This window comes from Schistocerca nitens, unplaced genomic scaffold (genome assembly GCF_023898315.1).
Source record: "Schistocerca nitens isolate TAMUIC-IGC-003100 unplaced genomic scaffold, iqSchNite1.1 HiC_scaffold_376, whole genome shotgun sequence".
Lineage (NCBI taxonomy): Eukaryota > Metazoa > Arthropoda > Insecta > Orthoptera > Acrididae > Schistocerca > Schistocerca nitens.
Window position 1 is genome coordinate 4,745,620 of NW_026045910.1, and position 1,153,433 is coordinate 5,899,052.

A 1,153,433-nucleotide genomic window follows, 5' to 3' on the forward strand; every position below is an offset into this window, starting at 1 on the left:
TATAGATGTTCTTCTAATTTAATACTAGTTTTGTAGTGGAATGCATTTACAGATTCAAGAGAGTTTTAGTTACCGCAAAGCTATTCTTATAAATTTCCATCCTCCAGCTAATGAAATAGAGTTTTCAACATAATGTTTCCCCAATATTCTGTTTTTATTTACATAACATACTTAAAACTATCCAGACTGTGCAGCTTGTATATCTTGATGCAGTGTTTATAACTTCATGATGATGTCATTTTAACGGCCAGCAGTGTACATGTGTACATTCAGAAACTTATCATCAGTATTCATTTTTTTCTCTCTTTTTTTCCTGTGTTAAAATGTCACAGTGTTGGATGTTGATTTGCCTTTTATACAGTGAACATCACAGACAGGTACGAACAAGGAAGTAAAACTGTAGGCAACAAAATTATCTCTGAGACTTTGTCAGGTACTTGTACAAACATGTGTAAACAGCTGCAAAACTAAACTAATTAATATATGAGGTTTATTTTTAAAGTAGGAACCATTAGTGCATCTTGTTCACACATCCTCTCATGTGATGTGCATTCGCAGTCAATCACTGTTGGCCTTTCTCTCACTACACCACTAATACATTTCACATCTCTGCTGGTGTTGACTGTATGGTTCTACTGCTTCGTTTGTCACCATGCCAATCAGTAATCCCACTGATTGTGAAGTGTGCTTGATTATTCCATTCTTAAATGCGAAACAAGTTCATCCTACTGAAATTCCTACCAGCTTGTTGAAATTTATAGTGTAATGAATGATGGAAATGTGCATAAATGCTGCAGGCTGTTTAATGAAGGAAGGATAAATGTTCATCATGAGGAATGATCTGGATAGTCTACTGTTATGAATGAAGACTTTACATAAAAAGTTGATGAGGCAATTCACCAAAACAGGCACTTCACTATTGACAAGCTGCATCAGAAATTTCCACAAGTTTCAAAATCAGTAGTTTATCACATGTTACTGACAAACTGCACAACAAAAGAATGTGTGTGAGATGCGTGCCGAAAATGTTGACAGAGGAACATAAAACGAAGCAGATGGCACATTCTTTGTCTGCTTTGGAGTGCTATCACAAGGACATTGATGACTTCTTGAGTCACATTGTGACCGGCGATGAAACACGGATTGCATTACACTCCAGAAATATAAATATCAATCCAGTGAGTCGGATCATTCAAACTCCCTGATGAAATCATTAAACTTCAAACGAGACCCTACAACATTGAAAATTGTGGCCCCAATTTTTGGGGACCAGAAAGGCACTCCTCTGTTAGACATTTTTGTCAAGAGGAATGACAATAAATGCTGAGAGGTACTGTGAAACACCAACAGGAACTGCTCTCTAGTGGCGTTGTTCTGCTTCATGACAATGCTTGGCCTCACATTGAAGTGAGAACAAAGATATAACTGGAGAAGTTTCATTAGGAATTACTGGGTCATCCACCATACAGCCCTGACTTAGCACCACCAGACTTTCATCTGTTACCAAAACTGAAGGAATTTCTCAAAACTGAAGGAATTTGTTGGTGGAAGGCACTCTGAAAATGATGACATGTTGAAAGAAACTGTTACTAAGTGCTTTGATGGTCAAGTGTCAGGGTTCTTTGATGTTGGGATCCAAAAGCTGGTGCCACAACTTGACAAATGTTTAAATGTTTTTAGTGACTATGTTTAAAAAAAAAAACAAAAAATGTTAATACTGTAATTTGCTACTCACCGCTATATGGTGAGTAGCAACTTTCCTTCTCTGGTATTGTTACATTCCATCCAGGATTTTCCATTGTTTGATTCATACTGTAATTTGTTACATAATTTACATTTATAAATAAAATTTCTCTTACTCCATCACAAATTAGTTCTTACTTTAAAAATGACACTCATACATGTGGAGACACTCAATTATAAGTGTCAACCATGTTGGCTATTTGCTCATGGAAATCCTTGTAACAATATTGTGAAAATTATAGTTGCTACTCACCATATAGTGGAGATGCTGAGTGGCAGATAGCACAACAAAAAGACTGTCACAAAGTGAGCTATGGCCAACAAGGCCTTTGTTGAAAATAGACGACACACACACACACACACACACATACTCACACAATGTAACACACACACATACACACACACAAAAACACACACACACACACACACACACACATGACCCTATTCTCTGGCAGCTGAAGCCAGACTGCGAGCAGCAGCTCATGATTGGAGAGGCAACTGGGTGGGAGGAAGGTGGAGGCTGGGGTGAGGAGTGTGAGGGATAGCAAGGATGGGGTGGAGGATGGCAAAGTGCTGCTAGTGGGAGCATTCAGTGATGAGGTGGAGGGAAGGCAGGGTAGCTAGGTGCAGTTGGGAAGTTAGATGGTGGGCAAGGGAGAGAGGGGGGTAGTTGAAAAGGAAAGATGTAAAAATGCTGGATGTATTGGTGGAGTAGAAGGCTGTTAAATGCTGGAATTGGAACAGGGAAGAGGCTGGATGGGTAAGGACAATGGCTAAAGAAGTTGAAGCCAGGAAGTTTACATGAAAGTACGTTATATTGCAGGGAACGTTCCCACCTGTGCAATTCAGAAAAGCTGATGATGGTGGGAAGGATACAGATTGCACAGTCTGTGAAGCAGTCATTGAAACAAAGAACATTGTGTTGGGTGGTATGCTCAGCAGCAGGGTAATCCAGTTGTTTCTTGGTCATAATTTGTTAGTGACCATTCATGCAGACAGACAGCTTGTTATCTGTCATGCCCAGCTTGTAGGTCACATGACTGGTTTCACAGGTAGCCCTGCCTTTGATGGGATATGTGAAGTTTGTGACCGGACTGGAGTAAGTGGTGATTGGGGGGGGGGGGGGGGTATGGGCCACACCCCTCTCACTGTGGTTTCCGCTGGCCACCGAATCTACACAATATACAAGACATCCTCCCACCACCACATACTCGAGTCTGCACACGAACGTCACCTATCCCTATGTAGGGATACCTGTGAAACCAGTCACATGATCTACAAGCTAAGCTCAAACACTATGCTGCATTCCACATGGGCATGACAAACAACAAATTGTTTGTCTGCATGAATGACTACCAACAAACTGTGGCCAAGAAACAACTGGGCCACCCTGTTGCTGAGCACGCCACCCAACATGATGTTCTTAATTTCAATGACTGCTTTACAGCCTGTGCCATCTGGATCCTTCCCACCAACACGAGCTTTTCTGAACTCTTACGTGTGGGAACTCTCCCTGCAGTGTATCCTACATTCCCATAACCCTTCTAGCCTCAACCTTTGTTTGTCATTGTCCTTACCCATCTAGCCTCTTCCTTGTTCCCATTACAGCACTACACAGTCCTCTATTCCAATAACGCTCCCAGTCTTTTTACTTCTGTTCTTCCCCACTAGCCCCATCTCTCCCCTGCCCTCTGTCTAACCTCCACACTTCACTTAGCTGCTCTACCCTCTCTCCTCTCTCCACCTCATCCCTGCACACTCCCACAAGCAGCACTTTACTGTCCTCCACCCCTACCCTGCTATCCCTCCTTCTCCCCACCCCAGCCTGCTCCTTATCTAGACCCAGTTGCCTCTCCCATCATGTGCTGCTGCTTGCAGTTTGGCTTCAGCTGTAGCTGTCAGAGACTTTGGTCATGTATGTATGTGTGTGTGTTGTCTATTCTTGACAAAGGTCTTGCTTGTGTAGGGCCTATTTGTGTCTCACAAGGAAATGGCCTCAGACACGGCCAACCGATTCAGCTCAAATTTGGCAGGTCACTTGCGTACAACCTAAAATGAAGGAATCTATTTCGGGTCAACACTCCCGTGTTTTTGAGAAAATCACTCCTAAAAGTTATGATGAGCAATCGACTCAAAATTGGCGGGATTGATAGATAATTGTAAATAGAGCATTTTTTATCATCAGGTATGGGGTCCGAAAACACATACTTTTCCAGAAACCGAGGTAAGAAACTTTTACAACTGCCACTTCTGTACCTACATGGTTAACGCTTTTTGCCAACAGCACCGATAGCGCAACGGCCAAGGTAACTGGCTGGGAATCGGAGAACCCGGGTTCGAATCTCGAAGAAACCTAGCGAATGTTATTCTTTTAGTTTGTATTTTTCCATATCTCAATTGATAAGGATAGTAGGGATAATAATGTAAGTAAATCAATACGGAATGATAATAATAAGATACGCAAATAAATTTCTCAAACCTCTTGGGATAGTAAACAACTAAAATGTTACTCCAGGTCACTTTACAATGGCTCTTCCAGTCACTGTTATGTAACCTCACTTTTCTTCAAACAACCAGATGGATGGTACTTGTCATAAAAACATTTGAAACAAATATACTCACAGCACCAAGAACATCTAAGGAATGCAATCTTTCTACAGCTACACTGTCCCTTCCAAAGAGTCAGCGGAAAACAAACGTGGTTTACATTTAAAAATATGTCTTTTTTGGGAATTAATTTTGATGCGTATCACGCATACAATATCATTGCCTGAAAAATCAGTGCTGGAAGTTGGTTATGAATTATGCTGTGAATAGTTATTGCATCCATGCGGTTGTGCAATTCCCGCTGGGTTTCCAGAAGCACACTGCAATTCTGAAGCCTGGAAATAAAGTTTTCAACCTGGCGACAGAAATAAACATCACACGGCTGGCACACAGGTGTGCAATTTGGTGGTATTACTTTTACTGTGCACTTCGGCTGATGTTCAATCGTTTAGTAACCAGTTCGTAGTACTCATCGGGAACAAATGAAGCACATATTCCCAGTGACGTGGAGATTTTCAAAGTGTTGTGACCATTTTGCGATTCACTAGTCGGGATATCTGAATCACCTTCTGCTTTGTCTTCATGGTATAGTACTTCAGTATCAACAAAAGTCATTTCGTTCATCAGCTCCTAAAATCACTTGATGATAACTGCTCCTGTCAATGTGGAATGCCGAGAAACAGAACTGTCTGCTTCCGGTAGTGCATTGATAATGCATCTGTCTTGTAACACTTTTACAAACCAAAACACAGCGTCGGTAACTTCCTGCTTGCCATCATCTGTGACAGGCTCCCAGCTATATATTACAGCGCTAGTCGAATGGTGTACATCCTCCATTATTCATATTATGCACCTGAAAGATATGACACAGCAAACAATAACCAGTTACTACAAACTACATACAGTATTTGTCATATGTTACTTATGGAAGAACACTGTATTCATTCACAAAACATATTTCATTCAGCGCATCAACGATGGAAAAATCATTACATGTATCCACAAGGTTTGCGACAGCCTAATGATGGAAAACAACTCTTTTCGATTGACTTCTATAAGGCTTGTGCTGGACACTTTCAGTCTTCCAGATTCACAACTACGATATGACAAAGAGGCAACTGCACCAACATAACTCTCTCTGCGTGCATTCTGTCCTGTGCCTCGCTGTAAACAAGTGTCGCGCAGTTGGCTATCTGTGATCCTTCGTGAGGAATTCACAGCACTCTTAATCGGAGCTGTTTTCATGTGACAAGGCTTAAAAGTTTAATACTTTACTAACTCACGGTGTTTGGGAAATTAGTTTGCCTACCTTATTATTATCATTCCATATCGATTTACTTACCTTATTAACCCTCCTATCCCTACTAATTGAGATATGAAAAGACAGAAACGAAAAGAATAACATCTACTAACAAAGAGATAGAGGGGCTGGCCAGTACTTATCTCAGCTCAGTACAGCCGATAGATACACAAAAAACAGAACCAAAAATTTACGTTCCTAGCTTTTGGAACAAATGTTCCTTCATCAGGGAGGAGAGAGGGGAAAGAAAGGGAAGAAGGGAAAGTAGATTCAGTTACTCACAACCCAGGTTATGAAGCAACAGGGAAAGGAAAACAGGGAGGGTAGCAAGGATGGAGGCATGGTTGTCAGAGGGAAACCAAAGATATTCTACTGTAAGTACTGTGCCAGCTTCAAACCAAAGAGGATGCATACAGAAGTAAAGAGGTATATAGTATGAAGATAAACACAACTATGTAGGATGAAAAGATGTGTGAATGGCTAAAAAAGAAAGGGAAAGAGGAGAAGACTGAAGAGTAAATGGGAGTGAGGTTGTTTAACGTAGGTTCAGTCCAGGGGGATGGCGGGATGAAAGGACGTGTTGGAGTGCAAGTTCCCATCTCCGCAGTTCAGAGGGACTGGTGTTGGGTGGGAGAAGCCAAATGGCACATACAGTGTAGCAGGTTCCTAGGTCCATAGAATCATGCCTGAGGGCATGCTCCGCTACTGGGTATTGGAAATCTCCTAGGCGGACAGTTCGTCTGTGTCCGTTCATGCGCTCAGCCGGTTTAGTTGTTGTCATACCGATGTAAAAGGCTGTGCAGTGCAGGCATGTTAGTTGATAAATGACATGTGTAGTTTCATACGTGGCCCTGCCTTGAATTGTGTATGTTTTACCAGTAGCGGGGCTGGAGTAGGTGATTGTGGGGGGATGCATGGGGTAGGTTTTGCAGCGGGGTCAGTTACAGGGGTAGGAACTGCTGGGTAGAGAAGGTAGTCTGGGAATATTGTAGGGTTTAACAAGGATGTTACGGAGGTTAGGGGGGCGACAAAAGGCAACTCTGAGTGTTGTGGGGAGAATTTTGTCAAGGGATGATCTCATTTCAGGGGTTTCCAGCCAACAATCACTGCCAACAATCTCTTCCACACCTACCACTATCATCCATTTCCGTCGATTTCGTGTCGCTGGCGATATTTTTGTGCCATTGGCTATCTTTCTCTGCCACAGGAAAATTTTTTGGGACATTTCTGCGCCATGCACGATCTTTTTTGCGGCACGCGCGATCTTTTTTGCGGCACGCGCGATCTTTTTTGCAGCACTCGCGATCTTTTTTGCGGCACGCGCGATCTCTTTTGCGGCACGCGCGATCTTTTTTTCGCCACTCGCTATCTCTGTTTTTGAGCAACGTGTGTTCTTTTCCCCTGATCTGGACATACTTGCTTGGTCTGGTCAACTCTTTCTGTATTTTTCTTATTTAGTGGTCTTCCTTTGGTATTGAACATTACCAACACAATTTCTTTCTTTCTCATCCTTCCCTCCGTGTTTTATTCCCTCTTATGATTACTATTTTAACTTTAGTTATTTAATTTCCCTACACACCAGTTACCCACTATGTACCCTAATCCTATACCACATTATTTACATTCATTCCGGAAACTGCATTCACTGTAGCCAAACTGCAATCCCACATACTTTTCCTCCGGTCCTGCTTAACCTTTGGAATTACCCCTAAAGAACGTACCTTAAAAGTTCCCATCTCTGGGTGCAATTCCTCCTTCCACCAGTCTCTCCTGGACTTCCAGAACCTTCAATCCTTAGCCCTTACCCAACTTGTCCTGAATCTCTACACTACTTCATGTAACCACCACTCCCAACAGCTCCTATCTCTCTTCAAAGTCCTCCACCTCTCAACCCCCTTGCTTGGAGAACACACTCAGGAACATCATCCTAGAAGCCAGCTGCAAACTTGAGTTCCATGCCACACACCACCTGAAAAAACTATCCACAGTGCTAGTGCAACACCCAAGAAGTGGGGTCCCTCTCCCTATCCCTCGCAAACACCAACCACAACAGAACCTTCAACAAACCCCCTCATAGCCAACAAACCTAGCCTAGCCACCCTACTCAATCTCCCCATCCCAGCACATACCCCACACAAACCAAATCTCAACTATAACCACAGTCAAATGCCACATATCACCAGTCCCAATTCAGTTCTAAACCTCTCATCCAGATCCCTCTCTCCTCCAGAGACATCTGTTCTATCAAAAGGCTTAACCTTTAGCCCCATGCCTAAATTCAACCACACTGCCCTGGTTAAAGATCTCCTGTCATTCACCCGGAACCTCAACTGGAAATATCACTTCACTACCCAAACACAGCCCCCAAATACTAGACCCATTGTTGAACCCTGTCTAGAACAGTTCCGACTGCCTTCTCAAAGGGATCCTCCTCCCCTACCGCAAAACCATCCCTTGCAGACATTTCAGGAATTCCTCACATCCAGTGTTGCCTCCCAGTCCTTCTTGAAGAACATCCCGACAACCCCCAATATCACCCCAGCTGAATCCTGTGCCATTAAGGAGCTGAAAATAGACCACTCTATTGTCATCCTCCCGACGGATAAAGGCTCCACAACTGTCATACTTGACCGTGTGGAGTATGTGGCAGAAGGACTGCGTCAACTCTCCGACACCTCAACCTACAAAGCTGTTACCAAGGATCCCATTCCCTCCATCCAGACTGAGCTGCAGAAAATCCTAAAAATCCAAGGTCCCTCGCAAGGCCTCACAACGGCTTCCATAGACTTACTCACTCCACCTGAGCCACGTACCCCTACCTTCTACCTATTACCCAAAATCCACAAAGAGAACCATCCTGGCCGTCCCATTGTGGCAGGCTTCAAAGCCCCAACAGAACGTATCTCAGCTCTGGTAGACCAACACCTCCAACATATCACCCGCAGCATAATTCTATGGACCTAGGAACCTGCTACACTGTATGTGCCATTTGGCTTCTCCCACCCAACACCAGTCCCTCTGAACTGCGGAGATGGGAACTTGCACTCCAACACGTCCTTTCATCCCGCCATCCCCCTGGACTGAACCTACGTTAAACAACCTCACTCCCATTTACTCTTCAGTCTTCTCCTCTTTCCCTTTCTTTTTTAGCCATTCACACATCTTTTCATCCTACATAGTTGTGTTTATCTTCATACTATATACCTCTTTACTTCTGTATGCATCCTCTTTGGTTTGAAGCTGGCACAGTACTTACAGTAGAATATCTTTGGTTTCCCTCTGACAACCATGCCTCCATCCTTGCTACCCTCCCTGTTTTCCTTTCCCTGTTGCTTCATAACCTGGGTTGTGAGTAACTGAATCTACTTTCCCTTATTCCCTTTCTTTTCCCTCTCTCCTCCCTGACGAAGGAACATTTGTTCCGAAAGCTAGGAACGTAAATTTTTGGTTCTATTTTTTGTGTATCTATCAGCTGTACTGAGCTAAGTACTGGCCAGCCCCTGTATCTCTTTGTTAGTATTTGTTTCACATCTTTATATGAGATTTTCCATTAATCATTTAAAGAATAACATCTGCAAGATTTCTTCGAGATTCGAACCCGGGTTTTCCAATTCCCAGCCAGTTCCCTTGGCCGTTGCGCTATTGGTGCTGTCGGTGAAAAGTGTTTACCATGTGGGTACAGAAGAGGCAGTTGTAAAAGTTTCTTTCCTCGATTTCTGAAAAAGTTTGCATTTTCGGACCCTATACCTGATGATGAAAAATGCTCTATTTACAATTATCTATCGATCCCTCCAATCTTGAGTCGATTGCTTGTCATAATCTTTAGGAGTGATTTTCTCAAAATTGCGGGGGTGTTGACCCAAAATATCTAGAGTTCTTCAGTTTAGGTTGTACACAAGCAAGCTGCCAAACTTGAGCCGAATTGGTTGGTCGTGTCTGAGGTCTTCCTCGTGTCAGTATCTTCGCTATATGGTGAGTATCATTTTCATAATATAACATCCTTGATTTTTCCATTGTTAGAAGTCCTTGTAAGCACCACCTGCACTGTGCTGGTGGCTGAAGCTGTCGCTTATATGAGTCAGCCGCAGCAAACTCTGCACCGTCTACATCCAACAGTATCGTGACATACGCTCATTTGGTTTCACAGGTTTTACCTCCATGTCAGACCCCCCCCTCACTGAACCAGTTTTGACCAGTCCATGTCTTAACAACACACACATATCCATCCACACATATATGTGCAGTTAATTGGCAACCATTCCTAATTATCCTACTTCACTGTCCATCTTCTTATTAACAACATCACATCATTGCACCATTACATTATTACTCTTTTCACTGACATGGGCTCCATGCTCAAAATCTTGGAACAGACTGACTTACAAATGGCTTCAGCCCAGTGTTTATAGCTTTGCAAAAATGGGTACACAAATTTCACATTGCAAAATTGTAATTTTGATAATTTATAATTTGGATTTTACATCTCAAACTAATTGAATAGTGCAGAAAAATTGGTTTTGGTCTGAACTTTATGTTTCAATAAGAATTTCAACTGAAATAAGTCTTCTTGGTGACAAAAATTGCTAAATAAACAATACCATACAGAAAAGTGTTAATTATCCAGAAACAGTCAAGTGCTAATGCTCCTGCTATGTTTCAGAAATTAGCTACATGAATACCTAAAGGATTTCTGTGGGTTATTTTCCTAACTTTATCAGTAATATAATAATTACATCTGTTTACATGTCTATACTATGACTAGAATAGGAAATAATTACTGCTAGTTAACTGAACTGAGCTTTAGCAAACCTATTTACTTGAAACTGTTCAAATTAATTAGGAAATTACTCTGACTAATGTAATTAAGCAAATTTGGGCCTGCATTTGTTCACAGAATTGCAGAATGACTGCAGCTTTATCTTATGGCTTATCTCTCACTAACACTAATGATGATTAAGGGAAAAAATCATTTAAGGAGGCAAATTATAAAACAAAATGGGAATGAGTCCCAGTTTGCTTTGCAACAAATTCCTAGCTACAGCTCAGGTTTTTCCTAGAAAGCCATGCAACAGAAAAGTGCTCCCTGACTGACAGCAACTGGCAGAGTGTTTCATTTTCTCTTAATGCAGACTGTTTTGCAAATTAGCTGTATGCAGTGCCAAGTAGCTTCATTTTTGCAGCTTACTACCTCTGCCTCCCGAAATCCCTTGTATGAATGTTTATGGTAAAAAAATCCACCACAGTTTAAAATACTTTATGACCAAAGTAGATATACAGTTTTGGCATCTTAGCCCCATCATCAGGTGTATCTGAAATTTAGCAGTAGTAGGACATCATATTCATGCTCTGACAATTAACAGGCAAACATCTACCATAAGTGGGCCATCAAATAACATCTCAAATTGTGGCTGCAAAGAACTCCAACTTTTAGTCGTGGTCTATGAAAATTTTTATTGTCCAAAAACTGCCATCAGGCATGCATGCAGTCAAATGGTGATACAGTGCACCTGTAGGCAAGCGTAGCTGCATGGGTCACACAGGTACACACCTGTGTGACCCATGTTTGACTGATGCATACCCAGTGGCAATTTTCCCAGCCTGCGATTAAAGGTGGTAGTTCTTGGCAGCCACAATGTGGGATGTTATTTGATGATACATCTATGGTAGATGTTTGCCTACACTCCTGGAAATTGAAATAAGAACACCGTGAATTCATTGTCCCAGGAAGGGGAAACTTTATTGACACATTCCTGGGGTCAGATACATCACATGATCACACTGACAGAACCACAGGCACATAGACACAGGCAACAGAGCATGCACAATGACGGCACTAGTACAGTGTATATCCACCTTTAGCAGCAATGCAGGCTGCTATTCTCCCATGGAGACGATCGTAGAGATGCTGGATGTAGTCCTGTGGAACGGCTTGCCATGCCATTTCCACCTGGTGCCTCAGTTGGACCAGCGTTCGTGCTGGACGTGCAGACCGCGTGAGACGACGCTTCATCCAGTCCCAAACATGCTCAATGGGGGACAGATCCGGAGATCTTGCTGGCCAGGGTAGTTGACTTACACCTTCTAGAGCACGTTGGGTGGCACGGGATACATGCGGACGTGCATTGTCCTGTTGGAACAGCAAGTTCCCTTGCCGGTCTAGGAATGGTAGAACGATGGGTTCGATGACGGTTTGGATGTACCGTGCACTATTCAGTGTCCCCTCGACGATCACCAGTGGTGTACGGCCAGTGTAGGAGATCGCTCCCCACACCATGATGCCGGGTGTTGGCCCTGTGTGCCTCGGTTGTATGCAGTCCTGATTGTGGCGCTCACCTGCACGGCGCCAAACACGCATACGACCATCATTGGCACCAAGGCAGAAGCGACTCTCATCGCTGAAGACGACACGTCTCCATTCGTCCCTCCATTCACGCCTGTCGCGACACCACTGGAGGCGGGCTGCACGATGTTGGGGCGTGAGCGGAAGACGGCCTAACGGTGTGCGGGACCGTAGCCCAGCTTCATGGAGACAGTTGCGAATGGTCCTCGCCGATACCCCAGGAGCAACAGTGTCCGTAATTTGCTGGGAAGTGGCGGTGCGATCCCCTACGGCACTGCGTAGGATCCTACGGTCTTGGCGTGCATCCGTGCGTCGCTGCGGTCCGGTCCCAGGTCGACGGGCACGTGCACCTTCCGCCGACCACTGGCGACAACATCGATGTACTGTGGAGACCTCACGCCCCACGTGTTGAGCAATTCGGCGGTACGTCCACCCGGCCTCCCGCATGCCCACTATACGCCCTCGCTCAAAGTCCGTCAACTGCACATACGGTTCACGTCCACGCTGTCGCGGCATGCTACCAGTGTTAAAGACTGCGATGGAGCTCCGTATGCCACGGCAAACTGGCTGACACTGACGGCGGCGGTGCACAAATGCTGCGCAGCTAGCGCCATTCGACGGCCAACACCGCGGGTCCTGGTGTGTCCGCTGTGCCGTGCGTGTGATCATTGCTTGTACAGCCCTCTCGCAGTGTCCGGAGCAAGTATGGTGGGTCTGACACACTGGTGTCAATGTGTTCTTTTTTCCATTTCCAGGAGTGTATTAGTTGTTACGGCATGGATATGATGTCCTACTAGTGCTAGTTTTCAGATGCACCTGATGATAGAGCTAAGACTCCTAAACTATGGAACTACATCTACACCTTGATAGATACTCTGGAAGCCACCATACAGTGCATGGTGGAGGATTCCAGTACTACTACAACAATGAGAGAAAAAACAGCTATCTATATGCTTCCACATGAGCCCTGATTTCTTGTATCTTATCTGCATGGTCTTTATGCACAATGTATGTTGGTGGCAGTAGAATTGTTTTGCAGTCAGCGTCAAATGCTGGTTCTCAAAATTTTCTCAATATTGTTTCTCGAAAAGAACATCACCTTGCCTCCAGGGATTCCCATTTGAATTCCCAAAGCATCTCCTTAACACTTACATGTTGTTTGAACCTACTGGCCAGAAATCTAGCAGGCTGCCTCTGAACTGCTTTGACATCGTCTTTCCGTCTGACCTGGTACAGATCCCAAAACTTGAGCAGCACACAAAAATAGGTCACATCAGCATCCCACAGGCCATCTCCTTTGCAGGTAAACCACTCCTTCCTAAAATTCTCCTAATAAACCAAAATCAACCATTTGCTTTCCCTACCGCAGTTCTCATATGCTAATTCCATTTCACATCACTTTGCAAAGTTACGCCCATATATTTAAATGACTGGACTGTATCAAGCAGGATACTAGTAATACTGTAATTGAACTCGAAAGGTTTGTTCTCGCTACTCATCGACATTAACTTATATTTTTCCACATTAAGAGCTAGTTGCCATTCATCGTACTAATTAGAAATTTTGTCTAAATCATCTTGTATTTTCCTACAATCACTCACCTTTGACACCTTATCATACACCACAGCATCACCAGCAAACACAGATTGTTGCCCATCCTGTCCTCAGAATCATTTGTGGATGGATATGTGTGTGTGTGCGAGTGTATGCCCGTCCTTTTTTCCCCCTAAGGTAAGTCTTTCCGCTCCCGGGATTGGAATGACTCCTTACCCTCTCCCTTAAAACCCACATACTTTCGTCTTTCCCTCTTTCCTGACAAAGCAACCGTTGGTTGCGAAAGCTAGAATTTTGTGTGTATGTTTGTGTTTGTTTGTGTGTCTATCGACCTGCCAGCGCTTTCGTTTGGTAAGTCACATCATCTTTGTTTTTAGATATATTTTTCCCACGTGGAATGTTTCCCTCTATTATATTCATATCATTAATTTGAACCCAACAATTACGTTTGTTATTGTCACTGTTACATTTCGAAATTTTTTCTGTTGTCTTATTTTCTCTTTCTGTTTTTGCCAGTACTTCCACTTTGTATTCACCTTCTCCTTTTTACCATAATCGATGTGTGGATGGATATGTGTGTGTGTGCGAGTGTATGCCCGTCCTTTTTTCCCCCTAAGGTAAGTCTTTCCGCTTCCGGGATTGGAATGACTCCTTACCCTCTCCCTTAAAACCCACATCCTTTCGTCTTTCCCTCTCCTTCCCTCTTTCCTGGCAAAGCAACCGTTGGTTGCAAAAGCTAGAATTTTGTGTGTATGTTTGTGTTTGTTTGTGTGTCTATCGACCTGCCAGCGCTTTCGTTTGGTAAGTCACATCATCTTTGTTTTCCCTGGGGCATTTCTGATGATACACTTGCCTTTGATGAACATTTGCCATTGAGGGCAACATGCTGGGTTCTATTACTTAAGAATTCTTTGAGCCCCTTACCTATATGTGAACTTCCTCCATATGCCTGTACCTTCATTACCAGCCTGCAATGAGGCTCTGTGTCAAATGCTTTCTGGAAATCTAGGAATATAGGATCTGCCAGTTGCCCTTCATCCATAGTTCACAGTACGTCACGTGAGAAAAGAGTAAGCTGAGTTTCTCACGAGCAATGCTTTCAAAGCCATGCTGATTCGTGGACATAGGCCTCTCTGTCTCAATAAAGTTTATGATATTCAAACTGAGAATATGTTCAAGGATTCTGCAGCAAACCAAAGTTAGGGATATTGGTCTGTAATTATGCGGGTCTGCCCTTCTACCCTTCTTATAGTATCTAAGTCACCTGCACTTTTTTGCAGTAACCTGAGACTTTGTGTTTGGCGAGAAATTCACAATAAATGCAAGCTACGTAAGGGGCCAATGCAATAGAGTACTCTCTGTAAATGACAAATTGGGATTCCACCTGGATCTGGTGATTTATTTCCTTTGAAATCTTTCAGCTGTTTCTCTATGCCAGGGATGCTATTACTATGTCATCCATACAGGAGTCCGTCCAATGGTCAAGTGACAGTATGTCTATATGATTCTCCTGTGTGAATGATTTCTTGAACGTGCAATTTAAAACTTCAGCTTTTGTTTTGCTTCAACTGCCCACCACACTGGTCAACAAGGGACTAAATGGAAGCCACAGATACACTTAGTGATATTACATAGGACAAGGATTTTCTCGGTTCTCTGCCAGATCTTTTGCTAAGGTGTGATGGTACTAGTTGTTGTAAGCTTCACCCTTAGATAGTTTCACAGATGCATGAATCTCTACTAACCTTTGCTTGTCATCATTTGTGCATTCTCTTTTGAATTAAGAGTGCAACAGCCTCTGCTTCCTCAGCATCTTTTGAATTTCATTATTAAACCACGGTGGGCCTTTTCCATCCTTTATCCACTTACTAGGCACGTAACTCTCCAGACCACGATTTACAATCTGCTTAAACTTTGCCCATAATTCCTCTATGTTCATCTCACTGAAACTAATTGATGTCAGTTCACTGTCTAAGTGAGATTTGAACAACTGGCTATCTGCTCTATCTAGCAGATACACTCTCCTAGCCTTCTTGACTGGTTTATTACTTTTTGTAACCATAGTTGCTATAATCATATCATCATTGCTAATCCCTGTTTCTATACTGACAGTGACACTAATGCCTGGCTTATTTGTAGTTACAAGATCTAAGATATTTCCATTGTGTGTAGGCTGCTGAGCTAGCTGCTCTAGATAGGTTTCAGAAAAGGTGTTCAAAAGTATTTTGCATGACTGTATATCTGTACCCCTGCAGTGAATCCATAGACAGCCCTGTCTATACTCGGTAGAACAAAGTCGCCTCCTACTAGTGGGTATTTCCACACTACTCATTATAGACGTTCTTTGAATGACTCTAGAACTGTCACAGAAGAGTAGGATGGCTGGTAAAAACATCCAACAATTAACTTGGTTTCACCTATGTCTCTTAATGAGTCCAAATAACTTCACTGTCACACAACTTCGACCTCAAGACAGACAATATTTTTCTCAACTGCAACTGCGGTAGCATATAGTAACTTTTGTCATGTAAGATGTTGGTCAATAAACTATTTTACAACTGTAGTAGATTTGTTTACAATGATCATGATGTAAAACAGTTATCGGTTTCCTCATCACGCATCTCTTGCTCACATTTGTCCTTTCACCTGCCTGTTTTGTGTCTCATGCACATTATGTTATTAGTGTGTAACTTACTCTAATTGATAATGCGCAGTTTCCCTCCCAACTGTAGCAAGAGTATTTAATTGTATTGTTTGTCTCATGCATGATTAAGCTTAGAGAAAATGCACCTGTGGTCACTTCATCCACCTCCTCTTATATCATGAGTGTGTGATAGTGTTTCATTGTCCAGTCTAGTTATAACTGTGTGCTGACATATTTCTCTAAGTTATGTAGACTGTCATAAAGGCATTCACAATATATAGATTGTTTAGTGCCTTGTCAACTGGGCCATGTGTGATAAATGGTGTCCCATCCTCAAACTGTGAGCACTCACTGTGTGTCACCCACTGCAAATTATTTGCAGTTTGGTGTCTGTTCTCTCTAAGACAAGTACAGACAGCCCCACTGTAATCCTACTATACGCTATACGTTCCAATAAAGGAACTGTGCGAACATTTCTGTATCTGTTATTTCATAGTGCAGATCCAGTCCATGTGTGCCAACAGCCAGCTCAAGTTGAGATAACAAGTAGAAAAATAGGGAGAACTGTATTTCCCATGGACTTTATTTCCCATGGACTTCAAATGGCACATCACATGTATTTAAGACTCCTGCGTAAACTTGCAACATACTTGTGCACCTTGCAACATGGGGTACCACTCTGCCATCAATAACAGGTGCAGCATTTTCACAGATCTTTAAAAGCTGCTGTACAAGCCACTCTGCAACTTTGTCTGCCACTCTGCCTCTAGTCCTCTTACATTTGCAGGTGGTACACAAAGCTGACTTGGGCACATCTGCCATGGAACTCATGTACAGTTACCTCACTGAGCCGTACCTCCTGCCGTTTATGACCTGAATCCCAGTCTTTGTGTAGCAGCTCCATGACTCAATGGCATACCTGCAACCAGTGGACACCCATCCCCCCTCCAAGCAAATGATGTGATGCTCCAGATACCTCTCTGCCTGCAGCTCCCTGGCCCACAGTTCATCCTCTCGCAAGGCACCACACCATGGTCTCCACTGATTATCTGAAGATGGTGTACACACTCAAACCCCAGAGCCCCTGAGCTTGTGTGCACTGCCAACCATCAAAATTCAGGTGGCACCATGCAATGGTGATGGAAGCACCTCAGCCAACAATGCCAACCCAGGTAGAAGCCCGTGGGACCCTAGAGAGGGAGCTGCCCTGCCATATACACCGCTGCCTGCCTCAGCGGAGCCACTGATGACACCAGCCATTCTACCCTCGCTGCTAAACCCATCCCCATCTGCCACACCAGCGATGTGTGACCCAGTCTACAAGACGAGGTGCTAGCAGTGGATTCCCCGCAGCAGTGATACAGGACAGTGCCCACTGTACCTCCCAAGCAGGGCACACTGTGCACCACCCACTGTACGTTACCTGCCCTTGTGCTGGCACACTACTGCTTCCCCCCCAGAACCTGCCCCTATGTCACATCATGCCCCACCACACAGACTGACAATGGTACCACACTGTCCACACCTCCCGCCTGGCCTTGGCTGCCGGCGTGGCATGGCATCAGCCTTATGCCAGGCTGACCATGGGACAAAACCAGGTCCACCATGCACTGTCTCCTCAGAAGAGGGGAACTGTGTGGTGATGAAACTACAGTGTATATGTGCCTGCCATACATCTGCTTCAACAGATGTCAACAGCAGATGACATGTCGCAAGGCACTGGATTGGGCCATGAGCAAAAGCAGACCCAAGAACCAGAATTTCTCTCTGCAATGCACTTCCTTGCTGCAGCTCAGGGTTTTTCCCAGAAAGGCATGTGGCAGAAAAGTGCTCCATGACCAGCACTTCCTGCACATGCACTGTGCAACTCACAGCTCCATTTAAATGAGAAAAACATTTTTCTTAGTGTTAATCCCACAGCTTTTGTGTTAGAAGATTGAACATTTGACAGCTTGCCACAACAGTGCTCCAAGTGGGCACAAGTGAAGTGATGACAATGCCAGTGAGTCAGTATGGCATGCTTTGGCCAAACTGTAATTGCTGGCATCTGCAAGCCTTATTGAGAGCATGTCGCAGAGTGCTTCATTTACTCTTGATACAGACCAAGTTTTGCAGTAGATCTGTATGCACTGCCAAGAAGCTTCATTTTTGCAGCTTAGTACGTCCACCTTGCAGAATTTCTTGTATTAACGTCTACAGCTTGATGAACTGTATCACTCTTCCCTTGCTCACACTGCAATTATTATAAAATCATACATGGCTTGTCCTTTTGCCTGTTTCTTTTGTGCCTTGTGTACATTATGGTATTAGAGTGTAACTGTGTCCTTATTGACAGCATGCCATTTCGCTTGCCAGTACAGCAAGAGTATTTAATAATGTTATTTGAGTTGTGCTCGACTAAGTGAAGAGAAAATGCATCCATTGTCACCTTGTCAACCGCCTCTTGTATTACAAGTACCTGACTGTTTTATTGTCGCAATAACATTGTGTGTGTACAGTTTAGTTATAAATGTGTGCTGACATATTTGTCTAAGTTACGTTGACTGTCACAAGCATGTTTGCAAGTTATAGATTGCTTCGTGCCTTGTCAAGAGGGTCATGTGTGATAAGTTGTGTCAGGACCTTTAACTGTGAGCACCCACCATGTGTCACTCACTGCATATTATTCATGGTTTGTCATCTGCCCTTTCTAAGGCAGTACAGACAGCCTCTCTGTAATCATTCTATATGCTATATCCAGATCAGAATAACAAAGTGATTGACACCAAGCTGTTCACAGCACCGTTATCACAGCAACAGCCAATGAGAGAATGTGATTTGCTGTGCTTCTTGTTCCATTCACCATTGTCAAATCTCTCTGCTATCGCTGCTAGTGGCTACTTTAGCCAGTTGTAGATGATGCTTGTGGCTGACATTGTTAACAGTTGTGGTCCATTACATTGTGTGCTTTGTTCCTGTGTGCAGCGAGTTTATTTTGTGCTACAGAATGTCTGAAGCTTGTGGTGAAAGTGTGTGAAAAAGTGTGGCTGCTAAATGGGAAGTTCAGCAATCTTCTCAAGCTTTGTGTGGTGAGACATGCGAGTTTGTGTACTTAGGGAAAGAGAAGGACAATGGAGCAACTCTACTGCCTCTAAGGAAGCTTGTTGAAATGAAAAGAACTGCAGATGCCTTGAAGATACACAAAAATACTGTTCACTGCCACATATATGGGCATTACAGGAGAAAAGAAGATTGAACTATAAAAAGGCTGTGTGTTGCTCTTTACAAGGCAGAGTTGTTCAGCAGCAGCAAACTGTCTTTGTTAATGGTTATCAGAGCCCTTGGTTTTTGCTATAAATAATTAATGGGCAGAAAATTATAATGGAATGATGTGACATCATAGCATGGCTTTGTCAATTTTTAAGAACTATCATTAAAGTGCCACATGCAGACACTGTCTGGCTTGACAAAACATGGGTAAATGCTGGTCATTCCTTCAGAGAATATTGGACAGATGATAGCATATGTGAAACTTCTGCTGTTCCAGTGGGAAAGGGAGCAAGAGTAATTGTCTTGCATGCTGGAAATGCATCTGGTTTCATACCTAAATATCTCCTCATTTACAAATTGAGAAAAACAAATGGCTACCATGAGGAGATTAACCACGATAGTTTTCTGAAGTGTTTCAAGGGCAACAACTGGAAAACTTAAATCAGCCATCTGACTGTAATGGATAAGGCCCCACACCATTCAGTTATTAAAGATAATGCCCCAATGATAGCAAAGAAAAAAACCGACATTGTTGAATGGTTGAAATGCCACAATGTAAAAATTGAGGACAATTTATGTAAGATGGAGCTCATGGAAATATTAAAGAAAAATAAGCCACAGTTTCAACAGTATTTTATGGATGAGGTAGCTAAAGAACATGGTTACAGGGTTCTTAGGCTTCCACCATACCACTGCCAATTTAACACCATCAAAATGATTTGGGCACGAGTTAAAAATTGTGTGTCAACAAATAACAAAAGCTTCACTTTGTCAGAAATTCAAAGACTGTTAGACGAAGCAGTGGTAGAAGAGGAGAAATATTGTATGCCACACAGAAATGTTCGTTAAAGAAGTGTGGAATAGTGAATAGAGTGTTGATATTAATATAGAAAATATAATTATATCCTTGGGCAATTCCTGTGGCTCATCCTTGGACCAGAGCTCAGATAATGACAGTTTTGAGGAAGAAAGCGATTCTGAACTAAGAGGCTTTTATCTTTGCCTTAATTCGTCTTTATTTTTGTGTTTGTATTTCACATTTCTGACTGAATGGGATGTACTGCAGTTGCACAAAAAATCTCATCTCATTACAAGATATACTTCTTTGCACAAGTATGACACTTTGCATGCACACTACACTGATTGGTAAATACTCAAGCAGTTTGTAGTTTTTAATGTTGTTAGTTATTGTATTTACATGAACTATTCAGATCCTTTTTAACACCCCTTTCATATCAAATATGACAACTTATGTGATTCATTCTGATTATTGTAAGAGACAATGTGCTACCTGATGCTTTTATTGAGATATACAAATAATAGGAATGCGGTATCATTTTATACATGGGAATGTATCTGTTAAGCCACAAGGATATAACGATACTGTAAAGCAAATTCAGTACCACACATTAAAAGGCAGTGTGAGTAGGTAGTCCAGTAAGGAACTATGCAGCTGTTGCTGCTACAGTCATAGTGGGTGCGCACACAATGGCAAACCAATAACATTGCCTACTTCCATGCTCAACTGCACTTTGCTGTCAATCACTTCATTATTCTGATACAGGTATATATGTTATAAGTAGCAGTCCAGTTCCAATAAGGAATCAAAAGAACATTTCTGTGTCCATTATTTTGTTCTGCAGATCAGTCATGCATGTGCCAACACATGGCACAAGTTGGGCTCAAGTGTAGCAATATTGTGAGGAATGTATTTCCCACAGTTCCATCAATACTGACAGAATTGGTAGACACTTCCTGTATCTTTACTGTAATGAAGTGGTCACCAATTTGAAGCTTCAGTAGGAGCTACACCAGTGCATGTAATGAGAAAAAGATAAAGTCAGGGAGTGCAAAGAGGCAACAGTTCACTTGCAGATGAATGACAGGTAGTGTGTAAAGAGTGTGTAGCTCACTTGTAGATGAAAGACGTGTAGTGTGCAAAGAGTGTGCGCATGTGCCCCCCACCGCCCCTCCCCACACACACACATGTGCAGTGAGAGAGAGAGAGAGAGATAAAGCTTACTTCTTCTCAGCTTTAGCTGAAGTAGTAAGTCAATATGATTGTGTAACTGGTTGCAGGCACTTACAAACAGATGCATTTATATCACATTAAGATAATTAGATTTCCGATTGACATTCAAATTTTTTTCATGAAAATAGGTTCTACAAAGGCTTTGTTATTAAGATGTAAGAGTGTTAGTGTGACTGCAGGTGAGTGTTTGGGTGGCTTTGTAGTTGTTTGTGTATGAGTGAGCTCTTAAAACCTAGTTAAGACTATGTACCATACTTCAGTCAGCTGTAGGAGAATAGTTGTTTTTCTACCAGATGGAAACATATATTTAACAGTTTACAGTGGTAGCAGGTACAAAAGAAGTTAAAATGAAGAGATAATGATATTCATTATGTCAGTATTAGGTACCAGGTTTATAATTGGAAGTGTGAAACGCACTGCATGTGTAAAAACAAAAGGATAAAATTTATGTATTTATACTTTAATCTCATCTCCATTCACACACTTCAATATCCTTCATTTATAACAAATTCATAATTCACATTACACATTACATAAATAAATAGTGCATCTAACACACTGCTGAGATTACAGCCTTAAAATGCTGTAATCGAACAAGGCACTAGTGAGATGGTTTTATCACCAAAGTAAAAAGCCCTCATAGACAGTCAGCACTGCTTAAGCCTTCAGTACAAATTTCTATGCTTCCCATCTAAATGGTATACCCAAGCATCTGAGAACTTTATTAAAGTTGAGAAATAGATCATTATTTTTTTAGCCCTGAATATTAATAGTGATGCTCAATGTATTTTTTAATAAATACAGTAGTTAGGCAGTATTGTGTCTACTGACCAGCAGTTTACACAGAAAATATTTAGAATCCTTGTCCAAAAGAGGTAAATATATACAAGTTACACAAACTTGATGAGAGAGTATAGAATACATACTAATGATAACTTTACTGAAATTTTAAGTACTGGTCAAAATATCATTAAAAATATTGTCATTACCCCAAGCACAAAGGATATACGATGAAAGGAAATTTTAAGTACTGGCAGAAATATCACTGAACAACATTTTTACTATCCCAAGCAGAAAGAACATGGGATGATACATAAACAAAGAAACATGGAATAAAATATAAATGCAGTGCATGGACTGAATTAGGCAAATCCTACAGAAAAAATGGCAGTCATTTGCATAAGAGAATGAATGTTTCCACTGAATATAATTCTTTTACAGATCTGAAAATTTCTGATTCTTAATTTTAATTTTCACATTGCCTTTTATGTTTGTATTTCAGTACAACCATCATTTATTAGTGATTATATCAAAATTTGTGGAAGTCATGTCCACCCATTATTTGTAATATATATTTAACACACAAAGAAAAGAAGATAGCTAAAAAAGAAAAACTTCTTTGAAAATTATAAGCACATACACTTTAGATGAGTCTGGCATCCTACCAAAATATACCTATAGCAGTTCAGAAAATGATAAAGTGTTATTGAGAAATAAAAATGAATCATATTCTCTCACCACTAATGAAATGCATATTTGCATAGAGTTTAATTATACATAGTCTGATTTTAATGTCAAAGACATCAGTAGTCGGAAATATTTCTGCATCCGAAAAAACATTTAAGAACATGTTTGACAAATAAGATATAATTTTAATTTCATCTCTGCTGTCAGGTACAACTGCCATTAGATCATTCATTCTGTTTTTGTCAGAAAATAACCTACTAACAGATGTACTATTATAGAGGAAACTAATACTGCTGAGATTTAGTTAGGAACAACTGTGCTTGAAAAGTAAGTAGCTGGTAACAAGTTGTGATGTGATAATGTGAAAAACTATACTAATTCCATATGAAAAATTTAAGCATACTATGGTAATGGAGCAATCTCTGCTCATACATTCAAGTTTTTTAAAGTGAGTAGACTTACATTCCGCTTGAAATGGATGTGGTAGAATACTTTTGATGGCAAAGATATGATATGGCTGGAGGTTATGGCATTAGCATAGAACTGCTAAAATTATATTTTTAAAAGAAATTATGAAGAAACATCTATAAATTCTTTCACAAAGCTTAGACTATCTGTGATCAAGGAGGTAAGAGGTTGTAATATCTGTTCTCATGTGTTGCACAGCTGTTACAAGAATGACAGATGAGCAAAACATAAAGATATTACAAATTAAACAATCTTAAACACTTGTCAAGAAGTTATTTTTGTGCATAAAATGATATATGTGTTCAGAAAGTTTTACACAGATGTGACAGATGAAAGCATAATGACATGAAAACAAATTTTTATCATTCAGTATGTAATTTTCCATCCCATTACAACTTACAACATTTCTGTTATTTTACTAACTCAACCATATTTCATTATGGATATCTGATCTATGAAAATAAACTTTTTACCTATGTGATAACAATAAAATAGTATTAGCACCATGGTCTATTTAAAATAATTACATACACTCTAAAATGAGAACCTATCTCCACCTAGTAAAAATCATTTCATACCCTTTATCAGATATTATTTTTAATCAACTTCTTAATCAGTTCATACTCAAACACAGCACCTTCAAAAATATACCTTACACCATGTACTCCTCTTAGCAAAGTTACAATACTAATCTTTTTCTGTACAAACCAGCCTTTCTTCATCACAGAGAAAGTTTTTTTGTTTTTTGTTTTTTTGTTTTGTTTTACAAGGTAACCATCATTTTGTATTGTCCTCATCCTAAAATAGATTCGTTGACACAACAACCAACATGGTTAGCACTAGATAGGCACATAAGTTTATTAATTCTAGTGTTGCTTTTAACCAGCCAATAAAACTAATCAGCTGACTGCATTTCATCTTAGAAAATACATATTCATTTCTCAAAATGTTTTGATTTTCACCATAAAATGAGCAAAAATATAGTAATGAGGTGTAATCAACAATAATATGGATTGAGAATCACTCTTAAGTAGTACATGTAATTAGAATGTGCGATTAATATTTTATAATAAGTACTTCTGCACTCCTCAGTAACCACTTCTGTTGCATTTCAAGACAGCAACAATTACTCTTGTTTACATTTTGTGCTGTTCATTAAGGCAAGAAATAACTTATAAAAGTGTGTATTACCATTTCTTTTCCAGTTACCAGTTTTTTTAACACACTCCTTTTTAATGTCACTGCAAGATGCATTAAATATCACGCATTAATGTCTGAAGAAGAAAAGAAAATTCTGCAGGCAAAAAATACACTTTGGGAGAAAAATAAAAGGCACCATAACTTAATGAAACTCACTCTTTGATCAACATGCATTTCATCTTAAATAACACCGTATTACACAGTGTCCCAAAAATTTCACCTTAATGTCAGACTGACTGTCTAATAGACAGTTCAGAAAAAATACTGTGGTCTACAACCTTTCAAATTTACGAAGATACCTGTAGCGAATATTCGTCAGGTTTGCTCCTTCATGTGAGCGGGGAAGCCTTAACTATTTGTGCGTCCGCGCAACAACTGCCTTTTCCTCTTCATCAGCACTAGACTCAAGTGAAGAGGAGGAAGAAGAAGAGGAAGAAGATGTGGCAAGAACAGCAAGCCGTGGTGGAGGAGGACGCACAGTCGGCCATCTTCCATTGCCACCTGCAATGTCCAGAGGAGAACTGATATTATCTTCTTCTGGAATCGGATTTACAGATGATCCTAATTCCAGCATTGAGCCTCTTCTTGCAGTGGGTGGACGTCTTCCTGGTCCTGGGAGAGATACTGGCTCCTCTATAAGGAGCACAGTGTTGGAAGTTGGTGGTGGGGATTCTCGAAGTGAAGATTCTGAACTTGCCCTTGATTCCTGGTGAACTGAACCAGCACTTTCTCGTCGAAACAGTCCAATTACGGAAGTCACTTTTGGTTGCTCTATGCCCCCTGAAAAAATATCATACAAATTTATTTGTGAACTGCTATTCCAATATCCTTCAGGAAATAAACATCTGATAGCAGGATATCAACACTTGCAAACATTTATGGGAAATTTCATAATATGTCAAAAGACAAAGTCTATAAGCTACCAATATTTTCATCACCCAACGATGTATGTTTAAAGAATAGTTTCATCAAAAGGGCTTCATTTAATTAATGAAGGTTGTGATGTTAGAATATTAAATATGTGTGCTTATATGGGAGAATAAAGCAAATTTAAAATGATATATGAGAAGAAATGATGTTTGTATGCATAGCTACATTTCATAATTAGTGCATGTTCTATCTGCAACTTGGACAGTATCAGACTGCAAGCCTAAAGGCCCAGTATTTCATCTACATATGGTCTTATGATTTCCTTTGTAATTTAGTCTAAGTTTCATGTCTGACTATGATTTCTGTATATTATAAATGATGAACAGTATCATGATTTAGATTCAATATTAAAATATAGTCACCTTACAGTTATCCATGTATGTTAATTCATAGATTAGAAAAAGTTGAGAGCATACCACATAAATAAAGTCATCTTTGGCAGAGCATTATGATGCTCAAATCAACCTTCAGTTTATAACCAGTACACATTTTTGTAGATCTGAACACTATTTCCATAAGTTTTTCTGTATTATATTCACTTTAACTACACTTTGAAAGTCAGTATAAGCTGAACCCCTGATGATGAAGCCATGCTTCAAAGTATGTGCTGGTATCAATAAAAATTCTCTTATTAAGACAGTCATTGGAATCTGACATTTATGATAACACTTCTGGGAAATGTATGAGCAAAATAACCAGATAAAACAATATTTGGAGAAGAAGGTGAAACATTTTCTGTGAAAGTTAAGAGATAGAGGCAAGATGCATGATATGTCATGTGAGAATATTAAAACAGGAATAGATAAGGCAATATATGAATACAAAAAAAGACATCATTAAATTTCTAATAGAGAATTCCAATAACACTCTAACATATCCTGCAAAGACTTGTGATAAAAGTGAATAAAATTTAAATTGTTTATACACTGCAGACATTTTTAAGAGATGAGAACACAGATGCTACACTTTGCAAAATATAAGAAAGATTAGATTACAATTTGTTAATATTGTAAATATTAGTAGAATCAAATCTTAAGTTTTATAGTAAAATGTGTGTTATGCCATGTTAGAAATGTAATTTGACTGTAATACCTAAGACAGTGACCAGTATTCAGTTTTGCATATTTTACCACTGTAAATACTTTATAAATGTGGCAACATTGTGAGAAGTAAGGCCCTCTGAAATTTATTATGTAAGTTGTATATATCCTACAACATTCTGTCTTTCAGTGATCTGGACAGATTTCAAAAAATGGGAAACTGTTTTCTATTTAATACAGTTCATATTTCTTTAAAGTAAGGGAAGAATGCATATCTGCTGATTACTTATTGTCAACAAAAGAAACTTTTTCCAGTAGATTTCATACATGGTGAGATTACTTTAAAAAAAAGCTATACCTGCAAAGCTGCTCTGAAAAATGGAAGTCATGGTATCATGAATTTTAAGATTTCATTCTTCAGAACATTTTCCTCATTCTCTTTTTTTATTTGAAAACTTACAATATGCATTCTCGCAGAGCAGCAGACAATTATCTCATATCTCTGTTACTAATCAGCTGGATCCCTCAAAAATTGTGAAAGGTATCAGAAGAATGAAAAGATTCGGGAATCACTGATATTTTTAAGATTGAGGAAGCTTCAATAACATAACTTTTTTAAGTTACCCATCTGTAACTACTCACTACTCAATTTCAGAATTGTTTCAACAGTATACACACAGCAGCCATCAGAACTAGAATCTTCTCTCATCCCTCTCTTCCCAACATGACCCACCTGCTTTATTTTCAGAAGAATATCAGCATTTCTTACTTAAATGTCTGTCACAAGCATAAAAATTCTGTTGTAATTAGTTGGAATTGGTTAGTATGGAAGTTATATCTACTGCAACATCTGAAATAGTCTTCTCTTTTGTACACTTTAATTAATATTTGTCCATCAATTAAAGGTTAAACTGCTCAATACACAATCTTTCCAACCATACAATAAGACAAAAATAACAGATTACAAAGGGAAGTAATTGCCAATATCACTGGGATGAGGCAGCACTGCAAAAAAACTAAAAAATAAAAGGGGACATAGCACAATATATCAGGAGAAACCATTAGATGAAACTGCCCTGGTTTTTTTGAACAAGAAATTAGAAGATTCAATCATTGTCTCCTCATGTGTTGAACATCTTTCTTCTACCAGTTTATTTTCATATGTCTCACCTCCCTCATATCAAAAGTTTACACTCATGGTAAATCAAAAGAGCTTCAAATTTCCATAGAAACTGAGCTGATAGTGAAGCAGTAATGTGAAAGTTTTACTACTGTTGTTATTCTATCTTGGACTTTCCACTGTTCAAGGTGGAATTTGCAGTTAAGCTCCTACTCAATGCAATTTTATGTGGCTGGTAGTTTCTTGGACATATGTTAACAACCTTAACAACTGCTTTGTATCAAGGATTTATGTCGCTAACATTTCCCACATAGTGATTTAGCAAATGAGTGCTTGGTTCCATTTGAAAATGAACCAAACAAACTGCAGTAACATTTCATTTTGGTAAACTCACTTTGGGATTCTTAAAATAACAATTTTTATACACAGCTTTTACTTTTTGAAAGTAATCTATGATTTTATATTAAAAATGTCTACCACATGTACTAATAAATATAATTTTAGCATTCTATAGTACTTTGATGGGTTCATATTACTACTGATAAATCTATTATTAAAACAGGAACATTACATTTATAACAGATACACAACAAAAATATAATGAGATTAAGAGGATACAAAGGTGAAAATAATCCTTCTATCTCTCTCTCTTTAAGGAAAAACTATTGAATCACCCAGCTACTGAGTGGCTGAAGAGGGTAGGTGTGAGAAAGGAGATTCTCCAATGAATTGTCCTCCTCCTTGAACAGTACGGTACTGAGTTTATATAAGCTCCTGATGAAGTTATGAACAGTAGTATGTGTCATTCAAACAGTGTAACTATACATATCACATGAGATGTGTGAAGGTTTTACAAGCGAGAGAGCTGCCTGAAAATAAAGCATTGGGCAATAATCAGCCATTGGTATTGTATCATTTAATCTAATGGAAAGTATTAGGAAACTATAAGAACATTTTTTACTGTTAAAAAAATCTCTCTTAACCTCCCCTTAGATCTGAGAGGGGCAAATATCAGTAACATATCATCACAACACCAGTCAATGCTAAACTAAAACGAGCCAACATAAGCACAAACGTGAAGACATCACCCACTTCAAAAATTTACAGGAATGGAAAAAAACTCACAGTACCAGAATAAAAATGTATACACACAATAATTCAGAGCCTCATGGTCACAGAGGTCTTGCAATAATGGCTAAACCTTGCCATGCCATAGAAGGTGAAAAAACAAATGTTGAACCATTAGTTGAAGATTACTAAGATTAATCACCAAGTGAACAAAAGTGAGAGAATGAATAGACTAATGAGATATTCAACAAATTGTAGATGGACATATGTTTCCAGGTCATTAAATCATACAAGTGGAGGAAAGAGAATTTGTTGGAATGGCATTTCTATTCCCAATGACATTGTGTTTGGTCACCTATCATATCTGAAGAAGATAAATGCACATTTGCAAGACATCAGCCCCATAAATTGATCCAGGTTGAAAATTTCATCATAATTATGACAGTATGCAGTTATAACCTGCTGAAAGTACAGATTTTAAACTTTCATGCACATTGGTTGTCCATCACTCAGTTCAACCCACCACAGCCACCTATTGCCTGAGCATGAAGTACCATTCAATGCAGTTAGTAGGAGGTTTGTGAATTGACATTGGTAACATGCTTTTTCTCAAAATGCACAGTTTATGACCCATAGCTAGTGCCAGAGATCTCTTTGCATTGAACATTTTAATGTTCCATTACATTTTAAATGAATGAAATGAATTGGTGTGTAATTAAAAAAATAGTGTATCACTGTTGTGTGTTACTTCCTTTGGATTTTAAAGCTGGCACTTTTAAAGTCACTAAACAAATGAAACATTCATGTGGAAAAGATGGCTGGTGTCAAAGTATAAGTGCTGAAGTTTGTTGTGCAGCTACTGTACTGTATTTTATGTGGGTCTGTTAAGCTATCCGTAATGATGACTGCACATACAGAGTACATCATCTGAAAAAAAGTAAAAAATATTGGCACACCGCTATGTCATGCAGACTGATGACTAGCTGCCATCAGAGGTGGATCCACAAGTATGAAATGAGGTGGGGTGTATTACTTCATCAGGAGAGAAGCTGTTACAGCAGAGCAAAAAATCCATTATGGGCATGTCAATCCTCCTCAAGCTGCCCAAGTCAACTATTGGTTACGTGAATGTAAAGTGTAAACTTTAAAAAACAATGACAGCTAAACCAATGAAAGGCTGCCCAAATGTACTGATGGGCAGTGACCTTCATAAGTTGTGGAGGGTGGTTGCAAAAAAAAAAAAAATTGCCTGAAATCAGTGGAAGGAATCACTCATGAGTTCAAAGTATTACCAACAGTTCAGCTAGCACAATGACTGTGCACAGGGAGTTGAAAAGATTGGGGTACAAGGGTCAAGCAGCTCCTCGTAAGTCACAAATTTTCATAGTCAAGGTTAAGCCACACTTGAGATGGTGTGAAGGTCAATGCAGCTGCAGAGTAGGCAACTAAAAAGTGATGATTTTGAGTAATGAAGATGCAGATGCAATATGTCAAGCAACTCCTCATAATCCACACATTTATATAATCAATGCTAAGTGAAATATGAGATGGTGTAAAGACCAATGCAACTGGACAGTGGATGACTGGAAATTGGCAATTTGGAGTAAAGTAGATATAGAATGAATCATGCTATGTGCTGAAGCAATCTGATGGGCAGTTGAGGTTTGACAAATGCCTGAAGGATGTTCCCTGCCATCATGTGTAGTACCAACAGTATACTACAAAGGAGGTGGTGTTACAATATGGGGGTGTCTTTGACAGTTAGGGTGTAGTCCCCTTCTTTCATTTAAGAAAAAGATAAATCTAGAAGGATATGAACACATTATACAGCATTGTGTCCTGCATAGAGTAGAGGAACAGTTTGGAGGCAATGATTGTTTGTATCAGCATGACAATGCAGTTTGTTGAAGCAGCATCTCTAAAGCTTGATTTCTGGACAATAACATTACTGAAATGGACTGTTTTGCACAGAGTCCTGTCTTCCCAACATAAAACTTTCAGGTGACAAAGAACTGCTGCTTTCCCACAGATATTTAGACACTTTATTGAAAGTGTCCCTAGTACAGTTAAAGCCATCATAAAAGTGAAGGATGGATACATCCTGTATTAATTTCCACTAATAGGTGTCTGGATACTTTTGATCAGACAGTGTATATACTTTGCAACACAGAACACCCAAATCACACTCTTCAGCATATGATAAGGGATGCTTGTTCTGCTGAATATGCTAACTGGAGATTGCTCCTCTCAGTATCAGTACCTCTGATGCTTGCAGACAAGAACTTGTTACATAATATGTGCTTCACTCTCGTCGCCACCAGGCTGTAGTTAATGATAATTTATTCTAGTCTCGTTTTATTTCTTCTTCTATCATTTCTATTCCTTGTATCTTCTTTTCTTTTTTCTCTCCAGTACCACTATTTTGTCCCATCTTAAATCTCCCCTTGTTTTAGGTGTACTTCCATTCACTTAGGTTCACCTGCAAAACTTTTTTCCCTTTTTTAATTTCTCATATTACCAAATATTGTCTGGTACTAATAATCCATTTTCCTCTCTTATTATGCCAAGTATGTTTCTTTTGGTTTTTGACTCTGAAGAAGAACATTATCCAAAAGCTGAGAAAAATTTGAGTACTGTTTATGTGCCTATCAACCATCCAACACATCAACTACTTGGTAAATGATTACCATTGCTCTTCATGTTACTTGTATTGTCCCCAAGACAATCCAGTACCACATCTGAATAAAAGCTTTTATGCCTTAATGATCCTGGGAGGTGCACCAATGAACAGGCAATTGTGAGTGCATATTGTGCACATTTACATTCAAACATAAAATATGGAATCATATTCTGGAGTAATTTTCCTGCAACACCGAAATTTTTAGGGATACAAAAGAAATCTAACAGAATTATACTGGGAAAAACATTAGGACATTCATAAATATTTTTAATTAAAAACTTAAACTTATCACCACTGTCCTTACATACATCTCGAAACATTAGTGGCTGCCTAGAAGCTTAGAATTATTACAGAGAAAATGAAAAAAATAATATCAAACCCTGTTAGATATAGATATAGTGGGAATTAGTGAAGTTCGGTGGCAGGAGGAACAAGACTTTTGGTCAGGTGATTACAGGGTTATAAATACAAAATCAAATAGGGGTAATGCAGGAGTAGGTTTAATAATGAATAAAAAAATAGGAGTGCGGGTTAGCTACTACAAACAGCATAGTGAACGCATTATTGTGGCCAAGATAGACACAAAGCATGGGCCAAGATAGACACAAAGCCCATGCCTACTACAGTAGTACAGGTTTATATGCCAACTAGCTCTGCAGATGATGAAGAAATTGATGAAATGTATGACGAGATAAAATAAATTATTCAGGTAGTGAAGGGAGACGAAAATTTAATAGTCACGGGTGACTGGAATTCGTCAGTAGGAAAAGGGAGAGAAGGAAACATAGTAGGTGAATATGGATTGGGGGGAAGAAATGAAAGAGGAAGCCGCCTTGTAGAATTTTGAACAGAGCATAACTTAATCATAGCTAACACTTGGTTCAAGAATCATAAAAGAAGGTTGTATACCTGGAAGAATCCTGGAGACACTAAAAGGTATCAGATAGATTATATAATGGTAAGACAGAGATTTAGGAACCAGGTTTTAAATTGTAAGACATTTCCAGGGGCAGATGTGGATTCTGACCACAATCTATTGGTTATGAACTGCAGATTGAAACTGAAGAAACTGCAAAAAGGTGGGAATTTAAGGAGATGGGACCTGGATAAACTGAAAGAACCAGAGGTTGTAGAGACTTTCAGGGAGAGCATAAGGGAACAATTGACAGGAATGGGGGAAAGAAATACAGTAGAAGAAGAATGGGTAGCTCTGAGGGATGAAGTAGTGAAGGCAGCAGACGATCAAGTAGGTAAAAAGGCGAGGGCTAATAAAATCCTTGGGTAACAGAAGAAATATTGAATTTAATTGATGAAAGGAGAAAATATAAAAATGCAGTAAATGAAGCAGGCAAAAAGGAATACATATGTCTCAAAAATGAGATCGACAGGAAGTGCAAAATGGCTAAGCAGGGATGGCTAGAGGACAAATGTAAGGATGTAGAGGCTTGTCTCACTAGGGGTAAGATAGTTACTGCCTACAGGAAAATTAAAGAGACCTTTGGAGAGAAGAGAACCACTTGTATGAATATCAAGAGCTCAGATGGAAACCCAGTTCTAAGCAAAGAAGGGAAGGCAGAAAGGTGGAAGGAGTGTATAGAGGGTTTATACAAGGGCGATGCACTTGAGGACAATATTATGGAAATGGAAGAGGATGTAGATGAAGATGAAATGGGAGATAAGATACTGCATGAAGAGTGTGACAGAACACTGAAAGACCTGATTCGAAACAAGGCCCCGGGAGTAGACAACATTCCATTAGAACTACTGATGGCCTTGGGAGAGCCAGTCATGACAAAACTCTACCATCTGGTGACCAAAATGTATGAGACAGGCGAAATACCCTCAGACTTCAAGAAGAATATAATAATTCCAATCCCAAAGAAAGCAGGTGTTGACAGATGTGAAAATTACCAAACTATCAGTTTAATAAGTTACAGCTGCAAAATACTAACGCGAATTCTTTACAGACGAATGGAAAAACTGGTAGAAGCGGACCTCGGGGAAGATCAGTTTGGATTCCGTAGAAATGTTGGAACACGTGAGGCAATACTAACCTTACGACTTATCTTAGAAGAAAGATTAAGAAAAGGCAAACCTATGTTTCTAGCATTTGTACACTTAGAGAAAGCTTTTGACAACGTTAACTGGAATACTCTCTTTCAAATTCTGAAGGTGGCAGGGGTAAAATACAGGGAGCGAAAGGCTATTTACAATTTGTACAGAAACCAGATGGCAGTTATAAGAGTCGAGGGGCATGAAAGGGAAGCAGTGGTTGGGAAAGGAGTGAGACAGGGTTGTAGCCTCTCCCCGATGTTATTCAATCTGTATATTGAGCAAGCAGTAAAGGAAACAAAAGAAAAATTCGGAGTAGGTATTAAAATTCATGGAGAAGAAATAAAAACTTTGAGGTTCGCCGATGACATTGTAATTCTGTCAGAGACAGCAAAGGACTTGGAAGAGCAGTTGAACGGAATGGACAGTGTCTTGAAAGGAGGATATAAGATGAACATCAACAAAAGCAAAACGAGGATAATGGAATGTAGTCAAATTAAATCGGGTGATGCTGAGGGGATTAGATTAGGAAATGAGACACTTAAAGTAGTAAAGGAGTTTTGCTATTTAGGGAGTAAAATAACTGATGATGGTCGAAGTAGAGAGGGTATAAAATGTAGACTGGCAATGACAAGGAAATCGTTTCTGAAGAAGAGAAATTTATTAACATCGAGTATAGATTTAAGTGTCAGGAAGTCGTTTCTGAAAGTATTTGTATGGAGTGTAGCCATGTATGGAAGTGAAACATGGATGATAAATAGTTTGGACAAGAAGAGAATAGAAGCTTTCAAAATGTGGTGCTACAGAAGAATGCTGAAGATAAGGTGGGTAGATCATGTAACTAATGAGGAGGTATTGAATAGATTGGGGAGAAGAGAAGTTTGTGGCACAACTTGACTAGAAGAAGGGATCGGTTGGTAGGACATGTTTTGAGGCATCAAGGGATCACAAATTTAGCATTGGAGGGCAGCGTGGAGGGTAAAAATCGCAGAGGGAGACCAAGAGATCAATACACTAAGCAGATTCAGAAGGATGTAGGTTGCAGTAGGTACTGGGAGATGAAGAGGCTTGCACAGGATAGAGTGGCATGGAGAGCTGCATCAAACCAGTCTCAGGACTGAAGACCACAACAACAACAACAATATCAAACATTCACAATTCCTGTACAAGACAGCAAGGTAGCCTGTATAATTTCTTAAATAATCATCTATAGAACAGAATGTGCAAATATAAATAAATACAGTATAACCTTAGGATTATGACTTTTGGCATCATAACGTATGATGGACTGTACAAGATGCAATGGAGAGATAATAAATAAACAAAACTATAGTTCATAGTATGAAGGCTTTCACGACTGGATGACATATCTTCTGGTAAACCTTCCAGGATGTAAGGTCGTGGTCCATGAAACTCTTCGGCTCCTAACGTTTCGTCTAGAGCTGCGCTGGACATCTTCAGAGCATTTTTCCCTCTGAAGATGTCCAGCGCAGCTCTGGACGAAACGTTAGGAGCCGAAGAGTTTCATGGACCACGACCTTACATCCCGGAAGGTTTACCAAAACTATAGTTCTTTCTCCAGTCTTTGACCTGATATCCTGAAGAGTCTGGCTGGTATTTTTATCAATACCCCAATGTTGTTTTTTCCAAGTTCGTATGAAGCTTTTTGAAAGGCTAGTCAAAGATAAGAACTGAATCTTCACTACAGTTTCCCTTCACTGTGATCTCACTTTCAACCATCAATAAAGAAATAATATGACTCTTTGGTCAGCAGTTGAGCTCCAATGAGGAGATTGTCTTTGGAATTTGGAGTTCACTGTGATTAATTGTTTAGTCCACATTTATTCAAGTTTTATGACTGTGAGAGTAATAAACTTTTGTAACAGCTGAAATCTACTTTTTGCACTTCACTGCAAGCTTTTTCGCCATGAATCTCCATAGTGATGCCAGGAACTTTCACAGTGGGGACACCACAATGAACAACACCAGCCATTAAAAAAAAAGGACAAACACACACACTCATGCCCAAGGGAGGACTCAAACCTCCGCCGGGACCAGCCGCACAGTTCATGACTGCAGTGCCTTAGAACGCTTGGCTAATCCCGTGCGGCCATTACAACTCCATCAGTGCATCTTGCCTGAATGGCTTCGTATGACAATTGAGTCATCTCACTATTGTCACTTGTGTGAAAAACATTTACAAGTTTAGTGCCTCTCAAGGTGCTTTGTATAATGTTTTTCACTGCACATATTAAACTACAGTGTATGTGAAATGGAAAAGTGATGTTCTTCCATACTGTACTATTGACTGCAACAATGTGCAATGACTTTTGATCTCCTTGACGATTTTGGTAAAGAGTTTACTCAACCTTTCCAACAAGACAATGTTCTACACCATTTCCTGACTATGCAAATTTGTGTTGACAGATTTTATAGGCCAACCTACACTGAGCACATTCCAGCCACATCCACTCACAAACCCATGTGGGGCCCAGCTGACTGGGCATGCATGATCACAGGGATTCTGTCTGCTACCTCCCTCAGGCCACATGGCCCAGCATGTCAACAACAAAACGTTTGTGAGCAAGCTACCACCATTCCGACTGGAACACCCAGCAACGTGGCATCACTGATGACACTTCCAAGTTTGTCATCCTTTTGAGCAACATAGGACAGCATGCCCAAATTATCAGCCACAATTAACAGCAAATTGAGCAGCACCAAAGATGAGTTGTCCCACTAGCTCACAAAAGCATTGGAGCAACAGTTGTGCAGCTGTGACAGGTGATTTTCAAGGACACAATGGATAACAGAACACCATCTCATATTTAGACATCTCTATACAGCTATCTCCTCATCACTCATGCCAGATAACACTCTTTGGACACTATGGCTCATCAAAGTACCGCCACAGATCCAGATGGCAATGATCTCACATGAAAATAAAAAATGGAAAGCAAATTAGTCCTGGCTGACAAGAATTTTTTGATTCTGGAACGAAAATACACAAATGTCTTGGACAACAATGATCACTGTAGTGGGCAGCCTCCATGACCTGAACAGTTCTGGACTTGCATTCAGTCATGTAACTAGTGTGAAACGGTGTCCACAATTACTAGCAGCTGACATGACCCAATTGCAGTGTGCAAAGAGTCCACCTAATGTTCAAAACACTTGGATCAAACAAGTTTTGCCCATATCCTAAGTGACGCAATAGATTCTATGTGCTAGATTTCTTAGCAACACACACACACACACACACACACACACACACACACACACACACACACACACACACACACTTGTGAACCAATCTTGGGTGCAGATTTCCTCTGATACTACCACTTTTTCCTGGATTTGATATGCTGAACCCTCCAGCAAATCAACAGTGGTGAATCCATACATGGCATCACCAGTAGTCCACCAATATATGCACAGCCTGCTTCAGAGGTCATTAATCTAACAAGCACCTTCAATGTGCTCCACATATGACAACCATCAACAGTTACTTGATGAATGTCAAATGTTATAATCAGAAGATCGTGAAGTGTTCTGTAAGATATGAGCTGGATGCCACATGTCCTTTTCTGCAGCACACTCCCTGCACAACTAATATCAATGAAACAGCAAATGTCATGGCATTGGCAATGGACACACACATAGGGCCGCAACACATTGCAATTCATGAGCCCCCAACAACTCATGTTAGTACAATGAATTTTTCTTACAGTGTGCACATGTCCTCTGTGTCCCTCAGGTTTTGCATATGATATCTCAGCAGAGAGGAATTCACCATGAAACTGAGAAAAAAATCAAAACTAAACATTTTGTCTGTTTAACAGACAGTTAATTTACAGCTACAAACTGCCCAGTGACATCAAACTGATCATGATTACATCAATATTATCAGCTGATGGTTTTCTTGCTACCACAGCTCCTAGGTTGCAACACTCGCCTCCTAGCATGCTAGTGGGTCCTGATGTTACTGTACTCACTACCCTATCACCTCCACAGTGCAGCATACCACCGCTACAAATCCACACAGATCAACAATCTACCTACAGCCATCCCCATTAACCTCCAATCTGCCTCAGCCAATACCACCTGCATGTATTGAAATGAGACAGTAACCATAACACCATGTTGTTTTTCCCTCCTTTCATTCAGAAATGGGTAAGCCATGCCATGCATAGGAGCCAGCCAAGCATGTTTGGTCACATACATTGCCTTTGGTACTTGGAGTTCACTTTGGACAATAGTATAGTGCACACATATTTGGGCTGTATATCTGTGTTGTAATAAATTTATTATAACAGCCTAAATCTGTATTCCACATTTCACTGCAAGTGTTTCCCCCAGGAAATTGCACAAGCCGATTTCTCCTGGGTTTTTACTGTTGCTGTTCATTTAGAACATTTTTTGTATTTTCTTAATCAATGCCAGTATGTCATATATTACCCATGGCTCTCAGTTTTTGTGCCTCTTTCAATTTCAATAGTTTTCTTGAGGTACTTACTTACTTTTTTTCCACACAGACCTTGAAGTGCCATGATTTCTTTCATCACATATTCTTTTCTTGCAAAGTAGTCTGGTTTTTTAGTTCCTTCACCTTGTCAGCTGCATCAAACTAGTCTTCAAACTGATGTCCACAACAACAATGAAAACAACAACTACTTATCTAGGTTCAAATGTTTCAGTTGCTTTCTCTTTAACTGTTACTGGAACTTCATTAGTGCTATATTATGGTCAATGTCATTGGCAGAACCTGGATAGCTCTTGTTGTACTTGACTTGACTCCTGAACCTTTATTTCATCAAAGTATGGTGCAATTTTTTCTTGACCTTCTGACATCTTCTCCTTATATATTCTTCTCAGGGCCTTCATAAATTGTATCCATATTGATTAACTCATGCTCAGCATAGCCTTCTATTTTATTTCTCCCTTATCATTTTGTTTACCAACTGGAACTCTCATGCTATATCTTTTCACCTATCTTCACCAGCCATTACATTCTACTCTGTCATTGCAATGAATTCCAATCTTCTTTGACAAATTTTAATAATATTACCACACACTAATAGAATTCCACTGTCTTCCAACTCTGTGACCAACAAATTCACCATCAATAATCATCACTATGTTACAGACAGTACTTTCATCTATTTCCAATGCCCTACTGGCTGTGATTCCCACCTTTGCAGTGCCTTTCTGTGATCCACACTTGAAAAAAGAAATATCACTCTTCTTACCCTTGCATGTCACATGTAGCTAAAATATCTATCTATGTCCTTTCCATATCTAACTTTAGATTTTCTACTTTCATGAACTGTTTAGCATTCTAACATTCAGTGCATTCATTTCTCTTTTTGTGGAAACTCATAAACATACAGGAGACCAGGCTGTTTATATCATCAAATCGAAACTCATAAAAAGCATTAATGAAGTCTGCTGCACTGATATATTTGACCCAAAAAAGGTTTAGAAAAGTATACATGAATATAATGTATGCTGCAGAAGGCTTGTAATACATGCTGTTGTTGTTGTGGTCTTCAGTCTAGAGAGTGATTTGATGCAGCTCTCCTTGCTACTCTACCCTGTGCAAGCTGCTTCATCTCTGAGTAATACTGCAACCTACATCCTTCTGAATGTGCTTAGTGTATTCATCTCTTGGTCTCCCTTTAGGATTTTTACCCCCCCACACTTCCCTCCCGTACTAAATTGGTGATCTCTTGATGTCTCAGAACATGTCCTACCAACCGATCCCTTCTTTTAGACAGGTTGTGCCACAAATTCCTCTTCTACCCATGATCTACCCATTTAATCTTCAGCATTCTTCTGTAGCACCACATTTTGAAAGCTTCTATTTTCTTTTTGTTTAAACTACTTATTGTCCATGTTTCACTTCCATACATGGCTACACGCCATTCGAATATTTTCAGAAAAGACTCCCAGAGACATAAATCTATACTTGATGTTAACAAATTTCTCTTCTTCAGAAATGCTTTCCTTGCTATTGCCAGTCTACATTTTATATCCTCTCTACTTTGACCATCATCAGTTACTTTGCTCCCTAAATATCAAAACTCATCTACTACTTTAAGTGTCTTGTTTCCTAATCTAATTCCCTCAGCATCACCTGATTTAATTTGACTACATTCCATTATCCACATTTTGATTTTGTTGATTTTCATCTTATATCCTCCTTTCAAGACACTGTCCATTCCATTTGACTGTTCTTCCAGGACCTTTGCTGTCACTGACAGAATTACAATGTCATCAGCAAACCTCAAAGTCTTTATTTCTTCTCCTGGACTGAAATTCCTACTCCAAATTCTTCTTTTGTTTCCTTTATTGCTTGCTCAGTATACAGATTGAGTAACATCAGGGATAGGCTACAAACCTGTCTCACTCCCTTCTCAACCACATGTCCTGTTCCATTTCCATAATATTTGCCTCAAGTACATCACATTTGTGTAGGTTATGTATATACTCCTTCCACTTTTCTGCTTTCCCTTCTTTACTTAGGACTAGTTTTCCATCTGAGCTCTTGATATTTGTACAGGTGGTTTTCTTTTCTCCAAAGGTCTCTTTTAATTTTCCTGTAGGCTGTATCTAGTGCTATTTGCCTCTACATCCTTACATTTGCCTGCTAGCCATCCCTGCTTAGCCATTTTACACTTCCTGCCGATCTCATTTTTGAAACATTTGTATTCCTTTTCAACTGCTTAATTTACTGCATTTTGATGTTTCCTCCTTTCATCAATTAAATTCAATATCTTTTCTGTTACCCAAGGATTTCTACTAGCCCTCAACTTTTTACCTGTTTGATCCTCTGCTGCCTTCACTATTTCATCTCTCAAAGCTACCCATTCTTCTTCTGTATTTCTTTCCCCAGTTCTTGTCAATCATTACCTAATGCTTTCTCTGTAGCTCTCTACAACCTCTTTCTCTTTCAGTTTAACCAGGTCCCATTTCCTCAATTTCCCACCTTTTTGCAGTTTCTTCAGTTTCAATCTACAGTTTATAATCAATAAATTGTTGTCAGAGTACACATCTGCTCCTGGAAATGTCTTACAATTTAAAACCTGGTCCCTAAACCTCTGTCTTATCATTATATAATCTATCTGAAACCTTCCAGTGTCTCCAAGCCTCTTCCACGTAGACAACATTCTTTCATGATTCTTGAACCAAGTTTTAGCTATGATTACGTTATGCTCTGTGCAAAATTCTACCAGGCAGCTTACTCTTTCATTCCTTATCCCCAGCCCATATTCACCTACTACTTTTCCTTCTCTTCCTTTTCCTACTATCGAATTCCAGTCCCCCATGACTACTAAATTTTCATCTCCCTTAACTCTCTGAATAATTTATTTTATCATATCATAAATTTCTTCAATATCTTCATCATCTGTAATACATATGCCTCTACAATAATGACAGTCAATGTTATCAAGGTAAATAGCGCTCAATTTCTGAAGTATTGTCATTTGGTTTAGTTCACATTTTTCTATAAAGCATAACAGTCCCATTTGTTTACATCAGTGTACTTGTAAGTAAGACAGATCTGAAATGGAAAGCTGGGCTATGTAATACACTATAATATCAAATATTTTATGATTTTACCTTACAAATTTAAAAATTAACTGTTAGTAAGTGCATAATGGTATGCTATTCTGGTCAAATAATTAAGTTAGAAATCAAATAATTATAAAAGAAAGTGACACCCACAGACATCACAATAGTAGACTTAACATGTAATTGTTCACCTGTAGCATGGAAAAATATAGGTTCGGAAGTCATTGTGTTTAATTGTTGTGTAAGTATTAGCTCTCGCTGTCTATGCTGAAGGAATGGCAGGAATGGAAGTAAGAATACCATTTGTCATACACTCTGACCATGACAGTACTGAATTACGAATTACAGTGGTCACTACGAAAAATCTTTTTCAGAAATAATTAGGCAGTTAGAAATATGGTACTTATTAGGATCTGCGACAGCTTGGCTGTAAGTCACTTTCATATAGATGCTACTAGTGATGATGTATCATGCAAGAAAGTGCCTATTTTCAAGAACAGAACTTTTGAAAATGATGTGTTTGTACAGATATGAACTTTAACAGATATCAATCAAGTAAAAAGACTTCTCTTTGACACACTGGTGAGAAGAAAGCCATTGTATTGCTTTGCTTTCTGTGTAAAACTTTAGAAGGCTGTTTGCTCAGTAAAATATTTGCTGTCTTGAGACCTAGCATTACTTATGCCTCCCGTACAATTTTTTCTTAAACAGCATTGTTCAAGCCTTTGTAATATTCCAATAATATCCCTTTAGTTTTAAAATTTTGGAACTATGACATCTAGAGTTATTGATGACTTTCGTCATCTGAATGTTGTAGCATTAAATTAAAGTCACTGTCATTGCCTTCCCAGCGTGTAGTTTGTATCATTTTCATCTTGTCTGATACTGGCTAGTGCACCACCAGCATTCAAAGTTGGAACTGCTCAAAAACCAATAGGCTATTTTGTTAATACATTGGGACAAATACTTTGAGAATCCCAGAAAAGTAAGTTAATCTTATTTGCAATGAAACTGACAGTTTTTCTGTTTCAGCTACCAGCACCTTTATTTGATTGCCTATTTTGTTTCATCCATTTTATCAATTTTCCTTAACTCACAAGTGTTGAAAGAAGTAATGATATGTTGCACTTGACATAGTGCTTTGATTAATACTGTAAACTATCAAATATGCATTAACTTTGTTAGTAAATTTGTTATTTTTATTTACAAATTTGTTAACCACAAATATCAGCTGTGGATTTGTGGAATAGGGATTTGGTTGTTAGTTACCTAGGAATGTAGCAGAAGGTGAATTGTATGCAAGGTATTCCTTATTGGAACACCAGGCAGGGAACTCGCTCTGCTTGACAGGACCAGTGCTTAATTCGCCTTCGTCGTCACGCTTCCAAGGCAACATGGTCTCAGTAGCAGTAGGAGTCGTCACACGTGCACATTCTGTACATATAACACACACAAGCACATGCTACATACTCTGTTGTTTGAAACAAAATAATCACAAACACAAACAACACGAAGTGTTCAGTTACATACCTTCTGAACTGAAATCTATGAAGCATCAATTACTCACTAAAATAGCATTTTAATTAAAACATATAGACATAATCATTTAAAAGCCTGTAAACGGCTATATACCATTGTAAAATGTTAATGTTTTAATTGTTTTAGAATTTGCATTTTGTTTTGTCTATAGCTATTCTACACTTTCAACTCTAAATCATAGCAGCAGTGTTTGTGCCTCAGCAGCCTGTGTTTAATATGCTTATAGGTTAAACTCCAAACAAAAGCACTGCATTTTTGCATTTATGATTCTCTTCATCCCTGTACATAACAAATGGAAAAACACAGTGAAGAATGAAAGTAGCAATGACATGTCGAATTCAGCAAAAGACTTTAAAAATGAGTGGGGAGAATATTTATAATTAGGGCACAGAAAATAATTGAATATCAAATATTAATCATTCTTTCTATGTCCTTGCATGTACCCTTTATTCAAGGTTGGCTTTCCTAATAATTTCACAATGTGCCTTCAGATCTTTGTGTTATGCAACCATAATACTGCAGCCTGGATTCTGAGAGTTTCTTGTTTATAGGGATGACTTTAAAATTACCTCTTATGAATTCACTGAACACTTTGTCTTTCAATGTTATTCCGCCCACTCATCATAATACACATTTTTGTTATATGCAGAATCTGTTGCTGAGTCTTTTTTGCTGTCCAGACTTCACTAATATACAACAGTGCTGGTCTTACAGCCATTTTATAAATTTTGTCTTTGGTTTTTATGGGCATTTTTAAACCATACAGAATCTCTGAAAGCTTACATCACATGTTCTAAACAGATATTATTCTTTGAGTTATATCTGCTTCAGTTGATAGCTCCTCTGTTATTACTGACCCCAGCTACTTAACATTTTTAACTCCTGGAAGTGTGACATTATCAAGATCAGTATCTGTTGTTTTTGTGGCATCAGGACTTCATTTGCCCATCATGAACTCTGTCTTTATTCTACGCATGCATAAGCTATTTGTTTCATGTACCTTCTTCCACACCTTTAGGTTCTCATGAACTTCTTGGAAATTAGCAGATATAATTGATACATCATCAGCTAGGTTTCATAGGGTTGGTATCTGTATCTTTGGTCTTGAATAATTCATTACAATACTGAACAATTAAGGAGTTACAGCACTCCCCTTATGAGCACCTGTGTTTTGATACCTGCAGAACTTCTGACACAGGTCTGGATATAGTTGTACATTTCCATCACAAGTCAGTTATAGTACTTCAGGGCATCAGTGCACTTAGAGCTTGCCAATTTAATGATCTTGGTACTTGATAGAAGCTTTTCCTCGATGTATAAAGACCAACCAAATATTTTGCTTGTTCTTTTGCATTTTTCCATCACTAATCTTATTGCATGAATGGCATCTGCATTTCCCTTTCCTGCAGTGAATCCATCCTGACTTTCTGTTAAAGAGAGAAGTTCAGATAGGTGGTCTTCAAGGACTCTTTCATAGATTACAAGGATATGTGATGTGAGTTTTATACCCTTAAAGTTTTCACAGTCATATATGTCTCCTTTGTTTTTGTAGAAAGGAATTAGCACACTGCTCCCCCATGTAATCACAATGTTCTCACTTTTTGTTGTCAAACAGTTTGGCAAGCCATATCCCCCCTGCATCAGCCAGTGTTTCCCACATTTTGGCAGATAGTCATCTGGCCCATTTGCTTTGATGCTTTTCATTTTGGATGGTGCTTATTTAACTTTTGCTGCAGTGATTTTATTTACAGGGGCACTGTTATCAGCTTGTTTATCTCTCTGGCTGTTGTGGAAATTCTTTATTCATTAGAAGATTGTAATATTTGTATCATATTCTGCATGTGTACTTATCAGCTGTCAGTAGTGTGCCTTACTATCTTTAATGCACTTTGCTTTTTAAAGTCTTTTGTACTGTTATGCTCATGTTTCACTATTTTTTAGATTTTGGTGTTATCTCTTTTTTTAATTGTGCTCATCTTTTTCTTTCTCAATAGCAACTGTTCTTGAGGACGTTTTCTCAGACACTTTGTAAGATTTCCTGTATGTATCTGAGCCACATTTGAATAAGTATTTCTTCTCTGTGTGGCATCTTTGATGTGATTGTACCACTATTTAGGATCCTTATTTTTATGAAGGCCTCTTTTACTGATAAGTGTGTGTTTAGTAGTGTTTACACAGAAGTTTTGTAATTTGAAGCAAACCTCACTGTGGAAACTATCTTGAGAGGAACCATAATATCAAATATTAAGAATATTTCTAAAATTTTGTTGAAGCTGAAAGACTAAAAGGACTATCTGTATTTTCTACATTTTTACCTAATATGTTTATAAACGTGAAAAATTTGTTATTCAAGTGAACTGAGTCTTTGATTACATTCCATCAATTTCCCCCAGCATATTGTATGACAATTTTATTGCATCATGGTAACAAATGAACACTATCATAAATTTGTGAGTCAGTATCCTCTAGCAACTGTGATGTGATCATATTCTCCAATTCTTCATTGTTTCAAAAATCATATCCTTTAAAAGTTTGTTATTAAAAAAAAATAAAAGAGTAACTTGTTACATAAGTTATAAAAAAAGTACTTCATTTATTTGTGACATTCATGGAATTCTGAAGATTTTTATAAATAAATTGCTTTGATCTTTTGCATTTTGGTGAGGAAAAAATGTATCTCAGCCACCTCAAAAGCAGAAAGAAACACGAATATAATGGTACATGATTATAAGGATACATGAGATGAAATCTTTATGTACTTTAGAACAGATTAATATAAAGTGTCAGTTCTACACAATTTTTTAGATTTACTGGTGATTCGTTGTCATCTCATAGAATTGGATGTATTGCTGATGTTCTGTCTCTTCTCAACACAATATTTCGATGTCATAACAGTGTCTACACCAGGTGTTTCCTCAGACTGGTCACTTTGCTGACCAGTTCCCACATTTATGCCTGGGTGGTGCCTGGTGTTCACTACGCCATCTGCACCCACTGTGGCTGTTTTTGTGGTGATATCTGTCTCCAGGCATTTCCTTTTCTGTCCACACCCATTGTGACTGTCTTCCTTGGTGGAGACCATCCCATGGTCTTCCATACTAGATCTGCAGCCACTAGGGGCATACCTAGCACTACTCTGATGCTGCAGGCATTCTTTATGCTGTTTGCCACCCCTGCAACTTTCTCTCATGGCCTTGTCATCCTCCCAGATTCTGAATTCAGTTTATGCCTGTGAGATGAGCTTCCTGCAGCATCCAGCTGCTGTTGGAGTTGCATATTACATCCATGGATGTTGCAACAACCTTTTATGTTAGCAGCCACTATCTGGTGTTCCTTATTATGTCTGCTCCCAGGTTTTGAAGTGGCTGAGGTTTCAGGTGGTTGATGATGTTCCCTGCCTGGTCTGTGACTGCTGTGGCTGTATTCTAAGGAGATAGTTGTCACCTGGTGGTCTGCATGAGGTCTGATCCTGTTAATTATGCCCCCAGTTGTTTGAGGTTCTTTACTGGAGAAGGGAACTTTTTATGGTGTTTCTGTAGTAGTTCCAAAGCTGGATTCTACACCATACTGAGCTTTTATCCCACTTCCCAATTGATTGGGTTCTCTGCCATCTTGATTTCAATAAATTCATTGATGACAATATCCCAGAATCTGATGGTTTGTGAAAGGATCCTGGTTCTGTCAGAATTCATGATATGTTCAAGTTCCAGGCAATGTTTTCCTATTGCTGATTTAGTGGCCTGTCTTAGCATGGTATGTCTTATTTCACTGTTCTGGTGACTTGACCAATGTATGACATACCACATTCAGAAAGTACATGGTAAATAACAGGTTTCCTTAATCCCAGATCATCCTTGAACACTCCAAGGAGTGCCTTGATCCTATTGGGTGAGCAGAACACACTTTTGGTTTTGTGTTTCTTCAGGATTCTGTTGATCTTTGTACAAACAGGTCCTGCATATGGTAGAAAGGCTACCTTCCTGATCTCTTCTTCTTGTTCTAGGCCGCAACAGACCACCAAATCAGTCTCAGAAATAGCAGAGCACTGCCCGGAACTTCAACACACCATGACATAACCAGGCTTCTGGCTCATACCCCCCACCCCCAATTCTGGGGTACTGTCATCAATGACTCTATTGAAATCAAGATGACAAAGAACCTGATCAGCTTGGCTTTGGAATGACTACAGAAACACTGGAAAAAAGTTCTCTCCTCTGGTAATGAACCTCAGATGACCAAGAGCAAAATTAACAGGATCGGACCTCATGCGAAGCACCAGGTGGCAACTCCCTTCTCAAGAGACAACCACAGTGGTCACAGACAAGATAGGGAACAACATCAATTACTTGAAACCTTAGCTGCCACGCAGCCTGACATAACACAGAACTTCATACAGCAGCTACCAACATAAGAGATTGGCACAACATGTGCAGACATAACGTGCAACTCCATCAGCAGACTGATGCCACAGCAAGTGCACTGGACAGGCACATACTGAATTCACAATGCCATAAGGATGATATAGTCAGAAGAGAAAGCCACTGCAGTCATGAGCAGCATAAGGAAAACCTACAGCATCACAATAGTGCTAGGAACATGCCTGGCAGATGCAGACCTAATATGGAAAGCCATGAGATGGAAGACAGCTTCAATGGGTTTGAACGGTAACACATACCATCACAAGAAACAGTTACAGTGGGCATGGACAGAATAGTGAACATCAGGCACTGCCCAAATACAAATACGGAACCTGGTCGACAAATCAAGCAGTCTCAGGAAACACCGATATGATGCCAAGGTACAACATCAAAATATTGTGTTGGGAAGATGCAGAGCACAGGCAGTACACCTGATTCTATGAGATTTACCATGCTATTTAATTTGTCTCTTCATCACTATTTTCTTACTTATGGAACTTTTCTTCCTACTTCACACAGCATAGACATTCATTAGTTTTCTTCTATTCTATTTCTATTTTTTTCTGTTCCAGTTTCTTTCATCCCACTAAATACTTGTTCCTTTTTCACTATCTGAGTCCCATAAGTCAGTGTCAAACTCTGATCTGACTAACATGCTGATGAATTGAGTATTTATGTTCCTGAACTTCCTATCTAACTGCGATGATGTTGTCTTTCTTATTCTTGATTATAACACTTTTGTAGGTAATACTTACTTACATCTGAAACCTATTCTTTTAATTGTCACATATTCTGATCTATTTTATAGTGCAACAGCTTACTGATACTGTAAGCAAGGCATTCATCAACCTAAATGTTGGTCTGGGTATGGTAGTTCTTTACTAAGAATTCTTCTATTGCAGATAAACTAAACATTGGCTCACTCCAACAGTTGTAGATGGATAGAAAGAGTCCAAAATGGACTCTGAACCATGGTACACATTAATATTTTTCACATGCACAAAATAATGTCAGAGATAAAAGTAAAAATAATTGCTGGATAAAATTGTTGGACTAAAAATAAATTACATCCTAACCTTTAGCATTTATAACATATAATATATTACCGTATTTGCTCAAATCTAAGCCGCACTCGAATCTAACTCGCACCTGAAAAATGAGACTCGAAATCAAGGAAAAAAAAATTTCCCGAATCTAAGCCGCACCTGAAATTTGAGACTCGAAATTCAAGAGGAGATAAAAGTTTTAGGCCGCACCTCCAAATCGAAACAAAGTTGGTCCATTTTAATATGAGACACAATTTAGGTCGAATGAATGACGATTCAACTACAGTAGTTTGGTTCGAGTCGTAAGCTTAGCAGTTAAGCTTTACAAGGTAGCCATTGCTATGCGTCAGGCGCTCCGTCCATATTGATACGGGTACCCTTCCTTTTTCACGTGCTTCATCTGGTTTGAATTGATTGCTTATTTTTCTTTCATCTGATAAGTGCCATTTTCTTTGTTATAGGTGTTAACGTCGCTCTAAGCTGAAAATGCATTACTGTACTGTGCCATGCATTGTTTGTCGCATTCTGATAGTGCGTGTTCACGGCCTGTCGCCGCTCGCGGCATGGCTTGCTTTTCTGCGCGCTACTGCCGCTTTAAAAAAAAGGAATTGTCTCATTAGTGAAACAATGGCAAGAGACTGCTGTTTGTTGTTACTTACACTGCTGCTTTCTTTGATAATGATCAACAAGAACCAAATAATATACTGCGTATGATAGAAGATGTTCTGCACGAGAGTTTAGCGAAAATTTTTCCCCGTTTGAAAATCTTTGCAGACGCCGCTTTAGTACATTACATTCCATTCTGCACAGAAATTAGTCATCTTAGATTTAAATATCTAGTCAATTACCATGCTTCATTTCTGACTGTATCACTATTAGCCAGAAGAATAATACGAATATAAACATTACATGCTATGTATATTCTTCCGCGTTTGCTGTTGTCTCACTCTAGTTTCGTAGTTTATTAGACAGATAGGATTTAAATGAGATAGCAGCAAACACGAAAGAATACATCGCAAAATGTTTATATTCGTATTATTCTTATGGTGAAGAGAATACTGCATGTGATTCACAATTGATAAAAGTTCCTATTAGCAACCACCTCTTCTCACAGGTAGAAAAAAATTCAGAACATAGAGTTAGCCATATTGACAAAAACCCCAAACAGTCTTGCCAGTCGGATTTTCGTATCTTTGTGCCTGCAAAGCAAGCCTGTGTAGCGCTACATATTTTCGACGGCAGAAGTTAGTTGTGGCGGCACCTACCAACATTTTTCAGAACTTCCGCTTACTTTGCACTCGATTCTAAGCCGCAGGCGGTTTTTTGGATTACAAAAACCGGAAAAAAAGTGCGGCTTAGATTTGAGTAAATACGGTAATTAATTTTATAATACATAATATTTCATATACATCCTCATTTAACTGGAGAAATAAACTAGCAACACAGATATCATAAAATTATAAACACGATGAAGATTTCCCTTTTGTTAACTTTTCTTTTCCTTCCATGTCAAACAAGTGTTACATCATTTGTATTCTACAAACATTTACATTTTTTTAGTCTTTTTGCATACTGTTTGAACAAAACTTGCAAGCCATAAATTTACACATTTAAAATATGTGAATGCTGCATGTTCACCTGTGTTTTGACATTGTATCACTTGATGATAATTTGATGTTGCAGTCTGGCCTAATTTACTTCCAAGTATGATATTTCAACTGGACACCTGTTAGTCATCTTCAGCTGAGTCCGCAAAGACTTCCCACATTGCACCTTGTATAAACATGCTGCCTGCATTTCAAACATGTGAACATGGATATTGTTACCTAGGCTTTCCACACTAAGCTATCCAACTAAATTATTCGCACTATCCAGTGACACAGTCGGTACCGTCAATGATAGTATGACACTCAGCTGACGGGTAACCTCTCACAATGGCCTGGGATGTATACTGCCAACAATGCTGAGACTGCTGATGAAAATGATGAGATTCCATTTATTATCCCACTGATAGCTGCTATGACTGTTAAAAATATTTTTCATAATGTGTACCTTTACAAAGTCTTTAATAACAGATTCTGAAAATAATGTTGTCTTTCCCAAAAGTATTGTTTCCTCATATTCCATTAATTCATTATGACATTATGTTCCATAAATATCATCAATGAGAACCTTTAGAGATATGCAACAAGTCAAGATACAACAGGTGAGGCATCAAATGATGTTGCCATTGTACAAAATTAATGATTGAAAACAACATCTCCCAGTGATGGCCGTTTTTAGTGAAGCTCTTCTACAGGTGCTCTCAGAAGTTGCCTTCGGCCTTCTCTAATATCGTTCAGTCAATTTCAATAACTTCCACATGAATTGCTTCCTTCAGTTCATCAAGGGTATATGGTTTATGCTCGTAAACACACGACCTGACTCCATGAAAAGTAGTCACACATGGACAGGTCTGGGGAACGAGAAGAACAACTAATTTCACCAAACCAGGAAATGAAGTGATCATGAAAAACATTCCGAATATCTTACATTGACATTCTTGCTGTGTGATCTGTGGTCTCATCCTGCTGAAACCAAACTTGCTGGATAGGAATACGTTTTCATCTAAGTTACTTATTTACAGGGAGTCCGTTGATCCCAATAGTAGTTATAATAGAGGGAAACATTCCACATAGGAAAAATATATCTAAAAACAAAGATGATGTGACTTACCAAATGAAAGTGCTGGCAGGTCGACAGACACACAAACAAACACAAACATACACACAGAATTCAAGCTTTTGCAACAAACTGTTGCCTCATCAGGAAAGAGGGAAGGAGAGGGAAAGACGAAAGGATGTGGGTTTTAAGGGAGAGGGTAAGGAGTCATTCCAATCCTGGGAGCGGAAAGACTTACCTTAGGGGGAAAAAAGGACAGGTATACACTCGCACACACACACATATGTCTCCTTGTGTCTGTATATGTGTGGATGGATATGTGTGTGTGCGCGAGTGTATACCTGTCCTTTTTTCCCCCTAAGGTAAGTCTTTCCGCTCCCGGGATTGGAATGACTCCTTACCCTCTCCCTTAAAACCCACATCCTTTTGTCTTTCCCTCTCCTTCCCTCTTTCTTGATGAGGCAACAGTTTGTTGCGAAAGCTTGAATTCTGTGTGTATGTTTGTGTTTGTTTGTGTGTCTGTCGACCTGCCAGCACTTTCATTTGGTAAGTCACATCATCTTTGTTCAAACAAATTTCGGGCTTGCAGCTGGTCGTCGTTCAATACTTCGCACGATATTTTAACTGGGCACCTGCCAGTCATCTTCAGGTGAGCCGTCGCAGACTGGCGATAAAGTTCTCTGCTCCGCAATATATAGCATACTGTAACTATTCTGCGCATGCGTCGAAAACTTGATAGTTGAACCAACACTGCCCGCCGGCAGCGCCCTCGCTGGTGGAATAGCGGAACTCAGTCGCCCTCTGCATTGCTGTTTGCGATGGCCATCGACGCACTCTGTCATCTTCGATTTGAGCAAATCGTGGAGATGATGGGATTCCATGCACTGTCCAGCTGGTAGCCGCTGTCATGGTTTAACAGATTTTCCGCCAGTCGTATTTCTACGGATTCTTTAATAATGGAGTCCCAGAAAGACGTTGCTGTAGACAAAATCATTGTTTTCTCATACTCCATTGAATGTCCAGTAGAAATACAATGTTCAGCAATAGCGGACTTGCTTGGCTGCAAAAGGTGGGTGTAACGTTGATGTTCAGTGCAGCGTTCTTTCACGGTGCGTGTGGTTTGACCTATGTAAGCCATACCACATTGGCATGGTATCTTGTAAATTCCGGCCTTTCGTAGTAACAGATTGTCCTTAACTGATCCCACAAGGTCCGCAATCTTCGATGGTGGGCGGAAAACCACTTTTACCTGAAATTTTCGGAGGATTCTCGCTATTTTAAACAAAGTGTTGCCAACGAAAGGAAGAAAAGCTAAAGATTGTTCCGGCATGTTCTCCTCTTTATCCACTTCCTGCTTCTTAGTTTTAACTGTTAGTGCCCTGTTAATCTGCCGGATGGAATACCCATTTTCGCTGAATACTGTCTTTAGATGGGCGAGTTCTTGAGATAAGCTATCTAGATCTGAGACAGTATGAGCTCTATGAACAAGCATTTTAAGCAAACTCATGGTTTGCGATGGGTGATGGCAACTCGATGCTTGCAGGTACAAATCAGTATGAGTGGGTTTCCAGTAAACTGAATGCCCTAGAGAACCATCATTCTTCCTTCGAACCAGGACATCCAAGAAAGGCAAACAACCATCTTTCTCTATTTCCATGGTGAACAGGATGTTGCTATGAATGGAGTTGAGGTGATGTAGAAACTCCATTAATTTATCTTCTCCATGAGGCCACACTATGAAAGTGTCATCCACATACCACCAAAAAACTGTTGGCTTCAGGGCAGCTGATTCAAGCGCTCTCTCTTCAAAGTCCTCCATAAAAAGGTTGGCGACCAAAGGAGAGAGAGTATGCTACAGTATGCTATATATTGCGGAGCGGAGAACTTTATCGCCAGTCTGCGACGGCATAACCATTGATGCCACTTCCTTATACACAAATATTCCGCATGTCCAGGGCCTCGCTGCGATGGAGCACTTCCTTTCACGCCGATCACCTGCCACCCTACCTAAAACCTCTTTCCTCATCACCTTAGCAAGCTTCATCCAGACCCACAACTTCTTCACTTTTGAAGGCCAGACATACCAACAATTAAAGGGAACAGCCATGGGTACCAGGATGGCCCCCTCGTACGCCAACCTATTCATGGGTCGCTTAGAGGAAGCCTTCTTGGTTACCCAGGCCTGCCAACCCAAAGTTTGGTACAGATTTATTGATGACATCTTCATGATCTGGGCTCACAGTGAAGAAGAACTCCAGAATTTCCTCTCCAACCTCAACTCCTTTGGTTCCATCAAATTCACCTGGTCCTACTCTAAATCCCATGCCACTTTCCTTGACGTTGATCTCCACCTGTCCAATGGCCAGCTCCACACGTCCGTCCACATCAAACCCACCAACAAGCAACAGTACCTCCATTATGACAGCTGCCACCCATTCCACATCAAACGGTCCCTTCCCTACAGCCTAGGTCTTCGTGGCAAACGAATCTGCTCCAGTCCGGAATCCTTGAACCATTACACCAACAACCTGAAAACAGCTTTTGCATCCCGTAACTACCCTCCCGACCTGGTACAGAAGCAAATAACCAGAGCCACTTCCTCATCTCCTCAAACCCGGAACCTTCCACAGAAGAACCCCAAAAGTGCCGCACTTGTGACAGGATACTTTCCGGGACTGGATCAGATTCTGAATGTGGCTCTCCAGCAGGGATACGACTTCCTCAAATCCTGCCCTGAAATGAGATCCATCCTTCATGAAATCCTCCCCACTCCACCTAGAGTGTCTTTCCGCCGTCCACCTAACCTTCGTAACCTCTTAGTTCATCCCTATGAAATCCCCAAACCACCTTCCCTACCCTCTGGCTCCTACCCTTGTAACCGCCCCCGGTGTAAAACCTGTCCCATGCACCCTCCCACCACCACCTACTCCAGTCCTGTAACCCGGAAGGTGTACACGATCAAAGGCAGAGCCACATGTGAAAGCACCCACGTGATTTACCAACTGACCTGCCTACACTGTGAAGCCTTCTATGTGGGAATGACCAGCAACAAACTGTCCATTCGCATGAATGGACACAGGCAGACAGTGTTTGTTGGTAATGAGGATCACCCTGTGGCTAAACATGCCTTGGTGCACGGCCAGCACATCTTGGCACAGTGTTACACCGTCCGGGTTATCTGGATACTTCCCACTAACACCAACCTGTCAGAACTCCGGAGGTGGGAACTTGCCCTTCAGCATATCCTCTCTTCTCGCTATCCGCCAGGCCTCAATCTCCGCTAATCTCCAATTTCTATTTGCCGCCGCTCGTACCTCACCTGTCTTTCAACATCACCTTTGCCTCTGTACTTCTGCCTCGACTGACATCTCTGCCCAAACTCTTTGCCTTTACAAATGTCTGCTTGTGTCTGTGTATATGCGGATGGATATGTGTGTGTGTGCGAGTGTATACCCGTCCTTTTTTCCCCCTAAGGTAAGTCTTTCCGCTCCCGGGATTGGAATGACTCCTTACCCTCTCCCTTAAAACCCACTTCCTTTCATCTTTCCCTCTCCTTCCCTCTTTCCTGACGAAGCAACCGTTTGTTGCGAAAGCTAGAATTTTGTGTGTATGTTTGTGTGTCTATCGACCTGCCAGCGCTTTTGTTTGGTAAGTCTCATCACTTTCTTTATATATATATATATATATATATATATATATATATATATATATATATATATATATATATATATATATATATATATATATATATATATAAAAAAAAACAAAGATGATGTGACTTACCAAACGAAAGCGCTGGCACGTCGATAGACACACAAACAAAATCAAACACACACACAAAATTCAAGCTTTCGCAACATATATATATAGAGGGAAACATTCCACGTGGGAAAAATATATCTAAAAACAAACATGATGTGACTTACCGAACGAAAGCGCTGGCAGGTCGATAGACACACAAACATACACACAAAATTCAAGCTTTCGCAACAAACTGTTGCCTCATCAGGAAAGAGGGAAGGAGAGGGAAAGACAAAAGGATGTGGGTTTTAAGGGAGAGGGTAAGGAGTCATTCCAATCCCGGGAGCGGAAAGACTTACCTTAGGGGGAAAAAAGGACGGGTATGCACTCGCACACACACACATATCCATCCACACGTATACAGACACAAGCAGACATTAAATATGTTAAGTCCTCTTTTGTCCTTGAACTGCACCTATGATATTCACTATTTGTTCTGAAAAGAGATTGATTGTTATTAATGAAACATACATGGGAGAAGATATACAGATATGTTGTTACGAGAACTTGGCTTTTCTGGAACAGCTTCCTGCATAAGTGTCTTTGATGCACAGCATTTATGATGCATACAGCTCTCTTCTGAGCAATGGAAGTTTTTTTGCCATTAGCTTGTTACCCCAAAAGATGACGCCATAAGACAACAATGCATGGAAATACCAAAAGTAAGCAGCTCTAACGGCATCCTCATGTGCAGATGATACAATTACGTGTAAAGCAAAAGCTGCAGAACGGATCTTTTTTTTCTTCCAGATCTAGGATGTGGTTGGGCAAATTTAATTTTCTGTAAAAGTACACTTAGCAGAGTCCACTTTTTGTATACATTGTCCATTACACTTTTTATTTCTACCCACTTGTTCTTTCTGTGTCAAATGAAATTGTATATAATGAGTTTTATTAACATTGAAGGCGAGTCCATTACTGTTAAAGTGTTTGTGAAAATCAATAAAAGCACCATTAGCAGGGGGTTTTAGGTTTTTCCCTGCTGTTTTATCTATTAAGAGAGAAATATCGTCAGCAAAGAGGGAGAACTAGCTCACTGAAGTGGTACATTGTAGGAAGTCATGTACAAATAAAGGAAACAGTAAGGGGCCCTGCAGCAAGCCTTGTGGAGCTCCAATGCTGACTGAGCCCCTTTGTTATGAAGTTGGGATCCATTACTGTCAGTAATTGTTATCCTCTGTTTCATAGCTGTAAGATAAGACCTAATCAATGTCCTCATTATTCCACTTAACCCATAAAAGTCTGTTTTTCTTAACAGCATATCATGGTTGACACAGTCTAAAGTCTAGGATAGGTCACATAGGATTCCAATTGGTGCCAATTTTCTGTTAAAAGATATCAGAAATTGATAAGTGAAGGAGGAAACAGCATCATCCATTGATAGGCCTTGGCCGAAACCAAACTGATATTGAGAAAGAATGTTATGGCTGTTGAGGTGATCAACAGTTCCACTGAACATCCATTTCTCTAGGACCTTGGAGAAATTTGTTAGCGGGGTTATGGGGCAGTAGTTTGATATATCAGTATTTTTTTTTTCCACCTGTTTTGAAAGGTGATTTCACACAGCATATTTTAATCTAAATAGCACTGTCGAAATATTATCAGCCCCACAAGAAATTTTTGCTGTCATGTTTTTCATTTATCTGTTTGATCTCACTAATTATGAAAGGAATTACATGCATCTGAACAGCTGTGGCACTACCAGCTTTATGCAGACGTGCTAATGGATCACTCATTGAGCCTTTACAGCCAATTTTCTCAGCAGCTGTTAAGAAATGTCTACTGAAGATATCAGCAATTTCCTCTCCAATTTTTTTACTATGTTTCCAATATGAGAAATTTCTATATCAGACATATATTCCAGGTTTTCCCACTCTCACCTTTTTATAGCTAGCCAAATGGTGTCTGCTTTGTTATGTGAGTTGTCAGTTTCAGATGTGATGTACATAGTTTAAGATTTTTTATAACTCTTTTAAAAATATTACAGTACAAATTCATCATTAACATTCTTTTCCATACATACAGGGCTCCAGTCAATCTGCTGCAAGAAAAATCTGAAGACTTCTAGCCTATCAGTATTTCCTGGCCTGTAAGATTTAAAGGAATGCTTAGTTTTATGACACAGCTTAATGTCATTTACTGTAAGCAGTTCACCATCATGATCTGACAGTCCACTGACTATTTGCTTTACAGTGATACAGAGCTGCTCCTGCTCTGTCCACGAAAATATTGTCAATTAAGCACCTAGATAGGGGTGAATAGGCTATATGTTTGTATTGTTACTTTTAGTATTGTGGTTGTTGTTTGCACTTATTCAGAAATTTGCTCTTGATATTAACCAAAAACATCACCAGAAAGTATATATATTGGCATGTCCATGAAGAGGCTTATGCAAGGTTGTCAATGTAACACAAAAATCTTAAAACAAATGTTTTCTTGACTGTATTTTCAATGCCCCAGAAGACTGTGCAGTAGACAGTACTGAAAGAAAGTACACTGGCAATCAAGTCTACAGGTCAACAAAATGAGAGAGATTTCTATGTGTAGTTTTTAGTGGGATTCACTAACGATACAGGGCTCATCTTCAGCATGCTAGTGTAGAAGGTGACATGAAATCAGTTAAATGTAAAATCCATGGAAGTTACATGTTTATTTATATACATATACAACGATGGAAAAAAAATCAAAACACCAAGAAGGAGTTGTGCAACATAAACGGAAGTTAGCAGGCATGTTTCTACATCTGAAAGATAATTTCACACCAATCAAGAAAGACTTGCATTAGTAGCACCACTGTTAGGATGCAAATCAGGTTTGCTTTAAATACATGCTGTAATGGTCATAAGCTTTAGTTACTTTTGAGACTGGACATTGTGAGTTGCTGTTAGTCAAGAATGCCTTTCAGGCAACAAAGACAACATAATCAGCACCTCACTGAGTTTGAATGAGTTTGTGTAATAGGGCTATGAGAAGCTGGATATTCCTTCTGTGATATTGCAGATAGCTTTGGCAGTAATGTAGCAACTGTACATAACTGCTGGCAGCTGATGTCATGAGAATGTTCGGTTACAAGAAGGCCGTGCTCTGGATGGCCATGTGGCACTACCGAGAGTGAAGATCATCATGTTTGGCATAAGTCTCTGGTGGATCGTACTGCATCTGCAGCAACAATTTGGGCAGCAGTTGGCACCACAGTGACACAACAAACTGTTACAAATAGGTTACTTTAAGGACAGTACCAAGTCAGATGCCCTATAGTGTGCATTCCACAGACCCTAAACCATCACCATCTGCGATGTCAGTGATGACAAGCAAGAGCTCATTGGGGGCACGGCGGAGGTCTGTTGTGTTTTCAGATGAAAGCTGGTTCTGTCTCTCTGTCAATGGTGGCCATGTGTTGTTTAGAAGGAGGCCAGTTAAGGGCCTGCAACCAACAAGTCTGCGTGCTTGACACACTGGACTTACATCTGGAGTTATGGTCAGGGGTGCGATTTTGTAACACAATAGCAACACTCTCATGGTTATCTCATGTACCCTGACTGCAAATTTGTACATCAGTCTGGTGATTTGACCTGTTGTGCTGTCATTCATGAACAGCTTTTCAGAAGGTGTTTTCTAGCAGGACAATGCTCACCCACACACTGATGTTGTAACCCAACATGCTCTACAGAGTGTCGATATGTTGTCTTGGCCTGCTCCGTCAGTAGGTCTGTCTCCAGTTGAGCACATATGGGTCTTTATCAGATGACAACTCCTGTGTCATCCACAAACGGCACTGACCATCCCTGTATAGACTGACTATGAGCAACAGCAGGCATGAAACTCCATCCCAAAAACTGACATCTGGCACCTGGACAACAAATGCATGCATGTTTGCATGCAACACTCAGGTGGCAACACCAGCTATTAATGTATCAGCATGTTACATTTTCAATGGCTTATTTCACATTTATATTAATCTATAATCTTTCAATGTTAATCACTGAAATATGTAACCTAGAAAAATGTATTCTTGCTCTCATTCATTATTTTTTGTTGTAGTAATTTTTCCATTAGTGTATGTATTAAGCTGACTTTCAGTATTTTCTTTGTGTCTGAATAAAATCACATGTGTCCAACAAATTTGCTTAGAAAACAAAGATCCTAGAACGTCATGTAAAATTTAAACATATTTTTGATGTTAATTGTATCAAAATTCATGAGAGTGTCATGTTACACGATACCTGTTCAAATTTATCTGACTTTTATTTATGAAATCAGCCTTTATTGAAATACAATTTTTTGATGCTAGTCACTTTCAGAGTAGTCCTAGTCAGCTTCTACACATCTCTTTCAATGCTTCTGCCACTGCTAGAAGCTCGCTGGAAAGCTTGAAAGCTTCTTTTGGTATGGTGCACAGCTGCTCCATCAAATTCTGTATAATGTCTTCCCTGTTCTGAAATCTGGTCCCTTCCATTCTTTTTACAGTTTAGGGAAAAGCCAGAAGTCACTTTGTGCCAGGTAAGGGGAATAGGGTAACTGACAAACCGCAGTCATGTTTTGTTTGTGGCAAAAAGTTCTGAATTAATTGAGAATGATGAGCAGAACACAAGACTCGCTGTTTGTGTCTAACTGCTTCAAGAAGGTGATGAAAACCTCTTGGTACTTTGTAGCACTCCTTATTGACATAAGTAACTTCTGGGGTGAACTCATGATGGACCACACCAATCCAGTTATAAAAGACAGTCAGCATGATTCTCACATTGCTGCAAAGCTGCCTCACTTTTCTCCCAGGGATAATGGATGCTTGTTTACTGTTCTGTACAACATTGCGCCAGCCACAATACAGACACTATGAATGCTGTTCTCGGGCACTGGAATTAGTAATTGCTGTGTGCAAGCAGTTGGAAATTGCCCTGAATGCTGTCATATGATTTTAAATTGCTGCAGACAGGTGTGTTAAGGAATACCACCAAGAGATGTACAAGACATAACAAAGGTATCTCAAGGACTATCCTTTCTGGTGGAGACTACATCCACTACAGGCAGTACAGGGTATGTCTCCACTCATCCACCTGATTATGAGTGGCATGTCTGTGGTAGGTCTAGAGTTCCTGTACAAGGGGGAAAAAGGAAGATTGGCATTTAATTAGTCACTGACATGGATATCATCAGAGATGAAGAACAAGCTCAGAATTTGTCAAGAATGGAGACAGAAGTCAGCCTTACCATTTCAAAGGAACGATCCCAGCATTTGTCTGGAGTGATTTAGGGATCAACAGAAACCTAGATCTGCATGACTGGAAGCAGATTTGGACCATTGTCCACTTGAATTCAGGTCCAGTGTGATAACCACTGCACCACCTTGCAGGCTTATTCACAGAGGAGATGGGAACCAGAGAGAACTCAGACTATTACATCCATCCCCCTATCCAAAAATTTTGAGTTACTGTCTTTCATTGAAACTGTAACTGAGCCAGTGAGACACATTATACCTTTTGGGAAACCCCGTTTCAATGGGAGGCAAATGCTGGAGGTTAGGAGTTTATAAACTGTTGGCAGTTGAAACATACAGCAAATAATGGTGCCTTTAGGGAAATCACGGCAATAGATAGTAATGATGGGTTTGTGCATTCCAGCAACTGACACACACCATTGAAAGATTGACCTTGTGATCTCTCAGGTTTTATCAGAATTAATGGTTGTTCATTCCATTTTATGCACAATATTACTCAGAAAACAGAAATGACAACTCATTTGAATACCTAGACATGTGTGTCACCACTCCACTGATTGGTTTTCTTGTCTCCACACTGATGTATGCTACCCATGTTTCATCCACTGTCACAATGTGAGTCAGGAACTTCATCTCCTTGTCTACTGCACCACATCAAAGACACTGATGCCGCTCCCACCTTCTTCATATTGTGGTCATCAGTCAGATGCTTTGCGACACATCATACACAAAATTTGAATTTTAGCATACAACCCTGTCCGTAACATTTTTACAACAGATGGCAACCAATTCTTTCATCGTAAAGTAAATTCACCTAATCTTCCCAAAACAAATGGCACCATTTCCTTATGGCAATTTCACTCATAATGTGCTTCCCATATACTACGTGAAATTTACTATGAATGTTTATAGTTTTCAGGTTTTTTATGAACAGAAAATAATGACAGCACAAAATTCATAGGCAACTGTACTTTCAATAATAATTGGCATTTTGATTTGTGCTTACAGCACAAATAACAGTTCAATAACTTTTCCGCTGCACTGTCAGATTCGTACCAAGCTGGGTGACACAGCTATGTTGATACTGCTGATGTATCCCCAGTACTCCATACACCACACAGAACTTACTTTTTCAACAGCCCTCATCCTTCAGTTAGACAATTTGAGATTCCTGGGGTGCTGTTTTGAATCACAGAGCACACCCAAACTTAATCAATATGCAATAGAAGCTATAATTTATAGCACCCCCTAACTTGTGCAATATAAAATGGAACCTATTATTTATAGCATTTTGATGACATTTAACCAACTGTTAGTAGAAATTACTTCATAGAAGGTGGGCAAAAATATGAAAACGCCAAAAACACAATGAACTACCATGCCTAATATGGTGTATGGTAACTATTGCCATTCAAAACAGCTTCTGGACATCTCAAAATGGGTCCTGTATTCAGGTAACAATGATGGAAGTGGACAGCAATCTGCAAAGTACACCACAAAGGCTCAATAATATTGAGATCTGGTGACTGTGGTGGCTAGGAGACATGCAACAATTCAACCTCATATTCAAAAAACCAGTCCTGGGTGATGCGAGCTGTGTGAACTGGGGTTCTGTCATCTTGTAACACATTATCATCATTGGTGGACAAACTGTGTACCAAGGGACGAATCTAACCAGCCAAAACAGTCACATATTCCTTGACAGTAATATGATATAGCAGAGTACCTATGGGGCCCATGCAATACCACAAGTTGGCTGGCCAAATCTTCACTGAACCTCCACCACATTTCATTCTTGGGACATAAACTGAGCCAAAAGTTATAAACAGTATACAACAAGAATCATCCAACCAAATCACTTTCTTCCACTGCTCCGTAGTCCAGATTTTATTGTTTAAGCACCAGATTTTCCTGTTACAGGTATTTGCATCACTGATAAATGGTTTTGGAACTCTAGCTCACTCTGCAATTCCCTGCTTTTCGTGCTCCCTGTGTGTTGTTTTAATATTTCACGAGTGCAACATTTAGTTCTGCAGTGATTTTTTCAGCTGGTGTCTCCTTATTTCTTGTCACAGTTCTCTTCAATCACCATCTGCTAGGATCACTCAACAAACACTTTTGCTGCATTGCACCTTAGTGGGTGATGTTTTTCCATTTTTCCTGCAATGTGGTGTAAATTTTTGACAGGGTGTCTCCTGAAACACCAAGCACCTTGGTTATGAAACCACCCATCATACGAGCACCAACAATTTTCCCATTTTCAAATTCACTTCACTCTGACATAATACACTCACATCTACACAGAACACTGTTTTTTGGATTATGACTGACACTTGCAACTTATTTGAGTCTTGCATAGGGGCAATAGGTGGTAAAATACACCAGTGCAACCTGCAGGCTTGGCTAGCATCTGCATTTATGTTGAAGCATGCATTTCTTGTGGTGTTTCCATATTTTTCTCTGAGTGCTGTACATATCTTCTACTTTTTATTGTCTTACATTGCTTTAAGAATGGAATAACTCAACATTTTATAATTTTGTGAAAACAGTATTACACACACGTTTAAAGAGGCGCAGTCTACGTCCAATGCAATAAAATATCTATAATTAGTTATTCTGCATTAGGAAGTCATTGAGTAATGTTCATATAATCAGTCAGTGTTTAACATTCAGTACTTTAAAAATACTTACTGTGTGTGAACAACGTGTTATTGCCAATTGTTTGTGTAATTTAGACTCACCATAGTCTTGGTGATAACAGCTGATCATTGTCAAAAGAAAAATGAGAATAAATGTAAATGAACTTGAAACTCTACTTTGATGGCACTGTGAAAAGCTATTTAAAATTAATTCATAACACCAATCAACCATTAACAGGACATCAAGAAAAGACAATGACATATGAGTCACATGTTTAGACAGTTAATTTTATACAAACTCCATTCATCCACAGTAGTAAGTAATCTTTTACCAGTGCTAGAATGTTCTCAATGTTTGATGAAGGATGAACAATTACTTCAACTTGAAATTCCAGGAATGTTCTAGACATCTTAGACAATACATTGGTAAAACATTAGAGGAAAAATATGGATTTTGCTGCCATGCTTTAGTTATATCTAATGTTTAGTTTTTGCATTTGATTGACAGTTTCCTTGTCAATCTGCCGAATGCAATATTTAGTCAAATTATCTGATTCATAAACACTCTATGTGCAAGTGTTTTATACCTACCTACAGTTTGCAGTTAGCGACAACTTGAAAACTATGTAATACTGTGTATGTGTAGTGCAGCAATGTGTAGTTCAATCTAACAGACGGTTTGTGCCAGTGCAGATGCTATATGGATAGGGCTGAATGCGAGTGGTTTATTCGATATGCATTTTGTCATATGTCATACTGCAGCACATGAGCATGTGGTGAGAAATTAAATCATATGACAGACAGTGATTTCATTTTTATTGGATTCCATGAACCATTGTCACTGAAACTTCATATGATAAAGTTATATATAAATATTAAATTGTCATATAAATTTCCTTAAAACACAGAATTTTCGACAAATAAAAGCAATATACAATTAATATATTATCAAAATATATATGGAGTGAAACGAGTATTGAATTTTTGAGCAATTATGAATGTATAAGAGTGTTAAATAATATTCTGCACTAGTGAAGTGAGTCATGTAAACTGAGCAAAAGGAAAAATGTAAAAACAGCTGGTGATTATATCAGAGAATTAATATCTCTATGTCTATCCACAAGATGACTAAAGATGAAGCGATAAATCTGTCAAATCCAAAGGCCGTTAATTCAACTAAATACCTACGAAATATAATTAGGAACAATTTAAACTTGAAAGAACACAATCAAAATGTTGTGGGGAAGGCAAACCAAAGACTGCATGTTACTGGCATAACACTTGCAAAATGCAACAGTCTACTAAAGAGACTGCCTATACTATGCTTGTCTGTCCTCTTTTGGAGCACTGCTGCATGGTTTGGGCACCGAGCGAGGCGGTGCAGAAGAGAGTGCAATTGACATGATACAGGATTTGGGGTTGACATTTTTAACCAAGGCATTTTTTTGTTGCAGTGGAATATTGTCACAAAATTTTGATCACCAACTTTCTCCGTCAAATGCAAAAATATTTTGTTGATGCCGACCTATACAGTGATAAATGATCATCATAATAAAATAAGGGAAGTCAGAGCTTGCACAGAAAGATATAGGTGCTCGTTTTTTCTGCACACTGTTTGAGATTGGAATAATAGAAAATTATTGTGAAGATGGTTCGATGAACCCTCTGCCAGGCACTTAACTGTGATTTGTAGAGTATCCATGTAGATGTAGATTTGAAGTTCATCCAGTATTTTAGACATGACACTTTTGCAATAAACTTCAACTCCATTTCACAGTTAATATTGGTCAACTAAGAGATTTGCCTGTTATATGACATCATCACAAGAATCAGCCAGGATGCGAAGAGCACATTTTGAAACCAGGAGATGTACTGTGTGGGCCTAATTTAGTCACAACTATGAAAGGCTGTGGTTGCAGTGGCCCTAATGAGTTGGTTAAAATGTATAATTTTCAGCTACTGCAAAGTACATATGATGCAGTCTGTGGGCACATGCAGTGTAGCACTATTTTTTAGTGATTCTTGGCTGAGGAGATGTGAGTGTCATCCTAGACCAGGCAGTGGAATGTGTGGAGCACACTGAGATGAGTAAAAACCATCTCTTGTCACATTGCAGCTACATGACTTACAAGCTGCTCCACTGCATGTTCAATAGAGTTGTAATTCTTCCATCTGCCTAAAACAATGAAGAACTATGAACAGCCATGCATTTTATCTACATCTGTATCCACATCAATATAATAGAGGGAAACATTCCACATGGGAAAAATATATCTAAAAACAAAGATGATGTGACTTACCGAACGAAAGTGCTGGCAGGTCGATAGACACACAAACAAACACAAACACACACACAAAATTCAAGCTTTCGCAACAAACTGTTGCCTCATCAGGAAAGAGGGGAAGGAGAGGGAAAGACGAAAGGATGTGGGTTTTAAGGGAGAGGGTAAGGAGTCATTCCAATCCTGGGAGCGGAAAGACTTACCTTAGGGGGAAAAAAGGACAGGTACCGTATTTACTCGAATATAAGCCGCACTCGAATCTAAGCCGCACCTGAAAAATGAGACTCGAAATCAAGGAAAAAAAATTTCCCGAATCTAAACCGCACCTGAAATTTGAGACTCGAAATTCAGGGGGAGAGAAGAGGTTTAGGTCGCACCTCCAAATCGAAACAAAGTTGGTCCATTGTAATATGAGACACAGTTTAGGTCAAATGAATGACGATACAGCTACAGTAGTTTGGTTCGAGTCATAAGCTTAGCAGTTAAGCTTTACCAGGTAGCCATTGCTGTGCGTCAGGCGCTCCGTCCGTATTTATACGGGTACTCTTCCTTTTTCACGTGCTTCGTCTGGTTTGAATCTATTGCTTATTTTGCTTCGATCTGATAAGTGCCGTTTTCTTTTGTTATAGGTGTTTACGTCACCCTAAGCTGAAAATGCATTACTGTACTGTGTCATGCATTGTTTGTCGCATTCTGATAGTGCGTGTTTACGGACTGTCGCCGCTCGCGGCATGGCTTGCTTTTGTGCGCGCTACTGCCGCTAACAATAAAAAAAAGAGAGAGGAATCATCTCATTAGCGAAACAATGGCAAGAGACTGCTGTTTGTTGTTACTTACATTGCTGCTTTCTTTGATAATGATCAACAAGAACTAAGTAATAGACTGCGTATGATAGGACATGTTCTGAACAAGAGTTTAGCTAAAATTTTTCTCCGTTTGAAAATCTTTGCGGCCGCTTCTTTAGTACATCAAATTCTGCACAGAAATTAGAGTCATCTTAGATTTGAAAATCTAGTCAGTTGCCGTGCTTCATTTCTGATTGTATCACTTAATACGAATATAAACATGACACGATACATATATTCTTCCGCGTTTGCTGTTGTCTCACTCTAGTTTCGTAGTTTATTAGGCAGGCAAGATTTAAATGAGATAGCAGCAAACACAAAAGAAAACATGGCAAAATGTTTATATTCGTATTATTCTTATGGTGAAGAGAATACTGCATGTGATTCACAATTCATAAAAGTTCCTATTAGCAACCATCTCTTGTCACAGGTAGGAAAAATTTCAGAACGTAGAGTTGGCCATATTGACAAACATCCCTAACAGTCTTGCCAGTCGGATTTTCGTAGTACATTGAAATTCTGCTACATACGAAGATGAACAATACGGAGTTTGTATTTACTTCGTTGGATAATGTATGAAAATGCAGTGGTCGAAACTCGGGGCAGAGAAAAAAAGCCCGTCTTCCACCTTTTTTTAAAAAAAAAATTTATTTACTGACGCAGAGGTTTTGGCACCAGTATTTACCTTTGTGCCTACAAACCATGCCTGTGTAAAGCTACATATATTCGACAGCAGAAGTTCGTTGTGGCGGCACCTACCAACATTTTTCAGAACTCCCGCTTACTTTGCACTCGATTCTAAGCCGCAGGCGGGTTTTTGGATTACAAAAACCGGAAAAAAAGTGCGGCTTAGATTCGAGTAAATACGGTATACACTCGCGCACACACACACATATCCATTCACGCATATACAGACACAAGCAGACATATTTAAACACAAAGAGTTTGGGCAGAGATGTCAGTCGAGGCGGAAGTGAAGAGGCAAAGATGATGTTGAATGACAGGTGAGGTACGAGTGGCGGCAACTTGAAATTAGCAGAGATTGAGGCCTGGTGGGTAACGGGAAGAGAGGATATATTGAAGAGCATGTTCCCATCTCCGGAGTTCGGATAGGTTGGTGTTGGTGGGAAGTATCCAGATAACCCGGACGGTGTAACACTGTGCCAAGATGTGCTGGCCGTGCACCAAGGCATGTTTAGCCACAGGGTGATCCTCATTACCAACAAACACTGTCTGCCTGTGTCCATTCATGCGAATGGACAGTTTGTTGCTGGTCATTCCCACATAGAATGCATCACAGTGTAGGCAGGTCAGTTGGTAAATCACGTGGGTGCTTTCACATGTGGCTCTGCCTTTGATCGTGTACACCTTGCGGGTTACAGGACTGGAGTAGATGGTGGTGGGAGGGTGCATGGGACAGGTTTTACACCGGGGGCGGTTACAAGGATAGGAGCCAGAGAGTAGGGAAGGTGGTTTGGGGATTTCATAGGGACGAACTAACAGGTTACGAAGGTTAGGTGGACGGCGGAAAGACACTCTTGGTAGAGTGGGGAGGATTTCATGAAGGATGGATCTCATTTCAGGGCAGGATTTGAGGAAGTCGTATCCCTGCTGGAGAGCAACATTCAGAGTCTGGACCAGTCCCAGAAAGTATCCTGTCACAAGTGGGGCACTTTTGTGCTTCTTCTGTGGGGGATTCTGGGTTCGAGGGGATGAGGAAGTGGCTCTGGTTATTTGCTTCTGTACCAGGTCGGGAGGGTAGTTGCGAGATGCGAAAGCTGTTGTCAGGTTGTTGGTGTAATGGTTCAGGGATTCCGGACTGGAGCAGATTCGTTTGCCACGAAGACCTAGGCTGTAGGGAAGGGACCGTTTGATGTGGAATGGGTGGCAGCTGTCATAATGCAGGTACTGTTGCTTGTTGGTGGGTTTGATGTGGACGGACGTGTGAAGCTGGCCATTGGACAGGTGGAGGTCAATCCTGGAACAACAACGCCCTAATTCAGTAGTTAACCTATCCTCCAAACCTCTCTCCCAATCCGAAACCTCTGTCCTATCCAAAGGCCTCACCTTCAGCCCCACTCCCAGATTCAACCAAACAGCCCTCGTCAAAGATTTACTGTCCTACACTCGTACTCTCTGCTGGAAATATCACTTTGCCACGAAGAAAAATGATCCTAATCCTACTCCTAATGATCCAACTCCCCAAGACTCCTTCCAAATTGAACGCTGCCTGGAACAGTTCCGTCCTCCGTCGCAGGGGACCCACCTACTCTTCCTCAAAATCACCCTCTCCAAACCTTCCAGGAATTTCTGACTTCCAGCCTAGCATCTCAATCCTTCTTAAAAAACCTTAATCCTACTCCCAACATCACCACTGCTGAAGCGCAGGCTATCCGTGATCTGAAGGCTGACCGATCCATCGTCACTCTTCCGGCGGACAAGGGTTCCACGACCGTGGTACTTGATCGTCGGGAGTATGTGGCTGAGGGACTGCGTCAGCTTTCAGACAACACCACATACAAAGTTTGCCAAGGTAACCCCATTCCCGATGTCCAGGCAGAGCTTCAAGGAATCCTCAGAACCTTAGGCCCCCTGCAAAACCTTTCACCTGACTCCATCAACCTCCTGACCCCACCGACACCCCGCACCCCTACCTTCTACCTTCTTCCTAAAATCCACAAAGCCAATCATCCCGGCCGCCCCATTGTAGCTGGTTACCAAGCCCCCACAGAATGGATCTCTGCCTACGTAGATCAACACCTTCAACCCATTACATGCAGTCTCCCATCCTTCATCAAAGACACCAACCACTTTCTCGAACACCTGGAATCCTTACGCAATTTGTTACCCCCGGAAACCATCCTTGTAACCATTGATGCCACTTCCTTATGCACAAATATTCCGCATGTCCAGGGCCTCGCTGCGATGGAGCACTTCCTTTCATGCCGATCACCTGCCACCCTACCTAAAACCTCTTTCCTCATCACCTTAGCCAGCTTCATCCTGACCCACAACTTCTTCACTTTTGAAGGCCAGACATACCAACAATTAAAGGGAACAGACATGGGTACCAGTATGGCCCCCTCGTATGCCAACCTATTCATGGGTCGCTTAGAGGAAGCCTGCTTGGTTACCCAGGCCTGCCAACCCAAAGTTTGGTACAGATTTATTGATGACATCTTCACGATCTGGACTCACAGTGAAGAAGAACTTCAGAATTTCCTCTCCAACCTCAACTCCTTTGGTTCCATCAGATTCACCTGGTCCTACTCCAAATTCCTTCCTTGACGTTGACCTCCACCTGTCCAATGGCCAGCTTCACACGTCCGTCCACATCAAACCCACCAACAAGCAACAGTACCTGCATTATGACAGCTGCCACCCATTCCACATCAAACGGTCCCTTCCCTACAGCCTAGGTCTTCATGGCAAATGAATCTGCTCCAGTCCGGAATCCCTGAACCATTACACCAACAACCTGACAACAGCTTTCGCATCTCGCAACTACCCTCCCGACCTGGTACAGAAGCAAATAACCAGAGCCACTTCCTCATCCCCTCGAACCCAGAATCCCCCACAGAAGAAGCACAAAAGTGCCCCACTTGTGACAGGATACTTTCCGGGACTGGACCAGACTCTGAATGTGGTTCTCCAGCAGGGATACGACTTCCTCAAATCCTGCCCTGAAATGAGATCCATCCTTCATGAAATCCTCCCCAATCCATCAAGAGTGTCTTTCCGCCATCCACCTAACCTTCGTAACCTGTTAGTTCGTCCCTATGAAATCCCCAAACCACCTTCCCTACCCTCTGGCTCCTATCCTTGTAACCGCCCCCGGTGTAAAACCTGTCCCATGCACCCTCCCACCACCACCTACTCCAGTCCTGTAACCCGCAAGGTGTACACGATCAAAGGCAGAGCCACATGTGAAAGCACCCACGTGATTTACCAACTGACCTGCCTACACTGTGATGCATTCTATGTGGGAATGACCAGCAACAAACTGTCCATTCGCATGAATGGACACAGGCAGACAGTGTTTGTTGGTAATGAGGTTCACCCTGTGGCTAAACATGCCTTGGTGCACGGCCAGCACATCTTGGCACAGTGTTACACCGTCCGGGTTATCTGGATACTTCCCACCAACACCAACCTATCCGAACTCCGGAGATGGGAACATGCTCTTCAATATATCCTCTCTTCCCGTTACCCACCAGGCCTCAATCTCTGCTAATTTCAAGTTGCCGCCACTCATACCTCACCTGTCATTCAACATCATCTTTGCCTCTTCACTTCCGCCTCGACTGACATCTCTGCCCAAACTCTTTGTCTTTAAATATGTCTGCTTGTGTCTGTATATGTGTGGATGGATATGTGTGTGTGTGCGAGTGTATACCTGTCCTTTTTTCCCCCTAAGGTAAGTCTTTCCGCTCCCGGGATTGGAATGACTCCTTACCCTCTCCCTTAAAACCCACATCCTTTCGTCTTTCCCTCTCCTTCCCCTCTTTCCTGATGAGGCAACAGTTTGTTGCGAAAGCTTGAATTTTGTGTGTGTGTTTGTGTTTGTTTGTGTGTCTATCAACCTGCCAGCGCTTTCGTTCGGTAAGTCACATCATCTATATCCACATCTACATACGCACTCTGCAAGCCATTGTATGCTGCATGGCAGTGGGTACCTTGTACCAGTACTAGTAATTTGCTTTCTTGTTCCACTCAAAAATGGAGTGAGGGAAAAACAACTGCGTTTATGCCCCTGTACAAATGCTTATTTCTTTAATCTTGTCTTTGTGGTCCTTACACGAAATGTACTCTGGTGGTAAGAGAACTGTTCTGTAGTCAGATCCAAATGCTGGTTCTCTAAATTTCTGCGCTTACACCTCATGAAAAGAGTGTTGTCTTCCCTCCAGGGATTCCCATTTGAGTCCACGAAGCATGCCCATAATACCTGCATGTTGATCAAACTTACTAGTTAAAAATCAAGCAGAATGTCTCTGAATTTCTTAGATGTCTTCCTTTAATCCAACCTGACGTAGGGCCCAAACACTCAAGCAATACTTAAGAATGAATCACATTAGCGGTATATACACAGTTTCTTTTATACATGAGCTACGCTTTCCTAAAATTCTTAGAATAAACTGAAGTCGACCATTTGCCCTCTCTATTACCATCCTTATGTTCTCATTCCATTTCATATTGCTTTGCAACATTAGGCCTGGATATCTAAGCAATTATTTTCTTTTAAGCATCACACTAATATGCTGTATAGGATTGTTCTCCTACTCATCTCAATTAACTTACATTTTTCTGCATTTAGAACAAACTGCCAATCATCACACCAACTAGAAATTCTGTCTAAGTCAGCTTATAGCCTCCTACAGTCACGCAAGCTCATCTTCCCACACAACACAGCATCATCAGCAAATAGATGCAGGTTGCTACTCACTCTGCCTGTCAGATCATTTATGTATGTAGAGAAAAATGCTACTCTATTGTGAAGTGGGTATTACAATGAATTAAATTTTAAGATGGTATAAGAAATCCACTGACTTCTCTTGTTTACATTGTCACATTATGACAGGCAAGAATTATGATAATGCACAAAATTCTGTCAATTCCACTAAACACTCTCAGCAAAGATAACATAATTTGACAAGAGTTTAAAGGTTTTTATCAAACTGCCTGAGAACATAAAAACCATTAAGCATACATTGCTGTTTCAAATATCATTATCAAATATACAATGCCACAGCATCTACTAAGGCAATGAACATATAGACTTGGTATGTTACTGCTTTGTGTTCCATTTCCTATCCAGTGGTAGTTCATTTAAATGTACAGACAGAGTGCTAGAACAGTAATAGATTTGGAATTATAACGGGTACCTAATTCATGTATCAAGTTAAGGAATCACTTATGTGAAAGCTGTGTACAATTTCAATGTAATTGAGATCTCCAGTATCCATAGCAGTCAGTACTATTTTAGATAAATAAATACAACAAAGGCCACACCAAGAGGTAGTCCTCCAGGCAGCTATGCTTGATGCTTCCACCATTGATGACTGTGCCTGTATTGCCAGGTAATGTGGATAACCTTGGTATGACATTTCTGATGCGTGCACAAAATGCACACTGTGTACTAATAAATAGTGCAAAACAGAGTCTTCACTGAATCACCTGAAGAAGACTCGAAGGTGCTTAGTTGAAATGTCATGCTTAGAAGTAAACAATCACGAGCTGCAACTCAAAAATATTACTGACCATTTAGTATGCTGAGAAGACTTCAACATCTTCATGTGAACACAATGTGTTTACAACAACTCAAAGAAATATCCCTGCATATACAGGTTAAAACAAAGGTAGAATTTGGAAAAGGATTAAAAAATAAGCTTTGTTACACACTTCAAAATGGGAAATGCTTAGAGAAAATAAGTTTTTACTTACCACCATCAGAATCACGTGACATCTTTTTCTGAAGCCCGTCTCCACCTGATACTGGATCATCTGGTCAAAATAAAATAAACATCACCTAAAATAAAATAGCTGTGCAGATACAGAGACTAAAACAGACCAATATTAGGTGATGCCTCTTTCTAAAACCTTTCATTTCACCTCAGTTTCTTGCCTAGGGAGATAATTCTTTCTCTATAGCATATGACACAGGATAACCAGAAGAAATAAATATGTGCCTTTTTTGCTCTAAATGAGTGTAAAATTATTAAAAAGGCTTTGTTCTCTACGAATTCCTTACATTAATTAAAACAACTAAAAAATTACAGTCTCTCAACCATCTTACAAACTGCACTTTGCAGTACTAATATTAGATCTGAAGATAATTTGTTTATCGTATTCAAACAGGTAATTGAAACAATAAATGTTGTTATCCAAATTGCATTTTCTTCCATACAACTGAAGTCTAATACGCGACATCTTGTTTATTTTAGATATAATATTAAATTTGAGAATGTCTATGTTACATTCTCAGCATATGTATAGTCTTTCTAATTCATGTTACATATTTTGACTGTTTATTGTGGTACCATTTATAACAGGATACAATGAACAGAAATGTGTGACCACTGTGTTACAGGAAAAAATACAAAAAATAACACATTCCACTCTCAAATATCTGCTGGGTGAAGTTCAGTAGTAATTTACTGTGACTTTGATAATTATTACATTTGTTAATAATATCCATGTGTCACATTTCCCAACGCTGGTCCACAATCTGTTTCATTACTACAACAGTGATAAATATTTGGCATTATTACCAATTTACATAGTTAAGCATGTAATAAATATTAAAGTTGTAGTGAATTATCATCTTTCTTTAACTGGTAGTTGTAACAGAATGGAATAAATTATTTTACGTGTTTCCTTCCACCATCATAGTTTTTCTAATTTACAGACACACTTCCACAGGCATACATCCAAACACAAATGTCCAGAGCCACAGTAGCACTTATACTGCAAATGTGTGCATCAGAGTGTGCATATAATCAAGAAAAATACTGATAGCTAGAAACCTAATGTAATTTTATGATCTGTTATATATGTCCATGACTTATCCACCAGTCAGCTAAAGCTCCTATGTATTCTCTGTTTCCATCTATTATCATTATAGCTACAAACATGTTTACCCATGGACTGTGAGTTTCATCATATTAAATAATCAGAAATGATTAAATATATGCAGCCATTTGAACTGTCTACTGATTTCAAAATTAAAAACCCCTCTGCTAATCATCCTCCAAACCAATGTTGCCCATTTTATGTGACGTCTCTATAAGTTGCTGTTCCAAACACCAGCACAAAAGTCACACAGATATGAGAAAGTTCCTGGCTGGCCTATTTATTCTGTACCATGGATGAACCAGTACTTTTGAAACAGATATCTTGTAACATCAATGAAATATATGTTACTCTTACATACACATTATTAAAATAAAATGTCACTTAACTTATCAGTCTCTAGGGTAAAATTTGCAAGCAGATGAAATTTTTAAAAAAAGACACAAGCATATAACTAAAGCTACATGATAAAATCTGACCAATCACGAATTTATACAAAGGCAGTATCACAGCGTAGGCCTACTAAAGGTATCTTAACAATTAATTCCATGAAAAGTACATTAATAGAGTGCAAAAGAAATTAATGTTGAAGCATATGTATTAATATTGCACGTCAACATGTCTAAGTATTGTTTGGCAACATGATTCCTCACATGAGAAGAAACCAAGTATATATACATCAAAAAAAGTTTTGCATCACCCCAGTTCCCAGAACTCCTGAAGATAGACATTGACTGTGGATACTGTATCACAGACACAGTTCCTTTGACTGTTCAGAGACGTCACTAAACCCACCCAGAGATGTAAACACCCATGAATGAACAGCGCCTATTAGACACAGGGGGTCCGACAGCTGATCAGTTCCAGTCATTCTACCAGAAAGGAGTTACATGGCTCGTGTTGTCTGTAGTTCAACCACACCTAGACAGTCAATACCACAGTTTGATCATGTCCGCATTGTTACTTTGTGCCAGGAAGGGCTCTCAGCAAAGGAAGTGTACAGGTGTCTCGGAGTGAACCAAAGCAATGTTGTTCCGACATGGAGGAGATATAGAGAGACAGGAACTGTCGATGACATGATTAGCTCAGGCCACCCAAGGGCTACTACTGCAGTGGATGACAGCTACCTACAGATTATAGCTCAGAGAAATCCTGACAGCAACGCCACCATGTTGAATAATGATTTTCGTGCAGCCACAGGATGTCATGTTATGACTCAAACTGTACACAATAGACTGCATGATGCGCAACTTCACACCCGATGTCCATAGCGAGGTCCAGCGTGGTACAGATGGGTCCAACAACACACCGAATGGACCACTCAGGATTGGCATCATGTACTCTTCACCAATGAGTGCCGCATACACCTTCAACCACACAATCATCAGAGACATGTTTGGAGGAAACCTGGTCAGGCTGAATGCCTTAGACTCACTGTCCAGTGAGTGCAGCAACGTGGAGGTTCCCTGATGGTTTGGGGTGGCATTATGTGGGGCCGACGTACACTGTTGGTGGTCACAGAAGGTGCCATAATGGCTGTAGGATACGTGAATGCCATCTTCCAACCAATAGTGCAACCACATCAGCAGCATATTGGTGAGGCATTCGTCTTCATGGACAAAAATTCGCACCCCCATCATGCACATCTTGTGAATGAATTCCTTCAGGACAATGACATCAGTTGACTATAGTGGCCAGCATGTTCTCCTGACATGAACCCTTTTGAATATGCCTGGGATAGACTGAAAAGGGCTGTTTATGGACGACGTGACCCACCAACAACTCTGAGGGATCTACGCCGAATCGCTGTTGAGGAGTGGGACAATCTGGACCAACAGTGCCATGATTAACTTGTGGATAGTATGCCATGATGAATATAGGCATGCATCAATGCAAGAGAACAAGTTACTGGGTATTGGAGGTACCGGTGTGTACAGCAATCTAGACCACCACCTCTGAAGGTCTCACTGTATGGTGGTACAATATGCAATCTGTGCTTTTCATGAGCAATAAAAAGGGTGGAAATGATGTTTATGTTGATCTCTATTCCAATTTTCTGTACAAGTTCCGGAACTCTCAGAACAGAGGTGATGCAAAACTTTTTTTGATGTGTGTATATGGATGATAGCACTAAGTCTAAACTCTAGTAAAACTATTAAATGTGAATGTACTGTCTGTTGAACATCAAGATAATTATGTAGTTAGTTATTCAAGCCACAAAATGGGAATACTAAGCTTTGGAAAACAATAATTAAATAATGGTGAGTTCAGCACTTCTAATAAAAATGTAGCTTTTGTGAAATACATGTGTAGACCAAAAACTCACAGCCAATAACAATGGTGGTGATCTTGTATCCACAGTAGCATCAATGTACTGTTGCAAATAGAAAAGTGCTAAGTGAAAACAAATACAGAGGGTGCAAATGCTTAAAGCTGGACATGTTTTAAGACTGTGGGATAGTGCCTGGATTTCAATAAATGAAAATGGTTACTGAGAATATGTATGGGGAAAATTATGTTTGTTCTTGTTGTATTTCAGTCATTAATTTATTGCAAACATTAAAGATAATTACTTCTGCACTTCAGCAATTGAAAACAAAATCACTAAATCAAATATTTAATATCTGAAACTATTGCAATTAATACAAAATTATGTGCATCTCAAAATTTGTTGAAACATACATTACAATTGCAAGCACCAGGCACATAAAGAGTGAAGAAATGACAAATTTTCCTTAAATTATTGATTAATATTCTATAAACTGACTATCATTTAATTTAATGGGCAGGATACAGCTTTTCACATATTCTACAATATTCTGAGGGCAATATATTTCTGAGTATATGCATTGGAAAAATTCCTCATTTGTGTGGCTTTAGTGTACATAGCTGCTATACAGTATTTTGTTGTGGTTTACATCAACAAATGTGTACTGCTATAAGTCAAAAGGAAATTAGTCCAAAAACATCAGTGCCAACCACAGGAGTACCTGGAAAATGTGCATGAAGGCAATATTTCTAGATGTAAACAAAAACCCAACAAAAAATACTGATAACAATGTTTTAAATGAAAACATGGAAAGTGTGTATTAAAATAAATATAAATACTTTAGGAATAAAGGAGACATCTCACAAAACAGCAGAAGTGTTGTGTCGTTGACAGTCACACACACACACACATACACACACACACACACACACACACCTGTGGCCATAAATAGTGCAGGCTTGACACTCAATGCTACGTCTGCATTTCAGCAGGTGGACTGGAGTAAGGTGAGGGTTGTGTCAGGTGGGGTGGGTAGGGGAGAGAGGCAGGAGGAAGGAAGAGGGGTTGGGGTGAGTAGCTAGCAGCTTGGAGGGTGTCAGAAGGTTTGCTGAGGAATGTGGGAGGGAGGAGTGGCAGGTGCATGGGCTAGGCATGTGATATAAGGGTACCAGAGCAGAGGGTAACCAGCACATAATGGAGGTAACTTGGAGATAAGGACTGGTATGGGGTGATAGGGCAGAGGAATGGGAAACTGTTGGGTAGGCAGTGTGGGGAAGTAGGTTAACAGTTATCACTGTGAAGCTACTGCCCCTATGCCCTATCCCCAATGACCTCTTGTCATGTCACCCTCTTCCAATCCACATCTCAAGTCACTTTCATCATGCACCATAACCCACATGCTCATATACCTGTGTACCATATTCCTAGGCCACACACCTTCCACCTCTCCCTGCCATATTCCCAGCCAGCAAACCTGATCCCTCAATCCAAGCTGCTACCCACACTGTCCTAACGCTTCTTCTTGCCTCCTGCTTCTCTAGCTGCCCACCACATCTGACACAACCTCTACTCCAACAACCTAGTTTAGCCATTGAAGTGCGATCTTGCCATTGTGTCTCCAGCTGGCAGGATGTAGGGGCACTGGTTCATGCATGTTCATGAGCATGCATGTGCGCTTGTGCACCTCTGTGTGTGTGTGTTTTTTTTTTTGACAACTCAACACTTCTTCTATTCAGCAAGTGATCCCCTTTGCTCTTAAGGTATTTACATTCTGCCAGAACTTTCCTTACTAGATTTAAAATAACCATACATTTTTAATAGTTGCAAAGATGTATCTGAAAAAATTTAAATAATGTTGATAAAAATCTGATTTGGTAACATCATGTTACACATTTTTGTCAGCAACTGATTACAGAAATGTGTGCTGTGCATATGGTTCAAATGAAAATGCTGGCTGGTGTGACAGATTTCTAATCATTCAGATCACAGGAAACAATATTTTCACACAATTCTACAACCAGCCACTAACAGTCATACATATCAAAGCTAATATGCATTGTGAATTCTCAAGTTTTCCTGTACACAAGTATGTAAGTGACCAGAATACATTTATGCTCTTTTGAAGTTCTTTGACAACAAATTGCAATTTGAAAACAACAATAGTGTTCATTAATATTATATTATAAATAAAAATCAACTGCAGTAAGCAAAAGTATGATGGTTGAAAGTCCCAGAAGCTCTTTGGATCAATAAACAATTAGGCATGCTTTTGAAATTTAGTTTTACATGATGAAACTTAATTAAGACCGTCATTGACAGAGCACCTCATGTTCCTGGTGCTAAGAAGGCGAATACTCCATTCGTTTGTTGTATATTTTTACAAGCTTCCAGCAGGAGCGACTTATTTATTTACAGATATCTGTGTAGTTACTAGATTATTTTTGTAATTTCTTGCATGTTCAAGTGCTTACTATGCACAAGCTTTTATTTTAATAACAGTGTAGTGTACCATACCACCATTGATATCAACCCTCAGACCATACAGGGTTTTGTTTGTTTTGGTTAGTGTAGCTCAGTGTCATTTAGACTGTTAGTGAGAGAGCACTTCGAATTCCTGCTGCTAATAAGCCAAGTACACTGTTCATTCGTTGTATATTTTTAGGCTTCAAACGGGAGCGACTGCAGTAATGGATAGGAACTGTGATTACTGTGTACAGATGCAAGCTGAGTTGGCAATACTTCGCTCACAGCTCCAGGCTGTGTTGGCTTCCATCACATAGCTTGAGGCTGCTGCCAGGGGGCATCACTGTGGGGAATCGGATGCGGGGATGCGAGAGACGTCGAGCACATCCCATGTGCCCCCCATTCGGTCCATTGCTGTGGTCCCCCGGGTACTGCCTCTACTGACGTTGACCCCTCACCCGTGGTCAAGTGGGAGATCATTCCAAAGTCTGGCAGGCAGCAAAAAACTTTCCAAGGGGCCAATCATAGGGCCTCCCTGGTTCATTTGACAAACAGGTTTCGGGTATTATCTGTGGCTGACGATGTCTCTGAGCCAGAAGCAGTTGTCCACCCTGTTCCAGAGGAAGCTTCTCGGCCCACAAGGTCTGGGTGTTCACAGAGGGTGGGTTCGCTGGTATTTGGGAGCTCCAACATTAGGCATGTAATGGGGCCCCTTAGGAACATGGCTGCCAAGGAGGGGAAGGAAGCCAGTGCACATTTCGTGTGCATGCCGGGGGAAGTCATTCCGAGTGTGGAAAGGCTGCTTCCGGATGCCATGAAGGGTATATGGTGCAGCCAACTGCAGGTGGTGGCTCATGTCGGTACCAATGACGTATGTTCCTTTGGATCGGAGGATATTCTCTCTAGTCTCTGGTTTTGGGCGGCTAGCAGAAATGGTAAAACTGCAGTCTTGCTTGTGAGATTAACATTGAACTCACCGTCTGCAGCATTGTTGATAGAACTGACTGTGGTCCTTTGGTGCAGGGCCGAGTGGAGGGTCTGAATCAGAGGCTCAGGTGGTTCTGTGACCGTGTAGTCTGCAGATTCCTTGACTTGCCACATGGGGGTAATGGGTTTATGGGTTCCGCTTAATAGGTCAGGAGTCCATTACTCTCAGCAAGCGGCTACATGGGTAGCAGGGACTGTATGGAAGGGACTGGGAAGTTTTTTTTTTTAGGTTAGGGGGCCTCAGGGAACCACAGAAAGGGCATCTGTCTAAAAGGGGCAGGTAAAACACAGTAAGATCATGGTATCATAGAAAAGTTGTGGAATGATTTCAGAGAGATAGTAACGACAACAATTGTGAGATATATACCACATAAATTAATAAGTGATGGTACTGATTTCCCATGGTACGCAAAACAGGTCAGATCACTGTTGCAGAAGCAGTGAAAAAAGCATGTCAAATTTAAAAGAATGCAAAATCCCCAAGACTGACAAAGTTTTGCAGAAGTTCAAAATATAGTGTGTACTTCAATGTGAGATGATTTCAATAATTTCCACAGCAAAACTCTGTCTCAAAATCTGGCAGAAAACCCAAAGAGATTCTGTTCATACATAAAGCACACCAGTGGCAAGAAGCAGTCAATACCTTTACTGCGCGATAACAACGATGAAGTCACTGATGACAGTGCCACTAAAGCAGAGTTATTAAACATGTTTTTCCACAACTCCTTCACCAAAGAAGACAAAGTAAATATTCCTGAATTCAAATCAAGAACAACTGCCAAGATGAGAAACATAGAAATAGATATCCTTATTGTTGCAAAGCAGCTCAAATCACTTATAAAAGTAGGGCCTCCGGTCCAGATTGTATACCAGTCAGGTTCCTCTCAGAGTATGCTGATACAATAGCTCCATATTTAGAAATTATATACAACCACTCGATCACAGAAAGATCCGTTACCTAAAGACTGGAAAATTGCTCAAATCACACCAACATTAAAAAAGGGAAGTAGGAGTAATCTGTTGAATTATAGGCCCACACCACTAATGTCGATTTGCAGTAGCGTTTTGGAACATATACTGTACTCGTACATTATGAAGTACCTCGAAGAAAATGATTTATTGAAACATAGTCAGCACAGATTCAGAAAATATCGTTCTTGCGAAACACAACTGGCTCTTTCTACTCATAAAGTACTGAGAGCTATCAACAGGGAATGTTAACTTGCTCCCATATTTTTAGATTTCCAGAAGGCTTTTGGCACCATTCCTCACAAGCACCTTCTAACCAAACTGCATGCCTTTAGAATATCGCCTCAGTTGTGCGACTGGATTCATGATTTCCTGTCAGAAAAGCCACAGTTTGTAGTAACAGATGGAAAGTCGACAAGTAAAACAGGAATAATATCCGGCATTCCCCAAGGAAGTATTATAGGCCCTCTATTGTTCCTGATCTATATTAATGACATAGGAGACAATCACAGCAGCTGTCTTAGATTGTTTCCAGATGATGCTGTCATTTACCATCTCGTAAAGTCATCAGATGACCAAAGCGAATTGCAAAATGATTTAGATATCTGTATGGTGCAAAATGTGGCAATTGGCCCTGAATAAAGAAAAGTGTGAAGTTATTCACATGAGTACTAAAAGCAATCCACTAAATTTCGATTATGCAATAAGTCACAGAAATCTGAAGGCTGCCAATTCAACTAAATACTTAGGGATTACAGTTACAAATACCCTAAATTGGAACGATCTCATAGATAATTTTATGGGTAGAACCAACAAAAGACTGCAATTCATTGGCAGAACACTTAGAAGGTGCAACAGGTCTACTAAAGAGGCTGCTTCCACCATGCTTGTCCGCCATATTCTGGAGTATTGTTGTGCGATGTGGGACCCACATCAGGTGGGACTGACGGATGATATCAAAGAAGTACAAAGAAGGGCAGCTTGTTTTGTATTATCGCGAAGTAGGGGAGGTAGTGCCACAGACATGATACGTGAATTGGAGTGGCAATCATTAAAACAAAGGCATTTTTCATTGCGATGGGATCTTCTCATGAAATTTCAATCACCTGTTTTCTTCCCCAATTGCAAAAACATTCTGTTGGCACCCACCTCCATAGGGAGAAATGATCATCATGATAAAATACGAGAAATCAGGGTTCGCACAGAAAAATTTAAGTACTCGTTTTTCCCGTACACCGTTCGAGAGTAGAATGGTAGAGAGACAGCTTGAAGGTGGTTCACTGAACCCTCTGCCAGGCACTATAATGTGAATAGCAGAGTAATCAAATAGATGTAGATATGGATGTAAAACTCTCTTCCCTCAGGTACTTCTTGCTACCAACCATATTGTCCATCCCATCCACTCTAATCACTTTTTTCTTTAAATTTTTCGAATCCATTAAATATTCTGCTGTCTTATCATACCCCAGTAGCATCAAATTGTAGTGCTGCCAGTCTATTCTGTCTGCCTGCTTCTGCCATGTTCACATCAGGTCATTGCTTGTGTATTTTTTGCTAACACAACAACCTATAAGGAACTCAGTTGGAAAGTGCTGTCTTGGTTGGCAATATCATCACATACTCTTATATCCACTGCTTCTTTGATGACCAGATCCCAGACCCATTGGCAAGTCATAAAACTTTTATCTGCTCAAAAACAAACATGTGTCTTTTGTTGATACTGTGTTCTGTTACTGCAGACTTGTCTGTTTGGCCAAGGTGAACACTTTTCACATGTTCTCAGCAGTGCTACATTTCCCATGAATGATGTACTGACTGCCACAATCACACCTGATGCTGTAAATGCCAGATGTCTGTAGTTCTAGTTGGTCTTTGACTATTACAAGAATATTTTTGTGTGGCCATGCATGCAGAAAGAATGACAGGCACTTGGTTTCTTGTTTTTGATTGTTTTCTTTATTCTTCTTGCTAGACTGGAGAGCTTGTCTTATTTGTATTTCCAAGTAGCCTGTCTTGCACAAACTTTCACACAGATGTTGTACCTCATCAGGCAGTCTTTCCTTGTAACAATGGCTTGCATTCTGTATACCAAAGTGGTGAAATATTTGCAATGCATTGGATGATGGCAGCTATTGGCATTTAGATACACATCCAGGTGTATTTTCTTCCTGTAGATGGGTGTCAAAGCATACCATCAGGGTTCTTCTTTATCAGAATATCTAAGAATGATAGACATAAATTTTCTTCCATCTCTGTGGTGAACCAGGTGGTGTCATGTATATCGTTAAGGTAGCACAGGAACTTTTGTAGGTTTTCTTCACCATGCGACCAAATCATGAATGTGTTATCCACAAATCTGTAGAACGCCTTTGGTTTCAGGCTATCGGTTTCAAGAGCCTTCTCCTCGAAGTCCCCCCTCCCCCCCCCCCCCCTTCCATGAACCATGGACCTTGCCGTTGGTGGGGAGGCTTGCATGCCTCAGCGATATAGATAGCCATACCATAGGTGCAACCAAAACGGAGGGGTATCTGTTGAGAGGCCAGACAAATGTGTGGTTCCTGAAGAGGAATAGCAGCCTTTTCAGTAGTTGCAGGGGCAACAGACGGGATGATTGACTGATCTGGCCTTGTAACACTAACCAAAATGGCCTTGCTGTGCTGGTACTGCGAACGCCTGAAAGCAAGGGGAAACTACAGCCGTAATTTTTCCCAAGGGCATGCAGCTTTACTGTATGGTTAAATGATGATGGCGTCCTCTTGGGTAAAATATTCCGAAGGTAAAATAGTCCTCCATTTGGATCTCCTGGCGGGGACTACTCAGAAGGACGTTGTCATCAGGAGAAAGAAAATTGGCATTCTAAGGATCGGAGCGTGGAATGTCACAGCCCTTAATCGGGCAGGTAGGTTATAAAATTTAAAAAGGGGAATGGATAGGTTAAAGTTAGATATAGTGGCAATTAGTGAAGTTCAGTGGCAGGAGGAACAGCACTTCTGGTCAGATGAACACAGGGTTATAAATACAAAATCAAATAGGGGTAATGCAGGAGTAGGTTTAATAATGAATAGGAAAATAGGAATGTGGGTAAGCTACTACAAACAGCATAGTGAACACATTATTCAGGCCAAGATAGATACAAAGCCCACACCTACTACAGTAGGTGTGGGCAGATGACGAAGAGATTGATGAAATGTATAAGACAAAAGAAATTATTCAGATAGTGAATGGAGACGAAAATTTAATAGTCATGGGAGACTGGAACTCGACAGTAGGAAAAGGAAGAGAAGGAAACGTAGTAGATGAATATGGAATGGGAGTAAGGAATGAAAGAGGAAGCTGCCTTGTAGAATTTTGCACAGAGCATAACTTAATCATAGCTAACACTTGGTTCAAGACTCATGAAAGAAGATTGTATACATGGAAGAAGGCTGGAGATACTGGAAGTTATCGGATAGATTGTATAATGGTAAGACAGAGATTCAGGAACCAGGTTTTAAATTGTAAGACATTTCCAGGGGCAGATGTGGACTCTGACCACAATCTATTGGTTATGAACTCTAGATTAAAACTGAAGAAACTGCAAAAAGGTGGGAAATTGAGGAGATGGGACCTGGTTAAACTGAAAGAACCAGAGGTTATAGAGAGCTTCAGGGAGAGCATTAGGGAACAATTAACAAGAGTGGGGGAAAGAAATAAAGTAGAAGAAGAACGGGTAGCTTTGAGAGACGAAACAGTGAAGGTAGCAGAGGATCAAGTAGGTAAAAAGACGAGGGCTAATAGAAATCCTTGGGTAACAGAAGAGATATTGAATTAAATTGATGCAAGGAGAAAATACAAAAATGCAGTAAGTGAAGCAGACAAAAAGGAATACAAACATCTAAAAAATGAGATCGACAGGAAGTGCAAAATGGCTAAGCAGTGATGGCTAGAGGACAGATGTAAGGATGTGGAGGCACATATCACTAGGAGTAAGATAGATACTGCCTACAGGAAAATTAAAGAGACCTTTGGAGAAAAGAGAACGACCTGCATGAATATCAAGAGCTCAGATGGAAACCCAGTACTAAGCAAAGTAGGGAAAGCATGTTCTTGAGGACAATATTATAGAAATGGAAGAGAATGTAGATGAAGATGAAATAGGAGATATGATACTGCGTGAAGAGTTTGACAGAGCACTGAAAGACCTAAGTTGAAACAAGGCCCTGGGAGTACACAACATTCCATTCGAACTACTGACAGCCTTGGGAGAGCCAGGCCTAACAAAACTCTACCATCTGGTGAGCAAGATGTATGAGACAGGTTAAATACCCTCAGACTTCAAGAAGAATATAATAATTCCAATCCCAAAGAAAGCAGGTGTTGACAGATGTGAAAATTATCGAACTATCAGTTTAATAAGCCACGGCTGCAAAATACTAACATGAATTCTTTACAGACGAATGGAAAAACTGGTAGAAGCTGACCTCAGGGAAGATCAGGTTGGATTCCGTAAAAATGCTGGAACATGTGAGGCACTACTGACCCTATGACTTATCTTAGAAAATAGATTAAGGAAAAGCAAACCTACGTTTCTAGCATTTGTAGACTTAGAGAAAGCTTTTGACAATGTTGACTGGGTAAAATACAGGGAGGGAAAGGCTATTTACAATCTGTATAGAAACCAAATGGCAGTTATAAGAGTCGAGGGGTATGAAAGGGAAGAAGTGGTTGGGAAGGGAGTGAGACAGGTTTGTAGCCTATCCCCGATGTTATTCAATATGTATATTGAGCAAACAGTAAAGGAGACAAAAGAAAAATTCGGAGTAGGTATTAAAATCCATGGAGAAAAAATAAAAACTTTGACATTGTAATTCTGTCAGAGACAGTAAAGGACCTGGAGGAGCAGTAGAATGGAATGGATAGTGTCTTGAAAGGAGGATATAAGATGAACATCAACAAAAGCGAAACAAGGATAATGGAATGTAGTTGAATTAAATGTGAATTAGATTAGGAAATGAAATGCTTAAAGTAGTAAAGGAGTTTTGCTATTTGGGGAGCAAAATAACTGATGATGGTCGAAGTAGAGAAGATATAAAAGGTAGACTGGCAATGGCAAGGAAAGCGAGAGGAGAAATTTGGTTAACATCGAGTATAGATTTAAGTGTCAGGAAGTCGTTTCTGAAAGTATTTGTATGGAGTGTAGCCATGTATGAAAGTGAAACATGGACGATAAATAGTTTAGGCAAGAAGAGATAGAAGCTTTTGAAATGTGATGCTACAGAAGAATGCTAAAGATTAGATGAGTAGATCACATAACTAATGATGAAGTATTGAATAAAATTGGGGAGAAGAGGAGTTTGTGGCACAACTTGACAAGAAGAAGGGACCAGTTGGTAGGACATGTTCTGAGACATCAAGGGATCACAAATTTAGCATTGGAAGGCAGCATGGAGGGTAAAAATTGTAGAGGGAGACAAAGAGATGAATACCCTAAACAGATTCAGAAGAATGTAGGTTGCAGTAGGTACTGGGAGATGAAGAAGCTTGCACAGGATAGAGTAGCTTGGAGAGCTGCATCAAACCAGTCTCTGGACTGAAGACTACAACAACATTCCTCGAAGTGCTCCATATATAGGTTTGCAAGGCCTGATGCTAGAGAGGGATCCCATGGCATCTGTGTTTATTTGTTCATAGAACATTCCACTACATTGACAGTAGGTAGTCATGAGCTCATGTTTAAACAGTTTCATCAAGTCACTGTTGAAATGACTCTCCAGTAACATTACAGAGCCTTCTGGTGGTACCTGTGTGGAGGGAAGCATGACATCGAAGCTAAATCTGAGATCACCCTTCTATGGTATGCATTCAAGAACCAACTCTGCTCCTCCCACAAGATACTGCTACTGTGGAGACCCACTACATACATCACATCTCTGAAACAGAAACCTTTATGCTCCAGCACCTGGAAGATGTCAAACCTGCTGGCATTCTAATGCCATCTTGGGGCACCACTATCCAACCCCTATGCTCCTCGTGGCATCCAGACCCTACCTAGACGACCTTATCCATTTCCCACATCCCCAAAAGCTCCCTACCAATACACCACTAAAATAAGAGCTCAAACAATTCCAGAGCACTGTTGTTAACCTTTCCACCAAAATCCTCATCCCATCCAAGATCTTGAAGTCAGAATCTGACCTAACCATACTACCTGCAGACAAAGATTGCAGCACTGTTGTTATGAATCACAGTGACTACCTAGCAGAAGACCTCTGCCAATTGCCTGACTTCTCCACCTACAAAATCTGCCATAATGATCCCATCTCAGAAGTCCAACATCACCGCCAATCCCTGCTTAAAGTCTTAGGCCCTCCACAGAACCTCTCCCCTGAATCCATTCCCCTCCTTACCCCATGACATTCCTCACACCCACCTCCTCCATGTTCCACAAAATCCTCAAAGTCAACAGTCCTAGACACCCCACTGTAGCTACCACAGAAAGAATTTTGGCACTCACTGTGCAACATTTCTAAACACTGCTCGAGATCTAGCCTCTCATATCAAAGACACCAACCACTTCCTTCATCTCCATTATATCTACCCCACTACCACCTGAATCCCCAACTCAACACTGTTGATGCCACTTCCCTATACACCAATGCCCTCATGGCTATGGTCTTGCCACTACTGATCACTACCTCTCCCAATGTCCTTCACATTCCAAACCAACTACCTCATTTCCCATACAGCTTAATGATCTTAGTCCAATACACACAACTACTTTTCCTTTGCAGGGAACATATACAAATAAATCTGTGGCACAACCATGGGTAGCCATATGGCACCCTCCAATGCTAATCTGTTTATGGGCCATCTTTCTTCCATGCCCCGAAAACCCTGGTCTGATTCAGGTTCACGGATGACTCAGGGCCACGATGCCCAATCCTCATTCCTTCACAACCCCAATACCTTTTCTCCCACCGACTTCACCTGGTTTTCATCAACCCAGTGTGCCACCTTCCTGGATATTAACCTCTTCCTCTCTGATGGTTCCATCCACATTTTTGTACACATTACGAGGGGCATTTGAAAAGTCCATGCAAAGTCCAAGAGATGGCACCACCAGCACGTACTGAGGTTATGTTTAGTTAGTAGCATCTTTGGAAAGAATGAACACCAAGTTTCATCCATATTGGTCTATTTCTTTGTGTTTGGCATTCGTGTGAATCAAGGAAGTCGATTGATTGTCAAAAAATGGATGAAAAAGAATTTCATGTGGTGATTAAACATTACCTTATGAAAGGCAAAAACGCCTCAGAAGACTAAAGAGAAGCTTGATAAACATTACAGTGACTCTGCACATTCAGTTAGAACAGTTTATAAGCGGTTTCAAAATTTTCGGATTGGCCATATGAGCACAAGTGTTGCTGAACCTTCTGGACACCCTGTGGAGGTTACGACTCCAGAAATCATTGATAAAATTCATGATATGGTGATGGATGACAGAAGAGTTAAGGTGCATGAGATTGATAGTGCTGTAGGGATCTTGAATGAATGGGTACATAATATTTTGCATAAACATTTGGACATGAAAAAGCTATCCACAAGATGGGTTCCACGATTGCTCACGCTTGACCAAAAACGGAATCTTGTGAAGTGTTACAAGGATTGTTTGCAGCTGTTCAGGAAGAATCCGCAGAACTTCAAGCATTGTTTCGCCACTGTGGATGAAACATGGATACATTACTATACCCCTGAGACCAAACAACAATCTAAACAATGGTTTACCAAGGGAAAATCTGCACCAAAAAAGGCGAAGACCATTCCTTCTGCTGGAAAGGTTATGGCGACTGTCTTTTGGGATTCACATGGGATAATCCTCATAGACTATCTGGAAAAGGTTAAACCATTACAGGTGCATATTATTCATTGTTATTGGACTGTTTGAAAACCAATCTGCAAGAAAAACATCGGCAATTGGGCCGCAAAAAAGTCCTTTTCCATCACTACGATGCACCAGCACACACCTCAGCAGTTGTGGTTGCAAAATTAATGGAAATAGGATTCTAACTCGTTTCACATCCCCCCTATTCTCCAGACTTGGCTCCCTCGGACTACTATTTGTTCCCCAATATGAAGAAAGGGCTGGTGGGACAAAGATTTTATTCAAACGAGGAGGTGATTGCAGCAATTAATAGCTATTTTGCTGACTTGGACAATTCCTATTATTCAGAAGGGATCAATGTATTAGAACAGCATTGGACAAAGTGTTTAAGTCTAAAAGGAGACTATGTCAAAAAATAAAAAAAAAAGGTTCACCCCAAACAAGTAAGTAGTTTTTATTTTTGCATGGACTTTTCAAACGCCACTCGTAAACCCACCAACCAGCATTAGTTCCTGCATTTCAATAGCTGCCAACCCTTCCACACCAAAAAAGCTCTCCCACACAGCCTGGCTACCTGGGGATGGCACATGTGCAGTGACAAGAATTCCTTTACCCAATATGGTGAAGTTATCACAAAGGCCTTCACAGACAGGCAGTATCCCCCAAACACAGTGTGCAAACAAATTTCATGTGCCTTGTCCCCACACAGCCCCAAACCTCACCCCACCCCCAAGAATAAGCTGCACAAGAGCATTCTCTTCATCAACCTGGACTCAACAAACTGAACCGCATCCTTTGTCAGGGCTTTTAAGTATCTATCATCACACTGTGAAATAAGAGATATCGTACCCAAGATCCTTCCTACCCCTCCTAAATTTGTGTTCTGTCACTCACCCAACCTCCACAACATCCTAGTCCATCTCCATGCCACTCCCAATCCTGAGACCTTGCCACAGGGATCATAACCCTGTGAAAATACCAAGTGCAAGACCTTCCTAATTCATACCCACAGCACTTCCTATTCCAGTCCTGTCACAGCCTTATCCTGCCCCATCAGAGGCTAAGCTGTTGTGAAAGCAACCACATTATATACCTGCTCTGCTGCAATCATTACACAGCTTTTTGGAGGCCATCTGGATTTTCCCCACCACCATCAGCTTTCCTGAACTGCACAGATGAGAGTTATCCTTACTATATGTTCGCTACTCCCGTAATCACCCTGCCCTATGGTACCTATGCTAACCTACTAAATGCTACTGTTTTCACCTCTGTGTCCTATCACCTCCTACCAGTTTACATTCCATCATCTACATTGTGCTCAACTCTATGCCTGTGCACCAGCCAGTCTTTTCGCTTTCTCTGTTTCTTTCCTTACCATTCCCCAATCCCACCCACCCACAACACAGCATCCCAAAATTGCACCTTCCAGCTTCGACTGGAAATTGCATCTTCCAGCTTTGACTGGCTATCATCTAACCCTTCATGTTCTACCAGGCAGCACTGCCTCCTCTGCCCCTCCATCTCCCACCCACATCTGCTGTCTACCCCTCTTCCTGCTCCACTCCAGATGGCTGCTTGCATTCGATGTGACACCACTCCATACCAAACAGCGATGCTGGAGGCAGAAGTCATCCGTGCGCGATGTGCACTTGGTTGTGTGAATGCATATGCGTTTTCTTTTATTTTCTTTTCTGAAGAATGCTTTGGCTGAAAGCTCAATGTGGAACAGTCTTTCCATTGTGACATGCTGCAACTCAATGTGTCTCCTTTATGGTGAGTAGCATTCTTTAGTTTGAGCGTAAATGGTAAATGGCCAAGAGAATGACCCAGACTCCCACCAGCATGCAGGACAAACACTAAGAAAGAGGAACAAGCTCAGTAACTGCCTGATGAGTGCTATAAAAGCAAAAATTCAGGTAAAACGATAAATTACTTTAAAACATTCACAGTGTGTTTTAATTGATAAGTATGAAATATTTCCACGCAGCAGCAATGGAAGAATCTGAATTTAGCACACTCTTGTGCTGAGAGAGCTATGTCATGGTTTATTGAATTCAGATATAGGTAATCTCCTAATTTGTCTCTCCCAGGTGGTCAGATTGAAAACATATTGTCTATGTTGTAAATGAACTAAACATGTGTAGTAAACACTTCAAGAGGAGCACCAAAATTAGTCACTGATAACCTCGTCATTGAGCATCCATAAGCTCCAAACAACCAACCAAAATTAGTCGCAAGGGGGAAAATGCTTGTTTCTCTATATAAGGTATAATGGTGTTCCCAGAATGAGGTTTTTGCTCTGCAGTGGAGTGTGTGCTGATATGAAACTTCCTGGGAGTTTAAAACTGTGTGCGAGACCAAGACTCGAACTAGAGACTTTTGCCTTTTTATAATGGTGTTCTTTTCTGTGATTTTCTTTCAAATACCAGGCTCCATTTGAAAAAAGACAGTTAAAATCATGTAATTACAATAGGTAATTATAATTTTTTATCTGTTGCTGTGATAAAAATTGCAGTCCAGTTATCTTTGCTGACATACAGCAAATTTTTACATTTATATTATGTTTTTATCATCTGCACTGATGTACGAGATTTATTACTTTTTTTATAAATTTTCCAATCAATCTAAAAAAAATTAACAGTAATTGGTTGCAAAAAAAAAGAACAGTATCTATGGGGTGTCATGAAGCTCATCCTCTGAATATATTTTGCCTGTGTGGCAGGCCCAAAAGTGGCCACTATATATATTACATGGTGGATGGATCCCAATCAGGTTCAGTGCCCATTCACCTCATACAATGCGCACACACACACACACACACACACACACACACACTCACTATGCCCCCTCCACACACACAAACCTACCAATCAGAACCAAATTCTTTTGGAAAACAATACATTAACGAATAATCCATTAAACAAAATGTAATAAAATTTGACATTACCTCTGATTCCACTAGTGGGAGGAGTATGAATGATAATGTCAATAATTTTGTGACATTACAAAAGAACATATTTTTGATCTGGCCAGATGTGAGAGAAAATTTAGTGATTTCCTAGAACATCTACCTTAAATGTGTTCCAACATGGCTCTCATGGTGGAAACTGAAAGAAAACATCCATTTCTGAATGTGATGGGCAGCCTGAAAGCAAGACAGACTAAGTGTTTACTGCAAACCCAACAATGCAGTCATGTATCCGGATGCTGATAGTCACCACCATCTAGCACAGAGGAGAGGTTTCTTCAGATATATGCAGAGGGCTTGTATCCTGTCACATACTGAAATCTTAATGGAAAATAGGACTCATAAAGTAAAGGTCAACCTACAAGACAGGCATAGGAATACTGAGAATATCTAACAGAACAACAGTGAGTTCAGCATAGTGCCAAGATATGATCCTAGGAAAGAATGCCAACTTCACTAACATGTGTGAGGATAGATGTTGAATAGTGTAACAATTTGATGGTAACAGCTCAGTCAGCTGTCAAAATATTGTGCATGTTTCCTGCAATGATCTGGCCATTCAACTGAGTACTTTTTCTTACTGATATATGGCAAGAACTGCTGAAGAATTGTATATGCTAATGTCTAACTTGCAATGCTGTTTCAAATTATCACCTGCAGAATCTACACAATACAAACACTGAGGGGGACTGGGGGATGCATTTAATATGTGAAATGTTTAATATTTGCTGTTATGTTCATATCTTCATAATATTATGTGACGAAATTTAAAATTCCTCACCCCCTTTCACATTTATTTTGACTAGTTGAAAGTGTAAGGGATTTTGCATATCATAATTTGCATAGCCTTCTGTGAAGAATAGAGTAAATCTGTGGTGTGACTCTTTACTGACCAGAAGATACATGTAAAACATTATTACACAACAGACACTATATTTCAGTTTTTGAAAATGAGTAAGCCTGGCTTCAAGTAAAACATGTCTGTAAGTTGCTCAAGATATTTGGATGTCATATCACAGTATGTTTACAGGAAAAATCACTCAGAAATAACATGGTAATCACCTTAAATTATTTACAGAAAACCTGGAAAATATACATCAATATTACCAGACAAAATTTGAAACTACTCCCTCTTCATAACACCAACATCGTATTGATATGCTGTGATGCTAATTATGAATCAGAATAATAACAGCAAATCCTTAACATTATGTCAGGTCCACAAACAGGCAGCATCTATAACAGCAAATATTACTACTCAATAGAGCCAATGGCCATCAGCCGACAGGGCATTTTGCCTGGCACTTTTTGACAGTTGTTACATGGAAACTCCCAGTTTAGCATCAGATTCATCTGCTGATTCCATGATGACTTAATGCTGAAGTATCATGTCTAGCAAAGTAACTGAGAATTGGAGATGTATTAAATTTTAAGTAATGCAAGTAGGTTGAAACTCCCAAAAGAAAATACTACAAGAAAGTTGGTAATATTTCTGAGGAAATACTTTCATCCCAATTTGTTAACCACTGACAATACTTTTCTTTCCTAAGGAAGTGTTCTTCTAAAAAGCGCATCCTTCTGCAATGATGAAACTTGTGGTTTATTGTAGATAATCTAAATCATTTTACAAATGTTAACTCAAAGTAACTATCACACAGATCTACTTACACAAGAAACTTCTAATATGTAGCTTACATGCAAAAACTTTCTAAGTAAAATAAGAATTTTAAAAAATCAAAGATTGTATACTTATTAATTTTACTTCAGTCATTCCATGTCTAAACACAATGGATTACTTTCATAAAAATTGTCCACCAAATCTCATTTGAGGCCAATATAATTACAACACCACTGGCTTTCTCAAAGTCCAAAATTCTTGTTTATAAATAAAAAGATCTTAAGCAACAGACACATAACATTGAACTTCTAATCTAGCTAATACAGACAGACTAATGAAGACACAGTTGCAACATGCATAAAAAGGGGAAAGCTAACAACTGGTAGAGCTGCCATGCAGTGAAGAAAAATTAAAAAAGTTTTTGAATTTTTCTGTCTGCAAAAAATAGTATGAGAAGAACACAAGCTGATTATTTGTATGATTTAATCTTGACCATAATCACTCAATGAAATGTTAGAAACACAGCTGATATTTAGTAAGTGGAAGAAAGAAAATGAAAATTTATGACAGAATAAATTCTCCATCATGAATAATGATAAAAACAGACTTGAAAAATTATGCACTTTACATGCCATCAGATTGTAATGAATCCATTTGAAGGTTTAATAAAACTTAAGCCTGCTTGTTACTTAGTTTCCTTTTAATCTGACATGTATGTCATAAAATTTAATGGCAGCATCCTTAAATTTGTCAAATTTCATTAAATGGTAATATGTTAGTTCCTCGTTGCACAGTCAATTAACTTTTTGGACAAAAATAAACTATATGTGAAAGTGTTATAGTCACTTCAAAAAGAGAAAGTTGTGCCCACCAAGGCACAATTAGGACAATTTTCTGGTAAAAATATTGTGTGAAATCACTTTTTCATGTACAAAATATGTGTACTGACATCCTCATCTCGTCTAAAATGTATAGCTTCCATTATTTAAGATGGAATTTTCCTTTTACCTGTCTAAGCCTACAGTTTAATAGATGCTTCTTCATTAGCCAGGATAAGCTTTGTATCTACAGGCACAAATGTACTTTTTAACAGTTAGTTGTATCATAACTGAAGACATGTTAGCTGAGTGGAATGTGTGCCTACTTTCAACTTACTTAGGGAAGACATAATTTGGGTCACTTTTTATGTTTATTCTGATTGTTAGTTTTGACCTTTGTTGCATGTCATCTTCAGATCCAAAAAGGTGCATCTTTTAAGTACAGAATGCTGTATTATAAAAGATACACTGATGAAATAATAATTTTTTGTCATGGAAATCAGGAAGATAAGAGGCAGGTTACTTTCAAAATGCCTATTTTAACATGTATTGTGATGTGCTTGGTTAAATTATGATGCCTAATATCTTCCTGATTCTGTAATTGTGAATATGCCTATTAGCTGTATGGTCTGTGTGAGCAGCTCCTTCCATTGCACATAAATACACACTTGATGCACAACTAACAGCAGGTAATGCCCACTCTTAAGTACCTTCATTTGTTATTCTGTAAACCTGTACATTCTTAACTTTCACGCAGTAATTAATATTATCATATAGAAGAAGGTACAATTAGATCAATGATGAACACTGTCTTCACTTAATGAATGTTTATTCAGCACTTTCACGTACAAGAGCACGGAGTGAACTGCCTCTGGCCAGAAAATACAGTATACAGGGTGAGTCACCTAACATTACCGCTGGATATATTTCATAAACCACATCAAATACTGATGAACTGATCCCACAGACCGAACATGAGGAGAGGGGCTAGTGTAATTGTTTAATACAAACCATACAAAAATGCACGGAAGTATGTTTTTTAACACAAACCTATGTTTTTTTAAATGGAACCACGTTAGTTTTGTTAGCACATCTGAACATATAAACAAATACGTAATCAGTGCCATTTGTTGCATTGTAAAATGTTAATTACATCCGGAGATATTGTAACCTAAAGTTGACGCTTGAAACCTCCGACGTTCAGTTGCGTGTTGTAATAAACACGGGCCACGGTCGGCGAGCAGCATCTGCAGGGACATGTTTATGATGACGACCGTGTTTACGAGTGTGGCTGTAGTGCACTGTTGTGGTTTGGTCTAGCTGCCGCAGTGTCCGCATGTAGCGCTTGCTGCTATTGTTATTCTGCATTCGTCTCCGCACGCAGACCAACTGTAGTACACCATGTCACCAGACGTCTGTGATAGTGTAGTGTTGTAGGAACTGTGACCATAGTGTATTCGAACTCTGAAAAGGCGGAGATGATACTCATCTATGGCGAGTGTCGACGAAATGCAGCTGAAGCCTGCAGGGTGTATGCAGAACGATACCTGGACAGAGAGCATCCAACGTTCCGCACATTGCAATACATCTACCGCCAACCTTATGCAACAGGTATGGTCGTAGCACGCAAACGGGTCCGTAACAGGCCCGTCACAGGAGAAGCAGGTGCAGTTGGTGTGTTAACTGCTGTTGTCATCAACCCACACATGAGTACATGGGACATTGCGAGAGCCGGTGGACTGAGTCAAAGTAGTGTCATGTGCATTCTGCATCGTCACCGCTTTCACCCATTTCGTAAACCATTTCATATGACTTTAATCATCGAGTGCAATTCTGTCAATGGGCATTAACAGAGAATGCGTTGCAGTTCTACCTGTTTACCGATGAAGCGGGTTTCACAAACCACGGGGCAGTGAATCTACGGAACATGCATTACTGGTCCGTGGACAATCCTCGCTGGCTCAGACAGGTAGAGCGACAGCAACCGTGGACTGTAAATGTATGGTGCGGAATCATTGGTGACCACCTCATTGGTCCTCACTTCATTGCAGGGGCCCAAACAGCTGCAACATACATCGCGTTTCTACAGAATGATCTGCCAATGTTGCTCGAAAATGTCCCACTGGAAACGCGTCGAAGTATGCGGTATCAGCATGATGGTGCACCTGCACATTCTGCAAGTAACACTAGGCTGACTCTTGACAGGATGTTCTACGGGCGTTTCATAGGACGTGGGGGACGCATAAATTGGCCAGCCCGTTCTCCTGATCTTACACCTCTGGACTTCTTTCTGTGGGGTACGTTAAAGGAGAATGTGTACCGTGATGTGCCTACAACCCCAGAGGATATGAAACAACGTATTGTGGCAGCCTGCGGCGACATTACACCAGATGTCCTGTGGCATGTATGACATTCATTACGCCAGAGATTGCAATTGTGTGCAGCAAATGATGGCCACCACATTGAACATCTATTGGCCTGACATGTCGGGACACACTCTATTCCACTCCGTAATTGAAAACGGAAACCACGTGTGTACGTGTACCTCACCCCTCATGGTAATGTACATGTGCGTCAGTGAAAAAGACCAATAAAAAGGTATTATCATGTGGATGTAATGTGCTGTTGCAGTCTCTTCTGTACCTAAGGTCCATCACCGTTCCCTTTGGGTCCCTACGTAATTCGGTGCTCTCCGATACACACGATCAAACAGCGGAGGAGTGGTACTCAAGCGTCAACTTTAGGTTACAATATCTCCGGATGTAATTAACATTTTACAATGCAACAAATGGCACTGATTACGTATTTGTTTATATGTTCAGATGTGCTAACAAAACTAACATGGTTCCATTTAAAAAAACGTAGGTTTGTGTTAAAAAACATACTTCCGTGCATTTTTGTATGGTTTGTATTAACCAATTACACTAGCCCCTCTCCTCACGTTTGGTCTGTGGAATCGATTCGTCAGTATTTGATGTGGTTTATGAAATATATCCAGCGGTAATGTTACGTGACTCACCCTGTATATACGGCTACAGAACATTCCAGTACAATGATTCTTGACATTTGTGGATATTTCAAGAATGTACTCAAACTGAATATAGAAATTAAAATTGTACAGTCCAGGTGGGCTTTGAACTCACAATCCTCCATACAACAGTTTAGTATCATAACCACTAAACCATGGTGTTACTCAGCTTCTTCTGCAACAGTGCTCCCTCCTTAAGAGAACAGTGTCTTGGCGTTATGTCCTCCTAGACCAGGAACAAGCAATCGGTCCTGCATACTCCGACTCCTGATGACTGATTCTCACCCTGGCAGTGATCTTCTTAGTACTTCTTTTGCCACTATGCTCTTCGTTTCCTTTCCGCTAGTTGCCTGTTGCTGGAGCTTCAAATTTATCCTGGGTTGCAGGATCCTTACAGGGCTTCATTCAAAGGATGTGGGCCATATCTCTGGTCTATCGTCATCTTGTGTCGGGGTCAAAATCTTCAACTTCATAAGTAACATCAGACAACAGTCTTACAATCTCATAAAGTCCAAAGTAGCGCCTGAGGAGCTTCTCAGAGAGACCAACCTTCCGAACAGGAGTGAAGATCCAGACGAGCTCACCAGTTGCACATCATACCTTCGGCGATCATTTTCTTGAGCCTGCAGCGTGCGGAGTCGAGCTAACTGCTGAGCTTCCTCAGCTGTGGTTAACACCTGCCTGATGTAGTCGTCGTCCATGTCATCAGGATGTAACACCCATGCACCAGGAAAAATGGTGTAAATCCTGTGGTGTCTTGTTTGGCAATGTTGCACTGACGGCGGTTTATCTCTGTCCCAAGAGTCGATTGAAAAACTTTCCCTCGATCCATAATTAATGACCTTGTGGCACCGTGTTTTCATACAATGTCTTCCACAATGAATTTGGCTACATCAGATGCTTTGGCTGTTTTCACGGCTTTTGTAATGGCATAACGTGTCAGATAATCAGTGCACACAATAATCCAACTGTTGCCACTAGCAGACGTTGGAAATTATCCGAGGATGTCAATCCCAACATGCTGGAAAGGCGTTTCGGCTGGTGGAATTGGTATGAGTCGACCAGGTGGTTTCTGAGGAACTGCCTTTCTCCTCTGGCACTCTTGACAGTGCGACACATAGTGACGGACACTCCTCAATAAACCTGGCCAGAAAAATCTCTTGCGGATTCTATCGAATATCTTAATAAATCCTAAATGTCTGGCCTCAGGTGTGTCATGGAATTTCTGTAGAACATCTAAGCACATGTGTTTAGGAATCACTGGTAGCCACCTCTTTCCAAACGGATCAAAGTTTTTCTTGCAAAGTAATCCATTAACTACCTTAAACTGTCCTTTCACATCCTCTGACCGATTTACGGCAAGCATAATTTGAGATATCTTGGCGACCTCCTTCTGCTCAGCAGAAAGATCCTGGAGTGCAGCAAGACAATCACTATCTTCATCAAAGTCTTGATGGTCTTGCACAGGGTTTCTTGAGATACACTCTGCATCTTGGTGTTTTCTCCCACTTTTGTACACTATGGTAATGTCATACTCTTTGAAGACGTAGTGCCCACCTGGCGAGTTGTCCTGTTGAATCCTTAAGACCTGTCAACCAACAAAGTGAATGATGGTCTGTAACAAATGAGAATGGCCTTCCATAGAGATACTGTCGAAATTTGCGCATGGCCCAGATCACAGCAGGATAGTCTCTTTCTGTAGTTGGCTATTGTAAGTGTCCTAGAAGCATAGGCTACAAACTTCTCTTTACCATCCGAAATTTGCACCAGAACAGCACCGATCCCATACCTGCTGGCATCTGTGTGTAGGAACATAATACGAGGAAGCTTCTCACATCTCTAATACTTTTAGGAATAGGAAATTCAATTATAGATCTCACCTTTTCTGGGTCTTGCCGCACACCTTCGTTTGACCAAGGTGTCCAAGTATGTTGATTTCTTTTGCTCCAAAGAGACACTTTCTTGGATTGAGTTTCAGTCCGCCTTGTTGGAGACACTTAAGAATGGCCCTCAGTCCTTTTATATGTTCATCAAATGTCTCTGAGAACACTATAATGTCATCTAAATAACAAAGACACATTGTCCACTTCAGGTGCCTTAGAAGATTATCCATCATCCATTCAAAAGTTGCTGGTGCATTACACAAACCAAACGGCTTTACCTTAAACTCATACAGGACCTCAAGGGTGATGGATCAGCCTCATCTACTTCGGTTTGCCAGTATACTGAGTACATGTCCATGATCGAGAAAAACTTAGCCCCCTTCAGACAATCTAGTGTACTGTCAATTCGTGGAAGAGGGTAAATGCCCTCTTTAGTAATCTTATTAAGCTTCCTGTAATCAACCCAAAAGCGCTAACTGCCATCCTTCTTCCTGACGATGACCACTGGCGATGACCATGGGCTCTGCAGAGGCTGAATGATGTCATTCTTCTTCATTTTCTCTACCTCATCATGAATTATTCAACGTTCTGTTGCTGACACACAGTATGCTCTCTGGCTTATTGGCTGATGGACTCCAGTGCTAATCCAGTGCTTCACCATCGATTTGTCTAATTTTCTCTTCACCTGTGGATTGAAGCATTCAGAGAACTCTTGAAGAATGGCAAGTAGCTTCTTTTGTTGTTCCTTAGTAAGATCTGGTGATAGTCGAGCTAGAAGATCTTGTCTCATAGTGGTATCTCTAATTTCACCCACAGACTCGGCATTTCTACGCTGCTCAGCTGTTCTTCAACTAATGGCTCAGCGTTTGTATGCACATGTGCCTTGGAAGGATCTGCAGTTCTCGGCAACATTTAACTATCCACAATTCACCAAATTCATTCTTAAATGAGATGACAGAGGCTGGGATGACCAAATTATTCTTCCGTGGCATGCTTCTCTTACATTCCACTACAAGATCCATGGGTTGATGCATGGCATGACACCTGACCGTTAACTTTCTAGTCTGACTGCAGGAATGATCACTTCATCCAGCACACATAGTCTCCACACACTGGGATATGCATCTTCCTGTCCACAGTATCTCATCTCCTCTAGAATAAGCTTCAAGTGAACACAACCTATAATTGCCTGAGACACTTTAAAAAAGTCCTATCTGAGAATAATGTCATGACTACACTCTTGTAAGATGATGAATTCTAAGGGCTGTGTATCACCACTTATACCCACACAAATGGTACACCTTCCTGTAGGTTTTGCATATTTCCCATTAGCCACCTTCAGCAGAGATGTTTTGTTGTTGACGAATGTGGTTTTCTGCAACTGGTGATGGTATTTCTCTGAAATGACTGAATATGATGCTCCTGAGTCCATGAGAGCTTGGGCTGGTCAGCCATCCATGAGGATATTGACATAGTTTCCTATCATTTTTGTAGTGATGGACGGTGGAGTATTTTTCTCTTTGGTGGCCTCACCTCCAAGGAAAGTGGCACCCTTTAGTTTTCCAGGATGCAGCGGCTAGGGGGTCGACTGGAGCTTCTAAACAGCAATGGAGACCTTGACTGGCGCATTGGGGAGCGACCTCTCCAGCAGCTAGCTTGCAGTGATGGTGACCTACGTCGTCCTGCACCCACTTCTTCTTGTTCATCTTCGTCGTCCCAGAGTTGGCGTCGGCTAAGATTGGTCTGCTCTCTTCTGGCGTGGGCGTCATCAAATATCCGCCGCCTTTCTCAACAATAGCACACCACATGTCCCAGTTGTCCACAGTGGAAACATACTGGTTGGTTATCCTGGGTCCTCCAGACGTCAGTTTTCCTTGGTGGCCAGACAGGTTCCTCATGCAGCATTGTAGGAACGTAACTTTGCCTGGGTCTTGACTTTTTCACCATTTTAAAGGGAAATAGGGCTTGATACATGGCCTCAGAAACAGTCTTCCTTCATGAGATGTGCAACCTTATCTTCCTCCACCATTCTAGGATCCACTATTTTACACATCTCCAAGATGTCTTGAATGTAGGATGCTGTAGTTTCTCCTAGATGCTGTGCCCTGCACTTTAATTTATCTTCAGCGTTGCTCTTCTGTCATTGTGTGTCACCGAAATACTTGCGCAGGTCCACCTGTAATACTTCCCAGCTTGTGAACTTCTCCTCATTGTTCCCATAACATTGCTTGATAGTGCCCTCCAAGAGGAAAAATACGTTAGCCAAACACACGGTGTCATCCAATTTGTTAAATTTGACTATATGCTCATATACATTCAGCCACTTGTTTGGATCTTGACCATCGTCACCAGAGAACCTGGAAGGATGTCTCATGTGGTGGCACACAGTTGCTGTCATTTTAACATCCTCTTCTTCTTCTTCTATCTCCAATAGATTGTCATCTGTTGAATATGGCTCGAACTCAGGTTTCTCGCCACGTACACAGCGGCCCAGTCATGGCCTGATGGGAGCCACTGTGTCGTCGATAATGTGTGCTATCTCAAGTTCCAATACCTGGTCATCTCCACCAGAATAATGTCATGTAGAAGAAGGTGTAAATAGATGAATGATGAACATTAACTTCACTTAATGAAGGTTTATTCAGCACTTGCACATACAAGAGCACAGAGCGAACTGCCTCCGGCCAGAATACATACAGTAGATATAAGGCTACAGAACATTCTAGTACAATGATTCTTGACATTTTTGGATACTTCTAGAATGCACTCGAACTGAATATAGAAATTAAAGTTGTACAGTCCAGGTGAGTTTTGAACTCACAACCCTCCATGCAACAGTTTAGTATCATAACCACTACACCACGGTGCTACTCACCTTCTTCTGCGACAATATGTTTTAATTGTAATATGCTGAGTATATGTATTCTCTTGATATTTTTTATACTGTTACTTTAAGATTTTATTCTTAAGAAGGTGTCTTTTAGTTTGTGAAGATGCTGGAGGATGCCATCCGTGTAACAATGTGCATATCTTTCCTTAGTTTTCACAACTTAACCCTGATGATAAACTGTGATTCATGGTAGGTTACGAACAAAAATACTTCAAAAAGCTGTTAACACATAGTGCAAGACTGATAATGAAGAATTTTGTGTTCACTGCCTCTGGTACACAGATGAAATGCAATTACACCTGCATGGATTCATGAATAAACAAGATAGGCAATTTTGGGGTTCCAAAAATCCCCATTTCTGTGAAGGGAAGCCACTGTATTCTCTGAAAGTTACTGTTTGGTCTGTGGTATACAAGCAGAGGAAATAGCCTTGTTTTCATGCAAGAAACAATCACTAGTGAATATTACATTGCAATTTTGTAACAATTTGTCATCACACAGATAGCTAGCATTGAAGGAACCACCAGGCACAAAGTGGTTCTTGTGAGATGGGAACAGATCACATCACACCAAACAGATGTTTTTGCATTCTTGATGAATTCTTAAGAATAGAATCTTTGCATTGGATTATCACAAATTTACTGGTGCAGCAATGGATTGGCCTCCATATTCACCCAATCTGACTCCTCACAACTCCTTCTTGTGGGGCACATTGAAAGACACTGTCTACCAGAACCATTCCAACCACATGGGACAAGCTCCAATTGGATCTGTGTGGCATCTGAATCTTTTCTGTTCAGACACCCTAGGATGTGATGCCAGATTTCAGTGTTCATTTGCTCTATCTCTATACTGCAGGTGGTGGACATTTTGAAAATATTTTGATGTGATTGCAAACAACGCTTGCAGGGGATGAGTTTTATTATGAATACTGACACTGTATGAGCTGCACAGTGTAAAGCGTCATCTGTTATCAGCTTTTAGAACAACTTTGAAACTTCTGTATAGCTCCAGTGTAAAATTCTTATAGCTTCCACAATAAACGTATCTTTTGTTGCACTTGTTTATTGATCTTAGTTTTCTATCCAGTTATATCAGATCTTAGTTTTTGATATTTAATTTTTATATCAAGGACTATTCTGCTGGACACTCTTTATATTGCCATCATATGTGTTTTTATGTCATGTTATGAACAGCATTGTATTACTACCCCTTTCTCCTCTCTTGTTAGGGTTAGATCTGAAGATGACTGTAAGAAAGGTTCTAAACCAGTACTATAAACAAGCAATAGAAGTTATCTGGGTGCTATCTTTCTTTCTTCATTAATGAGAAGTCAGACTGTATTCACACTTCTCATTTATTACAAATGAAAGATAACTATTCATTTACAGCTAGGTATATATAAAAATCACTGTCCAAAAACCTGAGTGTCCTCTAACAAATTACTGCAGTTATGTGTTATCAAATCATTGAAAATTTCTCTCATATTTGTGGAACATCTTAATTATGAATGGATGATACAAATTAAATAATTCTGAAGGAACCAAATCACTTCACAACTTTCTTTGGCTTTTATATTTTCTCTTTCCTGCACTGGTCAGACCAATAATACCCGTCTTATCACTTTTCAAAACTACCAATAAAAAACACTGCTTATGTGGTAAAACACAATAAATCACTCTCATCTACAGAATTCAGATCTATATTCAGAGTATGGTTCAACATTATGTATTATTATGCACAGAAATTGTGTGCTGGATGATAATATGATTTGGCTTATATAAATTTCTTATTTTTCAAATTTAGGCCACTGTTGTTGTCATCCATATACCTGAAATAAATCTTTGAAGCCAAATATGGTGTACATTTAACATTGGGATCCACTGATAAATTATCACTCTTAACAAAATGTGTACATGTTAAACTATCATACCACTTAAAATTCTTATATACATAGTACACCACCGACATAAAGTTTCCTGTTTGTATATTAATACATATTTCTACACACAAGGAACAGCATTCAGGTGCCCATGTGTGTTACACTAGAATTAATAAAACAATCACCATTAGTCTTCATCATCGACAAGAACAAAATAAGCTTGGGTCCTTTCTTTTTTGTGAATACGTTAGAAAGTGTGAAGACAGTGGTGGGCAGGGTAATGGAAGGAGGGCAGGTGGGTTGGGGAGGAGAATGTTGGGTTGGGGCAGGGTGTGGGTATGGGTATGGGTGTGGGTGTGGGTGCGGGTGTGGGTGTAGGAGAGGAGTTAGGAGGAGGGAGGGGAGAGGAGAGGAGGGGGGAGAGCAGAGAGGAGAGGAGCACTGTGCTAGATGTAAGTTGTAACTATCCTGTAAATTTAATCTGTAAACATTTTTGTGCTCTATTTTTACAGTTGAAATAAGTGCTAGTAGAAATCCTTTAAATCCAAAAAATCTTATTTTTTCATATGACAGTTTTGTGGACAGCACCTTGAAATACTTGTTACAGAGTTTCTCTTAGTATTACCTATAGTACCTTGACTATGTATGAACTAGCTGGTGATTTGTTTAGAAACCTCAGTCAGTCATTTAACACGTTTTTAAAACACTTTTTGTCCCATTATCCAGTTTCTGAGCCATCATAGATTCATAAGCAGCTATTGAGTTTTTAGAGGAACTTTATATCATGTGCAATTAGCCATTGGGATTGTGATGACATCATGTAATGCAGGAGATTCAAAGAACAGGACTTTAAAAGAATCCATTATAATCCAGCATGGAAACACCACATTTCAATGCTGTTTTTCTATGCTGATATACGAGGGCCGTTCAGAAAGTAACCTCCGGTTGATTTAAAAAAATACACCAAGTTAAATAAAAATATTTTAATATATACATCTTACAACTACATCTTTGCACTATTTTTCTACATAGTCTCCATAGCGATTGAGGCACTTATCGTATCTCTTCACAAGCTTTGAAATTCCTTCTGCATAAAAATCACCCGCTTGTGCCTGGAGCCAGCCTGTGACCGCATCTTTGAGCTCTTCGTCGTCATCAAACCGCTGTGACCCGAGCCATTTCTTCAAATGCATGAAGAGGTGATAATCACTTGGCGCCAGGTCTGGGCTGTAAGGTGGATGGTTGATAATGTCCCACTTGAAGGACTCAAGAAGGGCCGTTGTTCTGCGAGCAGAGTGAGGACGGGCGTTATCGTGCAAAAAAACGATACCGGAAGTCAGCATACCACGGCGTTTGTTCTGTATAGCCCATCGTAACTTTTTTATTGTTTCACAGTACACGTCTTGATTAATGGTCGTACCACGTTCCATGAATTCAACCAACAACACCCCTTTGGCATCCCAAAACACTGTTGCCATCAGTTTTCTGGCAGAAAAATCTTGCGAGGCTTTTCTTGGTTTGGTAGGCGAATTTGAATGTGCCCACATCTTTGATTGTTCTTTTGTCTCAGTGTTCATGTACTTAATCCAGGTTTCGTCACCGGTCCTGATTCTGTTTAACAATGGTTCTCCTTCGTCCTCATAACGTGACAGAAAGTCTAATGCAGAGGCCATTCTTTGAGTTTTGTGGTGGCCGGTAAGAATTTTGGGCACCCATCGTGCACAGAACTTACGGTAACCCAATCTTGCTGTCACTATCTCGTACAAGAGAGTCTTAGAAATCTGTGGAAAACCAGTAGACAACTCCGACATTGAGAAACGTCGATTTTCACGAACTTCTGCATCAACTGTCTGAACGAGTTCGTCAGTCACCAATGATGGTCTACCACTCCTCTCTTCATCATGAACGTTTTCTCGTCCACTTTTAAATAAACGTACCCATTCACGGACAACTCCTTCACTCATAACTCTTGGTCCATACACGGCACAAAGCTCACGATGAATAGCTGCTGCAGAATATCCTTTGGCTGTAAAAAACCTTATGACAGCACGCACTTCACATTTGGCGGGGTTTTCTATTGCAGCACACATTTCAAACTGCCACAAAAACTAAACTAGCGCAGGTACGACGTTCACTCGACCACGGCTTGATGCCGACTGACCTGTTGAGTGCGTGAACACACAGATGGCGTCGCTACTCCCCCCACAACCCGCACTGTGACCAATCGGAGGTTACTTTCTGAACCGCCCTCGTATAATGGATCCTATCAAAATACCATTTTCAGAACTCGTGGGTTATAGGATGTCATCACAAACCCAGCAACTAGCAGCACATGGTACAAGAGTGCATCACAAAATTCCTGTGAATACCTACCATCTGATGATGGGGCTGCAGCAGCTTAAAAAGTTGCTAATGGGGCAATGAAAAGTTTAAAAACACTATGAAGTTACTGATTGCAATTTCCATGCAAATCATCTAGTATTTAACCATAGTCACAGTGTCCCATGTTGAGGGTGGACACGATAAACCAAAACAAATGTGCCTTACTTACTTCATCAAGAGGAGTGTCTGCTGTGAAAATACATATACCTCATGTAGTCACATATGTAACAAGTTTTGCACATTGAAATGATATCCATGTACAAATAACAGAACACAGCTAAACAGCCTGAATTGTTTGGCAACTCATAATAGCTGCTAACAGAGCAGTCACTATATCACACAAAAAGATGTACAGTTGCCTACTTTATCATTTGAATATTCTGCTGACAGCAGGCCCTCAAGTTCACACTGACAGCTCTGGACTTTGCCTAAGGCTATTTTCTTTTACTGTTTCTTAACTTAAACATGGTTCTCACTGTATTTCAACTGTCACTGTTCCTCTGTAGTTGGTAGTTAATTATTTCTTTATCTCCATTTCTTATCCTTGAATCTAATGTCTACATATTTACTGTGCATCCATCTTTCTGGTTATATACCTTCTTGCACTTTCCATCTCTTCCCTCCTACTTAAACAATTATCTCAAGTCTTTAAATATTATTCTCTCCAATAGCTTACTACTAACCTATGTTTCTATGTTATATTTGGCTCTATCTTAGTTTCTATTCTCATGTTTTCTCGATTGTTTCAATAAGTTCTGGAAAAATGAAATTTTGGTTTGATATTCTGATTTTTCCTGATTTATATCCATTTTGCTGGCTCTATTACATTAGTAAAAATATCCACTTCTCTGTTTATGAAAGAATGGAACAGAAATCCGTGTCAAAAAGCATGATACTGTAGGAGATACTCTGGAATAAGCTGAAATAATAGAGAAAGAATAAGATTTTTGCATAGCAATGTGAATATCACAGCAGTGCAAATGTGCACGGCCACAGAACAAAACTTGATACATCAATTATCATTCTTTGTTGAAAAAGTGAGACCTGACATATCAGGTACATGTGAGCACTAGCTAGTCCAACCAGAAACAGCATATACAGATGTATTGAATATCTGGAAATGGTGAATATCTGGAAATGGTGAATGCAGGGTGTAAAGAAACTAATATCATGATCTCTGTTGATCCATTGTGGATGTGAGACAGCAGTTGGTCGAATATTTACCAATGAAAATCACCAAACAGCTGTATGTTTTCAAAAGTTACTTTTATTTTGACAACCAGTTTCTGCATTTCAATGTGCCATCTCCAGACCCCACACATACTTCATGTACAGACATTCAAACATATGGCTATTTGTCAATTTTCCTTGGGAAATAATATCATGGTGGTGAGACGATGTATGCAAATATGTACATTCCCCAGGTGGCCATTTTTAAAATTTCATCAGCGAAGTAGAGAGCTGTCTGTGTCATCTGCTCCATCTAGGAGCAAACATTGTCTCCAATGGAGACTTTAACATTCACATTGGGGCAGGTAGTGACAAAGAGAGAAATTTTATAAACTTAGAAAGCAGATATGGTTTATTTGTGGGAAATTTCCTGCCAACAAGAGAAGATGTTAGTTTTCACACTTGGGACTACAGTGTGAGTGTGGTTGACCTATGCTTCCAGATCACAGTATATTATGGACAACACCAGTGACGTCACAACAAATTACTAGCTGGCATTCAGATTGTGTGTTCAGAAATATGGTTACTACAAAAAAATTTTAAATGCTCTCAAAACTATAGTGTCTTCTATAGTTTGGCACCAAATATTTCAAGAACAGGAACCAAATGATGCTTTCAGCTGGATATTCCATACCCTTAAAGTCAAATTTGATAAAAATTTTCTGCTAAAATCCAAATCAAAATGCTTACAGAAAACTGTCAAAAAAAAGCAGCTGGTGTAGCTCTGCATCAGGTAAAATAAAACGCATTGTCTAAATACTAAATGGTAAGGGTGAAGCAGCTCAGGATATTGGCTTTAAGGATAGACTGTACTACAATTACATTATAAGACAACAGAAATGATGCATCACTATGGAACAGGAAAGAAATCAATAGATGTGATGAACATATACAGACAAACAAATGAGTATGATTGCAGAAAAATTGGATGATGTGTTCAAGAGAAAGAGCTTCACAAATTGAGGAAGTCTATAATGCATTGGTCCACCTATGGCCCTTATGCAAGCAGTTATTTGGCTTGGCATTGAATAATTAGTTAACTGGTGCTTTAGATTACAAAAGTACTGAGGTATTTGGAGGGTCATGCACATAATGCTCCAAACACCCTCAATTGGGCAGAAATCTGGCGACTTTGCTGGCCAAGGTAAAGCTTGGTAAGCATGAAGACAAGCAGTAGAAGATCTTGCTGTGTGTGGGCAAGCATTACATTGCTGAAACATAAACCCAGGATGACTTGCAATGAAGTATAATGAAAAGGGATGTAGAATATTGGTGATGTATTTCTGTGTTGTAAGGGTGCATAGATGATGACCAAAGGGGTGCTGCTGGGAAAAGAACTGGCACCCCAGATCATCACTGCTGGTTGTGCGACCATACTGTGGGGGACAGTCGGGTCGGTATCCCACTACTCTATGGGGCATCTCCAGACATGTCTTCCCTGGTAATTGGGGCTCAATTTGAAGAGTTCTACTCCAGTCAATGAGATTCCAGTCTGAAGACATGTCTGGAGATGCCATACAAAATGATGGGATACCAATCTGACTGTCACCTGCCATAAGGCCTGATAACTGGGAGAGATGCCATTTCTTTTTATAGCAGGACACCTCAGGTTGTCTTCCACGGCACCCTTAGAGCATAGCAGTATGTTGACAATATTCTATGCCTCTTTATGTTGCCCTTCATGGCAAGCCATCCTGGTTTACATTTTAACAAGATAAAGCCCATCAATACATGGTGAGAGTTTCTACTGCTTGTCTTCATGCTTGCCAAACCATATCTTAGCAGACCAGGTCACCGGATCTCTCCCCAACTGAGAATGTGTGGATCATTATGGGCAGGACCCTCCAACCAGCTCAGGATTTTGATGTTCTACTGCACCAGTTTGACAGAATCTGGGACACTATCCTTCAGGAGGACACTCAACAACTCCATCAATCAATGCCAAGCCAAAAGACTGCTTGCATAAGAGCCAGAGGTGGACCAATGCATTACTGATTTGCTCAATTTGTGAAGCTCTAACTCTTGATTAAATTATCCATTTTTTTCTGAAATTGTAATCATTTGTTTGTCTGTACATAATATCCATTGATTATGACCCCGTCTCGCGGTTCTAGGCACGCAGTCAGGAACCGTGCGACTGCTACAGTCGCAGGTTCGAATCCTGCCTCGGGCATGGATGTGTGTGATGTCCTTAGATTAGTTAGGTTTAAGTAGTTCTAAGTTCTAGGGGACTGATGACCACAGCAGTTGAGTCCCATAGTGCTCAGAGCCATTTGAACCATTTTGATTATGACCCCATTTGGACAATTCCTTCATGGTGTATCATTGTTTTTTGTCTTTAAGTGTTTTTATGGGCAAAAAGGATCTGCAGAAAGAAAGAAGAAAAGGCGACGAGTGAAAGCAGCACTGGATTTATTGAAGAAGCTGACATTCATTGTAAGGCATAAAAGATAGGAAATCTGAATATTTGCAGCATATGATCTGCATATCTAACAGGACTACTTAATAAACGCTTCCATGTTGGGGAAACAAGGAGTAGACTGAGGTGAAAAAGGTATGGATCACAGGGAGCCTATGTCGTTCTTGATTTTCATTAATAGCAGAGGCTCCAATAGGAATACCTTGCAGTTTGCGGAAAATATAACCCTGTTCTGTAGAGGAGAGAGTGTTCTTAAAAGCAAAACACACAGCACCAGTTTACAAAAAAGTTATGCACATGATGTGTCAAGCTACCAGTACTAGCTAAGGTGATGGAGTCCGTAATAAAAGACTGACTATTATGTTATTTTGATAGAAATAATCTCTTTAAGCTGCACAGCACTGTTTTTGGAAGGGCAAGTCAATGACAACAGCAGGACTTGACTTAAATACAAACATAACTCTGGGTTTTGAAGACAAAGAGTTTATAGCCCTTTAACTCTGTGACCTCAGTAAAGCTTTTAGCTGTACCCCACATGACGCTCTGCTAAAATCATGTGGCTCTGGGGGAGCTGTTCTGCAGACTCTCAAATCCTACCTGAAAAACAGATTGTATCAGTGCAAGGAGTAGACTGAAGTGAAAAGGTATGGATTACAGGGAGCCTATGTTGTTCTTGATTTTCATTAATAGCAGAAGCTCCAATAGGAATGCCTTGCAGTTTGCAGAAAATAAAACACTGTTTTGTAGAGCGGAAAGTGTTGTTCATGTTTTTCAACAAGTGGAAATCCTATTTAGTGAGGTCAAGGCCTGGTTTGTCATGAATAAGATGAAAATTAACTCAGACAAAATACAAAGGGTGACATACAGCCTCTGAGATACTGGAGCGCTGAGTGATACAGCAGTCATTAAACTTCTGGGATTTTTTCATTGATACTAAGGTAACTTGGCTAGAGCACACCAAAGACAGAATAGAACCTACTAACAGTGTGCTGTGCACTGTTCCACTGCCACATTAGCTATGGGCTGCTGCTGCAGAACACCCTGCAGGCTCTTAGAATTAGCTTTTATTGCAAAAGAAAGCATGAGCATCATTACCCCATGCGGGGGAAAAAAAGAAAGAAAAACTGCTGACAAGTGTAAATGGAGTTCTGACTGTGTTTGGTCAATATACATTCATCTGATGAGTTCTCACAAAGATAAATCACGAGAAATATACAGAAAGAAAAATGAGGTTCATCAGTACACTTCTCACAATAAAGACAGCATAGACAGGTCAAGATCTCACTTAAAGACACAAAGCAACTTCCCAAAGGTGATCCTCAAATTATTTAATACACTACCAAAGGATATTCTATCATTACCAATGGAGTAACTTAGAGCTAAAATTTTATGTATATTAAAAGAGTAATCTTTGTACAATGTTGAAGAATTATTTTCTGGAGATAGAATGGCATCTCTCTGAGCCGCAATTCAGTGCAATGATGACAGCAGAAGCTATGCTATTTAATTACACTATGTTCTAATATTGAACTTATAGTTATGTTATCATTGTAAAATATATCACAGTGTTATTGAAACATTGATGCCATCTGTCCAGCCATAGCTGCTGAACAACACGAAATTGGTAATCGTTGGTACTAAATGGAAATGGCATACAAAAATATAGCAGAAGAAATTAGTGGCAACATGTTGCAGAAACATAATAGACAGAGATACAAAGACAGACAAATGGAGTCAGTAGTGCTTCTTGTGATATAGTTGGGGGTTTGGGTTTAATAGATACTATGAAAGTAAAAATTTGCTCAAAACTAGCGACAGCTTGGAAATATACAGTGATACAAAAGTAAAATAAAGAAGAACAAATGAAATGATGTAAGAAAAGAATTGGTCATAAGTAAAAGAGCATTTGGAACACAGCAAAAATTACTTAAAATGTGGAAATTTCATGTGAACTAAAGGTATAAAATGATTACCAATGAAACTGAGAATATGGTTAATGATCAGTGTAGGAAATTAGAAAAATTTATTTGTTAAAGAATGCTACTTTTTAAGTACAATAGCAGACAACACAAAATGTTACAAACAATATGTTCCAAAGATTGTGACATCTTCAAACATATTCCAATTGTAAGGGAAGTCCCTTTCATGAAAGTGGCAATAAATGTGAAAGCTATCAAATTTTGCTTTACTCATTTGTACATGAGTAAAGCAAAATTTGATAGCTTTCACTTATTTGTACATTCCCCCCCCCTCCCCCCCCCCTGTCCAAATGAACCATGGACCTTGCCGTTCGTGGGGAGGCTTGCCTGCCTCAGCGATACAGATGGCCGTACCGTAGGTGCACCCAAAATGGAGGGATATCTGTTGAGAGGCCAGACAAACGTGTGGTTCCTGAAGAGGGGCAGCAGCCTTTTCAGTAGTTGCAGGGGCAACAGTCTAGATGATTGACTGATCTGGCCTTGTAACACTAAGCAAAACGGCCTTGCTGTGCTGGTACTGCGAACGGCTGAAAGCAAGGGGAAACTACAGCCGTAATTTTTCCCGAGGGCATGCATCTTTACTGTATGGTTAAATGATGATGGCGTCCTCTTGGGTAAAATATTCCGGAGGTAAAATAGTCCCCCATTTGGATCTCCAGGCGGGGACTACTCAAGAGGATGTCATTATCAGGAGAAAGAAAACTGGCGCTCTAAGAATCGGAGCGTGGAATGTCAGATCCCTTAATCGGGCAGGTAGGTTAAGAAATTTAAAACGGGAAATGGATAGGTTAAAGTTAGATATAGTGGCAATTAGTGAAGTTTGGTGGCAGGAGGAACAAGACTTTTGGTCAGGTGAATACAGGGTTACAAATACAAAATCAAATAGGGGTAATGCAGGAGTAGGTTTAATAATGAATCAAAAATAGGAGTGCGGGTAAGCTACTACAAACAGCATAGTGAATGCATTATTGTGGCCAAGATAGACACGAAGCTCATGCCTACTACAGTAGTACAAGTTTATAGGCCAACTAACTCTGCAGATGATGAAGAAATTGATGAAATGTATGATGAGATAAAAGAAATTATTCAGGTAGTGAAGGGAAACGAAAATTTAATAGTCATAGGCGACTGGAATTCGAGAGTAGGAAAAGGGAAAGAAGGAAACATAGTATATGAATATCGATTGGGAGTAAGAAATGAAAGAGGAAGCCGTCTGGTAGAATTTTGCACAGAGCATAACTTAATCATAGCTAACACTTGGTTCAAGAATCATAAAAGAAGGTTGTATACATGGAAGAATCCTGCAGATACTAGAAGGTATCATATGGATTATATAATGGTAAGACAGAGATTTAGGAAGCAGGTTTTAAATTGTAAGATATTACCAGGGGCAGATGTGGACTCTGACCACAATCTATTGGTTATGAACTGTAGATTAAAACTGAAGAAACTGCAAAAAAGTGGGAATTTAAGGAGATGGGACCTGGATAAACTGACTAAACCAGAAGTTGTACAGACTTTCAGGGAGAGCATAAGGGAACAATTGACAGGAATGGGCGAAAGAAGTACAGTAGAAGAAGAATGGGTAGCTCTGAGGGATGAACTAGTGAAGGCAGCAGATGATCAAGTAGGTAAAAAGACATGAGCTAGTAGAAATCCTTGGGTAACAGAAGAAATATTTAATTTAATTGATGAAAGGAGAAAATATAAAAATGCAGTAAATGAAGCAGGTAAAAAGGAATACAAACGTCTCAAAAATTAGATCGACAGGAAGTGCAAAATGGCTAGGCAGGGATGGCTAGAGGACAAATGTAAGGATGTAGAGGTTTTATCTCACTAGGGGTAAGATAGATACTGCCTTCAGGAAAATTAAAGAGACCTTTGGAGAAAAGAGAGTCACTTGTATGAATATCAAGAGCTCAGATGGAAACTCAGTTCTAGGCAAAGAAGGGAAAGCAGAAAGGTGGAAGGAGTATATAGAGGGTTTATACAAGGGCGATGTACTTGAGGACATTATTATGGAAATGGAAGAGGATGTAGATGAAGATGAAATGGGAGATATGATACTGCATGAAGAGTTTGACAGAGCACTGAAAGACCTGAGTCAAAACAAGGCCCCGGGAGTAGACAACATCCCTTTAGAACTACTGACAGCCTTGGGAAAGCCAGTCCTGAGAAAACTCTACCATATGGTGAGCAAGATGAATGAGACAGGCGAAATACCCTCAGACTTCAAGAAGAATATAATAATTCCAATCCCAAAGAAAGCAGGTGTTGACAGATGTGAAAATTACCTAACTATCAGTTGATAAGTCACAGCTGCAAAATACTAACGCAAATTCTTTACAGATGAATGGAAAAACTGGTAGAAACCGACCTCAGGGAAGATCAGCTTGGATTCCGTAGAAATGTTGGAACACATAAGGCAATACTGACCTTACGACTTATCTTAGAAGAAAGATTAAGGAAAGGCAAACCTACGTTTCTAGCGTTTGTAGACTTAGAGAAAGCTTTTGACAATGTTGACTGGAATACTCTCTTTCAAATTCTAAAGGTGGCAGGGGTAAAATACAGGGAGCAAAAGGCTATTTACAATTTGTACAGTAACCAGATGGCAGTTATAAAAGTCGAGTGGCATGAAAGGGAAGCAGTGGTTGGGAAGGGAGTGAGACAGGGTTGTGGCCTATCCCCGATGTTATTCAATCTGTATATTGAGCAAGCAGTAAAGGAAACAAAAGAAAAATTCAGACTAGGAATTAAAATCCATGGAGAAGAAATAAAAACTTTAAGGTTCGCCGATGTCATTGTAATTGTGTCACAGACAGCAAAGGACCTGGAAGAGCAGCTGAATGGAATAGACAGTGTCTTGAAAAGAGGATATAAGATGAACATCAACAGAAGCAAAACGAGAATAATGGAATTTAGTCAAATTAAATCAGGTGATGCTGCAGGAATTAGATTAGGAAATGAGAGGCTTAAAGTAGTAAATGAGTTTTGCTATTTGGGGAGCAAAATAACTGATGATGGTTGAAGTAGAGAGGATATAAAATGCAGACTGGCAATGGCAAGGAAAGCGTTTCTGAAGAAGAGAAATTTGTTAACACAGAGTATAGATTTAAGTGTCAGGAAGTCGTTTCTGAAAGTATTTGTATGGAGTGTAGCCATGTATGGAAGTGAAACATGGACGATAAATAGTTTGGACAAGAAGAGAATAGAAGCTTTCAAAATGTGGTGCATAGAAGAATGCTGAAGATTAGATGGGTAGATCACATAACTAATGAGGAGGTATTGAATAAAATTGGGGAAAAGAGGGGTTTGTGGCACAACTTGACTAGAAGAAGGGACTGGTTGGTAGGACATGTTCTGAGGCATCAAGGGATCACAAATTTAGCATTGGAGGGCAGCGTGGAGGGTAAAAATCGTAGAGGGAGACCAAGAGATGAACACACTAAGCTGATTCAGAATGATGTAGGTTGCAGTAAGTACTGGGAGATGAAGAAGCTTGCACAGGATAGAGTAGCATGGAGAGCTGCATCAAACCAAACCAGTCTCAGGACTGAAGACCACAACAACATTTGTACATGATAACAAATTCTTACTTAAACATTATCAAGAAAAGTTACTGTAGCGATTATGTGTTGCAGTGATGACTATAGTGACAGCACACTGTGTTTGAAGTATTTACATTCGTGATAAGTCTAGTGACACATGTTTACACTTTGGGTTGTAGTAGTCAGTTATTCCTTGGTCTTAAATAATAAATGTTGTATGCTATGTGGATATGTCACTTAATTGGTTCTACTGTCCTAATATAGTGCAAATACACCCTAATATAAATAAGTAAAAAGCAGAAGGATTAGGATGGAAGCAGGAGAAAAGAATCAGAAAGGTTAACAAAAATAATATTAATATGCTAGATAGAAATCATCAATGAGGTCAATGAAGAGCAGATACAGTTCTTTGATAGCTACTTCTAATTTTCCAAAGTGATTCTCAATGGTACGCCAGCTATTTTCTTGTAACACTGATGATACAACATTGTTTTAAGAGTTCCAACTGCATTCATAAAATGGATAACAGTAAGAAAATAAGTCTTTTAAACTTATTTTCTACTAGTGTTGTCCCCTGAAAATCATGAAAGTGTTATAGCTTTGCAATTAATTTTATGAACTGAAGGACAAAATAAAAGTCAATGTGGCTACAGATTCATAATTTTCATCTATCATTTCCTTGGTCTTTCTGTAAATGATTGCTGCTTCTGCTATTTTTACTTCATGCAATAGCAACACAGTTGCTAACTTCATACTTAAACTTAGCTGTCTACAATGAGCTTGATGGTATGGGTCATTAAGTTCTAAGCTTGTGTTTTCAGCTGAGGGATGTTAAATTGTAAGCTTTCCCTTAAGTTGAGAAATTAGTTATGAATAATCAAAATTTTATCTGGGATTCATAACACTCATGACACTAAAATAAACCAATGGTTCATTATAAGAGAAATGGAGATTTATGTGTTATACAACCATTGTAAAAGTCAAATGTCCAATGTCTAAACTTCAATGGACATATACTCTCAGTCAAGGTTGATATCATATCAAATTACTACAGAAGGCTACACTGTCTTTGCAGTCAAATTATGAAATAGGCCTCCAATGACTGTCATACAAGCATCTGAGCAACCATTGTAGCTATATTTGTGGAAAAATCATCTATTAGGAATAGAATGAATGTAATTCAAGGTACTCATTTATAAATATATTTTATAAGGCAACTATCTGCTTTGACCATTCTATCAAAATCAAGTCCAAATGAGATGGAGAACTGGGAGAGAAAATACCACCACAAAACAAATGCGTTTCTTCCACTTGATTCTCCAGTTAATAAGTGCAGATCTGTGAACATGGATCAAAGTGAACTCATAACCAAGCTCTGATTCAGATAAATTACAAAAATTCTCAGTTTATGTGCAGCTGTTAGCACAAAAACTAACAGGCTTTGAATATCACATAAAAAGACATGAACAGGGCAAGAAGCAGACTGAGCCCATAATTACATAAATGCTACCTTCTTAAGAATAATATTTTGATGCATTTTGTGTCCTTTACAACTAATTTTCCTTAAGCCTTTTCCATTGTTTATATCTTCTGCCATAATTTAGTTTATTTGTTGCTTTCCTCCTTATCAATATCTGAATTACACTGTCCAAATTCTGACTCTTCTGTAGCCTTCACCGTGTCCATGATCATTTACTTTCCTCTGTTCTATTTTGCCTTATATTCTTTTTCTTCTCCATATTATGGCATACCCCTTTTATCTACTCTTTCAAATAATTTTCTCACTAATAATAATGGTAGTTTTTTTTATTTTCATCCATTTATTTCCCTCATTCTCTTTCTTTGCACTCTTGAAAGGCTTCATGCATTCATACACCATAACGCTAACAAGGTGACTGTACATTCTCACACATGGTGCCTATTTAACTTCTCTAACTTTTGAAATTTACTCCTGCAGGTTGTAACCCTGTTCTTTCATTATACAGCTGCCTCTCATCCTTCAAAATGCTATTTCTGGGAATTTTGTTATGTTTGGTATTTTCTCTACATTTTTTAATCTTATTTTACTGATGTCTCCTGGAAAAGAATCTTTGATTTAGAAGACCCCTCTGAATACTGTTTTTGAGAACTACCTCATATGTTATTACATATAACTCAGTTGTTGTTCTTACTTTTCATGGATGCTACTCAAGTTTAAATCTGAAATATTAAACGTTTTGTCTAAAGAGATATTACAAACAAATAGAAAATCAATAGTACCATCTTGTGCCTAAGAACCACATTTCTTGAACCAAAGTATATATATGAAGTTTTGATATTATGTACTTCATCAGCATTCAGTACTTAAGCCAAGTGTAATTTTTGATTCAAAGGAATAACAAGAATTTTACAGACAGAAATCCACTATGTAACATTTAATGAAACAGCACCTAAGAAGGCAAAAGCATAATCTGAAAGAAAGTTACCAATGTGCAGTGGATATGCGATAGCTACTGTATATTTCACATCATGCCTGGGTGTTGAAGAGGTAATTCCTGCAAACTGCTCTATGCTTGAAGCAAACTGGAATCTCATGACTGACAACTACAGCATTTTCATCTGTTGACTGCCTCAAACAGAAGGAAAGCATAAGGCTAACTTTTATGAAGTAAGCACATGTCACAGAAATCTGAAAAACAAGAATATTGAGAGAAGTGGCACATTTGCTACAGTAGAAGGAGATGATGAAACATACCACCACTGGCACCTCGTCGCCATGGTAGTGATACTTCAGCTATTGTCGGTGCATCATCATAATCAAGTGTAGGTTTTGTGTACTGCTTGATCAGACGTGCTTTCCTGGGATTGGAACTTGGTAAGCTGCTTATTTGAGTCAATAGACTTGATTCAGGTGTCCCACCAGCTAATAACCAGTGCAACACACATGAAAAGAACATAATAAGAACAGGATAGAGGCTTATCTCAATACATTTACATTTACTATGGCTCACTAATTGTTCTTGTCATTCAAAGTCAATGCTCCTGCAACAGCAATTGAAGATAAGTGTAGTTATTGTTCCGACACACCTACATGTGAAATGAAAACTGAAACTGTTGCGAATGACAATGAATTCCTTTACCACATTTCTGATTGCTATAAAAAAAACTGTGGACAGCCGATTACTTATTACTGATGGTGAGGGCCAAGATCACAAAGAAATACTGCTTACAAAGAAAACCATGATAGTTTCAATGAAGATAGTACTTCCTCTCTTTGCTGAAATCTTCAGTTAATAAGTAAACATGGTATAATGGTGACTTCTTCCTCTCAAATCTGCAGTTCAGAGTGTTTTTGACTAAAGTACTGATCAAGTGATCAACTGTACATTCTAAAAATGCAATAAATGATTCAAAGTTATACTGATGGTAGTTAATACTCTGTAACCAAGGCTTCATAGTGCTGTTTTTGTGACTGGGAACAAAATCGTAACAATAAAGATTTATCCGAAGACAGTGAACAAGGAATTCGGAACAATACAGAATTAACTACATTTAACTGAAATTATTTTTATAGATTAGATACTATCAAACAGAGAGGGATAAACTACACAAGTAACAAGGTAATGGTATGAAAAAGATGTAACATTGCTGACAGTGTACTGAGACAATATCATTGTCATGGATATTACGTGAACTGGTTTACTGTTGTTGTCAACTAGGTGAAAGTGAATTATCCTCTTGAGTGTCTGGTGAACTAGGTTGATAGGTGATGTCTTGCATCACTTCATCTTATATTGCAATCATAAGCTCCAGCAAATCTGTCTGAGATTAACAGCTAGAGAACTTGTCTGTATTAATTGCAATTATATGACATAAATAACTGAAACATTTTGAACAGACATCAGAGTAAATTTCATTTTGTCAAAGGAGTATTTCTGATAATCTAATAAGAAATACAATTAAGAATAATCTCTTGTCTCATTCATGTAATAATTGCTATCCATGTGTTACAACTGTGGCGCATTGGAGAGCAGGTTCTCACTGGGAATTTTAAGAAACAAAATATTGCCACTTTGAGTCACACTGCTAATTTATGAGATGATTGTGGCTTTTGCTTCACTTTCAAGCGTCCAAAGAGTATGGAGTTTGCAGTACATAAGTCTCTTAAAGCTGAATAATTAACACATCACAATAAATTCTTAAATAGTTTTGTAAATTACTTGGCTGATAAGGTTCTTTATTAAATGGAGGATATCAATTAATTAAAACCATATGTACTCAATCGGAGCTGCAATAAATCAGTAATCAAGTGAAATGCAGACTGTGAAAAACATCCAAATGTATTTATGTACTTCTGTTCTGGAGCTTATCCCATACACTATTTAATAACTTTGAGTTTTTTAGAGGAAGCCAGAATGACAACAAAAGTCTCTTTGGATTCCTTGCTTGTCAAATTTTCTTTTTGACATAAGAAAAAAGTGGGAAAAATTAAACAGCAGAAATTTGAAGCTGAGATTAGAATATTACTTTTCCCAATTTATAATTTCCCCCTCACAGGACAAGTGGAAGTACATGCCACATTGACTGCAAAAAATAATTTCACCACGTTCATGAAGCTCAGTGACTGAAATGATTTAAGCTACTCTGGAACATATGCCAATGGTAGAGATTATGGAACTGAATAAAAAAAGACAGTTACCCAGAGCTATGAACTTGACACACAAGTTTGCTAATTCAAAAGTTGTCAGTTCCTAATTGTAAATTTGAGAAACTGATGACAAATTTTGATAATATTAACTCCTGTCTCTAGAACCAAATAGCTCGGTATAGATCCTTGTGACAGCACAACATTGAATTTTTGTGTGTGTCTCAGTTGCACAAGACAGCAAACTATCAACAACACCAACTAGAAATAAATAATGTCCAACTGAAAGCTGTGTAGGTAGGCCTATTGTTAAGAAAGTGACCAACACAAGATTTTCTGTTATGGAAGTCATAAGTTTAATAACAGAAAAATGTTCTCCAGCAGTTGCTCTGCCACTAATTTATCTGAATGTTACAGAACACTGCAAAAATTTTGTGTTTTCAATTATAAGCTTTTCATTTGAGAATAAAGGAAGGGCTTAAGATCAAAAACTGACTTAACTGGATGACAGCAACAAAGTGAAGTACAGGTTTGTTAAAGCTGAAACACAATTACAGTAGTTGCACATTTGATAGTGAGCAGCTGGGGAAAATTTGTGAAATTAACTGATAATAGCCAGGAAGCATACAGGACTCACGACTTGTGCAGATAAAATAGTCTGATTAGGTACTATGAACTACCTGCACTTTGCAGATATTTCTTACAGTGAATGTAATTATTTCTTGCTTAGTTTAGTCATCTGGTGACAATTTACATTATATGTACTAACCTAGGTGGATTTTTTGCCTTTGTGAGTACAAAAGATAGTTACACTCTACAAACTCATGAATGAATGTCTTTAAGAAAATGATTCGAATTATGGCAGGGTGTGAATTAGTACAAATGAACAAGGTAAAAAGAGAGCATACATGTTATTGCAGATGTTTTCCTGATATCAACAATTAATCTTATATGTTTCCATGAGAAACAGAGAAAAACAAATAAAGGTACACATTCTCTAAAAATACATGTTAGCTTTACACATTAATGATAAAAGCTCTAAGATGATATGTACAAAAGATCCACAAAAAGAAAGCAAGAAAGACATATAGCTCTCATGTTATTTTTATGAACACTGAAGAAATGTATGATAAATGCTTTGAACATGAAAATCAGAGTGTCATAATTAGAACAGGAAAAATACTGGGCCTCAAGTGAAGCTAATATTTTACTACACATGAAACTCTCCCATTATTTTAAAAATGCTCACTGTCTTTCATAGTTAATTAAAACTTACATTGAAACATGTCTCATTAAAAAGCTATTAATTTAGATTTATAGACAGAAGGGAAAGTAAGATGAAAGAATTAGGAAGCTCTTACGACACATCATGCAAACAACTTATATTACAAAAACATAGAACTGTACATAGCTTTCATATATATCAGCATCATGCGTGGGCTATAACACATCCTGACATGAATTTCAAGCAAATAACATTTACATTTCATGTAACTTGCACCATGCTATTGAATAATGGCTCCACAGAGAAAGGGTGGTCACCAAAATGACCACAGTTCACAGATTAAATTAAAATAAAATAAATATAATAAATATGTTACAAAGAAATTTCAAAAAAAGAAATTTTTTGCAAGACTGTCACATTGTAACATTACAAATTGATAAATGTAATTTGAAATTACCATGTTCAATAGGAAACTGGTCAGAAAAAGTGATGTTACAAATTTCTGTTTGAGAATAATTACCTGAAATAAATTGCACAATAACTTATCAATAAACAACATTCATTCTCATCCCTATTTACAAACAAAATGTAAAGTCAATTACTGCAAGTTATGAGACCACATTTCAGTGTAATAGAGGCAAAGTAAATGTAAGGAGAGGATAACTTTTGGACAATTTTTAAATTACCACTTTTGTTGGCTGTAATGGTGAAAGAGTCTTTGCCAGTTGACATATTGAGGAATATAATTTTGTTTCCTTTCAAATGCAACAAGCTTGCACCACCTGATTTTAACACTCTTTCTCTTAAATAATTTTGTATACTGTTTAAAACTCAAAATTTTCCAAATTGAGCTTGATAATTCAGTTGCTCCATTTTTTCCAGAGCTTAAATGAGATACACTCCTGGAAATTGAAATAAGAACACCGTGAATACATTGTCCCAGGAAGGGGAAACTTTATTGACACATTCCTGGGGTCAGATACATCACATGATCACACTGACAGAACCACAGGCACATAGACACAGGCAACAGAGCATGCACAATGTCGGCACTAGTACAGTGTATATCCACCTTTCGCAGCAATGCAGGCTGCTATTCTCCCATGGAGACGATCGTAGAGATGCTGGATGTAGTCCTGTGGAACGGCTTGCCATGCCATTTCCACCTGGCGCCTCAGTTGGACCAGCGTTCGTGCTGGACGTGCAGACAGCGTGAGACGACGCTTCATCCAGTCCCAAACATGCTCAATGGGGGACAGATCCGGAGATCCTGCTGGCCAGGGTAGTTGACTTACACCTTCTAGAGCACGTTGGGTGGCACGGGATACATGCGGACGTGCATTGTTCTGTTGGAACAGCAAGTTCCCTTGCCGGTCTAGGAATGGTAGAACGATGGGTTCGATGACGGTTTGGATGTACCGTGCACTATTCAGTGTCCCCTCGACGATCACCAGTGGTGTACGGCCAGTGTAGGAGATCGCTCCCCACACCATGATGCCGGGTGTTGGCCCTGTGTGCCTCGGTCGTATGCAGTCCTGATTGTGGCGCTCACCTGCACGGCGCCAAACACGCATACGAGCATCATTGGCACCAAGGCAGAAGCGACTCTCATCGCTGAAGACGACACGTCTCCATTCGTCCCTCCATTCACGCCTGTCGCGACACCACTGGAGGCGGGCTGCACGATGTTGGGGCATGAGCGGAAGACGGCCTAACGGTGTGTGGGACCGTAGCCCAGCTTCATGGAGACGGTTGCGAATGGTCCTCGCCGATACCCCAGGAGCAACAGTGTCCCTAATTTGCTGGGAAGTGGCGGTGCGGTCCCCTACGGCACTGCGTAGGATCCTACGGTCTTGGCGTGCATCCGTGCGTCGCTGCGGTCCGGTCCCACGTCGACGGGCACGTGCACCTTCCGCCGACCACTGGCGACAACATTGATGTACTGTGGAGACCTCACGCCCCACGTGTTGAGCAATTCGGCGGTACGTCCACCCGGCCTCCCGCATGCCCACTATACGCCCTCGCTCAAAGTCCGTCACTGCACATACGGTTCACGTCCACGCTGTCGCGGCATGCTACCAGTGTTAAAGACTGCGATGGAGCTCCGTATGCCACGGCAAACTGGCTGACACTGACGGCGGCGGTGCACAAATGCTGCGCAGCTAGCGCCATTTGACGGCCAACACCGCGGTTCCTGGTGTGTCCGCTGTGCCGTGCGTGTGATCATTGCTTGTACAGCCCTCTCGCAGTGTCCGGAGCAAGTATGGTGGGTCTGACACACCGGTGTCAATGTGTTCTTTTTTCCATTTCCAGGAGTGTACATTTAGCAAAAACTTATTGTTTCAGAAAACTGCTGTATTCTAATTGTTATATTTTTCATTTTTAATGTATGTGAGACAGGAGGATAAAAATGAACGGCACAGTGAAAATATTCTTTGCAAAGTTATTCACAATGCATTCCACAGTAGGGAGTAATAAGAAATTCATTTACTGATTCTGTGGTGTTTCTTGAACTGAGAATTAAAGCTATACTCCCAACACAGGCACCATAAACTATACTTTTATAATGCGTTAATAATTTACAATGTATCATGTTGATGCTAGGATATTTTAATGATTTTATTCATATTAATAAGTCTTGTTGAAATTATTAGTATAAATTATAAGATTTCACTGGACAGAGGAAACTTGCTATTTGCCATGGTGAACTTGATATCATTTACGGTTGTGTAAGAATAATGGAAGAAAGTAGTTAGGGAAGAAACAACATCAAAATGTGGAAGTGTTTCAAGAGGAACTGAGTATTGTATGTTCTTAGGGCTATTGTGTACATAAGTGATGAAGCTCTTCATATTTTCAAAATCATCAGAGGGGAATATATAATATAGTCTAGCTGTAAAGATAGTGTAGACCCACATGGAAAGGGGACGGGAGAGCTATGGAAATGAGGGATACATTGCAGCGAGTGTTTTCACCTGTGGAATTCAGAAAAGTTGGTATTGGACAGAAGACTACAGATAGCACTAGCTGTGAAGAAGTCATTGACGTAAAGCACATCATGTTGGCTGGCATGTTCAGCAACTGGATGATCCAACTTCTGTTTGCCACAGTTTGGCAGTGGCCTCTCATGTGGACAGACAGCTTGTTAGTGGTCATGCCTACATGAAATTTGGCACAGTGGTTCCAGCAAAGTTGGTAGACCACATGACTATTTTCAAAGGTGGCCCTTTCTTTGATGGTTTAGGAAATGTCTGTGACAGGACTCTAGTAGGTGATAATGGGCAGATGGTGGGGACAGGTACTGCTTCCAGATCTATTGCAGGGATATGAACCATGGGGCAATGGGTGCAAACAAAATTGGTGTAAGGACAGACAAGGATATAGCGTAAGTTGGGCGGGCAGCAGAATACCACTGTGAGAGGCTTCAGGAGGATAGTGGGGAAAATACTTTTAATTTCAGGGTGTGACAAGAGGTAGTCAAAATCTTGGCAGTAAACGTGATTCAGCTGCTCCAATCCTGAGTGGTACTGAGTCACAAGGGGTATGCTTCTTTGTGGCCAAACCATGGGTATAAGGGAAATGATAGGTGGCTGGGTAAACAAGACATCGGATATCTGTTTCTGGAAAAGGCGGGGAGGGAAATTTTGATCTACGAAGGCTTCAGTAAGACTTTGTCACATGTGGAGAGAGCCCGCTCATCACTGCAGATGTGATGAGCATGGGTGGCTAGGCAGTATGGAAGGGACTTCTTGGTAGAGAATGGTGGCAGCTGTCTAAGTGAGGTATTGTTGTGTACCTATCCTTGAGCTGGAGTTCAACATTGAGGAAGGTAGCTTGCTGGGCTGAGGAGAACACAAAGTGAAAGTAATTGGAGAGAAGGTGTTGTGTTTTTGGAGGAATGTGGATATGGTGTCCTCGCTTTCAGCCCACATCAGAAGATGTCATCAATGAATCTGAAGCAAGTGAGGGGTCTGGAATTCTGCATGGGTACAAAGATTTCCCCTGTATAGCCCATGAATGAGCTCGCTTAGAATGGTGCCATGTGGGTACTCATTGCTGTACCACAGATTTATTTATAGGTGATATCTTCAAAGGAGAAGTAACTGTGGGTAAGGATATACTTGGCCACGGTAAACAGGGAGGAGATTGAACATTTGAGATCAGTTGGGTGATGGGAAAGGTAGCATTCAGTAGTAGCAAGGCCATGGATATGATGATGTTAGTAAAGATGGAAGCAGCAATGACAGTGACAAGCAGGGTGCCAGGTGGCAGAGAAACAGGAGCTGCACAGTGCAGATAGAGGAAATGCTTAGTGCCTTTTAAATAGGATGATAGGTTATGAGCAATAGGCTGAAGGTGTTGGTCCACAACGGCAGAGCTTCTCTCTTTGGGGGTGCAGTAACTAGCCATTATGTGACATCCCGGATCGCTTGGTTTATGTACTTTAGAAAGCATAAAGAAGGTAGGAGCATGGAGAGTGATGGGAGTGGAGAGAGTGATAGTCCCAGGACAGAGCTTCTGGGTTGGACCAAGGGATTTGAGAAGTATGAAGATCCTGCCAGATTTATTGAAGTAGGTAGGGTGGCAGGGCCTGTGGATGGATGTATCTGACAGCTGGTGGAGTCCTTCTGCCAAGTAATCCCTGCTCCTCATAATCACAGTGGCAAGGCCTTTGTTGACAGGTGGGATTATAAGGTCAAGATCAGTTTTAAGCGGGTGGATTATGGTGATTTCTGTGGATGTTAGGTTTGTTGCCTTGTTGAGGGATTGGGGGGAATGATGAAGATGCGAGTTTTGGATTTAGGAAATTCTGGAAACTTAACTGGAGATGATTTAGGGGCAGTGGGGATGGATAATGGTTAGACTAGAGATGAAATTGAGTAAGGCAGTGTTCAATATTGGTTTGGGACTGAGTCTAGCTGGTTGGGTTACTGGCAATAAAGTGTCTCCACTGTAATAACTAGGAAAAAGAGAGAAGGTCTTTTAACAAGAACAGCAGATTGAATTTTGGTGTGAGGATAAAGGTAAGGCCTTTGGAAAGGTCTGATGTTCTTGTGAGACAGAGGCTCTTGAAGGACAGGTTCATGACTGTGCTGTGAGACTGTTTAGGCTCTGGATTCTCTAGGGTGCTGAAAAGTACTTTCTTCATAAAACATCCATCCTGGTCACCATGACCAGCTGTACTCTCACTCACAATTATATCTACTTTGAAGGCATAAGCTACAAATAAATCTGTAGTACTGCAATGGGCACCTATATGGCACCATTCTATAACAACCTAACCATCCAGAAACCCCAAACCCCTCATGTACTTCAGATTCATTGGCAACATCTTCATTATCTAGGCCAAAGGTAAGGTTACCATATACAAATTCCTGCTGAATATAAACATCTTCTCTACCATTTACTTCACCCGGTCCTCCTCAGAACAAAAAGCCACCTTTCTCAAAGTCGACCACCACCTCAAGGATGGCTACATCATTTCCTATTTCAACACCAGTCCTGCCAACCACCAACAATACTTTCACTTCAACAGCTGCCATCCATTAAACACCAAGAACTTCCTTCCATACAGCATAGCCACCTGTGGTTATCACATCTGTAGTGACAATCAAGTCATCTTCCAAATATGCTAAGGGTCTTACTACGGACTTCATGGACTGAAATTATCCTCCTTACCTTGTCCAGAAACAGATCATCTGTGTTTTTGTCTCCACAGTCACATCTCATCCCCCACATTTCACCTTGCACATCCACAAAGGATCAACCTCTTGTGACTCAGTACGACCCTGGACTTGAGCAACTGAGTCACGTTCTCCACAACAGTTCTGACTAACTCTTGTCATACCCTGAAATGAGCATTAACTTCCCCACTAACCTCCCTACCAAACTCATGGTGCTATTCCAGCAATGACCCATCCTAGAGATTGCCTTTTCTGTCCTTATTCCACCCCTGCTCCCAATTCCTTGCCGTATGGTTCACAGTCTTGCAATAGAGGCAGATGAAATACCAGTACCATGCTTCCACTACTAGAGTGGCAGGCAAAACAGGATTGGTCAAGAATAGAAAGATGATATGAACAATCAGTACATGAATAAAGTGCTTAAGAACTGACAAAGTGGAAATGTCATAAAAAGAAGAGTGCTTACAAAAATAGAAACAACAAAAAAATGAGACACTAAAAGTAACCTAGAGACTTAAAAGAACTTTAGAAATTTTTTTTTAACGTATACTTATATGGCATAAGCCACCAAGTACTTTCAAAGATTTAATTGTGAAACTGTAAAATAACAATGACAACTGTAAAAAAAGCAAAGAAAGGTGATGCCTCAAAATTGTCCAGTTCCAACAATTAAAATTTTCAGCAGTCTGAAAAAAAATCTTGGATATTTCTCAAAAACTGACCTAGAAATTCATGAAGCAATAAAATCACTCAAAAATAATAAAGCATCTGGCAAAGACTTAATTACAGCAGAATCACTGAAATGGTCAGAAAAATGATTATATTAGATCTACACTTGATTTTTGAGACAATTTGGGAAACAGAAAAAATTCCAGGTTAAGAGGAAATAATATTAATCTACCATCTACATGAAGGGGTTCTCAAACATAATGCCAACAATACAAGAGAGTTCTACTTCTACCAGTGACACACAAAACCCCTAACTGAACAGAACTGAAGGAACTTTAGACAAGCAACAAGGATAATACCAAGGGGTGTTTGGGGTGGGGGGTTTCTTTATGGGAAGGCAATGGTCAGAACACACTTTTAACTAAAAATCAATACTTATCCACAAAAAATAATCCAGAATGCTTAAAATGGTACCATTTATCAAATTTACAAAAGAATTTGACTAAGCATACAGTGAAGCAATAGATAAAACCATTAGAGCATTTAGTATTATGGTAAATATTCTCTGCTTGACAAAATAACTAAAGCATACAGAAGACATAGTCAGAGTCAGTGTAACTTTGCACACATACACACCATTAGTGGGTACATAAACCATTAAGAGTGGCAATTGTCTATGACAGGTAAAATGCCCACCAGACTGCATTAGTGTTGCTTGTGTTTAGTGCTGTTACCAGCCTGATTATGTGCATAATGAACATGAACAGCATCACATGTTGAGTGATCAGTGAAGGACACTGATATTTCATGTACTCATGTGAGACAACATTATCAGTATATCGCACAGTTTCAAAGGGACCACATGGTGAGTCTCCAGTTGGCTGGCCGTTGGCTATTTCCAGATTTTTTGGGCATTCATATGTGTCAATGGCCTGATGTTAGACTGCATGGGAAAATGAGGGAAGACATAATCATAGTCTTTGGAGTGTGCTGTGACTGGGAAACATGGACAATGACACACTGTGTACAGTATGAGTCACAGTTCCATTGTACCCAAGATAACACTGTCAAGGGTTTGGTGATGACCTAGAAGGAGCTTCCATTCTTCCACTGTTCTGGAGAGCCACAGAGGTGTTACTCCTGGCCTAACGGTGTGGGGAGCCATCAGATATGACTTGTGGTCATGGTTAGTATTGATTGAGGGAACACTAATGGCACAACAGTATGTCAGGGATATCCTGCATCCTCATGTGTTACCCCTCATGATGCCATTTTTCAACAAGACAATGCTTGTCCATGCATGGCAAATGTAGCTATGAATTGTCTGCCTGGTGAGATATTACCATGGCCAGTAAGATTCCCATAATTGTTGTAGGCCAGCTTGCCTCAGAAAAGGATATGACTTTATGGCATCCTGCCCAGTCAAATCTGTGCAAGCATCCAGTTAAGAGGGATTGCAATGTCATATTGATAAATGGACTCATACTTTGAAAGTTTTTGTCATTTAGAATCAATATTATAATTACTGTAATAACAAACATGCCCTCTCAACTATAAAGTTTCATTTAGTTTCCTTTTCTCCCTCTGGGTGCTTTACTATTTTTGTCAGGCAGTGTATTTTGTAAAACTCTAACAAATACAGAATCTAAACTAAATTTTATGGAACAAATTTCTCAGTTATTTGAAATAAACACAGGAATAAGGTGAGATGATGTAGGCTCATCACCTTTCCTGTTTAAATGTTTTTAGGAAAAACTAAGTAGTCTAGGAAGGATGTGAAATGTAATAAGGATAAACCACCTAGTTTCTAAAGGAGGTTTTGGAATGGTTTCAAAAAATTTGGTAGAAGCCAATAAATTCTGGGTGGTATTTTAGTTACACTTGTGTACAAAACTGCTGTTCCACTATAGTGTTTTTAATCAGTTATTACAAGTTTCATCAGCAAATCACACTGCTTATAAAGAATTTTTTACATATACTAGGTGTCAGTGGGAGACAAATTCAAGAAGTACAAAGGAACTACCAAAACAATGTGAGCTACAAATAATCAAGTTTCATCTCGTGTCATGTGCGTTGTTAGCTCCTGTTACTGAACACCTATTAACAGTATTATCCTCATATAGCTACTCTAACATCAAAAATAGAGTGTTATTTAGGAATAATGAAGACTTTAACTCACAGGAACTTTTGGCTGTGAATGTGATAGCACTGTCCCAGTCCTCCTTACTTGCAGATTTTGGTATTTCAGTGTCATTTTCAGTCTCCTGAAGAACCTCGGTAATGTAATCTGTAAAATGTGAAACAAATGTGTTGCATTCATCTCATAATAAATTGATAAAACGAAACAATAAATCACTGAATGTATACCTCCATGTTGACCCAAAAAACATTGCTGTTTAATTGGTACCAATCAAAATGACTCAAAACAGAGAAAAACGTAATAATATTATCATTCACTGATGAAGTTACCTTTCTCGGATCACTCTCAATACTGTAATCCTATCCCTGTTAATACTGTTTTTCCCATACACAGCATGATCCTAACCTGCAAAATCTGCACACAAAGGACATCATCATCTATCACTTGGCTAAGATATGCTTGAAGATATTTGGCCACCTGATGCTTGTTACATAATTCTTCCTGAAATGGTGCCCACAATTATTCTTTGATGACTATCTTACAGCAGGACTTTCCTCCTCTGTCTTACTTTCTCTGTAACAACTGGTTACCTACTGAAATCCTGTTGACCCTTAGTTACAAATACAAGAGATTCTTGTACGTCTAACTGAAATAGCAGGGTAATTTTTTATGAGAATGACAGAACTGTCAGTAATAATTTTCTTTCTATGGCTTCTATATTCTACTATCACTTTCCTTTTCTCTTTACCTTGTTCCCTCCTTAACCCAACTAGTTTATTTCTCAGAGAAGATAGCATTAAAAATTATGGATGAAATTAATTACACCACTTTCTGCAACAATCCTGTAAAATGTAAATGAAATCATTCAAAAGGTAACTTCACTTAGCAAATTATTTACAAAAAAGAAATGTTGTTAAAATATACAGGTGTGACATGTTGTAGTTTTGTTGAAAACAGAATGCACTGCAAAAATGGTAAGTGTTTTTGCATATTAGATTTTGCAGTTCACACTGTGGCTTTCTCTGATAATACAGCAACTGAGACTACTATTATACAATAATGGAAGAAAGCATTTTAATTTTGACATCTCTATTAGATTCATATCAACAGTGATGAACCAAAACATTATGACTGGAGCCCAGACTGATGGCCACCTAGTGCCATGGTGGGCACATGATGTGGTAACAATTGATGTGGTGCAGAGATAAATGGGGAATCCCTCCTATCCCAGTTCCTCTGTACTATTCAAGTGGAAACTATCACTTCAGCACATTCTGCATGTCTCTTTTGTAGCATCTGCCACTGGAGCTTATTGAGCATCTCTGTAATGCTCTTATGCCAACCAAGCAATCCCATGACTAAACAGGTTGTTCTTTGTTGGATCTTCTCTCTCTCTTCTATCAGTCGTACATGGTAAGGATCCCATACTGATGAACAATACTCAAGAACTGGTCAAACAAGCACCGTATAAGTCACTTCCCTCATGGATGAGGTACGTTTCCTTAAGGCTTTTCCTACGCATCTCAATCTGGCATCTGTTTTCCACATTGTTGGCTTTATGTGGTCATTTCACTTAAGATCTCCCTGGATAGTTACTCCCAGACATTTTACAGCAGATACTGTTCCAGAAGTTTATCATCAATAGTGTAGCTGTACAGTAGTGGATTTCTTTTCCTATATATGTGCAATATGTTATGTTTACATACATTCAGGGTCAAATGCCAGAGCCTGCAGCATTTATTAATCCTTTCCAGGTCATTCTGCAAATCAATACTATCTTCTGGCATTGCTACTTTGCTACAGGTAACCTCATAACCTGCAGACAGTCTCAAAGAGCATTTGATGCTTTCAACTAACAGTAATGATGCTATGACACTTCCTCAGTAATCCAGAAATTACCTTCACAAGTGTTAATTTTGCTCCATTAAGAGTGATGTGACAAGTTCTGTCTGTAAGGAAGTCTTGAATCTAGTCACAAATCTGGTCTGATACTTTGATAAGCTCGTATATTTTTCATTAACCGGCATTGCAGTATGGTGTCAAATGCTTCCTGAAGTCAAGGAACATGGCATCAACCTGAGTGCCATTGTCTACAGTGGAATGGATCTCATGGAGAAACAAAGTGAGCTGAGTCTTACAAGATCTCTGTTTGCGGAATCCAGGTTGATTTTTATAGAAAAAATTTACTGACTTTCTCTTTAATCCATCAATACTGTGACAGTTGTTGATTCAGTTTCAAGAAAACATGCACTAGTGGCTCTTGAGGAAAAAGGCACTGTCCAAATCTGTTTGTGCATATTGAAAATGTATCAGACCTCCCAGGATAATGGGAAAATTGAGAATCAAAAGAGGAATCAGTATAGGAGGTATATATCACCAAAACTACTTGTAACAGTCCTAGAAGTTGTTTTCAAATTCCTAAACTGGGAAAAATAAGGATAAGATCTCAATATCTGTTGAGAAGGACATTATACCATACTCCTTTTATGGCTGTCAAGGTATCCCATAACTGGAATATGACATTCTCCCAAAAATTCATACACATTTTAGATATATTTTACAAGAAGTAAATAGTACTGTTTGCTTCTAGTGGAAGGGGAAAAAGTAAAAATAATACTTAAGAAAAACGGCAGCACTGCGTTCACATATTTCCACTCATTCCTATTTCAACAAGAATATGACCACAAAGCAAGTTTTAATAGCCAATTATTGCATGCAGTCACTCTAAGTTCTAAGAGTAGCCACCAAATCCCATTCAAAGAATGAATGTTGTTCAACAAGCATAGAAGGATGGATGCTGAAGTTTGATGGGACTTGTATCCAGGTGAATGGATGGTAGAGTAGCCATGGAAGTTCTCTGCTGGATTCAAAGTGATGAGAAAGGAACCAGAGAATGGCTCCATGGAAGGTGTAACATGATGTTCAAAAACATGAATGAAGACTGTAATGTGTGGAAAAGTCTAGATGAAGTTTTATTAAGCAAAGGAAAAAACCAAAGTTCCACATTCTGGCCTGATGGGCTAATCAGGACTGACCAACCACGTAATCCTCTGCCAATGGCGTCACTGGATGCTGTATGGAGGGACATGGTGTCAACTCACTGCTCTCCCAGCTGTTGTCAGCTTTCTTGATCTTGGGAGTAGCTACTCTCACTGAAATACCTCCTCAGTTGGCATCACGAGGCTGACTGCATCCCACTGAAGTTCTTCTACCTAGGAAAAATCTCTGCATAGCAGACAGACACACCGACCACTGAGCTATGGACACAGATGATGTATCAAGAAGAGGATGCCAAATGGCTGATGATAATTATTTTATAAAGTACTATGACAGCGTTTTCAGTATGAAAGATATTTTAATTCACTTTCCCATAGAAGTGTGCCTTTATTCTGCTGCTTAATAATGCAACTTTTCATTACACTCCTCTGCATATTACACATCATAATTTGTATTTGCTTCTGTATCATCAGCTCATTTGTCAGATGTATATGTTTCCTAATTAGAAGACAGAAATATCTGTTTCTTATCTTTAATCAATAAGTTGCATACCAAGAACTTGCAACTGAGCCACAGCATTACTTGGTTCAGCATTCCAGCCTTCACACTCTGATTGGTATAAAACATTACATCTGAATTCTTCATTGGGCTAAATTTACTTTTGCCTGATTGGGAGCACTGTCTTCTGATTGAGCAAGTACTGTATTGACCCAGAGGAATCCACCTCCACACATTTTCCATGTTATGTATTTTCAGAAATGTCAAGAATGATTACTTACTGTGATTTATTTGTACATAATTTGTGATTGATAAAATCTGTATTGTTAACAAAGTAGACTTACATCATACAACTATAGAGCCACATTATGAGAGAACCTTTCTTCAATATTAGCATTAAAATGCAGATTTCAAAAAATTTTCTTTTTATCTTGGTCTTATATGTATTTGTTGGTATTTAATATCAAATAAATATAACTTTTTATGGAAATTACTGAAGACAGTTTTAGTATCTCTACATAATACATACCATGAGTGAACTGTTTTGCTGAGCCATTCTGAGTAATTCCAGGAAAACTGACATGGTTCTGCTTTCCATCCTACATACAAAAATGAAATTAATCTGTAATGTAGCACTACAACACAAATATCTCTAAAAGAACATCAAAATATAATTTATGCTGCTAAAATTATGTCTTAACATAGTATCTTCAGTACAAGTTACAGTTAACCTCAGTACACATCTTCAGCAGAAATAGTTTCTTAAAATATCAATTATATATTCTATAACAACGAAAATTATCAATTATTGGCAATACAATGTAAATGGATACATAAAAAACTTTCACCAAGCAGCAGCAGGGGAACACACAAACAAAAGGATTGAACTTTTACAAGCTTTTGGATCCAGTGGCTCCTTCTTCTGGCACAAATGTTGAAGAGGAAGGAGGAGGGTGAAGGAAAAGGACAGGAAAGGTTTAGGGAAAGGGGTACAGTTCACAAAAGCCACCCAGAACCCCAGGTCAGGGGAGACTTACCAGACAGGATGAGAAGGAAAGACGTGATTGTTCGTGACTGCACCAGATGAGATTTGAAAACCTGAGAGCTTAAAGGTGGGAGATACAGTAATATGCAAGACAGAGATTACTACTAAAACATCGTGCATGATTTAATAAGAATGAAAAGCTAAATTGTCTGTAACAGAGGTGGGAGGGGGTAAGGTGATAAATAGACAGGTCAGAAAATGAAAGAGATAGAAAACTAAAATAGAGTGAAAAAAGTAGTAGTTACTGTGAAGAAATGTTGATACAGAAGGAATTAATGTAAATTAAGGCCAAGGGGGTTGCGGGAACCAAGGTCATATTGCAGTGCCAGTTCTCGACTGCGGAATTCTGAGATCCTGATGTCTGGGGGAAGAATCCAGATGGCACGTGTGGTGAAACAGGCACCGAGTTCATAACTGTCATGTTGTACAGCATGCTCTGCAACAGGATATTGTTTGTTGCCTATGTACACTCTATGCTCATGCCCATCCATCCTAACTGATAACTGGGTGGTAGTCATGTTGATGTAAAAGGCCGAACAGTGTTTACATACTGGCTGGTATAGGACATGTGTCGTTTCATATGTGGATCTCCCTTTGATAGTATATGTTTTGGCCAGTAACAGGGCTGTAAGAGGTGGTGGTAGGAGAGTGCATAGGGCAAGTCTTGCAGTGGGGATGGTCACAGAGGGGGAGCCATAGGGTAGAGAGATGGGTGCAGAAGGAGTATAGGGTCTGACAAGGATACTGCAGAGACTGGGAGGGCAACAAAAAGCTATTCTAGGTGTGGTGGTCAAAATCTCAGACAGAATGGATTTCATGATTTTAAGAAGTCATGGCTTTATTGAAGTAGCTATTTAATACATTCAAGACAAAGATAATACTAGGTGACAAGTGGTGTGCTCAGAAGTTGTTTTTTGGAGGGCTCAGCACACCAGGATTGGATGTGATGGCCCAGGAAATCTGCTTTTGAACTAGGCTGTTGGGATAATTATGTCCAGTGAAGGCTGAAGTGAGAGTGGTGGTGTACTGCTGAAAAGAGTCTGCATCTGAACAAATACATTTGCCTCGAATGCCAAGACTGTACGGGAGGAAATGTTCAACATGGAAGGGATGGCACCTTTCAAAATGTAAGTACTGTTGTTTGTTAATAGGTTTGATATGGAAGGAAGTGTGCAGCTGGCCTTCAGTGAGGGTGAGATCAACAGCAGGGAAAGTGGCATGGGATTCGGAATAAGACCATGTGAAATTTAACTGAGAGAAGGTATTTAGAGATTCCAGGAATTTTAACAGGTTAGCCTCACCGTATCTGAACCAAACCAGGAGCTGATGGTTTATGGATGCCACGAAATCCCTCTCCAGGTGACCCATGAAAAGGTTGGCACAGGAAGGAGCCATCCTGGTTCCCATGCCTGTAGTTCCTGATCTGTTTGTATGTCTGCTCCTCAAAGGTGAAGTAATTGTTAGTAAGTATAAAGTTGATTAAGGTGAGCAAGAAGGAAGTAATGGGTTTGGAATCAGGTGAGTGAGGAAATGTTCAGCAGCAGACAGACCACGAACATTGGGGGATGCTGGTAAAGTGGAAGATGGCATCAATGGTTCGAGCAAAGTGTGTGGTGGCAGTGAGATGGATACAGATACCAGATGATCTATAAAATGGTTAGTATCTCTAATATAGGAGGGAAGTCTTTGCACTATGGGTTGCAGGTGTTGATCAGTTAAGGCAGATATATGTTTCATGGGTGCTTTGCAGCCAGCAACTATAGGACGGCCAGGATGATTGGGTTTGTGGGTCTTAGGAAGAAGGTGAAAGGTGGGGCTGCATGGTTTGGGTGGGGAAAGAAGTTCTGTGGATCGTGCTGTAAGTCCTTGTGAGGGACCTGAGTTTTTAGGTGCGACTGCAGGTCAGTTTGGATCACAGGGATGATATCTTGATGACACATGCTATAAGGAGAGGTGTCAAACAGCTGGTGTAGACCTTCACTAACATGCTCCTGCTGGTCAAGTAACACAGTGGTAGATGCTTTGTCTGCTGTGAGGATAATGATGGAGTCATTGGCTTTTAGGGAATGTAGATCCTGGGGTTCTGCAGAGATTAGTGTCTACATATAGACCTACAAGGTTACTTTGCAATTCACACTTAAGTGCCTGGCAGAGGATTCATTGAACCATTTTCATACTACTTCTCTACCATTCCACTCTCGAATGGCACATTCGAGCTCTGATTTCTCTTATTTCATTATGATGATCATTTCTCACTACATAGGTGTAGAGACCTGAGGGAAGGTTGTGAAGCTATGCTGGATGTGAGGAATCCTTGGAATGCTTATAAGGGATGATTCTGAGGTACTGATGGTGGACCAAGTTGGGAACATGGCTGGAACAGTTCAAGGCAGGGTTTAGTGTCAGGTTTGCTGGAAAGGTTTTGGGATTGGGTCGCAAAGTGATATTTCCAGTTGATATTATGTGTAAAGGAAACTAGGTCCTTCACCAAAGCAGCATGGTTAAATTCAGGTTTAGGGTTAAAAGTGAGACCTTGGACAATACAGATAACTCCGGGGGGGGGGGGGGGGGGGGGGGGGGGGCTTTGGACAAGAAGGTGAAAACAATGATGGACTGTGGACTGTTGTGATTGGTTCTAGTGATTATGATTTATTACTGGTCTGGAAGGCAGTGGTGAAGGCTGCGGAATGTTAAGGAGGTTGGCCAATCTCTATTTGTGGGAGAGGAGTGGTGGTTGATGGTGTGACTGTTTGGGGAGCTGGCCATGACTTCCTAAAACCATGCACTGAAATGAGATCCATTCAGTCTGAGATTTTGCCCACCACACCTAGAATAGCTTTTCGTTGCCATCCCAATCTTCACAATACCCTTGTCAGATCCTATGCTGCTTCTGCACCCATCTCCCTACCCTATGGCCCCCACCCCTGTGACCATCCCCACTGCAAGACTTTCCCTATGCACCCTTCTGCCATAACCTATTCCAGCCCTGTAACTGACAAAATATATGCTATCAAAGGGAGAGCCACATGAGAAGCGACACATGTCATATACCAGCTGTTATGTAAACACTGTTCGACCATTTACATCAGCATGTCTACCACCCAGATAGCAGTCACGATGAATGGGTATAGGCAAAGGGTGTATACAGGTGACACATGATACCCTGTTGCAAAGCATGCTGTTCAACATGACAGTCACAACCTCGGTGCCTGTTTAACCATACGCGCCATCGGGATTCTTCCCCCAGACACCAGGATCTCAGAATTCTGAAGTTGGGAACTGGCACTACAACATGACCTTGGTTCCAGCCACCCACCTGGCCTTAATTTACATTAATTCCTTCTGTATCAGCATTTCTTCACAGTAACTACACCTTTTTTAACTCCATTTTTGTTTTCTATATCTTTCATTTTCTGATCTGTCTATTTGTCACCTTACTCCCTCCCGCCTCTGTTACATACAATTTAGTTTTTCACTCTTATTAAATCATGCACTATGTTTTAGTAGTAATCTCTGTCTTGTGTATTACCATATCTCCAACCTTTAAGCTCTCAGGTTTTCAAATCTCATCTGGTGCAGTCGCCAACAATCAGTCTTTCCTTCTCACCCCATCTGGTAAGTCTCCCCTGACCTGGCGTTCTGGGTGACTTTTGTGAACTGTACCCCTTTCCCTAAACATTTCATGTCCTTTTCCTTCACCCCTCCTCCTTCCCCTTCAACTTGTCTGCCAGAAGAAGGAGCCACTGGCTCTGAAAGCATGTAAAAGTTATACCCCTCTGTGTGTGTGTTCCTCTGCTGCGGTTTGGTGAATAGATATTTTAGCGTTTCATTTACATTCTTTTATCAGTTATATATTCTGATATTTTCATTGATCATTATTATGTAAAGATTGCATGCATTAAGAAAACTGTTGATGAACACCTATTTTAGTAATTCATATGTTACATTTTGAATTTAATACAATAAAACAAATGATATGAAGTATCTGTTCTCTTAGCATATTTTTGTTAGGATTTAATTTTCATGGAGAGTCATTTCAATACAGACTTACACAAAGACAAAGTAAGGAATCAATATGGAGATGTGATGACACCTTGGCATTTTGTTGAATGATGAATGACACAGAAAAACAATAATGAGGACTGCTAGAATGGAATATAAACCTAGTTCTTCTCAAATATAGTGTCATATCACTGCTCAGATTAACACATTTTTTTGTTAATGTATGGTGACTACCACTCTGCCTACTATGATAATGTTGTGTTTTGTGACTAGGGCCTCGTGTCGGGTAGACCGTTCACCGGGTGCAAGTATTTTGATTTTACACCACTTTGGCGACTTGCATGTCGATGGGGATGAAATGATGATGATGATGATTAGGACAACACAACACACAGTCCCTAAGTGGAGAAAATCTCTGACACAGCCGGGAACCGAACCTGGGCCCTTAGGATTAACATTTTGTCACGCTGACCACTCAGCTACCACGGGTGGACACTATGATAATGATAGACATAGAGTAGGAAGGACCAGATGGGCCACTCCTTTTTGGAGGAAATAAACTAGAACTTAAAATAACCACAAAAAATTTAATGAAGAGAGTTGGACTGGTATTTGAACTCTGTTTATATTCATTCAAGTTCAAAATATTTTGTTAGTTACTACTACTGTTCCAGTGTACTGTGATCCTGATATGACACCAACTGCCTTCTTTATATTTTTACTAGAGAGAAAAATTTTAGAGAATCTGTGCCACATATAACATAAAAAGAAAGTGAATTCAGTCCAAAAATAAATAATATTTCATTATGATGATCAATGCAACATGAAAATTACCTTTCCCAGTCGTTTGCTCCTCTTATGGTGATGCTTTCTCTCACCAACCATGCGACGTATGTTCATATGCATACGATAATTAACTTGAGTAGATAGATCACGGTCATTAACTGCATGCCTGCTATAGCTAAGTCGGCGATGCTGAAGCAATTAAAAAAGGAAAAAGTTAATAATTTTCACAAAATCTTTCACAAGAATGAACTACAAGTAATTGTCTGCCTTACTTTGTTTGGTTCTATATTTGTGTGTGTGGTGTGTGAGAGAGAGAGATAGAGATAGAGATAGAGAGAGAGAGAGAGAATTACAACTTGCTGCAGCTGTGCAGATCCAGATAACAACTGCAAGAGCAGCAGCAGAGCAGCGGAAGAAGAGTAAATGAGTATAAGGTAATTTCATAGCAAAAGCCGTTCTGTATTAAGTGATACATACTGAGTCACCTTAATGAACAAGACAGTGCGATGGGAGACAAGGGACAACAGGAGACAGGTTCTGTAGATGATAGTGCTTATAAATCATACATGAATCTCCTATCGCAGATGAGATGATAAAACAGTCATCTACATTGTGTGGTGATGTGAGCGAAATGGATGAAAACAGTATTGAAGTGGATGAAATCGTTAAGGTTAAGGAAGAGGAATCTAGCAGTAGAAGTCAGCCAGGCCAGCAGGTTATGGCAGACAGAAAATTGGAAGCAATATTAAGGCAAATTCTGAGTAGTTTGAACAGTATGGAAAGTTGTATGAAAAAAGACATTATCAGGTCGCAAAATAAGACTGATAGCATTAGAACTGACTTGGTTAACTTAAAAGATGAACTGAAGAAAGAAATTAAAAAGGAAATTAAGGGGTTCAACATTTTGTGCTGGATTCATTATGTGGCGATAATGCTTACCCCAGCTGTCTGTCTCTATTTTCATGTTTCCAGCTACAGTCAAACTCTTCTCCTATCCTATCTATAGTTTATAAGTGTATCAGAAACATTCTATCTTCGACTTTCAGATGATTCTGTACAGTAGGATACTTAAGTATAGAAATATTTTAGAGAAAGTTTTATCCAGAGTGTGTGTGTGTGTGTGTGTGTGTGTGTTGTATTAATTATAAGAAACAAAATCATAAAGAGGATGGAAGAAAATAAATTGGTACCATGGTAAAAGAATTTATGACAAACAAAGAGGTAAGGTAAACTGAAAATAAAAGGTGTCAGCATATGCGGAGGATAATAAACATCTGAAGTAATCAGCTCATTGGTGCAGCAGCAGAGGCAATATGCGGCAAAAACCATCTTGAATATTAGGTCTTGATATTAACTGTGTTATTATATTAGGTGTCAGGAAGTCGCTTCTGAAAGTATTTGTATGGAGTGTAGCCATGTATGGAAGCAAAAGGTGGATGATAAATAGCGATAAATAGTTTAGACAAGAAGAGAATAGAACCTTTCAAAATGTGGTGCAACAGAAGAATGCTGAAGGTTGGATGGGTAGATCACATAACTAATGAGGAGGTATTGAATAGAATTGGGGAGAAGAGAAATTTGTGGCACAACTTGACTAGAGGAAGGGATCAGTTGGAAAGACGTGTTCTGAGGTATCAAGGGATCACCAATTTAGTATTGGAGGGCAGCGTGGAGGGTAAAAATCGTAGAGGGAGACCAGGAGATGAATACACTAAGCAGATTCAGAAGGATGTGGGTTGAAGTAGGTATTGGGAGATGAAGAAGCTTGCACAGGATAGAGTAGCATGGAGAGTTGCATCAAACCATTCTCTGCACTGAAGACCTCAACAACAACAACAACAATAATAGAAGTGTTTGCATTCAGAGCAGTCAGTATATTGAGGTAACTACGTACCTATAGAATCGTGTCATAGTATTGCCTTTTCTAACATTAAGGAATTAAAACTGTAAACATAGTTTCCTGGAGTAATGTGTGTGGAAAGAGTAAGCAAGGTTTGTATGTATATTGAACTTCAGGCTAGAATCTTAAACAATTTGATGGCATACAGTGAAGTAATAGTTTTTCTAATTTATAATTTTGTGTGATCGGTAATGAGAGTTAAGTCTGCCTTAGCCAAAGGATCTGTTACTGTGAGGTGTTTTTCTGTAGAATCAATTTTGCATTAGATAAGCAGAGCAGGTGTTTATTAGATAATGAAACAATACTGAAATAATAAAATTATGAATAATGTTAGGGTCTTAATGGTCAGGGAGCCTGTCTCCACGTTAGGGCTACTTTTTGAGAATGCACTGCACTAACTATCGAGGTAAGAAATGTAGGTAAAATAATGGAGCTGACAGAAATGATCGAGTAATGAAAAAGATGTGGTGACCATCAACCGCCAGTAACTGCCCGCTACGAAGTGCAGAGTAAACAGTCTTTGGGGACTCGTTTCTTTGGTAGGGTCTCGTGGACTGAGGTTACGATGTGCATGTTGTGAGTTTTCTGTATTGTTTTTCTTGTGTTTTGTGTGATTATACGAACCTTAATAAAAGTGGCTGATCATAGTAAGTTGGAGTTTTCTGTGCGCAGCCAGTCGCTATAGCCAGAAAACCCACATTGGTGACCCCGAGTCGTGAAAGTACATTGCATTCGCTCACTGTGTACCACTGGTTTCACGTCAATAGATAACGTCGCAACCTCTAGTTTTTCCAGCAGTGCAGGACACTGCGACTGCAGAATGGACTTTTCACTGTGAAGCAGAGCACTTTACTCCATGTGCTACTAATACACCATGAATGTTCATATCTCTGGTGTTTGCTTCGACCGGCCAGACAATCCTAACCTCCACCAGCACACAACACTGGGCGCTGTACACATCGGCGTGGTCACTTTCTATGGCATTCTATGCTCTACAGAATGCTCCTCCAGCACAAGATCACGGAAACCCCTTGCCTGAGTTTCTACTGCACGACATAGACCATGCAACTGTCCAGTTTCGGGGTCCACACACATGGCTGCTGCCTCCTCAGAGTGGCCTGCCATTTAATGTGTCCCCCTCCGTGCCGGTCAAAGGGACACTTGTGTCAACTGTGCCGTGCCATGGATACGCCTACCTTTCCTGCCACCCCACTGCCGTGGTTCCGCTGTCACTCGGCACTCAATCGTGATTTCACGCCTCTACTCGAGATTTCGTCTACACCAGCTGTTGATCCTTCCAGGCCTGCCGCGCCATGCTCGTCAAGTGGCCATACAGATTTCTCGCCTACAAGGACTGGATATTACATCTCACCTGCACAGCTAATGGACATTCAACACAACACATCGCCCACCACTGAGGCACAGTTCGCATTAGTGAACACCATGCAGAATCCCCATACGATTTGTGCCTGTCCTACACCCCTGCAAGCACTGGTCCCTGGCCATCTTCTGCAGCTGCCGCCGTTACAGCCAGACAACCCAGTGACGTGGTTTATCTTGGTGGAAAACATGTTGGACATACATTGTATTGCAAATGACAGCACTTGTTTTGTGTGTCTAGTGAACCACTTGCATGACCTCCCTGATCTCATCAGTGACTTGTTGCTGAACCCACCAAAGAGCAGCAAATATGCCTCTGTCTGTACATTACTCAGCAAATGCCTTTCTCATCCACCAGCCAATATGATTTACAACATTATTTATGATGAGACATTAGGTGACAGAACCCCCTCCCAGCTGTGGCGACGCTTGCATGTGCAGGTCAGTATCGAGATCTTGCCAAACTTAGCGCTCTGGGCATTGTGGCTGGTGAAGCTGCCACAAGAATTACAATTACATTTAATCCCACATACTGCAGCATCACTTGAGGATAAACTACGGCTGGGAGACCAGGCACATGCCATTATTCACCACCGCCACTTCCCTCTGCGCAGCACAGTGCTTAATACTGCTGAGGCTGGTAATCCTGTAAATGTACTTCCACCATTGGGCGGTAGAGGCCGGGCGCATGTGTATCATGGACAGCACACAGAACAGCAGCCATCTAGCAGCCAAGACCGGGAATTGTAAGCAGCCTGGCACCAGCCTCTCCCCACCCCAACCGGGCTAGCGCCTGCATGCCCCGCACACCCCTCACCTGACATTTCGGCTGGTGGGACAAATACAGCTGACTTGCACATATGCTGGTTTCACTCTACTTACAGGGACGCTGCTTGCAACTGCTGCCCACCCTACACATTCCAAACCACCGCACACAGGCTGCAGCAGGTGCCACACCTCATGGATACATGTAATAGTGGCCACAGACGTTGCTTTCTGTCAGATCCCCCACTTCACGAGGACGTCTGTACACCTTGGATTTAGGTTCGCACCGGTATTTTCTCATCGATACCAGAGCAGACGTTAGTGTCATACCTCCCACATTTACTGTAAAGGATATGACCCCATACAAACTGTTCCTTTGAGCAGCAAATAAATTGACGGTTTTGCAGGGTTACCTATTGAACTCATACCTGGCAAACATTTCACTTGGTCCTTCTATGTGGCTGACATAGAAGACGCAGTATTAGGCATCGACTTCCTTTTCTTTTGGACTGTCGACCTCCAGTCGGTCACATTATTGCACAACACCTTGTCCACTCACATTGTGTGTTCAGTCGCCTCCATCCCCCTCCCACCCAGCTTCCTCAGGATTTCGACATAGCTCTCATAGAGTTCTCTCCACTGGCAGACAGCCTTGCAATTTCCATTGCCCAGCTTCAGTCCGAGTGCTCTGCAGTCGATGCTCTCCGTGCTCTCAACGCTGAGCTGAACCGCGCCATATAGTCAGCTACACTAGCCCTCGCAGAGACACAATGCCTCCTACAATGCCTGTCAACTCCGCCACCCTCCAACACCGGCGACACACCTCATGGGACTTTGACACTGCCGCCACCAGACACCGCAGACGCACCTCACGGAACTTCGTCATTGCCGATGCAGGCAGCATCCCCAGCACTTCAGGTTAGTGACTCTCACAGCAACTGATTCCCATTCGCGATGGTCCCCTAGCAAGTTTGCCTGCCCACCTGAATGCTATCACGAATGGCACAACACACAAAATTCTCACAACAGACGGGCCACCAATGTGTCATAAAGAGCGCTGACTGCCGCCACATAAACTACACCTAAGGCCACAGTGGATGAACTTCTGCGGGCAGGTATTGTTCACCGATCGGACAGTAAGTGATCTTCACCCATACATTTAGTCCCCAAAAAGGATGGCACAGTGCACCACCGCAGCGACTATCACTGTCTCAACACGCGGACTGTATTAGACAATTATACGATACCGCATATACAAGACTTCATGCAAGTACTTAGCGGAGCACGCATCTTCAGTGTCTTGGACTGCCACAAGGCATATTTACAGATACCCATGGCACAGAGTGACATACCAAAGACAGCGTTGATCACACATTTCGGCCTCTACCAATTTTGTTACATGCCTTATGGTGTCAAAAATGCGGCCCAAACATTTTATAGACTCACTTTGTTTAACTGCACATATTGTTTCACATACCTCGGCCACATACTCATTTTCTCCTCCTCTGACAGAGAACATGAACTCCACCTGGCCACGGTATAGTACTTATTGACACATAACAGAGTCGAGATCAATTACAGCAAGTCACAACTCCGCTGCACCGCTATCACTTTCCTGGGGTACAACGTCTCCTCGGAAGGTATACGCCTCCTTCAGGAGCAGGTTGACTGCATTCATAATCTACCTCTCCCAGTGTCATTCTGTGAATTATGCCAGATTTTAGGAACTATCAAGTTCCTCTGTCGTAATCTATCAAAGACAGCAGCAATTCAAGCCCCTTTGACTGATGCCTTGGCCGGGAAATAAAGCTTGGGCAATCGCCGAGTACAGTGGTCTGACAACATGGTGAGAGCTTTCAAAGACCCCGCTGTTGACCTCCCCCACTTAGGTGTCGGAAGATGGACTTAATTTGCCAATACACAACAGACACCTGTTACATCTGAGGTTCAGGAAATGTGGTGGCCAACTACCTATCATGTATCACTGCAATTTCACCCCACATTAATTTCGATGAATTAGCCTGCTTACAGGACAATGATACCGAATTGCACAACCTCTGACAGGACCCAGATACTTCCCTCCAGATGGTTTCCTGCAATCTATTGGACTCGGTCAGGCCACTGTGATGCGATATGTCCATGGGCACCACCCGGCCTATTGTTCCCCCTGCGCTGTGTCGCCAAGTATTCACTGCATTACATAGCCTTCCACATCCTGGTGCTAAGGCTACGACACGCCTTGTTACAGAACACTTTGTGTGGCCAGGTGTGAAGAGCAATTGACGTACTTGGGCTCAAGCTTGTTTACAGTGCTAGCACAGCAAAGTCGGCAGGCACATGCAATCCCACCTAGGTAAATTTGACATCCCAAAAGGCCACTTTCGGCATCCGCATCTGGACCTCATTGGGCCGTTGCCCATGTCTGATGGTTTAGGTATATCCTGTCTGTCATCAACTGCATTACACGTTGGGTGGGGGCAATACCCTGCAGGACATCATAGCGGATTCTGCAGCACATGCATTCGTGTGTCTGACACCATTCCCTGGGTTATGTTACGAATATGCATGGCTTACAAGACAGACCTCCAGGCTTTGCTTGCGAAGCTCTTGTATGGCGAGACCCTAGTTCTCCCTGCAGAGTTTGTCAATGACGAAGCAATCGTAGACCTGTCTGACCTCCCTGCTCTAGTTGAGCATGTCTGGACACACATGCTGTGATCCACATGCCCCCTCCACAGCCACACACCCATTCTTGGGTCTTTCTGCATTCGGCACTGGACTCTTGTGAGTTCGTTATGTTACGGGATGACACAGTCAAACAGGCATTACAGCCACCTTACTCCAGCCCACATTGAGTAGTGGCTGGCACGGACAATACTATGGAAATTCTTGTCAGTGGCTATCGGCAGACAGTTTCCCTTCACCACGTGAAACCAGCCTGGACAAACGAGGAATCTGTACCACACCCTCTTGAGTCAAGTGTTCCTCCGTCAGGTGACGACTCCGAACTCACACAGACTGCCCACTCCCCTGCACCCAACCAGGAACATATGTGCACTGAGCCTACACCTGTGGGAAGCTCGGTTGTTGTGTGATGATACTCTACCCTCAATTCACTCAGGAACTGCATGGGACAATCCATAACCTCAGGCACAACCGCATGTTGCATGTGACATTACCCCGTCGAAAGTGGCGGCACCCAATGCCATCACAGAGTGTTCCAGTGTTTTTCCTGAACTATGTTATTTTCCCCATCACCTCCCCTAGTGTCCCCTATGTCCACTGTCGACGAAACTTGCATCTTGATCAATGCTTCTGAGTGCCCACACGATGAGCTTTCCTTGTAGCTCCGCGAGGGATCCATCTTTGTCATCCACATAGGAGACACTTCATGTGATTCCACTCTCACGTCACATATCACCATCCTGGGCACAGTCCCCATCGCAAACAGGGTGGAAAAGGCTGGCATAGTTGCAACGTTCAGCAACAACGGGATGCTCAAGATTCAAATCCCCCCTCTCCACCTGTACTGCAACAACAACATTTTCCATGCCAGTCCAGTTCACGCGAGCAGGTTGACCAGTCACCCCCCCCCCCCCCCCCCTCACTAGATGGTAGACTATACCAGAACTAGTTCTCACTGCACCAACAGCATGGACTCTTCGCATATGCTCTATCAACCAGTCAACATCCCACAGCACCATTACACAGGAAGACACCCACGTCCTTACCACAGTGCTCCGCACTCCCGAGGGGGGTGGGGGGGTGCTCTGTGGCGACCAGCGACTGCCAGTAACTAACGGCCACCTACGAAGTGCAGAGGAAACAGATGTAGGTGACTCATTGTTTCTTTGGTAGGGTCTCGTGGACTGAGGTTATGATGTGCATGTTGTGAGTTTTCTGCATTGTTTTTATTGTGTTTTGTGTAATTATACAAACCTTAATAAACATTCCTGATCGTAATAAGTTGGAGTTTTCCGTGCGCGGCCAGTCGCTACAGCCAGAAAATTCACAAAGATCACTGTATAGAAACAAATGTGATGTAACTGTATTGATAATCTAATTTTGAACTTGGCAACATGGGGTACTGTTATATTGTGCAATTCATGACACTGCAGCTGGGAATGACAGCTTCACAGAAAGAGCAATATTTCAGTGAGGTACAAGTCATAGAATGCTGCATTTTTGGATCTATAGGATATCTGAAAACTTCTATTTGTGTTCTGAGGAATTATGAGCTTAAAGTGGTAATGCTGGAACAATGAAAATTAATTTTGCTGATTAACTGACAACTGTGGTGCTAGGCTGAGGTGAATATTCTGACAGGTCAACTGTTTGGTAACATTTTGTGATCTAGTGAGGATTTAATTTTCGGGTAGAATGAGAGTAGTAGTCAGGATTGAGTAGAGAAGTGGGACAGTGGTTTGGTACAACTTCATCCCCTTAATTTTTTGAGTTGAATAGAAGTTAAGTGATGGTGATGATCCTTTTTTCATTATGTAATGATTAGCAAATCTATGCTACTGTACATCATGAGTTTTTGCTATTTTGCAAATGGGAAAGAAACAGAAGTCTTTCAAGTTTAATGAGTTTCAGACAGTTATGGCTTAATGTTTTGTAGTGTAACGTGCACTTGATTTTAAAAATTTTTCTAGTCGCCACCTTTTGTGCTATAGTCAATTTTTGTGCTAATTATTGTAATGTTTTGAGAACTATGTAATGTGCATATTTATGAAGTAATGACTACCAATTTTAGTGTGAAACATTTTTTAGACTTAAGTTAGAAGTAAAAATAAGTATACCAAAGTAGGATATTTTGTCTGATTTTTTCATGTACTGTTGTGGAGGAGGACCATCTCCAAGGTAACTGAGAGCAGTGCATTTCCTTACTAACTGCCTCTTGGACTCGTTGAATGGGTGGACAATTTGGTGAGAAAATGTGAAAAAGTTTATTAAAAGTGTGAAACTGCTTGTGAAAAATGCTAAACATTGAGCAAGTGAAATTTGATGAAAAAAAAAAAAGGATGGTCTGCAATGCGCAGTATAATTATTTAGTTTTTTGTAACCCATGAGGATTTATTTAGTTAGGTAAGACAGGACTTGTATAAAATGATATGTATCTTTAGATGTAATCTTTGCTTACCCAAAAAGGAGATAACTTATGATGAAGATGCCAAATTTTTTTGTTAAATGTATAACTTGTGAATATTTTACGCAATTGTACAATACAAAATGTAAATATTTTGTATGGGGTTTTTCATATGACCAGTTCATATAAGTATAAATTTGAAAATACAAATGTACTGTAGTTATAAGATTTCATATGTAATATTTTTGTGGATGTACATTTTTAACCCTCTGTCTGGGGTCATTTGTGGTCACTGAATTGCCCGGTTAGCTATTTGCAATATCTACCTGGTCAATGCAATGAGGGGTGATGTGACTAAGCAAGCGGGGATGTTTTTACTTCCCCTCATGTTTTGTCATCTGCCCCCTTAAAATTCATTTTTTGAATTAATTACCATTAATATACACGAGTATAATCTGCATTTCCGTAATAGAGAAAAGTTGGCCCTCAGTTTTAAAGAATATAACACCAGATCTAATTTTGCACTTAGTTTTATGTATGTAATTGATTTTATAATTTATTTCGACTATTCCTAGTTAATACTTTAATTATATAGAGAAATTAGTGATTGTTTTGTAACTTAAATTATATTGTTGACATATAAACAAATATAAATTCTGTACTAATTATAAACATTTGGAAGACGAAATACTAGTAATCTTAAAATATCTATTTCGCTCTCTTCAAAAACATGATAGCAAAACAAGGCCTTCATTAATTCCAAAGTAAAGAACAGTTTTCTCAAAAGTATTGATTGCATAATGATATCTGTTAATTTCATCATTTAAACAAATAACTCGGCCTCACTCTTGTAGTAGAAGAAACTGTTAAAAAGACAGAATTTTTCGATGTATTCAGCTAATTGAATGAGTTAAGTTTTTATTGTAATTTCTGTAAATTTAACTTAGAACAACGTGTAGTTTCAGCACCTATTATTGTGAGGATGTATAAGGACCCATTTTTGGTCACGAGACAGTCAGTCCACGGCCGAGTTTGTTCTTTAGAACAAACACAATGCATCAGCATAACTGTGAAATAAGTGTAACACAACTAGACTGTGTGTTAAAACAATGACAGTGTCTGTTCCATATGTACCTGATTATTCCGAAAGAACTGTCAATTATGTGGTTATGTTTTTACCACACACAGATATTCAATAGTAAACTATTGTAGCAGAATGTGGATGTTTACCTGAAAATTATTAATGAGGCTTATCGAAAGTTAAACAATAGTGCACTGGCCACATTAAGTGTGTATATGGGGGGTTGTGAAAAGTGGAAGTAAACAACTGTAAAACGCAAATGTGTATCTGTCAGTTACATCATTTACAGTAGACAGTACTGCACTTCCACCCCCTATTTTTTCAGCCTGTACGTTGACACCAAGGACAACAAATGAAGAAATAAAGAAGGCGAACCATCACAAACATACCAAAAATCTTGAATGACTGGGAGTGAGCATGGAGGTGAGAGGGAATTTAAAGCCACCTTTTTTATGTTTTTCTTGAACAACTTTAATCACTGCTTCCGCCAAAAATATTTCTGGGTACAAGGTTAAGCTACATTGGTACATCTTTGGCACATGGAGAACATAAGGTCTTCCGTGCACCACAGATGTAATGCCTGCATCATGGTTAGAGGTTGTAATTATGAACACCTTCTTAGATGATGATCGATTTCTGTTTTTTTCTTATTTCTTGGTTTCTGCTGCACTAAGCACAATAAACATGTTTTCTCACTCTGCTCACGCCCTTCCTTTCTTGTGTTAAGTGTCACCACTTCTGCACAAGGAAAGCATTTTGACCATGCACTGCTATGTGATTTTCCATTGTCTAGGGTACTCTACCTCTCCTGAAAGTTTGTAACCACTGTGCTGAAATACCATGTATAAACACTTATTTTGTCTGTTCACATAAGGGAACTGGAGAGGAAATGCTGGGGAGGTATAGTCTGTCTGCAAACTGAAAAGCAATCAGCGCTTGGGGTGAGGGAAGTAGTCTTTCTCAGAAGAATGCTGCAGCTGCTGTATGGGATGACAAGAATCAGTTTCTCATCTAGCAGTGTAGAACAACCTGCAGAGGTTTACACGGATTCTGACCATTTGCATCCCTTGCATTGGTGTTATCAGTAACTCTTATCTGTATTCCATGTAGTGTCATAATGCGCTTTGTGTAAAGTAAACTTGCCCTGGGCATGTTGTGACAAAGCAAGCTGGTATCTTTTTACTGCCTCTCTTGTTTTGCCATCTGCCTCCTTAAATTCATTTTATTTGCAATTTTTCCTAGTTACCATTAGCATACAAGAGTATAATCTGCATTTTCATAAAAGAGAAAGGTTGACCCTCAGTCTTATGAAATATGGCACCAGATATAATTTTGTACTTAATTTTGTGTATGTAATCAATTTCCTAATTTATTTGGACTATTCCTAGTGTAGCGATGCAAGGGGTACCAAATTTGTTATAAAAGTCATAAATTACTTACTGAGAGTATTTTTCAGTACAGGTATGTCGTTCAGTCCAAGCAAGTATCAATCTGTGACGTCATCACATCCAGACATGAGTTGACAGTAATCTAAATCCGTTTTAGCAGACTAATAGTTTCTTTCACGGGATAACATTTTATTGATTATGAAATACAAGTTCTTGAAGTTTATTTAGAATAGGAAATGTTTAGTTAGTAATTGTATGCCATAATTTATTTGTTTAATATAAAGGTGTTTTGATTTTTGTATGCATGTAAAAAGAGTGAATTTATGTGCGGCTTTTACTCTTAGACGAGTTACCACTTAGAGTGCTAAAAGTGTGCGTGTACAGTTCGCTGACCTATGCAGTGAATTTCATTTTGTGATATTGAGCCGAATAGACTCAAATCCAGTTTCATTTAGACTTTAAGTGAGATAGACACATCACGTTATTTCAAAAAGTTATTTAGCCCATCAGGGAAACTTGAAACCTGTGCGCTCGATTTGAAACACTTTACACGGTTGCACATGATTGAGCTTTTGATTAAATCACATATTATAATTGCAAACATGCTTGGACTTAATGCATGAAGTTTGAAATTACTTTTCGAGACAAATACTGATGTTTGATAAAAACTAAGCAAAAATTTATTCAAAATATCGAGGTTCTGTTTTAATTAGGACACATATCAGCTTTCTGATCATGTTGCTTAGCAATACTGTAATGCAAATCAATTCATTCATTAGAATGATTTGCGACATACTAAGTCCCATTACACATACAAACCGTTACATGGAATTTGCTGAGCAAATGAGAGTATAAGAGTGTTCTTTTCCAGGAATGCCAATAAACCAGCGGTTTCAAAAGTTAAATAACCAACTGCTGTGTAGCTTCATTGATATTGCAGTTCACTGACAAACACTATTCTTATTGATAAATGAACATTAATTGCAAGTAGATTTTGAATACTCACCAACACTGCCAAGCAGCAGTTCACATCACAACCAGTAATAAATGCCAATATAACTGAACGGGCATTACTTCATTAAAACAGAGCAATCAGGTTCCAATTCTAGGATAAACTGTACCATGTGGAATTATTAAAATCTTGTGGAAGTGTAATAAGGTTTATCTGAACACTTCTATCATACATCATACTTCACGTTATCTGGACAGATTATTAGTCGGAAACGAATTCACCCACAACAGATTGTCCCATGCCACTACTAAACTTTTATTGTGACTCTTCACAAGATATCTCAAGAAGGCGGGATCAAGAAACAAGAAAAAGAGACATCAGTATACTAGTTAATATCTTTTGTTGTAGGGTGAAATCAGTAATTATTTCATGACCTGAATTCTATTGTTGACTTACAAACAAATACAAATTCTGTAGTAATTATAAACATTTGGAAGAGGAACTACTACGATTTCTAAAGTATTTATTTGGCTCTATTCAAAAACATATTAGCAAAGCCAGATCTTACTTAATTCCAAAATAATTACCAAGTTGGTCAAAAGTATTGTTTGTATAACTAAATCTGTCAATTTTATTATTTAACAATTAATTTGGCCTAATCTTTGTGGTAGAAGAAACTATTAAAAATAAGGAATTTTTTGATATATTCAGTTAATTGAATGAGTTATGTTTTAATTGTAATTTCCGTAACTTAAACATTGAACAATGTATAGTTTCAGTACCTATTATTGTGAGGATTTATAATGGCCCGATTTCTGGTCCCAAGACAGCCAGTCCACAGCCAATTTTCAGACGGAAAGTCTGTATCAGTTAGAATAATAGTAATGCATTAACTTAACAGTGGAATTAGTGTAACACAAATAGGCAGTGTTTTAACAATGACAGTGTCTGTTCATTTTATTTGAGAAGTAGTGTCACACATACCATATTATTCTGCAAGAACTGGGAACTGTGTGGTTAGGTTTTTACTGCTCATAGATGTTCAAAAGCAACCTATGGTAGCAGTATGCTAATATTCGCCTGTAACTTATTAATGAGGCTAATCAAAATTCATCAATAGTGAACTGGCCATGTAACTGTGTAATATTGGAGGGTTGTAAACAATGAAAGTAAAGAACTGAAACGCAACTATGCAACTGCCGGCTACATTATTTACATTAGTCAGTGTTGAACTTCCATCCCCTATTTTGCAGCCAGTATAACAATGCAGTATGTTGACACCAATGACTATCAATGAAGAAATAAAGAAGGTGAACGTCACAATGTCTGCGTAATGCAGTGTTGGTGTCTTATAAGGGATGCTGCTGAGAGTCTGTATAACTTTATGAAACACCCCATAACAGCTTCTGCTGGTGCAGTAGGATAGATAATATGGGTAATGGCCTCCTTCCTCTTCGGTTTGCAGTCCTATGAAGGAGGGAAGGGCTCAAACACAATCCAATGACCTCCTTCCCTCGCACCCCCATACCTTCCATCCTGTTACACCTCCAGGACACAATTTATCCCTTATGTGGCTCTACTGAACTTAGGCAAGGTACACACATTTCATATTTGTTCTCAACCCACTTAATGTAACACTAAACACTAATTTTATGCCATAATAATCTTAATTTTTTCCATCTGCTGCAATGTTGAAACTATTAGTCCTAGAGACAAAATGAATAGGACCTTTTTCGTAGGAAATTTTATTTAGTCTAATTTCGTACTGGGAAAGATTTTTAAGTTACTCAAGTAAAACATAAAAAAGTGGCTTTGAAATGCTCTCTCACCTCCACACTCAGACCCTACCAGTCAGGATTTTTAGTATCTTGTTCATTATACTTCCTCCTCCCACTGTAGGTTGATCAATCCCCAGTTTTTCAGGGGCTGTCAACACATATTTTGTTGAAATCATATCAAATCTTTCTCAAAATCTATGACTAACAGACAAAGTGTAATTCATATTCATTGTGCCATTCCATAATTTCTTTCATGATTTGTGAATGGTGCACCATGCTTCATTTATTTCTAAAGTCAAGATGTTCCTTTGTATGATTAAAATTCAGTGTTTTTTCTCTTGGTATATCATTTGTGTTAGTTTTTGTGGATATCTTTTGGATTACTGAGAGGAAACTGACAGGCATATAATTTTATTCAGCATCAATAAGAATGTAAATAAGAACAATTTTCTTAAAACATCATATGCATAAGTCATGTAAAAACTAGAATTTACCCTTCTGTAAGGTTTGCATAATTCTTCTGCCAGCAAATGGTGTATTTTAGCATCAGTAAGATCTTTTTTGGAGGGGTTATATTCCAGTTCCTGCATATCTATGTTCCATGTGCTTGAATCAAGATGATTGAAACTGTAAAAAATGAATAATAATGATACATGTGAATGAGAGATTCCAAACAGATAACGTGCTGAAAAGAAAAAAAACAACATTTATTAACCACAGTAATACCCTCACATTTTTCATAATGTGTTATACCAAAAACAGAAACACCTCCCCCCAGAACAAATATATATAGAAGATGTTTACACTGAGTGGAGAGGTACTGTATGATCACCACAAAAACTTCAAAAAAATACAACTTTCAATAACTGTCATTGATTTTCATTCACAACAAAACTTTTTTTAGATGTGTAAGAAGGCCCTGTCCCTGAAAATATGTATGTGACATTTGTTGCAAAAAGTCACATTCACTAGTAACACTTACATTTTTAGATTAAGGTTTACTGAAAAATTTATAAAAAATCATTAAAAACACTAAATCTTCCTTTTTTTTTAGAATTTTAAAATATAAATTACCAGACTAGATTACAATTTTCAAAAGGTGGGCACAAGGTACACCCCCCACCCTCCCTTCCCTGCACCCTCATTGGTATTGTGAGAGTTTAAGAATTACTAATGGTGAACTTATCACAATTAATATGTAGTCAAGAAGAGTGGAAGTTAATATTAAGGCTTTGCTTGTTGAAACACTAGGTCATTCTTCAGCAATGACTTGGAGGAATGACACAAACTTAATTAATGACATAATCTACTAGCATCACTTAATCCCGAGTACCAACTCATGTTCCTGTGAATGGGGATTTATTTGGGTATTGTGTTTATTGTTGAACATTCATTGCAAATTGACATTGTGAGGGATAACATTTGTCTCTTGTTCGTCTTTCATGGAAACATGCTACCATTTAAGCCACCCAAGAGCTCATCATACACACAATCCAATCTTCAACTTTCCAGTACATCTCCCTGAAACTGTATGGAGACTTTCCTACACACCACGTCAGACTAGTATCCTTGGCAAAAATGAGATGATGGAAAACACTTAGCCACAGCCTAGGGCTTGATTCCAGAGATAATTTTTCATTGTATCACTGCATGCGCAGTGAAATAAATACTCCCAACAAGCAAAAAAAAAAAAAAAAAAAAAAAAAAAAAAAAAAAAAAAAAAGAAATCACTGATCAATGTATGTGTGACTAGTTTCATACATTCCATACAGCAAAAGATTTTCAGTGATCATGTTTCACATGAGTATCAATAACACTGGTAAAGAAATTCTTGCTGTCGTTGTAGACGTACATCTGAATACTGGTTTCATACAGATCTCAATGCTGGTCTACCTTGCATCAAACTTCTTGTATCTTCTTAATTATTGCACTCTACATCCACCTGAACCTGTCAATTACCTTGAAGCAATAGTTAGGCCTTGTGGCCTAATAACTAAGTGTGTACATGGAAACCATGAAAGCATGAGGTCACGTGACTGAATCTCAGTCAGATCATGGAAATTTTTCAGATTGTCTTTCTAACTTTCAACTCTCAATGATGTGAAGATTCATCAGGAACAACACATGGTTTGGATTCAATGTTAAACTGTAGGCCCTTTGCCTGTTTGTAGTACTAGTGTGGGTTAGCGACACACAAGGCACCGAAGTGACATCTAATTGAAAGATTTGCAACAAGCTGCTCATACTACATTATTATTATAGTCTGCCTCTACAATTTCTACCCCCTACACTTATTTCTAATGCCAAAATAATAATTCTTTGGAGCTACAGCATGTGTCCTATCAACTAATCCTTTATTTTAGTCAAAGAGTAACATAAAGTTTCTTCTCTCCAATCTAGTTTAGTACTTCATCAGTTTCTCATTCTACACATAAACTCTTCAGCATTTCTCTGTAATGCAACATTTCAACAGCTACCCTTCTCTTCTTATCTCTACTGTTTGCTGTTATTATTTTACTTCTGTAAGGCCAGACTCCAAACCATTACTTCTGGAAAGAGACTTCCTAACACTTAAATTTACATTCAGTGTTAACATTTATATCTTTCTCAGAAAATATGGTAAGCTAGCAAAGTTTTCAGTATTGTTTATGTGCCTGTCAATGACTCGATGCCTGCTTTTTTGAAAAGCTTTTCTTGCTATTGTCAGTGTGCATTTTATATCCTGTTTACTTCTGCCATGGTAAATCTGCTGCCTAAATAGCGAAACTTGTTTATATTTACTGTGTGTTATTTCCTCACTGAATTCCCTCAGCATCATTTGACCTAATTCAACTAAACTTGTTTTTATTTTTAATTTGTGTGTATCCAATAATCTCTTTCCAAGACAGTGCATTCCATTCAGCTGAACTTTAAGGTACTTTGGCATCAGTGCCACAATTATTGTGTCACAGGTAAATTTTAAAGCTTTTATTTCTTCACTCTCATCTTCAATTCCCTTTCAAATTTACCCCTTAATACCTTTACTAGTTTCTTACTGTACAAATTGAATAATATGGAGGGTAAACTACAATCTTGTCTCACTGTCTTCTCAATTATTGCCTCACTTTCCTCTCCTTCATGTCTCTGACCTGCATTCCGGTTTCTGTAGAAGTTGTTCATTACCTTTCACTTCCCAATTTTACTCTTGTAATTTTCTGGAGTTGTTAGGAAATTTGTACTTCATGATAAAATGGAAAACAATACTACACTGTCTTTTTTGCAAACAGTTCAACTGTGGTTAATGTAATGATAAAGTAGGGTAATAAAGCAGTAAGCAACATTAACTCACCTTCCATTAAAGTTAGTACTCATATTTCCATTTATATTCCCACTAGTGAAATTTCTAAATATTGCTGACATAGATTCTGTTCCAGAAATATTTCCAACAGTTGACGCATTTCGACGCATATACTCCATGGCATCTTTCATTGCCAATTTTGAATAAGTTTCAAGTATCTTTGGTTCTGCTCCTTGATGATCTCGCAACAGGTATGGACGGATGAATTTGTTATCAAAACGTTTAAATCTGAAATGTCAAATTGGCTTTTGGTCAGTTAATTCTGTTTTGATGCAGATACTATACAAATAAATTGAATAAAGAAGCACATTTTAATAAACGGATGAATTTGTTATCAAAACGTTTAAATCTGAAATGTCAAATTGGCTTTTGGTCAGTTAATTCTGTTTTGATGCAAATACTATACAAATAAATTGAATAAAGAAGCACATTTTAATAAATCAGTTTAAATTACTTGTCTCTGAGATGGTAATTTCCATGTTGTCCAAGGATATCTTCAATTCCAGCCATCACATGATCCATTAACTGAAAAAAATATAACAGTCAGTGACATTATGTCTTGGAACATGAACACTAAATACTGAATGGAATAAATACAAACTTGAAATTTATTAGAATCTAATTTCTGGTATCAAGACTCAATCAAACAAAAAACATAGGCAAAAGTAACTACATCTAGATGACAGACCTGAAATGCTCACTTTGGTTAGTGTAGAACAGGGAATCAGTGATCATAAGGCCATTCATTACAGCATCACTGAATATGACTGTAACTAGGAATACAAAGAAAGATAGGAAGATCCTTCTGTTTAGCTGGAATGACAAGAGACGGATTTCTGATTACTTGGTAGGTCAATATGAAAATTTCATTTCCTGCACTGACAACATTGAGCCCCAATGGACACAGTTCGAGGCCATCGAACAATACATTTTAGATAGGTATGTGCTGAGAAAAATTGTGAGAGATGGAAAAGACCTGACATGGTTCAACAACAATGTTAACAAGCTGCTACCAAAGTAAAGAGAGCTTAACTACAAATTCAAAACATACCCCAACTAAAGCCTCACAGACAAACAAAAACTAAAATAAGCCAAAATTAACATAAGGAGGGCTATGCATGAAGCATTCAATTACTCTGACAGTAAAATTCTGTTGACAGACTTGACAGAAAATCCTAAGAAATTTGGTCTTATGTTAAATCAATAAATGGATCAAAGCCATCTGGGCAGACACTCTGTGACCATAATGGCACTGAAACACGGAGCATAACAAAGAAAAGGCCAAAATACTAAGTCGTTTTCCAAAACTGTTTCACTGAGACAGAGCACATTGTAGTGCCTATTTTAAACTACTGCAAAAACAACAGAATGACATATCAAAATAAGCTGCCAAGGGACAGAAAAGCAACTGACATTCCTCACCACAAGAAAGGCCACTGGATGCTACACAGAGTATGTGAAAGGACTAGCCCCTCTTCAAGCAGCAGTGTTACATAGGTCTCTAGAGCGGTGAAGCATTCCTAAGATTGGGAAAAATCACATGTTGTTCCTATTTTCAAAAAAAAGGTCCTCAAATACTACTGAGGGGCTATGCCTCTCATGTCAATCTGTTGTAGAATTTTGGAATACGTTTATGTTAGCATATGATGTCACTTCTGGAGACTAAAAATCTCTTCTGTAGGAATCAACATGCGTTAAAAAAAATAAAATAAAAAAAAATTAAAAAAAACGCTATCATATGAGTCCCAGATCACTCTGTTCATTCATGAGACCCAGAAAGCAGTAGATACAGGTGTCCAGGTAGATGCCATGTTCCTCTGAAAGACATTTGGTATGGTTCCACATAGCCACATGATGAGCAAACTATGAGCATACAGAATATCAGGCAAACTGTGTGACTGGACTGAAGAGTTTCTATAAACTGAACACAGCATGTCATTATAAATGGGGAGGAGTCTCTGGAAGTAAAAGTAACTTTGGGTGTGCCCCAAGGGAGCATTGAAGGACCAGTACTTTTCACAGTATATACAAATGACCTAGGAGATACTGTCAAAAATTCCAAGAGGCTTTTAGTGGATGAAGAAGATGATGATAATGATGATGATGATGATGCATGTACAGAAGTGGCAACACTTGAAATTTGTTGAGAAATGCAGGAGGACCTGATGAGGATCATAGCTTGGTGCAGAGAGTGGTACTGACCCTCAACATAAACAAATGTAATGTATTCCAAATAAGTAGGCAGAAACCCCATTTATTGTATGATTACATGATTACAAGACCATCACTGGAAGCAGTTATTTCCATAAGATATCTAGGAGTATGCGTATGGAGCAATTTGAAGTGGAATGAACACATAAAATTTACTGCAGGTAAGGCTGATGCTAGATTGGGATTCACTGGAAGAATCCTCAGGAAGTGTAGCCCATCAACAAAGGAAGTAGTAGCTTACAAAACTTACTTGAATTTTCTCCATGCTGGGATCCATACTTAACAGGACTGATAGAGGAAATAGAGAAAAACCAAAGAAGAGCAGCACATTTCATTACTGGTTCATTTAGTTAGTATGGTATTGGTTGTTTGGTTGATTTGGAGGATGGGACCAAACACCAAGGTCATCAGTCTCATTGAATCAGGAAAGGATGGGGAATCAAGTTGGCTGTGCCCTTTCAAAGGAACCATCCCAGCATTTGCCTGAAGCAATTTAGGGAATCGCGGAAAACTTAAATCAGGATGGCTGGATGTGGGTTTGAACCAGCATCTTCCTGAATATCAGTTCAACAAGGTAATGAAAATGTCAGCTAACTTTATTTATGAAGCTTAAGAAACAGAGAATAATATTCTAATTGGCTATCAACATTTCACTCATGAATGGTTCTCTTGATTTCTCATGATTCATTGCACCACTACCAATTGCTGCAAGTTATAGAAAAACTGCTGTCATCATAAATGCACTTTCACCCACTGGTTAAATTTCAATAGGATTAACATATTTCACAAGCAAATGGCAGCCATATCCCTTGGATATAAGCCAGTTACACTTTTCTAATTGTTTTATATCAGAAAGAGAGAGACTTACATGCACTTTGTGCTTATTTCTTCTTACTGTTGAGGGTCTGCATTACTTCGTAGTTTTGCCTTTCATATATTTCTCATTGTACAAGCTGTAATGTTTACTTTCCTTTCTTTAGATTATAGTTTGTTCTAGTGACTGACTTTATATCAGGATCTGGCCCCAGTGGACTTAAGTGTAAAGAGAGAGTAGTGTGTTGGTAGCTTCTGGAGGCTGATATGTGCTTGGGATGCACATCAATTAATATGAGTAGTAATCATTGGGAGAAGGAATTAGAAATGGATCATGTGTCATTTGTGTTTAGTTACTACAGTAAAACCCCCTTTTTACACTTCACAGCTGAATGGCCCAAAAAAGTGTAAAATGAAGAAAAGTGTATAATACGGGAAAGCATACAAAACACAAGTAAAATGAAGAACTTACTCTTTATATCATTCTCTTTATATTGTTCAAAATATGAAACTAAAACAATGTAAACTTTGCCTATTTAAAAAAAATCTTTCTAATATCAATTAACTCTACTTGACTCTCCACAATATACAAAGTATCAATAATAATAATAATAATAATAATAATAATAATAATAATTTTATTGTCTTTAAGCCATATAATACAATACAGTACACTACATGCTATAAAAGGACAGAATTGTTAAGAACTTTACAGTTTAATATCACAGGTCATGAAATCCTTTACATTGTAGAATGGGTTTACAACTAACCAGTCATAAAGTGTTTGTTTGTATTGTTGCTCTGGTAAATTTTGTATACCTTGTGGAAGTTTGTTAAATAATTTGTGGCCCATAAGTTCATAACTGTTAACTGATTTTGACAGTCTGTGGTAGGGCGTATAGATAGAGCTGTTTGTCCTAGTGCTGTAACAATGTATATTTGCCCTGCGTTTTACTTTAGGTAAGTTCTTTTTTGTGTAGATTAAAACATAATAAATATATAGGTTTATTACTGTCATGATTTTTTGTTGGGTAAACAAAGGTTTACAATGAGCCTTGTATGGTGAGCCTGTAATTATCCTAATAGCTTTCTTTTGCAGCAATAGTATATCATGCACACAAGTGGAGTTTCCCCATAAAATAATGCCATAGGATATGATGCTTTGGAAAAATGAGTAGTAAGATACTCTAACATAATTTTTAGGTACACAGTGCATTAATTGCCTTAACAAATAGATTACCCTAGACAATTTACCGCTAATATACTTAATATGTGGATTCCAAGAAAGTTTATCATCCAAATATACCCCCAAAAACTTAACACAACTAGGATCATCTGATGGAAACTTGTCTTTTAAACTAAATACCATCTGCTGGGTTTTGCTTTCATTAAGCAAGAACCCATTTGCTTTAAACCAGAGTGAAGCTTGTTCAATTGTCTCTGTAACACATGTTTTAAGGCTGTTAAGATCATTACTGCTGTTCAGAAATGTTGTATCATCAGCATAGAGTACTGTTCTGGATTTGATAAATGATGGCAGGTCATTTATCATTATTAGGAAAAGGAAAGGGCCCAGCACGGATCCCTGCGGAACACCTACCTCAACTTGTTCTATACTGGACATTTCTTTCCCAACACAGACGGCTTGCTTACGGTTTTGCAAATATGATCTTAATAGCTTAAGGCTGTTACCTTTAACACCGTAAAAGTCCATTTTTTCGAGTAGTAGTGTATGTTCTACACAGTCAAAGGCTTTGCTTAGGTCACAAAAAGTCACTTGGGCAAAGCATTTATCTTCAAATACTTGATGGATGTATTTAACAACATTGTCTATGGCATCAATGGTTGACAGGTTTTTCCTAAAGCCATACTGTGATCCACTTATTAATCCTATGTTATCAAAGTAAACAGATAATTGTTGGTAAATTATGCATTCTAGAACTTTTGAGAAAACTGGGACTATGGATATTGGCCTGTAACTTGAGACAGAATTTTTTATCTCCTTTTTTATGTACTGGAACTACCCTAGACAGTTTAAGCTCATCAGGGAAAAAACCCTCCAGTATACACTTGTTTATACAATATGTTAGGGGGTACACTATACAGTCTATTACTTTCTCAAGCATGTTACAAGACAGGTCATATATGTCTACACTGTCTGATGATTTTAACTGCTTCACTATTCTTAACACAAAACCAGGTGAGACCTCAAAAAAATTGAAGGTACTTGTGTTTGTTGATGACCTAGCAATATTTTTTGACAGTAACTGTGATGAGCTGATTTCGGGTTTAATTATAGCACTTCCTACTTCCTCAACTGATTTAATAAAAAAGTCATTAAATTCCTGAGGAGAGATACTAATTTTGTCACTTCTTTTATCTTTGGCGACACTATTTATTAGAGTCCATGCTGCTTTGCACTTATTGGTGGATTTCTCAATACTTCTGAGATTGTGTGCTTGTTTGGCTTCCACAATTGCTTTTTTGTACTCATTCCTAGATCTAACATAGGCTGGTTTAGCATGGTTGGTTTTCAGATTTTTATAAATATTGTGCAACAACATAACTTGATTTTTCATAGTAGACAGCTGTTTTGTGTACCATGTATTTTGTCTATTTGGAACTTTTGCTTTTAGGACTCTGTCAGTTACTTTGCATTTCTTTATTGGTATGCAGTCATTAAAGTGTCCCAGAAATGCTTTGAGAAACCTATCAAATAGTACCTTTGCTGGCAGATAATTGCTTAGAGTATAATGTGTCTCATCATAACACAGGCCAAACCAATCTCTGTTAGAAAGGGACGTACGAAACCTGTCAATTTTCTCATCTGTGACTGGTCTAGTGACCACAACTTCTGGGACAAACTTATTTACATAACTCTTATCAAGAGGGAACCTACTTGTATAATTTAAAGATACTGAATCATGATCAGAATATGGAAATACTGTCACAAAACATGATTCTTCTGTTGTTTTAAAATTTACAAATATATTGTCAAGACATGCATGTTCTCTTGTAGGTTTGTTATTGACTGAATGTAAGTTGCACTGTCTTAGTAGGTTTTGGAGTTCAGTGACAGTACGTTTTTGTGTTGTGACATCGAATTCAGCATTCACATCTCCACCTATCACAATATCATAATGTATCCATCTAGTATCTGTAAGTACATGTAACAGCAGGTCCAGTTTTTCTAAAAAAACATTGGTTATACCCTTAGGTGACCTGTACAGGGAAATTACAACTAACTTAAAACTGTCTATTACTATACCAGCAGCTTCAAAGTTCTGTTCATCACACAGAAAATCTAGATCTAATCTATTGAATGTACTGCTAAATGACTTGTTAACATATATTGCCACACCACCTCTTAAATGCAATTTTCTGCAGTAGCTACTGGCAAGAATATAATCATCAAATTTAATAAATGTAAGTTCACTCTCACTAGCCCAGTGTTCACTTAAACAAAAGATATCAAACTTATTTTCTAATCCAAAGTCATTGACAATAAATTCTTTATCCCTTACTCCTTCAATGTTAAGATAACAGATCATAAAATCAAACCTGTCTTTCTTTACAGATGCACTATTTTGCTGAGAGGCTATTAAATCTCTGGCACTATTTATCTTATGGGCTTCTTCCCCTTGCTGCCTTCTACTAAAAAATCATTTAGACGTAATGGAGGTACAGTTTTCCGTTTGCCCACTACACTTGATACTGCTTCTACTCTTGGAGGTCTCTTCGCGTCTTCTTGTTCATGGCATGATCTAAGTGGCTGGGTTCCCACTGTAGGTAGTTCAAATGTTGCTGCAGAATGGACAGCTGGATCACCTGTTGGTACACTTGTTGCTGAATATGCTGCCACTTTTGCTGTTTTTGTTATCTTAGTTCCTGAATGAGGTGTTCTACCTGTTGTAACTGTAGTTACAGCTTCCTCTCTCCCAGCACATTCTTTTGTATGATCTTTTGACTGAGCAGCGATTTGCCCCATTTATTTAAATGCATACCATGTGTTGTGAAGTGCTGTCTTTCAAGATCGTCAATACTGAGGAAAAAAGCGTTTGAAGTGGTCTTGCAGATCTTTTCATACATCCTGTTTGCTTTTTGGATTTCTCTGTTCACACAAGAAGATTCAGTAAGGTCATGTCTGTGTGGAATGCCTACAACAATAACTTTTTGATCTTCTGTTGTACGTAGCACATCTCTTAGCACTCTGTTTGCTACTGTTAGTTCATTCTTATATACATCGTTTGCACCGCCCAATATTACAATGCATTCACTTTGTGTCACGTGATTATTGTTTTTATAGTTTTTCAAAACTTCTTTTAGGCCTGCTCCAGGTTTCACAACACTTGTCACATTGAGATCCTGCTGGAAACGAAGAATTCCTGCAATTCCTCTTCCGTGGCTGTCAGCAAGCAAAACTGTAGGCCTACTAAAGTTTTTAGGAGTCACTTTGTTTGCAACATCGAGACAGTTACGTTTTACTGACTTATTGCGCTTTATAAATTTCCTGTCCGCCGATTCCGATTCGTAGTCTTGGTGTGAGTTGCTTGTTTCAACATTTTTACGTTCACAATCTGTAATAAGATGTTGAAATCGATTTCTTAACGGAACTTTTAACGCACTGGAAACAAATTTAGGTTTTCAAAATTTCTTTGGTACACTGTACTCTTGAAGTTGACCGAGTTCTTTATGTGATGGGTCAGATAGACTTTTAATAATATTTTCCAACAACAGAGCATGTTCTCTTGTGGCTTTCAGTTCTTTCTGCAGTGATTCGAATACTATGATTTCACGATTTGCGCGGCACATTTCACTCGCTGCCAGACGTCCGTTACACTTTGTTCCACACGTACACGAGATGTTTTCATGATTTATTTTCGCGAAGCACTGCGAATGATACCAAATATGCAACACTGAACAAATTCTAATGCCACTTGATACGATTTTGTCGCATAACTTGCACCTTATTGACGCTAAATACTCGCAATTTATGGACCGATTTACTACCACATCTATATGCGTCGCCATAGTGGTAGGCAGAGGCAGAGTGCTGAACGCACAAATGCATGCACAAGTTTCCCTCCTTGTTCAAATCATGTCCAAAGGTGTAAAGAAAATATAGAAGCAAAATTATTTTGTGAAACAACATTAAAAAGATATTTGTGTTCTAATGTGAGACTTGTCATTGATAATCATTATAAGATTATGGTAAATAAAACTTGTAACACAATATTGGTTAAAACACCAAAATTGGTAGGCATGATATCTGTAGTTTGCTGCCAACAAGGAAGTCACTCAGTTCGGGGACATCCTGGTTAGAAAGAGGGTGGAAATTATTGTTACCTTATGGAGCATCTTGAGGAGGAATGTATACATCTGACATCAGGTTGTACCAACCTAAGGCTCCACCCCTAGTAAAGATTAGTGAATTTCAAACGGAAGCAACAATGATTCATGAAAGCCCATTAAGTAGACACCCATCTTAAAAAGCAATGTTTCTTTGTATAAATTAAATCTGTTGTAATACAATGCAATGAGAAGAAGAAAGGTTACTACTAGAGTCACTATTGTCAGATCACGATTACCATTAAGGCCGTGACTTAGCATACTTTCCCACCATTCCAAGCACTGTGAACCTTTAATAAAGGTGGGCATACCCCAGCATGTCAATGATGAAACTCTTCCTCACCACACTAAAGCTACATTACATGATCAAAAATTTTTGTATAGCCTGCCTTTTCTGCTTTATTCCAAGGCTGACTTTGAGTGTGAATACGATGCACTTTTTGCAGAAATTTGTATGAAAATCAATGTTAAACATCATGATAACACCAAAGAAAACATAAAATATGAGAAACTTTGTTCCCCATAAAAATGTTATTATGGCTTCAGTTGTGATATTACAAATAATACTGGATACAGTTATTGTGCATTTTTACAGTATGTTAGCTTCAGAAAACAATTGTACATTAATCATAATGGAAGTGAAAGTTAAATTATTAGCTGCTAATGTATCATCCTGTAATCTGAGACTGCAATTAAATAAGTGAAAAATGGTAAGATTTGGAATGTATTAACAATACACAACTTGTGCCACAACTCAAATTTCTTTATTAATACAAACAGTTTCAAAATGTGTTCATTCTATCTTCAAGCATATATGGACTACTGCATTAGACATTTATCTAAACATGCAACAAAACTGCTTACAAGTAGATGGGTGCTCACTCCATAACTAATTAGGCATCATGTTCTACAAGTCACACATTTCAGAAAAGTTTGAAGTCAACTTGCAACAACCATTCGCAGATGACAAGTGGCAGCACTAACAGTTGAGGGTATATAAAATGTGTTGGGGGATGTGGAAAATAATACAGTCATTATTGTAATGCAGAAATGGAGTAATTTATCTGATGACCAAAAGGGTTTTATCATTCACTTTTGGGCCGAGTTTGGAAGCATTTCCAAAATAGCTAAGCCTGTAATCTGTACACATGCCACTGTAGTTAAAGTATATTGTGCATGACAAAATGGTGCTATACAAAACTGGTGGTGAGGCAGCTGTGGTGCACCATGGGCAACAGAGGACAGGGGTGAATGACAGCTGTGCAGAAGTGTATGGGTGAACAGACATGCAACTGCTGAGCAATTAACCACTCAGATGAATCATAGGGTTACCAACAGCATCTCCTCAATTACTGTACAGTGAGCATTGCTGTGTATATGTCTCTGCAGCATGCAACTGGTTCATGCACTCATGATGACTGCTTTTCATTGGTGATGAAGGCTGGAATTTGTACACCAATACCATAACAGGACCTCTACTGAGTTGCAACAGGTGGCCTTTTTGGGGGAATCATTTTATACTCCATTAGACAGATGGCTGTTGGCATTTAGGGCATAAACAGAGGAAAACAAACACCCTGCGACAATCATCAGAAGGCTCCAGGCTGAAGGGGATGCCCTGGGTGATCTCATCTTTTTGAAAGGCACAATGGATCAATACAAGTATGTATTAGGATAATGCAACATGTCACACACCTCACAGCGTACATGCATGGTTCGAAGAGCACGAGGATGAGTTTACCATACTCCTCTGGCCACCAACTCCCTGGATTTAAACTCAATAAAGAATTTGTGGGACCACCTCAGTCAGGGAGTTTGCACCATGGATCATCAACTGAGAAACCTAGAGCAGCTGGCCATGGCACTGGAGTTGGCATAGTTGGCATTGCTCCACATCCCTCTCAGCACCTTCCAAAACTTCACTGACTCTCCTCCTGCACTTGCTGCAGCATTCCACACTGCATAATGTGGTTATTCAGGCTTTTGACAGGTGGTCAAATTAATGTGACTGAAGAGTGTATATACTAACTGCCTTTCCCAATACCTATAATGTTACTTTACTAGTGGAACTAGCACCCAGATATTTTATATGGATTGAATTTAGATAAAAGTATGACATAAAAGTGTGTATACAGCTCAAGATGAAATGGACACATTCTGGAACTTATTCTGTGAATAAACACACTTCAGTTGCAGGAGGGCTGATATATCAATTACAGTTCATCTAAATCTACATACATGCACTAAAAGTCAGCAAACAGTGTGTGGTGGAGAGTAACTTGTATCATTTCTAGACCTTTCTTTTCCAGTTCCATTCTCAAATAAAGTGAGGGAAAAATGATTATCTATATGCCTCCCTGTAAGGCCTAATTTCTCTTTTTCCTATCTTCATGGTCCTTACATAAAATGTACTTTGGTGGCAGTGGAATCACTCTGCAGCCAGCTTTAAGTGCCAGTTCTCTGGATTTTCTCAAGTGTGTTCTATGAAAAAAGTGTCATCTTCCCTCCAGGGATTCCCATTTGAGTATCTCCGTGGGCAACTCCATAATACTTGCATGTTGATCAAACTTACTGGTGATAAATCTAGAGTCAGCCCCTGAACTATTCAATGTCTTCCTTCAATACAACCTGGTGGAGATCCCAAACACTCTAGTAGTATCGAACTCGGGACCTTTGCCTTTCGCGGGCAAGTGCTCTACCAACTGAGTTACCCAAGCACAGCTCACGCCCCATCCTCAGAGTTTTAATTCCACCAGTACCTCGTCTCCTATCTTCCAAGTACTTCCCGAGTTCAAGTCTCGGCCCAGCACACAGTTTTAATCTACCAGGAAGTTTCATATCAGCGCACACTCTGCTGCAGAGTGAAAATTTCATTCTGGAAACTCTAGTAGTAGTCAAGAATGGGTCACAATAGTGCTTTACATGCAGTCTCCTTTACAGATGAACCACACTTTCCTAAAATTCTTCCAATAGGCTGAGTCAACCATTGACCTTCCCTACTTCCGCTCATTCAAAAAAAAAAAAAAAAAAAAAAAAAAAAAAAAAAAAAAAAAAAAAAAAGGTTCAAATGGCTCTGAGCACTATGGGACTTAACATCTGAGGTCATCAGTCCCCTAGAACTTAGAACTAATTAAACCTAACTAACCAAAGGACATCACACACATCCATGCCCGAGGCAGGATTCGAACCTGCGACCGTAGCGGTCGCGCAGTTCCAGACTGAAGCGCCTACAGCCGCTCGGCCACTCTGGCCGGCGATTCACTCATTCCATTTCATATCATTTTGCAATGTTTGGCCTAGATATTTAGTCAATGTGATTGTGTTAAACACTACTCTACTAATGCTGTATTCAAACATTATGAGATCGTTTTCCCTACACATCAGCATTAACTTACATTTTTCCAAATTTAGGGCCATCTGCCATTCGTAATGCCAACTAAAATTTTGTCTAAGTCACTCAGTGTTGATACAATCACATACACTGCAGTATCATCAGTACAGAGGCACAGATTGCTGCTGACACTGTTAGACCATTTAGGCATATAGAGAATAAGAGCAGTCCTATAACACTTACATGGGGCACTCCTTATAATACCCTTGTCTCTAATGAACATTCACTGTCGATGACAACATACAAGTGATAAGTTTCTACCACAGCCCCTGCACTGGCACAATCAAGGAAATAATCCAAAACTCTTAACTCTAGCATAAGGGTACATCTTTAAAAAGTAGGGGTATTTCAAAGAGAAATGGATTTAGGTAGTTATTAGTCTATCAAGACTTTTGCCATTTCTGGGCTTGTGAAAAATTCTCTAAAACTAACATTAGTTTCTGTATTCTTTTCAATCATGTTACAGTTACTCTGTAGAAAAGCAAATTTACATCTGAAAAGCTTCATACTAACTTGTAATAGTTAACACAAATTTTCAGTAGTGACTCTTTATCAAATTTTGTCATGAGGAGCACATTATTAATGATTCTCTTATATCACATTAGTATTGTATACCATGGACTAACATCAATATGTTTACTGTTCAGCATATCAAATTGGCCTAGTATTGCATTATATTCTCTACGGACATATTCTTACAATTCCTCTGAATATAAAATCCGCCAAATAAATTCCCACCACACACTATATCAATCTATTCACTCATCCAAAATTTAATAGTATAGCTCCAATTAGTTGTGAAACGCTCATATCATATAGTTGGACCTACTGTTACTGTTATTTACAATGGTTTTCAATGTTCCTGCTGTTGTACTACTTCAGTAATGATACAATACATAATGGTACATTGCCGTACTTACTCTTTCATGTATCCTTTCATTCATTGTGGGTTTCCTCTTTTCTGCTCGTTTCACATTTAATATCCTAACTAGAGGTTTGATTGTTATACCCTGTGAAATAAATAAACATGATAATTAATTTTAATATTGCAGATAATAAAGATAAAATCTCAGTAACTGATTTATGAACACCCATTCCCAAGTAAAAATAGCTTCAACAACTTATTATTAAAATAATTTTGTGCTCCGTAAGTGCTTCATTATGTTCCAATTACAAGGATTGGAACTTAAATAGTGGCAACTATTTCTTCACAGCTGATAAAAAAGAGTTACATGTTTGCACCAGTTACTGTCCTTCAAAGTAGTCACCAGCGTTGTGTAGAACCTGTTGCCAGCGATGTGGAAGGGGTAGAATACCATTAGCAGAGCCTGTTCTGTTCATGTGCAAATGGAGTGGTCTACTGCCTGTCGAATCTCTGGAACAGTTCTGAAGCAAATGCCACAAAGTGGTCCCTTCATCTTCGGAATCAAATCAAAGTCACAAGGACTTAAGTCCAGGGAGTATGGTGGATAGTACAGTACTTCCCAGTCCCATCGACCAAACAGAGCAGCCACAGTTTGCGCTGTATGCGCCCACACATTGCCGTGCAAAGTGGTGGGTGGGTTGCGCAGAAAGTGTCACCGCTTCTTTCGCAAAGCTGGTCGCAGGCGATGCTCCAAAAACAAACAGTAATACTGTGCATTGACAGTCTGCTGTGGAGGAACATAATGCGTTAGGATAACACCATCACAGTCATACATGAGAATCATCATAACTTTCACTATACTTGGGCTTTGACGCACTTTTGACTTTCGCGACGACCCATAATGATGCCATTCATTGGATTGGCATTTCAGCTATGGCTCATATGATGTGGCCCATGTCTGATCCAGTGTTACAATATGGCATAAGAAAGCTTCTCCTTCATCCTCATAGTGCTCCAAGGGCATCTGAGCAGCGCTGTAACACAGCCATTTCTGCATTTCTGTCAAGTCATGTGGAACCCATAGTGCTGCAATTTTTCACATGCCCAGGCGTTCCTTTAGGATGTGAAGTACAGTCATATGCGCTAATCCGGTTTTGTGGGTGAGGTCACGAATTGTATGGCATTGCTCACACTAACATGGCAACAGCATGCACTTCTTCAGAGATGCTAGGATGACCTGATCGATGCATGTCTGCCACAATTTGCTGACCTTTGATGAAGGCTTTTACAAAATGTGCCACTGTTCTATACAGCAATGCCAGTTCCCCACACGCCTCTCGAAGACCTTGATGCCACTGTCATGCTGTATGACCTCTGGCACATTCAATCTTGATCCAACTCCACTGTTCCTGTTTCGAAAACATAGTTACGTTAGACCACTTGCTCACAACTGACTGTGTTTCCCTCGATTGCGCCCACACTGGTGACGTGGGACGGGTGAGTCCATTTGCTCAGAGGTAAGGTAGGTATGTCAACAACGTGTGCTATCAGCAACAATAGTAGATACAATTGCATAGTGTCTCCACAGCAGTGTTACCACTATTTAAGTTCCAACCTATGTATAATTATAAAATCAAACATAATTACAAACATCTTTAGACACGTTACTCATGAAGTCAGTGAACAACATCAGCTACCTTTTATTTTCAAAATGAAAAGTATGAATATTACCATCAAATCACTTCACAATTTAATTTCAATTTCACTTAATGCCTGGTCCCAAGATTTCACAAGGCCTAAGCTGTACTGTGGCTAATACTCTGGCCCTACACCATTATTTATCTATAATTAATGAAATTTCACTGTTGTTATTAGTTTCTACATTCATATAAACAGTTTTTTGACATGTACTTTTATATTACAGTTTCATTAACAAAATAAATGACTCACAAACATTCAAATACCATGACTACCTATTCAGTAACAAAGAAATATTATACAGGTTGTCCGAAAAGACTTTCCCTGATTACATAAATTGATAACTCAGGCTAGAAGTAAGATACAAATATGAAACGTGTGTTGAATTGTTTACAAAAAAAATGGTTCAAATGGCTCTGAGCACTATGGGACGCAACTGCTGGGGTTATCAGTCCCCTAGAACTTAGAACTACTTAAACCGAACTAACCTAAGGACATCGCACACATCCATGCCCGAGGCAGGATTCGAACCTGCGACCGTAGCAGTCGCATGGTTCCGGACTGCGCACCTAGAACCGCGAGACTGAATTGTTTACAACTATCAAAGTTTTTTTTCTGTTTTAGGTTTGCAGTACGTAAGTAGTGGATGAGGTGCAGTGCCCAAGAAGCCATTTTAACCAATCAGGAGAAGGCACAGTGTGTCCTGTGGTACCATGAGACATGATCACCAATCACAGTGCAGAGACACTTCCAGACAACATTTGGAAGGAATCCATCTGATGTCAAGAGCATTAAAGCCTGGTATGAGAAGTTGAAGAACACAGGATTGTTTGCTGACCTTCCGAGGTATGGTCGCCCAAGAACTTCAGCAGACAGGGTGGAAGCTGTAAGGCAGTCTTTTCTGCGAAGTCCAAAGAAATCGGTGTGCAGGGCCTCATGTGAATTACAGATGCCAAAAAGCTCTCTCCATGACATTTTACACAAACGTTTATTGTTTCGTGCATACAAAGTGCAAATCGTTCAGGCATTGTTGCCCAATGACAGTACACGTCGATATGACTTTGCGGTCGAAATACTATCATGTATTGAGGATGATGATGGTTATCTCACATGAATAGCCTTTTCCGACGAAGCGACCTTTTTCGTCAGTGGAGTAGTGAATCGAGATAATGTGCGCATTTGGGGTTCACAACCACCTGGCGAGGTCATGGAGTGCACTAGAGGCAATTCTAACAACCCTACCACAACAAAGGTCAGAATTTAATAACAATTGTGGTGTTGCTCACGCTGCTAAATACTGCATTTTCGGGCAACAACTAAGCTATTATGTGGCAGGTGTTATTAGAGCACAGTTAATAAAGTCATTTCATGTAATAATAAAAAAAAAACTAGGCACTCATCTTTTTGTGTTTCCCACGCTGGTTTCGTCGTAAAATCATGGCTCAATCGTTGAAAATCTAGGTGGTTATGATTCCAAGCTCGGATGCAAAGAGGCCTAGGTTTTATCGTGCCATATTCAAAAGTTATGTAGATGCGCTTCACAAAACATTCTTCAAAATTACACTTTTGCAGGACAATGGTGTAAAAAAAGCAATCATCACTCCGAATTTAAGTTACACTTCCTTTTAATTGCAATATCACGTAAACACAAAACATCACTTCACAATACAAAACATACTTGAAAACATCTTCCTCACAGTCACTGTTAAAGTTCACATTTTATATGCTGACTACGTTATGCGTCTTTCCAACATAATGTCCAACACTTTACTTTTTCAAGGTCCAACTCTCTAACAAGTTAACAACCAACTAACAATCACTTACGTGCCCAAAAATCAGAGTTACACATACATAAAAGATCATAGTGACAAAAGAAAGAATACACATAAGAATAATATCATTGCAATATAAACATATCGATGTATCACAAATGAAATCAAATCTGAATGTTGTCTCAGAAATATGTTAAGTAGTTAACAGAAACACAGTAGAATATTACTGGTATCGAGAGGTTCAGGTGAGGTGTCGCAATGGTTACGTAACTCAAGTACCATTACACAGTCCAAAGGTGAATGTTTGGTGTGCGCTATTGCACGATTGACTTATCGGGCCATTCTTCTTCGCTGAGGCTACCATCACATCTGCAGTGTATCTGGACATGTTGCAACTGTATGCTGTTGCTCAGCTGCTTCAGTATCACCCTGATGTCTTGTTTCAGCAAGACGACAGTGCACCGCCTCATTGGGATTTGGACATCCATGCCTATCTCGATATGACCTTTCCTGGGCGATGGATTGGTCGTGATGGGCCAACGCTTTGGCCTCCACACTCCCCTGACATAACCTCATTAGACTTCTTTTTATGGGGTTATGTCAAGGACGAGGTCTACCGAACAAGTGTACCAGATCATGAAAACCTGTGGCATCGGATAACTACAATCGTTGAATCAATCCCTCCAGTGATGTTGGCTAATGTGTGGACAGAAATTGAATATCGCCTAGATGGGCTACGTGCAACCAAGGGTGCTCATGTGGAAGTTTACTGATGTGTGAAAAAAACTTTGATAGTTTGTAAACAATTAGACACCAGTTTCATATTTGTATCTTACTTCTAGCCAGAGTTATCAATTTATGTAAACAGGGAAAGACTTTTCGGACACCCTGTATAATGGATACTTTACTTCTGAAAATTAAAAATTTTCATCATGAAAGAAATCCAGGATAAATAATTGACTTGCAATAAAATTTTTAGTTTGGTACTAGTAACTGTTAAATATCAGTTAAAATAATACAATGAAATATATTTGAAAAATGTATGAATTTCTATTTCATAAATTATATTCCTTTCATTTTCTAGCAAATAAGTAGCAGAAAATCACTGACCTCTGTATACACTTCATTTATGGCATGCCCTAATGAATTTTCTTTCCAATTGGAAACTGGTAATTTGTTTCCAACTGGACACTGGTAATTCAGGCACTTAACCTAAAGCTCTTATTATTAAACTCTTTCACTCACCTGAATGAATACAGTGAAGTATATGACAGCAATAGTTGTTGTAACAAACATAGGTTGCAGTGGAACATGCTTGCGATCAATGAGTAAGACCAGGGCAAATGCTACAGCTCCTCGCAGTCCACCATATGACATTACAAATTTGTCAACACGTGTGAGTTGGTGGAGCCGGAAGTGGTTTGCAATAGCCGTCAACAGTATAACGCCAATAGTGCGGTAGACAGAGCAAAAAGCAACTGTTAAAACCACAAACCATGTGTTCCAATTGTGATTATCATTCACTGTTGCAACTCCAAGGAACATAAATATTATGGTTTCTGATGAGGAACTTAGCATTTTCATGGCATATTTCACTGTGGTATGAGATTTGTGTGATATATTTGCTTCCACATAATTCTTCATTGTTATACCACAGAAAGTTATTCTGTAAGAGAAAGTATGAATGTTCATTGACAACATTATGAGTTCTATTCTGAATCTGTTATGGTGATTTAAGCATGAAACATCCATGCCATAAGATGGTGACTGGGTACATAATGAGACATCAGCATACATCTGAATGAATTCTTATACTGCTTTACTACCAAATAAACACTTAAATTTTACAAGTGCACGTTGCAGCAATGCACACTAGGCAGTTACATATTTGAAGTATCACACACTTTGACTAAAGCAGGACCACAACATTGTTTTACCAACAGCTAAGAACTGTTCAACTAGATATGGTGATGCTATTGCCTTTTGTGAACCAGCTTTTCAATATGGGATATTTTTCAAATATACAAACTTTTGTCAAAAAGAGAAGCATGTGAAAAGTGAGAGAAAAAATAAGGACATGCAATAAGACCTGAATCTTAAAACATTTGACTTTTTAATTTAATACTTAACAGAGTGAACAATCAAGTTACAAAAACAAATGTTAGAGGCACAACTGTGCACATTACTAATATGTTCCAAAAAGCCGTGCATGAAAATGCAATTTTTCAGGGGGTCATCTCTTGGGTTCTATTGATGACAGAGATAAGGAGTCAAGGGTTTTGGATGGTCTTTGGCCTTGCACCCATAGGTATACCTATTGGAAGAACAGGGAATATTGTAGCTACCCTACAGTGCAGGGTCAAAATTTAAACATTACACACTTCCTCCAACACACACAAATTGAGCAAATTGGTTGGTGCTTTTGCATCAAGTGTGGTCTAGGATTGAGCTTAGGTGGCTTATAAAGTACCATTTGTTCTTCAGCTGTTCGTGAGAAGATCCCTAAAAAAATGGTTTTTGAGTACAAAAATATCAATTGTGGGGATGGCCACTTCTACAAATTATATCTGTGGAAAACCATACAAATATGACCAGACGTCCTTAAGGTGATGTTCTCAGGAAACTATGAAGCTTTTTTTGATATCATTATCTGTTACTGAGACCATGAGGTTCAAATTTACTAAACTTACGCACATAAAATATGTATGTAATTACAGGTCTGAGGTGTAACAGCAGTTCTAAACGATGTAGTGAACATATGGAAAGCGTCATCAAAAGGATTCTGCGGTTACCAAACTACATTGTTGATCAGCATTTTTTCAACAATAAAACTTTAGGACACGCTCTATGTATAATGGGCACTTCAGGCCAATACAAGTATGCCCAACGTGGTTCTAGAGTGACAAAAAATTATCTAAAAAGGGTCTTAACATGTCTGAAAATAACTATAAAAACTGCCAAAAATCATAAAACTGGAAAAGCTGGACATTCAGTAAAATATTATTTAAAAAAAATGTCGTCCTTTTATGATACAAATCAGAAGCTGAGCATTTTTGATGGATTGCAATCGATGAGAAAAGACGCCAGAAAAAATGTAAAGCAAATGATTTTGTGTTAACCTAATATTATGAATATTTGTTGTTGTATTTATGTGTCAAGGTATACAAATGTGTCAAAGCATATAAATAAACTGTCAAAATGTTACTGACATAGAGAATTCGTTCCTCACGTGCAGCACACCCAACTGTAGCAGGGAAAAGAAGGGAACCAGTGAAAGAATGTTCCTATCAGAGCACAAAAAATGTAAATATGTTCCTCTTTAAAAGATACTGAGAGAGGAGTGGGGAACGAGATGCCTCTACCCTCATTCTTCTTTAATTGCTAAAACTTCTAGCATGTGATCATATTTGTGCTTTTTATGCTGAAAGAAAGTAGCAGAGAGACAGTGATGGTGGAAGAGACAGTAGATACTCCCAGTGGGAGGAAAAGAAACAGGAGACAGTGATGATGGGAGGGATAAAGTGTCAGTGAAAGAGAAAGAGAAATGGATGGAGATAAAAGCAGCAGGAGCAAAAGAAAGAGGAGACGGTGAAAATGAAAAATACAGATGAATGGAGACCATACCAAGTGTAAAAGTATGAAACCGGAATTTGGTTGCCAGAATTACACATCTGTTGTTTGAAACTGATAAACAATATTTTATCCAAAATAGTCTCCATTGTTATTTATACATTTATCACACCTCTCTGGCTGGCTATGAATGCCATGCCAAAAAAACAGTTCTTCTTTTGAAGCAAACCAGTCAGTGAGCCATTTCCGTATATTTTCATAAGAACTGTAGTGTTGTTCAGCAAGAGTGTGTCCTAGTGATGCCAATAGATGATAATCATATGGAGCCAAGTCTTGAGAATAAGCCGCATACTGTAGTATTTCCCAACTGAATGCCTCGATCATTTCCCTGGCCCATTTTGCTGTGTGATGGGGCGTTATCATGGAGCAATATGACTTTGTGTTGCCTTTTTCCATATTCCAGTCTTTTTCAAGTAATGCCCCATTTCAATTGATCATTTGCTGTTGGTAGTGATCAGTGTTAATGGTTTCACCAAGTTTTAGCAGTTCATAATAGATGACACCCTTCTGATCCCACCAAACAGAGCATTGTCTTCTTTCCATTTATGGTTTGCCTGGATTCGCCCATGATTTAGGACGCTTGGGATTCTCATAATATATCCATTTTTCATCACCTATCACTATTCAATGGAGAAACAACTTTCGTTTGTATCTGGCAAACAACATTTCACAAGTGGTCTTTCGATTTGGTTGCTATCTTTCATTCAGTTCATGCGGAACCCAGTTTCTCACATTCCGCACCATTCCCATAGCTTTCAACTGAAGAGAAATGGCTCTCTGCATCACATTCAATTGTTTTGCAAGTTCCTGTTGAGTTTGAGCATCATCTTCATCCTATGAGGCCTGCAATTCATTGTCTTCAAACTTTTTTGGTGGTTCCCTGCACTCGTCGCTTCTCACATCAAAATCACCACTTTTGAATTTTTGAAACCACTCAAAACACTGTGTTTCCCAAAGAGCATGGTCACCAAAAGTTTTTACAGGCATTCAATGCAATTCTGCAGGAGTTTTCTTCAAATGATAACAGAAAACCAATCTGGCCACAAATCCTCTTGTTCGTAGGCACAAAACTCAACATGTTTATGTGTTTGAAACAGATACCAATGTATGGACCTTGGGTTACTGTATGTTGACATTCGTCAGCTGTTACAAGAAGCAGATGACATTGCAGGTGTGGTTTCATGGGCCCTACACTGATGGCTAGCACCATTTATAGGAAATTCTGGTTTCATATACCTACACCTGGTATGTATGATTGTGGGACCTGGACCCTGCCAACCTGTGTGCTTTAACATACAGGTATAAGGGAGAGTACATTTTGGACAGAAATTTTAACATATGGGTATAGGGGAAAAGGTAAGTTGGACCCCAGAACTTCTGAGCTGCTGAGGTACATTGGAGATGGTGGCATGGAGAAAGAAAGACAAAAAGGTGACATTGTGAACTAGTGAGGAAACGGTGGCACTGAGACATACTGTAAATCAAGGAGAGATAAAGAAGGTGGAGAGAGACACATATAGACAGGGGTAGTGACAGGGAGATAGTGAATATGTAGGCTTAACTACAAAGAGAGACTGGGTAAAAAGATTTAAAATGTTCTTTGTTAAAAGAGCAGGAATATGTTTGCATGCCAAAATCTTTGAGGAGGAAGGCAGAGTGAGGATTGAGGCAGTTGGTTCCCCACTTTACCAACTGTCTTTTAAAAAGGAACACATTCATCTTTTTTATGAACTGACATGATCATTTTTCTGCTGGTATAGCTAACACCTGTAGAAGTATGGTATACGCATCAATGTTAAAATAAACTTAAGAATACCACATACTCAGTAATCAGGAACAGATTCTCAGCTACAGAACGTTACACATGATTAAAGGAAGCAAGGAATGATAGAGTTTAAATAATTCCATCAGCATAGAGGTAGTTTAGTAAGCCATAACGTTTCCCAAGAAGACATTGTGTCTTTTGTATACAGTGACTTAAAATAGTGGAAAACATATGTGGTTTGATTGTAAAGGATCTGAATACTGATCCACCCAAACACAAGCCATTTTAACTACGCTGAAGATCCAAAGAAACTGGTATACCTGGCTAATATCAAGTAGGGAATTAACACCATGAATCCTGCAGGACTATTCATAAATCCGTAAGACCATTGGGGTGGGGGGTGGATATCTCTTCTGAACAGCATGTTGCAAGGCATCCCAGATATGCTCAATAATATTCATGTCTGAGGAATTTGGTGGCCAGTGGAAGTGCTTAAACTCAGAAGAGTGTTCTTGGGTCCACCCTGTAACAATTATAGATGTGTGGGGCATTGCACTGTCCTGCTGGAATTGCCCAAGTCTGTTGGAATGCACAATGGACATGAGCAGATGCAGGTGATCAGACAGGATGCTTACATACATGGTCACCTATCAGAGTTGTATCTAGACGTATCAGGGCTCCCATATCATCCCAACTGTACACACCCCACACCATTACAGAGCCTCCACTATTTTGAACAGTCCCCTGTTGACATGCAGGGTCCATGGATTCACGAGGTTATCTCCATACAGTATATACCCATCTGCTCGATACGATTTGAAATGAGACTCGTCTGACCAGACAACATGTTTCTAGTCATCAACAGTCCAGTGTCAGTACAGACAGATCCAGGCAAGGTCATGCAGTCATCAAGCCCTTATTGATGATGTTTTGTTGAATGATTTGCACACTGACATTTGTTGATGGCCCAGGAATGAAATCTGCAGCAATCTGAAGAAGGGTTGCTTTTCTGTCACGTTGAACAACTCTCTTCACTCATCGTTGGTCCCATTCTTGCAGGATCTTTTTTGGCCACAGCGATGTTGGAGGTTTGATGTTTTACCAGATCCCTGATATTCATGGTACACTCATGAAATGTTTGTATGGGAAAATCCCCACTTCATCGCTACCTCGGGAATGTAGTGTCCCATCGCTCATGCACCGACTATAACACCACATTCTAAATTGCTTAAATCTTGATAACCTGCCACTGTAGCAGCAGTAACTGATCTACTAACTGCCAGACACTTGTTGTCTTATATAGGCGGTGCCAACAGCACCGCCATATTCTGTCTGTTTGCAAACATCTGTATCTGAATACGCAGGCCTATACCTATAGGGGTAATGCAGGAGTAGGTTTAATAATGAATAAAAAAATAGGAGTGCGGGTCAGCTACTACAAACAGCATAGTGAACGCATTATTGTGGCCAAGATAGAAACGAAGCCCATGCCTACTACAGTAGTACAAGTTTATATGCCAACTAACTCTGCTGATGATGAAGAAATTGATGAAATGTATGATGAGATAAAAGAAATTATTCAGGTAGTGAAGGGAGACGAAAATTTAATAGTCATGGGTGACTGGAATTTGAGAGTAGGAAAAGGGAAAGAAGGAAACATAGTAGGTGAATATTGATTGGGGGTAAGAAATGAAAGAGGAAGCCGCCTGGTAGAATTTTGTACAGAGTATAACTTAATCATAGCTAACATTTGGTTCAAGAATCATAAAAGAAGGTTGTATACATGGAAGAGTCCTGCAGATACTAGAAGGTATCAGATAGATTATGTAATGGTAAGACAGAGATTTAGGAACCAGGTTTTAAATTGTAAGACATTTCCAGGGGCAGATGTGGACTCTGATCACAATCTATTGGTTATGAACTGTAGATTAAAACTGAAGAAACTGCAAAAAGGTGGGAATTTAAGGAGATGGGACCTGGATAAACTGACTAAACCAGAAGTTATACAGACTTTCATGGAGAGCATAAGGGAACAATTGACAGGAATGGGCGAAAGAAGTACAGTAGAAGAAGAATGGGTAGCTCCGAGGGACGAAGTAGTGAAGGCAGCAGAGGATCAAGTAGGTAAAAAGACAAGGGCTAGTAGAAATCCTTGGGTAACAGAAGAAATATTGAATTTTATTGATGAAAGGAGAAAATATAAAAATCCAGTAAATGAAGCAGGCAAAAAGGAATACAAACGTCTCAAAAATTAGATCGACAGGAAGTGCAAAATGGCTAAGCAGGGATGGCTAGAGGACAAATGTAAGGATGTAGAGGCTTATCTCACTAGGGGTAAGATAGATACTGCCTACAGGAAAATTAAAGAGACCTTTGGAGAAAAGAGAGCCACTTGTATGAATATCGAGAGCTCAGATGGAAACTCAGTTCTAGGCAAAGAAGGGAAAGCAGAAAGGTGGAAGTAGTATATAGAGGGTCTATACAAGGGCGATGTACTTGAGGGCAATATTATGGAAACGGAAGAGGATGTAGATGAAGATGAAATGGGAGATACGATACTGCGTGAAGAGTTCGACAGAGCACTGAAAGACCTGAGTCGTAACAAGGCCCCGGGAGTAGACAACATTCCATTAGAACTACTGACAGCCTTGGGAGAGCCAGGCCTAACAAAACTCTACCATCTGGTGAGCAAGATGGATGAGACAGCGAAATACCCTCAGCCTTCAAGAAGAATATAATAATTCCAATCCCAAAGAAAGCAGGTGTTGACAGATGTGAAAATTACCTAACTATCAGTTGATAAGTCACAGCTGCAAAATACTAACGCAAATTCTTTACAGACGAATGGAAAAACTGGTAGAAACAGACCTCGGGGAAGATCAGCTTGGATTCCGTAGAAATGTTGGAACACGTAAGGCAATACTGACCTTACGACTTATCTTAGAAGAAAGATTAAGGAAAGGCAAACCTATGTTTCTAGCATTTGTAGACTTAGAGAAAGCTTTTGACAATGTTGACTGGAATACTCTCTTTCAAATTCTAAAGGTGGCAGGGGTAAAATACAGGGAGCAAAAGGCTATTTACAATTTGTACAGTAACCAGATGGCAGTTATAAAAGTCGAGTGGCATGAAAGGGAAGCAGTGGTTGGGAAGGGAGTGAGACAGGGTTGTGGCCTATCCCCGATGTTATTCAATCTGTATATTGAGCAAGCAGTAAAGGAAACAAAAGAAAAATTCAGACTAGGAATTAAAATCCATGGAGAAGAAATAAAAACTTTAAGGTTCGCCGATGTCATTGTAATTGTGTCACAGACAGCAAAGGACCTGGAAGAGCAGCTGAATGGAATAGACAGTGTCTTGAAAAGAGGATATAAGATGAACATCAACAGAAGCAAAACGAGAATAATGGAATTTAGTCAAATTAAATCAGGTGATGCTGCAGGAATTAGATTAGGAAATGAGAGGCTTAAAGTAGTAAATGAGTTTTGCTATTTGGGGAGCAAAATAACTGATGATGTTTGAAGTAGAGAGGATATTAAATGCAGACTGGCAAAGGCAAGGAAAGCGTTTCTGAAGAAGAGAAATTTGTTAACACTGAGTATAGATTTAAGTGTCAGGAAGTCGTTTCTGAAAGTATTCGTATGGAGTGTAGCCATATATGGAAGTGAAACATGGACAATAAATAGTTTGGACAAGAAGAGAATAGAAGCTTTCAGAATGTGGTGCTACAGAAGAATGCTGAAGATTAGATGGGTAGATCACGTAACTAATGAGGAGGTACTGAATAGAATTGGGGAGAAGAGGAGTTTGTGGCACAACTTGACAAGAAGAAGGGACCGGTTGGTAGGACATGTTCTGAGGCATCAAGGGATCACAAATTTAGCATTGGAGGGCAGCGTGGGGGAAAAAATCGTAGAGGGAGACCAAGAGATGAATACACTAAGCAGATTTAGAAGGATGTAGGTTGCAGTAAGTACTGGGAGATAAAGAAGCTTGCACAGGATAGAGTAGCATGGAGAGCTGCCTCAAACCAGTCTCAGGACTGAAGACCACAACAACAACAACAACAACAACAACAATACCATTTTCTTTGGCACTTCATTGTAATGCCACATCACTCATTATATTTTAACTAAAGGAAAGATACAAGTTTATATAAGCATAAAGGAGAAGACTAGAGATGTTCTCTACACATCACAATTTGAATTCCAGTGTTGCTTATATCATTTATCCTTTTTGGGTCTCCTGAGTCACAATTCTTTGTAACGTATTCTTCCCTGTGCCTTTCTACAGTCTTCCCTCTTATCTCTATCATCATGATCACCATCTTTTGCTATTAATGAAGAAATCTTTGCGTTTGAGAGTGAGAGAGCTTCAATATTCAAATAATCTATGTTGCTGAAGAGCCCTCATCATCTGATTCATCTTCAGTGGTCATAACATAAAACTTCCTTGTCTACTTTATTATCAACTTTTATTTTATTATGAGTCTTCAGAGTGCTGACTTTCAATTTATCTTGTTAAAACTTACTTTATGAATTCATAGAAACATCTTGACTAAATTATTTCAAACCTTTTTTACACTATGCAAAACATAAGGTATACTTTCACATGTCTTGCCTCATTGATGAATTTGTTCTTAAGCATAAATAAATTAATTATGTAGAATTGTTTTGTGAGCAATGATGCTCACTTTCTAAACAATACCTAGCAAGTGAGCCTGCCTAAAACTGTCACTCACAGCTACTGACAAAGGGCACTGCTGCAACGTTATGCATAAACAGAATAAATACCTGTAAATATATATTTATAAATATCACCCCAGAAAAAACGTCAGACATTGCAAATTATTCAATCCTTTATAGATTACCTAAAAACACTAATCAATCATTGGTCCCATTCTTTAGCATTAATACCCATGAAGCATGCTGTCATCCTTGTATTTGTACAATTATAACTTGAAATTTGGAGAGGGTGTAGATCTTACACTGTAGGCATCATTTAAGAAGGGATTTTTTGGAATTCCACCCTGAAGGGGGTGAAATAGGGGATGAAAGGTTTTTGAAAATAGTTCAGTATTAGGACAATTTTGAACTTAGACCTATGAAAATTTGTATTTTGTTCCCAGTCAGAAGTAAATAAATACACCTTTCAGCATTTTTGGAAATTTAACCCCCCTACTGCAGTCAAACAGTGGATGAAATATTAAAAAAAATAGATATTAAAGAATTTTTAAAGCTGCACCTACGAAAATTGGTATTTGACCTCTCAGCTACAAATAAAAAATACTTGGTTCAGTGGTTTTGGAAATTTAGCCCATATGGGAGTGAAATAGGGGATGAAAATTTTTATGGGAATATTTAAATATGCAAATATGCAAGCTGTTTTGAAGCTAATCTATGAAAATTTGTGAAACTTCCTGGAAGATTAAAACTGTGTGCCGGACCGAGACTTGAACTCGGGACCTTTGCCTTTCACGGGCAAGTGCTCTACCAACTGAGCTACCCGTGCACGACTCGCAACCCATCCTTACAGCTTCAATTCTGCCAGTGTCTCGTCTCCTACTTTCCAAACTTCACAGAAGCTCTTCTGCAGAAGAGGCAGTGAAATTTTTAAGAAGATATTTCCTTGTGAAAATTGGTATTTGGTTTCCTGGTTGGAAATGAGAAAATACATGTTTTGCTGTTTTTTGAAAATTCAATTCAAGCCCAAAGGGGGATGAAATAAGATCAGACTGATACACTAACTCATCACTGACCAGCCCAAAATCCAGAGGACAGAAACTTGAAATTTGGAGAGGGTGTGGACCTTATGTAGGATGTAAAATTAAACATCTTTCAGCCATCTAGTTTCCAAAATTATTTTATTTGGCTGCCAGTTTCGGTGATTTACTATGCCGTCTTTAGACCCCTGTAGTCATCATCAGCTGACGTGTTGGCAGATGATGGTTGTAATGATCAATAGAGCAAGCAGAAATCTACTAATACCAGTTATTGCTGACCCCTGTTTTGAACAGAACTGAGGTGGAATCTTTCTACACACTGGTCGGGGACTGAAGATGGCACAGTAAATCACCAAAGTTTGTAGCCAAATAAAATAAGTTTGGGAACTAGATGGCTGAAAAATGTTTAATTTGACATCCTGTATCGAACAGTCAAGTCCTGCAACCATCTCTGAAAAGAAGGACATAGAGAGACTCGATCTTATGCTGTAGCATGGTTTAAGAAGGGACAGTTTGAAATTCTGCTCCTAAAGGGTTGAAATATGTGATGAAATGGTTGTTCAAAATATGTCATTGTTTAAGGCAATTTTGAATTTAGAACTTTGAAATTTGGTATTTGGTTTCTCAGTCATTAAAAAAACTGCATTTCAGCCATTTTGGAAACTGAACTACTAAGGGGATAAAATGGTGTGTGAACTTTTTTTGGTAATAAATCATTATTAAAGAACTACTAAAGCTTTTTTAAAGTTAAATTTATGAAAACTGGTATTTGGCTTCTCTGTTGCTAGTCTTTTTGTAAATTCAACCCCTAACAGAGTGAAATAGGAGATGAAAAGTTTTATGAAATTATTTGATTAATAATGCAGTTTCAAAGCCAAACCTACTAAAATTTGTATTTCTGTTTTCTGTTAAAAAAAGTGTTTCATTGGCTTTGGAAATTAGGTCCTTAATGGGGTGAAGAAGGGGTTGAAAATTTTTAAGGAAATATTTCATTATATCAAAAAAATTTTGAAGCTAAATCTATGAAAACTGATATTTCACTTCTCAATGAGATATATAGAAATATGTTTCAGGGCATGAAAGTTCCTATGGGAATATCACCACAAAGGTGCGAAGGTGGGATTAACAAAACAAAAACCTTGAGACTGCAGCAACCAGAATAGCTTTTTGGTCACAATAATATTAGGAAAAGGCCATGCTTCTATGGCCTTAATTAGTATGAAAAATTTAAAAGGTGTAGCAGTTTATGAATATTGAAAATATCTATAGAGACCAAACAGACTACACAAACAAAGCAGTTGGCATTAAGCTACTATAATTTTATGTCTTATTTTTCAATATATGAAAGACCTCTTTGTAATCTTGTGAGCAGAATAGGAATCATATAGCAAGAGGAATAGATATAATAGTCATTAACAACTACCAAAACATAACAGTAACACTATACAAATAATGTGGGAGGTTTATGGCTGCAGCTTTAGAAATAAATGGAGAAGAGAAGTGTTAACATATAAAAAAAGAAAGTAAAATAACAGCCTACAGCAGAAAACAGTACCAATAATTTTGCTATATGGCTTGGAACATACTATGACCAGTATTTTTATTACTATTACATAGCAATAACACCTGTGATAGCAAAACTTTAATAATGCAGTTAAAAGAGATTTGCTTTTTATATTTATGACTTACTACCAGACAATACTGTTTAATCCATTTTCTTATAGCTAAAATGTAAATGTGTTAATTGTGTAACAGATCCTCAGACATATAAATACAAGTATACGATTTATAACTACTAAATAATCAATACTTACGCCAGTATGCCAGACATATGGAAGATTTCTGCATTAAGATATGCTAAATAGGCCATAACAAAGATGAATATTGGCTCAATTACACGAACTTGATGCGTATATCGTGTAACAAGGCCAGTAAGGAAGCCCCAGATAATTCCAATGATTGTGCCTCCTAAGGCAACAACAAAAAATGAAGCCAGGCCTGCTAAGACATCAGTATAAATAATGTTTTCAGGCCCCATCTCAGTGTAAGATTCGAACATATGGTACAACACCTGAAAAATAAACAATAGAACAGAAAATGTGTATTACAATCATGGTGAAACTTTCTTCCACATATAACTACATAAGCCAATAAATGAAATTAAGAACCTCCTATTTCAGAATGAGATTTTCACTCTGCAGCGGAGTGTGCGCTGATATGAAACTTCCTGACAGATTAAATAAATAAATAAATTAAAACTGTGTGCCTGGCCGAGACTCGAACTCGGGACCAGGCTGTGGTTAAGCCATGTCTCCGCAGTATCCTTCCTTTCAGGAGTGGTAGTTCTGCAAGGTTCGCAGGAGAGCTTCTGTAAAGTTTGGAAGGTAGGAGATGAGATACTGGCAGAAGTAAAGCTGTGAGGACCGGGCTTGAGTCGTGCTTCGGTAGCTCAGATGGTAGAGCACTTGCCCACGAAAGGCAAAGGTCCTGAGTTCAAGTCTCGGTCGGGCACACAGTTTTAATCTGCCAGGAAGTTTCAACCTCCTATTTCTTTGCATATATCACTACATACAACCAATAAATGGAATTAAGAACCTGCTATTTCTTTATGACTCCTACCTTCATTATTTCTATGTTCTCGAATTTCAGATTTGTAAGAACTGCAATCTTAGCAGGTGAGTCATTTGTGATGTGATGCATATCAAAGTCAACTGACTTGCATTGAATTTCATGAATTAATGTTATGTTTCAATTACAGCCACTATACTGGCAAAATGAACTGACACAGGTAGAAAATGCTTATAATAATAACACACTGTATCTTTGGAACAACTCTCCCTACAGCACAAGAGACATGATCTCTGCTTCTTCAATACGCACTTGATTTGGATTTCTCTTTTTAGCCTCACAGTCAGAACAACATTAATGGGGCACATGTTTCATTCATCATCAATGCCAGCTTGAGATACTCTTACCTTTTTTTATTGTTATCTAACTTCCTTCACTTTCACGTTTTTTTATTGTTATCTAACTTCCCTCACTTTCACATTAAATGTCCATTTTGATAGACTTCTTCACACATAGGTATTTACCTCCCGCTGCTCATATTTTTCTCTGTGATTTCCTCTTCACAATTTGCTTGTTTTTCCATTTTTATCTTTCATTGTTCATGTTTGTGTCCTCTCTGGTTTATTGTCTCTACCCATGCTTATCTCATCTGTAGTTTGTCAAATTACAATCTGCACTTCCCTTATCTTTTATTTGTTTATCAATCTTCAAGTTTTCAATGTCACCCAGCAATTCTGTCTTGATGAATCTGTTTCAGTCTAGCAAGGTGACATTCTGTTTGATTATACCAGCTAGACGAAAATTTGTGGAAGAAACATACAGAAACGTTAAACAAAAAATTAAGTCAGTACTGCTATGTTCGTAGAATGCCAAACAATTCCTACAGTATTGATGCAGTGTTATGTTTACACTTTGCACCCATACACAACATGTTAAGATATGGCATCATATTTTGGGGGAAAACCAGTACGGTGAAACACATTTATGCTCCAAAAGAGAGCGATAAGAATAATAAAAGGAATGACACAGAGAGAGTCATGTAAAAAATTTTTCAAGGAACTAAAAATCATGACCTAACACATATCTATAATTATGAAAGTATATATTTTATGAAGACACACAATCAAATTCCACACCTAGAAAACAGGGAATACCGACAATTTTCATAGAGAAATTCACACAGAAACCATGTATCAAAAAAATCGCTCTTTAGCAACCTAAAATTCTGTTTACAGTACTACCAAATGAAATTAAAAGAACATCAAAATTCCACATATTCAAAGGAGAACTCAAAGAAATGCTAAATAACAAGAGTTTTTATAGTGTTGAGGAACATTTGAATCATCAGCATGCAAAATAGAGTAGCCAATTTACTTCATCACAGTGACTGAAGTGATCATTTGAAATATAAATTGTATTTATTTATTATGCTGATCTCATATATTATGACTGTTGTTGTGTGTGTATTCTTTCATGTTATATGTAAGAATATTTTATTAGTCAATATATAATTGTAAATCTTTTATTACCTATTATCTACGTAAGATCCTTTATGACAAATCCTGTATCATTTTACAATGATGAGATGCAAGGATGCTAAATAAATAAATAAAGAAGTGTCTTTGGTTTAGAAACTCAGATCCCAAAGCAATGAGAAAATTCTAATTATTGGTCCAGGCACCCCCAGGGAACAGCAGAAGGTGGGGAATGCCTGTACAACAAACGATGCAGTAATTCTGAATGAAATTTTTGCCCAAGTGTAGTGCTTTATGGCAGGAGATGAAACTGTGAGTCAGATAGCAACTCAAAATAGACTTTTTTCAGAATAAAATTCGAAAGTCTGTTGCACAATTGGAATATGGGTTTCACTTAACTAGTTCTGACAAATTAATCTGTCACCTTAGGAAGTCTCCAAAATTTACAAACATTAGAACATGGTTACACACATATGTAAACTATCAGAAGGTTGTTACAAAAACTTACTCAATATTGACTTAGAAGATTTAAATAGCTCAATTTTGAAGTTTTCTGAAGTTACAGATTAATCTGTCAAAACCAGTAAACTGAAATAAATCTTCCAATCAAACAACTGATGACTCAATTTTATTCAGAAAAATATACATCACAACTGCTGAAAAATAACAGTTATGAATAAAATCTCAAAATATACTTTTACCAATCGAAATTTGTGCTCTGAAGAGTACACTTCATGGATGATTAAGAGCCATATACTGCTCCCACAATGCACAATCCTACATTTTAAAACTTTATGGTGTTTTTCTGATAGTAAGCACTAGCAAACAGTAGGTGGTGGACGATGACTTCATCCCACACCATCTGAAATCTCTGAAACATATAAGTATTAGAGCTGTTATTTTACGTGACATTATGAGTTTCTTTTTCTCATTTGGTATGAAGTTCGCTAAAATTAATTTTACTTAACAAATTACTAGGAATTTAATTTAAAAAATCATTCAGTATTTAGCTTTGGGTTAGCACAAATCACCATCTACTCTACATTCCCCAGGATGTTAAAACTACTGCAACATAAGAGCGACTCTGGAGTTAGAACTGCAGCAAGGATATTCTCAATGACACAAAGTTTGCAAGAGCAATGTAACTGATTTTTTATGTTTTAACTGTGGTCAGATAATAAGTTCCTTCTGAAAACACGACACAAGAGGCAAGTGGCTGCATTAATTTCAATAGTGTATTATGGGTACCGTGTTCCTCTTGCAGTAAGAAATGCCTAGCAATGCTGGGGAAAATGTTTGCTTCCTAAGGTGTAAAATAGATTTGGGAGTGAGGCTTATATCATGACATTGAGTATCTGAATAGCAGTTCATGCAGTGAAGAAATTATATAGTGAATACACTTAATACTACAACTCAGTGAGGCAAAGAAGAGTTAAATGGTGTGTTTTATGTGTATTACTCTGTGCTGTGTGTTTATGCTCACCACTTGCCAATGTGTGGGTCTTCAGTTCAATTCCCAAATACTTCAATTTTTTATCAGTAAAATTCCTGATTTCTGGAATGTTCAGTGACTAATTTTATTTACTGAATATTGTAAAGTGTGGCCACTATAACATAGTAGTCAAAAATGAGCATAGACTGGCCACAGGGGGAGGTGCAAAGTGGGAGTAGAAGCCCTGCCTGGGTCTCTCAGGACTGCAGCCAAAGTTCTGTTCTCTTGCAAAAGCAGAACTGACCTAATGGTCATAGGATTTACCAGTCCTTCAGGTGTGATGAGACACATACTCAAACCCCATAATAGATCTGGATTAGACTCTTCACTCATTTCAACATAAGAAAAGACAACAACAAGCAATGCACAACATAAAGCAAATCACAGTACATAAAGAATTTGATAATGACTACAACAGAACTGTTTGATGATACTGGCAATACAGTGAACATGATAGTCCAGTCCCAATCTCTACTGTTATTTCACACTACCCAGTTCAAAATACCTCCTACCTTTCACTGCCATATTAAAGTGTCAGCTTAATGATTTGCTAATGTATTTATAAATAGGAGCATTACCTGCTGAAGCAGGCAGTTCAGCTCCATGTGAACGTTTTTGGGTGTCAATAAATGTGTTTTCAATACTAAGTGTTATTTCTTGTTGATAGCGCTAATCTTGTAACTTAGTCCATATTATACAGTCTTTGGTCAAGACACTATGAATCTCAGATGTAGACAATGCCATGGCTCTATAAGGCTATGCCTTCATAAGCAGCAAACAGTACATTCTACCTACAGTCCACATTGTGAAGGTACCAATACATACAAAAGTATCACTGGGTCAGATGCACATCAGGTATCTAGCAGTGATTATGAGGCATGCTGGACAGCATAGAGACAGAAAGAGAGATAGGGAGATTTGATGTGCCACAAAATACTTAAAATACTTGACGTGGTGTAGCATGATGTGTCTTGCCAACATTTACATTTATTAGGATGGTACATCTGTGGTTTAAGAACCACAAAGAAAGGTTCAACATCTGGGGAAAATATTAGGCAGATCATCTTAAAGGAGCAAACGATTTTTTTCACTACTAGTAACATTTTTCCACTACTGGCAGATCAAGGCTGTCTGGAAAACGACTGCTTTAACAATACTTTATAGTCTCTATGAGTCCAAAATTATGTTACTTGGTCTGTACAATGCTCCAGCCACAATGTACAATGAGCAATATGATTTGTCATTTTAAATGGATTACATGTCTTCGTTACTTGGATGACAATGTTGTTTTCTGCAAGACATATGAAGAACATTTAGGACACCAGATAACTGTGCTGAACTGTGTCCAAGAAAGTGCTTATTTGTCACGCAAGAAATAAAAATCTTGGGGCCCTTAGTTAACAAAAGATGAGTCCTCCTAACTGAGAGTGAAACTTCCTGAGAGATTAAATCTGTGGGTCAAACTGAGACTTGAGCCCAGAAACTTTGCCTTACGCAGCCAAATGATCTACTGATTCAGCAATCCAGGCAAGACTCAAGACCTGTTCTTACAGATTTACTTCTGCCATTATCTCTGTGAGGCTGTTGAGGTGGGTCATGAATCATGCTTGGATGCTCAATTGGTAGAAGATTTGCTCATGAAAGGCAAATATGCCATGTTTGGGACCCAGTCTTTCATTTCGTTTTGATCTTCCAGTACCTTTCACTCCAGTGCAGAGTAAAAATTCATTCTGGAATCTAAGAGTACAAATATTTCATGTATATTGCATGTAGTAGCTGTTTTTAGACATCTGAAGGGCACACTCTATGTCCTATCATCCTGTTGGATGTTCACTGTCCACATAATTACCGGGTTTTATAAGTCAACAATTCCTCATACCAGTAACTTAACAGCTTGTAAACTGCTGCATTTGATCATATCTTGGTTACAGGCCAGTTACAAAGGAATATTTATAACATGAAACATCATGAATGAATAAGAACTACGAAAGGGTCAATGCCACAATGTATTCAGTGTACAATTTAACAGCATTCTGTCAGGATGTATTACCATATTTCCTTTGAGTATATTCAATTATTTCTCAATATGGCACTGAAAGTGCTTATTTCAGTTACTCATTTGTGACTGTGTGTTATTACCTGTTTCGGTACAATACTGATATCTTCGTGGTAGAATGCATTTTCAAATATGGAATTTTACATTTCAGCTCCCTATCTGTTGTCTTCAGTTTCCACATAAAAACATACCCTTGAAACACCACATGATGGTCTGAATCTGTTCATTGATTCCATACAGGAAATGAATCTCCTAGGATTTATAACCAGATGTTTTGCCATGATGTGACTAAAAACTTCTGTAGGTTTCACACATATCTAGTTTTATGGATGCTTGAGTTGCCATTAAGTTTTGTTTATATCCCTACCATACATTCTCATTTGTAGTGAGAGTGTGACCATTTCTGTGGAATCTTTACATAGTATGCATGTATTAAGATCGTGATTTGGATGCATTAAACTTCTAATAATAAATATTTTCTCTTTATCTATTAAGAAGAATGTAGATCTATCACGCTAGATATTGGAGGCAATTCCTGAAAATGCATTCAGTATTACTTTGTAAGACTGTTACTCTTCTTTGCTGGTACAGATAATGTATGGTACTTGACTATAATAAAGGTAATCTTCTATCAGTATAGTTTGATTGGGATACCTTCATGATTATGAATTCAGGTTGTGTCTGAATGACTATATGACCTTTTTGTACTTATTCATTATTTATGTATGGGCCCAGGGTGGGATGTTGTAGAACTTCATTCTTTTCACCCAAATCATTGTGAGCTGGAAGCGGGACACAGGGATTCCAAAGAAGTAATGTTTGAAAAGTGATTTCTGATTCTGGCATTCACTTGAGATCATTGGTCAGAATGAAGGACTTTAACTATTTTTAGTTTGTTCAAGGGGCACACAGGTCAACTGCCTAAGAGAGAAATTACAAGTATTTATAAGAGCATGTGCAATTTGTGTGTGTGTGTTTTCTGGACCTGTAGCCACTTGAAATGTCCGATTATTAATCTAAGTCCTCCCCCGCAGGTACTCTCACCAATATTGGTTTACAAATGAGTTAATTTTGGACCATCCTAGTAATGATCTTTCTGCTTGTTGCTATAAATACTTCATCACCTGAGGCGTGGAATTTATCTTTCCTTTATGTGCCCCATGGACTTATGCAAATGTTCCTACTTGCTACTACCGCTTTTAATCAACTCTCAGTTCCTAGTATTATGTGAAGGAGACAGCCGTCTGGAAGAGAGGTGAACTCTGCAACTCTAATGCAAATGCAATACTAATTGTGCAATTAGTATTTTAATATTATTGTTCTTCAATCTGATATCTGATTAGTTTAAACAATTTGCTTCTTAGAGCAAGAGTTTTCATTTGGAGATCTCAGAGTTTTGACCATGTATTCTGCTGCCCAATTGGCTTCTGAGGGCACAAATTTTCATCTGGAGATCTCGGAATTTTGACCAACATAGAATATCATGTTTATGTCACATGTACTCCACCTCCCAAGTGACAGTTTCATTTCAGGGTGACTTTACAAGTCTCCACCCTGTAGTGCAGGAAAAAAACCTACAGCCAAGCTCGCCATGTAACTGTCAAAGTTTCTCATTTAGACCCTGCACCTACATCTACATCTACATCTACTCCACCAGCCACATAACGATGTGTGGTAGGGGGTACTTTTGATATCACAAACTGATGCCGCCTCCTCTGTTCAGTCACAAATGACACATGGCAAGAATGACTGTCGGTAAGTCTCTGTACTAGCCCTAATTTCTTGAATTTTCTTGTCATGGTCATTGCAAGAGATGTACATGGGAGGAAGTAATATGTTGTCCAATTCTTTCCAGAAAACACTCTCTCGAAATGCACAACACCTCTCTTGTAGTGTCTGTCACTGTAGTCTGTTGAGAATCTCTGTAACGCTCTCATTCCAGCTAAATGATCTTGTGATGAAATGCGCGATTCTTTGTTGGATCTCCTCTCTGTCTCTCTCTCTCTCTCTCTCTCTCTCTCTCTCTCTCTCTCTCCTATGAGTCCTACCTGGTAAGGATCCCAAATCAATTAACAATACTCTAGAATTGGTCAAAAAGTGCCTTGTAAGACACTTCCTTCGTGAATGAGTAATGTTTTCTTAAGATTCTTCGTATGAACCTTAGCCTGACATCTGCTTCTCAAACTATTTGTTTTACATGGTCATCCCACTTAAGGTCACTCTGGATATTTAGGTATTTTATGGTAGATACTGTTTCCAGACATTTGTCATAATTTACTCAGCACCACAGGGCCCACTCATGCCTCAGAACGAGGGTACAAGCCAATAACTGTGCTGAGAACCCACGAATGTGGTTAGCTGTGGTGATGACCACTTTCAGAAATCTTTGAAAGTAACCGAGATTTGTCTCCGATCCTAGGTGACTGATGTTGTTTGTGCTGATGTGAGTGATGATTTCCAGCTGACTTCAACTTGAGCTTTTGGTTGCTACTAGGGGGGCCTTGGTGCAGAATTCCTTCCAGGACAGACACTGAGTGCATAATGGTTTGTTTCCCCTCATGTGAGGCTATTTCGTCAAGAGGGTCAATCAAACTTCTAATGCTCATGCTTCCTTCAGCCAGAAACATCTTTTCCCCTTTCTAATGACGTCCAGACAAAAACGAAGTTGAAACCACTGCTCAGTGAGGACATGTAAGTCCTACCAGCTCTGCTTCATCACAGTAAGGCAACGCCTCACACATATGTGTTATATATACTGGAACAGCCTTTCGCCAATTTACCATATAGGAGCTTTTCTGCAAAATAAATCTAGACTAGATACCACATGCCAGTCATCAACAGGTGACTATATGGTGCCAGGTCAGTATTCTTTGAGGACCACACCGGCAATAGAGAAAACTCTATCTATATCTACATCTATGCTCTGCAAACCACTGTGGAGTGGATGACAGAGGCCCACTGTACCAGTGCTTTTGAGGCCCAATGTACCAGTTACAAGGGACGGAACTTTAATAGCGGAAACTATTTATTTACCACTCGTACAAAATAGATATGTGTTTAAAAGTTCTGTTGTTGTTGTTGTTGTTGTTGTGGTCTTCAGTCCTGAGACTGGTTTGATGCAGCTCTCCATGCTACTCTATCCTGTGCAAGCTTCTTCATCTCCCAGTACCTACTGCAACCTACATCCTTCTGAATCTGCTTAGTGTATTCATCTCTTGGTCTCCCTCTACGATTTTTACCCTCCACGCTGCCCTCCAATGCTAAATTTGTGATCCCTTGATGCCTCAAAGCATGTCCTACCAACCGATCCCTTCTTCTAGTCAAGTTGTGCCACAAACTTCTCTTCTCCCCAATCCTATTCAATACCTCCTCATTAGTTACGTGATCTACCCACCTTATCTTCAGCATTCTTCTGTAGCACCTCATTTCGAAAGCTTCTATTCTCTTCTTGTCCAAACTGGTTATCGTCCATGTTTCACTTCCATACATGGCTACACTCCATACAAATACTTTCAGAAACGACTTCCTGACACTTAAATCTATACTCGATGTTAACAAATTTCTCTTCTTCAGAAACGATTTCCTTGCCATTGCCAGTCTACATTTTATATCCTCTCTACTTCGACCATCATCAGTTATTTTACTCCCTAAACAGCAAAACTCCTTTACTACTTTAAGTGTCTCATTTCCTAATCTAATACCTTCAGCATCACCGGATTTAATTTGACTACATTCCATTATCCTCGTTTGGCTTTTGTTGATGTTCATCTTATATCCTCCTTTCAAGACACTGTCCATTCCGTTCAACTGCTCTTCCAAGTCCTTTGCTGTCTCTGACAGAATTACAATGTCATCGGCGAACCTCAAAGTTTTTACTTCTTCTCCATGAATTTTAATACCTACTCCGAATTTTTCTTTTGTTTCCTTTACTGCTTGCTCAATATACAGATTGAATAACGTCGGGGAGAGGCTACAACCCTGTCTCACTCCTTTCCCAACCACTGCTTCCCTTTCATGCCCCTCGACTCTTATAACTGCCATCTGGTTTCTGTACAAATTGTAAATAGCCTTTCGCTCCCTGTATTTTACCCCTGCCACCTTCAGAATTTGAAAGAGAGTATTCCAGTTAACGTTGTTAAAAGCTTTCTCTAAGTCTGCAAATGCTAGAAATGTAGGTTTGCCTTTCCTTAATCTTTCTTCTAAGATAAGTCGTAAGGTTAGTATTGCCTCACGTGTTCCAACATTTCTACGGAATCGAACTGATCTTCCCCGAGGTCCGCTTCTACCAGTTTTTCCATTCGTCTGTAAAGAATTCGCGTTAGTATTTTGCAGCTGTGACTTATCAAACTGATAGTTCGGTAATTTTCACATCTGTCAACACCTGCTTTCTTTGGTATTGGAATTATTATATTCTTCTTGAAGTCTGTGGGTATTTCGCCTGTCTCATACATCTTGCTCACCAGATGGTAAAGTTTTGTCATGACTGGCTCTCCCAAGGCCATCATCCCGGGGCCTTGTTACGACTCAGGTCTTTCAGTGCTCTGTCAAACTCTTCACGCAGTATCTTATCTCCCATTTCATCTTCATCTACATCCTCTTCCATTTCCATAATATTGTCCTCAAGTACATCGCCCTTGTATAAACCCTCTATATACTCCTTAAAAGTTCTACTGCCCTCAAAGTAGTCACCAGCATTGTGTGTAACCCGTTGCCAGTGATGTGGAAGTTTAGGATACTCTTAGCAGTGCCATTTGTGGTAACAGTTCAAGCAGTGCAGTTTATAAGTAGCAGTTCTGAAGCAAATGCTGTGAAGTGTTTCCTTCAGTTTAGAAATCAAGTTGAACTCACAAAGGCTTAAGCCAGGGGAGTGCTGGAGGTGGTATAGCACTTAGCAGGCCCATCAGTCAAAGAAATTAGTAACAGCTTGCACTGTGCATGCTTGAGCATTGTCCTGCAAAATGATGGTCAGATTCTGCAGAAAGTGTTATCACTTCTGCCTCTATGCTGTTCATTTTTTGAGCACAAACTATGGCCAGCTTAGAAACAGAAACGATGACACTTTCTGCAGGACCTGACCATCATTTTGCAGGACAAATCTCAAGCACGTACAGTGCAAACTGTTACTGATTTGTTTGACTAATGGGGCTGCTAAATGCTATACCACCTACTGCACTCCCCTGACTTAAGCCCTCATGAGTTCAACTCAATTTCTAAACTGAAGGAAACACTTCACAGCATTCGCTTCAGAACTGCTACAAATTCGTCGGGCTATAGACCGCGCCGCTCAAACTGTCAACACAAGTGGCACTGCTAAGAGTAACCTATGACTTCCACATTGCTGACAATGGGTTATACACAATGCTGGTGACTACATTGAAGGTCAAACTTTGAAACCTGTATCTATTTTGTACGAGCTGTAAATAAATAGTTGCCACTATTAAAGTTCCAATACTCATATTAGACCTTTTTTCCAATTCCACTAATGTATGGACTATGGGAGAGCTAATTGTTTATATGCCTCTGTGAGTGTTGTAATTAATGTAATTTTATCCTCATGATCCCAATAGGAACAATATGTAGGGGGTTGTAGTATATTCCTAGAACTATCATTTACAAACAGTTCTTGAAACTTTGTCAGTAGACTTCCTTGGAAAAGTTTGCATCTATTTTTACGAGTCTGCCTGTTCAGTTCTTTCAGCAGCACAGTGACACTCTCCCATAGGTCAAACAAATCTGTGACCATTCGTGCTGCCCTTCACTGTATACATTTAATATTCCCTGTTAATCCTATTTGTCTGTTTGATTGATTGATTTTTTTTTGTGTGTGTGTGGGGGGGGGGGGGGGGGGAGGACCAAACAATGAGGTCATCAGTCTCTTGATCAAAGAGTGGTGTATGCAGAAGAATGTTTCCTGGTCTGGTCGGGTAAGGAGGCTAAAAGTGTAATGGACATCTTTTGAACCAACAATAATAGAAGCAAGTTGGAGATAGGGAAGTCAGCAGGTGGGCACCCGTGGGGTTCTCCATGTGACAGGAAATGTCTCACCTGCACCTGTCCCATCCCTGATCCATGACAGTCAAGAGTGCACACTATTCAACAGAGTGTTGGTGGTGGTGGTGCTGGTGGTGGTTAGTGTTTAACGTCCCTTCGACAACGAGGTCATTAGAGACGGAGCGCAAGCTCGGGTTAGGGAAGGATTTGGAAGGAAATCGGCCGTGCCCTTTCAAAGGAACCATCCCGGCATTTGCCTGAAACAATTTAGGGAAATCACGGAAAACCTAAATCAGGATGGCCGGAGATGGGATTGAACCGTCGTCCTCCCGAATGCGAGTCCAGTGTGCTAACCACTGCGCCACCTCGCTCGGTCAACAGAGTGTGACACATAGAATAGAAAATTGGGTGCGGCAGAAATGAGGCAAAACAAATCAACTACAACAGAGTAAAAGAGTGATGAAAGATTAGCCTCATCAAGGAAATAGAGTTGGGGATCCCCTAGACCTAGCTCACAGCAGGAGACCCCTGCTCCCCCCCAAAATCCCCAACCACCCAGTCCTGCTCTGGAGGACTTATAACTGAGAAAAAATACCACTTTCACGGAGAAAACTGAGAACCAGGTCAATTATCTGTGAATTGTCTGCCAATAATAGAGGAAATGAATCTGGAAGTCCAAACTTAGCATGAAGGACTAAAAGGAGGGTGCATCACACCAAGATCTGAGCTACTGTCTGTAAGCCTTCACAACCACAATGTGGGATTGGTTCGTTACACATAGGAAAACTATGGGTTAGTCTGTCATGATCAATGTGGAGATGACATAGGACTGTGGATTCCTTCTGGAATGCTGCAGTAGTGTCCTTGATTGTGCAGAGTTATTTAGAAGGGGTATCAGCCCACCAGATGACATTCAGTTTCCGAACAAGCAGAGCTTTGCTGTGCACCCGAAAATTCACACTCGGGGCTAGCAAAGCGAAAGGGGAGCGAGTAAATGCTGCTCTAATCAAAGGGTCAGCCAGTTCATTTCCTGGGACAATCAGATGACTTAAGACCCAGAGCATGACAACTGAGCAGGCAGCATGAAGAAGTTCAGCAAGAAGGTCGTGAACAGTGGAGACCAAAGGGTGACAAGAATTTGGCAAATAGCCTGAAGACTGCTCATCAAGTCAGTACATATCAAAACATGGTCAAGGAATGCTCGCTTAACAAAATGGAGGGCTCTAATAACGGCTGTCAGCTCTGCCATTTCCTGGGAGTATGTTCAAAAATGGCTCTGAGCACTATGGGACTCAACTGCTGTGGTCATAAGTCCCCTAGAACTTAGAACTACTTAAACCTAACTAACCTAAGGACATCACACAACACCCAGCCATCACGAGGCAGAGAAAATCCCTGACCCCGCCGGGAATCGAACCCGGGATCCCGGGCGTGGGAAGCGAGAACGCTACCGCATGACCACGAGATGCGGGCTCCTGGGAGTAAGTAGCATTCCATACCAGCAGGAGATGTAGAAGCATATCCCATCTAATCCACAATTTTAGAGCAGTTGATGTAAAATACGACAGCACCTTGGATATCTTGAAGAACTGGATGATGAACAGATGCTGAAAGGTCTTTGGGGGTGACCGAGACTTCAAGACCTTGGAAGAAATCGGTCCTAACCCATAGCTTGAGCAACATCCAAGGCGGGCTGCGTAAAAAACATGGGGAGCACAATCCACGGACTGGAGATGGAGATCTTGGCAGAGAGAAGCGAGGCATATTCCAAATGGTAGTTCCTCACAAACACAGGAATCAGGAAACGACACAAGGGATACATGTGATGATAATGGAACTGTCGAATAGTGATGGTAAAGGAGACCAAGAGCTAGTACCATCGAATCTGAAGGGGGAAGATCGCCACTTCAACAAGGAGACTGTTTACAGGATCAGTGTGAAATGCACTGGTGGGCAGATGCACGCCGTGATGGTGGAATGGGTCTGACAGTTTTAAGGCTTAAGGGGCCGCCAAGCCATAAACCTTGCAACTGTAGACCAGTCAATATGAAACCAAGGTTCAGTAAATACGGATAAAGTGTAGCACAATCTACAGCCCAAGATGGGTGAGCAAGGAAACATAGAGCATTAAGCTTCTAAACACATTTAGTGTTCAGATGACGAATATTGAACAGACAGGTCAGCTTTTTATCAAAAAGGAGGCCCAAGAAATGGAACTGGACTACAACGTCCAGTTGCTGGACACCTAAGCAGAGTGTTGGGTCAGGATGGACTGTGGTAAAACAGCAAAACCTAAAGACCCGGGTTTTTGTAAGGGAGAATTGGAAAACATGGCAAAAAACTCATTATGTAGAGGCCCACTGGACTGCACATTGGAGCTGTTGTTCAGCAGAGGCTATCATGTGGCAGCTGTACCAAATACAAAAATCTTTGACATACAATGCAGGGGTGACCGGAGGCCCAACCGAGCTCAATAACCTATTAATGGCGATAAGGAACTCAATACAGAGCTCTGGTGGACGCCGTTATCTTGAATCCATGGGGAGCTGAGAGAAGTGCCGAATCTAACCCAAAATAATCGGTGGGATAAAACTGACAAATAAAAAGTGGTAGGGAACCTCAAAAGTGCCAGTTATGAATGGTGAGTAAAATTTGATGACGCCAAGCGAGGTCATATGCCTCATACAGGTCAAAAAAGACTGCAGCAAAATGTTGAAGTTTCTAAAAAGCCTGTTGGATTGCTGTTTCCAACCTAAGCTGATGTTCGGTTGTGGATCATCCCTCCAGGCAACCCCGCTGAAAGGGAGACAATAGGCCCCAAGCTTCGAGGAACCCAGCATAATCTGCAAGCAACCATCCTTTCAAGAAGCTTACAGAGAATGTTGGTCAGGCTAATAGGCAGGTAACTGTCAAGAGACTTTGCGTTCTTTCCTGGCCTAAGGATTGGGACCATTATGCTGTCTCACTATTGCGAGGGGAAGGCACCTTGGAGCCAAAGCTGGTTGAAGACGAGATATTGCCTTTAAGGAACATTCAAGTGTTGAATTATCTGATCGTGAACTGAAACAGGGCTCGAGGCTGTGTCGTGGGCCGAGGCGAGACCCTGAAGTAGTATAGGATTCAGCTTGACGAAGAGTGAAATGTAAAGGGAGGTCTTCAACTTGTCGCTTCTGCAGTAGAAACGTAGCTGGATAGGAGGAGGACACCAATGCTATCACAAAGTGGGTTACGAGGTGTTCTGCAAGAGCAGATGAATCAGTACAAAGATCACCCTGTAGGGCAAGACCACAAACAGCTGTTGAAAGTTGACAGTCCATAAGACTGTGGAGACTGGCCCACACCTGAGATGAAGAGGCTTGCGTCCCAAGAGAGTAAATTGCGCTCCCAGCATTCCTTCTTACTATGTTTAATTAAATAACGAGCCTTAGCATGAAGTTGCTTAAAAGCAATAAGGTTGGTCTGCAAAGGACGTCATTTGAATCGTTGCAGGGCTCATCGGCTATCTCGAAAAGCTATTGCAGTGTCTTTGGTCTGGAGTCCTGAAGAAACAGCAATGGCAGTTTCAGCGGCGCGATGATTGCATCTCAGATGCCTTGCACAACCTCATGAATACAATCTGACAGAGAGGCAAAGAATATAACACCAGAGGCATACAAAGGCTAGTTAGCTCTGACAAGTGCTCAATGTGTTAATCGGTCTGTCTGCTTGTGGCAAGGAGTCCACATCATCACTGCGAAGAGGTCACTGTCACAAAGGTCATCGTGTAGTGGCCAATGTTGGGAAGCTACGCCATTAGGGAAAGAGATTGTTTGATCAATAGCTGAATAGGTGCCATGGGAAGAACTGAAGTGGGTGGGAGAACCATCACTGAGGAAGTACAGATCATAGTCTGTGAGAAGCCGGTCAATTAAACAAAGTGGTAATCTCCAACAGGGGATGGTGTGTGTTTTAGTCCCCAAGCAAGAGAAAATGGAGGAAAGTTGTTGGATTAATGCAGTCAATTCAACACAAGTAAGTGGTCTGCCTGGAGGTAAATAAACGTTACAAATGGTGTTCGCTGAGGTCATTTGCACCCACACCACTATGACATCCAACTAGGTCATTTACCAACGACATCTGTATGAACCTAAGTACAGACCCCTACAGATATACTCTTGGGACCAGCACAGTTCTGACAGAATGCGCGATAACTACAGGGAGTTGAATAATGATCAATAGTGAAGTGCATTTCTTGGAGAGCAATGCAAACCCAGAAGAAGAGGAAACAAGGTGTTGTAGTTCCAGCAGGTAACAGTAGTACTATGACAATTCCACTGAACGATGAAGTGATTGGTGCCACGTTAGGCGTTAAGGTGCCAGGGGGGCTGGCCATGTCACATCATCACTGCCTGTCACCAGTGGGGATAGAACCACACCCACAAACATAGGGTCAGAAGCCGAATATGTGGGGAGACCTGGTGCCTCTGGGGGCATCAGAGGAGTCTTGTCCTGAGCCTTCTTCTCCTTTTCCTTTTCCTTCATAACCTTTGGTGGAAAAGGTTCCTTCAATGGGCTATCTACACGGAGTGTGGGGACAGATGAAGAGTGGACAGACCTTGGACCCACAGGTGATGGTTACTTCAGCCATTATTTGGTGTTAGGCCTCCATTTAGGAACTGCTGGGGAGAGAAATACAAAGAGGGACTGAGCTGGGAGATCTTATTTGGGAAGGTTGAGGTTGGAGGGGGGGTGGGGTGAGTGGGTGATGGTCATGATGTTAGTGTAATTGATCATCATATCCATTGGATGTAGGCGTTTGTATTTCTTCCGTGTCTCAGTATATGATGGTCAATAGATTTGTGTTCTTTGATATTCTGATCCTTCTTGAAAACTGGGCAAACAGGCGAATGTGAAGGGTGATGTTCCATGCACTTGACACAAAAAGGTGGCTGTTCAGGAGGAATATCTTCGTGACATGATCGTCCACAGTTGCTGCATTTTGGGTCTGCTGTGACCAGGAAGACATAAGCCCAAAGCATAAACATCTGAACCACCTCACAGGCGGTGGGACATACGGTTTCACATCAGACATGTGCACCATGACCTTAACCTTCTCCAGAAGGACGTTCCTTCAAAGGCTAAGATAAAGGCGTCCATTTCCATATGATTATCCTTGGACCCTTTTAATAGATATCTGATAAAATGTACACTTCGCTGTTGGAGATTAGCTTGGAGTTCCTCATCTGTAAGTGTAAGATGTCTGTGGAAAATGATTCCTCGGATCTGTTCAAGGTTTGTGTACAGCAATGGTCACAGACATGTCACCTAGACGATAACGTGCCTGAAGAGCTATAGTAGATTGGGCAGCAGAGGAAGCTTTAATTAATAACGCACAGTTTCGCATTTTCCCCAGAGACTCCACTTCCCCAAATTTGTCTTCAGTGTTTTCAACGAAAAATAATGGTTCTGATGCAGTAAAAGTATCCCCATCAGTCTTAGTACAATTGGATGAAGTATTTCGCTCCCAGATCTCTGGCCCATTCCTCTTCCTATGGCGTATCCAGGAGGGAAACTTCGTGGGGTCATATCTCTGTGCATTATAATGATCTTTACCATCTGAGAAGTCTGCTGGAGTCTTGTGCCTAACAGTGGAAGACAGTTTAATTCGCTTCATGTGCGAATCGACGACTATGGTATCATCCACTCAGAACACAGGCTCTCCTCATCATTGCCACGCAGCCACAGCAGTAGTTACCTGGCCTGTAAACCATTGCCCGGATCCCTGTGCACCAGCCATGAGGCGCACATACTCCTTGGCTTGAGTGGGGAGTTTCCAGCTCAGGCACCAACAGTGTGATCCCTGCGTGGTCACAGGGTGTGCAGGTACATGACGATCTCCTCATCACAACAGAATAGTTACAGTTTTGGGCTTAGTATCTTTGCAAGAAATGAACGTGTGTAGTGAAAGAAGGTACAAAAGATGGAATATACACTACGCTGGACGACCTTCCCTGCATTATCCGCACTTCTGTAAAATTTGGAAAAGGAGTAGCAAGTCAGATTCAACAATGGGACCATATAGTTAAGACTGAAAAGTTATAAAATGCCAGAAGGCAAAAAAACGAGGGTCCAAAAATCATAAATCAGATCCAAGGACAATCGGTACCAAGAAGATCATCCAATGGAAAGGTAGATACGAAAAAAGAATACTAGAAGGATAGACTTGCAGCATAGAAAGAGAAGTAGTGCTGTCGGGGTGGGGCCGCCTAGTGGCCAAGCACGAACTCGCAAAAATGATGTGAGCCTCCTGGGTGGCGTTAGTCCTATTTTGTATGGGTCCCACACACTTGAGCAGTATTCGAGGATGGGTCGCACATATGATTTGTGAGTAATCTCCTTTGTAGATTGACTGCATTTCCCTAATATTCTACCAATAAAATTAAGTCTGCTTCCTGCTTTACTCAGGACTGGGTCTATGTGATCTTTCACTTCATGTCGTTACTAAGTGCTACACCCAAGTATTTGTATGAGTTTACAGATTCCAGTGGTACAGTCCATAGTGGATACATGAAGGTGGTCAACAGTTGCCAACCCAGCTGTTTGACGAAACCTATGTGGAGCTGCAACAACGTACTTAAATTCGGCAAACCATGCTATTCTTTTCCCTGCACAGACGCAATGAAGAGATATCAGTAATCAGTTTCTATCTGCAATGCTTAATGCTTATTTAGTTCTTTTTCTTAAATTCTCCACAGATAATGTTCATGATGAACGTTATGATGTTTAACGGGTCACACGAACCAGAATTACACACATGAATTATACGCATGTATATGACAATACATGCAGGCCGTTTACTTGAGTGCGAAGTTACTCAAAAATATTATCCTGTGTGAGACCAGCGAATGAAAACACGAAATGTACGTTAATCTTATTAACAGAATCTTCCGTCGGTTCTTGGTAGAACAACATTACAATAAATGAAAAGCACCAGTTTGCTTTTGTTCTACAATATTACTTTTATTGTTAACCGATTTTCGGCTTACAAGGCCATCTTCAGACAGTAAATGTCTGAAGATGGCCTTGTAAGCCGAAAACCGGTTAATAATAAAAGTAATATTCTAGAACAAAAGTAAATTGGTGCTTTTCATTTAGTACGTTAATCTACTGATTCGGATGTTCTTAAAGTTAGAAAATATATAAATGATGCAGTAACTGAACATAATGATTAAAGGGGTTTACAATGAGATTGTTACAGTTTCAGTTTTCATGAATATGCACGTCCTTAGAGTGTCATTACATCTTGTTTGTACGTTACATAAACTGGAGACGTCAGAATTTTGATAGTACAACAGTAGATGAGCCCTTTCCTCAAAGTTGAAATAAAGGATATTTGTCCAAAATTTATTAAGGACTTTAACGAAACCATGATTCATTATTTTGTATGGTGAAATTTGGTACAGAGACTGACAACAATACGTCTGCTAAAAAAACTAATTCTTCGTCCTGATTCAAATCAAATGGTAGATCATTGACAAAGAACAAAATCAACAAAAGACACGGGATACAACTCTGTGAAAAGCACTTGTGGTGCCTCTCAGATATTCCAACGCAGATTTCAACAAGTTACTTGGTGATATTCACATATTCCTACGTCTGCCGACTAGAAGCTATTACTTCGCCAAATGCCGTTATGATTTTACGGGAATCCCATATTCCTAGCGTTCTCCCGTCGCCTTCGCAGTAAGCTTTGCGTCTTAGAGAAGCGGGATGCTCGCGCTGACTTACCACTGTCACGGCGTCGTTGAGCAGCGATTCTCCAAAAACGACGATGTAGAGGATCTCGTTGACGTGGATCTCCTCGAACACGGCCAGCACCGCAACGGGGTCGACTGCCGAGATGAGTGCAGAGAAGAGGAACATGTCCAAGAGAGGTGTCTCGCAGCCGAAGAGGTCGGTCTGTCCCGCTGCCCAGAGCGACAAGCCGATAGTCAGTGTGTTGAAGATGGTGCCTACCACGGCGAAGAGCAGGATCGTGCCCAGGTGGTCGAAGAACAGCCGGTTGGGCATGAAGTAGCCGGCGTCCAGGATGATGGGCGGCAGCATGTACAGGAAGAAGATGTCGGGCGTAAGGGTGCTGACGTGCACCTTGCCCGCGTAGAAGAGAATAGCCCCGATCAGCAGCCCCACCACGATCAGCAGGCAAGACTCCGGGAACATCTTGCTCACCTTCGGCGCCATGTGGAAGGCTGCACACAAAGAAATGACACAGCCGTCAGTTGTGGACTACTCTCTCCAGCTCTGAGCACCATATACTGCATCTAACAACAGTATGACATTTATACAGAGGGGTCCAAAAAAATGTATCCACTCTTTAAAAGTCCATAACTTGCAAACTAATTGACGGAGTTGTCTCATTTTTGGTGAAAGTGTAGTTTGAAGTCTAACTTAAAGATATCACTGTAGGTGTTCGAAATGGTCACCATTAACATACACACACAAACGATGCCGCCGAACTGCAGCACGAACTACTCACTGCAACGTGTTCAGTTGGATATTTGCGCATGAATGTACGATGGACTCTCGAAGTTCATCCAAGTCCAGGGGAGTTAGGTCGGTCTGGGAAACGTGGTGGATACTCCACAGCACCTCTACGGCCTATCTATCTTCCTGGTAGATTTTCGTCGAGATACGCCCTAACACGATTTTGGTAGTGGGCTGGGGCATCATCTTGTTGAAAGTAAAGTCTTCCGTCTCCATACAAGTCTCGGATGGCAGGTAAAATGATGTTCAAAAATGGCTCTGAGCGCTATGGGACTTAACATCTATGGTCATCAGTCCCCTAGAACTTAGAACTACTTAAACCTAACTAACCTAAGGACATCACACAACACCCAGCCATCACGAGGCAGAGAAAATCCCTGACCCCGCCGGGAATCGAACCCGGGAACCCGGGCGTGGGAAGCGAGAACGCTACCGCACGACCACGGTAAAATGATGTCTGAAGCTTCTTACCGGGAACTGTGCCGCCAAAGAAGAATGGCCCAATCAAGCCCCGGTAAGACAACCCACACCACACATTTACTCCTGGCAAATTCACGGCTTTGTCTACATGGACGTTCGGATTTTCGGCGGCCCAGTAGATGCAATTGTGGCGATTTACTGTACCATTGAGTTTGAACTGTGCCTCATCAGACCACACAATCATCTCTGCAAACTCTTCATCGTTGCGCACCATATTAGTAAACCACTCGCAGTACTCCATTCTACGATCTGGGTCGTCCTCGTTCATTCCGTGTAGCAATCGTGGGATGTAGCACTTCCACTTTGCTGTCTTTAAAATTCGCCGAACATTTGAACGACTCACTCCAGTTTCACAGGCACACTGTCTGACACACTTCTGTGGTGAGCGAGTGAATTGTTGTAACACACGACGGGAATCAGCTTGACTTGTTACTGTAACAGGTCGTCCAGATCGTTATTTGTGTACATCTTTAGCACAGCCTTCGGCTTCAAATTTGTCTCGAATGCGACGAATCGTTAAACGTGTCGGTGGCTCTGTCTGATACTCATTTCGCCATTGCCGTTGAACCTCATTAATGTTTTCGTACTTAAAATATCACTTCAAAACTGACTTCCTTTCATCGAATGTAAGCCTTGCGCCAGCTATGTTTACTCGAGTAACTAGTTGCAACTAAGAACAAAACACTGACTATATGGCGACTGCCATCTGACAAAACAAAACAAAGCAATACAACACTTGTGTGGCGATTGCCGGAACTACAAACTATTACACTATCAAAGATGAGACAACTCCGTCAATTAGTTTGCCAGTAATGGACTTTTAAACAGTGGATACATTTTTTTTACTCCTCCGTATTTATTGTCTGATGCTCTTGGACAATCACAACTGCATTAAATATTACAAAAATATAAATTATAAACAACCAGTTAATTAAACAAAAGGGAAAAAAATCAAAGACCTTCGATCCAATCAGATGCTTTAGTTCTTTCACAGATTCGGCGACGGCACGTACGGTGCAATCCTGAACGATTTGCGGCACTGTGTGCGTCATCTCAATGCAATTACGGTTTGGAAAGTCTGGCCATCTTCGTCTGCAGAAAGCTGCAGCTGTTCACCGTCTTCCATATCCGATTCGGTTGGGTTTGTGCCAGGTGGAGCCAGGAAGGTTGAAGCCTGAGAGTCTGATAGTGACGTTTCCAACTCGCGAGAGGCTTTGCTGGGGTGTGAATGATCACTCTGATTCATGCAGCCGCAGGACAGTGCTAGTCAACAAGCTCATACCGGTTTCTCGGGCTGACGAGATTTCACTCGCATTGTAGAACCTTGCTGAGTGATATCATGTGATGGAAGAGAATGATTCTTCTGTGTTATTTTCCATTACCAAGCGAAAACTTACTGTTTTCTTATGAGTTGTGGGGTGACGTTTCTTAGCACTAGCAGCCAATGAACAGACACAAGCAGAAGCGCACGACGATGGTTTAACACATCTAGTAAATTTCATGAAAGAATAGAACTTTTTTGCTGTTATTTCATGGCTGGTAAACTTGATTATTCCAACGATCGTATAAAGAATTCCAACAACGTACAGTTCATTGTTGGCAGCCGTCTGAATTGGTCAGTCTATCAGCAGCGACTGGAAATAGAGAAAACCGAGTTTCGTGCCTTTACTAAACATTTTCATTTGAAAGGCTGGCACTGCCACATAAATCAAAACAGAACTGGATGATGTCCACGTGGACTCTGCGCCATCATTAGAGACTATTTACTTTTGTATTAATGAAGATAAACATGGTCGGACAAGCACCGAAGACGAGGCGTGCACTGGCCGTCCAACTGAGGTCATCACAAAGGAATCCATTTGCAAAATCCATGATATGGTAAGGCGAGACCGCCGAATAAGAATCTGTGATATTTTTGAGATAGGCCTCTCAACTGTGATGGCTATGAAGACGCTGTGTGTGTGAGGTGGGGGTGCTGCTATTGCTCACAGTCGACCAAAAGCGCATCTAGCACAACGTTTCAACAATATGTCTGGCGTTGTTTAGTAGCAATCCGCAAGACTTTTTGCGCCGATCTGTGACTTTCGATGAAATGTGGATGCATCTTTCCACACCAGAGTCAAAACAGTGAACAAAGTATGGTGAGAGTGCACTGAGGAAGGCAAGGAATATTTTGTCAGCTGGTAATGTGATGGCCACTGCAGTCTGGGATTCCCCAGGAATAATCCTCATAAATTATTTCGAAAAAGACAGAACCACAACTGGACTCTGTTATACTCGGTAGTTGAATCGTTTTAAATTTGCACTGGCTGAAAAACGATCAAGTTTGGTATGCAAAAAAGTGAGCTTTCAACAGGATAACGCTCCATCAGCGATTAACTATGGTGGCAGTGCATGAACTGGGCTTTGACTTGGTTTCTCACCCGCCCTGTTCACTAGACTTAGCCCCAATTGGCTTCTTCCTGTCCTCCAACTTGAAACTTTGGCTTGCTGGAACGAAATTTTCATCAAATGAGGGAGTGATAGTTGTAGTCGACGAGTATTTTGCAGAGTTTGACAGAAACAATTTTTCCAGTGGGATGGAAAAAATTCAAATGGCTCTGAGTACTATGGGACTCAACTGCTGTGGTCATCAGTCCCCTAGAACTTAGAACTACTTAAACCTAACTAACCTAAGGACATCACACACATCCATGCCCGAGGCAGGATTCGAACCTGCGACCGTAGCAGTCGCACGGTTCCGGACTGCGCGCCTAGAATCGCGAGACCACCGCGGCCGGCTGGGATGGAAAAGCTGGGAATCGCTGAACCAAGTGTATGTCCCTCAATGTAGACTACGTCGAGGCGTAAGGTAAGTTGTTTACGAGACAAATTTCTTTAGCTATTTTACCAGGTTTATCAAACAACCCTCGTACCACAATGTGCACGATAGTTTGCGGAAGGTGAACAGTCAACAGGTGGAAGGGAACTGTTGAGCCATACAGTTGAATGAACAGTACTCTGTTGATGATTAGTAAAGCCAGCGCTGGGGTTCTCAGAGTGTTTTTATCGGATGCCTGTCGAATTCCAATTAGCTTCTGCAACAAATTATTGTGGCTCTTCGCTTTTGCTACTCGTTTGCTAATACTACTACTACTACTACTACTACTACTACTACTATGCTATGGTCTAAACCAGGGGTTCCCAAACTTTTCCTCTGACGGAACACTTTCTTAGAATTCCGATACTTTGATGAATACTTTCATATTTGAAAGTTAATAAATTTTTTAAAAAATGAGAAAAACTTTTTTTTCAGTGATTACTTCAATTCTGAATTATAATTAATAACACAGAAATCACAATAATATTTTTAAAAATATGTGTCGTCAAAATTAAAAAAAAAGGCATGTTATTAAAAGGTTTTCGCGGAACACTTATTCGCTTCCTATGGGACACCAGTGTTGTGCGGAATACAGTTTAGGAAACACTTGTCTAAACAATATCGAGAAGTTGGTTTTCGACCAGGAAAACTTTTTTGGTCATTTTATATGCAATCATATTATCACAAGGGCAGCGTCCAAATACTGGCTGTTTAAAACCAAGTTCTGTCTGCCCGAGAAAATTTCATGTCTTGCAGGACATTTGTTAAATAACATCTACGTCTACACTCCACAAATCGCTATGAAATGGATAGAAAAGGGTACTCATCATCCTGCCAGTTCTTAGGGCTACGTGTAAGAATCACGGGAAGAATGATTGTTTAAATTCCTTGTATGCGCTGAATCAAGCCTGCTCTTGTTTTAATTATCTCCACGGGAGCGATCCGAAAGAGGCTGTAATAAACCTAAATTTCTTACTTAAAACTGATTTTTGAAACTTTATTAAATAGGCTTTCACGGGATTGTTTGCGTCTACATTCAAGCGTCCACCCGTTTAGTTTTACGGCACTTCCCTGACGCTCTCCGACGCTGACCAACCTGTGGCCATTCGCGTGTGTACGCTGTCATACCCTGTTTGCTACGGGCACCACACATTTGAGGAATACTGTAGGGTGGATCGTACGAGTATTTTGCGAGCAATCTCCTTTTAAGGCTGAGTGCATTTTCCTAGCATCTTTCCAATGAATCGAAGCTTACCATCTGATTAACCTACGACGGAGTCTATATCATTGTTCCATTACATACTCTCTGAAACAAAGAAGAAAGGCCAAGGAGGAGAAGAACTGGATAATTATGTACATATCTGGAGTGGGGTATCAAAAGCAGTAAGAGCCAAAGCAGGAGTCTCCATTATGATAAAGAAATCATGGAAAGAAAGAATCACAAATTGGACATTCATCAATCAACGTATTATAACTGTTGAAATGACATTATTTGCTAGGGAAGTTGTGATTATTGGCGTATATGCACCCACGAACGACGCAAAAGATAAGGAGAAAGATACATTTTGGGACACCCTCAGGGAGACTATTGAAAAAATCCCAAGAAGAAAGGAACTGATTATCATGGGAGATCTGAATGGAAGGGTAGGAATTAGAGAATCTTGTAGAATAGTAGGAAAACATGGAGAGGACGAATATAATGACAATGGGGAACGATTGATTGCAATTTGTGAACGATTTGATCTAAAAATTACCAACACATTTTTCAGACATAAGGACATTCATAAATATACTTGGCAACAGAACACCAAAGAACTTCGTTCTATAATAGATTATATTATCATTAGGCAAACAAGCAGTTTCAAGGCAGTAGACGTCAGATCTTATAGAGGAGCCCAGTGTGGATCAGACCACTATCTAGTTAAAATGAAGTCTTTCTGGCCATGTAAGAATGCAAGGAGTGATACAAGTAACATAAATAAAACGAGCCAGACTGAGAAAGATGACAGCCTACAAGACGAAAGTATCAGAACACTCTTTGCGGCCAGGATGGAAAGGAAACTGGTTGAATCATTTGAAGGAAGTACAGAGGAAATATATGACTATATAAAAGCTAATGTGAAAATCATAGCAACAGAGGTGTTGGGTAAAAAATTTAGCAACCACAACCGTGCAGCAGAGTGGTGGTCAGAGGAACTAGAGGTCCTCGTTAGAGAAAAACGAAATGCATTCCTTCAGTGGTTGAATGATAAATCAGAAGAAACAAGGTCAATATACACTCCTGGAAATTGAAATAAGAACACCGTGAATTCATTGTCCCAGGAAGGGGAAACTTTATTGACACATTCCTGGGGTCAGATACATCACATGATCACACTGACAGAACCACAGGCACATAGACACAGGCAACAGAGCATGCACAATGTCGGCACTAGTACAGTGTATATCCACCTTTCGCAGCAATGCAGGCTGCTATTCTCCCATGGAGACGATCGTAGAGATGCTGGATGTAGTCCTGGAACGGCTTGCCATGCCATTTCCACCTGGCGCCTCAGTTGGACCAGCGTTCGTGCTGGACGTGCAGACCGCGTGAGACGACGCTTCATCCAGTCCCAAACATGCTCAATGGGGGACAGATCCGGAGATCTTGCTGGCCAGGGTAGTTGACTTACACCTTCTAGAGCACGTTGGGTGGCACGGGATACATGCGGACGTGCATTGTCCTGTTGGAACAGCAAGTTCCCTTGCCGGTCTAGGAATGGTAGAACGATGGGTTCGATGACGGTTTGGATGTACCGTGCACTATTCAGTGTCCCCTCGACGATCACCAGTGGTGTACGGCCATTGTAGGAGATCGCTCCCCACACCATGATGCAGGGTGTTGGCCCTGTGTGCCTCGGTCGTATGCAGTCCTGATTGTGGCGCCCACCTGCACGGCGCCAAACACGCATACGACCATCATTGGCACCAAGGCAGAAGCGACTCTCATCGCTGAAGACGACACGTCTCCATTCGTCCCTCCATTCACGCCTGTCGCGACACCACTGGAGGCGGGCTGCACGATGTTGGGGCGTGAGCGGAAGACGGCCTAACGGTGTGCGGGACCGTAGCCCAGCTTCATGGAGACGGTTGCGAATGGTCCTCGCCGATACCCCAGGAGCAACAGTGTCCCTAATTTGCTGGGAAGTGGCGGTGCGGTCCCCTACGGCACTGCGTAGGATCCTACGGCCTTGGCGTGCATCCGTGCGTCGCTGCGGTCCGGTCCCAGGTCGACGGGCACGTGCACCTTCCGCCGACCACTGGCGACAACATCGATGTACTGTGGAGACCTCACGCCCCACGTGTTGAGCAATTCGGCGGTACGTCCACCCGGCCTCCCGCATGCCCACTATACGCCCTCGCTCAAAGTCCGTCAACTGCACATACGGTTCACGTCCACGCTGTCGCGGCATGCTACCAGTGTTAAAGACTGCGATGGAGCTCCGTATGCCACGGCAAACTGGCTGACACTGACGGCGGCGGTGCACAAATGCTGCGCAGCTAGCGCCATTCGACGGCCAACACCGCGGTTCCTGGTGTGTCCGCTGTGCCGTGCGTGTGATCATTGCTTGTACAGCCCTCTCGCAGTGTCCGGAGCAAGTATGGTGGGTCTGACACACCGGTGTCAATGTGTTCTTTTTTCCATTTCCAGGAGTGTACAAGGAAAAGAAGAATGAAGTGATGAAAAAAATAAGGATGGCAAAAAATGAAGCATGGGAAAGAACATGTGCCAAGGTGAATAGCAAATTAGGATTTAGGAGAGCAAGAGAAGCACGGTCAGTATTGAAAGGACTTCGTCAGGATACAAAAAGCAAAACTAATCTCCAGCTGATAACACAAAAGGAATGGGAAGAGTATTTCCAAAAATTATTAAATGAGGACAGAGAAGAATATCTAGAAGAAGGAACAGGGGAAGATAAAGGACATGAAGATGATGAGATCAAGATTTTAGAAAGTGAAGTACTTCAGGCGTTGAGAACAGGAAAGAATGGTAAATCACCGGGACCAGGCAATATCAATCTGGAGTGTCTGAAATAGGGTGGTGACAAAATTGTGAAACTGATAACACAGCTCTTCAACAACATGATAAATGGAGATTCAATACCCAACGAGATGAAGCTAGGTTACATTAATACAATATTTGAGAAAGGGGATCGCAAAATTTGTTCAAACTATCGAGGAATTTGTGTTACAAACACATTAATGAGAATTTTTGCGAAAGTAATTAAAAACAAACTGGAAAAAAATTTTAGAACCCAAGAAGAACAATGTGGATTCACGGCTGGGAGATCATGTGTAGACCATATTTTCACATTACGACAGATTTTGGAGAAACATAGGGAAAAATCAAAAAATATAGGATTAATTTTCATAGATCTAGAAAAAGCGTATGATACTCTTCCAAGAAAATTACTTTGGAGAGCACTACATATGGCAAACATAACCCCTTCTTTGATTAAAATAATACAACAGATGTATAAAGATAACATTTGCCAAGTTAAAGTTGGTAATAAACTTTCACAGAAATTTAGAACAAGCAAAGGCCTTTTACAGGGCTGTTCCATGTCACCATCATTATTTAAAATCTATATAGATATTAGCCTTAGAACATGGTCTCGTAAATGTAATAGTATGGGATTAGAAATAAGAGATGGAGTGTACCTACATCATTTATTATTTGCTGATGATCAAGTAGTCGTAGCACAAGATGGGGAGAATGCTAACTATATGTGCAATCAACTAGCAGTAGCATACAAAACTTGGGGTTTGAAGATTAATTACCCAAAAACAGAATACTTGACTAATGATTCAGATGAGCTATACATTGAAGGAAAGAAAATCAAAAAGATAAACACTTTCTGTTATTTGGGATCCATTTTAGAAATCGAGGGAAAATCAGAGTTAGAAATCAATAAAAGAATTAGTAGCGGACGGAGGGTCATTGGGATGCTTAACTCAGTCTTATGGAGCAGGAATGTAATGAGCAGAACTAAAAAATTAATATACAAATCCATATTAGAGAGTGTGGTTCTGTATGGAACGGAGACCTGGACAATTAACATGAAGCACATTAGAAAATTACAAGCTCTAGAGATGGACTTTTGGAGAAGATCGGCAAGAATCTCCAGGAAAGAAAAGATAAGGAACACCGAAGTAATAAGGAGAATGGAAATAAAAGAAAGAATATATGACATAATGGATAGGAAGAAATTACAGTGGTACGGGCATGTACAACGAATGGAGGAAGCCAGAATACCAAAATTGATACTGGAGGGGGAACCGGAGGGGAGAAGAAGAAGAGGACGACCTGTGACCACCTGGCTCCAAAATGTACAGCACACAATGAGGAGAATGGGCGCAGAGGAAGAGGACACGCAAGATCGAAACACCTGGAGAAATATTTTGAGAGTACAGTTTAAGAACGTTTATTGTTTGTATTGTAATTTCCAAGTAAATTATTATGTTGGAGATAAGCCTCTGTAATGAGGAAAAGCTCAAAAAAAAAAAAACATATTTCTACAAATTACTACACCGAGATGTTTGTATGAGTTGACAGACTGCGACTGTTACTGATATTTCAGTCATACGATGTTACGTTTGTTTCGTTTTGTGAAGTGCATATTTTTACATTTCTGAAGTTGCCACTATGAAACAGTATCAAGACATGACTGAATATTTGTGCACCTTTTCTGAGTATGCCAAAAGGGTTTACTTTTCTTGCTACACATTAGTGAGCATTCACCCTCCCTTCACAATTATCACAGCAGCCCTGTTGTCAAATCCATCACCTCCGTGCAACACTGTTACAGAGAAGAGAATAGTTGCTTCTTGTCAGCTTTCACTAGGTCGTCTCCGGACATACTGTCGCCGATATGGCCGCAATAAACAAGGCGAGACCCATCGTCGAAGACGACGGTATGCCACTCAATATCCCAGCTGACTCTGGTTTTACACCTTGCTACTGTTTGTTGTATGTGGTATGGTGTCAACAATAAGCGACGTATGATCGCCAGGATCTCAATCCAAATTCCAATAAGTAATCTGTTCCGAACGGTTCGAGCTCATGCTCTGTCTAAAACCTCTGCCTGGATTTAGCTGTTGTCATTCGCCTATTCGTCAGAGCCAATCGGACAATCCTACAACTTCCTCGTGGTTTAGTCCTCCTACACAGTCCTGTGCCTGTTCTTGCCACCACCAGTTCTGTAATCAGTGCACTACAGCCAACTATATATATATGCTATATGTCGGTATGGTGCTCCCACGTCCCACGTGCCAATGATTCGACCTTTCGCAAAATACAAGAGAAGGCGATAAACTGCACGTGTTTGTTCTGTGGGTGTGTTGTACTTCGACCTGCATTTGAAAACTTCCACTCACGTTAGACGCAGCCAATATTCATCACGTACTCGCACCATTGATCTGTAGGAATGGCGTTTATTTGTGCAGAAAATAAGCTAATATAACGATAAAATTTGAATAAATATACCCCACAAGCAGTGGAAATAATGGTGTACCAGTTTGGTAGCATTTGGTCAAGGTCTTCATGGTGTAACATTTTCCATTTCCGTCAGTATATTATTGTCTTTTTTTCTTTATTGTTATTTTATTCCCCTCGCCCCATATGGGCAATTTGAAGATAAAATCAATGGAAGGTTTTATATTTAAGAAACTTGACTTTCTTTGTTTAAAACAGGAGTAACAGAATGTAAAACGGAAAAACAATACGAATACATTTAAGACATTTAAAACACGATTAAAACGCTGATCGTAAAAAAAGCACTTCACTTTCACTAAAATTAGAAGGACCTTCCCTGGGAAAGGTCTGTTGTTGTTGGGGGTGCGTGGGGGGACGTCGCGCTTGAGGGGAGGAAGGCGGAGGTATAATGATGGAGGATTAATGCGTAGTGTCGATGGAGAAGAGGTGCATGTTGGAAGACATGTAAGGAGGAATAGTTTGGTGTGTCAAAGATGGTTCAAACGGCTCTAAGCACATGGGACTTAACATCTGAGGTCATCAGTCCCCTAGAACTTAGAACTACTTAAACCTAACTAACCTAAGGACATCACACACATCCATACCCGAGGCAGGATTCGAACCTGTGACCGTAGAAGCAGCGCGGTTCCGGACTGAAGCGCCTAGAACCGCTCGACCACATTGGCCGGCTTTGGTGTGTTCCTAAGGCCGTAATTTTAAGGGGAAAAAGTGAGTTGGCAAAGAAAGAGAAACAAGAAAATGGGTCTCGGAAACATGGAAAGGGAATAAAAAGGGAGTACTGATGAGGAGGAATGGATGGGGTGGATTTATAGCTGCCAGGAAGAGTAAATGTTGGAGCGGAGTTCGCGATGAAGGGGAGGGAGACGGTTGAAATTTCTTGGGAGAGGATTTTAAGGGTGTGCAGGTGTAGGATTTGTTTGATGTGTCAGTAGAGGCGTGCAGGTCACGAGGATTGGAAATGACAGGGGAAACAATAGGTTTATTAGAGTCGAATTTTCGGATGGTGTAGATTGTTTGAAGGCGTTTATTGTAACTGAGAAGAAATGGAAATTTGGTAAGATATTAAAGTATACATTTGGGGAAGGCAGGCAGACGCAGAAAGCGAGCGTAGTGAGTAATGTTCAAGAGTCTGGAGAGACTTACAGAACGTCGATGGGGCAGGTATGCGTGCTACATTTGCATAGGAGAGGATGGGTCGGATCAAGATATTACAAATATGGATGACAGTGAAAGGGAGCAATCCACAAGTTCAGCCAGTTAGAAGTTTTAGCAGTTTTGGTCAACTGTGGAATTTTGTGTTGGATGATCAATAGGTAAGGTTTCCATGTTAGTTGCTGGTCGATGTTTAATTCAAGATATTTTAAATTATTAGTTAACTGGATGGAGGTGGAAGGTGCAGCTGGTTCATCCTGTAATTACTGCCTGGGTATTGGAGGGGTTGACCTTGAGGAGCCATCGGTTACACAAGGAGGTACTTTGATTGAAGTGGAATAGGAAGGATCGGTGGTCTTTCTGGAATGTACGGTAGACACCTGCAGTGGGATGTAAGGTATGGGAACTGGTGTTGTTAATAGTGACAAATTATGGACAATAAGGACAGTTAGATAGGATGGATGCAGTAGGGCAGACGTAGTTAAATGGAAATGTGTAAGTCTGGAGTATGGAAGGAAGACCTGAATGCTATGCATGGTCCCAGGCTTTCTCTAGGTCGAGGGAGGCAAAAATAGCTGTTTTACAGTGGCTGAGCTGGTGGGATAGGAGATGAGGGAGGTAGAGCTGGTTATCTGAGGAGAGGTTGTGACACTGGTTAACAGGAATGAGGTGGTGTTGGTTTAAACGTTGATGCATGTGTCAGGAGACAATGTATTCGAAGACCTTGTAAAAACTGAGGTGAGGCAGGTGGGGTAGTCAGAAGAGATATGTGTAGGGAGTTTGTGTGTTTTGAGAAAAAGTAGGATTTTGGAGGTTTTCCTCAGTTCCGGGTAGTAACCTGTGAAGAGGCTAGTGGTATAAAGGATTGCAAGGATAACTGGAAAGGAGAAAGGAGGTTTTCTGAGGTGTCAACAGGTAATGCAGTCTTGCAACCAGAGCAAGTGTTACATTTTTTGTGAAGTACTTGTTTTATGTAGTGTGCTGTGATCAGTGTATTTAATTCTGTTTGTGGTCCGCTCACCTGGTAGTGGAAGCTAGGACCCACAGGTGAGGCAGTGGTATCTGTGGGTTCATGGATTGTAGGGAACAGTGAGTTATCAAAACGAAGTTCATCAGGAACTGAGAAGAAGCCAGAGAGATATCACGCAAACTGGCCAGATTTGCTCAGATTTGTCAGACAGGAGATGGTTGTTGTGCAGGAGTAGATAGTGAGGGACGGGACAACTGCCAGTGAGTCGGCAGAATGCTTCCCAGTATTAGGAAGATTAATGGGGAGTGTAGCGTTGAGTCTGGTAAATGTTGGGGCCAGTCCCAGCTTTTTTTTTTGTATTTTATAAAATCCTGATGTTTCTCTGTATTTTGGGTAAAGTAACTTTGGCTATTGGGAAACGTCACTGTATAGCAACTAAATTGCCGACGTTTCGACCAACTTGCTGCAGTCCTCTTCAGGATGGTTCACTGCTTTCTCTGTACTTGCTGGTGGCTGTGAGTGTATCCTTATCACGAATACATAGGAGAGAGCAGCAGTGATGATATTCTTGGAGAAGGAGTAGAGCTTGCAGGGTGGGGTGGAGAGAAAAAAAAATGGCTCTGAGCACTATGGGACTTAACATCTATGGTCATCAGTCCCCTAGAACTTAGAACTATTTAACCCTAGCTAACCTAAGGACAGCACACAACACCCAGTCATCACGGGGCAGAGAAAATCCCTGACCCCGCCGGGAATCGAACCCGGGAACCCGAGCGTGGGAAGCGAGAACGCTACCGCACGACCACGAGCTGCGGACAGGGAGGGGGGGGGGGTGGAGACAGATGGGCAATGAGGATGTATGGCCTTTGTAATAATGTAGGTGGATATAGCGTCTGACGAAGTCCACTGCGGTAAGGAAGCGGCATGAGGGATATCATCAGGTTGTTGGAACATTAGAGGGTGGCTTCCAGTCTGGGTACCTGTGAATTTCCAGTAGGCATTCCAGCTGGTGTCAGTGTAGTTTTGGATAACTTTTGGATAGCGATTGGGATGGGGTGTATGGAGGTGAGGTAATGTATAGGAGATGGTGAGGAGAACGGGTAGGTGGTCACTTCCAGCTGGATCTAGGACTACTCTAATAACACGTCCAAGGAGTTAGGGAGACGCTAAGATGACATCGGGGGTAGTGTTACTTTATCGATAGGTGTGCTGTGGGATGGGGACAATGTTACCATGGAGGGTGTCAGAAAAATGACGCCACAGCTGGAGTTTTGCAAGGGATTTGGTATGGTTGTTGAAGTCAGCAGCAATAATATAGATGGAAAAGTACAGTCATTGTGGGTGAGTGAGTATATTGTTATCTGTATCATTATCTATATCTGTTTTTCCGTCTGTATGTGAAGGCTGACTGTAGGGCTTTTGATAAAGTTTTCACTAAAAGATATACTCATTCACAAGGAAGGTTTGTGTACAAAATTTATTACCGCTATGACAGACAAGTCATCCGGCGATAGAAGGTTAGTGCTACCCAGAATGGGCCGCTAATTATTGTTGCAAATAACTATGTTCTCTGCACCATATTATGTAATTAAGTTGTTACAAACACAGTTTAGTTTCATAAGCAAACACCTCTTTTCCCATCAGCCATAAGAAGTTTACTAATTCTATAGATATCCATCCGATGGTGCAAATATGCACTGACTGCATTGTTTAATGATGTCAAAAATAATCACTCGAACGTTTTAACTGTAACGTGGTTCCAGTCCGCCTCGACCCCGTCCCTCGAGTCGATTCGGCAATTAACAGTATTATGCTTCGCTCCGTGTTCCAACTTTGAAGCGAGATGCATGCTGCATGCAGAATGGGTCCGCTAACTCGCTACGCAGATAGCCGTGAAACGATAGAGCTGTGGCCGACAGTTCGCCGAATACTGTAATCAGCGGTGGGCCGGCAGATAAGCGCAGCTTATGTTGATAGCATTATGATGATGCGGCGGATGCGAGCAGCAGCAGGCTACGAGAGGGACGAATGGTTTACCACTGCTATCGACCTGCGCCGGCGAATTCCCCGCCAGCGTTGCCAATCTTCAGTCAACACACAAGAAGGGTGGGCAACAGACACAGTAAACTGTCTCGTACGAAAGCTGAAGGTTTTTCGGTAAACTTCCGTTCACTAACTTTAATTATGACGAACAGTTCTAAGCAACTAATACTGCTTGTGTACCGTCTTTTGCGACTGTAATAAAAGTCTTATTCAGACCATATGCGTTTCGCATTGTTTTAAACGATCACTGTAACAATATGGTTTTACTTACAAATCTGTGTGCTGAGTTCGTAAACAATTTCCGTATTTTAAATTACTGTTATCAAACAGAATTAAATTATTCCAGAATAAAGTTCAGTCGTCAGTTGCAAATATATTTTTATTTCGCTTTACCAGTTTCGATAATTACTTTATCATCCTCAGAAGCCTATAAAATTAGGGACATTAAAAATACTTAGATCTTGGCTGTACAGTTATGCGAAGTATAAGGAGCTTACTTAGTGTTGGTTTAGCAGATGGCAATATCTTCTTTATATAAGCATAATGCCATGATATGTCCAAAATATACGTACTGTATGTGATTATTGTAAACGTAGATTGACAATTTACAGTAACTGTATCACATCCACGCACATGTAAATTGTCAACCTTTGTTTACAATAATCACATACAATATATATATTACGACACATAATGGCATTACGCTTCTATGAAGACGATAGTGACATTTGCTAAACCAATAATAAGGAAGTGTAATATACTTCTTACGCTACACAAAATGTATAGCCAAAGCTTAAAGATTTATATCATCTCTAATTTTGTAGGCTACTGAAGATAAGAAATTAATGTCGAAACCAATAAAACTAAATAAACACATATTTGCAACTGACGACTGAATTTTATACTGAAATATATACTACAGTTGATGAAAAGTACAGCCATAAATGCAATAAGTATTAAATTACTATTTTTATTCGTGGTTGTTTCCTTACTTCATTCCTTACGTTATTCTACGTATATATGTTTTTATTTATTTATTTTACACACATATATGTTTTTATTTACAAGCCCAGTTCAGTAGGACCAAATTCGGGAGCAAATCTCCAAGGTTATGGAACGTGTCAGTACATGAAATTACAATAGAAGAGTAATAACAGATAAAACAAAAAAAGACAAGCCCTAAGTTTATGTAAACGCAGTCAAGAATATAACACAGGAATTAGCTTAATTCCTCAAGGAACTCCTCGACAGAATAGGACTGACCCATGAGGAAGCTCTTCAGTTTCGATTTGAGGGCGCGTGGATTACTCCTGAGATTTTTAAATTCTTTTGGTAGCTTATTGGATGTGGATGTGGCAGTATGCTGTACACCTTCCTGCACAAGAGCCAATGAAGTGCGATCCAAATGCAGATTGGCTTTCTGCCTAGTATTAACTTAGTGAAAGCTACTAATTCTTTGGAATAAGCTGATATTGCTAACAAGAAATGACAGTAAAGAATATACATATCGAGAAGGCAATGTAAGAATACCCAGCTAATGAACAGGGGTCAACAAGAGGTTCGTGAATTAACACTACATATTACCTGAACTGCCCGTTTCTGAGCCAAAAATCTGCTTTGAGAGTGGGAAGAGTTAACAAAAACACCATACGCCATAAGCGAATGAAAATAAGCAAAGTAGACTACTTTTCGTGTCGAACTACCACTTACTTCAGATACCATTCGAATAGCAAAAATGGCAGCATTAAGTGTTTGAACAAGATCCCTGAATGGGGTTTTCCACGACAGTTTACTATCTATCTGAATACGATTTTACATTAGTTTATTTTCTGCAAGCTAGGAACTTACGTCGTGAAATGTAATACTTGAAACAGTGTCAACGTTGCACACAACATTCTTTACTACCAAGCTAGAGTCATCAGCAAACACAAATATTTCAGAATCATCTGTAATACTAGAAGGCATATAATTTATATAAATAAGGAACAGGAGTGGCCGCCAGCACTGATACCTGGGGCTGTGTTTGGTAGCATAAAGCCTGTATTCCTCGTATAGCTGCGACTGAAGAAACGAGGCCTGAAAACGAGAAAAGACCCAACTATTGAGCAATTTTTCAGATTGCAGAAGAAACTGGTCAGAAACTACTTCTTCAATAATGAGTACAGAATCTGCTATCCGAGAATTAAAGTCCTCAGCTACCATAAATTGTTCAGTGGAAGTCAGTTTCTCCGCATTATAGTCACAGTAATGTTCTACATGTCGTGTTCCTTTTTTTTTTTAACTGGCTTTCTTTTCTTTCAGCAGTTGCAGCTTGGCCAAGTTTCACTTGACAATTTAATTCACCTAAGGATTTAGCAACAACACAGGATACCAAAAAAGGAGATGTACCGCAGCTGAGGTATTTGTTCAGCTTACGCTAGTGTGTTTAGCAGAAGAAATCAGTTGATGCGAACAGAGAGCTTGCCAAGGATCGATTTGAGAGGCACTAGTTTAGTGATCCCCCCATGAACAATGGAATTTGCCGTTGGCGAGGAGGCTTGCGTGCAATCAGCGATAGATAGCCCGTAGGTGCAACCACAACGGAGAGGTATCTGTTGAGAGGCCAGACAAACGTGTGGTTCCTGAAGAGGAATAGCAGCCTTTTCAGTAGTTGCAGGGGCAACAGTCTGGATGATTGACTGATCTGGCCTTGTAACACTAACCAAAACGGCCTTGCTGTGCCGGTACTGCGAACGCCTGAAAGCAAGGGGAAACTACAGCCGTAATTTTTCCCGAGAGCATGCAGCTTTACTGTATGGTTAAATGATGATGGCGTCCTCTGGGGTAAAATATTCCGCAGGTAAAATAAGCCCCTATTCGAATCTCCTGGCGGGGACTACTCAAGAGGACGTCGTTATCAGGAGAAAGAAAACTGGCGTTCTACGTATCGGAACGTGGAATGTCAGATCCCTTAATCGGGCTGATAGGTTAAAAATTGAAAAAGGGAAATGGATAGGTTAGAGTTAGATATATTGGAAATTAGTGAAGTTCGGTGGCAGGAGGAACAAGACTTCTGGTCAGGTGAATACAGGGTTATAAATACAAAATCAAATAGTGATAATGCAGGAGTAGGTTTAATAATCAATAAAAAAATAGGAATACGGGTAAGCTACTACAAACAGCATAGTGAGCGCATTCTTGTGGCCAAGTTAGACACAAAGCCCATGCCTACCACATTAGTACAAGTTTATATGCCAACTAGCTCCGCAGTTGACGAAGAGATTGATGAAACGTATGATGAGATAAAAGAAATTATTTAGATAGTTAAGGGAGACGAAAATTTAATAGTCAAGGATGACAGGAATTCGATAGTAGGAAAAGGAAGAGAAGGAATCGTAGTAGGTGAATATGGAATGGGGGTAAGAAATGAAAGAGGAAGCCGCCTGGTAGTATTTTGCACAGAGCATAACTTAATCATAGCTAACACTTGGTTTAAGAAACATGGAAGAAGGTTGTATACATGGAAGAGGCCTGGAGACACTGCAAGGCTTCAGACAGATTATATAATGGTAAGACAGAGATTTATGAACCAGGTTTTAAACTGTAAGACATTTCCAGGGGCAGATGTGGACTCTGACCACAATATATTGATCATAAACTGTAGACTGAAATTGAAGAAACTACAAAAAGGTAGGAATTTGAGGAGACTGGACCTGGATAAACTGAAAGAACAGGGGTTATAGAGAGTTTCAGAGAGAGTATTACGGAACGGTTGATAAGAACAGGGGAAAGAAATATATTAGAAGAAGTATGGGTAGCTTTGTGAGATGAAATAGTGAAGGCGGCGAGGATCAAGTATGTAAAAAGACAAGGGCTAGTAGAAATCCTTGGGTAACAGAAGATATAATGAATTTAATTGATGAAAGGAGAAAATATAAAAATGCAGTAAATGAAGCAGGCAAAATGGAATACAAACGTCTCAAAAATGAGATCGACAGGAAGTGCAAAATGGCTAAGCAGGGTTGGCTAGAGGACAAATGTAAGGATGTAGAGGCTTATCTCATTAGGGGTAAGATAGATACTGCCTACAGGAAAATTAAAAAGACCTTTGAAGAAAAGAGAACCACTTGTACGAATATCTAGTGCTCAGATGGAAACCCAGTTCTAAGCAAAGAACGGAAAGCAGAAAGGTGGAAGGTGTATATAGAGGGTCTATACAAGGGCGATGTACTTGAGAACAATATTATGGAAATGGGAGAGGATGTAGATGAAGATGAAATGGGAGATATGATACTGCGTGAAGAGTTTGACAGAGCACTGAAAGACCTAAGTCGAAACAAGGCCCCGGGAGTAGACAACATTCCATTAGAACTACTGACAGCCTTGGGATAGCCAGCCCTGACAAAGCTCTACCATCTGATGAGCAAGATGTAAGAGACAGGCGAAATACCCTCAGCCTTCAAGAAGAATATAATAATTCCAATCCCAAAGAAAGCAGGTGTTGACAGATCTGATAATTACTGAACTATCAGTTTAATAAGTCACGGCTGCAAAATACTAACGCGAATTCTTTACAGACGAATGGAAAAACTGGTAGAAGCCGACCTCGGGAAAGATCCAGTTTGGTTTCCGTAGAAATATTGGAACACGTGAGGCAATATTGACCCTACGGCTTATCTTAGAAGGTAGAAAGGCAAACCTACGTTTCTAGCATCTGCAGACTTAGAGGACGCTTTTGACAATGTTGACTGGAATACTCTTCTTCAAATTTTGAAGGTGGCAGGGATCAAATACAGGAACGAAAGACCATTTACAATTTGTACAGAAACTAGATGGCAGTTATAAGAGTCGAGGAGCATGAAAGGGAAACTGTGGTTGGGAAGGGAGTGAGACAGGGTTGCAGCCTATCCTCGATGTTGTTCAATCTGTATATTGAGCAAGCAGTAAAGAAAACAAAAGAAAAATTCGGAGTAGGTATTAAAATTCATGGAGAAGAAGTAAAAAGTTTGAGGTTCGCCGATGACATTGTAATTCTGTCAGAGACAGCGAAGGACTTGGAAGAGCACTTGAACGGAATGGACAGTGTCTTGAAAGGAGGATATAAGATGAACATCAACAAAAGCAGAACGAGGATAATGGAATAGACGAATTAAATCGGGTGATGCTGAGGGAATTAGATTAGGAAATGAGACACTTAAAGTGGTAAATGAGTTTTGCTATTTGGGGAGCAAAATAACTGATGATGGTCGAAGTAGAGAGGATATAAAATGTAGACTGGCGATGGAAAATTTCCGAAGAAGAGAAATTTGTTAACATCGAGTATTGATTTAAGTGTCAGGAAGTCGTTTCTGAAAGTATTTGTATGGAGTGTGGCCATGTATGGAAGTGAAATATGGACGATAAATAGTTTGGACAAGAAGAGGAAAGAAGCTTTCGAAACGTGGTGCTACAGAAGAATGCTGAAGATTAGATGGGAAGATCACGTAACTAATGAGGAGGTATTGAATAGAATTGGGGAGAAGAGAAATTTGTGGCACAACTTGACTAAAAGAAGGGATCGGTTGGTAGGACATGTCCTGAGGCATCAAGGGATCACCAATTTAGTATTGGAGGGCAGCGTGGAGCGTAAAAATCGTAGAGGGAGACCAAAAGATGAATACACCAAACAGATTCTCAAGGATGTAGATTGCAGTAGGTACTGGGAGATGAAGAAGCTTGCACAGTATAGAGTAACATGGAATGCTGCATCAGTCTCTGGACTGAACAACATAACAACAACATCAGATTATTGATTCCTAACCCGCAGTAATAAATTTTTCTGCTGGATAAAAACAAAAGTGTTCAACTGTGTTTCAGTCACACAACTAAATTATTTTTATAAGATCATTACTATTATCCGTATTTCGTTAAGACTGTAATACTGAATAATAAGTCAGCAATAATTAATTTTTCAAATATTACCATCAATTCATAACACGATGTATTGGAGGTTACAGTTTAAGGAAAAAAAATTACGAAACTCATCCTCAGGACATTGCACCCACCATATACATACTTTTTACTGTGGATTTATTATAGTAAAATTCATACATATACGTCAGATATGCTCAAATATCTCATGAAAATCCCTACGAGAGAAGAGAAATTGCTTCATTATGCACTCCACAATAATAAATGAAATAATTGATACCTGAGCTTGACAATGGCAACTAGACTACTGTGGGATGTACACATAATAATTATTACAACAGCAGCAGCGACAACAACAACAACGATAATAATAATATTTATTGTTGTTGTTTGTTTTTGTTTCTGCTGCTGTTGGTGTTGTAATAATTATTATGTCCATGTCCCACAATAATCTAGTTACCATTACATAGTTACTATCAAGTTGAAGTGTCAATTATTTCATTTATTATTGTGATGTGAATAATGAAGCAATTTCTCGTATTTTGTGGCAATTTGAATGAGATATTTGTGCATATGTGATGTATATTTCTCAATTGTACTATGACAGATCCATGGTACCAAGATGGTTAGGACAGGTCCAGCGGATGACAGAAGAAAGGCTCCCGAAGAAGCTGATGATGGGACATCCTGGTGCTAGGAGAAGGAGAGGATGATGGCTGGAAGATGTGGAAGCCGGTCTCAGAGCAGTGGGAGTGAGGAGGTGGCGCAGGCGTGCTGAAGACCGAGACGATTGGATGACTGTGATTGAGGAGGCCAAGGTCCTCAGAGGACCGCAACGTCATGGAGTAAGTACAGTATGTGAACAAAAGTATCCGGAAACCTGGCTGAAAATGTCTTACAAGTTCGTGGCGCCCTCCATCGGTAATGCTGGAATTCAACACGGTGTTGGCCCACCCTTAGCCTTGATGACAGCTTCCACTCTTGCAGGCATACGTTCAATCAGGTGATGGAAGGTTTCTTGGGGTGTGGCAGCCCATTCTTCAAGGAGTGCTCAAGGAGTGCTGCACTGAGGAGAGGTATCGATGTCGTTCGGTGAGGCCTGGCAGTCGGCGTTCCAAACCATCCCGAAGGTGTTCTATAGGATTCAGGCCAGGACTCTATGCAGGCCAGTCCATTACGGGGATGTTATTGTCGTGTACCCACTCCGCCACAGGTAGTGCATTATGAACAGGTGCTCGATCGTGTTGAAGGTTGCAATCGCCATCCACGAATCGCTCTTCAAAAGGTGCTTAGAACGTCAGTGTAGACCTGTGCTTTGATAGTGCCACGCAAAACACTACGACACCTTAACAACACCGCCTCCGAATTTTAATGTTGGCACTACACACGTTGGCAGATGACATTCACCGGGCATTCGCCATACCCACACCCTGCCATCAGATCGCCACTTTGTGTATTGTGATTCGTCACTGTTCAATCGTCCAATGTTTACGCTTCTTACACCAAGCGAGGCGTTGTTTGGCATTTACCGGCGTGATGTGTGGCTTATGAGCAGCCGCTCGACCATGAAATCAGAGTTTTCTCACCTCCCGCCTAACTGTCATAGCACTTGCAGTGGATTCTGATGCATTTTGTAATTCCTATGTGATGGTATGGATAGATGTCTGCCTATTATACATTACGCTCCTCTTGAACTGTCGGCGGTCTCCGTCAGTCAACAGACGAGGTCGGCCTGTACGCTTTTGTGCTTTATGTGTCCCTTCACTTTTAGGAGTGTGAAAATCTCGCGTAGAGACGTATGACACAAGTGACACCGAATCACCTGATCATGTTCGAAGTCCGTGAGTTCCGCGGAGCGCCCCATTCTGCTCTCTCACGACGTCTAATGACTACCCAGGTCGCTGATATGCAGTACCTGGCAGTAGGTGGCAGTACAATGCACCTAATATGAAAAACCTATGTTTTTGGGTGTGTCCGGATACTTTTGATCACATAATGTAAGTAAGTGGAAAAAAAATGGCTCTGAGCACTATGGGACTCAACATCTTAGGTCATAAGTCCCCTAGAACTTAGAACTACTTAAACCTAACTAACCTAAGGACATCACACACACCCATGCCCGAGGCAGGATTCGAACCTGCGACCGTAGCAGTCCCGCGGTTCCGGACTGCAGCGCCAGAAGTAAGTAAGTAGACTCCACCACATTGTGTTATGCGTTAACGCCAGTATTTGAAAAAATTTAATTATTGGTGACTTATATAATCAGTAATACAGTCTTAAAGAAATAGGGATAATAAGTATGACCTTTAAAAAATAATTTAGTTTCGAGACTGAAACGCAATTGAACACTTTTGTTTTGATCCATCAGAAAAATTAATTACTGCAGGTTGGGAATCACTGATTATTATTATTATTATTATTATTATTATTATTATTATCATTATTTGTTATTAGTGACAATGGACAGACACAAGCTGCGTGAAATCATTCAACTTCTACCAGTTCAGAAGTAAGAGTCCAACACTCACGCAATTTACAAACAGGAAGTTCAGTGCACGCCTTTCAACGAGTTGATTTAAAATGGGGATGCGAGGTGTGGGCGAAGTAAGTGTCACTAGAAATAGGAGCGGCGTAGAGAAAGCATGTTTTGTGCCAAGTGCCTATCCTCAATGTGGATAGTTAGCTTTCTGTTCTGAGGAGGGGTTGTAGATATCACTCGCGATGCGCAGAGAATTTCTTCATCGTTCCACAAAACATATTAGAAATAGTTACACCAATTGTGTCACTGACTCATTACTCCGTTGCTGAATGAAATGCCTATTAAACTAAATATCATATATCTTTCATCATTTTCAAAATAAAATTGATCAAAGAATATTCTTTTTGTTTTTAAATATTAATTAACCGCTAATGTTGATGATTTTATGTGGAGGGAGGGGATACTAACTAATATTTGATTGCACTCAGGGGTAATGATCTCAGAAATGTTCGAAACCACTGTACTAGAATGACACATTTGAAACATCTAATGAGAAATATAATTACTATTGAGGGAATGCGTCAAAGATAGATGTGAAACGTGGAGGTTGTATTTTGTCGATACATTAGTAAAATAGAAATGGCAAAGCAGCTAAACGTCAAGTCGACAGCAACGTCATCTTTGCGGGTATTGGCTCCAGTTTACAGGATACAGAAAAGAACTGATAAGAAGGTCAAGTCGAGTTAGGTGTTGTCGAAGCGACAAAAATTTGTCGACTTAATGTGGTTCGTAACGCAAAGTTGAGACTAGAGCTACGGCCACAAAACGGCAAGCAATCAGTGACGGATGCGCTGAAGTCAATATCCGTGAAGAGATGGCGCCAGGCTTTTTTGTGATCGCGACAGTCACTTGCAACACAACAGGAATCTTCCAGATGGCGAGTCAATCATTTCTTCGAAGTTCTTTTGGCGGCAGAAGGTTTGAGTATTTACTGTAAAAAACGTGATTTTGAGAAAACTGGAAGCTATTTGCAGCATTTTAGGGGACGCTCTTCGCATAATGACTATCATTTTGTGGTATTCGACATCCTTTCCCTACCCTGACCGTATTAGGTATCTGGTGTACTGTTTGAGGCATCTGACTCTTTAACGCAATTGGAATTTCTAGATAATTCTTCGGGTGACACTAGGAACGGACAGTAAGAACATGAAAATATATCTAGGCAATCATGTTTACTTCGCTAGAATGGGAAAAAATATCGTCTCGTTAACGCTGAGTGGAGTATCAGTACTAGCTAAATAGGTTAAAACCCGAGAGGACCACGGATGGTCGGGTGGGAATAGAACTTGCTCCTTCCCCAGTGCGCACCCTCATTTGGTGCCTGGGATCTAGAGGGCTACTGTGGATCTGACCCACAGATTTTTTCATTGGATACGAATTTTCAGAGTGCAGATCCAAGATACGCTGAGTATTATAAAAGTGGTAAAGTATCTGTAAAAACGTATCTGGTGAAGTCTAATCTGTGCACATGGCACTCGTTGATAAGTACAGTGTTTCCTGAAACAAAGTTGATCATATGCGTCACAAATTTTACAGCGTTGGCAATTCTGTCTTCGTGACCTTTTCGTGCCATCACAACTCGTTCGTACCGCAGAAAGCGACTGATTACACTAGAACGCCCGAAAGCCACCCTTCAAGTATCAAACCTTGTGGCTGGCAAAGATGACGCCTTGCTGGAACAGTCGCAATTTACATACATGTAACTTTTCTCTACAATGTTTTTTCCAATTCATTTGAAAATCACAAACTTCATATTGTAACTCTTACACAGACTGCAGTAAAGTTTCAGCACTGGCCTACATCGAAGCAAAAACTCTCGTAGGCGTTCGAAAGCAATGGACGAGAAAAGTTAGCTATATCACGATTTCGACATTTTAGGAGTTGTGTTTGAAACAAAGATATATGGAATGTTGTTACTCTTATGAGAAGGGACTACATTTTTTCTCTGTCTAACGGTATAAGAACAGCGGCGAACGAAACAGAGCCTATTTCTTGACCTTTCTGTTTCAGAACATGCGTGGTACTCGGGAGTCAAACAAAAGGTCCTTTCCAAGTCAATCAGTGAACGATTTTATTTCTTAACTACCTGAGAAAACCTGCCTTTGCCGGGTATTTATTTAAAGCCATGCCCAAGACTTCCTACGCGTGGAATTTATTTTGACTTCTAAAGCTTCTTTGTAAACAATGTTTGAAGTAGTAGGATTGGGGACGTGAACGAAACGCTTATTTGCTTCAGTAACATGTGAGAGAGGGCCATGGAGAGCTGTCTGTGCGAAAAGTAACTAGCACTAAGGTCCACGCCCGCAAAACGCAGCATCTGGCCTTGTGCTTTGATTGTGGTCATGGCATAACATAAGTTCACCGCAAATTGTTCACATTTAAAGCGAAATGTTAAACTGCTAGGCATAAACGGGATTAAGAGTATAAAAACTCGCTCGCCTGCGCCACTTCCCGTCAAAATTTCCGCTTCTATGATGTTACGTTGGATGGCATTAACTTTGAGGCCTCTCTGAGTGAAGGGGTCTGAGGAACGAGATAATTCATGATGCTCTCGATCAGAGTTACGTTGCACCCTGCTTTCGGAAAGTGTTTCCGAAGAGCGAGTTAAGCCCAATGTCCTCGAGCCGCAGCACGGCCTGCCTCGCGATCTTAAATCAGTTAAAAAAAATGGTTCAAAATGGCTCTGAGCACTATGGGACTTAACATCTATGGTCATCAGTCCCCTAGAACTTAGAACTACTTAAACCTAACTAACCTAAGGACATCACACTACACCCAGTCTTAAATCATTATTGAGACCGCATAGTACTCAGTCTTTTAGCCGTTCTGCTGTATCAGCAAGACTCGACAGCTTTCTGTGGGCAGACTCTACCGTTTTCTATGAGTGTTTCTGTTCGTAAACAAAACCAAATCAAAATGTAATGAGTAGGCGCCCAAATCACAAAGCAAACTTAGTAAATTTGCTTTTCCCAGCAAAGTATATACGTAAAACCTTTCGAAAGAAACAAACCAATGCTGTTGAACGTTTAACACACAAAGCAAAATCAATAAATCCATTTATCCTAGCGAAGCAAATTCAATGTTAGCTTGTGTTCATAAAGATAAGACTACGGCACTTAATTCTGTCGCTGACGTATGCTTCCAAAAATACTTTTGTCACTGAGGTTAAAAGGTTTCCTAGGAAAGAAGTCACATGTAATTAAAATCTATCGAAATAAGCAAAGAAATAGCTCTAAGTTTTTAATACACAAACCGAAATCAGTAAATCCGTATATCGTAGCCAATTAAATTCGCTGTTGGTTTGTATTCGTAAACTGCAGCACTTAATTCTTTCACTGACGTAAACTTTCGAAAATATAACAGTCTGTTACATACGAGCTACTAAGCTGAGCAGAAGGTTTCAGATAAAACTTTACAATATGACATCTTTTTTTCCCTGTGTTCCGATTACGATTACATAAAGCCTATATGTTGGCCACGCTAAGTTCCGCTAGTACCTCGTCTCCCACCTTCCAAACTTCACAGAAGGTCTCCCGCGAAACTTGCAAAACTAGCACTCCTGTAAGAACGGATATTGCGGAGACATAGCTTTGCCACAGCCTGGGTCATGTTTCCAGAATGAGATTTTCACTCTGCAGCTGAAATAAAATTTCCTGGTGGATGAAGTCTGTGTGCTGGACCGAGACTCGAACTCGGGACCTTTGCCTTTCACGGGCAAGTGCTCTACCAACTGAGCTACCCAAGCACGACTCACGACCCGTCCTCACAGCTTTACTTCCGAGGAGACGTGGTACTGGCGGAAGTAAAGCTGTTAGGACGGGTCGTGAGTAGTGCTTGGGTAGCTCAGTTGGTAGAGCACTTGCCTGCGAATGGCGAAGGTCCTGAGTTCGAGTTTTGGTTCGGCACACAGTTTTAATCCGCCATGAAGATTCAAGAGAGATAATATTTATTTTAATGAAGACCAGAAATATCCACGTATTTAGACGCTGAGCTGCCTTGAACAGAGAATAATTTCAAAATAATAGCCCCGAAGAAATGATTCGACGTCAAGTTCAAATTTTCTTAAAGCGCTCAGAGCCCTGTGTTTTTCGTTAACGCCTTTGTGCTCTGTGCAGTACGTTGTTGCCGGCTGCATACTGCACGCGCCCCCTCCTGAAGTTGTTTGCAACTCCGCGTGGACCTGTGGCTGGGCGTTTCCCGGTAGCAGCCGGTATATGGGCGGGGGCCGTGTCATCGGGCCACCGAGGTTACTGCACCCGAATTGCCGACTTGACTCACGGGCGTCCTTACCCATTTTTCCCATACCCAGGGCGTGAGAAACTGTTTTCTTGCAACAGTTATAGCACGTACAACTAATCTATACTGTGTACAAATGAAAATTGGCTTTTGGAAATGAAAAGAGAAAAATAAACAGATTTTTAGCATCCAGTCGATATCGCTCCAGCCGATATCGACGTAGAGGTCGATAGAAACAGAGTACTAGTTCAGATTCGACAAGAATGGGGAATAAAATCTACCTCGTCCTACGCAAAGAAACCATTCTGACATTCCCTTCAATGATTTAGGGAAATCACTGAAAATCTAAATAGAGATTTGAGTTTTATAGCGCGCCACCTCGGTCGGTCATTTTCGTTTAAGGATTGCAACAATGCATTCTAAGCACGGCGCAGTTCTGCTTCATTCTACCGGTACTCATGAAGTTTTAATTGTCACATCGAGAAAATAAAGTTGCATAATTAATTTTTTCTTCGTTTACAGCTGCATGCCTGTAGTCGTGGTACACTTGAAATCCCGCCAATACAACACCGTAGCACGCCGCTAGAGGTTCAAATGGCTCTGATCTCTATGGGACTTAACATTTGAGGTCATCAGTCCCCTAGAACTTAGAACTACTTAAGCCTAACTAACCTAAGGACATCACACACATCCATGCCCGACGCAGGATTCGAACCTGCGACCGTAGCGGCCACGCGGTTCCAGACTGTAGCGCTTAGAACCGCTCGCTGTTAGTTCTGATATTTGATTTATGGGCGTTAGGCATAACTCGCTCTAGCACTGTAAGACGAAACGTTAGGTAGAGAATTGCACCACGGCCTAATGCCAATAAATCAAATATCAGCAAAATTGAGATGGACTGCACCATTTTGGGATCGTGGCGTGGAAATTTCAGGTGTAACAGGACTGCAGACATGTACCTATAATTAACAACTTCTACCGGATTTTGATTAACCTCCACTGCCGTGCACTGTGATAACGATGGCAATGCGCTTATTTCTTCCTAGATCATTTGTTTCCGTATTAATGAAATAAAATGGACGACAGAGGTATGTCTAGAACTGTAATGAATTCCACGGAAAACTGGACGAGTCATGACGACTTTTCATTGGCTGTGGGGATGTCATGGCATACAATGGCACTGTGAGAAGGCGAAACAAAATTTTCGATCGGAATGAATTGCAACTAGCTCCAAATGTAGAAAAATGTAACTTAATACAGACGACTAGGAAAAACAATCCTTTAATGTTCGAATACAGCATTAGTACTGTCCTACTAGACACAGTAACGTCGATTAAATATCTAGCCATAACGCTGCAAAGCGATACGAAGTGGAACGATCACTTACGGACGGTAGTGAGGAAGGTGAATGACCGACTTCGATTTATTCAAAAATGGTTCAAATGGCTCTGAGCACTATGGGACTTAACATCTGTGGTCATCAGTCCCCTAGAACTTAGAACTACTTAAACCTAACTAACCTAAAGACATCACACACATCCATGCCCGAGGAAGGATTCGAACCTGCGACCGTAGCGGTCACGCGGTTCCAGACTGAATCGCCTAGAACCGCACGGCCACACCGGCCGGCTTCAATTTATTGGGAGACTTTTAGGAAAGTATAGTTTACCTGTAAAAGAGACCGCATATAGGATGCGGGTGCTACCTATTCTTCAGTACTGCTCGAGTGTTTGGGTTCGCACCAGGTCGGATAAAAGCAAAACATCCAAGTAATTTAGAGGCAGGCTGCTAGATATGTTACCGGTAGGTTCAATCAACACGACAGTATTACGCAGATGGTTCGTGAACTCAATGAAAATCCCTAGAGAGATGAAAGGTTGTTTTTGCGCCACACTACTGAGAAAGTATTTAGCACCGGCATTTGAAGCTGACTGCAGGCAGATTCAACTCACGCCAACTTACGTTGATGACGGATGCTTTGTTTATTTGTTATTATATCTTTGCAATTTTCAAGGTGCTTGGTTAGTTTGGTTATCGCTGCCGTGCTGTTAATCATGGCTGCTCCGCTGTCTATTTGCACCAAAGAAGAGCAACGTTCAGTGACCCGTTTTTTTGTGGTCGGAAGGCCGAAATTCATCGTAGATTTTCGGTACAGTACGGGAACAGTGTTTTGCCACAAGGGAAGAAGTGTCTACGAATGGACTGAAAATTTCCAAAATGGTCGCACAAGTGTTACGCACGGTATAGGAGCCGGACGACCGTTTAGCGCCACAAATGAAGAAACCATTGAGCGTTCACGTGAAATGATTCTCTTAGACGATTAACTACTGACGAAGTGGCACATCGTCTGCAAATTAGCCACGGTTCTGCCAACGAAATCATCTACAACAGACTTGGGTTTCATAAAATTTGTGAAAGATGGGTCCCAAAACAACTCACACACAAACGAGCTTGGGCATCTGCAAAAAAACATTTGGATTGCAATGGTAACGAAGGGGACTACTTCTTAGACAGTATCATAACTGGTGACGAAACATGGATCCATTACTACGAGCCGGAGAGTAAACGGTAGAGTATGGAATGGAAACATCCAAATTCGCCGTGCAAGAGAAGTTCAAGACCCAACCGTCCGCAGGAAAACTGATGCTTACGGTTTTTTGGAACGTACAAGGTCCAGTACTGGAACATTATGGGGGTCGACAGAAGCGTCCGATCCCCCGCGTCGGCTTTGACCCGTGACGTAAGGGTGTTGTCGTGTGTGACGTCATGACGGCGCGGAGTTTGGTTTGAGTGTGGCTGTCTCCAGTTCTGTTTTATCTTATTTTATTTACTTTTCTGATATGTTCGTTCTATCTCGTGAGATTTTTTTTTTAATTTGAAAACACTTATTACTTATTTTTATTATCTGTTTCCTCCAATTTCTGTTTTAGTTTATTATATTTATCTTTCTGATCTGTTCGTTCTATCCCGTGAGTTTTTTTTTTTTTTTTTTTAAAAGACAAAAAACACTAATCAGCACCCCTGGGGAGGTGGGTGGGTATTCATGCATGGCTGTCTTCACTTACACGTTGTAGCTACGCAAGGCGTCTAAATTTGTTTATATTTAGTTTGCCCCCCACCCAAAACACCCCATTTCCCGCGCTTTTCCCGTTAGTGTCATTAAGCTTCTTGTGGAAAGTGTGTGTGTGTGTGTTTTTGTTTCCGCCATATTTGTGACGTCATGGGTCAAAGCAGACGGGCGGCATCGGACGCTTCCGTATTTCCCATTATGGGGAAAGTGGCACAACAATAAACAGTGTACTTTACAGTAAGATGCTTACTGCCAGGCTAAAGCCTGCAATTCGAAGCAAACGCCGAGGATTGCTGTCAAAAGGTGTTGTGTTGTTGCACGACAATGTCCGTCCGCATACTGCTGCCCACACTGCTGAAACGCTCGAGAAACTCAATTTTGAAGTACTGGATCATCCTCCATATAGTCCCGATCTTGCCCCTTATGACAATCACTTGTTTGGTCCACTCAAATAGGCATTAAGGAGCCGTCGATTAGCCTCGGACGAAGCAGTAAAAGAAGCGGTGCATTCCTGGTTCGCAGCTCAACCGAGAACCTTCTTTTATGAGGGCATCAGGAAGCTTGCGTTGAAACGTAAGGAGACTATGTCGAAAAATGATGTTCTTGTAAGTTTCCTATTTGATTACAATAAAATTTTATAACTAATTTGCGGATAATAAATGACTTACCGTCGTAGATACTTGTTTCCCCGCGATCCATTTGCGAGCTGAACGGGAAAGGAAATAACTATAGTGGTACAATTTACCCGCCGCCACGCACCATATGGTGGCTTCCGGAGTATGTATGTAAACGTAGATGTAAAAATAATAATTAGGAGACATGCAGCTGGAGTGCCACAACACAGAGCAGTGAATGAATAGAGATTCGCCCTCCAACCAGAAGGGCGTAAGGAGCCAGTTCCCCTCGGATGTGATGGCGCCAGTCTTCCGTGCAGCTGAGAGTATAATTTGCAGTGATGTACTTAAGTGATGTTTAACAGTAAACGTTAATCAATGTGTTAAAGATGTAAAGGATGGTATCATAAAAAAGACATGAGACTCCACAAGAGTGAAACCTACCATCTTGAACCGTGCTCCACGACTAGAACTGTAAAGTCCACCATCTGTCCTACCATTCGACACTTCAGAGACTTTTCTGTTCGCGTCTATGAAAAATTATGCATAGCGGGGTATACTGTGCCGATGTGCTTCAACAGAAAGCTTCACATCATACGAAGAGTGCATTCTTGAAAATCGTGAACAGAATCATCTGTGCACAGTGGAATATTTTGCGTCCTATGACACACCGACTACAATCGAATATCGACGGCACGAATTCAGTGCACGAACGCAGTGTGAACATTATTGAGAAGACAAATTGTAAGGACGGATTACTGACTGGAAATGGAGGAATAAATGTCCTATGAACATGTGTCCGGAATTGCATCGTTGCCACGGCAAATGGCGCTGACGAATAACAGTTCCTCTGACCACATGCCGTGTGTTCCTTGTGTGTTGCAGGCTGTGTGACTGACGCAGCATACTGTCAGCAACAGAATGGTCTGGTATTCATGTCGGGAACAAGCCTAGATGGTGTTTATGTACAGCGAAGCAGATGGAAGCGGGCGAGAGACACCACAGCTATACAAAACAAGTACCCTCACAGACACCAGCCACATCACACAACATTTCAAGCCCTGTTTGTGTAATCATGGGTCCTTTCAGACAGACGAACGTGCAGGGGAGGCGGTGGACTGTACGTATACCAGACCTGGAGGATCGGGTTCTACAGGATACTGAGACGCCCCTAATACATGCTCCATGCAAGTGGCCCGCCTACGTGGTGTAAAAGTACGCTTCTGTGTATCCTGCATGAAAACCGCTAAACCATCCCATGGAGGCCACTTTCAATATCTGTTGTGACGTGGAAGCGATGTAACTCTGTATTGCGTTCCGGAAAGACTTGTTGCCGCTGCACGCATGCCGTCCATTTCGGGACACACGTTCGTAGGACCTTTTCCTCTCCATTTCCAATCATGAATCTGTCCATGCAGTTTTATTTTAATGTTTAATTAATTTAATTATTTTAATATTTTATTAATGTTCACCGTTACAGTACTGTGAGATACTTATTGTAGTAGAATAATCGTAAAAGAAAACACGAACTGCTTTTAGTTTCAGAACTAACAAACAAAATAAACTTTACTGAAAGGTAAATTTTGCAAAGACAGTGGCACCGTAGACAAACACACGTGTTAGTTGTTAACGAAACGTTGCGCAACGGAATAAAAGCTTTTAGCGAGATGACATCGCGTTTGTTGATTTGTGAGCACAGAGCAGCAGCAAAATAAATGAATCTGGATGGCTCGATGTAAATAATTCAGTCTGATAATGTTTCGACGTCTCATGTCCGGAGGGTTGATGTGCCCTATATTCATTCAGGTTTAATGATTTCTGAATAAGAATAAGCACCATCTACTCACAGTTATTATTAATAACCGCCCGCATCTCGTGGTCGTGCGGTAGCGTTTTCGCTTCCCACGCCCGGGTTCCCGGGTTCGATTCCCGGCGGGGTCAGGGATTTTCTCTGCCTCGTGATGACTGGGTGTTGTGTGCTGTCCTTAGGTTAGTTAGGTTTAAGTAGTTCTAAGTTCTAGGGGACTGATGACCATGGATGTTAAGTCCCATAGTGCTCAGAGCCATTATTAATAACCAGCAACGTTTAAGATTAAATTTAGTTCTGTAGGTAGATAGCACTTACTGAGTTAAAATTGTTGTTGTCAATTGGAATACTCTCGTCTGCTAATAGAGCAATATTTTCCTCGGTATTATGACCACAACATCAGTTACTGTACATGACACCCTCTTAACGCCCCTTCGATGACAAGACCGTTAGACCGTGATTATGGTATCAAGCCACTTGACATGCAGTTCACAAGATGCACATATTCAAGACGAAAAACTCAACGAGATGAAGAAATGCGAGAGTATATTAATAAGGGCATTAAATTCCTGCATTTGACGCTAAGTGGCTGCGAGAAATATCTGTATAGAATAAAGCGACGAAGACGCATGGAGATGTTTTCACTTAAGGTTTGAAAATCTTAAGTTCAAGGCTCACATTCTTGTTTCTGATGGAAGCCTGTTGAAAACAGAAGTCCCGTTAATGAAAACTTTCTTGAGCACTTGTATGAAAACTTGTAATCGTAAATGAAACTTGCAAAATAGTCATGCCTTTCCACAGAATACTTAACGAAGTGCAAATAGTTTTTCTGTATAGTAGGCCTACTTTTTGAGATAAGCTGCTCTTACTTATAACTGAGTCCATGTCTCTCACATGAGAGTGAGTATGTACTGAGATGGCAACATTAGTGCTTGCACATAACTTCGTTATCGCCTTATTAAACTGATTCATTTGGTTATTGTGAATTAAAAATAATGGAAATAGAAACAAAGTATAGGAGAAAAGATGTAAAAGCGTGTACTACACAAGATTAAAACGTTCCTTATTATTAGTTGGCTGCTTTCATTCTCTGCCATAAACAATAAATATAGAACAGGATCTTCTTCAAGATCGGTGTAGCTACTGAATAAATGCCGTTAAGTATAAGTATATAGATATTACATGCATTTTTTTCTTGCGACACATTTGTGAAGTACAAATGCTATTCTAAGTTCCTGTTACTGCTGTACGGACCACGATATGTGACTGTTGATTACTGTCAGTTTCAGAGCTCCTATGCGGTGAGTTGAGGCACCCTATTCAGAGAATTTTACAACATCTTTGCCATATACCTAGTCTTTATGGAAACCAGAAAACAGAGTACGGCTCCGTCCGCAGGAACACATGTCGACCAAGGTGATCCCATCCCCAGAAGCTATTCAGCAAATGGTACAGTCGAAAATGAACTAGGGAGATAACGGAATAAGAATCGAATTCAAGAACTTGAATACTGACTGATATTGACTTTAAATGCAGTTTATTTGACCTGCGGATAAATCTTGCTAAAATTAAAATCATACCCGACAAACAGGTTAGGAAAACAGGTTCATTAGGATAATATGCGGATGTGAGAGAACATATGTAGTATCATAAGTTCGTACATTCAAACTGATACAAGAACAGGTAATCTTCCCCCACATCATACTAGGAAGTCAGATTTTTCGGAAATACACATCGGTGTTTAGGTCCAAGGTAAGAGTATGGTTCAAATGGCTCTAAGCTCTATGGGACTTAACTTCTGAGGTCACAAGTCCCCTGGACTTAGAACTACTTAAAACTAACTAACCTAAGGACATCACACACATCCATGCCCGAGGCAGGATTCGAACTTGCGACTGTAGCAGCAGCGCGGTTCCGAACTGAAGCGCCTAGAACCGCTCGGCCACAGCAAGGTGAGAGTAATTCTAGAAAAAAAAGTTTACGTACGGTGTTCTGACCGGTCCTGATAAATAAGAGTGAGACCTGAACACAAAATGAATTCATTAAAGGCGAACTCACAGCAAACAAAAAGAGCTATTCTAACTGGTAGGAAAAGTATGTACTGAACGTTATGTGGAAGAGAGCAACACACGATACCGCTACCTGCTGAATACATTATCAGTGTACTCAAATTATACCCGTACTATTTTAAACAAGCGAAGAGTTCATCAATAAAAAAAACTGAGAACGCCCAATGTGAAAATTTCCGCCTTATCTGTAAGGGAAAGTCATATGAAAAAGAGACAGATGGAAAAGAAGTAAATAAACTGGTTTATTATTTTGAAAATAATCGCCATAACATTTTTTACTTTATCCCACTGTGACACAAGACAGTCAATGACTTCACGGGAAAATGTTTGCTGTTGCCTACGGAACCATTATAGTACCCAGGCGTGTACCTCTTCATCAGTAGTAACTCGATGGCCAGAAATGTCTTTCTTCAGGACTCCAAAACTAAGGAAATCGTTTGGGGAAAGACTATATGGAGGATGTGTAACGGTGAAATTTCTGCAGCATACTCGAAAAAACTTTGACAACATGTGGGAGCACATAATCTTGCAACAGGATGATGCCTTCTGTCACCATTCCTGAGCGTTTGGACTTGATGGCGCGCTTTAATATTTGCCACGTGTCCACTTACTGCTGTGCGTTTATTGTGGCGCCCGGTTCCAAAGTCAATGAGCAGCGGGCCGTTACAGTCATGACTTTCCCAGAGCTGACGTCCCAGCTGCTTCGACCACGCTGCAAAAGTTTCGTCAGGAAGCCGTTATACATCCTCCATCTGTCCTCATGCGATTTCCATATTTTTGGAGCCCTGAAGAAAGACATTCGTGGACGTAGATTTGCTTCGAACGAAGAGGTTTATGGCTAAGTACTATCATGGTTCCGTAGGCAACTCCAAACATTGTTCCACAGAAGTATTGATCGTCTTGTCTCTCAGTGGGGTAACTATATTAATAATTACGACGATGGTATGGCGATTACTTTTGAAATAATAAACATTTTACTTACTTTTTCCATTTGTCTCGTTTTCGTATGAATGCATGGTTTCGCGGCAATATGCCAGCCGCGTCAGGTGGTTAAAATCCCACGAGCTTCCAACAGAGCTCTCCTCAGTCATTGTCAAGTGGTAAGAATGGCTGATGTATCGCCGTGGCCGCGTCGTTGTATAGCCGCACTGCTGGCTGTAACGTCACTGGTGCTCTCTTCCTCGCCATATATGGTAATGTTTTCAACCCGCGTCCGTCGCGCCCGTTTTAACCTCGCGATAGCCGGGTACCAGGCTGTGCTGAGCTGTAAACCGCCGTCCTTGTTGATTATGTTTTTAGAGGTTTTTATTTCAATAGCTTCTTTTATGACGCTATCCCAAAATCCCTTCGTCCTCGTAACGACAGATGTTTCGTCGAATGGCGTGTTCTGCCACGATTGATTTTTCTGGATAGCGTAGGCGTAAGCACCTCTCGTGCACCGTCCGGCGTTGGTCCACAGTGCGTACTGTTTGGCAGACGTAGTAACAGCCACACTCACATGGTGTCTTTGGATTTTAACCGCCTGACGTGGCTGGAAGCCGGAGAAAATTTTATTAATGTCTCGTTTTCGTTTGACAGCCCCTTATAGATCTAAATGCGGACAATATTTAAAGTTTCCAGTGGCACTGGATGAAGCTCTGTTTTGTTGCAATAGTCCCCTGTTTTCGGAAACTCCGAGAACTTCTTCGTAAAAGTTGTTTTCATACTACTTTTCATACTACTTTTTCGGTCGCTTTTTCTTACAAACAGAGTAATTACATCTCATTCATGTATTAAAAAAATATTCTTATTACTGAAAGAGACGAGAAAAAGTTGAGGCGTCCAGTGAGTCATGCGGATATGGAAGGCCGAGCGGGCAGCTGGCCACACCGCCGGCTGCGGGGGCTTAATTGGGAGGCCGGGCGTCTGTTTCCGTAAACAGTGGACCGAGGGCGGGAAGCGCGGAGGGGTCAGCACAAGTGGCTGGCCGGGTCGATATGCAGCTACCCACCCCACTCCACTGTCGCCGCCGCGTGGTCCGTCTGCCGCTCCAAAGGCGGCGGGGAATTGACGGCGCAAGGGCGAAATCCAGTTTTCAAGATAGATCACTTCTCACTGAATCTTGTGCGTATTCTCTTTTCTTTTATAAGTGTTTTCATCCGACAGTTTAAAACAGAACGATAGGTGCAATATAAGTGACAACTAGTGATGTATTTGTTGATTTATAAATCGTTAAAGTGGTGCTTCTGAAAATTTATGTATACAGAGCGTAGAAAAAATGCCGCACTTAGCGATCGGCATGCAGTTCCTCTTCTCATTTCAAGACAAGAGTATATTTAGTAAAACCCAGTCACGCCAATGGATTTAATAGAAATACGATTTAAAAAACGAGACTCTGACAATGCTGTAGCTGCGTGCAGTGTGGCCAAGAACAGCTCTCATGAATCTGTCCTATAAGCTCAATGAGACGATGTTCGAGTCGCGTTCACACGAAACTTCTTCTTCAGTTAAAACACCAAATTGTATACATTTTAACCTTCACAAAGCGGTATCTTGTAGATTTCTTTCCGTTACTGTAACCTTTATAGAGACATTAACTCATAACATGAACTTCTTACAAATGTAAATGACCAGTTTGTTTCGTCCACGACACAAACAAAGCCAACAGAAAATGATAGTGGATACAATAACATCGTCCTGAGGTTTTAAAAAAAGTTAGCTGCACTAGATTGCACATTACGCTACGCTCAATAATTCCATAATAAGTACTAAATGAGTTTTGCTATTTGGGGAGCAAAAAACTGATGATGGTCGGAGTAGAGGATATAAAATATAGACTGGCAATGACAAGGAAAGCGTTTCTGGAGAAGAGAAATTTTTTAACATCGAGTATACATTTAAGTGTCAGGAAGTCGTTTCTGAAACTATTTCTGTAGAGTGTAGCCATGTATGGAAGAAGAAAAATCGACAATAAATAGTTTAGACAAGAAGAGAATAGAAGCTTTCGAAATGTGGTGCAACAGAAGAATGCTGAAGATTAGATGGTTAGACCACATAACTAATGAGGAGGTATTGAATAGAATTGGGGAGAAGAGAAATTTGTGGCACAACTTGACTAGAAGAAGGGATCGGTTGGTAGGACATGTTCTGAGGCATCAAGGGATCACAAATTTAGTATTGGAGGGCAGCGTGGAGGGTAAAAATCGTAGAGGGAGACCAAGAGATGAATACACTAAGCAGATTCAGAAGGATGTAGGTTGCAGTAGGTTCTGGGAGATGAAGAAGTTTGCACAGGATAGAGTAGCATGGAGAGCTGCATCAAACCAGCCTCTGGACTGAAGACCACAACAACAATAATTCCATTCTATAAGTTTGAAATCCAGGCTTACATTCACAGAGTCGGTACGTACTTTAGAGAAGATGTTCAAAGTGACCACCTTGCATTTGCAAACACTTCGCCACTCGCTGGATCATACTTTGACAGACCCTACGCAACACACCATGGTCCACCATAGCCGAAGCCGCATGCACGCGAGCTATTGGGTCGTGTACATACATGGGTGAAGTACTTCAACTTGTTCGGAGTACTTCAATTTGTTCCTTTATGTGTGCCCACATATAAAAATCTTGTGGTTTAAGATCAGGGGAGGGTGGAGGACAGAAAATGGGACATTCACGTCCAATCCGTTTTCATGGAAACGCTTCATTTAAATAGTTACACAGTCCGAAGTGTGACATTGCACTATCATCCTGAAACCATAGCTGTCACCAAAAATCAAGTGGAACGTTTTCTAATATCAGGCAAACTATTGCAAAGAAAAGTACGATACAGGGGCTCATTTAACTTGTTCGGCAGCAGCTAAGGGCCGAAAAGCACTCCTAACATGGTTCTAATCCAAAGGTTATGACAGAGCGTGCCTGAAAGCCACGTTCATGGGTGACATATGGGTTCTGTTCCGACTAATAATGGCTGTTGTGGAGGTTGAATACGCCTTCACGAGTGAAGCTAGATTCGTCAGTCCGTATCAAGTTATTTATGTATTTGCAAAACTGTACTCGTCGAATCTGGCCGCTGGTGTTGAGTTAATGTGTAATGATATGGATGCAATTCTGCATCGTCCAACACTTCAAAAACCAGTATCGCTCAGATATCAGGAAATGTCTTGCAATATCATGGGCCCTTCGACGAAGTGATAAGTGAACGATTCCAAGAATTGCATCCTCATTTTGTGGAGTACGTCTAGTCCTCGGACGACATCCATCCATTACTTGTGGACGAAGATTACGGTTTCCCGGAGGCGTTGTTCCAAGCGGTGAAAAATGTTCTTGTCAGTACGGCGCCTTTGAGGGTACTGTGTAGTATACGCATGAGAGGCAGCAGCAGCTTGGTTATCCATTTTACCAGCACCAAAAGCTTATCGAAATATTCATCATCTATGTGCTCCATTGGGAAGCCGCCCTACATGAACTTGACAGGAGCAATTATGGTTGTACACTGCGCAGTTAGTAGACACATGCAAGCAGTTTAATGGATCCCAGTGTCATCTGATAGGCTATTGTCATGTGAAAAAATTATGGACGAAGGAACGCATAGGGGACGCGCAGCAGAGATACAAAGTATATCAGTGATTTTTTCATTATTATATACAACTGAGCATCGCAGGAAACCGACATTACGATTAGGAGAGAGTGAAAAGTCGCCACACTCGATGGTGCTATCGACACACGGTTGTTCGGAGAGGAACATTCCAATGACCATATAATAACCAGTAGTAAGAGCGGAAAAGGCGTGGATGAACTCCGCATTGCAGTTGTAAATCAACTCCGCATTGCAGTAACACCCCCACTCCGGGATGGGTTAAGAAAGACACTTCAAGGAAAATTAGAGAAAAACTGTCTGTATTTGAGAATGCGAAAAACTGCACAATGTCGTTCATTAAGGAAGTGCCAAATGTCAAGGACATTTTTTTCATCGAGTAGTGAACGGTGTCCCCCCAAGTCCACTACATGGAGTTCGTTTCCGTTAGTGGATAGTATCCTGAGTCAAGAAAGATGAGCGGGTGAGGAGGTGTCTGACGTGGAGTCGTACTGGTAATCAAGGCCAAAATCGGTCGCATCAAGAACCAGACACCTATCGCCGATAAGCACACCAGGCGATGCAAATCCACGCCGCGAACAACACAGGTGACACACAACGTGGTGTCTGCAAAGTGAATCCTGTGAAAGTGTGACTGGCATGCTTGCTTACCACTGACTGTGGGGTACCATGCAGCCTGGATGTCAGTGGCAAGATAAGAAGCGCACACCGATCGCCAGATGGCGCGTCAGTCGACGTGAGGATGCTTCCCCTCTGCCACATTCGGTGACCTGTTCTGCTAAAGAAAAGCCGAAGATCGCCTTCGTTGTCAGCAAGCTCATTGGTAACATAGCTCAGTTCGAGGAAAAAATGGCGGAAGAAGGGCGGTGGGACATCCGAAAGCTGGATGGAGGTTAGGCAGAGCACTGTGCAAGGGCCTCCAGCAACAGGCTGTTAAGGCAAGTGGGACAACGGCGCCACAGCGCCATTTGAGAGCTGATTAAAAGGGCTATCGCTCTGTCTATTGTTATACCTTTGCATAAAAAGGGGGATAGATCTGATGTCAACAATTACCGTCCAATCTCCCTTCTAACAACTTTATCCAAAATTTTTGAGAAAGTAATGTATTCAAGAGTAGCTTCACATATCTGTAAAAATGAAGTACTAACAAAATGTCAGTTTGGTTTCCAGAAAGGTTTTTCAACAGAAAATGCCATATATGCTTTCACCAGTCAAATTTTGAATGATCTGAATAACCGAACACCACCCATTGGGATTTTTTGTGATCTCTCAAAGGCTTTTGATTGTGTAAATCATGAAATTCTGCTAGACAAGCTCAAGTATTGTGGCATGAGTGGGACAGTGCACAAATGGTTTAATTCGTACCTAACTGGAAGAGTGCAGAAAGTAGAAATAAGTAGTTCTCGTAACATGCAAAGATCAGCACATTCCTCAAACTGGGGAACTATCAAGAATGGGGTTCCACAAGGGTCAGTCTTGGGTCCTTTGTTGTTCTTATTATATATTAATGACTTGCCATTCTATATTCATGAAGAGGCAAAGTTAGTTCTCTTTGCTGATGATACAAGTATAGTAATCACACCTGACAAACTAGAATTAACTGATGAAATTGTCAATACTGTCTTTCAGAAAATTACTAAGTGGTTCCTTGTAAACGGACTCTCACTGAATTTTGATAAGACACAGTACATACAGTTCCGTACAGTGAATGGTATGATGCCATTAATAAATATAGACCTTAATCAGAAGCATATAGCTAAGGTAGAATATTGCAAATTTTTAGGTGTGTCCATTGATGAGAGATTAAATTGGAAGAAACACATTGATGATCTGCTGAAACGTTTGAGTTCAGCTACTTATGCAATAAGGGTCATTGCAAATTTTGGTGATATACATCTTAGTAAATTAGCTTACTACGCCTATTTTCACTCATTGCTTTCATATGGCATCATATTTTGGGGTAATTCATCACTGAGGAATAAAGTATTTATTGCACAAAAGCGTGTAATCAGAATAATAGCTGGAGTCCACCCAAGATCATCCTGCAGACATTTATTTAAGGATCTAGGGATATTCACAGTAGCTTCTCAGTATATATACTCTCTTATGAAATTTGTTATTAACAACCAAACCCAATTCAAAAGTAATAGCAGTGTGCATAACTACAATACTAGGAGAAAGGATGATCTTCACTATTCAAGATTAAATCTAACTTTGGCACAGAAAGGGGTGAATTATACTGGCACTAAAATCTTTGGTCACTTACCAAATAGTATCAAAAGTCTGACAGATAACCAACAAGTATTTAAGAAGAAATTAAAAGAATTTCTGAATGACAACTCCTTCTACTCCATAGAGGAATTTTTAGATATAAATTAAGAAAGAAAAAAAAGAAAAAATAAAAAATAAAGAAAAACAAAAAACACAATAAAATAAAGTTGTTATATTAACTTAAGTATGTTGTTAAATTAACCTAATTATGTCATGTATTGGAAAATTCGACTCGTTCCACATCATTACGAAATATCGTATTCATGATCCATGGAACTAGTACTAATCTAATCTAATCTAATCTAATCTGTCAGGGACATGATACAGGCCTTAACCGCCCCTGCACCATGGAAGGGTGAGGATCTCTAACCGAATCTTGAACAGGAAACCAAGGCAAACATATGAACCCAATGCTGCTAGCATTCGGCAGGGTCACGGACAGTGGAATTGGGAGTTTCCATGCCATGTGGGGGACATGTGATGCCAAAAACACTTTTACATATAGTGTCCATTGCAGAAGATTGAGCGCTCATAAACGATGTTTTACGAGCACACACTAGGTGCCAGCAGTTGAGGGTGATTGTGCGCTGCAGATCACTTACAAAATCGGGTCCTTACCGTGAGACAGTAACAGATACACGCAATGGAGCAGCGCTATCCACAGGAAGCCCCACACCTATGGCCACAGCTCTCGATTTGCGGACGTTAAGGCAGCTTTCAGAAGCTTTGCCGTAGACGGTAATCCACGCAATGAGTCCCTGACCTCAGCACCGCTACGGAGAACAAGGACGAGATCGTCCACATAAGCAATGCAGCAAAGGAAATGGCCACCGAGAGACATCCCAGACAGGCGTTGATGGAGGCTGCAGAACAACGGTTCCATGGCGAAGGCATAGAACAATACAGAGAGCGGGCAGGCTTGACGCACCGGAGTACAGACCAAGATGGGAGGAGTGTAGCGTACACAGGACATAGCTCTGCAAAGTAGATGCATTACGATGCCAAGAATAGTATCAGGGTTCCCGTATTGTAGAGCACCCGACCCGATCTAACGCCCGGCTAAAGTCAAGAGTGGCCAGAAGTCCAGGCACATGACGAGTCTGAGCAAGAACGATTATATCTCGATAGCGACAGAGATCATTACGAATGTTACTGGCACCTCTCAAAGAGGTCTGATCAGAGGAAATCACGGACCGAGCCGTCGGTTTAAGCAGATTACAGGATAACATAATGTTCATGGAGGGCAGACTCTGCACTGAGTTGGGTATCTAAGAGACGCCCGTCATCTGTCGAAGAACAGTAACCAAAGTCCTCCAATGGTGGCGCCGTTCCGCTATGAGTGCGCGTCCTGACCACAGCTCCTTCAAGGCGATGTCAAGAAAGGGCAGCTAGCTGTGCCTTGGCAATATTTGCCATCACCTGATGCTCTGGAGATTACATCATCATAGTACATTCCCAGAGACCTCCTTCGCATAACTAATCAAAGTCTTGCGGAGGGCAGGCTTTGTGCAGAGGACCCACCATGGGAGGGCAGGCCGATATCCAACACGGCGTCAACGATAAGCTGTCCACGTGGCCTCAGTGAGCTGCCGGCAGCCAGGTGGTGCAAGAAGGATCGTGTTCAGTTTCCATGGTCCCCAGCCGTGCCACACACTTTGGCGACAGAGATTGAAAGCACAGATATATGCCTCATGTTCAGAGAACGCAATGGGCCAGACTTTAAAACCTGCACCCCGCCAACAATGTTGCGGAAGATATAAACACGATCGACGCGACTGGCAGAATGGCTAGGGAAATGCGTAAACCCCCGACAATCACCATGCACGTGCTCCCAAGAGTCCTCAAGGTTGAGGTGCTGCACAACTGCCGCTGGAGCCGCGCACGGAGAGTGGCGTGGAAGTTCGTCTTTGAGCGCCTGAGTGGAGTTGAAGTCGCCTCCACAATCAATGCGTCAAGAAAGTAGAACGAAGACAGCAGTGACCCGAACCAGATGGCATATAAACGTTGATGATCCTGACGCTACTAAATGTAAGAGCCATACCTCTGGCATCAGGGAGATAGACAACTGTGTCAATGAGGATACCGTCATGTAAGAGGATCGTCACCTCACTATCAGCAGGGTCAGCATGAGAGACATGTGCCATAAAGCCAGGGAGAGCGCAAAAGATTGCAACGTGCGCCTCCTGAAGAAGGGCAACGTCAACGTCCGCAGCATATAGCATTTCGTGGAATAATGCCAGTGTATGGCGCGCACGAATGGTATTGACTTTGACTGTAGCTACGCGATGAGTTTGAAAAGCTGCCATCACTAGGACGACGGGCGATGCAAAACAAAGCACGGGGAGCTCCCCGTTGAGTTTACGAGTTCCGCCGAGTTAATCTTGTTAACAAAAATGTGTATTTCAACCATACATTAAAGAAGCGTTATAGAAAGTTATTAGGAAAGCAACGTTTATTCGTACATTCATATTCTGTTCATCATTTCTCCCACGCCAAGAATTCTGCGTCGAGAGGATCAAAGCAAACAAGAAGAGTTTGCGTGAGCGGAGGAGAGGCGATCCGGAACCAGTATTGCCATAGCAATCTCCTATGTACAATAGCGGTAACAGGAAAAGGATGTACGTAAATTTACGAATGTTAATCTAATAGTGTATAGAATATTGAAAGCCTGTTGATATTAATGCCAGCTAAAGTTCACTCAGGATATGAGTACTTTCCAATTTCTTTCAATAATTCTTTCAAAATTTCTTTTTTAATTATTTAAGCAGCAATTTTTAATCAGTTTCCATTAAATATTATATTTTATGCTCGCCCCCCTATTCCCTCAGACACTATTCAGCATCGATGTTGTCCGACCAGGAAACAGATGTCTCACCGGGCCGGTTCGGTGGAACCCTATCAGAGGTGCATCCACAGTTAGCGAGAAACGGCAACTGCGTCAGATGCAGGCGGGGGAAGGTCGGTGTCCGCAGGGGCATACTGACTGGAGATTGTGGTGAGGAGAGACGTCGCGTTGTCCACTACCATGGCTTCGGAGGACAGGGCATCATCTGTAGAAGGGTCCGGTATGCGGTCAGCCGGCAGAACGGCTTGCGTCTACTGAGACGGACATCATCCGTTGATACTGCCTCCGGAGGCAGTATAGGAGAGACAGGCAAAACGTCCATCGCGTCGTCGACAGGAGTCGACGCCAGTCCGACTGATTGAGGATGGGCGTAGCAGGCAGCCCTGCCGCGGATGCGCCAGTTAGAGGTAACACAGTAGGTGTACGGAGATTGACGACTCCGATAGGCGTCTGGAACAGTCTACGTCAGAGACATTCCGAACAGACATGGCCTTCCTGGCCACAACCTGAGCAAGTGTGCGGCTGGCCAGTGTACACGACGACATCCACGAAGCTTACAATAACCAAGTAAGAAGGCACGCGTTTCTGCAGTTCAGTTTTTATCTGACGGATATCATTGTGGATATGGTAGGTTTCAAACGTCTTCCACGTTTCAGCAACGTGGCTGACGATACTACCATAAGTTTGAGGCGGTCGTCATAGCGTCCGACGGCACCTCAAACGGGGGTTCGAACACCCTCAACGTTAGGGGGCAAAAACCAGCGTGGTCAACCATGACAGCCCCTATATGCCCGTCAGGGTATCGGAACTTGAGATCGGTTTTCATGGCACCGCACAACGTCGACGCACAGCTCTTCATTTGTCAGCTTTATGTGCACAGTGGTGCTGAGGATCCAAAACTGAATTCCGAAACACCTTGCGGCAGGAGATGCATTCCATCCCGTATAACCCGTTCTACTTCATACGCTATACGTGGTTCATGATCCAAGGGAAAAGCTGATTTAATGGTGGCTTGGGTATAGGAAAACATCACGATGCTCGATGAATTCGGACAGGAAGATAAGGCGCTACGCGGAAATAAGTAAAAGCGCGCTCGCTCGCAAGCAGCACAAAAGGAAAGACGAAAACAAGGTGTGTTCGCCTCACCTCTGCCGAAGGTAGGTTGCCTATTCGTTGAGCTACGACGGCTGGTCCGGTAGTGCGGGTTGACTGACGTTCCTCTGTACATCCAGATGTGCTGCGCGATGTGGGAGTGTTGCCAGTTACTCGTTTTCCTAAACGTGTTTTCAAATTCCACCCGATCTGATTTTGCTAGATAAACTTTTGTATTGAATCCGGATGAGGAATCGCATGCCGACCTCAGGGTGCGGAATGTCCCTGCCTGTACAGGGTGTATCATAATTAATAGCGAAAAACTGACACAGTTTTAAGTATGTGATAATCGACGCAAAAACTTTTCAGTAAACTTGGGTCCGCAAACTAATTGTTCGCGGGATAGTAACACATTTGTTGTTAGGAAACGGCACTGACGTCAGTAAGGAACGTTATTCTAGTTAGCAAAATAAGTGTGTATATAATATGCGGTATCTTCTTCCCCCATGAACCATGGCCCTTGCCGTTGGTGGGGAGGCTTGCGTGCCTCAGCGATACAGATGGCCGTACCGTAGGTGCAACCACAACGTAGGGGTATCTGTTGAGAGGCCAGACAAACATGTGGTTCCTGAAGAGGGGCAGCAGCCTTTTCAGTAGTTGCAGGGGCAACAGTCTGGATGATTGACTGATCTGGCCTTGTAACATTAACCAAAACGGCCTTGCTGTGCTGGTACTGCGAACGGCTGAAAGCAAGGGGAAACTACAGCCGTAATTTTTCCCGAGGACATGCAGCTTTACTGTATGATTAAATGATGATGGCGTCCTCTTGGGTAAAATATTCCGGAGGTAAAATAGTCCCCCATTCGGATCTCCGGGCGGGGACTACTCAAGAGGACGTCGTTATCAGGAGAAAGAAAACTGGCATTCTACGGATCGGAGCGTGGAATGTCAGATCCCTTAATCGGGCAGGTAGGTTAGAAAATTTAAAAAGGGAAATGGATAGGTTAAAGTTAGATATAGTGGGAATTAGTGAAGTTCGGTGGCAGGAGGAACAGGATTTTTGGTCAGGTGATTACAGGGTTATAAATACAAAATCAAATAGGGGTAATGCAGGAGTAGGTTTAATAATGAATAAAAAAAATAGGAGTGCGGGTTAGCTACTACAAACAGCATAGTGAACGCATTATTGTGGCCAAGATAGACACAAAGCCAATGCCTACTACAGTAGTACAAGTTTATATGCCAACTAGCTCTGCAGATGATGAAGAAATTGATGAAATGTATGACGAGATAAAAGAAATTATTCAGGTAGTGAAGGGAGACGAAAATTTAATAGTCATGCGTGACTGGAATTCTTCAGTAGGAAAAGGGAGAGAAGGAAACATAGTAGGTGAATATGGATTGGGGGGAAGAAATGAAAGAGGAAGCCGCCTTGTAGAATTCTGCACAGAGCATAACTTAATCATAGCTAACACTTGGTTCAAGAATCATAAAAGAAGGTTGTATACCTGGAAGAATCCTGGAGATACTAATAGGTATCAGATAGATTATATAATGGTAAGACAGAGATTTAGGAACCAGGTTTTAAATTGTAAGACATTTCCAGGGGCAGATGTGGATTCTGACCACAATCTATTGGTTATGAACTGCAGATTGAAACTGAAGAAACTACAGAAAGGTGGGAATGTAAGGAGATGGGACCTGGATAAACTGAAAGAACCAGAGGTTGTAGAGAGTTTCAGGGAGAGCATAAGGGAACAATTGACAGGAATGGGGGAAAGAAATACAGTAGAAGAAGAATGGGTAGCTCTGAGGGATGAAGTACTGAAGGCAGCAGAGGATCAAGTAGGTAAAAAGACGAGGGCTAGTAGAAATCCTTGGGTAACAGAAGAAATATTTAATTTAATTGATGAAAGGAGAAAATATAAAAATGCAGTAAATGAAGCAGGCAAAAGGGAATACAAACGTCTCAAAAATGAGATCGACAGAAAGTGCAAAATGGCTAAGCAGCGATGGCTAGAGGACAAATGTAAGGATGTAGAGGCTTGTCTCACTAGGGGTAAGATAGATACTGCCTACAGGAAAATTAAAGAGACCTTTGGAGAGAAGAGAACCACTTGTATGAATATCAAGAGCTCTGATGGCAACCCAGTTCTAAGCAAAGAAGGGAAGGCAGAAAGGTGGAAGGAGTATATAGAGGGTTTATACAAGGGCGATGTACTTGAGGACAGTATTATGGAAATGGAAGAGGATGTAGATGAAGATGAAATGGGAGATAAGATACTGCGTGAAGAGTTTGACAGAGCACTGAAAGACCTGAGTCGAAACAAGCCCCCGGGAGTAGACAACATTCCATTAGAACTACTGATGGCCTTGGGAGAGCCAGTCATGACAAAACTCTACCATCTGGTGAGCAAGATGTATGAGACAGGCGAAATACCCACAGACTTCAAGAAGAATATAATAATTCCAATACCAAAGAAAGCAGGTGTTGACAGATGTGAAAATTACCGAACTATCAGTTTAATAAGCCACAGCTGCAAAATACTAACACGAATTCTTAACAGACGAATGGAAAAACTGGTAGAAGCGGACCTCGGGGAAGATCAGTTTGGATTCCGTAGAAATGTTGGAACACGTGAGGCAATACTAACCTTACGACTTATCTTAGAAGAAAGATTAAGAAAAGGCAATCCTACGTTTCTAGCATTTGTAGACTTAGAGAAAGCTTTTGACAACGTTAACTGGAATACTCTCTTTCAAATTCTGAAGATGGCAGGGGTAAAATACAGGGAGCGAAAGGCTATTTACAATTTGTACAGAAACCAGATGGCAGTTATAAGAGTCGAGGGGCATGAAAGGGAAGCAGTGGTTGGGAAAGGAGTGAGACAGGGTTGTAGCCTCTCCCCGATGTTATTCAATCTGTATATTGAGCAAGCAGTAAAGGAAACAAAAGAAAAATTCGGATTAGGTATTAAAATTCATGGAGAAGAATTAAAAACTTTGAGGTTCGCCGATGACATTGTAATTCTGTCAGAGACAGCAAAGGACTTGGAAGAGCAGTTGAACGGAATGGACAGTGTCTTGAAAGGAGGATATAAGATGAACATCAACAAAAGCAAAACGAGGATAATGGAATGAAGTCAAATTAAATCGGGTGATGCTGAGGGAATTAGATTAGGAAATGAGACACTTAAAGTAGTAAAGGAGTTTTGCTATTTAGGGAGTAAAATAACTGATGATGGTCGAAGTAGAGAGGATATAAAATGTAGACTGGCAATGGCAAGGATATCGTTTCTGAAGAAGAGAAATTTGTTAACATCAAATATAGATTTAAGTGTCAGGAAGTCGTTTCTGAAAGTATTTGTATGGAGTGTAGCCATGTATGGAAGTGAAACATGGACGATAACCAGTTTGTACAAGAAGAGAATAGAAGCTTTCGAAATGTGGTGCTACAGAAGAATGCGGTGCTACAGAAGAATGCTGAAGATAAGGTGGGTAGATCACGTAACTAATGAGGAGGTGTTGAATAGGATTGGGGAGAAGAGAAGTTTGTGGCACAACTTGACTAGAAGAAGGGATCGGTTGGTAGGACATGTTTTGAGGCATCAAGGGATCACAAATTTAGCATTGGAGGGCAGCGTGGAGGGTAAAAATCGTAGAGGGAGACCAAGAGATGAATACACTAAGCAGATTCAGAAGGATGTAGGTTGCAGTAGGTACTGGGAGATGAAGAAGCTTGCACAGGATAGAGTAGCATGGAGAGCTGCATCAAACCAGTCTCAGGACTGAAGACCACAACAACAACATCGACATCTTCTTCGACCGCACTCGTCGCGCCGCGCACCACTCGCGGCTATGCGGGAAACTTTTAAACATACCGCCAGTGCACTCGCTCTTCCGTCGAATTCCAATGACCTCACTGCATGTGACTCTGATTGGTTGGCGCCCATGTTTAAGCAACCGTTCTCGGAGCTTCGGCCCGGTTGCAAAGGACTTTCAGACGCGTGACAAGCATAGTACGGAAGACTGCAACGAGGAAATGTCAACGTTGCATGACACCACTAAGCATTATTAGTTACCAGTGTCTCGCAGATTGTGTCACCAACCAAGTTTTTTTTTTTTCTATTAAGAACATTACTCTCACTGTATATAACTCATTACCACGGAAGGACCTACAGCACCTCAAAGTAATGTATATCTCAGTTATTAAGTATACATATTGTAAATAAATTAAGCTTATTAATGTGTTGCCTTTTTTTAAATGTCTGACTGTCTTTATTGGCCACGTCTATTAGCGACACATCAAAATACAGGTGAATCACCTGTAACTTGCAACGTAAATATTGAGGAAATGGAAAGCGCTATTGATATGTGGTTTCCACAGAATGGTTGGTAATCAGGGGCTCGTATTATTATCCAATAAGCAGACTGTAATATTAATTAGAAAGTCTATTTTTTGCGAATATACACTTTTTAAAATGGAACAATGTGTATTGACATTAACAAACAAAAAGTAGGATAAATTAGAATGTCAAAGTGTTTTTTGCAGATTTCTAGTGCGATTCGTTTACAAGATATCGTATTTTGAAAAGTTTCCACACAGACATTTGTACAATACCTGTGGTAGCACACACTAAAGAACAACGCAAGTGCATACGCTAGTTATGTGGATTCTGGCCAATAACAAAACAATTGACCATTACAGGTTGTCTTGAAAATGGCCACCGGCACTAGCAATACACGCTTCCAGCCTGGTATGGACGGACTACTGCACACTTACTAGCATTTCAGTGGTGACGTCCGAACAGGCTGCAGTAATACGTCATTGCATATCAGCATGCGTAATTGGTATGTTCTTTAAGACAGCGTCTTTCAGGTTTTCCCGAAGAAAAAAGTCTGTAGGCATCAAATCTGGGGAACGGTTCGGCCAACGTGTACTCCTCTGTGTCCAATCCAACGACTTGGAAACAATTTGTGAACACATGCTGTAGTACTTCGTGCACTACGGACTGGACAGCCATCATGTTGGTACCAGAGGTTCCTCCCAGTCTGCAGAGGAACGTCTTCTAACATCCATGGAGGATGATCTATTAGGAGGCTGCAATACTTGTGTACCTTCAATATTCCGTCTATGAAACAAGGGCCTATAAGCTGATGGTTCACTATTCCTCACAACACGTTTATATTCCATGGATCTGACGTTTCACCTAACGAAGACCACGGGAACTGCCAACAGACCAACAGTGCGAGTTTCAGCAGTTTACATGGCCCTGATTGGTAAACGTGGCTTCATCACTAAAGAAGACACATGATACATCTGGGGTATCCTGTCTTAATGTCCATGTACAAAAGTTTACACGATTCTCATAATCGTGTCCATGCAGATCTTGATGGAGAGAGATGTGATAGAGATGGAACCTACGTCGATGAAGAATGCATAATACACTTGCCTGATTCATGCCACTTCCTCTTGCGCTTACATGGAGCTAACGTGCGGATCAACTGCAACAGCATAATTAACATTAATTTCCCCCTATTCTGTCGTCACTTGTTTCTTTCTATTGCGTTGTCTAGGTGTTAATTACCACTTTCACATAACTGGATTAAGAGATTGATAAATTATTGCCGAGATAGTGGACGTTTATTGGGATATCTTGCTGCATACATCGTACAAGCACTAACTGCGTTCTTCCTACACTCTCCATACACCATTAGCACGACGGCTTTTTCTGCATTGGTAAATCCCATTGTCCCTTCACGGCCTACTGCTTGGACTGTCACACACTAACTGACTAGCAAATCAGGACACACCCAAGGGACACACAACCACACGGTAAGCAAACATAACAACATCTAACCTATCAACTACGCACTCTGAATGGCACAAACAAGCGTCAGTGTGGAAACTTCTCAAAACAGGATATCTAGTGAAGGACACGCACTATAATTCTCCAACAAACACCACTGATATTCTAATTTACCCTACTTTTAGTGTGTTAAAAGTCAAAACCCACAGTTCTATTTAAAAAGTGGACGTTTGTAAAAAAAATACACTTTCTACATATTATTAAAATCTGTTTATTGCTAACAGTACGATACCCTGACTACCAAACGATTCTGTGCGAACAGTACATCAATTGCACTTTCCATTTCTGCAGTATTTACGGTGAAAGTTTTCGGCGATTCACCCTGTATATCCCCCAACCAAGACTATGAATGACAGCAGCACAAAAAATATTTAGTTTTTGTTCCGTTTTCTGAAGAGTGCACTGCTCTTTGACAATTCGCAAAATTAGCAGAAAACCGAAAATACAATCAGCAATGTGAGAATTTTTCATGACTATCGCTGCTACTTTACTTGCAAGGTTTTTATTATACACCAGCGTCCATTACACACCAACACACTAACTTTCTCTGTCTGAATGTTTGTACGAAATGCGACAGCAGTACAAAACTGTGTTATCAGTGAAAAAATCATTACCGAACTACTGTTGCGGCAGACTGAACACGCCATCAGTTAAAAGATCTATTAAAAGATGAATTTTGCATTGTAATGATGGAGTTCCAATGGTTATCTTAAGAAAGGAACGAAAAATTTGGTTTAACAACCCACTGAGGACGACGTAATTAGCGATGGAACACACGCTAAGATCGGGCAAGGAAATCGGCCGTGGCCTCTTCAGAGAAGACACACCGGCATTCAGCTTAGCAGAGAAAGGGAATCCACATAAAAACTAAAACTGGCTACCAATACAGTGTTATGAACTCCATTCGTGTCGTATGCGAGTCTAGTGAACTAACCACCGCGACACCTCGGCCATCTTATGTCACGGTGAACTCTCTTAGTGGTATAGTTTATGGCTCGGGTTCCCACGGCTAGATATACACTACTGTTTAGCTGACACTGAAAAACAAATGTTAGTACTCTGTAAGCTCCTTTTATTTGCAGATGAGAGCGCATTTTACTTTATTTCCAATTTTTATGTTTCACATACGTTAAGTGAATGTATCAGCGCTGCAGTACGTAGGGAGTAAGCAGCGAGCAGTAGGGCTCTCGGAGCCAGTGGGATTACGTGAGGATACGGAAATCGCTCGTGACGGCAGCAAACAGATAGATAGGGGAAGCACATTTATTCTAGCGCGGATCAAGTAATTGTTGTTAATAAATATTTGCTAACAAAAGTCGCCTTTGCCACTCAGGCATTAGGAGGAATCTACAGCTCATAAATACCATCTTTCAGTAATTTTACGACAGGAAACGTTGATATTAATAAATAAATGAATGACTGGCATAACCGAAGATGTACGATGTTATACGAGCTGTACCGATTGTGTCAATACACTAAGCAGATTCAGAAGGATGTAGGCTGCAGTAGGTACTGGGAGATGAAGAAGCTTGCACAGGATAGAGTAGCATCGAGAGCTGCATCAAACCAGTCTCAGGACTGAAGACCACAACAACAACACCGATTGTGTGCTCAAGCTACAGACTATGCACCATTGTCGGCAGTTCGCTAAAGAGGTGACATTCTGACAAAGCTGGAAATAATTTACATTGTAAGGATTTATTTTTCTACGAAAAGAAACCTCTCTGAATAGTGCCAGATGTCTCCTCCGTGTAACACTGTGTCCATGTGATCTTGTAATTACTGAAGCGATGATCTCATAATAATGGTATTCTTTAGCGATGCGACACACTTTTGTGTTTATAAATCAATGTGCTGAATGTATACGAGTAAGTAGTATAATGTGCATATTCAACAAGACAGTCATATACCGTTCGAAAGTCTGAGAATATGGAAACAGTTACATCTCCAATGGAGATAGTGAAATGCAGCTTATTTAGAACTGTAAAGTTCATTTACTGAATACTCCTACAAACATTTCTAGTTACCGAGGAAAATCACGCAAAGAAGATATTGTAAAGTCAACATTCTTACAACGTATTCCTCACATCAGAAAATACATTGCTGTTCTTCGTTTGTGATTCTGTAGACCTGATTGCTTGGATCAAATGGTTCAAATGGCTCTGAGCACTATGGGACTTAACATCTATGGTCATCAGTCCCCTAGAACTTAGAACTACTTAAACCTAACTAACCTAAGGACATCACACACAGCCATGCCCGAGGCAGGATTCGAACCTGCGACCGTAGCAGTCGCGCGGCTCCGGACTGAGCGCCTAGAACCGCTAGACCACCGCGGCCGGCGCTTGGATCACGTTTAGCAGAATTAGTGCGATTCTGAATGATACACTGAGTTACTTATCACTACCCCGTAATAAAAGAGTACGGGTTATATTGAAAGTTTCAGTTGACGAACGAAAGATTTGCTAGGGTCGCAAGTTAGCCTGGGAGCATTTTTATTCACCTTATCTGCGAGGGTCACCCAGAAACTAATACAACACTTTTTTTTCTACACGCCCTATTTTTTCACGCAGTTTCCTTCCCGTTCTTTGGTTTGCTCCAGAGAGACACAAGGGTGTGTACGCCCTGCCGTTACCACTTTTGTTTCTGGTTACGAAGTCGTTTCTTCCACGAATGGCATCCTGTAATGGTCGAAACGAGTGGAAATCCACCGGGCGAGATGGCGCAGTGGTTAGCACACTGGGCTCGCATTCGGGAGGACGACGGTTCAAATCCGCGTCCGGCCATCCTGATTTAGGTTCTTCGTGCTTTCCCTCAATCGCTCCAGGCAAATGCCGGGATGGTTCCCTTGAAAGGGCACGGTTGACCTCGCTGTTTGGTCCCCTCCCCCAAATCAATCAACCAAACACGTGGAAGTCGGAGAGCGCTAGGCCAGGGCAGCAGGGTGGATACAATCATATGGGTTTATGGTACCGAAATCGCTGTAAGTGCTTCTTGAGTTCGTCTAATGTGTTCACATATGCTTCAGAATTGATGTTGCTGGCTCTTGGCATCAAGAATAGCCACATCTTGTCAGATGTGACAGCCGTGGATGGCGTTCCCGAAAGCTGAAAATCTCGGAGCTCTGCGGAATCCCCTTCTCGTATTCGCCTCACACTCTTTTCCCAGCGACTAACCGTACTTCTGTCGACTGCAGGTGCTCCATAAACTGCACACAAACGTTTATGAATGTTCCCAACAGCTTTTTTCTCCGCAATGAGAAATTCAATTCTTGTAACGTACGCCACTTACAGACGCCATTTTGAACATTTCTGAAGTTACGCAGGAAACGGAAAACTTTACGCGTACTCCAGAGATTTCAAATAATGCATACATGAAGTTTCACATTCGTACTATTGTTGTTGACTGGGAAAAATGCGATTCATTACTTCCTGGACGACACTCTTATGCTAAAGAAGTGTCAATACCGATAGTCCCCTGCCTTGTCTGAAGTTTGCTGCATCTTACTGACGCAAGACTGTGAGCGTATATGGGACATTTTCGGCGTTCCGGTACAACTGAAGAAATATAATCTGTCCTTCCTCGAAATTTTATGTTGAGCACAGTAAAAATGATATACCGATAAAATATTAACACTGTCCGTCATCATATCTTTTGGCTTTTTGGAGTCCTTATTGCAAAACGAGTGAATAAGCGACAGGTATCGGGCACAATGATCCATAAACTGAATGTGTACAAGAAGTTCGCCACTTGGCCACTAACGGCACTTGTAGTCAATAGAGAACAAGAATTCCGCTCGAGCTCTCCGGAAGGGCAAGTCCGGTCAAGCGATGAACTTGCGGCCCTGCTGATTAACTTGATTACAACTCCCGAACTGGCTGAAGCCAGTAGCAGAGGAGGGGAGGCGCCACCACCCGCTTCTGTGTCCCGCGCCTGGCATTGTTTGAGTCGCCAATGGCTCACGTCATCTGTTGCTGCTCCACAATGCGTGGCGGCGCGGCGTAAACATAAACAACTCAGTACCGCCAGGAGCCGAAAGCACACCCAGGGCAAAGCGCCGTCGACGTGAATGTTGCGAGCGGCATTCACACGGCAGTCAAGAAAGTGTCGATTTTAATGCTTCGATGCATTGATCCGTATGGACATGCAATCTCTGACTTTGCGGTGACGAAGACGGGGAACGATAGTAATCAAGCTTGCAGATATACTATACAGGGTGTTAAAAATATTCTGTACTTCGAGAGGTAGTACGAGGGTCACTCCAAAAGAAATGCACACTATTTTTTTTAATCCATCTTTTATTCTACATATTTGAAAGTTTTACAGTGTGTAAATACATCCTTTAGGAACAATATTTTCATTTCTCTACATAATTTCCCTCTCAACTGCCTTACGCCATCTTGGAACCAGCACCTGTATACCCGCACGGTAAAATTCTGGACCAACCTGTTGGAGTCACCGTTTGGCAGCGTGCACAAGGGAGTCATCATCTTCAAACCTTGTTCCACGAAGTGAGTCTTTCAGTTTCCCAAAGAGACGATAGTCACATGGAGCCAGGTCAGGACTGTAAGGCAGGTGTTTCAGTGCTGTCCATCCGAGTTTTGTGATCGCTTCCATGGTTTTTTGACTGACATGTGGCCGTGCATTGTCGTGCAACAGCAAAACGTCCTGCTTTTGCCGATGTGGTCGAACACGACTCAGTCGAGCTTGAAGTTTCTTCAGTGTCGTCACATATGCATCAGAATTTATGGTGGTTCCACTTGGCACGATGTCCACAAGCAAGAGTCCTTCGGAATCGAAAAACACCGTAGCCATAACTATTCCAGCAGAAGGTGTGGTTTTGAATTATTTTTCTTGGGTGAATTTGCATGATGCCACTCCATTGATTGCCTCTTCGCCTCTGGTGAAAAATGATGGAGCCATGTTTCAGCACCTTTCACAATTCTTCCAAGAAATTCTTCTCCACCATTCTCGTACTGTTGCAAAAGTTCGCTGCATACCGTTTTTCTTGTTTCTTTGTGAGCCACTGTCAACGTCCTGGGAACCAACAAGGCACAAACCTTTTTTAACGATAACACTTTCAGTATTCTGCAAACACTTACTTCCCTTATCCCAACGTAGCGTGACAATTCGTTCACTGTACTGCGTCTGTCAGCAGTCACCAATTCGTTAACTCTCTGCAGATTGTCTGCAGTGTGTGCAATACGAGGCCTGCCGCTGCAAGGACAATCCTCAATATTGCCGTGCCCGCTTTCATCACGTAAACTGCTTGCCCATCGACTAACTGTACTGCGATCGACAGCAGCATCTCCAACACCTTTTTCAACCTCTTGTGGATGTTTTCCATTGTCTCATTTTCACAGCACAGGAATTCTATGACAGCACATTGCTTCTGACGAACGTCAAGTGTAGCAGCCATCTTGAAGACATGCTGTGACGGCGCCACTCACGGGAACAGGTTGAACTAAGGTTGGATGTAGCTACACACTGTAAAACTTTCACACATGCAGAATGAAAACTGTATGTTTACAAAAATAGTGTGCATTTCTTTTGGAGTGACCCTCGTAGTATGGACCAAAACAAGAAAAAAAATTCCAGTAAATATGAGCTCTAAAATGTATACTTGTGGACCTTTCAGCACTTGTTTATCTTCGCTACTGGAAAACACACCTCCTCTACATCTATCTCTTTCATCCACAGTTCTACATCATACTCCCCAAGCTACCTAACGGTGTGTGGCGGAGAATACTTCTGGTATCTCAGATTTCCCCTTCCCTTATCCACTGGCTAATGGAGTGTGGGAAGCCTCTGTGTTACCTCTAATCTCTCGAATTTTCTCTTCGTGGTCATTTTTTTGAGATGTGTGTAGGACGAAGTAATATGTTGTGCGACTCTTCCCGGAAAGTGCTCACTCGACGTTTCAATAGTGAACCCCTCCGTGTTGCAAATACCTCTCTTGTAACGTCTGCCACTGGACTTCGTCGAGAATCTCTGTAACGCTGTCGCCCCAACTAAACCGTCCCTTGACGAAACGCCTTCGTTAGATTTTCTCCACCTTCTCTATCTGTCCTGCCTGGTAAGGGTCCCAGATTGATTAACAATACTCAAGAATTGGTCGAACAAGCTTCTTGTATGCCACTTTCTTCGTGGATGGGTTACCTTTCCTTAAGATTCTTCCTGTGAAGAATATGTTTTTTCTATATTTGTTTAGTCAGTCCACTTACAGTCGCTAGGTAATTCACGGTAGATGTTGTTTCCAGCAATTCGTCAACAATAGTATAGTTGCACAGGGATGTATTTCTTTCCTATGCATGCACAATATGTTACATTTATGTACGTTCAGGGTCAAATGCCAGAGCCTGCACCATTCATCAATCCTCTGCAGGTCATTTTGCAAACCGGTACCGTCTTTTGTCGTTGCTACTTCCTTACAGACCACTGCATCATCTGCTATCAGTCTTATAGAGCCTCTGACATTTTCTACTAAATCATTTACATACACTGTAAACAACAACGTTCCTATACAGAATCATTAAACAACTGAGGATGCATTCCTCTTTTGCTATCCATCGATACAGCATGAAGTAAGCATCTGTTAGTTCTGTTACTGTAAACAATGGTCACAGCTAGTTCTGATGGAAACAGTCTGTGGTCTGATAAGTTTGTGAAATGCTTTTACACTATAGATTTATCTTTGCACTTACAGCATAGTGGAAGCCTGTAACTCATCTGCTTATTGCATTCTGTAGTAACAAAGAGCTTGCAGTAGCAAGTAGCGTATGACCCATAAGGTATGAATTTTAGAGCCCATGTTTACTGAACTATTTCTCTTGTCTGGATCCATACTACCACGTCTCAAAATATGGACTTTTTTTACCGTCCTGTGTTTGTCACCGATGGTGAAAGAATCCGATTTTGTAGGCGGGTGTTATGATCCTTTGAACACTGGAAAAGGGTATGTAAGTCTCATTAAAGCTTGCAGTTCTGAGTAGATGGTGATATTCTGTGTAGACCAATCTGGGCAGAATTTTATCTGATTTTTCCTTAGTAGACTAGTAAGATCCTAGACTGCTTCCTCAATATTTTTTTTTTTAAATCACCATTTTGACTGGTTGGATGCTGTGCTCCAGTTATCCTTATCTTGTGCTAATGTTTTCATCTCTATTTAAGTACCATATCCAAATATATCTCTAACTTGTTGATCTACGCCCCTATTTTCCTCCATCTACTATGCTGCCTCGTGCCACACGATGGGATTATGAGAATTAGATAAGAGAAACTAGGGCACATATAGGGGATTAAACACGCTAATTTTTCCCACGGACAGTACGAGAATGGAACAGGAGAGAAGCTGAAAATGCTGTTTGCAGTGTACCCTCCGACTTGCACTGTACAGTGGATTGCGGGGTATATATGTTTACTGTCTGAAAAAGAAGATATCATGGGATGTTAATATAATTTCGTGCACGTATCACCATCGATGGGCATGTAGAAGACTGAGATTTGCAATTCTCTGTGACAGGTGTAATGGCCACCAGATTGCATTAGGGTTTTTTGTGTTTAGTGTTGTTGCAAGGCCAGGTAGGATATATAAGGGGCGTGAACAGTTGCCAGATGTAGAGATATCACCAAAGGACACGGAGGTGTCTTGTACAAGTATGAGACAGCGTTATCAGCACCTGACAGAATTTGAAAGGGGCCTCTTTGTCAGTCTCATTTCGACGGCTGGTCGAATCGTGCACTGTCCAAATTTGTGAGGCACCTGGATGTGATAGTGGCCCAATGCTTGACTTCATGGGAACATGAGGCAGGCATACTCATTGTCGAGGTTCCGATCGACCACATCTGACTAGCTCAAGAGAGGCTCGCTGTATTGTACACCACGCCCAAGCACATTGTAGCCTCTACAGCTGTATCTGTCATCGTAGAACAAGTAATGGACTCCCTGCAATAATGTGTGTCGTCCCGTACCATTGATCGGGAACTAGCAGCAGCCGGAACGGGTAATTGCCGTCCCATGCGCAGGCTGCCACTGACACAACAACACAAATGGCTGCATTTTGAGTTGCGCTGTGATTAGGGAACGTGGCCTACTAATGAAAGACGTCGCATTGTGTTCAGTGATGAGCTGCGGCTCCGCGCATCCCGGCAGAGATTCGATTCTTCCAATGTTTTGGAGGAGCACGGTAATCTTCCTGCTGGGATCACGATGTTGGGAGACAGCGGGTATGACTTCAGGTCACGGTTGGTAGTTGTTGAGGGAACTCTGGCGGCACAACGGTACGTCACGATCATCCTGCGCCCTCGTATGCTAGATCTCATGCCATAGTATCGTTGTGTCATTTTTCAACAGAAAAATGCTTATCCGCAAATGGCACGTGACGCTATGACCTGTCTGCATTATGGAAAGGTGCTTCCGTGGCCAGCAAGATCGCCATCTCTGTCCACAATAAAACGTGCCATGCCAGCTCGAACGACAACTCCATCCCAGTGCCAATATCAAGGAAATAAAGGACTAGTTGCAACAGTTGTGGGCCACCTTACCTCAGGATAGGATACAACGGCTTTATAACACCATTCCGAACCTAATCAGTTAACGCATCCAGAGCAGAGTGGGTGCAAAGCCATACTGATAAGTAGGCTCATACCGCCAAGTTGTTTGTAAATTTGACTTGATTCCATTATCATTGAAATAACATAACATACCATTTCAACTGTCAAGTTTCATTTCGTTTCCTCGCCTAGGGCGTCTTTTCACGGTCCGTGCGGCTTCCCACGTCGGAGATTAGAGTATTCCCTTGGGCATGGGTGTGTGTGTTGTCCACAGCGTAAGTTAGGTTAAGTTATATTAGGTAGTGTGCAGGATTAGGGGGCGATGACCTCAGCAGTCTGGTCCCATACGACCTTAACACAAATTTCCAATTTTTTCCGTCCCCTTCCGGGTGGTTCACTGTGTCTGTCATATAGTGCAGATGTAATCTCAGGGCATCCATTTCCCTAATCTGTAATGCATGATAACAGCTCCATATTCAAGACAAATTTAAGCTTGTCACTTTGCAAGTGTGCTGGGACATAACGAGCCGTAAATGGAGAAATCCACAGCAATATGCGACTTTGGCAAAGGGCATAAAGTTATGACCCGGCGCCTGGGAAAGAACATCTCGAAAACGGCGAAGCTGACTGGCTGTTCGCTTGCTACTTTCGTGACTGTCTATTGAAAGTGGTTAAAACGAGGAGCATATGACAAGGTTTTGGATGCCCACATCACATCACATAACTTGGAGGTCGGTGGCTTGGCCACTCTGTAAAACAGGATAGTCGGCGAACTGTAGTAGATCTGACGATAGAGTACAATGCTGGTGCAGGCACACGTATATCAGGGCACACCGCTCAGCTCATGTTGTTGAAGATGGGCCTCTGCCACAAATGACTATCCTGTTCCCATGATGACGCTACGACATCATCAATTAAGAGTGCGCTGGACACGTAATCACTGAAATTGAACGCGGATCTACGGAAACGCGTCACATGGCTCGATTAATCACGTTTTTTGTCACACCAAATGTTCTCTGGATACGCCGCCATCCGGCCAAACAGCTGCTCGAAACAGGCACAGCGCCGCGGCTGCAGACCGGTGTAGAGAGATTATGCTACGGATGACATTCACCTGGGGTTCTATAGGATTTGTGGTAGTATATGAAGGCGCCACGACAGATGTGGACCGCGTGACCATTATTGCGGACTAGCGTCCCTTTATGCTTGATGTCTTCGGCGTCGTCCATGGTGTCTTCCAGCATGGCAACTTCCTGTGTACAAGGCCAGAATCGTGCTACCGTGGTTTGAAAAGCGTGATAAAGAGCTCACTTTGATATCATGGCCACAAAATTCGTCTGATCTGAACCCGATGGAATAAATTTGAAATCTATAGGGGGCCATTCACAAACCAACAATCGCATATTTTCGGAAATCTCTGCGTAGACACCTGGAGCTATATACACTGTCCAGTCACATAAATTTGACCACCCTTGAAACGTCTGAATAACAACCTTTTGCAGCGCGGATCGCTGATGCACGATCAGTCAGTGAGGTTCTGGAAAGTACCAACGGTGATGTGGAGCAATGCCGACTCCAGTGCAGTAGCCAGTTGCGATTGAGGATCCATGGGGCGAACAGCCTGATCGAGGTGCTCCCACAGATTCAAGAATGGGTTTAAATCCTGGGAGTTCGGTGGCTAGGGAAGTACAGTACATACATCCTGTTGCTCTTCGAACCGAGGAGGTATAGCAAGCTGTGTGACACGTTGCATTGTCCTGCTGGTAGATGCCATCGCGCCGAAGAAAAACAAACGGCATATAGGGGTGGATATAGTCCTAAAGGATGGATACATACTTGTGTTGATCCACTGTGGCATCCAGAATGACGAGACCATCCAGGAAAAGCGACGAAAACATTCCGCAGATCATAAAGCTCCCTCATCTGGCCTGGACCGTTCTGTCGATTGTTGCAGAGCGTTTGCTTTCAGTTCGATGGAGTGTAAAACATAATTCATCTGAAAAGGCCACCTGTCGTCACTCAGTGGACGTCCAGTTGCAACATTGGCTTGCAACTTACAGCCTCCGTCGCTGATGAACAGCAGTAGCATGGTGCATGAACCAGGTCTTTGCTGCAGAGGCCCATATGCAGCAAAATTCGCGGAGCGGCCGTTGAGGAGACGCTAGTGGTAGCCTCTTGTTCCATCTGGGCGGTCAGATGCTCTATAGTTGCTCGTCTATTCGGGCGAACAGTTTACAAACTTAGCCGTTTCGGAAACGCTTCCACCCCTGGCCCGAAAGCCAATGAATATGTCCTTTTGGAGTCAAATAAATCGCTCTATTTCCGCATTATTGACAACGACTCTGCTGTTTTCCGTGTCATATACCCTTCACTGCTAGTGCTGCCACCTGCTATCTTTGAGAGGTTAATGCACGTTATCATCGAACATAGGCGGTGGTCACAATGTGACTGGACCATAATAGATCTCTGGGAGCGTACCAAGGACTTTTCTACTTTATACCACCCAAAATCACTGCCGCACTACGTTGGACAAGCACGCAGTTATCCAGGCGTCAATATGTTTTAGCTCATCAGTATGAGCTTTATGAGCATAGTACTCGATGAGATTACCCATTTGGTGTCTGCACGAAAGCTGGATCGTAGTTGTCTGCACCAAAGCCAGATCGTAGTTGGGGTGGGTCGTGGCTATACTTACGTATGTATGGAATATTTCTTAGTGTGTTAAGGGCAGATATCGGTCATTAGAATGAACCTGTGGTTAGAAATCGTTGCCGTATGTAGGAACAAAGGAAGGAAGAATGTTTAGGCTCAATGACACTGGAATACGGAGTACGACCGAATCGCCTCTCACTCTCACAGCATTAACCACCATCCTGTTGTCGAACATACAGTTGTCTGCTGTGCACAGTTAACCCAAGCTAGAAGCTTCGCTCATAAGCATGCGATATTGACGTTTAGAACTACTGTGCTAAAATATTCAACTTCCGTGTCATTCCTTTCAGGTTCTCTCGCGTTTCTGACATTTACTGTGATTTTTTCTGCAGTTTAGGTGTTGCATGTGTAACTATTTGTCCGTAAGCACTAATAGATATGTGAATACGCAACGCGTGTTGTTAATAAAACATATCTGTGAAGAATCGACTATCGCTCTGCACCGGAGTGTACGTCGATCTGGAACTTCTTGGCAGATTAAAACCATGTACAAAGGTACGAGATAAAGTTCTTGCAGAAGTGAAGGTGTGAGGGGGTGGCGAGTCGTCAGTCGTACTCAGTCGGAGAGCACTTCCTGTGAAAGGTAAAAGTCTCAAGATCGAGTTCCGGCCCGGGAAACAGTTTAAAGCGCACAGGCAGCAAATTTCGCATGTGGTTGTGTGTACATGAAAACACACGTGAAATTGTCAGAAAACTCCGAAACGTCAAAATACCTGGGTGTCTGTGAAATCGCCGGGTCCGGGATACTTTCGATGCTGAGCAGAACAGATTCGTCATCGCCGTCTGCAGTTGGATAATCCGTAATTGTAGGGTACTGTATTCTGACGAAGCATCCCTAGTTGCACGTGTACGATGTTTTATTAACATAAGAAATAAAAACCATTGGATCCTCTACAAGGAGTCAATTTGTGAAATAGATTACTACGAGGCAATAAGTTGATAAGGGTTTTGCACGGAAAATCATTTTCAGGTACGAGGAACATTTCCATTTAAATGAATCTGTGAATCATAAACGTATTGCGCATATACAATAGAAAATCCTGGAATTATCAACGTAAAACAAAAGCACCCATAAAGACTAAGGACGTAGTGTGAATTTCGTTGTAGAGGCGTCAGCGAATCGTACGTTTTGAGGACAGAAAAAGTCATTTTCCCACAGTCAAGGGAATCACTCTGTGGAATCATTTCCAAGTTTTAGAGATGATGGAACGGATACTGAGGACTCATGGTTTCAGGAAGAAGTCGTCATGTACCACGCTATGGTCAACCGATTAACTTCCTGTATGAGAAGTTCCCATGCCGAATTGTCTCGCTTTATCTTAACGTAATCTGACCAGCTCAGCCCTAGACGAATCTCGCCATTTTCCCCATTAATGCACGTTGAATTGTGGGACTGTAAGAAAAACTTCAAATTTCAATTGAATGTACGCAGCAGACTTGTCGAATAACCAGGGTAGTTGTGGTGGCAGTAAGAGAGTGCTTGTGAGTGCTCAATAATGTTAATGTATGTGGACTTTGGTGGCGAGCGAAGTTTTCAAATTCAGAAGAGTGTTCCTGGAGCCACTCTGTAGCAATTATGGACGTGTGGGGTGTCGCACTGTCCTGCTGGAACTGCCCAAGTCAGTCGAAATGCACAATGGACATGAATGGATGCAGGTGATCAGACAGGATGGTTACGTACGTGTCACCTGTCTGAGTCGTATCTAGGCCTTAGCGGTCCCATATCAGTCCAATTGCACACGCCCCGTACCTTTACAGAGCTTCCACAATCTTGAACAGTCCCCTGGTGCCAGCAGAGTCCATGGATTCATGAGCTTATCTCGTCCATCCGCTCGATACAATTTGAAAAGAGACTCGTCCGACCAAGCAACATGTTTCCAGTCACCAACAGTCCAATGTCGGTGTTGACGGGCCCAGGCGAGGTGTAAAGCTTTCTGTTGTGCAGTAATCAAGGGTAGACGAGTGGGCCTTCGGCTTCGAAAAAGCCGTATCGAAGATGTTTCGTTGAATGGTTCGCACTCTGACACTTGTTGATGGCACAGCATTGAAATTTGCAGCAATTTGCGGAAAGGTTGCACTTTTGTCATACTGAACGATTCTGTTCAGTCGTCGTCGGATCCGTTCTTGCAGGATCTTTTCCCGACCGCAGCGATGTCGGGGATTTGATGTTTTACTGGATTCCTGATATTCAAGACACACTCGTGAAATGATCGTACGGAAAAATCCCCACGCCATGGCTACCTCGGAGATGCTCCGTCCCGTCGCTCGTGGGATCCGTTCTTCCAGGATCTTTTTCCGACCGCAGCGATGTCGGGGATTTGATGTTTTACTGGATTCCTGATATTCAAAAGTCTTGATAACGTGCCGTTGTAACAGGAGTAACCGATCTAATAACTGCGCCAGACATTTTTCGTCTTATATAGGCGTTGCCGCCCGCAGTGCTGTATTCTGGCTGTTTACATATCTCTGTATGTAGCCGCGCGGAGTGGCCGGGTGGTTTGAGGCACCATATCACGGATTGCGCTGCCCTTCCCGCCGGAGGGTATGGGAGTGTGTGTTGTTCTTAGCATAAGTTAGTTATAGTAGTGTGTAATTCTAGGGACCGATGACCTCAGCAGTTTGGTCCCTTAGGAATTCACACACTCTTGAACGCTCTGTATTTGAATACGCATGCCTATAACAGTTTCATTGGCGCTTCAGTGTATAACACAGGCGGAAAACAGAGTAAAACAATTATACTCATGGTTGAACTGAGACCCGAATACCGACCACTGCCAGTAATATATAAATGTGTAAGTGTCGCAACAACTACTTCATTTCACACAGGAGAGAGAGAGAGAGAGAGAGAGGGGGGGGGGGCTGTGAGTAAATACTGCAAGTATGTTGGAGAAGCAATAATCTTTCTCGATACCAGTTCTGATTTTATGATGTTCTGAGTTGTCATGTACAAGCCTTGAAGGAAAAATTACACGAGAAAGTTCTGAACTTTATGAGTGCCCTTGGAGGTCTACAGTCCGGCACCGAATCTTGTGTCTTCAATCCTGGCTAGGAGCGGGTATTTTTCCTCGTTCTAGTCCTTGCTGGACGGCCCCAAGTCCACTCATCCAGCTATCAAACTGAGTAGCGGGGATGTTTGCGGGGGTAAAATGCGACCAGAGCGATGGGTTCGCCGTCGTCCTCCTAGCGCTGCGGCGAACGAGAGGCTGCACTCGACCTGTAGTCAAGTGAGAAGCCCTTCAAGGGTTGAGCGCCACAAACCTCTTTTGTACTTCGTGAGCGTATAAGAGAAAATCAAATAACAGCCGAACATCCACCACAAAGGATCCATGGAATGGTTCATTAAAAAATAATCATCACACTCGTTAAGGCACTTATCCCACTGGGAGACGAGACGGTCAGTTTCTAGTTCGTGGAATGCCGTCGGCCGATGATGGATCCACAGCCGAACCCACTCCCGCATTTCCTCGTCCGACTGAAACTGACATCGACACACGTCTTTCTTCAGGTTGTCAAAGATGAGAAAATCACACAAGGAAATATTCGGGCTGTACGGAGAATGTTGCAATGTTTCCCAACGAAATCGCTGAAGCGTAGGCTTCGTCCGACTGGCATTGTGGGGGCGTGCGTTATCGTGCAACGGGATGATTCCGTCCGATAGGCGTTATGACTGTATGGCGCGTCGCAGTTTCTGCAAAGTGTCTTCATAGCGCTAAGCATTGACTGATTCCACGCTCGAGGAACTCGACGAGCAGAGTGCTGGTGCAGTCGAAGAAGGAGGTCATTATGATCTTAACGAAATTTGTGTGAATAGCTTTGGATTTCTTGGGCGGGGGATATGAGGGATGTTTCCACAACTGCCTTTGTCCTTTGCCCTCGTGCTGTCAAAATGCTGTCGGACAGAATCACCCTGTTGCACGATAACGCCCGCCCCCACACTGCTAATGGGACGAAGGCTACGCTTCAGGAAACACTGCAACATCCTCCGTACGGCTCGGGTCTTTCACCGTGTGATTTTCACATCTTCGACGACGTGAAGTAAGACTTGCGTGGACGTCGGTTTCAGTCCGACGAAGAATAGAGTGGATGCGGTTGTGAATCTGTCAGTGGCCGATTGGGTGCTACGAAACAGGAACTGGTCGTCTTGTCTCCCATTACGATAAATGTCTTAATGCACATGGTGATTACTTTTGAATAAAATTATTCCATGGTTCATAAGGTGTTCGCTGAAACTGGCTGCCTGGCTGAGCCGTGAAGACGTCGAAATATCGTGCTGGGAAGACCCGGATCTCCGGCAGAACACCCGATCTCAACGAGCTGACAACGAATCGCCGGGAAAACCGAAGAGATTACTTAATTAGACACTGTTTCTAAGAAATTGTACACGATGAAACATGAACCCACTGAAGCTGCGGTCTCCCATGAATGAAAATTTACTTACATGTCTCATTATGCATAATGACAGACTGTAATTTGTATCTTTCGTTGCAACATCGGTCGTGAGCAATAAGGCGATTCGTGAAAGATTGTCTGATGGGTGGCATCCTTTTTCTTAAAGCAGATTACAGCTAACGGTGGCAACTAGGCTGATATTCTGTGCGTAAAAATGATTCTAATTTGTGTTGTGGTCGCAGCATGTCCCTCGACTACTCTGATGCAACAGTCCGGGCCTCAGTGTGTGTGCTGCTACCTTTCAGAACCATGAGGGCATGCTGGGCTGCCTTAGTTGGACAGCGGGCCGGCCGAAGTGGCCGTGCGGTTAAAGGCGCTGCAGTCTGGAACCGCAAGACCGCTACGGTCGCAGGTTCGAATCCTGCCTCGGGCATGGATGTTTGTGATGTCCTTAGGTTAGTTAGGTTTAACTAGTTCTAAGTTCTAGGGGACTAATGACCTCAGCAGTTGAGTCCCATAGTGCTCAGAGCCATTTGAACCATTTTTGAGTTGGACAGCGGACGCCAACAGCTCTACAAAACTGGCGTCACTCTGAAATTTACTTAATAGCACAGATCATGCTGCCGTTGTGCCACGTCTACTGTGTTTACTAATGCAGCGCGGTACTCCGAACAACAGGTCATTCTCCGAGCCACCATAATACAGTTTCTGTGAGCTGAGAGTTTTAATTTTCATTAAGTGGCCTCTGTACCGTCTGTAGCACGGCGGTTTCTAGTATTTACCAGTGTTCCATGGAAATATGGTGTTTCAACGTCACGTATTTAGAGATGTCCTTCTTCCGTTTTCCAAAATTGGAAATTCGAAATTTGTGGCAAGGTCTTATGGGACCAAACTGCTAAGGTCATCGGTCTCTAAGCTTACACACTGATTAATCTAACTTAAAGTAAATTACGCTAAGGACGACACCCACACCCATGCCCGAGGGAGAACTCGAACCACTGACGGGAGGATCTGGAATCCCTCTAAAGGAATGTGCATATGAGATTCCACTTCAAAAAACGTTATGTTTGTAGTGAGAAATAATGGTTCAAGTGACTCTGAGCACTATGGGACTTAACATCTGAGGTCATCAGTCCCCTAGAACTTAGAACTACTTAAACCTAACTAACCTAAGGACAGCACACACATCCATGCCCGAGGCAGTATTCGAACCTGAGACCGTAGCGGTCGTGCGGTTCCAGACTGAAGCGCCTAGAACCGCTCGGCGACACCAGCCGGCAGTGAGAAATAAAGCAAATTTTTGTTTGACACAGGGCATCCCATCAAATGCAAGACATGCAGTATATGTTTGAGCTGGCAACAGCTACATATTGCAAAACAAAAGTTGCAAATAGCTGATAAAGGACAAGTGAAAAAGTGTCCGACTCTTAAGAGGGGCACTTATTGCATACACTCACGAGCCAGAACATAACGACCATTTGCATACAGCGTGTTGGTTCGCCTTTGGCAGTAATTCTGCATGGCATGGAACTTTTACTCACAAGGGAACCTCCCCATCGCACCCCCCTCAGATTTAGTTATAAATTGACACAGTGGGTAGGCCTTGAAAAACTGAACACAGATCAATCGAGAAAACAGGAAGAAGTTGTGTGGAACTATGAAAAAATAAGCAAATTATACAAACTGAGTAGTCCAAGTGTAAGATATGCAACATCAAGGACTGTATAAGCTGAGGAGCGGCGTGGTCCCGTGGTTAGAGTGAGTAACGAGAGGTCCTTGGTTCGAGTCCTCCCTCGAGTAAAAATTTTACTTACTTTATTTTCGCAAAGTTACGATCTGACCGTTCATTCATTGACGTCTCTGTTCACTGTAATAAGTTTAGTGTCTGTGTTTTGCGACCGCACCGCAAAACCGTGCGATTAGTAGACGAAAGGACGTGCCTCTCCCATAGGAACCGAAAACATTTGATCGCAAATTCATAGGTCAACCGATTCCTCCACAGGAAAACACGTCTGAAATATTCTATACGACACTGGTTACGGCATGTGCTTCACATTACAGGAATATGTTGTCGACCCACCTAACTTGCACACTTGGCGAATGGGTAAAAAGATTCTTCTACCTTGCCCGATTTAGGTTTTCTTGTGGATGTGATAATCACTCCCAAAAAAGTGATGAAGACATAAGAGTTTGTCACATAAACTGCAACAAATGAATGCAAGTTTCACAGTCGCACAGTTTTCCCTGTGCTCTGTCAAAACATACGTTTTTAACGTTTTCAAGTTTTTCCGTGTGTAGACCGTCAAATCCTGCATGTGTCCAAGCAAATCTGAACATGTCCTGGAATTTTGGAGAGCGAAGTTGATCATGTCTGAGTGCATGAACTTTGGTATTTGTCTGAAAATAAAAAATTAAAACTCTTCACTCGAGGGAGGATTGAACCAGGGACCTTCCGTTCCGTAACTGCTCGCGGTAACCACGGGACCACGGCGCTCATCAGTGTACACGTACCTTGATGTGGCTTATCTTGGACACGGACTACTCAGTTTGTATATTTTGCTTATTTTTTTCATAGTTCCATACAACTTCTTCCTGTTTTCTCGATTGATCTGTGTCCAGATTTTCATGGCCTATCCCTGTGCCAACTTATAACTAAATCTGAGGGGGGTACGATGGGGAGGTTCCCTTGTCAGATATGACCTACTAGATTTCCAGTCAATGGTCACGCAATTCCTATAAATTAAGAGTTGGTGATTCGTGGGCGCGGAGCTGGCCCCATAGTATCACAGATGAGACTCAATGTCAGATCAGAACATGGTGGTCAGCACACCAACATGAGTTCACTTTGCCGGCCGGTGTGGCCGTGCGGTTCTAGGCGCTTCAGTCTGGAACGGCGTGACCGCTACGGTCGCAGGTTCGAATCCTGCCTCGGGCATGGATGTGTGCGATGTCCTTAGGTTAGTTAGGTTTAAGTAGTTCTAAGTTCTAGGGGACTGATGACCACAGATGTTAATCCCATAGTGCTCGGAGCCTTTGAACCATTTTTGAGTTCCCTGTCATGCTCGTCAAACCACTGTACTACGAGTCTCTCCTTCTGACACGGACATTCGTCCTATTGGATGATGCAGGTGGTCTGTAATAAGGTTCATGTAGTCCACAGGTGTCACGAAGTCTTCATACACTTCCACAGGTTCCACGGAACCACCGGTGAATGTCCTCCACAGCATAATACGGCCTGCGCCCGTGGCGTACTGCATCTTTCGAGCAGCTGTTTGTGTAGATGACGGCGTATCCGGACATGAGCATCGATCTGGGTGTAACAAGAAACGTGATACATCAAACCAGGTGACACGTTGCCGCTATGCAATTCTGCAGGCTACCGTGGCCGTTGTCACTGAAGTTAAAATGTGCTGGGTTATTAGGCCGCGTCATATTTCTACTAAAATGATCGTCGTTTCGACCCCTCTGCTGGGATCGTCCTCAGGATCTTATGGCGTCCACTATTGCTAGAACACTGTCAGAGACGAGCGTCGCGTCCTCTTACAAAGGGGAGTTTTCTTGCGTTCGTGCTGGAGAAGTGATAGTATTGGTTAAAATTTATACGGCTACCATTGGTGGGCCATAGTCATAGGTTAATATTCCCGTTCTGATGCAGAAGAATGGTCGTTGTTGGTTAATCTCCTATGGATACCATTGGCATTCACTCCCGAGGTGGTCAATGGTGTCCCACCTCACTCTGCGATCTCATATATATCCGAAACAAAACAAAATATCAAAGATGCAAAAATGGTTCCAATGGCTCTGAGCACTATGGGACTCAACTGCTGAGGTCATTAGTCCCCTAGAACTGAGAACTAGTTAAACCTAACCTAAGGACATCACAAACATCCATGCCCGAGGCAGGATTCGAACCTGCGACCGTAGCGGTCTTGCGGTTCCAGACTGCAGCGCCTTTAACCGCACGGCCACTTCGGCCGGCGTCAAAGATGCAGTTGGCCTGGGATGCACCTACGTCAGAGCTCACACAATGGACAGGAATATTCAATCCATAAAAGTTCAAATGGTTCTGAGCACTATGCGACTTAACTTCTGAGGTCATCAGTCGCCTAGAACTTAGAACTAATGAAACCTAACTAACCTAAGGACATCACACACATCCATGCCCGAGGCAGGATTCGAACCTGCGACCGTAGCGGTCGCTCGGCTCCAGACTTCAGCGCCCAGAACCGCACGGCCACTCCGGCCGGCAATCCATAAAAGTAAACAAACATATTTTTCTAAGAAAATGAGAGGTTCAGTTAGTGGTGGCAGAGTTTGTTTATCACAACTTCTGAAATACTTATACTTTAAAGCATGGCAACGGCACCATAGTTCCTGCCGTAACGTGCAGCGAAAGGGCCGCCAACAGCAGATTTCAGGACAGTGCAGGCAACCCGCATTACGGTACTACAGTACAAACTGTGGCATCGTTTCCATTAAGGAAAGTATTCCCGAAGGTACGAGGTTGAGAGCAGTGAAATCAGGTCTGCCATCACTAATTGCACCTTTAGTCTTTTTATTTACTGCACCCTTCACATTTTGTTTCATTTTGTCATTTTGAAAGTACATGAAGTCGCAGAGTTAGTAGGGTGAGTCGCCTAAGACGTAACACCTCTTTTATTCCGTGAACTGTTCCGAAATGCGATTTTTGGCAAATGTTACAGCGTAGAAGGGCACGTATTCTTTATTTGGTTAGTTTTTGGTGCTGGTGTCAAAGGAGATATTGATGCAAGTACGTTTTTTTTAAATATGGAAACGTATACTTTTTACAACTGCACTCGATATATCTTGCGAATTAGTGATATAGCGTTTGTTAATGGTAACGCTGAAACTTGTCCTAAAAAAATCGATAAATGTTCTAGAGTTTGAGAGCACGGCGGCCGGAATCGGCATTAGCGGTGAGAACGCCGACAAGTGACCTCTCATGCTACGCTGTGTCAAAATGTCAACACATTTTCCTGTTTGTCTGCGCTGCAGGTCGCTCATTTCTGCTTCAACATTCGTTCCATGCAGACACGTACACCAATGAGGAGAAGTTGGATATACTACTTTTATATGGTAAATATAAATGAAATGCTGTAAAAACGGTACAGCAGTATAGTGCTATCTATCCGGATCGCCAATGTCCGACGCGCCAGGCAATTGCAAGAATTATTAAGGCGCTAGTGTGGAGAGGCTGCTTGAACGGTCAAAACAGGGCAAAAAGAAGACTGCAACTGACAGAGAACATGGAGAAGCTGTTTTGACTATAACGCTAATGAATCCGCATAGTGGTACGAGACATGTAGCCAAGGAGCATGGAATCAGCCAGACGCGTGTCATTCGCATCCTGCATCGACAGAATTTCCAGCCCTATCATCTGTCCCTACATCAGGCACTCAACGACCACGTTTTCGATCGTCGAACAGAATTTTACCCGTTTGCCCTTCAGCAACCGAGAGAAAATGGTTCAAATGGCTCTAAGCACTATGGGACTTAACATCTGAGGTCATCAGTCCTCTAGACTTAGAACTACTTAAACCTAACCAACCTAAGGTCACCACACACATCCATGCCCGAGGCAGGATTCGAACCTGTGACCGTAGCAGCAGCGCGGTTCCGGACTGAAGCGCCTATTTTTTCCAGTGTGCTCTTAACCGATGAATAACGTTTACTAACCACGATAATGTAAATTTGCATAAGGTGCACAACTGGGAAGCTGAAAATCCACAATGGCTCAACGTCAACGACCGTGGAGCGTAAATGTATGGTGCGGCATCATAGGAAATTACATTGTGGGATCTTACCTCATTCCAGGCCTTCTAAATGGGTATTCGTACACATGCTTTCTGACGAAAATTCTGCCGGTTCTTCTAGAAGACGTATCACTGGATATTCGACAATGTATTCGATTGAAACACGACGGTTATACATCTCACTCGTCCAGTGTTGCTACGCAAATACTGAACGAGTACTTTCTTGGACTTGAGATGCGACGAAATTCTGTTGTCAAATGGACTGCGTGGTACCCCGATTCGACTCCTCTCGGTTTCTTTCTTTGGGGAGCATTAAAAGATGCAGTCTATGACGGAGCAACTACGCCAGGCTACTTGTGTCAACAAATCGTCAGTGCATCCTCTATCACATCTCCGTTGTAATTACATCTTTTTATTGTTCTTTCGAATAGCGATTGCGGCCGCTGTGGCCCAGCGATTCTAGGTGCTTCAGTCCGGAACCGCGCTGCTGCTACGGTCGCAGGTTCGAATCCTGTCTCGGGCATGGATGTGTGTGATGTCCTTAGGTTAGTTAGGTTTAAGTAGTTCTAAGTCTAGGGGACTGATGACCTCAGATGTTAAGTCCCATAGTGCTTAGAGTCATTTCATTTGAATGGCGATTGCAAATGTCTCTTTCAGTCCACTATCAGGAGTTAGAGCACATGCTTAAATAAAGGATAAAGTTATTCTTTTGGAAGACAAAATTTATCTTATATAATTTGGGTGGTTGTCAAAAAATAGTTAGTAAATTATTTATTTCATTTACGTGTGTACGAAATTGCACTGTAACGTTAAATAAGTATACTGCGTTTATTGCACATAGCTGGTAAGTCTGTCATTACGCGCTTACGTTCAGCGTGAAACAACGTTTCGTTAAAAAGAATATTTATTTTGCGGTGTACAAGTGGTCACCAAAGTATTTTTAATAAAATATTTAGTTCAACGAATGTGTCCCATAAGACGTAATTTAGAGCAGAGGTGAATCTGCATATAAGTCGGAAATTGGTTATTCTCGTAGAGCACGCCCACGTTACGCTATACAACTACGTAGCCTGATCCTAGAGGCCTGCTTGGCAGTGTTTCCACCGTAAATGCCATTCCCTGCTACCGTGCTCTCACATTCTAGGACATTTCTCGAATTTTTTACGACAGGTTTCAACGTCAACACTAACAAACGCTATAGCACTGTAATTGTCTTCTCGAGAGCCATCGAATGCAGTTGCAAAAAGTACGCAGTTACATAAAAAAAACGTACTTACTTCAATATCTCAGTTGATACCAGCGCTAAAAACGTTAACCAAACAAAAGCATACGTGACCAGTTTTTATTCTTTATTGTATATCTTCTTGTTAGAATGGCTTAAACCACACAACCAAAGAACACAGTTGCCAGCTAACAATGTTTGACAGCTAACAAAATAGATATCAGCAGACGGGTAGAAAGCATGCTGCGTTTTGTAAAGACTCAATACGTAATTACATTTCAGCGTGTTGTTAAAGCAACTATGAATCTTTCCTCAACTGCAAGATAAATTAGATAACTTTATTTTGGCAACAAGGTGGCCGGTGGCACGCCTCCTTTCTGGCGTGAATCTCTGCGGGCATGATTAAACCAGATTGTTCCCAACTGCTTGGCTGACTTCAGGGGACCGGATACCGTGTTTGTTTCCAGTTAAATGCTCTTTTGCTCAATCTGACATCAGTTTTGTGTATGTATGTGAATGTGCGGGGAGGGAGGTATGGCTGTTGTAAAAAATCATCAGTATGTGTCTCCGCTCACAGCTGACCTGCACACTTCAGAAACAGGATCGAAGCGGTAGTCGCAACAATGGATTAAGACGTACTGATCAAGATGTGGGAAGAAACAATCTATTGACTAAATTATTGACGAGCTGAAATGGTCCACACATAAATCATTTGTAAGGCAAAAATTTCATGGACTATTCATTAATATAAATCAAAGTGATGTCATAACCATTCGCAGCTAGGAATGATGTACAGGTAAAAGTAAAGTAAAAGATACAGTCTGTGCCGCAATCCTTTGGCTGGGCTACTGGCCTGACTGTAGGTAGAGGTATTAGGAGGGGTAAAGGACCCCGGTACTCATCTGATAGCAGGCTGAGTGGACCTGGGCCCTTCCTAGAGGGAGTGAAACCATCTGGAAGTGAACCCGGAACTTCCAAGGCTGTTTCTATCCGCTAGCCCGCCATTGCTACAATACTGTACAGCTACTATTAATAAATGAAACAAGGTCCCTTTATTTACTACCGTTAGCACATATACAATAATAGAATTACATTAAAATACAGGGTGGTCAAAAACAGCCTGAGAAACTTGTAAGGATGTTGCTGAGAAACAACTTCTAAAAAAAAAACAACGGTATGTGGCATCGTTTCCGAATTAATTAGCACTGACGTTAGGCTACCAGGCCGTTGCGCTCGAAAATTTAAGCGCCCTGCCAGAGACAGTGTCGCCACACGTGTTGTTCGTTTGGTTCCCTAAAAACGAACAATAGACCGATAAGAAAATGGGGCGTGAGACGGCAGTAGGAACACGAGCTAAAGGTTCAGCAGTCTCGTGCGCTATCATCTACGCTACGAGAACAACTGACACTAATTGTATCTGGCGAGGTCCTTCAACTAAGGCGTAACGGCCTGTCTGGCTAACTTCAATTATCATTAACTCGGAGCTGGCGCAACGTTACAAGCTTCTCAGAATGTTTCTAACTACCCTGTATATTAGATTACACAGTAGCAACGTAATAATCATGACTTTATGACGTTGCCCTAATCAGTTTCTAACTGTAACGATACAACGTTCTTACAGCAATCTTTCTTAAAACATTAAGAAAAATTCGTTCTCAAACAGAATTATTATCGTCCCATCTGTTAGCGCAACTCCGTACTTAACGTCTTAAATCTTAGGTGCAGGAACGCATCTATTCAACCATACACACACCCACCCTCCGCAGCTGTAAAAATCTTGATGCACTCTCTCTCTCTCTCTCTCTCTCTCTCTCTCTCTCTCTCTCACACACACACACACACACAGACAGACAGACCTCCTCCCCCTCTTCTCGGGCTCACAGCATCACGTGGTCACTTTCAGTAGTGCCAGCACAGCGGCAAATTATTGTTACATAGCGATTTAACATACATGTGCAATTTTAATACTCGGCGCCAACTCGTTCCAGTGAGTTAAAAATCCCTGGGAGGTACCGGAACACCGTTCCCGAGCGTTCCGGCCGATATTCAGCCTTGCCTCACCGCGTTTAATTTACGCATACGATGTATTTAACAGCTTAAGCCTTCACCCAGTCTTGTGTCTCTTTTGCAGAGCGCGCGCTATTTTGAGATTTAAGTTGATGTTTGAGAAAAGTAGCACGGTCGTGTCTTTCAAGCAAAGGAGGTTGCCCACCCGACAAGCATAGGGGCGTTCGCCACACGGCTTCACGCAGCTGGCCAGAACCGGTTACAGGCGGCGGGCACCGTCAGCGGTACCAGCTACTCACGCGCGGCTCGTCTGCACAGCGGGCAAGTATACTATCACAGGAGCTCACGCAAAATATCGTCTATCAAGGGTCCTTCACTATAATGCAGGGAAACGGAGGCAATGGCTCCTGCTACGTTTTATTCCCTCTGTATGTAGTGTAATTTTTACGGACTATGCAAAAGGTTACAGGTAAACTGACGTATGTACATTACATACGTGATGTACGTGTGGACAGAATCGCAAAAATGCGTGAGAGGACTCCTTGACGCCACTATGCAGAACAAAGATAAGAAACTATTTATTAAAACAGTATTATCAAATTGTGATCGCTTTCGTAACACAGAATTAAGAAGAAATCATTCATGATGATATTGTGATACGAGTACGTGCTGAAAAGTAATGCTTTCGAATTTTTTATGTGAAAAGTCTTAAAACTTTTTAAATAAAACAAACGTAATTAACATTCTATATCTGCATCTACATCCATACTCCGCAAGCCACCTGACGGTGTGTGGCGGAGGGTACTTTCAGTACCTCTATCGGTTCTCCCTTCTATTACAGTCTCGTATTGTTCGTGGAAAGAAAGATTGTCGATATGCCTCTGTGTAGGCTCTAATCTCTCTGATTTTATCCTCATGGTCTCTTCGCGAGATATACGTAGGAGGGAGCAATATACTGCCTGACTCCTCGGTGAAGGTATGTTCTCGAAACTTCAACAAAAGACCGTACCGAGCTACTGAGCGTCTCTCCTGCAAAGTCTTCCACTGGAGTTTATCTATCATCTCCGTAGCGCTTTCGCGATTACTAAATGATCCTGTAAGGAAGCGCGCTGCTCTCCGTTGGATCTTCTCTATCTCTTCTATCAACCCTATCTGGTACGAACCCCACACTGGTGATCAATATTCAAGCAGTGGGCGAACAAGTGTACTGTAACCTACTTCCTACATCTTTATTCTTCGTGTCTACATGTTTATTTCACAACTTAGTGACCCTGGCGATGAACACATTTCTCCCAGCGAGAGACGAATTTGTTGATACTGTCGCTGTAGAATGTTTGACTTGTTGACTGTGTCACAACCCCACCTCTGCCTTCACCGCTCATCACCATCAAGAGCGAAGTCTCCGAAGATGTTCAAGTTTTGCAAACAGGTGATAATCAGATGGGGCCAAGTCGGGACTGTATAGAGGCGACAGTGAACCCAAGGCGTCGGATTGTTGATATCCCAACGCACGTGTGTAGTCTGCCTTTGTCATTCTGAAGGAGAGGGTACTTGTCGAATTCGAAACTCGGTTACAGCACGCTTTCTCAGGCACCGACGCAGTTACGTTAGACACCGCAATGTTACACACTAAAATTCGAAGTTCTTTCGTGGAAGAGGCCTGCAAGTATATAGACATAAAGAGCAATGATGTAGAATGTTAATGACTATTTAAAAAGCTTTAAGAGTTTTCACATAAAAAAATCGGAGATGTCACTTTCAAGCGCGCCCTCGTATTTTAGTACATGCAATACATTAAAATAAATTATGTTATAATTTTCCTGAGATTAAACGACAAAATATAGATGTAGCATGACATCTAGATATGTGTAAGTAAAGTGTCAGAGCTCTTCTTTCGTACGTGTGGTGGGACGATTGTGCAACTAACATGTTGTGTGTCTACACCGTTAACCCCCTTAACAATGATGGTTCCTATTGTATTAACAGGTTTTTTCCACATAATACTAAACCTGTTCTGGGCTGAAAAAGTAGACACGCTATCAGACCATTATTTCCTCTCCCTCACGATTCCCACAGCACTGATTAGTGGAATTTATCATCATAAAAATCGTCAGCTGTCTGAGATTCACACATGCACGAAGTTCCACGCTGGCTTTTCTACACAATACTACCTTCATTAGCAAGGATTCATGTTACTATTGCTTGTTTTCTAATCTCTTTTATCGCCCTTCCATTAGGACGTCGTCAAGGTTCACTCTAATCTTTGGCGATCTAGCAAAGAAATTATCTGGTCTGTTTAATATCCATAGACCCTGCTACACGTACCGATCACCGCCATTCCATTTTCATTAGGTATAATTATGTTAGGCACTAATATCTGTTCTCTCATCGATTTGTTTGTATTCTGTTTCTCTTACTTATTTACAAAATTAGTCTCTCCATCGTTGATAACGAACCATCAATTTTTGGGTGGTTTCCACAGTAAATGTCTGTGTCTTAATGCCGTTAAGTCAAGCCGATTATAAACTTTGGGTGCAGACACATCAGAATCTTTGCTTTGAAAATGCTATTAAATGTAGCGAAATAATTTCTGGAATTTTTTACGGTTGTGTAAACTTCTTTCGCTTATCATCTACTAGTCCTTTTAAACAATCCTAAATACAAGACTCGTCAACTGGTTCCGTGACTTCATTGGTAATTTGTACTATTTTCTTTTCATTACGTTCACTGAACATTATTTTAGTCTTACTGCAATTGATTTCCATGTCTACTTTCAAAGATCGCCTATTATTTCTTCCATTCATTCTTGACGTTTATCTGCAATAGAAGCAACTCAGCAGAAACAAATTCGTTAAGGAACGCTCAGTCAATAAGAATTCTCTCTCTTTTCTGCTACTCGAAGAATCCGAAATTTTCCTCCAGGCGAGATGGAAATAGTTTTGATTATACTGAATGTCATTGTCTCATTATTCTTTAAATTCTGAGTTTCTCACTACGCTGATTAAGTGTGGTGTAAATTGTAGGTTTGTTGCACAGATTTTTACGAGCATACTAACGTTTGTACAATTAATGTCCTGTCTGTCAACATCTTTGAATCCCGACAAAATAGTAAATCATAGTAATTTTTCCGTCTATATTCGATCACAGCTTGTAAAGTTTCCATTGTGCTATGTCTACTTTTAGAGCCAGCTTTTTCTTTTGGTACGTTATTTTTTTTGTTTTGTTTTGTTTTTTTGCAGTGTGGCTGGTGACAATTTCAGTACACTACACAGAGGAGGATTACGGGTCTATACTTTACTTTTTGCCTCCTCTTCCTCTTCTCCTGTGATTTAAAAAGAAATTTAGAATTGTTCGAGTTTTACTCAGTTGTCTCCTAATAGACATTCTGAAAATAATGAGTTGCCTCCACGCAACCTGAAAATAAATCTACATGTTCCTTTTTGAGGTTAGGTCCCTGATTCCCTCTCAGCTTTAATCAAATCCAGTGAACCATCATCTCCAAGCGCGTTTGCTTTCTTCATATATCGAGAAGTCATATTACAGAAATTAGCAGAACGATAAATGTATTCCTACTGCAGTATGCAAATTCCGCAACGTGCCAATAATGACACTTCCACTATAGTCTGTTCTTGTCAGATACTACAGTCGTTTCCAGTTCGTGTGCCTTTGTTGGCTTTGGATGTCCGTTACTGAGAGTCAACATTATCGGCACAGTCTTAAAATTATATTACCTGCTGCATGAAGATTCTAAAACTGGATGACACTACAACCCGTCTATCATATGGTCGAATTCATTTACTAAGTGGGATGCTAACAACTGCTTACCTGCTCTTTCTAGTAAGAGTACTCTCCTAGCCTTCTTGATGGACTTTTTAACTTTCGTAACCATAGTCGTAATGACAATATCATGATCACTAATCCCTGTCTCAACACTGACACCGTCGATGAGGTCTGGTCTGTTCGTGGCTACCACATCTAAAATATTTCCATTACGCGTTGGCTGTCGATTTAGCTGCTCAAGACAGTTTTCAGATAATGTGTTCAAAAGTAATTTACACGAAGGCCTGTCTGTACGCCTTCATCGATTAAGGGAAATAGCGGAGACCTAGATCAGGATAGATTCCCCTTCCTGAGTTCCATGTCCACGGTGTATCTCGATATATGTGTGATGTGTGCCACACCGCAACGAAATCCAACACAATTTGCCACTGTTACCGCTAATAGTCGGCTATCCTAAAAGCTCTGACTGGTCTGAATCTTCCAATTTTATAATGCTTCTTATCGGCAAATCTTCCTTGTACTCGTATGAAAACAGAATCAGGTACACAGTGTTGTTCTAGTATGGAATAACTGGCAGGTGCCAAATGCACATCCAGTCTAGAAATACATACTCAGATATTAATGTGTAACCACAAAACAGAGAGTTTCTGTTTAGATACGAGTAGTATAAAGACGGACTTCCGTAATGATTCAACGAAACAGAATCAGTGATTTTTCTTATGCGCCTGTAATAAATTGAAAGAAGTAGTTATAAACTAAAAAGATACACTAAACATTATTTGCTATTTTGATTTCTTTACCATACGCTAAACGATGCTCTTCCGTTTCCTAAATTTATCTCTCAACTGAGACTGAAAGTTGTAGTAACAGAGTCCCGGAATACATGAGTAAGTAAATCTTAATCACAGCTGAAGTGCCTAATATGTCACGGGAAAAGTAGCATAAAAACTCGCGATTACACGAGATTGCACGTAATGTTTCATTTGATTCAAGCTAAACGTTAATAAGAGTTTCATTTTCTTTCATTTCGGTTCTGTTTGGCCCCAAAATTACGTAGCAGGAGCAGGGAGTTGAGTGGAACACTGTATTATCGTCCATTTGCAGTTTTTCTTGCAACAATGCACTTAGATAATGGTAACTCAACTAACTGTAAGCTGCAGTGATACTGGGTGCAGCAGTGATTGATGCTAAAGTCTCAGTTTAATTGTAAGTTCGGCAGTTCTATGAGAATGTGTATCGTATTTATATACATCAAACTTATTAAAAGTTGGAACGGAGAGAAATTTCATGTGTACAATCGCCATCCATTGTGGAGAAAACATCTGGAGCAACACGCATTTAGCACGCAAGCATTTACGACGACGGGATGGTGCTAGTTAATCGAAAAGAAAAAGAATTCCGTTGGTGAAGTAGTTATTTGTCCGAAGTTTGGTCTGAGAACTGCCTTGTGTTGTTCTTATCTCTCTACGATCCGTGCACTGAACAACCCAGCCAGTTGTAGGAAAGCCCTACAGTTTCACAACGAACGAGAACCGCGTATCTACAACACGTAGCAAGACTAAAATCAGATTCCCGTCTGGCCATGGAGGCATTCCTAAATCATTGCGAACGAATGGCAGGATGATTGCTTAGATGAGATTGTGGCTGCATTTCGACCGCCTTAGCATCCCCTCCCTTGGCTTCACGCAGGATCGTGTCTTTAGAGTGATGGTACATATAACAAGGCGGAAGCGTGACGCGTTCTGTTTAGAGAGAGACGGAGAATATTTTGTGGTGTCGCGAGCGAGCTTTCTCTCTCTGTGCCACACCACACACCACACGCTACAGCTGTTCATCGCCCCAGCAGCTGGCTGTGTTGGGACAGGCCGCACATAGGAGCTGCTGTTCTGCTTTCGAAAATTTTTATATACAGATCACTATCGTTATACCGTGTTAAATTAACATTTGTTGGGTTTGCTGCATGTTGCCCATTATGAATAATACAATGTCAAAATAGTCATGCGTGTACTAATACGAAACTCAATATTAAATATCCAGCGCACAAACCGAAATGCTTCCTGCACTTCGCTCGTGACAGGCTATGAGCTACTCGATGCGAGCCATGCGCTGTCGGATTTACCTATGAGCAGAAAGGGGCGCTCGAACTTCGTGGAGACAGCATCGTGCAGTGCTCGTAAATGTCTACGCGCTCATGAGCAATGTGGCTTACTAAATGCTCAGGCGAAACCTTCCGATTCTGTTTTTCCTCCGAGCGGCTCTTAGAAGACCACATGCGAGATTACTGCTCACAGCCATACTTCCCTGGACTATCAGATTACACACCAGAGTCCCTACTCGTCCTTTAAATAAGTTCTCATTTAATCGCATGAGAAGAGGTGTAGTCCACTCCAGTCCTCTCACCAAGAAAAACTCATTAGTAATGCTCGAAATCGACGCGGGGTCTGCCACCAGACAATCAACACCATGCTCCACTTCGTTACCGATACAGACCTACAATGTGGGACCCACAACACTAAATTAATACAGGCACGTCTAAATATGGCAGTTCAACAATCCATGCTAACTTATAGAGTTCAAAGAGTTCAAGAGACGCGCATATCATCTCAACTCTGTTATTTTCGTTACCAGAGTTATCAGGAGGGAGAAGCTTCGAAATGTGACGCATGTCGAAGAGCTGCGATTGAAAATACCCGTGAACTTATTCACTTCGCATTTTTTCCGGCTCTTTGCACAGATATGGGTGTGATTTAGCTTTCGTAATGATTCCATATCACTAAAGTAACGAGGTATCTTCCATCCATATTTCGACTAACAATTGTCACTACGGTAACTACAGTAACACAAAAAAGTGTGGCACACTATTAAAACTTCATGACCGTACTTTCCACGAAAGATCAACCAACATTAAGCTTCCTGCTTTGTATATGTGGCAAAAAGAAACTGAAAGTAAAATTACTGGGTTTCAAGCCTACGTGGGTTATTCATAACACCTGTTTGTCCGTGCAACTTTCACGACTGGGCCAGGAAAAGCGGGACATACAGCGGCCCGCAGAGTATCCTCCGCCATACACCATACTGTGGCTTGTGTTTTATAGATGTAGATTTATATGTACACAATGAATTAGCTAGAAGAACATGTAGCGTTCGCTGAAAATGAATTTTTTTCGTGCTGCGGACTACACGTTAAAATAATGGGTTCCCACACATCTGCCAGGATGAGCTGCAACGTCAGATGCAAAGCGGCAACGATATTCCGCCAAATAAAGTGAATTAGTTCGTCGCCAATCTCTTATTAACCGTGAAGCACAAAAATTAAACGTAATTACGAAAAGAGGAAATGGATAGAGAAATAATGAACAATCCCTGCAGATGATCATCACAATTTCCCCTCGATCTGCAGTCGTCGTTGATCGATTGTGGAAGGATATAGGATGACTTGGGCAGTTTTCTGTAAATTTTAGAAAATTTTAAGTTAAAGGGGACGAGTTGGAAAAACAATCCTGTAATTTTCCAAAACATTATTAGTGTCGTGCTGCTTGATACAGTCAAGTAAATATCTATGCACAACGTTGGAAACCGGCGTGAAACACATTGAGCACTTACGGCTGGTAGTGGAGAAGGTGAATGACCAACTTCGTTTTATTGGGAAAATTTTAGGGAAGTGCAGCTCATCTACAAGGGTTGGACAAAAATGTGGATACAGAGCGACAAATGTATGCTTGACCCCAAATGCAGGTGCTAGCTAAGCCTGCATGTTACGCAGTCGTATTTGACTAAAAAAAGGCACCTACGAAATGAAACAAAATACGTTGTAAGTGTCTGTCGTGATCAGAACAGTGTTCTGTGTCGTCGAGAGAGCATTAAATACTGTCGGAGCTAATTGAATTCGAACGTGGGCAAACTGTTTTCCACATACAGGGAAAGGACTGGTCTGCCAAATCGTGGCATTCCACGGGCCCCATGATTACTCTGCAAAGTACTGTCAAGGATTATGTGAATATTTTGGCTAATCAGATCAATTCCATGATACAATGGTCTTTCCTAAAGTCCGATGCTGTGCTCCCGACGAGCAGGACCCTCTTGACCCAGCTCGAATCGTCCCGGACTTGTTTTGCGAGCACGAGGATGAACTGTCGCATCTTCTCTGGACACCATAGTCACCGTATCTCGATATTATTGAACCTTTTTGGTCTTTGGAGAGAAAGAAACTGCCACTATTTTGCAGGAGAAATGATGTGGGATTCCCTTAAATACCGTACGGGGCCTGTATTTATCGGTTCACAGCGAAAGGAAGCTGCTTTGAGTGCCAACGGTTTTCCTACACAGTTTTAAGAATGGTAAAGTTTCGTTTCTGTATTTTGGTCCTCCCCTATAAAAGAGACAGCGTATAGAACACTTGTGCAATCTATACTCCAGTACTGCTAGAGTGTTTGGGATCCCCATCAGATCAGGTTAAAGGAATACATCGAAGTAATTGAGAAGCGTCATGCTAGATTTGTTACCATTAGTTAGAGCAAAACGCGAGCTCTACAAACATGCTTGGTCAACTCAAATGGCAACCTCTGGAGGAAAGTCGATGTTCTTTTCGTGAAAAACTATTGATAAAATTTATATGGCTGGCATTTGCAGCTGACTGCATGATGATTCTACTGCCCCAACGTACATTTCGCAAAGTATCGCGAAGATATGAGAAATTAGGGCTCCTACGGAGGCATACAGACAGTCGTTCTTCCATAGCTTCATTTGCGAGTGGAACAGGAAATCGAATGACTTAGTAGACGTGCAAGGTAACCTCCGCCACGAACCATACGGTGGCTTGTACGGTATGTATGCAGATGTAGAACTGCAAGTGTGACGTGTACACCGAAGGAACACTCCGTGCCTCAAAAATGAGCACGATGCTTAGAGATGGAGTGTTTAAAAGATAAAATATCTCAAACTTTTGCGTTTTGTATGTGGAAAGACTGTAGTCTCTTGGTGTCTTTCATAACGTAATACCACAAAGAAGCTGTTTTGACTATGTGCTGGAAGGGTGCACCCTCGAACGCTGGAAAGCCGCAGACCGGAATCTCAGTCGATACAAAGTGTTATTCCGACTCCACAACATTACTGATGTCGGGACTTAGCTTCAAGATAATTGTCTGCGATACTTACGGATACCTCCAGATTTGAAATTTTCCGCTTAATGTGTATCGAAGGCTAAAAGCAGTTCATCTGTATGTCATATAATTTGCAGTCTGCGTTTACCCCACGGCAAATGCAAAGACAGTCCACTCTATTTTGGAATCACCGACATCGAGAATGGATAACGAGCTAATGGAGAAACATGCTCTCGTTGGATGAATGCCGCATCAGTTTCTAGAATAATTCTCGTCTCACGTCCGTCAAAAAGGAATACGACTACAGGAGCATCATGCAGTGAGATCAGTTTGCTGATGGCGGTAGGCGTAATGTTGTATAGTTCAAATGGCTCTGAGCACTATGGGACTTAACATCTGAGGTCATCAGTCCCCTAGAACTTAGAACTACCTAAACCTAACCAACCTAAGGACTTCACACACATCCATGCCCGAGGCAGGATTCGAACCTGCGACCGTAGCTGTCGCGCGGCTCCAGACTGAAGCGCCTAGAACCGCTCAGCCACGGCGGCCGGCAATGTTATATGGTCAATCGACGTTTCACAACATTGTAAAGAGTCAAGTGAATACAGTTAACGCGCAGAGTGTCTGAGGTGAGGTACTGAAATCTATTCAGAAGTGCATCTGTTTCATACTCCTTGTTCGTAGACAATAACAGCATTGAGCAACGAGATATTCAGATAATGACAGCCACCGCTTGAACTGGCGAGCGAGTTTTCGGGTTCTGAGTCCTATACAAAACGTCTGTGAGGAGTTGGGAAAACGAAATGCAGCCTGTTAGCCGTCGCCAAGGACTCTCCAAGACCACCACACACCTCTTTCTCAGTAACGGAATCGACTGACAGCACAGTCATTGAATCCTTTCGTAGAGGCTGCCACGTCACTGAGAAAAAAGTGTAATATATTATTTGTCTTGTTCTTACGGAATACATTCTTCGGCCCAGAGGTTTGATTATTGCATGTTTTGTAATCCGACCAGATCATAGGCTGGAATTGACAGTTTCTCTCTCTCAGAAATAATAAACTACAAATTTTAATCGAAAGTATCTTCAATATAGTTCTAAGGGCACTCGTAATCTGTCAGGGTTCATGTACTGTCTGACGGTGAGAGTCTTCAGGAAAACTGATACACAAACAATCGATACTAAGAAGAACAAACGGCCTCTCACTTAGCGAATTAAAAAATCGCTGCGAGAGAGAACGCAGCATGGAAAAGGATAAAAAGCATGTCAATCCCATTCTTCCGTAGTTGGGGGTATTCGGAATCACGAAGAAACATCAACTAACTCTTCCCATTTATCAATATGAGAGTTTTACTGGGACTTTGTTGGCTACCGTGGTATTTCTGAAAGCGGGAATCGAGTAAATTCTGTGTGTAAGTGGAACCTGCTAAGCAAGACAGAGACCATGCACGGAACAAAAATGGTAGATCGAAAGTCAACGCCACAGATGTCTTCTTTAGCCGAATAGAGTCACAGTGGCTGAAGAATCTATTTCCAGCAACTAATCAATAAATTTAATTCTGTCGTTCTCCTTCTAGTTAGAGCCTCATAATTTTCTATTCGGTGACCAGCTTAATTAGCCGGCATGAAAGCTTTTCTACCTAATTGTTGGATTCCGCTTCTATCTCATTTTGCCTCTCACAGGCATTTCGTTTTCGTTGCTTGGTTTTCCGATACTCGCACCTCTTTTTAACAAAAACCCTCCCCTCTCTAGCAAGCTTGCAGCTTCTAACCAGCAGCTCTGTGCTTATCTCTGCTGAGCAATATAATCTATCACACATTCTTTGTTAAATGACCCCCTCTTCCCGAAAAAAAACTGCGATTATGACACACATGCCTTACATTTCAAGTATACCGTGTTCTTGGAATCTTAAGGAATAAACTGTACGAAGTTAAGCTCAAAAGACAATCATTACCTCGGCTTGACAATGGATGGAAGGTTTTTCGTTAATTTTTTGGAAGAAGGAACTGTTTTCGCCCGACGGCATGTAAAAAGCAGATGGAGCTTTTCCTTTGCGAGAAAAAAGACTGAAAGAAAAGAAAATTTTGGAAACGGGTCATTATGATGATCTAACAGCAAGAACGAACAAAGATAGAAGATTCTATTCACTGGAAAAAACTGAACGAAACACACTATTCAGAAGACGTTCAACAACTGCACTGATGTTATTTTTTTCCATGTTTCATTTCGTCAACTTGATTGTCTCAGCGGTGACTGTGGAGGTTGTGGTCTCCTTACTATAAGTAACAATTTTCATCACTAGCCTTATGTCTTCTTCAACTTAGCTTTTGTTCTACTTCGATGTTTTACACACAAACATTTTGCTTCAATGTTTGTATATTGCTGTGACATCAGATACAGCAACTCTAGATATCTCTCACGGGTACACTTTTGTAGATGCGCACGTACTACGTAAACGGTCTCTGTAAGTTTCAACATGGGGGTAGATAACTATAGGATTACAACAGTCCGAGTAAAAGCATGAAAAATAAGGTCAACGTCAATACACGATAAATAAGTCAGGATACAAACTTCACAATGCGTGTTTTTTTCAACAACGCAGTGGCGTGAGTTATTTTTATTAATTAGTTGCAATTGTTATATACACTCATGCTCATAAATTAAGGATAACTGCAGAATGTGGTGCCACACAACGTGGCACTACACAAAACTGGCGCTAATAGCATAGGCACATAGGAAACACACACGACACAGATCTGCAGCCCACAGTATTGGTGGTAAGTTGAGAAAACCGTCGCGAAACACATGTGCTAAAAAACGCCACTGTTTCCTGCGCATGTACCCTGACATCAATATGGAATATGATCACCATGCACACGTACACAGGCCGCACAACGGGATGGCATCCTCTGGATCAGGTGGTCGAGCAGCTGCTGGGGTATAGCCTCCTATTCTTGCACCAGTGCCTGTCGGAGCTCGATGGGGTGTAGGTCTGGAGAACAGGCAGGCCACTCCATTCGCCTGATATCTTCTGTTTCAAGGTGCTCCTCCACGATGGCAGCTCGGTGGGGCCGCGCGTTATCATCCATCAGGAGGAAGGTGGGACCCACTGTACCCCTGAAAAGGCGGACATACTGGTGCAAAATGACGTCCCGATACGCCTGACCTGTTACAGTTCCTCTGTGAAAGACATGCAGCGGCGTACGTTCACCAATCATAGTCCCACCCAACACCATCAAACCACGACCTCCATACATGTCCCTTTCAAGGACATTAAGGGGTTGGTATCTGGTTCCTGGTTCACGCCACATGAAAACCCAGAGAGAATCACTGCTCAGACTATATACCTCGACTCGTCCGTGAACATAACCTGGGACCACTGTTCCAATGACCATGTACTGTTTTGGTGACATCAGGCTTTACGGGCTCTCCTGTGACCAGGGGTCCGTGGAATGCACCTTGCAGGTCTCCGGGCGAATAAACCATGTCTGTTCAGTCGTCTGTAGACTGTGTGTCTGGAGACAACTGTTCCAGTGGCTGCTCTAAGGTCCCGAGCAAAGCTACCTGCAGTACTCCGTGGCCGTCTGCGGGCACTGATGGTGAGATATCGGTCTTCTTGTGGTGTTGTACACTGTGGACGTCCCGTACTGTAGCCCCTGGACACGTTTCCTGTCTGCTGGAATAGTTTCCATAATCTTGAGATCACACTTTGTGGCACACGGATGGCCCGTGCTACGACCTGCTTTGTTTGACCAGCCTCCAGTCGCCCTAGTATTCTACCCCACATAACGTCATCAATATGTGTTCAAATGGTTCAAATGGCTCTGAGCACTATGGGACTCAACTGCTGTGGTCATAAGTCCCCTAGAACTTAGAACTACTTAAACCTAACTAACCTAAGGACAGCACACAACACCCAGCCATCACGAGGCAGAGAAAATCCCTGACCCCGCCGGGAATCGAACCCGGGAACCCGGGCGTGGGAAGCGAGAACGCTACCGCACGACCATGAGATGCGGGCTCAATATGTGTTCTTTGAGCCATTTTCAATACACAGTCACCATTAGTACGTCTGAAAACTTCTGCACACTTACTCGCTGCACCGTACTTTGACATGCACCAACACACCTCTGCGTATGTTGACTGCTGTCAGTGCCACCGTGCGACGACCGCAGGTCAAATGCACCGCATGGTCAAACCCTGAGGTGATTTAAACCCGCAAACCGCCCACCAGTGTGTTGTTTCACCATGTATCAGCGTTATCCTTAGGTTATAAGTGTTTGACCTGCACCCTAGAAGCTACCGCAGGCCCTGTATCACAGTTACTACTACTAAGTACTCCCGATTACTCGTCAGCGGGTTATACGGTTTGCGGATTATTCGTACATAAAAGAAATAAAAGAAAAACAATGTTAAGAAAAAAAAGATTCGGGCACAAGCGGACCAGAAGCGCGGGTTGCCGGCCGCTAGGGGCAGCGGCGGTCGCTAAGACCAGCAGCGGGAGACGATTGCGCCAAGCCGCCCGCAGATGTCGGCCGCCAACGCTGCCCCTACTATCCGTGCAGTAGACATCGTCCCAAGCACATGTTTCGAAATATCTCGGTTGCCGGATCTAACAGTGTTTCATACATCAAAAGTGTTGTAAAGTGACGGCATAATTATTCCGACGGGTGTGTAGAAATTTCGGAATTTTTAAGTGAATTTTGTGACGAGGAAAGACATAAATTCCGCATGGCGTATTGAGCTAAAAACTGTGACTGCATTAGGTACCGACAGACTTAATATTTGGCGAGCATTCTCAATCAAAAACAATCCGTATTTTTGTAGCTATTACGTTTTCGGGAAATGCAACACCATAATCTTGCTAATGTGAGTGAAAGGGATTGTGGGTAACTGTGTTGAGACTAGCATGGGCTTGGCAGTGATACTTGTTCACCTAAGTTTCAGAATATATTAATTAAGGACAAAATTTCCAACCTTTCATTTCGTGTGAAAACTTTCTCGCGAAACGTAGATTAGTGACTTTAATTGCAGCCTGGTTCACGTCGAAGTACAGTAGGTTTCACTCGGCTTCCCTACTTATGATCTGCTGAGACAATGTTCACAGGTAAGTGCAGGTTCGTCGTAAAGAGACGGAAGGAGCCGCGCCGCCGCAAAGTGTACCAGTTTCTTTGGCTCTTCGGTGTAGATGGTGGTACAAATGGCTCTGAGCACTATGGGACTCAACTTCTGGGGTCATTAGTCCCCTAGAACTTAGAACTAGTTAAACCTAACTAACCTAAGGACATCACATACATCCATGCCCGAGGCAGGATTCGAACCTGTGACCGTAGCAATCGCGCGGTTCCGGACTGAGCGCCTAAAACCGCTAGACCACCGCGGCCGGCTGTAGATGGTGCTCCAGGTTACTCCAAAGTCGTAAGCGCATCGCATACTTACATGTTCCATTAATTCACACAAATTCATCTGATGATGGGAGGTTTAAGCCTCTGAAACGCGTAGTTGTTGCAACCAAAGGGTGAACATGTATAGCAGAACGAACGCCATCATCAAGTTTCACTTTTTTTTCTCCAAGATGATGATTACAACTGTATGAATAACCCTCGTACATACTGCGAGCAAGATGTGCGAAGTCCAGTCACGTTTTGTTTGAATTGTCTCCTCTGATGCTAACAAGGGAACCTCCCCATCGCACCCCCCTCAGATTTAGTTATAAGTCGGCACATTGGATATGCCTTGAAAAACTAAACACAGATCAATCGAGAAAATAGGAAGAAGTTGTCTGGAACTATGAAAAAAAAGCAAAATATACAAACTGAGTAGTCTATGTGCAAGATAGGCATCATCATGGACAATAAGAACCGAGGAGCGCCGTGGTTCCGTGGTTAGCGTGAGCAGGTGTGGAACAAGAGGTCTATGGTTCAAGTCATCCCTCGAGTAAAAAATTTTTATTTTCAGACAATTATCAAAGTTCAGGCACTCACACATAATTAACTTCGCTATCCAAAATTCCAGGACATGTTCAGATTTGCTTGGACATATGCAGGATTTGACGGTCTACAAACGGAAAAATTTGAAAACTTCAAAAACATACGTTTTGACAGAGCACAGGGAAAATTGTGCGATTGTGAAACTATTGCATTCATTTGTTGCAGTTTATGTGACAAACTCTTATGCTTTAATCACTTTTTTGGGAGTGATTATCACATCTACAAGAAAACCTAATCGGGCAAGGTAGAACAATCTTTTTACGCATTCGCCTAGTGTATAAGTTAGGTGGGTCGACAACATATTCCTGTCATATGACGCACATGCCGTCACCAGTGTCGTATAGTATATATCAGACATGTTTTCCTGTGGAGGAATCGGTTGACCTATGACCTTGCGATCAAATGTTTTCGGTTCCTATTGGAGAGGCACGTCCTTTCGTCTACTAATCGCACGGTTTTGCGGTGCGCTCGCAAAACACAGACACTAAACTTATTACAGTGAACAGAGACGTCAATGAATGAATGGACAGATCGTAACTTTGCGAAAATAAAGAAAGTAAAATTTTCACTAGAGGGAATACTCGAACGAAGGACCTTCCGTTCCGCAGCAGCTCACGCTAACCACGGGACCACGGCACTCCTCAGCTCAGAATATCCTTGATGTTGCCTATCTTGCGCATGGACTACTCAGTTTGTATATTTTGCTTATTTTTTTCATAGTTCCATACAACTTCTTCCTATTTTCTCGATTGATCTGCGTTCAGTTTTACAAGGCCTATCCACTGTGCCAACATATAACTAAATCTGAGGGGGGTGCGATGGGAAGGTTCCCTTGTAAGATGTAGTATTGATACTCTTTAACGAAATTTATGTTCTCTTTTCTCTCTGAACATGAATATGTGTTTGTAGCTCTCTGCTGCTTTCACGTCACGAAATGTATCACAGAAACTAAAAGCTCTCGAACAGTCGCTGCGAGTCTACCGGCGTCGTTAGCAACGGCGCGCGGCGCGGCGCCGCATCAGACAGGAGCTCGTGGCTGCTGGCAGGCGGTAGACGCTGCCCGCCCACGGAGAGCGGCACACACAACGAGGCGCCAGCGCCAGCGGCGGCCGGCCGGCGGCGCGCTCGATACCCGCGCCGCGCCGCGCAAGGGCCGCGCCCACTCTCTGGAGGCTGTTGCTAACGCCGCGTCTTCCCCACTCTGGCCGGCTTGCGCTTACGCCGAACCGATGGGCGGTTACCAACCTCAGGCAGCTCCGGTACCCACCCACTTGTACTACCCAAGCGCACGGGGCAGGATACCCGCTGGATTATGGATACCACAATTTCCTCGCCGTTCTGTTACCATTATCGACGATGAGCGGGGTAACGGCCGTCGTAAAACCTCCATACACTATGGAATACCTTATTTTTCCGTCGTGATCATTTCTGTTATACATCATACATAGCAGTTAATAACAAGGACTGAAATATGAAAAACACGAAAAGTTAGATATAGTGGGAATTAGTGAAGTTCGGTGGCAGGAGGATCAAGACTTTTGGTCAGGTGAATACAGGGTTATAAATACAAAATCAAATAAGGGTAATGCAGGAGTAGGTTTAATAATGAATAAAAAATAGGACTGCGGGTAAGCTACTGCCAACAGCATAGTGAACGCATTATTGTGGCCAAGATAGACACGAAACCGATGCCTACTACAGTAGTACAAGTTTATATGCCAACTAGCTCTGCAGATGATGAAGACATTGATGAAATATATGATGAGATAAAAGAAATTATTCAGGTAGTGAAGGGAGACGAAAATTTAATAGTCATGGATGATTGGAATTCGAGAGTAGGAAAAGGGAGAGAAGGAAACATAGTGGGTGAATATGGATTGGGGGAGAGAAATGAAAGAGGAAGCCGTCTGGTGCAATTTTGCACAGAGCATAACTTAATCATAGCTAACACTTGGTTCAAGAATCATAAAAGAAGGTTGTATACAAGGAAGAATCCTGGAGATACTAGAAGGTACCAGATAGATTATATAATGGTAAGACAGAGATTTAGGAACCAGGTTTTAAATTGTAAGATATTTCCAGGGGCAAATGTGGACTCTGACCACAATCTATTGGTTATGAACTGTAGATTAAAACTGAAGAAACGGCAAAAACGTGGGAATTTAAGGAGATGGGACCTGGATAAACTGACTAAACCAGAGGCTATACAGAGTTTTAGGCAGAGCATAAGGGAACAATTGACAGGAATGGGGGAAATAAATACAGTAGAAGAAGAATGGGTAGCTATGAGGGATGAAGTAGTGAAGGCAGCAGAGGATCAAGTAGGTAAAAAGACGAGGGTTAGTAGAAATCCTTGGGTAACAGAAGAGATATTGAATTTAATTGATGAAGGGAGACAATACACTCCTGGAAATGGAAAAAAGAACACATTGACACCGGTGTGTCAGACCCACCATACTTGCTCCGGACACTGCGAGAGGGCTGTACAAGCAATGATCACACGCACGGCACAGCGGACACACCAGGAACCGCGGTGTTGGCCGTCGAATGGCGCTAGCTGCGCAGCATTTGTGCACCGCCGCCGTCAGTGTCAGCCAGTTTGCCGTGGCATACGGAGCTCCATCGCAGTCTTTAACACTGGTAGCATGCCGCGACAGCGTGGACGTGAACCGTATGTGCAGTTGACGGACTTTGAGCGAGGGCGTATAGTGCGCATGCGGAAGGCCGGGTGAACGTACCGCCGAATTGCTCAACACGTGGGGCGTGAGGTCTCCACAGTACATCGATGTTGTCGCCAGTGGTCGGCGGAAGGTGCACGTGCCCGTCGACCTGGGACCGGACCGCAGCGACGCACGGATGCACGCCAAGACCGTAGGATCGTACGCAGTGCCGTAGGGGACCGCACCGCCACTTCCCAGCAAATTAGGGACACTGTTGCTCCTGGGGTATCGGCGAGGACCATTCGCAACCGTCTCCATGAAGCTGGGCTACGGTCCCGCACACCGTTAGGCCGTCTTCCGCTCACGCCCCAACATCGTGCAGCCCGCCTCCAGTGGTGTCGCGACAGGCGTGAATGGAGGGACGAATGGAGACGTGTCGTCTTCAGCGATGAGAGTCGCTTCTGCCTTGGTGCCAATGATGGTCGTATGCGTGTTTGGCGCCGTGCAGGTGAGCGCCACAATCAGGACTGCATACGACCGAGGCACACAGGGCCAACACCCGGCATCATGGTGTGGGGAGCGATCTCCTACACTGGCCGTACACCACTGGTGATCGTCGAGGGGACACTGAACAGTGCACGGTACATCCAAACCGTCATCGAACCCATCGTTCTACCATTCCTAGACCGGCAAGGGAACTTGCTGTTCCAACAGGACAATGCACGTCCGCATGTATCCCGTGCCACCCAACGTGCTCTAGAAGGTGTAAGTCAACTACCCTGGCCAGCAAGATCTCCGGATCTGTCCCCCTTTGAGCATGTTTGGGACTGGATGAGCGTCGTCTCACGCGGTCTGCACGTCCAGCACAAACGCTGGTCCAACTGAGGCGCCAGGTGGAAATGGCATGGCAAGCCGTTCCACAGGACTACATCCAGCATCTCTACGATCGTCTCCATGGGAGAATAGCAGCCTGCATTGCTGCGAAAGGTGGATATACACTGTACTAGTGCCGACATTGTGCATGCTCTGTTGCCTGTGTCTATGTGCCTGTGGTTCTGTCAGTGTGATCATGTGATGTATCTGACCCCAGGAATGTGTCAATAAAGTTTCCCCTTCCTGGGACAATGAATTCACGGTGTTCTTATTTCAATTTCCAGGAGTGTATAAAAACGCAGTAAATGAAGCAGGCAAAAAGGAATACAAACGTCTCAAAAATGAGATCGACAGGAAGTGCAAAATGGCTAAGCAGGGATGGCTAGAGGACAAATGTAAGGATGTAGAGGCTAGGGGTAAGATGGATACTGCCTACAGGAAAATTAAAGAGACCTTTGGAGAAAAGAGAACTACTTGTATGAATATCAAGAGCTCAGATGGAAACCCAGTTCTAAACAAAGAAGGGAAAGCAGAAAGGTGGAAGGAATATATAGAGGGTCTATACAAGGGCGATGTACTTGAGGACAATATTATGGAAATGGAAGAGGATGTAGATGAAGATGAAATGGGAGATACGATACTGCGTGAAGAGTTTGACAGAGCACTGAAAGACCTGAGTCGAAACAAGGCCCCCGGAGTAGACAACATTCCATTGGAACTACTGACGGCCTTGGGAGAGCCAGTCCTGACAAATCTCTACCATCTGGTGAGCAAGATATATGAAACAGGCGAAATACCCTCAGACTTCAAGAAGAATATGATAATTCCAATCCCAAAGAAAGCAGGTGTTGACAGATGTGAAAATTACCGAACTATCAGTTTAATAAGTCACAGCTACAAAATACTAACGCGAATTCTTTACAGACGAATGGAAAAACTGGCAGAAGCCGACCTCGGGGAAGATCAGTTTGGATTCCGCAGAAATGTTGGAACACGTGAGGCAATACTGACCCTACGACTTATCTTACAAAATAGATTAAGGAAAGGCAAACCTACATTTCTAGCATTTGCAGACTTAGAGAAACCTTTTGACAATGTTGACTGGAATACTCTCTTTCAAATTCTAAAGGTGGCAGGGGTAAAATACAGGGAGCGAAAGGCTATTTACAATTTGTACAGAAACCAGATGGCAGTTATAAGAGTCGAGGGGCATGAAAGGGAAGCAGTGGTTGGGAAGGGAGTGAGACAGGGTTGTAGCCTATCTCCTATGTTATTCAATCTGTGTATTGAGCAAGCACTAAAAGGAAACAAAAGAAAAATTCGGAGTAGGTATTAAAATTCATGGAGAAGAAGTAAAAACTTTGAGGTTCGCCGATGACATTGTAATTCTGTCAGAGACAGCAAAGGACTTGGAAGAGCAGTTGAACGGAATGGACAGTGTCTTGAAAGGACGATATAAGATGAACATCAACAAAAGCAAAACGAGGATCATGGAATGTAGTCGAATTAAGTCGGGTGATGCTGAGGTAATTAGGTTAGGAAATGAGGCGCTTAAAGTAGCAAATGAGTTTTGCTATCTGGGGAGCAAAATAACTGATGATGGTCGAAGTAGAGAGGATATAAAATGTAGACTGGCAATGGCAAAGAAAGCGTTTCTGAAGAAGAGGAATTTGTTAACATCCAGTATAGATTTAAGTGTCAGGAAGTTGTTTCTGAAAGTATTTGTATGGAGTGTAGCCATGTATGGAAGTGAAACATGGACGATAAATAGTTTGGACAAGAAGAGAATAGAAGCTTTCGAAATGTGGTGCTATAGAAGAATGCTGAAGATTTGATGGGTAGATCACATAACTAATGAGGAGGTATTGAATAGAATTGGGGAGAAGAGGAGTTTGTGGCACAACTTGACAAGAAGAAGGAACCGGTTGTTAGGACGTGTTCTGAGACATCAAGGGATCACAAATTTAGCATTGGAGGGCAGCGTGGAGGGTAAAAATCGTAGAGGGAGACCAAGAGATGAATACACTAAACAGATTCAGAATGATGTAGGTTGCAGTAAGTACTGGGAGATGAAGAAGCGTGCACAGGATAGAGTAGCATGGAGAGCTGCATCAAACCACCTCAGGACTGAAGTCAACAACAACAACACGATCACATTATTCGGAAAAAAATAGTACCTGGAAAGAAGACGTCGATTTTCACTGGATAACGGTATATGCCACCTGGCGAATAGTAGATGAACTGATAATGATTTCAAACTCTTCCGCCGACAGGTATAGCTACCACAGTGCCATCTCTGTCTGCACTTTAATAGGGTATGCGCACAGGTAGAAGGCTCAGTGTGGTGCAAACGCGAGAAGCAAGCAGGCAACCATGCCATGGAGATGCACTCGTGCTTCCTACAGTCAACCGGCATTCTTTTGCCTCTCTTGAAACAGGAAGGTGATGTGTTCTTCCCATAGGAGAACTCCCGCCCCTGGCTGTGAAACTCAACGTGCTCTTCATGACGTGCGGAAACATTCCTGGCCAGCACGATCTCCAGACTTCTCTCCAACCGAGTATGTGTGGGATAAGACGGGACAAGAAGTGAACCGTGCGACTCGTCAACCAACACCTCTTACAGAACTACGTGGACAGGTCGAGCAGGCGTGGCGTAACGTATTCCAGGACAGTATTCGTCGTCTGTACGATCGACTGTATGCCAGAGTCAGCGGTCGCATTGGCGCCTGTGGAGACGTTCGATACGTGGTACCCCACAACCGCTACCGCTAGTGATCTGTAAATGCAATAATTTCGCCGGCCTGGGTGGCCAAGTGGTTCTAGGCGCTACAGTCTGGAACCGCGCGACCGCTACGGTCGCAGGTTCGAATCCTGCCTCGGGCATGGATGTGTGTGATGTTTGCAATAATTTCGTGAACTCCGCATGCACTGTTGCAACAATAAATCTTGATTGAATTGGAAACCTCTAAAACGGAATGATAAATTATTTTACCCGTCATTGTAGAAGCAATGACGTCCTAGCAAACATGGTCGGCAAACGAGCCATTTGCGAGAATACCTCGAATGAGATACGAAACGTATCAAAGGCTTGCTGTTGTAGTAATCGACCAGCGCTGCTTATTTTATGTATTATTTACCGCCACTGGTTCCGAATGATGGCTAATTCTGAAGCCATACTACCTAGATATGAACAAGAATACAAGACTGTGCAATTTATTATTGAATGTTTAAATGTTATTTTTCAATTATGATTTCGTACAATATCGATACATGTATCAGATGCAGGGTTTGTTATTAAAGTCATATCCTTAATGGAAATCGATTTACATTGAAATGTAAAATTTAGAATCGTGTTTTGCTCTTAGATGTGTTTCTCTGATATACAAGGTGTCCCACCTAACACTGTCACTTCATACGTTTCCGAAACGAAACAAACGGCCAAAACTGAAATTGGCCAGGGCTGCACGTATGCCATTGGCTGACAGAATGGGCAGGAATGCACAATCCATAAATGGAAACTACCGTCAGTTTCAACACAAAGCTACGCTTTTTTAAATGGCATACGTGTGTTTTTCTACAAAATGAAAACTAGACGTACAATTAGTGACGGCAGACTTGTTCTCATCTTATGCACTTTGAAGCACATAGACTTTAAAGGATAGCAACGGCGTCACAGTTTCTGCCGCAATGCGCAACAGTGCAGGCAACCCGCATTAAGGCATTACGGCAAAGACTGTCATCTTTTCTATTATTTAAAGTCTAACTATACTAGAAGGTATACGGTTTAGAGCAGTGAAATCAAGTCTGACGTCATCAACTGCACCTCTGGTTGTTATTCCGATAGGAAAAATATACATTTGCCATTAAAAATAAAGTTATTTGAAGTAACCGATTTGTAACAGTTCGTTGTGTCACTCTTACATACTGGAGGGGAAAAATCGCAACATCGAAAAGAAATTAACGTAGAGTAATGAAATTTCGGGAATACGTTTGTCTAGGTAACATATTTAACTGATTAACATTGAAAGATCACAAAGTAATATAAGCACGAGCTAAGCCATTGGAAAAGTGAAATTCTGCTACTTTAATAACCAGTGTAAGCCTCATACTGTTGCATGCATGCATATAAATGTATTCTCTTGTATTGGTGTCAAATGCCAGTTCGTGGTGTAAATGGTCCGCCTAAGTCGTTGATATCGCTAATTGCTGTAATCGCACTATTTCACTCCAATTTACGGAGCTTATTAGCACTTGATGTTAGGTTGGCGCCATTACAATGTATTGTATTGTAGTAATCGCTGCTGCTTGCTGGATCGCTGCTGTGTCTCGATGCTGATGCTGGCTCTAAATCTGGTTGTCTAGGGTTAAAAAACATGAGGTCCCGTGTTTTTCATGTGCTTTTGATGATAAAGAACGAGCGAAACCAACACGTATGTAAACATCAAATATTTATTACTTTAGTGGCCATATTAATTCCACTGTCCACCAAAGACCATAACACAACACAAAGTAGTACTTCCTTTACATGTTCTTTGCATTGTTTTGCCAAACAATAACACAGAAACACACTTCACCAAAGTGACATTCCGACTGCCCTGACTGCCTCCGACTGCTCTCTCGACCCTTCTCGCTGCTTGTATTTATAACATTGTCAAAGAACTACTAAAAAGAGATATAGTTTATGAGTCACATGTACATCTGTTATCATAATTTGTGCAGAAAAGTTATTAATTTGCATCGAGTGACATAATTTACTATGTTATTAAAATGACAGACATTTGTTGACTTGACAGAATAATTCTTTGTTACAAAAAGGCTGTTTTTTAGAAGTTTGTCAATTGACTTCTCTAATTTGCATAAATAAGTAAGTAACGTGAATTATGAAGAATTACATTGGTTTTCGTCTAAAATAGGATTGATTACGTGAATACTGAGTGAAAACGCTCCTAGTGAACAAATAGGTTTCACTGGGTGATTTTTATTTAAGGAGATCCAAAATACCTAAGTTGGCCACTATTTTTCGTACTTCATATTAATTATTTAAGATAAACTTAGTGTTTTTCATGATGACATTTGCTGTATCAGTGATCAAGTTATATAAACTTTTGTGTGGGTCAGTTATTCAGTATAATTTAATGGGTTGACTGTTTATGGAGACATGTTGTGCAATCATTGTTAACATACACAATAACATTTCTATAATCATAAATACTCGTTAAACTGGTTGAATTTGGAAGGGATCGCATACTTCATTAAAGTAAAGCCTTTAATATGTTCCGTTACAGTGGGATGGATTCCATGCATGTTGTGCTTGGACGGTCAATATAGGAACGTTTGACGCTGTCTGTGGATGACGCTGTAGTTGGAGTCAGACGATGTCCCATATGTGTTCGATTGGAAACAGATCCGGTGATCGAGCAGGAGAAGGCAACAAGTTGACACTCTGTAGAGCATATTGGGTTACAAAAGCGGTATGTGCACGCGAGCGTTATCTTTTTGGGAAACAACCCTGGAATGTTGTTCATGAATGGCAGCACAACAGGTAGAATCACCACACTGAGCTACAAATTTGCAGTCAGGGTGCGTGGGACAGGCACGATGTTACTCCTGCTATCATGCAAAATCGCTCCCCAGACCATTGCTCCAGGTGAAGGTCCAGTGTGTCTAGCACGCACACAGGCTGGTTACAAGCGGTCACCTGGCCGCCTCCTAACCAACACATGTCACCATTAACTGGCACCGAGGCAGAACTGCTTTCACCAGAAGACACAACAGACCTTCACCCTACCCTCCAATGAGCTCTCGCTTGACACCACTGAAGTCGCAAATGGCAGTGGTTTGGGGTCAGGGGAATGCACGCTATAGAGCGATTGGCTCGGAACTGTCCTTGAAGTAACCAATTTATAACAGTTTGTTGTGTCACTGCTGTGCCAACTGCTGATCAAATAGCTGCTGCAGATGTAAACTTTTTAGATTAAGTCCACGTCTGAGTGGACTCATATTTCACCCGTGGTCCATGGTTGGGGACTGCAGTACGTACATGATGGGGCACTGGAACATTTTTCTCCAACGTAAGACGACATCTGACGCCCCAGAATGGTCCAAAACAGATAGGACGATCGAGCCAGACGCCGAACACGATTGTCTTCCATGTCGGTAGAGCCAGGTGACCGTCCTGTATCCGGTCTTTTTGCGACTGTGCATTCTCGTGGCCACCGCTATCAGCAATCATGTGTAGTGGCAACATTCCTGTCAAGTTTTTCTGCAATATCGCAGGAGGAACGTCTAGCTTCTCGTAGCCCTATTACACGACCTTTTCAAACTCAATGAAGTGCTGATAATGGTGTTTTTGTAGCCTTAAACGCTTTCTTGAATAACATCAAGTAACCACGTCCAATCTCAAAGGTAACTAACGCTCACGATCGTTACAGCGTGTATTTAAAGCAAATATGATATGCATCCTCATAGAGGAGCCACTAGAGCCACTCTTACCTAACTGGCGTGAAATTTGAATATACATCACCTTTCAGATGCAGCAACGCGCGTATCAACTTTCGTTTATGTCACAACTCCTTCTTTCAGACAGCGCCTATCACCGTCCTTAACAAGAAATACAAAATTGTTTGAGCATGTCACATATTACAAAACCTGTTAGTGAGTGCGTTCTCCGTGCCGTCCTTAAATTTGGATGCAACACTGCTCTCGTCTCTGCAGTAATTTGGTAATTCTTTCAAGCATTCCCAGATCACCTCAAAAACCATGACAAAACTGTACAATTTGGCTACTCCACTTGTCCAAACATATCAGTGTCAATGCTGGAAACTTTATCTTTGATATGACCTAGACAGAAAAATAAATGATTGTTTTCAGTTGGTCTCGGAAGCCGGCGTACGGGCTCGATCGTCCTATCTGTTTTGGACCATTCTGGGGCGTCAGATGTCGTCTTACGTTGGAGAAAAATGTTCCAGTGCCCCATCATGTACGTACTGCAGTCCACAACCATGGACCACGGGTGAAATTTGAGTCCACTCAGACGTGGACTTAATCTAAAAAGTTTACATCTGTACTACGACAATATTTCATACTGAAGTCATTCGTAACCACACATTAGCTATCGTTTGCGGACCCGTTTTTACTTGAGCGTTTTAGTTGCGATTATTTTATGCTATTGCCCGTGCCAGTTTTCGCTATTAATTATGACACACCATGTACACGAATATTTCAGTAATAAGAGACTGTCTTCTATTATAATTTAAGTCAAACGACTTCAGTCATAAACTACTGACACTTTTTGCCGGCCGGAGTGGCCGAGCGGCTCTAAGCGCTTCAGTCTGGACCCGCGCGACCTCTACGGTCGCAGGTTCGAATCCTGCCTCGGGCATGGATGTGTGTGATGTCATTAGGTTAGTTAGGTTTAAGTAGTTCTAAGTTCTAGGGGACTGATGGCCTCAGATGTTAAGTCCCATAGTGCTCAGAGCCATTTGAACCATTTTTTACCAACACTTTTGAAAATTACATCTGTTTCTGTTTGCTATCTAGCAGTGAAGCAACGACACGATTGTCAAACAGGTGAGAGTAGAGACTCAGATGAAATTACCAAATAACAGTCAATGCTTGCATTTGGAAACAGAACCCTCGTATTCACGAACGTAGCTATACTGTTTTCTGGTTCAGAACAGTATTTAACAGTAATAAAAACTCAGTGGTATAAATATTTCGTAGATATGAGAAGAAATTAACAAGTGTAATGTGTTTAAAATTGAATTTTTTTTTCTTTCTGCGATAGGTGAAATGACACAATGCCAGGAACTTCTTGCCATTCTGTATGGAAATAAACGTCGTATAGATAACAGATACTTTTCAATTGTGGATTCTCCTTCAAAAGACTGGTTGAGGAATAGTGGCCTGTTTTCTATATAGATCACTTTTGTCTTGTAATTCATTCACGCCATATTATTCGTAAAGCATTTATAAAGCATTATTGAATCGGAATAGCATATAACTACACCTACATTTTCATTTGGAAGAATTGTTGTAAACCTAGGAATGATTTACAAATTAATTATTATCATACAATGTAAATCCGATGTACGTGTTTATGGAGTTGTTCCTCTGTGCTTCATTTAGATCAGGGCCGGCCACAGCGCGCCGAACCTCAGACGAGCCTGATGAGCGGATCACGTGCAAGTCGAGGCTCGGCCTGTCTCATCTTTGCTCGGTACTTCTCAGAAGTACTCAGTAAAGCACGACATTTGGTTTAGTATTGCGGTGTGGCATTTTTCGGTCGGCACCATTCTCTTCAGTCCGGCAAAATCAAATTTGCTATGCAACGATGTTACAACACCACGCATAAGGAATTTAAACATTTCGTTGACAACGAAAGAGCAACAAATTACAATGATCGACAGATGGGATACATTGTTCTGTACATCAAGAAGCAGTGTGTGCTAAATTTGCAGGCATGCAGACGGGAAGAAATTGGTGGTACGAAGAGTAAATTTTCTGAAGTAACGCGCATTATTCCAGTCTCAGCTGCAACAGTTTTCGATGGAATTAAACGAAAAGTATATTACTGAAAAGTGCGTTGCTTAAGTGAGGGGGCATTCCTGGAACTATTTTTCGATTTAAAATCCGCTGTTGTTGAATTTATGAAGGAAAAAAGAATGCGGAAACGAAAATTAGAACATCCTGAATAGATTGCAGACCTCGTATTTTAAGTGGAGTTGATTGCACACTGCCGACAGTAAGACGTTGTAAGAGACATCGCAATGTGAGGAGCAACTTATTTCTGATTAGTTGGGGATGCATTTAAAGGGAAACCATGTTATAAAAGGGACAAATTCTCCTATAAAAGCAGAGTCCAGTCACCTAAGCTCAATGACGTTAAAGAAAAGGTGACGTTTGAAGAATTCATTATGGCCTTGAACGAATTACAAGGATTGTTTTCTAAACGTCTTGAAGACACTGCCAACCTTGCATCTCTTTTCGAGCTGTTTGCTTGACTGTTGGTCGTTTCAGTTGAAAGCGCCCCTAAGCATATGCAGACGAACTGACTGCAATGCAGTTCCTTTTATAATAAAACTGTCCAGGATATCTACATGGTTTTATTCAGGCAAAGTTTCTATGCCTCCGTAACGAGATTGCAAAAGTGCTAAAAATCTTTCTATCAACATATTTGTATGAAATAACTTTTTAGATTATGAAACTCAACAAGTCACGATTACATCGGAACATGAGTGCGAAAATCTGTGAAATTCGCTGTGTCTGACCATATGCCGACAGTCTGTACCACATAAAAACTTTATTATATCTTCAGCGTACCAAAAATGATAAATAGTGCAGAAAATTTGTTATTGTTTTGTGATCTGTGTTGTTAAGAAATGTGAAAATAAAACTACGTCCTACGCACTGTGACTGCATCGCCATTTAAATGTGGCGCATTCGCAGTTTCTCCCTCTTTCCCTTCCTCGCTCTCAGACAATGTGCCCTGTCAGTGGGGGAAATATGCAACCAAGCTGAGGGCTGTGGAACTAGGGCCAAGGCATGGCTCGTGAGCCAGTTTCTTAGCTGCCCCCGATTTAAATCCTCGCAACAGATCAATTATATATTTTCATCACAGTGATTCCCATTAAGATCACTGCTCCACTCCTCTACACTCTCGAATGGATTGAGCTGTATCATCACTGTCCTATCACTGATAAGTGCTTCACTACAAAACTCAAGCAGTACAATGAAAAGTTCGTGCAGAAATCTTCTGTGTTGTCTCCTTGTCAGATTCCCTCCAGTTCACTTACATCTGCTATTCATCCTCTCCAGCTGTAATTCTATATGTTCACTCCACCTCGTATAGACTCTTTTCCACACACCTCGTATTTAACTAATTTAACAGGGCCAAAGACTCGTTACTGATGCCACCGTCAACTTTTTTACTCGTATCTACACACAGTGTCTTCTATTCACCCATATGTTGACCATTACATCAGTGGTAATTTGTCTCAGTTGTATTTAGTTTCCATACCATTGCCTAATGCACAAAGTGTGCTGGCATAAGCTGTTGCCAGTACACCAGTCGGTATAGTTGTAGCAAGAAGACCGATAGTAGGCGCTGGATCAAGCGCACCTGTCAGGAGAGAAGCCAAAGACAGACTCGTAAGCAATGAGCCACCAGCGACCTCTCGACCGCGAGTATTTATATCGCCACCGCGGACCAGAGCGCTCAGTCTCAGTAGCTCAATCTTAGTCTCAGTCACTATCTCAGTCACTAGCTCAGTCGCTATCCTAACTGGCATTTGTCAGTTCACATAACCGGCTACGAGAGTGTATAGCGACTGGAGTAGTGTTTATAGCAGGACTTTTACTTCACCAGCAGTGAGGCTAACGTGGACTATTACGGAAGAGCTGTAGCACAACACATGGACGCTGTAATGTTAAGTAGCAGCTATCTGTTTAAGTAAAGAAAGAACCCTGTTAATGCAAGTGTGCAGTTTTGTTGTAGAATGACGATACCAGCCACCAAAAAACATCCTATCCCTTGATTCCTATGGTATAAAACTATACAGTGTCGATGAAGGTTACAATGTGGCGACTAGAATACAACATAAAGTGTAGTAGTAACTGTTATGTTAATGTTGTGTGGGTGAACGTTTACAAATATTCAAATATGAATTGTTCTGGCACTATTTCTTGTAAAAAAAAAGCATTCCGTCTTCAGGCCACGAATGGCCTACCAGGACCATCCGACCGCCGTGGAGGATGCGGATGGGAGGGGCGTGTGGTCAACACACCGCTCTCCCGGTCGTTATGATGGTATTCTTGACCGAAGCCGCTACTATTCGGTCGAGTAGCTCCTCCATTGGCATCAAGAGGCTGAGTGCACTCCCAAAAATGGCAACAGCGCATGGTGGCCTGACCCATCCAAGTGCCGACCACACCCGACAGCGCTTAACTTCTGTGATCTCACGAGAACCGGTGTAGCCACTGCGGCAAGGACGTTGCCCACTGTTTCTTGGGCAAAATCAAAGTTATTTTTCTGTTTCACGAGAATTTGTCATGCATTGATAATATAATGTTTTAGTGTCATGGATTCTTCAGATTCCTGTACCGTATTTTTCCATTTCTCTGTTATGCGTGACGAAATGTGTACCATCAATGCGTCGTATGTAAAATGCTGGCTGCTGTTTAAGACTAGCCTTCCCTACTATATAGCACGTAAACCTTGTTACCAAGGCAACTCTATTCAAGAACCTGCAGAATGCTTTGGTCCTTACAAGGGAACCTCAGATTTAGTTACAAAACGACACAGTGGATAGGCCTTGAAAAACTGAACACAGATCAATCGAGAAAACAGGAAGAAGTTGTGTGGAACTATGAAAAAATAAGCAAAATATACAAACTGAGTAGTCCATGCGCAAGATACGCAACATCAAGGATATTTTGAGCTCAGGAGTGTCGTGGTCCCGTGGTTAGCGTGAGCAGCTGCGGAACGGAAGGTTCTTCGTTCGAGTCTTCCCTCGAGTGAAAATTTTACTTTCTTTATTTTCGCAAAGTTACGATCTGTCCGTTCATTCATTGACGTCTCTGTTCACTGTAATAAGTTTAGTGTCTGTGTTTTGCGACCGCACCGCAAAACCGTGCGATTAGTAGACGAAAGGACGTGCCTCTCCAACAGGAACCGAAAACATTTGATCGCAAGGTCATAGGTCAACCGATTCCTCCACAGGAAAACACGTCTGATATATTCTTTACGACACTGGTGACGGCATGTGCATCACATGACAGGAATATGTTGTCGACCTACCTAACTTGCACACTTGGCGAATGGGTAAAAACATTATTCTACCTTGCCCGATTTAGGTTTTCTTGTGGATGTGATAATCACTCCAAAAAAAGTGATGAAAACATAAGAGTTTGTCACATAAACTGCATCAAATGAATGCAGCAGTTTCAGAGTCGCACAGTTTTCCCTGTGCTCTGTCAAAACATATGTTTTTTACGTTTTCAAATGTTTCCGTGCGTAGACCGTCAAATTCTGTATATGTCCAGCAAATCTGAACATGTCCTGGAATTTTGGAAAGCGAAGTTGATTATTTGTGAGTGCCTGAACTTTGATAATTATCCGAAAATAAAAAATTAAAATTTTCATCCGAGAGAAGATTTGAACCAAGGACCTGTCGTTTCACAGCTGCTCACGCTAACCACGGGACCACGGCGCTCATAAGCTAACACACTCCTTGTTGTTGCCTACCTTGCGCATGGACTACTCAGTTTGTATATTTTGCTTATTTTTTTCATAGTTCCACACAACTTCTTCCTGTTTTCTCGATTGATCTGTGTTCAGTTTTTCAAGGCCTATCCCTGTGCCAACTTATAACTAAATCTGAGGGAGGTGCGATGGGGAGGTTCCCTTGTTAGAAGTAACATCGCACACTCGGTGAATGGCGAAGAAATCTCCTGCAGTTGTTTGCACAGAACGAGACTTCTACATTCGCTTCTCGGTGCCCTAAGTTATTTATAGTGGATCAGTGATTCCTGGATCCACACTCGGAGCAGCTGATTAGATTTTTTGCTTCCAAAACACAGACTAGAGATTGTTGACCTTGCACTCTACGGTCTTTCCGTATCAACTTGTGACAGCTATCCCACCATAGCTACATTTTCTATTTTAAGAGAGGAATCCATACAGCTTCTCTCCGCTATTAGAAGATTGCCCATCGGACGAAATTTTGTTCAAAACGATAAAGAAGGCTTTTCTTGAACGCCAAAAACAGTTATTTCAACATATCGTGATGAATCATGTCTCGCCCTAGAGCGGCGTCGTGAGGGGAGACTAATGCAGCGTGTATTTCCACCTGGAGAAGGGATTGGTGTAATTTACATCTTTTTCATACATTCCGGCATTGATCTCGTAACTCAGCAAGACGCGAATTTCTCTGTATATGGACATTCACATCACTGTTCATTCCATCGACTGAGAGGCTTTCTTCTGAGGAATACGGAACAGACCGGCACGATTGCCACGACGGCTTTATCGATTACAGTTAAGTATACATTTCTCAGCCAGAGCAGTACGACAGCCACCCACAGCGATACTGCGTGCTGCCCTCCCGCGCCCGGGTTCCCGGGTTCGATTCCCGGCGGGGTCAGGGATTTTCTCTGCCTCGTGATGACTGGGTGTTGTGTGGTGTCCTTAGGTTAGTTAGGTTTAAGTAGTTCTAAGTTCTAGGGGACTGATGACCATAGATGTTAAGTCCCATAGTGCTCAGAGCCATTTGAACCGTTTTTGCGCGCTGCCTGGTGACGAATCGGTCACGTGACGCGTTAAAGCAGATATACAAGCATAGAAGAGATAAATGGGGAATTATTCTAGCGATGGTAAGGCCCAGATTTGGGCAAATCCACTGGCACAACCTACTTTGGCAAAGGCCGGATTGTTATGGTTCGCCGCCTGGGAACGAACATGTCAGCAACCGCGAAACAAGTTGGATTTTCACACGGATTCTGTAGTTAGCATCAACGGAAAGTGGACGTCCAGGCCTCACCATGAAACGCTATCTAGAATGACATCAGGGGGCACCTTCACGTCCACAAACCATCGGCGCCTAATTTACGGGAATTACGTGACCTGTGCCTGGCCATCGTATGCCATATACCTTCGGAAACCACCCAAGGACTTGCTGAATCTAGATGTATCCGCAGAATCGCAGCTTTATTCCATTTCAGTGTAGGGCTAACAGGCTATTAAACAGGCGGTCATATGGTTTTGTCTCATACGAGGTGTCCCAGTAATGTTGCGACAAACTTCGACGGATTGTAGATGGTCCCTGTTAACTTCGGCGCTATGTAACATCATTGGATGGCGTTTCCGAATACGGGTTCTTATCCTCGATTTGTTGCACAAGACATCTTGTATAACCCTTCGAAGTTTGTCGCAACATTTCTGGTACACCCTACATATATACCAGGGTGCAATGGGTATATTTCTATTGGTGACTGAGGACGTTCTATCGAACAACATTACATCAGTATTTACTTCATTTGCAGACTAACAATTATAGCATGAGGAGTAATACGTTTTTAGGTTGGTTAGTACCTCCAAATATATGTGGCAAGAGTTGGACATTAATGCTTATTTTTTCCAGTGCAGCAGGTTAGGTGTTGAAATGTAGACACATGGATGCAAAGTGGAAAGTCTATACTGACAGACATTGTGAACTTAGTGGTGCCCTTCTGGCCATACAGAAAGCATAATATAAAGTTTGAGGTGTGTTTGTAGAAAGATTGTTCTACGTAGAGAAAAAATTGCCAACACACTGATGTGTGTACGTATTAATGTACCACATATTAAAATGTTTGTACTTACACCCGTTAGACACTGATTTGATGTTTTGCAAGGGATTCGACAGGCCAAATGAACCTCCCCAATTACCAGAGAACTTTTGGAAAAATATTGTTAAATAAGGGACGAATACATGCGTTCTGCAGAAGGGAAATTGTTTCGTAAAAATAATTTTGTAAAATAATATGCTTGTTTGCAAAAGTTTCGTGGGTATATTCGCCTGCAAGGGAATGCTGGAGGTGGAGCCATTGCATGAATTCCTGTTTCTCGTGAACTTAACAGCTGTCGTAGTGAAAAAGAACATCTCACTTTAGTCAACCTAAACAGTAGCTACTAGAATTCCCCGCTTAATATTAGGTCGTTGAGGCAAAATATATACAAGTGTTAATACATCATTAACTTGTACTTATTCCCACCCAACACACAAAAATATGTGTTTCACAAAACAAAGTGGCTGGTTTTACACAGGGTGTTGCACACGCAAAATCATAAACTCTTTTTTGCGAATTGGGTTTTCCAACAAAATAGAGCATCGTTAATTCTGATGGATACAAATTATACGATGTTTCTATTATTATAGCGGCAAAGTATTGGCTACGGTACTAGTTTATATCATCAGATACGGGTAGATACCCTGCAAACAGATCTCTTTATCGCCAGCATTCCATTACCGAACTGGAAGTAATTCAGTGATGACCAAAAGTGACTTATATGGCAGAGAATCGTACTTAGGTAATACGTCGGTAGTATACTAATGCCGGTAAGTTAATAGATTGTCTAAATACATTCAGAAAAGCATCTAAAATTTATATTCGGCTTTCGGACATTCATCTGACATGCTGAACTGATCCGTTTCCCAATTCGCATGCTTCTGTCACAAAGGAGCATCGAACATGATACAAAATTCGGCTGGGTCAGCATTGTGTCGTCACAAAAAAAGTTTAAATGGCTCTCTGCACTATGGGACTTAACATCTGAGGTCATCAGTCCCCTATAACCTAGAACTACTTAAACCTAACTAACCTAAGGACATCACACACATCCATGCCCGAGGCAGGATTCGAACCCGCGACCGTAGCGGTCGCGCGGTTTCAGACTGAAGCGCCTAGAACCGCTCGGCTACAACTGCCGGCCGTCATTGTCACAGCAAACTTTATAAGTATCTATTTCGTGAAAAAGAATCAAGATAAAGATGGGAACAAATTTAACAACAGCATTAAATTATCTGCGAGTTGTCAGACGTTTCAGAATGGATGCAGGGAAATCTCTTAGGCCACCATAATATTTTTGTGTCAGCTGAAGACATTTACACTCGAAATTTGGACCGCGAACTGAAACAGTGCGATGATTTCGCAAACATGGAATTACGCAAGAGCATGTCACACAACTACATTGCTATTCATACGTGTCGTAAATCAACACTTAAGCCAGCGTACATTGTTTTCAATACCTCTTTCATTTCATTTCTTAAAACTCCAGTCTGAAGCTCCTCAAATAAGAACCGAGTGTACTAGACCTGATGACGTAAGACAGTTAATTTATACAATCCTTTTGGAAGAGAGACACCAGTGTTTGTTATGGAATCACAATGTTTAACTCTGACGTAAAGGGCTACCGTGACATTTGAGTTACTTTTCAACATAACTCCCAAACTTTGAGCCTTATTTCACAACACTCAGCTTATGTAAAGTTGTTCACAAATGACGGAGAAACAGTGGAGAAATACATTTACACGGAACGTCGTCAACTGACGTCATAAATAAAGATTGTGAGTAATTTTATACACAGTGCAACATAACTCCGTAACTTTGAGCCTTATTTCACAACTTTCAGCTTATGTACAGTTGTCCACAAATGGCGGAGAAACAGTAGAGAAATATACTACACGGAATACAGTCAATTCAAGTCATAAATAAAGATTATGAGTAATTTTATACACAGTGGATGGTCATAAGATTTGGTGACTGTTGCTAGTGAGTCATGAGTAAACATACATAGTGTCTTTAAGATACATTTATTTATATTATCATTTTCTGAGTTCACTCCACGTGTTTGCAGGACATACACTTTCTTTTTCTCCCAAAGGTCAGCCGCCCCACAGACCGAACACGCTGAGATTCCGCGCCAGTTACCTCTACACCACGGTGTACATTTCACATTGTGGGTGTCCTTAGGCTGCCAGACGAAATCAGCCACAGGTGTAAATTAGTACACCATGTCCTCTGTATTGAAGTTTCGTTTATAACCCAATCTTTGAAATGTATGTTCGGGTAAAACTCGTGGCAGTCCTGAGCTGTGACAAGTTTGTCTTTGTGTGCCAAATGTGTTTTTGTGCCGTTGGACATCAGAAAAACTTCCTGAAGCTTAGGTACGGAGAACTGTTTGGTGCAGTTTATTACTCATAGATTATGTTTCGTATTTTGACACTGTTTACTCACGTTTTCTCCTGCTCATTTGTGAATACTGCGACTTGCTACTTGCCGTGGCTTGGACACATGTTACACTGCAAGAATATATGCTTACGGCGAGTTTGTATACTGTTTTGTTTTGGTTTGACGTCCGCGAACTTTGAATCTGTTCACTTTGTTTATACAGTTTTATTTTGCGTTCTCCGATAGAGTGTTGAACAGTGTTTTATTACATAGTACTGTTTAGAACTGGTAACTACACTCCTGGAAATTGAAATAAGAACACCGTGAATTCATTGTCCCAGGAAGGGGAAACTTTATTGACACATTCCTGGGGTCAGGTACATCACATGATCACACTGACAGAACCACAGGCACATAGACACAGGCAACAGAGCATGCACAATGTCGGCACTAGTACAGTGTATATCCACCTTTCGCAGCAATGCAGGCTGCTATTCTCCCATGGAGACGATCGTAGAGATGCTGGATGTAGTCCTGTGGAACGGCTTGCCATGCCATTTCCACCTGGCGCCTCAGTTGGACCAGCGTTCGTGCTGGACGTGCAGACCGCGTGAGACGACGCTTCATCCAGTCCCAAACATGCTCAATGGGGGACAGATCCGGAGATCTTGCTGGCCAGGGTAGTTGACTTACACCTTCTAGAGCACGTTGGGTGGCACGGGATACATGCGGACGTGCATTGTCCTGTTGGAACAGCAAGTTCCCTTGCCGGTCTAGGAATGGTAGAACGATGGGTTCGATGACGGTTTGGATGTACCGTGCACTATTCAGTGTCCCCTCGACGATCACCAGTGGTGTACGGCCAGTGTAGGAGATCGCTCCCCACACCATGATGCCGGGTGTTGGCCCTGTGTGCCTCGGTCGTATGCAGTCCTGATTGTGGCGCTCACCTGCACGGCGCCAAACACGCATACGACCATCATTGGCACCAAGGCAGAAGCGACTCTCATCGCTGAAGACGACACGTCTCCATTCGTCCCTCCATTCACGCCTGTCGCGACACCACTGGAGGCGGGCTGCACGATGTTGGGGCGTGAGCGGAAGACGGCCTAACGGTGTGCGGGACCGTAGCCCAGCTTCATGGAGACGGTTGCGAATGGTCCTCGCCGATACCCCAGGAGCAACAGTGTCCCTAATTTGCTGGGAAGTGGCGGTGCGGTCCCCTACGGCACTGCGTAGGATCCTACGGTCTTGGCGTGCATCCGTGCGTCGCTGCGGTCCGGTCCCAGGTCAAGTCCGTCAACTGCACATACGGTTCCCGTCCACGCTGTCGCGGCATGCTACCAGTGTTAAAGACTGCGATGGAGCTCCGTATGCCACGGCAAACTGGCTGACACTGACGGCGGCGGTGCACAAATGCTGCGCAGCTAGCGCCATTCGACGGCCAACACCGCGGTTCCTGGTGTGTCCGCTGTGCCGTGCGTGTGATCATTGCTTGTACAGCCCTCTCGCAGTGTCCGGAGCAAGTATGGTGGGTCTGACACACCGGTGTCAATGTGTTCTTTTTTCCATTTCCAGGAGTGTACTTTGCCCAGCGTGATAGCATTTTGGATGTGATAATTTCCTTTTCTTGTTAAAAATTGTTACAGATGATTACTTTGTTTTAGGATTTGGGGGTCTGTTTCTGTGCCACTGGGGTGGGGGGTTGTTGTTGAAAAGGTTGTCTATAAATGCAGAATACGTGCTGTCACGTTTCGCTCGTCTTAAAAGTTCTGAGTATCGTGTCCTGAAATTTCTACATGCGTTTCCGATGTCTACTGAGTCACAGTCTTTAAAGGTCAGCTGGTATATGTCTGTTTATTGACTTTATCTGTGGTAGTGTTGGGTATTTTAAACCTTTTCTGCAGAGTGTTGTTTGTTTATATGCAACTTGTATGCCTTGTTTTCTCATCATGTTTCCTGTTATTTGTGTTAGCTTTTTGTGAAACGTCAGGGTGTGCCAAGTTTCCTTGTTGTTTGTAGTTTCTTCATCTTGTGTGCCTTATGTGTTCTCTGTTATACGGTTGTTGCTGGTGCGTCGTGATACTGCTGTTTGTTTTCGGTATCAGTTGTGTTTTTATTTTCTGATTTTGTTTGTCAACAGTGTTTATTTCGTAACCATTTTCTGTGGCAATCTACCTGAATACGTTTAGTTCTTGTGTATAGCTATCTTTGTTCATTGTCATTCTGTTCACTTTGTGTAGGAAGTTCCTGAGGCTGGTCCGCTCGTAGACTATTGTGTGTTTTCCCTGCTGTGAATAACTGTATTGGTTGATGTAGGTTTTCCCTATATTGAGATCTGGTGTTTGTGGTCTATGTTTTCTGTCGTGGTGTCCAGGGAATTTATTTTTTGTCTGTTTTAGTTTTAAGGGTGAACTGTATTTTTGGGTGAGCAGTATTGACGTTTCTGTGTAACTCTAATATTCGGTCATGAGTTTCATATATCGAGCAAATTATGTCATTAATACAGCGGTACCAATGTATAGGTATTAATTTGTGCTGTTTTAGTTTCAATATTTCTTCAAAAATTTTACGTTCACGGCGATTAAGTAAGATGTTCGTTAGCAGACCACTTATTGATGACCCCATGGAGAGTCCTTCCTGTTGCATGTGGAAGACATCTTTCAATCTGAAATAATTTAGTCCTGTGGTTAGTTTCAAAATATTTGAGACTACTTGTGCCTGAGTTTGCGGGATAATGTTTGTGTCATTTGTCTTTCAATTATTTGATTATTTCTTTAGTTGATATATGGGAGCACATATAGAAAACCTACATCAATCGTTACAGTGATTCACAACCGGGCAAATTACCCAACAGTGCATAAGCAGGTCACCCTCAGATACCTCCCACATAAACTGAACAGAACTAAAAGTAATCAGACAGACTGCCAGAGAAAACGGTTACGAAATAAACACTGTTGACAAACAAAATCTTAAATTAAAAACACAATTGACACAGAACGGACACAACAGTGTCACAACACGCCAGCAACACACATCAGAGAACACAAAAGACACGCACGATGAAGAAACCACAAACAACAAGAAAACGTGGAACGCACGAACATTTTATAACAAAATAACACACAGAATAAGGAAAATCTTGAGAAAACAGGGTACGCATGTGGAATATAAAACAAACAACGCCTTGTAGCCAACACCACCACAGATAAATTCAACAAGCAAGCATATACCAGCTGACCTATATACAATGTGACTCGATATTCATCTGGCAGACACGTAGCAACTTCACGATAAGACACTCAGACCATTTAAGATCACTGAAAAACGACAGTACACGTGCTACATCTGCAAACCACCTCATCGAAAACAACCAGCATCCCAGTCGCATAGAAACAGAACTACCACATCCAAAACGCTGTCACACAAGGCAAAAAGTTATCAATGGCAAAACCGTACTGTGTAACAAAACACTGTGAAACACGCTGAAATAACTATCGGATGACGCATGCACCCGCACATACACATACTCACACGAAACAGACAACAAAATAGGAGACAGCGTGAGTAAACACTGCCAAATACAAAACATAATCCACGAATAACAAGCTACACCAAACACTTCTCGATATCTAAGCTTCACAAAGTTTTTAGTGATGTCCACAGGTCAGTCCAGCTATGCAAAAAACACGCTTGGTAAACAAAAACAAACCTGCCACAATTGAAAACTAGCCAAATACTACAAAGGAAAGGGCTAAAACGAGTATATGCCACGTCTTGTACCCGAACCACATTTTAAAGATTGGATTATAAACAAAAATTCAATGCAGACGATATGCTAACATCCCTCATGTCTTTAGATGACATGGTGTACTACGTTGGACCTGTGGCTGATGATGTAAAATAAAAGGTGCATATGTTATTTAAATAATAACAATATCCGACGTAACATATCTCATAACCTAAACTTAATCTGTAAGTATATATTTCCGAAGAATAAAAGAAAAAAAACCCACAGAGGATGCCACACCTGTGGTGTTACATGTTTAAAGGCTACCCATTCTTAATTAATTATTGTTTATTTATATTATTAGCGACTTTCGTCTGGAAAAGATAATCATCAAATGTAGTGATTTCTGCCTCACACATTGGGAGTAATAGACTTATAAGCCAAAACATGATGACCACTGCCCACCGCGACATTGAATACCATCTGGCGGCGTTGCGGGCACGTGACGCGGTAACTAAAGCATGTAAGCGGAACAGACTCGGAGGGCGGATAATATCTAGCGAAGATATGGGCGGCAAATGAGGAAATCTACTGAGATAAGCGACGTTGCCAAAGGGAAATTTTTATTACGCAGAGCCGGTGAACCGGTGAACGAGTATCTCGAAAACGGCGAAGCTGGTCGAACGTTCACGTGCTACTGTCGTGAGCAACTACGGAAAGAGGTAAATGGACAGTCCTATCACTGGGCGCTAAATGGTTGGACGTCCACGACTCTTAACAGAATGATGGATTCGAAGGCTTGTCTGCTCTGTAAAGTAGGGCAGATGGTGATCTGTGGCATATCTGCCGAAAGAGCACAATGCTGGTGCACGCACAAGAGTTTTGGAGCGCACCGTTCGTCGCACATTGTGGAACATGAAGCTCAGCAGCCGACTACTAAGTGTCCACGCTTGATCCAACGACAACGTCAGTTACGAATTCAGTGGGCGCCGGACCATCGGGATTCGACCGTCGAACAATGGAAACGTGTCGGCTATTCGGATAAATCACATTTTTGCTACACTAGACCGACGGTTGTCTGCACTAACGCCGTCATCGAGGTGAACGGCGGCACGAAAAGTATGTATTTCGGACGCAGACTGGTGGGAGCAGTATTATGGTACGGGAGACATTCTCCTACGCTTCCATGGGACCTGTGGTAGCAATCGAAGAGACGCTGACAGCTGTGAACTACCTGCATCCCTTCATGGTTGATGTCTTCCCCGACGTCGATATCATCTTTCAGCAGTATAAAGTATCCGTGTCTCGGAGCCAGAACAGTGCTACAGTGGTTTGAGGGTCATTACAGTGAACTCAAGTTGATATCTCGGTGTTAAATTTGTCTGATGTAAATCCTATGGAACCCATCTGGGTCGCTATTGGGCGCCACCATCGCGTACGCAAATCAGCGGTCCGTTATTTATGCGAATTACATGACCTGTGCGTAGACATCTAATGCCACATACCTCCGCAAACCTACAACCATATTGTCGGATCCTTGATACGCAGAATCAGTTATCTATATCGTTCCAAAGACCGGCAAACAAGCTATTAAGCAGATGGTCATAATGTTTTGGCTCATTAGTGTATTTTAAGCAGTTGGAATTTAACGTACAGTAGGGAAGAGACATCGAATTGAACTGTGGAAGGAGTTCTCACCCAATTTCAGACCTCGTGTATTACACAGTGTACCTACGGGCACTAAAATATTTTGTTGACGCACTATGTTAAATGACATTCCAGTACAACATGAATCTTGCCACGTAGCGCGTATGAGCGTCAGCTATTGAGTTTTGGCGCTCAAAGTCGGTAAAAATTATTTAAAGAAACTGATTCTGTGTTCCATTATTTATAATTTTTAAAACTACTATAATCAGTAACAGCGAGAAAGATTCCTGAAAGTTAGAGTGTTTTACCGTTATAAGAATGAGTTTAAGTTGCAGTTTTTACTATTATTTGACTATTTCCTTTAGTCGTTTATTATGTGTTCATTATTCCACTAGATATGAAATTTGTTTATTTCTTGATATGAAAAATGTCGGAAATATTACATGAATGTAGCAGTTTAGTGTGTATAAGATGTAGTACAGTGTTTGTGTTGATGTTAGCGCTTAGTTTTGGCAAAGCTGGTGTCTGTACCTAAGCAGCATCTCTGTAAACGCCAACAAACTTACAAGTCACAATAGCCGGCGTGTTCTTCTTCATGACACAAAATCCTGCAGAATGTTTGGAAGATAGCCAGGCGATTAGTATCCTACATGAGTCTCAAGAGGCGTTTACATTGTCAACAATTTTCTTATCCAAATTGGCTAAATGTCGATTACGTAAATTTACTTATGTTTTAAGATTTCGCATCAGCCATATCTTGTTAGTAGATAAATACTATGCAACGATCTTGGTCACACAGCCTCTTCGCGTAAACCGTGTGGTACATGAACATACGCTTTGTGGATGTGGTCGACGGCGAAGTCGAACGTTATTTTCTTGGATATCTTCGTCTTCCAATTACATGCTCCGCACTGAAGAGTAAAGTTTCTAGACTGGTAAAAGATATGTACTCAGAAATGCAAAGTGGCTTTTAAACATAGTAACTGAATAAATGTTGGGAGAGAGAGATGGGGCAGAAATATATAGAAAAAACTTAAATCAGACGGGTTGGTGGAACGCAAGGCATTCGCATAGTGGCTTTTAGTAATAGCAGCAGCAGCAGTGGAAGAGTAAGTTTGGAAGATGCAACACATATGAAAAACGTAGAGCGTGGCAAGTATTCACAGGCTTATTGGAAGTAATTATTCTAAAATAAATATTTCTTCTTTCATGTAAGGCAGTCTAGTTATTTTAGGGACAAATTTTGTTGTGAAGACTAGTTCTCTTGCCCGAAAGTAGTTGCCGACTGGTGCAAGCCGGTACTACGTCACATTAGTAACAGTTCGAGTACAAACTTCTCTAGATTAATCGAATGTACAGAAAATGGGTACAACTACCACAAAACATTTTTTAAGGGCTCTGTGAAACCAGATGAAACGATTATGTGCATTATGGAGTCGCAAATATCACGTCGCGAACTAGTCAAAGCGTTAGTAGCGATGGTTGTGGAAGAGGCCAACATGGTTTTATACAGGGTGTTTCAAAAGTGATGGAAAACACCGGTCAAAACTAGCTAAAAAGCTCCAATATACATGGGTCCACAAATCAAACGTTGTTGAGATACAACACATTTTCTGTTGCGGTTCATCAGTGTCTAGAAACACATGGTATCTCTAAACGTTAAAGTAGGTGTTCGAAATGTTCTCCATGCGTCTGATTGCAAGTTGAACTCGTCTCTGAAATGAGCTGCATATCCTCTCGGGTAGTCCTGGAGAAGTGCTGGAAGACTGCTTCAATCCGCAGGCGTAATTCCTCAAGAGAGTTGACCTCGGTAGCGTAGACCAGGCTTTCCACATGACCTCACACACAGAAATCCATGGGATTTAAATCCGAAGACCTTGAAGGCTATGGCACAGGCCTCTCTCTACTCAAACAATGTTGATCATACGTCCGAGATAGAAGCCGGCGCACTCGTAGATGAAAATGTGCTGGGACACCTTCATGCATAAACCACATGTTCAGGCGTTGGTTCTGTGGGACATCATCATGTACATCTGGAAGTACAGTCCGTAGAAACAGGATGTACTGCTGTCCGGTTAGTGTCTGTGGTAGGAAGTGTGATACAATTGTGCTGCCTCCGAGCAGTCCTGCACAGACGTTCAATGATAACGCTGTTATGTTGTGATCCGTGTGTTGCATTAGGACTGACATCGGCCCGAATGTGACAGTTATGGTAGTTAAAAATACAATCAAGGGTAAATCCAGCCTCATCCCTGAACAGAATGCTGTTTACTAACAGGCTATTAAGGGTTCACTGTTGTGCACCCGTTGGCGAAATTCTCTCTAGAAGGGAAGTCTGCATTGTTGAAGGCTTGCACTCATCTGAGATGATGTGGATAGAGTACTTGCCATGTAAATTCAGCCACACTCTACTATGACCTAGGACACGCTCTTGGGTAGCAACCTTCCTGTTGAAGTACTCGGAGGTTCGTGTACAATGTGCAACGCCTCTCCCTCAACGTTGGGTGTTATGGATCTGGGTCGACCTTCTCGTACATGGCGTACAAAAATCCCAGTTTCTCTAACGCGCTGATGTTACCGACTAAATGTACGCAAGTCGGGCTGCCTGCGGAGGGGAAAAGCAGCCTCAAGGGCCCTGCCATTCGCTTTACCATGCCTTAAGTGCCTGTCAGCGTACCCTTCATTGGTGTAACCTCTGTCCATGGTGCCTTCATGTTCATAACTGATTGTGAGAGCGGTGCGGCACAGTGATCGGAAGGGGAAAGGGAAGCAGTGGCGCTTGCGTAAACAAAAAGATAGTCGATCCCAAACCTTGAGATACCAAAGTAAATACCGCGGTATCGAGGGCCGTTCCCAACTCGAATTAATGCGATACCTAAGCAACGGTTGATTTACGGACCCACTTTTGTTGGAGATTTTGAGCTTCTTTTGGGCTGTACTTCCCATGTGTGATTTAATTGACCATCACTTCTGAAACATAGCTTACAACGACAGTGTTAAATATTATCACAAAAAGTGGGAGGTAATTACATTTAGCGGGAGTTTTAAAATGATAAAAACATATCTATGTTATTCTTGAAGGGGAAATTATGAAAATAGGTGAGGTTGAAGATGATGTTAACATCTAATTTAGAACACCACGAGGTATACCAGGAGTTACTGGTAAGTGGACTGGAGCGTATCAGACAGCAGATGACGTGGAAGGCGAAGAAACGCCTGATTTCTCCCACAGAGGACGAAATGCGACAGGAAAATCACACTGGTAAAGAACATTAAATGCAAAAGCAATTTTAGTTCTTTCTTGGTGCTGTCCGTTTCACCCATGGCAGCAAATTTATGATAATTCGTATACACAAATGTTTCATTGAAAAATAAGTGTATTAAATGCCATGCTTCTAGAGCAGATGATATACGGCTACCTTTCCCTAATATGCCAACAGAATAACCCACACGTTACAAATGGAGGAAAGTGTGACATGTGGGCAGAGGGTGTTGAGTTTAAGAAAGAATACCAACCAGTGTGCAAAAAAGCACTTTTTCAAGTTTAGCAGTTTACCGGTTACCCGAGTATCGATCAACTGAAACATTGGTTATGGGAAAGCGCTCCAATTGGCAAAGTAAAATTTGCGCTCGGGCTGCCCTGCAGAAGTCCCGCTGGCCATTTCGCCCGTTTCCTCTCCTTTCCAATCGCCTCTGTTACTGTTCTGTGTTGCTACGTGAGCTTACACTCATAGTAGATAGTGCTACTGTTGTGCCGTTCGCAGATATTGTCATGTGTAATTACGTCGTTGCTAGTATTCCCGATAAACTTAAAATAATAGATCAGTTGAAGAAAGATGCTAATGGGTCAAGCTTAGCTCGGGAATAAGCCATGTCCGGATGGAGTCCAAATTAAGTATTACAAAGAGTACTCTACGGCACTGACCCCTTATTTAGCTTGCATTCATCGTGAATCTCACAAGCGACTGGAAACAAGGGTAGGTGGGTCCTGTCACACAAGGGTAAAAGATTGGACCCAAACCTCGGCAAGCTGCAGATTCTCAGTCAAATATAATAAATTTCCTAGAAAGCGAAAACTTTATGTCCACGAATCAGCACAGTTATAGAAAGCGTTACCCGAGCGAAATTCAGATTGCTCTTTTTGTCATATGGTAAACTGTGGACTATGAATGAAGGGGAACAGACAGATTCTATGTTTCTAGATTTGCGAAAAGCATTTGACACGGTGCCACACTGCGGACTGTTAACGAAGGTAGGAGCATACGGAAGAGGTTCCCAGATATGTGAGTGGCTCAAAGACTTTGTAAGTGACAGACCCCAGTATGTTGGCCTCGATGGCGAGTGTTCATCAGAGACAACGGTATCAACAAGAGTGCCACAAGGAATTGTGATAGGGCCAGTATTATTCTGTATATACAAGGTGGTCCATTGATCGTGACCGGGCCAGGTATCTCACGAAATAAGCGTCAAACGAAAAAACTGCAAAGAACGAAACTCGTCCAGCTTGAAGGGGGAAACCAGATTTTCGTTCTTTGTAGTTTTTTCGTTTGATACTTATTTCGTGAGATATTTGGCCCGGTCACTATCAATGGACCACCCTGTATAGATGATCTGGTGGCCAGGGTGGGCAGCCATCTGAGGTAAAGTGTTATCGCTGAATAAATGTTGGCGGTATACAATGAATTAGACAAAATTTCTAATTGGTGTAATGAATGGTGGCTAGCCCTAAATGTAGAAAAAATTAAGCTAATGCAGATGAATAGGAAAAAGAAACCCTTAATGTTCGAATACAGCATTAGTAGTGCCCTGTTTGACGCACTCAAGTCTTTTAAATATGGGAACTTAACGTTCCAAAGCGATATGAAAAGAAACAGTAATGTGAGGACTGTAGTAGGAAAGGCGAATGGTTAACATTGGTTTACTCGGAGAATTTTCGGGAAGTGTGGTTCCTCTCTAAAGGAGACCGCACTTAAGACACTGGTGCGACCTGTTTTTGAGTACAGCTCGAGTGTTGGGGATACGCACCAGGTCGGCTTAAAGGAATGCATCAAAGCAATTCAGAAACGGCCTGCTAGATTTGTTATCGGTAGGATGGAACAACATGCAAATGTTTTGAAGATACTCCGGGAACTTACATGGGAATCCGTAGAGGGAACGCGACGTTCCTTTCTAGGAAAATAATTGAGAAAATTTAGAAAACTGGCATTTAAAGATAATCGCAGAACGGTTCTGCTGCCACCAACTTACATTTCAGATGAGGACTCCGAAGGTGAGATGGGAGAAATTAGGGCTCATACGAAGGCGTCTAGACAATCACTTCTCCCTCGCTCTATTTGCGAGTGGGTCAGCAAAGGAAGTGACTATTTGTGGTACAGGGTATCTCCCGACACGCGCCGTACGGTGGTTTCCAGGATATGTATGTGATGTAGATGTGAAACTGAAAATGCCACAGTATCGGACATTAGAAATAACAGTGATAGGATTATAAATTTTGCGTGTATACTTCACGGTGAAGATGAAAACTTGCACAGAAAAATGATGAAAATGGAAGAAAGCAAGGATTTAGATAAAACAATTCACACATGGTCCATGCAGAAACGTATCCAGGAAGAAGCAATAAACGACCCTTTGATTTGTGAGAAATCTGTTGGAATTACGGACATAGGACATCCAGGGTGAAAAACTGTATTTTTTAAATTTCATATTCGTATGAACTGGCACAAAGGGTTTTCGTAAATGATCGATTATCCAAAAAAATTGTTATGCAAACACTCTCCGAACCTCAATGGCTCCGAATAATTGATGCTCTATTGCAATAGTTACCAGAGCGTGGGAAAAAAACTGTCGAACGCTGAAAAAGCTCCTAAAACAAATTGGAAACTGAAATCCAAGGCTTTGGATTTATGTTATGGTATTTATGCAGTGAGACACTAAGTCACATCACAAATTGTTATTCAAAAAATTTCCATAACAATTATCACATGAACGCAATGCTGACAGCATCTCTTAGCTTCCCCATCCCACCCTCCCAGACACACGCGTACACACACACATACACACAGGCGCAAGCGCGAGAGAACGTGCGCGCATGCGTAGTGCTACTGACGTCGAAAAAAGTTCGTTCCATGTTGTTTACGAAGTTACAGGGACAGGTTACTGGCCTCTCCTGCTACTAACGGCTAGCTACGGCGGACAGAAATATCCGTTACACTAAATCTCACGCAACGCTGCCTTTCAATTTGCGGGCGTTATTTTTGTTTAAGGTCGTGCTTCAGTGAGCTCAGTGAAAATACCCCGACTGTCTGCGCTTCCATTGGACGAGCTATTTTAAAACTCAATCAGTTGCAGCTTAGCATTCTCTATGCGAGCGCGCGTAATCCGCAATAAGAGCAGCCGTACAAGCACAACAGGGACGGGACTGCTCGCGCTACGCAGGCGCCAATCAGCTGATGCAACAAAAGAGCAGACGAGTCTTTTCCCATCGCGGCCGCCGCAGCTGGCTTCTGCGGCTTGACCTTTTTTTTTTTTTTTTTAATTTCTCGTTACTGGGTTGTCCATTAGCGACCAGTACTCGCCTCACCCTCCAGCCCTTTCTGCCGACAACCTTTCATCGTCCTACTGGCGACAGAGCTCTCGTGACGCCACTCCGCTCTAGCAGAGCTATTAAGCCGCAAATAGTACCTTTGAAGCGGGCAGATTCCGCGCCGGACGCTGCGCTCGGTAATTCCCCCCTCTCTATCTGAATTTGAGGGCGACAATCGCGGCCACGGTTCAGCGATTCCCGTACGGCGACCCGCGCGCCCTTTGAGGGGCCCCTGCCAGCAGCCGGAATCAATAATCGGATTTCATACGCGCTCGACGGAAAGCTCCGAAGTAGTTCGTGTCTGGCTGTGCCTCCCATAGCTCTTACGCTGTACACAAGCCATCCCACTAAAAGACGGCACGCGATAATCTCAACGAAAATCTGACCCTGAGCACGAGTGGAAGCCGAAAGGAGACAAAAATCTATACACGCAGTATGACGCACGAGTAGAACTTCTAGTGTCCCAAAATATGTGTATTTTAACATACAGGACCAACAGTCATCATAAACTCATAGGCAGCTTCCGGCACTGCACATTCTAGAGACTGACACTCTAGGTCCTCGGTTAGATACATGTTCCATTAGCTGATTTACACTGTCAGTCACTCAATATTTTAATGTCGCGTCGCTCGCTGTCATCAGAACCAAAAACTATCTCAAAATTTTAATGTAATTTTTTGCTGGTCTGCGCTGGTGTTGAGTGCTATAGTTACGTTCCTGACAACCGATGGCTCTTTTGTATATGAAAGCCACGATCAAGCTGCAGTTTGACCCTACGTACTCTAGACCCAAGAACCACTAAGTAGAGAGATATTTACGCGACGTGATACGTGTTGACCCGAAATTTAAAATTGTGCGAACACTGCATGAAGTATATACGTTTAGTAATTTTCAAAACCAGAAATAAAAAAATTAAAAAAACGGAAATAGCTTTTAAGAAATACACTGCGTGGAGTTCAAATAGCAATTTTCTATGAGATCGCAGATGGGTTTTAACCAATTTTCCTCATAATTTTTTTTGTTCCAGAAAGAAATTGCACTCTGCAGTAGAGTGTGCGGCGATATGAAACTCCCTGCCTGTGTCCCGGAACGCGACTCGAACTCCGGACCATTGCCTTTCCTCGAAGAGTGCTAGTCCTGCAAGTTTCGTAGGAGAGCATTTGTGAAATTTGGAAGGAGATGAGGTAATGCGGAAATAAAGCTGTGCGGACCTGACGCTAGTCGTGTTTGGATAGCTCAGATGGTCGGCTGTCGGCCTTTGGCTGTGGAGCGGTGCGGTACGTCCCGGCCGCTCCGTGTCGTGTTTCCGGGTGTGTTGGTATGTTGCTGTTTACCGCGCCACTGCTCTGGTGTTGAGTGGTATAGTTACGTTCCTGACATCCGATGGCTTTTTCGTATATGAAAGCCACGATCAAGCTGCATTTTAACCCTACGTACTCTAGACCCAAGAACCACTAAGTAGAGAGATATTTACGCGACGTGATACGTGTTGACCCGAAAGAGCTGCTAGGTATCCAGTTGTCTATCGTCTCCAGCGTTGTCTACCTTAAATTCACTGACTATGAGGTCTGTGACAGACTTCTCAGATGTTCGACGGAAGGTTATAGGTTCTGCCACTCTCACGGAAAAGTGGATGTGGTAACGCTTGAACGTGTTTGACTGGGAATACAAAATGTGCTCGTGTTTGAGCTACCATTTGAAGTTCCAGCGGATCTGTCACCCTTGCTCTTCGACCCCATGGCGCAGTCCTCATCCATACGGCCGAAAATGGAAGACCTTCGAAACTTATCCCGTCCTTAACGGGGTGCGGCAAGTCCGTATTGAATTGCACCACCATAACCTTCGTTTCTCACGATCGCTGGTTGCCGGGCGATAATTATTTACGACGGTCAGCAGAGGATCTGCTGCGAATGTGGACAGGTAGGACACGTGCGTACCGAATGCCTGCAACGCCGTCTCGTGCAGACACCCTCAGCCGATTTGACCGTCAACAGCGACCTCTATGCCGATTACGTATGTTGCGGCGGTGAGACGGGAGACGCCAGCTGTTTATGACGACCCTTCTATATTGGTGCAAGCCTTGGAGGCCCATGCAACAGTTCCTGAGGAGCCCCCTGCGTTTTCCATCACCGATGCCTCTGTTGCCATCTCGTCGAGCCCAGGCGCACCGCTACAATGACAAGCCGACGGTACGGTGGAAGTTGACGAACAGGATGGCGCGTCCACCTCCTGCCCTGCGCCGGACACAGAGGTGAGACAGCGTAAACAGAAATCACCGAAGCGCCATAACAAACGGCGCATAACGACCGACGCAATAGAGGGGCCGGAGGAAGCAACGGTGGATGATGAGGTGCGTCAGCCGATAAACCGATCCGACACGGCTGATATTAACGTATCGCACGGTTCGATGTCTTCTCCCGCTACTGGTGGATCCGCGCACTGTGGGGATGATGGAGATCACAGAAGCCCCGCCCCCGGGGATGCATCCACGACTGCGTCTGCCTCTCGAGATCCACTGGTATTGACCTCCCTGGGAGACTGGGCACAGGAGATGGAGATACAGGATGCATTTCAGGACCCTGACGATACACCGATGCCGCTGGCAACGTCTACGTTCACGGCGACAGACACCTAGGCCGGCATGAGCCACACCCGTAGCTTCATATCTCTGTGCCATGAAGACACTCCACACCGCGGCTACTGCCCACCTGTAATAGCAAGGACAGCCCCCAAGACTTGACGGAACAGGCATACCGCCTCGCCACGATCAATGTCAACGGCGTTACTTCTGATCTCAAAACCCATACGTTGCAAGATACGTTACGAGCTGTTGATCTGGGTGTTGTTTTCCTTCAAGAAGTTCGATCAGGACTCTGTATTGATACCTGCGGATATGACGTCTACGCTATGCCTTCAGACGTGGGCGGAGGAGGTACGGCTATTCTGCTGTTCTGCTGAGGGAAGGGATTATGACAACTGATGTATACTGTTTACCGTCGGCCCGGGGGCTCGCACTCACGGTTGATACAGTTCGTCTGGTGAATCTGTTTGCTCCTTCCGGCACCGACAGAAGGAGAGAACGCTGCACATTTTTTGCCGAAGACATAGCACTGCTCTTCCAGGACAATGCCGACCAACAATTAGTAGTAGGCGGATATTTCAATTGTGTGCTCAGACCATCCGACCAGATGCCACACCATATCACCTGCCCAGCACTTCAGGCGCTTGTAAAGGACTTGGCTTTGTCAGACACATGGGTCATACAACGTGGCGACCGAAAGGCATACACATACTTTACTAGTAATTCTGTGAGCCGTTTGGATCGAGTTTACGTCACATGCGGCCTGCGATTGGCAGTTGTTGACGCTGAGATGTGGCCGACAGCGTTCACGGACCACCTAGCGTATGTGTGTACTCTCACCCTCCCTCGCCAGCGCGCCGACGAAGTAGAGGTCCGTGGCGCCTCAGTGTGGCCCTTCTTGATGTAAATTGCAGACACAAAGTTGAATCCACATGGAGCAGATGCCACCGGCGATTACCCGCCTACGGTTCCATACTTCAATGGTGGTTACGGTGTGTCAAACCCGCCTTGTGCCGAACATTAGCCAGCTATGGACGAGATAGAGCGCGCTGGTATACTGCGACCACTAATTTCTACTACACTGTGCTCGCGAACTGCCTGTGCAATCACCGTCGCCGGAACGACAATCGGCAGAACACCACGTCAAGGCACAATTGCTACGTATCACCGCCGTACGTCTCGCGGGTGTGCAGGTGCGGGCGAGGGCAACTGATGATGTTCGAGGAGAACGATCTTCCCTCCACCATATCGTTCAAGACAGGAGACGACGCAAGAGGCACCTCATTACGGATGTCGAGACGAAGGATAGACGACGAGTTGAAACGCAAATGGACATCGTCCGAGCGTTCACACAGTCATATACACTTCTATATGAGCGAGACTACAACATGGATGTAGGAGTCAGGGAAGTCCTTTCCGACCTACCCGTCTCTCGGAACCCACAAGATGATGCTACGCTCTTGTCGGAGGTGACTTCGTAAGAACTAGGAGAGGCCGTGCTGCGCGGTATTCCCAACAAAATGCCAGGCCCTGACGGACTCCCTCTTGAATTTTAAAAAAGGTTTTTTGATCTTATGCGAGCAATGTGGGTCAGGACGCACAGATAACTTCTGAACCCCTATTATCAAGTACCATCTGAATTCACTGAGGGCCTCTTGATTCCGGTGCCCAAACCGGAGGAGGCTGTCGCCCACTTGATTTTCGACCATTGACAATGCTAAACACTGACTACAAACTGTAGCACATGTAGAGGCGTGGTGGCGCTGATGCTAACATGCCGTCTCCACGGCGCTCTTGTTGCGTTGGATTTTGACCACACTTTCTTTCGTGTCGAACATGGTTTCCAGCGTGCAGTTATGGAACACATCGGCATCCCATGTATGAAGACATCTGTTGTGCTTCGTTTGATGCATGAGGCGGTCACGAGAATTATGGTAAACGGCTATTGTCTGCCCCTGGCCGTGTCGACAGATCCGTCAGACAGGGTTGTCCTCTTTTCTGCCAAGTTATTCGCCATTGCCCTCGAACCAGCTCTTCACGGACAGCAGAGACGCTTGGTAGGTCTTAGCCTCCGCTCCGTGACCTTTCGATTTGGCGCATACGCCGATGATGTGATGTTCTTAGCACGGACTGGTGACTAAATACGAACGGCGCTTTCCTGGCTCAAAAAGTATGGGGCGGGGGCAGGCAGTGGGGAAATCACTCTACATGGAGGTGGGACAAAGCACGCCTGCAAAACTGGATGTAACCCTAACAAAAGTCTAAATGCTCAAATGTTTAAGGATATCGCTCCATCGACAAATACAACGTACGGCGGCCTTTACGTACATTAAGGTCTTACGACGACTCCGCATAGAGGCTCGCCTCAACAAATTTAGATCTTTGGACATTTTGCAACACGCTCAGTACGTCAATGTGTACAGGGCTCCTCACCTTAACCATTACGCCTACGTATTACCGGTGACAGACACGATGGCTTCTAGGATAAGGCAGTGTTCGGACACATGGTGAACGCTGGTGCAGTTTTTAAGATCCGTTTTGTTACTTACCCTTCCACAAAGGAGGTGTTGGACTGACTCGCGTCAAGTACAGAGCGTTGGCGCTGTACCTTCGCTCAATGCGGCGACACTGGCTTTCACCAACAAACAATTTTCCTGGCATCCTGATAGCGGAGGTGGCCCCACACACGTTGTGCCGACCGGTACGTGTTGGACATTTATCGCCCTCGCTATCACAATTAGGACGTTTTTCGTGGAGCACAGCTATATGTTGGGAGTTATACCGGAGACACGGAATCCGAGAGCAAAGATTTATTATAATGTTCTCCAACGCTTAAATCCGGCTAACGACATTATACGACGCCACCCCACGGTCGACTGGTTGCGGGATTGGCAGAGCCATCCACGCGCCCTTCCTGTCCACTTTAGTGCGATCGAGGTGATATGTGGTCACTGACGAGAAATTTCCGACCCGACGAAGGCTACATGCCATTCACCTAACTGACACCCCATGTGCCCCCGTTGCGCGACGGTTGATACGGACGAACACAGATTGAACTGTGGCCCCGCACGCGAGTGCTGGAAACTGATCCGGCAGATACTGGATTTCTTCCTACGCCGCCCCTAAGTTTCGATTGTACCCCTGGACCTCTTTCATTCCGACGCCATTTCCCGATGACCCGGATGAATGCAGTCAATTGGGTACAAGGAATAGCGATACACTACATGTCCGTGACTGCGAAAAGGAAGTCCTCGATTTGTGGCAGTACATGATCGACGAGTTCTTGGTCTTAACAAACAGAACGCAATACCGGAGCCTTCTTGTTAACTATTTGGGGTCATCATTCATGGACCCACCGCCCAGTTGGGGCGTGGCAGGTGTGAGAAGTTGGCTTGCAGACGTGATGTTTCCACGATTCCCCTACGCTATCAGAAACTGTCGCTGCATGTGTGCAGCGGCCCCGGACACTCCGATGGTTGATCAGTGGTGATGCCCATTGCAATGACGACCGCCTCTTACTTGCCGCCCGCTTCGATAAGGTAATCCCAGCGAGCAAGATGGCTCTTTTTAGTTCACATTATCATCATAATTTTTGGTGTATGGATCCCTTGTTTTTTTTGCTTATTATATTAAAACAAAAAATAATAGAATAAAAAAAATGTGATGGTGTTCTTCGGTGGTAGGACGAGGGAGACATCGTGGCCAGACCTCGGAATTGGGCCCCTGCCCGCCATGCCTCCCCCAGTCTGCCACTGACTGTGCTGTAGGCGGCCCGTGAAGAAAAAGTAAGAATAAAAACTAAGTTGGTAGAGCACTTGGCCGCGAAAGGTGAGGAACCCGAGCTCGAGCCTCGGTCCGGCATACAGTTTTAATTTGTCACGAAGTTTCAATTTTATGTTGTTGTTAGTGGTAATATTATAATACATATATGTTTTTAAATATGTGGGGACCTCCCGCGCGTTTGTCAAGATCACCAAATATATACATCACTTCAAAGGCATCCTTTTTATCACTTGCGTCTAATGTTACAACATCAGCCTGATATCATACAAAAAATAATTTACACTGTTTCCGGTATGATTTTTTAATTTAAATTTTGTCAATAATTTATTCCACGTAGTAAAAGATAGTGGCTTTGCCGAAAACAAATGTTATGCTTTGGTATCGTTGTCTTAACACTGAAACTTTCTTAAGCGGGGTTCCACATTTTCGTCGTTGGTAAGACACTTGCTAACAATAAATTTGGAAGCATGACGATGAAACAGGTCTACTTAAAGTAAAACAGCCCCATGTTACCTTTCCAGCTATATTTTTACTTGCTCAATAATAGCCTAACAGTTCAAAGCGTATAATCTGATTGTGTAGTGGATAACAGAGCCTCCAGGAGTGCTGCCCATTTGTACAGCGTTAAATTGGAAAAAGCAGGTGCAAGTAGCACAGACAAAAGGCTGTTTCATTGGCAACTCTTATGAATTTTTCACGTAATACCGGACAATTTCAAAACTGACTTATATTACGAGAAAACTGCATTAGAGATTGTTTCCCTTACCTGCAGGAAATTCATGTGTCCACAAAAAATTTTATTTTTTTATTTTCAGGCCCCTATACTCAAAACTCTTCACTGCACGACAAACAAAACGACAGAAACCGAGTAATTCATCTTAATATTTTCAAAATCTGTCGTAAACGTAACAAAAAAGCGAATAAATACTGGCTGATTGGACGTACTTAAGTAATAAGTAATGTAGTGTGGACCAAAGTTAATCGCATCTGTACTTATCAAAAGCGAGGTACCCACGAAATGTTCTAGGTATGCTTCAAAGTGTCGAGCCTCTCGAAGTACAAGTCGTAATACTGTGCGTGCACTACAGCGACACTTTGCTCTTCTTTCTTTTGTCCGGAGCTGAAGTCACTGCAAGCAAACAACGCACCAGGCCCTCACGGTATTTCTATTAGACTTTGCTTTCTGCATACTGGAATCAAACTATTTCCTCGCTCATAATTATCTGTAAACACTGTTCGTGACACTGAATGTCTGGAAAGAAGTGTACCTGACTCCGATTTATAAACCGGGTAGCGTAACCAGCTTCACAGAATTACATGCCCATACCCATAATACTCATCTGATGCAAGATTTTTGAGAATTTCTTATAGAACACTACAACCTTCCTGAAGGAAAAGAACTACCTTTCGAGGAATCAGATAGTCCAGGAAACATCATTTTCACACACACGCGCGCGCTTGCGCATACAGAAAGTGTCATATAACAAGAAGAGGCAGCTGAACAGATCCGTACATCCAAACTCGCGAAGGGCGCTGGACACTGTGCTTGATTATCAACTGACAATCAACATACGCCGTTTCACTAATATGTTATTAGAACGAGGAGATTTCGACCAACAGAACGATATAATGGACAACGAATGGTCAACAAAAACGATACCAACATCGAGCGTGCCAGGGGGAAGTGTACTAGAACCGCTATGTCCGCAAGGTACACGGTGGTCCATAAATCAATCGTTAAATATGCGTTTGGTACAGTAATAATAAACACATCAAAATACAAATTCATTATCAACATAAAAAAGTACATGTAGAGATCACTGAACCTACAAAAGATGCTCAAAGTGTTTTCCCTACTGTTTTAACCAAATATTGCTTCTTTGCAAAACTGATTTACAAGTTTTTGTTCCAAATCTTTCGGAACTGTAGAGTTTCAAATTTTGATTGGTTCATTCTTTCAAAGCTCAACGTCAAGAATCTTGACGGATTAAACCTCATGTATTAGTGTACCCCAGACTCAAAAATTCATGGGAATCGTGGAAGAAACTGAATAGTAATTCCCTCATATAAATTTTCATTTAGGAGGTCTCTCGCAATATCTCCTCAATGCTTGATCTTGTGACCATATGAATTTTTCCTTAACTATATCAGATGTTCAAAAAGTAGACTATTTTTCAGTTCTAACAACATTCCTTGAAGTATATCTATGTAATTTACAGAAATGACAGTATCATTAAAAAGTACAACCCGATTAACCCACCGCTGAAAATCCCAGTTCATGCATTCATGCCATGAGTGTTCAACTCTTGGAGTAGTAGAATTCAGTAGACATGGCTATGTTGGTTCACTCTGTTCGTCACATTAAAGTCGCTTTCTTGCTCTAAAGAATGCTTTTGTAAAACTTGGGGTCGGTTTCTTGTCGGATTGTGCAATAGTCGCAGAATTCCATACGCCTGGCCAGATGCTCTTCATTTAAGACTTGAAGTAAAAAAGGTCTATATAGTTTCATCAGAAGATTTATTCGGTAACTGCACAAAACATAACAACAAACTATATAACATCAGCCTGTGTCAACGGACATACGGGTACAACGCACTACTTAAAGTCACAATTAACTACCGATAAGACAGGCAAAACGAAGTCCAAGGATTGGTAGTGACAACTGCAGTCCTGAAACTGGTGTGATGCAGCTCTCCCAGTAAAGCTGCATGCCCTCGGGAAAAATTACGGCCCTTGCTTTCTACCGTTCGCAGTACCAGTACAGCAAGGCCGTTTTGGTTAGTGTTGCAAGGCCAGATCAGTCAATCATCCAGACTGTTGCCCCTGCAACTACTGAATAGGCTGCTGCCCCTCTTCAGGAACCACACGTTTGTCTGGCCTCTCAACAGATACCCCTCCGTTGTGGTTGCACCTACGGTACGGCTATCTGTATCGCTGAGGCACGTAAGCCTCCCAATCAAGGTCTATGGTTCATGGGGGAGAGGGGGGGGGGGGGCATATAGGGTATATCATAATTAATAGTGAAAATTAACAGGGCTGTAAACGAGGCAACAAGGACCTTGTAAAAATGAGTTCGCAAAATAATTACGATTGTGTAATTCCGTTCCTCCAATGAATTCAATAAAAAACATAGTCCTAGCTAGTACCATGTAAACTTTTCGAATACAGTCCTAGTTAATACAACGTAAACTTTTCGAATATAGTCCTAGTTAGTACAATACAATGTAAACTTTTCGATAGAGTCCTCATGAAATTGGTCTCCAATTCATGCACGGATTCAGGATTCAGTTCCGTAAAGCGGCGCTGGAGCCGGGAACGGATGTCAAAGAGGTTAGCTTTACTTTGTCAGAGCAGAGTCAGAGTGTGTTAGTAGTGGTTATGTACTTGGTTTGGAATCAACGGAAGATGGGCTGCCCTGGCGAGAAGGTAGCACTATTACGAGACATTTTTGTAATATGAGGCTTAAAGACATATTAACCAGAAGGATAATACACTAAAGGGCCAAAAAAACTGGTACATCTGCCCAATTCGTGTATGGCCCCAGTGATCACGCAAAGTGCCGCTACACGGCGTGGCATTGACTCGACTAATGTCTCAAGAAGTGCTAGAGGGAACTGACACCATGAATCCTTCAGGGCTCCCCATAAATCAGTAAGACTACGCCGGGGTGGATATCTGTTCTGAACAGCACGTTGCAAGGCATCCCAGATATGCTCAAGAATGTTCATATTTCGCGCGTTTGGTGGACAGAGGGAGTGTTTGAACTCAGATGAGTGTTCCTGGGGCCACTCTGTAGCAATTTTCGACTTGTGAGGTGTCACATTGTTCTGCTGGAACTGTCAAAGTCCGTCGGAATGCACAATGGACATGAATGGATGCAGGTGATCAGACAGGGTGCTTACGTACGTGCCACCTGTCAGAGTCTTATCTATACTTATCAGGGGTCCCATATCACTCCAACTGCACACGCCCCACACCATTACAGAGCCTCCACCAACTTGAACAGCTCCCTGCTGACATGCAGGGTACATGGATTCATGAGGTTGTCTCCATACCCGTACACGTCCATCCGCTCGAAACAATTTGAAACGAGATTTGTCCGACCAGGCAACATGTTTTCAGTCATCAACAGTTCACTGTCGGTGTTGACGGGCCCAGGTGAGGCAGAAAGCTTTGTGTCGTGCAGTCATCAAGGGTACACGAGTACGTCTTTGGCTCCGAAAGCCCATATCGAAGATTTTTAGTTCAATGGTTCGCATGCTGACACTTGTTGATTGCCCAGCAATTATATCTGTAGCAGTTTGCGGAAGGATTGCACTTCTGTCACGTTGAACGATACTCTTCAGTCGTCGTAGGTCCCGTTCTTGCAGGATATTTTTCCGGCCGCAGCGATGTCGGAGATTTGATTTTTTTTTACCGGAATCCTGATATTCACGGTACACTCGTGAAATGGTCATACGAGAAAATACCCAGTTCATCGCTACCTCGGAGATGCTGTGCCGCATCGCTCATGCGCCGACTTTACCACCACGTTGAAGCTCACTCAAAACTAGCAGCAGTAACCGATCTAACAAATGCGCTAAACACTTTTTGTCTCATATAGCCGTTGCCGACAGCTGCGCCGTATTCTACCTGTTTACATGTCTTTACATGTCTCTGTATTTGAATATGCATGGCTGTAGCAGTTTCTTTGGCGCTTCAGTGTAAATGAGAAAAGATAGCATTTAAAGGTAACGTGGTTTACTATATCTGTAATTACTTAGTATTCTGATTGTTATAACAGTGCTTGGTTTAGATTTTCTGTAAGATTTTTGTAATGAAGTTATATGGTTTTGTCTTTCACCGCAGTGACAAATGCTAAAGAGACATTTTGTGAATTAGTTCACGTGTGAGAAGTGTGGAAAATTGTATTGTTGCTAAGTCATAATGAAGCTCAGTTATAGCCGGAAGTGTCTATTCAGTTATTTCTTTGTCGGTGAGATTAGCACCTGATTTTTCATTTGCATTCATGGTTTTATTTGAATGCACATTCGCACTGTATATCGTGAATTGTGTGGTGAGTAACATTTTTGAGGATTGATGAAATCCCGCCTCACATTCCACATTGAGAGTACGGTGACCTAAACTTAATATTGGCAGTCAGATCATTATTTTTATAAAAAAGAAGGTTGCAGAGCAGACGAGCCGTCGAGCGGTCTATTGTGCACAGGTAAACAATGAATTTCATTATCGTTGTAGATCATATTCGGAGACAAGCACAGTAACCGTGTCAGTGGATTTACGATCAGTATACGTTCGGAGGTTTAATGCCAGTGAAATATTTTATGGAAGTGCTGCACTGTCATTTCAAACAGATTTAACAAATAAAGCCAGAAGCATTTTATTCAGTGATCATTTGTTGCGTAATTACGGTAACAGTTCTGGTACAGCAATTGTTTTCTGAACTAACAAAGATTTTCAACATTTAGGGCCAACATTTAACGCAATGTCATTTTGTTACTGATTCAGACAACGTACGTAAATTTTATTGAGAACAGATTTATTTCTCGCAGTCGTATTGTTTGATTGACAAGTTGCTCTGCATTTGACACCGTGTAGCGAGAGCTTTACACATTTCTATCCCAAATAAGCATCATATATTTTCAGCCAACATTTCTCAGTTATTCAGTTTTGCATATTTTACCGTCTAACTTCACAGTTATACGAGTATTAAACCATTTTAAAGAATACTTGCAACTGTAGCTGTATTTAAAAATGTGTAATACTTACAAGAAAGAAGTACGTGACAGTATCCGATTAAAAGAATAGTTCTTACTTTCTTGAGACTGTCACTTCGTTTAAATACCAACAAGTAATAATAAGAACCTATGTTGAGCTAACATGAAAATCAATCTTACGGGAAGCGAATGGAAGATTTAGATTTGTTGGGAAGGTATTGAGAAAGTACAGTATATCGGTAAACAAAACAGTACACAGAACGCTAGAGGGACCAGCTATCAAGTGTTTGGGGGCCATTTCAACTACCCATCGCAGTAGGCATCAAACGAACGCACGGACGAGGTGCTGCGATCGTAACACGTCAGTACACCTCGTTCGATAATGTAATAGAGATGCTCAGTAAACGTACATGAGAATAGTTGGAAGGATGGCGAGATTGTACTCGCCAAGCACCGTTACATACATTCATAGAACCGGCTGTCGAGGAAGACAGTACAACAATTTCTCTGCTTTCATGGTACAAAGCGCGTAAATGCTATGGGAGTAAGAACAGTGGGCGGTGCGTGCTAAGACACGCAAGCAGACACATTTACCTTTGTTTATGTCATTTATATTGGTAAGAGAGTACCTTTCGTCACGCACTCCACAAAAAACAATGTCTTGAGGAATAAACACGTAGATGTTGATGTAGCCTTCAACCCTACACTACCAGGCCGAAGTGGGAAATACAGCAGTAAATGTTATGTTTTTCTCGAGGACTAAAAATATTTCAGTTGTTCCGGTACATGTCCCCAGTCCAGATGTCTAAAAAGCAGGAATCGCAGGACGCAGTCCGAAAGTTCCTTTCTGTCAAGTACCGAATGGAGGCAGTTTCCTACTGTAAGTGGAGTGTCTGAAACGTGATGTGGTTGTCTCAGATACAGCCTCGACGAAATAGTTGGCGGACCACGGCTTTCCCAAGTGGCAGTGGCGCTTAAACCGTCCTTTCGAAATATAAACTTAATAGTCAGTTCATTTATTATGACAACGCTCCATCATATCGGCCAAGCCTTTTGCGTTCATTATTTAGCAGCAGCAGACTCCGAAGTTTGTGATCATTCTCCATATAGTATTGATTTTGGCTCATCCCACTTTGCTTCTTTTCTGCAGTAGAAGTCAATCTCCGCTGAAAGGACAACTTCCTGCGAACGTTGAACTGTTATAGCATTAGATAATAAAGTCGTTCGTTTTCGGTAAGACGCTTGGAAAAAGAAAACGGTCAGACAGACAGAGAAAGAGAGTGAAATAAAAAATATGTGGAGGGGTATCAAAGGCGAAAGAGAGCAAATGAAAATAATGCGATCTGTGTTAAAAAATTAATGAACAGGCTCTATTGCGACGTGCATTAACTATCTTTAATAAAGGTCATTTCGCATCCACTGATGAATAACCCTCGCCCTCCGCACTTCACAATGCATTACTCTTCACCTGTCTGTATCCACGTACCGCAAGCATTTTTCCTTATATCTTCTACGCACCTTCCATTACGTTTTCACCTATGATGTATTTCCTGGAATCCAGTAACGACCTTCCTTGATCTATCTGTCGCCCATTCCCCTGACGATAAATCCCTAGGATTTAAAAAAAATGGCTCTGAGCACTATGGGACTCAACTGCTGAGGTCATAAGTCCCCTAGAACTTAGAACTACTTAAACCTAACTAACCTAAGGACAACACACACATCCATGCCCGAGGCAGGATTCGAACCTGCGACCGTAGCGGTCGCGCGGTTCCAGACTGTAGCGCCAGAACCGCTCGGCCACCAGCGGCCGGCTTAGGATTTAAAAAGACAGGCTACTTCAACAGCTCCTTTGGCGGCTGCTCGTGAAAAAAAGGACGCAATTTGAGTTTAATTATCAGAAAGAAACGATCTCGCATGCTGTGAATGCCAAGGGAATAAGAATATTGACCAAATCGCGGATTTTTTTACGAGTATCCGATGAGTTGTATTTGTTGAGGCGAGTATCTACCACTTTTAAACTCAGATGACATCGGATTAAGAAAGATGTGTTTTAACTTCGGCTTGAGTTTGCAGATTAAGAACAAACACTAATACATCCGGAGGAATAATACAAACATCACTTGCTATATACGTCTGCCGCGCGTGGACGACAAAACTGCTCGTTTCGCGTCGCCCTCGTTCCGTGCCCCAGAACAAGAGTTAAGCCGATTGTGACAGAGTCGATGTTACTTGGAAAGCTGGCGCCAAAGGAGGACAACCCGCCACAGCGTTTCGCACTGCGGCCAACTATTTAGGCTCTCTGAATTTCCCTCACAGTTTGTGGATGATCGGGTTAGGTTATGCTCGAGAACAGAACATTACTAATAAACCTTATCCTCACCTTCCGTCTTTAAACAATCGATCTCCCAAAGGTAAAACAGCGTTGACCGTCTGATTACTTCACAAATGAGTTTAGGAGTTAAATGTTCGACGCTTTTGACGTCATACGTCGCAAAGTATGTGGTGTACAACGAAATAACTTTGTAGGTATGTTCAGCGGTGTATGTGGATACTGCCTGTAAAATGTTGTAACGCCGGAAATGCATATCCTCCTATTTCCATCTATTGCACTGCAAAATTTTTTCCTTATTTTGCTACCTGAAGATATGGCATTTCTGTGTCTTTGTATATTGTAATTGTTTTACAATTTGTATATATATGCATTTATGTCGATGTATAATTGGTTTGTTTTGTGAATATTATTTGTATTTATACGCTGGGTCTGGCCTACGGAAAACTATGCTATCGAACGAATACATCGATAGGTCGTGTGGAAAACGAAAGTGTTAAGGATCTTTGGTAGTGTTAACTCGGCCGCGTGGAGCGCGCGCAGAGCAGAGCGGAGTCAGGTTGGGCTAGTGCAGTGGAGCAGGTGTGTTGTGTGACGCTTCCGCAAGTTGCCGCGCTTTCGGGGTTTGGCAGCATGTAATTGCGCTCGACTTGCTATGATAGTTTCTGACACGGTGTCGCGGACGGGAAGCGTTAGCTGGCACACATCAAGAGCCTGTTTCACCTGGTGACCGTGTCGAGAAGGAGGCGCGCCAACATCCAGCTTCTGCAACAGCGACGGCCGACAATGAGTGACTTTCGCCACCTCCTCGATCGACGGCTTCAAACCTTCAATCAACCAACAAGGAACACTGGAAGCACGTAAAGTTTTAGAACTGTATTGCAGACCTCAGCTTTTAAAACTGTTCAAATCACAAAATTACAGCAACGTAGCATGAACCTTTGTTGCTCATTGTCCCAATTGCATTACCAAGCAGGGTCCCTTCCTTTTCCAGAATGAACCCGAGTGTCGTTGAAATTCAAACGCCAGCATTAAAGCAATATTATTCTATTTCACTGCTTTAATTTCAAAGTTCAGTTAAAGTATTCATAGCTGGCTACAGTATTTAGATTACACAAGCACAAATTATGAGTGCGAGTTTTGTTACCATATTTTAGCTTACCTGTGACTACAGATCAGCTTGGTACGTACTAAATTTTACTATTGGTCATTGTTCAGAATCATTTAATCCAAGTTCAAAGTTAAATCTCTTATTTCGAAATTGCGTAGATTCAAGTAGCTTTTGAAATGATTGTTGAGGTAGCCCAAGACCAACATTATTTTCCTGAATTTAGTAGTGCTTCAGAAACAAAGCTCACTATTAATTTCAGTCACTAAATTGACTTTCAATTTTCCGGTTTTATTAATTCTTTTGCTAAATTAAGTCAGAGTGTAGCGAGATTTATTACTTCTGACAAACTTTCAGTTTTCACACTAAATGTGTCAACCTTTAGTTGCCACGCTTCTAGTGCTAATTATATGTGTAACAACCTTTCTTTTTCAGTTACTATAGTAATTGTCCATAGGACTGGCGACCGTAATTTCCCCCAAATCTCAAATATCTAATTACCGCTAGTTAATTGTTAACGTAACGGCCGCACATTTACTTTCTTTATTAACTTTACCCCTTTTCAAAATTAATTTCCACCAGTTTCATTTGCATTTTTCCTTTCATTTAGATGTAACCCTTTCCTCCCTCTTTACCGACAAATTGACTTCGGTGACGATTGCTTTTTCCCAAATTTCCATTAGGTACACGCGGTTTAATTTTTCACTGTCATTAAGGACGATAAGCGAGGGGGAGGTTACAATGTTTTGCGAATACAGTTGGCACTAAAGAGCCAATATATTAAAATGTCAAGCCTGATAATGAAGTTCTACTGCATGAACAGTAAAACTGCAGTAAACAATGAACTTTTTATCTTTCACTGTTTTGTGGTTTTTAAGATCCAAAAGTTTCGAAAATGTTTTACATTATATGTAAAGTTCATTAGAAGGCGCTAATGATCTTCAATACTCGACATATTGTGCGTAAATTTTAACATAAAATCATACCACTTAATGAGTAGAGTTTGACAGAACTTTAAATTTTTAAATGCAGTTGACAGTTACTTGAAATACTGGAAACAGAATTTTGATCGCCTTGGACGCCGTTAGATAGACAACCTGCAACTGGACACAGGTGAAAGTTTCAGCTGCTTAGTGATGGAGATTCTTTGGTTCATGATTTTCGTAACTGATGAAACAGACAAACTTTAACGGGAATAAAAATTTACGAAGATGAAATAACGTCGGAATCAATTGTTAGCTGACAAACAGTTAACGTTAACTGGAACCTGGTAAATGCAGAAGAATGAAATTAAGTCTGTAAGTATAGGAATTATGTAAGCAGCGATGAAAAAACAATTTGTATGGGCATCAGTTTCACGTCTGCATTTCATGCGATTCAAATAAACTGTGCCAAGATATGGCAAAAATGATAATCCTTATTAATCTCCTACAGTCAGTCACCACCTAAACAAGAGACTACTAGATATTTCTTGACAAACAAATCTATGATTACGCAAATGAGACGAAAGATAATGGTTTCTCATATTACAAAATAAATAAATTTGTACTTAAAATATATTTAATAATAACTTTAGGATAAATGATAACTATATCACAAGAAGAGACATTAATGAAGAGAACAACAAGATTTTATGTAAATGAAGGTAGAGGGGGATGAAAGGAAAAGCAAACGGAAGGAACTACTGACGTCAGCTGCTTCAGTATATATCTGAAAAAACAGACACCAAGCATTCATATAATTTCCAAGCACACTAGATAATGGGACTTGAGAAAATAAGTTCCAAGAAAATGTCAACGAAGAATATGATTATTTTTCTGTAAACATAAACACAGCTCAGACATTGCATTCACAACTGAAAAATTTTAAGGTCAAATACGCAGGGAACAAAAAAAAAATCAAGGAAAGCTACAAAATGCGGTTTTGACACTATGTATAAAAGGAAGCTACAGGTAGATATACAAGGAAGTTATAGTAGCCGCAAAAACGTTCCAAATGATTCAATTATAAAACAAGAAAGTAAGAAGGCTAAATAAATCTGTAAAATCATTAATAATAATGTTAGCAGAAATAAAGCAAGTCAAAATAAATACGTCGTAAATAGTTAACAAAAAGCTGCGGAAGATCCCACAGCGATTAATAACACACATAATGAATTTTATGGAAATAAAGTAAAAAAGGTTAATAAAAATTTAATATAATCCAGGTATCGACAGTCCCCGTGTAAATTAAATGGCTATATTTCTATATGGGGTGATTATTATAAAATAATAATTGTAATCAGGAAACTAAAAAATAAATTATCCCGTGATCTTGAGGGTATACCACGTATCGTCATTAAAAAGGGTTCAAGCAAAAAAGATATCAATTTATCAGATAGTACAGGATAATCCCCAATAAGGCTGAATAAATCAGAAGTAACAATACTTAAAAAAAAGAGTGATACACAAGACATAAAAAATGTAGATCAGTCTTACTATTACCTAACGTTTCTAAAATAATTAGGACAGTCATGCTAGTTCATGATCAAACTTGTTTCAGGAAAAACAGATCTTTGAAAAGCGGTTTCTGACTTCTTGAAGCATATCCTTAATGCTATAGCCTTTGACATCCCCAATAATTATCTGCTGCTAATGGAGCCATGCCATTGACTGGTAACAATAAGCGATAGAAACGGAAATAAAAATTACTTTCCGGAAAATTGGGAAGTTAGTTACGGAGTATCTCAAGGCTCTGAGTTACACCCCCTGTTACTCTTGATTTATGTATATGATTTACCACATCGCTTGTAAACACCAGAGCTAATGTTGTTCGGATTTGATACTATCCGGAGTAGCAGAGCCAGAGTTGTTCATAGATAAGTCTTACCTTCTCGTTAAAGGACATAATAAATCTCACAGATTACAGAAGGTGTGACAACAGAAGCACAAAGCCAAGCTAAAATTTTTCAGATCCATGTGAATGCCTTGCAGCGTCCAGTTCAAAGAACTGTGTATACCTTTTGTCAGTATACTTATTCCTTGATAAAATTTGTTGTAAGCAATAAAATTATCTTCATAATGAGGTAAAGTCATTGACTTTGTTCCATAAGGAGTCCATTGTTCACAAACATTCATTTCCAAAGCCTGCTAGTAAATACAAAGGCTTGGCTACTAATGAAGTACAGTTCAAACAGACCAAAAAGACTTACTGAATAACTCTTTCTACTCCATTAAAAAATTGCTTAGCATAAGCGACTGCTGTGCTTATTATTAACTAAACCTCGTAACACAAACACTAAGTAATATCTTACTTTGGCGCAGCTGCGTGTTAGCTTTGCAAACTGCTTTTGTTTCTGACAAGGCTTGGATATAATAATCTTGTAGTTATTTTATGGACTTCAGTATGCAAGGATGTCAATGATAGTCTAAATACTTTTAATTAATGTATAAATATGTTCTACTGTTTTTATATGCTTGAGGGCCAAATCAAGTAAGATCTATGGAAGGAACATTAATATACTAGGTTTTTCAGAGTATGTATTACATATTTTATGACATGCTCTACATCGTTTTAGATCTGCTCACGAAATAAGCGATATAATGGGAAAGGTCTCCTTTTACATTGAAAATAACTAAACAACTTGGTCTGGCTTCTACAAATTCGACTGCTATATTGTCAAATATTGACATTGGAGAATCGTGGCTATTGTATGATACAGATTATCAATAATATAGAGCAAGGGTTTCCAAAGTGGGCTATATAGTCTTCAGGGGTCTACTACATGTCACCCTGATACAACAGGCACAGATTACTTTCAAATACTTACAGAAAAACTTAAGTTGACACGAACGCTGAACAATATGTTCGACGTCACACTGAGAAGACGATGGTCTGCGCGTCTCACGATATCAGGTTATTATAGCAATATCTGTAAAACCTCTTACTATCGGGGAACAGTTAATTTGCCAGCCACTGAACAGGTTTTAAAAACTATTCTACACAAACCTGCTTATGATATACGAATTCGTTTGAAAAGCCAAACAGTTCAAAGACTTATTAATGAAATGAATTACTATATTGAAAGCATTCTGCGTAATTATTCGCAAGCGACCAATTTCTCCATACAACAGTACGAGTCACCTGCAAGTGGTAACGAAGCATTATCATAAATTTGGCATTCATTGATCATCCGGATCATTATGACTGCCTACTGTCGATATAAATCCGTCTAGGTGATAGCGGCGAGAAATGACTGCTAGTCAGGCACACACACGGTGCATGTAGTACAAGTGAGTGTAGTGTCCTATGCAGAATGGGGAAGGCGCGCAATCTATCTAAGTATGACCGAGGGCACACTGTGATGGCCCGATGGCTCGGCACGAGAATTTCTGAAACTGCACGACTTGCGTATTCGAGGAGTGCTGTGGTGAGTGTCCTCAACATAAGGTGAAAGCAGTCCAGATGTCATGGGGTTGGGCGGCCACCCTTCAGTACAGATGTCGGACGTCGTAGGCTGGGCAGTCTGGTAAAACACGACAGGCGGCGAACTGTGGCGGAACTAACATCACAATTTAATGCTAGGCAGAGTACAAGTGTGTCCGAACACACAGTGTACCGAACACTCCTAACGATGGGCCTCCGCAGCTGACGGCTCATGCGTGCGCCAATGTTAACACCACGACATTGGCAACTGCCCTGAAATGGGTACGTGACCATCGGCGCTGGAGGATGGCGCAGTGGCAGAGCGCTGCATGGCCTGATGGATCCCGATAGCTTCTTCATCATGCCGATGGGAGGACGAAAATCCGTCGTCTTCCCGGGGAACAGCTCCTTGATATCTACAGGGTGTTACAAAAAGGCACGGCAAAACTTTCAGGAAACATTCTTCACACACAAAGAAAGAAAATATGTTATGCGGACATGTGTCCGGAAACGCTTACTTTCCATGTTAGAGCGCATTTTATTACTTCTCTTCAAATCACATTAATCATGGAATGGAAACACACAGCAACAGAACATACCAGCGTGACTTCAAACGCTTTGTTACAGGAAAGGTTCAAAATGTTCTCCGTTAGCGAGGATACATGCATCCACCCTCCGTCGCATGGAATCCCTGATGCGCTGATGCAGCCCTGGAGAATGGCGTATTGTATCACAGCCGACCACAATACGAGCACGAAGAGTCTCTACATTTGGTACCGGGGTTGCGTAGACAAGAGCTTTCAAATGCCCCCATAAATGAAAGTTAAGAGGGTTGAGGTCAGGAGAGGCCGTGGAATTGGTCCGCCTCTACCAATCCATCGGTCACCGAATCTGTTATTGAGAAGCGTACGAACACTTCCACTGAAATGTGCAGGAGCTCCATCGTGCACGAACCACATGTTGTGTCGTACTTGCAAAGGCACATGTTCCAGAAGCACAGGTAGAGTATCCCGTATGAAATCATGATAACGTGCTCCATTGAGCGTAGGTGGAAGAACATGGGGCCCAATCAAGACATCACCAACAATGCCTGCCCAAACGTTCACAGAAAATCTGTGTAGATGACGTGATTGCACAATTGCGTGCGGATTCTCGTCAGCCCACACATGTTGATTGTGAAAATTTACAATTTGATCACGTTGGAATGAAGCCTCATCCGTAAAGAAAACATTTGCACTGAAATGAGGATTGACACATTGTTGGATGAACCATTCGCAGAAGTGTACCCATGGAGGCCAATCAGCTGCTGATAGTGCCTGCACACGCTGTGCATGATACGGAAACAACTGGTTCTCCCGTAGCACTCTCCATACAGTGACGTGGTCAACGTTACCTTGTACAGCAGCAACTTCTCTGACGCTGACATTAGGGTTATCGTCAACTGCACGAAGAATTGCCTCGTCCATTGCAGGTGTCCTCGTCGTTCTAGATCTTCCCCAGTCGCGAGTCATAGGCTGGAATGTTCAGTGCTCCCTAAGACGCCGATCAGTTGCTTCGAACGTCTTCCTGTCGGGACACCTTCGTTCTGGAAATGTGTCTCGATACAAACGTACCGCGCCACGGCTATTGCCACGTGCTAATCCATACATCAAATGGGCATCTGCCAACTCCGCATTAGTAAACATTGCACTGACTGCAAAACCACGTTCGTGGTGAACACTAACCTGTTGATGCTACGTACTGATGTGCTTGATGCTAGTACTGTAGAACAATGAGTCGCATGTCAACACAAGCACCGAAGTCAACATTACCTTCCTTCAATTGGGCCAACTGGCGGTGAATCGAGGAAGTACTGTACATACTGACGAAACTAAAATGAGCTCCAACATGGAAATTAAGCGTTTCCGGACACATGTCCACATAACATCTTTTCTTTATTTGTATGTGAGGAATGTTTCCTGAAAGTTTGGCCATACCTTTTTGTAACACCCTGTATAGTGCGGGACGGAGATAAGCTGGCGACGGCTCCATTATGCTCTAGGGAACATTCACGTGGGCTTCCACGGGTCCAGTGGAACTCGCATAAGGCACCATGAAGGCCAAGAAGTATAGTTGGCTGGTTGCAGACCACGTACCCTCCATCCTGACGATCATGTTTCTCAAAGGCATTTTCAGCAAGATAATGCGCCATATCATAATGCCATGAGTGTGATGGAGTAATTCGAGAAACACACTGGCGGGTTCCAATTGATGTGCTTCCCCCCCCCCCCTCCCCTCTCACAGCTCGCCAGATCCGAAGCTGATCGAACACATCTGGGACGTGACTGGCCCCCTCCCCGGAGTTTACGGGAACTGGGTGACTTGTGTGCAGATGTGGTGCCAACTCCCTTCAGCGACCTACCAAGGCCTCATTGATTCCATGCCACGACGCGTCGCTGCTGTTATCCGTGCCAACGGTGGTCATACCGGCTATCACTTAGGTGGTCACAATGTTCTGGCTGATTAGTGTATGTTCGTTTTGTTATGGTCCAAGAAATACACGAAGAACTGCTCTTCGCGAGAACTGTGACAACAGACACGAACGATGAATCAATATTTACAGTTCTGAAAGATTGTTTCATGGAGAAAGCGGCCCCTTTATCAAATTAACATCTGCGGCAGCAGATGGACCACCTGACGCATTTGGGCGATATCGTGGATTCATAAGCCACTTAAAACAAAATGTACCCTGGGTGTTTGCAATACACCGCGTCATCCATCCACAAAATGTTGTTGCTAAGAATCTGAGCAGTATCCTAAAAGACTGGTTTAGTATATTTAAAGGGATTAACTTGCAGCTACAGAGTGTCGGCCTAAATTTGAGAAAGACCAAGTCCACCATTTCAGATTTTCTTGCCATAATTAAACTAATGACGCAAAACATTGGACAACGTGAAATTTTCCAGCTTCCCAACTTGTCACAGAAAAACTGCCAGAATGATGAATTTCAACTGATATTCGGTATTTAAATATCCTTCACACAGACTTTTAATCTAAGTTTAAAGATTTTTTAACTACAGAAATACCACTAAGGATTATCAATCCATACAGTGATACTGAAGAAACGAATGTCATATTACAAGAAGAACTATTCAGAATACGCAAAACTAAAAACTTTATGTACATTTCGAAGGGGCTACCACAAATTCTGGGTTCAGCGAGACGTATCTGTTACTTATCTCGTATTTTGGATTATTTAGAGAAATTTTCGATAGCTTTTGCATCTTCAAACCTCTTGTAAATCGCTTTCAGAGCGGTTTCGATTCTTCTTTATAATAATAATAATAATAATTTGAAAATCTGTAATTAGACATCTGGCTCAACCCTCTTATTCAAAGATTTTACGTATTAATTTTACTAGATTGGCATTAATCAATAAATGTGTAAGACTCAACATTTACTTCAAGTTTTTCATTCTATATTTCTACGGTAAAACATACCAAAGTGAATAGTTTTGTATCAGTTGTCGAAAACACAATTGAAGTTGATAAATTTGTAAAAATTCAATGTAAAACAGGCAATGTATTTACAAAAAACAGGAAAGTTGGCATGTGACCTACAAGACAAAAAATTTCGTGACCTCTAGTTTAGCGCAACGACCAACAACAATTTGGTTTTGCATTGTTTTATTGGAAACGCCGAGCTGCCTCATAAAATGTAGATACAGCAAGATAATTCTTGAGGAAAATTTGTCAATGTTAGAGAGGAAGCCGTCGAAGTACAGCAGTATCCTGAGGAGTCATTACAGTACAAGGAAACGTTCGTCAGGAAGCTGAGTTTATGTCAGAAGCTCCCCTGCCTCGGTGCCAAATCGCTTACTTTCATTGTACACAACATTTATTATTGTACTCCACGTACCCTATTGCAAACAAGAAAGCAATGTTGCAATTGTTTTTCTCTTTGCTTACATTGGCCATATATGAATAGCATTTCCACATTCTGTTCGTTGCGTACTCACACAAACCGTCAGCAGAAAACGGTTTACTGAATATTCGCTGAACATTTTCTTTGCTTTTGCATTCGTTTACGATCTGCTCAAGCAAGTGGACGATTTGCTTTACCCCGGCTACCTGCACTGTGTGCTAATAAGGGTGTCAACATTTTGTGTTACATTCGCATTAAAGCTATGTTTACGCGACTGGTACACTGCGATATGTTTTTTCAACAGCTCTTGAGGAGAGGAAATGATACACACACACACACACATACACACACACACACACACACACACACACACACACACACATACAGGGTGAGTCACCTAACGTTACCGCTGGATATATTTCGTAAACCACATCAAATACTGACCAACCGATTCCACAGACCGAACGTGAGGACAGGGGCTAGTGTAATTGTTTAATACAAACCATACAAAAATGCACGGAAGTATGTTTTTTAACACAAACCTACGTTTTTTTAAATGGAACCCCGTTAGTTTTGTTAGCACATCTGAACATATAAACAAATACGTGATCAGTGCCGTTTGTTGCATTGTAAAATGTTAATTACATCCGGAGATATTGTAACCTAAAGTTGACGCTTGAGTACCACTCCTCCGCTGTTCGATCGTGTGTATCGGAGAGCACCGAATTACGTAGGGATCCAGAGGGAACGGTGATGGACATTAAGTACAGAAGAGACTGGAACAGCACATTACGTCCAAATGCTAACACCTTTTTATTGGTCTTTTTCACTGACTTACATGTACATTACCATGAGGGGTGAGGCACACGTACATACGTGGTTTCCGTTTCCAATTACTGAGTGGAATAGAGTGTGTCCTGACATGTCAGGCCAATAGATGTTCAATGTGGTGGCCATCATTTGCTGCACGCAATTGCAATCTCTGGCGTAATGAATGTCGTACACGCCGCAGTACATCTGGTGTAATGTCGCCGCAGGCCGCCGCAATACGTTGTTTCATATCCTCTGGGGTTGTAGGCACATCACGGTATACATTCTCCTTTAACGTACCCCACAGAAAGAAGTCCAGAGGTGTAAGATCAGGAGAACGGGCTGGCCAATTTATGCGTCCTCCACGTCCTATGAAACGCCCGTCGAACATCCTGTCAAGTGTCAGCCTAGTGTTAATTGTGGAATGTGCAGGTGCACCATCACGCTGATACCACATACGTCGACGCGTTTCCAGTGGGGCATTTTCGAGCAACATTGGCACATCATTCTGTAGAAACGCGATGTATGTTGCAGTGCTCTCCGATACACACGATCGAACAGCGGAGGAGTGGTACTCAAGCGTCAACTTGAGGTTACAATGTCTCCAGATGTAATTAAAATTTTACAATGCAACAAACGGCACTGATTACATAGTTCTTTATATGTTCAGATGTGCTAACAAAACTGACGTGGTTCCATTTTAAAAAACGTAGGTTTGTGTTAAAAAACATACTTCCGTGCATTCTTGTATGGTTTGTATTAAACAATTACACTAGCCCCTCTCCTCACGTTCGGTCTGTGGAATCGGTTGGTCAGTATTTGATGTGGTTTACGAAATATATCCAGCGGTAACGTTAGGTGACTCACCCTATATATAGGGTGGTCCTTTGATCGTGACCGGGCCAAATATCTCACGAAATAAGCGTCAAACGAAAAAACTACAAAGAACGAAACTCGTCTAGCTTGAAGGGGGAAACCAGATGGCGCAATGGTTGGCCCGCTAGATGGCACTGCCATAGGTCAAACGGATATCAACTGCGTTATTTTTTTTATTACATATTCGTGTAGTACGTAAATAAATATGTATGTTTTAGTTGGACCACTTTTTTCGCTTTGTGATAGATGGCGCTGTAATAGTCCCAAACATATGGCTCACAATTTTAGACGAACAGTTGGTAACAGGTAGGTTTTTTTAAAATTAAAATACAGAACGTAAGTACGTTTGAACATTTTATTTCGGTTGTTCCAATGTGATACATGTACCTTTGTGGACATATCATTTCTGAGAATGCATGCTGTTACAGCGTGATTACCAGTAAATACGACATTAAAGCAATAAATGCTCAAAATGATGTCCGTCAACCTCAATGCATTTGGCAATACGTGTAACGACATTCCTCTCAACAATGAGTAGTTCGCCTTCCGTAATGTTTGCACTTGCATTGACAATGCGCTGACGCATGTTGTCAGGCGTTGCCGGTGGATCACGCTAGCAAATATCCTTCAACTTTCCACACAGAAAGAAATCCGGGGACGTCAGATTCTGTGAACGTGCGGGCCATGGTATGGTGCTTCGACGACCAATCCACCTGCCATGAAATATGCTATTCAATACCGCTTCACCTGCACGCCGGACATCCATCATGTTGGAAGTACATCGCCATTCTGTCATGCAGTGAAACATCTTGTAGTAACATCGGTAGAACTTTACATAGGAAATCAGCATACATTCCACCATTCAGATTGCCGTCGATAAAATGGGGGCCAATGATCCTCCCTCCCATAATGCCGCACCATACATTAACCCGCCAAGGTCGCTGATGTTCCACTTGTCGCAGCCATTGTGGATTTTCCGTTGCCCAATAGTGCATTTTATGCCGGTTTACGTTACCGCTGTTCGTGAATGACGCTTCGTCGCTAAATAGAACGACTGCAAAAAATCTGTCATCGTCCCGTAATTTCTCTTGTGCCCAGTGGCAGAACTATACACGACGTTCTAAGTCGTCGCCATGCAATTCCTAGTGCACAGAAATATGGTAAGGGTGCAATCGATGTTGATGTAGCATTCTCAACACCGACGTTTTTGAGATTCCCGATTCTCGCGCAATTTGTCTGCTACTGATATGCGGATTAGTCGCGACAGCAGCTAAAACACCTACTTGGGCATCATCATTTGTTGCAGGGCGTGGCTGACGTTTCACATGTGGCTGAACACTTCCTGTTTTCTTAAATGACGTTACTATCCGGCGAACGGTTCGGACACTTGGATGATGTCGTCCAGGATACCGAGCAGCATACATAGCACATGCCAGTTGGGCATTTTGATCACAATAGCCATACATTAACACGATATCGACCCTTATCGCAATTGGTAAACGGTACGGTCCATTTTAACACGGGTAATGTATCAGGAAGCAAATACCGTCCGCACTGGCGGAATGTTACGTGATACCACGTAGTTATACGTTTGTGACTATTAAAGCGCCGTCTATCACAAAGCGAAAAAAGTGGTCCAACTAAAACATTCATATTTCTTTACGTTCCACACGAATATGTAATAAAAAATGTGGGTCCCTATTTTAAAAAAAAACACAGTTGATATCCGTTTGACCTAAGGCAGCGCCATGTAGCGGGCCGACCATAGCGCCATCTGGTTTCCCCCTTCGAGCTAGACGAGTTCCGTTCAGTGTACTCTTTTCGTTTGATGCTTATTTCGTGACATATTTGGCGCGGTCACTATCAATGGACCACCCTACAGGATAGGCAATCATGCCACCTAATGTCACCCAGGTAGCTAAACAACCATTTGCTTGATGCATTTATTCTCGTTCAAAAAAAAGTTATTTGCCGTGGTCTACATAAATAGGACCAATGGCGTTGCTACAGTAGTAACTGGCGTTGCTACAGTAGTAACAGCGGTTCCCGTCAGATCACCGAACTTAAGCGCTTTCGGCCTTGACTAGCAACTGCAGGGTGACCGTCTGGGTCTGCCGAGCGCTGTTGACACTCAGTCATCGTGTGAACAATTGAGGAACTACTTGTCTAAGGAGTGGCGGCTCCGGCCACGAAAGCTGACAACGGCCAGCACAGCGGTGTGCTGATCACATACCTCTCCATATCCGCATCCAGTGACGCCTGTCGGCGAAGGATGACACGGCGGCTGGTGGGTACCGTTGTGCCTTCCCAGACCTGTTCGGTCGAAGAGATAAACGGGACCCCTTAACAGTTACGTTTTGTTCCTCGAATGTTTCGACGCTTTTGTGTATCAAAAACGTTGATCTACATTCCACTCCAGCCTCCTGCACTAGAACGGTTTTCGTGCGTGCTAATATACAAGACCGACCAGAGATTCGAAAATTTATTTTCACGTAACAGAACAGGCGTCGGATCTCGCGAAATGAGTCCAGGAGCAGCATGTGTGAATATATGCAGGCGCCGCTTAAGCAGCAGCTTCATCGTCGCCGGCAGCAGACCTTGCATTGATTTACGGCCATCTTACTGCCGCCTTTGTGTCAAGTACGGGGCTCCGGAGCACCCTCGACGCCTCCCAGCCTGAGTCAACTGTTAGCGGCTCCAGCGACTGTTTTCTCTGTGTTTTACAACACTGACGACAGCAGCATCCTGCCCACAATGGCGCTGAAGATCCTCATTATTCCTCTCCTCAAGCATTCTGCTGCCGTCCTATCCGTATCCCCAGACTCCTCAGCGACGTCGTTGTTTTCCTATACCATAATTAATATCGCTGAGCGCTAAACAAACACACACATACGATAACATGCTAGTGCACACATTTACATACGTGTCTGCCCTAGTTTCATTCATTTTCTCAGTGGTCTACCATGTCATTATGAACAAATACTGTTAAAATATTTGTCACTGGGTCGTATACATCATTCGCCATTCATACAATGTGCCACATCTTCTGGAATCTTACGGTCAAAGCTTTCTTCTTTGAGCTATCATTTATACTTATTCACGCTTATATATATCCTGTTCCTTCTACATCAATTTTTTGTTTGGTTATATTTTTATAACTTTCGTTTATAAAGAGACAGTATGTCTCACAAGAAATTAGTCGGGACTGCTGAAATTCTGATAACGGAGTTACAACAGTTCCGGCTCTGTAGGAAAGTTGATTGCAGAATAGACAATAATTTTGTGCCAACTGCCCTGTTATTGAAAACAAACTGCGTTAGTTGGTGAAAAAATGTTTGATTGCAGAAGCATATTAATGTTCTCTCCATCATCACGATAGTACGGATTTCATATCCTGCCCTGTTAACTGACACCCATGTCATTGCTATGGAGATACATAATGGAAGTAGACTTGTATTTCTGGTATTGTGTATATAGCTTCTTTGTTGTAGAAATTGATGTACATGCAACTGTTTGTTCCTCTGTATCAGAGGCCACTGACAATGAGTTATACATCCAAGAACCGGTTTGGCAAAGAAACTTTTAAAGTGCAGCTCATGTTGCTTAGAAGACGTCCTTTAATAAACCGCACAGTAAAATGGAACTTTTAGGTTTTTCGACGCGTCCGCAATAAAATGTTCCACAACATTATGTCCAAGGCGTGAAGCTTACAGAAACCCACGTGCTACATGTCCGTAAATACCACGCGTGGCATAATGTCAAGTAAGGCAGAACGTTGTCAACATTTTGGCAAGAATTACTTTGCACTACCTACGTTTTGTGAGGGGGCGCAATAATACTGAATGGAAATGGTGCGTAAAGATAATTTTTACAGCAGTTCTGTTATAAGATTATATAACATAGGAGCACTGAGAAACAAACTCAATGAAGTTTTCATGCAGCATTTTAACAAGACATGATTTCGATAAATGTTGATGCAGTTGTGTAATGCCATCATGTCACAAGAATCCCTGCACTGTTGCTGGATAGTACAGTGATACTAGAAACGACGATGCGGTTAACTGTTGATATAATGTCGTGGAAAATTTTATTGTAGACGTCGAAAAACTTGAAAGTTTCATTTCATTGTGCAGTTTATTAAGGGGCTCCGGAAAGGCTCAAATCATGAAAAGTTCAATTTTTACTTTTTTGCGTTTTCTGAATCTGCAGACTATTACCTTTTAATAGATATATAATTTATTCAATTCCGAAGACTACAACTACTTTTAAATTTTTTTGAACTGTGTTCTACATGGGCGTGACCCACTGTGGCGCTGTTAAACTGCTGTCAAATGGTGTTATTATTAACGTCCGTGTTCATCAGGTACATTTTAGTGATGTGAGATAAAGTATGTGTTGTGGCTAACCTGTGATGGTTCAAGATATATCGCTGGTGTGATTGTCGATTGTTTCATGTTTATTTACTCTGTCGTTAACTCGAAAATATTCGTAATTAATTCTGTTTCTTGAGTCTCTGTTTTGTTGAAGTATAATAATGAGTAAAAGTAAAGTTATTAGAAATCCTCTGAAGGCTTTTAAGAAAAGGAGAAATGTTGGAAAGCCAAAGGTATGTGTTATTACTGTAAACAATAAAGACGATAACCAAGTGAGTGAACCTAACCTCTCAAGTACACCTGCCCATAGCAGTCAAAGTGGGAAAGAAAATACTTCACAGAAGAAGCTTGGTTCAATGAGTGAAAACTATGAATGTTTTATGGGCGAATCGGATGTGAATGAAATATTTGATATGTCGGTTCTCAAAGGAATTTTTTCAAACTGTGTAAGATGTATTCATTGTAGTGAAGTTGGTCTGGAACTCTCCATAATAAAGAACGTAGGACTTGCTAGTGAAATACAACTGAAATGTGATAAGTGTTCATACATGACCACCTTTTGGAACAGTGTTGCAGTAACTGCAACTGAAGAAAATGGTAACAAAATCTACGAACACAACAACGAGCGATGCTTGCTTTAGACAAGGAACGCCTTCGGGCTGCAGACAGGGCGGTAAAGAGTCTAGAAATACAAGCAAGAGTAAACAGGAGGGAGAACAAGAGGAAGCTGGACGAGGAGTTTGCAGAGGATGAAGATAATCCATCCTATGGACCTGGAATGCACTAAAAAGTTAATCCAATCTTTGTCGCTCGATTCCCAAAACTTTTATTTTCTCATACTAATTACATGTTTTCTAAGGATCTTCCAAACATATTTGTTTCAAACTTTCAGTAAATGTTACACAGTACCTTCTGCATAATTTAACACAGCTTTTTTTCCAAAAAACTGTATATTTTTGAATATATAAATAAAAAATTGCAAAAAATGTTGTGAATTTTCATTACAATTGAAAAAAATCATCTTTAATAACTGAACTAAAATTTTGTAAAATCCCTGTGTTAAGTTGTAGCCCATATTCCAATAAATAATCTGTAAAAAGTTCAACTTCCTACCTCAAATACTTTGTGAGGAAAGATGTAATTTATAAGCGTTATTTTAACATTGCAAGTATAGGGCGTTCCGGAGCCCCTTAAAGGACATCTTCTAAACACCATGAGATGCAATTGAAAAGTTTATTTGCCAAACCGGTATTCGGATGCGTAAACTATCGTCAGTGGCCTCTGATATAGAGGAACAAACAGTTTCTACAACTTGACAGCTATGTACATAATATCAGGAATACAAGTCTACTTGCATTATGTATCTCTATAGCAATGACATGCGTGTCAGTTAACACGACAGGATGTGAAAGCCGTCCTATCACATAGTACACAGGTAGTCGTGTATGTTATTGCTGTCAGATCTTCGGCAGTCAATCCTTGATCACGTCCGACGTATATGTCATATGGTGTGAACATCGAACTGACAGGTAAAAGAGTCTGCATTATCTGTCTTACAATTGGTATATGATCTTAGAAATAACAAAAGACAGGTAATGTAGACTCTCTGAGCTGTCAGTTCCATGTTTACATCATATGACAGTTACGTCACACGTGATCAAGAATTGTCACTGATCTGACAGCAATAACATACACAAAAACCTGTGTATTATGTGACAGGATGGATTTCATTACCTATTGTATTAACTGATGTGCATCTCACTACTACAACGATACATAATGTAAGTAGACTTATATTTCTGCTATTATACAAAGAGGTCTAGAAAAATGTGGAGCACCTTTTATAGTCAATATTAGTGGAACAATATAACACACTGTTACAATTCTTGTACGGAGGGGAAGGTTATTTTATGTGTTCAAAGTGACTCCCTTCAATAGCCAAACAACGTCGATGCCGCTGAATTACTGACCGAACTGCGACTGTCAGTGTTGCCGGTGTGATACCCGCACAGGACGCCTCGATGGTTTCCCGTAGCTCGTTCATTTTACTAGCTTCTGTTGATAAACTTCATTTTCGAGCCACCCCCCCCCCTCCCAAAGGTAGAAGACACGAAGTTAAAGTCTGGAGACCGTGGAGGGCACTCAACGGCTCCTCTTCGACCTATCCATCGTCCGGGTAGATTTTCACCCAAGTAGGCTCTGAATCTCTGTGGTACAGAGGCGGAGCGCCATCTTGTTGTAGGTAAAAAATCTTTCATTTTCAAACACCTCTCGGATGGGATGTTTGCAGCATATGAAGATACACCTCAACAGTTATGGCACCTTCAAAGAAGAAACTGCGCTATGACAGATCGCACCACATGTTAGCATACGGTAGATTGACAGGTTTGTCCACTTAAATGTGACAATTTTCAGGAGATCAGTACACGCAGTAGTGGCGGTTTGCAGTACCGTTGAGTTTGAATTGCACCTCGTCCGACAGGATAGCCGTCGCTGTAAACCGTTAATCGTCGCGAAGCATGCCTTCAAACCACTAGCAGTACTCCATCCTTCGATTCAGGTCGTTCTCGTCCATAGCGTGCAGCGGACTTGGAATGCACATATGCCTTCAGAATTCGTAGCACACTTGATCGGCTTAGCCAACTTTCAAGTGCATCCTGCTTCACAGATTTTTGAGGTAACCTACTAAAATGTTGCAACAAAGCAGCTCTGGAAGCTGGACTTGTAGATGTTTTTGCCAGCCAGCCCTTCCCTTGTGCACATTCTGAACAGTACCGTCGGCTTCAAATTTATCACGAATACGATAAATTGTTGTATGTGTTTGTGGCTGGGTTCTGTACACAGTACGCCATTGCCGTTGTACCTCCATCATGCTTTCACCGTACTTCCAGTACCAATTCAATACAGCCTTGCATTGCCCAAACGACAATCTTACTTCATTCATTGCTTCAATGTCATCTGCTGGAAAACGCGCGTCAAGATCTGTCGAGAAAACAATGACCTACGCTACCACGCAAAATTGCAACGATATATAATTTTGTTCCAAAGGTATTAACTATCAAAGAGTGTCTACATTTTCTGGGCCACTCTGTATATACAGTTGGTCCGCAGCTCGTGGTCGTGCGGTAGCGTTCTCGCTTCCCACGCCCGGGTTCCCGGGTTCGATTCCCGGCGGGGTCAGGGATTTTCTCTGCCTCGTGATGACTGGGTGTTGTGTGCTGTCCTTAGGTTAGTTAGGTTTAAGTAGTTCTAAGTTCTAGGGGACTGATGACCATAGATGTTAAGTCCCATAGTGCTCAGAGCCGTTGTAGCCATTGTATATACAGTTGACATATAAATTGATGTACACGCAGTTGTTTGTTCGTTTGTATCAGATGCCACAGACGATGGCTTATACACCCGAATACGGGTTTGGCAAATAAACAAACGTTTCAAGTGCAGCTCATGAAGTTTAGATGAGGTCCTTTAATAAATACCTTAAACCTATGGAGCACCGAGGATTCAAAATGGTTCAAATGGCTCTGAGCACTATGGGACTCAACTGCTGAGGTCATTAGTCCCCTAGAACTTAGAACTAGTTAAACCTAACTAACCTAAGGACATCACAAACATCCGTGCCCGAGGCAGGATTCGAACCTGCGACCGTAGCGGTCCTGCGGTTCCAGACTGCAGCGCCTTTAACCGCACGGCCACTTCGGCCGGCACACCGAGGATTCGAGATCTTAATTGTGCAGGTGCCGTTTTATTCCAGCAAAATATAGCATAAGCTAGAAGTGATGAATTTTGGTGGGAGACGCAAGGGAAACGCATAATGTGCTTCAGTTTAATTCGTATCGGACTATTACATAGCACAATCATACTTCAAAATGGAAACGAACAGAGCGGTAAGTTAATTCAGCGATGCCAGATACAAGTGCAAGAAAAGCATTTCTGAAAAGAGAAATTTATTAACATCGATTATAAATTTAACTCTGGGGAAACTTTTGCTGATGGCATTTCTTCGGAGTGCAAGCATTGTACGGAAGTGAAACTTGGACGATGAAAACGTCAGCCAAGAAAAGTCTATAGATTTGAAATGGCATGCTACAGGGAAATGCTGAAGATTAGACGAGTAGATCTGGTAATAAATGAGATGCTGAACCGAATTTGGGAGCAAAGAAATTTACATAACTTTTTGGTTGATATGAGAGATCGATTTATCGAACACATCCTGAGGCCTTAAGAAATAGGCAGTTAGGGTTTCGAGGGAAGCGTCGGGCGATAAAATCTGTAGTGGAAGACCAGGTTCAAATGGAGGTAGATGAAGCAATTACGCAGATACGAAAAGGCTTGTGCATCACATCTCTAAGCGAGTGGGGGCGTCTTTCCTACGCAGTTCACACAGTAGAGCAGGTAGAGAGCTGAACATTCGGCAACCGATCGTTTGGAAAACATTATGGAAGCGACTGCAGCAGAAACCTTTCGGTTGCAAGAGACTTTGCTACATGTATGCAACATTAGATAGACTTTCGGTGACGAACTTTTGTTTAACCATGAAACATGTTATTTTTAACTTGTACAGTGTACACATAGTACGCAGTTTTGGGGCACAGAAAAATCCCGCTCTGTCCTGCAGTTCTTTCGCGATTCACCGGAGGGGGAAATAAAGTCAAGTTGAACGTGCTTCAGCTGATTGCCTCTCGAGTTAACAACAGTCAGTGACTTTCAGGAAGGGCGCAGCAGCCTGCCCGAGTGGCTGATACAGCGCTACGCAGCCACGGTGGTTAAGTGGCGTCTGCGACCCCGTAAGAAGTTGGGCCATTTCAGCCTGTCCTGGTGTGCGGGAGCTTCCCGACTTACGTGAAACTTTAACAAGACCACGAGAGAATTCTCACGAGTGTAATTTAAGACTCCCGCTTCTACCTTTCCTGGTGCAGCGAACTGCCTCTCCCGCAGTCCGGGGTCGGAAGAAGTTCCTCTTCCGCGGGAGATACATCTGACATCGTAGCTGACCTTTATGAGCCACCTTTATCACGTATAGTGTAGGTAAAGAAAGAGCCACGAGTTAAACTATAAGGGGCGAACACAAAGTTTCCGTTTGGGGGCGATGCGGCAGCGCATACGCAAAGAAGCTCGACTCAGACGCGGGTGTATAAGCACCGACATGTGGGCAAGCGATTAATGTCGCATTAGCGTCTTTTTGACGTGCGTGCGGTAAATTCGCAAACGTGAACTTACGGCAACGTTATTACCAAATGCGTCTAAGCAGGACCAACGTGCTGTCCTTATTACTTGGCTGCCGAAGAACAAACACTGATAGACATCCACGGGAGAATGAAGGATGCGTATGGGAGCATGTCTGTCGAAAAGCACCGTTATGGAATGGTGCGATAAGAGGTGCAGCTGCTCTTCATTGTAACGCACGTCCCCGTACCGCAAATACCGAACTCAGAAGTTCCGTCAACTCAAGTGGGAGACACTCGAGCACCCGCCCTATTATAGTCCTGATCTGTCTCCATGCAATTATGACGCCTTCAGTTCCTTAACGGAAGACCTTGAATGGTCGACGATTCCTGTCACACGAGGACGTGCAGCAGGCAGTTACGGACTACTTCACCTAGCTGTGGTGTCACCGCCAGACACCAAACTTGCTAGGTGGTAGCCTTTAAATCGGCCGCGGTCAATTAGTATACGTCGGACCCGCGTGTCGCCACTGTCAGTGATTGCAGACCGAGCGCCACCACACGGCAGGTCTAGAGAGACTTCCTGGCACTCGCCCCAGTTGTACAGCCGACTTTGCTAGCGATGCTACGCTGACAAATACGCTCTCATTTGCCGAGACGATAGTTAGCATAGCCTTCAGCTACGTCATTTGCTACGACCTAGCAAGGCGCCATTACCAATTTATATTGAGCTTCTTATTACTGTACCGTCAGACCGATGTTCTACAGTTATGGATTAAAGTTAAGTATTACAGCAACTGCGTCCGTTTTTCTAAGTTCTCATTTCTCTGACCTGTTCCAGACCTCACGCCAGTCTGCGTGTAATTAAACGCGTGCATTTCGGCCTCCTCTAGCAATAGGGTGTTGGCTCTTCTGCCAACACAGCACTAGCAGTGCGCGGTTTTTTATCAAACGGACATCTTCAACCTGCTGCAGTGGTGGGAGGTTTGCTTCAATGCTCTCGACGATTTTGTTTGACTGGCATACCGATTCTTGACTGTACGACCTTACAACAGAAACTTTTTGTTCGTTCCATTATAATGTCCATGAGACACTGTGGACAAGTCTGTCATTTAAGCCAGAACACTAGCAGCCACTCTGATGATCACGAATCTTGTGCCACAACATCTCCTTAGCTTGGTACCAAAAAAATAGTCAAGAAAACTTTCTACTATGGAAATGTAACTCATTTCCCGTTGCAATTATTTTGTTAGCTAACAAAAGATACGGGTTTCAGAAAGATAAGCGGCCATGTCCTATCAAAGTAATCATACTGGCATTCCTTAGCAGTGATTTAAGGAAGTTACAGCACATACAAACGAAGGTGAGTGGACGGGTGTTTGAGGAAGCCCATTCCTTTCGTCCTTCGTTCTCACTCCGTAAATATTTCAACACTATTTTCGTAAATGCTTTATCTTCGTCATAGATGTTGTTGTTCGATCAACTATGTCAGTCTCTGTTATTGTTGTTTTACATCGGTGATTATGTGAGGAAATGTGTCGCTTGGGATAAGGTGACAATATAGGATGTCTTCTGTCTCCACAGTATTAAAAGATACACAGCCAGTAAAAGATAATTTACCACATAAGAATTGAGGTGGTACGTCGAATCTACAGCCCCTTTAATAAAATCATTCGAAAATGTCTCTTCCCTCTCTCACTTTCTCTCCCCCCTCCCCTCCCCTCCCTCCCTCTGTGATGTCAAATAATAAAATACAGTGTTTAAGAAGTTCGCTTACCAGCTCAGTCATCGATTTTTACACCTTAGAAAATAATTTGTGTGTTATATGTATTCCATGTATCAGCTAACGCTTTGACAATATTATGAGATACTGTATTTTACTGGGAGGATCACTGCTTCACCACAAAAGGGATAACAAACCCGACAAGATTCTTAACCTTCGGCTATTTTACACAATGTAAACGATAAATCCTACAACGTACCACAGTGATGTAGGGAAGTCGAGGTGAACAATTTGATATCAGAGAGTTTTGTTCTATTAAGCCATTAAAAAACCTCAAACTGGCCTAGAAAAACTACCTATGCTACAGCGCATGCGTGCCAAGCGACATTTTGAATATCCGTTTGCCCTCTTGTGTTACCGGCTTTGTACTAACCGTTTGAAGCTCACTTCTTTTTCTCTCTCAAATCGTCCTTCAATATTAAACATACACTTCTGGAAATTGAAATAAGAACACCGTGAATTCATTGTCCCACGAAGGGGAAACTTTATTGACACATGCCTGGCGTCAGATACATCACATGATCACACTGACAGAACCACAGGCACATAGACACAGGCAACAGAGCATGCACAATGTCGGCACTAGTACAGTGTATATCCACCTTTCGCAGCAATGCAGGCTGCTATTCTCCCATGGAGACGATCGTAGAGATGCTGGATGTAGTCCTGTGGAACGGCTTGCCATGCCATTTCCACCTGGCGCCTCAGTTGGACCAGCGTTCGTGCTGGACGTGCAGACCGCGTGAGACGACGCTTCATCCAGTCCCAAACATGCTCAATGGGGGACAGACCCGGAGATCTTGCTGGCCAGGGTAGTTGACTTACACCTTCTAGAGCACGTTGGGTGGCACGGGATACATGCGGACGTGCATTGTCCTGTTGGAACAGCAAGTTCCCTTGCCGGTCTAGGAATGGTAGAACGATGGGTTCGATGACGGTTTGGATGTACCGTGCACTATTCCGTGTCCCCTCGACGATCACCAGTGGTGTACGGCCAGTGTAGGAGATCGCTCCCCACACCATGATGCCGGGTGTTGGCCCTGTGTGCCTCGGTCGTATGCAGTCCTGATTGTGGCGCTCACCTGCACGGCGCCAAACACGCATACGGCCATCATTGGCACCAAGGCAGAAGCGACTCTCATCGCTGAAGACGACACGTCTCCATTCGTCCCTCCATTCACGCCTGTCGCGACACCACTGGAGGCGGGCTGCACGATGTTGGGGCGTGAGCGGAAGACGGCCTAACGGTGTGCGGGACCGTAGCCCAGCTTCATGGAGACGGTTGCGAATGGTCCTCGCCGATACCCCAGGAGCAACAGTGTCCCTAATTTGCTGGGAAGTGGCGGTGCGGTCCCCTACGGCACTGCGTAGGATCCTACGGTCTTGGCGTGCATCCGTGCGTCGCTGCGGTCCGGTCCCAGGTCGACGGGCACGTGCACCTTCCGCCGACCACTGGCGACAACATCGATGTACTGTGGAGACCTCACGCCCCACGTGTTGAGCAATTCGGCGGTACGTCCACCCGGCCTTCCGCATGCCCACTATACGCCCTCGCTCAATATCCGTCAACTGCACATACGGTTCACGTCCACGCTGTCGCGGCATGCTACCAGTGTTAAAGACTGCGATGGAGCTCCGTATGCCACGGCAAACTGGCTGACACTGACGGCGGCGGTGCACAAATGCTGCGCAGCTAGCGTCATTCGACGGCCAACACCGCGGTTCCTGGTGTGTCCGCTGTGCCGTGCGTGTGATCATTGCTTGTACAGCCCTCTCGAAGTGTCCGGAGCAAGTATGGTGGGTCTGACACACCGGTGTCAATGTGTTCTTTTTTCCATTTCCAGGAGTGTAGATTGTTCTTGCACTTACGAATTGTAAAATTGACGTTTGTGTAAACCTTGCATCAAAATCTCGTGCATTTTAACAGCAAAAAGTTAACAAATCGTTTTGATTCTCTCGTATTCCTAACACTAGACTACTGTGCTTTGTAATGACACATTCCGACGCAGAGACATACAATACCGTAAAGGCTGCGCCAGAGATTAAATTGAGAGGCATGTAGATTGTAATCTTTGTAATGTTCACATTGGATTCTCTTTTGTTTCATACTCCAAGAAGGAGCTAAGAGACACTTTCGATTGTTTCCTTGTGGAGCATGGACGTAATTTTTGGTGTGTGTGGAAAGGCAGCCATCTTGTTAGTAATTATGGTTTGTGCGACGAGCAGAGCAAGTCTAATTGTCTTTTGAATAAAAAATAGTGAAAAGTATCGAAGTGTTACGAAAATTATTTAAAGCGACGTAGCATTGTATTCCTTGGTTTCCACCGTCTTCGTGAAGTGAACCGATGCCGTCTCATGATGGTACACACGGTCAACAAAGAGAAGAACATCGATGGCGACTAATGACTTAATATTGTGGCAGAAGGACTAATTCTACGTCTAAGGTGAGAACTCTGATTAAATCAACAATGACGTAGAATTCAAAATGTAATTAATCGTGATGGTAAATTATATTACAGGCATATTTCACGCAGCACTGAATTTGTCCGCATTCAAGCCGGTCAATACAGTCCGTAAAAAAGCCCTTCAAAAATTCTAAAGTTACAGTTCCATATCCATAATTTTTCCTCATTTCAAAAAAAAATAATAATAACAATAATAATTATTATTTTTTTTATTTATTTCGCCACACTGGCGACCGCTGACAGGGACAGTGCTGGTGGAACAAAGAGTAAGTACTTCATTGTTGTACTACAAATGTACTTGTACTAATTACTGTTTCTCTGTTATATGACGCACATGGAAAATGACGAATAAGGTGAAACAATATTAACTGTATAAACAGATGGCACAATAACCAGAAGGAACAAGGACAAGGATTTACAAAACTAACGTAATCGTGAGTGACGCAGCTCAGCCGGAATTAAGGTAGGAAAGCGCAAACGCATGCAGCGGCTGCACCTTGGCTTAGCTCCACTTAAGGCAGAACCTTTTCCTTTCCATATTAAAATCCTGGTAGTGTTTGTGGCAACACACAATTACACTTTGATAATTACTTTTTTATGTTCAACAATCGCAGAATTAGAAGACGTAGTGCGCCATCTTGTAAATTTCCGACGCGCGCAACAAATAACAGTCGCGAGATATTTTTATTAATTCAACTGCGGGAGAGTTTAAAGATTTAGATTCAGTAAAGTACAGATAAAAATAATATCTTGACAATGGAATCGGAGAACTTTAATTTGACAAATGTTCATGGACACGTCACCGATTCTGACAATAGTGACGTAAATAATGACGCAATTAGTTTTTCAGCACAACATAATGTAGAAGTAAATCCAATTCAATTGCACTCCACAGGGATTAACAATAACGAACCACTTGCAAATGAAACCTTGTTCACAGTCGATGAAGCATCGATTACCAGATCAGATGAATATATTTCGTGTGAAATCAGTGAACCTAGCCCGGTTTCGATTCAATCAGACCGTGACAGAGAAACAATGGCAACAAATAATGGCATAAATACAAACACACAAGCTTCGTCAGTTACGCTTGAGGCATTTAGATTCAGTAAAGTACAGATAAAAATAATATCTTGACAATGGAATCGGAGAATTTTAATTTGACAAATGTTCATGGACACGTCACCGATTCTGACAATAGTGACGTAAATAGTCTGCTGTCAAACGTGAGCGAGCAATTATCTGATTTAAAGATCAGTCACAACACAACGAACACAAAACTGGCGAATCTAGAGATCAGTCACAACACAACGAACACAAAACTGGCGAATCTAGAAATCAGCCGCAACACAACCAACACAAAACTGTCGAATCTAGAAATCAGCCACAACACGACAAACACAAAATTGTCAAACATGGAAATTGGGTTCCAACAGCAGTTTTCAAGTGTAAACACGCAATTTGAAAACATGCACATACGTTTCGATCAACGCTTACATAAACTCACCAATGAAATCGATCAAAAGATCGAAGACAAAGTCATCAAAACAGTCAATAGTGTATACAATGTATTGGCAAATGATTTATAAAAGAAATTGTTAGATCTTACAAACAAACAGGAACAGGAACTGTCAGAAATCGTAGAAACACACAATCAAACACAAACGGTACAAAAAGAAATACATGAAAACGTACAGGTTATTCAATTAAATTTAACCAGAGTACAGTCCGCATGTGAAGAAATATCTGACCAAGTTAATAAAGTTAACGAAGAAGTCGGTTTTCTGAAACAGGAGACTCGACGTATCAACGCGGACATTATCAAAATAAATGAAACTTTAGAAAACGGTAATGTAAAAGAATCAATAACTGACCGGGAAACAAAACTTTTTGAAAAATTAGGTAATGGAATCAAAGTAACCGAGGACAGAATAAGTAAGGAAATTGCGGGTAGACTTAATGTTTCAAATGACTTGCCTACGTCAAGCAACAGGCAGCGCGACACTTATTCGCCCGTGCCAGATTACGATGTCAATAACGCAGAACATCACGCGCCCAGTCCGGCGTATGTGCACGCACCGGCGCAGGCAAACAATGGCCAAACGCGCTGCTGCAACAGGCAGTAGGCGCGTCACCTTGCATCTCGACGATTCTAGTCGATGAGAGCCTGTTGAAACATAGGCAGTTTCCAGTTTTCTCCGCAGAATCCAGAAAAACTCATCCAGTCGTATTCGTAAGAGCATTTAAAAATGTCTTACCAAGAAACTGGACTGAGGCACAGAAGATTAGATATGTAGTAGGCTTCACACAAGGCGACGCACTTTTGTGGGCCACAGACATGGCTGAACAGTGCGTCACCTACGAACAATTTGAACGGGCTTTCTTGGAGAAATATTGGTCTGCTGGGGTCCAAGAAAGACTGCGGCGTGAGGTATTCAACCCACAACCGTTCCACCTAAAAAACGGCGGGTTGAGAAAGTATTTCGAAAAGTATTTGACTAAGACGCGCTATTGGAACAATCCAATACCGCACGTAGATGTTCTCAAAATTCTGAAAAACAGACTACCCGCGAACTTACGCGAAAAATTGGTAACCATGAACGACCTTGAATACTTTCTTTCCGTGCTTGACTCAATTGATCTAATATACGAAGAAGAGCCGAGCACAAGTAATCGGAATGAACATTCCGGAACCAATCAAAACAACGATAACGGATATCATTTTAATGGCAGTGGACAAAACCCATACAGTTGGCATCCGTATGCGACAAGGCCAAATAATGGAAACTGGAATTACGGAAATCGAAGGAATTCGGCGCCACAGAGACGTGAAGACCGAAGATATAATACAGATTACGGTCCACGCCGGTATGGAAATGATAGAAATCACGTGAACGATTGGTCAGGCCCGCGTGATGAAAGGCGGCACACAAATGAAAATTACAATAGTTACAGTAATAGGAATGACAGACCAAGGAGGAATAGCGACGGCCGGTCGCAAGAAAATGTTGCACGCAGCGGCCCGGAAACTAATTGGCGACAGAATAACCACTCAGGGCACTTCGTAGAGGTAACGGACAGTAATGAAGCAACGCCGTTGTCACCCCCGGTAAACAACAATCGGTCGCAATGAGCCCCCACCGGCCGACCGATTTGACAACAGGGGGCACAAACAAGCACACATTACATCTTAAACAATTATTTTTAAGATATGATCAGGATGCTACCGTAGAAGATGATCTATGTGAAGAAAAGATGAAAGCACCGGACAAGGTAAGTGACCTCGTGCAGGCTGTAAATAACAGCAAAGATAGGAACTATAATTACCAACGTAATTTTAGATACAGGCGCATCTACGAATATTATTTCTAACAGTTTATTTAAAGAAGTTTCGAAGGCATTAAAAGTACCAGTGTTGCCAACGGAAAATTGTAAAATCTTGACAGCTATAGGTAACAAGACAAAAAGTATTAAGTGGCAGACGCAAATACCTGTTACCATTAGCGATGTCACGATAAACTGTACATTCTTAATCGTTGAGAAATTAATCGTCAGTTGTATTTTAGGTATGGAAGTTTTCCGGCAGCATAAAGTAAACATCGACATGGGCAGTGGACTTCGCTATTTCCGAGTGGGCAGTCGTAGTGTGAAGGTCAATCTTGTAAAGTCAACAATAGAGCGTAATGGCCAATTACAGAAACAAGCCGAAGTAAAATTAGTTTACCCACAAGTTTTATTGATAGATATTCCTTTCCCCGAACAATTAGACACGGAAATAATTAACGAACAGGCCGCCCACGAGAAGATCTTATTTATGAATACCGAGACATTTTTAGAAAACAGCCGACAATAATCAAAAATTATGAATACAAAATGGAAGTCTACCCACATAAAATGTACTGCCATAAATCATATGCGATACCATGGGCAAAGAAGGAAAACAAACTCTAAGTCCGGTGTTCGTAGTTTAAGAACTACATTGAAAAGGACAGTCAGTTAGTGAAAAACATGCATTAAACTGGAAAACATAACTGAAATATCAATTAACATCGAAACTAGTAACCAACTGGGGGCATATGCCAGCTTAAAAACGCATAGTTAACCACACCTAATGAAACATGTGTTACTATGAGTCCTAACACTATAAAATAAACCATACGGTACTTTTGTAGTCTAACTCAGTTATTTAAGAGAGAGGAACAATGACAAATTAGTGCGAAGTACAGAGTTTGTTCGTTTGAGACGAGCAATAAACCACGCGTCAAAGTTGCAATACAACGCTCAGCTGACGAGCACGCGATAGCAGCATGGCAAGACGAGGGCATTGGCCGCGCTGTAGGCAGCGAGCCGGAGAGAAATCTTCCCCCTTCCCTGTCCAATCAGCTGAGTGTATACAAAGCGCGAAGGCGCATGCGCGGTCGAGTCCAGGCTCTATTACTCTATTACACGATGGTGGCTATCACGAATAATGTTCACCAACAATGCAGTTTTCCCCGCGCCTACAGTCCAGTCGTGATACATAAGCGCGCATGCGCGGACCGTTTAAAAGTTTTGAGACCATGCTTACTATGAGACAGAGACGAAAGCCATTCAAAAACAAGAAAGAAAAGGGTACAATAAGTAAAAGGGGTTAATGCGAAGAAAATAGTGTAGTGAAAAAGGAAGTTTAAATCGCAATACTCGCGTTTAAAGTGGTGTGTGTAGACATTAAAATTGTGCAAAGCAGTGCTACGTTGCAAGTGTCAGCGAGCCTAAACAAGTGACATCGAAAATGGAAGCTGGTATCGTCAAACGACCCATGGCGTCACAATAGGAAAAGACAATGCCAAACAAGTTTGACATGGTACGCTTCTTACCAGGAGCTGCATCGACGGGATCGTCCTCCGCCTCGCGCATAGTGTGGTGTGTTCTTCAGGGCACATATTCCAATGTACCTCGTCGTATCCAGTCTAACTACTGGAAGGAACTACAAAAAGCACACGCATACTGAGGTTCGGAAGTCTCGACGGTACCCGCACGTCGATTTATATTCAGTGCACTGGCGCGCGCATTCAACCAACGTCGCCCGCTAACGGACGATCAAACAATCAGGCGCGCGTATCACTCGCCCATATTCAACACTGGGGCTAGCGAACAAAGCTCGTCGCCCCAGAATAAATACAGAAAGCAATACAAGGACTTAATTTTCACCTCTGATGAGGAAGGAAACATTTGTAAATAACGTTGTATTCATTGTATATTTTATTGTACAAACTTTACCACATGATGTCGTTTTCTCAGTATTAACCAAAACTTTGTATATTAGGATTAAGGTTTGTAAATATTAGCATAAGTATACCAAAAAACTGACACACACTCAGTAATACCAAAGAATTCACAGTGCCATGAAAATGAGACAATAAAAATGAAGTTTGTAAACAAAAGATCCCCAAACCTATCAATTGCAAGGTCGACTACTGTATCCTGTCAACCAAATAAAGCCGGCCGCGGTGGTCTAGCGGTTCTAGGCGCTCAGTCCGGAACCGCGCGACTGCTACGGTCGCAGGTTCGAATCCTGCCTCGGGCATGGATGTGTGTGATGTCCTTAGGTTAGTTAGGTTTAAGTAGTTCTAAGTTCTAGGGGACTGATGACCACAGATGTTAAGTCCCATAGTGCTCAGAGCCATTTGAACCATTTTTGAACCAAATAAAATTTTCTAGTGACAGTATACAGTAGGCGGGCAGTTGTAATGACACATTCCGACGCAGAGACATACAATACCTTAAAGGCTGCGCCAGAGATTAAATTGAGAGGCATGTAGATTATAATCTTTGTAATGTTCACATTGGATTCTCTTTTGTTTCATACTCCAAGAAGGAGCTAAGAGACACTTTCGATTGTTGCCTTGTGGAGCATGGACGTAATTTTTGGTGTGTGCGGAAAGGCAGCCATCTTGTTAGTAATTATGGTTTGTGCGACGAGCAGAGCAAGTCTTATTGTCTTGTGAATAAAAAATAGTGAAAAGTATCGAAGTGTTACGAAAATTATTTAAAGCGACGTAGCATTGTATTCCTTGGTTTCCACCGTCTTCGTGAAGTGAACCGATGCCGACTCATGATGTTACAAACGGTCAACAAAGAGAAGAACATCGATGGCGACTAATGACTTAATATTGTGGCAGAAGGACTAATTCTACGTCTAAGGTGAGAACTCTGATTAAATCAACAATGACGTAGAATTCTAAATGTAATTAATCGGAGACAGGCGAAATACCCACAGACTTCAAGAAGAATATAATAATTCCAATCCCAAAGAAAGCAGGTGTTGACAGATGTGAAAATTACCGAACTATCAGTTTAATAAGTCACAGACGAATGGAAAAACTGGTAGAAGCGGACCTCGGGGAAGATCAGTTTGGATTCCGTAGAAATGTTGGAACACGTGAGGCAATACCAACATTACGACTTATCTTAGAAGAAAGATTAAGAAAAGGCAAACCTACGTTTCTAGCATTTGTAGACTTAGAGAAAGCTTTTGACAACGTTAACTGGAATACTCTCTTTCAAATTCTGAAGGTGGCAGGGGTAAAATACAAGGAACGAAAGGCTATTTACAATTTGTACAGAAACCAGATGGCAGTTATAAGAGTCGAGGGGCATGAAAGGGAAGCAGTGGTTGGGAAAGGAGTGAGACAGGGTTGTAGCCTCTCCCCGATGTTATTCAATCTGTATATTGAGCAAGCAGGAAAGGAAACAAAAGAAAAATTCGGAGTAGGTATTAAAATTCATGGAGAAGAAGTAAAAACTTTGAGGTTGGAAGAGCAGTTGAACGGAATGGACAGTGTCTTTAAAGGAGGATATAAGATGAACATCAACAAAAGCAAAACGAGGATAATGGAATGTAGTCAAATTAAATCGGGGGATGCTGAGGGAATTAGATTAGGAAATGAGACACTTAAAGTAGTAAAGGAGTTTTGCTATTTAGGGAGTAAAATAACTAATGATGGTCGAAGTAGAGAGGATATAAAATGTAGACTGGCAATGGCAAGGAAATCGTTTCTGAAGAAGAGAAATTTGTTAACATCGAGTATAGATTTAAGTGTCAGGAAGTCGTTTCTGAAAGTATTTGTATGGAGTGTAGCCATGTATGGAAGTGAAACATGGACGATAGATAGTTTGGACAAGAAGAGAATAGAAGCTTTCGAAATGTGGTGCTACAGAAGAATGCTGAAGATAAGGTGGGTAGATCACGTAACTAATGAGGAGGTATTGAATAGGATTGGGGAGAAGAGAAGTTTGTGGCAAAACTTGACTAGAAGAAGGGATCGGTTGGTAGGACATGTTTTGAGGCATCAAGGGATCACAAATTTAGCATTGGAGGGCAGCGTGAAGGGTAAAAATCGTAGAGGGAGACCAAGAGATCAATACACTAAGCAGATTCAGAATGATGTAGGTTGCAGTAGGTACTGGGAGATGAAGAAGCTAGCACAGGATAGAGTAGCATGGAGAGCTGCATCAAACCAGTCTCAGGACTGAAGACCACAACAACAATTAATCGGAATGGTAAATTACATTACAGGCATATTTCACACAGCACTGAATTTGTCCGCATTCAAGCCGGTCAATACAGTCCGTAAAATAGCCCTTAAAAAATTCTAAAGTTACAGTTCCATGTCCGTAATTTTTCCTCTTTTCAAGAAACCAATAAATTTAAATTTTTATATTTATTTCGCCACAGCTTGTAATAGTTAATTTTAGAACTAATTGTAAATGTAATTAGTTTTTGCATGATGTTTACAAACGACATTTTTTATATCTTTACCCTCACGTGAAAGTTTGAAGTTTTTCGTTTCATTAGTAATTTAAAGTCAGACCGTCTTAGCAGGTGGCGTAAAAGGCGAGAGGACATTCTAAACTCTCGCTTTCGTAGGCCTATTTAAGGTTGCTTCCATTTGATAGACCACAAATGTCCTGAATCAAACTGTTTGCCTCGATTTCCTCTACATCACCGTCAGACTTTGTTTCGTTTACACACTTTATAAATAAAAGGCAACTAATATAGACGAGTACAAATCATTTCTACTGGCATACAAAATTATGTTACTGTGGTTCTCAAGAGTGAGGTATAGTTTCATCATTGCGAAATGGGGACTGCTGTCGCATCTCAGAAACCGACATAGCACATAGGACAAAAATAAGTCCCCCTCCAGGAATCATCAAGATAATGGCCTGTAACATCGCCTCTAGCCTTGGCAACGGTCTAAATTCGGAGAGGAAGAGTGTCCACAAGTTTCTCCTGCTATGCCACATACAATCGAAGTCACTCACTGATGAAACATCCCGTAGAGCTAACACATTGCGAGGACGTTGATTGTTGTGTTTCACTCGATATTCTCAACAAACCCAAACGTTTCCTATGAGATTAACATTGGGCGATTTAAACTGCAAGTAGAGATGCGACAGCGTGCCTAGCTGTTCGTAAAACCAAGAAATACGCGAGGATTACTGTGAAGACCGCTGCTGTCGTCTTGAAAGACAGGAGTTTCCTCAGAAAACTCATGATGAAGATACACGGAACGACAACACGTGGCATCGAGAATGTTGTAATAAATAGAATATATTACGTTCTTGGTAACCTCAATCAGTGAGCCCAAGTCACGGAGTGAAAAACACCCCGAAAACATTACACAACCACCTTTGCCATGAACTACAGCATCTACATACACAGGGCTAGACATCTCAGTGGACTGTCGTTCCACTCGACACCTTGAATCGTTTGAAAACAGGCAAAATCGCGACTCACTGGACCATACGACTCCAGTCAACTACAGTCCAGTGTCTGCGCAGTTTGGTTCAATAAAGACAAACAATTTTATGTTTGTTGTAGTTGTGGTCTTCAGTCCTGAGACTGGTTTGATGAAACTCTCCACGCTACTCTATCCTGTGCAAGCTTCTTCATCTCCCAGTACCTACTGCAACCTACATCCTTCTGAATCTGTTAAGTGTATTCATCTCTTGGTCTACCTCTACGATTTTTACCCTCCACGCTGCCCTCCAATACTAAATTGGTGATCCCTTGATGCCTCAGAACATGTCATACCAACCGATCCCTTCTTCTTGTCAAGTTGTGCCACAAGCTTCTCTTCTCCCCAATCCTATTCAATAACTCCTCATTATTTATATGATCTACCCATCTAATCTTCAGCATTCTTCTGTAGCACCACATTTCGAAAGCTTCTATTCTCTTCTTGTCCAAACTATTTATCGTCCATATTTCACTTCCATACATGGCTACATTCCATACAAATACTTTCAGAAACGACTTACTGACACTTAAATCTATACTCGGCGTTAACAAATTTCTCTTCTTCAAAAACGCTTTCCTTGCCATTGCCAGTCTAAATTTTATATCCTCTCTGCTTCGACCATTATCAGTTATTTTGCTCCCCAAATAGGAAAACTCCTTTACTACTTTAAGTGTCTCATTTCCTAATTTAATTCCCACAGCATCACCCGACTTAATTCGACTGCATTCCATTATCCTCGTTTTGCTCTTGTTGATGTTCATCTTATAACCTCCTTTCATGACACTGTTCATTCCGTTCAACTGCTCTTCCAAGTACTTTGCTGTCTGACAGAATTACAATGTCATCAGCGAACCTCAAAGTTTTTATTTCTTCTCCATGGATTTTAATACCTACTCCGAATTTTTCTATTGTTTCCTTCACTGCTTGCTCAATATACAGATTGAATAACATCGGGGAGAGGCTACAACCATGTCTCACTCCCTTCCCAACCACAACTTCCCTTTTATGTCCCTCGACTCTTATAACTGCCATCTGGTTTCTGTACAAATTGTAAATAGCCTTTCGCTCCCTATATTTTACCCCTGCCACCTTCAGAATTTGAAAGAGAGTATTCCAGTCAACATTGTCAAAAGCTTTCTCTAAGTCTACAAATGCCAGAAACGTAGGTTTACCTTTCCTTAATCTAGCTTCTAAGATAAGTCGTATGGTTAGTATTGCCTCACGTGTTCCAATATTTCTACGGAAACCAAACTGATCTTCCTCGAGGTCGGCTTCTGCCAGTTTTTACATTCGTCTGTAAAGAATTCGCGTTAGTATTTGGCAGCCGTGACTTATTAAACCGATAGTTCGGTAATTTTCACATCTGTCAGCACCTGCTTTCTTTGGGATTGGAATTATTATATTCTTCTTGAAGTCTGAGGGTATTTCTCCTGTCTCATACATCTTGCTAAAGCTGCATGACCTCGGGAAAAATTACGGCTGTAGTTTCCCCTTGCTTTCAGCCGTTCGCAGTATCAGCACAGCAAAGCCGTTTCGGTTAGTGTTACAAGGCCAGATCAGTCAATCATCCAGACTGTTGCCCCTGCAACTACTGAAAAGGCTGCTGCCCCTCTTCAGGAACCACATGTTTGTCTGGCCTCTCAACAGATACCCCTCCGTTGTGGTTGCACCTACGGTACGGCTATCTGTATCGCTAAGGCACGCAAGCCTCCCCACCAAAGGCAAGGTCCATGGTTCTTGGGGGGGGGGGGGGGGTACAGTTTTACGTAGTGCTGTGATAAATCGAATTTTGCGAGGTCTCCAACTCCACATATCCATTGCATGCAGTTCTACTCGCAATTTCAGCTTGAAAACTGGTTGGGATGGACCTGCATTATCAGCCAGGAGCAATTCCTCTCGGGTTTAATATCGATAGTCATTGACAATGTGTGATACCAGTCTCCGGTTTGTGTCGGTTAGGACCATACTGCAGCCACTATTATTACGTTCTGTTATATAGCTGGGAGAGGTACACCATTACTTGTTGGGCAGCCAGCATTGATTCGCCAACAAATTAGACAAGTTCAGTCACTATGTGGTCATGAGCATGTCCAAACACAATCGCTCTTTCCTGTCATTCTGGCGATGTCTCCACATTGACCTATCTTCCTGTGCTAATTTCATATAGCAGACTGGCACATACAAACCACTACATTGCCACAATTTATGCCAGCAGTTAAGGGTTACATGACCCCATACTACTAGTTACACAACAACGGCAGCACTACAAAGCGACGAGGGTGCTCTGAAAATTGTGTGAGTAATACAATGTCTAGTCACATTAATTATCACCTGTCAAAAGCCTGAATAATCACCTTTTGCATAGCAAACATCTGCGAGACGTGCAGGAAGACAGTCAAAACGGGTTCTGGAAATACCGATAGGGATGTGGAGCTATGTCGACTCCAGATCCGTGGCCTGCTGTGCTAGGTTTCTCGACTGACGATCTATGGCGCAAGCAGCCCAATCGAGATGGTCCTTCACATTCTCGACTGGGTTTAAATTTGGGAAGCTTCGTGGCCAGAGGCGCACGGTAAACACACAATGGTGCTGACACGTTGCACTGTACCGCACTTAGGGGTGGGCATGGTCTCCAAGGATAGTTGGACAGTTGTGTTAATCCATTCTGCCTTCCAGAATGACGACATCACCCAGAGAGTGCCATGAAAACATTCCAGAGACGATGATGTTCCGTCCTCTGGTCTGGACGCTTCGCCTTCAGACGTTACACGCTGTACGTGCCTCCGGCCATCTGTCCGATAGAACATTAGACGGATTCATTTTGTAAGGCCACCTGTCGCCTCTTAGTGGACGTCCAATTGCGATATTGGTGTGTAGATTCTATCTTTCGTCGCCGATGAGCAGCAGGCAGCATGGGCGTCAACTAAAAATGCCCATACGCAGCAAAGTTCGCTGGACGCTCGTCGAAGAGATACTGTTGGTAGCCCCCTGGTTCATATGGGCGGTAGGTTGTTCAACAGTTTGCACGTTTATTCGACCATACCCATCACCCCATTCATTTATGGCCCGTAGTGCATCACAGGTGCCTCTGCGTCAGTTTTTGATAGCGCCATTTTGCCATTAATATCAGAACTTTAACCACAGTTGTACGCGAAAAGTTTACAAACTTCGCCTTTTCGGAAACGCTTCCGCCTTTGGCTCGAAAGCGTACGATCATATCCTATTCGATTTCAGATAAATCACTCCGTTTCCGCATTACGACAACAACTACATTGTTGTCCGCCTAGGTAGCTGCACAGACAGCGAGGCGGATTGATAAGCGAAGAGGCCCGGGTTCGATTCCTGGCCGAGTAGGAGACTTTCTCCGCTCGTGGACTGGGAGTTGTGTTGTCCATACAGTCTTATCGTCATAATTGCCAATACACTATGAGATGGTTGAATTGGCATAACACAGGCGGCGGCCACATTACTGTGACTGGACAGTATAATTTGTCTGGCGAGCTTACGTATAGCTTTCTCTGCTCAGTGTTGTCTATAGAAGAGACACACTGCCAGAAAACACTTTAGATATTGCGTACATCACTGAGAGAACCATGTTATTGAGAATTTAACTAGATGTCGTAAATGTCGACTGAACAGTTCGCCTGGAAGTATTCATCAATTAATTAATCTTAATTCTTTATTAATAACGAAGTATTTTCAGCACAAATAAAACAAATAGCCGTGGGCATGAACGACAAGCTTAAGTAACTGCTTATATTACCCCAGTAAATTTACAAGTATGTTGGAAAAGCTAACCCATTTGTATAATGGCTTGTGTCATGCACTCTATAACTGGCCAATGTGTCCAAATTTTCACTAATTCACTTGCATTCTATGTTCTTTATGAACATCTGGTAAGACTCAGTACCAGCAGCACCTTTGATTATTTCCACTCCCGCGCTACCGGTTGTGAACTCCTCAAAGGCTTTGGCGGGCAGAATACACAACGAATGAAGCAGCGAGAGCCAACGGGATTACGCAACAATATGTTTTGGCTCCATACATCAAGCGAAAAATATCCGTCTCCCATGTGGGATAACACGCAGTTGCAGAAATATATATAGGAGCCCCTTCCTTTCCGATGGCATAAATCAATGAACAATTTTACGACCTAGTGGACGCCCGACTGAGCGGAAATTTCTGAGATGTAGGTGTTACGCTACCAGCTGGCACATCAAATATAATTTCTTATTTGTCTGTTGTCAAAAATTATCATCTAACGACCCATTCAAATTAAAGGGCTCTTGGCATAATAACCAATACAGCAGCAGGTCGTTTCATTTAACGAAGTTCGCTACGAATAACGCAGAAATGACATTATTCAGAACTACAGAAAAGCTAAAGAATAAAGTGAAAAAATGTCGTGATGTAGATACGTAATTGGAACCGGGTAGCGTAGATGCCGCGCACATACTAATATAATAAACAATCGCGTTAAGGAGTACTCAACAAGGAGAATACTCATTAGAGATGAAACTGTTAACTGCGCAGTGGAAGCAGACAATAACGCGAGAAGATGAAACTGTACTTGGTGAAATTCGATAGTTTGCCAGAAGAAACTACAATTGACAATGAGGACACAGTAGAAGAAGGTGAGAGGGAAAATTCAATGATTATCTCCGAATTTCAAATAGTTTTGTACTACATCCGACGGAAATAATGCCCACGTATTGCTGAAATAGCAGCGGAAAACACGCAGGTGTCAGGTTGAAGGTCAGAGCTAGAAATACGTACGCTCTTAAATGAAATTTATGGAACTGAGGAAACTTCATCAGATCTTGAGAAGAGTATAATTACAGCGTGCCTGGAAAACGCAAGAAAGGCTAGTTGTGAAAATTACCACATGACTATCTTTTTACTCTTGCATCAAAAATATTCCCAAGACTACTTCATCGAAAAGAAAAATTTAAAAAGAAGATTAGCTCAGAAAATGACCAGTTTGGTTTACGACAAGAAGGGGAACTCGAGTGTCAGATGGTACAGTTAATAATAGAAAGCAGATTTAAGGAAAACAGATACATACGTTGAATACTTAGGCTTAGAGAAGCATTTTGATAATATAGAGTGGAAAAATAGTTTCACATTCTTTGGCAGTGAATTGTCAACTACAGGATAAGAAAAGTAATCCGATCATTTTACGCCAGTAGACTGTAGTAATCAACGTTGACAGTACCAATTGCCGAAATAGTGAAAGGTGTAAGGCACGATTACTGATTGTCATAACCAATATTTAATTATACTCAAGAGGCACCGAGAGAAGTAAAGGACAACTTAGATGTGGAAGTTATCACGGACAAAAAATCAGCTTGGTAAGACTCCGTCTGTTGGGTAGTATAATGGAAGGAGTGCCAGCTGATGACTACAGCAACATGAAGAATAGTAAGGTAACGTTGTATACAACGAGTGGACATGCCAAATGGTTAATATTAAACTTCGAAGCAAAAGTAGAATAGGAGGGAGATACAGGAAAGGCATAGTAGCAAGGATTGTAAAAGGCAAAGGGCTCTCAGTAAAAACAAACTGCTGATGTCATCCAGAAATATGAACCTTGAGATCAGACGAAGAGTAAAAGAATGATAAGTTCGGAGGACAGCTGTCTATGGGTGCGAAACGCCCGTAAGGGAGAAAACAAATGAAACGATTTGTCGTAGCTCTTAAACATTCTATGGTATTTTGTGCAGTAAGAAACTCATTCGCGCGAATAATACGAGGGCCGTTCAGAAAGTAACCTCCGGTTGATTTAAAAAAATACACCAAGTTAAATAAAAATATTTTAATATATACATCTTACAACTACATCTTTGCACTATTTTTCTACATAGTCTCCATAGCGATTGAGGCACTCATCGTATCTCTTCACAAGCTTTGAAATTCCTTCTGCATAAAAATCACCCGCTTGTGCCTGGAGCCAGCCTGTGACCGCATCTTTGAGCTCTTCGTCGTCATCAAACCGCTGTGACCCGAGCCATTTCTTCAAATGCATGAAGAGGTGATAATCACTTGGCGCCAGGTCTGGGCTGTAAGGTGGATGGTTGATAACGTCCCACTTGAAGGACTCAAGAAGGGCCGTTGTTCTGCGAGCAGAGTGAGGACGGGCGTTATCGTGCAAAAAAACGATACCGGAAGTCAGCATACCACGGCGTTTGTTCTGTATAGCCCGTCGTAACTTTTTTATTGTTTCACAGTACACGTCTTGATTAATGGTCGTACCACGTTCCATGACTTTAACCAACAACACCCCTTTGGCATCCCAAAACACCGTTGGCATCAGTTTTCTGGCAGAAAAATCTTGCGAGGCTTTTCTTGGTTTGGTAGGCGAATTTGAATGTGCCCACATCTTTGATTGTTCTTTTGTCTCAGGGTTCACGTACTTAATCCAGGTTTCGTCACCGGTCACGATTCTGTTTAACAATGGTTCTCCTTCGTCCTCATAACGTGACAGAAAGTCTAATGCAGAGGCCATTCTTTGAGTTTTGTGGTGGTCGGTAAGAATTTTGGGCACCCATCGTGCACAGAACGTACGGTAACCCAATCTTGCTGTCACTATCTCGTACAAGAGAGTCTTAGAAATCTGTGGAAAACCAGTAGACAACTCCGACATTGAGAAACGTCGATTTTCACGAACTTTTGCATCAACTGTCTGAACGAGTCCGTCAGTCACCAATGATGGTCTACCACTCCTCTCTTCATCATGAACGTTTTCTCGTCCACTTTTAAATAAACGTACCCATTCATGGACAACTCCTTCACTCATAACTCTTGGTCCGTACACGGCACAAAGCTCACGATGAGTAGCTGCTGCAGAATATCCTTTGGCTGTAAAAAACCTTATGACAGCACGCACTTCACATTTGGCGGGGTTTTCTATTGCAGCACACATTTCAAACTGCCACAAAAACTAAACTAGCGCAGGTACGACGTTCACTCGACCACGGCTTGATGCCGACTGACCTGTTGAGTGCGTGAACGCACAGATGGCGTCGCTACTTCCCCCACAACCCGCACTGTGACCAATCGGAGGTTACTTTCTGAACCGCCCTCGTATAATCGTTTCGCCTCCTTATTTCTGACAGCTTTACAGAAATAATCGAAGTAATGTCTGCCATAGTTTTTGCGTTCACTTTTGCCTTGAGATCGCTATGATGCTGAAGTTTGTATGTATTCATCTACTCAAATATAACAAATACCTTTGCGAAGTTAACTGCAAACTAAATCCGACGTTCTGATTTCTATCACCTCTGTAGCTAATTAAGTCAAACTTCGAAGTTGTATTTCATCGCAAATTTATAATTTTCATTTTATACTCCGACTGTGCAATTGATGTGTATGAATGAAGTCTGATACTTTATATTCAGATATTCATTCAGCATTCGTTATAAGAAACAAAGACTAATAATGATAATTCAAATACACTCCTGGAAATTGAAATAAGAACACCGTGAATTCATTGTCCCACGAAGGGGAAACTTTATTGACACATTACTGGGGTCAGATACATCACATGATCACACTGACAGATCCACAGGCACATAGACACAGGCAACAGAGCATGCACAATGTCGGCACTAGTACAGTGTATATCCACCTTTCGCAGCAATGCAGGCTGCTATTCTCCCATGGAGACGATCGTAGAGATGCTGGATGTAGTCCTGTGGAACGGCTTGCCATGCCATTTCCACCTGGCGCCTCAGCTGGACCAGCGTTCGTGCTGGACGTGCAGACCGCGTGAGACGACGCTTCATCCAGTCCCAAACATGCTCAATGGGGGACAGATCCGGAGATCTTGCTGGCCAGGGTAGTTGACTTACACCTTCTAGAGCACGTTGGGTGGCACGGGATACATGCGGACGTGCATTGTCCTGTTGGAACAGCAAGTTCCCTTGCCGGTCTAGGAATGGTAGAACGATGGGTTCGATGACGGTTTGGATGTACCGTGCACTATTCAGTGTCCCCTCGACGATCACCAGTGGTGTACGGCCAGTGTAGGAGATCGCTCCCCACACCATGATGCCGTGTGTTGGCCCTGTGTGCCTCGGTCGTATGCAGTCCTAATTGTGGCGCTCACCTGCACGGCGCCAAACACGCATACGACCATCATTGGCACCAAGGCAGAAGCGACTCTCATCGCTGAAGACGACACGTCTCCATTCGTCCCTCCATTCACGCCTGTCGCGACACCACTGGAGGCGGGCTGCACGATGTTGGGGCGTGAGCGGAAGACGGCCTAACGGTGTGCGGGACCGTAGCCCAGCTTCATGGAGACGGTTGCGAATGGTCCTCGCCGATACCCCAGGAGCAACAGTGTCCCTAATTTGCTGGGAAGTGGCGGTGCGGTCCCCTACGGCACTGCGTAGGATCCTACGGTCTTGGCGTGCATCCGTGCGTCGCTGCGGTCCGGTCCCAGGTCGACGGGCACGTGCACCTTCCGCCGACCACTGGCGACAACATCGATGTACTGTGGAGACCTCACGCCCCACGTGTTGAGCAATTCGGCGGTACGTCCACCCGGCCTCCCGCATGCCCACTATACGCCCTCGCTCAAAGTCCGTCAACTGCACATACGGTTCACGTCCACGCTGTCGCGGCATGCTACCAGTGTTAAAGACTGCGATGGAGCTCCGTATGCCACGGCAAACTGGCTGACACTGACGGCGGCGGTGCACAAATGCTGCGCAGCTAGCGCCATTCGACGGCCAACACCGCGGTTCTTGGTGTGTCCGCTGTGCCGTGCGTGTGATCATTGCTTGTACAGCCCTCTCGCAGTGTCCGGAGCAAGTATGGTGGGTCTGACACACCGGTGTCAATGTGTTCTTTTTTCCATTTCCAGGAGTGTAATTGCTACATACGAGATTATGTTTTAGGGATTACAAACCTTCGACGTGTGTAACTGGAGAGTGTTGACGATCATATGGGCCGATAAGGAATGAAAGTGCCCACCAACGAGTCAACGAGAAAAACATGCACAATGAAGAATATACGAGGGGCGTTCAGAAAGTAAGCTCCGATCGGTCGCGAAATGGAAACGACTATGAAAATCCGATAAAGCTTTGCACAGGTGTGTTGGGTAGTGTCTCTAGTATAACCCCAGTTAGCATCACGTCGCTCTTCTCATTTCTGAGCTCGCAGTGAGTGCGTAAAGATGTCTAGAACATAGTGTCTGCCGCCAAGTACGAGGGCCTGGTGAGAAATTTCGCCTGAAGCTATGCAGCTAACATTACATAACTGTCGTGCTGTTTGTCTTCAAGACAATTCTCAGCCGCATTCTGCAGGGGCAATGAAGATGCTCCTGCATCGTTTGCAAATGGAAATGTTAGATTACCCACAATACAGTCCGCACTTGTCTCCCCCTGAGTTTCATCTCTGGTCACATGAACCGCTGTCTTTGACGACAACATTTTGACACAGACAACGAGGTGTAGGCCAGCGTGGAGAATTGGCGGAAAGCACTGGCGGCTGCCTTCTATGATGAGGCTATTGAAAAGTTGGTACAACGCTATGACAAAAGTGTAAGTCAGAACGGCGACTACGTAGAGAAGTAGCTGAAAGGTGTAGCTAATTGTTACAAGTAAAACATTTCTGATGTTCACTGTGGTTTCAATTTGGCAATCAATCGGAGCTTACTTTCTGAACAGGCCTCGTATAATGAATCAAAGAGAGAGATAGGTTGGGCAGGCATATGCAGTGAGCAACACAATTTAAGGATCACTCTTCTGAAGCCCCATAACTGTCTCCCAACGCGATGCAGAAGTTTGATATGTGGCTCAAAGGTGCCTACAACCTTCCTCTGCAATCGCGAAAAAGCGTGGAGTAGCCTAAGGGATGTGGAAGGGGTTGCCTGCCCAAAGGCGCTACAGAAGCAGTGGAGTGCCACTCAGCTGAATGGGTGTCGAAGTCTCTGTACAGGGCATTTTTAAAGTGCTCACGGTAGATGTTCAGGTGGCACCGAGAGTGATGCCCAACTTGGGACTCTTAGAGGGACCCTTTGCCGTTTTATTCACGCACACGTCAATGTTGCAAAACCCCCCCACAGAACACTGTTCTGAATACGACTGCCAGGCGCAACGTATTGAGGACACTATCCGGGTACCGATCGTGGTCAAACACAACAGCGCCACCTCCAGTCTGGGCTAGCGTTTCATTTACGTTGAACCACGCATCCATGCATTTCCCGTGCTGTACCCATATGTTTGCCCAATCCATGTATATTACTGATACGTTTTCCTTCAGATGAAAAGTTACAAGGGATTTATTAGTTAGTGATGAGCAAATCCGCTTTTTCTTTATTTTATTAATGACAAAGAGAAACAAATTATCATCTTTCAGTGGTTTTCTCGATATGAATGATAAGACACCATACTTCTGGGAGTCTAGCGGAGCTGACAGTTCCATATTTGGGCACTACACTTTGACAACTGACTTACTCGTCTTCGTCGTAGCCTCTTCTCGCATAGCCTGAAGAAGATTATCGTTGAAATCTTAAGAACATAAATGAAATCGTTAACATGGCTGAACACTTGAAAAAGATATAGCATATCACATTCACTGCTTTAAATTGTACTACCTTGAGTTTTCGCTCCAGAGTGTCACTTCTTGATGATATACATTCACTGAGACTGTAGTTGTTTAGCCTAACAAGAAATTAGGAAATAAACATGTACATTAACTGGTGTTCTTACGTTGTTCTTGCGATGGGTTGAATGGACCGCCAACCGGCAGTTTTCACTGTTCTAGAAGTAAATATGAATTACTTGCAACGGAACCACTGTCTACAAATATCGAAACCGTGCGTCAATTACAGAGCAGAATTACGTGCTGTGAATGTTAACAATGCTAGTGCCATCGCAGCACTGCGCTCCCTTACACACTAGATGATTTTAATATCAGTGAAATGAACTACCTAAGTTACCATATCAATTGAAAATCTCAATCCACACTATTGATACTACTTCAGAGCAGCTCATTTGTGGTTAGCGAAATACGTACTTCACAAAGGAAAAGGCGATAAGAGGCAATAAAGTGTAAATAGTCGGCTGTGCTACAGGTTCCGGTAATGACGTGCCCAGAAGCCGTGGCCGAGGAAACGGCCAGAGTGGGCGCTACACTCACCTGCCACCTCCACCACCACGCCGTAACGAGTTGCTAAATGCGACGACTGCCGCACGACAAATTGCCAATTACACTCGAGTGCGTCGGTGCTAAACGGGTACTGGCACGTCACGAGGATTCCGGGGCAAGCCTTCATTTCCCCCCTTCTGATGCGCCGCACATTTCAGTCTGTGCGTAGCCAAAAAGGCGCTAAGGAGAAGTTCTCTTTACGGGCTGTTTCTACAGGCAGAGCCAACGCTGCTTTTGGGGCATGTATAGAGCTGTAAAATTACCGTCGTAAAATTACCGTCGCAAGTAAGCGTAGACTATGATAGTTTTCCTAGTAGCTCAGCTCAGATAAGGTTGTACCCACGTTACCTGTACACTGGATGTGTTGCATATCTATCCAGCGTTATCTTATAATGATGCTTTCAAATGTGTGTGAATTTCTTAGAGGCCAAACTGCTGAGGTCCTAGACTTACATACTACTTAAACTAATTTAATGTAACTTATGCTAAGAACAACACACACACCCGTGCCCGAGGGAGGACTCGAACCACCGGCGGGAGGAGCCGCGCAATCCGTGCATGGCGCCTCGAACCACGCTGCCCCCCCCCCCCCCCCCCCCACTCCCGCACGGCAAAGATCGTTTTCTTTACGTATGCGGTCAGTGTCTTACTAGAATCCCCGAAGAACCTCTAGCGCTGAAACAATCTTCAAACTGAGTGAAGATATACAAAAGGCCGGGTAACATGCGGAACATTTTTGTTCCTCATAGTCATCTTACTATCTGTTACTTAAAAAGAAACAGTATTTAAAGCAAAAGTGAAACTTGTCAATGTTGCATGCAGATTTTATTCGAAAATTATTGATTTGTAATGTGAAACAAAGGGCTGTTGCAGTAAAAAATAAAGAAACAGTACATTTTTATCATTTAACGCTACATAACGCAATTTCCTCAACGAAAAGGTACACTAAAGGAAATGCAAAACAAAAATTTATCAAACATTGCTTCAAGACTTCGTCAAACTTATGTAACACACGTTTATTTTATTCATATACAACTTTGGTATTTATTAATAATACGAGAAAACTCTTGCCTTTAATCGTGGTGAACGCTTTATTCAGTGTATAGCAACAATATTTATATATATTTTTATGTGGATGTAAACTAATTGCACCAAAAGTAATTGCTTTGGTTCCATAAAAGCGCAGAAGGTACGCATCAACAAAAATTATTGTTTGTTGTCGTGTTATTCAGTCCAGAGACTGGTTTGATGCAGCTCCCCATGCTACTCTATCCTGTGCAAGCCTCTTCATCTCCAAAAAACTACTGCAACCTGAATCTGCTTAGAGTATTCATCTCTTAGTCTCCCTCTACGATTTTTACTCTCCATGCTTCCCTCCAGTACTAAATTGGTGATCCCTTGATGTCTAAGAACGTGTACTACCAACCGATCCCTTCTTCTTGTTAAGTTGTGCCACAAATTTCTCTTCTCCCAAATTCTATTCAGTAACTCCTCATTAATTACTTTATCTACCTCTCTAATCTTGAGCATTCTTCTGTAGCACCACATTTCAAAAGCTTCTATTCTCTTCTTGTCTAAAATGTTTATCATCCATGTTTCACTTCCAAACATGGCCCCACTCTATACAAGTACTTTCAGAAAAAACTTCCTGACACTTAAATCTATACTCGATGTTAACAAATTTCTCTTCTTAGAAACACTTGCCTTGCCATAGCCAGTCTACATTTTATATACTAGCTTTTCCGACCATCATCAGTAATTTAGCTGCCTAAATAGCAAAACTCATCTACTACTTTAAGTGTCTCATTTCCTAATCTAATTCCCTCACCATCACATGATTTAATAAGACTACATTCCATTATCCTCATTTTGCTCTTCTTGATGTTCATTTTATATCCTTCTTTCAAGACAATGTCCATTCCGTTCAGCTGCTCTTCCAGGTCCTTTGCTGTCTCTGACAGAATTACAATGTCATCGGCAAACATCAAAGTTTTTATTTCTTCAAAAAAAAATGTTCAAAAAATGGTTCAAATGGCTCTGAGCACTATGGGACTCAACTGCTGAGGTCATTAGTCCCCTAGAACTTAGAACTAGTTAAACCTGACTAACCTAAGGACATCACAAACATCCATGCCCGAGGCAGGATTCGAACCTGCGACCGTAGCGGTCTTGCGACTCCAGACTGCAGCGCCTTTAACCGCACGGCCACTTCGGCCGGCCGGTAATTTTCACATCTGTCAACACCTGCTTTCTTTGGGATTGGAATTATTATATTCTTCTTGAAGTCTGCGTGTATTTCGCCTGTCTCATACATCTTCCTCACCAGATGGTGGAGTTTTGTCCGAGCTGGCTCTTCCAAGGCTATCAGTAGTTCTAATGGAATGTTGTCTACTCCCGGGGCCTTCTTTCGACTTAGGTCTTTCAGTTCTCAGTCAAACTCTTCACGCAGTATCACATCTCCCGTTTCATCTTCATCTACGTCCTCTTAGATTTCCATAATACTGCCCTCAAGTACATCGCACTTGTACAGACCCTCTTTATACTCCGTCCATCTTTCTGCTTTCCCTTCTTTGCTTAGAATGGGTTTTCCATCTGAGCTAATGATATTCATATAGGTGGTTCTCTTTCCTCCAAAGGTCTCTTTAATGTTCATGTAGGCAGTATCTATCTTACCCCTAGTAATACATGCTTCTACACCCCTGCGTAGCCATTTTGCACTTCCTGTCAATCTCATTTTTGAGATTTGCCTGCTTCATTTACTGCATTTTTACATTTTCTCCTTTCATTAATTAAATTCAATATTTCTCCTGTCACCCAAGGATTTCTACTAGCCCTCGTCTTTTTACCAACTTGATCCTCTGCTGCCTTGACTATTTCATCTCTCAAAACTACCCATTCTTCTTCTAGTATCTTTCCCCTGTTCTTATCAATCGTTCCGTAATACTCTCTCTGAAACTCTCTATAACCTCTGGTTCTTTCAGTATATCCAGGTCCCGTCTCCTTAAATTACTACCTTTTTGTAGTTTCTTCAATTTCAGTCTACAGTTCATAATCAATATACTGTGGTCATAGTCCATATCTACCCCGGATACGTTTTACAATTTAAAACCTGGTTCCTAAATCTCTGACTTACCATTATATAATCTATCTGAAACCTTCCAGTGTCTCCAGGCCTCTTCCATGTTTACAACCTTCTTTTATGATTCTTGAACCAAGTGTTAGCTACGATTAAAAGGCGCTCTGTGCAAAATTCTACAGGCGGCTTCCTCTTTCATTCCTTACCTCCATTCCATATTCACCTACTACTTTTCCTTGTCTTCCTTTTCCTACTATCGAATTCCAGTCACCCATGACTTTTAAATTTTCGTCTCCCTTCACAATCTGAATCATTTCTTTGATCTCATCATATATTTCATCAATCTCTTCGTCATCTGCGGAGGTAGTTGGCATATAATCTTGAACTACTATGGTAGGCGTGGTATTCCTGTCTATCTTGGCCACAATAATGCGTTCACTATGCTGTTTGTAGTAGCTTACCCGCACTCCTATTTTTTTATTCATTATTAAACCTACTTCTGCATTACCCCTATTTGATTTTTTAGCTGGCCGTCGTGGCCGAGTGGTTCTAGGTACTCCAGTCCGGAACCGCGCTGCTGCTACGGTCGCAGGTTCGAATCCTGCCTTGGGCATGGATGTGTGTGATGTACTTAGGTCAGTTAGGTTTAAGTAGTTCTAAGTCTGGGGGACTAATGACCTCAGATGTTAAGTCCCATAGTGCTTAGAGCCATTTGCACCATTTGAAATTGCAAGTAAAATATCGTTTATGTATGTTAGAAATAACAAAAAATGGCTCTGAGCACTATGCGACTTAACTTCTGAGGTCATCAGTCGCCTAGAACGTAGAACTAATTAAACCTAACTAACCTAAGGACATCACACACATCTATGCCCAAGGCAGGATTCGAACCTGTGACCGTAGCGGTCGCTCGGTTCCAGACTGCAGCGCCCAGAACCTCACGGCCACTCCGGCCGGCTAGAAATAACACAGGATCCAAAACTGAACCTTGTAGTACACCGTGGCTCATAGCTTCAAAATCTGGAACTGACACACATGAGTGAGAGAATGAAACAGACGCCGGGATAATAAGCCTAGATTACTCAGTAGCATAACAATAATAAAAATGAGCACTAAATTTAGATACGGAAAGTCAGTACAAAACTATCCATCTGAAACGCTTGTAGCTGAATATTGTTCAGAACAGTATCAGCTATTTAGTACCAACTCTTAATTATCAGTATGTAATATGTTTTTGCATCTATGTCTGCCTTATGTTGATACTGTAACGTTACATCCGTTACTTCTGTAGCGAGTCCGATACCGTAACCCCTGTAGCCCGACGACGCAATGCGGCTGACGTAGAAGTGGTCACACGGAGTTCAATTCAAGGAAACGTGCGCAGCGCGAGAGCGTTGTTAATGCAGAGCTGTGTCCACACTCTGCGACCTCAATCAGGCAGTACGCAAGTCTCTCGCTCGCATCATTTAAAATTTGACGTAGAACAGCAATGCATATATTACAAAGAACGTTGTTCTTTAATCTGAACTATCATTAATGCAACAACACAATTTCCCAGTGGCGAAAATGAGCCAACAATACTAAAATTTTGGCTCTTAGTGGCTTATCGACAAGATCTGAAAAGCCAGGGGGCTGATTATTTTCAGAAATACTTATGGCATCATCAGTGAAGCAGGTCCTGGTATTAATTATTCGTTTTCTTTTTTTCTCGCGTTTCACTGTGTTTCGCGCGTTGCTCAATGCACGGTGCAAGTCTTCTTCCTAGCTGACGCCATTTCGGCAGGTGATATGTCGTTACAAGGGGATTACCCAATTCGAATGGCTGAAATCGAAGAAAAATTATTTCAAAAAACAGTGACGTGCCTGTTTCACCATCCACCAAGGTTATTTATAAGCAAAACACTGCTCTTTTGTATATTCATGTTTGAAGATTAAAGGATTTAAAGCTAACGAAGCAAAAGTCATTTGAGGAACAGTACCGGGTAACAGAAATATTCACAAACGTCATAAATGAGGTATATTTGACAGAAAGCTAAACCTTTGCTTCAAACGATATATGTGTGTTAGCACATGCAGTACTTAAAAATGTTCTATATAGTTCATTTTTCAGTTTCAGTGCAATTTTTTACAGTATGACTAGTTTTGATCTCCATGGATCACCTTCACACTGTAAAGAATGTGCAGTCTAGACTGAAAAAAACTAAATATAATTTTTTTTTATATCAGCACAGTTGCTAAATTCTCTCACGACGAATATGTCACTTATTACTAAAGACGCAGTACTTAATTGATTCATATTTCCCAAAACAGGAGTTGTTATATTGTCATAGGTTCGTCCTATAAACACAACGGGATGGAATGGTTGGCCGAGAGGTTCTACGCGCTTCAGTCCGGAACCGCGCGACCGTTACGGTCGCAGGTTCGAATCCTGCCTCGGCATGGATGTGTGTGATGTCCTTAGGTTTAAGTAGTTCTAAGTTCTAGGGGACTGATGACCTCAGATGTTAGGTCCCACAGTGCTCAGAGCCATTTGAACATTTTTTTTTATCGAATGGTAATCACACTTGGCACGATCAACATTTGAAAATGTTAAATCGATGTATTAGCGCTGCGATAGTCCAATATTAAACTCAGAGTGATCACATTATTGAATCTTTGCCACGGACTGTTTCATTTCATCGTGTTTTAAAAACTTCACTGAAACCGCCCACTTTCTCTTCAAAACCTAATAAGAAAGGACACAGCAATTTCTCTTTTAGGAAATATAACTTTAAGTACTGCACGTGTTAAAATATATTGTTTCAGGTTAATGTTTAGTTTTTTGCCTAAGAATATGACGATTATGACACTTGTGAAACCGCTGGTTCCAATTATCTGTTCCTCAGTAGTCTTAGATCAGTTAAACTGCAAAAATCGATTATTCACACAAGTAGAGTCTTACAGATAAATGAATATGATGGGTAGTACAACAGACCTCTTCTTTCAAAATTTTTATTCGGTTTTAGCAGTTGGAGTTCGTGTTCTTCTCTTGTTAATGCCAGACGTGTAACTGTGTAGGGCGTGCGACTATGATGAGTGCTCGCAGAATACCGTCCTGTTAGCGTTGTTGCTGTTGCACTTCATGATAATGAGGGTCATGGCACGGTAAAGAAGATGAAACAGGCTGTTGGTACACAGCCTATGTCTGTCTGAAGGGCCACCGAGCTTAACGTCATCATCAGACGGACAAATCATCAGCAAGTATAACATGTTCTTGCCCCATAAGACACTGTGCAAATGTTTGTAATGTAATCTTAGAAATTATGTATTATCTGATGATCAAGAACTTTACGCCTCCATCATACACATCCTTCTTAGTTAAATACTGCCATTATTGGGATTCGAAGCGGCTACCACAGGGTCGAGTGACAGCGCAATATGGTATGCTAGCGACATATGTGTGATGGTGTATCATGTCAGCAGGCTGCGACGAGAGCGAGCGCCACCATTCTATTTCTGCTTGAGAATCGGAAAAAAGCGTCCGAAAAAAAACTGAATCTCTACGAAAGACATGGCAATGATTGACCAAAAACCTTAAGTTGGTCGGGAGACATCAGAAGGCAAGTGTGAGGAGCAGAATTCGAGATAAACGCAAGTGATTGCTTGCGATATGTGCAGCAAAACTGCTGAAGTGATAAATATGGATGTTGGAAGAGTCTTCGCACCATTATCTCATAATGGCTTTTCTAGATTTTCTTTCCTTAACTTAAGCATCTTTTCTACGTAACAATTGTTACTTTACGGACACACAATATTCACTCTTTCCATTTCAGTAAACAATTACAATCTCGCTTGCTTCTTGACACTCTGAATGAAGTTATGAAGTACAGACTGTGATATTACATGCATTTTAATATCAAATTAATATAAAAATTAAATCCCGATCTTCTTTGTGTCACGGAGACCAGAGAGAGGCAGACAGTACTTAACGTTATTATGTCAGTACAGAGATAAATTTGGGCCAGCTTGATGGTAAGACATTTATTGGTGACCACCAAGATGGTGGTGATGGTTATAAAAACTCCTCAGTTTGAAAAAGGACGCCAGAATCGCAGACATACATTCCTCGGATGTAGTTGACGTTTTGGACCAGCCAGGTAATGGCAACACTACAGATCTTGGGAGTTTGCTCAGAACTCGCCGGAAAAACACACAGCTTTTTGTAGGAACGGATTTAGGGTGGCAGTAGAGAGTAGTGCCTACCCTGACAGTCTGTTGTTTTCTTGCTGGAACCGAGTTTTTAAATTGGGCCCAGCAGGGTCACTCAGTCTCACTTTTTGCCGGTGTTCTGGAGCAGCCAACACATAGCGTCCAGGTCCATCACAGAGGACCATGTGCATTATCGTCAGACGCCGGCACCACAAACGGCGAGATGCTACGGCCTAAAGGATCGCTAACAGGTCATCATGCTCCACTGTTGTTCCTTATTCCTAGCGTTTCCCTCTCTCTAGCTCGTCTCAATCTTATAGGAGCTTCGTTGATTCTAACTGATGCTCGATAATCTAGGAGCTTGATACTGATTACGACTTTCTGATACTGAATACTCTTTCCTCCCGGTTTCAGGGCTTAATATTCGTTTTACACTACCATGTAAATCTGGAATGTAAAATAATTTTCAGTTCTGGAGTCGCATTTGTGCTCTTCCCATCCTTATGATTAAAGTACTGCCCTTCCTGTTCACCTAAATCCCCATGACCAGCTTCGATTCATCCATATTCAAAGCGACTGCTTCATTCACGCATGTAAGTACAAGTAGGATCGCGTCAGATCTTTCCAGGGCGCCGTATTACGTCATCGCCTTGTTAATGGAAGCGGTGGGCAGGCGAGGTGTAACACCATTAGATGAAGACACAGCTTTTGAAGTATATGCAGAACGTATACTTGATATGAGCGATAAAATGATTAATTATTTTATCTACGAACCTAGCAGGACCCGCTTCTTATTCATTGGAAAACTAGATGAAACAAGCTTCGTACAAAAAAAGAAAAAACGAGAAGTTGATACTTTAACGTAAAGAAGAGGAAAGAGAAATATGTAAAGGCACTGAGAAGGAGGGAAATCCAGTGCTTTCCAGAGAGAACATTACCGGGAACTTCATGACGTCACTACCTACTAGAGTTGGGAAGGGTCGTTGAGTACACGGGTAAGGGCTCTCATGAAAGTACGCGCCAAGAACACTCGAGTACGTGTCATGTCAGACACACGTTAGCCGAGCGGGGACGCCCGTTACGTGGCCACAGGATACCGTTCCTGCTGGATATCCCTCCAGTTACCTAGTTCTGTTAGTCCAGTGTCAAAAGAATTACAATGAGCACAAGTTGATTTGGAAGTTCCAGGGAGTAGTCAAAGTGTTTGTTTGTGTGCTAGTTACCAGGTCAAATACGATTCCGAACACTGAACGCAGACAACAAACTGTATAACGGATACATTCAGAATCAAGTGTTCAATTTTTTTCTTGTGTGTAAGAAGAAGCACCGCCGGCCGCGGTGGTCTAGCGGTTCTGGCGCTGCAGTCCGGAACCGCGGGACTGCTACGGTCGCAGGTTCGAATCCTGCCTCGGGCATGGGTGTGTGTGATGTCCTTAGGTTAGTTAGGTTTAAGTAGTTCTAAGTTCTAGGGGACTTATGACCTAAGATGTTGAGTCCCATAGTGCTCAGAGCCATTTGAACCATTTTTTTTGGCTAAGGACCCTCATTTTGGTTTATTTGCATGTCCATTGCCCACACGATATCCTCTCTAGTTTTTCAGCGAAGGCCTGCATGGAGTTGACAATAAATGTCCAAATCGGTCATCCACTGTGGGTTTACAGTGTATCGGAGTACCTGACATTTTTAAATGGTTCAAATGGCTCTGAGCACTATGGGACTTAACATCTCAGGTCATCAGTTCCTCCGAACTTAGAACTACTTAAACCTAACTAACCTAAGAACATCACACACATCCATGCCCGAGGCAAGATTCGAACCTGCTACCGTAGCGGTCGCGTGGTTCCAGACTGTAGCGCTTAGAACCGCTCCGCCACAGTGGCCGGCCCTGACATTTTCAGAAAATATTGTTAACAGCCCAAAGATTATTAAGAAAAGGCAGTATATCTTACTTGACAGTTACAATTAATCACGACCTCTGTAATCTACAAAAAGTTTCGAAAAGACTCAGTACCATCTACCACACTGTGTCCCGAAACTTTACGATCCTAAAGGGGATATTTTTTGAGGTAATGAACTAATAACAGGACACGAAATTTTAATTCTTTATTATCATTAACAATTTGAACCTTACAGCACTGTTTGAGCTCAGGAGTGTATAAGGTGTTACTTGGTAATGATAACAAAAAAAATTAATTTTCGTCTCCGACTACTAGTTCCTTATCTCAAAAAGTACTTAGTTTAGGAAAGTCAAATTTTGGAAAAGTTGGGGGCAAGAAATAAAAACTTTGCGATGGTAACTTGTGAGAGAAGCAAAGGACTTGGAGCACATGAACGGAATCATAGTGTCTTCAAAAGAATTTATAAGATGAATGGCAACAAGACTAAAGCCAGGGTAATCGGACGTAGTCGAATTAAATCACGCGACGTGAAAGGATTAAAAATAACTTCAATTGGTATATGTGATGTACATATACAGACATCAATTTCAGGAAAATAACATGATTTATTCAAGAGAATGAGCTTCACAAATTGAGCAGGTCATTACCACGATGGTTCACCTCTGGCCCTGTCCGATTGGCAGCCTCAGATCGCCAAAATCCCGAGCAGGGTGGAGGACTCTGCCCATAATGCTCCAAATGTTTCCTATTAGGGAGAGATACGGCGACCTCGCTGCCAAAGGTAGTGTTTGGCAAGCACGGAGACAAGCAGCAGAAACTCTCGCCGTGTGCGGGCCGGCATTATCGTACTGAAATGTAAGTCCACGACGGATTGCCATCAGGAGCAACAAAACTGGGCGTAGAATATCGTGGACGTACCACTGTGCTGTAACGGTGCCGCGGATGACAATCAAAGGGGTCCTACTATGAAAAGAAATAGCACCCCAGGCCATCACTCCTTGTTGTTGGGCCGTATGGCGGCCGACACTCAGGTAAGTATCTCACCGCTGTTCGGGGCGTCTCCAGGCACATCTTCGTTGGTCATCGGGGGTTATTCCGAAGCGGAACTAATCACTGAAGAAAATTCTACTCCAATCAACGAGATTCCAGGCCGAATGTGCCCGACACCACCGGAAACAGGCTTGTTGGTGTACAGAGGTCAATGGCAGTCGGCGCAAGGGGCGCCGTGGGCTCAGCTCGCGTATTATTGATGCTTGTGGTCCTGAAGCTCCAGCTGCACGTTGGATCCGTGTAAGCGTCTCTGATGACTGCTCGGTCCTCCCGTTCTGTCGTCTCTCTAGGCCGACTTAGGCCGACTACTTCCGTCCTCACGCTGTGTTCGACCGTGGTTCACCCTTTCCTGCCAACGTAGTGGAATAGTGCCACCGCTCCTATTCAAATGTCGAGCTACTTGCCGATTACTCCAACCGGCTTCTTTGGGCCCAGCTACACATCCTCTCTCAAATGCTGACATCTGCACATATTATTCACGCGCTTGTCAGCGTGGCATAGTTATGTCCTACTGAGTGCACCGGGTTATTCGGAAAGTTTTTATATCTTGGTATCGACACTGCCAGCTGCGTGGTGAAACAGCGTTGGAGCATCACACATCCGTTCATCGGCTGCCGAAGTTTACAATTTTACATCTTCCGTTGATCAAAATGAGTCAAATCATGTTTGTGAAACGTAAGAATGACGCATTTTTGGTGGGGGACAGTCTGCAGCCAGCGGAAAAGAAGACAGCAGCGAAACACTATGGGACTCAAGTGGAGACGGATTTATCGAGTGAAGAGCTCAACGGAGCGATTCTAGACACTTTGCGTCGAGTTCTTGAGGAAGACAGACCTGCCTGAGGCAACATGCGTCATTCGGTCGTACAGGTGTATGATTCTGGGCAGTGAACGGCCGCTACCATACCCTAACTTCTAAAGGGACTTTATTTTTCGAGATATCTGAATGTAGTCCAGAACAGGATTCTTAACTTATTTCGCTTGTATCACGGAAATGAGGACAGAGGGAGTATGAGTTACTGTTCTTCGTGTCTCGTGTGGTAATTTGTACATCATCAGGTTGAATTCTGAACTCTTTTGAGCTGGTGGATATTTCATGTACTGTGATTACCAAGTGGACTGAGTTTTCAAATATATTTGATGACGTTTTAATTTGGGGAGTTTGCTGCCATTCTCGTAACGCTCTCAACGTAACTTTACTGCATTTCATCAGTGTATTTCTGTCTGTATTACACATTATTCTCATAGAACCTAGAACCTGTTTCCGTTTATCTGAGATGTCCTTTCTTGAATAAACATTATTCATCATAATTCTCTGTCGTCTACATCCTTGTTATTAAATTATTCACTATCTTTTAATTTATTTTTCGGTGTATTTTATTTATTCGCGAGTCTAGCTACTGCATGGACTACTGGACTGCAGGATCACAGCTACAGATTATTATTTGGTAAACGCAACTGGTTTGCTCGCATGGAGTGCTGTTAGAAGAGCAACAAATCAGCAGTAACAGTTAGGTACGTTAGGTACCGTCTCAAAAGGAAGTAAATATATCATTTAGGATTTCGTCTAAGCTGATTTTTAGTTTCGCATGATATCTATACTACATACACACTCCGTAAGCCACCGTATTGAGTACTGTGTACAATCAATATTATTTACCTTTCCTATTCCACTCGCAACTGGACCGAGCGGTAGGCGACTGTCTGTATCCCTCCGTATGAGCCCTAATTTCTTAATCTATCTACGTTGTACTCGCGCGATATGTACTTTGGCGTGTGTAGAACCGTTCAGAACTCAGCTTTAAATGCCGGTTCTCTAAATTTTCTCAACAGTGCTCCTCGAAAAGAACGTCGCCTTCTATCCAGTGATTCCCATTTGACTTCTCGAAGCGTATCCGTAATACTTGCGAACTGTTCGAACCCACCGGTTACAAAACTAGCAACAAGCATCTGAGTAGCTTCAGTGTCTTCCTTTAATCCAATCTGGTTGAGATCCCAAACATTCGAGTAGTACTAAATAATGGGTCGTACCAGCCTTATACACGCAGTCTCTTTTATAGATGCGCTAGACTTTCATAGGATTCTCACAGTATCCACTGTGTCACTATGAATGACAATGGACTTTGGAATTCACAAAAAAGGAATTACTAGTCCTATTTGCGTCCGTAAGGTGACTTATAATTGCTTAGTCCGAATAAAATCCACGTACAGCTGTACACAAAGTTTACAGTAGTATTTTCTACGATATCGAGATGGAGCAACAGCTTACTCTGACCGTGCCCTATTTTCGGAAGCATGCCTGAAGCCACAGATGTAAATCACTCAAAACACAAATCACCGCACCTACCGAATACTGGTTCAGTATTTTAACCACCGTGTCACGCCACTCGAGAGTGTAGACTTTTAAAACACAGAGAACAAGTACTGTAGAAATCCATTACTTGAACCCTACACGACAGCTTTGTTTGTGTGTGTCTGCAACTGCTGTATAATTTGAAAACGTTGGATATTTCACTGAAACAAACACATTTCCATAAGCAAATTAAAAACACACACGCCCACATAAACAGCGACTTGTACGAACTTTATGATCACGGTGTAGTTTCACGCACATTCTTTTGTTCGTGTGTGTGGCAACACACTAGCTGAGGAAAGAAAACGACGAGCCATAGATTCATTAAGAGACACGGCTCGCCGGTTGTTGATATAGTGGAACATACGCCGCAGCGATTCAATTGACGAGAACTAAGTGTCAATTGTTTTGACTTCCTCCAAGGGGACGTCGGGAACAGAATGAATCACTCACGACCAAAACAATGCAGCCGCACGTGGCCTCTCACGGTCTCTGTCAGCGTACGTTTCAGACTGTCCCTAGTCACGTTGTCCGACATGCTACTAGACTCGCTTGAATATATAACAAGTAGCAACATTTTTAACAAGGCTTAGGGACGACAAAAAAGGAAGACTTTGCGACACGATTAGCTTGATCACTGCATTAAACCGCTGTGTCGTCAAACGAAAGTTAACGAAAATGGTATGTGTCGGAGTGGACTTCAACGTAACCCACTTACAAATATCATATTCGAGTGTGCTGTGCTGTTCAAACGATTGAAACAGAATTTTGTGTTTAACCAACCGTCTATCATCACAGTGACTGTAAAGCTTTTGCTCAAAACAGACAATTGGATACAGACGACAAGGAATTATAATGGTTCAAATGGCTCTAAGCACTATGGGACTTAACATCTGAGGTCACCTTAGAACTACTTAAACCTAATTAACCTAAGGACATCACACACATCCATGCCCGAGGCAGGATTCGAACTTGCGACGGTAGCAGCAGCGCGGTTCCGGACTGAAGCGCCTAGAACCACTCGGCCACAAAGGGCCGGCTAAGGAATTATAACAGAGGTAGCTTGCTAACATACAAATCGAAGAACTAAAGAAGGAAAAAATTTATACGCTTTAACAGTGATCAATCGATGACGCATGTAAGGCATTCTTCTTAATTTTTAAAAACTTCCAAAGCGATGTAGATGATGTTGAGACAAGTAATTTAATACAAGACACATGGGGCGGCAAATGTTGGGAAAACCCCCAAAAGTGGATGACAAATGTTGAACATGTGACTTCCCAGATGATGTACCTCGCCGAACATCCAGTGGTTGAGCCTACCGGTCTGTCGCACCTGATCATTCCAACCCAAGTTAAGTATTCACGTCGGTGTGACGCCATGCCCACATGCGGAAATTTAGCACTTGGGGCTCAGGTTTCGAGTCATGCATCTAGCAGGCAACGTTTTTCTCATTGCGTGAGTCAATTACGTTTAGAATGAGACATTAATTTATTTGCCGGTCTCGCGTTCTCCGCTGATTTATTGAAAAATACAGTACAATACAAACATACCGTATTGAGTCACTAATAAATGAATGTACGCTGCGTCAGTACCAGCAAATGACCTATGTTTTCTCTATAACATGATGTCTGTAAACAAAAAAGGATGAGAGAAAAGGAAAGAAACACAAAATCAGAACAGCTTTTACATGTTTACAGCGATAACAATAATTTTGTAATTTCTGCGTATACAGCAGACCACATTTACAAAAGGTGTGGAATGCAAGCACTGTGGCGCTCAATCATCCCTTCACGCACGCGCTCGAAAATACCTTCCGTATTTTGGATGTGATGTCACATTTTCAACATCTGTCACCTACTTCTCAGCGTCATCTACGTCGTTGCATGGGTTTTTAAAGGATAAGAAACACCCGCACATAAATTTTCATTTATGTCCAGCAATTCATGCTTCAGTGTACAGCAGTCTATGCTGGCATCACTTGTGATTCCCTGCCTTTCATGTTTCGGCACCTCACAGAGCGAAAAGACAATGACATTTAATAGCTGTTAAAGGACGTCTTGTAGAAAACATGAACTGCATTTAAAATTTTTAATAGCCAAAACGGTATAGGTATAGAACTCATCATCAGTGGGGTATGTTACGTATTCTACATCAATGACCTACATTTAATTATAAATTAATTTGTGTTGTTCAAATTGAAACCTTAAACGGTAATATTATCTGATCACACTGGACACAATTGTCATATAATATAAACAATGTTTACATTATACGACAGTTACGTTCAAAGTAACCAAGTAATGTCACCGTTGAAAGTTTGACAGCAGTAAGATACACGAAGGCTTGGGTACTATGAGACGAACATCACAAAGAATTTATAATTAACATGTATATCATCAATACAGAGATACTTAACATATACCAGTGACGATCTGTTCTATCAATTTGGCTATTAAACATTTCAAATGCAGCTAATGGTATTTACAAGATGTCCTTTAAGAAATATTTACAAGCTGCCAAGCACTACGCATTCAAGATTTTACAGTCTGAATACGTTAAAATCAAATCCTGCTTCTTGTATTTTTATGGCACTTAGATGAAATTAATGTGAGACACAAGGGTGTCTTTCTGAAATCCATCCAAAATTATTGCTTTCACAATTCTATCAGCTACTTTTGAGTAAAGGAAGCCTATTCTTTAACTATTCCCGGAATGAGACCAGTCAGTAGATGCCATACATGCACCAGTTATTGAAGCAGTCCCTACTGGGCTCTTACTCAGGGAACGTAGTAAGGTTGAGCTATCGTCTTGACGTACTGTTCATACTCCTTGGTCTACCTAAATTATTCAAATCAAAGGCCAACATGGTTGTTTCAATATGGCCACCACCGCTGCTTTCCCATTCCTTGTTCAACTGAGCCACTTTATGTCCGTAACGATCCCGATTTTGAAGGAACATTATCCATCCTTCTATCCTTAAATTTATTCGGCCTATTTCTTCATTCGGATGAGCATTCTCAAAGAAGAGCTGTATGACATCACTGTATTTCATCCCATCGGCCAATATCGAAGTCTACACCTTGCTTTACCAATGCTCTGGAGCGTACTGTTTCCTTCCCGTAGAATTAACTTCGAGTATTCACTACGCTTCCCATCTAATCGTATAAGTATTTATAGGCGACCAAATGACATTGCTAGACCATAGAGGTAACATTGTAGGTTTTATTTTTTTATATCAATGATATTGCGTCACAATGCAATATACCGGGTAATTATAATTAAACTTTCCCTATTTACCACGTTAATGCAATATACCTGGTGGTTATAATTAAACTTTCCCTATTTAACAAGTTTTAACACCGACACTAATGACCGTACGAGGACCAATCATGGTAGCATTAATGTCAATGACATGGGGAAGAGAAATAATGCAGAATCAGTTCAGCTGAAACACTTTTAACTTTTAACAACCATTCATTTCAATTTAAAGAATTTACTAATTTCTCCTATCCATGATCATCCCGATTATTGCAATAGAAAAATCAGTTGATTCCTTTCATAAATGAGAGATATATCGTCCAGCATTGCACAGAGCTGAGCAGGAAAAATTTATTGTAAGAGCAGATATATCCGGCGACTTCATTGAGGTAAGAATTTTTCCTTTTTTTATTCAGAATGATCTTTCAGGGCCATGACGCAGCACTGCTGTCGTCCAAAATTTACCAGGTTAAATTCACAGTGAATTATTGAAAAGTCGTAAGTGAGCGACAGTTTAATTGAGAGGTTAGTTACATTGTATTATTACCAGGTTACTGATTTTTTTTTTGGACGTTACACTGAATGTGAATGACGTAATTATAATTTTATTGTTGAGAGGTTTAGGAATTTTTCTGTTTTGAGCTTACACTAAACATGAATATTACTTATGTTAATATTTTCTGTTTTGAGGTTACGCTAAATGTGAATGAATTTTGAGCTTAGATTAAATCAGAAAGAATTTTGTGGGCAGCTTACACTGAATGACGATATTTATTTATATTAATGATTTTAAATTATTGTGGGGAGGTTACACTTGGCGACCCTGCCAGGATCGTATTTTTGTGAATTTCTGAGAAGTAGTCAGTTATATATCTGCTCTTATTTACTTAAATGTAGTTTGCATCTGGCGCAACGCATTTACTAATTTGTCACTTTCTTTCACAGATCATCGGCAGTTTATTGCTCTTTGTTGTAACTGTAATTGTTCCATTTTTGCTTTGTCTTTGTTTCATTTTGTGCTTAACTTTGATATGTGAAAATGCCGCGAAAAACTGTTAACAGTACATCGCAATGTGCAATGAGTGAAATAGCCGACTCGAATAATTTGACCGATAATACTTGCAACACCCAGTGTAATAGCGATAATCCTCTAATTACTGATAATCAGTGCGTACCGACCACTAGTAATGATTGTAATTCTAATGATGAGCAAACAAATTCAATTACGTCCACAGTAAATGTAACAATTGATGACGCGGCACGTTCTGATACAATGAAAGCTGCCCAGTTTGACATACCCAGTTTGCAAAATTTGCATTGTGAACAGATAAATTTTTCTAACGAAGGTGACCAATATACACAAAACACGTCAGATTTATTTGATTCTGATGTAGTGGCCAACAGTGCACATCGGATTGGCAAACCTTTTCAAGAATCACAGAATGACCAAATGGTTATACAAAACGTGACACATACAGATACATCATCACACAGCACAGAGAATACAGCAGCTAATTTTGGCATGGATCGAGTTATAGCATTAATGCTACAACTTAATGAAAATCTCAAACAACAAATTAATGAAAATAATGAAAATCTCAAACAAGAACTTAATGAAAAATTCGACAACCATTTCAAACAACTTAATGAAAAACACGACAACCATTTCAAACAACTTATTGAATCGTGCAAACAACTTAATGAAAGTTTCAAACAGTCGAATGAAAAACATGACAACCTTAACGAACAGAACAAACAACTTAGTGAACAGATTACAGCCGTTACCGTGCAACTTCATGATACTAAAGAACAATTACGTGAGGAAATTAAGGCATGTGCTAGGAACAGTAGTGAAGAAATTAGATCTGTTGCACAAGAATTAAGTAGTACACTTGTAGCCACAACGAAATTACTTAGAGATGAAAGTATTGCAGTCACTGAACAATGTTCTGAAAACGCAACACAGTTACGCGACGAGTTTAAATTAATGTCAGCAGAAATTTCACACACGCTGGATGCGAAAGTAGATACGAAATTTGAACAACAGAACAGCCAAATTGACGAACGTTTTAAAGTGACAGAGATGAAAAATGTTGCAGTCTCTAACACGTCACAACATACGCCACTTTCCGAACATTTGTCGCACTCACACAGCCAGTGTAATTTAGGTAATTTACAGAGAGTACTTGACTTCGATTCCGAACAGTCACAGACAAATGGATTATCATACAATCCTGAACCAGTTCAGACATTCAGAGAAGACAATTTTGATTATAAGCACTTTCTAACCGTGAAAAAATTTAAGGTACTTAATAATGACAGAACACAGAGTCACGCTTTGGACTGGATACGACAATTTGCTTTCGTATTTTCACCAGCTTGGCCTCAAATGCAGAAACTAGAATTGGACTGGATACGACAATTTGTTTTTGAATTTTCACCGGCATTGCCTGTAATGCAGAAACTAAAATTTACTTGCAGTGCGTAATTGACCTCAGGGGATTCATTACGCTTCGATGAATATGTGCCGTAGCGTGCACAGGGCCCCGAGCCGTAGTAGTGCTATTTCATCTTTAGTTTTCTGCACTGCTGCCTTCTCTTTTTACTATCCTTTATATCTATCAAAACAGCTCTTCAACCATCGATCTATCTAGGATTAAGAATGAATAATGAAAACCTGATATGACAAGTTTTACCGAAAGTGACAGTTTCATTAGACACTCCCGAAATGACAAGAACTACCTGCGTAATTTTAATAACAGGCAAAATTTTAATCATCAGTATGTACAAAATTTTCAGCAATCGCAGACACATTTTAGTAACAATAGAGGTTTTTCCCCACAACAGCAACAAAACCAACCGGTTAGCATACCTAACCAACAATGTAATGTCCAAGGTCAACCAAGCTTTAATGTTTCGCCGCCTGCACGTATAGCGTCGGCCACACCAAATAGTAACGAACAGCAACAAGGAAATAACGAAGTACAGAAAACACACCATTTCAACTCATATCGCAATGCACCGTATAGAAATGACTATCATGACAGACGTACAAGTAATGAGCACAATTTTCAGCGCACGATTAATAACAGTCGGTCTTACCAGCAGCAAAATCATCCGCAACAACAGATTATCATTAATGAACCAGACAGTCGGTATCATCCCGAACCTAATGCGTCAGGACGAAATAACAGAACAGTACAAATAGTCTAAATACCACAGCATCCTCCCGCAAATAACACCACGTCAGAAAGAATTTGACTAGATACAGTACAGGTTGCATCTTCCAGCAACGCAAGCAATACTTTTGACACAGAGAATCTTGTTCACGATAATGTTATTACTTTTGACGACATCCGAGACACTCTTTTGCAAAAAAACAAAAAAAAAAACAAAAAACCAAAAAAAAATTCAGCTCCATCCGAACTGCAGAAAGCACACAGCTTTTCTCTGTTTTGGTGACTGTTATCAATTTTGTAAATTACCGTTCGGTTTAACTATTTCTTCAGCAGCATTTATTCGCGGTTTGAATACTATACTTCCGACAGAATTAAAAGACAGAATCACAACGTATGTAGACGACATTCTTATTGCACAAGCTAACTGGTCTGAACACAATCTGATTCTTGAACAACTGTTGCAAACTTTTCGTGCACAAGAACTCACAGTTAATCTTAGCAAATCACACTTTGGCAAAACTTCTATAAAATTTCTTGGACATGTAATTTCAGCAGAAGGCATTGCGCCTGACACGGAAAAACTTCAAGCTTTACGTGACATTACTGTACCTACGACGAAGAAACAACTACGCAGCTTTTTGGGTTTAATTAACTTTTTTCGTAAATTTATTCATTACTCTGCTTTAGACACCCCTAGATTATGTCAATTGACAGGTAAAAACACTATTTGGTCCTGGGATAGCCAAGCGCAGTCTGAATTTGTCAATCTGAAACCAGCTTTGTTGAATGCACCACTTTTATCACATCCAGATCTTGCTAGAAAATTTTCCATTGCCACCGACAGTTCTAACACCGCTTTAGGCGCACACATTTTTCAGGAAATTGAAGAAGATGGTTCTACAGCAATTAAAAACATCGCCTTTGCGAGTCGCATTCTGTCACCTGCTGAACGCAATTATTCTGTCACAGAACTTGAAACATTATGTGTTGTATGGGCATTTGCGAGATTTAGGCATTTTCTTTATGGAAGACACACTACCGTTTACACGGATCATAGAGCTATACAGTTTTTACTTTCCGCAAAATTTACAGATGACAGATTAAGCAGATGGAAACTTTATTTACAGGAATTTAATTTTACATTGTTCACATTCCCGGTACACAAAATATTGTAGCAGACGCACTATCCCGTTCTCTCAGCAACAATCAGCAAGACATCGCAACCAACTTCTGCCAAGCAAATTTTAGCGTCATGTATATTCAACAAGTTGCATTTGAAAATTTCATTTCGGCGTCATTACAAGATATAGCACAAGAGCACAGTAAAGACAACGTATGGAAAGAAATTAAACACCTTTGGCAAGATAGGAATAATGTTACCATTAGAAACCATTACACTGTACGCAATAATATTCTGTTTCGCCGCTCTCACCCTGACAGCAACAATTGGTTACTATGCATTCCTGACGAGCTTGTTAACAAATTCATTTGGTATACTCATTTAAGTTACGCAGATTACGGAGCCAGAAAATGTTTTCTTTTACTGAGACAGAACTGTTATTTTGCCAACATGGAGAAACGTATTCGGCGAGTTTTAGCGTCATGTAAAATCTGCCAGAAAGCTAAGTCAGGCACGACTTCACATATTCATCCATTACATCCCATTGTACCTGTTAAATTGAGACACATGGCCGCTGTAGACATTTTTGCTCCGATTCCCAGAACTAATAGAGGTTTTTGTTACATCTTTGTCGCTGTTGAACTCACTTCGAAATTTGTAACCTTCACACCGTTACGCAAAGTTACTGCTAAAACTATTTCAAATGCATTTGTAAAACATTTCCTATTTCATGTAGGGCATGTATTGAAAGTAATTTCCGACAATGGACCACAGTTTCGATCTGCTATATGGACACGTATGTTACGAACAAGAAACATTTCTCCGATCTATATATCCAAGTATCACGCTTCTTCGCACCCTTGTGAACGACTAATGAAAGAAATTGGTAAACTATATAGAATATACTGCTATAAAAAACATATTGATTGGGATACACACATACTGTCATTCCAGGATGTAATTAACTCCATACCAAATGAATCTACTATGCTATCTCCGACTGTTATATTGAAAAATGTTGAACCACCTAACAAAATTAAAGAATTAGTATCCTTTCCTACATCTCGTCGACTACGACACCATGAAATAATTGACATTGCACTCAACAACATCAAACGTGCCGCAGAGCGCCGAAGAAGGCAGCAAAAACAGGTTTGTACACGCCGTGACTTTCACATTGGACAGAAGATATTAGTACGCACACATTATTTATCCAACAGAGGAGAGAGTAGATGTAGTAAATTTGAGCTTCTATACGCAGGTCCATATCGAATTCGCAGCATTCCTCACCCCAATGTAGTACACGTCGAAATTTTGAGAACCAGAAAAAGTAAAGGCAATCACCATGTCTCCAATATTAAACCCTTTATTGAATGAACATACTTCATGATTTGTCGCACTGTAATGCCATTTGCAGATATTTATATGAACACTTACTGATGATTATCGTATTTTTTCCTGGCAAGTGCCCGGCAAGGTAAGGTTAGCAGGTCGCTTTTCTTGTCGTTACACATCAGACCGTGCACATTTTTCCAGATAAACTTACATATTTTATGACCACTTATGCAATTCTATCTATGTGACTACTTACTGATGATTATCGTATTTTTTCTTGGCAAGTGCCCGGCAAGATAAGGTTAGCAGGTCGCTTTTCTTGTCGTTATATATCAGACCGTGCACATTTTCCATTTTTCGTGTATGTATGATTGTTTTCCTGTTTTGTTTGTATGCACTACGAAATCTTTAAGATATAACAAACACCAGTTGACTTTGACATTTTGCCTTATGATATCTCAACATCGTGACTATTTTACATTTTTTTACTACTACATTATGATACTCTGTGTACATTTTTTGCACTTGAAAACTGTCTATGTTTTTGACATAATCGTTTTCTGTCATGCTATGCTGTATGCTTAATTATATCACTAGAAACAAGTTTTTATTTAATGGGTATATGATGTAAATGCAAGATATTAATCCTTATTCATCATTTTCAGAAAGCAATAACGTGTAAAAGAAATAAATTAAACAAACCACAGTGGATTACTATGAAATGGGAATTTGACCTTCGGAATGAACGAAAGAAAATGGAATACCTTGTGATGAAGAGTAAATGGATCAGAACAAGCATTAACAAGAATATGCTATACACATCGTATGATAGCAGTCTTAAATAATTTTTTTTTCTTTCAGAATACGAGGCGATTGATGCAGGCTGTCAGACAGAACTACACATCTTAGTTTTAGTGATGAAATATGCTAGAAATAAGAAACTCTATACAATGAAAAGTTATATGAAGTAAATGGTAATATGAATAATGAAGTGTCTTTTTTGCAGATGATAATGAATAGTTATATGAAGAATATGCTTATATGAATAATGTGGTTTTTGACAAACTGCCTATTGGCTTCTGTCTCGGGTTCTTCGGCCGACGTTCATCTAATGATTCTTCTGACGTTTCGCCAGCACGAGTGGCTGGCATTGTCAAAGCCTCACCCTCCATTGCCGGTGGTGAACTGGAGCCGAGCTCGCGGCCGCAGACTATATGTACCTGGCGCGCCAACGTCCGAGGGCTTCTCCGCGGTCATTTCCGGTGCGGTTCTCCTCTTGCTACCTGCGACGGTCGTTCGCTGCAGTACGGGAAGCCAGGATCCGTTTACCTTAAGGCTTTCCTCTTTCTTGTTGAAACTGTTCGCGTGTTTTTGTATTTCTACAGCTTCTCTAAACAAGCGCGTGTGATAGTGCTTCTCTACAGCCAGAACTTTGTGTCGGCGAATTTTATTACGTGGTCGGTCTCATTCAGTGCGTGCTCTGCCACGGCCGATTTCTCCACCTGCCCCAACCTGCAATGTCGCTTATGCTCTTTGATCCTGGTGTTAATGGATCGTCCAGTCATTCCGACATAAACTTTTCCGCATGTGCATGGTATACGGTATATTCCCGACATTGCAAGTGGGTCTCTTTCTCCTTCGCCGATCTAAGACACTCTTTGATCTTCCTTGTCGGTTTGAAAATCGTCTTTACGCCATGTTTGCGCAATATATGGCCGATTCTGTCCGTCACTCTGGGAATGTATGGCAGAAAGGCCGTACCCGACATTTCTTTTTCTGATTCCTTACTTCGCCGAGTGTTTGGCTCTGTTACACTTCTAATGTAATTTGTGGAGTACCCATTGCTCCTCAGAACAGTTTCCAGGTGTTGCATTTCTCGTTTGAGGTGTTGCGGCTCACATATTCGTCCTGCTCTCGTTACGAGCGTACTAATCATGCCTCTTTTCTGGCTCGGCACACGGACCGATACCTGCACAAACTGTCAAACCACCACCCGAGATTATTATTGACGGCATCTGGTGGCCATCGTTGGAACTGGACGGTGGCGCTGTGACGCATGGAATCGCGCACCCAGAACTCTGGACATTAATGCTTAGTTTCAGTATTATAACGTGCTAAATAGGGAAAGTGTAATTACAGCCATCCGCTTGTTCACTGTGTGTCCAGTGAATGCAATGAAGCCTCTTTTAAGCAAAAGAGAGAAAAAAAGTGTTTTAGTGTTTCGGTACCGAATGGCTATATCAATGATGTTTCGTTCAATGGTTCGCACGCTGACACTTGTTGATGTTCACTGTGTGCCCAGAGAACGCAATGAAGCCTTTTTTAAGCAAAAGAGAGAAAAAGTGTTTTAGTGTTTAACGTTCCGTAGGTGAGTGTTCATCGGAGACAAGTGTATCGTCAACAGTGCACCAGGAAAGTGTGATAGTACCGTTTTTGTTCTCTGTACACATCAGTAATGATCTGACGAACAGCTTCTATACACTGATAATGCTGTAGTGTAAGGGAAAATGTCATCTCTTAGTGACTGAAGGAGGATACAAGGTGCCTTGGAAACAATTGTTTTTTGGTGTGATAAATGACACCTTGCTCTAAGTGCGACGATGAGCACAAAAAACGGCCCCGTAATGTTCGAATACAGTATTAATGGCGTGCTGTTTGACACAATCATAGCGATTAAATATCTAGTAAGAATGTTGCAAAACCATATTAAATGGAACGAGCATGTAAGGGCTGTTGTAGGGAAGGCAACTTTTCCAGCTATGACATTTAGCACTGTACTCGATAATGCCATAAAAGCCGAAATTTAGATAGTACAGAAGAAAAATACTGTAATATACAGTCAAACGGCAGTTTATTCTTTCAGAAAATTTCTTTGAATAGTTTAAAAAAAATTTCAAATGTGTGTGAAATCTTATGGGACTTAACTGCTAAGGTCATCAGTCCCTAAGCTTACACACTACTTAACCTAAAGTATCCTAAGGACAAACACACACACCCATGCCCGAGGGAGGACTCGAACCTCCGCCGGGACCAGCCGCACCGTCCATGACTGCACCGCCCTAGACCGCTCGGCTAATCCCGCGCGGCTGAATAGTTTTAATGTCTGCAATAGGCTGCAGAGAATAAAACGAAGTGGCCACTATACCCGCCCTGGTCACACTACGTGAGTCGAAGTTGCGAATTTTGATTAAAAAATTGTGTAATATCACATTTATGAACCACGTAAGGAACAGAATTAATGTTTCGCTAGAGGACAAATGTAAGAATGTGGAGGCTTGTCACACTAGGGGTAAGATAGATACTGCCTACAGGAAAATTAAAGAGACCTTTGGAGAGAAGAGAACCACTTGTATGAATATCAAGAGCTCAGATGGCAACCCAGTTCTAAGCAAAGAAGGGAAGGCAGAAAGGTGGAAGGAGTATATAGAGGGTTTATACAAGGGCGATGTACTTGAGGACAGTATTATGGAAATGGAAGAGGATGTAGATGAAGAGGAAATGGGAGATAAGATACTGCGTGAAGAGTTTGACAGAGCACTGAAAGACCTGAGTCGAAACAAGGCCCCGGGAGTAGACAACATTCCATTAGAACTACTGATGGCCTTGGGAGAGCCAGTCATGACAAAACTCTACCATCTGGTGAGCAAGATGTATGAGACAGGCGAAATACCCACAGACTTCAAGAAGAATATAATAATTCCAATACCAAAGAAAGCAGGTGTTGACAGATGTGAAAATTACCGAACTATCAGTTTAATAAGTCACAGACGAATGGAAAAACTGGTAGAAGCGGACCTCGGGGAAGATCAGTTTGGATTCCGTAGAAATGTTGGAACACGTGAGGCAATACTAACCTTAAGACTTATCTTAGAAGAAAGATTAAGAAAAGGCAAACCTACGTTCCTATCATTTGTAGACTTAGAGAAAGCTTTTGACAATGTTGACTGGAATACTCTCTTTCAAATTCTGAAGGTGGCAGGGGTAAAATACAGGGAGCGAAAGGCTATTTACAATTTGTACAGAAACCAGATGGCAGTTATAAGAGTCGAGGGGCATGAAAGGGAAGCAGTGGTTGGGAAAGGAGTGAGACAGGGTTGTAGCCTCTCCCCGATGTTATTCAATCTGTATATTGAGCAAGCAGTAAAAGAAACAAAAGAAAAATTCGGAGTAGGTATTAAAATCCACGGAGAAGAAATAAAAACTTTGAGGTTCGCCGATGACATTGTAATTCTGTCAGAGGCAGCAAAGGACTTGGAAGAGCAGTTGAACGGAATGGATGGTGTCTTGAAGAGAGGATATAAGATGAACATCAACAAAAGCAAAACGAGGATAATGAAATGTAGTCAAATTAAATCGGGTGATGCTGAGGGGATTAGATTAGGAAATGAGACACTTAAAGTAGTAAAGGAGTTTTGCTATTTAGGGAGTAAAATAACTGATGATGGTCGAAGTAGAGAGGATATAAAATGTAGACTGGCAATGGCAAGGAAATCGTTTCTGAAGAAGAGAAATTTGTTAACATCGAGTATAGATTTAAGTGTCAGGAAGTCGTTTCTGAAAGTATTTGTATGGAGTGTAGCCATGTATGGAAGTGAAACATGGACGATAACCAGTTTGGACAAGAAGAGAATAGAAGCTTTCGAAATGTGGTGCTACAGAAGAATGCTGAAGATAAGGTGGGTAGATCACGTAACTAATGAGGAGGTATTGAATAGGATTGGGGAGAAGTTTGTGGCACAACTTGACTAGAAGAAGGGACCGGTTGGTAGGACATGTTTTGAGGCATCAAGGGATCACAAATTTAGCATTGGAGGGCAGCGTGGAGGGTAAAAATCGTAGAGGGAGACCAAGAGATCAATACACTAAGCAGATTCAGAAGGATGTAGGTTGCAGTAGGTACTGGGAGATGAAGAAGCTTGCACAGGATAGAGTAGCATGGAGAGCTGCATCAAACCAGTCTCAGGACTGAAGACCACAACAACAACAACAATTTATTATGTTTTCCGTCGTTGCCATCTTGCCCCCGTTGAATACCGCAATTGGTTGCTGAGTATGTGTGTAAATGTAGATGACACCAAACACCCGGGAATTTTTTAAAGGAACTGCCCTGACCTTCACCCATATGTGATCTAGGAAAGCCACTGAACATTTAAACTTGGATGGCCGTACCACTGCCTTAAATTTGGTCCTCCGGAATGAGTCAGTTAACTTCACGACCGCATTAACTCGTACTGCGCAAATAGGAAGAGCCTGAAACTGCAGTGGGAATGTGCTCTTGCGCGTCAGTTGAATTCTGCCGCATAAAACCTTCCTTCCAGTAAAAGAACTTGGGTACCTCTTAAGTCTAAACTGAGAATACAAGTGCGGGTAAACCACAGTTGTTTATGATATGCAGCCCAGTATCTCGTGCCACTGTAACCGTACTAGTTAAACAATCGGCCTGAGTGATTCGGGGTGGAAGTAACAATCAGATTACTGTAAATCAAACTCAGTCGAAAAAAATAAATAAATAAATAAAAATAAAAAAATAAAATATAATACAAAAATAATTCTACATTTTCAGACTGACTGTTCGAAGAACTGAAGACCCACAGAAACTGGTACACCTGTCAAATATCCTGTAGGACCCCCGTGAGCACGCTGAAGTGCTGCAACATGACGTGACATGGACGCGACTAATATCCGAAGTAGTGCTGGAGGGAACAGATACCATGAATCCTGCAGGGCTGTCCGTAAATCCGTAAGAGTACGAGCGGGTGGAGAACCCTTGTGAATAGCCTGTTGTAAGGCTCAAATGGTTCAAATGGCTCTGAGCACTATGGGACGCAACTGCTGTGGTCATAAGTCCCCTAGAACTTAGAACTACTTAAACCTAACTAACCTAAGGACATCACACACATCCATGCCCGAGGCAGAATTCGAACCTGCGACCGTAGCGGTCGTGCGGTTCCATACTGAAGCGCCTTTAACCGCGCGGCCACTCCGGCCGGCCGTTGTAAGGCATCCCAAACATGTTCAACAGTGTTCATATCTCAGGAGTTTGGTGGCCAGCGGAAGTGTTTAAACTCAGAAGACTGTTCCTGGAGCCACTTTGCAGCAATTCTGGACGTGTGGGATGTTGCATTGTCCTGCTGGAATTGGCCAAGTCCGTCGGAATGCACAATGGACATCAATGGATGCAGGTAATCAGACAGGATGCTTACGTACGTCTCACCTGTCAGAGTCGTATCTACACGTTTCAGGGGTCCCATGTCACTCCAACTGCACACGCCCCATACCATCACAGAGTCTCCACCAGCTTGAACAGTCCCCTGGTGATATGCAGGGTCCATGGATTCATGTGGTTGTCTCCTTACCCATACACATTCATCAGCTCGATACAATCTGAAACGACGCTCGTCCAATCAGGCAACATGTTCCCAGTCATTTTTTAACAGTCAAATGTCGATGTTGACGGGCCCAGGTGAAGTATAAAGCTTTGTGTCGCGCAGTCATCAAGAATACACGAGTGGGTCTTCGGCCCCGAAAGGCCATACCAATGATGTTTCGTTCGATGGTTCGCACGCTGATACTTGTTGATATGTCAGCTTTGAAATCTGCAGGCGTCGTTGGTCCCGTTCTTGCAGGATCTTTTGCCAGCCGCAGCGATGTCGGAGATTTGATGTTTTACCAGATTCCTTATATTCACGCTACACTCATCAAATGGACGTACTGGAAAATTCCCACTTCATCGCTACCTCGGAGATGCTGTGCGCTATCGCTCGTACACCTACTGTAACACGACGTTCAAACTCACTTAAATCTTGATAACCTGCCATCGTAGCAGCAGTAACCGATCTGCCAACTGCGCTAGACACTTGTTGTCTTATATAGGCATTGCCGACTGCAGCATGGTATTCTGCCTGTTTACATATCTCTGTATTTGAATAGGCATTCCTATAGTACACTACTGGCCATTAAAATTGCTACACCACGAAGATGACGTGCTACAGACGCGAAATTTAACCGACAGGAAGAAGATGCTGTGATACGCAAATGATTAGCTTTTCAGAGCATTCACACAAGGTTGGCGCCGGTGGCGACACCTACAACGTGCTGACATGAGGAAAGTTTCCAACCGATTTCTCATACACAAACAGCAGTTCACCGGCGTTGCCTGGTGAAACGTTGTTGTGATGCTTCGTGTAAGGAGGAGAAATGCGTACCACCACGTTTCAGACTTTGATAAAGGTCGGATTGTAGCCTATCGCGATTGCGGTTTATCGTATCGCGACATTGCTGCTCGCGTTGGTCGAGATCCAATGACTGTTAGCAGAAAATGGAATCTGTGGGTTCAGGAGGATAATACGGAACGCCGTGTTGGATCCCAACGACCTCGTGTCACTAGCAGTCGAGATGACAGGCATCTTATCCGCATGGCTGTAACGGATCGTGCAGCCACGTCTCGATCCCTGAGTCAATAGATGTGGACGTTTGCAAGACAACAACCATATGTGCGAACAGTTCGAAGGAGTTTGCAGCAGCATGGACTATCAGCTCGGAGACCATGGCTGCGGTTGCCCTTGACGCTGCATCACAGACAGGAGCGCCTGCCATGGTGTACTCAACGACGAACCTGGGTGCACGAATGGTAAAACCATTTTTTCAGATGAATCCAGGTTCTGTTTACAGCATCATGATGGTCGCATCCGTGTTTGGCGACATCGCGGTGAACGCACGCACATTGGAAGCGTGTATTCGTCATCGCCATACTGGTGTATCACCCGGCGTGATGGTATGGGGTGCCATTGGTTACACGTCTCGGTCACCTCTTGTTCGCATTGACGGCACTTTGAACAGTGGACGTTACATTTGAGATGTGTTACGACCCGTGGCTCTACCCTTCATTTGATCCCTGCGAACCCGTACATTTCAGCAGGATAATGCACGATCGGATGTTTCAGGTCCTGTACGGGCATTTCTGGATACAGAAAATGTTCGACTGCTGCCCTGGCCAGCACATTCTCCAGATCTCTCACCAACTGAAAACGTCTGGTCAATGGTGGCCGAGCAACTGGCTCGTCACAATACGCCAGTCACTACTCTTGGTGAAATGTGGTATCGTGCTGAAGCTGCATGGGCAGCTGTACCTGTACACTCAATGCCCAGGCGTATCAAGGCCGTTATTACGGCCAGAGGTGGCTGTTCCGGGTACTGATTTCTCAGGATCTATGTACGCAAATTGTGTGAAAATGTAATCACATGTCAGTTCTAGTATAATATGTTTGTCCAATAAATACCCGCTTATCATTTGCATTTCTTCTTGGTGTAGCAATTGTAATGGCCAGTAGTGTAGTTCTGCCGCGCGGAGTGGCCGCTTAGTTTGAGGCGCCATGTCATGGATTGCGCGGCCCTTCCCGCCGGAGGTTCGAGTCCTCCCTCGGGCATAGGTGTGTGTGTTGTTCTTTGCGTAAGTTAGTTAAGTAGTATGTAAGTCTAGGGACCGATGACCTCAGCAGTTTGATCCCCTAGGAATTTACACACTAGTTCTTTTGGCCTTCAGTGAATTATAAGTGAGAAATTTCTCCCAAAAGTACGATCAGACATTTGACGTTCGTTATTAGCATTGGCGATCATCCATACCACGAAACAGTTGGAGCGAGTATTTATTCGGAGGAAGTGTGCATACTTTGAAGTGCACACCGCAAAGGCGGAAGTAAGAGACCTGCGACGTAGGAGAACGCGTATCTCGCTGATAAAGCCAGGCTAACGGACGTTTTGTCTGGCACCAGGCGCCCTCGGTGAAATGATAACGAGCTGGATACGGAAGGTCTAACGTGGCTTGTGCTGCAAAGAGTACCGCTACCACGCGCTGGCCTGAATGGTAAGAGCGCTTCTATAGGGGCAACTAAAGCGGGGCGATATGGCGTTGCTGTAAATGCAAACCAGTGCTAAATTTTTTTTAATGCCGCGTTTGAGACCAAAAGAGTACGGTATCACCGACGACGGATGTTTCAACGTTCAAACAGAATACTGTCAGTTTCCTTTACTGGATGTGTCTGTCGAATGCTAGCTAATCTAGATTTGATAGCCTTCTGTTAACAGATTGATCCTTTCGGAGAACGTCACTTTTGTGAACTTTCGGTGATAGGGCAATATACTGTGAATTGAAAACAGCTGCCCTTTTTCCAATCGTGTTACGCATCCATATTTTCTTCCAACTGGAAAATAGATAGCGGATATCATGAACTATATTCAGGTCCCGACGAGCCATAGATGCTAGAACTGACGCACGCGTATCCGTCTGGTGTGGGCTACAATAAATAATTTTCAATCTGAATTTCCTGAAATATACCGATTTCTAAGAAGAATTTAACTAACAAGATACTGAACAAAATAATATTAAACTGGAATGTTGTGCAAAATTGTGGCGCTCAATATCTCATGCCCCTATGACCGTACTAGTTACACAATCGGCCTGAATCAGGAGACGGGGTGATAAAAACCTCATTAAATCAAACTCACTCGCAATTTTTTTTTCTATTTAATATTATTATAATGTTGTGCCTACCACCTACGTAGAGTTATGTTAATATCAAATATGAATATTAATAAGTGTTGAGCTGGTCAAGGCACAGGAACACAATCTATATACAACTTTTTCATAATTATTTTATTTAGCGTATGGCATTTAGACACAATTGTTATTACAATCAATATGCAAAATTGTGATAATTTGGCATTAGATATTCTTACAGTTATTACAATAGTTATACAGAATTATACAAAATTACACATAATACACATGTTACAGTAGTTATACAAAGTTATAGTAGTTTGGAAGTAATTACAAACAAACATCTAATGAGTTAATATATGCTATTGATTCTGGAGTCGCCATCAGGAAATCTTCTGGGGTCCCATCATAGGCTGTCCTGGGGCAGTCTTCTATTATGTGCTGGATAGTTTGATTTTCTCCACATTGACATAGCGGCGATTCTGTCATGCCCCACTGGTAGAGGGAATAGGCGCATCTGCCATGTTTAGTTCTAATTCTGTTTAAAGTTGCCCAGGTTTTGCGTGGTAAGTCAAAACCTGAAGGCTTCTGGGAGATACATGGAAGTTTGCTGATGTTCTTTAAGGACCATTCTTGGTGCCAGGCGCTGGTTATGTTGAATTCTTCCTCTGTTGCAGATGTGGCTATTGCGGTTCTGATGGGTGACCTTCTGGAGCGGAGGCGGCTTTGGGTGGCATCTTCAATATTCTCATGGATGGGTAGATTCCGATTGCTCATTATCTTTTTGTACTCTCTTATAAGAGCGTTTGAGCGGCGTAGGTTAGGGGGTGGTATGTGGCTTAGTACTGGGAGCCATTCCACGGGTGTAGTCTTTATTACACCAGCGATCATTCTCATTGTGTTATTGAGCTGTGCATCGATTCTATGGGTGTGGGGGCTGTTTAGCCATACCGGCGCACAATATTCGGCAGCTGAGAAGACGAGACTTAAGGCTGATGTCCGTAACGTAGTAGCTGCCGCTCCCCATGTCGTTCCACAGAGCTTCTGTATAATGTTATTCCTTGTTTTTAGTTTCTCTGCTGTTTTCATTAGGTGATCTTTGAAAGAGAGTGTTCTATCGAGGGTCACACCTAGGTACTTTGGAGTTTTATTGTGGGTAAGCCATGTGGTCTCGAATTTTATTCTGAGCTCCCTCTTAGCTCGCCTCCACGTGGTGCACCCCGGGTAACGCTAAATGAGCTAGCACATAATGGCAGTCAGACAAACCGTGAAAGGTTCTCCTGACTATGCAAGAAGACACAAAAAACGTCCTCCTAAGGATATGCCAACAAGGAAACTTTGACCTACGGTCCGAATTTGCCATCTCAACATAGAGAGCATAAGCTATTCATAATTATGTTGGAAACTATCAGCTAATGTTAGCGTAACTGTTAACATCTTCATGTGAATCTCGAAATTATCTGCTCTTACTGAATCCACTTTGCACACGATATATTCGAGGTTAGTTGTCCTACTGATGAAAGACGCAGTACTAAAACTTAAATCGTAACGTTCTAGCAGATTTTTAGAGTTAGCGTTAACATTAATGGAATTACATTTAAAAAAAGCTGTTCCGCAGCGACAGTAAAGGAAATAGGTCAGACTTTACATACAGTCCCGAGAGAAACAAATAAGATATACAAGACCTCGGAAAAAAAAGACTAATGGTAACTTAGCATTGCAAAAGTAATTCTTGCTTACGTCAGTCACTGGGAATACTTCTAAACCTTACAGTGTAATTCATCAACTTTGTGGTTGCTGTCTCTTTTTCCCCTCAACCATGAGCAAAGCAATATATTATGAAGAGAATGGAAGTGAATTAACAGTATTAAATCCACAACTACTGTTACTCTTTGTTCTGTACACCGTGACAGAAGAACGTATCACTGTATTGTTACATAATTTGGTACAAGAAGTTAAGCAACTCGTCATGGCATCGATCCAAAAATGCACTGAAGATCCCTGCAGATACACTGACTCGTTGTTCAGTGAGGTATATACCGACCGGTTTCCCGATCTATTTTTGATTCGATATTCACCAGTATGAACATGAAAACGACACTCTTAATTTAAATTCTAATCATAAATGCATACTTCAAATAGATGAATGTTCGACATACCGTTCAATTTTCAAATATTACAGGCATCAGTGGTAAGCCATGAGAATTACGGCGCGTTCATAAACACTATGTTGCTAAATGTAAGCGTAGGCTTCCGCGGCCGTTGTCTTCTTCAATAAAATTCTTCAGGGTATCAGACCGCATCGTCATGATTTAAAATGCGCCAACGTTTCGGCCAGCGTTGCAGCTAGCCTTCATCAGGGCCTTACGTTATCGTAAGGCCCTGATGAAGGCTAGCTGCAACGCTGGCCGAAACGTTGGCGCATTTTAAATCATGACGATGCGGTCTGATACCCTGAAGAATTTTATTGAAGACTATGTTGCTAGTTCAACGTTCTCAGTTCAGCAACATTCCAGTAAATAAAATCTACTGTACATAATTTCATCTTCCAAAATGTCTTTTTCATAAATACTTAATTCTTAAATACATTGACTCATCTTCTTTGTACGTTGTTTCCTTTTTTTAATTTTCAGTTTATTAATCTATTTTGTACTAAAGCAATAACACATACCACTGTCGCAAGTCTGCTGGTTTCTAGTTTGTGAACTCGGTATTATGTTCTAGTCACAGCGCGAATCTGATACGAACGAATGTATGGCTTGGAACAACACTTTATTGCAGTAAATAGCGTGCCTTCTCATTCAACATAATAACCAGAAGATCCGTTGTATTAGCTAGCACAAAAATGTATGCAATAAAGTTCCATATTCGCTAATCAAGCGAAAGAATAAACAGGGACGACAAAAGCGGCGACAATATTAAAGTCAAGGAACGCCACGCTGCAGCAAGAAGAGGCACTTCACTGCGCTCCTTGTGGCCGAAGCTTGAACCCTGTTGCGATCAGCTGATCATGTCTGCCGTGACTGTCGCTTGTCGTCGTTGCATGACAATGCTATTAAAAACTTTTTAGTGTGTGTAACTAAAGCAGAAATAAAGCATTAATGCCTACATTAAACTCACGAGGACAGAGTAAGAACAACATTGGTACATCATTATCGAGGCTAATGAAAACAAAATTGGTTTAGAGCGGTCTCCGTTAGTCGAGTTCAGCAGTGATAACCAAAGACACTGGATTCAGCCATTTAGTACCATTCCACGAAAGGCCTATTGGAGCTCTTGTGGAATTTCTACTTGTATAGTTGCTATAGTTGCTGTATGAGGTATTTGTGTCTTGGACCTAGAAAAGTTTTGCACAAGTTAATAACTTCCAGTTTCTAGCTTCTACGGTGTTCCCTTGTCAATTTTGAACAGTGCAGGACAGCCTTACACAATTCTAGCATTATGTCAGGCACAAGGAGGGATTTCCATTTGCAGGCTCGTAACTGGAGGAATTATGCGGTTACATTCATCGGTATGAATGCGTTTCTTGACTTCCGGTTTTGCTCCGGTGGGCATCTGTTAGACAAAAAAGGTTAGGGCTACTATCCTCAGTAGGCTCTAGGAATTTTTCTGATGCTTATCACTTCTTTCGCCTCTAGCAATGATTTGAATATGTGAAAAATGAAGATTTAAAAAACGTGAAAAATACCTATTTGCCGTGTTGCGGAGTATACGTTAAACTGCAGTCCACCAATAACTGGTTCAGTAAATCAAGTCAAAGATCGGAGGAAGAAAAATGTCCTCCGTTATGTTCATGCCTAGTAAAGCACTGCCATGCTTAAACTAATCTTCAGAATGATGACGGCTTTCACATTATGTGTTTCAAACCCACAAAATGTATAAGAAGGTTATTCTGAAAGTAAGTTACGATTGGTCGCAAAATGGAAACGACAGTGAAAATCTTATGCCTCTTTGCACAGACGTGTTGAGCAGTGTCTCTAGTACGCCCTTCCGCCGATCGCGTCACGTTGCTCTTTTCAGTTCTGAGCACACCGTGAGCACGCAAAGATGCCTAGGAAATAGTGTCTCCCGCCAAGTATGGGCGCCTGCCGTGAGATTTCGCCAGATTTCATTGCAGCTCGCATTATGTAACTGTCATGCATTTCTTTCTTAATGTCAATTCTCGCCGGCCGCGGTGGTCTAGCGGTTCTAGGCGCTCAGTCCGGAATCGCGCGACTGCTACGGTCGCAGTTTCGAATCCTGCCTCGGGCATGGATGTGTGTGATGTCCTTAGGTTAGTTAGGTTTAAGTAGTTCGAAGTTCTAGGGGACTGATGACCACAGATGTTAAGTCCCATAGTGCTCAGAGCCATTTTTTGTCAATTCTTAGCAGCACACTGCAGGAGCAACGAAGACTCTCCTACAGCGTTTTCGATGGCAAGTGTTTGATCACCCACCATACAGACCGCCGTCTCTAATGACCTCGTTGTCGACGGGACGTTAAACACTAACCACCACCATACAGCCCGGATCTGGCTCGCTGCAATTTTCATCTTTGTTCACGTGAACTGCTGGCTTCGGGGACAGCATTTAGGCACAAACAATCAGCCGTAGAGAACTGGCGGAAAGCACGGATGATTGCATCCTATGACGAGGGTATTGGAAGGATGGTACAACGAAACGACAGATGTCTAAGCCGGAGTGGAAACTATGTAAAGACTGGAAGTTGTAGCAGACTGTTGCAAATAAAATATTTTTTACTTTCACTGTGGTTTCCACATCGCGACCGATCGGACCTTGCTTTTAGAATAACCCTCGTACAAGTAATACCAATGTAAAACACGACTTTATGCGACTGCCTGACAGCAGGTTAAACGGAATTTCCTGTGCCCTTAACTATGTAAATGCACCGATTTCGAAAGGTGATAATAACGACCGGGAGCGCCCAGAGATGCATCACGCAGAGGATCAAGTAGATATCGGCAGTTATCACACAGCGTCATATCAAATATGATAAGTGACAGTTCAATTGATGTAGAAAGCTCGTGATGGCCGAAATGAAGCTGCTGATTCTATCATGCCCTGAAAACTGGGGAAACGGCAGGATCAAGAACAAGGTCAGAGCAGTGGAATCAGGCGGTTGAATAAATTACATTGGCAGTGGAACCCACTGGATGGTAGACTAACAGACCTGCGAATAGCAAGCTAATTAAAGGCAGAGAAGACATTTATTAGAGATCCATTCACAGAAGGCTGTAAGCAAGAACCCCTTGAGTGCATTACGACACATGGGTGTTGTGACGGGGGGTGTCAGTAGGGTGAGGTAGGGTCTAGACTTAGACGCATATGGCAAAGTAAACAGCGGGGCAGGAAGCGCACCGCGATGTTATAAATGCACCGGCCATTAAGCTATCACGTGTTGGGCGACCGGAAGCCGCGCCCGGATCATCGATTCCAAGCGCCACTGGCTCCACCGTGCCGCTGCACGTGCAAGCTACGCGGCTGTCAACCACTGAGAGACGTGTCCTACGTCAATCGCAGCTACGCATTACAGTCTCCGGTCACTGTCCTGCTCGTGATAATAACGTGACATGTTTTATTCTTAATCGTAATTGAAGGCTATTGCAAGGCGGAAAAATATTGCCTTCTTTTTACAGTGAGATCATCGTAATCTCGACGGCCATAAGCTCTCTTCAGTGCGAATACTCTCTCTCTCTCCTGAACACTTGCGGGAATTTAGCGAATGCCGACGAGCAACGGATGGGGGCGATACTTTAGTAATTTGTGACAAGATGAGAATTTGGGTCGGACAAAAGTCGTGTTTGATAGCCAGTGTGGTCAAGATGACCAAGATGACCGTTCGCGAAAAGCGGGAAATCTTCGCGTTCGAGCCCCGGTCAGGTACAGATTTAAAAAAAAGTTCAAATGGTTCTGAGCACTATGGGACTTAACTTCTGAGGTCATCATTCCCCTAGAGCTTAGAACTACTTAAACCTAACTAGGACATCACACACATCCATGCCCGAGACAGGATTCGAACCTGCGACCGTAGCGGTCGCGCGGTTCCAGACTGTAGTGCCTAGAACCGCTCGGCCACACCGGCCGGCGCAGATTTTCACTTGGCGCCAATGGAAGTATTTCAGTTCCTAGTTGCAGCCGAGACAGAAATTACTTGTTCTCTTTTCATTTCATATTGAAAACAAGAACAGATGGAAAAAAGTAGGTGAACTGTTTATTATTTCAAAAGTAACCACCGTATCCGCTAATACATCTAACCCCATGTGAGACAAGACGGTCAATGCCTCCATGGCAAAATGTTTGTGGTTGCCTACGGAACCATGTTTGTACGCAACTGGGCATCTCTTCGTCCAAAGCAAATCGACGGCCACGAATGTTTTTCTTCGCGGCTCTGAAAATATGGAAATCACGTGGGGAGAAAAAAATGGTTCAAATGGCTCTGAGCACTATGGGACTCAACTGCTGTGGTCATAAGTCCCCTAGAACTTAGAACTACTTAAACCTAACTAACCTAAGGACAGCACACAACACCCAGCCATCACGAGGCAGAGAAAATCCCTGACCCCGCCGGGAATCGAACCCGGGAACCCGGGCGTGGGAAGCGAGAACGCTACCGCACGACCACGAGATGCGGGCTCACGTGGGGAGAGAACACTACTGTACGTAGGATGTGTAAGGACTTCCCAGCGAATCGATAGTGGGCAGCAACATGTGGGCGGATCCACATCCCCCGTACAGCCCAGTTCTCTTCTAATGCTACTTCCATATTTTCGGAGCCCTGAAGAAAGGTATTCGTGGCCGTCTGTTTGCTTCAGGCGAAGACCTACGTACCATCGTGGTGCCGTAAGGCAATTGCAGACATTTTTCCGTGAAGGCGTTCAAATGGTTCAAATGGCTCTGAGCACTATGGGACTTAACATCTGTGGTCATCAGTCCCCTAGAACTTAGAACTACTTAAACCTAACTAACCTAAGGACATCACACACATCCATGCCCGAGGCAGGATTCGAACCTGCGACCGTAGCAGTCGCGCGGTTCCGGACTGAGCGCCTAGAACCGCTAGACCACCGAGGCCGTCGTGAAGGCGTCGAACGTATTGTCTCACAGTGGGGTAAATGCATTAATAATTATGGCTATTACTTTCGAAATAATAAACAGTTTACTTACTTTTTTTTCCTTCTGTCTCGTTTTCATTTGACTGCTCCTTATACATGAGCTAGAAAGTGGTATGTACAAATCTTATACCTGTGTGAAACAGACGCCCTTAGGGTTCTGAATGTGCATGATGTTGTCACAGGCTGGAGCATTTAGTATCCGACAGCGATTCGGTTTCCCCGCCCCGCCTGAGTAATGATTTGGAGGAAAATTCAGAGATACTCAGGCTTCGTAGCACGGTTGCAGGTGTCTGCCACGGTAGGCGCCGCTGCTATGGGTGTGCCCCGTGGGCCCGCCCACTGACGTGTGAGCGCCAGTAAATGCCGCGGCCCGCACTTGTCCCTCAGTTCTTCGCCATTCTCTGAGGCCTTCGGTTCGCGCTAGTGCCTGCGTTTATATTTTTCGAATCGTACTGCTTTGCGCACGCTTATGACGACCAACGCTATTCTCTGTATGCTGCCTCTGGCTAGTCGCTCACTTTGTGAACTCTGCCGTCATCAACCGCAGGAACCGTTCCCTCGATCTCCTGTGTCACTGACAGTGCGAGTGGTCATTAACTGTGTGCTGCCTACGAAGAGTATAATAGAAAAGAGCACAAGTGCATTACAATCGAAACCGATTCGTTATAAGGCTCTGTACTTTGTCGAAGAATAAGCTGATAGTAATATCCATCTTTACCATCCATGAACCTTTCCAGATGTTAAAGTTTTTCTTATCGAATGGATGAAAGGCAAAACTTACGAAGAAAGAGTATACACAAATGATGTGTTAGAAGCAAATTTGTTTGTAAAAGCAAAAACTCTAATATAATTTCCAACTACCTGCGTTGATGGAAGGATTATAATGACTCCAATTAATTACAAATAATGCAAAGTATTTGCACAGCAATAATTACACTGAATATTTTTCTCTTTGCAGATCTCTCTCAAGTTTCGAAACATGTTAGCAGTCAAACCATGACACTAATGTGAACTATTGCCTCCATAATATCATGTACTCAACACTATTATTTGAAGTACTTGTTTTACACTCCTGAAACAATATTTTGTAAGTCTTACTTGCATTAATATAGTGTTCTTCGTCGCCTTATGTACACTAGAATTGTAAGTGGATGCAGATTTAGTGTTACCCAGCTGGAGAATATCGTCTACGCCCCGCGGCTCGTATTCTTAATGCAACAGCGAACACATCTGCTGTCTCCAGGGAAGTTCTCTCCAGAGTGTGCTAGACGGAGTGAGTGGCACTAACAACTGCTGCTCCGTACTGCAAGACAAATATACAATATTTTACGTATTACGCAAGTTCACCGGTTGAGAATAGGTTCACTCACAGAGTATAGATATTTTATGCGATGTTAAGTAGCGTAATATAAGCTCATACCGTTTTGCTTATTTTGTGTGCTGTGTTTTCAGCACCTCAGCCACTTGAAAAAAAATTTACATTTTGATATTTCTTGGAAATTATAATATATAGTGCAAGTGGCGAACATGTGGTTGTTCAAAAATGATGGCTAGTATCATATGACTGCGCATTACTGCAAATTTATTTACGTTGGCGATGCGTCCTTTCACCAAACGCTTATATCCTTTAAGTCTTCATATATTCATAGAAATTTTGTAAAGTGCTGACCTCTCTATGTCTAACAAAATCGTTTTGCGAACAGGCTCGGGGAGCCAAAAACGTTGCCCGCCCAGTCATGCACATATATCGTGGATAGTAGCAGTCCTATCTGATTGCCTTGGCTACTGTTATACTTAGCAGTAATCTGTACTGAGTAGCCACTTAAAATAGGTATACTTAAGGTGTTATGAGACTGACATGAACCATATGTTGCTAGTAATATGCAGAATTATTTAAGGAATACCTTCATTGTGTGTCTTGAAAGGAGGATATAAGATGAACATCAACAAAAGCAAAACGAGGATAATGGAATGTAGTCGAATTAAATCGGGTGATGCTGAGGGAATTAGATTAGGAAATGAGACACTTAAAGTAGTAAAGGAATTTTGCTATTTGGGGAGCAAAATAACTGGTGATGGTCGAAGTAGAGAGGATATAAAATGTAGACTGGCAATGGCAAGGAAAGCTTTTCTGAAGAAGAGAAATTTGTTAACATCGAGTATAGATTTAAGTGTCAGGAATCGTTTCTGAAAATATTTGTATGGAGTGTAGTCATGTATGGAAGTGAAACATGGACGATAACCAGTTTGGACAAGAAGAGAATAGAAGCTTTCGAAATGTGGTGCTACAGAAGAATGATGAAGATTAGATGGGTTGATCATATCACTAATGAGGAGGTATTAAACAGAATTGGGGAGAAGAGGGGTTTGTGGCACAACTTGACAAGAAGAAGGGACCCGTTGGCAGGACATGTTCTGAGGCATCAGGTGATCACAAATTTAGCACTGGAGGGCAGCGTGGAGGGTAAAAATCGTAGAGGGAGACCAAGAGATGAATACACTAAGCAGATTAAGAAGGATGTAGGTTGCAGTAGGTACTGGGAGATAAAGAAGCTTGCACAGGATAGAGTAGCATGACGTTTGCCTGAATCACGGGGAGTGAAAAATCTGATCTACAAGACACTGAAAAACAAAAAATGTGCCTAACGACTGGTGACAAGCTACTCAGAAAATCCAGGGAACATTTCCAGCCTGGGAGCCACCAATACTCTTTCGCCTCCAATACACTGCTCCTGCATGCACTATAAAGATACAATACAAAGCTTTTTCAAAGCTGTAACGGTAGTGTATGGTATTGTAAAAGTGTCACCTGTCACATACTTTTATTTTCTGTGGTTCATTTCCATGTCAATTGCAATGTGCACTAATGAGGCGAAATGTGCTATCCGCCAGATTAATAGAGTGTTGGTCCACCATTCGAAGGCAATGCAGCAGCAGTTCTGTGTGGCATGAATTCGACAAGTCCTTGGTAGATTTTCGGAGGTATTTGGTATCAGATTCGTACGCACAGTGCATGTGCAATTCCCATAAATTACGGGGCGATGATTTGTGGGCTCTGAGCTGCCGCCCGTTAGCGTCCCAGAAGAAATCCAAAGGGTTCGCATCAAACTAATTTGGTGGCCAATATGTCAACGTGAGTTCACTATGATGCGCCGCACAGCGCCGTTGCACGGTTCTGGCCCTGTGACATGGAGAGTTATCCTGTTGGAAGATACCATCGTCGTTGGCGAAGAAATCAAGCGTGATGGAAAGCAGATGGACTGTAATGAAGTCCACGTATTCCACAACTGTCGTGGTGCCTTCGACTACTACCACACTTCCCTTAGAACTCCAGATGGATGTGCCCCATAGCATAATACTGCCTCCATCGACCTGTGCCCGTACCGCCGTCATGTTTCGAGCAATCGTTCGCCTGGATGGCTGCGTACTGCATGACCTGGTGTAGCAAGGAAAGTGATTAATCAGACCAGGCGACATATTTCCGCTGATCAAGGGTCCAATCTAAATGATCCCGTGCTCACTCCAACTGTAACATACCATTTCGTTGGGGCAACATGGGGACACGTAGGAGTCGTCTGCTGCGGAACTGTTTTTCAGTACTGTTGTGAGGATCCTGTATTCTCTCGCAATTTTTTTTTGTAAGATTACTGTTTACCGTTATTGCACATTCAATAAATTATTGTTGTCGTGTCTTGCGCACCTTTGCGTACAACGGCGGTCCACTATCGCCAACAGTAGCGAAATTCCGCTACGCCTAGCCGAGATTTTTTATATTCGCGATGTGGTGGCGGAATTCCAAAATTGTTAAAAATACAGCGTAATTTAACTTCTTTGCCTGAAAGTGAAACACCCGTAATTCTCCATTCCAAAGTACGAAAAACATTTAATTCAGTATTAAGCACTCTATGTCTTACCTAACCTAACCTAATCTAACCCCACAAGTGGCCCATTGGGACCATCCGACCGCCAGGTCATCCTCAGCTGAAGATTCGAACTGGCATGTGGTCAGCACTCCGGTCTCCCGGTCGTGACGATGGTTTTCTGTGACCGGAGCCGATACTATGCGGTCGAGTAGCTCCTCAATTGGCGTCACGAGGCTGAGTGCACCCCAAAAAATGGCAACAGTGCGTGGCGGCCCAGATGGTCACCCATCCAAAAACTGCTGGCCACACCCGACAGCGCTTAACTTCGGTGATCTGATGGGAACCGGTGTATCCACTGCGGCAGGGCCGTTGCCTCAATTCAATATTACGTTAATTTTAAAACGTTGGTAGGTTACAGAATAATACAGATTTATGATACACTGCGCATGTTGCGCACAGTTTCATCTGCACGCTTTCATATTCATTTTGATAACACTATGTGTTCTCAAGGATTGCAAAACCAGCAAAAATAATACTAGTCTTCCGCATGGGAATCCAGATTCTGAACGGTCCTTCTCCATGATGACAGACATTATAACTAAAGAAACTTAATAGGCTAAACCCTGAAACACTAAGTGACTTCTTAAGAGTACGACGTGACACGCAAAACAAGCACAATTGTTGCATTTCGTACCCAATTACGGAGAAATATATCCTTAATTTGGAAAATGTGTGTATCAGCTCTCTAACAAAGACCAATAGCTTCCAGAAGGCGAGGAAAGTATTGCTATATTTACAGGCTCGTGTGTTTCGCTGCCAGTTTAAGAACAAAAGCTAACAAAACTCCCTTGCGAATGACTATCTTAGACCTCAGCAAGTTTAAACTGCACATAAACAAGAAAGTATCTGTTGCATCAAGCTACAATTATTATGCTAACAGCGCCCTTCTGAATGATCCATGATTTTCAAGTTCATCACAGGCATCCCTAGTATGCTGATCATCAAGTGGTTACCTGGAGATGTATAGAATATACTTGTTTATGGTTTAGGTAATTTTTAGGCTATATGTCGTCGGTAATTTGTGTAAGTTATATAAGAAATTTTATTTCATACTGTAGCGAATGTAGCGGAATTTTAATATGCTCGTAGCGGAAATAACTTATTTGTGCCTCGCAGCAGTGCGTTGGTTGGAGTTGGTAGAGCGCGCTCCAGAAGCAGACGCGTTTAATTATGTGTGTTTGGATGTAATAGACAATACGTGCGCTCTAACTATTCGCGCCGCGTTTTCGCTGTATCAATAATTTCAGTCTGAAGGTATTAATTTCGCATTGTAGCATACGGGATGTTACTGAACGTAAGTGGAGTTTGAACTAGTTAAGAAGGAGTAATAATACCAATTATAAATCATAGAACCTGTGATTCATTATTAAACGCAATTAACTGAGCTATTCATAGCCCGCTTCCTAAAATGCAAGCAAAGGAATACGCACAGTCAAATAGTTGGAAGTGGAGACGAGTAATGCACCACTGTTGTTAATATAGCTGTGGAAACGTAACACCGCGCTTTTTTTTTATTCATTTTGTTCGATATTGCCCGTAGCGTTTGGTCTGGGCGGACGTCACAAGACATCCGTTCAAGTGGATCGTTGATTCTTTGACTCAGTTTTTTTATTACAGAGAGCATGCAGCCCTCTGACCGAACACGCTGAGCTACCGTGCCGGCGCGATGAACGGTGTGCTTCGAAACACTTGTGCCTGGACAACATTGTTCTCCGTCGCCAGATCTGCCAAAGATCACCCCCTATCCTGCTTTAGAGAGCGGGCAAGCTTCCAATCTCCTCGTTCTGTGATGAGGTTGTACATCACCATGTCGCCTACTTCTGCTTTCACCGTCCTTCAACACTCTGCACGAACGTGCACGACATTAGTACGAGAAACAGTGTATCAGCTTCACCCTTTCTGAGATGCACATTCCCGGGCTTAGGGTCTTAACAGTCTCAGTTTTCTCAAAGTCGCTCATGTCATGGACTTCCCCATTTGCGCCCCGTATCCTGACTAGAAAGATTCCGCATTCATCAGTGCTCCGATTGCATAGTTTGCCTACGGCACCACGTCCGCCCCCCCCCCCCCCCCAACCACGTCACAAGACAGCATTAAATCTCGCAATGGGCGCTTGTCACAATGTTTAGGCTCGTCAGTACATCAGCTGTATAGCGCGCGCGCGCGCGCGCGCGCACACACACACACACACACAAACACAAACACACACACATAAGCACGCATACGCAGTAACGGCAAATTAAAACTCGAAGTCACAGTGGAAGGGGCTGCTTTGCGAAGCAACAGTGTTGCACCAGGGGCTAGCTAATTCTTATTCGCAAGTTAATACAAGATCCACAACTATCATTCTGGAGGGTGCACTAAATATCGATGCATCTATAAAATAAAATAAAACAAATTTCGCTTGGCTTGGCAGTTCGGTATCGAAGTTCTAAAAACACAACTCTCAGCTTGAAAATCATTGATATTTTTAGGTTTATGATTTCAGTTTCGCAAATATTCATCTTTTTATCTACAGCTGTTTGGGCATGAGGTAGCTTTGTTACTGTCGTGAAATGAGTTGTGCTTCTTTTAAGATCTATGTTATTTCTTGTCTTGGTATCTTGGTAGACGTCCAAGAGCAACTAAGTCCCAAACAAATGGTAGCGGTGTGTCAGTGTATTTAGTGTATTTACAGCCTTGATACCTGGCACGTTATCCAGATTTACTGGCAGAATTAGCTGCATAATTAGCAAATGGTCAAGCATCTCCCTGTTAGCGTACTCAAAGAATCTAGCGACAAAGCATTTTTCCACTAAGGTATTTTGACGGGAGGGCCAAGAACGCTGACCTACTACAAAGGGAAAAAGCTCGAGATTCACCGCCTATGCGACAACTACAAACTGTTAGAAAGATAATCAATTCAGTATAAACCTGTTTTCAAATCATACGGGCGACTTTTTCTTAAATGTTATTTTTGTGAAACAACCTAAAATTATTTTTCTAAATAAATGTTAACAATCTTTCACTACTTTTATGCTTTAATGGTGCGTGGAGCCCCATTGACGCCTAACAATGTGCTTATGATATTAAGATACAGACACTAATGAAAGGACAGTGGTTTATAACAAAAGCACAACGCTGAGCGGTTCAGCGTATACCCAAAAAACTCCATTTCTTATTCGCGCCTGTTCAGAAATCGTAGTAAATAACTGATAGCACAAATAATTTACGTATATGATAGTTGTATATATTGTAGACACAGCAATCTCCACTGCTTAGAATGTATAATTAAATATTAATAAGTTTTGAAGCCGTTAACTACACTCCTGGAAATTGAAATAAGAACACCGTGAATTCATTGTCCCACGAAGGGGAAACTTTATTGACACATTCCTGGGGTCAGATACATCACATGATCACACTGACAGAACCACAGGCACATAGACACAGGCAACAGAGCATGCACAATGTCGGCACTAGTACAGTGTATATCCACCTTTCGCAGCAATGCAGGCTGCTATTCTCCCATGGAGACGATCGTAGAGATGCTGGATGTAGTCCTGTGGAACGGCTTGCCATGCCATTTCCACCTGGCGCCTCAGTTGGACCAGCGTTCGTGCTGGACGTGCAGACCGCGTGAGACGACGCTTCATCCAGTCCCAAACATGCTCAATGGGGGACAGATCCGGAGATCTTGCTGGCCAGGGTAGTTGACTTACACCTTCTAGAGCACGTTGGGTGGCACGGGATACATGCGGACGTGCATTGTCCTGTTGGAACAGCAAGTTCCCTTGCCGGTCTAGGAATGGTAGAACGATGGGTTCGATGACGGTTTGGATGTACCGTGCACTATTCAGTGTCCCCTCGACGATCACCAGTGGTGTACGGCCAGTGTAGGAGATCGCTCCCCACACCATGATGCCGGGTGTTGGCCCTGTGTGCCTCGGTCGTATGCAGTCCTGATTGTGGCGCTCACCTGCACGGCGCCAAACACGCATACGGCCATCATTGGCACCAAGGCAGAAGCGACTCTCATCGCTGAAGACGACACGTCTCCATTCGTCCCTCCATTCACGCTTGTCGCGACACCACTGGAGGCGGGCTGCACGATGTTGGGGCGTGAGCGGAAGACGGCCTAACGGTGTGCGGGACCGTAGCCCAGCTTCATGGAGACGGTTGCGAATGGTCCTCGCCGATACCCCAGGAGCAACAGTGTCCCTAATTTGCTGGGAAGTGGCGGTGCGGTCCCCTACGGCACTGCGTAGGATCCTACGGTCTTGGCGTGCATCCGTGCGTCGCTGCGGTCCGGTCCCAGGTCGACGGGCGCGTGCACCTTCCGCCGACCACTGGCGACAACATCGATGTACTGTGGAGACCTCACGCCCCACGTGTTGAGCAATTCGGCGGTACGTCCACCCGGCCTCCCGCATGCCCACTATACGCCCTCGCTCAAAGTCCGTCAACTGCACATACGGTTCACGTCCACGCTGTCGCGGCATGCTACCAGTGTTAAAGACTGCGATGGAGCTCCGTATGCCACGGCAAACTGGCTGACACTGACGGCTGCGGTGCACAAATGCTGCGCAGCTAGCGCCATTCGACGGCCAACACCGCGGTTCCTGGTGTGTCCGCTGTGCCGTGCGTGTGATCATTGCTTGTAGAGCCCTCTCGCAGTGTCCGGAGCAAGTATGGTGGGTCTGACACACCGGTGTCAATGTGTTCTTTTTTCCATTTCCAGGAGTGTATTTACAGGATAATTTAAATTCTGCTTCAAAGAACCGAAGTTTAGTTGAAGCCAGGCTACGGAAAGGGTATACAAATATCTCAAAAAGGTTCCTGAACAAAACTTACTTTTTTATCTTATTAGTAATTGCTAAAGAAAGGTTTTTAGGTGGTAATTAATGTTACTTGTTTTTTTGAAAGTTTCTTCAACATCTATATGTTCCGTCTACATTATTATGAAACGAGTTTAGTTAGGTGACATTTCCACTGAGTTTCTTTCCGGAATGTAATACAACAAGCAAACGATCAGACATAATCTACAATCTAAATGATTAAACAAGAATGTATTATGCTCGCATATAAATTTACACATACACACACATCGAGTTTTAATAATGTATATTCCCTCTTATTTCTACTTGCCGTTGACGTCTTCTCTATCAATTCAGGCTTATCAGACTGAGCTCACAATGATTTTGGTGCCTGCTTCTGTAGCCGAATTCAGTTGCTGATAAGGCGTAACATGTGCAGTATCAATCTGTGAGTAGTGTAAACTTTTGTTTTGGGCTATGATACAGAGAAAGAAGATGATGGGAAACCTCATGAAGACTGGCCAGTATTCCTCACCAACGATCGTCAGTTTGGGGTGCGGTTGTCATCCGGGTCTGTCTTGCAATCTAATAGTCTTTGCGTAATCTTAAACAAAAAGGCCACCTATTCTGCGTTATTATGAGGGACGGCGAAAAACTTTACGATTATATATTTCTGATGAACCGGTTATCAGGGGACTGATCCTATTTATGTGTGATGATGCTGAGCAGATTTTGTGTTTATCTACTTACGATACCACTATGGCCCCATTATATTAGGACTTGTTATAAAACAGATCTGAAGATGGTCATTGCCAACCAAACCGGTAGTCTCAAGAACTAATATTTTGCATTCATAGACGGAAATAAAGAAATATATTCTATATTAAAATGTTCTTATACTTCCCATTGTCTAACCAGATGGAGGAGGTCTTCAGGCAACAGGAAGCTGCTAGTTAAACTTTAGGTATACAAAGCAAATGTGCTGACACTTTTTTTTGAGAAATTATCGCAAACAGGGCAGATATATTATATATATATATATATATCGATGAAACATATATTCATAGTTCTTTACCGAGCGAGGTGGCGCAGTGGCTAGCACACTGGACTCGCATTCGGGAGGACGAAGGTTCAATACCGCGTCCGGCCATACTGATTTCGGTTTTCCGTGATTTCCCTAAATCGCTCCAGGCAATTGCTGGGATGATTCCTTTGAAAGGGCACGGCCGACTTCCTTCCCCGTCCTCCCCTAATCCAACGAGACCCATGACCTCGTTGTCTGGTCTCCTTCCCCAAACAAACCAAACCAACCATAGTTCTTACACTAGGCCCAATGAGTGGTCAAATCAGAAGGTTAAAATGGATCTGAGCACTATGGGACTTGACTTCTAAGGTCATCAGTCCCCTAGAACTTAGAACTACTTAAACCTAACTAACCTAAGGACATCACACACATCCATGCCCGAGGCAGGATTCGAACCTGCGACCGTAGCGATCGCGCGGTTGCAGACTGTAGCGCCTAGAACCGCTCGGCCACCCCGGCCGGCCAAATCAGAAGGGCAACGTGTTATTTTAGTACACGCATGCAACAAATATATATCATATGGACGTATAGCTGCGCAGAATTTATTCGTCTCTTGGAAATAAGTGAATGGTCCCCACTACAAGAGAAAACTCTTGTTTTGTTCCAAATACGCATTTAATATTCAAGTCAGAGAGTAAAACCGCAGGTTACCATGAAGAAATGAATACTGTATATTTTTCAACGTGATTATTTGAGACATTTATCATTCATTTCAAATACCTGCCTAAAGCAGTATTGCAGATCGAGTGAATTACTGTTTTTTTTTTTTTTGTACCATGTGGCAACAACAACAACAACAACAACAAAAATACCCAACTAGCCGAGCAACTCCGTTATTGTGCTTGACAATGCGAGTTATCACAACGTGCTAGAAGGAAAACCATCACCAATGAACAGCGAGAAAGCTGATATGGCAACCTGGTTACATTCTCGTAATATTCAGTTTGACCAAGGAAGCACGAAAGTTGAGGTATAAGCCTTAATAAAAAGCAACGAGCCTGAAAATGAGTTTACTGTCGATTAAGTTCTGGCACGTTGTGGACATTCTGTTCCCTGGTTGCCACATATTACCCAGAGGCAGTAGAAACGATATGATATGGGTACAAGCAAAAAATATCGGGTGTCTATCAAAAAACGTTACTCTTAAGCTCCAGAATGTCTGGAAGTTAGTTGAGGAAAAATTTGCCTCTCTTACTGAGCTAGAATGGGAAGCAGTTTGCAGATACGTGGAAGGTGTCGAAAAGAAATGTACTGAGCAGGAAAAAAATGAACGAAATAGAAAACGTGGTTATTGATCTTCATGCTTTTTATCCATTACAATTTTCTCTGTCTTTTTCTCTTTTTTTACGAGATTTCCTTCTTGCCATATCTGTTCCGACTTTTATTTTCCTTCGACTGATTCTCCTTTTATGCGAATGACTTTTTATTTTCGGTACTCTAGTCAGATATTATTGATTTTGAACTTGGGTAGAATTGTTAGTCACACACGTTCGATACGCATTGGATTGCTAGAGCATTAAACGTTGCGGCGGAGTATTGTCGGACGATCTGTAGAAAAAGAGTTAGCGCCTCATCGTGCATAAACCACAGTCGTTGTCTTTCTCCAAATGTAACGATCCTCAATAGCGCTGGTAGCTCATCGAGCAGAATTAGACGATATAAAACACCTGCTAATCTGTTTAGTACAGTGTATGACCCTGTGAGTCTATAACCTACAAATCCTGCCAAAGCTTGATAGTGAAGCGGTACTGATGAAGCGGTACTGATGCGCTAACACCATGATCGTTCGATGATTTGAATCTGCCCGCATATGTGGTATTACGATAAATTACTATGCCGTCTCTCGTGAATCCTGTCTCGTCTGTAAGTACGTTAATGCAGGCTGTGGTTCTCAAATGGCCCGTCTTTCAATAGGTATTGGTTTGTGGATATATTATTATAAACACAACTCTTCTAGTTTTGACCAATACTGCCTTATCCCCGCGGTTTCGCTTGCATTCGTGTACAGCACATAGACTGTTAACACCTACTTTTCCCCATAGCCTCGCTTGTGTAAGCATCAGCACATACATTGCTCACCTTTCCCCTTCTTTCCTCTCTCTCTGTCCATGTCCTCCTTCCCTTTCCTCTGTCAGTCTCTTCTACTCTCTCTCTCTCTCTCTCAGTTCTGCTCCAACCTCTCTCTCTGTTCATCTCCTCCTCCCCCTCTCTCTTACCACCTCTCCTCCCCCGTCTCTCTGCCTACATTCTCCTTCTTTTTCTCTTTCCATATCCTCCTCCTCTTTCTGTCCATCTACTCCTACCCCCCTCCTCCTTTTCTACCTGCCCACTATACATCTTCATCTTCCACCCGCCTCTTACACCTCTCCCTTCTCCTCTCACTCACTGTCCATCTCTTCCTACCTCCTCTCTGTCTATCTCTTCCTCTCCCTTCTCTGTCTACTTCTTCCCCCCCTCTCTATCTGTCCATCTCGTCCTCGCTCCCCTTTTCTCTGCCCACCTCACCTTCCTCCACTCTAACTGCCCAGTTCATTTTTACCCTTCTTCTGCTCAGCCATACCTATCCGCGCATATAACTCCTGGAATGCATTCCAATACTACGTGCACAATATACATAGTGTACAGAGGCCGGCCGCTGTGGCCGAGCAGTTCTAGGCGCTTCAGTCCGGAACTGCTCAGCTGCTACGGTCGCAGGTTCGAATCCTGCCTCAGGCATGGATGTGTGTGTTGTCCTTAGGTTAGTTAGGTTTAAGTAGTTCTAAGTCTAGGGGACTCATGACCTCAGAAATAAGCATTTCATAATTCATTGAAGTCACTGACATGAATGCGCTGTGAAGGCGCGATAGCAGCCAGCTTTGGAAATCTGTACTGCATTGCCTTTCTGCAGGAGCGATCTAATCCGATGCGGCAATATGGACCGGATGATTTGCCTACATGTTCTGACACGCCTGCCCCTAGTGCAACCACACCATGACGCATATTACGAATCGTAACTTGAATAGATGCTCTGTGTACTAATATGTGTCATTCGCTTTATGTCTTGTACTTTTCTTTCAGTTGTCTTCTGAAACGCTGGAGGTATTTATGAATAACCCAACATAAGAGTGGGGTATATATACACTCCTGGAAATTGAAATAAGAACACCGTGAATTCATTGTCCCACGAAGGGGAAACTTTATTGACACATTCCTGGGGTCAGATACATCACATGATCACACTGACAGAACCACAGGCACATAGACACAGGCAACAGAGCATGCACAATGTCGGCACTAGTACAGTGTATATCCACCTTTCGCAGCAATGCAGGCTGCTATTCTCCCATGGAGACGATCGTAGAGATGCTGGATGTAGTCCTGTGGAACGGCTTGCCATGCCATTTCCACCTGGCGCCTCAGTTGGACCAGCGTTCGTGCTGGACGTGCAGACCGCGTGAGACGACGCTTCGTCCAGTCCCCAAACATGCTCAATGGGGGACAGATCCGGAGATCTTGCTGGCCAGGGTAGTTGACTTACAACTTCTAGAGCACGTTGGGTGGCACGGGATACATGCGGACGTGCATTGTCCTGTTGGAACAGCAAGTTCCCTTGCCGGTCTAGGAATGGTAGAACGATGGGTTCGATGACGGTTTGGATGTACCGTGCACTATTCAGTGTCCCCTCGACGATCACCAGTGGTGTACGGCCAGTGTAGGAGATCGCTCCCCACACCATGATGCCGGGTGTTGGCCCTGTGTGCCTCGGTCGTATGCAGTCCTGATTGTGGCGCTCACCTGCACGGCGCCAAACACGCATACGACCATCATTGGCACCAAGGCAGAAGCGACTCTCATCGCTGAAGACGACACGTCTCCATTCGTCCCTCCATTCACGCCTGTCGCGACACCACTGGAGGCGGGCTGCACGATGTTGGGGCGTGAGCGGAAGACGGCCTAACGGTGTGCGGGACCGTAGCCCAGCTTCATGGAGACGGTTGCGAATGGTCCTCGCCGATACCCCAGGAGCAACAGTGTCCCTAATTTGCTGGGAAGTGGCGGTGCGGTCCCCTACGGCACTGCGTAGGATCCTACGGTCTTGGCGTGCATCCGTGCGTCGCTGCGGTCCGGTCCCAGGTCGACGGGCATGTGCACCTTCCGCCGACCACTGGCGACAACATCGATGTACTGTGGAGACCTCACGCCCCACGTGTTGAGCAATTCGGCGGTACGTCCACCCGGCCTCCCGCATGCCCACTATACGCCCTCGCTCAAAGTCCGTCAACTGCACATACGGTTCACGTCCACGCTGTCGCGGCATGCTACCAGTGTTAAAGACTGCGACGGAGCTCCGTATGCCACGGCAAACTGGCTGACACTGACGGCGGCGGTGCACAAATGCTGCGCAGCTAGCGCCATTCGACGGCCAACACCGCGGTTCCTGGTGTGTCCGCTGTGCCGTGCGTGTGATCATTGCTTGTAGAGCCCTCTCGCAGTGTCCGGAGCAAGTATGGTGGGTCTGACACACCGGTGTCAATGTGTTCTTTTTTCCATTTCCAGGAGTGTATTTTAGGATGTATTGTGTTTAGTCTGACTCCTCAGCAGCATCGGCTCACAAAACTGCGCACAAACTCAAACCGAAGTGTTACAAAGTAAGAGTGGCGCGTCGAGTGACCAATTCCGATACTGTTGCTGTAAATCAGTCCGGCAACAGGCTACTGCAGTGTGCGCAAGATGCAGAGGTTGATCCTGAAATGTTCCTTTTTTGTAATGTGACTGTATTTACCGGGGAATTTGAACTCGTAGAAGAATCGGCGCTTGAGTCAAATGTAGAAACGACTGACGTCAGCACAGCAATATACGAAATAATTCGTAATTGTTTGACAGTTGGAACAATACATATTTGTATGCCTACAGAAAAAAAACATAATACAGATGTAATATGCAATATATAAAAATACGGTATAAACTAGAACTTCACCGACAAAATTTCAGAGATTGTCAGGTACACTGCGGTACAAAAAGACATGGGAACCTCTTAATATCGAGTGGGACATACTTTTTCCCAGCGTCGTGCAGCAACTCGACCTGGCATGGACTCAACAAGTCCCCTGTAGAAATATTGAGCCAGGCTGCTTCTATAGCCATCCGTAATTGCGAAAGTGTTGCCGATGCAGGGTTTTGTGCATGAGTTGACATCTCGATTATGTCCCGTAAAAGTTCGATGGGATTCATGTCGGGTGATCTGGGTGGCTAAATCATTCGCTCAAGTTGTCTAGAAGGTTCTTCAAACCAATTGCGAATAACTGGAGCTCAGTGACATGACATCTTTATTTGGAAATATAATGTCCATGAATGGTTGCAACTGGTCTCCAAGCAGGCGAAAATAACCATTTTCAGTCAATGATCGGTTCAATTGAACCAGAGGACCCAGTCCATTCCATGGAAACAAGCCACCACAATCTTGCACAGAGCCTTGCTGACAGCTTGCGTCCATGGCTTCGTGGGGTCTATGCCACACTCGAACCCTCCCATCATCTCTTACCAACTGAAATTGAAACTCGTCTGACCAGGCCACGGTTTTCCAGTCGTCTGGTCACCATCCCACGAAAGGTGCTGCACGCGATGTGCTCTTAGCAAAGTCGCTCGCGTCGGTCGTCTACTGCCATAGCCCATTAACGCCAAATTTCGCCACACTGTCGTCGTATGTCCCATATTGATTTCTGCAGTTACTTCACGCACTGTTGCTTGTCTATTAGCACTGACAACACTACGTAAAATCCACTGCTCTCAGTCGTTAAGTGAAGGCCGTCTGTCACTGCGTTGTCCATGGTGACAGGTAATTCCTGAAATTTGGAATTCTAAGCAGACTCTTGTCACTTTGGATCTCGGAATATTGAATTCTCCAACGATTTCCGAAATGCAATGTCCCATGCGTCTAGCTCCAACTACCATTCCGCGTTCAAAGTCTATTAATTGTTGTCGTGACGCCATAATCACGCCGAAAACCTTTTCACATGAATTGCTTGAGTACAAATGACTGCTACACCGATGCACTGCCCTTTTGTACCTTGCTACGCGGTACTATGCCATCTGTATATGTGCATCCCACGACTTGTATCACCTTAGTGTGAGAGACCTGAGGTATCCGGTGGCTTATTGCAGAGTAATGGCATTTCGTTTGATTCCTTAATCCCATTTATCTTCGTATCTGTTTTTCAGTGAAAATATCTACAGAAAAGAGTAAATGCGGACTGGATGCTCTGTGAGTCTTGTTTGTTTCTAAACTTGTTCCATTAACTCACGGTGCTTACTATTGGCAACTGTAATAGTATTCACTTCTCTCTTCACTCTCAAACTTGCTTTCAGTGCTGATCAGTACTGATCACTTCTGTCTCGACTTCGCTTTTTCCGGCACTGTTGGTTGTACGTTAACACTTACACACATCTCGACGCACAGGTTTACTGACAAAAAGTTGGTAGATACGCTCCTCGTGTACGGATTCACTGAATGCAATGGAAAAGAGGAAAGAGGACGCTACGCTGAGCTGTTTCTGCAGCGACAGCAGCCACATCACAGTCCTGCCGCATCTGTCTGAGGGTTATTGCATTATTCTGTGATTCGTGTTGTGCATTTTAATGATTGCGAGTTACAGGCTTTTTTACGTTGTGAAGGTGATTGGAGCAACAAACCGAATGAACGATAATTACATTATCAGTCCGTAACGAGCCACCTCAGACCACGCCTCCCTTATAGCAAAACACTCAGAAAATCTCCCTGAACAACCTCCGAAATTTTGTCGGTGGAGTTTTGGTTCACCCTGTATAGCATAAACAATATTAACAGTCTACGGGGAGTCCACATATTCCAAATATCCTATAAGGAAGTTACAATTGTGATGAAACGCGTTTGATTTAACAGTATGCACTAGAAGGGAAAATAAAGGACGACACTACACGAATGATTTATCCGAATGGGACGTAAATCGGTACGTGTGATGTACATGTAGAGACAAACAAAGATTAAAGCGGTGCTCGGTTCTAGGCGCTTCAGTCCGGAACCGCGCGACTGCTACGGCCGCAGGTTCGAATCCTGCTCGGGCATGGACGTGTGTGATATCCTTAGGTTAGTTAGATTTAAGTATTTCTAAGTCTAAGGGACTGATGACCTCAGATGTTAAGTCCCATAGTGCTCAGAGCCATTTGAATCATTTGAACCAAAGATTAAAACTTTAGAAAAAGTGGGTGATTCATACAAGAGAAAGAGCTTCACAAACTGAGCAAGTCAATAAGCCGTTACTCCATTTCTGGCCCTTATGCAAGCAGTTATTCGGCTTCACATTGATTGACAGAGTTGTTGGATGTCATCTTCAGAGATATCGGTGCCATATCCTGTCCAATTGGCGCGTTAGATCGTCATAATACCGAGCTGTTTCGAGGGCCGTGTAAATAATGCTCCAAACATTTTCAATTGGGAAGAGATACGGCGACATTGTTGGCCAAGGTAGGATTTGGCAAGCACGATGACAAACATTAGAAACACTTGCCAGGTGCGGGCGGGCATTATCTTGCTGAAATGTAAGCCCGGGCTGGCTTGACGTGAAGGGCAATAAAAGGGGTGTAAAATATCGTCGAAGTACCTCTGTATTGTGACGGTGCCGCGGATGACATCCAAACGGCTCCTGCTATGAAAAGAAATGGTATCCTACACCATCATTCCCGGTTGTCGGTCCTTACGGCGGGCTTCAGTCAGGCGAGTATCTCACCGCAGTCTGAGATGTCTCCAGACGCGTCTCCGCTGATCATCGAGGCTCAGTTCTAAGCGGGACTCATCACTGAAGACAATTCTACTCCAGTCAATGAGATCCCAGGTCGAAGTCGTGTCTGGAGACTTCCCAGACAGCAGTGGAATTCCAACCTGACTGTCACCCGCCATACAGTCTGACAACCAGGAGTGATGGTCTGGGGTACTATTTCCTTTCACAGCAGGACCCTCTAGGTGTCATCCGCAGCACCTTTAAAGCACATCGGTACGTCACGTTTTGTTGCCCTTTGTAGAAGACGTCCACAGGGTTACATTACAGCAAGATAACGCCCGAACGCACACGGGAGGGTTTCCACTGGCCGTCTTCATCTTGCCAAACTCTACCTTGGCCAACAAGGTCGTCAGATGTCTCCCTAAATGAGAACGTTTGGAGAATTATGGGCAAGGCGCTACAACCGGCTCGGGGCTTTGAAGATCTAACGATCCAACTGGACAGAATTTGGCATGATATCCCTTAGGAGGACATCGAATAACTCTTATCAATCAATGGCAAGCCTAATATTTGAGTGCATAGGGCCAGAAGTGGATCAACACAATTAATCACATTTCATTGGATTGCGGGAATATAGCGAAATCCGGGAAGGAAGTTTACTGTCTGTGTAAGAAAATAGTGAATGTAGTCGGTGTTGGAAATTTAAGTTAGTACGAGTTGCGTAATAAGATAACTTAATGGGCGGTCTAACATTGTCCAGACGGTTTTTTAAATTGTGCACTGTGCTTGCATTGATTGTAATGGATAAAAATGAATACTGTGTCGACAAAAAATTCTTTATTTTGGACGGTTTATCGCCAAAGGAAATAAATTTCTGAATTTATACGTGATCACGTTTCTCTTGAAGAGAATCTACGCTCAAATTATACAAAGGGAGGATCAGCGTCAAACAACCCGTAAACGGCGAGATTATAGGAGACGGAGCACAAGCTTGGATTAGGGAAGGATATTAGCCGTGCCCTTTGAAGAGAATCATCCCGCCATTTATCTTAAGCGATCTAGGTAAATCACGGAAAATGTAACTCTAAATGGCCAGAGGGGTATTTTAGCCGCCCTCCTCTACATTGCGAAAGATAAAATAAATGCTGGCGAATATTACGCAAGCATTCTGGACCACCCCAACAAAAACACATTTGAGACGGTACCTGAATCACAGAAGAAAAGGAAAATGACATCTTTCTTCTGGACCATACACTTGCCCCGCCCCCACCCCTCGTTCCACCATTCACCAGCAGCCACAGTTACACTGACTGGACCCGCTGTGGAGAAAGTGCATTGACCTAAGAAGGAATTTCGTCAAAGAATGAGTGTATTTTTGACCTGAAATACATCGTAGATCACTGCCAGATTGGGAACCTTAAAACTTACCTCGCGATGAACTCAGCAGAATGATGCAGGTTCGCCGCTTTACGGCAGCGAGCGTGGCCGATAACGCGAGACATGGTCGCTGTCCACAGTTTACGCCGCCGCGCACGTAAATACATTGTGCCGGTCGCCAGCCTGCTGTCAGACACATGTCTTGCACGTGCTGCCCCGGGGACGTGGGGGCGTGTTTCATCGCCCGTACATGCGGTCCTCCTCCCGACAGAGTGTAGTGGCCACCATTTGTTAGTTCCCTGTACAGCTGGCGCGTTCAGCGTCCTGGCATAATGATAACTGACACACAACTGCAGCCTTCTTTTTCACGTTAATCGAAATACTGAACAAAGTAGTCTATATTTTCTGCTGCTATTACAGAGCCGTATCTTCAGGTTTAGCCACTGAATTACGGATATTTTAAAGCTCTGTTCCTCAAGAATATGATTCGAAACATGAATTGAAAAGAGGTTGTTCTAGTTTTGTTTTAGAGACAAGACCGTAGCAAAATCTGAACCGGTAAATGGATACATTATAAAGTATAATGATTGTTTACTTTACATTTGGCTAGAGCTTAATCAACCATACATCTGCTCTACGAGCCTCTTCCATTTCTTTTTGTCGAGTCCAAAATGGCTCTGAGCACTATGGGACTCAACTGCTGAGGTCATTAGTCCCCTAGAACTTAGAACTAGTTAAACCTAACTAACCTAAGGACATCACAAACATCCATGCCCGAGGCAGGATTCGAACCTGCGACCGTAGTGGTCTTGCGGTTCCAGACTGCAGCGCCTTTAACCGCACGGCCACTTCGGCCGGCTTTGTCGAGTCCACTTTTCATCCTTTTCGTGTTGATGTTCATCGTAACTGTGTTCTCCCGTGTGTTACCTCGCCATCTAATTTTGCTTCTTCCTCTTCCTCTCGTTCCATCTATTGTTTTGGAGAATGCTAGGCAGTCTATTCTCTGTCATTCTCGCTACATGGTCTGCCCAGTTCAACCTTGTCTTCTTTAGATATCGACGATATTACGGCGTTCGTAGGCTACAGCTCTGTTAATTCTTCACTTTTTCTTATCCTCCAGTCCAACATATTTTCGTTATATAATATCCGACCACTATATTATTGCACTTGGCCTCCCATGGCCATTATCAGAAATATGCGGCGACATTACAGTGAATAATTACAGTGACAACTAAGGAAAGCACATCGCACTGTAAATGATTTCAGGATAGTTGTGCATGTACTGTAAGGTCGTTCAGCGTGTCCTGAAATATCAGGAAAAAAACTCACGATAAGCCGACCGAAGCATCCTCACTTCCAGGTACAATAACATTGTGATCGACTAATAGAGATCCACAAATGTTCCTCTGTACATTTCTTTCGAATATTGAGTTTTTCTAACTCTATATTTCTAAATATTAACGCTTCACATCCGCATAATGTTCCCGATATACTTGACGAATGATACAAACTGATTTTGAAGTTAGTACTAATTATTATTTTCTTTAAAATTATGCAAAAATCTGAAACCGTTTTGTTCGCTGTTGTTAGACGGGCATCTGTTTCTATACTCCTTCTATTGTTGTTACTAAAGAGACGCATTAAATATTTGAAGACATCGGCTATCTTGAGAGTGAATCCACCTACAACCAAAGTCGCATCACTTCGGACTTTCTTACTTATGGTCAGATATTCTGTCGTTTCTTCCGCCTCCGTAGCTGAGCATTCAACGTAGATGGCTGCCATGCAGAGGATCTGGGTTCGATTACTGGTACCGTCAAGGATTTTTTCCTTGGTTGGAGGTCATGTATGGGGTGCATTCAGCCTCGTGATCCCAACTGAGGAGCTGTTTCACCAAACAGTAGTGGCTCCACGGTATGGCAATCTGCAAAACGTGCGGACGGGCAGAGTGCTGACCACATGCCACTCCATACAGCATCCGCATGACACTGCAAGGCAGATGATAACACGGCGGCCGGTAACGTCCCTTAGGCCTTGACGGCCTGAACGAAGAGCTCTTTTTTATTCTGTCTTTTCATCAATAACAAATAATTCTGTTTTCAGAGATATTTTGCAGTAATTTTGCATCAATTTTGCATCATTTGGCTTAATTCTGTTTTGGAACTACTTATTAATGTTATTTCATCTGCATAGGTAAGGTTACTAATGTTCATCTCTTTCACTTGGATCCCTTATGGATTAATTCTAGTAAACTCTCTATCCGTCTTCTCTAAGATACGGCCGAACAAGATAAGACCTCTCCAGCAGTTGCGTCCCTTGTGGAGTAAATTCCAAATTTTTGAAAAAGCATGCAATCAGTCTTTCGCAATTAATGTCCTGTTATTTACGCGTCAGAAGTGAAATTGCCAAAGGCACGAAAAAAATATTTGCATCACAGAGTCTTGTCATTTAAGTAACAGTGGTATTAGATACGCGATATTCTCTCGTATTTCTCTTAAGAAGTCATACAACTGCCCATTACGTTTCAATTTACGTAAACACCAGACAGTTCCGTACTTAAATGTTTGTGGCTAATAATTTAGTTTTGTTGTGTACATAGTTCCGCGTAGTCAGCGCGTACACAACTTTCCCACTAGAGCGCGCCCCGCTAAGCGCAACAGCGCAGGCGCATCGCTCGTCCGACTCCGCACTACGAGATGGCGCTGTCTTAGAGACGGACCAAATTCTGCTTCCGCCGATCCGCGTAGTAATATGTAACGCAGCCAATGAGAGTGCTGCTAACGTAGAACCTTTTCTCCTCGCGGATCACACTCGCGCAATGATTATAACGAGTGTATAGACCTCCGATTAATCAGTCTGCATTAGTCTGCACCAGTCTATAGTCAAGTTTCAGTCTGCGCCTAATAAGATTATCATATTTCTGTACATAGCCATGAAGATAAATGTATAGACACTTTGTCAAGTGTCAGAGATATGTGAGAATAAGATTAACGTACCAAGACCAAAGGAACTTCAGATTGTCAATTGTAAACAGCATCCAGAATCAAGTTACGTAATATCTATGATTTTTATTATTTTAATAAATTTGTGTGAAAATTAATCAAGTTCTGTTTAAAGTTGGTCACCGTCAATCTGCTACTCTAAGCGTGCAAGTGGCATTTCTGTCATCTGACCTAACGGCAGAAGATAAACACGCCACGATAAAACCACGAGACATATTGCTGACAATCGCCTACTTCGTTAGAGCGACGAGTCAAATAATCTGATGGTGTGTGTACCGAAGGTCTTACAGTACGCACACCACAAGTTTCAAATAGGTAACTACAATACGCAACTTTTTCTGCCGTTTCACAGATAAAAAAAATAAATGAATAGGAGCCAAAAAAAAGACAAGAGCAAATATCAACCAGTGCTGTCAGAAATTTTCTTCTTCCGTATAAGTTTCGAGAAAATTAACGTAGGTAAAGACGGGACACATTTGTTCGCAACTAGATTGGCACGGCAGATGGTGAGAGGAGTACAAGGTACCAGTAACATCTTTGCCTTTCTCTGTTTCATTCATGTACAATGTACGGGAACAAGAAAAGAAACATTATTTCACCTGTTTCCTAACTTCTCTTATTTTACTGCAGAGATCCTTACGTGGCAGGCAATTAGTAAAAATAAGTTATACGTCTCTTCTCTGAAGACTCTTGTTAAACTAACTCTATCATAACTGCTAGACACTGGATCCTCACCCTATCCCAGTAGTTTTAGAGTTTTAATATGCTTTTTTTTTAATGTTTAGCATATTAAAGTTAAGCAGGGGCGCCGCGCGGATAAAAAAAATGCGGATCAGGCAACACATACTTCGTATATTTCCATTCATCGATTGGTGGTACAGACAATAAACAAGCAGTAATTTCAGCATTTTAATATAAGAACAATTTTTAAATATTTATTATATTAAAGAGACCAAAAATTAATTTTGCCTCTCTCACGAGCAACAATGCGGGTGCTCTATGGATAAAAATAAATGCAAATAATAATTATCCGTAATAAGCATCAGGTGCCATGTTCTCCGTTTATATCTGTACTTCGACTGAAGGTACAACACTATTTTTTTCTGCTACTTTGTCATGGTAGCAACAACTTAGTCCTTTCTAAGCGTTTGGACATTAGGAATTCACTGTGCAACATACACGTCCTCCTTTTCAAACTACAAAAGCACAGATTAGCTTTTGCAAACATTTTCATTGGTACATTTTAAATCTCTGCTGTAGAGGAACAGAATTTATGGAAACTGCCTCACATGTGGCGTCAATTTTCTACATTATCACTTCGCACAAGCGTCGTTGAGAAACTCTGACAGTATTACTCCATTTCGAAACAGAAAGCAAAATAAGAAACATGCGCAGAATTGGCGTCTTACTTCTCCTCAGAGGAAAATAGCATAAAGGACATTTTCACATTAAACATCGATCTGTGGTTATTTGGAGACTTTGTCAGAGCGGGTATAAAGGGCAATTTGCGTGACTCCGTCAGCGCTCCATCGAACGGTGAGTCAAATAGAAGCGAAGGTTTTCGATATCTGAAGCGTTCTCTGCCATAGCATCCAGAGATAGGTATCGCAAAGTAATGGTTAAAACATACTGCACGGAAGTAGTCAGCTGAACACTGATGAAAGCAACTTACGATAGCTTAAACATCGCCGGCCGAAGTGGCCGTGCGGTTAAAGGCGCTGCAGTCTGGAACCGCAAGACCGCTACGGTCGCAGGTTCGAATCCTGCCTCGGGCATGGATGTTTGTGATGTCCTTAGGTTAGTTAGGTTTAACTAGTTCTAAGTTCTAGGGGACTAATGACCTCAGCAGTTGAGTCCCATAGTGCTCAGAGCCATTTGAACCATTTGAACCTTAAACATCTTGCTAAGCGAGAAAGTGTCAGACTGACTTAAGAATACAGGTTCAGAGTAGTAGTCATAATGAATGCGAGTTTTCTGACCTTTCATTACTCACCCTATAGGATTTCGTCCACTCTTTCACCCATGTTAAGAACAGTGAATATCATTCGCCCGCGTAGGTAAGCATAGAAATATATTTATTTGTGGACATGGGGTACTGTTCAAACGACTTCCTGTTCACCTCCTGCTACAAGTCGTAGTAATTTGCAAAGGAAAGTCCAAGATATCATGTGGATCTACATTATATTAAAAGATCATTTCTAGAAAGACTGAAATGTGTTCGATACAGTTCCCCACAGTCGTTTAATGAACAAAGTAAGAGCATATGGACTATCAGACCAACTGTGTGATTGGATTGAAGAGTTCCTAGATAACAGAACGCAGCATGTCATTCTCAATGGAGAGAAGTCTTCCGAAGTAAGAGTGATTTCAGGTGTGCCGCAGGGGAGTGTCGTGGGACCGTTGCTATTCACAATATATATAAATGGCCTTGTGGGTAACATCGGAAGTTCAATGAGGCTTTTTGCGGATGATGCTGTAGTATATCGAGAGGTTGTGGCAATGGAAAATTGTACTGAAATGCAGGAGGATCTGCAACGAATTGACGCATGGTACAGGGAATGGCAATTGAATCTCATTGTAGACAAGTGTAATGTGCTGCGAATACACAGAAAGAAAGATCCCTTATCATTTAGCTACAGTATAGCAGGTCAGCAACTGCAAGCAGTTAATTCCGTAAATTATCTGGGAGTAGGCATTAGGAGTGTTTTAAAATGGAATGAGCACATAAAATTAATCGTCGGTAAAGCAGAAGTCACACTGAGATTTATTGGATGAATCCTAAGGAAATGCAATCCGAAAACAAAGGAAGTAGGTTGCAGTACACTTGTTAGCCCACTGCTTGAATATTGCTCACCAGTTTGGTATCCGTACCAGATAGGGTTGATAGAAGAGAGAGAAGATCCAACGGAGAGCAGCGCGCTTCGTTACAGGATCATTCAGTAATCGCGAAAGCCTTACGGAGATGATAGATAAACTCCAGTGGAAGACTTTGCAGGTGAGACGCTCAGTAGCTCGGTACGGCCTTTTGTTGAAGTTTCGAGAACATGCCTTCACCGAGGAGTCAAGCAGTATACTGCTCCCTCCTACGTATATCTCGCGAAGAGACCATGAGAATAAAATCAGAGAGATTAGAGCCCACACAGAGGCATACAGACAATCTTTCTTTCCACGAACAATACGAGACTGGAATAGAAGGGAGAACCGATAGAGGTACCCAAAGTACGCTCCGTCACACACCGTCAGGTGGCTCGCGGAGTATGGATGTAGGTGTAGATGTAGAAATGTAAACCATGAAGATAAGGTTGGCACTCATGCCACTTACATGATAAAGTGCTGCACAACAGATGTTTATAGAGCATTTAGATTTCCAAGTTTAGCTTTGAATTTCAATATTTAGAATGAGCCAGACATTAGAAAATCTGCCGGCACTAGGTGCGGATTGAGGTGTGGATGCTGTACTATTTACCACTGTTTTATTTGGACCAAAGTTTTGTTTTGCTGAAAGAAGTCTGGCTCCATCACGCAGATTCTCACACTTGCGCTTAGTCGTCCTGGTCTCCTCTACTCAATCTTTGGACGTAATCCGCCGGGAGTCGCTGCCTACGATCGATGTTTTCCAGCTCAGTCAGCTGTCTGTCACACAGTCACCACAGATTTAGTTGCAGACATGTTAAGTCTGAATGTCTTTAGAGGCAGCGACTCTGATTGATTTTTCGAAGACATGAAATGTTATCTTAAAATGCATTTGGAAACTTAAGTTCCACCACATGTGATGATGCCGTCCAATAAATAACTTATCTCTTTCAGTAGCGGCAGGACTCTCCAAATCGAAAGCTATTCTTTTACTTCTGTGTCGTTCTCGCTTCGTTTTCGAAGCTCCTCGTACACTAACTTCACGGAGCGTTGAAACTGAGATTATTTAATGAATACCCTTCTTTAAAATGTCAGATTTTCAGTGATTCTGCATGTTATCGAGCTTTGGCGTGGGGTCACATAAGTCTATTAGCGGTGACAGCAAGCTGCGAAACTAGATGAAACAGACCAGTCTGTCAAACGACCGCTTAGGGAGGCTTCATTACGAGATCAAGGATACGCATCGCCTAAATCGGAATGGATGTTTTTAATCATAATATGATACCGCTCACTGATATTTCTCACAACATGTGCGGTAAGGAGTATACAGAGAAACGGAAAACATAACCCATCTTCATAATGCACAAAATCGAGGAGTATACAGAGAAACGGAAAACATAACCCATCTTCATAATGCACAAAATCGAAGTCTTTGCACAGTTATAAAGTGTTAACACCTTTGCTGAGACTGGGCTTAACAGTGTTCGTTCGACTTCAGTACGCCACGTTGTCAGTTGATGTCTCCGGACACTGAATGTGCTGTGTGTGACGTCAGAATGTGCATCGAATGCTCTACAAGATCACGACGAGTGATCAGTTATCATGTGCGTGTTTTCTGTCATAATAAGTAAACGGAGAGAACTAAATTAATCTGGTTCTAGGGCCGCATACGAGAACTTTCCATTAGAGACATCTGACACGTACTACGCTATCCGTATCTCCTTTTCAGCACGGTAATGTTTAATGCAAATGTCAGCGAAGCACAAAGCCCAAGCATTGCTTAGGAACCCAAAGTAATAAGCTGGTAAAGACCACCGAACCACTGGCGATACAATCTTCAGAAGGTCGTGTTATCAACCGTACTTTCGTTTCAGGTCACGTACCGAGGTGAGTCACAGAGCTAACCTTCGCAACGTGGTCTGCATTTTAGTGTGTCGACTAAGAAGCTATTAATCACAAGAAAGAATATATGACGTCAGACAACAATGCCGTGGAAGCGTTATGAAACACTTGTAAAATAAACTTCAGAATTTGCACTCTTAGCCTCATTTTAATTTATTTGAACAGTTAATCAGTTTCGGCTTTGCAGCCATCATCAAATATTAAAAAAAAGGTGGCGACGCAGAGACAGGTACTCTTCCTGGATGGCAAACTTAACGCAGGTATTTGTGAAGACATTTGGGACACGCTCCCGTTACCCAAACTTTGAGAATGGTTTGGAACAGAAAATTTTTCATACCAGCATGACAATAATCACGTACACAAAATAAAGACAACTGCTTCGTGATCTGGATAAAATAGCGTTTTCGTTTGGTTACCCTGTTCTAGAACACGACATAGATCCCATCGAGCATCGGTTGCGTGCCGTACCACACATCCAAAAATTATTCTTCATGAAGAATCGTCCCAAACAATTGGACGTTGTAATATTAGTAAAAGGGTAATATACTTGCTGTTGGTTACATGGTTAACGGTTTTGCTACTAATGGGAATGGTCACACAACGTATCGACAGATCGTACAGTACAACATGAATTTTCAAACCTTGATAATTATGATCAATACTCTGAACAAAGTTGGCTATGAAAAAGAATGACTAACGTGAACACCTTATTTAGCGACCTTCTCTCCCCTTCACCCTTCCATTTCGTACACATTGCTGCAATGATTGTTGCGCACGATAATCTACTTACATTGGCAGACCTTTTAAACTGTCAAAGTTGAACTTAAACATAATAATAGAATTACAAAAAATGAATAATTAACGTCATAATTAAATTCTATCACTGCCTTCAGTAGCTGTAAATTGTAAAGGAGACGACAGATGTCGTTCCCCTTCTTGTCCAACCCGAACTTGTGCTCTGTATCAAGTGCCCTTGTCGTCGAAGGGACATGAAACTATTATCTTCCTTCCTTTCTTGGTCGCAAATTTGACTGGATGGGAAGTGGTAGTCGATACATTATAGGTCGAAACCTATTTGGTGATGATGGTGTCTTCGTGAGAAGAGACAGTAAGTTGGATGGACTACGGAGTTTCACAATTTCGTTGGTGGCTGGAGGCGCACCGAGAGGTACGCCGACAAGGTACTGCAATAACATGTGCGACTTGTAACTGTCCCTAAATCTTTTTCAGGAATGATACTTCTCGTCCACGTTGAGTTACGGTGGTCGATAAATTTGCTATGGGTGAATAGATGCACCACGTAGACCCTTGAGGAAGGTTTCAGGACTTGAATCCCGAACCTGTGTGGCACGTATTGGGATGGCAAACCACAGCACATTAGCCGGGTGCAAGGATTCTTCGGCCCTGGCATAGCTCATTTTAAGAACAAGATTGTCTGTCAATGACGATCTTGAATCTGGTAGATACCATTCCCCGTTGCTGCAGAACATGTGCTGTGGAAAAGATTTTTCCGATTTTGTGACTTTTTTCGAGGTGTATCTCCGGTTTCAGAGCTTTTCCAGTTATATGTTTTGAACATCATTGTGCCATATTTTCTTGTGTGTGAACCTCAACGTCGTTGTGTAACCGTTCTGACATCTCATTATAGATATTTGCATAAATTACTTGACAACGCTTCGCTTTTAGGTAGTAGCGTACATGAAAATTTAAACAATCACTTTTGCCATATTGACATGGCTAAATAGTCGTTGTTTTTCTTAGTATTTATATCCGTAAGTGACAAAGTGTTTTAGATCAGAGTTACTCTGTTTCGATAACTACAACAATTATATACAACGCACAAAATATGATGATAAAAGCCGCAAAGTAGATTGTGCTGAAGGCTCCCGTCAGTGCGGCAGGCACTTTGTCAATGCGCCACAGAAAGCTTATTATTTTGGATTGGAATATATGCCAGGTATGTTTATTTATCAGTTACGCGTGAATTTATTTTCATAAAACGAATAGGATTGTTTAGCAGCCAGAGATGTGATTTAGGCAACAGTTTGTTTTCTGAATGCGAAGAACGCCCGCATCTCGTGGTCGTGCGGTAGTGTTCTCGCTTCCCACGCCCGGGTTCCCGGGTTCGATTCCCGGCGGGGTCAGGGATTTTCTCTGCCTCGTGATGGCTGGGTGTTGTGTGCTGTCCTTAGGTTAGTTAGGTTTAAGTAGTTCTAAGTTCTAGGGGACTTATGACCACAGCAGTTGAGTCCCATAGTGCTCAGAGCCATTTTTTGCGAAGAACGTAATAAACGTTTACAGCCATTTGGTGTGTCAGTGGCTCGCAGATGGGTACGATGTTTTACTTTACGCCACGATTGGGCTGAAAATGTTTTACATCGACGAAAATGGAAAATCCTTCGACGATAGCACACAAAACTCGATTCCAAGAAACGATAAATATCTTTAAAATGCAGGCAATTCCATATAAAAGTAGTAAACGTCTTTTCCAGATTACATTCATATTAATACAGGTATGCACCGGGCAACTATCGTCAGCCCTGTCCCAACACAAAAAACAGTGGCATAGAATAAACAAAGAGAGTTTAAGATCCTCTGCATTTATCGTTAAGACCTGTAATCCTGTGACAGGTTTTATGTTCCGAGAGATGTGAAGAAGACTTAAAACATGGAACATGATTTAGTAGTTAGCGTAGAACGTTAACTCGACTTAAAAATAGAAAAAAAATAAAGCGCGTTTCAAACGGTTACAAACACCATCTTAGAATACTTGCAAAATGTTCGATGCCGAACAGTAAAGGGAGCCGACTAATTCGCCATCATGCTAACGATTTCTGTTTCGCCATGCTTGAGTCAAATAAAAACAAGCGGCGGTTCATGTGGAGCAGCACGGCCCTGAGACTGGTATCCTGTCTGACTCACTCTCCTCTTTCGTCTTAGGCGTTCCGTCATGATGGAATTCTCCAGTACCCAGACGAGCTAGCCCGCGGAAAACCCGCAGTCAAGCTGCAAACGGTCCTGTGGCAATTCGAGGCAAGCACCCGTGTAACGCGAGTAACTGCCACGCGACAGCCTTTGTGCTTGGTCAGTGAGATTTAGAGTGGCAGAAAGAAGATCCTGAAAATAAGTCACAGTTTCAAATCTCAAACAGTGTAACCTAGCATAAATAGTTAATTCGTGGTACAATGTAGAACTCTTTGATAAGGTACGTCTCCTGAACGTTTGTGAGTGCACATCTCCGGACCGCAGATAACATGATTTGCATTTTTTTTTTACTTTTTAGTGCAAATTAAAAATGATTTTCTCCATAAATTTATGCAACAGAACAAATGTCCAGTCTCTAATGGCTTCGACACCGAAGATACATTGAGCTTTAAACTTCACAGAAACGAAGATTTGTCTACCTCAGCGAAGCGAAACAGAGGGATGGAATTGTAAAATCGATTGAAGAGTTAATAATACAGAGTTATTTCTGGATAGTTTCGTAACCTGTCTTTTCCGCTAACTCTGAATATAAAGGCATAATCGTACTATCATTTTAAAGAGGGAAGTTTTAAAGTCAGGTAACTGATTTAATATGTTCATATGGCAAGAAAAGTGAATACTTTTGTTGCCGAAGAAAGTGACGTTTAGGAGGCAGGAAACACCTCCCGTACATGATCAAAACCTGTTAATTCTTCCTTTTGAGGTAATACTTTCCATCCTGCCATTTCCAACAACGTTTGGGAGAACTGAGAAAGCACATTATCACACTCAACGATAATATAACTCCACTACTGTATGAGTAGATCTGGCGAAACGCCTGTCGTTTCTACATGGAGCTGACATAAGAGACGGTGTATAGTTCGCAGTACAGATTATTTGTTGCAGACACGAACCGTTCTGTCAGATACCCTGAAATTTACAAAAATGGCTCAAATGGCTCTGAGCACTATAGGACTTAACATCTGAGGTCATCAGTCCCCTAGAACTTAGAACTACCTGAACCTAACTAATCTAAGGACATCACACACATCCATGCCCAAGGCAGGATTCGAACCTGCGACCATAGCGGTCGCGCGGTTTCAGACTGCAGCGCCTAGAACCGCTCGGTCACACCGGCCGGCTGAAATTTACACTTTTAGGCGGATGTTTATGAAAGAATTAAGTTTTGAGTCATTTCCTGGTTAAGTATATTTAGAAACAAACCATCAACTCCAAGCTCCAGCGAACTAAGACGGTCATATATACTGCAATCACCCCTGAAGCTATGTTTGTGTTATGGATGTGAGGTTTGCCTGTTACGCAAACAATAGTTTTTTCATATTTAACCCAAACATGTTTCAGTACCTTTGTACCGCCGTCTGTGGAAATTCTTTCTTCAGTTCCTAATTTTTACATTATTGCGTTGTGTAAGGACCCTCTGTACATTTTTGGATATTGCTGGCTTGTCATAGTTAGCTTCCGAAAATCGTTTCTCATCTGGATTCTCATGTGTTGTTGAAGTGTTCATGCAAACACTACACGTATTTGCTGAAGTTCAATCTTAAAACAACAATTTTACTCTTTGCACGTTAAAATTCTGAGGACTTACGAAAGCTGACAAGCAATCAATCAGAAGTGGAATGATCACATAAAAACTCAGCAGGAAAAGCAGATGCCAGAACGGGATTCATGAGAAGAACCTTGCAACTCATCCACGAAGATACGACTCTTACAAAGCACTTGTTCGATCGATTGTTGAGTACCGTTCATCAATCTGGTGTCCTTACAGATAGGACTGATAGAGGAGATTCAACGAAGAGCGGTGTGTTACCTCACGGGATGGTTTAGTCAGGGCGAGGACGTTACAGAGACGCTCAACAAGCTCCAGTGGCAGACGCTACAGGAGAGGCGTTGTGCATCACGAAGAGGTTTATCATTGAAATTTCGAGAGAGCAGTTTACGGAAAGAGCCTGACAACATTTTACTTAGTCCCACACGTATCTTAGAAAAATGACCACAACAAGAAAATCGAGAAATTAGAGCTGATATAGAGGCTTACCGAAAATCATTCTTCCCATACGCTATTCGCGAGTAGAACAGGGATCAAATGGTTCAAATGGCTCTAAACACTACGGGACTTATCATCTGAGGTCATCAGTCCCCGAGACTTAGAACCACGTAGACCTAACAAACCTAAGGACATCACACACATCCATGCCCGAGGCAGGATTCGAACCTGCGACCATAGCAGCACCGCGGTTCCGGTCTGAAGTGCCTAGAACCGCTCGGCCACAGATGCCGGCGTAGAGTAGAGAAAGGGCGATCAACTGGTGGTACCAGAAGTACCGTCGGCTTGCGGAGTATGATGTAAATGAATATCCGATAATGTACTGAGGATACTACATAACCAAATAATGTAAAAATAAAAACTTGATATAGAATAACTACTGGCAATGGAACATAGGTGCTGAAACCTGTTTGGGTTTTACACGAGAGGAAAAGAATAGTTGTTTTGATAACAGGCGGACCTTATACTCATAATTTTGTCAGCAAATACGGCTACTGCAAGAGCTACATAACCAAATGATGAGTGTGATGCATACTCTTTGTTGCTTGTTTTTAACATGTCACTGAGTTAAAATTACGTCATTTATTTTGAAAAACTGTAAGAATAGCAGTATAGGTACGCCTGCAAATAACCCTGTAATGCCAGGGGAGAGCGACATTTGCTGCAAGAGCTACGGAGCACCCTCTCGATAGGAGTGTGAAGGCTATATGAAAACGGCTATAGACTTGAGTTTAGCTTGTGTTATTTTCCTCTGTCAACAGTGAGAAACATCAGTATTAAAGAGGGCCCTGACAATTTAAGTATTATGAACGTAGCGAAATGTCGATCTCCACTGATTAGGTCTGTCGTACAGCGAAATAGCAAGCCACACAGATCCTAATTCCACTACAGTCGGCGCGCGTGCGCAACGCGTGGGTCGACGAGAGCTAGATGAGTCGTAAGCCCCGCAGTATACCACGAAGTGCGGCCTCAGCAAGGAAACGACAGACAGCTCATCCCCACTGCAGTCTCGAACCGTTAATCTGCCTCTCAGTGTTGGTACAAGGTTAATGCACTGCAGCAAGGGAGAAGGCCAATGTCTGGCTTCCACTTCGCCAGTGTCTGTTGAGCTACTAACAGCGTGCATGTAATCCTTTCCGAAATACACTTGACCCTAAACCGACTAAACCGAAGGTACCTGGAGCTACAGTGGTGTTCTCAACGTATATAGCAGCGTGGTGACTGCCGACAAATCATTATCCCCAAGTCACGCTTAAATATGTAGCACAGTGATACAATGTGTGTTTTGTAAGGAAGTACCGTTTTGAAATAAAAACAAAAATAGATTTTTCTAATCAGTTCATTTTTGCATGAAATCCTGCACTTTAATCTACTTTGATACATAATTCCCACCAATATTAAGGCACTTATTGTATCGTACAACCAGCTTTTGAATACCAAAACTCGTAAAAATCTGTCGCCTGAACATCACCTTCGATAATTTAAACTATCTGAAACAACTGAAACAACTGCACAAAGCGCATTCTTGACTCTTGAGGAAACTCATTACATAACGTCGAAATCGTTTAGTGTCTGTTCTCTCTCACTTTTTGCGCCAAATCGTCAGTATCAAATGTCAGACAAAGAGTGTTCTGTATCTAACTTTTAACAGAACATTTAAATTACCGAAAGTATTATTCAGGTCCCAGATTTCTAAGAGAGTGGTATTCAAAAGCTGGTTGTACGATAAGTGCCTTATGTTGTTGTTCTTGTGGTCTTCAGTCCAAAGACTGGTTTGATGCAGTTCTTCATGCTACTCTATCCTGTTCAAGCTTCTTCATCTCCCAGTACCTACTGCAACCTACATCCTCCTGAACCTGCTTAGTTATTCATCTCTTGATCTGCCTCTACGATTTTACTCTCCACGCTTCCCTCCAGTACTAAATTGGTGACCCCTTGACTCCTCAGAACGGCCCTACCCCTTCTTCTAGTCACGTTGTGCCCCAAATTCCTCTTCTCCCCTGTTCCATTCAGTACCTCCTCATTAGTTACGTGATCTACTCAAGTAATCTTCAGTATTTTTCTGTAGCACCACATTTCAAATGCTTTTATTCTCTTCTTGTTTGATATGTTTATTGTCCATGTTTCACATCCATGTATGACTACACTCCATACAAATACTTTCACAAAAGACTTCCTAACACTTAAATCTATATTCGATGTTAACAACTTTCTCTTCTTGAGAAACGCTTTCCTTGCAATAGTCAGTTTAGCAAGTTTACATTTTATATCCTCCTTGCTTCGACCATCCTCAGTTATTTTACTGCACAAATATAAAAACTGCTACTTTAAGTGTCTCATTTCCTAATTTTATTCCCTCAGCACCATCTGATTTAATTCGACTACATTCCATTATCCTCGTTTTGCTTTTGTTGATGTTCCTTTATATTGATGGGAATTCTGTATAACAGTAGATTAAAGTACAGGATTTCAAGTAAAAATAAAATTGCTAAGGGGAGTCCACTTTTTTTATGTGTGTTGCAAAACAGTAATTACTTAAAAAAAACACGGATCCTAGTTACATATGAGTGAGACACTAAAGAGGTGAATGTCGTCTACCCAGGTGCATTACCCAGCCTCATACTGGTCGAACACACGGCGTCATAGCTGGGACGGCGTATGATATTAAAAGCGAAGCAGATAAGAATTGTGGACAGCGGTCGCTGCAGAATGAAAGTTGTAAAGCTTAAAAGTGGTATCATTCCGTCAAGACATTTACGGAACAGTCATCCATTTTGCAAGATATGTTCAAATGTTCTTCTCCAGGCCAATCACTTATTTCCTGGCCTGACCATTCACCTGACACGTCGTCTGGAATTTCCTCAATCGCCGACGCACTTGATGTGATAGCTGGAGGCATAACAGTGGGATTTCGGCTTAGGCAGGAGCCACCTGAAACGCTAATACTAGAAAAATTCAATGCTTGTCTGGTTCAAAGCTACGGCCTTCAAGGAGGTACATATTGTTGTTGCACGTGCGCTTCCAAAATACTGATTTCCAGCACCTAATAATCTTTTACTGCTCTATCAACTTTATAGTTCTATCATACCGCTTTAAGTCAGATATGTGCTTCATTTAGCTACTTCCTAAGTATACTTGTTTAGAATGCAAAATTTCACAACTAGCCATTTGCAGGTGATTACTGACAACGACAAAGCCACGGCCAAGGTTTAATCAATAAAAGACAATAATAGGTATCGTTTCGCTGTATATCGTTACTCAATCTCCTCTGATATGAGACTACTATAACATCCCATACACCAAAAGTTGGCGTTTCAGTGATCCATTACTCCCGACGAGGGACGGCTTTGTTGGCAGATAATACCCATTATTACAGGAATCTTCATAAGTTTCCGATGCAAGCATAAAGTGAATTCATAATATTTACGATTGTGATGCGCTTAGAGGCGTTTCCAACGCTGGTGGTAACTGGTCCAGATCTTGTTAGGATGAAATATTTAGGGCTGTGGCTAGAGAGGCTGTTTTATCTTTGTTCACAATGAGGAATCGTGACATCAGTTGTGACGTGCTGCACGTGTTCTGGTAAACGGATGTCCGGTACATTAAGCTGGGTTTGTTCTGAGGGTCGCAGAAGAAACTAGTCGTAGTTATGATTCAGAGGCAGTGCTGTAAATACTACGAGTAAATGATGTCAGAATTATGATTCAGCTATTGAATCACGGCGCAGTTTTGACAAAACTGTTCTCAGATTTGCCACGCAATATATAAGGCATTATTGTACACTCCTGGAAATTGAAATAAGAACACCGTGAATTCATTTCCCAGGAAGGGGAAACTTTATTGACACATTCCTGGGGTCAGATACATCACATGATCACACTGACAGAACCACAGGCACATAGACACAGGCAACAGAGCATGCACAATGTCGGCACTAGTACAGTGTATATCCACCTTTCGCAGCAATGCAGGCTGCTATTCTCCCATGGAGACGATCGTAGAGATGCTGGATGTAGTCCTGTGGAACGGCTTGCCATGCCATTTCCACCTGGCGCCTCAGTTGGACCAGCGTTCGTGCCGGACGTGCAGACCGCGTGAGACGACGCTTCATCCAGTCCCAAACATGCTCAATGGGGGACAGATCCGGAGATCTTGCTGGCCAGGGTAGTTGACTTACACCTTCTAGAGCACGTTGGGTGGCACGGGATACATGCGGACGTGCATTGTCCTGTTGGAACAGCAAGTTCCCTTGCCGGTCTAGGAATGGTAGAACGATGGGTTCGATGACGGTTTGGATGTACCGTGCACTATTCAGTGTCCCCTCGACGATCACCAGTGGTGTACGGCCAGTGTAGGAGATCGCTCCCCACACCATGATGCCGGGTGTTGGCCCTGTGTGCCTCGGTCGTATGCAGTCCTGATTGTGGCGCTCACCTGCACGGCGCCAAACACGCATACGACCATCATTGGCACCAAGGCAGAAGCGACTCTCCTCCATTCGTCCCTCCATTCACGCCTGTCGCGACACCACTGGAGGCGGGCTGCACGATGTTGGGGCGTGAGCGGAAGACGGCCTAACGGTGTGCGGGACCGTAGCCCAGCTTCATGGAGACGGTTGCGAATGGTCCTCGCCGATACCCCAGGAGCAACAGTGTCCCTAATTTGCTGGGAAGTGGCGGTGCGGTCCCCTACGGCACTGCGTACGATCCTACGGTCTTGGCGTGCATCCGTGCGTCGCTGCGGTCCGGTCCCAGGTCGACGGGCACGTGCACCTTCCGCCGACCACTGGCGACAACATCGATGTACTGTGGAGACCTCACGCCCCACGTGTTGAGCAATTCGGCGGTACGTCCACCCGGCCTCCCGCATGCCCACTATACGCCCTCGCTCAAAGTCCGTCAACTGCACATACGGTTCACGTCCACGCTGTCGCGGCATGCTACCAGTGTTAAAGACTGTGATGGAGCTCCGTATGCCACGGCAAACTGGCTGACACTGACGGCGGCGGTGCACAAATGCTGCGCAGGTAGCGCCATTCGACGGCCAACACCGCGGTTCCTGGTGTGTCCGCTGTGCCGTGCGTGTGATCATTGCTTGTACAGCCCTCTCGCAGTGTCCGGAGCAAGTATGGTGGGTCTGACACACCGGTGTCAATGTGTTCTTTTTTCCATTTCTAGGAGTGTAGTAATTATGTGAATCAAGGGAGTATTTTTGCCATAGCTTCTAGACAGTACAATGAAACAAGAAATTTCGAAAGCAAGCAATTTCACGACGCTTTCTGTGAAATTATTATTCTACACTGTCAGTTCTGTAGCACATTAGAAACATTTGACTTACTAAAGATTATACAAAACTGTCTGAAACAGAGTCGATGATTAATGTCAGTAAATATGGATAACCAAATGCTTGACAACTTGCAATTACGTTACATGCAATTGGGACTGAACAGATTCTATGATCTTGTTATTGGATAATCTTTAAATATTATGTCCCGAAATAAGGAAACACATAGGAGGAAAAATTCACATAGAAAGGGCTAATGCCTTGAAATAAATTTTGGGAGTTACGTATCTTTGCGCAGTTACACAAAAGATAATATCACATCGTTAAGGATATAAATCTCAAATTAGCTGCTCTTTTCCAGGATTTTTTTCAGGCAAGCCTGTGACAAAGATCTGGCAGATTTATTTGACAAACTAGTTCGTGCTGCAAGGGTGCACTAAATCATAAAGAAGATGTAAATGAATAAATCAGAAGAGAAGGGGTAAAAGAAGAGAAGGGATAAAAACGCTCACCAATATCGAGAAGTATATTTACTACGAGTTTTACAACAAAACCTACAAGTAAATCACGTTGATATTCGAGGTAACTGCGTGGAACATTAACACATATGGGGAAAAGGATCACACTGACTTCAGCTAAATCACTTTTTCAAAGTTTGTAAATTTTTACTGGTCAGCAGTTTCCATCCAGGAACTGTAATTGGAAAATGACGATTAGCTCGCTCACAGGTAGACCGTTCGCCGGGTACAAGTCTTCCTATCTGATGCCACTTCTGCGAATTGCGCGTCGATGGGGATGCGATGATAATGATTAGGACAACACAACACCACAACACCCAGTTCCTGAGCGGAGAAAATCTCCGATCCAGCAGGGAATCGAACCGCGGCCCTTAGGAGTGACATTCCGTCGCGCTGACAACTTTTTTTTTCATTTTGTTCGTTATGGTTCGTTGTGTTTCGTCGTTGCGGACGTCACATGACATCCGTTGATGTTCGTTGTTGATCTGTTCACTCAGTTTCTTGTTACAGATACTAGCCAGCTCTCTGACCGAACACGCTGAGCTACCGTGCCGGAACCACTCAGCTACCGGGGGCGGAGAGCTCACTCGTCATTAGTTACGAACCGTTTTAGTTCTCTTGGCGGGAACTGCATGAACACTTGGTAGCTACTTGTGACTTCACTGAGTGTTACAAAATTTTAATGCATTTCATTTCCACTTTCATTGGTGATGACCACGGTATATTAAATGCTACAATGAATGGTGTTTTAAAATTTCGAAATTAGATTCTAAACAGGAGTAACAGACTTGAAACCTTGGGGCCGTAATTCATAAGCACGTAACTTCCCCCTACTTATACCTCCCGAGGAGATCACGAATGTAAAATTAGAGAGATTCGAGCGCGCACGGAGTCTTTCCGGCAGTCGTTCTTACCGCGAACCATACGCGACTCGAACAGGGAAGGGAGGTAATGACAGTGGCACGTAAAGTGCCCTCCGCCACACACTGTTGGGTGGCTTGCGGAGTATAAATGTAGATGTAGATGAACATGAACTAAAGCAAAACTCATTTACATAACCATCGTTGTGATTCCTGTGCACAGACCTCTATTGCAGTGTCCGTTTAACAGCAGAACAATTGTTGTCCTAATGAATGTTATCAGGTTGTGCAATGCAGACATAGTGGGTCAGAAAAAAAGTGGAAACACCACGAAAATGCATGTTTGAACGTAAATGCAGGCGCTTGCCAAGCCTACAGGTTGCGCTGTTGTATTTGACCACGAACGTCACCTGTGGAATTTCCTCGGTGTGTTGCAAGTGTCTGTCGTGGTCAGCCCAGTGTTCTGTGTAGTTTCAAGTGGATTACGTCGTAGCTAAATGAGGTCAAACGTGGGAAAATTGCTGGTGCTCGTATAGCGGGCGCTCCCGTAGTCAAGGTAGGCAAGTGTTTGGTGTTTCAAGATGCACCATATAGACAATTTAAACCGCTTAGACGGAAAGCGGAGAAACAGCATACGGTAAGTCACAAAACGGACGAAAGCGTGGGTTGAGTGATCGTGACAGACGATCGTTGAAGCTGTGACGAAAAGTGAGAGGACGACAGCTGCAAAAGTCACTGCGGCACTGAATGTCTCACTCGCGAATTCCTGTCAGCACCAATACCACACGAAGGGTGCCTCATAAGACGAGAAGTGCAGGGCGAGCTGGAATTCCATAACCACTCATCAGTGGCAGTTAAAGGAGCCTGTAAAACCTGGACTATGGAGCAGTGGAAGAAAGTCGGATGAGTCTTTCCAACTTCTGGTCGAGTTCACGTCCCAATAGTGAAACATGGCAAGGTTTCGGTGATGTTAAGGGCAGCTATATCGTGGTATTCTGTGGATCCCCTGGTTAGTCTCAAAGGTCGCATTACTTCCCAAGAATTATACGACCATTTTGCTGATAGGGTCCATTGTACAATGTTTGTTCCACAGTGGTAATGCTGTGTTCAAAGGCGACTTGTCCACATAGCTCGCACCTTACAGGACTCGTCTTGTGAGCACGAGGATGAATGTTCGCATCTCCCTTACCCACCACGAGAACCAGATCGCAATATTATTAAGCCTTCGTGGTCTACTCCCATCATCGTTACCTGAACTTGCCAGTATTTTGCAAAAAGAATGATGTAAGATTCCTGGAAAACCACGCAGGACCTGTATTTATTTTCCTGTACCATATTAAGCAAGATAATTTGTTGTGTTTGCAGTGTTTCTATATTTCTGCCCATCCTCTGTAACTGTATCGTAATCAGAGTAGTTAACAGAGAGAACTTCTACAGTTTAAGTCGAGAAATAGTTAAAATGATTAACTGGGAATCTTTAGAAGAGAGACGATCCGATATTCGAGTTAGACTATGTGGTAGTTTCACTGCCATTGTTATCTACCTTGTGGAGCATGAGATTATGGTATATAGGTGTAGGTGCTTACAGAGCCATACAGACAGTATCTTTTTCTTCATCAATACAAAGATGGAATGGGACAGAAAATCACTGATATTTGTGCCAACTTCCACATAATTTACGGTGGAGTTTTGCTACTGCCTTTACCCCACATTGTGCGCAGGGTTAAGGAAGGATTTGGCATGGGTGATTATAAGGGGTGGTCGGATGCCCTTCCTGCCCCCACCCCATACCCCCTGGGACGGAAGTAGTGTGCCCCAGCTGTCTGCGTCTAGTGTACATCGTGAAATAGAGTGAATGTGTGTCATATGTCTGCGAGTCGTGGACCTAAGGCGGAACGTGGGGACCAGCCCGGTATTCACCTAGTAGGATGTGGAAAACCGCCTAAAAACCACATCCATGCTGGCCGGCACACCGGCCGTCGTCGTTAATCCCCCGGGCGGATTCGATCCGGGGCCGGCGCGCCTACCCGAGTCCAGGAAGCAGCGCGTTAGCGCTCTCGGCTATCCTGGCGGGTCATAGTTTACAGTGGAGTAATGTAATTAAAAGCGAAAACTGGCACTGGTGAAAACACACGATAGTATAATCAAAAGCATTGCAGTAAACAATGGACCGCAGGCGAGACGTAAGCTAGATAATTGCGTGAGTATTGTAACAAACTGCCAGTGGGTTCACTATAAAGTACTGTCTCGAGTTAGCAGAAATCAGGCAGTTCTGACGGAAATAGTTTAGAAGACGAGGCACTGAAAGTAGTAGATGAGGTTTGCTTCTTGTACAGTAAAATAATTGGCGATGGCCGAAGCAGAGAGGATACAAAATACAGACTACAATGGCAAGGAAAGAGTTCCTGAAGAAGAGAAGTTTCTTAATATCGAATATATATTTAAGTGCTAGGAAGTCTTCTCGGAATGTCTTTGTCTCGAGCTTAGCCTTGTATGGAAATGAAGCGTGGACGGTTAACAGTGCAGACGAGAAGAGAATCGAAGCTTTTGAGACATGGGGCGACAGAAAACTACAGAAGATTGAGTGGCAATATCATGTAATCAAAGAGGAGGCACTGAACAGAGTAGGGGAGAAAGGAAATTTATGGACTGACTTGACTAGAAGAAGGGATCGGTTGGTAGGACACATTCTGAGACATCAAGGTATCACTAATTCAGCATTGAAGGGAAGTGTGTGTGTGTGTGTGTGTGTGTGTGCGTGCGTGCGTGTGCGTGCGGGGGTAAAAATTCTAGTGGGAGGCCAAGAGCTCAATCAAAACACTAAGCAGGTTCAAAAGGATGTAGGTTGCAGTAGTTATTCGAAGACGACGAGGCTTGCACAGGATAGAGTAGCGTGGGGAGCCCCAACAAACCAGCCTTCGGACTGAAGACAACAACAACGACGTTTCGATTACGTCCCTATCTAATTGGCGTCAAATACACTGTCGAAAAAAATTTCGAAAACCAAGAAATAAGTAATGGGGAGAAATAAAAATCATCAGATACATTTTCCTAGGTAACACAGTTAACTGATTAACGTTGCAAGTTAACAGGTTAATGTAAGCGCGAGAAAAGCCATTGGAAATGTGCAATTCTGGCACTTTAATAACCGGTGTAAATGCCAGATTATTGAATGGAAGCACGAAAACGTGCATTCAGGGTGTCGTACAGGTGCCAGATGTCAGTTTGTAGGATGGAGTTCCACACCTGTTGCACTTGCTCGGTCAGTGCAGGAACGGTTCATGCTGGTTGTGCGTGACACTACAATTATTGTCGTCCGATGTCCCTTACGTGCCCAGTTGGAGACAGATCTAGTGATCAAGGAGGCTAAGGTAACATGTCGACTGTAGAGCATATTGGCTTGCAGCGGCGGTATGTGGGCAAGCGTTATCGTGTTGGAAAGCACTTCCTAGAATGTTGTTCATGAATGACAGCACAACACGTCGAATCATCAGACTGATGTACAAATTTGCACTGAGGATGCGTTAGACAAGCACGAGAATGTTCCTGCTGTCATACGAAATCGCACCCACACCATAACGTCAGGTGTAGGCCCAGTGTGTCTAGTATGAACCGAAGCGCGCAACCTCTTATTTAGGAAGCTATTGTTTCCCTAGCTGTCGATAACTCTTAAAAAATTACAGTCACTGGAGTGAAATAAATAAAAAAAGAAGTATAAGTAGTGATATATCGCCATAGATAAGAAAGCAACATACGGTGCAATACACACCAAACGCAAAATCATAGCGACCCGTAATTTTCGTTGCAAACTTTTTGAGTTTTCGTAGCGTCTTACTAAAATGTGTACATCACAATAAGAATGTACATTAGCGAGGTGATGGGCACTTCGTCACGAAGCTGACGCTACAAGTAAGGCAAAAATCATATATTTTCAGAGAATAGTTTCTGTATAATCGTTTGAGAAAAATAAGAGGTTGCGCGCGCTTCGGTTCAGTCAGCGCAGAGCGTCGCCAGTCGGCGCGTGCGAAGTATGGTATACGCGTCGCAATATGCGCTGGACCCGCGCGACCCGTGCGGAACGTGCGTGTCGCACTGTATTGTCGTGTCACGTCACACGTGCTATACGCTTCTCAATTTGCGCCTAGCCTAACCTCAACTCACTACGTCCAGCGCTCAACGCTCACGACTGTTACTGCGCGTTGTTGTCGCTGTTGTGATCTTCAGTCCACAGGCTGGTTTGATGCAGCTCTCCATGATACACTATCCTGTGCAAGCTTCTTCATCTCCGAGTAACTACTGCAACCTACATCCTTCTGAATATGTTAGATTATTCATCTCTTGGTCTGCCTCTACGAATTTTACCCCCCACGCATCCCTCCAGTACTAACTTGGTGATCCCTTGAAGCCTCAGAACGGTCCTACCAACCGATCCCTTCCTCTAGTCAAGCCGTGCCGCCACAAATTCCTCTTCTTCCCAATTCTATTCAGTACCTTCTCATTAGTTACATGATCTACCCATCTAATCTTCAACATTCTTCTGTAGCACCACATTTCGAAAGCTTCTATTCTCTTCTTGTGTAAACTATTTATCGTCCACGTTTCACATCCATAAATGGCTACACTCCATACAAATACTTTGAGAAAAGACTTCCTGACACTTAAAGCTATACTCGATGTTAACAAATTTCTCTTCTTAGAAAGACTTTCCTTGCCATAGCCAGTCTACATTTTATAGCCTCTCTTTTTCCGACCATCATCAGTTATTTTGCTGCCCAAATAGCAGAACTCATCTACTACTTTAAGTGTCTCATTTCCTAATCTAATTCCCTTGCCATCACCTGATTTAATAAGACTACATTCCATTATACTCATTTTTATTTTATTTATGTTCATCTTATATCCTCATTTCAAGACTGTCCATTCTGTTCACCTGCTCTCCCACATCCTTTGCTGTCTCTGACAGAATTACAATGTCATTGTAAACCTCAAAGGTTTTATTTCTTCTCCATGGATTTTAATTCCTACTCCAAATTGTTCTTTTCTTTTCTTTACTGCTTGCTCAATGTACAGATTGAATAACATCGGGGATAGGCTACAACCCTGTCTCACTCCCTTCCCACCCACTGCTTCCCTTTCATGGCCCTCGACACTTGTAACTGCCTTCTGGTTTCTGTACAAATTGTAAATAGCATTTCGCTCCCTGTATTTTAACCCTGCCATCTTCAGAATTTGAAAGAGATTATTCCAGTCACCACAGTCAAAAGCTTTCTCCACGTCTACAAATGCTAGAAACGTAGGTTTGCCATTCCTTGATCTATCTTCTAAGATAACTCCAAGGGTTCCAACATTTCTATGGAAACCAAACTGATCTTCCCCAAGTTCGGCTTCTACCGGTTTTTCCATTCGTCTGTAAAGAATTTGTGTTGGTATTTTGCAGCCGTGACTTAGTAAACTGATAGTTGGGTAACTGTCACACCTGTCAGCACCTGTTTTCTTTGGGATTGTAATTACTATATTCCTTTTGATGGTAGCGTTTCGTCAGGGCTAGCTCTCCCAAGGCTATCAGTAGTTTTAATGGAATGTTGTCTACTCCCTGGGCCTTGTTTCAACTTTGGTCTTTCAGTGGTCTATCAAACTCTTCACGCAGTAACACATCTCCCTTTTATCTTCATCTACGTCCTCTTCTATTCCCATAATATTGCCCTCAAGTGCATCGCCCTTGTATAGACCCTGTATATACTCCTTCCATCTTTCTGCTTTCCCGTAGCCGGCCGAGATGGCCGAGCGGTTCCAGGCGCTACAGTCTGGAACCGCGCGACCGCTACGGTCGCAGGTTCAAATCCTGCTCGGGCATGGATGTGAGTGACGTCCTTAAGTTAGTTAGGTTTATGTAGTTCTAAGTTCTAGGGGACTGATGACTTCAGCAGTTAAGTCGCATAGTTCTCAGGGCCATTGTTTTCCGTCTTTATTTAGGACTGTTTTTCCATCTGAGCTTTTGGTATTCATACAGGTGGTTCTCTATTCTCAAAAGATCTCTTTACTTTTCCTGTACTTTTCCTTTACTTTTCCCATACTGATATATGCCTCTACCACCTTACATTTGTCCTGTAGCCATCCTTGCTTAGCTACACTCCTGGAAATTGAAATAAGAACACCGTGAATTCATTGTCCCAGGAAGGGGAAACTTTATTGACACATTCCTGGGGTCAGATACATCACATGATCACACTGACAGAACCACAGGCACATAGACACAGGCAACAGAGCATGCACAATGTCGGCACTAGTACAGTGTATATCCACCTTTCGCAGCAATGCAGGCTGCTATTCTCCCATGGAGACGATCGTAGAGATGCTGGATGTAGTCCTGTGGAACGGCTTGCCATGCCATTTCCACCTGGCGCCTCAGTTGGACCAGCGTTCGTGCTGGACGTGCAGACCGCGTGAGACGACGCTTCATCCAGTCCCAAACATGCTCAATGGGGGACAGATCCGGAGATCTTGCTGGCCAGGGTAGTTGACTTACACCTTCTAGAGCACGTTGGGTGGCACGGGATACATGCGGACGTGCATTGTCCTGTTGGAACAGCAAGTTCCCTTGCCGGTCTAGGAATGGTAGAACGTTGGGTTCGATGACGGTTTGGATGTACCGTGCACTATTCAGTGTCCCCTCGACGATCACCAGTGGTGTACGGCCAGTGTAGGAGATCGCTCCCCACACCATGATGCCGGGTGTTGGCCCTGTGTGCCTCGGTCGTATGCAGTCCTGATTGTGGCGCTCACCTGCACGGCGCCAAACGCGCATACGACCATCATTGGCACCAAGGCAGAAGCGACTCTCATCGCTGAAGACGACACGTCTCCATTCGTCCCTCCATTCACGCCTGTCGCGACACCACTGGAGGCGGGCTGCACGATGTTGGGGCGTGAGCGGAAGACGGCCTAATGGTGTGCGGGACCGTAGCCCAGCTTCATGGAGACGGTTGCGAATGGTCCTCGCCAATACCCCAGGAGCAACAGTGTCCCTAATTTGCTGGGAAGTGGCGGTGCGGTCCCCTACGGTACTGCGTAGGATCCTACGATCTTGGCGTGCATCCGTGCGTCGCTGCGGTCCGGTCCCAGGTCGACGGGCACGTGCACCTTCCGCCGACCACTGGCGACAACATCGATGTACTGTGGAGACCTCACGCCCCACGTGTTGAGCAATTCGGCGGTACGTCCACCCGGCCTCCCGCATGCCCACTATACGCCCTCGCTCAAAGTCCGTCAACTGCACATACGGTTCACGTCCACGCTGTCGCGGCATGCTACCAGTGTTAAAGACTGTGATGGAGCTCCGTATGCCACGGCAAACTGGCTGACACTGACGGCGGCGGTGCACAAATGCTGCGCAGCTAGCGCCATTCGACGGCCAACACCGCGGTTCCTGGTGTGTCCGCTGTGCCGTGCGTGTGATCATTGCTTGTACAGCCCTCTCGCAGTGTCCGGAGCAAGTATGGTGGGTCTGACACACCGGTGTCAATGTGTTCTTTTTTCCATTTCCAGGAGTGTATTTTGCACTTCCTGTAGATCTCATTTTTGAGACGTTTGTATTCCTTTTCGCCTGCTTCATTTACTGCATATTTTCTCCTTTCATCAATTAAATTCTATATCTCTTCTGTTACCCAGGGACTTCTACTAGCCGTCGTCTTTTTACCTACTTGATCCACTGCGGCCTTCAATATTTCATCTCTCAAAGCTACCCATACGTCTTCTACTGTATTTCTTTTCCCTGTATTTGTCAGTCGTTCCCTAATGCTCTCCCTGAAACTCTCCACAACCTCTGGTTCTGTTAGTTTATCCAGGCCCCATCTCCTTTTTGCAGTGTCTTCAGTTTTAATCTACAGTTCATAACCAATAAATTGTTGTCAGGATCCACAACTGCCACTGGTGATGTCTTACAATTTAAAACTTTGGTTTGTAAATCTCTGTCTTACCATTACATAATAAATCTGAAATCTTCCGGTGTCTCCAGGCCTGTTCCACGTATGTAACCTTATTTCATGTTCCTTAAACCAAGTGTTAGCTATGATTAAGTAATGCTCCGCTCAAAATTCTTCCAGGCGTATTTAAAGCAAACAGCACGTATTTAAAGGAAATCTGATTTGCATCCTAATAGAATTCTTTATGTGACTGGTGCGAAATCTGAATATACGTCATGTAGAAACACGCCCATCAACGATCGTTTATCTCGCACAACTCCTGCTTCGTGTTGGAATATTTTTCTGCAAGTGGATCACAAATGGCTAACATTAAAAGGAAATAGAATACATCAGTGCATAACATGATACAGTTTACTGTAGGTACACTCGTACCTGCAAACGGAAGTGCTCCATATGTCGTCCTCGCATTTGGATGTAATACTGCATTCCTCACTTCAATGAACCATAAATGCTTTCAAACACAACAGAGACTGTAGAACTCGCCACTCTAGTTTTTCAACCTTATCAACGCCAGTGCTGAACACTTCGTTTTTGAGATGATCCCAGACAAAAAATTAAAAGAATGAAGTCACTTGGTCTTGGGGACCGAGCTGCGGGACCTGCTCGACCTATCCCTCTTGGACCACATAGGCGCGTTGGATGTCGTCTACACCAGCAACAAAGCGTGCTGGTGTCCCATTATGCATGTATCACGTCCCCCAAGTATGGGCTACAGATGAAATTTGGGTTCAGTCAGATAGGGACTTCATGGGAAAGACCAAATTTCATTTACATTTACGCTAACTACATATTAGCAGTTATGTCGCTAACGGCTCGTTTGCGGACCATTGTTTATAGGACGTTTTGCTACTATTATCTTATGTTTTCAGCGTGCCAGTTCCCACTATCAATTACGATACACCTTGTATATGTAGATGTAGATAGTGGAAAAGCGGAAAAGTGGAGGCACACAGTTCGAGTTTGTTCTAACAGCTAATAGGTGTAAACAAGTGATCAAATAGCGCTGCAGCATTGTCACACGAAAGCTCTAGTGAATACTGACGTCTAACTGCAAGGAAACGTCCTTCAAGGCGAGATAAGATATTCAACAAATGCACCATCAAAGGATGATGCAGTAGCAACCTTCCACTGTTATATGACATTACCGTTTACTCCATATCTGTTCTGCCAGTCTCGCAGGCGCTCGACGTTCTTTCAATGGCATTCAACAACGTGTAGCTCGATGCAGACTCACTCATACAATTCCTTTTTTACTGTAGCAGCAGGCTAATGAACGGAACATGGTGAAAGCATCAAAACAAGCTGCATTGATGCCTAAACAAATTACTGCTAAAAAAGAATGAATATGCTCGCCGTGTAAGATCAAACAAATAATCAAGTGCTCAACGCACAAGACACTCACTCGAATGCTACGAATTCTGTAAAGAATTTCACTTGTATTACTGCTTGGAATGTGCAGTGCGTGTTCGTTAAGAATGAGTACAGTTTTTGGAGAAGCACGCGTTTCCCCACCTGTCCGATATATGTCAGCTGGGCAAGTTCCGGTTTCTTTCAGTGAGCGTTAAAACTGTTGAACGTTTGCCTGTTTGGAAGAAGGTTGTTTACCAAGCGGCCAGCTGTAAACCGATCTAAGTAGACTAGCAGTGCGTTTATATTTTCAGTCTACAGCAGTAACAAGAAGCAATTCTACGAATGGAAGGGTGGCGATAACTGAAATACGAACTCGAACACTTGTACATATATCATCTTGTTCGTGTGTTCACCACAAACGTCGGCAGCATGATAACTTTTGAAATGTCAGTAACTATACCATGTTCAAAAATAAATGATGCGAAGTGCAAGAAGGAGATACTCGCCATAGAGAAACAGATGGACCGATGTCCTTGTCTCAGTCAGCTGGTCCAATCATTTACGGAGGGGATTATAACTATGCGTGACTCAAAATAAGTATGCAAACCGCCGTTCTGTTAGCTCACGAAGCTTTGCTCTCTGTTAAAATCAAGCCAAGATTCACGAAAGCCTTACGTCCAGTAGTATTCGTAGTGATTTCTTAACTGGGGAATCATTTCACAAAGTGGTATCTTTGACCCAATTATAGATTATTTTCGAATAATAAGCTATTGTTACGATTTAGTTGCTTTCATGATCTTCAAAGATGGTTCAAATGGCTCTAAGCTCTATGGGACTTAACATCTGAGGTCATCAGTCCCCTAGACATAGAACTACTCAAACGTAACTAACCTAAGGACATCACTCATATCCATGCTCAAGGCAGGTTTCGAACCTGCGACCGTAACAGCAGCACGGTTCCGGACTGAAGCGCGCAGAACCGCTCGGTCACAGCGGCCGGCTTCAGGCTCTTGGCATGACATTAACAGTTCATAAAGCATGAGAATTTGCAGTCAGCGTAAGACAACAAATGAACTGTTGACATCTGTGTTACTGCAGTAGACTTACGCGTCTTTCTACGAAAACATTATTTTTCTGGATATGCCACACCACTGGTACAAATTTTCTAAATATTCAGGCAAAGGTGCCGCTTCCGAAGTAGCAGAATGCGTCGCGTGATATTAAAGGTACTTTCGAAAGATACTTGTCATTAATTTCTGTAATAAAACATGTTATTCGATGCGGAGATTGATCTGATAGAGAATTAGGGGCTCCCTAGAATGTCACATTTCTTACATAAATTTGTTTTGTAGCTGTTGTTGTAAATTATAGTGAAAGTTACGGTGATGCAATAAGACTGGCTGCAGGAAAGCTGCTTCGCTTTCACTTATCTGCCCACAGTGTATAACAGGAACAACAAACGACGCGTATATGCTTCATACTCTGCAGGAAAAGGGAAAATGCTCCCTGACACTAAATCTCCGTGTGTGTATGTGGCCGAGGTTTTTGAGTGTGGGTTATACTGTAAATTATTTAAATAATGAATGGTACCACTAATGTCTAATGCTACACGAAAGTATACTAGTGAAAACATAGTGCAGTAAACGCAAAATTTTACTCACAATGGTTGACAGGAAAAAGCTGTTAAGTTTAACTATGTCCTTCTGTGATAAGAGGTACTTACTTTCTGTATAATATCTCGCTGAAGACTGTACCCATTACAATGAATGGAACATAAGTGGTACACTCTTTTAACGCGCTTAATGACGGTTTTACAATGCTGATATGAGCCTCTTTTTGCACCCCAACAACCTTGTTTCACTATTACAACATTTAATCTTTAATAAAATTTCTACTGTTTCAATAAGCACACAGCACGTATACCGATCTCATGCAAATACATTCGGGCAACAAATTATTCAACATGGGAAGCTATTTTAAGGACTATAAATTATATTTATGCATTGCATGTTATATAGATGCTACCGTCGGGAAATTTGGCTAGAAGAAAGATTCAAATTCATTTGGTGACGACCGCATAAGAATAATTTGGTGACGAAATCAGCGGACAGGCGGAACTTTATAAAGTCCTATATAATATGATTTATAAGGAATAACTACATCAAGTTTACGATCTAATGTTTAAAAACATAGTTTTTGGGTAGACCCACAGACTGATTTTCTATCGTTTAGGGTGTGTTTTAAACATACAATTGCATTTGACGAGGTTTCACCTTCTTTATGTGGCATGAAAAAGCAAGAGAAGCACTTACAAATTTTTCGTTCACGACCCTTTCAACATGCATTTTAGCAGCTTTTACAGAAGCTCTGAAATATGTATTTTGTTGCTTGGAAACCGAAACCGCGCACCAGCGCAGCACCATACATCTTCCTTTCTCATACCTAATTCCTAAGATGCAACAGTAGTGACAAATAACGTAACAGTGGGGATTTAAATTCCACGGCTCTAACGCATCGTCTCCTTCATATCTAAAATTCGACCTAATATAAATATTCTGATCGATACAACAGCGCACAGCTACTATTGTCATAGCTGAGTACTTGGGAAATTTTATATGTATCAGTGTCACTGCGAGGATACGAAAAAATTAATGGAGGGAGGGGGGAAACGGTCTGTGTTCATTTTGGAGTCCTAAAGGAGACAATGGAACGCCTCCTCTTTATCTGAAAACACTGTTCACTCAATGTCAGGTAGTTTAAGGAATTTAAAATAGATATTTATCCAGCAGTTCACTTCTCATACTTACACTGAGCGGTTCGCACTGATGACTGTATAATATATGTACAGGCGAACATTAAACCACGATATAATTCAGTTATATCAGTATGACTGTGGTCACAACCACAATTATAATTTTCAGGTTCATTGTGGCGTGAAAATTCACATTGTAATATTCATCTCATGTGCACTTCCAATGTGACACACTACATGTAATTTCTTGCGTCAAGTGTTCAGAAGCGATACACAAGCCACAAGAACAAGGACGGCACACGAAGAACCAGTTATGGTAATCACAGAATTATGCAGGCAAACTAAGTTGCATTTGCACACTGTATCTTCAAACTATGATGCAACTGTTTTATCAGTCAACTGCAAAAACTTGTCTGGCTGCTACCAGTTGCCACCAGCGTCAGTGAATACAGTATTTCCGGGCCTTAGAGATATACTGTTAGCAGCTCAAATCTGCCATTTGGAGACAATAAAGTTCGAAATATCTCCGTTTAAGCAGGATTCATTTCTAAACTGCGTTTCACTTTCTCCGTTAGAAAACACGTAAACGCTATTACACAGTTCCACGCGGAAGCACCACTCTTCTACAAGTGATTCAGCAATGCCGTTGCAGTCTATTAGACATTTCTGAATCATCGGTCAGACAGTAAAGATGAGTTTTATTTTAAATTCATTGCAACTTTTAATATTCATGTTCGAGTACATTGCTCACTGATTCAGTTTCAACAATGTCTGTGTCGTATCGAACAACGTTGTGGGAAATGAGTCCGGTCGAAAACCATGAGATGCGTTTCCATTTCCCTCCCTCCCTCTCTCTCTCTTACATATACGCGCCCGTTCTGGTTCACATACTCGGGAATGCATCGTTGCCACAGTAGTTGGTGTTTCGTGTTGACGAATGAAAGTTTCTCTGACCACGTGTCGGGTGCTCCTTGTGTGTTGCAGGCTGTGTTTGACGCAGCGTACTGTAAGCAGCAGAATGGGCTGGTATTCGTGTCGAGAACAAGCCGAGATGATATTTGCGTGCGGCCAAGCAGATGGAAACAGTAAGTACCCTCACAGACATCACCCAACATTTCAAGCTCTTTTTGGGCGTTTGTGTGATTATGGGCCCTTTCAGACAGACGAACGTACAGGGAGGTGGCGAACTGTGCGTAGTACACCAGATTTGGAGGCCACTGTTCTATAGAGACGAACTCTAGTACACGCTCCTGGCAAAAAGCCCGCCAACATGGTGCAAGCCAAAGCACGATTACGTATATCCTACACGACAACCGCAACTATCCCCATCATCTGCAAAACACAAGGAACACACGGCACATGCTCAGAGGAACTGTCATTCTCAGTGCCATCTACCGTGGCAACGATATATTGCCGGACAGATGTTCAAGGGCTCCTTCTTCCTCCATTACCAGACAGGAATCCGTCCCTGCAGTTTGTCGGTTTTATTAATGTTAACCGTGTATATAATGTGTGTGTGTGTGTGTGTGTGTGTGTGTGTGTGTGTGTGTGTGTGTGTGTGTGTGTGTCTGTGTGTGTGTGCCTGCAGCCCTGCTGATGGCTGTGACAGTTAACAATCTCGACTGTCTTTTAGTAGGGTGGCCAATAGCACAAACATGTAGATTTCTAGGTGAGACTGTTAAATGGGAGCCTTATAGGTTTGGGAAACAAAAGAAAAATTCGGAGTAGGTATTAAAATCCATAGAGAAGATATAAAAACTTTGAGGTTCGCCGATGACATTGTAATTCTGTCATACACAGTAAAGGACTTGGAAGAGAAGTTGGACGGAATGGATAGTGTCTTGAAAGGAGGATATAAGATGAACATCAACAAAAGCAAAACAAGGATAATGGAATGTAGTCGAATTACGTCGGGGGACGTTGAGGGAATTAGATGAGGAAATGAGACACTTAAAGTAGTAAAGGAGTTTTGCTATTTGGGGAGCAAAATAACTGATGATGGTGGAAGTAGAGAGGATATAAAATGTAGACTGGCAATGGCAAGGAAAGCATTTCTGAAGAAGAGAAATTTGTTAACATCGAGTACAGGTTTAAGTGTCAGGAAGTCGTTTCTAAAAGTATTTGTATGGAGTGTAGCCATGTATGGAAGTGAAACATGGACGATAAATAGTTTGGACAAGAAGAGAATAGAAGCTTTCGAAATGTGGTGCTGCAGAAGAATGCTGAAGATTAGATGGGTAGATCACATTACTAATGAGAAGGTATTGAATAAGATGTGGAGAAGAGAAGTTTGTGGCACAACTTGACTAGAAGAAGGGATCGGTTGGTAGGACATGTTCTGAGGCATCAAGGGATCACCAGTTCAGTACTGGAGGGCAGCGTGGAGGGTAAAAATCGTAGAGGGAGACCAAGAGATCAATACACTAAGCAGATTCAGAAGGATGTAGGTTGCAGTAGGTACTGGGAGATGAAGAGGCTTGCACAGGATAGAGTAGCATGGAGAGCTGCATCAAACCAGTCTCAGGACTGAAGACCACAACAACAACAACATAGCTTTGGTCTTAAGCCTCCATTCAGAGTGCATTTAAATATTCAATGGTGTGATTCAGGAGATGTATAGAGCAAACTGGTCGAGTTGAACAACCGTGAACGCATGTTCGAACAGTTTCAAACCATCTTCGAGGGGTGTTCAATAATTAATGCAACACTTTTATTTCTAGGACAATTTCGATTGAAAAAATGCGGGATTTGGTGTCGGACATCGTAGAGTATTCCTGCTTCAACCCGCTATAGTTTAATGAAGTTCCGATAGGTGGTGGAGCTGTACTAGCCTTCGAAGTGTCTTCTGTAACGGAAGTGCGTTCCAAGCAGAGAGATGCCACTGAGTTTCTTTTGGCGGAAAACCAGAGCATCGCAGAGATCCGTAGGCACTTGCAGAACGTCCACGGAGACTAGCAGTATACAAAAGTACATCAAGTCGTTGGGCGAGGGGTCTGCAATCATCGCAACAAGATCGCGCAAACCTGTCCGATCTTCCTCGTGCCGACCGGCAGCACGCAGCTGTGACAGTGCAGTGTTGGAACGTGCGGACACTGATTCGAAGTGATCGACGGATCACTGTCAGTCACTTCGCTACTCAATTGTACGTCTCTGTAAGTTGTGCTGACGCACTCGTCCACGATTGGGGACTCAAAGCCGTGACCCGCTGGGTTCCTCCCCGCCCAACAGAGCACCGTAAAGAACAACGAAGGGTCATCTGTGCGGAACTGCTTGCGTGTTACCAGGATGTTCGTGACAAATTTTTGTCGAACGTGCGGTCATCACTTCGAACTGGAAACACAACGGAAACCATGGAGTGGCATCGTAACACCTCTCCTCCGAAGAAGAAGTTTAAGGCCGCACTCTCAGCCAGTAAGGTCTTAGTGATGAACCTTTGGGATTGTGAAGGGGTTATTCTGTTTATTATCCTCTCTCATAGGGCAACGATCAACTCTGAAGTGTGTTGTGCTACCTTCAGGAAAATGATGAAACAAAAATGCAATTCCTTCCCCTTGACAACGCAAGGTCTCACACAAGTCTGTGCAACCAAGATGAGCTCACAAAACTTCACTGAACTGTTCTTCCTCATCCACCGTACAGCACAGATCTCGTCCCTTCCGACATCCGTCTGTTCGGGCCAAGGAAGGATGTACTCAGCGGGAAGCGGAACTGGGACGATGGGGAGATTACTGATGCAAAAAGACGTTGGCTCCGACATCGTCCAGTAGCGTTGTACCACGTGGGCATTCAGGCCCTTTAAGTAAGGAGGGATAAAGCCGTGACATTAAACGGAGATTCTGTTGAAGAAAAGGGTTTTGTAGCAAAGAGAGTGGGAATTAATATGATGTACTGGAACCCTGCGTAAAACCAGTCTGCTTTCAGAACAAAAATGTGTTGCATTATTTTGTGAACGCTCCTTGTATTTTGATATACTGTACTACTATTCTTTAATGCACAAAACTATGTATAAACGTTGTAAATAGTCGTGGCGGTGAAAATTTAAAATGTCTTCGAAATTAAAGTTATTAAAGATGGAGGAGTTCAGTAAGCTGAAGAACTGGATAAATAGCAATACGGGTATTCGACGCGAGTGACCAAAACAATTTACATGTAGACTTTATCCGCTTTGTTGCAAACTGAATTTTAAAGTCGCTCCATGATAAGAGTTCATAAATTTACCACTGACGTTCTCTTTGCGATTTTGAAATTCTTTTGCTATCTAAGAGTTACCGAAAGCCAATTCGTAGTTCTGATCAAATACAACTTCGGCTTCATAATGATCCCTCTACTGCTCAGACTGTATGAGTCTTACACAGTGTGAAAGACTAAAGATTCATACTCAGTGATCCAAAACGTCTCCAGTTATTCTTGTTCACCTTTTTCGTGGTTCGCCGAAATCAGTTTTGAAGCATTCAAAGATTTCAGCTTCTACAAGGCCTTGTCTAATTCTTTCAACCAGCCTTATCCATCTGAACTAAACGCAAACGCTCTACATGTAGACGTAGGTTAGAAATATTTTGACTAAGATTTAATGGCCGCTCGCTTTGGCTAGTTCACTAACCCGCTTTGGCTCATTTCCTAATTACATGGGCACCCATGAAGAATTATTGTGTCAGAAGTGACGTTCAGTGGAATCTGGCTGGAGTGAAAATCATATTAAGCGAAGCTAGCAAGCATATCAAATCGTATATGCGCGTTGATTTCGAAATGATGTTGCAGCCTGGCTGTTAGTAAGCCAACTGCTTTGCAGGTTGCATCGAATAAGGATAACAAACGGTATATCCACCAGCGTTACCTGTTCAGTAAAATAACGTGAAACTTTCCTATAATAATTTTAAAGAATATGATTTTTTTAATACTATCAAATTACAAATAACGTTCCTTGCAGCCAACTGTGATTTGAGGAAGGTCTTAGTTACACCGGAGAATATTAAATTAAGAAAAACGTTTCACGTCGTTGATTCTGGAACTGTGGGCACTGTAGGGACGAAATCGTCAGAAAAACACAGAAGTTGAACTATCCATAACTGCATTGTCTTGTCACTGTTTGTAAATTTCTTGTGTTATGCTATTTTCACTTTTTTTCAAGTGAATCCATTTGGCGTAAACTATTTCTGCAAATTGTTTACACATTTTTTTGTTGGCAGGATGTGTAATGATTCGCCACAAGGATTGGAGTGTCACGCCCCTTCGACACTCTCATTAGACATGGGATAGTGGCTTGGTTGGTCGAAGGTGCAGGAACAATGGTCACATTCGCCCGAAGAAGTACAGGAAAGCAATGAAAATCTAAGATACGATTATCGGTTGAAGATTAGAACACTGTTCCTCTCGAACACGAATTCAATGTCTTAACTACTGCATCAAGGCACTCAGATGCAAAACGCCGTATATACAAAAAGTAATGTCATCAAAAGATAACTGTAGCCGTAAGAGATTGGCTGTGTACGTTCTGTTCGAAGATAAAATCAAAGGTAGTATTCTTAAAGAATAAATCCATCGTACTTACGAAATGAAGAGCCGTGTACCGCACACCCAAAGCGTCTCTGTCTGGTACTCACCTAAAAAGCAAGAGAGAATCAAGTAACTCATGAGGAACACGAAAACACTGCGCTCACAGATTAATATGGTAGTTACACTTTTCATCACATTCCTGTTACAATATGATTAATTGCTTACCTAATATATGACACCCATTCAGTGGGCAACTTGTTTGACACTCAAGTAAGTAAGGAAATATGTTGCACAATAAGAAGCTAAGAGAAAGCGGTCAAAATTTAATATTTGCTCCTTGTCGGATTACGAAAATACAGCTCATATAAAAGTACAAGTAAAAATTGTGGAGTCCGACAGGATGATGGACTCTCCAACATTTCTCTCCAATCTTGGAATTCTAGAGAGGGAAAACGGAGGAACAAATTGATCCACTTGCATGTTGGAGTAGCAAAGAACGATGTCAAGATAAATTCTCTTGTTCCGACGAAGCTTCGGCACCTCCACATGGAAACAGAGACATAGCAGTAAATCAACTAAAGGGACTAAAACTGTGGCAGAAAAATCTGGACCCAAGATTTCACTTTTAAAAACTAAATGCATGACAAAATCAAAACTACGGTAGACCATCTAAGGCCAGCTTTTGGCAGTACTCAAACAGTCAACAGCTTCAAACATCTTAGAGTGATCCTGTAGCTAAGAACTAATGAAAGTGAGTCCAACGACATCAAAAGAGCCCACTTGGTTGCTGCTTTTCATAGAACATATAACCTACAAGAAGAAATCCATCTCAAAACGAGGTAAGCCCAAACACTGTCATTCATATATTAAAACAGTGTGTCTGCATACCAGTGAAATTCTCCGAATAACGAGAAAAGCAGAGTTAATTGGAGCGAAGATTTCGAAAAATAAAAGCTACAAAGATTGTGTATGATAAATATAATTGCGCTAGGATAACGAACGACTGATGGAATTGTAACGACGCAGCTATTTGCACGGCTGCAGAGTTTTGCAGTAAGTTTTATTCCGTTAAGTCAAGCTGTATTGGAGGCTGTCAATGAAGCCTCCAGCCCCTGCCGTTATGTAGATATGTCGCGGTGTGCGGACCGTGAGAATTGCTCCGTGGCAACCGTACTAAGATCACTTATTCATCTCACCTAAGAAACTAAATAACTATGATAAATTTGGTCTGTCTGTTTTTAAATTTTGTATAGAAACTTTTGTAATTTAGAACAACACGGTGTAAAATTTTCATGCGGATAACTTTAATAGTTTTCAAAATATAAAAAACCTATTTTAAAAGTACTTAACCGACACTTAGTAAAGTAAATTCAGATAAGAATCATGACAGTTTAAGTTTCTTTCTCATTTGAAAATACTAACAGCACTCTCAGTGTGCACAAGTTATTTTCAAAGAATTTTAATTCTAAACTTTTAATAATTTTGCATTCATAAGGAGAATAATAGTTTAAAAGTTGATATTTAATAGTTTAAAAGTTGATATTTACATTTTGTGTTAGGGTGGGAGTAGATGAGAGAATGTGAGTGTGTATGTGGGGACATACGTCAAATTTCAATTTTATAATGTATTACACCATCCGTAACTAGCAAGCGTTACGTAACCAGGACGTCCTGAAAACGGTGAATCCCCCTAACTGGTGGATGACGTATGTCTAGGAGCGTTTGCTTTTGTAATAAGGCAGCCAGAAAGATAGTAAGAGGATACTTAGTTCTAAAGTATACATCAAGCATAGTTTTCTTTTGATTTTCGTTTGGTTTGGTTTTATGGAACATTTTGTGAAATTTTGCAATATGAAATAGCGTAGATGCATCTACGAATGCTGATTGGAGTAAAGCGGTTTGCGCGCGAAATTGATCATGAAAGGTTAATCTGACTGGATGATCATTTTGATCAACCAGTGAGAGAGAAGTCTTTCCCACGTAATTGAATGAGCTATATGCCCTGCGAGAGACGGCATTGTCAGTCGTGCAGTCGCTGTCGGACAAGAAGGTCACGTTAAATGTGTCCGAAAAAATTATCTGTAAGATGAAGAAAAGACGGTTAAATCGCGCTCGGTTTATATCGCCGTGCTAGAAGATGCAATTACGGATATTTCGGTGAAGTTTTGAGAGGTTTTGGAATGTGGGTTGCAGAATAAACCGCGTGTGAAACTGTCGGCCTTTGTGAATATTCTGCGTGTCGTGTTCCGTATGCATGTACAGAACATTTTGGCGAGCATCTTCTTTCGAAGAATCTACTGAAAAGGACCGAATTTGAACTCGTTTTGTGACAGTGTGTTGCCTGTGTGAATCTCGTAACTGGCTGTCTTACGTGCGTTATAAGCTGCACGAACTAGTAGTAGATGTATTACCAACGTAAATGTGGGCTTGGTGACACAGTAAATGAAAAGGACCGTCATAAAAAAATCTATCTACAAACAAATATTTTCAATGAAGGGAGGAAGCACCCACTTCGCCCGTTATTAATAGAGGTTTACAGGTTTATCTTGTTACTTGAGTTACGCGGACCTTGTAATCGTAAGTATGGACGGTGGTTTTCTTCAACGCTGCTTTTCTCATCGTCTACATAGTAAGTACGAATGCAGAACATACTGAGGTAGGTGGACATCAATAATTAAATCGCAACGCAGCGCATCAACCCCGCCCCGCCGCAGAATCCATTAAGAATTAAAGAGCATTGGCACCTTTATAGAATATGAGGAAAACGACTAAAACAACGAATTTTCCAAATTCTGCACAGTAGGTCTAAAGTTTGACAAATAGCACCAAGAGATTAAAAAACACGTTGGGGACCTCAGATTGAAATGAGAAAGCATCTTAAAAGAATAGATAATAGACATCTCACTTACACCAGCGTATTGCCGATTACTTGATGAAATCTGTCTAGGGGAACGAGAGATTACAGTTTGCAGAGATGTACGATGACGGTTGGGAACGTCACTCGACGTGGTCTGGTGTCAAGATGATATCTCAAAATATTCCATAAATATTCTCTTCGGTTGAACTCAGGACCTTCATCAGCTTATCCATAACCAGCATGATTTTTGCTGTATAGTAAGTCTCATGTAAATCAAAAACAAGAACAGTTGTAGACTTCCTGTAGATTTGCATAGTGATATTTGGGTCAGAATATGTTTGTGGATTTGGCGCGATATTTCCATTTAAATAAATAGGACTCCTCATTCTCTCAACTTAAAACAGCACTACACAGCCTGAAAATATGATTGGCGATAATTATACAGACGCTGATGAGAACAGACCTATTATACGTAGAGTTATCATTGCACAAATTAACTTAGTCTGAAATACCATGTTTGCTTAAATGTAGTTGGACGTTACTCTGTAAAAAGTGTTGTTTACTTTGCGCTCTCTTCCCTAAAACAGTCATAGTTAGAGCAGGTTTTCCGATAGTGTGTTCGACGGAGCCGGCCGATGTGGCCGAGTGGTTCTAGGCGCTACAATTTGGAATCGCGCGACCGCTACGGTGGCAGGTTCGAATCCTGCTTCGGTCATGGATGTGTGTGATGTCCTTAGGTTAGTTAGGTTTAAGTAGTTCTAAATTCTAGGGGACTGATGACCTCAGAAGTTAAGTCCCCTAGTGCTCAGAGCCATTTGTTCTACGGAACATCAGTGTTCCGCGGGAAGTGAATAAGTGCTCCGCAAAAAATTATCAATAACATTGCGTTTTTTCGACATTTTTCTTATTTTATTAAAATCTATTATTCTTTTGTGTTATTAGTTACGATTTAAAATTGATGTAATCACTAAATAAAACAAATTTTTCTCAATTTTTAAAATTTTATAATCGTTCAAAATATACAAGGTGTTCCATTTAAGTACCAGAATTCTGAAAGTGTTCCGTCAGAGGAAAAGTTTGGAAACCTCTGTCCTAGAGGAGAGTGTACCAATGCAAACATGATTTTTTTGTCTGAATGGGGGGCTCCATATGGTTCCCAAGTTGTGCAGCGACCGTAAACCATAAAATTACCAAATAAGCAGCAACCAGTCGCAAGATCATGTTTTCTTTGTTTAATTTTGAATATCGATTTCAACTGATTAACAGTCATCATCGGTGCTTTCAATGTGTATGTTCCCTGAGTAATAACACTGTCTTAAACAGACGTCAAACATGAGGGAAACACCCCAATAAAGTGCTTCAAGAAAACATCTAAATTTTAAACTGTCGCGTGTTTCTGCACTGATCCCTGCGAAAACAAGTTCGATATCTTACAAGTCTGCCACGTCAACCTGTATTTTTAACAAATATGCTGCAGCTGGGTCCTGGTTTTACGCTACTTGGCAGCGTTCGGGTGAGTAACTTGTCGTTAGTAAAGCAAAGTCGCCTGAGTGTAACAACGAAGGGCACGTGATAAAGTGCAGGTCAGCGACCTAGAGACCCTAGTCTTCCCCAAAGACTGGGCGCGGCTTGCATTTCGTTAATAGGGGTCGCTGCCCGTGCGCCGGCGTCCTCTGAATCTTCCTAGGTAACATTAAGAGATCGACCTATAGCGTGTGCACTGTAAACAGTGCAGAGGTCTAGAACGCCAGTATGTCAGATCCTGGAGACATTTCGGTGCCTACAGAAAACCAAGACCGTTTCTTTGCAAAACTTCTCGTTCGTTTTACTGCTTAATATCCTTCAGATAGACATGTTATTTAACGAGAATATGATTCTGATCTTAAAATATTTTGATCTGGCTGTCTTAGTATCACGCACACACACGGCATACCGTGCAGACCTCTAATCCCATACAGAATAGAGTGCTGGCAAGTTTTCACCTTTTGGCTGCTATTCAAAACGATTGTTAGGTTATGTATTGAGTAGGCTGCTGGTGCCAGTCAGTTGACATAAACGTTCTGTGAGTACGGTACCGCGTATATTGTAACCATTCACTGTGACCGCGGCCGAAACATTGGTTTGTCCACTATATTTTTTTTGCGTTATGACTCTGCACCACACTTAGAAAACTTTTGTACCTATAGTTCGGCTGTTTTTTCTTAAGGTACTCATTTCGCAATAACTGTTGCTGATGATGCTTATTTCAATAACAGAAGCCAGAATATCAGAATGCAAGTCACTTTATGTCGTATCTAATGAACTCGAATTCGACATGGCGAACTAAAATAAACTCCAACAGATTTTGTCCTATCTACCTTTTAGTTTACTTTAACAATGCTGAGTACGAATTACATTTGTTATCTGATATACATTGATCCGATACTTATCTATAAGCGTTTACCAATTATGAAAATACATTATTATACACTGCATGGAATATACATTTTCGTCTCCATTTTTATCACACAAAGCCACTTACTTGCAGGCATAATAATACTTGACTGAGGTAACAGTTGGAGGCCATAACGAACGGTATGTCTCCACACCCCATCCTCAAACACAACTAAACACTTTGAATAGTGTGTATATTGATGCAGATGTAGAATGATCTCTATATATTCTGAAGAGAATTTTAATAAAACATAATATTACTTATTTATGAATTAATGAGTGCCTCAATTTAAAGTTTTAGTCGAGTACTCGCTAAGACTTACTATTAAGTTGTACGTCATTTCCAGTTTTCACATATATGCCCGATATCTTTCAGATGTTCAGATGTGTGTGAAACCTTATGGGACTTAACTGCTAAGATCATCAGTCCCTAAACTTACACACTACTTAACCTAAATTACCCAAAGACAAACACACACACCCATGCCCGAGGGAGGACTCGAACCTCCGCCGGGATCAGCCGCACAGTCCATGACTGCAGCTGTAGCTTAGAATTTTTCTCTTGTCCATTGAATAAACCTATCCGAAAACGTTCTATAAGTTACTACACGCGCTTAAAGTCCATTCCCATGTAACATTAGCTTCGCTGCATGTAAAATATCTCTGTTTGTATTTACATGGCCGAGCTTACATTCTAAGAACATCTTTTTCTTCCCTCTAATATATACGTGGAGTTCCAACACAGATAATACCTCTAAGCTCAAGGATTATCACCGACACACACGTATTAGTAAACGCGTAGTGTTCATGACCAAGTGTCTTCGTTGTGCATCCTGCCGTGTTACGGTTACATCTGCAATATCAATCAAGCAATACAACAAATAAGTAGAAGTCAGTCACACAGCACACACAAAGTGAAAGAGGAGATGATCTAAAAGGTACAAAGAGCAATCAAAGAAGGTAGGCAAGCACTGTACCTATAAAATAAATATGACAGGTTTACCCTAGAAGACAATCAGTTATTAATATCGCATAGATCTCAAAGACATATTTGAGAAAGACGATTAAGCTTACGAGAACTCTATAACTGTTCAAACAGAAATTAAGATTAGTTCGTCATTAGAACTGTAATACCCGATGAGACTGGGATTAAATATTGTTATTCAGAAAGAACAAGAATTTCAAAACTTTGGAAGCATAACATTCAGGGTCGCGAAACGTGGCAGCATAAGCGTTGGTTTATAAGCTGATGTCACTTTCGTTTTAAAAACAATGTAGTTGTACGAGCAATGTCATGCTGAAGGATTATCTCTCAAAACGTCCGCCCCCGGTAGCTGAGCGTTCAGCGTGACAGAATGCCAATCCTAAGGGCCCGGGTTCAATTCCCGGCTGGGTCGGAGATTTTCTCCGCTCAAGGATTGTGTTGCCCTAATCATCATCATTTCATTCCCATCGACGTGCAAGTCGCCGAAGTGGTGTCAAATCGAAAGACTTGCACCCGGAGAAAGGTCTACCCGACGGGAGGCCCTAGTCCACGACATCTCTCAAAACAGTACATGATTACAAGGAATATTACAGATATAAGATTTTAACGGACTACAAGGTATCAAAGCAGCTGTCTTGATGACCAAAGTATGAACGTTCCAGGTGCGAGTCAAATAAATGACCTGGAACCAAGGAATTCGACAACGGCACTTGCCTGAGACAGTGGGACCTATCTCGCCCATACCACAGTGGAGAAGTCATTCGCGAGCAAATAACAAAAAATTAACTCTGTCGTCATGCCCTGAGGATCACGCGATGCCGACAGGCCACCGTGCCATACTCAGCCATATGGTGTCATATGACTGCGGTTGAAATGGCGAAAATTAAAATAACAGCAACCGGCAACTGTGAACAAGATCTGGAAGGCTGCGAGCATGAAACCGTAAACGGTGTTTGATGGTGATCCTTGTGATCGATTGTCATTTAATGGAACAGAAGACACTCAAGAAAGATGAATTAACATATAAGCACTATGGACATAAAATTAGTCGACCCTCAGGAGATATCGCTTTAATACCGTGTAACACATCCTCTAGCCTTGATAGTGGGTTCAACTTGGCGAGGTAGAGAGGCAGACCATACCCAGCTAAAGACGCTCTTTGATAACTTGGTCCCAAAGCTACCAAATTGCGGGGATGCGGACTACTGTGTTTGACCCATAATTCCAAAAAGCCATTAAATTTTCTGCGGATTTAAGATCGGGTATTCAGCGATCCAGTCGATGTGTGACAGGGTGCCCGAGTGTTCTTCGAACCTAGAATATACTAATACAAGTGCAGCTCAGTGAACAGAGATGTTGTTTTTGCGAGACGGAAGTGTCCACACCATAAGTTACTCAGCACGAACATTACAGAAGAAAGGACAACACTCGATGACTTAGAGTGTCGCAATAAACATCGTAATCAAAGTTCAAGTTAAAATGAATGAGTGGGTCAAATTTGTGGTATGAAATCCACCACCAAATTCTCAGAGAATCATCACGTGCCTGAACTACATCTTCCACACACTGCAAGGCTACAAGCCTCATTCGGTGTCGATGACTCGTCAAAATCCTGTCAATAGTTGACAGTTTTTTGTGTTGTTTGGCGCATTTAAGATGTGCACACTTATGTACGGCAAAATGAGCAACGGTAATTTGCTTGGTAACAGAATCCAAATGTCCATTGCATGCGGTTTATTTTGCAATCTTGAAAACTTGCGAGATGAACCTACATTCACGGACAGTCTGCCGAGTTTAAAACCGACTGCCATTGACAAAGTTTGGCACTGGTCTCCAGTTCCTGTCGGTTAGGATCTTCTCGCAATATTGAATGGCTGTGACTGGTACACCATCCCTTGTACACACATTCGACAGGCCGCGTTGTTATACTAATGAATCGGGCAACTTCATCCTCGGTGTGGTCACGGGAATGCCCAATCACGATACCTCCTTTATACCATTCTGTTACTTCTCCATGTGGACCAATCTTACTGCCCAGTTTCGTGCTAAAGACTGGCGCGTTCACAAGTTAGCGGTGGAGAATCGTTCGATAGCTTGGTATCAGTTCTGCGCTGTCTGCATCTACAGCGCTGTCTGCATCTACAGCTACGTACAAATTCATGAAGCTAACACACAGTCCATGACAGAGGGTATTTGTATCACAACCAGTCATCCCTCTCCCCGTTCCATTCGCATTTTGAGGAAGCGAAAAACGACTGTGTGTGCTTCCGTACGAGCCCTACTTTCCCCTGTCTTATCTTCGTGGTCCTTCTGCGCAGCGTACGTTGACGGCAGTAGAATCGTTTTCAATCATCCGCAAGTTACAGTTCTCTAAACTTTCTCCATAGTGTTTCGCCAATGGCACGAAATCTTTTCACCAGAGATTTCCTACTAATTTCACGCAGTATTTAGGCCTACGCAATGCTGCCGTATCGATCGAACCTACCTGTAAGAAATATAGCAGCACGCCTCTGAATTGTTTCGATGCCTCATTTAATCCGACCTTATGCAGATCCCAAACACTCGAGTGGTAGTCAAGAATGGGTGACACAATTCTTCTGCATGCAGTCTCCCCTATAAATGAGCTACAATTTCATAGAAGTTTCCTACCCAGTGAAATAAAGTTGAGCATTTGCCTTCCATATAATCGATCTTACGTGCCTCTTCCATTTCATTTCGCTTTGTAATGTTATGCCTAGGTATTTAATCGACTGTGGCTCTTTCAAGCAGCACACAACTAATACTGTATTCGAAAATTAATGAATTGTTTTTCCTACTCATCTTCTGTAACTTACATTTTTCGACATTTAGAACAAACTGACAATCACAACTAATATTAATTGTTAGACATTCTGTACTGTCCATCAGTGACTCAACGATGACACTTTCTCGTTTGGTACAGCGTAATTAGCACATATAGCCGCAGATTGCTGCTCACCCGGTCTGTTTGTACACACATCAAAAAAAGTTTACCATAGCCCCGGTTCCCAGAACTTCTGAAGATAGACGTTGACTGTGGATATTGTATCACAGACACAGTCCTTTTGACTGTTCAGAGATGCCGCTAAACCCGCCCAAAGATGTAAACAACCATGCATGGTTCAAATGGTTCAAATGGCTCTGAGCACTATGGGACTCAACAGCTGTGGTCATAAGTCCCCTTGAACTTAGAACTACTGAAACCTAACCAACCTAAGGACATCACACACATCCATGCCCGAGGCAGGATTCGAACCTGCGACCGTAGCTGTCGCGCGGTTCCGGACTGCGCGCCTAGAACCGCGAGACCACCGCGGCCGGCCAACCATGCATGAGCAGCGCCTTTTAGACGAAGGGGGTCCGACAGCCGATCAGTTCCAGTCATTCCACCAGGAAGGAGGTACACGGTTCCTGTTGTCTGCAGTTCAACTATGCCTAGACGGTCAATACCGCTGTTTGATGGCGTCCGCATTGTTACTTTATGCCAGGAAAGGCTCTAAACAAGGGAAGTGTCCAGGCGAGGAAGAGCAAGCTGAGTTTCGGACGAGCGTAATCAACCATCATACCTGTAAGAACCGATGCTGGCTCACATCCAGGAACTCGCCTAACCCGAGAGATCCTGCCAGCTGAATCGGCGTGACTCGCTTGTATTTTCATATTTTCATGCATCAGATGGACGTTAAAGAGCCGGAGAGCGCACTGCACGATGCCGGTCGGCGAAGTGCCGGCGCCGCGGCGCGGCATCTGCAAATAGCGGTCGCCGCGGGCCGCGCGTGGCTGCCTCTTCACGTGCTGCGCCACGCCGCTGCCCCGTGCGTCACAAACGCAGCCGCGACACGTCCACGGTGGATCGCCGTAGGCGCTGTTGCCGGACACCGCATTACGTAAACGAACAGATTCTACTATCAGTTTATGACGCACGCAAGCGAATCTGCACGTTTCTTTGCTTACCACGATATACCGGGTGATCAAAAAGTCAGTGTAAATTTGAAAACTGAATAAATCACGGAATAATGTAGACAGAGAGGTACAAATTGACACACATGCTTGGAATAACATGGGGTTTTATTAGAACCGAAAAAATACAAACGTCCAAAAAAGTCCGACAGATGGCGCTTCATCTGATCAGAATATCAATAATTAGCATAACAAAGTAAGACAAAGCAAAGATGATGTTCTTAACAGTAAATGCTCAATATGTCCACCATCATTCCTCAACAATAGCTGAAGCCGAGGAATAATGTTGTGAACAGCACTGTAAAGCATGACCGGAGTTATGGTGAGGCATTGGCGTCGGATGTTGTCTTTCAGCATCCCTAGAGATGTCGGTCGATTACGAAACACTTGCGACTTCAGGTAACCCCAAAGCCAATAATCGCGCGGATTGAGGTCTGGGGACCTGGCAGGCCAAGCAGGACGAACGTGGCGACTGAGCAACGCAAGAGATCTTTCACGCGTCTAACAATACTTTTTTTTGTTCTAATAAAACCCCATGTCATTCCAAGCATGTGTGTCAATTTTTACCTCTCTATCTACATTATTCCGTGGTTTATTAAGTTTTCAAATTCATACTGACTTTTTGCTCACCCGGTAAGTGCGACGGATACAACACGAGATTAGGTAATTTGGAAAAACGTTTGTAAGCGACATACAGGGTGAATCGCCTAAAATTTGTGTCACAAATATTGCACAAATGGAAGTGCTATTGATGGGGTTTTTCAAAAAATGGATCGCTAGTCAGAAGTTCGCATTGTTAGTAAATAAACAGACAGTAATAATACTTAGAAAGTGTATCTTTTGTGCAAACATAAACTTTTTTAAATGGAACAAAGCCTATTCACAAACTAAAATTAGGGTAAATTAGAATGTCAGTGGTGTTTGTTGCAGGAGTATAGTGAAAGTCGTTTACCAAATATCGTATTTTGAAAAGCTCCCACACCGGAACGATTATGAGAGTCATCTCAACTTCTGCACATGAGTAAAATGGTTCAAATGGCTCTGGGCACTATGGGACTTAACTTCTGAGGTCATCAGTCCCCTAGAAATTAGAACTACTTAAACCTAACTAACCTAAGGACATCACATACATCCATGCCCGAGGCAGGATTCGAACCTGCGACCGTAGCGGTCGCGCGGTTCCTGACTGTGGCGCCTAGAACCGCTCGACCACTCCGGCCGGCTCACATAAGTATTAAGACAGGATACCCCAAATGTATTATGTATTTTGTTTAGTGATGAAGCCACATTAACCAATCATTGCCATGTAAACGGCCGAAACATGCACTACTGTTCTGTTGACAATTCCCGTTGCCTTCGTCCGATGAAACGTCATCTTCCATGGAGTGTAAGTTGTGTGGCATAGTGAACCATCAGCTCATAGGCTCATGTTTCATAAGGGCATACTGAACGCGCAAAAGTATCGCAGCCACCTAACAGACCATATTCCGCGGATTCTAGAAGAAGCTCCTCTGCAGACTAGAGGGAAACCAACATGAAACATAATGGCTATGCAGCCCGTAGTGCACGAAGTACTACAGCATGTCTCCACAAATCATTTCCAAATCGTTGAATTGCACACAGAGGACATATACCTTGGCCGGCCCGTTATCCGGATTTGACGACTGCAGACTTTTTTTCTATAGGGAAAGCTGAAAGAAGCTGTCTGCAAGGACATACCAGCTACACCCGATGATACACAAAGACGTATTACTGCGCCTGATGGGACATCTCCGCTGAAATGGTAAGAAGAGTGCAACAGTCGTTTCATACCGTACTGGAAGTGTGTATTTCGAATAAAATCTATGATAGTTGTCTTGTCAATGGCCAGAATCCGCTTAACTAGTGTATCCACTTGCGTCGTTCTTTAGTGTGTGCTACCACAAGTATTATACACGTGCTGGTGTGGAAGCTTTTCGAAATACGATATCTCGTAAACGACTCGCACTAGAATCCTGCAACAAACACCACTGACATTCTAATTTACCCTAATTTTATTTTGTTGATGTCAACAGGCATCATTCCATTTAGAAAAGTGTATGTTTTCACAATAGGTTTACTTTCTAAGTATTATTTATAATCTGTTAATTGGATAAGAGGCCGGCCGAAGTGGCCGTGCGGTTAAAGGCGCTGCAGTCTGGAACCGCAAGACCGCTACGGTCGCAGGTTCGAATCCTGCCTCGGGCATGGATGTTTGTGATGTCCTTAGGTTAGTTAGGTTTAACTAGTTCTAAGTTCTAGGGGACTAATGACCTCAGCAGTTGAGTCCCATAGTGCTCAGAGCCATTTGAATTTGAATTGGATAAGAATCCGAGCCCCTGTCTACCAATCCATTCAGTGAAAACTGGACATCAATAGCACTCTCCAATTCCTCAATATTTGAGGGGCAATTTTTAGGTAATTCACCCAGTATATCGAAGGTGCGACTGTCACGGAGCCAGATACCGAATGTCAGAATCGCCACGTCATGTGCGGCAAAGATTCTCATATTACGATATTTGTAGAGTTTTGCAAATGTAATAAGAGGCGAGTGAAGGAAGAAGTGCTTCGAATGTAATAAAGATGAGTGAAGGAAGTAGTGCTTCGAATAGTGTTAGTCTTAAATGGCGTCACTTAATTCCCAGATTAAGTACCGTTCAAAGCTGCTTCGATTTCTGTCGCGAGCACCATTTGCAGCCAAATCAGGGCCCGACAACTTGCACAGGTTGCAGTGGGTAGACGAGTGTGAAGCTCGGTACAGAAAGTACTGATTCAGAATTCCCATTTCAGTTATACTAACGGAAAAGAAGTAGTGCAAGGAGAAATAAGTAATTCGATAGTTACAAACTGACTATTCCACAGCGTATTTTGGTGGCTTGCTCGGTTAAGGACTAAATATTGACAAACACAGCCTCAGAAATAGAACTATCGGTAAAAACAGTATTCGATTACTACGGATTGTGCCGCGAAGTGTGCTACGTAACTGAGACCAATGATAGTCCTCCTCTAGGCGGCCACAACAAATTCGACGTGTCACGCCTAACTACCTGGAAGTACGGAAGAGAACGGCCTTTGAAGAACGAACGTGAACAGAGTTGGGTATTTAGAAGTACTGAGAAGGAATCGAAGCAATGTTTCATTTTGAAAGTTTATTCCAGAACAAAACGAACTTTAGTAGCACTTATAAACAACGTCATCCTCCCAGGAGCGATAGTAATTACAGATGGATGGAAGTCTTATAACACAATGAAGAACGAAGATTTTGACCACGATTTTGTGAATTATTCTCTGGAATTCGTCTCCTTTGATGATCTCTCTACATACACAGAACATCGAGCGTCTATGGAAATCTCTCAAGTCGTCTATCAAAAGAGCAGGCTGACCAGCAGAACGTGATCTATCAATACAGCTACTTCATCTGCGATTACGTGGTATTAAACTTCCAAGACACAGTTTACCAACTTTTCTACGAGGCATATCTGGAGTCAATCCTGGTTTTTGAAAGAAAGGACTCCTACCAGCTGCATCACGCGGAATAGTCCATGACGAAAATACAAGGTAAGTAAAATTACATTTATCACACGTTGATATTCACGTACGGTCCTTTTTGTTTGTAAAGCTATATACAAAATTCAGGTCGTTCACCTTCTGTCGTCGTCGTTATTATCGCTGTAAACATAATCGACAACTGGCTCCGTGACAGTCGCACCTACGATATACAGGGTGGTCCATTGACCGTGACCGGGCCAAAAATCTCACTGAATAAGCGTCAAACGAAAAAACTACAAAGTACGAAACTTGTCTAACTTGAAGGGGGAAACAAGATGGCGCTATGTTTGGCCCGCTAGATGGCGCTGCCATAGGTCAAACGGATATCAACTGTTTTTTTTTTTAAATAGGAACCCCCATTTTTTTATTACATATTCGTGTAGTAAGTAAAGAAATATAATGTTTTAGTTGGACCACGTTTTTCGCTTTGTGATAGATGGCGCTGTAATAGTCTCAAACATATGTCTCACAATTTGACGAACAGTTGGTAACAGGTAGGATTTTTAAATTAAATACATAACGTAGGAACGTTTGAACATTTTATTTCGGTTGTTCCAATGTGATACATGTACCTTTGTAAACTTATCATTTCTGAGAAAGCATGCTGTTACAGCGTAATTACATGTAAATACCACATTAATGCAATAAATGCTCAAAATGATGTCCGTCAACCTCAATTCATTTGGCAATACGTGTAACGACATTCCTCTCAACAGCGAGTAGTTCGCCTTCCGTAACGTTCGAACATGCATTGACAATGCGCTGACGCATGTTATCAGGCGTTGTCGGTGGATCACCATAGCAAATATCCTTCAACTTTCCCCACAGAAAGAAATCCGGGGACGTCAGATCCGGTGAACGTGAGCGCCATGGTATGGTGCTTCGACTACCAATCCACCTGTCATTAAATATGCTATTCAATACCGCTTCAACCGCACGCGAGCTATCTGCCGGACATCCATCATGTTGGAAGTACATCGCCATTCTGTCATGCAGTGAAACATCTCGTAGTGACATCAGTAGAACATTACTTAGGAAATCAGCATACACTGCACCATTTAGATTGCCATCGACAAAATGGGGCACAATTATCCTTCCTCTCATAATGCCGCACCATACATTAACCCGCCAAGGTCGCTGATGTCCCACTTGTAGCCATCGTGGATTTTTCGTTGCCAAATAGTGCATATTATGCCGGTTTACGTTAACGCTGTTGGTGAATGACGCTTCGTCGCTAAATACAACGCGTGCAAAAAATCTGTCATCGTCCCGTAATTTCTCTTGTGTCCAGTTGCAGAACTGTACACGACGTTCAAAGTCGTCGTCATGCAATTCCTGGTGCATAGAAATATGGTGCGGGTGCAATCGATGTTGATGTAGCATTCTCAACACCGAAGATTTTGAGATTCCCGATTCTCACGCAATTTGTCTGCTACTGATGTGCAGATTAGCCGCGACAGCAGCTAAAACACCTACTTGGGCATCATCAGTTTTGCAGGTCGTGGTTGACGTTTCACATGTGGCTGAACGCTTCCTGTTTCCTTAAATATCGTAAGTATCCGGCGAACGGTCCGGACACTTGGATGATGTCGTCCAGGATACCGAGCAGCATACACAGCATACGCCCGTTGTTCATTTTGATCACAATAGCCATACATAAACACGATATCGACCTTTTCCGCAATTGGTAAACGGTCCATTTTAACACGGGTAATGTAGCACGAAGCAAATACCGTCCGCACTGGCGGAATGTTAAGTGATACCACGTACTTACACGTTTGTGACTATTACAGCGTCCTCTATCACAAAGCGAAAAAAGTGGTCCAACGAAAACATTCATATTCCTTTACGTACTACACGAATATATAATAAAAAATGGGGATTCCTATTTAAAAAAACGCAGTAGATATCCGTTTGACCTATGGCAGCGCCATCTAGTGGGCCAACCATAGCGCCATCTGGTTTCCCCCTTCAAGCTAGACGAGTTTCGTTTTTTGTAGCTTTTTCGTTTGATGCTTATTTCGTGGGATATTTGGCCCGGTCACTATCAATGGCCCACCCTGTATATCGCTTGCAAGCGTTCTTCCACGTGACCAAAGTTATTTGCAATGACTGAAGCGAGTTCCAGTCGACGAACAGAGCAAGCGGAGAGATGAACGTATCGCAACCGACGCTTTACACTATCTTAAAGAAACGACTGAAGATGAAGTCTTATCGCTTGCAACTGCTACAAGCCCTGACTCCCGATGACAAATTCACACGGTTTGAATTTTGGCACAGCTGGAACAATTTACGGAAGAGGATGGGTTTTGTGAGAAACTCATCTTCAGTGATGAAGCAACATCTGGCACAGTGAACAGGCACAATGTGCGAATCTGAGAGACAGAGGATCCACAACTATCGTGCAGCACGTTCGAGGTTTTCACCAAACGTTATTCTCACAGTTCATGACCCCTTTTACTTCTGTAAAAAGACCGTTTCAGGACACGCTGTAAAATTGGTTCATGTCACAACTGTTGACCGACAATGTGGACTTCATCCTACCGAGGGGATGGTGCTCCACCGCACTTCCATCACCATGTTCGTGAATTCTGAACAGGAAATTGGATTGGTCATGGTGGGTTTATTGATTAGTAACTTACGTCATTGTCTCCACGCTCTTCCGACCTAACCCCATGCGATTTTTTTTGTGTTGGTTTATGTGAAAGATTCAGTGTTTATATCTTCTCTACCAATAAACCCACCAGAACAGAGAGCTCGCTTCAACTGTTCTTTTGAACAGATTGATAGGGACATGTTGTACCGAGCGTGGGGTGAATTTGATCATAGACTCAATTTATGCAGAATCAAAAGGATGTCACACAATGAGTAAAAAAGAACTTTCTGAGTTTTTCTATGAATGTGCAAAGCCCTGTGGCAATACCTAAAATAATACAGCTACAGCAAATCGGTGAAACGCTTCATGTATTTATAATACCTTGTATTAGTCACCTCCTTAAAAGATTACACAGGACACATTGCAGCGCTGTATATGGTGTAGTACTTGTACCAGGAGGTTATGTGACCTTCCATCGCTGGCGTAAGTCATGGCTGTACAGTGGGGACCGATACTGAATGGATTTAATAGTATTTTTATTTTTCACTTGATGTTCCCAGTGCCTTCTACCTGGCGGCTAGTTGCAGCATATGTCACGCTGCACAAAACCGGACAGAACCACTTTGAAACTCACGTGTTGAATAATCAACAGCTAAACTCACGTGTTGCTGACGAGGTAACGCTACCGAACTGCGCGTCTACAAGTTGGCTGTCCAATAGGGGCGGTTGGAGGCGGTCACGTTGGGGTGGAACCGCGACCAGTCGCCGGGAGCGGACACGCCGTCCGCTCTCTTCTGCTGGCAGCTTCCGACCCGACCAGTCGCTCTCCTCTCCTGCTCTCTTGGGTAGCAGCCCATTCAGTTTCGGCGGCTTCTCTAGGCCTGCCTTTCCGTTTTACAGCATTAAACATCCATGCATCTAAAACATGTTTGATTTTTCACCTCAACGGGTACACACTGCTTTACCTTCTTCGCCAATCCTGACACATTAACATGGCAGTGAAGTGCTGTATATGTGTCAATCGGTTGTATAGAACCAGCACCGTAAGAAGGCTCGATGTGGAGAAGTGATGCAATGGCAAAATGGAGTTTTCGTGTCTGGAAGTGACGATGACAACACCATGGACGAAGGTGCCCGACCTTTTGGGGTATCAACATGAATTGTCGAACGTGTACCACTCAAAGTCGTTTAAGACGACGTTAACGGCATTAGAATACTGGTCATAAAAAGATCCTAACCGACTCAGATAAGAGACTAGTGACACAATCTTGTCAATGTCAATCGATTTCAAACCAGACAGGAATTGTTGCTGTTGGCGAAATCAACCAGTTTCCGAGCGAATATTGCGAATGGAACTGCAAACAACGGTCATTTGTTGTGTACCTCGCTACCGATCATTGCTCATAGAGGTTTAGAAAGTTGCACATCTTCAGTGGATTAAACAACACAGAAATTGGACCGTAAGCAACTGGAGGCATGTAGCGTGGTCCGGCGAGTCGATGTATTTCCTCTTTTCAGTTGGTGCAATGTGATGAGTGCACGGACGAGCCGAGGAGGCATTTACCCGCAGTGTGTAGAGCGCGTAGATGAAGTCGTAGGCGACTTATTGATATTTTGGGGGGGAATTCCTCACATCATGACAGGACGTTTATTTCAACATTTTTGGTGACCGACTGTTGCCGTTTCTTTTATATCTTCATGATGAATGCGATGTAACACTCTCGTCTTCAAAGACGGCAACAGCGTATTAACAGAGTGGCACATACACGTTCCTGGTTTGATGAACACTCAGGCGCCCTGCCACACCTAAATTAATGTTTATGAAGTCGTATCTCCTGCACTATGTGTCGTATCTCCTGCACTATGTGCCAGTACATTCACATTATCTGCAAAATGTGTTGCGAATAGGATTAGTAGTAAAGAAGTAATAAATAAAAACTTTTCGTGCCTGATGCTGAAGTCTTAATGCAGGAAGAACGAAAATTCAGTAAGTGATAAACTTGTTTGTTCTCCTCAGTTATTGTTTCGGGAGGAAGGGGTGTGAGTGAGAAAAAGTTTCGAAAATGGTTTAAAATTATGTGTAAAATGTGTTGGAAGTCGCTAAATTCTGTTTCTCAAATACTATTTCAATACCATCTGGATAATTTGCGCTCATTGAATTACACTGCCTCAAGAGACACGACTATACGTAGTTTCTAATTTCAATATTTGACTTATAGTGTTAAATCTGTAACATTCGATTATACTTCTTAAAGAGTAGATTATGAAAGCATTTTAAAATTTTAACTTTGGTTTGTCTCTTGAAACTATTAGATAAGAAACCTGCCACTAACAGTGAGATTGGATGACCCTTTGGCCGTTAAGTAATATGCGAAGGCGTGTTCAAAAGTAATGCCTCCAAATATTGTGTGTGAAAACTCTTAAAGTTTTTAAATACAACAAACATTATTGACATTCTACATCTTTACTCTTCATGTCTACATATTTATTTTTCAACATTGTCACCTTGACAGCGAACACATTTCTCCCAACTATAGACCAGTTTGTTGATACCGTCGCCGTAAAATGTTTGACTTTATTGACAAGCCACAACCTAACCTCTGCTTGCACGCTTCATCACTACCAAAGTGAAGTCCTCGGAAGTGTTCTTTAAGTTTTGGAGACAGACGAAAATCGGATGGGGTCAAGAGGGGACTGTGTTCCGGATGATCGATGACAGCGAAGCCAAGACGTCGGATTGTTGCAGATGTCGCACCGTTCGTGTGTGGACTGGCATTGTCATGCTCCATGTGTGGACAAACCCTTCCAATTCGAAACGCAATTGCAGCATATTGTTTCTCACGCACCTATGTAGTTCCACTACATACCATCATGTTACACGCTACAATTCGGGGCCCTCTGGCGGCAGAGGACCACAAATATGTAGACATTAAGAACGAAGGTGAGGAATTTTACTAACGTTTGCTTTATTTAAAAAGCTTTAAGAATTTTCAACAAAAAATAGGGAGGCATTACTTTTCAGCAGATCCTCGTAAACTACCTATCGTCAATACAGAATCGAAAACTATTGTTACACTCTCTTCTTGCAGAAATGTGTGAAGTTAGCGGAAAATTTAGCGTACGGACCGTATATACCACATCCACTACCCTTCGCTATGGAACAGAGCAGCTTTCGACCTACTGAAAGCGATGATTTCCCTAATAAAGATATAGATCGAAGTGGCCTCCACAATACCTGTAGGTACCTGACGCTGAGGTATTAATCCCCAAAATGTATTTAATTATGATGTTTCATTAGTGATGAGGTATTAATCCCCAAAATGTATTTAATTATGATGTTTCATTAGTGATACACTTTCATATTATTTGATTTCAAAGTAACAACAGACCTACTTAAATTGACACAATAGACAACAGCGGTCACGTTCTCCCTCCACCGCAACAACCCATTAAAATAAAGTTCCCTCTCCTTCTTCCTTAAGTGACCAATGAAACTAACTACCTTTTTAAAATTATGACGTAATGGCATGCGCAGTGAACAGTAACAACAAAAAAATGGTTCAAATGGCTCTGAGCACTATGGGACTTAACATCTGAGGTCATCAGTCCCCTAGAACTTAGAACTACTGAAACCTAACTAACCTAAGGACATCACACACATCTATGCCTGAGGCAGGATTCGAACCTACTACCGTAGCGGTCGCGTGGTTCCAGACAGTAGCGCCTAGAACCCCTCGGCCACCCCAGGCGGCTTTTACATTATGATGCGGTACCGTACCCAGAAAACTTTTATGTCGACTGACTCTGGCCGCGGAAGCCTACGCAATTAAATAATAACTTTGCTGTACAGCAGCAATGAATGTGTGCCATTTCCTAAGCAATGACTTTTATTTTTCTTTTCAGTTGTTTACATCTCTCCTTCATTTCAGACAAGGGAAGTTTCAGACTTCTGCCGTTATTAAGGCCTGAACACTATTCACAAAATCTCGTTGTTTTGTCCTCCATTCCAACACCAGCGGTCGACGAAGAGAGACGCAATGCCGCTCTGGCAAATACCGGACCACGTCTAAAGTTGCGGTGGCGCTTAAACTTCGTGGCGTCTGCGGTGTTGCGACAACCTCGGTGCCCGACGATGCGTAGCGCTGACTCCGAAATAAATCCAGAGCAGGGGCGGCGCGCCGCCAGCTCTGCTCTCTGGCCAGTTACAGGCGGCGCCGGCGTGACGTCACTCCCCACAAAGCACTCCCGTATCGGGGCTGCGCACGTGGCGACGGGGGAGGCCGCCCTGCGCGCTGTGTCAAAGCACACCCCTCAGCACACCGGGAAACTGGACAGTTCAATATTAAGAGCGGCTTCCAGCTTGCAGGGTACCTCTGAGAAGCACCAGCTAACACCAGTTACAAGGGAAGAGATCGTCGCTTGTTGTGAAGACACCTCTTTACTCTTTGTAATTCTGCTGTCTTTCATTAGTCCCTTACCCGATGATGATTATCTTCTTTCTGTATTGAAAGTTGTTCTAGGAACATTCTGCCAAGCACTCAAGTGTGAATTACAGAGCAGCGATGTAGACATACAGATTGTTTAAAAAAGAATGGCATGATTTCAGAACTCCATATTTACTGATAAAAACAAAGTACAACCATGACGATAGCTAAATTTGTCCTGAAATCTAATCAATGTACACTACTGGCCATTAAAATTGCTACACCAAGAAGAAATGCATATGATAAACGGGTATTCATTGGACAAATATATTATACTAGAACTGACATGTGATTACATTTTCACTCAATTTGGGTGCATAAATCCTGAGAAATCAGTACCCAGAACAACCACCTCTGGCCGTAATAACGGCCTTGATACGCCGGGGCATTGAGTCAAACAGAGCTTGGATAGCGTGTACAGGTGCAGCTGCCCATGCAGCTTCAACACGATACCACGGTTCATCAACAATAGTGACTGGCGTATTGTGACTAGCCAGTTGCTCGGCCACCATTGAACAGACGTTTTCAGTTGGTGAGAGATCTGGAGAATGTGCTGGCCAGGGCAGCAGTCCAACATTTTCTGTATCCAGAAAGGCCCGTACAGGACCTGCAACATGCGGTCGTGCATTATCCTGCTAAAATGTAGGGTTTCGCAAGGATCGAATGAAGGGTAGAGCCACGGGTCGTAACACATCTGAAATGTAACGTCCACTGTTCAAAGTTCCGTCAATGCGAACAAGAGGTGACCGAGACGTGTAACCAATGGTACCCCATACCATCACGCTGGGTGACACGCCAGTATGGCGATGACGAATACACGCTTCCAATGTGCGTTCACTGCAATGTCGCCAAACATGGATGCCACCATCATGATGCTGTAAATAGAACCTGGATTCATCCGAAAAAATGACGTTTTGCCATTCGTGCACCCAGGTTCGTCGTTGAGAACACCATCGCAGGCGCTCCTGCCTTTGATGCAACGCCGGCCGCGGTGGTCTCGCGGTTAAGGCGCTCAGTCCGGAACGCGCGACTGCTACGGTCGCAGGTTCGAATCCTGCCTCGGGCATGGATGGGTGTGATATCCTTAGGTTAGTTAGGTTTAAGTAGTTCTAAGTTCTAGGGGACTGATGACCACAGATGTTAAGTCCCATAGTGCTCAGAGCCATTTGAACCATTTTGATGCAACGTCAAGGGTAACCGCAGCCATGGTCTCCGAGCTGATAGTCCATGCTGCTGCAAACGTCGTCGAACTGTTCATGCAGATGGTTGTTGTCTTGCAAACGTACCCATCTGCTGACTCTGGGATTGAGACGTGGCTGCACGATCCGTTACAGCCATGCGGATAAGATGCCTGTCATCTCGACTGCTAGTGATACGAGGCCGTTGGGATCCAGCACGGCGTTCCGTATTACCCTCCTGAACCCACCGATTCCATATTCTGCTAACAGTCATTGGATCTCGACCAACGCGAGCAGCAATGTCGCGATACGATAAACAGCAATCGCGATAGGCTACAATCCGACCTTTATCAAAGTCGGAAACGTGATGGTACGCATTTCTCCTCCTTACACGAGGCATCACAACAACGTTTCACCAGGCAACGCCGGTCAGCTGCTGTTTGTGTATGAGAAATCGGCTGGAAACTTTCCCCATGTCAGCACGTTGTGGGTGTCGCCACCGGTGCCAACGTTGTGTGAATGCTCTGAAAAGCTAATCATTTGTATATCACAGCATCTTATTCCCGTCGGTTAAATTTCGCGTCTATAACACGTCTTCTTCGTGGTGTAGCAATTTTAATGGCCAGTAGTGTATCTTCTTCTACAGAAGTTATGGAAGCTGTTACTCTGTTCTTCATTTCTTCTATGCTACGAAATAAAGGGGAGACGAGTACACTTTCCTCCGCATATTGCCACAGCATAAAACCGCGTGGCGTCATGTCCGGCGATATTGGACACCGAGAATGCAGGGCAGTGTCTTGGTGTCCAGTGCGCCCTACACAGCGTTCAACTGTCTTCAAATCTTGCAGAATTGGCTTTTTCCACAACTTCAGGAGGATCTGACGACTTCATTTTCCGCCAGGACGGAGCTCCACCACACTGCCATAACAATGTACGTCAGTTTCTCAAAGACACTCTGCCTCAACGCCGGAAATGGTGCACGGAACCCCGAGACGCCGTCTGTCCTGCATTCTTGGCCTCCAAGATTGCCAAACGTGATCCTCCGTGATTATTGCTTGAGGAGGTAAATGAAGGAAAGTGTGTTCACCTACCCTTTACGTCGTGAGATAGAAGACGTGAAGAACAGAATAATAACCGCCATAACTTCTGTAAAAGCAGATAAGTTGTTTAGAGTTTATGACGAATTTAGACGGCTGGTCCCGGCGGAGGTTCGAGTCTTCCCTCGGGCATGGGTGTGTGTGTTTGTCTTTAGGATAATTTAGGTCAAGTAGTGTGTAAGCTTAGGGACTGATGACCTTAGCAGTTAAGTCCCATAAGATTTCACACACATTTGAACATGACAAATTTAGATAGTCTACATGTTGTTCGTGCTGCTGCTGGTAGACACACAGAGAATTTGTACTAGCGTTGTTAAAACTTTAAGATTTTGTATTTTTCAGTCAATTCCATGTTTGTTGGTTGGTTGGTTTGTTTGGGGAAGGAGACCAGACAGCGAGGTCATCGGTCTCATCGGATTAGGGAAGGACAGGGAAGGAATTCGGCCGTGCCATTGGAAAGGAACCATCCCGGCATTTGCCTGGAGCGATTTAGGGAAATCACGGAAAACCTAAATCGGGATGGCCGGACGCGGGATTGAACCGTCGTCCTCCCGAATGCGAGTCCAGTGTCTAACCACTGCGCCACCTCGCTCGGTCCCATGTTTGTAGTAGGCTTTTTTCAATAATATAAATTTTTAAATCAAGTCATTTCTTTTGTAACACACGCACGAAGTCCGCCTCTGCAACTAAATAAAAAGCGTCCCGCATCCTTTATTTATTAAGCATCAACGGTGGCTTGCAAGACACATTTTTGTTTCTTAATCTATATACGTTATACACGAAAATATAACTTAAACAGTTTCCTACGTCGGAATTTCCAAAAGTAGCCTACACTGTTGTTTGGAAACAACTTAGGTTGCACATGTTGATCCCATAATTAATGCGTGTTCGCTCTACTTGCCAACATTTTTGTGATTTCATTTTCATGACTATGCCGCGATGGGCGGCCGGAGTGGCCGAGCGGTTCTGGGCGCTACTGTATGGAACCGCGCGACCGCTACGGTCGCAGGTTCGAATCTTGCCTCGGGCATGGATGTGTGTAATGTCCTTAGGTTAGTTAGGTTTAAGTAGTTCTAAGTTCTGGGGGACTGATGACCTCAGAAGTTAAGTGCCATAGTGCTCGGAGCCATTTGAACCAGCCCTCTGTCGTCTTTTGTTACCGTACTAGTAGCTAAGCACTGCTGAGTTTTGCTTTGTTTGTTGAGTGTGTGCTACATCATTGTGTGATGCGGGAAGGCCATGGGAAGAGAAGAGGGATGTAGGAATGTAATGAGATCGTTAATATCAATTTTGAAGTTCTATTGTGGTCTCGTCCTCTTTCCCCCCTCCACAACTCTGCAAAAACTTAGGTTCAGCTGTTTTTGCCATAAGAATATTTGCCAACTTTGAAGAAACGAAATCAGCAAGTTATGATTTTTTTTTCACGTATTTTCATTCATTGTTGTCTTACGGGATATTAGTTTAGGGTAACTCGTAACTCTTCACTTAGGCAAAAAGTATTCACTGAACACAGGAACCTAATTAGCAATATACGGACAGTTTGCGCATGTATATCTTGCACACGTATCTAAACAACTGAGAATATTGTTACAACCTCACAGTATATTTATTCACTTACGAAATTTGTAAATTTGGCTGTTCTCCATAGTGGACAACAAAGCATTAAATTTATTAAAAGTAGCTGACTTCTTAGTCTTTTCTATGTCTGTTTATCTTAGTATGAGTATGAAAAGGAAATTTGGATGGTTTTCTATCTGGTAGGACGCTGCTCAGCTTTTAGTTTGTTATTATTTCAGAGTCTAACTACGCCTATTAATTTAGTGATTCATCCATTTGCTATTCACAGCATGGGCTTATTCTGTACGGATATTTTCAAATAGCACTTGAAGCTTTTTATTACGTTCGTTCATTTTTACGACATTCATATCTTGTTCCATTTTTAATGCCACAAGGGCAGGCTTTTTTTAGACATCCTGCAGAGGTAGAATATTTAGTCTCTCTTCAGAGTTTTCTGCACTCTTGTACTGTGTTTTTATATTTATGCCTATTATTGACGGTTACGTCGATCCGCTGTCTTGACACTCCAACTTGTACATACCTGTACCTTGGCATTCGTGTGGTTTGCTGTTGCTGAGCGTTGGTTCATTATGACGTGTTTCTTGTTTAGTATACTATCTACAAGCCTTGTTGCTTTAACATAATTGGCATTCGATGTATTCATTTGTTCCTGTATAATACGTTATTGTGTGTGTATCTTTACTGTTACTGTGTATAATTTATTTTTGTTGGTCATGTCATTGGTGTTTCCGTTTTATATGCTCGTGTGAGCTGCAGTGTACGTGTTCGTATGGCCCTGTTATCATCTGCCCATACCGTTTTTATCTGTTGTATATTGAACCTATTATTGAGTTTCCGTGCTGCATGCGCCTTAGAGCAATTTCTTGGGTATTTATGACTTTCGTAGTATCGTTTGTTATTCAGTATGTGTATTGGGTGTTATAGAGTTGCCATTTATGGCTTTGACGATGGTTTAATGTGGACTGTATTATGTCATTTGTTGTTGTTGGTTCTGTGTAATCCCAGATTTGTGGTCCCTGCATTCTCTCTTCAATGTTATGTAAAGGAAACTATTTTTTTTCGTACAGTAATAATCCTAAAATGTACGGGAGTAACCGACTGGAGAAATATTAATTGAAATCATCACATAAAACCTGTCGTAGGAAAATTAGATGCCATGTGAAGATTCACTGGCATAGTCTTAAGCAAAATTAATCCAAGCACGAAAGTGGATTTCGTAACAGTCGTTCGCCCGCCATCTGGTGCAAGTCTCTCTATCTGGCGTCACTTCGACTACTTGCGCGTCGATGATGAAATCATGAAGAGGACAAAACACACACACACACACACACACACACACACACGCACACACACACACACGCACACACACACGAGCGGCGAATGTCCCTGACCCGGATGGGAATCGAAGCGGGGCCCCGTGACCGAGAGTCAGGAAAGTTAACAAAAAGACTGCGACCTGCTGACAGAGCACCCAGAGAATACAGAAAACACTGCCGGCGTGTTCCGCCAGAGGTTCGTTTAATAAGTGGGAGTTACAGAACTCGAGCGGTAGTCGCTACAAGAGAAACGTTGTGTATCACGGATAGGTTTATTATTAAAACCCGAGAGGGTACGTATCAAGAAAAGCCAGACCACGAATACCGTCCGGCCATGTACATTCGCGAAATGAGTATAGTGGGAAAATCAAAGAAATAAAAACTCATTCGGAGGCTTACCGAGGTTTGTTCTGCCGTCGTACTAATCTCGAATAGAGAAAGCAATGAGACAAAATGATAGTGGGACAAGTAGCTTCCGACATACAACGTGAAGAGGTGTGTGTGTGTGTGTGTGTGTGTGTGTGTGTGTGTGTGGGTGGGTGGGTGGGTGGGTGGGTGGGTGGGTGTGGGTGTGCGTGCGTGTGCGCGACTTTTCCAAAGGGACATAACAGCGAGACGAGGCACATCACAAAAGGTCCTTTATCCTACCTGATAGTCAATCGTGGACGCAAGTACAAATCATTGTGTTCGTGCCGAACGTATTAAACTGATATGAGTTTTAAAGTGTTTTTACTTTCTTCCAACGCTCAGCGTTTATATATAAGCGACAAAGAAACTGGTAAGCGTATATGCGTATTCAATTAGAGAGACATGTAAACAGGTGCAATACGGCGCTACGGTCGGTAACGCCTTGATACAACAAGAGTCAGGCGCAGTTGTTAGGTCGGTTACTGTTGTTACAGTGGCAGTTATCAAGATTGAAGTGAGTCTGAACGTGATGTTATAGCTGGCACACCAGCGATAGAGGATATAAGATGAAAATCAACAAAAGCAAAACGAGGATAATGGAATGTAGTCGAATTAAGTCGGGTGATGTTGAGGGTATTAGATTAGGAAATGAGACACTTAAAGTAGTAAAGGAGTTTTGCTATTTAGGGAGTAAAATAACTGATGATGGTCGAAGTAGAGAGGATATAAAATGTAGACTGGCAATGGCAAGGAAAGCGTTTCTCAAGAAGAGAAATTTGTTAATATCGAATATAGATTTAAGTGTGTGGAAGTCGTTTCTGAAAGTATTTGTATGGAGTGTAGCCATGTATGAAAGTGAAACATGGATGATAAATAGTTTAGATAAGAAGAGAATAGAAGCTTTCGAAATGTGGTGCTACAGAAGAATGCTGAAGATTAGATGGGTAGATCATATAACTAATGAGGAGGTACTGAATAGGATTGGGGAGATGAGAAGTTTGTGGCACAACTTGACTAGAAGAAGGGATCGGTTGGTAGGACATGTTCTGAGGCATCAAGAAATCACCAATTTAGTATTGGAGGGCAGCGTGAAGGGTAAAAATCGTAGAGGGAGACCAAGAGATGAATACACCAAGCAGATTCAGAAGGATGTAGGTTGCAATAGGTACTGGGAGATGAAGAAGCTTGCACAGGATAGAGTAGCATGGAGAGCTGCATCAAACCAGTCTCAGGACTGAAGACCACAACAACAACAACAACCAGCGATAGGACACAGCATCTCCGAGGCAACGATGAAGTGGGTATTTTCCCATACGACCATTTCACGATTGTGCCGTACACATCAGCAATCCGGAAAACATCAAATCTCCGACATCGCTTTGGCCGGAAAAAGATCCTGCAAAAACGGGACCAACGACTGAAGAGAATCGTACAACGTGACGGAAGTGCAACCCTTCCGCAAATTGCTGCAGATTTCACTGCTGGGCCGCCAACAAGTGTCAGCGTGCGAACCACTCGTCTACCCTTGATGACTGCACGATACAAATCTTTACGCCTCGCCTGGGCCCGTCAATACCAATATTGGACTGTTGATGATGGGAAACTTAGTGAGTGGTCGGACGAGTACGGGTATGGAGACAACCTCATGAATCCATGGACCCTGCATGTCAGCGGGGGATTGTTCAAAATGGTGGAGGCTATGTACTGGTATGGGGCGTGCGCAGTTGGAATGATATGGGATCCCTGATACGTCTAGATACGAGGTGACACGCACGTAAGCATCCTGTCTGATCACCTGTATCCATTCATGTCCATTGTGAATTCTGACGGACTTGGGCAATAACAGCAGGACAATAAGACACCCCACACGCCCAGAACTGCTACAGAGTGACTCCACTGGCAGCCAAACATTGTTGAGCATGTCTGGGATGCCTTGCAACGTGCTATTCTCAAGGGTTCTCCAACCCCTCGTATTCTCACGGATTTTTGGAAAGCCCTGCAGGGTTCATGGTGTCAGTTCCCTCCAGAACTACTTCAGAAATTAGTCGAATCAATGCCACGTCGTGTTGCGGCACTGCTGCGTGCTCGTGGGGGCCCTCCACGATATTAGACAGATGTACCAGTTTCTTTGGGTTTTCAGAGTGTTTTTAACGTTGGGAGAAGGAAAGCTTCCAACTACACCTGAAGATATGCGAGGGAGACTTCTCAGAGTATGTGCTTCGATAAATGCCGAGCCGCGAGGGATTAGCCGAGCGGTCTAGGGCGCTGCAGTCCTGGACTGTGCGGCTGGTTCCGGCGGAGGTTCGAGTCCTCCCTCGGGCATGGGTGTGTGTGTTCGTCCTTAGGATAATTTAGGTTAACTAGTGTGTAAGCTTAGGGACTGGTGACCTTAGCAGTTAAGTCCCATAACATTTGACACACATTTGAACATTTGATAAATGCCTAAGTGAGAAGGAATATCATTCAATCCATGATAAGAAGATTCCAGCACTTCATTGATACCAACGGTCATTACTTCGAACACCTTCTGTAAATGGACGTTCATGCCACCTTTTGACCTTCGATGACCTTCAAAGATCTTACGTCTCGACAGCCGCTATTAGAAAATAAGTACCATACTATAGCATCCCATTTAAAAAACAAAGTTGACCTTCATACCTCTGGCGCGACCCCACCTAACAACAAGAAACAAAAGGGCTCTAAGCACTATGGGACTTAACATCGGAGGTCATCAGTCCCCTAGAACTTAGAACTACTTAAACCTAACTAACCTAAGGACATCACATACATCCATGCCCGAGGCAGGATTCGAACCTGCGACCGTAGCGGTCGCGCGGTTCCAGCCTGAAGTGGCTAGAACCGCTCGGTCACTTCGGCCGGCATGGATTTTCAGTTGCCCAATAATGCAGCTTATGCATATTAACATTCCATGGTTCATGAATGTAGCGTCGTCAGTAAATAAAATCAAATTAATAAATGTGTAATCCCTCTGAATCTGAAGTTGAGCCCAACGGCAGAATTCAATGCGACGCATAGAATCCATACCAGCTAATTCTTGGTGGAAACAGATATGGTAAGGATAATATTTATGACGATGCAGAACACGAACAACACTACTCTGGCTCATGCCAGATTCCCTTGCGATTTGACGCGAACTAACACAAGGATCACGAACCTCGGTGGCAAGAGTACCAATTTCCGTTTCCTCGTTAGTAACCATGATGCTGGATGTAGTACTGCGGAACGGCTTGCCATGCCATTTCCACCTGGCGCCTCAGTAGGACCAGCGTTCGTGCTGGACGTGCAGACCGCGTGAGACGACGCTTCATCCAGTCCCAAACATGCTCAATGGGGGGACAGATCCGGAGATCTTGCTGGCCAGGGTAGTTGACTTACACCTTCTAGAGCACGTTGGGTGGCACGGGATACATGCGGACGTGCATTGTCCTGTTGGAACAGCAAGTTCCCTTGCCGGTCTAGGAATGGTAGAACAGTGGGTTCGATGACGGTTTGGATGTACCGTGCACTATTCAGTGTCCCCTCGACGATCACCAGTGGTGTACGGCCAGTGTAGGAGATCGCTCCCCACACCATGATGCCGGGTGTTGGCCCTGTGTGCCTCGGTCGTATGCAGTCCTGATTGTGGCGCTCACCTGCACGGCGCCAAACACGCATACGACCATCATTGGCACCAAGGCAGAAGCGACTCTCATCGCTGAAGACGACACGTCTCCATTCGTCCCTCCATTCACGCCTGTCGCGACACCACTGGAGGCGGGCTGCACGATGTTGGGGCGTGAGCGGAAGACGGCCTAACGGTGTGCGGGACCGTAGCCCAGCTTCATGGAGACGGTTGCGAATGGTCCTCGCCGATACCCCAGGAGCAACAGTGTCCCTAATTTGCTGGGAAGTGGCGGTGCGGTCCCCTACGGCACTGCGTAGGATCCTACGGTCTTGGCGTGCATCCGTGCGTCGCTGCGGTCCGGTCCCAGGTCGACGGGCACGTGCACCTTCCGCCGACCACTAGCGACAACATCGATGTACTGTGGAGACCTCCCGCCCCACGTGTTGAGCAATTCGGCGGTACGTCCACCCGGCCTCCCGCATGCCCACTATACGCCCTCGCTCAAAGTCCGTCAACTGCACATACGGTTCACGTCCACGCTGTCGCGGCATGCTACGTGTTAAAGACTGCGATGGAGCTCCGTATGCCACGGCAAACTGGCTGACACTGACGGCGGCGGTGCACAAATGCTGCGCAGCTAGCGCCATTCGACGGCCAACACCGCGGTTCCTGGTGTGTCCGCTGTGCCGTACGTGTGATCATTGCTTGTACAGCCCTCTCGCAGTGTCCGGAGCAAGTATGGTGGGTCTGACACTCCGGTGTCAATGTGTTCTTTTTTCCATTTCCAGGAGTATATATATATATATATATATATATATATATATATATATATATATATATATATATATATATATACAGTGTTATTATTTTCTTCCAACGGAAGAACAATCTGCGTTATATATATATATATATATATATATATATATATATATATATATATATATATTATTTTCTTCCAACGGAAGAACAATCTGCGTTGGAAGAAAATAATAACACTTTAGAACTTATATATGTTTAATACGTTAGGCACAAATGAGAAATTGGTCCGCGTTGAAATACACGTTTGACTATCATGTTTCAAAAGCACCGCTTGTTATGTGCCTCTTGTCGCTGTTATGTCCTTTTTGAAAAATCGTAACTCAATGAATGACTCCTAGAAACAAGGTACGTAATATTTTCCTACATCAAAATGACAACAACTTTAATGACGTCACTTGTTTGATGCGTTTACCGCCGTAAATCCTTTGGGATTATGAAATGGGAAAAATGTGGACTGTCTGGATTTAAAACGTGCAGTAAACTTATACCGATTTTGAAGTGCTGTTTAGCCTCTGAAACTTCCTTCCTTTTCACAATAATTTCAACGAACTCCAGGCTTTGTTGCTTCGTGTATCACAATCGAAGCATTTATGTCTGCAGATGTTTTCACCGTCTCACTCTTGGATACAATATTTGACTAATCTTTCTATTCTTAGGGCTTGGTATAATAAATTTAGAGTTGCTATAAAACACCTATACTCGGTGTGATTTCACGTTCACTGTGTCAAATACAGCAGTACTAAAGTTCCGTTCAAACTCTTTACGACATCGCCGGCCGCTGTGGCCGAGCAGTTCTAGGCGCAGGTTCGAATACTGCCTCGGGCCTGTATGTGTGTGATGTCCTTAGGTTAGTTAGGTTTAAGTAGTTTCTCAGTCTAGGGGACTGATGACCTCAGTTGTTAAGTCCCATAGTGCTTAGAGCCATTTGAACCATTTTCTTTACGACATCACCCCCATTTTAGAGCTGCACCCAGTACTCGTGCCACTGCAGAGAAGAGTCTTGACAATTTAGGGCGAAATAACGTCATGTGGCTCACCAGTCTGGTGAAAATCTCAATTAAATTAGGTGCCACTTCGGAGATTTGCGCCAGCAACTAGTGTGCCCAGGCGGTCACCCATAAGTATGAATAAATTATAAAATCCTCTTTCAGTTATGATTGTGATTCATATTTTTGGATGTTGCTTTCTATAATAATTCCATATTAAACGAGACAGTAGGCAGGAGCCAATACACCTTAACACTCGCGTATAATACCTAAAATCGTTATTCATGTGTCGAAAAAACAGAACTGTGTTTGTCCTCCAAATAGTTAAGGAAGAAGTCGGTAGAAAATGTACAATAATCTGACACTTAGTAAAATGTCTAAGTAAATACTGGAAAAGAATACAGGAACAACAACAAAAATAGTAAACTTAATTTGGCCGATGGTCCACGGAAAGTTTATAGAGAAAGAAGAATGAAGTCGTTTATATTTTGTACTCAGTGACGCAAAGTTGCCAAACATATATACCAGTAAAATAAGATTAAAATAAAGGGTTACAAACACGGGTATTTAAAGAAAATCCTTTCTCATTTTCTCTGACTCCGACAGCATTCTAATTCATCATAATTGCAAAAATTACCTGTGTTGTTTTGTGATTGTTAAACATACTCACGATGAGCAACAGGAAAAATGAGATAACGTCCACTTGATTAGAAAACAGCTATTCAACGGACCGCATGAAGGCTAAGACTGTATTTTTATACTGAATAACGACGATTTGAAGAGACATCACAGAAAAGCAAACTGACAACGTGGTTAAAAGGCGGTGCTTCTACACCAGCTTTGCTTACCAATTGTGGAGACAAATGACGATTAAAGTACACTTTACTTCGAAAGCGCTGCAATTCAAGCAAATGGACCCTTTGTATTCTTTTCACGAGTGATGTGGTGTGCAATCTACAGGTGTACAGATTGGTTTAAAATTGCTTTAAAAATAAGTTTCCGTACATCGTAGCTTTACTAGAGCATACTATTAGCCTTCTTTTGATACAATACGCATTCTAAAAAGTTGAGTGAGAAGCGTGTGAAACGCTGACGTCAAAAGTAAAGAGAAGGAATCTAAAAAGTTACTGCTAAGCGATTTATAGTCTGCTCAGGAACGAACGAGAAAAATTCACTTACAGCCACACATTTCTATCAGTGAAATGAGTGTGAAAACACACGACGCTGAACTACATTAATTCTACTAAAGAAATCATTCTCTTAGCATCCAGTTTCTGTATTATGGCGCTGAAGAGAATTAAAACTAGTTGACTTCCGCTTCTTCTAAGTCGCAGCAGCACCTAAACGAGGACAGAGAAGGCTTTTAACGAGAATTGAGGTTAATGCCCGCATATTTTTAGGATCAAAGCAGATGGCTTCACGTATCATAAACCACTAGAATCCCCTTCGCGTAATGGATAGTTCGATAAAAGTGCCTAATTTTATGCAGACACTGCTCTTTCCTCGGTGAGCCTCCCGCACTACAATGGCTAGTCAAGTGTGCACTAACGCCGCTAATGACGCGAAGAAATTCCCGTACTCCTTAACACCGCTACATACGTACCTAAAACGTCAGTCTTATTCCTGAGTGTTGTGACCAACAGACAGACGAGAGCGTGCGTGCTCTCTCTCTCTCTCTCTCTCTCTCTCTCTCTCTGCGCATACACACACACACACACACACACACATCAAAACGACAAAATTTAAGATTAGACAGTAACAAGACGATCTACTGATGTTACCAACAAATGAACTGTGTCGTTCAATGACGAGCTCTGACAGTGGGTAAACGCAAAAGAAAGGTAAGTGTCGAAGAAGATCTTAGGTCATGTAAGAGGGTACGGAAGACGCCATAACAATGAACTGTATTTGCATGTGGAAATTGTGTCAAAACATCATGCGAAAAGGAAGGATTGCTTTCTATAGACACAAACGAATGATCCAAAACAGACAGGCAAAGTGAATTTTTTCAAGTTGGAAAGTTGTAAGAAATGAACTGTGGAAAGAAAGGAAATTAGTGGATGCAAGTTAAATCTCAAGGTTGAGACACGGTTAAAATAAAGTGCTCTACTTCTGGAGGAAACGAAAGAAGAAGAAACAAATAAACTATTACAGTATTCTCCGGAATTCCTTTACATTTGTTAACGTTTCATAAATTCATTTATCATTCGAGACGTGTGAAAGAATATTGGACGCGTATATTTCTCCATGTGTCGTATACGGAGCTGTCTCCATTGTACTGTTATAACGAATTGCAAATCTACTTCCAAGCTTTTTGGCACTGTGCATATTACGTACCTATTTAGAAGTGAAAGGGACATATATTTAAATGGTTCTAATCACTGAGTAGCCTAAGGATTGACGCGTTGGGTAATTAGGCAACAGCGGTTTCCCCAGTGAAGCAAAACTGTGAGGGGAAGGGGGTTCTGATACTGCGCTATACAGTCGACTGCAGCTTACTCTCTACGGCACCACGGAAGCGCCCCAGTTTATCAAACTACCGGTCTGAAGCAATATGGCCTCGATAAAGTTTACAGTTTCTGTATGATTTACGTACGCTCTCATGCCGTCTCGAAGGCAGTGCCGAAGAAAGGCCGAGTGACGGACATAAGAAAATGCGAGAGGAAAACTTTGCCGCTGTCGCTCAATCAACTGAATAGTTAACAATGAAATATATTCGCAAAAAAGCAGCTGGATCTCAAGAACAGCGGTCAACAATTCGTGAACAAAACAAAAAAATTGAAAATAATAAAATTTAGATCGAATTTTTGAACGAATTATCTGACAACGACACGAAGTGGTAAGTCGCAGCCTGTCTGTTTTGTTGGACAATCTGCAAATACCTTGTTTCGTACACGATGAATGGGCGATATATTAAGTTCAAATAGGAGGAATGTGGTTTTTCTGGTCTGTGGAAAATCTCCATTGTGTGTAACAGCTGGAAAGCAACCCGCCTCCTACTATGATATGGACTGGGATGCCACCACGACGGCCGGCCGGTGTGGCCGAGCGGTTCTAGGCGCTTCAGTCTGGAACCGCGTGACCGCTACGGTCGCAGGTTCGAATCCTACCTCGGGCATGGATGTGTGTGATGTCCTTAGGTTAGTTAGGTTTAAGTAGTTCTAAGTTCTAGGGGACTGATGACCACAGATGTTAAGTCCCATAGTGCTCAGAGCCATTTGAACCAAGCCACCACGACACCTGTTGGAACCATAGTTTTTAGAAGGGTATGCCAGTGGAAATTCTTATTTGGAAATGTTGTAAACGTGCAGCTCGAAGACTAGCGAACTATGGATCATGTGTGGTTACATAAGGACAGACTTTGCTACTCTAGTGCGTGCGTTTCTTGAGAGACAGTTTCAAGACTTCTGCATTGAGCGTGGTTCAGCAATATCTTTAGCCTCATTGAAATGGACACCATGAAGCCCGGACCTTACCAGGCCAGACAAATTAATACGGGGATAATCTATTTCGCGAGTCTCAGCTTCAGTGCAAGAATAATGAGGAAATGTGCAAAGACAATGAAAAATCCTTTCGAAACACAACTCTGAAGACGCTCCGAATGATGTCAAAAACAATGTGTAGACGCTTAGGTCTCTGCGTAAGGCACGATGGTACATATAAAGATTCGCTGGATATATAGCTCTTATAAATACTCTTACATACACGGCCTAGTCACATTAATTGGACCCAAGCCTGTCTTCGGCGTCAACGTGCAATAAATACTCACAGACGGTAGGTGGCAGTACTAGTAGTGGACAGTATACAGGGTGAGTCGCGTAGAAACGTCCCCTTAGAAAAATTAATGAATTACTGTGCTGATAAACCCCTTGCGTTATTTGTTTTTCAAACAGCTGAGCAGAACTGAACGTACTCAGACATTTCGCTCTTTACCTATTCTGATCAACACTAAACGGACACACAATATTTTTAGCGCAACGCAATCTGACTTTCAAAAATCCCTACAAACGAATGGCCCTGAATAACAATAACCTATACCTTTCATGAATCACTTACCTCACAAAAATCTTCGTTTCTCGAACTACTGCAATACAGCGAGCGCCACTACTGCCAGCTACATAAAAGATTCAAACTACTGAAGGCACTAACTACTGGTAGGCATAGTTAGCAAATGAAAGATTTTGATAGAGAACAAACAATGTATTTACCTTAAAAGTGTTCAAAAGTCATAATATATATAGTAGTTCATGACATACAGTCTTACAAATTTACCGTCTCTGATGGGCACACGTCCAGATCATCCGCTCTCAAAACTCTGCCATCTCTCTCCCCACATCCACCACTGCTGGCGGCTCACCTCCAACTGCGCAACGCTACGCGCTGTTAACATCCAGCTGCCCAAGACTACAATACCAAACAACAATGCAAACCAACCACAGACTGCACACAGCACAGCCGTGATTTTCATACAGAGCGCTACGTGGCGTTACCAATGCCGTGCTCTACGCAGCATGCACGGCCTACGCTACGTATGTAAATCCTCATCCGTCCTCTTTTAAGCAAAGTTTGAATCACAATAGCAACATGCGTTACATCACTATACGCGTTTTTTCCAGAGCGTTCGAATGATGGTAAAAAAAGTATAGCGTCCCATTTATAAAACATGTACTTGCCTCATTATCTCGGTCAATATAAACGTTGTGATTATTGTGCATGTACTAACGTATGTGCCCCATAGTCCGCTATGATTCGCCGAAAACTGCGTGCCGATATGTGCAATCGCCCCCGGAATAAAGGGGGTGTTACGTCTTACGCGACTCACCCTGTATACAGCGTGACAGGTGACGCGAAAAACAGTGCAATTGTTGTCGTGATGTGGAAATGGAGCCATTTATCTGACGTCCAAAAGGGGATGATCATTGGCTTTCGGGCCAAGGGTAGAAGCATTTCCGAAACGGCTAAGTTTGTAAATTGTTCGTGCATCACTGTGGTTAAAGTCACCGTGAATGGCAAAATGACGCTATCCAAAACCGTTACCGAGGAAAGTATTCCGGACCACGGGCGAATAGTTGTGCAACTGTTGCGCAACTGACCACCCAGATGAATCAAGAAGCTACCAGCAGTGTCTCCTCAACGACCGTTCTGAGAATGTTGCTATGAATGAGCCTCCGCAGCCAGCGCCTTGTTCATGCACCCACCCAAGCTGATTGCTGTTCATCGGTGACGAAGGTTGGAAATTTTGCACGGTAACACGACACTGGGCGTCCACTGAGTGGCTACAGGAGGTCTTTCCAGATGAATCACGTTTTACGCTCCGTTGGATGGATGGACGTTGGCGTGTAGGGCGTGGAACGTCTTAACGTAAAGGATCCATGTCGGAGGAGGGAGCGTGGTGGTTTGTGGAATATTTTCGTAGCATTCTCTATGTGATCTCGTCATTCTGGAAGGCACATTGGATCAACAATATTATACATTTATCCTTGGGGCTATGTCTAGTAGATTGCTTATCCTCAGCACTATGGCGTCTATCAGCAGCGCAATGCACCGTGTCACAGAGCTGGCAGTGTAAGTGTGTAGTTCGAAAGCACCAGGATGAGTTTACCATTTTCTTCCGGCCAGTAAATTCCCCGAATTTAAAGCCAAACTAGAATCTGCGAGACGGCCGCGATCGGACTGTACGCGCCGTGGGTCCTCAACCGAGAAACAGCGCAGCTGGTCACGGCGCTGGAGTCGGCGTAACTCAAAATCCCTGTCGGTTCCTTCGAGGACCTCAACGTCTCTCTTTCTGCACATCTTGCAGTAGTCCACGCTGAAAAAGTCGATTATTCAAGTATTTTACAGGTGGTTACTTAAATGTGTGTGGACAGTGTACAATTCGCTGTTTTAATACAGGGGCACGGGAACTTTTCGGACATACTGCATAATCTTATAAGTACAATAATCAACAGCTAATACTACACGCCCAGATGAATGAAATTGCCCCTTAATTAGTTTTACAGAAAGGGGTTTATTAATCGTATTAAATTACATTGGTTTGTTAATCATATTAAATTTCTAAGCAATCAAGTAGATCTTGCGCCTCAAATTTTTTCAGTGGAGCTTTGCGCCAGCAAAAGAATCTTTCTTCCTTTTCCTGCTTTCACGTAGCGTTTATCTCGCCTAGTATGGGTTCCACTTTGTCAGGGTTTGCCCAATTTTTTTACTAACCGTTTTGGTCAGAAGCCCTTCCTGGCGCTACAGTCGCCAACTTAAACTAAGGGAAGGAACTCGTGTGCACCATCTGCCTGTGAAAAGCGTTAACATTTTCTGTTTTATGAGTATCGCATTCTATGAGGAAGAACTTGGGAACCAGCCCAACATTTGCCTAAGTTACTGTGGGAAACCGCCTAAGAACCACACTCAGGCTGGCTGGTGTACTAACTTGCGATCTTTGATCCGGTGCGTGGATTCTTTCCGGGTCCGGCTGAACTCCATGTCTCGTAAGATAACATGCGCTAACAAAAGCATATTCATAGTAATTAAACAACATTTCCAGTTACACACTGGTGTATATCACGACCGCTTTCAACGACTAGCCAGTGGTCACCATTTACTATGATAAATTTTATTTTTAAGTGGTATTTGCAAGAAATTAACGTTCCAACATAAGAAACGAAGAAAGTACATGACGTATTTGGCCAGCGTTTGCTGACTTTAAAACAAATAATAATAATAATGATAGTAATAATATTTATAACCAAATACTGGATGGGCAATCGCCAGTGATTATTAGAGTCTGTCGCAGACGGGACACAAGCTGGAGGGAAAGAAGATTCAGTTTTTCGCGTCGTATACTAAATGGGCAAACAGAAGAACAATATAAAACACGAACACCAATCCACGTGCGCACAGACAGGTACACACGCAATGGCTGCTGAAATGAATGGTTAATCAGAACACGATTGTGGGTCTGCTTTGATGGAAACTATTTCGCCCGATACTTCGCCAACGTCATCAGGCTTATATTATGAAACGTGCATGTGTTTCTGTGAACTATAATGGATACATACTTGGCGTTTCCCTAGACAATTAACATCTTCACAAAATAAAACCTAAGGTGGCCACTGTACTACAACACCGTTCTTTTCAGAATAAAAGTCGACAGATTATCGCCAAATAACGTTGACACTATTTTGTGTATAACGAACAAAAACGATTGTATCAAATGCCATACAGTGCTCCGTGGGTGCGGAGCAATCAATCAGGGAATGAGTAGAGCTTATCAATGCAAGGGTAAATCAGTACTACGTGCAGCTTACCGGACACTACGAGCTCAGTAAGATTCAGGTACCTGATACATTTAAGGTTGCTTGTTAGCCAGGCACCCAATCGTGTTTCTGCCGCTTGCAGAACATCACTGAAGAGATCACATGTGAACTTTATTCATGAATGGTGACATTCAGATATTTTCGTAGATAAGTTCCTCATTTCCCACGACAGCAACGGTCGGGATATCATTCTATAGGAACCACCAACACGTTAACATCTTTCCAATTTTGCTAAATTTGAGCAGGTGCAATTGCTTTGATTTCATTTCTCTAGAAGGAGGCAGCTATCGTTCTGCGCTACAGCAAAGAAATGAGTTTTCTCATATATTTTCAAAAGGGGAGTGAAAGATTTTCTACATGATAGTTTCCTTGTGTTTGGAGAGCACCTAACACTCTACCTAAAACGATTACTTAGTCCTTACCATGTGGTTTTTGTGTCTTTACAGCGGCACGGCATGATTACCAAACATTCAATCTGCTTCACTGTTTGAGAATGACGCTTTCCTACGGTTCAAATTGGTTCAAATGGCTCTGAGCACTATGGGACTTAACACCTGAGGTCATCATTCCCCTGGAACTTACAACTACTTAAACCTAACTAACCTAAGTACATCACACACATCCATGCTCAAGGCAGGATTCGAACCTGCGACCGTAGCGGTCGCGCGGTTCCAGACTGAAGCGCCTAGAACCGCTCGGCCACACCGGCCGGCGCTTTCCTACGTTTCTCTGACATAGTCTATAAGTAAATACCTGTCGGCCGCTGTGGCCGAGCGGTTCTAGGCGCTTCAGAGCGGAACCGCGCTGCCGCTGCGGTCGTAGGTTCGAATCCTGCCTCGGTCATGGGTTAGTTAGGCTTAAGTACTTCTAATTCTAGAGGACTGATGACCTGAGATGTTAAGTCCCATAGTGCTCAGAGCCATTTGAACCACGTAAATACCTAGTGCAGCAGGGAACAGAGTGTGGTGGTCACATCGAGTAACATGACACATTTACATTCCTCGTGAACTCTGCATTGTGTCATAAGACTTGAAACTGAAGGTCTAGATTCCCCCAATAAATCTGCGATTGTTGTTATGGCAGCGATCACAAAGAGAGCATCGAAAACTGCTGTCGGGTGCAAAGTCTGACATGGCGCTATGGCGACTATTAACACAATATTGGTGTAATGCTAACGGGGGCACACCAGCCAGCTCGCTGTCAAATGTCAGCTACGTAATCGGACAGTTTCGTGCAGTAATCATAAAGTTTTTCAGACTTTCTTCAGTCTTCAGTTCGACGGTACGCTACGGTCAGAACCGCTCACAGTAGTCAGAACTGCCGAACTGTCTACGAGTCCAACGATGCAGCCTGTTCAAAATTCTTCTCGTCATTGAAGTTGTCGAATACCTGTTCGCTTTCCACTGCGTGCTTATACACTGACCAGTCACCATTATGTGACCACCTGTCAGATGTCCGCCCCCTGTAGCTGAGTGATCTGCCGGCACGGTAGCTCAGCGTGTTCGGTTAGAGAGCTGGTTGGCCTCTGTAATAAAAAACTGAGTGGAAGGATCAAAAAACGAACTTCACCGGATGTCATGTGACGTCCGCAACGACCAAACACAACGATCAACAACAACAAAAAAAAAGGTCAGCGTGACGGAATGTCAATCCTAAGGGCCCGGGTTCGATACCCGGCTGGGTCGGAGATTTTCTCCGCTCAGGGACTGGGTGTTGTGTTGTCCTAATCATCATCATTTCATCCTCATCGACGCGCAAGTCGCCGAAGTGGCGTGAAATCGAAAGACTTGCACCCGGCGAACTGTCTACCCGACGGGAGGCCCTAGTCATACGACATTTCCACCTGTCAGAAGCCGATAACCACCTTTTACAGCGTGGACTGCTGTGAGACGTGCAGGAAGAGTGTCAGTGCAGTTCTGGAAGGTACTGACGGGAATGTGAAGTCACACCGACTCCAGAGAAATGGCCAATTACGCTAGGTTGCTTAGTTGAGGATTCGTGGCGCGTACAGGCAGATCGAGGTGGTCCCACAGATTCTAGTTTGGGTTTAAATTCGGGGAGTTTCGTGGCTGGGGGAGTAAGGTAAACTCATCCTATTGCTCTTCAAACCACGCACAAACACTGCGAGCTGTGTGACACTTTGTATTGCCCTGCTGATAGGCGACATCATGCCAAGGAAAAACAAGGATAGATGCAAACTTCTTTTTATTCATTGTGCCGACCATAATGACGAAATCACCTAGAAAAGACACCATAACGCTCCCTCCTCCAGCCTGGACTCTTCCGACGATTGCTTTGCAGGGTATTTGCTTTCAGAGGTTTCACGCCGTACACGCCAACGGCCGTCTCTCCGATTGAGCATCTACTCAGTGGACGAAAAATGGTTCAAATGGCTCTGAGCACTATGGGACTTAACATCTGAGGTCATCAGTCCCCTAGAACTTAGAACTACTTAAACCTAACTAACCTAAGGACATCACACACATCCATGCCCGAGGCAGGATTCGAACCTGCGACCGTAGCGGTCTCGTTGTTCCAGACTGAAGCGCCTAGAACCGCACGGCCACAACGGCCGGCTCAGTGGACGTGCAGCTGCGGTATTGGCGTGCAAATTCCAGTCTTCGTCGACAATGAGCAGCAGTCATCATGGGAACATGAGGCAGGCGCCTGCTGCGGAGGATCGTACGCAGCAACGTTCGCTGAACGGTCGTTGGGGAGACCCTGTTGGTAGCTTCTTGTTTCATTTGGGCGGTCAGTTGACCAACAGTTTCGCATCTGTATACACATACACCCTGGCATCTGTGGGCCGTGATGCACAACAGCTGCCTCCGTGCAAGTTTTGTTTAGTGCCATTTTGCCATGCACGGTACACTTTAACCACGGTGGCACACGAACAGTTTACAAACTTAGCCGTATGGAGATGCTTCCACCCGTTGCCTGAAACCCAATGATCATGCCCTTCTGGACATCAGACTACTTTCTGAATTTCCGCATTACAGCAACAACTGCACTGTTTTCCACATCCCCCTCCCCCCACGTTTTATATACCCTCCACTGCTAGTGCTGCCACTTGCCGTCAGTGAATGCTTAACGCTTGTTGACGCTGAACATGGGCAGTGGTCACATAACTATAACTGGGCCGAGTGTTATAGAATGAACACCTTGACAGAACGCTACTAAACTGATACCCCAGTATTTCCGTGTCTATGCAATGTGTTGATTAAATTTTCATCCATATAAACATGTGGCAATTTATACAGTTTTTGGACTTAAATTAACGGACGACTTATGGCATACTTATGGGACGAACATGAGAAAGTAACTCGTCATTCTAAACACAGGACTAAGTACGCAAATTTGATCAAGATTGCAATATGTAAAGCTTAAGATAATATCCTGACATAAAACCTTACGTAAAAAAGGAAGTATAATGTGAATTATACAAAAGTGTTACGAAAGAAATAAATCAATGGACAATTCCTTGCAGATTTCCGTGCTAAAGACTCAAATGTGAATGTGTTGTAGCGTATATAATTACTTTTAAAAAGGAATTTGCTTTCTGTTACGTGATATTATTATGTGAAACCGCTAAACGCTAATTAACTAACTTTAAAACAAATCTGTGAGTGGTAATTGAACGATGACGTCGAACATAGGCGACGGTCACATTAGTGTGACTAGATTGTGGAGTTAACCTGAATTGCATTAGCGCAGACGTTCTGTGTTTTCGTGTATCTGATACCTGATGTTCCAGTACGAAAGTGTTAATCCGGAAACCGGGGTCGGCATTGTTCAGTGACAGTGAGTGGCCGAATGCCGTTTCTGCCCCCCCCCCCCCTCCCTGCACCGCTCCCGGGGACGGAGACGAAGGACGAAATTGGTGTACTCCATCTGTATCCGTCTAGAGTGAATCAAGTTCAAGTCTGAGAACGCTTGCTAAATGTTTGCGTATAGTGTGCGCGATACCTCTTGAAACGTGTATACAGTAATCCATCCAGCTGAAATCAGTTTTTGAAATTACCAACACCGGTATTTGCATGGAACTATGATTACCGTCAAAATGACGGATGACTGTGCGCAGATATCTACAAACATTAATTAGACAGTCTTTTAAGAAGTCCGCTTGCCGCTTACGGCCAATGTAATCTTTTCCTTTCGGCACTACACCGAGTCACAACGCAACGAGTTTTATAAGCCCTTCAGATTGCTAATCACTGTTCGTCTCTGCCAGACTGATTCACAAGTACTTAATGAGACAACTGTTTGTGTGATGCCTAAAATGTTGAGTCTGCAATCAGCCAGGGTAAACGTTGCTGCAGATGGCTCAAAATTACTCACATCAGACCTCAACAAATGGCCTAGACAGATGATAAAATCAAGATTTTAGTGATAAATTGTAGAATTTATCGCAAAGAGTGCCAGAGTTTAATAAGTATGGTACCCGTTGACCATAGAATTTATGAGTCACAATTCGTCAGTCATGTCATAAAAATATTTGAGGGTAACAGGTGACCAACAGTAAAGTCTCAATTATAGGTAAGGCAAACTGCAGGCTACTATCCATTGGCAGGATATTGGCAAACTGCAGATTTTCTGCAAACGAGATTGCCTACAAAACACTTATACGACCCACTCTTCAATACTGTACAAAGTAGGACTTAAGAGGGGCATCCATGGAAGAGCGGTGAGAATTGTCACGGCTTTAATGACTGGAAAGAAAAACAGAAATCGTGAAAAACCTAAAATGGTAAACCATCGAAGAAAGATGCTGCACAGCTTGCAAATGACGGGCGGGAAGAACGACTCTCAGTAAGACTACCTCAAGCTAGAAATTCCCTATTCTCCTATGAAGATAATTTCGGAAGGTGTATAAGAGAGAAAGGAATACGTTGCCTCCCTCTTCCTGAATCGCAGCTCTCCGAATTTTAACAATAAACTCTCCGTGACCGTCAACGTATCTTGTAGTGCCTGCTACAGAAGTTTGATAAGACCAGCATGGTGCTCTCGTAGTTACGAAACGAAACTGTGACGTAAACTCTAGACCGGCCAGAGTGATAAGCAGTACTCAAAAACAGTTAGAACGAAGATTTTCTAAGCTACTTCTTTCCGACTTGACTTTTAGTACCTTCGGGGTGGATAACAGATATGCAAAACTATCGTAATAATCATTAAAACTTTTCATCAGTACCATCTCTATATAATATGACTGCTTGGAGGAAGAAAAATAGTTCTTGAAATATTACGAGCAGACGCAGGGACATAGGCAAGGGCTAGGCACTTATTGTACTTAAGACAACGCTAAATGTGAAAGCATATGAATACATTTTACAGCTTTGATTGCTGTGTACAATATGGGGACAGTTCAGAGGCGACGATTGTTTGTATCAGTATCATAATACATCATGTCACAAACAGCAACTGTGAGACAGTGGTTTGTGGACTATAGCATTCCTAAAATAGACTGGCCTGCCCATAGTCCCGTCCTTAACCTAATGGACGCTTGGGATGAGTTGAAACGTAGATTTCGCTATAGACCCCATCGTCCAACATCACTAGATTATCTGACTTCTAGTTCAAGCCGTCATAAAGGCGAAAGTGGACACACCTCATATTAATGTTTGGTAATGGGTTTCCGGACACTTTTGATCATATAGTGTACATAGCAGGCAAAGAGCGTTTTATTTAACCAACTACAGGGTCTGAAGTTTCGTTTGGTGGTTTCTGTGCAGTCGGAACGTATCTACTGCTCGCCGACCAGCGCAGCGCCGCGAAACGGCGTCAAGAAGGAGCTGACTTGCGTGCCAATGCAAAGAGCGGGCAGCGCCACACCTCCAGGAGGACAGAGATCAGAGTCCCTTGACAACGCTGAATTAACGGGCCGCCCATTGCTGGTCGGCCCCAGTTCGGTCTCAGACTTCGAGAGCATCATAGGAGCACGATACTCAGCCTGTGTTCTGCGAATAGTAGTAGAGAGTAAACGTAATTGCAAGTAGCAGGCCACTTCATAACGAGAAGTTCTGTATCTTTCCTCTAAGAAATAAAGTATTCTATAAATCTGCAATTCTGTACAGATCATTTTGGATTTCTGCCATCGGCCATCGTAACTTCTCTCCTTCCTTGTTCGTGTCACTGCTGACTCTCATAGTAGCCAACACAGCAGTTTCACTAACCACTACGACTTGAGATGGACACTGTTCATTCTAGGCATTAGGTGAAACTCTTCTAGTGATGAAAAAACAAACATTTCCTTTTCCTGACAGACAAGGGTTTTAGGAGTGCCATAAGTTTCCCCTTTTTTATTATTATGACTAGGACATTTTTGTAAATGAAGTACCAAGTATCGCCCCCACTAACAATGACATTTACATAGTAAACACAAGATACGATATACACCGTAATTCTCTCTTAAAAAATAAAGCTTCCACTCTTTAATGGAATGGCGTGAACTGAAGAGAAAGGCAGTATATATATATATATATATATATGCGTGTGGGCGCGCGCGCGTTTGCTTGCGCGTCTGTATAGCCAACCACAGCCGATTCATGCGAAATACTTTCCGAGTGCCTATTGCATATGATATTTCAAGTTTGAGGCAAAACAGTTTAAATGAAGGCAATAATAATGTTAAGATTTTTTTAGAATCATCAGGCAAATTTTTTGAAACACTGTTTTAGGAAATGTCAGCGGTCATGAAATATTATTAAAAATTTAATAAAGACACTCTAGACCGCGTAAATGGTGACCGGTTTCGACGAATATCTGATCATCCTCAGACCGTTATAGACTTCTTGCTGAGTACTGAAGCTGGTCTCATGGAACACCAACTGCTCTTGGCTGGTGTGATGAGCAACTGCAACTGCACCAGCCAGGAACAGTTAGTGCTTCGTGACACCAGCTCCAGCAGTCAGCAAGGAGTCTGTATAAGTCTGAGGATGATCAGATATTCATTGAAACCGGACACCATTTTTAATATAAAACATTTTAAACGGTCTAGACTGTTTTATTACATTTCCAGTGTCAGATGAACGTCATCTATCTGCAGAGTAGAATGTAACTGAAAGGATTATGAACGTGCCTCTAATTGAGAGACATCTACACTCCTAATCGTAAAATTTGCAACACCGGGAAGTATAGTACCTAACAGAATTTTACTTAGGGTGGTTATATAGTATAGTAGGAAGAATATATTTGTCCGAACAGGCCTCGGAATGCCCAGCAGTAACGACCGACCGCCTTGTCATCCTCAGACAATAGGCTCCGCTGGATGCGGGTATGGAGGGGCATGTGGTCAGCATACCGCTCTCCCGAGCAGCTACTTCGCAATCAATTAGCCTAACCAGGGCTGAGTTCGCTCCACTTGCCAGCAGCGCTCGGCAGACCAGGGCGGTCACCTATTCAAGTGTTAGTCCAGCCAGACAGCCCTTAACTTCAATGACATGGCAGGAACCAGTGTCACCACTGCAGTAAGGCCATTAGCATTAGGAAGAATACATGATTGAAAACCTGATGGTTTACAGGGCGTAGGAAAAATGGCTGAAATGAGCTTGCTTCATAGATCTGAGACTGTCGTTCGATGCTGCTTCAGACCTGTGCCGTAGTTTATCAATCACGGTGGTTGGCGAGTGGTGGTGTGCCAGTCTCTCGACAACCCATGACCAGATGATTCATTGGGTGAGAGATCTGGAGAACGTGATGGCCAGGGCATGAGACGATCACACTGTGAATAGTTTAGGAAAGCAAACCACGTGCGACCTTTCGTTACCCTGCTGACAGGTAACATCACAGAATGTTCAAAATGGGGCACAGGGAGATTCTGGCCTCAACATGTAATGCCTGCTGTCCAAAGAACCAGCTATACGAACCGAAGATTATCGTGTTGTGTACCCTATGGCACTCCAAACTACACCGTCCAGTCACATTAATGTGGCCACCTGTCAAAAGCACGAATAACACGTTTTTTAGCGAGGATCGCTGCGAGATGTGCAGGAAGAGAGTTAATGAGATACTCGAAGATACCGAAAGATGTGTGGAGCCATTATGACTCCAGTGGCGTAGCCAGCTGCGCTAGGTTTCGGGGTTGAGGATCCATGGCTCGAACAGCCCGATCGATGTGGTCCCATACACTCTCGATAGTGTAAATCCGGGGCGTTTGGTGATCAGGGAAGTATGGTAAACTCACCCTATTCGAACCACGCACGTAAAGTGCGAGCTGTGTGACACGTTAGATTACCCTGCTGGTGGATGCCGTCGTGCTGAGGAAAAAACAACTTGCATGTAGGAGTGGGCATGATCCCCAAGGATAGATGCTTATTTGTGCCTTCCAGAATAACGAGGTCACGCAGGTAAGGCCACGAAGACATTCCCCAGGCAATAAATCTCCCTCATGCAGTTGGACTCTTCCGAGGATAATTGCAGAGTGTTTGCTATCAGACTTTTCACGCCGCACACGCCAACAGGCATCTGTTCCGTGGAGCGTAAAACATTGATTCATCTGAAAAGGCCACTTCTCGCCACACAGTGGACGTCCAGTTGCGATATTGGCGTGCAAATTCCAGCCTTCGTCGCTGATGAACGCCAGTCAGCACGCGTGCATGATACTGGTGCCTGATGCGGAGGCCCACAAACAGTAACGTTAGCTGAAACGGTCGCTCATGAGACACTGTTGGTAGCTTCTTGTTTCATCTGGGCAGTCAGTCGCTCAACATTTGCACGTTTATTCGCCAGTGCACATATCTGCAGCCGCCCTTCACCACTGTCACCTGTGGCCCATGGTGCATCACAGCTGCCTCGGAGCCGAATTTGAATAGCGCTATTTTGCCATGCAAGGTGTACTTTAACCACGGCGGCACGCGAACTGTTTACAGACTTAGCCGTTTTGGGAATGTTTCCAACCTTGGTCCGATAGCCAATGATCAAGCCCTTTTGACCGTCACATAAATCTCTGCGTTTCTGTGTAACGACAACGATTGCACAGCGTACCCCCGATACGATATATATAATGACTGAAACCTTTTCTCACCGCAGCCAGTGATATTTCCCATGTGATAATGTGTGCAAAAAAAGGAATCGTCTGAAAAGACGGCGTGTTGTCACTTATGTAGCCAATGTTGTCACTGGTGCACCATCGTTAGCCGCGTCAAGGGGAAGTCCCGTTAGTGGTCGCCGTGCTGACAGCCCGTGGTGCAGGCGTCGTTGCACTGTTCCTGTGGAATGGTTCAAATGGCTCTGAGCACTATGGGACTTAACATCTTAGGTCATCAGTCCCCTAGAACTTAGAACTACTTAAACCTAACTAACCTAAGGACATCACACACATTCATGCCCGAGGCAGGATTCGAATCTGCGACCGTAGCAGTCCCGCGGTTCCAGACTGCAGCGCCAGAACCGCACGGCCACCGCGGCCGGCTGTTCCTGTGGACACTGGTCTTGCTGAAATAAGCCCATTTCATTCTACAAATTGCGAGACGTGGCTCCACTACCCTGAAAGGCAAAGCAAACAATATCGCTGTGTCATGCGCTATCTCGTGGGGCCGTTGATACCCTACACGGCGTTGAGTATGGCCCTCCTAAATCCATAGATTTCGTATTCGAAAGACTGCCGTGGTATTCAGACCGTCCGAGTAGCAACATCGCTGAACGATAAACTACAGTCTCTATACAACACGTTCCTGCCGCTGACGAATTCCTATATGTACTGGCGCATGTTTCGCCTTCTTAAATGAGCCGTAACATGATCTTCACACGAACAAACAATATGTAAATGTGATTTCTGAACGAGAATCCAGGATTTTTTTCTGGACTCATTGCCGTTGAAAAAATGCGGAATTTATTGTGGGATATAGTGAATATTCTCGCTTCAGCCCCTAGACTTTCATGAAATACCGATGGGTAGTGGCCGTACATGTAGCCTACAAAATGGCGTCTGTAACGGAGGTGCATTGCAAGCAGAGAGCTGTCACTGAGTTTGTTTAGGAGGAAAACTGGAGTGTTTCAGATAGTCATAGATGCTTGCAGAATAGTTACGGAGACCTGGCGGTTAACAAAAGCACTGTGGGTCGCTGGGTTAGGCGTCTGTCATCATCGAAACAAGGTTGCGCGAACTTGTCCCGCCTCCGGCAGCCGGCCGACCGCACACAACTATCTTCGTTGATCCATTATGGATCGTGGGACGACGGCTGTTGGTAAATTATTGCACAAGAAGCACACAACTGTGTCTCCTGCGAATGTTGAGATGTACGGGCACTCTCATTCGAGGTAATCGACGGATCACAATCAAACACCACGCTGCACAGCTGGACGTCTCTGCTGGTAATGCTGAAACACTTGTCCACCAGTTGGGGTACTCAAAGGGTCTGCCCGCTGGGTTCCACGCTGCATAACAGAAGACCATAAAGAGGACGAAGGAACATCTGTGCGGAATTGCCGTCGAACATCGTCACAGGCTATGAAACATGGGCTCACAACTTCGACAGCAATCCATTGGGAAACGCCATATCAGTTCTCCACCGAAGAAAAGCTTCAAAGCTGCAGCCTCAGCAGGTAGAGTCATGGCGACCGTCTTCTGGGAATCTGATGGGTTTATTGTCTATGATGTCCTCTCTCATGGCGCAACGATCAACTCTGAAATGTATTTTGCTACCCTCAGGAAACTGAAGAAACGACTTCAGCGTATTCGTCGCCACAAATATGCAAACGAACTTCTCCTTATCAATAATTCGCAAGACCTTACATAAGTACGCGCAGCCGAGAGAAACTCACAAATATTCTGGATTTTTATGCTCATCCACCTACTTCCAGAATCTGCATCTTCCGACTCCCAATTGTTTGGCCCAGCGAAGGATGCACTCTGCGGGAAACAGTACGCGGGAGGGTTATTCGTGCAATAAGACGTTAGCTCCGGCAGCGACCAATAAGGTGGAAAAATAGGGTCATACAGGCCCTCCCAGTGAGGTGACGTAAGGCTATCGCATTGAACGGATATTATGGTGAAAACAGGATTTTTAGATAAAAGAGTGGGGAATAATATGGTGTACTGAAATCGTGCATAAAACCAACCTGCTTTCTGGAAAAAACGTATTTGAATTACACACTGAACGCCCCTCGTATAGAATGTGGGTGTTGTTACTGCTATGTACACTATTGGCCATTACAATTGCTACACCAAGAAGAAATGCAGATGATATACGGGTATTCATTGGACAAATATATTATACTATAACTGACATGTGATTACATGTTTACGCAATTTCGGTGCATAGATCCTGAGAAATCAGTACCCAGAACAACCACCTCTGGCCGTAATAACGGCCTTTATACGCCTCGGCATTGAGTCAAACAGAGCTTGGATGGCGTGTACAGGTACAGCTGCCCATGCAGCTTCAACAAGATACCACAGTTCATCAAGAGTAGTGATTGGCGTATTGTGACGAGCCAGTTGCTCGACCACCATTGACCAGACGTTTTCAATTGGTGAGACATCTGGAGAATGTGCTGGCCAGGACAGCAGTCGAACATTTTCTGTATCCAGAAAGGCCCGTACAGGACCTGTAACATGCGGTGGTGAATTATCCTGCTGAAATGTAGCGTTTCGCAGGGATCGAATGGAGGGTAGAGACACGGGTCGTAACACATCTGAAATGTAACGTCCACTGTTCAAAATGCCGTCAATGCGAACAAGAGGTGATCGAGACGTGAAACCAATGGTACCCCATACCATCACGCCAGGTGATACGCCAGTATGGCGATGACGAATACACGCTTCCTATGTGCGTTTACCGCGATGTCGCCAAACACGGATGCGACCATCATGATGCTGTAAAGGGAACCTGGATTCATCCGAAAAAATGACGTTTTGCCATTCGTGCACCTAGGTTCGTTGTTGAGTACACCATCGCAGGCGCTCCTGTCTGTGATGCAGCGTCAAGGGTAACCGCAGCAATGGTCTCCGAGCTGATAGTCCATGCTGCTGCAAACGTCGTCGAACTGTTCGTGCAGATGGTCGTTGTCTTGTAAACGTCCCCATCTATTGACTCAGGGATCGAGACGTAGCTGCACGATCCGTTGCAGCCATGCGGATAAGATGCCTGTCATCTCGACTGCTAGTGATACGAGGCCGCTGGGATCCAGCACGGCGTTCCGTATTACCCTCCTGAACCCACCGATTCCATATTCTGCTAATAGTCATTGGATCTCGACCAACGCGAGCAGCAATGTCGCGATACGATAAACCGCAATCGCGATAGGCTGCAATCCGACCTTTATCAAAGTCGGAAACGTAATGGTACGCATTTCTCCTCCTTACACGAGGCATCACAACAACGTTTCACCAGGCAACGCCGGTCAATTGCTGTTTGTGTATGAGAAATCGGTTGGAAACTTTCCTCCGGCGTCAACCTTGTGTGAATGCTCTGAAAAGCTAATAATTTGCATATCACAGCATCTTCTTCCTGTCGGTTAAATTTCGCGTCTGTAGCACGTCATCTTCGGTGTAGCAATTTTAATGGCCAGTAGAGTACTTCGTGCGTATGCGTTCAGAGGCCAAACCAAATGGATATCCAGGCGTGTAGTGCACTGCATTCCAGTTTCGTTTGTTGAATGCCGCCTTTGTCGTCTAGCAGTTTTAATGCCGAACAGTTTATGATTGCTGGCTGTGATAACGGAATGTAAAGTACACACTCGTTTACAGGGACATGAAGTCGAGTTATCTGCCTACGCGACACACATGACTAATGCAGGTTGCTGTCGGTAGCTTTTTTGAGACACCGGAGACGTCACGCAGTTGGTTTGTGAGCAGTTTTAACTCTGCTTCGCTGCGCTGCGACCTTAACCCAAGCGACATTTTGACGCAAGAGGCGCTGACCGCTCGCGCCGTTTCTGTCACTTGGTCTGCGCAGTTACCTAGCTCAGAACGACGCTTATCAGTCTTGCGGCGCGCGAGTTTTCCACCCATATCTTCCTAAAGGCTAATGCTAGGGCGACTGCAAGTAGTGGGGTTAGCTGTCTAAACCAGTGACACGTCGAGAAATCACAAATGGAACTTGGGAAACGTTAAACGTATTTCTTCCGAAAAAACTAAAAGAAGGCTATATAAGCAGAAAATAAAGAGATTCTATATGTAATAGATAAGAAAGAGACCGGTATTCGGAAGTTCTGGGGTTCAAATCTCGACAGGCATGCCAGATGAGATATTCCATGATTTCACTAAATTGTTCTAGTCGAATGGGCGTATTTTTTTTTTAAGATTCCCTCCAGTTTCCCTTCACATTCTGTTACCACTGAAGTGGAGTAACTAATGAAATGTACAACAGAATATGTGTTAAGAATCAACCTAATGTAGGTGCGATGGGTGCCTGACAGACAGTAAAAAATAAATAAATAAATAAAAATAAAATTTAAAAAATCTTCTCAAAATGATTAGCAGAATAAATCATATTGTAGAGAGCTATGACACAGCCATAGTTGCTTACTTTAGATGTTTCTCCATCTACATCTACATCATTACTCTGCAATTGACACATACGTGTTTGCTAGCGGGTGAGCAGGACATTTGTGAAATATGAAAACATAAATCTTTCCGTAGAACTCTGATTTCTCTTATTTTGTCACGACGGTCACGGAGTAGTAAAAAGGCAGTATGACAGAGAGATTGGGCAATGCGAAGGAGAGATTAGGTCTTGAATAGAGATAAAGAATTCGTAATAATGGTTATTGTCCTTTGATACAAAATACCAAAAGGCAGAAATCTCCTACATGTCAACCAAAAAGTCAATTGATTGGATATCAGATATAGATTTCAAGATTAACGCTGATAATAATTAAAAAGTCTATATGAAATTTGTCACTTATTTTTCAAATAGCCTAAAGTGTGCAGTCTTCCATTCCTCGAACACAGTCGAGTATAGCATTTTATGTGTGAATGTAGACTTTCCCGGCGTATACTACTGATGAACAACTCTTGAATTTACAGCAGAGTGGGAGGGTTGAGATATTGTAAAGTTTCGCTACAAAATGATGAGTATGATGCTGGTCGAGACATTGTGGTATCTCAACATTTCTACCCAACTGGAAACCCTAAAGCTTTTCATCTACTGTGTTTTAGACTTAAGTCACCATGCGAACCTTCGATTTATTCAGTTTGATTTTAAGAGTGTAAACAAATTTTTATTGCTTTTAAAGATATTTGCATGTTCCCTTCATCATGAGATGATCAGCTCAAATACGTGCTCATTACATTCATTCAACCCATAAGTAGCTCCAGTGGGTTGAATAAGATATCTTCTTCTCGCTCGTGAATCGTTGTCTTATGCAATGACGTCTTTCTCCAGCCGAGTGCTGAAGCCAAAACGCGGATGCGCCCGAAGGCCTTAAGCAAAATTCAGCCTCCTGGCAACTCCATACCATGAGCGCAATCATTTTCCCGTGTCAATAATGTCGATGCTTATCGTGGTACTATGGAATTCGTGTGTTTCATTTCGGCCTGAAGTGGGAGAATAGCAATAACGCATTAAAGTGACCCCATTACCTTCCTACGAGAGGAGTTTCGCTGAGGAACTGAACCGAAATTTAATAATCAAAAGTGTTAGATAAAAGCTTCGTTGACGTTCTCATCTCTTCTCTTATCATGTTCTGTCTTCAAATCAGTTCCGGTAACCATAACTTTCATAAGTTAAATTTATGCGGACGAGTTTGTCCTACGAACCATTATGACGTAGTCAATTGCAAGTCAGTGCCGCGCTGGTGAACCAGATGAAAGATTACTGTAAGTAAAGGAAGAGAGGGGTCTATTATCATTTCTCGTCGTAGGTAAATTTCTTGCTACTGGTGGTATTCTGTTGAAGATAAAAGACAAGTCAACTGTCCATTTGAAACATAAATGCTAACAAAAATTCAGTTTTGGACAGAGGGAAATCGGTCTGTAGCGATAAGTTTGTGGTTTTGAGGAAATAGGGATAAAATACTTGGAAGGGGATAAAAATGGGTTGGCTACATTTACAGTGAATTTCGTGCAATATGTAAATATATTGCGTCGATTTCTGAGTTCGAAATTTATAAGGTCGTAGTTCGGCTTACAGTAAACGTCTTTTCAGTGAAATGCACGCTTGAAGAACATATCTGGCGCTATCTGCGAGCAAAATGAAAATTTGAGAAGAGACCCCTGGGGTATGTTTGGGAAGAAACGTTTCGTCTTTCCAATTTGTTATTCCGGCAAGCACTCCGTCTTCAGGCCACAAGTGGCCCATCGGGACCATCCGACCGCCGTGTCATCGTCAGCTGAGGATGCGGATAGGAGGGGCGTGTGGTCAGCACACCGCTCTCCCGGTAGTTACGATGATTTTCTTTGACCGGAGCCGCTACTATTCGCTCGAGTAGCTCCTCAATTGGCATCACGAGGCTGAGTGCACCCCAAAAAATGGCAACAGAACATGGCGGCCCGGATGGTCACCCATCCAAGTGCCGGCCACGCCCGACAGCTCTTAACTTCGGCGATCTGACGGGAACCAGTGTTTCCACTGCGGCAAGGCCGTTGCCAAGTTTAAGATACTGAATTATCCTAAAATGACGTTAAAACAGATTATTTTTTTAAAAAAACTCAACTCCTCTCGAACAGGCCATGAAGGCCCAACGGTACCGCCCGCCGCCGTGTCATCCTCAGACAACAGGCGTCACTGGATGTGAATATGGAGGGCCATGTGGTCAGCACACCGCTCTCCCGGCCGTATGACAGTTTCCGAGACCGGAAAACAGATAATTTTAGGCTAGTTAAAAGTTGTGGTGAAATGTCTGTACCGCTAGGCAAAGCACGAAACAAGCCGTATTTCACTTGCATAAGCTTTACTACGCGAATAAGTCACAACAACTCTTACTGGACTTTGGCTGGAAATAGTTTGACGACCCTCTGTACAGCTCTGACCTCGCCCATAGCGACTTCCATCTCTTTTTGCACATGAAAACGTTTCTTGGTGCTCAAATGCAACGATGACGACCTCAAGGGACATGATACTACATGGTTCACAGACTACAAAATGGTGTGAGCTATGTAGAAATATAGTGTAAGGTTTTTGTAGTTTATTTGGTAAATACTTTTTCTCTATCTGTTCTAGTTTTCTTTTTATTGCCAAATGAAACTTACTTTCTGGGTGCACCTCGTAAATGGTGTCAACAGCTCAGCCGAATACCCAAGAGCACTCATTAATGTTGTTTAGGTTTAAATATTGTTTCAGTGACGCAGAAACAAGGAAAGATCTCAGTACTTAGTACGAAGATTTTGAAATCCAGCTATACACGTACTGACCCAGATTACCAAACGACGACATTCTCTCGGAGTCATGGTTAGCTATTATGGAGGGTAGCGCATAAGTTGATACTCGTAGACTCGCTCAGGAATCAAAGTGGCGACCTGAACGAGAGTTTGGTGCAATGGCAATGCACCATTTCCACTGATACAGGAGTGGAACGAAGAGTGGTAGACAGGAGACTCCTAGTGACGCATGGGGCAGAGATGCACACGACGTCACAACACCGGCGCGTCGGTCTGTGACGTGAACGCCTCTTCCTGGAGTCGTGCCAGCGGCTATCGCTGGAGAAGGCACGCAGGCTACGCCGAAGGACACCCAGCCGAGCAACTATTTGCGGATTACGAGAACTTTACACTGCCGGGAGTGTGGGAGCCATGGGGCTGGCTGCGGTACGGTTGTGGCAGCGCGCAGGACGCTGGCGGCTCGGCATGGAGTCTGTCTCACCTGACCAACTACCACGCATACAAAATATTACAGTGTACCCAAGGGCAGTGTAAGTATACGAACTGTAAGCTTTATTCTTAGTGCAGTTTACATCAGCACACGATGAATTTATCGATATATTCATACAATGGAGTTTGGGTGTAGGTAGTTCAAATGGCTCTGAGCACTATGGGACTTAACTGCTGAGGTCATCAGTCCCCCAGAACTTAGAACTACTTAAACCTAACTAACCTAAGGACATCACACACATCCATATGTAGGTAGTCTTAAATGCTGTTGGAAGCGTAATTTTTTAATTATTAATCATTAAGAGTCACATGATCTTTCTGACATTTTAGGTATTTTAAATATCTGACCATTAATTTCGTTATACTGGTTTTCAGAACAGCCGAAAAGAAAGAGATTAATTTAAGCCCAAAACCAAAGAACTAGTAATTGATTTTAGATGTAGTGGAAGTTGTCCAAAACGACGATGTTTCTCCACTTGACTGTTATTTTATTTCCTTCTGGATAAATGATTTCAAAAACTTTTTCCATTTCCTAACGGGGTTGGTACAACAACCAGTAGGCATCGTATGAAGAAACAAGCAAACTTCGTTACACTGTTAATTTTTAAAAATTATTTCCCAATGATCCTCTTCACCTTTATTTACGCACAAAATGGTTCAAATGGCTCTGAGCACTATGGGACTTAACATCTGAGGTCATCAGTCCCCTAGAACTTAGAACTACTTAAACCTAACTAACCTAAGGACATCACACACATCCATGCCCGAGGCAGGATTCGAACCTGCGATCGTAGCGGTCGCGCGGTTTCAGACTATAGCGCCTAGAACCGCTAGGTCACAATGGCTGGCTATTAAGGCACATTCGGATTGGCTGGTATTTGGTAACGATGGGTACATGGGATACCGCGCTTGAAATATCCCAGCAGATAATTGCACTTCGTCAAAACTTTAAGAACACTGTGCAGTGTCCTTGAAGTTACTGAAGGTCATTCCGTTTGCTCCATCAGCGTTTCTGAATTACGTCTCTAGTCTCGTTAGATCATGCAAATTCTACCAAAGGAGAGATGTCATATTCCGTCAAATCGGATATAGAGTATAAAACTCTCCATGATACCTTTTGTTGTATATGCTGTGCAACTAAAATTTTTTAAGTCGTTTTTTCTTGTTCTTTTCATTTTATTAAGCAAAATTAAATACATCAATGACATTCATGCTATAAAGAATGTTTTCCGTGAAGGGGCTCGTAACATTGCACAGTGTCTTACCATTACAATATTTCGCTCGGTGACATTGGAGAAATAAATTATGGTGAATAAATGAGTGACATGGATTCTATTTAATTTTGTTTGATGAAAATGAAAAGAATATGAAAAGACGACTTGAAAAATTTTGGGCGCACAACACATACAACAAAAGATATAATGATGGAGAATTTTATGCTCTACATACGGATTTGATGGAATACAACATAAATGTTTTACGTTATTATCAAATGACTCACGAGAAATTTATGTCTCTCCTTGGCTACCATTTGCGTGATCTAACGAGACTAGCGATGTAATTCAGAAAGGCTGATGGAGCAAAGGAATGACTTTCAGCTACTGCAAGGACACCGCACATGTTTTTAAAGTTCTGACAAGGGGCATTTACCGGCTGGGATATTTTATGCGCGGTATCCCTTGTACCATTGCTACTAAACATCAATCAATCCACAATTCGAAGATGCCTAAATACAAGCGAAACGCGATATTGCGAAATAACAAGAACAATTTAACACTGCAACCAAGACTGCTCACATTACTTCATAAATTATTTCAATTTTAGTTTTGCAGTCGTATTCGAGTGATGCATTACTGAACTTTGGAAATCCTTTACATCTGATGTTGTAGTCCATGTCGAAACTATATCGCGACATGTGCCACTTGTCTATGGTGGCACAGCTGAAGTTGCAATAGTTTATCCTCAAGGAAAAAGTGGAAGTCGAATAACAAACGATTATCATTTACACAATTTCTAACACATGTCATAAAACAACCAGTAGTTCTTCAGTTATGTGTGCGAGTACAATTGACTCGGTAGTTTTGGCTGTTCTAAAAGCCAAAAAACGAAATTTACGTCAAATAATGTCATCTTGGAAACTCCGGTTTTCTGCTTTAATCCGCATCGTACTTGCACAATATGTGGTGTCACCGCCAGACACCACACTTGCTAAGTGGTAGCTTTAAATCGGCCGCGGTCCATTAGTACATGTCGGACCCGCGTGTCGCCACTGTCAGTGATCGCAGACCGAGCGCCACCACACGGCAGGTCTCGAGAGACGGACTAGCACTCGCCCCAGTTGTACGGACGACTTAGCTAGCGATGCACACTGACGAAGCCTCGCTCATTTGCAGAGCAGATAGTTAGAATAGCCTTCAGCTAAGTCAATGGCTACGACCGAGCAAGGCGCCATTAGTATTACATTGCATGTACCTACAGAGTCTCCCTTGTATCGTCAAGAGCGATGTACAACAATGATGGATTAAAGTTAAGTATTCCAGCAGCTACGTACTTTTCTTTATAGCATTCATTACGTATCCTGTTTCAGACCTCACGCCAGCCTGCGTGAGTTAACGCGTGCATTCGGCCTCCTCAACCAAGTAGTGTGCGTAGTGTTGGCTAACTGCTAACACTATACAATATTTCGATGAAGATTGTGAGTTACGCAATCGAAATATCGTGCAAGTACGACTCAAATTAATCCACGATGAAAATAAGTGAATCACTTTAAAATGACTACAAACAGAATTTTCAATAACGTACCGTATTCAGAGGGGAGGAAATAACGGTCAAATACCGAAAGTTATTATCATGTAGACTATTCTGTATGATTTTGGCGCTTAATAATAATAATAATAAATATACTGGAAGTTCTGGAAAATCCAACGGCTCTACGCAAAAGAAGTAATGTAAGATGATTTCGGACGTATATGTAAATACCCTCAAAGGAAAAACCTGTAACATTATTAATAACAACTTGTAACCCAGTTCAAACAACCAGACAGCAGCTTTCCTTTGATTATGATTCTTTTCCTTGTTTTATCTATTGTGATCCAACAGATAAATACACTTAAAAAAAAATTTTTTTTTCAGTTATTGTCTGTCATAACTACACTGAGGTGACAAAAGCCATGGCATAGCGATATCCGCATGTACAGATAGCGGTAGTATCGCAAAGAATAAAAGGGCGGTGCATTGGCGGAGCTGTCATTTTTACTCAGGTGTTTCACGTGAAACGATTACCGACGTGATTACAGTCGCACTACGGGAATTAACAGACTCTGACGCCGGAATTGGAGCTAGACGCACGGGAAATTACACTTGGGAAATCGTTGCGGAATTCAATATTCCGAGATACACAGCGTCAAGGGTGTGCCGGGAATAGCGAATTTCAGGTATTACCTCTCACCACGGACAGCGCACTGGGCGACGGCCATTACTCAACGACCGAGAGCAGCGGCGTTCGCATTGAGTTGTCAGTGCCAAAAGACAAGCAACACTACGTGAAATGACCGCATAAATCGATATGGAACGTGCGACGTACGTATCCGTTACGAAAGTGCAGCGAAATATGACGTTAATGTATTACGGCGACCGACGACCGACGCGAGTGTTTTGGCTAACAGCACATCGGCAGCAGCTCTTCCCTGGCCTCGTAAGCATATCGGTTGGATCCTAGACGACTCGAAAGTGGTGGCTTGGTCAGATCAGTCCCGTCTTCGGTTGGCTAGTACTGATGATAGGGTTCGAGGGTGGCACAGGCCCCAAGAAGTCATGGACCCAAGTTATCAACAAGGCACTATGCAAGCTGATGGTGGCTCCATAATGGTGTAGGCTGTCTCTCTATGAAATGGACTGATTCCTCTGGTCCAACTGGACCGATCATTGACTGGAAATTGTTATTTTTGGCTACGTGGAGGTCATTTGCAGCCATGCTTGGACTTCATGTTCCCAAACAACGATGGAATTTTTATGAACGACGGTTCGCCATGTCACCGAGCCGCCATTGTTCGCGAGAAGTCTGAATAACATTCTGGACAGTTCGAGCGAGTGATCTGGCCTCCCTGATCGCTCAACATGAATCCCGTGGAACGTCTATGGGACATAAACGAGAAGTCAGTCCGTGCAAAAAATCGTGCACCAGCAACACTTTCGCAGTTAGGGTGACTATAGAGGCAGTGTGGTTCAGTATTTCTCCAGAGGACATCCAAAGACTTGCTGAGTCCATGCCACGTCGAGATGCAGCACTACGCCGGCTAAAACGAGATCCGACAAGATATTAGGAACTATTCTATGTCTTTCGTCACTCCAGTGTATACTATAGAGGCAGCATGGCTCAGTATTTCTGCAGGGGACATCCAACGACTTGTTGAGTCCGTGCCACTTCGAGTTGCTTCCAGGTAAAAGAAGATCCGACACGATGTAAGTAGCTGTTCCACGACTTTTATCACCTCGGTGTGTACGGAGTTTCATCCATTCGAAATCTTTCATGTCACTGAAACTGCTTCCTCAGTTAAGTAGACTTACACTTTGCCTGGTCGAAGCGGAACCATGTTTTTATAAAAGTGGCATTTACTTGATATAGGTATAATACTGATTCGTAGAATTCAGTTCATACAAACATCAACAGATAATAAATAAATTTATTTACTATAAGTAACGCAAATATGTAACTATCACCACACGATTGCCGCTGCGCTTATTGGTCTACCTGCATGTTGTGATCTGTTCCGGGTTAACAACAACCGCTGGCACTAAGATGTAAATCGCAAGAGCAGAGAAACCTATGAGACGTCGTCAGCCAATAGTTGGCTGACTAGGACCGCACCACGAAAGGAGCGACCTCTATACGAAGAGAATATAAGCGCCGCTCCTGCCAGCCTCGGCCTACACAATAAAGTGAAACTATTTCTCACACCTTACCACTCCAGAAGAAAAATCGCCAAAGGCGATCACTCTTTGGACACAACATGAAAAAAAGCGCCTCGGCGGGACAGTAGATGACGGACACTAGTATCCCGGGCAATAGAAGAAGCGCACTAGAAGAGAGGTCTAGAAGAGCCGTGATTTGTGACCCATATCCGTTAGTTGCATGGACATTGTATATAGCGAAAGACATTGATCATTTGCATGTCGCCAATTAATTACGACACGACATTGTAAATCAAAGTTAAGTATTGTCAACCTACTTTATTGTAATAAAAACCAATAATGTGACTTGCTTGAATTGATGTATGTTGTTGTTGTTGTTGTTGTGGTCTTCAGTCCTGAGACTGGTTTGATGCAGCTCTCCATGCTACTCTATCCTGTGCAAGCTTCTTCATCTCCCAGTACCTACTGCAACCTACATCCTTCTGAATCTGCTTAGTGTATTCATTTCTTGGTCTCCCTCTACGATTTTTACCCTCCATGCTGCCCTCCAGTACTAAATTGGTGACCCCTTGATGCCTCAGAATATGCCCTACCAACCGATCCCTTCTTCTAGTCAAGTTGTGCCACAAATTTCTCTTCTCTCCAATTCTATTCAATACATCCTCATTAGTTATGTGATCTACGCATCTAATCTTCAGCATTCTTCTGTAGCACCACATTTCAAAAGCTTCTATTCTCTTCTTGTCTAAACCATTTATCGTCCATGTTTCACTTCCATACATGGCTACACTCCATACAAATACTTTCAGAAACGACTTCCTGACACTTAAACCTATACTCGATGTTAACAAATTTCTCTTCTTCAGAAACGTTTTCCTTGCCATTGACAGTCTACATTTTATATCATCTCTACTTCGACCATCATCAGTTATTTTGCTCCTCAAATAGCAAAACTCCTTTACTACTTTTAGTGTCTCATTTCCTAATCTAATTCCCGCAGCATCACCCGATTTAATTCGACTACATTCCATTATCCTCGCTTTGCTTTTGTTGATGTTCATCTTATACCCTCCTTTCAAGGCACTGCCCATTCTGTTCAACTGCTCTTCAAAGTCCTTTGCTGTCTCTGACAGAATTACAATGTCATCGGCGAACCTCAAAGTTTTTATTTCTTCTCCATGGTAATACCTACTCCGAACCTTTCTTTTGTTTCCTTACTGCTTGCTCAATATACAGATTGAATAGCATCGGGGAGAGGCTACAACCCTGTCTCACTCCCTTCCCAACCACTGCTTCCCTTTCATGTCCCTCGACTCTTATAACTGCCATCTGCTTTCTGTACAAATTGTAAATAGTCTTTCGCTCCCTGTATTTTACCCCTGCCACCTTTAGAATTTGAAAGAGAGTATTCCAGTCAACATTGTCAAAAGCTTTCTCTAAGTCTACAAATGCTAGAAACGTAGGTTTGCCTTTCCTTAATCTTTCTTCTAAGATAAGTCGTAAGGTCATATTGTTGTATAGCTATCCAAAAGACAGCATCCTTTCGGCACTCTATAAGAGACAAGTGGGCAGGACACCACACGACCCTCCGCTCATGCTGTCGTTTAGGCAGTGCAGCAACCATAAATTCTTCTGCTTGAGGTTTACAGTCGCATTCGATCTGACAAAACGCTGGTTGAGTGACACAGCGTGGGAGGCTTTATCGTCCCTACTGTGGGGGAGGCAGCTGGCGCTGATACGTTATATTCGCACCAGCTGGCTTCTGGTACACTGAACAAACAGCCGACAACGGGAATACGAACGACACGGAATATCACAGACTCGCGTATTCTTACTGCCTGTATAGTTACATGCGGTCCGGAAACCTCTGTTAACTGAAGATTTCTGTTGAACTCTAATCGCCATTCTATAAACAGGCAGTCACTTCACTTTTTACTTTGCGCCCAAAGTACGAGAGCATGCTACCAACTAGTGTCTCCGAATTTTTTGTGTGAAAACCCTTAAATCATTTTGAATAAAACAAACGTTATTAATATTCTAAATCTTTATTCTTCATGTCTACTTATTTTTTAACACAGTTACCCTGGCGGCGAACACATCTATCTCATCGAGACGCTAGTTTTTGATACCGTCACAGAATTTTTGACCTGACGGAGGCACAACGTCACCTCTGCTTGCATTGCTTCGTCACTACCAAAGTGAAGTCCTTGAAAGTGTTCATTAAGTTCTGGAAAGAAATGAGGCCAAGTCGAGACTGTATGGATGACGATCGATGAAGGTGAAGCCAATGCGTCGGACTGCAACAATGTCGCAACGCTCGTGCGTGGTCTGGCATTGTCATTCTGAAGGAGAGGATGCTCTGTGTGTGGACAGACTTTTCGAGTTCATGTTTCCAGTTTTCTCACTCACCGACACAGGTGCGGTACATAGCACCATGTTACACTCTACAATCCGGAGCTCTCCAGCGGGAGAGGGCTGTAACTTGCGTCAGTGGAACGAGAAGGCCGACCGAGTAATATTCGTGACATGTAATACCTCAACCAATATTGAGAACAGAATAATAAATTCGGAGGCACTACTTTTCAGCACGCCCTCGAGTTTGTCAGTATATCGTTACTGACGACTATTCTACAGATGTTGAGGTGCTCCCACCTGCTACGCGTTGTAGGAGATACTAGTCCGAGTAATTTAGCACCGCAATAAACACGGCATAGGACATTACCCTGGACTAAAGCTACTGCGAACTGTTCCATGTTTGCGGTGTGAATCCGCTACACTGTGGACACAACACACGAGACATAACTCCTCCGCACAAAAAAAAGAGGTCATAAGTCCCCTAGAACGTAACTAACCTCACGGGGAGCGTGCAAGGGATAAGTCCCTGCAGACGCACTATCCTCTGTGCCCACGGTGGCTCAGATGGATAGAACGTCTGCCATGTAAGCAGGAGATCCCGGGTTCGAGTCCCGGTCGGGGCACACATTTTATAACATGTCGCCAATGAAGTACATTAGCGCCTGTTTGCAGCTAGGGTGTCCATTTAATTATCATTTCATTTCTAGCAGAGCTGCATGATCGTCCACGGTAACTGTTCTTTCGGGAACAGATACTACCGTCATATATAGTTAAAATATGGTTTACCGGCCATTGACCTTCTTGTGCGAACGCACACGCTATGCCCGAGCTCGTATGGGACTTGGTAGATAAATCTGCCACGAGTAATGAGTATGATGGGCAAACATCTACACTCCTGGAAATGGAAAAAAGAACACACTGACACCGGTGTGTCAGACCCACCATACTTGCTCCGGACACTGCGAGAGGGCTGTACAAGCAATGATCACACGCACGGCACAGCGGACACACCAGGAATCGCGGTGTTGGCCGTCGAATGGCGCTAGCTGCGCAGCATTTGTGCACCGCCGCCGTCAGTGTCAGCCAGTTTGCCGTGGCATACGGAGCTCCATCGCAGTCTTTAACACTGGTAGCATGCCGCGACAGCGTGGACGTGAACCGTATGTGCAGTTGACGGACTTTTAGCGAGGGCGTATAGTGGGCATGCGGGAGGCCGGGTGGACGTATCGCCGAATTGCTAAACACGTGGGGCGTGAGGTCTCCACAGTACATCGATGTTGTCGCCAGTGGTCGGCGGAAGGTGCACGTGCCCGTCGACCTGGAACCGGACCGCAGCGACGCACGGATGCACGCCAAGACCGTAGGATCCTACGCAGTGCCGTAGGGGACCGCACCGCCACTTCCCAGCAAATTAGGGACACTGCTGCTGCTGGGGTATCGGCGAGGACCATTCGCAACCGTCTCCATGAAGCTGGGCTACGGTCCCGCACACCGTTAGGCCGTCTTCCGCTCACGCCCCAACATCGTGCAGCCCGCCTCCAGTGGTGTCGCGACAGGCGTGAATGGAGGGACGAATGGAGACGTGTCGTCTTCAGCGATGAGAGTCGCTTCTGCCTTGGTGCCAATGATGGTCGTATGCGTGTTTGGCGCCGTGCAGGTGAGCGCCACAATCAGGACTGCATACGACCGAGGCACACAGGGCCAACACCCGGCATCATGGTGTGGGGAGCGATCTCCTACACTGGCCGTACACCACTGGTGATCATCGAGGGGACACTGAATAGTGCACGGTACATCCAAACCGTCATCGAACCCATCGTTCTACCATTCCTAGACCGGCAAGGGAACTTGCTGTTCCAACAGGACAATGCACGTCCGCATGTATCCCGTGCCACCCAACGTGCTCTAGAAGGTGTAAGTCAACTACCCTGGCCAGCAAGATCTCCGGATCTGTCCCCCATTGAGCATGTTTAGGACTGGATGAAGCGTCGTCTCACGCGGTCTGCACGTCCAGCACGAACGCTGGTCCAACTGAGGCGCCAGGTGGAAATGGCATGGCAAGCCGTTCCACAGGACTACATCCAGCATCTCTACGATCGTCTCCATGGGAGAATAGCAGCCTGCATTGCTGCGAAAGGTGGATATACACTGTACTAGTGCCGACATTGTGCATGCTCTGCTGCCTGTGTCTATGTGCCTGTGGTTCTGTCAGTGTGATCATGTGATGTATCTGACCCCAGGAATGTGTCAATAAAGTTTCCGCTTCCTGGGACAATGAATTCACGGTGTTCTTATTTCAATTTCCAGGAGTGTATTAGGCGTACTACGAATGTAGTGGTGTGGACATGTTGGGAATGTGGATCTCACGGGGAGTGTGCAAGGGATAAGTCCCTGCAGACGCACTATCCTCTGTGCCCTCGGTGGCTCAGATGGATAGAGCGTCTGCCATGTAAGCAGGAGATCCCGGGTTCGAGTCCCGGTCGGGGCACACATTTTCAACACGTCCCCAATGAAGTACATTAGCGCCTGTTTGCAGCTAGGGTGTCCATTTAATTATCATTTCATTTCTAGCAGAGCTGCATGGTCGTCCACGGTAACTGTTCTTTCGGGAACAGATACTACCGTCATATATAGTTAACCTAAGGACATCACACACATCCATGCCCGAGGCAGGATTCGAACCTGCGACCGTAGCAGTCGCGCGGTTCTGGACTGAGGCACCTAGAACAGCTCGGCCACCATGGACGGCCCGCACAAATACAAAAGAAATGCACATACACTGTGAAATGGAAATTATAGCTCCGCGCATGGATACGTAGAACACGAATCTCACACCAGCTTTAAAATGCAATTTGTTGTAGTCCTAATGTTCAGATTACTAAACCACATCTCAGTATGTTTACAATGTATATTAGTCTTCGATTGTCACCCCGGGGCAATCAAAGTCGAACTAGAAAGAAGGTTGGAGATCGACTCTGACGAGTTGTCGGTCGACTGGATATTTATGGGAGAAACAAGTAGATCTTGAATTAGTACGCCTGAAGTGATTCAGAGGAACCACAAAAATCTAATTCATCATGAGCTACAGGATTTTATGTCAGCTCCTACTCAATAAAACAGTAGCTTTTGATGCTGGAGGACGGTAGAAACATGTACAAAAATCAAACACGCAATTTTAATAGCAGTTTTCACGAGAGCATACGATAATAGACTTGATCTGAAGCTGAAATTATGGTTTCGATCATAAAAGACAGGATCTCCTTTATATATGAAATCTCTGGAGAGCATTGCCAGCTTCTACAACAGAAGCATCTACCTTAGCTCCCGTAACAGAAAGGCGATTGACAGCTTCAGATAGCGGTAGCGTTCTCGCTTCCCACGCCCGGGTTCGATTCCCGGCGGGGTCAGGGATTTTCTCTGCCTCGTGATGGCTGGGTGTTGTGTGCTGTCCTTAGGTTAGTTAGGTTTAAGTAGTTCTAAGTGCTAGGGGACTTATGACCACAGCAGTTGAGTCCCATAGTGCTCAGAGCCATTTGAACCATTTGAACAGCTTCAGATAATAATCCAAACTGTACGTCGAATCCCAATCGGTGGCTTGGCCAGGAGTTGTATTCTGAGTCATCCACCCACGACTTACGGAGGCAGAGAAAAGTTATATCCACCTGCAAAACACAGGCACTGGGTTTTTACCTCCCTTAAAATTGGGAATAACGTATGGTGAGCCTGTGAATGAAATAAACCATTCGGAAAACAGGCGTAAAATGTTTTCCCGAAGACATATTATTACCGCTCTCAAACGACGCTGATATGGGAATTTAAAGAAGAAATTTCGGTAAAATTTGCCTGGAACATATCTCTGTATGCAAAAACAGTGAATAAAGAAGAAGAAACTCTGGTGAAATTTGCCTGAAACATATCTCTGTATACAAAAACAGGGAATAAAGGGGCGGGGACAAAATCTAAAGACGCGGTCAAGGTATGGGAAAAAAAACAGAAACATACAAAGCAACTAAGTTGTGAGAAGAAATGTAAAAGAATGAGAACCAAGGTACCTAACGAGGTACAAAACAAGTAATAACAGAATGGTAACGTGGAAGGTCTTAGAGAAGAGGACGGGCATCGAGCAGTCCATAAAACGATCAACGAGAATCACAGAGACTTCGTCAGTCTTGTGCTAATGCGTAGAGATGAACAATCTAGCTATCCACACTACCCGAATCATAGCAACCTAGTGTCAGACTAATTCCTTAACTTCAGCTGACAGCTTTTCCACTGCGATCGGACCATTTCATCAACGGAAGAAGATTCCAATTTTTAAGAGCAGCAAGAACATCAAAGTACCCTATGTAGAGACATGATTTGCTAAACGATTGTTACGACTACTATGTACTGCGATTTGAAGACCTTGCTTCCTTCTGAAACACGTAAATCTTTTTAGTTGTTACAATGTCCTGAATAGTTGGCAACAGTGGAATAAAGAAGACTGTTGACAACTACTACAATATACATAGCAGGAGGTTTCACTGCAATCGCGAACACGTCGAATCTTAATGATGAATTCATGCACATCGCTGCAAACTCAAAGCGCACTTTTAACACCACATTAGTATCCGTGATCTGCTAGAGCTGTCGATCTTTGCAACAACTCGAAGGGAAAGTACAACAACTATTATGAATCTCTGAGAAATTTCTATTTCAGAAGTAGTTTCTTCGATAAAATTACTTTCATTATCTCTTGAACGTAATGTTGCTTTATGGAGAACCTGACGCAGTACAGTACAATAACATGACTCAATAACAGTCCAGTGTCAGATCATATATACAGGGCTATTACAAATGATTGAAGCGATTTCATAAATTCACTGTAGCTCCATTCATTGACATATGGTCACGACACACTACAGATACGTAGAAAAACTCAAAGTTTTGTTCGGCTGAAGCCGCACTTCAGGTTTCTGCCGCCAGAGCGCTCGAGAGCGCAGTGAGATAAAATGGCGACAGGAGCCGAGAAAGCGTATGTCGTGCTTGAAATGCACTCACATCAGTCAGTCATAACAGTGCAACGACACTTCAGGACGAAGTTCAACAAAGATCCACCAACTGCTAACTCCATTCGGCGATGGTATGCACAGTTTAAAGCTTCTGGATGCCTCTGTAAGGGGAAATCAACGGGTCGGCCTGCAGTGAGCGAAGAAACAGTTGAACGCGTGCGGGCAAGATTCACGCGTAGCCCGCGGAAGTCGACGAATAAATCAAGCAGGGAGCTAAACGTACCACAGCCGACAGTTTGGAAACTCTTACGGAAAAGGCTAAAGCAGAAGCCTTACCGTTTACAATTGCTACAAGCCCTGACACCCGAAAGTCAAACGCTTTGAATTTTCGGCGCGGTTGCAACAGCTCATGGAAGAGGATACGTTCAGTGCGAAACTTTTTTTCAGTGATGAAGCAACATTTTTTCTTAATGGTGACGTGAACAGACACAATGTGCGAATCTGGGCGGTAGAGAATCCTCACGCATTCGTGCAGCAAATGCGCAATTCACCAAAAGTTTACATGTTTTGTGCAATCTCACGGTTTAAAGTTTACGGCCCCTTTTTCTTCTGCGAAAAAAACGTTACAGGACACGTGTATCTGGACATGCTGGAAAATTGGCTCATGCCACAACTGGAGACCGACAGCGCCGACTTCATCTTTCAACAGGATGGTGTTCCACCGCACTTCCATCATGATGTTCGGCGTTTCTTAAACAGGAGATTGGAAAACCGATGGATCGGTCGTGGTGGAGATCATGATCAGCAATTCATGTCACGGCCTCCACGCTCTCCCGACTTAACCCCATGCGATTTCTTTCTGTGGGATTATGTGAAAGATTCAGTGTTTAAACCTCCTCTACCAAGAAACGTGCCAGTACTGCGAGTTCGCATCAACGATGCTTTCGAACTCATTGATGGGGACATGCTGCGCCGAGCGTGGCAGGAACTTGATTATCGGCTTGATGTCTGCCGAATCACTAAAGGGGCACATATCGAACATTTGTGAATGCCTAAAAAAACTTTTTGAGTTTTTGTATGTGTGTGCAAAGCATTGTGAAAATATCTCAAATAATAAAGTTATTGTAGAGCTGTGAAATCGCTTCAATCATTTGTAATAACCCTGTAGAATCAATTCAACCGTTTTCTATGTATCGTGGAAGTGTACTATCATGAAGATCGTTACATTCAGTACGATTCTGATTCTGGGATGTTGAGTGCAATGCCCGCCACATTGACGTATCCTGTGTATAACCGATCATTAGCTAGTAGACGTTTCTTTTCTGTGTCTAGAACCATTAAAATACTATAAATACAACGAAAGTACGGAAATTAATGCGTTTTCAGTTACTAGGTAAACCGATATGTTGTTATTGCGATCTTCGGTCCGGAGACCGGTTTGATGCAGCTCCCAATGCCAGTCTATCCTGTGCGACCCTCTTCATCTCCTCTGGACATTCTAGACAAGTCACTGATAGTGAGAAAGTTACGAACTTCTTTATCTAGCTGCAGTACGGCCCATCAAAGAGAGAAAAAAAGTTTTAAACGAAACTTACGCAAGTCGGTAAATTGCGACTAATGCTTGAACGCTGCAGTGTGCCTTTTATCTGTTCTCAGAAGGAACTATAAAAACAAATAATAAACGCTGAAAGCTGACGATTTTACAATTGTTTACAACTTCGTCTACCTTCATCCAGAAACTTTCGCAGTTTACTGCACCTAATTAACCATCTCGGAAGAACTGTTATCAGATTTTAATAACCCTCCTTCAGTCCTTAGCTGGGACAAATAACCAAAGCAAATAAAACCTGGTGGCAAAAGAATCATTCTGCGCTACTCGAGACCATACTATAGAACGTCTTAAGAATTCGGGATGTGCACAAACAAACACATAATAATAATATACTTTGAACAAGCAATACTACACATGCTCCAGATCGTGAAACAGCTTCATCACTGAATCACAATAAACTGCAAAACGAGTGGAATCTTTACGACAGTCGAGCTGAATGAAAATAGTCGACCAATAAAAGCTGTACTATTTTCTTCACTGTCATAGTAGGGGAAAACGGTTAGACTTCAGCGTCCCATAGGGCTCATTAGAAGCGGAGCACTAATTCTATTCGACAAGGATACCATCGTTTGAAATACTCAGGTTTATATCAGGCCAAAACTTGAACCCTTGTAACTTAAACATTACGAATTACGCATCTACCACTTTCCATCCCATTCAGATAATTCCTTCGTGGTGCGCAGTTCAGTGACAGGGCGAATACGCTGCCAAAGCGTAGCTCGACTCTATTCGGGAATATCTGAGAGGCTTTCAGAGTGGATCGCAAATCCTGTCTTTGTTCTTCTTTTCTATGTCGTTGGGAGTGATTATAATGCGGCATCATCATATTAAAGCGCGATCAACTTCGGCAAGACCGTGGCCACAAGTAACAAGTCCAGGAGGGCGAGGAGGAGAGGGGTGGCGTTTATTAAGGATCCAGGAACCGAAGGAGAGTACAAATCGTGTTCCAGCGAATAGGCGTAAGTTGCAAGTCTTCTCAGGTGCCTTAGAAAGTCAAGTTCACAGCGAATGGATTTTTTTCTTCTCCTCACTGCAGTCACTGCCTGCGCGTTTTTAATACCTTCTAAGAAATATTCCTTCCTGACAGCTTTGCCGTCGACAGATTGAAAAGGTCAGGCCTTTTCCGACTGCGGTGGCACTCTCCGCGAGACCTGTTATTAAAACCTTTAGAGACAGCAGGTTTCGCTACTGGGTCTGCATCGTTATTACTGGGAGTGCGGTTTGGTGCACTTGTTCCATCGCCATACTGAAATGAGAACCGACTCGGAAGAAGAACACACAGCTGCAATGCCTAAACCTCTCCTAGTTCATTGTCAGTAAGTGGTTTCCTACTCATTTGCTCCGGCATTCATGCTTCTTTCTCAGATACGTCAATTCCTACACCACAGCTAATAATTATGATACTGTTACTGATCTGAAGAATTTTAAATGCTAACAAAAAATTAAAAATATTACATTCCAAGTATTCAAACTTCTGCGACAGAAAGTAGTTTGAGAAGGTGCTAATGTAACACAGTGGCCAGTTATACGATTATTGTATTCAGAGCGTGAAATCTCGAGAAATTCATGGAAGGATTATGGAAAAATACGGCAATAGATACATAAACGAAAAAAAGTATAAGTGGAGTAGGTGTATGTTCCGGCGTAACATCAAAAAATGATTCAAATGGCTCTGAGCACTATGGGACTTAACTTCTGAGGTCATCAGTCCCCTAGAACTTAGAACTACTTAAACCTAACTAACCTAAGGACATCCATGCCCGAGGCAGGATTCGAACCTGCGACCGTAGCGGTCTCGCGGTACCAGACTGAAGCGCCTACAACCGCTCGGCCACACCGGCCGGCGGCGTAACATCAAGCGCCGGCACGTCAGCTTGGAACGATACAGCAGAGAAGGCTGTGAGACGACGTCAGCTAATAGAACGCTGTCTAGAACGACACCACGACAGGAGCGACACCTACACGAAGAGAACGTAAGCGCCGCTCCAGCTAGCTTCGGCCGCACTAGAAGAGCCGCACCAGAAGACGAGTCGTGATCCAAACGGTTTAGCCATGAGTTGTGACCCTTATTAATTGCTTGCATGGAAATTGTATTCATCGAAGGGCATGGATTATTTGCATGTCGCCAAATGTTTGCGACACCTCTTTGTAAAAAGGTAAAGGTAAGTATTGTCAATTTAATTTACTGTAAAAAGCTTCATTAATAAGATTTGCTTGAATTGTTGACTAGATATCCGAGAAAACAGCTTTCTAGGCACCCTATATGAGATGAGTGAGTAGAGTCCCACAGTGTTCGTGCGTTTAACAGTGGACGAATAATTATTATTGATGAGCCATGCTTCGGTTATCCTAGCGTGGTTCTTTCCGATGAGGGTATGAAATGTTCTGGTGCCATGTTACGTGGGGAAGGGTATATTTCTCAATTAGTTTTGTCCTGGGAATTGAGAATCACTTTCAAATACTGCACAGTGCGCATTGAGTGCTCCAGTGATGAACAATAAGATGAAGATTCCACGTAGATTTTGGTGTGATATGATGTTGACGGAGACGGCTCTCTTGCACACAGTGTTAATAGCAAAGACGTAGGTGCATCATTTTAAGCCATAACGCATAAAGGCTTTCTCCAAAAGGGAACACACGTTTCGTACTGCCAAGAAGAAATTAAAGTCTCAACCCTCAGCCTGTAAAGACCTTTTCGTTATTTTCTGGGATATGAATCGAGTGATCTTTAACACTTTCCGCTAAACACTCGATAATGACCAATAAAAGCAGGAACTAGTTGTGAAACGAAGTAGAGCTCTATATCAATACAGCCTAACTGGAAAAATGGACTTTTATTTATTTAATTTTTGGCTGTGGTCCCTACTATGAGGAAGATGCATGAATAGTACAGGGGTTGGACAAAAATATGAAAACACCACGAGAAATGCATGCTCGAACATAAATGTAGACGCTAGCCAATCCTGAAGGTTGCGCTGTTGTACGGGGTGTTCAAAAAGTCTCTCCGCAGTGCCGTATGATTGTTAGCCGCGCGTGCCGTATGCCGCAGTGAACATACCGAAATGAAACTCAGTGAAATAAAAGTTAAATATTCATTTTTACTTACAAATTTTCACATTAAATGTTGAAAGTGTCCCCCCTGTTGTTGAATACACAATTCAATTAGTCTAATCATGTTTCCAAACACAAGCTGTAACATTTCTTCTGTAACAGAAGCAGTGAAAGTGGATATTTGCAGTTTTCAATTCATCGATGAATTTTGGACGATTTTTATAGACAGCTACTATCGCTGCACCGCAGAAGAAAAAGTCAGGTGGTGTTAGGTCAGGCGATCGTGGAGGCCAAAGCCCCTGTGAAACTATGCGATCACCAAAAAGAAGTCACACTGAAACGCGATCTGTATGCTCCATCTTGTTGAAAATAACCATTCGGTATTTCACTTAACACAAGTTCTCCTATGAATGGGTACAGAATAATACTGCAGTATCGTTGTGCGTTTATTGTTTCGTTGAAAAATATGGGACCCACAATCCGCCGTCAATCCAAACTCCTATTTTCACAGAATGAAGTGGTTCCTCATGAATACACAATGGATTTGCAGTACTCCAAATACGAGAATATTGCGAGTTCAGGTACCCGGATAAATGAAACCACGCCTCATCAGTGACAAACGTTTCATTAAGAATATCCCTTCCATTTTGTTGAATAAAATTTTTGAACCATTGACAATAATGTAGTCTCTTGCCATCATGATCAGTATTTTTCAGTTCTTGCACGACTGTCACTTTGTATGGGAAAAGTTCTAATTTTTTCCTTACAGCTGTGTGGGCCGTTCCGACATTAACATCGATTTCCTGGGCGAGTTTTCATACTGACTTGTTCATACTCGTGGACATTTTATCGGAAACATCGAGTAGTTTATCCTCAGACAAAACGCTAGGCCGGCCACTTCTCGGTGCATCTGTCACTGAACCCGTACTTCGAAATTTGTTAATCAGATCTCGCACAGTATCGCGATGTGGGAGTGTTGTCTCCGGGGAAACTGAATTAAATGTTTGACGAACTGAAACTGTGTATTTACCGCCAGCTTTGATCACTTGTTCGACTAAAAACATACGTTTTTCAATGGTTAGCATTTTAACAGTGACAAAAACGAAACGAACAAAGGAACTAAACTTAAAAATTTTACGTCAACACGTAACGACACACGCCAACGATACTCCTGTTGCTGGCTGAAATAAATAAAACAGTGGAATGTTGTGAGAGTCCATTAGAAGGGAAGTAACCCAGGCAGGCGAACACTCATACGGCACGCGCGGCTATCATACGGCACTGCGGAGAGACTTTTTGAACACCCCGTATTTCACCACGTACGGCATCTGTGCAACGTCCTCAATACGCTGTAAGTGTTCGTGGCCAGAACCGTGTTCTGTGTGGTTGTAAGTGCGTTAGGTCACAGCTGAGTGAATTCGGACGTGGGCAAATTGTTGGTATGTTACGGTGGGTGCTTCCATAACCAAGGTTTCCAAAGTGTTTGGTGTTTCAAAAAGAACCGTATCAAAGATTAATCTCGCATACAGGGAATCGTAAAAATATCATTCGCTAAATCACAAGCACGGACGAAAGTGTGTATTGACAGATCGTGACGAAAAATAAGAGGACGACAGCTGCAAAACTCATTGCAGAACTGAACGTCACACTCGCGAGCCCTATCAATACGAAAACAACTCGAAACGAGCTCTAAAAACAGGGCGAAATGGAATCCCAAAACCACTCGTCAATGACGCAAATGGCTGTAGCAGGAAAACGTGGTGCCGAAATCATAAAACCTGGTCTATGGAGCAATGGGATAAAGTCTTTTGGTTGGATGAGTCACTGTTTCCAACTTCTGGTCGAGTTTACTCTCCAAGAGTGAAACACGGCGGAGATTAGGTGACGATTTGGGCAGCAATATCGTGACATTCCCTGGGCTCCAAGGTTCTCTGCATGATCGCATTACCGATCAAGTCCATCCCATGGTACAATGTTTGTCCCGAATGGTGATGCCGTGTTCCAGGACGACAGAAGCTCCCTTCGCTCACCACATCTCATTATTACTGAGTCTTTCTGGCCTACTTAGGAGAGAAGGGCGTCTGATCGCTATCCACCTCCGTCATCGTTACCCGAATTTGCAACTATTTTGCAGAACAGTGGTATAGGATTCCCTTGAAAACCATACAAGACCTGTATATATCCATTCGGAGACGACTGGAAGCTGTTTTCAACGCCAACAGTTTCCCTACATTGTATTAGGCGTGCTAACGTGTTGTATTTGTGGTCTTTCCCTACATGTTTCCACACCCTTAACGATGAAGGAAATAATGCCAGCTAAGCTGTCACAGAAGAATTCTGCGCAGAGGCATCTTCCTCCTTCACGGCAACTTACGTCGCCGCATAGCAGCTGCATACCTCAACGTGATTCTGAAACTGAAATTTCAGAAATCCCTTTGATAGTATGAGTTCATAACGTAGATTTTCGGCCGTTTCTTAAATCATGTTGACTGAAATCCTCACCTTTTACGTGAACAACATGCTGGATAATTACTTCCCTTGACATGGAACACGTCGTAATGTGAAGTAGCCTCGCTGACGAGACAAAACCATACTGGAAAAAATTCTTTGAGTCCTTATGTAAGTAATCAAGGAAACGCACGTTTTGCCCGTGCGTTAGAAAATAATACTTTCTTTTACACGTCCTAGGCTTCAGGGTACAAGCCACTTTCAGTGTTTTGTTGTGGGAGAAATTTTCCGCTTTTATTACTGTTATTAATTGCACATCTTTTTGTACAGACAAATTTTTATTAAGTCTATTGTATACTGCTGTATGTCAAAACCCTGGTGATTTAGCTTTATCACGTTTTATAAATCTTCGGACGTCGTATTCAGGAAACATACTCTCTCTTTCTTATTGTTTTTATTTCTTGTTTCTTGCAAACCACCATCCGTAGTTCAACACGAAAGAATCAAAAATGCTTCAGTGCTTCAGTAAATAAGACAGTCACCATTGATCATGCAGTAAAATTCTCGTCCTTTTGTGCACTAGCACTTGCCGATAACCTTCTAACCAATAGCGTGAAGCTTATATGAAAAATTAGTGAGGTTACGCCATATGGGTCATCTTACTGTGTGGCCAAAATGTGGGTATGTCTTCCCTGGGAACACACAAACAAACAGAACAAACAGAAGCTAAGCGATGTCAAAGTTAGCGTAAGGAGGCCTATGCGAGAAGCGTTCAGTGAATTCGAAAGTAAAATTCTATGTACCGACTTGACAGAAAATCCTAGGAAGTTCTGGTCTTACGTTAAATCAGTAAGTGGCTCGAAACAGCATATCCAGACACTCCGGGATGATGATGGCATTGAAACAGAGGATGACACGCGTAAAGCTGAAATACTAAACACCTTTTTCCAAAGCTGTTTCACAGAGGAAGACCGCACTGCAGTTCCTTCTCTAAATCCTCGCACAAACGAAAAAATGGCTGACATCGAAATAAGTGTCCAAGGAATAGAAAAGCAACTGGAATCACTCAACAGAGGAAAGTCCACTGGACCTGACGGGATACCAATTCGATTCTACACAGAGTACGCGAAAGAACTTGCCCCCCTTCTAACAGCCGTGTACCGCAAGTCTCTAGAGGAACGGAGGGTTCCAAATGATTGGAAAAGAGCACAGGTAGTCCCAGTCTTCAAGAAGGGTCGTCGAGCAGATGCGCAAAACTATAGACCTATATCTCTGACGTCGATCTGTTGTAGAATTTTAGAACATGTTTTTTGCTCGAGTATCATGTCGTTTTTGGAAACCCAGAATCTACTATGTAGGAATCAACATGGATTCCGGAAACAGCGATCGTGTGAGACCCAACTCGCGTTATTTGTTCATGAGACCCAGAAAATATTAGATACAGGTTCCCAGGTAGATGCTATTTTTCTTGACTTCCGGAAGGCGTTCTATACAGTTCCGCACTGTCGCCTGATAAACAAAGTAAGAGCCTACGGAATATCAGACCAGCTGTGTGGCTGGATTGAAGATTTTTTAGCAAACGGAACACAGCATGTTGTTATCAATGGAGAGACGTCTACAGACGTTAAGGTAACCTCTGGCGTGCCACAGGGGAGTGTTATGGGACCATTGCTTTTCACAATATATATAAATGACCTAGTAGATAGTGTCGGAAGTTCCATGCGGCTTTTCGCGGATGATGCTGTAGTATACAGAGAAGTTGCAGCATTAGAAAATTGTAGCGAAATGCAGGAAGATCTGCAGCGGATAGGCACGTGGCGCAGGGAGTGGCAACTGACCCTTAACATAGACAAATGTAATGTATTGCGAATACATAGAAAGAAGGATCCTTTATTGTATGATTATATGATAGCGGAACAAACACTGGTAGCAGTTACTTCTGTAAAATATCTGGGAGTATGCGTGCGGAACGATTTGAAGTGGAATGATCATATAAAATTAATTGTTGGTAAGGCGGGTACCAGGTTGAGATTCATTGGGAGAGTGCTTAGAAAATGTAGTCCAGCAACAAAGGAGGTGGCTTACAAAACACTCGTTCGACCTCTACTTGAGTATTGCTCATCAGTGTGGGATCCGTACCAGATCGGGTTGACGGAGGAGATAGAGAAGATCCAAAGAAGAGCGGCGCGTTTCGTCACAGGGTTATTTGGTAACCGTGATAGCGTTACGGAGATGTTTAATAAACTCAAGTGGCAGACTCTGCAAGAGAGGCGCTCTGCATCGCGGTGTAGCTTGCTCGCCAGGTTTCGAGAGGGTGCGTTTCTGGATGAGGTATCGAGTATATTGCTTCCCCCTACTTATACCTCCCGAGGAGATCACGAATGTAAAATTAGAGAGATTAGAGCGCGCACGGAGGCTTTCAGACAGTCGTTCTTCCCGCGAACCATACGCGACTGGAACAGGAAAGGGAGGTAATGACAGTGGCACGTAAAGTGCCCTCCGCCACACACCGTTGGGTGGCTTGCGGAGTATGAATGTAGATGTAGATGTTGCAACGCCTCCTGGCTCGCTACCTCGGTCAGTTCCGCCGTCCGAGCTGAGTCCGTCAACTGTGACGCGGCTGGGGGACCGGTTGCGAACACCTGCCTGTCTAGCTGCAGTTGTCGGCGCTCGCTTCCCGGTTGCCTCAAAAATTCGCGAACGACCGCATCGCATGTGGCGAAATTAGGTTTTCGGGCTGATGGCGTTACGCTAGCGCGCCTCTTGAGGGTCGGCTTCCGCTCTCCACCTGCAGGATCTCGCTGGCGCCGGTTAGAACGAGAGAACGCCCGCTGGCCGCTCCAGAATAGAATCGGGGCCGCACTCGCCTTTCCAGGCGGAGAAAACCGGCGGTGTGGTCACTGGGGGCAAGCGAGATCCCCTGTAGAACCCTAGACAAACCTCCTCTTTACTACTCATGCGCGCTGCTCTATCTCGCACATAGCAATCTTTCATGACACCATCTAGGGGTGTATCTTACAAGAGGAAGCTATGGAAACTAATGTCTGAAGGAAACTCCTGATTTGAAAAGGAACAAAAAAAGACATTTCAACTTACGATCTGGAATGGTCGTTTACCATAATAGATAACAATACTAAGCTGGACTTTGTTTAGTATTATATATTAGATGAGATTAGAATAGATTATATTCAGTTTTCGTTCGATAGACCCAAAAGCCCACGATTCTCCTGGCTGTTGAACATATCGGAAAGTGTAATATTAAAGACATAAACATCTGAATATAACACTCACTACCCTGATCATTTACCAGGAGATTGTCAAAATAGGTGAATACGTAATAGTAAACTGGAACTGCTAATATTTGCAGAATTAATACTCTGTAAGAATGAAAGATAGTTACGCACTTTTAATACATTTATCATACACAAAATACCCAATATTGAATGTTGTGACCAAGTTTTGTCAAAACTGAAATCCTACACGCATTTTTATTTAAGATGGTCTATCGTCTATAGAGTAGAAGTAGTTGCCTATCAAAAAGTCTTTCAAACTGTGTTTAAACTGTGCTTCATCTGAAACTAAGTGTTTTATGGTTGCTGGTAATTTATTGAAAATGTGTGTTCCTGAATATTGAACACCTTTCTGGACCAACGTAAGTGATTTAGGTCTTTTTAAAAGACTATTCTGACACCTGACATCAATCGCATTACAAATACAGACTTGTTTAGGCGCTTCAGCAATTCTCTCCAATTGAATTTATTATCGAGTTGTAATCCCAGAAATTTAACAGTGTCAATCTCTTGTATCAAAATGTCTTCATATGTTATACATGACCTGGAAAGAAATTTCTTACAGGTTCTGAACTGCATTTAGTGGGTATTTTGAAAGTTTACTGACAGTGAATTAGTTTTAAACCATTTATTAATGCCAGTGAAAGTTATATTCGCAGCCATTTTTAAATCTGTACTTGACTTGCTATTTATTGCAATGCTTATATCATCTGCAATTAAAAACAAACTTAATATATGGAAATGTAACAGACGAGAGGTCATTAATGTACACAAGAAAAAGCAACAGACCCAAGATGGAACCTTGAGGAACACCACATGTAAGTAATTCCGAATCAGATGAAGACTGATTACTTACTCCTACGCATTTCACAACGACATCCTTTATTTCCTGTTAGTTAGGTGAAACTCAAACCATTTTTCAGCAGTGCCAGTGACTCACTACTACTGTAATATACTTAAGAGAATGCTGCGATTCACACATTCAAAGTCTTTTGACAAGTCACAGAAAATGCCAGTTGCCGCTAACTTGTTATTTAATGAATTAAGTACATTCTCATTGTATGCTTAAAGAATATTCTCTATATCGGAAACCCCCAAACTGGACTTGCACCCTATATCATTTATAGTCAGTATAATTTAGCCAGTCTGGAAATGTTCCCCTTATAAGAAATTGATGACGCAAATAACTTAAGACATAACTCAAGTCCCATGAACACTCTTTGACTAGCTTTCGTGGTATGTTATCATAACCATTAGGATACTTCGATTTTATGGATTTTATGAGGGATGCTACTGCTTTGGGAGAAGTGAGTGTCATTTACATTTTACTGAAGTTATTTGTAGAGACTGGTCTCAGATATTACAGTGCACTCTTTACTGAACCTGATAATCGCAAGCTGTCAGTGATAGGGCGGATAGATCACGTCATGGAGAACAATCTTTATTAGAGACAAAGCGTTCGCCGAGAGTTCCTACCGATGTTAGGTGTCCTTCGTATTCGTCGATCCGACATTTCACCGAACTAGTAAGGCCTACTAACGAAGTGTGCAGCATACTGCCTGCCCAAGTAAATTGATAGATGGATTTCCAAAAAGAAAACCATAAGAATGAGTACCTCTAAGCAGAGAATAATATTGTAGAAGCTAATCAGGAACTTCATGGAAGCTCGGTCTACCGCCTTTCATGTGGATCAGATGACTGGCTGGCAGCCAACACACATTGCACATGAATGCTGCAAAGTGCCTACCTACGCCCTTCCACCTCTCTGTGGCGCAACCAGTCAGTCTCAAACGAAGTGTAGTGTCACCAGGAAGTATCAGTGAACATTTTGTCTCAAACAAAAGTTGTTCCGCATGACGTGATCTAAAAGCTGTGGGCATCTGAAATACGAGACTCTGTTGCGGAGATTTTGAAACACTGTGCATGTACTCTGCAAGTCACCTTAAGTGTGCAGCAATGTGCAGTTGTGGCACCAATATCTAATCCCCCTTTCCCCATTACAGTCGTGAAAGGCGCGTAGCAAAACTGACTAACGGTAAATCTTCGTATTAGCTCTTATTTCTCGGATCTTTCCCGATGTGGTCATTTCGCGACATGTATGTTGGAGGAAGTAATACTGGTATTACTGTTGTTTTCAGTCCGAAGATTAGTTCGATGCATTACTCCGGGCTAGTCTATCCCGTGCAAGAGTCTTCATCCCTGAATGATTATTGTAGTCTATGCTGAGGTGACAAAAGTCATGGGATACCTGTTACTATCGTGTCGGACATCATTTTGCCCGGAATAGTGCAGCAACTGGACGTGGCAAGGACTCGACAAATCGTTGAAAGTCACCTGCAGAAATGTCTCTAAAGCCGGCCATAATTGCGGAAGTGTTGCCGGTGCAGAATTTTGTGCACGCGCAGCCTCTCAGTTATGTCTCATAAATGTTCGATGGGATTCACGTCGAGAGATTTGGGTGGCAAAATCATTCACTCGAACTGTCAAGAATGTTCTTTGCAAAAAACTGTTACCCGGTGACCTGGCGCATTGCCGTCCATAAAATTTCCATCGATGTTTGGGAACATGATCTCCATGAATGGCTGCAAATGGTCTCCTCAGTCAATGATCGGTTCAGCTGGACCATAGGACTCAGTCCATTCCGTGCAAACACAGCCCACACCATTACAGAGCCACCATCAGCGCCCAACCGGTATCGGCACGACCCAGGAGAGGCGCAGCAGGTGAAGCCGTGCTGTTAGCTCAGGCACTCCGTCGGTCTTCTGCTGCCATAGCCGTTTAACGCCAAATTCCACCGCACTGTCGTAACGGACAAGTTCGTCGTTCGTCTCACACTGGTTTGTGCGTTCATTTCACGCAGTGCTGCTTGTCTGTTAGCACTGACAATTCTAGGCAGAAGCCGCTGCTTTCGATCATTAAGTGAAGGTCGTCGGCCATTGCGGTTTCCATGGTGAGAGATCAAACCTGAAATTTGGCATTCTCAGCACACTCTTGAGACAGTGGATCTCGGAATACGTAATTCCCAAACAATTTCTGAAACAGACAGCTCCATGGGTCTAGCTCCAAATACCATTACGCATTTAACGTCTTAACTCCCGTCGGGCGGCCATAATGACGTCAGAAATATTTTGCACACGAATCAACTGAGTACAAATATGACAGCTCTGCCAATGCACCGCCCTTTTATACTTTATGTACACGATACTACCACCATCTGTACATGCGCATATCGCTGTCCCATGACTTCTGCCACCTCAGTGTATGTCCAGTTGAAGCTACTTGCTGTAATCAAGACTTGGTCTCCATCTACAATCCCCCTTCCATTTTGACGAATCCTTGATGACACAGAATGTGCCCTACCAACCGACCCCTCGTTTTGGTCAAATCGTGCCGCAAGTTCCTTTTCTTTTTCTCCCCATTTCGATTCGGTACCTTTTCATTCATTATCCGAGCTACCCATCTATTCTTACTCGTTATTCTGTAGCTACGTATTTCAAAAGCATCTAATATGTTTTTTTTTTTTTTTTTTTTTTTTTTTTTTTTTTTTTTTTTTTTTTTTGTTCCGAATCGAGCATATGTGGGATAGGATGGGCCGAGAAGTGACTCGTGCTACTCATGAACCAACAACTCTTACAGAACTACGTGAACAGGACGAGCAGAGGGGGCATGACGTATCCCAGGACAGTATTCGTTATGTGTATGATCGACTGGATGCGAGAGTCAGCGTCTGCACTGCCGTCCATGGAGGCTGCACCACGTAGTAATAGGGATGTTTCAGCATGGGTCCATACTTGGTACCTCAGAACCGCTTCTGCTCTCGTTTCATGAATCCCAAATGCACTGCTGCAACAATAAATCTTGAGTGAATTTGAAACTTCTAAAACGCTTCACTGATTTTTGGCTGGTAATGTATTTAGTGAATCATAAAACGTATATTGCAAAGACTGATTAGACGCCATAGGATGGGGATTGTTTACTGCAGTCGACAAAAAAGTATTGACTCTTGTGAGGTCGATTTTGAGTGTGACTGTGAAGTTACCCGGACGTGTATAACAGGTCTATGTGCAATCAAGTTGATTTTTGCACATTTTTTTCCCGGCCACTCGATTCCGCCGTGATAGTTTTAGAGTCATTCAAAGGAAGTCTACGCTCAGTGGCGCGGAAATAGCTAGATCATGAAATATTAAAATGGTTCAAATGGCTATGAGCACTATGGGACTTAACATCTATGGTCATCAGTCCCCTAGAACTACTTAAACGTAACTAACCTAAGGACAGCACACAACACCCAGCCATCACGAGGCAGAGAAAATCCCTGACCCCGCCGGGAACCGAACCCGGGAACCCGGGCGTGGGAAGCGAGAACGCTACCGCACGACCACGAGATGCGGGCCATGAAATATTAATTGGAGGTGACTTTAACCTACCGAGTACGGATTGGGACATCTATGGACTCATTGCAGTGGTTACGGACGGGAAATCTTGGGAAGTGCTTTCCCGAAAACTTTCTTGAGCAGCTAGTTCGACAGCCCCCACGCTATGGAATACTTCAGACCTTGCAGATACAAACAGGCCTCACCTTATCGATGGTGACAGAGAGAGACAGGGATTAGTGATCTTGATGTTACTGAAGTTAACAAAATCAATTAATGTACATCATTTAGTTCCAGTACGATGGAAGCAAAGGAATTATGGGCAAAGTTTATATGGACTGTAAATCGCGCTCTGGAGAAGTATGTGCCGAGTAAATGGATTAAGGACTGAAAAGACCCACCACGGTTTACTAACCAATTTTGGAAAATGCTGAGGAAGCAAAGACTCACACTCTCGCTTCACAAGAGAACGTACAAATGACTACAGGCAAAAGTTACTAGAAGTTCGTGCGTCTGTAAAAAGATTGACGTGCAAATCATATAACAACTACCACCGCCATACCGTACTTAGCAAAGGACATAGTCGAGAATCCAACAAAATTCTGGCTCTACTTCAGGCTTCTGTTCAGTTACAAGTTGACCAGTCTGGTGTAGTAACAGAAGATAACAAAAGGAAAGCTGAAGTTTTAAATTTCACGCAGGAGGATCATACAAACATACCGTTGTTTGAGCATCGCACAGACTACCATATATGGAGGATATAATAATAGACATTCCAGGCGTATAGAAGTAACTGACAAGAGTTGAAAATAGGTCCGGATGGAATCCCAATTCGGTCTTACAAAGAGTACTCTGTAGCATTTATCACGAATATCTCGCCCAGTGCACCCAAGTCCCTAGGGACTGGAATAAGCGCAGGTGACTTCTATAAATAAGAAGGGGGAAAATTTACAGGCCAATAGCCTTAACATCAGGCAGCTGCAAATTCTTGAAAATAATCTCTGCCTGAACATAATAAATTTTCTTGAAACGCAAAACATCTGTCCGCAAATCAGCACGGTTTGAGAAAGCATCGCTCAGATTGCCGTTTTCCCACATTGTAACCTGTGAGATATGGACGAGGGGCAAGAGGCAGATACTATATTCCTAGAGTTTCGGAAAGCGTTTGACGCGGTGCCCACTGCAGATTGTTTAGGAAGGTTTGAATACATGGAATAGGTTCCCAGATCCAGAATGAAATTTTCACTCTGCAGCGGAGTGTGCGCTGATATGAAACATCCTGGCAGATTAAAACTGTGTGCCGGTCCGAGACTCGAACTCGGGACCTTTGCCTTTCGCGGGCAAGTGTTCTACCAAGAGACGAGGTACTGGCGGAATTAAAGCTGTGGGGACGGGTCGTGAGACGTGCTTGGGTAGCTCAGTTGGTTGAGCACTTGCCCGCGAAAGTCAAAGGTCCCGAGTTCGTGTTTCGGTCCGGCACACAGTTTTAATCTGCCAGGAGGTTTCAGGTTCCCAGATATGTGAGTGGCTTGAATACTTCTTAAATATTAGGACTCAGTACATTGTTCTCATCAGAGACAAGAGTTTCGTCAGGAGTATACCCGGGAAGTGTGATAGGCCTGCTACTATTCTCTGTATAAGTAAATGATCTGACGGACGGGATGGGCAGCAATCTGGTGTTGTGTACGGGAAGGTGTCGTCGCTCAGTGACTGTAGGACGTTCAAGATGACGTAGACAACATTTCTTGTACATGCGATGAATGCCAGCTAGCTCTAAAAGTAGAAAAATGTAACTTTACAGGAAAAATAAACCTGTAATTTTCGAACACTGCATTAGTAGTGTGCTATTTTACACAGTTAGGTGTAACGTTTCAAACTGATACGAAATGGGATGAGGACGGAAGAGTGGTAGCAGGGAAGGTGACTCGTCGAGTTTGGCTTATTGGGAGAATTTTATGGAAGTGTAGCTCATCGATAAAGGAGGCCACGTATAGAACACTATTGGGACCCATTCTTGTGTACTACTCAAGAGTCTGGGATCCACACCATCTCGGATTGAAAGAAGAAATCGAAGAAATTGAGAAGTGGCTGCTGGACTTGTTACCGATACATTCGGTCAGCACACAATTATTACGGAGAGGCTTCGGGAATTCAAATGGGACTCCCTGGTGGGGAGGCGACGTTCTTTTCGAGGAACGCTACTGTGAATGATCCTATCGCCACCAACATACATTTCGCGTAAGGACCAAGAACGTAAGATAACTGTAATTAGTGCTCGCACGCATCCACAGAGACAATCCTTTTCTCTTTGCTCTATTTGCGAGTGGAACAGGAAGGGAAATGACGAGCAATGGTACAATGCACCCTCCGCCAAGCACCGTACGTTGGCTTGTGATGTATGTATGTAAATATAGATGTAGATCTAATCTCGATGATTTTGGTTTTCCTTGGCTCTTATCCCTCATCATGGTCATGGCTGAGTCCTTTCCTGTTGTTGCCCGTTGTAGCTAAAGATTCATCTCACATAATCTCAGTGTCAATGGCAGTAGATCATTTTTTCTAATGAATGAGTTCAAGAATAATAACATACTACAGAGTACGACTAAATGAATATAATTGGAAGTTTCACCACAAGTGAAACTTCAGCTTGTCATGGAAAATTCCAGAATATCAAATGGTTCAAATGGCTCTAAGCACTATGAGACTTAACATCTGAGGTCATCAGTCCCCTACACTTACAACTACTTAAAACTAACTAACCTAAGGACATCACACACATCCATGCCCGAGACAGGATTCGAACCTGCGACAGCAGAAGCAGTGTGGTTCCGGACTGATGAGCCTAGAACCGCTCGGCCACAGCAGCCGGCTCCAGAATATCAAAAATTCAGAAACATCTGTATACAACCTGGCCTGACAACGACTGTTACACAGTCGATGATCTAAGTGGCACTCCAAAGCAATGTGTAGCTTCTGATATGGTGATGTATGTCACACTTGAACAGTTTACACTCACTTCTGATTCCTGTATCGCTCTCGATGTTGATAGCAGAACAGCTCCTCCTTAAAGTGAACGGGATCTAATCCTGCCACAAGAACAGCCGACATTTAAAAACGCCAGTCCTTCGCAGTAAGTCACGGAGGTTGGGCGCTTTGTTACGTAACACATTATTCTGCCCAACAGTCCTTTGCGTGACCCACGGAAAACCAGACGACACTAAATGTTTCAAACTTCCTGGAGCCTAATACCAAGGCCACGTACTCTGAACGCTGTAATTCATCCTGTCAAATCACAGCACTGAAAATTTGCTTACCTCAGAACTAAGTACGACTCTCTTCCCACGGTAACCTGTTACCCAGAACTCGTCATTATTACTGGGGGTCTTGTCCTTCAAAGATCTGTTCCTCTTTCCGGATACATTAACGTTCAAATAGAGAATGAAATACGGTCTGTGTGAAACCAAAGCAAGGATTCTATTTCGCAAATTCCTGTATATTCTTAAGGGACACGCTAGCGAGATATACCCAATGACATAAGCGTTGTTTCGAAGGTCGCGAACAATAATTTAAATACGCTCTGTTCACGTCGATTTCCACTCATCCGTCTCAAGACAGTAGCCGCGTCTCACTGTGGTGCGCAGGTCCTTCTTGATAGAGAACACACGGTTTTCCCCGGCCCGTGGCCCAGATCAGTGAATCCGTTTAGACTGATCGTCCATTTCTTGTTTATCATCATGAAATAATTGCCAGATTACCAGTATTTCATATCGTATAGCATACGGCAAATGAAGTGTGAAAACAAATATTCTGACTTGACTATGCGCCAAGGTTTCTGCACAGAAGTTGTATTGTATTTCTCGACCTATCCACATTAAAAGTAATTCATAAATCGATAGGGCGAGCAAAATGTACCAAACAACCACTGAGACGCCTTTACCGTAAGGGGAAACGAATAAAACCGTGAAACGTTCTTAAGAATTACTTTGCTCTATCGTTATTTTTCAAATACCAGAGCAAAACTATTTTAGTTCAAAACATGTATCCAGTAACAATTATTTTATACGATATGTACTCAAAAAACAAATAAGTGTTTTCAGTGTAAAATGTTACAGCTTTGAGCGAAGGTCTTTGTAGTGTATATCAGTTGTACAAGACATGCTGGATTTTGGTAGTTTTCCAGTGGCACTCTGTGTTTACAGAGGGTAGTACTTAATTCCGTGTCCGACAGCAATGAAACTGGAAGTGTTTCCTATCCTTTTATCAAAGAGGAGCAACCTCCAGTACTCAGCATCGCGCTAAAAACATGAAAACGTGAACTTACGAATGCTTGATCCGAAGATGAAACGGAAAAGGCTCCAAAACTAGTTCACGGAAACAATGAAACATTTCGTAAGTTATGGTAGCAGTTATCTATATTTATATCCAATCAATATACGAGGGCAAGTCAAAAATTATCTACACTTTTGCCATAACGTTTTTTATATTGCGCACCTTGTCTTCTGTCCTCACACATGTCATTGTTATACTGCTGTTGTGGTAATGCTGTGACAGTTTGATCTTATTTCCACCTTGTTCTTCCTCCTGTTGCAGATATAGCATGGCAGCTCCATTAGAAGTGGGCACCGAAGAGGAACAACGGCCGGTGAACCAATTCCTCTGGTCGGAGGGTGTCAAAGAGGCAGACGTTCATCGCAGACTATCATCGCAATATGGGTGAAGTGCACTATCACTTAAAACTGTGTTTTTGTGGATCGAGAAGTTTAAAAGTGGTCGGACAAGTGTAACGCATGAAGAGGGAGCGGGACGGCCATCAACCTCCACTACAGGTGAAACACTCAGCAAGCTGGAGAGGTGGTTCTGGCGAATAGGCGAATCACTATCGGTGAGGTAGCATCCGCTTTGAACATCAGTCATGGCTCCGCCTATCACATCATCCACGACGAGCTCGGTTTCCATAAGGTCTGTGCACGGTGGGTAGCAAGAACGTTTACCGACGATCATAAGCTCACCCGTGTTAGGGTCTGTCTACGCTTACTCACTCGCTTAAACAACGAAGGTGATCCATTTTTGAGCAAAATTGTCACCGCAGATGAAAGATGGGTCCATCACTACGAGCCTGAGTCAAAGCGCAAGAGTATGTAGCGTAAACATCCTGGATTGCCGAAGAGGAAAAAATTCAAGACGCGGTCATACGCAGGAAAGTTTACGTTAACCGCGTTTTGGGACTCACAGGGACCCATACTGGCAGAGTTCATGGAAAAGGAAACGACTATCAACAGTGCGGGGTATGGTGAGTTGTTGGAAAAGAAACTGAAGCCAGCAATTTGCACCAAACGCCGAGGTTTGCTGTCGAAGAAGGTGTTGTTGCACAACAATGCACAGCCACACACGGCCCGTCACACTATTGAAACCATCAATAAGATGAAATTTGAGGTACTGGAACACCCTCCCTACAGCCCAGACCTTGCTCCAAGTGACTTTCACTTGTTTGGCCCACTCAAGGATGCTTTGCGTGGTCGCCGATTTGTCTCAGATGTGGACGTGCGAAATGCGGTGCAAAAGTGGCTTCACGACCAACCGAAAACCTTTCGTTTGGAAGGAATACGTAAACTCGTTGACCGTTGGGCCAAGTGCACTGAGAAGGAGGGAGATTATATAGAAAACTGATGTGCATAGTATACCCATAGCTTCATGTTAATAAACGGTAGAATGAGAAGTGTCGATAATTTTTGACTTGCCCTCGTATTTAATCGGTACCGACCGAGGCCGTTCGACTTCTGCTGATACATTTACTTCCGTCAGTCCCCGGGTCCAGGGTTATCAATGGTTCTTTACAGTGTCCCTAATGCATCAGCATACTCTAGTTGAAAGTAAATTACGGTTGATAAAAACAATTAACATTACGGAAAAGAAGCGCACAAGGTCACCACAAGCTTAGATTATGCAGATCCACCTCACTCGCTGTCCCTCACTGACGTCAAATTTCATATATTCCACTCGGTCCTCTCATTTCATTTAGATCCCTTATTTAGCTGTAAATATTTGAAAAGAAAAAAGGTGCTTCCCTTGGCAGAGTTGAATTAATAAACAATAAAGCGTTTCTTACGCGGAATACAAATTTAGTTCATGCCAGCACCGCAGGTCTATTTTGTCAAAGCATGTGGTACAGTAGCCGAAGTGAAGAATCAATGAAAGGAACGACATCTTTTAATGTGCGTAGCACCCTTTCCGAGACTGTCAGAGGTAGAAGCCCTATTCTATCTCTTTACCCACTGACAAGAAAAATAAGACCTTGTAGTATAACAGAAGGCGGGGGGTGGGGGTGTACTGTGTTGTAAGCACAAAAGCAGAACAGCAGAATGTGTCAATCAGAAGAGTTGATTGACTTCGAGCGTGAACTAGTCTTTGGATGTTACCTGAGCGACAAATACATCAGGAACATTTCAACTTTACTAAAGCTAGCCGGGTCGACTGTTGGTGACGTGAATGTCAAGTAGAAACGCGAAGAAAAAAGCACAGTTAAAACAAGACCAGGCAGATCTCATGTGCTGACGGGCGGGAACCGTGGAGCATTGCAGAGGGCGGTTGTAAAAAATAGTATGATATCAGCGGAAAGAAACACTCCGTAGTTCCACAGTGCTACCAGCAGCCCTGCTACCACAAAAACAGCACGTAGGGGGTGGGTGTTAAGCCGAATAGGGTATAACTTCCAGCAGCCACTTGTAAGCTACATATTTCTGTAGTCAGTGCTAACCGACGCTTGAGATTGGGTGCACAGTGGATGACTGGAAACGAGTGATATACAGCGATGAATCACACTAAACCCTGTGGCAATTTGATGAAAGGGTTTCAGTTTGGCAAATGCCTGCAGGAAGTTACCTGCCATCATGCTTAGTTCCCACACAGAGGTTAGGAGGAGGTCGTGTTACGGTATCGAGGTGTTCTTCGTGGTTGTGTTGTGATCTCCTTATTCCTGTCAAGAAAAGCTAAATGCGGAAGCATATGATCACATTTTACAGCATAATGTACCGCGTATGGTCGGGGAGCAGTTCTAAGACGATGACTGTACCTGGATTACAATGCAACCTACCATAAAGCAGTATCTATGAGGCAGTAGTTATGGACAATAAAATTCTTAAAATAAAGTAGACTGCCCAGTGCCTCGACCGGGAACCAATGGAATACCTTTGTGATCAGTTAGAATGTCAACACCCCAGCATCTAATATTGCTCCCTACTTTCTCTGGTTTCAACAGTTGAGGAAAAATGAGCTGCCATTCTTCCGCAGAAATTCAGACACCTAACTGAAAGTGTCTCCAATAGAGTTCAAGCCGATGTAATGGCGAAGTGCGGACACACTCCATTAATATCAACTGATAGGAGTCCAGATACTTTTGACCAGATAGTGTCAGATAGTGCTTCCGCATTAGAGTTGCAATCGGCTAGAATGGCCATCGTGGAGCATTAGCATCATCACCATGTTATCAGGTGTGATAGAATATACAAAGGGCGAGCATAGTGTCAGATGATTAGTGAGCATTTTGTAGGACCACGGAGAATGCTGTGTGCTCGCATGACATACCACCAGCCCTTGAGAGATGTTGAAAGTGGCATCGTTGTGTCTCTCCATGTGGCCCTCTGGTCGAATTCGTTCAATATTCATGCAAGAGGAGCATTTAGATGCCCTATTCTCTGAGGCTGGACTGAATGGGAATATAGGTGAAGACATACACGTTGTCAAGGTTCTGATCGACCAAGTCTGATAACAAACAATGGAGGATTGGCCTACTGAGCATAAAGGATACTGTAATTCCTTCATGTCTCCACCTGCCATCCGGGAACAAGTAACAGATTCACTAAATTATGAAATCGTGTTATCCCGCATGAGTGGTTAGGGACTACCACAAGCCAAGACCATTGAGTCTTCATCCATTGAGTAGGTTGCTGTTAAGCCACGGCTGCCTTGTGGTGCCGTACCTGGGAAGCACGGACTGCTGACGTGTGGTGTCGCATCATTTTCAGCGATATATCTGGATACTGCACTTCCTCATATGGCTATCGTCTGTGAGTATGGCAGCGCTGAGACGACACATTCTGTCACTGACCTGGAGAGACACACTGGTGTGCGCGGGGAGCCATGGAGTATGACTGCAGGTCACCTCTGATAATGGTTCAGAGAACTTCGACACGAGTGTAAGGCAGAGACTGCCCGCATTCTCATGTTTTACCTCTCAGTAAACAGTATCGTGGTACAATCTTTCAACGCGAAAACGATGGAGCCCACACGTCTCTATGAAATGCCTGTTTGCCTTCGCATAAAAGTGTAAATATACACATGGTGGGCGATGAGAGGGAGAACAAAGGCTTAGAAGTCTAACGGTGAATGAATAAAATGTTCAGATTTTCGACTATGGGAGCATAGCCATTGCATCTATACACATGTCGGGGAGTTACCAGAGAGCACTGGAGGTTGCCCAGAGGGTCGATGTCCTTCAGTGCGAGTGCAGCACTGCCTGTTGTCAACACTGTTGTTGACGAACTAAATCACATCCTCGTCTAACAGACTGTAGTTTATGCATGCATAACCACTGTACTATCACAAAGGCAGGTATTGTTCCAACGGAATCACAAACGTTAAATTATGAGTAATGTCGCAAGATATATCGGAAACAGAGAAGGCGATGTGTTCTTTACATTGTAAGTAGGCTGTTTAGGTTTTTATGTTGGTAATGCCACGTAGTGCTCTGTATGAAAATCGCTGACTGCGCTGTGTGCAGTCAGTGGCTGGTTGGACTCATTGTTGGAATATTCGCTTGTGTAGTGTTGGGCAGTTGGATGTGAACTGCTAGTAAGCGTTGTGCAGATGGAGGTGAGCCGCCAGCAGTGGTGGATGTAGAGAGAAATGCCAGTGTTTTGAGAGGTTACTATAAGCGCACCATCTGGACGTGTGTCTGCCAGAAAAAGGAAATTTGTAAAGATGGAGGTCATGAATTGGTAAATATATTGTTGTTCTCTATCAAAATCTTTCATTTGTTAACTATGCCTATCAGTAGTTAGTGTCTTCAGTAGTTAGAATCTTTTATTCATCTGGCAGTATTGACGCTCGCTGTATTGCAATAGTTTCGAGTAACGAAGATTTTTGTGAGCTAAGTGATTCATGAAAGGTATAGGTTATTGTTAGTCAGGGCCATTCTTTTGTAGGGATTATTGAAAGTCAAATTGCGTTGCGCTAAAAATATTGTGTGTCAGTTTACTGATGATCAGAATAAGTAGAGAGAAAACTGTCTGAGTACGTTGAGTTTTGCTCAGTTGTTTCTGTATCAAATAATGTAAGTTTTTTTTCCAGCACTATCATTCTTAATTTTCAAAGGGGACGTTTCAACATCATATAACATTATTCACTGCCATACGCACACCGATCGTCGAATCAGACCGAGCTATCCGATGAAGGAAAGTTCCACGCAGCCAGTTCCTCTGAAACATAGACAGGCGTCGTCATTTCTCTTGAATGAGGACAATTATGTTAGTTGCACAAACAGGAAAATACCCGAGAACGCATTTCCTTAATTTAACATTAAGCATTCATCACACCACTGAGTGAACATCTGCAAGCTGTAACGTGCGACGTATTGCGAATTGCTTACTCCTTACGAAGTAAACATGAAACAAAATCTGTTGGAATTCTGTAAATGAGGCAGATGACGAATATTTTGCAGGTTAAACAGTAATTCATACAAATACTGGCATTAGTAAGTGTTTAAAAGTTTCAAAAAGTTACGGCTCAGAGACAATCGGAAGCTCTAGAGGGCTGAACTGAAAACTTCGATAAGTTACAAGCTTCAGTACATCACAAGATCAAATCAAAGTCACGTATTCTTCGATAAGTTACAAGCTTCAGTACATCACAAGATCAAATCAAAGTCACGTATTGTGTGTTTCTGAGGTACTGATTCCCACTAGCTTCCAAGCGAGAGCACGTTTCGTGGGTATTACTATTGGCGTTCTGTTCACCGAGTCACACAAACATATCCAGTCGGCAGCGTCCCGTTCAGCGAAGATTTTAGTAATGTTCTGCATCTTGCGTCTGAGCGTTGTCTTGCTCGAATGTAAAGTACGATTTTTTCTGAAGAAACTTCACTGACGTACCGTTTCGTACTGAGAGTACTTGCAATCCTTTACACAAGTAAAAGTCGATGTCTGTCCGTTGCCAGTCATGTAAACGCTCCAAAGCGTATGATCATGAATCGTGAACGAGCCGCTCTGCAATCGGTTCGGTACAAATTAGAAACAGTCGCCAACCCCAAACGAACTGCGGATGTCCCCTTGCAAATTGTCTGTAAAAGTCATTACATGTGAAATGTAGGCTTGAGCCGTAACAATATGGCAGCTAATACTGTTGGGACTTACCGAGCGCCCTTCTGATTTAATCTCTCGCGCTAAGGAAGGTTTTTTTGTACTTCAAGATGGGGTCAAAACTTGCTTACTTAAATTCTTTGTAATAGTTAATTAAACTCGAGAAGTTAAACCTGAATGCTGGGCTGCGTCTCATACTCGGGTCCCTGCCTTTCACTAACAGCACGCTACTAATTTCGTCATTCGCGAATAGTTTTCATTTTTCGACGTTTCATAGGACTGTCCAAATTCCAAACACTGCAAAGGAATACTACTAGCATTCCGTGAAAATTGATTTAGCGGAGACTGAGTTTGTCATTCCATGAGGCGGGCACGAATGGGGTACGTAGCAGAAAGAGATCGGATTCGAACCACAGTCCAGCACACAGTTTAAACTTGTTACAATGTTCGTCGCAGGGTATAAACAAGACGGAGCAAGAGATATCGTTCTCTATCATACTAGGATATTGTGACAAAAATCTATGTTGTTCTGATTATTCCTTCATGGTGTTTATTACATTTATTTTTGCTGTATCCAAAGAAGCAGCATTTGTTAGAGACTTGGTGGCTATTGCCTGAAGTACATTGACATTAAATTAATTTTAGCGTTTCTAACCTGGATATGGAAATTTCTTCAAATACCAAAAGACCAGTAAATATTAGTTTTTATCTCGCAGTATGGACGATAATGTTAGAAAGTTATTGGAAGATGTATGGGCGTTTAAGTTTTTTTTCCCCAAATCGCCCTAATGTGAGTTCGAAGATTTTTGATGGCATCCATTGCGTCTCAAGTAAAATCTCGTTAGTACAAATGTGACAATCACTGTTTAACAGTCTCCTTCGTTTTGACCAGCCCACTGCGAAAGAAAAACACTATGAAGTTACTGAAAAGCTAACTTTAAATGAACGCGCACGTGGTGTCGAGTGAGAGTATTCTTCCGGGTGAGCTGACATACTGAAGTTATGGTACTCGCATTCATTATTTTAAACACGACAACTTGTCACTGCCCTAGCCGCCAGAGAGCACAAAAGGGTCAGAGATGTTATTCGGTCGCAAAAGTGTCGGATTCCATTTGTTCAGACTGAAACCGCTGTATCTACACACGTACTCAGTAAGCCAGCATACAGTCCGCGGGCAGATTGTGCCTTGTACCATAGCTAGTCACTCCATTTCTTGGTCAACTTGCAAATGGAGCGAGGAAAAAACGATTCTCTACCAGCTTCCATACGAATACTGATTTCTCCTGTTTTGTCTTCGCGGTCCACGCGTGAGATGTTGGTGGCAGTAGAAACTTTCTCCGGTCTCTTGCAAATGCCAGTTCACTCAACTTTCTCAGAGCGTCTTTTTCCCTCCACGGATACCCAATTGAGTTCATGGAACATTTACGTTATATTTGCGTGTTGATCGAACCTACCGGTAACAAATCTAGTAACTCGCCTCTGAATTTTCTCGACGTCTTTCTTTAATCCGACGAGGTGGGGATCTCAAATGCCCGATCAGTACTCAAGAATGAGTGCACAAGTCTTCTTTGCAGATGAGCTGCACTTTCTTGGAATTTTCCCTATAAACCGAAGTCGGCCATTAGTCTTCCCTACAATCGACCTTATGTTACATCCTTCGCTAAATGACTTACTACTATTTGTTCCTTAACCATGTCCCAGAATGATGAAGTCGACATTGCTAGAGCTTCGACATTGTCATATACAGGATAGAGTGGACAGTGCCGCAGCCTGTTCAACGGGCTGTAAGAACCGTATGTACCTTCGCCATTTCGTACATCTCTCATGGACAATATGTATACAGCGACACATCACTCGTATTTAAAATAATGAATGCAATTACTGAAGCTCCAGTCAACCAGCTCACTCGTAAGATAGCGGATAGGTATTTGGCCGAAATGACAGTCAAAGAAATTGAGTTTTCACCTACTGAAACTGATAAATGGCTTATTAAATGTTCATGTAAATATGACGCCAAAGCCCGCATCTCGTGGTCGTGCGGTAGCGTTCTCGCTTCCCACGCCCGGGTTCGATTCCCGGCGGGGTCAGGGATTTTCTCTGCCTCGTGATGGCTGGGTGTTGTGTGATGTCCTTAGGTTAGTTAGGTTTAAGTAGTTCTAAGTTCTAGGGGACTGATGACCATAGATGTTAAGTCCCATAGTGGTCAGAGCCATTTGAACCATATGACGCCAAACAGGCCAAGAGGGGAAGGGGATGAATAACTGAAGACTTGGTGATAGTCCCAGACAAAGAACAAGGCAGAGCAGGAGAGCAAAGGCAACTCCAACAGACGAGGGTGCGGTTTCCCGAACCACCCTGCGCACCCCTCACGCCAAACACTGTTGGAGAGACGCTCGCCACTCAGCGACGGCCACACAAACTTGTTTGGCCCGCCACAGCCAGCTGAGGGGCGGAAGAGGGGCATAGGAGACTGGGGTCGTGCGACAGAGAGGGAGGTATGTATATCGATTGTGGCGTGGGCATGCCGGGACGAAGCGGCACGGCGGTCGCAACTGGGCCGAATCGATAGTCGAGAACGACGGGAGAGAGGTAGCTCCCCAGCTGATCCTGTCCGCCGTGTCCGACCTGCACTGCTGGTAACCAAGAAGTTCGGCCACACGTTCCAGGGGTACATCGATACACACACAGCTACGGTTACGACTGTCTACCATCACAGGCCACGTCCACTGCACAGACGCCCAGTATTTTGTGCTTCTGAAAGAAAAAAGTTCGTTTCGTACACAACTCACCTTAATTCTCGGCATAGTTTCCCTTGAGGAATATGCACTTGGCCCAGCGATCCTCCAATTTTTTTCATTCCAGCGGAGAAACAGGTTCTGTCAAACTCTGCGAAATACTTGTTGACTCCAACAATCACTTCCTCATTTGATGAAAATTTTTTCCCAGCAAGCAGAAGTTTCGACGAAGGGACCAGGAAGAAGTCACCTGGAGCTACGTCTGGATAATAAGGTGGATGAAGAACCAGTTCCAAGCCCAATTCATGCACTTTCGCTATTGGTATCATTGAGGTGCGGGATGTTGCATTATTCTGATGAAACTACACTTTTTTGCGTACCACCCTTGGTCTTTTTGCAGCCAACACAAATTTCAACGATCCAACAATGAAGCATAATAGGGTCTAGTTATCGTTCCTAGTAATCTATGGGGATTATTTCTTGGGAATTACAAAAAAATAGCTATCATCGTACCATCTGACAAAATGGTCTTTGTCTTCTTCGGTCACCAGCATCTGTCCATTGTCTTGACTGGCATTTGGACTCTGGAGTGTAGTGACGGATATAGGTGTGATGACACGTTGCGCTGAATGTGCTTACGGTCGACTGTGACCAATTGCGTCACCCACCTCGCACACAGCTTCGTCATACCCAATTCTCCGTGCAGAATATTATGCACTCGCTGAGTTGAGATGCCTACAGTCTCAGCAATCTCACAAATTTTTATTGGGCGGTCTTGCATTACCATATCATGGATTTTGTCAATGGGATCTTTCGTGGTGATCTCGCTTGGAATCTGGAGCGCGCTTCGTCTTCGCTGCTTGTCTGACCACGTTTTAGTTCCTGAACCCAAAACTAAATGGTCTTCAACGATGCTGCAGAGTCCGTGTGATCTTCGTCCAGTTCTGTTCTGATTTGTGCAGCAGTCCGCTCCTTCAAACGGAAATGATTCTCTCCAGTTTCAATCGTAGTCGACACACTGATCAATTCAGACAACTGTCAAGGATGTGCGCTATACATTGTTGAAATTCTTAATACGATTCTTGGAATAATCAAGCTTACCAATCATGAACGATCAACAAAAATGATCCATTCTTTCATGGATATGTACCAGACTTATCAAATAACCGTCGAGTACTTCGCGAACTATCGCTTTCCCAACGTTTGTCCTGTCGGACGGGATTCGCTTTTTTCCATGATTTGATAAAAATTATCTTATTTTTTAATCTGTCACCAAAGTCGTCAGTTAAGCTAACGGTGAGGTGTCTTGTATTGATTGCTGTGTGTGTTATAAATTTTAACTTTGTAACGCCGGAAATGCATATCCTCCTATTTCCATCTATTGTACTGTAAGTTTTTTCCTTAATTTGTTACCTGAATATATGACATTTCTGTGCCTTTATATATTGTAATTGGTTTACTATATATATATATATATATATATATATATATATATATATATATATATATATATATGTATATGTATATGTATGTATGCATTTATGTCGATGTATAATTGGTTTGTTTCGTAAATATTATTTGTATTTTTACGCTGGGTCTTGCCTAGGGAAAACTGCTATCGAACGATTACATCGATAGGTCGTGTGAAGAATCAAAGTGTGTAGGATCTTTGGTAGTGTTAACTCTGCCGCGTGGAGCGCGGGCAGGGCAGTTGGAGTCTGGCTGGAGTAGCGAGTGGAGCAGGTGTGTGGTGTGACGCTCCCGCGAGTTGCCGCGCTTTCGGGGTTTAGCAGCATGTAATTGCGCTCGACTTGCGATGATAGTTTCTGACATGGTGTCGCGGACGGGAAGCATTAGCTGGCGCACATCAAGAGCCCGTTTCGTCTGGTGACCGTGTTGAGAAGAACGCGCGCCAACATCCAGCTTCTGCAACAGCGACGGCCGACAATGAGTGACTGTCGCCACCTCCTCGATCGACGGCTTCAAACCTTCAATCAACTAACAAGGAAGACCAAAAGCACGTAAAGTTTCAGAACTGTATGGCAGACCTCAGCTTTTCACATTGTTCCATTTGCCTCGCAAAATTACAGCAACTTAGCATGAACCTTTGTTGCTCATTGTCCCAATTGCATTACCAAGCAGGGTCCCTTCCTTTTTCCGAAATGAAACCGAGTGTCGTTGAAATTCAGACGCCAGCATTAAAGTACTATCATTGCATTTCATTACTTTAGTTTCCAAGTGCAGTTAAAGCATAGCTGGCTACAATAGTTAGATTACACAAGCACAAATTAAGAGTGCGTGTTTTGTTAGCATATTTTTGCTTACCTGTGACTGCAGCTCAGCTTGGTACGTACTAAATTTTATTATTGTTAATTATTCAGAATCATTTAATTCAAGTTCAAAGTTAAATCTCTTGTTTCTAAATTGCGTAGAGTCAAGTTGCTTTTGAAATGATTGTTGAGGTAGTCCAAGACTAACCGTATTCTGCTGGATTTCGATGTGCTTCAGAAAGAAAGCTCACTATTAACTTCAGTCACTAAATTAACTTTCGATTTTCCGGTTTTATTAATTCTTTTGCTAAATTAAGTCAGAGTGTAGCGAAATTTATTACGTCTGACAAACTTTCAGTTTTCACACAACACGTGTCAACCTTCAGTTGCCACGCTTCTAGTGCTAATTATATGTGTAATAACCTTTCTTTTTCAGTTACTATAGTAATTGTCCTTAGGACTGGCGACCGTGATTTCCCCCAAATCTCAAATATCTAATTACCGCTAGTTAATTGTTGACGTAACGGCCGCACATTTACTTTCTTTATTAACTTTACCCCTTTTCAAAATTAATTTCCACCAGTTTCATTTGCATTTTTCCTTTCATTTAGATGTAACCCTTTCCTCCCTCTTTACCGACAGGTTAACTTCGGTGACGATTGCTTTTCCAAAATTCCCATTAGGTGCACGCGGTTTCATTTTTCACTGTCATTAAGGTCGATAAGTGAGGGGGACGTTACAACTTGTCTGTTCGAAAGCGAAGATTGGTGACCAAACTAGTGTTTGCCTACACAAGCGTGGTAAACAATCTAACCACTGCATTCAGGCTGGGAGGTTTTCTAGACCGAGTCCATCAGTGCACCACGCGGATTTGATCCCCTTCCCACTAGCACGTTGTGCGTTTAGCAGGTCCAAACGACGAAAAACGCCATCCAAATAAATGTGCCTTTAATTTGCTACCGAAGTTGAAAGAAAACGCTGTCAACTCATATTCGAATGAAATTCCCTCACAGAAGAAATACGGTCGCCAAACGTCATGCTTGCTATGTCGCTAGAAATTATATTGTCTGTCATTCCATAACCTATCCCAGGGCCGTCAGGTACGTTCACAGTTTTCCCCCAAATCCTTTAGAAATGTCTTAACATTCGTGTTTATAAATTTGTAACTTCTACAATGCCTACATGTAGACGAAGTAAATAATGTCATGCAGCAGAAATTTCTCTATATCGAGGGTCACAGCTATTGAAATAATTATGATCAACAGGCCCCCTCAGGTGAGACCATAAATGACCATTTCCCAACAGCTGGCACCATTTCCTTGGCTACGCCCAGTTCCCTACTTTACTCGAGTTAATACAGTGCTATAGACGGAACATAAACTCAACACTTTCCTACCGCCGTTATTTATTATGCGTTATTAGGACATAAGGGAGTCGTAGCGTTACATGAAGTTGTCTTTATTATGTTCAATCTTCGTCTTTGTTTCAAAGTCATTCGTAAGCATGGTTTAGTGGAACGTGCAATATTCGGTTCAGTATGACCATAGTGACTTTACATACTTATCGATCATTCTATCTGCAATAATGAACGACTAGTCAGATACTGAGGGTGACGTAAAGTGGGTCTGCCAACAATTTTTGGTTGTGAAAAAGGCGATAAAAGTGAGAAAATTTGGCAAAAACTGACAAAAAAGGCTAACTTTAGTTAAGATGTGACAACAAGTATTTTAAAAATAGCATTATTGATTTAAAGAGAAAAAAGCCCTACCAAAAAGGCCAGTTAAGATCGTACTTGACTGTTTACAAATAAGAAGAAATCATTTATTTAACCTATTTTGTAATGTCGGGTCAAGCAGACGGTCCGATTCCACCCGTCTGCTTTGACCAAAGACGTCACAAGTTTATGTAGCAAAATCTTATTCGTGGTTGTCTTAATAACCAGTGTACTATATGATATTTATAAACTATGCTGTTTATTCCAAATATGTCGTGATGTACAAAGGTACCGTTAGGCCGGAAACTGATAGCACAGCTTATACTATTGATAGAAAAACTAGTACGACTACATTTATATTGTTTTTTCCTCACAAATATTCGCCTGTTTCTTTTTCTATTTGGTACGATTTCCGATAATCTGGCAGGTTTGTTGAGCGTGAGGTCGAGAAGGAACGTAAGTGCACAGCTCAAATTGTCATGAGTGAAATGAGTAATGAGGTTATTCATAATTTTGGTTTTTACAAATATTTGTCTGGTTTTTCTTTTTTTCGAATGTGACGACGTGGAGGCACTGCGTATATGAAATGGATTGTTCTTATAGGGATCGTGCTGATGTTACTCCTCTCTTGTGGAAGATGTTTTTGTGACGTGGTTTATATGAACGGTTCAATTGCATGGGATCCCGTCTCTCTGTTTACTGGTTATTTATTTGTTTTCGGTATGTGACCTGTTATTTTTAGTTTGTAGTACGATTCCATTTTTTTCTTTTTCTTTCGGGTTATTGTGGAGGAATGTGTGTGTGTAATCTTTCGATCTGTTTTGCAGTTGGGTGTGTGTCTGGCATCCCTGTCTTCGTTTGAGCTATTCAGGTCCAGCGTACGCAGCGATTCCACTTGTTATTTTTTACATTTTCTTTTGGGAGTTTGGTATCGCTATCTTCGTTTGAGCTAGGTAGGCCAAGCGAAATATTCGATTCCAGTTGTGTGTGTTTTTTAATTTCTTGTTATTGGGGGTCTCGTGTAGCTGTTTATGTTTGAGCTATGTTCGTCAACCGAATTATTCGATTCCAATCTTGTATTTTTTTTCTATTTTCTCGTTCCGTTTACTCGGCTAGAGGAATTCGTATGCGTTATTTTTTTATTTATTTTTTGTTGCTTTGGAATGATGTTAGCTTCATTATTATTATTTTTTCCAGTTTAACCTCGCCCAAAACCCACTAATTCCTGCTGTTATCTCGCTAATTCCATTTCATTAGTTGACTTAGCTTCAGAGCTCAGCTTACTAGCTGCCATTAGTTTTCCTTTTTCTTGCTGTCTTTTCTGCTTTCGCCTGATGAAATCTACTTTTTTTATCCACTCGAAGTTTTGTTCACTTTCTTCTCCCCGAGCTACTCTTTTTTCCTCTTCATTTTTCTGTTTTTCCTTTTCTTTCGTCTCTATTCTTCTAGGCAGTTCCGGTGTTTCTTGCATGAACAGAGAAGCAATGAAAGCAGCCCTTTTGTCATAGGTGCTGGTTTGTTGTCATGTGATTTGATTGTAGCTTTTGCTGTCATAACTGGATGGACAATTTTTTTCTGAGAGTGATGTCCAGTTCTTTGAGAGATATTTTCGTGATGCAGAAAAACCCATTTCTACCTCAGCAGTACTGGTAATGTCCTTGACATTATGTAAGTTTGCTGTTTGAACAGATAGTGATGAACTGCTGCTATTCAAAAAATATCCCGAACTGTACGATGCCGGCGTAAGACGAAGATGTTGTGGTGGTATTTTGTACAAAATAAATGTTTATGTCTTGATGTTACTGCACTGCTGAACGTGAAAGCCTTCCTTTTCCATATTTAACGCAGCATAGCACACGGCACAAAGCACCCCATAATCACTGGTATTTTTGCCTCAAATACCTTCTAGCAGGAAACAGTAACTGAAAAAAAGTGACACAGGTGACAAAGGTAACCCGTTGGCAGCTTTGCGTAAAGTAGTAAAAGTTTTGGCATAACTCGTCGTAGTTTCAGCCTGAATGGTGTGTGAAAAACATGTAGAATAGCAAAGTCATGTTTATCACACTATATATGATTAAGTTTGTAACCTGCAGTCTGGAAGGTCTTTATCGCTGACTGAATAGTGCAGTTGTACACTGGTCTGTTCAGGTTTTACGTGTCTTATTAGACTGTGTAACATATGGATGCAACAGTTCCCTATTACAATTGGAGTGAGCGCGCGAGCATATAAAATGGACCTTGGATCAATGGAAACGTGTAGCGCGTTAGGGTTAATCATGTTTGTTGCTACAACAGGTCACAGTGTCCGAATACTCGGTTATCCAAGCAAACAGTTGCTCGAAAATGCATCATGTTATGGACGCAGTTCAATTTGGACAGTATTATGCTGTGGAGGACATCAACCTGGATTCCTATGCGAATCGTGGTAGTAATCGAAGGCACCATGACAGCTGTTAAGTACGAGGGCGGTTCAGAAAGTAACCTCCGATTGGTCACAGTGCGGGTTGTGGGGGGAGTAGCGACGCCATCTGTGCGTTCACGCACTCTACAGGTCAGTCGGCATCAAGCAGTGGTCGAGTGAACGTCGTACCTGCGCTAGTTTAGTTTTTGTGGCAGTTTGAAATGTGTGCTGCAATAGAAAACCCCGCCAAATGCGAAGTGCGTGCTGTCATAAGGTTTTTTACAGCCAAAGGATATTCTGCAGCAGCTATTCATCGTGAGCTTTGTGCCGTGTACGGACCAAGAGTTATGAGTGAAGAAGTTGTCCGTGAATGGGTACGTTTATTTAAAAGTGGACGAGAAAACGTTCATGATGAAGAGAGGAGTGGTAGACCATCATTGGTGACTGACGAACTCGTTCAGACAGTTGATGCAAAAGTTCGTGAAAATCGACGTTTCTCAATGTCGGAGTTGTCTACTGGTTTTCCACAGATTTCTAAGACTCTCTTGTACGAGATAGTGACAGCAAGATTGGGTTACCGTAAGTTCTGTGCACGATGGGTGTCCAAAATTCTTACCGACCACCACAAAACTCAAAGAATGGCCTCTGCATTAGACTTTCTGTCACGTTATGAGGACGAAGGAGAACCATTGTTAAACAGAATCGTGACCGGTAACGAAACCTGGATTAAGTACGTGAACCCTGAGACAAAAGAACAATCAAAGATGTGGGCACATTCAAATTCGCCTACCAAACCAAGAAAAGCCTCGCAAGATTTTTCTGCCAGAAAACTGATGGCAACGGTGTTTTGGGATGCCAAAGGGGTGTTGTTGGTTGAATTCATGGAACGTGGTACGACCATTAATCAAGACGTGTACTGTGAAACAATAAAAAAGTTACGACGGGCTATACAGAACAAACGCCGTGGTATGCTGACTTCCGGTATCGTTTTTTTGCACGATAACGCCCGTCCTCACTCTGCTCGCAGAACAACGGCCCTTCTTGAGTCCTTCAAGTGGGACGTTATCAACCATCCACCTTACAGCCCAGACCTGGCGCCCAGTGATTATCACCTCTTCATGCATTTGAAGAAATGGCTCGGGTCACAGCGGTTTGATGACGACGAAGAGCTCAAAGATGTGGTCACAGGCTGGCTCCAGGCACAAGCGGGTGATTTTTATGCAGAAGGAATTTCAAAGCTTGTGAAGAGATACGATAAGTGCCTCAATCGCTATGGAGACTATGTAGAAAAATAGTGCAAAGATGTAGTTGTAAGATGTATATATTAAAATATTTTTATTTAACTTGGTGTATTTTTTTAAATCAACCGGAGGTTACTTTCTGAACGGCCCTCGTATGTGAACATTACGGCGAGCCATCTGCATCCCTTGATGCCTTATGTCTTTTCCAACGACGATGGTATTTTCCAGCAAGATATCTAACCGTGTCACAGGGCAAGAACCATGATACAGTGGTTCGATATGCATGGTAGCGAACTCAGGCTGATATCTTGGCCGTCAATTTGCTTGATCTGATCTAGAACGCATACATCTGGGACGGTTTGGGGTGCCTGCTCCGCACCACAAACCACGGGCCAGTAATATACAGAAATTTGGTGACTTGTGCATATTGTATATATGGTTCCACGTATTCCCGAAACCTACCAAGGACTTCGCGAATCTGTGCCACGCAGAATCACTGATGTACTGCCTTGCAGTACGCTGTTAAGCAGTTGGCGATAATGTGTGCCCTCATCAGTTTATATTGATAGCAGTCGTCCTGAAAAGGCGACTTAAGTGCAGTGCTCACTTACTATAACGTAGTTATTTACCAACTGAAAGTACTGTGAACGTTGTTTTCCATCTGTTACAGAGTTTCTTTCAGAATGGTGTTTCGTAGCAATGGAACATAGCTTGAAAGACTTTTGCACATCATTTAAGTCGTCGTTTCACACCAATGGTAAGCAATATACACATACCTCATTTTCATTGTGCGGTAGGTACTTATTTCAAAAGGGAAACGATTTCGTTTTGAAATCAGTCTGTTACTGGACGACATATGTTCTACTGGGATCAGTATTTTTTACATAAATTCATTAGACCTTCAGTACCTAGAAAAATGTAATTAAAAACGGTCCAAAATTCTGGGTATCTTGAGAGTGCGATAAGTCTTCGTTTGGAGTACAGCTGTTCAATGGAATCGTCAACTCGTATACCCATCAGAAAACATTTCGTCAATAAGACGTTTGTTTGAAACATTCTTTGAATTAAAAAACCCTCCAAAACATAAATATTTACTATAGACGTGGCGGAGAATTCGTTGGCAACTAAATTAACCAACATGCGAGCTCTGTTACAAAACGGCGTTCCACTTAAAGTGAAATTAATGCAACATGACGTTTCTATAGGAGTATACCCCGATAAAGGCTGGAATTCTGAGGAGACCAGCTAAGAACCACAACTTCTGAAACAAGAAGCTCGTGTTTCATTCTTTATGTACTACGATCTGTGGAGACTGTTTGATGTCTTAAGTTTAATGTCCGCAATAGTGAAAAAAATAGAAACAGAAAAATAGTGTATCGTATTATTTTATGTAACGATAAATAGACAATATGTCTGGCGCAGGAGATGTTAGTATATACTAGGGGCGTTTGAAAAATCCGTGCAAAAATAAAACCTACTTACGTGTTTGGGGAAAACCTTATTTATTTTTCCCATAGTCTCCTTTTAGACTTAAACACTTCGTCCAACGCTCTTCTAGTTAGTTGATCCCTTCCGAATAATAGGAATTGTCTAAGTCTGCAAAATAGCTATTAGTTGCTGCATTCACCTCCTCGTTTGAATAAAATCTTTGTACTGCCAGCCATTTTTTTCAAATTGGGGAACAAATAGTAGTCCGAGGGAGTAAAGTCTGGAGAGCAGGGGGGATGTGAAACGAGTTGGAATCCTATGTCCATTAATTTTGCGACCACAACTGCTGAGGTGTGTGCTGGTGCATTGTCGTGATGGAAAAGGACGTTTTTGCGGCCCAATCGCCGGCGTTTTCCTTGCAGCTCGGTTTTCAAACGGTCCAATAACGATGAATAATATGCACCAGTAATAGTTTTACCCTTTTCCAGTTAGTCGATGGGGATTATCCCTTGCGAATCCCAAACGACAGTAACCATAACCTTTCTGGCCAAAGGATTGGTCTTCGCCTTTTTTGGTGCAGATTCTCCCTTGGTAACCCATTGTTTAGATAGTTGTTTGGTCTCACGAGTATAGTAATGTATCCATGTTTCATCCACATTTTCGAAACGACGCTTAAAGTGCTGCAGATTCTTCCTAAACAGCTACAAACCATCCTTGCAACACTTCACACGATTCCGTTTTTGGTCAAGCGTGAGCAATCGCTTAACCCATCTTGCGGATAGCTTTCTCATGTCCAATTGTTTATGCAAAATATTATGTACCCGTTCATTCGAGATGCCCACAGTACTAGCAATCTCACGCACCTTAACTCTTCTCTCATCCATCACCATATCACGGATTTTATCAATGGTTTCTGGAGTCGTATCCTCCACAGGGCGTCCAGAACGTTTAGCATCACTTGTGCCCATATGGCCACTCCGAAAATTTTGAAACCACTTATAAACTGTTCTAATCGAAGGTGCAGAGTCACTGTAATGTTTATCAAGCTTCGTTTTAGTCTCCTGAGGCGTTTTGCCTTCCATAAAGTAATGTTTAATCACCACACGAAATTTTTCTTCGTCCATTTTTTGACAATCGCTCGACTTCCTTAATTCACACGAATGCCAAACACAAAGAAATAGACAAATATGGCTGAAACTTGGTGTGCGTTCTTTCCAAAGATGCTACTAACTAAACATGACCTCGATACGCGCCGGTGGTGCCATCTCTCGGACCTTGCACGGGCTTTTCAGACACCCCTCGTACCTCCGTCCAGCTGACGTTGGTGGCTTTCTCACCTTTCGAGAACATAAGCAGTAAGTCGTTCTCACGTATCCGTCGTAAAGATATCCTCCATAAAATTTTAACTGCGCAGCGGTTGTTGAATTTCAAATTGTTTGCGTATCTATACGAGGTGTGGCTAGAAAAAAACCGGACTAGTACTGGTGAAACAATAAAACGAATGCAATAAGGCTGAAAGTCGCGTGGCCTGTCACGTGACTCTCCCTCCGCCTACTGCTCGAGTTTCATCTGCCTCCTGCACTCAGTCTGCCCGTGGCGTCTGTTTTAAGTAGTTGACGTTTTGTCTGTGCGTCGGAAAATGTTGAGTGTACAGAAAGAACAGCGTGTTAACATCAAATTTTGTTTCAAACTAGGAAAATCTGCAAGTGAAACGTTTGTAATGTTACAACAAGTGTACGGCGATGATTGTTTATCGCGAACACAAGTGTTTGAGTGGTTTAAACGATTTAAAGATGTCCGCGAAGACACCAGTGATGACACTCGCACTGGCAGACCATTGTCAGCAAAAACTGATGCAAACATTGAAAAAATCGGTAAACTTGTTCGACAAGATCGCCGTTTAAAAATCAGAGCAGTGTCTGAGTTAACAGGAGTTGACAAGGAAAGTGTATGTGGTAGCCCAATGAACTGGCACTGCTTGATCACGGAAGAAACTAAGTATGCTACTATTTATCGTAGCATCAAGCTGTTATACAGACGTTGTTAACCGCAAGAAATCTCGAAGTTCAGGAACAGGTGTTAGTTATCATCTCCATATACACTCCTGGAAATTGAAATAAGAACACCGTGAATTCATTGTCCCAGGAAGGGGAAACTTTATTGACACATTCCTGGGGTCAGATACATCACATGATCACACTGACAGAACCACAGGCACATAGACACAGGCAACAGAGCATGCACAATGTCGGCACTAGTACAGTGTATATCCACCTTTCGCAGCAATGCAGGCTGCTATTCTCCCATGGAGACGATCGTACAGATGCTGGATGTAGTCCTGTGGAACGGCTTGCCATGCCATTTCCACCTGGCGCCTCAGTTGGACCAGCGTTCGTGCTGGACGTGCAGACCGCGTGAGACGACGCTTCATCCAGTCCCAAACATGCTCAATGGGGGACAGATCCGGAGATCTTGCTGGCCAGGGTAGTTGACTTACACCTTCTAGAGCACGTTGGGTGGCACGGGATACATGCGGACGTGCATTGTCCTGTTGGAACAGCAAGTTCCCTTGCCGGTCTAGGAATGGTAGAACGATGGGTTCGATGACGGTTTGGATGTACCGTGCACTATTCAGTGTCCCCTCGACGATCACCAGTGGTGTACGGCCAGTGTAGGAGATCGCTCCCCACACCATGATGCCGGGTGTTGGCCCTGTGTGCCTCGGTCGTATGCAGTCCTGATTGTGGCGCTCACCTGCACGGCGCCAAACACGCATACGACCATCATTGGCACCAAGGCAGAAGCGACTCTCATCGCTGAAGACGACACGTCTCCATTCGTCCCTCCATTCACGCCTGTCGCGACACCACTGGAGGCGGGCTGCACGATGTTGGGGCGTGAGCGGAAGACGGCCTAACGGTGTGCGGGACCGTAGCCCAGCTTCATGGAGACGGTTGCGAATGGTCCTCGCCGATACCCCAGGAGCAACAGTGTCCCTAATTTGCTGGGAAGTGGCGGTGCGGTCCCCTACGGCACTGCGTAGGATCCTACGGTCTTGGCGTGCATCCGTGCGTCGCTGCGGTCCGGTCCCAGGTCGACGGGCACGTGCTCCTTCCGCCGACCACTCGCGACAACATCGATGTACTGTGGAGACCTCACGCCCCACGTGTTGAGCAATTCGGCGGTACGTCCACCCGGCCTCCCGCATGCCCACTATACGCCCTCGCTCAAAGTCCGTTAACTGCACATACGGTTCACGTCCACGCTGTCGCGGCATGCTACCAGTGTTAAAGACTGCGATGGAGCTCCGTATGCCACGGCAAACTGGCTGACACTGACGGCGGCGGTGCACAAATGCTGCGCAGCTAGCGCCATTCGACGGCCAACACCGCGGTTCCTGGTGTGTCTGCTGTGCCGTGCGTGTGATCATTGCTTGTACAGCCCTCTCGCAGTGTCCGGAGCAAGTATGGTGGGTCTGACACACCGGTGTCAATGTGTTATTTTTTCCATTTCCAGGAGTGTAGTTCTTAGTACAACCCTACATTTTAACAATGCCGACCTGGCGACAAATTTAAGAATGTATGCTCTAAAATATGAAGTATATGTACGAAGATGATCAAATCTTACTTTATGAATCTGTAAATCATTTTATTTTGTGGTGTCTAAAAAGTATATATGCAAGAAGCCAATAATAAATAAACAAAAACTGAAATAAAGAACCAACAACACTCAAGTTTTTTGGTTCAAATGGCTCTGAGCACTATGGGACTTAATATCTGAGGTCAACAGTCCCCTAGAACTTAGAACTACTTAAACCTAAATAACTTAAGGACATCACACACATCCACGCTCGAGGCAAGTTTTTTTAGTAATTTGAAAAGAAAATGCAGTCTTTGTAAAATGTTATAATCAGAAATTAAACTCTTTGGCAAAGTTTGCGTCTGCGTTGAGAAATCTGTGTTAGTACTGGGTGCTGGTTTATTTGTCCGTGATAGACAAACACTCAAGCGTCTGTCCGATGTAAAATGTTCTCTATATCGACAGTATCTCGCACAGTCAGTATTATAGTGACAAAGTATCGATTAGCTTCTAGCGAGGCCTAAGCAGTGTTCATTTCTGCCAGAGTAATATTCGCAGGTGCCGTAGTTGGCAGGAACCGCAGCGCCGGGTTGGTTGTTTGTGGGTCCCTTCCAGGAGAAACCGCGTTCAACCGCTCTGGGCCGACCAGCCACGGGGTCGGGGTGCCAAAATAACTGCACGTCAACTTTGCAACTCACAGTAAGCGCCCAGTCTCTGTCGGTTATTTTAGGAGGTTGCAACGTCCACAACGACGACCTGTTCTCATTTCTGATGACAAACTTACGGCAAGCTACTTCGGGGCCGTTGAAGCTAAAAGACAAATCTTTACACAGGTTGTTGGTATATTTGCTTGAGTTCCGCACATCTTGTGGTCGTTACTGGAAGAATACCACCTGTCATTCGACAAGCACGTACTCAAGTCTTCTGAAGTAACATAGAATTAAGATTATATCTAGTTTATTCTGTTTTCAGAGTTGTCATTCTGTTACGTACGAGAAACTGTAAGCAGTACGCACAAGAATACTAACAACACTGGTGGAAAAAAAAAGAGATGGAAGAAAGTACGAGAGACGGAGGGGTCAAAACAAACTGACAGCTTTTAGTTAGGTCACACAACAGGTAATAAGTCACATTGGTTACATCATCACTGACGTAATTATGCAAAATTACAAGGAGATGAATGATGCAGGTCAGTACTGCAGTAACATTTATTAAAGAAAATAAGTTCATATGTAATGCTAAGCCGAATATCTGACTGGCTTGACGCTTTATTATAAGTAAAATCCCAACAGACACTCGTAGAGACGAAGAAGCTAAGTAACTTGGGTCTACTTTGTCCTGAATGTGTGCATGAAATAAATTGGTAATTTATACGCGAAGCTACACAATATTGAGCTCGGTATATGAGGTTGGAACTGCATCGTGTTCGCGCGTTCTCTCCTGCTTTCGCCAACACTCGCCTGTCAGTTGCAGGTGTTATCGTCTGTACGTGTGCTACACTATGTGATCGAAAGTATTCGGACACCCCCAAAAACATGCGTTTTTCATACTGCCAGATTGGAGAATTGCGCAGGTGGCATCAGTGTTTAAGAAGGGTAGTAGGAGTAATCCATAGAACTACATACCTATATCATTGATATCGGTTTGCAGTAGGGTTTTGGAGCATATACTGTATTCAAACATTATGAATCACCTCGAAGGGAACGATCTATTGATACGTAATCAGCATGGTTTCAGAAAACATCGTTCTTGTGCAACGCAGCTAGCTCTTTATTCGCACGAAGTAATGGCCGCTATCGACAGGGGATCTCAAGTTGATTCCGTATTTCTAGATTTCCGGAAAGCTTTTGACACCGTTCCTCACAAGCGACTTCTAATCAAGCTGCGGGCCTATGGGGTATCGTCTCAGCTGTGCGACTGGATTCGTTATTTCCTGTGAGGAAGGTCGCAGTTCGTAGTAATAGATGGCAAATCATCGAGTAAAAGTGAAGTGATATCAGGTGTTCCCCAGGGAAGCGTCCTGGGACCTCTGCTGTTCCTGATCTATATAAATGACCTGGGTGACAATCTGAGCAGTTCTCTTAGGTTGTTCGCAGATGATGCTGTAATTTACCGTCTAGTAAGGTCATCCGAAGACCAGTATCAGTTGCAAAGCGATTTAGAAAAGATTGCTGTATGGTGTGGCGGGTGGCAGTTGACGCTAAATAACGAAAAGTGTGAGGTGATCCATATGAGTTTCAAAAGAAATCCGTTGGAATTCGATTACTCGATAAATAGTACAATTCTCAAGGCTGTCAATTCAACTAAGTACCTGGGTGTTAAAATTACGAACAACTTCAGTTGGAAAGACCACATAGATAATATTGTGCGGAAGGCGAGACAAAGGTTGCGTTTCATTGGCAGGACACTTAGAAGATGCAACAAGTCCACTAAAGAGACAGCTTACACTACACTCGTTCGTCCTCTGTTAGAATATTTCTGCGCGGTGTGGGATCCTTACCAGGTGGGATTGACGGAGGACACCGAAAGGGTGCAAAAAAGGGCAGCTCGTTTTGTATTATCACGTAATAGGGGAGAGAGTGTGGCACACATGATACGCGAGTTTGGATGGAACTCATTAAAGCAAAGACGTTTTTCGTCGCGGCGAGATCTATTTACGAAATTTCAGTCACCAACTTTCTATTCCGAAAGCGAAAATATTTTGTTGAGCCCAACCTACATAGGTAGGAATGATCATCAAAATAAAATAAGAGAAATCAGAGCTCGAACAGAAAGGTTTAGGTGTTCGTTTTTCCCGCGCGCTGTTCGGGAGTGGAATGGTAGAGAGATAGTACGATTGTGGTTCGATTAACCTTGTGCCAAGCACTTAAATGTGAATTGCAGAGTAATCATGTAGATGTAGATGTACTCCACATCAGCGACCTCAGTTGTCATTAGACATAGTGAGAGAGCAGAATGGGGCGGTCCGCGAACCTCACGGACTTCGAACGTGGTCAGGTGATTGGGTGTCATTTGTGTCATACGTTTGTACGCGAGATTTTCACATTCCTAAACATCCCTAGGGCCACTGTTTCCGATGTGATAGTGAAGCGGAAACGTGAAGGGGCACGTACAGCACAAAAGCTTACAGGCCGACGTCGTCTGTTGACTGACAGAGACCGCCGACAGTTGAAGAGGGTCGTAATGTGTAATAGGCAGACATCTCTCCAGACCATCACACAGGAATTCCAAACTGCATCAGGATCCACTGCAAGTACTATGAAAGTTAGGCGGGAGGTGAGAAACTTGCGATTTCATGGTCGAGCGGCTGCTCGTAAGTCACACATCACACCGGTAAATGCCAAATGACGTCTCGGTTGGTGTAAGGAGCTTTAACATTGGACGACTGAACAGTGGAGAAACGTTGTGTGGAGTGACGAATCACGGTACACAATGTGGCTATCTGATGGCAGGGTGTGGGTATGGCGAATGCCAAGTGAACATCATCTGCCGGTGTGTGTAGTGCCAACAGTAAAATTCGGAGGCGGTGGTGTTATGGTGTGGTCGTGTTTTTCAAGGAGGGGGCTTGCAACCCTTGTTGTTTTGTGTGGCACTATCACAGCACACGCCTACATTAATGTTTTAAGCATCGTCGTGCTCCCCACTGTTGAAGAGCAATTCGAGGATGGCGATTGCATCTTTCAACACGATCGATCACCTGTTCATAATGCATTGCCTGTGGCGGAGTGGTTACACGACAATAACATCTCTGTAATGGACTGGCTTGCACAGAGTCCTGACCTGAATCAGTGCAAAAATTATTATAACCTACACCTTTGGGGTATAAGTTCGTTTTACGCACTCTACATCTCTCTCTAGAGTACGATGCTACACATTCTAATTCCACAGAGAGGAACGCTACGGGATTGTATCACAAAAGTTTGGTAAGCCTGCCACAACACCAAAAACCCCGACCGTGAAATACGCCCAGTGATCGGTCTTCTGAGAGCGGGAAAAAAAAAGAAGAAACGAAGGTTCCACGGTCATTCTCCATGAAATTTGTGTGTTTATGGAAACAAGTGCATGAGTAATAATACTGAGAGACAAAGGCAGCTCTCGTTTCGAGACTGGTGAAATGATGCGCACGATCAAAAAAAGGATGTGACAACTGTCTGCATTCACCAGAGAAACTGCGCGAAAAGTGGATAAACACTTAAGAATAATCATTGATTCAGGATTATAGAATTGCCGCGCCATATTTCTCAAGGCTTACAAACAGAATTCTGTGACATAAATACCGGTCAGCTGAAGCATGTTTCCACAAGTTCGGTGCCCAGATTTCTGTCTAACGGATCTACCGGTTGGAGACCGAGGACGATCGTTTCCTCGCTCACATTGTTGTAGGTTATGAAATGAAATTTGTATGTGTGTGTGGACCGTGAGAAAATAGTACTCTGTGGAGTGCCATCACACCAGTTCCCAACGAAATGTTAGATGCTGCCAGACGTTTACTCCAAAGAAGGTTGTGACCACTGCCTTTTGGGGCAGGCTAAGAGTGCTACTGGTTCAGTTTATGGAAAGAGGCACAAATAACTCAATACGCCCAGCGAAAAGTGAAAAAAAAAATCAGAACAACCGAAGTGGAAAGCTGAGCTCTGGCATACTTTCTTCGGACGACAAGAGCTCTCTTATAACGCAAAGTTAATTCGATAAAATTTTACATGTTTCAAATAGGAGTTGTTCGACAATGTTGCATAAATCCCTGAATTGGATCGTAATCATTTCCCAAACGTTCTTGTCAGACACTTATCGAACGAAAAAGAGTTTCAAAATGCCATCGAATTACGATAATGCCATCGGCGGTATAGTTCTCCCATGAATGCACAAAGAAACTCACGCATCGCTACGGTAAGCATCTAAATGTCGCAGGGAATTATGTTCTGTTCAGCGCTAGTTTAAGATTGTATCGTACGTAAGTAAGAAAACGTAACCTGAGATAGCGTTTCTTAACAACTGAATGGAATTTCCATTCAGTACTGTTCTTGCGTATCTCGCCGGCTAACCCCCTGCAACCGGCGGTTTCCAGTGCGGAACTAGCTCCCAGCCTATTCCGAGAGTCTGACAGGAAGTGCGCAGACGCCGAAGAGGCGTGTGAAGGTGCGCATGCGCGAGCTGCCTGTCCCCGGCCGATACCGGCTTCAGCCAGCGCTCACCTAGCAGCACCGGCACCAGGGGGATGGGATTTGCGCAGAGGGCGCAACGCACTGTTACGAACATCAACACGCCCCCATAAATAACTCATCTACCTCGGGAAACAACCACCACATGACGAGCACCATAAATTGGTGCTTCATAGGTAATTCACATAACAACCCGCCAAATCGCTTTAGACCTTCTACGAGCGTAAAAATTAATAATTCTCCCAAAACAAAAACATTGAGAACGTAATCCCAGCTCGAGTAATCGAGTCGTGCTGGCATATGTTCAGAATAATAACTGGAGAAAATTTATTTATATGGTACCCTCAGACACCTTATTATAATGATTCGATACGTTTCTAGAAGTGGTTCTTCTTAAACCTACAACCAAAATTTATATATTTTTAACTGCTGACTACTGTCTATCTGATGGGTCTGCAGCTTTTAAGCCTCTCTCTACGAAATGCAGGACTGTTAAATTAATTTTTTGCAGTAGAAAATATTTATTTCTGAAAGCTAGACTCCCACTGAAATGACTGCCTCAAAATTTCATCGAAAAGTAGTAGTCTTTCTTTAGGGCATTATACATTCACGCAGGTAAGTTGACCAAATTGCTTACGTTCATTTTACGTGAAATCAGGGCTTAGTGTAAGTGAACGTTTCGATTTGTTAGAAAGGTTTTTAGTGTATCCCTCAGTGTACAGCCAGAACGTACAAGAGCGTAAATGATCATTTAAAGGCAAACATCTCATGCTACTGTAAGGTGCAGCAAGATGGTGCCGCAGTTACTTGCCAATAACATAACTCTCTTTCGCGACCTATACGTTTCTGGGCAGGCAAGAACAGGAGAATATTCGTATTTTGCGTGGGACGGAGAAGATGCGTTGGAGTTTTTATGACGAAAGATCGAGATAGAAAAAAGAACCATGTACCGCCGTCAAGGAGATCCTACAGATTATTTAATTTGTTTATTGCGAATGTAGCTAGTTTAATAACGTGGTGATATTAGTTGGATTCCTCGTATGTAGGTTACACATAATTGCATTGCGAATTCCGTTGAAAATGAAACGAAAATAAGCGACAGGTTTAGAAAAAAATCATATAATATGCTATTAGGAATTAAGAACTTTTTTTAAAGAACATACCAGAATCGTTACTTTCAATTATTATACAATGTCGAAAGAAAAGTAATAATAACAATACTGGTAATAATAACAAGAATAATAATTGTTGTGTCGATTCCCTAAGGTCTCGACACAATGAGTGGCTAGGTGCACGCGAAACTAACGCAGACGGGCGTAAATTCTGAAACAGGAGACTGGATGAAAACTATAAAGAAAAGAAGAGAGATTTTAATATACTTAACTTTAATGTAGTCTTGTTCTTGTTGAAATACATCTCTTGCATAGTAGTAAGCAATTAGCAATGATACACATGGCGCCTTGCTAGGTAGTAGCGATGGACTAGCTGAAGGCTATTTAATCTGTCTCTCGGCAAATGAGAGGAAGACGTGATACGTCTTGTCGCAAGCTATGTCGTCCGTACAACTGGGCTGAGGTCAAGTCCGTGTCTTGTGACCTGCCATGTGGTGGCGCTAGGTTTGCGATTACACAGTGGCGACACGCGGGTCCGACATGTACTACAGGACCGCGGCCGATTTAAGTTACCACCTAGCAAGTGTGGTGTCTAGCGGTGACACCACAATAATAATAAGCATTCAGCACAAGAATTCATTTCATTTCACAACACTTAATAATTCTTAATGAATGGGAAAGATGTCGATCCCGGAAATCCTCTGGAATCATTTGTAAAAATACTGGCAAATATACCTTTGGGATACAGGACCAAATATATAAGTCGGAATTCTACTTTTCGACCCATTTCATCGTCGTACAACTGCGATAGTACCAGTAAGTGCATTTCAAGTAATTCTGTAGGGTATGGAAAAAGTTTTCCAGGAGAAAATTCTTCAGTTTTGGATTCAAAACCTGCAGATCGCTACTGACACCTTCTGAAAGCCTGATGATGACGTGTATTTCTGAGTGTTGACCATTCTTTCGAACAGAACTTGAGGAAGTGACAACGAATAGATATAGTCCCTGTGTCTTGTGATCACTAGATGGATGCTGCTATTCCAACTGAACACGTTGTGAACTATAAATCACACCAGATACAAGATTTGCTCCGATGTCAAATAATCTTCAATTTTTTTAAAATAGGAACCAACAAGAGGGTCGTGAATTAACACAGCAAAAAGCTTTTGAACTAAATTTTTTATTTATGCTTGAACTGAACTGGCCGGAAATATTACGTCATATAGCGGTTATTCGGAAAGTAAGGAACGATCGGTCGCGAAATGGAAAATACAGTGACAATCTGATGAAGCGTTGCACAGATGCATTGGGCACTGTGTCTAGTACGCCCGTCGATCGCATCATGTCGCTCTTTTCAGTTCTGAGCTCACGGTGTGAACGTAAAGATGGCTAGAAATTAGCGTCTCCCGCCAAATATGAGGGCCTGGCAAAAGATTTTGCCTGAAGCTATGCAATCCACATAACATAACTGACGTGCGGTTCGTTCTACACGACAATTCTCGGCCGCACTCTGCAGGGGCAATGAAGATGCTCGTGCAGCGTTTTCGATGGGAAGTGTTTGATCACCAACAATACAGCCCGTAATTGGCTACCCCTGAGGTTCTTCTCTGCTCAAATGAACCGCTGACTATGAAGACAATATTTTTACACAGACAGAGAGCTGCAGTCCAGAGTAGAAAATTGTTGAAAAGCACTGGCGGCTGGCTTCTATAACGAGGGAATTGAAAAGTTGGTACAACGCTACGACAGACGTCTAAGTCTGAGCGTCGATAGTGTAGAGAAATAGCTGGAAGGTATGGCTAACCGTTGCAAATAAAACAGTTTTCATTTTCACTGTGGTTTCCATTTCGCGACCTATCGTTCCTTACTTTCTGAATAGCCCCCGTAACTCGGAAGGATGGAAATATAAAAAACAGACTATTTTCAGTGCATTGCGGATGCTTACTACGAACAATGTTGTAATCGTATAGGCAGATGAATACAGCTACAAATCTTTTATTTTCAACTAGAATACGAGGAGAGCGAGACCTCAGTGCAAAACAGTCGTGTGTAAGAAACTACATTTTTATTGCAAATGTAGGTCAGCTGACACGTATGAGCGAGATTTGCTACACAGCTCATTTCCTGCCCCAAAAATGAATAGCCCTTCAATTTTTTTGTGTCTCACCATAACTCGAATCGCCCCCAGACACTGCCCTCGTGTGGACCCTGCACCACGATTACTCAGCTGGTAGCGCAGTAAACAGACTTGGCCCTGTGAATCAGAGCTGAAGTCCTCCCCGCTGGCTCGACGCCAAGAGAACCGCAGTTGCATCCCTTCCGTTGTTTCCAAGCGCGTCGCGTGTTGTCTACCGAGCGGGCGCACGCGAAACGGCAGCCAACTCTCAACCCGCGCCGGCGCACCGGTTGGCACGAATACTTAAAAGTCACGGTCACGGACCACCGGCGCCGAGATCGTTACCCACGTACCTGGATTCCTCATTCGCATGCAACGTTTATGCGCCAGGCATTCCCTTTAACCGACGCCGCCAGCTGTTTGGGCGTACAAGGGACTGTACTGCGTCACGGCGCAGGCGTATCCAATCTGATACCGGACGGATCCAATTCCTACCGGTCTCTGCCGACCACTACTCGTCATAATCTGGTATATATCACATATTTCCTTACGATTGCAAAAGCTCTTAATTACTACGTATTTATTTACACTTACATTGCTATTTACTTTGATTCTTTGGTATTAAATAATATTAATATTGTAATAAACGTCAGTTTAATTTTCACGGTCCTTTGTCGCTGTATGCACGTTGATGGATACGTACTAGCTTGACATGATATGCGGATTCATCAGAAAACGGCTACTGGACAAAACTCTGCTACTCGAGCGTGGTGTAACAAACAAGTGAGTTCATATATTCTGTTGATCCTACTTCTGAACACGAGGATGAGCTCGGAATATACCGCAGTGTCAGAGGGGTTACGTAACTTGCAGCCTAAAACCATTAACTAAGGACTCAAGTACTTTATTAAAATCTACATTTCTATCTCTATCATTTGTATGTAATACACACTACTATAACGATCGGTTAATTTCACCTTAGAGCCAGAAAGCCCTTAAAAAACGAAACAGGACAACGATGCGCAAAACTGAAGAAGAAGAAATGTGTGTGTGTGTGTGTGTGTGTGAGAGAGAGAGAGAGAGAGAGAGAGTTTACTAGCTGGAGAATTCTCCGTCAATTTTACTTACTGAGAATTTCACTGCATAAGTGAAACGCACAATCTGTTCTCCACCGAAGAAAACAATTTCTATCCGCATTCTTAGTACAGTTCGATTGGCGGTAAAATATGGTGCCTAACTTGCCTGTCTAACGTTTCTTGAGAAGGTAAGGAAGTGAACCCAGTAAGTCCAGCTTTCTAGAACACACACTTTTGAGCATTTATGTGGCTTTTCTTGTCGGGGTTGGTCCGCTGCAAATGAAACTCGTGGTAGCTGCCATCTTGCTGCACGTTCACTTCAGCGAACAATTGGTCAATTCTGACGTTAGACAGCTCGATGAAATATTACATACCGCTGCTAAGTGCTCTTGAGCTACGGGAAGACTTTATTATTAAAATGTACTTAATTACCACGACCCACTGAAGAGTCTCTCTCTCTCATTTATACCCACATACATACACACAAACTTGAATTTTTTGTCAGGAACTACTTTTAGATACCGAGGATATTTGCGTTTCTCGTAAGTGCTTTCTTTTGAGGTTAAGTCAATGATGTTCATCTAGCTCTAACCTGCTTTACAGAAAACATATACTTAAATAAGGTCCAAAAGGATTCTTATCGTTCTTCTTTGTTTACAGTTGAATTCCGTGGCCTTGTTGTGAGTCCTTTGTTTTAACCTAATTATAGAAAACGTGTCTTAGCTCCAAGGAAACGACTGTCACTACGAAATGAGGACGGTGCCTTCGAGCCAGCAACCTCTCTGCCAGCTAAGAGCTTAAGGGAATTTCTACCAGGATTCATTTTTAAGAAAGCTGAGCGCCCGCGTTATGTTGTTTCCGAGCTTTTCTCCCTCAAATACGCGTCAGCTTGGAACTGTTACAGTTTGTCAATCATTCTACAGTAAGTCATAGCAACATATTAAGAAAAAAAATCAGAGTTCGGTATAATACTTGCTACTAAGTCACGACCAGTCGCAAATACGATGAACTGTTACGCTTTATTTGGTCTACACCTGAGATAAATAAACACTCCTAATACGCCTTTGTGTGCGTTAGCAAGACTGCACAAAACACTAACCGGTACATTATAGGCTGCCTTCGCTAATGATAGGCAGCTTACTTCGACGCACCTGCCTTGCCATTATTCAACTGTTTTATTATTAGTCTTTGGTTTACAGTATAGATTTTGGCTGGCTCTGAGCACTATGGGACTTAACATCTGTGGTCATCAGTCCCCTAGAACTTAGAACTACTTAAACCTAACTAACCTAAGGACATCACACACATCCATGTCCGAGGCAGAATTCGAACCTGCGACCGTAGCGGTCACGCGGTTCCAGACTGAAGCGCCTAGAACCGCACGGCCACACTGGCCGGCAGTATAGATTTTAATATTAATTTTCACACAGGACATTCTAGTAGCCGATCCAAATAAGGTGTTCCCATTATGACGCTCCGTTTGCGCACTGTACGTACAAATACGTATTTGTTGATACACAAGGCGTCCGCGCTGTTCTTCGCCGTTAACGTTTCAGTAAGCGGGAATGACGCACAGCATACAGTCTTCTATGCTAACCTGCCTGCATCTGACGCAGCATATGTTCGTCATCCGTGGGAAATTCCTTCATACAAATAGCTCCATGCCCAGAGTTCTTTCGTTTGAATAACTACAGCTGTTTTGATGATTTTTTAAACATCCGTTTAACTGTATGTACAGGAATTGGAGAAAATAATACGAACGATACGTTACATTTATCTCATTTCCAAACATTTTTTTCTGAAGCACCTGCGCCGGCATTGTCTTTACTTTTCTCCTTGTGAGGTTCACATTCAAAGAGGTGCTACCAGTAGCTAACACGTCTGTTATCTACGCATATTATAGATTAAAGGCAACGGCCTTGCCGCAGTGGATACACCGGTTCCCGTGAGATCACCGAAGTTAAGCACTGTCGGGCGTGGCCGGCGCTTGGATGGGTGACCATCCAGCCGCCATGCGCTGTTGCCATTTTTCGGGGTGCACTCAGCCTCGTGATGCCAATTGAGGAGCTACTCGACCGAATAGTAGCGGCTCCGGTCAAAGAAAACCATCATAACGACCGGGAGAGCGGTGTGCTGACCACACGCCCCTCCTATCCGAATCCTCTTCTGAGGCTGACACGGCGGTCGGATGGTCCAAATGGGCCATTTGTGGCCTGAAGACGGAGTGCTTTTTTTTTTATAAATGAAAGCCGTCAAATCAGACCTCAGGGAATTGTCCGTGATAATAATAGTAAATCCACGAAGCAGACTCAAATGCAAAATTAGAGACAAGGTGTATTAAAGAGAACAAGATGAATCTAGATGAAGTACACGAACAAAAATAGTACGATTGGAACTGCATAAACTTAACTTTGTTGGTAGAGTAACAAGTGGCAAACCATTTGTACACCAAGTGCATGCAAGGAGGTTCTTCAGCGGTACAGAGAGAACAATATTGAGGTGTGTAGGCACATAATGTGGCCTGACGTGCTTACGTTTACATTGCCTTTACCGCAAGAAGAGTTTGGGAAGTGTACAATTAAACCTGCATCAGACGGCACGAGGGACTGGCACTGAAGGTAGAGGCCCCCATGTCGTGGTTTTCCTTGTGTTCTATGGTCACACTGGAAAAAAGAGGAAAAAATATTAACCAGTCAGATCTATGAAACCATTTTAGAGGACCACGGTCGTTGTAAAGTGTAAGCATTATTTCAAAATAATAAGCCCTCACTGAAACCGCTCTACAGCTATAAGATTGATTTTATGGGCACGAGTAGGAAGTAACAAATCTTGCCTAGCCTTCATAATAGACAATTCGTAAAATACCGAGGACTGTGGTTTTGTACAGAACAATGTTAAAAGTTTCTTATGCTTTTGCACATCTCTCAACTGAATAGAAAAATATCCTCAGGAGAACTGCTTTATATCACACCGGCGACGATTCAGAAGGCCCTGGTGGATTTATATTGTTTTGTATGACTAAATCTTATTCGTTTCCCCTTCTTTTTCTTCTCCTTTTATAAAAACCACATTATAGCTTACTAAATGTAACCTTTCCTATTGCGTTTAGCATTAGACTTTAGACTTAGTTTCTTCACAAATGTGACTCGGTTAACTGTCGACATTGTCAGACATGTGATACGAATATCTTGTTTCATCAAGGATCTGATGATGGCGGTTCAGAAGCAGATTTTTATAAATGAAGATACATGAGTATTGTCAATTTTATTTATAATTTTGAGATCTGAATATGTTGTAGAGTGAAGAAATCAACGATGTTGTGAGTTTTCTCAATTCAACATTAGCAATTTAGCCAAAATTCGTGTAGGAAGAAACTTCTCAGAGCAGGTAAGCATTCACGCCGTATCTTAAAAAACATTCTCTTTGTTCTATCTTGATAGAGTGGGTGAAACGTTTTACGGGCTCCACTCAAGAAAAGATGCCTCCCTTCCAGTAAAAAAAAAAAAAAAAAAAAAAAAAAAAAAAAAAAAAAAAAACCTCTCAAATGGAAAGGCAACGATCATTTACAATGATCAGAAGGGGTATGGTTACTAAAGACAGCTGCGGGCACGAGCTGTTCAAAGCCCTATGGCCTCCACAGTGAACGAAGTCTGCTCCTGTGGATCACCAGAGAAGGAGTCAGGCTATGTCACTCGACACAGTCTCCATGTCTGTCCATGTTCTGAGTAGATTGTGGTAAATCTTTACTAAGATCTAGGGACTTTCGTTCTAGAACTATGTTGTAATAGTGTGGTGAGTCACTGTGAACTTCTTATTAGCTATCTTCTATTATGCCGTCCGTGTTAAATTGTTTTGTGTGTGATGAACTTATTTAGACAGCTGCAGTTGGCTCGTTTTACCCACTCCAAGGCGAGCAAACAAACTTAATAACAGAACTTTACCGACAGCAATTTCCGAAGTAACTTTTCCGTATTACATAAACTGTGACGTTTGAGAGCTCTAAATGTCCACTGTTAGGGAATAAAAGCTGTGTGTTACATCAGTGTTAACACAAGCAGAGAGTGTAGAGGACTTTGACGTCCTAAATTTGAAACAATTGTTTGAAGAACATAATCATTTCTATTAAGAAATTGTGCTAAAAACCATTTAGCAGATACTAAAAAATACTTGTACTTGCCTTCCTAGTATGAATTTGTATTGCAGAGCTGCTGTGATGGATAAGCTGCAGTTTTTGGTGAGACAACTGAAAAGAACCTTCAGTACTAAGTCGTGAGATGACAGTTTTTCAGTATTTTTCGAGTCTGACAGTCATATGTGCTGGTCTCACAATCGTATGTGCTGCCACTGCAGAGTGGGGAGGAGTGGGAATGTGTAATTTCGTATCTGGACCATCAGATAGCTGCAAGATCCCTAGACAGAGCGATTGGATAATAGATGATTTTGTTCATTGCGTAAATTCTTCGAAGAACGACAACTAATATGAATAATTCGATTGCACAAGGCTGCATCCTCGGAACTGTGACATAGTGTGAGGATAAATAAATAAATTTGCTCGTTCTCTTATCTCCAATTGCCGTTTAATATGACACTGTAACCGATCTGCAACTATGAAGTAATCTCTGGACTGCCTGTGCCCTTTGAAGACTGCGAACTAATGCCTTACCTGGCCGTTTCTATCGTGAATAGAATCAACCTAGAGACACGCGAAGAGTATAAATGCTTCCAGATAACTGTTGGAGCTACATTACATTAGCAGCTACCAGTTGTGTGCTTTAATTGGGTCTCTTTATATTACAAAGAAGTTCATATTTATTTTCATTGAGTAATTCGTCACCTTACCGTTACCCAAAGTAAGGTCCACATCATATTCAATTCCAGCGTTTTTCAATATACAATCATATTATTTCCTTTTCTCCTCATCTTATCCAAATCTACAACACAAATTTTTTTCTAGTAATCGAACGTCGCCTGAACTGCTCCTCAACAAACATACGTGCACAATCCCATTATTTTCTCTAGACGCCAGATCCTCTTCTGCAATATAAACGTTTTTCTAGTAACAGAACGATTACGCATGATGATCCTGGCAGACATAGACATTAAAAAAGTAGAGTGAAGAGCTCTAAATATTTTATTGCTGATGAAATTTTTCATAATGGGGAGTTACGTAAAATAATTTTCCTCTCTGACTTCACGCGCAAATTATCAAACAGCTGTCGGCCGAAGAACCCGAAACGATCGTCTCCACATAACATGCTATTTTACCGCAGATGGTTAACCTGATTTACAGACATTAGCTAGTTACTACAAAACCTTAATAACTATGGGTATACTCGATGTTGAACCCGGATTCACTATTTTACCAATAGCTCGCTGCTTGATAAACGTGTGTTACTCGAACAATGACGGACTTTGTTTCACATTACGCTGTAACTGTGTGACTGATACTGGACTCAGAAATTATACGATCGTAATAATTGCTTCTGTGAATATACGGATTACCAAACCAAACCAAGAAAAATGGGAAGGGCAGGAGTTAAGATAGCAGTATCGAATCATCTTGTCGAGAACTGAAATCAGACAGTGATAATAGCCAAGAAGAGCACGAAAATTACGACGGCGAGAAATAGGAGAAGCAGAGGAAGGAAGACGGGGGAGGAGGAGGTATTTAGGAGAAATTCAAACTTTGCAGTTACTCCAAAAGTGTCTTTTAAAGACCGTCGGATCTCATATTCGCTTATAGTTTATCCAGCAGTGTCGCAATTCTGAAAGGCAAGTGAATGTAATTTTTGGTTGCGTGCTTTCTTAAATCAGGGACTCTCTATGAAACGAGCTCACATCCTCCTAATGTTTTTCAGTATCCCCATATGGAGAGTAGTGTTCTAAGACAATAAAATTCCGTCACTGCCGCAACTGCGATGTCAGAAAATGTTGGCGGTCTTCACATCAGCCTTCCTAACTGAAGTACCCCAGCGGCCTGATTCAATACACCGGCAGCAGTTTCTGAAAGGTAAGCTTCAGGGGTATAAACAGCGACGCTTGGTTCAAATGGCTCTGAGCACTATGGGACTTAACATCTGAGGTCATCAGTCCCCTAGAACTTAAAACTACTTAAACCTAACTAACCTAAGGACATTTCACACATCAATGCCCGAAGCAGGAATCGATCCTGCGACCGTAGCGGTGGGGCTGTTCCAGACTGAAGTGCCTAGAACCGCTCGACCACAGCCGCCGGCGATCGTGACTTAGTAGCAAGTATTGAACCGACTAAAGGCCTCGGTATAAGGCATAATTTTCTTCTCTATCCCTACACAGATGTACTTTCATTCAGTTTTTAATTTTGGTTTCATGTAATTCGATTAATTCTTTTTGTAGCTTTCAGATCTGATTTATGCATGATACAGGGTTACTAATAAGTACCTCGACAGTGTGGATAGAGCATCGCTTGAAGTTTTTAACTCAGGTTACAGATCCTCAGCATGAGCACCGTTAGTGAAGAGCAAACGTCCATATATGCGTATAATTCATTGAAAAAATTAATGCTATATTGGCTCATAATCCATCGTGACCGTTTCAAAAATATGAAATGGTTTTTCTGACACCGCTACGAGTCAAAAATTTTTATTGTCTTACTTAGTTTAATAAAGCAATTTGTTTCGAGATGCAAACCTCATAGCCAGGCAACAATGGCATTACAAAAGTACACATATGTATCAGAGGCGTTCTTCATAGTCTTGCCGAGCGGAGGCCGTGGAGAAAGAGACGGGTAAACTAATACGGAAGAGTATTTACTTCATTCATTGGTTGCTGTTTACATACAGAAATTTTAATATAATCCACTCATTTCGTTCATATGTTCTTCTCGTAGTGTGTTTGGTTAACTCAGCTGCAATGGCTAGTTGGATCATGTTAACCACTGTTCGTAAAACTGCAAAGGACACTTAAAACACCTCATGACAGTCAACTCTCCACTGTAGTAGAAACAAGATGGCGGCTAAAAGAAAATATGTTTCGATATAACTATCGATGTGCCGCTCATAGTGTTATGTCAAATGCAAAGTCTTGAACACAGCTTGCTGACACATCCCTGATTTGACTGACGAAATATATAATAACAGGGAGCGGGACAATTTGATATTAATAATAAGATTAAAAGTTTATTTTAAAGAACTGTAAAGATATTGCTATTGGAACATAGATTCACACATATTCTCAATCTTTAGGTATTTTCAGTTTTAACAGTACTGAATTGAAGATGGCGAAGAAAGGCGAGTTTTCTCACTTGCAGCCGTGGGTGAATATTCTCTCGTATTAAGTATCCTTTCCCTTCTCCGTAAGATAGTCACAGCACATGCCAACGCTGTGAAGAACAATTTTAATATCTGTGTGCAATTTTGTTAATTTTTTTTTGTACTGCCATTGCAGCTAGAAGTTGAGGCTTGTAACACGAATCATTTTGCTTCATTAAATAATTTAAGTAAGTTAAGACTAGTTTTTGACTGTTAACGGTCTGTGTAAAACCTTTTCATAATTCACTGCAGTCGTTGACACGAAATGCCTGTGGAGGCGCGACAGCAGTCCGGTTGGGAATCCTTTTTATTGGAAGGCCTATCTGCAGGCGCGAACTTATCCGATGCGACAATACAGAGCGGATGATATATCTACATCAGGTTTGGCCAAGATTTGCGCTCCGGCTTTCCCCACCGCTTCGCTTTCCGTGTAGGTGTGCGAGTAAGACGACTATATACCGAAGACTGTACACGTGGAAACGTAGGATGACGTGTTTCCAATACACTGTGATTTGAAAGATGTCATGCGACTTCCGCACAGAACCACTGAGGAAGAAAGAGATCGGAAAAAAGTGCGGAGTTAATCGAATAATAATCATAAAGTTGCTGGTTCGTAACCTGCCAGTAGCACACTTTTTTAAAATTCTATAGTTATTAACAAACGAAAACATTAATTAACGAACACTAAATCACAACTTTTTACACAAAAAATTTTTTTTAGTTACCGATTGTATACTAGCTTCGATTTATTCACGACAAATATATTTTTAGTTCTTATTTTGTATATCATGGTTACGGTTGATAACCGAGCGCGTTAACGCGCCGACTCCGGAATTCAGAGAAGTGTTTCAAAAACATAAATGTATCGTTATTTTAATTAGTATCTTAGTCAGATGTAACAATATGAAAAGAATGTTTCCCGCCGTTTCGTTTTCCAAGGGGATTGAGGGAGGAGGGTAGGACATACCGGATTATTCGTAAGTACCTCCAAGGTTTCAGAAGACGACTGAGCTAAAACTACAAGACATATTGCAAACAGAACACACATCAGTGGACAACAGAACATCTCTCCAAATTAGAAATTCACGCTACAGGTAATCAATATGGACTCCGTTTGTGATGTTCAAGCGTCATTTCCAGGGTGCAAGTCGTTGACGCGATGTGTCCAGGAAGGATGAAAGTAGCCCGCTTGGTGAATTTGGTAACTGGGTTGCCTATCCAATTCGATGCGACAATGCGGAGACGAGGGTTAACAATGAAACTTTAGAAAGCACAACCTACAGATACTACCCGTAATCATAAGATATCTTCGAACAACTAGTGGGCTTCCCTTAACCAGTAGGACACTGATACATAGCGAAACATGCAACAAATTTCAGTTGGTTCTCTGATAATCTATCATGGGACACACACGTCCCGATGGTAGTAAAATGGGTTAATTCAATAAGTATAAACAAAATAGGAGAGAGCCATCCGAAACGTCCCCTGGCAGTAATGTTCAAATACGTTCTTCAGAAGTCGACCCTCGTGGCCGCGGATCTACATCTACATCTACATTTATACTCCGAAAGCGACCCAACGGTGTGTAGCGGAGGGCACTTTACGTGCCACTGTCATTACCTCCCTTTACTGTTCCAGTCGCGTATGGTTCGCGGGAAGAACGACTGTCTGAAAGCCTCCGTGCGCGCTCTAATCTCTCTAATTTTACATTCGTGATCTCCTCGGGAGGTATAAGTAGGGGGAAGCAATATATTCGTTACCTCATCCAGAAACGCACCCTCTCGAAACCTGGACAGCAAGCTACACCGCGATGCAGAGCGCCTCTCTTGCAGTGTCTGCCACTTGAGTTTATTAAACATCTCCGTAACGCTATCACGGTTACCAAAAAACCCTATGACGAAACGCGCCGGTCTTCTTTGGATCTTCTCTATCTACTCCGTCAACCCGATCTGGTACGGATACCACACTGATGAGCAATACTCAAGTAGAGGTCGAACGAGTGTTTTGTAAGCCACCTCCTTTGTTGATGGACTACATTTGCTAAGCACTCTCCCAATGAATCTCAACCTGGTACCCGCCTTACCAACAATTAATTTTATATGATCATTCCACTTCAAATCGTTCCGCACGCATACTCCCAGATATTGTACAGAAGTAACTGCTACCAGTGTTTGTTCCGCTATCATATAATCATACAATAAAGGATCCTTCTTTCTATGTATTCGCAATACATTACATTTGTCTATGTTAAGGGACAGTTGCCACTCCCTGCACCAAGTGCCTATCCGCTGCAGATCTTCCTGCATTTCGCTACAATTTTCTAATGCTGCAACTTCTCTGTATACTACAGCATCATCCGCAAAAAGCCGCATGGAACTTCCGACACTATCTACTAGGTCATTTATATATATTGTGAAAAGCAATAGTCCCATAACACTCCCCTGTGGCACGCCAGAGGTTACTTTAACGTCTGTAGACGTCTCTCCATTGATAACAACATGCTGTGTTCTGTTTGCTAAAAACTCTTCAATCCAGCCACACAGCTGGTCTGATATTCCGTAGGCTCTTACTTTGTTTATCAGGCGACAATGCGGAACTGTATCGAACGCCTTCCGGAAGTCAAGAAAAATAGCATCTACCTGGGAGCCTGTATCTAATATTTTCTGGGTCTCATGAACAAATAAAGCGAGTTGGGTCTCACACGATCGCTGTTTCCGGAATCCATGTTTATTCCTACATAGTAGATTCTGGGTTTCCAAAAACGACATGATACTCGAGCAAAAAACATGTTCTAAAATTCTGCAACAGATCGATGTCTGAGATATAGGTCTATAGTTTTGCGCATCTGCTCGACGACCCTTCTTGAAGACTGGGACTACCTGTGCTCTTTTCCAATCATTTGGAACCCTCCGTTCCTCTAGAGACTTGCAGTACACGGCTGTTAGAAGGGGGGCAAGTTCTTTCGCGTACTCTGTGTAGAATCGAATTGGTATCCCGTCAGGTCCAGTGGACGTTCCTCTGTTGAGTGATTCCAGTTGCTTTTTTATTCCTTGGACACTTATTTCGATGTCAGCCATTTTTTCGTTTGTGCGAGGATTTAGAGAAGGAACTGCAGTGCGGTCTTCCTCTGTGAAACAGCTTTGGAAAAAGGTGTTTAGTATTTCAGCTTTACGCGTGTCAACCTATGTTTCAATGCCATCATCATCCCGGAGTGTCTGGATATGCTGTTTCGAGCCACTTACTGATTTAACGTAAGACCAGAACTTCCTAGGATTTTCTGTCAAGTCGGTACATAGAATTTTACTTTCGAATTCACTGAACGCTTCACGCATAGCCCTCCTTACGCTAACTTTCACATCGTTTAGCTTCTGTTTGCCTGAGAGGTTTTGGCTGCGTTTAAACTTGCAGTGAAGCTCTCTTTGCTTTCGCAGTAGTTTCCTAACTTTGTAGTTGAACCTCGGTGGGTTTTTCCCGTTCCTCACAGTTTTACTCGGCACGTACCTGTCTAAAACGCATTTTACGATTGCCTTGAACTTTTTCCATAAACACTCAACATTGTCAGTGTCGGAACAGAAATTTTCGTTTTGATCTGTTAGGCAGTCTGAAATCTGCCTCCTATTACTCTTGCTAAACAGATAAACCTTCCTCCCTTTTTTTATATTCCTATTAACTTCCATATTCAGGGATGCTGCAACGGCCTTATAATCACTGATTCCCTGTTCTGCACATACAGAGTCGAAAAGTTCGGGTCTGTTTGTTATCAGTAGGTCCAAGATGTTATCTCCACGAGTCGGTTCTCTGTTTAACTGCTCGAGGTCGGCGGGCCCTCGCACTGCTGCAGCTACTCGTCTGCCAACTACCGGTCCGGAGCCCGTCAGGTGTGTAGCCAACGACGCCGCGTCGCTGAGGAACGGATGCCTGCCAAGGACGCAGGCCTTGAGATTCGTGAGCGACAAGCGCACTGTCTAATCATAGCGGCGACCGAGTGTGTCGCAGTCTGCCACGAATAGCTCCGAAGCGCCAGTGTACGAGTCCCTCCACTTCAAAGAAGTCCAGTAACTGGCACTAGTCAACTGACCGACTTTACCTCCTGGACGTGAAGTATTACACCGATGCGTAGGTTCAGTGCGATTTTATCCATTATCAGTTGCTGAGATATTTTTTTATTCATATTTGGTTTAGGGAGACCTTACAGTAATAACTGTACACATAAGCATAACATTCGAATAACTAACCAACAATCTCTTATCAACCAATTAGCAAAACAGTCTCTTCCTTGTGCAGCATTTTAGGAGGGCTGTTCAACAGAAAAATCATAATTTTTTGTTACTACATTCTTCTACTCATCCTCATAATCTTGACGGCCCTTCCCAAAATAGTCTCCTTTGTATGCGACGCACTTATCCTTACGTTTCTGCCATTCTGAAAACACATGCTGGAACCCATTTTTGAAAATGTCTTTCATTATCAACTCTGCACCCTTCACTACTGCTTGTGATGATCGACAGTGCCTACCTAGAAGAAGTTCTTCAGGTTAGAGAATAGAAAAAAGTAACACCGCGCTAAACCCGTACTACAGGAATGGTGAGAGATGCACATCACCTTGATTTTTGCAACATATTCATTAACAAAATCTGCAACATGAAGCCGTACATTATCGTGGGGCAGCATACACCCTGTTTTTTTTCAGTTAGGTGGCTGTCAAATTGTTTACAAGAAAGATTATCGCAGTTCTAATTAAATTCCATTTCTACTTTCTCATTGTCAGTCATATGGCAGCTGCTTCTAAACCAAATAAATTCTTTTATCCTAATGACCTTACGACATTTCAAACTGAGGGTTCAAAATTCACTGGAGGAAAGCCCGTCTTTAGATACACCACGTATGAAAACCGAATGCTGAGGTTAGAATTTTGGTAAGATGCGGAGTACAGAGTGGATGTGTGATATTTGCGCAGTCTATTACAGACAGCTGTATAGTGAACATGGTATGACGAGTTAACCGACCTTGAACATGGTGAAAGACGCATGCCGGTTTCCGAGGTCAGCAATTCGAGGGTGGATCTGTCCATTGCAGAAATAGTGTTTGCATACGCGCAAACCGCCGCACAGACTGACCAGTCTTTCACGAACGGACGTCAGGTCGCCTCCGCAGAGTCGTATGAGGCTATTGACGGTGCATTTCGTGTCAGATCAACATCTTGCAGAGTCCATACCTCGACACGATGCTGTAGTTTTGAGGGCTAGCGAAGAGCGGCTCGCTATTAACATGGCATATATGACCTTTCGCCACTTAGTTCATTACCTCTTTTTTAAGGATGAAGCTATTATCTCATTCCAGCACAAGATCCTAACATCCATTACTTTACTACGGGAATTAAGATCATCAAAGTCAAACTTTTCCTGGAAGTCAATGTCTTGAAAAACTTCAGAGTCTATATTGTCACGACTCTTTTAGCCATATATAGAGAAGACCCTCATTTTCATAATGAGATTATCGAGAACAGTAATGTACATCCTATGTGACGGTCTTCTTTTATTTTAGAGACATACATGTAGACTGAAAAATAGTATGGTGCCCGAGATTTCAGAAGTATCGTTCCACCTTCGAGATTTCAGCAGCGAATCTGCGACATATGAATTTTTGGTAAGACTTCGGAGGAATGTGACACAAGATGTCCACGCACAAGTCGGGCAATCCCCGCAAAAGAAGGGAGGGCGATTTGTATGCACGGAGCTGGCGTCCGGTAACGTACCAGATGTGTTCTATACGGTTTACATCAGGCAAATTTAGTGCCCAAGACATCAAAGTGTGATCATTGTCGTGCTCCTCAAATCACTATAACGCGTTTCTAGTCTTGTGACACGGACAGTTATCCCGCTAGGAGACGGCGCGCCGTCCAGGAAGACATCAAGAATGTACGGATGCAGTTGGTCCGCAATAATGTTAACGTGTGCCACTGTTATCAGAGTACCTTCGATTACTACCATAGGTCCCATCAAAGCCTAGGTGGACGTCCCCCACGCAGATGTTTTAACATCCACACGAATCACTTCTGACATTTGCCTGTCGTCATTTGCGCGTTCTGTTTGGATCTGAGTACAACATTTCCTGTTTCCTCAGCATTTTCCGAATTTCGTTATTAAATTTGGGTGTGTTATTCTGCACTTAATGCACTTACTAGGCACATACTTCTCCAGAGAGCGATTAACAGCCAGTTTAAGTTTCATCCATAATTCCTCTACGTCCTTCGTATGGTAACTACATGATCCGCTTTCGTTGTGTAAGTGGCATGCTTATCTGGTCTTCCTAGTGAAAACAGCCTCTTAGTCGTGTTGATGGATTTATTAACTTCAGTGACCATCGTCGCTGTTATGAAGTTATGATCACTAATCCCTATCTCTGGACTAAAACTGTCGGTAAGGCCAGGCCTGTTTGTAGCTCCAACATCTATAATATTTCAACTGCTTGTGGGCTGTAGAACTAACTGCTAAAGACAGTTTTCGGAAAACGTGATCAAAACTACTCCATAAGACAGTCTGTCCATACCATCTGCAATGAATCCAGTATACATTAGGTGGTTTAATGTCGCCTCCAACTAACGTTTCATGATCTGGGTATTTCCGCGTCACTAAGCGTAGACTTCCTTTGAAATACTAAAACTGTCACTGCAGAATCGGGTAGACAGCAAAAACATTTGATAAATAATTCACCTGTGTTTACCTGCGGCCGGCCGGAGTGGCCGAGCGGATCTAGGCGCTTCAGTCTGGAACCATGCGACCGCTACGGTCGCAGGTTCGAATCCTGTCTCGGGCAGGGATGTGTGTGATGTCCTTAGGTTAGTTAAGTTCAAATGGCTCTGAGCACTATGCGCCTTAGCTTCTGAGGCCATCAGTCGCCTAGAACTTAGAACTAATTAAACCTAACTAACGTAAGGACATCACACACATCCATGCCCGAGGCAGGATTCGAACCTGCGACCGTAGCGGTCGCGTGGTTCCAGACTGTAGCGCCTAGAACCGCACGGCCACTCCGGCCGGCGGTTAGTTAGGTTTAAGTAGTTTTAAGTTCTAGGGGACTGATGACCTCAGATGTGAAGTCCCATAGTGCTCAGAGCCATTTGAACCATTTTTTTTTTTTTTTTTTTGTTTACCTGCGCCTTTTACTCGCATCAGCCGCGCGGGGTAGCCGCGACGTCTGGGCGTCTTGTCATGGTTCGCGCAGGTCCCCCCGTCGGAGGTTAGAGTCCTCCCTCGGGCATGGGTGTACGTGTGTATTGTCCTTAGCGTAAGTTAGTTTAAGTTCCATTAAGTAGTGTGTAAGCTTAGGGACCGATGACCTCATCAGTTTCGTCCCGTAAGATCTTCCCACAAATTTCCAAAAATTTACTCGCATCCATTTCCCTGAGACTATATCGTCGTAACGAGAGAGAGAGAGAGAGAGAGAGAGAGAGAGAGAGAGAGAGAGAGAGAGAGAGTCAAGGGAACAGGGCATTAGGTTTATACTTTCTGGTTAGTTAAACTACCCCTTAAGCTATTCATTTTGGAATTGAGCGGGTATATAATAATAAATCAAATTAAGTAAGTGGCTACTGTAATGTCACTTTCACAATATGGCTAACATGAAAGGATTATTAATAACCTGAGCAACGACGCTGTACAAAATCGGTCGTTCACCTAAAATTATTTAAGAAACACCAAAGAAAAGTCAAATCAGTAATGTCGAACTTGGATTTTGAACAGCTGCAGAACACGAGTCCAGAGTTTTAGCTAAAAGTTACTGAAATACACTGACAAAAAAAAACCACCACCACTAAAAAACTGTGTGTGAATTCCTAAGGGACCAAACTGCTTACGTCATCAGTTCCTAGGCTTACTTACTACTTAAACTAACTTATGCTAAGAACAACACACACACACACACACCAATGCCCGTGGGAGGACTCGAACCTTCGACGGGAGGGGCCAGCACAAAAAAAATAATTAATGTAGAGTAATGAAATTTCAGGCATACATTTGTCATATTTAAATGATTAACACTGCAAGATCACAAGTTAATGTAAGCGGGAGAAAAGCCATTGCTAATGTGAAATGTTGATACACTAATAACCCATGTAACCGCCAAAATGCATTGTATTGTCCAGGTGCCGGATGTTAGTTTGTGGGATGGAGTTCCACATCTGTTGCACTTGGCCCGTCAGTACAGGGATGGTTACTGCTGGTTGTGGATGACGCTGGAGTTGTCGTCCGATGATGTCCCATATGTGCTCGGTTGGAGACAGGTCTGATGATCAAGCTGGCCAAGGCAACATGTCAGCACTCTGTAGAACATGTTGGGTTACAACAGCAGTATGTGGTCGAGCGTTATCCTGTTAGAAAACACCCTCTGAAATGTTCATGAATGAAGATACAGCATGTCGTATCACGAGACTGACGTTCAAATTTGCAGCCAGAATGTATGGGATAACCACGAGAGTGCTCCTGCAATCATACGAAATCGCAACCCAGACGTTAACTCCAAGTGTACGTCCAGTGTGCCTAGCCCGCACACTGCTGGTTGCGGGTCCTGAACTGGTCTCCTTCTAATCAACACATGGCCATCACTGGCACCCAGGCAGAACCAGTTCTCTTCAGAAAACACAACGGATTTCCACCCTGCTATCCAACGAGCTCTCGCTTGACACCACTGAGGTGACAGATGGCGGCTGTTTGGTGTCAGTGGATTCCACGCACGCTACAGGGCGTCTAGCTTGGAGCTGTCCTTGAAGTAAACGATTTGCTATAGTTCCTTGTGTCATTGCGGTGCCAACTGCTGCTCAGATTGCTGTTGCAGGTGCAGTACGACGCTCCAGAGCAATACGCCAAACACGATGATCTTTCCTCGCGGTAGTCCCACGTGGCCGTCCGGAGCCCGTTCTCCTTGCAACTGTACATTTACATTATCGTGACCACCGCTGCCAGTAGTCATGTACAGTGCACAGTGGCTACTAGGGCCATTCTTATGCGACTGGGGCGAAATTTTAACAGTCATCATCTTCCATACGTACAAACACGCCTACCAACTTTAGTTTATATCGCACGACTCTTTCTTGGTATTACGATTCTCCGTCAGTGTAGATTATTAGGGCACTAACGAATGGAATCACCATTATCGGATCGTGATAATGGTACTCCTTTAGATCCTCGAAGGTTCTTCAAAGAGCAATCTTTTTTCATTGACTGCTTAGTACTGGAACGAAGATTCTACATACACTCGTTAAATTATCACGGAAAGAGTTCTTGGACGGGGTGATCTAGAAATGTGTCGAAGAAATCAGTAGGGGATAAGCGCGAATTAATTATTCGGAGTGGGTGATGGTGGAATGATGTGAACTGAAAGTCTGGGTAAAGATTCTCAATTCACAGATCCAATTAGTAGTCTCCACAAAGCTGCAAAATGGTAGCAGAGATCAGAATAGACAAACTACAAATTTTAGTGGATTCTTAACTACAAGTAAATCTTTTCGGAACCCAATCTGCGAACGAGGCAATTAGTAGTCCTCAGCTTCAAGATGAGGTAGTTAAAATCCAACGGCACCGTGGCTCTGGGGCATATTGGCTCAGTTTGGAACGGACGTAAATGACCAAGAGCAAATCGGTCACTGACGAGAGGACGTGATCGACAGAACACGTATCCGTGTCATATGTCAAGTTGAAAACGTATCCGCTACGTCAAAAAGCGCCAAGATAGAGCACATTGACAAATTAAAAACCACTTTCATTAGGTACCCGCCATGCAGGCTTCGGTGTCGGTCTCTGTATAAATACTGTGGACTATCGTTACTTTCCCTTAAGCTTCTACTGTTCGTATCTAAGGTACTGTTAACGTATGCTCTAACTTTCATCAATAGTCATTACATAAAATTTCTACCGTATTCGGAAAAACACTGTCACTCCATCATCTACAATCAAATTTTTCGCTATATTATTCGCACAAGAGCTCATGAGTACTTATTTTACAATGAGACCTGTTACATCAATCCAGGCCCGCCCGGTTGGCCGTGCGGTCTAACGCACGGCTTTCCGGGCGGGAAGGAGCGCCTGGTCCCCAGCACGAATCCGCCCGGCGGATTTGTATCGAGGTCCGGTGAACTGGCCAGTCTGTGGATGGTTTTTACGCGGTTTTCCATCTGCCTCGGCGAATGCGGGCTGGTTCCCCTTATTCCGCCTCAGTTACACTATGTCGGCGATTTCTGCGCAAACGAGATCTCCACGTACGCGTACACCACGCAAACATAGTGGTTACAACTCGTCTAGCGTGAGACGTTCCCTGGTGGGCCCACCGGGGGCCGAACCACACAATAACCCTGGGTTCGGTGTGGGGCGGCGGAGGGGTGAAGTGGGCTGCCCCAGTCGTCGTGGGGTTGTGGACCAATGCGGCTACGGCGGGGACGGAGCCTCTCCGTCGTTTCTGGGTTCCCGGTTAACATACAATAGAATACATAACTCCACATACGATTATGCGATAGTTTTTCTTTTTTTCGCCACTTACAGGTATAGAGTGATTTTTGACCCGAAAGATGTAATTCACGGTTAACACACTACCCAAGTAATTTCCTGTATTTCACAAAGTTTGTTGTTCATGATGGTTCATAAGTTTTTACAGTTCTTGCTGTTTCCATAAAACGGATTTTTGAAAGAAACGGATATAAGCGAGAAAAACTATTCGGAAATAGACGAAATTCCTGTACTGTGAAACTGCAGATTTTCATCCGGCACAGCCTTAACTCTGCACTAAACAGAGTAGTCAAAAGTAAGGGGAAAGATTGTCCCATTTGATGGTGTGTCGTGTATGACGACCTAATATTGGGGCTACATGTAGCATACGGCACGAGTGCAATTGAGCAATTTGTGACAGGCAGAGCGTAGTGAACTTGCGGCACGTCACGAGTTAACAGACTCTGAATGTTGAATGATAAGCGGTGCAAGACGCGTGGGTCATAATATGTCGAATATTACTTAAGAATACGGGTTTCCGTGGTCAACAGTGTCTATAGTGGATCGTCATTGTTTCCATCCTCGTCAACCTTGAAGGACGACCACTAGTGTTTGACGACCATACGTCAGTTTGCCTCCGCAGAGCAGTACCGGGTGACCGATGATCAACTGTGGGCCGGACCGCCGGCGATTGGAATATGGGGCGCCCTAACCAATTTACACTAGGACTGTAGAGAGACAAATGCGTCGTGTAAGCTTCATCAAAAAATGGTTCAAATGGTTCTGAGCACTATGGGACTTAACTGCTGTGGTCATCAGTCCCCTAAAACTTAGAACTACTTAAACCTAACTAACCTAAGGACATCACACACATCCATGCCCGAGGCAGGATTCGAACTTGCGACCGTAGCGGTCGCGTGGTCCCAGCCTGAAGCGCCTAGAGCCACTCGGCCACTTCGGCCGGCATGGATTTTCAGATGCCTAATAATGCGTGTTATGTATATTAACATTTCCATGGTTCATGAATGTAGCCTCGTCAGTAAATAAAATCAAATTAATAAATGTGTAATCCCTCTGAATCTGAAGTTGAGCCCAACGGCAGAATTCAATGCGACGCATAGAATCCATACCAGCTAATTCTTGGTGGGGACAGATATGGTAAGGATAACATTTATGACGTTGCAGAACACGAACAACACTACTCTGGCTCATGCCAGATTCCCTTGCGATTTGACGCGAACTAACACAAGGATCTCGAACCACAGTGGCAAGAGTACCAATTTCTGTTTCCTCGTTAGAACTTTCTTTTGCCGGATATGTTTCCTATATATATATAGGGTGTTACAAAAAGGTACGGCCAAACTTTCAGGAAACATTCCTCCCACACAAAGAAAGAAAATATGTTATGTGGACGTGTGTCCGGAAACGCTAACTTTCCATGTTAGAGCTCATTTTATTACTTCTCTTCAAATCACATTAATCATGGAATGGAAACACACAGCAACAGAACGTACCAGCGTGACTTCAAACAATTTGTTACAGGAAATGTCCAAAATGTCCTCCGTTAGCGAGGATACATGCATCCACCCTCCGTCGCATGGAATCCCTGACGCGCTGATGCAGCCCTGGAGAATGGCGTATTGTATCACAGCCGTACACAATACGAGCACGAAGAGTCTCTACATTTGGTACCGGGGTTGCGTAGACAAGATCTTTCAAATGCTCCTATAAATGAAAGTCAAGAGGGTTGGGGTCAGGAGAGCGTGGAGGCCATGGAATTGGTCCGCCTCTACCAATCCATCGGTCACCGAATCTGTTGTTGAGAAGCGTACGAACACTTCGACTGAAATGTGCAGGAGCTCCATCGTGCATGAACCACATGTTATGTCGTACTTGTAAAGGCACATGTTCTAGCAGCACAGGTAGAGTATCCCGTATGAAATCATGATAACGTGCTCCATTGAGCGTAGGCGGGAGAACATGGGGCCCAATCAAGACATCACCAACAATGCCTGCCCAAACGTTCACAGAACATCTGTGTTGATGCGAACCTGGGTGCACGAATGGCAAAACGTCATTTTTTCGGATGAATCCATGTTCTGTTTACAGCATCATGATGGTCGCATCCGTGTTTGGCGACATCGCGGTGAACGCACATTGGAAGCGTGTATTCATCGCCATACTGGCGTATCACCCGGCGTGATGGTACGGGGTACCATTGGTTACACGTCTCGGTCACCTCTCGTTCGCATTGACGGCACTTTGAACAGTGGACGTTATATTTCAGATGTGTTACGACCCGTGGCTCGACCCTTCATTCAGTCCCTGTGAAAACCTACATTTCAGAAAGATAATGCACGACCGCATGTTGCAGGTCCTGAACGGGCCTTTCTGGATACGGAAAATGTTTGACTGCTGCCCTGACCAGCAACATTCTCCAGATCTCTCAGCAATTGAAAACGTTTGGTCAATGGTGGCCGAGCAACTGGCTAGTCACAATAAGCCAGTCACTACTCCTGATGAAATCTGGTATCGTGTTGAAGCTGCATCGGCAGCTGTACCTGTACACGCCATCCAAGCTCTGTTTGACTCAATGTCCAGGCGTATCAAGGCCGTTATTACTGCTAGAGATAGTTGTTCTGGGTAATGATTTCTCAGGATCTATGCACCCAAATTGAGTGAAAATGTAATCACATGTCAGTTCTAGTATAATATATTTGTCCAATGAATACCCGTTTATCATCTGCATTTCTTCTTGGTGTAGCAATTTTAATGGCCAGTAGTGTATATAAATTATTGTTATCCTGCCTTGAGATATGACTCGGCACACATACTTAATTTGCCACGAATGATTTTGTCATTTATTTCTTTCCTTGGTAGAGTTTATCGCACAGCTATGCACTGCCTTCTCGTAAAGTTTATAACTGTCAGATTACTCTGATATGGAGAGACTATACACTGCTTTGAAGATTTCAACAATTTGATTTCACTTTCTTCTAATGTGGTTGGACAATACTGATTCTAATTTGGTAGCTTGATTGTAATTGCCAAAATACAATAAATTAAAAGATTACAGACTCGAGGCGCTATGATCAGTTTTTCATCTTCGCTACTGTGAAACGCATCTCCTCTACTGAACAAGGAATCATAGCTCAAAAGATATGCATTTCAGAGCCAACGTTTACTTGACATATTTTCTTGTTTTGGTCCATACTACCTCCTCTGGAAGTTTCCTACCTACAATCTTAGCAACAACAAAATGACTCTGAGCACTATGGGACTTAACATCTGCGGTCACCAGTCCCCTAGAACTCAGAACTACTTAAACAAAACTAACCTAAGGACATCACACACATCCATGCCCGAGGTAGGATTCGAACCTGCGACTTTAGAGGTCGCGCGGTTCCATACTGAAGCGCCTAGAACCGCTCGGCCACACCGTCTGGCTTAACAACAACAGTACCGCTGCATGTATTCCTGTCAGAAGCATCAAAACGGTTTTCGCTTATAACTTTCGACACGTTCGTTTCTGGTACAGGGAACCTCAACTCAAATTAATGCAATTATCCTTCTCCATGGTGCTGAAGAGTTCGCAACACCCCAGCGGAGTCACCCTGTACATGCAAACATTTAGAGGCGCTGGCGGCGCGTGGTAGCCGCGCGGTCTCAGGCGCCTTGTCACAGTTAGTGCGGCTCCCCCCATCGGAGGTTCGAGTCCTCCCTCGGGCATGGGGTCTGTGTCTTGCATTTAGAGTAAGGTACTTTAATTTAGATTAAGTAGTGTGTAAGCTTAGGGACCGATGACCTCTGCAGTTTGCTCCCATAGGAATTCACACACATTTGAACATTTGAGAGGCGCTGGTGCCTATAACTTTGACGCTGTGTACCGTCGTTAGACAACGTTTCCCGACATGGGCTGCAATTCAAAATATTGTGCACTCAGTCCCCTCTTAAAGCCATAGAACTTTGAAACCGGAATTTTAGAGGACCCTGCAAAAGGAAACGGGCAGTATTCGGTTGCCAGTAGGGAACCAGTACCAATAGAATGGGTCGGCCAGAAGAACTCAGTTACTTCAAACGTGGATTGATCATTGGATATCGCCTGAGTAACAAATCCATCAAGGACATTTCAACCCTTCTAAAGCAGCCTACCTCAACTATTGCAGCTGCGATTTTGAAACGGAACAGCGGAAGAACAACCATAGCTAAACCAGGACCAGGTACACCTCATGTACTGTCGGACAGTAACCGTCGAGCATTCCGGATAAAAGCTTGTCAAAACTCTGACGATACTGGTGGAAGAAATCACTTGTGAGTTCCAAAGTGTAACCGGCAGACCAGCTAACACGCTAAAAGTGCGTAGGGAGTTAAAAAGAGTGGGGTACAATGATCGAGCAGCTTCTTATAAGCCACACATTTCTGCAGTCAACGCTAAGAAACGCTTGAGGTGGTGTACAGAGCGATGCTACCGGGCAGTGGATGACTGGAAATGAGTGATTTGAAGTGATAAATCACACAATACCTCGTCGCAATCCGATTGCAAGGTTTCGGTTTTGCGAATGTCTGGAGAACATTAGCTGCCGCCAGGTATAGTGCTAACACTGAAGTTGGGAGGAGGTGGAGTTGCGGTATGGTGGTGTTTTTCGTGGTACGGTATGGTTCCATTATTGGGCTTAACACAACGCTAAATGTGGACCCCTTTTACAGCTTTGTATACTGTGGGAGTAGAGGAACAGCTCGGGGAGGACGACTCTTTGTATCAAAATAACAATGCATTCTGTCACAAAGTAGCATTTGTGAAAGAATTAGTTGTGGACAGACACATTCCTAAAATAGACTGGCCTCTCCAGAGTCCCGACCTGAAGTCCGTGGAACACATTTGGGATGAGTTCGAACTTCCTCTCCGCCCCGAACCCTAGCGTCCAACATCGCTATCCTTTCTGGTTTGTCCGCAGCTCGTGGTTGTGCGGTAGCGTTCTCGCTTCCCACGCCCGGGTTCCCGGGTTCGATTCCCGGCGGGGTCAGGGATTTTCTCTGCCTCGTGATGACTGGGTGTTGTGTGATGTCCTTAGGTTAGTTAGGTTTAAGTAGTTCTAACTTCTAGGGGACTGATGACCATAGATGTTAAGTCCCATAGTGCTCAGAGCCATTTGAACCATTTTGGACCTTTCTGGTTTGTAAAGTTGAGGAAGAATGGGCTGCCAATCCTAAACAGACATTCAGGCACATCATTGAAAATTCCCAGCCGAGTTCAAGCAGTCATAAAGGAGAAGGGTATTGGATCAGATATTGTTTGCTTGGTTAAATTCAAATTCGAAGATATGGACAAAGCACAAGAATCTATCACAGCTTCTGTCGCTGAAAGTGGAATTACTTGTTACCTGTATTTGATTCACTCCAATATACAGCAGATAACACGACCAGACTTATCATAACTGGTCTGAAGGTTAACACTTTCTTCTGCCGACCCCTTCAGTTTTTCTTGTGTTGTTGGTACCAGTTTTCTCCAGGGTATCCACAGTGTCCCATAAATGCTCGATTGGTTCAGATCGGGTGATCTGGCACGGGCAAACCACGGTCGTAGTGTGTTCAACAAGCCACCTGCGTGGGACCAAAGTGTGATGAAGAGTCGAGGGGCATGAAATGGAAGCAGTGGTTGGGAAGGGAGTGAGACAGGGTTGTAACCTATCCACGATGTTATTCAATCTGTATATTGAGCAAGAAGTAAAGGAAACAAAAGAAAAGTTCGGAGTAGGAATTAAAATCCATGGAGAAGAAATAAAAACTTTGAGGTTCGCCGATGACATTGTAATTCTGTCAGAGACAGCAAAGGACCTGTAAGAGCAACTGAACGGAATAGACAGTGTCTTGAAAGGAGGATATAAGATGAACATCAACAAAAAGAAGAACGAGGCTAATGGAATGTAGTCGAATTAAATCGGGTGATGCTGCGGGAATTAGATTAGGAAATGAGACGCTTGAAGTAGTAAATGAGTTTTGCTATTTGGGGAGCAAAATAACTGATGATGGTCGAAGTAGAGAGGATATAAAATGTAGACTGGCAATGGCAAGCTAAGCGTTTCTGAAGAAGAGAAATTTGTTAACACTGGGAGATGAAGTAGCTTGCACAGGATAGAGTAGCATGGAGAGCTGCACCAAACCAGTCTCTGGAATGAAGGCCACAACAAAAACATCCACACGGGTAAACCACGGTCGTTAATGCTCTAGTGTGTTCAACAAGTCACCTTCGTTGGAGCTAAGTTTGATGACATGAGGAATTTTCGGTTGAAATATGGCGTCTCCATTAGCATATTCTGAAGCCATGAAGGAAAGCTGATGGTCTGCAGTCATGTCCACAGAACGTCTACCCGTTACTGGTTGCTGCAGACGGGCTATAGAAACTGACTGCTACCCTGTGAACACTGCCCTCACCATAACGAAGTCACCTTCTGCCTGAACCTAGTTCACATGCAGGATATACAGATTAATTTGGTATACACCACACTCTGACGCGCCCATCACATCTATACAACTGAAACCTGGATTCCTCGGACGACCCTATGACATTCGCGCGTCCAAGCCAGTAGCTGAGCTCTGTGTCGACGTTTCAGCAAAGGCTGCGTTCTGAGTGGCACCGACAACGAATGGCAGACGCAATCGCCGGAGGACGCACTGTAACGTCAGCCGACAGCTTGGTCACAGTGTGTCCGATCTCCTTCGTCACATTAGATAGGTTAGAATCTGTTCTATCAAGGAGGTTAGGATGTACTTCACTGGACGGGATGGATGGCAATGCCTCTGCGCTTGGAGACGAGTGCTGAATTGCTATTTTTGCTATATGGAAGTGAATGAGCTACACAAGTTCCTCAGCTTTTGGAATAACAACTAAGTTTTACGAATATATGAAATGAAGAGAGAAACGATCTATTAGATACTCAAGATGATTCGTGGTGACACTGAAAGGCCAGATTACAAACTCTCTGAACAACATCGAATAAATTCAACAAAACAAACATATGTCAGTCAACCTTGTGAAAGACAAATACGAATTTCAGAATAAGATACTCTGAATACCTAAAGCACTGAAAAGCGGGATCACGTATACCACATCTGCAAGCCAGTAAGCGGCAATAACAATTTGCAGACAGCTAATGCTCACCTACTACAACCGAAAAGGATCCTCTACAGTAACTTTAAGCACGAGATACGCCGCCCTTACCGCCTGAACAATTAGTTTTTGAGGTTACAATTTACGCCTAATATTTCCAACAATGATTTTGCATATTTCTGTTTACCACTACAGCGATTTCAGTCCATAGATTCCGAGCTATATCCCGAAAATGATATTTCTCGTCCTCAGACACAGAATTCTTCTTCCTTGGACTAAACTTATCAGTTCCTTGCAGTCCATATTTCGCGTGCGAGAATGTCGGCCGATTTTACCGAGGAAAACAATCTGATTTGAATTCCACCGATTGTCGATCAGAATCTGTACGTTCGGCTATGAGATCGGCTGCATCGTGATCGTGCACGTAGTGGCTTACTGATTGGATTTTTCGATAGATCCCTCGGCGGAATCCAGCCATATCGGTGGCACTGGGAGCGCATCCAAACGGATACGAATCGGTCGTCTGTTGTTGAAATCTACGCGATGCATTTGTCTCCGTACACTCCTGTTAGTAATTTGTTTTTAACACCTAAAGTTCAAACTGGTGGCTATCTGACTCACAAAAGACCGCCGATTGCCCCTTATATCTCTGTGAAAGTAGCGTGACGTACGTTCGCTATATAATTGTGGCAGAACTTTCCAGTGGTTTATGCGCGTGGTAATATTGTCTCTTCGATACTGAAGATGCATCACAGACATTGCTGACCTCGAAAAACCGAATTCTTGTGTAATCGTCTCCATACTACGACACATCCATCTTGCACCGCTTATCATCTCACGTTCAAAACTTGTGAACTCGAGACGTTATGTCATGTTCGCGACACATCCATCAGAAACGGATTACGTAGATTCCTGCCTACACTCGCGCCTCATCTAGCCGCAACATTCTGGCGATATACGCAGCACACCTTCAAATGGGGCAATGTTTCCTCTGACTTTTGGCACTCAATATAAATATCTGCCATGTGAGAAGACGTTGCAGTGTAGACAGCTATAAATGCAATAGTCCAATGAGTTTATTGGACTGGTCGCCAATTCTGCAACTACTTGCAGGTATAAGTGAACTATTTACGTCAAATCGGGGAAAAGTGTTACAAATAGACCGCCAATAATCGGCATCTTTGTAATCCTGCCTCCAGCGTTCCTAAGTCAGTCATGCAGCTTATTTTTCAAACTGACATCATCGATCACAATAGTAGAGATGCTGTAAAGGTGCTAACTTCGCAGGGTTCAAAGACATTTCTGAAAGTAATCTGAAGGTAGTGGTACGTTGAAGCAGTGTTATAAGAAAGTTCTGTTTCAGTAGGAGAAATATTCAGCTTAAGGCCCCGATGTGGCAGTGTATTAATTTGTCGAAGATTTCTAATATACTAACAAGGGAACCTCCCCATCGCACCCCCCTCAGATTTAGTTATAAGTTGGCACAGTGGATAGGCCTTGAGAAACTGAACACACATTAATAGAGAAAACAGGAAGAAGTTGTGTGGAACTATGAAAAAATGAGCAAAATATATAAACTGAGTAGTCCATTCGGAAGATATGCAACATCAAGGATAATACCCGCACCGCAGCGTCGTGGTCCCCTGGTTAGCGTGAGCAGCTGCGAAACGAGAGGTCCTTGGTTCAAGTCTTCCCTTGAGTGAAAACTTTAATTTTTTATTTTCAGTTTATGTGACAAACTATTATGTTTTCATCAGTTTTTTGGGAGTCATTATCACATCCACAAGAAAACCTAAATCGGGCAAGGTAGAAGAATCTTTTTACCCATTCGCCAAGTGTACAAGTTAGGTGGGTCGACAACAAATTCCTGTCATGTGACGCACATGCCGTCACCAGTGTCGTATAGAATATATCAGACATGTTTTTCTGTGGAGGAATCGGTTGATCTATGACCTTGCGATCAAATGTTTTCGGTTCCCATTGGAGAGGCACGTCCTTTCGTCTACTAATCGCACGGTTTTACGGTGCGGTCGCAAAACACAACTTATTACAGTAAACAGTGACGTCAATGAACGAACGGACAGATCATAAATTCGCGAAAATAAAGAAATTAAAATTTTCACTCGAGGGAAGACTTGAACCAAGGACCTCTCGCCCCGTAGCTGCTCACGCTAACCACGGGACCACGGCGATACTCGACTAACAGTCTCCTTGATATTATATATGTTGCGCATGGACTACTCAGTTTCTATATTTTGCTTATTTTTTCGTAGTTCCACATAACTTCTTCCTGTTTTCTCGATTGATCTTTGTTCAGTTTTTCAAGGCCTATCGACTGTGACAACTTATAACTAAATCTGAGGGGGGTGCGATGGGGAGGTTCCCTTGTAAGCTGAGAGTAAAACCTTGTACCCCGAAACAGTCGCTATTTACGACGCTCTAAAAAGTAAAAGAGAAGCATTACTCAGCTGTTACTGAATTTATGTACCTATTACACCTCGAAAAACTGCATTAATTCTTACATCTTCTAAGTAGTCGCTTTTATCTAAATGGAGTAAACAACAAAAATTAATTTCTGGAACTAACATATGTTTGTCCTATGAGCTCTGCCTTCATCCTCTACCAAATGTGAGATGGCTCTATGTAGAAACGGGTTATAAGTTTTCAAAATCCAGAAACATTTTCATGCGAACAAGGATAGACGGGAAGTGCCTTAGTAACTATGGAAGGACTGATTAAATGCAGCTCAACTGTCCAGAGTACGCAAAGTTTCGTGTGTGTTGTTCGTAGATCAGTAGTCGGTCGTCGCATGTGTGGCGCTTATGCCCACGTAACATCAAGCCCATCAGCGACGGATCAGTAGGCTTGCCAACGAAACCGTCTCTCGTAGGCGTTGCAACAGCTGCTGTATGTCGCTGCAAACAGCCTACGCACTGAATATTTCTGCACGGGCGTTTAACATTCTTTTATTACCTTCCATGAGAATGAATAATATCTGTCTCACTAAGTTTTCTTCTTTATGTTGATACTGAGGTTACATTCTATAGAGTTGCTATTTATTATACACTGTAACAAGCTTTCAAGAGAGCTTTAATTCTGTTAATTATATTTTCATAGAGTTTATAATTCAAAGCTTCATGTAGCCACAATCACACGATCGAAAAAAAACAATACAACAATTCAAACGATGCTCGTGGAAAGAGACAAAAGCGTTTGAAGAGAGTAAAACATATTAGAACATTATTTTGATTACACAACTTTCTTAAAAAAATACGGCAACATGAAGTAAGGTGCCCACTGCTCATGTTTGTGTTTTACGGCATCTGGATAAAATATACTGGAATCCAAATCCGATATGTGTTGACACCGTGTTTCTCCGTTCAATAAAAGCATATTTCTCGTCACAACACTGTACTAAGAGTTTACATAAAAATTTAAAAAGAAAAGCAATATTATACCGTGCAGTAAAAATTTGTAATTGCCTATAAAGTTTCCGAAGGGCACCAGTAAATGGTCTTCTCTGCTGGGACTATGAATTTATGGATTCAGTGAAATCTGAAATTCATTCGTTCATCGTTTTTTGTAGATCTCGTCAAGAAGCAGAACCTTGAGGGACGTGGAAGAAGTCAAGATACACATTAAAAAACACGAACAAATCATAGAGACTTCACCTCCACGCTGTATTAATAATAAGCTATCATTACGCTGCTTAATCCTATTGGCGCTAAATGTCTGCTAAATTTAACCAAGTAAACGCGGCTACTCTGGAAAAAAAAATGCCACTGCTTCCTCAGTTATATTAAATAGCTGCTGTTTGTCTCCTAGTGGAAGCTTAATATTTAATACATTGCATTAGTGGTTTTCAAATAAAATATTAATAAATTAGTAACTTATATCTGGAAATACAGTGTGCTGTTTACAACACTTCAGTGCTTTCGGCAGCTTTACAATAATTTCTGCTACTTGCCACCTAATTAACAGAATGTAACTATTGAAGTAGTTTGAAAGAGTGGGTAAAAATATATCTTTTTAATTTTCTGATGAGTTGTTGAGATTTCCAGTTTCTTGAGTTCTAAACTTTCCATGACATAAATGAGACTTACCACACGCCACGACAGTGAACGCAAGCCAAAGTTCGTTCCTACCTATTGACGGAATAGACCAGCAAAAAAAAAGGTTCGCGTTTTCTAGCTTATACTGATGTCATTAGCGACGAATAACTCGCTAATTTGATTTCGCAAGTGGCAGGAACTCAGCCATGACGTTGACTACGAACGGTCCAAGCGTTCAACACTTATGGAAATCATGGAAAATCTAACTCACACTGTTCAGATGGAGTTTGAGCCTTCCTCATTCCAAATGCGAGTCCGATGTCCAAACAACGGAACATCCTCGCTAAGTGAGACTGACGTGCCTTGACTTGATTAGGTCACATACTGAAGTGACAAAAGTCATTGGGTAGCGATACGGAAGGCTATGGCATCGCATACACAAGTCATAAAACAGCAGTGCACTAGCGGAGCCTTCGCTGTCTGGTCTCCTTCCCCAAACAACCCAACCCCAACCCACTAGCGGAGCTGTAACTTTCACTCAGGTGATTCATGTGAAAATCTTTCCGATGTGGTTATGGCCGCACGACGGGAATTAACACACTCTCAGCGCGGAATGGTAGTTAGAGCTAGACGCATCGGACAACCCATTGCGGAAATATATGGAGATGGTATCTGTTCTTTAGGACATGTCCAAAAGAACAGATACCATCGGTGACCATGCAGCGCTCTATAAAGAAATGATAATTAAATCAAGACCCTACGCTGTCGATAGGCGTTGATATACATCAACGGGGACAGCTGAAATGTGTGCCCCGACCGGGACTCGAACGCTGGATCTCCTGCTTACATGGCAGACGCTCTATCCATCTGAGCCACCGAGGGCACAGAGGATAGTGGGACTGCAGGGATTCATCCCTTGCACGCTCCCCGTGAGACCCACATTCCCAACTTAATGTCCACACACTACATTCTTAGTGCCCCTGCCCACTACACTCACTACTCGCGGCAGACAATCTGCGAGTCCCGTAAGAGTTTGGGCAATGCGTGTGCATCCGTACAGAAGAAGGTCATGACCGGTTAGACTGATTTATATATATGCACACGCATTGCCCAAACTCTTACAGGACTCGGTCAGGTTGTCTGCAGCGAATAATGCCGTGTACAGGGCTTCCAAAGTCTTTTTGAGTCCCTGCCACGTCAAGCTGCTGCACTACGCCGGGCAAAGGAGGTCCGACACAGTATTAGGAGGTACATATCACTAAAGAAATAAAGACATTGCACAAACTGGAGGCAAGCTGGAGTATAAAAAAAGAACTAAACAGAGATTGGGGATTATCCACCTGGAGATTAAAATGTTAATGTAACAGTTGATATTATACCAACGGGTTACTATCTCATACGGAATAAAAATACGGTTTTGTATATTTCCGTCATCTTTATGACAATAAAACTTGTCCACTTGTTGCAAAGGGCACACTCATTTTCATGAGGTTTTTCTGTGCTTCGAGCAAGTACTTTACACCTCCTTCTTCCTTCTTACAATAGCAAAAAGGATAATCCTTGATGGCTAGCTGGAGTAACTGGGAAGAATTTGAACCGCAGTTGGTACATATTACACCTTGTTGGTTATCATTTTCCTGCTTGTCTGATATGTTCAAAATCCGGCGGAGTTTCTAAATTCTGTTACATAATGATGATGTGTCTTTCCCGGTATTCAGCCGGATGACCATGTCTTACTGGCACAATATGTCGCCGACGTACCTCGCCGATATTATGATGTGCTCCTGATGCATTGACATATTGCGAGAGTTGATACCCCTTTTAACGTGGGATCACATACCTTACTCAGTTAGTAGCCTGGGTACCTATTGGTCAATTTGTCCCCAGATTTATTTGAATCTCTTTCTTAATCCAGAATATAGTAGTGAGCACCACGATTTTCGTCTCGTCATACTTCGTGGGGTACTTGTATTCTAGACAATGTTCAGGAACTGCACATTTACTAGGTCGTCGCAGCCTAACGAGTCGTTGGTGCTGCGCACATCGAGCTTCCACTGTTCTGATTATTTGTTCAACATGCCACACTCAAGTAATGTTGTATATGTCTGGCTTTCGTAAGCCTAAGATGTCACTTGCTTTGTCAACTAGGCGGCTTGTCTTCATGACTGAACATGCTACACATTCGAGGGCAAATTTATTTTGGGCTGTGCTGATCTTCGTAGAGAGATCCCCTGCATATGGTATAATCGTATACGCTACTGTCTTTTGTTTGTCCTCTTCTATTTTCTCCTTTTTACTTGGAAGTGCATAGAAGTAGTGAAAGTTCCATTTCGATCGTAGAGTTGCCATACTTGTGGAAGATCTCTGGTAGATGCTGAAGTTCAGAGACCAAGATCTTTCCGCCTGATAAGGTACGTACCCTGTGGACAAACGTCTTCAAGGCGCCATTCTTCTGAGGAGAATGGCAGCAGCTCTAAGCCTGGAGGTGTTGGACAGTGCGGGTCAGCTATCGGTAGGCCCTGCAGTTAAGTGACTCATTTGCCTTCCACCTCATTGTAACATCCAAAAACGGCACCTGTCCGTCTTTCTACAGTTCCATCATGAATCTGATGTTAAGGTGCCGCGTGTTCAGACATGGAAGGAACTCAATGAGCATCTCCATTCCATGGGAATTTATCACAAACGTGCCACTCACGTACCGAAATATGGAGGTTGGTATGGGTGAGTTCAAATCTGTTACTTCAAAGTGTTCCATAAACAGATTCTTCACCGTTGTGGATAATGGGCTTTCCATGGCTACAATATTTGTATGTTCATAACAAGCGGACAAATGGTCCTATCGGAGCACAAAGAAGGCGAATATGCTCTTGTTTGAAAGATTCTGACTGAATTGTGGGGTACCAATTGCCTCATTGTATCTTCCTCAGAAACTTTACAAAGCTCCCAACAATTTTGGCTCGCGAACAAATTCGCGCTCTTTTTGACACTTGCCGGCCGAGGTGGTCTAGCGGTTCTAGGCGCTCAGTCCGGAGCCGCGCGACTGCTACGGTCGCAGGTTCGAATCCTGCCTCGGGCATGGATATGTGTGATGTCCTTAGGTTAGTTAGGTTTAAGTAGTTCTAAGTTTTAGGGGACTGATGACCATAGATGTTAAGTCCCATAGTACTCAGAAACATTTGAACCATTTTTGACACTTTTCACTCCCACTAGCTCCCCTAACTGTAACTCGCTCACACTCACTAGTCCATCGCTGCACGTCGCTCAAACCTATCCACACCCACGTGCCCATTCTGATTCACTCATTCAACCCAAGTCACTGTCATTGCCTCTTCCTGTCTCTCTAACAGTGACTGGCCCCTGTCTCACAGCCACAGTCTCCATCGTTCTCTCCTACTACTACTGTCTTCTCTCACTGTCAATGTCTCCATCTTGCTCTCTCTCTTACTGCTACTGTCTCATTTATTCCATACCACTGCCGCTACCTCTTCTTACTGTCACTATTTGTCTCTTCCTCGATGTCACTATCATAGACTCTGTTTCTCATTATCACTGGCTCTCTCCCAGTTCCACTTTCTCCGTCACTTTATTCATCCCTACCGGCACTGTCTCCTTCACACTCTTCCTAGCACAGTTCTGTCCCTGTCAACTATGTTTCACTGCCACTGTGTCCATTACACTGCTATTGTTTCGTTCTGTCTTTCTATACCACGACCACTGTATACTGGCCTCCAGTATTTACAACTTTTCCACCTCTTTCCCATTGCCACGGTCTCCTATTCCAACAGAATAAAAATCCGAAAATATGCTCTTATGTGAAAATTTTTTAAATTTGCTGAGGAAGGTAGAATGTAGTAGTTGGTACCTCGTTTCAGTCAGATTCTTTTAAACAGAAGCATATTCGCCTTTTTTGTGCTCCGATAGGAGAATTTTTCCACTAGTTTGTTTCTTTTCTATGCCATAGCAGAGCATGTGACAAACGTTAAAAAAACTTTTTGGGATCAGTAAAATTTTGATAGTTTGCTTACGTGAAACTGAAATGATCCAAATTTATTTTTTAGCTCAGCTCTCGTTTTATCTGCACAAAAATTTTGCGTGTGTTTCAGTTCTACGCGGTTCCCAGAACCCTTCTGATGATAATTGAGACACTTTACAGCACATTTCTCCGTGTTACGTAACTTTATAAAGTACACTGTTGCCTTATATCGGATTTTACGTGCATATTTTGTGTACATGTATGGTAACTTTAAATCTCTGTATCTCGGAAACGGCTACAGATATCAATAAAATTTTCAGCATTGTTCGAGATCAGATTCTTATGAATATATCCTAATAAATTCAGCCATTTGCTGTGCATAGTTCTCTTGGCATCGATGGCTCGGTTATCGTACGAAAAAATGGTAAAAATTGTATGTTATATTCATGTTCAGACCCTTTAATGTGGGACAGAGACACAACAATAGTCCTTCTATTGCGTATACAAATGGTCCCTAGCCCAACAGCAATTCAAAGCACTTGACCCTACCTCTCTATCATGAATAGAACCCGGGGTATGAACCCAGTAAGAGTTCCGTTTTTATGCACTGCGTTCTGGAACATATTACGTAGCGCAAGGCGTCGCATTGTACCGATATTGTTACTTGTTCAAGAAGTATCTGGATGTTAACAATTGCATGAACAGGTACGTCGCCTATCGTCGATCTTTTCTCTGATCAGTTCTATTGAATTCTTTTTCGGCTGAGGGGTGAACAACGAAACTACATGAAAACTGACCATTAAATCAAATATGTATGTTTCAAACCACACGTTTTGTCTCAATAATTCTGTGTCACATATTTTCAGACTTACCTGCTGAATTAACATGTCGCTGCCTAGAAACGTATGGAATATAGGAATCTGCCTACAATGGTCTCGCACAGGTCGGAGGCAGCTAACTGAGAAAATAATACCTTAGATAAATGTCAATGCCTCCATGGCACAGCAACTTACAGATCTTGCGTCTCAGGGAGCCTACACGAATTGGGTTGGGACGTGGAAGGTCGCATTTCCACAAATTATAAGATTTCTGTCGTTTGTATAAACAATAATCGGTAAAGCAACACTATAATACTGCTGATATTTGATTTATGGGCAAAAGGCTGTGGTCTAACGAATAATTCTCTACCTAACGTTTCGTTTCCCACTGCTGGAGACTTAATCAGAGGATTTAACGACTTAGAATGCTGTTACAGGCTCAAACAAGCGCAAAAAGCCGCACTGTTTATATGTATCCACGCAACGGTCGGTCCGTGACGTGATAAAGCAGCTGCCTGATATCGCAGAGTCGAGCCGACATGTGCTGTGGAGCTTGTAGCGGAGAAGAATTGACGCTGTTAGTTTTAGGGAACAGCACACAACTTTTATCATTTCAGTCCTTCTTCTTTCCTGTTAAAATTTTTCTTGTGTTTCTAAATTTCTAAGGCATCTCTGTACATCCTAGCGTCGTTATTATTAGATATTTATGAAACCAAAGTGTCAGAGAAACTAATTTGGGGTTTCCCGGACCTTGTGCGTGATCTGTGGTTCAAATGGCTCTGAGCACTATGGAACTTAACTTCTGAGGTCATCAGTCCACTAGAACTTAGAACTACATAAACCCAAGGACATCACTCACATCCATGCCCGAGGCAGGATCCGAACCTGCGACCGTAGCGGTCGCGCGGTTCCAGACTGAAGCGCTTAGAACCACTCGGCCACACCGGCCGGCTTTGTGATCTGTCACAGCCGATTCATCCGTCTTGTTCAGACGACAATTGCTCTTATGCTCCTTGAAGCGAGTATTAATACTTCTTTTATAGTTCCTGTGCACACGTGACAGGAGTAGATTCTTTGGAATGTTCCAAAATATATTCGCGCACCTTTCTTATTGGTTCAATAATGAATCAATACTGTGCTTTCAGAGTACTTCACTGATGTGATCTGTAACGGTTTTTGCAAATTGAAAGTAATTTTTCCCTTTGGTTGATTCTACTCCATTAGAATCTCTAGATCTTTTAGGCTGCAATGCCCTATTTATCTCTTGGTCAAAGTATCCCTTTCTTCGGAAGGCGGTTCTTGAACGACGGAGCTCGTCCTCGAAGAACTGTGGCTCACAGTTTCTTTTAGGCCTGTCTGTTAATGATTTGATCACTCCTCTTTTCTACTTGGGATGGCGGTTGGAATTTTTGTGAAGGTATCTGACCACCATCCCAAACATAAAAGAAGAGTGATCAAAGTATTATTAGACCGGTCTAAGAGAATCTGTGAACTTAGTACTTGGAAGACGAGTCGGTCGTTCAACAACAGCCTTTAGGAATGGAAAACGAAACGTTAGGCTGAGAATTATGCCTTATGCTCTTAAATCAAACATCAGAAACATAGCAAACACCGCCCATGAAAGCCTGCATTGTAAATTCCAATAATTACTTTAAGAATTTCGTCTCACTTCCTCATTCGCACCACTTGTAAATCCACATACAATGTCGAAGGATTACACGCTCCGCTGACAAAGGAACTGTTCCAGAAGGCACCGTCTTCACAATACCCCTTTACCAGCGTAGTTCATTACGGTCCACATTTTAGGATCTTAGAAAACTGTAATCTCTGCGGCGAAAGCGTCGGATATTAAATCGGTGCTGCAGGCTCAGCGATGGGAAAACTGCAGAGAAATGGACGGAAAACATCCTTTAACTTGACATCGCGGTTCGATTTTGCGGAACCAATACAAATGTGTCTATGCTTTCACCGTGTTTGTTGAACACAAACAAATTGTGTCGGTGAGATACAGTTTACTTGTCTTGCTTCGAAGTACTTAAAAGCCGGCTTATGCAGATTCTGTATAATATCTACACCACGTACCGTTATGGTCGAATGTTGGAGTTTCGTCTCGGGCATGAGTGTACGTATAAAATGTGCAGTTACTGTCTGCGTGCAGAGTGCAAAATAATGAAAGATGCACTTTCTATGTACAGATCACGAAATACATTCCATCTGTACTCGACGTGTTAGAATTTGGTTAAATACTTAAATACAAAGACCAAAGTTTAAATAAAAGGAATTGCTACTTAACGCTCCCTCTTTCCTAATTTATTCTGCTTTGACTGTTGATTAATATTGCAGATTACTGGCAAATTACGTGTTTAAGGAACATACATCATATTGTATAAAAGATTTAAGATGCATAATTACCTTAACGAATGAGAGTTCCAAGAGGTAAATAACTTTAAGGAGAACGATTTAGTATGTATAAAGTGTTTCAACGTCTTCGCGACAAACGTATAGGGGTGATAGATCTCGTCATGGGGAACAACTTTCGTTAGACATAAAATGCTCGCTGAAGCAGCGGTCTGGCTCACTGGTCGTCAAACTATTTTTCTCAAGAGGCAATATAACATTGTGGCGTGGAAGCTCGGGTAGCGTACGCGCTGATGCAATTAATAATTGCTAACGTACATAAATTAGTATGTTGTGAGCCCAAACAGACTAGCTATTGTAGGGGCGCGGTGAGTTGCCCCCCAACCCCCACCCCACCCCCTTTCCAACCAACGACGGATCGTTAACACTCGGTACAGTTCAGAACACTTCGAACACTTCATGTCGCCTGTTCTCTGTTTCAGATTGCTGCCACCGCCAGCGAGCCAAAATTGTGGCGCTGTAATTGCCTGATAAAGTACTTTACTGTTGTCTGTGTGACTGGATGATTAATTGTTTAATAAGAGTAACAAATTGTAGTTACAGTTAAGTGCTTTATGCAATATGAGACACGATCACAAATGTTTACTAAATGTTTTTAATGACGCTTTTCTTCTACTCATTGCTTTTTATTGCAAGAGCCGTAATTAATTTTCATGTTCCTTGCTTCAAATATGCACCGCATTTAAAGATGACTGTCTCTACAACGCGCATTCACGAATCCATGTTACTTTGGTTTGAAACTTATACCGTAGCAACTAATCCGTACGAGTCGCGAACGACTGTTAAGTTGTCAGTACTGGAAGATAAACAATTGAACGTTCCCCCTCTCATACCCTCTAACCCCCATAGTGGCCGCGGCACTTACGCCTCTGCCGCTGGGGAAAGCGGCCCAACTTTACTTAGCTCAAAGCCCAATTCACCAACGTCAATTACAGTTAACCATGTCTTAAAATATTATTGTCTCTGTAAGTATTTTCATTTGTTACTAGGGACGGGGACGACGACGACTATTCACGTAAACTGACGTTTTTCGTGCAGTGCTTTCGAGGTGTCGCCGAGGTTGTCGAGCAAATGCGTTTGTCTGATGTGGGTGTGACCCCCTATGACCGACTGACCAGACCGCCACACATTCACGTTTCCATAATTATTTGGTGGCACCTGAAGATGAAGCGTTAGGCTTCGAAATCGGTCGTGCAATATATAAGAAACTGAAGCGGAAATTTTTCCATTAAGAATATAATAATTCAAATTTCAAAGAAAACATGTCACGACAGGTGTGAATACCACCGAACTATCAGTGGAATACGCCGTGCTTGGAAAATACTGACATTAATTATTTACAAAAGAATGGAAAAACTCGTAGAAACCGATTTCGGGGGAGATCAGTTTGGCTTTCTGAGAATTGTTGGAACACGCGAAGTAATACTAACCTTACGACATACGTTAGAAGGCACGTTAAGGAAAGGTGAACCTACGTTTATAGAATTTGTAGATTTGGTGAAAGCTTTTGACAATGATGACTTGAACACACTCTCTAAATCTGTGAATGTAGCAGATTTCAAATACAGGAAGCCAAAGGTTACCTAAAGCTTGTACAGAAACTAGACGGCAGTTGTAAGAGTCGAAGGACATGAAAGGAAGCAGTGGTTGAGAAGTCAGTGAGACAGGGTTGCAGACTATGCTCAATGTCATTCAGTCTATACGTTGATCAAGCAGTGAAGGTAAAGGAACGAGAAATTTTGACACGGAATTAGGAGTTCAGTGGGAAGAAATAAAACTTTTAGAGCTACAGATGACATTGTAATTTTGGCAAAGAGAGCAAAGGACTAGGAAGTGCAGTTGAACGGACTGGGCAGTGTCTTGAAAGGAGGATATAAGATAGCATATCAAAAGCAAAACAAGTTTAATGGAATGTAGTCGAATTAAATCAAACTATGCTGAGGAAACTCGATTGGGAAACTACTACTAAAAGTAGTAGATGTTATTTGGGCTGTAAAATAACTTACGATGGCGAAGTAGAGAGGATATAAAAAACAGACTAGCAATGGCAAAAATACGTGTTTGTGAAGAAGAGAAATTTGTTGACATCGAGCATACATTTAAGTGTCAGGAAGCCTTTTCTGATACCATTTGTATGGAGTGCAGACATATGTGGAAGTGAAACATGGACGGTAAACAGTTTAGACAAGAAGAGAATAGAAGCTTTCGAAATATGGTTCTACAGAAGAATGCTGTAGGTTACATGTCTAGATCACGTACCTAATGAGAAGATACTGCACATAACTAGAGAGAAAATGAACTTGTGTCAATACTTGACTAAAAGAAGGGAATTGTTGACAGGATACATTCTAAGACTTCAAGGAATTGCTGTTTAGTATTGTATCGAAGTGCGGGGAGTAAAAATTGTGGAGGGAAACCAAGAGACGAGTACAGCAAGCAAATTCAGAAGGATGTAGGCTGCAGTAGTTATTCGGAGACGAAGCGGCTTGCAGAGGACGAAGTACTGTGGAGAGCAGTAGCAAACCAGCCTTCGGATTGAAGACCACGACAACAACGCTGCCTTTCACGCAGAGCAGATGACTGGATGACAGGCAACTCAAAATGCCTGCACTCCGCCACCTCTCAGGAGCATAAGCAGTCTTAAAATGACGTGCGGTGTCGGCTGGAAGTATCAGCGAACATTTTGTTTGTAACAAAAATTGTTCCCTACCACATGTTCTATCACTCCTAGATGTTAATCTCAAAGACTTTGAAATATCCTGTATACGAGTTTAACCGATGTTGTACGATCTACAATAACTGCGTTACGGTCTAAGGCGCTACAGTCATGGACTGTGCGGCTGGTCCCGGCGGAGGTTCGAGTCCTCCCTCGGGCATGGGGGTGTGTGTTTATCCGGATAATTAAGGTTAAGTAGTGTGTAAGCTTAGGGACTGATGACCTTAGCAGTTGAGTCTCATAGGATTTCACACACATTTGAACATTTTTGAACTGCGTTACGTCTGACCACCTGTCAAACTGAAGGACTTCGCATATCATTACTTTGTGTGCTTATGCAACTCTGCATATACATGTCAATCAGTTCCCACATTCGTACCAAAACCTTTTAATCGGGTCATAAAATGTTTTAAAAAACTCAATCGATGGCATCAAATATCGCACAAGTGCGTGAACACTATAACGCATGAGTGAGGATATTTGTCAATAAATATACAACTGTCTGTTGGGGAACAAGCACTCTTAACACTTCATTTGCATCTTTATAGACATGAATGTCATCAGGGACGGAGATATTTATGACTCTTATAAATGTAATGGAGAATATGGATTGCAATGTTATGCAGAGCAAATTTAAATACAGATAACAAAGTATAATCGAGTTGTCAGGAAGTGAATTGAAATCCACATTGCGCTGTGTTAAAGTTGCTCGGCATCTAAAAATTGTGTCGAGTAACATCCATCCTAACATGTCAACTAATGCGTTTCAGTACCTAACAATATTTTCAATTTATTACGGACTACCAACAACACAAAGAATTATCAAACAGCGAAACACTGCTACCTTATAAGACACGCACCTGACCAAACAATTTCGACATTCCCTGACCATCTTTTTTTCTGTTTTTCCTTATATTCTGAAAATGTAAATGGAAATGCCGTGTGCCTAGGGCCTCCCGTCGGGTAGACCGTTCGCCTGGCGCAAATCTTTCGAGCTGATGCCACGTCGACGACTTGCGTGGCGATGGGGATGAAATGATGATGATAAGGACAACACAATACCCAGTCCCTGAGCGGAGAAAATCTCCGACCCAGCCGGTAATCGAACCCGGGCCGTTAGGCATGACATTCCGTCGCGCTGACCGCTCAGCTACCAGGGGCGGACTTCTGAAAATGATAAAGGCTTCTGTCATGTGGTGATCTGAACCTGATTTTTAAAAGTCGATTTATTACTGGGGCAGACAGTTATTATATTTGAAATTGTTCAGTAAGTTTCTACCCTGTGTTACATTGTTCAAGGCTGTGGTAATCTAGCTGGTAGAGCACTAAACTCTAATTTTGGAGGTCCTGGGTTCAATACCGGAGCCGGCCGCAGGTTCGAATCCTGCCTCGGGCACGGATGTGTGTGATGTCCTTAGGTTAGTTAGGTTTCAGTAGTTCTAAGTTCTAGGCGACTGATGACCTCAGAAGTTAAGTCCCATAGTGCTGAGAGCCATTTGAACCATCAATACCGGAAAGGTGCGAAAATTTTTTCTCGTTCCAGTCCCCCAGGACGGCTCTAGATCCACTCACCCTGTTATCAAACCAGTGCCGGGCATCTTCCCCGGGGGTAAAAGGCGCCTGGGTGATAGCGCCCCCCCCCCCTTCCCCCGCCACACACACCCACACACCCAATGCCGCGGCGGAGGAAAGCTGCACTCATCCCATAGTCAGCCCGATAGCCCGGTCACGTTACAGTGTACATTTTGAAAAGAATTCGGAGACATGGAAAGGTGTATTGCGTCATCTACAAAACACTTCTTAAGTCTGCGTAACGATTTTAAACCAGGTTAAAGGAAATTAACTTATTACTGGACAGGAAGTTGCACGCACAAATAACACTGTGTAATTTCCGTCTGGAGGTACAATTTTAAATAATAGTATCAAGATCATGAAAATAGTCTACGGTATAAGAATATTACTTTTTCCGACAGTCACTACATTTGATCTGGATATACTAATTCTCAATATGAATTAAAACCTTGATGCATAACAAGGTGAGCTTCTACTAAATTCTAATTTATTGTTCTGGAATAAATGTCCTAGAAACCATCGCAGTCGTCATACTTTCAAAGACTTCCCACATTTTTCCTAGAAATAAAGTACAATTTACACAGTTTTGTCTACGGCGAGAAACATGCTAGATCATAATAAACCTATTGGAGACGATTTCGAAAAGAGGAAACGAAATAAAAATTGACAACAACGCAAGATATTCTACAAAATATGGTGATAAACAAAAATCAAACCACAGCACTTGTAAATTATATGACTAAAAATTTCCAAATGGTATTACATTAATTCTAGCCTACGCATCTACGATTCTTCTGATATTTATCAGGGATTCAACCCCGACATCTACCGCTAGACAATGTTGGTCGATACGGTTTCTTGGTTGAGGATTAAATATTTCACCAGCAAGCTACACAAACGTCTGTTTTTCTATTTGCACTTCTCAATCGTAACGAGCATATTCGTTAAGTAAACTGACGATGTAACGATTTTATTTGTGTCAAGTCCGAGATAACACAAGGGTGCATGTTCGTGACCAGTGGGAGTGGAACCGAAGCCGACAGCCTAACGGACTTAAAAGATTACAGTTCGCGTGATCAAGGTTTCCTTGTGTTACGCTGGAACCATTCGAAGAATTATCCGGCAATTGCTGACCATTTACTAATGGATGCTTTTACTACAACTTTCAGAAATTACGATTTCGACAACGGAAAGTTCCATTAAAAGCCTTGAAAAAGTCGCTGACAGATTAGCAATACTAAAAAGCAAAATAAAGCTTTTCGAAAATTAGAACAAGTAACCTTAATTATGCTGCACTTATAAATCAAAATTACCCTTCTATTTTTTTACATTCTCATATATTTTATTGCACTTTCACTATGATTCCTTCGTCTTAGCCAAGGTACAGAAATACAGTATCAATCCTTGTCATCGCTACTGCAACAAATTTAGAAAAACTGGAGTGGTTGTCAAGCTATCCTTTCGCTAAAGCTAGTTCTGTTTTCTTCTTTGTTCATCTTCACAGTAACGACTTTTGTACGAATAACAAAATTTGCTTGGTGTGATATCATTCGTGTGTCACTCATACGAGAAACGGAATCATCGCTTTGTTCGGACGGCGAGCAGATACGAATAATTTCCACCTGTAACACTAAAAAGTGGGTCGCGCAGTGGAAGTAATAGTGGTGGCGCTGGTGGTAGTGGTAGTGGTAGTAGTAGTAGAAGAAGTAATAATCATGATAACTATAATATTTAATAAAGCAGCCTACCTCAGGCGTCATTTATGAAGTGACATTTGTTTCACGTACAAGAGAGAAAATGAAAGTACTTAACTTTTAGGTTACAGAGTCAGATGTATGGAAATTACTGATTTCAGACATATGAATGATGCAGTAACCAAATGTACAAGAATAGGTGGTAAAGGCTGCCTTCAAAGCATTAGAGACTAAAAATTTCATAACATCAGTTGTAACCTGTGTGGGAAGATATCGCACTAAAGTGTATGCTAAAAGTATCTCCTTATTTTGAATTTCTATTGATATTTTTTTGTCGATAGCAACGAAATTCATCTTGTTTTATAGGTTAATGTGTTTCATTTCTTTTCATATTTTTTCTATATCCTGCGAAGGCTTTGATGTCCCTGTCGAGACACGACTTTTAAGCATTGAGGAGAGAGCAAAAATTGGAGCAAGACTTGAGGTGTGGCTGTCCATAATTCATGGCCAGCAGTGGTGCAGGGAAGACAACACATTCTTGATGCAAAAACAATTAAAATTTCCATAGAAAATTAATGACCACAGGAAGCGTCCTGAACATTAAGAGTCTGGTAGGCCCTCGACTTCGACATCAGAGTAAAAGGCAGGAGGCTGCTTGAGCGTAGCCCTTCAAAAGCAACAAGGCGCGTTGCAAGAGAGAGTGGCATTACACACTATGCTGTGCGTCCAGTTCTCCACAAACAGTGTAATTACAGACCGTAGAAGCCTCATAACGTCCAGGCGTTGTATCCAGATGATTGCCTGATTGCCACAGGAGTGGTGAACTTTGTGAAGTGGTCTTCGCATGGCATGAAGATAAACACACCTTTTGAAGTGTATCGCAGCAAAACACAATGTCTTGACGATCTTGACAATACGCTGAGGTGACAAAAGTCATGGGATAGCGATAAGCATATATACAGATGGCGGTAGTATCGCGTACACAAGGTAGTAAAAGGGCAGAGCATTAGCGCAGCTGTCGTTTGTACTCAGATGATTCATGCGAAAAGTTTTCTGACGTGATTATCGCCGCACGACGGGAATTAACAGAGTTTCAATGCGGAATGGAAGCTGGAGCTGGACGCATGGGACATTCCATTTCGGAAATCGTTATGAAATTCAATATCCTGAGATACACAGTGTCAAGAGTGTGCCCAGAATCCCAAATTTCAGGCATCACCTTTCACGACGGACAACGCAGCGGCCGACGGCCTTCACTTTATGACCTAGAGCAGCGGCGTTTGTGTACAATTGTCAGTGCAAGTAGACAAACAACACTGCTTGAAATAACTGCAGAAACGAATGTGTGACGTACGACGAATGTATCCGTTAGGACAGAGCGGAGAAATCTGGGGTGGGGGGGGGGTCAATTGCTGTGGCAGCAGAAGATCGACACGAGTGCCTTCGCTAACACCACGACACCCTGCAGCACCTCTCCTGGGATCATCATCATTTCGCTTGGATCCTAGGCGACTGGAAAACCGTGGCCTGTCAGGTGAGTCCCGATTTCAGCTGGTATGAGCTGATGGTTGGGTTAGAGTGTGACGCAAACTCCACGAGGCCACTGACCCAAGCTATCAACGAGACACTGTACAAGCTGGCGGTGGCTCCGTAACGGAGTGGGATCTAGAATGAAATTTTCACCCTACAGCGGTGTGTGCGCTGATATAAAACTTCCTGGCAGATTAAAACTGTGTGCCGGACCGAGACTCGAACTCGGGACCTTTGCCTTTCGCGGGCAAGCGCTCTGCCGCCTGAGCTACCCAAGCACGACTCACGCCCCGCCCTCACATCTTTAATTCCGCCACTACCTCGTCTCCTACCTTCCAAACTTCACAGAAGCTCTCCCGCGAAAGGCAAAGGTCCCGAGTTCGAGTCTCGGTCCGGCACACAGTTTTAATCTGCCAGGAAGTGGGATCTGTTTACGTGTGTTGGAGTGGTCCATGTCAATGGATCATTGATTGAAAATGATTATGTTATACTACTTGGAGACTATTTACAGCCATTCATCGACTTCATGTTCTCGAACAACGATGTAATTATTATGGATGACAGTGCGCCCTGTGCCCGGGCCACAATTGTTAGCGATTGTTTTCGACATGAAATCCCATGGAACATTTATGGGCGGCTGTAGAGGCAGCGTGGCTCAATATTCCTGCACGGGACTTCCAACATCCAGTTCCTGCACTACGCCGGGCAAGAGGAGGTGTGACACTATGTTAGGTGGCATCCCACGACTTCTGTCACCACAGCGTGAGATTCTTGAAGTCATAGGTGGTGTTCCTGCCGAGCTCTTGAGGAAGGTCGTAGCAAACGTACCTGTTCGGTTAGAATAGTGTCTAGAAACCACTCGGTTCTGGCGCTGCAGTCCGGAACCGCGGGACTGCTACGGTCGCAGGTTCGAATCCTGCCTCGGGCATGGGTGTGTGTGATGTCCTTAGGTTAGTTAGGTTTAAGTAGTTCTAAGTTCTAGGGGACTTATGACCTAAGATGTTGAGTCCCATAGTGCTCAGAGTCATTTGAACCATTTAGAAACCACTGGAGCAGACACTGAATTGTAAACCTCGGGAAGGTAATGGTATATAATAAATTATACGAGGGCAGTTCAATAAGTAATGCAACACATTTTTTTCTGAAACAGGGGTTGTTTTATTCAGCATTGAAATACACCAGGTCATTCCTCAATCTTTTAGCTACACAACACTATTTTTCAACGTAATCTCCATTCAATGCTACGGCCTTACGCCACCTTGCAATGAGGGCCTGTATGCCTGCACGGTACCATTCCACTGGTCGATGTCGGAGCCAACGTCGTACTGCATCAATAACTTCTTCATCATCCGCGTAGTGCGTCCCACGGATTGCGTCCTTCATTGGGCCAAACATATGGAAATCCGACGGGCCGAGATCGGGGCTGTAGGGTGCATGAGGAAGAACAGTCCACTGAAGTTTTGTGAGCTCCTCTCGGGTGCGAATACTTGTGTGAGGGCTTGCGTTGTCATGAAGAAGGAGAAGTTCGTTCTGATTTTTGTGCCTACGAACACGCTGAAGTCGTTTCTTCAATTTCTGAAGAGTAGCACAATACACTTCAGAGTTGATCGTTTGACCATGGGGAAGGACATCGAACAGAATAACCCCTTCAGCGTCCCAGAAGACTGTAACCATGACTTTACCGGCTGAGGGTATGGCTTTAAACTTTTTCTTGGTAGGGGAGTGGGTGTGGCGCCACTCCATTGATTGCCGATTTGTTTCAGGATCGAAGTGATGAACCCATGTTTCATCGCCTGTAACAATCTTTGACAAGAAATTGTCACCCTCAGCCACATGACGAGCAAGCAATTCCGCACAGATGGTTCTCCTTTGCTCTTTATGGTGTTCGGTTAGACAACGAGGGACCCAGCGGGAACAAACCTTTGAATATCCCAACTGGTGAACAATTGTGACAGCACTACCAACAGAGATGTCAAGTTGAGCACTGAGTTGTTTGATGGTGATCCGTCGATCATCTCGAACGAGTGTGTTCGCACGCTCCGCCATTGCAGGAGTCACAGCTGTGCACGGCCGGCCCGCACGCGGGAGATCAGACAGTCTTGCTTGACCTTGCGGCGATGATGACACACGCTTTGCCCAACGACTCACCATGCTTTTGTCCACTGCCAGATCACCGTAGACATTCTGCAAGCGCCTATGAATATCTGAGATGCCCTGGTTTTCCGCCAAAAGAAACTCGATCACTGCCCTTTGTTTGCAACGCACATCCGTTACAGACGCCATTGTAACAGCTCCGTACAGCGCTGCCACCTGTCGGAAGTCAATGAAACTATACGAGACGAAGCGGGAATGTTTGAAAATATTCCACAAGAAATTTCCGGTTTTTTCAACCAAAATTGGCCGAGAAAAAAAATGTGTTGCATTACTTATTGAACTGTCCTCGTATGTGTACAAAAAATAGAGCTTACACCTAAATTATTTGAAGAAGGAGCAAAGTAAGTATTAAAAATAGTGAGATACCTTCCGCGCATCCTATGCAATCAATAAAAAGGGATACACCGTTAGCTTTCCTGAAAACTCGTAAAGTGTATGTCCTGAATCGTATCGTTAAGTATTTTCTCCGTCTAAATAATGCACGAATGTAAAACAATCCTTAACACTTTGACGCAATTGTTTCACGTTGTTGTTGTTGTGGTCTTCAGTCCTGAGACTGGTTTGATGCACCTCTCCATGCTCCTCTATCCTGTGCAAGCTTCTTCATCTCCCAGTACCTACTGCTACCTACATCCTTCTGAATCTGCTTAGTGTATTGATTTCTTGGTCTCCCTCTACGATTTTTACCCTCGACGCTGCCCTCCAATGCTAAATTTGATATCCCTTGATGCCTCAAAACATGTCCTACCAACCGATCCCTTCTTCTAGTCAAGTTGTGCCACAAACTTCTCTTCTCCCCAATCCTATTCAATACCTCCTCATTAGTTAAGTGATCTACCCACCTTATCTTCAGCATTCTTCTGTAGCACCACATTTCGAAAGCTTCTATTCTCTTCTTGTCCAAACTGGTTATCGTCCATGTTTCACTTCCATACGTGGCTACACTCCATACAAATATTCAGAAACGACTTCCTGACACTTAAATCTATACTCGATGTTAACAAATTTCTCTTCTTCAGAAACGATTTCCTTGCCATTGCCAGTCTACATTTTATATCCTCTCTACTTCGACCATCATCAGTTATTTTACTCCATAAATAGCAAAACTCCTTTACTACTTTAAGTGTCTCATTTCCTAATCTAATCCCCTCAGCATCACCCGATTTAATTCGACTACATTCCATTATCCTCGTTTTGCTTTTGTTGATGTTCATCTTATATCCTCCTTTCAAGACACTGTCCATTCCGTTCAACTGCTCTTCCAAGTCCTTTGCTGTCTCTGACAGAATTACAATGTCATCGGCGAACCTCAAAGTTTTTACTTCTTCTCCATGAATTTTAATATCTACTCCAAATTTTTCTTTTGTTTCCTTTACTGCTTGCTCAATATACAGATTGAATAACATCGGGGAGAGGCTACAACCCTGTCTCACTCCTTTCCCAACCACTGCTTCCCTTTCATGCCCCTCGACTCTTATAACTGCCATCTGGTTTCTGTACAAACTGTAAATAGCCTTTCGCTCCCTGTATTTTATCCCTGCCACCTTCAGAATTTGAAAGAGAGTATTCCAGTTAACGTTGTCAAAAGCTTTCTCTAAGTCTACAAATGCTAGAAACGTAGGTTTGCCTTTACTTAATCTTTCTTCTAAGATAAGTCGTAAGGTTAGTATTGCCTCACGTGTTCTAACATTTCTACGGAATCCAAACTGATCTTCCCCGAGGTCCGCTTCTACCAGTCTTTCCATTCGTCTGTAAAGAATTCGCGTTAGTATTTTGCAGCTGTGACTTATTAAACTGATAGTTCGGTAATTTTCACATCTGTCAACACCTGCTTTCTTTGGGATTGGAATTATTATATTCTTCTTGAAGTCTGTGGGTATTTCGCCTGTCTCATACATCTTGCTCACCAGATGGTAGAGTTTTGTCATGACTGTCTCTCCCAAGGCCATCAGTAGTTCTAATGGAATGTTGTCTACTCCCGGGGCCTTGTTTCGACTAAGGTCTTTCAGTGCTCTGTCAAACTCTTCACGCAGTATCTTATCTCCCATTTCATCTTCATCTACATCCTCTTGCATTTCCATAATATTGTCCTCAAGTACATCGCCCTTGTATAAACCCTCTATATACTCCTTCCACCTTTCTGCCTTCTCTTCTTTGCTTAGAACTGGGTTGCCATCTAAGCTCTTGATATTCATACAAGTGGTTCTCTTCTCTCCAAAGGTCTCTTTAATTTTCCTGTAGGCAGTATCTATCTTACCCCTAGTGAGACAAGCCTCTACATCCTTACATTTGTCCTCTAGCCATCCCTGCTTAGCCATTTTGCACTTTCTGTCGATCTCATTTTTGAGACGTTTGTATTCCCTTTTGCCTGCTTCATTTACTGCATTTTTATATTTTCTCCTTTCATCAATTAAATTCAATATTTCTTCTGTTACCCAAGGATTTCTATTAGCCCTCGTCTTTTTACCTACTTGATCCTCTGCTGCCTTCACTACTTCATCCCTCAGAGCTACCCATTCTTCTTCTACTGTATTTCTTTCCCCCATTCCTGTCAATTGTTCCCTTATGCACTCCCTGAAACTCTCTACAACCTCTGGTTCTTTCAGTTTATCCAGGTCCCATCTCCTTAAATTCCCACCTTTTTGCAGTTTCTTCAGTTTCAATCTGCAGTTCATAACCAATAGATTGTGGTCAGAATCCACATCTGCCCCTGGAAATGTCTTACAATTTAAAACCTGGTTCCTAAATCTCTGTCTTACCATTATATAATCTATCTGATACCTATTAGTATCTCCAGGATTCTTCCAGGTGTACAACCTTCTTTTATGATTCTTGAACCAAGTGTTAGCTATGATTAAGTTATGCTCTGTGCAAAATTCTACAAGGCGGCTTCCTCTTTCATTTCTTCCCCCCAATCCATATTCACCTACTATGTTTCCTTCTCTCCCTTTTCCTACTGACGAATTCCAGTCACCCATGACTATTAAATTTTCGTCTCCCTTCACTACCTGAAAAATTTCTTTTATCTCGTCATATATTTCATCAATTTCTTCATCATCTGCAGAGCTAGTTGGCATATAAACTTGTACTACTGTAGTAGGCATGGGCTTTGTGTCTATCTTGGCCACAATAATGCGTTCACTATGCCGTTTGTAGTAGCTAACCCGCACTCCTAATTTTTTATTCATTATTAAACCTACTCCTGCATTATCCCTATTTGATTGTGTATTTATAACCCTGTAATCACCTGACCAAAAGTCTTGTTCCTCCTGCCACCGAACTTCACTAATTCCCACTATATCTAACTTTAACCTATCCATTTCCCTTTTTAAATTTTCTAACTTACCTGCCCGATTAAGGGATCTGACATTCCACGCTCCGATCCGTAGAATGCCAGTTTTCTTTCTCCTGATAACGACGTCCTCTTGAGTAGTCCCCGCCCGGAGATCCGAATGGGGGACTATTTTACCTCCGGAATATTTTACCTAAGAGGACGCCATCATCATTTAATCATACAGTAAAGCTGCATGTCCTCGGGAAAAATTACGGCTGTAGTTTCCCCTTGCTTTCAGCCGTTCGCAGTACCAGCACAGCAAGGCCGTTTTGGTTAATGTTACAAGGCCAGATCAGTCAATCATCCAGACTGTTGCCCCTGCAACTACTGAAAAAGCTGCTGCCCCTCTTCAGGAACCACATGTTTGCCTGGCCTCTCAACAGATACCCCTCCGTTGTGGTTGCACCTACGGTACGGCCATCTGTATTGCTGAGGCACGCAAGCCTCCCCACCAACACAGAATTTACACTGCATACGACTGTTCAGAAGTTCAAATGTGTGTGAAATCTTATGGGACTTAACTGCTAAGGTCATCAGTCTCAAAGCTTACACACTACTTAACCTAAATTATCCTAAGGACGAACACACACACCCATGCCCGAGGGAGGACTCGAACCTCCGCCGGGACCAGCCGCACAGTCCATGACATACGACTGTAATCACTGTCATACACCAAAGGACAGGCTGCGTTTCAGTAACTCGGGTACGGTCCTCTCGCTACGTCGCAGTCCCCAGATCACGTACGAAGATAATAAATGAGTTCAGCTTTGGCTATGGTGTTCCAAGTCACATCTCTCTCCAGTAACTGATTCTCGAGCTGTAATGGTAACGGAGACTGCTGCAGACGCCGCCATTCATGCTCAGTAGGATACGGGCGCGTTGTTGGAGAGAGTGTTGGGAAAATCAAAGCGTTTATACATGGGAACTGATTTTAAAGGACACATCTGCTTGGCGTTGTAGAATTAGCAATGGAAACAGCTGCATCATTCCTTGGACTCATTGGTTCATTATTTTCTCAGTGTAGTTCATTGCAGTCTCCGACTCCCATCACACACACCAACACACACACACACACACACACACACACACTCTCTCTCTCCCCCCCCCCCCCCCTCTCTCCGTCCGTAGCTCGTGGTCTAGTGGCTAGCATTGCTTCCTCTGGATCACGGGGTCCCGGGTTCACTTCCCGGCCAGGTTGGGGATTTTCTGTGCCTGGAGACTGGGTATTTGTGTTGTCCTCATCATCATTATCATTCGTGGCACTGGCTAGAGTGGACTGAGAAAAAACTGGACTGTGTAACAATTGGGGCTTTGTCCGGGCGCTGATGACCGCGCAGTTGAGCGCCCCGCAAACCAAACACCATCATCATCATCTCTCTCCCACTCTCCCCTCGATTTCACGTCTACCGCTTCCCCCTTTCTCTCCATCCCATTATCAATGCGCTCTCTCCCATCTTTACAGCCACTGTTCATTCATCTTTGCCCCCATCCATTCTTCGCCCCAACTGCTCATCATTTAGATCTTCAACTCCATCACTAATCCTTCCTTTCACTCACATATTAAATAATTACAACATGATTAAATGACATAACACACACGCATAACGATCCACAAAGGATCGGAAAACCAAAACTGTGAAGTTGGTAACACTACTCTCACAAACACAAAAGAGATACGGTTCGCATGCAAACAAACAATAATGGTGGTACCTTGTAATATTTCATATAAAAGAATTGTGTAACGCTGTAAAGCAATGTGGGATTAAGACAAACAGCAGTGTCAAACGAAGGAATACCTAAGAAAGATGCAGGCAGACAACACTTCTTAATGTGAGGGAAAATCTGATATAAATACCGTAAATGAAGTCAAACTTTTGTAACGAACTATTGTAGATCTAGGAAGCAGGCAAAATTGTAAATATGTTTCATTACGGACCACCGATAATGTTTTACAACAACAAAACGAAAAGCGTTCATAGACAAAAATACGCACTGTTGCATCATGTAGTTGCACAGGCGGACTTAAATGTCTTCAGTAACATCACACACTTTTTTCAGGATAGTATTAGTTGGTCGCAACACTCACGCCTGTATAATCAGCGTGCGAATTGTGCAACGTCCTACAGCGATCCAATGTCCTTTTTGCTATTGATCTTGTGTCTAGAAGTCGGTGGAAATTACCTGCTGAACACGTTTAAAATGGAATGTGGCGTGGAGGACGTCGCTCGACGTACACACCAGTGTCTGTCGATTGACTCTCTTGGGTGAACCATAGCAGTTTACCCTATCTCCCATTTCCCAGATGGTATACTAAGACTCCGTTTCACTGTTTACGTTGTTCAAGCTCCACCGGACCACTGAGCTTGTTGTGATAGTAACAGAATCCCAAAACTATACATATGAAATGGCTGATAAAGGAGACAGTTGTAAATGCAATGTGTGACAACATCTCACAGTCAGAGGAATAATTGCAGAGGCAAACATAAACAACGAGTAATAAGTAGTGAACGTCACAGTAAGAGAGAGCCGACACCACTCATTGCTAAACGTTCTCGGTACAAGTAAACTGGCACATCTCAACAAGTATTTGTTTACGGACATATATTTATAGGACGATTTTTTCTATTTTTGACTAGTACTATCTACTGTATGAACAAGAGATTTTTTTTAACACCCTGTAAATGGAAGCGACACACATGTGCAAATCGAGGTATTATTGTGGGGAGAGTCGTACAATGCAATGAACTACACTGAGGAAATACTGGTCCAGTGCGTCCAAAATAATGAGATTTTTCCCTTGGAAAAGGAAAGGAAAACTATTATTATTATTATTATTATTATTATTATTATGTGATTGTTTCAATGATTTTGTATAATGTCTGGTTTCTACTCGTAATATTTATCTGTTCATTATTGTGTGTGCTCTGTGTATGCGGTAGCTGTCTTCAAAAGTGAGGAGGTGTCTGTTTTTACTAATTTTTATGACGCACGTATCTTTTTGTATTGTGTTTAGACCAAGATATTCCTCTTTAAGGTTGTCTGCTGATATAAGCGAAAATCTAACAGAAAATACGGTATGTAAAATCAACGTCTTTCGTAACGAACTGGTCTTAGATCTAGAAAGCAAGTTATATTGTAAATGTTTCATTACAGCCCACTGATGTTATATATCAATAAAATCAAACGTGATTGGTAACGATAATAATCGTTTTCTTGTAGTTCCAAGACGGATTTAGAACACTTTCAATAATTATACAGCAAAACGGACAATGTGGCCTCACTAGTGAAGAATTTAAATATTGGAAGAATTGGAACTGCAGAAGGTAAAAATCACTTTCTTGCAGAGGCAGTTAGTGTATCCTGGTTAGTGTATCCTGGTGGTCTTATCGCCCGAGAATTTGCCCACTCTGTCAGTTTACAGCTATGCCGACCGTTTCTAAGACGGAGTCCTGAAGATCCGCAACTTGCATTTTATCTTAGAGCTGAGAGGAGATTCACCCAGCTGGGCAGATGCAAAGTCCCGAGCGATCATGGAAGCCAGGTATTAGGTACGCTCAGTACCTCTGTGTGGACAGGTTTTATAGGCGACAGGCTCATAGAGTTTGTACACTTTAACAGACAAAATTACGTATACCATTTTTTTTTAAACTTTATGCGAAAAAGTACCCTCGTTATTGAAGGACGTTGCCCCTGCAGTAAGAAAATGGACGACAATACGTAATATACAAGTTTAATGAGTGATGAATTGGCCCAGTAGGTCCAATAGCATGCGCTTTCTGTTCACCATTATTTTATTTTATTTTATTAGTTTTCTAATTGGTTTGATGCGGCCCGCTACGAATTCCTTTCATGTGCCAACCTCTTCATCTCAGAGTTGTACTTGCAACCTACGTCCTCAATTATTTGCTGGATATATTCCAATCTCTGTCTTCCTCTACAGTTTTTGTCCTCTACATCTCTCTCTAGTACCGTGGAACTCATTCCCTGATGTCTTAATAGACGTCCTATCATCCTGTCCTTTCTCCTTGTCAGTGTTTCCCATATATTCATTTCCTCTCTGATTCTGCGGCGACCCTCATCATTCCTTATCTTGTCAGTCCACCTAATTTTAACATTCGTCTGTAGCACCACATCTCAAATGCTTCAATTCTCTTCTGGTTCGGTTTTCCCAAAGTCCATGTTTCAGTACCAAACACTGCGGTGCTCCAGACGTACATTCTCTGAAATTTCTTCCTCGAATTAAGGCCTATGTTTGATACAAGCAGACTTCAGTCCATATTCTGTACTCTTTAGAATGTTCATTCCATTCAGCAGATCATGTAACTCCTCTTCACTTTCACTCAGGATAGCAATGTCATTAGCGAATCGTATCACTGGTATCCTTTCACCTTGAATTTTAATCCCACTCCTGAACCCTTCTTTTATGTCCATCATTGCTTCTTCGATGTACAGATTGAACAGTAGGAGCGAAAGACTACATCACTGTCTTACAGCCTTTTTAATACGAGCACTTCGTTCTTGGGCGTCCAGCCTTATTATTCCCTCTTGGCTCTTATTCATATTCTATATTACTCTTCTCTCCCTGTAGCTTACCCCTATTTTTTACAGAATTTTGAACATCTTGCACCATTTTACATTGTCTAACACTTTTTCCAGGTGGACAATCCTATGAGCGTGTCTTGATTTTTCTTCCATTATCAACCACAACGTCGGAATTGCCTCTCTGCTACCTTTGCCTTTCCTAAAGCCAAACTGATCGTAATCTACCACATCCTCAATTTCCTTATCCATTTTTCTGTATACGTAGGTTGGAACTTACATAGTGGCAATACTGTTATGGAGACACTATGCAATGGAATCTACTAGTTTCGCTGATAGCACACGTTGTTGACATACCTACCTTACCTCCGAGCAAATGGACTCGCCCGTCCCACGTCACCGGCGTGCGCACAATCGAGTGAAACACAGTCACTTGTGAGCGAGCGGTCTAACGTAACGGTGTCACTATGTTTTCGAAACAGGAACAACGGAGTTGGATCACGATTGAATGTGCCAGAGGTCGTACAGCACGACAGTGTCATCACGGTCTTCAAGAGGCGCGCGGGGAATCAGTATGGTGAATGTTATGGTGATTCTCGTGTACGACTGTGATGGTGTTATCCAAACGCATTACGTTCCTCCACGGCAGACTGTCAATGCACATAATTACTGTTCGTGTTTGGAGCATCACCTGCGACCAGCTTTCCGAAAGAAGTGGCGACAATTTCTGCGCAACGCACCCGTCATTTTGCACGACAATGCGCGGGCGCATACAGCGCAAGCTGTGACTGCTCTGTTCGGTCGATAGGACTGGAAAGTACTGTACCATCCACTATACTCCTCGGATTTAAGTCCTTGTGAATTTGATTTGATTCCGAAGATGAAGAAACCACTTCGTGGCATTCGCTTCAGAACTGTCTCAGAGATTCGACAGGTAGTAGACCGCTCCATTCGCACCATCAAAAGAACAGGCTCTGCTAACGGTATACTACGCCTTCCACATCGCTGGCAACGGGGTCTACACAACGCTGGTGACTACTTTGAAGGACAGTAACAGGTGCAAACATGTAACTCTTTTGTATCGGTTGTGAATAAATAGTTGCCACTATTTAAGTTCCAGCACTCGTATTATTCATGTCAGCAACTTGGATGAATGAGCTGTTAAGCTGATTGGGCGATAATTCTCGCACTTGTCAGCTCTTGCAGTCTTCGGAATTGTGTGGATGATATTTTTCCGAAACTCAGATGGTATGTCGCCAGACTCGTACATCCTACACACCAATGTGAATAGTCGTTTTGTTGCCACTTCCATCAATGATTTTAGAAATTCTGATGGAATGTTATCTATCGCTTCTGCCTTTTTTGATCTTAAGTCCTCCAAACTTCTTTTAAATTCTGATTCTAATACTGGAGCCCCTATCTCTTCTATAACGACTCTTGGTTCTTCTTCTATCACATCAGACAAATCTTCCCCTCAAAGAGGCCTTCAATGTATTCTTTCTACCTATCCGCTCTCTCCTCTGTATTTAACAGTGGAATTCCCGTTGCACTCTTAATGTTACCATCCTTGCTTTTAATTTCAAAGAACATTGTTTTGACTTTCCTATATGCTGAGTCAGTCCTTCCGACAATCATTTCTTTTTCGATTTCGTCATATTTTTCATGCAGCCATTTCGTCTTAGCTTCCCTGCACCCCCTATTTATTTCATTCCTCAGCGACTTGTATTTCTGTATTCCTAAATTTCTCTGAACATTTTTATCCTTCCTTCTTTCATGGATGAACTGAAGTGCTTCTCCTGGTACCCATGTTTCTTCGCAGTTATCTTCCTTCAGCCTATGTTTTTCTTTCCAACCTCTGTGATTTCCATTTTTAGAGATGTCCACTCCTCTTCAACTGTACTGTGCTGATTCTTTCTGACTAATGTCTTAAACTTCAGTTTACTCTTCATTATTACTACACTGTGATCTGAGTCTATATCTGCTCATGGTTACGCCTTACAATCCAGTATCTAATTTCGGAATCTCTGTCTGACGATGATGTAATCAAACTGAAATCTTCCCGTATCACACGGCCTTTTGTGATTCCTCCTCTTGTGATTCCTGAACGGAGTATTTGCCATTATTAGCTGAAATTTATTACAGAAGTCAAGTAGTTTTTCTCCTCCCTCATTCCTTGTCCCAAGTCCATATTCTCCTGTAATATTTCTTCTGATCCTTCACCTATAACTGCATTTCAGTCCCCCATGACTATTAGATTTTCATCTTCCTTTACGTACTGTGTTACCCTTTCAATAACCTCATTTAACTTCTCTATCTCTTCACCTTCAACTTGCGTCGTCGTCATGTATACCTGAACTATCGTTGTTGTTGTTGGTTTGCTGTTGTTCCTGATAAAAACAACCCTATCACTGAACTGCTCACAGTAACACACTCCCTGTCCTACGTTCCTTTTCATAACGTAACCTGCTCCTGTTATACCATTTTCTGCTGCAGTTGTTATTGCCCTATACTCATCTGACCAGAAATCCTTAGTGATGACTGGGTGTTGTGTGATGTCCTTAGGTTAGTTAGGTTTAAGTAGTTCTAAGTTCTAGGGGACTGATGACCATTGATGTTAAGTCCTTTAGTGCTCAGAGCCATTTGAACCATTTGAACCAGAAATCCTTAGTCTTTTTTCCATTTCACTTCACTCACCACTTCTGTGTTTATACTGAGCCTTTTCATTTCCCTTTTCAGGTTACCTAGCTTCCCTACCATGTTTAAGTTCTGACATTACACGCCCCGACTCGTAGAACGTTATCCTTTCGTTGGTTATTCAGTCTTTTTCTCATGAACGCCTCCCCTTTGGTAACCTCTTCTGATGATCCTAATGTGGGACTATTTCGGAATCTTGTGCCAATCAAGAGATCATCATGACTCTTTATCAATTGCAGGCCGCATGTCCTGTGGATACATGTTCTTTGCCTTTAATGCAGTGGTTTCCTTCTGCATCGTCTTGCCGTTGACCATTGCTGATTCTTCCGCCTTTAGGGGCAGTTTCCCACTCTAAGGACAAGAGAGTGCCATGAACCTCTGTCCGCTCCTCCGCCCTCTTTGACAATCCCGTTGGCAGCATGAGGGTGACGTCTTATGCCGAAAGCCTTTGGCCGCCAATACTCATTATTGATCAAATTTAAGGAATGGGGGGTTTCCAATCCGAGACCGATAACGTTTTGATTACTAATCAAAGACATTACTCCTAGACCACGGGTGCGAATAACTTAATCATTTATGGCACTTGGAAACATTTGAAGATTTTGCTGTAATACTCACACTTCAAAAACGTGCACACATTGCAGAAGCTTGTATCCCACAAAGGTGGGACCAAATGATAGGGCAGCCAGATGTGTTCGCACGAATTCGTGATATCTTGAGAAGATGGGCTGCAGCGTACAAATGAATGGTAACTGGACTAGGCGCTTACTAGTGTCATCGCACACATGGCTACACTACAACAGAACAGTATGGCCCATATTTGCTCCCGAACCTTCCTTTTTCCTAGTTTTGACTAGTAATATTTCCTGTAAGGACAAGGGATACTTTTTTAAAATAGACTATAGGACTTACACTACATAGGACTCCTCTCCCACTCGGTGCTGCTCTTGCAAACGATCATTACTGATGCAAAGAGAGAGTCAACTATCATCGCCAAACACAACTTTGTGCTATTCTTCCACGCAGTGGCGTCTTATGTTATACGCTGCACGTCGACGATTTATGAGAGAAAATGCTTGTCCAGCGGCACCCTTGGTAACAACGCCGCTCCTAGAAAACTGTTGCTGGTGATTCCAAGTAATTTTGTGTGTGTGTGTACCGCCAGTCCTAATTCGTGTTGCTGCTGTCATGTGATCCGCAATGGCCGACTATGAGAAGCAGCGGTTTAATTCTTTAACGCTGACAATAGCGGTACCGTGTGGTCCCACGAGGTACTGAATCGACCTCGCGAGCGAGATCCGGAAATAATGTGTCAATGATCGGATGACACGAGACTAGACGCGATGAAGTGAAGTAAATACACTCTAAGATTAAAAATAAATAAATAAATAAATAAAATAATAATACAACTCAGTGACGAAGATGTTATCCGAATTGGAGGGAATCGTTAGATGGGATGCCCATATGCAGACAAACAAACGATTACAATTTCAGAAAAATTGGATATTTATTCAAGAGAAACAGCTCCGCAAATTTAATGAGTCATAACGCGTTGGTCCACCTCTGGCCCTTATGCAAGCAGTTATTCGGCTTGGGAGTGATTGACAGAGTTGTAGGACGTCCTCCTGAGGGATATCGTGCCAAACTCTGTGCAACTGGCGCTTTAAATCTTCAAAATACCGAGCTAGTTGGAGGACCCTGCCCATAATGCTCGAAACGTTCTCAATTGTGGAGAGATCCGGCGACTTTGCTGGCCGAGGTAGTATACAGGGTGGTCCACTGATCGTGACCGGGCCAAATATCTCACGAAATTAGCGTCAAACGAAAAAACTACTAAGAACGAAACTGGTCTAGCTTGAAGAGGGAAACCAGATGGCGCTATGGTTGGCCTGCTAGATGGCGCTGCCATAGGTCAAACGGATATCAACTGGTTTTTTTTAAATAGGAACCCCCATTTTTTATTACATATTCGTGTAGTAAGTAAAGAAATATAATGTTTTAGTTGGACCACTTTTTTCGCTTTGTGATAGATGGCGCTGTAATAGTCACAAACATGTGGCTCACAATTTTAGACGAATAGTTGGTAACAGGTATATTTTTTTTAAATTAAAATATAGAACGGAGGTACGTTTGAACATTTTATTTGGGTTGTTCCAATGTGATACATGTACCTTTGAGAACTTATCATTTCTGAGAATACATACTGTTACAGCGTGACTACCTGTAAATACCACATTAATGCAATAAATGCTCAAAATGATGTCCGTCAACCTCAATGCATTTGGCAATATGTGTAACGACATTCCTCTCAACAGCGAGTAGTTCGCCTTCCGTAATGTTCGCACATGCATTCACAATGCGCTGACGGATGTTGTCAGGCGTTGTCGGTGGATCACGATAGAAGCCGGCCGAAGTGGCCGTGCGGTTAAAGGCGCTGCAGTCTGGAACCGCAAGACCGCTACGGTCGCAGGTTCGAATCCTGCCTCGGGCATGGATGTTTGTGATGTCCTTAGGTTAGTTAGGTTTAACTAGTTCTAAGTTCTAGGGGACTAATGACCTCAGCAGTTGAGTCCCATAGTGCTCAGAGCCATTTGAACCATTTGATCACGATAGCAAATATCCTTCAACTTTCCCCACAGAAAGAAAACCGGGGACGTCAGACCCGGTGAACGTCGGTAAATAGAACGTGTGCAAAAATCTGTCATCGTTCCGTAATTTCTCTTGTGCCCAGTGGCAGAACTACACACGACGTTCAGAGTCGTCGCCATGCAATTCCTGGTGCATAGAAATATGGTACGTGTGCAACGCGCAATTTTTCTGCTACTGATGTGCGGATTAGCCGCGACAGCAGCTAAAACACCTAATTGGGCATCATCATTTGTTGCAGGTCGTCGTTGACGTTTCACATGTGGCTGAACACTTTCTGTTTCCTTAAATAACGTAACTATCCTGCAAACGGTCCGGGCACTTGGATGATGTCGTCCAGGATACCGAGCAGCATACATAGCACACGCCCGCACAATAGCCATACATCAACACGATATCAACCTTTTCACATCAACACGATATCAACCTTTTCCGCAATTGGTCCATTTTAACACGGGTAATGTATCGCGAAGCAAATACCGTCCGCACTGGCGGAATGTCATGTGATACCACGTGCTTATACGACTATTACAGCGCCATATACCAAAAAGCGAAAAAAGTGGTCCAACTAAAACATTCATATTTCTTTACATACTACACGAATATGTAATAAAAATGGTTCCTATTTAAAAAACGCAGTTGATATCCGTTTGACCTATGGCAGCGCCATCTTTCGAGCCAACCATGGCGCCATCTGGTTTCCCCCTTCAAACTAGACGAGTTTCGTTCTTTGTAGTTTTTTCGTTTGATGCTTATTTCGTGAGATATTTGGCCCGGTCATTATCAATGGACCACCCTCATGGCAAGCACGAAGACAAACAGTAGAAACTTTCGTTATATGAGGGCGGATATTATCTTGCTGAAATGTAAGCCCATGATTATTAGCCATGAAGGGCAGCAAAGTGAGGATTAGAATGTCGTCGATATACCGCTGTGCTGTAAGGCGGCCGCGAGTGACAACCAAAGGGGTTCTCCTACGACAAGAAATAGCACCCTGAACCAACACTCCTGCTTGTCGGATCGTAGGGCGGGCAACAGTCAAACTGGTATCCCACCGCTGACCGGGGTGTCTCCTGCCGTCTTCGGCCTGGAAGAATTGAAGTGGTGAGTCCCGATTCGAATTAAGCCCCGATGACCAGCAAAGACCTTTCTGGAGACAACCCGGACAGCAGTGGGATATCAACCCGACTGTCACCCACCATGCCGGTTACAGTGTATTTCACACCCTTGTCTTGAATCCGGGCTTTGACCTACACCGGCAAAGTTAGAAGTTCGCACTTACTTTTATTGTTAAGTTGTCACTTGTAAAATAGTGCATGTTACTATTTTTCACATGGAATATATAATTAATTTTCCGTAACAACGGAGTGATGATCATGGACAACAGACACAGTGGCAGGTCGGAGGGAGTGGGGAAAGAGTTGAAAGGGCCGCATCTGACTATGAGCTGTCGCTTCATCTGCGCGCCTGACGATGGCAACGTGGTTGCTTTCCAAAATATTGTGCCCTCTGGGCACTGACATCCAGCCGTCCACCCGTGAGCTATTTCGTCAACAATTACGTCAGGAAACGCTGGAGAATTGCATCACATACTTTCACGGGGAGGAGTATTGTAGCATGAAAAGATCTGAAAAGCTGCGTCGCTGAAGGGGCCGTTTGCCGACTGCCTTTGCACTCCTTAGATCATTAAAAGAACGTCAGGAATCACTCATGGACTCAGCGAATTTTTTTCTGCCGTCTCACACCACGTAAGATACACAGCTCGAATTGTTATATGGGAAGCTGATAAAGCGAATATTAATACTGCTCGATGACAGTGAGAATGGTAAATTCTCCTCTCCGTGTCTGCGTCTTATTCCACTGAAGCTGTATGGTTTGAAGGTTCACCTGACAACAGCTGAGACGTAAATATGTTCTTCCGTGTACAGGTAATTCAGCCAACTCTCTGAAGAAGAGACACTGGCGTCTGTCATTGCAGCAGAGGCGACAACGCAACAGATGCGGTATCACGACTAGGCAATATTTCTTTTTCTTTGTGCAAAAGCCTTACCTAAGCGAAAGGCTTGTAAATTAACTACTGTCGGCGTGGTGATTCTGTGTATCGCAGCTTCTGTGGAATAAACGTCAAGGCATTTCACTCCCACTCCAGCATAGGAGCTGCTTTTATAGCTCTGGCGCACGAGCTGTTGTTACCCCTTTCAAGGCTACGCCTTTCAACTCTTGTAGACCATAGGGTTTTAAGAGAGGCAGGATGCAAAAAAATACGGAAAGAGCCACTGAGTCAAGAAGCTTAATTCACGTAGGAAATACGCAAACTATGCAGTAATTTTGATGCTGCAAAAATTGTGTCAGGAAACGTGAGCTATAAACGCTTTTGATAAATCTAAGATATTTACAGTTTTCTGGGACCTTTAAAACTGGGAAGTCTCATTTACCACTATTAACAACAGCACTGAAATTTTTGTTTTCAATAGAACAAAACTTTAGCTTAATGCCTACAGCCACTGGTTTGAGAGATATAGAAGTTAGCTGGTGTGCATTAACGGCCTCGATCTCTACACAAAGGCAATTCAGGCACATTATTTAGGCAGATTCCCATACCTGTCTAGACAGTTGCTGCAGCAAAAATGGCCGGCCGGAGTGGCCGAGCGGTTCTAGGCGCTACAGTCTGGAACCGCGCGACCGCTGCGGTCGCAGGTTCGAATCCTGCCTCAGGCATGGATGTGTGTGATGTCCTTAGGTTAGTTAGGTTTAAGTAGTTCTAAGTTATAGGGAACTGATGACCTCAGATGTTAAGTCCCATAGTGCTCAGAGCCATTTGAACCATTTGTAGAACCGCGGGACTGCTATGGTCGCAGGTTCGAATCCTGCCTCGGGCATGGATGTATGTGATGTCCTTAGGTTAGTTAGGTTTAAGTAGTTCTAAGTTCTAGGGGACTGATGACCACAGATGTTAAGTCCCATAGTGCTCAGAGCCATTTGAACCATTTTTTGAACCATTTGTAGCAAAATAACATATAAACAGAGCAATTGTAACGCGTATAAAACGAAGAATAAAGATTGTACGATTAGAGATAGGTCACGTACATCACTGAACATTTATTTTTACATTAGATTGCCTTTACCTGGGGCTTCACCTGTGTATGGATTCGATATATATATTGAACACAACTCTTCCTTCTCCATGTGTCCACCCACAACTTCCTCCCACTTTGTGTCCAAAACACCCTCACCTCTATCTGTCTATCTCCTCATCCCCACTCTCTCTGTCTCTTCAACCCCTCCTCCCCCTCTCTTTGTCCATTTCCTCCATCCCCTCTCTCTGACCACACACAATATCCTCCCTTCTCTCTTTTCCACAACATAGCTGTCATACACAGCAGGCCACACGTCAGGGGTTTGAAAATCTATCAGCCCCTGACACACAAGCCATCATGCAAAACAGGCCCATACTGCTCAAACACAACACACCTGTCATGCAGGGCAGAATGTAGGTTGGGGCCTGAAAAACGGTTTCTAGCTCCTGACATGTAGGCTGCTCGTCATTTGGCAGGCCAATACTGTTTCCAAACAACATACCTATTGTGCAGGGTAGTCTATAATCTAGGAGCTGGAAAAAAACATGTTTTAGTCCATATTTCCGCTCCTGTTGGAGCTAGGAGACTGTGAACCCAACAGTGCTGATATTCATGAGGACTGCTGTTTCTCTACCAAATTAGGTTGAATCAATCCACGGGTTTAAGACTGAAAGGAGGTCCTGGACATACATACATAGTCTGCTTTGTGTGTATAATGTTCAAAAATGGTTCAAATGGCTCTGAGCACTATGGGACTTAACATCTGAGGGCATTAGTCCCCTATAACTAAGAACTACTTAAAGCTAACTAACCTAAGGACATCCACACACATCCATGCCCGAGGCAGGATTCGAACCTGCGACCGTAGCAGTCGCGTGGTTCCGAACTGAAGCACCTAGAACCGCTCAGTCACCGCGGCCGGATGTGTATAATGTATTATGAAGTTCTGACAGGTACGATATACGACCACGCCGGCCGGAGTGGCCGAGCGGTTCTAGGCGCTACAGTCTGGAACCGCGCGACCGCTACGGTCGCAGGTTCGAATCCTGCCTCGGGCATGGATGTGTGTGATGTCCTTAGGTTAGTTAGGTTTAAGTAGTTCTAAGTTCTAGGGGACTGATGACCGCAGCAGTTAAGTCCCATAGTGCTCAGAGCCATTTCAACCATTTATACGACCACATTCACTGATGAGCCAAAACCATTTCACCACAGCCCACCAAAAGTCTGAATGCTGCCTGATGCTGTTGTGGGAATGTGGTGTGATAAGGAAAGAATGTAAGAAGAGAAGAGAATAAAGAGGAATTATTCTAGTGACGATAACAGGTAAAGGTGCAGTCTATAGTTGGGCTATGTGGTGGAACGTAGCCTTTCTTCACCATGGAACTAGCTGGGGGAGGGCGTCGGGCCCATTGCCCCAGCTGCATTTTACCCCCGGGAAATATTACCGTTATTAATATGATAGGCTACGTGGGCATGACTCTGCCCTGCCGGGACTAGAATGAGGGAAAATCCCTACCCCATATGGGACTGAACCTCTGGTGCTGGAGTCTCCCGCTCCACTCATTAGACCACCATTTCCACAATTTCCAGGTGTCACAATTTGGGAAATCTACTGACATAAGCGATTTTAGCAAAGGACAGATTGTTATGGCCCAGCAAATGGGAACAAACATCTTGGAGACGGCGAATTTGTGGGCTGTTCGCGTACTGCTGTCGTGAACATCTATGGAAAGTGGCTGAAGGATGGTGAAGCCACGAGAAGACTATATATAAAACGTTAGATGTTCTCGCTTCATTACATAATCCGCGCGTCGGATACCCGCCTGCTCTGTAAAGTTGGATAGGCGCGATCTGTAAATTAGGCTACGTGACAGTCTGTTGCGGACGTCTGTTTACTAGAACACAGCAATTGAGTAGCGCGCGAACTCGTTGAAGATAGCTCAAGAGCTAACACAAGACTGAGGTCATACTCTCGGCGCTGTAAATAGCGACGCGGGGGAGCCACTGTGCGCGTTTCGTGGAGGCGCTGCCCTCTCCATGGTTTTTCCATTACAAGCTGGTGTGCGCCACTCGGCTGGCCTCCGATGATTTGTAGGGCACTCGCTAGTGCAGACTGTCGAATCTCAGAGTGGGCTGCTTGGCATGATGTATGTGATAGCGGACGACATCACAGATATGACAACAGCCGTGTACTGCAAGTCTCTAGAGGAACGGAAGGCTCCAAACGATTGGAAAAGAGCACAGGTAGTCCCGGTCTTCAAGAAGGGTCGTCGAGCAGATGCGCAAAACTATAGACCTATATCTCTGACTTCGATCTGTTGTCGAATTTTAGAACATGTTTTTCTGCTCTCTTATCATGTCATTTCTGGAAACCCAGAATCTACTCTGTAGGAATCAACATGGATTCCGGAAACAGCGATCGTGTGGGACCCAACTCGCTTTATTTGTTCATGAGACCCAGAAAATATTAGATACAGGCCATTTTCCTTGACTTCCGGAAGGCGTTCGATACAGTTCCGCACTGTCGCCTGATAAACAAAGTAAGAGCATATGGAATATCAGACCAGCTGTGTGGCTGGATTGAAGAGTTTTTAGCAAACAGAACACAGCATGTTGTTCTCAATGGAGAGACGTCTACAGATGCTAAAGTAAGCTCTGGCGTGCCCCAGGGGAGTGTTATGGGACCATCGCTTTTCACAATATATATAAATGACCTAGTAGATAGTGTCGGAAGTTCCATTCGGCTTTTCGCGAATGATGCTGTAGTATACAGAGAAGTTGCAGCATTAGAAAATTGTAGCGAAATGTAGGAAGATCTGCAGCGGATAGGCACTTGGAGCAGGGAGCGGCAACTGACCCTTAACATAGACAAATGTAATGTATTGCGAATACATAGAAAGAAGGATCCTTTATTGTATAATTATATGATAGCGGAGCAAACACTGGTAGCAGTTACTTCTGTAAAATATCTGGAAGTATGCGTGCGGAACGATTTGAAGTATAACGATCATATAAAATTAATTGTTGGCAAGGCGGGTGCCAGGTTGAGATTCATCGGGAGAGTCCTTAGAAAATGTAGTCCATCAACAAAGGAGGTGGCTTACAGAACACTCGTTCGACCTATACTTGAGTATTGCTCATCAGTGTGGGATCCGTACCAGGTCGGGTTGACAGAGGAGGTAGAGAAGATCCAAAGAAGAGCGGCGCGTTTCGTCACAGGGTTATTTGGTAAGCGTGATAGCGTTACGGAGATGTTTAGAAAACTCAAGTGGCAGACTCTACAAGAGAGGCGCTGTGCATCGCGGTGTAGCTTGCTGTCCAGGTTTCGAGAGGGTGCGTTTCTGGAAGAGGTATCAAATATATTGCTTCCCCCTACTTATACCTCCCGAGGAGATCACGAATGTAAAATTAGAAAGATTCGAGCTCGCCCGGAGGCTTTCCGGCAGTCCTTCTTCCCGCGAACCATACGCGACTGGAACAGGAAAGGGAGGTAATGACAGTGTCACGTAAAGTGCCTTCCGCCACACACCGTTGGGTGGCTTGCGGAGTATAAATGTAGATGTAGATGTAGAGTATAATAATGGTGCTGGGACAAGTGTTCAGGAGCATATCGTTCAGTGCACATTGTTGAAAGTAGGGCTCCGCAGCAGACAACCACCATGTGTTTCCATGTTTATCTAATGACATCGTTAAATTCGATTGTAATGGGCACATGATCATCGAGTCTAGACTGTGAATCAATAGAAACGTATAGTATGGTCGGATTAATCACATTTCTTGCTACACAACGTCGATGGTCTTAATCATGTTTCTTGCTACACCAGGTCGATGGTCATCTGCAGATACAGCATCATCAAGGTGAGCGGCTGCTTGAAACATATGCCAAGACACACGCGCAGGCTGGTCTGGGCAGGATTATGCTATGTGGTACATTCACCGGGGCTTCCATGAGGCCTGTGATGGTAATCAAAGGCACCAGACGGCTGTGGACTACGAGAACATTATCACGGACCAGCTGCATTCCTTCATGATTGATGTCTTGCCCAACGGCGATGGAATCTCCCAGCAGAATAACTTACCGTGCCCCAAGGCCAGAATCATGCTACAGTGATTAGAGGAGCATGTTATCGAACTGAAGTTGATGTCTTGGCAACCAAATTCGTCCAACCTGAACACGGTGGAACACATCTGGGACGTTACTGGGCGCCAGCTCCGAAGTCACATACGACCGACCCGTGATTTACAAGAATTGCATGATTTGTGAGTAATCATACGGTTCCACACACCTCTGCTAACTTACCAAAGACTAGTCGTATCCATGCCACTATGAATCCGTGCTGTAGTGGTTTCTAAGGACCAACACACTGTTACCCAGCCCGTCCTAATGTTTTGCGCTCATCAATGTATGTGCTAAAGCCAGTATAGTCAAGTGCCCTTCATACACGGTTGATGCAACTTGAAAAAACGCGTGGAAAGATAACGACAGCAGTACTGAAAACAACAGTAAAAACAATAGTTGTCGTCGCGTTAGCTGTTATCTCCGTTTACCTTGGTTGGTATGTCTCCGTTTAGAGCTTTCTTATACAAGGTGTTTTTAATCGATGGGTACCGCTTAACGGCACGCACTGTTTTCGTTATAATAGCAGTAGGTTTGTGTTAGGTAAATTGGTTTTAAATTCAAAATTTTTAGTGTGTTTTGTAATGAAGTTTCGTTTGATTGCTGAAAAAAAAACCCAGAGAAAATCGGAATCAACAAATAACCGCAAATTAGTCAATCTGTTTCTGCGACGTTAACATACGGCATGCAAGACAAATCCGTACGTTAGACTTACTTTGGTCGATAACTGTGTATTACAAACGAGAAGAACATCTACATCATGAAGGACGTCGGATCGAAATGGTTGCAGAAAACGCCCCGTCGAGATCGAAGTTATGAAAGGCGAAGCACGTGCTCTGTTGGGATGCCAGGGGAACAAAATCGATCGTAGCCTTGTTGAAATATTTAGTGGCCTTATTGAAAGAGTCATCCCAAAATCATACTGAAGTAGTACAATAAAACCGTGGAGTACATACACCAGAAAGCTCAGACGATAATTTGAACCTCACTCCTCTCGAATAAGACTCCAATGTGAGGACAACAATTTGCCTTGAATGCCAGCTAACATAGTTTGCCAGTGCTCGCACTATGAACAGTGCTGATTCTGGTATAATGGTTGCTGCAGCAAGGAAAGAAACCCAAAAGACATGCTTATCATTAAAACAATTGCTGAAAATTAAGTTTCAGTTCTAAAATAGACGGAGGTTTGTTTTTCACTATGGGTCTTGTAACGAAAACATGAAGAACATGTTAATTTTTGGTACTACTATACACGGTGTATCATAATTAATACTGAAAACTGGCATGGGTGAAAATGTACGATAATTGAAGTAAAAACATTGCAGTTAACATGGGACCCCACTCGAGCCGTTTGCAAGAGAGTTGTGAATATACATGGTTCAGTCGCATTAATGTGACCACAGTCTACATTCGACGTCAACTTGTATTAACTACTCACAGACGGCAGGTGGAGAACTAGCAGTGGAGGGTACATAACACGTATCCGCGGGAGGCAGAAAACCAGCAGTCGTTGTAGGAATGCAGGAACGGAGCGGTTTATCTTACGTCCAAATGGGCATCATCATTGACTTTCCCAAACAGTACAGTTCATAAACTGTTCACGTGCCACTGTTGTTAAAGTACACCTCGCATGACAATATGCTGCTATCCAAAAGCCAGCCGTTGTGGCCGAGCAGTTCTAGGCGCTTCAGTCCGGAGCTGCGCTGCTGCTGTGGTCGCAGGTTTGAATCCTGCCTCGGGCACGGATGTGTGTGATGTCCGTAGGTTAGTTAAGTCTAGGGGACTGGGTGACCTCAGATGTTAAATCTCATAGTGCTCAGAGCCATTTGAACCATTTGAATTTTGCTATCCAAAACCACCGTCGAAGCATTTACGGTGCACAAGCCATAGTGAACGACAGCTGCGGAGATGTGGAAGGAAAAAAACCGTGCAACTGTTGAGCAACTGATAGCCCAGACGAACTAGTGGGCTACCAACAATGTATCCTCTACCGTTCACGGAGCGTTGCTTCGTATGGGCCTCACAGCACGCGCCTGGTCCGTGCAGCCATGCTGACCGCTGTTCATCGGCGCCAAAGGCCGGAATTAGCACGCTATTATCGCAACTGGACATCCATTGAGTATCGACAGCTGGCCTTTTCAGATGAATCACGTTTTATGCTCCATCGGATAAATGGCGGTTGGGGTTTACGGCACTTCAACAATCGTCCGAAGGGCCAGGTTCAAATGGTTCAAATGGCTCTGAGCACTATGGGACTTAACATCCATGGTCATCAGTCCCCTAGAACTTAGAACTACTTAAACCTAACTAATCTAAGGACAGCACACAACACCCAGTCATCACGAGGCAGAGAAAATCCATGACCCCGCCGGGAATCGAACCCGGGGGCGGGAAGCGAGAACGCTACCGCACGAAGGGCCATACCGGAGGAGGAAGCATCAGGGTCTGACCAATGTTTTCGTGTCATTCCCTGTGTGATATCGTCATTATGGAAGGCGCAATCGATCAATGTAAATATTCATCTATCCCTGCGGACCATGTCCACCACCACATGCACTTCTTTTTCTCGACACGATGTCATGTACCAGGAGGACAATACAATGTGTCACACAGTGTCGTTCGAAGAGCATCAAGAAGATTTTACTGTATTCTCCCGGCCGCCAAACTCCCCGGGCTTAAACGCAGTCGAGAATCTGCGGGGTAACATCGAGCTGACTGTTAGGGCCATGGAGCCTCAACCGAGAAACCTAGAAAAAAATGGTTCAAATGGTTCTAAGCCCTATGGGACTTAACATTTGAGGTCATCAGTCCCCCAGACTTAGAACTACTTAAACCTAACTAACCTAAGGACATCACACACGTCCATGCGCGAGGCAGGATTCGAGCCTGCGCCCATAGCAGCAGCGCGGTTCCGGACTGAAGCGCCCAGAACCGCTCGGTCACAGCGGCCGGCAGAAACCTAGGACCGCTGGCCACGGCACTGGAGTTGACATGGCTCCACATGCCTGTCGGTACCTTCCAGAACTTCACTGACTCTCTCCCTGAAAGTCTCGCAACGGCCCGCGCTGCAAAAGGTGGTTATTCACGATTCTGACAGGTGATCACACTAACGTGACTGGATAGTGTATTATTTGACTAACTTGGACAATATTTCGTACTGAAATCAGTGGCGGCTAGTAACTACACATTCACAGTTATCTCGCAAAGGACTCGGATGCGGATCAAAGATTGTAGGAACGTTTTCCTTCTACTGTCGTATATTTTCACCCATGTAAATTTTCTCTTATTATGAGACACTCTGTTTAGAGAGAGTGGTTGCTAAAGTAAAACGAGATTTTGATAGCAAAAGAAATAGCTAAAGCCGAAAGTGTTGCCATTGGTGAGAGCACATGTGAAATTGCGCTGACACACAAATAAACAGAAGTGCACGAGAAGCTCCTGCGCAGCGGCGTTCATCAGTAATAATTCGCGGGCTACTGACCTACTCTACACGCTTTCGCGCCGCCGCTGTAACTTCGCCAAGGAACTATTTCCGTAGTCACTATGATTTAGGCCGACACGCCACGCGGCCGCACTGTCGTGACTAGTGCCCCTGAATATTTTTAGCGCCGTTTAGGATCGGCGGACGGTTACCCATTCATCAGTCTCACTGTCTTCACCGACACACCATATGCCTGAAAACCACGTTACCGACTCCCACCAATATTTGTGTTCAAGTGTTTCGGCAAGCACAACACCGTTAATCGCAGAAAGCGATCCACATCCAAATCTATGTCAGTACTTTGCAAAGCGTTGCGAGGAACAACTGTACCACATACTGAGACTTGTAGCCGTTCCTTTCGGCTGTACAGCACGGGAAAAATCCTTAAATGACCCTGTGCACTACTTCATTAGTCTAATCTCTTCTTCTTGGTCTCTACTGGAGCGCTACCTTGGAGCCCATAGTATGCTCCCATCTTAATTTGTATACGCGTTACCGAGTTTCTGTCCATCGCGATATCTGTACGAAGTAAATTACCCTAGATACGCCACCCACTGGGAAATTAGTTGCTACGGAAATTTACTGAGAACATTTTCGAAGTCCGTAGAAAGATCATAAATCAGAAGGAAGTAAACGTTAGGGTATAAATAACGGTCAGTTATGAGGGTCGGAGCACTAGGAATGTTGGAACTGACTGTCTGTCAAACTACAACCCACGGTCACGGTTACTTCAGCTAGCATGGACTGCATTCATTCAACATCAAGCAGGTCACAGTCTCGGATTCCTAACAAAATCGACTTTAAATGCTACCCTGACTCAACAACGACGATAACCCTGCGCTAGAGGTCCCAAACAATTGCCTATAAGAATTCATGATACTGCATAAACTGCGTAAATACGGTTACGCTAATACTGGCAAACAGCGAAACATGCGTACAGCGGGCTCGTCCAGTGACTTTCATTAGTCTCTGTTCCTCGTTTCCATTGAATGTCGTCAGGCCAATGTTATATAAGAACGCATACAGTAAGTCGTTACCAACGTTATTTAAAGCTTGCCAGTCAGAATTTTTAAACATCTGTGCTATAAATTCGGAACCCCGTTAAAATGGTAAACACATCGTGAAACTTTCTTACAGGTCAGACGCTCCAAAAAAGTAGAAGACGTTGTAACCAAGCTATTTCTGGAATCATCATGAAAACCAATAATAAGTTTTCTCAGAGAACTGATCTTCTCATCACGCATGTCAAACAACTGCAGAGAGAGGAAAATGCAGTATTTTGAGTGTCACATCCTCAAGAATTGTTTTTTACGAGTAGGGAATACCCTTTCAATTTGCTTATGGTTTTATGCTTTTGTCAACTTACGTATGAAAAGCCTGCACAGAAATATTTAACGAGTTCGTTAGATATACAGAGAAAATTTAATTTCCTTTCGGTGAATTCTTTCAAAGAAGCTTTGGCCTGCTGAACACCCAATACGCAATAACACATGATACTAGCTTAGACGTTCAGGTAATTAACGTTGACAGTATAAAAATTTATTTCAGGATTTTCAGAAACTTATTCAAAGGCGACTTGACATCGCCGGAATCTTTTTAATAGTATGCTTCTTCGTAAATAATTGCATTCCCACAGTGTCCAGTTACATTAACGCGACCATCTTGTGGGGCGGCGGGTGGAATAATTGAATAAATGTTTTGTATTTATGCTGTTGTTTGCCGTTCTCAACACTGGCTCTCTAACTACAATACTGGCAACCAGAAAGTGATTAGCAAAATGTAAAGCCTGTAATTAGAATTCCTAGTGCCCACTTCATCTGAGAAATACATTTATAGCTACAGCTTATAGCTCTGAGGTATTAAGAGATTGTCTGGGATTCATAATCAAAAACCATTCTCTCTAAAATGTTCACTATATTCTGAAAGTCACAGACCAAAAAGAATCCACACAATCCAACTACCAGAACAGTTCAGAGTCTAATGCGCTGATGCAACTATAACTGTTCAAATTAAATGTTTAAGTGAATGCTCGCCATAATTTGATGATAATGTTCATCAAACGCCACACTAATAATGGTAGAATGTCCTGCGGTGGCACGTGAAAATACGACATACGCAAACTAAAGATAGATCATTAACGTCATCCCAAAATTAACACTTCACTCGAAAACGATTTCATGGTTACGCGTATCCCGAGTAACTTATTACTGCATCCGAGGCTGTTTATGTCAACGATACCGAAGCGACGCGACTCCCGGCACAGGTGGTGCGCTAATCAGCGTCTGGAGAGAACTGGGGCCTTCCTCTTCTCACGCAGCGTTCTTACATATAAAGCCGCGGTGCGGACGGATAAGGGAACACCTAATGAAATCTGCTCTCCCGACTAGCCGCTTTAAGTTATCGAATAAATCATTGCTTTCTTTGCTGATGGCCGATGAGGCTTTCTATTTAATTGTGCAATCAGCACACAAGCAAGTACTCATAATAAAAGTCGGACGTGGCTAAATCAAATATTTTGGGCGACAGAATTAATTTAATTACACTACACGCAGTAGACGAGCTCCGAACTTGCTCTTTGGAGATACGCTATAGCTATAGTTTTATAGTTATTCTGTTGAAACGTCTCACATCTTTATGATTATAGCGGATCTCCCTTCTACTTAAATTTAAACATCCTAGCTTTATTTATTCGCCTACTTAATCTATCTTGCTTCCTTAATTTCTAAGACAAAAACCAGAAAATCATGAATTTCAACTAAAATTTTAATTTGTGAGATACAGAATACTGTTTCTACTAAATTATTATGCAAAAGGAATCTGAATATACATTTTTAAGTCTCTTTTCTGTTGCGCCAATGATTTTTACAGAAAAACATTGAAATTTTGAAAATGGTTAAAGTTATTGAACTGATATCCAACACATATTGATTTTGTATTACTCCTGACATGCTAGAAACGTTTCAGGTTATTTACTTAATTTAAAGTATTGCGCAATATTTATGACGTCAGAGCTAGTTACAGCGGACTACGCTGGCACACAATGGAAAGACTGATGTGAATTTTATAAGGCGTGTGTATGCTGCTTCCCTACAATCTGTCGAAAGCCTGAATAACAACCTTTAACAACGCGGATGGCTGCGAGACGTGATCGACTCCAATACTGTGGCCAGCTCCTCACTCTTTTTCTGTTGAGGATTAATAGCGCGAACAGCCCTGTCGAGATAGTCCCACATATTCCTTACTGGGATTTAATTCGGCGAGTTTGGTGTCCAAGGGAGTACGCTAAACTCACCCTGGTCCTCCTCTAACCACTCGCGTACACTGAGAGTGGTGTGACACGTTTAATTGTCTTGCTCGTAAATGCCATCGTGCCTCCTGGAAATTGAAATAAGAACACCGTGAATTCATTGTCCCAGGAAGGGGAAACTTTATTGACACTTTCCTGGGGTCAGATACATCACATGATCACACTGACAGAACCACAGGCACATAGACACAGGCAACAGAGCATGCACAATGTCGGCACTAGTACAGTGTATATCCACCTTTCGCAGCAATGCAGGCTGCTATTCTCCCATGGAGACGATCGTAGAGATGCTGGATGTAGTCCTGTGGAACGGCTTGCCATGCCATTTCCACCTGGCGCCTCAGTTGGACCAGCGTTCGTGCTGGACGTGCAGACCGCGTGAGACGACGCTTCATCCAGTCCCAAACATGCTCAATGGGGGACAGATCCGGAGATCTTGCTGGACAGGGTAGTTGACTTACACCTGCTAGAGCACGTTGGGTGGTACGGGATACATGCGGACGTGCATTGTCCTGTTGGAACAGCAAGTTCCCTTGCCGGTCTAGGAATGGTAGAACGATGGGTTTGATGACGGTTTGGATGTACCGTGCACTATTCAGTCCCCTCGACGATCACCAGTGGTGTACGGCCAGTGTAGGAGATCGCTCCCCACACCATGATGCCGGGTGTTGGCCCTGTGTGCCTCGGTCGTATGCAGTCCTGATTGTGGCGCTCACCTGCACGGCGCCAAACACGCATACGACCATCATTGGCACCAAGGCAGAAGCGACTCTCATCGCTGAAGACGACACGTCTCCATTCGTCCCTCCATTCACGCCTGTCGCGACACCACTGGAGGCGGGCTGCACGATGTTGGTGCGTGAGCGGAAGACGGCCTAACGGTGTGCGGGACCGTAGCCCAGCTTCATGGAGACGGTTGCGAATAGTCCTCGCCGATACCCCAGGAGCAACAGTGTCCCTAATTTGCTGGGAAGTGGCGGTGCGGTCCCCTACGGCACTGCGTAGGATCCTACGGTCTTGGCGTGCATCCGTGCGTCGCTGCGGTCCGGTCCCAGGTCGACGGGCACGTGCACCTTCCGCCGACCACTGGCGACAACATCGATGTACTGTGGAGACCTCACGCCCCACGTGTTGAGCAATTCGGCGGTACGTCCACCCGGCCTCCCGCATGCCCACTATACGCCCTCGCTCAAAGTCCGTTAACTGCACATACGGTTCACGTCCACGCTGTCGCGGCATGCTACCAGTGTTAAAGACTGCGATGGAGCTCCGTATGCCACGGCAAACTGGCTGACACTGACGGCGGCGGTGCACAAATGCTGCGCAGCTAGCGCCATTCGACGGCCAACACCGCGGTTCCTGGTGTGTCCGCTGTGCCGTGCGTGTGATCATTGCTTGTACAGCCCTCTCGCAGTGTCCGGAGCAAGTATGGTGGGTCTGACACACCGGCGTCAATGTGTTCTTTTTTCCATTTCCAGGAGTGTATATATATATATATATATATATATATATGCATTTATGTCGATGTATAATTGGTTTGTTTGTAAATATTTTTTGTATTTTTACACTGGGTCTTGCCTAGGGAAAACTATGCTATCGAACGATTACATCGATAAGTCGTGTGGAGAACCAAAGTGTTTAGGATCTTTGGTAGTGTTAACTCTGCCGCTTGGAGCGCAGGCAGAGGGAGTCTGGAGGGAGTAGGGCAGTGGAGCAGGAGTGCTGTGTGACTCTTCCGCGAGTTGCCGCGCTTTCAGGGTTTGGCAGCATGTAATTGCGCTTGACTTTCTATGATAGTTTCTGACACGGTGTCGGGGACGGGAAGGATTCGCTGGCGCACATCAAGAGCCCGTTTCGCCCGGTGACCATGTCGAGAAGAAGGCACGCCAATATCCAGCTTCTGCAACAGCGACAGCCGACAGTGAATGACTGTCGTCACCTCCTCGATCGACGACTTCAAACCTTCAGTCAACCAGCAAGGAAGACTGGAAGCACGTAAAGTTTTATAACTGTATGGCAGACCTCAGCTTTTAAAGTTGTTCCATTTGCCCCTTTACATTACAGCAACGTAGCATGAACCTTTGTTGCTCATTGTCCCAATTGCATTACCAAGCAGGGTCCCTTCCTTCTCCGAAATGAACCGAGTGTCGTTGAAATTCAAACGCCAGCATTAAAGTAATATCATTCGATTTCACTGCTTTAATTTTAAAGTTCAGTTAAGGTATTCATAGCTGGCTACAATATTTAGATTACACAAGCACAAATTAAAAGTGTGAGTTTTGCTACCATATTTTAGCTTACCTGTGACTGCAGGTCAGCTTGGTACGTACTAAATTTTACTATTGTTAATTGTTCAGAATCATTTAATTCAAGTCCTAAATTGCATAGATTCAAGTAGCTTTTGAAATGATTGTTGAGGTAGCCCAAGACTAACCTTATTTTACTGAATTTCAGTTACTAAATTAACTTCCAATTTTCCGGTTTTATTAATTCTTTTGCTAAATTAAGTCAGAGTGTAGCGAAATTTATTACTTCTGACAAACATTCAGTTGTCACACAACACGTGTCAACCTTCAGTTGCCACGCTTTTAGTGCTAAATATATGTGCATTAATCTTTCATCTTCAGTTATTATAGTAGTTGTCCATGGGACTGGCGACCGTAATTTTCCCCAAATCTCAAATATCTAATTAACGCCAATTAATTGTTAACGTAACGAACGCACATTTACTTTCTTTAGTAACTTTATCCATTTTCAAAATAATTTCCACCAATTTCGTTTGCATTTTTCCTTTCATTTAGATGTAACCCTTTCCTCCCTCTTTACTGACAAATTAACTTCGGTGACGATTGATTTGCCCAAATTTCCATTAGGCGCACGAGGTTTAATTTTTCACTGTCATTAAGGTCGATAAGTGAGGGGAAGGTTACACATTGTGCCTTCCAAAATGACGAGAGTTCCTAGGGAATGTCAAGGATACATTCCCAGACATCACGATCCCTCCTGGTTGCACGGTGCTTGCTTTCAGACGTTTCACGCCAACGGTCATCTGTCCGATGACGCGTAAAACTGGATTCATCTAAGAAGGACACATATGCCACTCACTGGGCATCCAGTCACGAATTGGCGTGGAAATTCCAGCCTTCGGCGCCTGTGAACGCAGTCAGCATGGGTGCAAGAACCAGACGTTCGCTGATCGGTCGTTGAGGAGACACTGTTGAGATTCCTTTGGTTCACCTGGGTTGTCAGTTGCTCAACATTTTCAAGTAAAAATTCGCCTGTACACATCCCAACAGCTATTGTGGTGCACCACAGTTGCCTCGGCACCGGCTTTGAACCGCGCCACTTTGCCATGCGCGAGCAGTTCACAGCCCTTTTGGACGTCAAATAAATCGCTGCATTTCCGCATTATGACAACTCCTGTACGTTTTCCGAGTCCAGTCGACACGCATCGTACACCCTCAACAGCTACTGCTGCTACAGCCATCTGTGAGTGGTTATTGCACGATGACGTCGAACGTAGGGAGGGTCACATTAATGTGACATTAATGTGACTGGATCGTGTATTTTATCGGGCATTATGGCTAGTAGTCTACCAGATTTGTATCAGCCAACTTAAACAATGAAGCTGAAATTCTTGTATCTTCTAAAATTTATACGCTTAAATGTTTATGTCCAAATGAAACAAATATTATCAATCGAATATTCGTCATCCAGTTCCAGATTCTTTATTATTTTTGATTTCTCCCTGCGTTTTAAATCTTGTATTGGGTACCGAAGCACACGGTCTCAATGCAGTGCCGTAACTACCAAGACACAGTGGTAGGTGGACAATCGGTCGATCCAAACTGGATGGCTATGGAACCCTGCAGATGACACGGAATGTCATTTATCTACCGGCTTCTTCCGCGTCCCACATGGTACTATCAGCTCACGTTATTATGGCCACCTGCTAGCCTCCTGAGCAACCAAAATTTTCAGCAAACTCATCATCCACACGAGTGTAACAGACTTAGCCATACGCTAATTTGGCACCAGGTCTATCAGAGGCAATATCGATCGAACATCTCCCAACAGCAACTAAGACTTAAGTGGCGGAGGGTCAACAAAACGAAGAAGACGATACAGGATGTTCCACTGATATTCAGTTGCCATTAAGAGCCACTTGCAGGCAACTGTCAAGGAGAAATACGTTATCTGACCACAAGTTCCTGGATACAACAAATACAGAGTGATTCTTACCCGACGTTTCTAGCAGACATACATCTGTGATTATTTTGTTCCACTAGCTGTTTAAATAAGATTTTCAGCGACGACTCATGTCTTTATACATATCCAAAGATTCGATCTCTTCGATTTATTATGATTTTTATAAAGCATTTTTTTCCGTTGATTCGTACCAGGATGTCTTCCTTCCTAGCTAAAATTCATCTAGCCTTCAACAGTCTCCGAAAGCACTACATTTCAAAGGCATCTGATAGTTTCCTTTTTGCCTTCCTCACCGTTCATATACAAGGTGTTACAAAAAGGTACGGCCAAACTTTCAGGAAACGTTCCTCACACACAAAGAAAGAAAATATGTTATGTGGACATGTGTCCGGAAACGCTTACTTTCCATGTTAGAGCTCATTTTATTACTTCTCTTCAAATCACATTAATCATGGAATGGATACAAACAGCAACAGAACGTACCAGCGTGACTTCAAACACTTTGTTACAGGAAATGTTGAAAATGTCCTCCGTTAGCGAGGATACATGCATCCACCCTCCGTCGCATGGAATCCCTGATGCGCTGATGCAGCCCTCGAGAATGGCGTATTGTGTCACAGCCGTCCACAAAACGAGCACGAAGGGTCTCTACATTTGGTACCGGGGATGCGTAGACAAGAGCTTTCAAATGCCCCCATAAATAAAAGTCAATAGAGTTGAGGTCAGGAGAGCGTGGAGGCCATGGAATTGGTCCGCCTCTACCAATCCATCGGTCACCCAATTTGTTGTTGAGAAGCGTACGAACACTTCGACTGAAATGTGCAGGAGCTCCATCGTGCATGAACCACATGTTGTGTCGTACTTGTAAAGGCACATGTTCTAGCAGCACAGGCAGAGTGTCCCGTATGAAATCATGATAACGTGCTCCATTGAGCGTAGGCGGAAGAACATGGAGCCCAATCAAGACATCACCAACAATGCCTGCCCAAACGTTCACAGAAAATCTGTGTTGATGACGTGATTGCACAATTGCGTGCGGATTCTCGTCAACCCACACATGTTGATTGTGAAAATTTACAATTTGATCACGTTGGAATGAAGCCTCATCCGTAAAGAGAACATCTGCACTGAAATGAGGATTGACACATTGTTGGATGAACCATTCGCAGAAGTGTACCCGTGGAGGCCAATCAGCTGCTGATAGTGCCTGCACACGCTGTGCATGGTACGGAAACAACTAGTTCTCCCGTAGCACTCTCCATACAGTGACGTGGTCAACGTTACCTTGTACAGCAGCAACTTCTCTGACGCTGACATTAGGGTTATCGTCAAGTGCACGAAGAATTGCCTCGTCCATTGCAGGTGTCCTCGTCGTTCTACGTCTTCACCAGTCGCGAGTCATAGGCTGGAATGTTCCGTGCTCCCTAAGACGCCGATCAATTGCTTCGAACGTCTTCCTGTCGGGACACCTTCGTTCTGGAAATCTGTCTCGATACAAACGTACCGCGCCACGGCTATTGCCCCGTGCAAATCCATACATCAAATGGGCATCTGCCAACTCCGAATTTGTAAACATTGCACTGACTGCAAAACCACGTTCGTGATGAACACTAGCCTGTTGATGCTACGTACTGATGTGCTTGATGCTAGTACTGTAGAGCAATGAGTCGCATGTCAACACAAGCACCGAAGTCAACATTACCTTCCTTCAACTGGACCAACTGGCGGTGAATTGAGAAAGTACAGTACATACTGACGAAACTAAAATGAGCTCTAACATGGAAATTAAGCGTTTCCGGACACATGTCCACATAACATCTTTTCTTTATTTGTGTGTGAGGAATGTTTCCTGAAAGTTTGGCCGTACCTTTTTGTAACACCCTGTATAAGGGACAATCAAAAAGTTTCCGTTCGAAGGCCCAACACTCCAGAGTAGGTATCTCAATCAAGTAAAATCTTGGTGAGCACCAAGAAAATCATCCCACCGACGCATCTGACTGAAGATACCGTTTCATAAAATACCCTGTCCTGCTGCGTGAAGAATCCGTAACTGCCCGCTGCACATCCTCGCCCGACAGGAATCCTCAACCCTTCAATATTTTTTCAAAGAACCGAAAGTGTAATAATTGCACAGGAAAGATAAGAACTACAACACGTCTCCCACTGCCTTATTGTCCGTAATGGATGAGGCTGGCCTCTCACATTAACCGGAATCTTGCGTCGAATCGCGGCCACCACGGAACTTGGAGTACCAGTCCACAACGGTGGTTTTCGACGGACATACATTCTTCATTCTCCGATGGATGCCTACCGATGTCTGGCCTTCGGCAGCCAAGAGAAGAATAACAACACGTTGGTCCTGTGTGGACGCAGTTGGTGATAACGTTGCCGCAGTCCACATTTACCACAGGCACGTCGGAAAGACACGAGTACCACATTAAACCCTTGCCTACCTGTCGGTGCTTACGCGCCCACATCGGAGCCGCGCTGCGTTGCATATCCACTGCAGCAACGCCTTCAAACGGGAAATTTTTTATCGCCCTTTATGTATCACCATGAAGAACTGTGCTTCGAATGTTGTTTTCTTTTTTAGAAAAAAAAAATTTCTGGGAGTTTGTGGTTTTTTGTTGGCAGCGTGATCTGTATGCAGAAGCCCTTTTGACTTGAACAGTCCTTGTTATCATCTATTTCTTTCGTATTCCTTATGTATCTGAAATAATGGAGCTCAATGAGTTACTGAGAAATCAACGCAGCAGAAAATGTACTGGGATGAAAACGACAGAAATGAGGCAACCATGAATAACTGGACAATAAAGAACCGCAGAAAGAGTAAAAACGTTGAAATAATCAAGAACAGTACAGGTCACTTAGAAATTAGATTATACAGAAGGTACATAGCTATAGAATAATGAACAGAGCCCATCCGTTCGACGAATAAGAAAACGTATCCCGTCAGGTGAGTCTCTTTTTTCCAGTCAGCTGTAGTGCTGGATAAATATTTGTGGCACTCCTTGGCTTTTCCATAAATACATCGTCGTTAGTACGGATGAAGATTTCGTCCCTTTGTTTCGGAGTTCTTCCCCTGGCTAGTGTGGAAAGTCAGCTTTTGTACTGTGGACTGTCGGTTGACCTACACATATCCGCGACCTTCAAAAATTACTCAAAGATCAGTAGTACGTAGTACTTCGGAGGTCGCACGACAGTTATTCATAAAGATTTCATTAATCCATTCACATATTTTCACCGTATGGACACAGTAACAGTTCACAAGCCTCTCCGTTTAACAGATATTCTCCCCTTGAGTTGCATTCCAACGATCAGCACTGTTTGCTACTTGGATAAATCGTTTACGTGGTCCACCCGTCAGTGAGAGAAATATACACAACTGGTGAGTCAGCTCAAGTACATACCAAGTTCACTAGTGTACATTACGTGATGTAATCACATGCTACTTACTGTAGATGCTATACTAGAGGTATCCATAAGGTGAGCTAACAGCTTACGTTAGTGAGAAAGTATCAGAATATTCATCAGTTATTAAAGTAAACACATGATGGCATCCAAAATTTCACGAAATCTGGTTACACAGGAGTATACCGAAACACCGCCATGGGTTTTCTCGTATTTTCTTCTTGAATTAGTGCAGCAAGTGACTGTGAGCTGCCTAGTTAGTTGTCAGTGAGCATATTTGAGTTATGTTTCCGAGAGTTTGCGGTTATGCACAAGATGGCCTGAAAGAGCAATGTGTCTCGTTAATGTTCTCTTCTACACTTTCAAAAACCGCTGGAGAAACGCACCAAATGTTCAAGAAAGCTTTGGAAACCACACTTTAGATGCGACAGAGATTGACGAATTGTATAAGTATTAAAAATAAATAAATAAATAAATAAAAAATAATCAAAAAAACAGAAAGCATCAGCTGATAATGACGACACTTTCATCACACCAGAAAGAGCGGGATCTGGTTCTGCAAGATTTGAACAGATCATTCAAGACTTACGCAGTACTTCGGGAAAAGATATGGTACATATACAATCTGTCAGAAGAATTGAACATGAGGAGGACTGTCGCGAAGTTTATCCAACTACTGCTTCAAGACGATCAGAAGCAACATCACATGGAGTCTGAGGAGCCGCTTCGAGACGATCCAGACTTTATGTCAAAAGTTGCCTCTGGTGACGAAAGTTATTTACATGAATATGGCCCTAAAACTACGCAGTGTGGAACAATACTTCCTGACCTCGGCCAAAAAGCTAAAGTCAAAAGTAACTATGGTTTATTTTAAACTAGCAGGACTGTTCATAAAATGTTCGATCTCCGAGACGGAGGGTGCATAAGGAGTTCCATCGTGATATTCTAAAAAGTTTGAGGGAGGTCGTGGCGAGAGAACATCCACAAAAGAAATTTATGAATTATTGGTTACGCCCGGGTTCCCGGGTTCGATTCCCGGCGGGGTCAGGGATTTTCTCTGCCTCGTGATGGCTGGGTGTTGTGTGCTGTCCTTAGGTTAGTTAGGTTTAAGTAGTTCTAAGTTCTAGGGGACTTATGACCACAGCAGTTGAGTCCCATAGTGCTCAGAGCCAATTATTGGTTACCCCGCCATAACAATAAATGATGAATATAGCATACATTATTCAAGAATTTTTCACTAAAACCAAAATGATAGTTGTTCCACATCCGTTGTACTCACAAGACGTTGCTCCGTGTGCCTTCTTCCTCAACAAGGAAACCAAGTTGAAGGGCCTTGGAATTGATACAGTGGGTGTGAATTAAGCGGAATGGCAGAGGGTACTAAACACCTTAACAAAAAAAAAATATCCAGGATGCATTCCAAAAGTATTGGCAAAAACGTTAGCATCACTGTATTCGCTCCCACGGAACTATGCTGAAGGTTATTGCGCAGAATTAAATACCGGTAAGACGAAATAATTTCAGTTAGTTTACGAGGTGTAATCAAAAATACGGTGAAGAGTTTTGTTAGAAAGAAAGTAATAAGCTCACGTGGAATTTGATTTAATTTCCTTCAAAGTATTGTGCTTGGCTAACAATGTACTTAACCCAGCTTTGACTCCATGACTGCAAGCATTTCCGCAATACTTCTTTTGGAAGGGTGTTCATGTGCTGACGTGATCCTCTCAGTGGCAGGAATGGTGTCAAAACGTTTTTCTTTGAGCACGGTTTTAATTTTTGATTAGAGCCAAAAGTCGGTGAGTATAGCGGCTGTGGAAGTACAGGAACAGTTTTTTCGGCCAAAAGTGCGTGAATCAAATGCGACGTGTGGCACGGCGCGTTGTCTGATGAAGAAGGAAGCCATTGGTCCACTTTTATAGTCTCTTTCTTCGTACATCGTTTCGAAAACGTTGTAGTGCACACTTGTAAAATTCGGCGTTTACAGCTGTTCCCCCCCAAACGAACTCTGATCGCACTATGCCCTCAATATCGAAGAAAACAGTGAGTATGACTTTGATATTCTACTTTGACTGACGTGCCTTTTCACGGCGAGGAGATTCACAGATTTTTTATTGGGAACTCTGAATTTTCGTCTCAGTAGCCCGCAGCTCGTGGTCTTGCGGTAGCGTTCTCGCTTCCCGCGCACGGGGTCCCGGGTTCGATTCCCGCGCGGTAAGAGATTTTCCCTGCCTCGAGATGACTGGGTGTTGTGTCGTCTTTATCATCATCATTCATCCCCATTACGGTCGGAGGAAGGCAATGGCAAACCACCTCCGCTAGGACCTTGCCTAGTACGGCGGTGGGGGTCTCCCGCATTATCCCCTACGCTCCTCGGAGTATGGGACCTAATCATCATCATCATACCCATAGTCCCAAGTTTCATCCCCAGCTACAATTTTTGACATAAAGTCCGGATCTGAATGAAGACGATCCTTCAACTCCGTGCAAACTAACAAGCGATTTTCCTTCTTTTCATCGCACAAAAGGTTGGGAACAATTTTTGCACTCACTCGCCTAATTTGCAAATTACCGGTTAAAATGCTTTGCACGGAACAGAGAGAGTTCGTCGGTAAGCTCTCGAATAGCTATTCGCCTGTCTCAGTAAACAATTTTCGCCACTTTTTGCACGTTTTCTTCTGTTTTTGAGGTTAATGCAAGTCCCGAACGTTGCTAATCTTCTACCGATTCATTTCTGCTTGAAAATAGCTCGCACCAATTCTAAACAGTCTTCGCAGTTAGAAGGTTATCATCATACAGCAATTTCAACGTTTCATGAGTTCGTCTGGCACTTTTTTTACAACATGAAACAGAACTTAATGTTCACGCGTTGTTCGAAATCCATGATCGATAACACGTACGGTGAACACACTCTCTGTCTAGCGTCTCTGGAAGCTGAAAAGTCAGACGGTGTTCCAGCTTGACGCTGCATGTCTCAACGGATCAGGCTATAGGACAAGTTACATCAAATGGTTATAGCGTCAAGCAGCTGCTGCTAAGAAAATTCATTCACTGTACTTTTTGATCAGACCTCATATTCCGTGAACTTAGGATACCAACTCGTACATGGAAAAGCAGGAGAGAGAGAGAATGTATCGCGAAGTTATGTTCGTGAACGGACGAGCAGAACGCGACGCCCAGTACAAAAACTGACGTCAGGCGACCCCTTCTGACAGCGAGGGCCGGCAGGCCGCGCTCGCAGGGAGATGAGCGACGACTATCGACCGGCGGCCACAGCTGATACTCCGCCCCCCCCCCCCCCTCTCGCGTCCGCTGCAAAGCGCCTCTCTTGTATAGTCAGCTGATAGCCTCACCCAGTCCCTGCTACCGCCGCCGCTTCTAACTGTTCTATACCTGACCTAGATTCACCCCGGCGCGACTATTCCGCACAGGTGAAACGCGGAAGCTCAGCAGTTCTGCGATTTCTTGATGATTATTACTTTGGGACCGTCTAATCATAACCGAACAAAACACAGTTTTGCGCCATACGCGTTGGGCTTTATTCTTTGCAAAACATCTTCAGTGGCCTGGAACATGTATATATTTTTGTTTATACCACTTAGTTTACGTTTAAGACTTTGTATATATACTGGTTACGAACAGTTCTGGTACTTTTTGTTTTTCCGTGATGTAGTAATAATTTCAAGTTCTGCTCACAGACTTTGTGGTTGTTGATCTACATGCTGTATTCTTCTTCCTTTGTTATAGCTGACACATGAAATTTTGTTTTTTGCACTTCACACCATTAGGAACTGAACATATGTTTTGGTGTTATGTTTTGGACTGTGTTGTCAACTCTTGAATGTTACAGCCACCTACTGAATGTGTTCAAATGGTTCAAATGGCTTTGAGCACTATGGGACTTAAAATCTGAGGTCATCAGTCCCCTAGAACTTAGAACTACTTAAACCTAACTAACCTGAAGACATCACACACGTCCATGCCCGAGACAGGATTCAAACCTGCGACCGTAGCGATAGCGCGGTTCCAGACTGAAGCACCTAGATCCGCTCGGCCACACCGGCCGGCACTGAATGTGTAAAAATATTATAACCAACAACACACTGTTGCCAATAGCAATCAACAGTTGGCAATGCCATCCAAAACATAAAATCAAAACCTGTGCTGCGAAGTGAAAAAAAAAAAACAATTGACAATTATCACAAGAAGAATAGCTATGACAAAATAACAAAAACACAGCATGTAAATCAATGTCCAAGGAATCTGTGAGTAGAACTTTAAATTATTACATCATAAAAAACAAAAAGTACCAGAACTGTTTATAACCAACATACACAACGTCGTAAACGTAAATTAAATAGTATAAACAAAAATACATATATGCGAGTACTGCAAGCCACTGAAGACGTGCTGAGAAAGAATCTAGAAACACATCATGTCACTCAGAGATCATTCAACTTAAAACTCACTTGTCACCTTCTAGCAACACAGCCACAGTTATCTGATTTTGTGCGTAAAGCAGAGTACTCATCTTCCATTTGTGTCGGTATCGGACACTAGTTTCCGGCAACTAGCTTGCTTGACGCAGACTTTGGGAATATTTCATCAACAGAACAACACTCAGTGGCAAACGTTACCGTTTAACTCCGCTGAAGCGCACAAGTGAACAGTCCTTTCTTGTCACTTCTGCATGATAAGTTTATTCTTGCTTGCCCTTTTTTCACTTGATATACTGCGAACTATGGACGAAGGACAACAGGAAGACGCCATATACCTAGATTTCCGGAAAGCATTCGATACGGTGCACCACTGCAGGCTGTTAACGAAGGTACTTGTATACGAAATACGTTCTCAGATATGTAAGTGGCTCGAAGACTTTTTAAGTAATGGGACACAGTATGTTGTATTGGAAGGCAAATGTTCATCAGAGGCAAGGATATCATCAGGAGTGTTCCAGAGAAGTGTGACAAGACTGCTCTTATTCTCCCTATATAAAAATCACCCGACGGACAGGACGAGCAGCAATCCGCGGCTGTTTGTTGACGATGCTGCGGTGTACGGAAAGGTGTCGTCGTTAAGTGACTGTAGGACGATATGAGATTGCTTCGATAAAACTTTTAATTGGTGTCATGAATGTCAGCTTACCCTAAATGTATAGAAATGGTAGTTAATGCAGGTGAGTAGGAAAAACAGCCTCGTAATGTTCGAACACAGTGTGGGCATAACATTGCAAAGCGATATGAAATGGAACGAGCACGTGAGGGCTGCAGTATAGGGGTGGCGAATGGTCGACTTCGGTTTATTTGGCGAATTTTAGAAAAATGTGGTTCCTCTGTGAAGGAGACCGCGTACAGAACACGCGTGCCAAATATTCGTGAGTACCGTTCGAATGTTTGGGATCCCCACCAGATCGGATTACAGGAAGACAACGTAGCAGTTCAGAGGCGGGCTGCTAGATTTGTTACCGGTAGGTTCTATCAACAAGCAAGTATTACAGATATGATTCGTTAACTCAAGTGAGGACGTTCTTCTCGCGAAACACTATTACGAAAATTTAGGGAACACGCATTTGAAGGTGACTGCAGAACGATTACACTACCGCCAAAGTACCTTTTGAGTAAGGTACAAGGAGATAAGACAAGAGAAACTGTTGCTCTTTCGGAGGTAAATAGACATCGGTTTCACTTGGTCTATCTGCGCGTGGAACAGGAAAGGAAATGACTGGTAGTGGTACACTGTACGGTGTGCTATGCATCATACGGCGGCTTGCGGAGTATGTAAGTAGACGTAAATGTAGATTATATATTTTTTTAAATTGAAACTGTACGGTAGCGAATCCTGTAGGTATCATTTTTGCGGTAACCTGAATAAGTGGGCCCAGGTCACGGTGCAAGAAACATCCCCAAAATATCAATGAGCCCCTCCGGCCCGAACTACGCACGTTACACTTGGCCGTAGGTGCACCCAGCGTTTTGCTTCATTTCCACAGAAGCACATTCGCGTCTCGTCGAGTCTCATACTACATGCCTCCAGGCAGATAACGTCCACTTTCTGCGTTGAGAACGTGCAGCTTTATACCCTGATCAGAACAATGAGCTTTTTCGAGGTAACCGACTCTAAGTGCCCATTGCAATGCAGTTCTCTGGTAGAAACGGACCTACGTTCAATGGCAACAGCAATTCCTATTGGGTTTAGAACGACTGTTACTGATAAGGAGCGACAGTCATCTCCTGCCCCCGTCGTTTAGGATCGTTTTACGACTTCGTTCTTACACCGTGGTATGTGCACCATACCTTGTAGACACGTAAGACAGTCCGAGGTGATACACCGAACAAACTGGGCAGCTTCGTTGACGGTGTGATCAGCGACACATCCAGACACGATAACTGCTTTCTGCCTTTTTGTCTCCTCGTCAATCTATCTTACTGCGCTGATTCCATACAATCGACAGACACATAGACACCACTTGACTGCTACGGTCACGTGACTACCTGCTACCAGTTCTACACTAAATACAGCTTCGCAAAGCACCAGTGCCCTCTTTTGAGAGGGTGTTTAATATTTTATGACATTATGAACATTCCTTAAACCTACGAGATTTACTTTCACAAGATGTTGATGAAAAGTAACGATCTACAGGGTGAAAATGATTGAAATTAACAAATTCTGGAAGGTTGTACACTTTAGCAAACATCTCTGTCTAATGCCGTAATTACCTGTGAGTATTTTCAATCCGGTAGAAAGCGTAATCGCTCTCAGAACTCGTGCAATTGAGCATAACATGGGGACTAATCAGACGAATGTAAGAAACGTTCTTCATGACCAATTATTAATCCATTTCAGTTACAGCGTGTGCACAACCTGGACCCAGATTATTATCCAACCAGAGCACAGTTTTCGCAGTGGTACCTGAAATGGTTCCAGATGCAGCCTACATTTCAGTCCTCTGTGTTGTTTACAGATGGAGCGACGTTCGGTCGTGACGGGGTCTTCAACATCCACAATTCCCATGTTGTGAGTGTGTTTAGATCACATACCACATTTACTAGCGGTCATCAATTGTGGATTTACGTGAATGTGTGGGCAGGTGTTGTTGGTGACTACCTAGGCTATTAAATGACGGTCATTATTACAGTTCCCTCGCCAGAGCATTGTCACAGCTGCTGGATAACGTGGTACTCGGTACAAGGCAGACCGTGTGGTTTCGGCACGTTTCAGTCCGATTCTTGTACCGACAGTTTCCGGAAGAGTGGACTGGCAGTGGTAGTCCTATACTATGGCCTACTCGATCCCCTGAGTTGACTCCTCTGGACTTTTTTGTGTGACGAGACATGTGCAACCTTGTTTACAACCCCCCCGTTAAATCAGGAGACGATCTGTTTGCCCGGATAGCAGCAACAGCAGGAATTAAGGGCACGTCTACAGTCTTTCACCGCACTATGGTCCTTAACATCTCAGGTCGTCAGTCCCTTAGAACTTAGAACTACTTAAACCTAACTAACCTAAGAACATCACACACATCCACGCTCCGAGGCAAGATTCGAACCTGCGATCGTAGCGGTCGCGCGGTTCCAGACTGAAGCGCCTAGAACCGCTCGGTCACAACGGCCGGCCCAAGAGTTTGTTACTTTAATTAATTTTTATCCAGAGAAAACTACCTCTATCGGCTTCAGAAATACTCATACTAAAATATGACTTTACAGGCAAATATTTGTTTCAGAGTCCCGTGTAACCTCCCTGCGTTGGTCGGCTTAAATAATCTTCGTGCGTTTCCTAAACGGAAATGACGTTTCGAACTCTTTATAAAACATGATGAAGGGCTGGAGCGTTCTGACGGGAAGAGTTGACAGTCGGTAAACTCCACGTATTCATTTCGTCTGGATTTAATGTACAGCCCGCATCTCGTGGTCATGCGGTAGCGTTCTCGCTTCCCACGCCCGGGTTCCCGGGTTCGATTCCCGGCGGGGTCAGGGATTTTCTCTGCCTCGTGATGGCTGGGTGTTGTGTGCTGTCCTTAGGTTAGTTAGGTTTAAGTAGTTCTAAGTTCTAGGGGACTTATGACCACAGCAGTTGAGTCCCATAGTGCTCAGAGCCGTTTGAACCGTTTTTTAATGTACATTTGAATAATGAAGAAAGCAGCTCTTACAAGCAAGGTATAGATGTAGAGACCAATAATGAGAGATGGAATATCCCTCTGTAGGTTACTGTAGTCGAAGGGAGTTCGGCGACGTAACCGCGGAAAGCGGTAGCGGGACCGAGTGTGTAAGCGGCCGCGGCTGGCAGGGCGGATGTCTGCGTACCGCACTTCCCGCAAGAGCGTTCCTTAAATAGCAGAGCGTAGTACGACGAGCGCAGTGCGCGACCATGGCAGAGCACTCATAGAAAGTCTAGCGGTCGACGAACGTGGCGGTGCGGCAGAAGCGCAGTGGGCTATTGCGCCGATATTTACATAAATTTGAGGATATTTTCAGCTAATAAGTGATTAAACTTTCATTGCATTGAGAATCTACGCCGAGGTGATAAAAGCCATGGGATAGCGATGTGCACACATACAGATGGTGGTAGTATCGCACACACACGATATAAAAGGGCAGTGCATTGGATGACATGTCATTTGTACTCAGGTGATACATGTGAAAAGGTTTCCGTCATGATTATGGCTGCACGTCGGGAATTAACAGACTTTGAAAGCGGAATGGTAGTTGCAGCTAGACGCATGGGACATTCCGTTTTGGCAATAGATATGGAATTCAATATTCCGAGATCCACGTCAAGCATTACCTCACCAAGGACGACGCAGTGGCTGACGGCCTTCACTTAACGACCAATAGCAGAAGCGCTGTCAGCGGCATTGTCAGTAGAACAGACAAGCAATATGGCGTGAAATAACTTTATAAGTCAATGTGGGACGTACGACGAACGTATCCGTTCGGACAGTGCGGCGAAATTTGGCGTTAATGGGATATGGCAGCAGAAGACCTATTCGAGTGATTTTGCTAACACCATAACGTCGCGTCACCTGGGCCCATGGCCACATCGGTTGGACTCAAGACGACTGGAAAATCGTTGCCTGGTCAGATGAGTCGCGATTTCAGTTGGTAAGATCTGATTGTAGGGTTCAAGTGTGACGCGAAACCCCACGAACCCATGGACGCAAGTTGTCAACAAGTTACTGTCCGAGCTGATGGTGGCTTTATAATGGTGTGGACTGTGTTTACATGGAATGGATTGGGCCTTATGGACCAGCTGAATCGAAAATTAACTGGAAATGGGTATGTTCGGCTACTTGCAGCCATTCATGGACGCCAGCCGGTGTGATCGAGCGGTTCTAGGCGCTTCAGTCTGGAACCGCGCGACCGCTACGGTCGCAGGTTCGAATCCTGCCTCAGCCATGGATGTGTGTGATGTCCTTAGGTTAGTTAGGTTTAAGTAGTTCTAAGTTCTAGGGGATTGATGACCTCAGATGTTAAGTCCCATAGTTCTCAGAGCCATTTGAACCATTGATGGACTTCACGTTCCCAAACAGCGATGGGATAATTATGGATGATGATTTATGTCATATAATCGTGAGGTCAGTTCGTGCACAAAACCCTGAAGCGAAAACACTTTCGCAGTTATGGATGGATAGAGAGTCAGGTTGGATCAATATTTCTGCAGGGTTTGAACCCACGCCAGGTCGAGCTGCTGTACTACGCCGGAAAAAAGGAGGTCCGACACGGTATTAGGAGGTATCCCATGACTTAAGTCAGCTCGGCGTATCTCCATCATTACCATTAAGAGGTCTTACCACCAGGGGCACGAATACAATATTGTATTCCTTGTGGCTCGGAAGCAACAGCGTTAATGTTATCTTGAGAGATTTCTCGCCACGCTTGACACACATGCTATGTCAGTTCACGAAGATTATTGGATGGAGACTAGTGTGGAATTATAGGACTTACCACCACAACGCGGAAATGGTCTATGGGTGATAATTCAGGGGGCTGGGCGGGCCAATCATGGATCCGTACATTCCTCAAGGCGTTTTTAGTGTAAACTATAGTGTGATTTCTTGCATTACCGTGCTGGAATACGCAATTTGGTGCTCTGGTCGTGAAGGGTATGACGAGAGTTTTTACCATTCCTGCACTGGAGGTCATTCAGTAAACGTTCATTTCTGTTGTCATACACAACAAATGCTCACACACTGCAATTCGAGTGGCTGGAGATGTACGAGTCTCGATAATTGCTGCTTCTTCTGACCTTTCTCCGTGTCGTTTATGGACGCGCTTGCGTCGATTTGACCTACACAGACAAACGAGACTCTTCGATAAACACAACCGAAAGCCACTTAATGCCCTAGTTGACTTTGGCTCTGCAACATGCAAGTCCCTATTGTCTGTGGTACGGTGTCGCAAGTAAACGGCAAATGACAACATGAAAACTCAACTCAGCTCCTAGTAATCTGTTCCAGACAGTTCGTGGTGACAGTCTGCCTGTAGTCTCTATGCGTACTGAAAATAAGTTCACAAAAATACACTCCTGGAAATGGAAAAAAGAACACATTGACACCGGTGTGTCAGACCCACCATACTTGCTCCGGACACTGCGAGAGGGCTGTACAAGCAATGATCACACGCACGGCACAGCGCACACACCAGGAACCGCGGTGTTGGCCGTCGAATGGCGCTAGCTGCGCAGCATTTGTGCACCGCCGCCGTCAGTGTCAGCCAGTTTGCCGTGGCATACGGAGCTCCATCGCAGTCTTTAACACTGGTAGCATGCCGCGACAGCGTGGACGTGAACCGTATGTGCAGTTAACGGACTTTGAGCGAGGGCGTATAGTGGGCATGCGGGTGGCCGGGTGGACGTACCGCCGAATTGCTCAACACGTGGGGCGTGAGGTCTCCACAGTACATCGATGTTGTCGCCAGTGGTCGGCGGAAGGTGCACGTGCCCGTCGACCTGGGACCGGACCGCAGCGACGCACGGATGCACGCCAAGACCGTAGGATCCTACGCAGTGCCGTAGGGGACCGCACCGCCACTTCCCAGCAAATTAGGGACACTGTTGCTCCTGGGGTATCGGCGAGGACCATTCGCAACCGTCTCCATGAAGCTGGGCTACGGTCCCGCACACCGTTAGGCCGTCTTCCGCTCACGCCCCAACATCGTGCAGCCCGCCTCCAGTGGTGTCGCGACAGGCGTGAATGGAGGGACGAATGGAGACGTGTCGTCTTCAGCGATGAGAGTCGCTTCTGCCTTGGTGCCAATGATGGTCGTATGCGTGTTTGGCGCCATGCAGGTGAGCGCCACAATCAGGACTGCATACGACCGAGGCACACAGGGCCAACACCCGGCATCATGGTGTGGGGAGCGATCTCCTACACTGGCCGTACACCACTGGTGATCGTCGAGGGGACACTGAATAGTGCACGGTACATCCAAACCGTCATCGAACCCATCGTTATACCATTCCTAGACCGGCAAGGGAACTTGCTGTTCCAACAGGACAATGCACGTCCGCATGTATCCCGTGCCACCCAACGTGCTCTAGAAGGTGTAAGTCAACTACCCTGGCCAGCAAGATCTCCGGATCTGTCCCCCATTGAGCATGTTTGGGACTGGATGAAGCGTCGTCTCACGCGGTCTGCACGTCCAGCACGAACGCTGGTCCAACTGAGGCGCCAGGTGGAAATGGCATGGCAAGCCGTTCCACAGGACTACATCCAGCATCTCTACGATCGTCTCCATGGGAGAATAGCAGCCTGCATTGCTGCGAAAGGTGGATATACACTGTACTAGTGCCGACATTGTGCATGCTCTGTTGCCTGTGTCTATGTGCCTGTGGTTCTGTCAGTGTGATCATGTGATGTATTTGACCCCAGGAATGTGTCAATAAAGTTACCCCTTCCTGGGACAATGAATTCACGGTGTTCTTATTTCAATTTCCAGGAGTGTATGAAAATTTATCAACATTTTCCAAAGGCAAGGAAATATTGGCGTATCAGCTTAGCAGCGTTCTGTCAAAGTGTTCACTGGGTAACACACGGTCAGTACCATTAATATGACGTACAACTATGTTCAGTGTCAACGTTCAACAACCACTCACAGACGGTGGGTGACAGCACTTGTAGTCTTTCTTTTCTTTCTTTTGCTTACACCATAGTCCCGCAGCGATCGCAGGGTCGGCGTGGTTCGAACGGACTTGGTAAGGTTAGTTTCAGGGGTGGCCAGATGCCATTCCTGCCGTCACCCCGTAGCCCCCAGCGATGGAATCAGTGTACCCCAGCTGTCTGCATCTATTGTAAATCGTGAAATAATGCGAACGTGTTTCAAATGTCTGCGACGCGTGTTAACTGAGGCGGAACTTAGGGACCAGCCCAGTATTCACCTAACGGGATGTGGAAAACCGCCTAAAAACCACAACCAGGCCGGCCGGTACACCGACCCTCGTCGTTAATCCGCTGGGCGGATTCGATTGGCCGGCGCGCCTACCCGAGTCCAGGAAGCAACGCGTTAGAGCTCTCGGCTACCATATCGAGTGGTGACAGCACTGGTAGTGAAGGGTATTTCAAGCGTGTTGGGGAGGACACGGAAACAGTGCAGAAGCAATTCATCTGATGTCCAAAAAGGCCAAATCATTGGCTTTCGAGCCAAGGGTGGAAACATTTCGGGAACGTCTAAGTTTATAAACTTTTCGCGTACCCCGTGGTTAAAGTATACCGTACATAGAAAGATAGCGCTATCCAAAACAAGCTCCGAGGCAACTGTGGTGCATCACGAAACCAAGGAGCTACCAACAGGGTCTCCTCTACCATCATTCAGTGAATTTTGCAGCGTATGGGCCTCTGCAGCAGCCTGGCGCGTTGGCCGAGCGGTACTAGGCGCTTCAGTCCGGAACCGCGCAACTGCTACGGTCGCAGGTTCGAATCCTGCCTCGGGCATGGATGTGTGTGATGTCCTTAGGTTAGTTAGGTTTAAGTAGTTGTAAGTTCTAGGGGACTGATGACGTCAGATGTTAAGTCCCATAATGCTCCGAGAGAGCCTCTGCAGCAGGCACCCATACTGACTGCTCTTCATAGGCTTCGAAGGATGGAATATGGAAGCCAATACCGCAAATGGACGTCCACTAATTGGCGACAGGGAATCTTTTCAGAGAAATCACGTTTAATGCTCCATCGGACAGATGGTCGGTGGAGTGTGTAAGATGAAACATGTGAAAGCAAACACATTGCAACAACTGTCGAAGGCTCCAGGCCGGAGCAGCGGGCGTTATGGTCTGAGGAATCTCGTTTCCGTGACGTTCCCTGGGTAGTCTTGTCATTCTGGAAGGCACAATGGATCATTACAAGTATTCATCTATCCATGGGGACCATGCCCACCCCGACAAGCATTTTTTTCTCAACACGATGGCATCTACCAGGATGCCAATGCAGCGTGTCACACAGCTCGTAGTGTACGTGCGTGGTTCGAAGAGCACCAAGGTAACTTTACTTTACTCTCCTGGCCGTCAATCTCCCCGGATTGACACCCAGTGGAGAATTTGTGGGACCACCTCTATCGGGTTCGCACCGTCGATCCTCAATCGAGAAACCTTGTGAAGCTTGCCATTTTGCTGATACGCGTCATGGCTCCACATCTCTGTCAATACTTTCCAGAACCTCACTGTCTCTCTTCTTGCACGTTTCGTAGCTGCCCGCGCTACAAAAGGTGGTTATTCCGGCGTCCGACATGTGGACACATTAATATGACTGGACAGTGTACTTTCCATTCACATCAGTGCACTTAATATCCAGTGCTGGATTAACATCTTCGCTAGGTCTTTGTACACAATACGGACTTCAGCTATAAGCATTTAAGTTGCTACTGCGTGTTGTCGAATGCCATTCAACCACCTTCCATAAGGTCGTCCTGTCGGGCTATGTGTATCTACCATCCATTCACCAAGTTACATATACCCGCCCATCTTCCTCTACTTTCCGTTACGTCACTTTTAGACGTTCACTCCACTATGTCCCCTGATCCAGTTACTTGTTTTCTTGCTTCCCCTTAGTAATTCCCAAAGTGCTGACACAATAGCTCGCTCGAAGGCATTCAGTTCTTGAATGGTTTTTGTGTTAAAGGCCCTTATCTCGACCCCATAAGACAAAACTGGCAATGTACTGATTTTAAACTAAGCGTTGCAGACGCATATGAAGCCTCGCTTTTGTATCTATTTAGTTGACAATAGCACGCTAGGAAATTTCTACTGTTGTGTTTGCTGTCCAGCTAGTCGTCGTCCCCAATTGCCCGGCGTAGAAAAACTGAGGTGGTTTTACGAATTATTCTTCATCTCGGATGGTTCAGTTAAGAACTGCGTACCAATTTCAGTTCCTTATTCGTAGTTCTTTTCTTTCCTTTCAGTAGTCTTTCATCTGTTCACTATGTTTTTTACTGTCTTCTGACCTCTTCGGACCACTTCTTTCACTCACCTAGACTGAAATCCTTCCACATTCAATACTTTATGCCTAAACACGTTTCTGTTAGTTGTTTCTTCTTCAATTTTGATATGTTTTTTCTATATCCTTTTTTACTTCGTGGATCCAACTTCTTGCTAACTTTCTTATCCCACAAATATTTCTTCTATGGCTTCATTGTTAATTTGTACAAGTTCATTGTACATTATTTTATTCATTTTAAGACCTAGTTACGACCTTGATCCATCAAATTCTTCCATTCATTGCTGGATTTTATCTGAACCACAAGCAAACAGTACAATGTCATCGACAAACCTAAGGCATTGCACGTATTTTCCACTCACCCGTGTTTCTTCCTTGTTTCACTTGCCTAAGTATGCGAAAACTTTCTCTAACGCTGCTGAGAACTGTTTTGGGTATCAGGAGTCTCATTACATGACTTGTGTTACAATTCAGAAATTTCGCACAAACGTGCTCAAATGAAGTGGAGTGCTGTGCTATACACGCATTTGTTCTTCTGAACACTGACCAATACTTTGTTCCTCAAGGGCTGACAGCACAAGTTTCAATAAACTGAGTCAAAGGCTTTTTCACGGATCCCATACAAATTGCTGAAACATAAATTACAGCACCATAGAGCTGTCTAGAAGGCGACCCACCACCAAAATTTCACATACCAAAGAACAGGTGGTTATTAATGGAGAAGTAAACAAAGAGCGTTTCAAAAATCAGAATACTATGAATAATTGTGGATTTTTCCTAACGCTGGATTATAATCAAACAGTCCTGCAGTGAATGAAATACATTTAGGTCTATGCGGCCAGTTTTTGCATCCAAAATAAAAACAATGGACTAGTTCTCGTCTGTAACAAAGCTCTTAACCATTACTTTTCAGCTGTCTCAAATGCACTGACTACCATTTTTTATACTCTGTTTCTTTATCACATTATACAGTTTTGTTCGACACTGGTGATTTCTGAATTAATGCGATCTCTGGAATCGTAAGTAGTGAATGGAACAGAAGATAAATAATGCACGAGATCAAGTAGATGTCCTCTGCTGTTGATCGCTGATGTATGCCAATGCCTGACCAGATAAATAAACAGCTGACTTGCAGAAGAATAACGATTTCCGGCGTGCCATGACTGAACCGATGGCTGTATCTGTTCCGCGAAAATCTCATAAGATGTTTCCAGAATTCAGCTATTTATGTTAAACGCTATTTTTTTCTTTCACTTCATCCTCTTCCTATAGTTTCCAACAGAATTACGAATGTAGCGTCATAGATTTTTCTGTCAAGAAGTACTTGTTTAATGTCTCATTGAAGGTTTTGCACTAAAGTGAATAATCTGATGTCGCTTTGAATCTCTTGCAATTAGCATGACGATCACCCATCTCTCTTATGAGAAATACTCGGCCCACTACAAGCGGAAGATATAAAGGGTTTAATTCGATCTTAATTGTAAGAGATCAGCGCACGAATGTAAAGGAAAAGTCTGATATGATGGGGTCGCTAAAGCTAATGTTAATGCTTATGTCTGAAGGAAGACATTGAGCGATCACTGGAAAGTTTTGACGCCGATGCTCAGTAAATGAACGCCGTCATAAGAAAAGACTGAATTTCATCGAATGGTGTCTTAAAATAAAGTCGGGCTGTGAACCAAACGAAGAACACGACAAAACTTCTGACTGTTGTTTACTGATTTAGGGCCGACTTATACAGACAGTCACGAAATTGACATGCATCGTGTTATATGGTCTAGATCTCTGGGTAGAACAAAATTTCGCCACACACTCCGCAGGAGTATTCCAAACAGCAAAACGCTGCGAAACACCGGTTGGTAGAACACGATTTATGTTGTGCTTCGTGGTGGGGGTTGGAAACGTAACACTGCGGCTTTTGACGATAGAGGATTAGCGCAGTGGAGCATCTGAACGGTTGAACAATAAAGTACGCATGTAGGTTTTACAGAAATGCATTGAAACATGATATGCGAGCCTACTCTAAGTGCGTGCTTGCTGAACTTGAAATTTGTGAAAGTAACGTGAGACAGGATAAAGAAAACAAGGTTCAAACGGATAAGGCGTAACATTTATGACCACTGCCCACGGTGAGGTTGAATGCCGCTTGGTAGCATTGTGGGCACTAGACTCCACAAGGAAAGTATTAAAGCAGAGCACTTACAAAAGGGAATAAGTCTAGCGATACGGGCCTCACGTGGGGAGACGCATTGACACAAGCGATTTTCACAAAGGGCAGATAGTTCCGGCTCGGCGTCTAGGGAACAGCGAATATGTCGACAGTTAGAGTACTACCGGGTGATAAAAAGTCAGTCTAAATTTGAAAACTTAATAACCCCCGGAATAATGTAGATAGAGAGGTAAAAATCGACACACATGCTTGGAATGACATGGGGTTTTATTAGAACAAAAAAAGTTCCCAATCCGACAGATGGCGCTGGACAGCAAAACGTCAGTGACTGCGCATGACAATCGTATATAAAAGGAGCTGTAATAAGACGGAGAATCAGATGAGCCAGCAGTCGCAGCATGTTTACGTTACCTGAAAAGGCGCTAATAGTGAAGCTGTATTATCAGAATGGGGAATGTGCTAGTTCAGCGTTACGATCCTTTCGCCATAGGAAGGGGATTCGAACGGGTAAAGGTCCATTGACAAATGCAGCTGTGGCGAGAATGATTTCGAAGTTCGAAGTAACGGGTTGTTTAGACGATAGACACCGTAGTGGCCGACCGAGCACAAGGCGTAATGCTGCTGAGACAGCTCAGGAAGAAATGGAGACTGTAGCGGGTTCGTCTATGCACGGGGAAGTCAGCGCTCGTGCAGTCGCACGTCGCACCGGCATTCCATACAGCACTGTTTGATTGGCACTTAGGCGTACCCTCCGATAGCATGCTATCCGCACAAAATCCATCGGCATCATGAACTGTTACCTGGCGATTTAGTGAAGCGGAAGGCATTTGCGGTGTGGGCGTTTCAAAAGATGGCGGAAGATGACGATTGGTTGAGTAACGTGTTGTGGACCGACGAAGCTCATTTCACGCTCCGAGGGTCTGTCAGCGCCCACAACTGCAGAATTTGGGCTACCGAAAATCCTAGAACTGTCGTGGAAACTCCAATGCACGACGAGAAAGTCACGGTATGGGTTGGATTTACCACATCTACCGTTATCGGGCCGTTTTTCTTCGAGGAAATGCGTGATTCTGGTTTTGTAACTGCTACCGTGACGGTTAGAGGTACGCCGATGTGTTACAGAATCGCATCATCCCCAGCCTGGCTGATAAACACCTGCTGGAACGTACGATGTTTATGCAGGATGGCGCTCCACCCCATATTGCTAGACGCGTGAAAGATCTCTTGCGCGCCTCGTTTGGTGATGATCGTCTGCTCAGCCGCCACTTTCGTCATGCTTGGTCTCCCAGGTCCCCAGACCTCAGTCCGTGCGATTATTGGCTTTGGGGTTACCTGAAGTCGCAAGTGCATCTCTAGGGATGCTCAAAGACAACATCCGACGCCAATGCCTCACCATAACTCCGGACATGCTTTACAGTGCTGTTCACAACATTATTCCTCGACTACAGTTATTGTTGAGGAATGATGGTGGACATATTGAGCATTTCCTGTAAAGAACATTATCTTTGCTTTGTCTTTCTTAGTTATCCTAATTATTGCTATTCTGATCAGATGAAGTGCCAACTGTCGGACATTTTTTGAACTTTTGTATCTTTTTGGTTCTAATAAAACCCCATGTCATTCCAAGCATGTGTGTCAATTTGTACCTCTCTATCCACATTATTCCGTGATTTATTCAGTTTTCAAATTTATACTGACTTTTTGATCACCCGGTACTATTGTTGTGTCGTCCGAAGAGCGAGGTGATAAGTCAGGGTTGGTAACACGCGATGGAACCACAAGTAAACGCAGTCGCTGCCAGAGGCAATGACGAATGAGAGACGGTGGCGTAGACGAGCCAAGTAAAGTTTCAATACGCCACCGCATCAGCTCGCTTTCTTACGACTGGGCGCAGTGTGCCGCTTAGCACGGTCAGCAATCATCACCGGGCCAGCAGTGCGACAAAATGTGTTGGACAGAAATCTGCATAAATACACTCCTGGAAATGGAAAAAAGAACACATTGACACCGGTGTGTCAGACCCACCATACTTGCTCCGGACACTGCGAGAGGGCTGTACAAGCAATGATCACACGCACGGCACAGCGCACACACCAGGAACCGCGGTGTTGGCCGTCGAATGGCGCTAGCTGCGCAGCATTTGTGCACCGCCGCCGTCAGTGTCAGCCAGTTTGCCGTGGCATACGGAGCTCCATCGCAGTCTTTAACACTGGTAGCATGCCGCGACAGCGTGGACGTGAACCGTATGTGCAGTTAACGGACTTTGAGCGAGGGCGTATAGTGGGCATGCGGGAGGCCGGGTGGACGTACCGCCGAATTGCTCAACACGTGGGGCGTCAGGTCTCCACAGTACATCGATGTTGTCGCCAGTGGTCGGCGGAAGGTGCACGTGCCCGTCGACCTGGGACCGGACCGCAGCGACGCACGGATGCACGCCAAGACCGTAGGATCCTACGCAGTGCCGTAGGGGACCGCACCGCCACTTCCCAGCAAATTAGGGACACTGTTGCTCCTGGGGTATCGGCGAGGACCATTCGCAACCGTCTCCATGAAGCTGGGCTACGGTCCCGCACACCGTTAGGCCGTCTTCCGCTCACGCCCCAACATCGTGCAGCCCGCCTCCAGTGGTGTCGCGACAGGCGTGAATGGAGGGACGAATGGAGACGTGTCGTCTTCAGCGATGAGAGTCGCTTCTGCCTTGGTGCCAATGATGGTCGTATGCGTGTTTGGCGCCGTGCAGGTGAGCGCCACAATCAGGACTGCATACGACCGAGGCACACAGGGCCAACACCCGGCATCATGGTGTGGGGAGCGATCTCCTACACTGGCCGTACACCACTGGTGATCGTCGAGGGGACACTGAATAGTGCACGGTACATCCAAACCGTCATCGAACCCATCGTTATACCATTCCTAGACCGGCAAGGGAACTTGCTGTTCCAACAGGACAATGCACGTCCGCATGTATCCCGTGCCACCCAACGTGCTCTAGAAGGTGTAAGTCAACTACCCTGGCCAGCAAGATCTCCGGATCTGTCCCCCATTGAGCATGTTTGGGACTGGATGAAGCGTCGTCTCACGCGGTCTGCACGTCCAGCACGAACGCTGGTCCAACTGAGGCGCCAGGTGGAAATGGCATGGCAAGCCGTTCCACAGGACTACATCCAGCATCTCTACGATCGTCTCCATGGGAGAATAGCAGCCTGCATTGCTGCGAAAGGTGGATATACACTGTACTAGTGCCGACATTGTGCATGCTCTGTTGCCTGTGTCTATGTGCCTGTGGTTCTGTCAGTGTGATCATGTGATGTATCTGACCCCAGGAATGTGTCAATAAAGTTTCCCCTTCCTGGGACAATGAATTCACGGTGTTCTTATTTCAATTTCCAGGAGTGTATGTATCGCCAGTTGTGCCCTTGAAGAAGAAAGTAGTATCTTGTTCTGTACCAAGTGATACGTTAATATTGACAGTCAGTACTAGATATTCTTTTGACATTCCTGTGGATATGGATTCTTACAAAGTTAAATATTTCATCTTGCTCACGTTGCAATAAAGTGATCTGATATTTTATTTTACATCTTGCAGTATCATCTCGACCTCCTCCAGAAGTACAGCTAAGAACTCATCACTCCACAGAAGAGTGTTATTTCGTCTGGTACAACAATTATCGTGAGCATTCGTGGGCGGAGGCTTAAATACGGTGAAGCTACGAATAGGTGACAAGGTGTTGAACGTCCACACCCCATCACAGCACGCAGAAATCGGAGGTTTGCCAGGTCAGTAAGGCAGAAAAGGTACCGCCCATCTATGGCAGACGTGACAGGAGAGAATATTGCTAGTGCAGGCGCAAGTGTGTCGGCGAACAACGTTCAGCGCATACTGCTGATCATGGGGCTCCGCAGCAGACCACCCATATGTATTCCCATTTGTCTTAAGGAAGAGCGGGATCATAGAGACTGGACTGCGCGTCAGATGAAACATGTCGCCTGGTGTGATGAATCACGTTTCTTATTCCACCAGGTCGCCTTCCTCCAGGCGAACATCTGTTCGAAACACGCACCGCGCCACCAACACAGACTGGTGGGGGCAGTATTATGTTATGAGAGACCTTCATCTGGGCTTCCATGGGACTTGTGGCAGTAACAGAATGCACCATGGCAGGTGGGACCTACATCTACATGTACATTTATACTCCGCAAGCCACCCAACGGTGTGTTGCGGAGGGAACTTTACGTGCCACTGTCATTACCTCCCTTTCCTGTTCCAGTCGCATACGGTTCGCGGGAAGAACAACTGACGGAAAGCCTCCGTGCGCGCTCGAATCTCTCTAATTTTACATTCGTGATCTCCACGGGAGGTATAAATAGGGAGAAGCAATATATTAGATACCTCATCCAGAAACGCACCCTCTCGAAACCTGGACAGCAAGCTACACTTCGATGCAGAGTGCCTCTCCTGCAGAGTCTGCCACTTGAGTTTGCAAAACATCTCCGTAACGGTATCACGCTTACCAAATAACCCTGTGACGAAACGCGCCGGTCTTCTTTGGGTCTTCTCTATCTCTTCCGTCAACCCGACCTGGTATGGATCCCACACTGATGAGCAATACTCAAGTATAGATCGAACGAGTGTTTTGTAAGCCACCTCCTTTGTTGATGGACTACATTTTCTAAGGACTCTCCCAATGAATCTCAACCTGGCACCCGCCTTACTAATAATTAATTTTATATGATCATTCCACTTCAAATCGTTCCGTACGCATACTACCACATATTTTACAGAAGTAACAGCTACCAATATTTGTTCCGCTATCATATAATCACACAATAAAGGATACTTCTTTCTATGTATTCGCAATACATTACGTTTGTCTATGTTAAGGGTCAGTTGCCACTCCATGCACCAAGTGCCTATCCGCTGCAGATCTTCCTGCATTTCGCTGCAATTTTCTAATGCTGCAACTTCTCTGTATACTACAGCATCATCCGCGAAAAGCCGCATGGAACTTCCGACACTATCTACTAGGTGATTTATATATTTTGTGAAAAGCAATGGTCCCATAACACTCCCCTGTGGCACGCCAGAAGTTACTTTAACATCTGTACACGTCCCTCTTTTGAGAACAACATGCTGGGTTCTGTTTGCTAAAGACTGTTCAATCCAGCCATACAGCTGGTCTGATATTCCATATGCTCTTACTTGGTTTATCAGGCGACAGTGCGGAACTGTATCGAACGCCTTCCGGAAGTCAAGGAAAATGGCATCTACCTGGGAGCCTGTATCTAATATTTTCTGGGTCTCATGAACAAATAAAGTGAGTTGTATCTCACACGATCGCTGTTTCCGGAATCCTTGTTGATTCCTACAGAGTAGATTCTGGGTTTTCAGAAATGACATGATACGCGAACAAAAAACATGTTCTAAAATTCTACAACAGATCGATGTCAGAGATATAGGTCTATAGTTTTTCGCATCTGCTCGACGACCCTTCTTGAAGACTGGGACTACCTGTGCTCTTTTCCAATCATTTGGAACCCTCCGTTCCTCTAGAGACTTGCGGTACACGGCTGTTAGAAGGGGGGCAAGTTCTTTCGCGTACTCTGTGTAGAATCGAATTGGTATCCCGTCAGGTGCAGTGGACTTTCCTCTGTTGAGTGATTTCAGTTGCTTTTCTATTCCTTGGACACTTATTTCGATGTCAGCCATTTTTTCGTTCGTGCGAGGATTTAGAGAAGGAACTGCAGTGCGGTCTTCCTCTGTGAAACAGCTTTGGAAATAGGTGTTTAGTATTTCAGCTTTACGCATGTCATCCTCTGTTTCAATGCCATTATCATCCCAGAGTGTCTGGATATGCTGTTTCGATCCACTTACTGACCAGAGTTTCCTAGGATTTTCTGCCAAGTCGGCACATAGAATTTCACTTTCGAATTTACTGAACGCTTCACGCATAGCCCTCCTTAAGCTAACTATGACATCGTTTAGCTTCTGTTTGTCTGCGAGGTTTTGGCTGCGTTTAAATTTGCAGTGAAGCTCTCTTTGCTTTTGCAGTAGTTTCCTAACTTTGTTGTTGAACCACGGTGTGTTTTTCCCGTTCCTCACTGTTTTACTCGGCACGTACCTGTCTAAAACGCATTTTACGATTGCCTTCAACTTTTTCCATAAACACTCAACATTGTCAGTGTCTGAACATAAATTTTCGTTTTGATCTGTTAGGTAGTCTGAAAACTGCTTCCTATTAGTCTTGGTAAACAGATAAACCTTCCTCCCTTTTTTTATATTCCTATTTACTTCCATATTCAGGGATGCTGCAACGGCCTTATGATCACTGATTCCCTGTTCTGCGCTTACAGAGTCAAAAAGTTCGGGTCTGTTTGTTATCAGTAGGTCCAAGATGTTATCTCCACGAGTCGGTTCTCTGTTTAATTGTCCGAGGTAATTTTCGGATAGTGCACTCAGTATAATGTCACTCGATGCTCTCCCTACCACCCGTCCTAAACATCTGAACAATATTACCGACCACCTGCATCCCTTCATAGTTGATGTATTCCGCGACGGAGACAGCATTTTCCAGCAGGACGTCTGTCCGTGTCAGAATGTGAGAATCTTACTACAGTGATTTCAGGAGCAATGTAGCGGTGTCTTTGCCACGATAATCGCCTGACATTAACTCACTGGAACACATCTGGGAAGCTACTGGGCGACCATAAACCGCCGGTCCATAAGTTATGGTAAGTTATGGGAATTGTGCGACCTTGTAGCCCTCTTATACCACGTAACTCGAAAAACCTATAAAGGGCTTGTCGAATCCGTGCCTCACAGTATCGCTGCTGTTTGAATTCAAAATGTAGTCAGAAACGCAACGATGCAAGTGGTCATAATGTAGGGAATGGTTGTAATTAAACTGACAGTGTTCCGAGTGCTGTAGTGCAGGCTGCGTACATCGCATGACGCTGACAAGCCGCAGGTATGTTCATTAATCGATGTGCTCGCGGAATATGCTGAGAAAACAATAGTTCCACTCACTGCCACCAGGTGAAAATATTGTGCTGTAAACAGTCAGAATATGGTTCGGGTGCAGAGAAAGGGGAGGTACGATCAAACACACATGAAGTGGTTCTGATACGTTTATTAATAGACGGTCACAAGTTTCAACCTGTGTTCAGTATGGTCTCCCGACTCAGTAACATGCAACATCCGTAACACGGCATGGTTGATAGTTGCTCGCAGCATATCCGATGAAATCAGAGCGATATGCTATCCTTCAGATCAGAAAGAGTCCGCATGCATTCCGGGTGTTAAGATACGATCTTTTAGATATCCCACAACGATAAGTCACATGGATTGAGGTAGAGGAATCTGGAAGGCCGCATATCTTGAAATTGCCTAGAGATGATGCGGTCGTCACTGAATGTTTCTCGAAGCAAATCTTTCACCTGGCAAGCGACATGTGATATGCCCTACCTTGCATGAAAATAATTCTGTGGACACAGTTGCATTCTTTCAAAGCTGGAATCATGTGATGCACAAGGAGATCCTTATATGTGCAGATGTCACAATACACCTAATAGGTCCGCAAGATGTCAGCTCCTGGACGGAAAACGTACCGAGAATGAAGGAGCTGGTGACGCTATATCAGAGAGTCACACAAGCTGAGTGCAGTGGATGCTCCCTCACAACACTTGGCGGAGCAGAACCCCTTTGGGATAGCTCTTTGCATTCACAGCGCCGTGAAGACTAAAATGTGCCTCGTGCGTCCAAACAATATACCCCATACGCATGTCATCATTTCCATGCGTGCCATAAAAAGAAGGACAAAGAGTGTTGTAGCCTATGTCGGGGCTTCATTTGGTGCACATTCTCCATATAATTGGGACACCAGTGTAAAATACGCCGAGAACTCTTCTGAACTGTTGACCGGGGGAGAGAAATAGTATGACGAAGCTCGAGCACTGGCTGCAGAATTTGAGGCAGATGCTGCGCTATCGGCTAAATTTGAGGCATGCACTGCACATTCGGCTATAGCAACAGCAACTTCGTGAACAACCGTCATGGGAATGGGACGCCTCCTCTCCCTGCGGCACCACCTAATTCATCTGTTTCTTTAAAATTCTTGATCATTTTCTTAGCCCATCTATTGACATGGAGCGTCTTCCCACAGCTTCTGTCGGAGATATTCCCGTAATGCAGCGCTGCTATTGCTGACGTTCTGATAAAACAACTTTACCAGCGTCACGGTCTTTCTTCTGAATAGCAGTTGTAACCCAGTAGTAATAGCATTGTTGGATTAGAAAAGAAGGAGTAATTTTGATTTTCAGGTATGGTGTATCTACTCCCCCTCTCGTGAAAAACACGTTTTAGACCTTTTCCCCCTTGTGCGTTATCCGCCATCTTGTAAAAAACGCTAAGAAATGTCACTTTTTTCAGTTTTTCCCCAGTAACTCCTCCCAGTGCGTTTTAGGCAAAAATATGCCATTAGCAGTTTTAAACAGCGTTAAATTTACCAAGTTTCATACATAACATGCTGGAAAATTGGGAACAACTACTGAGGTACGAGGCTGTGAAAATCTGTTAAAAGGTGTAGAAACTGCGAAACATTAGATATGTTAGTGGTTTCACTTTACTAACTCTTTGTAAGTGCAGTTTTGTGTAGAAAGCATACTAACCAGTATTGTAGAGGATTCAGTTCCGTAGCCGGTCGGTGTGGCCGTGCGGTTCCAGGCGCTTCAGTCTGGAACCGCGTGACCGCTCCGGTCGCAGGTTCGAATCCTGCCTCGGGCATGGATGTGTGTGATGTCCTTAGGTTAGTTAGGTTTAAAGTAGTTCTAAGTTCTAGGGGACTGATGATCTCAAAAGTTAAGTCCCATAGTGCTCAGAGCCATTTGAACCGTTTTTGATTTGGTTCAGTTCCCTTCAGCATTCATACAAAATATTTGCAGTTATTCACTAAACACGCCAAAAAATGTTGCTTTAGCAATTAAGAATGAAAGTGGCCTTGAAACTGGTAATGCCACCCTCTGTAAAAAATAGTATTCCTGAACGTAACATCATCTTTAAGCCATTATGTATGCAATATCTACATATACCTAGTTCATGAGAAACCACTGACATATCTAACTTTCGTGATTGCTAGATATTTTCACACATTTTCGCAGCTTCGTATCTGAGTAGCTAGTATGAATATTCCAGCATAGGATGTATGAAACTTGCACGACAGTTTACGCTCTTTAAAATTGATAATATGGCATATTTTTGCCTAAAATGCGCTGGAAGCTGGTTATTGAGGACAAACTGAAAAAGTGATATTTCTTAGCGGCATTTCAAGATGCCGGACAATGCACAAGAAGGAGAAGGTCTAAAACTTGGATTTCTAATGAGACGGGTAATACATACAACAGACCTCAAAATCAAAATTACTCCATCTTTTGCAACCCAGCCCCTTTTTCAGAGCTGTCTCTAGCGGTCTACTTCGTTTTATATAGAAAAGCTTCAACCTTCTGAAGCATTTAGACCAACAGTCACCTCACAACAGCCGGCCGGAGTGGCCGAGCGGTTCTAGGCGCTACAGTCTGGAACCGCGCAACCGCTACGGTCGCAGGTTAGAATCATGCCTCGGGCATGGATGTGTGTAATGTCCTTAGGTTAGTTAGGTTTAAGTAGTTCTAAGTTCTAGGGGACTGATGACCTCAGAAGTTAAGTCCCATAGTGCTCAGAGCCATTTGAACCATTTGAACCTCACAATATAAATCAACACGCGTCGCCAAGTGACAAACAGCATACTGACGTCGAAACAGGAAACATTTCACATTCTGACTGCTTACAGCACCATATTTTCACCTGCTTTTGATGAGTGGAGTATACTCCGCAAGCGCACCGATTAATGAACACACCTACCATATTTCAGCAGCTTGCCACGCATACAGCCCGCACTGCAGCACTCGGAACACGTTACGTTTAATTATAACCATCCGGTATTTCCCACCTAAAAACAGTGCGGTTGCTGACCCAGTAGCATGTAATCCATGAATTAGCCGCCTCTGACGTTGGTGGCGTCACGGAAAGAGAAACGAGGCAGGACTGAGGAGCTGCGAGAAATGCAGCGGTGGCGACTGTCAGAGAGCCTGAAAAAGGAGTGGCACGCGGCGCCGGCTGGTGCGCGAGACGGAAGCGGCGGGACGTGCCACGTGTAGCGGAGCGCGGCGCGGCCCTGCCCTTGCCCACTGCGGCGCGCCTAACGGCTGCACCGCCACACGCTCCCCGCTATCGACTCCGGCAGCGCGCCGGGGAGCCAGCCAGCAGTCCGCAACCTGCTCTGCCCGCTGCGCTTATCTGCCCGATTACAAGGAACGCTCTCAACGGCGAGCGCGTGGCGTCCAGTCTTCACATCCTGACTCACGAGCCGAGACGCTTTTCATTCCTTAATATCGTGCGTAGCGAATTCTCATCATACGAAAGCGACTGTTCTACACTACTGGCCATTAAAATTGCTACACCACGAAGGTGACGTGCTACAGACGCGAACTTTAACCGACAGGAAAAAGATGCTGTGATATGCAAATGATTAGCTTTTCAGAGCATTCACACAAGGTTGGCGCCGGTGGCGAGACCTACAACGTGCCGACATGAGGAAAGTTTCCAACCGACATCTCATACACAAACAGCACTTGAGTGGCGTTGTCTGTTGAAACGTTGTCGTGATGCCTCGTGTAAAGAGGAGAAATACGTACCATCACGTTTCCGACTTTGATAAAGGTCGGATTGTAGCCTATCGCGATTGCGGTTTGTCGTATCGCGACACTGCTGCTCGCGTTGTTCGAGATCCAATGACTGTTAGCATAATATGGAATCGGTGGGTTCAGGAGGGTAATACGGAACGCCGTGCTGGATCCCAACGGCCTCGTATTACTAGCAGTCCAGATAACAGGCATCTTATCCGCATGCATCGTGCAGCCACATCTCGATCCCTGAGTCAACAGATGGGGACGTTTGCAAGACAACAACCATCTGCACGAACAGTTCGACGACGTTTGCAGCAGCATGGACTATCAGCTCGGAGACTATGGCTGCGGTGACCCTTGACGGTGCCTCACAGACAGGAGCGCCTGCGATGGTGTACTCAACGACGAACCTGGGTGCACGAATGCCAAAACGACATTTTTTCGGATGAATCCAGGTTCTGTTTACAGCATCACGATGGTCGCATCCGTGTTTGGCGACATCGCGGTGAACGCACATTGGAAGCGTGTATTCGTCATCGCCATACTGGCGTATCACCCGGCGTGATTTTTTTAAATTTTTTATTGATTTTTTTTTTTATTTTTTTCGTGTATGCGATGCGACGTAAATCACTTCTTGATTTAATAAACTAGTTGCGCGCCCAACAGAATTCAATAACACTGTTTGTGTAAAATACGCACCGTTACACGTTTGAGTACCTTTGAGATGAAATCACGTGACGTGGAAGCAAATATTGGCGATGATCTTTGGCAACAGAATACTTCAGTTGAAATCCCGCTTACCACCTGCAGAGAGAGACTGTGACAGTTTCGAAATTCCCCATAATGAACAAAATGATCTAATATAATTCAAATTCAGAGTAGCAAAGCCACTCTGCAGGCAGGGAAAAGATACAGAAAGTAGAAAAGAGCCAGTGTAAAGGCAGAAATAGTATGCAGGATGCATCAAGGATCAACAAAACCAGTTGTGGTTAAGTCTGCTCGAACTGGTGCAGTATGCCATTGCCTTCAGGTTACAGACAGAAGGCAAAGGTGTACAAGACCAAATACTAAAGGCCAGACAGTACTCATGTGTACTAAACGTGTCTAAACCTGAGGATAAACTGTTTCCGAGAATTTCACGTATAAGGCTGTTAATTTTATTATATACAATTATTTAAAATTAGCAATTTATTTAAGCAAGTAATCTTATCAATGTATCTTCAGAATGTCAAAATAAAAACCTTTTTGTAATGTAAATGAAGCGTTGTCAGTGTTTAATTTGTCAGATTGCTGTTGTCGCAAATATGCGACGTATCCAGTTACACTTGTCGCGTGCAACATACCTTATTGTTGACCTCATGTACTCTATAACACTTCTTTACTGGTTACAAAATATCATATTTGATTTTTTCTTTCAAATAGGAATTCATTCAGGTATTAAAAGGTTAATTTCATTACTGATAATCACTGCTACAATCAATAACGTAATACGTTATGCCTTCAGTGAGTAATGTAGTAGAAACTTATAGAATGATCGCTCATAAAACCCAAAGAAATTCTGGTAACAGGTGAAGGCTGTCACTGACAGTAAAGTCAGTGTCCAGATACACATAGATGATACAGAAATTGAAACTGATGGCAGCAAAGGAAAGGGAGAAATGATTAGTATATTACAAATCTGTCACAGTTGGACGACATATATCTTGCGATTAGTTTCGAACCGACTGATTCATTCTCAAGCCAGACCTTCTGAGGCTGCACTGAAAGTGGCTATGTACCGCCAACTTTAGATGGTTGTCACTTCGATTAGGCACTTCCGTTGCAGCTTCATAAGGTTTGGCTTGAGACTGAACCATCAGTTCCAAACTAGACACCAAAATATATGTGCTGGAAGTGTGACAGATTTGTAATAAACTCTTCATGAAACAAACGAGTTGCTGGTTCTACATCAACAACATGCTGAAATTGTATAAAAGCAGAAATAACTCCGTTTCCAAATGTTCCCTTACCTGACGAAGATATAGATTTACTGACCTACGTTACTTGGAACTGTGACAGATTTGTAATAAATCTCTTCATGAAACAAAAGAGTTGCTAGTTATACATCAGCAACATACTGAAATTGCATAAAAGCAGAAATGCTAAACTTCGTTTTCAAATATTCCCTTATCTGAGGAAGATATACATTTACTGACCCATGTTACTTCTCGTAACAATCCAAAGATGAGTGACAGATATTACTGACAGTGGCGTTAAGAAACAGTTCAGTTCATGTCGCAGAAATTAAACGAAGCACCAGGGCCTGTCAGATTCTAAGCGGTATTTGCAGATGAGTTAGGTCACATTTTAACCACAAGATGCTGCAGGTCCATTGAGCTAAAAACTATAATTGAAAAAATAGCATTGGGCACACGTGTCTATAAGGTGGGTAACAGAAGTGATCTGCAAAACTACTGTAATATCTCACTGAAGTCCATCTGTTGCAGAATCCTAGAACATATTCTGAGCCCAAAAACATAATGATGTACCTCGAAATGAATGACCTCCTCCATACCAAACACCATGGACTCCGGAAAACACGATCATGAGACACCCAATCTGCACTTTCTTCAGAAGACATTTGAAGTTGTGGATCAAGGCAATCAGGTAGATGTAGATAGTATTTCTTGACTTGCGGAAAGCATCCGAGACGATATAACAATAACGATAGTGTTACGATCGCAAGGGATACTAAACGATATTTGCGACTGGTCTGAGAATTCTGTGATAGGGAGGACGCAGCAGGTTATTGAGATGGAGAGTCATCTACTGAAGTAGACGTTACTTCTGGCTTGCAGCAGGGAAGTATACTGAGGCCAGAGCTGTTCGCATGGTGTATTAATGACTTGTAGGAAAAATCATTAGGAACCTCAGACATTCTACAGATGATGCAGCTCTCTATGCAGTGCTACACACATCAACAACAGTTTGGTGTGACTGTTCCTGTACTGATCGGAACGTAACCCTTGACGGTTTGTAAACATACACACAGTTACCATGAGCGCTGCCTACCGATAGAACGTCGCACTCGAATGGGCTGCAGCATTTCAGTTGAAAATAAACGCATTAGAGACATATGCGAAACAGTAGAGTGAAAATCCATCGTGCCACGAAGGACAGTCGTGATCACTGATCGGGTCCGCATCGTCACGTTAAGTGCAGAAGGTTTGTGAACCAGCGAAGTTGCTCGACATGTGCACCTGAGTTAAAGTGATATTGTGCAGACATGGAACCGGTTCCAATTGAGAGGTAGACTTTAGGACTTACACCATGCAGCTTGTCCAAGTTCGACCGGTGCACAGGATTATCAATACCTACGACCTCTGAATTAAAGAAACCGTAACTGTGTGCTCCAGAACTGAAATCGGCGTTCGAAGAGGCTATAGGACGTCATGTATCACATCAGACTACTAGGGGACGATTGCACGATGCTAATCTCCATTTCCGACAACCATGGCGAGCACCACCTCGTACACCATGGACTCTGTTACAGGTGGGAAAGAAATCGTGCAAAATGGATACTCTAGGATTGGGTCAGGTGTTGTTTATGGACGATATTGGTATCTGTGTGTACCCTGATGATAACTGACAACTTGTTTGGAGATAACCCGGTAATACCGAACTCCTTCAACACTGTGTCCAACATGTGCAACAAGGACGACATTCTGCAACCAATGGTTTGACCGTGCCGCCCAAATTTTGGTGACATTTCTCGTGAACACGTTCCTTCAACGTGCTAGGCTCACCAAAATGGAGTGTCGTGTCTGTTCCCCGGACTTGGACCCAATTGAACATGTGTGGCATCGATTGAAACGAGGCGTTTTTGGACGCCGTTGACGACCACGCGCTGTGCGACGTCGTTGACGACCACGCACTGTGCGCGACTCGCCATTGAAGGTTGTGACATTAGGACCATGGCTGTCCTGGTCTGACCCGATGGTGTGCCACGAAGGACTGAAGTCTGCATCTGAGCAGGGGGACTTCCCACCACGTATTCACGTTGCTCGGGAGTGCTGTGAAACAGGCCTCCATGGGCCACACACGATTTTGTCGTTACACAAACTTTAATTTTTGTGAATTGGTGATGCGGACGTATTGTAAAAGAATAAACTGGGTGTAAGGGGTATAAATGGTGTTTTTTCTATTGGTGACTGAGGACGATGCAGTGAACAACATTACAAACAACATTGCATCAGTATTTACGTAATTTGCAGACTAATAATTATAGCCATTACAAGTCATATTTTTTAGGTTGGTAGACCTAAGTCGAAACAAGGCCCCGGGAGTAGACAACATTCCATTAGAACTACTGACAGCCTTGGGAGAGCCAAGCATAACAAACCACTACCATTTGGTGAGCAAGATGTATGAGACAGGCGAAATACCCTCAGACTTCTAGAAAAATATAATAATTCCAATCCCAAAGAAAGCAGGTGTTGACAGATGTGAAAATTACCGAACTATCAGTTTAATAAGCCACGGCTGCAAAATACTAACGCGAATTCTTTACAGACGAATGGAAAAACTGATGGAAACCCACTTCGGGGAAGATCAGTTTGGATTCCGTAGAAATGTTGGAACACTTGAGGCAATACTGACCTTACGACTTATCTTAGAAAATAGATTAAGGAAAGGCAAACCTACGTTTCTAGCATTTGTAGACTTAGAGAAAGCTTTTGACAATGTTGATTGGAATACTCTCTTTCAAATTCTGAAGGTGGCAGGGGTAAAATACAGGGAGCGAAAGGCTATTTACAATTTGTACAGAAACCAGATGGCAGTTATAAGAGTCGAGAGGCATGAAAGGGAAGCAGTGGTTGGGAAGGGAGTGAGACAGGGATGTAGCCTCTCCCCGATGCTATTCAATCTGTATATTGAGCAAGCAGTAAGGAAACAAAAGAAAGGTTCGGAGTAGGTATTAAAGCCCATGGAGAAGAAATGAAAACATTGAGGTTCGCCGATGACATTGTAATTCTGTCAGAGACAGCAAAGGACTTGGAAGAGCAGTTGAACGGAATGGACAGTGTCTTGAAAGGAGGATATAAGATCAACATCAACAAAAGCAAAACGAGGATCGTCGAATTAAGTCGGGTGATGCTGAGGGAGTTAGATTAGGAAATGAGACACTTAAAGTAGTAAAGGAGTTTTGCTATTTGGGGAGCAAAATAACTGATGATGGTCGAAGTAGAGATGATATAAAATGTAAACTAGCAATGGCAAGGAAAGAGTTTCTGAAGAAGAGAAATTTGTTAACATCGAGTATAGATTTAAGTGTCAGGAAGTTGTTTCTGAAAGTATTTGTATGGAGTGTAGCCATGTATGGAAGTGAAACATGGACGATAAATAGTTTGGACAAGAAGAGAATAGAAGCTTTCGAAATGTGGTGCATAGAAGAATGCTGAAGATTAGATGGTTAGATCACATAACTAATGAGGAGGTATTGAATAGAACTGCAGAAAAGAGAAATTTGTGGCACAACTTGACTAGAAGAAGGGATCGGTTGGTAAGGCATATTCTGAGGCATCAAGGTATCACCAATTTAGCATTGGAGAGTAAGAATCGTAGAGGGAGACCAAGAGATCAATACACTAAACAAATTCAGAAGCATGTAGGTTGCAGTAGGTACTGGGAGATGAAGAAGCTTGCACAGGATAGAGTGGCATGGAGAGCTGCATCAAACCAGTCTATGGACTGAAGACTACAACAACAACAACAACAGTAACTCCAAGAACATGCGACAAGAGCAAGTCATTAATGCTTATTTTTCTTCGGGCAGCAGGTGAGGTGTTGAAGTGCGGGTGCACTGACGCAAGACAGTAAGTCTCTACTGATCTGTACTTATAACACCCGTTACAGCCAGTATACGCATGGCTCAGAGCCAAGTTTTGTTCTCTGTGCCATGAAATAGGAAATAAAGGGATGATGCAAAATCATTGTTGATGTGTGTATCTGAAAAGCACGAATGTCCATACAGTTCTGGATAAAAGTTCAAAATGGTGCAAAAATTGGTTGCTAACTGTAAATGTACAAAATGTAAAATTGTGTACTTTGAAAAGCGCAGAAAAGTAGTACCCAATGACTACAACATCAGTAAGTCGCAAATGGAGTCAATTAATTCATACATGTACATTGGTGTAAGGACTGGTGTGTATATGAAATGCAATATTCACATACGCACAGTCGTAGGTGAAGGAGGTTGGCAGGCAGGATATTTCGAAAATGCTGTTACTCTACGAAGGAGCCTATTCATAAAACGGTTGTGCCTCCCACACTAAATATGTCTAACAAAAAAATGGTTCAAATGGCTCTGAGCACTATGGGACTTAACTTCTGAGGTCATAAGTCCCCTAGAACTTAGAACTACTTAAACCTAACTAACCTAAGGACGTCACACACATCCATGCCCGAGGCAGGATTCGAACCTGCGACCGTAGCAGTCACGCGGTTCGGGACTGAAGCGCCTAGAACCGCTCGGCCACCGTGGCCGGCTATGTCTAACAGATAATGTTCAATTTATACAAAGAAGAGCAGAACGAGTAGTCATCAGTTTGTTTGACCCACGGGAGATTGCCACACAAATTCCGAAACACCAGAATTAGCAGACGCTTAAAGAGAGGCACAAACTACTATCCCGAGCAACACTACTTACAAAGTTTCAAGTACCGGCCTTAACTGGTGACTCTAAAAATATACTACAATCTCCCATGTATTGCTCGCATAAGAATTGTGAGAAGAAGAATAGACTAATTGCAGCGCGACAGAAGTACTGAAGCAGTCTTTTTCATGCTCTCCCAGCGCGTCTGGAAGGGGAAGAAATCCTGTCACCTGGTACAATTCTAAGTACCCTCTGCCATTCAGAATGTGTGTGTAGGTGTAGAACGACAACATATGGGACTGGCTTCTCCATAATTCCCTATTTTGGTTACAGAATCACCACTTATGCCACAAATGGCAGTAATAGCTAAGTTCTTGTCCAATTTCAACGCACTTTGTTGCTGGAATGGCTTGCATACAGGATGAAACTTGCGCCTTGGTGAGATGAAGAGGGGAAAGTGCGATCCTAAACTGTACTAGTTTTCCTTATGTTCATCAATTAACATTTTAATATTTTGCTAATTTATAGAAACATAAATTCTCGTTCGCATACTACGAAAGAAGACAACAAACAATTGAATATTTCGTTGTTGCATTTTAAGTTAGAGGAGTACAAGATACGCAGTTCTCCGGCAGCAGTGGTTAAGTGCGTATTCGATAATTCACACTTTCACAAAAAGCTGATGATATTTTATTAATTCTGCGAGAGTATTCACTATAGTTTTTTGAATATAGTACACTACTGGCCATTAAAACTGCTACACCACGAAGATGACGTGCTACAGACGTGAAATTTTACTGACAGGAAGAAGATGCTGTGATATGCAAATGACTAGCTTTTCAGAGCATTCACAAAAGGCTGGCGCCGGTGGCGACACCTACAACTTGCTGACATGAGGGTAGTTTCCAACCGATTTCTCATACACAAACAGCACTTGACCGGCGTTGCCTGCTGAAACGTTGTTGTGATGCCTCTTGTAAGGAGGAGAAATGCGTACCATCACGTTTCCGACTTAGATAAAGGACGGATTGTAGCCTATCGCGATTGCGGTTTATCGTATCGCGACATTGCTGCTCGCGTTGGTCGAGATCCAATGACTGTTAGGAGAATATGGAATAGGTGGGTTCAGGAGTGTAATACGGAACGCCGTGCTGTATCCCAACGGCCTCGTATCACTAGCAGTCGAGATGACAGGCATCATATCCGCATGGCTGTAACGGATCGTGCAGCCACGTCTCGATCCCTGAGTCAACAGATGGGAACGTTTGCAAGACAACAACCATCTGCACGAACAGTTCGACGACGTTTGCAGCAGTATGGACTATCAGCTCGGAGATCATGGCTACGGTTACCCTTGACGCTGCATCACAGACAGGAGCGTCTGCGATGGTGTACTCAACGACGAACTTGGGTGCACGAATGGCAAAACGTCAGTTTTTCGGATGAATCCAGGTTCTGTTTACAGCATCATGATGGTCGCATCCGTGTTGGGCGACATCGCGGTGAACGCACATTGGAAGCGTATATTCGTCATCGCCATACTGGCGTATCACTCGGAGGGATGGTATGAGTCACCTCTTGTCCGCATTGACGGCACTTTCAACAGTGGAAGTTACATTTCTGATGTGTTACGACCCGTGGCTCTACTCTTCATTCGATCCCTGCGAAACCCTACATTTCAGCAGGATAATGCAATACCTAATGTTGCAGGTCCTGTACGAGCCTTTCTAGATGCAGAAAATGTTCGACTGCTGCCCTGACCAGCACATTCTCCAGATCTCTCACCAACTGAAAACGTCTGGTCAATGGTGGCCGAGCAACTGGCTCGTCAGAATACTCCAGTCACTACTCTTGATGAACTGTGGTATCGTGTTGAAGCTGAATGGGCAACTGTACCTGTACACGCCATCCAAGCTGTGTTTGACTCAATGCTCAGGCATATCAAGGCCGTTATTACGGCCAGAGGTGGTTGTTCTGGGTACTGATTTCTCAGGATCTATGCAACAGAATTGCGTCAAAATGTTATCACATGTCAGTTCTAGTGTAATATATTTGTCCAATGAATACCTGTTTATCATCTGCATTTCTCCTTCGTGTAGCAATTTTAATGGCCAGTAGTGTAGTTCCTGAGTCTCCCTGATATCATCATTAGTCCTTTAGTAATGAAAAATTATTAAAAGATAATAAGATGCAGAATTATTAACAGCATGACGTACAAGGACAGACTTTTGAAAATGAATTTTATGCTACTTTATACTGATATTAACTCAATATTCCCCGATTACTGTACACTGTGAATAGTAAAAGGAAAATCATTCCCTCATGTCTTCCAGTTTATACATAAGACAAACACTTCCTCGTATCTTCCTGCTCAGTATTATAACTGTAATGTAAATGAGCGAGATGAAGAAAAAATTTAAATGTTCCTGCAGATTTCGCGGTTATAGTAACCTTTTAGTGACAGCTTAATATCCGCTCAACATAAAGTTCTGTACGTTTTAGATGAAAATTTTACGAAACTCCATTTCCTTGCACACATTTCTGCAGAAGCTACGTAAATTCCATCATATCCACGTGGTTATTCTTCAATGCCTTCCACTAAGTTATTGACGAATCAATCCTCTTTCACGTCGTATTAAACTGCTTGATTGTTCAGTATTTTTTCTTTGGCTTTGCATTGATAATAGGTTCTTAACAGAACTTCTTGTCCGTCTCTTGAGATTTCTGCATAATGTCTACTTTGGTATATCATTCTACTTTGTGGCTGCATAAAGAGTCAAAGTTCCTCTCCTGTTAGATAGTGCTTCTAGTGATGACAGGGTAGTGATCTTGTTTCATCAAATGCTTTCCTGAGATTTCCAGATTTCACCAGATTCAAATCTCACTTTTCTCTGAACCAATTTATTGTATGCTAGGCCAAGTTTTACTTCACAGTACTCACAGTCGCAAATGAAGGATTTTGAGTTCCCAGGTCACTTCTTGGTGATTGTTACAAGCCCAACTAGGATTTACAGTTCTATCAACAATTCTGTAAGTTGTGAGCTCTGCCGCCTCTGGAAATTCTATCGTTACCGTCGTCTTTTACCATTCCGTACCACTCTGTGTCACTGCACGATAACCTCAAGTATATACACGTAACGCTGCAAACTGTTGTCAGAGGAATGTAATATCAATAGACTTTTGCAGAAAGACACATCCTCATACTCTTGGTCAGTTCCACGTGAAGCATGACACTGCTTTGCATTGAAATTAGTAAAAAAGAATTGAAGCCAAAGTATTCAGTACTGTCTAGAAAGCATTCTTTTTCAAATACGGATCAGTATTTATATATATTTTTTTAATTAAAAAGACGATCTCTGGGTTAGTGCGATTGACAAATTCACAGTTATGTGAATACAAAGGATGACGTGCATGCTACGCTCCGTTGCGTTGACAGTCACGCAATGGGAAACAGGCCTGGAGCCTGGAAGTCCAAGGACACTAACGGAGGTTCTCGAGAGCGCCAGACATTCTTGCGGTAGAGCAACAAGCATTATAACAATTCAACGCATTTCTTCATCTTTCTTTACTCGACTCCACAACAGATTGTTTCCGAAGCAGAATCTCGGAATGACTTGTAACAAAATGAACCAGCACTTATTTCCCGTCTACGAACAGTTCAACTCTCGCTACAGTCTCTCAGTATTTCCTGAATCTTTGGGAATTCCCTGAGATTTACATGATTTTTCTGGTAAATTCAATTCCCCCGAGAATTCTCAATTTTCACGTTTTCTAGCCAAGTTGCTACACCAAATATGTATAAAAATCGTGATAGACATTCCATCAGAGTAATTGTCCCCGGGGTCGCTTACGCTAGCTTGTGCGGTGGCGCTCGACTCGTAGCTAAACCGGTTCGAACCCTGGTGGTGAATGAAATTTTCACTGCCAGTATTCGGTCGGCAGGGGAGAAAAATATGGTGGCGTAAATTTCCTAATCACCAGTCTTTGCGCCATTGTCCTGGTTTAAATTCCAAACCTCTCCGCAGTGTCTCATGGAGTGAGGACATGTGACACTGTTGATGGTGATCCGTCTGTCGGATGGGGATGGCTCAACGACACCCTTGGTGCTATTCGAGAGGAACAGGCTATGTTTTGGCAGGGGGTTTCATCCTCTCCTTTCCGTTCACCCACAGCAAACCCCTTTCCGTTCACCCACAGCAAACCCAACACTACTCTGTACAAGTGATCGTCACACTCCTCCACACGACATTGATACAGACCTTACACACCAAAGCAAGTTGGAGGAAGGCAATTGAAACCATATCCACTAGGACCTAGCTATAAGCGCCGGTGCAGGATTACTGCATCTGTTCTTCTAAACTCATTCCCTGAGTATGGGACGACCTTGACTTTTTGAATTGATGTAGTGGTTCTCAAAAGTTAACAATATTAACAGACTCTGTATTCCACAAGTACAATTTCCAGTTAATGACGATAGTATCAGCTTCTTTCGGTTTTCGAAAATACGAATGGCAAGGTGTCTTACATGACCTTGACATTCCAACGTTGTCGTTTGCAGCTGTTTTTCGTTAAAACAGTACTGTTATGCAGCCCTCAGGCTTAATCCTAGTGGTAGTACACAATACTGCCACGTAAACAGGTTCAAAACATTACCTGTTTCTGCAATGAGAGCACAATCTGCAGGGTACCTAAATGTTGTCCTTGCTGTATATGCGAGAACATTCCTTGTGATCAAAACATCTTAAAACCTGTTTACTTCATGCAAATGAACTAAGGTCACATCAACACCTTTATTTTCAGACTGCAAACAATTGCTCTAAACGCATGGACTGCCAAGCAAAGAATGTAATGATACAATGCTTGAGGAAAAACTGAAGCACCCTGACGGGGAGGAGGAAACGAACTAAAAAATTCACGGATTGAGAGGGTATGGGATGTTACACTAGTGATAACAATATCGATTCAAATTTACCAAAAACTGGCAATACGAGCCCACTTAACAGTATGAAATTGCAGCCCATCTGGCCTGTACGCCTTCACTGATTCAGTTTTGAAGTAATGTCACAAAGCCGTTGTGTCCTCTCCTGAGCAAGCTGGCCCACAACTGTAGTAACTGGTCCCTGAATTTCTGGATACTGGCACCGCGACGTAACGGAAGTCCGAGATGGTCCCAAAAATCTTACACTGGTGACAGATTTGGGCATCTTGCAGGCCACGGGTGTACCTCAAAGTTATGCAAACAGTTCACAGAGACACGAGTGCACTGTCAGCGAGCATTGCCCTACTGAAAAATGGCACCACGATTTTGTCATATACTGGGTAAAAAATGAGAACGAAGGAAGTCCTCGACTTACTATTGTGTCGTCAGAGCTCCGCCACTCACAGTTCACTACCATTTGGGACCTGAACTCATACACCACTGGCCATTAAAATTGCTACACCACGAAGATGACGTGCTACAGACGAGAAATTTAACCGACAGGAAGAAGATGCTGTGATATGCAAATGATTAGCTTTTCAGAGCATTCACACAAGGTTGGCGCCGGTGGCGACACATACAACGTGCTGACACAAGGAACGTTTCCAACCGATTTCTCATACACAAACAGCAGTTGACAGTTAACCGGCGTTGCCTGGTGAAACGTTGTTGTGATGCCTCGTGTAAGGAGGAGAAGTGCGTACCATCACGTTTCCGACTTTGATAAAGGTCGGATTGTAGCCTATCGCGATTGCGGTTTATCGTATCGCGACATTGCTGCTCGCGTTGGTCGAGATCCAATGACTTGTTACCAGAATATGGAATCGGTGGGTTAAGGCGGGTAATACGGAACGCCGTGCTGGATCCCAACGGCTTCGTATCATTAGATCCCAACGGCCTCGTATCACTAGCAATCGAGATGACAGGCATCTTATTCGCATGGCTGTAACGGATCGTGCAGCCATGTCTCGACCCCTGAGCCAACAGATGGAGACGTTTGCAAGACAACAACCATCTGCACGAACAGTTCGACGACGTTTGCAGTAGCATGGACTATCAGATTGCTGCGGTTGCCATTGACGCTGCATCACAGACAGGAGCGCCTGCGATGGTGTACTTATCGACGAATGTGGGTGCACGAATAGCAAAACGTCTCTTTTTTTTTCGGATGAATCCAGGTTCTGTTTACAGCATCATGATGGTCGCATCCGTGTTTGGCGACATCGCCGTGAACGCAAATTGGAAGTGTGTATTCGTCATCCCCATACTGGCGTATCACCTGGCGTGATGGTATGGGGTGCCATTGGTTACACTTCTCGCTCACCTCTAGTTCACATTGACGGCACTTTGAACAGTGGACGTTACATTTCAGATGTGTTATGACTCGTGGCTCTACCTTTCATTCGATCCCTGCGAAACCCTACATTTCAGCAGGATAATGCACGACCGCATGTCGCAAGTCCTGTACGGGCCTTTCTGGATACAGAAAATGTTCGACTGCTGCCCTGACCAGCACATTCTCCAGATCTCTCACCAACTGAAAACGTCTGGTCAATGGTGGCCGAGCAACTGGCTCGTCAGAATACTCCAGTCACTACTCTTGATGAACTGTGGTATCGTGTTGAAGCTGCATGGGCAACTGTACCTGTACACGCCATCCAAGCTGTGGTCGACTAAATGCTCAGGCATATCAAGGCCGTTATTACGGCCAGAGGTGGTTGTTCTGGGTACTGATTTCTCAGGATTTACGCACCCAAATTGCGTGAAAATGTAATCACATGTCAGTTCTAGTACAATATATTTGTCCAATGAATACCCGTTTATCATCTGCATTTCTTCTTGGTGTAGCAATTTTAATGGGCAGTAGTGTACCTGATGCATCCCCATACCAAGGACTACATTTAACGAATAGGATCTCTCCCCAAGTCGCGCTATTCCAGTCGATGGTGGAAATTATGGGTACTGCAGAACCGCGAGCTATCGCTCAACACAATAGGACGCCATTCAAAGGCCCTCTAGACGCAGACGCTTGTGCTGAGGTGTTACCGGCAGCCTACGTATACGGCGGTAATTTCCCTGTCCAGCTGCTGCCAGTCTCCAATCAATGGTGCGAGATGATAAAGCATGTTGCACGGAGTCTATTACTTGCTCTCCGACGGTCGGTGCAGATGCGAATGGATTAAGACGTGCTCCTTGCACATTACGCCGATCCTCTCTTTTGGTGGTCACGAGTGGTCGACCGGAAGCTCGACAACGAGTATTCTTTTGTCACGTTCCCATGCAGTCCAACGTCAGCCAACTGTCACATCTGAATGTTCCACAAATCTGTAAATTACACAATTCGACTAGCCAGTCAAATGGAGACCAACACTATGGCCTCTTTAAAACTCTTGTCAGGTACCGAAAACGCATTTCCGTGCCCCTCACAGTGATCACTCGACACCTGACGCTCTTCACGCCCCTTGCACACCATAGAACGCCTGGTGACAATACGAAACGCGATGAACACTAAAGCATTCTGGTGGCCGTTCTACCTGTCACAGAGAACTGCAACACAGCCACTAATGATGTGTACGTCTATAAATTTACGGTGATATTTGACCATGTCTTTTGGGTGCTCCACTTTATTGCCAGGCAGTAAATCCATAAGTGGCAAACGAAAGCTCTGTCCTGATTAAGAGATACATAACCGTAAACTGCTCTTAGTGATCATCGTGAGCCTTTCTTCCGCAGCATCGCTTATAATTTCATCTCTTGGCTTCAAATCAGGGAACACCTACACCCGTGAGGACCGCGATAAGCATTCGTAGAAAACAGATAATAATTCTGACGCGTTCACTAGTCTACATAGAATAAAATGTTTGTGTTGCGCTTAACATACTAGGCTATACTAAATGTAACAATGTTCAATACAATCGTTACACTGCGGAAGATATTCAGTGCTGAAGATTAGCTTCTTGACTTCGAACAGCGCTCTCACTCATTCCCTCTTAATGTTTTGATGTCCTTTTGGTAATGATCTTCCTACAGATGAATTAACCGTAAAGCAGCATGTAACCGTGTTTATAATAATGGAAGGAAGCATAATTAGTTCGTGAAAAGTTTTGAAATAGAAATAAATTTGTAGAATCCATTAAGAAAGAGTGTTGGGCAGAATTACGACGAATATAGTAGCATTTATTATGACTGGCTTCGAAAATAGTTTAAAACATTTAATCTAGTTTTTGCGGCGTCCCTAATTCAGCAGTTTTCCGTCCAGTGAAATATCTCTATATCGTTCGTCGCGATGACACAATGCCAATGGTGTCTCAGGCCCTCCACTAAAATTGAGGATATCTTGTCAACTTACTCAAGAGAGGGTGACGAGGCGTCGTCGAGGCACAGACCCACTGGCGTTTCCTTTCATATCTCCACTTCTGTTGATGGCGCTACAGTGACTGAATTTAATGCAAATGTGAGATTTCTGGCCACACGTAAGAGGACGCTGCTAGACCTACATGAACACTATCCCTCTGTAGTCTTAATCGTTTCTTTCTGCTACACTGTAATAACTCTTCGAGTTTGGATTCGCTTGGACCGTTCTTTCTGGTAGACACAATCGTTTCTGTACATTAAATGGTCGGGAGCACTGTGTTCCGAGATTTTTACTGACGTCAGCCTCATTGTTAGCTTTTTCTAAATTTTCAGTACACAAGGAAAATCTTGCAACTGATGGGATCGCGCGCTTTTCGTGCCAAACAAAATAAAATTCTGCTTCAAAAGACGAGTGATAGTTACTCGTGTGTATACGAAAGCTGCTAGCCACGCTGTTCACAAAATTGAAGACCTTCACGATAGCTTTGCGTCATAAAGCGTCGTCTTGTTCAACCTACTTCACATTTTGCAGCCAGCCGAAGGCCGATTAATATACTATCTGCAAATACCCTTTCGCTTCATGATGACTGTTATGAAAGCGTCGTCAATGGTATCGTCACCGTTAATGTTACCTAAACTATTAGGACAACCGCAGACAGTGAGGCTGCACATAGCGTCTTTTCTCTGGATACTCCTCTTGATAATAGTAAGCTCAGAATGTTTCCAAAGAGTATTTCATAAGCATCTGCAGTTGTAATAAGAATTCTGGAACATGAGTCAATGTATCAGTGAAACTATGTTCATTTGGAAGGCCAACATCTTCAGATTTAAGAATTTTGTGTGCCAGAAGTATAATACGATATGAAGCAAAAAAATAAATAAATAAATAAATAAATAAAAATAAAAAAAATTAAAAAAAAATCAAACCTATTGCTCATAAATTATATTTGGTTATCATGCTTCCATGTCGCGAAACAATTAGTACATATTAAATATTGTTTCCTGAGTAGTATTAATGCTAGCGGAGAACGTGTTGAGACAACTCGGAAAAGTTGAAGTTGTTATGTGCACATCTAAAATTATGAAATGTCTGACAATGAACATCATATTCGTGGCGGGTGGTTGCATTACTGTGCCCAAAACAGATTTGTGGAACATTCAGATGTGACAGTTGGATGACGTTGGACTGCATGGGAACGTGACAAAAGAATACTCGTTGTCGAGTGACCTGTTTTAAATGAATTCCTTGTGCTTCCCAATTAAAAATTCACCACTAAGGAACAACACGTCGATAATATAACCGGTTGATTTTAAAACGCGGCAAAAATATTATTCCTAAGACGTAACAGTTGGCTTTAAAGGACGCCCCACGTATAATTCTTCAGCTGCTGCCGATTCGGAGGTATTCCTCAGGAATACCCAACCGCGACCTCTCCAGCTAGCAAATTTAACTAACTTAATGTTTTAGGATGCTTGAAAAATTTCGATATATGGGGTAACCAGAGCAATTGACACACCGCCAGAAACGTCATACCGCTGATTAGTAACGATTCATGCGTCCACCCACAAATTTTGGGACCGTTTCTGCAATACTTTAACACAAAGTCACGAGGGGAAATAATTACTCGCTCAGGACACAACAGATTATTTGTCGGTAAGCATGAAGCGGATGTCAATCGTGGACATGGTTAATCTCTTTAGGACATCTAGCGGCGCTGAGGCTGTAATGATGTGCTACGTTGCGACTGGCATAACACAGCTGTATCTGGTGAATAACTGTGTATATAGTTGTTTTAATTTCGACAGGCCAATGTCTCAGCCTTCTAGTCTGTTAAGTACCTGTCAATTCATGCCAAAGAAGTTTATCTTCTCTAACCCTTGCCAAAGAAGTTTATCTTCCCCAACCGCTTAGGACACCCCCGTAAATTTACTGGGATTATGACACCGGCCGTATATGATATTCAGTCGCTGTCTGGTAGACGTTTCTTCTCAGCACTACGGGTTTAACATGTGTGGCGAGGAGGGTTGTTACGGACAAGTAAATAAATAAGAAACAAAGGAAAGACAGCACCTGTTTCAACCTCGCCTGTCCTTATTATAATGTCGATTTCGCACCACAGTTCGTAATTTTAAGCGCCTCAACTATTTGAAAAACGCAGTAATTCGTAAGGATGTAGCGATAACCGTTCAAATGATAGCATCATATTCCATGAATTGTCAGGAATTTGGTGTTTCCATGTTGAACTATCGAGTTATTTTTCAGCTTCTGAATGGACGGCGTTGGTGACATGTGAGGATAACAACAGTACAGCGTATTAGTGCGTTAGCGTGAAAGAGAAGACGAACTTTAAAATTGGACGAGTGCTAGAAAAGAAGCAATAGAGGCAATGTGAATTCAGTACTCACCTATTTTAGCGACACTGGCGCTGAATATCCACAGGCCAATGATGAACGGAGTCTGCACTCGCTCGAACTCCACCGTCGAGACGGCATAGCGCTTGACGTCGTGCTGCTCCTCGGCCGGCGTGGGGTTGGCGTCCTGAAGGGACACGGCGCTGGTCGTCTCCGCCGGCCCATCTGTGGAGGTGGTGGGCAGGTTGAGCAGCGGCTGCGGAGGCGGCACGCTCGAGGCGTCGGCCTGCTGCTGGGCGACGGGGCGCACCGACCAGGTGGCGGCGTCGGGCAGGGCGGCGACGGCCCCCGCCGCGGCGGCCAGCAGCAGCAGCAGCAGCAGCATGCGCTGCGGAGCGACCGCGCGCCGCACGGCCATGGCTGCGACTGAGGGAGGCCGCCGCCGCCGCTCAGGGAGCACAGTCCGAGGCGGAGCGGGCGCGCATGCGCACCCAGCCGGTGGCGGCCGGCGCCGGGGCAGGTGCTTCCCGCCGCTGGAAAAACAGTCCCCTGCCACCAAATCGCTTTTCCTCGCTCTCTTCAAGATTTCTTAATCCGAATGCTCCAGTATAAGGTAAGGCTGATACTTTCAGTTTACCAAAGAGGAAGCAAGCAGAGTATTACATTTTCTTGAACTGCTGGTTCTCAAGAAAGAGGATGGTACACTACTGGCCATTAAAATTGCTACAACAAGAAGAAGTGCAGATGATAAACGGGTATTCATTGGACAAATACATTATAACAGAACTGATATGTCAAGACATTTTCACGCAATTTGGGTACATAGGTCCTGAGAAATCAGTACCCAGAACAACGAACTCTGGCCGTAATAACGGCCTTGATACGCCTGGGCCGGCCGCGGTGGTCTAGCGGTTCTGGCGCTGCAGTCCGGAACCGCGGGACTGCTACGGTCGCAGGTTCGAATCCTGCCTCGGGCATGGGTGTGTGTGGTGTCCTTAGGTTAGTTAGGTTTAAGTAGTTCTAAGTTTTAGAGGACTTATGACCTAAGATGTTGAGTCCCATAGTGCTCAGAGCTATTTGAACCATTTGATACGCCTGGGCATTGAGTCAGAGCTTGGATGGCGTGTTCAGGTACAGCTGCCCATGCAGCTTCAACACGATACCACAGTTCATCAAAAGTAGTGACTGGCGTATTGTGACAGACCAGTTGCTCGGCCACCATTGACCAGACGTTTTCAATTGGTGAGAGATCTGGAGAATGTGCTGGCCAGGGCAGCAGTCGAACAATTTCTGTATCCAGAAAGGCCCGTACAGGACCTGCAACATGCGATCGTGCATTATCCTGCTGAAATGTAGGGTTTCGCAGGGACCGAATGAAGGGTAGAGCCACAGGTCGTAACACATCTGAAATGTAACGTCTACTGTTCAAAGTACCGTCAATGCGAACAAGACCGAGACGTGTAACCAATGGCACCCCGTACCATCACGCTGGGTGATACGCCAGTATGGCGATGACGAATACACGCTTCCAATGTGCGTTCACCACGATGTCGCCAAACACGGATGCGACCATCATGATGCTGTTAACAGAACCTGGATTAATCCGAAAAAAAGAGACGTTTTGCCATTCGTGCACCCAGGTTTGTCGTTGAGTACACCATCACAGGCGCTCCTGTCTGTGATGCAGTGTCAAGGGTAACCGCAGCCATGGTCTCCGAGCTGATAGTCCATGCTGCTGCAAACGTCGTCGAACTATTCGTGCTGATGGTTGTTGTCTTGCAAACGTCCCCATCTGTTGACTCAGGGATCGACATGTAGCTGCACGATGCGTTAGAGCCATGCGGATAAGATGCCTGTCATCTCGACTAATAGTGATATGAGGCCGTTGATCCAGCACGGCGTTCCGTATTACCCTCCTGACCCCACCGATTCCATATTCTGCTAACAGTCATTGGATCTCGACCAACGCGAGCAGCAGTGTTGCGATACGATAAACCGCAATCGCGATAGGCTACAATCCGACCTTTATCAAAGTCGGAAACGTGATCGTACACATTTCTCCTCCTTACGCGAGGCATCACAACAACGTTTCACCAGGCAACGCCGGTTAACTGTCAACTGCTGTTGGTGTATGAGAAATCGGTAGGAAACTTTGCTCATGTCAGCACGTTGTAGGTGTCGCCACCTGCGCCAACCTTGTGTGAATGCTCTGAAATGCGAATCATTTGCATATCACAGCGTCTTCTTCCTGTCGGTTAAATTTGCGCCTGTAGCACGTCATCTTCGTGGTGTAGCAATTTTAATGGCCAGTAGTGTAGTTTACGGCACACGGGATTCCAACTACCAACCACAAAAAATGCGAGGATCATGGAAACGTTGGCGGGTAGAGCAAGGAATATCAGCGAACCAGAACTGCTTGACATGAGATTAAAACATCTCACAGACGCATTGCTCAAGAATGGATATTCGTCCGCTGAGTTAAAAAGAGCGTTAAGACCATGGCGCGGATATCATAACGATACTCAACCACCTATGAAATCGAAAGTTTTCCTATCTTTCATTAAGGACATTACTGACCGCATAGCAAAAATGTTGAAAAACCGGAACATCGCGGTAATCTACAAATCCACCCAGGAAACATAAGATCACTAAAACTGGACAAGATGCTCAGAAACCGCCGCAAAAAGCAGGAATTTATACACTGAAGCGGCAAAGAAACTGGTACAGGCATGCGTATTCAAATAGAGAGATTTGTAAACTGGTGGAATACGCCGCTGCGGTCGGCAACGCCTGTATAATACAAGTGTCTGGCGCAGTTGTTAGATCGGTTACTGCTGCTACAATGGCATGTTATTAAGATTTAAGTGAGTGTGAACGTGGTGGTATATGCGGCGCATGAGCGACGGGACCCAGCATCTCCGGGGTAGCGATGAAGGGGGTATTTTCCCATACGATCATTTCGCGAGTGTACCGTAAATATCAGGAATCCGGTAAAACATCAAATCTCCGACATCGCTGCGTCCGGAAAAAGATCCTGCAAGAACAGGACCAACGACGACTGAAGATATTGCTCATTGTGACAAAAGTTAAACCCTTCCGCAAATTTCTGCAGATTTCAGTGCTGGGCCATCAACAACTGTCAGCATGCGAACCATTCAACGAAACATCTTCTATATGGTTTTCCGGTGCCACTCGTCTGCCCTTGATGCACGACAGAAAGTTTTACGCCTCGCCTGTGTCCGTCAGCACCGACATTGGATTGTTGATGACTGGAAACATGCTGTCTGGTCGGACGAATCTCGTTTCAGCTGTATCGAGCGGATGGACGTGTACGGGCATGGCCGGCCGCGGTGGTCTAGCGGTTCTGGCGCTGCAGTCCGGAACCGCGGGACTGCTATGGTCGCAGGTTCGAATCCTGCCTCGGGCATGGGTATGTGTGGTGTCCTTAGGTTAGTTAGGTTTAAGTAGTTCTAAGTTCTAGGGGACTTATGACCTAAGATGTTGAGTCCCATAGTGCTCAGAGCCATTTGAACCATTTTTTGTACGGGCATGGAGACAACATCGCATGTCACCAAGAGACTGTTCAAGCTGGTGGAGGCTCTGTAATGGCGTGGAACGTGTGCAGTTTGAGTGGTACTGGAACCCTGATACGTCTAGATACGACTCTGAGAGGTGACACGCACGCAGGCATCCTGTCGGATCACCTGTAGATCCCTACCCCCTCGTACACTTAAGGATTTATGGACAGCTCTGCAGGATTCACGGCGCCAATTCCCTCCAGCACTACTTCAGACATTAGTCGAGTCCATGCCACGTCATGTTGCGGCACATCTGCGTGCTCGTGGGCGCCCTACACGATATTTGGCTCATGGATTACATGTAGTTGTGTGGAGGTGCACGTGGGTACTATAAAAAGAATGGTAAAAAACCGACCACTGGAGCACTAGAGTAATTGCAGAAGGGAGGAGACTGACATATCAGCTGTTGCGGAACATGCATTGCAGCCAGGAGACCACCACGTTCATTTTCATAGGACTCAAGTACTGACAGCCAAAAGTGGATATCACGAAAGGCTATTCAGGAAGGTCACAGAGATTGTAAAACACCCCAGAAATTTCAGTAGGAAGGAGGAGGACGTTAATTTGTAAATAGGCTGTTTAGGTTTTTATGTTGGTAACGCCACGTAGCGCTCTGTATGAAAATCACTGACTGTGCTGTGTGCAGTCTGTGGCTGGCTGGCATTGTTGGAATATTCGCTTGTGTAGTGTTGGGCAACTGGATGTGAACAGCGTGTAGCGTTGCGCAGTTGGAGGTGAGCCGCCAGCAGTGGTGGATGTGGGGAGAGAGATGGCAGAGTTTTGAAAGGTTACTATAAGCGGACGATCTGGACGTGTGTCCGCCCGAAAAAGGAAATTTGTATAGATGGTTGTCATGAATTGATAGATATATATGATGACTTTTGAACATTGTTAAAGTAAATACATTGTTTGTTCTCTATCAAAATCTTTCATTCGCTAACTGTGCCTATCAGTAGTTAGTGCCTTCAGTAGTTAGAGTATTTTATTTAGCTGGCAGTATTGGCTCTCGCTATATTGCAGGAGTTTGAGTAATGAAAATTTTTGTGAGGTAAGTGATTCATTAAAGGTATAGGTTATTGTTAGTCAGGGCCATTCTTTTATAGGGATTTTTGAAAGTCAGATTGCGTTGCGCTAAAAAATATTGTGTGTCAGTTTAGTGATGATCAGAATAAGCAAAGAGAGAACTGTCTCAGTACGTTCAGTTTTACTCATCTGTCTTTGTATTAAATAACGTAGAAGTTTAGTAGCAGAGCCATTCATAATTTTTCAAAGGGGACGTTTCAAACTGAATGACGTCTGGAGTCCAGTGCTGAAGACGATGTGTACCAGTCTTCCAGCATGGGGTGATAGCACCAACGGACGACGGTAATTTTGCTGCAGTCAGTAGTGAACCAGGGTGTGAACCGGATAATCAAAGAAGCTACGACCGCTCTTGACAATATCCTCTGCAGATGAGAGCGAAACGTTTGGCCAAAATGTGAAATCCATTCGACCACATCATAATAGCTTGGAACATTTTATTAATCTATTATGGCTGATAGTAGCATAAAAGTAAGTATGCAGGCACTGGATCTGAAAATTACTTACACAGTCATTATACTGCACAACAGCAACAGTGAAAATGTTAATTCCATGAAACTAGCTAACTCTTATCAATGGCATAGAGCCAATAACGAAGATCCCAAGAACAAATGAAAATTAGCCCTTGTTTTTGTTCTACAAATGCTTTCCTCTATAAAAGAAAACAGAAGAAATTTATTGCCATCGATTGTGTAATTGCTACATACCACAAGAATGAAACAGTATTGTGCTGGCGTAAGCTGTCGCCAACACACTGGGCGGCAAAGAGGACAGCACACTGGGCGGCAAAGAGGTTGCGAGAAGATCGATAGAGGCCAAAGACAGACACGCAAGAAACACGCCAACAACGCCTATTTAGATCGCCTCCGCGGACCGGAGGGCCCAGTCTGTCACCGAGCGCAGTCATTCAGGGAGTCAACAAGTCGAGTCATCAGTTGCAGTCCAGGGGGAGTCGCAGTCACAGTTAGCTTAGCCTTTAGCTCAGAGTCAGTCAGTACCTAGTGACCAGAGTAGTGTACAAAGCGGGACTTGTACTTCACCTGCAGCGACGCTAACATGGGCTATTACGGAAGAGCTTCTACCACAACAACTAGCTTAAGTGAAGTAGCTTTCTCATTTTTATGAATAAAGAACCCAGATAACACATGCGCGGAGCTGTGTTATAGAAAGAGGATTCCGGCCACTAAACAACATCCTGTCCTTGTTTCCCATGATACAAGCCTACAGTAACAACGACACGACACAAAAACTGGCGACGATGATGGGATTCAGTGCATATTTTATTTGCTTTTCTTTTGTTTTAGCTTGCAGGGTTGCCCGTATTCAGGTGTTGCTAATTTCTTGTGTTCTTGCTTGTATTCCAGGAGCAGGGCCGCAGAACTAATCTATGTTTCAGAGGTTCAAAAATGGCTCTGAGCATTGTGGGACTTAACTGCTGAGGTCATCAGTCCCCTAGAACTTAGAACTACTTAAACCTAACTAACCTAAGGACATCACACACATCCATGCCCGAGGCAGGATTCGAACTTGCGACCGTAGCGATCGCGCGGTTCCAGACTGTAGCGCCTAGAACCGCTCGGCCACTCCGGCCGGCTATCTTTCAGAAGCTTTGCTTGCTTTTTTCCTATAACATATTTGTGTAAACCATGTCTACCCCGTCCCTTCCATCCCCTGCCCCCACGCATCAGCCGCAGACGGGCAACGTGATTGATCTAACACAGATTTTTCACTTTCAGAACCAACAACTTGCTGCACTACTAACGCACAAGTTGCGTCCGCCGCACAGCAGACAAACCGAGCCCAACAAAGTGCCGCCGACAGGCATACCAAAGTTCCGGCAATTAAACGACACCGGAGAGGAATGTCTCGAATTCAGCACAGTTCCAATCACGTTATGAAGTTCACCGAGTTCAAGGTACTGTAAAGCTACAATACTTTCTTTTGCTTGCTGGGCCCCCCAGTGTTCACGTTAATACAAAAACTATTTCCAACTGCATCTGCCAAAGAACTCAGCTGTGACGAAGTTCAAATGTTTGTGAATTCCTAAGGGACCAAACAGCTGAGGTCATCAGTCCCTAGACTTATACACTACTTAGACTATCTTGTGCTAAGAGCAACATATACACCCATGCCCGAGAGCGGACTCGAATCTCCAGTGAGAGGGGCCGCTCAATCCGTGACGTGGCGCCTCTAACCGCGCGGTCACTCCACACAGCAGTGACGAAGTTCAAAAATGGTTCAAATGGCTCTGAGCACTATGGGACTTAACTTCTAAGGTCATCAGTCCCCTAGAACTTAGAACTACTTAAACCTAACTAACCTAAGGACAGCACACACATCCAAGCCCGAGGCAGGATTTGAACCTGCGACCGCAGCGGTCGCGCGGCTCCAGACTGTAGCGCCTAGAACCGCTCGGCCACAGTGACGAAGTAATCGCCGCATTAACTCAGTACTATGACCAGCAAGTCCAAATAGCTACAGCCAGGTATCAGTTCTTTCGCTTGCAGAAAAAGCCGTAACAGACGTATCGTCAGTGATACACAGAACTAACGGGCTTCACTGGGAAGTGTAATTTTAAGTTTAGTTGCGGCAACTTTTTAGTGACTTAATGATTAAGGATGCAATAACATTCAGTGTCCCAGATAGTAGACTACGGGTACAGATCTTAAAGCACGCAGATCCATCACTTCCTCAAGTACTGCAAATCTTAGAGGAATACGATTCGGGTGCCTTAGCGGCCAATAAGTTTGACCAAGGCCCGATTTGTCGGGTCTAGTCTCCCCTTGCTCGCGACCGCCCCAAGCAGCCATAACAACGAGCGCGTACAGGGCCGCGCGGACAGCCACGTAGAGAGGTAAACAGACCTGTGAACTTAGTGAAACCTTGCCCTACGTGTTTTGCTCGCTATAAAAGACATAACTGCCCATCACGTAATGTAACGAGTTACACTTGTGGAAAAAGGCCTTATCCAAGCAGTTTGTTTGCGACGGCACATAAACGCCAATTTTATGAGCTCTCAGAAAAAATGGGCTCGTGCACATGCAGTGAACGTTGCGTTTGCCAAATCTACAACAGGTTCTGACAAATGTAAGATTTAAGTTGTGCCTCTTTCTCACCCTAGCGCTGTGCAACGATGTTCTAACAAACTATTTGTCTCATTAAGAATTGCTGGCCGTGGTGTGAACTTTCAGTAGACACAGGTACTTCAGTAACTTTGCTTAATCGTGTCATGTACGAATAGTTAGGCTCACCACACCTTTCCAAATCTAGCAACTGCTTACAACGGACACGAAATTCCAGTGCTTGGACAGTGTAGTTTTCCTGCCACTTACAAATCTCACACTAGGACAGTGAATTTTACTGTGTTGCAATCCAGAGAAAGTGAGAACATTTTCGGTTTATATGTCTTTGATTTGTTTGGCCTTAGCATCCACGACAATGTACTGTCAGCTTCTACATTTGCACCAAAAGACAGTGTCGCTAACTTGCTTAAAGAATTTCCTGAACTATTTTCAGAAACGCATGTTACACTGAAAGACAATGCACAGCGTAAGTTTTTTCGGGCCCGTCCCGTCCCAATTGCTTTAAGAGACAAAGTGGCCAATGAATTGAAAGAATTGCAAGATAATGGTGTGTTTGCTCCTATTCCAGCTAGTCAGTGGGCAAGTTCACTAGCTTTGGTGCCTAAGCCTTCTGGTCGCATTCGCATTTCTGTAGATTTCAAGGCTACAGTCAATCCACAGAGAGTCGCTGACACTTATCCGTTATCTCGCCATGAGGAACTCGTAGACAGGCTTGGTGCAGGACGCTGCTTTTCGAAGATATATTTGCGACATGGCTACTTGCAAATTCCATTGGATGAAGAATCACAAAAAGTATTTGTTGTAAATATACACTGAGGACTGTCAAGTATTTGCGTTTGACTTTCTGCAGTGCTTCCGCACCCACCATGTTTCAAGGTTTCTTGGAACAGCTGACTCCAACGTGCCATTCTGTTGAAGCTACCTTGACGATATTGTCGTCTCAAGTCGTATACCACAGGAACACATCGCTAATTTGCGTTCCTCTTTGCGAGTGTCGTCAAAAGTACGACTCAAGTGGCGTCTCGAAAAGTGCGCCTTTTTTGAAACTGAACTACAGTACTTGGGCCATGTGATAAACAGTCAGGGTGTGCACTCCCTCCAGTCTCATTTGCTTGCAATCCGTGACCTGGCTGTTCCTCGCAATGTGTCTGAACTGCAGTCAGTAGTAGGCAAGATGACATACTACATTCGGTTCATACCGAATGGCCGGCCGGGGTGGCCGAGCGTTTCTAGGCGCTACAGTCTGGAACCGCGCGACCGTTACGGTCGCAGGTTCGAATCCTGCCTCGGGCATGGATGTGTGATGTCCTTAGGTTAGTTAGGTTTAAGTAGTTCTAAGTTCTAGGGGACTGATGACCTCAGAAGTTAAGTCCCATAGTACTCAGAGCCATACCGAATGCCGCTCCGATCGCAGCTCCATTGCATCGCTTGCGTCGCAAAAGTGAACCTTTTGTGTGGACTAAAGACTGTCAAGAGGCATTTCAGAACCTCAAAAATGCTTTGCTTAGTGACATACGTTTAGTACATTTTTTCACTCTCATGCCGGTAGTTTTGCAAGTCGACGCTCCTTCCTAAGGAATCGGCGCTGTGCTTTCGCACAGAATTGGTACACATGACAGACCTATTGCTTTTGCCTCAAATTGTTAACTCAAACTCAGTGCAATTATACTTAAATTGAAGATAAAGCTCTCGCTATTGCTTATGGTGTGGCCAAATTCCATCACTATTTGTATGGTCGCAAGTTCTATTAAGTGACAGATCACAAGCCTTTGCAGTCCTAGTTTCATTCGTCAAAGCTGGTTCTTACACGCACCGCTCAAAAATTGCAGCGATGGGCTGTGTTGCTTTCGCTATATCAGTGTCAAATTGTGTACAGACGTACGGCAAAGCAAGACAATGCATACGCCATATCTCGCCTTCCGATTGGCCCCAGACTCTGATTTTGATGCATCTGCCGCATCTTGTTGCCAAATCGATGCGCAGGACTCTGAAATGCTGGAATCTTTTCCCTTGCGCTATAGGGAAACTAGGGGAAAGATGTACAGTAGAAGAAGAATGGGTAGCTCTGAGGGATGAAGTAGTGAAGGCAGCAGAGGATCAAGTAGGTAAAAAGACGAGGGCTAGTAGAAATCCTTGGGTAACAGAAGAAATATTGAATTTAACTGATGAAAGGAGGAAACATAAAAACGCAGTAAATGAAGCAGGCAAAAAGGAATACAAACGTCTTAAAAATGAGATCGACAGGAAGTGCAAAATGGCTAAGCAGGGATGGCTAGACGACAAATGTAAGGATGTAGAGGCTTATCTCACTAGGGGTAAGATAGATACTGCCTACAGGAAAATTAAGGAGACCTTTGAAGAAAAGAGAACCACTTGTATGAATATCAAGAGCTCAGATGGAAACCCAGTCCTAATCAAAGAAGGGAAAGCAGAAAGGTGGAAGGAGTATATAAAGGGTCTATACTAGGGCGATGTACTTGAGGACAATATTATAGAAATAGAAGAGAATGTAGATGAAGATGAAATGGGAGATACGATACTGCGTGAAGAGTTTGACAGAGCACTGAAAGACCTGAGCCGAAACAAGGCCCCGGGAGTAGACAACATTCCATTAGAACTACTGACGGCCTTGGGAGAGCCAGTCCTGACAAAACTCTACCATCTGGTGAGCAAGATGTATGAGACAGGCGAAGTACCCCCAAAGAAATCAGGTGTTGACAGATATGAAAATTACCGAACTATCAGTTTACTAAGTCACAGCTGCAAAATACTAACGCGAATTCTTTACAGACGAATGGAAAACTGGTAGAAGCCGACCTCGGGGAAGATCAGTTTGGATTCCGTAGAAATATTGGAACACGTGAGGCAATACTGACCCTACGACTTATCTTAGAAGAAAGATTAAGAAAAGGCAAACCTACGTTTCTAGCATTTGTAGACTTAGAGAAAGCTTTTGACAATGTTGACTGGAATAATCTCTTTCAAATTCTAAAGGTGGCAGGGGTAAAATACAGGGAGCGAAAGGCTATTTACAATTTGTACAGAAACCAGATGGCAGTTATAAGAGTCGAGGGGCATGAAAGGGAAGCAGTGGTTGGGAAGGGTGTGAGACATGGTTGTAGCCTCTCCCCAATGTTATTCAATCTGTATATCGAGCAAGCAGTAAAGGAAACCAAAAGAAAAATTCTCAGTAGGTATTAAAATCCATGGAGAAGAAATAAAAACTTCGAGGTTCACCGATGACATTGTAATTCTGTCAGAGACAGCAAAGGACTTTGAAGAGCAGTTGAACGGAATGGACAGTGTCTTGAAAGGAGGATATAGGATGAGCATCAACAAAAGCAAAACGAGGATAACGGAATGTAGTCGAATTAAGTCGGGTGTTGCTGAGGGAATTAGATTAGGAAATGAGACACTTAAAGTAGTAAAGGAGTTTTGCTATTTGGGGAGCAAAATAACTGATGATGGTCGAAATAGAAAGGATATAAAATGTAGATTGGCAATGGCAAGGAAAGAGTTTCTGAAAAAGAGAAATTTGTTAACATCGAGTATAGATTTAAGTGTCAGGAAGTCGTTTCTGAAAGTATTTGTATGGAGTGTAGCCATCTATGGAAGTGAAACATGGACAATAAATAGTTTGGACAGGGAGAGAATAGAAGCTTTTGAAATGTGGTGCTACAGAAGAATGCTGAAGATTAGATGGGTAGATCACATAACTAATGAGGAGGTATTGAATAGAATTGGGGAGTGGAGGAGTTTGTGGCACAACTTGACGAGAAGAAGGGACCGGTTGGTAGGACATGTTCTGAGGCATCAAGGGATCACAAATTTAGCATTTCAGGGCAGCGTGGAGGGTAAAAATCGTAGAGGGAGACCAAGAGGTGAATACACTAAGCAGATTCAGAAGGATGCAGGTTGCAGTAGGTACTGGGAGATGAAGAAACTTGCACAGGATAGGGTAGCATGGAGAGCTGCATCAAACCAGTCTCAGGACTGAAGACCACAACAACAACAACAACAACATAGAGAAACTGCACAGGCCACCTGAAGATTTTGTTGCATTACATTCGCACGTCTTAGCCTCGTTCATTGAACAGCATCGAGAACTCATGCGCCGATATTTTGCTAGTCGGCATAAACTTTCAGTTCAACAGAGTGTGATTCTAGTTCAAAATGACAGTGGGCAATCGCATGTGCTTTTTCCTAGTGTGTTGCAAAAGGATGTGTTGCAAATGCTCCACCAAGGACATTGGCGAATTGTTTGCACTAAACAGTCAGTGCGCCGGCACTGTACTTGGTAAGGCATGGAAGCCCACATTGAACAGATGACGTCACAGTGCGACGCATGCCCGGAGTACCAATTCGCTCAACCACAGACATTCGCAACTTGGCCTAAGACTCAGTTTCCATGGCAACGAGTGCACATTGACTTTGCAGGGCCATTTTGGAACACTCTTTGGCTCATAGTGGTAAGCTCTTTTAACAAGTTTTCATTTGTGGCGCATATGGCTTCTACCACATCACGTTGCACCATTCAAGCGTTGTCCTCCATATTTTGCGTAGAAAGTTTGCCAGAAGGCCTTGTGTCGGACAACGGACCACAGTTTACCTCGTGTGACTTCGAACAGTTTTGTGAATGCAACGGCTTTCGTCATCTAATAAGTGCTCCGTTTCACCCACAGTCCAACGGAGAAGCAGAACGCTTCGACGCACTTTCAAACAACAGATGGCCAAGCTTCGCACCACTCACACATGGGAAGAGGCGATGCAACTCTTTCACGCCTCCTATCGCTCCTACCCACTAGATGGACGATCACCGGCTGAACTACTGCATGGCCGCCGCTATCGGACGCTGCTACACTTGCTACGCAGAATCTGGGGCGCCAGTGGTCCCCAAGTATCGCTTTGCGTCGCGCGACCTGGTTCTTTTGAAGGTTTATGGCGACCATGGGCGCTGGGAAAGAGGCGTGATCCAGGAACGCATTTGCTCTTCTATTATTTGATTGCAGGTCCCGATGGTTTGCAGTGCCGCCACCAGAACCAACTTCACACATGTCATTTGCCGCCTGATTCTGCTGCTTTTCTTCCCCCAGATTCACGACCTGAGGGGACCGCTAGGCCTTCACAGCCGCCCGCTGGTGCCACCAAGGCACCCCAGGAAGAGCGCAGGGACGATGCGCCCTCGGCCACGCCATCCCCGCTCGCCGACCCAATGGACCTGGACCTGCCATCGCCGTCGCCGTCATCGCGCCAGGATACGGCCTCAGGCCTGGACGTGTGCCCCGGCAGCAGTTTTCTGGACGATGCTCCTGTTGCCTCGTAAGTCAAATGGTGGGGTACGGTCGGGAGTGCGCCGTCATCCACAGCTACGCCTCCCGACTCATCTCTACATCCAGCGCCCTGCCTCGCCCCCTGTTGTCGTTCGTAGCCTCACGGCAACGGTGCGGCATTCCGGGGAGGAAGAATGTGCTGGCGTAAGCTGTTGCGAGCACGCCGGGCGGCAGAGAAGTTGTGACAAGATCGATCGAGGCCAAAGACAGACGCGCAAGAAACGCGCCAACAACGCCTTTGTAGATCACCGTCGCGGACCAGAGGGCCCAGTCTGTCACCGAGCACAGTCCGTCATCCAGTGAGTCAACAAGTCGAGTCATCAGTCGGAGTCCAGTGGGAGTCGCAGTGGCAGTTAGCTTAGCCTCTAGCTCAGAGTGAGTCAGAACCTAGCGACCAGAGTAGTGCACGAAGCGGGACTTGTACTTCACCAGCAGTGAGGCTAACGTGGGCTATTACAGAAGAGCTTATAATACAACAACTAGCTTAAGTAGCTTTTTTATTCTTATGAATACATCTTACGTCAGAAGATAGGTTAAGCAAAACAAGGGTAGTGGAATGTATTCGAATTAAATTAAGCTATACTGAGGGAATTCGACTGGGAAATGAGACACGAAACGTAGTAGATGAGTATTGCTGTTTGGGCTGTAAAATAACTTACAATGGCCGAAGTAGAGAGGATACAAAAAGTAGATCGGCAATGGCAAGAAAAGTGTTTCTTAAGAAGAAAAATTTGATAACATCAAATGTAAATTTATGTTTTAGGATGCCTTTTCTGAAGGCATTTGTCTGTAGTGTAATTTTCTTTGGAAGTGAAACATGGTGGATAACCAGTTTAGACAAGAAGAGATTGGAAGCTTTTGAAACATGGTGCTACAGAAGAATGCTGAAGATTAGATGGGTAGATCACGCAACTAATGAGGTACTAAACAGAACTGAGGAGAAAAGAAAATTGTGGTATAACCTGACTAGAAGAAGAGATTGAAGTACATATTCTGAGACATCAAGGGACCACGACATTAGTATTTGAGGGAAGTGTGGTGGGTAACAATCGTGGAGATAGTTCAAGAGATGACTGCAATAAGCAGATTCAGAAGGATGTAAGTTGCATTAATCATTCGTACGTGAAGAGTTCTGCACAGAATAGAGTAGCATGGAGAGCTGCATCAAACCAGTCTTCGGACTGAAGACCACAACAACAGCAATGCCATACTGGTTTAGTACCTTACTTCAGTTAGTATTGTAGGCGATGGGAATTGTGATTTGTCGTTGACTGAATTTGTACATAAATCGACAGATGTAATTTCTTGTGTACCCCAAGGAAGTGTGATAGGACCGCTACTGTTTACAGTTTATATAAATGATCTAGTAGAAAGCGTCAGAGACTCTTAAAGACTATTTGCACATAATGTGATTGTCTATAAGAAAGTGGCAACGTCAGAAGTCAGTACAGATTTGCAGAATGACCTGCAGAGGATTGATGAATGGTGCACGCTCTGGCAGTTTACCCCAAACGTAAATAATTGTAACGTATAGTGCATAGAGATGCTGGTATTTTTATACCCACGCGTCCACATTTCAACATCTGACCTGCTGTCCAGGGAAAAAAGGCATTAATGGCTCGTTCTTGCCACATGAACTTGGAGGTAATAAGCAACCTAAGAACATACTCCTCCTAATAGCTATAATTATTAGTCTGCAAATGAAGTAAATACTGATTTAATGTTGATCAAAACACCATCCGCAGTCACCAACAGAAATATCTGCACTTATAACCGTCACACGCTGTACAAAGGTAAAGAAATCCACAACTATACAACTACATTATTGATGACAAATTGCTGAAAACAGTAACATCCGTAAAACATCTTTAAGTAACTATCCAGAACCGCCTTAAGTAGAACGACCACATAAAACAAATAAAAGGAAAATCAGTTGCCAGACAGACAAGGGGAGGCCACGACGTTTGGAACGCGGATTTACTGCAAACTTCGTACGCTCGTAGTACTCCACGAGGACAACAAAATGTGTAAGCATTTGCGCGTACTTCTCAGGCGTTATTGAGAAAATCGCAAGATAATTTCCGTCGTCGAATATATATATCTGTTCAAAATGGCTCTCAGCACTATGGGACTTAACTGCTGTGGTCATCAGTCCCCTAGAACTTAGAACTACTTAAACCTAACTAACCTAAGGACATCACACACATCCATGCCTGAGGCAGGATTCGAACCTGCGACCGGAGCGGTCGCGCGGTTCCAGACTGAGCGTCTAGAACCGCTCGGCCACTTCAGCCGGCATATACACTCCTGGAAATGGAAAAAAAGAACACATTGACACCGGTGTGTCAGACCCACTATACTTGCTCCGGACACTGCGAGAGGGCTGTACAAGCAATGATCACACGCACGGCACAGCGGACACACCAGGAACCGCGGTGTTGGCCGTCGAATGGCGCTAGCTGCGCAGCATTTGTGCACCGCCGCCGTCAGTGTCACCCAGTTTGCCGTGGCATACGGAGCTCCATCGCAGTCTTTAACACTGGTAGCATGCCGCGACAGCGTGGACGTGAACCGTATGTGCAGTTGACGGACTTTGAGCGAGGGCGTATAGTGGGCATGCGGGAGGCCGGGTGGACGTACCACCGAATTGCTCAACACGTGGGGCGTGAGGTCTCCACAGTACATCGATGTTGTCGCCAGTGGTCGGCGGAAGGTGCGTGCCCGTCGACCTGGGACCGGACCGCAGCGACGCACGGATGCACGCCAAGACCGTAGGATCCTACGCAGTGCCGTAGGGGACTGCACCGCCACTTCCCAGCAAATTAGGGACACTGTTGCTCCTGGGGTATCGGCGAGGACCATTCGCAACCGTCTCCATGAAGCTGGGCTACGGTCCCGCACACCGTTAGGCCGTCTTCCGCTCACGCCCCAACATCGTGCAGCCCGCCTCCAGTGGTGTCGCGACAGGCGTGAATGGAGGGACGAATGGAGACGTGTCGTCTTCAGCGATGAGAGTCGCTTCTGCCTTGGTGCCAATGATGGTCGTATGCGTGTTTGGCGCCGTGCAGGTGAGCGCCACAATCAGGACTGCATACGACCGAGGCACACAGGGTCAACACCCGGCATCATGGTGTGGGGAGCGATCTCCTACACTGGCCGTACACCACTGGTGATCGTCGAGGGGACACTGAATAGTGCACGGTACATCCAAACCGTCATCGAATCCATCGTTCTACCATTCCTAGACCGGCAAGGGAACTTGCTGTTCCAACAGGACAATGCACGTCCGCATGTATCCCGTGCCACCCAACGTGCTCTAGAAGGTGTAAGTCAACTACCCTGGCCAGCAAGATCTCCGGATCTGTCCCCCATTGAGCATGTTTGGGACTGGATGAAGCGTCATCTCACGCGGTCTGCACGTCCAGCACGAACGCTGGTCCAACTGAGGCGCCAGGTGGAAATGGCATGGCAAGCCGTTCCACAGGACTACATCCAGCATCTGTACGATCGTCTCCATGGGAGAATAGCAGCCTGCATTGCTGCGAAAGGTGGATATACACTGTACTAGTGCCGACATTGTGCATGCTCTGTTGCCTGTGTCTATGTGCCTGTGGTTCTGTCAGTGTGATCATGTGATGTATCTGACCCCAGGAATGTGTCAATAAAGTTTCCCCTTCCTGGGACAATGAATTCACGGTGTTCTTATTTCAATTTCCAGGAGTGTATATCTGTGCGTGGCCATTTTAACCATGAAGCGGCTGCGACTGAGTGGTGCCGGCACGGTAGCTCAGCGTGTTCGGTCAGAGCGTTAGCTACCCTTTCTAATAAAAAAACTGAGCGCACTGATCAACGAACAAACTGAAAGGGTGCCATCGGTCGTCCGCCCTGAACAAATTCAAAGAACAAAATTTATTTATTTATTTATTTCTTTTTCAAGTTGTTGGCGTTGCTGGCTCGCTTTATCGAGTTCCGTTCGTCAGTTTTTTTATTTTCGATACAGTCATTTTCTTTACTATTTATATTACAATTGATATAATGAGAAAAATACGTGTAATCGGGCGAACTTTTATTAAATTTACAATGTTATTTGGCAGTCTACTAATTTTTATTATCAGAAATAATGTAATATTCATAACTATCGACTAGTAAACGACCAAACGCATAAAGTGATACTGTAAATGTATGCTTGTCCGTGATTTAAGAAATCCCTTATACCTGCAAGGAGCCCGAAACGACTTGTTACCTCCAAGTTTTGACCGGTACAGATGGCTTTTGAAAGATATACAATTAATCGTCGCTTTCGACATTACGAGTACAAGTTGCACGATGGTATTTTTCGTAAAAACATGGAAAACATAAAGTTAAGCGGCACCAGCTGCATTGAATAAATGCTATGTTTCCGCATACGCAAGGTATTTTGACGTTTTCCGTGGAAAAACAAACCTCGTTGACATTTTCAAAAACCTCTCTTTCAGACGATAATTTGGAAGCAAATCATGCATAACGCAGTATTTTCTTAAAAATCGGCGCTGATAAATTGGTTATGCAGTGTCGAGTGTATTTTAACAGCGTCTTATGAGAAGCAATTTCTCGTTCTCTTCCGATTAAATACGAATGGTTTTGAAGATACGGACAAACATACATTTTCACTATCACTTTATGCGTTTGGTCGTTTACCAGTCGATAGTTATGAATATTATATTATTTGTGATAATAAAAATTAGAGACTGCCAAATAACATTGTAAATTTAATAAAAGTCCATTCGATTACACGTATTTTTCCCATCATATCAATTGTAACATAAATAGTAAACAAAATGACTGTGTTGAAAATAAAAAGAAACTGACGAACGGAACTCGATCCAGCGGCTTGAACGCCAACCACCTTTTTGAAATAAAAAAAAAAAAAACATTTTGTTCTATGTTGTTTGTTGTTCTTTGAATTTGTTCATGGCGGACGTCCGATGGCACCCGTTCAGTTCAGTTTGTTCGTTGATCCGTTCGCTCAGTTTCTTTATTAGAAAGGGTAGCTAACGATCTGACCGAACACGCTTTTTTTTCTGCATTTTGTTAGTTGTTGATCCTTGTGTTTGGTCGTTGCGGACGTCACATGACATCCGGCAAGCTCGTTTGTTGATCCTTCCCCTCAGTTTTTTTTTATTACAGAGGTCAAGCAGCTCTCTGACCGAACACATGCTGAGCTACCGTACCGGGACCGAGCGGCTGCAGCCACTTCATGGTAAAAATGGCCACGCACAAATACATTATATTTGACGACCGAAATTATCTTGCGATTTTCTCAGTAGCACTTGAGAAGTACGCGCTACTGCTTACACATTTTGTTGTCCTCATGGAGTACTACGAGTGTACGAAGCTGGAAGTAAATCCGCGTTCGCCGGCCGCGGTGGTCTCGCGGTTCTAGGCTCGCAGTCCGGAACCGTGCGACTGCTACGGTCGCAGGTTCGAATCCTGCCTCGGGCATGGATGTGTGTGATGTCCTTAGGTTAGTTAGGTTTAAGTAGTTCTAAGTTCTAGGGGACTAATGACCACAGTAGTTGAGTCCCATAGTGCTCAGAGCCATTTGAACCAAGCCAAATCCGCGTTCCAAACGTTGTGGCCTCCCCTTGTGAATTTCATAGGAAGAATCTTAAGGAAATGTAATTAATCTACTAAAGAAGTGACTTGAAAGGCGCTTGTTCTACTGGTTGTAAGAGTTGTTAATCAATATGTGAACCTTACCAGAGAGGGTTGATTGAAGAGATTGAGAAGATCCAACTAAGAGTGGCGGAATCGTTTAGTTGGCGCGAGAGCGTTACAGATATGCTCCACTAACACCAATGGCAAACGTTACAAGAAAGGTATTGAGCATCACGGAGAGGTTCACAATTGAAATTTCGAGTGAACACTTTCCGGGAAGAGTCGGACAGCATATTACTTCCTCCCACATGCAGCTCATGAAATGACCACGACGAGAACATTCGAGAAATTAAAGATCTCATACAGAGGCCTACCGTCAATCATTCTTCCCACGTGGCATACGCGGGTGGAGCAGGGGAGAGGGGGGGGGGGGCGGAGTGATCAGTTAGTGGTAGTAGAATTACCCTCCTGCCTCCGCCACATACAGTTAGGTATGACGTAGATGTAGGTACACACCTCACGAAAAATTCTGTAAAGGAAATTATCACGAGGATGAGGCCTGTAAGCACTTGAGGGAAAACTCCGACGACTGAGTGAATCAAAAGTCAAAGAGATTATCTCCGTTAGCCCATAGATTCGAGAGCTTTTCACATACGATCAGTTACATGAAATGTTACATAGCGGTGAGAACGATGCCCGAGAAAGTGTTAAAATGTTTTTTAAACTTCCTGGCAGATTAAAACTGTGTGCCGGATCGAGACTCGACCTCGGGACCTTTGCCTTTCGTGGGCAAGTACTCTTGCCCGCGAAAGGCAAAGGTCCCGAGGTCGAGTCTCGGTCCGGCACAAAGTTTTAGTCTGCCAGGAAGTTTCATATCAACGCACACTCCGCTGTAGAGTGAAAATTTCATTCTTTAAAATGTTTTTGTTACAATTTATTGGCAGAAGAAAATATAACGAGCCTTTGGGTGAACTGTCGTCATGTTACGAAAAGCTTTCCTGAAATACAATTCCTTCATGCTCAACTAGACGTCTTCCCATAAAAATTGCGGGGAAGTTCCTGATGAACATGGCGAGTGATGCTAGGATATTGCAGTCATAGAGAAGAGATATGTAGGGAAATGGATCCCTGCTATTTTCACAGACTGCTACTGATGCATCGTTATGAGGAATCCAGATCTAACTTATAAGTGATAAGCCAAGCGGAAACGTGCAGACGATTTATAGTTTAATCAAAAATGCATCAAAATGTAAGGGGTGAAATTTTATCATGATAAACGTGTTAATAATTCTGAATGTTATATGTAACCTCACATTTTGTTTGTAAATTTTTGTATTGTTTGAATACATTTGATAGTTTCTATAATGAACTAAAAAATAATTCTTCAGTTTCATTTAATTTATTAATTTTTTTTCTTGGTATTTATTAAATTTTATCAGTGCAAGTGCTTCACATTATTCGAGTGATTATTCACCTTAAGTACTCACAATTGTCTGTAATAATCATTTCTGGGGTATATTGGTACTTAAATACGATGGTTGTCTAGAAAGTAAGTTCCGGTCTGCCACTAAATGGAAACAACAGTGAAAAAACAGAAACTGTCGTAGCGTTGTACTAACTTTCGAATTCCCTCGTCATAGAACGCAGCCGCTTGTGCTTTCTGCCAATTCCCTACGCTGGTCTGCAGCTCGCTGAAATGTGAGAAGAGGTGAAAATCAGGTTACGTTACGTGGACCTGCATGAAATCAGGCAAAGTCTTTCGGCAGGAACCCATACTTGTTGGGGCACTATTTTCTGGGCATCTTCAAATGCTCACTCTGCGCTCAGAGCTGTAAAGCGCAACGTGATGCGATCGAAGGGCGTACTAGAGACACTGTCCAGAGCATCTGTGAAAAGCTTCATCGGATTTTCATTGCAGGTTACATTTCGTGACCGATCGGAACTTACTTTTTGGAAATTCTTTGTGAATATGTACACTTACGCTATGAAACACGGCACATATATCTGACGCTGTATTTCTTTTAATGACTAGTTTTCATCTGTTATGTGTCCGCCCCCGGTAGCTGCGTGGTCAGCGTGACGGACTGTAAATCCAAAGGGCTCGGGTTCGATTCCCGGCTGGGTCGGAGATTTTCTCCGCTCAGGGACTGGGTGTTGTGTTGTCCTAATCACCATCATTTGATCCCCATCGACGCGCAAGTCGCCGAAGTGGCATCATATCGAAAGACTTGCACCAGGCGAGCGGTCTACCCGACGGGAGGCCCTCGTCACACGCCATTATTATTATGTTATGTCTAAATAAACGTAGAAATCCTAAATATAAGTAGTTTATAAATCCCCAATCACATTTTATTGCACCTTACTATCCAGATCAATATGGAGCCCGAGACTGCATGAATTAACGAAGAACACGAGTGATGCAAAATACACAAGTATTTACTGGAAAATGCTAGTTCTGTATTCAAATAACATGCTGCCTGTTATATCTGAAAGCTGACTGCATTACTTTCGTGTTACCCTAAACACAGAATTAGCCATTCACTTTTAAAAATAGCCGTAACATTTACAAAAAACAGTATTTTCTAATCTTAAGTATTCTCAGAATCTTTGAAATTGTCTAATTTCGGTATGGATATCGTATTCAGAACTAATCAACATTAAAATGGTTAGTTTAATTTGCAACAACGAGGGGCTGAGGTATTTTTTTTATTTTTATTTAGAAAAATATCTTTGACTGCCGGCTACATTTATTTACATGTGATTTTCAGAAGCGTTTAAACCTGTGTGGCTATTAATTTAAAAGTTCATCAAATTTTCTAATAGGAGTGGTCCACAAGCTGTAAAAATGTTTTTTAAATATATTTCTCGATTTGTTATCGGCTCAAACACAAATGTTTTTCCTGGACCGGGGCATCATCTCAGAGTCAACATCTTCGTTCATTTATGTTTCTTGTTCCCTCTACCTTTTGATTGTCTATAAAAGTTTGGTACCTATTACCGTTCTCCTGTAAAAATGCAGTTTTTGTTTAACCTAGGTAAATAAGTGTACACTGTAACAGCTGCTGAAATAGCTAAACATCACTGATAAGGTTTCCAAAATTATTGCTTTTGGTCTCGGCTACCATATACGCACGTATTGTTGTTGTAATTCTTGGTTTTAAAGCCCATAATTTTCGTGTGAAATTTACCAGAAGGCATTTGTTAGTAGATTTTATGGACCAATAACTTGTAATTTGCAAAGAAACGGTCAAGTAGTTCGCTTTTGATACAAAAATATATATAATTAAATTAAATTAAAAGCGCTGCAGAAACTTTCGCAGAAGCATTGATGGTGGCAGTGCCGTACTTAGATTTTCTGCCTTCTTATTTTTCATTGGTGTCACGCCATGTTTAATTACGTATTTTTCACATGTTTTCACATGCTTTCATGTATACACTAAGAAACGAGCGAAGAAAACTTCGTGCACTTACATACTACCAGCCCAGAACCTCTGCGAAAGACTGCCATCCTCACAAATTAGATCCATGAGTATTACACGTTAAGGTACAAAGTCACAAGAAAAACAGACGTTCATGCAGTAGTTTCGGTCTAAAAAAGTAATATTATGAATAATTTAAATCTATATTGTTTTGGTACAGAAATAAAGCGACATCTACAGCAGAAGGTGCCATATAGATTCGAAAACATGAATAGCAAACAGAAAAGAGAACAATATTTCCTGGTTTGGGTACGGTGAAGCTATGCAGACAAAATTAAATGGAACATATGCATAAAACGTAGCGTCTTTTCCAAGCATATGTTTAATTCCATCACTGAAAAATAAGGAATTTTTCTTATCTACAAGACAGATATAATCATGCCTCATTTACTTGCCCGTTACTGCTACGAGCCCAAGTGTTATGTACTTCATATTTAGCAGGTCCAAATATTTTAAGAGTCTTCACTCATCTTAAAAACACCATTCAAAATATATAGATGATGCCGACGAGTTAAATTACTAAACCTAAAAAAATTTATGAATGTGTGCAGTGTCAGCAGCACCAAACTGCGCAACTCATTTCTGACTGTCGAAGAAGCTGGGAAGACTGGAAGGTGCCGAGTGATCACAGACAGGAAGCACTCTGCTTCCGCATCCCCATTACAATCAGCTCTTTAAAAGTATATCGACCTGATTCTTTTGAGGGGTACCTACTCTCCCTCATTCCGTCTTCACCGAAGTTCACTCTTAGTTACGCTGCAACAAGTTGCCGAACCACCATGACAGTATTTGAAAATTACGTACTCGTTTAAAAGATTTTTTAATAGCTGTGATACACAAAATAGCCACTGAAGAGTTCCATCTCTTGTCACATGTGATTTTACTTCTACTTTATTACATATCTTTTTTATCTCTTTTCCAGAACGGTCTAAGGCGCTGCAGTTATGGACTGTGCGGCTGGTCCCAGCGGAGGTTCGAGTCCTCCCTCGGGCATGGGTGTGTGTGTTTGTCCTTAGGATAATTTAAGTAGTGTGTAAGCTTAGGGACTGATGACCTTAGCAGTTAAGTCCCATAAGATTTCACACACATTTGAACATTTTTTTCTTTTCCAGAAGATGGAAAAATTATGAATGATTTTACAAACTACTTCTCGGAACTGCTCTTAATATCCAATGCAATACGTTCAGGAATTTTATTTTCCTTTTGTTTTATCCACTTTTAACTTAGCTTGTCTATGTCTAGTGCTTTATGTACCACCGACTGCCGCGCTGACCGTCCTTTCTCTGAATATTAGATTCATAACTTGCTTTAAAATTGTCATATTAAGCAGTTTCGGATGCGAGGAGGTGGGAAAAACGGGGGCGGGGTCATGCATTCCCCTCCCCCCTCCGAAGTCCACAGAGCATTTCAGTAAAAGCGCTTATATTTTTACGTATATCGATTTCCAAAGACTTAGATATTTTTTGGAATATAAAATACGATAAAGGAGTCTAAAAACGGCAAAAGAATTGTGGAAAATTACAAACTATGTTCAACACAGGACACTTTTCAACTGCTCGGCAGGTAAAGGTCGAATGACTAAAAATCCGAGGTGCGTCTCCCATTCAGCTAAAATCAGAAAGCGGTCACGTGACGTCTCTGCCTCTCTACATATGAGGCGCCGTATTTGATTCATCTTATTTCTGTTGTTTCCATAGCATAACATGCGTGTTATGACAGTATGATGTTTCAAAGCATAGGTGCAATGAAGGATTGTCACTCTATGTGCTAAGTAATTGTAAGTTAACTACATGTAGTTGTAAAAAATCTAAGAAAATTCTGTGACCCTGTGGTTAGCAACGTGGCACTGTAAAGGTAGTAGGTTTGTAGCTAGGTAAATGCTAATATTTTTGCCTCATCTTCGCTTTTGTAATACATTCTGGGAGTTTCTTATCCATGTATCCAGAAGGATGTCCTGCAGTATTCGATGTTATTTATATATACGAGTGTGCTCTCTCAGTAATGAGTTCCTTCAGTCTTATGACCTCAATATGATTAAAGAACGAAAGATGAGATTGGTGACTGAAACAACCTGCCATGATATTTATGTTCCTTCTTGTCGCAAATATTTTATCGTCTTTTCCGAATTTGACGCGATATGCGAGGATATGGACTCTAAGCGTAAAACGAGGGAATCATGTTTATAGTTTTGTTTGTCATGAGCATTTTGCTGACTATTTGGAATATGTCGAGATTTTCGAGGATGTGGTTAGGTAGATGCCTGCGAGCACAATCTAAATTGCAGCGAATGAAACGAGAAGCAATCATATTTATAGTCCTGCTTGCCACAGATATTTAGTTGCGATCGAATCCTTAAAAATGCTTTCGTGAATTTGTCGGTGAAGACACAGATCGGTTCCAGGCGCTTCATTCCGGATTCGCACTGCTGCTACGGTCGCAGGTTCGAATCCTGCCTCGGGCATGGATGTGTGTGAGGTCCTTAGGTTAGTTAGGTTTACATAGTTCTAAGTCTAGGGGACTGATGACCTCAGATGTTAAGTCCCATAGTGCTCAGAGCCAAGACACAGATCGCACCACACGAACAAGGGACGTCACGAGACCGCTTTCTGATTTCAGTCGAATGACAGACGCACTTCACTGCCAATTCACTGCCTGATCATACCTACCACCAACAAGAAATCGGACATGATTCTTGGTTTCTCAGGTGACACCGACAAACCACGCGAAGTTTCATAGCGGAAGACAGAAAGGGAAAGAAACTCTACGAGCAAGAAAGTAAAATAAAAACACACTTTCCGAGATGTAGTATAAAACGACTGAAAGAAAAGGCATTCCCCTGATTCACATGGTCGCCCATGGACTTTTCGTGGGCAGGTACAGCAAGCGACGTGGCCACAATGTTTGCCCTTCCCAGTGCCAGAAACAAAGAGAGAGAGAGAGTGATACAAATGATACAGAATTAATTCCGATAATAATCTACTACTGATTTACATAGTGGCGTGATACTGAGTCGATTGATGCTAAACACGGACCTATCAGCTGATTAATTTACAAGTTTCTCAATTAAATAATTCGATTTGACCATGAAAGCTAATTTTCTCCGACCGTCAAAACGTCGAAGTGGACTGTCTGGGTGAGAGAACTAACGATTTTTCCTGCATGCTGGTTAATTTTATTAAAATCCCTCAAGTAGTCGCCTGTCTCAAAATTAGTAGCCATTACGTTCAAGTATGTTCAGGGACACAAATTCGTCGCGAGTTTCCGAGGTTTAGCGCCCAAACGGTTTCGGCCACCTAATCTTCAAACTCCGAGCCACGTCTCCACAGAAACCGTTGCCTGCACCCCCTCCAGTTACGTTAGCATCTGATACATTTTCGGGCATCGCGGAACTGTCCTGTGGGCTCGTGGCAGCAGAAGTCCTGAGACACCATCTCTCAGCCTGAATCGTTCGCAGTTGGTCAAAAGTGGAAGACGTGGCGCTTTGCAGCAGCAATGCGGAAATGGCTGTACCGATCGCGGTCTTGCAGCAACTCCGGCTGTTACTGACGCACCGTTGTACGAGGTACGACGCTCGCGTCTAGCACCGTGGCTCCTCCAGAAGTAACGTCGTAGGTCACGTCGAACCGACTCTGTTTCAGCTTTAGCACCTCGACTCCCTTGGTTTCTTTTTACTATGACCGAGATAGAATTCCCAAATTCATCCTCCCCCTCTTTCTCTCTAGCGATTAGTTCACAATTTTACTGGTTCCTTAAACTTAACGTGTGTTAACCACTTTTGTATCCTGTCCTACAGTAGGGTGAAAGCTCATCGTTTACGCCAACATTGGTGATGAGAGATTAAAGAGATACTGGTATATTTGCCGTTGTAAGTATCGGTATTGTACTCCTTAATTATAGCTGGCTTCTGGAACTTTCGGAGCCGAACGCGCTTTTTCTGAGGGCGAATTGTCTTGCTTTGTAATGAGAAGAATGCCTCAGCGCTAGTGGTCACGCGCCGCCTTGGTGTATAAAGTAGTGTGTAAAGTAGTACGAGCAACGGCGTCGCAGGTACACACCACGAAGAATGTGGTGGAAAGATAGTTAAGAGTTGCAAGTGTTATATCGCATCGTAGAAGAAAAGTGTTTGAAACATTCAGTTATTTCGCTGGAAGTCGCGAGGGATTAATTATGAGATTCATGGTTTAAACATTGTCATGTTTGTGAATCAGTAAATGTCCTGGAGAAACATATTGATGGTAGAACGTAATTGAAAAGGCTTCCGTGATCGGTGATTATCTGCTTCATTAATGTGGAAATGCAATGCAGCAATGGGTAATTCAGAATGAATGTGAAATTAACATAACCGGTAACATGAGACTGTATGAAATTCAGTATTACTAGGGAAGTGTGTTACGTGCTAGAGGAACAATAACAATAGAATCGTGTGTGAAGCGGAAATCTACAGTTTTCTTGGACTGTAATGGTTCGAGACAAGAAAAAATTTCTGTATCATCTTGGGCTGCAACGGTTCAAGACGACGATCACAACGATACGAAGACTCAGCTTTCAGCATCACACCACAACGCAGCAACCAGCAGTCGCCGTGATAAACGTGTGTTGCAATAACGCCAATTACGCGTGGTTTCAAACTATAGGCGAAACTTTTTAATTGCACTGAGATGACAAAAGACATGGGATAGCGATATGTACATATACAGATGACGCTCGTCTTGCGTACACAAGGTATGAAAGGGCGGTGCCTTGGCGGAGCTAGAGATTATATTAGATTAGATTCAGTTTTCGTTCCAAGGACCCAAAAAATGAGATGATTCTCGTGGGTGTGGAACATGTCAGAAAGTATGACATAAAAACATAAAATATTTGAATATAATACTTACTACCCTGATCATTTGTCAGGAGATAGTTGAAAATAAGTCAACACAATGCAGTAAACTGGGACAGTTAATATTTGCAGAATTAACACACTGTCAGAATGAAACAATGTTATCCACTATTAATAAATTTATCATACGCAAAATACCGAATCTTGACTGTTGTGACCAAATGTTGTCAAAACTGAAATCTAACATATGTTTTTACTTAAGCTGACTTAACAGTCTCTATTAAGCTATTCATCAATGGAGTCGAAGGAGTTGCCTATCAAAAAATCTTTCAAACTCTGTTTAAACCGTGCTTTATCTGAAACCAAGTTTTTAATGGTTGCTGGCAATTTATTAAAAACGTGTGTTCCTGAACATTGGACCCCTTTTTAGACCAAGGTAAGTGATTTTAGGCCTTTATGTAGATTCTTCTTATTCCTAGTATTGATTCTGGGTACTGAGCTATTGGTTGGAAATAGAGATGCATTACCTGCAACAAATTTCATTAAGGAATAAATATAGTAAGAAGCCGTGGTTAGAATACAAAGTTCCTTGAACAGGTTCCTACAAGATATTCTTGAATTTACACCACAAATGATTCTTATCACACGCTTTTGCACCCTAAAAACTTTTGCTCGGTTTGATGAGTTGCCCCAGAATATGATCCCATACGACATAATAGAATGAAAGTAAGCAAAGTATGCAAGTTTTTTTTACATTTATATCTCGTACATCTGACATCATTCTCACGGCAAATACAGACTTGTTTAGGCGCTTAAGCAATTCTGTGGTATGCCCTTCCCAACTGAATTTATTATCGAGTTGTAATCCCAGAAATTTAACACTGTCAACCTCTTCGATCTGCATGTTTTCATACGTTATACTTATGCTGGAAGGAAATCTCTTACAGGTTCTAAACTGCATATAGTGGGTCTTCTCATTACAGGTCCTGAACTGCATATAGTGGGTCTTTTCAAAGTTTAATCACAAAGAATTAGCTTTAACCACTTATTAATGTCCATGAAAATTTGATTAGCAGCTATTTCTAAATCTGTACTTGACTTGCTAATTATTGCAATGTTTGTATCATCTGCAAACAAAACAAACTTACCATCTGGCAATGTAACAGATGAGAGGTTATTAATATACACAAGAAAAAGCAATGGACCCAAAACAGAACCTTGAGGAACACCACATGGTTCAAATGGCTCTGAGCACTATGGGACTTAACATCTGTGGTCATCAGTCCCCTAGAACTTAGAACTACCTAAACCTAACTAACCTAAGCACATCACACACATCCATGCCCGAGGCAGGATTCGAACCTGTGACCGTAGCGGTCACGCGGTTCCAGACTGAAGCGCCGAGAACCGCACGGCCACAACGGCCTGCGAACACCACATGTAATTAATTCCCAGTTAGATGACTGACTGCTTACTGCACAGGTATTTTGCAACGACACCCTTTGTTTCCTGTTAGATAAGACTCAAAACATTTCGCAGTATTGCCGGTGACACCATAATACTTTGTGGTTCACGAAGTCAAAGGCTTTTGACAGGTCACAGAAAATGCCAGTAGCCTGTAATTTATTATGTAATGAATTAAGTACATTCTCACTATCCTTTGCACTCAGGTGATTCATGTGAAAAGGTTTCCGACGTGATTATGGCCGCACGACGGGAATTTAACAGACTTAGAACGCGGAATGCTAGTTGGAGCTACAAACATGGGACATTCCGTTTTGGAAATCGTCAGGGAACTCAATTCTTCCGAGAACCACAGTGTAAAGACTGTACCGGGGATACCAAATTTCAGGCATTACCTCTCACCACAGGCAACGCAGTGGGCGACGACCTTCACTTAAATGACCGAGAGCAGTGACCTTTACGTAGTATTTTCAGTGCTGACAGGCAAGCAGCACTGCGTAAAATAACCTCAGATATTAATGTGGGATGTACGGCGAATGTATCCGTTAGGGTAGTGCGGCGAAATTTGGCGTTAATGGGCTATAGCAGCACACGACCGACATGAATGCCTTTGCTAACAGTACGACATCGCCTGTAGCGCCTCTCCTGGGCTCGTGACCATATCGGTCGGACCCTAGATGAATGCAAAACCGTTGTCTGGTCAGATGAGTCCCCATTTCAGTTGGTATCAGCTTATGGTAAGGTTCGAGAGTAGCACAGGCACCAAGAACCCCTGGACCCGTCAACAATGCACTGTGCAAGCTGGTGGTGGCTCCTTAGTGGTGCGGGCTGTGTTTCCATGGAATGGACAGGGTCGTCTGGTCCAAATGAACCGATCACTGACTGGAAATGGTTATCTTTGGCTACCTGGAGACATTTGCAGCCATTAATGGACTTCATGTTCCAAACAATGATACGCCATGTCTCTGGGCCAAAATTGTTCGCAATTGGTTTTGAAGAACATTCTGGAGAATTTGAGCGAATGATTTGGCCACACAGATCGCCCTACATGAATCCCATCGAAAATCTATGTGACTAAATCGAGAGGTCAGTTCATGCACTTCATCCTGCACTGGCAACCCTTCCACTATTATCGACTGCTATAAAGGCTGTATGACTCAATATTTCTGCAGGTTACTTCCAACGACTTGCTGAGCCCAAGACGACTTGTTGAGCCAAAGACACGTCGAGCTGCAGCACTACCTGAGCAAAAGGAGGTCCGACACGGTATTAGGAGGTATCCCTTGACTTCTGTCACCTCAGTGTATTTGGAGTGTGACAAATCATGCGCGGAGGAATTTAGTTAGGCTTGTGTTTTGTACTTTCCACTTTCAAGTGTGAAAACATCGCCAGTAAAACTGCAGACACTAGTAGATGGGGCCGGCCGGAGTGGCCGAGCGGTTCTAGGCGCTACAGTCTGGAACCGCGCGACCGCTACGGTCGCAGGTTCGAATCCTGCCTCGGGCATGGATGTGTGTGATGTCCTTAGGTTAGTTAGGTTTAAGTAGTTCTAAGTTCTAGGGGACTAATGACCTCAGCAGTTGAGTCCCATAGTGCTCAGAGCCATTTGAACCATTTGAACTAGTAGATGTCGTTGTGGGAGCTCAGCTTATCGAAGACGAAATACGAATACTACTCAGTGTAAGAAGGCAAGGCCGAAAAAAAAATCTCGCAAGAATGGATACAAGAAATAGAATCAGCGTTTGAGAAACATGATGAGAAAATTGTGAAGGAATTTACGGAGTGTCGAGGAAAAAACGAGGATACCTGAAGACAGACACTAAGAGAAACAAACAGAAGATGTAATGAAATTCAAGATACATTTATTCTTACAGAATGGTTGTCACCTGCGGAATGACAATTACAAGCAACCTTGGACACATGCTTGTTAATCGAGACGCTTTGTGCTGACCTTAGCTTGTTGTACATAATAGCAGATACTGCACTCCTGCGTAACGAAACGACTAGTACATGGACAGGTGGTGAGAGTCCTCAATCGGATGCTAACATTTCTGGTACGGATGTAGATGTGGTGTCAGTGGATGAAGAATGTATTACGTCTACAACTTTTCTTCCGCCGTTTTGCAATAGACGTCAGTAGAGGCAAGTGGGGTTCAGGTGGATGGTCATAGGTGTAATAAAACAAGCTTAGGCATCTGTAATCATAATTCTCGATTAAGTACGTCAACTTACGTACCCATTTCTCACCATTTGTGGGAAGTTTTAATTTTCTGCTTTAACATGAAGAAATCTTCGGCTGTGGCTCTTAAAATGCAGGATAAGACCAATGGCAGGGAACTATTAGTGGAAGAACGTGCAGAGAATGATTTCAACACCTTAAGAACGATGATTTTGATGTCAAAGACCAGAATGGCGGGGGAAGAAAGAACGTTTTCGTAGCTACTGAAACAGACGAAGACAGTCACAGGACATCATTATCGAAAGCAATTGATGCGTTCGAGCCAGGCACTGAAAGAAAAACGGCCACAATACAGCGATAGACAGGTAAAGGTAATTTTGCAGCAGGTCAGTGCTCGACCCCACGTCGCAAAACCCGTCAAAATATACATGGAAACGTTGATAAGACAAGTCCTATCCCTTCAGCCGTATTCTCCATACGTTGTTCTCTCAGACTACCACCTTTTTCGATCAGTGGCAAACAGTCTGGCTTACCAGCACTTCCCATCATATGAACAAGTGCAAAATTGAATCGATTCTTGGATCCCCACAAAAGACGCCCAGTTCTTCCGCCACAGAATTCGTATGCTATCCGAAATATGGGAGAATGTAGTGGCCAGCGATGGGCAATAAATCATAATTTTTTGTAAGTTTTTCACAATAAAGCCCCGAACTTCGAGGAAAAACGGCGGAAGCAAAGTTGTAGACCTTGTAAGTTGAAACAAAAAAATTAAAAAATGCGCGGAAGGTGATATTACACTATAGGATGCACACATTCTCGTGATTGATTCAGACGCATTATCAGTGGATGAGGTGTGCACTTTGAAACGGAATATTCGAGCAGAGGATACGATGATTATCGTCACGGAGGAAGTGGAGCGGCCTGTCGCGAAACAAAAACAAGATATAGGAGGTGAATGTCAAAAGTAGTTAGATAGTGCTTGAAGATATTTTGTTTGTGAAACAAGGAGAAGAAAGTTTGTTACACGAAGTGATTGAGATGTTCTTGGATGAACAGCGGCCTAAAAGCAGGAAAAGTGAGAGTTTAAATTTTATTTGCAACGATCGATACTTCCAGAGGTATGACAAAACGTACTCTGAATTTTTGGTAAAGTAATTAGGTAGAAATGAGTATTCTGAAGTATGGTGTAAAGACAGTAATACTGTACACAGGGCGACGCAATGGCTAACGTGCGAAGTTTGTGGTCATCAAACTGACTCAGTCATGAAAACTGTAGAACGGAAGCGACGATGATCCGATGATGAATCAAGAGGAAAAGCAAGCGAAGGGAACAAACGGAGACGCGATTACCATAGCGAAGATGTCAGGTACTTACGGCTCGCCGACGCAGGTATAGAAACACAGGAAGAAGCGGAGTGAGAAAGGAATGTGCGAACTGGCACGAAACATAAGAGGCACAGCTCAAGCAGCTTATTGTCATTTGAATGTTTACAAGGACTTACAAAGTGGAGGAGGAGAAGAAAGAAGAGAGAGATCAGCAGCTATGCGTTGTGCATGTTGTACGGCCGCAAGAAGACGTAGTGATACTTACAAATAAAAGAAGTCAACTTTTTATTAACAGTGATTTGTTTGATAATTACGTGTTGTTGGCGTTAAAATACTGTATACGCGTTTGGCTAGCAAGAATGTAGACTGTCGTTGTAGTGAACATTCTCTTTGGAATTCCGTAATTGCAACACTTATGAGTAGGGAATGGAGGATTAGGAGTGCCAAGCGCTGTTTGTCCTTTGATTTCTTGTCGAGCATACAGATGTTGAACCACACTATATGTTTACAATTTACGCGCTCGATGCGTGACTGGCCACAGAGGAGAGTCCGGGTTCAGTGGCCAGGTCCACCTCCATTCCTGCTGCCATCACCGTCAGTCAAAGATGTAGTAGAGCTGTCCCCTCCATTTTACGCTCCCTGTCGTCCCAGACGGCCGGCATCGACCTGCTCCCTACACCGCCACCGACCCTCTGCCACGCCACCTGCTGCTAAGCAACAAAGGACGCCCGTCGTGCCCACGTGGGGGCCTCAAAAGCAGCAGAAACGTCAAAATCAGCTGCTATGTCCACCTGCCAGGGAGTGTGTATGTTGCTAAAAGTGTTGTGCAGAAAGTTATAACGTCAGTTATGTGTGTGTTTTCAGGTGTTTTGTCTCACATGACTGATCATCAAATTTAAATACCAGATTCTTTGCTTGTCTTATATTACCCACACAGGAACAATGCTTTATCTAATTATTTATGTCATAACAGTTTGTGTGCTTGATATGAGGTCAAGTTGTTTTCTGTCGATGCATAAATTCTGTTTTTTTTTCCTTTTTTGTATTTAATTATCTTATTAGTAATAACGCTCTGTTTGATGTACAGTTGTAAAATGCTATACCATGTTAGGTAACAAGTTGATAACTGATTAGACTCCAGTTAAATGAAAATTAAAATTTTTCCTGAGCAGCAGTTACGTGTACAATAATATTCCTTTTGTATATTCTGATCATAGTTTGGATACAAAGAACAGTTAATGTGTCTTAATTGATGAGCTTAGGGAAATATGTTTGAAGGAGGTAAAAAGTCATACATCATTACATCAAAAGGTATTTTCAGTGAAGCTGAACAAAAAAAAAAAAAAAAAAAAAAAAAAAAAAAAAGCACCTTTACAGAGTTTAGTATTATTTAAGGGGTGATAATTTGGTAACGATATTGTTCTTTCTGTGCAACCTGTGCGCATGACTTCCGCAGATTTATACTAAGATGCGTTAACAACAGTAAAACGTGATCCTTCTCATGGGAAACGTTAATGATTAGGATGTGTAGTATCCTGTATTCATATAAATGGAATGCATTAGTACTTTTTGCACTATTTTCAAATATGGCTGTGCAGGGGAATTTTGATATTTTTGCTGATAGTTAATCTAGTTATATGACAAACTTGATTTCTATGTATGTTCACGGCCAGATTGTAATTTTCAGTGTAGGGACGAGAGTGTGAAGCGGTATTACAGTATAAACACTCAGGAGGGAACCATAGTTGGACTGTTCATCGATTATTTGCTTCTGTGGGTTCTTGCTGTTGGGTCAAAATTTCAGTGGGGTTTCTATATTCTTTTCTTTGTGGGCTTTCAAACAACTTTTTTCTCCTGTTTTTCAAAAAATTCTACCGAGGGAATGTAAGGAGTGCTGCTATCTTTGATGCTGTAATTCATCGATATTTTTCTCCTTACCTATGGTTGCATAGGAAACGTTTGAAGCCGAGCGCCCCTTTTCTCCGAGGGAAATGACAACGCCTCAGCGCTAGTAGTCACGCGCCGTCTTGATATGTGGAGCCGAGCCGTTGTTGAGCTTACACCTGGAGCAGCCGCGCGCAGCCGTGTCGCGCATAGATAGTATGAAAGATTAGGTAGAAAGATAGTTAAGAGTTGAAGGTGCTGCATCGCATCGTAGGAGAAAAGTGTTTGGTGATTCAGCGATTTGGCGGAAAGGTACGCGGGATTAAGTGCGAGATTTATGGTTGAAATAGTGCCGTGTTTGTGAATCAGTATTTGTGACGGAAGAATATATTGATAGTAGAGGGTAAATGAAAAGGCTTCTGTGATCAGTGATCCTCTGCTTAATTAATACGGAAACGCAATTTAGCAATTGTTACATCGGTATGAAAGTGAAACTAGCATAACCGTTAACGCAAAACTGGATGAGTTTAGGCATTATTAGGGAAATGTGTTATGTACTAAAGCGACTGTAAAACAAAGTAATGTGACTTGTACGGTTATTATTTCAAAGTGACGCACTCAGTTTTTCGATCGAATAGCTTTAATGAAATTAAATGACCGTATGACACTGATGACCGGGGAATTTCGGACGCCGAGTTGCAAGTCTTTTCAGTTGACGTCAGTTTGCATGTCGACGAGGATGAGATGATGATGAGGACAACAAAACACCAAGTCCCCGAATGGAGATAATCTTCGACCCGTCCAGGTATTGAACCGATGGTCGCTGCTTGGCAGTCAGCCAGGCTGACCACTCAAGTAATATAAGGGACCCGAATTTGCATTAGGCACATGGCCAAATTTATTACGTAACGAAACACGTTCTCCAAGTAAAGCTCCCATATTGGAATCCAGTAGTAGCAAAAATTAAAATTAAAATAAACTGGCAAGACATTAATGGAGCTTTAGATACTGCCATAAATTTATATTTCTGCCTACCTCAAATAGTGTTTTCTTTGATAGCAATTTATTTTGGAATTGACGTCCAAGAGTTTTCCGCTGCCCAATTTCTATTAATTCCATTCAATATCTAGACAACGCCAGCACCTGTCAGAAGGAGACGAACTCGACAAACAACGGGGTCAGTGGGTAGTAGACCAGCAGGTGAGTGGCTGTTTCGCTGTATGGTAGGGAAAAGGTGTGAGGTTATTTATTGATCTTTAATCCTAGTCAAAGCAGACGCCTTGATTGTTTTAATCACTGTAAAATACCGTTATGTCAAATGGTTCAAATGGCTCTGAGCACTATGGGACTCAACTGCTGAGGTCATTAGTCCCCTAGAACTTAGAACTAGTTAAACCTAACTAACCTAAGGACATCACAAACATCCATGCCCGAGGCAGGATTCGAACCTGCGACCGTAGCGGTCTTGCGGTTTCAGACTGTAGCGCCTATAACCGCACGGCCACTTCGGCCGGCTACCGTTATGTCCCAATGATTAAATCGAAAAACTATAGTCGAGACAGCAATCTCGCATTGCCGTAAATTTAATCTTATCATCATAAATTATGGATCAAAACAACAATGCGAAAAACGAAATACTGATAACTTCGATTTTATAACGTGTAAATTACTATTCTCATAAGTTATGCTAAAGCGTTATACTAATCACTAATATAAACGAAGAAATATTAAAACATTTTAGATATCTTATTGTTATTATTATTAATTTCTAAGTAGTGTGGTACCTTAAAGGGGGCTGGGGACAGTGCGGCGGCAGAAAGTAAGAAAATATTAACAACCTCTCTCCTCCCGCAGAATGCAATTGGTAGACTGTGCCTGACACACGGTCTCGCTCCTGATCAACCTCTGTAATTAACTGCTATTTTTAATTATATTCCTATTACATAGGTCCGTTTGCTTTTAATCAGTACTGTAGCAAATGTCCGACTGCCACGGCTGTCAATACATCGGAAAAAAAGACACGAATCAAGAGCAGCGGGTATAGAAGCACCGCCATTACCGAGTGCGGCAGCCCGTTGGATAAGGTACACGACTCGCATTTGAAAAGAGCGAGGTTCAAATCTACGTCACGCTATCCCGATTTAGCTATTAATAAATTATTTCAGCGAATGTCGGCCAAGTCCATGTTAAACGAGTCGGCCAATACCCTTCATTCTCCCAGACAAATCAGACCTAAAGCTTCACCTTCAGTTAGATCGTTGTCGATGCACGCTTTCTCCACCTTGCTTCAAAGATATTTCTAAACAGATAAATGTTCAGTTGAGCATAATGCAACAATTTGCTGTTATCGCTTAGTTGAAATAGTAGCTTTCTCTTTCGCGGTTGTCTTGTTCTTACATAAAAATCAACATCCACACTCTTCAAAGAGTTGTGAAGTGCATGGCAAAAGGTAGTTTTCATTTTACCAAATATTAAGGTTTCTTCCCGTTCCATTCATACAAGGAGCGGGGTAGAGTGACTGCTTGATAGTCTGTGTGCGCTGTTATTAGTCTAATCTTGTGTTTGTGGTACCACCTGGAATAATACGTAGAGAGCAGTAATATATTTCTAGAGTACTCGTTTAATCCCGGTTCTTGGAACTTTGTAAGAAGGCTTTCGCGATATAAATGGCGTCTATTTTTAAGAGCCAGCCAGTGCAGCTTTTCAATTACTCTCACCTGTGGGTCAAATAAACTTGACAGCTCATGTTGCTCTTCTGTGCCAGTATCCCTTCTTTGTACTTGCAACATCTTTTGTTGTTTTGCTTAAGAGTTATTAAAAATAACTCTCCCTTTCCTCTATATCTGATTAACTTTCTTCCTCTTCAGTGCTAAACTTGGTGCTTAATTTAATCTGTTGTACCTCCCGACTTTTTACACATATTTTCTGAGTTCTTTCCTGATGACTGTGTCTTTCTAGTTTTGTATCTACTTTCATTACGTGTCTTACTAGTTCATGGTAACCTGAATTTCTAAAGTCGTTTATCGCCGTCAAATCCTTTATTTCTCCAATGTCAGAAAAAATATTGTCAGTTACAGTTTTTTAACTCCATTTGGTATTTCACAGACTTATTTTCTGCTTGTTTTCTTCTGGAAGAATGTATTAAGCATAAAAATTTTGTTTTCTTGTAAACTACTTTTTCTCTACTAACTTTATGACCTCTAGTTATTTTTCCTACCATACTTCAAGGTTCCTAATGATAAACCTGTGTTAATTTTTATGCTACTTTCGTATTAATATTCCTCATTATATGCTGGAACCAAGATGGGTAGATAACATTGTCTTATCCAGACATTCATGCCGCGCAGTTGTCAGTACCTATACGGTAATAGCCTTAATACATCGCTTTATGAGGGCAGAATTGTGGATGCAGTACTTACCAAACTGTACTGCAGACATTGTGGTGAGCCAATGTTTGAAACCCTCTAGACCAGTCGTAATCAACCTGGTCCCTAGCGCCCACAACTGGGCATTCCAGATTTTATGCTGGGCGATAGGTGATATAGGTTTTAAAAACATTTTCATTAGTTTTCACTGAATATTGACATAAAGTATTTGGTGCGTAATTATCGACATATGTTTTAACTTGCAGTAACTTTGTTTTATAAATTTCATAATGCTTGGTTCCACTTCATAAGTCACCATTTTATGGAACCGGTGGATGGTTAGAAAATTTTACTGGTCTCAGCGGTACAAAAGTGGGCGATAGGTAAAAAAGGTCGACTAACCCCACTCTAGACCGTACTAGACTACATAACGCTTCAAATGAGATCGGACTGACTGCTAAATGACGATACGGCCTGGCGACTTCTAGGCTCTGCTTCCATGTGATCCCCATTTGAAATGGGCATTATGGTCCTAGGCTCTGAGATTCAGAGGCACTCAGGTCTGGACGAAGGCTACTGTGAGCTTAACTCTGCAGAGGTTTAATAATGTTCACCTGATCCGCCCGTCTAATCTAATCCAGCAGGCTTGTGAATCAACGGGTCAGAAGCCCTACAGCCACGTGAAGTACTTGGGACGGCCGTATTCTTACACAAGTGAAAGAAAATTAGGACTAGTGCACTGAAGGAACTTAAACAAACGTTGTAGGCTTTGGGGCAAGCCCAACTGCTGCTGTGCTCTCTGCCGTCTGCCCGAAATTCGCTCTATAAACGATTACATAGATATTGGAAACCCTACAGCTTACGTAAATTTTTCTTTAGGGACGATAAGCTGCAGTACTCTGTGACCTGAAGATAGGTTAGTAGAGTAGAATGGTGAACAGGAGTAAAATAAGATCAAACAAGCTATACTAAAATTATGAGACATGCAGCAAAAACATGAGGATCAATCTGACTAACAATCAGGTGATATATTTTTGAAAGAGAAAAAGAGGAGGGAAAAAATTACATAATATATGTTTTATTGTAAACAAGACGAAAAACGAATTTGGGGATCCTGACATGGACTGTGCGGCTGGTCCCGGCGGAGGTTCGAGTCCTCCCTCGGGCATCGGTGTGTGTGTTTGTCCTTAGGATAATTTAGGTTAAGTAGTGTGTAAGCTTAGGAACTGATGACCTTAACAGTTAAGTCCCATAAGATTTCACACAAATTTGAACATTTCTTGGAGATCCTGAAGAAATCTCGAATAGGGAGCAAGTCATGTATTTAAACTACTCAAGTCAATGCACCAATGTGTTCGTGTCCAGATGAATACGAAGAGTCACATGAACTGATAAATGAAAGCAATTCTTGGTAGAAGGTGGTAACGGGAAATTTCAGTTGGACAGTTTAGGTTCAAATGGATCTGAGCACTATGGGACTCAACTGCTGAGGTCATTAGTCCCCTAGAACTTAGAACTAGTTAAACCTAACTAACCTAAGGACATCACAAACATCCATGCCCGAGGCAGGATTCGAACCTGCGACCGTAGCGGTTTTGCGGTTCCAGACTGCAGCGCCTTTAACCGCACGGCCACTTCGGCCGGCGGACAGTTTAGGTATGATACTAAAAATGATAGGACTAAAATCATTACATTTTACCGAGATAAGCAACATGTTTGTCCTTGATTTACAATTTCATACAAAAGCCAACAGAAAATGAACTTGGGAAGGACTAACTAGAAGGTTAAATTGTGTACACATTTTCAAACAAGGAAATAATACGGGACTGTGTGACCTTAAGTAACTTCAGAATTTTAAATGATAGTAAACTTGTAAGAACGAGAGTAAAAATGTACTCGAAGCTGAAAGGAAACAAACTCATCAGAAATCAAATAAAAAAGTGTCATTGTGAGATTTTATTTAAGAACAGTGAGGTATAGCAGTTTAAATAGGCTAAGTACTAAATTGAGCATACAAAAATGATTACACAGATACAAAACTTCTCGGAAACGGTTTTGCACCATACACAAGTTGTCTTCTTTTTTGGGAAACCTCTGAATAGACTTTTGATGACAGGAAGTCACTGCTTATAGCCACCCGTGTAATGGACGTGAAAGTAAACCGGCAGTCACAATGCAGTTCAGTAGTGTGAGCGGAACAGTGCGGCTCATGGACACTACTCAGTCTGTCAACGTGCAACGAACGGTCAGTTTGAGTTTAGACCGTAAGCACGTTGTCGCTTTTCATACGCGTCCACGCCGACCGCGCTCCGCTAAACCATTAAGTGAGGACGTACATGAAATTATTTATATAAATGATATGCCTTCTAGCATTACAGGTGATTCAAAAATATTTCTGATTGCTGATGACACCAGCTTGGTAGTGAAGGATCTTGTGTGTAATATTGAAACATTATCAAATAATGTAGTTCATGAAAATAAGTTCGTGGCTTATGGAAAATAATTTGATGCTAAATCACAGTAAGACTCAGTTTTTACAGTTTCTAACTCACAATTCAACAAGAACTGATATTTTAATCAGACAGAATGGGCATGTTATACGCGAGACGGAACAGTTCAAGTTCCTAGGCGTACGGATAGATAGTAAGCTGTTGTGGAAAGCCCATGTTCAGGATCTTGTTCAGAAACTAAATTCCGCTTTATTTACCATTAGAACAGTATCTGAAATAAGTGACATTTCAACACGAAAAGTAGTCTACTTCGCATATTTTCATACGCTTATGTCATATGGTATTATTTTTTGGGGTAATTCTTCTGATTCAAAAAGGGTATTTTTGGCTCAAAAACGGACTGTTCGAGCTATGTGTGGTGTAACTTCGAAAACCTCTTGTCGACCCCTATTCAATAGTCTAGGAATTTTGACATTGCCCTCACAATATATATTTTCTTTAATGTAGTTTGTTGTTAGCAATATTAGCTTATTCCCAAGAGTTAGCAGATGTCACTCAGTTAATACTAGGCAGAAATCAAATCTGCATGTGGAATGCACTTCCTTGACTCTTGTGCAGAAAGGAGTGCAGTATTCTGCTGCATCCATTTTCAATAAGCTACCACAAGAACTCAAAAATCTTAGCAGAAGCCCAAACGCTTTTAAGTCTAAACTGAAGAGTTTCCTCATGGCTCACTCCTTCTATTCTGTCGAGGAGCTCCTGGAAGAGCTAAAAAATTAAGCAAATTCCAGTGTTACATTCTTGATTTTCTTTATTTAAACTAACGACGTGTCGCCTGAATATGTTTCTTATATTTCATTTTATCTGTTTCTACAATCTACAACTGAATGTTTCTTATATTTCACTTTATCTGTTTCTACAATCGTGTTATAATTTCATGTATTGACTCGTTCCATGACCATGGAGACTTCTCCTTAATGTGGTCCCACGGAACAATAAATAAATAAATAAATAGTTGAACTAAAATGTCAATTTTCAACTTATTTTTTATTTACTAGTAGAACTCATGGACAATAAGACGCCACTTTCATGATGGAATTGCGTCCACGTTAAATATGTGACACAACCTTCCTGCCACGCCCACTTTTTGATACAACACTTCAGTACTTGCTCGGTGAACAACGATTCCAGGGATTACTTTCAAGCAAACTTGCACAGTATGTATCTAAAAAGTTATGATATATACTCTCTGCTTTTATAGATCATCTGTGACTGTTCCGTAACTTAGAAAAAATAACAAATCATTCTTCATTTGCCTTGTATACTGACGGATATTTACACAAGTCCTTCAGTAACATCACGGTTTTGTAATAATAGGAACGTAGGGAGCATGGAGTTGCTTGGAAGAATGGGCTTTAAGGCAGGAAATTTGACTCACATCATGAGAAAATTACATTTACAGCGCCTCTCTGCAGCTGAAAAGTCATTTGAAAACCTGGCAATTGAAAGAAGGCAGAAAACAAGAAATAAGAAGAGAAGCCTAGAAGGGAATGAGGAACCTGAGTACAAGACCGGGGCCTTCTGAAGAGATGTCAAGAGAAAACCCTTCTGAAGAGGGTGTAAGTAGGCTGTTTATGTTTTCTTATTGGCAACGTTACGTAGCGCTCTGTATGAAAATCACTGGCTGTGCTGTGTGCAGTCTGTGGCTAGTTTGCATTGTTGTCTGCCATTGTAGTGTGAGGCAGCGGCAGCTGGATGTGAACAGCGCGTAGCGTTGCGCAGTTGGAGGTGAGCCGCCAGCAGTGGTGGATGTGGGGAGATAAAAGGCGGAGTTTGGAAATTTGTAAGACTAGATGTCATGAACTGCTATGTGTATTATGATTTTTCAACACTATTAAGGTAAATACATTGTTTGTTCTCTATTAAAATCTTTCATTTGCTAACTACACTCGTGGAAATTGAAATAAGAACACCGTGAATTCATTGTCCCAGGAAGGGGAAACTTTATTGACACATTCCTGGGGTCAGATACATCACATGATCACACTGACAGAACCACAGGCACATAGATACAGGCAACAGAGCATGCACAATGTCGGCACTAGTACAGTGTATATCCACCTTTCGCAGCAATGCAGGCTGCTATTCTCCCATGGAGACGATCGTAGAGATGCTGGATGTAGTCCTGTGGAACGGCTTGCCATGCCATTTCCACCTGGCGCCTCAGTTGGACCAGCGTTCGTGCTGGACGTGCAGACCGCGTGAGACGACGCTTCATCCAGTCCCAAACATGCTCAATGGGGGACAGATCCGGAGATCTTGCTGGCCAGGGTAGTTGACTTACACCTTCTAGAGCACGTTGGGTGGCACGGGATACATGCGGACGTGCATTGTCCTGTTGGAACAGCAAGTTCCCTTGCCGGTCTAGGAATGGTAGAACGATGGGTTCGATGACGGTTTGGATGTACCGTGCACTATTCAGTGTCCCCTCGACGATCACCAGTGGTGTACGGCCAGTGTAGGAGATCGCTCCCCACACCATGATGCCGGGTGTTGGCCCTGCGTGCCTCGGTCGTATGCAGTCCTGATTGTGGCGCTCACCTGCACGGCGCCAAACACGCATACGACCATCATTGGCACCAAGGCAGAAGCGACTCTCATCGCTGAAGACGACACGTCTCCATTCGTCCCTCCATTCACGCCTGTCGCGACACCACTGGAGGCGGGCTGCACGATGTTGGGGCGTGAGCGGAAGACGGCCTAACGGTGTGCGGGACCGTAGCCCAGCTTCATGGAGACGGTTGCGAATGGTCCTCGCCGATACCCCAGGAGCAACAGTGTCCCTAATTTGCTGGGAAGTGGCGGTGCGGTCCCCTACGGCACTGCGTAGGATCCTACGGTCTTGGCGTGCATCCGTGCGTCGCTGCGGTCCGGTCCCAGGTCGACGGGCACGTGCACCTTCCGCCGACCACTGGCGACAACATCGATGTACTGTGGAGACCTCACGCCCCACGTGTTGAGCAATTCGGCGGTACGTCCACCCGGCCTCCCGCATGCCCACTATACGCCCTCGCTCAAAGTCCGTTAACTGCACATACGGTTCACGTCCACGCTGTCGCGGCATGCTACCAGAGTTAAAGACTGCGATGGAGCTCCGTATGCCACGGCAAACTGGCTGACACTGACGGCGGCGGTGCACAAATGCTGCGCAGCTAGCGCCATTCGACGGCCAACACCGCGGTTCCTGGTGTGTCCGCTGTGCCGTGCGTGTGATCATTGCTTGTACAGCCCTCTCGCAGTGTCCGGAGCAAGTATGGTGGGTCTGACACACCGGTGTCAATGTGTTCTTTTTTCTATTTCCAGGAGTGTATGTCTATCAGTAGTTAGTACCTTCCGTAGTTTGAATCTTTTATTTAGCTGGCAGTAGTGGCGCTTGCTTTATTGCAGTAGTTCGAGTAACGAAGATTTTTGTGAGGTAAGTGATTTGTTAAAGGTATAGGTTAATGTTAGTCAGGGCCATTCTGTTGTAGGGATTATTGAAAGTCAGATTGCGTTGCGCTAAAAAAATATTGTGTGTCAGCATAAGCACAATCTTGTATAATTTTTCAAAGGGGACGTTTCAAGGGGACAAGAGAAAACCTTATGCTGAACTTCAAATTGTATTTCCTGAAAATAATATTTTTTAAAGTTTATGTACATTTTTCTCTGAACTTACGAAGGCTACAATTATGAAATTTTGTACACTTCTGTGTACCCCATGTGATCAAAAATATCCGAACACCTGGCTGAAAATAACTTACAAGTTCGTGGCGCCCTACATCGGAATTCAATGCTGGAATTCAATATGGTGTTGGCCCTGATGACAGCTTCCACTCTCGCAGGCATACGTTCGATCAGATGTTGGAAGGTTTCTTGGGGAAGTGTCCATTCTTCACGGACTGCTGCACTGAAGAGAGGTATTGATTTCGGTCGGTGAGGCCTGGCTCGAAGTCCGCGTTCCAAAACATCCCAAAGGTGTTCTATGGGATTCAGGTCAGGACTCTATGCAGGCCAGTCCATTACAGGGATGTTACTGTCATGTAGCCACTCCGCCGCAGGCCGTGTATTATGAACATGTGCTCGATCGTTTTGAAAGATGCAATCGCCATACCCGAACTGCCCTTCAACAGCGGGAAGCAAGAAGGTGCTTAAAACATCAATGTAGGCCTGTGCTGTGATAGTGCCACGCAAAACAACAAGGGGTGCAAGCCCCCTCCACGAAAAATACGACCACACCATAACACCACAGCCTCCGAATTTTATTGTTGGCACTACACACGCTGGAAGATGAAGTTCACCGGGCATTCGCCATACCCACACCCTGCCATCGGATCGCCACATTGCGTACCATGATACGTCATTCCATACGACGTTTTCCCACTGTTCAGTCGTCCTATGTTTACACTCCTTACACCAAGCGAGGCGTCGTCTGGCATTTACCGGCGTGATATGTGCCTTATGAGCAGCCGCTCGACCACGAAATATAAATTTCATCACCTCCCGCCTAACTCATATTACTGGCAGTGGATCCTGATGCAGTTTGGAATGCCTGTGTGATGGTCTGGATTGATGTCTGCCTATTACACATTACGACCCTCTTCAACTGTCGGCGGTCTCTGTCAGTCAACAAAAAGACGAGTCAGCCTGTACGCTTTTGTGCTGTACGTTCTAATGGTTCAAATGGCTCTGAGCACTATGGGACTCAACTGCTGAGGTCATAAGTCCCCTAGAACTTAGAACTACTTAAACCTAACTAACCTAAGGACAACACACACATCCATGCCCGAGGCAGTATTCGAACCTGCGACCGTAGCGGTCGCGCGGTTCCAGACTGTAGCGCCAGAACCGCTCGGCCACCAGCGGCCGGCTTGTGCTGTACGTGTCCCTTCACGTTTCCACTTCACTATCACATCGGAAACTGTGGACCTAGGGATGTTTAGGAGTGTGGAAACCTCACATACAGACGTATGACACAAGTGACACCCAGTCACGTGTCCACGTTCGAAGTCCCCGAGTTCCGCGGAGCGCCCCATTCTGCTCTCTCATTATGTCTAATGACTACTGAGGTCGCTGATATGGAGTACCTGGCAGTATGTTGCAGCGCAATGCATCTAATATGAAAAACGTATGTTTTTAGAGCTGCCGGATACTTTTGATCACATAGTGTATAAAGCCAAGAAATTTTTGTCTCAAGAGTAAATTTTGAGATTCTGAATGTAAGGTGGGATACGAGGGAAAGTGCTTAAAATTTTGCACGAATTTTCTATTATATTTACAGAATTATAAAGAAAAATATTATTAAAATTCTCCTACTCGATATGTTCAGAACATCTCATGTGAGAAGCTTGCTATATATTAAGAGATTTATGAGAGATAATTGTTCAGAAATCTCCTGAATAGTTTCTGAGAGAAAGGTACATATACTATTGTTTGAAAATAAAATCTTTAAATGCCATTCGAAGTTAAACATGTATAACCCAAGGAACTTAACACTAATTATATTAATTTCGTGTGAAGTATGATACAAAATTTCATTCTTGCATCTTCAAAACTGTGGATTTGTAGCGTCTTTTAAACAGTGTGTAATTTTCGTGAACGTCTTTTAAAAAAGGTTCAACGAAGTACGACGCGTCCAGCGTGGACGTCAAACCGCGCCGCTCCGTGCAACAACAACCAAGTTCCGCTCAATGTCGGTACATCAAAGGCAATGGTTCGTTCGCGGACGGCGTCTCTCATTTTCCATTGTTAGTGAGCGCTCTCGTGCCAATCAGAACATTGCTGCACACCTACGAACGCTCTGCTCCATTCTGCGCTGTTCATTGTCGTTCAGAGCTGCTCTGCGCAGTGCCTTTGTGTGCGGCGCGACGCTGCGCTCAAGTGTGGTCGCGGCTTTACAGAAACAAGAGCTGTTTGCACTGGATGGTGGCCGCGGGATTGGCATACACGGCAGCGACGTCATTCGAATTTTTAATCGCTATCACAAGAGACAAAACTGTGAAGTTGTGCCTTGTAGATGTCGCCCTCGATCGACAACACTAACTTCGAGCGCTCCCCGCAAATTATGGCTCGTAGATACCTCTGGGAGAATGCAACAGAACTGCGTGCTTCCTTTTCGTAGGCAGTTGGGTGGACTTTGTCGACCCAGAGAGAATACAGTCGCCATACGATCAATTTGGCCTCTAGGCGTCCATTATGTATAACATTAAAAGAGCAGTTTGGTGCGTGAAGAATGGGGGAAGGAAACATCTGGAATGGCGTCGAGCTCTCTTCACAGACGAGTGCAGAACATATCTGACGAGTGACAATCGTCGTGTAGGACTGTGGAGGTGACCAGGTACCAATGCATGTCTCAGACAAGTGCTCCCACAATCCAAGCAAGCGGAAAGGCCTGTCACGTTACGGGGCCGTATCATGTGCCGATGCGTCTCATCGCTACTTATTATCATTTGAGGCCTTATAGTATGGGAACAGGACCCTTCAACATATTTTCCAGCCCTATAATCAATATCTTCTCCAAATTTTTCCATGGTTTATAGCCTCAAGAAATTCGCATCAATGTTGCTTCTGCATAATTCGTAATGTCATCTGCAACCTTATGTTAAAGACGACGCCTCGACTTTTTTCCTGGATGTTGCAATTCAGTAGAGCACTGCACTGGACCGTCCATAAACCATTTACTTACCAATATATCCTTGTCAGCTTCATTTTATTTTCATTACTGCCAAAATTATCCCTGTCCACTCCAGTTCCCTGATCCATTTGCTGATTTCCTCTCTCGTATAATAATTCCCAACAAGCGTCTCTCTATTGATACTAGTTTACACTATTTTCGATTAATATCCATTTTCACAGCAAAACGTCGGAACTGATTAATAAACGTAGATAGTAAACGTTAGTTTTCAAAATAGTTTTAAAAATACTCTTTTTAATTTGCCAAAATCGCTCCATGTCTTTTTACTCATCTGTTTATTTTTATATTGTCTATGCAGTTCTCTTGTGCTGTCCTTAGTACAAAACTATCAGCTGATTCTATAACTTTACGGTTAATTTTTACATTTTTCCTTTAGATGTACTGATTGTTATATATTATTTTTGCTAGTCTCGTAATTAATTTGCAGGCGCACTTTCAAACATGCTCTACTAAGAATGAGATTTTCACTCTGCAGCGGAGTGTGCGCTGATATGAAACTTCCTGGCAGATTAAAACTGTGTGCCGGACCGAGACTCGAACTCGGGACCTTTGCCTTTCGCGGGCAAGTGCTCTACCAACTGAGCTACCCGAGCACGACTCACGCCCCGGCCTCACATGCTTGCCCGCGAAAGGCAAAGGTCCCGAGTTCGAGTCTCGGTCCGGCACACAGTTTTAATCTGCCAGGAAGTTTCATGCTCTACTAAGCTCTCTACTAAGCTTTTCTATTATATGTTGAAATCAATCTGCACCATAGGCGCCGGCCGCTGTGGCCGAGTGGTTCTAGGCGCTTCAGTTCGGAACCGCGCGCCTGCTACGGTCGCAGGTTCAAATCCTGCCTCGGGCATGGATGTGTGTGATGTCCTTAGATTAGTTAGGTTTAAGCAGTTTCAAGTCTAGGGGACTGATGACCTCAAATGTTAAGTCCCATAATGCTTGGAGCCATTTGATTTTCCACCATAGGCAATCAGTAAAATAGCATCCGAAACGTATGTAGTTCGATGTACACCGTGTTTTAAAAAGAATGACCTCATTTTGGACGGTAGTAACTACGAAAAATCGGACATGTTGGCAAGGAAATGTGCGTTGTTTGATGGGGCGAGGCACAAAATTTCAGAATCTACATCTACATGACTTCTCTGCAATTCACATTTAAGTGCTTGGCAGAGGGTTCATCGAACCACAATCATACTATCTCTCTACCATTCCACTCCCGAACAGCGCGCGCGAAAAACGAACACCTAAACCTTTCTGTTCGAGCTCTGATTTCTCTTATTTTATTTTGATGATCATTCCTACCTATGTAGGTTGGGCTCAACAAAATATTTTCGCATTCGGAGGAGAAAGTTGGTGACTGAAATTTCGTAAATAGATCTCGCCGCGACGAAAAACGTCTTTGCTTTAATGACTTCCATCCCAACTCGCGTATCATATCTGCCACACTATCTCCCCTAGTACGTGATAATACAAAACGAGCTGCCCTTTTTCGCACCCTTTCGATATCCTCCGTCAATCCCACCTGGTAAGGATCCCACACCGCGCAGCAATATTCTAACAGAGGACGAAGGAGTGTAGTGTAAGCTGTCTCTTTAGTGGACTTGTTGCATCTTCTAAGTGTCCTGCCAATGAAACGCAACCTTTGGCTCGCCTTCCCCACAATATTATCTATTTTAACACCCAGGTACTTAGTTGAATTGACAGCCTTGAGAATTGTACTATTTATCGAGTAATCAGGAGCAGCAGAGGTCCCAGGACGGTTCCCTGGGGAACACCTGTTATCACTTCAGTTTTACTCGATGATTTGCCGTCTATTACTACGAACTGCGACCTTCCTGACAGGAAATCACGAATCCAGTCGCACAACTGAGACGATACACCATAGGCCCGCAGCTTGATTAGAAGTCGCTTGTGAGGAACGGTGTCAAAAGCTTTCCGGAAATCTAGAAACACGGAATCAACTTGAGATCCCCTGTCGATAGCGGCCATTACTTCGTGCGAATAAAGAGCTAGCTGCATTGCACAAGATCGATGTTTTCTGAAACCATGCTGATTACGTATCAATAGATCGTTCCCTTCGAAGTGATTCATAATGTTTGAATACAGTATATGCTCCAAAACCCTACTGCAAGCCGACGTCAATGATATAGGTCTGTAGTTCGATGGATTACTCCTACTACCCTTCTTAAACACTGGTGCGACCTGCGCAATTTTCCAATCCGTAGGTACAGATCTATCGGTGAGCGAGCGGTTGTATATGATTGCTAAGTAGGGAGCTATTGTGAACCTGAAGACTTGCCCGTATCAAGCGATTTGAGTTGCTTCGCAACCCCTAAGGTATCTACTTCTAAGAAACTCATGCTAGCAGCTGTTCGTGTTTCAAATTCTGGAATATTCCATTCGTCTTCCCTGGTGAAGGAATTTCGGAAAACTGCGTTCAATAACTCCGCTTAAGCGGCACAGTCGTCGGTAACAGTACCATCGGCACTGCGCAACGAAGGTATTGACTGCGTCTTGCCGCTTGTGTACTTTACATACAACCAGAATTTCTTCGTATTTTCTACCAAATTTCGAGACAATGTTTCGTTGTGGAGAATATCGCCGTTAGATGTCAGTCAAAACGTCTTCTCAGTTTGCATTCAGTCAGAAGTAAGATGGCGTCCGCTCAACACAAGGCGTTTTGTTTGCCGCAGTTTGCAAAGAGGTGAGTCAGTGATTTTAGTCCAGCGTGCTTTTCGTCAGCGTTTTGGCACTGATCCGCCTGCACTGAAAAACATTCGCCGTTGGTATCGGAAACGTCGACCACGCTCTTCTGATGAGATGATGGAAAGAATTCGGCCAATATTTGAGTGGAGTCCACGAAAGTCTGCTCGCTGCGACTCCGATGACTTCATTTTCCAACAGGATGGAGCTCCACCATACCGGCACAACAATGTACGTCGGCTTCTCGACGACACTCTGCCTCAACGCTGAACAGGCAACACGGGACTCCGAGACAGTGCCCAGCATTTTTGGCCTCCAAGATAACCAAACATGACTCCAAGCGGTTTTTTCTTGCGGTAATATGTGAAGGGAAGTGTGTTCACCTCCCCTTTACATTGTGACACAGAAGAAATGAATAACAGAATAACAGCCGCCATAACTTCTGTAAAAGCAGATACATAGGCTAAAGGTTATGGCGAATTTAGCCATCGTCTAGATGTTGTTCGTCCTGTTGCCGGAGCAAACGCAGAGCATTTGTAATGTCAAAGCTACAGCTTTAAAACTTCGTAAGTATTTTGCAATTAATCCCATGTTTGTAGTATGTTTTTATCAATAAATATGGAGTTCTGAAATCAAGTCATTCTTTTTGAAATACTCGATAAATTGCATTAACCAGCATTCGTTCTTCTTTTTCCTAGTTTATGAATATGAAAACAGCCTCAAAGGATGCTCAGTTGACTCTAGTAATCAGAAACCGCCTTTGTTCCCTATTACAATTATAAACATCTCACTACCTTGACGAAGTCAAATGGAAGCTTTGGCATTATATTTATTCCGTATACTAACGCAGGTAGAACCAATGTTCTGTTTCTCAATAGTTATGAACAAAGCCGGCCGCGGTGGCCGTGCGGTTCTAGCGCTGCAGTCCGGAACCTCGGGACTGCTACGGTCGCAGGTTCGAATCCTGCCTCGGGCATGGATGTGTGTGATGTCCTTAGGTTAGTTAGGTTTAAGTAGTTCTAAGTTCTAGGGGACTGATGACCTAAGATTTTAAGTCCCATAGTGCTCAGAGCCATTTGAACCATTTTTAGGAACAAAGATTATTATTGAAATTGCTAAACTTTCGCGAAAATCTATTAATCCCAAAGAAATCGTAGCTCACACTCATACTCAATTCTAGTATTTCGTTCAAGACTTTCAAGTGCTTTACCCACTTGTTACATCACTTCTAAATCTACCTTATTCCTTTGCGTGGATAAAATCCAACGTTTTTTTGCAGTTGGTGAGAAATTTAGAGAATATCTTGTACATTCCTAAGAAATACTGTTAGCTATATAGTTTTTTATGTCTTGTGTGTTTCCGTTCATGTTAAGCGACTGAGCGACTGCATAATATCCTACACGGAGAACTGGCTATGAAGGTGGGTGCCGCGACTACTCACAGTCAACCAAAAGCGCATCCGGCACAACATTTCAACACAATGTCTGGCGATGTTTGATTCCAATCCTCTAGACTTTTTGCGACGATGTGTGGCTGTTGATGAAACTTGGATCAATCATTACACGCCACAGTCAAAACGGCACAAAGGCTGGAGAGATTGCACTGAAGATGGCAACGATTATTTTGCCAGCTGATAAGGTGACGGCCACTGTTTTTTGGGATTCCCAAGGAATAATCTTCACGGATTACTTGGAAAAAGGCTGAACTGTAACTCGACCCTATTATGTTTCATTACTGGATCGTCTGAGACTTATGTTTGCTGAAAAAAGGCCGAGGTTGGTACTCAAAAACATGTCTTTCACCAGGGCAATGCACCATTCCACACATCAGCTCTAACAATGGTGACAGTGCGTGAACTGGACTCTGAACTGATCTATCCTTTTCACCAGACTTAGCCCCAAGAGATTTCTCCCTTTTCATTAACTTGAAACTTTTGCTTAAAGGCAAGAAATGTTCATCAAATGAGGACGTGAGTTTCAATCACCAGTATTTTGCAGAGTTTGTCAGAACCTGTTTTTTCGGTGCGATGAAAAAGCTGTAGGGTCGCTGGACGAAGTGAATATCCCTGAAAGGAGACTATGACGAGAAATAAGGCGAATTGTTTCCAAAACAAACAATTTTTCTTGCTTTTTACCAGACTTATCAAACCACCTTCGTATACCAGTGGTAACTGAGACTTGCCGGTTTCTCTTGGTAACTTAAGACATCGAAAAAAACCTTTTTCGTAACTCTCCGTTGCAGATTAAATATTGAACAAACTGAATTCCCGAAGACTGCTATCTACTTTCAAGTTTACCGGTAGCAATTACACTACCATGCAGCCTAAGCTACTGCAGTACATGAACGAAGTCTGTTGTAGAATCAATTGCGTTGAATCGTTCTTGATGCTGCTTCAGGAATATAAAATCAGTTGTTCGCATACCACCGAGACGGGGGAAACACGTTGTTAGATATGACTGACTTCTGCCGTCACTAGGGTCGTTTTAGTTTTACGGATCGTTGTGAGAACTTGCTTCGCTGCTGGAGAATTCATATCGCTGTGTCTTAGTTTTCGTGCACTATTAATCTTCTCCGGTGATGACTTACGACGAGTCGTCTGTCACCTTGCGTGCAATCTTTCCTTTCATATTTATATGTTGTTAGTTTTAGATACCAATAACCCGTCCTCAGTAAAAGTCATATAGTGTGCTTTTTGCCTCATATACATCTGCACAGCTGCACGAAAGTCTACATTACACAAGGCTTGCAGACTAGCTCTCACTAGTGAAATGACAAAAAAATATGTGGCTCATCTGAAACTCTTAACGATCAGGATTGAGGGGAGGAAGATGACGATACAGACATTGCTGTATGTCTGTATTGGCAGAAGGAAGTTATGGAGGAAGTCAGTGCGGGATGTAACCGCGACTCTGAGGCCTGGAGGCAGTGTTGCGTATCAAACAGGAAAGGCGCGTGCACAGCCAGAAAAAGATAAAAAGTATCGTAACAAATACTCAACAACCGCTGCGCAGCACCACTTTCGTTGAAAGGACTGACTATGACTGCTATGCCGAAGATGTATCAACGAGCGGCAGATACAGAAACATCTAGGTAGTATAGTGATTCTTCTCTGAGCCATCCTTTCTCCCGTAGGTCCCCTGCTACCTTGTCTTTCCAATTCAGTTTCGGACTTCCTCTTGATCAATAACAAAAGCCCAAGAGAAAAAGATGGAAGTGGCAGAAATGGGAATGTTAAGGTGGATGAGTGGGGTGACACGAAAGGATAGACTAAGGAATGAGTACATCAGGGGAACAGTGAAAGTGGGGCCCATAGGGAAGAAGATCCAAGAAAGTAGGCTAAGATGGTATGGACATGTGCATAGAAGAGGGGATTACTACGTGGGGAGAAGAGTTGAAGATTTAGAAATTGAAGGGTCAATGAGAAGACGAAGATCGAAACTGTGATGGAAAGACAAGGTTGCAGGGGACCTACGGGAGAAAGGATGGCTCAGAGAAGAAGCACTGGAAAGGCATTTGTGGAAGAGAAGGATCCAGCAAAGCAACGCCGACCCCACATGATGTGAGAAAAGGCTGAGATGATGATGATGATGATGATAGCCTCAAGACATGAGGTCTTTTACTATGGTCCATGACAAATCGGTAACCACTATAACGGGTATAATATAGAATAATAAGAGTAAGTGCACCAGGTGGTGAACGGCTTCGCTGTATTTCTCTTCACCGTTGTCCAGGTAACGAAGCACAGAAGGTGAAATGGACACTAAGTGTTCACACATAAAGATAGAGAGAACAGAGTAGCTGCAAATAATCGAACTCCAGAGATCTCAACACCAAACGTCAGAAAAACCACATATATTATTCTTCACGAACAGACATGCCAAGCGAAGGGTAAATGAAGAGTATCAAAAAGATGACGATAACAGTGATAGTTAAAGAAGGTAATGGTAGCAACAGTTGTAGTAGCAGTACATTTAACAACACAAACCTTAACTTACTCGTTTTAAGACAGCCATGTGAGGCATCCACGTTGTCTTTACACTTTCAAGCACGGATATCTGTTCGGTACAATTCTGACTGAACACTTGTACAGTCTCCCAGACGCTACATGCGCTTGCTACGTAATTTGATGCGACTCTCCCTCCATAGGGATCACACTCATATTACGTTATTTGGTTGATTTGATGCCATTGACCATCTCTTTAGTTGTTCTTGTGCAATTAATTATTCTCCACCAAGTAGATTTCATTTCAGGTAGGACGACTGGCCTTGAAATATTTACCCAGATTACTTACATTTTAAATTGCGAGGCTTTTTTAACCTGTTGTTCCTAAGCACGCAGTAAATAGTTAATGTATTCGATTCACTGTTCTCCTTTCCGGATGAATAACACCTCTCTTAGAAATGTGGACTCTGGGATCACGGGAAGAATTATTACAGACACGGGCTATAAAGTACAAAAGTTTCTAACAACGCTGTAGGAAATGCAGAATTCAGGTCTACGGGAAAATTGCGAAACAGAAGATTGGATTTCAACGTCCCACAGATTTCTAGGTCATCTGAGATGAAACACGTACTTGAAGTAAAGAAGGATGGGGATGGAAACTACAGTGGCCCTACCTAATAAACCATCGTGGCTTCATGTCATGTGGGAGAATCAGGAAATTATAAATCAGTATGGCGGAAAGGGGATTTGATGCCCATTTTTTCCGAAAGTAAGTCCAATCTGCTACACACTGCACCATGTCACTGTGTGGCGAATACTCCTGCTCTATAAATAAAACTTCCTATACGCTGTATTCTTTACTCTGTATAAACTTAGATTTTTATTACGTTTATTTGTATCTAAGATCTCCGTCACTGAGCTCCGAAAACCTGGTCTCTCACATTTAAGGTCAGCGAAGATGCTTATAGCCCAGCCGCCCAGCAGAACCGACGTTTGAGAAGCAGCTGGACTGTCTGTTAAGCGCACTACTCGTAATAGCAACTTTAGACCTCACTACATCTCCATACGTTCTCTCTCTCTCTCTCTCTCTCTCTCTCTCTCTCTCTCTCGTCTTCCTGCAATGTGGCCCAAGTAAGCTAAAAATTGGACATCCCTGTACTAAACCATCGTTTACTACTTCACATTTTATTCAAAGGAAGTCATAATTTATATAGTATGCATTAGGTAATTAACGTTATCAGATCTCCAATGGTATGTTACACACCAGATTAAGTACAAAGGGTCATGTTTTATACTCTACTGCAATCGTATATTTTAAGAAGTTTTAGAAATCTAGGGTTAATCTGTCTCAAGTTTGCTTTTACAATATAATAGGGGTTATCACAAAGTTTCTGTCTGAGGGCGTTGCCGCAGCGTATACGCAATGTAGGGCGACTCCGATGCAGGTATATAAGCACCGACACATAGGCAAGGGAGTGGTGTGGCATTCGTCTTTCCGAAGAGTGTGGGGCAAATGCGGAAACGTAAACTATGGCGATATTATTGCCAAATGCATCCAAAGAAGACCAACGTGCTGTTAATTTTTTCCTGGCTGCCGAAGGACAAACACTGCTATATAGCGTTCAGAGAATAAAGAATGTGTATGGGGCAGCATGTCTGTCGAAAACCGCTGTTGTGGAATGGTGCACAAAATTCCGTTGTGTCTGCTTCATAATAACGCAAGTCCCCATATCCCAAATCTCGTAACGCAAAAATTCCGCGAGTCGACGATTCTTTCGGACTGGGATGTGCAGTAGACGGCTACGGACTTCTTTACGCAGCAGAGCACTGTCTTTTTCTAAACGGGTATCTTCGTCGGTTGGATGATTGCATCAATGCTCACGGCTATTTTGTCTGACTAGAATACTGATTATGGACTGTACTGTCCTCAGACAAAAAGTTTTTGATCGAACCTCATACATCAAGCTATGGTGGAAGCATGGTAGTGCAAGAAATTTGCTGTATGTTATCAAAGGAAATAGAGGCACCTTGGCTTTCGCCACAGGTGATTTACAAAATTATGGGTATGGTAAATTGGCTTGAACACGAAACGAAGTCAACAATTTAGCTGCGTTCATCGACTAGCCGTCCTTTATACGAAGACAATTTCTTACGGCTGCTTTCGAATGACTTCAGATATACGCACTAGAAACGAATGCTGGTTTTAACCCGATATTACTATTTATCTGGAAGGTATTTAGCAAGAGGCATATAACATAATGTACATTTGGAAATACATTAAGTTCCCGAGAACTTCAGCACGCAACGCAGCACAGGTAACTGTGTCCCTGTTGAGAATGTATATCGAACGAGCAACGAGGCGGAGTATGGATGGGTACATAGTCCCAATGGTTCCAGTATCGAGCGTAGGGGGTTTCTGCGAGATAACTGTCCGCACCACCAAACTTCATACTTCACACTAGACAACGAAAAGTCTCTTAACTACTCATGAAAGATGTGAATCTTCAACCAAACTGACGGTTGCGATGATCTTCAATAACTGTAGCTGCCCAAGGAGAAAGTATAAACTGCTAAAAAATTAAATCGCCGTGGTATAATAATTGTTACTACCTTGAAAGCTCATACTCTCTAAATAAGGTACGAATGGAGGGAATAAAAAGCAGGTAGTCAGTGACATTCTTAAGAAGTTCTGTAGCGTTTCGTCAGCAATAGTGACTGGTAGGATACTTTATATTTGTAGACGGCTCTGAATAAGTAATTCGATTGGGCCAATACGGATTGGAAGAGTTAAAAACCGTCTTAAAAGAGACGATGGAAAAATAGCTTTTGTTTCGATTTAGAGACGTGTATTCATGCTACTGAAAAATACACTTCACTGCCGATGATTATGTGGGAAAATTTAAAAGGAAGCCTCAGTTGAATTTTAAAATAGTTCTACTTAGTGAGCGATTCCTTTTACTTACCTATTTTTGCCTATTCTTAGAGCATTTATTTCCTATTCCCCGCCTTACTACATGTCATGGTCCTTTTCCCTGTCTCATATTATTCCGGTCTTAAGTGACACGTGAAAAGTATCCTAGTTTCGTAGATACGTGCTATATGTGACGTCTAGCTGGTAAATACGCTCACAATTTTTTCTGTAGATCACTGCTTAGTGACTACTTTACATCCTAACAGCCGTGAACAGCGAATGCCTGTTCAGTCGTTCCTCCATGAAGTAAATCTCGTTTTATGATACATTCAATCGTTTTTCGTACAGTTTCGTTTGAACATAAATCTTATGATTTGCGCAACAATTTAATTCAACCAGTAAATTTCGCTTTATGATACTTTCAATCTTTTTGGTACAGTCTTCTACAACAGCATGCTTAGTATTTATATTAAAATTTAATTTACAAGTACGCTGGTACACCAGGTTAAATTACACACTGTGTTGAGTACAGCAAAAAATGAAAATTATACAGACATAGACAAAGCGTACATTTAATTAACAGAGCCACTTAAAAAATGAAAAGGATGTGGCAGCTATGAAGACAACAAAATATAAGAAAAACTCAAAATTTGATAAGGTAAACAAGTAAACAATATGAATGTGAAGAAAACTGAACAGGAACTTAATTTTGCAGCATCTCTTTCTGTTTGGATATAATGAAAGCATCATTTTGTAAACTGCACGCTTCTTCTTGAAGATCCCTTCCAGCACTTATAAGAATAATTTTCTTTGATTTGTTAAAGAAAATTACATACGGCTGCAGAGATTTAAAATCTTTAAGACGACTGTGAAACTCTCCGAGTCTTCATCAATAAAAGATGAAAATCTTGTTTACTTCCTCGTATTCTCGTTTCAGTTCATAGTAGCTGCGGAAATTAGAAAAATTTGCCATGTTTAGTTTCCTTTTCAACAACGTAACTTTAGATTTGAAGCAGTTAATATCCGTAAACGTATCACAAACATTGAAACTTCCTGGCAGATTAAAACTGTGTGCCCGACCGAGACTCGAACTCGGGACCTTTGCCTTTCGCGGGCAAGCGCTCTACCATCTGAGCTACCGAAGCACGACTCACGCCCGGTACTCACAGTTTTACTTCTGCCAGTACCTCGTCTCCTACCTTCCAAACTTTACAGAAGCTCTCCTGCGAACCTAGCAGAACTAGCACTCCTGAAAGAAAGGATATTGCGGAGACATGGCTTAGCCACAGCCTGGGGGATGTTTCCAGAATGAGATTTTCACTCTGCAGCGGAGTGTGCGCTGATATGAAACTTCTTGGCAGATTAAAACTGTGTGCCCGACCGAGAAGGTAGGAGACGAGGTACTGGCAGAAGTAAAGCTGTGAGTACCGGGCGTGAGTCGTGCTTCGGTAGCTCAGATGGTAGAGCACTTGCCCGCGAAAGGCAAAGGTCCCGAGTTCGAGTCTCGGTCGGGCACACAGTTTTAATCTGCCAGGAACTTTCATATCAGCGCACACTCCGCTGCAGAGTGAAAATCTCATTCTGTATCACAAACAGTGTGAACCTTTCCTTGAAAACGTAAATTAATATTATATAAGAGATATGTAAAATCTGTTAGAAATGCTAATCCTGGTAAAAAATGAATCCTGCAGTTTATTTTCAAATTCTGTAGTGTCTGATTTTTTCTCTTTATTCAAAAACTTGAAAAAGGCTTTCCTAAGTATAAGGAGTTAAATATTATCCTGAACTAAGACAACGAATTTCGGTGTGAAAAAGTATATCTTTATCTTCCATGTCAATTTCCAAAAGTTGCTAAAATTTTAGATGAAAAAGTGTTCGATCTTCTCCACGTATTATGTTCAAAACTTTCGTTACGAATTTGATTGTGGACAGCATTCTGTCACTTTTCATACGCTTTTCACAGCTTCCTGACGAATAATGCAAAGAAAAGTTCAAAAATTTATTTTTCCTTAACTGACCAACAAAGGCACTTTGGCTGCCGACCATCGTCACAAATTACTGAGCCTTTTTTAATACCATCAGTGTTGTCAACATACTTTTTAAAGGTACTAAAAGTATCCAAATCTTTTGCTCGGAGCAAAGGGAGTAAAATGAGTAACTCATCATGCAGCAGGGTACAGGCAAACCGCAGGCTGCGGTGAGGCAGTTACGGCGCCGCCGTGCGAATGGGGTTGGAGGGAGAAGCACCCGCTGATGGGAAATGGCCCGCGACCCACGATTTGTCGTGCCTGGTTTAGATGCACATGGCTTGGTAATTAGCGTCAGAGAGAAAATTGAACAAAAAATAATTTTTTTAAGTAGCCATATTCCTTAGATAATGCCAGAAGAGAAGTATAAGGCCACCGAAGCAGGAAAAAAGGAAAGGGGCGGACAGATGTTTGTCTTTCGAGAAGGGCAGTTAAAGCCGTAAAAATAATAAACATGGAGCTTGCAAAATTACAGAATGGGAGCCGTTTCACCCAAACTGGAAGCATGCTGCGGCTACTCTACTTCATTAAGAAGAACAATTTAAAGAAACAAGCTGACCATAACTAGCTACAGTAGAAAGTGCCACTTGAAATTCGTAAACAGAGTTATAGAATGGAGAAAAAAACTTGAATTACCACTTTGTACGGGATTTTGACTCTGAAAAAGGTTTGGACTCAGTTACAACAGAAATTGTATTGATGCCCTCTGAGAAACAAAAAAGGAAGGTAGATAAGGGTTTAATGTCCCGTCGATGATGAGGTCGTTAGTGACAGAATATACACTCTGACAGGGGTGTGTGTGTGTGTGTGTGTGTGTGTGTGTGTGTGTGGGTGGGGGGGGGGGGGGAGGGAGGTTTGGGCGATAGGAAAGGAATTCGCCTGAATCTATTTAGAGATATCACGAAACACCTAATTCTAGAAACCTGGGCGGTGATTTGAATCGCCGTCTTATAACGTATGTTTTCAGTGCCTTACTGTTCAGTCATCTCACTCCGTTTCCGAAAAAAGTAACTGAATCCTTCTGCTTTAAAATAGTGAACAATATATACGAGGAAAGTAAGATCCGATCGGTCGCGAAATGTAAACCACAGTGAAAATCAAAAATTTTTATTTGCAACAGTTTCCTGCACTTTCCACTGACTTATCTTTATCGTTGCTGCTCTGACTTAGACATTTGTCGTAACGTTGTACCAAGTTTCCAATACTCTCGTCGTGGAAGGCTGCCACCTGTGCGTTCCGCAAATTCTCTTCGCTGGTCAGCAGCTCGTTGTCTGTGTCAAAATGTAGTCCTCACAGTCAGCAGTGCATGTGAGCAGTGACGATTAACAGAGGTTTGGGCGATAGGAAAGGAATTCGCTTGAATCTATTTACAGATATCACAAACACCTAAATCTGTATGGTTGGTAATCAAACACTTCCTCCCGTAAACGCTGCAGGAGCATCTTCATTGCCCTGGCAGGGTGCGGCCGAGAATTGGTATGAAGAAGGAAAGCATGACATTCATGTTATCTGGGCTGCATGACTTCAGGCGAAATCTCTCAATGGGCCCTCATACGTGGCGGGAGACACTATTTTCTAGGTGTTTTTACGTGCTCGCTGTGTACTCAGAATGAAAAAGAGCGACATGACACCACTGACAGGCATACTAGATACACTGCCCAACATACCTGTGCAAAGCTTCATCAGACTTTCACTATCGTTCCCATTTCCCACCCAAATAGCCCTCATACAGCAATGTTACAACTTCAGTTATACTCCCTTAGGATATAAGAATGGAAAGATGGGCCAGGAACTGTGATTACAAATTATTAAAATATTCTCAGCTCTCCTAGAGCAAGTTTCATGACAAACTGGAAAAACGAAGAGGGATAGAATTTCATGAAAATAATTTGCTACTGACCTTTTCGTTTCCCTGTAGTGCATAATTATATACTTCAACAATGTGTAGAGGAACTTAACACTTCCAGTACATTTAAAAGTAGGACTAAAAATAAGTAATGTTCATCATCATCATCATCCATTTGGGGTCCGCTGCTGGGTAAAGACCCCTCTACATCTTTTTATGCGTTACGATCTTCATCTATAAACAGAAATTTTACTGTTACATGTGTTCCTACCACAAGTCTCTTATGTTACTGACTCGTGTTCTAGGCCTCTTCTTATCTCTTGGTTCAAATGGCTCTGAGCACTATGGGACTTAACATCTATGGTCATCAGTCCCCTAGAACTTAGAACTACTTAAACCTAACTAACCTATGGACATCACACAACACCCGGCCATCACGAGGCAGAGAAAATCCCTGACCCCGCCGGGAATCGAACCCGGGAACCCCAGCGTGGGAAGCGAGAACGCTACCGCACGACCACGAGCTGCGGGCCTTATCTCTTGGGATCTAGCGAAGTAGGTCTACTTCCTTTCTTCCTTGACACAACGTGCACCCATTCGCAACAGTTGCTACCATGACCATTTCATTATAACTAAAGTCATAATTAGTTCTCCCAATCTAGTTGGTTACGAAGTTAACTAGTTTGTTTTAGTGTCCATCCTTGGAACGCCCACTACGCATATATCTACTATCCTCTAAGCAATCTCAATGTTCTGAAGGGTTTCTGTATATAAAGACGGTGTCCCACTGTCATAGGTAAAGCTGCTCATATACACGTATTGTAAAGTTTCACTTCGAGAGATATCGAAGGCTTCGTTTTGAAAACAATGTTCATTTGACCATAAAGTACATCACACCATTTACAGTCTTCTATTTATTTCGTTTCCTTAACATCTATTTGTGGCCTTCAACTATTCCAAATGTAGAAACTCGTCAACTCTCTGCATGACATTACTGTTAATTTTTACCGTTTTCTTCTCTGTGTCTTGCTTATACATTATTTTAGTATTCTTGTAATTAGTTTTCAGTTCTGCTTTCACATTTACTCCACTAGCGAAGCAAAAGGCTATTATCGGAAATAATATATGTATGAGATGACATGTAAGAATAAATTGGTGCACATATGACTTACTATCTGGAACCGTTGTAGAAGTGGTGCCGGGGGGAGGGGGGGGGTAGGGGTAGGGGTAGAAAGAGGGGATTACATATAAAAAACAAGCATAATCGTGGACTTCTTGAAGCAATGTCAACCAGTGATGGCACGTATCTGACTCATTAATTGGGAAAAAGAAGTAGTGTTGTTCTCAGACAGACAGAGGTTTCCTAGGGGCGTGATTGGCCGTTAGAATGGGGAGTTAGAAAATTATTCAAATGCGATCGATGTTAATGTCTCATTCATATTTGACTGGCGTTCTAGGGTGGCAGACTTGATGACATATAAGTCCTAGTTGAATCAAATACAACTTTTTAGAACCGTCTGAAAACGGTTAAGAGACAAACATCACTCTGGAATATTTTTAGACGAAATAAACGCACAAGAAAACTTTTTCCCGCGCTTTTTTTGTTCTATGAAAATAACTTATCGGGCAAAGAGAGGTAATCAGATAATTTTTACAATAATAATAATTCATGGCAGAATTGTCAGAGCCCTTTGAGGTAAAGACCGGTGTGCGACAAGGTAATGGATTGTCACCACTGCTCTTCAACCTTGTTCTGGATAAAGTCATCCGAGAATGGGAGAAAGAACTGAAAACAAAGAACCACTGGAAACCCACTCAACTCGGACGAAAGAATGACGACATCAAGGTCAGTTGTTTAGCTTTCACAGACGACCTAGCGATACTAGCGGCCTACGAAAATACAGCGATTAAACAGATTGAAGTCCCCAAGAAATGCGCTGAGAAAACTGGACCACAAATTTCATTCGATAAAACCAAGTTCATTTGCACTAAGTTCGACAGTCAGGAACTGAACACGAAATACGGGCAGATCAAACGAATTCCACACATCAAATATCTCGGCGAGATCATAGAACCAAGGTTGGAAAAGGAAGCACAGAAAGTTTGGTTACAAAAGATCAAACGAGCATATGGGAGAACGCGTTAAGTCTAAAGCAAGAAATGTATGTCCATTCATACAGTGATTAAACCTGAAGAACTGTACGCGAACGAAACCTTGGTACTTAATAGAAAAGGTGATCTGGAGAACATCTTGAAGGAGGAAAGAAAGATCACAAGGAAAATGCTGGGACCAGATAAAACAGAAGAGGGGTACAGACTCAAATCGCGCAAATCAATAGAAGAACTGTCCAACCTTGCCGCAGATATCAGGAAATGAAGGCTGAAATTCTATGGACACATTCATAGACTTCCATCTTCAAGGCTAACTCACAAGATTTTAAAATACACTGCAAAACTGACGAATATTCCATGGATGGAAGAAGTCAAATATGACTTGGAAAAGTCGCAGATAGGAACATCGGACATACTAGACAGGAAACTTTACCGTCATAAGATAAAAAGATGGGTAGTAAAGCCAGAGAATGAAGTCCCTAAAATATCAGAGCGAATAATAAATGTAATGCGTGATCCGACGGGATCCATACGCACATAATAATAATAATAATAATAAAGACGTTCTTGCTGAAAGGTTAGTGAAGTATTGAGGACGATGAGGTATACTGAAGTCCTCAGAAGTTAGAGATACTGCGATACTAAATACCATACTAGGCAACTCAGTTGAAATGGAATGTATATCTTTAGGAAGGACAATGAAAGAAGTTGGTCAGAAAAATATAGGTAAAAGGACGTAACTGTGAAATAGCCTTCGGTGACACAATAAATACAGGGGTTAGACAAAAACATGGAAATACCGTGAAAAATGCATACTTGAATATAAATATAGATCAAACCGAGCCTGCAGGTTCAACTGTTGTATTTGTTCACGAACGCTATATGTGCAACGTCCTCAATACGTTTCAAGTGTCAGTCGTGATCAGAACAGTGTTCTGTGTGGTTGTGAGTGCATAAAGTCGTGAATGCATTATGTCGCAGCTAAGCGGATTCGAACGTGGCCAGATTTTCTGTGCTCGTATGGTGCATGCTTCTGTAGGTAACTGAGGTAGCCGAAGTGTTTGATGTTTCAAGAGGTACCACATCGAAAATGTATACCATATACAGGGAAATCGGGAAAATATCACCCAATATGTCACTGCGCGGACGAAAGGTGTGTGTTCAGTGATCGTGATGGACAGTCATTGAAGAGGAACGAGACGAAAAATAAAGAGCACGACAGCTGCAAAAATCTCTACAGAACTGAACGCCTCACTCGTGAACCCTGTATGCACTAAAACAACTCGAAGGGAGCTCCATAAGCAGGGAATTGCAGGGCGAGCTAGAATTCCAAGACCTTGCTTCAGTGATGCAAATGCCTTTAACAAGAAAACATGGTGAAGATGCCACAAAACCTGGACTATGGAGCAATGGAACAAAGCTTTTGATCGGATGAGTCTTGTTTTACACTTTTCCAACTTCCGGTGGAGTTTATGTCCGAAGCGTGAAACTCGGCAGGGAATAGGTGGTGATTTGAGCAGCTGTATCTTCGCATTTCAAGGGCTCCATCATTATTCCGCAAGATGGCATTGCTGCCAAGGATTGTGTGAGCATTTTGGCAGATCAGGTCCCTCCCTTGGTACAATGTTTTTTTTTTTTTTTCCAATAGTGATGCTGTTTTGCAAGAGGACACGGCTTCTGTACACACAACTCTCATCGTCCAGGACTGCTTATATAAACCCGAGGATCAATAGTCGCATCTCCTTTGCTCACCACAGGACCAAATCTCAGTCTTATTGATCCTCTGTCGTCAACTTCGTTACCTAAACTTGCCACTGTTTTGCAGGAAGAAAACTGTTTGAAAACTATACAGGATCTTTATTTATCCATTACGAGACTACTGGAAGCTGTTTTTAACGTCAACAATTTACCTACATCGTATTAAGCATTGTAATGTGTTGTGTTTTCGGTGTTTCCATCTTTCTGCCGCGCGGTTTGAGGCACCATGTCACGAATTGCGCGGCCACTCCCGCCGGAGGTTGGAATCCTCCCTCTGGCATGGGTGTGTGTGTTGTCCTTAGCGTAAGTAAGTTTAAGTAGTGTGTAAGTCTACGGACCGATGACCTCAGCAGTTTGGTCCCTTAGGAATCCACAGATATTTGAACATTTTGAACATGTTTCTACCCGCTCCTTGTACTTCTGTCCGTCGATGAGAGAAGTAAGTACAAATATGTTCGGGAAAAGACATGAATACAGCAATATAACTCACGTAGGAGTAAAATAAATAGGAAGTGCAGGGAAGCAAAGGGGAAAAGGCTGCAAAAAATGCAATGAAATACAAAAAGAACGGAGGATACTGATTCAGCATATAGAAGATTCAAAAAACTTTCGCTGAAATTACAAACAAACACATGAACGTTAAGTGTGCAAGAGGAACTCCAGTCTGAACGCAAACATACACGAAAAGAGTACAGTGAAGATCTCTATGAGGGGAAGGAACAATCTGATCACGCGACGTATAAGGAAATGGGTGTCGACATGGAATGCAGAGAGGATCCTGTATTACAGTCAGTGTTTAATTCAGCGTTGAAAGTCTTGCGTTCATATGAGACTGGAGGCATACATAACAATCCTTTGGAGTTTCTAAAATTATTGAGGGAAGTGGCAGCCACACGACTGTTCAATTGGTTTGTAAAATCTATGAGTTTGTAAATAAAATATCAGACTTCCGATGAAATATCTTCCACACAATCTCGAAGACAACAAAATCCATAAGAGGGAGAACTACAGCACTATTAGCTCAACATTCCGTGGATACAAGTTCCTGACAGCAATAATATACAGAAGAATAGAAAATAAATCAGAGGATCTGTTGAATGAGGATCGGTTTAGCTTTACAAAAGGTGAACGCAACAGAGAGGCCGCGCCCCATACTGGAAACAAAACATTAAAAAATGAGGGCAACTTCACAAGATTTGTCGACCTAGAAAAAGCGTTCGACAATGTAAAATGCTGCTAGGCGTTCGAAATTAAGAACCAAGAGGGCAAAATAAGAAAGTAATATCAAGTGCGAAGCGCTCGGATTAAAAAGGGGATAAGAAGGAGATATAGTCTATCGACCTCAATGTTCAATCAATGACGGAAATTAAAGAAAGGTTCAGGAGAGATGTGGTGATATGGAAGGGCTATGAAATTAAGGTGAACTGAAAAAAATAAGAAATGAGGAGGTTCTCCGCAGAATCGTCGAGGAGAGAAACATGTGGAAAACATCGACAAGAAACAGCCACGTCTGTTCTGTCGGACATGTCCAACAGAACAGAAGCTACTCAGATATATATATTTCCGTAAGAGCCCGACGGCTCCTTCACGCTTGTTTCAGTGCGGATTCACTAATATCTTCCAAACTGCTCCGAGAATCGATCATTTGCGAGTAGAGGATCTAAGGGACGCTGTACTGTAGAATGCGATAAGTTGGAAATTTCAGTCGGTCAGGGACCGTGTCCGGGTTGCCGAAGCTGTGCCGCCACGGTAGCTCAGCGTGTTCGGTCAGAGGATTAGCTGCCCTCTGTAATCAAAAAAACTGAGTTACTGGATCAATGATGAACTTGAACAAGCGTCATAGGACGTCCACCCTGAACAAACAGAACGGGTTCGTGTCTCGGTCCGGCATAAATTTTCAACTTTCGTCATTGCATTACCACAATGCGCTGTGCTGCTGGAACTCACGAGTTTCCCACCCATCCTATGCTTTCCTTTCCCCATCCTCTACTTCATGTAAAAGTTAAAACTTTTCGTATCTATGATAAGTTCGACTAAATGTCTGCAAGAACAGTCATGAGTTCGACAGTGATTTGTTTACCCACAAACACATTCATTAACGGTCCAGGAGCAAACAGAACAGTAATTAAGAGCGTCAAAAAAGTCAGTATAAAAACTGAACGTATATAATGAGAAGTAAAAGGGGCGTTCAAAAAGAAACGAGCCGGAGGCATAATTACAGAAACCAGTACCTGTATGTTTTGAAGTATTGATCCTGGCTGTTGAGGCACTTGTCCCACTGTGACACAAGGCGGTGAATGGCTGTATCATAATATTCCCGGGGCTGCGATGTTAACGAGTTCCGCACGTACAGCTGGACGTCGTCGTCCGAGGTGAATCGTTTGCGCCTCAGAGCCTTTTTAAGGGAACCAAAATGGCTGGACCAGAGGGAGAGAGGTCCGGACTGTATGAAGGATGAAGGGTGGCCGAGAACCCCCCCCCCCCTGTGAATTTCTGCAGGGGTGCCGCGACTGTATTGGCCGTATGAGGCTTTGCATTGTCGTGGAGCAGAATGACCCCACAGGTGAGATTGCCTGATCGAATGATCACTTGGCGAAGGGTGGTCAAGGTTTGCGAGTAACGCCGAGCATTCACTGTTGTCCCGTGCTGCAGGAAGTGAATCAGAAGGAGGCCATCTTGGTCAAAGAAGAACATCAGCATTCCCTTTCCTGCACTCGTGTGGATGGCCTTGGGTTTTTTTGGTGATGGTGACTCTGGATGCTTTCACTTGAAATTTTGTCGTTTTGATTCCGGATCAAAGTGATGACACCGAAAGACAGTGGGCCATTCGACATGCTTCCTCGTGCGCTTGATGACTGTGGGGCAACCACTGGGTACACACTTTGTGCATGTGCAGTCTTTTTTCATGATGGTGTCAACACTTTAGATGCCCAATCATACCATGGCGGCTATGACTTTCACTGTCACTCGGCGGTCCAGGTAATGAGTGCATCCACCAGCTGGACGATGTCATCAGTATGCAGTGTGGTGATCCAGACTGTGCATCGTCGGCTAACGAAACTCTTCTTTCCCTGAAGCGCTTGTCCCACGCCTTGATCCTTGCAAGGGACATGCAGTGTTAGCCGCATACTTGTGACATTCGTCGATGAATGTCCGTTCCTCCTACTCCATCCGCTGTCAGAAAACGAACAACACCTCTTCACTCTTATGTTGACACCTCCATGTCACTGTTTGCAATGCGACTGGCAGCGTTGGACGATTGATGCACGCTGTTGCAGGTTCTGTATAGTCACGTGACGTTCACGTGTGCCCTCTAGCGACGGGCTGTGAACGTCCACGTTCTGGCCGGAACCACACCTTGTTATAAACGCCACGATATTACCCTCTTGTCACCGGTTAGCGCATTCCAGATTCCGGCTCGTTTCTTTTTGAAGTAGTTACCACTGAATCTGGAGAAGAGTAAGAATATGTAAAGCACAACACAGGTGACTCTGACAGATAACTTAAACTTCGAGACATACCGGTGTTGAGTTTGTGTCTGTTCTGAGACGCCATGACCGACCTCATTTAAACTCTTCTGTCAGGAGAGTTAATTTGGAGTTGGAACGGCTGCTTGGGTCGGGTGCGGAGTCGCATATTGGTTTGGTTCCTGTTGATTCTCTCAGTAGGTTGGATTATACTAGACATGGCCTACACCTCAACAGGAAAGGGAAGGCTGGGCTAATAGCAGGAAATGTAAGGGGGTGAGGCACTGCCATGAGTGGTAATATACCAGTGGTCATTGGTGTTGCAGCAGCACATTTTTTAGGATACGTAGGACAGAACGAAGTCAAGTTCAGAGAGAAGTAAAGATTGAAACAAACCTTCAGTTTGATAAAGAAATCAAACAGCATAATCCTGGCACATTGGTTCAGCAAACACAGCTGTTGGTTAAAAATTTACAGCAATCAGCAGAATTTTTATTTCCACCCGACTTCATCTCCGTAAATGTGAAATGCCAACTATCTTTAGTGCATCAAAATATTCGAGGGCTTAGAAGTAAAATTAATGAACTACATATGCGCATTGATGAATTAGTCATCGAAACCAGTTGATATAATCTGCCTCTCTGAACATCATGTGACCACTGGTATAGATATGTTAAACTTTACAGAATTTAAGTTAGCCTCCTACTTCTGTAGACAAAAGATGGAGAAAGGAGGAGTTGCCACATTTGTTAAAAACAGTATTAAATTTAAGGATATTGACATTGATAAATTTTGCTTAGAGCAGCACTTAGAAGCATGTGCAACAGAGATAGAATTTCATAATAGGTCCTTTATAATAGTAGCCATATACAGAGTACCTTCAGGAAATTTCAACCTGTTTATAAACGGTCTTGAAGATATATTATCTCATCTAAAATTAAAAAACAAATAACTAGTGTTTGCTGGTGATTTTAATATAGGTGTCTTGAAAAACACTGTCAGTGAACAGTTACTGAAATCAGTTACATTGTCACTCAATTTAATTTCTACTGTAATTTCCCAACTAGGGTATACAAATGTTCTAAGACTGCCATTGATTATATATATATATATATATATATATATATATATATATATATATATATATATAGAATTCTTGGCAACTAAGCCACATTACAAAACCAGTAGTAAATGGGCTATCTGACCATGACATGCAACACCTAGCATTAAATTTTGAAAATTGTCAGGGAAAAACATCTATCAGAACTGAGTACAGAGGGGCAATAAAACAGTCAAAAACTGAGAATTTTAGGAGATTGCTCAAAGAAATTAACTGAATGGATGTTTACAGCATCCAAGACACAAATGGAAAATATAAACCATTGATTAGTAAAGTTAGCACCTTATTTGAAAATTGTTTTCCCCTGAAGGTAACACAAATTAAGCAGAAGTCTAATAAGAAACCATGGATCACACAAGGGATAAAGATATCATGTGAGACAAAAAGGAACCTCTATCTGATACGTAGGGACACCTTTGATACTAGCATTATAGCTCATTACTAAAATTACTGCAAACTATTGAAGAAGGTTATTCAGAAATCTATACACCTGTATTATGAGAAGAAGATAAATACATCCAGCAATAAAATAAAAACAATATGGGATACAGTTAAGTCAGAGACAGCTAGGACCAGAAATGAGGAAGAACAAACAGCTCTAAAAATAAATGAAACCCTGGTAACAAATGCATGTTGTGTTGCAAACCATTTAAAAAAGTACTTTGTCTCTGTTACTGATAGCATGGGGTTGTCAGGTTCAGTAAATAATGCAAATGAATATCTGAGACCAGTGCACACAAACAATCTCAGTAAAATGGAATTGACACTTACTTCACCCAAAGAAATAGAATCCATCATACAGTCCTTGAAATCAAAGCATTCTAGTGGTTATGATAACATATCAACAAAGTTAATAAAAGATTGTTCATGTGAGCTTAGTCATATCTTAAGTTACTTGTGTAACCATCACTTGTCACACGAACATCCCCAGACTGGCTAAAATATGCTGAAGTTATACCTCTCTACAAGAAAGGGGACAAAGAAATGCTGTCAAATTGCCGACCGATCTCACTTTTGCCAGCTTTTTCAAAAATCTTTGAAAAGGTTATGTTCAAGCGTATACTTAAACACCTTAGTGGAAAGAACATACTGTCAAAGTCACAGTTTGGGTTTCTTAAGGGTTCTGATATTGAGAAAGCTATTTACACTTACAGCGAAAATGTCCTTAATTCATTGGACAACAAATTAGAGGCAACAGGCATATTCTGCTACCTGTCAAAGGCGTTTGACTGTGTGAATCTCAGCATTCCTTTTAGTAAATTGAAATATTATGGTGTCACTGGTAGTGCTGCAAAGTGGTTTCAGTCATATCTTACTAATAGAAAACAAAGGGTGTCGTTATGTAACACTTTAGCAGTAGGCAATCAGACATCATCTGACTAGGAAGAAATTACATGTGGTGTTCCGCAAGGTTCCATACTAGGTCCACTACTGTCTCTTGTGTATATTAATGACCTGTCATCTGTTACATTACCAGATGCCAAGTTTGACTTAATTGCAGATGATACAAACATTGCAATAAATAGTAAATCAAATATAAATCTAGAAAGGGCAGCTAATCAAATTTTTATTGACATTAATAAGTGGTTCATAGCCAACTCACTGTCATTAAACTTTGAAAAGACCCACTACATGCAGTTCAGAACTTCCAAGAGATTTCCTTCTGGTGTGTGTATAAAATTTGATGACATTGAAATAGAAGAAGTTGAGAGTCTAAAATTCTTGGGATTACAACTTGATAATAAATTCTGTTGGGAGCAACATAATAACGAACTGCTAAGGCGCCTAAACAAGTCTGTGTTTGCAATGCGAATGATTTCAGACATAGGAGATATAAATATAAAAAAAACTGGTATATTTTGCTTTTTTTCACTCCATTATGTCATATGGTATCATGTTTTGGGGTAACTACACAAACAGAGAAAATTTTTTTAGAGTACAGAAGCGTTTAATAAGAGTAATGAGTAGTGTAAATCCAAGAACATCATGTCGAAACCTATTCACAGAAATGGGCATATTAAACACAGCTTCTCAGTATATTTATTCCTAAATGAAGTTTGTTGTAAATAATACATCTCTTTTTTCCAACTAACTGCTTAGTACACTGTATCAATACTAGGAATAAAAACAATATACATAAAGATTTGAAATCACTTACTCTTGCCCAGAAAGAAGTCCAGTATTCAGCAACGCATATTTTCAATAAGTTACCAGCAACCATTAAGAGTTTAGTTTCAGACAAGGCACAATTTAAACATAATTTAAAAGAATTTTTGGTGGCCAAGCTCCTTCTATTCCATCCATGAGTTTCTCAACAATTGCAGTTGAACATTTTAATGAAAATTTATTATACTTTAATTTTTGGCAATACTTGGTTGTAATAGCCAAGAAACTAGCAAATGTCTGAATGATGGATTTAATGAAAGCAGATGTAAGCATTAAACCTGTAAATATTAGAAGTTTAAATTTAATTCATGTACATAATTTTACTGTTTATTGACTCAGGATCATTAAAATTAATGAAACTCAAGTTTTTCTAATTACATTTTTGTAATGTGTTTATCTGACACGTTCCACACCCAGGAGGATTCCCTCTTTTATGGGTCTATGGAAAGAATAATTAATCTAATCTCTGCTTTTTTCTAAATTTTTTCTACAAAAGGTTCTCGTAGAAATTGTGGTCTTTAGAGTAGCACTTAAGGTAGACCGTTGGCGTAATGATTATTGTTGTTATTATTATTATAGCGACGGTAGTGTGAGCTTTATTGAATTGTAGCCTAAACCTACTCTTCAGTGAATCTATAAAAAAGAAGGATGGTTAGGGATGAACTCCCGTAGATGACGCTGTCATTAGAGGCGGTGGACAAATTCGGATTTGACAAGAAATAGAAGCAGATACGTCACGTAAGCTCACCGGACAAAAAAATTAAGTCATCCCAGTATGCACGCAGAGATGAATTGTTAAGCCTTTTCTGTTGGCACAGTGGTCGAGTCACACGTTACCCAGCGCACACACTGCCTATACGTGAGCATAAGACAGTAGCTACCAGTGGATACGGTGCGTAAATATGGGTTAACGAACGCATGTGACAGAGTGGCAAAAAGTGGCAATCGTATTTGGCCATACCCCATGCCCATAATGTGTTAAAGTTGCTGAATTTGTTAGTGTTTCGCGGCGGACTGTTCAACATTCTTACAAGCGGTGGTGTGAAACACGACGTCGAAATCGTGTAGGAAAAAATTCTTGACTGAGAGGCACCGGAGACGCGATCCACGGCTTGTGAAAGAAAATCGTTTCCAAACCCGACAGGAATTGGTCTAAGCGATGAATGAAGGTCCATCCCAACCTGATACCGGGAGAACATAGCGACGGGAACTGCATGGAATGAACATTTGGCGTCGGTCATCTAGTAGAGGACATTGCACACACGGCCACATAAAGACGACAGCACCAAAGTTCATTGGATTGCAAGAAAGGGTGACTGGTTTTTGTGAACACTCCCCTACCCTATTACATCCCGACTGGTCTGCAAAATCGCTTGAGTTATGCCAAATAGAAAAACTGTGGAACACGTTGTAACACCGTGTAAAACACATCCCTGCAACTTGATGGAACTGCACGATCAAATTCTCAGCGGGTGGCTTAACCTGGAGTGACATGCTTGCACATCTTTGTGGACTCACCTCCAAACCGAATCTAGGCGATTACGATGTACAGGAGCGGTATTACCTGATATTAAGTGATACCTGTAATTATTTATTTAGGGGTGACTATTATTTTTTATCGGGATAGCTTATTATTATAAGGAGGCATCCTGGCATTCGTCTTAATCCACTTTGGAAAACTTAGTTGTGGATGGCCAGGGGGGATTTCATTCCGAGGTAAATACTTTAAACATAGCGCTACCGTGCTCCGTAAATGTCAGCAGTCTTTTTAGTGTTAATCTCGTGGTGAAATAAACAATGAACTTTTCGAAAAAAAAAGTATTCCAAATGTGTTACGTGATCTGCAGTAATAATTTAAACACAATTACGTCTACTAGATCCTAGAGTATCAAGTGGTTCGTGATTATTTTGCAAACCATTCAAGGTCACAATGGAGTTTTTATTGCCACTTTTACTGATCGTTAATACAGTCTTTGCACTTTGGGGCAAACAAACGTGAACAATCAAGCACACGGTTTAACGATACGGGAGTTACGCGGTTTCATATGACTGTAAGAACATTAACACTTGCTGTTGCTCGTATTGTGTTCCCTTGCCCGACAAATACCTTGGCAATTGCTTAAGCCGTCATAAAGGAGTTCCTTGAGTTTGTAACCTCCCCCTCACTTATCGACCTTAATGACAGTGAAAAATTAAACCGCGTGTACCTAATGGAAATTTGGGAAAGCAATCGTCACCGAAGTTAATCTGTCGGTAAAGAGGGAGGAAAGGGTTACATCTAAACGAAAGGAAAAATGCAAATGAAACTGGTGGAAATTAATTTTGAAAAGGGGTAAAGTTAATAAAGAAAGTAAATGTGCGGCCGTTACGTTAACAATTAACTAGCGGTAATTAGATATTTGAGATTTGGGGGAAATTACGGTCGCCAGTCCTAAGGACAATTACCATAGTAACTGAAAAAGAAAGGTTATTACACATATAATTAGCACTAGAAGCGTGGCAACTGAAGGTTGACACGTGTAGTGTGAAAACTGAAAGTTTGTCAGAAGTAATAAATTTCGCTACACTCTGACTTAATTTAGCAAAAGAATTAATAAAACCGGAAAATCGAAAGTTAATTTAGTGACTGAAGTTAATAGTGAGCTTTCTTTCTGAAGCACATCGAAATTCAGTAAAATAAGGTTAGTCTTGGACTACCTCAACAATCATTTCAAAAGCAACTTGACTCTATGCAATTTAGAAATAAGAGATTTAACTTTGAACTTGAATTAAATGATTCTGGACAATTAACAATAGTAAAATTTTGTACGTACCAAGCTGAGCTGCAGTCACAGGTAAGCTAAAATACGGTAACAAAACTCGCACTCTTAATTTGTGCTTGTGTAATCTAAATATTGTAGCCAGCTATGAATACTTTAACTGAACTTTGAAATTAAAGCAGTGAAATCGAATTATAATGCTTTAATGCTGGCGTTTGAATTTCAACGACACTCGGGTTCATTTCGGAAAAGGAAGGGACCCTGCTTGGCAATGCAATTGGGACAATGAGCAACAAAGGTTCATGCTACGTTGCTGTAATTTTGTAATTTGAACAGTTTGAAAAGCTGAGGTGTTCCATACAGTTCTGAAATTTTACGTGCTTTTAGTCTTCCTTGTTGGTTGATTGAAGGTTTGAAGTCGCCGATCGAAGAGGTGGCGACAGTCACTCATTGTCGGCCGTCGCTGTTGCAGAAGCTGGATGCTGGCGCGCCTTCTTCTCGACACGGTCACCAGGCGAAACGGGCTCTTGATGTGTGCCAGCTAATGCTTCCCGTCTGCGACACCGTGCTAGAAACTACCATAGCCAGTCGGTCGCAATTACATGCTGCCAAACCCCGAAAGCTACTCCAACCAGACCCCCTCTCGCTGCCCGCGCTCCACGCGGCAGAGTTAACACTACCAAAGATCCTACACACTTTCGTTCTTCACACGACCTATCGATGTATTCGTTCGATAGCATAGTTTTCCTAGGCAAGACCCAGCGTAAACTACAAATAATATTTACAAAACAAACCAATTATACATCGACATAAATGCATATATATATATATACAAATATTAAAACAATTACAATATATAAAGACACAGAAATGTTATATCTTCAGGTAACAAAATAAGGAAAAAATTATGGTACAATAGATGGAAATAGGAGGATATGCATTTCCGGCGTTACAAGTTTACAGCAATTTATTGGAATTATCTTGACAAAGTCTCGCAACAGCAGCTTGAGTGATAGCTTTTAGTGTTCGATGCAACCGTTTCGAACTTTGTGATGGAATATTCTATTCTCTTCATACACTACTGTTTGCAATTCAAGGAGCCACGCAGCAATACAAGACACGGCGATAATAAGTTCACTAAAGATGCCATGATCATATTTTGGAATATAATATAGCGATAAGGATACAAGAAATATTGGAATATCAGCTATGGGATGAGGAATAGAGAACGTAAAAACGAAACGTGGCAAAACAAGATCTACACGTCTTTACAGCTGACTGGTCAATGTCCTGGCTTTCAATGGGAAAGGTACTATGTTAAACATTAAGTTATGTTGGAGATTCTTTTGTTGTTCCCGTAACAGAACATTTTTCTAGCTCGATAGGGCTCTGTGATGCGCTCCGATGTATTACATAAAACACATTCTTATTTTACGACGATCAATTTATTTTCCATAGTAGCGCCAATAATGCTTTGGTTGTAAACCAAAGAGAGTCCGTTCCAGTAGCAGGTAAGACAGAAAGGAACTTTTTCTGACAGTCCACTGCAGTTCGGTGCTCAAGACTCGTCACATTTAATCTCATGACAAGAGTACTACCTGACCACGATACTACTGTAGTTAGCCTTGGGTGGCCGTTACTAGAAACAAACACGTTGCGACATAAAACAATTACAGTTGTGACTGGCCCGCCCGGTTGGCCGTGCGGTCTAACGCACGGCTTTCCGGGTGGGAAGGAGCGCCTGGTCCCCGGCACGAATCCGCCCGGCGGATTTGTGTCGAGGTCCGGTGAACCGGCCAGTCTGTGGATGGTTTTTAGGCGGTTTTCCATCTGCCTCGGCGAATACGGGCTGGTTCCCCTTATTCCGCCTCAGTTACAGTATGTCGGCGATTGCTGCGCAATCTCCACGTACGCGTACACCACCATTACTCTACCATGCAAACGTAGAAACATAGGTGGTTACACTCGTCTGGCGTGAGACGTTCCCCGGGGAGAGGGGGGGGGTGTCCATCGGGGGCCGAACCGCACAATAACCCTGGGTTCGGTGTGGGGCGACGGAGGGGTGAAGTGGACTGCGGTAGTCGTCGTGAGGTTGTGGACCACTGCGGCTGCGGCGGGAACGGAGCTTCTCCGTCGTTTCTAGGTCCCCGGTTAACATACTATAATATACAATACAGTTGTGACTAGGGAAAATGCATCGCGCCGTGAATGATTTCAAGACACTGTGCGCAAACCATTAAATATTTCAACGTGTCCTCATGAAACAACACAAACCAAACTCGCTATAAGCTGACCGAAGCGCCCTCTCTCCCAGGTGCAGTAACACTGAGGTCGGCTAATATATTTTTGATATTTCTAAACAGGTCAGACCATTGTAATGACAGAGTCAGACTTATGATAAACGTACATGCTTGAGATTTCATCAGGCCAGAACTTGATAACGACAAACCAACTCAATAAAGAACCAGGGATTCCCCGACCACCAAAAGTTTGACACACTTGGTAACGACAAACCAACTGAATAAAGAACTAGGGATTCCCCGACCACCAAAGTTTGACACACAAGTTATGACGAGTGTAGACAAACCATTTTCAGAATAAAATTACAACGAAGAAGCATATTTGATTACAGCTATTATTTTTATGGTGAAAAGTGCATCAAAACTAAGAGTGAGGTGTGTTGGCTAGACGTACGCATTGCCGCTTTGCAGGTGAACCTTTATCCGGGATGCTGTAGAGGCTTTATGCTTGCGGACGTCAACAGCCAACAGCCATAAAAGCGTCGAGAGTTCCGTTAAGACTATGGCTTCATCACGGAACGGCGTCGTAAAATGAGTCGGCGACGGCGGAAGCGAACGCGCAATGGAAGGTGTCGCTCAGGACAGCAAACTGGCGAATGACCTCACTAATCCGTCAAAATCGATTAACCGCGACCGTTTTGTTTGTCGCTTCGCAACGTAAAATGGTTCAAATACTTCTAAGCACTATGGGACTTAACATCTGAGGTCATCAGATTCATTAACATGATAATGAGAAGTAAAAGTAAATTAACTGGTCATACAATTCGACATAACAGCTTCATAAAAAATAACTCAGAAGGAAAAATTCCTGAAAATCAAAGAACCTGGCCAGATCATCCATATTACGAAGTATTATCAGTGGAGTAAACTGAGGGACTACAACCAAATGCTCAAGACGGCAAGGGAAGGAGAAGGATGTCTGCATCAACAAGGTGTTATCTTTAGTGTCTGGTGTTGATGAATGTAACGTATACAGAAAACTTGTTTACAAGAAACCAAAGAATATGATGATCAAAAAGAAAGAAGAGCAGTTACTGTTCTTTAAATGCGAACATTTTTAGGTTAGGCTTTACCGTGACTGTTACTGACATTAAATGAAACAACAAGTTTACTGTTACCAGTCACCGTTTTATTTATTTCTACGACGCGTTTCGAAGGTTTAAACCTCCATCATCGGGTGGATTTACGTTAGTTAGTATTGCATTTGTGTGTCTGGCAGTATACATGTGATGTGTTACGACAGCAAAAGGAACCTGTGACCACTGGAGGCAGTGCCACAAGTTCCTCCAAAAATCGTAACACACACACACAAATGCAATACTAACTAATGTAAATCCACCCGATGATGGAGGTTTAAACCTTCGAAACGCGTCGTGAAAATAAATAAAACGGTGACTGGTAACAGTAAACTTGTTATTTCATTTAATGTCAGTTACTGTTCACTGATTGCGAAGCCAAATAATAATCTTCTTCGGTCGGCAAAAGGTCGGGAAGAATAAAGTTTTTAACGGAATGCAAATTCATTTTTCACAGTGCTGCTACTGTCACTTCTTCGACAGGAAAGTGATGTACTTTTTCAGCAGGGCAATGGACGTACACATACAGCTGCTGCAAAGCAACGTATTCTTTGCTGTGTACAGTAACTGCCCTGGCCAGCAAGATAAGCAGATCTCTCGCCATTCGAACATGTATAGGGTATGGAGACGCGGAAACTTACTCGTTCTCCAGAGCCTGCGAGAACCATTGCTAAATTGCAACAAAAGTTGCAGTGTAGAGCCGCTATAGTTGCGATTTTACAATCTGTGACAAGGTGCAGTGGAATACTGCATTAGTCGCCGGTAGATGGTGAGCACGGCGTGTCTTCGTTTGGGCTAAGGCGATTACGATGTTGAATTATTTCGAGATGGCCTAGGCTCACTCGGTGTAGACTGCCAGCACAGTGGTAATGTATGGCACAGGCAAGGGGATTTCTGCATCACAGGGATTTCTGTGGTGTGACCGAGTACATGACCAGCAGCGGCGCACTTCGAACCTCTCCGGAATACAAAAGCTATTGGTTTTACAACAAATTTCACTCGCAGCCCAGCAGACAACCAGGACAAAGAGGCTACACCACACGAGGATGCGATATGGAGCCACCAGAAGCAGGCACTGGATCGAGTCTCTACGGCGGTACCAGCTTCCCTGCACTCCGGACTTTGGGCCGCAGCCTTTCCCGGCTAACTCCAGCAGCAGAGTGAGTCCTGCCCAGGGGCAGTGGGTCGCAGCCTGGGCATAACAGCCGCTTCTCACAATGCGGTGGGCATACCTCCTTGCTGCATGCTTGAGCCACCTGTGGGCGGTCATTCATTGCAAAGTTGGTTATCACTGAAAGATTCCTGTCTGTCAACAGGCGCCACTGACGTCAATGCTGTAGCTCGCACAACAGGCTCGTATGCAAGGCACCAAGTGCAGGCATCGGCAAAGCGTATCACAGTCAAATGTTGCAGCCAGCTAGACGGTCACTAACAGATGCCTGGCTGGCTACCAGACCTATTTCCTTCGGGTGGGGACGTGGTCTCCTCCCAATGTCGGTGCAGGGCTGATATTCATGTACAAAATAAATTATTGATTTTGAGAGCCGCTTCTCTCTAAGTCATCACCGGCGTGCCACCTCGCCTCAACCCCAGCCATTCGACTCACATGATAGGCACCTCACATCTCAGGAGTCAGCTATAAACTGGTAGATGTAGGTTCTAGGTGGAAGGTGACCAAAAGGTGAGGGTTACTGGCTGATTGCCCGAGCTTCGGGGTAACAGTAAGGCGCATTCTATGTTCACAGTGTAACCTGCTTGGGCATTCTGTGCCGTGCACTGAATCACTATCTGAAACTTCTTTTATGTGCCACCATTTTGGTCATATTGAAACAGTGTAGGGAATCTAGTTGGACGATGATTAGGTGTAAAGTATAGTTTGTTATTCGTTTTCAGTTAGGTAACTGTTGCGTATTTATATTGCGTATTAAGGAACTGTAAAGGTGTTGCAATGGCGCAGAGTAAAAGACGCAGGGTGTTAATGGCTGGGGGCAGTTCAAGCGTTGCGAATCTTAATATTTTTGTCGGACAATGATTGTTCCATAAAATTTCCGGCGTACAGCCGCATAAATTTCACTTCTTCTTCCGATATTTCGACTTTATACCATCCAGCCATCTTCAGAGCGAGCTCCAGCACTTGCTCCGTCCTTTTAAACCCGTGGACCACGCCACTGCCCTTGCGGCCATAGATACACAATGCGCCAGAGCCGTTGATCTGCGGCAAAGAGGTACAACATGCATGAAATTAGATCTATGGCTGCACGGTCGATCCACACTGTGATATCGATGTACCACTGCGAGCTGCACCGTTGCGATGTCTCTGTGAGTTTATTAGAGGAAGTGCTCGATTCCATGATTAAGGTGCAGCCGCTATCTCTATTAATTAAATTCGTCGTCAAACGAATTTCAATTGCTTCTTCCGCTACCGAGTCCTAGAGAGATGAAGTTAAGGCTGAAATTTCGACTTCATCGTACACCATAGAGTTCCCAGTGCCAATATAGTGCTCTGTAAGAGCCGGGTGTACCTACGGTGCTCTGCGCATCTCTCTCGGACTACGGATGTCGTCTGGCGGATGTATGAAATGCCATACTCACAGTGGATGTCGTAAACCCAATGCTTCCGAGCACCAGATCATCTTTAACGGAACCGAGAAGTGCTGCTGTATTTGATGGAGGGCGAAACATCACTTTCACTTTGTATTTGTTGGCGATTAGTCCTATTTTTAATGATACGAATCCCATGTATGGCGTCTTTTTCTGCATTCCTTACGCCCTTTGTTGTTTTCATTCGTCATATCCCCTGTGGAAAATACCCGTTGGCTTCAAAAACTCTTTCAAGTATAGAAGCTCGTCCTCCGGACTGCTCTCGTCAGCAATGATGTTTGCTCTGCGTACCAGAGCTCTGAGAACACCCATCGCCTGCGAAGGATGGTGGCATCTATTTTCAAGTAAATATATAACCTTATGCGTAGGTTTCCTATATACTGCATATCCTAAAGTGACGTCACCCTTGCGTCGTACCAAAACTTCAAACGTGCGTCCGCCCCGATAGTTGAGTGGTCAGCGTGACGGATTGCCGTCCTACGTGCCCGGGTTCGATTCCCGGCTGGGTCGGAGATTTTCTCCGCTCAGGGACTGGGTGTTGTGTTATCTTCATCATCATTTCATCCCCATCCGACGCACAGGTCGCCCAATGTGGCGTCGAATGTAATAAGACCTGCACCAAGGCGGCCGGACCTGCCCCGTAAGGGGCCTCCCGGCCAATGACGCCAAACGCTCATTTCCATTTCCACTTCAAACGTGTCGTCAACATACCTCCAAAATACTGGTGGCTTCGACCCTGCGACAAGGGATTACCCATAGCGATTCCGTCAATCTGTTCACAAAATTCGTTATTGAATGAAGAACATGTCGAGGTCAAGACATGCTTAAACAAAGTTGAGATCTGTTTATCAAAGGTTTTGTCAATGAGAAATAATGATTCAGAAAGAGGAACCTTTGCCGAAAACGCACTACACCGAAACTGACTAATATACAATAACTGTTTAGTTTGAGTGATTGTAGTTTGCTAGTGAAGTCCTCGGAGCTACGTATATGCGAGCGCATTTTCCCTCAAGAGGCCTTAATAACGACGCTAAATGTTTGGCACAGTCATAGGTTAGAGAGCCAATGTTACTCACTATCGGACGCAGAAGAACCTCTTTCTTATAGATCTTTGGGAATTCATGAAGCCTCGGAGGAACCGCACAACGTTTTTTTTTCAGTCGTCAGTCTTCTGACCGGTTTGATGCGGTCCGCCACGAATTCCTCTCCTCTTCATTTAATTTGCTGATATCTTCCAACTTCTGTCTACCTCTACAGTTTTTGCTCTTTACACCTCCCTCTAGTACCAGGGAAGCTATTCCCTGATGCCTCAACGGACGTACTATCATCCTGTCCCTTCTTATCAGTGTTTTCCACATCTTGTTTTCCTCTCTGCGCAAAACCTCCTCTTACCTTATCTTATCAGTCCACCTGATTTTCAACATTCATCTGTAGCACCACATCTCACATGCTTCGATTCTCTTCTGCTCCGGTTTTCTCACAGTCCATGATCCACTACCATACATCAATTGCTCCAAAGGTACATTCTCAGAAATTTCTTCTTCAAATTAAGGCATATTTTTGTTACTAGTAGATTCTCTTGGCCACAAATGCCCTCTTTGCCAGTGCTGCTTTTGACGTCTTCCTTGCTCGCCCGTTATTAGGTATTTTCTGGCTAGGTAGCAGAATTCCTTAACTTCATCTACGTCATGACCATCAATCCTGATGTTAAGTTTCTCACTGTTCTCATTTCTGCTACTTTTCATTACTTTCGTCTTTCTTTCATTTACTCTCAGTCCATATTTTGTACTCATTTGACAACGCATTCCATTCAGTAAATCACGAAATTCTTCTTCACTTTCACTCAGGGTAGCAGTGTCATCAGCGAATCATATCATTCATATCCTTTCATCTTGAATTTTAGTTCCACTCCTGAATCTTTCTTTTATTTCCATCATTGCTTCTTCGATCTACAGATTGAGCAGTAGAGGCGAAAGGCTACTTCCATGTCTTACACCCTTTTTAATCCGAGCACTTCGTTCTTGGTCGCCCTCTCTTGTCTCTTGTATATATTGTACACTGCCGTCCCTCCCTATATCCTACCACTATTTTTTTCAGAATTTCGAAAATATTGCACCGTTTTACACTGTCGAACACTTTCTCCAAGTCGACAAATCCTATGAACGTGTCTTGATTTTTGTGTGTGCTATCACTCAGTATCGTGATAGTCATCAGAAGATATTAAGACAGTGGCATTACCTTTATCGGCTGGAAGAACCACCGTCTTGGTATCCTGACGAAGCTTACGTAGTGCAGCCCTCTCTGCCACAGAAAGATTACTCCTTTGTGGGCGAGACTTCATAGCTGCTCGACGAATTTCGTGTCTTATTTCTTCTGCTGAATCCGTGAAAAGAGATCGAACAATGGAAATAGAAAAAAAATGGATGCCTTCAATTTTTCGACGTTTCGGTACGACACACAAATGATAGCACTTTGGGACATTCAGTATTTCGGAAACCAACGCATACGTCTTTATACTTACGTGATAACAGCTGCCATGATCCTTCGCAGAGGACGAGTGTTCTCAGCACACTGGTAGGCTGATGAGAGCAGTCTGGAGGACGAGCTTCTATACTTGAAAGAGTTTTGGAAGCCAACGGGTATTCTCCGCAGCAGATGTGTAAGGCACTACGAATGAAACCAACAGAGGACGTAAAATGGAAATGCCGTGTGGCTGGCCTCCCGTCGAGTAGGCCGTTCGCCTGGTGCAAGTCTTTCGAGTTGACGCCACTTCGGCGACTTGCCTGTCGATGGGGATGAAATGATGATGATGAGGACAACACACCAACTAGTCCCTTAGCGGAGAACAATCTCCGACCCAGCCGAGAATCGAACCCGGGCCTTTAGGTTTGACATTCCGTCGCGCTGACCACTCAGCTACCAGAGCACGTAAAAAATGCAGAAGAAGATTCGGTGAGTTTTAAATCCATGGCTTTTCTGCCATACGTGGCAAGCGTATCATCAAAAAATAGGTCAGATCGTCAGCAAACACAAAGTGAAAATGATTTCTCGCCATGCGCCAAAGACAGCAGCACTTCTCGGTTCCTTTAAAGATGATTTGGTGCTCGGAATCCGTGGGTTTACAACATCTGCTGTGAGTATGGCCTTTCACACATCCGATAGACGACATCCACAGTCCGTGAGAGATGCACAGAGCACCGCAGTTACACTCGGCTCTTACAGTCTAATAAATCGATGGCGGCAGAGCACTGTATTGACACTGGGAATTCTATAGTGTACGACAAAGTCGAAATTTTAGCATCGACTTCATCTTTTTACTCAGTATGGAAGAAGAAATTGAAATTCGTTTGATACGACGAATTTAATTAATAGAGATAGCGGCTGCAGCTTAGACTAATCATGGAATCCAGCACTATCTGTATTAAACTCACAAAGGCGTTGCAAAGGTGCAGATCGCAGTGATACACTGATATCACCGTAAGGATCGACCGTGCAGCCATATATCTAAATTCATGCATATGTTTTACCTCCTTGCTGCAGATCAACGTCCGTGGCGTCTTGGGTATCTGTTGCCGCATGCGCAGTAGCGCGTTCCGTAGGTTTAAAAGGATGGAGCAAGTGTTGGAGCGTCAGTCACCCGGCTCACTCTCAAGAAGTGAAGTTTATGCGCCCGCACGCCAGAAATTTTATGGAACTGTTTAAGCGTTGCTTAATGCATTAACGCAATGGGGAGCAGGTAATACGGACTGCGCAACAAGCTTGCAGCGAAGGATGAGGAAACAGAGTTGCTCCAGGCACCAAACCTTTTAATATATCCAGCTGTTGCTAAGCTAGTCGCCGACGTGGTGGTCGAGCGGTTCTAGGCGCTGCAGTCTGGAACCGAGCGACCGCTACGGTCGCAGGTTCGAATCCTGCCTCGGGCATGAATGTGTGTGATGTCCTTAGGTTAGTTAGGTTTAAGTAGTTCTAAGTTCTAGGGGACTGATGGTCTCAGATGTTAAGTCCGATAGTGCTCAGAGCCATTTTTGCTATGCTAGGCAGTCCTTTAGCAGAAAGATCGCCCGAGGATGTAATGTGATTCGTGGAGAACCTGGCAACATCGGCGAGTATTGATGGTTGGTTCGGTAGTTATTTGTATCAATAGCAAAATTACCTCCAGCAACAGAGGCAAAAACTTTTGTGAGATGCGCAAAAGCACTGAGTAAGACATTTTAGCAGTTGATACAAGGGACTCTGCAAAGGTTCAAGAAACATAAAAGTGCGAGGTTCTTTGAGAACGGTCGAGTGCTATTGCCAAGAGGCACGGTGAAGCCGTAGAGGATGTTGCTAATAGAATAAGTAAAGTGAACGTAAATACGAATGAGCTGGTCAGAGTGATGAGGCAAATGCAGTTTTGCTTTAGGAGGGCTAACAAAGGGCGCTTAATGCTTCCCGAGAGGCTGACCACGAGCTATGTCAAGAAGGATGTGCACAGTAGCGCCTAGGGATCCTTTCTGCTATTAGTTTGGCGATGGAACGTGAAGAGATTTATGTGTCAATGGATGTGTGTTATAAGCGTGGCGTATGCTCTGCCAATGTGAGGTGTTACGTTTGTGGCGTACACGGCATGTGCATAGACAGTGTCGCCACCCTCGGTGGAGTAATGAGGATATGAATCAGCAACAGCGTTTTAGTAATGGTAATAGGGGTGGACAGGGGGAAAGAAGCAGCCGTTAAACCCAAGAGGGAGACTGAAGTCCACCGTAAGGCGTTCCCGTTAAAATGAGATGCAACAAGTATGTATGCAGATGCAGAATGCGCAACAGTATGCGCTGTTAGAGGACACAGTGCGTCAGGGATGATGGAACCCTCCTCGCTGTAGGTTGCATCGGGTGGGAGATAATGATAAGGCAACTGGGGTCAGTAGAAATGGATTTTCATGTGGGGGCAGCTGGGTTTAAGCAGTGTGTGGAACTAGCGCCAGTAAGCGAAGGTCACGGCCTGATCATAGGGTTGGCCTTCTTGAATTAATATCATACCAATATTGACTTTCAGTGTCGTGTGATGGAACTTAGTGGGAAGACGTTCCAGCTAGCAGAAGCTATCGCCAGTGTCGTAGTGGGCAATCTGGCTAAACCACATACAAATATTCTGAAGCTTGATTCTAGTAATTATGTGGCAGATGCTACTAGGAAGTCATTCGGAGTGAGTGTGGAGCTAGGCTTGTTACAATAGAGTTGCTGGAAGGGAATGGTAAGTTGGATTTCGCGAGTTGTTTAGTTAAAAGTAGTATCGTATGCGTATGGGAGAAAGATGGTTGGAAGGTAGTACACATTAATCTCAACAATTTTGGCGCTGAAGAGGTGAGGTTGACGAATGGGTTGTTAATAGTGAATTTCGACATACAGGGGGATGGTTGATGCAGTGAAGGTGTAAGCCATGGCCATCTACAGGACGCCACTCAGACAGCATTACAAAGAAAGATGGAACAGCTGAAGGGAGTATACAGTATGTGAATGGAGGAACTGTTGCTGGAATTACAGGATTTACTTTTTCTTCATGGTCCATTGTCAGTGACGCCCGTTATGCAGCACAAATTTCGTCAGGAAGTGAAGCACCGGTGTACCGCAAACTGTACAGAATGTTTTGATATTTGGTGCCAGTTCTGGAGTAATTGATCGACCAGCGGTAGGCTAATGGGAAAACTGAAGGGAATAATAGTAGATGGGGGCCAGAAATTGTGATTGTGCCAAAGAAGTCTGCAGATGGTTTAAGATGATTACCGTCACCTTAATAGTAAGACCATAACAGCCTGGAGCAGTGTCGCTATTTCCCTGCCATGGCTATAAGAAGTGGATACCATCAGTTGATAATGGTCCTGGAAGACCAACCAAAGACAGATTTTCATTGCTCTGGGGCCATTAATAGTATCGGAGGATGCCGTTCGGCCTGAAGAATGCTCCTGTAAGGTTTCAGCATTTGTTGGACAAAGTACTGAGGGAGTGTCTATTTTACCTAGGCGATATAACTGTAGTCTCAAGAGACAGTGGTCTGTTGTGTTGTGAATTAAACTGAAACGTGTGCAGTGAATAAATTTATCTAAACACGATTACCATAACGAAACATGAAACTAGGACTGACCATTTAGTAATCGTATTTCATTAGTGCGAAGGAGGGCATCCAACTATTTAATGAAACAGGATACAAAAATTATTTATTGAAAATTGCAGTTAGAATACATTAACATGAATTTACTCACACAATCTGATTGAGAATCAGAAATGGGAAGTAAACAAGCTCCATATTTGTTGAACATGAATGATACTAAAGCCTTGTCGAAGACTGTAATATAAGGGGAATGCGTGTGATTATCATCTCATACATCTTCTGTTAAAATACGAAATCATGGTGCTTGCTCAATGATTGCGTGACAACGCCGAAAGGACGGTTATGTAAAACAAGCATACTACATCAAGAAATAAACTGATTGTGCCCCAAACTCTCCAAGAAATAACAGAATCTGAAACTGTTGCTCAATCTTAAAATGGCACTTACCAGTAACTTCCGAGTCTTTTCGCCCATTTGCCTATGTTCGCATCATCTTACCAGACTCTGCACATTATTGAGGAGAAGCCACGAAATGCTGGTAGGTGTTGCTGGTGGAGAGGAAGTCAGCTTTTGTAGCCTCTCGGTGAATAAGTGTTCTGTTCATCCCTTGGTAGAGAACTTTCTTCTGTTCGTTCTCCAGGCTAACTCTCACTTCTGCAACTATATGCCTTTCTGTGCACCAATGAGACGAGTTTAAAAGACTCTGCCCAATGACTCGTTCGTAAAGAAATCAACTGTTTCCGAGTTTGCAATGTTAATCTACGGAAGAACTCAGTTCTGCACAAGTCTTCCTGATATCCCCTCTCTACTATAGAGTTGTCTCTCTAGCCAATCCATTGGCTCCACATTTTGGACTTTCTGAAAGCTGGCACTCAGCTCCTCCCCTGTGCTAGATTATTTCCGTTATCCAGTAAGGAGTACCTAAGTAATCAATAATTTGGCAGGGTTGTCCCTTGTGGAGAGCACAGCCTCTATGATTTTCATGGGCCATAAGGGATGAGAACGGATCCAAGATTGGTGCAGATGGAATGAGACTTTCCAGTGCCAAAGAAGCTAAAGAACTGCAATCATTCTTGGTATTCTCAAACTATTATAGGAAATTCATGGCGGCATTCACTGATATAGCACGCCACTCATGCTATGCCAGGAAACATTCGAAAAGCTGAAGAGAGTTTTGAAGCAACGTCCAGTTTTAATTTTCCTGGATTTTCAGAAGATGTTCAGGAGTTTATATTGTCTTGTAATGCATTTACTCATGCTTTAGGGTGTATCCTAGGTCAAGATGTTGACAGTGTGCTGGTGTAATCTGTAGCCAGCACACCGGTTGGTAAAGATGACGTGCAGAGATCGATTAGTAGGCGCTGGATCAAGTGTGCCTATCATGAGAAAGGCCAGAGACAGGCCCACAAGCAACATGACGCCAACGCCCTCTCGACAGCAAGTATTTAGGCAGCCACCACTGACCGGAGGGCCTCACTCACTTACACGCTCACACCATCATCCAGCTTGGCATCTATTAGTTTATTCACAGAGTGGGTTTAGTTCATCACAGGCTACAGCAGTACATAGCGACCAGATTAGTGACTACCGCATTGCAGACCTGTTACTGAGGAGCTTTTACCACAAAACATGGACTCTATTCAAGTTAAGTAAAATTTCCAGTTCAAGTAAATAAAGAACTCTATTAATCCACGTGTGCATTTGTCTTGTAGAATGAGGATACCGGCCACCCATAACAACATCTTCTTCGTTGCCTCCTTGTGGTCAAGACTCTACAGATGGTGAGGAACACCCTGTGGCTGTTGCTTAGAGACAACAGAGCAGAGAAAAACTATTTGAGGTCAGATAAAGAAATGCTTAGCCTCATATATGTAGCGACATATTCTCGATGGTACCTTTACAGGAAGAAATTTAAAGTAGTGGCCGCTCAAACTGGTCTCAAATGGTTATTAGGGCTGAAAGACCTGTTTAATAGACTAACTTGGTGGATATTGAACCTCAGCTTTACTACGAAGTGGTTTACAAGCCAGGAAAGAAACATGGAAATGCAGATGCATTAAGCAGAAAGGTGGTTTAGCATTACGTCAGGGTCTTTCTGAATGGCAGGCAGCGCAACTGTGCTAACAGCGACTGCGAGCTATGTAAGACACAAAATGTACACTTCAGTAAATATGATGATCTGTTATGTACAGTAACTAGGTTAAGAGCTTGGGTGGTGATGCTGGATAAGTTGAAGAAAGAAGTCCAAAAAGACACACATGATCATTTGCTGTCTGGTCATGCAGGATGCAGAGAAACAAATGTAAGGGTGGCTGAGAGAACCTGGTGAAAGGCGAGCAAGGGAGATGTGGATAAATTTATAAGAAGCTGTGTGCACAGCTTGCACACGTGAGTCGCAAGCAAACAGCATTACAGAGACTACCAGAAGCGTCAAAGCTGTTTGAAATGATTGGGGGTGTATATGTTAGGATGGTTTAATTGGACTCCAGTGGGGAATCGTTTTGCGCAGATGATAACAGATCCCTTCTCTCGGTATACAGAGGTAATTCCTATGATAAACCAACGAATAGGCAGTCTTACAAGTGACGGTCAACGGGTGGATACTTGAGTTTGGGGTACTGGACACGATGATTATTCATCAAGGAACAAATTTTATGCCAGATTTGATGAAGGAATTATGTCGCATGTTACATAAGTGAACAAATTAAGTAGTAGTCCACTCCACTCACAGACGAGTGGTAGGAAGGAATGGGTGCCTCAGACGATCGGAAGGATGTTTAAGGTACTGTGTGATCTCACACCATAATGATTGGGATACATATCTTCCGTTTGTCATGGCTGTTTACAATTGAAAGATACACAACAGTGCAGGGTAGCCTCTGAATGATGTGATGTATAGAAGAAAAATACCGCCACTATTTGATCTATTTGATATTATTAAGGCGAAATGAGGGAAGTATAGAGGGTCAGTCCATGATCTCGCGGGGACAGTAGGAGGTATAGAAGCAGATCCAGAAGGCAAACACGAAGGCACTAGAGAAACAGGAGGAACCTGTGAAATGCACAGGGAGTTTACACATTGTAGAGAAGGATAGTGAATGATGTTATGGAGCACTCACACACTGAAGGGTAAGACAAAGAAATTTGTGACGAGATACCAAGGACCTTGTCAAGTGATAGAGACTACATCACCAGACAATGTTAGGCTCAAGTTGCAGTGTGGTCCACAATAGTGCATACTGGGCGCCAGCAGCCATTCAGAGGCACTCTGGGGACAATGCTAGGTGTAGTGTAAGTGAAGAGAAAGAGATAAAAAGGAACAAGTGGAAGAGTACACGTGAAAGTATAGATGAACCTATTCAATAAGTACCATATCCTTTAAGATCGACGAAGTAATAGGGGTATTTTTGTACTATGTTTGTTGGTGATTATACAGGGTATTTGGTGCGCTGTATTGAGTTGTAATGTGTTAAGGGTGAACGAATAAGTTCTGTGTTAGAACAAAGGTTGCTTTAGTTTTATTTTTATGTGAAGTGCTGACCGGCAATGGCAGCTTTCTGAGGGGGAGGAAGGATGATGATAGAGTTTGTTCCTAGATTGCTGTATAACGAGGGCTAGGCTGGGAAGGACGCTAGTCGTGGCGGTGGTGTATCTCCTCGCCTGGTGGAACGGAAATCCAACATCTCGAGGCGAGTTCTGTTTGCTACACAAGAAGATGTGGTGATTATCAGCCATCAATGGATTCTGACTCTAGTTTCTAATGCATGGAAATTCCGAAATGAAGCAAGCAGACAGGAGGTGCTCTCTGGTTTCTAGCTTTTAGCCCAGAGCAGTGTAGTACTTGGGGGAGTTTTGGCGGAGTGTGAGAAGTTACCTGAGTCCCATGCCCAATTACGAGAAAAGATGTAGCTAGCAGTGTAGGTGGTGCCGTGCCCGCTATGGCGCCAAAAGAGAGGTTGGATAGACGATGAAGAAAGGATTTTTAAAACTGGGTTTGGACCAGTGGTTGCCAGCGATGTAAGAGAACTGAACGGGACAACGAGGGTAGTGAAGGAGTTGGCACAGGATAATAAGTCAGTGGTGATGTGACACACCACACAGACAACGAGCTTGGAGAGCGGAGTATTAAACAATACGATATGATCCGGAAGCTGACAAATGACGTGATGGAGTATGCAAAGGCATCAGAGGGCATGGTGGACGGAGACCTGGGGATCATACAGGCATTGGTAGACGTACTGGATGCAAGAGTCACAATAGCAAGACTGCTGTAATCACCAGCAGAAAGTGTTTCAGACACGAGAGCGGAAAAGACAAGCTTAGTAGAGGCTAATCATCATGCATTGCATGAGAAATTCAGTCTCATCTTGTCGTTAGACAAGTATCTGTTGGAGTTGAGGGGGGGGGGGGGGGGCGTAGGTGGGGCTACTGCCAGAACTGAGATTGGTAGCGGAGTCCTGTCGGCAGAGTTTGCCTTTTTATTATCATAATGCACTGGCAGAAGTGAGGATGGACCAGGCACAAATGTATGTACGGGTTAGGATTCCGGTAACAAGGCAGGCATGCACATTCTGGGTCTTAGCCATTCACACCTATCTGGTGAAACTGGAAATTTAAGCAGGCGAGGACAGGAGACATGCTACTGATTTCTGAAGAGGGCGGGGGGGGGGGGGGGCATGTGGTGATGACAGAAGAGGAGTTACAACGGAGTCGGAGGGAGAGGACTACAGCGCATTCAGTTAGAGTGATTCAAACTGGTTGTTTGTTTGATTGGTTGATTCGGGGGAAGGTACCAAACAGCGAGGTCGTCGGTCCCATCGGATTAGAGAGGGCTGGGTAAGGAAGACAGCCGTGTCCTTTCAAAGGAACTATCCCAGACTGAAGCGATATAGGGAGAACACGGAAAACCTACATCAGGATGGCGAGAAGCGTATCTGAACCGTCGTCCTCCCGAATGCGAATCCAGTGTGCTAACCTCGCTTGGTGATTCAAACTGGTGGAAAATCACGTACGGCGCAGCTGTTCATGAGAAGGACAGGGGACAGGATTGGCCGAGGATTATTGTGGAACCTAAACCTTACTGAGAGATAGTGGGTTTTTGATTAATGGGACGGTATTGACAGAACAGAACCAGCCTCCCATCTACCAGCCACAGTGACAGGAATTATTACCCAATTGAACATACCGTATCCGCAGCTGTAGTGGCCAGATGAACCACTAGAAACACTCCCAAAGCAGAATCTAGCCTTTTTGAACCAGATATTAAAACCAGAACTGATCCATTTCATGAACCAGTTTAATAGCCGCAAAGGAGGGACATATTTCTGCAGAACAATTGACGCAATTGTTAAACAATATCAGGATGGGCAACGACGAGTAACATCTACCGCCGCGCCGGATTAGCCGAGCGGTCTGAGGCGCTGCAGTCATGGACTGTGCGGCTGGTCCCAGCGGAGTTCGAGTCCTCCCTCGGGCATGGGTGTGTGTGTTTGTCCTTAGGATAATTTAGGTTAAGTAGTGTGTAAGCTTAGGGACTGATGACCTTAGCAGTTAAGTCCCATAAGATTTCACACACACAATAACACACATAACATCTACATATACGTCATACTTCTCAAGCCACCTAATGGTGTGTTGCGGAGGGTACTGTTTGTAACACTAACCGAGCCGGCCGAGGTGGCCGAGCGGTTCTAGGCGCTACAGTCTGGAACCGCGCGACCGCTCCGGTCGCAGGTTCGAATCCTGCCTCGGGCATGGATGTGTGTGATGTCCTTAGGTTAGTTAGGTTTAAGTAGTTCTAAGTTCTAGGGGACTGATAACCTCAGAAGTTAAGTCCCATAGTGCTCAGAGCCACTTGAACCATTTGTACCACTAACCGAGCCCTCCAACCCTGTTCCACTCGCAAATAGCGTGTGGGAAGAATTGTTCTCAGTAAGCCTCTGTATTGGATCTAATTTTTCGAATTTTCTCCTCGTGGTTATTACGCAAGACGTATGTGGGGGGAAGTAATATGTTGTCAGACTCGTCCGGGAAAGTGCTCTCTCGAAATTTCAATAGTACAACTCTCTGTGACGCACGATGCCCCTCTTGTAACGCCTGGCAGTGGAGTTTGTCGAGCATCTCTGTAACGCTCTTGCACCGGCTAAACGATCCCGTGACGAAACGCGCCGCTGTTCGTTGGATCTTCTCTATCTCTTCTATCAGTCCTACCTAGTAGGGATCCCAGATATATGGACAGTACTCCAGAATCGGTCGAACAAGTGCCTTGTAAGCCACTTCCTTCGAGGATGAATTACATTTTCTTAAGATTCTTCCTATGAATCTGAGTCTGGCATCTTCTTTTCCCGCTTTTATGAGGTCATTCGACTTAAGGTTGCTCTGGATAGTTACTCTTAGATATTGTATGGTAGATACTGTTTCCAGAGGTTTGTCATCAATAGTGTAGCTGTACAGTAGCGGATTTCTTATCCTATATATGCGCAATATGTTACATTTGTTTACGTTCAGGATCAACCGCCAGAGCATGCGACATTCATCAATTCTCTGGGGGTCATGCTGCAAATCGTTACTATCTTCTGGCGTTGTTACTTGTAATAGACAACCGCATCATCTGCGATCAGCCTTAAAGAGCATCCGACGCTTTCTACTGGATCGTTTATATATACCGTCAACAGTAATGGTCCTTTCACACATCCTGGGGTATTCCGGAAATCACCTTCACATCTGCCGATTTTGTTCCATTTAGAGCGACGTGTTGAGTTCTGTCTGCGAGGAGGTCTTGAATCAAGTTGCAAATCTGCTCCGATACTCTATAAGCTTGCATTTTTTCATCAAACGACAGTGCGGGACGGTGTCAGATGCCTTCTTGAAGTCAAGGAACACGGCATCAACCTGAGCGCCGTTGTCTACGGTGCTGTGGCTCTCACAGAGGAACAGAATGAGCTGAATTCCGCAGGATCTCTGTTTGCGGAATCCATGTTTATTTTCATAGAGGAGATTTTCATTCTCAAAACACGTCATAAGTCTTGAGCATAAAGCGTGATCCATAATTCTACAGCAGATTTAAGTCAATGATATACAATTGTGTGCACCTGTCCTACGGCCCTTCTTAAAAACGGAAATGATCTGCGCTTTTTTCCAGCCGCCAGGTACCCTTCGTTGCTCGACCGGTCTGCGGTAAATACCTACTAAAAGGCGAGTAAGTTCTATTGCATAATCTTTGTAGAATCTTATAGGTATCTCATCTGGTGCCAACGCCTTTCCACAACGAAGCGATTGTAGCTGTTTTTCTATTCCGCGATCGGTTATCTCAATATCTACCATTTAGACGTTCGTACGACGATTGAAAGGAGGGACAGTGTTACGATCTTCCACATGAAACAATTTCGGAAGACCTAATTCAGTACTTCGACCTTCGGTTATCTACAGTTTTGGTACCAGTATGCTCACTGAATGAATAAATAGATTATTTTGACCTACTTATTAATTTTACATACGACCAAAACCTCTTAAGGCTTTTACTCAGATCGGCTGACAAAGTTTTTCTTTCAGAGTCAGTGAAAGCTTCTCCCATTGCTCTCCTTAGGCTCATTTTCGCTCTGGTTTAGCTTTTATTTGTCAGATAGTTTTTACTTCTCTTATGTCTGAGATGAAGTCCTCTTTGCTTACGTGGTTTTCTAACACGGCTATCAAAACATGGTGGGTCTTTCCCATCCCTTAAGACCTTACTCGGAACATATTGCACGATGTCTTTGAATTTTTTCCATTTTACTCCTCATGTTCATCCACATTGCCGAATAATCGATGCTGACTGCTCAGATACTCTGAAATTTGTATCCCGTCCCTCTTGCTAAGCAAAAATATCTTCCTACTTTTCGTAACATTCTTTATAAAACCCCTTGTCTTACATGCTATCACGCCTTATGATCACTGATAGCTTTCTCTACGTTAACTGATTTGGTGAGTTCAGGTCTCTTTGTTGCCAGGAGGTCTAAGACGTTACACTCACGTGTTGGTTCTCTATGTATCTGCTCAAAGTAATTTTCGGACAAGACACCCAGAACAATATCAGACGAATCCCTGTCTCTGGCACCAGTGTTGATAGCATGGCACTCCCAATCTATACCTGTCAAGTTGAAGTCAGCCCCCCCCCCCTATTACAACGACATCATTAACGATATTCTTCAAGTTCTGTCTGAAGCTCTCTACTACTAGAACTCCGGACCCAGGCGGTCTATAAAAGCACCCGATTACAATTTCTGGCCAGTCCTTGATACTTCATTTCACCCAGATTAATTCAGAATCGCAATCCGTGATAACCTCGTTAGATTTTTATCGAATTCTTTACTGCAATAAACATGCCGCCACCAGTGGCGACTACCATATCCTTACTATAAATATTCCAATCTGAACTTAGGATTTTTTTGTCATTAACGTCCGGTTTTAACCAACTTGCTGTCCCTAATACTATCTGTGCATTACAACCTTCAGTAAGCGATACTAATTCTGGAACCTTTCCTGGGAAGCTCCTGCAGTTTACTAAAATCATATTAACCTTTTCTATCTCTGATCAGCGCCGACGAACATTCTCTGACGACATTATGGCTAATTTATCAGCCAAATCGTCTTTGATACCAAGAGACGGTTCCTCTAACCTAAAAAAGGCCCATGTGGCACGCCACACGTACTCCGCTACACTCGTAGCCACTTCCTGCGTGCAGTGCGCGCCTGACCTATTAAGGGGAACCCTACAATTCTGCACACGATAGCGGAGGTCGAGAAATTCGCATCCGATACTGTTATAGAGACGTCTGAGCCTCTGGTTTAAATCTTCCACTCTGCTGCAAACCAGAGGAAAGTGATCAACCCTGGGAACGATGTTCAATTAGATAGCTTAGCCTGCATCCAGCGTGCGATGCTAGTTGCCTTCATCAAAGCAGCCGTGGATGACCTCAGAACCCAAGCGGCAGGAGTCATTCGCGCCGACACGTGCCACTAAATGCAACCGGTTGCACCCAGTTCGCTCGATAGCACCGGTAGGGTCTCCTCCACATCACGCACGACACCCCCGGCAAATATACCGAGTGCACGATGCCATTTTTTCCCGCCTTAACTGCTATTTCCCCGAGGGGCTCCATCACACGCCTAACATTGGAGCTTTCAATGACAAGCATACCCGCCCTCTGCATTTGTCCGGACTGGGCTGCAAAATTGTTCGCTGGCCCAACAGGAAGGACATCCCGTGCTGGCTCAAAGTTATCATCAACGCTAGGTAGCTCCTCGCACCTACTGCTAAGGCGTAGGGAGCCAGCCGCTCGACTTGCTCCCTCTTTCGCCTTCCGCCGGGAGACGCGAACCCACCACTGTCTGTTACACTCTCTCGAATGAGGACGGACCTGTCAGATGTTGCGTATCAGAAAATGCAACGACACCGGGATCACCTGACATTCCAACGGCACCAAAGGTGTCGCAGGTTTCATCATCAGCGCCCCCATGTCGACGCAACTTCGGGCGTTAGCCAGAAGCATGCAGATAGTACCCAACGCAGCTTCCAGCTGTTTACGGAGATCAGCCAATTCTCCTTGGGTTCGCTTGTAACACGGAAAATGCAGGATGCATAGCACCTGCTACCGATATATAAATTTTTTTGCTGAAGTACATGTAAATATTTGTAATTTAAATGCTTTCTTTTAATAACTAAGGACATTGCTTCGCTCTATGTGTAAGTGTTTAGGTAGAAGTCTGTTGACATTTCATTGTATTTATTCGTGTCTTACTGTGAAACTTATAAGCTCTGGGAAAAATCCATATGAATTGTTATTTGCATCGACTAGCCACGATAATAGCAGTGCTTGTGCGTTGTAAAATCTTTGAGTAGGGAGTTGTTGCGCGGGGAGAGAGAGAGAGAGAGAGAGAGAGAGAGAGAGAGAGAGACGAGTTCCAGCGCTTGTAGTGTGCGTAAATGTGGTGTCAACGCTCTCGCAGTAGAGAGTACCATTTTTGGCCGCATCATGTACGCGTGCCAGCCAGATGTCTAGTAGCAGGAGTACGGACTGGGGACGGGCGGAAGAGGCTGTATTAATTTCGATTGCCCGTTTCTGTAACTAGCCGTGGCTCCACAAGATGCTACCGTCTTCAACAACAGCAGCAGTTCCAGCTACACTGTTTCGTCGTATGCATAGCACTGAAGTAAGACTGTTCGTTGGTGGTAAGTATTAACGGCTAACCCAGCAGCACAACTGAATGTAATCTGATTGATAAAATTTATTTAAATAATAATCAGTTAAACTGAGGGCTATTGTGTCCTCACTGCCCCCAGACATTGTTACCATGTAGGGTCCTTGTTCCTTTTTTTTAAGAATTTTAGCCTCGGTCTACTTTCAATTAACTGTTGTACAACAGAGGCTTCAGTATATGACTAAAGTAAAGCAAATTCATTTTTAAAGTTTGAGAATCAATCAATGGAAAAAATCCAAATCTAAAAAAATGCACAAATTAAGAGTGCAGAAGTTTTATTTATTTTACATATAGCTTGGAGCACATGGCTGTTTGGTTTGGTATGTATTCTAGTATTTAATTCTGTTAAAGTCAGCCGGCCGAGGTGGCCGAGCGGTTCTAGGCGCTACAGTCTGGAACCGCGCGACCGCTGGTTCGAATCCTGCCTCGGGCATGGATGTGTGTGATGTCCTTAGGTTAGTTGGGTTTAAGTAGTTCTAAGTTCTAGGGGACTGGTGACCACAAGTCCCATAGTGCTTAGAGCCATTTTTTTGTTAAAGTCAATAAAAAAAAGGCTCAGTTGTTCCGACAATAATATGGAATCTAATTTGCAAAATAAGTAACTGCAAAGTAAAAAGTGCTTGCCTCTTTTTATAAATTTCGTTGATGACGTTATTTGAGGCCACTGAAAGTCATTGTTCATGTAACTAAGTTCAATACTGACATACAGTTTAAGTGCATATTTTCAAATCTTTACTCGATTGCCTTTTTCAAAATTTAATGCCAAACATAACGTAAGAGTGGCTTCTCAGTTTTCTTTATCATTACATACTCACTTAAAATTAGTGTAAAAAAAAAGTGACAACCTTCAGTTGCCACGTCAGTGTTTAATAATACATGTCTTTTCTTTCCCATCATCTTGTACAGGAATATGGATGTAATTCGCCCTAGTGGGCTGGCGACCGTTAATTATTTCCTTTTCGTTCGTTAGTGTAACTTTTGGATTCATGACCATGGTACCCCTTTTCTGTCCAGAGTTGTTCATGAGTGAATGCACAAAATAACTTTCATTTTTTCCAAATTATAGCCCTGTTCGGTTCAATTCCTTTAATTTGTTTTAGTAGACTTTTCCATCAGAAGAGTAGCTTGTGCACTTTCCTCCTACTTATAGGTATTACTTCTTCGGGACAGATAGCCTTATCCAATTAGTAAAAATCCATTAGGCATACACACGATCCACGGTCATATTTTATATCGCAGGCAGGATAGGCCGATTAGTAAGGGGGAGGTTACACGCTCACAACAAGCACACTCATTAGCCATTCCGTATTGCGTAAAAAACAGATATAAGAAATGAAATGGAGATACTGGATATGGAATGTACGCAAAATATATTGAGGAGACTTAAGAAACGCTAAAATCTGCTCTGCAGGTTTATCACTATACTCTGAGACAGCAAGCTCATAAACAGGATAAATTTCTCTGCTGAAGTGAATGTGTCTACAGCTACCTGTTACTACAAACTCTGCTTACCCAAAAGCCACTGCACGAGATAACTATGAAGTTTGGAATGCACTGATATAAACTATACGCTGTGTACCACAACGAGATTTAAACTTAGTGGCGTGACGCGGAGCTTCTGTCGGCGGGAAAATTACACTAGGAAGCCGCCTTACACAAGGATATGCACCAAGATTTACGCCAAAACAAAAAATTGTGTAGTTAATTAGCTAACTACTAGTCTAAACAGTAAAATACACAGGTATAGTTCACTTCTTTGCAGAAGCGCGATTTAAAAAAAAGAAAAGAAAAAGCTGGCGCGTCCGCTTGGCTCGTCGTCTGCCGGTACACAGACCTTGTGCATCGTGATACCTACAGCCGTAGCGGCTCCTACTCTGCAGTGCACGGCCTTAATTTATTTTAGGCGGAGAGCTGGCCAGCAAACTGATTCACCAGCAACACAAATCCCAGTAGACTGGATCTTTGCATGAGAGTGAACAAACGAGGAATATTATTGTGGTGTCACCGCCAGACACCACACTTGCTAGGTGGTAGCCTTTAAATCGGCCGCGGTCCATTAGTATACGTCGGACCCGCGTGTCGCCACTGTCAGTGATTGCAGACCGCGCGCCGCCACACGGCAGGTCTAGAGAGACTTACTAGCACTCGCCCCAGTTGTACAGCCGACGTTCATAGGAGTGGTTCACTGACAAATTACGCTCTCATTTGCCGAGACGATAGTTAGCATAGCCTTCAGCTACGTCATTTGCTACGACCTAGCAAGGCGCCATTACCAGTTATATTGAGCTTATTATAAAACCTGTACCGTCAAGAGCGATGTACACCAATTATGGATTAAAGTTAAGTATTACATCATCTACGTACTTTATTTGCAATTCTCAAGACATTGTCCTGTTCCAGACCTCACGCCAGTCTGAGTGTAATTAAACGCGCGCATTTCGGCCTCCTCTAGCAACACGGTGTTGGCTCTTCTGCCAACACTTCACTTATAACGTAAATATCAGAGAAAAATGTCAGGTTGGTAGTCGTGAACACTGAAGTAGTGGACGAAGAAATTTGTCACGTAAAGTTTTTAAGTTAAAGGTGGACTCTGAGCTATGTAAAGTGAGCCACCACATGTTCGTGGAACAGAAACTTGAACAGTACGTGGGATACATTGTGTAGTCACATTTAATTACAAACTATGTAGGAAAGTTAATCCAACAGTAATACAGAGTTTTGTAAACTTTGTCAAGGAAGAAGAGTAGCAGGATGCTTGCAGTGCCGATTACATATTGTAGATGATAAACATAATGTTTTCCTTAACACATTTCTCTTGCTCTTTGAAAGTTGCTTTCCATTAGAACGTTCTAAACGGGGTACTAGCAGTAATAGGCAGCCCCGATGGCTGACTAGTGGGATAAGGATATCATGTAGAACAAGGCGGGAATTATACCAAAATGTTTGAAGTAGTCACAATCAAGCTACAGTAGCCCATTACAAACAGTACTGTAAGATACTTACAATATTATTAGGATGGCAAAGAGTATGTGGTATGCAAATAGAATGGTTAATTCATAGGATCAAATTAAAACCATGTGGTAGTTGTGAAGGAAGTGTCTGGTCAGCAGCACAAGGTTGGCGATATAAAGTCAGTTCGCAGTAAAAATATTTCTGTTACTGATAAATCAGGTATATGTATAGTATTTAACTATCATTTTCTGAGCATTGCTGGTGAATTAAATAAAAATTTAGTTTCTATAGGGAATCATATACCTTGCTAGGCAAATGCCTTTCCGAGATTGATGTCTGAAATATTCCTCTGTGATACAGACAAGAGGGAGATTGAGTCAATAATTAAATCACTGAAGACTAAGGATTCTCATGGTTATGATGGAATGCCTAACAGAATATTAAAGTACTGTGCTGCACATGTTAGCCCTCTATTTAGCCATATTTCTAATTTTTCCTTTAGGAATGGTCAGTTTCCTGAACGATTAAAGTACTCAGTAGTAAAGCCGATTTATAAAAAAAGAGAAAGGGATTATGTAGATAATTTTAGTTCATGGCTTGTAGAAAACAAACTAACGCTAAACCACACAAACACTCAGTTTTTACAGTTTCTAACACAAAATTCAACAGAACCTGCCATTTTAATTTCACAGAATGGGCATATGATTAGAGAAACTGAACAGTTCAAATTTCTAGGTGTTCAGATAGATAGTAAGCTGTCGTGGAACGCTCACGTTCAGGATCTTGTTCAAAGACTTAATGCTGCCATTTTTACTACTCGAACGGTATCAGAAGTGAGTGATCGTTCGACACGAAAATTAGTCTACTTTGCTTGTTTTCATTCGCTTACGTCGTATGGTATTATATTTTGGGGTATAGGATATTTTTGTCTCAGAAACGGGCGGTTCAGGCAATAAGTGCTTAAGTTCACGAAACTCTTGTCGATCCCTGTTCACTAGTCTGGGTATTTTGACATTGGCCTCTCAGTATGTATATTCCTTACTGTCATTTCTTGTTAACCATATTAGCTTATTCCCAGTTAATAGTCGGCAGAAATCAAATCTGCATTTGGATCGAACTTCCGTAAGTCTTGTGCAGAAAGGTGTGCAGTGTACTGCTGTTACCAGTCGAATTCAAAAATCTTAGCAGTAATCCACGCGCTTTCAAATCGACACTGAAGAGCTTCCTCATTGGTCACTCCTTCTATTCTATCGAGGAGTTCCTTGAAAAAATAAGCTGATTCTTGTTGTGTTGTTGATTACGTTTACTTAAACTTATGGACTGACTTTTTTTGGGTTCATAAACATTATTTTAATGTTATTACTTTTATGTTGTAATTTCATGTAGACTCGTTCCATGACTTTGGAGATTTGCTCCTCAATTTGGTCCAGTAGCTGGTCGGGAAATTTAAGAATCGTTTGTGTTTATTGCTCTGTGCCTTTGAGAACCTTTCTAGTCCAGTTTCCCTTTGGTGCCTCTATAAATTATGTGTTGTATCTCAGCAACCAAAAGAGATATGAAAGAATGAAATCAGAATTTTTCCTATTTTTCTTATATAATTTAGAGTAAACTGATTACCATAAAAATGGCACTACTTACGCCCTCGTCCAGTAAGAATAAGAAAAAAATACTGTACTAGTTAACTATCAACAGTCTAACTGGCTCCATCGTAACTACACCTTTGATGATGAGCGTGGAGAACACATTGTTTTGCAGTAAACGAGATTCAGCCAGACGTTGAACAAAATTTGACTAAAGCGACGTTGTTACTCACAAGCTGTACAGTGATAATGGAAGTCGACTAATGAATTTCATTTTCTACTCATTTTACCTCGAATAGCTTGGAAGGAAAGTAATATGGACGTTTACTCTGGAGGTAAACGCCCCTCGGTTTAAGTTATCTCGGCTACAAACGCGTCGAGATCATAAACTTAAACGTGTCTGCTGATCTTGAGAATGGGTGTGGTGTTTATAAAACGTGCTGGCCAGCTACGTCCGCCTGACTCTAACAGTAACAATAGAGAGCGTTAGGGACCATCCGTGTACCACTTGTGACGCAGAGTTGCTGAGCCACTGATGTTACGTCATTAGCGTACAGTGGAACCAATGGCGCTCATACGATAGTTTGCAGGGAGGTGGGCAAGAGCTGATGGTATGGAGTATTATGAATATTCTGAGGCATGAATGACGATTTGAAAGCAGCTATAAAAAAGTTCCGGTTCTGAACCTATTAGAAATATACACCATACCCACTTAAAAAAGTTAGTCATCGCAGGACACACGAACAGATGAATCGTTACGCCTTTACAGATACTACTGCGTTGGACGGCGCGCGCACTGCTTCTATGTGAGAATAAGGCACCAGCAGTCAGAGAGACATTTATGTTTCAAGCGGATATTGTACGTCAACATAGGTAAATGCAAGGACGTGACAGAGTGGCAAAAATGGGTAATCGTGTTTGGCCGTACCCATGGCCATAAGGTGTGCCAGTTTGCTGGATTTGTCGAGTTTTCGCAGCGGACTATTCAAAGTGCCCACAAGCAGTGGAGTAACACACTTCTGACTTCGAAACACGACGTCAAAATTGTCGCCGGAGAAAGATCCTGATTGAGAGGGACCAGAAACGCGATTCACAGCTTTTCAATCAAAAACGTTTTCAAACCCAACAAGAGCTGCTGCGGGCAGTGAATGAAGGTCCATCCCAATCTTTCAGCAAGAGAACAGTGCGACGGGAACTGCATGCAATAAACATTTGGAGTAGGTCACCTCGCAAGAGGCCATTGCTCAAAAAAATGGTTCAAATGGCTCTAAGCTGAGATCATCAGTCCCCTAGTCTTAGAACTACTTACACCTAACTAACCTAAGGACATCTCACACATCCATGCCCGAGGCAGGAATCGAACCTGCGACCGTAGCAGCAGCGCGGTTCCGGACTGAAGCGCCTAGAACCGCTCGGCCACAGCGGCCGGTGGCCAATGCTCGCACAAGCACATAAAGACAACAGGAAGTTCATCGGGCTGGAAGAATAGGTGCCTGGTTTTCTGAACACTCCCACACCCCACTACATCCCGACTGGCCTGCAGAATCACCTGATTTAAACCACATAGAAAATCTGTGGGATATTAAATGACGCTTCTAATGATTTCTCTGTTGGTAACTAATTTTGTGACCGGTGAGTTTGTCAAGAGTTCTCTACAGAGACTTTCCAAAGCGTTAGTATGCCGACCATTAGATATCTATGAGGCCATTGCGCGTGGCCTGCGCGTAAGAATGATTGCAAAGTGCCTTGCAGTTGTCTACAATTACGTCTACATGCATACCCGGCAAACCACTGTGAAGCGCATGGCAGAGAACTACATATTAAAGCTTCTTCCGTGACTGCTTAAACGCCTCTGTGCGCGCTGTAATTAGTCTAATCTTCTACGAACGCATGGTTTCACGGACAATATACACTATTAAAATTCCCTCGAGTTTCCAGCAACATCAAGTGGTCAGATATCATTCCGGCTTTGGACGCATGCCCCTCGGCCATTGTAAAGCGATGACTCTTGAGTGGTTGGTGCTTCCGTCCTTATATTGTCGCGCTATCGTCTGTGAGTGAGCACCAGACACGTAATTGTCGGCTGAATATAAAGCTTCTAGAATGATGGAAGAGGTCACTACTTGACAATGGCCGAGTAATTTCAGTGGTGTAATTACAACAGTTTAATTTAGTCTATTTAGAAAAAAAAAATCATACGTCAAATTGAAGGTGAAATAAGCTAGTTTTCCGTACAAACGTCCGACATGTGCACCTTTAGTTATACGGCACACATCCAGTATATATCCTACATAAAATATAATGCTTTCCTCACTTTGGTTAACAACTCCGGGGTAACGGCAGCAATAAAGCAATAACCTCTTCAATTCTGTGTCTCAGCTCTGGAAAATCAATAGGTAGCGGAAGACAGTAGATACTATCGTTTATAAAGCTCCAAAGAAAAAAATAGCATAGCGTGAGATTAGGTGAAAGTCGAGGACAGCGGAAAAGAGCTGTCGTATTCACCATTACGACCAATCCAGCGGTCAGAGACTTCTACATTCAACCACTCTCGTATAAAGAGATGCCAATGAGGAGGAGCTGCAGCTTGTTGCTAAATAAAGTTTTAAAATTCTCCTTTTAATTGCGGAACACATCCAGGTAAGCCACTCCTATTACGGTAGCTTTAACGAAGGAAATGGTTGGTACACTTGGTGTTGGAACACAGTACAGAAAATATTTAATATTGGGGAATAGCATTGGTATTCTACATCTTCTTGAGGATGTTCTGTCCCCCAGATACGATCATTCTGGGTATTTATCTTCTCACTTAGATGAACAGCTGTCTCACCACTGAACACCACATGGCCGAGAAAGTCATCTTTCGCTGCAACACTTCACTTGCAAAGTTATAAAGTACATTGTTGTCTGGCTGTAAACCATGTACCAACTGTAACTAGTATGGTTAGGATGTGCAAAAGTTTTCTTAAAACCTTCCACACCGTCGTCTCTGGCATTGCTTTCCGAACAGACTTCTTAGGACTACGAAGGTAAGATGCTCTGACACGGTCAGTAATCTCTTAAGACACTTTCTGTCGTGCAGTGCTTATCCCTTCACAAACACATCCGGTCGTTTCAAACTCACTATACGAACGGCGGTTTTTTTACCACATGGGAGTCCACAGTTCAACTTTAAACGAAACGCACATTGAATTGAAATTACAGATCTACATTTAGTGAATTGCAGAACATGGAACGCTTTACTCTCAATAGCCGCCATTCGTATGTGGTGCTGCAAGTCGCGAAACAACAAAGCAGTACTCTCACATGCAATTATCTAAAACTGTTTGAGTTACTCGTCAATTGTGACCTTGAATCAAAACTCTACAACGCTTACAATTGATAATACTAAAATTTATAACTGGGACACTCTTTTATGGATACCCTTTACCTATTCGGAAGCAAGAGGACATTTGGCCACTTGACACGGCTAGAATCTCAAGAAAATTTTATTAGTCTGTTGTTTTCACGGTCGCTAGAGGAACTATACGTAAGGGGCTTCCGCACTTTCCTCCATCGCACAGTTAATACCGGCTCTTAAAGCTTTGTAAACAGGCTTTCGCATGATATCTGAGTTGTATCTTCAAGCGTCTGCCGCTCAGGTTTTTCACTATTCCCATGACGCTCTACTGAGAGTCAAACAAAGCTGCGATCATTCCTGGTCCTCTTCTTTGTAAATATCCAATATCACCTACGAGTTCTATGGCAGTTTTCATGTATGAGAAGTGCATACACGAAGTTGCTGCAGTATTAGTCCCAATCTGGGGGGGGGGGGGGGGGTTCAAATGGCTCTGAGCACTATGGGACTCAACTGCTGTGGTCATTAGTCCCCTAGAACTTAGAACTACTTAAACCTAACTAACCTAAGGACATCACACACATCCATGCCCGAGGCAGGATTCGAACCTGCGACCGCAGCAGTCGCACGGTTCCAGACTGCGCGCCTAGAACCGCGAGACCACCGCGGCCGGCTCTGGGGGGGGGGTTCTTAAAAATTGTAAGCTGTACAGGAAAACAAACGTAATTATGAAAAACAGAACAATAACTTCTCGTCAATAAAAAACTTTCTTCACTGCGACTCTTGACTTTCACTCGACAGGAAAAAAGCTGAGAAAAATGAGTTGTGTAGGGTGACATGTGTAATATGGTGAGAGGATAGAACTAAATTGCATTTTATTTATATAGTGAACGTCGCACAAAGCATCATTGTGTTTCCACTCTACGAATTCTTTTTATTACACAGTCATGTGAGGTGTTGCTTACGTCAGATTTACTGTGAAAATGGCTATTCTTAGTGGGACTAGCTGAGAAATCTCTCATTGCCCAGGTATTTATTTATAGTTATGCCTTAGACTTTTTAAGTGGTATTTATTTTTTACTTGTTATGCCTCTTTGTATATAACGTTTTAAGTAGTGAGATTGGGAACATGGCCGAAGAGCTTGTTGAAATACTTTGTAGTGGGCAGTGATAATCAGTGTCATTAAACCGAATGCCATCTTTACAAAGTACAAATCTGTGTAAAATGCAGTATGATTTTACTATTATATCAGTAAAATCGACTGACGTCAAGAAATCTGTAATGGTGGGTAAGTTACTGTGTGCAGTAACATCATGTGCCTATTTGGGTAAGCATAGCTCGTGACGTATGCCCCACCCAATCCTTCCCAACTGTCCCAAAACATGATGCGGTGGCATGTGTAGAGTCGCTGCCAAAGAGTGTGTACAGAGGAGCATCGTCAGGAGTACGTATCCTTGCATCATGCTATTTAAGTAGCTATACATTATGTAATGAGTACATTATGCAACACTCAGTAATCTTTTAACATGCTTTATGTCCACCGTTGTAAAAAAAAAATGTTCCATTCAGTACTTCTCCCTCTTAGCAATCTCTTTTTTTAAACATTGCAAAGTAGCCTACATCCTTCCTAGCCGTCCAAGCTCTCTCTACACCAAATTTAATCGAAATCGGTTCCGTAGGTTAGTCACGAAATGAGTTCGTATTTATAATATTAACATGGATAAAACTTTAAATTGGCTAAGATATTTTTTGGGGTGATCCAATTTTTATTAACTGAAGCCTATATGTAGCTCCAAGCTACGCTCAGGTTACCTCTGAAAACCCCATGAAAATTCGTTGAGTAGTTTTGGAGATTAGCGTGGTCAAACAGACACTAAGTTTTACAGTTTTGTTATTAGTATAGGCAGTGCTTTTTTTCTAAAAAAGAGTTTAAGGGTACTCCGACATTGGATATAATGCAGCGAAAATAACTAATAACTGAAGCAATGACATCGTCACTTTCGTCATCCACTGATGTTGAACTTCCTGGCTTTACACTCGCACACGAATTATTGACAGTTCTTGGTTTTTTAGATGCAGGACAACACGTGAAATAGTTTGTTAGTTTTCTGCTCATATCTCACCTCCAACTTTAATTGCAAGTTGCAACGAAAGACAGGACACACTGTAAAACTTCGCACAACCGACAAGAACGGAACAGCAAACGCAAACGAATAAAGAACAACAAAACAAAGATGGCAATGAATCGCGAAGGATCATGGTAGCGGGACTGTAGAGACATCTATCGCCCACTATTAGCGGGCGAGGTCACTAGATGCTTGTCGAACTGGCTGCCAGCGATTCAGTTGTCGAGAACGGTTGCCGCAGCTTCGAAGTGCTGGAGACAGTCAATGACATCGCTTTTCCCACAAAAAACTGCACTGGTACCGTTCGTGCTGCAATTACCAACACGAAAAAATGAAATAAAAAATTTACGTCTGTGAAATAAATCTTTGGCACTCTTCCAAGTTCTCAACATCGTAAAAAAATTACTTTGTCGACGAAAAAGTTTAGGGGTACGCATCCCCCAGCGTTCCCCCAGAAAACAGCACTGATTATAGGTATAAATGAAACTCGCTGAACATCGTGATATGGACTGCGCTAGGTTACAGAAAGCATCAGCCACTATCCTCACCCTTCTCACACACCCCAGAGCAATAAACCAGAGGTCTAACTCTGTCTAGGTTTGCTGCAATAACTTGAGTCGAGTAGACGGCCAAGAACGTGATAATAAGGTCCCTATTGTGACCCTGGAATCGGCAAAGTTCTGCTTTGACTTCAGTAGATGAACCGGTTGAATTTCCGATCAGGAAGTTTTGATTAAAATTGCCGTTATTCATTAAACCAGTGACTTCAAGAAGGGTGAAACGCTTTTCTTGTGTCGGCCATTCAGTGAATTAATATACTTGTACAGCAGTAGAGTGAGACGGATAGCAATTACGGAAACAAAATGGATTTCCGCGAAAGTCGCTAGGTCTTTGCCATCAGCTTTCTTTACGCACATCTGCAGACGATAGGCATCCATGGAGCAAAAAAGAGCTAGTTAACGGATGATCTGGTGAGAGGACCAACTGAATGCTAGTAAATGGAAATTCTCATATCTAATAACCACCACTAAATGAGAGAATTATTTAATTAACTTTTTCATTTCCTCAAATACCGGTGTGACCGTGCTTCTCAAGACAAAAAGTGAATGTAAAACTGATGCAGAATGTTTGATATAAACAGAAATATTGTATTTCAAGTGTAAGTTTCTAGACATGTGACGATAAAATTTCATACGATCTAAAAATCTAATTTAGTTATTTCGTTTGATTTACCTGTGGACACTTGCGTCATTGAATATTACACTGCTATACTCTTCTACAGTTTGTTATACGTCCTAGGTGTCGGTAAGTAGTTTTTGAGCGTAACAGCTTTACAATTAGAAAGTTATTGCAGTCCTCTCGTGTATATATGTAGATACCAGGCTTATAAAAGGAAATTGTGTAGAATCAGAACCAAGACTAAGCCAAACGATATCGCAACGAAAATGAACGAAATATAAACAGTCTTGCTAATGTACTGATAACGCTAACAGTAATTCAAGAATGGAAAATTTTAAGCTCCCTGAATCGTGCTATCTGTGTGATGGTTTCTCCAGTATAATTTTTTACTTTATGACGCGGTACGATACTCAAAACTTTAATGTCAGCTGACTCTGGACGCGGACGCGGAAGCCTACGCAATAATACTATTCTGAACTTTTTCTCGCTTACATTCTTAACGTCAAATATTTAATACGTTGATTCATACATAAATTAACAATAAGTTTGAAGCTGTTTTGTACAAAGAATTCGATTCTTTAACGTTTACTAGTTAAAATAGAACTTCTTATTGGTGATTAATAGGACAGCGACATCACAACGGCCAAAAAAAACGAATTTTTTCTTTATTTAATAAAATTATGTGATTCCTATGATCCTAAAAATATAATTTTATGTTCCTTACCTCATCATTTTCGTGTTTAAATGTCCTTGTAAATCAGATGCAGCGCATGAGCGCTTAGCTGTCACACTACTGTCAAAACAAAACCTTACCTACAATGTCTCGTTATTTAATTTTGGCGCAGCTATTTCCTTAGTAACTCGTTTGTGTAATATTCTAGAAGAATACATCGAATGTACTATGAGCAGGGATTTATTGCAATCGATTTTTCTGTCGGTAGAAGTAGATCACACGAGTTTACTTAGGTTTTTCCGTGCTTTTGTGTTGTAAACATGTTGTTGTGACTGCGTATTTCAACCATTTTACATTGTAAAATACAAAAACCAAGAAGAATAACTGCGGTCGTAAATTCTGTAGTAATCAACACAAGCGAGTTGCTGCAAATCTTAAAAATGTAGAAATTTTTACGTCACAGTGAATTGATGTTAGACCTAAAAGTCCGCCAGGCAGTGCTTCGAAACGCAAGCTCGAACATATTGCCTAAATGAACAAGACGTTGGTGTTGTAAATAGTGAAAATAATGGTTACATTTTAATTAGTAAGTGCTAGCTTTTAGAATTTCTTCTGTCTTTTGCTACATGTAAATACTGTAGTAGTGAAAAATCCCTTACGTTTGTGAGGACAAAGAAAAGAAGAAGCGTATCCAGCAAAACTGTAGCGGAATATAAAATGTGTAAAGTAATGAAATATACAATGGCATCGCCCGTAACATGCACAAAATACAGTGAAGTGCTTATGCGCCTTGCTTATGCCATGAGGTGCATTGTAAAAGGAAGAAAAACAGCCCAGACATTTTATGGTATGATGGATCTCCCACTACCGCCTGTCAAATCTGAGAGGTTTCTATAACCGCCGTGACAGAAGTGAGTGAAGCAACTATTCAGAGGAAAGAAAGAAGCTGTAGATGTTTGTCAGTCTACTGATATTGCTGCTGCATTGGGCGGTTCCTGATAGAAGAGAAGCTATACATTACTGAGTGGAGATGTCGCAGTTACCTCTGTAGATACAGGCAAGATGCTGGACTATGAATTCCTGACAAAACACAGGCAAGGTTAAAAACTTCGAAGATTTCAATCGTGGTATGGAAAGCAAAGAGGCAGTCTCCATTTTTAGTAGGTCAACTGCTAGACGTGGTGTGCAATATACTCATTACCTTCGTAATAGCGACTCTGAAGGCTTCAATAGAGTTGTGGCTGCTAACTATATGGCGGAACTGAAATTTAAAAAACGGAATGTATAAAAATGTGCAGAAGAGAATGGGGGCAAGACTATGGAAAATCTGCAAGAGCATGTCAGGAAAAAACTGATGACAACATAATTGGTGGACAACACAAACTGGCCAAATCAGAAATAGGAAACCACACATAAAATTATGGTCTAGCCGTAACGAGAAACAGTGAAAATGTCAATGAAATGAGAAAAGCAATTGGCTCCTATTTTATTGTGGTTTCATGGATGTCTCTTGCTGCCACTTATCCTACTTAACATTCATCCAGCTCCTAGCTCCAAACGACTTACAGTTTGGTGGTGGTCAAAAATAATACCTTTGCTCTTGCTCAGGACAGTGAACTTAGCATCTCTGTATGGCGTTGCTGCTTCGCAATAAATATCTCTGAAGGTTTCGGCTGAGAAAGACCCAAGGCTACAATTCTGCCTCATGACTGATCTATTTTATATGTTCGAAGGAATATGACTGCGATTCCGTCTTCCCTACGCTCTACCCTTTCTTCAACCCGGGAATGGTTAAATCATCGACTAGTGCATAAGGAACTCTTCAAATCGACATGTATGTAAAGCCACGAGTTTGCTTCTCACTGATCATCACAGATGGAAGCATTTCCAGTTTACAAGCGAAAAAAAAAAAAAGAAGCTTATACGAGCACCCAATCTGGCCTTAACAGGCTATATTTGGGATGTTCCCTGGGGACGTCTTACTGTTGCATACATCCTTTCCAATCCCCTCTTGGCTGACAGCACCTCGAAAAGTACGATGATACTTCATATGAAGCTCACAGGCATCAGCATTAAACACATTACACTTCAACAAGTTTGTTTGTGTGGCCATCCTCCGCAGCAAGCATATAAATACTTGCTTTGCAAATCAAACTGCCTTTCTGCTGCTAGTTATTTTATTTATCCCATACGCGTTTCGCCTTCTTCTGTTCTAAGGCATCATCAGTGGGATCTATAACGATACAGTTTTGTTAGTTATAGATTATCAAACAGTTCACTTCGCGGTTTTTTGTACAAATGTAATTACTTCCGATTTGCTGATCTGCGTTTCCTCACATCTGTTCTGGAGGTCGCACAACCACTTTTATCACTGTTCTACATTCACATCTTTGTGTTTTCGCCATCCACACACTCTTCAGCATGTTTCTCACTCTTTTTTGTGGTGGACTATCGTTCTTCTGTCACTCGATACAACTATTTCGTCGTACACTTCTTTTCACACCGTAAATATTGCGACTCCATTACGTAATTCATCGTCTTTGGTATGTTTACCTATTTGTTGTCAACCTAACGAAGTATATGTTCGTTACTAACTTCCGTTTATGATGTTTATACCGTGTGTGTGTGCGTATGAGTGAGTGAGAGGGGGGGAATAGGGTAGATTTTTTTTTTGGGGGGGGAGGGGGTTGGCGGTTTTACTAGCTGTTAGCGAGTGGCTGAAAACTTTGGTGACAGCTGTTTTGACTTTTCGTTTCAGTATTCTGGGGAGGGGTCCTGGATGAGTGAGTGTAAAGATGTTGGGTTCTATTATTATTACATTGGACAGTATTATTATATTTATCCTTTTTGCGAACATTATTCTATTATTTTATCTATTAGTGTAAATAATGAATTGGTTGGCATGTGTACTTGGTCATTCAACAGGATTTTCCTCTCTGCTTTGGTTTTATGTATGTGGAAATTATCTTGAATGGTGAGAAGGTGCTTTTCATTGTTGATTCTAATTATATTCTCATGTCATCTTCTCTAGTGGTTGGTTTGTGGTCATTTTCACTTAGGTGTTCTGCAAAATGTGGAGTGTTTTGTCCCATATTTCTATGCTCTCATGAGTTCCTTGTATTTGACATCAAATGTTCTCCCTGTTTTCCCTATGTATGTGCCTTCACAAGTGTTACACTGTAACTGGTATATACCTGCTTTCTGGTATATGTCTCTGTTTTTTGTCAGCTTTGGGGTGTATTTTTGTATAGAATTGTCTGTTGCGTATGCTATGTTTATTCCCTGTCTTTTGAAAATGTTGGTGAGTTTATGGGTGAGTTTGTGTTTGTATGTCATTGTGTACCATCTTGTGTTTTCTTTCTCTTTTTCTGATTATCCTGTGTAGTTGTTATGGGACTGCGTGTTTGTGTTTGGTTCTGTTGCGTTCTTATCTGTGGTTTGGAGCTTTCTGCTTTTATTTTACTTTTAATTTTGTTGTTTAGCTTTGTGACTGTGTTATTATTGTAACCATTATTTTGTGATATTTGGTTCTTTTTGGTAGCTTTCTTTGGTGAATGGTACTGTGAGTGAATGGAGCATGTGTCGTAGTGCTGCTTGCTTTTATGCGTGTGAGTGGTTCGAGGATTGGGGAATGACAATGTCCGTTGATGTGGGTTTACGGTAAATTTCAAACATATTAGACTTGGCCACTGTTTCTATGTTTCTATACAGTGTATCGATACGTGGAACTGTTTCAGTGTTTCGGAACGGCTGTGGTTCACTGTTTCGAAAGAGTGGTGTTTCATTCCGCCCCTGTCTCGGATAACCGGACCAGATTCGATCTCGAGCCAGGCACATAAACTGTATCGTTGTTTCAAAATAAGACTGTTTCAGTCCACCTGTGCTTGGAACGGGCTAATTGTATCGTAACAGTGATGTTTCATTCAGCTCTGTGTCGGACGAGATTCGGGCTCGGCACAGGTACTGAAACACAACATACCACTTCGTGAAACACTTGTCTAAATCTTTTTGACAAGCAATAGCATGAAGCTTAAGATATCCGAAAATAATGCTTCGTTACTAGCTGACTGTCCTATTCCGAAATGACGTAACATCTGCTTTATAAACACTAACCAAACAATAAAACAACGCATACTATTCACATTCAAAATAATAAATATGTGAAAATCATTCAGTTAAATTACACTTTTTTTGTAACATACGCTTCTCTGTTCAGTACAGTAATCATATTAAGAAACGCAAGTAAGCCTACAACATTTCGAATAAAAAAAGACGTAGAGTGACAGTTATTAGACATATACATAAATTTGATGTAGGTATAATTGCAAGCAATCTGTTTGACATATCACTGATAGTGTAATGGTGAACGGGAAGGGCTGGCAAGCATGGTGAATTCATAGTAACGGTTCGAAACACCTTGAAAGGCAAAATTTTTTTCTGTTATATTTTGTTATTTATTCGAATTATTTGGCATTATTTGTGAGACTATAGTCACTGTGCCTATTATCCACAATGATTCCCTTTGTGTGCATGGAAATTAACAGGATGGGTATATTACCCATACTAACGGAATGTGGGAATCCCAGTAGCATATCCGTTGTTTCTGCAGTTTGCTCCCACCTCCAGTTCCGTTCGTGATGGTTCTTCTGTCTTAGGCTATGGCTGTCCTCAGCCAATTGAAAAGTAAGAAAGTCACACGACACGAAAGCAGCACATTTGCTGCAGGAAATACGAAACTGCCAAGACGCCTAAGTGATAGTTTCATACTTTCTGCGATATGATTAGCGCTCTCGCACCTCATTTGTGTTTATATGGACATACTTATACAGTAGACATTCAAGATGACAAAATGTGAAGGTTTATTAGATAACAAAACACAAACTGTTTCACTGTTTCGAAACAGCGTATCGAAACATTACATTGTACTGTTTCACATGTTTCGAAACAGTTACGTGTTTGTTTGCCCATCTCTAAAACATATGCTTATTGTTTTCTTTTGTGATTGTTATATACAGAAAATTAATTTGGTTATCCTGTTCTCTTTCAGTTGTGAATTTTATATTTTTATGTATCTTGTTGATGTCCGTATGTAGTTTTTCAATTTTTGTTTCTGGTTCATCTATTAAGCAAAGGATGTCATGTGCGACCTCCAGACCAGATGTGAGGAAACGCAGATCAGCAAATCGTAAGTAATTACATTTTTACAAAAAACCGCGAAGTTAACTGTTTGATAATCTATAACTAACAAAACTGTATCGTTATAGATCCCACTGATGATGCCTTAGAACAGAAGAAGGCGAAACGCGTATGGAATAAATAAAATAACTAGCAGCAGGAAAGGCAGTTTGATTTGCAAAACATTACACTCGCTTTATTGTTGTTCGAAGTAAACTAACAATATTCAATTCACTAAATAAAAGAAGGAAACATTTCAATTTGAATTTGATAATATGGCGTCTATCAGTCCAATCTGTGATTCTACTGGACGCCTACTGAAAAAAGACAGTAGTAGAATAACGCATTTCTTAAAGAAGTGTTATCCACGTACATATCGTATTTCTGTTCAGCGTTCACTGAGTGAATGCTGCAGTTCTTTTCGAATGAGTCCATATTGTTAACCACAGATACCTCCTGATCCTGTATCTAAAGGAATGGCGACTTACTACTCCGAGATGCTTGCTTAACGGTCTGCACAAAGTCTGCGGACATCTATTTGTTCATCTGTTCCTCGGCTAAGAATAGTTTTTTCCTGAATGCACACAGTTGCATTTTTTGTTGATCCTAGTATTCTGTGAGTCTGAAAGCAAGGTGTGTGCACTGATATATATTGCTAATCTCTTACACAGTGTCTTTTAGAAACTTGCAATACCTCCGGTAGCAAGGAAATTGGGCTGTAGTTATCTACATTATCTCTTTTGCCTTTTCACAAAGTGGTTTTACTAACGAGTATTTTTACTAGTCTAGAAACTGAACACAACTGAAGGACACACTGCACAGCAGTAAATATAATGTTGCAGTTTTTTTCATAATCCTATTTGATTCTTCATCATGTCAGATAAGATCTATATTAATTGCTGATGACCATGATGTTGAGGGTACTAAATTCAGTTCTTCACTGATTTACTTTCATCCTCACTTGTTTTCTTTAGTTACATGTAATATAATTGTCTCTGAACACCTCCTTTTTCAGTAATTATTCTTTGCGCATTGTCCGGCTAATTTCAATAACGTTATAACAAATTATTGCATTTACGAATAAAATAATACACTGACGAAAAAAATCGTAACACCAAGCAGTTGTGCGACATAAACAAAGGTTGCCAGGAGTGTTTCTGCAAGTGAAAGATGACGTCTGTTGAAATTTTGCGCCATTCGCATAAAAGTGGCGCTAGTGACCACTAAGAAAATGCAAACCATGTTTGCTTTAAGTACATGCTGTAACGGTCGCGAGTGTTAGTTACCTTTGAGTTTTGACATGTTGTGTTTATGTCAGTCAAGAATGCCTTTAAGGCGAGAAAGACACCGTTATCAACACCTCAGTGAACTCGAAAGATGTCGTGTACTATTACTACGAGAAGCTGGATGTTCCTTCTGCGATACAGCAGAAATACTTGGCAGGAATGATGCCACTGTACATAACTGCTGGCAGCGGTGGTCACAAGAATGTACGGTCGTAAGAAGACCGCGGATGGCCACGTGGCACTACCGAGAGGAAAGAGCATTGTGTTCTGCGTACGGCTCTACATCTGCACCACAAAGCCGAGCAGCAGTTGGCACCACAGTGACACAACACACTGTTACAAATCGGTTACTTCAAGGACAGCTCCCACCCAGATGCCCTGTAGCGTGCATTCTACCGAATCCACACCACTGCCATTTGCGACTTCAGTGGTGTCAAGTGAGAGCTCATTGGAGGGCACGGTGGAGGTCTGTTGTGTTTTCTGATGAAAGCTTGTTCTGCCTCGGTGCCAATGATGGCCGTGTGTTGGTTTACAGGGAGGCCAACTGAGCGCATGCAACCAACTTATCTGGGTGCTCAACACACTGGAATTGCACCTGGAGTTATGCTCTGGGGTGCGATTTTGTATGTGAGCAGGAGCACTCTCGTGGTTATCCCATGCACCCTGAATGTAAATTTGTACATCAGTCTGGTGATTCGACCTGCCGTGTTGCCACTCATTAACACAATTCCAGGGGTTGTTTTCCAACAGGATAACGCTCGCCCACATACAGCCGTTGTAACCTAACGTGCTCTACAGAGTGTCGACATGTTGCCTTGGTCTGTTCGACCACCATATCTGTCTTCAATCGAGAGCATATGGGACATCATCGATCAACTCCAGCGTCATCAACAAACAGGACTAACCGTCCCTCTATTGAGGAACTCCATCCACAAAATGACATCCAGCACCTGTAGAACACAATGCACGCATCTTTGCATGCTTGCATTCAACTGGATGGCGGATATACCGGTTATTAATGTACCAGCATTTCATATTTGCAATGGCTTATCTCGCGCTTCCGTTAGACTGTGATTTTGTAATATTAATCACTAAAATATGTGACTTAGAAAAATGTGTTTCCAAAATTTCATAACTCTACATTAATTATTTTTTGGTGCTGCGATTTTTTACCATCAGTGTATGACATATTCATCACATCAGCACAACACTGCAATTGCCTGCTGATCCCACTGATAAGATGGAATCCTTCCGAAATTTTAGTTCAGGATTTCTGTAAGAAATCCACATTTCGAATATTGCACCCTCTTTAATACGTATCCCATATTTTGCTACCACGAACTGGGGAACTGCAGCAACTAAAGACCTTAATAGAATAACAAGTTTCATGGAAAACCATGTCATTTGACTAATAACAAAATTGAATCACGTATTCACAAAAGAATCTATTGCGTAAGATTCAAATTCAGCTTGAAGACTGTTTTTAAAACTAACATTTTTTTCAGCAGACTGTAATCAAAACGCATCAGCGTAATTAACATCTCTAAAGCTACCTTTCAGGCACGTTAATTTTGTTATTAAATACATTTTTATGTTCGTTTTGTGACATCTCACACCTTAAACTAGTCACTTGAGAGTGAGTTGTGTTCGCCAATCAAACGTAGGCCTGTTGTGAGAGTGTTTTGCGAGTTGTTTAAGAAATAAAAAGTGAGCTATGAAGACATGTAATGATTTATCAAGATTTGTGTGTCACACAGTTTATAAAAAACCTGACGGCACAAATAAACTTCTGGACCAGAAACAAAGAATCATCTGCAGCCATTAAATTCGTCACATTACATTGATGAAATCCACAAGCTGGATTTATGACATGCTATTTATTTTTATCAGCCCAAAGCATGGGTAACGCCACAAAGCTAGGTCGTACAGTTTGACAGAGAATGTTCCCTCAATTTCTTAGCACACAGACCGCTTTGTTTGTGGAATAACAGTACGCGACTATAAGGAAAGATTCCACAGCGTCAGTAGATGCGTTTATTCCTAGTTACTGTGGTCGTGCGATCGAGTCAAATAACTCAGTAATGTAGGTGATCTGTCAGACGTCGCTTGGCGATGTGGCACTGAAACCTGAGAAGCGAGACGGCAGGGACACAGGGGGAGGTTGATTTACTGGGGAGGAAGTCGTTCCAGAGCGGTAACCAGCAGAAACCGCCTCTTCCCAACCCCTTCAACCTGCAGAGTGCTTGATGAGTGCAGTCAAAGGAGAGCCGAGACGGCCAGGTCCATTACACGCTATTCATCGCTACTCAGCACTTACCTTCTAACAAACGGGCTTTATGATACCCAGCTTAACGGGGTAAGGGGCTAACACACCCTATAGTAAAGTAGACCGGTTGCGTAGTTGCTAGAAGGATAAACAACAGAGGCTTAAACGTAACACAGTGCTGCAATAAAGAATCTTTTATTTCTGGAGAAAACCGGTCTTAATTGTAAAAATATTGTTTAATGACGCGTTTCGTCACTTTAGGACATCATTAGATTTTCTACAAAAAGAAGAAAGGAAAATACAAATAGCTAGAAGTAAAGTCCTATCATGCACAGCTCGAAATAAAAATATCAAAGAAGCATCTACGAATCATTGGAAAGAAAACTTACGTTTACTGTTATGTTGTGAAATAAGCAAACCTCACACGCTGTACAGGGCGTGTACCTATACAATAAGAATAAAGTAACAAGAAAATTTTTAAAAACGGAAAAGAAGTACTGTAGCAGAGGCAAAACTGAAAAGTGCAAACATAACGGCAAGGCGCGGCGGTGAAGCAATAGGGCCACCCTTAAAGAATTGCAGACATGTGGCTTCGTTGAACCCTCGCAGTACCAGGGGAGGGGGGGAAGGGATACTTTATACCCATCTTTTGAAAAATCAGCAGTAAGAGCTTAGTGTTCACGCAATACCAGCGATGATGAAGTTTGTAGAACACTTAAAGTGCAAGAGCAACAATTAAAATTAAAAAAAAATTAAATGACGCCACATGTCAGCAATTCTAAAAGGATAGCCTTATTGCTTGACTGCCGCATCTTGCCGTTATGTATGTATCGAAGGTAATGTTTGCACTTTTCAACTTTTCCTCTGATAGAGTTTTTCTTTTCTTTTTTTAAAGATTTGTCATCACTTCATACTTATTATATAGGGACACGTCCTGGCCGCGGTGGTCTAGCGGTTCTAGGCGCTCAGACCGGAACCGCGCGACTGCTACGGTCGCAGGTTCGAATCCTGCCTCGGGCATGGATGTGTGTGATGTCCTTAGGTTAGTTAGGTTTAAGTAGTTCTAAGTTCTAGGGGACTGATGACCTCAGAAGTTAAGTCCCATAGTGCTCAGAGCCATTTGAACCATTTTGAACACGTCCTGTTTAGCATGATCTTTTCTTTCTAATGGTACATAGATGCTATTTCGATATTTTATTTCGAGCTGTGCAAGACAAAACAATACCTCTGGCTATTTATGTTTGCCTTTCTTTTTTGCAGAAAATCTGATTTTGTCCCAAAATGGTCAAACTCGTCGTTGAACAATAATGTTCACAACCAAGACGTGTTTTTCCGCCAAACAATCTTTATACAGATATTGTACTAGCCAGCCTGACAGAGTGGGAGAAGTTTTACAAGAAAGAATGCTCTGAACATTAAACATTGAAAATGGAAAAGAATCACTGAAAGCAAAACGAAAATTTAGCTGTTTAGGAAGCAAGCTGACATTAACGCCTATAGAAGAAGTGCGTCAGTACCACATAAAGAGAATCTTTTTGTAGAGAAGAAATGTTTTCCTGTCGGTGTATTTTTGTTTTTGGCAAATCACCTACATAGGATATAATACAAACTATAAAGTAAGCTTACTTATATTGATTACGAAAAGAGTACATGACACATTGGAAAACCAAAGCTTTCAGAAGAAGCTGCTTAGTGTAATAAGTCTTAAATGCCATAGGATTAGTTAAGTTGGAAGCAAAAAATGTAGAAATTGCCGGAGACGACGTAGTTTGCCACAGTGCGTGAACTGACTCTCCAGTTCAGTGCTCTACAACATTACTTGCCGAGCAGCCAAAACAACCTCCTCGTGAGCATGGTTACAGAAGCCACGGCCTAACCTGTGTTCACAGCGTATCTCCTGAAACACAAAGTAGCCATGGCGCAGGAAGACCTCTATTGGAGGATCGAAGCACAGAGAGGTTTAAGTTACCTGTAGTGATGAGCCGCAGTACTTGTTGGCACAAGATGTTAGGACACAAATAGATCGAAAAAAGCGTGCGATGACGCTTCCAACTTGTCAAGAGAGCACCGTCCAGGCGGCTTGTGGCGATGTTCTCGTGTGGGTAAGTTTACGTAAGAAAAATTCGTCCCCTTCATAACGTCTGTCATCGTCTCTCATGGCTAACGATGTGGCAACAAAGTGTCCAATAATGTGTAGGGGACAGTCAAATGAAAACGAGACAGATGGAAAAAAGTAACTGTTTATTATTTCAAAACTAATTACCATAACTGTTAATACATGTATCCCATTGTGAGACGTGATGGTCAATGCCTTCATGGAAAAATGTTTGCAGTTGCCTACGTACTGTATACTGAGACATGCACCTCTTCATCGGAATAAAATCGACGGCCACAAATGTCTTTCTTCATGGTTGCAAATATATGAAAATCGCATGGGGGATGTGTAATGTCTTCGCAGCGAAACTTCTGCAGCGTGGTCGAAACAACCTCGTCAACATGTGGGCGGGCATTATCCTGCAACAAAATCGTTTCCTAATAATCGAACAGAAACTGTGTGATGTCGGTAGCGTTCCTTTATAATACAAGCTATTCTTTAGTCTGGACTACTCTAGTTTTAACATCCGCTGTATTTCTACCATCCGCTGTGGTGCAACTTCGGAAGTACCTTTCCTGGAGATCGGAAAACGTGGACGCGGTTTGTAAACTGCACAAAAGAGCCATAAGAACAATAACTGGTAGTCGGACTCATTGTAAAGAGCAATTTAAAGAACTGGGCTTCCTTATTGTACCAAATGCATTAATTACATAATGGACAGACGTTTTGTGTCGTAGCCTGACAATACCACGCCCCTCTCATTTGCCCAAGTTGTGTCATAAAATTTTTTCTCCCCGATTCTACATTACCTTTTCATTAGTTATCCAATCTATCTTTCTAATCGTAAGTGCTCTACTGTAGCACCAAATTTCAAACGAGTCCCTTCTATTCTTCTCTATACTGTTTATCATTCATATTCCACATAAATACAAAGCTATATTCGTCACAGACACTTTCAGAAAAGAATTTATATTACATGTTAACATAATTTCTCCCCCTCATGAACCATGGACCTTGCCGTGGGTGGGGAGGCTTGCGTGCCTCAGCGATACAGATGGCCGTACCGTAGGTAAAACCACAACGGAGGGGTATCTGTTGAGAGGCCAGACAAACATGTGGTTCCTGAAGAGGGGCAGCAGCCTTTTCAGTAGTTGCAGGGGCAACAGTCTGGATGATTGACTGATCTGGCCTTGTAACATTAACCAAAACGGCCTTGTTGTGCTGGTACTGCGAACGGCTGAAAGCAAGGGGAAACTACAGCTGTAATTTTTCCCGAGGACATGCAGCTTTACTGTATGATTAAATGATGATGGCGTCCTCTTGGGTAAAATATTCCGGAGGTAAAATAGTCCCCCATTCGGATCTCCGGGCGGGGACTACTCAAGAGGACGTCGTTATCAGGAGAAAGAAAACTGGCGTTCTACGGATCGGAGCGTGGAATGTCAGATCCCTTAATCGGGCAGGTAGGTTAGAAAATTTAAAAAGGGAAATGGATAGGTTAAAGTTAGATATGGTGGTAATTAGTGAAGTTCGGTGGCAGGAGGAACAAGACTTTTGGTCAGGTGATTACAGGGTTATAAATACAAAATCAAATGGGGGTAATGCAGGAGTAGGTTTAATAATGAATAAAAATATAGGAGTGCGGGTTAACTACTACAAACAGCATAGTGAACGCATTATTGTGGCCAAGATAGACACAAAGCCCATGCCTACTACAGTGGTACAAGTTTATATGCCAACTAGCTCTGCAGATGATGAAGAAATTGATGAAATGTATGACGAGATAAAAGAAATTATTCAGGTAGTGAAGGGAGACGAAAATTTAATAGTCATGGGTGACTGGAATTCGTCAGTAGGAAAAGGGAGAGAAGGAAACATAGTAGGTGAATATGGATTGGGGGGAAGAAATGAAAGAGGAAGCCGCCTTGTAGAATTTTGCACAGAACATAACCTAATCATAGCTAACACTTGGTTCAAGAATCATAAAAGAAGGTTGTATACCTGGAAGAATCCTGGAGATACTAAAAGGTATCAGATAGATTATATAATGGTAAGACAGAGATTTAGGAACCAGGTTTTAAATTGTAAGACATTTCCAGGGGCAGATGTGGATTCTGACCACAATATATTGGTTATGAACTGCAGATTGAAACTGAAGAAACTGCAAAAAGGTGGGAATTTAAGGATATGGGACCTGGATAAACTGAAAGAACGAGAGGTTGTAGAGAGTTTCAGGTAGAGCATAGGGGAACAATTGACAGGAATGGGGGAAAGAAATACAGTAGAAGAAGAATGGGTAGCTCTGAGGGATGAAGTACTGAAGGCAGCAGAGGATCAAGTAGGTAAAAACACGAGGGCTAATAGAAATCCTTGGGTAACAGAAGAAATATTGAATTTAATTGATGAAAGGAGAAAATATAAAAATGCAGTAAATGAAGCAGGCAAAAAGGAATGCAAACGTCTCAAAAATGAGATCTACAGGAAGTGCAAAATGGCTAAGCAGGGATGGCTCGAGGACAAATGTAAGGATGTAGAGGCTTGTCTCACTAGGGGTAAGATAGATACTGCTTACAGGAAAATTAAAGAGACCTTTGGAGAGAAGAGAACCACTTGTATGAATATCAAGAGCTCAGATGGCAACCCAGTTCTAGGCAAAGAAGCGAAGGCAGAAAGGTGGAAGGAGTATATAGAGGGTTTATACAAGGGCAGAGTACTTGAGGACAATATTATGGAAATGGAAGAGGATGTAGATGAAGACGAAATGGGAGATAAGATACTGCGTGAAGAGTTTGACAGAGCACTGAAAGACCTGAGTCGAAACAAGGCCCCGGGAGTAGACAACATTCTATTAGAACTACTGATGGCCTTGGGAGAGCCAGTCATGACAAAACTCTACCATATGGTGAGCAAGATGAATGAGACAGGCGAAATACCCACAGACTTCAAGAAGAATATAATAATTCCAATCCCAAAGAAAGCAGGTGTTGACAGATGTGAAAATTACCGAACTATCAGTTTAATAAGTCACAGCTGCAAAATACTAACGCGAATTCTTTAAAGATGAATGGAAAAACTGGTAGAAGCTGACCTCGGGGAAGATCAGTTTGGATTCCGTAGAAATGTTGGAACACGTGAGGCAATACTAACCTTACGACTTATCTTAGAAGAAAGATTAAGAAAAGGCAAACCTACGTTTCTAGCAATTATAGACTTAAAGCAAGCTTTTGACAATGTTAACTGGAATACTCTATTTCAAATTCTGAAGGTGGCAGGGGTAAAATACAGGGAGCGAAAGGCTATTTACAATTTGTACAGAAACCAGATGGTGGTTATAAGAGTCGAGGTACATGAAAGGGAAGCAGTGGTTGGGAAGGGAGTGAGACAGGGTTGCAGTCTCTCCCCGATGTTATTCAATCTGTATATTGAGCAAGCAGTAAAGGAAACAAAAGAAAAATTCGGAGTAGGTATTAAAATCCATGGAGAAGAAATAAAAACTTTGAGGTTCGCCGATGACATTGTAATTCTGTCAGAGACAGCAAAGGACTTGGAAGAGCAGTTGAACGGAATGGACAGTGTCTTGAAAGGAGGATACAAGATAAACATCAACAAAAGCAAAACGAGGATAATGGAATGTAGTCAAATTAAATCGGGTGATGCTGAGGGAATTAGATTAGGAAATGAGACACTTAAAGTAGTAAAGGAGTTTTGCTATTTAGGGAATAAAATAACTGATGGTGGTAGAAGTAGAGAGGATATAAAATGAAGACTGGTAATGGCAAGGAAATCGTTTCTGAAGAAGAGAAATTTGTTAACATCGAGTATAGATTTAAGTGTCAGGAAGTCGTTTCTGAAAGTATTTGTATGGAGTGTAGCCATGTATGGAAGTGAAACATGGACGATAACTAGTGTGGACAAGAAGAGAATAGAAGCTTTCGAAATGTGGTGCTACAGAAGAATGCTGAAGATAAGGTGGGTAGATCACGTAACTAATGAGGAGGTATTAAATAGGATTATGGAGAAGAGAAGTTTGTGGCACAACTTGACTAGAAGAAGGGATCGGTTGGTAGGGCATGTTTTGAGGCATCAAGGGATCACAAATTTAGCATTGGAGGGCAGCGTGGAGGGTAAAAATCGTAGAGGGAGACCAAGAGATGAATACACTAAGCAGATTCAGAAGGATGTAGGTTGCAGTAAGTACTGCGAGATGAAGAAGCTTGCATAGGATAGAGTAGCATGGAGAGCTGCATCAAACCAGTCTCAGGACTGAAGACCACAACCACAACAACATAATTTCTCTTTTCAGAAAAGTTTTTCTCCTATTGGCAGTCTGCATTTTATATCCTCTTTACCTCTGCCATCGTCGGTTCTTTTACTGTAGAAACAGCACAACTCATGTACTAATTCAGTGTCTCCTTTTTTAATCTACTTAGCTCAGCATCAGTTGACTAAATTGGACAACATTCCGACACCCTTGTTATACTTTTGTTGATGTTTGTTAAGCAACTTCTTTTCAAGACAATACCGATTCTCCCCCCCCCCTTCCCTCCCAATGAACCATAGACATTGCTGAGGTGGGGACGCTTGCGTGGTTCGTCGATACAAATAGCGTACCGTAGGTGTTACCACAACGGATGGGTGTCTGTATGGAGGTTGTACTAGCCCGTGCTTCCTGAAAGGAGCAGCTGTCTTTTCAGCAGTTACAGTGGCAACATTTTTCCCTGAGTGCATGCAGCTCTATGCACCGGTTAACGACGATGGAGTTCTCTTCGGTAAAATATTCCGAAGATAAAATTGTCCTCCATTCGGATCTCCGAATGGTTACTACTCAGGAGTATTACAGAGGGATCGAGCGGAGGTTACTCTGCATGAAGTTAGGTACCTGTGAAGTGCCTCTGATGGTAGTCAAACGTTGTCAGAGTTAAATTATTTATTAATCATGTTTGCAGTCGTCTTGTTCCACACCGGCTTTGTATCCGATGCTTGATTCCTCTGTGCGTTGGATTCCCGCTGACGGCTGCCGAGTCAGCTCCCCACTTGCAGGCCCAGGCAAAAAGAGAGTGACCCCACGGCGCGGCGCGCTGCCGCCGCGGCTTTGGTCAGGCACGAAGGACCTCGTACTATCTGCCGAATTTTATGTTGATGCTTGATATCGCATCTGCGATGTGGTGTTGTCAGAAGTCGTGTGGTTGGTCGATCTCCTTCCTATCGGCCAGATCCGTTTCAGCACCCGGACATGCTTAAGTGTTGAACAGGAACGTGGACCCCACGGGGCTCTGCTGGCCGGCTTTCGCGAAGTTTGACGCTGTCAGCACTCCGTGATGTGGTGTTATCAGAAGACAGTCAACTTCTCCAGCAGCAATGTTGGCGGCGAATAGAATGAAGTTCATTAGGCGAACGCCTTCATCTCAGGTACATTCTCGGCTGATTTGTAGACTGTTCACAGATGGAATCGAGTGCTATTACTGTAAACGCCATCTGGAGAGCTCGAGTATTTAAAGGGAGCTTATACGAGGCTATGATGCGATGCTCAGTTCATAATGACAGCATGTGTCCCTCTTATTCTGGTATATTCACTTAAAAGGCTCAAAGGCTCTTAACTGCTGTGTATGTCCTCTTATACTGGCTTTTATGAAATAGGTACAGTTTCTTTCGACATCTCGAACGAATATGCGTGTCCCGTTTCCGTTAGTTTTCTGTCCCCTGCTATATTTTCTACTGAGCTCGTCTCTCTCTCTCTCTCTCTCTCTCTCTCTCTCTCTCTCTCTCTCTCTCTCTCTTCCCCCCCCCCCCCTCTAGGCGCGGTGTTCTAACGTGCTGAGGGCTGACCCATTGGTAAATGAGTTCTAATAAAATTCTGTAATTTTCAACCCCTTACTATTCTGTGCCGTAACAGTATGTCGTTCTCATAAGCAACAAAACTGGAATTCTACGAATCGGGGCACGGATTGCTAGATCCCTTAGGTAGGCTAGAAAATTTAAAAAGGGAAAGGGATAGGTCTAAGATAGATACAGTGAGAACTGGTTACGTTAGGTGGCAGGATGAACAGGACTTGTGGTGAGGTCAGGATAGGGTTGTAAATACAAAATCGGTGAATTGGTTCAAGTGGCTCTGAGCACTATGAGACTCAACATCTGAAGTCAACCGTCCCCGAGAACTTAGAACTTCTTAAACCTAACTAACCTAAGGACGTCACACACATCCATGCCCGAGGTAGGATTCGAACCTGCGACCGTAGCGGTCGCGCGGATCCAGACTGAAGCGCCTAGAACCGCTCGGCCACACCGGCCGGCGATAAGTGACTTATTATTATTTTGCTGGATTTTATTTGATTGTAGCTCTAGCTTGAAAGACCTTCCCTGTAGAGATTTGAAGGAAAAATATTCCTTACGTGTCAAGAAGACATCAGAGTCTTCATTTGATGATGATGTGAGCTTTGTGGGGAGCTCAACTGCGCGGTTATCAGCGCCTGCAAAAATTTCCAACCTTTGCTCAGCCTAATCTCGCCACTTTCATGAATAATGATGATATGATGAGGACAACACATACACCCAGTCATCTTGAGGCAGGTGAAAATGCCTGACCCCGCCGGGAATCGAACCCGGGACCCCGTGCCCGGGTAGCGAGAACACGACCGCGAGACCACGTCTTCTGTTGAGGTGGTTTGACAATATTATAGGCAAACACACCTCTGGAAGGCAGTTTGACGACAGAATTGATGAGAACGTTAGTCGATAACCTAATAATCACGTGCGATTCTTTTAAAACACAATGATTTTCTCTTTCATACTTCTATTTCTTCGGCAGGCGACTAAGCGTGAAGATGTCTCCTCTGACTTAACTGCCTCCAACATCTCGGTAGTCAGAGTGACACTTAATAAGACTGTACTACTTAATGCACCACAGTGCAGTATGAAGATACATAACACGGCACTTGTGCTCGCTGCTGTTTTCATAAACCCAAGATAGAGTGCGATTAATCAATAAAATTCGAAGTGACTGCTTCACTTGAAGAATGCTTTATTCAACACAACCTAAATTCTGCGTAATAAAATGCAGCAGTGATGCAATGTAACATACTTTTCCCCATAATTTAAAACTGCTTAAAATTATCCACCCCCTTCCCACATCGATCACTTTATATATATTTCCTTTGTCATATTTCTTCGTGTGGATGAACTTCTCGTATTTGGTTTGTCTTTTAGAAATTATTTCTAGCTTTAATAACGTATATTGGAAGTCAGGACCATCTCTTATTCACTGTGACATGTTGGGGTGGTCCTGTCAACTAATTGTGCAAAGCCTGAAATAAGGACGATGCAGTCTTAATTGTGATATTTTTTTAAAAAAGAAAAACCTCTTGGATTAATTGATGTGTCAATTGAAGCACAAGGTCAAATATCTTGAGGATGATAATCAGTCATCAACATAAATTTACACGAAACTTAATTTGAAACATAAAGAGTAGAGGATCACTGCCACTTCTGGGCAAAAGTAGCTGACATCAGCATCAACATTCCTGTAATTACTGACATCAGTATCAGCTCTTTTCCCAGATTCGCTGAGGCCAGCTTCTAACCCACAGGCAATGACATGAATCCCAGAATTCCCCACATTACCAACCCCCTTACACTTGTAGCCTGTGATGTTACGCACTTTGCAAATATGCGGAGTAACCAATGGCCTGTAAGCTAAGCCTCCCACCTACCCCCCACGCACACACACACACACACACACACACACACACACACACACACACACACACACACACACACACACACACACTTCAAGCAAAATAAATTTTATAGTTAGGTTGCACGAGCACCTTCACCTCGTCGCTGTATGTACGTCCGTACAGTATCAAGCACCGCCAGCAGCAGCAGTTATCAGCCGAGAAGAAGAAGGGTAAGTACTTGTCAATTTCCTTTTTTGCTATAACAACATGGTTACTGTTAACAGAAACCCATAAATTTTGCGTACATGTACCACAGCACTCGAACGTGGCGCTAAGGTTGGGCTGCTTCCATTCAGGTGTGTTTTACAGACACTCTGACCTATTGTCATAAATCAATAATAACGTTTATACTTAGTTTCGTTGTCGTTGTTGTTGTTGCAGACGACACACACAGATGTTCCACCTGAAGGGCAGCAGCAAACGCTGTCCATAGGCTGTCTTCCCGATCTTTAGCACCTATTATCTTTCGACTATGTCGTAGCACAGCTACAACAGCAGCAGCAGTTACTGTCCACAGAATATCTCCTTGCCGAAGTTCGACCATTCAGTGTCACAGCCGCAGCCGGAACTCGAGCTGCAGGCAAGCCCCGCGGAAGTGCTGCTTTTCGCCAACATATACAGGTTGAATCATATAAAAACTTGCACCGCAAATGTGGCGGAAATGGAAGGTACTATTGATGTGTGGTTTTAGATGGAGGACGGCTATCAGCAGACACCGAGGTCGGAGTGCTGTGAAGCAGAATCCCTTGGGAATTCCAGTTCCAGAGTGAGCCGTGGTAAAAATTACTGTTCTGAAGAGCGCGCCGCAGCGCGTAGTGTGAAGCAGTCGCCCTCCGTTTCTGGTGGTGGCGCCGCTGTGGCAATCGCAGCTTTGGTGTCTCCCTCTGGTGAGAAAGGGGAAACGTTGCCTGTTCACGTGCATTTAAAGGGCGCGATGAGCTCGCCAGTCGGTCAGTCTGGGTCACTCTCTCGTCCCCAGCTTGCTAGTCTGTATCTCGTCCGCATTTGTTAGGTAGTTAAGTGTCTGTCGGTCGTTCGGAGTGCTAGTATGTCTGTCGTTCGGATCAACCTTTAAAGCCGGCAAAATGAGAGTCTTTCCACTCCGCCAGTAAGAGAACTCAGCGAGTGGTCGCCCGGTCGGGGCTTAGTTCCTGCATCTGAGTCTGCGCGTTAGGCCGCCAGTCTGCTCGAGTTCCCTCAGGCAACGGTCACTGGCAGTTGGATCGATCGGATGGTTGGTCGCGCACTGAGACACGAGATGACTTGTCTGCCTTGAGCGTCGGCGCATGTGAGGTCGCCACGTGAGTCCAGTGGGCCGCGGCGTATAGCGAGGGGTAGTGACTTCGCGGTCGACACGAGAGCAACAGGAGTCAACCCACATCAGTCTGGCCGGTGCGAGCTGCGACGCCGTGAGACGGGAGATCGGCGCGCCTTCCTGCGTCCGTTGAAGCGGCTGGCAGCGGACGCTTCGTGAGAGCGATTTGGGGGTGCTGCGCCAGGTCTTCTCGAGAAATCGCAGTTTATTAGAAGTTAAGTGTTTGGTGATATGTTGTGTGATTTACTCTTGTTAAATTCGACTTGGTTTCTTGGTCAGTCTCTCGTCCCCAGCTTGTTCGTCTGTCTCTCGTCCGCATTTGTGAGGCAGTTAGTGTCTGTCGGTCGTTCTGAGCTGCCTCTGTCATGTTTGTCGGATTTGGTGTGTTAACGAATTTATTGCTTGTAGTGCAACGGCCCAATACCTGAAATATGTTTTTATTTGCCTATGATCTTGAGAGGCGGTATCTGTGTACTGTAGAGCATCTTAACTTGTTTGGCCAACCTTGTAGAATTTTATACAAGATTACATTTCATGGGCTTTTATTTAAATGATCATTTTAGTATATAAACTTGCCACTCTTTCACCGTAAGCCTTTTCTTAGAAGTTAAAATCAAGTTGCACCTTTGGTGGCAAAATTAATAGTTTAATTGTTAGTGTTTTGTACCATTTCCATCCCTCCTACGGGGGTGCATAGTGTAAATTGTTAAAACTCTTAGTTTAAAGTAATCTGGTGTGTTGCAGATTTGCACCAGTGAAGTCTTTCAGAGGCTGTTGTGAGCGGTCGTAACTACGGCCGTGTCAAAAGGGAGCGGCAAGGTTCTCTGCCCGAAAGCTCATACAGTCAAAACTTGTTTCTTTCTACCTCTGAATAAATTGTAACTTGATATTTAGAGGGAGCTTTCTGATAATAATTTTAAATCTGTTTCTTTTAAAAAATGCTTTTAGGCACTATTAAAGTGAATAAAATTCCCATTTGTTAAAAGGAATTTGATTACGATTTCATCAGTTACTCCCTGGCAACTACATCCACGCTTACATAGTGTGATTAAAAGTGTTAATGTTCTTGATGAATCACTAGTAAATAAAATAAATTCTTAAGTATATTCTTTGAAAATAAATCCACGGTTCACAGAGTGAGGTTGAATTCCTGATGATGGCGGTCCGAATGGTGTGGCGTCGTGGTATTAGTAGTAGCGAGGTCCATGACGAGACTGCTGAAGTCAGGAGCTGCATGTGTTTGTAAAGCCTCGGGCAGCGTCAGAATAAACCCGCCGTCGATGAGCCCACTGCGACGTGGCATAGCGTAACTGACGCGTTACAGTCGTGTGGCTGTTTGACTTGGGTACGCCGGCCGGGCATTGCTACGTTACAGTGGAGGCAGCGATGAGCATGGGCCACACCTGCGCCAGCACTGAGCCTGCGCTGAGAACGGCTGGCCGAGAGCTGTCTGACATGTGACCTGCAGTCGTGTGGCGGCCAGCACCATGCTGTAGGCAGTGATAATACCACACCTTTAATTTGTTGAGTATTTGCACAACAGCAGCGTAAATATGGATCAAGTGGAGCTGTCCTTCCTGTATCGAAGTGTGTAAATATCGAATCTATCAAGTCCGTAAACGGTGAGTTCATGAGCGGTATTCCAATATATGTGTACACCGCTGTCGGGCTCTATGTAATACAAACTAAATTTATGGATTCATTGGTGTACTCTGTAATGTATGTGGCGTTTACAACACGTCACATTTTATAGCAAAATCATATGAAAAGATGATTCTGTAATGGATATAAAGTCTTCTAGCTAAGGAGTACTTTAGTGCAGGGCACCCCCTCTTCCGCTTCATCACATCACTCATACACTGTATTCAATAACTGAGGTTCTATGTCGCTGATAATCTGTATCTGCAGCGTCACTTAAAATCTAGACTTGAGTACACATCGACGATAACAGGAGCTTACAAGCAAGATTTGATAGAGATGCAAACATTTAAAAAATCTGATTGGTTGGTAGTTAGAGTCTGATGTATATCACATATGGCCAGTCTAACTTGCTTATTCACTGCTGTAGCAGAGTTATACAAATTTCTTTGTGACAATGTGTGGACTCAAAATACCTCATGGCCTGTATTTGATTTTGTACCTCAGCCAATAATTGGAATCAGTAGAGCATGTTCAAATGGCTCTGAGCACTATGGGACTTAACATCTGAGGTCATCAGTCCCCTAGAACTTAGAACTACTTAAACCTAACTAACCTACGGACAACACACACATCCATGCCCGAGGCAGGATTCAACCTGCGACCGTAGCGGTCACGCGGTTCCAGACTGAAGCGCCTAGAACCACTCGGCCACACCGGCCGGCCAGTAGAGCATCTTTCCTCTCCTAAGCGCTAGTTAGCATATGCTTCTTCGAGGTAAATATCTAGCGAAGATTCACTCCATAGACTGCCGATTGTTACTCGAGGTGCACACACAGATTTCACGTCTCTGACAATGCAGTTCGTGTAGTGGTTATGACCCTTGATTAGCATTTGGGAGGATGATGCTTCAAATCCGTATGGTTAGTAATGTTCTTTTCAGATACAAATACAGTCCGCACATCTTAAAGCCTACGTTAAACCACGAGAGGCAGTATAGGTGGCGTGTAAACTATTGGACAGACATGCGAAGTTTTTAAAAGAGGTTAGTTTCAAAACAGCATCCTACCATCTATTCCTGCAATTGATGTATAATGTGAACTTTTCTGTCGTCAGAAAAGAAAAAAACACAGTACTTGCGGCAGCAGCCCTTTAAATCATGTTCCGACTGTGTGTCACTTTCTTTGAGATATTTTCTAATGTTCGAACACTGTATAAGTTCTAAATTACTACTTCAAATCTGATTCAGTTATACTTCCGTGTGTACTGAACAACTCTGCAGTCCTTAGTTACATATCTTCCACAGAGCGAGTGGTTGTATACGTATATCGTGTATTTATTAAATATGAACGTACTTCAGAAGCTTATCTTGAAAGAAACCTAAGTGGTATGAGATCTGGATCTGAAAACTTGCCGCAACCGCTGCCAGTTTGCTATTTACTTGGATATAAGGTTAGAGAAGTGAGTAATAATCAAGTGAAGGCACCGCGAGAAAATCATGCTAGCCAAGCCTGCGGGCTCCGCTGTTGGGACGGTAGCTGTTCAATATGTTGCAAGTGTGCATATTTTTCAAGAGGCTTTCCCACTATTTTACACATCTGGCGACACGATTGTTCTACAATCCTACAATCTCGATTTTTGCGATGTGCTTATAGAAAAGGCGAAATACTTTGCTGCTAGATACGAAAGCCATTAATTACACTAATATTGACGATCATTTACAAGCAGTCACACACAATTTACCTACAGCAGTGGGCTGACTATCATTTAAATCATATGTGCAGGGCTCTGTTATCACTCAACTGAGGCGAGAAGCAGGATGGCTCTGGTTTACATGCGCCAGTAGACGAAATGTTCGTCCCGACAAGCTGGAGATCGTAAAGGTACCTAGAGAAAACTAAACTTTTTCCGTATACAGAACACATTTTCCGTGCTTAATGGATCAAAGTATCTTACGTTAATATTTACCGCCATTTCACTACAGCGTCAAAGTATCTCACCTCTGCCGGCCACGGTGGCCGAACGGTTCTAGGCGCTTCAGTCCAGAACAGCGCGACTGCTACGGTCGCAGGTTCGAATCCTGCCTCGAGCATGGATGTGTGTGATGTCCTTAGGTTAGTTAGGTTTAAGTAATTCTAAGTTCTAGGGAACTGATGACCTCACATGTTAAGTCCCATAGTGCTCAGAGCCATTTGAACCAATCTTTCCTCAATTGGAGGGCGATCCTGAAAACTTTATTTGGCAACAGGAAACAGGTGAGACACAGAATTGCAGAGGCATTTGAACCGTTTTTATCTCACCTCACTATTTTTTAAAGCTCTAAATGCATCGACTGTTTGGTGGGTAGTAAAAGTTCGACTTTCTTTCTAGTGGAGGCAATGCCCCGTAATCGCGTTATCTTAACATGAGGTACCTAAATATATCAGTGTTGGTATACTACACCACTTTTAATGGCTGGTTACACTTGAAAAGGTCTACTTACAAAGTCATATAGCTTAGGAAACATATTTAATATTTGTCGTTACTATGGGTGGTAAAAGCAACCCCTTCTCAGAGGTCTTCTTTGCTAGTGTTAAGAATAAGGACAAAATGTAGTAAGAGGAGTGCAATGAACAGTTATACAAATCTAGAGACCTGACTCCCTTGCTGGCAAAGATATAGGTACCGAAAGGAGTCAACGTGTCGAGCAGACTTAATGCGTCACCTATTAAGAGTTTATACGCTGTTCGCATGGCCATAACGCCCCTTTCTTTTTTGTGGTTGTGTCTACGCCATATACTCCAGTTTTCGGTTCTTAACTTTGATGTCCCACATTTCCAGTTTTTTTTTTGGCGAGAATTAAACGTTTGTCCTCCTTTATAGTGGAGACAGTGCTCCGAATCGCCTTATATAAACGTCAATCAGCCAATTAAATCAAATTTTTACGTTTGCATTTTGGTCTATTTCAACACTTATTTACTGCTGGTTACATTTGACATGGTGTGGTCCTGCTAACGTCATTACTATAATCAATTATGTTCCTTCTGCCTACAGCTTAATCTACTTGTTTACATTAAGATTACACTTGAAAGTCCTCCTTGTTCTGTTCCTTTGTAGTAAAACATATTATGTCCTTTTTATATTCGCCGGCCGCTGTGGCCGAGCGGTTCTAGGCGCTTCAGTCCGGAGCCGCGCTGCTGCTACGGTCGCACGTTCGAATCCTGTCTCGGGCAGAATGTGTGTGATGTCCTTGGGTTAGTTACGTTTAGGCAGTTCTAAGTCTCGGGGACTGATGACCTCAGATGTTAAGTCCCATAGTGCTTAGAGCCATTTAAACCATTTTTGTTTATATTCTGTTTAATCTTCGTTTTCTGTCACGCTTCTGATAACCCCAAAACCCAATTACATCTCATTCAATGTTAGTTAACACTTTTCCTAATTCAACTAATCCAACTTTGGATCTTATGGTTCTTTTATTGTCATTAAACAGGAAGTATTAGAAACTGTTGGACCTCTAAGACCCATGTTATGACCTATTTAGCCAAGGTTTGCATAGAAAAGTATTTGGGTATACCTCATAACATGAAGACATTGCCTTGAAGACATTGCCTTAGCTCCGTCATTCAATTAGTCTCCACCGAGCGAGGTGGCGCAGTCGTTAGCACATTGGGCTCGTATTCGGGAGGACGACGGTTCAAACCTGCGTCCGGCCATCCTGATTACGTTTTCCGTGATTTGCCTAAATCGCTTCAGGCAAATGCCGGAATGGTTTCTTTGAAAGGGCACGGCCGACTTCCTTCCCCATCCTTCCCTAATCCCTTGAGATCCATGACCTCACCGTCTGGTTCCCTCCCCCAAATCAATCAACCAACCAATTAGTCCCATTTGTCAGAACAACGACGTCTCAGGTATTTGCACTTGTCAGAAAAAGGTATGGCCACCTCAAACTCATCCACGTAACAGTATTCCGTCAGTTATCTGAAAATATCGTCATCATCTTCATAACAAACACTCACAGTCCAATAGGTTTGTCTTCCCGTTACCGGATCTGTGACCGTACAGTCCCATGCAAGAGGTATACAATACAGTTTGCTGCAACGATGACAAGTGGTGCCAGGTGAAATAGCTTCTATCCCTCCATATTATCTCACCAGCTCCTGTTCTTTTCTACAATGCATCTTAGCAATCACTGTTCGTTAGCTGTTTTCATCAGAAAAAGTACCACTTGATGGACCACTTGCAGTGGATGAATAAGACATCTATGGCAGACAAAAGATTTCCTCCTCCCCTTATAGGCCACTCTTCAAACTCTTCCCCGTATCTATAGTTATGGAATAACAGTTCTTGGTTTCTTCGCCATGATAATACTGCTGTCCATTAACATTTGTCAATTTGCGAATTTTGTGACAGAACTCAGATAAATGTTCTCCCCCAGCCGCTGTACTTCTTGGAACTTCCTTAAGAAGTGTCAGTTGTCTTGACGGTGCAGAGAGGAGACTTTCTACATCATCGATGACATTAAAGAGAATTCCTCAAAGGTACTAATGAATATTCAACAACTAGCTCTCCAGAACTGTTTGGTAAAGATGAGACACGTGCATATGTAGAGCAAAATGTCAAACAATATACCTAATCGACTTTCTCCTGAACATTTTGGAAGATTACGGATTACATAGTGATAAGAGTGAACAGCGTCATTATTTCGAACAGAGCTAGGAAAGTCTCCAACACATTCATACTTTCGTTAATTATTCTACTTTAAGCGCTAGATATTTAGTTAAGATGGCGAAATTCAAAATGCTATTTTCATTCGCCGACTCATTGTACCGGGATATGTAACTTAAATGTTTTCAGGTGGAAATAAGTCACAGGGTTCGCGGGGACCTATCATGAAGATGATGGCAGATTAATTTATGTGCACAACATCGAGATCTATAGTATACACATTGAAATTAGAATAAAAAATACAATATTTCCTACAACTTCGTTGGCACGCACGCACGCACACACACACACACGCACGCACACGCACACGCACACACACACACACACACACACACACACAAGCTTGTCATGTGGAAGTTATTAAAAACATGTCATCCGAAAGAAAGAAATCAAAGACCAAAGAAACTACAGAAGATACTTGTATCTGTCAGATCACAAAGTTAGAAACTAATGCGGCAGTCTGCAACAAACTTAAATCTCCAATAAAATAGCTTGCGCTGGAGACTCGAAAATTCACAAAATTTTAAAACGAATACCACGTTCGTTTCGTCACAAACCAAAATAGAGCGCAGGACCCCAAGTATCTATGTAGTATATAAAATATAGTTAGTTAACATGTGATATACTGAAATACGTACTCCTCAAGCTACATAAACTGGCATGTCCTTCCGCCGGAGCTAAAAGCCATGACTCGGAGGATAATGACCAACAAGGAACAGCATGAGTGTCACTACGCCGTCCCCATGACCGGCCGTAAAAGGATCGCCACGGTTGTTTCATAGACTACAGCTCGTTTTCCCATACTTACAGCCACTTTGCCTCCCGATGGTGTATGAATTTCCGTCCCAACAATGAGTAAATGGTCTCAAGGGTTCAGTACATTTTTCTCCTCTGTGTCTCTGACATGGTTCGTTGGCTGTATTGTCGGCTTCCCCATTTACTCTGGTTTTCGACATGCCCCCGTGACCAGCAGGAAACTACACTCCTGGAAATTGAAATAAGAACACCGTGAATTCATTGTCCCAGGAAGGGGAAACTTTATTGACACATTCCTGGGGTCAGATACATCACATGATCACACTGACAGAACCACAGGCACATAGACACAGGCAACAGAGCATGCACAATGTCGGCACTAGTACAGTGTATATCCACCTTTCGCAGCAATGCAGGCTGCTATTCTCCCATGGAGACGATCGTAGAGATGCTGGATGTACTCCTGTGGAACGGCTTGCCATGCCATTTCCACCTGGCGCCTCAGTTGGACCAGCGTTCGTGCTGGACGTGCAGACCGCGTGAGACGACGCTTCATCCAGTCCCAAACATGCTCAATGGGGGACACATCCGGAAATCTTGCTGGCCAGGGTAGTTGACTTACACCTTCTAGAGCACGTTGGGTGGCACGCGATACATGCGGACGTGCATTGTCCTGTTGGAACAGCAAATGCCCTTGCCGGTCTAGGAATGGTAGAACGATGGGTTCGATGACGGTTTGGATGTACCGTGCACTATTCAGTGTCCCCTCGACGATCACCAGTGGTGTACGGCCAGTGTAGGAGATCGCTCCCCACACCATGATGCCGGGTGTTGGCCCTGTGTGCCTCGGTCGTATGCAGTCCTGATTGTGGCGCTCACCTGCACGGCGCCAAACACGCATACGACCATCATTGGCACCAAGGCAGAAGCGACTCTCATCGCTGAAGACGACACGTCTCCATTCGTCCCTCCATTCACGCCTGTCGCGACACCACTGGAGGCGGGCTGCACGATGTTGGGGCGTGAGCGGAAGACGGCCTAACGGTGTTCGGGACCGTAGCCCAGCTTCATGGAGACGGTTGCGAATGGTCCTCGCCGATACCCCAGGAGCAACAGTGTCCCTAATTTGCTGGGAAGTGGCGGTGCGGTCCCCTACGGCACTGCGTAGGATCCTACGGTCTTGGCGTGCATCCGTGCGTCGCTGCGGTCCGGTCCCAGGTCGACGGGCACGTGCACCTTCCGCCGACCACTGGCGACAACATCGATGTACTGTGGAGACCTCACGCCCCACGTGTTGACCAATTCGGCGGTACGTCCACCCGGCCTCCCGCATGCCCACTATACGCCCTCGCTCAAAGTCCGTCAACTGCACATACGGTTCACGTCCACGCTGTCGCGGCATGCTACCAGTGTTAAAGACTGCGATGGAGCTCCGTATGCCACGGAAAACTGGCTGACACTGACGGCGGCGGTGCACAAATGCTGCGCAGCTAGCGCCATTCGACGGCCAACACCGCGGTTCCTGGTGTGTCCGCTGTGCCGTGCGTGTGATCATTGCTTGTACAGCCCTCTCGCAGTGTCCGGAGCAAGTATGGTGGGTCTGACACACCGGTGTCAATGTGTTCTTTTTTCCATTTCCAGGAGTGTATTTCATTTCTATGATCTTGGAGATGCATAAGGAAGTCCTGAACCATTTTATCTACTCAGGATATCTGTGAAATTGCTGGCAGGGAATAGGACCAGATGAGAAATTCTGCCCTCTATCGCCCCTCATATGCTCCTATGTCTTCAGTACCGCATACAGTTGAGTAGTCTAGACAGTACATTCGTTTGGCAGACGAATCCTTAAGACGTTACAGAGAAATCTTTTGAGCACTCAAGAGAATTCTCCTGCTTAGACCCATGAGCGTACACTGGAATAAACTTTTGATGCTTGTGAAACATACTGAGCGGATAACATTTAACAACAGTACTAGGGGCGCCTGTTTTTTTTATGCCATCGTACTGAAAAGATCTGAAGGCCTCCTGAGGACCATATGTGGTGAACTGATACAACCTTGGCGTAAAACGTAATATTTGCCACACCAGTTTCTAAAAGACAGCCTTTAGAGCTGTTCTGTTGTTCCCAAAAGGCTAGTAACAATTTGCTGCATAGGTGGGTGAGGAGCAGTATGGTGAACAGGTGATTGTGGTATGGAAAGGATAACAAACTGTGAAAAATTTCCACCCGATATTAAGTGGAAGACGCGTGAAGTTTTGATAGCGAGGTACACCACGCTCTCACAATCCCAACAACACGCAGCTGCTTTCTCGTGGTTACAACACGTTCTATGGTAGTGCACTTGGCTCTCGCCGCTCCTTTGGGCCCAGTGCGGTGTTTTCTTCAATCTCTAGACCGTTTAATGATATTTCCTATACCCTAAAGTCTTTCAGACTGTTGAGTCTGTAGTCACTGTCACAGATCATATGCATAAGTTTCATAACTAGTACTGGTTCAAATGGCTCTGAGCACTATGGGACTTAACTTCTGAGGTCATCAGTCCCCTAGAACATAGAACTACTTAAACCTAACTTCTGAGGTCATCAGTCCCCTAGAACATAGAACTATTTAAACCTGACTAACCTAAGGACATTACACATCCATGCCCGAGGCAGGGTTCGAACCTGCGACCGTAGCGGTCGCGCGGTTCCAGACTGTAGCTCCTAGAACTCCCCGGCCACCCCAGCCGCAACTAATCCTGCTTTACATGTTCTATCGTGTGAGATTTCAAGGTGAAATTGGTGTTATTATTATAACGATTTTCTTAATAGCACTTTATCTGCTTCCCGTGCCAAAATAAAGTTGCCAATGTGTTAATAACCGATGCTGAGCACCAAAATATTCGATTGTGACACCAGATTCTCTTCTTCACTAGCTTATCATACTGCTACCTTTCCGGGTGCCAGATCCAAAATTCCGATCAAATCCTGAACAGATCTCCTGAAAGTGACGGTGGTATCCATTATACACGCTGTTAAAAATTTTTATTTTCTTAACTGAGGTAAATGAAGATCTGCGCACTGAAGACAGTAGCAATACAAAAGAAGTACTTAGAAGCAGGCAGGGACTAAACGTCAGCAAGTTGAGTGAAAACATAAGAAACAGCTGCCTCGCTTTTTTTAAACAGACGCCTCAGGAAATAAATAAACTGGTGAATAACAGTAGTAGCTCTGTGAGGCTGTAAGCGGATGATTCCGTTCTTTATAAGGAAAGTATAGGGAAATATAGGAAGATCAACAGAGGATAGACATTTGTTACAAGGAGTGTCAACAATAAATGTAACGTAACGCGCATAAATCTATTACCGTTAAACTGCAAGACCTGCAATAAATTTCTGTAACAAACACAGGTGTTAAACATCTGGGAGTAACCATACGAAGTAGAATGCTCACATAAAACTAGCTGTAGGATAAACGGAACCAGACCAGATTAATTAGAAATATTATAAGCAAATGAAATTTATTTACCTGAAAGTAGAAGGAATCCACTTATTCTTGCGCATTAATTATCAGTCCTATGATCCTTACCATATAGATAGGGAAGATACAAAAAAAGGGTGGTCCGTTTCACCACCAGAAAAAAATGTTCAAAAGTGTGTGAAATCTTATGGGACTTAACTGCTAAGGTCATCAGTCCCTAAGCTTACACACTACTTAGCCTAAATTATCCTAAGGACAAACACACACACCCATGCCCGAGGGAGGACTCGAACCTCTGCCGGGACCAGCCACACAGTCCATGACTGCAGCGCCCTAGACCGCTCGGCTAATCCCATGCGGCTCACCACCAGAGAACCACATCAAATTCCAGTGGCAGACGCTGCAATTAGAGACGTTGTGCGCATGTGCTTCTGTCATCACTGAACAATTTATAACTCCCAGCAACGTTGTGGGTCATCTCACGCCATTGGTCGGAAAGTAGTAACAGCTGGAGCAGCTGGACGAAAAAAGTACCACCTCTTGGGAAGGCGCCGTTGACACCACAACATGAACAGTGAACAGCTGCGTTTGGAGTGGTTCATGACCAGAAACATGGACTTCGGACGAGGCCCACAGAAAAACAGGCTGTGGCGCGTACGTCACAGCACGTGACGATGCAGGTCTTACGAGTCCAGCAGCCGTCTCCGAATCGACAGGATCCTCCTTCATCTCCTGAGGACAACCACTGACCGCCTGCACCTACTCCCTGCAGAACAATTTGGATTGAGGAGCGACCACTCCACCACGCAGCATCTGATTAGCGTTGTTGAAGAGATAACAACGGTCTTTAACGACAAGGAACACTGTGGAGACATCTTCTTGGATGTTTCGAAGGTCTTTGACAGCGTTTGGCTCTCGGAAATACTCTGGAAGATGCGCACACAAGGTTTTTCGAAACCTGTTGTACATCTCATCAGCTCCTACCTGCGAGGGAGGACCTTTGTACTGCGCATAGGTGACTCACAATCGACGACCCCGACCCATAGAAGCCAGAGTACCACAAGGATCGGTGTTAGGACCGATTCTTTACTCTTCGTACACGTCCGATCTGCCGAAGTCACCTCGAGTGGAACGCGCGATCTACGCAGACGACACGGCGATCTTTGCATGAATCAAGTGGCCGAAAGCAATGCACCGACGCCTTGAAGACGCCAGCAAGAATACTGAAGCATGGGCTCGACTCTGGAGAGATCGTTTTAACGCTCAAAAGAGCCAAGCCTTGACGTTCATCAGGAAGAGGACACAGCCCCAAAACCAGTAGCTACGCGTCTTCGAAGAAGTCATCGCCTGGAAAACAACTGTAACCTACCTAGGAGTGGTGATGCATCGACAGCTGACATGGCACCAGAAAGTCACAGAAGTTCGCCGCAAAGTCGATCAGCGACTAGGAGCGCTGTACCCCTCCTCAAGGAACACTCAGCGCTGTCAGTGAACATCAGGCCTGTGATGGATTACGCTTGCGCTGCATGGGGAAATCTACATCTACATCTACATACATACTCCGCAATCCACCATACTGTGCGTGGTGGAGGGTACCTCGTACCACAACTAGCATCTTCTCTTCCTGTTCCACTCCCAAACAGAACGAGGGAAAAAGACTGCCTATATGCCTCTGTACGAGCCCTAATCTCTCTTATCTTATCTTTGTGGTCTTTTCGCGAAATGTAAGTTGGCGGCAGTAAAATTGTACTGCAGTCAGCCTCAAATGCTGGTTCTCTAAATTTCCTCAGTAGCGATTCACGAAAAGAACGCCTCCTTTCCTCTAGAGACTCCCACCCTAGTTTCTGAAGCATTTCCGTAACACTCGCGTGATGATCAAACCTACCAGTAACAAATCTAGCAGCCCACCTCCCTCAATCCGACCTGATAGGGATCCCAAACGCTCGATCAGTACTCTAGAATAGCCAATAGACATTTACATCGACTGCAGGCGCAACAAAATAAGGTTCAAATGGCTCGAAGCACTATGGGACTTAACATCTGAGGTCACCAGTCCCCTGGACTTAGAATTACTTAAACCTAACTAACCTAAGGACATCACACACATCCATGCCCGCGGCAGGATTCGTACCTTCGACCGTAGCAGCAGCGCGGTTCCAGACTGAAGCGCCTAGAACCGCTCGGCCACAACAACCGGCACAAAATAAGGCCCTCAGAAGAATTTTTTATGTGCACCTGCAGCTTCCAGCGAAGTACCTGCACGAAGCCGCTCAAGAACTAGAAGTCCTCGCAAAATTTCAAGATATCGCAAGAAAATTATAGCGGCGGGCGACCACCTCAACCAATCCCCTCATCAGATATCTTGGAGCTCCCACAGATGACAGAGACCTATATATAAAGACCTGTCGCAATGCTAAACAGGTAAAAACAAACAAAATCAAATATGCATCAACAGAAGTGAGTTTTAAAGCCACAAAAGAAGCCCTAAATAAAAACAAGAAGCTCTTTACCTTTTCCCGTCCATAGCAAATGTAGGAAATTCCTTCGGGTAAATGTTACATTCATCAACTAGAAGTAGTCAGAAGAACGTGGACACTAGCCGTCTCCGGGGGGGGGGGGGGGGGGGGGGGAGAGAGAGCGAGTAACTGTTTCACACGAGTTTAATAATTCTCGACTGCGTATTTAAATACATGCAAGTTCTCGATATTACACGGCAGAATTGAGACCTTTAGTGGATACATTTTCAATTACATATTGATTTCTCGTGGTCCCTGCACGGAGCCGAGCGTTTGCGAAATGTGGCGGACAAGCCGACTAGTGCGACGTCAAAAGTTCGTTGCAGGGCCCGCATACCTCGGTGGCCCGGACTTCTGATAAATGACATCACACTGTGTCAAGAAATGAATCGCAGAATCCAGGATGACCATTGTCAGTGCGTATGGGGGCGGTCTGGAGAGAGGTCTCATCCGTCCAATGTTTTGGAGCGGCACAGCGGTGCTACTCCTGGCGTCATGGTATGTGGAGCCATCGGGTGTGACTTCAGGTCGGTCAGAGGCGCCATGTCACTAATCGTGCGGCCTCTCGCGCTGGAGGTTCGAGTCCTCCCTCGGGCATGGGTGTGAGTGTTGTTCTTAGCGTTAAGTTAGTTTAAGTAATGTGTAAGTCCAGGGACCGATGACCTCAGCAGTTTGGTCCCTTAGGAATTCACACACATTGGAACATCTGAACTTCGTGTCACGGTTAGTAGTGACCGAGGAAACTCTGGTGGCCCAGTGGAACGTCGCCGACATCCTGTGTTCTCATGTGTTACCTCTGATGCGACAGTATCGCGGTGTCATTTTTCATAACAGTGCACGTCCACACTTGGCACATATGTCTATGAACAGTCTTCTCCATGTTGAGGCACACCCTTGGCCAGCAAGATCCCCAGATCTGTCCCCGAAAGGACATGTGTTGACACAGCTCGAACGTCAAGAGCGTCCTGGTGCCATTATTCAGGATATTAAGGGCCAGCTTTTCTCAAAGAGGATACACAACTTTTTTGTACCATTCCCGACCGAATCTGTGCGTGCATCTAGGACACAGTGAGCGCAACGTCTTACTAACAAATCCTTTGTATAATTCACTGAAATAAAATTACACTACTGTCCATTAAAATTACTGCACCACGAAGACGACGTGCTACAGTCGAAACCGACAGGAAGAAGATGCTGTGATATGCAAATGGTTAGCTTTTCAGAGCATTCACATAAGGTTGGCGCCGGTGGCGACACCTACAACGTGCTGACATGAGGAAAGTTTACAACCGATTTCTCATACACAAACAGCAGTTGACCGACGTTGCCTGGTGAAACGTTGTTGTCATGCCTCGTGTAAGGAGGAGAAATGCGTACCATCACGTTTCCGACTTTGATAAAGGTCGGATTGTAGCCTATCGCGATTGCGGTTTATCGTATCGCGACATTGCTGCTCGCGTTGGTAGAGATCCAATGACTGTTAGCAGAATATGGAATCTGTGGGTACAGGAGGGTAATACGGAACGCCGTGCTGGATCCCAACGGCCTCGTATCACTAGCAGTCGAGATGACAGGCATCTTATCCGCATGGCTGTAACGGATCGTGCAGCCACGTCTCGATCCATGAGTCAACAAATGAGGACGTTTGCAAGACAACCACCATCTGCACGAACAGTTCTACGACGTTTTCAGAAGCATGGACTATCAGCTCGGAGACCATGGATGCGGTTACCCTTGACGCTGCATGACAGACATGAGCGCCTGCGATGCTGTACTCAACGACGAACCTGGGTGCACGAATGGCAAAACGTCATTTTTTCGGATGAATCCAGGTTCTGTTTACAGCATCGTGATGGTCGCATCCGTGTTTGGCGACATAGCGGTGAACGCACATTGGAAACGTGTATTCGTCATCGCCATACTGGCGTGTCACCCAGCTTGATGGTATGGGGTGCCATTGGTTACACGTCTCGGTCACCTCTTGTTCGCATTGACGGCAGTTTGAACAGTGGACGTTACATTTCAGATGTGTTACGACTCGTGGCTCTACCCTTCATTCGATCCCTGTGAAACCCTACATTTCAGCAGGATAATGCACGACCGTATGTTGGTCCTGTACGGGCCTTTCTGGATACAGAAAATGTTTGACTGCTGCCCTAGCCAGCACAATCTCCAAATGTCTCACCAACTGAAAACGTCTGGTCGATGGTGGCCGAGCAATTGGCTCGTCGCAATACGCCAGTCACAACTCTTGATGAACTGTGGTATCGTGTTGAAGCTGCATGGGCAGCTGTACCTGTACACGCCATCCAAGCTCTGTTTGACTCAATGCCCAGACGTATCAAGGCCGTTATTACGGCCAGAGGTGGTTGCTCTGGGTACTGATTTCTCAGGATCTATGCACCCAAATTGCGTGAAAATGTAATCACATGTCAGTTCTAGTATAATATATTTGTCCAATGAATACCCGTTTATCATCTGCATTTCTTCTTGGTGTGGCAATTTTAATGGCCAGTAGTGTACATACCCTCTCAACCAGTGACGTTTCATTTTGTTTTCTTATCCGCTTCTGTGTCTTTCACTTTTCTTGTCAGGAGATGTATTTCAGTAAAGTTAAAACAACGAGCATTTACGCTACACCGGTGTACGCGTACTAATGAATACTGCTGTGGCAAAACTGCGCATCAAGATCTCAAACTAGGACTTGTTTCGTAGATAGGTTTCTCCACTTTGCCAAGCCTTCTGACAGAGAGGAACGAGGACCTGTGAGGAGATTTGAGTGAGAAGAAAATAACATTGGGGCTATGTTTTACAAGACAGACAGAAGAAACGTTATGTTCAGCAGATTGCACCACCGTCAGTACACCGGGTGGCTTTCTTATGCGATGTCAGACCATCTCTTTCCCCAGTATGACCTTACAATATAGAACACACAAACAAAACTGCGATATGAAACTGCATTTACGAGAAAACGAATGGATAAATATTGTGCACATGAAAGAGAATGGATTAACGTGCTACAGAAAAGATACGCGACTTACGTTACAATCGCATTTTTGTGACCGATTGGGAACGAAAAATGGTTTTCGTTTTCTTTGAAAATTGTACAAAATTTTTTGCTCCAGACGACGAAACCATCTTCGAATACCAGTATTGTGAAATAAAAGCAAGAAATGAACTTTGAAAGCCTTTTAACGACCTGTTTCAATTTGTGTAACATGTATCGTCAATAACGAGTTCACATGGTGCCGCAGTTAAATACTGTACTGAACATCAAAGGAGGAAACTATGGAGGTGAAGAAATCCTGAGTGAGGCATGTGAACCGCATAGCTTATTAGTTAAGTATCGTTTGACGTTCATGTAGCCAAGGGTCTTTTACCACATTTACTATCGACAGTGAACTAATTATTTCGACAAGCTAGTTCAGTACATGCAAGCACTGTATTATGAATAAGCTACGGTGCATGCTATGACGAGAGTATGCAGATGCCTGGATTACGATGTTCACGCTGCCCCAATGTTGCTATTATTAATATTGCCAAGCTCGATTAGTGTATACTAGTTGCGGGATGCAACGCATCTTTCTGAAATCCAATCTGTCTATATTAAATAGCAGTACGTTTGTGAGTCGCTAACACGTAGGCCTACTTCCACATAACGTGCAAATTTAGTTTTATGTCTAAAGTTCCCGTTCGATAAACATTTTATCACCAGAAGCCCCAACGACAAACATTCTACCTGCATCTATATTTCGCAAGGCACCTTTCGGTGAATGGCGAAGGGTACTTCTGGCGCCAGTATGATTTACCACATTTCCTGTTCCAATCGCGAGTTATTCACGGGATGAGCGACTGCCAGTGAGACTCAGCATGAATTCGAAATTCTGTGAGTCTCAAGTAATGGTCATTTCGCTAGATTTACGAATAAGGAAGTAATACATAGTCCAGTCGTATTAATGTGACTACAGCCTATGCTCGACATCAATGTGCTATAAGCAATCGCAGACGACAGGTGCAGCACTAGCAGTGGAGGTTATAAAGCCATGTCGGGGGGACGCGGAGACAATGCACTTGACGGCCGGTGTGGCCGTGCGGTTCTAGGCGCTACAGTCTGGAACCACGTGACAGCTACGGTCGCAGGTTCGAATCCTGCCTCGGGCAGGGCCGTGTGTGCTGTCCTTAGGTTAATTACGTTTAAGTAGTTCTAAGTTCTAGGGGACTGATGACCACAGATGCTAAGTCCCATAGTGCTCAGAGCCATTTGAACCATTTTTGACAATGCAGTTTTCTTGTAATGTGGAAACGAATTGATTTATTTGACGTCCAAAAGGGCAACATCACTGGCTTTCGGGGCAAAGGTCGGAAGTATTTCCAAAACGACTAAGTTCGTAAATTGTTCGCATGCCGCTGTAGGTAAAGTACACCGTGCATAGTAAAATGGCGCAATCCAAACCCTGCCCCGAGGCAACAGTGGTGTACCACGGGTGATAGATGACAGGGGTGAACGACGGCTGCAGACATGTGTAGGGGCGAATAGACGTGTAACTGTTGAGCAACCGACCGCTCAGTTGAACCAAGGGGCCACCAACACTGTCTCCTCGTGGACATTTCAGCGAACGTTGCTGTATATGGGCCTGCGCAGCAGGCGCCTGGTTTATGCACCCATGCTGACTGCTGTTCATCGGCGACGAATGCTGGAATTTGCATTGCAGTACCGAGCTGGACGTCCAATGAGTAGCGACGAATGGCATTTTCAGATGAATCGCGTTTTAGGCTCCATCAGACAGATGACCGTTGGCGTGTACGGCTTGAAACGCCTTAGAGCAAACACCGTGCAACAATAGTCAGAAGAGTCCATGCCCGAGGAGGGAGTGTCGAGGTCTGGTGAATGTTTTAGTGGGCTTCCTTCGATGATTCTAAAATAAACAGTTGATCAATATAAGTATGCATCTATCCTCGGAGACAATATCCACCTCCACACTCAGTTTGTTTTTCCTCGATACGATGGCCTCTACCAGCAGGACAATGCGACGTGTCACACAGCTCACAGTTTGCGTATGTAGTTCGAGGAGCACCAAGTTGAATTTACCGTACCAAAGTGCCCGGATTTAAACGCTATGGACAATGTTTGATACCATCTCGATCGGGACTTTCGAGTCATGAACCCTCAACTAAGAAACCTAACTCAGCTGGCACAGCAGAGAAGTCAGCATGGCTTCACATACCTGTCGGCACCTTCCAGAACCTCACCGATTCAAGATTCCCTTCCTGCAAGTCTCGCGGCAGTCCACGCTGCAAATGGTGTGGTTATTCAGGCTTTTGATTTTGGTCACAATGTGACTGGACTGCTTAATAATTCCTGACACAACTTAGAGCATAAACCCTCTGAGTTTCATCAACTAACTTCTTTCCGACATGGACAACGCAACTCTTGGAGCGTCTGCAACTGGAGTTTGATGAGTATCTCCGTTACACTCTGAAAATTAATAAAGCAACACGTAAAGAAACGTTACGGCATTCTTTGGATATTCTTCGTTTGTTACCTTATGAACGTCCCAGAACGACGAAGAGTACGCGAGAATGTTTTGCAATCTACTTCTTTCGAGGATGAATTACATTTCCGTAGGGTTCAGCTTAGTCTGATGATCAGCCGTATAGCCACTGTAGCCTGTCATATAAGGATTTGGGAATATGTAAACACGTACGATACAGTTCATCATGAAGTTTCGTAGAAATTTGCTTTACCAGTAAACCATGAAGGGGGCCACGGAGGCCACTGACTATTTCATTTCAGAGCAACGTGCACCAGGCCGTAAAAAACAGACAGTTAAACATCTCTTCAAAAGAGATTCTTATTGCATCCGGTGAGAGGCGGTTTTTGGATGGTCGTCTCCGATAGTAAACATGCCAACATAGGACGGAAACGGGATGGTACTTGATAAAACACAGTTCTGCGACATAAAAATTGTTTCAAATTTATTAAGTGCTTCGTATAGTGTTTTCAACGCTGATTTCGGGAAAAATAGTGAAAAAATTCCATCACGTACAGTTATTTCACAAACAGCTCGTCTAGTTTTAGCTTTCTTCGATATTTCAGCACCCTAGTGAGTTTGAATTTTGGCTTTTAGGATCTCCATAAACTGTTATTTAGTCATTTTTATACTAGATATACGTAAAATAAAGAGTAATTAGGATAAACCAGCAGTATTTTAATGTCAGTGCCTGCCTGTCGCGCTGCCCCTTCCCCCGCCATCACCAAGCAGTGAGCTTCTGCTATTGTCCTTCAGTTCACGGTACCTCTTCACTCTGTTCCGTGTTGTTACTAGTGCTTTAAAGTAGTGACTGTTTTTTTGTGGTGAGAAGTTGTTTTATGGACAATGGCTACCAGAGTATGTATAAACTGCCCAGATTGCTTCTTGTACATTTGTAGTAACTACACCGTTAAAAAGCAACAAAGAAACATTTCCGATTTTGTTGAAAAAGTTTATTTCGCCTATTTTAGTATAAATTTAGGCGATCAAGATAAGCCTTTGGCCCCACACAAAGTTTGTTCAGTGTGTGTTGAAGAACTGAGGCGATTGTTTCAACGTAAAAAGCAGTCCTTACATTTTGGAATACCAATGGTTTGGAGGGAGCCCAAAAATCATAATGATGACTGCTATTTTTGTTCTTGCAACGTACGAGGTTTCAATTTGAGAAACAAAAAGGATATTTCTTACCCTGATATTCAATCTGTCATTCGCCCTGTTCCTCATGGACCTGAAGTACCAATACCCTCTCCTCCAGATTCTTTGGATGATATAGATGATCACGAGCCACGGGGATCTAGATTGGAAGATAAACATATGTTGGCTCCGGGTACATCCTTTTCGTGGTATCGATCGATGAAAAAGGAGTTTGTATCTTTCTTCTCTCAAGAAGGTGGCCTGGTGTTTTGCAGTGATGTTCCTGGACTTATGGCACGTTTCAACACAGAATATGCTCCTGATGAGTGGAGAATTTTTACCGAGTCTTCAAAAAGAAGCCTTAAAGCAGTACTTCTACTCAATGGCAATAAGTATGCTTCTATACCAGTTGGACACTCGGTTCACTTAAAGGAGTGTTACGAAACCTGGAACTTGTTTTAAGCAAATTCTGCTATTCAGACCACAAATGGACACCAAGTGGTGTTTTAAAAGTGATTTCAATGCTGCTTGGTCAACAAAGTGGCTACACAAAGTTCCCTTGCTTTCTCTGTGAATGGGACAGTAGAGACAGAAAGCAATACTACATAAAAAAAGCTTGGCCCCTGAAAAAACCTTACAGGTAGGGGTTAAAAATGTTGAAAGGAAAAGCCTTGTGGATCCCAAAAAGGTGTTACTTCCACCACTTCACATTGAGTTGGGGCTGATGAAACAATTTGTTAAGGCATTGCCAAAAGAAGGGGAGTGTTTCAGATATCTTAGTGGGCAGTTCCCTGGTTTATCCGAGGCAAAGCTAAAGTAAGGAATCTTTGTCGGACCAGACATTAGAAAACTAATGACAGATCCCATCTTTGTGGACAAAATGGAAACAAAAGAAAAGTCAGCATGGACATCTTTTAAATTAGTTGTTACCGGTTTTCTAGGAAACAAAAGACAATCGTCGCAGACATGCTCGACAACTTTAAGAAGCTGGGCTGTAACATGAGTTTTAAAGTTCATTTTCTCCACTCACATCTTGACTACTTCCCTGCAAAACTTGGTAAGTGAAGAGCAGGGCGAAAGATTCCACCAAGATATCAAAGAAATGGAAACAAGATATCAAGGAAGATGGAAAGTCAACATGATAGCGGGCTACTGCTGGATAATAGAAAGAGATGATCCTCAACGAGTCCACAGCCGGAAAAGCAATAAAAGAAGCTTCGACAGAAAGCGAAAGCGTTATTATAAGGACTTATGAGCTTAAAGAGAAATGGGAGTGTACTGGAAATGTAGTTTTGAACATGATTTATAAATAAAATAAAATTTTATAACGTTGGAAAAATGTAATAAATTGCTTAAATTTTGTTATAATACCCAAAAATACTCCCTTTTTTGTGAGAAAACCTGACGTGATAGAAAAAAATGGATTGCATTTTTGAAATCAGAGCTGAAGAGTACATAAAAGTCAGTTATCAAATTTCAAACAACTTTCAAACAATATTTTTTTGCAGACCTATGTAATTCGAGTTACCATACTGCTTGTGGTGTCTTAACGCTGATGCACTAACATCCTAAGAAAAAAAGTCCTTTGGTAGTATTGTACGACGCCCCAGAGAACAGAGACGCAAAGATGTTAAAAGATGAAATATACGTGCAGAAACTAGAAGACGAAATGATCAAGGAAAGCTTTGGGAAAAGACTTTTCTGTAGGATTAAGTATAGTACGAAAGAGAAGGAAGGCGGCCGAGCAAGTTATTGGAATAAACCATATGGTTAGAACAACTCTCGTGGAACAACAAAAAGTATATTTGGGTGTTCGTTTAATGTTATTAAAAGGCTGCCTATCAGGAAGGTGGTGCACGGAATGCCAAGACATCGCTCATGTTGTGAACTATTGCGATAAAAAAGAATGAACACGCGGACACACAACTCGAAGGAGGTACTATACTTCACACAGATGTAAATTATAATACGAATAAAACAGTATTGCATACAGAGCAGTCAATTCAGAAAAGAATTACCCACTCATGGAGTTTTAATTCTAAGATGTGAAGGAGTTAATATCTTCTTGGTGGACAATATGGCAGCCAACCCTTATGGTGATCCAACGTTGTCGATTGGAACCTGGACGGCGAGTATGCCTACCCTCTCCTTTCATGCAGTCCAACATCGAATGACTGCCACATCCGAATGCGCCACGTATCTGGATATTACACGGTTCGGCCATCCGGCCAAACAGTGATCCACGATGAGATCTCTTTCAACTCTGTCCGGTGCTGGTAACGGTATCTCACACGAGTATGCGACGTCTCCGTGTCTTTCATAGGCATTACTCAACATCTGATGCTTTTAATGTCCTTTATGTACCCTACCAGGCGTGGTAAAACACTGAACGCTAACAACACTAACGCATTGTGGTGGCCGTTCAGCCAATCAAAGAGAATTGCAACTCTAATCATTTACATACCCGTCCACGGTGAGTACAAGTACGAAGTTATATTGACATACGACCATGTCTCCTGGGTGCTTCTTTATTTTTTTTCGGGCAGAGCATTTGCCGCTATCGTTGTGAAACAGTCGGTAATCGTGGTACCAACAATTATTATGGCTCCCAATGAGGAGGAGATCCTGGGTAACTGACAGAAAGCAACATGTAGGATCGTTGACCTCTACATGAAGCTAGTTTTCTCCGGCATAACCGACAAACATATATTTTTCCAAGAGACAGGGTGAGGACTGCTGTCGAACTGACCACCTGCAGTGTATTAGCTGTCACGAGTGTTCAGGTTTCTGGGTCATTACAGATAGACATTTCTTTTAAGAAATAATGTTCACCGACAAAGTCTTCGAGCAACTGCTTAAAAATCATGCAGTGAGGTGTAGAAAATAAGTAATTCTGGTGTCAGTAATACAGGGTATTCATAAAAGAACGTCCCAGATATAAAATTTCACAGCTTCAATTGTATGTATCGCAGAGTGTTGGTTTAAGGCCACAATTAAAGAGTAACTAACACAACTTTTAGATAAGTACCCACGTGAGTACTGCTTTGTTGTTTTCACCCTTGCAGCGCCACATATTCAAAATGGCGACTCCTTGGCGTAAAGAGTTTTGGTTTTGAACTTTGCTATCAGTGAAACCGCATTGTCAGTTCAACTTGCGTTTCGTTTAAAGTGTAATTGTTATCCCCCACATGACAAAAACAGCCGTCGATGGTAAAATCAGTTCGAAACGACTGAATATACGTGTAAAGGAAAAAGCACAGGACGACCTAACGTATCTGAAGAAAATGTAGACCGTGGCAGAGTATCATAAAAATGGTTCAAATGGCTCTGAGCACTATGGGACTTAACGTCGGAGGTCATCAGTCCCCTAGAACTTAGAATTGCTTAAAAATAACTAACCTAAGGACTGCACACACATCCATGCCCGAGGCAGGATTCGAACCTGAGACCGTAGCGGTCGCGCGGTTCCAAACTGAAGCGACTAGAACCGCTCGGCCACACCGCCCGGCAGAGTATCTTACTTTGGTACTCTAAGAAGTCTGTTCCGAAAGCAAGTCTTGAACTTAAGTTGCCATAGACGACAGTGTGGCAAGTTTTAAGAAAATGCTTGCACATGTTTCCATACAAATCACAGTTAGTACATGCTTTACAGTCAGATTACTATGGATTAGGTTATATCTTCACAACTGAAATGTTGAAGTGGGAAAATGACTTTCCTGGTCATCTGGTGTTCGGTGATGAAGCAACTTTTCATCTGATTGGAAAGGTAAATACCCGTAACGTTCGTACGTGGAGGTCACAACATGTTCATGAACCAATACAATAACACCAGAGATACTCACAAAAATTAAATGCTTCCTGCGCTGTGTCCCGACGTCCAGCGCATGGACCACTTTTTTTCGCTAAAGTTATCGTAACAGGGGTGGCTTATTAGGATATGTTGCAAAATAGCTCTTTCCTCAATTGCCGGCTTGTGTGGCCGAGCGGTTCTAGGCGCCACAGTCTGGAACCGCGCGACCGCTACGGTCGCAGGTTCGAATCCTGCCTCGGGCATGGATGTGTGTGATGTCCTTAGGTTAGTTAGGTTTAAATAGTTCTAAGTTCTAGGGGACTGATGACCTCAGATGTTAAGTCCCATAGTGCTCAGAGCCATTTGAACCAATCTTTCCTCAATTGGAGGGCGATCCTGAAAACTTTATTTGGCAACAGGAAACAGGTGAGACACAGAATTGCAGAGGTTGTTGCTTCTATTACCCCGGACTTGTCAACCAATACGTGTAGAATTGGATTTTAGGTTGAATGTGTGCAGCATCGCTAAAGGTGCAACTGTTGAACATTTGTAAGAAAAACTAGATTAGTTTATGTTCAACGTCATGTATGATATGTTGTAAATAGACTAAATCAAACTGTTATAATATACCATCGAATGTGTGACATTCTTCTATGGACACCCTTCGTACTGGAACGATACGCCTCAGCAGAATCGGAAACAGCGCCGCGTCTGTTACCTTAGTTTGTAAGTGTACTGTGAGAAAGGATATTACGGCTTCAAGATGTACTGGAAACGTTATGTGGACTTTTTTGACTAGTTATCAGTCATATTTGTTATACATATGCTGAACAACACAAAAGCCAGAAGTCCATTAGAAATCATCAAATAAACTGAGACACATAAAGGAAAACACTTTGCAGGTATAGATAGAGGCAGGACACTTACTGTCAGATAATTAATAAGGAATTAACTGTTAAACCTAATGATGTAACAGTTGCAACAACGCTGCTACAATTTAAACTACAATGTTGTTAAACAAGATGAACCCACTTTGAATACTTTTTATTTCAACCCAGCTTGATTACTTTTTATTTCATGAAAAATAAATTGGGTATGAATAATCAACATAGAGATGGAAACAGGAAGTTTAAAATTTTACAATCAAAGGTTGTAAATGTTCATTGTGTCCTCTTCTTGCCGCTTGGCTAACATTTAAGCGGTAACCGAACTCGATTTACGTGCAAAGAATTGTCTCTACCGTTGCTGCGTTCAACATGGTTGTGGTAAGGTTCTGCAGGGCGACCAGCATCGTTGGTAGAGATGGAATTTGAATTGCCTCTTTTACTAAACTCCACGACGAAAGCCACATGGGTTGAGATCAGGAGATCTTATTGGCCAGAGCGTTAAGTCTTCTTTTTCCGTGTGAGCTGGCCACTGTTGAGAAAGTGATGTATTCAAAAATGCTCGGACAAAGTTTCTTTTCAAAGTCAGAATACCGCATCTTTAACATCAAGCCGACACTAGATGAGTCACTGAAGACAGGTTTAGGATTTGGCTCGTGACATTTTTGCACAGTCTGATTATCTGGAATTGTGGCTGCCATGGTTGTAAAAAAATCTGCCATCAATGAGCAACGGACGGGCTACTCCCGAGTCGGACACTGTCACTTGACCGGTTACTGTGCGAATAAGGAAACATTACAAACATTGGTGCATCGTGCGAGAGTAATATCAGACGACGACAACCTGCCCCACGAACTGAGCCACCTACGCAAGGTTTTCAGGAATAACGGCTATCAAGTGAAAGAAGTGATTTCAGGGAAATATCAGAATAAGACCACCGACGAAGAGCACGAAAAGAAACTTGCTTTGCTGCCATTCTGTGGCTGTGTGTCGGTCAAGATAAGCCGCCTGTTGAAAAGACACAAGATCAAATCAATCTTCAGGCCTCTAACGAAAATCCGTCAATTACTGAGACCAGTTAAAGACGCAGTAGGTCTCAGAACACCTGGAGTCTACGAAATACCTTGTGAGTGTGGCCAGAAGTACATCGGACAAACAGTGCGCACTGTGGAACAACTCAGAAAAGAACATGAGAGGTATTATCGCCTACGCTATCCAGAGAAATCTGCGTTAGCTGAGCATGTGTTAGAAAACGGTCACCACATTCAATTTGACGATACCTCTGTCGTGGCACGCACTAACGGCTTCTGGGACAGTTTAATGAAGGAAGCTATTGAAATAAACATTACCGCAAACACCCTGAATAGAGACGGTGGCTTGCAGCCCAGCGCTGCGCGGGATCCAGCGATCGCGCGGTTGAAGAGGGCACATCGAACGCCGACTCAAAACATGCCCATATATGGCAATGTCACGGGCGCCAGTGACGTCACAGCCGACCAGTGACGTCACAGCCGGCAGCTAGCGTATATAAGGGCGCACCAACAGCCCACTGGCAGTCATAACACTTGGCAATGGACAAGGAGTGCTTGGCAGAAAGCTCGTGTAGTTTTAAGCAATTGACGCGGTTGGAAACCCGAGGACATTTTATTCAATTTTTCTCCAATTTCCTTTGTAGTGTCTTCCTTAACCCACCCCGGAGCTGATGTGTTCCTGCAATGAGGAGTCGAGCCACTCCTTTCCACTATTAGAACCGGTACGTTCTCTGGTCGACGGAATGTTCTTCTCCGAAAAACTATGCGTAACTAGTCTCACTGACTCTGGCGTCCTATTGCGCCTTCCTTCTCGCGACAGCGGTTTCCTGCTGTTTTCGGTGGTATAAAAGAAAATAAATACACAAATAAAATAAAATAAAATAACCTAAAATACAATAAAAAATAAAAGAACACAAAAGAAAAGAAAAACAAAGGAAAAATAAATAAATAAATCATTGCTGTTCTTTGTACCTCTATTCATTGTTCCCTACGCTGTCGGTTCCTAGGGCGTATAAATTGCAAAGCTGTTGTTTAACCGTAATCGAAATTTGCGATTACGTTTCATAAATTAGGAAACCTTTGAATCTCTGGTCTTTATTCTACTTCGCAGGTGAGCCCAAGTATTCTCACGACGTACTCGCACAAAAGGGAAACAAAAGACATAGCATTACCAACTGAAATCAAGAGATTCATTTGGTTCAAATGGTTCTGAGCACTATGGGACTTAACTTCTAAGGTCATCAGTCCCCTAGAACTTAGAACTACTTAAACCTAACTAACCTAAGGACATCACACACATCCATGCCCGAGGCAGGATTCGAACCTGCGACCGTAGCGGCTGCGCGGTTCCAGACGAAATCAAGAGAAACGCTTCTTTATCGAAGTACGTGCACGCTGGGTTCGCGTGGAATTACTCTTGTAGTGCACCTACGGCTCACAAATTGCTAATTTATAATCAACAAAGATGTGGGGATTGCATACTGAAAAATCGTTTTACACACTTTGTGCACGCAATATCTAGAAATAGCTAATAGGTAAGATCCAACAAACGCGTCATCACCACTGTGGTGAAACGGAGTGTTACACACAACTAAATACGCATTATTAATTCAGTTGCCTTATAGTGTAAGGGTTATGAAAAGAAATGATCGTGTAGCATTTTTGGACGGGAGGCCCCATCCGGGGAAGTTCGGCAGCCGAGTGCAAGTCTTATTTCAGTCGACGCCACATTGGGCGACTTGCGTGCTGGTGATAAGGATGAAATGATGATGAGGACAACACAACACCCAGTCCACGAGTGGAGAATATCTCCAATCCGGCCGGGAATCGAACCCGAGTCCGCTGCATGGGAGGCAAGCACGTTACCACTCAGCTAAGAAGGCGGACTAAGGGTTATGATCATACGTAACTTAAATTTTATCAGCATCTAAAGATACGTTTCCCTTAATAGACATTTACTAGGAGCTCATGAATATATTTGACAGTATTTTGTCTTAGTACCTTTTCTTCCTCACTAAATAGAAAGTAATTCAGCTAAATGTACTGATTATTCCGTAACGTAGGAAGGACAATAGTGATTTACAACCAACTCCACTGCTCTCTATGTGCTTCAATTAAGACTTCTCCCTTAATTAGTTTGGGTCTTTCCACGGAGAGACGAAATTAATATCTACAAAGCTGCTGTAGGGACGCTTTACTAAGCGAATCGAATCAAATTCTGATATGATTATGAGATTACTCTTACTGAAAGATAGGCGTAGGTGTGTGTGTGTGTGTGTGTGTGTGTGTGTGTGTGTGTGTGTGTGTGTGTGTGTGTGTGAAAGAGAGGGAGGGAAGAATAGGGAGAAGGAAGAGTGGGAAGAGGGGGGGAATAGAAATGATGAACACTTTTCGACAAATTACAACTGTACAGCAGATCTGGTTTCAAATTCTGATACCTGTCTCTAGGTATTATACAAGGCGCTACCAAATGAGCAAACTGACGTCCATGAATTTAGTGGCGTATTAAACGATGCCCCTAAAGAAGAATAAAATATACTTATTAGTGGCGTCAAACACTATACTATCCTGACGGATATAAGGCCGATAGAAATAAGCACAGATGAGTGTACAAAGAGCCATGGGAAAAAAAACTGGGTGAATTGCTGTGTAGCTGAAAGCTAACTATGTATGCAGATATGTATGGAGAAAGAATTGTTTACAGACGTATATGGACATGACAGACAATAAAGTTAACTGTATTACATCGTGTGGAGTTCAACTGAAATAAAATATTATTGCGAAACATACTGATTTAAAAATATCTTGAGCCCCATAACGCATTGGCATATTGTGCAGCGTGATTGCAAGATATAAATGAATTTCAGCAGCAGAAAATTATATCTATACAAAAAATGCTTTTCATTTATTTCTCCATAGAAGCAAGATACTGTACTTGTCGGCAGAAACAGTTTACCTAATATATGGTTATTATTCAAATGAAAATCTTTATAACAATAACTGGCTAAGCCCCGCGTGGCACAGCGGTCTAGGCACTGGACCGGCATTTGGGAGGACCATATTTCAAATACTGCTCCGACCAATTGATAATAGGCTACACGTGACTTCGTTTCACAGCGATTATCTCGAATGATGCTAATTTGAAAATTCGAGACCTACACCGCCCCAAATTGAAAAAAAATTACTGCTCACGTGAATAATACGCATATTTCCGCGAAATATAGCTATTTCTAGATACATATATACGAAAAATGTTAGGGGTAATGAAATGGCTCCGCTGTTCAGAAACTCTGAACATACAAGAAAAGAAGCTTTTCTTGCGAGGTAATGTATCGTCCGAAGGTGAGTGCACGTACTCTTGAAGCCTCACAAAACTTTTGTTCCCTGAATATGGCTGCGTTCTCGTCAAAACAGTTTTCAGCTGGAAAGGCGTTCGCTGCGTCACAGCTAAGCCAGCGGCAATGCCATAAAGGAACAATGGATCGTAAATTTCCGCTTGCGAGTTCGTACACTGGATCCTACGGCAGCAGACATTTCTACGCAGCTTGCGTAGCCTCTTCAAACAGTTGTGTCTTCTGCCACATCCCACTCACTTATAAATAACTCCCAATGCTTGCATTCTTGCTCTCTTCTGTCTCAACATCACAAGTTATTTGCCAGTTAGACCACGAAAATGCCGTTCCACTGACAGCAGGAAATAAAAACCAAGACTTCGTAAGAATAATGATGCTGTCGTAATTAATAACAAGTCTAATATTGCTATGATTTTTCTTTATCAGTTTGGAAAATCTGTAGATAAACAAACATTTTCACGTCTCGTTGAACGTGTTCGCTGAAAAGTTGTAGGCTCCTGGTGAGAACAAATGTGGTGCTAACAGAATTTAGTTTATTACTCTCAGCTAACGGCACACTACACCTGAATTTGCTCGAAAAGCTTTTGGTTCCACATGTTGACCGTGTATTGAGCTTATATATCCTTGACTCACATTACATCATTGCGCATTAGGCATTTTGAGGAAATACCTCAGGGTAACATACTACACTGCCGGAAAAAATACAAGGACTGTGTTCAGTGGCGGCCAGGGTATAATACGTTCATACTGAGGAGTTGTAGAGTTAGTGATTCATTTGTCAGGGTCATCGACGATCAGATGGTGCCAGTAGGCAGAAACTGTGCTGTGTTAAGAAGTGAACAGGTTTACAAGACTCATTCTCGGGTACAACCACGCCCATCGACGAGTACGTGCTCCTGTTGAACAGCTTCAGCCATTTGAAATGGTAACATTGTGGACCAGTGGGAAGTTGGACGGACGTATCCAAGGATTGCTGTACATGTTGGGTACAGTATATCGGTGGTGTATCGCAGCTTTCAAATGTACCCTATGGAACATCCCCACACATGTAGACCATGTTCTGGACGTCCGTGCGGTATAGATGCATGTCAAGATTGAGGCCTTTTATGAACAGCAGTGGCCGGTCAAACACCAGCAAGGGCCACATGTCGAACCTGTTGTGTCATCGGGGACCATTGTTAACCAGCTGCTTGTAACAGGCGTGATGTCGAGTCCACGTCTGGCCAACCGACCACTGACACCGCGACACCGCCAAAATGGCTACTCTAGTGTTGTGGAAGAGTTGACTGGAAAATGGAATGCCACTGTATGTTTTCAGTAAAGCGAGTAGGTTATACCTGTATGCGTACACGTACAGATGTATGAAGCAGACTTGGTGAGCTACCTAGTCCAGAGTGCATTCGCCCACACAGACAAGTCCCATCCCGTGCTTCATAGCGCGTGTATTCTTGTGGGTGGGGGCGGAGGGGATCAGTTACAACTCGCGATCACATTTGGAGTTTGGTGTTTCTGCAGGCTAAAGTAACCAGTGCCAGCTACATTGGATAGGCTGCCCTTTCTTCGACAGAAAGGGATCTGATTTTTCAGCAGGACAATGCACATCCACATAGGGCTACCATGACGCAATGTGCTCTAAGTGATGTACGACAGCTGTGGCCAGCAGATCACCAGATCTCCCGCAACTGAACACGTATGGGACATGATGAAGCAGCAATTTACTCGTTCTACAAGGCCTGTATGAACAATTGCCGAATTGCAATAAAAAGCGCAAGATGCTAGTGACAATCTAGCTCTGGATGCCATTTGCCACCTTTATCATCGTTTGCATGCGAGGAGACACGCCTGTCTTGCCGCCAGAGAGGAATAGACTGTGTACTGATCCGGCTGTTTGGGCCCTCTTTACTGTGATGTGTGTCTCATTTGATCTGAATTTGTTGTCAAATATTCCTACAAAGATGAGCTACCTGTCACGTCACTTGTCAATTATATGATCTTGTCCTTGAGAGCGCTGCCTTTTCTTTCGGCAGTGTTATCTTACATTGTCTCCAGTACTTGAATTCGTTTCAAAAGCAGTTCTGTGGTGTCACCGCCAGACACCACACTTGCTAGGTGGTAGCCTTTAAATCGGCCGCGGTCCGTTAGTATACGTCGGACCCGCGTGTCGCCACTACCAGTGATTGCAGACCGAGCGCCGCCACACGGCAGGTCTAGTGTAGAGTGACTCCCTAGCACTCGCCCAGTTGTACAACCGCCTTTGCCAGCGATGGTTCACTGTCTACATACGCTCTCATTTGCAGGGACGACAGTTTAGCATAGCCTTCAACTAAGGCATTTGCTACGACCTAGCAAGGCGCCATATTCTTCAAGAATGTATTCTGAACAGATAATATTGTGAATCATGTACCGTCAAGAGCGACGTTCATCATTAATGGATTAAAGTTAAGTATCAAACTAATTACGTCCGCTTTCTGAATTCTAATTCCTTGTAATGTTCCAGACCTCACGTCAGTATAGTCCTTCCCTCCTCACGCCAGCCTGCGTGAGCTAAAACGCGTGCATTTCGGCCTCCATTAGTAACACGGTGTTGGCTCATCTGCCAACACAAGTTCTTGCATCAGATATGAGACTTAACCGATTTCAGAATGCTCACGATGATTAGTGCAGTAGTGTAAATACGAAGAGCCACAGATACTAGAGATTCCCCTCCCTCTACTTCCTATGTAGAATCAACGACTTATACAGAGCAAGTAGATGTACTTCTGTAAGAGAAAATTGGTGGGCTGCATATGTTGTACAATTAAGGACTAACTTTTCCGTCTGTAGCTTTTACAAATACTGCATGTTCATTTGATATATTTGCACTCACTTTTACACACATTTCATCTGTATTCGCTTGCAGTTCTATCTGAGTTGTGAGGAAACTCGTAATTTTTTTCTTGGTACGTGGTATGCAGCAAGGCTTGAACAATGTTTCTACTATTTACCTGTGAAAGTTCATACTCACTAACAATCCTCCTTTTTAAATTTTTTTTTGTCGTAGGAATCTGTGTTTAAATGAATATACGAGGGGCTTTGAATCAACATTCCAGTGACCTTAGAAACACAATTCCAAAAACAAATGAGGTCATTGTGTTCGTGGAACATTCATTAATGTTTCGGTATCGTACTACATATTGCTTTACCACAGAACCAGACGAGCAGTGCATCGTTCCCATTAACCCTAGGTCACTAAACTCAAGTAAAATTTAAGATTGCTGTTAGTACCAATTCGCGGTTGCCACCAATCTGATATTGTCAGTATAGGATGTAAAACACGGCATTTTGCGCTTATTATGTGTGTAGCATACCATTGGAGACGTTATAACTGAAATTAACTAGTGCATAAACCATTAATTATAACTTCCTTTGAATACAATACGGCGTAGTAAAATTTACTATGGTTTATTAATGATGTAACATTTTTCCTCCTTTAGTGTTCGAGGTTTAAGTACATCTGTAAAAACTTTTCATCCCCAACCCCAAGGACAGTATGGATATCATTTTCCCATAGGTTGTTTACTAAAATAATGAGTTATGTATATACAAAATTTGTTTGAAAATTACTCCAGCTCTTGAGTTGTGCTTTTGTCACCTCTTTTCACTCCCATCCTCAGCTGTAGGAAACTAATATAGGTCGTTACTGAATATTTTTACGTGTCACGGCTTCTCCAACTCCTCCCCTGTGGTGGAAGGAGTACAAGGCGTTATAATTAAACTTTCGCTACTTGAGAGGGATCTCATGTAAACGAGTGATCGTAGGGCCTGAAACTTTGTGGGAACATTTGTAAGGAAACGTGGAAGAGAAATAACGAATAACCATTGAAAGAAACATATTTTAATTTCCACATGAGAGGGCAACAGTTGTTCACTGCTTACCAATTTACGTTCCAGACTACAATCTTTGCTCAATGCGACGATCATTTGCACCTACGACAGCTTGGAACCACGCTAGAGATTGTTCGCAGCAGCTTGCGTACGATAGGCATGTTCAGCTGTCTGACACCTCGTATACTGCTAGAAGATCGCACACTGCATCCAGCATTCTCAGACACAGCAACAGAAACTTCTTCAACAATTTGTGGCGCAATAGGGCATCGACCTCTCCCAAAAGTAAATCTCAAATCGCCATTTAATTCGAACTTGCAAATCATGTTCTTTAACCCCATTGCGGAAAGAGGACTTCTCTAAATTCCTTTACTGCGTCGACACTCATGAAGAGCTGCAGCAATGTTGCTGTTGTTTTGATAAAACAGCTTTACGAGTAAATCCCTACTCACCTTGTCCAGATCCATGTTAGCTGCCTGCAGATGTAATGCGCACTGATGCTTGTGTTTCAACCTTACGCCACCGGTACAGAACTGGCGCCTAACGGCAAGTCATGACAATAACACTACTCACAACTCAAATGCTGCAGCTCACAATCTGAATATCAAGTTGGGTAGCCATCTGGTAAATAGTTTCTGTCTGCACTGACTCAAGTAGCGAAAGTCTATTTATAACCACACTGCACGCCACGGTATTTTTATACAAATAATTATACAAAATTTAGTTGAAATTTTTCAGACGTTCGTGAGTTATGCTTCTATGTCGCACCCCGCCACTACGTACGGTAGGTGGTTATTACTCCCCGCAGCGATTCTTTCCTGATAGTAAATGATACGTTTGTCACTTTTGGTTGAAATCCAACACGAGGTTTAGGAGATCTGGAACCTACATTCCTAATTACATACACACAATTACATACATACAATGATTTTAATAAATGCATACTCGTAGGTAGACAAATATCCCAGGACAGAATAGTCTTTGTTTAACAGTATATGTTCCTCCACATATAACAGTCCAAAATCGAAGAGTCGCAAGTATGGTTGCTAACCCTGACTATCGTACAGTCCTTGCCCCCTTCTAACTATTATTTGCTTGATTTTCTCGAGGATCGGTTTGCAGAGCAAATGCTACGGAAATAACAGGAGTCATAAGACGATGTTCAGTGGAGTGGTTTGTGGTCAGCTCTCCGCTCGCCCAGCTGTTAAAAGCGGCTTTAAAAATTGGAACCACGACGTCTCCTCTAAGCAGCTCCTCACTTTTCTTCGCGAGGTTTCTGTTGCACTCATCACATCAAAGAAACTTATTTGGTGGAATTGGCTTCCGCACCCGAGACCTTCACAAGGCAGTCACACATGTTGATTATTTGGCTCAGAGACACACAAGATTTCGCGTTCTTATTATAAATGCAGATTTGTCTCAAGGCATCAACTACAAACAAGCGTAAATTTATACAAAAAAATCTTCGACATGCTAAAGAGAATCTGGGGACGGCTAATAAAAATACCTGATGTATGAATTAAACGGAATTGAAGTGTTTCCCAAATGAGAAGCACACTGAAAATGTTCGAAGAAGCAACCATAAACGACTGATACAGACGGGGACATATTGTTTGATGTAATTCTTACCAGCGACATTCTTCGTCAAATGCATATGAATTTCTTAAGTTCCCTTATAGCATGGGTCCCCAACCTCTTTTGGCTTACCGGCTCATTTTTGAAGAAAAAAAATCAGTCTCCGCTTCTCGGAAAAAACACCGATTCCCGATCTAGAAACCAACCATCTAGCCAATAGTTTATCATCTTTATTTATTTCTAGTTCATTTTCTAAAACCGTGATTCGTTGTCGCTCCCCTTAGGTGAATACTATACTGATTTTAGAAATTACTTGAATATATAATCTAGGTAAAATGCTGTACCGTTCAAAAATTGATTAAAAGTTAGATATTATTAAAAAGTGATACAATATTATTAGTGAGAGTGCTAGGAAAAGTGTAATGATGCTGATTGTTTGATATTTGGTGGCATATTCATCACTATATTCCCAATATTCTTAAGGACATCCTTATATCCCTCTGTGAGTCCTTTAATTTTCATATTCTTGAAAAATACTAGAATTTTGTCCCTATTTGTTTCCACAGAAGTTAAGATTTGGAAACTGATAGAAGAGTTTGTGAACAAAATTTGTAACAAGCATCGCAGAAATATTTGCCCTTGCTTTGGTCAAAGTAAAGTCACATGCTTATTTCTGTAGATTCGTTTCATTGTATTTATTATTTAGTTCATTTATATTCATTATGTAATTAAGTTACATAAGATATATCATCTGAAATTATATAAATTCCTTCTTAACGAATAATAATTATTTACAAAAAAAAACATTATAGTTCAGCAAAATATTCGTTAAATATTTTTTGGTAGTTACCGTTTACTAGTCAACGAACTTCTATGTGCAGTAATAAACGACTAAAACTTTGTCATTTTTATCCCAAAATTTTCAAAACAATTTAAAATTAAGAATGTTGTTTCTAATTTTAACTTCTGCAAGTATATACCGCAGTGAACAACGAAAGTGATTACTTACGTACTTTGCAACTAAATGTTGCCTGTTAATTATATAGCCCACAATGACTACATTTGGTACGGTCTTTTTGAAATATGAAATGTATTCATGGTATGGACTTACCATTGCTAAAGCACCATCGGTAGTAACAGACAAGCTATAATCCACAGGAACAGTTTTTCGTTTAAAATACTGCTACATTACGTCTGAAACATAAGATTTTCCTTGAGTATCCGATTCTGAATTTTTTGCGAGTAATAGTTCTTTGAAATGTGTTTTCGCGTTATATTACACGAATGTATGCTAGGGCAGTAAATGTCGTAAAGGTTTCGAGAAATCTCTCTGGAAAATCCAGCACAAAGGAAATGTGTTTAAGGAGGCTGCAACACTGCGGCGGACGCCTGTGGCTATTGGCCAGGAGGACGGCGTTCGTGAAAGTGACAGGCATTGTGTAAAAATTCATATCTGCCCAGGACTGATTTTTTTTCTGCACTTTACGCTACAATGCGTCATTTTTCACTCTTATCAAGCATATTTAGTTACAGATTTTCTTACACGCTAACGAAATGGCTACGCTAATTCCTATACTAGCTCACAGATGGCTGCACCTGCTTTCTTTGAGTTTATTCGAATTGTCTCTGGCCTACTTTTCAGTAGTGGAGGCGACTCTTCGCGACTTTGCCAACGAATGTGGTTCATTTTATCTCTGCTTTCTCAATAAAACTATATCATTTAAGATCAGTCGTGTTCCGATGAACAGTCTCTAAAGACAGGTAGGACACAGTCCTATGGGCTTAAAAAACACCGTTATTCACTGAAAAAAAGCTTAAAACTGTAGGTTTTAAAAACATATAACATTAGTATGACGTTATTAGTTGAATAAACGCGAACGAAAAGAGCGTAGATGGTGCCCGCTGTGTCAACTGATTGTACAATAAATTTGTGGAAGCTATTTTTAGCAGAAAACCAGTTAGCAGTTAGTGTCCATATTTGTCCGCACCAAGATTGGGCGGATATTGAAACTCGACCGCCATGTAATAAAAGTTTTTAGAATTTTTATATTATTAGTTTGTGCTGCAGTGCCACAGGATGAATTTATTGCAATCGAAGATATGTGCGCGGTGACGATTATTACAAAAGCATTTTGAAAAATCGTTCAAAACTCTGAACAAGCATCGTGTAGACGACGGCCACTACGACGAATTTGACAGTAAAATCGACATGGCAGTCCTCGGCTGTAAACAAGCGGCAGTCTATGAGGAACAGAATTATTACATGTAAAAGTGGTACGTGATGTGCTTTATTCATATTAGTTGATACTTCCATGTTGAACGCAAAAAATGGTAGCTCTATCTAAAATTTCAGATTCTCGTTAATGTCAACTTTCTCACGAAGTGCACAAACATATAGTGATAACTGCCAAAAACACAGCTGCTAGTAGTAGTAATGCATGCGGTAATCTAAGGATGATTTGGAAAACTGCGACTCAGATGTTCTTGTTGTGGTCTTCAGTCCTGAGACTGGTTAGATGCAGCTCTCCGTGCTACTCTATCCTGTGCAAGCTTCTTCATCTCCCAGGAACTAGTGCAAGCTACAGCCTTCTGAATCTGCTTAGTGTATTCATCTCTTGGTCTCCCTCTACGATTTTTACCCTCCACTTTGCCCTCCAATGCTAAATTTGTGATCCCCTGATACCTCAGAACATGTCCTACCAACCGGTCCCTTCTTCTTGTCAATTTGTGCCACAAACTCCTCTTCTCCCCAATTCTATTCAATACCTCCTCGTTAGTTATGTGATCTAACCACCTAACCTTCAGCATTCTTCTGTAGCTCCACATTTCGAAAGCTTCTATTCTCTTCTTGTCCAAACTATTTATCGTCCATGTTTCACTTTCATACATGGCTACACTCCATACAAATACTTTCAGAAACGACTGCCTGTCACTTAAATCTATACTCGATGTTAACAAATTTCTCTTCTTCAGAAACACTTTCCTTGCCATTGCCAGTCTACATTTTATATCCTCTCTACTTCGAACATCATCAGTTATTTTGTTCCCCAAGTAGCAAAACTCCTTTACTACTTTAAGTGTCTCATTTCCTAATCTAATTCCCTCAGCATCACCCGACTTAATTCGACTACATTCCATTATCCTCGTTTTGCTTTTGTTTATGTTCATCCTATATCCTCCTTTCAAGACACTGTTCATTCCGTTCAACTGCTCTTCCAAGTCCTTTGCTGTCTCTGACAGAACTACAATGTCATCGGCGAACCTTAAAGTTTTTATATCTTCTCCATGGATTTTAATACCTACTCCGAATTTTTCTTTTGTTTCCTTTACTGCTTGCTCAATATACAGATTGAATAACATCAGCGAGAGGCTATAACCCTGTCTCACTACCTTTCCAACCACTCCTTCCCTTTCACGCCCCTTGACTCTTATAACTGCCATCTGGTTTCTGTACAATTTGTAAATAGCCTTTCGCTTCCTGTATTTTACCCCTGCCACCTTTAGAATTTGAAAGAAAGTATTCCAGTCAACACTGTCAAAAGCTTTCTCTAAGTCTACAAATACTAGAAACGTAGGTTTGCCTTTCCTTAATCTTTCCTCTAACATAATTCGTAAGGTCAGTATTGCCTCACATGTTCCAATATTTCTACGGAATCCAAAGTGATCTTCCCCAACGTCGGCATCTACCAGTTTTTCCATTCGTCTGTAAAGAATTCGCGTTGGTATTTTGCAGCTGTGACTTATTAAACTGATAGTTCGGTAATTTTCACGTCTGTCAACACATGCTTTCTTTGGGATTGGAATTATTATATTCTTCTTGAAGTGTGAGGGTATTTCGCCTGTCTCATACATCTTGCTCACCAGATGGTAGAGTTTTGTCAGGACTGGCTCTACCAAGGCCATCAGTAGTTCTAATTAAATGTTGTCTACTCCCGGGGCCTTGTTTCAGACTCAGGTCTTTCAGTGCTCTGTCAAACTCTTCACGCAGTATCATGTATCCCATTTCGTCTTCATCTACATCCTCTTCCATTTCCATAATATTGTCCTCAAGTACATCGCCCTTATATAGACCTTCTATATACTATTTCCACCTTTCTGCTTTCCCTTCTTTGCTTAGAACTGGGTTTCCACCTGAGCTCTTGATATTCATTCAAGTGGTTCTCTTTTCTCCAAAGGTCTCTTTAATTTTCCTGTGGGCAGTATCTATCTTACCCCTAGTGAGATAAGTCTCTACATCCTTACATTTGTCCTCTAGCCATCCCTGCTTAGCCATTTTGCACTTCCTATCGATCTCATTTTTGAGACGTTTGTATTCCTGTTTGCCTGCTTCATATACTGCATTTTTATATTTTCTCCTTTCATCAATTAAATTCAATATTTCTTCTGTTACCCAAGCATTTCTACTAGCCCTTGTCTTTTTACCATACTTGATCCTCTGCTGCCTTCACTTCTTTATCCCTCAGAGCTACCCATTCTCAGGTAAAGATCCAGATTATGTTCCTGAACGCAAATGCGCTTCAAACGTTGTTGCCCATCAGGTTAATGTGAACATTTCTCTAAGCAAGTAAACAATGTTGTGTCCATTACCATATTTCAAGTGAATTTAGCGATAGGTTGATGGCATAAAGGTATTGCGCCATCTTTAACACTGTTTACATATTGTAATGAGGCGTTTGCTAAAATTAATTTTACGTTGCACTGAATCATTCTTTAAAACTGTAAAAATTATTAATGCAGATTTGAACACAAAAAACCGAAACAATTCGAACTTTTTCAAATTGTATTTGGAGAGCTTTCGTTGGTTGGCACACGATGTAAGGAGTAGTAAATAAATCCTAACCCACTGTTAAGTACCCAATGACGAATTTTTAAAAATAAAATTTCGAGTAGAATTTAACATTTTAAAAATATGTTGTTCATGTCGATATAATTGAAAACAATGACTTATCTGAATAAGAAGAACACAACGCATGTTCTTGAAATATTTTATACCAACAAAACTTTTTCCCAAAAAACAATGATATACGTATATACACACTGAGATGACAAAAGTCATGGGATACCTCCAATCGCGTCGAACCTCCTTTTTCCTGGCGTAGTGCAGCAACTCGATGTGGTGTGGACTTCACAAATCGTTGGAAGTCCCCTGCAGAATTATTGAATCATGCTGCCTCTACAGTGGTAAATAATTGCTTAAGGGGCTCCGGAACGCCCTATACTTGCAATGTTAAAATAACGCTTATAAATTACATCTTTCCTCACAAAGTATTTGAGGTAGGAAGTTGAACTTTTTACAGATTATTTATTGGAATATGGGCTACAACTTAACACAGGGATTTTACAAAATTTTAGTTCAGTTATTAAAGATGATTTTTTTTCAATTGTAATTGAAATTCACAACATTTTTTTGCAATTTTTTATTTACATACTCAAAAATACACAGTTTTTTGGAAAAAGGCTCTGTTGAATTATGCAGAAGGTACTGTGTAACATTTACTGAAAGTCTGAAACAAATATGTTTGGAAGATCCTTAGAAAACATGTAATTAGTATGAGAAAATAAAAGTTTTGGGAATCGAGCGACAAAGATTGGATTAACTTTTTAGTGCATTCCAGGTCCATAGGATGGATTATCTTCATCCTCTGCAAACTCCTCCTCTAGCTTCCTCTTCTTCCTCCTCCTGTTTACTCTTGCTTGTATTTCTAGACTCTTTACAGCCCTGTCTGCAGCCCGAAGGCGTTCCTTGTCTAAAGCAAGCATCGCTCGTACCATGTTAGAACCTATCTTCGTTCCCATATTTCTAAATACCTTGCACCTTACAATGTTGCCATCATTGAAAGTCGCAACAGCATCATACATACCAAAGTGAAGTGTTTCTATTCCAACAAATACAGTCTTGGGGATTCTCGACCATATAACACTATTTACAATTTCACTGGGGTTTTGAGTTTTTCCGTGAATACACTTTTTCAACAGTTCAGGTGCTGCTAAGTCTCTGAAAATAGGTTTTATCACCTCCATTATTGCATGAGGCAGACTATGCTTATGAGTGTACACTTCACCAGTTAGCAATCCTTTGTTATATTTACACCAACTGTCTTCTTCTTTGGGACACAAGCTATGTTGGGGATTTTCATCGGTTGAAGAAGTATGAAAAAAAAAGAGCCCAAACAGCCTTCTTCATTTCGTCGACACTTTGTGTATTTTGCCTAATAGCCATTCCATAATAGCTCTGTATTTTGTCAATTACACTGTCAGTTAACCTTCCCTTCCCATCCAACCCTTTACCATCACTGTGGCCCGGTGACATGGCGCATTATCATCCATAAAAATTCCATCGTTGTTTGGGAACATGACGTCGAAGAGTAGCTGGAAGTGGGCTCCACGTAGGTGAACATAACCATTTCCGGTCAATTATCGGTTCAGTTAGATCAGAGGACCCAGTCCGTTCCATGTAAATACAGGTCACATCATTATGGAGCCAGAACCAGCTTTCATAGTGTCTTGTTGACAACTTGGATGTAAAGGCAGTCGCGTCGGTCGACCGCTGCCATAGCTCTTTAATGCCAAATCTCGCTGCACTGTTGTGGCGGATACGTTCGTCGTATGTCCCACATTAATATCTGAGATTTTGTCACGCCTTGTCGCTTGTCTGTAGCACCGACAACTCTACGCAAACGCCACTGCTCTCGGTTGTTAAGTAAAGGCTCTGCGTTGTCCGTGGTGAGAAAAAATGGTTCAAATGGCTCTGAGCACTATGGGACTTAACTGCTGCGGACATCAGTCCCCTAGAACTTAGAACTACTTAAACCTAACTAACATAAGGACATCAAACACATCCATGCCCGAGGCATGATTCGAACCTGCGGTTCCTGACTGTAGCGCCTAGAACCGCACGACCACTCTGGTCGGCTCCGTGGTGAGAAGTAATGCTGAAAATTTGTTATTCTCGGCACACGCTTGACACTGTGGATCTCGGAATATGAACTGACTAACGATTTCCGAAATGGAATGTCCCATGCTTCTAGCTCCACCTATGATTCCGCGTTTAAAATCTGTAAATTCCTGTCGTGCGGCCATAATCATGCCGGAAATCTTTTCGCACGAATCGCCTGAATACAAAAACAGCTCTGTCAATGTACTGCCCACTTATACCTTTATTACTTACGCGATACTACCGCCATCGGTGTATGTGTATATCGCTGTACCATGACCTTTTGTCACCTCAGTGAACACTATGCACATACATTTTTTACCTACAATAGCACATTTTGGCGTATCTAATTACTATACCGTAATAAAATTTTACGAGGTCGAAGTTACAGTGCTGTTTTTCCGAATGCAATTTTTTAATTGTGCAGGTAAGAAATGTTGATTTTCAGAAGTGGTTGCAACCAGTCTCCTTCGGTGATGACAGAAGTTTTTCCCATTACAGGCTTCAAGTCGCCTATCGGCTCATCGTCAGATGACGCAGTTCTTAATAGTAGCTGATAGCAGTGTAGAGATAGAAAAGGAATCAAACAAATATACACTGAATACAGGGAGGTGTCTGAATTTCTTTTTTGCATCATAAAATCACAATGTCGATTTCATGACACTGTTTGCAGTTATTGATTGCCCCTAGTGACCCGGTAATTTGAGAATAAAATGTTTATGTTCGTCAGTTACGATAATTAAACTCTGCTATACACACTTTGCCACAGATAAAAACGCTCACGTGCTTTACAGAACATAAACAAAGAAGAGAAAATGACACTGTATAATGTACAAAGCTTTTGCGATGGAGTAGAGCTTTTCTTTGGTCATCACCCCTCGACGATCACCAGTGGTGTACGGCCAGTGTAGGAGATCGCTCCCCACACCATGATGCCGGGTGTTGGCCCTGTGTGCCTCGGTCGTATGCAGTCCTGATTGTGGCGCTCACCTGCACGGCGCCAAACACGCATACGACCATCATTGGCACCAAGGCAGAAGCGACTCTCATCGCTGAAGACGACACGTCTCCATTCGTCCCTCCATTCACGCCTGTCGCGACACCACTGGAGGCGGGCTGCACGATGTTGGGGCGTGAGCGGAAGACGGCCTAACGGTGTGCGGGACCGTAGCCCAGCTTCATGGAGACGGTTGCGAATGGTCCTCGCCGATACCCCAGGAGCAACAGTGTCCCTAATTTGCTGGGAAGTGGCGGTGCGGTCCCCTACGGCACTGCGTAGGATCCTACGGTCTTGGCGTGCATCCGTGCGTCGCTGCGGTCCGTTCCCAGGTCGACGGGCACGTGCACCTTCCGCCGACCACTGGCGACAACATCGATGTACTGTGGAGACCTCACGCCCCACGTGTTGAGCAATTCGGCGGTACGTCCACCCGGCCTCCCGCATGCCCACTATACGCCCTCGCTCAAAGTCCGTCAACTGCACATACGGTTCACGTCCACGCTGTCGCGGCATGCTACCAGTGTTAAAGACTGCTATGGAGCTCCGTATGCCACGGCAAACTGGCTGACACTGACGGCGGCGGTGCACAAATGCTGCGCAGCTAGCGCCATTCGACGGCCAACACCGCGGTTCCTGGTGTGTCCGCTGTGCCGTGCGTGTGATCATTGCTTGTACAGCCCTCTCGCAGTGTACGGAGCAAGTATGGTGGGTCTGACACACCGGTGTCAATGTGTTCTTTTTTCCATTTCCAGGAGTGTATTTCGGCGGACAACCGTTCCGCCTTCATCAGGTGGTGCTGATTGAATTAAGTGTTTTGCCATGCAATATAATTTACTGGGTTTCTTTCAAAACCTACTTTTGGGGAATTCCAGCCCACAGGATCCTTCCTCTAGCAACGCTTGTTCTATTTACTTGCAGCTCTCTTACCTGACTTCTGTTTTGCTGTTAACATACAGAACAAACAACGGTACACTTGTGTAACGATTTTGCTCCCATAAGCTAAACCTAAAATTTGAACTATCATTTCTGTCCAATTACACTGTGTGACTTCTGTGATTTCGAAAGTTGCATACTCATTTTAAATCATATCAAATATGCATACGAATTAAAATTTTATGCATTACTCAATATTAACATTTGCTACTTAGAAAGCTCTAAAATTAGGGTTCAAAATGACATTTCTTCCATATCTCGCGGTACTGAAATTACATTTAGCAGGTCACTATTGCTATCTACATATTAAGCATGAACAGTACATGAGAGCATGTTGAGGGCTTAGCTTAATGAAAATACTGAGTTATGTGGGCTTTGGGAGGTGTTGGGAGGAATATGTGTGTGTGTGTGTGTGTGTGTGTGTGTGTGTGTGTGTGTGTGTGTGTGCGCGTGTGCGTGCGTGCGAGAGAGAGAGAGAGTGTGAGTACGCGCCTGAGTCTAGATAGGAAAGAAAAGGTCAGGCATTCTTGTAGGGGCGCTCTAAATGAGTGCAATAAACGTGGCCTGTGACTCGCCGACTGCAATAAAAAGGTTGCAGCGGCACTCTGTCTCACTGCTGTGTTTGTGGATACGGTCATCAGTATAGACAACCTTCAGATATCTGCACACAAGCCGTCTCTTCTCTGTCTGATCGACGAACTGTAAACTTGGATTCTCGACATGGCTTCTACTTTGGTTTTTCTTTGGTTCTCGATTCACTTAATGAATATATTCCTTGTTATTAATTTCCATGTCAGAATTCTGTTTTCTGCAGGTCCGTTGCGCCGAACACAGTTTCGCGAACTTCGTTGCTGTTGAGAACTTCGAAGTAAAGTGGCGTCGAGGAGAGTTAATACAGCACAACGACTATTTCATTATGGGCCCACGGAGGTTGAATCTCTAGAAACAGCAGTTGCAATTCCTGTGGCAACAACAACAGCCACCGCAACAGCAATTACCCAAACAGGAATAATACCAAAGCTGCATTGGCATCAACAGAAGAGCAGGATAAGCAGCTAATACTGTTAGTAAAACATTAGTCAGGGCAAGCGCAAACTCTTGCTAGTGCCTTGTAACTGCAGAAGAAAGGTAGGATGTTGACATATTACATCGCCACCCACTGCGGCTTAAGTTAATACTTTTAGCTAATAGTTTCGAGGTAACGTTTGTCTTGTTCCTTTGTGCGCATTTTCGCAAGCGATTAACTGCTGCTTACAGGCTTATTTCTTTGCAGCTGACCTAGCTTCAATTGTCATTCAAAAACAAGAGTATGAACGCTATTTGAAACAAGATCTATTGGATTGCAGACTAAACATTCTATGAGATATTTTACGAGGTTATCAGATGGTGAGCTACACAAAAAAACTGAGCCCCTCCAAATTATTTTTGTAAAATCTAGTCACTTCTGCGAAACAGAAGCAATAAAATTCACCTTGTATTTCAGCAACAGCAGAATTATCCTGTCTTTCAAAAGTTTAGACTAAGGAGATTTGTACTGAATCGAAAGCAGAGCGAAAGAGCTCAGACACTAATACGATAATCCGACGAAGCTGATCACGATGAATTCGCTGCAACCATGGATATCAATAGATTTCCATCAATACATTGGGATGAAACAGTAGTTAAGACCTAGTCTAAAAAGCTTTGGGGTGTAACAGATGTGTGTTGACGTGGAATAAATCAGGAAAAAATTCTGCTTCACGAACCTCAACTGCAAATTACGCTCACTGAGCGTATTGAGTACTTGAACGTAAAAGAAGGCAGGAAACGGCCATCGATTGGCAATAAACAACCGTAGCTGAAGTAACAACACAAAAGGCACTAAAAGAATTTTAATTTGACATGCAAGCAAGAGTTAGAAGGTAGCATATTGTGTAGCTACTCTGATGTGATAGATGAACAAATAATGTCATATTGAAGCCAACCCCACAAACCCATTTTTTCCCTACTGACCCTATATAAAACACGGAGATATGTGATGTAATGTACAAAATCACGCAGATGTAGACTGGTACACAGCTGAAGATTGTAAAAGCTCATACTGTAGTCCTCTTCTAAGTGTGTCGAAAAAAGGAATTCATATACTTATGGCAGCTACAGACATTTTATCGAAGTTTTGGTACCAGTCACAATATACACTCCTGGAAATTGAAATAAGAACACCGTGAATTCATTGTCCCAGGAAGGGGAAACTTTATTGACACATTCCTGGGGTCAGATACATCACATGATCACACTGACAGAACCACAGGTACATAGACACAGGCAACAGAGCATGCACAATGTCGACACTAGTACAGTGTATATCCACCTTTCGCAGCAATGCAGGCTGCTATTCTCCCATGGAGACGATCGTAGAGATGCTGGATGTAGTCCTGTGGAACGGCTTGCCATGCCATTTCCACCTGGCGCCTCAGTTGGACCAGCGTTCGTGCTGGACGTGCAGACCGCGTGAGACGACGCTTCATCCAGTCCCAAACATGCTCAATGGGGGACAGATCCGGAGATCTTGCTGGCCAGGGTAGTTGACTTACACCTTCTAGAGCACGTTGGGTGGCACAGGATACATGCGGACGTGCATTGTCCTGTTGGAACAGCAAGTTCCCTTGCCGGTCTAGGAATGGTAGAACGATGGGTTCGATGACGGTTTGGATGTACCGTGCACTATTCAGTGTCCCCTCGACGATCACCAGTGGTGTACGGCCAGTGTAGGAGATCGCTCCCCACACCATGATGCCGGGTGTTGGCCCTGTGTGCCTCGGTCGTATGCAGTCCTGATTGTGGCGCTCACCTGCACGGCGCCAAACACGCATACGACCATCATTGGCACCAAGGCAGAAGCGACTCTCATCGCTGAAGACGACACGTCTCCATTCGTCCCTCCATTCACGCCTGTCGCGACACCACTGGAGGCGGGCTGCACGATGTTGGGGCGTGAGCGGAAGACGGCCTAACGGTGTGCGGGACCGTAGCCCAGCTTCATGGAGACGGTTGCGAATGGTCCTCGCCGATACCCCAGGAGCAACAGTGTCCCTAATTTGCTGGGAAGTGGCGGTGCGGTCCCCTACGGCACTGCGTAGGATCCTACGGTCTTGGCGTGCATCCGTGCGTCGCTGCGGTCCGTTCCCAGGTCGACGGGCACGTGCACCTTCCGCCGACCACTGGCGACAACATCGATGTACTGTGGAGACCTCACGCCCCACGTGTTGAGCAATTCGGCGGTACGTCCACCCGGCCTCCCGCATGCCCACTATACGCCCTCGCTCAAAGTCCGTCAACTGCACATACGGTTCACGTCCACGCTGTCGCGGCATGCTACCAGTGTTAAAGACTGCTATGGAGCTCCGTATGCCACGGCAAACTGGCTGACACTGACGGCGGCGGTGCACAAATGCTGCGCAGCTAGCGCCATTCGACGGCCAACACCGCGGTTCCTGGTGTGTCCGCTGTGCCGTGCGTGTGATCATTGCTTGTACAGCCCTCTCGCAGTGTACGGAGCAAGTATGGTGGGTCTGACACACCGGTGTCAATGTGTTCTTTTTTCCATTTCCAGGAGTGTATTTCGGCGGACAACCGTTCCGCCTTCATCAGGTGGTGCTGATTGAATTAAGTGTTTTGCCATGCAATATAATTTACTGGGTTTCTTTCAAAACCTACTTTTGGGGAATTCCAGCCCACAGGATCCTTCCTCTAGCAACGCTTGTTCTATTTACTTGCAGCTCTCTTACCTGACTTCTGTTTTGCTGTTAACATACAGAACAAACAACGGTACACTTGTGTAACGATTTTGCTCCCATAAGCTAAACCTAAAATTTGAACTATCATTTCTGTCCAATTACACTGTGTGACTTCTGTGATTTCGAAAGTTGCATACTCATTTTAAATCATATCAAATATGCATACGAATTAAAATTTTATGCATTACTCAATATTAACATTTGCTACTTAGAAAGCTCTAAAATTAGGGTTCAAAATGACATTTCTTCCATATCTCGCGGTACTGAAATTACATTTAGCAGGTCACTATTGCTATCTACATATTAAGCATGAACAGTACATGAGAGCATGTTGAGGGCTTAGCTTAATGAAAATACTGAGTTATGTGGGCTTTGGGAGGTGTTGGGAGGAATATGTGTGTGTGTGTGTGTGTGTGTGTGTGTGTGTGTGTGTGTGTGTGCGTGTGCGTGCGTGCGAGAGAGAGAGAGAGTGTGAGTACGCGCCTGAGTCTAGATAGGAAAGAAAAGGTCAGGCATTCTTGTAGGGGCGCTCTAAATGAGTGCAATAAACGTGGCCTGTGACTCGCCGACTGCAATAAAAAGGTTGCAGCGGCACTCTGTCTCACTGCTGTGTTTGTGGATACGGTCATCAGTATAGACAACCTTCAGATATCTGCACACAAGCCGTCTCTTCTCTGTCTGATCGACGAACTGTAAACTTGGATTCTCGACATGGCTTCTACTTTGGTTTTTCTTTGGTTCTCGATTCACTTAATGAATATATTCCTTGTTATTAATTTCCATGTCAGAATTCTGTTTTCTGCAGGTCCGTTGCGCCGAACACAGTTTCGCGAACTTCGTTGCTGTTGAGAACTTCGAAGTAAAGTGGCGTCGAGGAGAGTTAATACAGCACAACGACTATTTCATTATGGGCCCACGGAGGTTGAATCTCTAGAAACAGCAGTTGCAATTCCTGTGGCAACAACAACAGCCACCGCAACAGCAATTACCCAAACAGGAATAATACCAAAGCTGCATTGGCATCAACAGAAGAGCAGGATAAGCAGCTAATACTGTTAGTAAAACATTAGTCAGGGCAAGCGCAAACTCTTGCTAGTGCCTTGTAACTGCAGAAGAAAGGTAGGATGTTGACATATTACATCGCCACCCACTGCGGCTTAAGTTAATACTTTTAGCTAATAGTTTCGAGGTAACGTTTGTCTTGTTCCTTTGTGCGCATTTTCGCAAGCGATTAACTGCTGCTTACAGGCTTATTTCTTTGCAGCTGACCTAGCTTCAATTGTCATTCAAAAACAAGAGTATGAACGCTATTTGAAACAAGATCTATTGGATTGCAGACTAAACATTCTATGAGATATTTTACGAGGTTATCAGATGGTGAGCTACACAAAAAAACTGAGCCCCTCCAAATTATTTTTGTAAAATCTAGTCACTTCTGCGAAACAGAAGCAATAAAATTCACCTTGTATTTCAGCAACAGCAGAATTATCCTGTCTTTCAAAAGTTTAGACTAAGGAGATTTGTACTGAATCGAAAGCAGAGCGAAAGAGCTCAGACACTAATACGATAATCCGACGAAGCTGATCACGATGAATTCGCTGCAACCATGGATATCAATAGATTTCCATCAATACATTGGGATGAAACAGTAGTTAAGACCTAGTCTAAAAAGCTTTGGGGTGTAACAGATGTGTGTTGACGTGGAATAAATCAGGAAAAAATTCTGCTTCACGAACCTCAACTGCAAATTACGCTCACTGAGCGTATTGAGTACTTGAACGTAAAAGAAGGCAGGAAACGGCCATCGATTGGCAATAAACAACCGTAGCTGAAGTAACAACACAAAAGGCACTAAAAGAATTTTAATTTGACATGCAAGCAAGAGTTAGAAGGTAGCATATTGTGTAGCTACTCTGATGTGATAGATGAACAAATAATGTCATATTGAAGCCAACCCCACAAACCCATTTTTTCCCTACTGACCCTATATAAAACACGGAGATATGTGATGTAATGTACAAAATCACGCAGATGTAGACTGGTACACAGCTGAAGATTGTAAAAGCTCATACTGTAGTCCTCTTCTAAGTGTGTCGAAAAAAGGAATTCATATACTTATGGCAGCTACAGACATTTTATCGAAGTTTTGGTACCAGTCACAATATACACTCCTGGAAATTGAAATAAGAACACCGTGAATTCATTGTCCCAGGAAGGGGAAACTTTATTGACACATTCCTGGGGTCAGATACATCACATGATCACACTGACAGAACCACAGGTACATAGACACAGGCAACAGAGCATGCACAATGTCGACACTAGTACAGTGTATATCCACCTTTCGCAGCAATGCAGGCTGCTATTCTCCCATGGAGACGATCGTAGAGATGCTGGATGTAGTCCTGTGGAACGGCTTGCCATGCCATTTCCACCTGGCGCCTCAGTTGGACCAGCGTTCGTGCTGGACGTGCAGACCGCGTGAGACGACGCTTCATCCAGTCCCAAACATGCTCAATGGGGGACAGATCCGGAGATCTTGCTGGCCAGGGTAGTTGACTTACACCTTCTAGAGCACGTTGGGTGGCACAGGATACATGCGGACGTGCATTGTCCTGTTGGAACAGCAAGTTCCCTTGCCGGTCTAGGAATGGTAGAACGATGGGTTCGATGACGGTTTGGATGTACCGTGCACTATTCAGTGTCCCCTCGACGATCACCAGTGGTGTACGGCCAGTGTAGGAGATCGCTCCCCACACCATGATGCCGGGTGTTGGCCCTGTGTGCCTCGGTCGTATGCAGTCCTGATTGTGGCGCTCACCTGCACGGCGCCAAACACGCATACGACCATCATTGGCACCAAGGCAGAAGCGACTCTCATCGCTGAAGACGACACGTCTCCATTCGTCCCTCCATTCACGCCTGTCGCGACACCACTGGAGGCGGGCTGCACGATGTTGGGGCGTGAGCGGAAGACGGCCTAACGGTGTGCGGGACCGTAGCCCAGCTTCATGGAGACGGTTGCGAATGGTCCTCGCCGATACCCCAGGAGCAACAGTGTCCCTAATTTGCTGGGAAGTGGCGGTGCGGTCCCCTACGGCACTGCGTAGGATCCTACGGTCTTGGCGTGCATCCGTGCGTCGCTGCGGTCCGTTCCCAGGTCGACGGGCACGTGCACCTTCCGCCGACCACTGGCGACAACATCGATGTACTGTGGAGACCTCACGCCCCACGTGTTGAGCAATTCGGCGGTACGTCCACCCGGCCTCCCGCATGCCCACTATACGCCCTCGCTCAAAGTCCGTCAACTGCACATACGGTTCACGTCCACGCTGTCGCGGCATGCTACCAGTGTTAAAGACTGCTATGGAGCTCCGTATGCCACGGCAAACTGGCTGACACTGACGGCGGCGGTGCACAAATGCTGCGCAGCTAGCGCCATTCGACGGCCAACACCGCGGTTCCTGGTGTGTCCGCTGTGCCGTGCGTGTGATCATTGCTTGTACAGCCCTCTCGCAGTGTACGGAGCAAGTATGGTGGGTCTGACACACCGGTGTCAATGTGTTCTTTTTTCCATTTCCAGGAGTGTATTTCGGCGGACAACCGTTCCGCCTTCATCAGGTGGTGCTGATTGAATTAAGTGTTTTGCCATGCAATATAATTTACTGGGTTTCTTTCAAAACCTACTTTTGGGGAATTCCAGCCCACAGGATCCTTCCTCTAGCAACGCTTGTTCTATTTACTTGCAGCTCTCTTACCTGACTTCTGTTTTGCTGTTAACATACAGAACAAACAACGGTACACTTGTGTAACGATTTTGCTCCCATAAGCTAAACCTAAAATTTGAACTATCATTTCTGTCCAATTACACTGTGTGACTTCTGTGATGGTTAGACCACGTTCCGGCTTGTTTTACTTTTTATTTCTTGTGTGTGTGTGTGTGTGTGTGTGTGTGTGTGTGTGTGTGTGTGTGTGTGTGTGTGTGTGTGAGTACGTGTGCGTGCGACAGTTACACTATTAACCCACATAATAGAAGATACCATCTCGAAATATCTTAACCTAAAATTAGTAACTATTTAACCAAGTGTAATACGAAGTTTAATGCACCCCTTACGGGGTATATGAGAAAATACATACAGTAGGTACATATTAGCTGATGTAACTTTTACACACTATTGACCCACATAATAGAAGATACCATCTCGAAATATCTTAACCTAAAATTAGTAACTATTTAACCAAGTGTAATGCGAAATTTAATGCACCCCTTACGGGGTATATGAGAAAATACATAGGTACATATTAGCTGATGTAACTTTTACTGTTCGGGAGATAACTGTACTAAATTTGGCACATGCTATTGACTGTAATCTGGATTTTTTTCAATTTGTTTGCCAAATAATTTGGTCAGGACCTTCCTGGATACTTTTAGAGCACATGGTACTACACGAGGAATACTTTTTCTAAGATTACCTATCACATTCAAAATTTGGTCGGTTATTCTTAGTAATTAGATAAACAAATCTGTGTACCAGTTTTTTAATATCAGGTTTAGAACTCTCGCAACAATTTTTTACATTAATATGTATAATACATCGCAGTCACGTAACGCATCTTCAAAAATTTGATACCACAAGAAGTTGCGTTGTAGTATGTACAAAGTTTGTAGCAATTCATCGTTTTATCTACAATCTTTCAGCAGAAAATGAATCTTAACACTAAAAAAATGAAAGATGCAGGGAAAAGACTTTATCAACATTTATGCCACAAATAAGTACCTTAACGTTGGCCGTGGCTTCTAGTCTGATCCCTTCTGGAGTGCCCTTTTGGCAATATTCTTCACTGACATTTCAGAACTAGCAATACGCACATCATCAATCTTCTTCAGCAGGTCTTCAGTGAAGTGACCAGCATCAAATATTGGTCTCATAATGCTCCTGATTCCTCCAGTGTTAACTGTCATTGAATACCAAACAAGTATCATATGACGGAATTGTAACAACTGTAGATGAGCAAAATGTTGTCTTTGGGCGTCTCTTCTAAATGGGTTATTAAAGCTTTCGTTCCACCGTGTGTGCATTTCTTTCATAAATCGTAATTAATCGCATCGTAAACGGACTCACAACAGATGTCTTCTCTATGGCAGGAAAAAATAAAATGTTTCAAAGAAGGACAGTCATGCAGAAAAGGGCGAGTACCACTGCGCATTGGTTGAAACAAGATGGCTTTTACATCATTTGTAGCACGAATTAAACTATGAAAATTGGACACAATATTTCTAACACGTTACAGAACTATCTGATGGCATAAAAGAATTTCAACATTTTTGACGAATTTTACATACATCCCCCCCTAAGAAATATCACATCTGAAGTCCATCCATGCCAGTCTACCATGGCAGTATAAAAAAAAAAAAAAGACGGAAAACTTCCTGTTCTCAACGTTCGAGTTCCTCGTAGGCACGACGGCACGCTTGCTCACAGTATATGCCACAAGCTGACGAATACGGATTTATATCTCCATTCCTGAAGCTGCCACCATCCCCCCGCAGAAGAACAGCTTGCTCAACCTCTAGTACACAGGGCATACTCCGCCTCACACGAACAAAGTCTGACGACAGAGCTACGGCACCTGGAATCCGTCTCAGACGACACTGGATACGGCAATCGACAGTTTCAGAAAGATCTACGACGCCAGAGCACCAAGAACGACACGGAAGACAACACGGATGAAGAAGATATGAAGACAGTTTTCGTACAGAATCAGATTTTCACTCTGCAGCGGAGTGTGCGCCGATATGAAGCTTCCTGGCAGATTAAAACTATGTGCCGGACCGAGACTCGAAATCCGTACCTTTGCCTTTCGCGTGTTTAAGTGCTCTACTATCTGAGCTACCCAAGTACTTCACAGAAGCTCATCTGCGAACCTTGCAGAACTAGCACTCCTGGAAGAAAGGATATTGCGGAGACATAGCTTAGCCACAGTTTGGGGGGCGTTTCCAGACAGAGATTTTCACTCTGCAGCGGAATGTGGTAGAGCACCTGTCCGCGAAAGGCAAAGGTCCCGATTCGAGTCTCGGTCCCGGACACAGTTTTAATCTGACAGGAAGTTTCAGTTTCGCACAGTTTGCTGGCAGTATATCGTCGAAAACCAGCAGACTGCTGTGAAAACACAACATAACGCCAGTAAAATACGATCTGGACATAAAAAGGGGTGGGGGGGGCAATGAACCAAGTTCCTCGCGAAAGAGGAAAAACTTTTATTGACAAGAGATCCGCAGAGTTGAAGATCGAATCATAGAGCATGAGCGCCACACCCGATTACTACAGCCAACAAGTCTGTAATTGCAGAATACTGCATTGAAAACAGACATAAAACTAATTACAAGCAAAGGAAAGTCCTGGCTTCCACAGACAAGTTTTAGGACTGCGTTTTCAAAGAGCCAGTAGAAATCGGGTGACTGGTAATTTAAACAACAGAGATGCTGGCTTCTAACTGAGAAACGCATGGGAGCCAATACTAAGCTCCATCAAAGCAAAACGTGACACTCGGACGCGAGGTGCAACAGAGACGGCTGGCGAAAGCGGGCCATCACCACCACCACCACCATCACCATCACCATCACCAGCGATCACGGCGTGGAGACGGTGAGGCCTGAACTCTGCACCGGAAGGTACAAACACCGCGAGCCCACAGCAGACACTTCATTCCATCAGCACCACCTGCTAATGGCGGAACGGTTGTCCGCTGAAATATCGTGGACTTTCGACGATCGGATCCGGCAGCACAACCTATAACCAAAGAAGCAGCATTTTCGCGGGGAAAGTCTCATATTACGAATGACTCATTAATACGTAGTTTCTCCAGCTACCGAAAAACATACTGAATTTCGAAGGGCAGCAGTCACAGCAACTATTCGAAAGCCAACATATAGCACAAAAGAAATTAAATTTCTTAGGTAGCTTACTACCCGAAGTAACAGTACGAAATCAGACTAAGAGTGCTGCTGTAAAGAACTTAGAATAAAAAGCAATAAGAAGCAAATAAAAGTACTCATGAGATTCTTTAATTCCTACTGGAGGAATGTTCCAGACAGACACTGAAGAGTGAAGCACTGCTCCGATCGTTACTGAAACAAACAACGTGGGAGTGCACAGTAGAACCTGTCAGCCAGCAAGTCAGAAAGCGACTAAGTAAGCACTTAGCAATACCGAAATGTTATAAACTCCGGAGATGAATATTGACTTTAATTCGGGTACAGATGCCTCAGGAACTGTTTACGACCCAGTTCATTTCAAATTAAAACAATTAATGGAAAACCCATATTATGCACTATAAGTTTTGCTGGCAGAGTTTTAACAGCTTATGAGATGTTATATTCCACTACAGTATTGGAAGCATTAGGAACGGCTTCTGCATTTGGAAGATTTCACTTTTACTTTGAAGGCCAGCATAAACAAAAATACACAGTGACCAGAAGAAGTTTATTGTTCTACTTATTAGACGCAAGTTTGGCACAATAGTCTTTACCCCTTCAGTAGCATAGTTTTGAGTTGGTTTACCTTAAAGGAGAGAAAAATATAGTTGCTGACGCCATGTGACGTTCACCAGATGGTCTTTAAGAATTGTGCTTACACAGCAAATCCTGTGCTGACATAAAGCTTATGGTGATAAAGGGCAGAAGAGACCGTAAATGCTTTGTGAAGAAAAATGACTCAGATGTAATACGCAGATTCTGCCCGCTTTATAATGAAGGAACTACTAAAAAACGAATCGAATAACTAATTCGCAGCACATTACAATATCGACCGGGCTGTTTTAGTTTGCCGGGAGGACCTGATACTGATGTGTGGCTAGTATTCAATTTCTGGGAGGCTTGGGATATCTGGATTTACATATAAAATGTTCCGGGACACTTTGGTATCACCAAGTGCGCTAAAAAAATTGAGGGAGTATTGCTAGTTAGATAACATGCTGAGGTAAGAGCTAAATGTAAAAAAAATCTCGTTTTATGTCAGAAGGCAAGGGCAAACAAGAAATATAGAACAAGAGAACTACTTCCTATTATCCCAACTAAGCCATTTTAAATAGTTGCTGCACATGTCTGTGGTGTTTTACGATAAGGAAGAGTGAGGTAGCCTATGTTGTTCTGTATGGTGTGTTCACTAACTATGAAGTACCTAAAGCTATATACTCTAATACAGTTAGCAGGGTGATTATGCGCAGTCCAGTTACATTTATATGACCACGGGGCCTGTACTCGATTTCAAAGTGCCGTAGCCACTCACAGACGGCATGTGGCAGCAGTAGCAGTGGAGGCTATATAAAACGTGTCGAGGGAGGAGGGCGAAAACAGTGAAGTCCTTGTCGTAATGCGGAATCAGAGAGATTTATCTGACGTCCAGAATGGCATGATTATCGGCTTTCGGGCCAAGGGTGGAAGCATTTTGAAAACTGCTAAGTTTGTAAACCGTTCGCGTGTCTCAATGGTTAAAGTATACTGTCCATGGCAAAACGGAGCTAACGATAACCGGAGCCGAGGCAACTCTGAACACGATGGGCCATAGGTAAGAGGGGTGTGCAGCGGCTGTGGAGATGTGTAAAGGAGGATGGATGTGCAAATTTCGAGCAGCTAACCGCCCTGGTGTACCAAGGGGTTACCAACAATGTCTGCACAACGAACGTCCAGTGAACGTTGCCGCGTATGGGCCTCCATACACCCATTCTGACTGCTATTCATCGGCCACGAAGGCTGGAATTTGCGCGCCTATACAGCAACTGAATGTCCACTGAGTGGCGGCAGGTGAACTTTTCGGACGAAGCACATTTCATACTCCATCGGACAGATGGTCGTTGGCATGTACGGCCTGAACCGTCTGAAAGCAAAGAGGTTCAACCCAGAGGAGGAAGCGATAGGTTATTGGGAATATTTTAGTGGCATTCCCTGCTTGATGTCGTCCTTCTGGAAGGCTCAATGCATGACGACAAATATGCATCTATTCCTGGGGACCGTGTCCACCCCTACATGTAGTTTGCTTTTCCTTGGTTCGATGCATCTACCAGCAGGACTATACAATGTGTCTCACATTCTCTGGCTCGAAGAGCACCAGGACTCCCCTCGCCACTGAATGCCTCGGATTTAATCCTAATCTACAATCTGCAAGGCCATGTGGCCACTTCTATCGGGCTGTTCGCGCCATGGATCCTCATAGCGCAGCTGGCCAAGGCACTGGGATCAGCACGGCTCCACATCCCTGTCGTAACTTCCCGAACCTCATTGACTCTCTTCGTCCATGTCTCGCGCTGCAAAAGATAGTTACTCAGGCTTTTGACAGGTAGTCACATTAATGTTACTGGATAGTGTAAAACTGATTTGCAGTGACTACTTTGATAACGTCGGGAAAGCGGAAACAACTGTATCAGATAATGTGAGTCAATTTTCTAGTGAACGATGGCGCAATTTTCTGATAAATTCGGAAATCAGACGGAAACTTGTTCAAATAACTTACGAGTTTGCTACCGAGTGACGTCGTCGAACACCGCCGATATTTCTACAGGAGCACATCCTGCCATTCTTAAGGCACAAATGCAAGGAAGAAAACATGTGCAAGCAAGTTTAATACCTCGGTTCGCAGAGGAGAAACAAGGAAGACACCACACACAGTACAAGTGTCAACACAACGAAAGATAACCAACATCAGAATATCGATAGTTACTATTAATCAACAGGTGAGGTAGCACTAACTCTGTCCCTCTGTTTTTTTATGAGAGACAAGAGCCGGATTCCAAGCAGCATTTAAACAAAATCCACCATCTCTGTTAATACGGTTGCTTGATAGTCTGATTTCAACAGCTTCCTTAATAACACTATCCCAATAGCTGGGCGTGCAAGCCAGAATCTCCGTGTTGTTGTATTCCATAAGATGACCGGTGTCAAGGCAATGTTCTGCAATAGCGGATTTGCTCGGCTGTTGTAAGCGTGTGTGACGCTTATGTTCAATACACCGGTCTTCCACAGTCCTGATTGTCTGACCAATATATGACATGCCACAACTGCAAGGAATACAATAGACCCCAGCCTTACGCAAGGCAAAAAGGCCGCAGACTTAGGTGCCACTTCGTTGCTATCGTCACTCACCCGTTGCACAGAAGGCTGATGGCGCAACGCACGTTTGATCTGCCTCTCACTATAACCATTCTGACGAAAGGTGATTTCGAGATGTGCTAGCTCAGCTGCCAAACTTTCAGGGTCTGAGATAACGTGGGCCCTGTGAACCGAGGTGTGAAGTACTCCTTCACGCTGAGCTGGATGGTGACAACTATCAGCTCGCAGATACATAAGCGTCACACACGCTTACAACAGCCGAGCAAATCCGCTATTGCAGAACATTGCTTTGACACCGGTCATCCTATGGAATACAACAACACGGAGATTCTGGCTTGCACGCCCAGCTATTGGGATAGTATTATTAAGGAAGCTGTTGAAATCAGACTATCAAGCAACCTTATTAACAGAGATGGTGGATTTTGTTTAAATGCTGCTTGGAATCCGGCTCTGTCTCTCATCAAAACACAGAGGGACAGAATTAGTGCTACCTCACCTGTTGATTAATAGTAACTATCGATATTTCTGATGTTGGTTATCTTTGGTTGTGTTGACACTTGTACTGTGTGTGGTGTCTTCCTTGTTTCTCCTCTGTGAACCGAGGTATTAAATTTGCTTGCACATGTTTTCTTCCTTGCATTTGTGCCTTGAGAATGGCAGGGTGTGCTCCTGTCGAAATATCGGCGGTATTCGACGACGTCACCTGGCAGCAAACCCGTAAGTTATTTGAACATTCGATTCGCCGGTAAAAGGTAAGGTCTCAGACGGATACTTACTTCTTAAATTCCCTCCTGAAGCGAACAGTGAGCAGCAAATCTTCACGGAACTGAACGGATTCATGAAACTGTACTGTTAGAAAATACAATTAAATGGTCTGACTATCTGTTCCACTTCGAGGAAATAATGAATAATTCATAGCACTCGTCGATGGATTATGTGTCGAGCGAGTTAATATTTGGACACAAGAAACAGAATGAATGGCCGAAACATTTTCTTAAATTTAACTGTGCGGAAGACTGTCATTATGGAAACAAAACGGGCATCAAATGGAAGGAAGCATTTTGTCAAGAGAAGCTTGCACAAGCACTTCTAAAAATCAGGAAATATCGTTTTTTTTTGCGAAATTGTTCAAAGTTATCACTCACAGCGAGACGTGTAAAAAAATGAGAACTGTTTTATATACATATAAATGGCGGTATAGGATCGCTCACACCCCACCTGTCTGCTGTGCTATTACAGGTCGTCTTACAGGATTATAACATCTATCTGCTTCCTCCAGGAATAAATTTCACCGCCTGTAACACAACACAGAACCAAAATACATTTTCGTCGTCAATTGACTTTGTTTACACCATTCAAATAATGGATGTCTCTTACACTATTCTTATCGTTGAATACCCGTCTGTAAATTTATATTCAAGTGGGTATTATAATTATTGAGTCTTGAAAGGCTTTTGCAGCTAACGAGTGAGAGCCGCAAACATCTACATCACATTTTTATTTATATCTGTAAATAATTGTGAAATGCGTGGCAGAGGGTGTCAGCGTTTCACCCCCTTCCGTTCGCATAAGGAGCGCGATAATAATGATTGCTTAGATACCTCTGGGCGCGATACTGTGGGTTATAGTATATTCCTAAATTCTTCATTCAGTAATGATTCTTGAAACTTAGGAAGCAGGCTTTCACAGAATTGTTGGCAACTGCCACTTCTGGAGTTTCGGTCACCCCATGACGCCCTTAGTTCAAACAACCCCTTGACGACTTTTCTGACCTTCGTTACGCACGTTGTTCCGTTTGTCCTACCTGATATAGGTTCACACACTTGAGCTATATTCTAGGATGAGTCGCATGAGCGTTCTGTCAGCAGACTCCTTCGTTTTTCCCAGTATTCCACCAACTATGTTAATTCTGCTGCCTGCTTTTCTCTCGACTGAACGTATGTGATCATTTGAGTTCATATTTCAACACACTGATACACCCAGATATTTGCATGAGTTCACTGATAACAACTGTCACCAACTTGTAATGAAGACACAGAAACTAAGTTGTTGTGTTCTGTGAAGCGTAAAATTTTACATTTGTCAACTTTTAAAGCAAGATCTGACGGATTATTAGGACAGATCTGTCCACAAAGTACTTCATTATAGATAACTACATCATAAGCATATCAGTACTAATGGTGGTGTAAGAGTTCCGAATAATCACACTTTGCGCCAATGTCCTGGTATGAACCTCTACACGGTGGCATTTGGCACCGTTGATGATAATCTTCCAGATGGGGACGTAAGTTCGGTAGAACGTTTGGTGCTCTTCGAGAGCAGTAGGTTATGTGCCGGGAATGGGTGTCACCCTCTCCATTCTCTCATTATGATCCAACACAAACATGACACTACACTCCCTGCAAACACATTACAGTAATCTACGCTTATCAGATGCACTTAAACACACAACTTTCACACTTCTCGAAGGAAACGTATCACTAAGCACGAAGGATACAAAAAGCTATCCAATTAGGCAGCTGAACTAGCCCTTCAAGGTCTCCTAGCCAACGATGCCATACAATTTCATTTTTATTAGCTATAATACATTCCGTGGTCTCAGAATGGTGCTGAAATATATCCGTATTTGAGGCTAACAATAAAGCAGTTTTTGAAGTGTACTACTGCACCATCAGTTTAATAAGTTATGGTTGCAAGATATTAACGCAAATTATCTACAGAAGAATAGATCGATTGGTTTGGTAGAAGCCTGTCTGGGGGGGGGGGGGGGGAGAAAGAGATCAATATGGGTTTTGGAGAAATGTAGGTACACACGAGGCAATACTAACGTTACGACTTACAAAATCAATTTAAATAGTTTTTGAAAGTGCCACAGAATAACAGGCTTTATGTAGTTGAATAAAACTTTTGAAGTCTTTCCTTAATGACACAAGAGGTGGGCAAAGAAAATAATTATACAACAGCTTGTCAGAAACCAGAAAGTAATGACAATTTATGTTATATGTAGTATCACAAGACAAAGTTAGTCCTACACACCATAAGGCATGGGAGTCAAAAGCGCTATTGCAGCAGAATGACATCATAGAGAGAGAACGATACTGTCATTCTCTTGCTCATGCAGAGTGGAGTAATAAGGCATAACTCGGATACAGGAATAACTATTCACTATACTGACTCTGCCAAAAATGTCTGCCATCACTCTTGAAAGGTTGAGCTGAGACACATTTCAGCTGAAGCTAGTGCAACCGGAGAAGCCGACCAGACAAATGGTTCAAATGGCTCTGAGCACTATGGGACTTAACTGCTGCGGTCATCAGTCCCCTAGAACTTAGAACTACTTAAACCTAACTAACCTAAGGACATCACACACATCCATGCCCGAGGCAGGATTCGAACCTGCGACCCTACCGGTCGCGCGGTTCCAGACTGTAGCGCCTAGAACCGCTCAGCCACCCCGGCCGGTCTACCAGACAAGAAGAGCAGATGTTGTCACGGCCACATCACAGTGGCAAGGCACATGGACCAACCCTGTATAAGTATTACTCCTGTTCCTGTGGAAGTATGCTAGTCTGTAGCCCACAGCTTGCAGGAGGGATCTGTGTAAGTCTGGCATCTACTCAATTCACAGCCATACAGCCTGGAGGTTGGATCTATGATGGTCTATCTCCCATTCACCTAGCTGTAGCTGTCTACAGTCTTTGATGGAGCAACGAGTCCCATTGCCTCTATGAGAAGCAGCACTGTCATCGAAGGTACGACTGGTGAGAATCTGTGGCCGCCGTCTTCCAGCGGGCTTTCTGGTGGCCTAATTAATAAATGCAGGGAGCAGACCATCCTCCGTCATCGCGGGGGCTTGCTATCGCCGCCGCCTGTCTCTGTTCCTGTAAGCAGCTTTCGATGCTGCAGGCCTTCCACCTGTTGGGAGGCTGCAGCGTAACTCAACATGACCACACGCACTTTGAGCAGAGTTGGTGAATGCCTTCTAGCGCACCATCCATGGTGTGACTGAGCGAGCCCTCATTACCCTCTTTCTGGAGGTGCTATGCCAGTGTGATGTGGCCAGTGACGCCATGACATTGCTGGGTGCTGACTTAGCAGCTCCTTCCGCCTCCAGGGCCGAAACAGTGCACCGCACTGAGGCGGCAGCGCATTCTGGAGTGGCGTGTCTTATCTCCGCCCTGTCGCCGCTGCAAACAACCCATGAATCACGAAAATTCTTTACTTTGTTCATGATGTTTCATTACCATCTTTGGGAGCCAGACAGGCCATTTCACACTTAGCCAGTACAAATTTGGGCCCAGGGGTGGTGTGTATTGTGTGTATCGAACCTGGGACCTAGAAACGACGGAGAGGCTTCGTGGTTCACAACCCCACAGCAGGCTACAGCAGTCCACTCACCCCACCGCCGCCCCACACCGAACCCAGGTTACTGTGCGTTTAGGCTCCCAGTGGACTCCGCCGGGGACGTCTTACACCAGACGTGTGTAACCCCAAATGTTTGCGTGGTAGAGTAATTAAGTGTGGGCGTACGTGGAGACAGTGTTTGCGCAGCAATCGTCGACATAGTGTAACTGAGGCGGAATAAGGGGAACCAGCCCGCATTCGCCGAGGCAGATGGAAAGCCGCCTTAAAAACCTTCCAGAGGCTGGCTGGCACACCGGATCGCGACACTAATTCGCTGAGCGGATTCGTGCCGGGGAGCGGCACGCCTTCCCGCTCGGAAACAGCGCCTTAGATCGCGCGGCTAGCCGGGCGGGGACCAGGGGTGGTGGGTGGACCATCAGAGTCTTGACCTCGACGTCCTACCACCCTCATCCAAAGTACTGTCCGGTTCTGCGACTTAACATTTTCATAAAATTGACTGTAATGAACTCTTTGGTATTCTCAAGCTATCAGGGATAGTATATCTACATCTACGTCATACTCCGCAAGCAACCTAATGGTGTGTGGCGGAGAGTACTTTCGGTACCACTAACTGATCCCTCCAACCTTGTTCTACTCGCGAACAGTGCTTGGGAAGAATGATTGCCGGTAACGTGATGCAATGGCTAATAACGAGTTCCTTTTTTCTTTTCTTTTACTACTTTGTGCTCCATAGATATATTTCCGATGACGTAGAATATTTTTCATTTGGTTATATAGTGTAGAACATAACATGTGTGTGACTATGTTTAGTGTGCTATTTTATACGAGTTCCTTGGTGATCTTTCAGTTAGTTTTATTAAATGTATTGTGTGAAACAGAATGCAATAGGCAGAAGTGTTGTAAGAACTGTGGAGCGAGAGAGTTACCGATAGTTGTCGGGCCGAACAGTGTGGAGCAGACAGTGGCAGTTGGCGCGAAAGCATGGCGGTATGGAAGTAAGTACTGACTACTGTGTGTAGCCATGGTGTGCGTTTAATGCGATATTAATACCGGACGTTTTTCTGTTACACCGGTTTGGAATTTGACTTTATGATAGATATTCTAAAAGGACGTTGTATTACGCAGACGCTGTTGGTTTTTTCAGAACGATGCCTGTGGCAGTGACAAGTCACTCGTGAACAGACGTATTCTCGTCGGTTTAGAGTTGAACTGCATTAGATAAACTGTGAACTATGTTGCTACCTAAGTGACTTTTCGCGGGAACAGTGTTATTATGAACCGTGAACATTAACAGTAGATGGACTGTCTAGCTTCGCAATCGGCGAAGCGTAGCAAGTGGAATGTTAATTTAAACACGTCATGTGAACTGTGCCAAACTATCATGAGTGAAAGTTGCAATTGCACTAATACGACCTTCAGGTGCTGTATGAGCAGTTACTTTGTTCCAGCCTACGACAAACAGATGCTACGCCACTTAATACCACCGCCAGCCCAAACAGGATGTAAGGAAAGAGGATATTTTAATGCCAAGGACACGACCCGATGAACTTATAGGATTCATTATCAGCAACTTGAAACTGCTTCTACCGCCGTCGCCACCTCACGCCGACCCAGAACAGCTAAGACCTAAAAATATTCCTCTCTTCGAGAAACACAATTGTAACCAATTTTATTCCTTTATGCTTTATAATAGACTATCTCTTAATATTTCTCTCTATAAATAAGAGGAGTGTGTTGTAAATACTGTTCACCTTCAGTGATTGTTGACCCTACCCCTAACAGTAGTTGTTGCCATCATTTATTTGCTTTTGTTCTTCAGAGTATTTGCATTAGTCGTTGCATGCGTTGTATTTGTCTTTTAGAAGGGTCTACTTCGATGTGTATCTGCAGTAATTTAGACTAGAGAATTTATGTGTTGCACTGCAAAATGTGGCTAAACCGGTGGTCTCTTTTTTTTTTACGGCAGTCCGCCTGCCTAGCTGGGTAGTAACGTGCTCGGCTCACGTGCAACTGGGCCCGGGTTTGATTCCCGGCTGGGTTGGAGATTTTTCTTCACTCGTGGACTGTGTGTTGTGTTGTCCTCATCAGCATTTCATCCTCATGACCGGCGCGCAAGTCGTCCAATGTGGCGTCGACTGAAGTAAGACTTGTACTTGGCGGCCGAACTTCCCCGGATGGGGCCTCCCGCTGCCAAACGCTCATTTCATTTTACGGCAGACGCTGTCTCCAGCTGTTTGTCATCAATAGTGTAGCTGTACATTAGTGGATTTCTTTTCCTATATATATAGTGAATCACCTAAAACTTACACAACAAATACTGCGGAAATGGAAAGTGCTATTGGCTTGGTTCCAATGGCTCCAAGCACTATGGGACTTAACTTCTGAAGTCATCAGTCCCCTAGAACTTAGAACTACTTAAACCTAACTAACCTAAGGACATCTCACACATCCATGCCCGAGGCAGGATTCGAACCTGCGACCGTAACGTTCATGTGGTTCCAGACTGTAGCGCCTAGAACCGCTCGGCCACCCTGGCCGGCAAAGTGCTATTGATGAGCGGTTTTCACAGAATGGATTGGTAGTCAGGGTTTCGTGTTGTTAGCCAAAATATAGATGGTAACAATACTTAGTACGTGTATTTTTTGTTAAAGTATACACTTTTTTTTAATGGAACAATATCTATTAATATTAACATTCTAAAACTAGGGTAACTTAGAATGTCAGTGGTGTTTGCTGCAGGATTCTAGTGCTTGTCGTTATGATGTATCGTATTTTGAAAAGTTTTCACACCGACACTTGTCTGTGCCATTCGAATTAGTTGGTTCCTACGTATGATGTTCTTATGATTGCTTATTGCGTGCGTTTATGTTCCTTGAGTGCACTGTGACTTACCAGTCAGTTAGTGTGTGACAGTCCAAGCAGTAGGTCATGAGTGAACGATGGGATACCAACGCAGAAGAAACCGCCACACACATGGTTTACGGAGACTGTAGGAGGAATGCAGGTTGTTCTTGTACGGCGTATGCGGGAAGATATCCCAATAGACGTCAACCAGCTCGGCACTTACTTATCAATCTCTTCAACGAGTTACATGAAAGTGGTAGTGTCACACCTAGACAATGTGACAGCAGGAAACAAGGGAAGACATAAGAGGGGGGAAATTAATGTTCTTGGTACTGTTACATTTGATCCTCATGTTAGCACCCATTCAGTCACACGAGGAAGTGGCATAATTTAGGCAAGCGCCATACGCATTCTCCATCGACATAGGTTCCATCACTATCTCATCTCTCTCCATCAAGAACTGCATAGAAGATTATGAGAATCGTGTCAACTTCTGTAAATGGGAATTAAGACGAGATACTGAAGATAGATATCTATCTTGCTCAATGATGAAGCCATATTTACCAACCATGACCAGGTAAACTGCCCAACATGCACTATTGGCCTGTTGAGAATCCCCGGTTGGCTTCGTTAGGAGGAATGTATGTGGAGTGTAGGTGTGCAGTGTGGGATAGTGAATCGACTGCTCATAACACCATTTTTCACAGACGGTACATTGAACGAGCACAATTATCGCAGTATCCTATCAGACCATCTTCCATGAATGCTAGAAGACGTTCCTCTGCAGATTAGGAGGAGCCTTGCTACCAACATGATGGCTGTCCAGTCCACAGTGCACGATGTACTTCAGCATGTCTTCGCGAATTGAGCCCCAATAGTTGGATTTGACGGAGAGGACCGGTACCTTGTGTGGCGTCTGCGTCTCCTTAGAGTTGACACGACTCAGCGGTGATGGTTTACCCAGTCGGTATGACGTGGAACGGCGGCCGTCGCTCACGACAACGCCACCATGTAACTAGTAGAAAAACACAAACTCCTCGCTTGGTTTGGTCATATTTCAAATACCGTCTTTGGTGATTAATGTCAATATTTCGATAGAGCAGCTCGTCAGAATGTGTAAGCCGCTCTTGCTTCTTCGCTGATAAACGCGGCAATTGCACCACTCGAAGACGCGATGACCTGAAATGATGACCACCAATTTTCTTTTGTTGTGAGTCCGCGAGAGACTTCTCAGTTTGCGCGAACTGGCTAACTGTAGTTCTTCTTTTTGTTATGCCCGGTTAGATAATGGATGTTGAATATTAATAATATAAATTCTTGAATCTTCAATCCATCACCCAAGTCGTGGCCACAGTATGGAACTGTGAGGATGTTAAGTTGATAAATTGTTATTTCGTGGTCAAGACGTCGCTACGTCGCGTGTTCAATAACTACACGACCTAATTCCAGAGATAACATATACTTAAGCAATATTCAGAATGCTTCGTAATCTTGGGACAAATCGATGATTGTTCACTGTTAAATAATCACGAATTCACTTTTCACTTCATAATATTCTAACAGTCAATTAATTGTCACTAATGCACGTAATATCTATTCAATTATGTAGGTGACACGAAGAATTGAAGTTTGAATCCAGTTTTATTGTTCCTTGTAATTAATTAATTGTCCCTACGCTGAGCACGCACGTCGATTTCTCACTCAAGGAATTGCTGCCGTTTGCATCGGTAATCCTGTCATTGACGACAACTTCTGACAACTCGGCGCAATTCTACGTTCTTCGTGTTTGCGTTTGTCTATTACCTATTAGAAACTAATGATTTTTTTCTGTCGGCGATCTAGGCGCTTCAGTCCGGAACAGCGCTGCTGCTACGGCCGCAGGTTCGAATCCTGCCTCGGGCATGGATGTGTGTGGTGTCCTTAGGTTAGTTAGGTTTAAGTAGTTCTAAGTCTAGGGGACTGATGAGCTCAGATGTCCCCGTTATCTTGCTAACGGTAAAGATGACTTTGCTTTAGTATGACTTCTGAATAATACGTCAGTCTATGTCGCAAAACTTTCAAACTTACGATTAGCTTAATACGATCTAGTAACGCTTACATGCATGCTATGATCGCAATAGTACTAGAGAGCGACTAGATAGCAACTGAAGCTAACATTTCCATTTCCGAGTTACATTGTAGTCACATCGAACTTCCTTTTCCATGCGGCTACAACTCTCTTCTATGGTAAATGTTATCTTTGGACAATTTACCATCTGGGCTTTAACCTTCGTTATTAATTATTTTTCAATTATTTCTTTGAAGTTTTTGTTGCGTATCCTATCATATTCTGTCATTGAGTCTCTATTTCAGGTAAATATTATTATTCACATGATATTCCTGTTGATCAAATTATCAAAAGTCTAAATTTTGTCGTCAGTAGCTGCCGTCACTGTCAGGATGACTAATTTTCCTACTTCTTTTACAACAACGGGTTATTTATTAAGGTTTCTGTAATTGGGGGCCGGCCGCGGTGGTCTAGCGGTTCTGGCGCTGCAGTCCGGAGCCGCGGGGCTGCTACGGTCGCGGGTTCGAATCCCGCCTCGGGCATGGGTGTGTGTGATGTCCTTAGGTTAGTTAGGTTTAAGTAGTTCTAAGTTCTAGGGGACTTATGACCTAAGATGTTGAGTCCCATAGTGCTCAGAGCCATTTGTAATTGGGGTGTTACACTAGGAAGGCCCATTTCGTGGAGTTGACGCCTGTAGACTTTTTCCTGTGTGATAAGTTGAAAGAAGCTGTCTACAAGGACATACCAACAACACCCAATGATATTCGTCGATATATTACTGTAGCCAGGTCGGACATCTTCTGCTGAAATGCTAGCACGAATGCAGCGGCCGTTCCATACCAGACTCGAAGCGCGTATTGCCACTGCCGGTGGTCATTCTCAACACAACTTGCGATGGTCAATTGTCTTGCTACTGGTCGAATCCACATACTAGTGTATGTCTTGGTGTTGTTCTTTAGTGTGTGTTACCACAGGTATTGTACAAGTGTCGGTGTGGAAACTTTTCAAAATCTCGTTAACTACTCGCACGAAAATCCTGCAATAAAAACCACTGATGTTCTAATTTACGCTAATTTTACTTAGTTAATGGCAATATGTATTCTTCCATTTCAAAAAGTGTTTGCATAAAATACACTTTCTAATTGTTATTAAAATCTTTTGGTTAGCTAACATAACGAGCCCCTGCTTACCAATCCACTTTACTAAACCAGCACGTCAGTGGCACTTTCCATTTCCGAAATAATTCCGGTGCAAATTTTGGCGATTCGCCTTGTATATAGGCAGCGAAGGATTCTTTACACCTCGTGTAGCTTGCCAGACTGAAGTTACAAAGAAACAAACGTTATGAAAAGGAGGCTGTAGTCAAAAGAGTGAGGCATGATTGCAAGCTATCCCATGTCTGTAATAAAGCAAGCAATAAAGTAAACCATGGAGAAATTTGGAAAAGTGATGAAGATTCTGTGACAAGAAACAAAATGGTCAAAGTTTGTCATGATGCGGTGAAGGACATCGAGACAGAATGGATTAGTGTCTTGTAAAGAGGCTATACGATGAACATAAACAAGAACGGGTAAACCTAGTGCAGCCAAATAAATCAGATTAGGGAATTAGACTAGGTAACGAGGCGTTAGGCATACCAGACGAGTTTTTCCATTTAGACATCTAAATAACTGACGATAGCAGAAGAAAAGGGGAAACAAAATACAGTTAAAATCATCTTTCACATGTTGTTAATTAATTCAATTACAGTAAACTCGCGTTTATTTGGGTTAATGTGGACCCGAGACAGGTCAGATAACCGAAAAAACACGGATAATTAAAAAAAACTCGTGTTAACAGGTAGCTGGTAGAATGAGATTTTCACTCTGCAGCGGAGTGTGCGCTGATATGAAACTTCCTGGCAGATTAAAACTATGTGCCCGACCGAGACTCGAACTCGGGACCTTTGTCTTTCGCGGGCAAGTGCTCTACCAACTGAGCTACCGAAGCACGACTCACGCCCGGTACTCACAGCTTTACTTTCTGCCAGTACCTCGTCAGCGCACACTCCGCTGCAGAGTGAAAATCTCATTCTGGAAACATCCCCCAGGCTGTGGCTAAGCCATGTCTCCGGTTAACTTTCAGGAAATTATGTTTTTGTTTCAGTTTTCAGTCACCTTTTTCCTGATAACGTTTACCATTTTCCAGAGCGTCAGCACATCGGTATTGTCAAACAAATTTGTCCCACATACTCAAAAGCAGGTCAACGCATATCAGTTCCTCGGTGTACATGATAATAGCTTTCTCGATTCCTTCTTTTTCGTTCCCTTTCACAACCTGGGAATATTTGAGATCGTTTGTACATACAGCAATCTCCTAATTATCAGAGCGTGTACTGAGGTTCTAGGCGGCTTCTGGCGGTAAAACACACTGACATCAATGAAATATTGTTTATTTCTACTTAGATACGTGTTACGCAATGAAGTAAGTCAAGTGTTCAACATGATCGGCAGAAAAGTTTGTTCACTGAGCTTTTTAAAGCAGTCGTGTCGTGTTTGCATCGTTCAGAAGGAATACAGGAAAACCTTGTTTGTCTGGCCATCGTAACTCCAGATCTCCGGTTATCAGGATCTATTTAGGAACCCGCGCCTGAAGCGGTAAAAACGGAGCCCTTACAGGATGACCTTGGTGCCCGTCGGTCTATCTGTCTGACCGACTGTTAAAAACTGTTTTTCTTCGGAATGGACAGACGTATAAATTTGAAATTTATGTCACACAACCACTTAGTGTTGTTAGTCAAGGCATCTCTATGTCACATATTTTGAAAATCGCAAACTCACTCATCAAACCTATAGGAGACTTCCCTTTCGCCTAGAATCATGAAATTTAACAGGTTTCACACAACAACCATAGAAAAAAATTCAAAATATGTAAATTTATAATTATAGCACACGTAAAAATATTTCTTTTGTCATTTTTTATCCAACGTCAAATTGAAATTAAAACAGTTGTTCCGCATTCAGGCTGAGTAGGTCGCAATGGTAAAAGTCAACCATCAGACGAGGAATGACTTTATTGCACATTTGACGTGTTTCGGAATTCGTCAATTATCAGACTTCCAGGAGCGATTCCTGCACTTCGTATGGCGCATACAAGTCTGCAACGCCATTGCTCCTGGAAATCTGACGATGGGCAAATTCCGAAACACGTCATATGAGCAATAAAGTCATTGCTTACATGACGTTTGACTTTTACCATTGCGACCTAGTCAGCTGAATGCAGGACTACTGGTTATTATAATACCGGTCGCTTGCATTCTGCATCACTTTGTCACGTTTATATTACTGAAATTAAAACATTCTCAATTATCTTGGAATTCCTGCGACCAATATCTTTCCACTATCAATGCCGATGACAGGCAAGAAAGGTTGGGATTCGCGATTCCTGGAATGTATCAACTGTCTATTGACGTAATTAAGTTTGTATGGCACCGTCAGTTCGCGAGTTCTACTCGCACCTGGCTGTTTTTATTTAAGTGTTAGTATGTTATGGCTTTTATGCTCCAGACGTAATAACAGGAACACGTGACAATGACAATCTTTAAATTTAAATTCTCTAAACCGTCAAATTCGGTCCCTTGCACAGTGCCAGTTAACAATTCACGAATAACATTTACTCGTAGTTGTAAAGTGTTGTATTGTCTATTACGGTACCTGTATGCAATCACATTGCCGAGTCACACAATTACGAAACCTGGAAACATCTAGTGCCCCGCCATTTGTGAGGCCACTGACGCAACTGACGATGGGAACTAGTGGTATATGCAATAGCTCATGTGATAGCCGTATCAGTTGATTGAGTCCGTTACAACTGAAGAATTGTGAGCATCCTTTGCGAAAGGTTGCTGCCAATTTGTCCAATGGTGACGGAAATCAAATATGTATACCAAGTTCTCCTTCCCCCCATGAACCATGGACCTTGCCGTTGGTGGGGAGGCTTGCGTGCCTCAGTGATGCAGATGGCGGTACCGTAGGTGCAACCACAACGGAGGGATATCTATTGAGAGGCCAGACAAACGTGTGGTTCCTGAAGAGGGGCAGCAGCCTTTTCAGTAGTCGCAGGGGCAACAGTCTGGATGATTGACTGATCTGGCCTTGCAACACTAACCAAAACGGCCTTGCTGTGCTGGTACTGCGAACGGCTGAAAGCAAGGGGAAACTACAGCCGTAATTTTTCCCGAGGGCATGCAGCTTTACTGTATGGTTAGATGATGATGGCGTCCTCTTGGGTAAAATATTCCGGAGGTAAAATAGTCCCCCATTCGGGTCTCCGGGCGGGGACTACTAGATGTCGTTATCAGGAGACAGAAAACTGGCGTTCTACGGATCGGAGCGTGGAATGTCAGATCCCTTAATCGGGCAGGTAGGTTAGAAAATTTAAAAAGGGAAATGGATAGGTTAAAGTTAGATATAGTGGGAATTAGTGAAGTTCGGTGGCGGCAAGAACCTGACTTTTGGTCAGGTGAATACAGGATTATAAATACAAAATCAAATAGGGGTAATGCAGGTGTAGGTTTAATAATGAATAAAAAAAATAGGAGTGCGGGTAACCGACTACCAACAGCATAGTGAACGCATTATTGTGCCAAAGATAGACACGAAGCCTACGCCTACTACAGTAGTACAAGTTTATATGCCAACTAGCTCTGCAGATGATGAAGAAATTGATAAAATGTACGATGAGATAAAAGAAATTATTCAGGTAGTGAAGGGAGACGAAAATGTAATAGTCATCGGCGACTGGAATTAGAGAGTAGGAAAAGGGAGAGAAGGAAACATAGTGGGTGAATATGGATTGGGGGAGATAAATGAAAGAGGAAGCCGTCTGGTAGAATTTTGCACGGAGCATAACTTAATCATAGCTAACACTTGGTTCAAGAATCATAAAAGAAGGTTGTATACATGGAAGAATCCTGGAGATACTAGAACGTATCAGATAGATTATATAATGGTAAGACAGAGATTTAGGAACCAGGTTTTAAATTGTAAGACATTTCCAGGGGCAGATGTGGACTCTGACCACAATCTATTGGTTATGAACTATAGATTAAAACTGAAGAAACTGCAAAAAGGTGGGAATTTAAGGAGATGGGACCTGGATAAACTGACTAAACCAGAGGTTGCACAGAGTTTCAGGGAGAGTATAAGGGAACAATTGACAGGAATGGGGAAACAAATATTGTTGAAAGGAGAAAATATAAAAACGCAGCAAATGAAGCAGGCAAAAGGGAATACAAACGTATCAAAAATGAGATCGACAGGAAGTGCAAAATGGCTAAGCAGAAATGGCTAGAAGACAAATGTAAGGATGTAGAGGCTTATCTCACTAGGGGTAAGATACATACTGCCTACAGGAAAATTAAAGAGACCTTTGGAGAAAAGAGAGCAACTTGTATGAATATCAAGAGCTCAGATGGAAACCCAGTTCTAAGCAAAGAAGGGAAAGCAGAAAGGTGGAAGGAGTATATAGAGGATCTATACAAGGGCGATGTACTTGAGGACAATATTATGGAAATGGAAGAGGATGTAGATGAAGATGAAATGGGAGATGCGATACTGCATGAAGAGTTTGACAGAGCACTGAAAGACCTGAGTCGAAACAAGGCCCCGGCAGTAGACAACATTCCATTGGAACTACTGACGGCCTTGGGAGAGCCAGTCCTGACAAAACTCTACCATCTGGTGAGCAAGATGTATGAGACAGGCGAAATACCCTCAGACTTCAAGAAGAATATAATAATTCCAATCCCAAAGAAAGCATGCGTTGACAGATGTGAAAATTACCGAACTATCAGTTTAATAAGTCACAGCTGCAAAATACTAACGCGAATTCTTTACAGACGAATGGAAAAACTGGTAGAAGCGGACCTCGGGGAAGATCAGTTTGGATTCCGTAGAAATGTTGGAACACGTGAGGCAATACTAACTTTAAGACTTATCTTAGAAGAAAGATTAAGAAAAGGCAAACCTACGTTTCTAGCATTTGTAGACTTAGAGAAAGCTTTTGACAACGTTAACTGGAATACTCTCTTTCAAATTCTGAAGGTGGCAGGGGTAAAAGACAGGGAGCGAAAGGCTATTTACAATTTGTACAGAAACCAGATGGCAGTTATAAGAGTCGAGGGGCATGAAAGGGAAGCAGTGGTTGGGAAAGGAGTGAGACAGGGTTGTAGCCTCTCCCCGATGTTATTCAATCTGTATATTGAGCAAGCAGTAAAGGAAACAAAAGAAAAATTCGGAGTAGGTATTAAAGTCCATGGAGAAGAAATGAAAACGTTGAAGTTCGTCGATGACATTGTAATTCTGTCAGAGACAGCAAAGGACTTGGAAGAGCAGTTGAACGGAATGGACAGCGTCTTGAAACGAGGATATAAGATGAACATCAACAAAAGCAAAACGAGGATAATGGAATGTAGTCGAATTAAGTCGGGTGATGCTGAGGGAATTAGATTAGGAAATGAGACACTTAAAGTAGTAAAAGAGTTTTGCTATTTGGGGAGCAAAATAACTGATGATGGTCGAAGTAGAGAGGATATAAAATGTAGACTGGCAATGGCAAGGAAAGCGATTCTGAAGAAGAGAAATTTGTTAACATCGAGTATAGATTTAAGTGTCAGGAAGTTGTTTCTGAAAGTATTTGTATGGAGTGTAGCCATGTATGGAAGTGAAACATGGACGATAACTAGTTTGGACAAGAAGAGAATAGAAGCTTTCGAAATGTGGTGCTACAGAAGAAAGCTGAAGATTAGATGGGTAGATCACATAACTAATGAGCAGGTATTGAATAGAACTGGGAAGAAAAGGAGTTTGTGGCACAACTTGACAAGAAGAAGGGACCGGTTGGTAGGACATTTTCTGAGGCATCAAGGGATCACAAATTTAGCATTGGAGGGCAGCGTGGAGGGTAAAAATCGTAGAGGGAGACCAAGAGATGAATACACTAAGCAGATTCAGAAGGATGTAGGTTGCAGTAAGTACTGGGAGATGAAGAAGCTTGCATAGGATAGAGTAGCATGGAGAGCTGCATCAAACCAGTCTCAGGACTGAAGACAACAACAACAACAACAACATCATACCAAATTCTCAGCTATTTTTGGACTGTTTCAGAAAAAAACATTGGAGTTTGGTGTGCCGATTCGTTGCTGTGGATAGGACGATGCTACATCACACCACAAAATTCGTCCAGTTCACCAGATTTGACACCCTCTGAAGTGCACCAATTTTCAACCGTAAAGAAGTTTGTCGCTGGATAACTTTCTAAATCCAATGTAGCAGTAATGACACTTCACACGAATAAACAGGACAAAGTGACTGACTTAAAAGAGGACTACTTCACAAAATAATTGATTTTATGACCTAACATACCACATGCCTCGTAGTAAAAGAAAGCGTTTAATCCGTTCTTTCTTTATTGGTAAGTAACATGCACTGGTTCCCATACATTACGAAATAACGGCAAGAACATCAGTTCTTCTAGAAAAATCAATCAATCGATTTTGTTAAAGTTGAATACAGCGTTAATACAATAATCGGGCGATGAATTATCACGTGAAAATTCTGACACTGCAATAAGCTACAGTTACATGTACAGCACAATGGGGAGTGGCAACGTTCCCTTAAAGCAATGTTTCAAAGAGTTTTCGACTCGTCATCCTCAAGGAGAAATTTGATGGAGGGGCGAGTGTTGGTATGGTGAAAGAGAGAGAGAGAGAGCGAGAACGAGAGAGAGAGCGAGAGAGAGAGAGAGAGACAGAAGCTGGGGTACTCAAGTTTCTGAAACGGCGAACAGGCATCATTTACCGTACGAACTGAGATCGAGGGCTACTGGAATACTGTGACCGTATTAAACTCAAGCCGACATGTTAAGATGGGAAAATATTTGACCCAATGGTGATCACAGAATGTAGCAACAAGTTCAGCAACCCTAAGAACCGGCGTATGAGGGCCAAGAGCTAAAAACCGCGTCGATAACCTAGATTTCCTGTCATGCACTACGAATCCTCACGCCACCTGAACTATGGCATTTCCTTGTTGCATGCATCGAAGAGGTGATATCGAGGACGAAGACGGCTTCATGACCGGGATGCGAAGCGACTAATCACTTCAGTATTGGTCACCACACCGTAGGATGGAGTGTTTCCAGTTGAAGGGGTTATTTAAAAAGCACTTGTTAAAATCAAGCATCTTTCGGTAGAACGAAAATACCTGAATCTACTTGTTTTTTTTTCTATATTTTTTACGATGTTCCTGTGACACTCTGGTAACGTATCTTGCCGCCCAAAATCATGATTTTTAATTTTTTTTTCACACTTAAGTCCTTACTATGGCAACGGCCTTGCCGCATTGGATACACCGGTTCCCGTGAGATCACCGAAGTTAAACGCTGTTGGGCGTGGCCGGCACTTGGATAGGTGACCATCCAGCGGCCATGCGCTATTGCCATTTTTCGGGGTGCACTCAGCCTCGTGATGCCAATTGCGGAGCTACTCTACCGAATAGTAGCGGCTTCGGTCAAGAATACCATCATAACGACCGGGAGAGCGGTGTGCTGACCCCACGCCCCTCCTATCGGCATCCTCCACTGAGGATGACACGGCGGTCCGATGGTCCCGGTAGGCCACTCGTGGCCTGAAGACGGAGTGCTTTTTTTAAAAAAAGTCCTTACTATAATCGGGCGTTTTTGTCTGAAAGTCCACCTGTGAACAGGAAAGAACTACCCGATAGTAATTATATTTCAATGACTTGAACACATACTAACCTTTGCCAGAAAAATGGTTAAATACATTACAAATTAATAAGTACTACCGAAACTTTCATGGCGTGTCTTTGCTACCTACGTAGGCTTCAGACAGTTGGATTTCTCTCCAGAGGTAATCACTGTGTTGACTAAGATCTGGTTGAAATTACAATGAAATGAATACCCCTAGCTGCATACAGGCGTTGATATAAGTCCACGGGAACAGTTGAGAATGTGTGCCCCAATCGGGACTCGAACCTGGAATCTCCTGCTTACATGGCAGACGCTCTATCCATCTGAGCCACCGAGGACACAGAGGATACTGCGACTACAGGGACTCATCTCTGGCACGCCTCCCGTGGGACCCACATTCCCAACTTATTGTCCCGCACTTTATTCATAGTGCCCCTGCCCATTGTACTTATTACTCGCCGGCCGAGGTGGCCGAGCCGTTCTAGGCGCTTCAGTCCGGAACCGCGCGACCCTACGGTCGCAGGTTCGAATCCTGCCTCGGACATGGATGTGTGTGATGTCCTTAGATTAGTTAGGTTTAAGTAGTTCCGAGTTTTAGGGGACTGATGACCTTAGAAGTTAAGTCCAATAGTGCTCAGAGCCATCTGAACCATTTGAACTTATTACTCGCGGCTTTTTGCCGATTCCCGTAAGAGTTCGGGCACTGTTTGTGTATCCTCACAGAAGAAGATGGTCAAATGGCTTGTGCGCCTTACATATAGTTAAGGCTCACACACACACACACACACACACACACACACACACACACACACACACACGCGCGCGCGCGCGCGCGCGCGCGCGACCATGCAGCTCGTTAGAATGAAATTACAATGAAATGAATACCCCTAGCTGCATACAGGCGTTGATATGTCCGAAAGAACAGATACCACCTTCATATATACAGGGTGATTCAAAAAGAATACCACAACTTTAGGAATTTAAAACTCTGCAACGACAAAAGGCAGAGCTAAGCACTATCTGTCGGCGAATTAAGGGAGCTATAAAGTTTCATTTAGTTGTACATTTGTTCGCTTGAGGCGCTGTTGACTAGGCTCAAATGGAAACAGATGAATCTTTCGTTTCAAAGATCGTGTTTAGTGATGAAGCAACTTTCCACACTAACGGGAAAGTCAACCGTCACAATGTCTGTATATGGGGCACTGAGAATCCGCGGGAAACAACTCAGTATGAACGTGACTCGCCTAAGGTGAACGTTTTCTGTGCCATTTCAGCCAATAAAGTTTTTGGTCCCTTTTTCTTCGAAGGTGCTACTGTAACTGGACTACAGTATCTGGAGATGTTAGAGAATTGGCTGTTCCCTCAGCTCGAACAAGAAGCACAACAATTCATATTTCAGCAGGATGGAGCGCCACCACATTGGCACTTATCTGTCCGTAACTACCTGAACGTCAACTACCCGAGGCGATGGATCGGCCGCCAGGCAGCCCGTGACAGAGCACTTCATCACTGGCCTCCAAGAAGCCCTGATCTTACCCCCTGCGATTTTTTCTTATGGGGGTATGTTGATGATATGGTGTTTCGGCCACCTCTCCCAGCCACCATTGATGATTTGAAACGAGAAATAACAGCAGCTATCCAAACTGTTACGCCTGATATGCTACAGAGAGTGTGGAACGAGTTGGAGTATCGGGTTGATATTGCCCGAGTGTCTGGAGGGGGCCATATTGAACATCTCTGAACTTGTTTTTGAGTGAAAAAAAACCTTTTTAAATACTCTTTGTAATGATGTATAACAGATGGTTATATTATGTTTCTTTCATTAAATACAGATTTTTAAAGTTGTGGTATTCTTTTTGAATCACCCTGTATAATATCTGGTTCTCGCTTCGCACGGAAAGAAAAGGAGACTTCATGCCATGAGTTTTTTACTTTTTAATCTTGATTCCTGTGTTTCACGCGGACGGAACGTCAGCTGTTGATGAATCCTCATACTGTTTCGGGTTGCACTTTTAAGTCAAACTTCTGTGTGAAAAATACCTGCTCGATGCTTAAATTTTATACATATTTAGTCAGTTAAATTTAAAGATATTCTTCTCTGTGTGTCTTTAAGTATCGACGAATGACTTCCCACATGCTGATTACCAATGATTCGTCTACTTTTCAAATAATGAAAGATGCTGAATGTTGCCGAAAAGTAGCAACAAACTTACCCTAATCACGTGGTACATCAATGACTTGATTTTTGTTCTTCTTGAAATTAAGGAGAAAGTATCGAATACTTGCCATAAGAAATAAAGTAGACCTACGTTAAGGTGAAAACATTTATGCATTTCCTTAACAGACGGCATACAGGTAAATAAATTTGTATGAACTGTTTGGGAATGACCAATGATACTACTAGAAGAACTTGACATAGCACATAAAGACCTAGGTCGAAAGAAGGCACCGGGAGCACACGACAACGCCGGCCGAAGTGGCCGTGCGGTTAAAGGCGCTGCAGTCTGGGACCGCAAGACCGCTACGGTCGCAGGTTCGAATCCTGCTTCGGGCATGGATGTTTGTGATGTCCTTAGGTTAGTTAGGTTTAACTAGTTCTAAGTTCTAGGGGACTAATGACCTCAGCAGTTGAGTCCCATAGTGCTCAGAGCCATTTGAACCATTTTTTTTAGCACACGACAATCCTTCAGGACTACTGACAGTCTTGGAAGAGCCAGCCGTGACAAAACTCTTGCATCTGGTGTGAAAGATGTATGAGACAGGTGAAATACCTTCAGACTTCAAGAAGAAGTAATAATTCCAATTCCAAAGAAAGTAGGTGTCGACAGGTGTGAATATTACTGAAATATGTTTAATAAGTCATTATTGTAAATAGCAACATGTATTCTTTATAAAACGATCGAATAACTGGTAGAAGCTGACATCGGAGACATCAGTTTGGATTTCGAAGAAATACTCACCCTCCGACTTTGTTAATCCATGTTTGTATAGGGAGTGACACACTTGGTCGCAGCCTGTCGGTTGCTGCGTCTTGAGTAAGTATCGTTTTTTGGCGTTATCGCTGCTTTAACTTTGGGCGGCTCACAATTTGCGAGATCTACTCCACAACTTGTGTTGATTCTGCAATGATTGTTCTTCCATGGATCTTTGATTCGTTTTTAGCTTGCATTTGCGATCAGCACAAATTTGAAAAGCCAATCAAGAATCGATAGCAAGCTTCCATATAGTCTGAGGTACCTATCAGTTGTTAACAGTACCTTCTGTACGAACTGAGCTTCACTCAAGCAGTCATTTGGTGTATTTTTGTGCACATCAACATGTATTCTGTTGTGGAACTGACTTTGTTAACCCATGTTCTCCGATTCACATAAAATTTGAAGTATAGTAAACTCATTTTGAGATCCATTATACTTTTGAGATTCAAGTAAGCATACATTAGTAACAACGTTATGTAAACTGACTTTCACTTTTTGCTTAAATAATTAATTGTAAATTATTTAACTGTGGTACAGACTATAGAAAAATAAACTCATAATCTTAGGAGTGTTTTTTACTTTTGTCCTTCACTATCCTGGTTCGGCAACCCTAATTTAAAAAATAAAAATATAACAGGATTTTTCCTATAGCTACACTGTGCTCTACGGTGGTGACGTTCCATTGTAAAACAAAAAGGTGCCCCTACTTAGTGTGTACTGTAGAAAATGTACTCAATTTAAATCACTAATTATTAATGAATATCGCGCTCATTTGTATTTACCATAAAGCTGAGATTACAACGAGTTTCAATTGATGTCACTACCGTCACTTGCTGGTTTATGTTGTATACGGTGAACACTACCTTCTATAATGTTTCTGTACTGGGTACGTAATTGTGGTACACAGTTTGCACACTCCACTGTTGAGACCCAGCACACCACTAAACACACCTACAAAAAGTCAGAATGTTTCAAACATACAAAAAGTACCACCAAGTTTAACTTTGGTGCGTGGGTGGCAAAAACGAGCCAGCGGGAAAGCACGATCTTACATTAATAGAAGGCCTGTGTGGTAGGTCCCGAGTCCCACGTTTTAGATTGTGGGGCGGTAACGTAGTTTGTTGAGAAAAAAAAAATGGTTCAAATGGCTCTGAGCACTATGGGACTTAACATCTATGGTCATCAGTCCCCTAGAACTTAGAACTACTTAAACCTAACTACATCACACAACACCCAGTCATCACGAGGCAGAGAAAATCCCTGACCCCGCCTGGAATCGAACCCGGGAACCCGGGCGTGGAAAGCGAGAACGCTACCGCACAACCACGAGCTGCGGACGTTTGTTGAGACAATATATTCACACAGCCACTGGAGGGAGAGAGAAAAACATCAAAAAATATACCATCGGCCAGTGTTGGTGGTAAATTTACATCTACATCTACATCTACATGGCTACTCTGCAATTCACACTTAAGTGCCTGGCAGAGGGTTCATCGAACCATTTCTCTTATTTTATTGTGATGATCATTTCTCCCTACGTAGGTGGGTGTCAACAAAATATTTTCGCATTCGGAAGACAAAGTTGTGAAACGTCCCCTTAGAAAAATTAATGAATTACTGTGCTGATAAATCTCTTACATTATTTGATTTTCAAGCAGCTGAGCAGAACTGAACGTACTCAAGACATTTCGCTCTTTACCTATTCTGATCAACACTTAAACTGACGCAACGGAATCTGATTTTCAACAATCCCTACAAAAGAATGGCCCTGACTAACATTAACCTATACCTTTCACAAACCACTTACCTCACAAAAATCTTCGTTACTCAAGCTACTGCGCCACTACTGCCAGCTAAATAAAAGATTCAAACTACTGATAGGCATAGTTACAAATGAAAGATTTTGATAGAGAACAAACAATGTATTTACCTTAATAGTGTTCAAAACTCATATATATGAGTTCATGATATCCGGTCTTACAAATTTACTGTATCTGTTGGACACACGTCAAGATCGTCCGCTCTCAAAATTCCGCCATTTCTCTCCCCACATCCACCACTGCTGGCGGCTCATTTCCAACTGCGCAACGCTACGCGCTGTTAACAGCCAACTGCCCAACACTACAATAGCGAACAACAATGCAAACCAGCCACAGACTGCACACAGCACAGCCAGTGATTTTCATACAGAGCGCTACGTGGCGTTACCAATAAAAAAAACCTAAACAGCCTACTTACAGTTGGTGATTCAAATTTCGTAAATACATCTCGGCGCAAAGAAAACCGCCTTTGTTTCAATGACTGCCACCCCAACTAGCGTATCATATCAGTGACACTCTAACCCCTATTGCGCGATAATACGAAACGAGCTGCCCTTCTTTGTACTTTTTCGATGTCCTCCGTCAATCCTACCTGGTAAGAATCCCACACCGAGCAGCAATATTCCAGCAGAGAATGGACAAGTGTAGTGTAGGCTGTCTCTTTAGTGGGTTTGTCGCATCTTCTAAGTGTTCTGCCAACAATGCGAAGTCTTCGTTTCGCCTTCCCCACAATATTATCTATGTGGTCTTTACAATTTAAGTTTCTCGTAATTGTAATTCCCAGGTGACCGGTTGCAAAACTTTAGGCAGACGAAAAACAGCTGCCCGGCCAAAAGGAGGTGCGTTTGAAGTCACTGTATTGGTGGAGATGGAGAAGTAGATTCAGGACTCAACTGGCGGAGACAGGAGAAAGCAGACATAGGCTACAGAGATGACAGAGGACACTTCAGTTCCATAGATGAAGGAGAAAGGAGACCTGAGAAGCAGACTCTAAAGACAGAAGGAGGGCCCTTTCAATCCGACGCTATCATGTCTCAATGTTGGCCACCGCCGACTCCAGTAAGAACACTATGCGGCAACGGCACGATAGGTTCAAATGGTTCAAATGGCTCTGAGCACTATGGGACTTAACATCTGAGGTCATTAGTCCCCTAGAACTTAGAACTAGTTAAACCTAACTAACCTAAGGACATCACACACATCCATGCCCGAGGCAGGATTCGATCCTGCAACCGTAGCGGTCGCGCGGTTCCAGACTGAAGCGCCCAGAACCGCTCGGCCTCACAGGCCGGCCGGCACGATAGGGATATGCGTGTTAACTCATTAGCTTTACGGAAGCAACACACCTCGATAGGTCCCTCTGTCCCAATAATATGCTTGTCTACATTTACTGTCGTCCTCTCGCCTTGCAATAACAGTATACTTGTTGTTTAACTTGACTATGGGGCAACGATGATAAGAAATTGGTATAATCAAATTACTGCACACATTCCCCTCAGAACCCTGCCAATCATTAGATACAGTCATTAATTTGACCACCTACGAATTTTGTTGATTCAGAACTGCTTGAAATGAATGTTTAATTCCTTCAATATTTAACATTCCGATTATGGAATAAATTTTGAATGTATCTTCCACCTTGATTTTTAGTTTGTAGTTAATGAAACCTATATCCATAGGCAAAATGAATAGAACGTTAATTGAGACCCATTCATGATAAAGCGCTAAGGGCCCTGCAGCTCGCTGTGTTCTTTAAATTCCGTCCCGCAACTTAATTAATCAGTTCTGTTTCCTGCGGAGCAAACTGACTCCGTAGCTGTATAGGTCAGATCATCAAGGTGAAAACCTGACAAGCTCGACGATTCCTTCATTTTGGCGGACCTTGCTCAGCATTCGATACCACAGGGTACCTTCCAACCGTTGTCAGTATTCTGAAAATAATAGGGGTTGACTTCCAAGGGTTCACTTCACAAAAATTTTAGAGAGCAAAGAATAAAAGTGAATAATAAATTTTTCAGATATAGGATAAGATACCAAATGCGAAATAAATACTCCATGCACTCTTTGTTTTCAGCTTTCATTCCATTGTATTTGTGTGTTTGAAATTGGTGTCACCATCTGTCGATTTGATCATGGTGTTGACCAGGGTATATTAAGAATATCTGTCCAAAAAAGTAGTTGCATTTGCAGGGAATAAAATAATTATTAGGTCATATAACTGAGGAAAAAAGGTAGTGAAATTCCTTTGACGAGTGCGGAAACAGGAGTAGAAATAAAGGTAGCGGAAGAAGCGAGAGATGAAACAAGAGTAGACAATGGGATGCCGCTGGTGGCAAGGAATTCAGAAAGCACCGAAAATGGAAAAGGTATAGAACCAGGAACGGAAAGAGAAGGTAGGAATGTACAACACAACACGACGTGGAAATGAGTGAAAATGAGAATATTGTCGAAATGATCATTTACTTTACAAGTTCAGAAAATAACGAATGTGTGGCAGAGAGAGTAAACGAAAGAACGGAGCCTCAGTTGACTACAGCAAGTATCTCATCTAAAATGAATGAAGAGGAAAGCAAACCGAGCATGCATCGATTTATGGTTTGTATTACGAGAGAAATAAGAAAAGATCTAGACAAACAGAATAGCAAAACAGAAAGAGAAGTAGATCAATGGGACGCGAAAAGAGAAGAACGGGAGGAATAATGGGCTAAGAAAGTCGAGGAGCAGCATAGGGAAACGTGTCAAGAAATGCAGAAACTAATAAAGAGCCAATATGTACGTACAGGTAAGCTGGAGCAACCGCGAGAGTAACTTCCTACAGTAAATCAAAAGGATGAAAAATACAGAAAAGGCAAAAGTTGCTATTGGAATTCAAAGAGAAGCACGAAAATATTGACAAGAAACTGCAGAGACAAGTCGAGTATCTAGAGAAACACTTAAACGACGAGGGACGGATGCTACGGATGCAAGCAGTAGTGCGGAACACGTCAACAACGATGTGACATTTCGATGAGTTACCGATTATGAATATAGAGGAAGAGAAAGGGTAGAAATATCAATCTGATCAGAGTTACAAGGAAACAGTGAAGTGCACTGAGCGGGGCTATTTGGATAGGCAGAGACATCTGGCGTCAAGACCTTTAATTAAAAACAGTACATGTCAGTGTGTAAGCACCATGTACTCAAGGGGAACGGCAACATCCTCCGTCCAAGGCCTGTGTTGAAGTTTTATAACTTAAATCCACTGTCAAGATGTTGACAGTCAAACCTGAGTACATTTGCAGTTTATTAGGGGGAGAACCCACTGTAAAGGTGCAGTCAATGGCACTAACATACATGATATATTGAGAGTTCAAGGAGGCGTTTTTGGGCAATTACTAGTCCAGATCTGGGGATCCTATACACCTCCTGTAGATCTGGGGATCCTATACACCTCCTGTAAACTAGGTCCCCCTCACCCGCTTGTCTCTCCCATCCTCTCCACCCCTGTCCACTGCTGCGCCTGTATTTCCACGTCCCACCTGCTCTCCATCTCTCCACTCTCCATACCCTCTCCCAAGGTGGCTTCCGCCAGCTCCCCCTCCCTGGTGATGCCCTCCTCCCCTCCATCTACCCCTCCTATCAACTTTGATCCTCCCACTTCCTGTGTCCTTTCCTTAGGGCACCCTCTCTCCTTTCTCTCTCCTTCCCTCCATCCTCCCTTCCTCCCCCCTGGTCCTCCCCAAACCCCTCCTACCTTCATTCCTCCCCCCCCCAACTCCCCTGCCATTGGCATCTCTGCTCTCCTCTCTCCCTTCTCCGCCACCCTCCTCCCCTCTTGGCAGGTCCCCGGACTCGCACACGCTAAGTGGACATTCGCGCGCCGGAGATCATCGCCATCAGTTTAGTGTCTGTGCCGTCATGATTGTGATTTAGTGTTTTTCGCCGCCACGCTCCTCGTTCACTTGTACCGTCTCATTCGTCAGTGTTTGTGTGCAGTGCCAAAAGTATTTTCGTGTGTTTTCGTCGAGTGTGAACGGCTTCATGTTTTTTATTTTATTGTATCTCCTGTTTTTTAACCTCCGATTTGTTACTTTTCTGTCTCCTTTTTTTCAATTATTGTAATTCTTGTGGCTGAAGAGTGGAGTAGATGTAATCCGCTGCCAGCCCACCTTTGTATAAGGTGAACAAATAACAATAATGGAAAAAAACTGCAGATCCGGTAAAATTCTTTGAACAAATGATGAAAAAGGATCAAATCTTGGATGTACCATATAATTCAGAGGAAATGGTTACATTTTGTTTTCAGTGATTACCCCGACATTTCCAACACATTCTCATCGGACGCTGCAGTAATGACAAGATGAATGTAAGGATCTTCTGCAGGATACTGAACCAGTGCATTGTGGCTATCAAACATCGAGTTAGCTGGCCGATGAAGACGTAATTTTACTGTAACACAGCAAGCGCACCTAAAGAGGAGAAATAATCGTTCATATTCAAACGGCGTAGGACATGTCAGGCCTTATCAAAATATCTGTGGAGGACAGAATAATTCAGATGACCAACGAAGGAAAAGTTACAACAGATACAATAATAATAGGAAAACAGATCTTAGACAGGAGACGAATGGCGATGTGCAGCTATGACAAGCACAGAAACTGTTGACTTGCAAGGACCTGACCTGCATACAAACATGATTGTGCGGCCATATCACTGCAATGACTTCAGTAGTTAACAGGCATAGCTGTGATCCGTGTCAGGACAGGAAACATACATTACATTGCACAGGAAGATGTGCGAGAAGTAAAATTAGAGGAGAATGAGACTACCCGGGTGCAAAATTTGCATCTAGTAGTAAGCATATTAGTAGGAAAACTATGTTTTGAAGCCATTCTTGACAGCGACCGACAAATTTCGGCGATCCAGGACAGTGTTTTTCAGGGATGTATATAATAAATCGACTGGCTAGTACTAAGTTTGCACAAGACGAAAGTCAAGAGTAGATTAACAGCAAAGAGCAATGATATGTGGCACCAAGTATATTTGGAGTTTAACAGTCAAGGCAATACCCTTGAGTGGAATTTCTTCTGTGTGCAAACCTCTCTATATCAATTATATTACAGATGGACTTCATGCAAAAGTGTCATGCAGTGACGGACATAGGTAGATGCAAGATGATTTTACAGGACACGGAAATCTGCATACAATTCAGAGAGCACACTGTATGAAAACAGCTACCGAAAAACTGTCTGAAATTGTCTGTTGAGTCGGAGGATCAATGAACAGGATACATACGAGGACAATAAGATAAGGAAGAACATTTTCGACTCAGCTACGAGAAAATGGAAGACGAAATGAGAAGACAAATCACTGAAAAGATGGAAGTGGTACAGGAGGTGGATTTATGTGTTAAAGCAGAACTATTTAAGAATTAAACCATAATGTGGTAGTATTTTCACTAATAGTAGGCACGCTGCGCATTTTCCACTTACTTTCATGATGAAGCCTCAAACAAAATTTTTTGTAAGATCCACAACGATGTCATTTGCATTCAAGAACCAAGTTCATGACTAAATGCAAAGGACGCTGGATCAACGAGCGACCAAACTGGCAGTATCCTCATACAACAAACCTTTGAGAGTTGGGGACAAAAAACATGGTACAATTCGTCTGGTATTCGATGCCAGACAAATTACTAGATTAACTGAAACGGAGACAGATCGACTAAAAAATATAACCTGCAGAAGTTTAATGGTGTACGAGTTTTCTCTTCCTTGGACTTGCGGGTCAGTTACCGACAAATTGAACTGGAACCATTATGTCGACATTCTTGGTTTTTGGTCGCTGTTACCAGTTTAGACGCCTCCCTCTCGGCCTTAACATGTCAGCAGTACATTTATTAGAAAACATATTGGATGACTTGATATGGTGCCATGAAAGGAGATATGTAGACGACTTATTTACAGCTGAATACTCGTGGGGAGAGCATAACTGCACACTGAAGATTCCACTCGCAACATTGGTTCAAATGGCTCTGAGCACTATGCGACTTAACTTCTGAGGTCATCAGTCGCCCAGAACTTAGAACTACTTAAACCTAACTAACCTAAGGGCATCACACACATCCATGCCCGAGGCAGGATTCGAACCTGCAACCGTAGTGGTCGCTCGGTTCCAGACTGTAACGCCTATAACCGCACAGCCACTCCGGCCGGCCCACTCGCAACATTCAAATACCACTGAATAACAGCAAGTATTAAGAAATCACAATTCGATGTTGCTAGAGACAAATTCTTACGTCACATTATAGACAGCAGCAGGTTCTCTTCACAGAAGTTATGTACCTCTGAGAACCAAGCTACAATTATGGGTACACGTGGGCCTAGTAAACTTTTATAATCATTATGTACACCTTGAGGATCTGGCCACTCCAAAACTGTGTGAGTTGACATGGAAAAAGACGAGCTAAAGAAGGCAATGGTAGTAGCACCCGGATCTCTTCAAAGATTTTTCAAAGATTTTTGAGTGATAACGGTCAGCGCAAGGACATTTTGGGTGTGATTATCTTCCAAGAAAGTGAGGAAACAGAAGAGAGAATCTAGAAGAAAATAGCGTTTGTCAGTTGTTTGCGTACATAGAAAGAAAGGAATAATCCAGTAACTTAACTGCAGGCAAATGCCATTGTGTGAAGAATCAAAAAAATTAGATTTTCTTTATGGATCGTATATGTGTGTGTTCTCCGATCGCAACGCATTACAATTTTTATGACAGCAAAAACGATTTATGGAAGGTTAGCTAAATGGATACTATACCTACAAAAGTTCCAATTCACAGTTATGTTAGTATCAGGTATACTGCTTGTTGTTGCTGATGCATTATCCCGTCGCTGGTGGAATCAACAGAAACTAAGGAAGAAGAATTATATGAGAACAAGTACAGTGTGTATTATTTGAAGCAAATGGTGTTTGAGAATTTTATTGTGACATCTCTGAAAGGAAGAGGATGCAACGGTGAAGGAGATAAAAGGAAGATAAAAGGCAGGAAGCAGGCATCCATATGACCGTTCTTCCTGTTGAAGAAAACAATACTATTTCGGCGACAGAACTTAGATGAGACTCGATGGTTATTGTGCGTACTTGAAGAAATAATAAATAAATCAATGTGATGACTAGTTCCCTGGAATGAAAAGCGACTTGTTACTTCAAGCCGGCCGGTGTGGCGGAGCGGTTCTAGGCGCTTCAGTCTGGAACCGCGCGACCGCTACGGTCGCAGGTTCGAATCCTGCCTCGGGCATGGATGTGTGTGATGTCCTTAGGTTAGTTAGGTTTCAGTAGTTCTAAGTTCTAGGGGACTGATGACCTCAGTTGTTAAGTCCCATAGTGCTCAGAGCCATTTGAACCATTTGTTACTTCAAGAGTATGGAAAGGAATCAGAAAGATGTCAACCATTTGCAAACTGTGCCATAAGTCAAACCTACTAACGACATCGAACCAAGTGAATCTGTTTCCCGTCATACCGAATAGATTAAGAAAGCTAGCAGGAACAAATTTAATGGTACCATTACCTCGTATGGGAGAGGGATAGAATTATATTTTGGTGACGGTAAACCTAGCCTTGAAATACGTGACCTTGGGCCACAGTGAAGAGAAAAAACAACGTCAGTTTTGGACGTGTTCCAGAAAGTGTTTCTGAAGCAGGTTTGGCGAATGGAAAAGGTTATCTCTAACAACGGACCCTAACTCTGGTCGAGAAGACGAAAAGGAGTACTGAAGAAGCACAGGATCTGGCCGATGTTTATATCAACTTACCACCTCTTCTCAAATGCATCTGAGAGGGACGTTGCTACCGATAACATTGCAGTAAACACCATACATCAGGGGATGTGTTCCTCACTGAATTTCAGGTGGTGATGTATGATTTGCCACATGGTGCAACAGGGATAGCTCCAATAATGGTACTGAACTGAAGAAAAAGCTATCAGCAGACAAGATTAGAGAGATGATGGTGTTCCCTAAAAGGCACCACCAGTGACAAAAAGAAGTGACTGCATCAACCATACAAAGATACGCGCTATGGTGGCAATGAAGAAAGAAAAGAATGGATAGGAATAAGAAAACGCAGAGCTATGAAGCGGGTCAGAAGGTTTCGATACAGTCACATAGGAGGCAGAAGGAAGTGTGTGATAAATTCTTCGCGCCATACTATGGACTAATGAGGATTAGGTGCATTACCAATCCCGATTATGTAGAGCTGAAGACATGCAAAATTTGAAGGAACACACCATATTATCAACGTTAAACTGTTTAGAGAACGATGCAAGAATGGGAGCATGGCCTTTGGAATAAGAAGAAATGATAGAGTTGCTTGGATTAAAATCAATTCAGTTGTTAGTTAGCCAAATTTGTCGTTATTTTACTTGTATTACAAGTGACTGTAAACTGTATAACATGTGAGTACGAGTAATTGTTGACATATAGAACAAGGAGACCAACTTGGGCGTATAGTGCATTGCTTTCGATATGTAGTAACGGTGAGAATAATGTATGAGGATAATGAAAATTAATTTGGTGGATATGTTTTTTAAGGAGAACTATAAAACACAATAGAAGGACGGAAGATGATTATATTATAGAGCAAGTTAAATACTCAGTTGTAAAGAAATATATACGATTTATGGGACATTGGATTTTGTTTGAAACTTCAGGAAGCTAAAGAGAGAAAGAAACCTGTAAAGGAGTTGTAGATGGCTTTGTAATTGCCACGACAAGCTAGCGTCCAGACATAATATAAGAGGTTGAACAGGATGGCCCAAGTCAAGAGTGCATGTGGTATTTTTGTGATATTGGAGGAGAAAGTGGCTAAGTTCTTTTACAGTGCATGTCGTGCACCAAAGTAATTTTGCTTGAAAGTAATCGAGAGAAGAGAAGGATTAAATGATGAGTGTACTAATGGTAATGTGTATGAATGTGTATATGGCTAAGGCAACAGACTTGATTATAATGAAGAGTTCTTACAAAGTAAATATACATATTTTTTTGGAACATATAAGTAGAAGTGGTAAACCCATGACAGAGAGAGAAGAAAGAGCTCGGAAGAGTGGGAAAGCATATGCACTGCCCATGGCTCCACTAAATGACAAAGTAGAATGCAAGGAGAAAAGGTAAAACTGACCCTGCAGGCCATACGGATCATTGGTCACGGTGATGAGAAAAGCAGAAAAAGGGTAGGCCACTAATCTATATTACTTGAAGGTAAAAATTAATACCGCTGATTTAGAGGTTGTATTATGCTGTTGTTTTGTTTTGTAGGATGTTCACAGAAACGAGGCAGTTTCATCAGAATGACGACGATGAGGAGGGTACAATTGCACACATCGAACCATGGATCATGTAGGAATGGTTAAAGGAAAGCACAATGAAAGAGGTTGAAATATAGAAAAAATGGAAATGATAATATGGATTCAGTGGCCGGGAGTTCCCAGGCGGGATGTTCGGCCGCCAAGTGCAAGTCTTATTGAGTGCGACGTCTCACTGGGCGACTTGCGCGTAGACAATGGCGATGAAATGATGATGAGGGCAGCACAACACCCAGTCTGTGAGGGGAGAAAATCTCCCACTTTCTTTCGTTGCATCTGCTCGGGGCGGACGTCGTAAGACACCAGTTTAAGTTCGTTGTTGATCGATTAACTCAGTTTCTTTATTACAGGGGGCAGCTAACCCCCTGACCGAACACGCTGAGCTACCGTGCCGGCAAACCGTTCAGCTAATGGGGTGGACTGAAATCCAGAGACAAGCATGGAGAAGAAAAGAGCCAAACTAGGCATTGAGGAGAAACTTATCTTGGATGATAGTATCTCCTTCTCTTCTCTGGTTTTAATAAGTAATAATCAACGAAAATGTAGATGTTGAGAGGAATTAATCTGGGAAGCATGAAGGAAAAGCTGCATATATATAAAATATGGGTTGTACAACAGCATGATTTAATATCCAGTAACAACAATACTACTAACTAATCTACTAATACAAAATATATGTGTAGCAAAACAAACAGATGTGATATAAATTTAGGAAATTATTTGGTGTAAACTAGTCAATGAAAAATAGAAACCAAGTACAAATGAACTGTCTCTTTATAAATATGAAAAACACATACGTGACCAGGAAATTTGTTTAGCAATAAGGGACATTAGCCATCTAGAGGGAAATAACTAAAATTTGTGTTATGAGTAATGTGCAGATGCGAATAGGCTATATGGGACAGCAAAAAAGTGGCAGGTACCCATGGAAGAGACACACACATGATGCGCTGAGGCAAACTGCGTAACAGCTGACGGCCTAACAGCAGGGTGCCCGCCCACTGTATGGGCCCTGAGTGCAATGCAAAGCGGCCAGTCAGCCGCCCTAATGCCCATCACATCTCTCGAGGGGATCAGCTGTGGTTGCGCCCGCCACGACATGCAGGCGGAAGTACCCCCTTAGGACCAGACCGGGACACGGCATCGTCGGCAGACAAGCTAGGTAAATAAGCGGCTGCGCCACAACACAAGCATGGGCTCGCGCCCTGAGTTGTCAGCGTTTCACTGCAGAGGAGCGGTACAAAGATAAGGCTTTGCACATCTGCATAGAGGGTCCTCGCAGAGAAACGCACTATTGCTTTGCAGTGGGTCCTCTAGGCTACAATCCATGGTAGCACTTTACTGAGGGACACGCATCAATGATTAATTTTGCTCCTAGTGACTACGAATCCCTTGCTTTCAACCGTGGAAAGCGGCTTTGAACAGCAACCCATCCCATATTTGGTCCTAGATGTACACGGATTGCAAGACAACGCCAGGCAGCGCTATTCTGACTTTATCTCGTGGTATCTGCTCTCCTACGAGCCATTCTGCATCTTCCTGCATTTGCAACAGTGTAGGCGCAAATTCTAACATGCCAAAGAGTATAGAAAGACTCCATATAGGATCAGGATCGCATTAAACAACAGCTGGCAAGAACCTAGTACTTGTCGAGCAAGTCAGGAAAAACAATCAGGACAGCTGTCACTACGTATGGGACACTTGCTTCCCCCAGCTGTTGACGTAACGTTGCCGTGAAGGAAGGCTGACTCACCCATGTCCACACCGCCAAGATAAATAGATTCGAGGAACAGGGTGACGACGAGCAACGAGAATCTACACCGACGTCAATACTCGGCAAGCGGAGGGTACTTCTGGTTCAAAAATGGTTCAAATGGCTCTGAGCACTATGCGAATTAACTTCAGAGGTCATCAGTCGCCTAGAACTTAGAACTAATTAAACCTAACTAACCTAAGGTAGCGGTCGCTCGGCTCCAGACTGTAGCGCCTAGAACCGCACGGCCACTCCGGCCGGCGTACTTCTGGTGCCACCTTAACTGATCCCCTTCCCTCTTTCACTCGCTAATGGCTCTTGGGAAGGATGATGTTGGTAAGCCTCCGTATTACCTCTAATATGTCGAATTTTCTCATTATGGTCATTTCGCAAAACATAAGTGGGAGAAAGTAATATACTGTCCGACTCTTCCCGATGCACAACGCCTCTCTTGTAGCGACTGCCACTGGAATTTGTTGAGAGTTTCTGCAACTATCTCGTGCCAACTAAAAAATCACGCGACGAACCGAGCCACTCTTAGTTGGAGTTTCTCTCCCTCTTCCACCTTATAAGCCACTTCTTTATTGGATGAATTACATTTCCTTTACTGTTTCCCCTACTATTTTTTTATGTGTCATTCCACTTAATGTCGCTCTGGACAGATACTCCTAGATATTTTACGGTGGTTACTGTTTCTAGCAATTTGCCGTCAACGGTGTAGTTTGCCAGTAGTGGATTTATTTTCCAAAGTATGTGCGATTTGTTACATTTATTTATGTTCAAAGTCAACTGTCAGTCCCTGCACCATTCATCAATCCTCTGCAGGTCCTTCTGCAAATCTTCACTGTCTTCTGGCGTCGCTACTTTCTTATAAACGACCGCGTTATTTCCCAATAGACTTACAGACGTTGCAACGGCCTCCTCCCATTTATTTACATTTTAAACAATAACGGTCCTGTGACACTTCCTTGGGGGAACCTCCGTGACTACGTTTACATCTGTCGATTTGTTTCCGTTAAGAGAGATGTACTCAGTTCCATCTACGTTCTACAAGGAAGTCTTGAATCCAGTCGCAAGTCTGGTCCGATATTCGGTAAGCTCGTATCTTTTTCACTATATAGAAGTGTGAGGCTGTTTCAAACGTCTTTTTTTCCATAACCCCACAACAGACGAAATAGGCCTATAATAATTTGAAAACGGTGATGACCTACGCTTTTTTCCAGTCGCTAGGTACCTTTCTTTGTTCCAGAAACCTACGAGTAACTGCAGCTAGAATGGGAAAATTCCTCGGCATAATCTCTGCATAATCTCACAGGTACCTCATCTGGTGCTGATGTCTTTCCACTATAAAGCGACTGTAGTGGTTTCTCTACTCCGCGATCAGTTATCTCAAGATCTGTCATTTCGAAGTTCGAACGATGATTAAAAGCAGGGACCACATGTTACTATCTTCCACGGTGAAGAGTTTCGACCGAATTCAGTATTTCAGCCTCCTCTGTCATTTTCCCTTTCGGTTCCATTACGACCACAGAGTGACTGAACAGATAATTTCGAACCAGTTACTGATTTAACGTATAGCCAAAACCTTTTAGGGTTTTGTGTCAGATCGGTCAACAAAATTTTTTTTTTTCAAAGCTACGGAACACTTCTCTCATTGCTCTCCTTACTCTTATTTTCGCTTCGTTCAGTTTTTGTTTTTCTGCAATGTTTTGACTTCTCTTGACTCTGTGATGAAGCACTCTTTCTTTACGTAGCAGTTTTCTAACAAGGCTGTTAAGCGACGGTGGGTCTTTACCAAGACCTTCTCAGAAAATACTGATCTAAGGCATATGGGGCATTCCGTTTGAATTTTTTCCATCTGTACTCCATATCTTCGTCCTTAGCACTGAATATTTGATGTTGAATACCTAGACACTCTGCAGTTTGTATCCTATCACTCATGCAAAGCAAAAATATTCTCCTACCTTTCTTAACATTCCCTGTAATCTGCCCTGCTCTCAGACAAAACCTCTTGTCACCACGTGCCAGTGCCGAACAGTCGCTCTCGAGAGGGAAAGTGGACATGCCATACGCACATACGCACCGTGTGACAGATCCTATCACTCATGCTAAGCAAAAATATTCTCCTACCTTTCTTAACATTCCCTGTAATCTGCTCTGCTCTCAGACAAAACCTCTTGTCACCACGTGCCAGTGCCGAACAGTCGCTCTCGAGAGGGAAAGTGGACATGCCATACGCACATACGCACCGTGTGACAGATCCTATCACTCATGCTAAGCAAAAATATTCTCCTACCTTTCTTAACATTCCCTGTAATCTGCCCTGCTCTCAGACAAAACCTCTTGTCACCACGTGCCAGTGCCGAACAGTCGCTCTCGAGAGGGAAAGTGGACATGCCATACGCACATACGCACCGTGTGACAGACGTATTTGTCCCTATATATATATATATATATATATATATATATATATATATATATATATATATATATATATATATATATATAGGGGACCCGACAGACGTTGTCCTGCATGATATTTCAAGCGATTAGGATTAAATTTTATCGTAATGCGAGGTAATGAACAATATTTTTAGTCAATTCCTGAGGAGTATAAATGAATAAACTTGACGGTTTTCCAACGCGAGAACACTCCATATAATTGGCCATGTGAAAAGACCGAATTTTCTGGATCCAACCAACAAATCGGCATTGTTTGACCTTGTGACTTATTAATAGTCATGGCAAATGCCAAGCGAATTGGAAATTGCAGACGTATGAATGGAATGGGTGAGTCTGAAGGGATCATTGATATTCGTGGCAGGAGAACAACTTCACCCTCAAATTTGCCGTTCAAAATTGTAGCTTCAAGAGCATTGCCCATAATTTTTAATGACTATCTTGTACCGTTGCATAGCTTAGGTGCATTTAAATTCTAAAGAAAATGTTAGGTGAGCCAATTTTTAATCGCAAGTTATGTGGTGGCATTCCTGGTAAATCAAGCGAATTCAAAAATTCAACAGGATAGTTGACTGCTGCGTCAGTATCGGTAACACTGTCGATCAATTTGAACAATATCTCATTGCCGGGCAATGACTGTTGTAGTTTGAAGTTAATAGCGTCAAGATCGATACTTTTTGCGTCTAAATAGCTCGTTCATGAAGTCACGCATGATTACTATATTTAGCTTGTAAATCTGGAAATATGCATTCAATCAAAGCATCTTTCGTATTTACCATGTTGCAGAAATTGTCTGGCAATTTGATGCATTGTGTGTCTCCATGCAATGGTATTGTTCCATTTCAAATGTTGAGCAATTGCTCGGAGAATGATAGTGTTAATTGATCTTTTTGCAATTGAACACGTATATTTGAGTTAAGACGTAATGTACTGATATTTCGCCATAGATAAGATTGTTTTATACATGCGTTAATTTCATCCTCATATGTAGCGCGTGGGATGTCCGGCAATGTCTGTCTTAAGTCACCGGACAGCAGCAGTAAGGCACCACCGAAAAGCCTGTTGTTATTGTTTAGATCTTTCATCATTCTATCGAGAGCTTCAAGTGAATGCTTGTAGGCCATAGTGCATTCATCCCAGATAATAATTTTGCAGTTTTGTTCATCACCTCGCATTACGATAAAATTTAATCCTAATCGCTTGAAATATCATGCAGGACAACGTCTGTCGGGTCCGCTAATATATATATGCTTTTTTTATGTTGCACACTGCACTGGGTATGTGTGAATGGTCAACGGCAACTTGAGTGCTGAATGTGCAGTTCGTCCGCCATCAAGCAAAGTGGCTGCAATACCTGATGAAGCAATTTCTAACGCAATATGATTTTGTGATCGAATGCGCGCAAGTATTAGTGAGACGAGAAACGTTTTTCCAGTGCCACCTGGTGCGTCCAAACAAAAAAAGGGACTCCACCTTCTTCTGCTGCGATTGACAAATTAATTCGATCGTAAACATTCTTTTGTTCATCAGTGAGTAGTTGTTAATTATTTTCAACGAAAGTAGTTAAAGAGACCGATTGTACTGTTGTTCGCGCTGAATCTCGCTGTTAATGATGTCTGCTGCTGGGCGGTTAGGTGAGGGCATACCAAAATGAATGAGTGGCATACTCGAAATCAGAATGCAAGTATCTTCAATCTTTATTAGCTCCTCGTTATATATTTCCGGCGAAAAATCGATATTGGGATCTTGATCAGCGATCCGAATACGATGCATAATGTCGTCGCTCATGGAATCTTTATATTTGTCTCAGAGGACTGAAGCTTGAGATGGAAAACATGTCGTCAATAATGTGGCGAATAATTGGCGAATTTGATGAGGAGAGGAACTCAATGCTGCATCTGCAAGTGTAATATCCCAATGGTTGTCATCTTTCAGCAAATTTAATTCGCGACACGCATCATGCATCATGATATGTGTCGTACAAAATGCCATTGACTGTTCGCAAGTACTGGAAAGACGTCGGTCCAGGAACATGAACCAACAATAAACGCAAGAAGAATCATTCGCGATGCTTTGGATGGACTGTGTATAATCGGCCTAATGTATTTCCCATAAATATGCCGTTGTATCCTTCAACCGGAACACCTCGTTTTCGTGGTTCCCACTTTTTGACTGTTTGTTCCATGTGAAATATCGTGGCACGCCAGTATATATTAATGCCTTTGCGAATTGACCGGGAATACCTGGTCGGTTTCATAGTTCGAAAAACTCAGTTAATGTGGTTTTTGGGGCAATTGATGCACGTTGTAGAGCAGTCTCTTCCGTGAAATAAACACGCTGTCCATTTTCAAGGTGCACGGCCAAATGTATAACAGCAGGGTCTCTTTCGTGTATCGCAAAACCCAAAATACGCCAAACTGCTTCTTTGTTGCTTATGTATCGGCCCATTTGATGCCGTGTTATTTCATCGTTTTCGTTAACATTGTGAACAGCAAATACAGCCATATCACTGCCCTTATGGACATATGTGCATATATATTTTATGGACTTCACCGAACTGCAGAGCTCATTGTTTGTGTGTGCTTTGTAGATTTTACACAGCAATGGTGAAAACGTAACCACCCAGTGATTGTCAGTGTCAAATGTTGTACCGTTTGACATGCGTAATTGATGTGATTGACCACCATGGTCAGTGTCCCTACGACGATACAATGGATAACCATCGATATCAGTGATTGAATCATTTATACAATTTTTTGGAAATCGTTTCGTACATTTTCCATTGTCCATGCACGGCGCCGTCATGTTTATAGCACCGCATGGAACATGGATCATGTTAGCGGTAACAATCTCATACAATTCTTGATCGATACTCCGATCAGCAAATTTCTACTGAGATAAATGGCTCTGAGCACTATGGGACTTAACATCTATGGTCATCAGTCCCCTAGAACTTAGAACTACTTAGACCTAACTAATTTAAGGACATCACACAACACCCAGTCATCACGAGGCAGAGAAAATCCCTGACCGCTGAGATAATTTTATCAATTTCTTCAGACTGTATTTTGTCGACCAACCAAATCAAAATATGCGCGTGTGGCAAACCACGTTTTTGCCATTTAACAGAATACAGCCAGCAACGTGTTTTGCCAAATATAGAGGAATGTATAATCAAGTTCGTCAACGATTTCAACTTTTGTCTGGAGACACGTACAGTGATATCGTGCCGATCTATTGCAGTTTGACCTGGAAATAACGCAATTTTAATTTCATCCCATTTCGGATTACACGTAAATGTAATGAACAAATCTGGTCGTCCGTACGCGCGCACAAATGTCGTGGCGTCTTGAATATATTCTTGCATATGAAGTGGGATACCAATATATGATGATGGAAGAATATATGAAGTACCAATGTCGTTGATATTAGTTATTACATCTACGTTACCAACAATAGCGTCACGCAAATGAATGTATTCCTCAGTAGATGTTTCGTTTGATTACACCTGATGGTTCGTAATCGCTCGCTTTCAATTTTCGCATACATATCAACAATACATTGATGAAATAGCTGGCGACATCGGAGAATATTATTGTCTTCATTAGCACGAATCATCAACCGATATGCTAGAAGTTCATCACGCCCACTTTCTTGCTGGTTTCTGCACCCGCGAAGAAAAAATATAACTAAGACAAAAAGATGTAGGCGCTGCGGTTTCCCGAGCGTGAATTGTTTCTTCTCCAACTCTGGCGCGACGATCCGACGAAATTCTCTCTGCACTGGGCATCTTCGTTGAGGCCACAGGTCGACGAAAGCACCGCGGACGCTTCTGAGCTCATGAAGCGGCCGAAACTGTAGTTGAACTACAGTTCTCTCCCACACAAGTGCTGGAAGTGTTGGCGCGCTCCTGTAATCGAAGCTACTGGGAGGCCGTTGTGTGGGAGAGAACTGTAGTTCAACTACAGTTTCGGCCACTTCATGAGCTCAGAAGCGTCCGCGGTGCTTTCGTCGACCTGTGGCCTCAACGAAGATGCCCAGTGCAGAGAGAATTTCGTCGGATCGTCGCGCCAGAGTTGGAGAAGAAACAATTCACGCTCGGGAAACCGCAGCGCCTACAAGACAAAAAGAAATTAATCGTGCATAAAAATAAAATATTAGGTAATGGCATGTGTAGATTGTACCTGTTGCTGGATTTCTTTGTTTGATATTTAAATGATATCCATCTTCTCCTTTCCAAAATATCAATGGATATTGCAAAGCGTCGAAAGAGCGATGACTGTCTTCAATCGTATGCACTGTGATATCTCTGCGTGCCCAGATGGTACTTTGTCTGCATTGATGACGATCGTATAGTTGTCGTTTTGCAGTCTGTTTGCAACGGTATTGAACAACTTGACCAACTGGTTGTGATTCTGTAGAAACGGTTCTAAAATACTCCTTCTGCTCGATATGGTTGTACTGGCACCGTGCGTTTATTTGCTGCTCCTCATTACCCATGAAGTAGATTTGCAGAAATTTTGAATCGGTATCAGGCATCGGCATTAAAGAATCAATTTGATGATATACTTGGCCCTGAATCTTAAACGTTGATTGAATTGCGACCATCCTCATTCTGAACGATTTTTGTTGCTCCAAATGATGTCATTTGAAAGCACGAATTGAATTTGCGAATTTTACGCAAAAACAATTTAGATTGAGATGTAGCTCCAGCCAGTAGTGTTTTCAATGGTTCTGCCGACGAATTCAATGATGGCAATACAACTTTTCCACACGCCCAGCAGAAACCGGCCGATTCACCTTTGTATTTGAATTGTTTGTACATAGCACCGATTACAATTTGTGAATGTGACGAATAGTCGATGTCCGGCTAATATTCAAACTCAAGGCGAAGAAGTGATGCACGTGTCAATGCGCGATGCACTTGCAAACGCTGTTGTTCACATGTTCTGAATGTGTCGGTGACTCGTGGACGGGCCAGTCTTTGTCTCAATGCATTAGCTCGAAGGTGTTCGTTGCGTTGCTCTTGACTTTCATTAGCACGTCTGATTGCAGCCTGGTTTCTTAAATTTTCATTGTCCGTCAACTGACCTTCTGCCGATATACACTCCAGGAAATGGAAAAAAGAACACATTGACACCGGTGTGTCAGACCCACCATACTTGCTCCGGACACTGCGAGAGGGCTGTACAAGCAATGATCACATGCACGGCACAGCGGACACACCAGGAACCGCGGTGTTGGCCGTCGAATGGCGCTAGCTGCGCAGCATTTGTGCACCGCCGCCGTCAGTGTCAGCCAGTTTGCCGTGGCATACGGAGCTCCATCGCAGTCTTTAACACTGGTAGCATGCCGCGACAGCGTGGACGTGAACCGTATGTGCAGTTGACGGACTTTGAGCGAGGGCGTATAGTGGGCATGCGGGAGGCCGGGTGGACGTACCGCCGAATTGCTCAACACGTGGGGCGTGAGGTCTCCACAGTACATCGATGTTGTCGCCAGTGGTCGGCGGAAGGTGCACGTGCCCGTCGACCTGGGACCGGACCGCATCGACACACGGATGCACGCCAAGACCGTAGGATCCTACGCAGTGCCGTAGGGGACCGCACCGCCACTTCCCAGCAAATTAGGGACACTGTTGCTCCTGGGGTATCGGCGAGGACCATTCGCAACCGTCTCCATGAAGCTGGGCTACGGTCCCGCACACCGTTAGGCCGTCTTCCGCTCACGCCCCAACATCGCGCAGCCCGCCTCCAGTGGTGTCGCGACAGGCGTGAATGGAGGGACGAATGGAGACGTGTCGTCTTCAGCGATGAGAGTCGCTTCTGCCTTGGTGCCAATGATGGTCGTATGCGTGTTTGGCGCCGTGCAGGTGAGCGCCACAATCAGGACTGCATACGACCGAGGCACACAGGGCCAACACCCGGCATCATGGTGTGGGGAGCGATCTCCTACACTGGCCGTACACCACTGGTGATCGTCGAGGGGACACTGAATAGTACACGGTACATCCAAACCGTCATCGAACCCATCGTTCTACCATTCCTAGACCGGCAAGGGAACTTGCTGTTCCAACAGGACAATGCACGTCCGCATGTATCCCGTGCCACCCAACGTGCTCTAGAAGGTGTAAGTCAACTACCCTGGCCAGCAAGATCTCCGGATCTGTCCCCCATTGAGCATGTTTGGGACTGGATGAAACGTCGTCTCACGCGGTCTGCACGTCCAGCACGAACGCTGGTCCAACTGAGGTGCCAGGTGGAAATGGCATGGCAAGCCGTTCCACAGGACTACATCCTGCATCTCTACGATCGTCTCCATGGGAGAATAGCAGCCTGCATTGCTGCGAAAGGTGGATATACACTGTACTAGTGCCGACATTGTGCATGCTCTGTTGCCTGTGTCTATGTGCCTGTGGTTCTGTCAGTGTGATCATGTGATGTATCTGACCCCAGGAATGTGTCAATAAAGTTTCCCCTTCCTGGGACAATGAATTCACGGTGTTCTTATTTCAATTTCCAGGAGTGTATTTAACCGACGGTTCTGGACTAATTGTGAATCCCGATTCCGTCGACATGTTTTATGTACGTAACTTATATGTGAATATGCTACACTTAATATTCCCTGAAATGCGACACTTGAAATATCAAGACACCGTACAAAAAAATTAAAATGTCAAAATAACGAAACACGCATAATATAATACACTCAAATTAAAATGTCGAAAAATAAACGAAATCCTATGCACGTAACTTATATCTGAATATATTACGCTCAATATTGCACAGAAAAATGCAACGCCACCTACCGTGCTGATTTAAGAATGTAAATTTTCCAGGCCCCCACTTGAATGCATACACAAAAATTTATTCAAGTCGATCCAGCCGTTTAGTTGCAGTATAGATAAATAACCTAGATAGCGACTGCAGCGCCATCTGCTTGGCTGAATTGTGAATCTAAACCATCCAGGTCGCCACCCAAACGCATACAAAAAAATTCATTCAAATCGGACCAGCCGTTTAGGAGGAGTTCAGTGACATACACACGTACAGTAGAATTTGTGTGTGTCACTAAGTAAGTTTTGGTCTCTAACAATAACACAGAAACTTACACAGTGATCATCTAAAGTATATTTCATACTCTGCTACACAGCGTATATATAGTAATTTACAGGGTGCTCGGAAATTTCCGTTACAAACTTTTAGGACTTGTAGAGGGGAGTGAGTCCACAATATTTTAAATGGGAACCCACATCTGGAAACATACCGTTTCCGTTCTATGACGGTTTCAGTTCAGATGTGTAACGCGTCCAAGTCTGCTGAGGGAAAGAGAAAAGTCTCAAGAGCTGCTTGTCCTGGTATGCAGTAGGGTAGACAGGATGACATGCACTGAATGTCCGTCAGGAAATTTGGTTTCAACATGATGGTGAAACACTTCACTTCTGACGCGCTGTTGGGAGACATCTCAACAGACAATATGGTGACAGAAGGAGAGGCCGAGTGGTCCAACCGCGTAGCGGCGGCAGTCGCCGAATTTAACTTCTACAGACTACTTGTAGTGGGGTCGTATGCAAAGTTTAATTTACGAGACACCTGTAGAACAGGGGAAGATCTGCTGGCACGAGTTCTGCCAGCTGCACTACAAATCGATGAGACACCAGGTTGGACGGAGAATGTGTACAAGATCATGTTTCCTAGGTTCAATGTCTGTAACAACATCGGTGGTCGCCACATCGAGTCGCTGTTGCAAAAGCATCAGTTCCGATCTGTACGTACATTATGTTGGGTTCTTTTTTTATTCGGAGTAAGGTAAACACGCAATGTTTAAATGTTGATAAAACAAATGTTCGTAAGTGATAAATGAGTATTTCGTCATGCTTCCTTTCGAATAGTACTGTGTGACGCCTCATTCAGTTCCTCAAGCAGTAGTGGATGAGTTAATCATCTTAACTGAAATCGTCTCGAACGATGGGTTCCTATTCAAAATATTATGTACTCACTCCGATCTACAAGTCCTAGAAGTTCGTATAGGTAATTTCCGAACTCACCAAGGACCGTCAATAGTTTTGGGAAAGATGAATGTAAACATATTCTAATAATAGATTTTTCCTTCCATTAAGGTGTGAATGTTTTTATCAAAAAGCTGTGCACAGTGTTATTTTACTTTGATTTGTCATTTAGATTTTTTTGTGATGGATGTTAGTGAGATTGAAATGTCTTCTGCAACATTAATCTGCCTTCAGCAGCAAGCTCAGTACTAAATGCCAAAGGAAACGATGATCCCTACAAGAGTAAAGGTTTCGTATATTACACCCTTCTCCTATACTTCACATCCAGATATACGTAGACAGCACTAATGGTTTATGAGTTGGCAAGGACCTTCAAAAAATTTTACTGTGGAGATGAAACTCTAGCAGTTTTCAAGTCTGACACCTCCTGCGCAAAATTTGAAGTGCAAGGAGGGTGTCATGAGAGGTGGCTAATCTATCCAGCTAGCCAAAACTCATCCTTGTAAGAGGTGATGGGACGAATTCGCATATTATTAATATTTTTACTCGACAGTTGCACTTGAAATTTAAATGAGGGATATGACGGTGGTTGCAGTGGCAGTACTAACTCACCTGTGAGTTTATGTTCTGATTAGGCATCTGCATGCTGTGGTAATCATGTGTAGAGGCTGACAATGTACCGTTAGAGGAGAGCGAGCAGTGGGGAGAGCCCGTGGGGCGAGGCGGAGGTCGTCCCTTGGGACGTAGTAGGTTGGTGACCTTTCAAGTAGGTCAGTGAACTCGTGGCCAGGGCAGAGCTGAAGAATGGCGCGAACAGCCACCAGGCCAGAGACTGCCAGTGCCTGGTGCGTTGTGACGGGGAGAGATGTGTAATTAAATTATAATTTATTGCTGAAGCTGGGCTCTGCTTTGTTCGTTTAAGGGTAAATTTTATATCCTGAAATGCTTCACTTTAATTTAAAATAAAACACAAGAATGGTTACAGACAAATGTTCAGTATTCCACCAACTGCTAAGCTGAAACATAGGTGCTGATTTTATATCACTAACTCAAAAATGAGTGGTCTGTTTCCACAAAATCGGCCTGTGTGGCCGAGCGGTTCTAGACGCTACAGTCCGGAACCGCGCGACCGCTACGGTCGCAGGTTCGAATCCTGCCTCGGGTATGGATGTGTGTGAAGTCCTTAGGTTAGTTAGGTTTAAGTAGTTCTAAGTTCTAGAGGACTGATGACCTCAGCAGTTAAGTCCCATAGTACTCAGAGCCATTCGATTTGTTTCCACAAATCAAATTATTGTCCACTCAACAAATGTTATAGTTTTCTGGTGTTCAACACAAGCTATTGGGCAGTGCTAAATGATATGACTCGAGTCACCAACGGTGCATGACAGTACACTATAAATTAAATAAATTAATGAACTAGCTACAAAACTCCAGACTGTGTTCACACCTACTAATTACGATCGAATATCCTGATGTATTGTCCTGCAGGTCTATTAGATATGAAATTCTAATAACAATTCCACTAACTGCTTCTGCACGCTGCAAAAATCATCAGAATACAATATGTTCCAAAAAAATTCTGTGTCCTGTGACTGTGTCAGAAACTAAGTCCGAATGCGAAATATTTTCAAACACCTAAGTAGCTGCTACACTATCGCTCAAACCGATCGTCTACGAATCCCAAATCCCGACCGCCAGCCTGTAAGGCTGCGAAAGACAAGCGAGACAGATAGCGGTCCTTTTAAAGACGTGGTCACCCCCTCCAGAAACTAACTCCTTCTCTAACGCTCATTGCCTCCCACCCGCGGAAAGTGCTACCGACGGCATCACGATGGTCTCTTATGTGATCACCAGTATAAATTTACAACTGTTTATACGTACATGTAATTGAGATTCCAATTGAGGCATTATATGAGCGCTGAAAGTTTCCTTCAAAAGTATGACGGTAAAAAAGTCGCGACAACCATGAAGGATTTCTGCGACATAAACGAAAGTTCGAAGGCGTTTTTCTACATCTGAAAGATGATGTCTGTTCCAATTTCACGCCAGTCACATAATAGTGGCACTAGCAGCGCCACTATGAGGATGCGAATCAGGCTTGCTTTAAATACCTACCGTAACGGTCGTGAGCGTTAATGGTTTTTGGGACTGGAGGTGTTGAGTTTGTTAATCAAGGATGCCTTTAAAGCGACAAAGATGTCATTATCAGCACGTCACTCAGTTTGAACGTTGTCGTGTAATACGGCTACGAGAAGTTGGATGTCTCTTCTGCAGTAATGCAGAAAGACTTGGCAGGAATGTAGCCACTGTACATGACAGCTGCCAACGGTGGTCACGAAAACGTACGGTCGCCAGAAGACCGGGCTCCGAACGGCCACGTGGCACTACCGAGAGCAACGACCATCGTGTTCGGAGTGGTGTTCTCTAGCATCGCACTGCGCCTGCAGCAGTAATTCGAGCACCGGTTGACACCACAGTAACACTCCGAAGATGACAAATCTGTTATCTCAAGGATAGTTCCGAGCCAGACGCCTGCAACGTGTATTCCACTGACCCCAAACTACCGTCACCGGCGACTTCAGTGGAAAAGAGAGAACTCATTGAAGGGCAGGATGGAACCTGTTGTGTTTTATAATGAAATCTGGTTCTGCCTCGGTGCCAGTGATGGCCGCGTGTTGGTTAGAAGGAAATCAGTAGAGGACCTGCAAGCAACCTGTCTATGTGCTCGATATTCTGGACCTGCATCTAGAGTAATGGTCTGCGGTGCGGTTTCATATGAAACAGAAGCACTCTCTTGGTTACCCCACGCACCACACACGCTGATTGCAAAACTGTACGGCAGTCTGACGATTCAACCTGTTGTGCTGCCATTAACGAACAGCGTTCCAGGGCGTATTTTCGAACAGGTTAATGTTCGCCCACATACCGCTGTTGTAACCGAACATCCTATACAGATTATCGACATTTGCATTGGCTTTCTCTATCAACGGACCTGTTTCCAATAAAGCACGTATAGGACATCATTAGAAGACGACTCCAGTGTCATCCATTTACCGTCCCTTTATTGACCAACCAAGCACAACAGGCATGGAATTCCCATTTGACAAACTCACATCCGGCACCTGAACACCATATGCATTTACGTTTGCATGCCTGCATTCAACATTCCGGCGGTTATTAATGTACCAGCATTTCACATTTGCAATGGCTTATCTCGCGCTTACATTAACATGTGATTTTGCAATGTTAACACTTATATATCGTACCTAGACAAATGTATTCCCAAAATTTCTTTACTCTACGTTAAGTTTTATTTGGTGTTGGAATTTTCTTTTTCCATCAGTGTTCTTGGCAGCTTTGTTATTTAGTTCACCGCGAGGCAAAGTTATGTAGATACTAAACAATAAAAATGGTTAATAAAAAGTAATATCTTACAATCTAGATGGTTTATGTATTGACTAATATTCGTCGCCAACACTTATCGCCATCCTGTGAGTGTCTTTGTCTTCGTATGTATGTTATGCAGAATTAATTTATTTCCATAACTAATAACTGAGATGGGAGAATCAATTCAACTGGAACGTATGATTATCTCAGTCGCTGCATCTCATCAAAAGCAACAATTTGATTGCTTACCCTCTTTGGTGGCCTGAATACTTTAAAAGTTAATAAATTATGAAGTGCATACATTATAAGTAAACATATTTGTGTCAGTAACTTCATTTTCATAAGCCTCTCTGATGATATCTTTATATCATTAGATGCTTAGTTTAGCCCCGGTTTCATACGACATCTCGTGTGTTTCTGTACATAGTATGTTCGTCCTGCAAACGTGGACAATACTTTTATACTCTGTAAGCTTCAGTGGTTTGCTCACGTCACGGGATCGCGAAAAAGCGAGTCGTGGTTCACGCTTTGTCTGAAACCACGCGAAGAGTCTCACGGCGACCATGCAGTCTCCCGGCCGCAATAAGACGCCCTCAGTCAGCGACCAGAAGTAGTGCGCGTGGCCCCTTCTCTCGCACGCCACGCGGACGTATAATTCAAACACCTCACTCGAGTACACTGTATTCTAATACGCCTACACAGAAATGCCTTGTCCTGTTACACTGGGGACAATATACAGTGACGCACTAGCGACGTTAAATCGCAAACCCCCTATTCTCCCATTGCGGGCCACACCATGTGCAGTAAGACAGTAATTCCTCTCCTGTGATTAACTCTTCATCTCAGAGTAGCACTTGCAACCTACGTCCTCAATTATTTGCTAGATGTATTCCAACCTCTGTCTGCCTCTAAAGTTTTTGCCCTCTACAGCGTCCTTTAGTACCATGGAAGTCATTCCCTGGTGTCTTAACACATGTCCTATCATCCTGTCCCTTCTCCTTGCCATATTCCTTTCCTCTCAGATTCTGCGTAGAACCTCCACATTCCTTACCTCATCAGTCCACCTAATTTTTAACATTCGTCTGTAGCACCACATCTCAAATGCTTCGATTCTATTCTGTTCCCGTTTCCCACAGTCCATGTTTAACTACCATACAATGCACTGCTCAAAACGCACAGTCTCAGAAATTTCGTTCTTAAATTACGGCCTATGTTTCATACTAGTAGACTCCTATTGACCAGAAATGCCCTTCTTGCCAGTGCTAGTCCGCCTTTGATGTCCTCCTTGCTCCGTCCGTCATTGCTTATTTTACCGCCTAGGTAGCAGAATTCCTTAACTTCATCTACTTCGTGACCATCAATCCTGATGTTAAGTTTCCCGCTGTTCTCATTTCTGCTACTTCTCATTACTTTCGTCTTTGCTCGATTTACTCTCAATCCATACTCTAATTATCGGAATGTTCATTCCATTCAGCAGATTTTGTAATCGCTCTTCACTTTCACTCAGGACAGCAGTGTCATCAGTGAATCGTATCATTGATATCCTTTCACCTTGAATTTCAGTTCCACTCCTGAATCTTTCTTTTTATTTTCATCATTGCTTCTTCGATGTACAGGTTGAACAGTAGGGGCGAAATACTACATTCCTGTCTTACCCCTTTTTAATCCGAGCGCTTCTTTCTTGTTTGTCCACTCTTATTATTCCCTCTTGGTTGTTGCACTTATTGTATATACTCGTCTCTCCCTATAGTGTACCCCTATTTTCCTCAAAATTTCGAACATCTTGTACCATTTTCAGGGTGATCAAAATTAAAGTTAAACTTTCAAATCGCTGTAGAAATGACACCACTGGTCAGAATGACGTCAAATTGCAACGGAATATTTTCGGAGAAAGGTGAAAACGTATGGCACAAGAATAATAAATAGTTACGAAACATAGCAATAGATGGCACTGTAAGCATCATAATTTAATAGTGGTCGACTACAAATAGCAAATGAATCATACACAATGTCTAAGGTGTATGTTTGACGTTAAAGAACTCTACCACTCAGTGTGATACTGTTAGTTACGTAAGCCCATCCACCACTGCAAGGTTATATAACATCGGATGGCAAAAATCGGTTTTTAATTGTCCTGAGGCCGTAAACAGCATAAAAAGTATCTATCACATCGGTTTTTAATTGCCCTGAGAGCAAAAACAGCATAAAAAGTATCAATCAAAATCAAATCAGATTATTAATATCGGTGTTACTGACGCAAAACAAGTTCAATATACTGTCCACAGTATTCTGCGACAAGTTGAAATGGAGAAACAGCATGTTCCACAGCTGATTGAAGTATTTCCAGGGCCACGTTCAGAATGTGTTTCGCAATACGTGCCTTCAATGCAGCTAAGTTTGCAATCGGGACTATCTTTCAGATAGCCACATAGCCAGAAGTCACGCTCTAGGGAAATGGCGGCTGATAATTCTAGCATTTCCGAAATAGCGCTTCAGCAGCTGCTTAACTGGATTTTCAATGCGCGAGGTGCCCCATCTTGCATAAAAATGATCCCATCCACACATCCACGCTGTTGGAGAGCTGGAATGACGTGGTTGCGCAAAAGATACTCATAGTGCTTACCTGTGACGGTACAGGTAACAGGACCGGAAGCACCTGTCTCCGAAAAAATATGGCCCATGATAAATGATGCCGTAAACCCACACCATATAGTGACGTTTTCAGGATGATGTTAATGGTTGATTTGCGTGTGGATTTTCCGTTGCCCATATTCGACTATTCTGTGTATTGACATATCCTGTCAGATGGAAGTTGGCTTTGTCTGTCTACAAAATCTACCACGGCCAATCGTTTTCCACTTCCATGAGAGCAAGAAATTCTAAAGCAAAGGTCTCTCTTGCTGGCTGGACAACAGGAAGCAACTCGTGCACATGGGTAACTTTGAATGGATAGCGAAGAAGAATATTTCGTAGCATTTTACGCACTGTGCTCACGGGTATGTCCAATGTTCGGGAAATTCTCCGTGCACTACACGTTTGCCCACCACCACTTGTCTCCTCCTGCATTGCTGTGGCCACTGATTCCACTGACGCCTAATCAATTCGTTTCATCCCTCTATCAGGTTGCACACCAAAAGAACACGTCTTTTCGAATTTCCGAATGATTTTCTCCAAACCGACTGCAGTCTTCGGATAAACGCTTTTTCTCAAACTCTTCAGTGTCCGGAACTTCTGCAGAGCGACGTGTGCACAGCCATCATTCTTGTAATACAGCTTTTACAAGCAGAGCGCGATCCTGCACGGAGACAGTCAACGGCGAACGTCGCAGACGCTAAAGGAGTAAAAGCCGTGTACCCGGCTTTGTTATACCAACTCCAATAGGTCGTGCGCAAGACAGGTGTTTTCATTTACATATTCTGACACATACAGCGCAATCTATTGTTTTTTTCTTCTGCCATACGTTTTCCTCCTAGTCCGATAATATTCCGTTGCAATTCGACGTCATTCTGACGAGTTATTTCTACAGCGTTTTGAAAGTTAATTATAATCACCCTGTACATTCTCGATTGCTATTTCCAGATCGACAAATCCTATGAACATGTCTTGATTTTTCTTTAGCCTTGCTTCTATTAACTGCCGCAACATCATAATTGTCTCTCTGGTGCCTTTACCTTTCCTAAAGCCAAACTGATCGTCATCTAATACATCCTCAATTTTCTTTTCCATTCTTCTATATACACTCCTGGAAATGGAAAAAAGAACACATTGACACCGGTGTGTCAGACCCACCATACTTGCTCCGGACACTGCGAGAGGGCTGTACAAGCAATGATCACACGCACGGCACAGCGGACACACCAGGAACCGCGGTGTTGGCCGTCGAATGGCGCTAGCTGCGCAGCATTTGTGCACCGCCGCCGTCAGTGTCAGCCAGTTTGCCGTGGCATACGGAGCTCCATCGCAGTCTTTAACACTGGTAGCATGCCGCGACAGCGTGGACGTGAACCGTATGTGCAGTTGACGGACTTTGAGCGAGGGCGTATAGTGGGCATGCGGGAGGCCGGGTGGACGTACCGCCGAATTGCTCAACACGTGGGGCGTGAGGTCTCCACAGTACATCGATGTTGTCGCCAGTGGTCGGCGGAAGGTGCACGTGCCCGTCGACCTGGGACCGGACCGCAGCGACGCACGGATGCACGCCAAGACCGTAGGATCCTACGCAGTGCCGTAGGGGACCGCACCGCCACTTCCCAGCAAATTAGGGACACTGTTGCTCCTGGGGTATCGGCGAGGACCATTCGCAACCGTCTCCATGAAGCTGGGCTACGGTCCCGCACACCGTTAGGCCGTCTTCCGCTCACGCCCCAACATCGTGCAGCCCGCCTCCAGTGGTGTCGCGACAGGCGTGAATGGAGGGACGAATGGAGACGTGTCGTCTTCAGCAATGAGAGTCGCTTCTGCCTTGGTGCCAATGATGGTCGTATGCGTGTTTGGCGCCGTGCAGGTGAGCGCCACAATCAGGACTGCATACGACCGAGGCACACAGGGCCAACACCCGGCATCATGGTGTTGGGAGCGATCTCCTACACTGGCCGTACACCACTGGTGATCGTCGAGGGGACACTGAATAGTGCACAGTACATCCAAACCGTTATCGAACCCATCGTTCTACCATTCCTAGACCGGCAAGGGAACTTGCTGTTCCAACAGGACAATGCACGTCCGCATGTATCCCGTGCCACCCAACGTGCTCTAGAAGGTGTAAGTCAACTACCCTGGCCAGCAAGATCTCCGGATCTGTCCCCCATTGAGCATGTTTGGGACTGGATGAAGCGTCGTCTCACGCGGTCTGCACGTCCAGCATGAACGCTGGTCCAACTGAGGCGCCAGTTGGAAATGGCATGGCAAGCCGTTCCACAGGACTACATCCAGCATCTCTACGATCGTTTCCATGGGAGAATAGCAGCCTGCATTGCTGCGGAAGGTGGATATACACTGTACTAGTGCCGACATTGTACATGCTCTGTTGCCTGTGTCTATGTGCCTGTGGTTCTGTCAGTGTGATCATGTGATGTATCTGACCCCAGGAATGTGTCAATAAAGTTTCCCCTTCCTGGGACAATGAATTCACGGTGTTCTTATTTCAATTTCCAGGAGTGTATTATTCTTGTCAGCAACTTGGATGCATGAGCCCTTAAGCTGATTGACCGACGATTCTCGCACTTTTCAGCTCTTGCAATCTTCGAAATAGTGTGGATGATATTTTTCCGAAGCTTACACGATTCCAAACATCACGGGAACCATTGATAATCTTTAGCAGTGCCGGTATTTCTCAACGATGGACTTGAGGAATGGGTACCATCAGTTGTAAGTGGCTGTTGGAAGTGGTTACAGAGGCTACATCAAAGAATGCGTTTTCAATACCAGTAATGAATAATGCCATTTCTTTTGAAAAATACACCAGCAACATTCCAGCGTTGATTGGACGGAGCGTTGAAGGGATTAAAGCCCCAGTAATGTTTAGTGTATTTGACAAATAATTGTTTTTTTTTTTTTATGGGACATGCAAGAACACAAGAGAGCGACTGAGGGTGGAAGGATTCACAGATATATCACGACCGCTTAAGCAGTTATCAAGAAAGGGTATCAAAGTTGGGTGATCTGAGGAATGTCAGACAGCATTTGACGAGTTAAAGGAAGTACTGAAATCGAAGACCAGTGTTCGCATGCCCAGATTTTCAGAAGAAATTTATATTATCGTGCGATTCATCGAAACGTGCTCAGGATACACTTTGAACAGGAGGTCCATGGAGAAGAACACTATGTTGTTTTTGCATCGAGACAATTGAACGGAGCTGAAAGGAATTATTCTACCACAAAAACATAGTAGCAACGCCTCGAGTAGAGAGCAACATACTACCAGTGCTACCTGTATGGGAGGAAATTTAAAATAGTGGCAGATGATGCTGCTTTGAAGAGGTTACTAGGTTTGAGAGGCCCTTCGGAGTAGAATGATAACAGGAACATTAAAACTCAGTAAATTACAGGATGATGTAATCCACAAGCCACGGAAGAAACATAGAAATGCAGATGCACTAAGCAGGAAGGTAGCGCCGACATAAGCGCAAGGTCAAGCGCAAGCAGCGCAGAGCACTGTTACGCGATTACTCACATGGATTTGAAGTTTATTGATTCACCTGAATACCTATGGATTACAATTGCGAACATCTTAAATTGAAACTATCACACAATATTTGGTGGGGAGGCGAACCGGAGACTCCATTTTATTGGAAGAACACTCAGAAGATGAAACAAATCTACAAAGCTCAACGCTTGCCCACCCTCTTCTTATTATTGCTAGGTACGGAATACTTACCACGTAGGATTAACGGAGGCCCTTTCCGTTACATCGAGACTTTTTCACGAAATTTCAATAGTCACAGTTTCTCATACAAATACTTTGAAGGCTACAGTAGATATATGGGTGCAAAAATAAATAAATTAATTAATTAAATCGGAAAAACTCCAAGACTGGCGATGTTTTACTGAAGCTCGAAATTTAGAGCGAACTTCAATGTGAGAACTTTTAATAGTTTCCACAACGAAACTCTGTCTCGAAATCTGGCAAAAAATCCAAAGAGATTCTGGTCACAAGTAACATACACCATTGGTACGATGCAATCGAGACCTTCAGTGCGCGATAGCAATAGTAATGATACCCATGTCTGTGCCAACAAAGCAGAGTTACTAAATATGGTTTTCCGAAATTTGTTCCCCAAAGGAGAACAAGTAGATGTTCCAGAATTCGAAGCAAGAATTGCTGCCAAACATAATAAAATTAGGTGTAGCGAAGCAGCATAAATCACTTAATAAAAACAAGACCTCCGGTTCCAGATTAATAAGGTTTCTTTCATACTACGCCGATACAATGGTACAATAGCTCCATACTTATCAATCATACACAACGTCTCGCTAGAAGAAATATCCGAACCTAAAAACTGGTAAGTTACGAAGGTCAGATCAATACTAAAGAAAGAAAACATGAATAAATGGTTCACATGGCTCTGAGCACTATGGGACTTAACTTCTGAGGTCATCAGTCCCCTAGAACGTAGAACTACTTGTTCTGTAACATTTATTGTGCTCGGACATTATGAACTACCTCGAAGAAAACGATGTATTGACGAATCGTCAGCACTGATTCGGAAAATATCGTTCTTGTGGAATAAAACTAGCCTTTTATTTATACGAAATAATGAGAGCTATTGACGGAGGATCTTAAACTGATTCTGTATTTCTATTTGCATAAGGCTTTTGACACTGTTCTTCACAAGCTAGTCAAATAGCATGCCTATGGAACATCGTCTCAGTTATGCGAATGGATTCGTGATTTCCAGTCAGAAAGTCAAACTTCTTGCATTGGCAGAAAGTCACTGAGTAAAACAGAAGTGATATCTGGCGTTCCCGGATGAAATGTTACAGGTCATCCGCTGCTCTTAATCCATACAAATGATTTTGTGAAGCAATTTGAGCAACCATCTTAAACTGTCTGCACATGCCGTTATCCTTTACCGTCTATGAGACTCATCAGATGATCAAAACCCATTGAAAAATGGTTTAGATGACGCTATCCTTTACCGTCTAGAAGAATCATCAGAAGATCAAAACCCATTACAAAATGATTCAGATAATATATGTGAAAAGTGGCAATCGACTCTAAATAAACAAGAGTGAACTCATTCACGTGACTACTAAAAAGGTGAATCACAGAAAAAAGGCTGTCAGTCCAGCTAGAAACTTGGGCATTAAACTACGAATATGTGAAATTAGGACGATTACATAGTGTTACGGGGAAAGCGAATCAAAGAGTGCGATTTATTGGCAAAACACTTACACTATGCAACAGGTCAACTAAAAAGACTGCCGCTTGTAGGAGTATTGCTGCGCGGTATACAATCCTTATCATTTAGGATCGGTGGAGGACATCAAGAAAGTTCAAGGAAGGACAGCTCCTTTGTATTATTGCAATACAGGGGACGAGTGTCACAGATATAATACTCTAGTTGGGGTGGCAATCATTAAAGCAAAGTTGTTTCTCGTTGAGGCAGGACCTTTCCACGAAATATCGATCATCGACTTTCTCCTTCGAATGCGAAAATATTTTGTTGGTGCCTGCCTACATAGGGAGACACGGTGGTGGAAATAAAATAAAAAGAAATAAGAGCTGGCATGGAAAGATTTAAGTGTACGTTTTTCCCAAGCGCTGTTCAAAAGTGGAATGTAGAGAAGTACCTTGAAGGTGGTTCAATGATCCTTCTGCCAGGCACTTAATTATGAACTGCAGAGTCGCCATGTAACTGTAGATGTAGATTCTTGGACGTTGTGCTAGATAGTTTGTCTAAACTGCACAATATTTCTACTAAGCAAATGCTCGTCATCTTCCAGTTTATTTTTTTCTCAAAATATCTACCTCTAAAAGTTTTGTACTTTCTCGAACATTAGTTTCAAAACTCTGCAAACAGCTTCAACAATTTCATTAGAGGTTGGAAACGGTTTTCCACATATTTCAGTAATATAATAATTGCTTATCAATGTTCCTCAAAGACAATATACTTTACAGAAAAGGAATGATATATACGTCAAGTTGTCTACTTCCACCACATTCACAAGACGCATAAAGCTACTGATAAATATCGCACGCAGTTAGCAAATACACAGACTCGATTACTTTGACGAGCAGTTAATCTCTACGAAAATATTGTATGTAAACTTGGGCAAAAATTTATACAGCAGTAGTGCTGACTGTCACCAAAATCTGCGACTATTCCGGGATACACACACACAGCATCGTATGCTTGCTCTGGGATGACATATTAGCTTCTAATAACAGCTCGCATGACCTGATTATCGTGATACATGCCATTCGCCGACAGGTGCAGTTAATTACTCTGCAAATTTATAATTACTATCAGCCAATGTCACTATACAGCACAGAGAAGAAAATACCAACTTCATTTGAGTTCTTTAAATCTGTATATCTGCTTCCTGTTGCTTGAAATGTAGAAGCGAACTATTATTACTGCAGGGATACAACACGTCCATTTGAAATAGCATTAGTTTCTTTGATTATACATATCTTGAGGGCACACATACTCTTCAAATCATGTTCTTTGAAATGTAGAAGATAAATATGATGCATAAGTTGACAAAAGAGAATTTCTCGCTTCTTAGCCTGTTGGTACAGGTTTTAACACGTCTAGAACTGGTGGGAACTTGTTGACTATGCCTTTCACATGAGATACAAAGGAGTAATAGTATGTTTGGAAAAATCACGCAAAATGTGCGCCAGATGTGGGACATAAGACTAGCGACATCCAAGGGAGGCCGATATGGAGCAGCTTCATTAACTGCCAAACCAAATTTTCAAAAGAATGTTATTTCTGACGAAACTTGAGTTGACATTGAGCTGAAGAAGCTTAATGCAGTCTTTGTGAAAGCCATCGCAGTAGGAATGGTTATTTAGGATGTTTTGAAAAGCATTCTATTGCTCTGACTACAGGTTTTCTAGCAAATTATTTAAAACTGCCCTACAGAAACACCGATAGTTTAATTTCTCACTGCAAATACTTACGAGGAAATAAAAATTATGATCATACCAGGTTTGATACTTCAGGCATCCTGAAAATAACGGATGCAATAATCCGCTGGTAAACTGAGTTAATGAAAGAGGTTGAATTAATGAAAGACGAATTGAATGGTGAATCTATTAAAGAATTAGCCGGTATTGCAAGGAAGATGTATGTACTCGAGACTGAGTCTGGACGCATAATGCGCAAAGCAAAGGGTGTAAAACAGTCTTCTGTTAATAGATTAACGATCAGTTATTAGACGCTATGTATATTGGATTTGGAAGTTAAAACATAGGTGTAGTATGTAATATAATCAAAGCACCGCGTAACTTTTTTTAAACGAAACAAACTAGGGTTATGGGACAAGCTGATAAATATTTTACAAAATAAATGGTTCAGATGACTCGAAGCACTATTGGACTTAACAGCTGAGGTCATCAGTCCCCTAGACTTAGAACTACTTAAACGTAACTAACCTAAGCACATCACACACATCCATGCCCGAGGCAGGATTCGAACCTGCGACCGTAGCAGCAGCGCGGTTCCGGACTGAAGCGCCTAGAACCGCTCGGCCATAAAGGTCGGCTAATATTTTACACTTTCAGATAAGGTAAATACATTGACTTGGGGTCAATACAACCAGGAAAATGATGATGATGACTGATTTTATTGCAAATAATTGAATAATGTAAAAAATTGTAAAATGAGCGTGTGTGTGTGTGTGTGTGTGTGTGTGTGTGTGTATTTGTGTTGTGTGCATGTGTGTGAAAAAAGTAAACTGTAATTGTAAATTGTAGCTTGGGATCACTACCACCTATGATAGGTTAGACTAAGCTCGCAATCGCCAGGAAAATATATTTTCGTTAGCTTGAATTCGTTTGATTTCATGTATGATGCACACTTTGTGTGGTAAATCACGCAGCAGTTTTGATTATCTATCTTTTATCTGGCACAATCTGATTATTCTTATAGCAATGTAAGTACTAACCCCGAATGATAGTCACGTTGATAACAAATATCAACGAAGCTATTCAAGGAGCTATGCCAAAATATTGAGAAGACGTTCAGAAAGCGGTTGTGTGACAGCGATGTTCAAAATCATCAGTATGCAACAGTGACCAGTACCAAACTGCTGCTCCCTTGATGCCTCAGAACGTCCGTCCGGGGGCCTTGGGGGCGGTGACACAAGTGTGAAAGAATCAGTGTTGTTGACGACCCACAGCTGTACGGAATACTTCGAAATTTGATCTCTGATCGTGAATTCCTTGTCATCAGCTGTATTAGATATAGATATACTACCCATAAGTGACATGAAAATTTGTGCCGATCCGGGACTCGAACCTGGATGTTCTCTCATACACACAAGTAAGGATTACAAGACTAGGTGGGCACACGACGATAACATATGGTCTTGATTCCTTGTAGTCTCATTCTGCCTGTTGCGAGAACCCAAATAATGGTGCGAGCATTTGGTGATGAAAATAATGGACTATGATATAAAAATGTAGACTGTCTGACATATCGAAGTTTGGGCTGATCCGGGCAATGTGCACGGGTCGCTGAAGTAGCCAGTCATCATAGCTCACTGAGTAGACTGCTGGGATATCAAACACACATACACCATACAGCTAAGATTCGAATCCTCGTCAGGTTCCTCTTCGCGAGCACTCTAGCTCAGCGTGTTTGGTCAAAGGGATGGCTGATCTCTGTACGGCACAAATTTTCATATATTTTAGGTATAACCTAATATAGCTTATATCAAGGAATTCGCAGTCAGCGAGTATATTTCGAAACATACTAGATCACTGGTTTTGACTATGATCTAATGCCTTTTCGAAAGTAAATTTGAATATAACAAAGTCCTCAAGAAGGAGTGCTTTACGGAATAAGAATACTTTGATGGAAGTGGACGTTAAATATGAAAGTATTAAATTGAACTTTTCCGACTCAGTACAACGAACTAATTGATAGTTACGTTACGGAAATGTAATTCATATTGCATACTGTTTGACCACAAAATGAAATTCAGTGTCACTTGTTAAAAAGTAAAAAACGGCTGGAGATGATTCATATATTTACTCGAATTGTGAAAAACTACTAGATGATATTCAACAAAGTGTTATAGGGCAATAAACATGTTGAATTCTGTGTTGAACAAAGAAAGTAATGTGATAAATTGATACCCAGAGTATTTTGTTTGTCTTTTAATTCCCTTCTGTAATATATTTTATGCTGTAATCAGCATGTAACTGTTGAGTACTCCAAATGAGGATGAGCAGTCATTCTAAAAAGACTAAAAGTGGTCCTGTTGCAGATTTACTTACAATGACATATAGCAGTATTAGTATTATTGTTGTCAATTATACTTCGGTACGGATCATTCCAAGAAGCTAACGCAAAATCACTATTCATCAGTGAAATATAAAATAGATGGAGATTGAATTTATTGACAAGCAGTACAATATTTGACATACCAGTTTTTTAAGTGAAGTATTATACAGACAGAGTTGTAATTTACTGATGATAATGTACAGTATTTGACACAGATATTTTTTGTGAAGTATAAGACAGACATTTTACGTATATGAGATGAAATTTACTGGTGATACAATAGGAAGTATGACATAAACGTTACTTTTAGCGAATTACAAAATGAGACAGATGTGGAATGTTAAGCAGTGTGTTCGTGTGTGTGTGTGTGTGTGTGTGTGTGTGTGTGTGTGTGTGTGTGTGTGTGTGTGTGTGATGAATTTACTGAATGGTGCCAATTTATCCAGTTCAGATGAAACTTACATATTTTCTGAAAATACTACATATTGGCAATATATTTGAACGTGACGCCATTTTGTGAAATCAGGTGTAGGGCACTTCATTTTAAATAACGCTAGTCGTTCATATTGACCATGGTGGATACATACTGTCTGCCTGTTTCATGAATATTTTGAATGTAGCACTATCATGATGTCATTGGAAAAAAGGCGTGGCCTGTGGCATCAGTACTCTCTCTCATGGTTCAACATCGCATTAAATGCAGCGTGTCCGCCGTCTTGGGCTATGACTGCTATCTTCGATTATGACGTCAGTGGTGCAGCGTATTTCAATACTGCGCCTAAGTGTAAACGGCCCAGGCTACACTACTTGTTTCGTACTGTGTAGTGCAGTTCCCTAATGTTTCAATCCGCTGTTGTACCTCTGGGACGTTCATCACATGGATCACCTTAAAATAAAGTACGGCCATTATTGAACTCAGCCATCAACGGCATTGCTTAACAGCTGAAAATGAAGGAAAAGACATTTGATTATCCTTCAACTTCGAATGAATTATTACTGGAATAAGCAGACTGGTAATAAATTCAGATCTGAGTGTGGGATGTAGAATCGACCTATTTACCCAATAACCATAGGTCGGAAATGCGTCGCTGTGGGGCTACAACCATAAAGAACAGCAACAGCCAATCAGCTACGAGCGCACGAAGTTGTTATTTCGCTAAGCGAATGTGTTTGATTGTGGCTAGCAGTGCGGTTTTGTCCGACTACGCTGCTGCTATGATTTATTTCACAATGTCAACTTTGTAGCGATGATGAAGGCGAAAATTTGAGAAGCAAAACAGTATTTAAAATTTAATATCTCTCTTGTTCTTCTGCTCTGTCTTAGTTGACACTTACTGATCTAATCTACTAGTTAAAATAAATGTCAATTCATGTTTCCTTAAGATTTTTTCATTAGTGAGATTGCACCTTACTTCATGTAAACATCTTCAAGCAGTGCTCTTTCTGCAGTACAGATAGTAACAATTAATGGCATTATGGTACGTTTAGTGTAGTGACACGATAGTCAAGCCTTTCCCTGTAAACGTCACAAAAAATTCACGTCCAACGTAACCAGCCTAGCTTTGACTGTTAAGTTTAAACCATTACATTCTGCTAATTTAATTAGTAACTGCCCTGTTAAGTGTAACAGGTATTACAGGTATTAACTGGGGCAAATTTGTTTCAGCGCACACATTTCTGCCCACTGGGCGCTGATTGGTTGCGTTTTATGGCAGTAGCTCTACAATGGTGCATTTGCGGTCGTTTTTCTCCACTATATTCATCAGCTCAAATTAATCAACCAGATCTCTGTTCCGCACCAAAGACTTTTCACCTCGTTGCCTTATATCATCAAGAAATACATCCTTACAATAAAAAAAAAATAAAAAACAAAGACAGAACAAAACTGTTGGCTGTAGCAGCTTATTTCAGTACTACATCCAGCTTACTTCATCTTTCCACTTACGAAATACTATCTGTCACAGAGTTTGATTTTCTGCTGACAGTGATAAACTACGTTAGATGCAGTTTGTTAATATTGTATTTTGTTGGATTAACTCACAATCAGGGATTGCTACAGAGGTGTTGTGTTTCATAACGTACCTCCGTAACCGGTTATAAGCACATGGATTTCCGCAAGTGTTCTGATAACGAAGTACGGGTGATAAAATCAACTGTCAACTTAAATGAGTTTGTAATATCGATAACGACAGTTACACCATGCCTGATAAACCGGTAGAGTTTAGTGTCCAATTGGCGATTACAGAGTAAATCTCTGTAAGCTGCATAATTCGCTATAGACTTGTCAGACAAAAAATTATGATCATCGTAATATTGTGTGATTGAAGATAAGTAACCAACATGGAGGATATGTGGTTCGGCACGACTAGGTGTCGGAGGTACTGAGAACCATTATACTAACGTTGTGCGCAGGGAATGACGGAAGCAACATTTACAAAGAGATACTGTGCTATTAACGTTAATTATTACAAAAAGGAAAAAAAACAACCACTGTTAATAAAGTTGTTCATTAGGAATAAATCGCGCCGTTACCGGTTTCGAACCGAGAAATTCGCCTTCACACCACAGTTCAATTTCAAAATTACATATACGCTGTCAGTGCGATACTGGTTATTTTCGTTTTTGAGAAATTTTATTTGGATTATAGTGCCCTACAGTAAAAAACACTGTTCTGTGCAGGTGAGAACGCTCATTAAGAAGAACGCGAAAAAAAAAAAAAAAAAAAAAAAAAAACACTCACTGAGGTTCGTCCCATTTTCGCAAGACGCAACAATTAGTGTCAGTCGAAACTGAGCGAATGATTGTGACATTGCTATTAGGTGCCAAGACAATGGATTACCATAATAGAGTTTCAGGAGTAACACCTCGGAAAGACTGTTTCAAATGAAACTAGTAGAGACGAAAACAAAAGGTATAATAATGTATTCCATAATGCAGTTTCAAAGAGAGAGTCCGGAAAAAATTTACGAAAACAAAAGGAACTAACTATTGTAGCTCCACAGGTGCTGTAGAAAACAACGGAAGGGAGACGCTGCAAACCTAAGCAACATGCCGGCCGGAGTGGCCGAGCGGTTAAAGGCGCTACAGTCTGGAACCGCACGACCACTACGGTCGCAGGTTCGAATCCTGCCTCGGGCATGGATGTGTGTGATGTCCTTAGGTTAGTTAGGTTTAAGTAGTTCTAAGTTCTAGGGGACTTATGACCACAGCAGTTGAGTCCCATAGTGCTCAGAGCCATTTGAACCATTTGAACCTAAGCAACATGCAGCAGTGACGATGTAACCAGATAAAGCACAGGTACAGAAGAATGGAGCTGTGGTAAAAATTCCGAGGAGCACTTAAGCACCAACGGACACTGACAGGGTACACATCTTGCTCGCTGGATGTGCACTATCGTCATGAAAACCTTATATATCCCAGTAACAGTGCTTACAACATCAGTTGTTGAAAGTTATTTCTTACTTCAGTTCACTGTATGGAATTTGCAGAACTCTTAATGCTGTGATAATATGGGCGGTAAGCAGAATATTAATATCACAAGCGCTGTTACTATTCTTGACTTTAGCATGTATTTTTATTATGTGAACATTGTAAATGTCATAAGATGTATTCTTGTCTGTCGATATAACCTCTCAGAAGTTGAGGGTAGCCCAAAAGCCCGTTAACATATAAAATTCAACACTTCACGGAATAATATAGGCACAGAGGCAAAAAGTGACACACACATGCTTGAAATAACATCTGCTATTACTGAATTCAAAGAAAGTGCACAAAATGACCAACAGATAGCGCTGCATAAGATACAAAAGCAATAATTAGCATAATTATCAATAGGTATCGTGAGAAACTGCCGTCGGATTTCATCTTTTATCGCCCTAATAAAGTCGGACGATCGCGGTACACTTAAGACAGGCAATACACACACAGATTGAGGTCTGGAGACCTGGAAGGCTAAGCATGACGTAAGTGGCGGCGCGGCACGCGAGCCTCACCGAACGACGTACTCAAGAGATCTTTCATACATAGCAAAATATGGGGTGGAGCGTCATCCTACATAAAAGTCGCTAACAGTGCGTTTTCTAGTAAAGCCAACATGCCGCCACTGCTGGGTTATCTGACTCCCCCGCTTCTTTTTCCTTTACTCTTATTTCATCCCCCAGCGCCCCATATAGCCAGAGGTGTTGGCTGTCAGCGATACAGGCAACACGCTCTTCAGCCAATTGATACTGAGAAGTTAAATGAGGTAACAAGCAACAAACAGATAGTGAGGATAGTTACATAGTTACATTGAATTTAAAACTATTTAATGGTGAAAAATAAAATGGAAGTTAGTTTAAAAAGATACAGTAATAATAAAAGGTAAAATGAAAGATATTAAGCGCATATTTAAAAAATGTTGCTGAAACACTTATATTTAAAAGACACACTTTCCTGTCACTAGAAGTTGGGGAATCAGTTGTTGAAGGGGAAAGGTAGGCCAGTTACGAGGGTAGAGATGAGGGGGTATAAGGATGGAGAAATGGTGCACAGCAGCAATGGGGCAGGAGAATACTGGGGCGAAGTTCATGATCTGGGAGATGAAAATGGTTGAAGTTCCTCTGGGACAGCGCCTCGAGGGCGTGTTAGTGGAGGGTTGGTGCAATGTACTGGTAAAGGTGCGATAGCATACGAGGATTAGAAGGTAGAGGGGAAACGATAGGATTATTGGAGTCAAGTTTGCGGACAGTGTAGGTTGTTCGTAGGTGTTCTGTGTGAGTGATGAGAGACGGGAATGTGATGAGTTCTTAAAGGATCCTTGTGGGGGAAGGTTAAACGTATGCAGAAATCGAGACGGAGTCATGGCGTTTGAGGATCTGGAGGAACTTACAGAACTTGAGAGGCACAGATATCCACATAACATTGCATAGCAAAGAATGAGGCCGATTAGGGATTTGTACGTGTGAAGGACAGTGGAGGGCTGTACCCCACGTTTGTTCATCTGGTAGTTTTAGTAGTCTTACTCTATTGTTGCCTTTCTGTTGGATTGTTAGTAGGTGTGGTTTCCACATTAGTTACCAGTAAAAGGTTAGTCCAAGGTGTTTTAATGTGTTAGCAGGGTGAGGTGGTCTTACATGGTGAGGTAGAAGTCATGGAGATGGAAGGTGCGGATAGTGAGTGCTATAATTATTGCCTGGGTTTTGGAGGGCTAACCTTAAGGAGTCATTGGTTACACCAGGAGGTAAAAATTCTGAGGGATTGTTGGGATTTCTGGAGCGTGGGATAGAGGATGAGAAAAATTGTGTCATCAGCATACTGAAAAAAGGTGGATGGGACGAGTCGATTTGGGGGTGATTCGATAGGATGGATGCAGTAAGTCGGACATAGTTGATGGGAAGTGCGTAAGACTGGAGTATGAAAAGAAGACCGGAATGCCATATGCTTTCTCTAAGTCTAGGGAGTTAAAGATGGCGGATTTATGGTTGTTGAGCAGTTAGGATAGGAAGTGGGTGCGGTTAGGAGTTGATCATGAGGAGAGAAGGAGGGATGGAAACCACACTGGGTAAGAGGAAGCAGATGTCAGTGCAGATGGCAGTGGATGAGACGGGAGAATATGGATTAAAGACCTCGCTAAACATTGAGGTGAGGCAGATAGGGTGGTACAAGGAGGTATCAGGTGATGGGGGCGATTTGTTTGGTTTTAGAAAAAGTAGGATTTTGGGGTTTTCCACAGTTGGGATTGTAGCCTATGGAGAGGATTTGTTACATAGCGTTGAAAGGGTGATGGGAAAGCAGGCAGGTCATTCACTGAGGTGGCGATAGGTAATGTGGTCATGACCAGGAGATGTGCTGCATTTTCTGTGAAGTATTTATTTTATGTCCAGTTGTGTGATTGGTGTGTTTAATTCTCTATCTGGTATGTTGTTCTAGTATTGGAAGCTAGGAGCCAGGGGTGGAACTGTGATATCTATGCGTTCCTGGACAGTAGGGAATTGGTAATAGTCAAAGTGAGGGTCGTCAGGGATAGAGAATATGTCAGAGAAAGGATGCAAAGAGATTGGCTTTGCTCTGATCGTCAGGTAAGGGAATGTTAAGAAAGATCAGGTAGTGAGGGATGGAACTGGTGTCAGTAAATGGATTGAATGCTTTCCAGTACTTTGAAAAGTTAACTGGGATTGTAGCATTTGTACATGTCTGGCGCTAATTGTGGTAGTTTTTGGCATTGAGTATATTTCTAATGCGTCGCTGTAGTTGCCGGTGGCGTGTGAGTGTATCCCAGTCATTAATCCAGAGGAAGGAGCGATTAAGTGAGGGGATACACAGAGGAGTACAGCTTGTGGTTGGAGAGTGGGGCCATTAGGATATATGACTTTAGTAGGAATGTGGGCGGAGATAGCATCTGACAAAATCTGCTGCAGGGAGGTGAGGGGTGGTTTCCTACCTGGGTTTCTATGGATTCGCAGTAGGCATAGTTGCGGACCATTTTTGGGTGGGGAGGGGGACTGGGCACAAGAGGACGAGGTAGTGTGTAGGATACGATGAGGAGGACAGGTAGGTGGTCACTTCCAGTTGGGTCAAGAACTTCTGCAGTGAGGTGTCCAAGGAGGTAAGGAGACGCAAAGATCACATCTGAGGACAGGAGTGCTGTGGAACAGTGACAATCTCACCTTGGAGGAGGTCAATAAACTGATACCACCATCGGAATTCTGCAGGCATTTACTATAGGTGTTAAAGTCAGCAGCAACAGTGTAGGTGGAAAATAAGTGGTTGATGTGGATGAGGAAATTGAAGGAGACGAGAGTATTTGTTCAGATGTAGATAGCAGTGCATGAAATGGTTTAGGGTTTTGAAGACGAACTAAGGATAAGATGTTTGGTGGGATTACTGAGTAAGAGTTGTGCTTCAAGAGGGGTGTTTTGTGGCGCCAAATTGCAACTCCATCTCTAGTGATGGAAGGGGATTATCTATACGATGGAGCAAATACAGAGAAAATCGGGTAGAGTGATATGGCTGGAGGAATACTTCATTGACGATGAAGACATCAAAGTTGTGTTGGGAGACGGTGTGCATAAAAAGGGGCTTGTTAGTGGGCAGGGTGCGGATGTTGTGGTATATGATGCTTTATTGCTGTAGCACCTGATGGGAGCTTAGGGAGTGGGTTGCCTGAGTGAACGGTTTGGGAGGAACTGTAGGAAGATGAGACTCCTGGTGCACACTTGATATCAAATTGATACAAAAATTAATTAAATTGAACGATCAAATATCCTCCTACCCCCACCACCGGATGACATCATGTGTTTTCCCCAGCCACCACATGGGTGCTCACCCCCTCTCCCCCATCTCTCTCACTCCCCCATCAACCCTGTTGGCGGAAATTTCGAATTTTGGCGGGAAGTTCTAATTTTGGAGGGGATTTCTTTCCCACAGGGCTTTGCTGGCGTCTCACCCCACCCCCCAGCTGTGAATTGGTAGGAAATTAAAAATGGAGTGGAAGATACTATCTTTACTTTTGGTGGGAAATATGTCCAACTGACGAGATGCTGGTGTTGGACAGAAAGGAGTTTAATAAGTGTATTACCTGTAAGCAAACAGCTGAGAACTGTGTCTATTTCTATTTGACATCAGTGATTACTACAGATGCCTCCCACTGCATTGCTCTTCAACCACCCTGCAGCCCAGATAATGGAAATTGAGGAAAGCCAATGCATGCTACCACAACTGATGGAAAATTCTTCACTGTTCTAATTATACATCGAAATTGTCATGAAATAAACCAGCACTCATAATCAATAGATCGTAGTGACACATGTATTGGGGATTGGGGAAAATCGTCGTCCCAAAAGACTGCACCAGGAGAGAGGGTCAGCAGTTAATATGATGTGCAGTCAAAAATCTACCAACTTAGAGCCACTCTTATCTCTCCTCCCTACCAGTCCACAAGGAGATCCATCTAGTGGCAGTGAAATAGTGTCTTCGATTTGTGGAATTCAGACCTCCTGCACGCCATTAAACATATTTCTCAGAAAGAATGGAACAGCAATGAAATTCCTCAGAACTCTCCAACTCGGTTTTTGATATGGCCAGCTGTTACAACTTTTTGTACGTCACCTATGCTGACTGCAGCCCCCCACGATATCTGGGAGCTTAGTCTTCAGTACAATGTGTCCCCAGCAGAGCACTTGGCTGGAGGTCCAGACGGCCCAGATGGTCGGTCTGCAATAATGATGCCAGCATATACAATAGGCTGCAGGACCGGTGCCCTACAGAACAAAGATAAATGATGGCTACCTCGACTGTGACCCTTTAGACATGCAAGGCAGCACGTACCCACACTGCCAGCATGCACGGCTTTCTGTGATGGAGAACAATTCACTGTACTGTCAACACATGAGCATCTACATTGAAGCAACAAAAGAAACTGGTATAGGCATGCATATTCAAATACAGAGATATGTAAACAACAAGAATACGGCGCTGCAGTCAGTAACGCCTATATAAGACAACGAGTGTGGGGTGCAGTTGTTAGATCAGTTACTGCTGCTACAGTGGCAGGTTATCAAGATTTAAAATCGTTAGATCAGTTACTGTCGCTACAATGGCAGGTTATCAAGATTTTTGAGTTTGAAAGTAGTGTTATAGACAGCACAAGAGCAGAGGGACACAGCATATCCAAGATAGTGATGAAGTGGTGATTTCCCCACATGACCATTCCATGATTGTACCATGAATACCAGGAATCCGGTAAATCATAAAATCTCCGACACCGCTGCAGCTAGAAAAAGATCCTGCAAGAACAGGACCAACAATGACTGAAGAGAACTGTTTAAGGTGACACAAGTACAACCCTTCCACATCTGCTGCAGGTTTCAATGCTGCACCATGAACAAGTGTCAGTGCGTGAGCCATTCAACGAAACATCATCTAAATGGGCTTTTGGAGCTGAAGGTCCACTCATGTACCCTTGATGACTGCACGACACAAAGCTTTATGCCTCCCCTGGGCCCATCAACGCTGTCATTGGACTGTGATGACTGGAAACACGTTGCCTGGCCAGACGAGCCTGGTTTCAAATTGTATCGAGTGGATGGATGGGTACAGATATGGCGACAATCTCAACCTCATGAATTCATGGACCCTTCATGTCAGCTGAGACTGTTGAAGCTGGTGGAGGCTCTGTAATGATGTGGGTCGTGTGCAGTTGAAGTGATATGGGACCCATGACATGTCTAGACACAACTCTGACAGGTGACACATACATAAGCATCCTGTCTGACGGCCGGCCTGGGTGGCCGAGCGGTTCTAGGCGCTACAGTGTGGAACCGCGTGACCGCTACGGTCGCAGGTTCGAATCCTGCCTCGGGCATGGATGTGTGTGATGTCCTTAGGTTAGTTAGGTTTAAGTGGTTCTAAGTTCTAGGGGATTGATGACCTCAGAAGTTAAGTCCCATAGTGCTCAGAGAACCTGTCTGATCGCCTGCATCCATCCATGTCCAATGTGCATTCTGACGGGCTTGGCCAATTCCAACAGGACAATGCGACACTCCACAAGTCCAGTATTGCTACAGAGTGGCTCCAGGGACACTTTTCTGAGTTTAAACACTTCCGCTAGCCACCAAACTCCCTTGACATGAACATTACTGAGCATATCTGGGCTGCCTTGCAATGTGCTGCTCAGAAGAGATCTCTATCCCCTTGTACTCTGACGGATTTATGGACAGCCCTGCAGGATTCGTGGTGTCAGTTCCCTCCTTCGCACATTAGTCTAGTCCATGCCACATTATGTTGCGGCACTTCTGCGTGCTCGCGGGGGCGATACATGATATTAAGCAGGGGTACCATTTATTTGGCTCTTCAGTGTATCAAAAAAAGAAAACACAATCACGATGATAATAAATGACCTGTTTCCACGAAAATAGGGAAAGTCTGTTTTCTTTTAGGGTTATGAGCAAAGTCGGCACAGTTTTTACGTTGAACTGCAGGATACAATTGCATCTCTCTCTTCCCCCACCTCCCGTTATTTTGCGACGTCCAACGACGTGAAAAAAAAAAAAAACGAGAGCACTGCCGCCGATTACAGATGAGCAAACTGAAGAGGTTGGTCTTGCACATCTGACATATGTATTAACTTATCTTGCATCTCCTATACATGTCCACCCTGCGTAAAATAAAAAAAAAAGAGTCCACTACGTTGTTATAGAAACATCCGATCACTGCAGAATGCCCACGTTAATTCAAAACTGTTATCAGAGTAAAGAAAGAGCGAGAATTTAAACTCCAAAGAAGAAACATCTATGTCAAGTGATTTCTTTCAGTTTGATGGATAAAATAACATGGTTCCAGCGTGTCCCTCACAGTCAAATCAGTGTCTATAAATAAACTGTCATGCTCGTGAGTATTACAAACATTTCATACACGTGAAACAGCATTACAGAATACAGCCGTTCATGCCACTTACTCACATGTCGGAAAAAAAACATTCATTTTTTGTTCAACGACAATAAGCAATAATGCAAGAGGATATTATTGTTTTCTACATTATGACAGGTCCAATTTTACCAATGCATTGCTATACTGAACTTCTCGAAACGTAAAATAACAAATCGTGAGAGAATGTCTTGTATTAGAACCTCCTAATGTCACCTAGTAGGGAACCATACATTGAAACCAAATGCTGATATCTGACAATATTGCTCCGACGTGTATGTGTAAAGATCTCACGCCTTTACTTGAAGAAGTACTCCAAATCCAGCCAACTATCATTCGCAATAGCAGCATATTCTTGCATTTTGGTTTTGTAAGCAATTTGATCATCACAGAACAGCCTTTTTCACGTAATCTAATCACATGTTGGGAACAATACTATCATTTCAACATTCCACAATGAGGTATAATTCAATTGGTGTGTACTTTTATGGTTAGAGGTTATCAAGTACGAAATAATGTAGGACTTGCGGTAACACATATTTTTAGACATGCAGCCGTGATGAAACTAATGAAAGCAGTCATGATTCTATGAGAATAGATGCAGTTGATTTCTGTTAGTTTTATGAGTAAAATCAGTGTAGTTTGAGAGCATTTCAAGAGATCAAATTACAAATTGTCATGCATCAGGCGATTACATTCCTTTCAGATGTATGAAATACCAATATAGATTGAGAGCATTTCAAGAGATCAAATTACAAATTGTCATGCATCAGGCGATTACATTCCTTTCAGATGTATGAAATACCAATATAGATCAGCACCTATACAGTCATATAGTACGTTCGAGAGTGCTCCTCATCCTTACTTTGCAAAATCCAGAGTAGGGGAAAAAAAAGCTACAAGCTATCTGCATCCAAACTTTATCAATTATACGACTCCTTGTAATAGAAACTCCTATAAGATTTTATCGCATTTCTCTCATCTAATAAATCGAAAAACAAATACCATCTGCATGTTGACATCAAGCGTATTACATCCACTGGAGTAGGTAGCCATTGATCAAAGTCGCTTGCACAGACCTGTGTAAAGTTTTGTCCCCTGTACTGGGGGAAGGTCGTATCCCACAGCCTATCAATCACAAGAATGTGTTCCTGTGTTGTTCTTTCATAAGCAGTTTAATATATTGTTTTTCACCTGTGACACATCCAAGCAGTGTATGACTACAGCTTTGCACACTGCCATACACTTCGTTTTTCTACCATGATTCCGAGGTCTGTGTCAGTTGCTAAGCCAACATTAACTCGTTTCAAACCATTGGCTCTCGCAGAAAGCTGAACATTGCTTGGTGCAAACTACGTTGCTCCCACAACACACAGGATGGTAGAAATAATGCACAGAGGCGATGTTTCTCATTGACAGGTTTTTTGGATTTTACCGATTTCATCCAATTTCCCTCAGTTTTACGTATTTCCCATAGATTTCTCGTAATTATACCAGGTTTTCCTCGATTTTTACCGATTTTATGTAATTTTTCATATTTTTTTTGACAGTTTCCTGTATGTATGTGGTCATATCGCTGGGATATCCATGCGTTGTTTGAGACAAGGATATTTGCATGTCCTATACACTAGCCTACTAAAAAATTCGACGAATTTCCCTCTTCCTGATGACCTATATGCATGAGTTTTGGATAGAAAGATCACGAAAAGCGTAGTACCACTCGCCTCGTACCTGGATGAGGTTCGACTAGTGGTATAGATGAGCTTAACTGTATAGGTAATCAGCTTTGGATGGCTGTTTTGAAATGCTCCACAATGCCACAGACCCTTCCAGTTTCCATATGCTGTGATGTCTTCCATTTTTATCAACGAGAACCATCACCTCTGTGTTTTATTTCTACCATCATGTGTGCTGTGGGAACGGCATAGTTTACACCATGCAATGTTCAGCTTTTTGTGAGATCCAATGGATTGAAACGTGTTAATGTGGGATGGAAGCCATAGTCGTAAAACTAAATGTATGGCGATGCACAAAGCTGTAGCCACACACTGCTTAGATGTGTTACAGCTGAAAAACAATGTATTAACCTGCTTATGAAAGAACAACACAGGAACCCTGTCTTGTGACTGATAGCCTGTGGGGTATGGTCTTCCCCTGGTACAGGGAAAAAAACTTCACACAGGTCTATCCATCCAATGGATGTAATATGCTTGATGTCAACACATAGATATACTGGAAGAGAGAGGTGCAGTAAAATCGTCTAGGAAGTTCTATTACAAGGAGTGGTATGACTGGATAAAGTTTGGATGTCGCTAGTTCGTAGTTTCATTTTTCCTACTCTGGATGTTACAAAATAATGATGAGGAGTGCTCTCGAACATACTAAATGACTGAATAGATGCTGATCTGTTTCGGTATTTCATACATCTGATAGGAATGTAATGTCCTCGTGCATGACAATTTGGAATGCTCTCAAACTGTACTGATTATGCTCATAAAACTAATATAAGTCAACTGTGCTTATTCTCATGGAATCATGAGTGTTTTTATTATTATCTTCATCATCATGGCTGCATGTTTAAAAAGATGTGTTACCACAAGCCCTGTGTTATTTCATACTTCATAACCTCTAACTCTAGCATAGACACCAACTGAATTATAGCTCTCGTCCGCAGCTCGTGGTCGTGTGGTAGCGTTCTCGCTTCCCACGCCCGGGTTCCCGGGTTCGATTCCCGGCGGGGACAGGGATTTTCTCTGCCTCGTGATGACTGGGTGTTGTGTGATGTCCTTAGGTTAGATAGTTTTAAGTAGTTCTAAGTTCTAGGGGACTGATGACCATGGATGTTAAGTCCCATAGTGCTCAGCGCCATTTGAACCATTTTGAATTATAGCTCATCGTAAAACAGTGAAGTGATAGTATTGTTCCCTACATGCGATTAGATTGTATGAAACAGGCTATTCTGTGATGATCAAATTGCTTAAGAAATTAGAATGCAAGAATCTGCCACTATTGCCAATGATAATCTGGTGGATTTGGACAACGTCTTCAAGTACAGGTGTTGGATCTTTACATGTAGGTCGGCGGACGGGAGTTATGGAGCAAAAATGTCAGATATCAACAAGCAGACAGCATTTGTTTTTGTTGTATCAGAGGGATCTTATAGGCTTCTATACTAGGTGACATTAGGAGGTTCTATTACAAGACATTCTCTCACAATTTCTTTTTTACGTTTCATAAACGCCATAGCGACATAGCAATGCATTAGTAAAATGGGATCTCCCACGGTGTACAACACAGCAATATCTTCTTGTTGTTGCTGCAGGTAAAATGAACATATTTTTTTCCGACAAGCTGTATCCTGTAACGTTATTTCACTGTCAGAAATGTTTGTAATACACAAGTGCACAATAATTTTTTTATAGACACTGATTTGAATATGAGGGACGTTATGAAACTATGTAGTCCATCATACTGAAAGAAATCACTTAACACAGATGTTTTTCTTCAGAGTTAAAATTCTCGCTCTTTCTTTACTCTAATAAAAGTTTTGAAATGACGCAGACATTCTGCAGTGATTGGTAGTTACCACAGCAAAATAGTGAAAGCTGTTTTTTTTTTTTTCATTTTACGCAGGATGGACACGAATAGATGTAAGATAAGTCAGTAAATCTGTCAGATATATAATACCGACTTCTTCAGTTTGGTCATCTGTAATCGGTGGCAGTGCTGTAGCTTTCCTCATTTCATTGTATGTTGCAAAATAATGGGAGGGAGAGGAGAGAACGATGCGAATTGTATGCTGCAGTCAAACGTAAATACTATACCGATTTTCCTCATGAAACTAAAAGCAAATGGACTGCGCCTATTTTTGTGGAATCAGGACATTTATTATCGTCGCAATTGTGTTATCTTTTTTAAATAGTGGCTCGTTGTAGAAGGTGAGTATCTGTTACAATAAAGTACTCTCCATCACAGAACGGCATGCACTTTCAGTGAGTGGTATGCTGGTGGTATAGGAGTGTGCTGCCTTGGCTGACAAACACCTCACAGTCAGAGTAGCCATCATTTATCTCGATTTGTTCTGTAGGGCACTGGCATTGTGCCCTATTGTATACGCCAGCATCATTAGCACAGACTGACCTTGTGGACTGTCTGGACCTCCAGACACATGCTCCACCGGGGACACATTGTACTGAAGACTCTGCTCCCAGATATGGTGGGTGTCTGCGGCCAGCATTGGCTACTCACGGAAGTGGTAGAGCTGACCATTTGAAAAAGCGAGTTTTATAGTTCTGCACAATTTTGTTGTTGTTCCATTCTTTTCTAGAAATATGTTTAACGGTGTGCAGGACGTCAGAGTTCTGAAGACTGGAGGCAGTATATCACTGCCACCAGATGGATTTCCTTGTGCGCCATTGGTGACAGGATAGAACAGGCCTGTACCCCAAGCTACGGTTGGGAGAAGGAGGGAGAGAGCAGGATGAGGGATGGTAGGGAAGGGAAGTAAGAGTGGCTCTAAGTTGGTTAATTTGTGACCACACGTTGATGATAATGCACGCACAACTGCCACCCCTCTCTCCTGCTGCAGGATTGTGGGATGGAGATTTTCCCCTATTCCCAGTACATGTGTCATTATGACCCGTCTAAAAAAATGGTTCAAGTGGCTCTGAGCACTATGGGACTTAACTTCTGAGGTCATCAGTCCCCTAGAACTTAGAACTACTTAAACCTAACTAACCTAAGGACGTCACACACATCCATGCCCGAGGCAGGATTCGAACCTGCGACCGTAGCAGTCGCGCGGTTCCGGACTGCGCGCCTAGAACCGCTAGACCACCGCGGCCGGCTGACCCGTCTATTACGAGTGCTAGTTTATTTCACAATTTCGGTCTGTAATTAGAACAGTGAAGCATTTTCCATCAGTTGTGGAAGCGAGTATTGGCTTCCATGAATTTCGTTTACCTGGGCAGCAGGGTGATTATCAAGGAAGGCAGTAGGAGGCATCTGCAGCTAACTCTGACATCAAACAGTGAAGGACACAGTTCTTTGCTGTATGCTTACAGTATTTCCATTTATTAAATCCCTCTCTGTCCAACACCAGCATCTTGTTAGCTGAACGTATTTCCCGCCAAAAATAAACATAGTAGCTCCCACTTCAGCCTTTTCCTCAGCTTGTAAGTGAAGGATAGAGTGTGAGTACGTCTGCCACTGGTTCCGAGTGGTACTGTGAAATCTTTTTCCAGCAGGATAAGATCAGTTGATGACAACGCCAGTTTTCGAGCTGTATTGCGATTTCATGCACTTCTTGTGTAGCGCTATGCATATAATTGCTTAATTAAGACCAATCTTTATGATTTATTATGCAATTAGGACTGACCTTTATTTCAGTTTCCCAACCAAAATAAACAAGGTAAATTGACATAACACCACTCTCCTGCATCTGACCATTTCCATGTGTTGGGGGGAGCACTTGAGCTTTCCATCCAGAAGGACTGGAGTCCAAGTCCCGGAAATGGCACTACCATTTTAACTTCCTGGCAATTCCTGGGTTTGTGACAGAGTGGAACATCAGCACAGTCCTGGAGCACAGAAATTCCCGCCAAAATTCGAAATTCCCACCACCAGAGTATGTGCACGAGTGGAAGGGGTGGGTAGAGGGAAGGGATGAGGACCCACGTGCCAGCTAGAGAAAACTCACGACATCATCTGGGGGTGGGGGTAATTAATTAATTTGCATACCAATTTGATGTCAAAAGGGCACCAGGAGTCCCGTCTATCTACTACTGAGAGGTTTAAACAAGGAAACTGAGACAGGTGAAAACAAAATGGACTTGGTTTCGGCAGAGGGTGGCCTTGGTGTTGAGATGAAAAACAGGGTGAGTGCAAGAGAAATTTCTTGTAGGATATGTGGTCATTGGACGGGGTGTATATTTTGGAGGACAATGGTGAGGAATCTGATGACGTGGGAGTTGTGTGGACTGAATTATTGGGATGGATGGGATAATCGGTAGTACAGTTGGGGACTGTTAATTCTGGTTTGAGTGGTGGGGTTTAAGCCTTGCACTGTGCAGAGCAGGTATCATTGCATGTGTAGCATGTGGAACGGGAGGCGAGGTTGGGACAGTGTTTGAGGGAGTGAGAGTCCTCCCAATGAGGATAGGTGGTGGGATTCATAGTCAGGAGTGAGATAGTGATTAAAAAACAAGCGTTTTTGGCAATGGTAGGACTGAGGGTGGGGTGGAGGGGGATTTGGATGGTTCGACTTTACACGGACAGTTGTAAATCAAGGCTCCCTCTATGAGGAGGTAATGAATGGAGGGGGCAGACTCAGTTAACACTCGCATGAGGTAGGTGGGATGCACGTCATTGTAGGTATGGTGGGCTGTATGGTTGTCTAAAGCGAAACTACCTCCTTTGCTGTAATTTCAGGGCCTATCTTTGCTATAATAGCAGTGAAGGTGGAGGGACAGCGAAGAGGGTGAGGCTGTTTCGATGTGGAAATGGTGCGGAAGGGAGTGGGGGAGGCACGATGGCCAAAGTTAATATTTGGAATTTTGAGGAGGTCAGAGTGGAAGTTGGGATTCGTGGATTTTATGAGGACAGAATCTTTGCAGGGAATGATTTGAGTGATGGGAATGTGAGGAACGAACTTTTGTATTTCTTGAGTGAGGGATATGGTATTTAGGAATTTCGGGTCAGGGTTGGAGAGAAGGAAATCGAAAACAGTTGGGGAGGGGTGAAGGTGCAGGGGGGAGGGGGAGGGAGCGGTGTTCATGTGTTCGGTAGGATCAGGCATTGTTCGTGGTTTCTTCTTTACTGTACTAGTAGTGGGATGTGCGTTAGGGCGCTTCTGTGGTTTTTTGGTGACTGTGGGAAAAGGGGGAAGTGAAGAATTGGAGGAGGTGGGATGTGGCTTGGAGTATGTCCCTACAGTAGGATCGAGTAGGTTCGGTCACATGTCAGTGATAATGTGGTTTCAGGTGCTGCGACAGTGGGAGTTGCTGGGGAGGTGACTGGTGTAAGAAAAGTTGTAAGTGGGGGATAGGAAAAGGGTGGGGTAGAAGACGTGGAACAGATCGTGGGTAGGACAGCGTACGCAATAGAAGCGACTGCTGATAGAGACGATAATACTGGAAACTGAGGGTGGACATAGGATGGTGGGTCAGGGAAAGTGTTCCACGTAGTGTTAGTTGGAGCAGAGGACGGGGTGCGGTAAATGACGGAGCTGACGGGAGTGTCCATTGTGGGTCAACGGAAGCAGGCAAACAGAAAGTCGACGATAATTACCGGTGGCGGAGCGTCGCCGTGATGGCACGGAATGATAGCAGTGACGTTCGGAGTGATGTGATAACAGCAGATAAGGATAGCAGCGGCGGTGAAGACGGAGCGGCGGAGGCGGCCGTGACTACATTGTGGCGGTGGTTAGAGTGAGAGTGATGGCAACGGCGACCAAGGAGTTGGAGAGGCGGCGGCAACGCCTGCGACGAGGGTATGGCAGCTGAACACGGCGGCGACGGCGACGAGAAATCGATGACACGCAAGGAGATGGTGTACACGACACAATAAACTACTTAGATGAACACACACATACGCAAAGCATAGGGGAGTGGCTTCCATCAGTCTACGCACAACGAGACTAGTAACAAATTAAACCAGAGTCACAAACTTCCAGTCGGTCTGTGCTGATGGACTCCCTCGACAACTACAGCACATTTTATACACGTTTCTCAATTGGCATCACTTGTTCTCCAGTGCCATCTGTAGGCCGGTTTTTGCCCTCGTTTTGGTGTCAATAAAATCCCATTTCATTTCAGTCATGTGTGTCAATTTTTACCTCTCTCCCTACATTATTCCATGAATTAGTGCTATTAGAAATGTTGGCAGATTTTTGGATTATCGTGTACATTGAGACACGGTAGCTGAGAGCACTGGGAATCGGTCGATGACTTTTAATTTCGAATTTATTTTGTTTCATTATTTATTACATTACACTCTGTGACCAAAGTGGTACTGAAACAGAGGATGACAGAGTAAAGGCCGAAATACTAAATGTCTTTTCCAAAGCTGTTTCACAGATGAAGACTGCACTGTAGGTCCTTCTCTACATTGTCGCACAGATGACAAAATAGTAGATATCGAAATAGATGACAGAGGGATACAAAAACAATTAAAATTCCTCAAAAGAGGAAAGGCCGCTGGACCTGATGGGATACGAATTTGATTTTATACAGAGTACGCGAAGGAACTTGCTCCCCTTCTTGCAGCGGTGTACCGTACGTCTCTAGAAGAGCGTAGCGTTCCAAAAGATTGGAAAAGGGCACAGGTCATCCCCGTTTTCAAGGAGAGACGTCGAATAGATTTGCAGAACTATAGACCTATATCTCTAACGTCGATCAGTTGTAGAATTTTGGAACACGTATTATGTTCGAGTATAATGACTTTTCTGGAGACTATAAATCCACTCTGTAGGAATCAGTATTGGTTTCGAAAAAGACGATCGTGTGAAACCCAGCTCGCACTATTCGTCCACGAGACTGAGAGGGCCATAGACACGGGTTCCCAGGTAGATGCCGTGTCTCTTGACTTCCGCAAGGCGTTTGATACAGTTCCCCACAGTCGTTTAATGAACAAAGTAAGAGCATATGGACTATCAGACCAACTGTGTGATTGGATTGAAACTCTTCAATCCTAGATAACAGAACGCAGCATGTCAATCTCAATGGAGAAAAGTCTTCTGAAGTAAGAGTGATTTCAGGTGTGCCGCAGGGGAGTGTCGTAGGACCGTTGCTATTCACAATATATATAAATGACCTTGCGGATAACATCGGAAGTTCACTGAGGCTTTTTGCGGATGATGCTGTGGTATATCGAGAGGTTGTAGCAATGGGCAATTGTACTGAAATTCAGGAGGATCTGCAACGAATTGACGCATGGTACAGGGAATGGCAATTGAATCTCAACGTAGACAAGTGTAATGTGCTGCGAATACATAGAAAAGAAAGATCCTTTATCATTTATCTACAATATAGCAGGTCAGCAACTGCAAGCACTTAATTCCATAAATTATCTGGGAGTAGGCACTAGGAGTGATTTAAAATGGAATGACCACATAAAATTAATCGTCGGTAAAGCAGATGCCACACTGAGATTCATTGGAAGAATTCTACGGAAATGCAGTCCGAAAACAAAGGAAGTAGGTTATAGTACACTTGTTCCCCCACTGCTTTAATACGACTCACCGGTGTGGGATCCGTACCAGATAGGGTTGATAGAAGAGCGGAGAGCAGCGCGCTTCGTTACAGGATCATTTAGTAATCGCGAAAGCGTTATGGAGATGATACATAAATTCTGCAAGAGAGACGCTCAGTAGATCGGTACAGGCTTTTGTTGAAGTTTCGAGATCATATCTTCACCGAGGTCTCAAGCAGTATATTCCTCCCTCCTACGTATATCTCGCGAGGACACCATGAGGTTAAAATTAGAGAGATTAGAGCCTACACAGAGGCATACCGACAATCTTTCTTTCCACGAACAATACGAGACTGGCATAGAAGGGAGAACCGATAGAGGTACTCAAGGTACCCTCAGCCACACACCGTCAGGTGGCTCGCGGAGTATGGATGTAGATGTAGATTACACTGAGTTCAGGAGTTATTATAAGTTGTTCCTGAATTTACTTTAATATCAGTCATAGACACTATAGACTGCATGTTTCCAAATGTATTTACTGACGTAATTATTACCTGTAATATATATGACAAGAGTTGTACTGACATTTAACATGTACCAATCAAAAATTAAGAATATGTCCACCGCTCGTCAAGCTTTGTTACAAATAAACACCGCAGTCGATGATCCGTACAAATACCATTGATGGCCCATTACATGAACAAATATTGTTGCTAAACACGGGCAAAAATAATCATTGGAGGATGAAAGCGCCATCTATTCATTTTGGTTCACACATATGCTGTCTTGTTCGGTTGACAGCTTAACATTTCAATAAGGCGTGAAATATACAAAGCTATAACATTGGCCAAAGAATAAAGCTGAGCATTCACTAATAATTTCAGATAATTACGACTGACACACTAATCTCTAACGAATCGTGCCACCGAGACGTCCATACTAAAAGCATACTTTCGATCCCTGATAAGGAAAATGATAAATTTTCAACTTGATGAAGGCAAGACCAACAGATAAATAGCGATACCAGAAAATTTACCCAAGGTAAATAATTTTGAACCACAAATAATTACAGAAATGCACAGATGGAAACTAAAAATGAAGAAAAAATCAAACGGAAGCGAAATTATTCTAGGAAGAGAGGAACTCAAACAAACGATTAAATTCGCAGTTCTGCCCCATTTTGGAAACGTTTCTAGCCAATATTTTTAAAAATATGAATATTAAATCTGGGTTTCACACTGTAGACATAATTAGTAATATTAAGACACACCACCAGGATTCATTTAACGTGTCAGGTATAACAAACTTTGATGCGACTATTTTTTGGAAATTTGTGGTAAGATCTTATGGGACCAAACTGCTGAGGTCATAGGTCCCTAAGCTTACACACTATTTAGTGTAACTTTAACTAACTTACGCTAAGGACAATTCACACACCCATGACCGATGGAGGACTCGAACCTCCGACGGAGGGAGCCGCGCGGACCGTGACAAGGCGCCCAAAACCGCGCGGCTAACCGGGCGGAGATGTGACTATTGTGACAAAATATGTATCGCGCAAAACACTACAAATTTTCGTTTACGTTTTAAAGAGTAAAGAGCACAGAGCACCTGACGATAAGAATAAAAGTGCCTTTGCACCACATCTCCTAAATAACGAACATACGTCCAAAAACATTAACGAACAGCTCCAAATTCTGTATTACGCTATGGAAGGGAAGAAAATGAATAGCTCAGAAGATATTGAAATTTTTGGTCATTTAAAAAGTCAACCAAATACACTATCAAGGAAGAAGCACATCTACAGGACAAAAAGTTTCTCGCTAAATTCAGTTACATTTCTAGTGATCAATCCAAAATCGTTTATACAATGAATGGAATTTGAAGTTTGGTTTTATCTCACCAAGTATTTTTAATATTTTATTACATTTTTATTATCCATGCTAATTTTATTTCTTGTTGTTGTTGTTGTTGTGGTCTTCAGCCCTGAGACTGGTTTGATGCAGCTCTCCATGCTACTCTATCCTGTGCACGTTTCTTCATCTCCCAGTACCTACTGCTACCTACATCCTTCTGAATCTGTTTAGTGTATTCATCTCTTGGTCTCCCTCTACGATTTTTACCCTCCACACTGCCCTCCAATACTAAATTGTTGATCCCTTGATGCCTCAGAGCATGTCCTACCAACCTATCCCTTCTTCTAGTTAAGTTGTGCCACAAACTCATCTTCTCCCCAATCCTATTCAGTACCTCCTCATTAGTTATATGATCTAGCCATCTTAATCTTCAGCATTCTTGTGTAGCACCACAATTCGAAAGCTTCTATTCTCTTCTTGTCCAAACTAGTTATCGTCCATGTTTCACTTCCATACATGGCTACGCTCCATACAAATACTTTCAGAAACGACTTCCTGACACTTAAATCAGTACTCAACGTTAACAAATTTCTCTTCTTCAGAAAGGCTTTCCTTGCCATTGCCAGTCTACATTTTATATCCTCTCTACTTCGACCATCATCAGTTATTTTGCTCCCCAAATAGCAAAACTCCTTTACTACTTTAAGTGTCTCATTTCCTAATCTAATTCCCTCAGCATCACCCGACTTAATTCGACTACATTCCATTATCCTTGTTTTGCTTTTGTTGATGTTCATCTTATACCCTCCTTTCATGACACTGTCCATTCCGTTCAACTGCTCTTCCAAGTCCTTTGCTGTCTCTGACAGAATTACAATGTCATCGGCAAACCTCAAAGTTTTTACTTCTTCTCCATGAATTTTAATACCTACTCCGAATTTTTCTTTTGTTTCCTTCACTGCTTGCTCAATATACAGATTGAACAACATTGGGGAGAGGATACAACCCTGTCTCACTCCATTCCGCCGGTCGCGGTGGTCTAGCGGTTCTGGCGCTGCAGTCCGGACCCGCGGGACTGCTACGGTCGCAGGTTCGAATCCTGCCTCGGGCATGGGTGTGTGTGATGTCCTTAGGTTAGTTAGGTTTTAGTAGTTCTAAGTTCTAGGGGACTTATGACCTAAGATGTTGAGTCCCATAGTGCTCAGAGCCATTTGAACAATTTTCACTCCATTCCCAACCGCTGCTTCCCTTTCATGTCCCTCGACTCTTATAACTGCCATCTGGTTTCTGTACAAATTGTAAATAGCCTTTCGCTACCTGTATTTTACCCCTGCCACCTTCAGAATTTGAAAGAGAGTATTCCAGTCAACATTGTCAAAAGCTTTCTCTAAGTCTTTTCTAATTTCATTTCTTGTTGTGCATTAATTTTCCTCAAAATACACATAAATTTGCAGTCATAGTTATTTGGTGCTATTTATCCATGCTCAACTTTATTCTGTAGTTAGTGCCATATCTTTATAAATTTCGCGCCTTTTACTACAGACCATCAGTTTATCAGACCGAGCGACCAATTTCGTGGCAGCCTATACACGTCCCGTCCGACAGCACTCAGCCATAACAGCGACGCCCTGTTGTGACATGTTTATGTTTAGTTCGTTCTACGATATTCAGGTTGGTTTTACGCAGAAGCAAAAACTGGGGTTTGCCTTGGCTGTTTTAGAGGTAATAAGGCCAAAAAAGGCCGAGAGAAAACTATGAGCAAAGAAATGGCTAACGCAAAGCAAGAAATTCACCTACGCTGGGAGCCGATGAGTTTGGTAACCATCTAAGAAAGGATCAAACATGCTTTTCGAAACAGCTGATCACTAAACCATTCTTAGCACAAACGGCTACAGTCATGCGAGAGACTGTAAGCTGCGAACAGAGATGGTTAGTGACATTACGTTTTCTAGTCACTGGCAAAAGTTTCGAGGCCCCAAATTCAGTGCAGTTGCATCCCCACAATTATTATCTGAAATGATTTCCAAACCCTTCAACGTTCTTTATAGATGCTTGAGGAAATACATCATGGTAAAGCAAAGAAAAATCAAAAGATCTTCACGTAAACTTTAATATTTATTTATGTATATAGCATAACTGATGTCCCTTTAAGTTTAAGAAACTCATTTCAGGTTAGAAGAAGAAAAACTGCAAATGGTAGTCATATACATTATCTAATAAATAAAACAGATACATAAGAAATGAAGCATTTTGCAGTTGTTAGAATTGTCAAAATGTCCTACACTTTGCTCTTCATAGCAGAAGGTTAAGCTATAGGCTGTATTCTTTTAACACAACAATAAAGTGAGTACATTTTATTAGTAAAAGTCCATCCACTCTCTATATTTCGGTTTTATCTTCCATACCGATTGGAAATGAAATCTAAGGTTTTACTGTCTGTATTTCGGTTTTACGTTTCATTTCAGATTACTATCGGAAATAAAACGTAAAACTCGAGATAAAGAACGTCTTTGGACTGTTATTCATAAACTAAGCCTATATATATATATATATATATATATATATATATATATATATATATATATATATATATATATGTGTGTGTGTGTGTGTGTGTTATTCTGTCTATATGCCACATGAAGCTATTATGGATTCCATAAAAAAAGAAACAAGTGTTCATTTCTTACACTGCTACTGCTATATTCACACGACGTGTCCCACTAACATCTGCAGTCTTTAAATTTCTCCAGCAACTCTGTCATTAAAGCTTCTTCCACATGACACACTCCGTCATGTATACTGAAAAGTATTTATCCCCGCGCACATTGTAGGGTCGGAGTAAGGACGTGAAGGGGGAGGGGGGGAGGGAGGGAGGAATCGGTTGTCGGCTGGTTGTACCTAACCAACCACCCTACAAGAAAAGTTAGTCGGCCGTTTGGCCAAAGTGCCTACACATGTCTGATTTGACCGTCGTTAGGTTGGTGCGAGTGTATAGCCCTCAAAATGTCAAGCTATCAAACTAACAAGCATCTTATGTGTGGATCAAAACAAAAACAACTCGTAAATTTAAAGAAGTTGTCACATTAATGCACACTTTTCTACTGCATAAGTTGGGTTTGTATCACTGCGTTTCTACTCGTGGAGTAGCGTGCTCTCTTTTATACAGAAAATCACTTAAAAATTGCCTAAAAGGCAGCATCTAGCTCTGTAGCAATAAAAGAAATACAGTGGAAGTGAAAAATGCCACCTTCTTTTAATGACTTTTTGCTGTGGTGTCTCCGGGGAAAAAAAATCTCTTGTAATTTCCGGGAATGGAATTACCAAAGATTTACCGTCTAGTGCAGGTACCTTTGGCAGCGCATCAGAAATATAAAGACGATCTGTAGCTGTTTAACGTGCAAGTGTTGGACCAATGAGCTGCTGGGTGGATGATATAATAACACAGTTAATCAGTGAACAAGTGACACTACGTCTAATGAATAGCTTTCCACGTCTGACAGTTCCCATCTACTTCTGGTGACCTTCACTTCACTTCACAAGTTTCCCGAAACGTCAAAGCAGATTTCGACTTCTACATTTCTTACTTATGTGAAGGGAAGTTCCTTCTAATTGCAGAGTAATATCCATATTACAGCCTCTGGAAACAAATAAGTTGTCTTTAGTGCTGGTATGAGATGATTAATATTCCCTTACAATACTATTGTTCTTCCATGTAGCCTGGTTTCGAAGCCCTCCGAATAATCGGAAAGCTGTCAACTAACGCGTTATGCAAGGCACACAAGCTGTGAGAGCCATTAGTAAGTATCCTAGGGCCCTTTTGGGTCCAACAAAGCTCTTGGAACTGTAGAGCGTTCACATTATAAGCTGATTCTGGACTACACAACTCTGCGCATATAGATAACACACATTCTGAAACCACAACGTAAAAACACTGAGGTGACGAAACTCATGGGAGACCTTCTAAGACCGTGACAGACCTCCTTTTACTCTGCGTAGTGCAGCAGCACGACGTAGCATGGACCCAACAAGTAGCTGGAACTTCCCTCAGAAACACTGAGCCTTTCTGTCCCTATAACCGTCCATAATTGCCAATGAATTGCCGGTGCAGGAATTTTTGCACGAACTGACCACTATATTATGTCCCATAATTGTTCTATGGGATTCATGTCGGGAGATCTGGGTGCCAAATCATTCGCTCGAACTGTCCAGAAAGTTCTCGAAACCAGTTGCGAACAATTGTGGCCCGGCGCCATGGCGCACTGTCATCCATAAAGTTCCATCGCTGTTTAAGAAAATGGCGTCCATGAACGGCTTCAAATGGTCTCCTAGCAGCTGAATATCCAGAGAACCCAGTCCGTTCCATGTAAACACAATCCACACAATTATGGAGCCACTACCAGCTTGCACGTGCCTTATTGACAACTTGGGTCCACGATTTCGTGGTGTCTGCGCCATACTCGAACCCTACCATAGTTCTTACCAGCTGCAATCTGGACTCCTCCGACCAGGCCACGGTCTTCCAGTCGTCTAGGGTCCAACTAATATGAACAGGAACCCAGGAGAGTTGCTGCCAGCAAAAGCACTCGCGTCGGTCATCTGCTGCTACGGTCCATTAACGCGAAACTTCACTGCATTGTCCTAACGGATGTGGTCGTCGTACGTCCCACATTGATTTCTGCGGTTATTTTAAGCAGAGTTGCTTGTCTGTTAGCAGTGACAATTGCACGAAATCGCCGCTGCTCTGGTCGTTGAGTGAAGGCCGTCGGCCACTGCGTTGTCTGTGGTGAGAGGTAACGCTAGAAATCTAGTATTCTCGGCACACTCTTGACGTTGTGGATCTCGGAATATTGGATTCCGTAACGATTTCCAAAATGTAATGTCCCGTGCATCTAGTTCCAAAAACCATTCCACGTTCAAAGTTTATTAATTCCAGTCGCGCGCTATAATCACGTCAGAAACATTTTCACATGAATGATCTGAGTACAAATGACGGTTCCGCAAATGCGCTACTTTATACCTTGTTACGCGATGCTACCGCCATCAGTATGTGTGCATATCGATGTCGCATGGGTTTTGTCAGTGTAGATCACCCGCCATAGCAGCCTGTAGAACTCACTTGGCCGGCCGAAGTGGCCGTGCGGTTAAAGGCGCTGCAGTCTGGAACCGCGAGACCGCTACGGTCTCAGGTTCGAATCCTGCCTCGGGCATGGATGTTTGTGATGTCCTTAGGTTAGTTAGGTTTAACTAGTTCTAAGTTCTAGGGGACTAATGACCTCAGCAGTTGAGTCCCATAGTGCTCAGAGCCATTTGAACCATTTGAACTCACTTGATTGGCAAGAAAGGATGAACTCAAATAGTGGTGATACCTTTCTGAGGATTGAACGGCCTATCTGTTTGGTACAAAATGGTATCGTCTGTTCTTCTCTTCCTAAATGCCATACACTCATAGTTTATCTGTTTTCTTGAACGCCTGTTTTCGGCTGTGACTTATTTGATTTTCCTTTTCCATTCTTTACTTCATCTTTTTCTTGAAAGATTCAATTTTCAATAATATTGTGCTAATCCCCATGCAAAGACATATTTCAAAACCGCCAAGAGCTGTTAGAGAACAGTGTCATACAGTTTGCTATATATAATTTGACGATACATGGAGAAGACCAGATAATCGAAAGCGGTTGTTCATAAAGATTCATTTATCAGTAGCTCTTGGTGGATCTTAAATGTGACTTATTTACAAAAGCTTACGATCGGTGCACAAAATCCTCGAAGTTAACCTTTTCACATGATAAGACAGTGAGTGACGCCTGTTCTGCTGAAATGAACTGGTGACTGTTGTCATCACTCACAACATTCTTTTAATTTCATTTGTCGTGATTAATAAATTCTTCTAATACAGTAACTTCACCTCAGGAACCATTTCCTAGATTCATGCGTGAATATACGAGGCCTGTTCAGAAAGTAAGCTCCGATTGATTGCCAAATTGAAACCACAGTGAACATCAGAAATGTTTTACTTGTAACAATTAGCTACACCTTTCAGCTACTTCTCTACGTAGTCGCCGTTCTGACTTAGACTTTTGTCATAGCGTTGTACCAACTTTTCAATAGCCTCATCATAGAAGGCAGCCGCCAGTGCTTTCCGCCAATTCTCCACGCTGGCCTACACCTCGTTGTCTGTGTCAAAATGTTGTCTTCAAAGACAGCGGTTCATGTGACCAGAGATGAAACTCATGGGGAGACAATTGCGGACTGTATTGTGGGTAATCTCACATTTCCATTTGAAAACGATGCAGGAGCATCTTCATTGCCCCTGCAGAATGCGGCTGAGAATTGTCTTGAAGAAGAAACAGCACGACAGTTATGTAATGTTAGCTGCATAGCTTCAGGCGAAATTTCTCACCAGGCCCTCGTACTTGGCGGCAGACACTATTTTCTAGACATCTTTACGCACTCACTGCGAGCTCAGAAATGAGAAGAGCGACGTGATGCTAACTGGGGTCATACTAGAGACACTACCCAACACATCTGTGCAAAGCTTTATCGGATTTTCATAGTCGTTTCCATTTCGCGACCGATCGGAGCTTACTTTCTGAACGCCCCTCGTATTTGCTACCGATAATAGATTTTGCTATGTTAATTCATCAATATTTATATATCATCCGGAGGGACACAAAAGACTACTATTTTCAGTTGCTCATAGATAACACATTCAGGTCAATAGAAAACTCATTGCTGCATAAGCAATTTAAATTTTCTGAGAATATTGCTTATGTAGATGATTCCTGCAAGCAGATGAAACCACTCTTATGACTATTTTATGATTGCCTCCGATGATAAATGTTTGAACGATAGACGGTTACTATGTACGGGGGTTGGACAAAATGCGTGCGTGAACATAAACACAGATGCGAACCCAGTCTGCAGGTTGCTCTGTTGCATTTGACCGCGAATAGCACCTGTGCAATGTCCTCAATACGTTGCAAATATCAGTCGTGGTCAGAAAAGTATTCTGCGTTGTATGAAATGTATTCGCAGATGCGAATAAAAGCAACCATCAGATGTATTAAAGGAATTACGACAGTGAAAATTTGTGCCGGCTAGGTTCAAATGGCTCTGAGCACTATGGGACTTAACTTCTGAGGTCATCAGTCCCCTAGAACTTAGAACTAATTAAACCTAACTAACCTAAGGACATCACACACATCCATGCCCGAGGTAGGATTCGAACCTGCGACCGTAGCGGTCGCGCGGTTCCGAACTGTAGAGCCTAGAACCGCTCGGCCATGTTCCGGCTAGGGATTCGAATCCGGATTTCTTGTTTTACACGAGAGGTCGCCTGAAACGGTTTGGCTATCCGTGCGTGATACACAGTCAGACCCAAACTTCCATAATATGTCGTCGTTCCTGCGTCACAACCTGTACTCGTGCGCACATATGAATTCCCGTACAGTGTAATTCGTTGCCCGGGATCGGCGGATACATGCGATAATGCAGTTCCTGTGATGCTAAGAAGAACGATGCAATGTTCCATCAGATATGCATAAGCAACATAGGCACTACAATATAGTATTTATCGGTCGATACGCCGGCCGCTGTGGCCTAGCAGTTCTAGGCGCTTCAGTCTGGAACCGCACGACCCCTACGGTCGCAGGTTCGAATCCTGCGTCGGGCATGGATGTGTGTGATGTCCTTAGGTTAGTTAGGTTTAAATAGTTCTAAGTTCTAGGGGAATGATGACCTCAGATGTTAAGTCCCATAGCGCTCAGAGCCATTTGAACGATTTTGAACCGTCGATACCGGGCAGCAACTTTCAGTTAAAATGTCCTCCCCTGCACGGGAATTACATACTGTGAGCACGAGTACAAAATGTGACGTAAGGAAGTCTGGATCTGGCCATGAGTCGTGCAAGGATAGCGAACGTGGTTACGGTGACAGCTCGCGTAAAGCTGGAAATTCGGGCTCGAGCCCCGGTCCGAAACAAATGTTCATTGTCGTCATTCGTTTGTACAACAGAAGGTTGGTTGTATTCGCAACTGCGAATACATTTCACGTATTTCATAATGGATGTAGTCGCTACAGTGCCTGTTCCTTCGGACGTGCATACTGGTGCTCCTATGGCGGGTGCTTCCGTAACCAAGGAAGAAGAATGTTTGGTTTTTCAAGAGGCACCGTATCAAAGATTTATCCATCATGCGTAAAAACATCATCCGCTAGAGCTACAAAAGTGAATGTCGAATGCCCCCATGCCCCCCCCCCCTCCCCAGCTTATGCAGCTTCCTTCGTGACGCCGAAGCTATAACAACTGGAGTATGGAGCAATGGAAGACAGTCATTTGATCGGATGAGTCTCGCTTCACTGTTTCCAACTTCTAGCCGACTTTATGGCCCAAAAAGAATGAAACATGGCAGTGGTTCGGTAATGATTTGGACAAGCATGTTGTTTTATTCCATGGGCCCTATGCATACTTTGCAAGGTCGAATTAATGACAAGGATCATGTGACCATTTTGGCTGATCAGGTCCATCCCATGTAACGATGTTTGTTCCTCAGTGGTGATGGTGTGTTCCAAGACGACACGGCCCTCGTTCTCACAGCTCATGTCGTCCACGACTGGTTTTGTGAGCACGAGGATGAATTTTCACATGTTCTCTGGCCACCACAGAGACCAGATCTCAATGTTTTTTAGCCTTTTGGCCCACTTTTGAGAGAAAGGTGAGTGATCGCTATTCACGTCCGTTATCGTTATCTGAAATTGGCATTATTTCGCAGGAAGGATGGTATAAACTCATACAGGAACTGTATTTATCCATTCAGAGAAGAGTGGGAGCTGTTTTGATTTCCAATAGGTTTCCTACATCGTATGCAGCATGGTAAGGAGTTATGCCTTTTGTGTTTCCATATTTTTGTCCAGTCCCTGACGATCTTCACTAAATAATGTCATTTGTACTTATAAGGTCAAAGCTATGGCACTTGAAGGTTTCCAAAATGGTCAAGAATGTATTCAGATATACATGATTTTAAAAAATGGAAAGGAGAAGAGTTGTTTTAGGATAGAGTGACACTGTGAGAATTTGTACTCTGTCCAAAACCTGGACTAGAATTGGGATAGTTGTCTATGACGTAAACCTTCTGTCAACTGATCCTGTTTCAGTCTATTAGGGGATTAATGATATCACTACAAAGTATAAGTTTATTGCTGTAAGCCACTCTTAAGCTATGCTCGATCCATTCTCCGTCATATACTTTCTCTGAAGGGAGTTACTACCGGTATGTATGTAAAAGAGTCACTGGCAAAGTTGGTTCTGGCAGGTTGAAGCTTTGGCTGTGAGACTTGCTTGGTTTTCTCAGCGTTCCACGTCAAAGACAAACACGGTCCAGCCAAAAGGTATAATATACCAAGGGTTCTCAGTAAGGCACTATATGACAGTTTATCCTTTTACGGGCATGAATGAGTAAATAACATTTCAAGTAAATAGCTTCTACAGAAAGTGACAGCCATGTGTCACCAGTATTCTTTGAAACTCAATGTCAACACTGCTGCTAGTTTTCAATTCGCGGATATCTATAATATAAAGTACGTTCTTGAATCAGACATTGAAATTAAAAGTACTGATGATGAAGATGAATTAAAGGATTATCACAACAGTACAGCACTTAACAGGTAAATCTTATCGTCCGACGAAGATGAGTGGTTTTCTCCGTGAGAACAAGTTGTAACTGGTTTGATGTCGAATAACAATTTCTGAGGGCATACAAAAAAGAAGTAATGTGCGCTATATTAGCGGAGCACTGTTGAGGATTTAATAGCCTGATAGGATTTAGTGTCACGGGAAGGTAATCGTTAAAAAACGAAAGGTGCAAATGTATCAACTGCTAATTCTGCAGATAATATACCTGTTGCATATCAACGTCCCCTGATTAATTACGTATTAGATCCAATAACTGAGGTGACAAGATTATTACGAGCTTGCGGAAGTCTGTTATCGTCTAGGTGTTGTGAAAAACATGGTCATCATCGTCATTCGGCTACGTTTTCTTCGCAGAGATTCCAGCTCATTCGAAACCCCATTTTCCGGCGGTTGTCGTGTTAGATTCTATACCTGTTACTAAGGATTCCCGAGATTCTATAATTCTTGATTACACTTCAGCGCCATGGTAATGTTTACAAGTACTGGTCGTGAATTTGAATTCTTATATTTGTTGCATCTTTGGATCTAGTATGACGTCACTGATCAAACCTGATGGTATTACGAGGGAAAAGAAAATCCAGCCATAAAGAAACAGCACTTTGTTCCGGCAGCCATAATGCACACGCGCGTAATGGTGAAGTGACATCATCTCTCCTTCCAAACTCAACTGTGCTTCGATATCACGCACTTTGTTATTCTGCTCTAGATATGTAGTCGTATTTCAAAAAATGTCACGGAGCGAGCTTGTGCTGTAGCATAATCGTCTCTATTTTCAACGCCAAATTGCACTGCAGTGCATACATGTGCTAATGAATGTTCAAAATCGAGAACCGGATTCTCACTGCAATTCGTTTCAAGGCCGTATACGGTCTCAATAAATAAATAAAAATAGCCGCGCGGGATTAGCCAAGCGGTCTAAGGCGCTGCAGTCATGGACTGTATGGCTGGTCCCGGCGGAGGTTCGAGTCCTCCCTCGGGCATGGGTGTGTGTGTTTGTCCTTAGGATAATTTAGGTTAAGTAATGTGTAAGCTTAGGGACTGATGACCTTAGCAGTTAAGTCCCGTAAGATTTCACACACACAAATAAAAATGATAAAGAAACGCTTTTCAGCTGCCTGCTAGGAACAACCAAAAGGATAATATGTCCGATATAAATCAGCAACACCAGCAATGTCACAAGTCATTGATAATGGTCATTCGGTACAGATGCCTTCATCAGGCTTTAGAAACACTCGTACTTCAAAGTTTTCTCATTTCACGTAAAAAGCTCACTCCAAATCATGCAGCAATGTCAACAACTAACTAATTTCGGATCCTTCTGAAAATATTAAGAATACAGAACATTTAGTAACAGATCAGTGATAATTTGTGTTAATGGCGTGCAGTACGTCTACATATAGTAGCTTCCTGGTAAGTTCCAGTCCGTCTGTGGCAGCAGCTGAGATAGTATGTCCCTTGTCTACGCCGTTCGCTGCGACTGGCCCACTCTGACCAGTGTGGGGTGAATTAGAGGCTGCTCAGCGTTTCAAAAACCCGTTTTAAAAGTGCAGAAAATGTAGTGTATTTAAAGATGACACAACCAGGGAAAAAACCTAACTTCAGTTAGAAATTGGTGGAAATTTTTCATGCACAAAGCCATACATACTGTGTCTCAGTTGCATTTGGTCTGCTTGTATGGAATTACAAGCTGCAATGGCATCTCCTGGCGAGTTGCGGCGTTACGATCCTTGGAAGTTTCAAAAACAACCACGTCGACGGTCAAGTGCAGTACGCGTCCTGGCCGCGAATGTGATAATGCTTGACTGCTACTTGTCGGAAAGTGGAGATGGAGGAGGGAGGCAACATCAAGTCTTGTGGTACGTTTTGTGTTTGTGGGCTAGAATTCGTCGAACTTGTCCCGAATACGGAGAAGTAGGTTTTTGGTTGCTCCTTCTCGACAACGCCCCCGCTCGCAAGTTTTGGGCCGGCAAGCGAATCCTGGTCCTAGATCACCATCTGTGTTCGCCTGATTTGGCCCCAGCCAACTTCTGGTTGTTCCTCAAATTGGAATTGGCAAGAAAGGACATCGTTACGACACAATTAAGGCCATGCAATAACTGTACTGCAGTAGTAAATGCAAAATGTCTACAGTGACTGTTTCAAAACACTTTTAAAACTATTTCATCTTTGTACTGATTCAGGGGGAGGCTATTTTGGATAACGTTGGTTGGTGAACGCAAACAATGACTTTTTATCTTTCACACCCACAATCCGAAGGGAATTTGAGACACACTCTGTATGAAGTAGAAAAGTTCATAGAAAAAATAATAAAGCTAAATACTGATGATGTAATATGGATTATAAATAGTACTGTGTATATAAAAATGAAGAATTCAGAAAGTTTTGACGAAGCCATCGAACCATGTGGTGGAACATTTAAGTTTAAACATTGTGAAGGAAATATGGAAGAGGTTAAGGTCTCTCATGCACGTCTTGGAAGTAGAACAGTCAGGATATTTGAACTACTGTTCGAAATTTCTGCACAGCAGGTTAATTCAGCTGTAAAAGCATATCGGGAAAGTCTTAACTAACATTGTAGAATAGTGAACAAATTTCCTCAAATATCCTGTCCTAAAACCGAGCGAGGTGGCGCAGTGGTTAGACACTGGACTCGCATTCGGGAGGACGACGGTTCAATCCCGCGTCCGGCCATCCTGATTTAGGTTTTCCGTGATTTCCCTAGATCAGTCCAGGCAAATGCCGGGATGGTTCCTCTGAAAGGGCACGGCCGACTTCCTTCCCCATCCTTCCCTAATCCGATGAGACCGATGACCACGCAGTCTGGTCTCCTTCCCCAAACCAACCAACCAACCAACCTGTCCTAAACAGTGTAAGGTTTGCAAAAGCATATATCATCCATCGTATATATACAGGGTGAATGAAAAATGCCGTACTTGGCGGTCGGCATGCGATTCCTCATCCCAATTCATGACAAAAGTGTATCTAACAAAACCTAGCTCCACCAACAGGTTTAACAGAAAAGCAACGCAAAGTGTGACAGTGCACTATCGTGCTGAAAGCAGAGCTGTCGCCGAACACCAAGTAGAACATTTGCTAATGTGTCGGTATTGCAAAGAAACATACGATACAGGGACGCATTCAACTTGTCCGGCAATACTTAATGGCCCAAAAGCACTCTTCCCACGATTCCAGCCCACAAGTTTATCGCAAAGCGTGCCTGAAAGCCACGTGCACAGGTTAAATGTGGGTTGAGTTCCAACCAATAATGGCTACCGTAGAGGTCGAAAAAACCTTCACGAGTGTAGCTAGATTCGTCATTCCACATCTCGTTATTCATATAAAGTTCGTTATCTTCCACTTGATGCAAAAGCCATTCACAAAACTGTACTCGTCGAATGCGATCTTCTTGTCACTAGTGTTGAGTTAACTTTTAATTATGTAGATGCAGTTCTTCACCGTGCAACACTTCAACAACCAGTCTTTGAGATATCTGGAACAACCTTGCAATTTCACGGATACTTCGCCGAGATGAATGGTTCACGGCTTCAAGAACCGCTTTCTCTGTTTGTGGAGTACGTCTAGTCCTTGGACGACCTCTGTATGGGAACGAAGATTACCAGTTTCTCAAAGGCGGTGCTCCAAGCGACGAAAAACATTCTTATTGGGATGGCGCCTTGAAGAGTATCATGCAGCATACGCAAGGGCAGCAGCAGCAGCTTGATTATAGGATGCACTCAGCACCAAAATCACGTTGACGTATTTATAGTTTGTGTAGCCTACTCCATCGGGAAGTTGCCACACATGAACTTGGCAGGACCAGTTAAGGTTGTGCACTGCGCAGTTTAAGGGTTCCACTGCTTATAAATGACGAGAGCTAGAGAACAGACATCAAAAAATAAGAAAGGAACCTGTCGAGAATTCGACTCCGTGGTGGATGTGGGATTGCTGTCCCAGCAGTCTACTCAATGAGCTAGTAGGTAGTACGCTGTGCTACACGTTCCTCTGTACATTTCGACGCATTGCACGATGGGAAAGTGTTACCATTTCCTCGTTTTCATAGACGTATTTTCAAAATGCACCCGATCTGATTTTGTTAGATAACCTTTTGACTTGAATGTGGATGAGTAATCACGTGCCGACCTACAAGTGTGGCATTTTTCTTAAAGCCTATATAGGGCAATATTAATGTATGATGGCTAACTGCGTACGTATTCATGTCGCGAGTTAACCGGACATGTAGGCTCAGGGTGTATGCAGCGAACGGTGACACAGGTACCAGCAGGAAAAGCTGTCATTCTCATGCACACGTCAACGTTGCCAGCACATATGCAGCGGTAACTCGCACGAACACGGCCACAGAATCAAGCATTGCGATAATCACAAAGAAGGAGATAAATTATAATGATCAGGGCTTAGCAAATAAAATAAAAGGTCAGAGATACACTCTCATACAAAACGTGAACAACATAGGATAAGTATAGCAACATATGGTATACGACACAATGAAGAAGAAGCTTCTGTACAAGATCCAAGTGCAGCTACAGAAAAAAAGGTACGGCCAATCCAGGGCAAACAATGCACGAAAAGGCGTAACAAATGTGGTGCAAAACATGTGAGAAAACGTCTGAAAACCTGAGAAAAAGGTAGAGACAATCCAGAGACCAAAGTGAAAAAGCAAACAATGCACGAAAAGTCGAAACAAATGTGGTGCAAAATATGCGAGAAAACGTCTGAATACCTGGACCTGACCCATCAGATTCTCCGTACAGCGATCATCGAAGGGTTATTTGTCCGATGTGGAAGTAAGTAACCACGAGAAATATGAAAGAAAAAGACCACTGAAAGGGACTTGACAGACAGGGACAGACGTCAGCGTACAAATGTAAAAGATATATCCAAACGCACTCCTACAAGAAACTGGGCAGATGAAACTGGGAATCCTAAACAGAGGAAGAGTTGACGGAGGTTACAAACACATGTTATCGGCTCCGAAGGAGAAGAAGAGACGTCGTCCAAATGTACTAAATGAAGATAATCCTGGAGTTGTCATCGCGAAAACTGCAACAATGATCATACAAGAACAAACAGCAACAATGAACACACGTAACTGCTTATGACTTGCTGCAAGCCTAGGGAATCCGACGTTAACTATAAACAAGATCGGCAGCCACTTTGAAAAATTTGCAAGATATGTTACAGCCGATATAGGTATCATAATGTTACAAGAAGAAACGTAGATCGGACATGATAACAGGGTGTAGCGCAAATATGAATCCAGGAAGTGGCAGTTAACTCGTAACGACGATATTTACTAAAGAAAGAATAACGCCAAAGCATAGAAAGCACCAGACACAGTAACGGGTTCAGGAGCAACTACGCACCTTCTGGTATTGGGAATAGGAGACGAAGAGCTGAATTAAAGACGAGATAGTCCTTCACTTCAGCCGGCCGAAGTGGCCGTGCGGTTAAAGGCGCTGCAGTCTGGAACCGCAAGACCGCTACGGTCGCAGGTTCGAATCCTGCCTCGGGCATGGATGTTTGTGATGTCCTTAGGTTAGTTAGGTTTAACTAGTTCTAAGTTCTCGGGGACTAATGACCTCAGAAGTTGAGTCCCATAGTGCTCAGAGCCATTTTTGAACCTTCACTTCGGCGTGCAATACGAACAAATAATATTCGGCGGTGACTATAACCATGTGCTCTCCCCTAAGGATCACACGCCAAATTTTAATGATTTACAGAATTGGAGTACACAGGTAAAAACTAAAACTTCGCTAACACGTGGGAAAGTAAGAATGGAGCACTGCCCGAATTCACGCATATCAAGAATGGCCCAGCGAGTGGCATTAATAAGATATACACCACAGAAAGGAAAAACATGTCCTGCAAACTGACAAATGGCCAAACACATTTTCATTTCATGTAGCGTACAGATGTACCACGAACTTAAAAAATAGTTCAAATGGTTCTGAGCACTATGGGACCTAACATCTGAGGTCATCAGTCCACTAGACTTAGAACTACTTAAACCTGACTAACCTAAGGACATCACACACATCCATGCCCGAGGCAGGATTCGAACCTGCGACCGTAGCAGCAGCGTGGTTCCTGATTGAAGCGTCTAGAACCGCTCGGCCAAAACGGCCGAGGCCGGCCGCGGTGGTCTAGCGTTTCTAGGCGCTCAGTCCGGAACCGCGCGACTGCTACGGTCGCAGGTTCGAATCCTGCCTCGGGCATGGATGTGTGTGATGTCCTTAGGTTAGTTAGGTTTAAGTAGTTCTAAGTTCTAGGGGACTGATGACCATAGATGTTAAGTCCCATAGTGCTCAGAGCCATTTGAACCATTTGAAAACGGCCGGCGCCAACTTAGAAAAGCATAAAACCTATAGGGGTAGAGGAGAGGGGAGCTGAACGTAGGATATTTAAAGGATCACGGATGCCATGAAGCTTTCAACAATAAGTGGAAACTGCGAGAAAAACTTCCCTTCATACGACCCGGCAGTCCCATCGTTGAAACGAGCGAAACCCGTGATAAGAAAATCTATTATAAATCAGTCAAGCGAGAAAAATACTTGGCAAAAACCAACAACTGAATTTTACTTTCAGTGCTTAAGAGACCTACATAAACTTGACGTATCAGTAATTAATAATTATACGAAAGTCGAATGAAATCAAGCCAAAATCTTAACGTTAAAACGGAAACAGCTCGAAGAATGCAAGATTGGAGCCTATTTCAAAACGCAGTTCCTGCAGAACAGATTTCAATACATCATGTAATAAATTATAGTAAGGGCAAGAGCAAAAATAAATAAATAAATCACGTGAGCTCTACTGGCCGTTACTGACAAAGTAACACTGCTCAAGCAACAAATGCACAACTATCTTCAACAGTTATTTGCTAATAAAATAACTTACATAACGGAGCTGGATGACGTCATAACAGAACAGACAGGAAGACTCGACCGTAAGAAGCCAACAGCTTCTTAATGGAGATATTGGAAAAGCAGTAGAGGGCGCTACAAAAAGAAGACCGAAAAACAAGTCGCGAGGACAGGACCGGCCGTATCCTGGTAGAGCTGTAACAAACATTCAGAAGACAAATTACTCTAACGCTCGTACGTAATGAATTAACCAAACCCGATAAGATATCCCAAATGACTTCCGGGAAGGAACAATAGTTTCACTTCCAAAACATCCGGCAAGCAACTCAGTAACAAATTCAGGAGCTCAAATACTTCTAAACTATAACTGCAAAACATTTGCACGTATTATAAAATAAATTCTAAAATCAATAATGAACACCATAATAGGACCGTATCAATCGAGAGTGGACAAAGATACAACCATTCACCAAACACTATGTGATTACAGGGATATGATATCGTCCGCTGAAGACTAAAATAAAATGCGCCACGATATGGCTGGATTTCGAAGAAGTATTCAATAGAGTAAACCAACCTACCTCTTCCAGACTAAGTGAGCTATGAACATTCCAGACATCAAAAGGTATTCCTAAAAAGGCTACATCCATAATTATCTTAAATGGTAAATCCAGCAGTCCAATCGAAATCAGCAGCTCAGTAAGCTTTGCAATCAAGCCAGTTCTTTTTAGCATAAATCTTTACCTCCAACGGTTCACGATACTGGGCCAGAGGATCGTATGTAGGGGTGCCATATCAAGCTGAGACCTCGTCAGGACACTCTGAGACGGTGGTGAAGAAATGAATTAAAAATTTATTTAATATAATTACCTTTTAATTATAACACAACTGCATGGAACTTGTTGCGGAAGAAGCAATTGGTACATCATATTTTTCTTAAGATTTCACCTCCTTTTTCAGCAAGTCTTTTTTTTCCTTTTTACGTATTTATAACACTCCATGCAGGTCAGAATGTAGTCAAACTGGCACCGTAAGGATGGTTCCACAGTCCCGAGCAACAGTCGATTTCTTTCGTCAGTCCACTGGCCCGACGTCAGTGGCAATACTCTTTGCACAGTAGCGTTGTGTGCGGGAATAGAAAACAAGTGCATAATTTTTGCAGCTGGCATTTGCGTTCAGGATTTTAGGTTTCCTTCAGAATGTAAATCCATCGTTTATCCACGGAGTGCTTAGACTCCAAATCCTCCGATTCATGCTTGGTTTCTAAAATGCTCTTCAGATACGTACATTCCTGAAAACAATTGTCACCTGAACTCTTCACACTATTTTCAGTAAGGTATATAATAGTGTTTAATCAACACCCTATCTGGGGTTTCAGATAGCGTCATCCAATCAAATACTTGATATTTATTAAAAGAAACAGCCCATTTTCCAAGTAATAAAAGGCTATGGTATAGAACGCCATTGTCTCTTCTTTAGATTTCGAAACCAAATCAATTATTTCTTGGTCAAATTTCTCATTCTTTAATCTGTTCAAATTCATCTTGGTTTGCATGCCAAAAAATTGGTCGTCTTCCTTTCATTCGGACATCTTTGAGTGTAGATTATTATATTCCTTACATCAATTATCGAGTCTTTATTCTTCACCAAGACTTTTATATTTTTTCAATCAGAGCCAAATTTGACTGTAGACATATGAAGCAAATTTCATTGATTGGACTACTGAAAAAATTCACCGTCAAAAAATTGTTTCAATGGAATTCAAAACTTATGAGTTATCTCAGCTTCAGGCATTAAAGACAGCCATCTTGTTTTTGAGTGAGATAGAAGAGTTTTCTTTATTGACGTCAACGTATAAGCAGAACTCTTTCAGCTTCTCTGACTTCACCGTGTAATTTGAAAAAAAAAATTAAATATTTTCATGTAAATTATTTCTTTGTCGAACGTTAAAGACTCCAGCATATTATGGAGAATATGGGCAGGGCATCCAATTCGTTCTACATTTTTCCTATAACTTCTTTAATTTGGTGAAACACTTTCCGCTGGCTGCGTCAATGAAGGTGGTATTGGTATTGTCTCCACAAAAAGCAATTTCTTTATCTAATGAAATTGGCAGTTGTCTTAAAGTGTCTAGACAAAACTTTGTAATTGCCTCCGATGTTTCATTATTCAGCGAATCAAATTTAAACAGCTGCTGTTGGATTCCGGCAGCTTGAATAAAGTACTGAACAACTAAAGGAAACATCTTTTTAGCCTTGTGATTCGATGCATCGATGCCTTTGCCATAAAACGAAATTTATTGCAATTGTTTTATGCATTCGGACGCGGAGTGTGGGGCGAAAGAATTTTTAACAATCGCTGCAGCTGGCTGCAGACCGCTTTGCGGTAACTTTGGAGTCACTATACATTGCGGCACTCAGGTTTAACGATACAATCAAGAGAACTGAAAGATTGATGACACTTTACAACTTTATAATGTAGTGTAATAAATACGTAATGTACTGAATCGACTGTGAGAAAGCTAAGTGGCAAAGACGTTATCTGAGAGACTCTATGATAATTATATCGTTGACTCGGAATATTACTCTCTCTGTGGTTTACTCGTAACTAAGGGTAACTAGAGTTTTCTCTTCGCTTCTTTTGATGTTATGTGGAGAATTGTGCAAGAGACACAATAAACCGTTATTATTTCATGAGAACAAAGGTGAGCGTCACGGCCTTTATTAGTATTTTTGGAAGTATTGAAATAGAATTTTCAGATTGAATGCGACGTGTACGGGAAGAGACGTGGACAACAGCACTCGAACCTGCAATCTCATGTATGAATAGCTGCTAAAAATATCCAGCCGTCTCTCCCAAGATTCTTCACACGCGCAACAAACAGTAATTCTTTTAACAGCACTATCGGAGACAATTTTATCACGTTGTTACGACCTTTTACTGCGAGCATAATACATCGACAACAGACAAACAAAAAACAAACACATGAAAGAATCTACCATAATAAGTTGTTGTTAATTCTGTACCAGCAATAAGCAATTCTTTCTATCTTCTTTACTCTTGAAGGTCGAAATAGGCTATGATGTCGATGGTACCGTGAATCTATCTGTGTGATTCTTCGTAGAAGTGTAGTGTCTCACATCTGCCTTACCTCCAAGAGTTACTGAGATGAAACAGCTACAAGTTTCACACAACGCTTCCGGAGCCGTACGTCCTTTGAAAAAAGGTCACTTTCGAGTAATCATCCGAAAAGTTGAACTTTTTCTTTCCATCCTTAGGCATTTTCGTAAGCTATGATAAGTTTATCAGATGGCAAAATACGACAACACTTTATTCATCGAAGTATACATCACTATACACGTCACGCCCTATATATAATCAGTGCACACTGCTAACTACTGCCGGCCGGAGTGGCCAAGCGGTTCTAGGCGCTACAGTTTGGAACCGTGCGACCGCTACGGTCGCAGATTCGAATCCTGCCTCGGGCATGGATGTGTGTGATGTCCTTAGGTTAGTTAAGTCTAAGTAGTTCTAAGTTCTAGAGGACTTAAGACCTCAGCAGTTGAGCCCCATAGTGCTCAGAGCCATTTGCACCATTGTTTTTTTGCTAACTACTCAGTATCATTATTAACTTGTACTCGTTGTTCGTATTACGTTTAGAAATAATCGTCTTATCAGATAGCTATTAAAATCGAACCTCCCGATTCCTCCACGTGGCTCCGCTTAAACAGTTCCAGCCCCTCCTACTGGAGAAGTCTGGTATGTCCTAGAATGACAGCTCTAGATATAGGTGCTTGCATCGTCGATTCAGGATACGCTATATGCAACGCCATCTGTGAGGCAACCTTATCAACATAAACTTGTTGACATAAATAAAACTAAACGAGAGTGCATTTACACGTTACTCTAACAGATTGCGTTACTTCAGTACTTGTGCCAAGTTCGTAACAGTATTTTGCAAAATTGGGTCTTGTCGGGATGTCGGTACAAGAAGGTCCATAACAGTGAGGTCCCTAATGTCGGGGAAGATGGCAACGCTAATCGTATGCAAAGCGTATGCAAATGACGTTGGTTTTCTGGTAACGAACGCCAGTAAAAAAGAAAAAGTACTACAAATAATAAACAAATACGAAATAACATCGGGCGCCAAATTTAAAGGAAGTAACTCCGGAACAGTGAATGTCGGTCGTGGATTAGAAGCACTAACCAAAGGACAAATTACGGAGATTACCAATATGAAACGTTTTGGAATAGAATTTACGCGTAATATACGGCAAATAATTACTATAAATTACAGAAAAATACCCACCAGTAAACATCTACATACCATCCGAAATAAATTATGTGACACAAGTCCTTTCGCTGCCGAAAGATGTATCCTACTCAAAAGAATACCTTCCGCTCGGGGTCACTTAGTCAGCCGCGAATGTGAAATATGAACATTAACGATGATGGCAGTTTAAACCTTACAGAAGTGTACAACAATGAGCAATCACTGTACATTGTAAAACTCACAAACAGCATATTCCGAATAAATTATAACCATCTGGAACATTTCTTCATAGAAAACAGTTATATTAAAATGAGAACTATTGGATAACATATGACCAAAGCAAAAGAGTTATACAGGAACTCGATGTAAAGTAAAAGTGGGAATGTCATAGAACAAAAGTGCAAATATTTTAACTGGCACAAAATCTGGAAGAAATCCACGACTCACTATTACCCAACAATGTAAGGGCAATACGTTGTCAACTGAAGAACCCCCCCCCCCCCCAAAAAAAAGGCTACACCCCATTCATCTAGCAGATTCTCCACTTTGTGGCACTTGCAATCTCAGTGACACCGAAGAACATAATTTTTTTTGCGGTACTGCAAGCAATGTATTGTTGTCCGTCAGAAAAAAATCAGCAATTATCAAAAGAATATCGTCCAGCACAATAAAATCGACGAGTTTTTTTACATGCAGATAAAGAACCTTTCATGAAGAAAAATGCTGTCACCTGATTGAAGGGACATACAATATTTTACATATTCTCAAAATGAGACAGGAGTGAAGAAGATTTTTGGTTATACGTGACTACGTAACATCACGAATTAATTTGTTATTACGAGCAATATGCATTCTTCCTCAAAAGAACTATAATGTGACTTCCTCATCTAAGTGTAACCTAAGAAATTACTCGACTGGCAATTTCTTACGGATTTCCATACTTAAGACTGAAATGTGAATGTACTGTACACTATACAATTACTTACGAGGGCGTGCTGAAAATTAATGCCTCCTAATTTTTTATGTGAAAACTCTTGAAGCTTTTTAAACAAAGCAAAGGTTAGGAACATTCTACATCTTTGTTCTTTATGCCTACATATTTAAATCTCAACAGTCACCCTGGCGACGAACATATTTCTCCTAACGAGAGACCAGTTTGTTGATACGGTCACTGGGGAATGTTTTACCTCGTTGGCGGAGCCAAAACCTCGCCTCTTCTTGCACCTCCGTCTCTCTATCAAAAGTCCTTGAAGGTGTTCCGTAAATTCTGGAAACAGATTAAAATCAGATGGGGCCAAGTCGAGAAGAATTATCGATGACAGTGAACCCAAGGCGTCGGATTGTTGCTGATATCGCAGCGTTCGTGTGTGACCTTGCGTTGTTATACTGAACGAAAAGGTGCTGAATGTGTGGATGAACTCTTCTAATTCGAAACTCGATTACAGGCCTCTGTTTCTCATGCACCGACATAGTAACGTTACACACCGCCAATTCGGAACCCTCTAGCGGTAGGGGTTGTAAATATGTAGACATGAAGAATAAAGATGTGGGATGTTATTTAAATAGCTTTAAGAGTTTTCAAATAAAAAAAACTCGGAGGCATTACTTTCCAGCACGGCCTCGTAGAAAAGGAGCTCTTCTGTTATGTTCTGTGATTACGCAAAAATGTTGAATGTGAAATAAAATTTTGAAAAAGAAAAGAAAGTGTGAATGTATAAGGCACTAACGTACGATATGAGACACTGCAAAACACGTTTTCGGGCGTCGAATCACCGCGGTCTTGCAGACAACACAAACTACCATCAATTTTTTCCTTTTTCTTGCATTGCTCAAAGATATATGTCTACTGGTGTTTTGCGATAGAAGTGCGCATGGATACGAATCAAATAAGTTGTCACATGATACCCTAAATGTACTGAGTTACGGACTGCACTACTTTGTGTGTTCGACACCAGTCCGTTAGGTAATAATTTGATGCCCTTCCTCACATCAGTTGACGTTACGTATTGTCCGAGTCATTACTATAAAATTGGTATCATCCTTTCCATTCTGTGATACATGTTCCTGGTTCTCTTGAATTTCACTTCCGTTATTAAGGAAATATGTAAAAGCATCCGTAATGTTACTCGTACACATAACACCAAAAATGACACGTGCTACTTACTGGTTGATTTCAAGAAATATGCTGCCTCATAATAGGGCTCGAACCATTCAAAAGTTGACAGCGAAGGATACCATTTGTGTGACCTGCAAGCTGGTAAGTACAACAAAAAATTTCGTTTACATGTAGGTTACTCGTTTTCCCTTAGTCTACTGTGACCATCGTAGTTCTGTGTTGAGAATCGTTGGCCTCGCCAACTCACAACGAAAATGTCAACGTTCCACCCTAACCTCTCTCTCGGGATTCGCTGCATGTCAGTAGGGTATACCGAGATATACCTTCGTCATTGCAATAACTTATTTGTATGTCTGATTTCCGATTTTGCCGACAATTCCGTCGATATGGTTAAATTCTAACCTAACAGAATTAAATAATAGCTAACTTTATTTAAGAGCCACATGATATTACGAACGAGCATTGTAATTGGCTACCGGCAACCGACTGACGATTCGTATGGCGCTGACTTACGATCATTCTCTGTGCGGTTACCGACTGCAGCACATAATGGGACAGGTACACTGTAACTACATCCGATTATCTACGGAGTTTTTCTTTATAGCTGGATGTCCTCTACAAATTTCTTATATTGTTTAAATTTCTTTTGTGCATATTATGATGACAACTGGTCTTTCCTACCTTCTCCAACAGAGGTTAGGTCGCTAACACTATCAAATTTTCTTTGACGAAGTTTCCTTATCAAAAAAAAATTGATTGTGTTATTAGAAACTTTGTCAAAGTTAGGTATTGTTTAAAAATTCTTTGATCAAATCTAGCGTCTCGCCTTAGATTTTGTAACAGAAAGCGATGGTCTTCTGTTAACTGCACGGAGAAATTTAACCGCTTCAGCGCTAGCATCGCTGCAGCTATCTGATATCTAATGTTTATCGACATGGCTTAAAAATTTACATGGTGCATTGCATCTACAACAAAACTGATAGGAACATACGAGACAGGTGAAGTATTGCATAATTTGCAGCATCGCAAATACAAAAACAGAACAAGAAGAAGCGAGAGCTATATAAAAAAAATTTCCAGGACCATTAGCCGTCTAAATACTCCCAGGATGTACCCTCTACGAGAATATAAAGAATGAAATCTACAACTCTTGCAGAAATAAAAATATTTCTTAATGGCTGTAGAATGTACTAAACAACTGATGAGTGACATTTTCTGTTACTGTACGGGGGAAATGTATTTACGGAAGCTCTCTGTTTTGCTAATTCTTCCTCGTTCCAGTGATTACTGTACCAGACAGATTCTTATTCGTCTTGAATGAATCATTGTATCTTCTGTTGTTGGTGATACTTACCATAACGATGTTCCACTTGTTGCAGAGTACAGTCTTACAAGTTACTCCATATATTCCTTCTTCAGTGCCTTACTAACAGATTCACAGGTTTCTGGTATTGTTTTCGTTAATGATCACTGTGGTATTCGAATGCTAGGCCTATACTGCCCACTAGAATAGCTGTCTTCTGTTGCAAAAAATCACAGTGTTACAGTAAGTGTTTCTTTTGTGGATGTAGCATTCAGAGGTGAATTTTCTCTTTCGTGATATGACGAGCTACTTTCTGGAGCACATTTTGATATGTATTCTCGTCCATTCGAAAGTAATTTTTATACGCCCCTACGTCCTCCACTTGGCGCACCCGGAGGCCGTGAAACCCACGGCTTCACCACAGTACATTTCCTTTTTCTTTTCGTCGTCTTCTATGATGATGATGATACCAAAAGTAAATACAAGAAAGTTGTGATACACGCAACTGCAGAAAACATTGATAAGTCTTCGTCACCCATTCTAAGGGAATGATGTCAAATATCTTTGTCAAAGAAAATCTGATGCCAGTATAATATCCCTACTTGCGGTACGTCAAATAACTTTGGCAATGAAAACACTTAAATTCGAAAACTTTGTAGAATTTTCTTTACCCGCTTCTTTGTTTTTTGGAATCCCTCTTTTTCTCGAATTGCATTTGGGTGTTGTGTAAGAGGTGCTTTTACTAACAAACCTTGTTACAAGTTGTTGTTGTTGTGGTCTTCAGTCCTGAGACTGGTTTGATGCAGCTCTCCATGCTACTCTATCCTGTGCAAGCTTCTTCATCTCCCAGTACCTACTGCAACCTACATCCTTCTGAATCTGCTTAGTGTATTCATCTCTTGGTCTCCCTCTACGATTTTTACCCTGCACGCTGCCCTCCAATGCTAAATTTGTGATCCCTTGATGCCTCAAAACATGTCCTACCAACCGATCCCTTCTTCTAGTCAAGTTGTGCCACAAACTTCTCTTCTCCCCAATCCTATTCAATACCTCCTCATTAGTTACGTGATCTACCCACCTTATCTTCAGCATTCTTCTGTAGCACCACATTTCGAAAGCTTCTATTCTCTTCTTGTCCAAACTAGTTATCGTCCATGTCTCACTTCCATACATGGCTACACTCCATACAAACACTTTCAGAAACGACTTCCTGACACCTAAATCTATACTCGATGTTAATAAATTTCTCTTCTTGAGAAACGCTTTCCTTGCCATTGCCAGTCTACATTTTATATCCTCTCTACTTCGACCATCATCGGTTATTTTACTCCCTAAATAGCAAAACTCCTTTACTACTTTAAGTGTCTCATTTCCTAATCTAATTCCCTCAGCATCACCCGACTTAATTCGACCACATTCCATTATCCTCGTTTTGCTTTTGTTCATGTTCATCTTATATCCTCCTTTCAAGACACTGTCCATTCCGTTCAACTGCTCTTCCAAGTCCTTTGCTGTCTCTGACAGAATTACAATGTCATCGGCGAACCTCAAAGTTTTTACTTCTTCTCCATGAATTTTAATACCTACTCCGAATTTTTCTTTTGTTTCCTTTACTGCTTGCTCAATATACAGATTGAATAACATCGGGGAGAGGCTACAACCCTGTCTCACTCCTTTCCCAACCACTGCTTCCCTTTCATGCCCCTCGACTCTTATAACTGCCATCTGGTTTCTGTACAAATTGTAAATAGCCTTTCGCTCCCTGTATTTTACCCCTGCCACCTTCAGAATTTGAAAGAGAGTATTCCAGTCAACATTGTCAAAAGCTTTCTCTAAGTCTACAAATGCTAGAAACGTAGGTTTGCCTTTTCTTACTCTTTCTTCCAAGATAAGTCGTAAGGTCAGTATTGCCTCACGTGTTCCAACATTTCTACGGAATCCAAACTGATCTTCCCCTAGGTCGGCTTCTACCAGTTTTTCCATTCGTCTGTAAAGAATTCGCGTTAGTATTTTGCAGCTGTGACTTATTAAACTGATAGTTCGGTAATTTTCACATCTGTCAACACCTGCTTTCTTTGGGATTGGAATTATTATATTCTTCTTGAAGTCTGAGGGTATTTCGCCTGTCTCATACATCGTGCTCACCAGATGGTAGAGTTTTGTCATGACTGGCTCTCCCGAGGCTATCAGTAGTTCTAATGGAATGTTGTCTACTCCCGGGGCCTTGTTTCGACTCAGGTCTTTCAGTGCTCTGTCAAACTCTTCACGCAGTATCTTATCTCCCATTTCGTCTTCATCTACATCCTCTTCCATTTCCATAATATTGTCCTCAAGTACATCGCCCTTATATAAACCCTCTATATACTCCTTCCACCTTTCTGCCTTCCCTTCTTTGCTTAGAACTGGGTTGCCATCTGAGCTCTTGATATTCATACAAGTGGTTCTCTTCTCTCCAAAGGTCTCTTTAATTTTCCTGTAGGCAGTATCTATCTTACCCCTAGTGAGACAAGCCTCTACATCCTTACATTTGTCCTCTAGCCATCCCTGCTTAGCCATTTTGCACTTCCTGTCGATTTCATTTTTGAGACGTTTGTATTCCTTTTTGCCTGCTTCATTTACTGCATTTTTGTTACAAGTAATCTCACACAATTTCATATATCTGTCAGTGTCTTTTTGTATATTCGTTCGTTTCTCTCCCAAGATTAAGAATTAAATGTTTCTGAACTCATTGTCTGTATTTCTTTGTGTTGTTAACCGTGTTAATGAGGCAGGGTTGTGGGTATCGGAAGGGGGAAGAGAGAGGGATGCTTCTGGAGTCACGAAGGGGAGTGTGTCGAAGGCGGGGAGGTAAAATTGAAGGAAGTTGCATAATTAAGTGTGCTATAGTACCGTGTAAAAGGAGGGAGATTGTACTATAGAGTAAGACGCTGTATGTTTTTCTGAGGTCAGAGTGGGCGAGGGCTGCCGCCATCTTAAATAGCCCAAAGCATTAGCAGACTACTGTTTACAATTGTTTCTCGTTCATTATATCTTTCGTGTGCATGCAAACAACTGTCTTAAATATTAAAAATTACAATGCTCTCATGAATAACGTAATGTCAGGGAGACAATTTCGAACGTTTTTCTGTTCTTGAATGCGTAATGGCCTCGTTGATATAACTTGTATTTGATGATATATTTCGGATAACCAAGAGAATGAAGTGATGTGAAATGCATGTATTCGTAATCCATGTATTTCCACTTTTACTGTATTTCTATCTATAGCAAATGAAGCTGGAACTCCAAAACCAACGGTGGTTTGCTTACCAATGCTGCCGCTCGTTCGCTACATCTTCAGCTTTCAACCAATATGCACAACATTTTTAATGTTCACATTTGCAAAAAATTGACCTACCTGTTCTTCGCTAGCAAATAAAGGTGTGCAACGAGGTAAGACACAAGGTAAGCTACCATACTTGTGCATGTCAACAAAGTCAACGATTACTAAAATGTCAAAGAAACATCACTACCACATACAGGTATACCTCAATGCTGAGCAGAGCTCTTTGTTTTATTAGATTGTGGGTGCATTAATTTCACTGTAGTTTTACACATCTTCTCACTTTCCAATCTTACCTATGATGTATCATTCAGTGTGACCAGGAACAGCTACTAACACGGTAAAAAACGATATAGTATTTTTAAGTATGTTCCAGCATTGTGCAGCACTATAAATATGATTAAGGGAATGCTCACAAACGCTTATACGCCTTTAATATCCACATAAGTCATTTTTTAGTAATGATATCTTAACCAGTGTAATACATAGGCCAACCTTTCGAACGGTAGTTTATTTGCTTCTTGTCACGGAATATTTCTCGCCAATAATTCTGATACCCTAACCTGTGTAACATATAGACGAACGTTTCCAACAGTAGCCTATTTGGTACTTGTCAAGGAATATTTCTCGCCAGAAATCCTGTCAGTTTTTCAGGATTAGCCGCCCGATGTGACCGAGCGGTTGTAGGCGCTTCAGTCCGGAACGGCACTGCTGCTACGGTCGCAGGTTCGAATCCTGCCTCGGGCATGGATGCGCGTCATGTCCTTAGGTTAAGTTAGGTTTAAGTAGTTCTAAGTCTAAGGGACTGATGACCTCAGGTGTTAAGTCCCATAGTGCTTAGAGCCATTTGAACCATTTTTTCAGGTATAAACAAAAATATCGCAACTGTAATGTACGTCTACTTTGATCATCTACTTCATTTTGCTTTTGAATTTCATTTTTGTTTTCAAAATATGTAATTCTGTACCATCCCTTGTGAGTTAGATAGTTTCATGTTCCATGTATCAATTGCACGGTAAATCGTAATGATGTGGAATGAGTCATTTTATATTAGCGTAAAATTGTAATTATGCCTCCATGTTGATCATTTATTAGTTTTATTTGCTTTTTAATTAAACACACACGATGCTAGTCAGCAATTACTACCCATGACAATCTACACATTACAATAATATATAGTCTTCTGCGGAATAGGAGGAGTTGTCAAAATTTTCAGTTTAGTTTCTAATTTTACTTTCTGACAAGACTGGATAAGTGATCAAAACCTTTGGTAGCAGCAACTTGAACCTCTGTTTCTGTTACAGGCAATCTTAATGTGGCGTAATGATTGCCACTTTTTATTCTGGTGTTGTAATTATAAATATCATTGTTCCCGTTCAAGTGTAGTGGATAACTTACGACAAACTTCACTAGGGAATAACTGCACTGTGAAGCGGGTAGATTGCTACTCACACACTGGGAAGCCGACGGGCACTAAGAAAAGAATGTTTTCGGCCAAAGCCTTCTTCAGAAAGGAAGCGCGCGCGCACGCATTTTTTAAAGAAGCAGGTAACACGAACAATGAATAATAATCAATCGGCGGGAGGAATTTAGGGCATGAGATGCTGCACCAACAATTAGCGCGTTCAAGCAGCCGTGTGTTGTGCGGGGACGAACCATCGATACGGCGTGGCCCGGATATCGGAGCGTTTTCGGTTTGGAAGGCAGTAAAAACACAGGAAAGAGTAAAAGTGAACAATGCAACCATAATTCAGGTATACAAAAGAAAGTATTACTTGAACTTACCAATGAAATGTGGTTCCTGCAAACTTTAGTTACGATTCGATCGATTAGTACATAGTAAACGACGCAAGCTGGCATTTTAGATTAAATAACTACGTCTCCACACAATCAAAGCACCAGATGCTACTTCGGATATTACCACAAAAGTCGATAGATATCCCCAACGTCGAAAGTGGGCACAGACACATCAGAGTGAGATCACGGGGAAGATTCACCGCGGTGAACTATGGAGGTATAAATGCGGTGAACCTAATTTTTTGGACTATGTAAGATGTTGGACGTCGGCTTCTAGTCTGTGACGTAATGACGACTTTCTTTTTTACTTCCATGTAAATAACACAGAAATTATCTTTACTGCAAAGGGATACATATGTATTTCAGAGCCTACAGCAATTAAAGAAGTGAATGCATATGAGATGCGCTATTGTAATAAATTTCTAAGGCTGGCCACGATACTTTAAGAACATCGTAATGGTAATTACTGCCAACAACAGAGGATACTACGGTTTAGTCAAGTTGGATAGAGAGTCAGTCTCCTACAATTATCACTGAATTGATGGAAGAATTAGTACAACACAGAGCTTCCATAAATACATTTCGCGCGTACAATAACAGAAAATACCACTCATCAATGGCTCGGACAGTGAAATAAGACCACGGTTTGAAAGAGGAATGCGTCTTATTATCATACAACCCACTACACCTGGCTACCAAACTACAGACAGACCAGTCTTACAAAAAGAAGTTCAACTGTCATTATTAGAATGCAACAATTAAGTGAGGTAGGCTACAGAAATATCTGAAGGACGAAGACCAGACCAGCTCCGCCCGGATACGTTTTCAACGCCTCAGCTCTTAGTCGGCCTGTTCTTTCATTTAGCAATGTGTACTCCATATTTGTTTTTCGCGTGTAACGCAAAACTGTTAGAAATTGAATAAATTAAGCGAGCATGTTTCGTACAGATTCTTTGAGATTAAAACAGCATCAAAGTGCATAACAGTTAACATCGCTAGTGAGGGAAAATCATACGGGCCAGAACATGCAATTACAGTGAAATTTTGTTCCACTGAAAAGTACCTTTAAATTAGTAGTCATTTCAAAATAATGTATTATCTGCTGACCAACTTCTAAGCACGTGACAATAAATCAAAAATTAGTTTCTTATTCTTTTCTCCGCTCCGAGAATCAGTTTTGAAAGCTACGTATGTACCTTACTTTCAAGATTACTTGGGGTCCAGCGAAGTCACTCCCTACTTTCAAGATTACCTGGGATCCAGCAAAATCACTCTATTATATTTGCTGTCGAATTTATCTCATTTACAACACTACAGCGCAAGGAAGTCTAGGCTTGTACTCGAAAATCGTAGTTCAGCTGTAAATTATACCTACGTTAATGTTTCTGGCCTCTACTAAATGGCTTAAAACCTAAAGCTATAGACGATCTCCTTTCCAGTATATTAATGTTGCTATGCGTTACTCATTTCTACTACAGAAGGATTTTGGAATACAGGTCACAGTGTCAAAATTAAAAGTGCCTTACATTTTGTCCTTACGCTCTTCGTCGTGCTATGCTAACTTCTCCCTCTCTCCAAAAGATGTTAATTACAATCCCTCATGCAGAGGACTCTGGTTTAATTCCAGCTGGTGCTGGGGATTTTATTTGTTGGGGCGACAGTAGCGGATTGGACACAGCCTCGTGATGTCAACTGAAGAGCTACTTCCTGCGTAAGTAGCGGATTCTTAGTTTGTAAACCCTGACAACAGCTGGGACAGCGCTGGTCTAATTATCAACATGATGAACCGAAGTTGATGTTCTTGTTTCCTTGGCTGAGCCATCTCCAGTTGGAACTACAATATTCTAACAGGTCTGTCAATATACGTGCTCACTGTGGTACAGAAAGCACTGCCGAAATGCTGAAATAAAACCAAACTGTTGGGAGTTTTGCTTACAGTATTAACCTAATAAAGCCTCATCCGAATTTGGACTGATTTCCCCTTCCGTGCGAATTGCGTAATGATACGTTCCATTAACCACGTTAAGAATTCGAATAACATGTCACCTATTTTTTTTTTAAGGCTGTAGGTGAGCCGCTTGAGGGATGGGAAAAATTTGGTTGCTGTAATTATCAGACTGTTAAGTATACATATTAGAACCTGCAATATCTCAACATAAAATATCCATTACTTCTTTCAAAATGCAATGATTATGCGGAGAACTGTAACTCGACGTTGACTGAAATAAATGTTAAAAATAATAAATTCAGACGATCTTCTGGTAGGCATCACCATACGTACACAAGTCTGTTTTTGAAGTCAAGAGGTGCTACCCTTAAATAACAACGGAATAGACTTCAATTGGTTAAAAGAGTTCATCCAATCATGTTTACTAAACTGTGTTTGAGATCAAATGTGACACTCGTTTATGAACAAATCAAAAAGAAAATACTGTTAAATGCCTGAACGATTAATGTCGCCCATTACAGGTATCTAGTAAGAGAGTTTATTTTAAGGAACTTTTGAAACTGATTACGTTGGTGTGTACACTCTGGTGATGATTTTGTAACTCAAGACTTCTCGACGACCACATCAGTTAATTCACGTAGAAGGTCTCCCTGTATCTATAAATTACGACTTTCAACATTGGGGGAAATTTAGTTCAACAATAAACAAATGTGATTATAAAAACTTTCAATATCTCTCTAAATATTTATGCTGGGACTGTCCGATGCGGGGAAAAGTGTGGGGCGGGGTACACTGGACATTAAGCTTGGATGAAGTTTAAATAATCAAAGAACTTAATTTGTTAACGCAAATAATCTTTTACTTTGAACACTGATACCGAAAAGAATACCATGAGTGAAATTATGTAAATAGGCCTAACGCTCAGCAGAATTGGGAAATGTTGCTGTATGCAGATTAACATAGCCTACTTGATTCGCATTCGTTATAATGTTCCATTTATCAGCCATTCGCAAAATCAACGTCGATGATAAGCACTAAGGTTAGATCTGGACATGTTACGTAGAAGAAGCGGCACAAACCGGTATTTTGCTGCACATACTGCTAGTTCACAGAGCTACAACTACTGCAGAAGAAAACAGTAACTGCTTACCTTCCACGTATCAGTGGATGCCAGTCTCGCTGCCTAAGAAAATCCACAGCTGCTGGAGACGCCTTGGTATCGAGAATTTGTTGATTTGCATGGATATAAACCAATTTCACAGTCAAACATCCGCCACTGGAGCATTATTGTTTCAGCACTTCTAGCCTACACATTTCACCCATACCATTACAAGCGCGAACATGGTGAACGTCACATCCAGAAAGAAACATATGTCATCCAATACACAACGCGTTAACGTACGATATTCACCTCTAAATCTTTTGTTTGTTTTTTGCAACTCACGACCTAGTTTATAACAATATGGTTTTCCATTGAAAACGTTGTTCATTGTTCTACAAGAACACCGCATATTACACTTGTGAAATGTCATGGCCTCCGATGTAAACACAGAGGGAAATTGTTTCCTCAGTAAAAAGAGTATACTCATTCATAAATTAATATCTGTAGCAATACGTATTAGTACACACACAAAACAACGTAAAATGATCTGCATTGTTTGTTACAAAAGTCCCTCTCTCTGACACTTCGCAAATAGACATTTCAATTAGTCGCAGAGAATGTACGTATTTGGGAAACAATAATCTCTATTATCATCGACGTGGACGCGTCATTACGTAACACTAACGTCTGTACGAGATAAATACGCAGACAGTTGCGTTTAGTATATTCCATAGATTATAGATAACATAGATCGCTCATGTACGAATCTCTGATGTGTTGACGTTTGAAACCAACATCTAAGTCACGTGGTTCGGAGCAGTTTGCTAAACTCGTTGCATCAAGCCGGATCACTGTCATTACGGGCTATGCGAAATGGAGCTGACAGTTTTCGTTATTTCTACCTAAAATCAATCACAGATTTTGAGAATAAAAAGACTTGTCATAATGCTATTATACGTCATGTACGAGTGCAGTTAACCTAATTTTTGCGAAACTCCTAGTATTAATGCGATGGTTATCGATATTACACGTGGCCATTTGAAAAGTGTTGACAGTTCTTTTGCCGAAAGACAGAATTACAGTTATATGGTGACTACCTGTTTCTGTTGCACTTCAGTCTTAATTCGTCACTTCCACGGGAGTAGAAGACGTTTGCCAGGCAGCATCAGTTTTCCGACGATTCCTGAACAATATGTACGAAATGTTTTATTACGTTTTTATAAGAAATGAAATCCATATAATAATGTCCGTCTTCTTCAATAACAAGCGTTTATATTTTTTGCTTAATCCAGTACAGATAATGGACAAAATATGTATGGAAATATTGTAGAGAATTCCTGTAGTGAGTTATATATTAACATTCTGTCATTTCAAAACGTTAGTCTTTCATCGAATTTTACATCTAAGGATCAACAAACATTCTAACTTTCTACACGTGGAAATATCTCTGCAGGTGTTTTAAAGTAGTTCACTTTCACAACTGAGATTTTCGTCAGTTTACATAATCTGCAGTTTACAAAACAAGACTTACCCGAGCATATGTGGAGGTCCTTACTCCTGCTTCTAGTTAAAGGCATAACATTGATTTGTAACAAAAATGTCATTAATAGTGCACTGCAAAGAGTTAATGCCATACTCGGCTTCGTGTCCCGATCACATGCCTTAAATGCTGGTTTCAGTAAAATGGCGTCATACGCAGTCTGTGTTATCTATGGTCTGTGGTATATTCTGACGCATGTCGATTGCTGTAGCTGGACGTCGGTCAACGATCGTATTTAATGTTTCATGTCTACGTCCACCGTGGAAGTAAAAAAAAAATTTAAAAAAAGGGAGATGGTGCTATAGACTTACTCTGTACGTTTTTCTGAAGCCAGAGTGGGCGGGGGCTGCCGCCATCTTAAATAGCCCAAAGCGTTAGCAGACTGCCTTTTACGACTGCTTCTTGTTAATTATTTCTGTCGTGTGCGCACGACAGATGTTTCGAATACTAAAAATTACAGTGCCTACATGAATAACATAGTGTCAGAAAGACAACTTCGAACGTTTTTCTGTTCTTGAATGCGTATTTGCTCTAGTAATACAACACATTTGGTGTAGTTAATATAATGCGTTTCGGTTGATACATTTCGAATAACCCGAAGACGAGGATCTGATGTGAAAAGAATGCTTTCGTAATCCTTTTAACTCCACTTTAACTGTATTTGTATCAATAGCAAATGAAGCTGGAACTCCAAAACAACTGCTTCTTTGCAAACTGCTACTGCTGCTTGTTCGTTACATTTTCAGCTTTCAACTCGAATGTACAAAATTTTTAAGGATCACGTTTGCATAAAACTTACCCACATCTTCTTTGTTAGGTCATAAACGTGTACAATGAAGAAAGAACGAAGATATGCTATCGTTTCTTGTACATGTCAACGAAGTGAACGATTACTGAAATGTGAAAGAAACAGAACTCCACAGAGGAATACCTCCATGTAGAATAGAGTCACGGCCCCCTGTATTAGAGGCCGGAGGACTGAAATGTGGCAACGTTACGTTAAGGCCTACCGCAAGGCTGTGGCTATAAGGTAGCGAACGGAAGCAGTTGTTTACGTACTTTCGCGGTGTCTGTTTTATCCGACATTACAGTGTAATTATGCTATACTGGACCCTGCAAAAATTATAGCAAGTAGTCGTGACTACAGTCGAAGATATAACACAATGTAAGCATACAATTCTGTGAAGTTTGTAGTGTTTTTACATGTAGGCCTATATGTGCAAGTGTGCTATGTGAACGACTTTCGTCTACACAATTGCAACAAAAGTTCTATTATATTCTAGATACAAGCTGAAAATAAAGTTTTGAATTCATAGGTTTAGTATCAGAATCTTCTCCTAAGTGATTTTGTGTTAATATTATGAATATTTCTACACATTTGATTCTATTTGTAGACTTGTGTTTCGTGATGTCCAAGCAGTAGAAAAAACCAGTTCACTCAAATTCTCATTTGCTATGTTAGCAATTAATGCATAATTCTATTTGCAGATGCCAGAAAAATGTTGTGTTCCTGGTTGCAACAGCAACTACAAATCCAGCAAGGAAGAGGGTTACATCTAAGTGTTCAGATTCCCTACTGAAGAGGAAAACAGAAAACGATGGACAAGAAATATCCCCAGAAAGGACTGGACTCCATCAAATAGAAGTGTTGTTTGCATTAAACATTTTGAAAAATGTGATGTATCAAGAGTGGAGATTTACAAGGACTCAGATGGGAACTGTCACAAGTTTCCTCGTCAAAGGCCATTGCTTTTACCAGAAGCTGTGCCAAAAATATTCCCTGTGTTACCATCGTATTTAAGTAAGGTGCAGCCTCCAAGAAGGTGTGACCCAGAAATAAGAAGGAAGCGTGCACGCCATGAAGAGAGGGAGAAGAATGAAGCCATGCTAAATGAGGACGTTATTGCAAATTTTCAGTGTTTGTGTGCTGAGTACCAGGACAGAATAAACAGTGTAGGAAAGTGGAGTGTTGGTGTTAAAGAGAATAAGATATTCTTTTATACTATAGATTTTTCTGAAGACATTCCTCAGGTCAAAGTGAGTATGGAAATTAATGACAAACTCATTCTAAGTGTGTGTGTGAATGGTTTCATTCTGTCACATGAGCAGCTCACTTGGATTTTACCTTCCTCACTTAGAGTAACCAGATGGTCACAAATAGAAAATATTTTGAGTAGAGATATCAACTTTGATAGCTACACACCCGCTTTTACTTCTCTTTTAAATGAATTAAAGAATATTGTAAAGAAACTTACTCTGCATTCATAAGCTAATCCAAATTGCTGTGCCACACTCTTCTTTCTGTTGGAACAAATAGATTTGTTGGCAATGAATAAGTGGACATATTCGGTTGATATGATGATGCATGCATTTATCATCTACAACCAATCTCCAGCATGCTATACAGCACTCCAGTCAAGTGGATTACGTACCTTACCACATGTGAAACACATTCAGCAGCTTTCATCTTCACTGAAGATTTGTCCAACCAATAAATCACAAAATGCCCATTTTCTTAAAATTGTTGTGGATAAATTAGATGAGAGAGAAAAATTTGTAATTCTGCAAGTGGATGAAATTTATGTTAAGCCATGTATTCAGTTTAAAGGGGGGAAACTCCATGGATATGCAGAAAATAATGCCCAATCTGAGACAAGAACTGTGCCTGCCTTTCTCAGATCATCTTTATATGGCAGTTTCAAAGAAGTTGTTCATTTGATTCCTGTCAAACAGTTGTCAGGCTGACATCTCCATAAATTAACACTTAATGTGTTGCAATTTCTTTCCTCATGTGGTCTGACTGTTGTTGTTATTATATCTGATAACAACAGAATTAATAGGAATATGTTTTCTGTAGTGGACTGTTAAGGCAGCCAGTCCACAGTGAAGTAGCCGAAAGGGCACGCGTAAACTCACGCCGTCTTGCGTTAAGTCTGGAACAGGATTCGTAATGAATGTGATAAAGAAAAGAACGTAGCTACTAGAACACTTAACTTTTATATTGTCCTTTGGTATACAGCATTCTGGATGATGCAAGTGAGACTCTCTTGAGATACATGCAATGGTACAAATGGCGCCTTGCTAGGTCGTAGCCATGGACTTAGCTGAAGGCTATTCTAACTGTCTCTCGGCAAATGAGAGAAAGGCTTCGTACGTGTAGTCGCTAGCAATGTCGTCCGTACAACTGGGGCGAGTGCTAGTGCGTCTCTCGAGACCTGCCGTGTGGTGGCGCTCGGTCTGCGATCCTGACAGTGGCGACACGCGGGTCCGACATGTACTAATGGACCGCGGCCGATTTAAGCTACCACCTAGCAAGTGTGGTGTCTGGCGGTGACACCACATTTTCACTATTGGTAAAAAAATTCCAGCAGTCCATATTCCTTTCTGTCATGTGGTTGCCCTGTATTTGTAATGTTTGACGCTGTTCATTTGTTAAAATGTATTAGGAACAATTGGTTGAACGAGAGGGACAGTGACAGAACATTTAAATTTCCCCATTTTGACTCAACATTCAATGATCTGCTAATGGCAAAATTTTCAGATATTGAGAACCTATACAAAAAGGAACTCAACCAGCTTTTGAAATTAGCTCCTCGGTTGACTCACAAATCAGTGTGTTCCAGTAGCTTAGAAAGACAAAATGTCAATCTTGTCTGCAATATTTTTAATGAGACAACGCTTGCAGTCTTAAAAGCTGAATATGGTGAAAATTCAGGAACTGTACACTTTGTTGAAATCATTCTCCGTTGGTGGAATATTATTAATGTTAAGAACTGTATAAAGGGAATTCACAAACAAAATGAATTGTGTCTGCCTTTCACTAGTGCTTCTGATGACAGGCTTGAATTTCTTGACAAATTTTTGGCTTGGTTAGAGATATGGAAGGCTTTGGACACCGCCAGTTGTCTGACCACAGACACACATCAGGCATTGTATCAGAGTACTTCTGTTATTTCAGAAGTTGTTGAATATTCTTTCAGTGGTGTAGGTGTGCAGTATCTTCTGAGGGGAAAACTACAAACTGATAATTTGGAATCACGGTTTAGTAGGTGTCGTCAATTATCGGGTGGAAACTACAATGTTTCTGTAACCTAGGTATTTGAACCTGAAAAGAACTTGTGTATAATGAGTGTTTTGGGAATAAAGTCTGCAAAATATGGACCAGTAAAATTTTCTCCAGAAATAATGAATAACTTAAGCATCTCAGATGTAATGTCTACGGATGTTGACGTGAATCGGTTTGTAAGTGTTTTGAACAACATAGGCAATGAAAATGTTGATGTACACCAATCTGTGCTTCTGCATGTTTGTGGTTATGCAGCACACAAAACAACACAATTGCTCAGTTGTACAACATGCACTGATTTTGTTTTAGGCACACACACCACAGATAAATATTTTGATAACCTTGTCCGAAGTGGATTGACTGTGCCATTAGATATTGTTGTGGAATTTGACACTTCTGTACATACAGTTATGCAGCTTTTAATATCTGAAAAGTATGAAACAAAATTCCTCACTTGTCAAAATCAAAAGCAGTTACTACTCAATCTGGTTGGCCAAGGAATTGAATCACATGTTTCTCTGCAAATATTTGTAACAGATTCATGTCTCTGTGGAAGGCCACTTACTGATATCTACAAAAAGCTGGTTTCCATTATGCGTAATATATTGTTAAATAATTATACCAAACTCCAAAATGATCATTTAATATGTTCCAAGAAGGAGGGAGTTAATAGAAAATTAAAAACATTACATAACTTTTGACACAAAATTATGAAACTTCTTTCTTACCCACAACCTCAGTCCTTAAATGCTCTGATTAGTACTGGCAAGAAGGAGGTGGCCACTATGAAATAAACTTTAATGCACTGATAAATATCAGTCATGTTTCTTATGCAAATGCTACAGCAAGGTTCCCAGTTCATTCTGACTCAGAAAGATGTGTGAAAGTATTTAAATACATTGTGTATGACCTATGATTTAAAAAAATCTAACATACTAATAAGCACTACTCAAAAAACGTTCGTTAAAAATTATTATTATTATGCCACCCTCATATATAAAGGTGTGAAAGATACGTTGCAGCTGTCAGAAACTTTTATATTAGTTTGTCATTTATATAGAAAGGAACATGATAATACATTTCAAATAACAGACTGAAATAATTGCAAGCCCGCAAATAATGTTAGTAGGCACCTCACAAAATTGTTTGCTGAACTTGTATCTCCAAATCTCGGGTTAGAAACGTCATAATATACTGCTATGAAGCACATGTGAGTTATTGACAAGTTCATCGTTGCAAGGAAACGAGAATAAAATGCGTAATTCCGACATAAAGTCGGCGTAATACTGCGAGAAATTAGCTTTTCTAGGTTACTGTGTTATTTATAGGGACCAAATCTACAAAAAAAGAAACTGATTGCGTATTTATATGTGACACGTCGTCTGCAATCGTATTTATATCTGACACGCCGTCTGCAATCGACGAAATCTAAACTTCAGTCTCGGCCTAGCTGGTCACGCTAGCCGGCCTACTGACGTCACAGGCTACGACATTGTCAGCTTGACGACTCCGGCCTCTAATACAGGCGGCCGTGATAGAGTTCTTGTTGTATTAGATTGTCAGTGCATTAGTCCCACTGTTGTTTTTACAACTCTACACTTTGAAGTCGTACCTCTGATGTGTTCTGCAGTGTGTGAATAATAATAGAAATTTACATAGTAAGAAAGCCACTACAATAAACTTAAACAGCGCAAACATAATTCATGTGAACAAGAGAAAATGTCGCTTGAACAACTCAACTTACAAATGAAATGTGAGTTCTTCAATCTTTAGATTACGATCGGATTGAGTAGTACACCCGTAAACGGCTCATGCCGGAATTTTTTATGAAACGATGTATCCACACAATCAAAGCACCAGATAGGATATGACCACGAAAGCGACAGATATCCCTAACGGTTGAACCCGGGCACGGCCAGGTCAGAGTGACGTCAGTGGAAGTCCTACCGCGGTGAACTATGGACGTATAATGCGGTGCACCTAATGTCTTGGGCTATATAGGATGTCGCGTCAGCTTCAAGTTTGTGACGTAACGACAGTTCCTTTCTTTTATTTACCTCCATGACGTCTACGCTACACAGTTCATAATCATAGGGTACAATACCTACGGACGTGACGAACAGGATTTTTGTTGGAAACACCCACTGCCTCTAAAATCTCATCACCATAGCAGGACGTAACGTTTATCATTAAGCGTCCCGCAGATTTTGAATCGCATATATCACTAGTATAGACAGATCCTGTTCAAAAGTTTCATGGATTTGTACTCGCTATCCATATGCGTCCTAACAATCTTAATTAGATATGTGGGATGAATGTGACTTAATGCATTAAGAAGTAAATGCAAGAGTATCTAGTTTTTTTTAGACATTAGTCGCAGTTTTCATGAAGCAATATGTTTGCAATAGGAGAAGAAGGTATTTTTTAATTTTTATATTCTTCTGTTCGTATTACCGAGTCTCCGTTTTAATAAATTAGGATAGTAAGCCAAGTGAAAGGGCTCCGAAGAACGTCAAATTTGGAGCTATGACTCGTACCAAGTTAGTGATTATCAGGCTTGGAAATATTTTCAGGGAGGAAGTTCTTCGGTTTTTAATCGTCGTTCATCCTCTGTGAAACTCAAATATTGATAGCACACGTAGGTGCCAGCTGAAGCAGCAGCAGTTTTCCACCGTTGTTGTTAGTTATAAATGAATATCTAAAAACATGGAAAATGGGTGTAATATTAAAATTTCATTCTCAGCGCAAATATTAACAAACAGCTTTATACGAAAGTAAGTTAATGAGACTGATACTGGCGAGGGCGACGATAGGTCACTGCTATTGTATATATACCTGGCTCAAAATGACTTACAAGTTCGTGTCGCCCTCCATCGGTAATGCTGGAATTCAATGGTGCTGACCCACTCTTAGCCTTGATGACGGCTTCCACTCTCGCAGGCATACATTCAATAATCAGGTGCTGGAAGGTTTCTTGGGGAATGGCAGACTTTTCTTCATGGAGTGCTGCACTGAGGAGAGGTATCAATGCCTGTCAGTGAGGCCCGGCACGAAGTTGGCGTTCCAAAACATCCCAAAGGCGTTCTATAGAAATTCAGGTCAGGACTCTGTGCAGGCCAATCCATTACAGGGAAGTTATTGTCGTGTAACCACTCCGATATAGGCCGTGCATTATGAACAGGTGCTCGATCGTGTTGAAAGATGCAATCGCCTCCCAAATTGCTCTTCAACAGTGGGAAGAAAGAAGGTATTTAAAACATCAACGTAGGCCTGTGCTGTGATAGTGCCACGCAAAACAAGCCTCCTCATGAAAAACACGACCACACCATAACACCACCGCCTCCGAATTTTACTGTTGCCACAAAACACGCTGGCACATGACGTTCACTGGGCAGTCACCATACCCACACCGTGCCATCGGATTGCCACACTGTGTACCATGATTCGTCACTCCACGCAACGTTTTTCCACTGTTCAATCGTTCAATGTTTACGCTCCTTACACCAAGCGAGGTGTCGTTTGGCATTTACTGGCGTGATGTGTGGCTTATAAGCAGCCGCTTGACCATGAATTCCAAGTTTTCTCACCTCCCGCTTAACTGTCATAGTACTTGCAGTGGATCCTGATGCAGTTTGGAATTCCTGTGTGATGGTCTGGAGAGATGTCTGCCTATTACACATTACGACCCTCTTCAACTTTCGGCGGTCTCTGTCAGTCAACAGCAACAGACGAGGTCGGCCTGTACGCTTTTGTGCTGCACGTGTCCCTTCACGTTTCCACTTCACTGTCATATCGGAAACAGTGGACCTAGGGATGTTTAGGTGTGTGGAAATCTCACGTATAGACATATGACACAACTGACACCCAATCACCTGACCACGTTCTAAGACTCAGAGCTCCTCAGAACGCCCCAGTCTGCTCTCTCACCTTGTTTAATGACTACTAAGGTCGCTGATATGGCAGTAGGTGGCAGCACAATGCACCTAATATGAAAAACGTATGGTTTGGGGGTGTCCAGATACTTTTTATCACATAGTGTGTTTATGACAACAGTAGTAGAGACGACGATACTATAGTGAAACACTGGAAATCCACACCAGCAATATACATTACCTATTGTTTCTGCACTAGTGTATAATAGTAAAGAAAGAAAGTAAGTTTCGAATGATGTGGAACTGCCAAGTAACAAAGTCTGATGAACCTTGGAACATACAGGCGATGGACTGCTGCTGTCTAGCACAGAAGGTAACTGAAAGAAATTTGTTATGAGATGACAGAAATGACACTTTCTTTCAAAGACATAATTAGACTGATGTAATAAAATGGAACACCTGCAGCCGTCCTTTCGATGGTATTTTTTGTATAGCTACCAGTTTTGGTGATTCAGTACATCATCTTCAGGCCTTAACAGACGCTGAAGGGGTGAACTCCAATTGTATATACGGTCCCACCAGTGGCCAACATCTCTGAACTGGTTTCTGTAAACTACTATATCAGTGTTGTGTCTGCAATCATCAGTTACCAACGCCCCCTGATGGAGTGACTCCAATCGCATACACAATCCTATCAATGGCCAACATCTCTGAACTGGTTTCTGTAGACTACTATAACAGTGATGATGTATCTGCAACTACCATCCACCAACTACTGCCCAAGAGTTGGTAGTCGATGGTCGCAGACACAACATCGATTTTACAGTAGTCTACTAAAACCAGTTCAGATATGTTGTCCACTGATGGGATCGTGTATGCGATTGGAGTTCATCCCCTCAGCGTCAGTTAAGGCCTGAATAAGATGAACAAAATCGCCGAAACTGATAGCTACATAATAAATAAAATGGAAATGACGGCTGCAGGTGTCCATTTTATTAATAGGTGAACAGCCGAAGTCCCTCAATCTTTCAATCAGAAGGATGGCCACACAAAAATAATTTCACTGAAGTAGTCGCGATTTATGATGGCCTCTTGGTCATCACAAAAGGCGGAACTTGTTTCTTAATAGTGTGTGCGATTACTACGGACGGCAATACATGTTCCACAAGGTGCTCCCCTGCTGGTCACAAGTTAGTACGGAGTTCTTGTGGTAGGGCATCCCATTCCTAAACCAGTGTGGTTGACAACAGCTGGTTGGATAAGTAGTAGGTGCAGTTCTGCATGTGAATGTTCTGCATTGTGTTCCCGCCCCCCCTCCCCCCCCCCCCCCCCCCCAAGGCATCCCAAGGCGCTCGATGATATTTAAATAGGGGGAATGGGCAGGCCAGTCCATTTGTCGAATATCCTCACGTTCCAAGAGATCCCCTACTGTGCAGTTCAATGTGGTGTGTACTGTGTACAAAGTTTTGGAGGTTTGTACGCCTATGCAATATTATACGTCTCCACACCGTAACAGATGGACCACCAAAGCGGTCATGTTCGATATTGTTTCCGAGTGAATTATGCGTTCTCACCTCTCACCATATTAGGGTACATACAGAATCAGTACTCTGACTGAATCTGTTCTCATCTAAGAAGAGCACACAGCCCCAATTCATGTTGGTTCAGTACCTATGGCACTGGCACCATTGCAAATGATGTCGTCGATGAGAGAGTGTCAACAAAACAGAGTTGCCAACTGCACTGATGAAGAAATGGAATGCCCTAGCAAAAGATTTCCTTAGCAACCTTGTGGCCAGCATGGGACCAGTGCGGCACTGCCATGTGTGGTAATCATACACCTTATTAAGAACTATGTCCCGCATTTTGTTATGTCCAGGGGACCATCATAAATCGTGGTGGCTTCATTGATTATTGTCTTTGAACAAAAGTGTCATTTCTGTTTGTCTCATTGTGTATTTCTTTAAGTTACCTTCACTAATATACTGTAGCAGTACTTACTATGTATGGTCCAAGTCTTGTCGAGCTGTGTTACTCGGCAGTGGCACATCATGCCAAAGTTACTTTCATAATTAATTTTTTCAGAGCACAGTATAAACTGAGCTTTCCAAATATACCCTGTATGACAAAAAATGTGAAGCATGCAGAAGACATGGTTCGATGCCTTCGCAAATTGGCTCTGAGCACTATGTGACTTAACTTCTGAGGTCATCAGTCGCCTAGAACTTAGAACTAATTAAACCTAACTAACCTAAGGCCATCACACACATCCATGCCCGAGGCAGGATTCGAACCTGCGACCGGAGCGGTCGCTCGGCTCCAGACTGTAGCGCCTAGAACCGCACGGCCATTCCGGCCGGCCTTTTGCAAATTCCTCCACTCACACGCCACTGGTGGATATGTATATTATTAGCGATGCTGTGCATTTTCAACTTCTCACGGGGTAATGAGTAGTCTATTACATTTCGGTCATGCACCCGCGAAAATAAAATTTCTTCCACTGCTATTTCGGCAGCGTATTGTCTGGCAATCCTCAGAGTGAGACTCAAGGACTGACGACGAGTTTTTTTTTCTTCTTTATTGTATTTATGCCCCATCTGGGGCTGGCTGGTAGCAACATATATGCTGCTTTTCAGCCGAAAGACAGTAATTATACAAAAGAAGACATTTGAAAAAACTGAAAGGAGAAAATATGGCGTACATAGATAGGAAAAGGGGAAACAGTACGGAAGAGAACAGGCAAAAAGGGGGGCGACTGGAAAATGGAGATAAAAACCGTAAAAAAGTAGCACACACAAAAAATCCACACACTGGGACAATTAAAGAATACAAGGCGAAGTATGACCGGAGCATAAAAGGATCGACAGACGGCGTAGAACATAACAATCACTGACAGGAACACTATGTACAAGTCCAGCACACAATTAAAATCATAGCTCTTGACATACAGGAGAACAGCACTGAACACAACACTTACTTATCAGACTGATGACAATGAGCAAACAGAGTAGCTTCCATGGGGAGGGACTGTGGGGAGGAGAGAGGGAGATGGGTGGGGGGCGTGCCAAAGAGGGTCAGAGAGGGAAGGATGTGGGAGGGAAACAGTCTAGGAGGGGCAGAAGGGACTCAGGGGGGTAATGAGGAAAATCCGCTCTGGGAGAAAGAGGGGAGATGCAGGGTGTGGAGGTGGAGTGAGGGAGGGATATAGCGATAGAGGTGTGGCAACAGGCAGGGGGTGAAGAGGAAGGAGGAAACCATGGGGTGGTGGGATCAAGCCTGCAGACATTGTAAAGGATGTGGAGACGTTGGAGGAAAAGGAGGAGGTGGGGGAAGGGGATGAGGTCATACAGGAGTCATGTGGGGGAAGGAAAGTGGATACAGAAGACAATGTGGACCGTGTGGCGTTCTAAGATTTGGAGGGCCTTATAAAAGCGGGGGGGGGGGGGGTGGAGATCCAGACAACGCTTGCATAACAGAGGATAGGGTGGATAAGGGATTTGTAGGTGTGGAGGATGGTGGAATGACACAATCCCCATGTCCGGCCAGACAGGAGTTTCAGGAGGTGGAGATGGGAATGGGTTTTCTGCTGGATGTTCAGGAGATGAGTGGTCTAGATGAGGTGACAGTCAAGGGTGATGCCAAGGTATCTCAGGGTGGGGGTGAGCTGGATGGGACGACCATAAATGGTGAGGTAGAAATCGTGGAGACTGAAGGAGCGGGTGGTGTGGCCTATGATGATTGCCTGGGTTTTGGAGGAGTTGATATGAAGGAACCACTTGTTACACCAAGTTGTGAACTGGTCAAGGTGAGTTTGAAGGGTGCGTTGTGATTGTTGAGGGGAAGGATAGAGAGCCAGGAAGGCAGTGTCATCAGCATATTGGAGGAAGTGGACAAGAGTGGATGGCTTGAGCATATTGGTGGTGTACAGGAGATAGAGGAGAGGGGAAAGGAAGGAGTCCCAGGGGACGCCAGCAGTGGGATGAAAGATATGAGTGTAGCCGGCCGAAGTGGCCGTGCGGTTAAAGGCGCTGCAGTCTGGAACCGCAAGACCGCTACGGTCGCAGGTTCGAATCCTGCCTCGGGCATGGATGTTTGTGATGTCCTTAGGTTAGTTAGGTTTAACTAGTTCTAAGTTCTAGGGGACTAATGACCTCAGCAGTTGAGTCCCATAGTGCTCAGAACCATTTTTGAAAGATATGAGTGTTGGTCTCATGGAGGGTGACGTAGGAAGGACAGCATGAGAGGAAGGAAGCGACCAGACAGACAAAATTGATAGGCAGGGCTTAGGTTTGGAGTTTAAAGAGGAGACCGGGATGCTATTGAGGTCGAGGGAAACGAAAATGGCGGAGCGACAGGAGTTAAGCTGGAGGGAGAGAAGGTGGACTCGGTTAAGCAGTTGGTCTTCAGTGCAGAAGGAGGGTCGGAAGCCACACTGGGTAAGTGGGAGAAGGTGGTGTTGATTAAGGTGTTGATGGATACGATGTGAGAGGATGGATTCAAATACCTTACTGAAGATGGAGGTGAGGCAGATGGGGCGATAGGAAGAAGTGGCAGAAAGGGATTTTTTTGGGTTTGAGGAATAAGAGGACACGAGAAGTCTTCCACAGGTTGGGGTAGAAGCCAGTAGAGAGAATAACGTTGTATAGATTGGCAAGGACAGTCAGGAAGGAGAAGGGGCTTTCTCTAAGGTGGTGGTAGGTGACAGAGTCGTGACCAGGGGCCGTGTTGCATTTTGACCGGAGGATAAGTTTAATGTCTTGTGCTGTGATTGTATTGTTGATGCCAGAGGGCGGCAACTGCCCCAAGTACTGGAGACTAGGAGCAAGTGGAGCGACTGAGGTATTGTCGCATGCCATGATGGTGGGGAAAAGAGAATAATCAAAGTGGGGATCACCAGGGACAAAGAAGACCTCAGAAAGGTGTGAAGCGAAGTGGTTGGCCTTACTGAGGGTATCAGGAAGGGGGCGGTCGTTATGGAGAAGGGAGTAATGGAGTGTGGAATGGGAACCAGTAAGGTGATGGAAGGCAGACCTGTACTTGGAGGAGTTGATAGGGAGGGTGGCATTGAGTTTTGCACAGGTCTGGGCGCCAGTCCCGGCGTTTCTTTGCTGTAATAAGGTTCCGGACATGTCTCTGTTGGCGCAGTTGGAGTGTATCCCTGTCATGAGTGCACAGGAAGGAGCGATAGAGGTGGCGGGATTCGCGGAGGAGGAGGACAGCCCATAGAGGGGGAGTGGGACAGTGGGAGTGGATGGTTTTAGTAGGAACATGGGCCTCCATGGCATCAGTAATGGCCTTCTGAAGGAAGGACAAGGTGTGGATGATGTCATCAGGATGGTAATAGGTAAGAGGGCGGCTTTCGACCTGGATGGTGATGGATTCCTGGTAGTCATCCCAGCTGGCACAATGGTAGTCATAGACTACCTTGAGAGGGGCTGCAGGGTGGGGAACCAGAGGGGGATGGTGTGCAGACATTATGGTGAGAAGGATGGGGAGGTGGTCGCTTCCTTTTGGGGTCAAGGATATCAACAGCAATACACCCAAGGAGGATGGTGGTGGAATGGAAACATCAAGGGTGGTGTCGCTTTTGGGACAGGTGTGCTGGGGAAGGGGAACTAGGTCACCTTGGATAGTGGGGAGGAACTGATGCCACCACCATAGGGCGGCAGGGGAGTGGCCATGGATGTTGATGTCGACAGCAATCACATAGGTGGAGAAGGTGTGGTCAATGTGGGAGATGAAGTCATAGGGAAGAGGTTCAGTGGAATGGACATAGATGGTTGCACAGGGGGGAATAAGATGCTGAGGATAAGGTGTTTGGTGGGGTCATTGAGGAGGGGTTGTGGCCAGATGGGAATGTGCTTATGGTGGCCAATGGTGACTCCATCCTGTACTCGAGGACTGGACCCTCAGTTTGATGGAGAATATAGGAAGAGGTGCGCATAGTATGGTGGGGCTGGAGAAAGGTTTTGTTCTGAAGGAAAGTGTTGAAGTGGTGGTGAGAGAAGGTGTTCAAGAGTAGGTATTTGTCAGCGCAGAAGGAGAGGACATTCTGGAATATGATGCGACACTCGTGCCACATCATGACAGGAAGAGAGAGGGGCTGAAGAGAGGGGAGAATAGAGGCTTAAACTAGGGTGTCGAGGCAGGTGAAGGTGAAGTGTGCCTGGTTGTAGGAGTAAGTGGCGATGGTGTTCAGGTGAAAGACAGAGCAGGTTGTGAGGGAGATCTGTTGGAGGGTGTGGGGGCTTGGTAAAGGGTGAATGTTTTGGAGGACTATGGTGAGGAACTGGATGATGTCTTCAGCCGTGGGGTGTGGACAGAGGGAATTGTTGAGGTGGACAGGACGATCAATGGGATGTACAGGGACAGTAAGCTTGGGGGTGGCAGGAGGGGGTTTAGCTTTACGCTTGTGGGAGTAGGTGGGATGGGTGCCATTGCAGGTGCTACAGGAAGGAGGGGTGGCGAGGTTGGGCAGTTTTTGAGAATGTGGAAGGCCTTGCAATGGGGAAAGGTGGAGGGGTTTCTGCAGTTGGGGGCCAGGTGATCATTGAACATGAGAGGAGACGTGGTGGGCAGCAGATCCCATAGGCATGGAGGAGGTGCTGGGAGATGCAGCTGGTTCAGTGGTGGCGATGGTGGCCTGGCGTGACGTGATGCAGGTGGGGAATCAGATGAATGGACGGGGGGTGAGGGATTGGAAGCCAACAACCAGAGCGGTGGCAGCAGATGCGGCAGCAGAGGTGTATGTGAAGGTAGGTGCAGGAGAGGGAGCAGTTGCGGGTGTGGAGGCTAGGGAAAGAGGGTAGATGTGGGGTAAACAGCAGGACAGGGGATGGGGGAATGGTTGAGTGGGGGAGGGGAGGCGAGGTATAAGGAGGGAGACCAGAGGTGGCATGCCAGGTAGTGACAGTGGACATGAGGGAGGGTGAGGTGTAGATGACAGTGGAGGTGGGAAGGCACATGACGGACAGATGGCGACAGACGGACAGCAGGCAGCGATGAGCACCAGGAGCTGGCGGTGGTGGCGAGCCCCAGACGGTGGCGGCGAGCTCCATGCGATGGCTAACAGGCAGGCAGGCAGGCAGGCAGACAGACGAACGGATGGACAGACGTACGAAAACAGTGGCAGGCGGCCGCGGGCACCGGGCGGAGGCGGCCGACAGACGGACGGCGGACAGCACCGGTCGGCTGCGATAGCGGACGGACGACAGCAGCAGGCAGACAGACGGCTACAGCAACAATTGATTCGAAACCGCAGATCACACCCTGAGGTTAGCCCAGGCAGTATAATTCATCGACTTCGAATTAAGGGGTTCCAACCCTGGAGATGTAGTGGTTCAAATGGCTCTGAGCACTATGGGACTTAACATCTGTGGTCATCAGTCCCCTAGAACTTAGAACTACTTAAACCTAACTAACCTAAGGACATCACACACATCCATGCCCGAGGCAGAATTCGCACCTGCGACCGTAGCGGTCACGCGGCTTCAGACTGAAGCGCCTAGAACCGCAAGGCTACACCGCCCGGCGATATGTAGTGGAGGGCTAGGTGCCAAACACAGCCTTATATACTGCTCCACGGTGGTACTGCGCATGTGGGTCACAGACGCAGGTCGGCAGCGAAGAGATATGATTACACACACTCCGCCTGTGACGAAGAGGTACAGACATTCGATTCGCTTATCAATTTATGTTCAGTGGTGGTGACACCATGGCGACTTCTCTGCAGTTTAATTACCCCAAGAGCCAGATTCCATGCTTTGTCAAAATTAAAACCATTACCTCTACTTATTAAGTTATTAGCTAATCTAATCTCTATACCTTTCTTCAAGATAGAGTCCCAAAAGGAAGAGGCTGATGTTAAAATCTTCACATCGCTGTAGCTTATGGAGCGCCTTGTATCAATACAATGTTCGGCCACAGCTGACTTGTCTGCCTGTGATAAGCGTGTGTATCTTCGATGTTCCACGCATCTCTCATGAATGGTGCGTGTTATCTGACCTATGAATGACTTCTCACAATTTCCGCAAGGAGTCTGATACACACCCGCCTTACGAAGCAGTAAATCGTCCTTTACAGCTAACTCAAGCTGCAATCTTCGTGGGAGGCCGGAAGAAAACCTTAACACAGTGTTTCTCGAGAATACTTTCTATCTTCGAGGAAAGAGGCAAAAACAAACTTATTCTGAAAGAACTACTATCTTCTTCCCCGTCACATACTTGCATTCTAGGTTTTACATTGAATGCTGTACAAATTTTTTGCGGAGAAAATCTATTCACTTTAAAAGTGCTCTTGCAAATTATCTTTATTGGATATACTGTGCACCCTATGCACTAAGGCCTTAAGGACACCTACGGTGTGTGAAGGGTGATTTGTAAGCGTTGGTTTATGACATATGGCATGTCCTAAGCTACCATTAACTTTACCGTGAACGGCAACATCCAAAAGGGCAGGCAACCGTCTTTTTCTCTTTCCATAGTAAATTTGATACTAGCATGGATAGAATTCAAATGCTCAAGAAATCGATGTAATTCATCGATCCATGCGGCCATACTACAATGTGTCGTCCACATACCTCCGGAGGACCGTTAGGTTAACTCCCGCTAAGTCCACTGCCTTGTCCTCGAAGTGTTCCATGAATAAATTAACTACCAGAGGGGAGAGGGGACTTGCTATAGCAATTCCATCAATCTGCTCATAAAATTCACCATTAAACTGAATATAAGATGACAAAAGCACATGTTCAAATAAGGCTGTGATATTCTTATCAAAATGTTGGCTGATAAGAGAAAAGATTCCTTTAAAGGTACCTTTGGATATAATGATACCACATCAAAACTAACGAGCACATCCGTACTATTTAGCCTGCCATTACTAAGTGTCTGAATAAAATCCACAGAATTATGAATGCCGTGACTACATTTTCCTAGCAACGGCTTTAATAAGGAAGCTAAATATTTAGCAGCGAAATAAGTTGGTGAACCAATAGTGCTCATTGTAGGCATCATAGACAAATCCTCTAGACGCTCATCCTTCTCCATCTTGTGAACTTTATGAACCCCATAAGGTCTCGTTGGTACTGCACCTCGCGTTTTTAAACTTCTTATAACTTCCTTTGGTAGTGATGAAGCTTTCAGCAAGGCAGCAGTCCCCCTCCACTCTACTCTTGTCCAATGGGAATCATTCGATTCCTGTGCTTCCCATCATTTCATCAAATGGACACCACAAATTGTCCCAAATAACAAAAGTATCCAATCAGATGGCATTATCATGGTGACACACCAGCATTATGCCAGGCTCACACTAACATCAAACTTATATTAATGTCATTGTGTACTGTTTCTCTCCATTTGATGTCTATGTTTTATGAGAAGCAGAGTTAAACAAAAGTCAAGACTCAATGCAGTTCAGCTCCTGTGTGCGTGATGACGATTGAAACTCCACCTTGACCTTGGCATACACATACTAGAGATTAGCATTTTGACACATCGTGGAACGCTCCTTAGACCACTGCCGGTGTGCACCATTCTCGTAGCCAATTGGCGACTCAACCAGGACACTGGATAAAGATAAGGTCATTGCACTGTACATCTCCCAATGGGAAAACAAATTTCATTCTACAGTACTGGCCATTAAAATTGGTACACCACGAAGATAACGTGCTACAGACGCGAAATTTAACCGACAGGAAGAAGATGCTGTGATATGCAAATGATAAGCTTTTCAGAGCATTCACACAAGGTTGGCGTTGGTGGCGACACCTACAACGTCCTGACATGAAGAAAGTTTCCAACCGATTTCTCATACACAAACAGCAGTTGACCGGCTTTGCCTGGTGAAACGTTGTTGTAATGCCTCGTGTAAGGAGGAGAAATGCGTACCATCACGTTTCCGACTTTGATAAAGGTCGGATTGTAGCCTATCGCGATTGCGGTTTATCGTATCGCGACATTGCTCCTCACGTTGGTCGAGATCCAATGACTGTTAGCAAAATATGGAATCGGTGGGTTCAGGAGGGTAATACGGAACGCCGTGCTGGATCCCAACGGCCTCGTATCACTAGCAGTCGAGATGACAGGCATCTTATCTGCATGGCTGTAACAGATCGTGCAGCCACGTCTCGATCCCTGAGTCAACAGATGGGGACGTTTTCAAGACAACAACGATCTGCACGAACAGTTCGACGACGTTTGCAGCACCATGCACTATCAGCTCGGATACCATGGCTGCGGTTACCCTTGACGCTGCATCACACACAGGAGCGCCTGCGATGGTGTACTCAACGACGAACCTGGGTGCACGAATGGCAAAACGTCAGTTTTTCGGATGAATCCATGTTCTGTTTACAGCATCATGATGGTTGTATCCGTGTTTGGCGACATCGCGGTGAACGCAAATTGGAAGCGTGTATTCGTCATCGCCATACTGGCGTATCACCCGGCATGATAGTATGGGGTGCCATTGATTACACGTCTTGGTCACCTGTTGTTCGCGTTGACGGCACTTTGAACAGTGGACGTTACATCTCAGATGTGTTACAATCTCTGCGAAATCCTACATTTCAGCACGATAATGCACGACAGCATATTGCAGGTCCTGTACGGGCCTTTCTGCATACAGAAAATGTTCGACTGTTGCCCTGGTCAGCACATTCTCCAGATCTCTCACCAGTTGAAAACGTCTGGTCAATGGTGGCCGAGCTACTGGCTCATCACAATACACCAGCCACTACTCTTGATGAACTGTGGTATCGTGTTGAAGCTGCATGGGCAGCTGTACCTGTACATGCCATCCAAGCTCTTTTTGACTCAATGCCCAGGCGTATAAAGGCCGTTATTACAGCCAGAGGTGGTTGTTCTGGGTACTGAGTTCTCAGGATCTATGCACCCAAATTGCGTGAAAATGCAATCACTTGTCAGTTCTAGTATAATATATTTGTCCAATGAATACCTGTTTATCATCTGCATTTCTTCTTGGTGTAGCAATTTTAATGGCCAGTAGTGTATATTAATAATGAAAATGCGATAAAAACAGTATTTGCCACGTAAATACACTCAAAGACAAAACAACGACGCGTCACAAACGAATTATCTGAATGGGACAGAAATCATTAGATGTGATGTACGTAGACAAACAAATAAACACGACTGCAGAAAAATGGAATGATTTATTCAAGAGAAAGCGTTTCACAAATTGAGCAAGTCAGTAACGCGATGGTGCAGCTTTGGCCTTTATTCAAGCGGCTATTTCGTTTGGCACTGACTGACCGAGTTGTTGGATGTCGCAAATTCTATCTAACTGGTGCATTAGATCGTCATAATCCCGACCTGATTGAAGAGCCCTTCCTATAATGCTCCAAACGTTCTCAGTTGGGGAGAGATTCGGTGACCTTGCTGGCCAAGGTGGGTATGGTAAACACGAAGACAAGCAGTAGAAACTCTCTTCATGTGCGGACAGGCATTATCTTGCTGAAATATAAGCCCAGGATGGCTCGCCATGAAGGGCAACAAAGGAGACATACAATATCGTCGACATACCGCTGTGCTGTAAGTGTGCCACAAATGACAATCGAAGGGATTCTGCTATGGAAACAAATGGTGCACTAGACAATCATGGCATGCTAGCAGTGTATGGCAAGCGACAGTCAGGTTGGTGGCCCACTGCTGCCCGGTGTGTTTCCAGACACGTGGAAATTCATTGACTGGATTAGAATTGACTTTAGTGATAAGTTCCACTTTGAAATGAGCACTGATTAGCAGCGAAGATGTGTCTGGAGACGTCATGGACGGCAGTGGCATACTAACTTGACTGTCGCATACCATTTGGTCTGACAAACAGGAGTGATTGTCTCGGGTGCCATTTATTTTCATAGCAGGGCGTCTTTGGTTGTCATCTGCGGCACCCTTCCGGCACAGCGGTGTATCAACGATGTTCTCTACCCCATAATGAAATGCTGAAACTGGTAGCCTTCAAAATAAAATAAAATAACATCTTAAGTTACACGGCTGTTGGTGAATTTCACGACATTGACAATTACTTAACCAGCCAATGTTCCCTGTCGATGATGGACCAACACAGATTTGATCTTGTTCTGTCACTGCCAATACACACCAAGAAGATTCGCTTTGAGCATGTGTATACATTTTCAATAAATCTGTTTTAGTTCAGTTACCAACTGTTACAGGAGTTTTTATGTGGTGTTGATAGAGTAACTTACCAAACATTTAGCGAACCAGTGATATTCCACCACCCAAGAAAGTAAAGCCGAACTGTGTGTTCATATTTGTGGATGTCTTAGTAGACGACTAGAATCAGATACATAAATATTTCTGTTTCGGTCATCATTTGAAAACTGACATCATGTAATTGAGCCAGACATATACCGGGATACCAAAGCTGTTGGGAAAGGATTGTGAATCTTATTATCACATTGGAACTGGACAGTACGGATTTAAAACATACTTACCAAGCATATGCAGGAACTGACGTGGCGTTCAACGAATTTGTTAGAATATGTGGGGACTGTTGGAATCATACACAGTACTGATTTCTGGTTATTAATAAAACGAGCAAATTGAGTACCGCCAATACACTTGAATCTAAACCAGGTGTTTCTGCTTAAAAGGTAGTGTACCAGTATGTAACTATATCAGTATATATCAGACTATGGACGAAATTGCACATGTTTCATACACTCATTCAGAGGCATGAAGCACATCCATCCATATGTTGACAGAAAAACCGAGGAAACCAATGCTAAATTAATGGAACAGGAAGGTCTTATCGAGGCAGTAGCCAAAAATGATGAGATGTGCAATGATGGAAACGCAGAAGTCAAAACAAAACTAACGGATATGAGTGATATATCAGGGCAATAGTTAAGGTATTTGACTCCCATCACCACCAGTAGTTTCAGAGTGCATACAAGTTGTGTGCTATCTTAAAAACAGTTCGGTATATAACATCATGTCAATGGCAAAGCATAAAGTTCCCAAAATGTGAAACGCTATTCAGTGGTAGTTACGACTCCTAAAATTAGGATACTTGCAAGAGAACAATTTCTCTCAGAAATATCTCTCAGAAAATATCTCTCAGAAAATTATCAGGTCACTAACTAACACAAGAATTGTCAGTTAGACACTGTATGTGGAGTCAGCAATGGTACCCACCCTGTACTTTTAAATAAGGTTGTAACAGAGATTGAGAACACGAAATTTGAGACAACACCTGATTAATTAGAGCTGATATTATTCAAAACTTCAAGTCCTCACAAGTATCTACCGAAAGAGAAACAAGCATATGCTGAAATATTATGTAGCACATAGGAGTTCCAACGACTCCAAAGGACGAATAAATGGCTCTAAAAGTAATAAAAATAACGATATCATCAAACATACTTTAAAACGTGTAAATAGCGCAGGTGAAGGTACTGACACTCAACATAAAATACTAAACACTCGATCTCTGCAGTATATATACAACGACAACATGAATGAAGTCGTAGAACGTCTGCATCTACTCGCAGCATCAGCTGCAGCAGAAAATACAGGTCATGTGAATGAAATCATACGAGGTTTGTTTCTTATATAAGGTTCATTTGAACATAAGTACACAACGAAAAGTTATCTCGAAAAAGTAAATTTATTTTCAGAAAGTACATACTTCACTTTATTTTTCTACATAGTTGCCAAGTTTGTTCAAACACATATCATACCTCTCAACCAATTTTAAAATACCCTCTTCATAAAAACTTGCCGCCTGCTCTGATAACCAAGAGTTCACTGCCGTTCACGCCGTCGTCGTCATCGTTGTAACAATTGCCACTGAGGTGCTGTGTGAGATGGTGGAACAGATGATAATCGCTTGGCGCAAGATCAGGACTGTAGAGTGGATGGTCTAAAACTTCCCAGCCAAAACTGTCCAATAAATCGCGGGTCTGACCTGCATTGTCACGGAGAAGGATAATTCCCTTTGTCAGCATGCCATTTCTTTTGTTTTGAATCGCCCTGCGTAGCTTTCTCAGGGTTTGGCAGTATGCTTCTTCATTGATAGTTGTTCCTCGTTGCATGAAATTGACCAGCAAAACATCATGCCTATCCCAAAACACCGACGCCATGGTTTTGGACTGGGACAGTGTCTGTTTGGCCTTCACCTTTACAGACGAGTATGTGTATCTCCATTCCATGCTCTGTTGCTTCGATTCTGACGTGATATGCGAAACCCATGTTTTGTCTCCAGTTACGATCTGACTCAAGAAGCCGTCACCTTCTTCGTGGTAACGAGTCAAGAACTTCATCGCACACTCAAATCTTTGGGTTTTGTGGTCCTCTGTTAGGAGTTTCGGGACTCAATGGGAGTACAGTTTCCTAAACTTTAGGTGTTCAGAAACAATGTTGCAAAGCACTGATCTCGACATGTCAGGAACTTCGTTTAAGAGACCTGTTATTCTGAAGTGCCTGTTCTCACGAAAATCGCTTCAACTGAAGCTACCAAATCGTCTGTAATCAAAGAAGGGCGACCGGAGCTGTCCTCATCATGGTCGTTGTCACGGCCATCTTTGAATTCTCGTACCCACTTACGCACTTTGCTTTCAGTCATAACAGTATCACCGTACACTTCGCAAATCTGTCGATGAATTTCTGCAGCAGACAGGTTCCTTGCTCACAAACACCGTACAACTGAGAGAACCTCACACGCGGTGGGCGAGTTGATAGTCTTAAACATTTTGAAAGCTCAAAACAGAACCGTACAGTTGTTCCCGTGGCATTCTGGTACACGACGCACGCGCTCGTTGCGGTATGAGCGCTAACTGCAACAAAACGGACCTTACTTAAAAAACACGCCTCATATCAGTAATTTCAGAGCTTTGAGAAAGATGGTTCATTGTGTGACTTTGGAGACAGCCTGTAATCATCTTCTCATGTCCGCACACAAAACATTCTCCCACAGACTTATTACGTAAAGTTTAGATGATTGATAACACACAGATGTCGTTGATATGAACAAATATTCACCATCAAATAAGGGTTTCAGATATATTTTTGTGGTTGTAGATACAAATTAAAAATTCGCCTTGGTCCTGCCTGTGAGGGCAAAGACAGGGAAGGAAGTTGTGAAGGTGTTTGAAAGATAGCTACAGCCAAACTTACATTGTGTGCTGGAATAAATTTCCAAGCAAATCATGACCGCAGCTCGTTGTACACTAAAGAAGAATCCAGAAGGTTTTATTATTAACATTACTGAGACTCCAATCCATATCACTCCAATCATTTCTGCTTAATGTTTCTCTTGATTAATGCATGTAAACAAACAATATGCACAATATTACATCAGTTGAGCACTAGGTGTGACGCCATGCTCTTGTACTTTAAAAGCGTGCTCATCAATATTAAGAGCTAACTGTTTTCCTCCGCTAGATATAAGCAACGGGGGAATGGAGTATTGTATTGCTAAGTCTGAAAACATATAACAGCATACTTAATATCACTGAAGCAAATATAAACTGCATCTAATAAGTGGAAATGTTATAGTAGTACTTGCTGGCCATATGATACTGATGATTTGAATGCCTATAGAAAGCAAACTGTGCAACTCTTTCAGTTACGTGCAAACGTTAATATACCTAAGCAGAGATAAAAACAACAGAATAGACAACGGACTTTAGGTACAAAGGTTCAATAGGATCGTTACTAGGTTTTCCCAGGAGCCAGGTGTTGGTGGCTAATACTGATGAAATTTATGAGTCGAATCAACAATTGAGTATTCTGACTATTAGCATGATCTGTGTTTTTGTGCAATATCACAACGAATTCACAATTAAATGGTAGATTAATTCACAGTGTCTATACCTCCCAGTGACTGTTCGGATATTCGACCAGATATTAGACCATTCCTGCGAGAGGTGAGTAGATTACGCGGCGATCTTGTGGGAGCAGCATATGTGTGCTGTGTATGGAAGGAAGTTTTGCAATGATTCAAAGTGAGTAACACATCTACAGTTTCATATTTCACCATCTCGTTTTGCTGGGAGCGAGAAATCACCACTGTGGGTGCTAATTCTTTAAACTTCTTAGGACTAAGCATACTATGAAATTCATCGTTCTTATAGTACGAAGAGCAAAATCTTGCATACATATCGTACAGCAGACCGAGATTTTCTTTTGTTCCAGTCAACCAGTAAGTTATGATATGTAAAGTACTCTGAATTTAGTTTACAGTTGTGAAATGTGCTCGAATTCTTTCTCAGATTTCCCCCTCCTTGTAATGTCGCTTGTCAATACGCAATAGCATTTATTGCACTACTTTGCAGTACGGCTCGTAGCTTTGGAGGTATTGGCAGTGATAGAAACAGCCTCTTGTATCTTAGAGTGCCTCAATCGCACCTGTCGCTAACCTAGCCGTGGGAAGCGGTACCTGTGACTATTCAAGCGACAGAATATTCAAGCCCCTAAGAATCTGAATAAACTATGTCGAATATTATTCACTTTAGTTAAAAGTCAATATACTGCCCTTTGTTATTAAAAAGAAGAGTGTGTAAAATCTCAGCTTTCTAGCTGCCATACTTTCAAGTTAGAGAAAATTGCCAAAAACACCCCAAACCGGCACTTGTAAGATTAAAGTCAGTTAAGATTCATAACGTTTTGTCGTTTAGTATCATTTGGAATCATTACTGAAGTTCACAAAATGTTAGGTAAATTTGAATTTTCATAATTAAAAACGTCAACTATTTTTCATTTTCGTACTATAAAATTCACAAAAGATCAGTATTTATTTAATGTGTTGTTGTGTGAGTAAATGAGAATGAATGAGAGTGTGTATGTGGGACATACGAAAAAATTCAATATTATCTCAGGTTAAACATTACGTAACTGTATCATGGGAAAGTGTTGAGCAAACAAGTTGCAATGAAAAATGTAATTTCCCCACCTTGCCAATGACGTATGTCGAAGGGTACTTGCTTTTGTAAGAAGGCAGCCAGAATAGCTACTTGCAGAGTAATGGTTTTTTAAAGTCATTTCAAGATTAGTTTTCTTTACGTTTGGTTTTTTTAAACATTTTAGTAAGATTTGCCTGATAAAGTAATGTAAATGCATCTGTGGACGTTGATTGGCATAAGACAGTTTTAGCTCGAGAAAGAACTCAGAGGATTGTTTTGATTGGCTGGTCGTTTTGAACAACCAATCAGCCTTAAGCATTTCCCGCGCATTGCAAATAGTTATAGGCCCTGGAAGGAACGGCAGCAGTCAGTCGCTGGCTAGCTGTCGGACGTGCGGGTCATGTTGGACGTGTCCGTCTACATTATGAGTAAAATGAAGAAGTTACTGGTTTCTCACGTCCGGATTGTATTGCCGTGAAAGCAGTTGCATTTACGGACAGATTGTGAAAATCTGAGCTTTGTGAAGTGATCTGTTGGAAAGATAAACGTTTGTGAATTTTCAGCCTTTGTAGAGTTCCGCGTGGCATGTTTCATATTCGTCTATGGAATATTTCGCGAGCAGTTTCTTTATTACAAATCCACTGAAAAGGACTGAATGTGAAACTCATATATTGTAGCAGAGTAATGGCTGTAAATCGCCTAATAATTCGGGTCAGACTTAAGTACATCTCTGGCTGTCTTGCGTGTGTACTGGATTGTATGAACTGTGAGCCCGCATCTCGTGGTCGTGCGGTAGCGTTCTCGCTTCCCACGCCCGGGTTCCCGGGTTCGATTCCCGGCGGGGTCAGGGATTTTCTCTGCCCCGTGATGGCTGGGTGTTGTGTGCTGTCCTTAGGTTAGTTAGGTTTAAGTAGTTCTAAGTTCTAGGGGACTTATGACCACAGCAGTTGAGTCCCATAGTGCTCAGAGCCATTTGAACCATTTTTTTATGAACTGTGAGGACAGTGATATTATTCGTTAATTAAATACGGGCTGGTGGCAAGTGTTTGTTTTGAACCTAAAGAAATAAAAGATCTCGTTGCAGAATTTTGCCATTTTTCTAAAGAGATGAAGCAATTGCCCTCCACCCGAAAATCGTTGTATTACAGGATAGGCTGCTACCAGAGTTTATGCAGTCTTTGTAAACATTAAGTATTGACGGCGTTTTTCTTCAGCGCTGCTTTTAACATCGTCTAGACAGTATCTACGTATGCAGAGAAACGGGCTGGTGATCAGATGCCGTACTGACGTAGGTGGAACTTTTGTAGTGCACAGTACGACGAGAGACAGTGGTCAAACAAGTACGCAGCGCAACGCGACTGTTAACCCGCCACTCCGCATCCTATTTGTAGTGCTAGAATAATAAATCGAGCCGTTTCTAGTTGAATAGATGTTTTAATCGTCCATGAGTCTTTTCATGTTCCTGGGAGAATTGGATACTTGCAAGGTTCCCATGAACGGCAAGTTCAAGATAGTTGGGCACCTGCATGCAGCACATGCAGAAATTGAGGCACTCATCGTCTGATACTGATAAATGTGGTACTTTCCACGCCAAACTATACAACGTAATTTTTCTCTGCTCTTCTGGCCCTCCTTGAACTTATGAGTTATTATTAGCAGAATATCAAACTAGAATCAACTCCTGCCTAGCGTTTATAACGACATATTTACTATCGTCAAAGAAGCCAATTAACGATTTGAGTGGGATGCAGGTGGTAAAGCGACTATTTATCGACCCATCTACGAACCTCCCTGCATTTTTAAAAATGTTTTCAGGCCAAAAGTTGATGAGGAGACATATGTTTTGAGTATCGATGTAAATCCATCATTTCTTGTGCAGTCGAGTTCTATACCTGTAGTTCATATCTTACTTACTGAAAAAGAAAGATGAATACGTTACATGTAAGTCGCGATGTTGCTGATGGTAGATCGCTTCCATCCTTCCTCAGGGACGCAAACGTTCCTTCCATACTTAGAAAACTGTTCTTTTAAAGTGTTAACTCTTCTCGATGTTGAATAAGAATTTTTATCTCATCCTTATTGTTAAAGGTTGTTCAAGCAAAATGTTTGTGGGAGAAATATTCCTTACAAATGATCCAATCGCCATACTAAACTGGAGTTGTTATCTCAAGTGATGTCATTGCGAGGTTTCAGTCCTATTGATTGAAGAAAATAGTAAATCTCCCGTGCTATTGCATTCTGTGGAGTTTGATGACTTTATGTGCTGTATTTATGCTTCACAATGTAATACCACCTTGATGTGAGCCATGTGGATTTTTTGAATGTTTTAAAATCAGAAGTAAAATGTTCAAAAAACAAGGTCAAATCAGTTTTGATGACAGCAAGAGAATAATAAAATCTAGAAACCGTAAGCTTCATTATTAATGAGTTGAAGTAAAATTCTCCCTCTTCATTTAATATCATGACTTGATTAAATACCTGTTATGTGTGTGAAACTACATCATCAGGCACAGAAGTTGTCAGAAAGTGAGGTTTGATGACACAGGACTGACTTTTATGTTAGTTTCCAAAGTAATGAATAGCTTGCATGACAATATTAATAATGATCAGACTTCGTCACCATGTTAAACTGCAGGCTCGAATGATGTTCATTGAAATTTCGACACAGTGGTGATCAATCACTGCTTTACCAAAACAATCACATCCAACTAATTCACAGGCTGAAAATATATAAAAGTTTTTGGATTAGTAGAACATTGTGCTGATCACAATATTTTAAAAGAAATATAATGCCTTTGTAAGTATGTAGTTATCATTTCATTAGTATTAATGATAATACAAAATACAGAACCTTGTCATCTGGAAGTCCTAACAAGAAGAACAAGATGAGTTGTACATCATTTCGCTTTTAAAACAGCAGAAGAATGAAAATTCCACAGACAGGTGAATATGCATCAGAGATAAACTTTCTACAGTACAATTAAGTCCTTGACGTTGAGAGATAATATTTTTGTAATGCCCATGATGCTGCTTCATATGAGGATGTACTATAATTTCCTCCCCTCAAAAATCGACTAGATTCCCGTTCTGACCAATGATATTCAACTGGACAAAAAAAAGAAAAATTATTATCAATAAAACCCATTAGTTATTTCCCTGTTTCTATTTATGAAAGAATCCAGTCCTTATGAATGAAGGAATTATTATTACTCTTCACAATATGCAATCTTTTCAACAAGAATAGATGAATTTTTACACATAAGCACAAAAAAAAAGAATCTATCGGCCATGCGCCACCAGCTATGGCCAATTCCATTAAAGCACGTGGCAGGGAGAAGTAGGGTCGCTGCCTCTGCAGTCCTTACGTGTCAGGTGAGTTTATGGTTAGACCCTGCCCCTTTGGGTCTTCTTTGTCCAGTGGAGCTTCCTGCCTTACAATATGGGGTGCTAACAGCAGTGCTGCATGGTGGATAGCTTTACTACTCAGTCAACGCTTAGCGCTATTCACTGGTAGTTATGTCTTATGCTGTGTTTTATACGCATTTGATTCAAAGAATGGCACAACAAGAATAATTTATATTCGTATTATTCTTTCTATCACACAAAATTCCAGTTTATGCTTTGAATTCAGCCTGAATCGTTTTCAAGTCTTTAGGTACTATTACACACGTAGGCATTCAAAAATTTTATAGTTATAGCTCAGCACTTACACTGTTTGCCACTGGTTGAACACAAGCGTTTATACTCTGTTCTAATTACAATATATTTTCACTGTTCACATTCAAATACTCCAGAAGGTCATAGTATTCAGCTGTAATTTATTGGCGCCAGTGTGTAAGTCTGTCCTGCACAGTTCCTAGCATACTGTATCGGTCATACACGTTCAGAATACTTGAACGTTTTCTGTAAATGCGCGTGTCCCCTGAAGTTAAACGAAGCACAGCTTTACCATACATATCAACTACTGAAACCATATGTCCAAACATATGAACGTCAATAAGAATATGGGCTGAGCTGTATTCCATTGTCATTTTCTACTCTATACACTCCATCATGCTGCAGATATATTATCACTCACACCATGAATACTGCAGTTAAGAAACAATACTTTGAACTTTTTACAACTGCTCCAAGTCAATGTCAGGTGCGAGGCCTACATTCACGCGTTTTGAACCATTAGCTGTCACAATGTATACGTTCTTAAAAACAGTATTCTTGTGGGATTTAGCTGAGACTCAACATGTTGAGGAAGCTCTGGTGGTGGCGCGACAGCAGGTGCGATAAATATGGAAGGTCGTCTGTGGTATGTTGCCGTGGTGACACAGACAATGAAAAACTGAACACTTGAGTGTCCCTGTCCAGCACTTCTGCTAGAGTACGCGGTGCTGCTGGAGTAAAAAATAACGGAACATAAGTATGAAACGAATATACTTATAAATTATTATTAACAATGTTACAATTAATTGATGGTTAAATACCAAATTCCAACCTTCTTCTGCTTTGTGACCAATCTCTGCTGCCAGCACTTCATGACGATCCTTTCACTATCCTATAAACGCATCAAATGATCCCTGTTTGGTGGGGGAGGGAGCTCGATTTCCATTGGCCAACCCCCTTCCACTCTCCTATCCTCCCCTCCCATTCCTCTCTCCTCAGTGACCTCGATATGGTTTGCCAGGGAACTTGAATACAATATGACACCAGAAAAAAGTGGTTTCATATGCTGAGTCAGTGTGTTTGTCCAAAACTCATCTAGAGGTTCATTCCAGGTTAGAGGAGGTGTAATACTGCGCTCGTGTTAGTCTTAGTCGTCGAAAAGGAGTATTTTGTTAAAATTCAGTAAAGGCGCATTTGGGCGATGAAGTCTGGGGCCTAAGCCAGGCAGAGTAAACAGGGCGTGGAGCTGCGACAGCGTTATTGCTCGCACGATGTGTTTGGTGTGAAGCAAGAGTGAGGCAAGGAACTGCAGTGTTGCTTGAAGTTATTGCAATGTATGAGGCAGGAGCACTAGGTCAGAGCCTGGAGGGCGATGTGTAAATGGCTGACGTATGGGAATTTACCTCTGCCATAGTTTCTGTCTCACTCTAACACTATGTCAGAAGCGAGGAGAAAATCAGTATAAATAGTCAGGTACTTTTAGCTTGAGAGGTGTGTGCCAGGTCAGTCGAGAGTCGGGTCGGACCTGGGCTGGTCTACGCTTATAGGGTCCAGTCCGACAGTGATGTTGTAAATATCTATGTAAACCTGTACTTTATTTCTATGTACTTGTTCGGGACGGAACGGCAGCTGGGCACTTGGAGATGGCACAGTCTGCCTGAAGGAGGGCAGTGACAGCAGTCTGCTGCGGGTCCAGGACGGCCCACATGCACACTTCGCACCTGGCATACCGGGGTCCAGGCGAGGCGTACGCTTGGGGTGATGGGGTGGGGGGGGGGGGGGGGGCACGGCAGCACTGAAGCGGCGCCAGTGGCGGTGGCGGGTGTTGCCATCCAGCCAGCACCATTAGCGGAGAGTTGCGGCACGGCGTCCAGGAGGAAGCGGTTTGGAGTCCAGTCTTGTCCTGGGAGCAGCAGCAACCGAGGGCCATGGGTGACCCATACAACCACCTTCGTCCCATGGTCGGACAGAGCAGACCAAATGGGGCAGAGGGCGGCGAGGAGCAGGGATTGCAGCAGTCTGTGGAATCTTGGGCAGCCTCACAATGCAAGACGGGACACTTCAGCGAGCGGTGACTGGGCAGAGCGCGGCCGCCTTCCATCTGAGTGGCCTTGATGACCGAGCAGCGGTGTCGGCATACCAGGAGTTGCTGAGCCGGCTGGACTCGCGGGACAACGCTGTGGGCGGTATGCCGACACTACACTGCACCCCTCGTAGTTCTGTAAATAATGTGAATAAAGCAGTGCTTCCAAATCCCGCTGCTTCAATCTGCACTACCCCTTGACGCTATTGAACTTGCTCGGCCTCTTGACAAAATACGGCGTGATGGGTCCCGGCTTCAGCTAGGCCATCTGGAGTCCCGGGTTCGATCACCGACACCCCGCAACAGTGGTGTCAGAAGTGTTGCTGCTTGCAACGCTTGTACTGGATTTCCACTCCGACATCTTATGTCGAGCAAGTAGCGGTGAGGTGTGCCTGTGTAGAGGGGTAGCTGAGGTGTTTGGTTGTGTTTGTGATTGGTATTCATACACTTCTTGTTACGTCTTGCCGTTCGGGAAGTGTTCGTGCATACCAGTATTGGGAGGAGATCAGGACTGTCACCTGCGCATGAGCAGGATGAGGATGGGTGAGTGACGTTTGATTTATTGTTGTGTGTCATTCTTTTGTGTTTTAAAGGGGTTAAGTGTCAATTGGAACAGACTTTTTGAAGGTGCCTTTTGTAAGGCCAGAGGACCCTGTAGATTTATTGGAATTCAGGGGAAATCGGTGACACGACGACATAGCGCTTAAGCGATGTAATTTTTGTAACCTGTCAGGTCATGGATTACCGTGTACGAAGTGGGTGCCAAAGAGTTGTTTTATTTGTACCAGATTTAGACATTTGATGCGCAGTTGTTCAGAATGTAGATGGGCGATGAATCGCCGCAAGAACTATGTTTTAGGAGTAGCAGGGTGGAATTGATACTGACAGTAGAGCTATAAGCAAGAATGGTGGAAACACGACAAGCAGCGGAAGCTGCGGCAGTGACTACAGCGGATGCTGTAGCCGCTCTAACTCAGCAAATTCGGGTATTGTCGGAGGCAAGGATAAGGGACAAAGAAAAATATGAAGAATTAGCGGGGAGATCTGAGGCATTGCAAGTAGGGGAAGGGACATCGTGTGAAAGTAAATTGCAGGTCGGGGAGTGTCATAGACCGTTTGACCTGGCAATCGCGGCATGGATTAACGCCTTTTCGGGTAAAACAATGGAGGATGTGTCGGTATTCCTTAATGAATGACGTTATCACAATGGCTGAGGCCAATGGGTGGTCGGATGTTGTAATGTTGAGAGTGCCGAAGTTACGCCTGATAGGGGATGCCAAGTCGTACATACTGTAGCATAAAACGTTGAACCATGTGGGGACGTTTGCAGAGCTTGAGGCTGGGTTACGCCAGAGGTACCAAAAACAGAATAGTACCAGGTTTTTTCGGAAAAAATTAAGTGCGTTAGTCATGAGAAGAAACGAGACTGTGGAGTTTTTCTCAGACAGTATTAGAAAACTGAATGCACTAACGTTCGAACTGTCACAGAATGGGGAGACAAATAGAGTGCTGTTACAAGAGGCCAAGAACAGGGCGTTAGATGTGTTTTTGCGGTGAGTACCGCCGAAGATGTCATGTCGGGTGAGAATGGAGAATCCCAGTGATCTTGTGGCGACTCTAAGGATTGCCACGTACTTAGAGGAGGTAGATTATGCGGCAAAGTAAAGGGTGAGGCATAAGTTCTGGCAGCGGAAATTACGTGTTTTCGTTGTGGCCAGGGAGAGCGTATTAGGAGGCAGTGTCAGTGTCAGTTGTGGTGTTACTCCTGTGGGACAATGGGTCACCGGGCAGTGATCTGCAGGAGTAAAAGTAGGGGAGAACCTCGGCGGCAACAGCCGTTAAACGAGAACGGGACTGCTTCAGCTGTCGGAGTATGGTCCCAGTGAAATTAGGTGATGTGCTTGTAGGTGCACAGACGGAATGCTGCTTATTAGGCGTGGTGAACGGAAGGGAACAGAGGTTTCTGGTTGACACAGGGGAACACGTTTCTCTTATTAGTCTAGACCTAGTTAGCAGGAGAAGGCTTGAGCCACCACGTTATAGGTTACGTGGTTTGGGGGATAATAAAGTGGAGTAATTGGGTATGACGGTACTTCAATTTGTGATCCCAGGAACTAAGTTTAGTGAGCAGGTAGAGGTGCTACCATGTGTGGGTGAGGGGTACTCGGTGATTCTCGGACTGGACTTCCTTGACAAACGTCGTGCGAAAATAGATCTTTGGCAGCAAACAGTGGAACTCAGTGGAACAATGTTTTGCACGGGGGGAAACGGTTGCAAATGGACGAATGTTGCAAGGCGCACTTAACGCGAAGGTGATGCCAACTAAACTGCGAACGGATTCACTAAAGGTCGATCAGCAGGATAACACACCAGCAGGTACAGGGAAAGTAGTCTGGGTTTTTATAAATACGAACTTACCAAAGGAGACGTTGTACATGGTGGAGCCACTCTCAAGTAATGAGGAGTTGGATAATGCACACTGTTTTGTGCAGAGGAGTTTAGCTCACGCAAGTTATGTGGAAGGAGATAATAGGGTTCCTGTAAGTATAGATAACTTCGGCAGAGCGGATTTTAGCTTGTCGAAAGGGTTGTTATTGGCTGCTCCCAGGGCAGGACCAGACTCGAACCCGCACCCTCCTGGACGCCGTGCCGCAACTTGCTGCTAGTGGTGCTGGCTGGATGGCAACACCCGCCGCCGCCTCTGGCGCCGCTGCAGTGCTGCCGCGCCCCGGGCAGTGTACGCCTCGCTTCGACTCCAGTGCGCCAGCTGGGAACCGAACGTGGCCTGCCTTGGACCCGCTGCAGACCACTGTCACTGCTCTCCTTCAGGCAGACCATGCAATCTCCAAGTACCCAGCTGCCCCCAGATGTGCGGAATGCAGCCCGAACAAGTACATAGAAATAAAGTACACTTTTACATAGAATATTTACAACATCGCTGCCAAACTTGGCCCTATAAGAGTAGACCAGCCCAGGTCCGACTCGACTCTAGACTGACCTGGCACACACCTCTCGAAATTTTTTAAGGTGGGGCCCCTCCACGCCCACACCGGCATGATAGCCAACACAAAAGGTCTATTGTCATCTCTGCATAAGGGTTAGTGTTCACTAAAAGTGAGGTGTCGCAGGATGTGGGTACTGCGATGTTTGCGTACGTCTGGCTAAGGTTAGCCATTTATACGCGCTTATCTGGAGATAGATTAGGTCGAAAGTCGAACGAAGGGTAGCGGTTGTAAGGGCAGAGGGAAAAAAGTGCCAAGGCAAGCGCCAAGGGAAAAAAACCTCTGCGATTGTTAGGTCGGGTACTAAGAGCAGTAGCGGACGTCTTGCTGACTGCGATAGGTCATGCAAGGTTAGGTTATGTTAGAAGCGGGTATCATGCGATCGGATACCGTGTCCTGCCAAGTTTCGTCACAAGAGATCAGTCCTAGACGGTGCTGCAGCTCGGTGTGCTGTAGTATGCGTGTGCTGGGCTCGTGTGGTGTCTCCTTGGCCTGCTGCGGTGGCTTCGTCCCTGTAAAAGAAGAATTCAGAGCGGCAACGCGCGCGTTGCCATTACGCCCTCTGCTGCGCCGTGTCGTCAGTGACTTGGCACAGCTTCATCTGGCTGGTGCTGAACGGCATCCTCCTCTACTGCACGGCGCAGGCCTTCTGCAGAGTAGCTTTGAGCAGCTCCGTTTGTTCAGTGATCCGCGCTGCTTCAGCGTCGGTGAAATGCATGCCGTTCGCTCGCGCTTGCGTGATGAACGCTGCGTCTTTGACTTCTCGGCCCCTTGCGGGGGCCGCCACCGCGGCGGTCGGGGTCTCCGTCGATGCCGCTGGGGCGGCGGTTGCCTTCTTTGCATCTTTCACCTGCGGTGCTGCTGGGGAAGCCGCTGGGACAGGCGCGCGAACGTTTTTCTACGAGGTCGCAGGAGTGTTCGCTGGTTTTGCTGCACGGAGGCCTTGGGCGAAGACTGCACGCAGTTGCCTCAAGGCCTGTTCCTTTTCTGCAGCCACGGCGGCTGCGAAGGCAGCCCTCTCTGCCGCCATGACGGCTTTGAGGGCTGCAGTGCCCTCCTTGACGCTGGTGCCGAGTTCGAGGCCACAGTTCTTCTCAGGGGCGCGAGCTGCATCCCGACTGCCCGTTTCCGGGCGGTCATCCCTGTCCCTGGCCGGTGGAGCTGCTACTGCGTCGTTCCTCAGCTGTGCCGGGCTGTTCTGCGCCCTACGTCGTTTCCGCCGTCGTCTTCTCTTCTTCCGCTGCGTCGGTGCGGCCGCGGTCGTCTCGCCGCCTTCGGCACGGTTGCGGCTTGAGAAAGCCGGGCAGCCGCGCCAGCTGGTGACTTGCGGGCCGCCACACCGGACGCAGGTCGGCAGAACATTACTACCGCGGTTGCAGGCGCGGCTGTCGTGCTCGCCTGAGCATTTGACGCACCGAGCCGCGTTGCGGCAATACTTCGCGACATGGCCCTCGCCCTGGCACCTGAAGCACTGGGGCAGGGGGTCCGTGGCGGTCAGGAGAGCTTCTGTCGTAACCGGGAAGCCCAGCAACTTCCGCAGGTCGAAGATGTCGCTCCCGCCGTCGACCGTTTGCACGGTCACGGCATAGAGCGGCGCCCTCTTCCTGTTGGTCCGGTTGTGCAACCTTGCGGTTGCATTACCGAACCCGGCTAGCAGCAGCCCTTCCCGGACCGCTGCCTCATCACAGCACCAACGTAACCCCCTGAGGAGTGCCTCGGTCGTCTTCATTCTTCCTACGGAGGTTGCCTTCTCACGCGCCGGCGGCGCGTCGACAATGTGGTCGGCCACTGCGACCTTGATCGCTCTGTGATCGGCCACGTTTGTGGCTCGAACGCAGATCAGTGAGTCTGTATCGACAGACTCGTAGACCACGTCGTTCTTAGCGCAATTCGTCAAAGTCAAACAGCGCTGTCCACCCGCCTTTGCACTTGACGTACAAAGGGGGGACAGGCCGCGACTCGTCTTCTCGGGACTTCCTTGCTTGGTCGGCAGACTCAGTGAGGTGCACAACCGAAGAACCCTTCGTAGCGGCAGGTTTCCTCTGCGCGTACTTCTTTCCCATGCTGCGGGGCGCGGAACACGACAATCTGCAGGCGTTGTGAAAACAACTCACGACAATTTGCTTCCCGTGGCGCCCACAGCACAGAAACCTCTTCACAAGCTCTCAACGGCCGAGTAAGCGTCGCGCGCAACGGCAGCGATGCGCTCGCCTCGCTAGCTCAGCACCTCTCAAGCTAAAAGTGCCTGATTATTTATACTGCTTTTACCCTCGCTTCTGACGTAGTGTCAGAGAGAGACAGAAATTATGCCACGGGTAAATTCCCATACGTCAGCCATTTACACATCGCCCTCCTGGCTCTGGTCTAGTGCCCACGCCTCATACATCCCAATAACTTCAAGAGCCGCTGCAGTTCCCTGCCTCGCTGTTGCTTCACACCAAACACATCGTGCGCGCAACAACCCCGTCGTAGCTCCGCGCCCTGTTAACTCTGCCTGGCCTACTGGCTGCCGACTATTACTACACACTGCCAGCGGCCCCAAACTTCATCGCCCAACCGCGCCTTTACGGATTTTTAACAAAATCCCCCTTTTCTACGACCAAGACTAAGACTAACGCTATCACAGCACACTTCCCTCCTATCATCAAGATTCGTCCCGAATCGAAATATAGCAGACGTGACCTGTGCCTGCGTAAACATACCTTATTCACAAAACTTACATTCTACAGACTAAAACTAATGAGAACATAAAGACATTAACACTACCCCTATACACTGTTTACACTGGTTACCCTTGCCATAGGCAACTGATGTGATGGCACCTCCTCTACTGGTGCACGTTTCCACACTCTCCACAAAGCTATACTCAAGAAAAACAGAAAAACGACACACCCTGTGGCTGAAATGCTCACTGTCATTATCTTGTTGTTCTGTGGGCCACGGGTGACATGTACAACCACCTTCGTCCTATGGTCGGACAGAGCATGCCAAACGGGGCCTAGGGCGACGAAGACCAGGGACTGTAGCACCCGTCGTAGTTCTGTAAATTATTGAATAAAGCAATGCTTCCGAATACCGCTGTATCACTCTGCACTGCCCCTTGACGGTATTGAACTTGCTCAGCTTCCTGACGAAATACGGCGCGGTGGGTTCCGGCTTCAATATGGCCAACTTGAGTCCCGGGTTCGACCAGCAATTGCCCCGCAACAGTAACGTCATACTGGTAAGTGGGCTCATACTGACAAGTTCTTTGGAAATCATTCGCTGTTTTGTAAGCACAGAAATGACATAATACTTCATATCAACCCGAGAAGCGTCACTACGTTTCCTCCTCACCTTTTGGATGCTTCTTTTCTCTCTCACGTAGTGTATATAAGTGCAATTGCTATCCGGAAATTAATATCCGATCTAGGTTAAACCAAGAATGAGTGCAGGAAATGACATCAGAGAGCACAACAGGTCAGGAAGCAAGCAAGTGTACTATTGGGGCAACAATACTGTACCTCTTACGCCGACAGCAGTCTTTCAGCATGAGCGCTGCAATTGAAATCCCACAACCTGTTAAGTCTGTGAGATGTTACGATTGTTATTGCCGAAAATATCTCACAGCAGCTGATATCCTTCAAGAAGTTTTTTTTTCTGGATAGAACTTGATGTGTGAATGTATTGTGTTCAATAGCGTTATATGTTTAAATGAAAAACTCAGAAACAGCTCAATCTCTGATGCTACTTAATGCTAGATGCTAATTATCGAAAGTGCCATCGTATGGCATATCAAGCGAAATTTGTGAGTGCATTGAGGATTTTTTGGTCGGGAAGACGCAGCAAGTTACCTTGGATGGATAGTCACCGGCAACTGTTGAAGTAATTTCGGGTATGTCCCAGGGGAGTGTGTTGGGACTCTTGCTGTTTATTTTATTTTTTATTTATTTATTTATTGTTCCGTGGGACCAAATTAAGGAGAAGTCTCCATGGTCATGGAACGAGTCAATACATGAAATTATAACACGATATTGGAAACAGATAAAATGAAATATAAAAAACATATTCAGGTGACAAGTAAGTTTAAATAAAGGAAATCAACAACGTAACACTGGAATTTGCTTAATTTTTTAGCTCTTCCAGGAGCTCCTCGACAGAATAGAAGGAGTGAGCCATGAGGAAACTCTTTAGTTTACACTTAAAAGAGTATGGGCTGCTGCTAAGATTTTTGAGTTCTTGTGGTAGCTTATTGAAAATTGATGCAGCAGAATACTGCACTCCTTTCTGCACAAGAGTCAAGGAAGTGCATTCCACATGCAGATTGGATTTCTGCCAAGTATTAACTGAGTGAATGCTGCTAACTCTTGGGAATAGGCTAATATTGTTAACAACAAACGACATTAAAGAAAATATATATGCACAAAAAATGGCTTCCTCTCATGTTAAATCGGTGTTCGGAGGTAAAATAGTCCCCCATTCGGATCTCCGGGGGGGACAACTTGAAAGGAGGCAAAAAATCAAAACTAGAATTGGTACCTGGAATGTCAGAACTCTGCTACAAGCAGGAAAACTAGAAAACCTTAAAAGAGAGATGGAAAAGAATCATATGGACCTCGTAGGAGTTGCTGAGGTAAGATGGAATGGACATGGAGAGTTGCAGTCAGATGAATATGTATTCTACTACTCAGGAGGAGAAGTAAAAGGAATTAATGGAGTAGGAATGATTATGACAAAGGAATTGGCTAAATGTGTGGAATATGTAGACTATGCAAATGACCGGGTTATTGGTGTAAGGCTGAAAGGAACACAAAAAGATTTACTAATTGTCCAGGTGTATATGCCAACTTCAGAACATGATGACCAAATTGTTGAGGAAACGTACAGTGTAATAGAGAGAATAATGGACGAAAATAAAAAATGCTGCAAAATAGTAATGAGAGACTGGAACGCCATTGTGGGAGAAGGGAAAGAGGGAAACATAGCAGTCATGGTCTTGGAAAGAGAAATGACAGAGGTGAATGGTTAATTGACTTCTGCAGGGAAAGGCAGCTGATAGCGGCAAACACATGGTTCAAGAACCATAAGAGGAGCCTCTACACTTGGAAATCACCAGGGGATAAATACAGAAACCAAATCGATTTTATACTGTAGAAGAAAGATACAGGAATGGAATCAAGAAGGTGCACACATTACTAGGTGCAGATATTAATAGCGACCACAATTTACTTATGGCAGAAATAGAAATAAGAATGAAAAAACCGAAAAAGGCGACAATGGTGAAGAAGTGGGATTTAGAGAAGATAAGGTTCAACAAAGAACAAATTACAGAAATGCTGTCTCGGGACTTTCTAAACACATTACGAGACAAAGAAGCACCTGATAATGCCAACGAGTACTGGAATATGCTGAAAGAAGGAATCATTAAAGCAGGACAGCAAAATATAGGATATGTAAAAGGGAAAAGTCAAAAAAACCATGGGTCACATAAGAAATGATTTCCAAGATGGAGATGAGAAGAAAATTGAAAAACAAGAACACTGAAGATGCAAGAAAGATATACCGAAGGTTAAATAACGAACTGCGAAGAGAAACATAGCAGGCTAGGAAAAAATGGCTATAAGAGAAATGTGATGAAATTGAAGAACTGGACAGGAAGGGAAGATACGACTTACTATAAAACAGAGTAAAGACTATGACATGGGAGCAAAACAGAGCAGGAAGTGCTACTATGGAAATTTTGAGTAAAGACGAAGAGGTAGTGTACAAAGATCGTGACGATGTCCTCCAGAGATGCGAAGAATATATAAAAGAGCTATATGACACAAATAGCAAACCAGAAACTCTGGAACTTGAATCACACAACAGTGTAAGTGATGAAGAGAAAGGACCGACCATCATAATGGAAGAAGTAAAGTCTGCCATTGCTGCAATGAAAAATTGCAAAGCAGTAGGCACAGACACAATACCGGGAGAAATACTAAAATGCTTGAACCACAATGGAATAAGAGAAATATTGAGGTTATGTAATAAAATATATGACATTGGTGAATGGCCTGAGGACTTTTTGACAACAGTAATGATTCCATTACCGAAAAAACAAGGAACCAAGAAATGCAGCGAGCACAGGACAATCAGCCTCATTTCACATGCAGCCAAAGTGATGTTGAGAATAATTAATAAAAGACTTGAAAAAGTAATAGAGGAGAATCTCGGCGAGGAGCAGTTTGGCTTTAGACGGAATACGGGCACCAGAGATGCAATAGGGCTCCTACGAATCTTGGGAGAAAGGTTTATTGAAAAAGGAAGAGACCTATATATGTGCTTCATCGATTTAGAAAAGGCATTTGACAATGTGGTTTGGGACAAGCTGGCGACTATTATGAGGGAAAAGAGAGTGGACTGGAAAACCAGAAGACTTATAAACTCATTATACCTTAATCAAAAAGTTTCAGTTAAAGTGAGAGGAGAAAGTACAAACTGGATCAGACTAGGGAAAGGAGTAAGACAAGGATGCTGTTTATTACCTACTCTTTTCAAACTGTACTTGGAAAATATGATTGACCAATGCTCATTAGATGACAAAGGAGTAGAAATTGGAGGAAGAAGAGTAGGATGCTTGAGATTTGCTGATGACATGGTCCTTCTAGCCACAGGGGAAAAAGAACTACAGGATTTGGTGGACACCATTGCAACTAACGGAAAAAAATATGGAATGAAAATTAACACAAATAAAACAAAAGTATTGGCAATAGGAGGAAATAAGGAAATAAAAATTATGCTGAATGGAGAAACACTAGAACAGGTGCAAAATTTTAAGTATCTTGGAAGCAGGATAGACACCGACTGGAAGTGCACCACAGAAATTAAAACAAGGATAGCAATGGCAAAAGAGGCGTTTTATAAGAAAGGGAGAATCTTCTGCAGCGGTCTGGACAGAGAACTCAGAAAGAGACTCATAAAATGTCTTGTATGGAGTGTTCTTCTATATGGCGCTGAAACAATGACTATGAGGAAAAAAGACAGAGAAAGGCTTTTGAGATCTGGACATGGCGGAAGATGGAAAGAATAAGTTGGATGGACAGAGTAAAAAATGAAGAGGTACTGAGAAGAGTGGGAGAGAAAAGACAGTTACTAGATGTAATAAAGAGAAGAAAAAGAAACTGGATTGGGCATATATTAAGAAAGAATGACGGACTGATAAAAACAGTTTTATAAGGTTATGTAGAAGGGAAAAGGAAGCGAGGAAGGAAGAGATTCCAGATACTGGATGACATGATGGACGGTATAACATACAGCAGCCTTAAGAAGGAAGCAATGGATCGCAGAAAATGGAGAGGCAAAGGACCTGCTAATATAGCAGATAACTGATGATGATGATACTGTGAGGGCAATGTCAGAATTCCCAGACAATTGAATAGGGGTCGACAAGAGGTTCTCGAACTTACACCACATATAGCTCGAACAGCCCGTTTTTGAGCAAAAAATACCCTTTTTGAATCAGAAGAATTACCCCAAAAAATAATACCATACGACATAAGCGTATGAAAATATGCGAAGTAGACTACTTTTCGTGTTGCGGTGTCACTTATTTCAGATACTGTTCTAATGGTAAATAAAGCAGCATTTAGTTTCTGAACAAGCTTACTATCTATCCGAACGCCTAGGAACTTGAACTGTTCCGTCTCGCTTATAATATGCCCATTCTGTCTGGTCAAAATATCGGTTCTTGTTGAATTGTGAGTTAGAAACTGTAAAAACTGAATCTTACTGTGATTTAACATCAAATTATTTTCCACAAGCCACGAACTTATTTCATGAACTACATTATTTGATACTGTTTCAATATTACACACAAGATCCTTCACTACCAAGCTGGTGTCATCAGCAAACAGAAATATTTTTGAATCACTTGTAGTACTAGAAGGCATATCATTTATATAAATAAGAAACAGCAGTGGCCCCAGCACCGACCCTTGGGGAACGCCCCACTTAACAGTGCCCCATTGGCACTGAACATCACTACCACTCTCAATATTGCGGAGAATTACCTTCTGCTTTCTATTCTTAAAGTAAGAGGCGAACCAATTGTAAGCTACTCCCCTTACTCCATAATGGTCCCACTTCTGCAGTAATATTTTGTGGTCAACACAGTCAAAAGCCTTCGTTAAATCAAAGAAAACACCTAGCGTTCGCAACCTTTTATTTAATCCGTCCAAAACCTCACAGAGAAAAGAGAATATAGCATTTTCAGTTGTTAAACCATTTCTAAAACCAAACTGAACATTTGACAGCAAATTATGTGAATTTAAATGTTCCAGTAACCTTGTATATACAACCTTCTCGATAACTTTAGCAAACACCGATGGCATAGAAATAGGTCTATAATTGTCAATATTATCACTGTCTTCCTTTTTATAAAGTGGCTTCATTACCGAGTACTTTAATCGGTCAGGAAACCGACCCCCTCCTAAAGGAAAAGTTACAGATATGGCTCAGTACATAGAACAATACTTCAGTATTCTGCTAGATACCCCGTCATATCCATGAGAGTTCTTGGTCTTTAGTGATTTAATTATTAACTCAATCTCCCTCTTGTCAGTATCATGGAGGAGCATTTCAGGTAACAGTCTCGGAACACTTTTTTCTAAGAGCGCTATATGATTCCCTGTTGGGACTAGGTTTCTATTTAGTTCACCTGCTATATTCAGAAGTGATTATTAAATACTGTACATATATGCGACTTCTCAGTAACACGAACATTCCCACTACGCACTGATTCTATATCCTCTACCTGTCTCTGCAGACCAGCCACTTCCTTTACGACTGACCATATGGTTTTAATTTTATCCTGAGACTTAGCTATTCTATCTGCATACCACATACTTTTTGCCTTCCTAATAACGTTTTTAAGCACCTTACAATACTGTTTGTAATGGGCTGCTGAATTTAGATTCTGACTGTTTCTAACGTTTTGATATAATTGCCACTTTGTTCTACAAGATATTCTTATCCCTCTAGTCAGCCACCCAGGCTGCCTGTTTGCGTTAGTACCCTGTTTTGAACGTTCTAACGGAAAGCAACTTTCAAAGAGCGCGAGAAAAGTCTTGAGAAAAGCATTATATTTATATTTATATTATACTGTTCATGTTGTATGTTCATGACCTTGCTCACAGCATTAAGAGTGAGCTCAGATGTTCCGCAGAAAATGCATTTATCTATAATGAAGTACAATCTGAAAAAAGCTGCACAAATATTCAGTCAGACAGTGATAAGATTTCAGTCAGGGTGGCTCGGAGAATGTCATCTTGCTTTAAATGTTGTTGTTGTTGTGGTCTTCAGTCCTGAGACTGGTTTGATGCAGCTCTCCATGCTACTCTATCCTGTGCAAGCTTCTTCATCTCCCAGTACTTACTGCAACCTACATCCTTCTGAATCTGCTTAGTGTATTCATCTCTTGGTCTCCCTCTACGATTTTTACCCTCCACGCTGCCCTCCAATGCTAAATTTGTGATCCCTTGATGCCTCAAAACATGTCCTACCAACCGATCCCTTCTTCTAGTCAAGTTGTGCCACAAACTTCTCTTCTCCCCAATCCTATTCAATACCTCCTCATTAGTTACGTGATCTACCCACCTTATCTTCAGCATTCTTCTGTAGCACCACATTTCGAAAGCTTCTATTCTCTTCTTGTCCAAACTGGTTATCGTCCATGTTTCACATCCATACATGGCTACACTCCATACAAATACTTTCAGAAACGACTTCCTGACACTTAAATCTATACTCGATGTTAACAAATTTCTCTTCAGAAACGATTTCCTTGCCATTGCCCGTCTACATTTTATATCCTCTCTACTTCGACCATCATCAGTTATTTTACTCCCTAAATAGCAAAACTCCTTTACTACTTTAAGTGTCTCATTTCCTAATCTAATCCCCTCAGCATCACCCGATTTAATTTGACTACATTCCATTATCCTCGTTTTGCTTTTGTTGATGTTCATCTTATATCCTCCTTTCAAGACACTGTCCATTCCGTTCAACTGCTCTTCCAAGTCCTTTGCTGTCTCTGACAGAATTACAATGTCATCGGCGAACCTCAAAGTTTTTACTTCTTCTCCATGAATTTTAATACCTACTCCGAATTTTTCTTTTGTTTCCTTTACTGCTTGCTCAATATACAGATTGAATAACATCGGGGAGAGGCTACAACCCTGTCTCACTCCTTTCCAAATCACTGCTTCCCTTTCATGCCCCTCGACTCTTATAACTGCCATCTGGTTTCTGTACAAATTGTAAATAGCCTTTCGCTCCCTGTATTTTACCCCTGCCCCCTTCAGAATTTGAAAGAGAGTATTCCAGTTTCTCTAAGTCTACAAATGCTAGAAACGTACGTTTGCCTTTTCTTAATCTTTCTTCTAAGATAAGTCGTAAGGTTAGTATTGCCTCACGTGTTCCAACATTTCTACGGAATCCAAACTGATCTTCCCCGAGGTCCGCTTCTACCAGTTTTTCCATTCGTCTGTAAAGAATTCGCGTTAGTATTTTGCAGGTGTGACTTATTAAACTGATAGTTCGGTAATTTTCACATCTGTCAACACCTGCTTTCTTTGGTATTGGAATTATTATATTCTTCTTGAAGACTGTGGTTATTTCGCCTGTCTCATACATCTTGCTCACCAGATGGTAGAGTTTTGTCATGACTGGCTCTCCCAAGGCCATCAGTAGTTCTAATGGAATGTTGTCTACTCCCGGGGCCTTGTTTCGACTCAGGTCTTTCAGTGCTCTGTCAAACTCTTCACGCAGTATCTTATCTCCCATTTCATCTTCATCTACATCCTCTTCCATTTCCATAATACTGTCCTCAAGTACATCGCCCTTGTATAAACCCTCTATATACTCCTTCCACCTTTCTGCCTTCCCTTCTTTGCTTAGAACTGGGTTGCCATCTGAGCTCTTGATATTCATACAAGTGGTTCTCTTCTCTCCAAAGGTCTCTTTAATTTTCCTGTAGGCAGTATCTATCTTACCCCTAGTGAGACAAGCCTCTACATCCTTACATTTGTCCTCTAGCCATCCCTGCTTAGCCATTTTGCACTTTCTGTCGATCTCATTTTTGAGACGTTTGTATTCCCTTTTGCCTGCTTCATTTACTGCATTTTTATATTTTCTCCTTTCATCAATTAAATTCAATATTTCTTCTGTTACCCACGGATTTCTATTAGCCCTCGTCTTTTTACCTACTTGATCGTCTGCTGCCTTCACTACTTCATCCCTCAGAGCTACCCATTCTTCTGCTACTGTATTTCTTTCCCCCATTCCTGTCAATTGTTCCCTTATGCTCTCCCTGAAACTCTCTACAACCTCTGGTTTAGTCAGTTTATCCAGGTCCCATCTCCTTAAATTCCCACCTTTTTGCAGTTTCTTCAGTTTCAATCTGCAGTTCATAACCAATAGATTGTGGTCAGAATCCACATCTGCCCCTGGAAATGTCTTACAATTTAAAACCTGGTTCCTAAATCTCTGTCTTACCATTACATAATCTATCTGATACCGATTAGTATCTCCAGGATTCTTCCAGGTATACAACCTTCTTTTATGATTCTTGAACCAAGTGTTAGCTATGATTAAGTTATGCTCTGTGCAAAATTCTACAAGGCGGCTTCCTCTTTCATTTCTTCCCCCCAATCCATATTCACCTACTATGTTTCCTTCTCTCCCTTTTCCTACAGACGAATTCCAGTCACCCATGACTATTAAATTTTCGTCTCCCTTCACTACCTGAATAATTTCTTTTATCTCGTCATACATTTCATCAATTTCTTCATCATCTGCAGAGCTAGTTGGCATATAAACTTGTACTACTGTAGTAGGCATGGGCTTTGTGTCTATCTGGGCCACAATAATGCGTTCACTATGCTGTTTGTAGTAGCTAACCCGCACTCCTATTTTTTTATTCATTATTAAACCTACTCCTGCGTTACCCCTATTTGATTTTGTATTTATAACCCTGTAATCACCTGACCAAAAGTCTTGTTCCTCCTGCCACCGAACTTCACTAATTCCCACTATATCTAACTTTAACCTATCCATTTCCCTTTTTAAATTTTCTAACCTACCTGCCCGATTAAGGGATCTGACATTCCACGCTCCGATCCGTAGAATGCCAGTTTTCTTTCTCCTGACAACGACGTCCTCTTGAATAGTCCCCGCCCGGAGATCCGAATGGGGGACTATTTTACCTCCGGAATATTTTACCCAAGAGGACGCCATCATCATTTAATCATACAGTAGAGCTGCATGTCCTCGGGAAAAATTACGGCTGTAGTTTCCCCTTGCTTTCAGCCGTTCGCAGTACCAGCACAGCAAGGCCGTTTTGGTTAATGTTACAAGGCCAGATCAGTCAATCATCCAGACTGTTGCCCCTGCAAGTACTGAAAAGGCTGCTGCCCCTCTTCAGGAACCACATGTTTGTCTGGCCTCTCAACAGATACCCCTCCGTTGTGGTTGCACCTACAGTACGGCCATCTGTATCGCTGAGGCACGCAAGCCTCCCCACCAACGGCAACGTCCATTTTTCATGGGGTTCAGCAATGAAAAATGGAAAACTGTGTGCTTGACAAAAACGAAATAATGTGCTATCGTATGACTAATACACGAGTCAGAGCTGGAATCGGACAACTTATACATAGGTGTCAAAATATGTAGGCTTGTGAAATGGAAAGATCATGTTGGTTCATTCATAAGTAAGAGAGGTTTCAGACTTCGGTTTATTGGTAGAATACTAGGAAAATGCGACCAGTCCACAAAAGAAGACCGCTTCTAAATTACTCGCGTGACCCTCCAAGAACATTGTTCAAAAGCATGGGACCCATACCAAACAGGATTAACAGAGGATATTGAATATACACAGAGAAGAACGCCGCGAATAGTCACAGGTTTGTTTGACCTGTGGGAGAATGCCACGGAGATACTGAAGAAACTGAACTTCCATGTGCTTCAAGACAGACACAAAGTATCCAGACAATGCCTACTCACAGTTTTAAATGAAGCATCTACGAATAAACATCCGCGTTTGTATCCCTCCCGTAAGTATCGCTAGGACAAGATTAGACTACATTAAATTTATTGGCAACTGGGAACACGGACAATACATGCATCATGCATGTCCAAAGGAACTTTACATCGTAATTCAGAATAACACATACAATGCAATATCGTATTTATCCGCCGACACCGGGCAAGAGACTTTCAAGTAAAATGTCTCACCTGCACTGGAAGGTCCATAATCGATGTACGGGTACAGGTTGTACACGCCTGGTTGACGACATATGGAAGTTTGGGTCTGGTTGTGATTCGTGGACGGATAGCCAAATGTAAGGCAACCGTGATTAAGAGGGAAATCCAGGTTAGAGTCCGCGGTCCGGTGCAAAATTTCACTGTCGTTATTCCATACTATTGGTGACGGTTGTCCACATTGCGAATATATTTAAGGTATTTCATACGGCTGTAGCTGCCGCAGTGCCTTTTCCTTTGGACATAAACGCATATTGTGGCGGGCAGTTAGATTGCGGTATTTAACAAATCGTGGGCAGGAGTACAACTAAACCAGTTACTTATTATTAGCGTAACATGAGGTTTCATTTAATCGCTGCCTCTCCCGGCTAAAGATAGTTATTCTGTTAAAGAGATCTCCGCCTGGGAACGTGTAACAATGTTGTCTGTCAAGCAGTGTAAACAGCACTAAGTTCATGCCAAAGAGTGATCTCATACAATTTACCGCTACTGTTTTTCATGGTGGCAACACTTTTCCTTAAGCAAAATGAACAGTATTTACACACAGTACCACAGGCACACAACGCTAACGTTATCTTTTCTGTCAAAAATATTTTATGAAAGTTCTTACGAAATAATTAGGCTTCATACATTACCAGAGAACAATTTTTTATCGTGTAGGATGCTGTTTGCACTGTATTTTAAGATTATTCACAATCTAAGTGGAATTTGTTTCCTGTGAGTGGGTTTTGGGCCACCAATACACTATTATTATCGCTATAACTGACCATCAAGATTTATGTCTGTTTAAAAATTCAATTTAAAACTGCCGCTGCAATACTTCACTAAGATGGTAGCTAACATATGACAATCACTTATCGATTCTGGTCCAGGCATTGTTTTACTATTAACAGATAATATATATTAAATCTTTTCGGCACCTTTACTACATCCATTAACATTTAAAAGTAATTTTCAATGTTAGTCACTTACTATTCAGCATTGTACCAATAAACCGCGCTGTAGATCAATAGCCGCTAATTGCTGCGCTCCATTGGTGCTGAACAAAAAAAACTTAACAAGAATCATACAAAAATAAAATTTTGAACACACGTCTTGATTTCCGCGACACAAAAACTCTATTTTCAAATATTATTTATCAACATAATACGGTTTTTACAGACCTCTGTGCTACAAGACATCAATCACGTCCTATCAGTACAACAGCTCGAACAGGTAATAGAATTCAAGAAGAATTATAGATAACAAAAGATGGAAATTTTCATTATCTTTTTCCGTAGGTATTGTCTGAGATACAGATTTTCATAGAATATTATATTATGTCATTGACAATAATTATTTATTATTTTAGTAACGATTAAGTCCTTTTTTATTAATATCACTAGATTGATGACTCAGATTCCATACACAATGATGTCGTATTTTCTGAATGAATGTATGCGTGGATATTACAATATCCAAAGGAACTTTGCATCGAAATTCAGAATATCGCAGATTAGACTAGTTCCGGCGAGCACAGAGATTTTTAAAGTCATTCTTTCCGTGCTCTCTACGTGGGTGGAACAGGGAAAAGCCATAAAAACTGGTACAATGAGATATACCCCCTGCCACGCACGTCACAATGATGCACGGTATGGACGTAGATGTATATAATGTTCATTCTGATAAGATATATTTATGTTGACAGCAGGGAAGAAATCTTTCAGAAAACTATTGCCAAAATTCAAGAAAATAGACGTTTCATAACATCTCAAGATTAACAGCAATTTATGCATATTTCTCACATAAAGTCGCCCTTCGAAAATTTTGTGACCATGAGATCTGTGCACAATGGCTACATTAAGTTGTTTCTGATAACCAGAAAACACAAACTATGATGCTTTCCTTCTGCTTTATCTCACATTCTGATGCAGAATGAGGAGAACGTCTCATAACACTTTTTAACAACAATGAGAGCTGAAACTGGTATAAAATCGTAATTAATGGACACTGAGATGACAATAATTTTGGGATAGTGATACGCACATAATAAGACGGCGGTTTTGTCGCATATAAAGGTATAAAAAAGCAGTGCATTGGTGGAGCTGTCATTCGTTCTCAGGTGATTCACGTGAAACGGCATGCGACGTAATTACGGCCACACAGATTTTGAACGCGGAATGGCATTTGAAGCTAGACACATGGGGCATTCCATTTCGGAAACCGTTAGGAATTCAATATTCCGCGATCCACAGCGCCAAGAATGTGTCGTCATTACCAAATTTCAGGTATTACCCCTCACCACAGACAACACAGTGACCGATGCAACGCGGCGTGAAATAACCGCAGAAAGCAATGTGGGTCGTACGACAAATTTATCCTTTAGAACATTGAGGAGAAATTTGAAGTTAATGGGCTACGGCCACAGAGGATCGACGCGAGAGCCTTTGCTGACAGCACGATATCGCGTGCAGCGTCACTACTGGGCTTCTGACCATATCGATGGGACCCTTCACGACTGGGAAACTGCGGCTTAGTCAGATGAGCCTCGATTTCAGCTGGTACGAGCTGAGGGTAGGTTCGAGTGTCACCCAGACCGCACGAAACAACGGACCCAAGCTATACGAACAAGGCATTGTGCAAGCTGGTGGTAGGTCCCTAATGGTGTGGGCTGTGTTTACATGGAATGCACTGGGTCCTCTGTTCCAGCTGAACCGATAACTGACTCCATACGCTTATGTTCGGCTACTTGGAGACTACACTACTGGCCATTAAAATTGCTACACCACGAAGATGACGTGCTACAGACGCGAAATTTAATCGACAGGAAGAAAATGCTGTGATATGCAAATGATTAGCTTTTCAGAGCATTCACACAATGTTGGCGCCGGTGGCGACACCTACAACGTCCTGACATGAGGAAAGTTTCCAATCGATTTCTCACACACAAACAGCAGTTGTCCGGCTTTGCCTGGTGAAACGCTGTTGTGATGCCTCGTGTAAGGAGGAAAAATGCGTACCGTCACGTTTCCGACTTTGATAAAGGTCAGTTTGTACCCTATCGAGATTGCGGTTTACCGTATCGCGACATTGCTGCTCGCGTTGGTCAAAATCCAATGACTGTTAGCAGAATATGGAATTGGTGGGATCCGGAGGGTAATACGGAATGCCGTGCTGAATCCCAACGGCCTCGTATCACTAGCAGTCGAGATGACAGGCATCTTACCTGCATGGCAGTAACGGATCGTGCAGCCACGTCTCGATCCCTGAGTCAACAGATGGGGACGTTTGCAAGACAACAACCGTCTGCAAGAACAGTTTGACGACGTTTGCATCAGCATGAACTATCAGCTCGGAGACCATGGCTGCGGTTACCCTTGACGCTGCATCACAGACAGGAGCGCCTGCTATGGTGTACTCAACGACGAACCTGGGTGCACGAATGGCAAAACGTCAATTTTTCGGATGAATCCAGGTTCTGTTTACAGCATCATGATGGTCGCATCAGTGTTTGGCGATATCGCGGTGATCGCACATTGGAGCGTGTATTCGTCATCGCTATACTGGCGCATCACCCTGCGTGATGGTATGGGGTGCCATTGGTTACACGTCTCGGTCACCTCTTGTTCGCATTGACGGCACTTTGAACAGTGGACGTTACATTTCAGATGTATTACGACCCGTGGCTCTACCCTTCATTCGATCCCTGCGAAACCCTACATTTCAGCAGGATAATGCACGACCGCATGTTGCAGGTCCTGTACGGGCCCTTCTGGAAACAGAAAATGTTCGACTGCTGCCCTGGCCAGCATATTCTCCAGATCTCTCACCAATTGAAAACGTCTGGTCAATGGTGGCCGACCAACTGGCTCGTCACAATACGCCAGTCACTACTCTTGATGAACTGTGATATCGTGTTGAAGCTGCATGGGCAGCTGTACCTGTACACGCCATCCAAGCTCTGTTTGACTCAATGCCCAGGCGTATCAAGGCCATTATTACGGCCAGCTGTGGTTGTTCCGGGTACTGATTTTTCAGGATCTATGCACCCAAATTGCGTGAAAATGTAATCACATGTCAGTTCTAGTATAATATATTTGTCCAATGAATACCCGTTTATCGTCTACATTTCTCTTGGTGTAGAAATTTTAATGGCCAGTAGTGTATTTGCAGCCATCCATGAACATCGTGTTCTCTAACATGTCACTGGGCCACAGTTGCTCGCGACTGGTATGAAGATTATTCTGGACAATTCGAGTGAATGATTTGATTACACAGAACGCCCGACATGAATCCCATAGAACATTTATGGGACGTATCGAGACGTCAAATCGTGCACAAAATCCTGCATCGGAAACACTTTGCAATTATGGACGGCTATAGAGGTAGCATGGCTCAGTTTTTCCTTAGGGGACTTCCAACAACTTCTTGAGTCCCTGCCACAACGAAGTGCTGCACTACGCCGAGCAAGTTCGTCTCGATATAAGGAGATATCCCATGACTTTTGTCATCTCGGTGTAAGGTTGTAGTACAAACCAAAAAGAGCCATATTAGGGATCCACAGACCGTTAGGCTGAACGTGCTGTGTGGATGCTATCAGGGGACAGTTTTTCGTAATTAATCCCTAATCCCTAATATAATTAATCCCTAAATAATAATACAATACTTTCCCAAATAACAAGTCTTAAAAAGAAAGTTTTAAATAGTCTTATTGACTAACTGTCTTGCGACTACACTTTGTGCTAATGAAGCTGCTTATAACATCTTCAGAGCTCAGATATCTTACAGTATCACTTTCAATACTGAGAAAAGCCAAAATTGGTGTTAGGTAATACAAATGAAAGAATTTATTCGAAAGATGCTGATATAGTTCACTGCATACATAAAGGAGGCTGAAAGAATTCAGAGACTCACTATGAGGATAGTAACATGTCCGATATAACCCATACGAAAGTGTAAGAAAGATACTTGGACAGCTTAAATAGGAATCTTTGGGGTGAGGCAACTTTTTCTAGCGAAACCCTGTTTGGTAAATTTAGAGAATCAGCATAATTATCAGGAAGATCGACAGTTCTACTACTACCATTTTGTGTCTCAACGAGGCACCATGAAGCCAAGATGAGAGAGATTATGGCACACACGTAGTAATATATTTCACCTTCCCTCAGTCATTATGCTAGTCGAATAGGATAGAAATCCTATAACATACAAGGTGTATCAAAAAGAATCATCCGATTTTTAAAAAAAATCATTACTTATGTTGCTTCCTTGGTTCACAGTCCCATTGGATAATGTTGTGGACGCTGCACAATATTTCGACGAGACAGCTACTCGTCTTCTTCAGGTGCTGACTGATATGTTGCTGTTTTTTTTCTTTATTGTACTTTCATGCCGCTGCCCATATGGGCATGGGAGGGCTGGCATGGCAGCAGCACAGTCCATCACTATTCAGCCAAATGACTTTAACACAAATACATGAAAGAGGGACTCTTACAGAAAATGGGGGTAAAATGGGGACATAAAAAATACAGTAAATGGAGATGATGGGAGTAAAATATACATTAATATGGAGACATGCATTGGGGGACAGTTAAAAAGTCGACATAAAGTTAAAAGAACACAGCTGGCAATTTGTTGCGCACTTAAAATCACTAGAGTCAAAAATAAGTTAAAAGACAGCCACAGTATAAAAATCACACAGACATTTAAAAAACTCTGGAAACGACGGAACACTCTCGAGGAATAAAAACTGCTGGGAGGGACCTGCCAAGGGGCTGGAGGCCGGGAAGGAGGGAAAAACAGGGGAGGAAGATGCAGTGGTGGACTGGGGGTGGGGGTTGGAAGAGAAGAAGGGGGGCAGAAGGCACACCAAGAGGCAGGAGATGGTTGGGCAGGAGATAAAGAGGGAAGACAATGCAAGAGGGAGTGCAGTGACACAGAAGGGAGCTGCAGGAGAGGGAGAGGGTGTAGGAGGGGGAAAACCGCTCAGGGGAAGAGAAGGGGAGGGGAGAGGGTGCTGTGAGGAATAGGGGGAAGAGGAAGGTGGGGTTAGAGTAGGCAGGAGCGGTAGATATCAGGGCAAAGCTCGTTATCTGGGGGAGGGGTTACGTGCTGTAAGTTGCTTTGGGAAAAGAAGCGAAGAATGTGGAGATGGAGAGAGGGTGTGACACAATTGTAAAGGCACAGCAGTGGGCTGGGAGTAGAGAAGAAGAGAGACACCAGTGGGTGGGGGGATCGAGTTGGTGGACGATAAACAGGGTTTGGATGTGTTCAAGCAAAAGAAGGTGGGTAAAGGGGACAAGGTCATAGAGGATGCTCATGGGGGACAGATGGCGGATGCAGAAGGCAATGCATAGTGCATGGCATTCTAGGATTTGGAGGGCTTTGTAGAGTCTGGGAGGGGCGAAAATCCAAGTGACGCTGGCATAACAAAGTATGGGGTGGATCAAGGATATGTAGGTGTGAAGGATGGTGGAAGGACGCAATCCCAATGTCCGACCAGACAGGAGTTTCAGGAGGCAGAGTCTGATGTGGGCTTTGTGTTGCATTGTAAGGAGATGGGGAGTCCATGTGAGGTGGCAGTCAAGGGTGAGGCCAAGGTATTTGAGGGTAGGAGTGAGGTTAGATAGAAATCATGGAGATGGAAGGAGCGGGTGGTGCAGCTTATGACGATTGTCTGGGTCTTGGAGGAGTTGATACGAAGGAACCACTGGTTGCACGAAGTGGTGAACTGGTCTAGGTGGGTTTGGAGGGTACGCTAGGACCATTGAAGGGTAGGATATAGGGCCAGGAAGGCGTGTCATAAGCAAATTGGAGGAGATGGACAGGTAGGAGAGGTTTGGGCATATCAGCAGTATACAGGAGACAGAGGAGAGGGGAAAGAATGGACCCTTGGGTCACACTGGTTGAGGGATGGAAGGTACGGGAGCTGGAATTGTGATATTGGAGGGACAATGGAAGAGGAAGGAAGGAACGAGACGGATGAAATTGATAGGGAGAGCATAGGTCTGGAGTTTGAAGAGGATTCCGGGATGCCAGACACGGTCATAGGTGTTCTGAAGGTCGAGGGAAACAGACAGCAGAGCGACTGGAGTTAAGTTGGAGGGAAAGAAGACTGGTAAGGTTAAGGAGCTGGTAATTGGCTGAGAAGGAGGGCCAGAAGCCACACCTGGGTAAGGGGAAGGAGGTGGAGCTGGTTAAGGTGAAGGTGGCGATGAATATGGCAGGAGAGGATGGACTCAAAGACATTACTGAACACGGAGGTGAGGAACAAGAGACGATAGGAACAGCTGTCAGAGGGAGCAGCAGGACATGAGAAGTCTTCTGCAGGTCAGGGTAAAAGCCAGTGGAGAGGAGGACATTGTTCAGGGTAACAAGTGCAGCCAGGAAGGATAGTGGGATTCCTTGAGCTGGCAGAAGGTGACACCATAATGACAAGGGGCGGTGTTGTGTCTGGAGCATAGGATGAGTGTGATGTCATGTGCAGTGATGGGAGTGTTGATGTTTGAGGGAGGTAACTGATCCAAGTACTGGAAACTAGGGGCGAGTGGAGGGAGAGAGGTATCAGTGTGGTCAAGGATGGTGGGGAAGAGGGAGTAAACATGGGGAATAGAAGGACATCGGATAGGTGGGAAGCAAAATGGTTAGCCTTACTGAGGTTTTCAGGGAAGGGGCGATTGTCATGGAGAGTAGGGTAATGGGGGGTGGGATAGCTACCAGTAAGGTGGTGGAAGTTTGACCAGTACTTGGAGGAGTTGACAGGGAGGATGAAGTTGAGGCATGTGCATGTCTGGCGCCAGCCCTGGCGTTTCTTTGCTGTAAGGAGGTTCCAGATGTGTCGATGTAATTGCCAGTGGCGGATGAGTGTATCCCAGTGGAGGAAGGAGTGGTAGAGCTTGCGGGATTCACAAAGAATAAGGACAGCCTGTAGAGGAGGCATAGGGTGGTGAGGGTGAATGAGTTTGGTAGGAATGTAGGCCTCCACAGCGTAGTGATGGTCTTCTGAAGGAAGGAAGAGGCATATGTGATGTCAGTGGGATGGTGAAAGGTGAGGGCGTGGTTGTCGACCTGTGAGGCAATGGATTCCCGGTAGGGATCACAGTCAGCTCGGCGGTAGTCGTGGATGGACTTCAGAGGGGCAGCTGGGCAGGAGGCTGTGGAGGGGCACGGGCAGAGGAGACAGTGAGGACAGGGAGGTGGTCACTACCAATGGGATCAAGGATATCTGTGGCGATACGACCAAGTAGGTTAGGGGAAGCTAGGATAACATCTGAGGTGGAGCTACTTTCAGGACAGGTGTGTTGTGGAAGATGAACAACGTCACCATGGAGGGTGGTGAGGAACTGATTCCAGTGCCAAAGGGTGGCAGGGAACAGCTGAGGACGTTGAATTCGGCGGCAATAACATAGGTGGAGAAGGTATGAGCAACATGGGAAATGAAGTCTTAGGGGAGGGGATCTGTGGGACAGATGTAGATGGTGGCACAGGTGATGGTGGGGGAGGGAAAAAGATGCTGAGGAGAATGTGTTCAGTCAGGTCATTGAGCAGGGCTTGTGGCTGGACAGGGAGGTGCTTGAGGTGGCTAATAGCAACCCTGCCTCAGGCGAGGGAGTGGGACTGTCGGTGCTGTGAAGGAGATAGGTTGAGGTGTGGACAACATGGTGAGGTTGGAGGAAGGTTTCATTAGGAACGAAGGAGTCGAGCTGGTACTGAGATAGGGTATGCATGAAGAGGTATTTGTTGGTATGTAGGGAGCAAATGTTGAGGTAGAGACAATATTGTTGATGTGCCAGGAGGTGGGAGGGGGGAAGGAAGCAGGGAGAGGAGAGAATGACTTAAATGAGGGTATCTAGGTGGGCGAAGGTAAAGTGGACCTGGTTGTGGAGGTAGGTGGCATAGGTATTCACATATAATATAGAGCAGGTGGCAAGGGAAATCTGCTGGAGGGTGTGGGGGCATTGGAAGTGGTGGATGTTCTGCAGGATGATGATCAGGAACTTGATGATGTCTTCAGCCTTAGGGAGAGGGAGGTGGGAATTGTGGGGTGGATGGGCTAGTCAATAGGGCGAACAGGGACAGTAAGCTCAGGGTTAGTGGGAGGGGTTTTCGCTTTGTATTTGGAGGAGTAGGTGGGATGGGGTTCATTGCAGGTGTTGCAGGAAGGGGAGAGGCGAGGTTAGGACACTGTTTAAGGAAGTGGAGGCTTTACAATGGGGGCAGGTAGGGGGTTCTTGCAGTTTGGGGTGATGTGGTCATTCTACAGAAGAAGCACTGGCAGCAGTAGGAATGAGGAGGGGAACGGGACAGGTTAACAGCGTGGTGGCAGTTGAAAATCAGGGCTCCCTGTGTGAGGACGTGATCGATGGAGGAGGCTGACTCAATAAAGAGGCGCATAAGGAAGGTGGTGCCAAAGGAGTTGTAAATACGATGGGCCGAGCGAATTTCCAGGTTCGGGTGGGCGCTCAGTTCCGCCAACCACCTCCGCCTCTGTGATCACAGGGTTGAGTTTTGTGATCATGGTGGTGAGGGTTGGTGGACAACGAGGGGGTTGGGGCTGATGAGGAGAGGAGGATGTAAGGAAAGGGGTGAGGGATGCATGGGGGCCAAAGGTGATGTGATGAAGGTGCTGGAGGAGCTCGGTATGGAAATAGGGAGAGGAGGATTTAATGAGGACAGAGTCTTTGTGAATGATAAGTAGGGCAATGGGGGCACTGGGGATCTATTTGCAGATTTCAAGGGTGAGGGTGTGGGCATCTAGGAATTTCGGATCAGGGTTGGCAAGGACGAAGGTATACAGGGCGCAGGCTGTGGAGGCAGGAGTAGGGGTGGTATCCATGGTGGGATCAGAGGGAAGAGTGGTGGGCAGTGGTTTTTTGGAGAAGGGGATGGAGGTGAGGTCGCCACTTGGGCACTTGGGAGGTTTCTTGGCAGGTGTGCCTGGGAGGAGGGGTAACCAGATGGATGGGGAGGTGGTGGGAAACAGACCCCTCTTGTGAGGTGGCAGCACTGGGAATGGAGGTGGGGCACTCCGTGGTGGCGACTGTTAAGCAGTTGGCAATGACTTGGAGGGGAAGCAGGAGTAAATGTAGGAGTAATTGTAGCAGGGCAGGCGGGGAGGGGGGGGGAAATTGGACGATAACATTGGGTGGGGGGCAGGAGCAGAAGCAGGAGCAGGAGCAGGAGCAACATATCGATGGGGTTAAAGGGATGAGGAGATAGAATGGGTGGAGACTGTGAGAAGGGGAGCTCGAGTAGATGGGTTAAGCCCAGAGGAGGCACTCCACAACTCCAGGAGTCACCGAAGTGGGAAAAGAACCAAAACAGGGGCCAGCGGCGGGAACCAGTGGGCGGTAGCGAGCACAAGGAGGCGGCGAGCAACAGCCGGCGGCGAGCACGAGGTGACGGAGAGCTCCGGCCTGGCGGCGACCACCAGGCGGTGGAGAGCTCCGGGCGGCGGTGAGCACCGGGAGGCGGCGAGCTCTGGGGAGCGCCAAACACCGGGAGGCGGCGAGCACCGGGCGGCGGCGGCGGCGGGGGCGAGCACCGGGCGGCGGCGAGCACTGGGCGGCGGCTGACAGACAGACGGAGGAGCAACAACAGCACCCGGCGGCGGCGACAGCTAGCAGACGGCAGACCGCGGCGACGACGGACGGACGGCAGTAAACGGCCGACAGACAAGCAGGCAGACGATCAGACAGACAGACGGCAATTGGATGTTCCAAAGCGTAGACCGCTCCTTGAGTGTAGTCCAGGCAGTGTAATTCTGCAACTTGGAATTGCGGGGACCAACCCTCGAGATGCGTGTTGCTGCAATGGCTCGCCAATATATACACTGGCTCGCTAGAGGTGCGCAGGCGCCAAGGGCTACGGCTATAACTTCATCGTAGACGAATCGTAGAGCACAGCGACCTCCAGTGCCCCCTGCCGTACAAACAGGCCACGGGCTTCTCATTCGCGACGGGGCAAAAGCACGGCCGCAAATAGCGGCACAGCGTGCATGCGGGCAGTGTGTTGGCGCCCAGTTTAAGTGAGCAGACTTTCATTCTCCGTCTGTGTTGAAACGGATTCGTTCGGCTGCGGCCGACGATGCCTTAGTACCGCCAGTGCTGGTTCAAATGCCGTGCTGAGTTCAATCCCGTGTCTCTGTTGATCAGGTCATTACTAGTACAAATTTCGACTGCTTCTTTAATGATGGAATCCCACTACATCGAAGCGGACAAAAGGATCTTTGTCTCTCCGTAGTTCGTGCTGTGTCCCATGTCAAGACAGTGTTCAGGCACAGCAAACTTTTCTGGCTAACCCACTCTGGTGTGACATCTATGTTCAGCACATCTATGCTCAACAGTGTGACACCTCTGGTCAATGCATGATTTCCCACACTGGCATGGGATTATGTATTTCCCTGGTCTCCTTAGACCTAGGTCGTCTTTAAGAGAACCCAGCATAGTTTGCACTTGCGCTGGAGGGCAAAAGACACATTTTATTTGATGTTTTTTTAACAGCCTGCCAATCTTAAAGGACACACCACCAACACAATAGAAAAACCATCCTCGTGGCGTTCTCGTTTCTTCTAGTTGTTCTTGAGCTTTAGTGCATGCAGGTTTGAATGTACTATGGATCTGTTTATCAGAGTACCCGTTTTGTTCAAATGCAGAGCGAAGATGGCTAAGCTCTTCTGATAAGCTCCCTGCATCAGAGATAATTCTGACCCTATGAAAGAGTGTCCGCAACACGCCATTGCGTTGAGAAGGATGATAGCAGCTCTTAGCGAATAGATATGTCAATCCGAGTCGGTTTGCGAAACACACTGTGACCCAAGGAGCCATCTTCTTTTCTGCAGACCAAGACATCAAGAAAGGGCATATCTCCATTTTTCTCCACTTCCATGGTGAAGCAAATGGTAGGACAGAGGGAGTTATGATGTTCCAGAGGTGAAGGAAGTGTTGCTGCTCCGTGTGGCCAAACATTAAGAGTCTCTTCCACATATCTCCAGAAACATTTAGGTTTCAACACCTGTGAATGAAGAGATTTATCATCGGAGCTTACCATAAAAAGGTGAAACGTCCCCTTTTAAACAATTTTACACGACTGTCCTTAACCTGATACACAATATTTTTTTAGCGCAACGCAATCTGACTTTCAAAAATCTCTACAAAAGAATAGCCCTGACTAACATTAAACTATACCTTTCACAAATCACTAAATCACTTACCTCACAATAATCTTCGTTTCTCCCACTACTGCAATACAGCAAGCGCCACTACTGCCAGCTAAATAAAAGATTCAAACTATGGAAGGCACTAACTACTGATAGGGATAGTTAGCAAATGAAAGATATTAATAGAGAACAAACAATGTATTTACCTTGATATCATCATATATAAATATAGCAGTTCACGACAAATTTCAAAACTCCGCCATCTCTCTCCCCACATCCACCACTGCTGGCGGCTCACCTCCAACTGCGCAACGCTATGCGCTGTTCACAGCCAGCTGCCTAACACTACAATGGCGAGTATTACAACAATGCAAAGCAGCCACAGACTGCACACAGCACAGCCAGTGATTTTCATACAGAGGTGGCGTCACCAATAAAAAAACCTAAACAGCCTACTTACATAGCCCCCATGCTCCCCACAAAAAATTTTACAAATTGTTTTGGGCAGTGGCCAATACAGATTTGAAAAAATTTTTTTATAATTACAATAACAAAGAAATCAAATGCACACACTTATTGATACAATGTTGGTCAAAAGCTAAAATTTTCTCACAGTCCATAAAGACGGTCCTGATCATTCATCACATTGCAGTGTTTTTCTCAAAGTCTGAGCAGGAAAAGAAAATGCACACGGAAGTAGTGGATTTCCATGCAATCTTGAAGAAGTAGCGTTGTCCTTCCAACGGAAAGACAGTGCTGACTCTCGACATGCAGACAGGTCATGGGCCACAATAGAGCAAACCCACAGCGGAGTCAGTCGACGTTTTGAAGAGTATTGGTGGGTAGGTCATCACAGAGCAGACCCACTATAGTCCTGGTAGAGATTACGGTATTGGTGGGCCACCAGAGGTGCAGACCCAATGCAGTCCTTGTAGAGATAATGGTACTGATGGATCATCAAAGACGTAGACCCACTGTAGTCCTTGTAGAGATAATGGTACTGGTGGGTCATCAAAGATGCAGACCCACTGTAGTCCTTGTAGAGATGGCCAGCAGCCATCTGTTGTGACTATGCAGGTGCACAATCACCATTGAAGAGTCTTGCGGATAATAGAGCAAGTCCATAACCACCACTTGTGCACTCACAAAGTTTTTGAATTGTCCTGAGAACCAGCAATGCTGTTAACCAGTCCCTTGCCGAATTATTAACACACGTGCAAACACTAACAGTCCCTACTTCTCACATATTGTCCATATACTATGACCAATAGAAACGTGTGCAGTGAAATGTAACTTACAAGTTACTTAATTTGATGAACTGCTGTCAATTACAATTTTATAACATAAGAATACAATAACAAGGTACAAAATACATCATTCAAGAACATAACAACACAGATAACATTTGTAGTACAGGCTTTACAACAGAATAGAAATAAACATATACATCAATGTTACAGGAATTATGAGATAAGTAGATACATAAAAGTTCAGAATAACTTTCGAAACATCAACTTCACACATGAGCATTAAAACAAAACAGAATAAATAATGTCTAAACATCTTTACAAAGAAAATAACATATTATTAATGCAAATTATATTTGAGGATAACAGTATTCCTCATCATAGTGAATAGTATTAGAAAAAAAATTCTATGAAACTACACAGAGACAGGAAGAAAACAAATACACAAGGGTACACAAACATATAGTGGGAAAACACAAGGAAAGGACAGGGTTTCTTTTACTGCAGTATTTGGCAAACAAAACTTTCTTTACTTCTCGGAGATCTCCCTTCGTTCCTCATTATTTCCAAAAAGTCCTATCAATACCTCCTTTCTCTACTCTGTTCATATTTCTTTCAAAATAATTACGGATCATTGTACAATACTCATTTTGGCCCAAAACGTTTTCATATACCTTCAATGCATTTCTTTCCATTCATCACAACTTGTTACTTACATAGTCTACCCCCTCTTAAGGTAACTTAAATCTACTGAGCTCAGATGCTAAACTAAGGGACGAGGCAATGCAGCAGCACATAAAACAATTAACGCAAACAGCAATGACAAAAAAGTGCAGATTTGCAAAGGAAGTAGCATTTTAGAAATTAGCGAAGCAATTGCAATATTACGACCAATGTAAGGCAATGTGCAGCAAACAAGAAAAATAAATCTGGCTTAGCAGAGTAACACAAATTAAAATTCAGTAGCACTATGCTTGGCAAACAGCATAACTTATACCTAAACATGACAAAGTTCAAGCAGAAAAAGTATTACACTAAAAATGGCCATGTCTAATACCTATGTCACATCTTAACACTAGAGTGATGCATCACGATTTATTCTACAAAAGAAATTAACAAGTACTTGAAAAGAAAACTATAATTGCAGTTCCTGTGAAGGTAAATGTCTTTTTGTGCTCCCTCATTTTTTTTGAAAAAATTATTATTTACTCGATCTGTAGACAGAAAATATTTATATTAGTACATCTATAAAATTTTATTTTAACCAATGCTGCAGTGCAGCTAGAAACTAGATATCAAATGAAATAAGCAATTACGCAAACCAAAGCATAAAAATATCATTCAATAGTCATGTGACATTTCATAAGTTAGTAGAAATTCTCTCAACTCTCGTAGAGAGACGCTTGTCCTAATCAGGTGTGCAGTTGTAAGAATGTTTCCAAGTTATTATTAGCGTGTCGTATTTACGATGCTTTCTACAAAGGAATGTCAATAGCGAGGATAATGGCCTCCCTTTTTTTTTCTACCACCTAATGGCTTTTTCTCAAGGTGGCTGGCACACCTGGCCGCTCACAACGAATTACGTCACGGTCACTTACCTTTCATACCGAAATATTTACGACAGCAGTTTTCGCTACAGTGACAGTCTCATATAAAAAATTCACAGGTCGAAAATTTGCGTTACAAATGTGTAGAAACAAAATCCTATAAATATAACAGTGTCCAAAAATTTTTCGCCGGCATTGTGATACATTCACGCATTTACACACATTTCCTACCTCTTAAAGTACAATTCTTGGTTTCCAACATCCTTTTTCACAAGTCAGTGTCCCTAACCGCTACTCATTACTCCTTATCTTATTACACACACACACACACACATATATATATATATATATATATATATATATATATATATATATTCGTCGACGCTTCTTTAATATTTCATTATATGAAATATGTAGCATAATCAAATTCCTCATATAGCATCAGCTTCTTGACCATAAACATACCTCAGCAGCATAATACACATCGTCGTCGTAAAAATAACATCATAACACCTCAGTCAACTCTCAAAATCGTCATAGCTTCCTCCAATAGTTTCAAAACCTAAAAAAATTCTCTGCTCATTTCAATAGTGTCATCTACCTCAAATGTACTTTAAAATCATGCTCCCTTACCAAATACATCATTCAAAGCTCTTATAGTATCACAATGGTTCCGAAAAAATATGAGCATTTCACAAAGTACAGACAAAATACAATTTCATAAGTGTGAAGTTATCCAACTGTGTAATTACGTAAACCTCTGTCACTGACGTAGTAAAAAGAATGTTTGTTTCTCTGTCAAATAATCAGATAGCTGTGTAATTTATGTGTTAGAGAAATATGGTACCGATGTGTAAAGTTGTATAAGCAAATACCATATTAGCTAGGGCTCCTTGTGCTTGCCAAACATATGGTACACAAAGTAGGCGTGTACCCCCCTGAGGATTAATGTAATTATACCCTCAGGTGTTACAGATTACAGCAATGGAATGAAATGTATCATGGAAAACTTTCTTTGTAATTCAAAAATCTTGAAAAATAAATGGCATAAGTACAAAATTAATCTCTCAAATGCGTGTCCTGTAGCGCTAAATGTGCGTCTTGCTGTAAGATAATTCTGTGGAAGTGTCGTAGTTATCGTCCTCCGAAAGCTAAGTTCTGCAGAAGTCAATGTACTTACCTCATGATAAACAAAAGTGAAATGCTTTGTGTATAGATATCGTAGTTATTACGCTTATTGGCGTGATGAAGAAAGTACTGTTCAGTAACGTATTGTTGTGCCACAAAAAAGGCTGTCTCATTGTTGCTATACCACAAAAGTTACTACTAAAACATGTTTTACTTTCCAGAACAATACAGAAAAACTGTGCAGATATAAAACAGAAACATTGCAACAGCAACATTGTAAACTGTCACTCATTAGTAGCGTCGTGATAAAAATCGTGTAGCTGTCACATAAACTAACCACTGTGTCATCTGGTATCTCACAGAAAGTACTTTAAATCCAGAATGTATTTTCAAGTGAACCAAAATGTTGCATTAAATCTCAAGTTAAAAAAGCACATTATCTCTCAATAAACGGTTTTACGTGTGAAATGTGGTGTAAACCTTCGCTCTTCCTAGTACGCAGAGTTTCAACTTCAAAGCAATTATCATGTTGTATACATCGGTAAAGAATGCTAAAATTTTTCTCAAGGCTAGCGTCTTATGTTATTTTTCTCGGAGCCAGCGGGCGCACGCGGCTGCCTGCTGTGCGAGTCATTGTCTGTCTCTTTGTTGGCGCGCGTCGTTATTGGGATTTGGAGACCTAACTTCTACAAATTCACCGTGACGAGAAGGCCCTGCCCTGTTTAAATCCCGCCAGTTCTGATGCAATTCAGGTCTGTCGTTACGATCACATCGTCTGTCGTCATGTTGGTAGTTCCTGTAGTTTCTTTCTTGTCGGTTAAGTGGTCGAGAATTTCTCCCTGAATCGTAACTGCGCGCTGGACCGTTGCGTCTAAAGTTATTCTGTCTCCAGTGATAATATTTATTTTGGTTCCCATATTGTCTGTTTCTCTGATTGTCTCTGTGATAGTCATTGCCACGGAGAGGTGATCTTTCCCTGTAGTTATTACTAGTCTGCCAACAGTTGTCATACGGGTGGTGTCTGTTTTGGTCACGATTTACGTTATAAGAATAGCCTTCTCGTGTATTATTTCTGTCATCGCGGAATTGTGACGTATGTGACCTGTAGTGTTTGTTTTCCTGTTTTCGCATCCGGCGACTGTCTGTGTCAATTTCTAATTCTTGTAGGAATCCCTGGAAAGCTTCAATGTCGTCTTTGCAACGTCCTGCTAAAATAATATGTCGTAAATGTTCAGGCAATTTGAGTAAGCAAATGCGGATGAGTTCTGAGGGGCTGTATGGGTTTGAAAGATACCGATTCTTGTGTAACATGTCTTCAAAATATTTCACAAGACTGGAGAATTCAGATTGTTCGAAATGTTTCATCATTATGATGCCATGTTTTACTCGGTCTTGTGTGGCTTGAGACCAATATGCTGAGAGGAAGGCATGGTAAAATTCTCCTTCACTGTGGCAATCGTGAATGACCGATCGCATTCTCACAGCTGGTTCATTCTCCAAGTAGCCACACATAAATTCTAATCTGTGCTGCAATGACCAGTTGGGAGGAAAACAATGAGAGAATTGATGGAGCCATGGTTGTGGATGAATGTCGTTGCCAGAATTCTTAATTGTTTTGAATTTACGTGTAGTAATGAACAGCTTATAGTCAAAATCATCATGTCGGCGAGTCGCATATCGGTCATTGTTAGGTCGTGTCGGCCGTTCCATCTCAAAATTCGGTGCACATTGCCAATTTCTTTCATAACTTCCGAAATGCCCTGTGTTATTATTTTGCGGCTTTTCCGTATTTCTAAGTCCCTCATCCCGTATTGGGGCGCGAGTGTCCTCTGAAATACGTAATTCTTGTGTTACCTGTGTCAGCTGATCTTGTACTTCCCGGATTTCTCTTTGGTGTTGATTCAGATTTTGTTTCAGTTTCCCAATTTGTTCGCTCTCTTCTGTGTCATTAAAGACTACCGGTTTTGTGTCATTCAGATTATCATCTACCTTTGTAGATAAATTAGTGAACTGATCCGAAAGTTCGGCTACTTTCTCCGATAGTGTACTTATTTCCTCAGTGTGTTTTTCTGAACCAAGTTTCAGAGTATCTACTGTGTCCTTTAAGTTTTCCTGAGATTTTGCAAGTTGCGTAACCGAATCGGTAGATGCAACTGAGTCAAATTTAGCTTGCAAGGTCTCATGATTTTCATGAACAATAGTTTGCAGTTCTTTTATGGCTGCTTCGTGATTCTGTAATGCATTTTCATGCCGCGAAAAAATAGGTTGAAAATGCTCACAAATTTGTGTTTTACGTCGTTACAGACTTTTTGACATTTCGATTCGATTTTATGTAACTCAGTAGTTAAATCTTCACGTGTTTGTTCAAGTGTGGTGTGAAGATTTTGTTCCATTGCGTCTAACTGTTGCTGTGTTTGTCTCTGGTGTTGTTCCATTGTGTCTAACTTTTGAAGATTTTGTTCCACTGTGTCTAACTTTTGTAGCTTTTGCTGTGTTTGACTCTGATTTTGTTCCATTTGTTTCTGATTTTGTTCAAGCGTTGTGTCTAACTTTTGTAGCCTTTGTCCCATTTGTTGCATTAACTGTAATAACAATGCACTGGTGTCTGAAACATGTTCCTCAGTGCTTTTCGGCAGTGAAGTTGCACCGGCAACATTCACATTTTGACAAGCAGAAAATGTGTCTTGACTTATTTGAGAAAACGGTGAGGACCCAAAACCTGAATCTACAGTATTTGCAAAATTGTGTCCTGTCATTTCGGATTCCTGAGGCGAGCTGTTGCCTACCGATCGATCGATAATGCTTCCCTCTTCACTAATTGTTTCACTGTCCACGCCATTGTTTGCCGCCCGCTCCATTTCCCTATGCACAGTTACCAAATTACTACTTTGAATATTAGTTGCCCGCATCTCGCGGTCGTGCGGTAGCGTTCTCGCTTCCCGCGCCCGGGTTCCCGGGTTCGATTCCCGGCGGGGTCAGGGATTTTCTCTGCCTCGTGATGGCTGGGTGTTGTGTGATGTCCTTAGGTTAGTTAGGTTTAAGTAGTTCTAAGTTCTAGGGGACTGATGACCATAGATGTTAAGTCCCATAGTGCTCAGAGCCATTTGAACCATCAATATTAGTTAATTCATTACACGGTGGCGCTAACACACTGCTTTCGTCTTCGCTGTCATTTCTCAATTTACTTTGGAGCCTAGTGTTACGTTTTTCACACGCCATTATTGTCACAATATTTCACACGACAACACAGAAAAACACAATTTGAAGAGCAAAAATAGGGGAACACATTAACATAGCACTGAAAATAATATCTAGTTAATTGCAGCTGCGAAATACTTGGTGCAAATCTACATGCATGCCACAACTGTTTTACTGTACAACAATGAAAAACTACAACTACAATGGAAATTCTCTCTATAATTACGCACTGGCAATAAACAAAAACTACACTAATTACACAAACTACAAGAAAAAAAATCAGAAGATTCCAGTGAGGTATCCTCGGCTAAGGGTCGACATATGAAACAACCCCTTTTAAACAATTTTACACGACTGTCCTTAACCTGATACACAATATTTTTTAGCGCAACGCAATCTGACTTTCAAAAATCTCTACAAAAGAATAGCCCTGACTAACATTAAACTATACCTTTCACAAATCACTAAATCACTTACCTCACAATAATCTTCGTTTCTCCCACTACTGCAATACAGCAAGCGCCACTACTGCCAGCTAAATAAAAGATTCAAACTATGGAAGGCACTAACTACTGATAGGGATAGTTAGCAAATGAAAGATATTAATAGAGAACAAACAATGTGTTTACCTTGATATCATCATATATAAATATAGCAGTTCATGACAAATTTCAAAACTCCGCCATCTCTCTCCCCACATCCACCACTGCTGGCGGCTCACCTCCAACTGCGCAACGCTATGCGCTGTTCACAGCCAGCTGCCTAACACTACAATGGCGAGTATTACAACAATGCAAAGCAGCCACAGACTGCACACAACACAGCCAGTGATTTTCATACAGAGGTGGCGTTACCAATAAAAAAACCTAAACAGCCTACTTACAAAGGTTAACTACTATGGGAGACAAAGGGCTACCCACAGCAACACCGTCAGTTTGCTGAAATTATTGTTCTTTAAATAAAAAGGACGTTGAGGTAAGCACTTTTTTCAAAAGATTTAAGATGTCCTCCTCCAACTTGGTATCTTGAAACTTCCGAGTGAAACTGCTGAAGAAATAAGGCGAGAGGCTTGCAGGGCCATAACGAGGACGCCTGTCTCAAAGCAGAACAACAACACTGAAGGAAGGAAAGCTTTCCGTTCCTTAGGAGAAGACACGGGAATAGTGACTTTTACCTACCGCTAAGGGAAACGCTACTGTTCTTTTGCCTGCAACATCCTATTTCGGCAAGATGACGGATTTACTGCAGGATTCAGTCTATCGCCGTATCAAGAAGGATCCATCTGACGCAGTACAACGGAAGACATCTGCGCTCCTCAAATCCAGCCAGATTGCTGCACATCTCAAACAGAGCTTAAGCGTACAAGCAACAGTTCCACCATGACTCTATGGGTTGCCTAAGATCCATAAGGAAGGATTCCTCTTCGTCCCATCGTGAGCAATATAGGAGCCCGTACATATTACCAGGCAAAACATCTGGCTTCTCTTCTAAGCCCACTGGTAGCAAAATCTAAACATCACATTCGAAGCTCAGAAGATTTTATACAACGACTGAAGGCTTTGCGTCTCGATCCAGCTGACATTTTAGTGAGTTTCGATGTGGTCTCTTTCTTCACACGAGTGCCTTTGGTGGATTCATTACAACTTATAGGAACTAAATTGGAGGAGGACATCTTACATCTTTTCAGACATGCACTTGCCTCGATGTACTTTTTATTTAACGAAAAGTATTTTGAGCAGAATGATGGTGTTGCTATGGATAGCCCTTTGTCACCCATAGTAGCTAACGTTTCTATGGAATACTTCGAGGATAAGGCACTAGAGTTAGCGATGTTGAAACCTAAATGTTTCTGGAGATATGTGGACGATGCTTTTGATGTTTAGCCACACGGAGCAGCAACGCTTCGTGCATTTCTGGAACATCTTAACTCCCTCCATCCTACCATTTGCTTCACCATGGAAGTGGAGAAAAATGGAGATATCGTCTTTCTTGATGTCCTGGTCTGCAGAACAGAAGATGGTTCCTTGGGTCACAGTGTGTTTTGCAAACGGACCCACACTGACATATATTTACGATATACGAGCTGCCATCACCCATCTCAACGCAGTGGCAAGTTGCGGACACTCTTTCATAGGGCCAGAATTATCTCTGTTGCAGAGAGCTTATCAGCAGAGCTTAGCCATCTTCACTCTGCGTTTGAACAAAACGGGTGCTCTGATAAACAGATCCATAGTACATTCAAACCTGCATGCACTAAAGCTCAAGAACAGCTAGAAGAAACGAGAATGCCAGGAGGATGGTTTTTTATCGTATATTGGCGGCGTGTCCTTTAAGATTGGCAGGCTGTTAAAAAAACATCAAATAAAATGTGTCTTTTGCCCTCCAGCGCAAGTGCAAACTGTGCTGGGTTCTCTTAAAGACGACCTAGGTCTAAAAGGACCAGGGATATATAAAATGCCGGCCAATGTGGGAAATCATACATTGGCCAGACGTGTGGCACTATTAAGATAGATGTGCTGAACATAGACGTCACACCAGACTGGGTCAGCCAGAAAAGTCTTCTGTGGCTGAACACTGTCTTGACATGGGACACAGCATGAACGATGGAGAGACAATGATCCTTTCGTCCGCTTCCACGTATTGGGTTTTCATCATTAAAGAAGCAGTGAAAATTCGTATAAGTAACGACCTGATCAACAGAGACACGGGATTTCAACTCAGCAAGGTATGGAAACCAGCACTGTCGGTACTAAGGCAGTGTCGGCCGCATTCGAACGAATCCAAGTCAACACAGACGGAGAATGAAAGTCCGCACACTTAATATGGGCGCCAACACTGTCTGCACATGTGCTGTGCTGCTAGTTGTGGTCGCGCTTTTTCCCACGTCGCAAATGAAAATCCCATGGCCCATTTGTACAGTAGGGGCCACTGGAGGTGACGTTATAACCTTAACCCTTGGTACCTGCGCATCTTTAGCGAGCCAGCGTATATATTGGCGAACCATTGCAGCAACATGCACGTACAAATCCTTGGTCCAACCCATCCCTTGTTATGCCAGTGCGACTTGGTTTACTGCCTCTCCCAGATTCTATAAAGGCCTCCAAATCCTGGAACGCCATGCACTCTGCCTCTTCTTCTGTGTCTGCCTTCCATCCCCCATATGCATCCTCTCCGACTTCATCCCCTTCCCCCACCTTCTTGTTTTCCTTGAACAGATTCGCGTCGTGTATATCGTTCGCCAACTCGATACCCTCACCCCCTGGTGTCCACGTTCCTCTCCACGCCCAGCCCGTTTACTCGTGTATACAGTTGTGTCCCACTCTCTCTCCATCTCTACACTCTCCACTTCCTTTCCCATCACAACTTCCAGCACCTATCCCTCTCGGATGGAGAGTTTCACCCTAACATCTACCACTCCTACCAGCTCTAACTCCACCTTCCTCCACCCTACTCCTGAGGGCTCCCTCTCCCCCCCTTCCTTCCCCTTGGTGGTTTTCCTCCCTCCAACACCCCCTCCTTTTCCTGTGCCCCTTCTGTGTCTGTGCTCCCTCCTGCCTTGTGTTCCCTCTTCATTTTCCCCCCTGCCCACCTCCTGCCTCTTGGTGCACCCCCTTCCTCTCTTTTTCCTCAGTCTCCAACTCCCCAGCCCCTCCCCCCCCCCCACCCACTGCACATCCCCCCCTCTTTTTTCCTTCCTCTCTGGCGCCGTCCCTCAGCAGGCCCCTGTTGGTGGTTTTTATTCTTCGTGTGTGCTCCGTCGTTTACAGTGGTTTTTTAAGTGTCTCACTCTGTGTGTTTTTTATACTGTGGCCGACTTGTAACTTGTATACTTGAAGTTCCCCACAAATTGCCAGCTGTGTTCTTTTAACTTTATGTCGACTTTTTAACTGTTCCCCACTGAATGTACCCATATTAGTGTATCTTTTAACTTCTAATAACTCGATTTGCTGTGTTTGTTTGTCCCCCTTTTATCACCCTTTACTGTAGAAGTTCCCCTTTTTATGTTTTTTGTAAAGCTACTTCACTGAAGAGTGGCGGACTGTGCTGCTACCAGCCTTTCCCTGCCCATACAGGGCAGGGGCATGAAATTACAATAAAGGAAAAAAAAAACAGCAACACTTCAGTGAGCACCTGAAGATGATGAGCACCTGTCTTGTCGAAATATTGTGCAACATCCACAATTCCACAACATTATCCGACATGACGTCCATAAACCAAGGAAGCAGATACTACACTGGGAAAGTCTTAAGCAGCATGACTTATGTTATTTGTGATATGTGCGTGAACAACATACTGTTGAAAAAGAGCAAACTCTTGAATTTTACATGGTTCCCACTAGATAGCAGCAGCGTGCACCCACTTCAGTTCTAGTAAAAATGGTGTCAGGACAACAGAAAGCGTTTTGTGTTCTACATTTTGCTCAGTGCGGGTCAGTAATAAGTGTTCAGTGCGACTTTCATACTAGGTACGGTGTGGATCCTCCTACAGCACAGAGCATTGGACGGTGGCATGAACACGGTTGTTTGTGTAAAACGATGGATCGGTGACACTGGACCAAATGATTCAGCCTTACATTACTGGCTTCCAAGGTCACCCCACCTGCCTGTATGTGATTATTTCTTGTAGGGTTTTATAAAAAACTGTTTATATACCTCTGTTACCAATAACAATGAATGAACTGAGACATCGCATAACAGCAGCTGTGAAAGTTGTAACTCAAGACATCCACGCTGCAGTGTGGGAACAATCTGAATACTGCATTGACATATGCCATACATCTCAAGGAGGCATACTGAATACCTATGAAAAGGTAGGAAAAAAAAGTTATTGAGTTTCCCATCCATCAAAAAAACAAATTCATTGTATATGTTTATTAGTTTCAGAAATACAGATGTACCAAATCGGATTATTCTTTTTGATATACCCTGTACTCATAGATACGAAGTACCCTCCACTACGCACTATACACTGGTTTACATGAGAGCGTATGTAATGGCTCTGAGCACTATGGGACTCAACTGCTGAGGTTATTAGTCCCCTAGAACTTAGAACTAGTTAAACCTAACTAACCTAAGGACATCACACACATCCATGCCCGAGGCAGGATTCGAACCTGCGACCGTAGTGGTCTCGCGGTTCCAGACTGCAGCGCCAGAACCGCGCGGCCACTTCGGCCGGCAGAGCGTATGTAATGGGAGGTTCTAATTAATATGCAGATGCTCACAGAGGTCCATTATGAGTTGCTGTTATTATATGGCACGAAACTTGTACGTTAATGCGGAACGCTATGAATGCAGGAAAGACTTAAAGCAATGTTTCCATGTGTAATGGATTAGGAACGGAACATGGGCAGAAAAGGTTAAACGAGTGATAAAAGCATAAACTTGATTAGATTATTAAATATCGCTCACACAATTTGTTCAAACTGAGCACCGCAGTCGTCGATGAGATGCTGCGTCTGTAAAACGACGTGATCAACAGCTGCTTGCAGCAGTTCCAGTGGAAGGTGAGCAGACTTGTTCCTGTATACCGGCCTTCAGATCAGGCAGTGACCGAATGTGTTCCACGTAAACGTGTTGTTTTAAACAACCTCATAGCCAGAAGTCACGTGGATTCAGATAACGTGATCTTGCAAGCTATACATTCGGAACAGCTGTAGAGATAACAAGTTCATGGAATCTTGTATTGAGCGACATGAGACATGAGCTGTTGCACTATCTTGCACGAAACAGTGATTTCCAAACAGTTGTGCTCTTCCAAAACAGGACTCACATGTCGTACAAGGAGGCTTCGATAACGTGCAGATGTCACAGAACACAGTACACCAAAAAACAACAAATGGCTCTGAGCACTATGGGACTTAACTTCTGAGGTCATCAGTCGCCTAGAACTTAGAACTACTTAAACCTAACTAACCTAAGGACATCACACACATCCATGCCCGAGGCAGGATTCGAACCTGCGACCGTAGCGGTCGTGCGGTCCCAGACTGTAGCGCCTGGAACCGCTCGGCCACCCCTGCCGGCACAGTACACCTGACAGGCCCTCTGGATGTATTCTCTTTAAAGAAGAACAGACCGAGAATAAAGGTGCGTGTGAATCCACACCACACAGTCACACGGGTCCATCCGACCGCCGTGTCATCCTAAAAGGAGCATGCGCATCGGAGGGGTGTGGGGTCAGCACACCGCTCTCCCGGTCGTTATGATGGTATTCTTGACCGAAGCCGCTACTATTCGGTCGAGTAGCTCCTCAATTGGCATCACGAGGCTGAGTGCATCCCGAAAAATGGCAACAGCGCATGGCGGCCTGGATGGTCACCCATCCAAGAGCCGACTACGCCCGACAGTGCTTAACGTCGGTGATCTCACGGCGAATGCAATGGCTCTTCATGCACAACTCGCGTTTTAACAATACCCCAAATTCGATAGCTCTGTGTATTCAACTGCATCCTGTAACGTAGTATGTGCTTCGTCAAAAAATGGCTCTGAGCACTATGGGACTCAACTGCTGTGGTCATCAGTCCCCTAGAACTTAGAACTAGTTAAACCTAACTAACCTAAGGACATCACAAACATCCATGCCCGAGGCAGGATTCGAACCTGCGACCGTAGCGGTCTTGCGGTTCCAGACTGCAGCGCCTTTAACCGCACAGCCACTTCGGCCGGCTGTGCTTCGTCACTCCATAGAATATTGCCACAAAAATGGCTCAAATGGCTCTGAGCACTATGGGACTTAACATCTATGGTCATCAGTCCCCTAGAACTTAGAACTACTTAAACCTAACTAACCTAAGGACATCACACAACACCCAGCCATCACGAGGCAGAGAAAATCCCTGACCCCGCCGGGAATCGAACCCGGAATCCCGGGCGTGGGAAGCGAGAACGCTACCGCACGACCACGAGCTGCGGAATATTGCCACATGTTATCTACTTAGGTCCATGCTAGACACCAAGGAGAAATTTTAGAACGTTGCTGCGGATCATGAGGTTTCATTTGCTGTGTCATCTGAATCTTGTGCGAGTACAAACGGAATATACACTGCAAAACTTCCCTTGCTGTTGAGCACGGGACGGGCAATCCTCGTGGCACTGCACGAGCAGGAGCACTGCCCGGGACACGTGCTGCATAATCAATTACAGCAACAGTAGCCTCGTCAACAGCTTCGACCGGGACAGGACGCCTTCCTCCTCCAGGAGCCACACCAACCTCATCCGTGTTTCCTAATTCATTTATCATCTTCTTTAAACCATGTAATAAGATCAGGTCTCTTCTGAGACCGTTGAGTCGGCGACACTGTCAATGCAGCACTGTACTTGCTGCCGTTCATATAAAACAGTTTCACTAACGGTGCACTGCTTCTCCTCTAGATAGCCATAGCATTTACTCACGTTATGGCTTGTCAAGTGACAGCGTACATGTGATGTTATTTACACATCTTACTGCCCCAGATTTGAACCTGGCGGGACAATTCGAACTACATCTTCCCAGTGTAAACAGGTTCGCTTTAACGCATTAACGTATCTACCAAGTGTTGCTGGCATACGAGAATTACAGCCCACACTGGACCTACGTGAGTAACTGCAGTTTTTTTATAACCACTCGTAACGTGTAGGATGTTGGCAATTTGCTTTGCATCTTTTTAGTCCTGTCGATCTGACACAACTGAGACGTTGTGGTGAGAAACCCTGTTAGTTTAACAAAGAGGTCGCCAAACTGTGGACCACGGGCCTCATGCGGCCCGAATCAAGTATTCGTGCTCCCCGCAGTTCTCAGCCGCATTTTGTAATACTATGTATTCAACATCTAACAGCTGAATGCAAAAACGTGAACTAACGGTAAGTGTAATTTACCTGCTCAGCACCAAACAAAAATATTTGCAGACACAGTAATATTTTAAGATGTGCTTACTTTTAACTGAAATTGGTGAGTCCGGCCTTGAGGTAATTAAAATTGGCCGCTTACCTCAGGAGCGGAGGGTTATGTAGCGCGGCCACTGCGGAGTTAGGCCGTGTCCTACGTAAACGGCACAAGCGACCGACAGCGCGCGACAGCTTCAGACGACTAAACACAACCTCAGCTATAGTTACCAAAGCGTCCTACGTGGGCGACGTCCATGGCGCTGCGTGTCCTCTGCTGCAACTTGTGACGTTTAAATTCAAAACTGTTTGAATCTCTCCGCTGTAACACGCGCGGCACTGAGAGTCAACAGCTACGAATCTTCTCGGCAAAGCACTGGAGCGGCCGCGCAGGCTGCTATGAATTACTGATCGTCCGATTTAAAAAAAAATATCAGCTGAAAAAATTTGAATTTTCCTCATCTTACAGCCTGATATCTTCGCTCGATGCTGAACTGAATTTATTTTCGTTAATCGGCATAGTTACTGTGCAGCACGAAACTAAGTAAATGACTGCACGAAATTTTTAAGTCTGCACATGTGAAATCGCATTGAGTAGCGTTTGCGTATTTTTCTCTTTAGGCGATATATTATTGGGTATGAAATGTAGCCAACATATCGAAATTCTATTCAAAGTTGAGAGCGGGATAATATCTCTTTTTATTCTCGAGACATTGCTTGTTACGTCCACGGACAGGTCGCTAGCGGTGGCCAGAGTCTTTTCCTGCTCATCGGGAATCAAGTGGTCGAAAAAATATTCATATTTCATAAACGGTTCGAGATATCCGAAATGAGGTTTTTTGGAAATGACAGCACTCATAAAGGACGTATTTCGTCGTACGATTAACCTCGATACGTTTTTGTCACATGTTTGAGCGGAGCGAAAACAATACGCCCTATAAATTACACAATGGGTTTATGTCAGAATTTTCATGGCCGAACAAAGAGTGAGAAATGGGCAAATGGAGTTCCAGACTAACCATTTCTAAGAAAATATTTTATCGCTTGATCGTAATCAGAGTAATTACGGTAAACTTAATTAAAGATTTAAGGAAAAATTGAAATATTTCATGCACAGCTGCTGCTAGCTGTGTAAATGAAGTACCAAAAATTTTACCTCCTCAGGGCCTAAATAACTTGCACAAAAAACATATACTTAAATGTCAAAAAGGTTTCCTTCGAATTGAGTGGTTAATTTAGGAATTTCGAGAACAGAAGAGGCTAGTAGAGAATGAGATGTCAATAAGATCATGCTTTCTGAATAAAATTTGAAAATTAGGATCAGTAATGTTCAGTAATGATGCGTGCGAGCAGTTTACAAACCGAGCCATTTCGTAAATGCTTCCACGCTTGTCCAGAAAGTCAATAATCAAGTCTTTTGGACGTCAGATAAATAGCTTCGTTTCCACATTACGAAACAGTTGCACTGTTTCACGTGTCCCCCCGACATGTTTTACTTGCCCTCCACTGCTGGTGCTACCACCTGCCGTCTGTGAGTAATTATTGCATTTGACGTCGAACATAGCTTACCATCAACATAAATGATAGTAATGAAATGCACAGTGTAGACGGAAAGTTCCTATATCGTTAGTTTACGCGAACAGCAACTAGTCACTGTAATCACCTCCGCCACGCACCGTTGCGGAGTATCTACAGGGTGTTTCAAAAATGACCGGTATATTTGAAACGGCAATAAAAACTAAACGAGCAGCGATAGAAATACACCGTTTGTTGCAATATGCTTGGGACAACAGTACATTTTCAGGCGGACAAACTTTCGAAATTACAGTAGTTACAATTTTCAACAACAGATGGCGCTGCAAGTGATGTGAAAGACATAGAAGACAACGCAGTCTGTGGGTGCGCCATTCTGTACGTCGTCTTTCTGCTGTAAGCGTGTGCTGTTCACAACGTGCAAGTGTGCTGTAGACAACATGGTTTATTCCTTAGAACAGAGGATTTTTGTGGTGTTGGAATTCCACCGCCTAGAACACAGTGTTGTTGCAACAAGACGAAGTTTTCAACGGAGGTTTAATGTAACCAAAGGACCGAAAAGCGATACAATAAAGGATCTGTTTGAAAAATTTCAACGGACTGGGAACGTGACGGATGAACGTGCTGGAAAGGTAGGGCGACCGCGTACGGCAACCACAGAGGGCAACACGCAGCTAGTGCAGCAGGTGATCCAACAGCGGCCTCGGGTTTCCGTTCGCCGTGTTGCAGCTGCGGTCCAAATGACGCCAACGTCCACGTATCGTCTCATGCGCCAGAGTCTACACCTCTATCGATACAAAATTCAAACGCGGCAACCCCTCAGCGCCGCTACCATTGCTGCACGAGAAACATTCGCTAACGATATTGTGCACAGGATTGATGACGGCGATATGCATGTGGGCAGCATTTGGTTTACTGACGAAGCTTATTTTTATCTGGACGGCTTCGTCAATAAACTGAACTGGCGCATATGGGGAACCGAAAAGCCCCATGTTGCAGTCCCATCGTCCCTGCATCCTCAAAAAGTACTGGTCTGGGCCGCCATTTCTTCCAAAGGAATCATTGGTCCATTTTTCAGATCCGAAACGATTACTGCATCACGCTATCTGGACATTCTTCGTGAATTTGTGGCGGTACAAACTGCCTTAGACGACACTGCGAACACCTCGTGGTTTATGCAAGATGGTGCCCGGCCACATCGCACGGCCGACGTCTTTAATTTCCTGAATGAATATTTCGATGATCGTGTGATTGCTTTGGGCTATCCGAAACATACAGGAGGCGGCGTGGATTGGCCTCCCTATTCGCCAGACATGAACCCCTGTGACTTCTTTCTGTGGGGACACTTGAAAGACCAGGTGTACCGCCAGAATCCAGAAACAATTGAACAGCTGAAGCAGTACATCTCATCTGCATGTGAAGCCATTCCGCCAGACACGTTGTCAAAGGTTTCGGGTAATTTCATTCAGAGACTACGCCATATTATTGCTACGCATGGTGGATATGTGGAAAATATCGTACTATAGAGTTTCCCAGACCGCAGCGCCATCTGTTGTTGAAAATTGTAACTACTGTAATTTCGAAAGTTTGTCTGCCTGAAAATGTACTGTTGTCCCAAGCATATTGCAACAAACGGTGTATTTCTATCGCTGCTCGTTTAGTTTTTATTGCCGTTTCAAATATACCGGTCATTTTTGAAACACCCTGTATGTAGATGTAGATGAAACAGAAGCAACAAATACCTAGCCATACCTGTTGGGTAGCTCCGTACCTAATCTCGGACTCCCACATAAGTCTTGATAGGGATGACTATTATCTTCGCGCCGTTTCAATTACAGGACTTAAAATGCAATTGCTATCAGTCCCTGCCTCACAGGGATTTTGCTATATGCTTTTTTTAAGTTTCATTTATGCGACACACGCCTGGCACAAAAGTGAAGAACAAACCAACATGCGCCTCAATATATGAGGTAAAAGACCTGAAAACCAGGACCACGTTACAGGTATGTAAGACCTCGGAGATTGATGTGGCCGGTCGCTGTGGCCGAGCGGTTCTAGGCGCTTCAGTCCGGAACCACGCTGCTGCTACGGTCGCAGGTTCGACTCCTGCCTCGGACATGGATGTATGTGGTGTCCTTAGGTTAGTTAGGTTTGAGTAGTTTTAAGTCTAGGGGACTGATGACCTCAGATGTTAAGTCCCATAGTGCTTAGAGCCATTTGAACCATTTGAAGATTGCTGTGACTAGAAGCGTATAAATGCAGTCAGTTAAACTCCTTTTCTATGTTTTAAATATCTGTTGCATGCGGCTATCCTAATGATGATATGTGTTTATCCCGCTAAGCAGAAACATCCGTACTACGTGTAACTGATAGTTGTGGGATAGTTTCTGAACATCGTGTAAGTCTGCTATATATACCCCATCTTCCAGCTTTTGGAAATGGACGAGCTTTCCGCAAAGTCCTATAAACGCTATGTTCAATGTAGAACAAAGAAGTGGAAAATCCTCGTCTGCAGAATATTCAAGAGCTCAAGTGTAGACGTATGGAGCTATTATCATTTTGCACATGTAGTTTTGTTCCAGGGGCTACGACACCATCTGATCTGCTGATCTGCTCCGCACCAAAGTGTGGCCATAAGCTCGATAAGTTAGCTAATCCACGTCCTTAGAGCCCTCTGTGATCCCATTAGACCTCATGGGTCCAGACAAGCCGTTGCTTTATGGTAACCATAAAGAAGCATCAGGGAAAATGACAACGTGCATGCAGCTTATCCATATGATCTGGTCTAAAACGTAAGATTATCACAGTTATTTGGAGCCACGCCATCCTCGTAAGTACCACTGGATCTACCAAACAGTGAGTGGTTAATTACAGTACTTTGTTTGTATGCCACCTTTTTTGATTAGATATTTAATCTTACCATTTCAACATAATCATTCACTCACAAACAAACTGAATGAATTACATACCGCATTAACGCGAACTAAAAAAATTGGTTGAAATGGCTCTGAGCACTATGGGACTTAACTTCTGAGGTCATCATCAGTCCCCTAGAACTTAGAACTACTTAAACCTAACGAACCTAAGGACATCACACACATCCATGCCCGAGGCAGGATTCGAACCTGGGACCGTAGCGGTCGCGCGGTTCCAGACTGTAGCGCCTAGAACCGCTAGGCCACCCCTGCCGGCTTAACGCGAACTCTTGCTACGTTTTCTACGAGATTAAATGCTGGCTTATATTTATTTAGGCTTCCTTGTATATTCTAGACGAATAAGTGGTATTTGATAGTAAATATTGTCTTGCCTGAGCAGCTTTCTTTGTGAATAACATTTATTGAATACTTGTTTCAAGAAAAAAAAAAAGCTGGAAATATCCAAGTATAATATCTGTGTCTATCGTTTCCTGCACTCCAAGGTTAATGTTTTGACTAGGCACATAGAGCAATCCACTAAATAAATGCATATGAAATAAAGCAGCCACAAGGTTATGAATTTTGATTGCATTTTTCTTAATATTAAGCATATATAACAACCACGTTCTTGAACTGTCTGACGGAAATCGGTTTCACTCCTTATTGGAGTGTATCGATGCGTGTATCAATAATATAGCCACATAAAAAGAAGTAATTACATAGTTTAAAAAAATTGAATTAATGTTACTAGATTACTAATTCTGATGCCTGATAAGTGAACGTACACTACTGGCCATTAAAACTGCTACACCACGAAGATGACGTGCTACAGACGCGAAATTTAACCGACAGGAAGAAAATGCTGTGATATGCAAATGATTAGCTTTTACGAGCATGCACATGAGGTTGGAGCCGGTGGTGCCACCTACAACGTGCTGACATGAGGAAAGTATCCAATCGATTTCTCATACACAAACAGTAGTTGACCGGCGTTGCCTGGTGAAACATCGTTGTGATGCATCATGTAAGGAGGAGAAATGCGTACCATCACGTTTCCGACTTTGATAAAGGTCGGATTGTAGCCTATCGCGATTGTGGGTTTATCGTATCGCGATATTGCTGCTCGCGATGGTCGAGATCCAATGACTGTTAGCAGAATATGGAATCGGTGGGTTCAGGAGGGTAATACGGAACGCCGTGTTGGATCCCAACGGCCTGGTATCACTAGCAGTCGAGATGACAGGCATCATATCCGCATGGCTGTAACGGATCGTGCAGCCACGTCTCGATCCCTGAGTCAACAGATGGGGACGTTTGCAAGACAACAACCATCTGCAAGAACAGTTCGACGACGTTTGCAGCAGCATGGACTACCAGCTCGGAGACCATGGCTGCGGTTACCCATGACGCTGCATCACAGACAGGAGTGCCTGCGATGGAGTACTCAACGACGAACCTGGGTGCACGAATGGCAAAACGTCAATTTTTCGGATGAATCCAGGTTCTGTTTACAGCATCATGATGGTCGCATCCGTTTTTGGCGACATCGCGGTGAACGCAAATTGGAAGCGTGTATTCGTCATGGCCATACTGGCGTATCACCCTGCGTGATGGTATGGGGTGCCACTGGTTACACGTCTCGGTCACCTCTTGTTCGCATTGACGGCACTTTAAACAGTGGACGTTACATTTCAGATGTGTTACGACCCGTGGCTCTACCCTTCATTCGATCCCTGTGAAACCCTACATTTCAGCAGGATAATGCACGACGGCATGTTGCAGGTCCTGTACGGGCTTTTCTGGATACAGAAAATGTTCGACTGCTGCCCTGGCCAGCACATTCTCCAGATCTCTCCCCAATAGAAAACGTTTGGTCGATGGTGGCCGAGCAACTGGCTTGTCACAATACGCCAGTCACTAGTCGCTACTCTTGATGAACTGTGGTATCGTGTTGAAGCTACATGGATGGGCAGCTGTACCTGTACACGCCATCCAATCTCTGTTTGACTCAATGCCCAGGCGTATTAAGGCCGTTATTACGGCCAGAGGTGGTTGTTCTGGCTACTGATTTCTCAGGATCTATGCACCCAAATTGCGTGAAAATGTAATCACATGCCAGTTCTAGTATAATATATTTGTCCAATGAATACCCGTTTATCATCTGCATTTCTTCTTGGTGTAGCAATTTTAATGGCCAGTAGTGTACAAACCAAGCCGTACAGTAATAACTTTCGAGGGCGTGCTGAATTGTAATGTTTCTAATTTTTTATGTGAAAACTCTTGAAGTTTTTAAATATAACAAACGTTATTAACATTCATTATCTTTATTCCTCATTTCTACTTATCTATAGCCCTCCGCCGATGGAGAGCTCGGAATTGTGGCGTGTAACATGGCGGTGTGTAACCTAACTATGTCGATGCGTGAGACTGAGCTTACTGTAATCGAGTTTCGATTTCGAAGAGTTCGTCCACGTCTGCAACACCCTCTCCTTCAACATGGTAATTGCAGACCATTCACGAGCGCTGTGACATCTACAACAATCCGACGCCTTGTGTTCACTGTCATCGATCATCCTCCAAGAGTCACGACTGGGTCTCATCCGATTTTCATCTGTTTCCGAGACATAAAGAACACCTCCAAAGACTGAACTTTTATAGTGATAAAGCGGTGCAAGCACAGGGGAGGTTGTGTCTCCGTCAACAAAGTCAAACATTCTACAGTGACAGAATCAACAAACTGGTCTCTCGTTGGCGGAAATTCGTCCGTCGCCAGAGTGACTATTTTAAGAAATAAATACGTAGACATAAAGAATAAATACGTAGATTGTTAGTTACATTTATTTTGGTTAAAAAGCGTTAAGAGTTTTAACGGAAAAGATTGCAGTCTTACCTCTTCGATTTTTCATAGCCGTAAGTGAATTGGAAAAAAATATCATACGTTACTTTTAAGTGGCAGCAAGCCACTGCATTGTATGTTTTCTATGTCTTCTATCTATATGTACTATAAACTAAAATTTCCCATTGCAGTATATGTCTATATGTCCGGCTAATCTCAGGAACTACGGTAGGGATTTTGATACTGTTTTCACTAACAGGTAGCGTAATTCGCGAGGAAGGTTTGTGTATATAATTTACTACCGCTAAGTAAGATCAGTGTGTAATATACGTATTTTTTATCTGTTCCATGTTTAATTGGCGTTTGGTTCAAAAAATAGTTCAAACGGCTCTGAGCACTATGGGACTTAACATCTGAGGTCATCAGTACCCTAGAACTTAGAACTACTTAAACCTAACTAACCTAAGGACATCACACACATCCATGTCCGAGGCAGGATTCGACCCTGCGACCGTAGCGGTCCTGCGGTTCCAGACTGAAGCGCCTAGAACCGCTCGGTTACAACGGCCGGCCTTGGCGTTTGGAGTGACAGTTATGGGAGTTATGAGCTGGTCAACTAGAGATGAGGTGGCATCTGGCGGTAAAAGCAGTAAAGTAAAGTATACGGAGATTAGCGAAGCTCAGTGATCTCGCGAAGCTCTATCAGAAACTATACGCAGGCAAGGCGGTTCGTATTTTATCTGAGTGTGTGGTTGTCCAAAATAGGGTTTATCCCTCCCACCTCCTGTTAGAAATTGTAAACAGAACAAAAATTCATTAAAATGAGACTTTTTACGAATGAAAATTAAATTAAAGGTCAAAATTTTTCTTAAAATATTGTTTACTTAATTAAACTCTATTCAATACAAAAAATCATTTGTACAATGCAAAAATTTGCTACACCTGGTGTGTCACAAAATAACTGTATTTAGCAAAACATGTAGATCTAGTTTATCGGTAATGTTACAATAAACATGCAAAATAGCGATAAAAATGGAACCTGCAACAATGCTGATCTTAAATAATTTCATTATCTCTCTTTATATCATAAAATTCGTTTGCAATGTGTCAGTTAATAAGCTTAAGTTGAAAATGGCTTTTACCGCTCGTCTACGTCTAGCGCTGAGAATAAGAATACGATTTCTGTAAAATTAAAAAAAGTACAAAAACAAAGTATAGCACTTCTCTGCGTCCTTTCTCCTCGTATCTTTTTTAGGTTAGTTACCTCGATCATATATTTTCATAAATGCATGAGTTCGTAGACAGAGAGAACCTTGGCCGTGCTGCTGTCCCTATCAGATCGGCTGCTATACTTCGCGATGATTGGCAGCAGTCTCATTGCTTGAGTAAGCTGCTTTCCCGCTGAAAACGCCAAGTTCACAAATCTGTGGCAGTAGCTAGGCCAGTATGGTTTCTAAGGCCACCACACGTTCGTGATGCTGCTGTCTCACTTTGGAAACGCTGCGCTAGCGTTTGGGAGAGTAGCTCTCCCAATACTAGGAGAGAACTCGCGTCATTGTAACTGAAGATAGCACAGCTGCTCAGCGAATATATATTCCTTTAAATCCAAAATGGTACTTTGCCCACTCTGAAGTTTCTGATTTGGTACAACTACCCACTATACCCACACCAAGTCTCATTTTCTCGAAATCATTCAGCCGCCGCGTTTTCTCTCCGTGTGTGATGGTTAATCTCCCGAACTATTGTAAGATTTTGGTACGGTTTTCACTAATAGGCAGAGTGATTCACGAGGAAGGTTTATGTTTATCACTGTATATTATTAACAAGTCGTCCAACATTAGATACTTAGTTCTACCCGTGCGTAGCTGGAGCGGGTCGCTACTCTGCAATAAATGTGTATTTCTCTACATAGGATCAATACCTGCCTACCTCACTTACTTCTTATGACGAACTTAACACTATGTGTTTCGTGTGGAGTTAAATTCCATGCTGCTAGAACCAGCGCATGATTATGGTGGCATCACGATTCTGTCCCAGTTCTACCTTTGTTCATATTAGTTATGTCAAGATATAATCGGCTTAAATACCTCATCACTTGCATAGTCCCTATTGTACACTACAATGTTGATCCTGCTGTACTCGTCTTATGTACACGCCTACGCTTCTAAACACAGTGCCTGTGTGTATATGTGTGTGACTTGGCCCACAGAGGTATGTAATTGATAATGACAGCATTATTATACAGCTCTGTGCCAAATAACAATTGCATTAGCATTCACAGATACCAGCCATTATCCTTCTTCTGCACACACATAACATTGTCTCAATTGTCACCTCGGTACCATTTTTTGAGACCAGCTGAATTTCTTCGTCTCCATTTGATCATAAGCTTAATCAGTGCGATGCTGAAGTTGAGCGTTGTATGTAAACGTTTTAAAAAAGTTCCATTGCAAGATTTTGACATATTTGGATAACGAGTACGAGAAATCTACTGTTGAGATTTAAGTTACAGAGTTACATTCCAAATCAATTATTTATTCTCTATTAGGCAGTGCTGTAGATTAGTATTTCTTAATGATGTTGAAAATGAGTCTGCCAGCTAGCACAAGAGCGGAGATGAGCAGTGGAAGACTGTGAAGGCCGTACCTTTAATGTCGTCAGCTTTTATGTAGTCACGAAACGCCACTATTATCGTCGACAATAGCTGTTAACTACGCGCTACAGCACTGTGCAAAATGCACGCTTATTCACAAACAAGAAAGAAACCAATCACCAGTCATAACTAATGAAGCCCATTTACAGCGACATTACATAATATGCGTTTTGGTCTAAAGGCAACTCATTACTGTGTCGAGCGAAATTCTATGTCCAAAGTCTGAATATAATGAAATAAGACTCAGTCAAGTGTCAGTAATCAGATGGTATTCATCTAACAGGATTCAAATAGCTATAGAAATAATTGCACACGGAATACCCACCAGTTTCCAGACGTGTACCATAAGATTCTATTAGTCCACTCGTTATCCTCGTTTACAGAAACGAGTGCCTCGTTTTCCTGTCCGAAACGTCTTCAGAACTGTTTAAGGAACTCTGTTTACTACGGAAACGGCTGGAAGATGGACAGATAAAAATACAAGTCAACAACAAGTTTATATTTAATAATGAAAATTACATTACACCACTTTTAATTCCAAGCATAAGTAATTATTAATATGACAAGCTCTGTAGCATATGTTAAAACCTACGTCGCACTAAAAGTTCATTTGTTCCTATAAGTATCAAGGATAACAATAAATCGGGAAAACATAAAGCAGTTGACAAGAAATTCTCAAGCAAAATAGTAAAAGCAATATCGTGGCAAATCAGGGATCGTTGTATGAGGTTCAGAACTGATTTTAATATTCATATGCAAATGTAATTAAAAGGTTATCGACAGACATTAGATAAGCAGCTGAAAATACTCAAATATTCAAAACCAAAGCAAAAGATTACCTTACGAGCTACTTCCTCTGCATTTTATCCGAATGTTATGTCGCCTTTGCGAAAATTACTGTCAACAATGACATTCACATGAAAAGTATTTCACCCTTATGTGACTGCAGAGTTGCCAATGTGCACTGCTGATGTTAAGCTCTAGGACCGAACAAAACTACGGGGCTCGCGCTCAGCAGAACATCGCGTACAAAGCGGGGGACGGGGATATCTCGACAACACCAGTTGAAACGACTCGGTATTTCAACACTACCGCCTAGCGGGACAGCAGAAGCCTTTTCATCAGGTTTTAACTACATCATTATGCAGATAGATCCTGTGCAAAGTTACATAAATTTTTACTATGAAATAATAGATTGATGAGTATCGTCTGAGTAAGAGCAGTGGCCTTTTTTCCAAATTATCTGCGTTTCATGTAGTAGTAAAGGACTCTAGAAGTAATTTCCATAATTATCAATTTGAGTAGATTAACTTTGGTCTTACCTGGCTCTTTTACTTTAAAGAAGTAACCTGTACTGGCTGCTTGCGCCAGTTAATGTACAGTTTGACTCGTTCCACCATTCCTGAAAGTTTTACTGCATAATGGGATTTATGGAACGTGTTGAATGAGTGACTGAATGAATGAGTGAGGGAACACTGAGTGCGTTCTTACCACAGCCATGCCACACAGAACAACCACGTGAAAACCAACAGCGCTGCAGTCTAATTCCGTCATTTGTACGTTGTAGACAACACTCTATATTCTAGAATCGAATAGCATTTATTGCTGTGGGAGTGATGTAGTACATGTTGGACGACAAACTTGGCTGAATGGCATCATGGCATCGTTTATTACGGAAATAGCGATGGAGGGCCATTGGTAAATTGGAAATAGTTCAATGTCAGCGGTGGGCAGGCATTTAAATGTAGGTTCTTAAACGCAGGCATTTAAACGTTTGTTCATGTGTTTAACGTACGCCAGTGGTTCCCAGTTAGATGTTAGTTGGTAAACCTCCTACTCCCCTCCCCCTCCCTCGGCCACGCCCTAACATCATGAACATGAGAGCCTAACTAAACTTTGGAAAGAAAGACATTTTGTTGAAAACTTTTATGTTTAAAATAATTAAAGCTAAATGATATTTCGTGTTTGTGAGTTTATTATTATTGCAAATGGTTCAAAAGGCTCTGAGCACTATGCGACTTAACTTCTGAGGTCATCAGTCGCCTAGAACTTAGAACTAATTAAACCTAACTAACCTAAGGACATCACACACATCCATGCCCGAGGCAGGATTCGAACCTGCGACCGTAGCGGTGCTCTGTTCCAGACTGTAGCGCCCAGAACCGCACGGCCACTCTGGTCGGCTTATTATTATTGCACCATGAACTAATAAGTCAATGAGATTCTGTTTATTTCTAACAGTCATATTTACAGAATGGTGAAGGGCTTCTCTCTGTACATCGCGACTGCTAGCTACAAAGTTTTCTCAGAAAAGAAAGGGTAGACACTCGTTACAAAACATGTATCCTCTGCACCACATGTATCCCTAGTGACACTTACTTGACCCACATACCGCACTCCCATTCAAAATTAACCAAGTTAAAAAGTGTGCACCATACTTTAGGACTGCTGTTTGTAGGTTACTTGATTGCCGATCTTCTCACTTCTTACTTGGTAGAAAATGGAAGACTTCAGGCTACCAATGCTTTGTCTCTGACCATTGCCACTAATAGTAATAATAATAATAATAATAATGTGTGGGTTATAGAGCAGTGTTGGAGCCAGTATAGAGTTAGTGTTGTGTTGTGCTGCCAATTAGTTCGATTATGTTTTGCGAAGTGAATAACTGGGCAGTTTCTGCTCCATTGCGAGACCAACATTTAACTTAGAGAAGACATTTGCACGAGATATTTAAACATGTATATACAGGGTGTACATAAAAACCAGGAACACTTTCAGTTATTTATTGCACAAGAACCAAACATATGTCATTTTGAAGAGAAACCCTGAAAGTTTTTTTTTTTTTTCGTGTATACCGCCGCAGCGTAGTTTGGTAATTTGCCGATTGTCAGCGCCAGTCGCAAACATTGCCGTGCTACAGAAGGGGACAGCTGTTTCATGAAATGGCCTCCCCGATCACCAGATCTCACTCCGCGTGACTTGTTTCTGTAGGGACACCTTAAAGATCTGGTGTATGTACCGCCTCTACCACGTAATGTATCAGAGTTCATGGAGAGAAAACGGGAAGCGACTACCACAATCGACGATGCCATGCTAGGACGGGTATGGCAAGAATTCGATTACCATATTGACGTCTGCCGGGTCACACAATGTTCGCATATCGAATGTATGTAAAAAAAAAAACTTTCAGAGTTTCTCTTGAAAATGAAATATGTGACATCTGTACAATGTTTAGTTCGTGTGCAATAAATAATTGAAAGTCTTCCCGGACTTTATGTACCGGTACACCCTGTATATACTCGTATATGTCGTACTTTTACTGTTACAGGTACGTGGAACAAAGCAAAAATTTTGTGTGTAGTTTGTTGGTGGACTGTATGCGGAAGAAGATTTTTTATACCTTGGTTTTACTACCTATAATACGCAGCACATAGCGTAGAGCGTGAAAGCAATTATTTGAAAAAAAGTGTAATTATTGATAACTTATTAATTAGTATTACAGTCTTACCAAATAGTGACAATAGCAATCACCTTTTAAAAATAATTTGGTTTAGTGAGCAAAGCACAATAGAATCATTTTGGTTTTACCCCTCAGAAAATTTCATTTTACCCCTCAGTTCGGGAACCACTGTCATAGGCGATCGCAAACATTTCTAATCATAGTTCCAATGAGCAGAAGAACCAGCCAGTGACACGATTGGCACGAATGTCCCCTCTCTGCTGTCGTGAAGTAGTAACTGTAGTCAGTTTTTCACAAACTTCCACCATTCTAATACTTGCTCTACAATAAAATACAGGCTCTTCGGGGGGGGGGGGGGGGGGGGGGGGGGGAGGAGGAGAGCGGCTGAAGGAAGGTACCAAAACGTCGCTCGCGCCTTACTACATTTTTTAGTAGCTCGAAGACACAATTTCGGAATATCGCGGAGCCGCCCACGTTGCCTAAACTGGATTGCTCCACTGAGCTCACAAGACGCTAATGACAACAACTGCTTATTTCTTCCTCGCAACTGCCATGGTTAGTGAAAAATGTTGCTTGCCAGTCTCCTCGTTTATGCATGATGTTATGTTATTCGTGTATATATTTTACATTTGATTACATGGTTTGATTTACGCATTGGTAAGTCACGACACTTCTTAAACCGCCAGCCCCACAATGTTTTGTTGTCAATGGCATTATCGTCTTCATTGTTTGATATTGACACGTGTTACTCAGCTACGTACCTGTATTCTTCAGTATATTACAAGTGTATACGCAGGAACGTGTCGCTTTTAACGGTCGTAAGTTTGATGTTGTCAGTCATCGAATGAAAGAAAACGCCTCTGACATACACTATGTGATCAAAAGTATCCGGGTACCCCCAAAAACATACGCTTTTTATGATAGGTGTATTGTGCTGCCACCTACTGCCAGGTACTCCATATCAGCGACCTCAGTAATCATTAGACTCGTGAGAGAGCAGAATAGGGCGCTCCGCAGAACTCACGGACTTTGAACGTGGTCAGGTGATTGGTGTCACTTGTGTTATACGTCTGTACGAAAGTTTTTCACACTACTAAACATGCCTAGGTCCACTGCTTCCGATGATTTAGTGAAGTGGAAACGTGAAGGGACACGTACAGCGAACAGGCCCACCTCGTCTGTTGACTGACAGACCTCCGACAGTTGAAGAGGGTCGTAATGTGTAATATGCAGACATCTATCCAGATCATCACAGAGGAACTCCTAACTGCATCGGGATCCACTGCAAGTACTATGACAGTTAGGCGAGAGGTGAGAAAACTTTGATTTCATGGTCGAGCGGCTGCTCATAAGCCATACATCATCCCGGTAAATGCCAGACGATGCCTCGCTTGGTATAAGGAGCGTAAACATTGGACGATTGAACAGTGGAAAAACGTTGTGTGGAGTGACGAATCACAGTACACAAAGTGGCGATCCGATGGCAGGGTGTGGGTATGGCGAATGCCCGGTGAACGTCATCTGCCAGTGTGTGTAGTTCCCTCAGTAAAATTCGGAGGCGCTGCTGTTGTGGTGTGGTCGTGTTTTTCATGGAGGGGGCTTGTACCCCTTGTTTTGCGTGGCACTATCACAGCACAGGCCTACACTGATGTTTTAAGCACCTTCTTGCTCCCCACTGTAGAAGAGCAATACGGGGATGGCGATTGCATCTTTCAACACGATCGAGCACCTGTTCATAATGCACGACCTGTGGCGGAGTGGTTACACGACAATAACAGCCCTGTAATGGACTGACCTGCACAGAGTCCTGACCTGAATCATATAGAACACCTTTGTGATATTTTGGAACGCCGACTTCGTGCAAGGCCTCACCGACCGACATCGACACCTCTCCTCAGTGCAGCACTCATTGAAGAATGGGCTGCCACTCCCCAAGAAACCTTCCAGCACCTGACTGAACGTATGCTTGCGAGAGGGATAGCTGTCATCGAGGCTAAGGGTGGACCCACATCATATTGAATTCCAGCATTACCGATGGAGGACCCGACGAGCTTTTAAGTCATTTTCAGCCAGGTGTCCCGATATTTTTGATCTCTTAGTATAGAGCAAGAAAAAGACGAAAGAGAAGACGATTTTACAACAACCAGCGATCACAGTTCTGCTAGCAGAGGATCACCCAGAGGAATAAATTCAGAACAGTCACGGTATGACCACCGAGCGGGCTGGCGCAGTGTTTAGCACAGTGGACTCTCATTCGGGAGGCCATCCTGATTATAATTTGAGTGATTTCCGTAAATCGCTTCAGACAACACTGAGGTGGTTCCTTTCGAAAGGCACGGCCGATTTCCTCCACCATCCTTCCCTAATCCAAGTTTGTACTCCGTCTCTAATTACTACTCTCCTCTTCCTTATCCCTGCTACCGAGCGAGGTTTCGCAGTGGTTAGCACACGGGACTCTCATTCGGGAGGACGACGGCTCAAACCCACGTCCGGCCACCCTGATTTAGGTTTTCCGTGATTTCCCTAAATCGCTCCAGGCAAATGCCGGGATGGTTCCTCTGAAAGGGCACGGCCGACTTCTTTCCCCATCCTTCCCCACTCCGAGCTTGTGCTCCGTCACTAATGACCTCGATGTCGACGAGACGTTAAACGCTAATCTCCTCCTCCTACCATCCGTCCTACGCTGTACCTTTCTGTTTCTCCCATAAACTACTTAGTGTTAATTACAATCAATTGTGCTCTGAGTAGTGATAAAGAAAATTGTAGAGCCCACCACCCAAACGGTAATGTGTAAACTTCTACTCAACAAACTCGTGTTTGTATAAGTCTCTTCTGTATCTGAGAAATCAGTAAAACGTATCTTGAGAGGGAGATACGTAAATCTCACTGCAGGGCAAAAGAACTATGTTAAAATTAAATTTTGAACAAAAGTATGTGAACCTCACGTTGCACAATGCGAAACCCAGGCTAGCCATTACGTCAAGCAATTCGCAATGAAATTATCATAAGCTGTTTGACTGAGATGCAAATGGCTCAAATTAAAATGTTGGCCCTGGATATTACTAACTTTTATCTTTAGCCTTGCAAACACTCGCTGTACCAGAACTGTTATTGTAATTATAGAGCCAACTGACACAAAAATTAAAGCATCTAACTTGGTGTTAAAACTGCCTGAAAGTTCACAACCGAATACCTTTCTGAAATCTTCCTATGAGATGATACGATATTTTCATAAATACATTCCGACAATCACTGCATCTTATAGTGGACATGAATTTTGCTGATAATTAAATTATCTCTCGTCTGTCATACGCTCGTCTATCATACAACCTGTTACTATTAGGAATTTTGATCTGTCTGTCCAAAACAAAATTTCATTTACCGTACTTGCGATATGCAGTGCATGACGGTATCTTACCAATTTTCACGAAAATGCTTCTGCAGAAAACAGCTCGCGATGTGCAATGCAAGTATACAAACTCATTGATAAAGGTAAAGACTGAAGAATGAAGAACTGAACTTAACGATCGCTAAATGAGAACTAAGACTCCCCGTATAACTATGCTTCATTAACAACAATACAGCCTTTCATAAAGTTCTCACAACTAGGCAAGTTAGCAAAAATCTTTCTTAATAATTTTCCTTTGAACAGTTGCTTTCCTTGACACTTATTTCAGTTATAAGACAAATCCATGTGCTTCACTATGAAACGTCTTACACTCTTCCACACTGAATGCTAATACTGCAGCCTTTCTTTTTGTGCTTATGGAGGGATATTTTATGAGCAATTATGAACCCTGAAATTTTGTTTTATAAAAATTTACTTGCCCCAAAAAATTATTATAATTTTTAAAAATGTAAAATTCAGTTCTATGAGGATCTTTTATATATAGTATTTAAAAAATCGCACGGAAGTACGTCATTTTGTGTGATAAAAAGTAAAATAATGCTGGCTTTATTTAATTCCATAAAATCAACAGCATTTATTCAAACAACACTTAAATAAGTGTAAAAATAAATGTTGTATAACATAAATTAAAAATATTAAATGACTTGCACCTTAATTCTCGGTTTAAACATAGAGGTCACAGACGGCCCACCTCGTAGTAGATGGTACACTACATAAAAGTATCCTCGTCAGTTAAGGTTTAAATGGCTCTGAACACTATGGGACTTAACTTCTGAGGTCAACAGTACCCTAGAACTACTTAAACCTAACTAACCTAAGGACATCACACACATCCATGCCCGAGGCAGGATTCGAACCTGCGACCGTAGCGGTCGCGCGGTTCCAGAATGGAGCGCCTAGAACCGCTCGGCCACTCCGGCCGGCCTCAGTTAAGGGATGGATTTTGTTTTAATGAAGGCATTTTCAAGCAAAAATGTTCAAGTAAAAAGCAAAAAAAAAATCACTTTCATTCTGAATTGGAAACCGATTGCTTCTTTACTCAGGTAAAACACGAAGTTGTGTGTTTTACTGTGCTATGCAAGTGTATCAACTGGGGAAAAAGGCAATGTTGGACATTTGATTTTATCCATACTGGATGAGAGGTCGTGGTTGTGAATGTCAATGTTAAAAAATATATCGGCTCAACCACTTGTTTATAGTGTAAAACACGCGTCAATCTTAGTGTTTTACACTATAAACAAGTGGTTGAGCCGATATATATTTTTAACAATGTTGGACATCACTTGAGAACTATTCACTAAGGTACTGAAAAGCATTTCACATTGGATTCTAAGTAAATAAAGCGTAAGACAACTAGAATCCAAACTTAATGCTCAACAATCTACAATTTTAAAACCATTTGCAGGAATTGCATACCCTTTTTAAAATGTATACCCAGTGCCCTGTCACACAAGAAAATGCCGGACTGGGCTCAAAATACCTGCCAGTAAGTATTTAATCTATTACTACTTTATTTTCAAAACACACACACCTGGCATAATTGCAGCATATGTGTTGGCGTAATATTTTCCACCAACGTATACGTCGCAAATACTCCATACATACCTCACAACGTAGGCTCATTGCTCATCACTTTACCTTTGAGACACATAAAGGATATTTCTGGTACATACTTGCTGCGAAGGTAACAACGAACACCATATTTAGTGTCAAAACCAGCCATGTGAGACCTCTCAAATGGCGAACATGTCGAGGCGTATAGTGGCAAGACAATCGTCTTGCAAACATTAGAACAGATGGTGAATAAAAAGAATTCTGAGAGTAAAACGGACATAATATGTTTAGTAGTTTGTTCTCCTTACAGGTGAGGCCCTGCCATCACAGCAGCGGCAGTCACCCTATGTGGCATTAACATTCTACAATCACACCTACATTTTAAAAAAATAGGGTACAAAATGAGTCAATGTGGGTATGAACTTTGATCATTAATTCTATCTAGTGACTTTATTTGAAAACCCACAATTTAGTGACTTCAAAGTAACATTATCCCTGAATGGGTGAAATCGTCCAGGTGGTGCTTCAATGCAATTTTCTGCTTTGTTCCTCAGTGATACTAGGAGACCTTCCCACAAACACTGAAAATATTTAACGACAGAGAGTGCAGACATCAACAGGATCACACATTTAAAAATCTAATGCTTACTAGCTATGTAATACAACATGATGTAGAGTGTTGGTTAAGCTGGCAACTGTATGTTTGACAGTTCTATGAGCGATTATGGAGAAATCTGCTGGGTATGTCACAAAACCTGTCGACCATCAGAAGACACTACTATTCAGCTCTAAAATTCGTGCTGTGCGTTGATGGAATGGAAACGCATGAAACAACTATGCTGGATATCAGCACAGAAGTATGTTCTTACTTAATTATTTTCATATACCATATTTACAAATTAAAAATCCATATTAGTTATATGTGCATTATTTATTTCTCTGTAAAACTACTATATGCTAAGGTAAACGAACAGTTGTCACCATGACTGAGTGGACTAATCAACCTCATCACGAGGCTCTAGTGGAAAGTGCCCGTTTATGCAATGAAACTGGAAATCAGGAGAAGAAGAGAGTAATGGTTCACTACTTCACAATAATAGATGATTGTTGGGCCATTTGATTCAGGAAGACTTATCTTATTCTCTTGCTATTAACAGAGCATGAAGGGCTTCACTTACAGCATCTATATACACTTTCAGAAAGCCTATTTCAATAATTACTACTATTAAAAGAAGTTTTGCTTAGCATTGGTGGAGTAACTTGCCAGGAATTCAGCGAAAGCATTGATATTTCACCGACTGAGAAATAAAAAACAAACAGTCTATTCATATTTGACAAAGTTGTAGTAGAGAACCAGGATCCAAAACACAAATATTTTTGTCATCATATATATATATATATATATATATATATATATATATATATATATATATATATATATACTCCTGGAAATGGAAAAAAGAACACATTGACACCGGCGTGTCAGACCCACCATACTTGCTCCGGACACTGCGAGAGGGCTGTACAAGCAATGATCACACGCACGGCACAGCGGATACACCAGGAACCGCGGTGTTGGCCGTCGAATGGCGCTAGCTGCGCAGCATTTGTGCACCGCCGCCGTCAGTGTCAGCCAGTTTGCCGTGGCATACGGAGCTCCATCGCAGTCTTTAACACTGGTAGCATGCCGCGACAGCGTGGGCGTGAACCGTATGTGCAGTTGACGGACTTTGAGCGAGGGCGTATAGTGGGCATGCGGGAGGCCGGGTGGACGTACCGCCGAATTGCTCAACACGTGGGGCGTGAGGTCTCCACAGTACATCGATGTTGTCGCCAGTGGTCGGCGGAAGGTGCACGTGCCCGTCGACCTGGGACCGGACCGCAGCGACGCACGGATGCACGCCAAGACCGTAGGATCGTACGCAGTGCCGTAGGGGACCGCACCGCCACTTCCCAGCAAATTAGGGACACTGTTGCTCCTGGGGTATCGGCGAGGACCATTCGCAACCGTCTCCATGAAGCTGGGCTACGGTCCCGCACACCGTTAGGCCGTCTTCCGCTCACGCCCCAACATCGTGCAGCCCGCCTCCAGTGGTGTCGCGACAGGCGTGAATGAAGGGACGAATGGAGACGTGTCGTCTTCAGCGATGAGAGTCGCTTCTGCCTTGGTGCCAATGATGGTCGTATGCGTGTTTGGCGCCGTGCAGGTGAGCGCCACAATCAGGACTGCATACGACCGAGGCACACAGGGCCAACACCCGGCATCATGGTGTGGGGAGCGATCTCCTACACTGGCCGTACACCACTGGTGATCGTCGAGGGGACACTGAATAGTGCACGGTACATCCAAACCGTCATCGAACCCATCGTTCTACCATTCCTAGACCGGCAAGGGAACTTGCTGTTCCAACAGGACAATGCACGTCCGCATATATATATATATATATATATATATATATATATATATATATATATATATATATATATATATACTCCTGGAAATTGAAATAAGAACACCGTGAATTCATTGTCCCAGGAAGGGGAAACTTTATTGACACATTCCTGGGGTCAGATACATCACATGATCACACTGACAGAACCACAGACACATAGACACAGGCAACAGAGCATGCACAATGTCGGCACTAGTACAGTGTATATCCACCTTTCGCAGCAATGCAGGCTGCTATTCTCCCATGGAGACGATCGTAGAGATGCTGGATGTAGTCCTGTGGAACGGCTTGCCATGCCATTTCCACCTGGCGCCTCAGTTGGACCGGCGTTCGTGCTGGACGTGCAGACCGCGTGAGACGACGCTTCATCCAGTCCCAAACATGCTCAATGGGGGACAGATCCGGAGATCTTGCTGGCCAGGGTAGTTGACTTACACCTTCTAGAGCACGTTGGGTGGCACGGGATACATGCGGACGTGCATTGTCCTGTTGGAACAGCAAGTTCCCTTGCCGGTCTAGGAATGGTAGAACGATGGGTTCGATGACGGTTTGGATGTACCGTGCACTATTCAGTGTCCCCTCGACGATCACCAGTGGTGTACGGCCAGTGTAGGAGATCTCTCCCCACACCATGATGCCGGGTGTTGGCCCTGTGTGCCTCGGTCGTATGCAGTCCTGATTGTGGCACTCACCTGCACGGCGCCAAACACGCATACGACCATCATTGGCACCAAGGCAGAAGCGACTCTCATCGCTGAAGACGACACGTCTCCATTCGTCCCTCCATTCACGCCTGTCGCGACACCACTGGAGGCGGGCTGCACGATGTTGGGGCGTGAGCGGAAGACGGCCTAACGGTGTGCGGGACCGTAGCCCAGCTTCATGGAGACGGTTGCGAATGGTCCTCGCCGATACCCCAGGAGCAACAGTGTCCCTAATTTGCTGGGAAGTTGCGGTGCGGTCCCCTACGGCACTGCGTAGGATCCTACGGTCTTGGCGTGCATCCGTGCGTCGCTGCGGTCCGGTCCCAGGTCGACGGGCACGTGCACCTTCCGCCGACCACTGGCGACAACATCGATGTACTGTGGAGACCTCATGCCCCACGTGTTGAGCAATTCGGCGGTACGTCCACCCGGCCTCCCGCATGCCCACTATACGCCCTCGCTCAAAGTCCGTCAACTGCACATACGGTTCACGTCCACGCTGTCGCGGCATGCTACCAGTGTTAAAGACTGCGATGGAGCTCCGTATGCCACGGCAAACTGGCTGACACTGACGGCGGCGGTGTATAAAGGCACATTTGCATGCCGAGCGTGAGTTTCCGCGGAAACGCGAAATATTAATTAAATAAATAATCAGTGACTAATAAATAAAGCCTATGGCACACAACTGCAGCGCTGTGTCGCTGATAAAGACAAAAGAATAATTACGTTACTCTTATGTCTGTTTAAGAGAAGAGAGAGCTGAGGTAGAAGTGGTGCGAGAAGCACGTATTTTATTTTATTGTCTGGCACACCGCCATATTTTCATGTTATAGAAGAATACTGCGAGTTGCAACCACACTAGGCACTCGATTCTGTAATGAATTTATATTTATAAAAGTAAGTAGGATTATGAACTGTAGGCTATTTCATTGAATATATCTGATTTAACTAACTGTGTAACTTTTTTATGTTTAGTAGACAATCACCTCTGTACGACGTATTGACATGGCTGGCAAATCATTGTAATATTGAGATTAGATCATGAGTCCGTACCTACCGCAGCAGTCTTTGGAAACGATTTAATTACGAAGTCCGATTATTTCAGTTTTCTTTCACGGTCAACTACGAGTTACATTGCCTTTTCCAAATAGCCATTGTCAAGCGTCTGATACCGAATAATTAAACGTCCACGTTCCAGATAAGCAAATACCAATTACAACCAATCATCATACATACAGAATAATTAATCATTAATAATTTATTCCATTTTATTTTTATTTATTTTATATTGGCGACTGCGTGTCGGACTTGTTATTTTGTCATTTGTTACATTGTTCTTTTTGTTTCATGTCAAAAATCAACTTTCTGGACCTGGACGTGAATGTATGAGAGATAATGAAAATCTGAAGATATTTTCCAATTCTAAAGTTTTGCCGGAAGACGCAATGAAGCTTCCAGCAAAATAAGGTAAGACGCAGCATCTTTGCATTAGCAGGCTTGACCAGACGTATAATTCAGTGTATTAGCTTTTCAGTAAATTCTGTAGTGTTTCTTTCGTGCATAACAGTTTTCAGTAACAAATTTCATTCTTAGCACTTTTCCCTAAACAATAACGTATCCAACAATACCAATACACGAGTGTACAATATGGCCGACTTCTGTACGATATGATGTAACATGGCCAGCAGCCATTACCAATAATCTCAAATTCAGTTTATATTTTTAAATTAACGGGACAGCCATTGTTGCAACGAGCGATTCATGCTCAACTGCATTTCATTTTAAAATCAGTGTCAAATATTTTCTTGAAACATAAATCACGTGTGGCATGGTAATGACTAGAAATCAATACGCAAAAATGGAACAGCAAAGACGTACTATTCAGACACAATCCGACTCGGACGAGAGACAAATGTTAGAAAATGACTTTACGACAGCAACCGGTAGTGACGATTTATCAAACATTGACGCAAGTGTTGACGGAAATTTTGACAATAGGCCGTCCACCACAAAAATTTCAAAGTCTCAGTCAGAGCCCATGTTAATGCATGACGTCACGTCTAATGACGCGGCGGGGGCACAGACGTTGCAAACGGTAAACATTGCCGACATGTTACAAATGATAATGAAACAGAACGCCGAAAACATGGCAACCTTACAGACACAAAATGACGAAATTAAATCTGACCTCATAGCACTCAAGACGAGTAATGACACTTTATGTAAACGTATGGAACTTATAGACGCCACACTGACCAAACAGATGACTGAACTCAGTACTAAATTTTCCCAGCTTAATACGACACAAGAAAAGACTACAACTGACGTAGCACTTTTACAGACACAAGTAAAAAATCTTAATGTCACGTGTGAAGTTCTTACTGAACAAATTCAAACATATCCTTCAGTACACGACAACCTTGAAAAACGAATTACTGACGTACAGAATAAATTTGACAATGTTGAACAACACCTGACTGGCATCTTACAATCTGATGCTACAGCTCATTTTCAAAACATTAATAAAGAATTTCATGATTGGGTAGTGAACAAAGACAAACATTTTGATAGATGCCTACGTGAAAATTTACCAACAATTGTGCACGACTCCGTAGCGGAATACATTACTAATAACAAACAGCTGATCAGTGACGCAGTACAATCCGTCACTGCACCAATGACACAATTCACCGATCGACCACAGTCTGAATGTAACGAAAATATCAGTCAAAATGTACAGTTCAGGAACCAATATACATTCGAGTATGACACACACATACCGCACACGACAAACACACAAGAACAAAACACACCACGACTACAACACATACCACGATGTACAAACACAAACACAAGCTATTATCATGGTAAACCACAGCAACATTATTGTAATTACTCGCCAGCTGAACATTGCAGTAATTACAGTGGAACAAATCCATATCACAATGCGAAGGAAGAAGAAAGCTTAATGAAACACAGGCAATTTCAGATTTTTATCCCAGAAAAACGAATCATTCATCCGGTGATTTTTCTTAAATCTTTTAGTAACGCATTTCCACGCACTTGGAGTGACCGGAAAAAGATTTCATATATTGTCGGTTACATCCAAGGCGATGCAGCTGTCTGGGCATACAGTCAAGCTGACGTATGTACCACGTACAGTGAGTTTGAGCGTGCTTTTCTGAACAAATTCTGGTCGCAATCCGTCCAGGAGCGACTCAGAAGACAAATTCTAGAACCTGAAACTTTTAACAGTAAAAATGGCAACTTACGCCGATATTTTGAAAAATTCTTGAACATGGGACATTTTTTGGACGAACCAGTCGCAACACGTGATATACTCTGTGCGTTGAAGGCCAAATTGCCTTTCAACATTAAAGAAAAACTCTTACATATTCCGGATGACGATCCAGATTATTTTCTAACAGCTTTAGATTCGGTTGACATGTTACTTGAAGATCAGCGCTTCGCGCGGCAAAACAGCAGCCACAATGTTTACACTAGTGGAATGCAAAACATGCAGGCTCGCCAACTCAATTCTGGCGCGCCCACAGTTGGATACGCGGTACAACAAAAACAGCAAACTCACATGCCGTCTCAATACGGAAATCAAAATCAACACGCGTATTCCAATACAAACAATAGTTACAACAGTAATAACACTTCATGCGGCAATCCATACAAAAGGCACCGCGGTAATAACTACAGCGGTAACAACGGATACATAGGCAACAACAAAAACACAAACAGAAACAGAAATAATAATAACTACGAGCCAAGACAGCGTCAAGGCTGGACTCGTAACGATCAGTACTTTCATTCAAACACTGCTTTAACACAGCAGCCACCAGGACAAAATTGGAGCATACCTTATGACCGACAGGTAAGTTATAATGCGCAACAGCAACAACAACCGCAAAAGTTTGGAGATCACAATAGGCAATATCCGAATGTGAATATAATAGAAATGACACCTGACACACAACCTCAATCTGTGTCAGTACCTAGTACAAATGCTAATCCAACAAACTAGAAACAGTCACTTCTATGCCCCAGGTCGTGGCTGAGGAATTCTTGGGGGGCGACTTCAATGTTAATCAGTTATTTGGCACCACAGTTGAACATCAGAATAATGATATGCCAAATAATTCTAAACAAAAATTACCTGTTTTATTTATAAGATACAACCACAATAACAATATATCAGATGAACTTTTACAAGACAGTACACAATGTCGTTCAAACACAAATGAAATTGTTTTAGCATCTACCACTGGTGTAGTAGGTGGGATTCCAACTACTATTATTCTAGATACAGGTGCAGCTGTGAGCGTTTTGTCTTTTAATTTCTATAAAAAGATGTGTGAATTGTAACCTGTGCCTGAGTTTCCTGCCCAAAACTGTAAAATAACTACTGCACTAGGTAATAAGTCATGTAGGGTTACGAAGCAAGTTTTTGTAAACATTAAAATAGGTAATGGAACCGTACAATGGCCATTCCTGGTTGTACAAAACCTTGTGACAAATTGCATATTAGGAATAGATATTATGAGCGAGAAGGACTGCATTATAGACTTCTCCAAAGGTAAATGTATTTTAAATGATAGAGGCAGTGTAATTATTATTGATTTGGACAGGAGAACTCTAAAGCATGACAAACACTGTACAGGGTACAAGGTTCAGTTAGTACTTGACAATGACATTCAAGACACGCACACACACTCATTTGACACAGAGCTAATGGACTTGAAAACATTGCTTGATCATAAGATAAATGAAGCTACAGCTCTCAGTGCACATGAACGTATAAAACTACAGGAAGTGTTATCCAAATATTTACAAGTTTTTGCCAAGCGAATAGGTGTTATCAACACGTATGCGTACAAGATTGAAGTTAAGCCTCACAAGATCTTCTACCACAAGACATATAACGTACCGTTATCTCAACGACCTGCTGTGTGGCAAGAATTAAAACAAATGTTAGACTGGAAGGTCATTGAACCATCCACCTCACCTTACTGTAGTCCTCTACTTGTTGTCAAAAAATCAAATGGAAGCATTAGGTTAGTGTTAGACGCACGAGCAATTAATGAAATAATTTTACCAGTTCACACAAAACCCGAAAATTTAGAAGAGCAATTACAGAAATTTCTAGATGCAAAGTATTTTTCCACAATAGATCTCGCTAATTCATTTTGGCAGGTGAGTATCACTCCTGATTCTCGGAAATATACTGCATTTATGTTCGGGGGGCGGACCTATCAGTTTTGTGTTCTACCTTTCGGACTGAATGTCAGTTCTGGGGTATTCATTACAGCCCTGGATACCGTGCTTGGCGATGATTTAGTTGAGACAGTAACACACTATGTTGATGATATACTGATAGCTACACAGTCTTGGAATGAACACGTTGACACACTTCAAAGAATTTTAGAAAAATTTGCACAAGCTGGAGTCACAGCCAATCTTAGAAAATCAAAGTTTGGTTGCAGTGAGATAAAATATTTAGGACATATCATTAATTCACAGGGCATACGTCCTGATCCCAGTAAATTAGATGCTATCAGAAACTTTCCTAGTCCTCGAACTAAAAAGCAGTTAAAATCATTTCTTGGGCTATGTTCATTTTTCAGACGTTTTTTGCCACAACCACTTTTGAACAGTAAACATCTGCTAAATCTACTCAGAAAGAATCAAGTTTGGATCTGGTCGGAACAGTGCCAGAATGACTTTAATACAATTAAACATGCTTTAGTGAATGCAAACATATTGAGCCATCCAGATTTCAATTTAGATTTTTGTATGACTTGTGACGCTTCACGTACTGGTTTGGGATGTTGCTTATTTCAAGTTGTAAAGAATAAAGATAAGGAACAGATAAGAATTATTGGGTTTGCGAGTCGTACTCTATCTGAATGTGAGCGTACATACTCCACTACTGAGTTAGAAACACTTTCCATAGTATGGGCATTCAAGAAATTCAATTATTATTTATTTGGAAAACATACAGTAATTTATACCGACCACCAGGCCCTGACATTTTTGTTAACTTGTAAATTTGTACATCCTAGACTATCACGATGGGCAGTTACACTTCAGAACTACTCTTTTGAAATTAAGTACATAAAAGGTAAGGACAACACCATTGCCGACACTTTGTCTAGACTTCCACAAGGTATGAATGAAACCAACAGTGACTTAGAAAATATAAATGACTACAGGATTCTCTTAATGCAAGACAAGCAGTATCACCAATATTATATTGATATGTGCAGAAACATGGCTAAATTACAAAAATCTGATCCTCACTGGTATAAGATAATAACATTACTGGTAGAAAAACACAATCATCCTTTGACTAAGTATTACAAGTTACACAATGATGTGTTATTTTATCGCCAACATTCAAATGCTACTAACTGGTGTGTATGCATTCCCAAAGAGTCTGAACGTAATCTAATTTGGCACACACACTTAGTTTGGGGTCATTATGGGACGAAGAAGTGTTTAGCAAAGCTCAGCACATACTGTTATTTTAGCAATATGAGAAGAAAAATTTACAGGGAACTGAAAACATGTGTCATATGTCAAAAATCAAAACCTCAGAATTTATCCACAAAGACAGATTTACATTCTATTTTACCCAGTAAACCCCTGGAAATTCTGTGTACTGACATCAGTGGACCGCATCCAGCAAGCTCTGGAGGCGTCAAATATATCTTGGCTTTTTACGATATATTTTCTAAACATGTAAAACTTTATGCTTTAAAATCCGCCACTGCAAGTGCTATAATACGAAGATTCTCAAGTGATTACCTGACGCACGTGGGAAAACCTAAAGCAATTCTGTCAGATAATGCAGCATACTACTCTGGGTACAAATGGAGAAATTTCTTGAAGGACAATAACATTAGAAGTATATCTATTTCAAAGTTTAGTCCACAATGTAACGCGACTGAGAGACTTTTCCGAGAATTAAACCGATTCATGAGGACCTATATTTCATCAAAACATACTAATTGGGTGTCCTACCTAAGTCTTTTCGAAGACGTACACAATAACTTAAATATTTACGATACAAATTACACACCTAACGAGATCATGTTCAATTGCAAACAGAACGATCAGTGGATAGAACCATTACCTAAGTTGTCAGACAAGGAAATCACACCTGAACAGAAAATAAAAGAAGTTTTGACTACGCTGACACATCACGCACAGATACGAAACAAACATCACAGAAACATAATAAAAAGAAAACAAAAATTCGAGGTAGGAATGCTTGTACTACTTCGTACTCATCATAAATCTGTAGCACTCAAACGACGCAACGCTAAGTGGCGTCTGCTATATGAAGGACCTTATATAATTGTTAACATACCGCATCCTGGTGCGTATTTGTTACAACATCGTAGAACTAACAAAATTATTGGGCTATACGCACACCGAGATCTTAGAGCATTTCATGCGGAATAATGTCAAAGTCACATCCATCAAAACATTGCTAAGCAACTCCAAAAAACTCTGTTGCTACAACACAGATAGTAAGTAGTATAGAAATTTTCATTTCAGCGGTTCCAGTGACGCAGTTGAAGGCAGAAGAACTCTTCTTTCAGCGCGCGCCACCACCTGGAAGACGGAATATTAAAATAAAATTTATGTTTACGTAGCAGTGAATGATATATTAATTTTTTCACGGAACATTTGTGACTGTAGGTATCACTGACTTGGTGTGACACCTGACGAACCGACAGACGTCATCTGTGAAGCGAACTTTTACTTTGAGAAATAGATTAGACGCACATCTCTCAACACGAAAAGCATCTATCAGTAGTCAAGGCCACACAGACACTATACACACACGCACAAAACGCGAGGAATCAAACATTTTCTCTCTTACTATTTTGAATATTTATTGAGTAGTGAAAATGCCTGGTCTTGCCTACTGATGTAATGAATGTTGTGTCTAACCTATCTTAATTTCAGATGACATCACAAAATAAACATCGATAAAATCCCAGCAAAACCCTTAAAGAGGACGTAATTATCTGCAATTCATGTAATCAAATGTGACACAATGTAATAACCCATAGCTATGTAATAATCATGTAAACATGTTTATGTGCAACTGTATTATGTTTATGCTAAGAAAATATGTGACGTGTGTATGTATGATTACTTATATTTTTTTTCTTCTCTTTCAATGATGTATAATGTAACTGTTACTATGTAAAAGAAATTTGAACAAAACGAGTGCCAAAAGGACATTGCATAGTGAACCATTGTTCACGGACATTAATGAACATTACTAACTCTGCAACTACGCAGAAACCTATGTGAAAGAAACTGTTAATGACATTCATTATGCATCGTACCTATGTAAACGCGATGAACCATTTCTTTGATTAATAACTACGAACATTTAGGTGAGCTATATTCAGCAAAAAACTGAAAATGTGAAGTGCATAATTCGTGCATCGTCTAGTGACAATACTACAGTACCTAACTTCAAGATGTTAACTGGATTAAACGGACACAAAGTGCCTGTCCAGAAAACAACACGACGGGTGGAAGAATTTTGGTTGGAACTTCAGGGAATGAAATGTTCTCGAAATGTGACGGACACTCTTACCTGGACTGTCCAAGGATCCACGCCAGCTATGTGCCGTCCGAGGTTCTGCAACCAAGCTTCCACGGAATGTAAAAAACGAACTGCACGTGGACCAATTACTAACGGGTCACGTCAGATCTGTAATAAACAATGCCTTTTTGTCACAACGAACTGCATCACAACGACTATAATGGAAATGGAAATGGACACGCTTATGTTTTAATCACGTTGTTATACAACGATGATACTAACCTGTGAAAAAATTATTGCGCAGCAGATGAATATGAACTGTAATAACGACACGATGTGAATAGGTCGACGCACCTGAAACATACGGACATTTTTCTTTGAAGTATTTCAAAACAATACTATGGAACTAAGAACATTCAACAATCTGAGTTGTATTGTGATATAACAAATATTGTAAATTTAAAACTAAGTTACCTGTTACAGAATGTAGTCTTCATATGTAATCTTGGTTGAATATTTTCTTTGTGCAACGACTAAGATACGCGCGCACACGAACAATATGAACTGCATTACTGTGCCGCGTGATCTAACTGTATGATATAACGGCACTGCCGGAGTCACACAGACGCTTCTGCGCATGCGCGCACTCTATCTGCCAACATAAGAACTTTTACGACGCACCCGCGTCATTCAAATTTTGTATATAATGTGTATAATGTATGTAATGTAAGTCATGTGAATAGTTGTAGATAACTTAGATTTTCTTGTGCCTTTAGGTGAATTGCTCGCCTGCAGGTGTGTCCTTTCGCCTCGCAATTCAGGGGGCAATATAAAGGCACATTTGCATGCCGAGCGTGAGTTTCCGCGGAAACGCGAAATATTAATTAAATAAATAATCAGTGACTAATAAATAAAGCCTATGGCACACAACTGCAGCGCTGTGTCGCTGATAAAGACAAAAGAATAATTACGTTACTCTTATGTCTGTTTAAGAGAAGAGAGAGCTGAGGTAGAAGTGGTGCGAGAAGCACGTATTTTATTTTATTGTCTGGCACACCGCCATATTTTCATGTTATAGAAGAATACTGCGAGTTGCAACCACACTAGGCACTCGATTCTGTAATGAATTTATATTTATAAAAGTAAGTAGGATTATGAACTGTAGGCTATTTCATTGAATATATCTGATTTAACTAACTGTGTAACTTTTTTATGTTTAGTAGACAATCACCTCTGTACGACGTATTGGCATGGCTGGCAAATCATTGTAATATTGAGATTAGATCATGAGTCCATACCTACCGCAGCAGTCTTTGGAAACGATTTAATTACGAAGTCCGATTATTTCAGTTTTCTTTCACGGTCAACTACGAGTTACATTGCCTTTTCCAAATAGCCATTGTCAAGCGTCTGATACCGAATAATTAAACGTCCACGTTCCAGATAAGCAAATACCAATTACAACCAATCATCATACATACAGAATAATTAATCATTAATATTTTATTCCATTTTATTTTTATTTATTTTATAGGTGCACAAATGCTGCGCAGCTAGCGCCTAGCGCCATTCGACGGCCAACACCGCGGTTCCTGGTGTGTCCGCTGTGCCGTGCGTGTGATCATTGCTTGTACAGCCCTCTCGCAGTGTCCGGAGCAAGTATGGTGGGTCTGACACACCGGTGTCAATGTGTTCTTTTTTCTATTTCCAGGAGTATATATATATATATATATATATATATATATATATTATGTGAGTCAGACATATTCAAGGATACCAAATCAGTTGGTGAGGAATAATGCAAACATTACTATCATGTTCAAACAGTACAATATAAATTTCAAACATTTTTACCAACCACATGTAGGAACCAAACTGATATTCAATGAATATGTTAGCAAATGTGCTGATTGCTGGAATCTCACACAGTATGGCTTTCTGGTGATTCATAAAACGAGAAAATTGAATGATGATCTATATAAACGAAACTTCCAAGAGTTTCTGCGTAAAAGGAAGTGCACCACAATGCAACTGTATCAGTGTACTGCAGACTATGGACAAATTTGTACATGTGCCGTACACTCATTCTGAGGGTGCAGTGCACATGCATCAATACACTGACAGAAAAATCGAGACAACGCCAGAAAAAGAGACTGGAAAGTCTTATCGATGCAGTAGAAGAAATGGTGAAATGCTGGAATGGCTGGACACTAGAATCCAGCAATGTGAGCTATATGTCAATGTGAAAATTGAAAAAGTCAACACAAAAGTAATGGATACGTGTGAATACATCAAGGCGATAGCCAAGAAATTTGACTCCATTCACCACTAGTAGTCTCGGAGTATATGTAAGGGGGTACACCATAGCAGAAACCTATTTTAGTTGACAATAGCATGTCGGCGACAAAGTGGAAAGTTGTTGAAACGTGGAATGCTGTTTGATAGAATCAATGACTGGTAAAGTTAAGACAGCTGTGGCAAGGGCAGTCTCACTCAGAAATGTTTAAATCAGGAAGAGAAACTCTGAGAAGATTTTGGCAAACTATGGATGGAGATAAAAGAGTGGAACAAGAAATAGAAAAAGGAAACACTACTACTGCTTACATTAACGAACACCATGGTAGAGAGTTAAACAACAAGTGTAGGATTAGCAAAGATGAGCCATATATCTGAGGTATTCATCCTATGCAGTTAACCAAGGAAGAAATACTGGTCACAAATACGAAATATAAGAGAACACCTGCTTTATTAGAGCCAATACTCTTCAAAGCTTCATATCCTGATAAGTATCTACCAAAGGAGAAGCAACCATATACCGATATATTATGTATAATTAACTCATATAGGCAGATCAAAGGCACAGAAGGACGATAAAAGGCTATAAAAGTAGGAAATACAATAATATTATTAAATCACTTTAAACGATATATGATACAGATGAAGACATTCACGTTCAGCACAAAAGACTAAACACTCTACCTCTGAAGTATGTATATTATGATCATCCAGATGAGATCATAAAATGGTATTGACTACTCACACCAACAGCCACAGCAGGAAATACAGTTCACATGACTAAAATCATATCAGTCATTTCAGAGTTTTGAGAAAGACATGTCATCGAGCGAATATGGAGTCAGTCATTCACGAGCTTTACAAAACAGTACGCAAAACAGTTCCACATAGAATTTTCACAATACGAGGTTCAGATGATTTATGATTTATAGCAAGCCGATCTATTAGATATGAATCAATGTTTGCATTCATATAAAGACTTCAGATATACAGGGCTATTACAAATGATTGAAGCGATTTCATAAATTCACTGTAGCTCCATTCATTGACATATGGTCACGACACACTACAGATACGTAGAACAACTCATAAAGTTTTGTTCGGCTGAAGCCGCACTTCAGGTTTCTGCCGCCAGAGCGCTCGAGAGCGCAGTGAGATAAAATGGCGACAGGAGCCGAGAAAGCGTATGTCGTGCTTGAAATGCACTCACATCAGTCAGTCATAACAGTGCAACGACACTTCATGACGAAGTTCAACAAAGATCTACCAACTGCTAACTCCATTCGGCGATGGTACGCGCCGTTTAAAGCTTCTGGATGCCTCTGTAAGGGGAAATCAACGGGTCGGCCTGCAGTGAGCGAAGAAACGGTTGAACGCGTGTGGGCAAGCTTCACGCGTAGTCCGCGAAAGTCGACGAATAGAGCAAGCAGGGAGCTAAACGTACCACAGCCGACGGTTTGGAAAATCTTACGGAAAACGCTAAAGCAGAAGCCTTACCGTTTACAATTGCTACAAGCCTTGACACCCGATGACAAAGTCAAACGCTTTGAATTTTCGGCGCGGTTGCAACAGCTCATGGAAGAGGATGCGTTCAGTGTGAAACTTGTTTTCAGTGATGAAGCAACATTTTTTCTTAATGGTGAAGTGAACAGACACAATGTGCGAATCTGGGCGGTAGAGAATCCTCACACATTCGTGCAGCAAATTCGCAATTCACCAAAAGTTAACGAGTTTTGTGCAATCTCATGGTTTAAAGTTTACAGCCCCTTTTTCTTCTGCGAAAAAAACGTTACAGGACACGTGTATCTGGACATGCTGGAAAATTGGCTCATGCCACAACTGGAGACCGACAGCGCCGATGGATCGGTCGTGGTGGAGATCATGATCAGCAATTCGTGTCATGGCCTCCACGCTCTCCCGACTTAACCCCATGCGATTTCTTTCTGTCGGGTTATGTGAAAGATTCAGTGTTTAAACCTCCTCTACCAAGAAACGTGCCAGAACTGCGAGCTCGCATCAACAATGCTTTCGAACCCATTGATGGGGACACGCTGCGCCGAGTGTGGGAGGAACTTGATTATCGGCTTGATGTCTGCCGAATCACTAAAGGGGCACATATCGAACATTTGTGAATGCCTAAAAAAACTTTTTGAGTTTTTGTATGTGTGTGCAAAGCATTGTGAAAATATCTCAAATAATAAAGTTATTGTAGAGCTGTGAAATCGCTTCAATCATTTGTAATAACCCTGTATTTTAATGGTAATAGATAGATATTCCAAATTCGTCTGGGCTCTTCCTGTGAAGGCAAAGGCAAAGAAAGAAGTTAAGAGGTTGTATGAGCAATTGCTGCAGACAGGGATAAATAGATGTTCTGACAATCTTGAGAACGATCATGGACGTGAATTTTACAAAAGACATGTGAAGTCTCTAATGGAATGGTATAGAATAAACCACTACTCTATGTTCTGCCATATGAACTTGAGTATTGTGAAATGTTTGGACAGGCCAATAAAAAACTATGTGTAGATGAAATTTAATCTTCCACGGTCATGCAAATCTTTCGGAATCTTCCCACATATAAAATATTTGATCAGTTGACCATCCACATGTGATGAACATATTTGTAGAATAAAAATCAGTTCAGTTCCCAGTAATTTTCTTAATTTATTCCATGACCATTTTCAAAGCTCCTGAAGATGAAGCTTTAAGCTTCCAAATTGGCTATGGAATAAATAAAAAAAATTACTGGCAACTGATGCGGGTTTTAATTCTACAAATTGTCCCACACATAACTCGGCAGCATAATCGACCAAGTATAAGTACGATGAAGATAAAGCCTGTTGACTTATGTGATTATGGGCTTCTAAAGACGGTATACAATCATATTAAGGTGGTGGATCTGTGCAAACATATATTTAATGTAGATGATTCGGTGCTTATTTCGAAATATAGAACTTCATTTGACTAGTTGTACCCGCTGAACTGGTCAACGGAGAATCAAAGTCCCCAAAGTTCAACGCACAAACCCGAGAATTTACATCTTAAAGGACAGCGATGGTGAAGACACTGCTCGAAGTTTTTACACAGAGGAATTATAGAAAATTTCTGAACCACATTTATTGACCATGGAGTAAGTTACAAGACGTTGAGAGAACAAGGTTTTAGTTAAGTGGCTAGGCTTTCCATGAAAGAACAACAGCTGGGTGGACATCCATGATTTGGTATATAAGTAGGACACAGGAACCTCAGACAATATACGAGTAGTGTGATGTGAATGCTAGGAAACATCAGTGGTGGCGGTAGTATTCTTGATAAATTATCATTTGAATTGTGTTTACCAGGATACAACTACTGCGGAACTGGAATGAAGCTGATAAATCGTCAGGATTGCGATGATTAGGAAATTAATGTACTGGACGATGCCTGCAAGGAACATGTTGTTGCTCATGCCACCATACTGCCGATAGAATATTAGCTGATAAAGCCAGGCAAATATGTTGAAGAAAGGAAATAGCCACAGGAAAACATACTGCAACATTTGTAGTTGATCTCAAATCGGTTGCTGAAATAAATTTCAGGCAAATTATGAGTGTAGCTCATTGCATAAAAAGAAGAGGAAAAAATCTGTAAGGTATTAAAAAATTACATCCAGTATTGTAACAGAAGTGCTCTGAAAGAGAAAGGAGGAAGGACAAGAAGTCACATTAAAATGCCTAAGGTTCTATGAATAGCAAAGACATCTGGTGGAATCATTTCATTTTTAATTCCAGCACTCACAGAGCTATCAGCAGTCGGTTCTTTCACTGGAGTAGCTGCGGCCATAGTTCAAACAGTGAAGAACATACAAGACACAGAGGAGCAATTACAGGGAGCTAAAAGACGTAGTAGGGCAATGGAGGCCATCGCTATCAGTAAAGGTTTAAATTTAAAATCGTACAAGAACTGACATGGACTGGACATCCAACTACCAGTATACTACTGTGCAGACTGCTTACCAATACATATCTTCTTAAATACTTCAAGAAACTCAAAATCCCAAGATTTTGTAGAGTGTTTATATGGGATTCCTTGCGAAAGATGATGTGAAAATACAAGGAATGTGGGAGTGTCGATATAGATGTTGCAGGAGGATGTAGCACTCACATGATTGCATTTGTTAAAAGAAACCGAAATACGATATACTATTTCGACTCATATGGTGACTTGAGACCTGCCGGCCGGTGTGGCCGAGTGGTTCTAGGCGCTCCAGTCTGGAACCGCGCGACCGCTACGGTCGCAGGTTCGAATCCTGCTTCGGGCATGGATGTGTGTGATGTCATTAGGTTAGTTAGGTCTAAGTAGTTCTAAGTTCTAGAGGACTGATGACTTCAGATGTTAAGTCCCATAATGCTCAGAGCCATTTGAACCATTTTGAACTTGAGACCACCTGAAGAATTATGCCGATACTTTACTGACAAGAACAAGATGTTATACAATTTTCAGTGCTACCAAGACTGCAATACATATCGCTATTATTTCTGCTTAACATTTCTCTCGACAAATTCATAAAAACAGGCAGTAACTACAGCACTGCGTAGGTGAGCTCTAGATGTGATGTTTTATACTCTTGATTTAAGAGAAAAAATTTGGAAAGTTGTGGTAAGGTCTTATGGGACCAAACTGCTGAGGTCATCGGTCCCTAAGCTTACACACTATTTAATCTAGCTTACGCTAAGGACGACACACGCATACACACACTCACACACACACACACACACACACACACACACACACACACACACACACACACACACATGCCCGAGGGAGGACTCGAACCTCCGACGGAGGAAGTCACGCGGCCCGTGACAGGGACGCCTCTGACCGCGCGGCTTGATTTAAGAGAGCACGTGCCGATATTAAGAGCAAACTACTTTATGCCAATAGATCTGACCAAAGTGGAATGGAGTATTGCATTGTTCGGTCTGGAAACATATAACAGCTTATCTAAGAGCACTGAGGCGAATAATAATCCACATCTAGGAAGTGGTGATGTGGTATTACCTCCTGGCTAATGTTGGCGATTTCAATGCGCATATAAAGTGAACTTTACAAGGCCTTAAGTTATGTGCAAATGTTAGTACGCTTAAAACAGAGATAGAAACGACAGAACAAACAATTAACTATAGCCACGGTGGTTCAGTAGGATCGCTACTAAGTTTTTCGAGGAGCCAAGCGTTGATGAGTAACAGTCATTACATTAAAGATTTGAATAAACAAGTCAATATTCTACCTGTTAGCACGATCTGTGCTAAGTGTAATATCATAACGAATTCACACCTTAATGATATGTTAATTCACACTAACTACGAATTTTTCTCACAGTGGGTCCAGGTTACACAATTGTGGAGGTGCCTGGCAGTCCAATACATCTTCCTGTGACTGTTCAGACATTAGACCATCTCGAGTTTAATATCACAAAGCAGAATGGGAATCTGTTAGCTTTTTCACAGTGAGGCAGTTGTAGTATATCTTCGTCTGTCGCAGCCTCATGGGTTCAAAGTATAAATACAGCACACACATGTCAAAGGACCGCACACAGCCGTCAGAGGATCGCTTCGCAGTGGAAGCAGAATTTGGTAACATGTGAGAATTAAGAGTTTCCTAAATGGATAGGTCACCTCGCAGTGACATCGCTTGATATACAGCTCCAGTTCAGTATGATGATGAGATCATTCGTCAGGAAGACGAGTTCACTTTCGAGCAACAGTTTCCTGTATATGGGAGGAAGATTTGTGACCATAAAAAGGGGTGGAGGCGTTCTGCCAACAGCAACTACCCAACCTGTGCGTAATACAGTCGCCTTTCTGTTACAAAAAATTAGACATCAAATTAATGGTGATGCTCGACCGCACAAGAAATGTTGGAATCAGATCGACTCTCAAAACATATGCCTCTACATTAACTTCAGAACGGATGCATTCGAAAATAAAGGATACTTCATAGATGAATCGCTAGGTGCCTACTTTAGCGCCTGTATCCTGCTCAAAATGTTACTGGGCTTCTTTGAAGATAACAAATGAGTGATTATGAACGCTTAACAGGGATCAGTTTGAAGTACAGATAATAACTCACTCATTTTAGGACTTTCATAAGAAGGGAATAAAACTGTGATGGATAAATTGATATGGAAAGTTCCCCACGTATCAGTACAGATGAAGAACGCCTGAAACATTTCCGTGTGTTGCATACTACCATTAATACTGGGTTCATGGGAACTTACGAATATCCATTTCTTCCAGAGGCTTCTAAACAATCATGGACAATAAAGATATTTGTTCAACTAGAAATGCCCCGATTTTTTATTTAGCAATGCAATCAGACAGGAGTTGGAATCGGTGAAAAGGGATTCAAGCGTATTTGACAACTGTAAACTGAGCAATTCTGTGGCTAACTTTAGAGTATTTTCCACACAATAACTTGACTGGAAGACTAACAGTGTTTATCAACTGTACGGAATGTATGATAGCTTTCGCTCTTCACAATCCCAGTCTGCTGACAGACCCACATCCAAATGCTTCGATTCCTTGTAGTCACGTTGGTGAAAAGCAGTACTCTTGTGGGGCTTTCCTGTGTCTCGAGCTCCGGCTCCGCCTGTGGCACCGAGTTGTTGAACAACATTGGATTCGAAAGCTTGGGAGAAGAAATCTGTGGACAGAGTCTGCTGCTGCTGGGGTTCACGCAAGGATTTCTGTGTGACCTTGTGTGTAGCAATAATATCAAAAATAGAAGTATAAACGTAATTTATTACAATAGATCAGAACATATGTAAAATACAAGTGCATGGGAGCAGTATAACTTAGCGCCATGTGGGACTGCTGTGATGCAAGCTTGCAAAATTGATGGATTTTATTAATAATAATGATATTGTTATACCAAAGAGAACTGAAAATGCATACTGAGAGTCTTCTTTTTCCCAGATAATCACTGGTGTTGTTGATGAAGTCAGCACTTCAAGTGGGCTGATGTACGGACGGTAAACAACAGTGTTCATGCATTCGAACTTCAAAAATTAAAATTGCTCAAAATGTGGAGGATCAGAGCTTCACTGCCAATGGCCACTCTGCGTTTTCGGAAGACGCGTAACACCTTTGGCTACTAGAGGATTGGGGGAAGGGGGAACTTTGGGAATAACATCATTGCCCAAGGACTGGTGGCTGACGTCTGTGATTCTAGGAAAGTAGCTGATGCTGATACCTTCAATTCTAGGAACGCTGATGCTGATGTCAGAAACGTTTAAGCCCATGCTGGCAGTTATCCTCTGCTTCCAACCTCTCCTTGAAGCGACGCGTGGCACACACATACCATGCACTATCACAGGGCGATCAGATTCAGTGCATACATACTCATAGCAGAGGGTTAATAAATTCAACATACAAGGAAAATCTCATCTCTTACAGTCCACAAGAAGCTAGCAGGAGCACGAGAAGACCTGTGACATGTGCACCGTTGACCACTCATACTGGGGTCTGGATTTTAAAGACCTAAAAACAGCGAAATATGCAAGCAATTGTGACCTACAAATTATATAAGGATGACCTTAAAAATAAAATATGATAAGTTTATTTAAAACATTCTTGCTGGTTTTTATATAAGACAAAACCCAGTTTTGAACAAATTGTGAGTATAGTACTTATTTTTGTAGTGTTTGCAATTAACTGGCACATATTTCTGAAATGTCTGCATGTGTCTGGAAAAATACGAAATACAGTGAAAACAAAAATACCTATACAAACAATAAAACATTGTTTTCACTACTGCATTTCACTTGTTCATACTATTCCAAAAGACTGAACATCTCCTGTCAAACTTACGTTTCTGCAGAGTTGTACTGGATCACACGGCGAATTTTCAGGTTTCCCATTTCCAGAAAAATGAATGAGCATATGGCATCGTTGACAGGGAGGCCCCATCTGGGGAAGTTCGGCCGCCAAAATGCAAGTCTTATTTCAGACGACGCCACATTGGGCGACTTGCGCGCTGGTGACGAGGATGAAATGATGAGGACAACACAACACCCAGAGCTTAGAAAATCTCCAAGCGGGCCGGGAATCGAACCCGGGTCCACTTGCGAGGGAGGGGAGCACGTTACCACCCAGCAAAGCAGGCGGACCCCTCTTACAGAGATCTACGGTTGTCGCTGAGGACAGTTTTGCACCTGGAAAAGCTCCTTTCCACGTCACAGGAGCGCATTTGAAGGCGTAGAGGTCACTGTAGGGTAGCTTTAGTAGAGAATCTGAAGTCCCTTGACTACTTTAGCCGTGTATGAAGCACCATCTGTTGCTAGCAGCCAAATGTTTTCGGTGTTCGCACCATCTGGCTACAGTAGCTGCCCAGAGTTGTCAAACAAAATGTAATTTGCCAAGTCGTTTACACTCTTGAGAGCATCGCAAGTTAGCAGGAACATTTTTCCAAACCCATTACCTTTTAGGACAACAACAACAACGTACGCAATATAACGCTGACTCACATCCCTGGTTTCATCTATGGACATCCAGATCTTTTGGTCTGCAACACAAATTTGTAAACATAACAGACCTCCACCTTGCCCTCCAGTGAGCTCTCGCTTGACATCACTGAAGTCACAAATGGCGGTGATTGGGGGTCGGTGGATTGCACACTACAGGGCGTCTAACTCGGAGCTGTCCTTGAAGTCAACGATTTGCAACAGTTTATTGTGTCACTGTGGTGCCATCTCCTGCTCAAATTGCTGCTGCAGATGCAGTGCGATGCGTCAGAACCATACGCCGAACATGATGCTTTTTCCTCTCGGAATTGCCACGTGGCTGTCCGGAGCCCGGTTTTCTTGCGACTGTACATTCTCGTGACCACCGTTGCCAGCAATCAAGTGCAGTGCGTTCCTGCTAAGTCTTTCTGCAGTATCCAAGAAGGAACATCCAGCTTCTCATTCAGACTCAGTGAGGAGGTGTTGATAATGGCGTCTTTGTCGAATTAAAGACGTTCTTGACTAACATCAACTCACTACGTCCAATCTCAAAGTTAACTAACGCCCCCAACCGTTACAATGTGTACAGAAAGCAAACCTGATTTTCATCCTCATAGTGGTGCCGAAAGCGCCACTCTTATGCGACTGCCGCAAAATTTGAATAGCCATCGTCTTCAGATATGGAAACATGCCTATCAACTTCCGTTTATGTCCACAACTCCTTCTCGGGGTTGTGATTTTTTCTGTCAGTGTAGTTCTTTCTCAGTGTAGATTCATTTTGAACTGAATGTATTGTGTGTTTCTCCAAGAACTGTCTGAAGCATGGATTCTTCAGCTTCTCCAACAGGCTGCAGCAACACACCATAATATGACATAAGTTCTTGAAGAATGACTGCACAGTTGAATATGGGCCTGTCTCCTCAAGTAACAGCGCGTGTCTGATGTTTTCAGCACTTCTCTTCACACATGTTCACACAGCTGCTGTGTTTGGTACTATTACAAGCTCGGATCTTAAATTTTTTATGGCTACCTACAAGTCGCGATTTGTCTTCCAAAACATTAAATACACCATACACCAGGCCTAGCACCCCCCCCCCACCCCCACCCCACATGAACTATCGTATGGGCGTCCTTGGACTCTCATCCTCGTGGATGGCTCGGGGTTTAGTTTGCAGGTTGACAGCAGTAGCGTTTTGATTTCACGGGGCTCCAAAACACGTTAATATTCGTTATACATCCGTACATGTGTGTTTCATGCATTGGTTTCTTTCCACGATGATTGGCATATAAGTCTGTTACGTAATCACCATTTGGTGATTTTTGTTGATTTGTGTAATATAAGTAAGAAAAAATTATGTACCATAAATCTGAGTAGAAAGCCGTACAACGTAAGGCAAGAAGTTGGCTCAGGACCAGACTGGCAGCAAGCTGAGCACACTGATGCTGCAAAATTGTCGACCTCATCTTACATATTGCCAGCCTATCAGTAGTGCACTGTTTCACAACATACTTTGTCAATAGTAACGCTTGTCATGCAAAGGTCAGCCAGTCGTTTTGGTTGACACAGTCACGAATTTCATCTACGTCTACATAGATACTCCGCAAGCCACCGTAAGGTGCTTGGCGGAGGGTACACTGTATCACTACTAGTCATTTCCTTTTCTCTCTACAGTGTTTTAAGTAACTGTATGTTGGCCGTAGTCCAATATCAGAGGGAAATGAAGGGAGTGTAGGAAGCAAGCCTCGCCTCTGTACTGACCGCCATGGTGCGAGGAGCCGTGCGGCGGGAACAAATCCAGCCTGCCTCCCGCAATGAACACACACTTAACCCGTGGTCCACGCTTCCGCTAAAGAAGAAGTCACGGACGGAGGTAAATATCGCTTAAACGTCGTTTCTAATCAAAACTGAAATCATCTTACGTATTGATAAACCTAATGAAGATCCTACCTGCAAAGGTGAAGTTCAACACAGTCACACAGCGGTCAACAATGACTATTTCATACAGTACTGTCAGCTAAGAATTCTTTTATCTGAGCATGAAATTCTTTCCCACCAATGCGATTCGCTTTGCTATTACGCCATGAGTGGCTTCTCAAGCAAAGAGCTTCTGTAGCAAGACCTCCTGTAGAGGTGGAAGCTGGTGCCACACTCGGTTTCCTCAGAAAGATGTCAAAATGGCACGATATCCAAGGGTACGGCTAGGCAGAAACCTAAGAATAGAGCTTAAATTGCTGCCAGTGAAACGATCAGGAGTGACATGTATACAACTTGCTTATCACAAATATTTGGTATGTACTTTGGAATACGTCGCAATATTCCTAGGGCATAGTTAGAATGAAGAACAGCTGCCAACACGAGTAACGTAGAAGTAAATATCCTCGGAGTAGTGAAGCAACTTAATCACTTAATAACAGCAAGTCTTCTGGTCCAGACTGTATACCAATTAGGTTCCTTTCGGAGTATGCTGATGCATTAGCTTCATACTTAACAATCATATACAACCGTTCGCTCGACGAAAGATCCGTACCCGAAGACTGGAAAGTTGCACAGGTCACACCAATATTCAAGAAAAGTAGTAAGAGTAATCCACTAAATTATAGGCCCGTATCCTTAACGTCGATATGTAGCAGGATTTTAGAACATATATTGTGTTCGAACATTATGAATTACCTCGAAGAAAACTGTATATTGACACAAAGTCAACATGGGCTTAGAAAACATCGTTCCTGCGAAACAGAAATAGCTCTTTATTCACATGAAGTTTTGAGCACTATTGACAAGGGATTTCAGGTCGATTCGGTATTTCTACATTTCCGGAAGGCTTCTGTCACTGTACCACACAAGCGGCTCGTAGTGAAATTGCGTGCTTATGGAATATCGTCTCAGTTATGTGACTAGATTTGTGATTTCCTGTCAGAGAGGTCACAGTTTGTAGTAACTGACGGAAAGTCATCGAGTAAAACAGAAGTGATTTCTGGCGTTCCCCAAGGTAGTGTTATAGGCCCTTTGCTGTTCCTTATCTATATAAACGATTTGGGAGACAATCTGAGCAGCCGTCTTCGGTTGTCTGCAGATGAAGCTGTCGTTTATCGACTAATAAAGTCATCAGAAGATCAAAGCAAACTGCAAAACGATTTAGAAAAAATATCTGAATGGTGCAAAAAGTGGCAGTTGACCCTGAATAACGACAAGTGTGAGGTCATCCACATGGGTGCTAAAAGGAACTCGTTAAACTTCGGTTACACGATAAATCAGTCTAATCTAAAAGCCGTAAATTCAACTGAATACCTAGGAATTACAATTAAGAACAACTTAAATTGGAAGGAACACATAGAAAATGTTGTGCGGAAAGCTAACCAAAGACTGCGTTTTATTGGCAGGACACTTAGAAAATGTAACAGACCTACTAAGGAGACTGCCTACACTACGCTTGTCCGTCCTCTTTTAGATTACTGCTGCGCGGTGTGGGATCCTTACCAGATAGGACTGACGGAGCACATCGAAAAAGTTCAAAGAAAGGCAGCACGTTTTGTATTATCGCGAAATATGGGAGAGAGTGTCACAGAAATGGTACAGGATTTAGGCTCGAAATCGTTAAAAGAAAGGCGTTTTTCGTTGCGACGGAATCTTCTCACTAAATTCCAATCACCAACTATCTCCTTCGAATGCGAAAATATTTTATTGACACCGATCTATATAGGGAGGAACGATCACCACCATAAAATAAGGGAAATCAGAGCTCGTACGGAAAGATATAGGTGTTCATTCTTTCCGCGCGCTATTCGAGATTGGAATAGTAGAGGATTGTGAACGTGGTTCGATGAACCCTCTGCCAGGCAGTTAAATCTGTTTTGCAGAGTATCCATGTAGACGTAGGTGTAGATGTAGCCAGTAACCTAAAAAGAGAGATTAAATTTCTGCTGCAAATGCACAGGGTGCCCCGAAATAACGTTTACTCTCTTTGAAACTGAATGTCACTTTTATTAAAGGATCTAGAAATACGATTTTGGGGGTAATAATTCAGTAGGCTGTGAAAAACTTAACAAGGCTTTATTTTGTTTCAAGGTTATTGGATCAACGGAATTGGCTGCTAAAGTGTTATTGGGAAACAAATAATGTGAGTGAGGTACGACGACGTTGGAGGTTGAATTTGGGACACCACCACCAACAAGTGTAACAATTACAAGAACTCGAGATAAGTTTCACATCGAAGGAACGATGCAGGATATGAAAAAGGGACAGTGCGGAAGAAAGAGATGCTCAATAGACAATGAAAGAAAGTGCAGATGCAGTAATCCAGGCGTACACACAATTCCCGAAGAAATCAGTGAGGCAATGCTGTCAGGAGACTGGAATCTGCTAAAGCAGTGTTCATGGAATTTTGCGGGCTCAGAAATTTAAGGCTTACATTCCAAGACTTTTCTTTTAACGAGGATGATCCCGATAGGCGAAGCGCCTTTTGTGAGTGCTTCATTAATAGATGTGAAGGAGATCAACGTTTCCAAGATCTACTTCTTTAGTCGGATGAAGCGACCTCTGAACCTAATGGCACAATTAACCGCCATAGTTGCGAGTAGTGGGCCAGTGAGAATCCAAACGCAAGTGAGGAAAGGCATGTTAATCCGTGAGGAGTATCAATCTGGTGTGGTCTGTCCCCTAGAGGGTTAATCGCGCAGTACTTCTTTGAAGCCGCGCAGGATTAGCCGAGCGGTCTCAGGCGCTGCAGTCATGGACTGTGAGGCTGGCCCCGGCGGAGGTTCGAGTCGTCCCTCGGGCATGGGAGGTTATGTTTGTCCTTAGGATAATTTAGGTTAAGTAGTGTGTAAGCTTAGGGACTGATGACCTTAGCAGTTAAGTCCCATAAGATTTCACACACATTTGAACACATTTTTGAACTTCTTTGAAAACACTGTCACAGGTGGCTCTTACTTAAAAATGTTGCATATGATAACTCCTAGTCAACGACTTTTTTGAAAATTAAGATTTATTACTTTTAATAGGGTGGGGCTCCACCTCACATTCACACTGATGTGAGGACATTTCTCAATCGTAAATTCCCTGCCAGAGGGATAGCACTAAGAGGGAGTGTGGAATATTCAGCTCGATCTCCTGATCTAACTCCTCTAGACTTTTATCTGTAAGGTACCCTCAAGAACACCGTTTACAAATAAAGACCACAAACACTGGATAATCTTAAAGAACAAATTGAGCAAGCCTTTGATGCTGTTCCGTTAGGAACAATATAGTTGGCATTTTCACTCTGTTGTAAGTCGTTGTCGACGGTGCATTGGGGCAGGAGCAGACCATTTTGAAACTTTGCCACCTTTAGTTGGACCTTAAGATACACCACAAACATTGTACTGTATTTCTATTTCCTTTATTAAAGAGATATTCAGTTTCAAAGAGTGTATACATTATTTTGGGACATCCTGTTTATGCTCAGAACAGCATTGTATGTCAGTAACTCTACCTCAGCACAAAATGTTTCTAAATGATTCTTCTTAATGAGTATCTGTGGGTGGAAAACTTATCGCCAGGTGAAACTTGAGTTTCTGCCGGTTTTAGACTAGCTCTTTGCCTCGAAACAACAGCGAATTTCTTTGCCTGGAAAGATTTTACTGTTCGGGAAATAAGCGCTCCTCTGTCAGCTAGGTAACGTTGACTGGAGCCAAAAACAAGTAACTACAGGTTGAAGCCTTCCGATCTCTACAGACTTCTGTCGATTCAACTAATCAAACTTAAAGTTAATACCCTGTACATGTTACTACCAAGTAGAATGATGTCAGGATAGTCCAGCCTTTTAAGCGCTGAAGGACGTCCGGAACGTTTCTTCCTCTGGGAATAAACGCCTGGTGGTTCATGCAGCACTAAGGAAATCGGAGCGGATGTTTTTCAGCTTCTGATCATTTCTCATCCACGCTGGAACGTCCTGAATTGCACATAATTCTGTGTCACATTTAACAAATTCGTTGCGAAGATCTGTCTTCAATATCTGTTTATACACTCTGTAAAGACATTGCTTTCCCCGAAAGTAGAGTAATTTTTTTTTCTTTTGTGCATTACCTTGTCATAGTCCGTATGTATCATTTATTTCAACTATTGTTTGTTTGTTAATACGTCACATTGTTTCTTCATTCATTTTGCTACTGTTTTATATTTTATATTGTACGAATATGAATGTTTTGGTTCTATACGCTTTGTAAATCTTTGGTTAGGCTAGGAAAAGTACTGTGTCAGAGAGAGAGCGAACGACTATCGATAGAGAGCGTGCGAGTTGTGGTACGTGGCCGGTTCGCCGGTGGAAAAAGGTGGCAAAGTTCGGCGTGAAAGACGGTGATACGTGGAGGAACAATTAATTAATGGCTCTGAGCACTATGGTACTTAACATCTATGGTCATCAATCCCCTAGAACTTAGAACTACTTAAACCGAACTAACCTAAGGACATCGCACAACACCCAGTCATCACGAGGCAGAGAAAAACAATTAATTACAGTGCGTCCGCTGTGTTAATAGGAGATCGTGCACTATCAAGTGAACAGTAAAACCTGAAATCTATATCGAGTGTTTGCGGTGACGATTTCACAAACTGTGTGAACTTGTGGCAATTGGCCATGAATCAGACATCATTGTCGTGTGGAGACACTAACTGTTAGAACTGCGCGAAAGTGGAACAAACCAAAATGTTAAGTAAAAGAACAGTGCTGTAATTTGATCAAGAAACATTTATTATATCGTCCAAACTGTCTTAAAGACGACGACATAAATTGAACTGATGTTTAACGGACTGTTAAAGTGATAAACAGATGTGACTATTTTCCTGTGCGAAGTATTGGCATTAACCGGATATATATCGTAAATACTAAAGACATTGCATTATTCCGACCTACCCGCATAGCGTGATGAAGTTTTTTTAATAATAAAACGCCGCGCGCGTAACGACAACGCACACACTGGAACTATTATTATCGCGCCAGTGTTGCCAGCTGATTCGGCTATAACGGAGACGTGGACCACCGCCGTAACTGGAATATTAATGAAACAGGAGGATCTACCATTATCTTCACGCCACGAACCAGGATTTACTTCAAACATCGTCCGCGCGGACCACCGCTGACGTCATCGCACTGCCTGCAGCAACAGTTAAGACATTAAAAGAAAATTATTACGCTCTCTCTCATTTCAAAATTAAAGACAATTGCAGTTAAATTAACTATTTTGAAAAATACTGTCACAATATATTTGTTTAGTTCCAATAAATATTCTTTCCATTATTTCGTCTTGTTGACAGTATTGAAAACCCGCCAAATTGAAGTTCACTTAGCAATTTTCTTTCAAAATTCTTCGTACACATTTTGCTGCTCATTATAATTTTATTTTAATGTTTGTTTCTATCTTCTTTTGGAGGGAGTACATATTTTATTTTTTTGTGTAGTAAAATTAGCTACCATAAAATTATGTATATTATCAGCTGATGCTGTCCGCCATTAGTGCTTGAAAACTGCACCAGTTTCCTCATTGGCTGTCAGCTTCAAAACAAAATTACGTATTTCGTGGGCATCTAGCAGATGCGCGATGTCTATGTAGGCGCCTACAATAATTTGTTTTTACTTTTGCAGGTTTACTGGAATTATATTGACTTTAATTGTTCATTTGGCCCCCGTTAAAGTGATTTATCGCATCTATATAATAATTGTACTGAATTACCTAATTTATTTTTTTTATTATGTAAACATTGGCATACCATATTTAGATTAAAATTGACGTCTTATTGGCCTCACATAAGAATCTGCACGTTCTGACAAAGACTATGCCATTTTTTTCCGTCCATGACTGACAGGGTTAATCAGATTCGTTGTATAGGTCATGTTTTCTTATTTACAAGGTTTTTTTTTTTAGAAGTAGAAAACCAGTTTCTTTACAACTCTTACACATACTACTGCGTTATGAATAGAACCGATTTCTGTTGGAGCCCGTATACCAAATCACAGAGAGTGTCTCCCACTACTGCCAAGCGGGTACAATAGCTAGGAGTTACTGTGCTCCTCATTAATTTTTTTGTTGTTGTGAAAGAATTTTCCAGTTCTCTTATTTTTATTTTCAAGTACGTTCCTTCGTTTACACCGGTTCGTTAGTTACGTGTTTTGTATATTGTCGTAGACAAAAATATCTAATGAACGTTCCTTACCTTGTTCCGCAGGCCTTCAGATATTTAAAATAGGCCCTCGCTTTTGTGTCTTACTTAAGAACTGGATATTAGTACATTAACTACCACCTCGCCTCCATCGATCAGAGAGAACGTGACGGGGTGAGTGGCGGGTGTCTTCGCTGTAGTTAAATTCAAGAACTACTCAATACCTACAACCATGCTGCATACCATGCTGCATCATGCTAAATTTCATAATCATTGATACCTTTCGATATTATTTAACTAAGCCAACTCTTCACACAGACCTAATTCTCTCCAGGGCAGCTTTAAGGCCCAGATGTCAAGGCGCCACAACCTTAAGATTTCTATACAGGACGTATCGCATTTAATAGCGGCCCCTTGTGACGCATAACTGAGAGCGGCGCCCAAGTGCAAGATTTATGTACTGTGCGTACTACACTCTGTAGCAAAAACGAGCACGAATGTAAGTATACGAAGGAATAAGTAGAGGGGGGGGGGAGGGGGAAATGGGCGTCAAAATGGTCAGTCGCTTCTGTTAAAAAATACTCTCGATCCGGCCCTGTTCCTCCCAGCAGAAGAAACATACCTTCTAGTCACACTACAGGGTGGTCCATTGATAGTGACAGGGCCAAATATCTCACGAAATAAGCATCAAACGAAAAAACTAGAAAGAACGAAACTCGTCTAGCTTGAAGGGCGAAACCAGATGGCGCTATGGTTGGCCCGCTAGATGGCGCTGCCATAGGTCAAACGAATACCAACTGCGTTTTTTAAATAGGAACCCCCATTTTTATTACATATTCGTGTAGTACGTAAAGAAATATGAATGTGTTAGTTGGACCACATTTTCGCTTTGTGATAGATGGCGCTGTAATAGTCACAAACATATAAGTACGTAGTATCACGTAACATTCCGCCAGTGCGGACGGTATTTGCTTCGTCATATATTACACATGTTAAAATGGACCGTTTACCAGTTGCCCGAAAAGGTCGATATCGTGTTGACATATGGCTATTGTAATCAAAATGCCCAACGGGCGTATGCTATGTATGCTGCTCGGTATCCTGGACGACATCATCCAAGTGTCCGGACCGTTCGCCGGATAGTTACGTTATTTAAGGAAACAGGAAGTGTTCAGCCACATGTGAAACGTCAACCACGATCTGCAACAAATGATGATGGCCAAGTAGCTGTTGTAGCTGCTGTCGTGGCTAATCCGCCCATCAGTAGCAGACAAATTGAGCGAGAATCGGGAATCTCAAAAAAATCGGTGTTGGGAATGCTACATCAACATCGATTGCACCTGTACCATATTTCTATGCACCAGGAATTGCATGGCGACGACTTTGAACGTCGTGTACAGTTCTCTTACTGGGCACAATAGAAATTACGGGACGATGACAGATTTTTTGCACGCGTTCTATTTAGCGACGAAGCGTCAGTCACCAACAGCTTGTAAGACGTGTATATTTCTATTGTCTATTGTCAAACCACAATTTATGAAAATGTTTATATTTTATTAATAGGATTAAGTAGGAGTAATTAATATTTGTTATGTTGGAAATAATTATGGTAGCAGGGAATGTCTGCACCAAAGTATTGTTGGCAAGAGAGACCGCAAATTGATATGATTTTAAAAAGGCCGGGAGAGACCGCGTATGGATACATTTTAAGAAAAGAGCGGGAAAGACCGCGCATTGATACATTTTGTACTGGTAGCTGGGACTGTCTGCACCAGAAAGCATTGTTGGCAGGAGAGACCGCACTTTAGCGTTCGTAGGAAGTGAGTAGTAGGCGAGATGTGAAGCGAGTTGGTAGCAGGTCTGAAGCGAGAGGTTGAGCGGAGCAGTGTGCCTGCCAGCCACCAGCTATGATTTACAAGAGATTATAAACGGATGTACAGAGACATCAACTAACTATTATCATAAGAGGAACTAATATTATTGAATCATTTTCTTTGCGATACTCAAGACTACTGAAGGTATGTTTGCGCAATGCTAGTTGTAAAATTATTATAAAAAGTAAGTCCCATTTGAACGTTTGTAAAATTTCATTACCAACAGTAAATATTTAAAGCGGTCTCAGAATATAATTAATTTTTGCCCGCAATGTTGCATTACCTTCAAATGATGGGTATTCACGCTGTACAAACGGATATCAACTGTGTTTTTTAAATAGGAACCCCCATGTTTATTACATATTCCTGTAGTACGTAAAGAAATATGAATGTTTTAGTTGGACCACTTTTTTCGCTTTGTGATAGATGGCGCTATAATAGTCACAAACATATGGCTCCCAAAAACCATCAACGTAAAACTTTGCAAAAATTTTATTGTTGTCAGGAAAAAGTGTAACTATGCATTACGTAACTTCAGTGACATTAATTAAAGAATAACGTCAGCTTTGCTATTAAAGCACAACGTCAGCTTTGGTAATAAATACAGCCACTTTTTATGACAGCCCACCAGCAGTTAATAGAGTATAGTAAACCAGAGTAAGTATATTCATGTCGCAGTTCGATGTAGCAGTCAGATGGCGATTCAGTAACAATAAAAAAGGTAAGGAACAGTTTTGGGTTATTGCAGATAACGACTGAGGGCCACGACGACGACACATTCTATGTTTTGTCGAAATAATCAGAAAGTCACTTTTAATAAGCAGCAATTAAATTTGTATGCGAAGATTGAGAAAGAGAATAAATTTCAAAGGGAAGATTTCATTTGTTATTATTAAGCAAGAGATAGAAATCCTAAGGAAAGGTTTCATAGCTTATTGTAGAAGCAAGGTTATCATTGACAAAAGAGATGTAGAGGAGACGGGAAGGTTTCAAGCGGTAACGTAAACCGGCATAAAATGCACTATTGGGCAACGGAAAATCCACGATGGCTACGACAAGTGGAACATCAGCGACCTTGGCGGATTAATGTATGGTGCGGCATTATGAGAGGAAGGATAATTGACCCCCATTTTATCGATGGCAATCTAAATGGTGCAATGTATGCTGATTTCGTACGTAATGTTCTACAGATGTTACTACAAGATGTTTCACTGCATGACAGAATGGCGATGTACTTCCAACATATTGGATGTGCGCCACATATTGAAAAACATATTTCATGACAGGTGGATTGGTCGTCGAAGCACCATACCATGGCCCGCACGTTTATCGGATCTGACGTCCCCGGATTTCTTTCTGTGGTGAAAGTTGAAGGATATTTTCTATCATGATCCACCGACAACGCCTGACAACATGCGTCAGCGCATTGTCAATGCATGTGCGAACATTATGGAAGGCGAACTACTCGCTGTTGAGGGGAATGTTGTTACATGTATTTCCAAATGTATTGAGGATGACGGACATCATTGTGAGCATTTATTGCATTAATGTGGTATTTACTGGTAATCACGCTCTAACAGCAAGCGTTCTCAGAAATGATAAGTTCACAAAGGTAAGTGTATCACATTGGAACAACCGAAATAAAATGCTCAAACGTATCTACGTTCTGTATTTTAATTTAAAGACCTTCTTCTTACCAACTGTTCGTCTAAAATTGTGAGCCATATGTTTGTGACTATTACAGCGCCATCTATCACAAAGCGAAAAAAGTGGTCCAACTAAAACATTCATATTTCTTTACGTACTACACGAATATGTAATAAAAATGGGGGTTCCTATTTAAAAAACGCAGTTGATGTCCGTTTGATCTATGGCAGCGCCATCTAGCGGGCCAACCATAGCGCCATCTGGTTTCCCCCTTCAAGCTAGACAAGTTTCGTTTTTTGTAGTTTTTTCGTTTGACGCTTATTTCTTGAGATATTTGGCCGGGCCACGATCAATGGACCACCCTGTATATGTCTCACTGTTTTCGGTCTGCTTCACACGCCTCATCGGAAAGAAATAACATTACCTTCAAATGATGTGTATTCACGCTGTACAAAACGTCAACACAACGCCACTTGGCTTAAGCAAGTACCGAGTGTTGAAAGTGGTACCACCCATTTTACAGTAGCACGAAACATATAAGGGGCGATCAGAAAGTTTCCGTTTAAGGGTGTTACTGTAACGTACATGTAAGGCAGCGCGACTCCAAGACGGGTATATAAGCACCGACATGTAAGCAAGGGATTAGTGTGGCATCCGTGTCTTTCCAGCGCGCTTGCGTAAATGCGGAAACTGACGTTATCACCAAATGCTTCCAAACAGGACAAACGCGAAGTTATACTTTAACTGCCGAATAAAAAAAGACAGGTAGACACCCATCGGAGAATGAAGAATGTGTATGCTGCAGTACGTCTGTCGAAAACGATCGTTGTGGAATGATACGCCAAGTTCGGTACTGGTCGTTATACAACACAAGGCGGACGCCCACATATCAGAAATGTCGAACGCAGAAGTTGCGCCAACTCAAGAAGGAGTCACTCTCGCACCAATCCTCTTCCTGATCTCTCCTCGTACTATTGTCACGCCTTCAGTCTCTCACAAAAGACCTTGAACGGCCGACGATTCCTGTCGGACGAAGGGGTACAGCAGGCAGTCAAGGACTTCATCACATGGTATTCTACCAAAGGGGTATCTTCAGCCTAGTGCAATGGTGGGATGACTGCGTCGATTCTCACGGCGATTGGGCTTGATTTGAATAGCGAGTCTGGTCAGTATGGCCTTCGAACGGAAACTTCAGCATCGCCCCTTGTAGTATCAAAATGCGAAAACAAAGTTATGGGCTGAAATTGCAAAATATCTACATTTTTTTACTTGAATATGAGCGTACAGACAGGGGAACCACTGCAGGAGAACAAGACCACTCACGCGATTGTGAATAAAACAGCAGTGCGTTTCGGGGCACTGCTTCTGTTCCTAGCGAGTTATCGGTGAACGAATTTGATTTTGGAGTGTTGTGTTCTGTCTGCAAGTAAACAATATTACTATTTTAATGTATCTTTAACGCCATGTAGCGCTCTATATGAAAATCACTGACTGTGTTGTGTGCAGTCTGTGGCTGGTTTGCATTGTTGGAATTTTCTGTTGTAGTTGGCTGTTGGCTGTTAACAGCGCGTAGCGTTGCGCAGTTGGAGGTGAGCCGCCAGCAGTGGTGGATGTGGGGAGAGAGATGGCGGAGTTTTGAGAGCGGATGATCTGGACGTGTGTCCATCAGAGACAGTAAATTTGTAAGACTGGATGTCATGAACTGATATATATATTACGATTTTTGAACACTATTAAGGTAAATACATTGTTTGTTCTCTATCAAAATCTTTCATTTGCTAACTATGCCTATCAGTAGTTAGTGCCGTCAGTAGTTAGAATCTTTTATTCAGCTGGCAGTATTGGCGCCCGCTGTATTGCAGTAGTTTGAGTAACGAAGAATTTTGTGAGGTAGGTGATTCATGAAAGGTATAGGTTATTGTTAGTCAGGGCCATTCTATTGCAGGGATTTTTGAAAGTCAGATTGCGTTGCGCTAAAAATATTGTGTGTCAGTTTAAGCACAGTCATTTATAATTTTTCTAAGGGGACGTTTCATATGTCGACCCCGTAGCCGAGGATACCTCACTGGAATCTTCTGATTTTTTCTTGTAGTTTGTGTAATTATTGTAGCTATTGTTTATTGCTAGCGCGTAATTATAGAGAGAATTTCTTTTGTAGTTGTAGTTTTTCATTGTTGTACAGTAAAACAGTTGTGGCATGCATGTAGATTTGCACCAAGTATTTCGTCCGTAAATGCGTTTGCAATTAACTAAATATTATTTTCAGTGCTATGTTAATGTGTTTTCTTATTTTTGCTCTTCAAATTGTGCTTTTCTTGTTATCGTGTGAGATACGTGATAATTATGGAGTGTGAAAAACGTAACACTAGGCTCCAAAGCAAATTGAGAAATGATTGTGACGACGAGCGTAGCTTATCAGCACAACCGTGTAATGAATTAACAGACATTCAAAGTAGTAACTTGGTAATTGTGCATAGGGAAATGGAGCGGGCGGCAAATAATGGTGTAGTCAGTGAAACAATTAGTGAACAGGGAAGCATTATCGATCGTTCGATCGGCAACAGCTCGCCTCAGGAATCCGAAATGACAGATCACGATCTTGCAAATACTGTAGATTCAGGTTTTGCGTCCTCACCGTTTTCTCAAATAAGTCAAGACACATTTCCTGCTTTTCAAAATGCGAATATTGCCGGTTCAAATGCACTGCCCAATAACATTGAGGAACATGTTTCAGACACCAGTGCATTGTTATTACAATTAATGCAACAAATGTGACACAAGCTTCAAAAGTTAGACACAATGGAACAAAATCAGACAAATACAGCAAAAGTTAGACACAATGGAACAAAATCTTCAAAAGTTAGACACAATGGAACAAAATCTTCGAAAGTTAGACACGATGGAACAAAATCAGAGACAAACGCAGCAACAGCTTCAAAAGTTAGACACCACGCTTGAACAAACACGTGAAGGTTTAACTGCTGAGTTACTTAAAATCGAATCGAAATGTCAAAAAGTCTGTAATGACGTAAAAACACAAATTTGTGAGCATTTTCAACCTATTTTTCGCGTCATGAAAATGCATTACAGAATCACGAAGCAGCCATAAAAGAACTGCAAACTATTGTTCATGAAAATCACGACGCCTTGCAAGCTAAAATTGACTCAGTTGCATCTACGATTCGGTTACGCAACTTGCAAAAACTCAGGAAAAATTTTTCGTCATATGATTTCATGTCCGTCCGTCCAGGAAACCTTAAAAAAAAAAATAGATCGGGGGGTCCCGGGTTCGATTGCCGACCAGATTGGAGATTTTTATCTACCCTGGGACTGGTTCTGGTCTTCATCATCGTCGTATGTAACTCGCTGAAGCTGCGTCGAATAAAGAGACTTGCACTACACAGCCCGGCCAATAAGGCATACGATCATTTCATTTCATTTC

At 42.5% G+C, this 1,153,433-nt stretch overlaps 1 protein-coding gene, 2 non-coding genes and 2 pseudogenes across 3 annotated transcripts; 1 reads left to right on the forward strand and 4 right to left on the reverse strand.

Moving 5' to 3' along the window:
• Positions 1 to 21,880: 21,880 nt before the first annotated feature.
• On the reverse strand, positions 21,881 to 724,599 carry LOC126229635 (sodium/hydrogen exchanger 3-like). The gene is made up of 14 exons (XM_049942376.1): positions 724,236 to 724,599; positions 204,127 to 204,587; positions 184,592 to 184,848; positions 172,906 to 173,326; positions 168,246 to 168,335; positions 156,016 to 156,086; positions 155,553 to 155,789; positions 152,719 to 152,851; positions 137,940 to 138,080; positions 132,588 to 132,657; positions 128,603 to 128,710; positions 71,897 to 71,956; positions 42,279 to 42,443; positions 21,881 to 25,324 (listed from the first exon to the last, which is right to left on the reverse strand). Exons 1-14 carry the CDS (start codon positions 724,597 to 724,599, stop codon positions 24,897 to 24,899), a joined length of 3,006 nt encoding a protein of 1,001 aa, XP_049798333.1. The 3' UTR covers positions 21,881 to 24,896.
• On the reverse strand, positions 231,022 to 231,096 carry Trnas-uga (transfer RNA serine (anticodon UGA)). Its single transcript has one exon. It is a non-coding gene; the product is annotated as a tRNA-Ser (tRNA).
• LOC126229643 (5S ribosomal RNA) lies at positions 428,952 to 429,072 on the reverse strand (annotated as a pseudogene).
• LOC126229642 (5S ribosomal RNA) lies at positions 535,397 to 535,514 on the reverse strand (annotated as a pseudogene).
• Trnat-ugu (transfer RNA threonine (anticodon UGU)) lies at positions 546,413 to 546,487 on the forward strand. Its single transcript has one exon. It is a non-coding gene; the product is annotated as a tRNA-Thr (tRNA).
• Positions 724,600 to 1,153,433: the final 428,834 nt, after the last annotated feature.

Coding starts and splice junctions, on each gene's coding strand:
- LOC126229635 (XM_049942376.1), bottom strand. CDS start 724,599: ATGGCCGTGCGGCGCGCGGTCGCTCCGCAGCGCATGCTGCTGCTGCTG. Junction 173,327..184,591: donor CATATGTCTGGCATACTGGC/GTAAGTATTGAT, acceptor TTTCTCTTACAG/AATAACTTTCTGTGGTATAA. Junction 128,711..132,587: donor AGCAAAACAGTTCACTCATG/GTATGTATTATG, acceptor CACATTTTACAG/ATTACATTACCGAGGTTCTT.